This window comes from Elephas maximus, chromosome 8, assembly GCF_024166365.1.
Source record: "Elephas maximus indicus isolate mEleMax1 chromosome 8, mEleMax1 primary haplotype, whole genome shotgun sequence".
Lineage (NCBI taxonomy): Eukaryota > Metazoa > Chordata > Mammalia > Proboscidea > Elephantidae > Elephas > Elephas maximus.
This window is the reverse complement of record NC_064826.1, coordinates 98,428,918-99,582,350: the sequence shown is the minus strand read 5'-3', so window position 1 is coordinate 99,582,350 and position 1,153,433 is coordinate 98,428,918. Positions and strand designations below refer to the sequence as shown.

Below are 1,153,433 nucleotides of genomic sequence, written 5' to 3'. Positions count from 1 at the left end.
AGATGCTGATGTCCTTTTACACCAGCCATTCATTGATGACTGGATGAGAAAAGCAAAATTTGATTACAGAATCTGTATTTAGGTCATCTTAGCATCATTATAGCATCACAGACAAATTGCTCAGCTTACGGAACAAAAAAGAGGGTCCTGAATGTCTATGACATGTTGTTATATATTAAATCCCCAAGGTTCTGGCCAAGATGGAGTGACAGAGACCAGATTTACACTACTACCTAAAACTACAAAATACTGACAAGATATATGTATCAATGGCTTTTAAGGCACCAGGTAAAGAAGAATGTAATCAAAGAGAGATGGGAAACAAATAAGATGAGCCCTAGGATTGCCCCAGCTTTCTGCCTTGTGTAAGTTTTTTATGCTGTGTTATAGGGAAGGAGAACCTGGGCAGAACCAAGCAAAATTCCTGGTTTGAGGAGGCCAAGCTGAGAGAGCTTCCAGGAGATCAAGGCAGCTAGACTTTTCAGGGCAGGGTAAAATAAAGGTGAGATAGAGAGAACTGAGATAGAGAGAAATTCAGAGACTTATAGAGGGCTACCCTCTGGTATTCAGACGAGTACTGATCAGCCCATAAACGTGAGAAAACTACTTGAGGCTGGGGAAAGAACAATACGAGAGGGTTAGTGGGAACTGTGCTTGGTGCTCATACAATGTCATAAATGGCACATGCTCCCACCAGCCAGATTGGAGAATCTCATAATTTATGGGGCACTGGGTATAGTACAAGGAACCCTGGTGGTGCAGTGGTTAAATGCTCAGATGCTAACTGAAAGGTCGGTGGTTCAAGCCCACCAAGCACTCTGTGGAAGGAAGATGTGGCAATTTGCTTCCTTAAAGATTTACAGCTTGGAAACCCTTTGGGGCAGCTCTAGTCTGTCATATATGGCTGCTATCAGTCGAGATTGATTCGACGGAAACAGGTTTGATTTTGTGTATAATCTCAGGAAGGTCTTGCCTGAATAGTAGGAAATAAATAGCTTTAGACTGGGCACCGCTCTGGATCTGCCTAACAAGTCTTAAAGGCAACACCTGAAAGAATCAAACTGCATCCCCAAAGAAATGATTAATATCAAACGCAAGTAAAATTTTCCTGAAGATAATTCAAAAATGGTTTCAGTAGTACATCCACAGGGAACTGCCAAAAATTCAAGCTGGACTCAGAAGAGGATGTGGAATGAAGCATATCGTTGCTGATGTCAGATGGATCCTGGCTGAAGGTAGAGAATACCAGAAAGATGTTTACCTGTGTTTTACTGACTATGCAATGGCATTCGACTGTGTGCATCATAAAAGATGATGAACAACATTGTGAAGAATGGGAATTCCAGAACACTTAGTTGTGCTCGTGAGAAAGCTGTACACAGACCAAGAGGCAGTTGTTCAAACAGAATAAGGGGATACTGAGTGGTTTAAAATAAGGAAAGATGTGTATCAAGGTTGTAATCTCTCACCACACTTATTCAATCTGTATGCTGAGCAAATAATTTGAGAAGCTGGATTATATTAAGAAGAAGGCAGCATCAGGATTGGAGGAAGACTCATTAACAACCAGTGATATGCAAATGACACAATCTTGCTTGCTGAAAGTGAAGAGGACTTGAAGCACTTATCGATGAAGATCAAAGACCACAGCCTTCAGTAAGGATTACACCTCAACATAAAGAAAACAAAAATCCTCACAACTGGACCAATGAGCAACAGCATGATAAACGGAGAAAAGACTGAAGCTATCAATTATTTCATTTTACTTGAATCCACCATTAACACCCATGGAAGCAGCAATCGAGAAATCAAGACACATTGCATTGGGCAAATCTGCTGCAAAAGGCCTCTTTAAAGTGTTAAAAAGCAAAGATGTCACTTTGAGTACTAAGGTGCGCCAGACCCAAGCCATGGTATTTTCAATCACCTCATATGCATGTGAAAGCTAAACTATGAATAAGGAAGACCAAAGAAGAATTGATGGCTTCAAATTATGGTGTTGCCAGAAGAACAAATAAGTCTGTCTAGGAAAAGGTACAGAATGTTCCTTAGAAGTGAGGATGGCAAAACTTTGTTTCACATGCTTGTGACATGTTATCAGGAAGGACCAATCCCTGGAGAGGGGCACCATGCTTGGTAAAGTGGAGGCTTAGCAAAAAAGAGGAAAACTCTCAAGGAGATGAACTGCCATAGTGACTGCAAAGATGGGCTCAAGCACGGCAATGATTGTGAGGAAGGCATAGGACCAGCAATGTTTCATTCTTTTGTACATAGAGTCACTATGAGTCAGAATCAACACAACAACACGTAATAACAACATGAGTCAGAATCAACTTGAGGCGACAGGTTTGGTTTTGAGTATAGTACTCAGGAGTATAGCACTTGCCTGAATAGTAGGAAATAAATAGCTTTAGACTGAGCACTGCTCTGGATCTGCCTAACAAGTCTTAAAGCAACACCTGAAAGGATCAAACTGAACCCCATAAGAAAGCTCAAGAATATTACAGAAATACAAAAATATCCAGCTCTCAACCAGGCAAAATTTACAGTGAATAACATCTAATTAAACATTGCCAGGCATGCAAAGGAGCAGGAAAACATAATCCATAATGAGAAGAAAAACAATGAAAATTTATCTAGAACTGACACCAAACCAAAAAAAAAACCAGTGCCATCAAGCTGACTCCGACTCATAACAACCCTATAGGACAGAGTAGAACTGCCCCATAGAGTTTCCAAGGAGTGGCTGGCAGATTCAAACTGCCGACCCTTTGGTTAGCAGCAGTAGCACTTATCAACTACGCCACCAGGGTTTCCCAGAACTGACACAGATACTGGAATTAGAAGACGCCAACATGAAGACAGTAATTATAACTGTATCCTGTATGTTCGAAAAGTTGAGATATTGTATATATTATATATATTAAGGAAGCAAACACACACACACATATATGTATATATAAAACCAACCCCATTGCCATCGAACCAATTCTGACTCATGGTAACCCCATACATTATATAGTAGAACTGAGCTCCACAGAGTTTTCTTGGCTGTAATCTTTACAGAAGTAGATTGCCAGGCTTTTCGTTCCTGGAGCTGCTGGGTGGGTTTGAACTGTCAACCTTTCGGTTAGTAGCAAAGTACAAGTCATTTGTGCCACCTAAGAAGGCCCAAATCGAACTTTAGATATGAAGACTGGAGTGTCTTAAAGGAAAAATAGGTTAGGTGGGATAACAGCACATTAGACACTGCAGAAAAAAGATAAGTAAACTTGAAAACAGCAAATGAAACAGAAAAATAAAATTAAAAGTGTATCAGTGATCTCAGGAAAAACTAACAAGTATAAAAAAATTTATTATTTTTTTTCAAGTATAGTATATATGTATTTGGGATCCCTAAAGGAAGGGCGTCAGAAGTCTTTGAATAAATAATGGCCAAAATATTCCCAAATTTTATGAAAAATGTAAATCCATGGATTCAAGAAGCTAAATGAAAGCACAACAACATGACAAAACTATACCAAGGTATATCTAATCAAATTACTCAAAAAGTCAGGGATAAAGAAAATCTTAAAAGCAGCCAGAGAAAACAAGAAATGTTATGTACAGAGAAACAAAGATAAGGATGATGGAAATGCAAGTGAGAAGACAGTGGAGCAATATCTTTAAAGTATTGGAAGAAAAGAACTGTCAGCCTGGAATTCTATACCCAGCAAAAGTACCTTTCAAAGCATGAAGGTGAAATGAACACTACTTAGAGGATACTAATGTGCATGTTGAATCTCCTTTTTCTGTGTTCCACAATTATCTTTTTCTTGGTAAACTTTTTAACTTTTTTTTAAATTTCCATATAATTATTTTTTATTTCCTCAGTACTTACCTCCATGTCCTTTGCCATGTCTTCAACAATGTCTGTTCTTTCTTAAGTTTTCAATATGATCTTTATTTCTGAGGTTTTGTTTTTCCTTGCTGCTTCTTAAAGATTTGCCAGGTCATTTCATCATCTCCTGTTTTCTTACAGTATTTAACTGACAAGTTTTATCTCTACTTCTGGCTTTTGTTTAGAGGCAACTGCTTCACATGGAGGTTTGTTAACATTTTTCTCCGTACTTCTCTACTCTGCTCTCTGCCTAGAAATACTGATATGAGTCAAGTACATCAGGAAGCTCCCTTTTCTTATGGCTTCTGGTATATTCAGCCAACCGAGAACATTGCCAGAAGATTGGGGAGATGGAAAAGAGTGAAATTGTTGCATTTATTCCACTGGCTTGTTTTCTGCAGTGTTGACGATCACATTCCTCAAAGCAGCCCTTTCCATATTTCTTCCTCCTTCCAGGTTCTGGTAACCACATTCGCCTATTGCCAGTTCAGGCCTGGTGTACTGTTACTAGCCAGAGAATACAGCACTATTGTTTGTGGTTTCTCTACATGTGCCCACACCTTTGTAATTAGTCCCTTAATTAAATCTCCCTTGAATTATCCTGATTTGAATAGGACCATCTGTTTCCTGATGGGACCTTGAGTGGATATAAGCTAGGCCTGCTTTATCCAACTGACATTCCCTTTTCCAAACCTGAGCATTGAAGATTCTGGGTTCAGTATTAATAAAGTAGGTAAGTAGTTTATCTTCCTTGTGGTTCCAACAGATGGAGAATTTCATAGTGACCTTTTATGTATAACTTTATTATTAAAGACTTATTTGCCATCAAGTGATAAAATAACTGGTTGAGAGGAAAAGAAAATGATCAGGGATCAGTAAATCAAAAATAGATTTCTTTTTGATCTGGATAATGTCTGAGATCTACTCTCCAACTTAATAATGTTTACTCAGAAATGTCAGTGTTTAGCATTATCCAGATTGAGAAATACTGTGCACAAATCCTTACCTGTCCAGTTTTAGTAAGTCATTGGTTTGCTCTTCATTATGTAAGCAGTTTCCATCCTGGGTAGAATCCTCATGGACAAATAACTGCTACTTCAGGACAGAGTTCCAGATTTCACAATTTCAAGCCCCCAGTGTCTAGTTTCAACCTTGGTTAACTTTAAGAATGATTTGATTTGTGGCCATTTATTAAAAATATATAATCAAATAAGACCCATTCCTTACTTTCAAACATCTCGAGGCCTTGGGGGTGATATTTGTAAGGTAGGATTACATGTAGACAAATAGTTACAAGACAGCTTGACAAGGGCGATAATATAGGTATGTACACATATGTTTTTGATGGTTGTTTTTTCTATTATCATTTTGATGGTTGTTTTTATTTTAAATTTCATTGTTTGCTGAAGCTTTGGAGTAAAAAGAGTTCAAAAGAAATAGTGAAAATGTTCATCCAAAGATGAAGTAGAGCCACAGGTATAAGTGATCTGAGGCTACAGATAAAAAAAAAAAAAGAAGGAAAATGTTGCATGAGCTAACGAAGTCTCTGCATACATCCAAGACTACCAGTTAATAAAAATTCGGAGTCCTAAAATAATTTCTTTTTCAAACCGGTCTGAACTGTGCTGATGAGTTTTCACCAAATAGAGTGCCAGCGTATATCCTTGCCCTTGCCCGAGAATGTCCTTACAGCACGAAACCATTTAACCAGTTGCTGTTGAATTGACTGTGACTCATGGCAACCCCATGTGTGTCAGAGCAGAGCTGTGTTCCACAGGGTTTTCAATCGCTTCAATCCTTTGGAAGTAGGTCACCAGTCCTTTCTTCCGAGGCACCTCTGGATGGACTCAAACCACCAGCCTTTTGGTTAGCGTCTGAACACGCCAGCTGTTTCCACCACCCAGGGACATTCTTACAGTAGAAGTTGTCCTGAATTTCAGCTTTGAGAATAGCTGCTAATTATTTCATTAGCTGGAGCTTGAATGGGGAGAATAAGGGAAAGAAAAGGAGGAAAAGAAATTGGCAGTGAGAGAGCCTTTGAGACAAACAAGGAGTTAGTGATGGAAAATCCATAAGAAGGTTCGCTGGGTCTAGAAACAGGAGGCTGAATTCACATGATGTGTTTCAGCTCATATGAAAAAGAAAAACCATAGAATAAAATTTTCTAACAACCCAAGCCAGTATTTTTCCTTTTCAGATATTACCATCACTATTATTATCATCAGGAGCCCTGGTGGCAGAGTGGTTAAGGGCCAGCTTCTAATCAAAAGGTTAGCAGTTTGAATCCACCAGCTGCTTTTCAGAAACCGTATGGGTGCAGTTCTACTCTGTCCTATAGGGTCACTATGAGTCAGCATCAATTTGATGGCAATTTTTTGGGGGGGGCGGTTATTGTTATCATCATTGTTGTTATTATGTATTTAATGTGTAACCTAGTGATCTCCAAGTGCTCTGGCCTTCTGAGGTCCCACTTTTATTTCACAACCAAATAAAAGGACTCAAACCCCTTTTCCATATAAAAAAAATATATCCCATGATAATTCAGTGCCTTCTTACATATTTCCAAAGATTCTCCAAAATTGATACTTCTCTGGACACCTTTTGCTCTGAATTCTTGAGTCAGCGGAATTGTTTTGCATCCTGTGGTTGCTTTTCTCTCTCCATTCCACTTTGCCCAAACAATGCCATGTGCATCCATTTCCCCAAAGCACCAATAACCCAAGGCTGTTGTGTAAGATGCTTTCACAAAAGGTTTAATGTTAATATACAGGCAATTACAGCACAGCAAAGAAAACAACTTAACATGAAATATATGATCTCAAAAGAAATACTTGGCATCTCAAATGTCCTTGATCCCTCCTACCTCATAGTCACCGTTTCTCCTGTCGGTTGCTGTAGAGTCTATTCCCACTCATGGTAATCCCTGTGTTCCGTAGGGTTTTCAGTGGTTAATTTTTTGAAAGCAGATCCCGTGGCCTTTCTTGTGAGGTGGTTCTGGGTGGACTCAACCCTCCAAACTTTTGAACAGCTGCTGGGCATGTTAACAGTTTGCACCTCCCAGGGACTCCATCATTTCTCCTATGCCTAACTTAAAAAAATATTCCAAGCACCCACTCTTCCTACAAAGATACTTCTCCAGCTCTTCTGTTCTCTGAGTCCTGGGGTCACTTCTTACCCCACCAGGAGGCAATTCCTAAATTCCAGCTACCTGATCATGCAAAGCATTTCATCCTTCTCCTCCTTCTGGACTAGCTGGAGGAGGTCACCCAGTTTTCCCCATCACAGTGTTTGATCAAGATCTTTCCCTAAACAAAGAGCAGATTGATCCTTAAGATAAAGTCTTTTGAGAAAGAATACTGCCATTGCTTTAATGGTAAAAATGTTGTAAGTACAAGTATTAGTATATGCTCTCATCAAATATATATATATATTTATAGTTTATATCCATTTGCTATGGATTATTCATTTACTAAATGGCATGAAAATGTAATTATTTTTGTATAAAATAAATAAGAGTTCTTTTTATGCAACCCAGTAAACTATTCTGTACACACTCACTTTAAAGATGAGTGCTTTAGATAAAACGGATTCAAGTTGAATATAAAAGATTTTTTGCATACAGCAGGGGTATGATATTGAACTTATACTAGGTTGTACTTCAGACCTGGCATCATTTTTCCTTAAGCAGAAACAATTTTTTTCTCTTTATATAAGAGATAAAGCCTGATAAGCTTGATAAGCCCTGTGGAGAGTCAGGTGGAAATGGAAACTCAAAGCCAATTTCAAGACCCATGTATAACAATAATTACTGGTGGATTTTTTCAGTTCTCTCAAATTCCAGAATAAGTTTAGAGGATTATTGACAGGAGGGTAATTGAATGTGTTTTTATGTTAAAAAAAAAAAAAGTGTAGGAGAAAAAGATGCACCTTAATTATATAAACTAAACTATGTGGAAATCGTAAGATTCAAAACAGAGATTTTGGAGTTTGAGAAAAGAAGATTAAGTGGACCTCAGAATAACTGTCCTGTTTTTTCGGTGAAGTATTGGCAAAGAGAAACTAGCCACTGCATTCTTGATTGTTAAAAAGAAAGGAGCTGAGATGTGGATAGGGGGGTGATGGCACTAAGTCCAAACTTCCTGTTGGATTCTTCACAACTCTGGGAAAGTTGCCTTGGCCAAAACTAAAGTCTTATGGCCTTGTGCACTGGGGACCAGAGAAAAAGGCAGTGAGTCCTCTTTGTGGTACATATAAAAGACCAGGTTTACTTCTTGATCTAACACCCAGCTGATATGACAGGGACATCTCCAACTCCTCTTCCTACCCTACTTATTGAATATATGGAGATTCACCACTATCTTTTGTGGTGAGGGGAAGAGGAAGTTTGAGTTAGGGTAGCCCAGAAGATGAAGGGAATGGGACTTTTTCTCTTTCCCCAAGGAATGGGGTTGTGCTCTCACGGAATATCAGTCAGCTTCTTGGCAGGAAATAGGAAGAACTCAGATGGATAAACTGAAGAGACTTTGATGAAGGTACTCTTTCCAGAGAGGTGGGCAGTAAAGAAGAAGCCAACAAGGAATATTGATGGACCCAGAGACTCGCAACAGCCCACCTAGACCTGAAGGGACAAAGGGGAGAAACAGTGTTCATGGAACCCAATGAGAGCTGGGCCATCTGGCAGGTGCTATAGTCTGGATGGGCAAGCAATACTGCAACTGTAATGACAAAGCATAGAGGGAGCAGGGAAAAAACAACTCAATCTCTTTCCTCCTCCATCTGATCTCCTGCTGGTACCTCCCAATAGCCACATCCAGTGAGAAGCCACCTAACAAGGAATCCCATGTCAGTCCATAAGGGTTAGCTTCCTGGGGCTCAGAGCAAGCAGGGCAAAGAGCCAAGAATGGATTTGGAGGGAAAAATGGAGCAATACACATAACTAAAAAAAATATGATCAGATAATCAGAAACATACAGAAATGTATAACAAGAGGCTTGATGAGATTCTAGATGTGGAATGGAGGCCAAAAGAAAACAGGATTGTGAAAGAAAAAGTCTGAGACTGTGGACCCAAGCAGAATTGCCTTGGGGCCCAGCCAAGGAAGTATCACTTGAATTTGGAGAGACCATTCATTCTGTCTTTACTTGGAATCCAGAAAGGACTGCAAACTTGAAGAATCTAGGATATCTGTGGTCTTTGGAGATCTTGACAGTCTGTGGCCTTCAGTTCTGTGGGCTTGAAGCAATTATAAGTGGTTCATAAAAAACATATATGGCTTTCTTCTATAATCAAAAGTTAGTGATATCTGGGATATCTGTGTCAGGCAGGCAAACTGTTTTTTCTCAGTTTAAGTGAACAGAGTATGTTGATACCTGGAAAACAACTACACATGGAAGTGAGACAGAACACCTGGTGTGGAAATGACATAGATTTAGTCAAATGAGATAAAAGAGAAAATTCTTTAGGGAGATGCCATTGAGCACTTTCCCCAAGAAGGGATCACCATTTAGGTCAGATGCTTATTTTTAAGCCCAGAAGCCACTGATAGCTGAGATCAGAGATGGTAATGGGATGAAGACACAAGCAGGGTGGTGTCAGCAGGAGGGAAGAAAGGGACTCTGATGGGAATGTCCCATCTAAACCAAACCAGAAACATTGCAGGACCCCTGACTACACAGTGGCCTGTCTTTTGTCCTCCTCTTCCCAATATACACAACAATGACAGGAAAAATAATAACACTCCATTTATTGAGTCTTTGCTACAGGCTGGGTGCCATTATTTGCACCTTATATAATTCCATTAAATTTTTATATCAACTCTCTGAGGTAGAGTCTATTTTCCCTTTCTACGTAGGAGGAAACTGAATGTCAGAGAGACACAGGACCCCATTCCTACAAGGAAAAAGTTCTAAGGTACATCTCTAGATGACGCCTATATAATCTGGACCTGCACTGCCCAATGCAGTAACCATCAGCCACATGTGGCTATGGAAATGCGGCTACTCAGAAATAGGATGTGGGTCTCCATGAGTTGGAATCGGCTTGACAGCAATGGATTTAACAGTGTTAAATACATACTGGAATTTAAACAGCTTAGCATGAGTAAAAGAAGGTAAGATATCTCAAAAATTTTTATATTGATTGCATGTTTAAATGATAATATTTTGGATATAATGGGTTAAAGTTTATTATTATAATTAATTTCACCGCTTTCCTAACTTCTAAATATAACAGCTAGAAAACTGAGTATTACATATGTGGCTCACATTTGTGGCTTGGGTTATATTTCTATCGGATTGCATTAAACTATACTTTCATTTGTAGCCAGTCATCAACTGTTTGAATTATCTTTTGCCATTTCATTATATTTCACAATTGTATGCATCAGGAATCCAGGCAGGATGTGCGGGGCAATTTTTCTACCATACATGGTGTGGACTGTTCTCACTCAATAGTATTTACATGGCAGCTGGGCTGGTTTGAAGGGCCCGAGATGCTTCATTTGGACACCTGGTTCCTTGGCTGGAAGGTTGGGCTCATCTGGGCTCACCTGGGCTCATAGTCCACTTCTCTCCATGTTGTCTCAGGCATCTCCAGATGTTGTTTCTAGCAAGGTAGTCGAACTTCTTGTGTGGCAGTTCAGGACTTCAAGAGTGAGTGTTCCAAGAGACAGGAAATGGAAGTTGCCAGTCTTTAAGGTCTGTGTCTGGAACCTGGCACAGTGTCACTTCCCCTGTAGTTCTCTTGGCTGGAGAAGTCACAAGCTCTATCCAGATTGAGGGGTAGGGGATATAGGTTTTGCCTTTCAAAGAGCGCAACATCAAAGAATGTGTGCCCGTTTTCAATTTTTAAACTCAACCTAGAGCGGTGGTTTTCAGGCTTTAGCCTGCATCAGAATCGCTTGGAGGGCTTGTTAAAACACATATTGCTGGATTTCACACTCAGAATTTCTCAATCAGTAGGTCTCAGGTGGGACTTGAGAATTTGCATTTGTACCAAGATCCTAGGTGATGCTGATGCTGCTAGTCCTGGAACCACACTTTGAGAACCAAGGGTCTATAGGACATGACATACAAAGTAGAATTTCCACCCACCTCACTCCCCCAGGTCTCCCCTTTGCTATTTCTACCCTAATCCACCCCTAGTATGTCTCCATGTACTACCATATAGCCAAACCACTAATCTTCAAGAATAGGAGTAAAGCTTCTAATATAATTCTGGACAAAGTTCTTACTGGGTCAGAGAACAGACAAGTGTGTATTAGTTATTATCAGCAAGTTGAACAAGCAGGGACTGACAACCTTGCCAAAGTCAGACGTAAAAGGTGTGAGAAAAGAAATGCCAGGATAAAGGAGGAGTGGGATAGGATGATAAAGATGAATTGTTTTTTCCTTAGGGCCATCTTAGGCTCAGGGAGGGAAAATAAATGCCCTTTGTCTGATATGGTCCCCTGCTTTGAGGAGACAGAAAATCACAGGCTCACTTGCAACAGATATAGTCTAGAAAGTTTAATGCGGATTCTGTAGAGACACAATTGACAATTACAGCTATTGTCATTGAAGAAACCGTGTTCCAAGATCTAAATGAAAGCACCAGAGTAACATAGAGTTGTGTAATTTGTGCACCACTCAGAACAGTCCAGCAAAGGGGGTAAATGGGGGTAGAAACCCAACTGGCCCTCCACTCTGTGTTCCATGAAAAAGGGGCCTTTCTGTCATTTGTCTGCCCAATGGGGGTGACTTTCTGCATTTAGCACAAAAGTGCCTTATGTGGTAGCATTGTACAGGTATAAATAATTGACTTACTATATTAGTTATATATTGATGAATAAAAAAAATTCTCCCCAAACTTAGTGACTTAAAACAAGAAACATTTATTAGCTCACAGTTTCTGCGGGTCAGGAATCCAGGATTAGCTTAGCTGGATGGTTCTGGCACATGGTCTGCCTTGAGGCAGCACTCAATGCGCTGGCTAGGGCTGCAGTCATCACAAGACTCAATTGAGGGAGGATACGCTTCTGAGTTCATTCATATAGCTGTTGGCAAGTCTCAAAAGATCCACTTTAAAATTCACTCACGTGGCTATTGGTAGGTCTCAATCCTTTGCCACATGGGCTTCTTCACTGGGCTGCTTATGATATGGCATCTGGTTTCCTTCAGGGTAAAGCAATCCAAGAGGAGTGAACGAGAAATAGAGAGAGCCCAAGATGGCAGCCACAGTGTTTTTATAACCTAATATTGGACATGACACCCCATTGCTCTGCCATATTCTATTCATTAGATCAAGCCAATATAAGGTGAAATTACACAAGGGCAAGAATATTAGGAAGGGGGTTAATTAATGGCCTCCTTAGAGGCTTCCTAGCATATTAAAAACAAACCACAGAACCCTATGCATTAATCAGTTGCATATACTGAGCTATAACTAATCACAATCAATCTCGAAATGACTATTAAGACATTTCACGTGTCCTAACACATTGATTAGGCATAATTAAGTATACTGGTATTTGTCTTGTTCTGTGACAGCAGGATTACAAACTATTTTGAAATATGCTTAACGGTAATAGTACTGATAATAAAAATAATAATGGTAAGTTCTTAAAGGCAAAGAGAGGAATAAGCATCCATTTAGTTACTGATTTAATAATGACATAAAGCATTAGATCAATATTGACCAATAGCAATCCAGCCACTATGTTTTCTATATGGATACATATTTTATGGGGTTTTGGACCTGAGTAGCACAAATGGTTAAGCGCTTGACTACTAACCAAAAGGTTGGTGGTTCGAACCTACTCAGAGGTACCTTGGAAGAAAATCCTGAAGACCTGCTTCTGAAAGATTACAGCCTTGAAATCTCTATGGAGCACAGTTCTACTCTGAAACACACAGGGTTGCCATGTCTTGGAAACAACTCGGTGGCAACTAGTTTGGGTTTTTTGTTTGTTTTTTTCTTTTTGTTTGAACTCATATGGAAATTTTCTTGCAAAAAAAGGTATTAGTGAATTAGGAAAAAGGACTAAAATCATTCTTAGTATCACTTTCAATAGATACAGTCTAGAAAGTCATTTAGCACATGCCAGTCATTTAGCACATGTTTTCTTGTTTCAGCTGCATCAAAGCCCTACAACACAGGAAATTGGTTCAGAGATTGTAAATAACTCAACCAAGATTTTGAAGTTTTGAATTCAGAACTCTGAACAATTCCAAAGCTCTGTTACAGAAACTATGCCGTCTTCTTAACCATAAGGTCATTTTTTGGTTACTTGAGTCATTAAATATGAAGTTTCAAAGGTAGCATTATTATAAGTAAAGCTTAAGAGCAAGTCAAATTCTATATTAAGTAATTCAGATCTAAGTTCACTTTCTTGGTTGTTTTTATTTAGTTTAGTCCATTCAGTGTTGATTTTACTCACAGAACACTACTTGGTCATACAAAAACAAAACAAAACCATTGCCTTCAATTCCGACTCATAGGACAGAGTAGAACCAGATTATAATCTTTACAGAAGCCAATTGTTGCATCTTTCTCCCTTGGAGTGGCTGATGGGTTCTAGCTGCTGAACTTCCTTTCAGTTGGCAGGCAAGCACATACAGGATCCCTTAAAAAACCTAAGAATGATCCATTGTTTCAAAGTTTGGGCTCTAATACATTCTGCTGGCAATCTTAGCCTAAATTTAAGTCTAGCTGCTTTCTTCCTTCTTCAATATATATATATATTTTTTTCTCCTCCAGTTTAAAGGATTCGTGTTGAGAAGCTACATCTGGAAAGTAACCTCAGGTTCCTCAGTACCTACTGTGTCTCAATCGTAGCCAAATCACATCAATGCTTAATCACTCCTGAAAAGGTTTCCTACAACTCTCTTGACTACTGTATCTGAACCAATGCTTTCCTCCAAGTACCAAAGCCAGAAGCTACAGCTTACTGGCTCTCAGTTGTTTTCAAGAGGCAGCTATCTCAAGTTAAATGGAAGCTGAATAAGTTGAGGCCTCTCTAGAGTTTGGTTCATCTATAGAGTCCATACCTCTGGGTTCTCTGGACCTTGAAGAATGACTAAAGTTTAAAGAAGGAGAACAAGAACATTCTAGGATCAGAGCTCGGGTGAGAGCAAATGCATAGAGGAGAACAGTCTGTAGAGTACATAAGGAAAGCCAAGAGTTGTGTTTAGCTAAGGTAAATGCCGCATGAAAGAAAATGGTCAAGGTTGAATCTAGAACGGTTGGATGAGGCTAAATTGTGTATGGTTAAGGATATTGAATATATTCTATGGTTAATGGTGAGCTGATAATGGTTCTCCAAGGAGAGGGATATAATCCATTTTCATTAATTTTTAATAGAAAAATAATTTTGGTGATCATAAGGAGCAGAGAATTTGAAGATTTTTGAAATCACAGTGGCACCCAATGAATTGAAACTATTTTGTCACAGTAGTGGAGAAACTGGTTACAAAGCAAGTGAGGTAGATGCTCAATGAATAGCTCCACCTATGAAACACAGCATATCTAGGCAACAGACTGTAGTTAAAGCAACACAAATTTCATTATAAAGAACTAACTCAGAATCTTCTTTTTCTGAATAATTTTGAATAAAGTGTATCCGGAATGCATGGTGGGGTATAAAACACACAACTATTACCAGGAGGAAGAAGAGGCTCTTGATTTGAGCTCTGTACTCTTGATGGGCCCACATGTCAGGCCAAAGAGCTTTAATCATTTGAAAAATGACAGCCATCTTTATTAGGAAGAGGGCCACAACGGTGGTCATCATAATCACAATCATAGAATAGTTTATGACAATGAATTCCCTGTGGTTGAGATCTTTGTAGAACTCAAAGCATCGTTGCTGTTCTGAGTGTCTCGGATCTGTACCATATTTAAAAAAATATATTGGTAAAAAAACGAGGCTCCCCACGATCCAAATAACAATGCTTAAAACTACCACATGGTACTTCTGCAACCGTTGCATTTGGAGTTTTTTAAAATAGTTGAGTAGTCGGGATATGATAATGGCCACATAGAAAACAAAGGTAAAGTACATATGACCATATATTATGCTGCTGACCACTCGGCAGGCAAAGGATCCAAACACCCAGACAACGGACACATAATAGCTGAGGCGGAATGGAAGACTGACCAGAAGTATCGAGTGCAGCACTATGATATTGGGGATGATCATGGCGATCATTGATTGACTCTTCCTTTTGAACATCATCCGTAACATCATAATTGTTCCGGCAGTGCCTCCGAGCAAAACCACACTGTAGAGTGCTATCAGTATCATCCTACAACGCCAGTCACAGTGGTCCAGGTCTACAGCCGAGGCGTTTGAGAAGATGGTGGTATTCATCAGCTCCATGTTTCGCCGGGAAGAGCTTAGAAGAGCATAAATCTTAAATCAAACATTTTTACAAAATTAGGATGGATGTATTGAAAGTATATTGCAACTGTGCATTAGTCAATTTTGCAATTCCAGGCAATCATTTACAAACCTCAAACTGTGCACCAAATAAATGTTGTCAGAGACTGCATATAATATATAAACATATTGGAGAAACAGAGGTGAGTGATACAAAATCACAAAAATAACAAGTTTGTTAGAATATAAAATTCAGCACTGTCCACTCAGATAGGTTTAAGCACACATACCAGGGCCAGGACTAGTGTGAGACACCTTAGCCTCAGGCGTAAAATTTAAGGAAGAGACAAACTCTCGGTAATCAAAATAAATAAAATTTTAACACAATATTTTTTAAAAATTCAAAATTAGAATACTCCCAAAGTCTGAAAGGTTTGGGCTCTAATACATTCTGCTGGTCAGCTTAGACTAAATCTGAGTCTAGCAAAAAATTCCTGATGAATAAAATAATGAAAGTTTAACTACAGACAGGATCAGTCTCCAACCAGTCCACATTCATGGCAGATCTACAAAGATCACCCCTCCTGCTGTCAAGCAAACATATTGGGGATAAGGTAGAGAAAGCTATATAAAACATATGCAGTTACTGAAAGAAGATGTGTCAGGTAACACTTGAGAATCTTTTCTGTGAGCAGCTTTTGAGCAGGGAGCCATGTATAATATTTGTAATTTTTGCTAGTTGCCATCTAGTTGGCTTTGACTCATGAAGATCCTATGCACAACAGAATGAAACATTGCCAGGTGCTGGCTTATTTTCAGGATCAATGGCATGTTTGAGTCCAGTAGGACCATATTCTATGACATAGATATATATCACCTGTACCCTTTTCTCCTTCTTAACCTTCCGTCTTTTTCTGGACTGATGTGTTGCATTTAGAAGTCCGTGGGTGGTCCAAACGGTTAAGTGCTTGACTACTAACCAAAAGGCTGGTGTTTTGAACCCACCCAGAGGCATCTTGGGAGAAACAGAATCTGCTTGCCAAAGGTCACAGCCATGAAAACACTGTGGAGCAATTCTACTGGAAAACACATGGTGATGCCATGAGTTGGAATCAACTCAACGGCAACTAGTTTGGTTTGGGTTGATGTTGCATTCTGGGGAAAAATTTGGGCTGGAGGGTTGGGTTTATTTCTGTTTTCCAGGTGTGATAGGCTGAGGGGCAGTGATGCTGTAGCAGATAGACAGAGCACTTGCCATCTACTGACCTGCAAGTCAGGGCCAAGTCTGCCATTTAACCGCTGTGGGAGTACATATGAGTCATGGGGCTTCTCAGAGCCTTAGCTGTGAAAAGCAGAAAGGAGCCCAGCCTATATTAAAGGGTTAATTGAAAATTAAATGAGTTAGTATGCTTGAGACGCTTTAATTGAAGAGAAAAAAAAAAAAGCCATATAAATGTTCCGATTCTTAAGTAAAAGCAACAACAAAAAGGCGTTCTTTGTCTCGTTAATCTGGTGCAGATTCTTAGTTACGTCACATCAAATTATTGTTGCATCAATAAGTATTTAATAAATATCAGGGAACTACAAAATCAGGGGCCCAGGTGGCACAGTGGTTAAAGTGCTCGGCTGCTAACAGAAAGGCTGGTGGTTTGAACCCACCTGCTGCTTTGTGAGAGAAAGATATAGTGGTCTGCTTCTGCAAAGATTTGCAGCCTTGGAAACCCTATGGGACAGTTCTACTCTGTCCTTTGGGGCCACTATGAGTCAGAATCGACTCGAGAGCAGTGGGTTTGGCTTTTGGTTTGGTTACTACAAAATAAAACTATTCAGACTTTGTTCTGACAGTACGAGACCCAGCCAACAATAGCTCAGACTCCCCTCTCTGGAAGGTTCCGTGCCCATTTTCCTCTTGTGTCTCTTGCCCACCTGGCCAGGGGCAGATTTGATCATTAGTGTGTGAGCGAGAATTTATTCCACAGTGGAAATCTAAATATTTTGAAGATTTCTTTGCTGCTCTAGTATCTTCATAGACTAACAGAAATTTGGGTTTGTGAAAAATCATATTGGACCTAGTATATTTACTAAGTATATTTACTACCTTCAAAATAAGATGTTATTGTACCATTAAAACATAATTACTACTTGTGTAGCAATCTAAATTTGTGTATTTACATATGCATTTCAGTAAAGCACATACATATAAAATATATATTTAACAAGATTTTTGTGTGAAACAAGAGCTATATATGAATTTATGAACAACAAATATGATGCTGATTTAGTTTTAAAATGTTGGCAATCTTCAAGTCTAAGCTGACAAGATTTAAGGCTGTAATTATCTTAAAGCAATAAAGCAGTTTCATAATTTAAACAGAAAAATTTCATAAGATAAGGTGATATTTGGTAAACAGTGAACACAACCACTGGCTAATCATGGGACAGACAGTTAACCCTAAGGTTGTCCCTTCCTCTGTAAAACTGAGAATTAATAATACCTACTTTGCTATTTCACCACTTTGCAAGATGTTTGTAAGATTTAAATTGCATTGCATATGTAAAGAATTTAACCAAGTCCCTGATATACAATAGATCATCAAGGGGTTATCTCCTTCTGTAGTGTACCAGAGATACTTCCTAAACACAACACAAGTTCCCATTCTTTTTTAGTAGCCTCAAATATTTAAATTCTTAAGGTAAACTCAAAAGGAAAGAAGAGGTTAGATGATTGCTTTTCTTTTCTCTCAGGAGCTCACCCTTATGACAACAGCCCCATCCCCAGTCTTACCCCCAGAGCCTGTACTTTCTGGGTATTTCTCTTTTTGCTCATTAATGCCAAGTATTGAAATTTCTGTACCTGCACTCTTCCTGGAAACAAATGGCTACCCAAACTACTTACTTGATCTTTTCCTCTTATAATTTGTTTGTGGTAGAAGATGCAAGGTACTGTGGTCATTTGTTGATTGTCTATACCAGGTCAGGCAATATACACCATTTCTTTAAAACCAAGACTCAGCTATCACAACGGCCATGGGATTGAATGATGAACTGCACAAATAGTTCAAGCTTAAGACTGAAGGTTCACCAGGTTAAACAGTCTAGATGGAGGGCCAGATAAACCATCCAGAGAGGCCACAAACGGATGTTTATCTTGACAGCTTAAACAGTTTCAAAATTATTCCCATAGGTGAAGACTTTCATTTTCAATTATCAGTGGCTTTTTTGCAGGAATTTTTCTTATTAAAAAGAAAAGCTTGAAGTGTTATTTCCAAGGATATTTCTTATCACACTATTCTGTATTACTCCAAATTTTTCACACTCAGAATAAGAATGACCTAGTGGAATACTTTCTATGAGAGGGTCATATTCTCAGCAGTAAGCTCAAAATATTTGTATCTCTGGTTTTCAATTTCCAAATGTTCTCTTTCCACATTAACTTCCATTTGGAGATAGGATTCCTTTCTTAACCCACTGGCAATGTAAATTCAGTGGAGGCTAATTTTCCTCAAATGTCTTTCCCTTTCCTATAGCAACCATCTTTCTTCTTGGTCTAATGTCACAATTATCTTTAACTTTGACAAGGTGACCAGGCATAATTTTAAGGAAATATTCAGTTAAGTACATGTAAAAGTGTCCAAGACCAACACACCTTCAACAGTTGCAAGGAAACCCAACCCCAAATCGTATTACCATTCAGCTACGGGTATTTTTAAAGACCCACCTATATCACTTGTAATGTAAGCTCATTATGGCTTGCATTCAGGTAACAACTGATGAAGTTCTCATTTGGAATAGACTGCCACTCCCAACTATGCCATCTGCTCTACGATTACCCAACAGTGTTTGTGATCACAGATATAAAACAGCAAAATCTAAATGTAATGGAGCCATATGGTTAATTATCTCAAGAAAAACTCTCAATAAAAGATAAAACGTCGGCTCTAATTATCAAAAGCAAATTTGTACCAGCTCAACTCAGCTGGAAAACATGCTCTGGGAACCAATTTTTTTAACCCATTTAAAAAAACCTTTCCTTAAATCAAATAATAATAATAAAAAAAATCTGGGTTATAGGTCTGGATTTGGATGTATTATCTGACAGTTTTCATTTTTCAGATAAAATGTGTTCCTGAAATCTGCAGGATAAAGTATGTTCCCATAGAAACCATGCTATATTTAGGGGTTGCTTGTCTGATGAAGGACTAAGTGGTAAATAAATTAGATGTAACCAACAATGGATTTGTTTGGTTTTAACCAACAATGGAGCATAAAAATAAAACTCAACTATAATTTGGAACTATGGCCTGCACACAAATTAATTGTTCACACTGATAACAAACATTTCAAAGTATTAAAATGCACAGATATTGTATTTACAGCACAGCTAGAAGAATGCATGTGTTTCATATTTTTTCTCACTATACTCAGAAGGCAGATCTTTTTCCATGGGGAGTACCAAGAGTTGAAAGAAAAAAAAGAAAGAAAAACACCTTAATTTGAACTTTTAAAAGTCATCTAGTCTAGAATAGTTTAGTTCTCTTCTTTTTACAGATGAAGCCACCCTGACTCAGAGACTTTACAAAATCACCACCAGGCTACAGGGCAAGTTAGGGACAAGTATGTTTGAAAACCATGGTCATGTTCCAAGCCTTTGTTTTCATTGCACCATGATGCACCTATTGGAGCAATCTGAGGTTATCTGTGTTAGCATATGCATAGTATAAGGCTTAATTTTTCCACATTCTTCTCCATGATATTTAACATCTTATTTTTGGAATAGACCTTAATCTTCAAATAGAAGTATATTTTATAATCCTCAATAATTAAAATTCTTCTTTAAATATAATTCTCCCCCCCGCAAAAAAAAAAATCATTAAAGTAAGGCATTAACGTTGGTGATTAGACTAAATTACTTTTCAGAAGACACAGTTGATCTGTCTTCTGCAGGGCTTGTTAGGAGCAGATGTTGCTAAGGTGCCTCCATCTCCTTGTTTCTCCCTGAGCCATTTGAGATGGGTCAGCAGCTGGCCATCTCCATGCCGGAAGCAATGAGGTAGGCTCACTGGACTTTTTAAAAAGTTGTTAAATTATTATTAATAAATATCTTTAAGAAAGTGGTTTAAAAAAAAAAAAAGTCTGCAACTGTTAATGACCAAACCTGCTTAAACTCTGTTAAGGATTGAATTGTGTCTCCCAAAAGTATGTGTTGGAAGCCTAACCCGTATAATTGTGGATGTAATTCCATTTGGGACTAAGGTTTTCTTTGTTTATGTGAATGAGGCCATAGCAGCGAGGGGATGTGTCTTAAAACTGATCGCTCCTGAAATATAAAAAGAGCAGCAGAGACAGAAACAAGGAAGCACAGATGGGAGGAATGTGATGACACCAAGGAACCCAGGAAAGCCAGGGCTACCGAAGCTGAGACAAGGATCATCGCCTAGAGCTGATAGAGAGGCTTCCTCTAGAACTGGTGCCCTGAACTCAGGCTTCTAGCCTCCTAGACTGTGAGAAAATAAGTTTCTGTTTGTTAAAGCCATCTACTTGTGGTATTTCTGTTACTGCAGCATTAGGAAACTAAAACACACTCACAAGTCGTTAAGCAAGACCTTGAAATGCCAGGCATGGTGCCTGTCTTAGTCATCTAGTGCTGCCATACCATAAATACCACAAGTGGATGGCTTTAACAAAGAGAAGTCTATTTTCTCACAGTCTAGTAGGTTACAAGTCCAAATTCAGGGTATCGGCTCCAGGGAAAGGCTTTCTCTCTCTGTTGGCCTTCTCATCAATGTTCCCTTAGACAAGGAGCTTCTTCATGCAGGGACCCTGGGTCTAAAGGATGCATTCTGCTCGTGGTGCTTCTTTCTTGATGATATGAAGTCCCCAACTCCCTCCTTGCTTCTTTTTCCTTTTATCTCATGAGAGCTAAAAGGTGGTACAGGCCACACCCCAGGGAAACTCCCTTTACTTTGGATCAGGGAGGTGACCTGAGTGAGGGTGGTTTTACAATCCCACCCTAATCCTCTCAGCATAACATTACAATCACAAAATGGAGGACAACCATACAATACTGGGAATCATGCCCTAACCAAGTTGATACATACATTTTTGGGGGTACATAATTCAATCCATGACAGTGCCCTATTTGATCCAAATGCCCAGAGACTAAGCTAAACTCAATATTAGGGGCTTCATCTTCATTCAGATACATATGTTCTCAGTCCATGTCTTCATCTGGTAGTTCTGGTGGCACACTGGTTAAGTGCTCGACTGCTAACCAAAAGGTGGGTGGTTCAAATCCGCCAGCTACTCTGTGGAGAAAGATATGACAGTCTACTTTCATAAAGACTATACCTTTTGAAACCCTATGGAGCAGTTCTATTCTGTCCTATAGGGTCCCTATGAGTTGGAATAGACTTGATGGCAAGGCATTTTAATGGGTTTTCGTGTGTGTGTGTGTGTGTGTGTGTGTGTGTGTGTGGCCGGGGTGATGAAGGTCTCACTCTGCCTGTCTCACTCCCTCTAAGGCTCCACGAAACTTTCTTTCACAGTGACTTAAAATTTGAAACGAGAAGAGCCCATACAGACTATACCATCCCTTCCCTCCTGTTTACTCGTAAACAGTAACTTGCACGTACTGCATCTCTGGAGACTTCTCCTTGTGCATTGAGCCCACCGAGGCCTCTGTGCTTTAGGTCCTTTGCAGCTGTAGATCTGTCTGCTTGGGGTGCTTTACTCATTTCCACAGGTCAGACTGCCTCTTGTCAGTCAGTTCTTGGTATTGATATCACGTTCTCCTGGAAACCCTCTCTGACTATGCCGCACACCATCGCATTACTCAGTTTGAATTCTTTGCATGTGATTTCCCACCAGATGTTTTTATTGCCTAAATTATTGGTTACTGGTTTATTGCCTGCCTTCTTGTCTGCTGAAATATGCTGCCTCCAGTATGTCATGTAGCTTAGCCCCTGGAGTTTTTAGGTCAAACAGGACACAATGCTTGGCATTTCAGTCTGGGTCAATGACTCGTGAGTGGGAACCGATGTGAGAACTAACACTTTCTGAGGGTATTTCATAGGATCCTGGCTGTATTCTTCACTACTACTTCCTTTGCCCAGAATGGTGCCTCGCATATACTAGGTGCTCAATCAATATTTGTTAAATGAGTGTACAAATACACCTGATTTTTTTAAAAAATGGTTGTAGAATAAATCTTTCATTTGGAGATAATTATTTAATCATTTTTAATTTCATTCTCACAAATTTTCTGGGCCTAGGGTTGAATGTGAGAGCTGGAATTGACCTTGAGAAAGCTCTATCATATCCAAGTACATTATTTTACAGAGGAATAACCTTATGTCCAGAGAGGCAGCCTGAGTAGGGGCCACACAAAGGACCTGGTTCTGAGACACCTGGCCCACTGCTCTTTCTTGCCCTGCACTGCTACCAAAGGTGGCCTCTGAGGCCACTGCTGCTGGACACTTCCCTGTATCCCAAAGTGCTTATCCCTTTTTTAGAGAACTGTGTCTCTTTCTAATACCTTAGAAGGATCTAAGGACATGGGTATGTTCAATCAAGAATGAGAGGAAATATTTTGCTAAACGTAGACTTTTCCTATGATTGTCCTTTAGCCTAAGGTCTCTAAATGTTTTGTATGAATCATCCCTTGGGCCTGAGGGTGCCAGTCTGATTTCAGTACAGAACAAGAAGGAGACCTTTTTGGAGGTTATCATACAGTGTGGTTTAAACATGTTTTCCTGCTCTTTATTCTCCCCCTTTATGAAAGGAAGATAACATTTTTTCAGTGCACAGGAAAAGAACTTGTGGTTTTGCTAGTACATGATAAATGCTTAAATTCAACTGCTTTCCAAAATGTGAACTATTTTGACACTCAAAGGGACTTCAACCAAGATGTGGTTAACAATGCATCTGATGAAGGTGTCCAGGAGGACCTGTTAGCGATTCACAGGAAGACAGGCTTTTGCAGGTTATAATATCCAAAAGCTGTGCTAGGATACACATAGGTGTCTGCCACTGCAGTGTTTTAAAAATTAACCTTCTAGAGCAGTGCTTCTCAAGCATCATTGTGCTCATCAATCTCCTAGGATCTTAATAAAATGCAGATTCTGATTCAGCAAGTCTGGTGTAGGGCTTGAGATTCTGCGTTTCTAACAAACTCCCAAGTGATGCCCAACGTTGCTTCTTGGACTACCCAATATGGTAGCTTCTAGTCACATGTGGTCCCATAGAGTCACTATGAGTTAGAATCGACTCAAAGGCAGTGGGCTTGGTTTTTTGGTTTAGTGACAAGTGGGTATTTAGATTAAGTTAAATTTAACAATTTAGGTCCTCGGTTCACATCACCACATTTCAAGTGCTTAATCACAGAAAGCTCTATTGGGCAGCACTGCTCTTGAAGATTTTGCAAGAGAGTTTATAAAGAAGGAATCATGTATTACACATTTCTATTATCTATGATCTCGCTTCATCCATTTTCTAGCAATAGGCTGCAGACTTTCATTTGAACAATAACAATTATTGCCCAGATGAGCTGGTGTGTTTGAGACTGGGAATTAGGGTGGTCAAGAGAATCAGAGAGAAAAGTTGAGGAAGCCAAAGAATAAAGAAATTCCAAGAAAGGGGTGGTCTAAGGGTCAATATTGCTAAGAGAACAAATAAGCTAAGGTTTGAAGACCGTCCATTGGTGGTGAAGGGGTGGACAGAGTAAAAGGGCAGTAGTTAGAGTAATACAGGATCAAGTCAGGGTTTATATTTAAGAGAATCCCAGGTGGTGCAAACAGTTAAGTGCTGGGCTACTAACTGAAAGCTTGGAGGTTTAATTTCACCTAGAGGTGCCTTGGAAGAAAGGCCTATGAAAGGTCACAGCCTTGAAAACCCTATGGTACATAGTTCTACTCTGCAACACATTGCTTATTTAGATGATAAAGATTGAAAATGCATGTCTTGAGCCACAAAGGTGACTAGTCATATTGGTTTTGAATTCGCAAGTCAAAACAGACCCTGTGGTGACCTGGTTTGTGCTTTGATAGTTCAAAGACCTCAAATAAATACCGTTAACCATCAGAGATTTCATAGTCTCCAATTCTAAGGAGTGGATCTCAAACTTTTCAACGAAACCTCGCATTTCCTTCCAGCTAAGTAGAAAAATAATTACTTTGTCTTTATTACCAGTGACTACCAAGCTCTTCCCTCTCTTGTAAACTCTACTTAGGATGAAGAGCAATTTCGCTAATCACTCTTTTACTTCAAATCTCACCAGACCCGTACAAATAAACCCTCTTTTCAAGGAGAGGCCAAGTTCTATAGGATTTTTTTTTTAATTATTATTCTTTATTCTCTTTTTAAAAATTTTATTTCTTTTGTTGTTGTTGAGAATATACACAGCAAAAAAAATACCAATTGTATAGTTTCCACATGCTCAATTTAGTGTTAGTGACACTGATTACATTCTTAGAGTTGTGCAATCACTCTCATCCTCTGTTTCTGAGTTGTTCCTCACTCGTTAACATAAACTCACTGCCCTTAAGGTTCTTATCTAATCTTTCAAGTTGCTCCTGTCAATTTGACCCCACATAGATAGTCCTTAAAAGGACATAACGCTTAAGTAAACCCTATAAGATTTTGCCCATTGAAATCTGACATCTGGTTCAGAATGGAAAAAGCAGTTTTAATTAAATGCCCTGATCAGCCTCCTTTAAAATAAACTAAAGCTTCTTGAAATTACATGAATTGCCCTATTATAGGTAAATAGAAAGAAAAAAAAAAAGAACACAAAGACTTATAAAATTTGAGGATGGGCAAAGTTGATTCCATTTTCCTGCAGCTGTTTTGAAAAACCCATTCAAAGAGAATGGCATGCATCAAACCCCAGGGCAGACAAGGTTTAATTTCCCAGGGGCAGTATAGTGCCTCTGATACTCTCAGAATATTGCCTTCTCCATTGCCCCAAATTGCTAACAGACCATTGCATTCATTGCGTCATGTGGTGGCCAAGGAGAGCTGACATGTTCCTTGGATTGTTCTGTTGGGACAAGTGGATAACTGGAGTTTGGGCTCAGATTGCCCCTGTTTGACTTTGGGGAGGACACTGAATCTTTGAATCCATTTATTTTTAAAATACCAAAGAAACCCATTGCTGTCGAGTTGATTCCAACTCATAGCGACCATATAGAGCCGTAGAACTGCCCCATAGGGTTTTCAAGGCTCTAAGTCTTTACAGGAGCAGAATGCCACATCTTTCTACTGTGGAGTGTGGCAGGTGGGTTCCAACTGCCAACCTAGTTAGCAGCCAAGCACTTAACCACTGCACCACCAGGGCTCCTATTTTAAAAATAGGTGGCATATAATTTCTTTTTCCCTATCACAAGAGGTTTTGTAGAGGACCAAAATACAAAACTGACAGATACATCAAAAGTATTTTAATTTTGTAAGATGGTTGTGAAGTGCTGGCAGAGCTCATGCTCCAGGCATTCTCCAAGTTCATGGCTAGATTTTTCTGTTAAGGAATTTTAAAAATTTCTGAGTTTCTTATGATTAATGAATGGATTGCAGTTACATGGGCATTGGCTCAGTGAAGATTTTGAAATATCATAATTAAATTTGCCTCACTTATGGGAAGTAGGGAGAAAAACTGAGCCAGGAAAGATAGAACTGAGAAAATGACCTCAACTCAAGGGGCATGTTCCATGGGCCAGGTGGGCAGTTCAATGTCATGTCAGAGGAAGTGGCAGACTCAGGCAGGTTCTTCAACCTAAAGAGAAGGGCAAGGAGGCAGGAGGAAATGCAGGTGGTTAGGCAGTCAGAGGTGGTGAACCTGCTGTTGTGCTGAGGCTTGGAAGGGCCAAACAAGAGGGAAGACAGATGTTCAGGCAGAGCCTTTAGCTTCAGTCTGAAACAGAGTTACCACTTCCTGGTGGTGTATGGGTGGGGCTAGGCATTTCCACTTTTGAACAGCCACCAGGCTATCCTGATTTAATTGGCCAGAGGAATGTGTCTAAGCAGGGTAAGCTGCCCTATTCCTTCCAGGGTTCAGAGTAGCACACAAAAGGACTGGAGTTCCCTTCAGGGCCATATCCCTAGAAAGGAAGTTGACATTCTAGAGAAGAAGCTGAAGCAGAGTCATAGTCTTACAGACTAGTCAATAGGCTGGTAGGTAGACAATGTCTAACTCAGGGGCTAAGCAGGAGTATACACTCTGTACATACTGGCAAAACAAGTTCTGTCGTCCTAGCTGCTCTGATCTCAATCTGGCAGAGAGATCTCATCCCAGAGTAGTTCTCAAAGGCAGATCCATAGAGGAGTCTGGAATGTGGAAACATACCACATCTAGATTAGCCTTGTTAAGCATTTAAAAACCAAGTGATTTTGCCTTTAAGTAACAGAATGCCAGTACAAGTGCCTTGAGTAAAATGAGAAATGTCCTATCTCACACAAGAAACCCAGGGTGATGGTTCCAGGGTAGGTCATTCTTAAGCACGCAATGATGGCAGGACTCTGGGTGGCATACCTGCGATCTTCATGCCTTTGCTTTCATGGCTACAGGATGGCTGTTGTTGCTGCAATTTTCAGGTCATCACACAAACTCATAAAGAGGTGGTAAAAAAGGACTGTATCCCCTTAAAGTCTCTTTTTATCAGGAAAAAAACATTTCCTGAAACTCTACGACAGATCTGTCTCCATACCTCACTGGCCAGAATGGGTTAGATGTCTACATCTAAGACCATTAGCAAAGGGGAATAGAATGCCAGTGACTGGCTTGGAACAATCATGGTTCACATCCTATGGCTGGAGAACGGGTTCCCTTTCCTGAGCCTGCTCTCCTCAATACAGAAAAGTACTGCAGGACAGTTAGCGAGGGAGGAGCAGGGAGATCTCTTGGGTAGACATGCAACAGTGCCTCCACCTGTCCCCCCAGGAACATGCCTGAACACCTAGAACTGATTCTTGTAGTATTTACTGCATGGACTCTTTATGGTCTGTCCATTATCAAAAGTTGGAAGTAAACTTACAGTCAAGTAAATAATCCCTAAATACAAATCATAGAACTGCCCATCCTACCTCTATTCATCCTCTCCGAGACAGAGTGTATCCCCAGCATACATCACCCTGTTCTGGGCCCTGTGGGTCTTCTCTTGTGTTGAGAAATATATTTATCCTGATTTCTTAATTTGTGTGTTTTTTCACTTTTCATTTTTGAAAACAAAGATTCCTTCTTCTAATCACCTTTTCATTAACATCATTAATATCAATATCATTAATATCACACGCTAGCAAAATTTTGCTGAAGATCATGCAAAAACAGCTGCAGCAGTGTATCGACAGGGAACTGCCAGAAATTCAGGCCAGTTTCAGAAGAGGACCGTGGAACCAGGGATATCATTGCTGATGTCAGATGGATCCTGGCTGAAAGCAGAGAATACCAGAAGGATGTTTACCTGTGTTTTATTGACTATGCAAAGGCATTCGACTGTGTGGATCATAACAAACTATGGATAGCATTGCAAAGAATGGGAATTCCAGAAGACTTAATTGTGCTCATGAGGAACCTTTACATAGATCAAGAGGCAGTTGTTCAGATAGAACAAGGGGATACTGATTGGTTTAAAGTCAGGAAAGGTGTGCATCAGGGTTGTATTCTTTCACCATACCTATTCAATCTGTGTGCTGAGCAAATAACCCAAAAAGCTGGACTATATGAAGAAGGACGGGATATCAGGATTGGAGGATCATTCATTAACAACCTGCATTATGCAGATGACACAACTTTGCTTGCTGAAAGTGAAGAGGGCTTGAAGCACTTACTAATGAAGATCAAAGACCACAGCCTCCAGTATGGATTAAACCTCAACATAAAGAAAACAAAAATCCTCACAACTGGACCAATTAGCAACATTATGATAAATGGAGAAAAGACTGAAGTTGTCAAGGATTTCATTTTACTTGGATCCACAATCAACAGCCATGGGAGCAGCAGTCAAGAAATGAAAAGACGCATTGCATTGGGTAAATCTGCTGCAAAGGACCTCTTTAAAGTGTTGAAGAGCAAAGACGTCACCTTGAAGACTAAGGTGACCCTGACCCAAGCCATGGTATTTTCAATCGCATCATATACGTGTGAAAGCTGGACAATGAATAAGGAAGACTGAAGAAGAATTGACACCTTTGAATTGTGGTGTTGTTGAAGAATATTGAATACACCAAAAGAACAAACAAATCTGTCTTAGAAGAAGTACAACCAGAATGCTCCTTCGAAGCAAGGATGGTGAGACCGCGTCTTACATACTTTGGACATGTTGTCAGAAGGGATCAGTCCCTGGAGAAGGACATCATGCTTGGGAGAGTACAGCGTCAGCGGAAAAGAGGAAGACCCTCAACGAGCCACACAGTGGCTGCAACAATGAGCTCAGCCATAACAACGATTGTGAGGGTGGCTCAGGATCAGGCAGTGTTTCGTTCTGTTGTGCATAGGGTCGCTATGAGTCAGAACTGACTCGATGGCATCTATCAACAACAACAACAACAATCACCTTTTCATTTCATTTTAATCAAGACTTATCTCAGAAATTTCACCTCTTAATGTGTTTCCTTCTTCAAGGGCAAGGGTCTTGGAAGACACCATAGAAGAAAAATAGCCTGCACTCTGTGACATGACATGATATCTTGTTTTTCTATATGCCCATAAAAATATTTATGCCTCATGATTTTTGTGAATCATGTTATTTAGAAACACATAGACTCCCTGCTTGAATCCAGTAGTGTTTCACTTTCTTTATTGTTTGGGTTACATTTTTTAAAGTCATTTAAAAGAATAAACAAGTGCAATAAGAATATCTTAATTGACTTCTCTATTCCTTGTTTCCTTCTCCTTCAGAAGAGTTAAAATAAGGAGATTAAAACATGATGACTATAACAAACCAAACTTAAGCTTGAATATCCTAACATATTAAGGTTTTTTTTTTTTTTTTTAAGAATAAGAAAATGATACGGTACAACAACTAGCTATTATTTTTAGAAATTATGAGGAATAGAATTCCTGATGGCTGGAAAATAAAAAATTCAGAAACTGTTAAAGAAAAGGGAGCCCTGGTGGTAGAGTGGTTAAGAGTTTGGCTGCTAAACAAAAAAAATGTAGGCAGTTTGAATCCACCAGCTGCTCCTTGGAAACTCTATGGGGCAGTTCTACCCTGTCCTACAGGGTTGCTATGAGTGAGAATCGACTCGATGGCAACCGGTTTGGATTTTTGATTTCGTTAGAGAAAAACGTAGAATTACAAAACCATCATGTTCAAAAGAACCTTATCGATAATTTGGAAGGAATCAGATCCAGAAAGGCGAAGAGGCTTGCCCGAGTCTTACCTGAACTAGGAAACAGAAACCACTCTTGACCTCTCAGTCTTACATTATGGACCTGTGCTGCGCAGTATGGCAGCCGCGAGCCACATGTATCTACTGAGCACTTTAAAGTGGCCCATTCTAATTGAGATGTGCTGAAAGTGTAAAATAGACTGTGAATTTCAAAGACTTAGCATAAAGAAAAGAGTGTAAAATATATCATCAATATTTTTATATTGATTACAGTTTGAAATGATAACATTGTGGATGTATAAAATCCACAATTAAAGTGTTAAATAAAACAGTTTACATTCATTTTACCTATTTCTCCTTACTTCTTTAATGTGGCAAGTATTCAAATTTGTATGTGTGGCTCGAATTTTATATATATATATTATAGCTTAGACCCTCAGCTGTTTTGGTCCCTTAATACCAACCCTATTGGATGAAAAGGATAGAGTCAGTCCCAAATTGCTTTTATTCATGACTTAATCCTTTGGATCAATATGAAATGCTCTTAAGAATCAATCAAAAGCCAGGCAATTTAAGGCGTAACATCCCCCAACTTCTATGGTTTTAGGTATAAAACCCTGAACCCTACATGTAGGCATGGGGGACTAATTAACGTTATTGAAAGAGAGTTTTGGTTTTACCTGAATTCCTGACTGGGGAAAAAAAAAAAAAAAAGATTTAATCAGTTAGATGTCATCAATGTCAGTTTTCATCCTTACTTTGAGCCCAAAAGAGATTAATTGGCTCTCTCTGAGTTCAAAAGTGCCTTCAGAAGAAGTGCCTCAGGAAGAAGTGCTTTCCCTGGCATCTTGAGGCAAGCCAAGCAAGGAGAGAATGAACTCATAGCCAGCTGTTGCCAGGGAAGTGGAACAACCATAAGGCAAGCAGAGTGCTGTGCCTGTCCAGGGTCATTCCTTAAAGCAAGAGAAACCAGCCTTGGCAGACTTTAAACAGAAAAGGATATACTGAAAGGCTATTGGTTGGTTCACAGAATACCTGGGAAGGTTCAGAACTCACTTTTGAAAATAGCCATAAACCAAGGGCAGCCAGGACCACAGCCAAAATCAGGACACAGAACCTGATCTGGAACTTGCAGCTGCCACAACCTTAAACACCAAATGCTGCAATGTGCCCTCAAGTTGCTGCTGACCCTGGACTCTGGGGGCTGAAATTGCTACTTCTACACCCTAGAATCAGGTAACCAACCTGTACCCATGTGCCCAGGACTAAAAATTCTATATCTTGCTAATTCCCTCAGTCTTCAGCAAACCAGAATAGTGGTCACCCTACCCCAGAAAGAATTCACCGTCCCTGCTTTTTGGCGTCCCTTGCTCCTGTATCCAAGTGCCAGACACTTCTGTCTGATTAGACGGTTCTGGTCACCTCCATGTGGAAACACTGGTGGCATAGCAGTTAAGAGCTATGGCTGCTAACCAAAAGGTCAGCAGTTCAAACCCATCAGGCGCTCCTTGGAAACCCTGTCAGGCAGTTCTACCCTGTCCTATAGGGTCACTACGAGTTGGAATCGACTCTACGGCAATGAATTTTGTTTTGGTTTGGATCAACCCCATAGCCCTGGCTGCCAGGGGAGCTAGAAGAGGAGGGTGTGCCCATTGATCTTCCTTAATGGGGGCAGACCCAGTTTTCCATCAAAGGTCTGTTACCAGCACAGAAGTAGATTATTTCAAGAGTAATTTAAGTTAAATACAGCGTCTGGAACACCAAGATAAGAAGCCATGAAACCATAGAACACCAAGCTAAGAAGCCACCTAAAACCATAGAAGTTGGGGGATGTTACACCTTAAATTGCCTGGCTTCTGACTGACTCACAAGAGCATTTCATATTGATCCAAAGGATTAAGTCATGAATAAAAGCAATTTGGAACTGACTCTATCCTTTTCGTCCAATAGGGTTGGTATTAAGGGACCAAAACAGCTGAGGGTCTAAGTTGCTGGTTGCCCCTCCTTCAGAGGTGGCACAGTGCTGTGGAAGCAGCTGAGCTTCACTGTCAGACCCACTCCCTGTGCCACCTTGGGAAAGCCAGTTACTCCCTCAGGGGCTCATTATATCCATTTGTAAAGTAGAGACAAGAATACTTTCTTCATAGATTGAATGAGCTGATGTGGGGGGTGTGCCTTGCCCATAAAGCCAGTTACTCCCTCAGGGGCTCTTTTTATCCATTGGTAAAGTAGAGACAAGAATACTTTCTTCATAGATTGAATGAGCTGATGTGGGGGGTGTGCCTTGCCCATATTACATGCTTAAATAATATTTGCCTTTTTCCTTTCTTCTGCTTTCCACTCCCTTTTTTCACCCTTCCATTGGAATCTCATGTCACTGCTGTAAAAACCAAACTGATTTACATGCCCTGCCACCAGTCATTATTAAAATAAATTACAGAAATTTACAATTCAGTAAATTATATTAAAAACAAAAGTAATAAATACTTAAAACTCGTCACTCTTCTGTTTCACAATTATCAATATTTATGCTCTTGGAGTTATGTATGTCTATCGTGGCTGCATGGTGGATATTCTATTTGCTGCAATGTGTTACGACACATCTCTTCCCAACCTCGAATTCAGTGAAATCATGTTGATAACATACAATTGGCCTGGTGGAAGTATTTACATCATGGGAATAGGCGAATGGTACAAATCAGGACTTAATCCATTTTTTTTTCTTTTTTTCATTGTTGTGCTTTAAATGAAGGTTTACAGAGCAAACTAGCTTCTCTTTAAACAATTAGTACACATATTGTTTTGTGACAGTGGTTACCAACCCCACCACATGTCAACATTCTTCTCTTCTTGACCTTCGCTTTCCTATTACCAACTTTTCTCTTCCCTCCTGCCTTCTAGTCTTTGTGCCTGGGCTGGTGTGCCCCTTTAGCCTCATTTTTTTTATGGGCCTGTCTAATTTTTGACTGAAGGGTGAACCTCAGGAGTGACATCATTACTGAGCTAAAAGGGTGTCTGGGGGCCATACTTTTGGGGTTTCTCCAGTATCTGTCAGACCAGTTAAGTCTGGCCTTTTTTGTGAGTTAGAATTTTGTTCCACATTTTTCTCCAGCTCTGTCTGGGACCCTCTATTGTGATCTCTGTCAGAGCAGTCAGTGGTGGTAGCCAGGCACCATCTAGTTGTGCTGGACTCAGTCTGGTGGAGACTGTGATAATTGTGGTCCATTAGTCCTTTGGACTTATGTTTCCCTTATGTCTTTGGTTTCTTCATTCTCCCTTCCTCCAGATGGGGTGAGACCAGTGGAGTATCCTAGGTACCGCTCACAAGCTTTTAAGACCCCAGACGCTACTCACCAAAGTAGACTGTAGAACATTTTCTTCATAAACTATGTTATGCCCGTTGAGCTAGATGTTCCCCAACACAGGACTTAATTAATTGTTTTGGTAATTGTCTAGACTTGTGAAAGTGATAGAGAAAATGTTAATAAAGCAGATTAAACATAAAAGTGTGTCTGTAGCCTTCACTCTTTATGTTTCTGATTATGACTAGGACAAAAATCAAGAATATAGTTTTCTAGTATTCAACCCCTATTCTCCAATTCGGCAAAGAAGCTGCTCACATCATAGATAATTGAGTGAAGTTCTGATATAGTCTTCATTGTTTCACTTTTGTCTTGTTAACTTGTCTTAGTTATCTAGTGCTGCTACAACAGAAATACCACAAGTGGATGGCTTTTACAAAGTGAAATTTATTCTCTCACAGCCTAGGAAGGCTCGAAGTCCAAATTCAGGGCACTAGCTCCAGAGAAAGTCTTTGTCTCACTGTTAGCTCTGAGAAAGGTCCTTGTCATCAATCTTCCCCTGGTCTAGGATCTTCTCCATGCAGGGACCCTGGGTCCAAAGGACATGCTCTGCTCCTGGCACTACTTTCTTGGTGGTATGAGGTCCCCCAACTCTCTGCTTGCTTCTCTCTTTTATATCTCAAAAAAGATTGATTTAAAACATAACCTAATCTTATAGATTGAGTCCTACCTCATTAACACAACTGCCTCATTAACGTCATAGAAGTAGGATTTATTACAACGCATAGGAAAATCACATCAGATGACAAAATGGTGGGTAATCACACAATACTGAGAATCGTGGCCTAGCCAAGTTAGTATACATTTTTAGGGGACATAATTCCACCTATAACATAATTTAAACATATATGTATGCCAACGTGTTTTTTAGGGGGTGGAAAGAGGGAGCCAGTTGTTAAATATTTGCCACCATACCACTACTACCTGTTCTCCTCATACATCATCTACCTTTACAATGGCCTTATTTTCTGAATCAAAATGAAAACACATAGTTTGACAGATTTATTTTCTGAACTGTGGGATTTATTTATATAAGCATGCTTATATAGGTTTAGAATTAAATTGCCTTTTGTTTTATATTTACTAGGTTGCCTTCATTAAAGGAAATACCGATGTGAGATAATACACAATTTTATATGAATCATATCATTTCACACATTGCCTATTAGAATTAGGCATGCCTCAAGGCAACGTACTATAGTACAAAAGCACCAATCAGGAAGATAGACTCACATTGTGTTTCTTTTTTGCTGTGTTATCTTGGGCAAGTTAATGTGAGCATCAGTTACCTTATCTATGGATGGATAGATAGCTGCCATCAAGTTGGCTCCAACTTATGACGACCTTATGTACAAGAAAGAGAAAAAAAAAAAGTTGCAGCTACTCTGTTAATCTATCTTGCCAAGGGTCTCCCTCACCCTTGATGACCCTCTTCTTCACCAAATATGATGTCCTCCTCCAGCAAATGATCTTTCATCATGATGTGTCCAAAGCAAGTGAGTTAGACAATGTTCTTTTGTGATCCATAAGGTTTTCATTGGGTAATGTTCAGAAGTAGATCACCAGGCCTTTCTTCCTAGTCTGTCTTAGTTTGGAAGCTCCACACAAACTGTCCACCATGGGTGATCCTGCTGTTATCTGAAATACCAATGGCACAGCTGCCAGCATCACAGCAACATGCAAGCCACCATAGTATGACAACCTGACAGACAGGTGGTGATGCCTCATCTATAAGGTGTGATTCATAATATCTGTCTCTCAATGCTTATCCTTTTATTCAACAAATATTCATTGAGTATTTACCATTATCTGACACAGCACAGAATGCTATGAACAAGTCAAACGCAGTCACTTCCCTCAGGAAGAAGACAACAAGGTATTATGCAGATTAAAGAAAAATGACCTGTAAACTATCAAAAATGATAAGCTTTTGATAAAAGTTACTTTGCTACATTCTTCCCCCTTCCCAGGATATCTAGGTCATATGGTCTACCTTAGCTATTAAAGAACATAGAATTCCCCTTTTTCAATATTCTTAATATATAAGTAGATGCACACAGACGAAGTTGGGGAACAACAGTTTTTCTGCTGCCAGTAGTTCTCCTTGACCTAAGGTAACCACAGGGCCAGTTTGAGGCAGAGAAGAGCAATTCAAAACTCAATGTAAGCTCAAGATCTGAAATAAGACAGAAGTCACAGTGTTTCTCTAGAAGCTGAAAACAGTATTTTCCTTGTTTCTCTGCGAGTGAATTTAGCTGGCCCCTAAAATCTTTCCTGGCCAGAAAATAACTAGGCATGTAACTTCCCTTTTTGTCCTAATTTCTGACACAAACTAGAACTGTTCTGGAGCTCAGACGTTTTAGACGTGTATGATTTCAACACCAAATCAGGTTCTCTTGTGCCTCTGATTCCCATTTCTACCCACCCTAATTCCAGAACCAAACCAAACCCCAAACCTGTTGTCATCTAGTCATTTCCAACTCATAGGGACCCTATAGGACAGAGTAGAGCTGCCCCATAGGGCTTTCAAGGAGCTGCTGGTGGATTCGAACTGCTGACTTTTTGGTTAGTATTCTGAGCTCTTAATCACTGTGCCACCAGGATGTCTCAGCTCTTGTACTTATACCTGTGTGGTGACAGGCAAGTCTACCTGTGTTCTGCCCTCAATTTTCCCACATTTATGAAATAAAAAGTTTGTACTAAATCTATGTTTCCTAACCTAAAACCAAAAAAAAAAAAAACCCACTTCCATCGAGTTGGTTCCTATTCATAGCGACTCTATACCTTACTGCAAACCAGTAAGCTATCTAAATTCCCTGTAGCCTCTTATTGCACTTGCTGCATCAGAGAGATGGGATATGTTATGGATTGAATTGTGTCCTCCCAAAATATGTGTTGGAATTCTAACCCCTATACCTGTGGATGTAATCCAAATTGGGAATAGGGTTTTCTTTGTCATATCAGTGAGGCCATATCAGTGTAGGATTTGTCTTAAACCTAAGCTCTTGTGAGTTATAAGGAGTCTCACAGACACAGAGACAGGAAAACACAAATGGTATGGGATAGGGAGGAGAGGTCAATGCCAAGTAAAGATTGTCAAGGAACCAAGGAACGCCAGGTTACAGAAGCTGAGTTAAGGATCTTCCCCTTATGGAACCAGCAGAGATTTCCCCTAAAGCCCCAAACCAAACCAAACCCACTGCCATCGAGTGGATTTTGACACATAGCGAACCCTATAGGACAGAGTAGAACTGCCCCATAGGGTTTCCAAGGCTGCAAATCTTTACAGAAGCAGACTGCCACATCCCCATATCCTTCTCTGTGATGTGGCTGGGGAGTTCCAAAGGCCGACGTTTTGTTTAGCAACTGGGTGCTTTAACCACTATGTGACCAGGGCTCCTTCCCCTAAAGCTAGTGCCCTGAATTTGGACTTCTAGCCTCCTGAACTGTGAGAGAATAAATTTCTGTGCTTTAAAGCCATTCGTGGTGTTTCTGTTACAGCAGCACTTAGAAACTAAGACAGGATATTAACAATCTACATTGGGGGTTGGGGTAGGAGTCGTGGATCTTACTGCTAACTGATCAGAGACACGTAGCCTTTCCAGGAGAAGGCGTAAAACAAACCTCTGTTTCAGGTACAAGTGACTTATCTTAATCCATAGAAAGATTGAAGAGTGGCTGCTACTCCCTCTTTAATTCAAAATGGGCAAAGCACCTTGTTTTCAACACTTGGCATGCCCCTCTTCCCCCCCCCCACCCACCGTGGGCTTCTCACCACCACCTTGCGCATTTATCTGGGCTCCATCATCTGGAGCCATTCACCCCAGGAATCCTGCTTTTATTCCCTATGGTCATCAACCTCTGTAGTCGGATGTATGCATTTTGTCTGGTTTCTCCCTTGATGGAAAAGTGAAACTGTGCTGTTGGAGGAGGGACTGAAGGGAAGCAGCCCTTACTTCTTTCTTCATAGTCAAGCATCTTTAAGACAGGCCATTTTCACATCGAACAGTAACATCTCTTAGCTTACCTCTTATTCTTTGTTTCTATTGTTGTATATGCATATATATACATATATACATTTGCTAATTCAACAGTTTTCACATGTACAATTCAGTGACTTCTTGGTGTTATTCTCACAGCACATCTGCCTCTGTTCTGCACCAGGACTTGAATTACTAAAGCCTTTATGGAGCCCTGGTGCGCATCGGTTAAGTGATACAGTCACAAACCAAAAAGTCAGCAGTTCAAATCCACCAACTGCTTCTTGGAAACACTATGGGGCAGTTCTATCCCGTCCTCTAGGGTTGCTGTGAGTCAGAATTGACTTGATGGCAATGAGCTTGTTTGTTTTTTTTGGTTTTACTTCTACTATCCTGTCTGTTCTGCCAGATCTCTACTGTGCTCTCAAAGTGTGGGGAGAGAAAATCCTGGGAACACCCAAGCAGGAGGGAGTCAGGGAGGGAGTGAGTGCACAGCAATAAAAATATGCCCACCATGCACCCCAAACCAGAAACCAAACCCGTTGCCCTTGAGTGGATTCTGACCCATAGCAACACTATACGACAGCATAGAATTGCCCCATAAGGTTTCCAAGGAGCACGTGGTGGATTCGAACTGCCGACTTTAAACTAGCAAATGAGCTCTTATCCACTACACCACGCAAGCTGGCATCCATAGAGGAGCAAGTGTGCATTCCACTGGAGCTAAGGTGGGTTTTGAAGTGTAAAAAATAATACAATTACAAAGTACCAGAGTCTGCAATGATTTCCTTTTTTTCTGTAGCTGGCATGTCCCACTTCCTCACTTGGGATTAAAAGACGCAGTCATTTTACTTAACTGTTCAAACTATGATGACAGAACCTCAAACACTTACATCGTCAGAAAGCCCAGATTTTATCCTGGAGTCCCTCTCCAGGTAACTCTAAAAATCTCTAACCAAAAACTAGTCGCTAACGAGTCAGCTCTGAGTCAGGGTGACCCCACATGTGTCATAGTAGGACTATACTTCATACGGTTTTTTGTGGCTGATTTTTCAGAAGTAGATTGCTAGGCCTTTCTTCTAAGGTGACTCTGGGTGGACTCAAACAGCCAACCCTTTGGTTAGCAGCCAAGTACATTACAGTGGCTTATAGCCTTGTATTAACTAAGTTGTCTCTGGTGCTTGTGTGTGGCTGCCACCTGTCCAGTGAGCACAGAAACCAGCTGTCCCCACCACGGCTGATCTTTGTGACTGTTAATTTCTGGACACAGGGTGCAGGCTTTGCACTCTGTAGGGACTGCTGTGCAGGCTGAGACCACCGTGAAGAGAGCTGCCCTGATCCCACAGCCCCAGGGTAGGGCTCTGCTTGCCCAGCGAATCACCATGGTAACCAAGGCCCAGCCATTCTTGGAAACCAGGGCACGCCAGCGGTCATGTGCAAAATGCTGTCTATAGCTGCTGATCCTGCAATGTTTCTCCGTGAACAGATGAAGGTGTTCAATACGCTAACATCATGCTCAGCCTGGGATGTCCCACAGCAACAACAGTAAATCAAGCCCAACTGCGTTGGGCTCTTAAAGACCAGCTCTTTTAGTTTATAAAAAAAAAATTAGTTTATACATGTGCAAATATCTTCCCGTAAGAAGATAGGAGGAAAGATTAAAATAATAGGATCTGAATCAGGAGAGGTTCCAGGACCAGCCTCAAACTGTGTCTTCATCCAGCCCTCTTCCTCTGAGGATATCTAGATTCTAGTGTTAGATTTCATATCACCAATCTCCATACTCCTCCCCAATGATAGATGTCCTCTTAGGGGCCCCTGTTGGCCTTTCTTGGTTTTATTCTGACTACTCCAATCCATCAGATGTGTTTTATTTAATGACTTTAGATCTCAAAGAAATGATATTTATGTACAATTTTCCTTCCTCCCAGAAAGCTCTTTGACTCTTAAAAATTTCGCAGATTCAAATTGATATATGAGAATCATGCTTTGACCAACTGCACACGCCAAGATTTTTAAGTTCCAGGCCCTTGCTAAGCCAAAGAATTAGATACATTCTTCTTTAAGCACAGTGTGTGAAGGGGTGCTTGACCTACAGCATCATCTCTAAGAGAGGTCACTCAAAGGGCCTATAAGAGCAAAAAGGTCTATATCTGTAGGTGCAGTCCTACGTTATAGTCCTCCAGTACACAAAAAAAATACAAAATCTGATTCTCACAAGCCCTGGGGAGAAAACATCTTTGGAGATTTGAGGTTTTCAGTGTTTGTTTTGGTGATATCTATCATGACATCTTTTTTGTTCATTCTGACATGTTCTCTTGAGCAGGAGAGAAAGGAGTAGAATTACAGCAATACCACAGGAAATGTACCCCCACTGCTTCCAGCTTCTCTGTACTTTCCACGGCATATTGTCTATCAAGTGTGAGAATGTCATCCCTTTTTGTGGTCAACAATGGGAAGAATAGTTGAGAATGACCGTCCCAGAACTACAAACACCTTCTTGCTCTGACAGCCTACAGTTCTAATATATTTCCTTTGACTATATAGACAGATGGAGCCTTGGTGGCACAGTGGTTAAGAGCTCAGCTCCTAACCAAAAGGTCAGCAGTTCAAATCCACCAGTCACTCCTTGGAAGTCCTATGGGGCAGTCCTGTAGGATTGCTGTGAGTTGGAATTGACACAACGGCAACGGGTTTATATATAAAGACACCAACTATAATTCTAACAAATAGTTTTGTCAGATATTGTATTAGTCCCTAAATTTAGTCAAATTCAGGGGGCTTAAGTGGGTTCCTATCTGAGAGGACTGCCCAAATGATCTTGGACAGAGCTGGCCAGCAGTTGACTTTTGGAAGACTGCCCATTTCAACCTTTGCCCTTGGCCTCCCCTTCTTGCAGGCTGTTACCCAGAACAGTGCTCCATGTTTCTGCACTGATTCCCATCAAGGTTGTCCTCCAGACAGCACTAGCCTACTTCATACTGAGGCAGGAAATCACAAAGGTGGGGGTAGGGGTGTGGGGGTGCATAGTCAAGCTCAGAGCCCTTCTCCCCAGCAGTCTGTAGAATGCACAGTGGGAAGGATGAGACCCTGGAGGGCTCCCCATTCTCCTGGTGATACCTGCAAACCCACACTTAGAGACCTACTGCCTGGAGGAAAGACAAATCAATCAGTCTTTTTGAAAGTTAAGAAAATTATATGTCTTCCAAAACTGTGGGTTTAATTGAGGGAAGTTAACACTAGAAGATTCCTGATTTATGTCTCCATTAAATTAAATAATTTTAAATAATTAAACTAAATTAAATATTTAATCATTTCAACCATGCAGCAGGCCCTAAGTGCTCTTACAATAAGGATTGCTCAGAAATAGTCCCGGCCTTCAAGGAGCTCATGATCTAACAGGGTAAGGAGAAGGATATGCAAATACAGAACAGTAGAGAGTACGAAGTGCCTCCAAAGAGAGGCATAGAAGGGACAGTGACTAGAACCCTAGAAACCTAGGAAGGATGTGGCCACTCTGGTTCTCTGGTAACACTCTGTGGATAGCCTACAGTCATGACCAACTGTCATCTAGCTTTGACAAAGGTGATGCCATCCCTGGGATGAGAGCAAATCACCCACCTCTGGAAACTTTGATTGAATATCATAACAGATGCTTCCCTGGCTCATGACCAGAGAAGACAGGGCTCCCACTGTGGGGCTACTCCAGCAAGGACCCCCTCACATAGCAAACTTCCCCCGAGAACTCTCTTCTCACAAGGGGTCCATTTAAGATCCTCTTATCTTGCCTTTACCTGAATATCCTAGCTTAAGAATTTCAGTTACTTTTCCTTTTTCTGAGAATGCTTAGTTAAGCCCTTGAGAAATATTTTATTTAAGAAAGAAAAAACCAAAATGAAGAAACAGTCTTGAATCAAGTTACACTACCAAAGTCAAGCTTCTCTGTGAGGCTTGGTTTCCTCTCCTCAATCCAGCAAAGAGTGGTCTTGTGACTCCACCTCCTTCTAACCAAAAATCACCCCATTCTTTGTTTGCAGGGTAGGGCCTACTGTCATTACACCCCTAGTGCTCACAGCAAAAAAAAAAAAAAACTCCCTTTGCAAACGGAATGAGATTACCTCATGATCTATGTTATTTCAACTCTAAACTGTTGACCAAAGTTGAGCATTTTATCAGTAAATTCACCTTCTCCAAGATTAAACAGATTGCTTCCTTAAACCTTAAAATATCACCTAAGTAATAGAAACTTAGTATTTTATAGTTCGTAAGAAATAAAGATAAGAAGCCAAAAAAAAAAAAAAAAATGCAATCAGAGTTAACTATGGCTACGGCTAAAATCTCAATATATATTCTTCCAGAGAAGTTTAAATGCAAAGGAATATGTCCTCTGTATTCGTCACCTGCTTATATTCCTTGATAATACATCGTGAATGTTTTCCCATACAAATAAAAGTTTTACATCACCATTCTTAGGACTGTATAATAAAACAAAACACCTCTGTAAAATGTGTGAAGGTTGCCCAGAAAAGGGACTGATCAACTCTTCCTGTAGGAGTGAAATCATTCCTGGATTTTAAAGGACTACTAGCAATTTGGAGCCCTGGTGGCACAATGGTAAAGAGCTTGGCTGCTTAACAAAAGGTTCACAGTTTGAATCCACCAGCTGCTCCTTGGAAACCTTATGGGAAAGTTCTACTTCATCTTACAGGGTCTGTGTAAGTGGGAATCGACTTGATGGCAATGAATTTGGTTTATTAGCAATTTGTTGGGCAAGCAATGAACAGTATTACAGACGAGGACAGAATATGCAAAGCATGTGGTATGCTTGGGGGTTTAAGCAGTTTTATAGTGCTAAATAATATATAAGAAAGTTATAAGAGATGAGGCTCGGAAAGTAGATCAATAAGTTCTGTAGGCCATGGTAAGAAATGTGGAATGTATCTTATATGTCAGTGCTTTCTAAACTTCTTTTGAGACGTAGACAACTTGGAAAATCAAATGAGAACTATAGACTCCAGATCCCGAAAATACACGCACAAAAGATACACAGACACAGAAAAAAAATCAAAAACAATCTCAAAAGCACCACAGACCCCTGAAGTTGAAGCCAGTGAAGTATTTTAGACAGGGGAGTGACAAGGTCAGACCTGCCCTTATCTGACTTCTGGTAAGGATGCTTGGGGGGGTTACAGTCAGTCCCACAGACATCCTTTTTCCATTCAAATCATTTCATTTTCTAAAAAAGCAAGGTACTTATAAGATGCAACCTCCAGTGATTCTGTATACCAGCAATTTGTCATTTAGGATGTGATTTCACAAAATAGGAACTGACATATGCTATAAAATAACTTTCTATCAAACGCTTTACAGATACTGCTAAGTCTAACCATGTTTGGTTTTTTGGTTTTATGTGTATTCTGGAATTTTTTTCTTTAGTTGTCCTCGTCCTCTGTAAGTATTCATAGAGTGCCTAGCAGAGCCCTCTGCCTGGTGATGTAGATAAAAAGGGGAAAGGGCTTTGGTTCCTGCTTTTGGGGGAATTGAAACCTTTGGAAAGCACACGATGCTCTAGCTCTAAACACTTTATCCTGGCTGGTAGTGGTCTCAATTCCTTGGCAAATTTCAGCTCTCAATGGGAGAGAGGCTTCCTTTCTTTTCAGGTGGTTTCTGCTTCCCTGTGGCTTTGATGAGATGCTTTTTTCTTTAATAACAAAAGAGTTTTCCCCACCTGTCTGGCACAGGGGCAGAACACAAGTTTTCAGCCACAGATATCTGGATATAGACACATCTCTGTCACGTTCTAGTTGTGTGACAGGGCAGTCATTTAATTGCCCTGACTTTCACTCTCTTCATTTTCATTTGGAATAAGAGGGTAAAAGATCTACACTGTTTTAATGGTATTGTGCATGTGTGGAAGCAGTCCATAATTGTTCTCTAATAAAGGAAAACTCCTGATCCATCAACGAAACAAAGAAACTACAATAAAAACAACAAAAACAATCTATAAACCATGAAGCATGCAGAGAGTGCTGATGCTCACTAATTAACATATTCTTCTCTTCCTCCTAGGAAAATAAATGGACTATATTTGCCAGTTTCTTTTGCAATTAGGTATGGCCATGTGACTGAGTTATATGTGGCTGGAGTTAATAGGCACCAATTCTGAGCTTGGCTCATAAAATTTTGCATAAGAAGTTCATATCGTTTCTAAATCATTTGGCAGCTGAATAGCAAGGAAGATGGGCCTGAAGGAGAAACTAAGCTGACACATCATTTTTATGTTCTACAATTAAACTTCACCCCTTTAATGGGGAGATGGCTATTGTGGAAGTAATCATCAAAATACAAGATAGACAAACTATTACTTCGGGAGCTTTGCTAAAAAAAAAAAAAAAAATTTTTTTTTTGCTAAGAGTCTGAAAATTAAGACGGCCAATGCCCCTGGAACATGAAATAACTGATTTCATAAGAGAGCAAATAAAAATCAATAGACCTAAACATTCTCAAGCAAGCAAAAAGTCAGGAAATACTGCTTGGCAATGAAGTGTAAAAAAAAAAAAATGAAGTCTAGAAAGAAAAAAATCAAAATTAAGTTCAGCTTAGACCAACATTTTAAAGAAATGAATAGGTGGACCCATTCAAAGATAAACAACTGAGAAAGAAAAAAGAAAGCAGTACTAAGAATTAGCATAAGCACGAAGTGGGCAGGGAGAAAGAAAGTCATCTAAACAAAATAAAAATAAAGAACATAATTACGCAAATAAACAAGGGAAGATTTCAGATAAATAACTCTTCATGAGTCTCAGAGAAATTTTATATAGAATGAACTCTCTAAAAAAGAGTTCGAAAATTTCAAAGTTTAAGTAAAATACTTTTACAGTGTAGAAGGAGAAAGGGAACTTAAGAAGGAGTTAAGGAAATAAGTGAAAGATAAAAATTTTAAACACTATGGACATGAAAGCCACATTAGAATCGATTAAAAAAATCAATGAAAATACATGTAAGTACAGGATGGGCAAGCTTAAGGAAATCTCACAAAACGAATTGGAAAAGAATAAGGATAGAGTATTGATTAAGACTGTATAACAGTTATGGAAGGCAAAGAAGATGCAATATTCATATAACTGGTGTTCCTGATGTCAAGAATAAAATGAACAGAAAAAATATTAAAATATATAAAGAAAATTTTGAAGTAAGGCTTGACTATGCAAAGTGAAGCATGAATTAATTCCTCAAGGACAAAAAAAGTCCTGAGCAAAAACCATTAAGTTTTATCCTAGAAAATCTATTGACATAAACCTTTATAAAAATATATGGGTGGACAACATCTCCTGCCCCACTCATAAACACAAGCCACATAGAAGTTTCTGGAAAGTTTTTGACTGGTCTAACCCTTCTCCACATGAATTATGTCAATGAATACTTATTGAACACCTATTAAGCCCTGCCTCCCAGTAGTGAACAAAGCAAAAAAATTTTTTCTTCCTTAATAAAACTTGATTCTGGTTAAGGAGAAAGTGAGTCAAAAACCAAAGAATAAATAATATAATTTTTGGTGAAGATTTAATCCTGCAAAGAAAACAAAGTTGTATAAAAGGGAGCTAGGGGGTGCTATTTTAGATACAGAGATCAGAGTGGTCTTCTCCGAGGAGATGGCATTGAAGCAGATGTGAGAGATATGAAGGAATCAGCCATCTGGGGAAATGTTACCACCCAGAGCATATAGCAAATGCAAAAGTTCTGAGGCAAAAACAAAGGAACAGAAAGAAGAGGGAAGGTAGGGACTTGATAGTTCACATCATTTCAATCTGAATGTATGGGAAGCCACTGAGGAATTTTAATTGGAGACTTATTATTAGCTGCTATCAGGTAGGTCACGACTCATAGAGACCCCATGCACAATGCAACGAAATGCTGCCCAGTCCTGCACCATCCCATGATCAGTTGCAGATCGAATCATTGTGATTCATAGGGTTTTCACGGGCTGATTTTCAGAAGTAGATTGCAAGGCCTTTCTTTCTAGTCCACCTTAGTCTGAAAGCTCTGCTGAAACCTGTTCAGCATCACAGCAACACACAGGCATCCACTGACAGATGCGTGGTGACTATGCATGAAGTGCATCAGTCAGGAATAGAACCTGGGTCTCTTGCATGGAAGGTAAGCATTCAACCACTGAACCACCACTGCCCCATGCATGGAGACTAACATGATGTGATTTATGCTTTTAAATATAATGTAAATATGATAAAATGACTAAGGTGTGGAAAATTGACTGTGGCACAGCTAAAGCGGGAACAGGGAGGCCAGATAGGAAGCATTGCAGTGGCCCAGGCAAGAGGATAACAACAGTAGACGTGGTGAGAAGTGGTTGGATAAGGGACACATTTTGAAAGCAGAGTCATCAGTATTGAATGATAGAGTGGATATGGGTGTGGGAGAAAGAGAGGTTATCAGTGTGCTGCTTCTAAGCTCCAACCCACACTCTATTAACCTGCTTGTGAAAACGGAACATTTCCCTCTTTCCAGGAGGCATAATGCTAAGCTTTGACTGTACCAGGTGTTGCAGAGGCTGGGGGAAAAAAAAAATGAGGAACAGGCTATTTATTCTTCCTGGTTCTGATGTGTGAACTCTCTTAACAGGATCACGTAGTGGCCTGCACGCATGGCATAACACCATGGTCAGTTTCTCCAGGACTCCAGAGCACAACTTCCAAGCACCAACCCCTTGGGTATTTTTTCAGCATCTATCAAAGGGTAAGGAGCCCTGATGGTGCAGTGGTTAAAGCACTTGGCTGCTAACCAAATGGTTGGCGGTTGAAACCCACCAGCTGCTCCATGGGAAAAAGACGTGGCAGTCTGTTTCCGTAAAGAGTACAGGCTTGGAAACTCTATGGGGCAGTTCTACTCTGTCCTATCGGGTTGCTATGGGTCAGAATCTCCTTGACAGCAATGGGTTTGGTACCATAGGGTACCTTCTGAGATGCATGGTGAAGAGGTAATGGGGTAGGAGGGTTGTAGGAAAGGCATGTTGCATGGGGGGCACTCAGGCCCCCTGCCCTCTGCAAGTGTTACAGCTCTTCGGCAGCTGGCAAACCTCCTGCATGGAGGCACTCAGCTCTCTCTCCGTGGGCTAGAAAATCCGCTGCAGGTGTCTCTCTCTCTTTGGGCCAATCAGCCCACTGCCACTATCTCTCTCAGTGGCCTGACCAGGCCCACAGTCTCTCTGTCTTCAGTGTTAACAGCTCTCTCTTCTGGGTCTAGGAGGTTCTCAGAGTAGGCACCCTGGGTCCAAATGACACACTCTGCTCCAGGTTCTTATTGGTGGTAGTGAAGTTCCCCTGAACTTCTGTAGGATTGGTCTTTACTTGTCCAGTTGTGAGGATTTTTGTTTTCTTTATGTTGAGGTGCAATCCATACTGAAGGCTGTGATCTTTGATCTTCATCAGTAAGCGCTTCAAGTCCTCTTCACTTTCAGCAAGCAAGGTTGTGTCATCTGTATAATGCAGGTTGTTAATGAGTCTTCCACCAATCCTGATGCCCTGTTCTTCTTTTTATAGTCCAGCTTCTCAGATTATTTGCTCAGCATACAGATTGAATAGGTGTGGTGAAAGGCCACAATGCTGATGCACACCTTTCCTGACTTTAAACAATGCAGCATCCCCTTGTTCTGTTCAAACGACTGCCTCTTGATCCATGTACAGATTCCTCATGAACACAAGTAAGTGTTCTAGAATTCCCATTCTCTGCAATGTTATCCATATTTGTGATGATCCACACAGTTGAAAGCCTTAGCATAGTCAATAAAACGCAGGTAAACACCTTTCTGGTATTCTCTGCTTTCAGCCAGGATCCATCTGACATCAGCAGTAATATCCCTGGTGCCACGTCCTCTTCTAAATCCTGCTTGTCAAGAAATCAAAAGACACATTGCATTGGGCAACTCAGCTGCAAAAGACCTCTTTAAAGTGTTGAAAAGCAAAGATGTTACCTTGTGGACTAAGGTGCACCTGACCCAAACCATGGTGTTTTCAATTGCCTCATATGCATGCATAAGCTGGGCAATGAATATGGAAGACTGAAGAAGAAATGACACCTTTGAATTGTGGTGTTGGTGAAAAATATTGAATATACCATGGACTGCCACAAGAACCAAAAAATCTGTCTTAGAAAAAGTACAACCAGAATGCTTCTTAGAAGCAAGGATGGTGAGACTGTGTCTCATATACTTTGGGCAGGTTATCAGGAGGATCAGTCCCTGGAGAAGGCATCAAGCTTGGCAAAATAGAGGGTCAGTGAAAAAGAGGAAGACCTTCAATGGGATGGATTCACGCAGTGGCTGCAACGATGGACTCAAGTATAGCAACAATTGCAGGGGTGGTGCAGGATCAGGCAGTGTTTCCTTCTGTTGTGCATAGGGTCACTATGAGTCGGAACTGACTAGATGGCACTTAACAACAACAACAAATCCTTTGGTAGGAGCCCTAGTAGCGCGGTGGTTAAGTGGTCAGCTGCTAACCAAAAGATCAGCAGTTCAAATCCACCAGCTGCTCCACAGGAGGAAGATGTGGCAGTCTGCTTCCAGAAAGATTATAGCCTTGGAAACCCTATGGGGCAGTTCTACTCTGTTGTATAGGATTGCTATGAGTCAGAATCACCTCGGCAGCAATGAAATTTTTTTTTTAATTAGGTCCCTGGGTGGAGCAAATTGTTAAGTCCACAACTACTAGCTTAAAGGTCGGTGGATCAAACCCACCCAGCAGTGCCACAGAAGAAGGGCCTGGAAATCTGCTTCCATTAAGATTACAGCAAAAAAAAAAAAAACCCTATGGAGCAGTTCTACTCTGTAACACATAGGGTCATCACGAATCAGAACGGACTGGACCGAAACTGGTTTGGGTTTTTTTGGTTTATGGAGTATAGGCAGTGGTTTTGTGCTATTTTATGCTGATGTGGGTGGTTCAGTAGAAAGATATGAAATGGTTCTGCAGGAGGATGAGGACATAATTGCAAGCAAAGTCCTTGAGCAGACGAGACGAGATCCAGTGAACAAAGGGAAGGGTTGATATGATGGGCATTTATATACCAACATGCACAATGTTGTGGTTGCATAACTCTGGAGCATTTTTATTAAAAAATATGGGTATTAGTCTTCAGATTAGGGTCTTATATTTAAATGGCTTAAAAGGTTTTATGATTTCAAAGCATCACAATAGAGAAAATCCGCTTATATGATGCACTGTAGTTGCTCTGATCACTTTCATGTAGCTCAATAAACCTGAATGGAATAGGCGAACGCATATTTTCTAATAACTCTGGATGACTTTCCCTGGCAGGATGGACATTATCTCAGTCATGCCCTTCTGTAAATTTAACCACAATTCCCAGCATACACATTTTTTCTCTGTCCGGTATTTTTGAAAATATTCAAACAGACCATCTGGAACCAACTTTGCTTCGACATGTTTAACACAGTTATTCTTAATTTTTTGATATCCATAAAATGCTGAATTAGTTTTAAAAAATAAAATAAAATGTCCCAAGTTGGTACTTACAGAGAAATTCAATGTTTGTTGACTTCTTGAATGTTTAAACAAACTTCAATCTCAAAAATCTCTTTTTTTAAAACATTGGCAAGTGTTCAAGAAACAATGTGTTATCTGGGGTGACTTCACTGGTAGCAAGAACACATAAAGAGCTCTTTTTGCCTCCATCGTATACCAAGACCGACCAAAGGGGATCTAAGGCTAAGGACTGGATGCTGACCAATATTGTCAAGAAAATTGTTATCAGCATGTGATTCTTAGCACAACCACAACGCTGAAGATCCCTTAATGATATCTTAGTATTAGTTTTTGTTATATATCATGATATAACACAAATAAAATGATACATAAATATATATTTCAAGTATAACATTAAATATATTTTGCTTTATGAAAAACTCACTATATAGTTAGTGCTTTGTTCATTTCCCTGGATAAGTAAAGAATTACCAGCCAGCGCCTCTCATTGGCAGACCAGTAGATTACTCAAAGTTTCATCGGCATTGGGTTGGGGAGGTTTGTGCGCAAGGACAGGTAGTATATTTATCCCAAAGGCATTCTGGGTACACAGGGTTTATCTTTTTGCAGAATAACATTAATAACTATGGAGTTCCTGGATGGTGCAAACAGTAAATGCACTGGGTTGCTAACTGAAAGGTTGTAGGTTCAAGTCCACCCAGAGATGCCTCAGAAGAAAGGACTGGTAACCTATTCTTAATGGATCACCATCATGGGAAACTCTACTCTGACACACACGGTGACCCTTTTCTTTTTCTTTTGAATTAGTAGCCATACGGAAGAACCTGCAGCCGTGGCTGAAATTTTTATGATCCCTACTATAGGGTCGCTGTGAGTCGGAATCGACTCGATGGGAGTGGGTTTGGTTTTGGTTTGGTACATTCTCTCTACTGCCCTCAGGCTGCTGGACCTCGGAACTGCTCATCATGTTTCCTACACTGATCATTAAGTTGAAGCTTCTAACAGCATCTGTTTCTGAGAAGCCACGAACAGTTAATATGGAAAATGAAGACCTGGCTGAACTCTTATCATTAAGGAATGTGAGAACAGGAAAAAAAGACAACATGGAACCAAATATCCTAAAATACTCAAATCTCAAGTAATTCTTTGAATGAGACTGAAGGAAAATTTAAATGGTATTGGTTAACTTTGAACCATCTATAAAATTCAAAATACAAGTTTTGGATGGAACAAGAGGTTAAATGTGAAGTAATAAGCCGATAGATTACTATACAAATTGAAATGGTAGAGAGGGGAGCAGAAATTTGGTTTTAGAAAATTTTAGGAAGTAAACATACAATGAAGCCCTGGTGGCGCAATGGTTAAGAGCTTGGCTGCTAAGCAAGAGGTCAGTAGTTTGAATCCACCAGTTGCTTTTTGGAAACCCTGTGCGGCAGTGCTACTCTGTTCTACAGGGCTGCTATGAATGGGAATCAACTCAACTGGCAACGGGTTGTAAACATACAATAGCAAGATTTTAAATACAAAGCAGAATTTTGGAGGTGATGGTGGGAAGAGGGAGAAAGGTAATTCTTTCAGAATGGATATCTGGGTCTCTCCCAGTTCTAGCTGAAGTCCTCAAGGAAACATTAAAATATGAGGAGGGAGCATAGAGCATAAGGACAAGAAGCCAGGGAAGGCTGCCTTCCTATTGTAAGAATCACTGAAGAACTCTTTTGCCGGATTCAGTGTTTAAAGGCTCATATTCTAAAAAGAAACTCAGAATTTGCCAACAACTTCCTTCCTGAAAAGGTAACATGGTCTCTTTAAGCCTGAAACCAAAAATATCCCCTAAAGTATTCTTAAAACCAAACAATAGTTTAGCTTAAGTAGTTAAAAAAAAAAAAAAAAAAGTCTGCCTTGAGCTTTGTGCTGTTTTAAGATCTATCAGTATGGGATCAAAATGACCACAACAACTGGCAAGATTGGATATGAACCTTAGGGGGCAGTGAGTTTATATTAATGGAAGAAGAACAACTCTGAAAAGGAGAGTGAGAATGGTTGCACAACTTAAAAAATGTAATCAAAGTCACTGAATTGTACATGTGGGAACTGTTGAACTGGTGTATGTTCTGCTGTGTATATTCTCAACGACAACAGAAAGTAAAATATAACAACAACAAAAAAGGTAGCATTGTCTAAAGGGAAGTAAGCAGAGCTGCTCTCCTCCCTGGGAAGACCTTGGAGTTTGGAAGCAATGGCTCTGGGGTTGCAAACCCTGAGAGTGACAGGAGCTTCCACCTGACTCCTTTTGTCCCCCCAGAAACATGCACAATATTTTGCCTGCTCACAGAGTTCTTACAACTGTCAGTTGCTGATGCGTCAGCTTCAACTCATGGCAACCCCAGGTAAACAACAACCAGACAGTGCCCGACCTTGAGCCGTCTTCATGATTGTTGATACATTCAAGTCCGTTATTGCAATTACTGTGTATTTTGAGTGCCTTCCAACCTAGGGGGCTCATCTTCCAGCACTATATCAAACAACATTCTGTTGTGATACATAAGGTTTTCATTGGCTAATTTTCAGAAGTAGATCACCAGGCCTTTCTTCCTACTGTCTTAGCCTGGAAGACTCTGGCCACAGCCACCAAACGCCACTAGTACACTAGTATCTTCCTGTAATTGTGATATCCAAAATGGCCCTAGAGACCATGTCATTCCCACTCCCTCTTGAGATTCATTTACTCAGCAATTAGAGACAAAGAATAGGCAAACTGAATTTTTTTTCTCTCTTTATTCTGTAAATACTGATGAATAGGATATTTTATATTATGGAATATTGAACTTCTATATTTTGGGTAATATTTCTTATTGGCTCACAAGAAATATGCACTTTATTATGATATATAATAATACAGAGAAAAGCATAATTGCTTGACCAGACATATTTAAAATCTGGAAGAGATTATAATATAATCTACAAACTAAAGATATTATGATAGTAAAATACAGACATAAAAGAAGAAAACATTGACGAAATCCCCACAAATAATTTAAAATTTTTAGAAATATTTTACTATATTTATTTTTCTTACAAATTGTACGGGTCAAAGGGAAAAAACTAAGAAAATAAATGTGAAAAGATGACAAATGACAAATGAAAGAAGTATAACTTTAAAAAAAGAATAAAAGACCAAAAGGAGAAAATTTGAAGCAAGAAAAATTGTGAAATAAGTTATGTATGCAATATGTTGCTGCTTTTCTTCCTCACAATTAATTTCTATGACTTAATTACTTTAGTAATCATAGAAACTCACAGCATATTTCTTATTCATCTGATGAACTGGTGAACTCATCAAATGATAAATTAAGAAAAACCTTTAAATACTGAAGATTTGCCTAGCTGAAGAAAAAACAAAGTTTCCTTAACTCATTCGGTTCTTTAATTCACACCATTAACTGTTTCAGGTTTTCTGAAGCATTAAATATGAAATCAAATCAGCTCTTTGGAAAGTTTCAAGTATGTGAAACTTTAGGAGGGCAGGGGGGAGAAGAGCCTGTATATCAACGTAGTCATTACTAGAGGTTCTTGAAAAAAAAAAAAAAATCACCGTTTAACATGTAAAATGTGACAAGTTATGAAATAAACATTGGAAAAAGCTACTCAGAACCTGGTTTAAAAAAATCTGAATTATTTCATACTTTAAAGGATTATAATTTTATTACTTCAAGTACATTTCTTCATCCATTCTTCAAATATTCACAGAGGGTCTTTTTCATACAGCCTAATCTAATAGTCAAAATTAATGGGTTTTCTATATATTTTTCAAAAGTATTATTTAATGTTGTTTTTATTTATTTAAAGACACATCATTTTAAGGGTAGAATGTAATTCTCTATATCCAAGAAAAATCCAAATTAACTGTAACCTAGGACATCTAAAAAATTTTTCAGGCAACAGAAAAGGGACAAAAATTTAATCACTTCCCTTGGGAACTCATTTTAATGCCTAGCAGCATACTCATCAGGAATATTCTCTAAGTCATAGTTTTGCCATTATTCAAATAGGTTCATTAGGCTTTTACATGATTTTTTGGAGGAACAGTACAATTGGTGATATTGAGAGAATTGAGCCTCATGTCCATAAACTTGACCTTTCAAAGAACAAGCCTGGTAAAACTTGCTATGACAGAAGGCCATGAGTTCTGCTTCTCTTGATTTCTAGATAAGTAACTTCCCACTACATTTGTGATAATTGAGAACAGTTTCTTATTATTCTTCTCCCTTCTCTGTTTTATCAACAGGGGAATGAGCTGAGTGGGCTTTCTTATGCAGTTAGCCAAGTAGAGTTTGTGTCTTTGGGGATGGATCATGGCCAGAACCTATCTAAAGTGAAGTGGAGTGAACAGATGGATGAGTCAGTCCAAAACCCTAAGAAAGACCATGCTTCAAAGCTAGTAAACCAAAAAAAAAAGTGAGTTAATAAAACTCTAAAAAACCCCATTCCTAGATGGACCTAGTAGACATTTTGTACTGGAAAATAAAGCAGTATTGCAACTCTGAGTGCATTGAACATCACTGGTCTTTGTATGGACACCATTCAGAGATTCATAGGGATCAAATAATGACTGGAATGAGTGCTGTTGATATTTCCCATTTGTTTGGCTGCACAAAGGCATAGTTTTGATCAAGTGTTAGAACAATCATTCTTGCCTCCCCTGTGTCCATTTCCACATGAACACTGCAGTTTGTGGCTAACGGCACAAAAGGCAGTTCCATAGGTCAATTATCTTTTGCTTAAACCAGTGGCTTCCCCCCAAAACAAAGAGCAGTAAATCAAAGCAGCTAATCGCTGTTACACTCAAGAAGATTTCGTTATAAAATACACCATTAGTGTCACAGCTTTCTGAGCGCACCACAACTTGCAAGTAATAGATTCTAAAGAACTGATAGGGAAGGAAGCAAATAACGATGACCCCTATAAAAAAGAGGTTTTTCAATTGGGCCCAGAACTCCTGGTGGCATAGCAAGGAGTGGCGTATCTTCCGCACCATCGACATAATTATGAAGACCTGGAAGGCCAAGAGAATCACTGCAATGGCTATGACAATAATGATTATCATATAGTTGATAACTTGCACATGCTTTCTAGCAAGTTCTTTGTGGAAAGTAAAACAGTGTTCCTCATCATATTTCTCCTTAGTCCCGTACTGAGAAACAACCCACGGCACCACAATGACAATTACCAGCAGCCACATCCCAGTGCTGGCAGCCACAGCATGCAGTTTTCTGTAGAATTCTACTTTGTCCTTGCGCTTAAAGAAGATAAGGTACCTGATGACCAGGATCACCACATAGAACAGGAATGTGAGGTACATGTGGATATGCAGCATGGAACTCACAAATTTGCAGAAGGGCAATCCAAATATCCATGTCCGCTTGATGAGGTAGATCAAGCGAAAAGGCACCGTCAGGAGAAAAACACTGTGCACCACCACCAGGTTAACAACAGCAGTGGTGGTCACAGACCTGGTGTTCATTTTCACCAGCAGGAACAAGATGGAGATAACACCTACAAGTCCTCCAATGAACACTATGCAGTAAAGCCAGGTTAAATATGGTGTCAATATAGGATTGCATGAGCTGTTCCTGATATCATCGTGGTCCCTGGTAAGGTTGTGGTCAACCATGCTTCAGGAGTCACCTGGAAGAGACCATGCACCAGTGTCACCAACAAAATTCTACAGAACTTTGTTCACATCACCTTTATAGCATCGGCAATGTGGCTCTGTAATTTATCTGTTTACACAATGTACACTTTATGTGCCTTAAGAATAAAAACTATGTCATATGCCTGTTTGCATACCCTGGGACCAAAAACACAATAAGTCTGATTGTTAATCTTTAATGAGTTAAAGACTCTGAAGTATTCTCAGAGACATACATATATATACATAGACAAACCATGTTGCGTACAACTGGAGGAGGAGGGCAGGCTATACGAAGCTGAAGCACAGATACTACTAGTACTGCGCTAATCATGGCAGAAGTTTGTAGCATGGATGGAAAGATGAGTGGATGCATTAAGTACACAAAATACTTCTTTCTTTTAGGTATGACTATAAGTCTCTAATTCCAGCTCATCAGCAAATGACCCAAGAACACGTAAATCATTGGGGATGCTAATTAATTTGACAGAAAAGTCAGTTAAGGCAGTAGCAACCCATAGGAGAATATATCTGAACTTCTCAGTAGTGTGGCTTTAACTAAGTTCTTCTCATGGCCCTACTGAAAATACAGCGTATCTCCCAGTTCTCCCATCTTGCACCCTCAAATACTTTAAAAATTCGTGGAAGAACCATCAACCAAATCTAAAGTAATATCATTTCTCTTCTGGACTTCTGAAAGATCCTTTTCCCTAATAGTCTTGATGCCATCTAATTTATTCTCCATGTTGTAGCCTTACTAATCTATTAACCACACTAATCAGGTCATGTCACTTTCTAATTTAAGTCCTTTCAAAGGCTTCCTGGTTTTTGTTTGTATTTTTTTTTTTCCAAACAAAGATAAACATCCTTAATGTGCCTTCAGAGGCATAGCATGATCTGAGTTACAGTGGCAAAGCTGGATCCTTTGAGCCAGATTCAAGGAAGAATTATTGGCACTGACACTGACACTGGAATGGGAACGCAGGAAAGGGAAGTGTCTTGATCACTCCCGAATTTCTGACTTGCACAGTTGTGTAATTAAGGGCCTATTTACCGAAACTGGGGAGACTGAAGGATTAACTTTCATGAGGAAGAATGACTCAATTCCACAGTCAGTACTTACCGTCGTAACACCTTTGCGATTATTTTTATTCATTTCTTGAGCATCACTCTTTTCTATTAGACCTCAACACCATGACGGTAAAGGTTGGTTCTGCCATGTTAATCCTGTTTCTGCAGGCTGGCCAGAAGGCCTGATCAATAGTAAGTTCTCCGGTATCCACTTGGTGTGATTTCCAGCTCTCTTTCTAGGGGCTGGATCTTATTTACTTTTCCCCTTATAATTTGACCCTGGAAATGTTCCTATTAACAGATCTCACTCCTGGACTTAGAATTGCCCCCTGCCATGTCCTAGCTGCATATTTGAGCCTCGCAGTACAAGGATTACTTAAACCCCTGAACTTGCTCAGACATGCTCTGGCTACCCCCTCTATCCAGGTTATCACCATTCCGTCTGTGCTCTGTTGGACTGTACATACGCTCAGACTAAGCTTCTCTGTTTCCCAGGTACTTAGATGTTGTTGATCTGAATCTTCTTACCAACTAGAATTCAAGGGAAAGAGTGAATATCTTTGATGGCTCAATATTGTTAAAATGTCAGTTCTCTCCAAATTGAGCCATAGATTCAATGCAATCATAAAATCCTATCAGTCCTCTTTGTAGAAAATTACACACTTATTCTAAAATTTATATAAGAATACAAAGGGCTTTGAATAGCCAAAATACTTCTGAAAAAGCAAGAACGAAATTAAAGGATTTATACTGGATGATTTCAATACTTCTTATAAGTCCATAGTATTCAAGGTAGGGTGGCTTCAGCATAAGAAAAGACATAGAGAACAACAGGACAGAATTAAAGAGACTCCAAATGGACCCACACATCAACAGATTTTTCAATGAATAGACCAAAAGAATTCAATGAAAGGTTCTACAACAATTATACATTCGTGTGTAAAAAAAACCACCTTCAACTTTATATCACACATATACAAAAATTAACCAAAATGTTTCACAGACTTAATAGTAAGAATTAAAACAATAAATCCTCCAGATGAAACTAGGATAAAATCTTGGTGACTTTGGGTTAGGCCAAAATTTCCTGGATAAGACTCAACTGTAAAAGAAAAAAAAATACAAATAGGACTTTGTGAAAATTTAAAACTTCTACTCTCCAAAAAAAAGTTAAGAAATGAAAAAATAAATCCATACTGTAAGAAAAATACTATGAAGTATGTATATATATATATATATATATACACATATATATGTAGCAAAGGACATTTATCCAGAATATTAAAAGAACACTTACAAATCAATAATAGAAGAAAAAGAACTCAATTGTTTAAACTGGGCAAAATATTTGAATAGATACTTTATCAAAGATATATAAATGGCAACTATGTCCAAGAAAATGTGCCTGCTTCATTTGTTATTAAGAAAATACATATGAAAAAATGCGTAACTGTGTATTACTATTACACACCCACTACAATGCTGAACTTGAAAGAACTGACACCACCAAGTGTTGGAAATGACACGGGGCAACTGAAACTCTCATATATTTGGGATGTGGAATACTAGAGTCACTTTGGAAAACAATTAGGCAGTTTCTTAGAAAGTTAAATATACGTTTGTCATTTCACCTAGCAATCTCACTCTTAGATATTTATCCAAGAAGAATAAAAACATATCTCTGCACATTAACTTATATTAAATATGCAGAGCAGCTTTACTTATAATTGTCAAAATTATAAGTTGCCAAAAGTCCATCAGTTGTTAAATGGATAAGCAAATTGTGGACATTTGTACAATGGAATAATACTGTATTATCAAACAATAAAAAATAAATGAACTATTAATTAATACTATTAATACATACAGCTATTAATACATACAACTATTAATACGTACAACAATCCTGATGTGTCTTGAAAGCATTATTTACTAAGTCATGTATTCTCGATGGGACAATAGTACCCCAAAGGGGGTAAAATTTGTTTTTGAAGGGTAAAAATCCTTAATATTTTTATGTATAGAGTACAGATATACATACAATCCATAAATAGATATAGACTGTATCTGCAGTATTAAGGTTTCATAAGGAGGGGTGATGATTAGGAAAAAAAAGTCTAAAAAGATTCCTCATTTTTGGTCCCATTCATGGTGACCCCATGCACAATGGACTGAAACACTGCCAGGTCCTGTACCATCTCCTCAATCCACTGCACATCCAACTGGTTGGGATCCATAGGGTTTTCGTTGGCTGATTTTTAGAAGTAGATCACCAGGCATTTCTTCCTAGTCTGTCTTAGTTTGGAAGCATCGCTGAAACCTGTTCAGCATCATAACAACGTACAAGCCTCCACTGACAGACACTGACAGGGCACTCGTGGCTGCACGTGAGGTGTATTGACTGGATCGAACCCTGGGTCTCCTGCATGGAGGGTAAGAACTCTACCACTGAAACACCACTGCCCATTGATAAAAGATGCCAGGAAGAAAATACTACATATTGTATGATTCCTTTTTTTTTTTTTTAAGAAAAGGCAAAACTAGTGTGACAGAAAACAGATCATTGGTAGCCCAGGGCCCAGGGAAGGGAGGAAGGGACTGATTTTGAAGAGGCATATGGGAACTTATTTGTTGATGGAAATGTTTTATATCATCATGGTAACAATTATAGTTATTTGTCAAAGCTCGTTGACTTGCACACTTAGTGTTGGTGATTTTTCTTACATGTAAATTACACCTAATAAAGCTGATTTAAAGTAATTATAGCCTGATCCCAGAAAGCCTCTGCTTTTGTGGGCATGGAATAAAATTTCAAAGAACTTCTGAGGCACTTAACCGGGCAGCTTCTTTTGGCCTCCCCAGTAGGTTGCCTCGTTATCCTTATTCTATTTGATGTGTAACCTCTGTACTTACTTTTTATTTTTCCCTGTAGAAACGTAGTTCCATCAAGTAGACATGAAATTATATTGCGTTCGCATTCGAGTCAAGGATCAACGTGCCACCATAAATTCTGCTCTTCATTTCCTTTGGCTATTGACCTAGCAGAACTGACTTCTGAAAGAAGAAAGTAAAATCAATGGGCACATCATTTGCCTCGAATTCTTTGTTTCTTATAAACATCCATGATCTCTGTCTTTCAGGTACGAGAAACACATGTTAAACATAGTCTAAGTCCCAGCTACCATGCTTCCTGCTTGTGTTCATGTTGTCTCATTTAACACTCACAACAATCCCGAGAGTTGTGTATGTATTGCCATACTGACATTTAGATGCAGAGACCGAGCTCTAGACGGGAGAAGTCACTGGACCAAGGACTCCGAAGTCACACTCCAAAGAAACACACACACACACAAACACACACACACTCCTCAATGTACATCATGGAGAAGCAAGTTGTGAATCCTCCAAGCCCAAGCTTCCAAATCTTAAAATAAGAAGGAGGGAAGCCCATGAAGAAATTTGCTTCTACTCACATGGCTTATGCCAATATAGCCTGAAAGCTATTTTTCCTTCTTTTTGGATTTCTCACTTTCCTATTCCTTTTACTTGGTTTGGCAGGTCCTATAGGTGACTTCATTCAACATCCATTCTAACTCTTTCCGGCCTGCCTTTCTGTACAGATTTTTTGCAACTGGAGTGCTCATATGTGGCTTATTTTCTGCTAGCCTGTTGCACTGTTGCAAAACCTGGAGGTAAAAGTGAGCCAAATGCGAGATGTCAATGTGCAGGGAGATTGGATCACTTGGTAAGACAGTGATGGAAATGTGGACAGCTACGGCAGAATTCTGGCACCCAGCACCATACATCATGGGTTTCAGAAAGCAACAGTCAGGGTCAGTGAGGTTTCTGCTATCAGGCACATCTATTGTGTAGCAAACAAGCCTGGTTCTCAGACATTCCCAGATAGTCTGTAAGCTATTGCCTTCTAATATATACCTTCTGCTCAAACTAGCTAAAGTGGATTCTGTGGTCTGCAAGAGAAGGAGCCCCAGCGATGCAGTGTTTAGAGCACTTGGCTGCTAACCAAAAGGTTGGTGGTTAGAACCCACCAGCCACTCTGCGGGAGGAAGATGTGGCAGTCGGCTTTCATAAAGATTTGCAGTCTTAGAAACCCTGTGGGGCAGTTCTACTCTGTCCTGTAGGGTATCTATCAGTCGATATCGACTTGATGGCAATGGGTTTGGTTGGGTTTTGGTTATCTGCAACTAGAATCTTGATATATCTGGTTAATTCCTCCTTCTCATTTGAGAGTCCTGAGATATCACTTCCTCCAGAAAGCCTTCCTAATCTCCACTCTCAATTCAGGTTACACGCCATTCCTATTTTGCCCTACAGAACACACCGTGCTTAGCTATATTATGGCTCATAAAAAAAAAAAAAATTATGGCTCATAGCACAGAGAAATATAATTCTCAGTTGACACTCCTGGCTTCCAAAAGAAACTGTAATCATCTTGACCCAGGGTTTAATTTATCTTTGTATTCCCAGAACCTAATACAGTTTTTTAAATTAATGTAAGTATTTTTATTGAAAGATATCAAACATACAGTACAGGGCACATTGTAAATATAGAGCAGTGAATTTTAACAGAGTAAACAAACCCTTGGAACGAGCCCACAGATCAAGAAGCCAAATATTACTGCAATTCCAGAAGAACTTGTGTGGCCTCTTCGGGTCATTATTCTCCCCTTCAACGGTAATCGCTGTCCTGACAGCTACCACCTTAAAGCGCTGTCCTTAGGTGCGGTCCAGTTGGTTCGGACTCATAGCAACCCTGTATAGAACAGAAAGAAACACTGCCCGCCATAAAATAGGTTTGTCTATTCTGACTTTTATAAAAATTGAATCACATATTCTTGCACGTGTGTCTGGCTTCTTTTACTCAGTATTATACTTTGATATTCATTCCTTTGTACAGTTGTTGTTCATTCATTCTCATTGTGATATATTGTCCTATTGTATGAATATGACACTATCCATTCTGCTGCGGATGGACAGTTGTATTATTTCCAATTTTAGGCAATTACAAATAGTGATACTTTGAACATTATTATACATACCTTTTGTAAACATTTGTATACATTATTGTTGGGCATTTATGTAATAGGAAACCCTGGTGGCATAGTGGTTAAGAGCTACAGCTGCTAAACAAAAGGTCAGCAGTTCAAATCCACCAGGAGCTCCTTGGAAACCCTATGAGGCAGTTCTGCTCTATCCTAAAGGGTCGCTATGAGTCAGAATCGACTCAACGGCAATGACTTTGGTTTTGGTTTTTTATTTACTTAGTAGCGCAATTGATTAGTCACAGGGTATGTGTATGTTCGGTTTTGGTAAACACGGCAAATACTTCCCAATATGAATTCCCACTAACAGTCAGTGAGAGTTTCAGTTCCTCTGCAACTTCGAGGACATTTGGAAGTTTCTCATTTTCTCTTTTGCCGTTGTAGTACACGTAGGAGCTAAACACAACATATATTTAAGTCTTTTAAAATTTGTCTCAGTATGTTTTGTAGTTGTCTATACAGAAGTCTTGTACACGGTTTTCCTGCATTGATTGAGATAAAATCATATGATTTTTCTACCTTATTTCTACTAATGTAATGCATTAAAATGATTGATTTTTACATGATCTTTTTATATACATTGTTGTATTTTAGATACCAATATTGTGTACAGGATTTTTACCACTGGAAGGTTCTGGATCATCTGGATTATCTCTGGGAATGGGGATGACATTTCTAATCAGAAAATTAGTGCAAATTACCTGTATGGTCCTTTTCTTTTTTTCTTCATGTTTTTTTGCGATAACATCTCACTGTTTCCCGAATCTGCCTATCGACTTTAACAAAGCAATCAGTATATGGGTCCATGTTTCCTAGCAACTGCAGCCCCTGATTTAGTTCAGAAAAAAACCCAGCTAATCTTTTCACTGTAAAAATTTTTGACAACTTCCCTCCTCCCTCTCCCATCTTGTCCAGCTCATCCTTGAATTTTTCGGCAGCTTCAAAGTTGGTGCTTCCTGCTTTTCCAGTTAAATTACATAAATCAAATCTGCATTTGAAGTGATGAAACCAGTCTTTGCCGACATTAAAGTACTTACAGTAGTCTTCTTGCTGCTCCTCCAGGTTTTCAAAAAGGCTGTGTGCTTTCACTCGAATCATCGGTAAACTCACAGGAGTCCACTTCCTGGATTTGATCTTCTATTCAAATCATCAACAGCTTCTCTATCTCACAGATTGGCCCTTTTCTCTTATTTATTAAAACTGCCGATTTTATACCAATCGCTCCTTCAGCTGCCTCCAAAATCCTACTCTTATCCTTAATGATTACCAAAATGGTCTAATGAGACAGTCCTTTCTCACATGTTGTGTCACCAACTTTCTTTCCATTGTCATGGGCCTTAATGATCTTCATCTTTATATCAGTGTCTAGAGGCTTCCTCACCTTCTTTTTTGGATTAGAAAGTGGCATGACTTCTTTTGCTAGACATATTGTTGGGAGTATAAGCAGTTCAGGTGTTACAGTTAGGGAAACTATGAACAGCTTGGTTTTAAATTAACAACTGACATTTCCGATGGTACGAAACTGAGTAAGATCATGCTGTAGGCCTGGTCTACAATGAAGTCAGCGTCAGTGTCATAACAATGAAGTTGGAGTCATAACGGTTGTCAGGTGCAGGCACAGTTCAATTGCTGTACGTCATTGGAGTTGAGCATTGCCTGACTTCCTATTTGTTACACCTCTCAACACTGACACTGGCTTCATTGTCGACCGGACCATATACACAGCCTGCTATAGAGCAGTGTTTTGAACAGTAAATCATAAAACTGAACATCTGCGAGTGAACATCTAGAATGGTAACATTAGCAAATTACACATTGCAACATTTATGTAGTATATATTAAAAAAAAAACTAGTGTTTTTTCTTTTATATTAGTACTGATAAAATGTAAAAAAAATAGGACAGTTATGAGTGGTTTGTCATAACTCAAATATGTTATAAATCGGGGATTACCTGTACGTCGGTTCTGTAGTTCTTTTATTCCTTATATTGATCAGTTGTGTTTTCTCTCTTTTTATAAATTTTGCTGTGGTTTTATTCATTTTATTAATATTTTCAAGGAGACGACTTATGTCTTGGTTGATTTCCTACATTGTATATTTGATTTCTATTTCATTGACTTGTTCTTATCATTTTCCTTTCTTCTACTTTAGATTTATCTTACTGTTCTTCTAGCTTCTTGAGATGGAAGCTTAGATCACTGGTTGTCTGTTACATATATGTAGTATATATTTATATTTATAATTACATTATACTTTTTTGTTGTGTGCTGTTGAATCTATTCCAACTCATAGCAGCCCTATAGGACAGAGTAGAGCCTTCCCATAGGGTTTCCTAGGCTGTACTCTTTATGGGAGAAGCTAGCCAGGCCTTTTCTCCCACAGAGTGGCTGGTGGGTTCAAATCGCTGACTTTTTGTTTAGCTACTGAGTGCTTAATCATTGCGCCAGTAGGGCATGCTAAAATACATATATCCATATGTATTTTCCACTAAGCACTGTTATAGTCAAATTCCCCAAGTTTTGATGTGTCATATTTTCATCATCATTTAGTTCAAAATATTTTCTAATTTCCATTTTGATTTCCTCTTTGATCATGGGTTACTTAGAATTTCACAGAATGCAAGTTTTCTATTTTTTTTTTATTATTGCTTTCTAGCTTTATTCTCTTTTGACTAGAAAGCATACTGTAAATAATCTTAGTCCTTTGGAATTTACTGAGGCTTACTTCATGATCTAGCATATAGCCAAATTTGGTAAACATTTCACATGAGCTCAAAAAGAATGCATATATTGTTATTATTAGCTCCAGTGTTCCATATACAGGCATACTCTTGTTTTATTGCACTTCACTTTATTGCACTTCACAGATATTGCATGCTTTACAAATTGAAGTTTTGTGGCAACCCTGAATTGAGCAAGTCTATCGGCACCATTTTCCAACACCATGTGCTCACTTCATATCTCTGTGTTACACTTCAACAATTCTTGAAATCAAACTTTTTCATTATCATTATACCTGTTATGATGATCATCGATCTTTGATGTTACAATTGTAATTGGGGGGGATCTACGAACCACGTTCATATAAGATAGCAAACTTAATAGATAAGTGTTGTGTGCTCCACTGACCAGCCGTTCCCCCTTTTCTGTCCCTCTCCTCAGGTATCACTATTCCCTAAGACAGGACAATATTGAAGTTAGGCCAATTAATAACCCTACAATAACCTCTAAGTGTTCAAGTGAAAGGAAGTCTCATACATCTCTCACATTAAATCAAAAGCTAGAAATGATTAAATTCACTGAGGAAGGCATGCCAAAAGCTGAGACAGGCTGAAAGCTAGACCTCTTATGCCAAACAGTTGCAAAGTTGTGAATGCAAAGGAAAAGTTCTTGAAGGAAATTAAAAGTGCTAATCCAGTGAACACATGAATGATAAGAAAGCAAAACAGCCTTATTGCTGATATGGAGAAAGTGTTGGTGGTCTGAATAGAGCATCAAACCAGCCACATTTCCTTAAGTGAAAGCCTAATCCAGAGCAAGGCCTTAATTCTCCTCAATTCTTTGAAGGCTGAGAAGGGTGAGAAAGCTGCAGAAGAAAAGTTTGAAGTTAGCATAAGTTGGTTCCTGAGGTTTAAGGAAAGAAGCAATCTCTGTAACATAAAAGTGCAAGGTGATAGTCAGAGGCAAAAGGACAAATATTGTATAAGACCACTATTATAAGATCTTGAGAAATAGTATAAACTGAGAACAAGACATACTTTTGTGGTTATGAGGGGGGGAGGGAAGGAGGGTGGGAGAGGGTTATTTACTGATTAGTTAGTAGATAAGAACTACTTTAGGTGAAGGGAAGGACAATACTCAACACATGGAAGGTCAGCTCAACTGGACTGGACCAAAAGCAGAGAAGTTTCCAGGATAAACTGAATGCTTCGAAGGTCAGCGGAGCAAGGGCGGGGGTTTGGGGACCATGGTTTAAGGGGACTTTTAAGTCAATTGGCAAAATAATACTATTATGAAAACATTCTGCATCCCACTTTGAAATGTGGTGTCTGGGGTCTTAAATGCTAACAAGCGGCCATCTAAGATGCATCAATCAGTCTCAACCCACCTGAAGCAAAGCAGAATGAAGAACACCAAGGTCACACGATAACTAAGAGCCCAAGAGACAGAAAGGGCCACATGAACCAGAGACCTACATCATCCTGAGACCAGAAGAACTAGTTGGTGCCCAGCCACAACCGATGACTGCCCTGACAGGAAGCACAACGGAGAACCCCTGAGGGAACAGGAGATCAGTGGGATGCAGACCCCAAATTCTCATAAAAAGACCAGACTTAGTGGTCTGACTGAGACTAGAGGAATCCCAGTGGCCATGGTCCCCAAACCTTCTGTTGGCCCAGGACAGGAACCAGTCCCAAAGACAACTCATCAGACATGAAAGGGACTGCACAGTGAGTAGTAGAGAGGTGCTGATGAAGAGTGAGCTACTTGTATCAGGTGGACACTTGAGACTGTGTTGGCATCTCCTGTCTGGAGGGGGGATGGGAGGATAGAGAGACTTAGAAACTGGCAAAATTGTCATGAAAGGAGAGACTGGAAGGGCTGACTCATTAGGGGGAGAGTGAGTAGGAGTGTGGAGTAAGGTGTATATAAGCTTATGTATGACAGACTGACTTGCTTTGTAAACGTTCACTTAAAGCTCAATAAAAATTATTAAAAAAAAAAAAAAAGTGCCAGGTGAAGCAGCAAGTGCTAATGTAGAAGCTGCAACGAGTTACCCAGGAGATCTAGCTGAGATAACTGATGTGGGCGGCTCCACTGAACAGCAGATTTTCACTGTAGATGAAACAGCCTTAGACTGGAAGAAGATGCCATCTAGGACTTTCATAGCTAGAGAGGAGAAATCAATGCTTGGCTTTAACACTTCAAAGAACAGACTGACTCTCTTGTCAGGGGCTAATGCAGCTGGTGAATTTAAGTTGAAGGCAATGCTCATTTACCATTCTGAAAATCCTAGGGCCCTTAAGAATTATGCTAAATCTACTCTGCCTGTGCTCTGTAAATGGAACAACAAAGCCTGGATGACAGTACATCTGTTTATAACATGGCTTACTGAATATTTTAAGCCCATTGTTGAGACCTACTGCTCAGAGAAAAAAAGATTCCCTTAAACATATTATTGCTCATTGACAAAGCACCTCGTCACCCAAGAGTTGTGAGGGAGATGTACAAGGAAATTGATGTTGTTTTCATGCCTGCTAACACAACATCCATTCTGCAGCCCGTGGATCAAGGAGTAATTTTGACTTTCAATTCTTATTATTTAAGAAATACATTTTGTAAGGCTATAACTGCCATAGATAGTGATTCTTCTGATAGATCTAAGCAAAGTAAATTAAAAACTTGTGGAAAGGATTCACCATTCCAGATGCCATTAAGAACATTAATGATTCATGGGAGGAGGTCAAAATAACAACATTAACTGGAGTTTGAAAGAAAGTTGATTCCCACCCTCCTGGATGACTTTAAGGGATTCAAGATTTCAGTATAGGAAGTAACTGCAGGTGTGGTGGAAATAGCAAGAACCTGAAGATGTGACTGAATTGCTGCAATTGCATAAAACTTTAATGGATAAAGAGTTGTTTCTTATGGATGAGCCAAGAAAGTGGTTTCTTGAGATAGAATCTACTCCTGGTGAAGATACTGTGAACATTATTGGAAGGACAACAAAGGATTTAGAATATTAAATAAACTCAGTTGATAAAGCAGCAGCAAGGTTTGAGAGGATTGATTCCAATTTTGAAAGAAGTTCCACTGTGAGTAAAATGCTATCAAACATCATCACATGCTACAGAGAAATCTTTCTGAAAGGAAGAGTCAATGGATGCAGCAAACTTCATTGTTGTCTTATTTTAAGAAATTGCCACAGTCACCCCAACCTTCAGCAACCACCACTCTGATCAATCAGTAGACATCAACACTGAGGCCAGACCCTCCACCAGCAAAAAAATTACAACTTGCTGAAGGCTAGATGATGGTTAGCATTTTTTTTTAGCTACAAATCATTTTTAATTAAGGTATATACATTGTTGGTTTAGACATGATGCTATTGCACACTTAATGGACTATCAAAAAAACAACCAAACCCATTGCCGTTGAGTTGATTCTGACGCATAGAGACACTATAGGACAGTGTAGAACTGCCCCCATAGAGTTTCCAAGGAATGCCTGATGGATTTGAACTGCTGGCCCTTTGGTTAGCAGCCGTAGCATTTAACCACTACCCCAACAGAGTTTCCTAATAGACTATAACCAAAAAAAAAACATTGCCCTCGAGTTGATTCCGTCTCATAGCAACCCTATAGGACAGAGTAGAACTGCCCCATAGAGTTTCCAAGGAGTGCCCGGTGGATTAAAACTGCTGAACTTTTGGTTAGCAGACATAGCTCTTAACCACTACATCACCAGGGTTTCCTCTGATAGACTATGGTATAGTGTAAACACGTGTAAGTCATGTTTACAGTAGACTATAAAATAGCATAGTGTAAACATGACTTACATATGCACTGGGAAACCAAAAAATTCATGTGATGCACTTTACTGCAATATTCACTTTATTGTGGTGGTCTGGAACTAAACAGGCAATATATCCAAAGTATACCTGTAATCAACTGAAATTAAGTTAAATTTTATTATTCAATCTTTTATAATTCACCCTTTTTGTTTTTTGGGGTTTTGTTGCCTTATTTTAGCAGCTTTGGAGAGAACCAAAAAAACCCATTGCTGTCGATTCGATTCTGACTCGTAGCAACTCTACAGTACAGGATAGATCTGCCCTGTAGGGTTTCCCAGGAGTGCCTGGTGGATTTGAACTGCCGACCTTTTGATTAGCAGCTGTAGCTCTTAAACACCATGCGATGGAGAGAGTGGTATGTTAAAATTTACCACTACCATTGTAGACTTCTGAATTGTTTTTTTTTCATTCGGCCAACTTTCACTTTATATGTTTTGAAGCTATGCTATTGGTTCACAAATATTTGGAATTGGGAAATTTTCATTATGAAAGCTTCTTTTTTTATCTCTATTAATGTTTCTTACCTAAGGATCTACTTTTTCTTATATACCCCAGCTTTCTTTAGTGTTTGCACTTTATATTTTTCCAATATTTTACTTGCAATCTTTCTGATCCTTATATTTTAAGTGTGTCTTTTGTACACCACATATAGTTCACAGTACCCTATTCTCTGATCTGCAAGAAAAGATAGACACATGAGAACAATAGCATTATTTTATCAATATTACAATAGAAAACTGTATCCCCACATTGAAGTCAAAACATTGAAATTCTGCAGACAATTTCTCATTTGCATTTTGATTTTAGCAGTGTCACGTTTTTCTCGGGGGTCACATATATTTTTACAGCAGTTTACGTCAATTGCAGTTAGTAGGAATATGCCTTTAACCAAAGTGAACTTATTCGTTCAAACCTAAGCTATTAAATATTTCCTGATTTATTACTTTATGTGTGTATTAGAGTTGGAAGTCAACAAAGAATAGAGGAAATCTCAAGCTTTCAAACAGAATGGAAAATTTGAAGCTTAAAAAATTTGGGAGGATATGCCTTCATTGCAAAAGTTTGAGCATACACTAGAAAAAATAACATAAACCTTAAAATAGTATTCAGAAATGCTTTCATTGCCTCACTGCAGAATAATAACCTGCTATTTTTTTTTAATAAGAACAGACTCTGAGGCTGTGGGAAAGCTAGGACAATGTCTGAGACAGGCAGTGAAGCAATGAGCTGGCAGGGTACGTGACAGGCTGGTCTGAGAGACACACACCAATCGCCAAGGCTGAGAACCCAGGAAAATTGGGCCAGTATCCACACTCACAACACCCAAGGACAAGCAAAGCTGATGACCCTAAAAAGTCTCTGCTTCTTTCCCTGGATATCAAGTTTACATGACATAAGTTTGGAATTCTCAATCTTTTAGGCTCAAGTTTGAAATTTGCCCAAAGACCCCTAGATTTCTGTAGAATATTTGGGAGACACTAATATTATTATTTAAAGACTCTACATTACATTCAATTTTTACAGAAAAAAAATAATGTGAGCAGTAGCCGAGTATCAGTTATGATTGGATGAATTCATAAAAGAAAAAGAGAAATCCAGATGATAGGTGAGGAAAAGAGAGAAGAGAAAGAGGAAAGAAGGAGAAAGGAGAAAATGAGAAAGAAACAGAATAAGAAGAAGAAACAGGAAGAGACAGAAAAAGAGGACAGCAAGTCTCAAAGGGTCCCAGCCAGTGACGCTGTCATTTGTAGGCCTTTGAACTGACTCTATTATTTCCCTAGCTTCAAGGTCTTTACATTTGGAACTGATTTACCCAGTGGGTTGCCTAATATAATTTGGTTTGCCAAAGGGGATGCCTGGGTGATGCAAACAGTTATTGTGCTGAGCTGCTAACCAAAAGGTTGGAAGTTTGTGTCCACAAGAGGCACCTCAGAAGTAAGGCCTGGCAATCTACTTAAAAAAAAAAACAGCTTTTCAAAACCAAGAGTAGAATATAGTTCTACTCTGACACACAAGGTGTCGCCATGAGTCACAGCTGCTAGTTTTAACTGGGTTTCTGAAAGAGTGCTGTTTATCTCTGTAAGACCTGAAAGAAGGTAAGGGTTGTTGTTTCTGCTCCCATGGAAACAATCCATTACAAATACAAGGAGTCAGGGGCCTTTTTTAAAAACAACATCAACAACACTTATTTGTTGATGCTATTTAAATATCTCGCCTATATATCCTCATTGTGTTTCCTCTTCCCCAAATATTCTAACCTTCTTACACAACCTTGAGGACTAAACACAGATTCCACTGCCTTCAGGAGCCCTTCCAAATCCCTTTACACTCTTGACTGCTGTTTTAGGCTGGGTTTTCTAGAGAACCAAAACCTATATATACGTATGGAGGTCCTGAAAGTTTTACTCCATCACGCCATTAAGGTTGACTCTACTTTGAGGAAATAGCTCTTCCCCAGTCGTCTTTTGAGTGCCTTCCGTCCGAGCTTTCAGGACCTTCATCTGCTGACGTGGCACGACTCAAAATGAGAAGAAACAGCTGCAAACATCCATTAATAATCAGAACCTGGAACGTCCAAGTGTGAATCTAGGGAAATTGGAAATTGTCAAAAGTGAAATGGAATGCATAAACATCAATATCCTAGGCATTCGTGAGCTGAAATGGACTGATATTGGCCATTTTGAATCAGACAATCATATACTCTACTATATCGAGAATAACAGCTTAAAGAGTAATGGTGCTGCATCCATTGTCAAAAAGAACATTTCAAGATCTATCCTGAGGTACAACACTGGCAGTGATAGGAAAATATCCATACACCTACAAGGAAGACCAGTTAATACGACTATTATTCAAATTTACACACCAACCACTAAGGCCAAAGGTAACGAAATACAAGATTTTTATCAGCTTCTGCAGTATGGAATTGATCAAACATGAAATCAGGATGCATTGATAATTACTGGTAATTGGAATGTGAAAGTTGGAAACAAAGAAGAAGGATGGGTAGTTGGAAAAAACGGCCTTGGTGATAGAAACAATGCCAGAGATCAAATGATAGAATTTTGTAAGACCAACGACTTCTTCATTGCAAAAACCATTTTTCACCAACATAAACGGCGACTATACACATGAACCTCACCACATGGAACACACAGGAATCAAACTGACTACATCTGTGGAAAGAGACGATGGAAAAGCTCAATATCATCAGTCAGAACAAGGCCAGGGGCTGACTGTGGAATGGAACATCAATTGCTCCTATGCAAGTTCAATATGAAACTGAAGAAAATCATAGCAAGTCCATAAGAGCCAAAATATGACCTTTAGTATATCCCACCTGAATTTAGAAACTGTCTCAAGAATAGATTTAATGTGTTGAACACTAATGACCGAAGACCAGAGGAGTTGTGGATGACATCAAGGACATCAAACTTGAAGAAAGCAAGAGGTCTTTAAAAAGACAGGAGAGAAAGAAAAGACCAAGATGATTGTCAGAGGAGACTCTGAAACTTGCTCTTGAATGTTGAGCAGCTGAAGCAAAAGGAATAAATGATGAAGTAAAAGAACTGAACAGAAGATTTCAAAGTGTGGCTCAAGAAGACAAAATAAAGTATGATGATGACATGTGCAAAGAGCTGGAGATAGAAAACCAAAAAGGAAGAACGCACACGGTGTTTCTCAAGCTGAAAGAACTAAAGAAAAAATTCAAGCTTCGAGTTGCAATTATGGGGAAAATATTAAATGATGCAGGAAGCATCAAAGGAAGATGGAAGGAATACACAGAGTAATTATACCAAAAAGAATTGGTCGACCTTCAACCATTTTAAGAGGTAGCATATGATTAGGAACTGATGGTACCGAAGGAAGAAGTTCAAGCTGGACTGAAGGCATTGGTGAAAAACAAGGATCCTGGAACTGACAGAACATCAACTGAGATGTTTCAACAAACAGATGCAGCACTGGAAATGCTCATTTGTCTATGCCAGGAAATATGGAAGAGAGCTCCCTGGCCAACTGACTGGAAGAGATCCATATTTATGCCTATTCCCAAGAAAGGTGATCCAACCAATTGCATAAATTATAGAACAATATCATTAATATCACGCACAAGCAAAATTTTGCTGAAGATCATTCAAAAGTAGCCTACAGCAGTATATTGACAGGGAACTGCCAGAAATTCAGGCGGGATTCAGAAGAGGACGTGGAACCAGGGATATCATTGTTGATGTCAGATGGATCCTGGTTGAAAGCAGAGAATACCAGAAAAATATTCACCTGTTTTATTGGCTATGCAAAGGCATTTGACTCTGTGGATCATAACAAATTATGGATAACATTGGGAAGAATGGGAATTCTGGAACACTTAGTTGTGCTTATGAGGAACCTTTACATAGATCAAGAGGCGTTGTTTGGACAGAATAAGGGGATACTGAATGGTTTAAGTTCAGGAAAGGTGTGTGTCAGGGTTGTACCTTCCATCATACCTATTCAATCTGTATGCTAAGCAAATAATCTGAGAAGGTGGACTATATGAAGAAGAAAGGGGCATCAGGATAGGAGGAAGACTCATCAACAACCTGTGTTATGCAGATGACACAACCTTGTTTGCTGAAAGTGAAGAGGATTTGAAGCACTTACTAATGAAGATCAAAGACCACAGCCTTCGGTATGGATTACACCTCAACATAAAGAAAACAAAAATCCTCACAACTGGACCAATAAGCAACATCATAATAAATGGAGAAAAGATTGAAGTTGTCAAAGATTTCATTCTACTAGGATCCACAATCAACACCCATGGAAGCAGCAGTCAAGAAATCAAAAGACACATTGCATTGGGCAAATCTGCTGCAAAGGACCTCTTTAAAGTGTTGAAAATCAAAGATGTCACCTTGAAAACCAAGGTGTGCTTGACCCAAGCCATGGTACTTTCAATTGCATCATATGCATGTGAAAGCTGGACAATGAATAAGGAAGACTGAAGAAGAGTTTTTGCCTTTGAATTAAGTTGTTGGCGAAGAATATTGAATATACCACGGACTGCCAAAAGAACGGACAAATCTGTCTTGGGAGAAGTACAACCAGAATGGTCCTTAGAAGCAAGGGTGGCGAGACTGCATCTTACATACTCTGGACATGTTGTCAGGAGGGATCAGTCCCTGGAGAAGGACATGCTTGGTAAAGTACAGGGTCAGCAGAAAAGAGCAAGACACTCAATGAGGCGGATTGACACAGTGGCTGCAACAATGGGCTCAAGCATAACGATGATTGTAAGGATGGTGCAGGATCGGGCAGTGTTTCGTTCTGTTGTGCATAAAGTTGCTATGAGTCAGAACTGACTCAATGGTACCTAACAACAACATATGTATGTGTATATATACTTGTATACATATATATGTATATATAGAGAGAGAGAGATCAAAGAAATGGCTCATGTAGTTGTAGAAGCTGGAAAGTCCCAAATCCATGGGTCAGGCTGTAGGCTTCTCCCAACTTATGTAGCTGCAGGGGCTGGCAAGCCCAAGAACGATCGGCAGGTAAGCTGCTAGCTCAAGTCTCAAGAACTGGAGGTCAGGTGAACAGGAGCCAGCTGTAAGATCCAGAGCGAGTAAAAGCCAGTGAGCCTTGCGAGAAAGTCTTCCTATATTGGATGCAGGCCACAACCCCAAGAAAACTCCCTTCCAGTCAGTTGGTTACTCACAGCAGATTCCATTATGGAGGTGATCATGTTATATTAGATCTCATCATCGAGGTGATTACATCACTGTATGGCTGCCAAACTATATCCTAACTGTCAAACCACTGAGAATCATGCCCTGCCAAGTAGACACACAACCTTAACCATCAAAGTCCAACCTTTGTCATCTTGGCACCTGTACACATCTCCTTAAACCATACATAATTTCTGAATAAATAAAATTATAAAGTGATACTTGCACCTAACATGATACAACTAACACATGTACAACTGAAAATGCACTAGCTCTGTTTGCATCTAATATTTTACAGGTGAAGAAAACAAAAATATTTGATGCACACATACAAAGCAGAAATATTCATAACAATTACAGTCTTCATTTGTACAACTGATCACGTGGCTGTAACTGGTATTTAGCACTACCTTCATCCACCACCCATTCCATATTCCCTTTGCCGGCAAGAAGCACCTTAGCTGGTTGCGGTTCTTTGCCTGATGGTGTGACTCAAACCTTCATTCCCGAGGGTTTGGGCCATTAGTAGTCATGTCGGAACTGCATTGCTCTAGTTTTCCATTACCTTTATTCACAGGGCATGGTATTACTAACACATCCCTTCAGGGATCTACTGCATTACACACATACTGTTCTTTACAGTCATTATGTAATATCAGTCTGATTTCCTCTTGGTAATCAGGATGAATCACACCAGCCAATATGATAACCCCCTTCTTTGCTTGTTGATCCAGAGGCATAAGGAGCCCAAAGTGGCCAGGTGGCATTCTTAGCTTCCAGCTCAATGAAATCAGTGATGAGTCTCCAGATGGGAGCATCCCTCCCTTCGGAACTAAGACCCCTAGACCTGCAGAGCATAGGTTCACGGGGGAAGGAAGCAAAATTTTGTGAGTGGGTCACTAAGGGTAATACTTGGTGGTGCCACTTCCATTTCCACCCCTTGATTCATGGACCCATGAATCCTGGCTATGGGAGAAATAGCACCATATATTAGATGCTGGTACAGAGCATATACAACCTCCTGGAGGATATTGCCCTAACACTGTAAGGTATTGCCACCTAGCTGGTGCTGTAATTGTGCCTTTAGAAGGCCATTCTATCGTTCTATCAAAGTAGCTGCTTTAGGGTGATGGAGAACATAGTAAGATCAGTGAATTCCATGAGTAAGGGCCCATTGCCACATTTCATTTGCAGTGAAGTAAGTCCCTTGATCCAAAGGAGTGCTGTGTGGATTACCATGATGGTGGGTAAGACATTCTATAAATCCACAGATGGTAGTTTTGGCAGAAGCATTGCATTCAGGGAAGGCAAATCCATATCCAGAGTAAGAGTCTATTCCAGTCTGAACAGACCACTGCCCTTTCCATGACAGAAGTGGTCCAATTAATCAACCTGCCACCAGGTTGCTGGCTGATCGTCTCAAGGAATGGTGCCATACTGGGGACTTGGTGTTGGTCTCTAATGCTAGCAGCTTGGGCACTCTACTCAGGATGGCTGTAGACAAGTCAGCATTGGTGAGTGAAAGTCCATGTTGTTGAGCCCATGCGTAACCTCCATCCCTGCCACATGGCCATTTTGTTCGTGAGCCTATTGGGCAATGAAGGGAGTGGCTGGGAAAAGAGGATGACTGGTTTCCATAGAACACATCATCCTATCCACTTGATTGTTAAAATCCTCCTCTGCTGAGGTCACCCTTTGGTGAGCATTAACATGAGCCACATATATCTTCACTTCTTTGGCTGATTCAAAGAGGTCTATCCACACACTTCTTTTCCATACCTCCTTGTCTCCAACTATTTTTTCATCTTATATAACAGCATTTTTAATAGACTTAATTTTTTTATAACAGTTTTAGGTTTACAGAAAATTGAGCAGACAGTATACAGTTGCCATATATTCCCTCTCCCCTGCACAGTTTCCCCACCATTAACATTTTGCCTTAGTGTGATACATTTGTTACAACTGATGAAACAATACATTATTATTAACTAAAGTTCACAGTTTATGTTAGGGTTCATTCTTTGTGTTGTACAGTTCTATCAGTGTTGACAAATGTAAAATGTCATGTATTCACCAATACAGTATCACACAGTATAGTTTCACTGCCCTAAAAATCCTTTATGCTTTACCTATTCATTCCTCCCACCCTTCCCTGAGCCTCTGGTCACCACTGTTCTTTATACTGTTTCTATTGTTTTGCCTTTTCCAGGATGTCACATAGTTGGAAATCGTCAACAATTTTTCAATCATGTTCCTTCCAAGTCCCTGACTATCCAGCCAAACCACTGGGCACAGCCCATGAGTCAGTATACAGCTACACATTTGGCCATTTCTCCTTCCAAGAAAAGTGAACAACCAGGTGCACTGCTCGAAGTTCTGCCTATTGGAAGGATTTGCCTTCACCACTCTCCTTCAGGGAGGTCCCAGAAAGGGGCTGTAGCACTGCCACTGTTCACTTTCAAGTGGTGCCTGCATATCACGCACAACCGTCTGTAAACCAGGCATGAGATTTCTCTTCCACAGCCAACTGATCGTAATGAACTTCCCATGAGGCCATAGGTGCAGACTGGGAGATGGAAGGTAATGTAACAAGAGCGGAGACATGGGCATTTGGGCTACTTCCTCATGCAACTTGTGACTTCAGGCCCTGCTCAGGCCTGATCTTGGATATATCACTTCCATTTAATGATGGAGTGCTGCTGTGCATGTCCAACTTTACGGCTCTGTGGGTCATACAACACTCAGTTCACGATGGGCAGCTCAGGCCGCATGGTGGGTTGGTGGCCTGTGGTTAAGAGTTTAGTCTCTCCTAAGGCCCAGTAACAAGCCAAAAGCTGTTTCTCAAAAGAAGAGTAGCTAACTGCAGAGGATGGCAGGGCTTTGGTCTAAAATTATAAGGGTCTACATTGTGATTCACCAATAGGAGCCTGACAAAGACCCCATACAGCATCACTATCTGCCGCTGACACTTCAAGCACCTTTGGATCAGCTGCATCATATGGTTCAAGGGCAGAGCCACTTGCATGGAAGCCTGAACCTACTGCAGGGCCTTCTTTTGGTCTGGGCCTTACTCAAAACTAGCAGCTTTTCAAGTCGCTTGATAAATACACCAGAGTAGCACACTCAAATGAGGGATATGTCACCTCCAAAATACAAAGAAGACCACCAGGCATCGTGCCTCCTTTTTAGTTGTGGGATGGGCCAGATGCAATACTTTATCCTTCACTTTAGAAGGAATATCTCGACATGTCCCAAACCACTGAACCTCTAGAAGTTCACTGAGACGAAAGGCACCTAAATTTTTGTTGGATTAATTTCCCACCCTCTAGCACACAAATATTTTACCAACAAGTCCAGTCATTGATATTTCTTCCTCACTAGATCCAATCAGCATAATGTCATCAATGCAATGGACCAGTATGACATGTTGTGGAAGGGAAAGGCAATTAAGTTCCCCACGGACTAAATTATGACATAGGGCTGGAGAGTTGAGATAACTTTTAGGTAGGACACTGAAGGTGTATTGTTGGCCTTGCCAGCTGAAGGCAAAGTGCTTCTGGTGGTCCTTCGAAACAGGTATGGAGAAAAAGCCATTAGCCAGATCAACAGCTGCATACCACGTACCAGGAGATGAATTAATTTGCTTAAGCAATGAAACTACATCTGGAACAGCAGTTGCAATTGGAGTCACCAGCTGGTTAAGTTTTTGATAATTCACTGTCATTCTCCAAGATCTATCTATTTTTTTGCACAGGCTAAATAGGCAAGTTGAATTGAGATGTGGTGGGAATCGCCACCCCTGCATCCTTCAAGTCTTTGATGGTGGCACTAATCTCTGCAATCCCTCGAGGGATGTGGTATTGCTTTTGGTTTACTATATTTCTAGGTATAGAGAGAGAGAGAGAGAGAGAAAGCTGTATATCAAGGAAATCACTCATGCAGTTGTAGAGGCTAGGAAGTCCCAAATCCATGTGTCAGGCTAGAGGCTTCTCCTGACTCACATAGCTGCAGGAGCTGGTGAACCCAAGATCCTGGCCTCAGAGACTGATGTATCCCAAGACTGGCAGGTAAGCTGTTAGCTCAAGTTCCAAGAACCGGAGGTCAGATGAACAGGAGCCAGCTGCATAACTTTGAGCGAGTAAAAGCCAAGGGGCCTTACAGAAAGTCCACTATATTGGATGCAGGCCATACCTCCAAGAAAATGCCCTTTCAATTGACTGCCTACTCACAGCAGATCCCATCATGGAGGTGATCACATTATATCAGATCATTATATCATGGAGGTGACTATACCACTCTATGGCTGTCAAACTACATCATAGCTGCCAAACTATTGAGAATCATGGCCCAGTCAAGTTGACGCACAACCTTAACTATCACAGCTGCATTCTCAAAATACCCCACTGATGCCTGTCATCCCTTTTCTTCCTTCCTCCTTCTTTTCTTCCATTCTTCCTTCATTTCTTTTTTTATTCTCTATTTTAGTCACTCGTGTGCTTGTTTCTAACTGAATTTCCTCAGAGCTAGCACTTTTTTTTTTTTAATGTAGACATGAGTTGTTTACTGAAAGGATAAAATAATGGTGAAAGACCGTCTTGGCTTTACTAAACAATTCTCTTGGTTTTCTACTCAAAACTTTTCTTTGGTTTTCCTTTGTGAAAAGAAGGAAGTATCAACACCTATCATGTCATATGAGCCCTTTGCAATCTGGGAGAGAGAGAAGCTTATATTTCAAGGCTTACCTCCTAGCATGATGCCCCCTTTCTTCACTCTGTTCCTATGCTCCAGATTTATAGAACTTCTTGCCATTTCTGGAATGTTCTCCTTCAAACTTCCAAATTGTTTCTTCTCTCTGTTAGACACCTGATATACAGTTCAGGCACCACTACCAAAGTTCAAATTGTATAATACATGATTTTTCTTCTTAAAAGCTCCCCTGACCTCCCATTATCTACAGAAGTTGTATGAAATTCTTAGCACGGCATACTATACCTAGTCCCACAGGGCATTGTAGCTCTATATCCAGTTCTCCCACCCAGACTGGGCCACTAGGAATTACCTATCCTGCTTGCATAATTTTATCACTGTTCTTCTCTGACTTCCACCCCCACAACAAGAAAGCTCCTGAGTTTGCCTGATACTTGGCTGGTGACTATTTTCTCATGTCTCACCAGGTCCCTTTCCAATGCCTTGTCCAACCTAGCTCTGGCATTGTGGTCATTGCTCATAGCCTGGGACTACCCTGATGTTGTGAGTGAGATGTGGAAGTAGTCTCTGGCGGATGATAAGTAATCCATGACAGAGCCAGCATGAGAAACCAGCCCTTAAAGTCATATAAAATGGTGCTAAGCAGCCCACATCCTTATGAGGTATAGACCTCAGGGCCCAGGACACCCTCTTTCTAAACAGAAGAGCAGCAAAAATCTACTTTGGGAATTCTCACTTCATTTATCAAACAAATCACATCATTTTAAGAGTCTGGAAAACACCATCAGGAAAGGTGAATCACTAGAAAAGGACATCATGTTTGGTAAAGTAAAGCCTCAGCCAAAACAAGGGAAACCCTCAATGAGATGGATTGACCCAGTAGCCACAACGATGGACTCAAACACACCAATGATCATGAAGACGGTAGAGGATGGGGCAACGTTTTGTTCTGTAATACATAAGGCAGCTATGAGTTCTAGCTGATTCAATGGCAACTAACAACAACAATTGACCAAGTTTAGATATTATAAGGGTTGGTACAAGTTGATACCACCCAGGAGAACTTACCTCCAAATTAAACAAAGGATTGAAAATTCTGAAAGGTGCATGTTTCAGATATATCCATCAGCAAGTGATAATATTTTCATATCAAGTACAATGATAAAAAGACAAGGAATGATCACTGAACATTTCAGGAAAACAGAAGTCACTTAAGAGAGATACCAAATGTTTCAGGCAAAAGAACTAAAAAAGTAGTTAGTTTCCTAACAGGGAAAAGAGAAAAAAATAACTTTAAATGTAAGTGTTCCCCTCAGAGAGAACATATGATATGAAAGGGAATCAATTATAGTTCTTATTCAAATAACAGATAAACTTAACCACACATTTAGTGAGCTTAAAAGAATGTTCGGAAGGCTTCTCCCAGATGGAGCAAAAGAAAGCAAATGAATGGAATATTTGAAAAAAAAAAAAAAGGAATATCAGGGCAAATCCAGAAGTTCCAATATCATATGGTAAAAATTAGAGACATTAGCTAGAACACAATACTCGAATAAATAATTAAAGAATTTTTTCTACACATAAATAAGATATATCTTCATTAGAAAGGTCCCATCCAATGCTGAGTGGAATTAATAGAAAAGACCAGCATTTAGACACAAAGGATGGAATTTCAAATCACAAAGAACAAACACGTATGCCCACTGGATAACTAATAAACACTCAACACTTAGTAGATGCAAAGCTAATACCTTTTCTTCCTCCCCACCACCCCAGTCTTAAACCTATTCATCCCTCTTATTGATTAATATTCCTACCGAACATGTTGCCTCCTTGCTTGTCCTCAAATGTGCATGACGTGCACAGACCTCAGGACCTTTGCATGTAGAGTTCCTGCACCTGGAATAATGCTTTGCACATAGTAGCTTCTCAGTAAATAATATGTTGAATGGATGAAACCAAACAACCTAAAAGTTCCCATGAGGGAGGTAGAACAAAAACAGATAACCTATGCAATAATTAGAACAAATTGGCATCAAACTTCCTACATATTGGATGCTGGAAAAAACATCTTAATGGTTTTGAAAGATGATTTTAAATTTGGAATTGTTTCAACCAAACTAAAATTCAGGAGGTAGAGTAAAGACATTTTCTGACACATGAACATTCGGAAAGTTTATCTCTCTCAGACACTGCTGAAGTCCTAATGTATATTCCAGCAAAATGGAAAAGGGGCCTAAAAGGGGAATATATGGGATAACAAAAATATAGAAGTGAGCCAAAATGTAAGTGAAACATAAGTAAATCTAGAATGTTAATGACCACACGAAACTACAATATCCAGTGATTTGAAAATTCTGAAAGGTGCATGCTTCAGGTACATCCAAGAGCAAATGATAACATCTTCATATCAAATACAATAACAAAAAGAGAAAGAATGATCACTGGACATTTTAGGAAAACAAAAGTCATTTAAGAGAGAGTGATTCTTAAGTCATTGGGAATAGAGGAAAGAAAAAGCAAAGATTGTAGGCTTAGTTTATTGCCTTATAAAAAAAAAAACCATCGCTGTTGAGTTGATTCTGACTCATAGCAACCCTATAAGACAGAGTAGAACTGCCCCATAGGGTTTCCAAGGACCGCCTGGTGAATTCCAACTGCCGACCTTTTGGTTAGCAGCCATAGCTCTTAACCACTATGCCAGCAGGAATAGGGAGAGGATTAAAGGTACATTTTAACTGTAAACAAACAAAAATAGGAGTTTAAACTCTTGGTGGAAATTCAAGAATGATCAACTTAATAGAAATAGGATATATTGTTAATAATATATGAGAAGAAAATGGAACACAGTAAACCTAATCAACCCAAGCAAAGGCAGGAAAGAAAAAGAAAACAGAATACAATCAAGAAAAAAAAATAGTAAATAGAAAAATTTAAAAAGAAAACAAGAAAAAATGAAGACACCTCAGAAATCAAAATCAATATAAATGATTTATATTTTGTTCCTTCCTCCACATACAAAAAAGAGGAATTGCGTTTACAACTCTGTGGATATACTAAAAAGCAATGATTCGTAAACTTTAATAGGCAGAGTTTTATGGTGTGTGAGCTTAGCATTGTCGTTTCTTCTTTTCCTTGTCATTCTCGACACCTATCCCTGGCCCCAAGAATGAAAGATCCTTTAGAACTATGACTTCCCAGGTAAGGAGGAACACCTGTGCCAGAGATCAGAAAACAAATTCAGGATAACTAAGCATTAGAATGGAACCTAGGCAAATGTATAGAGACCAGCGTTTATTAGTGGTTGCCAGGGGCAGGAGTGAGGACATGGGATGTCGATGTTTAGAAAGCATTGGGGATCTGTGTAAGGGTGATGGAAAATTTGGCAATGGATAAGGGGGATGGTTGCAACACGATGAATGTCATCAATCTCACTGAATTGTACATGTAAAAATGTTGAACTGAAAAATGTTGTGGTATATATATTTTTACCACAATCAAAAAAAAAAAAAAAACCAGAATGAAACCTAGAGTTTATTGTATCTGATCCACCCATTTGACTGAGGAAGAAACTGCAGCCCCAACAGGGGACCATTCTAAGCCAGCACAGTAAGTCACTGACACAAACTGATAAAAAAAACAAGCCTGTTGCCATCGAGTCAATTCTAACACATAGTTGACCCTACAGGACAGAGTAGAACTGCTCCACAGGGTTTCCAACTGCTAACCTTTTGGCTAGTAGCTGAATGCTTAACCATTGTGCCACCAGTGCTCTGTCGCAGTCAAAACTAACTCTCAGTTTCTGTGTTCCAGTCCAGAACAATTCCAACAATACAACACTACTACAGGGGACTCTGGAGTCCCACAAAGCTTAAAGACAGCTTAGAAGTGGCATAGAAGGTCCCCAAGTAGCGCAAATGGTTTGTTATTGGCTGCTAGCCTAAAGGTTGGCAGTTTGAACCAACCCAGTAGTGCCATGGAAGAAAGGCCTGGAGATCCGCTTCCATAAAAGATTACAGCCAAGAGAACTCTATGGAGTAGTTCTACTCTGTAACACATGGGGTCGCCATGAGTCAGAATCAACTTGATGGCAATGTTTTGATTTGTTTTCAAGTGGCAGAGCCACTTTAAGCCTACCCCATGCACTCACTGTTCTTTGGGCACAGCAATTAGGAACCAAGACAGAGAGCCAACCCGTAACAGATTGGACTTTGTCTCCTCAAAAGAAATGCCGAAGTCCTAACCCCTCTACCTGTGAATGTGACCTTGTTTAGGGAAACAGGAGTTTTCTTTTCTTTTCAGCTGCGTCAAAGGAGGGTGAGTCCTAGTCCTAATTCCTTCTGAGGTGCCTTGTAAGGGAAGGGCACACAGGGCAAGAGAAGAACCATGTGACCAGGGAGGCAAGTTGCATCTGTAAGCAGCAAAGGAATGCAAGGCTTGCTGAGAACCACCGGAAGCAAGGAGAGAGGCCCACAGGAGGAATCGACACGGCCAAGACCCTGACTTGGACTTTTAGCCTCAGAACTGTGAGAAAGTATCTGTTCTTTAATCCCACCCGTTGTGTAATATTTTATTATAGCAGCTCTTTAGGAGACTAAGACAGGTAAACCCATTGCTGTCAAGTCAATTCAGACTCATAGTGACCCTATAGGACAGGGTAGAACTGCCCTTTAGGGTTTCCAAGGAACACCTGGTGGATTTGAAATGTCGACCCTTTGGTTAGCAGCCGTAGCTCTTAACCACTATGCCACAAAGAGGCTAAAAGAGGCAGACAGTGAGGACGTTTGTTGGCGGACCAACGGCTTCCCTGCCTTTGAGATATTCTTAGAACAAATTACATTCTGTTATGTTAGTTGAAAACAAATAGAAGCAGTCACTTTTAATCACTCTGGGAAAATTGAGACGCAGTTTATCCAAAATATATTGGGAAAAGATTCTGGAATGACAGCTCCCACATTAACGACCACCTCAGGGTGGCTTAAAAAATCTGTCTGAAGTTTTATCAGGAGCAGTACGGAAACAACAAAAAAGAAACATTACCAAGTTGTACATGCAGAAAAATGTTCAAGTGGCAAATGTTATGTTAGATGTATTTTTACCACAATAATAATAATAATAAAGAAACATCAACTTAAAGAATTCTATTTGGGAGAAATATATGCCTAAATAACATATAAAAGATTTTTTTTTTTTTTCATCTTTGCACTCTCTCACAGTCATCTTCTTTTGTACTCTTATTTCTGAAATTGGAAAAGAATCTCCTGGGTCTTCAAACTACAATTGTAAAAAATGCTTGCCTAGGTGGTTTCTCGACGGCACTGGACTGGGCTGGGACGTGGTTTCAAGTAAAATTAGATCTGTAGACTCACAAATTAAAAAAAAAAAAAAATCGACTTTAACCGGACAACAGCAATCTGGGTTTTAGCTCTGATTTCTCTAGTCACTTGAGGAGTTAAAAATTGTTCCTGACTTTATGATGTGGTGATGATACTGCTTCTGCTTACCCATGAGGGAAGTGAAAGCTGAGGTCTAGGCCCCATGAGGAAGAAACTCAGAAGCTTTGTGTTTTCACACGGTAAGCACCACGCTGCTCCATACGGCACCTTAGCACAATATTATACCACCTGTTTCTCCAAAATAAGGAGCTGCCTGGGAGTTCTTTTCATTCCCAAAGAGAACTTTGCACAGCTCTGTAGGTCTTCAGGTATTACGATCTGTTGTGAATTATGATCCTCAAATACGCCCCCCATCTCCTTACCGCAAATCTTCTGTTTGAGAAGTATCTCATTGCCCTGGGGCTGTGCTTCGTTCTCAAGGAACGTAAAATCTGTGGGATCATGCTCCTCAGTGCCCAGTGTCACAACAGCCTTTTTGCAACGCTTACTGCATGACCTGGTCTCTTTAATCCACCCAGCCCCAAAAGACAGAGCAACAATGTGTAAGATAATGGGTAAGGGAGGAGGGCTTCAAAGAGACAAAACTTGGTATTCAGCAAGTTGGTCACTCCCTCGAAGTCCCTGGGTCGTGCAAGGGATAAACACACTAACTAGAAGGTTAGAGGTTTGAGTCTACCCAGAGGTGCCTCGGGAGAAAGTTCTGATGATCTGCTTCCGAAAACTCAGCCATTGAAAACTCCGTGGAGCACAGCTCTCCTCTGACACACATGGTGTCACCACGAATCAGACTCGACTCAATGGCAACTGGTTGGTTTAGTAACTTCCTCACCTCCATATACCCCAGTGAAGCACAATAACATAATAAAGCAAGAATAGGGTATCATTTAAAAAAAGGCTATTTTTCACATTTTAATTTCACATGAGTGACTCTGAGTGTGTTTCATCAAGAGCATCACGAATGGCGTTGCCTCCATTCCTCACTACTATGATCATTTCTTAGACCAAACTATCCCTTTACTCATTCATTTTCTTCATTGCCATCTTCTCTTTATAGTACTTACTGGGGTTTTATTTCTTGTTCTTTTCTCAATTTTTCTTTTTTAAAAATTATTATTATTACAAAAAAGACAACTAAATTAAAGAAACTAAAAAAATTAGATGAAAAGAATTTTTTCTACTCTTTTAAATGTTTTAGTGTGTTTTCTACTAGTACCTTTTTATTCATCTACAGTATTGAGAGTTATAATCACATTGTACCTTAATTTTCAATCCACGTTTTTCACTAGTAATATATCAAAGTACTTTGTCTTGATGCATCTGTAATTTTAAATGACTGCACAATATCCATCAAGGGTATGTCTCCAAAGTTATTTAACCAAGTATCAGTAGTGGGATGTTTCTAACTTAGTGTTATAAATAACTATGGTTAAAAAAAAAAAATGTGAATTAAGCTTTTTCCATATTTGGATTTTTACCATAACATGGTATCCAAGGAAAGAGTGGATCCTATGACATGAAAGTATTTGTGGATGTAGATTAACAGTGCCAAATTGCTTTCTATTGACAGATACTAAATTTACTTAAAGTCAAAAGTCTATTCCTGCTTTCTAATTTAATCTATTGAATCAAGTAGTTTTTAAAAATATTTTATCCAGATGATTTCAATCAGCCAACAACCTTCACTCACTGTTCTGAAAAAGAGCAAAATTCTGAAATGAGCAAGACATGGGGGTGTGGGTAAAATACTGTCCTTACTTGACTCATTGCCCTTTGAAACATACACCATATGTTTCATAGTCCACAGTGCACTAAGCCAACAATGAATAAAAATTCCTCCAGAAATTCTATAAATATTCTCCTGTTCAAATCATGTCTACCCTTCACAACTGTCTTAGTTATCTAGTCCTGATATAACAGAAATCCCACAAGTTGATGGCTTTAACAGAGATTTATTCTCTCACAGTTTAGGAGGCTAGAAGTCCGAATTTGGGCACCATCTCCTTTAGAATGCTTTCTCTTTCTGTCCGCTCTGGGGTAAGGTCTTTGTCATCAGTCTTCCCCTGGTCTAGGATCTTGTCAGTGCAGGGACCCCGGGTCCAAAGGATGTGCTTGCTCCCGGCTCTTCTTTCTTGGTGATAGGAGGTCCCTCTCTGCATGAGTTTCTATTTTATATCTCAAAAGAGAATGACTCAAGATACAATCTAATCCTGTAGGTAGGTTTATGTTAATCCTCATTAACATAACTGCCTCTAATTCTGCCTCATTAACATCATGTTGTAAAGTTGTTAGGTACTGTTTAGTCAGTTCTGGCTCACAGCAACCGTATAGGACAGAGTAGAACTGCCCCATAGGGTTTCTAAGGAGTGGCTGATGGATTTGAACCACCAACATCTGGGTATCAGCTGAGCTCTTAACCACTATGCCACCAGGGTTCCGTGTCATTAACATCATAGAAGTTAGGATTTGCAACACATAGGATAATCACATCAGATCACAAAATGGCGGATAACCATACAATACTGGGAATCATGGCTTAGCTAAGTTGACACACATTTTTGGGGGTACACAATTCAATCTATAACAACATCCAAATAGAGCCCTACAGAAATCAGTGATCTCTGTCTTGGAGCCTAATATAACCTGTCAACAAGTCAAGATGCCACAACCAACAGAAATCTTGGGGAGGACCGGGAAAGGAAAATGATTTTAGAAAATGTTGAGCCTCTTTAAGGGCAAAATGGCATTTCATTTGGAGTATTAACCAACATCTTTGGTCGGAATGCCTCATGCCTCCAAAGTGAATGAGTAATATAAGCTCATCCAGGGCAGTAAGATCTTCTCCATTTCAAAGCTACTGAGAAATTAATCAGCATATCTGCGGAGGCTTACCTTCTTCTATCTTCAGAGGTTCCAGGTACCTCTGAGTCTGTACTCTGTCAGCAACAATGGATGTCTATTCCAGCACGATTTGATGATGACAATATCTACCAGGTTCTGAGTACTTCCTCTGTTCCTGGAACTATGGAGGAAATTTCATGTATATTATTCATAATCCTCCCAAGAATCTTATGATGTGGGTAGTCGTAACTCGAATATCAGATGGGGAGATTGAGCTCAGAAAGGTTAAGTAATTCTCAGTTAATAAGTAGAACACTAGAATATGAGTATGAGTCACGTGTCTGAGGCCAAAATGTTCTATTCCACACCCCAGGGCTGCAACCACAGAGTGCTCCCCCTATGAAAGAAATAAGCCTCCTTCCTGGCTCCAACCCTGCCCTCCTGAGGTGGGGATTCTCCTAGACTGTTCGTTGTTCCTTCTCTACTGCACTTGTTCATATCTCTATGACTAGTTATTAAGGAGGTCCCTGGGTGGCACAAACTGTTTGCACTCAACTACTAACCTAAAGGTTGGTGGCTCTAACCCACTCAACGGTGTTGCTTAACAAAGGCCTGGCGATCTGCTTCCCTGAAGATTACAGCCAGGAGATTATCCAATAGGCGTGGTAAGCACCGTGCTTACTTTTTTTACCAGATCACCTGTGGTGAACAATTTCACATTTTTTCACCACATCAAAGATTCTGCTTCTACATATGGCTGGCATCTGTCTCTCTCCCAACCCCAGAACACCTTCCTACAGAATCAAAGCCTCTTTCCAAATGTACAATCCCTGAGAGAGGCAGATGACCCAGGAAGCAAGGTAAGCATGCAATTACCTTGCTTACTTACTAACTGGTAGTAAACAATTTCACATGGGTTTCAGCAGATTAAACCCATGTGAAATTTTTTATTACAGATGATCCGATAAGCAAGATACACTCTGTGCTTACCTTGCCTATTGGATAATTTGCCCCTGATTACAACCAAGAAAACTCTATGGAGCATTTCTACTCTGTAAAACATGGGGTTACCACAGTCAGAATTGGCTTAATGGTAAAGAGTTTGTCGTTTTTTGTTGTTGTTGTTTAGTTATCAGGATATTTAAAAACAATTAATTGGAATAGCAGGAGAAATAAATAGCAGGAGGCTTGAAGAAGTAATTAAAATAGGCCCTTTCAGTATTCTCAAAAGCCAATAAAAATTTGAAAAGTAGTTCATCAGATTTCAGTGTATGAAAAAGCAAAACTGCATTAAAAATTTAAATCCCCAAATTTATTTTTACCTGAAGACAGAGTCCTGAGCTGTTTCCTTAATTCGTTTTCGCTTTGTGAACCACCATTCTTCACTTCCCCTTTGGAGACTAGGAACCCTACTGAGGAGATTGTTACGGGGCCCTGCCCAGCTGTTGATCCTAGGTAAGCCAGGCTAAGGAGGGCCATGTCTGGTGGTCAGTGGCGTAGACACCAGAGGGGCTGGTCTCTCTGAGCTTCTGCCCCCTGTGGCCAGGGAACCGCAGGTGAGTGACTGCTGGGCAGGCCTACTCCAGGTGTGCCAGGCTGAGTCACACCATGCATTTCTCCTGGCTCCTGATTTGCTTCCAGCCCCCTTTGGGTTTGAGTTTCCCTGATCTCCATCCATCTCACCACACTTCTGGCACTTCTTTCTTTTACTTCAGGGACCTGACATTAAATTAGATGTACCTCTCTGGTTGATGTCACTGGCTTCCTCAAGAAAAAAACTGCTACTTATTAGAAATGCCTGCTCCCAAGTCCCAACCACCCCTCAGATACTGGTTTTTGTCTGGCTGCCCCTTCCTCTGTTACTCTTGTTAGCTCCTATTTCCAAGAGCTGCTCCTTTTTCCCGTTATCCTTGCCTTATTTCCAGTGGAATCCCTGGAAGAACTGAAACTCTGCCTCATATTCTGATTCCCTCACTGCATCCCTTGGAAAGTATATCCCCTGTCCCATTCCATAGGAGGATGATGTAATAGTTTGTTGCAAACATTCCCAGGGAGGGAAGAGGGGGGTGCCGCTAATTTCCCCAGTTTTCCATCTAATTCTCAGCCTCCGTTTTTTCTTGGCTTGCTACACAGCTGCTGCTGAACTGTACATGCTAACCATGGGCAAGGTAAAGACCAGACATTTAGTCCCTCTTTCAAACAGTGACTCTCAGATATGAGTGGCGGAGGGTGAGTTTCAGTATCTTTGAGGAAAGAAGCTAAGTTGCTGAAAGTATTTTGGTCCTATATAAAAGAGAGTGAGGACCAGTTTGTCCATTATTAAATGGACGTGAGATCCATCACGTCCCCCTCCTTAGCAGAAGCTTCTAACCACTAATGCTGCCTGAAGGAAGAGGAGGGGCCAGATATCCAAACATGGATTGGAAAACTTCTTAGAGAAAACTCATCACTGATTCTTGTGGTCCCATAAAATGACCAATCCTGAGATACTATAATTTGTTAAAGACCTAATTTTTGCAGGCGTATGTTACTCCATTTCTGAGCTCACCCAGACTTCTACCTTAAGAGAACTACCTTGTAATTTTCTGGTTACCAGGCAACAACCAAAGGCATTTCTTTCTAGGCCTCAGATTTTTTTATTATTTTTTTTTTCTTAAAGCTACACAACACCTATACTAGTAGCTTCTTCGGATTCTGGCCACAGAATTTTTCTCTGCTCTGCTCTGCTGTTGAAGGGAACTTAAAATAGAATACTCAAAGGGAATTGAACTTTACAGTTCAAAGACTGGCTCATGGGGAAAAATCACTAGAGGTCTCAAACCCCTATCACTGATTTGGCCTGAATATTTTCCCCCTGGATAACGTCTTTTCATCTCAGATGGCATGCTAGTATTGCTGTTAACATTCTGCTTTATTTGTAAATTTATTTATAGCTGAAACATTGTATAAAATGAGCATAGATATTAATTTCCTTTCTCTTATTTTCTGGGTAGTTTAGCGAGTTGACCAGTAACCCCGAAAAAGATATTTTCACATCCTAACCCAGGAAGCCTGTGAATGTTACCTTATTTGGGAAAAGGGTTTTCATAGATGTAATTAAGTTAAGGATCTAAAGGTTGGCAGTTCAAACTCACCCAGTGGCTCCAAGGAAGAAAACGCCTGGTGATCTGCTTCCTTTAAGATTACAGCCAAGAAAACCCTATGGAGCAATTCTACTCTGTCACACGTGGTGTCACCATGAATCAGGGGTCAGCTCAAAGGCAGCTGACCACAACCACATGCTCCATACCAGAGCACTCCCAGGTTACAGGAGGAAATTAAGATCATCCAGTGAAATTCCCACACAGAAACAGAAAGCTGGCTCTTCCTGCCCCTACAATGCCCTGCCCACCACTCCAGGGCAGCCTAAAATAGAAGGGTATTATGAAGATGTTACAATCTGAGCAAAGGTTTGAACTTTTATAAATTTGGGGGAAAAACAAAATCTAAGTCCTGCCTGAAACACTGCAGCTTCAAATTCGATGTAGCTGGTGTGCATCATTGCTTAACAAAATCCCTTATGAACCAGGAAGGACTTCACCTGAGATCCTCTGATCTTAGAAGAGCTAAGACTTAGGTGGATGGGATCTTGTACAAGTCATCTCTCATTCTTGCTCAGGGCAAATATCATGGGGAGCTTGCTTTGCCTAGCAGTGGTTTTCCATGTGGTTCCATGATGAGTATCATGCCATGTGTCGTCAATCAAGCTCAACAACACAAATGACTTTTCAACCCGCATTTTCTCTGAAGCTTGTATTTTATCCTGAATCACTGTTCACTTTCTTCATAGCACTTGATACAATGTCTCACTGTAGATATATTTGTTCATTTATTGACCATCTTTCTTGCTAGACTAAAGTCATTATAAGGGCAGTGACCACAACTGTTTAATTTATCACTATTACTATCCTGGTACTACTAAACACTAAATGAATATTTTGTTGAATATTTGCTGAAGTTAAGGCTTCTAATCTCCCTTACTAGTTATAAACTCCTTAATGATGGAGACTTACAAGATAATTGACTTATTTCAGTCCAAAGGGAAGAAGGAAGACTTTGCAAGGCTTTAAGACCAGGAGACCCACTTCCTGATGTATTTATTAACTTTGAACCATTATATTCAACTTAACATGCACATGTTTTGCCTACCGATATGTAAAGATAGTAATATAGTAATGAGGGGGAGATGCAAAGATAAAGGAGACTTGGACCCTGCCCTCGAGTACCTTATAATCTAATGAAGGAGACTGATGGCTGTAGCGGAAATACATTGAAGTTGAGTAAGATAGCACCATGAGGGCATTCCAGTGGTGGGAAGACAAGCCAAACTAGGAGAATGAGGAATCCAGACAGGAGATCCAGGAGAGCAAGGACAGATTATCCAATAAGTAAGGTAAGTATGTGCTTAGGGCATCAACAAAGCAGGGAAATTGATTGTCTGAAGCAAAGACCCATAGATCCCAAGAAGACAGGACACAAGGAAAAGCAAGTGCCACAGTGGAAGGGAAGTAACCAAAAACCAAAACCAAACCCAGTGCCGTTGAGTCAATTCCAACTCATAGCAACCCTTCAGGCCAGAATAGAACTGCCCCATGGAGCACCTGGCGGATTCAAACTACGGACCCTTTGGTTAGCACTTAACCACTACGCCACCAGGGTTTCCGGAAGGGGAAGTAGCAGGGCATTGAATGAAATTGATAATAGTTCTAATGTGTGAGAATATGCAAACTGGAAATAAAGTTCAGGCAGGGTCACAAGGGTGCCCATGAACAAGGTTGTTTAAGGCCCCTGCCACTTCAACATTTTCGTTGACATCTGTCTCCTATGGTCCCCTCCCACGTAACTGAAAAGTCTTATGTCAGTGGGTCTCTTGGGAGTATACTATTTCTTTCTAATAAATAAGAAACAATGGTGGATTGTCAAGCCTAATTCTTGCTGCATTTACCCCGTATGCAAATGGATCCAACATGAACAGTTACTGGGTAAGGAGAGATAATAGGTAACAGGTCTCTGACCCATTTTGAGGATGTACTGTCATGTACATCCATATTTGCTGATGCAAAAACTCCAGCCAGTAAGGCCAGCAATGCTCTTTGCGATGATACAAATACAAGGGTATGCTCTTGCACACATCCTAGTGAACAACCAATGGGAGGGAATTCCAGTCTCAGATGATGTGCAAAACTGAGGCAAATAAGTTGACCATTGCAATGAATTCGATAGTTATTTTTTAACTGTACAGCATTTACGCACAGAGTTATGTCCTAAGTTTTGTAAACAATAACATTTATAACCTTAATTTTAAAATGTTTGGCATACACACAGGTGCCATCTAGCATACATTTGATATAATAGTTACATGGGTAATAAATATAATATTAACATAGTAAATGTCCAAAATATACTGGAAATATTGATATTTATCTAATGAGAAAAGTTTTAATTTCTGTATCCAGTGAATTTTGTTTTTTTATTGTCTGTTGTGCAGGACACAGTGCTTGATATTATTCTATACGCTCTAATAAAGGAGGTATTAGCCACATTAAAAGGGTACAAAATTCAATATTCGTTTATCGTGCAAAGTATGTTTCTGTTTTGCAACAATGAGTGTTTCTAAATTCGTCTTCCAAGAAAGCAACAAAGGGCATTTAACAGAACACTACATCTATATTCTACCAGAATATTTATGTCTCTCTGTGTAAGGAAACTGAACAATTTCTCGAGGAAATAAATTAAATGAATATTTAGATAATAAAAATTATATAAATGTATTTTATTTTCCATTTCCCTTTGGACAGACTTTCTTTTAAGAAATTGATTGATATTGTTATGTCTCGCAAGACAAACTTGCGCATCGAGAAGTGGTGTTACTGTTACATCAATTATGTGTATATCTCCAAATACGAGAGTTGAATAATTCCACAAAGAAATAAAATGTCCATTTCATAAATATTGTATTTGAAAACAATCATATTTCCCCTTTCATTTTGGACTGATCATGTGTAACCTCACATTCAGTTTTCTTTCTTTGACCACATAAGAACGCACCAGTGGCACTATAAACACATGACTCGTGACATAACTGATCCTGTCCTATGCAAAGTGAACCGAAATGCATCTTCGTATTGAGCATAAACTTATATTTGTATCACGGTCTTTGCGATCCCTCTCATCCCTGTTGGATATCAGCAGTAGCCCACTGAACTGTGAAGACACAGCATCAAAGGATGGAAACTAAGTGCGCAAGTTTTTAAGTATTCTTTCAAGGTTAAAAACCCTCGTGGATATTTGCAGAGGGCCTGCCAACAAACATTGGAGGCCAAACAAATGAAATTCTTCCCGAGTGCCTTGTACTATTTCTTTTGACTATATCAAATCTAAAGAACAAGATCACATGTTCTTCAGAAAATTACTATCTTTCAAGTATAAATTTTTGTGTTAATGTCCAAATTAAAACGTAAATTTTATTTTATAAATTTTACTTCCTTTATAAATTTTATTTATTTTTAATTATTCAAATTATTTGCTTTGGTAGAATCAAATTTAAAAAATGACATAATTTTAAATCCAGGTAAAATGAAATGGCAACAACTAAGTGGAGTGCAAAAACGAAAGCTCACAGAAGATCAGAAGAAATGGACTTGTGAGTTCCTAAAGGCAATTCCAAAATTAACTTCCTTTTAAAATGTAATGGATCGGAAGAGACTTCTTCCATTGAACATTTAAGTTTAATGGGTGCAAATACTTGTACTAGTGCTGCTAGTGCTAAAATTACTAATGTTGTTGTTGTTGTTAGGTGCCGTTGAGTCGATTCCAACTCATAGTGACCCTATGTACAACAGAACGAAACACTGCCCGGTCCTACGCCATCCTTACAATTGTTGTTATACTTGAGCTCATTGTTGCAGCCACTGTCAGTCCACCTCACTGAGGGTCTTCCTCTTTTCCGCTGACCCTGCATTTTGCAAGCATGATGTCCTTCTTCAGGTACTGATCCCTCCTGACCACATGTCCAAAGTATGTAAGGCGTAGTCTTGCCATCCTTGCTTCTAAGGACAATTCTGGTCATACTTCTTCCAAAACAGAATTGTTCATTGTTTTGGCAGTCCATGGTATATTCAATGTTCTTTCCCAACACCACAGTTCGAAGGAGTCAATTCTTCTTCCGTCTTCCTTACTCATTGTCCAGCTTTCACATGCATATGATGCAATTGAAAATAACGTGGCTTGGGTCAGGTGCACCTGTCTTCAAGGTAACACCTTCGCTTTTCAACACTTTAGAGAGGTCCTTTGCAGCAGACTTGCCCAATGCAATGTGTCCTTCGATTTCTTGACTGCCGCTTCTGTGGCTGTTGATTGTGATTCCAACTAAAATAAAATCCTTGACAACTTCAATCTTTTCTCCATTTATCAAGATTTTGCTCACTGGTCCAGTTGTGAGGATTTTTGTTTTCTTTATATTGAGGTGCAATCTATACTGAAGGCTGTGGTCTTTGATCTTCATTAGTAAGTGCTTCAAGTCCTCTTCACTTTCAGCAAGCAAGGTTGTGTCATCTGCATAATGCAGGTTGTTAATGAGTCTTCCTCCAATCCTGATGTCCCTGTTCTTCTTCATATAGTTCAGCTTTTAAGGTTATTTGCTCAGCATATAGATTGAATAGGTATGGTGAAAGAATACAACCCTGGCGCACAACTTTCCTGACTTTAAACCAATCAGTATCCCCTTATTCTGTCCAAACAATTGCCTCTTGATCTATGTAAAGGTTCCTCATGAGCACAGTTAAGTGTTCTGGGATTCCCGTTCTTTGCAATGTTATCCATAATTTGTTATGATCCACACCATTGAATGCCTTTGCAGAGTCAATAAAACACAGGTAAACATCCTTCTGGTATTCTCTGCTTTCAGCCAGGATCCATCTGACATCCACAATGATATCACTGGTTCCACGTCCTCTTCTGAATCCAGCCTGAATTTCTGGCAGTTCCCTGTCGATATACTGCTGCAGCCATCTTTTAATGATCTTCAGCAAAATTTTGCTTGTGTGTGATATTAATGATATTGTTCTATCATTTCCACATTCGGTTGGATCACCTTTCTTGGGAATAGGCATAAATATGGATCTCTTCCAGTCAGTTGGCCAGGAAGCTGGCTTCCGTATTTCTTGGCATAGACAAGTGAGCACATCCAGAGTTACATCCATTTGTTGAAACATCTCAACTGATACTCTGTCAATCCCTGGAGCCTTGTTTTTCACCCATGCCTTCAGAGCAGCTTGGACTTCTTCCTTCAGTACCATTGGTTCCTGACCATATGCTACCTCTTGAAATGGTTGAACATCGACTAATTCTTTTTGGTATAATGACACTGTGTATTCCCCCCCCATCTTCTTTTGATGCTTCCTGCATTGTTTAATATTTTCCCCATAGAATCCTTCACTATTGCAACTTGAGGCTTGAATTTTTCTTCAGTTCTTTCAGCTTGAGAAACGCCGAGCATGTTCTTCCCTTTTGGTTTTCTATCTCCAGTTCTTTGCACATGTCATTATAATACTTTACTTTGTCTTCTGGTGCCACCCTTTGAAATCTTCTGTTCAGTTCTTTTACTTCATCATTTCTTCCCTTTGCTTTAGGTTCTTGATGTTCGAGAGCAAGTTTCAGAGTCTCCTCTGTCATCTGTCTTGGTCTTTTCTTTCTTTCCTGTCTATTCAATGACCTCTTGCTTTCTTCATGTAGGATGTCCTTGATGTCATTCCACAACTCCTCTGGTCTTTGGTCACTAGTGTTCAAGGAGTCAAATCTGTTCTTGAGATGGTCTCTAAATTCAGGTGAGATATACTCAAGGTCATATTTTGGCTCTTGTGGACTTGCTCTGATTTTCTTCAGTTTCAGCTTGAAATTGCATATGAGCAATTGATGGTCTGTTCCACAGCCGGCCCCTGGCCTTGTTCTGACTGATGATTTTGAGCTTTTCCATCATCTCTTTCCACAGATGTAGTGAATTTGATTCCTGTGTGTTCCATCAGGTGAGTCGCATGTATATAGTTGCCGTTTATGTTGGTGAAAGAAGGTATTTGGAATGAAGAAGTCGTGTCTGTCAGTTTATCGTACTGTGAGGGCTTGCGTTTTGCTGTGATGCTGGAATCTATGCCATTGGTATTCAGATATCAGCAGGGTCATCCATGGAAGACAGGTTTCAGCTGAGCTTCCAGACTAAGATAGACTAGGAAGAAGGACCCAGCAGTCTGCTTCTGAAAAGTATTAGCCAGTGAAAACCTTATGAACAGCTGCAGAACATTGTCTGATACAGTGCTGGAAGATGAGCTCCCCAGGTTGGAAGGCACTCAAAAGACTGGAGAAGAGCTGCCTCCTCAAAGTAGAGTAGACCTTAATGATGTGGATGGAGTAAAGCTTTCGAGACCTTCATTTGCTGATGTGGCATGACTCAAAATGAGAAGAAACAGCTGCAAACATCCATTAATAGTCAGAACCTGGAATGTACGAAGTATGAATCTAGGAAAATGGGAAATCGTCAAAAATGAAATGGAACACATAAACATCGATATCCTTGGCATTAGTGAGCTGAAATGAACTGGAATTGGTCATTCTGAGTTGGGCAATCATATGGTCTACTATGCCAGGAATGATAGCTTGAAGAGGAATGGTGTTGCATTCATGGTCAAAAAGAACATTTCAAGATCTATCCTGAAGCAAAACGCTGTCAGTGATAGGATAATATCCATACACCTACAAAGAAGACCAGTTAATACGACTATTCAAATTTGTGAACCAACCACTAAGGCCAAAGATGAAGAAAAAGAAGATTTTTATCAGCTTCTGCAGTCTGAAATTGATCGAATATGCAATCAGGATGTATTGATAAGTACTGGTGAATGGACTGCAAAAGTTGGAAACAAAGAAGAAGGATTGATAGTTGGAAAATATGGCCTTGGTGATAGAAACAATGCTGGAGATTGAATGATAGAATTTCACAAGACCAATGACTTCTTCATTGCAAATAACTTATCTCACCAACGTGAAGGGTGACTATACACATGGATCTCGCCAGATGGAATACTCAGGAATCAAGTCCACTACATCTGTGGAAGGAGGCAATGGAAAAGTTCAATATCATCAGTCGGAAAAAGGCCAGGAGCCGACTGTGGAATAGACCATCAATTGCTCATATGCAAGTTCAGGGTGAAACTGAAAAAAATCAGAGCAAGTCCACAAGAGCCAAAATACAATCTTGAGTATATCTCACCTGAATTTAGAGACCATCTCAAGAATAGATTTGACACCTTGAACACTAATGACCGAACACCAAACAAATTATGTAATGACATCAAGGATATCATACCTGAAGAAAGCAAGTGGTCATTGAAAAGACTGGAAAGAAAGACAAGACAAAAATGGATGTCAAAAGAGACTCTGAAACTTGCTCTCGAATGTTGAACAGCCAAAGCAAAAGGAAGAAATGACTAAGTAAAAGAGTTGAAGAGAAGATTTAAAAGGGTGGCTCAATAAGACAAAGTAAAGTATTATAATGACATGTGCAAAGAGCTGGAGATAGAAAACCAAAAAGGAAGAACATGCTCGGTGTTTCTCAAGCTGAAAGAACTGAAGAAAAATTCAAGGCTTGAGTTGCAGTAGTGAAGGATTCTATGGGGAAAATATTAAATGAAGCAGGAAACATCAAAAGAAGGTGGAAAAATACACACAGTCATTACACCAGAAAGATTAATCAACCTTCAGCCATTTCAAGAGGTAGCATATGATCAGGAACCAATGGTACTGAAGGAAGAAGTCCAAGCTGCTCTGAAGGAATGGGCGAAAAACAAGGCTCCAGGAATTGACAAAATATCAATTGAGATGTTTCAACAAACAGGTGCAGCGCTGGAAGTGCTCACTTGTCTATGCCAAGAAATACGGAAGCCAGCTTCCTGGCCAACTGACTGGAAGAGATCCATATTTATGCCTATTCCCAAGAAAGGTGATCCAACTGAATGCAGAAATGATAGAACAATATCATTAATATCACAAACAAGCAAAATTTTGCTGAGGCTAATTCAAAAGCGGCTGCAGCAGTATATTGGCAGGGAACTGCCAGAAATTCAGGCCGGATTCAGAAGAGGGTGCAGAACCAGGGATATCATTGTTGATGTCAGATGGACCCTGGCTGAAAGCAGAGAATACCAGAAGGATGTTTACCTGTGTTTTATCGACTATGCAAAGGCATTCAACTGTGTGGATCATAACAAATTATGGACAAGACTGGAAAGAATGGGAATTCCAGAACACTTAACTGTGCTCACGAGGAACCTTTACATAGATCAAGAGGCAGTTGTTCGGACAGGACAAGGGGATACTGATTGGTTTACAGTCAGAAAAGGTGTGTGTCAGGGTTGTATCCTTTCACCATACCTATTCAATCTGTATGCTAAGCAAATAAGCCAAGAAGCTGGACTCTGTGAAGGAGAACAGGGCATCAGGATTGGAGGAAGACTCATTAACAACCTGCATTATGCAGATGATACAACCGTGCTTGCTGAAAGTGAAGAGGACTTGAAGCACTTATTAATGAAGATTAAAGACACGGCCTTCAGTATGGATTACACCTCAACATAAAGAAAACAAAAATCCTCACAACTGGACCAATAAGCAACATCATGATAAATGGAAAAAAGATTGAAATTGTTAAGGATTTCATTGTACTTGGATCCACAATCAACACCCACGGAAGCAGCAGTCAAGAAATCAAAGGACGCATTGCATTGGGCAAATCTGCTGCAAAGGACCTCTTTAAAGTGTTGAGGAGCAAAGATGTCACCTTGAAGACTAAGGTGCCCCTGACCCAAGGCATGTTATTTTCAATAGCATCGTATGCATGTGAAAGCTGGACAACAAATAAGGAAGAACGAAGAACTGACGCCTTTGAATTGGTGTGTTGGCGAAGTATATTGAGTATACCATGGAATGCCAAAAGAATGAAAAAATCTGTCTTGGAAGGAGCACAACCAGGATGGCGAGACTGTGTCTTACATATTTTGGACATGTTGTCAGGAGGGATCAGTCCCTGGACAAGGACATAATGCCTGGTAAAGTACAGGGTCGGTGGTAAAAAGGGAGACCCTCAATGAAGTGGACTGTAAGAATGGGCTCAAGCATAACAACCATTGTAAGGATGGCACAGGACTGGGCAGTGTTTCGTTCTGTTGTTCATAGGGTTGCTATGAGTCGGAACTGACTCGACGGCACCTAAGAAAACAACAAAGATAAATTATCTTTTCCCTCTATAGTTTTACCACTTTTGTGACACATTATTTCAAATTTTGATTATAGTTAATAATTTAGTTCTTTTCTCCCCTTAATAAAATAGACACACAGGGCAGGAACTATATCTAATACTTTCCAGCTTGCCCCACAGTTCTTAGCAAGGCCTAACTGTCATCTAGATGAAAGAATGAATGATGTTGTAGACAGTGGTGTTTGCTTCGTCAGACTTCATTTTTACCTTCCACAAAGACTCCGATTTCCTTTTCAGGATCCAGGTCATTCTGAAAAAGTGGACTTCATGTTTCAGTTCCAAGGATAGGCTTCTTAACTTGGACTAAACAGAATGGTATATTTCACCTCTCAAATCCCAGCTAACCCTAATTATTAGTTAAGAGTGAACCTGGGAGAACTTATGACTTACGATGGTCCAATCAGGATGAATTTCAGGACTCTTGCTCAGAAAGCTGGGCAAAGACAAATTCTCTTGTTTTGAATAGTGGTGTGTATATACTTGAAGTGCAGAAACACTGCTATCATTACACTACCATAAGAAAAGTCAATGTACTAAAATCGTACTCAGCTCATGATGCTAATGCCACTTGTCAATAAATGGTTAAAAAAATCAAACCCTTTGCCGTCCAGTCGATTCCAACTCATAGGGACCTATAGACATTTAGGTACCTGGAATAGGAACTGTGCTTTAATATGAATGAAAACAGGAGGCAAAATTCAATACCAAATTTTGAACCATCAAATTCTGATAAATGAAAAACAAAATTAAATTAGAAGTCTATCCAGTTTGCATTAATCAAAACACCATTGTTTCCTCATCTGTAATATGAGACTAACAGTGAGATAAATTATGGAAAATACTCAGCATGCAGCTGGTGGCAACTGTATAAATATCAATTTTTTCTTTTTCTTTTCTTCCCAGTCTAGAGGTCTTTTTCCTTAAAGAAAAAAAAAATAGAAGAAGAAAGAAAAATATATCAATAGCCAATAATTCCTGTAATAACCGTGTTTTGAAGAATTCAGGAGAAAGACACGTTATGCTCATGAAACTTCGCTTTCTAACTTTTATGAGGACAAAACCAAGCAAAATCAGGAATGCTTGGGGTTTCTGAAGCTTCCAGCGCTTGAGACACAGATTAACGGAAATTGGGAAACCTCTGCAAGTACACACAGCTCACACCCTATTTCTCCACATCATACCGACAAACTGTGGTATAATACCCCAAAAAGCAGCCCATTGTTGCTGAGCTGATTCTGACTCATAGCAATGCTATAGGACAGAGTAGAACTGACCCACAGGGTTTCCAGGGAGCAGCTGGTGGATTTGAACTGCTGACTTTTTAGTTAGCAGTCGAGCTCTAAACCACTGCACCATCAGGGATCAGTGCTTGCTAAACAAATGGTATATAAAAACACAAAGTAAAATAAACCCTTGGTTGCTTAGAACATCTCTTTACAGTAAAAAAGTATTCAATGAAAGTAAGGATACGATAATGTAAAAAATTCCAGTTGGCTTTATACAAAATTATTTGAATAAATTCAAATTAGCTTGACTTTTTTTTTTTTTAGATTTTTTTTAACTTGAGTTGCCTAAGAAGCAGAATAACCATTCTCTAGCAATTTATCATTTGTGTTGTTTACAAAGAGAGGAACGGCCATTCTATTACTACTCCCAAACTCTTCAAAACCTTATGGGAAAATACAGTCCTTTAGAGTCCAAGTTAACTGGCCAGTTCCATTAGCAAAACTGTAGACTATCAGTCATTCACGTACAATGTTGAAACGAAGTGATTTAAATCATATAGGAGAAAAAATTTCTGAGCATTAGATCCTAGCTCTGTGTAAATCTCTTCATTTCAAGGTTCTAGCCCCCTCAGCTTTTTAGAGAATGATAATAATACATGTCCTGTCAAACTCATAGGCTTTTTAGAGAGTAAAGAGGAATCCCACCAACACTTGCCACCAAAAACCTGGCATAAAACCTATCTGCTGTATCTCAGAGGAAAATTAAAAACCCAGGTACAGGAGGAAATATATGAAATAAAATACATGGAAAAAATCATAGAAAAAACATTGGCTTTGAAGCCAAACAAAACAATATTTGAATTCTGATGCTGTTACCTATCTGATCCTAAGCAATTTAATCTCTCTGAGTTTAATTTCCTCATTTATGTAACAGGGATTATATTGTCCATACTGTAGAATTGTCGTGAGGGTTAAATGAGACAGCAAAGAGATGTATAGGGCCCAGTACAAAGGCTGGCATTAGGAGGTTCCTAATAAACGGTAGCTGAAATTACACAGAATACTCAAATAGAAAATAAGGCTTCAGTCACATGAATATATAATTGATGAGTATTTTGCAGAGTGAATTGAAGGCTCTCTGAAACAACTTTGAAAAGACAGTGTATATTTAAAGTGATGGAGCAATTGCAGTTATCAAGCCTGAGAATTGTCATTGAATAATAAGGGTCAATGCAGACCAGTGTAGCACTGAAACCACTTGGAACACAGAAACAGAACTAGAAGAATTTAAGTAGTGCAACACTAAAGTGCTTGGCTACAACCAAAAGGTTGGAGGCTTGAATCCATTTCATGGGACAAAGACTTGGCTATCAGATTAACCAAAAACCAAACCCAGTGCAGTAGAGTTGATTCCGACTCATAGCTTCCCTATAGGGCACGGTAGAACTGCCCCATAGAGTTTCCGAGGAGCACCTGGCAGATTTGAACTGCTGACCCCTTGGTTAGCAGCCGTAGCACTTAACCAGTACGCCAGCCTAGAAAACCCTATGGGACAGTTCTACTCTTTTACATGGGTTGTTAAGTGTTGAAATCCACTCAGCACCAAACAACAACAACAACCAATAGCAGAAGAGAAAATAAATCTGAACAAGACCAAATATTCCTTAAGTACATTGGCTAAAGTTTTTAACAGTTTAACCATAAGAAAACATTATAAATTGGCATCAGAATCCCATGGTATTTTATCGGAATTTTCTATGTAGTATCATTTATCCTAATTGATAATACACTGTAATTTGTGGTAGAGGACATTCTTTGCCTCATTCTCCACCTCTCTCTGTGTTCACCTCCTCTGACATGTGACTGTGCAGTTCCTCCCACCACAGGAACAGAATATATTTCTGCGCTCCTTGATTTTGTGCTTGACCATGTGACTTTATGTGGCCAATAGAATAAAGTGTAAGGGACACTGCCAGTTTGAAGGTTAGGCCTGAAGAGGCGATATTTCTACACACTCTCAGTACCTCTGTCGTTACCGTGAGAAGAACGTGCTGGGCTAGTCTCAGGTCTTGGGGGGGATGAGAGACACGTGGAGTAAAGCTGAACCACCCAGCAGAGCCCAGTCTCAGCAGATACAGACATGGGAGCAAGCCCACTGAGTTCTGCCCAGCTGAGCCCAGACTCATTGGCTGACCCTCAATCAATAGATAGCTCTGTGAGGATAATGATTGCTTTTTTATGATATTGAGTCTTGGGACGATGTATTACACAGTTTTGCTGGCAGTAGCTATCTGAATGCAATATTTTTTAGAGGGGTCTTGTTTTTTAAATTACTGTCCCCATCTGCTCATGCACTGCCACCAGAAGGGCAACCACTCTTTGCCATTTTTCAGGTACCGGGCACAGTGGTTAAACACCCAGCTGCTAACCAAAAGGATGACAGTTCGTATCCGGCAGCCACTTCTTGGAAACCCTGTGGGGAAGTTCTACTCTGTCCTATAGGGTCATTATGAATTAGAGTCGACCGGATAGCAATGGGTTTGTTTTGTTTTGGTTTTTTGGTTTGGTTAGATTTGCTTTATAGATAATAATAAAAAAGGCCTTTGATTCATGACCTGGTTCATTATCTGGAGAGGAAAGAACAGGTGGTATGACAAATGAATGCACATCTAGCTCCTATGGATCGACCAAAAGCAAAATTGTTAAGAGGCAAAATTGGTCACCATATTACCCTTCTTTTCTTTGCTTCTTTCATACTCTAGTATGCCCTACTCCTCTCCCCACACAGACACGCCCTGAGGCTCTTAACTGCCAGTACTATCCCATGGGTCCTTCTCCCTACAGCAGCAGCATAGAGCACTATTAGGGCACATCCAGGGCATATAGTGGAGAATACATCACTGCTATCAAGGGGATCATAGGCAGGAACTCAATTGCTCCTCTCTATGCTGTCCCAAATTAGGAGCCCTGGTGGTGCAGTGGGTAAAGTGATCAGCTGCTAACTGAAAGGTTGGCAGTCGAAACTACCAGCGGCTCCTCAGGAGAAAGATGTGGCAGCCTGCTTCCTTTGAGATTTACGGCCTTGGAAACCCTAGGAGGTCGCTACGAGTCGGAATCTACTTGGTGGCAATGGGTTTTGGTTTGGCCCTGTCCCAAAGTGCAGCCAGTGTCACAATCCACAGTGATGTTCCCACCCACTTTTCTCGTTGGTCCTTCTCTCCAGGAAAGATTCAGTCCCCTTGGGACGTACCCTTCGGATTTTCAGATTTTACTGTTCATTGAGTAACAGACAGTAGATGTAGAACATGGATGTCAAGGGAGAGTTACAAAACCTCTAGAAACTTAAAGTCCTAAAGGTGGTTTTTAGACTGAAATTCATGAATCATTATGCCTTTTGGGGTCCCTGTCATTTATTTTTACCATACAGACAGGGCTGAGCTTTCTAAACCTCTGCCACTTCTGGCTTCATTTAATTAAGACTTGAGGCTGCTATTCAGTAAGACAGTCAGTATACTCTCTTGTCTGGAGTTGAAAATTTGCATCTCGGGGACACCTAGTTTGCTAGATCACTGCCCTTTTCAACAACACACAGTAGGGAGTACTCAGGGTCAGGAGAGACACAGGCAGAGACTATGGAATGTCAGAGAAAGATTGCCTCCTGTTACATAGTTTCCTCATGAAATTTGAAACAGCCTTAGATTTAACTCAATGGCTTAAATTTGCCAGGAGAAGCAAATTTTTGTTTTTAAAGGACCTGAATTTTAGAAGGAGGAGTTAACCCAAAAGAATGAAACTATGATGAAACATCGAAGACACCAGGTAGATTTGAGGAGGCAGCTGAGTCTTCTCCATAAATCACACCAGGCAAGTGACCACCTAGTCAGCTCACAATTTACCTGGTTCTGGCCTCATGACTTGATTTTTCTAGCATCTCTTCCCAAGTAATTTAAAGCGAGTTTTCTGTACTTCAACAGGATTGCAGCCAAGAACATGCTCATGCTGGTTGTTTATTAGAAAACATCTAGATTGGTGCTGGGGGATATTGGTGGTTCAGTAGTAGAATTCTCACCTTCTATGTTTGATTCTTGGCCAACACACTTCATGAGCAGCTACTACCCATCTGTCAGTGGAGGCTTCCCTGTTGCTATGATGCTGAACAGGTTTCAGCAGACCTTTCAGACTAAGATGAGCAAGGAATAAAGGCCTGGTGATCTACTTCTGAAAACCAGCCAATGCAAACCCTATGTACCACAACGATCTGATCTGCAACCATCTCGTGGTGATGGTGCAGGACTAGGCAGTGTGTTTTGTTCTGTTGTGCATGGGGTTGCCATAGAGTCAATGTTGCCATGAGTCTGTGCCACCCAAGGTTGGTCAGTGTGTCAGCAGTTTCAGCATCCCCAGAGCCTCACCAAGACCTCCTGAATCAGAATCTCAGCAGCCTGTGTTAGGGCACATTCTCCAGGTCATTCTTGGCCTTGTTAAAATGTGAGAACTGCTGATTTAGATCACCTCCAGTAAGTTACCTCTCTGGCTTTGGCATAAAAAAAAAAAGAGGGCAACTTGCATGATCTCAGTAGGACCTGGCAGCCCTGTCATTCTGTGATTTTATCTCAGGTGTTATCGGTCCCTTGCCAGCTTTGTTTTTTCTTTTTCGTTCAGGAGAGTGGCTGAATATAAAGGAAGATTATGAGAGCCAGATCGCATGGTGAAGCATCCATGTCCTCACCCTAAAAAACCTGTAAGACCGCTAGGTATAATGAACACACTGAGTATTTGATTAAGCAGGTATGGAGTTCTGATACTAAGGAGGAAAAAAAAAAAAAAAAAAGTCATCCTGCTATACACATAGGAAATAGCAAATAAAATTATATGAGCAAATCAAAAATGCCTACATATTGCTCATTTCTTTGTTCTGTCCAGAAATAATGACCATCATAGTAACAGTAAGCATCCCTGGCACCCAGATTGTGGACTTTAAATACCGTTTCCTACAAAAAAGGAAACACAGCTTCCGGCTGCATAATGGAGGGAGCGGCTATAGATTTAAAAATACGTAATAAACATTCAACAAATGCAATGTATGTACCTTGTTAGGATCCCATCCCAAAAAATCAACTAAAAAAAAAAGAGAGAGAGACAACTGGGAAAATTTGAACACTAATTGGCTATTCGATGATATAAAAGAACTATTTTAGGGAAAATAATAGTACTATACGTAGATATGTTCTTTAAAAGGGACCTTTTTTTTATCTTTATAGACAAATACCAAAATATTTATGGGTAAAATGATATTATGTCTGGAATTTTCTTCAAAATGATCCAATTACAGGGGTGGGGATGGAACAAATCAAATGGGAGCAGTTTTGAGTTGAGTTGATACAGCTGGATGATGTATAGTACACAGGGTTCATTGCTTAAAATGACATTGTTTAAAATTCTTCATAAGATCATTTTTAATTAGTAATCTAAAAACAAAAGAATAAGGGCAGAAAACATTTTTTTAAAAAATCAAATAATGACAAAAAAATAGGTATACTTCCTTTTTCTGTCATGAAGACTGATGTATGATTAAATTCATCACCTATATAGGAAAGTTGCCAGTGGGCTTCCTTCCAGGTCCACCCGTTGCTCTAGGTTTCTCTGCTTGGAACCCATCCTTGTTTTACCCTCTACAGAGATGGCTTAGTGAACAGAGTTCATGCTGAGAAACAAATGTTGAGAGAGTGCTTAGTGCAGGCATGCTGAGCACCCAGCAGGCATTCAGGACTGTTCAAGCAATAAAAAGTACTCGAAGTGGAAGAAAGAGAGGCAAGAGGACAACAAGCAGACATATCCTAGTCTCTGCTGCTGTGTTCCCTGCTCTTGTAGTCAATGCTCAAGGCTCCCTCTCCCTTAAGTACTTACCTTGACCCACTGGGAGTTAGTTACGATGGTCTGGTCTTTACTCGCAGAGGAGTACATTGAGTTCAAGACTGCTCTTCACAGATACTTCTTTTATTCCCGCCTTTGATGAGTTGTGTTGACAAGGTAAAACGGCCTTCCTATCAATAGATTTCAAACAAGTAAAAATTAAAACAACAATAATATTTTTCATCTTTAAAGTTACTAAATTAAAATATTGTGACAATCTTCAACCCTGGCAAAGAGGTGACACTGTTCATTAGAGTGGAAATTGGCACCACATTTCTAGAAATCAATTCGATATCTATGGCAAGGTAATTAGTAGCAATCATGCTTATCGAGGCAATACTCTCTCTTCTAATAATTACTAAGAGCAATATCAAGAAGATCTACAAAATGTATACACCACATGCAAAGAAGTTTGTTAACGATAGGTTGAGTAAATTATGTTACATCCATATGACATGCTATACTCTTAAAATGATTCTCATAAAGAAATATTAAATGAAATAGAAAATTCCCACAATAAAGAAGATAACAGTATATATATATATACTATGACTGCTACTACAAAATCTGAATATATGTATTTATTGCAAGTAATAATATTGAATATTTAAGAGTGTTTGCTTTGGATAGTTGGACCATGAATAAATTTTCATTCTTTCTTTATATTTTTTTCAAAGGTTTCCAAATCTTCTGCAATAGCAAGAATACCATAGGAGCCCTGTTGGCACAGTGGTTAAGCACTCGGCTGCCAACCAAAAGGTTGGTGCTGCAAACCTACTAGCTGTTTCGTGGAAGAAAGATGTGGCAGTCTGCTTCTGTAAAGATTACAGCCTTGGAAGCCCTATGGGGCAGTTCTACTTAGTCCTATAGAGTCACTGTGACTCAACAGCAGAGGGAAGAAAAATAATTTTCATAAACATAAAAATATTTTAAACTATCAGTTCTTTATTTCCAACCAAACACAATTGTCCTGTATTTCTTAATTGGCTAACGGTAATGCCTTTGATGACAGAACCAAAACAACAGTCACTCAGTACTCTCAGAGTAGGTGCTATGGCTTGTATTTTTCCAAGCAGTTTTCCATGGCTCGGTTACAATAGTCAAAAGTGAAAACAACCTAAATGTCCATCAACAGAAAAATGGATAAACAAAATGTGCTTTATATATACAATGGAATATTACTCAGCCTTAAAGAGAAATTAAGTCCTAATACATGCTACAACATGGATGAACCTTAAAACATTATGCTGAGTGAAATAAGTCAGACACAATATTCTATTACCCAACTTATATGAAATATCTAGAATAGGCAAATGTATAGAGACCAACGTACATTAGTAGTTACCAGGGGCAGGTAGAAACGGAGAGGGAAAGGGAGATTCATTGCTTAGGGGACACTGAGTTTCTGTTCAGGGCGATGAAAAAATTTGGTAACTGGGTAGTGGTGTTACTAGTACAACATAATGGATGTAATTAATGTCACTGAATTGTACATGTAAAAAGTGTGTGTGTATGTATATATATTTACCGCAATTTAAAAAAAAAGCTTAATAACACCTCTATCTCAAAGTCATTTGGAATGTGAGACACTATACATAGAAGAACCTTGTAAGTCTTTAAGTTCACCATTTCCTTTGTGTAGAAAATGCTTAGGAGGCCTAGGTGAGATACAATACATGAATATGCATTATAATCTATGAAATGTAAAAATGGTAGCCATTATTAGTACTTATTTGAATGGGTTTTTTAAGCAAATATTTTGGACTTTGACATCTTGATGCTGGTCTACCCTCTGGGTGGCTCTTGCATAACAAAGCCAGTGGTTGAGCAAGGAAAGGAAAGAACCCTGTCTTTATTTCCTCTCTGTTCCCCTCAGCAGTTTCCTGAGTAATCTGCCTCTTCCCAGGAGGGACACATTACTTTCCTGCCTTCACAACAGTCCTCCAAGACAGGACATTATTACTCATGTTCCCAGGTCTTAGGAGGCCAGCTTTAGCTTTCACTAAAAAATACTCCCTGAAAATGGCACCCCTCTTGGAATATCTCTTTGTTGCCACCTTGTTAGAACTTCTGTAATCACAGGGAGGAAGAAATGCATTGCCTTAGACTAAAAATAAACTCAAGAAAAACAACTCTCTCCTTAATTAGAACAAAGATTGCTTTTGGCTGGCTTTTTTTACCGAGCAATTTGTCAGGAGACAGTTTGGAAAAAAAATGCTGATAGAACCAGAGACTAGACTCTGCAGAGCTCTGTTCAAGGGCTAAATTAGTTCCTTACCTGGGTTCAACCATTTTTTCTCATCATACTTTGACATGTCCACCTATAAAATTATGTCGTTACATTTGCTGGACTGCTGTGACGGTTCCTAACTTCTAGATCTAAAGCATCTTAGAGGTCATATATGCCAGCATTCTTTTTAACTTAGAAATTTTCTTTAGTACCTGGACACTCCCAGAGCCAGAGAATTCACTCTGTGAGGCAGCCTGTAGTATTATTATACAAAAAAAATAATTGTTGGAAAGTTCTTTGTCATTTTGTATAGAAGTCTACTTCTCTATAACAGTCTGTTACAGTTCTGTTCTCCAGAGCTTCACCATGTAAATGTTGTGGGTTTTTTTTTCTTTCTAAATGATATTTTTCCATCAACTGAGTGTTCCTATTGGATCTCTTTTCTCTCTCCCTCCCTCTTCTGTGCATACTGCAGTACCTAAGGTTTCCAGCACAGTGAAAGATTATATGTTGGCTCTGGATTTTTGCCTCTATCACTTACTAACTGGGTAGTCTTGGGCAAGTTGCTTAATTTAGCCAGGCCTCATTTTTCTCACCTATAAATTAGGATGATTATAATTTATATCTTTCATAATGGTGTTTTACTAAGTGTTTTACTTCATGAAGATAATGCATATAAAAATACCATAGGACTTGGCATAGAGATAGCACTCAATATGTGTTTATTGTTTGTAAAGGTGATAAAGATGGTGTGGTTTTCAATACTCTCCTCATTATGGCCAGGCTATTTGTACTCTCTAGTTTTCCAATGTCCTTCTTAAATTGTAATATCTGAACAGGAGGTATAAAGATGTTGTAATCAGAAAAACTCAGAATACAGTGGGATGATTACGAGTTGATCTGGGTATTAGCTATTTGAAATTGAGTGAGTTATTTGACCTCTCTAAGACTTCCTCATCTAATATCTACTTTGTCAGGTTATTTGGGAAATTTAGTTATGGTACTAAAGTATGATAAAAAAAAAAAAGTGGGAAATCATGGTTCCACGTATTATTATTTCCAACACCCGTCTATCAGTTTGTTATACCATGGTGGCTTGCATGTTGCTATGATGCTGGAAGCTATGTCACCAGTATTTAAAGTACCAGCAGGGTCAACTGTGGTGGACAGGTGTCAGTGGAGCTTCCAGACTAACACAGAATAGAAAGAAAGGCTTGGCAATCTACTTTCAAATATTAGCCAATGAAAGCCCTATGGATCACAACTGAATATTGTCAGGTATAGTTCTGTAAGGTGAGCCCCCTAGGTTAAAAGGCTTTCAAAATACACAGTGGCCATAACGTTGATTTGAGCATACCAATGATTGTGAAGATGGCCCACAACTAGGCAACATTTCATTCTGTTGTATGTGTGGTTGTGATGAGTCAGAGCCGACTTGACAGCAACTAATAAGACGACAAAGCACTATATTTAAAAAGCACTTAGAATCTTCTTGGTAAGCAGTAAATGGTCAATATTGTCAAGAAAGGGGAAGGTCTGAGAGGTGTCTGGTGCAGCTGTCTGCCTCAGGGTTTTTTTTTTTTTTTTCTTCCTGTGTGCAGTGTCTGAGGTTACCCCATAACAGGAAGGCAGTAAAGGGAAGAAGAGAAGAGGATTTGAGAAGCATAAGAAAGAAAGAGAAAGAGGAAGAGACAGTGGGAGTGCAAGAAGGGTGGGGAACACCAGATGAGTAAGGGCTCTCAGAAGAGCAAAGCAGGGGAGAGCCACCAACATATGAAGGGTACTTAATTTCTCTTATTTTCCTTGGCCATGCCCATCCTCTTCACAAGGTCAATCATTATGATTTATATACAAATTTTAGAAACCCACAAAATTCATGCTGTTGTGAAGAACAAAGAATACGAGTTTGGGTATCAGGCATATGTTTCTCTTCTTTTGTGATCACTTTATCATGACATCCATCATTAAACCTCCTATTTGAATACCCGATGCAGCTGAGCTTTCTGCAAATTGTGGCCTTTAATTCTTTGGACTAAGAATCTGCTTATAAACCAAAACCTAGTGCCACCGAGTCAATTTCAACTCAAAGCGACCCTATAGGACAGAGTAGAACTACCCCATAGAGTTTCCATGGAGCACCTGGTGGATTTAAACCACCGACCCTTTGATTAGCATTTGTAGCACTTAACCACTACGGACACCGAGGGTTCCCAGAATCTGCTTATAGATTCTTTTATTCCATTTCTTTATGAATTCTTTAGCACTGCCAGAAAAGTTAAAGGAAACTTAGGGGGGAAAAAGATATTCCCGCCACCTCCTCGTAATTACAGGAATCTGGAGGATTGAGAAAAGTTCTTTCCACTGGGTGAATTTGACCTCAATTCTTCTTGAACCTGGACAGATACCTTTATAAGCATTTTGATGTTCAGAGTTCACTGAAAGACCAGAGCACCTCTGTGCTCTAAACTTGGAAGTTCACTGATCCCAAAGCAGTAGTTCTCAATCTGTTAACAGATTTGCACTATTTTTCTCTATGCTTCCCTTAAGAACAAACAAATTAGTTTTAGAAGAAATACGACCAGAATATTCCTTAGAAATGAGGGTGGTGAGACTTCATCTTGCTTGCTTACTTTGTTTTTTGTTGTTGTTATTTTGGCTTTAACAAACAGAAATTTATTTTCTTACAGTTTAAACTAAAATAAACCAAACCCATTGCCCTGAAGTTGGTTCTGACTCATAGTGACCCTATAGGACAGAGTAGAACTGCCCCATATGGTTTCCAAGGAGCGTCTGGTGGATTTGAACTGCCAACCTTTTGGTTAACAGCCACAGTTCTTAACCACTACACCACCAGGGTTTTAGGAGGCTAGAAATCCGAACTCAGAGCACTGGCTCTAGGGGGTTTTCCCTTTTCAGCTTCTGTTCCTGTCTTGGAGAAACCAAACCCATAAATATTTTATCTATAAATATCTGTAGACATTTCAGATTTTTATCAGCTATGCCAATACTGCCCAAGAGGAGGTTTAGGACATTTTCAGGGAACCGTTGGTGAAATTTAGTAATTATATTTTCTCACTGGGAGCTGGCCTCAAGTCACTCATGTCATATTGCCAACTAAAAATCTGACCCATTTTTACCATCCTTTTGAACACAGTGAGACAACCGAGGGGCAGAGGTGTGCTTGGAGAACACAGTGTTTGGTGTTATAGGCAGATTGTGCAATGGCATTGATGCATTTTACTGCACCCACAGTACTGCTTGTCGCAGTTTTACGCTATTTGTACGCATGTCCATATGCTTATCCTCCCGTCAACATCAGATTCAGTTAAAAAAAAAAATCACATTATCTAGTCGGAAGTTTCTTCATCAAGGAGAATGATAAGAACATCATTAAAGTGTTGAAAATCTATTCAAGACTTCTTCATTATGAATATACCCATTGCCATTGTTGAGTCAATTTCAACTCATAGCAGCCCTACAGGATAAAGTAGAACTGCCCTATAGAGTTTCCAAGGAGCAGCTGGTGGATTTGAACTACCGACCTTTTGGTTAGCAGCTGATCTCTTAACGACTGTGCCACAAAGGCCCTGCAGGACCTAGAGCTTTGGTATCATTAACTGGTCAGTGTTTACAGGATGCAGAAGACAAATCTCAAGTCCAATACGAAGTGCAAAATCAGATTGGACTCAACCACACAAAGTTAGGACCTAAGAAAAGAACAAATCCTAGAAAAAGCCCACCCTAGAGAAAGACACAATACTTGTTTGTTTCAGCTTCAGCTTTGGGTATGGGGGGTGGGGGCGGTGCTAGAAATTAATTCTCCCCAGACAATCCATAACTACAAGCCAGCTATTTCACCATTTGAGGTAGGAATCCACACTATTAGTAAAAAATTAGTAGGCCCCAAAAATCCCATGTGAAGAATTTAGTTTGAGATGACCCACTGTTGGTTTTGCCCCTTGTACCTGGAAGAAGTAAACGGAAATAAAAATACAAATGCGTAAAGAAATAGGAGTATGTTAAAAAGCAAATGACTGAAAAATTGACCAGACAGTTTGAAGAATAACCAAAATGATACTTTTGGAAATAAAAAATATACCAATTGAAATCAGAATCTCAAAGGACTTCTCAGGCAAAGAAAATAAAAATTGGTGAACTATATAATAGATATGAAAAAATTACTCAGAATGTAGCACAGAAAGAAAATAATAACAACCACACTGTACACTCTTCTTAGCACTTTATGCATATCTCTATTTTAATCTTCACAACAACCTTAGGAAGTAGATACTATAACCTCCCATTTTTAGATGAGAAAACTAAGGCACAGGGAGGTTAAATAGCTTGCTCAAACTCATACAAGTAATAAGAGATACAGACATAATTTCAACTCAGACAGTCTGGCTTTAGAGTTCTTAAGGACTATTCTATGTGGGCGGCACAAATGGTTAAGTGCTTGGCTACTAACTGAAAGGTTGAAGTTTTGAGTCCACCCCAAGACACCTCGGAAGAAAGGCCAGGTGATCTACTTCTGAAAAAGTCAGCCATTGAAAATTTACGGAACACAGTTCTACTCTGATGCACATGGGGTTGCCATAAGTTGGAATCCACTCAATGGCAACTGGTTTATGTTCATATCAAGGAAATGGAAATAACAAAAGGGGAGTTAAATGACATGGAGGTTAAATGAGATGCAAAAGAAAGAAAAAGAGTGGTGATTTTTAGAGAGATAATGGCTGAGAATTTTCTAGAAATGATGAAAAGGATCAATCATCAAATTTAGGAAACTCAAAAAATCTGAAGCAGGATAAATAAAAAGAAGTCCATACCTACACACAGACAGTGAAACTGTAGGATGCTAAGGAAAAAGAGACTCTGATATTAAAGGCAGCCCATTAGAGAAGATACATCACTTAACAACAAGAAAAAATTTATTACAACCCCTGAAGCCAGAATATAGGAGGATATTATCTTAAAAACTATGTGGGAAATAATCTTCAAACTACAATTGTATAACAGGCAAAATTATCTTTAAAGAATGAGGGCAAAATACAAAGATTAGAAGGTCCATAAAACAAAAGGAGGCTAAATGGGCACACCAGCCCAGGGGCAAGGACAAGAAGGCAAGAAGGGATAGGAAATCCGGTAGCTAGGAACACAAGGTTAAGAAGGGGAGAGTGTTGACAAGTTGTGGGGGTGGCAACCAATGTCACAAAACAATACGTGTATTAATTAATGAGAAACTAATTTGTTCTGTAAACCTTCATCTAAAATGAAAAAAAAAAAAAAATGAGGGCAAAATGAAGACGTTTCATACAAACAAAAATTGAGAGTAATGCCAATTCACCCTCGTTAAAGGAATGCATAGAGGATGCATTTCAGAAAGAAGGAAAGTTATACCAAAAGAAAGGTCTAAGTTGCAAAAGAAAAAATGTTAACCAAATAACCTGCAAATATATGGATAAATCTAAACAAATTTTGTATAAAGAAATAATAATAATTATACCTAATTTTGGGGTTAAAAAATACAACAGAATGCTAAAATACCGGACAATAATGTGATATGGCTTGGGAGGTGGTTTTCTGTGAATGTGCTCTAAGATCTTTGTATTGATTGGGAGGAAAGTGAGGCACGTTTTAACTTGAGGTTTTAAGTTAATATGAAAGTTTGTATTTCTTTGGTAGCACGAAAGGAATAAAGATAGAGTGACTTCCAAACTAGTAAAGTAAAAAAATAAACTGAATGAAAAACAAATTCAATAAATTCAAAAGAAAAGGAAGGCAAAGAAGAAAGGGAAAAAGGAAGAAAAAAGTAAAGCCTACAAAAAAATGATGCAAATAAAATTTAAGAAGTAGAAATTGATGCACACTTTATTAATAATGAATTTAAATAGATGAAACTCTACAGTTAAAAACAAAGGTTATAAGACTTTATGTCTAAAAATCCATTAGAATTCCATTATACAGATACATCTTAAACAAAAAGACTTAAAAAATTTGAAATTAAAAAAAATAATTAAAAGGCTATACTAGGCAAACACTAACAAAAACAAAAAGAAAGTGCCTTAGGCTGGGTTCTCTAGAGCAGCAAAACCAGTGCAGTGTATACATATAGATAGAGAGACATTTATATCAAGGAAATGGCTCATGCAGTTGTAGACGCTGTCAAGTCCCAAGTCCATGGGTCAGGCTGGAGGCATCTCCTCAATCACGTAGCTGTAGGGGCTCCAAGATTGAAATGTCAGACAGCAGCCAGTTTACAGACTGCAGAGGCCTACAAATCCCAAGATCGGCAAGGTAAGACTAGCTAGCATGTAAGCTCCGAGCTAGCTCAAGTCCCAAGAACTGGAGGTCAGATGAACAGAAGCCAGCTGCAGGATCCAGAGTGAGCCAAAGCCAATGAGCCTTGCCAGAAAATCCACCTATTTTGGATGCAGGCTAGACCCCAAGGAAAGTCCCTTTGAAATGATTGGCTGTTCACAACCGATCTCATCGTGGAGGGGATCACAGTATATCAGATCCCATCATGGAGGTGATTACATCATTACATAGCTGCGAAACTACATCATAACTGCCAAACCACTAAGAATCACAGCCCAGCCAAGTTAACACAGACCCTTAACCATCACAGAAAGAAACTGATACATCTACATGGACATCACTACAAAATGGGCCTTAAGCCATGTATAACAACTGCTGTAATAGGGCTAGGTACAGGCTGTTGTGGGGGAAAAGGGAGAGGAACCTAATTCTTCCCAGAAAAGTGAAAGGAACAATTGAAGGAAGAAAAGGAAATAAATATTTGACTAATATTTTTTGGGAAACCCTGGTGGCATAGTGGTTAAGTGCTACGGCTGCTAACCAAATCCACCAGGAGCACCTTGGAAACTCTATGGGGCAGTTGTACTCTGTCCTTTAAGGTCGCTACAAGTCGAAATCGACTCAACGGCAATGGGTTTTTTTAATATTTTTTGAGCAGTTGTTTATTTCTGGTCCTGACTTGGAGATTTATTTGCAGCCTCTCTTTTTAAATCCATATGATAACCTTCTAAAATGTGAATTATTACTCCCAGACTAAGTAAATTGCCTGAAGACACATAAGTGACTGAGCAGGAAACTGACTCAGATCTGTCAAACCAGAAAGCTCAATATGTGAAAACCTTGATTTGTAAGAGTTTCTGTGTAGGGATGACAGAAAATATACAGGAGACCCAGTTAAATTTCATTTTCAGATAAACAACAAATAATTATTTTTATATAAGTATTCCATGCAATATCTGAGATATACTAAAAAAATTACTCCTTATTTACCTGCAATTCAAATTTAACTCGCATCCTGTATTGTTTGCTAAATCCAACAACTTCATCCGGCAGAATTTACCAGGTGGGAGTGGCAGGCAGCAGATGCCCAAAACAGACGGAAAGGTTAGCCTTCCACAGAGTTAGTTCATGTACTTCTGAGCTAAGATTTTTTTTTTTTTTTCTTAAGGTAGAAACACTGTCCTGGGAAAATCAAAGTCATCTCTGCTAGGATAGATGGGCTGTAATAACAGAATTATGGACAAAACAGTGTAGAGGAGAAAAAAAAATTAAGAGTTCTCACAATCCAGTCTGCTCCTTTTGTGGTCAAGAAAACGAAGATCCTCAAAAGCGTGAGGGACTTTCCTATATTACTGAGTGCCAGGCACAGAACTGCATTGCAGTCCTCTCAACTCCTGTCCTGGGGTTTTTCCACAACACTGAGGAATCAATGCAATTAACACGATTCCAGTGAACTCACCCAACAAACAGGCCCAACAACGCCTACTAACACTGACGTGGTGATGGTAGACTATCTTTGTTTTTAGCTGGAGCATTGTGTTATGCCTTGCTGGTAGAGGAAGTTGGGGATGCTGAGGCTGGACATACAATGCCCACAGAAGGTTATGGTACTGAATTCCTGTTTCCACATTCACCCATGAGCCGGAGTCCACTCAATAGTAACTGATAAGGACAAATTCCTTAAGCCCCCTGAGCTTCAGTTTAACTGACAAGAGTTATTCTTCAAAGAATAATGAAGGGAAAGGGGCAATCAACTGTTAGCTAAACCCTCTGGCACTGAAGCTCCTGCTCTCCCTACGCAGCACTGGAGAAGCAAATGGTATAAGGCACCATCTTGATTCTCTGTTGTGCTCAGAGATTGGCAACTTCTTTAAAATAAGTAAATAATCTTATTAAAAAAATAAAACACCACAGAATCTTAAAGGGCGTATTTAACTATACAAAGCATATTTAATAGTGTAAAATACATTTTTTAAAAATCCATGTGGATTTGGGATTTCTGGCTGCTTAAATGCAAACCACAGTTCAAGGACCAAATGCCATCTTCCAGGTGTTTTTGTAAATAAAGTATTACTGGAAGGCAGTCATGCTCATTGTTTACATATAATCATGGTTACTTTCCTTCTATAACAACAGGTGAGTAGTCATTGAAGAGTCATTATGGATCATAAAATCCCAAAATAGTTACAATCTGACCCTTTACAGGAAAAGTTTGCCACCCCTAGTTTTAGATCAAAGGATTTTTTCCATCATACGTAAAAGTTGAAGGCTATCTATTTATGTGCTTCGATGGTGCTAACAGCATGCTCAACAAGGTGGCAGCACACCAGGCTGGAAGCTTGTGTAGTTTGAAGTCAGATCTGGCTTTATATTTCACCTTATGTAGAGAATCATACTCGTGAGATTCTGGGGGGATTAAATCAGCATTACTCGTCAGACACACAGTAAGTGTTCAATAAATGTTCAACTTTTCCCTCTTTCTCTACTTCTTCAAAATTTAAATGAATATCAGCTTTTTCCCTACACTCTGTCATTTCTGGTGTGAGAAAGAGAAAAGAAGAGTAGCTTACAAAATGTTATCCTGAGACCGTGTCTTAGTTATTATCTAGTGCTGCTCTAACAGAAATACCACAAGTGGATGGCTTTAACAAGCAGAAAGTTATTCTCTCTCAGTCCAGGAGGCTAGAAGTCCAAATTCAGCGTGCCAGCTCCCAGGGAGGGCTTTCTCTCTGTGTTTACTGTGGGCGAAGTGTGTCATCAATCTTCCTCTGGGTCTAGGTGTTTCTCAGTACAGGAACCAAAGGACAAGCTCCACTCCTGGCCCTCCTTTCATGGGGATAGGAGGTTTCCCTCTTCTCTACTGGCTTCACTCTTTTATAACTCAAAAGAGATGGGCTTAAGGTACAACCTAATACTGTAGATTGAATCCTGCCTCATTAACATCACTACCTCTAATCTTGCCTCATTAACATCATAGAGGTTAAGATTTACAACACATAACATAATCACATCAGATCACAAAATGGTGGACAATCTTACATCCTGGGAATCATGACTTGGCCAAGTTGACACATATTTTTGGGGAACACAATTCCATCCATAACAGACGATGATAAAATTTAGACAAAAAAAACCCACTGCTTAATTTTGTCTAAGCATGGACAAAAACAAGGTCACTATGACACCCATAAAATACTAAACACCACCTTTCTTGGATTAAATAAGCACATATTTTTTTACTCAATCACAAAATTGTCTCCACTTTCTGACAGCATCCAATATAGAGTGAATCTCCACTTATTTAGACTCTCTCCTAAACCACCCAACCAAGGCCAAACCCTATAATAGATTGTTTCTAACTCCCTCTTACTGAGATGCCCATGGTTCCCATGTGCCTTTTCTCCCTGCAATGAGTAAAAAAAGACAGCTTGTTCAACTACAGGTATCCCTATGGTCTTTGGTTGAATGTCATGGACCAATGCAGCAATGAGATGGGAGTAGTTTCAGTTTGGCTTTCTTTGTGGTTACTATAAAAACTATCAACTCTGGAATGGTGGTAAGAGGGAGGAGGGAAATAATTATTGAATAAATACTATATCCTAGGTATTTTTCATACATTATCTCTTTTGATTTTCACAATACTCATTTATGTTAGGTATCCTTATCTCTCTGTTGCATAGACAAGAAGTTAAGTTTTGATGGAGTTGAGCAAGGTCATGCATCTGGGACATGGCAAATGTGTTTGTTACTTTGAAGTACACAACTTAAGACAGATTATTGCCAGTCATTATAAAGAAAGCCTAGGCAATAAGGAGGTAAGTGATTGGCCAATGTCTCCCTGTGACATCTTCTTGTGTAAATATTGCGCATTGCTGAGTACTGGGGCCATGATGCACATGTTGTGTCTCTGAATGTTTCAGAAACATCTCCATTCCTCTTTGTCTGGCAATCACCAAGGTCTCTTGAACCTAAGCTCCTGGAGCAGCTGTTAGTTGTGTCCATGGTGGTAGGACTTATCGCACAAGGTTAGGAATATGAGATGAGAAAGAAGCAGCCACCTAACCACTAGCCTTCATCATCACCCGGGGAGACTGATGAAACTACTGGTGCCTAAAGTCCCATCTCAAACTACTGGATCCAAATCTGTGAGGGGACCATGGAGTTGATGTGGTTAACAAGTTGTTCGGGTAACTCTAATACAGACCCACCTTGAGAATCACTGCCTAAATGTAGATGAATGTCAGATTCCTTCCTGTTATTCCAAATTTCATCTACAAATCAAGACTCGGTTAAGAGTTTTACCTTCTGACCTCTCCAAGTTTGCTTATTGCCACCCTTCCTAAATTCCCACATCATTCAGGGTCCACATCATACAACTCATGCCTCAAGTATGGAGGCTACAGTGGGGGGACTTGAGGTCAACATTCATTCTCCTGATCTGCAAGACCTTGCACCTTGATTTCTACCTTTGCAATGTAAAGAAAAATGGCCTCAAATCTGGTCTGGAAAAAAGCTTTTTGTGTGTAATCTAATTCACCACTTTCTTCTGGGAAGCAATTAGCATTCTTGAAAAAATGCTTTACATTTTTTCTAATAAACTTTAATGGTACTAAGACCTGTTCTAGAAAACTAGCTACCCATCCAAGCATTTTACTAGTGATGTGTGCTCAAGATTCTTCTTCCTTTTAGGCAATATAACAAAGTCTACTGCATAATTTTGTGTAAGCATGGACAAAAATAGGGTCACTATGCTATCCATAAAATACTAAACACCCCTTTCTTGGTTAAAATGAGCAACTGCTACCACTCATTTTTTTTTTTTTTTTTTTGGTAAACGCCTCTGCCAAGAGCAAAGTTCATGGACTTTGAATTAATCTTTTCTCATGAAACCAACTTGACATTGAACTTTCAAGTCATCTTAAATTTTCTGGAAAAAAAAAGAGTAAAATAGAGATTATTACATGTAATTCCTCTTAATAAACCATAAAACATTTTATAAATACAGATTTTCATAATGACATGTTACTTTTGTTTAAATGGATCAATTTTGCCTTTTCCAACTAGAGTGCAGTCTCCTGGAATGCAAGGCCCATAAATATTTGCATATGTCTCTATGTCTATGGATCTCCTTATAATATTATAAAGAGTGAGGCAGGGATAATAATCCCTATTTTACTATTAAATTATTTCCAAATACTTAAGAGAACCTAAAGACGTTGATGTCAAATTTGCTTTATGGGAAGAGATCCCAAACAGCTCAACAAAATGATTTTGCTCTTGGTAGAGATATTTATAGACCAGATTATATATGTATATATATTAAAAAAATGTATATATATATATACATATATATATGAAGCATGGTGAGAAAGAAAGAGAATAAAATTAATGTGACTAATTTTTTTGGATTTTTTTTGTTGTTGTATCTCATGTCCAAATCTCAACTGAGAAGAATCTCTAAACTAGGCTGTTGCATAGAACAAAGACTGTGCCACGTGTGGTCACTGCTCTGGAAGGAGATTGCAACCCAGTAAGAAGATAAGACCCACACTAGAATTATCTTTAGTAAAAGACAGTGTATGATGTCTCATGTGACTGCCATTGCACTAGGTGGCACAGAGATGAAAATGATTCCACACTTCTGTTCAGCGAGATGTTATGATATGTTTGACATTCTCTCGCTGGAGCTTCACCACCCGTCTGTCAGTTTCTCATACTGTGCTGGTGTGCATGTTGCTATGACGCTGAATCTATGCCATCTGTATTTCAAATACTAGCAGGATCACCTGTGGTGGACATGTTTCAGTCTGGAGCTTCCAGACTAAGACAGAGTAGGAAGAAAGGCCTGGCAAACTACTTCTGCAAAGTAGCCAATAAAAAACCTTGTGAATCACAATAGAATACTGTTCAATATAGTACCGGAAAATGAGCACCCTAGGTTAGAAGACACTCAAAATACACAGTGGCCACAACAATGAACCTGAGCATACCAACAATCGTGAAGATGGTACAGGACTGGGAAATGTTTCATTCAGTTGTATTTAGGGTTGCCATGAGCCAGAGCCAACTCAACAACAAATAACAACAATGCTGGAGTTCAACACATGGTAGAGTGAACCTGAACTCTTAGAAGAAGGAAAATGAGAGGACTCCTTCCCAGGCAGGATGAGCAAGTCTCAGTAGCAGAGCCTCAGGCTAGGACTAAAATAAGAGATGAGTGTTGGGAATCTCTAGGAAGGGGAAGTACTGATGCTTCTAGGAAGTGATCTCTAACTCTGAATTTTACATTTCCCTCTACCACATTGTAATTATTTTAAGTGACCATCGAACCTTCGATATAGTTCAACATATAACTTCAATATAGTTATAGGCCCCCCAGGCTGGCCACATATTTTTGTAACTAAAGTTTTTATCAGAACACAGCCACACTTTTTCTTTTACGTAAAGCCTATAATTGCTCAGCTCTATAATTTTTTTTTTTTACAAGTATAGACCGGAGGGGTTACCACCAAGATCATGTGGCCCACAAAACCTAAAATATTTCTTGTGTTGTCCTTTAAGAAAAGTTTGCCAGCCAAGCACTGCATAATTAACTAAATGTCACAGATTTCAGTAAGTTATGTTGGAGGAGGGGAAAGGGGGGACTCCACCCACATTTTGGGGTAAAGCCAACCAGCAGGGTGTAGAGGAAATCTGTAGACAGAGCTCAGGGCAGCAGTCAGAATGGAGGGGAATCCCCTAACTACCGGACTTGGTGGCCCATGTCAACACTGTCAAAGGAAGATTCAAAAATCCCTAGGGAGGGGACTAAGCCTCTTGTCATCACCTTAGTGAGACATTGGATCATAGGATATATTTGGTTATATACTTGGGGTCCCTTTTATGAAGGTTTTGGTCTTCAGACTATAATTGGGACTAATCTCAAGGAGATTTTAAGGAAAATGGAGAACTTAAGGAGATCAAGGAATATATCCTCAGCATAGCTTCGAAACTGTTGAGTAATGGGTGTTATTTATCCCAGAGTGATCCTGCAGAGGTTCACTCTGTAATCACATACCAGAGTAAACAGTATGTTACTATTGGAACTTCTGAGATGGAGGAAGGGGTGGGCAGGTGGGATGCACTCTTTTGAGTAAGGTTTTTTCAGGCGTAACATCAGATGCATACACACAGAGTTGTGCAGTTTTCATTAAAATTTCTTAACATTTTAAAATCTTACAGTTAGAATTTCTCTTGAGAAGTGAATGAGGAAAAGCTCTGAAAGTCGTTAAGTGAAGTATTACAGACTGAATTGCCTTTCTTTTTCTTTTTTTGAATGAATCATTCCTAGAGAGAGAAGGGAAATATATTTACATTGATCACAAGTCACTGCTCTGCCCATGTGGCTTTGAAGAATCTCTGGCAAACAGTCCAGACTTGGCATCAACCACTGGTCAGCCAATGGAAATCAATCCTGAACTTCTTTATCAGGGATGGAAGTGGTGTCCTAAATTCTATTAGATCTGGCTTTTAGATTGCCCATGAAAATCTACTGTTTATGAGCAATGTCCCAGCTAGTACAACCTTCTACCTGTCTCAGGGTAGAAAGAGCTCAGATACTGAGAGTATTGCTTGCTATTCATTAACAAAACTTCACTCTCCAGTGACCCTATCCCGGAGAGTAGGTTACAGGCAAATTTTAAAGAAGTATTTCTCTCTCATATGAATTAAATTCAACACATTTTACCCATTTAAAAAGTGATTTAATCCCCAGGAACTGCAATCTTTAGTTGGCCAAGTATTTTGAAATCACAGTTGCATCCAAGTTGAAAACAGAAGCAATCACAGGGCTTAGCAACCACTGGCCTTAGAGCATTTGGGATTCAAAGCCTCCAGCATCTGTGATGCATAATCTCAATGACAGAGTCTTCATATTTTTATTCATTCACTCATTCATCCATGTATTCATTTCAGAGATGTGCCAAACATTATTCTAGATACACAGGTGAAAAGACATAGTTTCTGCTCTTAAGGGAATCATAGTTTTCTGAGAGAAACAAACCCATCTTAAATCCAGTTAGGTCATGGTTATCATGAATAATACCATTGTCACTTTAAAACAGGGTGGGCAATAAGAAAGTTTGAAAAATAATTTCACATAATTCATGAACAAGCACTGAAGATACATTACAAAAAAGCGCCTCAGGAACATTTGGTGACAATTATTCTCAAGGTTATTACTTTGAAGATCACTAAATTGTGCATATGAATTTTAAGTTTGTTTAAAATATTTTCAAATATCATTTTAGCCATGATGTGCTATGTCTTTTGTAATACTAGCCCAATGTTCTTGAGTCAATTTTGACTCATAGCAACTCTATAATAGGCACCCAATAAACATTTCATATATTCATTGGATATTGGGTTTGGAAACCACCTTAGAAATCAATTAGTCCAGTGGTTCTTAATCTTAATTGTGTTTTGGACCACTTTGAAAACGTGATGAAATCTAGAAACGTTTTCTCCCAGAAAAAAAGCCCATATTCACATACACTCAAAATTTTGTATGCCATTTCAGAGGCTTGGTGGATCACCCCAAGACCGTCCGTGGACTTTCTTAGTGTCCCAGGATTCACGTTAAGCACCTCTGACCCAGACTACCTCTTTAACGTTATAATAGTCAAAAATCATTGCCTAGAACACAGACTGGCACACTATGGCCTATAGGCCCAATCTGGTTCAACTTCTGTTTTCATACTTTCTGAGAGCTAAAAATGGTTTTTACATTTTTAAGTAGTTACATTATAAATGGCTATGTAAGTACCTACATATCATCCTTGATTTTGCCTCTTGGCCTGTAAAGCCTAAAGTATTTACTATCTGACATTTTATAGAAAAAGTTTACCAACTCCTAGCTTACAATAGTTAAATAATATTTCCCAAATCACTCAGCCAATTATTAGAAAACAGAGGATTAGAATTCACACCACCTGATTCCTAATCCTTTGGTCTTCCCATTACTCATATTGACTGATAAAAATATTGAATGATTGATTTACACACAATTTTTTTTAAAAAAGGAGTTATAGATCCGAAGTTGGAGGAGGTAAGTAGGGATTAGAGGAAGACTAATTAACAATCCGTAATATGCAACTTCACTTGCTGAAAGGGAAGAGAACTTGAAGCACTTACTGTTGAAGATCAAAGACCACAGCCTTCAGTACGGATTACACCTCAACATAAAGAAAACAAAAATCCTCACACCAGGACCAGTAATCAGCATCACGATAAGGAGAGAAAACATTGAAGTTGTCAAGGATTTCATTTTACCTGAATCCACCATCAACACCCATGAAAGCAGTAGTCAAATGAAACGATGTATTCGCATTGGGCAAGCCTGGTGCAAAAGACCGCCATCAAGTGTTAAAAAGTGAAGACGTCACTTTGAGGGCTAAGGTGCACCTGACCTAAGCCATAGTATTTTCAATTGCCTCATATGCATGGGAAAGTTGGACAATAAATAAGGAAGACTGAAGAATTGATGCCATCGAATTACAGTGCTGGCGAAGAATATTGAATATATCATGGACTCCCAGAAGAGTGAACAAATCTGTCTTGGAAGAAGTACGGCCAGAATGCTCCTTAGAAGCAAGGATGGCAAGACTTCATTTCATGTATTTTGGACATGTTATCAGGGGGAACAAGTCCCTGGAGAAGGACATCATGCTTGGTAAAGTAGAGGGTCAACAAAAGAGACGAAGATCCTCAATAAGAAGAATTGACACAGTGGCTGCAACAATGGGTTCCAGCCTGAGAAGGATTGTGAGGATGGCGCAGGAACGGGCAGAGCTTCATTCTGTTGTACACGGGGTCGCCATGAGTCTGAAGTGACTTGACGGCACCTAACAACAAATCTGGAGTACTTAATAAATAATTTCTCGGTTAAGTATGAAATTGCACAAGAAACTGAAGTCCAGAGAATCAAGTGACCCATGCAAGGCTATAAACTCTCAAACTGAGGTTGTGAATTACTTATTTTTTTTTTTAATTTTGCAATGTATTCCATTCCATTGATAGGAAATGCACTACTTCTCGAAAACAGGAAATAATGGTACTGAAAAAATTTCACTTAAAAGTTTTTATTTGAACAAGAGTTCTTAACTTTTTCTTAGGTGACTTTTAAAGTTATTTTTAGATTGCAGCTGCCCTATAATACTTTTAAATGGAAGGAAAAAATTTATTGGAACCATTATTTTACTTGTTATTTTAAATATATTTCTTTTAAAATTTTCAAAGTACCTGATTGCTATTGATTTTTTTCTCCCCCTTCTATTGATTAGGGCTGAAAGAATGGTTTCAAATTGTGTATGACAATATTACCAGTAAGAAATTCTAAAGATTTTCATAATGGAAACCATATTAAAGCATCACTTGAAAGATAAGCATTTGAGTAATATGCAAATGTAACAGCAGTTCATCTAGAGACCTTTACAATGTTTTTATCCAGAGTCACTTTTGTGAAAGATTCTGAAACCATTTTTTGTTTATACTTACAAAAACAAACAAACAAACCAAACCTATTGCCGTCGAGTCCATTCCAACCCATACTGACCCTGTACGACAGAGTAGAATTGCTCTATAGGGTTTCCAAGGAGATACTGGTGGATTTGAACTGCCAACCTTTTGGTTAGCACCTGAGCTCTTAAACACTGCATCACCAGGATGCCTGTCTATATTTAATCACTAATAAAAACCGGGTTTCACTTTCAGCGTATTGTGTCTACACAGGAAGAATACAATTCTTTACGTAAAAGGAGCAGCTGTGGCCAGACTGGATAAACCTGTTTTTTGTAGTAAGACTGTCTGAAGGTTCTGGATTAGAACTATAAAGTCATGTTTGGCCTGCTTTCTTTATGCAGAACTTTCATTCATGTGCACCAACCCCAAGCCTTTTGCACTTACCTTGAAATGCCAGATTTCCCAGCAAGGAGTTGGACAGATGGGCTACCTGCTGTCTGACTTCCAAAAAGGATCCACTTCTGAGCTCAGGACTGCTGTGGCACTTACATGGTCAGCTTGCATTCAAAAAGGCCACAGAGGGCTCGCCAAGCAAAAGGAAGATAAAATGTTTTAAGTTCCTCATAACATCAACAACAACCACAAAACCTCAAAACCATTTCAAACACAGTTGCATTGAAAAACCAATCACTCAAAGATGAACAGTCCAAGTTGCAAAATTACAGGAAGATCAACTGTCAAAAAGTATTTGTTAAAGTTATATGATCACTGTAAGAGTCTCTCCACATTTTTTTTTTCCTTCAAACTAAATTTTGTAGAGGAGGGGAAAAAGAGTGATATCAAAAACAAAAAGAGAAAGCTTCTGCTCTTATGCATTTTAGATTACATCCATTACTGAGATATAACATGGACTAAAATGTGAGCCTATGTGCAACTTTTTTAATTAAAATTAGAGAGAGGATATTTAGAGGCAGGGTTCTATTAAAGCAGCAGGGGAGGGGAATGGGTTTGTCATAGTCTCACTTTTCTAGACTCTTAACATTTATCTCCAAAAGAAATTATACACATAGAGACACATTGAGAGTAGTGAAAAAAAAAAATGCCTCAAATTGCTCTAACTGGCATACCATTTCAAGACAACACTATAAACTTACGTTCTGTAGTATAATGATTATCTTATAAATTATGCAATATTTTATAGAAATTTTGTGGGTTAAAATGCTAAATTTGTTAAATATCAACATATTAATATACCTGAATTTTTAACCTTTCTACATTTAAAAAAGCTAATGTATTAAAAAAAAAAAAAAAAAAAAAAGCACTTCTCACAATAGCTAAAATGTGGAAACAACCGAAATGTTCATCAACAGATGAATGGATAAACAAAATGCGGTATACCCGTACAATGGAATATTATGCAGTCATAAAGAAAAATGCAGTCCTGATGCATGCCACCAACATAGATGAACCTTGAAAGCACCATGCTGAGTCAGCTACAAATGGACAAAAGTTGTATGATCTCACGTACATGAAATAAGCAAATACATAGAAATTAAATTGGTTAGTGGTTACCAGGGGTGAGAGACATGGGGAAAGAGCAAGTTTTTGCTTAGAGGGCATTGAGTTATGTTAATGGTGGTAGAATAATTTGGTAAAGCATAAGGAGAATGATTGCAAAACTTGAGGAATGTAATCAAGGCCATTGAATTATACATGTAGAAATTGCGAATTGGCATATGTTTTGTTGTGCATATTTTTACTCCAATAATAAAAATAATAATAATGGGAACATCAAATTGGAATGGCCTAGATTTATTATACTTTTAAAAGCCCTAGTTAGGGCTTGTTCAACCTTATCAGTCATTTGGGAGATGCAAATGAAGACTGCAGTGGTATACCACTAAATACACACCCAGTAACCCAGTGCCGTTGAGTCAATTCCAACTCATAGCGACCCTGTACAAATTCACACCAGACAGCTAAAATTTAAAAGACTCACAATGCCAAATGTTGGAGAGGATACGGAGCAAATAGAATTTTCATACAATGCTAGAGACAGTGGAAAAGAGGTACAAGAAAGATTACCTCTAAAAGTGAACACACACGTCTCATGATCTAGCAATTCCGTTCCTTGATATCCACCCAACAGAAAATGCATTATCTATGTGTATCCAAAAACTCACCAGAATGTTTAAAACAGCAGTATGTATAATAGCTCCAAACTGGAAACATCCTAAATGTCCATCAACAGTAGACTGGATTACAAAAGAAAAAATGGGGGGATGCATACAATTGCTCTACCACAATGAAAATGGATGAAGTAATGCTACACGCAAAAACGTGGACGAATTTCACAAAAATAGTATTGAGCAAAAGAAGCTAGACACAAACAATTTGCTATGTTGTTACATTTATATAAAATTTAAGTACAGACAAAACTGATCTATGGCATTATAATGCAGACTTGTGGTTACCACTCAGGAGGAGTTGAAGGCAGTGACTTAAAGGAGGCACCAGGGGGACTTCTGTGCTATCTCTTGATCTGGGTGGTGGTTGCACAAATGTGTTCACTTTGTGATAGTTCATCCGGTTTGTACTCTTATACTTTGTACACTTTTCTGTATACACATTATACCTAAATGATAAAGGCTTATTTTTTAAAATGGCAATACTGGAAATTCAGTTCTATAATTATTTTCATAGTTCTATGATTTCCGAATAATGGTTCTGCCAACATATTCTTTTCTCCTTTAGGGCCTCTGATTGAACATCCCCCTTTTTCCAATTACTTGCATGCTACTACACATTTTCCTGAAAACAATGCTAAAATATTCTCTTCCTTGCTTTGAAATATGTTTGGCCAATGCTTCATCCCCACTGAAATAAGTGCCAGAACAATTAGCTCCAAATCCATATTTAGAGCCCATTTGGAGCAAATTTGTATATGGCATTTGTGAGCTTCCAGCTCTCACCTATTAAATCCAATACGCAATGTAAACTCTGGTTGAACCCTGCGCAGATGATAAAAACTATCTCAATCACAAAGAAGGAATGATTTCCAATATTGGGGCCCCATATAAGAGTGTGGGTGACAGTGATAAGATGCTGAATATTTGAAGAGCAGGGGAAAGAACTGTGATGCACGGGATCTCAACATTTGAAGATACTCATTGATACTAGAAAAACCTTTCCAAGTAGTCATCCGGTAATTCATCTGTCGACAGCTCTGACATTTTAAGTTACCCATTACTTACAAGCTGAAATGTCTCCCTATACCATGTACTCACGTCTTCAATTCCTCCGTTAGAGAGAAAAAGTTTAATTCTACAAATCCTGGGTGCCATTTGCCTTGTCTGATCTGAGTCTTCTCTTCGCCATGACTGGAGCATTAGTCTTTTAAAACAGTATACCCACACCATGTGGTTTTGAGTTTCTCCACCTTCCTGGTCACTGTGCTTTCAATATCCTTCAATTTATTTAAGTTCCTTCTTCTTAAAAGGTAACATCCAGAACCGTACCTAATGCCTTCCGTGTACTCCGAGTTGTGAAATGTCTCTCTCTAGTTATGTGGGCCCTGGGTAACACAACCAGCTTGTGCTTGAGTACTAACCTAAAAGGTTGGTGGATCAAACCCACCCAGAGGCATTGTGGAAGAAAGTGTTGGAGATCTGCTTCTGTAAGACATGGGGCCACCATGAGTCAAAATTGACTCAACAGCAAAGAGTGTGGGTTTGTATTTTTTTTTTTAAAGTTATGTGAAACTTTCTTGAAGCGCTGTCTAGAAGCCACAAGTTCTGCCATCTTGTGCTTTAATCTTCACTAAACTATATTTTGCTCCAGAATTTTTTTAGAGCTTTGAAACCTGAATCTGATCTCTACACCTTCATTGAAGATGAGAAAAATTACCCAAGAGAATAGTACTGAGATATGACTCCTTCATCAGCTACCCAGAAGTTTCCAGTTAGTCATCAGTCCGTTAGTGGATGTCCTTTGGCTAGAGCTGTTCTCCAAATGTCATATAGCATGTGTTTCCATAAGGTCAATGCAGCCAGCAGCAACCTTGCCAAATGCCAGTCTGAAAACCACATAACCAATGTCTAATGAATATCCTGGAAACCCTGGTGGCATAGTGGTTAAGTGCTACGGCTTCTAACCAAGAAATTGACAGTTCAAATCCACCAGGTGCTCCTTGGAAACTCTATGAGGAAGTTCTACTCCGTTCTGTAGGGTCGCTATGAGTCGGAATTGACTCAACAGCAGTGGGTTTGGTTTTGATTTTTTAATGAATATCCTTATAGCCACAACAATTGACTCAAACATGCCAACTATCATGAAGATGGCACAGGACCGAGGAATGATTTATGCTGTTATGCTTAAGGTCCCTATGAGTTGGAGCTGGCTCAAGGCAACTAACAACAAAAACAAATGAATATTCTTAAACTTTGTTTGGTAACCTGTCCAAATTATACCTGTCATGACTTAACTTACCAGCCATATTAATCAGGATATGGACTCCACACTCACAGTAGAACACAGAGACCTTGAGCTTCATCTGCATTCAAGTTTCAACCCTTCATCTAGTGGCTGGGTGACCTTAGAAAGGTCATATAGATCAATATAGAAAGGTCATAAAGTCACTAGATGCTCTGAGCCTTATTTTGCTAATTAAGACAATGGAGTAATTACCTACCCTTCTATTTTAGGAATTTTTTTGTCTTTGATTTGCTTTGTTAATTTGTCTGTTTGTTTTACCATTTGTGTGATCTATGTGTAAAGCGACACTTTAAGGTGTTCCATGAGGATAAAAATCCACATACAGAGCTAATTGGAATACAAAAAAAAAATGATACAGCCCATCAAACATCTTCACTAACGCACAAGGTTTTTACTGCTTAATGGATTTAAGATACTACATTTAATTATAAAAACCTTTGGTAACTGCAAAGAAATATTGTTACAAGGGACAGCGATGATGGTGGTGATACTGCTGATACCCAGATTGAGGCTTTGACCCTGAAGTCTACACCCAGCATGCTTCTATTGTTGGAATAACTGATGCCACTCACCTGACCATGGAATATAATCTCAGCGTGTGAGGAATACTATTTATATGCATATCAGAATATTATAAGGTATTTTAGGGAAGTTGCTAACCTGACAAATTAATTTTGTGGGGAAACATGAACGCATCTCAGATCCACACGTCCTCTCAGAATAGATGCAAGGCTTATTTAATTTCCAGAAAACATAGTTAGTTCCATGATGCCATTTTTAAAGCAGAATTTGTTTTTCTAGAAGCAGAGCAGCAGCTCCTGCTTGGTGGAAGACTATATGCTTATAAATAGAAGAGAAAACTAACTGTATTTTGACTTATGGAGGAAGTCTTACAACATGGGGGGCAAAATTCCAATTTTCAATTTGTTTACTTATCACTAAGTTTCAGACACACACACACACATTAAATAGGTCCAGTAACTATCTGAGTCACTGAACAACAACTTTTATTTGAGGATAAACCAGGTGAAACACTAGTTGCTGTCGAGTCAGCTCGGGTTCACGGCAAACTCATGAGTGTCAGAGTAGATCCTGTTCCATGGGGTTTTCAGTGGCTGATTTTTCAGAACTAGATCACCAGGCCTTCTTCTGAAGTCCCTTAGGTGGATTCAAACCTCCAACCTTTGGCTAAGCAGCCTAGCATGTTAACCATTTACACCACCCAGGAACTCCTAGCACCCAATTATATCAAGCTTCAAGCATCCTAATCCTGTTTACAGAAAGAGTCTTGGACCTTCTTTCTTGACCCTAACCTTAGCCTCTTTCCTCACCTCCATTTCTACATCCTCCCAGCTCTTGACCATTTTTGTCTTCCTTTAAAGGTCTTGTGCTCGCACCTTAGATCTGAGGGCAGATTTGGCTTCCTCAGTTCCAGGCAGCTTCCCCACCTGATTGGTCCCTAGCCTGGAAATCACTACCAGTAATAGTTTCCTTGGTTACCTAACATTCACTTCACAAGTGTAGGGTTTGGGAGTACCCCTAAGAATGGCCAGCTCTTGTCAGAGAAAAATAAGAGACAGTTACATCCTTTACTTTAGTAGCCCACCCAAAAGTTTCTTGTTTAAAAAAAAAAAAAAAGTTTCTTATAGAGATGGCACCAAAAGCTGAGAAGGAAGCACCAACCCTTCCCAAAACTGAAGCCATCTAAGGCGTTGAAGGCCAAGAAGACAGTGCTGAAAGGCACCCACAAACACACACAAAAAAGATCCTCATGTCACCCACCTTCTCAAGACACTGCAGCTTCGAAGACTGCCAAAGTATCCTGAGAAGAGGGCCCTCATGAGAAACAGGCTTGACCACTATGCCATCATCAAGTTCTCCCCTGACCATTGAGTCAGTGATGAAGAAGATCAAAGACAACAGCACCCTTGTGTTCATTGTGGATATCAAGGCCAACAAGCAGTACATCAAGCAGGCTATGAAGAAGTTCTTTAACATTGACATGGCCAAGGTCAACACCTTGATCAGGCCTGATAGAGAGAAGAAGGCATGTGTCAACTGGCTCCTGACTATGATGCTTTGGGTGTTGCCAACAAAATTGGGACTATCTAAACTGAATCCAGCTGGCTAATTCTAAATATAAATGTTTTCACCACCAAAAGACTAGAATAATATGACTTTCTGTTGACCTGACACTTTTGTCCTTTAGCCACTGCCTCTCCAGAATGCATTTCTTCACAGTGGATGAATTTATTAATTATTTCGGCAAATGTTTATTGCGCAAGGCATTGTACTTGACAGCATAGCTCCAGAAGCTTCCTGTTAGTTTGGTTCCGCCTTTGCCGGATACTTGTCATGCACTTGTGCAATGATAGACCTCATTGTATTGGCCAGCACTCTGCTAGAGTGTGTCTCTTTGTCTTTGAATACCTTCACCTTGTACACAAGTCTTCCCTTGCACACACCTCCTCTCAGTCATTATCAGTCCCAGTTTGTACACCAAAACCTTAATGTATCTACCATAATGAACTGTCTTAGTCATCTAGTGCTGCCATAACAAAAATACCACAAGTGGATGGCTTTAACAAAGAAAAATTTATTTCCTCACAGTAAAGTAGGCTAAAAGTCCAAATTCAAGGAGTCAGCTCCAGGGGAAAGCTTTCTCTCCTGTTGGCTCTAGAAGAAGGTCTTTGTCCTCAATTTTCCCATGGTCAAGGAGCTTCTCAGGCACAGGGACCCTGTGTCCAAAGGACACACTCTGCTCCTGGTGCTGCTTTCTTGGTGGTATGAGATCCCCAAATGTCTGCTTGCTTCCCTTTCCTTTTATATCTTGAGAAATAAAAGGTGGTACAGGTCACACCCCAGGGAAACTCCCTTTACCTTGGATCAGGGAGGTGACCTGAGTAAGAGTGGTATTACAATCCCACCCTAATCCTCTCAACATAAAATTACAATCACAAAATGGAGGACAACCACACAATATTGGGAATCATGGCCTAACCAAGTTGATACACACATTTTAGGGGGGACACAATTCAATCCATGACATAAACTTACTTGTTTAGTCCCAATATCCATGTTTTATGCACAGCTCAACAGAAAGTAAAGTCCATGAAATTAGGGACCGATTTATCTATGACTAAATCAGCAACTAAATCAGCAACAGAGTATCTCAGTGGTGCAAACAGTTAATACACTTGGCTGCTAACCAAAAGGTTGGTGGTTCAAGTCCACTCAGAGATACCTTAGAAGAAAGGTCTGGAGACGTACTTCCAAAAAAAAAATCAGCCATTGAAGGTCCTGTGGAGCACAGTTCTACTCTGACACAAGTGGGATTGCCACGAGTTAAATTTGACTCAATGGCAACTGGTTTTTACTGGTTAATTCAGTAAAATTCAGTTAGCACAAGAGCACAAAGCGCATCGTATAAGCTTAATGTTTGCTCAATGTGTGGATGGATGGATGCTTAGTATGTATTGGGCCGTTAGTTATCTAGTACCGTTGTAACAGAAATATCACAAGTGGGTAGCTTTAACAAATTAGGAAGTTAGAAGTCTGAATTCAGGATTCTGACTCTAGGGGAAGACTTCCTCTGTTAGTTCTGGGCGAAGGTCCTTGTTCCTTGATTCCTTGGTAATCTTCATGTGGTGTGGCTTCTATCTTCCACCATCTCTGTTTGTCTAATTTGCTCCTTTTATATCTTGTAAGAGATGGATTCAAAACACACTCGACACTAATCCTGCATCATTAACATAACAAAGACAACCCATTCCCAAATAGGATTATAACTACAGGCATAGAGGTCGGGGTTTACAACACACATTTCTGAGGCACACAATTCAATCCATGTCAGGCACATATTAAGAATTTTACAGATTTATTTTATATAAGCCTCACAACAATCCTAGGAGGTAGGAATTAGTCTTGTTTTACAGATGGACGATTAACATCTTCTACCTCAGAGAGCTGTTGAAAGATCTAGGGTTTATTGCTATATTTTCATATGCTTATTCTAGCAGTTACTGAGAGAGATGTGTTAAAATCTTTCACTATGATTGTGAGTGCGTCTGTTTCTTCTTTTAGCTTTGTTAATTTTTACTTTATGTATTTCGAGGCTCTGTTTAAACGGCGTATCCAAATTTGTTGTTGTATTCCACCGAGTCACAACTCTAGTTCGTAGTGACCCTGTATGACAGAGTAGAACTGCTGTAATCTCTACAGGAGCAGATCCCGGGTCTTCTCCCACAGAGCAGCTGATGGGTTCCAACTGCTGCAGCTCTTTCTTTAGCAGCCGAGTGCTTAACCATTTCACCACCAGCAATTCTTGCATCCAAATTTAGCATCGTTATATCTTCCTGAAGGACCGGCAGTTTTATCATTATAAAATGTCCCTTTTTGCAAAGCCTACTTTGTCTAATATTAGTACAGCTACAGTTACTTTCTTGTAGTTAATATTCGCGTGGTATTTTTTTTTTTAAATATTCTTTTACTTTGGACTTTTTGGTATTCTTATTTTTAAGGTGTATCTCCCTCTAGGACAAAGTTCATTCCTGTACATTAAAAATTATGCAGGTTCTCTAAACTTGGGTTTCCCTCAATGTGATATAAACCTTTTGTGTACAAGCATCTACCTAGGCCTCTTCATACCACCCCCATAGAACTTAGGGAGCAAGAGTAATTGATGTGAATATGAAGCTTATGTCACCTGTGGTACAGTGAGTAATAAAGTCCTTTGCTTCTGACCCAGGAGTTTTGTGTGTTTTCCCAGCATTCATAAAGCTTTGACAGGCTAACTAGATAGCTTGCAAATCTCAGACTCTTTGCCGTTTTTGACACTCATTTGAAGATGGTGGTCCCTAAGAACTCATATTTCAGAAGCATCAAGAGGATCTTCAGTTTAGGAGTTGAATGACTGATGTTTCCCAGGTGAAATTAATGTGGGAATGAAGAGGAAACCTTTCCTAGGAGGCAAGTTTCCTAGGAGGCAAACCTAAGCCATTCCATAACAGATGGTTAGCAATAGAACAGTTACTGTGGCATAGTATGAAAACGCCTGTTCACACTAGAGTGTGCAGCCCACCCATATCCAGCTCCAGATGTCAGAAGATTAGGGGCCAAAGGGGGAAATGGCACCTCCAAATAAGATCTGATAATTTCTAAACTCACAAGAAGACAGCAATAACTCAATGACTCACTCTTCAAGTCAGGAGACTGTATACATAAGTGGATTCACCCCTCTCCAGACATGTTAAATGCGTAATGCCAACGAGAACTGCTTGGTGGGGAGAATTCTCCATTATTGTGTTTATATTCACCAGTCTTAAGCTCCTGACTGCTAGTCTTAACTGACGGCCATCCTAGTGAGGCTAAAATCAAGAATGTTTTCTCCGTCTGCATCTTTCACTTGGGTAACATTGTGGTTTTTGGCAATAGTAAGTACTACTTTTTGGGGAACATACTTTGAGTGGAATAAATTTTAGGGGCCAGCAGTTGGCTATTTTCGTGAAAGTCCTATGTGGCAAGCTTTAAAAATACACAGCACTCAAAGACTTAGCATAGAACTAATAACTTTGGAAGAACTATATTCCAAGTGAAAGATTTCAGAAAAAAACATCAACTCCACCTGGTATCAAAAGCCCATCCAGCTAATATTGAGCTGAATGAGAAATTGGGTAAGACAAATTTGGAACTTCTGTTTCTTTAGACTTCAACTTTCAGAGCCAAGTGAATTTGATTTCAGACCTTAGTTCCTTTGGTCTTTGATGTGCTTAGATTTTAACTTGCAAGAGAATTTAATCTTCAAAGTAAATTTTCTCTCTTGGAATATCAAAATGGAAGAGATTTATATTCCAAATTGGGGCATCTCTATTAAATGAACATCTTAATATTATCATCTGATCTCACTGCAGAAGACTATATTGAGTAATGTGCCTGGATATAATATAGGATGGGAAATAATATACGGACTAAAAACCTTAACTTTGAGTACACAGTGGTTGTGGGGTTGAATTTATTTAAAATTTTGTTCTCTTTTTGGAGCTTTCTTTTTAGGGGCAAATGCAAAATGAAAGTCTTAGGAGGATCCTTAAAGAAACAGTGGTTGATGTTGCGGGAGGGAGAAACGGGGCTGTCTTAATAGTTTCCCCATCTCCCCTCCTGAAGAAGGTAACCGTATCCCTTGTTTTGTATGAAATTAAGAGTTAAAACTCATTGAGTTAAAGGAAGAATAAACTGAGAAATGGTGCTGTTAGTTTTCACTGAGTCACTTCAGACTCACGGCAATTTCATGTACAGCAGAACAAAATGTTGCCCAAGCCTGCACCATCTTCGTGATTATTGGTATGCTCAGTCCTTTGTTGCAGCTGTTGTTTCAGTCTCTCTCATTGAGGGTTTTCCTTGCCTTTTTCACTGGACCTTCACTTTACCAAACATGACATTCTTCTCCAGTGATTGGTCCCTCCTGATGACACAGCCAAAGTAAGCGAGTCAAATCTTAAACACTCTCCTGTGATCCATAGGGTTTTCATTGGCGTAGTGGCTAACTGCTACAGCTGCTAACCCAAGGGTCAGCAGTTCAAATCCGCCAAGTGCTCCTTGGAAGCTCTACGGGGCAATTCTACTCTGTCCTTTAGGGTCACTATGAGTCGGAATCGACTCGATGGCACTGGGTTAGCTTTCTGAAATAGATCACTAGATCTTTCTTCCTAGTCTGTCTAGTCTGGAAGCTCCACTGACACCTGTTCACCATGGATGACCATGCTGGTGTTTGAAATACCAGTGGCATAGCTTCCAGCATCATAGTAACACACAAGACGCCACAGTAGACAAACTGACAGATGGGTGGTTGTGCATGACAGATGAGTAGCGGATGTGAAGTGTTTGAGAGTTTATAACAGAACCCCTCTTTTCTCTTGCCCACCTCTTAATGCTCCCCACAAACATGATGCCAATTACCTGTTTGGTGAGGAATGATAGTTTGTCCACATTTTCATATTGTGTGGAACTAATCTGCCAAAAAAGGAGCCCCACTGGCACAAACAGTTAAGCATTCACCTGGTAACTGAAAGGTTGGCAGTTGAAACCCACTCACTGGCTCCATGGGAGAAAGACCTGGCAATCTGCTTCCATAAAGACCGTAGCCAAGAAAACCCTGTGGCGCAGTTCTACTCTGTCATATGCTTCACTATGATTCCAAAAAGTCTCCAAGACATAGAAACACCACAACAACAATCTATCAAAGTCCTAAGTATGAAAGATTTGCTTTCTTTCTTCTCAACCCTGGACCTGTGGGAACCACTGACTCAAAATTTCCTTCCTGTAGGCTTCTGCTGGTGGGCATAAAGTTAGCAAGCGTATGTGGCTCTCACTGTAACCACAGTGCTGAACAGTAACTTTATATCAATAATAATTTTTATTCCATCTGCTTTAATCCTTGATCTTATACCTAAGTGGTTCAGAACTTATACAGAGATGAGACATATTAGCCCCTCATCCAACCTCAATACAGTTAGCCAGTTTCTTCCTTCCCTGTATACCTCATACTCGTATCTTTCTTATGTCAGATTTAATTTCATTTCAGTGCCCATGCTTTCTTGTTTGCTTTTGAGAACATAAAGGAGGTGCTTCAAAATCCTTCACTTTTCAATTGTGAATCATTATCAACAGAATGCTATTTCTAGGATTCTGAAAGTTAGAAACTCTGGGTTTCTTTTCCATATGTTTTCAGAAGCCTCCTGCTGTGTTGTGTCATTGCTGCTTATTCCCAAGCAGGAGAGAGCTGGAGGGGAGAAGATGAGGAGGGAATCCTTGCTGGCTAAGAAAGGTGGTCCCCACTGAAACTTGGAGGTTTCCTGGTCTTTTTGTTGGAATCCCCTAAGGATAACTTTGTCCTGTCTGGCTCTGTAGTTCAATTTCAAGATTAGAGTATATGCTGGCCAACAATGGTGGCTGAAAATAATACCACTTACACATGAGTAATTCCTTGTAAAGTTGACAAATCATTGAACATTGTCTCAGATACCTCTTCATAAGCAGTTTTTTGTTGTTGTTTTTTAAAGGAGGACTTTGGGGGAAAAAGTCAGTGTAATAGGAATGACTCTCAGTTCACAGACTAGAGCACGAGAAATGTCACTGTCTATATTCTGTTCAGAGCCCCGATGGTCCAGTGGTTATGAGCTCAGCTGCTAACCAAAAGGTCAGCAGTTTGAATCCACCAACCACTCTTTGAAAACCCTACGGGGCAGTTCTACTCTGTCCTATTGGGTCGCTATGAGTTGGAATAGACTTTCCAGCAACGGGCTCGGCTTTTGTGTTATATTCTTTTCAAGTAAGTGTCTGATTTCAAGCTCCTGTTCAGTGTTCCAAACTTAGCGCAGTCCTTCCTGGAGTTTGCCTTCTCTACCCAAAGCAGTATCTGTGTTTTAGGTTCTTAAATAGTGCCCAGGCTCAGTAGGGCAAAAGGAACCAGGTATTGGGTCCTTAATTGCTTGTCTATTGGTGCCTTGTCCAAGTGGCTTTAACAGGAACTCAGTAACTTGTCCACATGGCTTTAATAGGAACTTCAGATCTCTGCCACTTCCAGGTTCATTTGAAAGACCAGGAATGTCTGCTAGTGGCGACATCCCCATCTGCCCACGAGCCCTGAGCAGCCTTATTTTTCATGTCTTCTGTCTCTATGGTGCTGCTAGAGTCCCTGGTGGTGCAAATGGCTAACACACGTGGCTGCTAATCAAAAGGCTGGAGATTTGAGTCCACTCAGAGATGCCTTAGAAGAAAGTCCTGGTGAACTACTTCTAGAAAATCAGCCATTGAAACCCCACAGAACACAGTTTAGCACTGAGATACGCAGGGTTGCCATGAAAACGCAGTTGCCCTCGAGCCAGCTGGGAACCCTGGTGGAGTAGTGGCTAAGAGCTATGGCTGCTAACCAAACGGTCAGCAATTCAAATCTACTAGGTGCCCCTTGGAAACTCTAGGGGGCAGTTCTACTCTCTCCTATGGGGTCATTGTGCATCAGAATTGACTCGACAACAATGGGTTTGGTTTTTTGGTTTTGACCAAGGCAGCATAGAGCTCCTCTTCTCTCACAATCTATGTACTCCTCTCTCTTCCCCGCACCTATAAAAAATTCTGAGTGTTGGGAATCCTTTCAAGTTTTCTTCAAGCTACTCCTTCTCTAAGCACAGGTAACCTCCCTGAGGGTATGTAAACAAAAACTAAGGCTTTTTTTTTTTTTTTTAACCCTGTCACAATCTTTTTCTATGCTCAGTTCAGCATAGGGAAAGAGAAGAGGAACACACTAGGAGGAAAAAAGTGGCATTACAAAATAGTGACGGGCCATCATTTCAACCATAAATACCTTCCTTTTTTCTCTTATCTTTGCTACCCATCTGTCTTCTACCTGTGTTGTTCTTAACTGTACAGAACATCGATTGATAGTTTCCAAAGTTGATAATTTGTCATAAACATACCCATTGCCGTTGAGTTGATTCTGACTCATAGCAACCCTGTAGGACAGAGTAGAACTGCCCCGTCAGGTTTCCAAGGAGCACCTGGTAGACTTGAACTGCCGACCTTTTGGTTTGCAGCCTTAGCTCTTAACCACTATTCCACCAGAGTTTCCTAATTTGTCCTAATGAGGGGTTAAAAGAAGTGTAGAATTTTTAAATGATAATCGTGGTTTTCTGAAAACAATACAGATTCGCTTTGGACTCTTTGGAAAACTCATAAGTTTATAGTGAAGAGAATAATCACTCACAATGCCACTACCTCTGGGTGTTGATGTGTTGGTATACATGCATCTGGGTTGTTGATGTTGTTAAGTGCCATCGAGTTGATATGAACTCATAGCAACCCTATGCACAACAGAATGAAACATTGCCCTGTTCTGTGCCATCTTCATAATTCTTGTTATGCTGGAGTCTGTTGTTGCAATCACTGTGTCAATCCATCTCATTGAGGGTCCTTCTCTTTTCGGTGACCCTCTACTTTAGTAAGTATGATGTCCTTCTCCAGGGACTGATCCCTCCTGATAACATGTCCAAAGTATGTGAGACATCTTGCCATCCTTGCTTCTAAGGAGCACTGTGGTTGTACCTGTTCCAAGACAGATTTGTTCATGCTTTTGGCAGTCCATGGTATAGTCAATATTCTTCACCAATGCCATGATTCAAAGACATCGATTCTTCTTTGGTCTTCCTTATTCATCATCCAGTTTTCACATGCATATGAGGTGACTGAAAACACTATGGGTAGTTTTCAATAATTTAATATGGTAGATTAGCTGAGTTGGAAATTAAAAGTTTTGCTTTTCTCAGCTATGGGAAATATTATAGCCAATGCTTAATAATTTGGAGTCTAATGTTTTAAGATGTTATCTTTAGTGTGCCATGGCCCTTTCATCAATACTAAAAAATATGAAATTGTCTTGTTTAATTTTTTTTGCACTAATTGCTTTTAATACTAGTACTACCTTCCTTGCTTCTTTTTATTTGTATTTTCCTGGTATCAAAGTTTTATTTTCAACTTTCCTGAGTTCCTTCGTTTTAGCATATCTCTTCGTTTGAGAGTCTTTGCTTTTAGTAGGTCAATTTATTCATGACGGATACTGTCACAATTTCTGTTTGGGCTTATTTCCTCTACCTAATTGACTGTTTCTTATCATGAGAAAGGAACATGATAACCAGTGTCAGACTTAATAGTGGAACACTATAGACAACCTCATTAAAATCAGAAAAATAGAAAGAAACTTGATATTTCCACTACTTATAAGTTCCAGCCAATGCCAGAAGTCAAAAGTGAAACTCATAACACACTGAGGAAAGTCTTTGATAATAAATGTCTTGATCATGTTTCATTAAAAGATAAATAGATTTGGTATAGGATGAGATCACACTGTAATACAACTTATTTCAAGCTCACCTGTCTTCACAGAATCAGGCTTAATCTTTTTACCCAAATGATAGTGGTCATCTTCTTTAGACACTGCAATCCAGATAAATTATATTCCCATTCCTACCGATTATCAATACCAATCATTGGTTTAACATGATTACTTTAAGATAGGTATATTTAAAATCTAGTGCTGCTATAACAGAAATACCATAAGTGGATGGCTTTAACAAGCAGAAGTTTATTCTCTCACAGTTTAGGAATAAGTCTGAATTCAGGGCGTCAGCTGCAGGGGAAGACTTTCTCTCTCTGGAGGAAGGTCCTTGTCATCAATCTTTCCCTGATCTAGGAGCTTCTCAGATCAGGGACCCTGGGTCTAAAGATATACTCAGCTTTTGGCACTGCTTTCTTGATGGTGTGAGGTTCCGATCTCTCTGCTCACTTCTCTCTTTTATATCTCAAAAGAGGTTGATTCAAGATACAACCTAATCCTGTAGATTGAGTACTGCCTCATTAACATAAGTGTCTCTAATCCTGTCTCATTAACATCATAGAGATAGGATTTATAACACATAGGAAAATCACCTCAGATGACAGAATGATGGACAATCACACAATACTGGGAATCGTGGCCTGGCCAAGTTGGCACACATTTTTGAGGTATACAATTCAATCCATAACATTCCACCCTTTGGTCCCCAAAAATTCATGTGCTTGTCACATGTAAAACACATTCACCCCATTGTGTCTTAGCAAAAGCCTTAAATCAACTCCAAGTTCAAAATCCAAAATTCCTCTTCATCTGTGAAATCTAGAATACAAGTTATCTACTTCCAAAGTACAAGGGTGGAACAGGCACAAGCTAGACTTTTCCACTACAAATGGGAGAAATTGGAGGAAAGAAGGGATAACAGGCACAAAGCAAGTCAGTGCAACACATTACATTACCCCTCAAGGCTTAGAAACAACCCTCTGTTCTCTGAGAAAATTTAGACAATGGCCCTGCCCTCCAGACTCTAGGTATTGGCCACACTCTTTGAATTCACTGTTATACATAATTTTGTATACTTTCCCTTACTCTTTTGTCTACAGAATAAAGTCCAATGTATTTCACTTGATATCTAAGACCTTGCTGACTCCGTACTTCCTAGATCTGTCTGCTTTGCCTCCAATTGCTCCCTAGTCCTGACCACAACTTTCCCACTAGCTGGACCTGGTTAGTTACTATTCTCCATATAAACTGTGAACTTTTATATCTTGATACTTTTATTCACACTTTCTAAAATTACACCCCACTTGAGTGTCCAAGTAGAAAACATTTACTCATTCAAGACTCAATTCAATTCCCTTGCTCTTTCTGACCTAAGACTTTACCTCTCTTTTGTGTAAAATTAATTGTTTCTTCAAGTTTATCCCTATATTAATTACTGCACTGTGTCATAACTCTATGTATTGCAGAGCTCCTTGATTGCAGGAACTGTATAGTATTTATATTTGAATCTCAGACCTAGCAATGAAAGGAATAAACATCCATTCCTTCACTCATTTACTCAAAAAATATTTATTGACTACTTACTGTTTTTACTGTATCCAAGGCTCTGTCCCAGGCTCTGACAATACAACAATGGAAAACAAAGTTTTTGCCCTCATGGAAGGTTTGCAATAAATAGTAGTTTGAATCATAAACCACCAATGTATAATATACATATATATGTGTGTATATATATATATCTTTTATATCTTTATAAAACTCTCATGACTGGCCTTAAAAATGTTTACAGGTTATCTGCAAAAAATTGAAACAAGACCCATACCTCACACCATGCACAAAAACTAACTCCAAATGGATCAAAGACCTAAATATAAATTTTAAATGATAAAGATCATGGAAGGAAAATAGGAACAACACTAGGAGCCTTAATACATGGCATAAACAGTATACAAAACATTACTAACAATGAGGAAGAGAAAGTAGATAACTGGGAGCCTCTAAAAATCAAACACCTATGTTTATCCAAAGATTTCACCAGAAGAGTAAAAAGATTACCTACAGACTGGGAAAAAGTTTTTAGCTATGACATTTCCAATCAGAGCCTGATCTCTAAAATCTACATGATACTGCAAATACTCAACTACAAAATGACAAATAACACAATTAAAAAATGGACAAAGGACGTGAAAAGGCACTTTACTAAAGAAGACATTCAGGCTGCTAACAGATAATTGAGGAAATGCTCATGATCATTAGCCATTAGAGAAATGCAAATCAAAACTGCAATGAGATTCCATCTCACTCCAACAAGGCTGGTATTAATCCAAAAAACATAAAATAATAAATACTGGAAAGGTTGTGGAGAGACTGGAACACTTATACACTGCTGGTGGGAATATAACATGTTACAACCACTTTGAAAATTGATTTGGTGCTTCCTTAAAAAGCTAAAAATAAAAGTACCATACAATCCAGCAATCCCACTCCTTGGAATATATCCTAGAGAAATAAGAACCATAGCACTATAAACACGAACAGATATATGCACACCCATGTTCATTGCAGCACTGTTTACAATAGCAAAAGGATAGAAGCAACCAAGGTGCCCATCAACGGATGAATGGATAAATTATGGTATATTCACACAATGGAATAATACACACCGATAAAGAACAATGATGAATCCATGAAACATTTCATAACATGGAGGAACCTGGAAGGCATTATGCTGAGTGAAATCAGTCAGTGGCAAAAGAACAAATATTGTATGAGACCACTATTATAAGAACTCAAAAAATAGTTTAAACAGAGAAGAAAATACACTTTAATGGTTATGAGAGTGGGGAAGGAGGGAGGGAGAGGGGTTTTTACTAATTTGGTAGTAGATAAGAACTATTTTAGGTGAAGGGAAAGACAACACATAGTACAGGAGAGGTCAGCCCAACTGGACTAAACCAAAAGCAATTTCCTGAATAAATTGAATGCTTCGAAGGCCAGTGTAGCAGGGGCAGGAGTTTGAGGACCATGGTTTCAAGGGACATCTAAGTCAATTGGCATAATAAAATCTATTAAGAAAACATTCTGCCTCCCACTTTGGAGAGTGGCGTCTGGGGTTTTAAATGCTAGCAAGCAGCCATCTAAGATGCATCAATTGGTCTCAACCCACCTGGAGCAAAGGAAGGTGAAGAACACCAAAGACACAAGGTAATTTTAAGCCCGAGAGAGAAAGGGCCACATAAACCAGAGACTACATCAGCCTGAGACCAGAAGAACTAGATGGTGCCTAGCTACAACAGATGACTGCCCTGACAAGGAACACAACAGAGAACCCCTGAGGAGAGCAGTGGGATGCAGACCTCAAAGTCTTATAAAAAGACCAGACTTAATAGTCTGACTGAGACTAGAAGGACCGCGGAGGTCATGGTCCCCAGACCTTCTGTTAGCCCAAGATAGGAACCATTCCCAAAGCCAACTCCTTAGACTGGGATTGGACTGGACTATTTTTTTATGGGATAGAAAATGACACTGGTGACAAGTGAGCTTCTTAGATCAAGTAGACACATGAGACTATGTTGGCAGCTCTTGTCTGGAGTGGAGATGAGAGGGCAGAGGGGGCCAGAAGCTGGCTGAATGGACACAAAAAGAGGTAGTGGAGGGAAGCAGTGTGCTGTCTTGTTAGAGGGAGAGCAACTAGGAGTATATAAAAACCAAAAACCAAACCCAGTGCTGTCGAGTCGACTCTGACTCATAGCGACCCTACAGGACAGAGTAGAACTGCCCCCATAGAGTTTCCAAGGAGGGCCTGGTGGATTCAAACTGCCAACCCTTTGGTTAGTAGCCATAGCACTTAGCCACTACACCACCAGGGTTTCCAGGAGTATATAGCAAGGTGTATATAAGTTTTTGTATGAGAGACTGACTTGGTTTGTAAACTTTCGCTTAAAGCACAAGAAAAATTAAAAAAAGAGGAAATACAAAAAAAAAAAAAAATTTACAGCCTAACTAATGTAATCCTTATTCAGCTTATGTGATAAGCCATTCTTTTGTGTTGCTATTCAACTGCTAAAATTTTTCTTCTGCTGAAGTAAAAGTACTTTTCCTTTATTAAACCATTCTTATTCTAGACAGATGATCTTCCAGAAAGTATAAATTATAATATGAATGTGTAAGGCAAATGTGGAGGTGTTACTGAAACCTGAAACTAATCTGAGTTCAGTAGGTGGTCTTAACACAAAATAAGGACTCAATAAGTATTCATAAAATGATTGATTGAATGAGTGAGTGAACGTATTCACAGAGCAATGCTTCCATTTTTAAACATCTACTGGGAAAGTTGAAATGATAAATATGTCAAGGTTGCTTGAAATGTGCCTGTGATTTCATAAATGTATATGGCTCCATATACATTTCATATAAAAACCTCGAATTCCACATTTATAACATGGTAGCTCAGATTCTATTTGACTTGGAAAATATTTTATTTCAAAGACTGAAATAAAGGAATGAGCCTTGCCCTTTGCTATATGTAATTAGAATATTAGTTCATACTGAAAGAGAGAGAAAACAGTGAATGCCTTTGAAATAGACTGTAAAAGATGGAAGAACATGGCAAGAAGCTGTAACAGCGAGGTCTCACAAGGGAAGCATGTCAAAAGAAGTCACTTAAAAGCACTGAGGTGATGTCCTTGGAAATGAAATAGACTGATATGCTAGGGTTGGCATAGTTGAGGGTTTGCTTTTTGATTCATTTTGCTGTGGAATTATAAGCCTGTCAAAGTGAAGTGATTCTCAAAAACTGCATGAAAATGCTGTCTTCGACAGAGTATTTTGTTTTGATTTTGCAGTGTTCTTGTATTTTTTACAGACCTAATGCTTTTCCTTTTTGCAGTATTAAAGAAGACATTTTAAAAGGTTAAAACATCAGATTATGACTTTATTTTAAGAGCCCTTGTATTTCTAAATTTTAAGTTGTTACTCTGTTAGCTGAGTAATTTGAGACAAAATTGTCTGTCTGTCTGTATATCTATCTACCCATTCATCCACCTATCTACACACACATACACAAACACATATATACACATGCATACACATGTCTATATACAAAAAAAAAACGAACCCAGTGCCATCGAGTCGATTCCAGCTAATAGCGACCCTACAGGACAGAGTAGAACTGCTCCATAGAGTTTCCAAGGAGTGCCTGGCGGATTCAAACTGCCAACCCTTTGGTTCGCAGCCATAGCACTTAATCACTACGCCACCAGGGTTTCCACGTGTCTGTATATAACATCATATGTCTGTAGTTTTAAAAGCTCTTTTAATAGGCAATGAAGTCACAGGATTCAAAATTTAAAGTATATAAAAGAGTGTAGAGTGACAATGTCCCTCCTACCCATCTCCCTTAACCTATTTCTTCTCCTCCGCAGAGGTCAACAATGTTTTTAGTTTCTTGTTTCTTGTTCAAGAAATATTCTCTCTCTCTCTCTCTCTTTGTGTGCATGTGTCTTTTTCTCTTTTCCTAATTTCCTTTCTTCATTTCTTTCCATACATGGGAACATGCAACATTACAATATTCTGTACCCTACCGCACCTTATTTCTTTTACTTAATGCTTCTTGGAAAGTATTCAGTATCAGAACATAAAAAGGTTTCATAATCTTTTCCTACATTTGCAGAGCTTTCCATTTTATAATATACCACAAATTATTTAAATACATAACTATTAATAGACTTTTGTATTTCCAACCTTATACTTTTACAAATAACATTAAAATTCTTCAACAGATAACCTTGTTCTTGATGTTTAACTTATGGGTGGGTTTATCTATGAGACGAATTCCTAGAGGTGGGAGAGTGTGTGCATTGGTTGTTTTGATAAATATTGCCGTAGTATACTCCTGAGAATTCATTCTTACTTTTAGGCCTTCAACCAGGTGCGAGAAAACTATTTTCCCACACTCTTGTCAACAACATGTGCTATAAAACTTTATCTTTGTCGATATGATAGGAGAACAAGAAGAATGAAGTGGTCATTTGTATTTCATTACTATGAATGATACTGAGAATCTTTAATGTGTTACAGACCAGTTTATATTCGTTTACATGTGAACAATCAGTTCATATCCTCTGCCCACTCTTCTATTAAAAATGTTTTTGATATTTAGTGTGATCTCATTAAATTCATAAATTAATTCAAGAAGAGTTGACATCCTTATGATACTAAATGTTCCTACCCAAGAACACAGTGTATCTTTCTCTCTCTTTGCATCTTCTTTTGTGTCACTATTTTATTGTTGTTGTTAGCTCCCATCGAGTCAATTGTAGCTCATGGTGACCCCAGGGGTGCAGAGTACAACTGCTCCATAGGGTTTTCCAGGCTCTTTGAAAGCAGATCTCCAGGTTTGACTTTCGAGGTGCCTCTGGGTGAGTTTGAACCATCAACCTTTTGGGTAGTTGTCAAGTGCCACCCATGGACTCCTGTGTCATTATACTGCGTTTAAAGTATTCTTCACATTAAAAAAAAAAAAAAAACTGTTGCTGTTGTGTAGATTCCGACTCATAGCAACTCTATAGGACAGAGTAGAACTGTCCTACAGGGTTTCCAAGGGCAGCTGGTGGATTCAAACTGCCGACCTTTTGGTTAGCAGCCAGAGCATTTAACCACTGTACCATCAGGGCTCTATTATTCTTAATAAATACACAAGTTTATTTCTTGGTCTACTGCCTACTCGTACCACTTCTAGCATGCCCTCATATATCATTCTTCTTCTGAAACTTCGATTATGTAAATATTAAATGTCCTTTGCCTGTCCTGTAAATGTATAGATATAGACAGATACATACACATGTATATAGCAAACTATGGCCCATTGGCCAAATCCAGCTGGCCATCTATCTTTGTAAATAAAGTTTTACTAGAACACAACGTATTATCTATTGTTGCTTTTATAGTACAATGGCAGAATTCAATAGTTGTGACAGAGATCGTATGTCCCACAAATACTAAATTATTTACTATCTGCCCCTTTATAGAAAGAGTTTGCTGACCTCTGGTCTATATCAATTATTTTCTCTCTAAGCCACTGTAACTCTTCTGTATTTCATTTCACTGGGTTTCTTATTGCTGTCCTCTATGTCTTATACTCTTTTATTCATTAGTGTATTTTCTCCCTAGAATTGCTTCCAATTTTATTGCCTTCATTTCTATGATATTTTTATTTTTATCTTCTCTCTTTTTTCTGAGTTCTGCCAGAAAATATTTTACCTCCTGTTGTCCCAGAGTCGCTGATCACTACCTTCAGTGTTTTGTTGTATAGAGCAATGTCTTCAAATATTTTTTAAATCCATGGCTATATCATAGTCATAATTTTAAATCTCCATGGCAAAATTTTCAGGTAACTGTTCTTTATTTGTCATTTTTTCTCTTATTTCTCAGTCATATTATTGCATAGATTCTATGCTGATTTCTTTTTTTCTACTTCTTTTTGAGTGTTCATGGTTGTACAAAGTAAGACTTCCCAGGATCTGCTATTTTTAGGAAATACAGTATGTAGGAGGGACCAGAACCTTGTTTTAGGAAATATTGCTCATGTCCCAAGGATTTTTGTGTTAAATTTTTAGCCTTTGTTTCTCCCCAGATCTTAGAGATAGGCAGCTGTGCAGTTAGTTGTCTTCAATGGAAGCTTTCTCCATATCTCTACCACATGGATGACTTTTTCTGGTAAAGATGGTTTCTCCATGTGGTAATAACTCCATCTCTGTCTCTGTGGCTTCTCAGACCCAAAACCCCGACCACCAACCTGAAAGCCCATTCCCACTTTGGCTTTCACCTCAGAATCTTCCTCTCCTGCTGTGGTTGCCGGAGGTGCTCTGCCTTCCCAACCCCGCAAGAGCTCCACTTTATTGAGCCCCTTTTCCAGTTATTGTGTGGTTTGGTATTTCACCTGTCTTCTGCTGGTTTTTTTAAAAGGGTTTACTTTTTTTTTTTTTATCTTGATCTTTGTTGGTTTTCTAGAAGAGATGGTTGAAATGCTGACTTCATACTGTTATCATCACACTGCATGTCTCTTAACAGTTTTAAACCTCATTTTCCTCATCTGTTAAATGAGACATCATGTGCCCGACAGGGTTGCTGGAAAATGTACTAAGCAATCACTATAGACATCCTAGTACAGCTTTCTTCTTTATCTTCAGTGCCTACTCAGGAAAAGATAAGGGGCTGATTCTATTTCTTCTCAGTCTTTTTGGGTAAGATTTAATTTCAAAAGTGTGGTAAAAATGTAAAGTGACACGCGTGTTTTCTGGTTATACAATGGACTTAATAGAAAGAGTTAAATTAGATATTTTGCATCTCAAAATATTTCTTTAAGATAGTATTAAATGATAACAGTAAAATATCTGGGCTAGAATTTGAAGGCAGAAGTTTGCCAGATTAAAAACGGGGTGGGGGAAAGGTAAGGCAATAGAATGTATATAGAGAGAAAGCACCCAAAACAGTGGTATGTTGGAGACCTTGAAGCATTCCAGCATTGTTGGAGAGTCCTGTCTAAAGGAGGCTGTGCAGGGACAGTTGGAAAGCATGAGATCACAAAAGCCTTCCAAGCCATCTAAGGAGTTAAGTTCACTGATCTCAAATTCCCATCAGTATGATTTCTTTGCAGATTTGGCCTTGCTGACATATTATAAAACCATAAATTCCTGATGCCATTGAGTTAGTTTTGACTTATAGTGACCCTATAGGACAGAGTAGAATTACCCCATAGGGTTTCCAAAGAGTGGCTGGTGAATTCAAACTGCCAACCTTTTGGTTAGCAGCCGAGCTCTTAACCAATGTACCACCAGGGCTTCTGACATACTATGGCTAACTGATTAAGCATATAAATTTGCAAAATGTTGGCAAACCCTTTAATAGACAAGCATATGCACTATAAATTATGCAACGCTTTGTTTCATCTAATAGTTTATTAATGTAAATGTCTTTATTTTTCTGAACAAACATATTATAAAAAAAGGTTGTATATTATTTATGTATATGTGCATGTATGTGTAATATTTGCACACACATAAATGATAAATGGAGGAGAGAGAATGGAACTGAAAAAATTAACAGATAAGATGTAGATTCCATTTAAGATATTTTATGTTTTATTAATTAATTAAAAAAAAACTTTTAATAATATGCTGTTGATTTTGTTGAGCAACAAGGTGTTAAGGTGGTCAATTAGGACACCGAGCCAAATTGAAAGTAACAAATGAGACTTTATTCACTTACTGAATAAGGGCAAGCAAGACCCAAAAAGGGGCTCTGGCTACCACTTGTTCCATATTTCCCCATGGAAATGAAGAATCCTGTGGAATACCACACAATAATAAAAACGAACAAACTATTGACACATACAACAAACTGGAGGAATCTCCAGAAAATCGTGCTCAATAAAAAAGCCAATCCCAAATGGTTACATATTATACGCTTTCATTTGTCTAATATTCTTGAAATGACAAAAGCATAGAAATGGAGAAGAGATTACTGGTGGTCAAGGGTTTAGGAAATAATGGCAGGGAGGAAGTGGATATGGCTATCAAGTACAACACAAGGGATCCTTGGGATGATGGAAGTGTTCTGTATCCTGACTGTATCAATGTCAGCACTCTATTAGTAATATTATACTGTAGCTTTCGAAAATGCTACCATTGGGGATATTGGGTAAAGGGTATATAGAATCTCAATACTATTTCTTACAACTGCTTATGAATCTAGAATTACCTCAAAATCAAAAATTAAATTTTTAAAAAGTTAGTTGTTGGGCATACTAACTAGAATCCATCTCATAAATAAAAGTAAACAAATCTTAGGTATCAAAATTCCCTATAATGAGGGCACTTTTAACATTCATCCTTATTGACTTGCTTAGAGTTGTTTTCAAGCAAAGTAGCTTTATGTTTCTTCTGATTATGTGCCCTTATGAGCAACTAAACTTAAGAAAACAAACCCCATAGTAAAGCCTTTCATTAAGGAAATTTCTCTCTAAGGCCCTATGAAAACCAAACCAAACGTATTGCCTTTGAATCAATTCCAACTCGTAGTGACCCTATAGGACAGAATAGAACCACCCACAGGGTTTCGAAGGAGCAGCTGGTGGATTCGAAATGCTGATCTTTTTTGGTTAGCAGCAGAGCTCTTAACCACTGTGCCACCAGGGCTCCAAGGCCCTACAGAATCACTTAAGTTTTCTTAAAATGTCAGTGCATTTAACACAGTTAAGCACACTTTTGCAATTAGATAATACATAGCTAATGGAATGAAAATTTTAGAAATGGCATAAAATTTTAAGGAGCAATTAAGATTATCGTTGCAGTCGTCACTGTTATGACATTGTAATTATTGAAGTAATGCTATAATTAACTATTATTCTTTCTCAAGATTTTTGAACAATCCAAGCTTTTACCACACAAAAATGCAAAACTATTCAAAAAATCGCATTTTCATGCTAATTGTTTTATTTTTATGATTAAATATTTTACTTTCAGTCATTATTTTGTGAGACAATAGTTGTTTTGAGAAAACCATAGGTCATATTATCTCCTTGAACCACAACCATTTTAGACTCTTTTTAATTAGAATAAATCTGTTTATTCATCAGACTGATAGAAGGAAAAAATACTTGGCAATATTTCTTTCTAGAACATTACTATTATGTGTTAAGAATAGTGATATAATGCCATCTACTTGTTACACTGGAAAATTACTTGATGAAAAAATTACTGGCTAAAAAATTGCAATCAACAAAATTATTCCAAATATATTTTCAAATATTAATTGTCCGAGATGAGTTAACAACAATCAGGTATCTTCTGCAATGTTTTCAGACATATGGTTTACAAGTCAATTTTCAAAAGTCATAATTGCATTGATTTTTCTATTACAATATTTGTTGTTATTTTCTCAGTTGAAATCTCATTATTACTGCCCCCACTTGCTCTAGCTGCTCCTACATTCTTGAAAAGTACACAGGTAAGATGCTTCTCCATGAATGTTTTTTCTTGACTAAAGTAATTCTTTTCAAGTGTAAAATTTTTAATGATATAATTATTTTATGATTTACTCAAGAGATATAAAAAAAAATTTTTTTTTTTTATAGTTAGGCTTAAACTCTAAAATTTTACAACAAACACAAAACTCTTTCTTTCCTCATCTTTTCTCTCAAAGATAAAAAGATTTTAAATAACCATAATATAAACTTTTCATTTATTCCTACATTAAGCTATATTACCTAAGAACAATTTACTTGGATTAGATACTGGGTTTACAAAGAAAAATAAGACATGACTTCTCCCTAATGAAGTTTTAAATTTAATGTTTATTCTGAATTTGAAGCATAATATGAATATACCATTTAAAGTGAATACAAGGTTTTTTTTCTATTTGCTTTACTTCAGTTAGTCAAATGTCATTTTCATAGTAATTGTAATAGTAGGCTAACATCTTGCAGTGAGTTCAAGGAATTTCGGGGCTGATCAAGGAAAAAGATATGACTCTGAGGTAGCAGTGTTGCGCAAGTTTTGATGGGTTTCCATGCAGGGGCAGTCCCTTGCAGCAGGGGAAAAAGACAAGAGAACTTCAAGGGGGTAGGGTAGGGTGAGGAATAGAGGGGAAGTTTATGTATCTAGGCAGTCATTCATAACGGATAAACTCAAGACCATACCAGTGGAGGTGGTAAGTGGTGATAGATTCAAGGTATATATTTGAAAATACATTTGAAAGTATTTGCTCTCAGATCAGATGTAGAGAGTGAGAGAACGAGGGGAGGTAAGGATAATGCCATCATTTTTGTCCTAAGCAGTTAGAAGGATGACATTGTCATTAGCTGAAATGAGAAAAACTACAGGAGAAAGACTGCTTAGTCTTGAGGAGAAATATCGAGAACTTCATTTTAAATGTGCTAAGTGTAAGATGTCAATTAGATACTCAGGTAGAGATATTGATTTGACAAATGGATATGTAAGTCTGGAGCTCAGAGGAGAATTACAGGCGAGAGATACAAATTTGGGAGCCAAGAACAGAGATAACTTAAAGCCATAACATTGAGTGAGATAAAGTTAATGAAAGAAGAAAATAGAAGAGATCCAAGATGATTCTAAAATTCATGTGTAAATGCCACGAACTTAGAATATAGAAAACAACTTGGAAAAAGAAGGACTAACCTTATCTGATTTCAACACTTATTATAAAGCACAGCTTGACACTGGCATAAAGATAGAAAAATAGACCAATGGAACAAAATAGAGTCCAAATATAGAGCCACAAATATATGGACAACTGGATTTCAACAAAGCTGCAAAAGTAATGCAGTGGAGAAAAGATAGTCTTTCAGCAAATGGTGATGGATCAATTGGATATCCATATACACGAAAACTTAACTTTGATTCATACCTCTCCCATACAAAAATACACATAAAATAGATCATAAACCTACAATGAAGACCTTAAAAGTATGAAACTTTTTAAAGAAAAGCATAGGAGAAAACCTTTGTAACCTTGGGTTAGGCAAAGATTTCATAGATAAATTCATGAATTGGACTTCATCAAATTAAAAACTTCTGATCTTTGAAAGTCACTTGGGAGAAAATACTTGTGAAGTTATATCTGATAAATGTTTTGTTTCCAGAATATATAAAGACCTCTTAAAACTCAAAACTAAGAAAACAATCTAATTTTAGACATAAGCCAAGAATTTGAACAGTTACCACAGCAAAGAAGAAACGCAGGTGATAAACTAGCACATGAAAAAGTACTATACAGCATTAGTCATTAAGGAAATACAAACTACAACCAAACTGAGATGCTACTCCATATTTATCAGAATGGCTAAAATTAAATACTTGACAATACCAAGTGTTGGCCAGAATGTGCAACAGTTGGAATTCTCACATACTGATGGTGGGAATATGAAATGCCCCAACTGCTTTGAAAAACAGTATGACGCTTTCTTAACAATTTCAGCACACACCTGCCATATGGTCCAGCCACCTTACCCACCAGAAGGGAAAGCATGTGTCCATACACAGACTTGAACTCGAATGTTCCTGACAGTATTATTTGTAATGGCCCCAAACTGGAAATCACCCAAATATCCATCAACAGGTGAATTGATAAAGAAATTGAAGTATATACACACAATAAAATACTACTCAGCTATAAAAATAATAAACCTTTGATACATACAACAACATCGATTAATCTCAAAAACATTATGCAGAGTGAAAGAAGCCAGACAATAAAAGAGTATGTACTATATGATTCAATTTATATAAAACTCTAGTCTGTAATAATAGAAAGCATATGAACAGGTGGGAGAAGGGATTACCAGGGAGCATGAGGAAACTTTGGAGGTAATGAATATGCTCATTATTTCAATTGTCATGATTGTTTCATGGATGTGTATATACATCAAATTGTATACTCTGAATATGTGCACTTTATTACATATCATTTATGCCTCCATAAAACTGTAAGAAAAAAAAACTGAAAGAAAGAAAGATAGCAAAAGGGAAATTAGGGACATCAATTACAGATAATTCTTTTAAGGAGCTTGGATATAAAAGGAAAACAAATTTCAGTAGCTGCAGATAAAAGTAGGATATGAGAGGATTTGAGAGTTTTGGTTTTCTTTAAGCTGGGTAAAATGACTTGTTTGTATGCTGATGGAAATGATTCTGTTGAAATAGGAAATTTAATTATCTGGAAGAGTAGAGGAAATACTGGAACAATACCATTAGTGGTCATAAGGGGTGAGATCTGGGCACAAGTGGAGGAACTAGTTTAAATGGGGACAAAGACAGTTTATCTACAATATTTTGTGCAAATAACGCATGCCTTCTACATTTCTTTGCCAACTGCCTCTCCCCGCATGAGGTATTTTCTAAACATGATAGGCTATTTTTTTTTACAGCAACATGTAAAAATAATTGACATAGCAGCACTTATGAAAATACCTCGTGGGGAAGGGCGTGCTTGGCAAACGTAAAAAAAAAAAAAAACGTAGAAGGTGCACGTTATTTGTGTAAAAATACAGTAATAGGAAAGATGGCGGAGTTCATGGGCTCAGATGCAAGCAGAGTGGGTCAGTGTCATGGTAGCAGCTTGTGAACAATTGTCTTACACCAACCCCTGCCCTAAAAGTTCCAAAGGAGCTCCGTTGAATTTAGAATTATAACAGACTACTCTGATTTACTCTGAAGCCCTGGGAGTTCCTGGGTGGTGCAAATGGTTAACACGCACAGCTGCTAACTGAGAGGTTAGAGGTTCAAGTCCAGTCAGAACCACCTTGTAAGAAAGCCTGGCAATCTGCTTCTGAGAAATCAACCATTGAAAATCCTATAGAGCACAGTTTTACTCTGACACATAAGGGGTCACCATGAGTCAGGGTCAACTAGACTGCAACTGCTAACACCCTACCTGACCTGGCTGTTGCATATTTATCTGAACCTACCTTCTGAAGCTCTGAACATCAGCCACTTTGACCTTCTAACTTCTGCATAACCTTGCCAAGTTCAGCCCTCCCTTTGGAAATTTGCACTTCCTGGGCCTTTTGTATGCAATACACTTTGCGCAGATCTTAACTTAGTGGCTCCTTCTTTTCCTTCATCTCTGCATCGACCTCCTCAGGGAGTCTTCCCTACCTACATCTAAGTTATTCCCTCCACCCAGGATTCCTGTATCACATTCTCTGTTTTATTTTTGTTACAGTACATTTTAGTATTTGGATTTTTTGTTTACTTGTCTGCTTGTTCATTTTCTTCCACCAGAAGAAAGCCTCATGAGAATGAAAGAAGGTGTGTCTTCCTTGCTCATCATTGCATGCCCAGCACCTAGAAACAGGGTCTGATATTTAGTAGGTTCTCAATACATATTTGTTGACTAGATGAATGAATTTATTTTGAATCAGTGGAGAAACGGTATTGAGAAAATCAGATCTCTGTAAGGAAAATAATATAGGTAGACTCCTGCTCACATCTCATTTGAAATAAGTTGCAGAAGAAATAATACATTAGAAGAAAATATAAGTGGATATTTTTATACTCTAGGAATGGTGAAAGCCTTTCTAAGGAAGATTCTGAGACAGAATTCATTTTAAAAAGACTGAGACAAACTTGACCTCAAATTTGTTTAAATTTGTCTGTGAAAGAACATAAAGGAAAATCATGGTTAAAGACAAATTAAAGACTGGGAGATTAAAGACTGTCAAATTTATAAATAACAAGTTAATAAAGATTCTAAAAATACACTTAAAATTATCAATCAGTAGTTAAAATGGCAAAGAACAACCACAGGCAATTAACCAAATAAATTGAAGTGACAAAAAATATGAAAATCTGTTCAACCTCATCATCAGTCAGGGAACTGCAAACTGAAGTTTCAAGGTTTGTTCCCCCCAATGGAAAAATATTGAAATGATTGCCAATATCCAGTACTAGGCTGTAGGTATATATGCCCTTTCATACCATGTCAGTGCACATAAAATTGGCACAGTTTTTGAGAAGAACAATTTGGCAATAGTCATCACAATTTAAAAATGCATACTGTTTGTAATAGTAATTCCAATTCTAGGAGTGAGTGACGGTTAAATGTATATGTCAGCATGGCTGGGCCATGATTCTCAGTGGCTTGGCAGTTATGTAATGATGTAGTTTGGCAGTTATGTAATGACCTAATTTGGTAGTTACATGATGATGTAATTATCCTCCATTTTATGATATAATGTAATCACTTCCATGATGAGATATGATGTGATCAGCCAATCAGCTGTAATGGGCATTTCCTCAGGGGTGTGGCCTGCATCCAATATGTATGGGTGTTCTGGCAAAGCTCCTTGGCTTTTGCTTACTCCGAATCCTGTGTTAGACTTGTCATCCTCTGACCTCGGTTTTTGGGACTTGAGCCAGCAGCCTACTGTATTGCCTGTTGATCCTGGTATTCATTGGCCTCCAAAGCCTGTGAGCCAGTAGCCTGCTGTCTTCCCTGCTGATCTTGGATCCAGCAGCTCCACAGCCTGTGAACCAGGAGCCCATATCATAATTTAGTCCACAGGAATATTGATCAACTTTCCCTTCCACAAGATGCCACATTGGTCCATGTCATTGATGATATTATGCTGATTGGACCTAGTAAGGAAGAAGCGTCAATGACACTTGATTTATTGGTAAAACATTTACTTGCTAACCAAACCCAAGCCCACTGCCATTCGAGTCAATTCCAGCTCATGGCAACCTTATAGGGTAGAGTAGAACTGCCCCAGAGGGTTTCCAAGGAGTGCCTAGTGGATTTGGCAAGCCGACATTTGGCTAGCAGCCGTAGCTCTTAACCACTATGCCACCAGGGTTTCCATTTGCTTGCTAGAGGGTGGGAAATTAATCCAACAAAAATGCAGGTGCTTTACACCTCAGCGAAATATCTAAGGGTCCAGTGGTGTGGGACATGTTGAGATAATTCCTTCTAAAGTGAAGGATAAGTTATTTCATCTGGCTCCTTCCACAACTAAAAAGGAGTCACAATGCCTGGTGGATTTCCTTGGATTTTGGAGTCAACATATTCCTCATTTGAGTGTGCTACTCAAGCCTATTTATGAAGTGACTTAAAAACCTGCTAGTTTTGAGTGAGACCCAGAAAAGAGAAGGGTCTGCAACAGGTTCTGGCGGCAGTGATAGCCTTTTGCCACTTGGCCATATGATACAGCTAATCCAATGGTGCTTGAGGTGTCAGTGGCAGATAGAGATGATGTTTGAAGTCTTTGGCAGGCCCTATTGTCAGACTCTTAAGATTTTGGAGCAAAGACCTGTCATTCTCAGCAGACAACTACTCTCCTTTTGAGAAACAGCTTTTGGCTTGTTACTAGGCCTTAGGAGAGACTGAACACTTAACCATGGGCCACCAAGTCACCATGCAACTTAAGTTACCCATCATGAGTTGGGTGTTGTCTGATTAACAAAGCCATTAAGTTGGATGTGCACAGCAGTACTCCATCATTAAGTGGATATAGTATATACCAGATTAGGCCCAAGCAGTACATGAAGGCAAAAGTAAGTTATATGAGGAAGTGGCCCAAATGCCCATGGTCTCCATTCCTGTCACATTATCTGCCCTCTTTCAGTCTGCACCTGTGGCCTCATGGGAAGGTCCTTATGATCCGCTGACTGAGGAAAAGAAAGCTTCTGCCTGGTTTACAGATGGTCCTGAGTGATATGCAGGCACCACTTAAAAGTGGACTGCAGCAGCACTATAGCCCCTTTCTGGGACCTCCCTGAAGGACAGTGGTGAAGGGAAATCCTTCCAATGGGCAGATTTTGAGCAGTGCACCTGGTAGTTCACTTTGCTTAGAAGGAGAAATGGCCAGATGTGTGACTGTACACTGATTCATGGGCTGTAGCCAATAGTTTGACTGGATGGTCAGAGACTTGGAAGGAACATAATTGGAAAATTGTAGACTAGGAGGTATGGGGAAAAGGTATGTGGACAGACCTTTCCAAATGGCCCAAAGAAGTGAAGATATCTGTTTCTTATGTGACTGTTCACCAAAGGCTGACTTCAGCAGAGAAGGATTTTAACAATCAAGTGGATAGGATGATGCGTTCTGTGGAAACTAGTCATCCTCTTTTCCCAGCTACTCCCATAATTGCCCAATGAGTTCATTAACAAAATGGCCATTGTGGCAGGGATGGAGGTTATACATGGGCTCAGCAACATGGACTTCCACTCACCAAGGCCCACTTAGCTACAGCCAATGCTGAGTGCCCAATCTACCAACATCAGAAACCAACACTGAGCCCCGATATGGCACCATTCCTCAAGGTGGTTAGCCAGCAACCTGGTGACAGGTTGATAACATTGAACCGTGTCCATTATGGAAAGGGCAGCTTTTTGCTCTTACTGGAATAGACACTTACTGTGGATACAGATTTGACTTCCCTGCACACAAAGCATTGGCTAAACTACCATCCATGGACTTACAGAATGCCTTATCCACCATCATGGTATCCCACACAGCATTGCCTTGGATCAAGGGACTCATTTCACAGCAAATGAAGTACAGCAATTGGCCCATGCTTATGGAATTCACTGGTCTTACCAGGTTTCCCATCATCATGAAGCAGCTGCGTTGAACAATGGAATGAACTTCTAAAGACACAATTATGGTGCCAGATAGGTGACCATACCTTGCAGGGTTGGGGCAATATTGTCCAGGCAGCTGTATATACTCTAAACTAGCATCCAATATATGGTGCTGTTCCTCCTGCAGCCAGGATTCAGGGATTCAGGAGTCAAGGGATGGAAATGGGAGTGGCACTACTCACTATTACCCCTAGTGAACCACTCCCAAAATTTTTGCTTTCTGTTCCTGTGATCCTATGCTCTGCAGGTCTAGGAGTTCCAAAGGGAGGAATACATCCACCTGGAGATACATCACTGATTCCACTGAACTGGAAGTTAAGAATGTTGCCTGGCCACTTTGAGCACCTCATGCCTCTGGATCAACAGGCAAAGAAAGGAGTTACTGTATTGGCTGGTGTGATTGATCCTGATTACCAACAGGAAATTGGATTGATATTACATGGTGGAGGTAAAAAAGAGTATGTCTGGAATACAGAAGATCCCTTAGGACATCTCTCAGTGCTACTATGCCCTATGATTAAAGTCAATGGAAAACTACAGCAACCCACATCCTCCATGATTACTAATGGTCCAGACCCTTAAGGAATGAAAGTTTGGGTCACCCCACCAGGTAAAGTACCACGACCAGCTGAGGTGCTTGCTGAGGGCAAAGGGAATACAGAATGGGTGGTGGAAGAAGTAATTCTAAATACCAGTTATGACGAAATGACCAGTTGCGAAAATGAGGACTGTAATTATTATGAATATTCCTTCTTTGTACGTGTGCATCAGATATTTTTGCTTTCTTATAAAATATAAGATGTAAGTGGGGCTAGTGTGTTTTCAATTGTACATATTAGTTGTATCATGTTAGACACAAGTATGACTTTGTAATTGTCTCTAGAGATTATACATGGTTTAAGAAGATGTGCGCAGGTGCCAAGTTGACAAGAGGTGTACTATGATGGTTAATGTTGTGCATCAACTTGGCTGGGCCATGATTCTCAGTGGTTTGGCAGTTATGTAATGATGTAGTTATTCTCCATTTTGTATAATATAATCACCTCCATAATGTGATCTGATGTGGTCAGCCAATCAGTTGTAAGGGGAGTTTCTAGGGATGTGTGCCCTGCATCCAGTACATATGGATATTCTAGCAAAGCTCACTGTCTTTTGCTCACTCTGGATCCTGCATCTGGCTCGTCATCATCTGTCCTCTGGTTCTTGGGACTTGAGTCAATGGCCTGCTGTATTGCCTGCCAATCTTGGGATCCATAGGCCTCTGCAGCGTGTAAGCCAGCAGCCTGCTGTCTGACCTGCCAAACTTGGGTTCATCAGTCCCTGCAGCTACATAAGGTAGGAGAAAGCCTTCAGCCTTCAGCCTGACCCACAGACTTGGAACTTGCCAGTTTGTACAATGATGTGAGCCATTTCCTTGAGGTAAACATCTCTCTCTGTGTTTTTTTCTCTCTCTAGTCTATTCTACAAATGTGCATGAAGAGATATATACAAAAAGATATTGTTGACACTGTCCAAGAAATTTTCTAAACTTTTTTTTTTTTAACTCATTGATTTAGGCACCTTTATTATTTCCATTTAACAGGTAAGGGTGTCATTGGTGGTTCAGTGGTAGAATTCTCACCCTCCATGCAGGAGACCTGAGTTTTATTCCTGGTCAATACACTTCATGGACAGTCACCACCTGTCTTCAGGTGAAGGCTTGTGGGTTGCTGTGATGCTGAACAGCATTCAGCAGAGCTTCCAGACTAAGCGGACTAGGAAGAAAGGTCTGGTTGTCTACTTCTGAAAATCATCCTATGGCTCCCAATGGTTCAATCCACAGCCAATCATGGGGCTGGGCCAGGACTGGACAGCCATTCAGGTCTGTTGTACATTGGGCCACCATGAGTCGGAGGCCAACAGCTAACGATAATTATAACAGGTGAGAAAACCGAAGCAGAGAGAGGCAAAGTCCTATGCCCAGGCTTACCTGTTTAAATCTGCAGCTTGGCGTCAAACTCATCCCAAGCAGATACAGAGTCTGGATTCTAAATAACTCTTTGAAACATCAGCTGGAGAATGACTAAATAAATTATAGAACCTCTAAATTATAGAACTCTATTTTTTTTTTAAGGATATGTTGATATACAAAAGTAACAAAGATATATGAGTAAAGGGGAAAATAGCAAATCACAGAACAATATAGTAGGATCCCATTTATATCTAATATTAAAACCCAAAAACGTGTTCATGTGTATATCTAGATTATCCGAAGTCATAACAATCATGATACTGAAAGCTGGAGCAGAAAGACTGGAGATTTGAGAGTTAAAAGGAGACTTTCCAGATTTTCTCCATGTATTTTTTGTCTAAATTTATAGTGTTTTATTGGCAAATATAAATCAAAATTATAATATATAAGTACAGTTCTTAAATATAAAATAAAATGATCTCCTTGTACCCACCCATCAGGCTCCTCTGAGGATCTTCTGTGCCTTCTCAGCACATCTGGGAAACAGTCCCAGAGGCATAGGATGTGTGCCCACTGCCACTGAAGTGTGACGGTTGTTTATAGTTATTTTATTTCATTTATTGTTACTTTCTTTTTCAAGGGTGGGTATGGACTATATGGAAAATGTGTGAGTTTTCTGGGATTCGGCGTACTGTCCAAAACACCAACAACTACATTGTTCCCTTACATTCACGCAGCCACATGGATAACATCATGGCCATCTGTTATGTGAAAAATTCAGTGGAAAGGAAGCACTAGAGCTGGCCACCACTCCAAGAAGGTAAAAAGAAAGTGCTAATGTAATGAATCTGTTTAGGTATCATTGGAGTTTATTTTAAATTTAATATCTAGATAGGAATATTTTATGTTGTAGTATTTTTTACCAATTGTCAAGGAGTCGATTCTGACTTGTGGCGACCCCATGTGTGCCAGAGTAGAGCTGTGCTCCATAGCTGATTTTTCAAAAGTAGATCACCAAGACTTTCTCCAAGGTGCCTCTGGGTGGACTCAAAGCTCCAACCTTTCACATGATGGGTATATACATGTGTGTGTTCGTGTGTGTGTGTGTGTGTAAGAAGGAGAAAGCCCTAGTGGTGCAGTGATTAAGAGCTCGGCTGCTAACCAAAAGGTCAGTAGTTCAAATCTACCAGCCACTCCTTGGAAACCCTGTGGGGCGGTTCTACTCTGTCCTATAGGGGTTAGTATGAGTCAGAATCAACTCAATGGCAATGGGTATGGTTTTTTTTAATTTTATAGAGAAAGAGAGAAAGATTTTGAAGGAATCTTTTAAGGAATTTTTGAGAGCTGGCAACTCTGAAATCTATGGCCAGGCTGGAAAGTCCTGTAATCTTGTGTCCAAAATCCTTAAATCAGGCAGCAGGCCAGAAACACTGGTCAGGTATCTATGTTACAGTCTTGAGGTAGAATTCCTTCTCTGGCAAGCCTCAATTTTTGCTTATAAGGCTTTCAACTGTTTAGATGAGTTTCGCCCACATTATCCAGGGTGATCTGCTTTACTTAAGACCAACTGATATAAATGTTAATTACATGTAAGTACTTTCATAACAACATGTAGACTACCGTTTAACCAAACAGCTGGGCATTACAGCCTAGCCAGGTTGATGCGTAAAATTAAGCATCATAGAGCCTAATTGATATAATGCAGAAAACCAGAAAAGAAAGCAGATGATGGCACTGTAGAATTGTCTAGGCTATAAAGAACATAATTACTGGCTTGCAGACACAGAACTGGAAGTCAGAAACGGATATCATTTGCAATATGATAGGCGATATTAAAGACAAGGTGTTGGCACAGATTTGGAGGAAGACATATGAAGACCCCAGGATGTGGTCAGCCTCCTGTACTATCTGATTTTTGTCAACCTTAGGGTCAGAAGAGTTTTGGCTGCCTTGTCACCACCTCCAACGCCTAAAGCCCCAGGACAAGGTTGGGACCGCCTCAAGTTCCAGGTAAGTTACAGAGCCGTGGTGCACCTAGGGCGTGCAGTTCGACTCTGCACACATGGTGTCTCCATGAGTCAGAGTCAACTTGATGGCTACTGGTTTTGTTTTTATTTATTTACGTATTATTTTGGTGAAGCTTGAACATGTCATCCTAAGAACCATACTCTACACTAACTTCCCAACAAAAAGTTCCTCTGGATCCTCAGAAAATAGAGAAGGGGGTTCTGAAGTCCTTAAGAGAAGGAAGGGGGAGATTAAAATGACAGTAGGGAAATGTGCCTTGAAAGAGTACCGAGCCATGCTAGACATTTCCGAACTTTTGAATACTATAATAAACACTAAATTTTGCTTTGTAAACTTAGCCAGAATGCAGTGATTTTTAGAAGCTGTGGAAGTGACTAATTAGAACTTGCAAAGATTTATTTATGTGTTTCATGGGGAAATAGATCTTAATGGCTTGGAGATAGCTAAGTCATTAAGAGAGGCCTGGTGGCTCAGTGGTTAAGAACTTATCTGCTAACCAAAAGGTCAACAGTTTGAATTCAACAGCCACTCCTTTGAAACCCCACGGGACAGCTGTACTCTGTCTTATAGGGTCACATTAAGAGGGTTTCCTGTTCTGTCCGTCAAGGGCTGGTGAGCAAAATGCTCTGGAATTTCTAGCTAATTTTGCTAAACTGATGCAGAGTAGCATGGCACGTATTTGTGCTGAGCTGTCAATGTTTACAGTGGCAGTGGTAAGAGCTTTGGGGACAGGGTGGGCAAAAAGTTTAAATCTGTTAACCTTACATCTGAACGATCTATACAACCAATACTATGTTGATGATTGGAATTATACCTGGAATTGAGTAGTTTCATGGAAGCCCTTTTGTCTTAGACAAGAGCAGAACCCAGTCAAAGCTGATGCCCCAAACAGAAATGCTTCATAAGGCCCTGAATTTTCCCATCCAGAAAATGGTCCGAGTGGTGGCTATGTTTAAGGGATACCTGGTCTTCATTATTGTCTTATTATATAACTTAGATGGTGAGAGTGATCATTTTAGTTCCGTGGGGTTACCAGCTTATAATGATGTAAATGCTTTGTGTTGTTGTACAGTGATGATGTGACATATATGTCTTCTGGGTGATGATTACAGCTGTAAATGGAGTCACATTGCTTGTGAATATGGCCACAAGTATTTTGCACAGCCAGTGCTGGGTGAGAAGGGTGCAAAACCACAACCAGCTATCCACAGTGTGTGGGGTCATCTGCTGTTCCAAACCTGCAATAAATAGCAAAAAAGGAAAAACTAATGAGGAAGGGATGAGACATAAAGAGGAGGGTGATTCCAGTATGTCTATCTCTAAAACAATGAAAGCAAAGGCTTTGATTATGAAGTCTCTAAAGAATCTGCTTTAAAATTTAATAAACACATGTTTTGGGGGCCTATCAGAAACCCAGGGAGCCCCAGAATGCTGCAAATGGTTAACCTGCTTGGCTGCTAGCAGAAACGTTGGCAGTTTGAGTCCACCCAGAGGTGCCTTGGGAGAAAGGCCTGGCAATCTACTTCAAAAAATCAGTCATTGTCACAACATAGCCCATAAAGTTTATGTTCTACATCCTAGTTTGATAAGTAGTGCCTGGGGTCTTAAAAGCTTGAAAGCAGCCATCTAAGATACTACTATTGGTCTCCACTCATCTGGAGATAAAGAGAAAGAAGGAAGCCAAAGACTAAAAGAAGAAACTAGCTTACAGGACTAAGAGCCTACACATCTATCCTGAGACCAGAAGAACTAGATGATGCCTGACTACCACTATCTACTGTTCTGACCAGTAACATAATACACTGTCCCAGATGGAATGGGAGAAAATTGTAGAACAAAACTCAAATTCTTAAAAAAAAAAAAGGCCAGACTTACTGGACTGGTAGAGACTAGATGAACCCCTGGACTATTTCTCTGAGATCCCAGTGCTATCGAGTTGATTCCAACTCATAGCGACCCTATAGGACAGAGTAGAGCTGCCCTATAGAGTTTCCAAGGAGTGCCTGGCGGATTCGAACTGCCGACCCTTTGGTTAGCAGCCATAGCACTTAACCACTAAGCCACCAGTGTTTGAACTGAAACAACCCCCAGAGATCACCTTTCAGCTAAATAACAGATTGGCTCATAAAATAAACAATATCATCTGTAAGTACTATGCTCCTTAAAAAAAAAAAAAAAAAATCACCTATAAGACCAAACGGTCAACATCTACCCTAAAACAAAGATGATGAGAGGGCGGGGGTGGGGGGAGGGAGGGGAGGGACAGGGAAGCTAGATTAATGAAAATGGAGCAACCAGAATGGAAATCATGAGAATGTTGACACAATGTGGGAAATGTAACCAACATCACTGAACAATATATATAGAAATTGTTAAATGGAAACCTAATTTACTCTGTAAACTTAATACCAAAAACACAATAAAATATATATATTTTTAAAAATTGGCCATTGAGGACCCTGTGGAGCACTGTTCTACTCTGACACACGTGGGGTCACATAAGTTGGGGCTGACTCAATGGCAACTGGAAATCAGAAACTCCATTCCCAAGAATTACGCAGTATATTATTCTAACTGTGTATGAGAAACTGGAATAAATAATCAAGCTATCTGTATACTGTACACCTGCTTAAGAGAAAGGGACAGTGGGTATTTTCTGCTATAGGCTATACTTGGCATTTATAGAGAAATATATGGCTGCTAATTTTCTGGAAAAGAGTCCTGGTAGTGCAATGGTTAAGTACTCAACTGCTAACCAGAAAGTCCGAGGTTTGAACCCACCAGCCACTCCACAGGAGAGAAGACCTGACAGTCTGCTCCCTTGAAAATTTTAGCCTAGGAAGCCCTATGAGGCAGTTGTACTCTGTCCTATAGGGTGACAATGAGTTGGGATCGGGATCAACGACAATTTTCTGGGCTATACATTTATCACCCATTGGGTAGTGAAGGCAGATGGATAATTTGACAACTGCTGTGTGGGAAAAATGCTCTCAAATCATATGACCCAGATGGGAAGTTCATGTCCATGGAGGTCAACATTTGAATATAACTCTGTATTTTCTCCCTCTGAAGCTGAGTAAGCTTTTCACAAGCCATGCAGTTTCTAGGGAGTAAGGACGCTTTTTCCATATTTTAAACATGGTTCAGAATCAAAATGATGTGATCTCTTACGTTGGTTCTAACATAATATGATTTGCAGCAGACGATACTATTCACAAGAGAAGAGAGCTTATGAAATGAAAAACATCAGTAACAGCACTTGATCTTCAAAAAGAGTTTTGATATTACTATAAACTGGATATTCAGATTGGGAAGAAGGCCTTAAAAAGACTATCCCAAGGACCCACACTCATGTTTCAAGTATACAAGTAATGATATTGCCGCCTGTCTTTGTTTCCTGGTGCTGCTATAGCAGAAATACCACAAGTGGGTGATTTTAGCAATAGAAATCTACTTTCTCACAGTTCTGGGGGCTCTAAGGGGAGGTCCTTCCTAGAGGTTCTTTCTGCTTCTAGTAGCCACCAATACCTGGAGCTCCTGGGCTTATTGATTCATCTGCCTCAGTCACAGTTTCTATCCACCCCCGTGTCTGTGCTCGAATGTCTCTGTGCCACTGCTATTCTTTTGTTTTTGTTTTTGTTTTGATATCTTATTGTGTTTTGATGAAAGCTTACACAGGAAATTAGGTTTTCATCTAACAATTTCTATACATACTGTTCAGTGACATTGGTTACATTCTTCACAATATATCGGCCTTCTCGTTATTTCCATTTTGGTTGTTCTGTTTCCATTAATCTAGCTTCCTTGTCCCCCCTTGCCTTCTCATCTTCGTTCTAGGGTAATGTTTACCATTTAGTTCCAGCTAGAGGGTTATTTTGAGGAGCATGGGACTCACAGATGATATTATTTATTTTATGGGCCAGTCTGTCATTTGGCTGAAAGGTGACCTCTGGGAGTTTCTTTATATAACTTGGAAGGGATTCGATTTAGGGCCCACCCTACAGTGGTATGACCTTAATCGATTGATTGCATTACATTAGATTACATCCACAGGGATAGGGGTTAGGATTACAATACATATCTGGGGGGGCATAGTTCATCCATATCACTGCATCCACCATAGCAAACACCTTTCAGTGTCTGAAGATGGCACCCATTCTACACAGCTATGTCCAGACCTACAACCAGACACCTTGGCTCTTTCACCTCCTGAAGGTTATCATCACCACCCAAAGTGACATTGGCCCATGGTAGATGTACTTGAAGCAATGGAATATCTACATGCCATGCTTGCCAGGGTGACATCTGTCCATCAGAGTGCGTTTTGAGAATGATTATGTTGATTTTCAGATTCAGTACATGTTATTTTTAAGGCTGTCTCATCTGCTCCAAAGAAGCCATTATCAGAGCTTCAGGTTTAAGGTTGGGTCTATCTAGAAGACTCAACCTTGCTTCTAGAGCTCATTTTCTTGGGCCCTTTTGGGATCCAACAAACAACATCAAAGTTTCAAAGTCTGGAGGGAAGGTATGCTATTATTTCTTCACAAGCAGGTATCTTTTTGTTAGTAAATTCAGGAAATACTTTGTAGGCACACACACAAAACAAAATCTGATAATTTTGAAGATCTTCAGAAATCCGATTTGGGGCTGTTGAAAGTAAATTTGTACCGAGGATATTATTTTTCCTGCCCTGTACAACAGGGTAGGTAGAAAGCTGTTTTCCGCTTTGCTGCACCTAAGTTGAATTCCCCAGCTGTTGTTAGGTGCCATGGAGGCAGCTCCAATTCACAGCAGCTTCTATATAACGGAACAAAACATGGCCTGGTCCTGTGCCATCTTCATGATTGTTGGTATGTTTGAGTCCATTGTTGCAGCATTGTGTCGATCCACCTCATCTCACTGACCCTTTTCTTTATCAAACATAATGTCCTCTTCTAACAATTGGTCTTTTCTGATGACATGTCCAAAGTAAGGGAGTCAAAGTCTATCCATCTTGCTTCTAAGGGATATTTGGGTTTTTTTTTTTTTTGGCAGTCTGTTAATTTGTGGGACTGTGGTGGCTTGTGTGCTGCCAGGATGCTGGAAGCTATGCTACTGGCCTTTCAAATACCAGCAGGATCACCCATGCTGAACAGGCTTCAACAGAACTTCCAGACTAAGACAGACTGGGAAGAAAGGTCTGGCAATCTACTTCCAAAAATTAGCCAATGAAAACCCTATGATCACAACAGATCCCTGGCAGACAAATACAACCACATGAGTGAGAAGTGTTGCTCAGCAGGAACCTGATGCAGAGAGGACCTGAGGTAGTGCTGGAAAGACCTAGAAGTGCTAAGATTTATGAAGTTTGCCATTTAAAAGAACTGTCCACAGAACTCTTGAGTGATCTTTGTGACTGCACCTATGCCATAAATAAGATGCTTCTGGCTTGTCCAGCTATATGAGAACCCAAGTCAGAAAGCACAAATGTCCTGTGGATTATCACCATAAAAGAGATCTGTTTTGAATCCCCAACAGATGCATAATAACCCCACCAGGAGGCAAATTTCCAAGCTATTTTTCAATGCACTGTGTTGTAAATCTGCCCAACAGATAAATCTTTCCAACACTTCTTTAGTGAAAGTATCTGCAGAGCTTGACCACTTCCTGTTTTCTTTCTTCTGCCCTGTCCTGGTGGCAATTCACGGATGATTATATTGCCATGATTTGTTAAAAGTGTGATTTAAAAAAAAAACAGTTACCCTACATAATACAGAAGAGAGATAAATGTGGGCATTGCCTGCTTTAACTAAGCATTTTCCCACAAGGAATTTTATAATCTGCTTAGTCACTTAAATTAATCTACTAATTAATCAGTTAATCAGTGGTAAAGAGTTCCATTGTTTTTTACAGCTAAGAAGGGGGACTGAGGGTCCTCCTTAGTTAACTACCTGGGTGAACTGACTAGTGTATTGCTACTTGGGGTAGATTGCAGAGGCTGATTTTGAGTGTCCTAATTAAAAAAAAAAAAAAAAAAATTTTTTTTTTTTTTAATCCATCAGGGTCCCTGAGTGGTCCAAATGGCTAATGCGCTCAGCTGCTAATTTGGAGGTTCAAGTCCACCCAGAAGTGCCTTGGAAGAAAGGTCTGACAATCTACTTGTGAAAAATCAGCCACTGAAAACCCAGTGGAGTGCAGTTCTGCTCTGACACACATGGGTCGCCATGAGTCCAGGACGACTTGACAGCAAAACACTGCCCCAGCTCAGAAGCCTTGCACTGAAGCCTGAGGACAGCCCAACATCGGTGCTGGCAGCTTAAAGAGCTCACGCTTGCTGCTCACTGCTCAGAAAGGGCAGGTCAACCTAAAAGCACCTTGAAGAAGAATAGGTGGCTGTTTCTGATTAAAGCTTTGACAATTTGAGACGAGCCATGTGAAACAAAATTAGAGAGTTGTCTACAGCAAACATGGCTTGAAGGCTTTAAAATCCTTTGTCTTACTACTAAGTGCTTTTGATGGTCCATGACAATAGCCCTTACATAAAACTGGTTGGGTCCTCTAATTCAGGAGACAAGGGAAGCTATTTTTCAAAAATCTATAAGAAATAGAAATAAGACCTTATTGGAGAAATATCTGGCAGTTTGTGGTACTGTGGTGGCTTGCTTGTTCCAGCTGTGATGCTGGAAGCTATGCCACCAGTATTTCAAATACCACCAGGAACACCCATGGTGAACAGGTTTCAGCAGAGCTTCCAGACTAAGACAGACTATGAAGAAAGGCCTGGTAATCTACTTCAAAAAATTAGCTAATGAAACCTTATAGATCACAACAGAATATTGATTGGTATAGGGATGGAAGATGAGCCCCCTAGATTGGGAGACATTACACAGTAGCTGCAAAATGGACTCAAACATGCCAAAGATCATGCAGGTGGAGCAGGACTGGGCAATGTTTCATTCAGTTATACATAAGGTTGCCATGAGTCAGAAACCTGGTCGACAACTAACAGCACCATACCTACTGTGATCATTAAGGTTGTGTGTCAACTTGGATGGGCCATGATTCTCAGTGGTTTGGCAGTTACGATGTAGTTTGGTAGTCATATGATAATGTGATCACTTCCGTGATGAGATTTGATATAACATGATCACCTTCATGGTAGGATCTGCTGTGAGTAGCCAACCAGTCGAAAGGAAATTTCTTTGGGAGAGGAGTGGCCTGCATCAAATATGAGTGGGCTTTCTAGCAAGGTTTGTGGGTTTCTGCTTGCTCTGGACCTTGCAGCTGGCTCCTGTTCACCTGGCCTCTGGTTCTTGGGACTTGAGCTAGCAGCTTACCTGCTGTCTTGCCTGCCATCTTGGGATTCTTCGGTCTTCGCAGCCTGTGAGCAGGAGCTCTGCTATCTGATCTGCTGATCTCGGGTTTGCCAGCCCCTGCAGCTACATGAATCAGAAGCCTCCAGCCTGACCCAAGCTCTAGCCTCTACAACCGTGTGAGCCATATCCTTGATATAAATCTTTATATATGGGTATTTACATGCTTTACTGGTTTCATTTCTCTAGAGAACCCAGCCTAAGACACCTACTGACAGTGAATTGCAATCGTGTTCCTGAATATACACTTTATGGAAAATCTTGCAGCACTTAAGAATAACTCTTGCCTCGTGCATATAAACATGATGATTGAAAATGATCAAATCAATGGAGCTCATGACAACAAAGCATTTTTTAAGATCTCACCAAGTATGTCATCACGTAACATTAATCTCTTGTATACTGTCAAAATGTCTTCTGCCAGGGCAAGGGAAACTGTACCATCAATGAGAAGAAAAAGTCATGGTTCTTTTTTACAACACTTGGGACTAATTACAGGTAACACTGCCCCATGGATGTCCACAAACCAAACACTTGTCTTTCGGAAAGCCACATGATGTCACCAACGCCTCTGTGGGCACCTGCTGGTAGACCTAAAAATAGCTCTGTGAACACAGGCTGTGATGCACACCAACTCAAATAGACTTCTTTGCACCTCACTGGTAGGTTGTGGATGTCTCTCTTTGAATAGGCATTAAAGAGTCCTGATACGTACTATAACATGGATGAACCTTGAAAACACCATGCTGACTAAAATATGTCAGTCGGAAAAAGACAAATATTGCATGATTCCACTTATATGAAATATCTAGAATAGACAAGCATATAGAGACTTAAGTTTATTAGGGGTGACCAGAGGTGGGTGGGAGAGGGGGGTGAAAGGGAGACTCATTGCTTAGGGAACGCTGAGCTTCTGTTAAGGGCAATGGAAAAATCAGGAAATGGAGGTTGGTAGTCAATCGTAGCATATGACACACACAGTTAATGTCACTGAATTGTCCATGGGGGAGGGGGGACATGTGACAGACTTAGCTAGACCTGGGGAGGGCTGTGAGGCTTAGTGAGCACGGGCCGTAGAGGAAGGCTGGTTTCATATCACACCTCCACCGTCTGCAACCTGTGCTATCTTAGGCACATCTCAATTTCCTCATTTGAAATAATGGTCTAAAAATAATAACCTTATACAACGATTGCTGGAGTTAAATGAAATAATACATGTAAAGTACTTGTTGTATCATCTTGTTCATAATAAGCACCCGATAAATGTTAATTTTTTTAAAATAGTGCATTCCCCAGAGAACTACCACCACCACCTCCCGAACCTATGTAGTAGAAGCCATGTCTTGCTATGTGATGAGAAGGCTGAACGTTTTGACATTACTTCTGCAAACATCCGCAAGATAGAGAAGAAGCATACCGGGGGTGTATCTGATGGTCTCGTTGCTGTAAACCCTGAGATTGCCCTCAACACTGAAGGAAAGCATTCATCAGTCATCACAGTGGATCCAGAGTTTGAAACAAAGGCAAGAAATGATCAGATATTTGGGTGATAATATCAGTTGCCATCAAGTTGACTCTGACTTATGGTGACCCCACGTGTGTCAGACTAGAATTGTGCTCCATAACGTTTTCAGTGGCTGATTTTTTTTAAGTAAGTCACCAGACCTTTCTTCCAAGGTACCTCTGGGCGGACTCAAACTTCCAATCTTCCAGTTAGCAAATGTTTGCACCACCCAGAGCCTTCTTAAAACCACAACGGGCCCTCTGGGTATGAGGAAGGTTTATCTGAACCCCAGTGAGTTTCACTTTAGCCCAGCTTTCAAGTCTTCTAGTCTCCTGACCAGAGTTCTTGGGTAGTGGAAATTGTTAATGCATTTGGCCACTAACTAAAAGATGGGAAATTCAAGTCCACACAGAAATGCCTCAGAAGAAAAGTCTGGCAATCTACTTCCAAAAAATCAGCCATTGAAAACTCAATGGAGCGCAGTTCTACCCTGACACACACAGGGTGAATGGCAACTTGTTGGTTGGTTAGTCTTCTGACCAGTCAGTGATGGAGCAAGCAGACAACCTGCACTTATGGGAAAACTGAAGACTGCATGTGCTAAGAAAATGTGACCACCACAACTATAGCTATCATGTGGATACAGGCATGAGAGAAAGATAAAGTCTTTGAGTTTTTTTTTTTTTAATATTTCGGAAAGATACAAGATTATGAGGCTGTACTTCGACAAAACCTCACATGTATTTACGAATGTAACTGAGAAAAAGAGACTTTTAGACTTCTTTTTACTGGGAAGTGCAGTGGGCATTTACCTAACCCATCAGGAATCGCCCATGTAAAAAATAAGAAGGAGGAAGTATAGAAGTAGTCCGTATATTGCCAGAAGAGGGACATTAGAGTATGGGGGCCACAAAGTCCCTAAGCCTAACAATGTGACTTGGTCTATATTTGCCAAGTACCTGGATACGGCAAAACAACAACCTAAAGGGGTTGTTACTTATGACAGTCTCATCAGAACTAAACATTTCATCCTATATAGTGAAAAAAACTATCAGAGAGATCAAATGGAGCAGATGAAATGTGAGTCATCAGGAAACATTCTTCTAACCAAGAAACAATACAATGGCTCTCAAGAAATGACAAATTATACTGACAGAAATATCAAGAATAAAAATTTTGAAGGAAAAACCCTGGACTGCTTTGTCACAAATAGAATATAGTTTTGTTTTTTAAATAGAGTTTTTCAAACACTGCCTGCCCTCCTTAAAGGGGAAAAATACACACACACACAGAGTGAGTACAAGCATGGGAATGGGTGGCAAAAGGGGAAGGGGATATTAGGGTGATGATGGCAAGTAGTGTGAGGTTGGATCATGGTGGCTATACAGCAGGGGTCAGTAAACATTCTCTTAAAGAGCCAGATAGTAAATATTTTAGGCTTCTCAGGCCAGACAGTATCTGTTGCAACTACTCAACTCTGTCATTGGAATGTGGAAGCAGCCAAAGGCAATATTTAAATGAAAGAGTGTGACTGTGTTTCAATAAAACTTTATTTACAAAGACAGCATATAGCTCCCTGGTCATAGTTTGCCAACCTCTGCTACAGAGTATTCAGGAGCGAAGATGACAAAAATCATTCATAGAGTGGAAAAAAAAGAAAAACATTCTACATGGCACAATTATAATGATTTTTTTAATGTGAATATTCATAGATGACCAAACACCTCCCAGGTCAAGCCTTCCTATGGTGAAGAGTTCCCAGGAAGTGTATGCATCTCCAGGGTAGAGGTTCTCTTGGTAGGCAGTGAGCATGAAAAATATTCAAGGTGTTGTCCATGTCTGGGTGCCTCGATTACGTGATCGTAAAATGTAATTGCTCATGTTCATATACAGTAAAATAACGTACTTCATCTCTGGTCAACATCTCTGACCATTTCCAAAACACTACAGACAAGCATCTTAAACACTATCAGCAAAAGCTCCGCCAGGCGGGGTCTCTTCCCTGGGGCTGCCCGTCTTCAGCAGAGAACAGAGTTCTGGTGGTGCCGCGGTTAAGAGTTCACCTGCTAACTAAAAAGATCAGTAGCTTGGATCCACCACTTGCCCCTTGGAAAATCCATGGCACAGTTCTACTCTGTCCTATAGACTTGCTATGAGACAGAATCGACTCAATGGCAATGAGTTTGGTTTTGTTTTGGCATTCTGGAGAAAGTATACAGAAGCTGTTCAGTTGACCGCCCAAAGGCAAAAAGACTGTAGCCCTGACTTTACTTCTCATGGTTTCCAGAGAGTGCCTCTTCCTTTTTGTGTTGTTTTGCAGCCTGCACAGGAGTCATTTCCTGATTGAGCTCCCAGGTTCCCCATCTACAGGCTGAGACCTGATGTTAACACCATAGTGTTTAAAGTTAAGAGGATTTTATAATAATCCCCACCAATGGCATCATTATCCACAGAACCCAGCACGAGTTCCGTTAGCGACTGCCTCTAGAACAGTTTTCTATTTACATACTCATCTGCCCTGCGGTGAGCAAACCATCCTCATACCTTCCCGGTCCACCAGGTACTTAGCACTGCCTGAGTACAAAACTCCAGCAAGTGTTCGTTGCACACGAAGCCCCTCAAGGAGGACGTCTTAAAAAAGCATAGACAAAAGATGTGCATTTTATAGAGTCGGCTGATGATATCCATAATATTTGGCATCATTAAAAAAAAAAAAAACAGGCAGTACAATCAAATGTAAATGTTTCTTAAAGTCCTCATTTTCTCCTTTTATGCTACTTATGTTTACTTGTGGTGTCCTTGTAAAATCCACTTCTTATGCATCAGTTGGAATTCCTGGGTAGTGCAAATCACTAAAGCAAGCACGTGGCTGCTAACCAAAAAGTTAAAGGCTTGAGTCCAGCCAGGGGTGCCTCAGAAGAAAGTCCTGCCAATCTACTTCTGAAAATTCAGGCGTTGAAAAATTTATGCAGTACAGTTCTACTCAGACACACATGGCATCATCATGAATCAGAATCATCACCTTAATGGCAATTGAGTTTTTTTTTTTTTTGGAATTATCAGTTAGCCATAGCTGCACAACAAACTTTCCCAAAAATCAGCAGCTTAAAACAACATTTATTATCTCTCGTGATTAGATGTGTCATTTCTGTGGTTCTTCTGGTGGGGGCAAGTTTGACTCATTTTTCCCGTTAGCCTGTGGTTTGGCTGGGACTGCATAGTCTTGAGTGGCCTCACTTACATGTCTAATGGTTGGCAACTACTTGGTCCAGGAGGCCTCATCTGGAATTACTGAGATGGCTGGGGCAATGGGACCCTTTCTCTGTGTAGTCTCTCATCCCCTAGGTGTCCAGGCTGAGCTTGTTCCCGTGGTGGGAGAAGAGTCCCCAGTATCAAGAAATGGCAAACCCTAATGTGCAAGCGTTTTTCAGGTCTCTACTTGATTTCCAATGCAAGTGTCCTATTGGCCAAAATAAGTCCCATGGCCAAGGTCAGAGTCAATGTATGCAAGAATACAGGGAGGCATTAATGAATTGGGAGCCATTACTGCTAATATTTACCTCTCGCTGTAAGCTGTGTGGTCAGTGTGTGCTCGCTGTAGTTAAGCCCAGACTCAGTGAAAGCCCTCACAGTTTGGCTGATCTAATTGATGGTGTGACATGAGTACAGACCAGGCCAACACGACCTCGCTGTCCACGTCTGCATCCTTGCTTCTCACAATTTTCCAAGAGTAGGTGAGCAGAATGTTGAAAGCACCATTTCATCTTCACCATTTTTGAAAACATAATGTCCAAGCTTTTTTTTTTTCCAGTCACAGTCATAGGAGTTGTATCTTTAGAAGATCCAAATCCAAATAGTTCTTTTGAAGTTTAAAGTACAAGTATCATTTCCATGGTGTTTTTCAATTTTTCTTTGGGAAAAAAAAAAAAAAAAACAGAACCTGTGAAGGAACAGTTTGTTCACCTTGGGGTCTTTCTTTCTCTTTTTATGTCTTTTATGAGGTCTGGAAATGCTGACATGTTCACTTTGAGATTTTCACTCTTCTAAGGAAGAAACACCCTGAGTTTCTCCAGAAACTGTGTCGTTGGAGAAGACCAGACCTTTGTCTTATATTTCTTTACTGAGTTCGGCTTTTAAAATATGCACCAACACATCTATCCGGGATTATTTTTTAAACTTTCTAGTGATCTCAAAGCCTTTCCTTAAAAGAAATATGGCCCTGGAATGACCAATTTGTCCAGTTTGACTAGGACTTTCCTGGTTTTAGTTTTTTCGAACTCCTGTGTTCCATAAAACCTTTCGGTTCCTGCCTAGTCACCCCACACTGCCCTTCAAAACAAGCCTCTAAAAGATTTGCTGCCAGCCCCACATAGATCTAGGGCTCCATGAAAATCTACTAATCCAAAACCCTATTTTTTCAGGAAATCACTTCTTTTCCTTATGCTGAATGTTTCTTCTCTTTAAGAGTACAAATCTAAATGATAAATTATGGTCCTGGCCAGACTTTATCATGATGGTGATAATGGTTGCTTTAGGTATGGTGAGACTTAAGAAAACTGAGGCATAGCATGTAATGGCTCCTATCACAGGTCAGAACATATATCAACAGTAGCACAAGGTGGTCTCCAGGTATCTGATGCCGCTTTGTATCCATGTATGGATACAGAGAATTAATCCCCGCCTCCCCTCATAGTGTCTGTGGAGACCTAGTTGCCCAGTGGTTAAGAGCTCAGGCTGCTAACCAAAATGTCTACAGTTCAAATCCACCAGCCTCTCCTCGGAAACCGTATGGGGCAGTTCTACTCTGTTCTATAGGGTTGTTATGAGTCAGAATCGACTAGACAGCAATGGGTTTTTTTTGTTTTTTACAACTATGGTGGAAACCCTGGTGGCGTAGTGGTGAAGTGCTGCAGCTGCTAACCAAGAAGTCAGCAGTTCAAATCCGCCAGGTGGTCCTTGGAAACTCTATGGGGCAGTTCTACTCTGTCCTCTAGTGTCGCTGTGAGTCGGAATTGACTCGAAGGCAGTGGGTTTGGTTTTTTGTTTTGGGGTATAACTATGGTGTCTATAGACTGATACATCTGTGTTTAAAACCCTGTAATTTGGCCAGAGTGTTCCTGGTGGTTACATGTTAGACCCACCACCGGATGTGAGGACAGTATAGTTTGAGTTTAGTTTCCTGTTCAGTTGCTGTTCAGTCGACTCTGACTCGTGGTGTCCCCACGCGTGTCCAGAGTAGAACTCTGCTCCATAGAGTTTTCCATGGCTGATTTTTCAGAAGTAGATCTTCCAAGTCACCTCTGGGTAGACTCAAACCTTCAACCTTTCAGTTACCTGTCAACCACATTAACTGTTTGCACCAGAGACACCTGAGTATAGTTTAGTTTAGCTTTATTAACATCAGTGCACACGTTTACATTTTCTATCCGGTTGTTATTTGAAATAGCATCTTTCAGGAGCTTATATCATGTTCTACGATGCTCTAGGACAAGGATTGGAAAACGTTTTCTGTAAATAGCGAGCTGCTAAGTATTTTAGGCTTTGTGGACCATGTGATCTCTGTTGCAACTACTCAACTCTGCCCTTGTAAAGTGAAAGCAGCCATAGACAAAACAATAAATAAGGTGTCTGTGTTCCAATAAGACCTTATTTACGCAAAAGTCAGCAGACCAGATTTGACCTGCAGGCTGTGTTTGTAGACTTCAGCTGTAGGGAAACGACAATAGTTAAACACAGAGTCCTAAAGCAAAGCAAGCGTTAAAGCATTTCTGGAGAGTGTTACATAAAATCTAGTTTCATCCATATTCATACTGCTAGTGGTTTCAAGTCATTGGAGTCTTCAGTTGTTAAACTTTTTAGGTCAACACTGTTATTCTTACTTCTGCCCAGGAGAATTGTGGAAGAGTAGGTGTTAATCTTTTGAAATTCATCTGGGTTAAAAAGAAAAAAACCCTCAGTACTCTGCACCTTCTATATCTTTGAGCACATAAACTGGGCAGAACCCCCATAGTTAAAATCTTCTGCCAGAATAAACATCTCATCTGAATGTTGCTCCTAACACTTCTCAAATTTCTCCTTCAATTTAAAGACTCTCATCTGTTCATCTGGTACATAGTGGGCTTCTGGAATAGTTCTCTTGGCAGCTGGAATGCATAAAATTTCCCAAGCCTCTCTGGAATGTACCTGAGTGACTGACCCCTAGGGTCCTTCTAAGGTATTGCCTGGGAGTATTAGTGGCTACTTTTTTTTTTTTTTATGGAGACTTGCTGGCACAGCCTCTCCTTAAGAAGCAGTACAGGCAGTTCTACTCTGTCCTGTAAGGTTGCTGTGAGTTGGAACCTATTGGAGAGCAATGGATTTGGCTTTTTTAATTAGTGGCTATAGCCAGTTATAAAATCTTAAAGGACAGTGTGTTCTGAAATGTGATTTAAGCTGTATGCGTTTGTCTTAGGGCTCTTAGAGAAAAAGAACCAGCAATCTAAATCTAGGCAAAGATATAGATATATAGAGAGGTATTGTTTCACACAACTTGAGGTCGGGGGGAGGAGGCTGACAAGTCCAAAATCCCTAGGTCATGTGATGGACTCAAGACTCCTGTGGGTTTGCATCCCAAAATCTATAGGTCAGGTGAAGGAATGAGGGAAGAGTGAGAATATCCTGGCAAAATGTCTATTTAAAGTCTGGAGGCAGAACACACCCCAGGGAAACTCCCTTTTTGCTTTTAAGGCCTTCAAGTGGTTGGTTGAGGCCCGCCCACATTATTGAGGATAATTTGCTTTCTTGGGCGGCCAACTGATGTAGTCACAAGTAACTATAACAGCAACTAGACTGGTGTTTTACCAAACAACTGACACCATGTTGTGAGGAACAAGCCCTTTGGACAAGCCAGGGGCTATGCTTTTCTCCGGTCCTCTCCCTGCTGGCACCTTTAGTCCTCGGAACAAACCACCACCCCAACTGAGGCCTGATGTTTTGTTAACAAGATTAAAAAGATACAATTCTGGGCTAACCACGCCCCCACCTCAGGAAGTCGGAGAGGAGGGGGGCATGATGCGGTAGGTTGATTGTTAGCAGGGTTGCAAAAGATACAATTAGACACTTAGGCTGGGAGTATGAAATAGCTCTGAGAGGAAGTTTTCTGAGTCTCCTCAGCTATGGTGCAGGTAGGACATACATAGCATAAGCTTATTGTCCACCTAAGTGGACCTATTTGGCCAGGTGGAGACTGGCAGTAGGTAGAGCAGTGGTGTCACTAAGGGTGCAGAAGGTGTAGACCTCACCCCCTGATGCTGTCAGATAGTGTGACACCAAAATGACCCCAGGGTCTGCGGTGCAACGGAAGCGGTGGCAGTGGCAGGCAGGCTGGTGTCATGAGAGGAGGGGCCACTAAGCAAATGGTGTCACTAGGGTTAGTGTCAACCTCTCATCAACCACCAGTCAGGTTGCAGATGGCTGGGCCATAGCACCCACCATTGGGCAGAAAGGAAGGTCTCCACCTTGGCCAGTGAGAGAGGGGAGGAACTGTGAGAAGTCATGGAGGGTGGGGCCGGAAAGAGTAGGGCCACCACCAGGAGGGTTCACTGACCTACCTCACCTACCCTCAGCCAGGGTGGCGGGTGACACCATGAGCTACCACACTGGATGACACCAACCCTAGTGATACCATTGAGGTAAGATCCCATTTAAGCCCCTCACCCATGGCGCACAGTGGAGTATACATGGAAGAGTTGTCATCTCTGCCTGGACAGCTTTTGAGCTGGGGGCACTGGTCATGATGAAATTATTTCTGTTAAATGCTGTCTGATTCTTGTAAAATTTACTTTCCAGGTGTTAATGTACATTCAGGCTCTGATCTGAAGGACGTCATGTTTATGGAGCAATCTGTATTAGTTATTGGTGCCCTTTATCTAATGGTCTCCCGGCTATCTAGAAATCAGTAAAACCTGTGAGCACCACACAGATTTGGAGTGTTGTCTTACAATTAGGGTGTGGTCAAGCAGGATGTGTTGTCCCACACATGCTTAGCCAAGTTGACACAGAAGATTAACCACCACCGTGTTTTAAGCTGTATGAGTTCAAATGAGTTTTTAATCTCAGCTAAACCAGGGAATTTAACAGTTTCTATCTTAAGTGAATAATGGGACAGGAAAAGTTCTGATTCTATACAGGCTTTAAAACCTGTCTCATACTTTTAAACATTTTGAAACCTACACCTGATTAGCTTCCCATATCATTTTTCCAAATGTCCCCCAAAAAAGTACCTCCATTTTGGCTGCTAATGCTCCCCCAGAATAGTAAATCTCATTTAACAGTGTCTGTGACACAGACATTTCAGAGGGCTTTATCAAAAGAAAAATCACATTTATTTACTTGAGAAAAATTTATGGGAAAAGCACTTATTTACCACATCAGAGAACATTCTGTCACAGAAGACCCAATTTGTGGGCACAGATTCTTGCAAATTTCCAACATGGCTGCTTTGGGCAGGTGGCTTATTGGAGACACACCCAAATCTAGCTCTACTCTCATGGTCTTGCAGAATGTTCCTTCAACATCCGCCAAGACATCAAACTGGGACATGAAAGTGTTGCAAACTCCTGTATGAATTTTTCGTCTTATAAACAGTCTGGGTTTGCTATCAGGAAATTAACAGTTTCCCTAATGAAATGCATCATCTGCATTTTATGTCCAAACTGGGTAATCATCTCCAGTCACACAGGCATTTTTATTTATTTATTTTCTTTTTTTGGCTATATATATATATATATATATATATATATAAAATTGTATTTTAAATGGAGGTTTACAGAACAAACTAGCTTCTCATTAGTTAGTACGCACATTGTTTTATGACGTTGGTTTACAACCCCACGACATGTCAACACTCTCCCTTCTTTATATTGGGTTCCCTATTACCTGCTTTCCAGTCCCCTCCTGCCTTCTAGTCCTTGCCCCTGGGCTGGCGTGCCCCTTCAGTATTGTTTTGTTTTATGGTCCTGTCTAATCTATGGCTGAAGGATGAACCTCAAGAGTGACTTCATTCCTAAACTAAAAGAGTGCCTAGGGGTCAGTTTCTGTCAGGCCAGCAAGACTGGTCATTTTGTAATTTAAATTATTTTTTATTGTACTTTCGATGAAGGTTTACAGAACAAACTCGTTTCTCATTAAACAGTTAGTACACATGTTGTTTTTTAACATTGGTTAACAACCCCACGGCATGTCAACGCTCTCCCTTCTGGACCTCGGGTTCCCTATTACCAGCTTTCATGTCCCCTCCCGCCTTCTAGTCCTTGTCCCTGGGCTGTTGCGCCACGTTAGTCTTGTTTTGTTTTATGTTGTTGTTAGGGTGCCATCAAGGCAGTTCCAACTCATAGTGACCCTATGTGCAACAGAACGAAACACTGTTCTCTCCTGTGCCATCCTCACAACTGTTGTTATGTGTAAGCCCGTTGTTGTAGCCACTGTGTCAATCCACCTCATCTTGTTTTGTAGGCCTGTCTAGTCTTTGACTGAAGGGTAAACCTTGGGAGTGGCTTCATTACTGAGCTAAGAGGGTGTCTGGGGCCCATACTCTCAGGGTTTTTCCAGTCTCCGTCAGACCAGTAAGTGTGGTCTTTTTGTGTGAGGTAGAATTTTCTTCTACAATTTTTCCAGCTCTGTCTGGGACCCTCTGTTGTGATTCCTATCAGAGCAGTCAGTGGTGGTGGCTGAGCACTATCTAGTTGTACTGAACTCAGACTGGTGGATGCCATATTAGTTGTTGTCCATTAGTCCTTTTGACTAATCTTTCCCTTGTGTCTTTAGTTTTCTTAATTCTCCCTTGCTCTTGAATGGATGAGACCAGTGGAGTGTCTGAGATGAGCAGGCATTTTTATTTTGCCTTCTTCTTCTCACTAGGTGCCAGGTACAAGTAGTAAAGTTATTCTGAATCCCAGATTATACACAGTATACAGCCATCACTGGAAGACATTTAGAAATAACCCACCCAGGCTTTTCACAAGCATTTCATAAATTGCCTGACTGATCTTGGAAATGAACTGAAAGGTAGGAAGTTCAAGTTCCCCCAGAGGCACTTCAAAAGAAAGGCCTGGTAATCTACTTCCAAAAAATCAGCTATCGAAAATCCTGTGGGGCCAAACACATCTATAAATGCATGAACAACAGAAGACAAATTAGACAGCTGGAACCTCCTAAAAATTAAAGACTTATTCTCAACAAAATATTTTACCAAAAGAGTAAAAAGACAACCTACAGACTGTGAAAAAAATCTCTCTGGCAGTGACATCTCTGATAAGCATCTAATCTCTAAAATATAGCAAAAACTTCAACAACTCAACAATATGAAGACAAAAAAATCCAATCAAAAAAATGGGCAAAGGACATGAACAGACATTTCACCAAAGAGGACATTCAGGCAGCTAACAAACACATGAAAAGATGCTTGCAATCATTAGCCATTAGAGAGATACAAATCAAAACCATAATGAGGAGAGTTCCAGTCAATATGGCATCTTAGATACACACCCATCGTAATGACCTCCTGATAATAGAGACTTGGAAAGCTAAGTAAAACAGACACACAAAAAATGACCTCAGATCCCAGAATGCCAAATGGAGAATTGAAGAAACAGACTGAACGCCAATGGGAAGGAGAGGCAGAATGAGATCAACAAGAAAACAGAGATTCATGGATCGACCACGACCTGCCTGCTAGCACTGAGCAGACTGGCCATTGTGAGACAGCATTGTACAACAACCCAGAGTGAAGAACCCAGGAAAGCAACTGCAGAGAGAACACAGCTGATGGTAGAGGTTCTGTGCAAAACAACGCCAGAAAGAAACAACAAGGTAGAGAGGATGTAGCCTGGGATGAGGCACCCCTGAGGGGTGGAAGTTCAGAAGTAGTATAGCTTCAACACCAGGGAGGCAAGGGGAAGTATCTCTGCATCAAAGCAAGGCAGACTGAGTCACCAGAGCCTTACAGAAGAAGAAAATGTATACAGGGAGTGCACATTTACAGGGGAGTAAAGGTGCGGAATAGAGGGATGGGTGAGAGTTCAAACCCTTCTGATGAATGCAAGAAGGGAGAGATCTAGGAATTAGCACAGGGACTATATTTCGGTGGAAGATCTGGACATTTATACGGGAGACACTCAGCAAAGAGTCAACCCACAGAGTGACAGCTGCAGTCCCCCACCCCAGAACCTGCCCTGTGTAGACATTCATCCCCTCCTGTCCCTGCAGACTCCCCTTCACTTCCCTCCTTTCTCTACCTTCTGCATTAGCATATGCAAGCCCAGGTACACCCACTTCCCCTCCCTGAGGCATAGGAGGCCCAAGCTGACTTGAGCAAGCTCAGTCACACTCAGAATCCCTCCCTGGGTTCAGGAGGCCCACACTGACACATGCAAGCCTGCCCAAAGCCACTACCCCATCCCTGAGGCACAAGAGGCCTATGCTGATGTGTGCAAGCCCAGCCAGGCCACCACCCCTCCCTGAGGAGCTGACTATCCTTGCAAATGTGGGCAAGCTTCACTTCACCCCAAATCAGATGTGCAGGCCTCTGCCACTTCCTCTTCCTACCCACAAACTCCTCCCAGCTGAGTTGGACTCCACACCCTGCTCAGTTAATAAAACTACCCCTACTGAATGGAACTCCGCACCCTGTCCTACAAACCTACGCTACTGGCTGAGTGGGACTCCATGCCCTGCTGTGCTTACCCCACACCCTGGCTGAGCAAGATCCCATTCCCTCCCAGCTGACCCCCCCAGCTGAATAGGACTCCATGCCCTCCCCTGATGAACACTCCCTGGCCAGGTGGACCTCCATACCCTATTTTGCCTTCCCTCTCTGCACTCCATCCTGTGCTTTGGGGTTGCACTAACTGCTCATGGCAACTCAGAGGGAACACATCAGGGCAAAGACTTGTTCACAACCAAGCAACTCTTTAACAGAAATCATATGCTCCTAATGACATAGCAGCACAGTGTGTGTGTGACCCACCATACCCACCAGTGCAAAGAAAGCACACTCAGCCAACCAAGAGCCCCAAACCCTTAGATAGATCAGATAACCAGCAGCTTCATAGTAATACATGGACTAATATTATAAAACAACATGAATTAAAATAATAGAAAGGTAAACAATATAAAAAGGGAATAAGCTAAGCTTCATATATATCAAAACAATACAAAAAGGCAAATAAACATAAAATTAATAAATATATAAATAAATATAACAGAACCTTAACACCTCAAAGGCGGTAGTCAATCACAAATCATATGAAGACACAAGATATGATGGCAGGCAAACGAGCAAAATAAACAGATGGAAACCTGTGCTGAGGAAGAACTGATAATAGATCTACTTGAAAAGGAATAGATCTACTTGAAAAGGAATAGATCTACTTGAAAAGGAATTCAAAACACTAATATCTAGGTTCCTCAGAGAGATCAAGGAAAACACAGGAAAAAAAAAAAACCTAGAAGAATTCAGGAAAATGATACAAGAACAAAATGACAAATTCAATAGGGAAATAGAGACCATATAAAAACAACAACTAGAAATTCAAAAGGTTAATAATAAAATATCATTTTATTATTTTGTAGCCTCAATGGAAGGTTACAAAAGTAGAGTCAAAGCAATGAAGGAAAGAATCAGCAAAATAAAGGACAAATCCCTCAATACCAACTTGTTTGAGGAACAACCAAAAAAAAAAAAAAGGTACAAGGAAAGTGAAGAAAGCCTGGGGGTTATGTGGCATACGGCCAAGAGGAATAATATACACATAACAGGAATTCCAGAAGGGGAAGAAAGGCAAAAAAGTACAGAGAGAATTTTGAAGACATGATGGCAGGAAACTTTGCAAATATCATGAAAGACTAGAAGATTTCCATCCAAGAAGCTCAGTGAACTCCATACAGGAAAGATCTCCAAAATAAATTCACTAATACACGTAATAATCAAATTTCCCAGAAACAAACACAAAGAAAAAAGTTTGAGAGAAGGACAAGAAAAGCAAAATATCACCTATAAATGGCTCCAACAAGACTAAGCACTGATTCCTTATCAAAAACCATGCAAGCAAGAAGACAATGGGATGATATATATAAAGCCCTGAAAGTAAAGAACTGCCAACCAAGAATCAGATATCCAGCAAAACTGTCTTTCAAAAATGATGGTAAAATTAAGACTTCCCAGGTGAGCAAAAATTAAAAGAATTTGTAACCACCAGACCAGCCCTACAAGAAATATTAAAACCATCAGACCACAACCTGAGATAAAGATATACAACAGCATCACCCAGATGCCAAACCAGGCAAAAACTTAAAAAAAAGTGAAAGAAAGCAACAAAATTGATCAAAAATTATATGGTGTATTTATAGAGCTTCCATATGGAGAGGAAGTCAAGGAGATCTTAAGATGTAACAGACTGTTTTAAATTTAGAATGATAAATATAAATTTCAGAGTAATCACAAAAAAAGCCATAAATCTGCATACCAAAACAAAGAAAAAGAAAAGAAAAAAAGACTCAGCAAACACAAAAGCAACAATAACAAATTAAACGGAAAAATCCATATAAAAATAACTTGCCACAGAAACTAAAGTAGAACAACAACAAAAAAAAATGAATATCGCAAAAAAAAGGATAGCAGTAAATCCATACCTATCGATAATCACACTGAATGTAAGTGGATTAAATGCATCAGTCAAGAGCTAAAAGTGGCAAAATGGATAAAAAAATGACCCCTTAATAAGTTGTCTACAAGACACAAATACATAAACAGGTTAAAAATCAAAGGATAGAAAAAATATACCAACCAAACAGCAACCAAAAGAGAGCACAAGATACAATATTAATCTGACAATACAGACTTTAAGTCAAAATTCATTATAAGAGACAAAAAAGGACACTAAATAATGAGTAAAGTGTCAACTCATCAAGAAAGTATAATGATTATAGTATTTATGCAGCCAATGCCAGAGCTCTAAAGTTTATAAAACAAACTCTAACAGAACTGAAGAGAGAAATTGATCTACAATCATAGCAGGAGATTTTAACACACCATTTTCAACAATGGACAGAACAACTAGAAAGAAAATTAACAAAGATACAGAAGACCTAAACAACACTATCAATGAACAGAACCTCACAGATATATATAGAACGCTCCACCTGGCAGCAGGAGAATATGCATTCTTCTCCAACGCACATGAAACATTCTCCAGAATAGATCATATTTTAGGCCATAAAGCAAGCCTCAATGAATTTAAAAAGATTGAAATTATACAAAGCATCTTCTCTGGCCATAATAGTATAAGGCCAGAAATCAGTAACATGAAGAAAAAGGAAAATAAACTAAATGCATGAAAGCTAAATAACACTTGACTGAAAACTATTGGGTAATAGAAGAAATCAAAATGAATTAAAAAAATAATTAAATGAGAATGAAAACACGGCATACCAAAACTTTTGGGATGCAATAAAAGCAGAGTTCAGAGGGAAATGTATAGCAATAAATACATACATTAAAAGAGAAAGGTCCAAAATAAAAAACCCAACAACTCAAACAGAAACAGAAGAAAAGAAGAACAAAGCTACAAGAAGAAACAAAATAATAAAGATTAGAGCAGAAACAAATGAAATAGAAAACAGGAAAACAACAGAAAGAATCAAGAAAATTTAGAAGTTGTCTTTGAAAGGATCAGTAAAATAGACCACAGTCTAAACTGACAAAGGAAAAAAAACAGAGAATGTAAATAACCAAAATAAGAAACGAGATGATTGACATTACAACAGAACCAACTGAGATAAAAGAATCATAACAGAATATTATGAAAAATTCTTGTCCAACAAATTTGAAAACCTAGAAGAAATGGACAAATTTCTAGAAACATGCTACCTAACTAAATGAACACAAATAGAGATAGAAAATTTGAACAGACCCATAACAAAAGAAGAAATTAAAAAGACATCATAAAAAAAAAAGCCCCAGCCCAGACAGCTTCACTGGAGATTTCTACCAAACATTCAGAGAAGAGTTGACACCAATCCTACTCAAACTATTCCAGAACATAGAAAAGGAAGGAATACTCCCTAACTCATTCTATGAAGCCAGCATAACCCTTATACCAAAGCCAGGCAAAGACAGCACACACACACACACACACAAATCCCTCATGAATACAGACACAAAAATTCTCAACAAAATTCTAGCCAACAGAATTCAACAGCATATCAAAAAAATAATGCATCATAACAAAGTGGGACTCATACCAAGGAGGCAAATATGGTTCAACATTAGAAAAATCAATGTAATTCTCCACATAAATAAAACAAAGGAAAAGAACGATATGATCATCTCAATGCAGAAAAGGCATTTGATAAAATCCAACATTATTTTCTGACAACAACTCTTACCAAAATAGGAATAGAAGGGAAATTCTTCAACATAGTTAAGGGCCTATATGCAAAACTAACAGCCAACATTATTCTCAATGGAGAAAGACTGAGAGCCTTCCCCTTGAGAGCAGGTACTAGACATGGATGTCCGCTATTACGACATTCATTCCTAGTTAAAGCAATAAGACAAGAAAGGGAAATAAATGGCATCCAAATTGAAAAAGAGGTAAAATTATTTCTATTCACAGATAACCTGATTCTTTACGTAGAAAATCCCAGAGATTCCACAAGAAACCTACTGGATCTAATAGAAGGGGTTCACAAAGTGGCAGGATATAAGGTCAGCACAGAAAAAAAAAAAAATACACAGTTGAGTTCCTTTACACAAACAAGGAGAACTCTGAAAAGGAAATCAAGAAAACAATACCATTTACAGTCAATGCCAAAAGGATAAAATACCTAGGAGTAAACCTAACCAGGGATATAAAAGACCTATACAATGAAAGCTATGAAACACTACTACAAAAAAATGAAAGTAACCTTCATAAATGGAAAAACATTTCATGCTCATGGATTCGAAGACGTAACATTGTGAAAATGCCAATATTACCCAAAACAATCTATAGATATAATGTGATCCCAATCCAAATTCCAATGAAATTCCTTACTAAAATGGAAAAATATATCACCAACATTATACGGAAAGGAAATAGACCCCAAATAGCAAAACAATATTGAAGAAGAACAAAACAGGAGGCCTTACACCCTCTGATCTCAAAGCATGCTATACAACCATATTAATCAAAACAGCCTGGTATTGGTTCAATGACAGATGCACAGGCCAATTGAATACACTTGAGAATCCAGAAATATTTATCCTATGAGCAGCTGATTTTTGACGAGAGGTCAAAATTCATTCAGGGGGGAAGAAGCAGTCTCTTTAACAAATGGTGCTGGCAAAATTGCATATTTATTTACAGAAAGATGAAACAGGATTCATACCTAACACCATACACAAAAACTAACCCAAAATAGATCAAATATCTAAATTTTAAAGCCAAAAGTATAAAGGTCCTGAAAGATAACAAATGGACAAAACTATGGGATCTAATTTTTTTTCAGTAATACATTACCAAGCACAGCTATGAATACACAAGCAACAGAAGACAAGTTAGATAACTGGGACCTCCTAAAATTTAAATACTCAAGCTCATCAAAATACTTAATCAATGGAGTAAAAACAGAACCTACAGACTGAGAAAAATATTTGGGAATTATATGTTTGATAAGGGTCTAACCTCCAAAATACATAGAAAACTTCATCAACTCAGCAACAAAAATAGAAACAACCCAATTAAGAAATGGGCAAGGGACATAAGCAAACACTTCACCAAACGGGACATTTAAGTGGCCAACAAAAACAGAAAAAGATGCTCTCAATCATTAGCCATCAGAGATGCAAATCAAAACTACAATGAGATACCATTTCACCCCTGCAGCAATGGCACTGATTAAAAAAAAAGAGAGAGAGAAAGAGAGAAACAAATGCTGGTGAGGTTGTAAATTGGTTCAACCATTATGAAATGGAACACTTCTCCACTGCTGGTAGGATTGTAAATTGGTTCAACCATTATGAAAAATGCTATGGCACTTCCTCAAAATGCTAGAAATATAAATACCCTATGGTCCACCAATCCCAGTCCTAGTTATATATCCTAGAGAATTAAAACTACTGACACAGATATATGCACACTTACATTCACTGCACCATCATTCACAATAGCAAAAAGATGGAAACAACCTAACTGCCCATCAAGAGATGAATGAATAAACAAACTGTGGTATATACACACAATGGAATTCTATGCAGCCATAAAGAATAATGATGGATTCTCAAAATATACTATAACATAAAAGGATGAATCTGGAAGACATTATGCTGAGTGAAGTAAGTCAATCACAAAAGGACAAACACTATATGAGCTCACTATTATAAAAAGACAAGAACAGGTATACGTACAAATAGCAACATTCTTTGGTGGTTACCAAGGATGGAAGAGAAAAGAGGGGGAATCACTTTCTAGAAAGTAGACACTTCTTAGTTTTGGTGGTGGTTAAGGGAATACCAAATAAGGGTGAAGTCAGCACAACTTGACCAAGGTAAAAGATGACACTAAGAAGTACACAAGAATAAGGGACAATTTTGGTAAAATCCACAACATATACAATTTTGCAACACAATAACAACTCACAGTGACCCTATAGGACAGAGTAGAAGTGCCCCCATAGAATTTCCAAGGCTGTAAATCTTTTTAAATCTTTACAGAAACAGACTGCCACATCTTTCTCCCAGGGAGCAGCTGGTGGGTTTCAACCACCTACCATTCAGTTAGCAGTGAGTGCTTAACCACTGAACCACCAGGACTCCTTTATATATGTATAGGTAAGTGTGTATGAATATATGGGTGTGCATATACAGGTTTACTATAGGCAAATGTATATATGTGTTTGTGTGTGCTGCATATACATATACATATAAGATAAAGCACATAGGGGACAGAGTTAAGGATACTTCCCTAAACATAGCCAAATACTTCGTGGGATTGGATTACTGGGTTTGAGGGCTTAGGACCATAGTCTTAGGGGACAGCTAGGTCAATTGGCATCACATAGCTCATAAAGATAATGTTCTACATCCTAGTGTGGTGAGTAGCATCTGGGGTCTTAAAAGGCTGTGAGAGGCCATCTAAGATACAACTATTGGTCTCTACACATCTGGAGCAAAAGAGAAAGAGGGAAACTAAAGACTCAAGGAAGAAACTAGTCTACAGGATTAATAGTCTACAGGAACTATGACACCTACCTTAAGACCAGAAGAACTAGATGGTGCCAGACTACCACCACTGACTATTCCAACCAGGGACACAATAGATACTCCTGGATAGAATGGGGAAAAAATGTAGAACAAAACTTAATTTTCTAAAAAAAAGTCCAGAATTACTCAACTAGTGGAGACTAGAGGAACCTCTGAGACTATCTCCCTAACATACCCTTTGAATTTGGAACTCAAACTACTACCAGAGGTCACTAATCAGCCAAAAAACAGAGTGCCTAATAAAATAAATAATATCACTAGTGAGTACTGTGTTTCTGTAAACAATCATCCAGATGAGACCTAACGGTCTCCATTCGCCCTAGACCAAAGATAAGAAGGTAAGTGGCTGGGGGGGAGGGGCAAGGGATCTATATTAATGGAAACAGAACAACTAAAATGAAAATAATGAGAATGCTGACACATTGTGAAAGTGTAACCAATGTCACTAAATAATGTGTACAGAAATTGTTGAATGAGAACCTAATTTGCTATGTACATTTTCTCGAAGATCACAATAAAACATTTTTTAAAAACATGGGGTTGTGGAGGGGATTCACAATGTATGTACAGCACCAGAGGTTAATAAACAATAGTTATCATTCTTTATAAAAAGAAAAAAAATTACATAGAAATTAAAATTACATTAATTTCACCCCTGCAAAAATGGCATTGATCTAAATAAATAAATACATAAAGCAACAAATGCCAGTGAGGTTTTAGGGAGATTGGAACTCTTCTACACTGCTGGTGGGATTATAAAATGGTACAACCACTATGGAAAACTGTATGGCACGTCCTCAACAAGCGAGAAATAGAAACACATTATGATCCAGCAATCCCACTACTGGGTGTATATACTAGAGATATAAGAGCAGTGACATGAATAAACACGTGCACTACGTCCACTGAAGCATTGTTTATGACAGCAAAAAGATGTAAACGACCTAAGTGCCCATCAACAGACGAATAGATAAACAATTTGAAGTGCACACATGCAATGGAATACTACATAAATATTAAGAATAATGAGTCCTTGAAACATCTTATAACATGGAGGAATCTGGAGACATTGTGCTGAGTCAATAAGTCAGTCACAAAAGGACAAATATTGTATGGTCTTACTTTTATAAAAAGTCAAGAATAAGTATACAAACAGAGAGCAACATTCTTTGGTAGTTACCAGGGATAGAAAAGCGAGGGAAGGGAAATCACTTTCTGCATAGTAGACGCTTGTTATTTTTGGTGATGGGAAAGGCAATACCCAATATGAGTGAAGTCTACACAGCTTGACCAAGGTAAATGAAGACACTAAGGAGAATGCAAGAATAAGGGACGATTTCAGTGAATGCTACAATATCTGCAATTTTGCAATAACAATAACAAAAAAAATGTGTGTGGTTACACAGGTAGACGTGTATGCATATATGTGTACAGGAGGCACATGCCAATCCATGGGTGTACACGTATAGGTAGGTGTATCTGTAGGCATATATGTACACATGTCCGTGTGTTGCATATATTGTTGTTAGATGCCATTGAGTCGGTTCTGACTCATAGGGACTTTATGTCCAAAGGAACAAAACACTGCCAGGTCCTTCGCCATCCTCACAATTGTTATGCTTGAGCCCATTGTTGCAGCCACTGTGTCAATTCATCTTGTTGAGGGTCTTCTTTTTTGCTGACCGTCTACTTTACCAAGCATGACATCCTTCTCCAGGGACTGGTGCCTCCTGATATTTTGTCTAAAGTACAGGAGATCAAGTTTTGCCATCCTAGCATCTAAAGAGCATTCTGGCTGCACTTCCTCCAAAACATTTGTTTGTTACTCTCAAAGTCTCTAGTACATTCAATATTCTTTGCCAGCACCATGATTCAAAGGCATCAATTCTTCTTCGGTCTTCCTTATTCATTGTCCAGCTTTCACCTGCATATGAGGTGACTGAAAACATCATGGCTTGGGTCAGGCACACCTTAGTCCTTAAAGTGACATCTTTGCTTTTCAACGTATCAAAGAGGTCCTTTGCAACAGATTTGCCCAGTGGAATGTGTCATTTGGTTTCTTGACTGCTGCTTCCATGGGTGTTGATTGTGGATCCAAGTAAAATGAAATCCTTGACAACTTCAGTCTTTTCTCCCTTTATTATGATGCTGCTTATTGATCTAGTTGTGAGGATTTTTTTTTTTAATGTTTAGGTGTAATCCATACTGAAGACTGCAGTCTTTGATCTTCATCAATAAGTGTTTCATGTCCTCTTCACTTTCAGAAAGTGGGATTGTGTCATCTGCATATCATAGGTTGTAATGAGGCTTCCTCCACTTTGTTGTTGTTGTTGTCAGGTGCTATCGAGTCGCTTCCGACTCATAGCAACCCTATGTACAACAGAGTGAAACACTGCCCGGTCCGGGGTTATCCTCATAATAATCATCGCTATGCTTGAGCACATTGTCGCAGCCACTGTGTCAATCCATCTCATTGAGGGTCTTCCTCTTTTACGCTAACCCTTCACTTTACCAAGCATGGTGTCCTTCTCCAGGGACTGGTCCCTCCTGATAAACTTATCCAAAATATGTGAGACGTAATCTTGCCAACCTTGTTTCTAAGGAGCATTCTGGCTGTACTTCTTCCAAGACAGATTTGTTTGTTCTTTTGGCAGTCTATGGTATTTTCAATATTCTTCATCGACACTGTAATTCAAAGGTGTCAATTCTTCGGTCCTCCTTATTCATTGTCCAGCTTTCACATGCATATGAGGCGATTGAAAACACCATGGCTTCGGTCAGGCACACCTTAGTCTTCAAGGTGACATCTTTGCTTTTCAACACTTTAAAGAAGTCATTTGCAGCAGATTTGCCCAATGCAACGTGTCTTTTGATTTCTTGACTGCCGCTTCCATGGGTGTTGATTGTGGATGCAAGTAAAATGAAATCCTTGACAACTTCAATCTTTTCTCTGTTTATCATGATGTTGCTTACTGAGCCAATTGTGAGGATTTTCGTTTTCTTTATGTTGAGGGGAATCTACATTGAAGGCTGTGGTCTTTGATCTTCATCAGTAAGTGCTTCAGCCCTCTATACTTTCAGCAAGTAAGGTTGTCTCATCTGCAAAACTCTAGGTATTGACCACACTCTCTGGATTCTGAGTGGAGGCCCCTCGGCCCCAGGCTTCAGCTCTTCCTTCCAGGCCCAGTGGAATGGCAACTCAGGTGGACTAGGAGAATGGTGCACTTGAAGCCTTGGGAGGAAAGTTGCCGTTCCAGTGGGCCTGGAAGGCAGAGCTGAAGCCTGTGGCCAAGGGGCCTCCACTCAGAATCTGGACAGTGTGGCCAAAACCTAGAGTCTAGAGGGCAAGGCCATTGTGTAAATGATCTCAGAGAATCGAGGATTGTTTTCAAGCCTTGAGGGCTAATGTAACTTGTTCTGCTGACTTGCTTGGTGCCTGTTATAACTTCTTTCCCTCCAATTTCTTCCATTTGTAATGGGAATGTCTAGCTTGTGCCTGTTCTGTCATGGTACTTTGGAAACAGATAACCTGGATTCTAGATTTCACAGATGAAGAGGAATTTTTGAATTTCAGACTTGGAGTTGAATTAAGACTTTTGCCATGATATGATGGGGTGAATATATTTGACATGTGGCAAGGATATGATTTGGGGGGGCAAAGTGTGGAATGTCACAGGTTGAATTGAGAACCCCCAAAAATGAGTGTATCAATTTAGCTAGGCCATGATTCCCAGTGTTGTGTGATAGTCCACCATCTTGTCATCTGATGTGCTTCTCCCATGTGTTGTAAATCCTATCTCTATGCTGTTGATGAGATGAGATTAGTGGCAGTTATGTCAATGAGGTAGAACTCAATCTACAAGATTAGATTGCATCTTGAGCCAACCTCTTTTGAGATACAAAACAGAGAAGCAAGCAGAGAGACATGGGGACATCATACCACCAAGGAAGCAGCACCAGGGGCAGAGCATTTCCTTTTGACCTGGGGTGCCTGTGGCTGAGGAGCTCCTAGACCAAGGGAAGAATGATGACAAGGAACTTCCTCCAGAATCAACAGATAGAGAGAGGTTTTCCTAGAGCTGGTGCTCTGGATTTGGACTTCTAGCCTTCTAGACTGTGAAAGAATACATTTCTCTTTGTTAAAGCCATGCACTTGTGGTATTTCTGTTAAAACAGCACTAGATGACTAAGACATCCATCCATGTCATTAAGGTCAACTGTACTTTGAGGAGACAGCTCTTCCCCATTCGTATTTTGAGTGCCTTCCAAACTGAAGGGCTCATCATCCCGTGCTATATCAGACAATGTTCTGCTGCTCTTCATAAGGTTTTCACTAGCCAATTTTTTCAAAAATAGGCTGCCAAGTCCTTCTTCCTAGTCTGTGTTAGTCTGGAAGCTCAGCTGATACCTGTCCACCATGGGTGACCCTGATGATATTTGAAATACCGCTGGCATAGCTTCCAAAATCACAGCAACATGCAAGCCACCACAGTACGAAAAACTGATAGATAGATGAGTGGTGGATACCTATATATAAAACACATAAAATTATTTTTTTTCCAAATCTCAAAATGATTTTTTAAAGTACTATGATCGTCATTTTACAGATAAAGAAATTCAAATGAGGCTTAATAAATAGCAATTAATTTGGCTGAATTTTTCCACAAGCCATGTAAGGAAACTGCGTTCTTATACAAGCCCCTTCCTCTGGCTCCAGGTATACTGCTAGTGACCATTCCCATAGTCAGTGATTGTTTTGGACAGGAGTCTCCAGCAGAAAGTTATTGATATTCAAACCCTAGAGATGATAAGCAAAATTTCTCAGTTTTGCTTTGTCTAATTGCTTCCCTCATGCTTCACAAACTTAAGGTAATGTATAACTTGAAAATAGAAACTAGATGTGAAAATATAATGCAATGTTAGGAACACCAACTTTGGAGACAAACCGGGGCTGCACACAATGCTGGAACTCAATAGTGCCTGGTCATGATTAGCAAAAAAAATGCCCAAAAGGTAACAGTTTGTATAGATCAATTTGTGCTAGGTCTTTTACTCTGGCTTAAGAGGCGAACAGTTGCATATGCAGGTTTATACCTATACATAAAAGTCAAAAATTGTTTGACGGAATATGGCTTGAAATATCTTTCCAAGACTGAGCCCATGATTGTTGTTGTTGTTAGCTTCTGTAAGTCTTCCCCTAACTCATGGTGACCCAAGTGTTACACAGTAGGACTGCTCTGTAAAATTTTCTTGGCTGTAATCTTTACATAAGTAAATCTCCAGCCCTTTCTTCCACAGAGCCTCTGGATGGTTTGAAACACCAACCTTTAGGTTAGCAGCCCATCTCAAATTGCTTGTGCCACCAAGCCCATTGACCCAGTCCTAAACCCTACAAAGAGGCAGGGAGCAGAGGTGAAAAGTCGCTTTTGCAAGGAACACTCTTTTTTTAGTTTTTTTTTTTTTACTCTTGGACTTGGGATGGGTAGTGCTGCTTAGCTTCTTGGGCTGTAAAGTGTAATGCAGAGTAAGTGTGATGAGCATGGTCCTCACTTCTGCTCAGAATGCACTAATCATCACAGATCTTGCTTGTGAATTAGTACATTGATGATAGGACCACAGAGTAGTGACAGGATGGTGATGCTCAGCAGGGAACCCAGGAAATACTTGTGCAGAAAAGCAGCAGTACCTAGTTCTCACTCGTAAATATTGCAAGCACATATGAGATACCTTGCGGGGATCCCTCAGAACTCTTGTGGAAGCTGCAAAAAGAGGGCTTTGCAAAGGACCGAGGTTATATTCAAAGAGGTGAGACAATGAGCCAAAATAATTTGAGAATTAATGTTAACATTGTCCTAGTGGAAACACTGGATCAACACTCCAATTGAAATAAAAACAAAAATTTTATTGAAGGAATGATTTCATTCCATAGGATGGAGGACATGTGGCATTCAAACAGGCTTGACTGCGCATTCTACTTTGCAGGCAGAATGGTGGGATATTTAACAGGCAGAGTAAAAAAATGCAAGTGAGTTCACATCAAAGCAATTTCAGGGGAAGGAAGGAAAATTTACAAGGGGTGGTTAAACTTTACACTTTCTTAACCTCAGTTTCCAGCTCAACACAAATCCCTTATTTTGATACACTTTGATTAAGGCAGTATTTCACGTATAAACATTCTTGGAATGGGGGGTTTATTGATGATTAGCAAGCTGAGTCAAGCTTAATTGGAGTCCTTGGATATAAAGAGTGGAGATTAAATCAGCTCTAAATCTAAAGTCTTTTGAAAAATAAGCAATGCCCACTCACCTAAGGGGGGAGTGAGATAGGGCCTGGAAATTCACAGTTAAGATAACAAGTTTATTTACATAAGTTAAAGTCCAAATCTCTGTACTCTTTGTGTTAACAATAGTCAAGACTTTTACAGCTGCAATCTGTCTCTTTATTTTAAAAACCTAATTTCTACCTAGTTACCAGTTTGCAAAGAACTAGCAGATTGCAGTGGAAAAATCCCAAAGAGTGAAAATTAATTTGGGACTCAGAACAGGGATAAGACTTGATATATACCTATCTTGGCTATGAAGTTATTTATAGGTTCTAATTTCATTTAACATTATCAGTAAGGTGCCTTCTCTGGGGTCAGCTGAATAAACATTCTTAACAGACTTTTGTTTTTCAAACAATAAAACTTCAACAAAAGGCTAAATAATGTTTTAGAAGAGTAGAAATGAAAATCATGGCTTAATTCAGAATGGAGCTTTTAACTTTGGGTCTACAGTCACCTAATTCAGATATACCAGCACCTCAGATTCTAAAACTCACATACATGGTACGATCTCATTTTTACCCAGAAGCTGTTGGAATCTATGAAGATTCTAGGTTGGTATCCTTTATTTTTAACCATTTAATTCACTTCTCACATCAAGTCTGTTTAGGCACAGTATCATGGCTTACCTAATAGAATAGACTCTGAAATTGAATTGCTTGGACTGGACACCTAGTTTTAACATTTGCTAGTTTTGTTACTGCTCTAGGTCTACTCCTGTCTAGTGCTGCTATAACAGAAATACCACAAGTGGATGGCTTTAACAAAGAGAAATTTATTTCCTCACAGTTAAGTAGGCTAAAAGTCCAAATTCAAGGTGTCAGCTCCAGGGAAAGGCTTTCTCTCTGTCAGCCTTCTCCTCAATCTTCCCCCAGACTAGGAGATTCTCTACACAGGAACCCCAGGTCCAAAGGGTGCACTCCGCTCCAGGCACTGCTTTCTTGGTCTCTCTGCTCGCTTCTTTCTTTTGTATCTCCAAAGATTGCCTCAAGCCACAATCCAATCTTGTAGATTGAGTCCTGCCTGACTAACACAACTGCCACCCATCCTCCCTTATTAACATCATAGAGGCAGGATTTACAACATATAGGAAAATCACACAATACCAGGAACTATGGACCAGCCAAATTGATATGCACATTTTGGGGGGGGGGGACATAATTCAATCCATGAGAACTCCCTTAACCTTTTTTGTGCTCACTATACCCATCCTCAAAAGAGTACCTACCTCAAAGCATCATAAAAAATAGTTAGTGTTAAATGAAACAATGAATCTCAGCACAGCCCAGGGCTTGTTTGGCACACTGTAAGCAGTAAATTAGTGTTAGTTATTATTGTTATTAGTATTAACATCATCATCATTTTATGGAATTCAACTTCATTTGGGACATCATATCTACTCATCCCACTCTATTTTTTATTTTTTCAACACCATTCCTTTCTCATAGACTTCATAGTTTTTTTTAATAGTCATCTCTATTCCCAGAATAACTTTTCACTGAATCATTCTTTTTCTTTTTGGGTGTGCTCATTCACTTATTAATTCTTTCACTCATCCATCAAACCATTTATTTGATAATTATTTATTGAGGGCACACTCTATGCTAAGCACTCTTCTAGGAACTGGATATACAGCATTAGACAAGCTGCCCTCAGGAAGCTTCATTCTAATGGTGGAGACAGACAATAAAGCAAACAAATATGGAATGGAATGTCAGATCAAGGTAAGTGTTATGAAGAAAAATAAAGCAGCAGAAAATTATAGAGAGGGATAGGGGATGTTAGTTTAAACAGAGCAATCAGGAAAGTCACCATGATTAAAAGGCCAAGTATAGGGAGGGACTAAGCTATGTACAAATCCGAAGGAAGAGAATACCAGGAAAGGGACCAATACATAAAAAGTTCCTAAGGCAGAGTGAGTGCCACATGTTTGAAGAGTGGCATTCATTCAATAAAGTTTTATTAAATACCTACTATTTTTTTTTTCAAGGTAGCCCTGGTGGTACAGTGGTTAAGAGTTATGGCTTCTAACCAAAAGGTCGGCAGTTCAAATCCACCAACTGGTTCTTGGAAACCCTATGGAGAAGTTCTACGCTGGACTATAGGATCACTGAATCTGGAACCGACTCAACGGCAACAGGTTTGGGTTTTTGGTTTTTATCTATCAAGGCTATCTAGACGGTGCATGTGGATAAATGCTCAACTACTAACTGAAGGGTTGGAGGTTCGAGTCCACCCACAGTAATCTTGGAAGAAAACACTGACAATCTGCTTCTGAAAGGGCACAGCCTTGAAAACCCTATGGAATAGTTCTATTCTACACACATAGGATTGCCAAGATTTGGAATCAACTTGACAGCAACAGGTTTGGTTTTTGGAGTTAGTTGTCTATCAAGCTTTGTATTACACACGGAAGATACAAAAAAAAAAAAAAAAAGCAAGTAAGGGGTAGAGGCACTAGAAGCATTTGGAAAGTATAGTCAGGGCGAGAAAATACGGACCTGAAAAAGGCATAGAAGAGTTTTGTCCTTTGTCCTAACAGTAATGGAAAACTATTGGAAGACTTTGATTTTTAAAATATCATGGGGGCGGGGCCAAGATGGCTGACTATGTAGAAGCTACCTCGGATCCCTCTTACAACAAAGACTTGGAAAAACAAGTCAATCAGTCACATACATGACAACCTACAAACCCTGGCCATCAAACACAGATCTAAAGAGTTGACCTGAGTGACAGAGACTGAGAACGAACAACCACGGGGAAGCAGTCACTGTTTTCAGAGCCTGGAGCCAGCATTCCAGTCAGGAAACCTTGGTACCGGGCTTTGGACTGGGCACAGGGGAGTTGAGCAAGGCATCCTGACATGGCGCAAACACGGGGCGCACCCCTAGCCCCCTGAACTGACCTCGGGGGAAGCCCAGCCAGTGCACGCAGGCAGCACAGCAATGCGGCTGACAGGAGGAGAAGTCACCAGGAGGCAGCAACGGGTTTTGGAGCCAGGAGTGCGGCGTCCCAGCGGGGGAACCTTGGCGCTGGGCTTTGGACTAGGAGCGGAGGAACTAACCATGGCTTCTGAGACAGCGCAAGCACGGGACGCAGGCCTGACCCTCGGGGGCAATCTCTACCCAGCCAGCGCACACAGTCGACACACCTCTCAGGAATCTCAGAAAAAATAGTCATCCCAAGTAGGATAAGTAACTTTGTCTATATTCTGGGGTGCTACTCTCTCCTATTTATCTGAACCCTCCCCTCCCCTTCCCAGGAGGCTTCATTAACATTGGAATTTCCTAAGCCAGAGAGTGAACTACGCTGCAGTTTTTCTTTCTTTCTTTCTTTTTTTTTTTTTTTTGGTCTTTTCCTAACCCATTCTCCTGGCCTGAGAGAAGCAGCTACAAAAAACCCATGGACCAAAAATCCTTCCCTAATTGGACTAAAAACACAGAACCAGCTCCAGCCAAGCATATGTGATCCACAGTCTTGGGCTTTCATCCCTACAGGGAACAAGGTGGCTATTATAATGCAAAGGAATTTCTGATATGGATCTGACTGTAATTGTTTTAGCGGATTACTGGAAAGACAAGTTTCCCAGGTCTGATATCTCTGCATATTCAACAGAGCCCTCACTGACCCACAACAGGGAACTGAGGGCTGAAGCTCCTCCCAGATCACCTAGCCTCCTGCCTTAGGGGTCTAAGGAGGGTGACACCTACCAATCTGTAGAGGTACTTGCATTGGGGGCCTAAGGTACAGCTGCAGAGCCCACCCACCAAGGTGCTTTAAGAATAGAGACACACCTACCTCACTGGCACTTCGGGGAAGCCTGTCAGCATCCTGCCCCCCCCCCGGAGGGTGAACCCCTGCTGCTACTAGAATCTGGTGCACACAACTATCACCACTACTTCTCTAGATGGATAGGTGACAGTCTGTACCACACACTTGATGACCCAAAATCAGATTCTACTCAAGAATAGTGAATGGACTCAGGCTTATATATCTGGTAACAGCCCAAACCAGCTGGTAATAGGACATAAGTGAGTCAAGGGCTACAACAATCAAGACAGCGCAATCTAGTAGCCCATCTACGTATATTGAAAGAAAACAAAACAAGATAAGACTCAGTAAGCAAATATAGAATAAATCACTACAGTATCTAAGTGATGGCTCGGAGACAGCAGTCAATATCAAACCACATAAAGAAGCAGACCATGATTGCTTCTACAACTCCCCAAACTAAAGAATCAATATCTTTCCCAAATGAAGATACAATCCTGGAATTGCCAGATGCACAATATAAAAAAACTAATTTACAGAATGCTTCAAGACATCAGGGATGACCTCAGAAATGAAACAAGGCAATCTACAGAAAAAGCCAAGGAACACATTGATAAAGCAGTTGAAGAACTCAAAAAGATTATTCAAGAACATAGTGGAAAAATTAATAAGCTGCAAGAATCCATAGAAAGACAGCATTCAGAAATCCTAAAGATTAAAAATAAAATTACAAAATTAGACAACACAATAGGAAGTCAGAGGAGCAGACTCGAGCAATTGGAATGCAGAGTGGGAGATCTGGAGGACAAGGGAACTGACACCCATACAGCTGGAAAAAAAATCACATAAAAGAATTAAAAAAAAAAATGAAGAAACCCTAAGAATCATGTGGGACTCTATCAAGAAGAATAACTTGTGTGTGATTGGAGTCCCAGAACAGGGAGGGACAACAGAAAACACAGAGAGACTAGTTGAAGATCTGTTGGCAGAAAACTTCCCTGACATCATGAAAGATGAAAGGATATCTATCCAAGATGCTCATCGAACCCCATTTAAGATTGATCCAAAAAGAAAAACACCAAGACATATTATCATCAAACTTGCCAAAACCAAAGATAAAGAGAAAATTTTAAAAGCAGCCAGGGATAAAAGAAAGGTCTCCTACAAAGGAGAATCAATAAGAATAAGTTCAGACTACTCAGCAGAAACCATGCGGTCAACAAGGCAATGGGATGACATATATAGAGCACTGAAGGAGAAAAACTGCCAGCCAAGGATCATATATCCAGCCAAACTCTCTCTAAAATATGAAGGTGAAATTAAGACATTTACAGATAAACACAAGCTTAGAGAATTTGCAAAAACCAAACCAAAGCTACAAAAAATACTAAAGGAAATTGTTTGGTCAGAAAACCAATAATATCAGATACCAGCACAACACAAGGTCACAGAACAGAGCATCCTGATATCAACTCAAATACGGAAATCACAAAAACAAATTAAGATTAATTTTGAAAAGAAAAAAGTGCTCAAAACAGGGAATCATTGAAGTCAATATGTAAAAGACCACAATAATCAAGAAGAGGGACTAAATACAGGTGGCATAGAACTGCCATATGGAGAGGGATACAAGGCGATATAGGACAGTACAAGTTAGGTTTTTACTTAGAAAAATAGGGGTAAATATTAAGATAACCACAAAGAGGTATAACAATGCCATAACTCAAAATAAAAAACAAGAAAAACATAACAACTCAGCAAACATAAAGTCAAATACTATGAAAATGAGGGACACACAATTTACAAAGAAAAAGTCTCAGCACAAAAAAGTAAGTGGAAAAATGAAATTGTCAACAACACACATAAAAAGGAATCAAAATGACAGCACTAAACATATACTTATCTATAATTACGCTGAATGTAAATGGACTAAACGCACCAATAAAGAGACAGAGAGTCTCAGACTGGATAAAGAAACACGATCCATCTATATGCTGCCTACAAGAGACACACCTTAGACTTAGAGACACAAATAAACTAAAACTCAAAGGATGGAAAAAAATATATCAAGCAATCAATAAGCAAAAAAGAAGAGGAGTAGCAATATTAATTTCTGACAAAATAGACTTTAAAGTTAAATCCACCACGAAGGATATAGAGGGACACTACATAATGATAAAAGGGACAATTGACCAGGAAGATATAACCATATTAAATATTTATGCACCCAATGACAGGGCTGCAAGATACATAAAACAAACTTTAACAGAACTGAAAAGTGAGACAGACACCTCCACAATTATAGTAGGAGACTTCAACACACCACTTTCGGAGAAGGACAGGACATCCAGTCAGAAGATCAATAGAGACACGGAAGACCTAACTGCTACAATCAACCAACTTGACCTCCTTGACTTATATAGAACACTCCACCCAATGCTGCAAAGTATATTTTTTTTTCTAGCGCACATGGAACATTCTCCAGAATAGACCACATATTAGGTCATAAAACAAACCTTCGCAGAATCCAAAACACTGAAATATTACAAAGCATCTTCTCAGACCACAAGGCCATAAAAGTGGAAATCAGTAAAAGAAAAATTAGGGAAAAGAAATCAAACACTTGGAAACTGAACAATACCCTGCTGAAAAAAGACTGGGTTATAGAAGACATCAAGGAGGGAATAAAGAAATTCATAGAATGCAAAGAGAATGAAAATACTTCCTATCAAAACCTCTGGGACACAGCAAAAGCAGTGCTCAGAGGTCAATAATGTATCGCTAAATGCACACATACATGAAGAAGAAAGAGCCAAAATCAGAGAACTGTCCCTACAACTTGAACAAATAGAAAGTGAGCAACAAAAGAATCCATCAGGCACCAGAAGAAAACAAATAATAAAAATTAGAGCTGAACTAAATGAATTAGAGAACAGAAAAACAATTGAAAGAATTAACAAAGCCAAAAGCTGGTTCTTTGAAAAAAATTAACCAAAATTGATAAACCATTGGCCAGACTGACTAAAGAAATACAGGAAAGGAAACAAATAACCCGAATAAGAAAAGAGATGGGCCACATCACAACAGACCCAACTGAAATTAAAAGAATCATATCAGATTATTATGAAAAATTGTACTGTAACAAATTTGCAAACCTAGTAGAAATGGATGAATTCCTAGAAAAACACTACCTACCTAAACTAACACAATCAGAAGTAGAACAACTAAATAGACCCATAACAAAAAAAGACATTGAAATGGTAATCAAAAAACTCCCAACAAAGAAAACCTCTGGCCCAGACGGCTTCACTGCAGAGTTCTACCAAACTTTCAGAGAAGAGTTAACACCACTACTACTAAAGGTATTTCAAAGCATAGAAAATGACGAAATACTGCCTAACTCATTCTATGAAGCCAACATATCCCTAATACCAAAACCAGGTAAAGACATCACAAAAAAAGAAAATTACAAACCTATATCCCTCATGAACATAGACGCAAAAATCCTCAACAAAATTCTAGCCAATGGAATTCAACAACATATCAAAAAAATAATCCACCACGAACAAGTGGGATTTATACCAGGTATGCAAGGCTGGTTTAATATTAGAAAAACCATTAATGTAATCCACCATATAAATAAAACCAAAGACAAAAACCACATGATCTTATCAATTGATGCAGAAAAGGCATTTGACAAAGTCCAACACCCATTCATGATAAAAACTCTCAGCAAAATAGGAATTGAAGGAAAATTCCTCAACATAATAAAGGGCATCTATACAAAGCCAACAGCCAACATCATTCTAAATGGAGAGAGCCTGAAAGCATTTCCCTTGAGAACGGGAACCAGACAAGGATGCCCTTTATCACCGCTCTTATTCAACATCGTGCTAGAGGTCCTAGCCAGAGCAATTAGGCTAGACAAAGAAATAAAGGGTATCCGGATTGGCAAGGAGGAAGTAAAATTATCTCTATTTGCAGATGACATGATCTTATACACAGAAAACCCTAAGGAATCCTCCAGAAAACTACTGAAACTAATAGAAGAGTTTGGCAGAGTCTCAGGTTATAAGATAAACATACAAAAATCACTTGGATTCCTCTACATCAACAAAAAGAACATCGAAGAGGAAATAACCAAATCAATACCATTCACAGTAGCCCCCAAGAAGATAAAATACTTAGGAATAAATCTTACCAAAGATGTAAAAGACCTAGATAAAGAAAACTACAAAGTACTACTACAAGAAACTAAAAAGGACCTACTTAAGTGGAAAAACATACCTTGCTCATGGATAGGAAGACTTAACATAGTAAAAATGTCTATTCTACCAAAAACCATCTATACATACAATGCACTTCCAATCCAAATTCCAATGACATTTTTTAATGTGATGGACAAACAAATCACCAACTTCATATGGAAGGGAAAGAAGCCTCGGATAAGTAAAGCATTACGGAAAAAGAAGAAGAAACTGGGAGGCCTCACTCTACCTGATTTCAGAACCTATTATACAGCTACAGTAGTCAAAACAGCCTGGTACTGGTACAACAATAGGCACATAGACCAGTGGGACAGAATTGAGAACCCAGATATAAATCCATCCACATATGAGCAGCTGATATTTGACAAAGGCCCAGTGTCAGTTAATTGGGGAAAAGATAGTCTTTTTAACAAATGGTGCTGGCATAACTGGATATCCATTTGCAAAAAAATGAAACAGGACCCATACCTCACACTATGCACAAAAACTAACTCCAAGTGGATCAAAGACCTAAACATAAAGACTAAAACGATAAAGATCATGGAAGAAAAAATAGGAACAACATTAGGAGCCCTAATACAAGGCATAAACAGAATACAAAACATTACCAAAAATGACAAAGAGAAACCAAATAACTGGGAGCTCCTAAAAATCAAACACCTATGCTCATCTAAAGACTTCACCAAAAGAGTAAAAAGACCACCTACAGATTGGGAAAGAATTTTCAGCTATGACATCTCCGACCAGCGCCTGATCTCTAAAATCTATATGATTCTGTCAAAACTCAACCACAAAAAGACAAACAACCCAATCAAGAAGTGGGCAAAGGATATGAACACGCACTTCACTAAAGAAGATATTCAGGCAGCTGACAGATACATGAAAAAATGCTCTCGATCATTAGCCATTAGAGAAATGCAAATTAAAACTACAATGAGATTCCATCTCACTCCAACAAGGCTGGCATTAATCCAAAAACACAAAATAATAAATGTTGGAGAGGCTGCGGAGAGATTGGAACTCTTATACACTGCTGGTGGGAATGTAAAATGGTACAACCACTTTGGAAATCTATCTGGCGTTTTCTTAAAATGTTAGAAATAGAACTACCATACAACCCAGAAATCCCACTCCTCGGAATATACCTTAGAGAAATAAGAGCCTTCACACGAACAGATATATAAAAAACCCATGTTTATTTCAGCTCTGTTTACAATAGCAAAAAGCTGGAAGCAACCAAGGTGTCCATCAACGGATGAATGGTTAAATAAATTGTGGTATATTCACACAATGGAATACTACGCATCAATAAAGAACAGTGACGAATCTGTGAAACATTTCATAACATGGAGGAACCTGGAAGGCATTATGCTGAGTGAAATTAGTCAGAGGCAAAAGGACAAATATTGTATAAAAGCACTATTATAAGATCTTGAGAAATAGTATAAACTGAGAAGAACACATACTTTTGTGGTTACGAGGGGGGGAGGGAAGGAGGGTGGGAGAGGGTTATTTACTGATTAGTTAGTAGATAAGAACTACTTTAGGTGAAGGGAAGGACAATACTCAATACATGGAAGGTCAGCTCAACTGGACTGGACCAAAAGCAAAGAAGTTTCTGGGATAAACTGAATGCTTCAAAGGTCAGCGGAGCAAGGGCGGGGGTTTGGGGACTATGGCTTAAGGGGACTTCTAAGTCAATTGGCAAAATAATACTATTATGAAAACATTCTGCATCCCACTTTGAAATGTGGCGTCTGGGGTCTTAAATGCTAACAAGCGGCCATCTAAGATGCATCAATTGGTCTCAACCCACCTGGATCAAAGGAGAACACCCAGGTCACACGATAACTATGAGCCCAAGAGACAGAAAGGACCATATGAACCAGAGACTTACATCATTCTGAGACCAGAAGAACTAGATGGTGCCCGGCCACAACCGATGACTGCCCTGACAGGGAGCACAACAGAGAACCCCTGAGGGAGCAGGAGAACAGTGGGATGCAGACCCCAAATTCTCATAAAAAGACCAGACTTAATGGTCTGACTGAGACTAGAGGAATCCTGGCGGTCATGGTCCCCAAATCTTCTGTTGGCCCAGGACAGGAACCATTCCCGAAGACAACTCATCAGACATGGAAGGGAATGGACAATGGGTGGGAGAGAGATGCTGATGAAGAGTGAGCTACTTGTATCAGGTAGACACTTGAGATTGTGTTGGCATCTCCTGTCTGGAGGGGAGATAGGAGGTTAGAGAGGGTTAGAAGCTGGCAAAATTGTCACGGAAGGAGAGACTGGAAGGGCTGACTCATTAGAGGGAGAGTAAGTGGGAGTATGGAGTAAGGTGTATATAAGCTTATATGTGACAGACTGACTTGGTTTATAAACGTTCATTTAAAGCTCAATAAAAATTATTTTAAAAAATAAATAAATAAAATAAAATACCATGGGGAGGAAACACTTCCAGATGACACTGTGAGGAGCTCTTCAGAGTCTTTCCCCAGTTAACAGGTATAGGGCTTCTTTTTGCAGTGATAGAAATGTTCCAGAATTAGGTAGCAATGATGGTTGTACCACATTGTGGATACACTAAAAGCGGCTGAATTGTACACTTCAAAATGGTTGAAATAGTGAATTTTGTCGTATTAACTCTATCTCAATAAAAAAGAAATTTGAAAACAATCTCCAAGACCTTGGGTTAGGCAAAGCCTTATTAGATATGACACCAAAAGTACAAGTGACAAAAGAAAAATAGATAATATTTTAAGTTCATCAAAAATTTCTTTTTTGGGGCAATTGAAATGTTCTAAAATTAGATTGTAGTGATGGCCGTATAACTCTGCAAATATTCTAAAAAGCATTGAGTTGTTCATTTTAAATGGGTCAATTGTATGGTATATGAATTCCATCTCAATAAATCTGTTTAAGAATAAAACACCATGAGGACTGCAGAGTAGAGAACACATGAAGGGGGCAAAAGAGGACCTGAAAAGCTCAGTTTAGGGCAATTCCAGTGGTCTAAGTGAAAGATGATGAGAGCTTGGACTAGGTTTGCAGTGTTGGAAATGGAAAGATGCAACTAGAATCAAGAGATATTTAGTGAGTAGAATCTGCAGAAATATGAAAATAAGCCTGGGGATAAATAACATGAGTCTGTAAGTGAATATGATATTGAAATAATTTACTCTAATGAGCTCTTCAGAGAATAACTGCCAGACAAATCTAGATAAATAATGAGGACCTGCTCCATTGACTAAGACGCAAGGCTATTCTTCAGTGAGTGTTCTGCATAAAAACATCTTTCTTGATTGCTTTTGGCAGCTTCTCAGAAATTCTCATTTAATTGTTTTATGGTGGGGCAGAAAGTCTTGCTATATCATCTAAAACCTTCTTCTCCAAAGTGAAGTCCTTGGCAAGGACAGAGGAAAAGTTTTAAAACAGCAGAGGTGCTCAGGATTTCTACTAAAAAATAGAAAACCATTTATTTCAGAACAGATATTTAGGGCTATTACATTATTAACTTAAAGAATTCAATAAATGGAAGTCTGGATTTTTTTTTTTTTTCCTCATCCTCAGGATACTACAACAAAAGATAGCAAGAAATAGACAAATAGGATAGGTCAGGGTTTTCTCGTAAATGTGAGTTTCCCCTTCCTTCTCAGGTTGCTACACTAAAGGGATTAAATTTGCTGATGACCATTTAATCATTTAACTGAGTAATGCTATATTTTCCTTTTAGCCTCACTTGCTATACTCAGGGGTCAGTTTTAGTAGCATCAGCAAGATTCATCCTATTAATTTATGGCTTTCCTCATAATTATTGATTTCTTTACAAAATGTGTTTAACCCCATTTCTGTCCCTGGAATTATCTAATTTGAAACTCATTTATCAAATGTCATTTTAGCGTTTGATTTTGTGAGTGTGTTTTTTAGAATTGCATAACTGAGAAGGAAAATGCTTTACTGAGCCAAACATAATAAATGCTATTAAAAAAAAAAAAATAGACCAACAGATGTAGTTGCAATAGATTATTAGAATTTTTAATTTATGGCATAGACGATTGTGGTTACCGTGGGGTTTTAAAATCTTTGAAGTTAAAATCCAAGTTTTAGTTATCTTGTTACTCATAGGCGGTGCTATGTTTTGTACCTAGGTCTACTAAATAGGTGCTGAATTTGATACCAATATCAAAAGTAATGCATTTATTATTTAACATTTATACTGATGCATATTAAAATGTAAGAGTGCTTAATGTGATAAGCTCTGCGAACAGTTTTATGGGAATTTCAGGAACTGAAAATCAGATATCTTTAGGACAAATAGATTTTTTTTTTTGTTCCAACAGGAATTTAATGTAGCTTACAAAAGAACAGCATGTTGTTGCTGGGTGCCGTCGAGTCTGTTCTGAGCCATAGTGTGACCTTGTACGTACCACAGAATGAAACACTGCCCCATCCTGCACCATCCTTATGATCATTGTTATGCCTGAGCTGATTGTTGCAACCACTGTGTTAATCCATCTCGTTGAGGGTCTTGCCCTTTTCCGATGACCCTGTACTTTGCCAAGCACGATGTCCTTCTCCAGGGACTGATCCCTCCTGACAACATGTCCAAAGTATGTAAGATGCAGTCTCGCCATCCTTGCTTCTAAGAAGCATTCTGGTTGTTTTTGTTCCAAGACACATTTGTTCTTTCTTTTGGCAGTCCGTGGTATATTCAATATTCATCGCCAACACCACAATTCAAAGGCATCAATTCTTCGGTCCTCCTCATTCATTGTCCAGCTTTCACATGCATATGATGCGATTGCAAACATCATGGCTTGGGTCAGGTGCACCTTAGTCTTCAAGGTGACATCTTTGCTCTTCAACACTTTAAAGAGGTCCTTTGCAGCAGATTTGCCCAGTGCAATGCGTCTTTTCATTTCTTGACTGCTGCTTCCATGGGTGTTGATTGCGGATCCAAGTAAAATGAAATCTTTGACAACTTCAATCTTTTCTCCGTTTATCATGATGTTGCTCATGGTTCAGTTGTGAGGATTTTTGTTTTCTTTATGTTGAGGTGTAATCCATACTGAAGGCTGTGGTCTTTGATCTTCATTAGTAAGAGCTTCAAGTCCTCTTCACTTTCAAAAAGCAAGGTTTTGTCATCTACATAATGCAGGGTGTTAATAAGTTTTCCATCAATCCTGATGCCCTGTTCTTCTTCATATAGTCCAGCTTCTCAGATTATTTGCTCTGCATACAGATTGAATAGGTATGGTGAAAGGATACAACCCTGACGTACACCTTTCCTGACTTTAAACCACTCAGTATCCCCTTGTTCTGTTCAAACATCTGCCTCTTGATCTATGTAAAGGCTCCTCATGAGCACAATTAAGTGTTCTGGAATTCCCATTCTTCTCAATGGTATCCATAATTTGTTATGATCCACAAAGTTGAATGCCTTTGCATAGTCAATAAAACACAGGTAAACATCCTTCTGGTATTCTCTGCTTTCAGCCAGGATTCATCTGATATCAGCATTGATATCCCTGGTTCCATGTCCTCTTCTGAAACCGGCCTGAATTTCTGGCAGTTCCCTGTCAATATACTTCTGCAGCCGCTTTTGAAAGATCTTCAGCAAAATTTTGCTTATGTGTGATATTAATGATATTGTTTTATAATTTCCACATTTGGTTGGATCACCTTTCTTGGGAATAGGCATAAATATGGTTCTCTTCCAGTTGGTTGGCCAGGTAGCTGTCTTCCAAATTTCTTGGCATAGATGAGTGAGCACTTACAGCGCTGCATCCGTTAGTTGAAACATCTCAATTGGTATTCCGTCATTTCCTGGAGCCTTGTTTTTTGCCAATGCCTTCAGTGCAGCTTGGACTTCTTCCTTCAGCACCATCGGTTCCTGATCATATGCCACTTCTCGAAATGGTTGAATGTTGACTAATTCATTCTGGTATAATGACCCTATGTATTTCTTCCACCTTCTTTTGATGCTTCCTCAGTCATTTAATATTTTCCCCATAGAATCCTTCACTATTACAACTTGAGGCTTGAATTTTTTCCTCAGTTCTTTCAACTTGAGAAATGCTGAGTGTGTTCTTCCCCTTTGGTTTTCTATCTCCAGCGCTTTGCATGTGTTATTATAATACTTTACTTTGCCTTCTCGAGCCACCCTTTGAAATCTTCAGTTCTTTTACTTCATCATTTCTTCCTTTTGCTTTAGCTGCTTGACTTTCAAGAGCAAGTTTCAGGGTTTCCTCCGACATCCTTCTGGGTCTTTTCTTTCTTTCCTGTCTTTTCAATGACCTGTTGCTTTCTTCATGTAGGATGTTCTTCCACAAATCATCTGGTGTTCAGTCATTAGTGTTCAATGCGTCAAATCTGCTCTTGAGATGGTCTCTAAATTCAGGTGGGATATACTCAAGATCATATTTTGACTCTCGTGGACTTGCTCTGATTTTCTTCAGTTTCAACTTGAACGTGCATGTGAGCAATTGATGGTCTGTTCCACAGTCAGCCCCTGGCCTTGTTCTGACTGATGATGTTCAGCTTTTCCATTGTATCTTTCCACAGATGTAGCCAATTTGATTCCTGTGTGTTCCATCTGGTGAAGTCCATGTATATAGTTGCCATTGGTGAAAAAAGATATTTGCAATGAAGAAGTCATTGGTCTTGCAAAATTCTATCATTCAGTCTCCAGCATTGTTTCTATCACCAAGGCCATATTTTCCAACTACCAATGCTTCTTTGTTCCCAACTTTCACATTCCAATCACCAGTAATTATCAATGCATCCCACATGTCTGTCAGTTTGTCGTACTGTGGGTTCTTGCGTGTTGCTGTGATGCTGGAAGCTATGCCACTGGTATTGAGATACCAGCAGGGCCACCCATGGAGGACAAGTTTCAGCTGGGCTTCCAGACTAAGACAGACTAGGAAGAAGGACCCAGCAGTCTACTTCCAAAAAGAATTAGCCGGCAAAAACCTCATGAATGGCAGCAGAATACTGTCTGATATAGTGCCAGAAGAAGAGCCTCCCAGGTTGGAAGGCACTTAAAAGACAACTGGGGAAGAGCTGCCTCCTCAAAGTGGGGTCAACCTTAATGACGTGAATGGAATAAAGCTTTTGGGACCTCCATTTGCTGCTGTGGCATGACTCAAAATGAGAAGAAACAGCTGCAAAAATCCATTAGTAATCAGAACCTGAAAGGTACAAAGTATCAACCTAAGAAAATTGGAAATTGTCAAAAATGAAATGGAACACATAAACATTGATATCCTAGGCATTAGTGAGCTGAAATGGACTGGTATTGGCCATTTTGAATCAGACAATCATATAGTTTACTATGCCGGGAATGACAACTTAAAGAGGAATAGTGTTGCATTCATCGTCAAACAGAACATTTAAGATCTTTCCTGAAGTGCAACGCTGTCAGTGATAGGATAATATCCACACACCTAATAGACCAGTTAATAGGACTATTATTCAAATTTACACACCAATCACGAAGTTCCAAAGATGAGGAAATGGAGGATTTTTAACAGCTTCTGCAGTCTGAGATTGATCGAACATGCAATCAGGATGCAATCAAGTATAGTACAGCAGGGTAAATTAAGAGGCAAGTAAAAATCAGAGAAAGAGTTCATTAAAAAAGTTAAGGGAAGACAAGAGTAGGTTCTTACAGGAAACCCTTTGTGGATTTTTTTTTAATCAAGTGCATTAAATGTTATGGCAATATATATCCATTTAAGCAGACTCCAAATATAATCAAGGAACTGTGACAACTGTTATACTGGCTGGCGTGAGTCTCCACCTATTTGGATAATAACCCTTTGACTTTAAATCATGCTACAATATCTTTCCTTGACAACACAAATTAAGTTAGAGGGAAAAGAGAACATTAACAGTTACTATGTGCTTATGACATGGCTTGGTCTCAGCTTTAAAAAATGATTTCAGACAGCTTTAAAAAATTATTTCAGACATTTAGGACACCAAAAACTCCAAAGTGTTTTTTTCTCGATGGTAGTTTCAATAATAGTAGTAGCAGCATGGTTAACTTCAAAACACCAGGCCAAATTATTGCCACAAATAATAGACAAACATGCAGATTTATACCAACAAGCTCAGCTGGTAGTGCAAAGCAGCAGAGATGATGTTAATTATTACCCCACAGATTTTACTAGATGTAAGCACTCTCTAGCAGCACAATGTATACACAGAGCCCTTAATTTTCCTGTCTGGTAGTGTTTCACAGTGGAAGGGGGTATTCTTGTTGCATGCTCTCATCTTTATATTCCTCTTTGGAAAAGGGTTAAACTTTGGCTGCAGTGCTATGAGCTTAGTGGGCCAATATTTCCAATGCAATTTGGTCTTAGAATAGCAGGTATTGCAGAACATGATACACTACATTGTAAGATATAGATACCTGAGGAATGGATGAGCAGGTGGGGGGACGGACGAGCAGACAGGCGGATGGGTATTTAGACAGATAGAAGGCACTATATTTTTAGTACTTCCTGGGCATCAGATATTGTACTGGTGCCTTGCACAATTTACTCCTTACAAAAGGACTATTGTCCTTATTTTAAAAACGTTCAGATAGAGAGGTTTATAACTGCACCAAGGTCCAATGGGGGCAGACTAGGCAACCAACCCAGGTTTGTCTGTCTCCAAGTCACATGCTTTTAAAAAGTCATGACATCATGCTCTGTCTCATAAAATTAACAATTATATAGGAAATGTTTACAGGGTGCCAGTATGTTTACTCTTTAATTACGTGTTATGTGTTTCAAATATATGATCTCATTTGAGCTAGGTATTATTTTACACATGTGACTCAGAAAGGCCAAATATTAAATATTTTTATGACTGCCTATCCTTGTGGCCCTTTATTGACTTTCCAAGTCCAATCATTTGGAAAATAATAATGCCTTTACTCTTAAGAACTCTAATAATCAGTGCATAGGAAGGAAGGAGCAGTATCTGTTAAAAAAAAAAAAAAAAGGCAACTGAATCACAAAGAATTCAGTGACTGGCAAGGTCTCCTTAGTGGTAAAGCCAAATTGTAGCTCCTGAATTTGAGTCATTCTGTTCCCTCTAGTATGCTCCTCACCTGAAGAGGCTATAATCAGCTTTTGTTATTCCACTGCCCAGAAATCAAGCTCCTGTGGCTTTAACCGTTCCTTTTCTCCTCCATGGTGGTCTCCAAGGAGACCAGGAGGATGCTGTTCTGTACTAATAGTTCTTGCCACCTAATATATTATAAGGTCTGATGTGGATGGATCGTGGCCAGTGTAGGGTTTTTTCCTTTGTTTGAATTTTTGTTTGTTTCTCTCTTTTTGATAGAAGACACTTTTTTTTTTTTGCATAACGTGTTGGCTTAACTTCAGTTTGAAAAGTGAATCAGTTTTTCAGCTTCTAATTCCAATGACTCTCCAAAGATGTGGGAACCTGATAAAAATCCATGATAAAGAACTCATGAGCAGAGTTTGTCCTTGCATCTGTCTGTGATGCCCCAAGGGTAAGACGGAAGCACTTTGCAAAACAGGACCTACAGAAAACATGCAGCCTTCTGGACACCTGTATGTGCTGTGAGAACACAAAAGCCTGCTTCCTGACGGCCTTGGTAGGGAACATAGATTCTTGTTACTGTGACACTGCATAATGTGGGTTTTTGGTTGACAAAGCAGGTGCCAACCCCTTGTACTGAGTCACCTGTCCAATATAGACAAGAAGCATAAATCAGCTGAAGAAATTTACATAATCCTTGTTCCTGTGTGGTTTAGTAAAATAACACATCTCTAACCAGGTAATCCTGAACTAGTTACCTAAACACTATATATGGCGTCAGCATGCATGTAACACCAAGGAAAACTCCCTTTGTATCAGATCAGGAGTATGACCTGAGTAAGGATGATGCATCCTACCCTAATCCTCTTTAACTTAACCTAATCTTGCTTCATTGAACACAGACAGAGATTAGAATTTACAACACATAGGAAAATTACATCACATCATAAAATGGGAGGACAACTACACAATACTGGGAATCATGGCCTAACCAAGTTGATACAAATTTGGGGGGGAACACAATTAAATCCATGACATTTCACCCTTTGGACCCCCCAAATTCATGTCCTTGCCATGTGTAAAACACATTTACCCCATCATGTCTTTCCAAAAGTCTTAAATCAAACCCAAGTTCAAAATCTCAACTTTTGCAAAATTCCTCTTCATCTGTGAAATCTACAATACAAATTATCTGCTTCCAAAGTGCAATGGTGAAACAGGCACAAGGTAGACATTTCAATTACAAATGGGAGAAATTAGAGGGAAAGGAGGGATAGCAGGCACCAAGTAAGTCAGCAGAACACATTACATTAGCTCTCAATGCTTGAAAATGATCTTCTGTTCTCTGAGACCATTTAGGCAATGGTTCTGACCTCCAGACTCTGGGTGTTGGCCACATTTTCTGGAGGCCTCTCAGCCCCGGGCTTCAGCTCCACCTTCCAGGCCCACTGAGACAGCAACTCTGTGCTCTCGGATTTAGGCAGTCCCATTCTCCTAATCCATCTGAGTGATGACTAGCCCCTCAGTCCCAGCAGGCTCTGTTCTTCTCGCCTTGGGCATGGCAGTCCCTCCCCCTCAGCTTTGGACAGTGAATCTGGTTCCATTCAGCTGGCACTCATGAAAGGCAGCTCCGCACTCCAGAACTGAGTTGATGAAGAACTGACTTTTTGAAAATTATGAGGCTGTGGCCCTACCCTTTGAAACCCCAGAGGCCATGGATCCTCCCTTTGAGGTCCCAGAGGTCATGGCCCTATCCTTGGAAATTGAGGCAGCCCTGCTTCCTGTGTACCTTGTCTCTTCATCTTCTGACCCCTGGTTCCTTGGTCTCTTAGCTCCCAGGTCAGTTGGGTCGGTCCAGCAACTGCTCTGCTTGGGCAAGTGTTCCAAAACTCCTTAGTTCTACCAATAAGTGCCTAGAGACACTCCACTCCACCCGTAAACCTCGGCCAGGAGGCACTCAGCTCTTTTGCTCTGTGGATCAGATCCTGCACTCCCTTGCACCAGTCTCCTGGTTCTGCTGCTACCATTTCTCTGTTCCTGCTTCTCGCTGCCTGCACCATCTCCACTGCTACAGCTCTCCTCACTTCCTTCTGAGCCCTCATCAGAATTCTCTTCGATGTCCGTAATTCCACCAGCATTCTCTTCAAGGCAATCTAGGCTTTTACTATTAAAAAAAAAAAATTTACTATTAGGCACTTTAAAATGCTTCCAGCCTCTTACCCATTCACAGTTTCAAAACCACTTCCACATTTTAGTCATCTGTCAGAGTAGCACCCCACTCTCCTGGCACCTAATTCTGTCTCAGTCATCTAGTGCTACTATAACAAAAATACAACAAGTGGATGACTTTAACAAACAGGAGTTTATTTATTTTTTTTTTTTTTAGGAGGCTATTTTATAAGTCAGAATTCAGGGATCCAGCTCCCAGGAAACTCTCTCTCTCTTTGTTGGTTCTGGGGGAAGGAACTTGCTATCAATCTTCTCCTGATCTAGGAGCTTCTTAGTACAGGACACTCTGTCCAAAGGATGTGCTCTGCTCCCTGTACTTTTTTCTTGGTGGTATGAGGCCCCTCTCTCTCTGCTCACTTCTTTCTCAATTTATCTCTTCTAAGACATAAGATGATGCAGGCTGCACCCCCGGGAAACTACCCTTTCATCAGAACAGGGGTGTGACCTGAGTAAGGGTATTGCATTTCACCCTAATTTTCTTTAACATAACCTAATCTTGCCTCATTAGCCACAGGCAGAGATTAGGATTTACAAGGCATAGGAAAATTACATCAAATCAAAAAGTGGAGGACAACCACATAGTACTGGGAATCATGGCCTAGCCAAGTTGGTACATATTTTGGGGGCAACACAATTCAATCCATGACAGCTACTAACCGTAAAGGTTGGCAGTTTGAATCCACCCATGGGCACCTTGGAAGAAAGACCTGGCAATCTGTTCCAAAAGAAAAATCCTATGGTACACAGTTCTGCTCTGAAACACATGGGGTCACCATGAGTCAGAATTGACTCGGTAGCAACTGATTTGGTTTTACATTTGTTTGTTTAAATCAAAATCCAATCAACGTCCACATCTTGCATTGGTTGATACATCTCCTACATCTTTTAATCTATAGCTTCCCCCTCCTTCACAATTTTATTTGCAATTTATCTATTGAAGAAAGTGAATCATTTGTTCTGTAGATTCTTCCACATACTGGTTTTGTTGATATACCACCAAGGTGTTGTTTAATATGCTCCTCCCTCTGTCCCGTGTATTTCCTGTATATTTGTAGTTTGAGCTAGAGACTAGATCGAGTTCACGTTCAATATTTGGCAAAAATACTTCATAACTGGTATTTTGTACTTTCTTTTGCATCTTTTCAGGAGGCACATAATATCTGATTGTCTGTCTTCTTGTTATGTTAAAATTGATCAGTAGAGTCAAGTGTCATCAACTTGAGCTATTAGAAAGTTTTTCATTTGCTTTGCATCAAATACTTTTAATAAACATTGGCGCTCATTGCCTAGATCCAGCTTTCATTAGGGGTTGTGAAACATTGATATTCTGAATCTAATATTCTACTGGAATTTATTACCTAGAATTCTTTTCTAAAGAATATTCTCTCATCAGCTGAATATAAATATATATCTTTGGGATAGATTTCTAAAAATGGAATGGCTGGGTTAAAGGGTAAATGCATATGCAATTTTGCTAGATATTGTCAAATTTTTCTCCGTTGGGTTTCTGCCAGTTTGCATTCTCACCAGGAGTGAATGAGTGTTATTGCTTTCTCACAGCCTTGCCAACAAGGTATGCTGTCAGACTTGGATTTTTGCCTATCTGATAGGTGGGAAATGGTCTCTCAGTGAAATTTAAATTTGCATATCTCTTTCTATGAGTGAGGTTGATTAGCTTTTCCCATGCTTAAGAGTCATTTGCTTTTGTTTTCCTTTTCTTTTTTCTTCTAAAATTTGATATATTTCTTCTCTACTTCTAGAAGCTCTTTATAAATAAGGGCTATAGGTTGCAGTATTTTTTCCCCAGTTGGTCTTTTAACTTTTCTTATGGTCTTTTTTGCCATGTGAAAATATATGTCAAAGTATATATATATATACACATACATACATATGTATATTCCCTTATCATTCTGGATTTTGAGTCATAATGTGAAAGCTATTCTCCACTATTAGTCTAAAGAGGGATTCTCCCATGTGTTCTTCCAGTATTTATATAATTTCATATTTCAAATTTAAATTTCTAATCCATTTGGAATTTATATAAAAAAAATTTTTTTACAGTAGAAGGATGGATCCAATTCTGTCTCTTTCCAAGTGACTATATTTTGTTATGCCAGCATCATTTATTTAAAAGTCCATCTTCCTCTTCCTCTTCTCTTTCTTTCCCATAACACTTCGGTATTAAAGCCATTTGGTGGTGTATCCACATGTGAGGGTGACCTGGCACAGAGCATTGGGGGCTGAGTAGGGTAAGAATATCAGGCTCACAGGGGAAAGGACCTGCACAGGATGTCAAAGTCTAAGCAGGGTCAGGAAGGCACACTGACAAAGGGAGGTAGACATCTACACACATGGGGCTCCCAGCATGAATTATCAGGGCCCACACAGAGTGAGAAGGGCATATATACTCAGACATTTGGCCTGGTACGGCATGTCAGGGCCCAAGCAGGGAGAAGATGCCCACACTGGGGAAGCCCAAGCCCAGAGTATCAGAGGCCAAGCAGGATGAAGAAGGGATTTACATTGAAGAGGAGATAGCATCCATGATGAGAGATTGGTTGTAGACATAGAAATTAATCGCATAAGTAAATATATGAAGGATTTAGAAAGCTGAGTTTCTCATTGTTGGAGAAAGGAGACATAGAAAGGGAGAAGACTAAAATGAACCTTCTAGTTTTGGATTGGAATTAGAAATATTGTGTAAACTCAAAAATTTTAATATACATATATAGATGTAAAATGTATGTGTGTATGCACACATTGGCTTGGATGTTGTGTGTATATGAAGATTAGTTGCCATGGAGTTGGCTCTGAGTCATAGTGACCTTGTGTGAAACAGAATGAAAAGTTGCCCGGTCCTGTGCCATCTTCATGATTCTTGCTATGTTTGAGTCCATTGTCTTGGTCACTGTGTCAGTCCGTCTAATCAAGAGCTACCCTTGCTTTTGCCTACCCTCTATTTCATCAACCATGATGTCCTTTTCTAGCAATTTGTCTTTCTGGATGGCATGTCCATAGTAAGCCATTCTCTCTTCTAAGAAATATTCTGGCTCATAAAATGCCTCAGTCCCGGAATCAGTTCTTTTCCAAGGAGTCCTGGGTCCTTTTGGTAAAGATGGTATTTAGGAGTCAAGATCTGGGCACTAGTTGCGTTCAGTATTACTGGGAATTTCTACTCCAAGGTTCTTTCAGTGGACTCAGCTAGGGATTATATGCATGCATGTATATTCAAGAATTGATGCATTTGGTAATTAATACCATGGAATTGTACATGTAGAAATTGTTTAGTTGATGTCTTAGTTATTTAGTGCTGCTATGTAAACACCACAAGTGGATGGCTTTAACAAAGGCGAATTTATTCCTTCACAGTCTGGAAGGTTAGAAGTATGAATTCAGGTGCCAGCTCCAGAGGAAGGCTTTCTCTCTCTGTTGGCTCTGGGGGAAGGTCCTTGTCATCAATCTTCCCCTGCTCTAGGAGTTTCTCAGCAAAGGACCCTGGGTCCAAAGGACATGCATTCCTGGCTATGCTTTCTTGGTGGTATGAGGTCCCCATGTCTCTCTGCTCACTTCTCTCTTTTATAACTCAAAAGAGATTCGTTTAAGTCACAATCTAATCTAGCAGACTGAATCCTGCCTCATTAATGTAACTGCCCCTAATCCTGCCTCTTTAACTTCATACAGGTGGGATTTACAACACAGAGGAAAATCACATCAGATCACAAAATGGTGGACAATCACACCATACTTGGAATCACGGCCTCGCCAAGTTGATAAACATTTTTGGGAGACACAATTCAATCCATAACAGTTGACATATATATGTTTTGTTAGTTGTATTTTCACCACAGGAAAAAAAAAAATGATAGCTGTATTACATGATTAAACCCTTTCAACAACCTTAAAAAAAGAAAAGAAAAAACGAGTTGATGCATTTGAATTGTGCATCAGGATATTGAATATACCATGGACTGCCAGAAGAATGAACAAACCAGTCTTAGAAGAAATACAGCCAGAACATTCCCTGGATGGAACCAAACCTCAGACTTCCCCAGGCTTCCAGCTACGTCATCTTTAGCAGATGGGTTTGCCTTTATGATGGAAAAATGTTTACCTCACCTGAGGGTTCCACCTTATGTTTCAGGAGAAGGAAGGCAAAAGGGGAAATGAGACTTAACAGTGGGTTCATACCACCTCAGAAAATATTACTGTCCCAGGAGCTATAGTGGTTCTGATTTCTGGGCCATGCAGCCAGCTACAAGGGAATATAGGTACATTACCCCCAACAATTGAGCTCTGTTAGAAAAGACAGAGAGAGAAGAAAACAGGGAAGGAGGAAGGGGAGGGAAGGAGAGACAGAGAGAGAGAAAGGGAGATGGATGTTGGTGGTAATTACAGTGTCGGCCATAAGTGGCACTCTTCAAATGAAGGAGCAAAAATTGGATTCTTCAGCACATAGGGTTAAGACATCTGGAGAATCATTTTGGGGGGGGGGGGACTAAATTAGAGCTCTACCTCACATATTACAAAAATATAAATTCCGTGGATAAAAACAGAAATGATAAATCACCAAATCACCTGTAATCATAAGGTAAGTGGTGCCTTTCTAAGCCTTGTTCCATGAGCAGAACCCATAAAGGAAGATTGATGGATTAAGTTTTTGAAATGCTGAAAACTTCTTTGAGATAGCATTTATGCAATAAAATACCATGAATGCATTAGGGCAAACTACTTATTAACAAAAATATTTTCTATATGTACTCTTAGTATAAGAGTTGATAAGAAAATAATTAGTGCAGTAAAGAGCAAAGGTCATCAACATGTAATTGGCAGGAGAAGAATAAAACTAAACAATTGATACATTAAACTATGTTTAACTTCATTATTAAGAAAAGGAATGCAAATCGACAGTGGTGAGTTATCCTGTTTTACCTGTAAAACTGTCAACTATTAAAATGTCAGATGGCTCTCATCCATATCTAGGAGGAGAAAAACCAAACCTGTCTTTCAGTGGGCAATATGACAATATACATCACAATCTTTAAATGCCTTAAATGCCACACCAGTGTTTTATTTGACAAACATTTTTAGAGATCTGTGGAATCATAATATTTTAATTTAGAGTAAAAATTTGGAGAAGCATAAATGTTCACAATGGGAGGCTGGTTAAATAAATTTTGGTATACAACGAAACTTTACTTTGTCATTATTGTTAGGCTACTTGTGAAAAAAGGCTATGAATGAAAAATGGTTACATGAATGGAAACATTCTCGTAATATACTAAATGGAACAGACAGGGTTAAAAAAAATTTCATTTTATGCAGTATCTTATTCCTGTAAGCCCTTGAATATATTCATATTAAAATTATAGAAATATATTATTCCTTTAGATACTACGGGGCAGTTCTACTCTGTCCTATAGGGTTGCTATGAGTCAGAATCCACTCGACCGCAGTGGGTTTGTGTGGGTTAGACAATAACATATTGGGAAAATACCTAAATAACATAAAAAAAAACATAGTGATAGAAAAATGAATATTAATTTATATTTCTGTTTGATAACTGTCATGGGTTGAATTGTGCCCCCCTAAAATATGTAATATGTGTCAACTTGGCTAGGCCATGATTCCCAGTATTGTGTGGTTGTCCTCCATTTTGTGATCTGATGTGATTGTCCTATGTGTTGTAAACCCTAATCTTTGCCTGTATTTAATGAGTCAAGATTAAGTTATGTTTAAGAGAATTAGGGTGGGATGCAATACCCTTACTCAGGTCACAGCCCCAATTCCTTATAACGGGAGTTTCCTGGGGTGTGTGGCCTGCATCACCTTTTATCTTGCAAGACGTAAAAGGAGAGAAAAGCTAGCAGAGAGATAGGGACCTCCTACCACTAAGAAAGAAGAGTGCATCTGTTGGACTTAGGGAAAAATTGATGACAAGGAGCCAACAGAGAGAGAAAGCCTTGGAGCTGGCATCCTGAATTTGCACTTGTAGCCTCCTAGACTGTGAGAGGATAAATTTCTCTTTGTTAAAGTCACCAACTTGTGGTATTTCTGTTATAGCAGCACTAGATGACTAAGACAAAAAACATAATGTAAATTGTCACGAAAGAGTTTAAAAGAATATTATTTTAAAAAATAAAAACTGAATATTTTTAATTAGAAAGTGATTGATAGTCTGAGAACAAGATAGAGACACGCAGAGAAGATTCAAGGAGAATCCGTTAAATGTAGCTATAGATGTGTGAAGGGATTTTTGGCATTTTTATTTTGTGTTTTTTTTATTTGTTTTTATTAATTTATTTTTATTGTACTTTAGGTGAAAAGTCGCAGCTCAAGTTAATTTCTCATTCAAAATTTATACACATATTGTTTTGTGACATTGGTTGCAATCCCCACAATATGACAGCACACTCCTTCTTTCCACCCTGGGTTCCCTGTGTCCATTTGTCCATTTCCTGTTCCTTCCTGCCTTCTCATCCTGCTTTTGGATAGGAGCTGCCCATTTGGTCTCGTATATTTGATTGAACTAAGAAGCACATTCCTCATGGGTATTATTTTTTGTTTTATAAACCTGTCTAATCTTTGTCTGAAAAGCAGGCTTCAGGAATGGTTTCAGTTCTGGGCTGGCAGAGCGATTCATGGGCCATGATTTCCAGGGTTCCTCTAGTCTCTGTCAGACCACTAAATCTATTATTTTTATGTGAGTTTGAATTCAGTTCTGTGTTTTTCTCCTGCTCTGTCCGGGAGTCTCTGTTGTGTTCCCTGTCAGGGGGCGTCACTGGGGGTAGCAGACAATACCTAGTTCTTTTGGTCTCAGGCTGGCGGAGTCTCTGGCTCATGTGGTCCTTCAGTCCTTCAGGCTAGTATTTGTCTTGTGTCTGGTTTTCTTCATTCTCCTTTGCTCCGGGTGGGACAGAACCAATAGATATATCTTAGATGACTGATCACAAGCTTTTAAGATCCCAGATGCTACTCACCAAAGTGGGAAGTAGAACATATTCTTTATAAACTATATATGTCAATTGACCTAGATGTCCCCTGAGACTAAAGTCTCCAGGACCCAGCTTCAGATACTTGGTCCCTCAAAGTCTTTGGATGTGCCTCGGAAACGTCTATGCATTTGTTTTGGTCCAGTTGTATTGACTTCCCTTGTATTGTGTGTTGTTCTTCCCCTCACCGAAGATGACACTTGTTTACCATCTAGTTAGTAATTTCCCTCCTCCTTCCCTCCCCACCTTCTAGTAACCATCAAGGAATGCTTTTTTCTGTGTGTAAACCTTTTCTTGAGCTCTTATAATAGAGGTCTCATACAATATTTGTCCTTTTGTGACTGATTTATTTCACTCAGCATAATGCCCTCCAGATTCACCCATGTTGAGAGATGGTTCGTGGATTCATCATTGTTCTTTATCACTCCATAGTATTCCGTTGTGTGTAGGTACCATCGTTTGTTTATCCATTCATCTGTTGATGGGCAATTAGGTTGTTTCCATCTTTTTGCTATTGTGAATAATGTTGCAATGAACACAAGTGTGCACATGCCTATTCCTATGATGGCTCTTATCTCTTCAGGATATATTCTTAGTAGTGGGATAGCTGAATTGTATGATATTTTTATTTCTAGCTTCTTAAGGAAGGGAAATATTGTTTCCAAAATGGTTGCATCATTTTACATTCCCACCAGCAGTGCATAACAATTCCAATCTCCTTGAAACCTCTCCAGCATTTGTTATTTTGTGTTTTTTGAGCAGTTCCAGGATTGTTTGGGTGAGGTGGTATCTCAATGTAGTCTTGATTTGCATTTCTCTAATGGCTGATGATCATAAGTATGTCCTCATGTGTCTGTTAGCCACCTGAATGTCTTCTTTGGTGAAGTTTCTGTTCATATCTTTTGCCCATTTTTTAGTTGGATTGTCTTTTTGTTGTTGAGGTATTGCAGTATCTTGTAGATTTTACAGATTATGCACTTATAGAATAGTTCATAGCCAAAATTTTTTTCCCAGTCCATAGGTTTTCTTTTAACTTTTTTCATGTAAGTGTTTGATTTTTAGGAGTTCCCAGTTATCTATTTTCTCTTTTGGTGTTTGTGCATCATTACTTATGGTTTCATTACTATTTATGCCATGTACTATGGACCCTAGCATTGTCTGTGTTTTTTCTTCCATGATCTTTATTATTTTAGATTTTATATTTAGGTCTTTGATCCATTTTGAGTTAGTTTTTGTGTATGGTGTGAGGTATGGATCCTGTTTCATTTTTTTTACAGACGGATATCCAGTCATGCCAGCACAATTTGTTAAAGAGACTGTCCCCATTTAACATTTAACTTTGTCAAATATCAACTGCTCATAGGTGGATGGATTTACATCTGGGCTCTCAATTCAGTTCCATTGGTCTATGTGTCTATTGTTGTACCAGTACCAGGCTGTTTTGACTACCATGGCAGTAGTATAGGTTCTAAAATCAGGTAGTGTGAGGCCTCCCACATTGTTCTTCTTCAATAATGTTTTATTTATCCAGTACCTCTTCCCTTTCCGTGTAAAATTGATGATTTGTTTCTCCATCTCATTAAAAAATGCTAATATTGTTGGAATCAGGATGTCCTTGGGTAAAATTGACATTTTCACAATGTTGAGTCTTCCTATCCATGAGCATGGTATGTTTTTCCATTTATGTAGGTCTCTTTTGTTTCTTGCTGTAGCGTTTTGTAGTTTTCTTTGTATAGGTTTTTTAATTCCCTGGTTAGATTTATTCCAAAGTACTTTATGTTATTGGGGGCTATTGTAAATGGTATTGATTTAGTGATTTCCTTTTTGGAGTTCCTTTTGTTTGTGTTTGAATCCTACTGATTTTTGTATGTCAATCTTGTATCTTGCTACTTTCCTGAAATCGTCTATTACTTCTAGTAGATTTCTTATGGATTCTTTGGGATTTTCTGTGTATAAGATCATATCTGCAGATAGGGGTATTTTTACTTCCTCCTCACCAGTTTGGATGCCTTTATTTCTTTTTCTTGCCTTATTGCTCTAGCTAGGACCTCCAGCACAATGGTGAATAAGAGTGATGATAAACGGCATCCTTGTCTGGTTTCCGTTCTCAAGGGGAGTGCTTTCGGCCTCCATTTAAAATGATGCTGGCTGTTGGCTTTGTATAAATACCCTTTATTATGTTGAGAAATTTTCCTCCTATTCCTATTTTGCTGAGAGTTTTTAATCAGAAATGGGTGTTGAACTTTGTCAAATGCCTTTTCTGTGTCTACTAATAAGATCATGTGGTTCTTTTGTTGTATTTATGTGATGGTTTACGTTGATTTTCTTTTTTTTTTTTAATTGTACTTTAGATGAAGGTTTACAGAATTAGTTTCTCATCAAACAGTATACACATTGTTCTATGACATTGGTTAACAACCCCACATGTTAACACTCTCCCTTCCCAACCCTGGGTTCCCTATTACCAGCTTTCCTGTTCCCTCCTGCCTTCCAGTCCCTGCCCCAGGGCTGGTGCACCCCTTTAGTCTTATTTTCTTCCATGGGTCTGTTCACTCTTTGGCTGAAGGGTGACCCTCAGGAGTCACCTTGTTACTGAGATGAAAGGGTGTCTGGGGGCTATACTCTTGGGCTTTCTCCAGTCCCTGTCAGGCCAGTAGGTCTGGTCTTTCTTTTCGAGTTAGAATTTTGGCTACATTTTTCTCCAGCTCTAGTACAGTACCCTCTATTGTGATCCCTGTCAGAGAAGTCAGTGGTGGTAGCTGGGCACCATCTCATTGTTCTGGACTCTGTCTGGTGGAGGCCGTGGTAAGTATGGTCCATTAGTCTTTTGGACTAATGTTTCCCTTGTACCTTTAGCTTTTTTCATTTTTCCTTGCTCCCAAAGGGGTGAGACCAATGGAATATCCAAGACGGTTGCTCACAGACTTTTAAAACCCCAGACACTACTCACCAAGGTAGAATGTAGAACATATTCTTTATAAACTATGTTATGCCAGTTGAACTAGATGTTCCCTGAGATCTGGTCCCCAGAGCCCTCAGCCCAGCAATTCGGTCCCTCAGGGAGTTTGAATGTGTCTATGGAGCTTCCATGACCTTGCATTGTACAGGTTGTGCTGGCTTCCCCGGTTGATTGATTTTCTAACGTTGAATCAACCGTACATACCTGGTATAAGTCCCCTTGGTCATAATGTACTATTTTTTTGATTTGCTGTTGAATTCTATCAGCTAGAATTTTGTTGAGGATTTTTGCGTCTGTGTTCATGATGGATATTGGTCTATAATTTTCTTTTTTTTATGGTGTCTTTGTCTGACTTTCATATCAGAGTTACGCTGGCTTCATAGGATGAGTTCAGGAATATTCTTTCCTTCTTTATACTCTCAAATAGCTTTAGTAGTACTGGTGTTAACTCTTCTCAACTAACATAAAGTCAAACACTATGAAAATGAGGATCTCACAATTTACTAAGAAAAACGTCTCAGCACAAAAAAAGTATGTGGAAAAATGAAATTGCCAACAACACACATGAAAAGGCATCAAAATGACAGCACTAAAAACTTATTTATCTATAATTACCCTGAATGTAAATGGACTAAATGCACCAATAAAGAGACAGAGAGTCACGGACTGGATAAAGAAACACGATCCATCTGTATGTTGCCTACAAGAGACACACCTTAGACTTAGAGACACGAACAAACTAAAACTCAAAGGATGGAAAAAATATATCAAGCAAACAATAAGCAAAAAAGAAGAGGAGTAGCAATATTAATTTCTGACAAAATAGACTTTAGACTTAAATCCACCACAAAGGATAAAGAAGGACACTATATAATGATAAAAGGGACAATTGATCAGGAAGACATAACCATATTAAATATTTATGCACCCAATGACATGGCTGCAAGATACATAAATCAAATTTTAACAGAATTGAAAAGTGAGATAGACACCTCCACAATTATAGTAGGAGACTTCAACACACCACTTTCGGAGAAGGACAGAACATCCAGTAAGAAGCTCAATAGAGACACGGAAGACCTACTTACAACAATCAACCAACTTGACCTCATTGACTTATACAGAACTCTCCACCCAACTGCTGCAAAGTATACTTTTTTTTCTAGCGCACATGGAACATTCTTTAGAATAGACCACATATTAGGTCATAAAACAAACCTTTGCAGAGTTCAAAACATCGAAATATTACAAAGCATCTTCTCAGACCACAAGGCCATAAAAGTGGAAATCAATAAAAGAAAAATTAGGGAAAAGAAATCAAACACTTGGAAAATGAACAATACCCTCCTGAAAAAAGACTGGGTTATAGAAGACATCAAGGAGGGAATAAGGAAATTCATAGAAAGCAACGAGAATGAAAATACTTCCTATCAAAAACTCTGGGACACAGCAAAAGCAGTGCTCAGAGGTCAATAATGTATCGCTAAATGCACACATACATGAAGAAGAAAGAGCCAAAATCAGAGAACTGTCCCTACAACTTGAACAAATAGAAAGTGAGCAACAAAAGAATCCATCAGGCACCAGAAGAAAACAAATAATAAAAATTAGAGCTGAACTAAATGAATTAGAGAGCAGAAAAACAATTGAAAGAATTAACAAAGCCAAAAGCTGGTTCTTTGAAAAAATTAACAAAATTGATAAACCATTGGCTAGACTGACTAAAGAAATACAGGAAAGGAAACAAATAACCCGAATAAGAAATGAGAAGGACCACATCACAACAGAACCAAATGAAATTAAAAGAATCATTTCAGATTACTATGAAAAATTGTACTCTAACAAATTTGAAAACCTAGAAGAAATGGATGAATTCTTGGAAAAACACTACCTACCTAAACTAACACATTCAGAAGTAGAACAACTAAATAGACCCATAACAAAAAAAGAGATTGAAATGGTAATCAAAAAACTTCCAACAAAAAAAAGCCCTGACCCAGACGGCTTCACTGCAGAGTTTTACCAAACTTTCAGAGAAGAGTTAACACCACTACTACTGAAGGTATTTCAAAGCATAGAAAATGACAGAATACTACCTAACTCATTCTATGAGGCCACCATCTCCCTGATACCAAAACCAGGTAAAGACATTACAAAAAAAGAAAATTATAGACCTATATCCCTCATGAACATAGATGCAAAAATCCTCAACAAAATTCCAGCCAATAGAATCCAACAACACATCAAAAAAATAATTCACCCTGATCAAGTGGGATTTATACCAGGTATGCAACGCTGGTTTAATATCAGAAAAACCATTAATGTAATCCATCACATAAATAAAACAAAAGATAAAAACCACATGATCTTATCAATTGATGCAGAAAAGGCATTTGACAAAGTCCAACATCCATTTATGATAAAAACTCTCACCAAAATAGGAACTGAAGGAAAATTCCTCAACATAATAAAGGGCATCTATGCAAAGCCAACAGCCAATATCACTCTAAATGGAGAGAACCTGAAAGCATTTCCCTTGAGAACGGGAACCAGACAAGGCTGCCCTTTATCACCGCTCTTATTCAACATCGTGTTGGAAGTCCTAGCCAGGGCAATTAGGCTAGACAAAGAAATAAAAGGTATCCGGATTGGCAAGGAGGAAGTAAAGTTATCACTATTTGCAGATGACATGATCTTATACACAGAAAACCCTAAGGAATCCTCCAGAAAACTACTGAAACTAATAGAAGAGTTTGGCAGAGTCTCAGGTTATAAAATAAACATACAAAAATCACTTGGATTCCTCTACATCAACAAAAAGAACACAGAAGAGGAAATAACCAAATCAATACCATTCACAGTAGCCCCCAAGAAGATAAAATACTTAGGAAAAAATCTTACGAAGGATGTAAAAGACCTACACAAAGAAAACTACAAAGCTCTACTACAAGAAATTCAAAAGGACATACTTAAGTGGAAAAACATACCTTGCTCATGGATAGGAAGACTTAACATAGTAAAAATGTCTATTCTACCAAAAGCTATCTATACATATAATGCACTTCCGATTCAAATTCCAATGTCATATTTTAAGGGGATAGAGAAACAAATCACCAATTTCATATGGAAGGGAAAGAACCCCCGGATAAGCAAAGCATTACTGAAAAAGAAGAAGAAAGTGGGAGGCCTCACTCTACCTGATTTCAGAACCTATTATATAGCTACAGTAGTCAAAACAGCCTGGTACTGGTACAACAACAGGCACATAGACCAATGGAACAGAATTGAGAACCCAGATATAAATCCATCCACGTATGAGCAGCTGATATTTGACAAAGGCCCAGTGTCAGTTAATTGGGGAAAAGATAGTCTTTTAACAAATGGTGCTGGCATAACTGGATATCCATTTGCAAAGGAATGAAACAGGACCCATACCTCACACCATGCACAAAAACTAACTCCAAGTGGATCAAAGACCTAAACATAAAGACTAAAACGATAAAGATCATGGAAGAAAAAATTGGGACAACTCTAGGAGCCCTAATACAAGGCATAAACAGAATACAAAACTTTACCAAAAATGATGAAGAGAAACCCGATAACTGGGAGCTCCTAAAAATCAAACACCTATGCTCATCTAAAGACTTCACCAAAAGAGTAAAAAGACCACCTACAGACTGGGAGAGAATTTTCAGCTATGACATCTCAGACCAGCGCCTGATCTCTAAAATCTACATGATTCTGTCAAAACTCAACCACAAAAAGACAAACAACTCAATCAAGAAGTGGGCAAAGGATATGAACACTCACTTCACTAAAGAAGATATTCAGGAAGCCGACAGATACATGAGAAAATGCTCTCGATCATTAGCCATTAGAGAAATGCAAATTAAAACTAGGATGAGATTCCATCTCACACCAACAAGGCTGGCATTAATCCAAAAAACACAAAATAATAAATGTTGGAGAGGCTGCGGAGAGATTGGAACTTTTATACACTGCTGGTGGGAATGTAAAATGATACAACCAGTTTGGAAATCTATCTGGCGTTATCTTAAACAGTTAGAAACAGAACTACCATACAACCCAGAAATCCCACTCCTCGGAATATACCCTAGGGATACAAGAGCCTTCACACAAACAGATATATGCACACCCATGTTTATTGCAGCTCTGTTTACAATAGCAAAAAGCTGGAAGGAACCAAGGTGTCCGTCAACGGATGAATGGGTAAATAAATTGTGGTATATTCACACAATGGAATACTACGCATCAATAAAGAACAGTGACGAATCTCTGAAACATTTCATAACATGGAGGAACCTGGAAGGCATTATGCTGAGCGAAATGAGTCAGAGGCAAAAGGACAAATATTGTATAAGACCACTATTATAAGATCTTGAGAAATAGTAAAAACTGAGAAGAACACATACTTTTGTGGTTACAAAGTGGGGAGGGAGGGAGGGAGGGAGAGGGTTTTTTATTGATTAATCAGTAGATAAGAACTGCTTTGGGTGAAGGGAAAGACAACACTCAATACATGGAAAGTCAGCTCAATAGGACTGGACCAAAAGCAAAGAAGTTTCCGGGATAAAATGAATGCTTGAAAGGTCAGCGGAGCAGGGGCGGGGGTCTGGGGAACATGGTTTGAGGGGACTTCTAAGTCAATTGGCAAAATAATTCTATTATGAAAACATTCTGCATCCCACTTTGAAATGTGGCGTCTGGGGTCTTAAAGGCTAACAAGCGGCCATCTAAGATGCATCAATTGGTCTCAACCCACCTGGAGCAAAGGAAAATGAAGAACACCAAGGTCACACAATAACTAAGAGCCCAAGAGACAGAAAGGGCCACATGAACCAGAGACCTACATCATCCTGAGACCAGAAGATCTAGTTGGTGCCTGGCCACAATCGATGACTGCCCTGACAGGGAGTACAACAGAGAACTCCTGAGGGAACAGGAGATCAGTGGGATGCAGACCCCAAATTCTCATAAAAAGACCATACTTAATGGTCTGACTGAGACTAGAGGAATCCCGGCGGCCATGCTCCCCAGACCTTCTGTTGGCACAGGACAGGAACCATCCCCGAAGACAACTCATCAAACATGAAAGGGACTGGTCAGCGGGTGGGAGAGAGACGCTGATGAAGAGTGAGCTAATTATATCAGGTGGACACTTGAGAATGTGTTGGCAACTCTTGTCTGGAGGGAGGATGGGAGGATAGAGAGAGAGGGAAGCTGGCAAAATTGTCACGAAAGGAGAGACTGAAAGGGCTGACTCAATAGGGGGAGAGCAAGTGGGAGTACGGAGTAAGATGGATGTAAACTTATATGTGACAGACTGATTGGATTTGTAAACGTTCACTTGAAGCTTAATAAAAGTTAATAAAAAAAAAAAGCCATCGCCATCAAGTCAATTCTCACTCATAGCGACCCTGTAGGACAGAGTAGAAATGCCCCATAGGGTTTCCAAGAAGCGCTTTGTAAATTCGAACTGCTGACCTCTTGGTTAGCAGCCATAGTTCTTAACCACTACATCACCAGGGTTTCTAGTACTCTGATCGCTAGTAGGTTTTTCCTCTTGATAGTATCCCACATAGTTCTTAGGTTTTCTTCATTTTTTTTTAATTAATTTTCTTATTTTTCCTCAATTTCACTAATTCTGACTTCCATTGTCTAAATTCTGCAGCTATAACCTTCTGTTGAGTTGTCTAATTCTGAAAATTTATTGTTAGTCTTTTGGATTTCTAGTTGCTATCTCTGTATGGTTTCTAGCAGCCTACTTATTCTGTCATTTTGTTCTTATACTATTTTCCTGAGTTGTTCTATTGCTTTGTCTGTGTGTTCCTTGGCTTGGTCTGAGTTTTGCCTGATCTCCTCCTGATCTCTTGGAGAACTCTGTATATTAGTCTTTGGAATTTTTTCTGAGGTGGTTCCATTGCCTTATCTTCCTCTGGAAGGTTTTCTGATTATTTATTTTGATTGCTTGCTGGAGCCATCTTGACCTGCTTCTTTATGTGATTTGTTATTGACTATTGTCTCCCCAAGGAATCAATAAGTTACTATATTTATTTATTGTACTTTTTTTATGGTTGTCCCAATTTTTTCTTTTGTTTTGTTTTGATATGACCAAGTAGGCTAGGCGTGTGAGCTACTTTGGTTGTTGGCATCTTTGAAGCACTCACATTCTGTCTCCAGGTGGTCAGAGTGGTTACTAGGTGTGTGAGCCTGTGTGTGTTCACTTTTCTTGCAGGGCTCTGGTTATTCAAGCTGCAGGTGTCCAGGTTTGTCGATCACCTAGTGTGTGGTTCAGACTCTCATCTACAATATTAGGCAGGCAGAGCTGTGTGGAGGTGTTCAGAGAAGGCACAGGTATCTGGCTGCAGTGGGGAGCTATGAGTGGGGCAAAATAGACGGCTGGCAGCTGCCCTGGGTGCCTGGATGGAGGACATGTTCCTGTTCCCTAGAGCATGTAGTTTACTGTAGCCAGTCCTTGGGTGCCCAGTGCTGTTGGCTGGAGGAACTAGGGGGCACCACTAATTCTCAGACGCCTGCTGTGGGTCGCTACATGGAGTGGGTGGTACCACCAGCCCTCAGGACCCTGGTGTGGGCATGTGAAGTCCCTGCTTCGGGGACAGTGAGGTGTCAAATGTCATGACCCTGCAACTCCTCCTTGGCTGCAGGTGAAAATGGGCTTCAAGTTTATGCCCTGCTGTTTTATGCTAATGAATGTGTACAGTGTTGAATCAGCCCACAGGGGTCTGGGGTGGGGGGAGGTGAAGGGTGTTACAAGTCCATGGATCTCTTATGCCAGTGGCAGCATGAAGGGCAGGGCCTCCCGACCAGCCCTGAGTTCCTTGCTTAGGGAACATGGTGCTGTTGAATGCCACAAGACTGGTATAGAAGTGAAAGGCCCTGAGTTCCTGACTTAGGGAGTGTGGTATTGTTGAATGCTATGGGACTAGTGTCAGAGCAAAGCAGGGTAGGGGTTGGTGAGGGTGAGGAAGCACTTCTCCACTGTAAAGCTCTGAAGGGGAAGGAATCTTTTTGCCTTCACATGCAGTAGGTTAGAAGTTGGCACTTAACTTTCCCAGATCCGGTGTCTCTCCTATCATGGTTCTGGAGGTATGTGAAGATTCACTGCTGCTTGGCTGTACCTGATGTGGTGGGCCTTGGCTTTGGATGTTGCTGTTTGCCTCAGACTGTGTGTGCTGCTCAGACTCAGCTAGCAGAGGGCTGGCAATCCCCTGATCTGTACTTGCCTGCTTCCACTGCTTTTGCACTGTCTCTCCTTCCACCTGCCACTCAGTCTGATTCTTCAGCTGTGCTGCTCAGACTCAGCTAGCAGAGGGCTGGCAATCCCCTGATCTGTACTTGCCTGCTTCCACTGCTTTTGCACTGTCTCTCCTTCCACCTGCCACTCAGTCTGATTCTTCAGCTTTGTCTTCGATGATTAGGGTTCCTAAATTGTCATATATATTTGATTCACTTGTTTTTTCGAGTCTTTGTTGTAAGAGGGACAACAGGAAGCATCTGACTATTCCACCATCTTGGCCCTACCTCTCATTTTGTGTTTTTTAATTATCTATAATTTCTTATTTTTATGCAATGAATATGCAATGCTTGTAATACAAAAATCAATAAAATGTATGATTCCAATCATGAATAAAATTATACCAAAATATTAACAGTGGTTATCTTTGGGTGAAAGAACTGTGGGGACTTTTCATTTACTTTTGCAGGTTTTTCTGTATTTCCCTTTAATAAGTAACTATAACTTTTGTAATCTGAAACAAAAAATGCTATTTTTTAAAAGCAACACTGGAATACTCTCTGTTGTGCTCATTATAGAGTCCAAAGTTTATTTGCCAGTTGCTGTCGAGTTGATTCCAACTTATAGCAACCCTCTGTATGTCAGAGTAGAACTGTGTTCCATAGGGTTTTTAATGGCTGATTTTTCATAAATAGATCTCTAGGTCTTTCTTCTGAGGTGCCTCTGCATGGATTCCTACCCTCATCCTTTTAGTTAGCAGCCAAGTACATTAACCTTTTGCATCCCCCAGGGTCTCCCCAAAGTTTTTTTAGAAAATATATAAGTTCCTTCATGATCTGGCCCTTGCTCACCTCAAGCCAGCTCTCTTTCCACTTCCTCATTTGCCATGAGAAATATCTACTCCATGAAGCCTTGGTTAGGATTCAATGAGACAAAGTAAATGGGGTGTCCAAGGCTTCATGAGGTAGGTATTATTATTCTTATTTTCCAGATGAGGAGACCAAAGCCCAGATAATTTAGGGATTTGGATTGCCCTCAGTAGTCCGCAACACACAGTTGTCGTTGTTACTTGCTGTGAGCTGATTATGACTCATGGTGACCCTGTGTCTGCAGAGTGGCACTGTGCACCATGAGGTTTTCAAGGCTGTAACCTTTCAGAAGCAGGTCACCAGGCCTGTCTTCCAAGGTGCCTCTGGGTGGGATCAAATCGCCAACCTTTCAGTGAATAATTGAGAGCATCACCCAGCAACTCCTCCAGTACAAAGTAAGTGCTAATAAAAATCATGGAATGAAGGAGGAAGCATAGTCTGTGGCCATTTCTCTAAAGGCAAAACTAAATGGAGAGCCAAGCCATCTGTGTGAGGAGGATGAGGTTGGGAGTAGGAATAGGGAAAGGTTGTTTATTTTACTTTTTCCTTTTTGTCCTGAATTATTTTAGGTAACTGCAGAGAGTAACTGAATTCATCTGCATTGAAACCTCTTGAGAATTTTGCGGGACTGAACCAAAAAAGAATAATGAAATGAATGCTCCTAGGCATGAAGGCAGAAGCAGAAGTAAAAGATAATTTCTCTGTGTTACTTGGCCTTTATAGAATGTGCCATGATGAGCTTCCAGAAAATACATTATTGATGGGATGTAATAAGGCAAGCTTTCTTTTTTCTTCTCAAATAATGACTTATGTTATATTAACCATGCTATGAAACATTGTCACTGAAGGGTGTTTTTTCAGCACTAGTGAATTGTATTTGATTTCATACCCTGACTTTTCCATCTACTCAAAAGCTCTCATGTTTTGTCAATGAGGCTTTATTCATGTTATTATTTGATTCCGAGTTCAGTGTGGATTTGATAGATTTTTCTTCCCCTAGTCACATCATTTATTCCCTACATGTATTTTTATTCTATTTCCAAATGATTCAGAGTTAATTCATACTTACTTCCATATTTCATCTCTTTTTACAAAAACAATACTCCTTAACTGTGCTACAGTTAATAAAATAAATGCATATTTGCAAATAATTAAATATTGTGTTTCTTAAAAGAGTAGTCTCTTACTTAATGTCTTGAAAAAGATTAAAAGCCATAGCCCAGTTCTGTTATTGCACATGCAAATCCCAATTGCATGCAAGGTTGTTATTGCAGTACCAGGGCAAACAAACTCAAAATCTAAGTAAAGGGATTTTATTTAGAATACCGGTTTGGAAAATAAAAGTTAGACTAGAATTTGATATAAAATTTATAAATCCAAATTACACAGATATTATTAATATTCTTTCCCGGGTACATTTGATAATGGTTTACTTTTTGTCTGTGTAGTATTCAGTTGGCACTAACTTACAAATATATGCTTAGCCAACTTGTTGTCGTTGTTGTTAGGTGCCATTGAGTTGGTTCCGATTCACAGTGACCCTATGCACAACAGAATGAAACACTGCCCGGTCCTGAGCCATCCTTACAATCGTCACACTTGAGCCCATTGTTGCACCCACTGTGTCAGTACACTTCATTGAGGGTCTTCCTCTTTTCCGCGGACCCTGCACTCTGCCAAGCATGACGTCCTTCTCCAGAGACTGATTCCTCCTGACAACATGTCCAAAGTATGTAAGACACAGTCTCGCCATCCTTGCTTCTAAGGAGCATTCTGGTTGCACTTCTTCCAAGACAGATTTATTCATTCTTTTGGCAGTCCATGGTATATTCAATATTCTTCACCAACACCACCATTCAAAGATACCAATTCTTTTTCGGTCTTCCTTATTCAGTGTCCAGCTTTTGCATGCATATGATGCAATTGAAAATACCAAGGCTTGGGTCAGGTGCACCTTAATCTTCAAGGTGACATCTTTGCTCTCAACACTTTAAAGAAGTCCCTTGCAGCAGATTTACCCAATGCAGTGGGTCTTTTGATTTCTTGACTGCTGCTTCCATGGCTGTTGATTGTGGATCCAAGGAAAATTAAATCCTTGACAACTTCAATCTTTTCTCCATTTATCATGATGTTGCTCATAGGTCTAGTTGTGAGGATTTTTGTTTTCTTTATGTTGAGGTGCAATCCATACTGAGGACTGTGGTCTTTGATCTTCATTAGTAAGTGCTTCAAGTCCTCTTCACTTTCAGCAAGCAAGGTTGTATCATTTGCATAACACGAGCTGTTAATGAGTCTTCCACCAATCCTGATGCCCCGTTCTTCTTCATATAGTCAGCTTCTTGGGTTATTCGCTCAGCATACAGACTGAATAGGTATGGTGAAAGAATACAACCCTAACGCATACCTTTCCTGACTTTAAACCAATCAGTATTCCCAGATTCTGTCTGAACAACTGCCTCTTAATCTACGTAAAGGCTCCTCATGAGCACAATTAAGTGTTCTGGAATTCCCATTCTTCACAATGTTATCCAAAATTTGTTATGATCCACAAAGTTGAATGCCTTTACATAGTCAATACAACACAGGTAAACATCCTTCTGGTGTTCTCTGCTTTCAACCAGGATCCATCTGACATCAGCAATGATATCCCTTGTTCCACATCCTCTTCTGAAACTGGCCTGAATTTCTGGCAGTTTCCTGTCAATATATTGCTGCAGTGGTTTTTAAATAATCTTCAGCAGAATTTTGCTTGCTTGTGATATTAATGATATTGTTCCATAATTTCCACATTCAGTTGGATCGCCTTTCTTGGAAATAGGCATAAATATGGATTTCTTTCAGTCAGTTGACCAGGAAGCTGTCTTCCATATTTAGTTGCTGTCGAGTCGATTCTGACGGATGGCAACTCCACGTGTGTGAGAGTAGAACTGTACTACATAGGGTTTTCAATGACTGATTTTTGGAAGTAGATTGCCAGGCCTTTCTTTCAACGTTCCTCTATCTAGGTGGAGTCAATTCACCAGCCTTTTGGTTAGCAGCCAAACACGTTAACATTTTGCACCACCCATGGACTACAGATACATACTTAGCAAATGTCAGTTTTCTTCCTTTATGTATGTGGCACTGTGCTACACACAGTCCCTATTGACATGGAGCTTGTGGTCTAGAATGAAGTCAAATGAAATCACACTAAGGAAGAATGTATCATTACAAACTGAGATGATACCTTGGAGAAAAGGATCATAGTTGCCTGATAGCACATGTCACAGGAGGGTGCTCTGCACCCTGGGATTAGGAAGGCCTCTCTGGGGTGGGACAGCCAAGCCGAAACCTCCAGGATGACACAGAGTTAACAGGCCCTGCCTTCCTGCACCTCCACCCCATGGTTCACTCCCTATAGTTAGGCACACTGTCCAGATGCTTAAACCAAGGTGTGATGGTTAAGGTTGTGTGTCAGCTTGGGTGGGCCATGATCCTCAGTGGTTTGGCAGTTATGAAGTAGTTACTAGCAGCTTTTTAATAATGTAATCACCTTCATAATGAGATCTCATGTAATGCGATCACCTCCATGATGAGATCTGTTGTGAGCTGCCAATCAGTTGAAAGGGGTTTCCTTGGGAGTATGGCCTGCATCCAATATAGGTGGACTTATCTGTCAAAGCTTGCTGGCTTTTGCTCACTCTAGATCCTGCAGCTGTCTCCTGTTCATCTGACCTCTGGTTCTTGGGACTTGAGCTAGCAGCTTACCTGCCATCTTACCTGCAGATCTTGGGATTCACTAGCCTCCATAGCCTATCTGAGCTTCCGATCCTGGATTTGTCAGCACCTATGGCTATGTGAGTTAGAAGAAGCCTCCGATCTGACCCACAGACTTGGGACTTTCTAGCCTCTACAACCACACAACCAAGTAAGCCATTTCCTTTATATAAATCTATATATAAATCTCTCTCTCTCTCTCTCTATATGCTGCCCTGATTTTGCTTCTCTAGAAAACCCAGCCTAAGACACATGGTATCCAGCAAGTCTGTGGTATTCTTCCCCTACCTATGATCTTAAAAAGACATTGTCCCTACTAACTACTTGCAGCTAAAAACTCGTTAGGCCTGATCAGGATTGAATTTTAAAGACTGTGCTGTGTTCAGTCAAAAAGTCTCCGGCTTCTTTCTACTGTTGACACTGCAGCACATCACATTTTCAGGTAAGTGGCTGCCCGCCTACTGAAGCTTCACTGAGTGTACCTGGGTCAGAGTGGTCTAGTATCATCAACCGCAAGCACCAAGGTCAAATCCTCAGACGTGTGGCAGTAACCTGATGATTTGCTAGCATCCAGGGGCTCCAGCAAAAATGCACTGGTGTTCCCAGGACAACTCTATCTGTGTTGCCATTGTTCACAGTGTTTCTCATGGTACCTCCCACAGACACACACACACACACACACACACACACACCCTTCACACAAAAAGGCATACACTTAATTGGAAACATTAGGAAAAGTGCTAAAGCAAGGTGTTTGAGTCCATCTATGGAAACTTAAAACCAGGGAAGAAATTGAATGAGTACAATGAAAAAATGGCATTTTGGCAATTAGATACAATGATTAGGTACACAAACCAGGGCTAGTTGCTGGGGCAAGGTTAAATCGTTCTGCCTAATAGAGGAGGAGGTGATTTTAAAGAGAAGGGCAGAAAAAGGAGGAGAAGGGAAGGTTACTGTGTAGAGGAAGGAGAAAGGGGCTGATGCCCTGGGGCCACACTGCCCCAAAGTGACTTTAAAGAACAGAAATGTCTAATGGGGGGGGGATTAAGTTATTTACTATGGAGTATCTGACATAAACCCCCTCCACTACTTCCAAAAGTTCACAGCCATTGAAAATTCCATGGAGCAAAGTTCTACTCTGAAACGTATGGGATCTCCATGAGTCAGAGTGGCTTCATGGCACCTGATTTTTTTTTTTTTTCCACGCCTTTAAAGACTGTTGAGTAAAGTCTACATTGTTCCTCAAAGATTTTCCATAAATACATTCTTAGCAGAGAATCAATGAAGTACTGAGCTCTACCTCTGCGTTGGTGCTGGACCAAGACAGATGCAGGAGCTTGGGGTGATGACACAGCTGACATACATATGACATTTGAATTGGATGCATCCTACATCACTCTCAGAGAGAAGATTCTCATGTCCTAGAAGAAGGAGGAGAAGGTAAAAGAGGAAGAGCAAAAGGAAGGAGGAAGAGGAAGAAGAAAGAGGAGGAAATGAAAAGAAAGAAGGTTGGAAAGGAGGAAAGGAGGAAGGAAGGAAGAGAGAGCTGGAAGGAGGGAGGGAGAGAGGAAGGAAGGAAGGGAAAAAAAGGAAAAAGGGAGAGAGGAAGGAGGGAAGGAAGGGAGAGAAAAGGAAGAAAGGAAAAAAGGGAGAGAAGGAGCGGGGGGAGGGAGAAAGAAGGAAGCAGCCCAATCCACAGGCTGTTCAATTTCTCTTTGGCTGTGCAGAGTGCTGGTTTGAACCTGGGTCCCTCTGACCTCAAAGTCCTGCATCTTCTACTAAAGTGCAAGCACACAGTGAAATACCCATTTCTGAAAGTCGTTCTGCCCCATAAACTCAGTCCATGCTGATTTCAGAAAGCAAAGGGAATTTCATGGGTCCCCATGACACACAGAAAATATTCAAACTCCCAGGAAGGCTCTCACGGTCCCCCGCTAACAGCTCCAGACCCTCTGTCTAACCGTCCTTTGCAGGACCAGCTCTAGTCAGCAGCATTCCACGGTGTAGTTTGGTTCCCTCTGGACTTCCCTTCTACCTCCCTTTATGTCCCCAAAGTCCTTTGTTCAAGTCCCTGCCCGCATTCTACCCTTCAGAAGGACTTCCAGTTCCCTGAGGCTGAGACTAATCGCTCCTGTCTCTCCTCACACTCTCTGTACCTCTGTCATCTGTCTCTGTGTCTGAAGTCATCTTTCTCCATCTGAGCATCACTCCCAGACCTAGCACAGTTCTGGGCACACTATTGATCCCCAAGATATACTGATTGCACTGAAATTAAAGATGATGGATCTGCAAAATAATTTGCAGCAAACCTAAATAAGTGTTCCCTCTAGAGGTTTCTCCTGGAGGAAAGGGAAAATCACGTTTAAACAGTCTAATATTGAATTCAAATGCAGAAATCCCAGCATGGCTGCCTCTAAGTGGCTCCTGTTACAGCTGCCACCTGATTAAGAAGTCACCTGCCCAACCAGACGCATGCGTATGAAATGATGCTGGACAGAAAATGTCCCGCTGATTTGTTCTTATCCACTCAGCCTGTCAGCTAGGCCTCTGCATCAGCTTTAGTGGAACAATGACCAGAGATCCGAGGCTTTGATGAGAGCTGTGAGCTTGGGGGCATATTACAGGGGGGCTAAAAAAAGAAAAAAAAATTTTTTTTTTTCAGTAGTTGCTCTGGGAGCTGAGCCTGCTGAGATGCCATCTGAATACCCAATTTCTGGCCAAAGGTCCTTGCACCACCCAGCCCCTCAGCTCCAGCAGACACTAGCGGGCTGTCTGCACTGCCCACAGGCTCACGGGAGCAGACCTGCTCAGCAGGACTCTGGAAATGCAGCACCTGTCTCCTCCTTGACATCTTAATTGGCACAGAGCAGATTCCAGTCTCCCAGGAAGGCAGTGTCGCACGAAAGAGAAAGCAGTGTGAATTGGAATTCGCTGGAATGGTGCCATTTATTCCATGAATACTCACACCCAAATGGAAACAAACTTAAAATTACGGAGCCGTTTATGTCCTTTCCCTCTTTGTTATTGCCAACATTACTCCTCAGAGCCATATCCTGCTTTCCTTGAGAAGCCCCCAAAGTACCTCTCAGATGCTGTCTGGATACAAACATGCCTAACAACAAGCAGGCACTGCTGAGTGGCATATCCTGTCCTTGCTTCAACAGGCCTCTCCGAGTTCAGGAAAATTTGTAAATGATGAAGGAATAATGGCTAAGAGAGGGGGTAGGTTGGAGAGAAAAAGGGACAGAGGAAGACAGAGAGAACCAGAAATAATGACTGGGAAAGACAGAGAGGCACAGAGGGAAAGAAATAGAGGCACAGGCATAAACACAGACAGACTGGTGTACAGATGGACAAACAGGGCCAGGCAGAACTGACCAACAGACAGGTGGACAGACAGAGACAGCAACCAAGTTGAATCCAAGCCAACCTCACCAGTTGCTCTGTGCTGAATGGCTTCCAAGCCCCCACAGTTTTTTCCTCAAGAGCCTACCTCTGCTCTTTTGTCCACTTCCTGCTCTCTTCCTTCCCCCAAACACATCAGTTCTTTAAAACTCTGGTGTATTCAAGTGAGACCCAGCCTGGGACAGTGGTAACACAGAGATGGTTCACGGAGTCCAGAGTGGGGTGGGACGGTTTTCTCCCCACATAACTTCACTTGCACCAGGGGCCAGACTCTCTGGAAGGTGGGGTGGGGCGTTTTCTTGCTCACCGTTGTAATTCAGAGGCCAGCTACCTAGTGATCTCCAAGTCCCCTAGCCTTTAGGGCAGACACTTCCTTTTAAAATTCTAATATTATTGGCTGAAAAAGGAAATCCTTATATTGAGGCGATACATGTTTAAGCCTGTCGTGTTCTAGTGTCATGTTGTTCTATAACTTACATTCACAAAAAATAATTAAAATTAAATATGTAATATATGTGTACATAGAGAGAAATAAAGCAAATATAGCAAACTGTTAACAATTCTTGACTTTATGTGGTGGGAATACGACATTTCAGTATGTTTAAATTTCTCATTTACAAAAAGTTGAAATTACAAAAATAATAATAAAAAACAAGAAAAAGCTCCCCTTTCCCATAATGGTGGGAATCAGTGCCCTTTCCCCCCATTCCTCCCCAACGATTCTTGCTGCTCTGCTTTCCTGAGTCCATTGAATTCTCCACACTACATTCATCTCTTGCTGCTGCTCCTTTCTTTCCAAACCCCATTGACCCAGACATGGTGGACACCCCTTCTTTTGCTATTTCCACAAAACCTCAAACACAAAGCAGTTGTGTAGAACCACTTTTACTAGAGATTCTGGGGTGGTGGGGTGGGGTTTACATTACAGAGCATCAAAGGACTTAAAGGAAAATTGAATATTTTGAAATCAAACTTAAAAAAACCTCAGTTTGTCATTATCATTCTAAAATGAGTAATATATACTTTAACATCTTATTCTTAAAGTAAATTGCGGTGTGATGGATCACTTTTGTGTGGCCTTCCTAGCCATGGTCTTATAACTCTCACCCATGTGATGGGGCAGGACTGTGCAGATATGGTAATCGTGGCCCACCAAGGGGATTACTTAGTTTTGCCATCACACTGGGCTTGAAATGAGCCACCCCAGAGGCAGGAAAGAGAAGAGCCCACCACCACTAAGGAAAGAGAGACTGGCAGGAGAGGCCTGCAGGAGGTGGCTCAGTTGGCTTCCCTGCTCACAGAGCCAGAAAGCTGAGTGCCTTTGGACAGAGACTGAGGGCCAGGGAGACGTGTGTCTGTAAGCACGACTGGGAAGAGGCTGTCCTAATGGAAGGACTGTATTTTGAGCATTCCTCATCTTCAACCTGGATTGTAACCTGTTACTTCCCTAATAAACCCCGTAATTGTGAGTACAGTCTATGAGTTCTGTGTGGCCACTGCAATGCATTTTCAAACCCAGCAGAGAAGCAGAGATTGCCAGGGGAGGGACGGTTGGTGTCAGAATTGGTAAAGTTAGTGGAGCGAGGAGGCATGTCTGACCTCTGCCTCTTGGGAATCAGCCTTGGGCTGTTGATCCTGATTCTCCTTCCCCCTTGTGAAGAGAAAGGAGGTTTGACTCTGCCCCCATGCCATTTTTATATAAGTCTTTTAATAAGGTGAAAAAATTGAGGGTGGCCACTGCTGTTCTGAGAAGTCCTCTGGCCCACCCTGCCACCTGGAGGACCAGCTTAATTTTTTTTCCCGGATCATCTTCTCTCTTCCAGTCCCAGCCTCCTGCCACACTGATCAGCAATTTTCTTCCTCTGTCCCCTCCTTCCCTCTGCACACAAACTCTGAATTCAACTCAATTTCTTATGCAGTGCCATTCGGTTCTCTCTATATTCTTTCTGCCCTCTGCTTCCAAATCATGTGTCTGTTTGTGTTAGGAGGGGGGAGCTGCACCCTATAGAGCCACCGGTCTATTAATTCATTTGGTTAAGCAAAAAATCACTTGCACCCTGAGAGCAAGTATGCTCCCAGAGGGTAGAATCATGGATGGAGTGTCTGTTTTAAATAGCAATTTTCAAAATTCTTGCTACCCTTAACTGCCATCTCACTGAGGAACCCTATTTAAAATATGACACTCAGTGGCAATTGGTATGGGAGCTTTGTCTGCGATGCCTGGTGCAGAAAAGCAGGCCTGTTTAAAATGATCTAAAAGAATGCTACTGTTTGCTGGATTTTCCTGGGTCATTAGCCTGAAAGAGAACAATTGAGAAAATGTGGAGAAGTATAGCCCAATCTCTTTTTCCCAACCCGCTGTCTGCCTGGCCATCATTTGTATTCTTGGCTTAGCCCTTGAGCTGACAGCTCCATTCAGTCTCTCTGGACCTGTGGATCTCGGCTTCCCTTCAGCACTCATTTTGTTCTATTCTGTGTCAGGATCCCACGCTCATTCTGGATCTACCTTCTTCCCAGAATCTCTGCTTTCTTTGCATTGTCTATGGTGTACACCCACACCATCTAATCTGTTTGGCCTCATACAAACAGGACTCAATAACCTCTATCCCTATTGTCATTTTTGCCCTCCCAATCTTGTGCAGCCAACATTGAAATCTTCCAGAACAAGATTCTTGCCCTGTCGTTCCTTCCACAACCACTCCCAACTCCCACAATATATTTCCTGCTAGAAAGGCTAACTCCAATTCTCCACTTTTGAGGGACCCAGTAGTGCTTTCTCTGCTTTCATTTCTGGAGCTCTACCCCATAAGGACCACTTAAACATAACTGGTCTAAGACCAGGCGAGGGCCTCCTCTCTGAGCAAGACTACACTTGGATTCTTTTGATTGCAATAAAATGGAAACTTTAGAACAACATTCTCTGTTAAATGGAGTGCCAGGTAATATTTAAACAGCACCTGTACACATAGACCTAGATAAAGGAAAGGTTCTTCTCAGAGCAATCCTGGCCCCAGAGGTACATGGAGCACTAAGCAATGGACAATGGCCCTCAATGCAGTCTGAACTCTATGAACCGTGTGGCTCTATCAGAATTAGAGGGCAGCTGTCTCTACTCTTATTACTCATTCAGGCCAAAAGTTATAAATCATTATCTTATTTGACCAGATTTGGGATGCTGTGGGGTAAGTGTCATCCTAATTTTGGCAGAAAAATGAAAACTAGTAAGCATAATTTCTAAACAAATGGAATTTTAGCAGAGTACTTGGAAAATTTATATGTTATTCTTCAGTGTTGTAATTTAGATTCTCTGCAAAGGGGCGTGTAGGCCTTATTGTACCTTTCCTTGAAACATTTCAAATAAGAGCTACAGGCTATTTATCAATAGGGAATATTAGTTTCCCAGGGCTAACATAATAAGATAGTATAAAGTGGGTGGTTTTAAAGAACAGAAATTTATTGTCACAGCTCTGGAGGCTAGAAGACCAAATCAGGGTATTGGCCATGTTGATTCCTTCTGAAGGGTCTGAGACAGAAACTTTTCTATGCTTCTCTCCAAGCTCCTGGTGACTCTCGGCAAACCTTAATGTTCCTTGGCTTACATCTGTCTTTGTGGTCATACGGCCGTCCTTCCTCCATCTAACACTCTGTGTCTGTTTTTCCCTTTTATAAGATACCACTGGGATGGGATGAGGACCTATCCTACTCTAGTATGACTTCATGTTAACTGATAATATCTTCAAAGACCCTATTTCCAAACAAAGTCACATTTATAGGTACCAGGGGTCAGGACTGCAACATATCTTTTGGGGGGGGGAGGCACTGTTCAATCCATAATATCTGATGAAGTCAGGGAGTCTCCTATAACAACTAATGTCCCCACAAATTGTACTGTTCTGAGAAGAGTATCTTCTTCTTTGAGGAACTCTTCCTCCCCACACCTCCTAAGGGTATGGACACCTGTGCTCTGCTCCCCAGCCTCAGTGACCAGTCTAGGGTTGACAACCTCTTCAGCCTGGGCCACTCCAAGTTTGTTGCTTGGAATTGTAGGACTTGAGCCAGGGAGGTAAGAATTGGGAAACGTGTGCCCCAGTGACCACTGCAAGTCCAAAGGCCACCTGCAGGAGGAGAGAGTAAACTCAACACAGGCAAGAGAGAAGCAGAGGTGAGCAACACCAAGTGTGTGTGGATGGTCTGCAAGGCCATGCCAGAAGAGGTCAAGTTCAGTGTCAGAAATCCTCAGAAGAGTCCTGGTACATACAGCCTTACCAAGGCTCACCTATCTAATTGTGTTTTTGCTTTCTGATGTTGGTTTTGATTTTCTGAGCTACCCTGACCCTTCCCATAAATCTTTTTTATGCTTAAATGAATTCAAGTTTGTTTTCTATTACCTAGAACTAAAAGTATCCTAACAAATGGTTCATAATTTATTTAACTTGATAATTGATATGATTACTATGTGCCAAGAAATATGCCAGGCCTTGAGAAAATGAGAAAAATGAAATGGTTCTGCCTTTAAGGTATTCATAATCCAGGGGGAAGACACAGTAGCTAGCTCTCCTTCCTGAGAGGATGCCCTTCCACACTGCACTCCTTGTCACAGGCAACGGTATTTCCTTCCCCCTCCCCTTATTTCCTATTATCCAGTACAACCACCATAAAGGCTCCATGAGTATTTGTTATGGGAATAAGTAAAGTGCAGTAATAACAGCAAAATTCTGCTTTATGGTTTTCAAAGCGTTTGCAGATAATTATCTCAAACATCAAGCAAATCCAGTCCAGGGGATCTTTATAGTAGAAAGCTGATGTTCACTAGGCATTACAGCCAAACAAAAACATCCTATAAAGACATTAACTTTCTTTTCTAAACTTTGCCTTTCCAAATAGGCTTCCTTACTGGGAAAAGAGGGAGCTAATGGTGGGAAGTGGGGAGGAGTGACAAACTGGTTAGCTTGGGTGCATTTTCTGAAAATAAAATATATTGGTTTCTGCTGAAAAGAAATTTCAGGGCCACAGATACCCAAGGGCCTGATTCTCCAATAGCGACTTCGCAACCAATCAGGGTTTGCATGGCTGAGGCTCGACACCTCACTCACTCATTCATTCGACGAGGTCTATGGTGCGCCTATTATGTCCAAGCATTACAGTAATTGTTAGGACTATCCCTAGGAAACCCTGGTGGTGTAGTAGTTAAGAGCTATAGCTATTAACCAAAAGGTTGGCAGTTCAAATCCACTAGGTACTCCCTGGAAGCCATAAGGGGCAGGTCTACTCTGTCCTATAGGGTCGATATGAGTCGGAATCAACTCGATGGCAATGGGTTTTTTAACCCTAGATGGCACAAATGTTATGTGATCAACTGCTAACCTAAAAGTTGGCAGTTTGAACCCACCTAGTGGCACTGCGGGAGGAAGGCCTGGCGATTTGCTTCTTTAAATATTACAGCCAAGGAAAACTTATAGAGAAGTTCTACCCTGTAACACATGGGGTTGCCATGAGTCAGAATCAACTCCATGGCAATGGGTTTGTTTTGTTTTGGGCTTGTTTGTTTGTTTTTGGTCCCTTCTCTCAGGAGTTTATAACCTGGCACAGTGGTTCACAAATTGGCTTGCACCCTTGAATCATCTGGAGAGCTTTAAAAAATACTGGAATTTGAATCCCAACCCCAGATGTTGTGATCTTATTAGCATGGGGTGTGATATAAACATCCGGAGTTTTCAATTTTCCCTGGGTGATTCTAATATGCACCAAGGTTAGGGACCATCAGTCTAGTGGGAGAGAGAGATTAATAAATGGGGAATTACCAGAAAAAGCTTAAGTCATAGTTCAGTGCGACTCAGGAGGTCCTCTCCATTCAAGTTTAGCAGACCAAGGGGAGTATGTCTTAGTTTGCTAGTGCTGCTATAATAGGAATACTACAAGTGAGCGGCTTCAAAGAACAGAAATTATTTTCTCACAGTTTAGGAGGCTGGAAATCCAGATTCAGGGTACCAGCTCTAGGGGAAGGTGCTTTCTGGTTACTCTGAGGGAAAATCCTGTTTTAGCTTCTTGGGCCCCTATCTTCTTCAATTCCTTGGAGATTTCCACATGGCATGTATCTTTCCCCCTTTTGTGCTTGCTTCTCTGTGTCTAATCTGCACTTCTTATATCTCAAAAGTCATTAGGTTTAAAACACACCCTAAACTGATACGGCCTCATTAACATAACAAAGAAAACCCTATCCCCAAATGGGATTAAATCCATAGGTATAGGGGTTAGGATTTCAACACATTTTGTGGGGAGGGAGGGGACACAATTCAGTCCATAACAAGGGGCTTCTCAGAGAAGACATACTTTAGCCAAGACCTGACAGATCATGAGGACTAGCCAGGTGACGATGTTAGGGAGATGGCAGGAAAAAAAAAGTGTTCTGGGCAAAAAAAAGCAGTAAGTAGTATGAGAAAATACCTGAAGGGAAAGAATGCCTGGAGTATTGGAGAACAGAAAATGGCTTGCAGCAAAAGAGAGGCTGGAAGTGTTAAAAAATGAGCTGGAAAAGTTAGCAAAGATCAAAACACAAAAATTGAGGTTTTGAGATGTAATTCTAGAGCCAATGGAGAGGCATTAAAAGGCCTGCAGTAGGAGAATGAAATGATCAGATGTGTTGTAAATAGAGTGCTCCCACCTTCAAGCTGTCAGTCATCAGAAAGACACCTATGGCCACACCTATAAGTAGAACCAGCATGGCTAACATGGACTGATGATTGAGTAGTGATTTATCATTTCACTTTTTAAAGTCTCGTCTATACCTCATCACTGTGTTTGACAGATTTGTGTGGTTTTCTTTTCTTCCCAGGAGATCAAAGCAGCTGCAACATCTCATTAACCTTCACTCAGTAACCTTGGGAGGAGACAGGAAGGTGAATTATATTAGGGAAAATTTTAAACACTTAAAGTTCGGAAGATCTGCCAAAAAACCAATGCTATAAGCTGAGAAAATGCCAAGTTCTGGGGCCACCTTTTTCCCTTGATTCTTAGTCTCTCATTTATCTACAAGATGACATTGTTGAGAGGTACAGGTCAGTGTAGAGCATCTCTACAGAACAGGGCAGCCCTGAGCTTCAAGCTAACATGCACTTAGAAAAAAAATCAGAGGAGAAAGAAATTGCTTTTTGTTCAGGGAAACTCTTCCAATTTCGGTTCCAGGGGAAATAGTTAATTCATGAACTGAGCTGTGAGAGAAATGATTACACTGGGTCCCAGAGGGAAAGGGCTCTGGCCGACTTTCCCACTGCTAATAAAAATTTTAGGCTATTTTCCATTTGCCCTCATGGCGTAGAAACCAGATACTACTTATCTAAAGAAAAACACTTTGAATATGATTTGACCTGTTTGATTTTTGCTAACTCAGCAACCACACTTTGAGGTTGGCCCATTTATTTGGTTTTGAATCAAGTCAACTTTGTTTCCGAACAAACTGCTGCCACTTGGATGCCTATGTCTTGGTTATCTAGTGTTGCTGTAACAGAAATACCCAAAATGGGTGGCTTTAAAGAACAGAAATTTATTTTCTCCAGTTCAGGAGGCTAGAAATCCAAATTAGGGAACCAGGTCTAGGGAAAGGCCCTCTCTCTCTCAGCTCTGGGGGAAGAGCCTTTTCTCAGCTTCCGTAGCCCTGGCTTTTCTGGGGTCCTTGGCAATCTTCACATGGCGTCTGGCTTCCCCCACTCTAGCTTGCTTGTCTCTATGTCCAAGCTGCTCCTTATAACTCAGAAGCAATTAGGTTTAGGACACACCCTACACTGATGTGGCCCATTAACGTAACAAAGAAAATCCTATTTCCAAATGGGGATTACATCCACAGGTATAGAGGTTAGCATTCCAGTACATATTTTGGGGGAACACAATTCAGCCCATAACAGCCTAGATCTGATTTTCTGCTGTTCTTGCCTTAGGTTCCTTCACACCTGTTTCCCGAAAAAGGAGGCTCACATTCACTTTTCAGTTCCAGCTCTGAAGACACCCAGCCCATTGCCTGAGTTTAAACAAAGAATTCAGAGTGTAGACCAGGGTTTTTCAAACTGTAATGAACCTCCAAATCACCTGGGGATCTTGTTAAATGCTGCTAACTGAAAGGTTGAAGGTTCTTGTCCACCCAGAGACACCTCAGAAGGCCTGGTGATCTACTCCCAAATATCAGCCATTGGCTGACACACATAACGTCACCATGAACTGAAGTTGACTCGAAGGCAACTGGTAACCGGTAAGGTCTCGGTAAGGGCCCAGGTTTGGCATCTCCAACATGCTCCCAGGTGATGCTGCTGGTCCCGGGACCACACTTTTTCTCTACCTGTCCCAAAGCTCAGGGAAGATCTCTCCTCTCAAAATCATTTTTCCATCAGTCTACTTAAATTTCCACTATTAAAAAAAAAAAAAAAAGAATTATCTGAGTCTTGAAGGCCTTTTGCCCTTTCAGAGTCTCCTTTAGAAAACACTTTCTCTGGAGGATTAATATTTGATGCCCTCTCTCAGCTAAGAGTATCAGGGATTAGGTTTCAACTGGTTGAAATCCAAACCAAAATGGAATGAGTCAGGCAGGACTCCTAGATGCCAAAGAGGCTAGACAGCAAGAAACAATGAAAGGGACCCACTAATCACCTAGTACTCTCCCAATGAAAGGGTTTGAGTTCACCCAGAGGTGCCTCTGAAGATAAGGCCTATTGATCTGCTTGTGAAAAAAATCATCCATTGAAAACTCTATGGTGCAGAGTTCTATTGTGACACACATGGGGTCACCAAGAGTCAGAATGGATTCAATGGCAACTGGAAACATTGCAGAAAGGAAGGGATGAAGCCTATCATTCAAGACTGAGGATGAGATAGAACAAAAGATAGAAAAGGACAAGTAACAGAGAGGTATTTGGGGAATTGCATGATAAACTGTCTTCTCCGCCCCTAAACTAACCCACCAAACCCAGTGCCTTAACTAGAGCCCATTGAATTCCTAAAGCTTGAGTTCTTCTGCTAGCCTAAATTTTCCAAACTTTGCAGGCATTTTTACAGTTTTGATTATATTTTGAGTACCAGTTAAAGCTACCGTAGTGCATACTTGGCAATACCAAGGCCATAAACCCATTGAAACCAAAGCCATTGCCGTTGAGTCGATTCCAACTCATACTGACCCTATGGGACAGAGTAGAACTGCCCCATACGGCTTCCAAGGAGCACCTGGTGGATTCAAACTGCTAATCTTTTGGTTGGCAGCTGAATTCTTAACCACTACGCCACCAGGGTTTCCATCTAAGGGCATACATTGTCTAATTTAATCCTCACAATAATGGGGAAGGACATTGTCTTTATCTGTAGCTTACAGATTAAGACGCAAAGAAAGTTAAATAACTTGCCCCAAATCCTGGAGCACAGTAGGATTTAGCTCTATGCCTGTGACTGTCCAGAGTGTATTCTTACCCACTAGGTAAAGTCTTCTGATTTGAAACTCCTCCCCGGCACAAAGAGTGGTTAGTTGACCTTGGGCAAATAACTTAAACTTTTCTTACCTTTGTTTTTCTGCTCTGGAAAGCGGGAGCAGCAACAGCTATCTCAAAGGGTTGTTTTGAGGTTTAAATGGAAATGTTGTATGTGGCACCTGGCACACATTGGCCACTGGATAACTGTAAATTGCAGCCCCCTTCTGCCTCAAACCTTCCATCAATGTCCCTTCACACTATTGCATCAAATGGCCATGCTCCTCAGGAGCAAATAGACCAAGCTAAAGATTGATTCTAGTTTTATTTCTTTATATTTTTTCCAAACTTGAAATTCTCACTCCTGTTCTTTTAACCCTTGACCCAGCTGGGACTGCCAATTTTTCCTCAAATTGGAGCAGCCCACAGAACTCTTATTGGAGAGGCTGAGTTGAATGTAATGTTTTGGAGCTGTTCTTTTCAAAGAATCGGTCTATACAGGACACATCCAAATTGTAGGGAGGTCAGCATTTCAGATACTCAGCTCCAGGATGGGAACTGCTCTTCAGAAATGAGGGTGTTAGGAAAACATTCTGGCAGGGGTACAATGAAGCCTGGAGTGAGAGCTACCCTTCACCCATCCACCCGCCCAACTCAAATGACTTTGAGCAAAGAATCAGAAGCAAAATTGCCAACATATGCTTTGTTTCCCAGAAAATGATGTTCAGTTTAGGCCATAATGATTTTTCTAAAATCCCATTTAATACAAATTCTGTTTTATATGGTCTAGCAGATGGGGCCTGAAAGCTGCAGAGTGGCTGTACGGTATGCGTAAGTCACTCTAGTAGAGTGACAGGCTCTGTGTGTGTGTGGAGGGAGATTTTACAAAGTAAAAAGAAAATCAGATTAACATCGAGGTGTTTTGAAGGTGAAATTTATTATTTGGAAATCTCAGGATTATTATTCTGATATTTTCTCTTTTTTTTTTTTTTTGAGATGGAAAGGACGTGTTGAGGCCAGTTGGATAGAGTACCAACACAGTAGTTTGAGTTTGGCCTTTATCAATCCTCTTCTGCTCTCTGGCCTTGATTTCCCCATCTGTAAAATGAAGATTTCTTTTGTACTGGAGTCTCTGGGTGGCACAAACAGTTAAGCACTCTGCTACTAACTAAAAGTTCGGCAGTTTGAATACACCCAGAGACAACTTGGAAGGAAGGCCTGGCAATATACTTCTGAAAGATCACAGCCATTGAATACCCTACTGAGCACAGTTCTGCTGTGAAACACATGGGGTCGCCATGAATTGTAATCAACTCAATGGCAAATGGCACCAGTCTTTTGGATCAGAGCTGACAAAGAGATTTCATTTCATATGCTAACTCTAATCCATGGCAGTGGTGCTATGAGCACTGTCCTGAGAAGTCTGAGGCCCTGTCTACGCTGGTGTCACATTACAGAATTAATATCTTTCAAAAATCTGGGGTAGACAGTCCTCTGAGTTGGGCCAAATACTTGCAAGTTCTATGAATTAGATGGTCTCTGAAGTCCCTTGCATACTTAATCATCACTGAGTCTAATGATGAAGTCTACAGGATGAAGGGTATGGGCAAAGGAGGAGCAGTAGAAGATGGAGCCACAGAGGGAGCCCATGAGTGTGGATTGGATTAGGAAGCTCAAGAAACGGAAGAGAGCCACCTGGAGTTTACTCAAGAGTGCTTGTAGCTTTGGGTAATAAACATCTTGAAAGTTGACTTACCCTGATACTAAATGCCACACACAAATTCAATCCTAGTCAGTTTGTTTCACACAGAGACCAAAGTGGGGGAGAGAAGCTTAAAAAGAAACAAAGATGTAGGTTTTCATAATTCACTGATTCTTTTGGCAACCTATAGAAGCAGTGGTGGCCATAAAGTGGCTCAGGCTGGCGCAGACAAGGAGCCAGTGGAGTGGCTTTGTGAAAAGGACATTGGCCCATACCCTACCATTCCATCTTGCCTCTTCTGCCCCTCTGACTTCCTCCTTTAAACAGAGTCACTTCCTCACCCCCCCTAGCAAAGAGCCCCTACCTGGATTCCTCTAGGCCTCACCACTCATCGGATCAAACTCTCTAGGCTAACTCAGTTACCAACCTCATCATTAACTACTATCTGGTGGAGTCTTATTGAAGAACATACTCTTAAGCTAGGCTCCCTCTGCTTTATTACCCAAATGACAACTTATAACCCCACACATAAATACTGCTGAAAAGCTGCCAATATTTGGTGGCTGAGGAATGGAGCAAAGGAGGAACACAAAACAGAGCTCACTCTCTAATAGCATCTGATATGGAACTTTTCCTCTTCGATTTGCAAAAGATAATGGGTCATGGGGTCATTTCTGCAATTTCATCTTTACGGTCTCGGAATTTCAACCTACAGAAGCAGGAATTCACAGTAAGAACAAGTGGTTAAAACCTTCAAGCTCTTTGGATGCTATTGCCCCCACCTTATCTTTTTCTAATGATGTGTATCACTTGCTCATACTGAAGAGATCTCAGTTTCCCATTGTAACAGCCCCCCTTCTCTATTGCAACTTGCAAACCTTACCTTCCACTTCTAATTTCACTCCAGTGACTTGTTTACACTGGGACCTCACTAGGAAAAATAGAGCGAGCTGCTTAGTGAACTCTGCCTCAACAGAGTTGTCCCATCCCCCACCGTCACAGACCGGGGCAAGGGACCCAGTCGTCATCTTGCTCAGACTCCTTTTTTTATGATGACAGTCATTGTGTTGTCGTAAAGAAAAACTTGAACACTGTTCCAAGGTAAAACAGAGAGGTTTATTAAGGGTTTAAAACAATTGCAGTTGGGAACTACATAGCCCACTGAAAATGGAACCAGGTAGTCTGGGGCAGTTTAATTATACAAGTACTCTTATAGGGTAAAAGGAGGAATTAAACTACAAGGAAGGCAATTACAGGAAAATCAATGAATAGTGTAATAATCACACTCTGATTGGCTACTGATTATTAAGAGTTAGAGTTGGTGAGTATAGGCAGGTTCACAGGATGCTGAGATCATGGACACAAGATGCTTACATGTATTTTCTTCGTCTATCTTGTAAAAATGTCTTGTTGGCAACAATACCCAGACAACACTCTTCGTGAGCATGTATATTTTGAGGGGTGCAGGTGTTCACTTGCTCAAGACCCCTGGGGGCATACAGTTTCATATCCTGGTTTTGACCTCAGAGGAAAAAAACATTTTTTTTTTTTTAAACATGGCTGTTAGTCTAGAAATCCAGATTAAAATTAGACATCATGGCCAACATATTATGCCTGTGTCTCACTGACTGTTGTCTTTTCCTGAGATAGTGTGGAAAAAACCATCCCATGGATTCAGAAGTTTCTATCCTAGGTCGACTATTTACCATCTGTGAAAAGTCAACAAGTTCCTTAAAGTCTAGGAGATGCAAGTTTCTCATCAATAAGAAAAGTACAATAATAGTTTATAATGAGAATCAGCTGGTCTGGGGCTTGGCACATGGAAAGTGCTCAGTAAATATTAGTTACTGTGATTCTCGTTGCTATCGTTGTGATTGTGGTTATCACCACCCTCCTCCAAGATACATAATAATTTGTTTCTCTTCATTCCCTACCTCCCCCTCTGCTTTTCTGTTTGCCTCCATGTTGCTCATGTAATTTCTGAGGAAGGGATGAAGATGGCAGATGTATAAGCAAAATTGTGATACCTGCTGGGTCAGAGGAAGGGCCTGAGCCAGTCATGAACTTAGAGGTGCATTGGTGTATCAACCACTTTGATTAACTGTGTTTCCTGTTCTGAACACAGAATCATCATCAGATACTTTTGCTTCAGAAATCACAGCAGCCTATTGGCATTTGGTTTTGTCTCCAAAATCACCAACCTGACTGTAAAACACACATCACCCCAAGAAACCATCTTGCTCTGTGCTACTGAATAGGCCACTCCAAAATTGCTCAGTGCAGACAGCTCATGTGGCCTTGACCCCTCCCTTGTAACTAGGATAGCCAAGTTATCTTTTGCCAAGCACAAAGGGAAAGATTTCTTTTTATCCTGACATCCTTGCTCTTTGTCCACTGACAGCCCAAGCCTTGTCCTCTCTGAGGTGCTGGATCTGTGCAGCACTTTAAGCCAGGGTACCTCTCACTTCACCTACTTCACCACCTTCGCCTCCTCAGCTCTGATCTTCTTATCTCGGCACCTGACTCCTCCCCTTAACCCCCCCACCTCTGCCCTCACCTCTCCATTTAGTGACAATGTTCTCTGTGCAGACCTGGCTCTCGACAAAAATACACGTTATTTATATTGTCTTGGCCTTCTTTGGCAAACTCTCAACCCTCCTGAGTGCCCCAACAAATTTACCCAGGGCATCGCTAGGGTTGGTGTCACCCAATACATTTACTCATGGTTTCACCCCCACCCACCATGCTAATTACCACAGTATTGTAGCTAAAACATGAGAAAATTTCACAAAATCAGTGACTATAAAAATACCAGCAGCAACAAAAACAACAGTGTGTGTTTATAGCACATGCAGAAGAAATCCCAAGATTTGAGGCATCATTATAATTGGGTAATAATGACAGCTCTGACCAGAACACATTAGAAGATTCAAAAGAAAATTAGCATAGAGTTTCAACATGTAAGCTGGGCTTACAAAATTTTTTGTTGTTGTTATAACTAACTACAAGGATATTTTTTATAAAAAATAATACATTTCTTCTGAATACACTGGCAAAAGTTTTATAGACAGTCATTGTGGTGTCATCTCTCTGACAGTGTCACCCAGTGTGGTTCATACCCCCGCACCACCTTACTAATGCTACTGAATTTACCCCAACTCTATTCACCCCAACTCTAAGTAGGAACCAGACTCTGGAAAGTATGCCTGGTCATCTGGACAGTGCTCTAAATTCTTATTCCTGCCATCTCATCACTCCAATCAAAAGTCCTCATTCTTACCCTAAATTCAACTACTCTCCTAGAAATGCCTCTGATGAGCTAATTCACACTGACATGTGAATGACAGATAACAGAGCAAAGGTTCCCCCTTGGGGACTGTTAACCTAAGGGGGGGGATGGCATTTCTCCCCTCTAAGAGACATTCCAAAGGGTCCTCTGTTAATTAAGTGATGCTAAACAAATTAAAACCATGCAGGCTTTGTACTCCCTTCAAAAGTGAGCTATTTCAACTCAAAGCAGTCACTTAAGGCATATTCTGATTTATGTCAAGGACTCATTCCTGAAGGCCTCATATGATTTGTGTTGTTGTTAGTTACCAGCCACTTGGCTCCAACTCATGGTGACCTCGTATATAACAGAATGAAACATTGCCTAGTCTTGCACCATCTTCATGATTGTTGGTATGCTTGAGTTCATTGTTGCAGCTATTGTGTGTTTTGAGTTCCTTGCAACCTAAGGGGCTCACCTTCTAGCAGTATACCCAGTACCCAACACCCAGTGCCATCGAGTCGATTCCGACTCATACTAGCACTATATTAGGTAATATTTGGTTGTGATCCATAGGGCTTTCATTAGCTAATTTTCAGAAGTAAATTGCCGGGCCTTTCTTCTTAGTGTATCTTAGTCTGTATGCGCTGCATAAACCTGTCCACCATGGGTGGCCCTGCTGGTATTTGAAAAAATGGTGGCATAGCTTCCAGAATCACAGCAACACAAAAGCCACCACAGTAAGACAAACTGACAGACAGGTGAGGGGGTCATACAATTTTAAACTGTCATAGCACAAAATTAATTTTTCCTAAAGGAAGACCAATAGTCAAGGTCAGGATGGAGTGACTATAATTTCAACGACTGTAAACATGTAGCATGTTTTCCCTCTAATGTTTCCTTTTTTCTTTTCTTAGTATTTTCTCTAATATTTTCCTTGGGGGGCCTAACTTAAATTTCCCACACAGCCTGTATCAGGGATTGTTTGGCTTGTGTGATGGCATTTTATGTAACTTCCACTGCAAAGTGACTGATTTTCAGACACGGTTTTCAGCACTAGCACAAGCAAGCAACTTAATGACATCTTAAATGATATCGTTATGTAATATAAAAAGTTTAAAAATTTTAAATAGCAATGAATATTAAAATAACAGCCCAACCATGACCAAAATCTCTTGCAGGAATTCCACGCACAGACAGATGACGGTGATCCACAAACCACTGACAACAGGAGAATTATTTCCGATAACCAGCTAAAGTGATGCTGTCATCTAGCAATAGTGTGAACATGGTACACGACTCATGGGCCCTTGCTTTTAACTTATGTAATTCTTGATTTTTTTTTTTTTTTAATTTGGAGGATTTATGGTTTTCCCCCACCACCTGTCTGTCAGTTTGTCCTACTGTGGTGGCTAGAGGTGGATTATTCATTAGGCAAGTCAGCCCATGCTTACCTTACTTACTGTGTCATCTGCCCTTGTCAGGGATTGTAAATTTGAAAAGTACCTTTGATTCTGTAGGAAGATGCTCTGGGGTTGGGATAGAGACAGGTGTCAGCCATACCTAGAAGTAGAGTCTTTCGATGTGATTAAAAAAAAAAAAATGTGAAATTGTTCACTATGGATGATCTGGTAAGCAAATAATCTCTGCCCCTGGTGGTGGCTTGCATGATACTGGAAGCTATGCCACCATTATTTTAAATGCCAGCAGGGTTACCCATGGTGGACAAGTTTTAGCAGATCTTCTAGACTAAGACAGACTAGGATGAAAGGCCTGGAAATCTACTTCTGAAAATTAGCCAGTGAAAACCTTATGGATCACAACAGAACATCATCAATTTGCTTGCTTTGGACATGTCATCAGGAGAGATCAATTGCTGGAGGAGGACATTATGTTTGGTGAAGGAGAGGACCAGGGACGTTGAGGGAGACCCTCTGTGAGATGGAATGGTATAATGGTAAAAGGCCCCAAGGACAGACTCAAACATGCCACCTATTATGAGGATGAAACAGAGGTGGGCAATATATTATCCCATTACACACAAAATCGCCATTAGTCAGAGCCATCTGGACGGCAGCTACTTATGGTTTTTCTCAAATTTGAGTAACCATTTGAGAGTTTTGTGTTAAATGCCACTGTACTCTGTAACAAGCAATTTTCCTTCAGCATAAGAAATTGGAGCGTGAAACTACCCAGTGGAAACAAGGCAGATTATAGCTATAATGTGAGTCCAATCATATAGATTAGGAGGTTTGTGGGTTTAGATTTTCTTTGCACTCAGTCTTTATATTTATTCCCACATCCTCTCCTCCTAGCTGTAAAGGCAGAAAAACAACCTTTGTTGTACGTTATATTTTGTTCTTTTGTTGTCCCCTGTGCTCAGCCACCCAAAGGGCTTGTCATCCTTTGGTGTAAATGCTAAACTCCCAAAGCACAATGATCTAAAGGCAACATGAGTCAGTAGATACTCTGTAGTGTGGTGCGGTTGGCAGACCATCTATTGGGAGTCCCGAGACTTGGCTGCTAATCTTGGCTCTGCCACCACCACGTTATCCTACATGGAACAATGTTTAACTTCCATGCACTTCCATTTCCCCCTAGTAAATGGTTTCGTATCTCTTTGTTAAATCGATGTAATACCCAAGACAATGGCGAGATGCATGACTGTTCTCTTACAGAGCAAAGCATGGGTCCTGTGAAGAGGAGCTCAAATCGCCAGTCTTCTCATCTCCTGTCTAAATTCAAGGTTGCCCTGATTCCCTGAGTTTAGTTAGATATCATGTGCAAAGCAGAGCTCCTTGGGCTGCTACTGGCCATTTTGCCTACTGTCTTATTAAGAGTGGCTACACACACAGACACACGCAGACACACACACACTAGCTTTAATCTGCACTGGCAACCTGACCCCAGTGGGGAAGAAAAGGCTGCATGGGCAGTGCTGTGCTCCTCATGACCTTGACTGCCCTGGGCCTTGGTTGAATTCCTGGATAGAATTGCCCTAAATAAATAGATACTTTCTGAATCAAAACGTGATTCGCAAGAGATTGGTGGATTTTGAAAGTAAAATAATCTTAAAATATCAAAATTAAATCTTATTTAGTTAAGCCTCTAATTAGTTGCCTTAATCAAAAAGGAACAACATATCATTAGATTCATCTGTCAAGAAAATCCGGGTTGGGACACGCGGTCACACATGCCCCTCACTTGTTAGTGAGGGAAAAGAATCCTCCCCTCCCTCTGCCCATTCTCTATGACTAATTCCACAGCCTAGCCCCTTTCCTCTTTCCAAAGTCCTTTCTTCCATACACAAAAGAAGAAATTAATTTTCAGCCCCATGGAAAAATAAACATAACTGAGAACGTACCTTTTCCCAGTCTCTGAGAATTTCAATAAATGCATGTTCCATTTGTACAGCAAAGGCTTGTTATTATTACCCTGTCTTCAGGGATGGCAGGAGTCCCTGGGTGGGAACTGATTAAGCACCCGAGTGCTAACTGTAAGTTTGGTGGTTCAAACCCACTCAGAGGCACCTCAGAAGAAAGACTTGGTGACCTGGTTCCAAAAGGTCATCGACTTGAAAACCCTATGGGGTGTAGTTCTACGCTGCAACACATGGGGTCGCCATGAGTTGGAACTGGCTCCACAGCAACTGGCCTGGTTTGATTTTTATTTTAATGGCAATTCCCAGAAAGGTGTTGAATTGTACCTTTTAGTTTTATACTCAGCATCTGGATGGGCTTGCTTATGTGTGATTGTTTCACTTCTTATGAGGGCGGGAGTAGAGAGAGAGGCATCACATACACAACTTTCGTCTGCCCTAACAGCACAGGCCACAACTGGTGTCAATAAAAGATAGTGGAGAACGAGCTGGGATTCCAACATCTGTGAGCCAGGTCTCCCTTAGATTTGGTTTGAAAGTTGAAGCGGAAATCAGAAGACAGGGTCTTGCTTTTGCAAGTTATCCCAAACCAAAGGCGAATAACTTCTTGAGGAATTAATACAACTCTCCAGAAGGGTGTCATTCTGCCCATTTTCTCATGGAAATACCACTCAGAACTTTGGTTGATGAAGAGGTCAGAATATACAGTTATTTTAGAGCCATTTGGCATTTTTTTCCCCTGTACTCAACCCAAAGGTCATTAGAATTGTAAACAGCTGATGCCACAAGCCAACTTGCTTGCAGGTGAAACCAATTATGGCAACTGAAACCCTCTCATCTCGGATCAGTTTACTCGTCTGCTTTCAGAGAAGAGAAGGAAACAGATGTTCCTCACGCTCTGGCGATCACGGGCCTCCAACTGCTCTCTCCGGCAACAGAGACCTTCTGATCCCAAGCCAGAGGGGCACCAATGAACGGAAGCGCTGCCACCGCGGGTGTCTGCCCACCCGCTCCCCACCCCCACCCTGCTGCCCCACCTCTAGGACCGAATCACTGGTTAAGGGGAACCAGGTCTCCTCTAGGTTGTTTTCTTTTTTCTTTAAAATAAAAGCGAAATTATGTTTTCTGGCTTTAAAAATACCTGGAGCTACAACGCTGGATCTCAAGGTGCACTTGCCAGACTGAAGGGTGACTGTAGGCTCTGTGACCTGTGGGCTTGAGTGACGGTCTGTTTACAGTCATTCTGAGATGGAGGAGAATTGAAAACCGTTCTATGAATTTCTTGATTTTATTTTTCTTAATACTTAAAAATATAGTATTTTGTTAAAGAGCATGATATAGGAATCAATTAACTAACTTGTGCTTTCTAATTTGTTTAAACATCTGTGTCATTTATGGATCCAGTAGAATGTGATTAATAATGAGGAACCATAAGGGTTCTTGGAAGAAGTCCAAGCTACTCTGAAGGCATTGGCGAAAAACAATGCTCCAGGAATTGATGGAATATCAATTGAGATGTTTCAACAAACACATGCAGCACTGGAGGTGTTCACTCATCTATGCCAAGAAATATGAAAGACAGCTTCCTGGCCAACTGACTGGAGGAGATCCACATTTATGCCTATTCCCAAGAAAGGTGATCCAACCGAATGTGGAAATTATAGAAGAATATCATTAATACCACATCCAAGCAAAATTTTGCTGAAGATCATTCAAAAATGGCTGTAGCAGTATATCGACAGGGAACTGCCAGAAATTCAGGCCAGTTTCAGAAGAGGACAGAGAACCAGGGATATCATTGCTGATGTCACATGGATCCTGGCTGAAAGCAGAGAATACCAGAAGGATGTTTACCTGTGTTGTATTGACTATGCAAAGGCATTCGACTGTGTGGATCATAACAAACTATGGATAACATTGCGAAGAATGGGAACTCCAGAACACTTAATTGTGCTCATGAGGAAGTTTTACATAGATCAAGAGGCAATTGTTGGGACAGAACAAGGGGATACTGATTGGTTTAAAGTCAGGAATGGTGTGCATCAGGGTTGTATTCTTTCACCATACCTATTCAATCTGTATGCTGAGCAAATAATCTGAGAAGATGGGCTATATGAAGAAGAACGGGGCATCAGGATTGGAGGAAGCCTCATTAACAACCTGCTTTATGCAGATGACACAACCTTGCTTGCTGAAAGTAAAGAGGACTTGAAGCACTTACTAATGAAAATCAAAGACCACAGCCTTCAGTATGGATTGCACCTCAACATAAAGAAAACAAAAATCCTCACAACTGGACCAATGAGCAACATCATGATAAACAGAGAAAAGACTGAAGTTGTCAAAGATTTCGTTTTAAATCTGCTGCAAAGGGCCTCTTTAAATTGTTGAAGAGCAACGATGTCACCTTGAAGACTAAGGTGTGCCTGACCCAAGCCATGGTATTTTCAATTACATCATGTGCTTGTGAAAGCTGGACAATGAATGAGGAAGACCGAAGAAGAATTGACATCTATGAACTGTGATGTTGGCGAAGAATATTGAATATACCATGGACTGCCAAAAGAACAAACAAATCTGTCTTAGAAGTACTTAGAAGCAAGGATGGGGAGACTGCATCTTACATATTTTGGAAATGTTGTCAGAAGGGATCAATCCCTGGAGAAGGACATCATGCTTGGCAGAGTACAGGGTTAGCAGAAAAGAGGAAGACCCTCAATGAGGTGGATTGACACAGTGGCTGCAACAATGGGCTCAAGCATCACAATGATTGTAAAGATGGCTCAGGACTGGACAGTGTTTCATTCTGTTGTGCATAGGGTCGCCATGAGTCGGAACTGACTCGACAGCACCTAACAACAACAATTTTGCTTGTTAGACCCTTATCTGATATATGGTTACCAAAAATGTTCCCCCAGTCCGTAGGTTGTCTTTTCACTTTTTCGATAAATTTTTCTGATGAACAGAAGTACAGGTAGTCCCTGACTTACAATGATGTTTCGTTTTAAAATTCTGTTGTGAGTCTGTTCTGACATAAGTCAAATACCTCAATTTTTTTTTTTAGTTTTCGTTATTATTGCCTTTTATTATCAGTATCTTTAGAGAGTATAACATTAAATATCTGCGAGTGAACATCTGAGAATGATAACATCAGCAAATTATGTGCTGCAACGTTGTATGTGGAAGATATTACTAGGGATAAAACGTACAACACACACACACAAAGACAGTCTTAAGGGGATTATTGGAGACTTCTTAAGTCAGGAGGTTCTATGTATGAGGTCCTATGTGACTATTTTGTATTTTGCTGTTGGTGCTCTTGTCATTATATCAGATAATTCATTGTTAAAAGCTATGCCTGACATCCACTCACCTATACTTTCTTTTAAGAATTTTATAGTTTAAGTTTTCACATTTAGGTTCTTAAACTATTTTGAATTGTTTTTTTGTATGGTGTGAGGCATGGATCCTGCTTCATTCTTCTGTATGTGTAAATCCAATTTTCCCAGCACCATTTATTGAAAAGACCCTTTCTTGCCCTTTGAATGGTCTTAGCAAACTTTTCAAAAATCATTTGGCCATAGCTGCATAGGTTTATTTCTAGACTCTCAATTATTTTTCATTGGTCTCTGTGTTTATTACTATTACCAGTACCAGGCTGTTTTAATTACTATAGCTGTGTAGTATGTTTGAAATCAGGAAGTGTGAGTCCTCCTACTTTGTTCTTCTTCAGAATTGCTTTAGCTATTTGGGACCTCTTACCTTTCCATATAGGTAAACAGAAGTTCTTAATTTTAATGTAGTTAAATTTATAAATAGCTTTTTTCTTTATAGTTTGGCCTATTTGTATCTTTTGAAAGAAATTCTTTTCTAACCTGGGGTCATGATGATATTCTCTTTTTTTCCCCTAAAATGTTTAAAGTTTTTATCCTTTAATATTTAAGTCCTTAATTGATTTCTGTTTATGTCTTAAGGAAGGGATCTATTTTCACTTTTTTTCTTTATAGGGATAACTAACTGGTCCAACAAAGAGTTCCAACCACCCATTTATTCATTCGTTCATCCTTCCCTCCCTGATCTGCAGCAGCCAGACTCTCAAGCCAGATGACAGGCTATTCATGCCAGCCTTATACACATGTATTCAAAATTGTGCCTCAGAAAAATTATAAATACTATTAGCTATCATCTATATGCTATTATTCTAATCCTCACAACAATCACGTTAAGAAGTACTTTTCTCATGTCCATTTTACAGATGGGGAAGCTGAGGTTAAGTCAGTTGTCCCAGGTCTCACAGCCAGGGATTAAATCTAGACTGGCTCCCAAGTCTGTACCTGTGCTGTGTGGCCTCCCTAAATGCCTACAACTCCCTGCACCCTTACGTTGTTGTTAGGTGCCGTCGAGTTGGTTCCAACTCATAGCGACCCTATGCACAGTAGGACGAAACACTGTCCAGTCCTACGCCATCCTTACAATATTTGTTATGCTTGAGCCCATTGTTGCAGCCATTCTGTCAATCCACCTCGTTGAAGGTCTTCCTTTTTTCTGCTAACCCTGTACTTTGCCAAGCATAATGTCCTTCTCCAGGGACTGATCCCTCCTGACAATATGTCCAAGGCATGTAAGACGCAGTCTCACCATCCTTGCTTCTAAGGAGCATTCTGGTTGTACTTCTCCTAAGACAGATTTGTTTGTTCTTTTGGCAGTCCATGGTATATTCAATATTCTTCGCCGATATCACAATTCAAAGGCGTCAACTCTTCTTCAGTCTTCCTTATTCATTGTCCAGCTTTCACATGCATATGACATGATTGAAAATACCATGGCTTGGGTCAGGCACACCTTAGTCTTCAAGGTGACATCTTTGCTCTTCAACACTTTAAAGAGGTCCTTTGCAACAGATATACCCAATGCAATGCATCTTTTCATTTCTTGACTGCTGCTTCCATGGCTATTGATTGTGGATCTAAGTAAAATGAAATCCTTGTCAACTTCAGTCTTTTTCTCTGTTTATCATGATGTCGCTCATTGGTCCAGTTGTGAGGATTTTTGTTTTCTTTATGTTGAGGTGCAATCCATACTGAAGGCTGTGGTCTTTGATTTTCATTAGTAAGTGCTTCAAGTCCTCTTTACTTTCAGCAAGCAAGGTTGTGTCATCTGCATAAAGCAGGTTGTTAATGAGGCTTCCTCCAATCCTGATGCCCCGTTCTTCTTCATATAGCCCATCTTCTCAGATTATTTGCTCAGCATACAGATTGAATAGGTATGGTGAAGGAATACAACCTTGATGCACACCATTCCTGACTTTAAACCAATCAGTATCCCCTTGTTCTGTCCAAACAATTGCCTCTTGATCTATATAAAGGCTCCTCATGAACACAATTAAGTGTTCTGGAATCCCCATTCTTCACAATGTTATCCGTAAACTGTTAAGATCCACACAGTCGAGTGCCTTTGCATAGTCAATACAACACAGGTAAACATCCTTCTGGTATTCTCTGCTTTCAGCCAGGATCCATGTGACATCAGCAATGATATCCCTGGTTCTGTGTCCTCTTCTGAAACTGGCCTGAACTTCTGGCAGTTCCCTGTCGATATACTGCTGCAGCTGTTTTTGAATGATCTTCAGCTCTGAAGGCCCTGGGGAAAAACAAGGCTCCAGGAATTGATGGAATATCAATTGAGATGTTTGAACAAACAGATGCAGCAGTGGAGGTGCTCGCTCGTCTATGCCAAGAAATATGGAAGACATCCTCCTGGCCAACTGACTGGAAGAGATCCATATTTATGCCTATTCCCAAGAAAGGTGATCCAACCAAATGTGGAAATTACAGAACAATATCCTCAATATCACACCCAAGCAAAATTTTGCTGAAGATCAATATCCTATATATATATAAAACTTCTACTACTTAACAACCAAAAGACAATTCAACTGAAAAAATGAGCAAAGAACTTGGGTAGACATTTCACCAAGGAGGATATCCCAGTGGCCAATAAACACATGAAAAGACGCTCAATGTCTTTAACAATCAGGGAGATGCAAATCAAAAGCACAATGAGATACCACACCTTACCCACCTTAGAATGGCTAAGATTAAATGTTGGTGAGGATAAAAGGAAATTGGAACACTCAGCCATTGCTGGTGAGAATGCAAAATGGCACAGCTGTTGTGGAAAAACCTACAGGGATTCCTCAAAAAATTAAAAATAGAACTACCCTGCAATTCCACTCCTAAGTGTATACTCTGAGGATTTCAGGTTAGTGACATAGACATATGTAAACATTGCAACACTGTCTGCAATAGCCAAAAGGTGGAAACAAGACAAACCAGGACAAAAGGCCTGGTGATCTATTTACGAAAATCAGTGAGTGAAAACCCTATGGATCACAACCTTTTATTGTGCCTGGGGTCCCCACGTGCCAAGGCTGACTTCACAGGTAACAACAACAACATCAATCCAGGGATTCCACTCCTAAAACTGAGTTTCAAATTTTGCTGCATGTTAGTATCATGTAGAATGCGTTTAAAAATCTCAATGCCTGGCCTGCACCCCAGACTAATTAAATAAGAATCCCTGGGTGTAAGACCCAGGCATTCGTATTTTTAAGAGCATACAGGTGATACCAATGGGCAGCCAAGCTTCTAGCTAGTGGTGCCCGCTGGTGGTGGCCTCCAGCCGCTCCTCAGAGAATGCTGATGAAGAGGAAGCATGGAGTTGACAGCACACCCAGAAGATGAGCAACGTCCCTTCACAACTTGTTGCGGGCAAGAGAGAAGTCCTCCCTGCCCTGGACATCTACCTCTTGTGCCTAACGGAAAAGGAAGTCCTCCAGGAACCCCTTGGCCCACACCAATTGGGCTGTTGTTAGTCTCCCTCAAGTCGGCTCCTTACAGTGCTAAACATTGTCCAATCTAGTATCATCTTCATGATCATTCGTACGTTTGAGTCCATTAATGTGGCTACTGTGTCAATCCGTTTCATTGAGGGTTTCCCTCATTTTTGCTGTTCGTCTACCCAACATGATGTCCTTTTCTGGTGATTGGTCTTTCTGAATGAAATGTCCAAAGTACGCAAGCCAAAGTCTTGCCATCCTTGCCTCTAAGGGGTATTCTGGTTATATTTCTTCTTAGACTGATTCATTTATTCTTCTGACAATCCATGGTATATTCAATATTCTTTGGGTAGCTCTGCTCAAAGAGTACAAACTGAGGAGTGGCATTTCTGGCTGTAGGAGGGCTGGGGAGGGCAGGCAGTCTTCCAGCCAGAGTAGCTTCAATCAGAGGTCTAAACTGGATGCTTTCAGCAGTCTGTAGTTGATGTTTGTTCCCTTTTATGGCATCCATGACAGCTGTGGGTGACACCTCTAACCATTCATGCCTACTCAGCAAATGAGAGTTTCCTTATTATTTTGTAATGTTGTTTTTAGGCACCATTGACCAACTCATAGCGACCCTGTGTACAGCAGAACAAAACTCTGCTCTATCCTGCGCCATCCTCACAATCCTTCTTATGCTTGAGCCCATTGTTGCAGCCACTGTGTCAATTCATCTCATCGAGGGTCTTCCTCTCTTTTACTGACCCTCTACTTTACCAAGCGTGATGTCCTTTTCCAGGGACTAGTTCCTCCTGATAACATGTCCAAAGTATGTGAGACAAAGTCTCACCATCCTCGCTTCTAAGGAGCATTCTGGAGGTACTTCTTCCAAGACAGATTTTTTCGTTCTTCTGGCAGTCCATGGTATATTCAATATTCTTTGCCAACACCATAATTCAGTGGCAGCAATTCTTCTTTGGTCCTCCTTATTGATTGTCCAGCTTTCACATGCATATGAGGTGACTGAAAATACCATGGCTCAGGTCAGGCACACCTTAGTCCTCAAGGTAACACCTTTGCTTTTTAACACTTTAAAGAGGTCTTTTGCAGCATATTTGCCCAATGCAATATGTCGCTATTTTGTAATAGCTATTTTGTAATAGTTGATATAACATCTTTTTATTGAATTTGAAATCCACTTGTATCATTGAAGGTAATTTCAAACTAACATTTGCCAATGAGAGAAAAGGAAGAGCCATTTGATTCTTTTTAAAGATCATTTTTGAATTGTTATTGAATGGTTTTAAATTTTTTATTACCTACTTGTGAGAACCATGTTTGTTGTAAATGGTGAGTATCAAGAATTTAAAGAGATCATCATTTAAAATCTTGACCAGAAATCGTATGAAGCCATTTCGTACATAAACCCTGATGATTTTTAAGTATGTTCCGGAACAAAAGCTCAAGTTTCTCTCTTTTAAAAATGTGAAAAGATTTTATGTGGTAGATTTATACAAATTCAATATTAAAAAAAGCTTCCCTGATACTTTGTATTTCCCTTTTCTTAACAAATTTATGTAACATTTTTAAGAAATCATTCTCTTTTCACCAAGGTCAACTGGATGCCTCCAAACTACCTCTGACCCCAACATGCAGAACAAATAGCATCATTTTCTATGTGTTCTGTGATAGAAGAAAGATCAGGAAGCATGGCCTTAAAGAGAAACTTTCACAAGAAACATGTGCAAGAATGTTCAAGAAGTATTGTCCATAACAGACAAAAATAAATAAATAAGTAAACTAGAAACCACCCGAATGTCCATGGACAAGAGAATGGATCAATGGCGGGCATTCATTCAGTGGAATAAGAGGCAGCGGTGAAAATCAATAAAGCACGGCTACTCCCTCGACACAAACAAACATCAAAAGCTTCATATTATTAAGCAGGGAGAAAAAGCAAGTCACAGAAGAAAATACACACAGTTCACAAATAGGCAAAACCAAACAATAAGTTTGGGAGGAAAATTAATGATATCTTACAAGAAAAAACAGAACCATTCAATTCATTCAAGCACACTCAGGCCTCAGGGATTTTGCACGTGCTGATTTTCTACCTGGAATACCTTTCCCTGGCAAGTTACTTGGCTTCTTCTTTACTGCAGTTAGGTCTCTGTTCAAACACTAGCTTATCAGAAAGGCCTTCCCAGACCAGCTGATGCAAAACAGAGCAAGAGAATACACAGCATACACACACACACTTCACACATATGCCACATGCAAACACACAGGCAGACATGCAAAGACACACACGTGCATACACACAGACACAGCACATGGGTCACTTTCTATCTTACCCTTCTTATTTGAGTTTTCTTCACGGAATTTGATACCTGCATACATATTTTTTTTTTTATACATATTTATTTGTTTTCATGTGTCTCTCCCACCAGAATACAAGCTCGATGGGGCAGGAATTTTGTTTTGTTCGTTGCTGTGTCTCCAGCAACTAGAACAGTGGCTAGCACACACTTGTTATTTTTGTGGGTTGCCATCGAGTCAGTCCATTCTGATTCATAGCAACTTCACGTGTGCAGAGTAGAACTGCTCCATAGGGTACTCAAGGCTGTGACCTTTTGGAAGATCACCAGGCCTGTCTTCCAAGTTGTCTCTGGGTGGGTTCAAACCACCAACCTTTCAATTACTAGCCAAGTGCTTAACCATTTGTACCACCCATGAAAGCCCAATTCTAGTGCAGCAGTTACAAAATTTAGAGTCACCAACTAGGTTACGTAAAAACTGTATTTTGCTATAACCGCATTTTGTTTTGTTCTCAAACCCCAGTTTTCACTGATTGAGAAAAATTAAAACTTTCCACTTCAAGGTGAATCTTTCCCTTCTGGATTTTTCCTCAGACTCTCCTTGGCGTAAATAGTCAATATGTCAAGTTTCACACTTGTGTCAAATGGTCCCTTTTTCTTCCCCTCACCTTGGAGGTGAGCTATGTCCTAGGGGAGGAGAGGCTTAGCAGCATGAGGTATGAGGGACCCTCATCTTCTCCATTATATCCTGACGTCTTTGACAATGTGACTTGGCCTGTCAGATTCTTGTTCTCCAGCATCTGTTCCCACAGCAGGCACTGTTGAAATAATCAAACTCTCTCTCTGCTCACTGGAACCACCTCATCACTGACTATGTTTGTTCTTACTACAAGGCCTCTGCAGGTCCACTATGACCCTCGGGAGCTGTGAACTCCTCTTGGAGGCTTTCAACCAGCTGCAGTTGCACTGACTCTGATTCATGGCAACTCCGTGGGTGTCACAGTAGCACTGTGCTCCATAGGGTTTGCAAGGAATGATTTTCCAGAAGTAGATCACCAGGCCTTTCTTCTGAAGCACCTCTTTACAAGAGACCCAGGAGAGGGGATGTACAGGTTTTCTCTCTACACGACGTACCTCACATCATTTCATCTCTACTGCATCTTCTCCATGTTGCCTATGGATCTGCTTCCTCCTCAGGCTTCATCTAGAAAGTAGACACTCTGGGGTGCCCCCAAACTCACTGGAGTTTCTCTATGCCCCACTCAAAGCTCATCCTAGGGCTAAAGGGTGCCATTCCCCCTCAAGTATCCACCAGTGTCTATGCTTCTCCATGTTCTCTTGGAGCACCCTCCTTTTACCTTCTAATCAGAGTTTAGGTATACATAAGAATTATCTGGGGATCTTGTTAAACTGTAGATTCTGATTCAGTATATCTGGAATGGGAATGCAAATTCTAGCAGGGTGTCAAACCAGAATGAACCCTTTCGAAGCCCTGCTTCTAATCAACTTGATCTTGTATTCCATTAGGAGGAAAAAGAGCTCTTCCATCATCCTGAATTTTTCCCTGTTCTCTAAAAGCTCAAAAAAAATTTTTCTCTCTCAAATCTGGGACTCTTGCTGTATTATCAGACATTTTTAAAGCCATCGACTCAGAAACTCACTTGATTGAATTCACCATCTCCCAGAACAACGGAAGACTCAGTGGGTGGAGGGCTGGGGGCAACGAAGAAATTGGAGAAAAGAGAAACATCTGTTGTTTTCTTGGAATTTTATCTCACCACAGTGAAACTCATGGCACCACAAGAACTTAGAAAACAGCTTTGCAAGTTTAGATCAGGGTTTATTTACCGAGCCCTTTGGGTAATCTGCATATGTAGTTTTTTTCCCTATAGCAGGTGTTCACTACCTGCAACTCCCACTTTTTGTTTTAATTTAGCAATTCTTTGTGGAAATATTTTTACCACGTATTACACACCTTCCCATCTTATTAAACGCACCAGCCAGAAAGCTAATGACCCTATTTTCTCAGGAAAGTCACCTTGTCAAGAATATCAATATTACCTCATGCCATTCAATGACTCTGGGAGCTAGCATGGGTTAGGGAAGTGGACAGGACTATTTGGCTTTCTCTATACCTTGCTCGACCTGCTTTCCTTCCTTCCAACTCCTTCCATACAGCAGCTTGCTAGAGGCTGTTAGTCTGTCCGTCAGTAGTCCTGCCCAGCAGGTGCCCTTTCTGCTTATAATGTGTTGTTCTTACTCCTCCAAGTGTAGTCCTTGGGCCACAGCATCAGCATTGCCTAGGAGCTTTTAGACATACAGAATCTTGGACCTCTTTCCAAACCAGTAGAATCAGAGTATGCTTTTGTGAAGATCCCAAGGTGACTGGTGTGCACATTCAAGCACTGATCTGGATTCAATGTTCCTCAAACCAGACTCACCCCTGCCCCACTGTCAAGGAATTTTGATTCAGCCCAGAAGGAAACGTGAGTACTGCCCATCCCAGGTGATTCTGATCTAGCTCATCTGTGGGCCAGCATTTGGGTCTACAGTCCTAAGTGCAGAACAAAAAACAGCCTGAGATACTTTTATGTAAATAGTCCCATCAGCCCCACTGCTATGACAAAATCATTGCTATCACAGCTACAAAAACCCTCACAATTTTTGTCTGGCACATTCCCCCAGATTACACTTTTGTGACTTATTTTTATTTTCAAAACACTCATTGGGGTCTGTTATGAGTTGATTTCACCTGAATGATAATTTTCCCCGGTTTAGTAAGATGAACATGGAAGTAGGTGGGTAAGGGGAGATTAGTTTGGATTCTGCTGACCCTTGTCAGGATCATATCAATATAGGTCAGGAGCATGAGTTCTAAAGCCAGGATGTCTGGGTTCAAATCCTGGCTCTACCTATATAGCTAAATGACACCTATGAGTTCTTTAATCTTCTGTGCCTCGATGTCCTCATTTGTAATATGTGGATGCTATTATACCTACCTTTTAGGGTGAATGTAAGAATCTTATGAGTTAATACAAATAAAATGCTTAGAACTACGGCTAATACATAGTAAAAAAAAAAAAAGTAAGTGCTCAATATATTACTATTATCATCTCTAACCCCAGATAGAAGAACTTAAACCACAATTTTCCCTCCTAAAGCTATTTTTTAGCTGTGAGACCTTGAATAAATTTACTTACCATCTCTGAGCCTCAGTATCCTCATTGGTAAAAGGAAGATAACAATAGTACCTACCTCACAGAGGACTGACAGTTAAACGAGATTTCTATAAAAGCACCTAGCACAGTATCTGGCACACATTAGCTCTTCCCTCTTCTTTGTCATTAAAACAAATAGTACAATTAAATAAGAAGCATTATGATACATGCAATTCATATTTAAGATGCCATTCCCTTGAAACTTCTACTTATCCTTCAGGACCCAGATCAAATGATAAGATAATGGCAATAAACAATTTGGCTTTTGGTCTTGATTCCTGACAGCTGGAACACACCTGAGGCTAATGAGTGGGGGCTGACCAAACCAAGAGGGATCATTTGGGGGCCTGATGTTGACTAGCCTTAACGAGACATGATATAATATGTCATGACTACATGATGAGACCAATAAGAATCCTGGACCCTAAGGCTCAGGTGAGCTTCCTGCTTAGTGACCATACATGGGAAAGGGAAATGTATCTATCTTTGGGATATATTAGGATCCCTCTCAATTCTCTTAGTTTGTATATTTTTTATCTGTAATCAATCTGTAGCCATTAATATGGTATAAAACCAAAAATGAAACCCATTGTCATTGAGTAGATTCTGACTCATAGCAACCCTATAGGACAGAGTAAAACTTCCTCATAGGATTTTCAAGGAACAGTTGGTGGATTTAAACTGCCAACCTTTTGGTTAGCAGTCAAACAAACTCTTAACCAAGTGTGATGTACTGTCCATGAATTCTGTAAGTAATTCCAGTGACTTAAAAAAAAACCGCAAGGGCTAGAGTCTCCCTACTTGTTAGTCCAAAGGACAGTTTTTGTCTAACCTGTAAGCTCTGAACCCCTGCTGGGATCAGAGAAAGAGTATGCCACTTGGGTGGCTGGCAACGAGGATGGAGAAGTAGAAAGATGAGGATCAGATCCATCTCCATACTTTGGGGATTGGATTCATGCTGATTCTTACCACACAGCTGGAAACGAAAGTAGGATTTACCCATTTTGCCCCTTGCTCAATGCAGCCCCTTCAGTGAAGCCTCCCCATACTGCCTCATGGGCCTCATAGCTTTCTATTCTGCCTTCTCCTAAAGCACTTAGCCCATTGGTCCATAGTACATCTGCTTATATATACATCTCTCCGGTACCTCAGGAAGGACTGTATACAGAACATACAGTAAGTATTTGTTGCATGGGTAAGTAGATGAATTGATGGGTGGATGGGAGGATTGATGGATGCAAGGATGGATGGATGGATGAAAACTTACAGTAGTTACACAGCCCTCTTTCCAAGGAAAAATGTAGAGACCTGAGCACAGCTACTTCCTTTTAACTCCTGTTGTTTCCCAGTTGTGCTGGATGACTTGAGCTGCACCTTACTAGGTACGTGATGCATTACGCTATTACATTGTGAATAATGAATCCTTTCTTCATAAGTGCATATGCAGACCAAAACCAAAAACTAAACCCGTTGCCATCAAGTGGGTTCTGACACCTAGCGGCCCTATAGAACGGAGCAGAACTGCCCCACAGAGTTTCCAAGGAGTGCCTGGTGGATTCGAACTGCTGACCTTTTGGTTAGCAGCCATAGCATTTAACCACTACCCCACTAGGGTTTCCATATGCAGACAGAAAATAGAAAAATATTCTTAGAGTTTAGGTAATGTCAACTCCATCTCTGAAGAGTATACATAAATTAGGGTTTTTCAAAGTTTATGCAAACCCCTTAGGCTGGCATCCTAAGTCCTCTATGATCTGGCCCCATCTTCCCTTCCCAGTCTCACTTTTTCCTCATCCTCCTTAGGATGAGAACTGATCAGTCCAAGAAGACTGTCCAGATGACCATCATAGCCAACTGCTTCTTCTCTGTACACCCTCAGAATACTGCTGTATTTTTCTTCTCACATTAGTATTCATCCATGTTCTAGATAATGACACTGACAATCACAGAGATTAACTAACTTGCCCATCTTCAAACATCTAAGTAGAAGAGCCAGGAGTTTTAGCTCAGGCTATCTTACTCCAGAGAAAATGTTCTTTAACACTATGCAAATAGTGAAGATGTTAACTTATTTTAATAGATTTTTTAATAATACTCTAAATAAGGGTGCTGATATGCTGAGCTGGCACAAACCATTGTAAAAAAAAAAAAATGAGTAACTGCTACAATTCGTAATTCTTGGTTACTTCAGTGACCAGTCTGTATTCAGGTATAATGGTATATTCCATATATAAGTACCAATCTAGTGTCAGTTTCAAATTTATGGCCAGAGTAAAGGTTGGAGTTCAAAGCGGGTCAAATTAACAGCAATGATTATTCTTTCATTAGATCTTTTTTTCCCACTTGTTATTATAAGATTGACAACCCCCTACCAAATTTCCCCTGAATACATTTATCCCAGGAAATCCCTTGGGATGACATAGATATTAAGGTGTGTTAGAACTTCACACATAGTGTTGAGTCTTCTCTTCACTTCTGTTCTGGATGCCTTCCGTGAGGCTTGCTGAGGCCACATCTGCCATCACTAGCAAGACTGTACTGTATTTTTCCCCAATTTGCCAAAGCCACATTATAGTTCAAGTATAAAACAAGAGGATGCCTGTCTCCTCTTTTTATATCTCTCTTAGTTTTAGGCCCTTAAATGCCAAGGTAGTTTTATATTGCCCCGATGTCCTCAAGGTTTTAGCAAAACCAGCTTCCTTAGTTTTTGCATAGAGACCCAACAGCTGGGTTGGGCCTGTCTCAACAGTCCCAACCAATTGATCCAGTTTCAATCAGCCCCAAGCATTTGGTCCAGTTCCAATGACCAGTTGGTCTAGTCCCAACCAGTCCCAACTAGTTGGTCCAGTCACAACCAGTTAGTCTAGTCCCAGCCAGTCCCAATCAGCTGGCCAGTTCCCGGTGTTGATGTTCCACCTTCATCTTCCAGAGCCAACCTTCTGCAGCACTTTCTGTCCTCCCTCTGCTTCTGGAACCAGATTCAAGGTTTCTGTTTTACTTTGAAGTCCCTTTGGACTTCTTTGTTCCTGGTAAAATTCTTAAGGTAATAATACCACCTTGTACTTTCATAGCTTTTTTCCAAGTAAACAATCCCTCCTTATACTTTATCTTATTAATCTTTGTCACCAACCTTGGACATAGGCAAGGCTGGTATTACCAACTACACAATTTGTAGATGAGGAAGCGTAAATGGGGCTAGGGAAACACATAAAAAATATGATTCCTGAAGAAAGGCCAGAATCTGGCCTTGCTAAGCATAGGTAGAGAAAACTGAGTAGCCACTTAATCATGGTTTTTGATCTCGAATACACAAAAGTGTCTTACCCAGTAGCTTGATGGAAACCAGATATTCCATTTCTAAGTGTAGGACAGAATGAAAAGAAATGCTTTCAAACATTCCTATGGACTTAGAGCCAATGTGTGGAAAAAAGTTAGGTTGAAACGATGGAATAGTGTGACTAAGAGAAGTTTAGAACTAATATTAAAATGAGGGTAGATTTCATCTCTTTGGGATTGCTTAGGGACTCGCCTAGAGGGAAACAAATTATATGACCACAGGGCTTTCCACAGAATCTTGTGATTTGGGTTTCTTTATGTCATTCATAATTTCCAATATGACCAGAGGGAACCTGGGGCATCATTTTTCAACATATGTTCTGGTCTTTAAAAAAGGAGTGGATTACTCGGTCACATAAATTTAGTTAAGTTCTGAATTATGCTAATGTAAACAAGTTTTTCTTTTTCTTTTTTTTTGACAATATTTCTCAAGCTTCTGCACTTGGGCAATATCAAGTCTATGAAAAGAAAACAGTATTTTTCTTCTTTCTTTTTTTTTTATTGAACTTTAAATGAAGGTTTACAGAACAAACTAGTTTCTCATCGAACAGTATACACATTGTTGTATGACATTGGTTAACAACCCCACAACATGTCAACACTCTCCCTTCTCGATCCTGGGTTCCCTATTTCTAGCTTTCCTGTTCCCTCCTGCCTTCCAGTCCTTGCCCCAGGGCCAGTGTATCCCTTCAGTCTTGTTTTGTCCCATGGGCTTCTTCAATCTTTAGCTGAAGGGTAAACCTCAGGAGTGGCCTTATTACTGAGCTGACAGGGTGTCTGGGGGCCATACTCTCAGGATTTCTCCAGTCTCTGGCAGGCCAGTAAGCCTGGCCTTTCTTTTTGAGTTAGAATTTTGTTCTACATTTTTCTCCAGCTCTGTCCAGGACCCTCTATTGTGATTCCTGGAAATAGTATTCTTTATCCCTTCAATTTTTTGTCCACAAAAATTCCTTTTCCCACTTAAAAGCAGTGACAAAAACAGACATATGAATACCAACGTTCATTGCAGTATTATTCACAATAGCCGAAAGGTGAAAACAACCTAAATGCCCATCAATGGATGGATGGATAAACAAAATGTGGTACATGAGTACAGTGGAATACTACTCAGCCAGAAAGACAAATGAAGTCCTAATATATGCTACAACATAGATGGAACTTGAAGACATTATGATGAGTGAAATAAGTCAACCATAAAAGGACATGTATTGCATTTCCTCACTAATATAAAAAGACAAGAGCAGTCAAAGGTATTGAGAACAAAGTTGATGAAAGGTTACCAGGGTGGGAGGAAGGAGAAAAGGAAGGTTATTGATTAAGAAGCCCTGAGTTTCAGTTTACTATGTTGGAAAATTAGCATTGATTAAGGGTAAGAGTTGCCCAGTTTATTGATGCAATTGATGTCAATAATATGTACATCTGTTAAATTTGAATTAGTAAATATTGTGTGATAAATATATTTACCAAAAAAAGCAGCTGCTGAGGCTGCTTATGTACAAACACCTCATGGGATCTGATTTCTTGATTTGGAGGTTTAGGGTCATGGTTCTTGGATCATCCCAGTTAATTGGCCTAATGTCATATTTAGTGCTTCTGTTCTAACTCCAGTTTGTTGTGTAGTGCCTGGGATCTTAAAAGCTCACAAGCAGCCATCCAAGGTACAAGAAGAAGTTTCTATCCACCTGGGATAATGGAGGAAAAAGAAGAGTTAGGAATAAGAGGAGGAAAAGGAATAATTGCCTCTATGAACAACTGTTTCCTCTGCCATGAAACCAGAAGAATTAGATGGTACCCAGCTGCTGTTACTGAACATTTTGATCATAGATTCTATAGAAGAATCCTGATTGAAGAGGGTAAAAGGCAGAAGAGAATTTCAAATTCTCACAGAATCCAGACATTCTGAAAACACTGAAGCTAGATGAACCCCAGAAACTGTTGTTCTGAGATAAAATTTAAACCTTAAACAAAAAGATTCCTTGAAGTCTTCTTAAAACAAACAGTATGTTAGATTAATTAGTAAAAAATGTCTGCCTTGAGCATTGTGCTCTTTTAAAGAACTATCTATATGGGATCAAATTGACAATGACAGTCTCGAAAAAGCAGATAGGAAACTTAGGGGGTAGTGAGTTTACGTTAATGGGGGAGGAACAATTTAGGAAAAGGAGAATGAGAATGGTTGCACAACTTAAAGAATGTAATCAATGTCACTGAACTGTACATGTAGAAATTGTTGAATTGGTGTATATTCTATATATAGTCTCAACAACAAATAAAATATTATTTTAAAAAATTCCTTTTTCCCAGGGCATTTTGTAGAACCCAATATCACAAAATGAGAAACATTGCCCTAGAGCCAGTGTGTAGGATTTCTGTAGAAACATGTTTGCTTTCCAAAAAAGCAGAACAGACCCTTTAAATTAGGGATGAGAATGATCGTATCAGGTGTTTGGGATATTCGACATTTTCCTTGGAGAGTCTATTCGGCAGCAAACAGCCCTGTTGGCACAGTGGTTAAAAGCATTCACCTGCTAACTGAAAGGCCAGTACTGCGAACCCATCAGCTGCTCCTTGGGAGAAAGATGGGGCAGTCTGCTTCCATAAAGACTGCAGCATTGGAATCCCTGTGGGCAGTTCTACTCTGTCCTATAGGGACACTATAAGTTGGAATCTACTTGACAGGAATGAGTTTGGTTTGGTTTTTTGGAATGACATGTAAAGTCCCTCCACCCTATAGGCAAGGGAAGATGGAGACAAGATTCAGTGAGCAGTGAGGTGCCTCTGGGGCTACTGATAGTTTATTGAGACTGTTAGATACCCGTGAAAAGAAAGGGATGTGAAAAAAGGAGTCCCTTAAGCTGTCAGAGTGATGTATTATATCCAGGGTGACCTCCGTTTTCAAAAGTCTTAATTCTCTAATCAGGTCTTTTTACCCAGGGTGTTCCAAGACACACTTTTATCCTAAGTAGCCCTTCTTTTCCTTCTTATCTAAGTAAGCCCTGCCCAGGACCAACAGAGCACCCTCTTCTAGCCAGAACCATTGGGAGATGTGAGAGAGATTCTGCCCTTGGGTTTGCAGCAGCAGAATTTTCAGGGATCCAGTTAATCTGAAGTCCAAACTCACATTCCAAGCCTTCATGGCCTCCAGGCTCTGTGTTCATTTTCCTAATCAGGTCATAAAGATCCAAATAGGCCCACTCAACAATTTAAAGAAATCCTAATGCCATAAATTCCCCAGACTTCTTCAGAGAAATACGTTTCTGGGACACCTTTTGCCTTACTGGCTATTCCTCACCCATTGGCTTCTACATTTCAAAGAGAAGCTTTCCTTGCTGCTGCCTTGGAGCATCCTTTAGAATAAGGGTCAACAGAAGAGGCACTGCTACATCAACCGCAGAAAGACACCCTGAGGGGCCAAGGAACACAGGCCAAGCAGTATCATTCCCTTGGCGTTTCTGCTCCTTTCCAAAGAGAGGTCGCTGGAGAAAGGGTTTACCCTACCTAACAAAACTGCCATACATAATTGTTAGTGACTTTCCAATGGATGCTGCTCAACTCAGACCACCTAGAGCAACATTTCACCACACAAACCCTAACATTTTCAAAGCACTGGTTTGTCTTTTACAAATCACCTTGTTTTCAAAGGCAACTGGAGCTGCCAAACCCCTACCCCCGCCTCCGTGAACAAACACAGCCTGGCAGATGCCAGGGATGGGACTGAGAACACCGGCCCTGGAAAGGAGACTGGCTTACAGCTCTCTGAGTCCCAAGAGGCACAGAGAAAGCAACAGACACAAACTGGGCTGCATGCTAATGTCTCTGAAGTATAAAAATAGAGGACAGGAAATGGGAGATGCAGGAGGAGACGCTGAAGCAAAAACGCTTCAACCTCTGAGTAGATCTTCAGATCATTTAGAGGTAAAGGCAGCCCTTCTTAAATGTGTTATAAACAAGGTACTAGCATATAAAATGTCTCCTTAACTGGAAAGAACAATGCAGGGATATTTTTAACGTGTTACATAATGAAAAGGGGGTACATTGGTGGTTCAGTAGCAGAATTGTCACCTTCCATGTGAAAAACCCAGGTTCGATTCCCAGCCAATGCACTCATGCACAGCCACCACCTGTCTGTGTTGCTATGATGTGGGACATGTTTCAGCAGACCTTCCAGATTAAAACGGATTAGGAAGAAGGCCTGGTAATCTACTTCCGAAAATCAGCCAGTGAATACTCTATGGATCTCAATGGTCCAGCCTGCAACCAATCATAGGGATGGTGCCGGCCCAGCAGCATTTTCTTCCATTGTGCATGAGGTTACTATGAGTTGGGGGCCAACTCAGTGGGAACTAACAACAAAGTTATAATGCAAATCCTCTACTGGTCTGTCAGTTTGTCATACTCGATTGCCTTACATGTTGCTATGACACTAGAAGCTACACCATAGGTATTTCAAATACCAGGAGAGTTATCCAGGGTGGATAGGTTTCAGTGGAGCTTCCAGACTAAAGGCAGACTAGGAAGAAAGGCCTGGAGATCTACTTTTGAAAAATCAGCCAATGAAAACCCTATGGATCACAACAGTCTAGCACTTGATATAGTACTAGAAGTGAATCCCCTAAGTTGGAAGGTACTCAAAATACCTAGCGGCCATAACAATGAACTTGAGCATACCACCAATTATAAAGATAGCACAGAATATTTCATTCTGTTGTACATGGGGTCGCCGTGATTTGGAGCCCACTGGGTAGCAACCAACAACAATAACTTACAATGGAAATACTTATTTTTAAATAGAAAAAAAAAAAGAGAGAGAGAAATGATGAGTTGGATTCTTTTGAATGATATTCTATTAAAGAGTATTTTCACAATAATTGTTAGCATCTTGCCCCATGGACACACGAGTCTTCAAAAATCATCCAAGGACTGACTGTGTGAAACGGCCCATTCTCCAGCCCCAGCCTCTTCCATATGCCCTCCCCACTGCTGCCACTGGGGGCTTTTCAAAATGCAGAATTCTTCACATCTCCCTCTCTTATCCCTCTCCCCTTACTTGAAGCACATCCATTGGAAAGCCCCTTAACAGTGGCTCCTTTTTTACACTCAAAGTCCCACCTAAAACCATTTGCATGGTCTACAAGTCCCTTCACAATTGCTTTCTGCCTACTCCTCTGTCTTGGACAATCACCCTACACTCTCACTGTTTGAAACAACTCACTCTCAGGCTTTCTCCATGTCCACAACTTTGCACTATTTCCTTCTCTACTCTACTGACAGAAGTATAACCCATTCTTCAAGTGCTCTGTCAGATTCACCCTTTTTTTCAAGGTTTCCCTTATACTTCTAGGCAATGTTACTTGCTCCCTCCTCTACACCCCAGAATATTCTGTATGCCCCTCTGTTATGAAGTTAGTATTCAATATTGTGATTAGACTGTCTTGATGAATGTTGAGATGGTGGGCTCAGAAGGTAGCTACCTTTCTTTCCCCTCACCCTGGAATTTTTTTATTGCCTGCAAAAAAAAAAAAAATTTACAATCTTAACATTTTTCACATGCACAATTCAGTGACATTAACTACATTAATTGTATTCTGCAACCATCACCACCATTCAACTCCAAACTTTTCTGTTACCCTTAACAGAAAGTCAATGCCCCTAAGCAATGACTCCCTCTTTGCCTAGTGCCTTTCTTATTTCTCTTTGAATCCCTTTGATATTCTCTAGGCCAAGACTATCATCTGTTGGCCTAGAAAGACTTTTTTCTATTCAAATATGGGGAACCAAAAAACAAACTAAAAATATGAGATTGTTAAAAAAATATTCTCCAGAATATAGAAAAAGTAATGTTTTCTGAAAATTCAGGAAAGCATATATCTAAAATTGGCTTTCCATAACAAGAAAGAGAGAAGGAAGGGAGGAAGGGAGGGAGGGAGGGATGGAGGGAGGGAGGGAGGGAGGGGGACAGAGAAAGAAAGAAAAAAGGGAGGAAGGAAAATTTTAAAGGATATTAACTTGCTGTCTCCAAAGAGACATTGAGGGCATGACCACTAGGAAACAGGATGAGGGTGCTACAGGGCTGAAGACATTGAGATGAAGGAAGAGGTGTGATAGTATCGTGTGGAACTGGGCGGGGGGGGAATGATTTACCAGATGTAAGTGCAGAATCAACACTGAAGTAGGGTCATAAAAGCTATTTCTCATAGATGAGCTACTTTCTCCAATGTGCACATTGGATCCTGGCTTCCCCTCCTGCTCAGTCGATGCTGCAGGAGTCCCAACAGCTCTTCTAATTTAGTCCACCCTTGTTATGTCACCAACAGTCTCCAACCCCTAGTGTCTGGAAGAATCTAAGCTGAGGTAGTCGTTGATAACAAGGGTATGCGATTTAGTCTTCTTGGGTAGGGAATCTTCTGGATCTTGGTGACTGGATGCCAAAGTGTTGAATAAAATAAGTCATCAAATGGGGAGAAAACAGTAAAAAGAGTGTTAAAAGTAAGAATAGAGGCGAGAATTCATTTCTTTTACTAAATATGTATTTTGCTTTTTTAAAGATGACAGTTATATTTTTATGACAAACATTAGAAAATTTGGAAAATATCCCAAAACAAGCATTAAAAAAGAAATAAAAAAACTATCCCCAAATTATCATCACTAACATTGTCATCTATATTTTTTCAAAACATTCCATGATAATATATAAATATTACAGAGTTGTTATACACACATAGACCCAATCTATATCCTTCTTCAAAGTCTCTGTTGAAGACATTCTGGTAGAGTAAATAAATCAAGCTGCTATTGAAGATAAACCCAGAAATCTGCATCTTGAAATGATAAAAGTTTATTGCTTTCTCAGGTCACAGATCATTGCTGTCAACAGAGAGTTTCTATTTGCCACTCCAAGGCTCCTTCCAGCTATGTGATGCTTCAATATATTGTCTCCAAGGTCACCACAGAAAATGAAGCAAGAACGGAGGGCAACACGAGCTTTTGTGCGCTCAGCAAAGCTCTTTGTGGAAGAGGTGTGCCTCACTTCTGCCCATATTCCATTGATTCAATCTCAGTCACAGAGTCCCACCTACTATAACTTAGTGGGAAATATAAGTTAGTTCTGTGTCCAAAATAACAGAAGACACACAGATATTGGTGAGCATTAACAGTCTTTGAAAAGTGTAGTGGTTTTCAAATATGTCCAAAAGTTTTTTGACATTCCTTTCTTCAGAGTTGGAGCCCAATTTCCTTCCCCTTGAGAGGGTTGACTGGACATAGCGACTCACTTCTAATGAAGAAAATATGATGGGAATGATGACGTGTTACTTCCAAGCTTAGGTCATTAAAAACATTGCAGCTTCTAGCTTCCATTTCTCTTTCTCTCTCTCGTCACTGGCTTGGGGGAAAGCCAGCTGCCACGCCATGAAGACATTCAGACAGCCCTATGGAGAGGTCCATGTGATGAGGAACTGAAAACTCCTGCTAACATCCAGCATGATGCTGAGGACTCTTGCTAACAGCCATGTGAGGGAGCCATCTTGAAAGCATATCTTTTACCCCTGTGAAGTCTTCCAATGACTGCAGCCCCAGCCAACGTCATGGCTACGATCTCATGAGAGACCCTGAGCCAGAACCACCCAGCTCAGTTGCTCTTGAATTTTGACCCACAAAAATGGTGTTAGATGATAAATATTTATTGTTTTGAGCCATTAAATTTTGGGGAAATTTGTTATGTAGCAATAGAGAACTAATACAGCACAGATCAACACACCCAGCATAAGACTCAGCAAACTATCACCTTTTTGGTAGCTGGAGCTTGAGCCTAGATCCCAATAAGGAGGCCTTAGTGACAACTCGGAGCCCTGGTGGCACAGTGGTTAAAAGCTGGACTGCTAACCAAAAGGTTGGCAGTTCAAATCCACCAGCTACTCCTTGTAAACCCTATGGGGTAGTTCTGCTCGGGTTGCTATGAGTCGGAGCTAACTCAACAGCATGTAACAACAACAACAGTGATGACTCGATGGCTCTCTTGTTGAAATTCAGCAGCTCAAGACTTAGATAAAGTCAGCATTTTCTTTAGGCCCAGTCTCATATCCCAGGCCTCTAATTATTGCTACTCAAATGCCCAAGTAAGGCCAGTGTCTTAGTCATCTAGTGCTGCTATAATAGAAATACCACACGTGGATGGCTTTAACAAAGAGAGGTTTATTATCTCATAGTTCAGTAGGCTAGAAGTCCGATTTCAGGGCACCAGCTCCAGGGGAACATTTTCTCTCTCTGCTCTAGGGGAAGGTCCTTGTCATCAGTCTTCCCTCAGTCTGGGAGTATCTCTGTGCAGGACCCTCAGGTCCAAAGGATGCGCTCTGCTCCCAGCACTGCTTTCTTGGTGGTATGAGGTCCCCATGTCTTTCTGCTCTCTTCTCTCTTTTATACCTCAAAATAGATTGACTTAAGACACTGCCTAATCTTGCAGGCCTCATCAATATAACTGCCGCTAATCTATCTTATTACATTATAGTGATAAAATTTATAACACACAGGGAAATCACATCAGAGGATAAAATGGTAGATAATCACACAACGGAATCATGACCTTGCCAAATTAACAGATATTTTGGGGGGACAAAATTCAATCCATGACAGCCTGTCTGAAGAAAAACGTGCCAAGGAAAAGTATGGAAGAGAGGAAGGCATGCATTGCCTCACATGAGTGTGAGAAGCAAGTCCTTCAGACGAGCCAGCCCATGGTTTTCTCCCTTCCTCTCTCTACTGGCATCTTTAGGCCTCAGAAGACAACACCACCCTCACTGAGGTCTGATGTTCATTAGCAAGATTAAAAGGATACAGCTCTGGGGTAACCACCCCACCCCCCCCCCCCCAGGAAGTCAGAGGGAGATGATGCAGTGGGTTGGTTGCTAGCAGGGTTAAAACAGGTACAGTTAGTCACTTAGGCTGGGAGTATAAAACAGCTGGGAGAGGAAGTTTTCAGAGTCTGCTCAGCGATGGTGCAGGTGGGGCACACATAGCATACACTTACAGTCCACCTAAGGAGACCTATCTGGCCAGGGGGAGACCCGCAGTAGGGAAGGTCCCAATTAAGCCCCTCATCCACAGCACAAAGCGGGGTGTGCAAGAGTGAATTGTTATCTCTGCCCAGACAGTTTTGAGGGGAAACTGATCGTGAGGGAACTTTTCCTCTTGTGTGCTGTCTGATTCTTGTAAGTAGTAAAAGCTGCTTTCCATGTGCTAACATGTGTTCTGGCTCTGATGGGAAGGACCTGATGTCTTTGGAGCAATCCATATTAGTTATTGGTGCCCTTTTTGTAATGGCCTCCTGGCTATCTAGAAATCAGGTGCAACCTGTGAGCACCACGCAGATTTGCGGTGTTGTCCTACAGTTATGGCGTGGTTCAGCTGGGCACGTTGTCCTGGAGGCGGGGGAGGGGGAAGAAAAGGTAGCTTGTGCATGGAAGCAGCCCCTCACTCTTTATGGAAGCGGTCCTTCAGAGAGAGGAGAGCGAATCCGCAGAAAGGGAAAACCTTCCATTCTGACCTGGGATCAAAACCTCTTTCCTTGTTTCTCCAAAGTCTCTACAACTGAGTCATCAGACTATTTAAATGTCCTTCCTCGTACTCATGGTGGAATTCCTCTGACCTGGGATGGAGTGGGTTAATGCAGAGATGCCTTCTGTCTCCGTGAAGCCCCAGTGGTGTTATTTCCTGGGCTCTAGGACTATCGTTCCCTGCTTTCTGTTAATAAAGGCTCTAGTCTGATTTAATTCTCATTTCTAACAATAGCCTATCTTCCCAAGTTCATTTTAACTTAATAACATTGTACTCTACTCAAGTACATAGAATTACTCAAATGAATAATCAACAAAGTGTTTCCAAATTGAGACCCTGTTAAGCTGGCTTTAATGGACAGAGTATTAATGCGTTAATTGTTTGTATATAGCAACAAACATTAATTGCATGAGTACATCAATGTCTACAGTTCTTATACTATTTGATTCTTTAATACATTAAAACTGTCAGCTATTATTGAAATCTCACTAATGATTTTCAGCTTGACAGGTAGCTCATATTCTGCTCTGTGTGAATTATCAACAAATCCTGAATTTATATGGTTCAAATTAAACAAATGTTTCTCCAACAGTAAAAGCTATTTGGCTATTGTCCAGTCAAATTTTTCCTTGTTTAAAAGACTAATTTTCATGGTGGGTCATTTCATAGATAAAATGATAGCTAGATGGCTGGATAGATGGGTGGGTAGGTGGGTGGCTGGATGGGTGGCTGGCTGGCTGAATGGGTGGGTGGATGAGTGGGTGGGTGCATGTGGGTCGATGGAAAGAAGGAAGGGTGGGTGGGTGGATGAATGGAGAGGTGGTAGGTAGACGATAGGTAGGTAAGTAGTAGGTAGCTAGGTAAGTAATAGGTAGGCATTAGGTAGGTAGGTAGATAGATCTGGGTGTGCAGGAAAGGAAGGTAGGGCTAAAATAGGCAAGAGATAAAAAGTCATTGTCACTTTGCAGAAAGCACTACACACTGGGGTCTGAGACCTGAGCTATCATTTTATCTATGAAATGACCCACCATGAAAATTAGTCTTTTAAACAAGGAAAAATTTGACTGGACAATAGCCAAATAGCTTTTACTGTTGGAGAAACATTTGTTTAATTTGAACCATATAAATTCAGGATTTGTTGATAATTCATACAGAGCAGAATATGAGCTACCTGTCAAGCTGAAAATCATTAGTGAGATTTCAATAATAGAGGACAGTTTTAATGTATTAAAGAATCAAATAGTATAAGAACTGTAGACATTGATGTACTCATGCTGTGGCACTTAAAACTGTTTTACCCAGAACAAGTCACTTGAACCCTTCCTTCTGCCTGTACAGTTCTGTCTGTGGTGGGGACACCAGCACCCCCTACTAGTGGTGTTGGCATAATTATATGTAGGTGACTGAAAGAACAAAGAGTAAGAGGTCATCAGTATGGAGAGCACTTAGCTAATATGGAAAAAAAAAAAAAAAAATGTGGATGCCACCTCCAATTCCTATCCCTCCGCTTCCAAAAGTACTTAAGCTTCTCTGATGGGAGTAGAGGAGGTGTCTCACAAGGATTCTAGTTTGTTGAATTACCCCGAAGCCTCTGTCTCAGGAACAAAGGGGCAAGCACCTAGAGGGTGAGCCAGGCAATATTTGCATCAATACGCTTTTAAATCATATTCCAAACAATTTGTCCTTGCTGACCGCAAATGTACTTTTCCAGAATGGACCCAAGCTCCTGATACAATAAAAATAAACTGCAAAAGTGGCTTTAATATCTCTGAGCATATGGTATTCAAAACCCAAACTGATTAAATCGCCTACTATGTTTGGCCGTGAACTTAAATCGCCAATAGAACATTATTCACTCTCTCTCCCACCTCCTCACTTCTTAGCTGTCAGAATGACGTTTGCTTTCCCTCTAGGACTGAGAATATTAATCATGCTAGCTCCAGGCTATACGCAAAGCTACCAAATTCTCATCATTGTACAAAGCCTGTGCTGAATCCCTGAAACAAGCACACAGTTACACCCCCCACTGACTTACACCCACGTGCACCTCCTCAAACACATGATTGTTAAGAACACCCTCTCCCTTGCCCATCTTTTCCCACCATATCCTCCCCTAACCTATGACACGGCATTTTGGTTACAAGCATCATTGGATGAATCACAAACTGTGAGAGAGAGTTTCCACCTCACAGAGGGTTTTCAGCGTGGGTGGTACCTTACCCTAGTGGATTTGTCAATTGCTTTTTCCAGCTCGGGAATCATGGCAATCTTTGCAGCATGGCGCACACAAAAAATTAGCCATGGAACTCAGTGATGGGATGTAAAGCTGCAAATGTGCCCTGGGCAGACCGAAGAGAAGGCAAGTGTGTAATGCTAACAATTCATAGGTACCTGTGCGTCCTCAGAGGCTGGAGACCCAGAAATACTGTCATCATCATTGCAACTGTTGTATAGACAAAGTAAGTTTTTCATTGGCCAAAAGAAAAATGCTCAAAAATGATCTTCAACTTCTATTAATCTGGTCTTGATTTTGAGGGTGACGAGGAAGAATTTACAGGAAACGTGGATTTTTAATCACCTCTAAGTAATGGAATAGGTCCCTGGGTGGGACATATGGCTTATGCTCCACCTCTGACCAAAAGGTTGAGGGTTCAAACACACCCAGCAGCGCCTTGGGAGAAAAGCCTGAAAATCTCTTTCTGTATAGATTACAGCCAGAAAAATCCTATGGAGCTCAGTTCTACTCTGACACACATGGGGTTGCCGTGAGTCGGAACTGATAAGACAGCAACTGTTTTAAGTCACTGAATGAACACTGGTCACTTGAAGATACTTGATCCTTTTCCACAAGCCCGTGAAGAAAGTGCCACCCTCTCTGACTTGGTATCTTGGGTCCCCAGGGAAACCTACCAAATACTCCATGTCCACTAGCCCACTCTGAATCTTCACCTCAGTGCCTCTCCCAATGACCACCAAAAAATATATTTATTGGAAGCCACCACAAGACTAGGCAGCTTGTAACAGACTTGGGGAGCCTAGTTTTAGCCCATTGATCCCGTCACTTTAGTGACTTTTATTGCCGTTGCCACTACTGCCACCACAGACAATAAGTTAGGAAAAACAACCTGTTATAAACACACCAAACAATTGACCCAAATAACTTTGAGAGTTCTGGACAGGTGAGTATGTCATATTTTAGAGTTGGGTTCGAGAAGGCCTTTGGTCATTTTCTCACAAGGAAAAGCAACCTCTCCACTGCTGGGCTCCAGCCCAGAATTAATGGTCAAAGCCCTGGGCTTTGTGGCCTAACAGTTTTCACCACCTCCACTCCTCTCTTCCAAACTGTGAGGCAGATGCTGTTGATGTCTGTAGTAGATGCTGTGATGTGCTGCCCAGGTCTCCCTTCAGGAACGCAGCTCTAGTTCGCCCAATTTCTGAGAGGGCTATTGACCAACAGCCCTCAGTACTCACTCCTCTTGGGGAACTGTCTTGGCTGAAGGGAGTCACCTCACCTAGGACAGCTCATGTCCAATGACTGATCCCTTCCCAGCTCAGGACAGCTCCAAACAGCCATCCCTGTTCAAAGCTCCTTGAGACTGCTGAGGACTGCCTTGAGACTGTATCACAGTCCTACTCTCCCTCCACCCATTTCTGCTTCCTTCCGGCCCCTACAGGTGTTGACCCCAAGAGCGCTTGCTAAAAAACAATTCTTGTGCGCTTATCTCCATTTCAGAGCCAACTTCCCTGGAACCCAATCTGTGACAATGGCCCATCCCATGTCCCCTTGGCTGCCTCTGAGCTCACTTACAGCTGCGGTAGACCATTTGTGGAGCACTGACAACTCAAGCACCTGCTTCTAGGACTTCCTCAGCAATGCAGAAGCTTGCTCCTACACACAGGCACAGTGTGAATATGCAGGAAGTTAACGGTCGGCACAGGTTGGGAGTCTGGATAAATGCCCCAGTCTTCACATCCTTGAGTGGGACAATTCTGGGGCACATTCCACACAGTTGTTCAGAAAGTCTCTAGGTGCCTGGGCCTCAGTTATGCACAGATACCCATTGTTGATGGACCCTTTGTTGGCTTTTCTTCTTCTCCAGCCCATTTCTCTTCTCTCCTTTGTGTTTCCTGGGGTCACCTCCCCATAAACCACCTGCTCAAGTTCTTGACTCAAGGTCGGCTTTTGGATGATTTGAAACTAAAACATTCTCATTTCTCTTCCTCCTTCTAAACTGAGCTCAGAACACACTGTCTTGGTCATCTAGTGCTGCTGTAACAGAAATACCACAAGTGGATGGCTTTAACGAATAGAAATTTATTCTCTCACAAAACAGAAGGTTAGACATCTGAATTCAGGGCATCAGCTCCAGGGGAAGGCTTTCTCTGTCAGCTCTGGGGGGAAGGTCCTTGCCATCAATCTTCCCCTGGACTAGGAGGTTCTCAGTGCAGGGTCCCCAGGTTCAAAGGACGCAGTCTTCTCCTGGCTCTTGTTTCTTGGTGGTATGAGCTCCCGAAGTCTCTCAGCTCGCTTCTTTCTTTTCTGTCTCAAAAGAGACTGGCTTAAGACAAAACCGAGGCTTGCAGATTGAGTCCTGCCTCATTAACATATTTGCCTCTAATTCTGCCTCATTAACAACACAGAGGTAAGATTTATAACACAGGGGAAAATCATGCCAGGTCACAAAACGGTGGGCAATCACACAATACTAGGAATCATGGCCTAGACAAGTTGGCAGATATTTGGGGGGGAAACAATTCAATCCACGACACACACCTTCGTGGGGGGCAGAGCCAAGAGTGCAGTTGTAGGAAGGTGAATCACGACAAGTGGAGTATCAGAGAGGACAACAGTATTAGAGTGCCAAGAAGACAAACAAGTCACCCCAGGGGTGTCTGGCATGTGTCACAGTGTTTTGTGGTGAAACTTCTTTGTTTCAACATCACACTTGCTTCCATTTTCCTGTACTGGAACTCTCTCTCCAGGCACCATGTTGGGGTCAGGCAGGCGGTACTCCAGGGGCTGAAAGACAACAATGGCTGTCGCTTACTCAGCAGCAACCCTGTGCACATGCAAGGACGACCACTGGGAAGGATATCGCTCATCCTTCGTGGTCAGTAAAATCATGTCCATTTTCACAGATTTGGAGATTGAGGCTCAGAATGGTAAGTAACTTTCCAAAGTCTCACAGGTAGTCAGTTAAGAGCCAGAATTCAAACACAGACCAGGAAAAGGAAGGACAGGAACAAAGGCTCAGTGCAATGCTCCATGATGCCTCGGGAGCAAAACTTGATGATGATACTCAGGGAGGCCACATGGGAATGCACAGTAAGGGAGGGAGAAAGGGGTTGGAAGTGAGCGCCATTCCTATGCCTTAATGAACACATTTTCTTGAACCCAGTAACATCGGAACCTGGGAAAGTTTAAAGCCCTCCTCCAAATTTTGCAAATTTCTGTGGACCCAAAACTCTCAAAATCCTGCCACTTCCAGACCTTTTGTCCACCTTTGCTCTCCTGGTTTCACCTTGGTGTCACCTTGGTGGCAACCAAGAATTAACCTATCAAAGTTTTCTACAAGACTGTAAACACAACAAGCAGTTTATTGTTATTCTATGCACTAAAAACCGAAGATGCAGAAGGGACAGACCACATTACCAGGCTCAGAGTTCTCCTCTCTCCCTGCCCACTTTCCCACTCTTTTCTTCATCTTCTCCCTTAAAGCCAGTCCTTTGCCCTCCATTACACACTTGCATGGCCCTCCTGTCTCCAACCCTTAAAACTATTTCTACCCCAAGTGGAGGTCTTAAAAGCATTTGCTCAACAAAGATAAAGCTTCCTCAGAGGAATTCTACAGCAACTGTTAAAGAGAATAAAACATCTTCCATCTGGTTACAGCTGCCCAGGCAGGAATGTTGGTAACTGGCACTGGAGCCTGGTTTGCTTGGCCACGGGTCGCGTGGGATGAACACCAGCTTCCGGCTGTCAGGGATCAGCGTGTGCACAGATTCCCGTGGCTGTGTGTGCCTTTCTCCTAAAGATAAAATTAGGTCAGCTATATATTTTTTTTTTTATAAATGAAGAGGGGGTGAGCAGTGCGAGCCCACAGGTTTCTGCTGGGTTTCCTAGGGAATGATGTACGTTACTGAGTTGTGGAGGTGTCCTTGGAACACAAGGCTCAAGACGGGAGTTTAACAGAGTGGGTTCAGCTGCTTTACCAATAAACACACTCATGGCTTTAATGCTGGGCCTGGGGAAGATGTGTGTTCAGTAGGGTGTATTATTCTTGTTTTTGTTTTATTTTTCCTTTTTGGCCTAGATTTAGGTTATAAGATAAGAAGATGGTTTTCAGAGAATAGATGGTTTTCAGAGACTTGATTCCAACTCACAGCAACCCTATGGGACAGAATAGAACTGCCCCATAGGGATTCCTAAGCTGTAGATCTTTAAGGAAGCGGACTGCTAATCTTTTTCCTGTGGAATGGCTGGTGGGTTCGAACCACCAACCATTGGTTAGCAGCTGAGTGCTTAACCACTGTGACACCAGGGCTCCTCCCAGATAGGCCCTAAATAAATGTAAATATTCTCCAGCCTATGACATTGGTAAAGTAGAGGGTCAGCGAAAAAGAGGAAGACCTTAATAAGATGCATTGACACAGTGGCTGCAACAATGGGCTTAAGAATAACAAGAATTGTGAGGATGGCGCAGGACCAGGCAGTTTTTCGTTCTGTTGTGCATAGGGTCGCTATGAGTCGGAACTGACTCAATGGCACCTACCAACAACAACAAAACGATATTTTTACAACAAAATGCATTTCTCTTCTTCTCCATCTCTCTAACCCCCCTTGGGAGCGCAGTTGAAATATAATAGTTGCCATTTATTGAACCCCTAATACATGCCAAGACAGCCTCTACATTTTATAAGAACATGATAAGCAATACTATTTGCATTTTACAGCTGAGGAAACCAAGGCTCAGGGAGGCTACTCAAGGCCGTAGCACGAAACCAGGAATCTTCTGAATTGATTTTTCACTGCCTCCGAACGAGAAAGTCTTTGGTCTTTCTTGATTGCCAGAGAGGAAAAAATCCCTCTATGGTTTAAAAGTAGCTTTGGAAAGAACAATTCTGGGACAGCCCCTTGTTTGAGCCTGTTCCTTGGCAAAGCCAGGGTAGCAAAGTTCAGGCCCCCAACATGTGTTGAGCATCTGCCAAGTGAAGCTCAGTATCTGTGGCGAGCATGGGGTACAGGGCAAATGGAAGGGTGGGGCATCCAAAGTGCAAGAGGTTCAGGCCCACCCTCCCAAAGCTTAGATTCTAATGAGTTTTGAAACATGACTACCTGGTGACGTTATTAAGCTGTCAGAAGAACCCAGGGGCAGTGAAGACACAATTCTCACCCTCTATCCCTCCTTACAGCCTTCCTACCCCAACCTGCTGTATGACTCACTTGGAGGGCTGGTTGAATATTGTTCCATCACATATCTTCCTCATTTTACTGCTATGAGGCCCCAAAAAGATACTGTATGTGAAAATACTTTGTAAACTTTAAATCACTAGAAAAGCACCATCAGCTAGTATTGTATTAAGCTCAAGTTGAAGCCATCCCTAGGGGACATTGGTGGTTCAGGGGTAGAATTCTTGCCTCGCATGCGGGAGACCTGTGTTCGATTCCCAGCCAATGCACCGCACGCACAGTCACCACCTATCTGTCAGTGGAGGCTTGCACATTGCTATGATACTGAACAGGTTTCAGGGGAGCGTCCAGGTTAATGTGGAGTAGGAAGAAAGGCCTGGTGATCTGCAATGAAAACCCTGTGGATCACACTGCCTGACTCCCAGTTGATCGCAGGGATGGCACAGGAGTGAGGAGTGTTTCATTTTTGTGTGGGAGGCCCTCATGAGTCGGGGGTGACTCAACAGCCACTAACAACAACAATGAGGTCATTTAAATGCTGACGTTAGGGTCCTTATTGGGTGTGAACCTGAGTTACAACCATCATCACCAACAACAGCAACAGCATCAAATATTTCCTGAATTCTTAAGTTGTGCCAATCTCTGTGCTTAGTACTTTCAAATCTTTTTTTTTTTAAATAGACTATTTTTAGTGCAGTTGTAGGTTTACAGAGAAATTGTACAGCTCCTCTATCCTGTACACTGTTTCTCCTGTTACTAACAGCTTGCATTCCTGTGGTACATGTATTACAATTATTGAGCCAATACTGATACATTATTAAGGCAAGCCCATAGCTCACCTTAGGGTTCACTCTTGCTGTTGTACAGTCCTGTGGGTTTTGACAAACACATAACGCCATGTATCCACCATCACAGTTTCAGGCAGAATAGTTTCACCGTCCTAAAGTGTCCTGTGCTCCACCTTTAATCCTCCCCTCTTCCCCTGGACTCCTGGCAACTACTATCTTTTTACTGTCTCTATATTTTTTTCCTTTTCCGCAATAAGGGATAAGGGGAACTACCTAACAGAGGGCCTGGCAGATAGTGAGTTCTAAGAAATGATAGGTTTTCCTTTTCCTTCTCAGCATCTGCTTCATCACTCAGTGGGAACAGACGTGAGACGCAAGGAGAGCCACAGAGTCCGGAGGGTGAAGCATAACACCAGGATTTGCTAAACAACTTTCCTCTCTATTGTGCTGCTTTATGTTAACACCTTTTCTCCTCCTTCACACTCTAGTCCAAAAATACTGGCATACTCTTCAAGTTTCATCTCTCCTCATTGTCACTTATACACCGCAACCTGTGACAGCCAGAACTCGATGGGACTGCCTGATTTTTCTGGGTCTCAAAAGTTTTCTGCCTTTGACAGGATGCAGTCTTAACCACTTTCCTATCACTTGTTTTAGTGGAAAATATTTGAGTTTTCTTTCTCTGACAGATTTCTCACCTTATATGGGTTCTGGTTTTCGCAGGTTTTACTGTATATTCTTTCAATATTTCATTATGAGTTTTAAAAATAAGGAGGGGATTGACTGTCACCATATTTATCTACAAATGTCACCAGAGGAGATTTGTCACATCCAGACCAACTTAAACACTGTTCTTTAGGAAGAATGAAAACCAATTGCTGTTGAGTTGATCCTGGCTACTGGTGGTGACCCCATATGTGTCGTAGAACCGTGCTCCACAGGGTTTTCAATGACTGATTTTTCAGAAGTAGGTCACCAGGTCACCAGGCCTTTCTTTCAAGGCTCCTCTGGGTGAACTCCAACTTCCAACCTTTCTGTTAGCAGCCAGACACGTTAACTGTTTGGACCACCTAGGGATGAGGTAAGGGAAAGACACTTTTTTATTTTTTGTTACAAAACCCAAAAAACTCATTACCGTCTAGTCGATTCCAACTCATAGTGACCCTATAGAACAGAGTTAGCTTCCAAGGAGCACCTGGTGGATTGAACTGCTGACCTTACGGTTAGCAGACATAGCTCTTAACCACTATGCCACCAGGGTTTCCTTTGGTACAAAGAGGATATCTATACAATGCCCAGCAGAGGGCAGAAGAGAGCTAAGGTGGTGTTATAATTCCAAATTTTTGTTTTATGATCATTTTCCCCTTTTCTCTAATTTGCTGTCTTAATTAAATGTTGTTGTCCTTAAAAATGAAAGTCTTAACAGCATGGTGCTTCCTCAAGAAACTAGAAACAGAAACACTTCATGATCCAGCAACCCCACTCCTGGGTATATATGTCCTAGAGATATGAGCAGTGACGTGAATAGACATATGCACACCTATGTTCATTGTTACATTATTAACAATAGCAAAAAGATGGAACAACCTCAGTGCTCATCAATGGATGACTGAATAAACAAACTGTGGTACATACATACGATGGAAACTATGTAACCATAAAGAATAATGAGGAGTCTGTGAAACATCTTTTAACATGAACGAGTCTGGAGGACATTATGCTGAGTGAAATAAGTCATATATCATATGGTCCCACTCCTATAAAAAATCAAGAATAGATATACACACAGAAAGCAAAGTTCTTTGATGGTAACAAGGGATGGAAGGGAGAGGGAGGAGGATCACTTTTTCAAGATAGTAGACACTTGTAACTTTTGGAGATGGGAAAGACAAGACCAAATATCCGCAAAGTTAGCACAACTTGACCAAGGTAAATAAAGACGCTAAGGAGTACACAAGAAAAAGGAACAATGTAAATAAATGCGATAAGATATACAATTTTGCAACAATGGTAAAAAAAAACAAAAAAATATGTGCACTGTTACATGGGTAGATATGGATGCATACATGTGTGTAGAATGACATTTCGAGTAAATGCACATGCATGTATAGGTGTACCTGTAGGCATATGCGTATACACATTTGTGTGTGCTACATATATATCCACATATATAACAAACCACATAGAGAGTACAGCTATGGAGACTTCCCAGACATATGCAGACAACTCGCAGAATTGGTTTACTGGGTTAGAAGGCTTGGGACAATAGTCTCGGGGACAACTTAGTCATTTGGCATAACATAGTTCATGAAGATAATGTTCTACATTCTAAAGTGGAGGGTAGTGTCTGAGGTCTTAAAAGCTTTTGGGTGGACATCTAAAATACAGCTATTGTTCTGTACTCCTGTGGAGCCAAAGAGAATGAGGGAAATCAATGGCTCAAAGAAGAATCTAGTCCATGGGACTAGTAGCCCACACAAACCACAGCCTTCTCTAACCTGAGACCAGAAGAACTAGATGGTGCCCAGCTACCACTACTGACTCTTCTGACCAGGGACACAAAAGAAGGTTCCCGATAGAATGGGAGAAAAATGTAGAACAAAACTCAAATATCTAGAAAAGGCCAGACCTCCTGGACCAATAGTGACTAGAGAAGCTCCTAAGACTATTGCCCTAAAATAACCTTTGAGCTTGGATTTGAAGCTATTTCTGCAAGCCACCTTTCAGTCAAACAATAGATCGGTGTGTAATACAAATGATATCATCCATCAGTAACGTGCTCTCTAAAACAATGAACTCTACGAGACCAAATGGTCAACATTTACCCAAAAGCAAAGGTGAGAAGGCAAGGCAGGAAAGGGAAGCTAGATCAAAGGAAACAGAATAAACAGAACATAAATAATGAGAATGCTGAGACATTGTCAAAATTGTAACCACTGGCACAGAACAATTTGTATAAAAATTGTTAAAGGGGAATCTAATTTGCTATGCAAACTTTCACCTAAAACACAGTAAAATATTTTTTAAAAAAGTGAAAGTCTTTCCAAAGCATCTACATTAGAGGAGAAAGAATATATAACTCTCCCGTTGAGTATGTTGATTAAACTATCACATAATTTAAATTATTGCATGAAAATAATTGCTCGGTAGACCTGGGTTTTCTGGTGGTAACAGAGTTCCGACTCAACTCATTTTTTGTTTTATTTGGGTTTTATATAATTTACCCATATCATTTTTTCAAAGTGCTCCATGAATTATTTTATTGAAGTTTCCACAAAAGGACACTAAAAACGCACCAGATCTCGATGGAAGCCCTACTTGAATACTACTGCAAAATAAACGGGATTCCAGCATTTAGGAGCTCGCCTTCCTCCCAGCTGAGCAGCGTCGCCATAACAAAATGCCATAAAAGTACTGCCATTCACACCCACCTTAACTAATGAATGCTACCTTGATTTGCTCCTTCCCGTGATTTGCCGGAACATCTTCTCAAGTTATCCTGGATGCAGTATAATTACTTGAAGAGATTGCTTTTTGGTTTTAAAGGATAAAAAAAAAAAAGGATAGTCCTGTTTTATTATTTTAAAAACACCAAGGGAATCATGTCCAAGGAAGATAGCAGCGTTTTAATGACAGGGTTTTTTGTTGTTGTTGTTTCTCTCTCTTCTCTCTTGAAGGAAACCAAGCCCTTCTCTCTGCCTCATTTGAGTTTGTGATTGTTTCTGACTCCTAGTCTCAAACAGCCTGGGAGCTGTGTTGATGGCACAGGGATTCGGTGGGAGGTTTTGTTTAGTGGCAGTGGGAATTAGCTCTTTGCCTTCTCTTGAGGCTGTCGTTCAACCTCAAGTTAAAATGGCAGCAGCAGCAGTATCTGCCCAGGCAATTCTCCTTCTGCCATTTATTCCGATAATTTGGATGCAGATAGCCTTTTCTCTTTCATGCATCAAATATGATTCAAGTCCCAAATATCCATTATTATTTCACCTGCCTCGAAATTGGAATTGTAAGCACCCCGATAAATGATTTTGAAAGGCTGTCTAATTTCCGTAAATACCTCTGTATGCTGTTAAATTGCAATTTTATAACATCTAAAACATTCTGAAACTCCTCTGTGTATATCCCTACGTGAATTGGTAGCCACGTGCCCACTGCATCAATTCTGGGCCAAAGAAAAAAAAAAGAGCTATTTTTCCCTTTCTCTGGCAGTAGAAGAATGCTGCTCTGACAAAGGTCAGCATGTGTGAACAATGAGACTTTTTCTATAGAAATAACAGTGCACACCAAGATAGGCTTCATTTCCTTAATTTCTATGTCCAAAACGCTCCCTTTTCTTTCTTCAGAGTCACGGTGAGGGGGAAGAAGAAGGGAACAGATATGGGAAAAAAGGAAATCAAATCAGAACCACCACACAGCTGAACAACAGGCTGCAAACCCTCTGTTTGCTTCGACTGTTCTGTGTTATGTGAATATTTGTTGAAACATAAACCTATGTTGATGTCGTTCTAAGCTCAGTACCCCTTCTGTGCATGGTGTTCCATTTAAAATAAGCTTTCATGTGGAATACATCACATTTAGGAGCACTGTAAGAATTACTTTCATAACCCTACATCCAGCATTTCCATGAGGAGAATCTAAACAAACTGTATAGACTAAATGAACACCATCGTGGGCAAGGGAGGGCTCCAATATGGAAATCACGGTGACACATACCTTGGCAGGAGTTGCAGGCTACAGTCATTAAAATGTAAACAATCGTACAGGGGAGAAAAGCCTGTGCAGAAAACGGAACCACGCTGTAGATACAGATCTCAAAGAAACAACTCTTTCTGGACTCTCTCAAAGCATTCAAGGTAAAGGTGGCAGTGCAGAAAGTCACGTGTTTATTCAGTCCACATGGGGAGAACTTGTCAGTGCTGAACCCAAAGGCACGTTCCGCTCCCTCAGGCTTCCCGTAGGGATTTGTTTCCTTGGGTCCAACCTCAATTCATCACAATAGAGAGGAAGTCCTTCAGATTCTAAGGAGGGATTTGGAAAAGGATCTCAATCTGCGTTGAGTGTTCCCTATGTTTCAGGCACTATTTCTTTTTTAACGCCCTTTTTTTTTTTTTAATTGTGACACACAGTTTATATTAGGACCCAGTATACACACAACCAACCAACCAAACCCATTGCCATGGAGTCGATTCCAACTCGTAGCAACCCTATAGGACAGAGGAGAACTGCCCCATAGGATTTCTAAGGAGCAGCTAGTGGATTCGAACTGCTGACCTGTGTTTAGCAACAAGCAGCCCTCCCAGATTAACAAATGTCAACATGTTCTTATGCCTGCTTCAGAATTTTTTGATTTTGTATAAAAGATGTAAAATCCTTTCCCATTAAAGTTGAAGCTCCCTTTCACACCCCCCTCTGTCCCAATCTCCTCCCCCCTCCCACAGAGAAGCCACCACCCTGAATTTGGTGAGTGTCCTCCTAATATGGATGCTGGACCACATTATCTCATTTTATCCTTCCGCCAGCTCTTTAACATGTTCCCAAAACCCGAAACCCATTGCTGTTGAGTTGATTCCAACTCATAGCAACCCTTTAGGACAGAGTAGGCAGCTGTCCATTAGGCAGCTGTCTCTGGGCAGTGCTGCTTTAAACCTCCGCAAGGATACTTACAGTTTGTTTTATAGCCACAACACTCAAAAAAGGCTTTAGGAGAAAGGTGGGACATAAGCAAAGCATAACATGGATTCAACAGTGGCTGCAGCACAAATTGAAAAAACATTTTTGCAAAGCAATTTGGTAATGTGTATCACGAACCATAAAACTATCCTTAATGTTAGGCTTTAAGGACCACATTCTGAGAATCTATCTTAGGGAAGTAATCCAAATAATGGAAAAAGCTATATTCGAAATCATTTCCAGGTTCTGTTATTTATAATAGAGTGAAAGCTGTGAGAGCTGGACTGCTCATTTTTTCAGGTCTTGCAAGTTTTCCACCTTTGACAGGGTGCAGTCTAACCACTTTTCTATCACTCGTTTTAATGGAAAATATTTGTGTTTTCCTTCCCCGACAGGTTTCTGCCTTACACACGTTCCGGCTTTCACAGGTTTTACTGTAGTAAAGGCCTGGAAGCAAGCTAATGGTCCAGCAAAGATACCAGGTACACTACAGAAGGACCGCTGGACTGAATCATACATTGTTACTAAACTGGTAATTTTAAAGAAAGGTCAGGCTCCCTTCCTCACTTTGCTATTTAGCTATGTTAAACTTGTCAGGTCATTCAACCATTCTAAATTTCAAGGTTTTAATTTGCAAAATACTGACACCTGCCTTAAAGAGTTGGTAAAACTGAATGGGATATGGATGGGATATGAAATATGAAACAACTGGTCACGATTACTGGTATCAGGATATTGTTGTTCATTGCTATCAGGTCAATTCCTACTCACGTGTGCAAAATAGAAAAGCCTGCTCCACAGGGTTTTCAAGGCTGTAAACTTTCGGAAGTGGATTATCAGGCCTGTCTTCCAAGCCATCTCTGTGTGAGTAGTGGGTTTATTAGGTTGTTAGGTGCTGTCGAGTCCATTCCGACTCATAGCAACCCCGTGCAAACAGAACGAAACACTGCTGGGTCCTGCACCATCCTCACAATCCTTGTTAGGCTTGAGCCCATTGCTACAGCCACTGTGTCAGTTCATCTCGTTGAGGTTCTTCCTCTTTTTTGCTGACCATCTACTTTACCCAGCACGATGTCCTTCTTCAGGGACTGATCCCACCTGATAACGTGTCCAAAGTAGATGAGATGTAGTCTCGCCATTCTTGCTTCTAAGGAACATTCTGGTTGTACTTCTTCCAAGACAGATTTGTTCATTCTTTTGGTAGTCCATGGCATATTCAATATTCTTTTCTAACATAGCAATTCACAGGCATCAATTCTTCTGTCTTCCTTATTCATTGTCCAGCTTTCACATGCATATGATGCGATTGAAAATACCATGGCTTGGGTCAGGCACACCTTAGTTTTCAGGGTGACATCTTTGCTCTTCAACACTTTGAAGAGGTCCTTTGCAGCAGATTTGCCCAATGCAATGTGTCTTTTGATTTCTTGACTGCTGTTTCCATGGCTGTTGATTGTGGATCCAAGTAAAATGAAATCCTTGACAGCTTCAATCTTTTCTCCGTTTATCATGATGTTGCTCATTGGTCCAGTTGTGAGGATTTTTGTTTTATGTTGAGGTGTAATCCATACTGAAGGCTGTGGTCTTTGATCTTCATCAGTAAGTGCTTCAATTCCTCTTCACTCTCAGCAAGCAAGGTTGTATCATCTCTATAACACAGGTTGCTAATTAGCCTTCTTCCAATCCTGATGCCCCATTCTTCTTCATATAATCCAGCTTCTCAGATTATTTGCTCAGGATACAGATTGAATAAGTATGGTGAAAAGATACAACCTTGACTCACATCTTTCTTGACATTAAAGCACGCAGTAGCTCCTTGCTCCGTTAGAACTGCCTCTTGATCTACGTAAAGGTTTCCCATGAGCACAATTAAGTGTTCTGGAATTCCCATTCTTCACAATGTTATCCTTAATTTGTTATGATCCACGCAGTCGAATGTCTTTGCATAGTCAATAAAACACAGGTAAACATCTTTCTGGTATTCTCTGCTTTTAGCCAAGATCCATCTGACATCAGCAATGATATCCCTGGTTCCACATCCTCTTCTGAATCTGGCTTGAATTTCTGGCAGTTTCCTGTCGATATGCTCCTGCAGCCATTTTTGAACGACCTTCAGCAAAATTTTCCTTGTGTGTGGTATTAACGATACCAGGTAAGGCTCAACCTAAATGTCTATCAACAGATGAATGGATAAACAAAGTGAAATGCAGCCTTGATACATGCTACAACATGGATGAACCTGAAAAACATTATGCTGAGTGAAATAAGTCAGTTATAAAAGAACAAATATTGTATCATGCCATTTATATGAAATAGGCATACATATAGACAAAAAATTTCTTAGTGGTTACCAGGGATAGGAGGGAGGAAGGAAGGGGGAGTCTTTGCCTGGGGGGGCACTGAGTTTCCGTTAATGGTGGAAGAATAATTGGGAAACAGATATAGGTGATAGGTGCATAATATGATGAATGTAATCAATGAATTGTGCATGTTAGAAAAAGTTTGAATTTTTTTTACGTATACAATTTTGTATAAATTACATGTATAATTTTTTAAGTGAAGTTTTGTTGTATGTATTTTCCCCATAATAAAATAAAATTTTAAAGTATATACTTATAAAAAAAAAAAGACTAGTTGCCTCTATTAACAACAATCAGTAAAATATGTCAGTGAAAAAGCTAGATTTAAGTAGGTAAAAGTTTTGAGAATCTAATTTGGGTGAGCCCATTAAGACGCTATTCCCCCATACATATTAAACAACTTTCTGTAATATTGCTGGGTAAATTTTATACAGTTTTTTTTTTTTAATGATATAAACTAAGAGAAAGAAAGTTTTCAACTCAGAAGGAAAGTCCTAGACCAATGGAATAGTGCAAAGAGCTAGTAGCCCCAAGGCCTCTGGTGACATGACAGAAACGTTATTTACCTGCTGCGCTCCACCACCCAAGGGACTGGAATATCCTGGTCCTCAGTTTCATTACCTGTAAAATAAAGGTGATAAGGATAATGTCTAATTTACAGGTTTCTTAAAAAGAATTAGATCAGATCTAGGTAGGTTGAAAAATCATTTAGTTCATAAGGCTCATTTGTGTTAGATTAAATTGTTTTAAAGTGGTATGGTCTTATTAATAAGGTGACATTTTGCTCATTTAAGTAGAGAGAAAGGGGTGATGATTGAACTTGAAAACTTAAAAAATGTGTACGTATTCACCTCCAGGGAATGCCAAGCTGACCTTGACCATTGGGCACCCTAGTAGCCACAACTTAATACTACAGTTTTGGAGACAAAGCTGTTATAACCTGGAGTCAAGTTAAGAGCCAGAGGCCTTACTGAAATAAAACAAAGCTACTTAAGGGTGTCCTTGAGCATGGTGCTCTTGCATAATGCAAATGTTTGTCATTAGAGTCCGTAGCATGCTCATGACGTTTGGCCCTGTTATTTTCATTGCTCACACCAGAAATGCCAACTCCTCCGCCTATCCTGCATTCTCTGGCATCTTTATGGCCAGAAACTGGCTGACAATTGGTTGTTAAATATGCTCACTTTGGGGCAGGTAATCTTTAGTTGAACATGACGTTTATATGCTAATTTAACCAAGATCCCATAAAAGAGACACTAAAAAAAAAAAATTTTTTTTTTTTTTATCATCCCCGGGGAGAGGAAAAAAAAAAAAAACTCCTACCTTTTATAAAGAGGCTACCCTAACCTTAGAGTCCTGCCTGAAACAAAGTTAAGCAATCCATCAACTTATCTATCCATACTAAATTCAAAATTATGCGACAAGGTCCAAGTGTCTGAATAAAGTATTCTATGCACAGTGATTCTTTTATAACATGCTTCTAAAAATTAAGCTTTTCATGTGGAAATTGTCAAGTAACTAACTGTGTTCGTTTTCAGGGAGATAAATAGCACCAGGATTTCATTATGCGTTTCAAGTGTTCAAAAGAATCAGTTAAAAATCTCATCTGGCTAGCAGCCCTTGACACAGCCTCTCCTATTTCCTACTAAAATACTTATAAAGGTTTTTTGTTTGTTTGTTTTTAAGACAGTCACAATACAATTAAAAAAAAAAAAAATAGGACTACTGCCAGAATTTGGGAGGAATTTCCTCTAACTCCAAAGCCAATCAACTGGAAAAAAAAAAAAAAAAAAAATCAGGTGGGTAATTTGAGCTTTGCCTCTGAAAATAATAAAGACTTCCATTCTAAAATACAGACAGCTGTCCTTCATTTTTCCCCAATTCCAACCTCCTGATTCAGACTCTTTTCCATTCAACCATTTTTCTAATGCTCAAATAGTATTGCTGGCTTTCTGTTTTGTTTTGTTTTTTAGATAACCAAAATAGAATTGGCCACTTTGAAGGTCACCTTTCCTTTCTCCATCTAGCCAGAAACTGTGACGTCCAGAACAACTTTGGTGCACTGCATTCTGGGAGGTATCATTCACTGAGATGCAAAAGGCTAGGGCAGAGAACCAGTGTTGGTAATGGGACATCCTAGAGATTATAGGTTTCAATTTTCTCCGTTTGCTCAGAGTATCAGGGAGTCTCAAGTCAGCAGAAATGCCCTAAATGAAAGCCCTCTATGCCTAGGAATTCTGCCATAAAACTGTGGTATGTGATGAAGAACCAAATGAATAAATAATAGGGCCATGGGCATTGTACACACTGTGTTATCGAATGCCAGGCTACTTTTAATATGACACAAATGAATAGAAAAAGGGTGAATAAACAGCTTAAGTGAAAAAAAAAATAGTGTAGTCAGAGAAAAGAAATATTTGAAAATTCAAAGAAATCACAGATTTCTGGAAATGGTTTTCTGCAGGAACCAATAAAAATTATTTTGAAAATTCATCTTCATTAGGATGCAAGAAGGCTTTGGTTCAAATCTGCTAGCAGTATTATCTTGGGCAAATTACTTAATCACTCTGATCTTCATTTTTCTGCAAGTGAAATATGGAGATTAAAAAAAACTTCTCTCCCTTGGTTGTATTACAAATTAAGTAGTGTCATGTAAATAAAATGCATAGTGTGATGCTTAGAAAGTGGATGAGGGTAGCAGTGGTGGCAACGGGAGTGGTGGTGATGGCAATGGTGACAAAGTTTTAAATGGAACCGATAATCAAATGCACAATTTTTGAAAGTTTCCTGTGCTAAAAAAATATACAAAGTAAGCAGATTATGAAATCCCTGGGTGGCACTGTTTGCACTTGACTACTAACCTAAAGGTTAGTGGTTCAAACCTACCCAGTGGCCATGGAAGAAATGCCTGGCGATCTGCTTCTGTAAAGATTACAGCCAAGAAAACCCTATGGAGCAGATCTACTCTGTAAGATATGGAGTTACTATGAGTCAGAATCTACTTGAAGGCAATAAGATTTATGTATACTACATGAAATATTGTCTAGGTCAAACAATTAAGGTCATCTCTGGGGAGCGGATTTGAGGGGTAAATGATAGGGTCATATCTTCTTATTTTGTTTGCTTATTTTCTCTCTGGGTGGTACAAACAGTTAAGCACTCAACTACTAGCTAAAAGGTTGGCGACTCAAACTCATCCAGGGGTGCCTTGGAAGACAGGTCTGCCAACCTGCTTCCAAAATATCACAGCCCTGAAAATCCTATGGAGCGGTTCTACTCGGCACACATGGAGTCGCCATGAGTCAGAATTGACTCCATGACAACTAACAATAACACAATGAGCAATGACAATATTTTTAAACTAATGAAGTTTTCTATTTAAGATGCAATACAACCCCATTACTCATTCAAAACCCTTCAATACTAATAGAAATGGGGCATAATTCCTTCACGCTGAGTTGTTGTTGTTGTTAGGTGCCGTCCAGTCAGTTCCGACTCATAGTGACCCTATGCACAACAGAACAAAACGCTGCCCAGTCCTGCACCATCCTTACAATCATTGTTATGCTTGAGCCCATTGTTGCAGCCACTGTGTCAATCCACCTCGTTGAGGGTCTTCCTCTTTTCCACTGACCCTGTACTTTGCCAAGCATGATGTCCTTCTCTAGGGACTGATCCCTCCTGACGACATGTCCAAAGTACGTAAGACGCAGTCTCTCCATCCTTGCTTCTAAGGAGCACTCTGGTTGTACTTGCTCCAAGACAGATTTGTTTGTTCTTTTGGCAGTCCAAGGTATATTCAATATTCTTCGCCAATACCACAATTCAAAGGCGTCAACTCTTCCTTGGTCTTCCTTATTCATTGCCCAGCTTTCACATGCACATGATGCAATTGAAAATACCATGGCTTGGGTCAGGTGCACCTTAGTCTTCAAGGTGACATCGTTGCTCTTCAACACTTTAAAGAGGTCCTCTGCAACAGATTTGCTCAATGCAATGCGTCTTTTGATTTGTTGACTGCTGCTTCCATGGCTGTTGATTGTAGATCCAAGTAAAATTAAATCCTTAACAACAAGATTGAAGCTGTCATGCTGAGGAACCCATGTAATCACCTGAAGAGCTTATCAGAAACACAGGCTCCCCTGGCCCAACCCAGCCCTACAGAATCAAAAGTTCTAGTTGATTCCAATGTGCCACAATATTTGAAAACCATTCTCTCCAAACTCCTCCTATGACCTGGCCCCTGTCTACCTTGCCAACTTCATCTTTCCTCTTCTCTTTCCTAATAAAACAAAACTTCCCACCTACTACATTACATGCTCTTCTATGCCTTATGCTATCCTTTTGCCTAAAGCACGTGCCCTGCTTAACTCAGTTCTCTGTATTACTAACCCCTTTTTATTCTTCAATATTCAGCTCAAGCATTATCTCCTCCAAGATCCACTGTCCACTCCCACAAATGAATTAAATGTCTAGTCTCCCAGATCATTCACAGTATTAGCTCAAAAACTTCTTCTCCACATTAAGTTAAAACCCTCCTTCACATGTCTGTTTTCACTCCCACCCAACTGAGGACTTGAGGACAGAGACCACATGCTGCATAGTATATCCCTTAAGCAAGCACAGCTAATTCATGTGGGGTAAGATGCTAGTAAGACAGAACCAGAATGATGGAAGAAGATGGTCTGGCAATTCTTATCTAAAGATTTCATCATGAAATGATTATTTCCTTTTATAAATGAAAATTAAAAATAGAAAAGATATTCTTAAATTAACAGTAAGTTACATATTAAATTACAGAAATTGAGAATACTTGTTCAATTTTTCCAAATTCATGTTCAATATATGCACGCACATCACATGTGTGCATGTGTCTAAAATCCTTCTGAGTTAAAAGAATCCAAGAAGCCAACATTTCCTAAGCAAGTTCTTAGAAGCACTGGTCTCATGAACTGGTCAAGACTAAAAAGAAGGCTCCACAGTGTTTTAGTCATCTACTGCTGCTATAACAGAAATAACCAAAATTGGATGGCTTCAACAAACAGAAGTTTATTCTCTCACAGTCTAGTAGGCTAGAAGTCCAAATTCAGGACATCAGCTTGGGGGAAATGCTTTCTCTCTCTGTTGGTTCTGGAGGAAGGTCCTTGTCATCAATGTTTCCCAGGATTAGGACCTTCTCAGTGCTGGGACCTCAGGTCCAACGGACATGCTCTGCTCCTGGAGCTGCTTTCTTGGTAGTATGCGATCCCCAACTTTCTGCTCACTTCTCCTTCCTTTTATCTCTTACAAGAGAAAAGGTGGTGCAAGCCACACCCCAGGGAAACTCCCTTTACATCGGACCAGGGATGTGACATTCGTAAGGGTGTTACATCCCACCCTAATCCACTTTAATATAACCCAACCTTACCTCATTAACCACAGGCAGAGATTGGGGTTTACAACACGTTGGAAAATTACATCAATCACGAAATGGAGGACAACCACACAATACTGGGAATCACGGCGTAACCAAGTTGACTCATACTTTTGGGGGACACAATTTCAATCCATAAATGAAATTAAATGCTTTGAGATATCCTACACGATGAAAGCTGCTGACATTGTTGAACACGGTGGTTCCAAGAGTTATCTGACCATGAAACTATACTTTCAAGTACATCTATGAATATCTAGGGTAAATAGAGCTCTGTGGGCACACATTTTGAGAAATGTTGCATGAAGTATACTAACCAGGGCTAGGAAACCACCTACCAGATGGGATTCCACCATAAGATGGCACACTGATTACATTTAGATGGCATTCAGTGGTGAGCGGAAATTCCTGTTGGAATGGGCCATTCTCTTACTATATCACCACCAGAAGCAATAAGCATATTCCCAGTGGTGCTCTTCTGCGGGGGCGGGGGGGAGTCTATCCATCTTATCTTTCCACTGCAAAGACTATCCCTCTGCTTTCTTTGGCAGTTCCTTTAGTTGAATGAATAATGTTTCATCCTTTTTGTGCACGTGTAAACGAATTGCTAACTGTTTTGAGTAGCACCCATCTGTGAAAAGAGCCATGCTCATGGGCAGCTGTTAGTTACAACTTAGGATGAGGTGGTGATGATGCCTCAGGAGCAGGAGGGAGGAGAGGGGGAGGACTACATTGATGCATTTCATGGAGTTTATTTATATGATCGTATTTATCATACATAGTCTATTTAATTTTTTAAATTATGGCATAGTTTAGGGAATGTATACCAAAATGTACTCCTAATTTACATTTTGGGGTAAAACAAGGGTAGAACTTGGCTTGTCCTATTTTATTCGTGAAATCTTAGCACAGGAAATACAACACTATCCATTTATGTTGGTGGCTTCATATTCAGCATAAAATTACGTTTTCTGCCTGGTGTCACTTGTCAAGAGAGCCTTTAAAGCAGTAATTTCTCTGACTTCCTCATAAAGGCAGCCCTGTTTTTAAAACCACAGTGTGTCATATCACCAAACAAGTGATCACTAAGGAAAAGGAGCCATGGGAGTGTTGGGAGTTTTAATGCTGACCACGCACAGAACGAATCATCTGTCTGACCAACATCTTATCCCAAATGCAAAGATTCCACTCTAAACTTTGGTCATAATTCAGATGATTAACATTCTGCCCAAAGTCCCACAAAATAGGCATAACTATAATATGCAAAAAATAGATGTGCTGAACATGCTGACTATACAAGTGTGCCCAATGTATTATAAAATACTCGTGTATCGTGTATCATATAAAAAAAGACTGAATGCCAATCTAATTATTTAAGAAATTTTAAGAATAAAGTAAAATATTTATTCCAGCAATAACAAATAATTCTAAGTAGCTGATTAAATATATTTTTGCTAAATGCTTAGGATTTAAATGGGCCCTAAGTAAATTATAAATAGCCCATATCTCTTGAAAATATTGGACAAAAAAAATCTGGTTGACAAATTTCTCTACCATTGCAAAAGCATTCAAAATCATTTTGCATTTTCAAAAAAACCTACAATTACCTTGCTTCACGCTAAATGGTGTACTCAAGACCAAAAATCTATCAAGTGTCAATACATTGGCATTCCAAAAACCTAACCAATCCCATTGCCATAGAGTCAATTCCAATTCATAGCAACCACTTATATCAAGGTCAAAAGAAGACAATTTTGAACTTGAAAAAAAGGTAATTATCTTATATGTCAGAATTCCAATGTGTTTGATTAAAAAACAAACAAAAACAAACTGAGAAACAGCAAGAGAGAAAAGGAAAGCCTGTTCAAAGAGCATGGCTCCAAGAGTGAGTTACGTACAACCAGGAGGGCCTGTTAAAATGCAGGGATTCCCTTGCTGCTTCTCAACAGGGATAGATTGGGGGCCCCAGATCTGTTTTCCTAATACATACACCACATGATAATTATACGAAACTTTGAAAACTAGATTTAGATTGTTCTAAATCTTTCTGACAAGAAACCTTACTCAACTGACAACTTCTTGATGTTTAGAAGTTTTCTGTTTTTTCCCCAAGCTTTTATCTTGAAGGTCAGGGGCTATGGGATTCACTGTAAGACCATCTGATGAATTTTTGCTAAGTAACTATCACTCCAAGGAAAAGCAGAGTGACAGATTCAACTCTATAAGTAATAGGATATTAAGAAAGTAGTTTGAGCTCAACAGCATGAGAAAACTGTATTTTATAGACTGTAAGTGAGTCTCTTCTGGGAGGGATGACTGGTATTTATACTTAGGATTCAAAAGTTGAACCACATTGATCTGTCTTTTGAAGTAATTACAATGATCTCTGGAGTTTAAAGAAACGTATTGCTTATTCCCTGTGGATACTTTCAAAAAGCTTTTATGTTCTTATCCAAAGGATTTAAGTATTTTTTCCCAGTTTGAGTCACAGAGGACACCATCTTCCTGAAGCTCAGATAATTATTGTATAGAAATTTGTGTATATGTGTCCGTGTGTGTGCGTGCGTGCACCTGCTAGAGTTCCCTGGAATGAGTTTTTCAGTTTGGGTTTTTTGTTGTTGCTTTTTGGGGGGGGTTATTTATTTATTTATTATTTATTCTGCTTTAAGTGAAAATTTACAAATCGTCAGTCTTTCATACAAAAACTTATATACACCTTGCTATATACTCCTGGTAGCTCTCCCTCTAATAAGGCAGCACAGACCTTCCCCCCATTATCTACTTTCATGTCCATTCAGCCAGCTTCTGACCCCCTCTGCCCTCTCATCTCCCCTCCAGACAGGAGCTGCGCACATAGGCTCATGTGTCTACTTGATCCAAGAAGCTCACTCTTCACCGGTATCATTTTCTATCCCATAGACCAGTCCCATGCCTGTCTGAAGAGTTGGCTTTGGGAACGGTTCCTGTCTTGGGCTAACAGAAGAAGGTCTTGGGACCATGATCTCTGGGGTCCTTCTAGTCTCAGTCAGACCATTAAGTCTGGTCTTTTTATGAGAATTTGAGGACTGCATCCCACTGCTCTCCTGCTCCCTCAGGGGTTCTCTGTTGTGGTCCCTGTCAGGGCAGTCATCAGTTGTAGCCCAGCACCATCTCGTTCTTCTGGTCTCAAGATGATGGAGTTTCTGGTTTATATGGCCCTTTTTGTCTCTTGGGCTCATAATTACCTTGTGTTATTGGTGTTCTTCATCCTGCTTTGCTCCAGGTGGGTTGAGACCAATTGATGCATCTTAGATGGCTGCTTCCTAGCATTTAAGATGCCAGCTGCCACTCTCCAAAGTGCAATGCAGAATGTTTTCTTTCTTTTTTTTTTTTTTTTATAATAACTTTTATTAAGCTTCAAGTGAACGTTTACAAATCCAATCAGTCTGTCACATATAAGTTTACATACATCTCACTCCCTACTCCCACTTACTCTCCCCGTCTTGAGTCAGCCCTTTCAGTCTCTCCTTTCTTGACAATTTTGCCGGCTTCCCTCTCTCTCTATCCTCCCATCCCCCCTCCAGACAAGAGTTGCCAACACAATCTCAAGTGTACACCTGATATAATTAGCTCACTCTTCATCAGCGTCTCTCTCCCACCCGCTGACCTGTCCCTTTCATGTCTGATGAGTTGTCTTCAGGGATGGTTCCTGTCCTGTGTCAACAGAAGGTCTGGAGAGCATGGCCGCCGGGATTCCTCCAGTCTCAGTCAGACCATTAAGTTTGGTCTTCTTATGAGAATTTGGGGTCTGCATCCCACTGCTCTCCTGCTCCCTCAGGGGTCCTCTGCTGAGCTCCCTGTCAGGGCAGTCATCGATTGTGGCCGGGCACCAACTAGTTCTTCTGGTCTCAGGATGATGTAGGTCTCTTGTTCATGTGGCCCTTTCTGTCTCTTGGGCTCTTAGTTGTCATGTGGGCTTGGTGTTCTTCATTTTCCTTTGCTCCAGGTGGGTTGAGACCAATTGCTGCATCTTAGATGGCTGCTTGTTAGCATTTAAGACCCCAGACGCCACATTTCAAAGTGGGATGCAGAATGATTTCATAATAGAATTATTTTGCCAATTGACTTAGAAGTCCCCGCAAACCATGTTCCCCAGACCCCCGCGCTTGCTCCGCTGAGCTTTGAAGCATTCATTTTATCCCGGAAACTTCTTTGCTTTTGGTCCAGTCCAATTGAGCTGACCTTCCATGTATTGAGTGTTGTCTTTCCCTTCACCTAAAGCAGTTCTTATCTACTGATTAATCAATAGAAAAACCCTCTCCCACCCTCCCTCCCTCCCCCCCTCGTAACCACAAAAGTATGTGTTCTTCTCAGGTTTACTATTTCTCAAGATCTTATAATAGTGGTCTTATACAATATTTGTCCTTTTGCCTCTGACTCATTTCGCTCAGCATAATGCCTTCCAGGTTCCTCCATGTTATGAAATGTTTCAGAGATTCGTCACTGTTCTTTATCGATGCGTAGTATTCCATTGTGTGAATATACCACAATTTATTTACCCATTCATCCGTTGATGGACACCTTGGTTGCTTCCAACTTTTTGCTATTGTAAACAGAGCTGCAATAAACATGGGTGTGCATATATCTGTTTGTATGAAGGCTCTTGTATCTCTAGGGTATATTCCGAGGAGTGGGATTTCTGGGTTGTATGGTAGTTCTATTTCTAACTGTTTAAGATAACGCCAGATAGATTTCCAAAGTGGTTGTACCATTTGACATTCCCACCAGCAGTGTATGAGAGTTCCAATCTCTCCGCAGCCTCTCCAACATTTATTATTTTGTGTTTTTTGGATTAATGCCAGCCTTGCTGGTGTGAGATGGAATCTCATCGTAGTTTTAATTTGCATTTCTCTAATGGCTAATGATCGAGAGCATTTTCTCATGTATCTGTTGGCTGCCTGAATATCTTCTTTAGAGAAATGTGTGTTCATATCCTTTGCCCACTTCTTGATTGGGTTGTTTGTCTTTTTGTGGTTGAGTTTTGACAGAATCATGTAGATTTTAGAGATCAGGCGCTGGTCGGAGATGTCATAGCTGAAAATTCTTTCCCAATCTGTAGGTGGTCTTTTTACTCTTTTGGTGAAGTCTTTAGATGAGCATAGGTGTTTGATTTTTAGGAGCTCCCAGTTATCGGGTTTCTCTTCATCATTTTTGGTAATGTTTTGTATTCTGTTTATACCTTGTATTAGGGCTCCTAGGGTTGTCCCAATTTTTTCTTCCATGATCTTTATCGTTTTAGTCTTTATGTTTAGGTCTTTGATCCACTTGGAGTTAGTTTTTGTGCATGGTGTGAGGTATGGGTCCTGTTTCATTTTTTTGCAAATGGATATCCAGTTATGCCAGCACCATTTGTTAAAAAGGCTGTCTTTTCCCCAGTTAATTGACACTGGTCCTTTGTCAAATATCAGCTGCTCATACGTGGATGGATCTATGTCTGGGTTCTCAATTCTGTTCCATTGGTCTATGTGTCTGTTGTTGTACCAATACCAGGCTGTTTTGACTACTGTGGCTGTATAATAGGTTCTGAAGTCAGGTAAGGTGAGGCCTCCCACTTTCTTCTTCTTTTTCAGTAGTGCTTTGCTTATCCGGGGCTTCTTTCCCTTCCATATGAAATTGGTGATTTGTTTCTCTATCCCCTTAAAATATGACATTGGAATTTGGATCGGAAGTGCGTTAAATGTATAGATGGCTTTTGGTAGAATAGACATTTTTACTATGTTAAGTCTTCCTATCCATGAGCAAGGTATGTTTTTCCACTTAAGTATGTCCTTTTGAATTTCTTGTAGTAGAGCTTTGTAGTTTTCTTTGTATAGGTCTTTTACATCCTTGGTAAGATTTATTCCTAAGTATCTTATCTTCTTGGGGGCTACCGTGAATGGTATTGATTTGGTTATTTCCTCTTCGGTGTTCTTTTTGTTGATGTAGAGGAATCCAAGTGATTTTTGTATGTTTATTTTATAACCTGAGACTCTGCCAAACTCTTCGATTAGTTTCAGTAGTTTTCTGGAGGATTCCTTAGGGTTTTCTGTGTATATAATCATGTCATCTGCAAATAGTGATAACTTTACTTCTTCCTTGCCAATCCGGATACCTTTTATTTCTTTGTCTAGCCTGATTGCCCTGGCTAAGACTTCCAACACGATGTTGAATAAGAGCGGTGATAAAGGGCATCCTTGTCTGGTTCCCGTTCTCAAGGGAAATGCTTTCAGGTTCTCTCCATTTAGAGTGATATTGGCTGTTGGCTTTGCATAGATGCCCTTTATTATGTTGAGGAATTTTCCTTCAATTCCTATTTTGGTAAGAGTTTTTATCATAAATGGGTGTTGGACTTTGTCAAATGCCTTTTCTGCATCAATTGATAAGATCATGTGGTTTTTGTCTTTTGTTTTATTTATGTGATGGATTACATTAATGGTTTTTCTGATATTAAACCAGCCTTGCATACCTGGTATAAATCCCACTTGATCAGGGTGAATTATTTTTTTGATGTGTTGTTGGATTCTATTGGCTAGAATTTTGTTGAGGATTTTTGCATCAATGTTCATGAGGGATATAGGTCTATAATTTTCTTTTTTTGTAATGTCTTTACCTGGTTTTGGTATCAGGGAGATGGTGGCTTCATAGAATGAGTTGGGTAGTATTCCGTCATTTTCTATGCTTTGGAATACCTTTAGTAGTAGTGGTGTTAACTCTTCTCTGAAAATTTGGTAGAACTCTGCAGTGAAGCCGTCCGGGCCAGGACTTTTTTTTGTTGGGAGTTTTTTGATTACCGTTTCAATCTCTTTTTTTGTTATGGGTCTATTTAGTTGTTCTGCTTCTGAATGTGTTAGTTTAGGTAGGTAGTGTTTTTCAAGGAATTCATCCATTTCTTCTAGGTTTTCAAATTTGTTAGAGTACAATTTTTCATAATAATCTGAAATGATTCTTTTAATTTCATTTGGTTCTGTTGTGATGTGGTCCTTCTCATTTCTTATTCGGGTTATTTGTTTCCTTTCCTGTATTTCTTTAGTCAGTCTAGCCAATGGTTTATCAATTTTGTTAATTTTTTCAAAGAACCAGCTTTTGGCTTTGTTAATTCTTTCAATTGTTTTTCTGTTCTCTAATTCATTTAGTTCAGCTCTAATTTTTATTATTTGTTTTCTTCTGGTGCCTGATGGATTCTTTTGTTGCTCACTTTCTATTTGTTCAAGTTGTAGGGACAGTTCTCTGATTTTGGCTCTTTCTTCTTTTTGTATGTGTGCATTTATTGATATAAATTGACCTCTGAGCACTGCTTTTGCTGTGTCCCAGAGGTTTTGATAGGAAGTATTTTCATTCTCGTTGCTTTCTATGAATTTCCTTATTCCCTCCTTGATGTCTTCTATAACCCAGTCTTTTTTCAGGAGGGTATTGTTCATTTTCCAAGTATTTGATTTCTTTTCCCTCGTTCTTCTGTTATTGATCTCTAGTTTTATTGCCTTGTGGTCTGAGAAGATGCTTTGTAATATTTCGATGTTTTGGACTCTGCAAAGGTTTGTTTTATGACCTAATATGTGGTCTATTCTAGAGAATGTTCCATGTGCGCTAGAAAAAAAAGTATATTTTGCAGCAGTTGGGTGGAGAGTTCTGTATAAGTCAATGAGGTCAAGTTGGTTGATTGTTGTAATTAGATCTTCCGTGTCTCTGTTGAGCTTCTTACTGGATGTCCTGTCCTTCTCCGAAAGGGGTGTGTTGAAGTCTCCTACTATAATTGTGGAGGTATCTATCTCGCTTTTCAGTTCTGTTAAAATTTGATTTATATATCTTGCAGCCCTGTCATTGGGTGCGTAAATATTTAATATGGTTATGTCTTCCTGATCAATTGTCCCTTTTATCATTATATAGTGTCCTTCTTTATCCTTTGTGGTGGATTTAAGTCTAAAGTCTATTTTGTCAGAAATTAATATTGCTACTCCTCTTCTTTTTTGCTTATTGTTTGCTTGATATACTTTTTTCCATCCTTTGAGTTTTAGTTTGTTTGTGTCTCTAAGTCTAAGGTGTGTCTCTTGTAGGCAGCATATAGATGGATCGTGTTTCTTTATCCAGTCTGTGACTCTCTGTCTCTTTATTGGTGCATTTAGTCCATTTACATTCAGGGTAATTATAGATAAATAAGTTTTTAGTGCTGTCATTTTGATGCCTTTTTATGTGTGTTGTTGACAATTTCATTTTTCCACATACTTTTTTGTGCTGAGGCGTTTTTCTTAGTAAATTGTGAGATCCTCACTTTCATAGTGTTTGACTTTATGTTAGTTGAGTCGTTACGTTTTTCTTGGTTTTTGTCTTGAGTTATAGAGTTGTTATACCTTTTTGAGGTTACCTCATTATATACCCCTATTTTTCTAAGTAAAAACCTAACTTGTATTGTTCTATATCGCCTTGTATCACTCTCCATATGGCAGTTCAATGCCTCCTGTATTTAGTCCCTCTTTTTGATTATTGTGATCTTTTACCTATTGACTTCCATGATTCCCTGTTATGTGTATTTTTTTTTTAATTAATCTTAATTTGTTTGTTTTTGTGATTTCCCTATTTGAGTTGATATCAGGACGTTCTGTTTTGTGACCTTGTGTTGTGCTGATATCTGATATTATTGGTTCTCTGACCAAACAATATCCTTTAGTATTTCTTGTAGCTTTGGTTTGGTTTTTGCAAATTCTCTAAACTTGTGTTTGTCTGTAAATATCTTAATTTCGCCTTCATATTTCAGAGAGAGTTTTGCTGGATATATGATCCTTGGTTGGCAGTTTTTCTCCTTCAGTGTTCTGTATATGTCGTCCCATTCCCTTCTTGCCTGCATGGTTTCTGCTGAGTAGTCAGAACATATTCTTATTGATTCTCCCTTGAAGGAAACCTTTCTTTTCTCCCTGGCTGCTTTTAAAATTTTCTGTTTATCTTTGGTTTTGGTGAGTTTGATGATAATATGTCTTGGTGTTTTTCTTTTTGGATCAATCTTAAATGGGGTTCGATGAGCATCTTGGATAGATATCCTTTCGTCTTTCATGATGTCAGGGAAGTTTTCTGTCAGAAGTTCTTCAACTATTTTCTCTGTGTTTTCTGTCCCCCCTCCCTGTTCTGGGACTCCAATCACCCGCAGGTTATCCTTCTTGATAGAGTCCCACATAATTCTTAGGGTTTCTTCATTTTTTTTAATTCTTTTATCTGATTTTTTTTCAGCTATGTTGGTGTTGATTCCCTGGTCCTCCAGATGTCCCAGTCTGCATTCTAATTGCTCGAGTCTGCTCCTCTGACTTCCTAGTGTGTTGTCTAATTCTGTGATTTTATTGTTAATCTTTTGGATTTCTACATGTTGTCTCTCTATGGATTCTTGCAACTTATTAATTTTTCCAGTATGTTCTTGAATAATCTTTTTGAGTTCTTCAACAGTTTTATCAGTGTGTTCCTTGGCTTTTTCTGCAGATATCCTAATTTCATTTGTGATATCATTAAGCATTCTGTAAATTAGTTTTTTATATTCTGTATCTGATAATTCCAAAATTGTATCTTCATTTGGGAAAGATTTTGATTCTTTTGTTTGGGGAGTTGGAGAAGCTGTCACGGTCTGCTTCTTTAAGTGGTTTGATATGGATTGTTGTCTCCGAGCCATCACTGGGAAACTAGTTTTTCCAGAAAATCCGCTAAAAAAAAACTGCAGTCAGATCCCTATCAGAGTTCTCCCTCTGGCTCAGGCTATTCAGATGTTAATGAAGCCGCCTGGGGAGGGTGGGGGAGGGAACAGAGAGATAGGAGAGTAGCACCTCAGAATATAGCCAGAGTTGCTTGTCTTGCTTGGAATGACTCTTATATCTGAGATTCCCGCGGGCGCGTCGCCTATGTGTGCTGTCTGTGTGGAGATTGCCCCCGGGGGGTCTGGCCCGCTGGAGTCACGGTCAGATCCTCCGCTTCCAGCCCCACGCCCAGCGTCAAGGCTCCCCTACTGGGACGGTGCACTCTCGACTCCAAAATCAGTCGCTGCCTCCCGGGGACTTCCCGTCCCTCCAGCCGCGTGGCCGTGCCGCCCCCGTGAACCAGGTGGGCCCCCTCCCGGGGTTAGTTCAGATGGGTGGAGTAGCTCCCCGTGCTTGTGCCGCGACCGAGTGTCCCGGCTGGAACGCTGTTCTCCCCGCTCCAATACCAGTCGCTGCCTCCCGGGGACTTCTCCTACCGGCTGCGTCCCACGCCGCCCGCGCGACCCGGATGGTCACCTTCCCGGGGTTAGTTCAGGGGGTGGAGCAACTCTCCGTGTTTATGGCGTACCTGCGTGCAGTCCAAATCCCTGTGGGACGGTTCCCCGGCTCGGATGCTACTCTTTCTGCTCCAAGATCAGTCACTGCCTCCCGGGGACTTCTCCTAACGGCTGCGTCCCACGCCGCCCGTGGAACCGGCTAGTCCCCCTCCCGGGGTTAGTTCAGGGGGGTGGAGCAGGTCTCTGTGCTTGTGCCGTACCTGACTGGTATGCTGGCTCCAGGCTCTGGAAACAATCGCTGCTTCCCCGTATTAGTTCGTTCTCCGTCTCTAAATCTGTGTTTGTTGTTCAGGGTTCGTAGATTGTTATGTATGTGATCGATTCACTTGTTTTTCCGTGTCTTTGTTGTAAGAGGGATCCGAGGTAGCGTCTGCCTAGTCCGCCATCTTGGCTCCGCCATCAGAATGTTTTCTTAATAGATTTTATTATGCCAATTGATTTAGATGTCCCCTGAGACCATGGTCCCCAAGCCCCCACCCCTGCTACACTGGCCTTCAAAACGTTCAGTTTATCCAGGAAACTTCTTTGCTTTTGGGTTAGTCCAGTTGTGCTGACCTCTCCTGTATTGTGTGTTTTCTTTTCCTTCAACTAAATAGTTCTTATCTGCTATCTAATTAGTGAAAACCCCTCTCCCTCCGTCCCTCCGCACTCTTATAACCATCAAAGAATATTTTCTTCTCTGTTTAAACTATTTCTCAAGTTCTTATAATAGTGGTCTCATACAATATTTGTCCTTTTGCAACTAACTAATTTAACTCAGCATAATGCCTTCCACATTGTTCCTTGTTATAAAATGTTTCATGGATTCATCATTGTTTATCGATGTGCAGTATTTCATTGTATGAATATACCATAATTTATTTATCCATTCATCCATTGATGGGCACCTTGGTTGCTTCCATCTTTTTGCTATTGTAAACAGTGCAGCAATGAACATGGGTGTGCGTATATCTATTCATGTAGAGGCTCTTATTTATCTAGGATACATTTCAAGGAGTGCGATTGCTGCATCATATGGTAGTTCTATTTCTAACTTTTTAAGGAAGTGCCAAATCAATTTCCAAGGTGGTTGTACCATTTTACATTCCCACCAGCAGTGTATAAGTGTTCTAGCCTCTCCACAACCTGTCCAACATTTATTATTTTGTGTTTTTTGGAATAATGCCAGCCTTGTTGTAGTGAGACGGAATCTCATTGTAGTTTTGATTTGCATTTCTGTAATGGCTAATGATCGTGACCATTTCTCATGTATCTGTTAGCTACCTGAATGTCTTCTTTAGACTGAATATTGCAAAAATGTCTATTTTACCAAATGCGACCTATAGATACAATGCAATTCCAATCCGAATTCCAATGACATTTTTTAATGAGGTGGAGAAACAAATCACCAACTTCATATGGAAGGGAAAGAGGCCCCAGATAAGTAAAGCATTACTGAAAAAGAAGAATAAAGTGGGAGGCCTCACTCTACCTGATTTTAGAACCTCTTATATATGCAGTTCTATAGGGTCGCTAAGAGTCAGAATTGACTCGATGGCAGTGGGTTTGGTTTTTTTTTTGTTATACTGCCACAGTAGTCAAAACAGCCTAGTACTGGTACAACAACAGATACATAGACCAATGGAACAGAATTGGGGATCCAGACATAAATCCATCCACATATGAACAGCTGGTATTTGACAAAGGCCCAGAGTCCTTTAAATGGCGAAAAAATCTGTTCAACAAATGGTGCTGGCATAGCTAGATATCCATCTGCAAAAAAAATGAAACAAGATGCATACTTCTTTAGCGAAGTGTCTGTTCCCAGGCTGAAAGGCAAAGGACCATAGATATCTATGTCTATTGGCACAACATAGTTGTTAAAGAAAATGTTCTGCACCCTACTTTGGTGAGTAGCATCTGGGGTCTTAAAAGCTTGTGAGCGGCCATCTAAGATACAACTATTGGCCACTTCTAGTCCAAGCAGAGGACAGTGAAAAAACTAAAGACCCAAGGGAGCAATTAGTCCAAAGGGCTAATGGATCACATGAACCACAGCCTACATGACCCCAAGATCAGAAGGACTAGATGGTGCCTGGCTACCAGTGCCAACTTCTCTGACTGGGATTACAACAGAGGGTCTCAGACACAGTGGGAGAAAAATGTAGAAGAAATAATCAAATTCACAAAAACGACCAGACTTCCTGGTCTGACGGAGACCAAAGGAACCCCCGAGACTATGGGCCCCGGACACCCTTCTAAGTGAGCCTTGAAGCCACTCCCGAAGTTCACCTTTCAGCCAAAGATTAGGCAAGCTAAGACAAACGAGGTCCTGGTGGCACAGTGGTTAAGAGCTTGGCTGCTAACCAGAAGTTCGGCAGTTCAAATTCACCAGCTGCTCCTTTGAAATGCTATGGGGCAATTCTACTCTATCCTATGGGGTCTCCATGAGTCAGAATCAACGCAACGGCAACAGGTTTGTTTATGTTTTGTTAATAAGGCAAACAATAACACGCGTGTGGAATGTGCTTCTTAGTTCAATCAGGTGTATCAGAGATTGAGTGGTTAACACCTGCGCAGGAACAAAGACAAGAAGGCGGGAGGGGACAGGAAAACTGGATGAATGGACACGGTGAACCCAGGGTAGAAAGGGAAAGGGGAGAGTGCTCACACATTGTGGGGATTGCAGCCAATGCCACGGAACAATTTTTGAATGAGAAACTAATTTGCTCTGTAAACTTTCACCTAAATCGCAATTAAAAAAAAAAAAAAGATAATACATGTAAATAAAAATGTGCATAGGGTAAGAAGAAGGAGATTAGGGACCAGTGGAACAAGGGGCTACTGCAGCAGTAAAGTGACAGGGACATTGTGATGCTGATCCTGGCTATGGAGGCTCTGGGTGGTGCAAACAGTTAAGTGCTTGTCCAGTAACCAAAAGGTTGGCAGTTTGAATCTACCCAGAGATGCCTCAGAAGAAAGCCCAGACAATCTGCTTTCAAAATATCACAGCCATTGAAAACCCTATAAAGTGCAGCTCTACTCTGAAACACATGGGGTCGCCATGAGTCAGGATTGACTCTGTGTCAACTAATTTAACTGGTTTATCCTGGCTATATTTTTAATTATTTTCTTGCTCTTGATGGTTTTCCCAAAAGGTAGGACTCCAGGTGGTTGAATCGTTAATAGTGGAACTGTTGTTTCAAACAAGTCTTTCTAATCTATTTATACTTATAATCATAACATTTACAGTAAAGTTTTGTGAGCCCCTCAAGTTATATAAATCTTGATTATTTTCTGTTTCATGTAAAAATAATGTGGTGCCTCTATTTTCCCTCTTAACAAAAATAACCTAAATGTGCTTCCGAGTGTTCACTTATCAGAAAGCATATCTGTATTATTATGTATGCAAATATATATACACATATAAATGCATGTCTGCAAGTGTGTATTTAATGTGGGGCACAGTCAGAAAGGGGCTCGTTCTCCCATTTTGGGAAAAGCCTTCATTTGTATCTGTTTTCTTTAAGTTATTTTCACTGCTTAATTATCTTTATCAAGGCCATTAAATGTTAGAAATGCTAGCAAAAGAAGGAATAATGGTACTTTACAAAGGAACAGTACAGCAGGACTGTAACTGTTTGTCTGTTCTGTCTCAGGCAGGGTGGGGGAGTTGGTGAACAAAAGCAACAGTTTCTAAGAACAAACAATGGCATTCTGTGTGACCTGGAGCACAGCTGGCAACACTGGGGTTCTCGAACATCAACGCCCTCGCTAAGACCCAAGCGAAATATTTCCTCCAGCCACGTCTACGATGCCAGCATCTGAGACACTTTGGAAAGTCTTGCTTTTTCTTTTTGGTTTTAAAAGATATTCCTACTTAATGGATAATCTTTTTTAAATAGAATTTTATTTATTTTTTTAATTGAAAAACAACTCCAGTAAAAATTTCAAGTTTCTGAATACATAAGGGCCTGAGTTCATTTGTTGAGACTTTTGTCTTGAATTGCTAAATACTCATTGAACTCCATGAGATTCAAGATGGAGCTTGCTTTGCTCAACAAAGTATTCTCCGCATGGCCCAGTGCCAGGCACGTAATAGGTTCACAATGAACACTGTTGATTGACTGACTGACCTGGCCTGAGTTACCATCAGAAACTTACTTATGGGTAGAAATTAAGTTATCATGTATCAGGATAACCAAAACCAAACCAGTTGCTGTCCAGTCAATTCTGATCCATGGCACCCCCATGTGTTTCAGAGTAGAACTGCTCCATAGGGTTTTCAAGGTGTGGGACCTTTGGAAGTAGATCACTATGCCTTTCTTTTGATGGATTCCAACCACCAGCCTTTTGGTTAGTAGCTGGGCGCATAAGCATTCCCACCACCCAGGTACTCCTTTGTGTTAGGATAAGTGAGATAAAAATATAAATGTGGTTATGCTTGTGTCTCTTACCCACAGATTTCTTTGCTCTTATTTCCTCTCACACGTCTTTGAAGACATTTTAATTTTTATGAGGAACGAGTTACATGTTCTACTATGCTCTGTCCCAAATCATCTTTTCTGAATTTGGGTTTCATCTTAATTGTAGAAAAAGTAGTACAGATTCACTGTAGAAAACATAACCACAGAAAAGTGTATTTTAAAAAATACCCATGCTCTTACTGCCCAGGAATAACAGCTATGAAAACGTTTGTGTTTCCTTGATGGTTTTCTGTACTTATGTTTTTACATAATTGAGATATTCTACATATAGTTTTATATTACACTTTTTAAATTTAATGTTATTTCTTGAGCATATACCATGTCATTAAAACTTCTTTAAAAAACATAATCTTAATAGCCATGTCGTGGTCTACCATAGAGTTGTCTCATAATAAATTTAAATTAACTTCTCTGTTTTTGAACATTTTGGTCATTTGGAATATTTTATCATTATGACCGTCTTTATACATGTCTGCGCACATATCAGATTACTTTCTTGGAATAGTTTTCCTAAAAATAGAGTCCATTTTTAAGGCTTTTGATTAAGTATTGCCATATTGCTGTTTAATTTGACTATAGTTTATAGAATATTAAGCTTCTACCAGTACTGTATGAGACTATAATAGTAGCCAGTAGCAGCAGCTATTTTTTTAGGTCTTATTACATGCCAGACACCAGGCTAAATGCTTTATTTGTTTTATCTCATTTAACACTACCCATAACAATATGAAATAGGTATTATTTTATACCTACTTTACAACAGAGAAACTGAGGCACCAAGAAAGTTCTGTAACTTTCCCAAGGTTAGGCAAGCAGGTTTTGGCCCCAGCACTCCAAAGCTGCACTGTGTGAATTTTTGCCAGCATTGAAAAAAGTATACTGTATATACAGTGTTTTAATTTTTTGCTAATTTGATAGGAGAAAAGGGTATCTCTTTCTTGTTTATAAATTTCATCATTTTAATACGAGCAACTTTGTATGCTTTGCTGATATAGTTATTAGTCAGTTATAGTTCTTCCTATGTTAATTTTTTCATATAAACTCATTAGATATTAAAACTATTCATCCTTTGTGCTAACTATTGGTGGCTAACTATTGTTTCTGTCTGGCACTTAATTGTATTTATGTGATATTTTGGACATAAGAAATTTCTTCAATTTTAAGCAGTCAAATATATCGACAATTTTTTCTTTGTGATTCCTCCCATCGCCTTTATACTTAGAAAGTAGTTCCGTACCCAGAGATCAGATCAATATTAGCTGAAAATTTCTCCTGTATTGTATCTCTAGAAATTACTCCCTTCACCTGTTGATCAGCCAATCTACTTTACCCAGGAGAAAGCCAGCCATGGATTTCTTCTATTTGTCTGAGAATGTGTTTTCGTAAACAAAATGGAAACAAATATGTTCTACGGTTACTGGTACTCTGAAAACACAACTCATAGAAATGTCAAGGCAGAAACTTTATCCTCTGTCCAAAAAAAGGAGAGGAGGACAAAGAAAGCACAGATACACACGGCTCATGAAAATTTGGTACTAAGAATTGGGTTTTGTCTGGGGTCTTCTGCTTTGGTTTCACCAACTCGAGTCCCCTATTTTTGTACTAGAATTCACTTGGGTTGGTTCTCAGTATCAGAAGCCAAAAGGCAGAGTTACCCTTGAGGTGTTACCTTTGAAATTTAAAGCCTAACAGGAAGCATTTCCAATCAGAGCCATCTGCCTTCTGTGCTCGATCACTCAGAGCAATCTTTGTTTACGAAGCTTCACATTATCTGGCAACAAAACCCCCCAAATGCCACAATTAGGATTCCTTTCATTTCCCCGATGCCACTTACTGATAATTCTTCACAAAAAAGCTTGAGATAAATCACTTGTTTTTAATCCTACTAATTTGAGCCAGCGTAATTGGGAATGAAATATTCTGTTGAAAAAGAAGTGTAAACATGTTTTAGGGAGACAATGCAAAGCTTCTTATCTACTCTAAAATTATTTACCTGGAATTTTCAGTGATTAATGAATTATTAACTAATGTACGGCCAACGTTGAAAAGGGCTGATTTTCTATTGGTTATTAAACTAGTCTTTAACTGACAAGAAGAGAATACTTACAGTTATAAACAAGACACAGGGAACCATGGTAACAGATACATCCAGTTTTTACAACCAATAAAAACAAGCAATTAATGTTTCTTTACATGTCTCTATTGGACAAATTGTTACAAGCAATTCCAATGGCCTCTTACCTTTTTGAAGAAATTAATGTCCAAGTAACTATAAGTCTAAATACTTGAACTTTACACTAGTTATATGGGCCTAGTTTTTTTTTTAAGTTATATTAATTTTAGACTTTAAAATCTTGCAGCTGCTCTCTGATTCAATTTTATACAATTTTACGATGCAAATAACTTACCAACAATCATCACAGTCAATAAACTGGCAGTTACATAGTGATTTATAATTTATTATGGGATGTTAAGCTATTACTACTTAAAACTAATAACTGCAATGGATAATAAAATGGTTTTCCAGCTATAATGAATGGTCATTCTCTGCCAGCTACTTTTCCTACCACAAAGCTAGAAGATATTTCAAAAATTACCTGGACCAACATTGCAAAGAAGTCCAAGAAACTGAATAGAATAAAATTATTTTCCAGATACACTGCAAAGAGGTAATTATTAACAAAAGCAGCTAAAATTTATTAAACACCTACTATGTGCCTGAGAGTTTCTAATCAATTGACATTTACTCCTCAGGTGCTGTTATTGTCCCTATTTTATGGATAAGAAAACTGAGGCTTAGAGCAGTCAAGTAACTTCTTCATAGTCAACGAGCTGGTAAGGAGCAGAGCTGGGAATTAAATCCTGGTCTGTCTGAGCTCTTAACTCCTTATGTGACAAACACATGTCAGCCAAATTTTGCTAATCTATCCTGGGTAAAACCAAAAGCCAAACCAATTGCCATCAAGTCCATTCAGACTCATGGTGACCCCATGTGTTTCAGAGTAGAACTGCCCTCTGTATGGTTTTCAATGGCTGTGATCTTTTGGGAGTACATTGCCAGGTCTTTCTTCTGAGGCAACTTCTACGTACATTGTTATTGTTAAGTCTGTCTCTTCCATTCTTCCCGTGTTTCATTAAGCCAACATAGTGTTCAAAATATCTGGGGAATTGTATCCAACAAAAAGATGCCAGAAGCAACCCAATTAGCCAAGAACATCCCTCCCCTCCCCCAGAATTATTTTTCTTATTCTTGTAAAAATATATATAATACAACATTTGCCTATTTAACATTCAAGAACACGTATTACAGGTAACTAAGATTGTTTGCCATTTCCTTTATTTTTGATAGCCCCTTTTCCTGAGTGACTCACCAGCTTTTGCACACATGCTGTATGAGAATAGAGCTCAGAGTGGCCTGGAATGGTTTTTACTGGGAGCCTTCTTTTCCAGGATACACTGAGGGTCAGTGTCAAACCACATGTGGCTAATTTATAATGACTCATTAAGCAAAGGGTGGACCATGACTCCAAATACTAAGTATATATCTGAGGGATTTTGATGTTTCCATTGGGGGAGACAGGGTGATGGGAACATGGGACCTCTCCCTGAGCATTTCTGCAACTTCTTGTGAGTCTATAATTACCTCAAAATAAAAAGTTGTAACACAATGCCAAGTTTTCGTCTTGCCAGGGAAATGAACTTGCGATTTTTTGCAGTTGGTGATGTACATCCAATCAAGGTTCCTCTTAGAGAATTCAGCATCAATTTGAGGAAGCACTGAGGTGAGGCAGGCACCATTTGTTAGCATAGAAGGCATGGAACATGTTCTTGGACCCTTTTTGCAGGGTCAGACTCCTCCTGCCTTTTCCCAAGATCTACCTGAGAGCCAGGCTGTCCCTGTGAGAAGCCTCATCAGAAGAAAAACCATCCTGTTGAAGAAGAAACCACACCACCTCCAGGGGGCGCTAATCTTCCCGAACAAGACCAACTCACCAGGAGACAGGATGGTACAGTCACAGTCCTTCAGCAGCAGGAAGGAACTAGCTCTGCTCCCCATCAGGCTGCTGCCTCTCGATATCAACCGATAATATCAGTGCCAAATCCCAGCAGAGAGACAGCACAATAGAGAAAAGTTGGACAATATAGAACAAGGAAAGCAACCTTGTACCGACAAGCAAGGCCTCCTCAGAGCAGAGCCTCAAGAGGGTGCACGTGGCTTGTCGTCAGACAGGATAGTCGCACCGCCATCTTGAAAATTGACTCACTTTGGGTATGCCATCAAGAAACCCCAATCGCTAGAAAAGGACAATGTTTGGTAAACTAGAGGGCCAATAAGGAAGGGAACATTCCATGAGATGGGTTGACACAATAGCCTCAACAATATAACAATCATGAAAAGGGCACCAGACCAAGTAATATTTCCTTCTGTTATACATAAGGTCAGCGTGAATTGGAAGGAACTCAACGGCAGTTAACAATTTGCTTTGTAAACCACCTTGAGCAACTAGGAGCAGTTCTGGAAAAAAGACACTGATTCGAAGGACAGGTGGAGGTGAAAAGAAAATTTTTTAAGATTTGTTCTGAAGGCACCTGCCTAAAATGCAATCTTTGTTTTTTCTTTTCCTTTTTTTAGGTGGAGGGGAGCCTAGTTAATGAGCCTAATCCTGGATGTTTTTGGAACTCACATTGGACCGTTCTGACCAGAAAGGCTGTACCAAATAAAGGCCATTTGTCCCAGGCATTGTTCAGAAAAACCTGTTAAAAGTGGGATGAGGCGCTGTTGTCAGAAAATGCCAGGGACCCAGCTCTGGCCCCTCCCAGGTCATGAAGGACAGTCTCTCATCTCCTTATCCTCTTGACTTAGAACCACTTGTCCCTTCATTTTTGTGGTACTTGGTAGAAGACACTGGGGCAGGAAGGCAGAAAACCACTTGCAGTGTGATTTTGGGAACAACGTGTCCCTCATTGGACCTCAGTGTTTCCATCAGCAAATTGGTGGTGTGGAAAGGTGTTTACACTAGATTAGCAAATCAAGCTTTGAGTCACTGTCCCTTCACTGGATTGTGAAATCAGTTTAGCGGGTGGCAACCAGTATTTTAAAAAAGAAATAGAAGGGAATAGGATTAAAAAAAAAAAAAAAAGCGGTGTTAGGAGAGAGGCTGGAATTTTGAAAAGAGAGAGCCATACATACAGCAGGAATTTGGAGGTGGAAGAAAATATACTAACAGAATTTGTGAGGAATACAAGGAACTCTCATAGGAGCCATTTCATAGACAGCCCCCAAACTGCCCATCTGTCTTCTGCTGTCAGCCTACCAAAAGCCACGTTGGTGTCTCTGAGAACAGATTGCTAAATAAGTCTGGCTGTTTCTGGTTTCTAGAATTGGTGAATCAAAGGGGCAGAAGATTTATCTCCTGCCTCTAAAGACCATTTATTACATGGCTAAGTGGCTCAGGACAAAAATCACCAAAAAGGTGATTCATGCAGGAAACCTATCCTGTTGAGGCAGAAATGAAAATCCACATTAAATCATGGTCTATTCTATGTACAGGAGATTTGGAGTGAGCCAAGCTCTGCAGATTCCCAGCACACTGAAGGCTGAATGAGATCGTTTTTATAAAATGGGGAAATGAGACTCCTTTACTGTGAGAGTGCAGAGTCAAATTCTGGGGCAGGGAGGCTCTCCTTCCCTGGTGTGCAGCTCCAGCGGCCCTGCCAAGCCGGCGTCTGGGGCTATAACTCCCGATGGCAGCCAGCCTGGGGATCTATTCAATTACTGCACGTTTCTTGCCAGGAGGTTTTCATCAGCTCCACTATTTATCACGACAATTGGCCCTAGTACAAAAGCCACCTTTGCAAATCGCCGTAAAGGGTGTGGGGGTGTTCTCCGTCTGTCTGTGCGACTACCTTGGGGAGGTCTATTGCCTCTTGGCATCTGAACTCAAGTGAAAAGTTACTGTATTTTCTCCTGGCTGGGCTCCCCTGAAAAACTTGTTGTCCTCACTCCTCACCTTCCCTTCTTTCCCCAAAGGTTTAATGCATTAGGGAATGACGTCAGTGCAGGAGCAGGCTCATTGAGCAATCACTCCTGTGCCCATTATATTACATGTGACATGTTTTTTTGTGAATTAAAGTCCTCTCAACTTCTCTCCCTTCTTTCAGTTGGTACCACACGTCTTCACTTCTTTCTTCTAATATCTACCAGTCTCTACCCTATAAAACAAAGGTTGGGCCTGGGCTTTGGTAATGACCAAGTGAAATGCTTTTTAAGCCCAAACCCTCATATCTTAGTGCTTTTCATTGAGAAATTGATTAACCAAAAATGTAAAGCCTGTTGAATACACCTAACTTGAGTTTCTCCTTTCTCCACTGGCTCTTTCTTTTGCATAAGCCTTCATACGTACGGTAACATTGCTCCTTAAAGTGCGATTATTCAGACATAGAGAACAATCTCTAATGCCACACAAAGCAAACTGGTTGTTAACCAGGAAGTCTGAACTGGAGACACCCCATTAACTACAGATCAGTGTGGCGCTCACCGTAAATCATTGGTGTTCATCTGTTGTCTTTACTGAAAGCTGACAGGTCATTGTGAGACATCCCAAAGGGTGGTCAAAGCAACATGTTTAAAAGCTCTGAGAAAGGTAGGAATTCCACCCACTGGATTTAGCAAGGAAAGACTTCATCAGAGTAAAGCCTCTTCTATAAAAATAAGCAAAATCTGTTACAATTGTTTCAGAAGTGTTGATGCCGGTGGAAGCAATGGTAAGCTATCTTGCTTATGGACAAAAATCTTGAACACTGAATTCTCTTCAGAATCATCGGCTTCCTTAAAAAGTAATTCATACCTATTCTTGTGCATAGTGCTGCAAACATCAGCAAGAAAAAGGGCTCATTTTATGGTAAAAGCAATCTGATAGATGGTAGGAGGAACATTTATTTATCGGATCATACATGTCTTTTGTAAGCATGAACTGCATATACCAAATATATCAATTAGCCAGTTCTCCTATTATTTTTTTCTTCAAAAGCTGGTTCTCATCCCAGGAACGTCAGTATTTTCATGGATTCCCCTTTTAAAGACTAAGGAAGAGGACATGCTCCTGATGACTGGCTGCTGCCCATCACAGTATGTGAAGAAAAAAAAAAGGATTAGTTTAATGAAGAGTTCTATTTAGGAAGGAGCCGTAGGGGTAGAGGGTAACAATTGGGGCTTCCACCAGATCAGCTGGTGTTTTACATGCTAGGGAAGCAGCTGGAAATTTCGATGACAGATTTGAAAGATGGATGATAAGGAAAAGGTCATTGAAATTGAAATGGTGGGTGGGAAAGTGGAGAGGACCAAGATAATGTGGCAAAACTGAACCATCTCATGTGTGTCAAAGCTTCTAAAAAACTTTTTTCTTTTGCTTCAAGCTGTTGGCTCTTCTCTCTGATGACTAACTGTCCCATGAACGACATAGTTTGTTTTTTTTGTTTTGTTTTTTTATTTGCCTTTTTTCTTCCACCCAAATCAATGCTAACACCAATTTTTAAAGTTCGGTTTATATGAAGAGGAGTGTTCCCATCAGAGTTGAGTCCAACTGTGAGTGTGTATCTTTTGCACGAGTATGTTTTCCTTTGTTTTGTTTTTTTTAAGGGAATGTTTGTTCTCAAGCTACCTTAAAAATAGGGTGGGTATTTATGAAACTCACAAACACTGTAGCTTGGAAAATTCCTTTGGCTCAGACTGGCATGTTCAGCCACAAATGATCCTGACTTAAAAGCTGAACCAAATAAAATTTGACAGCAAGGCAAAATATTTTATAGGCAAAGTGACATTTTGTAATAATGAATAATAAATGCAGAAGGGAAAGTGAACCAAGGCTGAAATATCATCTCAAATCCCTTGGATACTACAAGGAGGTGAATCTCAACTAGATTTTCCTGGTTTTATTACACTAATAATTATGTCTATGACTGAAGCACTCTTAAACTTGGAGAATACAGGCATTTCTAATCACGTTGTCACATATCTCTAATCACTTGTCCATATAAGATCAGGATAAGACAGTGTAGAAGCCTTGGTAGAATGTTGAAGTGGATGGATACAGAAAGAAAATGATAGAAAAATCTCAGGACCACTTTATCAAGCACTTTAATTTGGAACCAAATAAAAAAAAAAAAGCCATATTTAAATCATTCTGATGAACACAATCCAACCAAAAACACACATACAAGCTAACATTAAATCAAATGCAAATGGAATTAATAAAAACCAAGTGATTTTCTTTGCCTACCCCATTTCAAAACTCAACAACCAAAGTTGATTTGGACCAATTTAGGAAAGTCAGCAAGGGTCTATCAATCACCCTTCTATTCAATAGGAAAACAATTAAAAGGAGGGTAAAAAAGCAAACAAGAAAGAAAACACTGATTTTTAACCCTGGAGAAAAAAAATGAAAGAAAGAAACCGTAAAGGCTGGTTTTAACACAGTGGTTTAGATTAGGATGAGAAGAGAGCCAGAAATGCAAGTAAAGTTGGTGTATGCACCCTCCCCAGTGCCAAAAGGCAATTGTTTGTCTTTCTGTAAAAACCAGTTGCCGTGAAATTGATTCCAACTCATGGCAACCCCAAGTGGGTCAGAGTAGAACTGTGCTTCATAGGGTTTTCAGTGGGTGATTTTTCAGAAGTAGATCACCAGGCCTCTCTTCTGAGGTACCTCTGGATGGAATCGACCCTCTAACCTTTTAGTTAGCAGCCAAGGGCATTAATTGTTTGAACCACCCAGGGACCTTGTCTTTCTAAAGTCCTGGTCAAATGCTCTTTGGGTTCATGATGAATTCCCTGGTAGGAAAAGTCCATTGACCCTCATTTTGATCATTCATAAAAAGACATTACCACATGAGAATGGCCATGGTAAAACATACACACATAAACAAATCAAGGAAACCAGGAATTCACAATCTTCAAATCAGTAAGTGCTAAAACTATTAGGTAATTTAGTAATTATTCATCTGACGGATATTTATTACCGCCTACTATTTTTTTACTATTTTACTGTATTTGAGGTACTGTAGGACAGTTGGAAATGGCCTAAGCATCTCATTTCTAGACATTCAGTATAATTCGGTCTGGAGTGGGATCTAAAAACATGAGATGATTCTAAAGATCAGCAAGTTTGGAAGCCACTTATCTGAAGCACTAATTCTCAATCTGTATGTTGCCTGGTAGGTCACAAAGTGTGGAATTAGAGTTGATGAATATTGCTGTCATTAGTCATTGTCAAGCCAGCGCTGACTTGTGGCAATCTTTTGTATAACAGAACAAAACGTTGCCCAGTCTTGTACCATCTTCACGATCTTTAATACCTTTGAGTCCATTGTTCATGCTATTGTGTCAATTCATTTCATTAAGGGTTTCCCTCATTTTCACTGACCTTCTACTTTAACAAACATGATCTCCCTCTTTGTGATTGTTCTTTCCTAATGGCATCCAATATAAGCAAGACAAAGTCTCTCCATCCTCACTTCTAAGGAGCATTTTGGTTGTATTTCCTCTAAAAGCTGATACACAGAGAATTGATAGTAATTCCAGACTCTGTGGCTGTAGAATAGCAACCACAGGGCATGTTGCTGGGAAAAGGCTCAGAACATCAGCTCCAAACAGTATGCTACTGCTTAGAAGCTGTGTGACCATGAGCAACTCACTAATGTCTTCAATGGGTGATTCCACCCACTTCTCAGAATTGCTAAACACTTTAAATAAGATCATAACAAGGTCCCTGCCCAGTGCCTGGTCCATAGTAACTGCTCTGGAAAGTTTAGATTCTGTCTTTCCTTCTTCTCATGTGGCATGCTCTCCCTTTTTTTTTTCCTTTTGCTTTATAAAGTCTCTCTCATTCTTCACAATACAGCCCCAACCCAGTGGTGTCAGTAGGATTGGTGTCACCCAGTGCGGTAACTCATGGTGTCACCCTCCTGCATGGACTTCTTTCCCATGCCAGACCATACAGAATCCTTAGTAATGTTTTTTTGTGCTAATGTTACTTATAAATTGTAATTCCCATATATCATTTCTTCTTTTCCTTTAATTACTACTTAATTCTCAAAAAAGTTATTGGTTTAGGTTCACAAATACTAATTACCACAATATTGTAGCTAAAACACCAGAAAATTTGACAAAATCAGCAACCATAAAAATACCAGCAGCAAGGAAAACAACAGCGTGTGCCTGTAGTGCGTGCAGACGAAACCACGTGATTCGAAGCTCACTGTAATTGGTAATAAAGACAGCTCTGACCAGAGCACATTAGAAGGTTCAGAAAGTAAATTAGCATAGAGTTTTAGCCTTGCAGGCATATTGATACATGTAAGCTGGGCTTACAAAAAATGTTTTTGTTGTTATAATTAACTACAGGGGTATTTTTAAAGACAGTCATTCTGATGTCACCCGGTATGGTCCACACCCCCTGCACCCACTCTAGTGACACCACTGCCCCAACCCACAGTCTTCACCCCCCAAGCCTGACTGACCTCCCTCCTCTGTACTCCTTCTGCCCTTATCTTCAGGATCACACCACCTGGTACTTAATCTTCCTTCAGTTGCTTCATGAGTGTGTCTTTGGTTTGGACTTGCACAACATTTTCTTCATAGAGGGGCAAGAGAATCACTTATTGGCAAATCAAGAGCACCTGTTGGAGAATACAAAACATTACTAAAAATGACGAAGAGAAACCAGATAACTGGGAGCTCCTAAAAATCAAACACCTATGCTCACCTAAAGACTTCACCAAAAGAGTAAAAAGACCACCTACAGATTGGGAAAGAATTTCCAGCTATGACATCTCCGACCAGCACCTGATCTCTAAAATCTATATGATTCTGTTAAAACTCAACCACAAAAAGACAAACAACCCAATCAAGAAGTGGGCAAAGGATATGAACACACACTTCACTAAAGAAGATATTCAGGCAGCTGACAGATACATGAGAAAATGCTCTCGATCATTAGCCATTAGAGAAATGCAAATTAAAACTACGATGAGATTCCATCTCACTCCAACAAGGCTGGCATTAATCCAAAAACACAAAATAATAAATGTTGGAGAGGCTGCGGAGAGATTGGAACTCTTATACACTGCTGGTGGGAATGTAAAATGGTACAACCACTTTGGAAATCTATCTGGTGTTTTCTTAAAATGTTAGAAATAGAACTACCATACAACCCAGAAATCCCACTCCTCGGAATATACCCTAGAGAAATAAGAGCCTTCACACGAACAGATGTATGCACACCCAAGTTTATTGCAGCACTGCTTACAATAGCAAAAAGCTGGAAGCAACCAAGGTGTCCATCAATGGATGAATGGTTAAATAAATTACGGTATAGTCACACAATGGAATACTACGCATCGATAAAGAACAGTGACGAATCTGTGAAACGTTTCATAACATGGAGGAACCTGGAAGGCATTATGCTGAGTGAAATTAGTCAGAGGCAAAAGGGCAAATATTGTATAAGACCACTATTATAAGATCTTGAGAAATAGTATAAACTGAGAAGAACACATTCTTTTGTGGTTACGGGAGGGGGGAGGGAGGGGCGGTGGGAGAGGGTTTTTTACTCATTAGTTAGTAGATAAGAACTACTTTAGGTGAAAAAAAAAGGGAAGGACAATACTCAATACAGGGAAGGTCAGCTCAACTGGACTGGACCGAAAGCAAAGAAGTTTCCGGGATAAACTGAATGCTTCGAAGGTCAGAGGAGCAAGGGCGGGGGTTTAGGGACTATGGCTTAAGGGGACTTGTAAGTCAATTGGCAAAATAAATTCTATTATGAAAACATTTTGCATCCCACTTTGAAGTGTGGTGTCTGGGGCCTTAAATGCTAACAAGCGGCCATCTAAGATGCATCAATTGCTCTCAACCCACCTGAATCAAAGGAGAATGAAGAACACCAAGGTCACACGATAACTATGAGCCCAAGAGACAGAAAGGGCCACATGAACCAGAGACTACATCATCCTGAGACCAGAAGAACTAGATGGTGTCTGGCCACAACCGATGACTGCCCTGACAGGGAGCACAACAGAGAACCCCTGAGGGAGCAGGAGAACAGTGGGATGCAGACCCCAAATTCTCATAAAAAGACCAGACTTAATGGTCTGACTGAGACTAGAGGAATCCCGGCAGTCATGGTCCCCAAACCTTCTGTTGGCCCAGGACAGGAACCATTCCCGAAGACAACTCATCAGACATGGAAGGGACTGGACAATGGGTTGGAGAGAGGTGCTGATGAAGAGTGAGCTACTTGTATCAGGTGGACACTTGAGACTGTGCTGGCATCTCCTGTCTGGAGGGGAGATGGGAGGGTAGAGAGGGTTAGAAACTGGCAAAACGGTCACGAAAGGAGAGACTGGAAGGAGGGAGCTGGCTGACTCATTGCGGGGAGAGTAGATGGGGGTGTGTAGTAAGGTGTATATAAGCTTATATGTGACAGACTGACTTGATTTGTAAACTTTCACTTAAAGCACAATAAAAATTATTAAAAAAAAAAAGAGTACCTGTTGGGCTGCTGCCACAAAAGACATCAGAAGATGGAGGGGAAAGACTAACTTGGCTGTAGGCATGATGCGACTGGGAGCAGCTCCCACATCCCCTGCCATTGTAGGCATTAGTATTCTGAAATAATCATCAGAATGCCAGTCTCCTTCCACCCCCACTCACTTATTTTGTTAGAAAAATGCAAAACCTGCATTTTTCCATGAACCAGATCTCACTCTATGCACAGAGTGAAAGCAGTGTCTGTGTTTAGCATCCCAATGAGATAATTATGCATTATGCTTACTCCGTGGCTAAATCTTACATGTTTTATACTAAAACACAAAGGCATGACTAAATACTCCAGTGTGTTATCTTGCCCTTCCCTTCCATCTTGATTTTTTTCTTATCATCCAGATTGCCCCCATGCTGAAATGTGCCTGTAAAAATCACAGAAAAGCCTTGGGCATGAGGAGAAAGGTAAACAAGGAAAAGCAGTGAATTGCCAGGACATTTGTGCCAGCAAACACACCAGCATATTGGACAGTGGTGGCACCATGTGTGCATATGTATGTGTGACTCTGTGCCTGGAGAAAGCAGATTTTTTTTTTTTTAATAGGAAACAAAAGCTGGGTTATATAAGCAGCACTGTTGAAATGGCTTGTATAGCAAGTAAGGAGACAAGGTATGAATATTCATAAGTAAAACTGAAGACATGTTCATTTACAAGAAGGAAGGAGAAATTAAATTCTTGATATTCCTTGACCACAATTTTATCCAGGAGGCTTTAAATGTGTAGACCATGTAATTTACAAACAAAAAAAATCAACTGTACCCATTGTCTAAATTTTCCTCTTGTCGGCATTGTAATAGCCAGTTTCTTAAAATTCTCATGTTGTTTAGCCAATTTGTCTTAAACAAATCTGATTCTTGCATTTCTCAAGACCTAAAAGTGAAAAGATGTCTGTCATTATCATTGGAGAAATGCAAATCAAAACCACAAGGAGATACCATTTCACACCCGCAAGGAAGGCTATAATCATAAAGTCAAATAAAAAGTGTTTGCCAGGATGGTGGCATAGTGGTTAAGAGCTATGGCTGCTAACAAATAGGTCAGCAGTTAGAATCCACCAGGTGCTCCTTGGAAACCCTACGGGTAGTTCTGCTCTGTCTTATAGGATCTCAGTGAGTCTGAATCAACTCAATGGCAATGGGTTTGGTTTGGTTTTGGTTTTGCCAGCATGAGGGGAAAGTGGAACCCTCATACACTGCTGATGGGAATGTAAAATGGTGCAGTCACTTTGGGAAACAATCTGGCAGTTCCTCAAAAAGTTAAACACAGAGATAGCATATGACATAGCAATTCCACTCCTAAAGATATCCAAGAGATATGAAAACATACGTCCACACAAAATCTTGAACACAAATGTTCATAGCATTATCCATAATAGCCAAAAGGCTGAAATAATCCAAATGTCCATCAATAGACAAATGGATAAACAAATGTAGTGTATCTATAAAATGGAATATTATTTAGCCATAAAGAGGAAGAAAATACTGACACATGTTAAAACTTGAATAAAACTTGAAAGCATTATGCCAAGAGAAAGTAGCCGGTCACACAGACCACGTGTTGTATGATTCTATTTATATGAAATGTTCAAAATAAGCATATCTATAAAGAATGAAAATAAATCAGTGGTTTCTTAGGATTAGGGAGATGGGGATTAGGGATGGATAGCTAAAAGGTAAAAGGTTTGTTTTTGAGGTGATTAAAATGTTCTAAAATTGATCACGGTGACAGTTGAATATACTAATGCCATTCAATTGTATACTTTAAATGGAAGAATTATATGGTAAGGGAGTTATATCTCAATGAAGCTGTTGCAAAAAAAAAAAAAAAAAGGAGAAAATAGAAAAGAATAAAGAAAGGATGGAAGAGAAGGAGAGAAGAAGGAAAGAAGGAAAAGAGGGAAGGAGACGAGTGGGAGAGAGAGAGAGGAAGAGAAAGAAAGAAGAAAAAAGAAATAGCCCCCAGGATCTGGGGCTCTGTGAGGAAGCCCAAAGTAATTATCAAATGAAACTACCGATGAAACTATCAATGAAATAAATGAAAATTATCAAACGAAACCCCCACCTGAACTTCTAACCCATTCCCAAGTCTCATGCCCCATGGTATGACATTCTAATGATAGGGTCTGTCATGGTTTGAGTTTTGTCCCCAAAAAATATGTGTATCAATTTGGCTAGGTCATGATTCTTAGTATTGTGTGATTGTCCACAATTTTGTCATCTGATGTGATTTCCCTATGTGTTGTAAATCCTATCTCTATGATGTGGATGAGATGGGATTAGCAGCAGTCAAGTTAATGAGGCAGGACTCAATCTACAAGATTGGATTGTGTCTTGAGACAATCTCTTTTGAGATACAAAAGAGAGACCTGAGCAGAAAGACATGGGGACCTCCTACTACCAAGATAGTGCTAGGAGTGGAGCATATCCTTTGGACCCAGGGTCCCTGCACTGAGAAGCTACTAGTCCAGGGGAGGATTGATGGCAAGGACCTTCCTCCAGAGCTGACAGAGAGAGAAAGCCTTCCCCTAGGGCTGACGCCCTGAATTTGGACTTTTAGCCTACTAGACTGTGAGAGAATAAACTTCTGTTTGTTGAAGACGTCCATTTGTGGTATTTCTGTTATAGCAGCATTAGATGACTAAGACAGGGTCTCATGTGAGTTTTTTTTTTTTTTTCCCCTCAATTAGAATTTTTTTATACCTTTGCCCTCAAAACTGGATGCCCCAAAATGAAGTTGGTGGCCAATGACGGACTATAAGGTAGCAGTTGTCACAGTGTTCAGTCTCTTCAAGGCATAAATTTGATTATATTTACCAACAAGACAAATTAAGAGCAATCTTCCAGAATTTGAGTAGGAGATAGTGGATCTTGAATCATTCTAGAGAGAATGAGATTGAAAGACCAAGTTTTAACTTAGGGATCAGGCAAAGGCTGAACATATTTCACCGTTTTCACAGTACGTGCATAATTAGCTCAGAAAGGATCTCTAGACCAGTGGTTTTAAATTGTACCCTGCAGAGGCCCCTGTGGGGAGAAGGAGCCCCATAAGAAGTACTCAGGGTCCCTATCTTTGCTTGTCCACAGAAGCCCACTTCTACCTGTTTTAAATATTGGGTTTCTTCCCAAAGAAGGGTTTCTGTGGGTAAAACAAATGCTGAAACTTGTGGATCTAGACCATTTTAATTCACAGAAGTATCCTGAGTTTCCCAGGCTCATGAGATTTGGGGCAAAAAAATAGCTTGCATTAAGAGCCAAATTTCAGTCACGAGGAAACTTCACCAGCTCATAGAAGAGTTGTCACCTATAATATTTCTGGGAGTCTCCTGGCAGCATTTGCATGCATAAGCTCAAGAACAAGTCACCATTTATTTATTCACCAAGCAGGGACACCACATGTAGTAGGATGCACATATCCACCATGATCCTGCCCCAGCCCTCCGCCTTGACCTTGACTATTTTGGTCAGGCAAAATCACCACCTCCAGCTATGAGGGAGACGGCATCTTTCTGGTCGCTTTCAACCAGCTGCTGATAAAGAAAATATGCCTTAACACCTTGCTGGAGGAAACATGATTCTCCCTAATCCTGCCAAAAACACATAACAACAAGACTGTCTGGCTGTTAAAAAAAAATACTGCCTGAGGTCAGAGATAAAGATTTTTTATCATGTAGCATTAGATTATGGGGCTTCAAAGATTAATGGAATTTCATCTGCTTGTAGAAGAAACAGGCTTTTGAAAATCTAACTCTTGAAATCAGCCATTGCTGGTTTCCTATGGCACCTAACTAGCAGTCCCTGATTTGGCCTCATCCAGTTTACCACTGAAATACCTATGGGGTCTTGAAAAATAGTGAACACCCAGACAGACAATCTATTAACAGAGTATTTATGGCCGCTGCACTAGCTCATTAGTGGAGTTCGGTATTTGTAAAGCTGAACAGGATTTGGTGGAGCCAACCTGACATTTTGTGACTGAAAAAACCGCATCCCTTTCCACCCTGGCTCCAGAACCAGAGTCTCGCACAGCCATAAGTTGCACAGGTGTTCCTCTGTCTCGCCCCACCCAGGTGGCTAAAACACTAGAATAAACTAACCCCTTCAGATCAGAAGTAGACAGAAAAGAATGAAAGTTTAGATTCTTACGTTTATTTATATATTTCTGGTAATATTGCTTCTACCAGCTTTTGATTCAATGGCCCATTGCTGTCGAGTCAACTCTGACTCATAGCCACCCTTTAGGAGAGGGTAGAACAGGGGCAGATCATCTAATAGGCAAGGTAAGCACGGTGCTTACCGTGCTATCTGGATCATATGTAGTGAATAATTTCACATTTTTTCACCACATCGAAGATTCTGCTTCTACGTATGGCTGGCATCTGTCTCTCTCCCAAACCCACAGCACCTTCCTACAGAAATAAAAGCGTCTTTTCAAATTTACAATCCCTGACAGGGGTGAATGACCCTGTAAGCAAGGTAAGCATGGGCTTACTTGTGCTTACTTACTAATCTGTAGTGACTATGAAACCCATGTGAAATTGTTTACTACAGATTAGTAAGTAAGCACAAGTAAGCTGGTGCTTACCTTGCTTACTGGGTCATTGGACACTGGGGTACAACTGCCCTAGGGTTTCCAAGGATGAAATCTTCAAAAAAAAAAAAAAAATCAATAGGACAACTATTGGCTACCAGTCACACATGCACTTTAATTTTTAAAGGGAATTTAGATACGAATTCCTTAATAATTGCTAAAGAATTTAATAAAGCATTTTATAATGAATTTCACCAAGAACCTAGAGGAATAAAAGCAGGAGCTTCTTGAGAGAAGGAATAGTCCATTTAATAGCAAAGAAACTACAGTAGCCTGTGTTTTTCCGTGACCTTCAAAGAACCATCGCATGTCTTCTCGCTGCCTAAGTGGAACAAGTGCTAACAAGCCCAGCTAGTTTGCCAGAGCAGAGAGTGGGGCTGCTGTCAGTGTGGCTGACACCGCAAGCAAGAAGAAATAATTACTTTTTAAAACCATACATTAATGTAAGCACTCGGGAAAATTCAATTTGTAAAACAAAGAGTAAAAGGGGGACAAAAGAAATTCTGTGTTTGATGTCAACATGCAAGGGGTAGAGAATAAAAACTGGCGAACAGGGTGAAGTATGGGGAAACCTGGGGAACTGGAACCTGCAGGGAGGGCAAGTTCGTGCTGACATGTTGTTAGTACACATGCTTTGCCCCTGTGAATGGCGATATGTGGCTTAGACCACTGAAAAAACAAAGCGAAACCAAACCTGCTGCCGTTGAGTCGATTCGGACCCATAGCGACCCTATAGGACAGAGTAGAACTGCCCTGTAGGGTTTCCAAGGAACACCTGGTGGATTCGAACTGCCAACCTTTTGGTTAGCAGCCTAGCTCTTAACCACTGCACCACCACTTACCTATTCCCCTCTACCCAGACAAGGTTGAGAATATTCACTAAACTCCTGGGGCTGCTTCTAGAGGTGGTAAGGACTTGTTTTAGATAGCGGATTTTAATCATCAGTGCGGACTGGAGGTTTGAACACACATGGTGTTAAAGGTAGCTCTGGGGCCTTCTTTATCTTTCTCTTTTCTGCTTGTACCCTCCCAGACCATGATCCCTTCATTTAAATAGCTTTCTTCTTTCACCTCCTTAGTTCTGAAAGATCAACAAAAAGTGGTAGACTAATATTGTTTAACTCTTCCATTTAAAGACACTTGCAGAGATTTAATTTCCAGATTAGTAAACCCAGTATTTCACTTGGTGACTTCCATCACAGCATGGTACTCCAGTTGGAAGATTAGGCTACACATAACTTCAAAATCATGAAAAAGAGTCTCAAACTATATGTAAATAAACTGCTTCTGCTACCTGGGAGCTATCGCCATCCTTGCCTTGGAGGTTTGCTCTGAGTTCTGTCTTGTCACACTACCCTCCATCTGTCAGTTTGTCTTACTGTGGTGGTTGGTGTGTTGCTATGATGCTGGAAGCTACGCCCCTAGTATTTCAAATACCAGCAGTGTGGTTGACAGGAATAGGGTTCAGTGGTGCTTTCAGACTAAGACAGACTAGGAGGAAAGCCCTGGGAATCTATTTCCAAAAATTAGCCAATGAAGACCCTGTGGACCACAACAGAATATTATCTGTTGTAATGCTGGAAGATGAGCCTCCTCGGTTGGAAGGTACTACAGGATAGCCTCAACAACGAACTCAAACATATCAATGATCATGAAGATGGCACAGGACCTGGCAACATTTCATTCTGTTGTACCTAAGGTTGACATGCAAACAACAAACATTTGTCAAAACATAATGGAAAAGGATAGCTTAGGAGAGCTGATGAAAACAGGGAGGTTTTCTGTTACCTGGTAGACGTCCAACTTACTGTGTCAATAGTAGAAGCTCCTATCATTCAGCAACAGTTCAAAGCCTAGGAGAAATAGTTCTGCAGGACTTTATCTTCATAGAGGAAACAAAATAATGGCATCTGGCTATTGGCCCCAAAGTGGCTCTTCCCAACGTCCAGAAATAAAACCTAGATGAAGATAAAAGGAGGGGAGGACATTTAACCACTTCAAAAACTAAGATTTCTAGCAACCTATTACCGGAGTCTAGAAAGAATGTTCTCTAACTCTAAAGCTGATGAAATTGGATTAAAAAATACAATCAGTGACCCATGCTACTGAGGGCAGCGTGCCATAAGGTGAGAAGAGCTTTTCTTCACCTTGCATTGTTTATCCCCTGGTTGCTGAAACTCAAGATCTGGGGACTCTATAGATCTCTCCTCTCCTAGGGTGGCTAGGCAAGCAAAGCAAAATATGCTCATGGAAGAAGCAATGAACAAGGGGTAAAGAATGACAAACATGATCTTGAAAATGCCAGAGGAAAAACAAGCCTCCGAGACAGATTTATTTCAGAAACCAAAGAAAACTGTTAAAAACTGTCAATTTCAACAAAATGGAAGAAGATATATCCTTCGTGAAAAACAAGCAGGAAAAAAAGAAAGAAAGAAAGAAATGGAAGAGTCTGAGATGTAAAGGGAAATGGGTTGGCTGACAAAGGCATTGAAGAAAACTAAAAACGTCATTGCCGGAAAAAAAAATCACAGCAATTGTGGAAAAAAAAAAATCAATTCAGACAGTTCAGAAAGCCAAATCAGTGAACGGAAGAGAAAGATCAAGACTTCAGGGACACAGAGAAAAAGAGTAAAGAAATGAAAAGATAATAATTATTTGGTTGTCTGAAGAAGAGAACAGAACAACCAAATAGAGGCAAGGATCAGACATAAATGGACTAAAAAATACGGGGAATTAAACTCAGTAAAGTTTACCACACTCTTAAAAAAATTAGATACATCCTAAAAAAAGACTTGATTGCCAAGAATTAAAAGGAAAGGAAGAAAACGTTCCTACAATCATCCAAGTATAAAAAAAAAAAAATTTTTTTTTTTTTAGAAGTGAGTTATGTGCAAGGATAAAAATCAGGCAGACCTGCATCTTTTCCTCTGTGACACTAAATGCAGAAGACAAAATATCAGCAGAGTTTTGAGAAAGAGAATTCTAAGAATTTTATCCCAGACAAGATTGACTTCTTGTAGTGTGAAATCAACTTAAAAATATTCCCAGATTTGCAAGGATTCAAAAAATATTACGAGCCCTTTGCTGTTGGTTGTTAACTGCCCCAGAGTGGAGTCAGCCCCTGACTCATGAGGTCTCCAGTCACAATATGCTGCCTGCTTCTGCACCATTCCCATGATCGCTGGCAGATCAAACCATTGTGATCCAGAGGTGTTTCACTGGCTAATTTTAGGAAGTAAATCACCAAGCCTTTCTTCCTAGTCCATCATAGTCTGGAAGCTCCATTGAAAACTGTTCAGCATCATAGCCACACACAAGCCTCCACCAACAGACTGGTGGTGGCTGTGAATGAAGTGGATTGGCTGGGAATTGAACCCAGGTCTCCCACATGGAAGCCGAGAATTCTACCACTGAACCATCACTGTCCCCGTATGAGCTCTTTATCCTTCCTTTAAAAGATACATGCCATCTGAATGAGAAAGGCACTGAAAGAACTCCAGTGTAAATTTTATGGTCAGAAGGTAACCACAGACACCAATTAGTTCAAATAATTGCTGAAAATTTAGCTACAACACCAAAAACAATTATCAAAAGCTTTTTGAAAAAGAAGATATGTATGACAAAAGAAAAATTTAATTTTCACATCAGTCAAATTGTTATTACGTTAGCATGCTCCTTCCCATTCTTGGTCAAAAGACATCAATCTCACAGCCTCCAGTTTCTTTAATTGCATCTTTGAGCCCTTTCAAACTTCCTCCGTAGATGTATTTCTTAAGTTTATTCACGCCTTCAAAACCCAGGTGCTGTTTGTTACTATATATGCTTTTAATTACCAGCTTAATGAGCCCCAGTTGTGAAATCGCATTTTCTGTTTCAATTTAAAACTCTTTCTCCATAACCTGATTTGACTCAGGTTCTGACTTCTCAAGTTCCATGGATCTGCGTTAATTTGTACTTTCTTTTGAAACTGTATTCAAGCTAACCATTTAAACATAACATGTTTTCTCACACCTCCAGGCCTTTGTTCACGCTGTTCATTTGGCGCACTCATCCTTTCCCCACCTATCATCTTAGCATATTCATACTCGTGTGAATCCAAAGGTCACCTCCTCAATGAAGCTTCTTCCTCTATATGTTTCCGTAGCACATTGTAGTCATTTTGACAATACGGCAATGATTATCAGGTAGGGAAGGGCCTGTGTCTCCACACCTAATCCCAGGGCTTGGAACACTACCTGATACTCATGCTTCATTAAACCAGCATTTCCTGAGAGCCTACTGTGTGGGAGACATTCTGTCAGACTCCCAGGATACAGCACCGAACAGGTCAACACGGCAGTGTCCTCATGGAGCTTCCAAGACTATTTAATAAATGAGATAACAATTAGTTTTGATAGCGCTGTGACAAAGATGAACTGAATGATGTACATGGCATATGGGAGGGTCTGCTGTATGTAGGTGGTCAAGGAGGGCCTACCTGAGGTGCAATTCAGGCAGAAGGACCAGGAAGAGGCCACGCAGAGAGCCAGGTAAGTGAACTCTAGGCAGAGAAAAGAAGACGTGCCAAGTCCCCGAGGAAGGAACAAGCTTGCTTTGTTCCAGGAAAATAAAAAGGCCAGTGTGACCAGAGCTGAAGGTGAAGCTCACCTACAAGGGGTGAGAGTAAAATGAGCTGAAGTCAGTTAGGCAGAGAGGAGTTAGGTATAGCTGGGTCCTACAGTTGGTGAGGAGTCCCTGGGTGGTACAAACGATTAAGCACCTGGCTATTAGCTGAAAGGTTGGCAGTTTGAACCCATCCAATGGCACCTCAGAAAAAATGCCTGGAAATCTGCTTTTGAAGGGTCACAGCCATGGAAACCCTCTAGAGTACAGTTCTATTCTGACACACATAGGGTCACCATAAGTTGGAATAAGCTCAGTGACAACTGGTTTGGTTTTTGGCTTTGCGGTTGATGAGGAACTTTTGTTTAATTCCATTAGCAATGGGTTCCCATTCAAAGCATTTAACTAGGGAAAGAACATAATCTCATTTCACTGTTTAGGAGGTCACCCTGGAAATAGACTGGTGTGAGATATTTTAGGGAGATAGTAGTGCCATTTACTGAGATGAGGAGGGTGGGGTTTTAGACATGCCTTGTTTGAGAGTAGAAGAATTAAGTAGGCAGTTAGATACATAAATTTGTAGCTCATGGGAAATGTCTAGCTCAGGGATTTAATTTGGGAGCTATCAGTATATATAGAGCCCTGGTGGCACAGTGGTTAAGATCTTGCCTGCTAACCAAAAGGTCAGAAGTTCGACCTTTCTACCAGCTGCTCCTTGGAAACCCTGTGGAGCAGTTCTACTCTGTCCCATAAGGTCGCTATGGGTCAGAATTGACATGATGGCAATGTTGTTGCTTTTTTTTTTTTTTTTAAATCAGCATATACACTGTAATTACTGCTATGGAATGGGAAGAGATCACTTTGGAAGGAGCAGAAAAGGGCTCAGGCCAAGTTCTGAGGCACCCCAGTTTGGAAATGAGGTGTTGTTAGCTGCTCTCAGTTGGCCCCTGACTCATGGTGATCCCACACACAATAGAATCCAATCATGTGATGCATAGGGTCTCACTGGCTGATTTTTGGAAGTAGATCACCATGCCTTTCTTGGAATCTGTATTAGCCTGGAAGCTCTGTTGAAACCTATTCAGCATCATGTTGTTGTTATTGTTGTTAGGTGCCATGGAGTCAGTTCTGACTCATAGCGACCCTATGTATAACAGAACAAAAGGTTGCTGGGCCCTGCACCATACTCACAATTGTCATTACATTTGAGCCCATTGTTGCAGCCACTGTGTCAATCCATGTCATTGAGGGTCTGTCTTTTTTTTTTCCATGGCCCTCTACTTTACCAAGCATGATGTCCTTTTCCAGAAATTGGTCCCTCTTAACAACATGTTCAAAGGAAGTGAGAAGTCTCGCCTTCCTTGCTTCTAAGGAGGATTCTGGCTGTGCTTCCTCCAAGACAGATTTGTTTGCTCTTCTAGCAGTCCATGACATATTCAATATTCTTCACCAACACCATAATTCAAGTGCATAGAAGAATAATTCAGCATCATAACCAACAAACCAACCCATAGCCATCGAGTCAATTCCGACTCATAGCAACCGAATAGGACAGAGTAGAACTTCCCCACAGGGTTTCCAAGGAGTGTCTGGTGAATTTGAACTGCTGACCTTTTGGTTAGCAGCTGTAGCTTTTAACCATTTCAACATTAGCATCATAGCTACATGAAAACCTTCTTTGGTAGGTGAGTGGTGGCTGTGCTTGAGGTACATTGGCCAGGAATCAAACCTGGGTCTCCCTCGTGGAAAGCAAGAATTCTACCATTTAACCACTGTTGCCCCCTTGGAGGCAAGATGGAGGAGGGAAAACCAGCAAAAGAGCCTGAGAAGGGGTGGCCATTAAGGTGGGAAAATGTGATGTGAAGGAAAACAAAAGGAGAGTATTTCAGAAGGAGGAGCAAACTGTCCACAATGGGTAATGCTGCTGGAAGAGCGAGTGAGGAAGGACGGAAAAGTGTCCATCAAGTAAAAGGCTGTTGGTGACCTTGTTAAAAGCAGCCTCAGTGGTGTAGTGGAACCAGAAGCCAGACTGGAATGAATAATGGAAGGGGATGGAGGTGAGCAAGAAGAGATGATTGGCGTTGGCCTGTAAGAGAAATTTCATTGTGAAGGGAAGCAGAGAAACCACTTTCTTCCCATCTCTGCAAAGCATAGAAGACATAATTTTTTTTTTTTAACAAACTGTAATATTTCTTTCTCAAGCCCACTCAAAACATAGGAAGAACTGACTGACCAAATAGCAATATTTATGTAAATGCTGTCAGTGTGGGAGAAACATTCTATTTATTACACTACTTCTGGGGTTATTTCTGTACTAAAAACACAGCTAGATTAATAATTGCTGATGTTTGTGAGCAATTAAAATATATTATTATATTCAAGATTCATAGCAACCCTATGAGGCAGGTACTCTGACTAGCCCTTTTTAAAGGCAAGGGGTCCAAGTCTTAGAGAATTAAGAGACTGTCCCAGGCTACAGAGCTAGTGAGCAGTGGAAGCAGGCTCGGAATCCCAAAGTTTAAGCTCAGAATCTGTCTTCCTAGTCTTTGCAACACAAGAGTTGGAGATAAGAAAGAAAATAATAATGGCATAGAATATAAACTAGACTCAATCACCTCCATGTGAAGAAAAATAGTCTTTCTCCATTCTCCAATAATTTTGGTAACAAGATGAATGTTTTTGTTGAATAACCTTAGGCAGTAATTTAAATAATTCTTCTGGTAGCTGAAAAAAAATTAATGGAGGCCTTAGGTATGTTTTTTTTTTTTAGATGGAAGTGGGAAAGGGACTTAGGAAATGCCGTAAATCTCTCACTAAATCAGAAATATTTAAGACTTAATGTTCTAAATAAGGTCTTTGACAATATGCCCAAGACATTCATAAAAGAAGTGTCTCCGTAAAAGTAGTCTATTCTGGGTTAGGGAATCATAGTACATCATTTATTTACTGGATTTATGAAAATATGCTCATAGTAACAGCAACTAAAACAATCAAACCAGACTCTTTGCCATCGAGCCGATTCTGGTTCATAGCAACCCTGTAGGACAGAGTAAAACTGCCTCATGGGGTTTCCAAGGAGCGGCTGGTGGCTTTGAACTGCCAACCTTTTGGTTAGTAGCTGAGCTCTTAACCATTGCACCACTAGGGTTCCTAGGAATATATATATATTCCCCAAACATTTGACAAACCAGAGCTTGTATCTCATCAGTGCTTAAGGCTAGGTACCGCTGGAAAAGTTGAGTCTCATCCTTTGCACAAAGGTCACCAAAAGTGTCCACATCAAGAGAAGTCTAAGGAATGTGGTCTGTGATCCCTGCATGGCATGGATGCCCTTCAAGGCAAAATCCACTTGGCTCTCTTTCCAAGAGCTGCTCCTACCCATTCAGAAAGCAAAGTGATGTGACTCAGCTTTCTGAAATGTGTCAGGCAGAGAGCCTCACAGTCATCTACACATTCAGTCATTTGCAAATAACTGAATTTTTGCAAAGCACACAGAATTGCAAAAGAAACAGTTCAAGCTCTTTGAAGACTTTCATAATACAAAATGAAATTTATTTGCCAAGCGTCATCGAAGCATTAGCCACCAAAACATGTGGTTGGGGTAGAACAGAGACGTGACATAAGCAAGAAAGACTTCAGGGCAAACTTGTGACATAAATAGCCATCTTTATTTTTGCAATTTTTAAGAGAACTATGTGCTCATTCTTCAAACCGCAAAGAAAAAAAACGTAAAAGAAGCATACGTGATTCACTCCCAGAGAGCATTGCTAGTACTGAGTATACATTTATACAGTTGAGATGACAATATACATACAAATTTTTCTCTTTTTTTTATTCAATGATATGTTGTGTTTCATACCATGTTATGTAATTTCCAAAACCCTTAAAAATTCTTCATATATACACATCATCTTAATGACTGTTTAATATTCCATTGCATGGATCAACTGTAACTTACTTAAGCATTCTCCTCTTGTTTACTATTTGGGTTACACGCAACCTTTGATGGTTGTAGTTAATAAGATGTGAAAAAAAATGTATATATATATTTTTTTTTTCCACAGTGGTAATTCAATGGTAGAACTCTGACATTCAATGAGGCAGACCCGGGTCCAGCTCTCCAACAAGCCAATCCCCAATTAATCATGGGGATGACACAGGACCTGGCAGCCAGTTGGGGACTGACTCGACATTAGCTAACAAGACAATAACAACAAGGTAATAAGATTAAAAAAAAAAAAAAATTTTTTTTTTTTTTTCAATAAGATAAGCTGAGGTAAGCACTTTTGTGCAAATGATCTTTGCCATCATGTCCTATTACTTCCTAAGTTTACATTTCCAGGAGTAAGTGAAACTGCCGGTTAAAGGGCATGAACAATTTTAGAGCTCTTGCCAAATCAGAAAGATTGAACCAATTTCTCCTTCTTCAAGGAATATATATATATATGTCTGCCTCAATGAACTTTTACTCAAGCAGCAGTCATGATTTTACAAATACCTATTTATTAATTTGATGGGTCAAATGGTATCTCCTTGTTATTTGAATTCTCTGAGTTCTTTATTTGAGCCCTGTTAGGGTTTTTTTTGGTTTTTTAATGTTCATAAGCCACATGTATCTCCCTTTTATGAATTACCTGTTAATATCCCTTGCTCGTGTGCATTTTGGAGTTTTAGGGTTGTTAATGATGGGTTTGAGTTCATTGTATATCAAGGATATTAGCCCATTATCTTATATGTAGCGAACATTTCCAACTACCTCACTCACTAGGGGTTTGCCTTTCGATTGTGCCTCCGCTTTTGGTCAGAAGGATGGACAGAAGCAAAGGCATAATAGATGCATCAACCTGTCTGGTGCCTTTGGGGAGGAGAAGTGGTACAGATAGGTCACCATAGTTGGAGATGAGGCTGAAAGTGGGTTGTTAATGTCTGTGTATATAGTTTGGGTTTCTGTTAGTATTCAGTGATGAACTATTGAAGGCTTACAGAATTAAAAAAAAAAAAAAGGTAGTGACATTATCAAATCCATATCTTAGAGGTCTAGCGGTAGGAAGGAGAATGGACTAGAGGTGGGAAGATACCCCAAATCTACTCCTAGACTGTTGAAAGAGCCTCCTCACTGGTCTCCTGGGTGTCAATTTACATGACTTTATTTCTAGTTAACTTTGAAGTTTTAAATTCAAACTAAGATATGTAATGGAGTAGAGTAGACATTTCTTCCCCAGAGACAGAAATAGAATAGGTAAAGATGAGTGAAGATATCAATAAATCAGAAGTGTTTGTGGGGCTGAAGTTAAAAGAGTACATCCCCTTCTTTTCAAATAGATGTGTGTTTGGTAAGTCTATTTGGCCCAAGCCTGGAAAACATAGAAAAATAGTAAGAGATAAAACCATAAAAGAGAGGTGGGCCTGAGAGTGGCAGGCACTGAATGTTAGACAGAGCTTGGAATTATTTGTAGACTTTGGGTAATCTGTACAGCTTTAGACATGAATAAATAGCTTATTGGTTACATTATCCTTGGAACATGCCCTATCAATAAAAATGAGAGCAAATAGAAGCAGAGAGACCAATTATTTTTGGTACAATATTTCTGTAGGGCAATTTGGTGATATGCAGGAACATATATAACTGTCTTTTGATCCAGTGATTTCACTCCTAGGAATTTATTAAAGAAATATGAAGAAAAGTGCTAAAAGATGGGTGTGCAAAAATGTTCATTAGATTATTATTTGTAATAGATGGAAAAAAATTAAACTAAATATCTAAAATTTTATAAAATGGAATCCTATGAAGTCATTAAGTGTCCTGATATAGATTTGTATTTACTAACCTTAAAATGGTTTCATAACGTATTTAAATAAAAGCAGAAGGTCTCAAAGCAATATATATAGTGTTCCTCCACCTTCACTTCTATACATATATATCATCTCACCCCTGTAGCACTTGTAGAACTGTCATCACAGGGGTAGTTTCTAAAACAACACCGTATTTAAAGATAGTTTCACCATAATGTTGTTGTTGGGTACCATCAGGTCAATTTCGAATCATAGCAGCCCCATGTGACAGAGTAGACCGGACCCGTAGGGTTTTCTAGGCTGTAATCTCAGGCGGAGCCCTGGTGGCGAAGTGGTTAAGCCCTTAGCTGCAAATTTGTGGCAGTCTGCTTCCATAAAGATTTATAGCCTTGGAAGGCCTAAGGGGTAGTTCTACTCTGTCCTATAGGGTCCCTATGAGTTGGAATGAACTTGACAGCAATGGGTGATCTTTATGGGAGCAGACCTACAAGCCTTTCTCTCTGGCAAGAGAGAAAAGCTTGTAGATCTGCTCCCATAAAGATCTTTCGGTTAGCAGCAGAGCCCTTAACCAAATGATCCGATTTCTCTCTTCTTCCCATAAGGAAGAACAGGGAAGGGGCCAGGGCTTGACGATGCACAGTGTGGTGCAAAGTGGCACTCAGTGTGTATATGCTTGATGTTAACTTAGTGCAGGTCCCACCTTCTATGACTGGACTCCCTGCTTCTATTCTTGCTAGTTTCTATCCACAGAATACGGTAACCTACTTAATTCTGTTGTACTTCTATGACAAAGGTACTTTTCTACAAATCCAATTAATTATCTGAGAGTCCTCAAGCTTAAGTCTTCAACAGAGCCTGTAAGACTGGCTTTAGAGGTATGCCACGGATTTATGTTGCAAGAGAAGGATCTCTGGATTGAGAAATCTGTTTTTCAATCCTAATCTGTCTCTTCATAGCTGTGTGAACTTGTCCAAATCACTTAATCTCTTTGACTCGCTGTTTTGTGTTTAAAATAGAGGTAATAAAATATCTTTCTTTTGGTTGCTATGTAATTGAACCCAATAAAGATTCTTTCTTTACCTAATTTCTTGCCTGTCCAGATTAGGAAATTCAGAAAGGAATATCTGTATCTAGAGTAGATTCTTTTTTTTACCTAGGTTAAAAAGAAACAAACCCACAATTCACTGCCTAAAATGCTACATTTTTTCCCCATTGTAATTAGTCTCTTTGGGATAAACCTACAGAACCTTTTTTCCCAAGTATTACAAAGATTTTCTATTCTCATAAATGCATATGAAAATTAAAGAGGCTCTCACCTCAATTATGAGTATCTAAGATAACATAATTATTTTATTCATGTAAACTACCTCTATTTTATATTCAAATCCGAAGTGTATTCTACAGAAAAGAAGGTGAACTTCCTCTATGTTCATCTAAAATGTTGCTCATTGAAACAAAAATTCTATTTAAGATATTTGCTTTCAGGCAAATAAGCAGGGAATACTACTTGCCTTTTACCCTAAATGCTAGGCTCATTAGGGGAACAAATTCACACTCTTGAAACTGAGTAGTTACTGTATTTGCTCATAAATGTTATTTTGTTAGGATGAATTTTAACATTGTTTCTCCAAATTTCATCCAACTATATGGCAAAACTTTTTTTTTTCTTTTTCTACAAAATTTAAGGGCCATTTCAAGTCCAACGCCTTAAAATTGGCAATTCATTGTAAAATTGCTACAGTGCCTTTAACTTTTTTTTTTTTTTTTTTTACATTTAATATTCTCTTTCTTTCCTTTGGAAGGTAGAATTTGGATGCAAACAATACAGGGTACTGACAAAGAGTTGTAAAAATTGAGACATTGGTTTTAAAAGAAAATTTATATCGTGGTGGATCATTGAAAGTACAAAGTAACTTTTCATCAGCTTTAGACCTAAATCCAAACACAGATCAATGTGTGTAGAGTTAAAATGAGCTAACTTCTCCAGGTGCAGACATCTGCGAAGAAACCAAGCCAGAAGGTGAGCTCTGGTGTGCTGACCCCTAAGGGGAGTTTAACCTTTCACTCTGTGAAGGACAAAATGTATTCATTTTAACTGTATATTTCTATGAGTTTCAACAAATGGATACACTCATGGAATCATCATCACAATCAAGAAACGGGCCGTTTACCCAAGAGAAATGAAAACCTAAGTTCACACACAAACTACATGAGTGTTTGTAGCAGTTTTATTTGTAATAGCCCAGTGCTGCAAACAGCCCAAATGTCCAACCACAGTTGAATACATAAATGAATAAATTATGATATATCCATACAGTGCAATACATTTTTGCAATGATTTTATTCGTGTTTTTCCCCTCCTTGGAGTTTTAAATCGCCAGACATATTAAAGTCTTCCGTGCACGTTCCTAAAAATGGAATCACTTTACTCCTGAGGATACCCTCTATGGAGCCCTAGGGTTTTCTGTACCAATTCGGCCTGCTTCCTTCTGTCATTGTTCAATTGCTTTTCACTGCCTTCTGCTTGCAGTAAAAAGGAATGAGCTACTGATATATACAACACGAATGAATCTAAAAAATATCACAATAAATGAAAAAAAGGCAATATGTAACAGAATATATACCCTATGATTTTGTTTATTGACTAGGGCTGGTTTAGTTAGGAGTGGGTTGGACTGGCTGCAAACAGGCACAAGAGGACTTTTTACAGTGAAGCGAAACATTTTTAACCCCAAACCTATGGAGAATCTGGTGCTTAGAATAGAAGCAACTTACTTTCACAGAGAACAAGGAGCTGATAACAGATGGTTATGGAGGATAGAAAACAGAGTAAAGTAGAAAAATAGTGGCCCAAGCAACCAAAGTATGGAAGCCCAATTAATCCCAAGGGTGGCAACAGAGGAAATTTTGAAGAAACTGAGCAAAGCTTCAAGCCTCGGAAAGCTGATTGGAGGGACGTGAGCCCAGGGACCTGTGCCTGACCTATTTGATATCAAGTTTGTAATATGCAAATTCCTCCCACTTGGCATATGATCTTTAAACAGCTGTGTGTGCTGGCCTTCTTTGGGTCCTGCAGGAGAACATATTGCAGTGAACACGGAAGGGAAAGAGCTTCTTTGAGTGGTCTTTGACAGGAAAATTCTCCAAGTCTCTGATTCCAATAATTGGTAAGACATCAAGTTTTTTCTCAGAGCAGAAAACAAGCAGGGCACATTTTCCTTATTTTTCTTGGGACTTTTCATGACAAAATACAGTGTAACATTTTTCACTTCTGCCCTGCTGGGAGCCCTCTCTACAACTCTAGAGAGTATGTAGTGCTGGTGTCGTAAACAGCATGCCTAAATGGAAATAAGACCTTTTGGCAGAATATTGCATGTCCACCCTTGAGAGGACAGTTCTAACCTGGGTTGTAGGGAGAGAAACTGGAGCAAAGACAATGAAAAACAATAGGCCTGGTGACACGAGCTGAGTATGAAAGAAAACAAGAGTAAAAGTTCAAAGCCAGATGACAGTAGGGATAAACACCAAATTCAGGGGACCTAGAGATGAAAGCGAAACCCTGGTGGCATAGTGGTTAACAGCTACGATTGCTAACCAAAAAAGTCAGCAGTTCAAATCCACCAGGCGCTACTTGGAAACTACAGTGCAGTTCTACTCTGTCCTATAGGGTTGTTATAAGTCGGAATTGACTCAATGGCAGTGGGTTTGGTTTTTTGGTTAGAGATGAGAGTGAAATGAGATATGGTTACTAGAATTCAGAAATGGGCAAGTAAACTAAAAAAAAAAAACATGAAGCAAAGCCAGAATATAATTGCAATCGAGGAGAATTATCAATAGATGCTAAAGCCACTGGGTAGATTGTTCTGGAATAAGATATGTGCACAATCTAAAATATCCATAGATTTCTTACTAATTATAAAGGAAAATGTACCTTGCAATGGTGGTTACAGCCTTACCAAGCTAAGCAACACCAATAGCGGGATACACTGTGAGAGTGTGATGCAGTATGAAAGATCCCGTATCATCCTGAGGTGTTCTGGACAAAAACGCTTAACATGAAGCTCATCAAGACTCTAGATACAACTCCCAGATTACAGGAAATACAAAGAACAGAGGAACAAGTAAAATGACCATGAGGAAAGAATCAGACAAATCCAGAATATGAGACATTCTATAAGAGCACTTGCCTGGTCCCCTCAAGTGATTAATAAGAGTAATTAGTAATACACATCTAGATAGAAGCAAAGGGACATTTCACCTCTTAGTAGTGTAGACCATAGATAAAGTCAATGAACACTTTAAAACCTGGATGAATTTCATAATGGCTGAAAGCACCCACACATATACCATCTGTGGTCACAGGTATAAATACTAGGGGATATAAACTGATTATCTAGGATCACTAGACTATTGAAGAAGACCTTCAGTACCAGAAATAAGAACCAAGGCTGAAAAAGAGAAAAAATGGACACCAAATGTAGGAAGATTCTGGGAATAGAAAATAATAATAAGAAGAAAAGAAAACCTTTAATTTAAACACTCGGAATAAATTTAAGAAGATGTTATATCCTTAAAGTAGGAATGGGTTTCTTGAAAAAAGGAATAAAAAATACTGAAGACATGATTATTGATATTAAAAGAGTTCAATTAAATTGCCAGAAGACAAAATCAAGAACATCTTGTAGAAGAGTACACAGCATAAAAGAAAGGAAATAAATATAAAAGGGAAGGTAGGATATTTGGAAACTTGATACAGAAAGTCCAATATAAATTTAAATAGAACTTCTAGAAAGAGAGAATTAAAAAATGGAATAAAAATAAAGAAAATACAGAAAACCATTTCCCCAAGCTGAAGAGAGACAAGTCTCTAGATTGAAAGGACCTATGTAGCACCAAACGGGAACCATGCCCATTTCTATCCTTATAACAGCTCAGAATGCCAGGGATAAAGAGACGATTCTAAATGTTTCTAGAAATAAACACACACACACACACACACAAAGGCACATACACAAAAAACAAACCACACACACACAGAGAAGATTACTTTAGCCTTAGACTCCTTTTCAGCTTGAGGATAGAAGCAATGTTTTCATAGTTCCCCGGGAAAACTTTTTGAAATTTAAAATTCCATAAATAGATCAGCTATCAATCAAATATTGCTACAAAACAAAGATATTTTCCTACAGGCAGTGCCTCAGACATGTTTACTTCCCAATCATACTTTCTGGAAAAAAAAAAGAAAAGAACTACTTAAGTACTTCAGGGAGAAAAAAGTATTAGAAAGTAGAAGACATGGTATCCAAGAAACAGTGGAAGTAAGCAGAGGGCAGTGAAAAGCGATCTACAATGACAGTGGGAAGCAGGCCAAATTGGTACAGAAAATTCTAGGGCTCCGTAGAAGGGGTCCTCAGGAGTAAAGTGGCTCCATTTTTAAGAACGTACATGCAAGCCTTCAATATGTTTGGCAATTCAAAACTCCAAGAAGGGGGAAAAACACACAAAAAAATCATGGTCCCTCTATGAAGTAAATTGAAATATACCAAAATTTGTGACAACTGAAAGAATGTCAGAAAGAGAATCTGTCTGATCTTGGATCTGATGAATTCTTCTTCAAGGCTGACAGGCTTAGTAACAGAATTATATTCTTTCTCTTCAGGTCCAATAATACTATTTGGCTCTGCTGTAAATAGTATTACTTAAGTAAATTCTGATTGTTTCTTAATTTTTTAAATCAAATTGTACATAAAATATAAAAACTACTAGTTGTTATTGAATCAGCTCTGACTTATAGTGACTCCATGTGTGTCAGAGTAGAACTGTGCTCCACAGGGTTTTCAATGGCTAATTTTTTGAAAAGTAGATTGCCAAACCTTTCTTCCAAGGTGCTTCTGGGTAGACATGAACCTCCAACCTTTCAGTTAGCAGCTAAGCATATTAACTGCACCACCTAGTGACTCTGATAAAATATAAATGCACTTTAATAATAATGTTAGGACAGAAGGTAGCAGAGTATAAATGTAATAAACATTTAAAATATAAAAATAATATTAAGTTGGGACTATATAGTGTCTTAATCACACAAGTCTACCCTTCCCTTAACCCCAAATCTCGTAAAATGATAGAAAAGATATAACCACATTAGAAAAAACAAGTAAGTGTCATTAGTGGATCAGTAGTTTTGAGAATGGAAAGAGAACAGATTGGATCAAATGTACAGAAAATTAAAACAGAAGGGCACCACAGCTCCAAACACAAGCAGGAAATCACTATGACTGAGGTAGGAGTGATTTGGCTCAAGGGAGCTCCGAATTCAGTGTAAACACACGTAAAGGCAGGATGGTGTCCAAGGGAACTCATCAGTGATCAATAGCAGAATTACTCTCACCTCTTGTGAGTGTGCCACCACCTTGCGCACCATCACTCTGTGCTCACCAGCTCACAGCCCTCAGGTTGGATCCAGATAGAGCAGCGTATGTGGGCAATAGGGTTCAAGAGGAAGGGCTCCAGGTATCTGCTAATCTCTTGGAGGGAGGGGAGATAAACTACCAGCATCTCCACCTGGCAGCTCATCTCCCTCTTCCCCAGGCTCATCAGTTGCAACCTACAGAAAATGGAAAGAACATTGAAAGTCAGGTGAAGAGAGGATCACATATGCACAGTTAAACACACAACCAAGGTGACACGGGACTTCAATCAAGTAACTGTCATCTAAGGAAATAAAGTTAATAGGACAAACAAAAGAAGAATTTGAAAGAATCATTATTAACATCCTCATAAGGATAAGAGAGGATATCATATCCATAACACAACAGGTGAAGTCTAAGGCCAAGCTCCCCAGGAAACAGACGGAGACTGAGGTTTGCAGATAGAAGGTTTTCTGTGGAGTGCCCTGGAGATCCACACCTGAGAAGGAGGGAAGGAGGCAGAACTGGGCGGAGGAAAAAATTGAGCTTCAGTGCAATCACAGCAAAGGTCTCAGCTGACCGCGTGCGGTGTTCTATAGCTGAGATAGCCCTTCAGAGTTGTCCTGAATTGGGCAAGAGGGGCAGTTTCAGGAAAGGTACCCAGGCATGAGCCATCAACAGGCAATATTGCCAGCAGTCTGGGGGGAAGGAGGGGTAGTCAGGCAATTGATCTCCTGAGTCATAAAGGGGGATCTGGATGTTGCATACAACACTTACTACTGGTGATTATGTAAAGTGCCAATTAGAAAATACAGCAATTTAAATTACGATAATTTTTTTTTTCAAGCTAAATAAATGGGAACAATGGACAAGGCTGAAGACTGAGTTAGTGAGCTGAAATACAGAGCCTGGGGACCGATTCTCCCAAAAAAGACTCAAAGAGACAGGAAAAAAAAAAAAAAAAACAAGAAAAATGTTCAGCGACATGAACAATAATATCAGAAGGTAACAGAAGTCCATAAATAAATAAAATCTGATTACATAATCAATGAAATAAAAGAAGAATTAGGAAAAGGGGTGAAGTAAGCAAAAGGTCTTAAAATCCTTCGCAGAAGTGAGTTTGAAAGTGCTAAATCAAGAAATAACGGTAAAAACCATTAGAATCATGGTATTAATCACCGAAAGGGTTAAAAACAGAAATGATTATGTGTGTCGGCCTCTAAGGAATAGAACTGTTTTTTTTTTCTTTCAACCTGCAGAATGGGCATGAAAGAACATGATACTTTTCTCACAGTGCTTAACACATAGTAAATGCCCAATAAACAAAACCATTATTAAGAGTAATCACACTTGTAATGGTTATAAATCTGATCTATGACAGTTAAGGTAGAAGTGTCAATATTCTTTACTTTGTTTTTAAAAATAAAAAAGAAATATGTTTCTAATTTAAAAAGAGATAAGATAATATGAAATGATTCAATGTTGATATTCTCATACTTCAGCCAACCTGACTTTTAAAAGGTTCCTCCAATAGTATGATTTCTACAGACCTTCCTTCAAGCTGTTCTCTTCTGTCTGGGGCCCAACTTTGCCCCAGCCTACTCCTTTTTCCCCCTCTTTGTCCTGGTTAGCATCACCTCTCTCACCTTTCAGGTCAGTCTCAACTCAAGCAGAACTTCCCCAAGAGACTCTTCCTACCTTATAGGTGATGTTAGCATTCCCTGCCTCCACATGGTTCTGCACACTTCTGTCTGTGTATATAACACTCCTCAGGTGTTACTGTATTTATTTAAAATTTGCCTTCCTAACTTGAATGTAAGTGCCAGGAGGGGGTGCCCTGTTTCCCTTGCTCATCATTGTGACACCTTTCCTTTTGTAATAAGTCACATACAGGGTAGTTGGTGCACACCGAATTAATGAATGGTTGAGTGAATGAATGCCCCTGTGAAGCAGACCTCCTTGTCATTCTGCCTGTCCCAGGGCTGACCTTGGTGCCTCTGGATTGCAGGTGTCTCTGCCTGTTTCCCAAACCTCGTTCTCTCTGGTGTAGTGGTTTCGTAGAGCTGACTGAGGCCACTCTTTGCCCCTAGGACTGTTTGAAGACTGGAGGCAAGCCAACATGGTCCTGATTCAAAGAGAAGGGAAGATAATAGATTTTTCAAGCTAGACATCAAGGAACTTGATGCTGATTTTGCACAGAATTCTGAAACAAATCACTAAATGCATTATTAAACGCACAGGGCCCATTTGGAGTCCAATAAGTGTTGTTTTTTTTTTTTTTTAATGAATTAGAAATGAACATTTGTGAGCACTTAGAACGGAAAGAGTTGATCAGCAGAAGTCATCATTGATTGTAAATATACCTGACCATTTTTGCAGTTTGGGGATTCTTGGTGACATTTTGACAACATACCACTCCTTCCTCCAGCCTTATACACACAAGGAAGGATAAAGCTATGGCAATCACAGTCATTGTCGTTAGGAAGCTATCAAGTTGCCTCTGACTCATAGCAACCTTATGTACAGTATAACAAACAGAACAAGATGCTGCCTGGTCGTCTGCCATCACAGAATCAAGGTATGAAAAATTGGGAAACTCCCTCGAACACCCCTCCATCTACCAATAACACATAGCTCTTTTATAAAAGCGCAGTTGGGGAATGCGGTTGAGACTTGAGGCTTAAGTGAATTTTATTCTCCAGCCAACCATCCCTATCCTACTCTTTTTCTCCTACTTAGTCTGAATCTCAGCTGGGTGGGACTTCAGAGGAGATTCTGAGCTGACTTCCCTAACCACTAGAGACAAACGACGCTGGCTGGCCCGGCTACACTGAGCGTCCAGGTCCTGCCCATGTGGGCGTACTGGAAGCACACTTGGATTCTTATCTTTACCATAAAATGCTCTTCCTCTCTATTGAAACTTGACCTAATGATTGAGTTTGCCAGGCTCCAATCAGGAGCTGAAAAGGGACAGTAGTACTAGCTTTTTCTCTCTCCTATGGATGGAAACTCATATGTGGAAAGAAGGAGTAACTGTTTCCTCTTTTTTGGAATCTGCTAAAGTAATTTGTTGATTAGAAGACTGTTGTAGAAAATCACAACAGCTAATATTTATTGAGTGCTTCTATGTGCCAGGCCCTGTTCTAAGGACTTCACAGGTATTAACTCATTTAATCCTCACTCAGACCTACCAGGATGATGTAGTGTTTATAAACACCTTGCATAGGGTAATCCAGGGAGTAAATGGTAATGCTGGGATTTATGCCAACAACCAAATTCAGACATAGAGCCCTTGTACATGGCAACACCACACTGCCCACTCTACTCTGCCCACTGCAGACTACCAGATGAGCCCAGGGTGAAGGTGGATTTCTCTGAAGTAGCTGACAACACCTCTGAGATGCCTTTATGAATACAATGGAAAAATGAGCTTGGTCAATAGTGCACTAAAGAAAGTCATTAATAACTGAATGAAGCAGTGTACTGCAAGAATGCTGATCCCACTATGGTGAAGGGAGATCTCAAGTGGGTGTCCTCAGAGACCCCAGTGTTTTTACATAATCTGAGAGAGATACTGGACATCTGAATCCAATCCAAAGAGACTTGGAGAAGCTGGACTAGAGGCTTTGGTCTCAAAGACTAACTCCATAAGCATGGGTTTGGCCTCGCAGTAATGAATAAGAAAGAATTTCCAGTCTTCCCCTTATACTTGGATCAACACTAAGATGTATTTGGGGGAAAAAATTTGACAAGACCTCGGGCTGAATTGTGTTTGTTAGTGGTTAATTGGCTAATTAATCTATATGACAGCTAATTTTATTTTGTTTTTTTTTTTTTATGAAAAAGGCAGAGACAGGCATTCCTCAGGATAGCTAAGATGAGGGAGATTTGGTACTATCTTTAAGGAGGAGGAGGTGGAGTAACTGCGGATGTGTAACTCTTAGAAGAGAATGTTTAGGTAGAATGTGAGGGCTATCTTCAAGGATCTCAAAGGTCATCACATGGAGGAAGGATGTGACTTACTCCATGTGGACTTCAGAGGGTAGAGCTCGGTCGAAGGTTACAGGGAGGTGATTGCACTTTAATTGCAGTGCAAAGATAGGACATAGAGTTGCGTATCTCTTCGGGACAGATATGACAGGTATCATTGCTGAGTGCTCGCCATGTCTCACTAAGACCTTTTCTGCCTTAGCTGGAAAGTCGTGGATCAAATTCACACTTATAACTAACTACAACTGTCTCACAGTTTTATTACCGGACCTCCGGGTCTCGATGGCCCTGACACTTAGGCAGGAGTCAGGCGAAAGTGAAAGAAGAAAAACTTTTTTTGGTTGGCCAAGCAAAGGAGCTCCCTGGGACCTGCGTCGCCAAGATGGCCCTTTGATTGGCAGGCACAAGGGTTTACATACTGGGAGGAAACAGACTAGGAGCGGGCTCTTCTTCAGGGCGTCATAGGGTTGGCGCAATCACACTGGGAGGAGAAATGGTGGGTTAGCTCCGCCCAGCCGCCATCCGGTGGTTTCCCACCTCTGCTTCATTAGTCAAGGCTATATTTACCGACTGCTTATTAAAAATCATCTCATTTAACAGTTGTCTTGTTGGCTGTTGTTATTACATCACTGACATTTTACAGATGAGGAAAAAGAGAAGTTACTTTCCAAGAGTCACCATGCTTTAAATCACTGACTTGTAACCATCTAGACCCAGGTTTTCTTGCTATTAATACTGCCTCCCAGGGTTTGTGCATTTAATAAGGGGTTCATCACTACCTGGAGACTATATACGTATATATAGGAGACAGGGTTGGTGATTTGCTTCCAAAAGGACACAGCCTTGAAACCCTGTGAAGCAATTCTAGCCTGCACACATAGGGTCATCATGAATCAGAATCAACAGGAACTATCAAAAACATATAAGATATTAACTCAATACATCTAAAAAATTATTTCAACATGCAATCAATATAAAAATTATTGGCCAGCTGTTTTACACTTGATTTTTTCACACTAAGTCCTGTGTGCGGTTTACCCTTAAAGAGCATCTCAGAACTAGCCATGTTTCAAGTGCCCCACAGTCACATGTAGTTCCTGGCTTCTAGTAGACAGCCAGCACAGGGTTAACTATTAAATTTCTTGGGGGACAGAGGCTGATTCTTAAAGGGGAGCGCTCTCCATCTTAGATTCTGGAACCTTCCTAGGGGCAACTTGTTCCCTTGTCAGTCAGAAAGGAGAGCAAAGCAACTGCCTTCGCCTTTTCTGGGAAAGCCAATGTAGGTATTTCTGAATTCTGTGAGGACAGGTGTTTCTTTCAGTCTTCCAACAACTGTCATTTCCCTCCTGCCAGCTATGCTGGGAGTTAAGGTCCTTGATTTTGCTTTGAACATGACTGAAGTAGGTTGCATGAATTAAATAATGTGTCTTAAATACCACATTGGGGTAGAAAGCCTGGATTTTATGCAGTTATGCAAAACTAGGGAGCCCCTGGCTTAATTGATTAGAACTAAATCTTTAGTTTCAAGTACAGAGTCGGTATGGATGGGTGACCGGGGAGAGGGAGGAAGGAAATGTTCTGTTTGTTCTGTTGTTTTTTGCCACGCTCTCCAAGGGTAGAGACATGGCGTGCAATAAGACACAGCAGTCCCTTTTAAAGTAGCTTTGAAACGGCCCAGCGAAGTTCCCCCTTAAATCCCCAAAACCAGTTGCCAAAAATGAAAACAGATTAAAAGATGCCGCGCGTACTGGGCCTCCCGGAGGTGGCGCTTTGAAGGTGACGGAGTTAATTAGTGCCTGCAAAAGTCGGTGTGTGAGCTCATCTGAGAATCATGCTCTGCACACGTATTATTTATAGCAGATCTGAGCCACGCACGGTGTTTGACATTTTCCTCTTTTTAAGTAAGGGGACTTCTAAAAGTCGTGGGCACCACCCCAGGAAAAGTGCAGAGGGCAAGCACCAGAGCGCGGGCAGGTGCCAGTGCCGGCGGCGGTGGCGGCGGCAACTCCGCAGCGTCCGCTCGGGAAGAGAGTTCGTAGCTGATGTCCGGATGCCTTGCAGATGCAAAATGTGTCTCTGGCCACCAGGAGGAAGGAAGAGGAAGTGAGAGCAGCGGCAGCCGGCGGCACAGCAGCCGGCCGACCCGGAGTGTAAGTGCGTGTGCTCGAGCGAGCGAGAGCGGGCGAGAATGGGCACGGGATAGAGACAGAGCCACCCACACACCGCGGCCCCGAGCTGGGCGTCAGAGTCTCCGGCCCCCCTTCGCGGGTCGCCAGGGCTCTCGTCGTTGGAAGCCCTCGCCGCCGCCACAGCTGTCCTGAGACCCCGGGCAGGTTCGTAAAGTTTCCTGGGCTGGCGCCGAGCACCGACTCGTTGACCTCAGAGCAGCCGGGGAGGGGGCAGGGGCTAGGGCAGGGAGGAGGCGTCCTACTCCGGGGACTCTGGGCGCCGCCGAGACACTTTTGTTTCCTCTCTAGGGGCGCCGCGGCTCGGGCGGGGGTGGCCGCCACGCACCGCGGGGTGAGGGCTGCGGGAGAGCCGGATCGCTCCGCAATTGGGGAAGTCTGGGCAGCTGAGGGCGGCTGGTGTGGGAGTGGGCACGGAGGGAGAGGGCTCCGGAGGTGGAGCGCCCGGGATGGAGCGCAGGGCCCGGGGCCCAAGAATCCGCGGAGACGTTTCGAGCAGGGCAGGCTAGAGGGGGGCGCCGGCGGGTTGCGCTACTGGCGCAGGGGTGTCGGGGCCAGGGGGCTTGGAGTAAAGATTCCTGGGACTGGAGACCCGGGAGACTGCTGGAGGTGGGGCTGGAGGCTCGGACTCCTGGTTTTTCTCCGGCGCTCGCAGATGGGAGGGAATCCCCCGGCGAGCGCGCCCCTGGGAGGGGGCGGTGTTGGGATAGAGGGAATGGAGGGGCGGAGGGGGCTGTTAAGGCAGTTGCGAGCCCTAGGGCGATTGCTAGTAAATACTTGCCCCGGGGACACTCTGAGGTCTCCACGGGGACCAGAGAAGGCGATGTGGGGGCCTTCGATGAGAAATCCTGGCTTTGGAGAGGGGTCGCACCGGGCGCGCCTTGGGAGACAGGGGGCGGCGGAGCGCTGGGAGCCCTGGAATAGGAGTGGAGAGGGGCGGCCGCGACTGCCTGAGTAGGTTTGAGGAAGAGGAAGAGGAAATACAGAACTCAGTTGGCCTGGGGGTGCGCGCGTGTGTTCGTGGTTGGGAAGTCTGTGTTGTGCTGCGGGCGCGCGCGAGGGCGGCGAGCGTGTGTGTGTGTGTGTGTGTGTGTGTGTGTGTGTCTGTGCCTGTACGTGTGTGACCCCGCCGAATGACCATCTCCCGCTTGTGGACGCTTTGAAGTTGGCAGCTCTGGGCAGCGGTTGTTGGTGGCTTGAGCTGCAGTGGCCTGAAGCAGCAGGATTTGGCCCCCTGTGGTGACCCAGCTCTGGGGGGCCTCTGGACAGCTCCTGAGACACAGGAAGCATATGTTGTGATGCCCTGTGTACTGGACCACCGACCTTATCATACTTCTGGTCATGAATTATGTGCTAAGATTTCAGGGAGCTTCAGACAGGGGTTTGTGCCTCTGGAGGCAAAGGCTGTCTGCCCCCAATTTGGAGTGAGATGAGGCAGTGGAAGAATTTTTGAGATTTTGTTTTGTTTTACCTTATTCTGTAAAATATAAGTAATGGCATGCATTTATATACCAGATCTTTGAGTGCAACTTTGGGAGTCCCTGTCACAGTAATTTTTAAATTGCAAAGGCAGGCTGGCAGCATCTATGAAGGGCCTTCTCTGGCCAGGGCTTTTCTTAATATCTCACCTCCATACCTACTTCTCAAGGTTGTTTCATGGATTGTAGTCTCCCAATTTACAGATGAGGGGCTGAGGTCCAAAGAAGTAGGAGGCAAGATACCCAGCTGGCAAATAGACATTTTTTGATAGCCGACCTTTTGACTCTCTGCTCTTCATGATGTCTTTCCTATCTCTTGATGGCTCTGGTTAAATGTGCATGTTGCCTTCTTTCCTACTACAATTATTGCTCAATTTCTTTGTTAATCAGATGAACTGGTTGTCCCTTTGGGAGATTGGGAGGGAATGACCTGGAGTGCTGGAACACCCCAGCGGGGGAACTGGGGAACAAGATGCTTGATAGTTCTACAGAGAGGGGCAGGCTGGGAGGCAAGTCCAGGCTGAGTCTAGGTAAACCCAGGACCTGGAACAGTCAGTCACTGGGGTAATGGATGAGTGATACTAATGATGACCATACCCTCCCCACCCCACTGTCATTCCCAGGTCATCTCTCTGCCCTTGTTAATTGCAGACACTCTGACCTTATTTTTTTTTTGCTGAGTTCTGTCCCCAGGGCCTTTGCACATGCTGTTGCTTCTGTATGAGGAAATCCCCCCTCCTCCTTTGCTTCCTCCAGGTCTTTGCTTAGTCAACTTATCAGGAGGCCTTTCCTGGCTATCTTATATAGAATGGCAACCAGGCAATTAATTCCTCATCCCCTTACTTTATTTTCCATCTTAGCACTTATTTTCCCCTGACTTACATTTGTTTGTTCATTTGATTGTTTTCTGTTTCCTCCACTAGAATGTAAGCACCATGAGGATAGGGACCTTGTCTTGTTTGCAGCTCCAGAACCTAGAGTGACCCCCAGCATGTGGTAGGCACTCAGTAAGTATTTATTGATTGACCGAATGAGAGATATCTATATTAGGAAATAACCATCAGCACCATCAGTGGCAAGTAGATGCCCAGGCACTAGGCTTTGGCTTTTCTCCCTGTCCTCTCCCCCAGGCCCAGCCATGTTTGTTTCTGATCTCTTTCTGCCTGAGTAGATTTCTTCAGAATTTCAGACTGAGGACGGAGAGGTGATTCCTCAGGAGAGTCGAACTCAAGTCTCCTTTATAAATAACGTGTGACCACTCCAGATCTGGCATTTTATCACACTCCTTGGAGAAAGACTTTTCAAAGCGTGGGCTGTTTTAGCCAATGAAATAATTGCCTAGGAAGAATTCCTGCTCTATGAACAGAGTGGAGTCAGATCCACCCGCGGTATCACATGCCACAAGCCCAGAAGATGAACAGGAAAGTAGAGATGAGGAGGTGGTGAGGAAGGCAAGGAGAGAAGCTGGGTGGCAGATGCAGGGGAGAAGAGAGGTGAAAAATGCCAAGGAGAAGACCATAAGGAGAAAACAATTGGGGTCTTTTACAAGTGCCCCTAAGTCATAAACATTTGTCAAATTACAGTATTGAAGATAAGACAGTATCTGAGTGTTCTAAAATTATTTACTCCCTTGGGGTGTTTGATGTGAGTAGGTGGGGTGGGGTGGAGGAGGCAGGGCTTTGAATGTGGAAAGGATGTGGCTGGGGGTGTGGCATGAGCTCTACTGAGCACACACTTTGCTTACTCCATCATCTTGCCTAACGCTGAAGCTTTAGAGGTGATCCTTCATATGGAGGGAACATTTCCTGTCTAGGTTTAAGACAAAGGAGACCATTAAGGTTTGGAACTGAAGCCTGCAACCACTCCTGAATGCCTGAAGCCCTTAAAGTGGGTAGTTGGGTTTGTAAGACATCTCGTTGAATTTGGAAAAGGTAAATTTTTTTTTTAAGGAATTACTAAACCCTCCCCTCTCTGCATCACCAGGCCTGAAGTGTCTGTTGCTAATTACACAACTTTGGTTCTGCTTCCTTCTAGTCAAGTAAAAAAAAAAAAAAAAAACACAACACCTGTTGCTTTTGAGTTGCTTCTGACTCATGGTGACCCCATTATTACAGAGTAGAACTGCTTTGGTTTCTGCTTCATAGGGTTTTCTTGGTTGTAATCTTTAAGGAGGCAGATTGCCAGGCCTTTCTTCTGTGGAGCCACTGAGGGAGTTCAAATCACACAAATTGTATGCGCCACTCGGGGTCTTTTCTGGTCACCTGGGTTAGTGTTTTTCAAACTTAGGGTTGCAACCCATGAGTGGCTCGTGATATCATTTTTGAAGGCCCAGACCAGCAGTTTAAAAATGACACAGAACAGAATAGAACGGAAAATAGAGAGTTTCACAAAACATACGCTGAATCTTAATGTCAAACGTACTGCTTAATGTGGGTTGTGATTAAAAAAAAAAAGTCTATTTTAATAGCTCTGGGGGCCCCAGGAATCTACATTTTTAACCAACTTGCCAGGAATTCTGATGAAAATGGTACATAGGGCCATACTTTAAAAAATACTTAGCTATTTTTCCCTTTACAAAATGCCATTGGCTTAATCCCCTGAAGAGATTCTATTTCCAAATGTTGAATCAGATGCAGTGCAAGTGTCAGCCATTGACTTAACTTTTAAAAATGCTACTGTTTATAGAACCTGACGGTGTGCTGGGCCCTGAGCCTGCCATCTGGGAGGAGCTGGCAACCCAAGTGGTGTGTTTTTCACTGTAGTGATGCGGAGAGGCTATAGGTTCAGCTCTAACAACTCTTTAACCTTGCTTAGAATCACGTTGACCGCATGTACACTTTCCTACCCAAGCTCCAATTTAGAGCCCCTGAGAGTTTTGGAAATTTATCCTGCTCAAATTTCCCTTCTGAATTTTATGCCTAGTGTTCCCAGTAAGCGGAATCCCAGTGGCACAAAAGGTAAAAGAGCTCGGCTGCTAACCAAAAGATTGGAGGTTCTAGTCTACCCAGAGACACCTTGGAAGTAAGACCTGGCATCTACTTCTGAAAAATCAGCCATTGAAAGCCCTATGCAGCACAGTTGTACTCTGACACACGTGGGGTTGCTATGAGTCAGAATCAACTCAGTGGCAATTGGTTTGGTTCCCCGTATGCATGATTTTAATTACTTTCAGAGGTTTGCAGTGACAGTAACCATCCTTTCCGGTGGCAGCAACAGTGCTGTAATGTGCAGTTAGATTAGCATTTTAGCTGACCTGGGCTTGAGCCTGGCTAGCCAAAGAGACAAAGGCAGAACTTCAGCACTATCCAAAACACAGGGATTTCAAAGGCCAACCAGCCATCTGATAGAGAGTGCTCTCATGAAATGCTTGTGGCTAGTGAAAGCCTTCAAATGTGCCTGTTGTTGTGTGTTGTCTACTACCTGTGTCTTTGTTGTTGTTAGTTGCCATTGAGTTGATTTGGAGTAACGGGGACCCCACGAGTTACAGAGCAGAACTGCTCCATAAGGCTTTCTTGGCTGTAATCTTAACAGAAGCAGATCACCAGGACTTTTCTTCTGCAGTACCACTGGGTGGGCTCAAATCACCAACCTTTAGATTAGCAGTCGAGCACAAACCATTTGGCAAGATGTTTTCTAACCTTTCACCAGATAAGAACAGGTACAGTTTGAGCAGAGTTTTGTCTTTGGCCTAAGGTGAGGTGAACAGCTAAGTATCGGATAGGAGTACATGTGGGAGAGGCAATGCTAGCTCATCAAACAGAATTAACTGCAGCGACAAGTTGGCCTAGTGCTGAGTAGAGAAATTCGTCACATGTATAAATAGAAGGAGATGATGATCCTCAGTCAGTGTTCTAGGCCCCCACAAACACTGATTTCCAGAATCCGAGCAAGATTATTATTGGAACTGCAATTTTAGGAATTGAGGCTACAGTCTTGACTATTTTAGTTCTAACAATTAATGTAGGGAACAAAGCTTTCCTCAGTAGAAAACACTGGAAAACATGCTACTTGCTCAACTGGTACAGGGCTGCTGTGTGTTTGGTGGGTTGTAGTTGCTGGATAAGAAGTGGTTAAGTGCTCAGCTGATAACCGGAAGGTCAGTGGTTCGGACCCACCAGCTGCTCCAAGGCAGAAAGATGTGTCAGTCTGCTTCTGTAAAGATTCCAAAACCAAAAAACCCATTGCTGTTGAGTCGATTCCAACTCATAGCTACTCTATAAGACAGAGTGGAACTGCCCCATAGGATTTCCAAGGAGTGGCTGATGGATTTGAATGGCCAATCTTTTGCCTTGGAAACTGTACGGGGCAGTTTTGCTCTGTCCTACAGTGTCACTATGAGTTGGCATTCACTCAATGACAGTGGGTTAGGTTTTTTTTTTTTTTCAATGTTAACTTGGGAGTCCCTTGGTAGTGTAAATGGTTACGGTGCTCAGCTGCTAACTGAAAGGTTGAAAATTTGAATCCACCCAGAGGCACCTTGGAAGAAAGGCCTGGCAGTCTACATACAAAAAACCAGCCATTAAAAACCCTATGGGGGCACAGCTCTGTTCTGACACTCATAGGGTCTCCATGAGTAGGAATGGACTGGACCAGCAACTGGTTTTATGATCACTTAACCAAACGGTCAGCAGTGGGAATCCACCAACCACTCCTTGGAAACCCTATGGGGGAGTTCTACTCCATTCTATAGGGTTGAATTGGCAGCAGCATTTTACAGGGCTTGGTTTTGATTTCAAGCCCATATTAAGCATTGCCTAAGGACAGTTGGAGCCATAGGCCCAATTCGGAGTTTCTTCCATTTGCCAACATAACTTCCTTCCTGAATGCTGTTTAGAAATGATGGGACATGTCTGAGTTTTCTACAGCTTCCATAACAAAATACCACAAGGCGAGTGGCTGATAAGAATGTTGTTATTGTTAGGTGCCATTGAGTCGGTTCCGACTCACAATGGCCCTGTGTACAACAGAATGAAACACTGCCCGGTCCTGCGCCATCCTCACAATTGTTGTTATGCTTAAGCCCGTTGTTGCAGCCACTGTGTCAGCCCATCTCATTGAGGGTCTTCCTCTTTTTCATTGACTCTCTACCAAGCATGATGCCCTTCTCTACTAACTGATCCCTCCTGCTAACATGTCCAAAGTGTGTGAGAAGTAGTTTCACCAACCTTGCTTCTAAGCAGCATTCTGGTTGTACTTCTTCCAAGACAGATTTGTTTGTTCTTTTGGCAGTCCAGTATTCTTTGCCAACACCACAATTTCAAGGTGTCAGTTCTTCTTTGGTCTTCCATATTCATCGTCCAGCTTTCACTTGCATAGGAGGCAATTGAAAACACTATGGCTTGGGTCAGGTGCACATTAGTCCTAAAGGTGACATCTTTGCTTTTTAACACTTTAAAGAGGTCTTTTGCGGCAGATCTGCCCAATGCAATGCTTCTTTTGATTTTTTGACTGCTGCTTCCATGGGTGTTGATTGTGGATCCAAGTAAAATGAAATCCTTGACAACTTTAATCTTTTCTCCATTTGTCATGATGTGGCTTATTGGTCCAGTGGTAAGGATTTTTATTTTCTTTATGTTGAGGTGTAATCTGTACTGAAGGCTGTGGTCTTTGATCTTCACCAGTAAGTACTTCAAGTCCTCTTCACTTTCAGCAAGCAAAGTTGTGTCATCTGCATAACGCAGGTTGTTAATTAGTTTTCCTCCAGTCCTGGTGCCCTGTTCTTCTTCATATAGGCCAGCTTCTCAGATTATTTGCTCACCATACAGATCAAATAGGTATGGTGAAAAGATACAACCCTGATGCACACCTTTCCTGACTTGAAACCATGCAGTATCTTCTTGTTCTGTTTGGTTGCCTCTTGGTCTAAGTACAGGTTTCTTGTGAGCACAATTAAGTGTTATGGATTTCCCTTTCCTAGCAATGTTATCCGTAATTTGTTATGATCCACACAGCCGAATGCCTTTGCATAGGTAAACATCTTTCTTGTATTCTCTGCTTTCAGCCAGGATCCATCTGACATCAGCAATGATATCCCTGGCTCTGCAACCTCTTCTGAATCCGGCTTGAATTTCTGGCAATTCCTTGTTGATATACTCCTACAGCAGCTTTTGAATGATCTTCAGCAGAATTTTACTTGTGTGTGATATTAATGATATTGTTCAATAGTTTCTGCACTTGGTGGGATTGCCTTTCATGGAAATAGGCATAAATATAGACCTCTTCCAGTGGGTTGGCCAGGTAGCTGTCTTCCATATTTCTTGGCATAGACGAGTGAGTACTTCCAGCGCTGCATCCGTTTGTTGAAACATCTCATTTGGCATTCTGTCAACTCCTGGAGCCTTGTTTTTTGCCAGTGCCTTCAGTGCAGCTTGGACTTCTTCCTTCGGTACCATTGGTCCCTGCTCATATGGTCACTGCTTAAATGGTTGAATGTCGACCAATTCCTTTTGGTATAGTGACTCTGTGTATTCCTTCCATCTTCTTTTGATGCTTCCTGAGTCATTTAATATTTTCCCCATAGAATTCTTCAGTATGGCAACTCGAGGTTTGAATTTTTTCTTCAGTTCTTCAGTTTTCTTTCAGCTTGAGAAATGCAGAGCATATTCTTCCCGTTTGGTTTTCCATCTCCGGATCTTTGCACATGTCATTATAATACTTTACTTTGTCTTTTCGAGCTGTCCTTTGAAATCTTCTGTTCGACTCTTTTACTTCATCATTTCTTCCTTTCGCTTTAGCTACTTGACATTCAAGAACAAGTTTCAGAGTCTCTTCTGACATCCATTTTGGGAGCTGACAAGAATAGAAATTTATTTTCTCACAGTTCTGGAGGCTAGAAGTCCAAATTCCGGCCTTGGCAGGGCTGTGCTCTCTCTCTGTCAGTTCTAGGGGAAGACCCCTCCTTGCCAGTAGCCCCAGGCATTTCTTGGTGTTCATTGGCTTGTAGATGGATTGGAGTAGGGCATCTCCCTCCTGTGCGTGACCCCACGTCTGCTTTTCTCTTTTATAAAACACCAGTCATAATAGCATTAGGATACTCTATACTCTAGAAATAATCTCATTAACATAATTGTTAAGATCTTCAAAGAAAGACTCTATTTCTCCAAAACAAGGTCACATTCGCATATACAGGGGTTAGGATTTCAATATATCTTGCAGGAATATAATTTAGTCCATAACAGGTAATAGTCAGGATAGTATCGTTATTCTATTTTACAGATGTGGCTTCAGAGTGTGAAATGTCACAAGGGTATTTGGAAGGTAGATCTGTTCCTGAAACTCAGGTGCTCTATTTGTCCACTGCTGTTTCTTTCACCTGCACCATGATGCCAGTGTTGGGTAATTTCTTTCTCTTGCCAGTTCTCGGGGACTTGCCAGCCTCTGAGATCCAGGATCCCCCATGTAGAGCCATGCAGCGGCATATCCTTGGAGGCTCTCTGCTCCTGTACATTGTTAGAAAGAAATGCCCTTGTTTCAGATAGATGTGCCCTGGGTTACACCTCGGGGTTGCACTCAGGCGTGTGTTCGTTACCGCTGAGGCTGGTTTTTCAGAGTTGGTGCCTCCCTTTGAATATCTCATTCCGAGGTTAACCTTCGTAGCCTTGAGAGTCAATGGACCCTCCTTTCATGGACAGTATGCCCATCAACCAAGCTCATGTTATTGAAGCATATTACTGAGAGTGCAATTTATTAATCCAAAATGAGGATAGTATTTGCCAAAGAGAGTGGACACATTCTTTAACCAACATGTTGTTGCCTATGGATGAACCATGGTGAAAGCAAAAGCTTGGAACCAAAAGGAGAAAATGTGTTTAAAAGAGTATTTTTCATCAGTGATAACTTTTGGTACTTTTCATGCCCCATAGGTTAATAAATACCAACTAAAAAAGTGCATTTTTTTTTTTTTTTTTTAAAGGAGACAGAAATGGGAGTCTTCTACCTAGGGTGGTTTCTCCCTTGGGTGATGCTGAGGCTACTAATGCTATTCTCTTTCTACTTGCAGGCTGTTGACTATGTTATGTTGACTGTTTATTTCAGGCAATCTCAACCTTAGTGCTATTGACATTTGGGGCTGGATAATTCTTTGTTGTAGGGGGTGTGTCCTGTGCACTATAGGATGTTTAGCATCATCTCTGGTTTCTACCCACTAGAAACCAGTAGCACCACCCACTTTCGATAACCAAACAAGTCTCTAGACATTGGTAATTGTCCCTTCAGAGACAAAATGCCACCTTCCAATTGAGAAACATTGCTTTATTTTCTCGGATAAAATAGACAATTGTGAGTTGTCAGACAGGCTAGACTTTTGACAGCAGTTTAAGGGCTCTGGAAATGCCCTAATCTACTTACTGGTTGTTCCTTAGACTCTAAGGTGGTCCATTCACAGATGGTTGGTGTCACCCTTTCTGTTCGTTTATTTCCTTTAGCTTTCCAAATTTCCCCTCTAGCTTCTTTCAGTCCTATGTTGAAGTTGTCTTCCTAACCCAAATTGGTTTCAAGTTTGAATTTCATGTGTGTTTTATTCTTGGTACCCTCTGACTGAAGACATCTAGTGAGTTTATGTCTCAGTTTCTTGAGAGGGTTCTTGACTTCTGACCACCGGTTACTCCATCGGTTGTAACTTCTACGTAATGAGAATAAAAAACCCAAACCAAACACGTTGCCATCAAGTCAATTCCGACTCATGGCAGCCACACATGCTTCAGAGTAGAACTGTGCTCCATAGGGTTTTGAATGGCTGTAACCTCGCACAAAGGAGCCCTGGTGGTGCAATAATGAAGCGCTCAGTCGCTACAAAGAGGTTAATTAATGGTTGGTGGTTCAAACCTACCAGCTAGCTGCTCTGTGGGAGAAAAATGTGGCAATGTGCTTCCGTAAAGATTACAGCCTAGGAAACCCTATAGGACAGCTCCACGCAGTCCTATAAGATCACTATGAGTCGGAATTGACTCTGTGGCAATAGGTTAATCTTACATAAATAGATCAGTAGGCCTTTTTTCCACTTACCACTGTTTTGAACTGCCAACCTTTTCAGTTAGTAGCTGAGTGCAAACTACGCCACCCAGGGACCACATAATGGAAATAAGATAAATGAAATGAGCAAGGTGGATTCTGAAACTCAGCTTAGTTCATTCAGCTGCTGCTGTCACAAGATTAAGGAAATGTCTGCGTGAGAATGAGTTAACTGGGCAAAATGCCTTCTCCTTTGCTTTTACCATTTCCCTCACTAGTTGGGTAGTAATGGACACTGATATTCCATTAGTGTGACCAAGACAGGTCAGGGGAGAAGCCTAGAGGTACTGCTATATATAAAGTCCTTTCACACTTGGTCTATTCAGTTTCAGTCCTAATCTGGCCACATTTATTTTCTTATGTAATATCTGTCAACCTTTTATTTACCTTCTCTGTTTTGCTTCTGTAGCAGTTCAGAGCAGCATCTAGTGGCTTAAGTGATATAGAAATATTGCTGGATTGTATACTAGCTACGTCTCCCCAAGGCAGCAGCCTTCTTGTAAGTCACCAGCCCTCCACCCTTCCTTCCGCCCTTTGTGCTTTCTATTTATTTCTTTTTAAGTTTTAAATTGCGTTTCTAGCACTAGTGTTGTGTGCTGTGGGGTTCGGCAGCTGAGCAGCACTTAGATGAACTATATTTTCCAGGCTGCTACACACAATTACCCTTAATTTTGAAGCATAATGCATTTCAAAATTTTTTTTTTTTCTTTTCTGTTTTTGGGCTCTTTAGCCCAAATGCATAGCTACAGCTGCCTTTGCCCTTGGCCTTCAGAAGCCTTTTGGCTTTACAGGTAGAGCTAGTAGATGGGCTTTGAGCAGATTGTGCATTTTGGCTGAGTCAAGAGAAGATTCCAGTAACATTCAATAAGGCTGGTTTAAACTTGATTCCTGCCCACCTACCTCCCATTTTCATAGCATTTTGTGATGAACTCAGTGCCCTTGTATTCCAGCTGTGGGCTACTCTGTGGAAAGTGACCGAGTACCGAAAAGTTTTGGTTTAGGGGAATGCAACTGACTGATAGATTCTTTCACATACTAAATAATAAGTGTGTGTGTGTGTGTATGTGAGAGAGAGAGAGAGACAGAGAAAGAGAACCCATGAGACATACACACTCACACACCCTTCTAAATAACTATAGGTCTTTAGGAGCAAAGAGGGGCCCTTGTGGCACAATGGTTAAAGAGTTTACCCGCTAACTGAAAGGTTGGTGGTTCAAACCCACCAGCCACCCTGCAGGAGAAAGATGTAGCAGTCTGCTTCCTTAATAAACATTATAGCCTTGAAAACCCTATGGGACAGTTCTACTCTGACCTACAGGGTCACTATGAGTCAGAAACTACTCGACAGCAACAGGTTTTGGTTTTAGGAGCGAAGAAACTATTATATCAGCTGCTAAATCCTATTTTCTCCAGAGCTTGTCACTTTCATAGCAAGTCAGGGCAAATCACATTAAATCAAACCTTTAATCAAGGAGAGAATGTTTCCATCATCTCTAGCCTTACTCCACTGCCAGGAAGTGACTTTGACCGTTAGAACTATTTTCTCAATTACTATCCATTCTTCATTTGATTGTCTTTCAGAAACATTTGCCTGGATTTATATGAGAGAAGCACAATAAATCTTTATTTTTAATTATAGTGTGTTTTAAAAAGAAATGTGGGGCTTACACTTAAAATGCAATAAATATTTTCAAATGGAAATATTGCAGGGCTTCCAGCACCCTGCATAAACCTTCATTCATTCAGTCAGGCAGTCAGCAGCCATTTTGGTTGCATTTTATGTCCCTTAGTCAAGGCACATGCTAGACATAGTAAGACCTATCCCATATGAGCCTGGGGGTGGGGCTGTCAGAGACAGACCGTGTAAGAGATAGTCATAACTTAGAGTGGTAAAGGTAGGTTTAGAGTATTTGCAGATCACAGAGAAAGGAGTGCACAAATGAGCTTATTTCTGAAAAAGATCTGGAAGCTGCGTTTAAAAGGAAGAACAGGGCAGTCAGAGTGTTGGGAGGAAAGTCTGGAAGGGACCTGTGTCAGCTTTGCTGGGAGCTAGGCATTTGGACAGTACTGGAGGGGAAAGGCCTAGTGGCACAATGGTTAAGAGCTCTGCAGCGAACCAAAAGTTTTGAATCTACCAGCCGCTCTTTGGAAACCTTATTGGGCAATTCTACTCTGTCCTATAGGGCCGCTATGAGTTGGAATTCACTCGACAGCAATGGGGGAAGGGAAAGCCAAAGAAGAATTTTAGGCAAGGAAAAGACTCGGTTGGATTTCTTGAGAAACCTAACTCCCACAGCAACATGGATGGGGGTGCAGGTGGGAGGTGCCAAGGAAAAGTGGGAGCTATAAGCTGTAAGCATCTCCCTCTGGGCCTGCCCAGACAAATACACAGTCTTGGTAAAATGAATGAATACCTAGCAGCGTTCTTACTATGTCAGTGCAACTTGAAGACAGGTTGCCCAGGCTACTGTCCAACCTGAGTAATGGCCCAATCCCTTTCTTTCATGAAAGGACTTCCAGGGCCAGAGACAAATTCCAGAGACAGGACAGTGAGAAAGGAGGGGTGGGGTGGGTGTGGACTAGAGAGATGTTTATATATCAACATTGATTGATGGCAAAAATAAAAGATCTTGGTGACTGGATTTGGGAAATGGAAGAAAAAGGAGTCTGAGGTTTTATAGCTAAATGAATACATGTTGTTTGAGGGTTGAGGTCTTTTTTAACTACACCAGCTGAATGACTTGAGGTTAAGTTATTTATATCTTTTTCAGCCTCGGTTTTCACATCTTTCAAATGGAGATACTGTAAGTACCTACCTCTTGGAGTTGCTGAGAGGACTAAATGTAATAATTGTAAAGTATGGTGCCCTGTCACCATTGGGTTGGATTTTCTGTTATTATTGATGCTATTATTAATAACTCAATAGTTTCAGTCCAAGTTTTATATTCAGATATCCTCCTGAGATCATTTAAAGACATGCATTAATTATTTCTTATGCTTTTAAGGAGCCTAGGTAATTTCTCTTAAAATCTTGACTAGACTGCTAGTTTAGTTTATACATCTTTTCTTTAAGAATACTGGAGAAGTAAACTGCTGAAGTACAGGTCAGGGTGAAATATGATGGCTTATGAATTCAATGAACTGACATAATGACGTTTATGCAGTATCATGCTAGGAAACCAGGGTCCTCAGACGCCCTTGCCAACAGGTATCTATCCTCTGTTCAAGAGTACCTGGGTGGTGCAAGTGGTTAACGCACTGTGCTGCTAACCAAAAGGTTGGGGGCTCCAATTCACTCAGAGATGCTTCAGAAGAAAGGCCTGGTGATCTGCTTCTAAAAAATCAGCTATCGAAGACCCTACGGAGCACAGTTCTACTCTAACACACATGAGGTCTCCATGAGTCAGGGTTGACTTGATGGCAGCTGGTAGCCCCTGTCCAATCTGAAGTAACCTGGGATTGTACTATTTTAGTTTACTATTATTTTACTTTGGGGAGAGAAAATGGAGGTGGATAATTGGGACTGTTTCTCTTTCCTTGACTGCAATTTCCTGGGATGGTTTGCACTTGTCCAGTGTGGAGAGGAACCCAGTGAGAAAATCCTCAGTTAGTAGAGGGACACTTTGCAGTTTAATTCTGCTGAATTGGGCTTCATAGCCTGATATATAGCATGTTCAGGAAGCTCAGTTGTTCCAGTGACACCTTGTGAACATCTGTTTTCGAATCCTTTGGAACCTTCCATTAAGTAGGGTTCTTTCAAGATGTTCATTGGCAGGTGAGTGGTAGTAAGATGTTAATTTTTCCTCCTTAAACTGAGGTAGTACTTCAGACTATCAACCAGATTAGAAATTACCCTGGGTATAAAAATAGAAAAGTAACAGTCAGATGACTGTACACCCCAAGTTCACAGATGTCGTATAGATCATTGTCCGAACATAATTAATCGTGCCAGCTTTCGCTTTCAAAAGTGTCCGGGTTAGACTATTCATTTTATGGCCACCTAAGTAGAAGCCACCTGTTTCCATTTCTGCTTATCCTTTCTGGCTAGTGTCAGTTTGTTTGGGTGCCATTTCTACTTTATGTTCCTTCAGGAAGGAAACAACTAGCTTATGGGCTTACCAGCTCATTAAGCAGTAGCTCAGGTACCCATTAAACAGCCTTCTTGGTAATGGCTTTTATGGTGTGGGTCAAAAAAAAAATAAACCTCAATTTCGACACTTAACTGCCGTAGAATCAAGTATAGATGTTGGAGAGAAATGTGCCAAATAGAAACTGCTTCTCCAAACTTGTGCTTTGGAAGTGATATGGGATTGCCCGCCCCCACCCCCCCGCCATTAGTACAGTTATGAAAGGTCACTTTAATTACTATGTACAAATCTTGATTGGTACCTGACAAGTTGCACATTTTTAAAGTAAATATAATTTCAGTCACTCTCTTTTTCTGCCAAGTAGGGTGATAGGTATGGATGGTTCAGCTGCTGGCGGGTCAGTTGTATAGCAATGCCTGTCTTCTATATGTCGGGGTTTGTGTGTGTAACTTTACATAGGATTCAGATATACCAAAACAAAACCAAACCCATTGCCATCGACTCGATTCCAACTCACAGCAGCCTTATAGGACAGAGTAGACCTGCCTCATAGGGATTTCAAGGAGCAGCTGGTGGATTCGAACTGCCAACCTTTTGATTAGCAGCTGAGCTCTTAACCACTGTACCACCAGGACCTGGGATCGAAATATAAGTTTAAAGACCATACAAAAATTTATAGTGTGAAATGCAGGTTAGAAGTAAATGACTGGAGAAGTATATTGATACCAAGATATGTAGGAGCTTAAAAAAAGTATTTCAAAATATATGAATTCACCAGATATCCATTTTACAGGTGAGGAAGTTGAGGTGTCAGAGGGGTTGGCTGCCCAATGTCATGTAGATTCAAAACCTAATGGTCGTCTCTGTAGCATGCTATTATGTAATACTCTGCTGCTGCCAGATTTCCATCAATTCATCAAGTTCATTTTTCCTCAGTCAAGACTTACATTGAAATATTGTGTTGAGTGGGTCACGCTATTTGTTGAAAGACAGGGAACAAATTAGGAGTCCCTAGGTGGTACAAATAGTTAAGACGCTTGACTGCTAACCGAAAGGTTGGAGGTTTGAGCCTACCCTGAGATGCCTCAGAAGAAAGGCCTGGCAATCTACTTCCAAAATATCAGCCACTGAAAACCCTATGGAGCATGGTACTACTCTGACACATATGGGATTGCCGTGAGTCTGAATTGACTAGATGGCAACTGGTTTGGTTTCTGGCTTGGGGGAAGAATTTGTGATAGAGCTTTGCCTCAGGGGCATGTGAGAGAGCACAGTCAGGGCAGCCTGGACTTCCCAGGAGCCAAGAGTGCAGTAATGATGGATTCTTGTGTGTATCCCGTGAGACATTGCTCCACTGTAGTAGACATCGTGTTGTAATTATTTCCGACTTGTTCAGGGCCATTTTATATCTTTTCAGATATGCTGCTAACAACTCTAGCCTATGAAAGTGCAATGAAAACAGTCTGGACCTAAGCATGATGAGACTTATGAGGATGCACGTAAATATGAGAAGTCATCATGAAAATCTCCATGTCTGTTTTTAATTCAAAATACATTTTTTAGACAATGAACAGGATTTAGGGTAATTTTCCCCCAGCCAGGTCAGTGCCAGGCCCAGGGGAATGGCATAATCTCAGTTTTAATGTTGAATTCCGGTCTGCTTTCAAGATCCAGAAATCGTATGATGAAAAGTTGAGCTCATCCGTTTGAAGAGAGAAGTGCAAATGAGGGTGTCTTGTATTTTATGCCGGGGAGAAGGAACCAGTGCAGGACTGTGGTCCTTGTGGTGCCAGACAACATTGGAGCCTTTACTTTAGGAGAGGATCAGAGCCTATTTCAGATTTTTTATTGCTGTTGGGAATTTGCCTCCCAGATTTGATTTTAAAATTCTCTTTAATTCATTTGTTCATTCAACCAATATTTATTGAGCATCTGGTATATACCATGTGGTGTGCTAGGTGATACATAAACAACGGTGATCCCCCTTCTTATAAAAAAAATAGAAAACTATAAAACAGACCTGTTGCTGATTTCATGGGGCTGCTTATACCCTAACCAAAAAAAAAAAGAACCCCTTGCCATCCAGTTGATTCCGACTCACAGAGACCCAGCAACCCTATAGGACAGAGTAGAACTGCCCTATAGGGTTTCCAAGGAGTAGCTGGTGGATTTGAACTGCCAGCTTTTTTGGTTAGCAGATGAGCTCTTAACCACTGTGCCACCAAGGCTCTGCCTTGTGGAGGAGTGGTTAAGAGCTATACTAGGAGAGGAAATATGCATTAGTTAAAGAATCACACAAATAAGTGTAACATTTCAGCTGTTCCAAGGGCTGTCCGAGAAAGGTATCAATGTCAGGAGGACCTACAGCAGAGGGATTGATGTAGTAGGGAGATCTGGGCGGAAAGCAAATGAGATTTTACGGGGAAAAGAGAGGAGTCCGGGCAGGAGACCAGCATATGGGAAGGCCACATGAAGGGCAGAAGGTGTATCTCTAACGAGCTAAGGCCCAGAGTGCCTGGGCAGGGAGCACTGCAGCCCCGGATTAGACTGGGAGGGAAGAAGGAGCTGGACCAGGGATCTAGGCCTTTATCCAAAGAGCAAATGGGCAGTCAGTAAAATGTTTTACCCAAGAGAGTGACATGATCAGATTTATGCTTTGAAAAGATCCTTCTGGCTTCAATGTGTAAATTTTACATCATTTAAAATTGGCCACAATGTGACTGCACTATTACTATTTTTAGAATCTAACAATTTCTAAAAGAATCAATTTAGCCACTAGCGTCTCCTTCAAATTTTAAACCACAGTTTAAGTGAATGATTTAGCATGGCTATTGCAACCACTTAAGAATGATAGAGTACCTCGTTCTGTGATTCTCGGACTCCAAAATGCAGAAGATCCTAGGGACCCAGAATATTGTACTTTAACATGCCTCTCAGGTGATTCTGATGTAAGGAGCCCTGGATCCACTTTGAGAAGCATCGTCCTAGAAAGGGGTAAGGAGGGCAAAGAGAATTATAAATGTCAAGGTGAAGCCATATCAGGTGATGAGAAGAAGATGGCACCTCTTTATTGCCGGGGTTTTAACCTGGACCCCTTCTCCTGTTACTGGGGGACTCTAAATCGTTTGAGTTTCTTATAATTTGTTTTCCAGTCCTTTCACATGCAGCTGTTTTCTCAAATCTATGGCTCGCTCTCTCTTTGTCACTGATATTTTACTTTCCATTTTGTCATCGTTTAATAAGGATCTTTTTTATATAAATCCTGAATGAGGTCATGAGGCAGGAAGGTGGTGGGTATAATCTACTTGATGAAAGGCCCCTCCCAGGACTTGGCTTATTTTGCCTTCAGAGAAGGAGCCCATTGTACAGGGGAGATGGTCCTTAATTACCACAATGGGAAATTGTTTTCAGAGGCATAAAGGGCCAGGCATACCAGGAGAATTAGTTTTGGGGGCATCTCCTTTAGCTTCCCCCTTCCCTGGCACCCCTCTTAAACTTCTCCTCAGAAGCTGACTGTGAGAGAGAAGATAGGCACATGGCTGTTCCTTGCAGGTGTAAGAGCCCGGAATTCCTACTCAGGTGAAGTCAGGATGAAATAAATAAGGAAAAACAAAGCAGAAAGGAAGTCCCAGAACAGTCAGCAGGCAGTTTGTGGGCTACAAGACGGAGGGGCCCTGCTTTCTTTGTAAGTGAGATGCTCTGAGCCTATATATCCCCCTGGTTAACATGATACACCTCAGGTGTCACCTCCTTTGGTGACCATCCTTGATTTCCTCACATCCCCTCCCTGGACACATTCAGTGCTTTTGTGTGCTGGCATCTGTCACACTGTTTCATAGCTTTCTTCCCCGACCAGAGGAAGGAGCCCTGGTGGCATAAGGGTTAGAGTAAAGCACTTGGCTGCTAACCAAGTTGGTTGGTGGTTAGAAGCCACCTGCCACTCTGTGGGAGAAAATTCTGATGATCTGCTCCAGAAAGATTAAAGCTTAGGAAAGCCTGTCGGGCAGTTCTGCCCTGTGCTGTAGGGTCGCTATGAGTCAGATTCGACCCAATGACATGCATCAGCAGCATCAGACTGGAGGATCTGAAGGCAGGCGTTCCCGGTGCCGAGCCCATGTTGTAATTGTTAGCTGCTGTCCAGTTGGCCCCACGGATCACGGTGACCCCAGGTACTACAGAATGAAGCACTGCCTGATCCTATGCCATCCGCATGATCAGCTGGGGCTGGGACCGTTATGATTCGTAGGCGTTTCATTGGCTGAATTTCGAAAGTAGATCGCCAGGCCTTTTTTCCTAGTCCATCTTAGAAAGCTCTGCTGAAACCTGTTCAGCATCGTAGCAACATGAAAGCCACCATTGACAGATGGGTGGTGGCTGCGAATGAGGTGCATTGGCCAGGAGTCGAACCCGAGTCTCCTGGATGGAAGGTGAGAATTCTACTGCAGAAAGACCAGTGCCTCACCGAGCCCATAACAGGCACTTAATCAATGGAGAAAGAAGCACGATTTTGCAGGCATACGAGCACCCAGTCCTTTTGCAGCCCACTGGATGAGCCTTTCAGGTGGCTTTTTCCTCCTTGAGTAGGGGGGCCTCAGGGACACTCTGTTCAGGGTGCCTGGCACGTAGCTTTCACTGTACCCAATTTCCTGAAGACTGGCCCTGCCTGAGGTCACTGCAGTTGGAGAAGCTTCTGGGCTCTGGCCAGACCAGATGTCAGATGTGGGAAGGCAAAAGACTATTTGCTTTGCAATGTCCTAATTCCCTGGCAGCATCGATTACTGCTTCACTGTCATTCCACTGTGCCCAGATCTACCCTACGTGGAATGAAGTTTCCAGAGGAGGAAACCAGCATTTTGTCATTATCATCACTATCTGCAGAAGTATTTATTACTCTTTGTCTACCTAGTATTCTTTCCTTGTAGCTAAAGATCCTGTGGTACAAAGACATTAGAACATATTCGGAAGAACGTAGAAAATGTTTCTTGGGTTAAACCTTGAGACTTGCCTCCCTTTGTCCCTTCAGGCACAGTTCAGCCACGTGTCAAATCTGGAGTCTGTTCTTCTCTTCCTTCTTCCCCGCCCCACCCGCCAGCTCCTGTGGGTGACCAGGCATCTGTGACACACACACTGGGGGTGGGGATCTTTACCACGACTGTGGTTACCCACATTTCATTTATTACATTCTGAGAGCATCACAACCTTGATAATTTATGTTTCTAGGCTATAATTGCACATTATTTTTTTCTATCAGCTATCAGGGGTTTCAGCTAGCAATGGAAACTTGATAGGTGTCTTGGCTCTTCACCGCTAGAACAATTTGTCTTGATGATCAAGTGCTGAGCTGAGCTTATTTCTTTTAAGTCAAGCAGCACATACACAGTAAACCCCAAACTTAAGTGTTTGGAGTGCACTCTGGAGGTAGAGAATATTCTGGCCTTTGAAACCACATTTCCAGACCTTCCACAGACCCGTTCTCCCTCAATAAAATAACTGAATGACTCTTTGCTTCATAGTCACTAGTAAGTGGCTGACTCCTGGTCCTTGCCTGGTGGTAAGCCTGACCCAGTTCCTCCCTTAGATGCTTCTCTGAGCTGCCTCGGTGGAGCCACGGAGGCAGGGTCTCCAGAGCTGCGCAGACCCAAGTGGAAATTACTCATCACCTACTTGCTGCATAACTTGGGGGCAAATTTATTAAGGTCTCATAACTTCTGCTTCCTCTTCGGTGAATGGAAATAATACCCATATGCTGTTGTCAGAGGTTTGTGTGGTTTGTGCTCAAGTACTGACTGAAAGGTTGGCAGTTTGAACCCTCCCAGAGGCACCTCAGAAGAAAGACTGGTACTCTGCTTTCTTAAAGATTACAGCCAAGAAAACCATGTGAAGCTCAGCTCTCTGTGACACATGGGGTTGTCATGAGTCGAAATTGACTCAACTACACCAGGTTTTTTTTTTCTTTTTTTTTTGTCAAGATAAAATGAAAAACACCAGTGGCAAGGAACAGCAGAGTTCTTTGGCTTTGGCGGGTGGGCAACAGATGTTAAAGGATGTATATGTTTTTTGAACCTCTCCTTCAAAATTTTGTGGCCAAAGCCATCGGTTGGTTGGAAGGGATAGAATGAGGATGTACTGTTCCCCTTGGGTTTGTGCACAGCTCTGAAACACATGCCTGATTTTATCCTTTGTAGGGAAGAATGCCGTTTGAATGTCTACAAGACATTTTCGCAACATTTTCTCTTCCCATTGTGTCTTAGATTTCAAGTTCACTGTGTATTCAGAGTTTGATCCCTGGATTTGCTTTTTCTCTATTTAAAGAAAACAAGGTCTGCCTGGGACAGGTGAACTTTTTAGTATCCCCCTGATGTTGTGGAGCGTGCTCTTTGTGGCTCACTCATTAACTCATTCTTCAAACACTCAGTGCCAGGGAAACAATGACACTTAAGGATGATTTTGCTTTCTCGTAGAATTCTCACCTTCTATGCCAGAGACACAGGTTTGATTCCTGGCCAAGGCGCCTCATGCACAGCCACCACCTGTCTGTCAGTAGAGGCTTGCATGGCCCTATGATGCCGAACAGGTTATAGCAGGCTTTCAGACTAAGGCAGACTAAGAAGAAAGGCCTGGAGATCTACTTCCAAAAATCAAAAAGTGAAAACCATGTGATTCACAAAGGTCTAATCCACAACTGATCATGGAGACGGCTCAGGACTAGGCAGTGTTTTGTTCCATTGTGGTTGGGGTTGTCATGATTTGGGAGCCAGCTTGATGGCAACTAACAACAAGGTGGGGGACAGCCAGGTGCACACCTCTAAGACGGTGTATAAATTCCCTGATAGAGGCACAAATAGGTAATGGCAGACGAGGCTTGTATACCGTGAAACAAAGGTGTGCTTCATGAAAGATGGTGTACCTGGTGGGGCTCTGTGAGGTCCGGTGGGCCAAGCACAGACTTTGGGATCAAGAGGTCAGGTTCCCAGTCCCAGGGCTGACACTGACTGCAGTCTGCACTCCCTTGGTAGCCTCAGTTTTCTTACATGTGTTGTGTTGAGGGAGAGGGCTAGATATGATTATGGCTTCCAAGCAAAACTCCATGGATCAGTCAGCTGCTTCAGAATCATCCCAGCAGCTTTAAAAAAAAAAAGAATTTTTTCTAATTCTGAGTCTAATTCACCAGAAATTCTGAATCTGGGGCAGGTTTCTAGAATCTGTATTTATACAAGGACTCCCAGGTAATTGTGATAGACAGCCTCTTTTGAGAATTCCTGGGTGACTTTTCAGTCTCTTTTTCTCCCTATAGCTCCATCCCTCATCCTTCACAACCTAATGTCATCTTAAACCAGATGCCATGGTGTTGTCTCTGATTCATGGTGACCGCATGTGTCTCAGAGTAGGGCTATCTTTCATAGGATTTTCAGTGGATGATTTTTTGGGAAGTAGATTGCTAGGCTTTTTTTTCAGAGGTGCCTCTAGATGGACTCAAATCTTCAACCTTTCTGTTAACAGCCGAGCGCTCTAACTGTTTGCACTACCTAGGGACTCTATCTCCTTCAGGAAGCCTTCTTGACTTCTGAGATCCTTTAGCCCTCCATAGAAAATTAGTTCATGTCTCTGTGCCTGCCCCCCCGCCAATAAACACACATACACACACACGTATACACACACAGTAATAAGCCCCAACCTCATAGGTTTGTTCTTGTTTACTCTTCCACCCCTCTGCTGGTCTGCGAAGCACCTGAAGGTACTGTTGGTACTGTGTTCATCTTTATGTCCCCTGTGCTCTGCCCAGCACCCGGCACATGGACTATGTCAACGAGACGGGAGAAGATCAGCCAATTGCCCTGCCTGGTAGCACTTCTAACAAAAATTTAAAGGAGACATTTCGGATGAATTGCTCCAAGGTATTTGAAATTGCTTATTGAATTATTGTGCTGACCGACCCATTTTCCCCCTAATTTTATGGCAACTATATTCCATGCTTTAGTCCCCAGGTGGTGGAAATGGTTAACATGCTCGGCTGCTAACCAAAAGGTCAAAGGTTCTATTCCACCCAGAAGCACCTAGGAAGAAAGGCCTGGAGAGCTGCTTCCGAAAAATCAGCCATTGAAAACCCTATGTGTACAGTTCTACTCTGATGCGCGTGAGGTAGCTATGAGTCGGTATCAACTGGACAGCGACTGGTTAACGGGTCATATTCTGTCCTTTAGCCTGGAGACCCCCAAGTGGACATGGCATCACTGACAGAAGTGAGTGGAGACGAAGGCAAGTTAGATGCTGACAGTTTAAACTCAGGCGTTTTGCAAATACAAGTCCTTCCAAAATATTATTTTGTATTCCCCTCTCTCTACCTCCTCCCTTTCTCAGTTGAAAAAGACAACCAACAGTGTGTGTGCCCAAATCCTTCTTTGGATGGAACAGAGTCGCACAGAGAAAAGGAAAGTTGATTTCCTGGCGTCCTCCCACTCACAGTTAAGAGTTCTGGGTGGCACCCTCCCACACTATTTGCATCACTGAGCTACACACACTGCCAAGACTGCATCTTAAATTTAAACACATGCTGATGAGGAAAGAGAATGCCTGAGGAAGAAAGGTAACACTTCCCGATAAGAGTGCGTAAGCATGTACATCTTCTGTCTTACTTCTGCTTTTGGATTAAGAACAGAATGTTAATTAAAAAGTAAACATCTCATCTTCAGAGCAGCAATTAATCTGCGTATTGCTCGTCTTTCATCTGTTGAATCTGTGAGTTTTAGAAAATATAAAGGGTGAGAAATATTTCCTAGGAGTCTTTCCAAAGTGGCTTTGCATTTGATGATTTTGATCTTTAAGCTACATGTTGACTTGAAAAAGAACCCCTTGTTGTAAAAATAAAAACGTTATTGCAAGGTTCTGGTTCCTGATTGTCATAGGTGACACAAATGTGGCAGAGCTTAAAGCATACCCACCGTTGTGAACTCGTTCTGCCCAATCCCCGTCTGGACTCGAACGTTCCATTTAGTTAAGACTGCTAAGAAACAACATAACCGGATTCATTAGCCTGGATTCTGAAAGTGCCCCTTAGGAGTTATTTTCGTATTCATACAATTTTAATATTTGGGGACAAGCTGCACCACTTCCCAGGTGCCAAAAGTGATCACTCATTTTTTTTATTAGGGCCTATTTTAGCTTCAAAAATATTTTATTTTTTATGGGCTGCTTTGACCCAGTTCTCTTTTCCCGGGGTTGTGTGTTGTAAGAGGATGAGGTTTATGATAATATTAATAATACCTAGAATGTTAATTCCTTTCTAATGGAATGTCCTGTCCTTTCTCAACACACACACACACACACACACACACCCCTGCACCTTCCTGAAACACATACCCTTCACGTTGATGAAATGCCTGTGGAGTGCATACGTATGGGAAACTTATTTTTCTCCCTTTTTTATCAGCAGAGAGAATTCAAGGAGGTCTTGGGGACGCTGCTGAGTACCCAAGGCCTTTGACTGCCAGACGCCTGCACTGTCGTCTTCATTGCCCCTGTTGGCAGGACTTCCATGCTTATGGTGTACGTGCCATAAAAGAGAGACCACAGGCCTTGCAGAAATGGGAGCGCTTGCCATTCCCAGAAAAAATTTGCTGTCAGCTCTCATCTCCTCTGCCTATAATTTGCCTGGAAATGAATACGTGACAGCTATTAAAAAGGGCTTTAGAATAATTGCAGTTAAAAGGAAAAATAACTATATTATACATTACCACTTATTCCTGCTCATGAAAGGGTTGGATGTTTGGGGTCCATAAAATGTTTGCAAAATAGACTCCTCAGTTATTTATTTTATGACTAGTCTAAAATATTCTTCATGCTTTTGCCATCTCACAGTAGTTTTGGTTTTGCTGACGTAAGAGGGAAGGTGACAGTATCTGAGGGAAGGTGACAGTATCTTGGAGTGAGCATTTCAGCCTTCTGCCACTGCAGACCCTGGGTGAGGTGACTGAGGGGGTTACTTTCTTGAGAGGTGTCAGAGCTCTACAACATGTGCTTTTCCCGGAGGGGGAGTGGGTGCTCTTGCTCTTGGCTGGGTTCCATCATTCCTATTATATGCTTTGTGTGAGTTTTAGTTTTAGAATGTGAAAAAATCTTAGGCCCAAATATATCTTTTTTTATTGTACTTTAGATGAAGGTTTATAGAACAAATTAACTTCTTGTTAAACACCTAGTGTACATATTGTTTTATGACATTGATTACCAACACCACGACATGTCAACACTCTACCTTCTCAAACTTGGGTTGCCTATTACCAGCTTTTCTGTCCCCTCCTGCCTTCTAGTCCTTGCCCCTGGGCTGGTGCGCCCCTTTAGTCTCGTTGTGTTTTATAGGCCTGTCTAATCTTCGGCTGAAAGGTGAATCTAGAGAGTGACTTCATTACTGAGCTAAAAGGGTGTCCGGAGGCCATACTCTCTTGGTTTCTGCAGTCCCTGTTAGGCCAGCAAGTCTGGTCTTTTTTTGTGAGTTAAAATTTTGTTCTACATTTTTCTCCATCTCTGCCTGGAACCTTCTGTTGTGATCCCTGTCAGAGAAGTCAGCAGTGGTAGCCAGGCACCATCTAGTTGTACTGGACTCAGTCTGGTGGAGACTGTGGTAGTTGTGGTCCATTAGTCCTTTGGACTAATCTTTAGTTTTCTTCATCCTTGCTCCTGAAGGAGTGAGACCAGTGGAGTATCTTAGATGGCCACTCACAGGCTTTTAAGACCCCAGACACTACTGACCAAAGTAGAATGTAGAACGTTTTCTTTATAAAGTATGTTATGCCAGTTCAGTTAGATGCTCCCTGAGACAATGGTCCCCACAGCCCTTAGCCCAACAATTTGGTCCCTCAGGGAGTGTGGATGTGTCTATGGAGCTTCCATGACCTTGCCTTGGACAAGTTGTGCTGGCTTCCCCAGGATTGTGTACTGTCTTGCCATTCACCAAAGTTACCACTTATCTGTTGTCTATTTAGTGCCCAAACATATCTTAAAACATGCCTACCCATCTTTCGAAGGCAGTGGTGGTTCAGTGGTAGGATTTTCACCTTCCCTACAGGAGACCCAGGTTTTATGAATATTAGTTATTAGTAATATTATTAATATTATCCTAAATGCACTCCATCTGCCAGTGGAGGCTTGTGTGTTGCTATGATGCTGAACACGTTTCAGAGGAACTTCTGGACTAAGGACTGAAGAAAGGTGCAGCGATCTACTTCTGAAAATCAGCCAGTGAAAACTCTATGGATCGTAATGGTCCAATCCCGTTGTGCATGGGGTCACCATGAGTCGGGGCCAACTCTATGGCAGCTAACGACAACAGCCCACCTGTCAGTTACTCTAGCACATGATAGAGATATCACTTTATTCTATAAACGGAGCTGCAGAGAAGTTTTTCATGGCGATCAATCCATTTGGGCAAACCACTTTGTTCCAAATAAATATGTGCCTTTCTTTTCTTTTCTTTTTCTTTTTTATATTTTCTTGATGGAATAAAACCATCGAAATAGTTGAACTTAAGAGAATTCTTAATGCATTCTTCCTTTGGAAAGTTGCGGTGTCAACTCCACGTCCTTTTTCTCTGTATTTGATGTCTAGATGTTAAATAATTTGAATCTGTTTTTCTAAAAAGGACCTCTTGATAGCCTGAATCACTATACTATCACTATAGAGGGGTCAGTTTAGTATTTGCAAAGGTTTGTTTGTCATTTTTCAGTAGAGAAGATATAGAATCTTCCTAAGAGAATTGTAGAGATCAAGAGTTAATGTTTCTCAGAGTATGGCACTGAAGGTCAATCCGGTATTAATGCTGGCTTAAAAAAAAATTAAATACGTATTTGTTCACTTTGGAAACCCTGGTGGTGTAGTGGTTAAGAGCTACAGCTGCTAACCAAAAGGTCGGCAGTTCAAATCCAGCAGGCCCACCTCGGAAACCCTATGGAGCAGTTCTACACTGTCCCATAGTGTTACTATGAGTCGAGATTGACACGACAGCAATAGGTTTTTGGTTCGGTTTGTTCACTTTAATGTGTATTAGAAAAAGTATAACAGCACATCAAACCTGTGACTCTACAGATTTTCTTGCTTAAGATGAGACTAACTTAAAATGATTTTAAGAGAAATATTAAGTAAACACAAGGGCTAGGAGATGGTCTTTGAAGAACTGGAGTTTGGGACTCACTGATGTAACTAACCCACTGCCTGTATTTTGTGTAGGCTGGTACTGAGGTCTAGATAAGGACAGACTTGCCAGGGTCTACTTAGGTGACACTGAGGCTGGAATTCAAACAAATTGTGTCACTATTATGAATTATAGCAAGGATAGTTAACCTTTATTGAGTGTTTTCTGTGTATGATGCTAAGTAACTTATGTGTGTTATTTCATTTAGTTCTCTCTTTATTCCCTTGAATTAACTACTGTTATCAGTCTTTATAGATAATAAAATTAAAAGTTTAGAGGTTGAATAACTTGCCCAGGTCACACGGCCGGAAAGAGGCAAAGATAAATGAAAAGATGGACCACACATCTGTAGATCTTAGTTCAACGTGAATAGTTAACATCAAAGAAGACCTTGAAGAATGGATCCTTTTGATAGGAGATTAGAAGGGCCTTAGAAAGAAATACTTATTGAGAGCTTAAAAAGTGTCCTAAACTGCTAGACACCGGGGACTCAGAGACTTGTTCCGGAGAATGTTGTGACTAAGGTTTTGTAGTCTTGTGGGAGTGGTGCACCCTGTATACCAGATCCCAGGGGAGAGTCTTTGCATTAATATGTTACACACTGAGACGCCTGCAAGCAAGAAATCTGTTTTCCTCTGCAAAACTCATGTCTCTCAAACTTATTTAACCGCGGGCTCTCTTTTCCCTTCAGTAACACGTAGTACATTTTGCAGAACCATGGAGCACCCACTGAGACCTCACATAATTCTTCCAGCTCATTTTACATGAGAGAAATCTGAGGTTCATGATGACTTGGCCAAAGTCATAACTAGTTGTTGGCAGAATTTGTTTCATTCACTAATTCATTGAACATGTAGATATTGAGTACCTCCCATGTGCCAGGTGTTCTAGGAACTGAGAGTAGAGCAGTGAACAAGTGAAAGAGACAAAGGTAGAAGCAGATGAGTAAATCATGTTCGTAAATGCCAAATCTATGAAGATTAGAAGTCCTCACTTTTGCTGTATCTTCTCAGGACAGAGGGCATGCCTTTTTCATCTTTGTTTACCCAGTTTCTAGCATGAGCCAGGAATGCACCCTTAATAAATGTTGAATAAATAACAAGCTATTGATGATTTGTAATCTTTCCCATTCCATCATCATTATTATTATCATTTAATAATAATATTATATAAAATATTGTTATTGTATTGGCCTTTACAAAATATTTGAATAATCATCTATTCATGATGATGTATATTAGAGAAGAATAATACATCAAACCTATAATTTCTTTCTTAGGACAAGACTGAGGTGAAATAATTTTAAGAGCAATAGTAAATAAGTAATAAGGCTGGAAGATGGGTTTTGGAGAAGTGAAGTTATAATAACCGTTATTGGTTTTGGTGCGTATTACTCTTTTGAAGCTACCGTTCCTGTGTTAGTGGAGACTGGGCATGTTGCTATAATGTTGAACAGGTTTCAGCGGAGCTTCCAGACTAATATGGATTAGGAAGAAAGGTCTGTGATCTACTTCTAAAAAGCTCCCAGTGAAAACCCAATGGGTCACAACGGTCCAATCCTGTTGTATGTGGGGTCGCCAGGCGTCAGAGGCCGACCCCATGGCAGCTAATACTGGCAACAACAACTCTTGGAGAACTCGAAGATGAAATGTTCCAGAAGACCCCCAGTTCTGCATAGCACTGACCTTAGACACATTCCTCAGAGCACAGATGCTTTATGCAATAAGTAACGTGTGAAAATCATCTCTATAACGTGTGAAAATCATCTCTATAGGCTTCTCTGCTAAGTTGTCTCATTGGCTAGAATTTTCAGATCACATCTGTTTTGACTCCTAGGCTTTTGGCCATGTATTTGAAGTGCCAGAATCTCTGAGGTCCTGCCCAAGTGGCTAATATAGATAGATTCTTGAGGGAGTATATAGTGTGTTCAGATACAACAAGAGCAGAACACAGAATCTTATTAGATAGTCCTTTATGGCTTGAGCTAGGTGAAATGGCCTATAGGTCTCTCTGACAGTTTTCTAAATTAAAGCACACTGCGATATTCTAAATCTCCACCTACGAGCCCTGAAAAAAAACTGATGGAATGATACACAGCTACCTTTGCATCCTATGATTCAAACATAAGGAAAACGGCTGATGTCTGTAGAGTATGAGGGGTTGATGTGTCCACTGGCCTGGGCATTTTGAGCTGCCCGGGTGGTTAACACTCTTAGGAAAGGTAAAGAAAGTCAACAAAGCATTGGCATCCCACTTGAGTACCTCCTTCTCAGGGATTTGTGACTGAGGAAGAAGACCATTCTTTTAGGTAGGAAATGCCGATCTGATGCCTGCATGCTCTGTCTGACACCTGCACGCTCTCAGCTCTTTGCAGGTTGCTTTGTTGTGCTGGCAACGGGGAAATGCCACTCTGGGGGCTTGCTCTGGCATTCCACAGGGTATCTCTGCTTTCAGGAGCCCCCTCGCACATGGATTTCACAGATTCCCAACCAGCATAGCCCTCAGGAAGTACTCACTGACGCAGCTACAATGCGGATCATTTTGTTTGGGGAAACGTATCATCAATTCATGTTAGCGATGAAGAATGCAGCGTCTTTGGTAATCACCAACAACAGTTGCTGTCAAGTTGATTCACACTAATGGTGACCCTGTGTGTGTCAGAGCAGAGCTGTGGTCCATAGGGTTTTCAATTGCTGATTTTTTGGAAGTAGATCGCTAGGCCTTCCTTTAAAGTTACCTCTTGTGTGGATCAGAACCTCCGGCCTTTCTGTTAACAGTTGAGTTTATTAACTGTTTGTGCCACTCAGGACTGCAGCATCTTTGGCCATCAAACTTTTGGCTGTCAAGTAGATTCTGACTCATAGCGACCCTGTAGGACAGAGTAGGTCTGCCCCATAGGGTTTCCAAGGCTGTAAATCTTTATAGGATCAGTCTACCACATCTTTCTCCTGCAGAGCAGCTGATGGGTTCGAACTGCTGACCTTTCACTTAGCAGCTGAGCACTTAACCACTTTGCCACTAGAGCTCCTATATTTGGTAGAAGGCACTTATAATTTAAAGGAAAAGAGAAAGGGAAATGGGTCTGACACCATCTGCCAAATATATTTCTAGACTTCCCAAGAGGGTCTTTCTCTGAGAAAGAATTGTTTATTTTATCATAGATGGCTTTATGGAACATAGCAAAATAGAACACTTATATTTTTGGGTTAAGAGGCAAAAAACACTTTTTTTTTTAAAAAAAGACTAGGAATTAAAAAAGATAAGGAATAGATACAGATTTTGAGAAATAAATAAAATGGAAAGGTGCTAGCTTAGCATCAGAAGTAAAAACAGGTTTCTTTTGGAGGTTAGATAAGGAGACATGGGCTTAATCGTATCTGGAAGAGTTCACTGTAGGTTACAGGAGGAATGTATGACTACAGATGGTGGTGAAAGGGTGGCATATATTACTGAAGATAGTGGACCTTTTTTCCTTACGTAGTTTTAGGAAATAACCAGTCATGTGGGAGACGCTGTGGTGCAGGGGAAAGAGCATGCCACCTGGAGGCTGAAAAAGCTGGGCCTGAATCCGCCTTCTCATTTCTTAGCTATGAGAAGTTAAGCAAGTTACCTGATGTTTTTGGATCTCAGTTTTCTCATCTGTAAAATGGAGACAATATTACAGACGTCTATGTGATGTTGTGCACTGCTTAACAGGCCTGGCACATGGGGAGTACCCAATGATGGAAGCTATTATTTTCAACTGTAAATAGAAAATTATCTAAATGGTTTCCATCGAGTTCAGAGAGGAGATCAGAAATGCCTTCCTGCAGTGCCGTCAGATTCTTTTCTTTCTGATGGAGTCTTGCCATGCTTCTTTACTAGAACGCATCAGTTAACAAATTTGAAAACCTTCTCCTAAATGGAAAAATGGGTGCTGCCTGCATCATCTGGCTCCCTGTACACCTATTTTAAAATCCACCAAAACATTTGAAATCCTGAACGCCAATTGCCTCATAATTGAATGCAATTCCCTAAAAGTGTTGTATGTTCCTGCCAACAGCTGAATCTTCTGAAAGAAGCAGGAAAATCTCATGAGCTTCTGTATTAATGCTGTTGATGTGTTGAGACTTGTACCAGCTCCCTCAGGTGAAAGCAAAGCACAGATTTGGCAGGAAAGAAGTCTGATGAATTCAGCTAGTAACATCCAACCTCTTGGCCAGAGAGATGTTAAGTCTTTGAATTCACAGAAATAGATTCTTTCGGGGCTGGAAAAGACTTTCATAAAGATGCAGACTCATTTCTTTGTTGCATTTATTTCTCTGTATGATGTGCAGTAAAGATTGTTTGCTCGATTTGTGGAATAGTTTTAAGCTGGAATAAGGGTGTCTGTGGTGCTGAAATGGAGAAAAGCTGCTTTTCTTATGTTGGGATTGGCTTTAATCTTATTAGCCAGATGTTCTAACCATTACAGCTGACCAGTCAGCCTGGGCCACAAACATCTCAGTTGCACAATGCAATTGGATCATGAACTGCATTCTTTAAAGGTCACCATTTGTATAGGCACAGAGGCATCCCTTGTCTGCTTTTGGGGAGGATAGGTTGGCTCTCAGGTTCCACTCAGGTCAGAAACATCACTGTCCGTCACGTCTAGTTCCAGCTCCTAGTGGCTAAGTCATACCGCATTCGTAAACCCCAGCAAGGGACCAGTTTTGGCCAGGGAAAGTGGTTAACTGTTCTGACCAGTCCTCTTGCTGTTTATGACACATGGCTATTTTCATCCCTGACTATTTAAAGAGTATTTCGAGAAATCTATTGCAGTTCTCGGTTTTGATAAAGCCTTTAATTTTCTACCCTTTCCTTTTACAGCTTCATCCATTTGCTACATACGCGAAAGCAGCAGCCTGAAGAAGCCAGGGTTGAGTTGAGGTGATATCCTCAAAATAGCCTGCAGTTTAGAAGTTTTGATTATATTTGAGAATTTCAAGCCTTCCGTTTGCTTAGCTTTGAATCTCGGAGGACCATCCTCACAGGCAAAGATTTATGGCACCTGGGGTGAGAACATTAATTGTGCTCCAAATCAACCATGATATATATATCTATATATATAATATTTTATTAGGTTTTCAGTAAGGGTTTACACAACAGTTTAGGCTCAGTGACATTGGATACATATTTCATAATGTCTAAACAATCTCATTATTTCCATCCTGGCTTTTCTGTTTCCATTAATCTAGTTTCCCTGCCCCCATACATTCTCATTTTTGGTTTAAAGTAGTTGTTGACCGTTTGGTCTATATAGGTTTTTTTTTTTTTTAAAGGAACACGGTACTTAACGGGTGATATTCATTATTTTTGAAGGCCGTTTATTATTTAGCTACAAGGTGACCTCAGGGGTAAGTTTTAGTTCCAGGTTTAAAGAGTATCTCAGGGCAATAGCCTCGGGAGTCCACTAGTCTCTACCAGTCCAGAAGGTCTTGTTTGTTTCTTTTTTTTTTTTAGGAATTTGAGCTGACCGTGATATTTTGATAAGATGCTTGAGATTGTGGAGCAGGTTAGATATCTGAAGGGTGCAAGGACTTTCGAGCTCGCAGGCTGACAATTGCAAAATATATGTGTACTAGGAGATCGGAAAATATGTGGTGAGCAAGGTAGAAAGGGATTCAGTTTTGGATGAAATAAGAAAGCAGGGGGAAAATGCTGCTGGAGAGAGAACTTGGCATATATTTGGTATTTATGTCTGTTTTTCTTTTAAAATGGGCTGATGTGTTGGCAAGAAGCTTCTGGCTGTTGTCAGAGATATGAACATCTGTGCTCCTTTGCAGAAAACTCAGGAATCTAAAGTGTTGGGTGGAAATTGTGTAACTCTGCCACTCACTCAGCTCCTCATTAAGGAACTACTTCTATTTTTTTTTTCCTATTGCTCAGAGTAGGCTCTTAAAAGGAAGGCATAGTTTATGGTTCTGGGCTTAACACCACGTGGCAGAATTGAGTTTCCAGCAACGAAATCTAAGGCAATCAGATAAAAGTGTACATACTTGGTGCCAATCAGCTTTCCTTGCTTCGTTGGAAATAAGAATCGTAGATGGCAAGTAAGCATGGTAAACGTGACACAGGCATCCAAAGAAAGCCATCAATATGAGCAAGACACCTGTGGTAAATGCCCTGAAGCTTTGCCTTAGTCATCATCCCGTTGCTGTCGAGCCGATTCTGACTCACAGCAAGTAGAACTGCCCCATAGGGTGTCCAAGGAGCGGCTGCTGGATTCAAACTGGTGACCGTTTGGTTAGCAGCCAAGCTCTTAACCACTGTGCCACCAGGGCTCCTTAGTCATCCTAGTGCTAAATGCTGTTACAAATGACCCCAAGATATGGGTGACTTAAAACAGACAATAAGCCACTACTTGTCTGTCATATTGTGGTGGCTTGTGCGTTGCTATGATGCGGTATTACCAGTATTTGAAATACCACCAGGGTCATCCATGGTAGACAGGTTCCAGTGGAGCGTCCAGACTAAGACAGAGGAGGAAGAAAAGCGTGAAGATCTGCTTCTTAAATTAGACAATGCAAACCCTATGGATCACAGCAGAATGTTGTCTGACTCACTTGCTTTGGATACCTCATCAGGAAGGATCAGTTCCTGGAAAAGGACATGTTTGGTAAAGAAGAGGGCCAGTGAGGGCAAGGGAGACCCTCGGTGAGATGAATTGGCACCATAGCTGCAACGATGGACTTAGATACGCCAGTGACCGTGAACATGACACAGGACTGGGCAACATTTCTGTTCTGTTGCACATAATAAGGTTTCCATGAGTCAGAGTTGACTTGAAGACAGTTACCTATTTCTGTCTATCTAAGTCAGCTTAGTTTTTGATCACTTCAAAGTCCAGTGCTGGTCAGTTGGTTGCTCTGGACATCAGCGAGCAGACTCCCTGTATCTGACCTGGGTTCCCTTGGGCAAAGCTCGGTCATAGGTGTGGCCAAATGCCGAGGGGACTGAGAAATGTAGTTTAGTGGTGTAAGCAGAGAAAATGCAGTTGGTTTCTAAAACACAGAGCATCTTCTCTGTTATAGCCCTGAATGTTCCCTTAGACAAGGATGGACCCAGATTTTGTGAGGCCTGAAGCTCATATAAGTTTGCGGGCCGCTTAAAGAAAAGAACACCAAAAGAACTCAATTTAAGTAAGAGATCATGAAGCTTAAGGCTTCTTAGCTTCATGGCAAAAGCATCTCTGTTTCTAGATGTCTGAATACAAAATGTGTTTTTCCCCTACTTGCAGCCTAGTAGAATGCCCTTGCTCTGTGCCACTTAGTGCTGGTGCGGTTGTGCCAGGACAGCTCCTCTCACACTGCTCTTCAGAGTCAGAACTGCTCCAGGCTTTCTGGGAAGCCATTTGGCGCTCTGGCTCTTGGTGTGCATTAACTCTCTGGCTTTACATCTGAGTGTGAAGAGGGCAAGTACCTGGTTGAGGAGGCTGACCTTGGGGGTTTGGAACCAAGCCATGGTTTACTCCACAGTCCTTACCCGCTCTGAACCTCGGTTTTCCCCCATTTACAAAATAGGCATAAATACAGCTCTTAACTCATAGTTGGTATCAAGATTATTTGGGATAGTGCATAGAATGTGCTCAGCACAATGCCTAGAACCTTGTAAACCAGTCAACTCTGGCTCATGGCGACCCCTTGTGTGCCAGAGTAGAACTGTGCTTCATAGGGTTTGCAAAGGCTGATTTTTTCAGAAGCAGATCTCCAGGCCTTTCTTCTGAGGCATCTCTGGGTGAACTTGAATCACCCACCTTTTGGTTAGACCCCAGGAGTGTTAACCATTTGCACCACCCAGGGGCTCTAGAGCTTAGTAAATGCTGGTTATTTTCTTTTTTTATTATCATTCACTGCAGACAAAGATTTATGCTTGAAAGATATCTGCATTAGTCATCTGTAAAAATAAAAAGATTCCAATGGCCCAATAACAGACAAATGCTTGAATTGTATCTCCGTACAATCGGAATCGACTCGATGGCACTGGGACGATGGAATATTACAACAATTACAAATGAGGATAAAATGTTTTATGCAAAGGAAATGCATGTTATATAATACGTGAAAATAGCACCATGTGAAGCAATATGTTACATAGCAATATGTTTTCATATATATTTTTAGTGTGTTTAATTTACTGTTATTATTTGCTAAATGCAGAAAACTATAAAGGTGAGAATAAAGGTTGGTCATCTCTGGTGATAGATGCATGACCAGTCTTTAGTCTACCTTAATAGCTTTCTGCATTTCACTAGCTCTATACCAGTAATGCCATTATTTAAAGAGTGATATTAGCGATCCTCCCATATAAATAGCAATACCGTAGCCTTAAATTGACCTATTATAACACCATTTCCAAAATGCTATCACATAAATTATCATATTTAATCTTCGTAAGAATGTTGAGAGGATAACAGAGGGAAAAAAACCTAATTTTTAATGGAAAACAGATGAAACAAACCCATTCAACCACTAAAAGCCTTGAACTCACTGAAATTTCCATGCAGAATAGTCACAGAAATCTTCATCTCTTCCTCACGGTCCTCTAATTAATTCGCTTTGCTCAAAGCACTAGACCAAAGGCAAAAACCCTGCTCCATTCTTAATTATATGGTTTTCTACTTAGATTTAAATTGCACAGATCTCAACAGTATTGGCTTGGATTAATTTTTTCATGGAAGTGCTAGAGTAGAGCTTGGGACCCTAGATTGTTCTAGCAGAAAACACTTTCTGCATTTCAGCTAAGGAGTTTAGAAATCAACTTTGGGACAAACCCTACCCTAGCTCTTGAACCACTGTGTCCGTTCTCCCTGCCCACTCTCCTGTATGCACAGTCCTGGGCGGGGGCGGGCGTCTCTAGGACCATGAGCAGTAAGGCCAGCAAGATCCTGGTCACCTTGGATGCCCTCTCGCCTGTTTGACCAGTGTTCTATACCTGGATTTGTGTCTTGTTCCGAGTGCCAGAACAATACACCAAAAGCTGGGCTGTCTGCTCTTACCATTCCCCTCTCTGCCTTCTTGTTGGTAGATGCCATCAGGGCATTTTTGACTCACAGCAAATCCATGTGACAGAATAGAACTGCTCCGTGGAGTTTTCTTGGCTGTAATCTTTACACCTACAGATTGTCAGGTCTTTTCTCCCTCAGAGTGGGTGGGTGGGCTTGAACTGCTGACCTTTCTGTTAGCAGCAGAGTGCTTAGCCATTGCACCACCAGGGCTCCTTACTAGGCCTTTATTGCAGAGGCTCAAGTGATACCTGGTAACCAACATTTCCTTATAATATCTGCCTGAAGTCTTCCCTGACTCTGACTACCTACCTGTACCTGGGATATTTTGTGCTCTGGATTCCCCATCTCCATGCTTGGCCCCACCTGATCCTTCTTATTCCATGTGAGACCTGTAGCTGTGGACCAGGCTATCTGAGGTGACCCAGACTCATTGGTGGGGTTGATGGTATTGATATTCACCAGGTTCTAAATTCCACCTTGTGCAGCACGCTCTCAGCTGCTGAAGCTGACTTTCTCACTGCCTGAGGCTCTGCTCCCCCGAGCTGCCCAGGCAGATGCAATTCCAGGTCCTGGAATCTCCCAGTGGGCCTTACCTCATTGCAAGTAACTGGGCCAGGTCACTAGACACTGTGCTTTGAAAAGGCGATCTGTTTTTAAGTGGTTAACTGCTACAGGCTACTGTAGGGCTGTGGAAGAGCTGACCTGGGAAATACTTAGAATATTCTTTTTTCAACTTGAATAAAAAGTACTGTTAGAGACAGTTCAAAATGTGCTGTACTTATCTATTTGTAACAGTCACAAGTCCTATAAAGGAATGTGGAATGGGAAGTCTTAGTTTGTCCCACTAAACAGATCAGGCAAGTGAAAAATGTAGGCAGGGACGAGAGTGACAGATGAAAGCCTGGGCTGCTTGTGGTCAGATCCCTGCTGTACCCTCTTCCATGGAATGGCCATGAGCAAGACACTGAGTGGCTTTGTACCTCAGTTTCCTTGGCTGTCAGTTTGTTCTACTGTGCTTGCTTGTGTGGTGCTATGATGCTGGAAGGTATTCCACTTGATATTTCAAATACCAACAGGGTCACTCATGGTGGACATGTTTTGGCAGAGCTTCCAGACTAAGACTGACTAGGAAGACAGGCTAATGAAAACCCTATAGGTCACAGAATATTGCTAGAGTCTACTACTCACTTACTTTGTACATGTTATCAGGAGGGACCAATTGCTGGAGAAGGTCATAGTGTTTGGTAAACAGAAAACCAAATCAAACCAAACCTGTTGCTGTCCCTTTAATTCTGACTCATAGCAGCCCTATAGGTCAGAGTAGAGCTGCCCCATAGGGTTTCCAAGGAGTGGCTGGTGGATTAGGAGCCAAGCATCTAACCATTGTGCCACCAGAGCTCCTGGTAAAGTGAAGGGCCAACGAAAACGAGGGAAACCCTCATTGAGATGGATTGACACAATGGCTACAACAATGAATTCAAACATACCAGTTGTTTTGGATTGAATTGTGTCGCCCCAAAAAGTGTATCAACTTGGTAAGGCCACGATTCCCAGTATGGTGTGGTTGTCCTCCACTTTCCTACCTGTTGCTGTTGAGTCAATTCTGACTCATAGCGACCCTATGAGTAGAACAGAGTAGAACTGCCCCATAGGGTTTCCAAGGAGCTGCAGGTGGATTTGAACTGCCAGCCTTTTGGTCAGTAGCCGAGCTCTTAACCACTGCACCATCAGGGCTCCGAAGATGGCATATGACTGGGCAATATTTCATTCTGTTGTACATGGGGTCGTTATGAATCAGAGCTGACTTGACAGCGACTAACAACAACAAAGTGGAGATAATAGTAGCATCTATCTTCTAGGATTTTTGTGAGAACGAAATGAAATAATGCACAGGCTAGTTAGTATCTGACTCAGGGAAAGTGCTCAGTCAAGGTTAGCTTTTATAGCCAGTCCCTTCTAATCCTTTGATTTCACAAGCTAATTCACATAGAAATTGAGGAAGAGAATGAGAAAGTGAGTTATTCTGTGCAGCCACTCACAGGTAACACTGGGGTAGAGCTGAAGGTTAACTCTTTCGCTCCTGTGACCCGTGGGACTCATCTGCAGGTAAATTATGTTTACAAGGTTGTTGTCAGCACTGACTTTGCTCGAGTATCTGCTTGATTGAAATCTCTGCTGCTCTTTAAAGTGAAGGCAAAGTAACTCCCCTCATGGGGGTATTTCAGAGAAGACAGGCTTAGTGCTGGATTGAGCAAACGTGCCTGTCGTTTCAGGTCTTCCAGTACGACACACAGATTGCACAGCTCAAGTCTAGGGGCACAATTCATACTGTGGTCTGAGCGCACGGAGCTGCAGCCAGGACTCCACGGGCTGAGCCTGTCCTACTGTGTGTGGGGCCATGGGTCCTTCTGAGTTCACTGACCTTGGGGAGCAGTATAGTCACAGTGTGAAACTGAACCATGCTATGCTGGCTTAATCGTTCATGGAAATGGGATTCCCCAGATTTTAAAACATATGGCTTTGGAGGATCTATCTGTATAATATCCATCATTGTGAAAACTAAGAGTTGGCTGTAAGTCAAACTTTTGCTTTCTTTCTGGTTTCATCTTTGTGAGGTTTGTATCATCAGTTTTACAGCTGGAATCGTCTCTGACTTTGGAAGAAGGCACTAGAAGTTGAAGGCCTGAGACTGAAGTCCCATGAAGAAATTATCTGTAGTTTAACGTTCAGTTGCTTCTGTTACAAGTTAGTGGCAAATCTGAAAATACAGTCTTGGATTTGCATGCTCATTTAGGGTGCTGATCATTTGAAATGCTGATAATTCAAAGGGTTATAGAGTTCGTTATGGACTATGTTTTTAACTTAACTTGTATGTGGGTCTATTGATGTTCTAGGAAATGCTGAAGATGTGCTGGACCGATTTGGTTTACGAGTTGTGGAGGTGCTGTTTATTTTTAATATACCCCTCTCTTGCCTGTTCCCTAAGCAAATAAACAAGAATTAATGTGTAATTTTAAATCGGATCCATTATTTTATATTGTGAGTTATTATTACTTTAATTCATGTTTCTTTTTTCCTTGAAATGCTGGTGTATCTTTTAGAAGAAGAATTCCTTTTTAGTATTAATTATTATAACCTCAGAAATGGACATTTATGAAGCACATATTATGTGCTAGGCACTGTGCTAAGTCCTTTACGTGGATAATGATGCTTATTATTTAATCTTCATCTTATTTGTTGTTAGTTGCAGGTGAGTTATCCCCAGACTTGTGATAATCCTATGCATAATTGCTTGTGATCCATAGGGTTTTCACTGGGTGATTTTCAGAATTCAATTGCCAGGCCTTTCTTCCTAGTCTGTCTTAGCCTGGAATTCCACTGAAACATGTTTGGCATTATAGTAGCATGCAAGCCTCCACTTGCCAGGTGGTGGCTGCACTTTAGGTGCATTGGCTGGGAATCAAGCCTGGGTCTCCTTTATGGAAGGTGAAAATTCTACCACTGAACAGCCACTGCGCTCCTTCATATGAATATTGCTGTTGTTAGGTGCTGTTAGGTCGATTTCGACTTGTTGCGACCCCTTCTAACAGAGCAAAACTGCCCCATAGGGTTTTCTTGGCTGTAATCTTTACAGAAGGAGATCGCCAGGCCTTTCTCTTGTAGAGCTGCTAGGTGGGTAGAGCTGCAAACTTTGTGGTTAGCTGCGGAGTGCTTAACTATTGTGCCACCAGGGCTCCTCCCTTGTATCAATACTAGGAGTTAAATACTGTCATTAAGTTTTTACTGTCACATTTATGATGAGGAATCTGAGCCTGGGGAGATGAACTTGCCAGGTTACACATTTATAAGTGGTAGAGCCAGGGTTTGAACCCAGATCGCCTGACTCTGGAACCTATGCTCCTAAACCCTGTGCTATTGATACTGCAGACACAGGCAAATCTTTGCATTTGAGGAGAGGAATGTAGATGTAATCCAGAACTTTTAAGTGATCCAAGGTTTCTGCATTGTTAGGTAACATGAATTTTGGGGCAGTAAATTGATTTGCTTAATCTGTTTGGTTCAGGTTGACAGCCATGCTAATCTGCACAAGCAGTAGGTGGGAATAGTGGGAGATATCCCAAAGGGACTCTAGGTTGCAAGAGAAATTAGTGTGCAATTAAAAAATTCAGAGTTGACACAGATAGCTAAGAATTGACTCCCTTGTTACGCAAATGAAACTGTGGCCCAAAATATGTTTCAGAACGCATGATGTTACTTGAATTTTTGTAATAAACAGTACCAAACCCAAACCAAACCCATTGCTGTCAAGTTGATATCAACTGACAGCAATCCTATAGGACAGAGTAGAACTGCTCCATAGGGTTTCCAAGGCTATAAATCTTTACTGAAGCAGACTGCCACATCTTTCTCCTAAGGAGTGGCTGGTGGGTTTGAACCACCTACCTTTCGGAAATCACATAATAGAATTTTTGCAAGACCGATGATTTATGCAATGCAAATACCTTTTTTGAACAACGTAAACAGTGACTATATACACATGGTCCTGGCCAGATGGAATACACAGGAATCAAATCGACTACCTCTCTGGAAAAAGACGATGGAAAAACTCAATATCAGTCAGAGCAAGGCCAGGGGCCAACTGTGGAACAGACCATCAACTGCTCATATGCAAGTTCAAGTTGAAGTTGAAGAAAATTAGAGCAAATCCAGGAGAGCCAAGGTACGCACTTGAGTATATCCCACCAGAATTTAGAGACCATTTCAAGAATAGATTTGATGCGTTGAACACTTATGACTGAAGACCAGATGAGGTGTGCAAGGACATCAAGGACATCATATCTGAAGAAAGCAAGAGGTTATTAAACAGACATGAAAGAAAGAAAAGAACAAAATGGATATCAGAAGAGACTCTGAAACTTGCTCTTGACATAGAGTAGCTAAAGCAAATCGAAGAAATGATGAAGTAAAAAAGCTGAACGAAAGATTTTAAAGGGCAGCTCTAGAAGACAAAGAAAACAGTTAGAAAGCCAAAAGGAAAGAATGTACTCGGCACTTCTCAAGCTGAAAGCACTGAAGAAAAAGTCAAGCCTCAAGTGGCAATATTGAAGGATTCTACAGGAAAATGAGAAAATATTAAACGACATAGGAAGTATCAAAAGAAGATGGAAGGAATATACAGAGTCACTGTACCAAATAGAATTGGTCGAGTCTCAACCATTTCAGGAAGTAGCATATGATCAAGTACCAATGGTATTGAAGGAACAAGCCTAAGCATCACTGAAGACATTGTTGAAAAAGAAGGCTCCAGGAATTGACAGAATACCAATTGACATGTTTCAACAAAGAGATACAGCCCTAGAGGTGCTTATTCATCTATGCCAAGAAATTTGGAACACAGCTATCTGGCCAACCAACTGGAAGAGATCTATATTTGTACCCATTTCAAAGAAAGGTGATCCAAAAGAATGTGGAAATTATCAAACAATATCATTAATATCACACACAAATAAAAAAATTTTGCTAAAGATCATTCAAAAGCAGTTTAAGCAGTACATCCACAGGAAACTGCCAGAAATTCAAGCTGGATTCAGAAGATGATGTGGAACCAGAGATATCATTGCTGATGTCAGATGGATCTTGGCTGAAAGCAGACAATACCGGAAAGATGTTTACATGTGTTTTATTGACCATGCAAGGGTATTCGGCTGTGTGGATCGTAACAAATTATGGATAACGTTGTGAAGAACGGGAATTCCAGAACACTTAACTGTGACCTTGAGGAATCTCTACGTAGACCAAGAGGCAGTTCTAACAGAACTAGGGGATACTGCATGATTTAAAGTCAAGAAAGGTGTGCATCAGGGTTGTATCTTTTCACCATACTTATTCAGTCTGTTTTGTTTTTTGTTATTCAATCTGTATGCTGAGCAATTAATTCAAGAAGCTGTACTATATGAAGAAAAATGGGGCATCAGGATTGGAGGAAGACTTACTAACAACCTGTGATATGCAGATGACACAGCCTTGCTTACTGAGAGTGAAGAGAACTTGAAGCACTTACTGACAAAAGTCAAAGACTACAACCTCCAGTATGGATTATATCTCAACATGAAGAAAACAAAAATCCTCATAATTGGGCCATTAAGCAACATCATGATAAGGGGAGAAAAGATTGACATAATCAAGGATTTAATTTACTTGGACCCACAGCCAACACCCATGGTAGCAGCAGTCAAGAAATCAAAAGACTCATTGCTGCAAAAGACCTCTTTAAAGTGTTGAAAAGCAAATACGTCACTTGAAGGACTAAGGTATGCCTGACCCAAGCCATGGTGTTTTCAACTGCCTCCTATGCGTGTGAAAGCTGGTACAATGAATAAAAAATACTGAAGAAGAATTGATGCCTTTGAATTATGGTGTTGGCAAAGAATGTTGAATATGCCATGGACTGCCAGAAGAAGGAACAAACCTGTCTTGGAAAAAGTACAGCCAGAGTGCTCCTTAGAAGCAAGAATGGCAACACTTTATTTCACGTACTTTGAACACGTTATCAGGAGAGACCAGTCCCTGGAGAAAGACATCATGCTTGATAAAACAGAGGGTCAACAAAAAGGGAGGAAGACTGTCAAAGACATAGATTGCCATAGTGGCTGCAACAGTGGGCTCATGCATAACAAAGATTGTGAGGATGGCGCAGGACCAGGCAGTGTTTCATTCTATTGTACATAGGATCTATTGTACCACTTGGTAGCATCTAACAGCAATAACAACCTTTCCGTTAGTAGTGAGTACCTAACCACTGTGCCACCAGGGCTCCTATGATAAATAAGATCAAGGTCAAATCAACTTCAATAACTGGCTTACAAGGTTATATAGGTTTACGTACTTCAGGAATTTTTGAAGGTTTTTAATATATCGTAAGGAGCCCTAATGGCATAGTGGTTAAACCCTTGGCTGCTAACTGATGCAGTTGACTAGCTGGCATCATAATTACTTGAAGACATTTAGTTAAACATTTATCAGTTTAGATTTTGCAGTTTTTTTCATGGACATGAGGTAGATTTCCCAGTACATGAGCAGGGTGGTGATTAGAGAATGCGGGAAAGAAAATACGATGATTTTCAGGAAGAGTGAATGGACAGTGAGTGGACAGCCAACAGATGTCCACTGTAGCTGTGACCTGGATATGTCTAATTTAGATTAGTGAAGATGCTAGTCCTGTCTCTCCTCCACCTTGTATCCTTTAGCTTTCTACAGGTAGTTTATTAACCAGTAATCAGTTACCGTTGAGTCAACTCCGACTCACAGTGACGCCCTGTGTATCAGAGTAGAAATGTGCTCTGTAGGATTTTCAAGGTGGTGATCTTTCAGAGATAGATCACCAGGCCTTTCTTCCAATGTTCCTGTGGGTGAATTTGAACCTTTCAGTTAGTAGCCAAGTGCTTAGCTTTTTGTGCCACTCAGGAACTCCTATGTAGTGTATAGGTTTTTACTCTTATTTTTTTTCTCAGATATATTTGGTGAATATTTCTGTACTTACCTCTAAACAAAGAGAAATTTTTTAGCAAGATCCTAAGAGATACCATCTTGCCTATTTCAGAATTTCCCATATAGCAATAGATCAGATGTTAGTATTGGCTGCTTACATTGAAGTTTTCTCATTTTCTTGGAAAAATGAATGTTGTGTTGGTATTATACCTACTCATTGCTGTATGAATCACACTGACTCTTATTATTATTATAACATTAAAGAATCTCATTCTTTGTAAATTGACTTTTCTTAACTTATCCTTGCACATTACTACTTGCAAATGTTCCCTCATTTCTCGGAAAAATAATGAAACGTTTTTACTGAGTGATAGGCTGAGGCCTTAGCAAGAAAAAGAGAAGTAAGAGCTTTAGTTTGCATGCCACATGTACACACCAAATTTTGGCAGGTACTTTTAAGAAGTGAGAAATGTCTTCAGATAACTTGGTTCCTTTGGTGGTTGCTCTAGGTGCCATGCTGTAGCCACTGGTGTTACCTTCTGTGTTCAGCACATCGACTGAAGGCCTGCTGTGTGCAGGGTGTTTTGTGTGGATCCAAAGTTGAACAAGATTTCCTTTAGAAGTACAGCCTTCCTGGAGCTTTCAACCTGGTTAGGGAGGTGAGACAGGAGCAGAAATAACTGGAAGGCAGACATCTGATGCAAATGATTCTCAGATGAGGGCTCCATGGCCTTGGAGGAGGGAGAGCCTGAACTTTGTGAAGCAGTTAAAAAAAAGCAGTCAAGTTTCTTCTTGTGTTAATGATTTATTTTTGTTGAACAAATCACCGCAGAACTTTGGGCTTTAAATAACTATAAAGCAAAAACCCCCAACCCCTTGCCTTCAAGTCGATTCCAACTCATAGTGACCCTATAGTACAGAGTAGAACTACCCCATAGGGTTTCCAAGGAGTGGCTGGTGGAGTTGAACTGCCAACTTTTGGTTGGCAGCTATAGCTCTTAACCACTGCTCTACTAAATTGCAATATGCATTTATTATGTCTCATAGTTTCCTTGAGTCAGGAATTCAAGAATGGCTTAGCTGGTGGGTCTGCCTCTGGGTTTCTTGTGAAGTTAGAGTCAGGGTATCAGCTTGGGGCTGCAGTTATCCAAAGGCTTGACTGGAGCAGGAGAACCTGTTTCCAAGGCGGCTCCCACACATGTCTACTGAGTTGGTGCTGGCTGTTGGTGGACTTCTGCCAGCCTGCTTGAGTGCCCTGGCAGCTGGCTTCCCCCAGAGCAAAAGATTCAAGATAGAGACAGTCAAGCAGAAGCTGTATCCTTATTATGACCTAACCTCAGAAATCACATAGCATCACTTCTCACACATTGTATGTGTTAGAAAAGAGTCACTAAGGCCAGCCTAAGAGGAGGGGAACGAAGATTGACCTTTTCAATTGAGGAGTTTCAAACGATGTAGGCACACATCTTAAAACCACACTCTTCTTGGGGGGAAAAAAAAGACAGAAGCATAAACAATAGGTGGATTGCATTGGCTTTTGTTTGTTTGTTTGTTTCTAAGCAGTATTTGGAAACCCTTGTAGTGGGGCTGCTAACCAAAGGGTCAGCAGTTCGAATACGCCAGGAACTTAAGCAGTATTTACTCATATTAGTTGGCATCCTAGACTATTTTGATGGGTAAACTATGGAATAAAGAATGTCTTAGGTGTATCTTCATTTACTAACTTGGTTGTTTAAAGTAAAAATTGGCAATTTATTCAAAAGATATCTTATTGCAGAAGCCTATGACAGAAAATAGAGAAAGAAGGAACTGCATAGGCTGAGATGGGGGTGCAGGGGCAGCTTCCTCTCAAAGCCTAGGAGGCACACAAACACCTTGAACAGAGTTCTGATGGAAAGCCACTCCATGGAGCCCCTCAATTCCTTTTTGATTTTTCTTTTGGAATTCAGTTTTTTCTTTTGAAGAGCTCCAACATATTCAAGGATTTCAAAGTTCATTGCAAAACGTATTCTAATCGTAAGAATTATTTTTCTGTATTTTTCATGCTGCAATATGGATGAACCTTGAAAACATTACACTGAGTGAAATAAGTCAGCTACAACAGGACAAATATTGTATGGTCCTACTTTCATGAGATATCTAGAACAGGTAAATGTGTAGACACAGAAGTAATCAGTGGTTAGCAGTGGCGGAGGGAGGGGAAAGAGGGAGTCCTTTCTAGGGAATACTGAGTTTCTGTTAATGGTGGTGGAATAATTTGGAAAGAAGAGCAGTGGTTGCACAACACGTTGGACGTATTCAATGTCACCGAATTGTACACAGAAAAATTGTTGAATTGGCAGATACTCTGTTATATATATTTTACCACAATTTAAAAAAATGACTTATTTTCTCTATTTTAAATAAACAGTTAAGCTATAGCACTGAATGCTGGTTAGTATTGTTTCTTTCAGAAAGTCCGTTGTGGGGGTGTGGGCGGGAGGTGGTCGAGAGTGAGGGGAAGGGCACTTTCATCTGGATAGGATTTCCCCATCTCCACTCATTCATTCACTTAGCACATATTAATACACACGTAAGACTGAAGCATAAAATCGGTAGTTACAGGAATGAGAGAAATGAGGCCCCATTCTCAGTGATGTCAAAACTAAAGGCCTCCGATGACCACGGAACCTCCAGTCGTCATGCTGATATTACCGCTGAAGTGGGGGGCAAGGTTCTGAGAAGGGGAGAACATGTGAGCTTTTGCTAAGTGTCTTTGATAATTACCAGAAGTGATGGTGGAAATTTCAATGAACCAGATAAGGAAAAAGAAGCTCATTAGTCATATGAATATTAGTTCTCTCAACATGACAGTATGCTTCTAAAATTTTTTTTTTTTTTTCTGAAAAAGAAGCCATTTCTGTAGAAAGTATGCATGAAAAGAGACCCTTGGATACAAGAGAGAAAATATACTGAAAAAGCAGAGTACATTACCTCTCTCTAATGGAACACCCTTAAAGGGCAGTAGCCAACAAAATTAAATCTAAAGAATTTGGAAGATGAAAAGAACGAACATATTAATTTTCCTCTGGTATCACTTGTCACTTTCATTGTCACCTGGACCCCACTGTACCTGTTTGTTCCTGGAAAGGAAAGAACATGTAGCTTGCTGCAGTGATTTCTGTTTAAAATAAAGAAGTCTTGCAGAGACGTAGAAAGCTTAGAAAGAATCATGGGGCTGGTGGTAAAGGCAAGAAAGGGGACTGGATTTATTTACAAAGGTGTGTGTGTGGAAGTAGAATATTGCTCTTTGAATTCCTCCATTAACGCTCCAGTATGAATACCTATGAGATTTCCCATTTAGAATACCAGTGAGGCAGAATTGGTTGCTGCTTCTCCGTAATTATTTCTTCAAATGGTTTTCTAACAGCCGGTGAAATGCTGGGCTACTTCCTGTTCCAGCTGTTCCTGGTTTTATTATGAAAATGTGTAAGTGGGAGTAAAAACCCAGGCTCTTACTTAGCAGAGTGCCTGACACAGCAAAGGCCTCCAGATAGCATTAATTCCCTCCTCCTCTTGTTCTTAGCCATTCTGCGCTGACCCCAAGGTCCAAGTAGGGAGGGTGACAAAAAGTGTTAGAGCAGATGGCTTATAAATGACATCCTTTCTTTCACAACTGAAAACTCTTTTCACTCTTGTCTTCTTCCCCTTGAGCTTTATCTGTTCCTCTTCCGACGTGTAACCCACTCTTATTTCTTCACCAAGATATAAGCAGTGTTTCCTTCCTTTAGGGCTGACCAGTAGGCCCTCTGATAGGATCTTGTGCCTCTCTTTGTATTAGTTTTCTTTTGTTTGAATGAAGGAAGTGATTGGTGATGGTAAACCTGGCTTAACATTTATTCCATATTCATCTATATATTTGTTCATTTATTCAATATAGTGTTGATTGGGAACCCACTGTGTAGGGTTGTGTGTGTGCTGGGAGGGGGTGGTGGCGGGGTGGGGCAGGAAAGTTTACTTTCCCCACTTCTCTCCCACCTCTCCATCCAGGCTTTGGGAGGGGCCTCCCTGCAGCTTTACCTCCCAGTCTTCAGGCGCCCCCAAATCAAGCAGTCAGTTTGTGCAAGAAGGTTGGGTGGGGGCTGTCTAAGGAGACAGAGCTACCTGTGGTTGTATCCTCTTCCCTTTATTACAGGCAGGAACAATAAAATAGTAACATTTGTGTGGGGGAAAGAAAAAAAGAGCTCAAGGTCTGTTGGAGGGTTGGAGAGATAGACCTGTAAACAAACAGGCTCATTTCAAATGAGCATTTATTGAACCCCTGCTGTGTGTGAAGAACTGAATAAAGTCTCATGTCGACACCAGTGTTTACTTGATCCATTCTTTCAAGGAGCTCATAGTTTAGTAGGGAACAAGGACGTATACCTATTTTAGCAAAAATTTAGAGAGCTTTCCAAGCTCCAGTCACTAAACAACAATAGTGCAGGAAAGTTTGTATTTATTTTCGTGTCCCTTATATGAAATAAGTCCTTCATATGCAAAAAAAGGCAGCCACTCCTTGGAGCTGGAGTAATTACAAAAAGACTTGTAGAGGAAGGGAAGTGGAATAGTTATAAATGTTAAGGCTCCTACTCTGGGAGTCACATACGTGGGCTTGGATCCTGGCTCTGTGACATAATAGTTGTTTGCCTTTGAGGATGTTAATTGCCTTTCTAAGACTCAGTTTCCCCATCTGCAAAATGGGACGATACTAATAATACTTCCTCTGGCAGATTGCATTTTCCAAAGATCGCCACACTGAATTTCTCATTGCACATGTTCTTCTTCCAATGTCCCCTTGACACTACACCCATCTAGTGATAGTCTGTGTTCCTTCTCCTTGATCGGAGTGGCATGTTGTGACTGCTCCAGCCAATAGAGAATAGCAGAAGTACTGTTACATGACTTGCAAGGCTAAATCATAAAAATGATATGCACCTCATTTCTGCTCTGGAGTGCTCATTCCTGGAACCCAGCCACCATGATGTGAGGAAGCTCAAGCAGCAAATGGCGAGGCTCAAGTGGGAAGAATCAAGACCCCTGGTCCATGGGCCCTGCTGAGCTTCCAGCTGATAGCTGTCACCAACTTGCCAGCTGTATGAATGAGCATCTTGAAAGTGGATCCTCTCCAGCAAACCCCAGTCAGGCGGCCCTGGCTGACTGTGTGGAGCATAGACAAGCCATGAATGCCAAACTTTGCTCCAATTTTCCTTTCATCAACAAAATAAATGTTATATGAAGCCGCTAAGTTTTGGGATGTTTGGTTGCACAGCAGAAGATAACTAGGGCACTTGCCATATAAGGTTGTTAAAAAGGATTAAATGAAATGATGCATATAAAATAACACAAAATTAGCGCTTCATTAATCATGGCTGTCTTCTTGATTGTTACTAGTTAAGAGAAGATATGAATTGGAATCAACTCGATAGTGGGTTTGATTTTTGGTTTTCAACTGAAGATAGTCAACAGAAGCCAACTTTAGTTCAAAGTGAGGTCACAACGTAAAGTGCTTCCCATGAGCTCCTGGTATCCAGTAGGTTTTAGGGAAATCATGTTGTTCACTTTTTTAATTTGCAAAACTCGTGTTGTGTGCAGGGCTTTGAACAGGTTCCTCTGGTTCGAACCACTGCTGAGAATTTGCATTTTCACCCCACCCACTGCCATGGAGTCCATTCTGACTCATAGAGATCCCATAGAGTTTCCAAGGCTGTAAATCTCTACTATGGAAGCAGACTGCCGTATGTTTTTGCCGCAGAGCTGGTGGTGGTTTTGAACAGCCTACCTTTTGGTTAGCAGTCAATTGCTTTAACCACTGTGCCACCAGGGCTCCTTATTTCCACCCCAATATACTGAATCAGAATGTACATTTTAACAAGATCCCCAGGTGATTCTTATGTATGATAAACTTTGAGAACCACTGCTCTACTAGTGGTTCTCAGAATTGGTCCATGACCAGCAGCTTTAGCATCTCCTGGGAACTTGTTAGAAATGCATGTTCTCAGCAGGGGTTCAAACAGGAATGAACCGGTTCAAAGCCCTGTTCTGTCAGCTGTCCAGGTTCCTTCCCTCCTCTGCTTATTGTGCTAAACTGTTTGTTCTTTGTTGTGTCAGAGTTTCCTTGAGGTGTTTGTTCAGCGTTTAAACTTCCAGATAATTATGTGAAAGCCATGCTCTCTGTTATTTTCCCCTCTTCACCCAATAGCAGAATCTTACTGAAAGTCCTCGGAGAGAGGCAGGGGCTTATTTGTGTTCGTTGCCATCTTTTCCCCCACATACTTATCTTAGAGTTATACAAAACGGGTTAGCTAGGCTGCCAGATTCTTCCTGGGGGTTTCAATTTCAGTATACATGTCTGTTGTGTACCCTGAAGAGTATTATTAGTTAAACCTAGGCTTATAGGGCTATCTTTTGCTTTCAAAGCAGTTTCATAAGCATTATTTTATTTAACCCTTGCTACATTTTTTTTTTTTTTTTACATGATGACTGTTTCTCTAATATGAGCAACATGAGGCTATAGATATCACAGCCTTGACATAAACTCCAGTGTAGCTCTCAGTATGTAATGGTCATATTCGTTATTCTTCACCATGTAAAAGAATAGTAGACTTCATGTAAGAATAAATTTGACATTAAAAAAGATTAACTTTTTATTTTGAGCTAGTTATAGACTCACAAAAAGTTGTGAAGAAAAATATAGAGAAGTCCCTTTAATTCAGCTTCCCTTAATGGTGACATCTTGTACAACTCACACATTTTCAAAATCAGGACATTGACATTGTCACAACACCATGAACTAGACTATAGGCTTTACTCAGATCTCACCAGTTTTTACCTGCTGTCAGTCTTCGCGTGTGTGTGCATAGTACTTTGAAATTTGATGGCATGTATAGATCCATGTAGCTACAACCAAAATAAGATACAGAACTGCCCATCGCCATAAAGGAACACTCTCTTGATCTTTATAATTTCACACTCCCCCTCCCAGAAGTCCTTGCCTTTGGTCGTAATCCCTTGCAACCACTGTTCTGACATATATATATACATATTTAATATCTCCAGGTTTATTGATCTAGTTTTGTCTCTGAATCAGCACAGTTTGAAGATTATTGATTGATTGTTCTTCCTTTGACTTTTGACATGCATAGATCTAGTCTCAGGTCAATCAGAGCCTGTATGTACATTGGCTAGAACAGGAACCCTTTTCTTAGAAGTTGGTCATAGAGAAATGTTGTAGAATGTAATTCCAAGGTTTTGAAGAGATTTTACCAAAAGGTGCAGTTAAGAATAAAGTGAGACCATTTCAGGAGCTTGGGGCCAACTTCAGTATGTGTGTGTGGCTTGCTACAGATTCTGATGTATAGTCATCCTGTAGATAAATTAGGCTGGGATTATAATATGATTTAAAAAAAAAAAAACTTCATAGAAGTTTCATTAGTTCCTTTAAGTAATGAGCTACTTTAGTGCATTTAAAGCTTGATTCTGTTTAATAAAACATAACTTACAAATGTTTTTTCAGAAGAAAACCAGTTTGTAGTCACGAACCAGCAAACGAAACTGCAAGAATGGTGAGAGATAGACACAATGAGGTGATTATAGGGAAGAAAAACCCAAAACGAAACCCAAACCTATTGCCATCGAGTCGATTCTGACTCATAGCGACCCTATAGGACAGAGTAGAACTGCTGCATAGAGTTTCCAAGGAGCACCTGATGGATTTGAACTGCCAGCCTTTTGGTCAGCAGCCATACCTCTTAACCACTATGCCACCAGGGTTTCCATAGGGAAGGAGCCCTTGCGAATACGAGACTTAGAGTATCAGTTCTTGTGGAGACAGCTCCTTCACGGTGTTTAGTTAGGACGTTGTTGTTGTTGGTAGGTGCCATCGAGGTAGTATTAACTTATAGCGACCCTACGTACAACAGAACGAAACACTGCCCGGTCCTACACCGTTCTCATGATTGTTGTACTTGAGCCTATTGTTGCAGCCACTGTGTCAGTCCATCTTATTGAAGGTCTTCCTCTTTTTCGCTGACCCTCTACCAAGCATGATGTCCTTCTTCAGGAATCAGGTCATTGGGAACCTTTTACTCTTTTAGATTTCAAAGGGGAAAAAAGTGTAAGTCAGAAGCCTCCTGTGACTTTATTTTTAAATTTAATTTTAAGAAAAGGATGCATGGCATGTTGTTTCTTTAGCATCCAGACTCTAGCCAGAGGTTGCTTAATTCCAGGAAAGATTGTGCCAGGAGAATTGGTTAAATAATTAAAGTGTAAACGTTTTAATTTTTAATGTTTAAATAATATAAAACGTAAAGTATGACATCTGTCTGTCATAGCTCTAAAGCAGGATTTCTCATTCTCAGCACTATTGACATTTTGGGCCAGATCATTCTTTGTTTGTTTTTTTTTTTTGGGGGGGGGTTGTTGTTGTTGTTAGGTGCTGTCGAGTTGGCTCTGACTCATAGAGACCCTATGCACAACAGAACAAAACACTGCCCAGTCCTGCGCCATCCTCACAATTGTTATGCTTGAGCCCATTGTTGCAGCCACTGTGTCAGTCCACCTTGTTGAGGGTCTTCCTCTTTTCCACTGACCCTGCACTTTGCCAAGCATGACGTCCTTCTCCAGAGACTGATCCCTCCAGACAACATGTCCAAAGTATGTAAGGCGCAGTCTCGCCACCCTTGCTTCTAAGGAGCATTCGGGGTGTACTTCTTCCAAGACAGATTTATTTGTTCTTCTGGCAGTCCGTGGTATATTCAATATTCTTCGCGAACACCACAATTCAAAGGCATCAGTTCTTCCTTAGTCATTGTCCAGCTTTCACACGCATATGATGCAATTGAAAATACCATGGCTTGGGTCAGGTGCACCTTAGTCTTCAAGGTGACGTCTTTGCTCTTCAACACTTTAAGATACATCGTATGATATTGGGCAGCATCCCTAGTCTCTGCCTATTAGGTGCCAGTAACATCCATTCCCCAAGTTGTGACAACCAAAAAAATGTCTCCAGACATTGCTTAAGGTCACCTGGTAGTGGGCAAAATAGCCCCAGTTGAGAGTCACTGACAAACTGAATTACGTATAGATAGATATTATATGTATTTAATATCGATCTATCCTTCTGTCTATCTACCTGTATTTACTTCCTGGGTGATAACAAATGGTTAAGCACTCAGTTACTAACAGAAAGTTTGGCAATTCAAATCTACCCCGAGGCTCCTTGAAAGAAGAGTTTAGCAATCTACTTTTTTAAGGTCACAACCATTGAAAACTGTGGAGCACAGCTCTACTCTGACAGAATCGACTCTGCAGTAACTGGTTTTACACACACACACACACACACACATACACATATATCCATAAACAATATATATTGCACTCATCTCTCATTTATATAAATGATATGATATTTAGATATTGTTCTGTTCAATATTATTCAATATTTAGATACCGTTCTTGGTTTGTCCATTATTATGTTTGCAAGATTCAACCATGTTTATAAATTTAGTTTATCCTTTTCACTGCTAAATAATGGGTCACCTTAAGACTGCATCACATTTGATGTATCTATTGATGTAAGTTGTTTCCAGTTTTGTCATAAAAAATAATTCTTCAAAGAATATTTTTGTCCACATCACTCTGAGCATATGTGTGATTATCCTAGACATTGAATAAAAGTGTCATAGAATTTATTCAACTATAAATTACCAAATTGTCCTCCACACCGGCTGTATTTGCACTCCCATCAACAGTATATGAGGAGCCTGTTGACTCTATATTCTCACTGACACTAGTGACAGAGTCTTAAATTTTTGCCCAGCTGAAGGGTGAAAAGGGTATCTTTTGTTGTTTTAATTTATGTTTTCCTGACTGTTTATGAACCATCAAGTTTTAAACCTGGAAGGGCCTTTGGGATTTTCTAGTCCAACATTTTCATTTTAAAGATGAAAAAAATCATATGAAGAAAAATGAGCCAGTTCATCCAAATATTGCCCTCATTGTTTCATTGTGTTGAATTCAGGATGAAATCAGATGGAAACCTTTCAGATCTGCACGGTGGGTGGGAAATGCAGAACAATAACAATGAAAGGTTTTGATAGTACAAATTTCCCCCTTTCATCATTTTTTTGCCAGCTACCCCAAGAGGATGGCTATTTACCAAAGATTATATTTGACACAGGGCCTAAGACCAGGGTGGGCATGAATGAAGTGTTTGCATGAACGAAGGAGTGAACCCTAAGACATGATGCAAAAGACAAACTCCTCCAAGCAGCTTGAAAACACCCCCAAAGCCGGTTTTATCTCATCTCAGCAGCTTGAGCTTGGTTTCCTGATTCTGCCTGCTGCCAGCAGTGGACCTGGGGATTACTGATAAGGGGAGGAAGTGTTGACATTGTCCTTATTAGGACTGGTTCCCCAGTGAGTTTGGACCAGTGCTCCTGAGGTCAGCCCTCTGGAGGCCAGCTTGCCGGAGGCCAGCTGTTGGGACCAGCAGAGCTGATCCCTCGGGTGGGGTAGAGCAGCATGTGCACTGCCGTAAGTTCAGGACACACGGTGTCCTCTGCAAAGCGCTCTGGAGTATTTCTCACAGGATTCTCTGGGCTGTGATTCAGCCAGGCTGCCTTTTAGCTGCTGGGACGACTAATAAAGCTAATCTTCCTGACTCCCATATTCCTATTCACGATCCTGGCACCCTGACTCCTCATATGCACTCCAGACGTGATTTCGGTGCCCAGTACACACTGCAAGTTTAACTTGGGGTTACCTAAGGTTTGAAATGTAGAAACATTTGGGATCTTTGTAATTCATTTCACAGCAGGAGCCTGTGTCAAAACATCATGGCAATGTATTTGTTTTACTTAAAAGACCTAAAATAATATTTCTTTTGTGTTTCATTGTGCTTTGGAAGAATCACTCCAGATAAGCAGATTTTCCCCAGGGTGATATTTTATGAGCTTATTTTCATGCTAAACGGTGCACGTAATGTATGTTAATATTTTGTCAAGCTGAAAAATATTTCTTGCAGAAAGGAACTTAGAGGCTTTTTAAAGCTACCCCACGCTGGAGGACTGTAAAGTTCATTTGCCTGTTCGTTTCTTCTGTGATTCATGTATTTGGTAGACATCTGTTGGTGACCTACTGTGTGCACAGCATGCTGTTGAAGTTGCTGGAGAAATAAAGGGGAATAAGAGAGAGGTGTTATTCCTGGAGAGAGGGGCGTGGGAACGGAGCTCGCTGTCTAGTGGAGACGTGGAAGTGCAAAGAGATAGTCACTATGAAAGGAGGTAGGTACAAGGCCATATGTGGAGAAAAGAGGAATTGAACTCTGGGGACTCTGGAAACCCTGGCTGCCTAGTGGTTAAGTGCTATGGCTACTAATCAAACAGTCAGCAGTTCAGATCTACCAGGTGCTCCTTGGAAACTATGGGGCAGTTCTACTCTGTGCTATAGATAGGGTCACTATGAGTTGGAATCAACTCGATGGCAATGGGTTTGGTTTTTTCCAGAGCAGGAACATTCCTGCTGTGTTCTGAATAATGCATGTGAGCATGACAGACAGAGATGGGGTTGGGGTAGACTGAGGGTGGGAACTGCAGGGGGCAAGGGGGGCAGATTCAGGCAGAAGGAACAGTATGTGCAAAGGCTGGTGGTTCTGAGAAAACCTGACCTTTTTGGAAGAATTGTTAGTTATCATTCATTCTCATTGTTGTTTGGTCTGGAAGTAAAAAAACACCCAAACCCATTGGTGGGAATGATTCATTCAAATAAAATCTTATTATCGCCAAAAATTATGCTATTTAACACAACCATTCAGTGCCCCAGCTGGTGGCCCACATTACGGACGCTTCACTGATCTGACCACAGTGACTTCTCTCTAGGGAATGTTTGCTCAGCAAATGCCTTCTTCTGGTGAATTTCATAGAGATCACACTTTCAATGAGGACGGCTGGTCATGTGCCATTTACATTTTATCCAGAAAAAATAAAAAAGGAAAAAAGAAAGGAAGAGATTTGAGTCAAGCAGTAGCTGAGTGTTTCTTTTTGAACTGTGTATTGTTTTTTTCATCCAGCCTCTGTCTACTTAGAACTAAGTTTTTAAGGCGGTTCTTCAACCTCCCCAAAAAATTATGGAAAGAAAAAACCCAGGAAACGTTTGAAACGGGTGCATAGGTACCCCCTTCTTTTTACTACTGACTCCACTAGGTTTGCGATTCACTCACCTTGCTAAGTTTTTACTGAGAAGGGAGATGTCAACACTGGTTTACATCTGGGCCCTGCAGACAGGGAGTGGTTTAACTATGACTTTGTTAGAGGAGAACCCAACAGACGCAACTGGAAGGGCCAGCGGAATTTATTATTTATTAGGTCGTTACTTCCAATAATGTAGAGGAGCAACTGAAGATCATTGTCAGTGGTAAGAATAACACCGGAACTGGGGGAATGCACTCGAAATCTGAGGTTGGGGGAGGGCAAGGTTGGAAAAAGAAGGAGAACTACTAGTGGGAACACTGGTGCAACCTGTTAGAACGCATGCAGCGTCCTGGGACAAATGAACTGAAGAGAAGGTGAGAGGGAGGAGCTGTCAGGTGAAGTTGAGATAGGTCTCCGTGGTGGTGGTGGTGGTGGGGGAGGGCTGCTGGGAGAGGTGCCGTGGGGAAGGATGAGGATGGAAGGTGCTGACCCATACCTTCCCATGCACACGTTAAATTGGGTTAGTTTCTGGACCGATTTGAGAAGAAAATTATAATTTTGGGGATTCTTCCCCCTCACTCCTCTTGCTTTTTTTCTGGATTAATATACTGTTTTTTAGAGTAGATTTAAATTTACACAAAAATCGAGCAGATAGTAAAGAGTTTGCATATACGCTTTTTCCTTGCACATTTGCCCCTATTGTTAACATCTTGCATTAGTGCGGTACGTTTGTTATAATCGATGGTACATTATTGTTAACTCAAGTCCGTAGTTTGCATTAAGATTCATTCTTATACAGTCCAGTGGGCTTTGACAAATGCTTAGTATCAAGTGTCTACCATTTTCACTGCCATAAAAATGCCCTGTGCTCCACCCGAATCCCTGGCAAGCACTGATCTCTTTACTGTCTTTATAATTTTGCTTTTCTAGAGTGTCATATAGTTAGAGTCATACAGGATGTAGCCTTTTCAGACTGGCTTCTTTCACTTTGTTGTTGTTGTTAGTTGTGGTTGAGTATATTCTTACTCATGGTAATCCCATGCGTGCAGAGTAGAACTGCTTCATAGGGTTTTCGAGGCTGTGAGCTTTCAGAAGCAGATTGCCAGGCCTGTCTTCGGAGGCACCTCTGGGTGGGTTCAAACGGTCAACCTTTCAGCTAGTAGTCCAGAGCTTAACCATTTGAGTAAGGTTCCTCTGTGTATTTTCATGGCTTGGTGGCTCATTTCTTTTTTACTGATGAATGAATTCTGATGTTTAGATGTACCATGTTTGCTTATCCATTTGCCTATTGAAGGACATCTTTGTTGCTTCCATTTTTTGGCAATTATGAATAAGGCTGCTATAAACATTCATGTGCAGATTTTTGTGTGGACATAGCTTTCAACTCATTTTGGTAAAGACCAAGGAACATGACTGCTGGGTTGTATGGTAAGCCTATGTTTAACTTTGGAAGAAACTGCCAGTCTTCTGAACGGGCTGTGCCATTCCTTCTTGCATTTTAATTCTGCATGTGGCTTTAGTTTTCTACACTAAGAGATAATTCATGGAAAAATTCAGGTGCTACCTAAGGTGTAGCACACTAATTATGAAGTATCTAGGGAAGTGGTAACAGAAAACCTGACTAACAGTGTCTTTTATTGTAAGGACATTTATTGTTCACTTAACCAGAAGTTGACATACAGGTGGTTTTGTGTTCATTAAGTAGCTCAAGGATGTCATCAAGGACCCATACTCTTTCTCTCATTCTGTTTCCCTGTCCTAAATACGTTTGCTTTTTTTTGTCTTTTGCTACGTATTTCATAGTCTCAAGATGGCTGCTGTAGAGCCAGGCATCACATCCTCACACACTCAATAGGAAGAAAAAGGAAGGGACAATAGTCCCCTGTCACATTCCTTATCAGAATAATGAAAGCCCTTCCAGAAGCCTCCAGCAGGTTCCCTCTGGTGTCTCACTGACCTCAAATGGGTTGCTTAACTACTCAAGCTGCTTAGAGGCCACAGAATGACTTTTATGAGCCTCTCTACCCATGGCTGCTTCTTGTGTAGGGTATTCTCATCCACAACCAGCACTCTCTCATTTATCCAGTGGAATATTGCACAAGCTACTGGTAACTTCTTTGGCCCCAGTGTCCTTATTTCAACTCTGATATGAGGATTGGGCTCTTCCAGTTACTTTAAACCTGGATTTTATGGAGCTTTGAGTTGGAATCCACTTGATGCCAACGGGTTTGGTTTTGGATGGCATAGTGGTTAAGAGCTACAGGTGCTAACCAAAAGATCGGAAGTTTGAATCTACCAGCCGCTCCTTGGAAACCCTATGGGGCAGTTCTACTGTGTCCTATAGGGTCACTATGAGTCAGAATTGACTTGAAGGCAATGTTTTTGTTTTTGTTTTTTTTTTTAGGGTTCTAAAGATGAGCTTAAGGGTCCCTACAGCAAGAGTGAATGGGGATAGAATGTCCTACTTCTTTGACAAGCACACCTTCACTTCCACTTGAAACAATGGCTCACCTTGTTAGAACGCATATGGGGAAGTCCTGGCACAGAGGGAGTAAAGTGAAGGCAGAGAAGGGAGGAGGCTTTTTAAAGATTAGTGGTTGTCTTGGTCATCTAGTGCTGCTATAACAGAAATACCACAAGTGGATGCCTTTAACAAAGAGACATTTATATCTTCACAGTAAAGCAGGCTAAAAGTCCAAATTCAGGGTGTTAGCTCCAGGGGAAGGCTTTTTCTCTCTGTCAGCCTTCTGGTCAGTCTTCCCCGCACTAGGAGCTTCTCCACGCAGGGACCCCGGGTCCGGAGAACGGGCTCTGCTAACAGTGCTTCTTTCTTGGTGGCATGAGGTCCCCCACTCTCTGCTTGCTTCCCTTTCTTTTTTATCTTTTGAGAGATAAGATAGTGTAGGCCACACCCCAGGAAAACTCCGTTTACATTGAATCAGGAATGTGAACTGGTAAGGGTGTTACAATCCCACCCTAATTCTCTTTAACATAAAATTACAATCACAAAGTGGAGGACAACCACACAATACTGGGAATCATGGCCTAACCAAGTTGATACGCACACTTTTAAAAAAAAAAATTGGGGATACATAATTTAATCCCTGACAGTGCTCCTGCAGGGTTTCCTTTGAATAAGGCTTCTGTAGCTAAAATTACGTGTGAAAGTACCCTAGATTCGATGATTGCGAAGGTCTTTTTTAATTCTAAGAGTCAGACTTTTGGAAAAGGGTGAGAAAAAATTATTAGTCCCCACTAAGTCCTGCTCAGAATCCCTAGGTTTTCTGTCCTGAAAACCGCCAAATGCTCAAGTTATACACCATTTGGAAGAAAACTGGTTTTGTCCCCGGTGTTAAAGAAGGAGAACCTTGCCATTTTTAAAGTGGTTTAAATCTTAGTTCTTCCTTGACAAGGAAATGGGCTGGAGGTGGGAGATACGAAGGTGGTCAGCAGCCTGGGTGTTTTACTCTTTAAAAGTGAAGGGCTGGATCTTTCCTGGTCTTTTCAGACATAATTTATCAAATGTTCGTGTGTAACTGAAAAGGATCATTTGTTTCCTTTTCTGACCACCTTCCATGTTTGCATGAAATTTGTGAATATTCCAAAAGGCATTTTATATTGGATGTAGTATTTTGTCTATGCCAGAAAATGTGGACTTTTCAGATGTATTTTATTTAGAATGCTTTGTAATTGGCGTTTATGCCCTGAAATTTCAACAATAGAAAAATACATTAAAAAAAATAATAATAATAAAGCAACAACAACAAATAAACCAGACCTGTTTTGTACTCCCTAAGGGTGGATCTGCTGCTGGGTCAAGCTGATGTGTTCTTTGGAAATTAATTACTCCAGTGGCGTCATAGTTCACTCAGCATGTTGTGATCTGCGGTGGATGTTTACTGACACTGACTTCTGCCACTCTTGATCCTTGGAGTCTTACTGGTACAGTATTTAAATAAACAAACTCCGCTATGTGTCCGACAAAGGACCTGGGTACTGAGTGAGCACATGCTGTCAGATGTTCTGTATTTATTTGTGTAATGTCATTTACAATACATACTACCACCAGTTGTGATCAAATTGATTCTGACCTATGTGTTTCAGAGTAGAACTGCCCTCTAGGGTTTTCAATGGCTGTCATTTTTTGGGAAGTAGATTGCCAGGCCTTTCTTCTGAGGCGCCTCTGGGTGGATTAGAACTGACAACCTTTTGGTTAGTAAGTAGGTCGAGCACTTAACCATTTGTGCCACTCAGGGACTCCTTTACAATGCATAACTCCCTCCAAAGTAAGGGTCATCCCCATTTTGTAGGGGAAGACAGGGGAATACAGAACTAGTGCCATATTAAGTAGCTAGGAGCTAGCTAAGCTGGAACTAAAGTCTCCCCTGAAGCCTGTACATTTGCCACCAAATTGCTCTTGCCCCTCTAAAATTAATTGGTGTTCCTCACACAAATGCAGGGGGAACAGAATGACCAATTATCTATTTTTGGAACCCGTTTGTTGTGCTGAATAATTTGTGTATTTTAAATTGTTTACTGCTCCTAGGTCCCTGGGTGGCACAAATGGTTTGCATTTGACGACTAACCTAAAAGTTGGCTGAACTGCCAACTGCAAAGTTGGTAGAACTGAACCATTCTACCCAGCAGTGCTGTGGAGGAAAGGCCTGGCAATCTGCTTCCCTAAGGATTAGAGTCAAGAAAACCCTGTGAAGCTCAGTTATGCTCTCTAACACTCGGAATTAACTGGATGGCAATGTATTTGGGTCTGAGTTCTTTTTTTTTTTTTGGTTATTGCTTCTAACAGTTCTTTCAGGGGAGGATTCATGCTGTGCATGGTATGGGGATTACAGTATTATCCCCATTTCATGTCAGAGCACACTGAGAATTGCAGAAGGGAAATGGGTTCTTTTAAAGGACATGTGAAAATCTGTAGATGTTGGAGGTATGGTGCTATAAATAATTTCAGATAAATAGAGCTTCTGGTTTCTTTGTGGATTTGTAAAATTCCCCCAAAACAAAGTAACTCCCCTTATTCCTGTTATAGAATGGCACAATGTCAGGCCTTATCCAAATGTGTCATGGATATTTGTCGACCTGGAGAAAAAGAGAAGATGTTCAAATTCCCTTTCTTTCCTACGCATGTTCACAGTGGCTACCAGTCGAATGGAGTCCTTGGGTGGTGCAGACATTTAACGCACTTGACTGCTAACTGAAAGGTTGGAGGTTTGACTTCACATAGAGGTACCTCGGAAAAAAGGCCTGGCAATCTACTTTTGAAAAATCAACCACTAAAAACACTATGGAACACAGTTCTACAATGACACGCATGTGGTCGCCACGAGTCAGAGGCAGGTCCACAACAACTTTTTTTTTTTAAGCAATCAAAGGCAGGTCCACAACAACTTTTTTTTTTTTTAAGCAATCAAATATATGGGTTCCCTCTCTTTGCCTACATTGGGATAGCTTTGGGGCTGAAAAGGGGGAATATTACGGTGCCTGGCACAGGGTAGCTGCTCACAGGGTTTCCTGAGAGTTGTTCAGGACCTGGTGAAATAAAAAATTGGTGGTTCCTTCAGCAAGAACTCACTGACTGAAAATCTTTACATGGACTTTAGGTTGCTATGCAACGTAGTTGCACGACTCTCCGAGCCCTCCAGCCAAGTCCTAGGAGAGGTTTGCTCCCCTCCCCTCTAACTCTTCCTGGCAAGAATTTGCTGAGTGAGTTGAATACAAGACATGGCCCCAGCTGTCTGCCGTTTCCTGGAAGAGCATGCGTAGGCTCGTGACATCGAGGCAGGGCAGATCAAGGAGGGGTCAGAATCTACAATATATGTGCCTGTTGAATTGAAATGGGTCCTGGGTAGGAGGGCATAAGCCCAGCTGCAGACTGAGGCTCTTTAACCAGCCAAGGTAAGAATATGGTATCCTGACTGGAGGGTCTCAGGGACAGGTTGTCGGGCTAGCAGTGGCTTGTGGGGTTGGTGAGGATACATGTGGGGGTGTTGCTCCTTGTTCTACCAAGCTTTAGTGTTCATGAAGCTGGGTTGGAACTGGCCTCTAATAATTCAGCACACCTACCATGGGAAGTTGGTTCTGGGTTGGAGGATGCTAGGAAGGTGGGAGTGAACCCCTTAGGAGGTCAGGCCTTGAGCAGGGGGTGGTGTGTCCCAGGGAGGTGCCAGGAATAAGGACCCTTGAAGGAAGCCTTACTGTGCATCTCCGAGGTCAGGATGGGACTCACACACAGGGTGCTTCTTGGGAGTGAGGGAGGGTCTCACAGGCACAGACTTGTTTATCAGGCCTGTTGGGGGAGCAAGCTCAGGAATCGGAGTGACCCACTTAAGGCCATCCTTCTTCCATTTTCTCCAAGAGGGATTTATGATTGAAAGTGAGACTGAAAAACTGTGATGTGACAACAGCAGCAGGTCACGGAGCACGGGATGTCTTCTGATACCTAGCCCTTTGGCATTTCCCTAGGGGAGGACGCTTTAGCTCTTTGATGTCCTTACATAGAAGCTTTTCTTTTGTTTCAAGTGACCAGGATTCATATGTCAGGAGGTAAATAAAATAATGGAAACCATCCAAGCAGAAAGATAAACAAGATTGGGGAAGTCAGTTCCTTTGTGGTTCCTGAACCTGTTTCTTGAATTAGGCAGTGACAGGTGCTTCAGAAGAAAGAAGATGTAATAATTGTTGAATGTTTACATCTAAGTAAATAGACAGGTTGAGTTTTCATTGAAAGAAACATTCGAGTCCTGGAGAATATGAAGGAAAATAAAAACAACAAATATTAACCTCTTTACTTTCTAGGTGACTGAGAGTAGAGTTCAAAAGCCCTTTATTGCTCTCTCATGTCTTTACACATTTAAAAGAAATAACCCTGTGGACAGAAAAGATAATACGTATTTGCTTAGTGTCTGTTATGTGTCAGGGGCTGTCCTAGAGATTCTACAAATGTGAACGCCTATAATTCTAACAGCAGACCTAATGAAATGTGTTATTGGCCTTGCTGATGAGAAAATTGAGGTTTAGAGAGATTATATGGTAAATGTAACTGAGATGCAAATGCAGGTTGACCTGATTCGAGTCCAGCTCTGTCTTTAAAAACATGTCCATATCACTATTAGTGTGCATATGCAATGGAATGGGTCGGTCTTAGGATACCTTTCATAGCCATTGTATTGACCCTACATGTACGTTTGGGAGTTCCTAATATAGTTGGCTCAAAGATGAGCCTGAACATTTTTTCACTTTTCTGTCAAATCTTTAAATCTTCCTCTTCTGCACACTGGGCTCAGTATTGGCGTTCAAAGTGATAGACAAAGGCCAAATGAAATTAAGAGAGTTTATAATGTGAGAGACAGTAAAAAACAATATTTTGAGTTCTCTTGTATCTTAAGTTGTTTCTTGTCTTAATATGTATGTAAGTTATTTTTTAAATGTTCAGTTGACTGTGTATGTATTTTGCAGACATTCTACCCTGTTAGAGTTTAAGGCTATGGCTAATTGTGTATTTTTGAGTCAGTTTCTTTCTGAGGAAAATTTCTACCTTCTCTCTATACTGATTCTTTCTCCTTGTTCAGTTATCAATTTAGATTAATAGTCCTGCGGTCATTTTCATTTCTCCTTTTTTCTCTCAATCTTGAAAGAATCGGAAGCTATGAATTTGCCTTTTATTATTTCTTTGCCTGAGACCTATAAGATTTCATATGTATCATTCACAAAATCATTATTTTATGACTCACATTCATTGAATACCTGTGATCTGCTAGTGTAAAGGAAAAAATACATACACCTAAAACCTGGAAATGGGCCAAAAAGTGACTGCATGCCGTTCAGTGTTCCTGGATCATTGTCTAACAGCCCCAACTAAGGATTATCTCATTCTCTAGTGATATGTGCTATTCTTTGATTTACTATTTACTATTTTTTTTTAATTAGGGTATTTTTCAATTCTATGATGGTAGATGAAAACCTTTAGAAACCAGATAGTGATGTAAATGATTCTTGCATAATAGTGGTGCAAATAAATCTCCTGCCTTAGAGAGATCTTTACAAAGGTCTAGCTTTAATGCCTTGTAGTTTTTTTTTTAGGGCATTAAGCATTTTTATATGTATTTTAGTAATGCTATGTCTGCATTTTTTTTTCCTGTCAGTGACTAAATTTGCTCTCCTGTAATAGTTTGAAATAATTTTACCATCCCACTGGTTCCTTCATTGAATTAAGTTAATCTTTACTGTATCATGTAAACCTAAAATGAACATTTTGGGTGCATGTTCATTTTAGGTTTGCATGAAAGTTATATTTTTAATTTTTTGAAAATGACTTCAGGCACAGTGTTAGAGGCTTTCACACACACTATTCAATTTAAGCTTCATATACATTCTCTTAGGTGAGCTTACCATTATCTCCATTGTACTTATGAAGACACTGGGGCTTAAAGGTGTTTAAGTGACTTAATGAAGGATCGACAGCTAGTAATGCGGAAAGAACAATGGTCCTAGGTGTATCTGAATCAAGGCTCAATAGTGACTACACTTTACCACATTACCGTGAAAACTCTCTTGATTCCCACCAAGAAGAGCTGTGATGAAGTGTGCTGTGGGAGACTCAGTATTTTCATAACTAGTAATGTAAATTATTAGTAAAAGAAGACATAGGTGAAGGAAAAAAAAAAATACTGAGATTACCTACAAATGAACTATGATATCACCACATTTTCTTCTCCACATTTTTTTTAAGGGTACAAAATGGCTATGCAGTTGTTTTTGGGTGAATTGTAGTTAGAAAGTCCCAGTTCTGAATCTGAGGCCTGAATATTTGCTTATTTGTATATGTAGAGAAGTGGTTTAAAACAAATAAGAAGTAGCAGAGGCCCTTGCTTTACATTAGCAAAACCAAACAAAAAGTTGGGGGAGGAGGAGAGGAACCAGTTGCTTCTAGATCTTGGCCAAAAATAGGGTTTTCATCTTTCAGTATATAAATGTATAGGTCCTAAGCTTAGCTTTTTAATACCCTAGGATGTTTTTCAGGTTTTCTCAAGGAATTCATAAACCTCCCAAAATAAAGTTGGTTATAATTCAGCTCACTTAAAAATAAGTATATGAGCACTGTGCTGTGAAATCAAGTCAACAATTGGCTGCCCCACTCAAAAAATACTGAAAATGATTAGGGAAACATAAGTGATAAAGAGAGAGAGACAAGGAGCAAGCCTTAATATTGCTTCCTTCTCCCCCTCTACGGACCCCCTAATGCTCTAAAACTACTCTCAGCTATGCCCACGATAATCACTGCAGCAGGTAACACTAGGAAATCAAATGTAATTAAAATACCAAGGCTGAAACACAGCATCCCATGGCGTCCACAACGGCACGCTCTGTCCCCGAAACACTCCAGTAGCCTGGATGAGTGTAAATACACTGGGGTTCCAGGTTTAAGAGGGTGGGAAATTGTTTCTGTCTCTGGAAGTACTCAGTTACCGACAACAGCTCTTCTCGTATTCTGCATCCTGATTACCCACCTAAACCAGAAGCCCTCTGGGCCCTCTTGATACTTTCCTCTCCTTTTCTTAGGTACCTGCAAAATCCTGTGGATACTGCATCCTGTGTTTCTGTGAAATCTGCTCTTTGTTTCCTCCATACTGCTCCAGCCTTCGGTTAGTTCTCCTCAGCGTCTGGTCTGGAGGATGACGGCAGTTGTCTCTTCACGTATCTCTTTGTGGACATCGCTTGACTTCCATTTTCTCCCTTTGTAGGATGCTCCCTCAGATTGTTGTAAAAATAACTGCTGGATCTTGTTACTTATCTTAAAATCCTTCAGTGGTTCCCCATGACTTAAGGGACAAGGTGCAGACTCTTGCTGAGCATCTAAAGCTTTTCTGATCTAGCCCTTGCCTACCTCTTTCTCCTGTCTCCCCTCGCCTGTAGCTCATCTATGCTCACAGTCTGATTTAGAGCCCTATTTATATCTACTTCCTGGCTCCTGAATATGCCAGGCTGTGTTGAGCTATTCCCTCTACTGGACTGCTTCCCTCTTAGCCTAGATCAGGTCAAGCATCTCCTTCTCAGTACTGTACTGTAGCTGTTTGCTTCTAACATTTCTGTAAGAGACCACGTTCTCCTTTGGGGCAAGGCAAGGCACTATATAAGTTGGTGTCCCCATGCTTAACAGGGAGAGGCTCCCCATAAATGCTTGTGGCATGAATGAATGAGTTAAATAGCACACTTCCAGCATGAAAAAGTTAATGTATCTTACCTTTATTTAGCTGTGGAAAAATTGTGTAATGACATGTGGTATTTTTCTGCTTGCCCACAAAAGCACCATTATCTCTCTTCTTTCCTTTCTTACGCCTATCCTATCCCTATCAATGTATTTCTAAATTAACTGCCATTGCCATCCCACAATTTCCTCCAGTAGGGGACCATGGCACAGGATAGAAGGAAGAGAAGGTACAGACCCAGATGTGTGCCCAAGGCTCTCCCTAGCACAGCCTGTCCTGGGGAGGAAGGCCAGTCTTTGTGGACTTGTGGGAATCTGTGCATATAAAAACAAACTGGGGGAAAAAATCCAAACAGTATCAGCAATGGGACAAATCAAAATCATGCGGCACTTGATGGGACGTGAGGAGAGGGATGCAGAATCACTTGTCTGTGATATTCCTGCCAAAGATGCGTAGCCTGAATCTAATCAGAGGAAGCACCAGGCAAATCCAAATTGAGGACCGTCATACAAAATAACTAGTCTGTTATCTTTAAAAGTGTCCAGGTCAGACAAATCAAGGAAAAACTGAGGAAGTATTTTAGAATGAAGGAGACTAAAGTGACAACTAAAAGCACTGTGTGAACTGAATCCTTTTGCTATAAAGTACATTTTTGGGGGTATTTAATGGAATTTGAATGGCCTCTAAGGAGTAAATATAACACATATCCTGATTTTGACGGTTGTACTGTGATGGAGTCCGAATGATTGGTGGTTCAAGCCTACCCAGGGACTCTGTGGGAGAAAGATCTGCCAGTCTGTTTCTTTCTGTAAAGATTACAGCCAAGAAAGCCTTATGGGACAGTTCTACTTTGCCACATGGGGTTGCTATGAATTGGAATCAACTTGACGGCACCCAACAATAACTACGTTGTTGTTACGTAGGAGAATCTCATTTTTGTAGGAAATACACACTAAAGTATTGTACTATACTTTATAATACTTGTTAATACTTTTTTTGCAACTTATACTAAAAAACTGAAACCCATTGCTGTCAAGTCAATTCTAAGTCGTAGTGACCTCAAAGGACAGAGGAGAACTCTTGTACTAGAGTTGCAGATTTTTTTGTAAGTTGAAGATTGCTTTGAAATAAGAGTCAAGAAGAAAAAAAAAATCAGTCAGCAAGCTGGCACTCTGTGCCATGGACAGATTTCCTGGGTAAGATGCGACTTTTGTTCTGTATGACAGGCTGATGGAATACACAGAGTAGTAGCCTTTGCAGACCTTGGATAATGGGGGGAAGACGGGTGGTGGAGCTGAGGGACCTGGCCAAGAGAAAACGTGCATCCTGTCTCAATAATCCTTACCTGACAGCTTTATCTCTGAATTAACATAGCCTGGGCTCTGCAAACAAGCTCAGGAAACAGAACTGCCAGCTCCAGAGGACCAGAGCTGCCTTCTAGGGGGGGAAAAAAAAAAAAAAAGAGGCAGATGCAATTAGCTCAGCTTTTTTTTTCTAGGGTCTTAGACACCTAACTGATAAGTTACTGTGAGAAAGGTAATCAAGGCCACTGGCGTTCTTTGACAAGCAGATTTTCTCCCTATAGGCAAACTTCAAGGGAAACCGAGTGGAATCAGGAGAGCGCTTGGTAAACACAGAATCCCAGAGAAGTGTGATCTGACCAAAGGGGCTTCAGGGTAGGCCAACCTGGTTTCCCCACACAAAGTCCTTGCATGTGACAAGGGGATATGGAGGAGCGAGTGCTTGGGCAGCTCTTGCCCTCCCTAGGAGAGAGCGTGGGTGGGCTCCCAGGCCACAATTTGTGTCTGCTTTCACGGTTGGCTACCTCCTGCTCTGACTGATGTGTTCTTCCTTTGGATATGATAATAGCCCCAGTCAGGCTGTTATCAAGGTCTGCAGACTTTGCAGCACTGTGGCCTCTTTAAATTCTTGGCACATCTTTGATTTGGTGTTGACTCTTTTGGGGTCGATTTTATACATTAACTCTCGGAGTCATGGGCCACTTTGTTCAGGTTACTCAGTGATCCTCATTGCTACCCTGTGAACCACTGTGGAGACCACAGGACATGTGGGAACTTGGGCTAGAAAAAAAATTATATCTACAGTAGCAACTTTCTTCTGTTTATTTTTTTAAATAAATAGTTTGGATCCATATAAAAGGAAGGAAAGATTTTATTTTTTTAAAGGGTTACCATCTTAGAGGAGGAATATTTCATTATTCCTGGCATTCTTTAGGAAACCCTGGTGGCATAGTGGTTAAGAGCTACGGCTGCTAACCAAAAGGTCGGCAGTTCGAAATCACCAGGTGCTCCTTGGGAACTCTATGGAGCAGTTCTACTCTGTCCTACAGGGTTGCTATGAGTCAGAATTGACTCGACGGCAACGGGTTTGGTTTTTTCTCGGTTTTAGTGTTCTTTAAGGAGCCCTGGTTGCACAGTGGTTAAGCACTGCGCTGCTAAGTTTGGCAATTTGAACCCACCCAAATAGAAGATGTGACGATCTACTCCCATGAAGATTACAGCCAAGAAAACCCTATGAGGCAGTTCTGCTCTGTCACGTGGGGTCACTATGAGTCAGAATCAACTCGATGGTGCATAACAACAATGTTCTTTAACTTCCCTGGCTTGCAGACTTTTAGAGATTTAGTCAAAAATAGATATTTTTCCACCTTTGGAAAACAGCTTGCCTCCCTGCTGTGAACCAAAGGTGTTCAGTTCCTTGTTGCAGACAAAGGCCACACAAGGTTGTTGTGTGTACCTGGAGATGACAGTTCCCTTTCCACATCTGGAGTGCTCTCCCTGGACGAAGCCCCTCCCCATCCCTGGAGAGTTTGCTGCTTTTTTGCATGGGTGGCCAGGTCTCCTCCAGGGTCCTTAGTCCCAAATGGTGGGTGTTACATGAGAACCTGTTCAAACCTTTGAAGAGATGCCTGAACCTGACACCTGTGCCTCCAAACTGACCTGCAGCTGAGAAGCAACCCTTCTGTGCGTAATGAAGAGTTGTGGATCCTGTTTGGCATCAACTCTCTCTTCTTCAAAGGAGGGTTAGGATGTTGTTTTGATTTTTAGAAAGGAAGTGCATAAATACAGACTGGCCCACATTGGTCCACCTTAACTACTTAACCAGTTACTACTGAGTCCTCTGACTCGCAGCCACCCTCCGTGTGCAGGGTAGAACTGCGTTCCATAGAGCTTTCAAGGCTGTGACATGTCAGAGGCAGGCCACCAGGGCTTTCTTCCAAGGTCCCTCTGATGAAGCCCTCAGCTTAATATAATCTTATATTTACTTTTATCCTTTCTCAAACCATATGTGATAACACTCCTTTTCCAGAATGTGCCCAGTTTTAGGGTTTCTGCACTGCGGACTTTGAACCAAAGGGGAGGTCCACCTTCTTCTGGCACATGTTCAGTCTGGGGATGGAAAGTAACATCTACACAGTCACCAGCTGAGCTACTGAGTCCTGGCCTGGCCATCTGTGCTGAGCAGCAGATGTTGGCTACCAGATTGTTCTCCCATCTCAAATTGCTACCTCTTGAAGAGCTGTGTTCCTTAGCGTTTGATAGATGGCAATAATCACTTAGAGAGTGGGGTGGTGAGTGCCACAAGGCTCAGAGAACAGAGATGTGGTTTTCATTTATAAACAAAACAAAACCAAAAATCCAATTTGAGCCCCCAGCTGTAGAGTCCTTGCTGTCTATTTGTTGTCGTACTGGGTCAGGAGCTGTAATGAGTGCCAGACTCACTGTGGACAAGTGAAAGAGATGGAGATAGAATCACCTGAAACATGCACACATGCACGCACACCTGTGCAAAACCAAACCCGTTGCCATCAAGGTGATTCTGACCCATAGCAGCCCCATATGTTACCAAGTAGAACTGTTCCATAGGGTTCTCTTAGCTGTAATCTTTACAGAAGCAGATTGCCACGGCATCACTGAGTGGGTTCAAACCACTGACCTTTTGGTTCGTAGCCAAGAACAAACCTTTTGGCTCACCCAGGGACCCAGGTAAAACACAGTGCTGTTCGAAGCAGGTAGGACCTGCCATCTGTTTAGGGACTTGTATCTTTCACTTTCATTCTGTCTCAGAACCTCCATGCATCTAGATGTCAGAAAAATAAAAGTGGGGCTGTCATAAGAAATGTGCTCCTTGGGGTATGCTATTAAGCTGTGCCTTTGTCTGACAGTTTTCTTCTTTGATGGAAAGAGCTCTGCTGCCATGAACTCTGTCAGGCTTGCTGAGGGGGCATGAGCTTTATGTGAAACCCATCACTCTCCATGCGAGTGACAAAGGGCTGACAGCTGTGTAAGGAAATGCTCCCTGTACTGGGCTGTGGGTCCCTGCTCCCTCACAAGGCAGACTTTTTGCTTCCAGTGACAGCTGCAAAGGGCAGATTTATGGTGGAGCTCTAGCTCTGAATTCTAATTACCATTTGAGTTTTAAAGCAGCCTGTATTTCCATGTCTATGGTTCGTTTTACAACTTGCCACTGGGCTAGCCTATGAACACTATCCCCCCGTTACTAACATTTCTAACCAAATGATTTGCCAAACGAGAGCACAGGTGTTGTATACTTAAGGCTTTGCTCCCTGGGGGATGAAAGTGCTGGGGAATCTGCTTGCAATTTCCAGAGGAGAGAAAGGCAGAAGGATAGGGAAGTCTATGAGATTTTGGAAGCCGGGTGGCACCCCTGGGACTGTGGGAAAGAGGTCTTTCTGTTTACCATTATTAATTTTTATTTCAGAGAGCAGCTCTCACTTGTAAAGGCTCTTGGGATGCTGTGCTTCATATGCACGTCGATAGGTGGACGTTCGGAAGCATTTGGTTCTAGTACACTCTTGACCGTCTGTTGCCTGGGGTTGAAGTATGACTGGATTCGCCGTTATAACGGCAGAATATGGAATCCGGACACTAGCACGTCCCTCTACTGACCGGAGCCCATGCTATCATTCTTACTTTTAATACTCCACAGGGTGGCAGGATGGAAGATGTACCTTCCAACTTGACAATTCATGAAGTTTAGAGGCTCTTGCATGCCTGCAATGTTTTAGCAATGGATTAGAGGAGTTTTTGGGTGGTGCGAACTATTATTGCACTCACTGCTCACCAAAAGGCTGGAGGGTCAAGTCTACTCAAAGGCACCTCGGAAGAAAGGCCCGGTGATCTACTTCAGAAACGTCAGCCATTGAAAACCCTATGGGACACAGTTCTACTCCGACACACAGGAAGTCACCCTGAGTTGGAATCAACTTGACCACACCTGGTTTGGTGTCCTTGGTTAAAGCATACAGATCTCAAGTGACAATGTCACTGTGTCTCTTAGAGGAGATAAACCTGTCCATCTCCATGCGTGCCGACACAATGGAGGAAAATCCCAGGGTTTTAAAAACACTGCCAAGACTGTTTAGTGCTTTTTTTTTAAACCTCCTTCTGAACTTTGGAAGTTTTTCCCCACACATAAAGGAAAGGTCTTATGTGGCTATTTTGCTTAATGCGGGCAGGTTTTATTTTGGACTCTTTGAAACCCAGTGTGAAGGCTAAAATTCTGCTATGAAGAGAAGTAAAATCGAAAGGAATTGTGGGGTTTTGGTTGTGCTAAATTAAAGTGACAAAGTACTGATGACAGGGCATGGTTGTGCCCACAAATTAGCCCTCTCTAATTTGCTGCAGTGGAAAGCAGTGCTTTGGTGTTGCATTGTAATTTCTTCCCTTGAATTAAAGTTTAAAAACGTCTATTTGCTCAAAAGAGAAAACCTGAAAGACTTCAGAAGACTTCGGATATTGAAATGGCCCACGAGATAGTGCTTGTGTTTAGGAAACTGTTTGAGGAAGTCCTGCTTCAAAAAAATGTAAACTCCGTGATTTTGTTTTTAGAAGCCACGTTTGCGTGCGTTGGATTATTTTGTGTGCTACTTAAAGGGATCCTTTCCCAAAGCTTTTGTTGAAATTCAGAATTTATTTCGTGCTTGATAGGTGGCAGCTGTTATTTCGTGTGGTCTTTTTTGTACAGTGGACCACGTATTCCACCACATGGATTTCTATGGGCGAGGAGGTAAAGAAGGCCAAGATAACTTTCTCCAACTTCTGTTTTGTTCTAGGCAGTTGTTGATATTGGTGCGCTGCCAGGATGACATTTGGCTTCTCCAGCCACAACATGCTCTGTCCCAAACGATCTTATTCCTTTCCCCCAATCTCAACTTCCCAGAGGGCTGAAATGTCATTCTTTGAAATGTGGTGGCATATGAATTATAATATTATCAAAAATCATCTACATCGATTGTAGAACAAAATCAGGATTCTTTATTACAACAATGTAGAAAATGGCTTTTTTTGGGGGTCGTAATAATTTATCTTTTGCTTTAGTTTCATTGGGCTTAAGGAGAGACCCGCTGCCATCAGCTCAGAGTGCTCATTGCCCCTGTGGTGCTTCCACCCTTGTTTTAGGCTTGAATTAATCTGGCCACACGATCATGGGTCCTTTCACACTTAGACTTTAAGGCAGTTTTCCCAAAGTGTGTTTCACAGATCCTCCACGGCCAACAAGTTTGAGAAACACTGGGATGAACAAAACCAAACAGATCGCTTGACTGAAGGACTTTTCTGAGCCTTTAATGTACAAACGTGCGTTGTGGATTTCCAGTTCCAGGATGGTGAGTGACCAGGCGCCTTGCCTCCCACAGGAGTCCATTACTAAGTACACCCCTTGGGGAACGCTACCTCAGAGTCTGACCTTGCCTACCATTCAAGGCTTGAGCTCAGTACCCCAGAATTCTTTCCAGAATGAGTCAGAACCACACCCTCAGTTCCAGAGGCTTCTTAGCCAATTCTTCTGTATAGTGGATTCTTTCTGTATTGTGGGTTCTTTCGTCATATATGCTATCTGTGATGCTTCTACTAGGGCCTGGAGCAGTGGTTTCTAACTCTAGCTGCACACTGGAATCTCTAAGGAGCTAAAAAAACAAAGAACAATGCCCAGGCCTCACGCCGGGCCAATTCATTTAGAATCTTGATTTTGACTTATAACGACACCTATAGGACAGAGTAGAACTGCCCCCATGTGGTTTCCAAGGAGCACCTGGTGGATTCCAACTGTCGACCTTTTGGTTAGCAGCTGAGCTCTTAACCCCTGCACCACCAGGCCCCTTCTGGGAGTGTAGTGTAGTTCAAGTAGTTGTTCAAAGGTCACAAGTGATTCATATGTGCGTCAAGGGTTGAGGACCTCTGAAGGATGCAGGGGATAAATCCATGTGTGTGGGGTGGTGGGTACATTGTTGAAGGTAAAGACATTCAGCCTGGGAGACTCACAGACCTAGGCTTCATCAGCCTGCATTTTCCACCTCCCTGCTGTGACCGTGAACAAGTAATTTATCTGCTCTGTGCTATGGCTTTTTCATTTACACGTAGGGGTAATAATGGCTAACCTATAAGGCTGTTGTGAGGGTTTGACGAAATGCTCCATATGAAGGGATTGAGCCTGGGCCTAGTGATGCCCAGTGAATACTCAGAATGATGAGCCATTGAGGACTATCAGAAGAGCCTGTGGTTCCATCTTGGCCCTGTGATCCACTGCTTCAGCCTTTTCCTCCTCCTCGCAATGAGTCTCCACAGACAGGAACAATCAGCCTCTGCAAACCTATAAAAAAACCCATTTCCAAATCTGTTTCCTGATTCCTCTTTGCTTATTCCTCCCTCCCTCTCCTCCCACCTGGTGATAACAACTGCAGCATTCAATAGGATGGCCAGGCAAAGGAAGCCTGCATTCTTGGTCTGCACACCCTTTCTTCATAAGTAAGATACACTGGTTAAGAAAGTGTGCTTATTCCTTAAGGAAGTGGGCTCTCAAGACCAGGAATGAGGTCACCCCAGCTCACACAAGTGTGGACTGCAGGCACTTCCTTGATATAGGAAGTCATTCTGAGCTAAGAGCAGGCAGTTTAAACACAGCGCCTGAAATATTTCCCACCACCACGAGTTAGTTGCGTCTAGTTGATTCCAACTTATGCCACATTGTGTGTGGCAGAGTAGAACTGTGTGCCATAGGGTTTTCAAGGCTGATATTTCAGAAGTAGATCACCAGGCCTTTCTTCCAAGGCATCTCTGAGTGGAGTCATACCTCCAACTTTTCAGTTAGCAGCCGAGCATTTAACTGTTTGCTTCAGGAGGGGCATAGATCCTCAGTTAATAGGTGGTTCAGCCTCTTGCCCTGGGTTTTGGGTTTCTGGCTTCTGGCTCTGAATTAGAATCAGTTGTGGAGCGTGCATCCCCTTCCAGACCTACTCAATTGGGATCTCCAGGCTTGGCCTAGCTTTTGTCATTTTAAAGCTCTACAAAGGAATCTAATGCAAGGACTCAGATGCTATCCCTTTAGAGCCTGTGTGTATTTATGTGTGAGTGTGCGTGTGAGTACATATGTGTGAGTGCATAAATGAATGTGTGCAACTGAGAGTGTGTGTGAGTGAGTGTGTGCGTGTATGTGTACTCTCACATACATGTTTTGCCATGGGAAAAGTTCATTTATTCTGTTATTCATCCAACAAATGTTTATTATGTTTAAATATATGTCCAGTCCACTTCTAGACACTGGCGATGTGGTGATGAACTCAGTAGTCATACTCTCCTGAAGCTTCTTCTCTGGTGGGGGATCCAGAAAATAGACAGTAACCAAATGCCTGAGATATTTCAGACTTTGAGAAGAACCATCAGGAAAAGAAAGCAGAGTAGTGGAGTGGGAAGGAATAGGAGTGCAACCTTAGATAGGGTGTTACAGCAGGCTTCCTGGAGGAGGTGACATTTGAACAAAAACCAGAGTGAATAGCTGCAGTGAACCACAGGGGAGTTTGGGGAAGGAATGTTCCAGGCAGAAGACCAGCCCTGTGCTTGGCGTGCTGGGGGAAGAGCAAGGCCAGTGTGGCTGGAGTAGAGGGAGAGACGGGCCAGAGGCCATAGATACCTGTTAAAAACCTGTTGCCATTGAGTCGATTCCAACTCACAGCTACCCTATAGGACAGAGTAGAACTGCCCCTTAGGGTTTCCAAGGAGCAGCGGGTGGATTAGAACTGCCAACCTTTTGGTTAGCAGCCGAGCTTGTAACCACTGCACCACCAGGGCCCCAGGCCATAGACAGGAGGTCGGATTTTTCCTAAGTGTGATGGGATGCCTCTGAAGGTTTTGGGAAGAGGAGTAACATGATCTGATTTATGTTTTTCATGGGTGACCTTGGAGAATCGACTATTTTGGGCAAGAGTAGAGGCAGGCGGCCTAGCTAAGATGTAGACTTTAGCCATTGTTCAAGGAGCAGCTACGAAAGGTGTGCGCATATGCTGCAGAGAAAATATCACATCAAACCTTTAAAATCATTTCTAGGCAGTGTTTCCTGTGCTTAGAACTTAAAAACACAGTATGGAATGTATGCTTTTTGCACTTGGTCAAGTCATCCTATATATTTTTCAGATAATGATATTTGCAGTATTATCTGAACACGGGCACAAGTTCAAACACATTCCTGTGTGTTTTTATTTTTATTCACATCCTTTTTTTGTGTGCCATCCATGCTAGTTTTATTACAGATGAGAGCGAAAGAAGTAATTTGCTGGGGTCAACTTTCTGAAGCAGCCTTTCAGTTAGATCCAGAACTCAATGTTTTCCTGACAAATAACCAAATAGAAAATATCCAATTTTTCTACAGTGTCATTATTTTGCTTACTCTTGTTTAGAAATGTAGTGTCCTTTCTAATGACTTGTACTTTTTATTCGCATTAGGAGCACTTCATTAATCTTGTTGGAGTCTAAGTAATTAAGTGCACATATTAGCATTTTAATTATGAGCATTGGTTTCCAGCCTGTGCTACCAAAATAGGCATTAGTATTCAATAGACTGTCTATGCAACCTGTTCAATACCACAGTATAGAAGCTATCAAAACCTGTGTATTTCAAAATTTACCTAAAATTTATAACAGTTTAAACATTGCCTAGTCTAAGATTGAGACACTTTTCCTGTAACACATATTATAGAATAAAAAGGAAAATACTCAAAACAGCATCCCCAGTAATAAAAGGATGAATTAAACAGGCAAAAACAAAAAACAAAAAAAAGATGAACTCCCAAATAAAATGTCAAAAATGTAACAAAAAGCACGTCTAGGACTATATTGCTGTGGTTGGGTGCTGTCGAGTCAATTCCAGTTGATAGTGACCCCATGTGACAGAGTAGAACTGCCCCATAAGGGTTTTTAGACTGTAATCTTGCTGGAAGCAGATCACCAGGTCTTTCTCCCCCAGAGCCACTGGGTGGATTCAAACTACCAACATTTGGGTTAGCAGCTGGGCACTTAACTGCTCCACCACCAGGCTCCTTAGGAACTACATAAGTGGGCTAAATGGACTCATTTATGAAGTGTTTTAAAATTTTTGTGTCAAATACCCTGTAACTGAAATGAGTTATGACAAGTAAAAATTCGTGAACTCACCAGGGAGACACAGCCTTAACCAAGAGCTCAAGTTAACATCCCTGTTAACAGGACAGACAAACCAACTCCATGTGCTTCCTGATATGAGGTACAGATAGCATCACTTCTGTGATATTTCTGCCAAAAATAACCTGAATCTTCTTGTGAGGAGACCCATTTAGAAAAATCCAAATGGAAGGTCATTCTACAAAATATCTTTCCTGCACTCTTCAAAATGTCAAGGTCATGAAACAAAAAGAAAGGGTGAGGAACGAACCCTGATGAAAGGAGACTGAAGAGATTTGACAGTGAAATGCCACCCGTAATCCTGGACAATTAGAGGCATTTCCTGTTTTTGATCATTGTACTGTAGTTATGGAAGAGAATGGAATGTCCTTGTTCTGGAGAAATACACGTTGAAGGGTACAGGTATAAAAGGGCCATTATTTCTGCAAGCTACTCACATGCAGTTCAGAAAACAAATAATAATACAAGAAAGAGAAATAAAGCAAATGGCGGTAAAATGTTCCTATTTGTGAAATCTGGATGAAGTGTACACTATGTATGAATCTTGGAATTGTTCAAAGCTGAAACTATTTCAAATTATGAACTCCAATTTCAGATTATGAACTCTAAATTGAGGTTTGTTATTATCGTTAGTTGCTATTGAGTCAGCTCCGACTCATGGCTACTGTACGTAGCAGAACAAGCCTTGCTCGGTCCTGTGCCAACTTCATGATCGTTGGTATAATTTGAGATTAGGGGAGAACATTTTGTTGTGTCCAAAATTTCAGAACCCCCTCTGCCTAGTGGTTTCTAAATAGCAGGGAGGAAACTTGTGTTGTTATTGTTGAATATAAGGCAAGTGTTTCTGAGAGCACCTTAAATTCACATCAACTTGTTAAAAATATTGCAAACATTGAATCTTGACATGACAAAAGAATCAGAATAAAATGCATTGGTAGGATGTATTTTTTTAGTGCATAGATCACTGAATCTTTAAACAGAGAAAGCAAATGTGTAATTTAACATATTTTTACTCATACTGTTCACAAACTTGCAGAGGGATCCCAGCCCTTATTATTGAATATGTTTTATAAGGGGAAATAAAAATTTACCAAAAAGTGAGAACTATACACTAGTGGGGGTTTCCTGAATGGTGAAAGTGATCAAATACTGGAACCTCCTGGAAGATTCCATTCCTGTGGAGTAGGAAGAGGTACAAATATTTAATCCCTTATGTGTTAGATGTAAATTTACCTGAACATTGGTTTGTGGAGGGTTCAAGGATTGACATCTTAAAAAAACTTATGGTCCTATACATTTATATTTTTGTTCATCTTAATCTCTACATACCTTTGTGAAATTGCCTATTGTTGATATTTTAAAAGTTGACTATAGCTGCAATATAGTGTACGGGATTGGGAGAGGGAAGAGGGGCAAGAGAAAGCGGGGGCCTGACCTGAACTGGATCCCTGCCCCAGTACTCACTGGCCAAGGTTGCAGCTCTTTAGCGTACACTCCTTAGCTCAATCACTGCTCCCAGTGGAGACGCCCAAACCAGCATGGCTGGGATTGCAGAAGATTTCAGCAGCAGTCATACCTTGGGCCATACAGCAAGTGTGACCAATCCATGCTGATGAACCTCCAGATCCTGTTTTTGAACTTGGGTTATACTTCTAACTTCTCCTTCAGTTATGATGAATTACTCTTAGGGACCTTTGTTTTCTTCTTCTCTCAGGACAATTCTAGTCCGTCAGAGTTTTATTAAACTGACAGTCAAGAGGAAGGGACTCTTGATCCTCCTTCTTCCTGGAAGTTCCTTCTACCTTTTTGCACATTTACTCACCGTGTTCCCCGTGACCTGCTTAGCCTACCAAGGAATACTAAGAGGGTAGCCATTCTCTAGTCACCAAAGCTGTTATACCCCTTCCCCCACCTCTGTAGTGGTATTTCTTCAACCTTATTTGCATAACGAAGTGAGGCCACTCTGTTGGTAGACTCATCCCTGAACCAAGAAATCTACTTCAGGTGACTTTGTCCACCTCAAGACTGAAACATCACCTGGCAGCTTCCCATTCTTAGAAGTTTGTAAGGCCTGCCTATGAATACAGAGACTTTTACCTAATGGATAATTAAGGGATGCTTTTTTTTTTTTATATATGCATTTCAGGTTCACAGATTTTGTGTAACTTTTTGATCTTGGCTAAATGAAAACAGTTAAAAAAAATAAAACAATAGGCACTAGCTCAGGCCTATGATCAAAGATATAATCCTAAATCTTGCTGAATTGAGTTCGCTTATTCCTTCCTTCTCTGGGGTCCATGAATTGGTTCTTTTTTGTTAGGAAAAAATCGATAATTGTTTACTGGGTCATAAAAGGAAGGTCCCCCTCACCCTTTTTTTTTTTTTACAATTACCAAAATTTTTAGCTGGGAACAAAAATCTGTTAAAATGTGACTATGCCTGCTTTTGAGCAACTGCCATGTTTCCAAGGAGTGGAAATTTTAGAGGAATCAAGGAGATGGGAACAAAAACCAAAGAATTATTATGTAAAAGTTATACATAATTTTTACAATTAACTAATAATGTTCTTTTATTTGGCAGGTGGTTTTTTTTTTAGTAATGCTTTGGATACAGTATTCCAAGTTTTTAGCAAGAGTTCTAAGAAGTATTAATACATTTTTGGGTACCAAGGAGAAATGGGAGCTGGATGCTGATATCATCAGGTTCAAATGGCTACAAAACAACAGTAAACCTTCCAAAGCTTCAGAAGCTTCTGCCTCCTCCTCTTTCCTTCCCTGGGGCTCCTTGGGCATCCAAGAAATTGGTGTTCAGCTAGGACTCACTGGCATACTGGTCCATTCTGATTGGTTGTTGCACACCCTGTACTGATGTTAAATATTTAAAATATGATCTCAGGGTGTAATAAACTGGAGCCCTTTGGACAAGTAGTTGGCCAGTGCCAGATAGCTCTTTGGAGATTCCCTACATGGTGCCCACACTAAATTCAGTGTCAGGAAGTTGAGCACAGTGCACATTACCCCGTGATGATGACTTCAGTATGTTTTTAGAAATATTAAATACCAAATTATATTTTATTTCTCATTGATTGGGTGCTCCTGCTTTGAAGGTGCCTTAACCATGGGTCTGTTGTACTGAGAGTGGGCCCCCTAAGCAGCAGAGAAAGTAGAGAATTGGGAATTATGGATTAATCCCATTTATATTTTGAGCTTCTATCCATAGTTATGTTGGCATAAAGTGTGTAGAAATTGTTTGCATACACATTAAATGTTTGTGATAACATGTTGAGTCATTTAATAGAAAAGCACTGCTTAAATTAAAATGAGACGATGAACAAATAAGCCCTAGGCTTCTTTTGATGGAAAAAATTAAGCAAAATACTCAACAGAAGCATTTATCACCAAAGTCTAAATTTAATAAACAACCACATTTACATATTGCATTAGTTAAATTATTTGCTTTTGGCTTTAGGGTAAATAAATATGCCTTTCCTAGAATGGGCCTCCTCTGGTACCATCTTCAGTTTTATACCTGATTCCATCTCTGTAGTACCTTGGAATGCTCACTCACAAAGCAGGTAGTATGGCGGGCTTTCAGGTCGAAAAATTTACCTGCCCTAAGTCATCTTTCTGGAGCCCTGGTGGCACAGTGGTTAAGAGCTCAGCTGCTAATCTAAAGGTCTGCAGTTCCAATCCACCAACCACTCCTTAGAAATCGTACGGGGTAGTTCTACTTTGTCCCATAGGGTTGCTATGAGTTAGAATCAACACAACGGCAAAGACATTCTACTGTGTGGATCATAACAAATTATAGATAACATTTTGAAGGATGGGAATTCCAGAACACTCTATTGTGCTTATGCTGAACCAGGACATAGACCAAATGGCAGTCGTTCAAACAGAACAAGGGGATATTGCCTGGTTTAAAATCAGGAAAGGCGTGCGTCAGAGTTGTATCCTTTCACCATACTTACTCAATCTGTATGCTGAGCAAATAATCTGAGAAGCTAGACTGTATGAAGAAGGCAGTATAACAATTGGAGAAGACTCATTAACAACCTGCCATATGCAGATGATACAACCTTACTTGCTGAAAGTAAAGAGGACTTGAAGCACTTACTGATGAAGATCAAAAATCACAGCCTTCAGTATGGATTATACCTCGACAAAAAGAAAACAAAAATTCTTGGGGTCTTAAATGCCAGCAAGCGGCCATTTAAGATGCATCAGTTGGTCTCAACCCACTTGGAGCAAGGAAGAATGAAGAATACCAAAGACATAAGGTAATTATGAGCCTAAGAGACAGTAAGGACCACATAAACCAGAGACTACATCAGCCTGAGACCAGAAGAACTAGATGGTGCCTGGCCACAACCCATGACTGCCCTGACAGGGAACACAACAGAGAACCCCTGAGGGAGCAGGAAAGCAGTGGGATGCAGACCCCAAATTCTCCTAAAAAGACTAGACTTAAGGGTCAGACTGGGAGTAGAAGGACCCTGGAGATCATGGTCCCCAGACCTTCTGTTAGCCCAAGACAGGAACCATTCCTAAAGCCAACTCTTCAGACAGGGATTGGACTGGAATATGGGATGGAAAATGATATTGATGAAGAACGAGCTTCTTGGATTAAGTGGACACATGAGACTATGTTGGCATCTTCTGTCTGGAGGGGAGATGAGAGGGCAGAGGAGGCCAGAAGCTGCCCGAATGGACACGAGGAGAGAGAGTAGAGGGAAGGACAGTGCTATCTTATTAGCGGGAGAGCAATTAGGAGCATATAGCAAGGTGTATGTAAATTTTTGTATGAGAGACTGACCTGAGTTGTAAACTTTCACTTAAAACACAATAAAAATTAATTAAAAAAAAAATTCTTACAACTGAAGCACTAAGCAACATAACGATAACTGGAGAAAAGACTAAAGTTATCAAAGGTTTAATTTTACTTGGATCCAAAACCAGTGCCCATGGAAGCAGCAGTTAAAAAAATCAAAGAATGTATTGCATTGGGCAAATCTGCTGCAAAAGACCTCTTTAAAGTGTTAAAAAGCAAAGGTGTTATTTTGAGAACTAAGGTGCAACTGACCCAAGCCATGGAATTTTCAGTCACCTCATATGCATGTGAAAGCTGGGTGATGAATAAGAAGACTGAAGAAGAATTGATGTCTTTGAATGATGGTGTTGGTGAAGGATATTGAATATACCATGAACTGCTAGAAGGATGAACAAATCTGTCCTGGAGGAAGTACAGCCAGAATGTTCCTTAGAAGCAATGATGGCAAGACTCCATCTCATGTACTTTGGACATGTTGTCAGGGGAGACCAGTCCCTGGAGAAGGGTATCATACTTGGTAAAATTGTGGGTCAGTGAGAAAGAGGAATATCCTCGACAGGATGGATTGACACAGCGGCTGCATCAATGGGCTCAAACATAGCAACGATTGTGAGGAAGGCTTAGGACCTGGCAATGTTTCATTCTATTGTATATAGGGTTGCCATGAGTTGGGGTTGACTCAATGGTGCATAACAACAGTAACAGGTGATCTTTCCCTTTCTGCATCACAGCACAAGTGTGACTGTTTCTCTAGCATTGGGGGTTTGGTTGGAAGAGCAGGATCTTCTTTCTTTTAGAAGGCTCAGGACCCAAGGCTAGTTCTAGCTTATTTTACCATCATTAAGAGCCTGTGTGACTGGAAGAGGTATTTTCTCCAGATAATTTTCCCCTGCTTCTGCATGCCAGGTTGAAAGAAAAGATAATTATGAAAGAGAGTGCTCTCCAATGCATAGGGATCATTATCCAGGATAGACCACGTTTTAGGTCACAGAGCGAGTCTTGATGAAATTAAAAAGTTTGAAGTCATACAAAGTATTTTCTCCGACCACAATAGAGTGAAGCTAGAAATCACTAACGAAAAAAAAAAAAGCCTGGACAATACAAAAACATGTGGAAATTAAACAGCATACTATTAAACTACCAGTGGATCAAGGAAGAAATCCAAAGAGAAATTACAGATTTCTTAGAATCAAATAAAAATGAAAGCACAACATACCAAAACTTATGGGATTCAGCGAAGGCAGTACTCAGAGGGAAACTCATAGGAATATATGCCTATATGAAAAAAGAAGAAAGATCTCAAATTAATAGCCTAATTGAAAACTCTACAAAATAGAGAACAAACTAAGGCTACACATACTAGATGAAAGGAAAGAAGGAAGATCAGAGCAGAAATTAATAAAATTGAAAACAGAAAAACAATAGAATCAATAAAATTGACAAATGTTTAACTAGACTGACAAAGAAAAAAGAAAAGATGCAAGTAATCAAAATAAGAAATGAAAGAAGGGACATTACAACTGATCTGACAGCAATAAAGAGAATTATGACAGAATACTATGAACAACTGTATGGCAACAAACTAGAAAACCTAGACGAAACAAACAAATTCTTAGAGGTACAAAATCTATCAAAATTGACTCAAGAGGAAATAGAAAGTCTTAAGAGATCCATAACAAGTGAAGAGATCAAATCAGTTATTAAAAACTTCCCAACAATAAAAAGTCCTGGACCAAATGGCTTCACCAAGGAACTCTATCAAACATTTAGAGAAGAATTGAAACCAAATACTGTTTAAACTCTTCCAAAAGATAGGGGAAGGAAGGCGTATTCCCTAATTCATTCTGTGAAGCAGACATAACCCTGACGCCAAAACTAGACACCACCACAGCAAGAAAAGAAAACCACAGGCCAATATCTCTTATTAATATAGATAAAAAAATCCTCAGCAAAGTACTAGCGAACAGATTCCAACAACATATTGAAAGAGTCATACACCATAACCAAGTGGGATTTATTCCAGGAATGCAGGGGTGGTTCAACATTAGAAAATCAATCAACATAATACACCACCTCAATAGAACAAAAGAAAAGAACCATCATCTCTATGGATGCAGAAATAGCATTTGGTAAAACCCAACATCATTTCTTGGTGAAAACCTTAAAACGATTGGAATAGAAGGAAAATTCCTCAATATGATTCAGGGCATGTATGAAAAGCCAACAGCCAACATTATACTTACTGGAGAAAGACAGAGAGCTTTCCCCTTGAAACCAGGAACAAGACAATGGTGCCTGCTCTCACCACTTCTGTTCAATACTGTATTAGTCGTCCTTGCCAGAGCAATAAGACAAAGAAAAAGAAATAAAAGGTATTCAGATTGGAAAAGAAGAAGTAAAATTATCTCTATTCGTGGATGATATGATCCTGTATATAGAAAATCTCAAAGAGTCCGCAAGAAAACTTCTAGAGCTAATAATTAGGAAAGTTTCAGAGTATGCAGTCAACAAACAATCACTTGGTTTCCTACACACCAAACCTATTGCCATCGAGTCAATTCTGACTCATAGCGACCCTATAGGGCCAAGTAGAACTGCCCTATAGGATCTCCAAGGAGCGGCTGGTGGATTAGAACTGCCAACCTTTTGGTTAGCAGCTGAAGTCTTATCCACTGTGCCACCAGGGCTCCTTCTACACACCTGCAGTGAGAAATCTGAAAGGGAAACTAGGGAAAAAATTCCATTTACATTTGCATGTAAAGCACTTAACCACTGTGCCACCAGAACTCCTTAGGGAATAAAATACCTAGGAGTAAATCTAACCAGGGACCTGAAGGACTTATACAATGAAAATTATAAAACACTGCTGAAAGAGATTAAAGGAGAGTTAAATAAATGGAAAAATGTTCCATGTTCATGGATTGGAAGACTTAATATTGCTAAGATGTCAATACTACCAAAAATGATCTGTAGAGTCAATGAATCACAACCGAAATTCCAACAGCCATCTTTACAGAAATAGAAAAAACCAACCTTCAACTTTATATCGAGTGGCAAGAGGCCCCAAATAGCTAAAGCAATGTTGAAAGAGAAGAACAAAGTAGGAGGGCTCCCACTTCTGATTTTAAAACATTTGGAAACTCTGGTGGCTCAGTGGTTAAAAGCTATGGCTACTAACCAAAATGTCAGCAGTTCAAATCCACCAGGCACCCCTTGAAAACCCTATGGGGCAGTTCTGCTCTGTCCTATAAGGTATCTGTGGGTTGGAATTGACTTGATAGCAACAGGTGTGTGTGTGTGTGTGTGTGTTTGGTTTAAATTATGGATAACATTGTGAAGAATGAGAATTCCAGAACACTAAATTGTGCTCATGAGGAAACTTTACGCAGATCAAGAGGCAGTTGTTTGGACAGAACAAGGGGATACTGATTGGTTTAAAGTCAGGAAAGGTGTATGTCAGGGTTGTATCCTTTCACCATACCTATTCAACCTGTATGCTGAGCAAATAATCCGAGAAACTGGATTATATGAAGAAGAATGGGGCATCAGGATTGGAGGAAGACTCATTAACAACCTGCGTTATGCAGATGACATAACCTTACTTGCTGAAAGTGAAAAGGACTTGAAGCACTTACTAAAGAAGATCAAAGACCGCAGCCTTCAGTATGGATTACACACCTCAACATAAAGAAAACAAAAATCCTCACAACTGGATCAATGAGCAACATCATGATAAACAGAGAAAAGATTGAAGTTGTTAAGGATTTCATTTTACTTGGATCCACAATCAACAGCCAAGGAAGCAGCAGTCAAGAAATCAAGAGATGCATTGCATTGGGTAAATCTGCTGCAAAAAAAGGACCTCTTTAAAGTGTTGAAGAGCAAAGATGTCACCTTGAAGACTAAGGTGCGCCTGACCCCAGCCATGTTATATTCAGTCACATCATATGCATGTGAAAGCTGGACAATGAGTACCGAAGACCAAGACCGAAGAAGAACTGACGCCTTTGAATTGTGGTGTTGGCAAAGAATATTGAATATACCATGGACTGCCAAAAGAGCGAACAGGTCTGTCTTAGAAGAAGTACAACCAGACTGCTCCTTAGAAGGAAGGATGGCGAGACTGCGTCTTACGTACTTTGGACATTGTCAGGAGGGATCAGTCCCTGGAGAAGAACATCATGGTTAGCAAAGTACAGGGTCAGCAGAAAAGAGGAAGACCCTCAGTGAGGTGGATTGACACAGTGGCTGCAACAACGAGCTCAAGCATAACAACGATTGTAAGGATGGCGCAGGACTGGGCAGTGTTTCATTCTGTTGTGCATAGGGTCACTATGAGTCGGAATTGATTGGACGGCACCTAACAACAACAGCATACAGCTAGAGTAATCAACAGCTGGAAACTGGCAAAACAATGGACACATAATCAAAAAATGAAACCCATTGCCTTTGAGTTGATTCTGACTCATAGTGACCCTGTAGACATATAGACCAACCAAAAAAACCAAACCCACTGCCGTCAACTCGATTTCCACTCATAGTGACCCTATAGGACAGAGTAGAACTGCTGCATGCTGTTTCTAAGGCCATAAATCTTTATGAAAGCTGACTGCCACATCTTTCTCCCATGGAGTAGTTAGTGGGTTCAAACTTCCGACCTCTTGGTTAGCAGCTGAGTGCTTTAACCACTGTTCTACCAGTGCTTCTTACACGTAGACCAATGGAATAGAACTGAGAGTTCACAAATAAACCCACCCATCTGTGGTCAACTGATTTTTGACAAGGGTGCTAAGCCCATTCAATGAGGAAAGAAGAAGGTCTTGAATAAACAGTGCTGGGAAAATTGGATTTCCACACGCAGAAAAATAAAACAGGATCTGTGATTCACACCATGCCCCAAAACAAATTCAAAATGGATTAAGGATCTAAATGTACAAACTAAAACCATAAAACTCTTAGAAGAAAAAGCAGGGGCAACACTGTCAGGCCTAGCTTTCAACAACGGGTTATCTAATATATCTAATATAACAAAAGCACGAACAGTAAAAGGCAAAAATAAATAAATTAAAAACTTTTGTTTATCTAAATACTTTACCAAAGAAATGAGAAGACAAGCTGGGAGAGACTGGGAGAATATTTTCAGAAACCATACATCCGAAACAAAAATCTAATAAAACCTCAACAACTTAACAAAGACAAAAAACCCAATCATAAAATAGGCAAAGGACTTGAATGGACATTTTATCAAAAAGGACATTTAAATAGCCATTAAACACATGAATAGATGCTCAACATCATTAGGCATCAGAGATGTAAATCAAAACCTCGATGAGATACCATTTCATTCCCACTAGGACGGCTAAGATTAAAAAAAAAAAAAAGAAAGAAAATAATAAATGTTGGCGAGGATGTAGGAAAATTGGAACCCTTATGCATCGCTGGTGGAGATGCAAAATGGTACAGTCGTTGTGGAAAACAGACTGGTGATTCCTCAAAACACTAAAAATAGAACTGTCACATGTGCATAAGCTGTTCTGCTCCTAGGTGCGTATCCAAAACTCAAAAGCAAAGACTCAGAGACTTGTACACCAGTGATCGTTGCAGCAAAGACAAAGAGACGTGTACACCAGTGTTCATTGCAGCACTATTCACAGTAGCCAAAAGGTGGAAACAACGTAAATGCCCCTCAGCTGATGAATGAATGAACAAAATGTGGTACATACATACAATGGAATACTACTCAGCCAATAGGAGAAATGAAATCTTGATATGTTACAGTATGAATGGAGATTGAGACATTATGCTGAGCGAAATAAACCAATGACAAAAAGACAAATACTGTATGACCTCACTTACTTAAAATACAAGAAAAGGCAAATGTATAGAGAACACAGTTTATTAGTGGTTAACCAGGTGTGGGATGAAGAGAAAAGTGGGGGAGGGGTTAATGGTGATGGAAAAATCACATTGATTCAGGGTAGAGTCGCACAGCCAATTATCGTAATGGCAGTCAATAAGGTGTACACCTGTAAAAAGTTGAACTGGCAACAGTTGTTTGATTGACATATTTACAACAACAACAGCAGCAACAAAGAGTTGCTGTTGAGGCTGCTTATCTACAATCAAAACGTCGTGGGATTTGGTTTCTTGGTTTGGATGTTTAGGGTCATGATTTCATGGGACATTCCAGTTAATTGGCCTAGTAATATGTTTAGTGCCTCCGTCCCACCTCCTAGTTCGATGTGGGCTAAGATTAAAAAAAAAAAACCCACCTGGGTTCTTAAAATCTTGCAAAGAGCCATACTAGGCACAACAGTTAGTCCTTATTTGCCTGGAACAACAGAGGAAAAAGGAGGGTCAGAAATAGGAAGAGGGTGTGGAATATGTGTGGCTAATTGCCTCCATGAACAACCATCTTCCTTTGCCACGAGACCAGAAGAACTGTACAGTGCCCAGCTACCATTACTGAACATTTTGATCAAAGATTTCATAGAAGAATCCTGTGGATTCAGAATGGGGGAAATGCAGAACAGAATTTCAAATTCTCATGGTCTTCAGATTTCCTGGAGCCATGAAAGTTGGATGAACCCCTGAAACTATTGCCCTGAGATAATCTTTAAAACTTAAATGAAAAATATCCCCTGAAGTCTTATTAAAAAATAGTTTAGCTTAACTAGTAAAAAAAAAAAAAGGTCTGCTTTGAGCATTATGCTCTTTTAAGAACTATCGATATGGGATCAAATTGACGACAACAACTGGAAAGAATAGATAGGAACCTTAGGGGGTAATGAATTTATGTTAATGGAGAAGGAACAACTCAGAAAAAGAGAGTGAGAATGGTTACCCACCTTGAAGAATACAATCAGTGTCCCTAACTGGTACACGTAGAAAGTGTTGAATTGGGCTATGTTTTGCTATGTATGTTCTCAACAACAACAAAATAAATAAAATTATATTAATATAAAAGACATAAAAAAAAAAAAAGAGCACTGAAGAGGAGCCCAAATTGCCAAATCCCTTAACGAGCAAAAGGATTTCTCTCTAAACACAGCTAAAAATATACATTAAATGTGTAAATTAGACTGAAGGGACTGGCAGAATGTAGATTGACAGTATTTTATTGAATTATTGCATTTTTATTAGGTTGAAATACACTTGCATATGTTTCAGTTAGCCCTGGGGAAGAGAGAAAAATTTATTAGTATGAGTGCAAGTTATAAAAAGTGTTAATTCAATTGCTGTAACTTAAAAAATGAAACGTTAGGGATGGATAAAAAAGAAATATATGGAAAATTATGTTTTGGACTTGCTTGACTTTGTGAAGCCAAACCTGTTGCTATCGAGCCGATTCTGACTCATGATGACCCCCTGTGTTACAGATTAGAACTGCTCCATTGGGGTTTTCTTGGCTGTAATCTTAACGGAAGCAGATCACCAGGCCTTTCTTTCGAGGTACCACTGGGTGGGTGGAACTGACAACCTTCAGGTTAGTAGTTGAGTGCAAACTCCTAGTGCCACCTTATCTAAGCACTTAACATCCTTTAATCGACACAGCAACCCTATGAAGTAGCCAGTGTCGTTCCAATTTAAAGGTGGGGAAATTGAGGACTAGGAAGATTAAGGGATTTGCCTACTGTCACCCAGCATTTTAGTGATGGAGCCCGAATTCCATCCCAGTGCTCTGATCTCTCGGAAGCCTCAATCATTTCTCCCCTCTTATTCATTTTTAAAATGCAGGGACAGGACTAGATTGTTGATAATAAATCAGAGAATTTGGAAACGAGAAGCTCATTGCTTTTATTTTTTTAAACTAAAACTGAGCAGAGCCAATTTCATCATATACTCACTGCAAAAGGTCAAGAGAATGACTGCTAATTAGCTTATTTGTAGCAATTTAAGTCATTTCAAGATCTTAAACTTTGACATTTATTTTTATTAGTTTTAGTAACAGGGACATGGAAAGAAGGTATTTCTGAATTTATATCTCAGTTGCTTATTCATTTCCCTGTATGAAAAACAACCCTTCCCCTGTCCTCCCTGAAGCTGCTAAATAACCACATAACGAGCCAACAAAGTTGCTATTCTAGGTAACTCATCAAGAGAGTGAAGACTAAATTCAGTGTGCTGGAGGGGAGGGATTTTCAGCCAAAGAATAGAAACATGCCAGTGGTTTGGAGAGACTGCGGTTATTCTGTTCTGGTCAGATCTGGAGGTTGTTAAAATCGACATAAATACAAAATGCACGCGTTTTAGGAAAAAAAAGGTTCACTCGTTAACAGATCATAGATTCCTCTGGACTGCAGGGAGTTTCCTAAGACATAGCTAATTTAAATATACACAAGAAGGTTTAAAGGTACTTAAGTTACTGATAAATATAGGAACACTTCATCCTTCTGTTACGCTAGAGTTTGGTGTTTCACATCAGTGAATTTTCCAGGTAAGTAAGCGCCAAAACCTAAAAAATTTATTTCAATAATTTTTGATGGACTTTTAAAATTTTTGTTAAGAAGTATACCATGTAGGCACATGAGGATATATAACATCTATATATTGTTTGGACTCCTTGGTGGAAAGTTAATGTGCTTGGCTGCTAATGGAAAGGTTGGTGGTTTTATTCCATGCAGAGGTGCCTTGGAAGAAAGGCCTATGGTCTACTTCTGAAAAATCAGCCACTGAAAATCCTAGGTAGCGTCTCTCCATGAGTCTGATTGACTTCAGGGCAAGTACTTTTTTTTTTTTTTTTTTAATGTGTTGTATGGAGTCCTGGTGGTGCAATGATTAAGCCCTTGGCTGCTAACCAAAAGCTTGATAGTTGGAATCTACCCAGCAGCTCTATGGGGTAATGTTCCAGAAATCTGCTACTATAAAGATTAAAAACAGCCTAGCAAATCCTATGGTGCAGTTCTACTCTGTCACATGGGGTCATGGGGCGACTATGAGATGGCACCTAACAAAAACAACATTGTTTAATGAAGAATAATAAAATGAATACTTATGTACCCACCACCCAGTTTAAGAAATAGAATACCACCGGTACCTTTGAAGCACTGATCCCATTCTCCTCCGTAGCCTCAGTTACCATTATCCTGATAATTATTTCTTTGTTTTTCTTCGGGGTTATATGTTGTTGTTAGGTGCTGTCCAGTTGGTTCCAACTCATAGAGACCCTCTGTACTACAGAATGAAACGCTGCTGGGTCCTGTGCCATCCTCACAATGGTTGTTGGTATGCTTGAGCCCATTATTGTAGCCACTGTGTCACATCTGTCTTATTGAGGGTCTTCCCTCAGCTGACCCTGTACTTTACCACGCATGATTTCCTTCTCCAGAGACTGGTGTCTGCTGATAACACGTCCAAAATATGTGAGAAAAAGTCTCACCATCCTTGCTTCTAAGGAGCATTCTGGCTGTACTTCATCCAAGACAGATTTGTTCATTCTTCTGGCAGTTCACGGTATACTCAAAATTCTTGAACAAAACCATGATTCAAAGGCATCAACTCTTCTGTCTCCCTTATTCATTGTCCAGTTTTCACATGCATGTGAGGCGATTAAAAACACCATAGCTTGGGTTAGGCACACCTTTAGTCTTAAAAGTGACACCTTAACTTTTTAACACTTTAAAAGTTCTTTTGCAGCAGACTTGCCCAATGCAAGGTGTTGTTTGATTTTTTGACTGCTGGTCCTATGGTCGTTGATTGTGGATCCAAGTAAAATGAAATCCTTGACAACTTCAATCTTTTCTCCCTTTATCATGACGTTGGTTATTGGTCCACTTGTGAGGATTTTTGTTTTCTTCATGTTGAGGTATAAGCCATCCTGAAGGCTGTAGACTTTGATCTTCATCAGTAAGTGCTTCAAGTCCTCTTGGCTTTCATCAAGCAAGGTTGTGTCTTCAGCATATAGAAGGTCGTTAATAAGTTTCCTCCATTCCTGATGCTGCATTCTTCTTATAGTCCAGGTTCTTGGATTATTTGCCCACCATACGGTTTGAATAGGTATGGCGAAGAGATACAACCCTGAAGCACATGTTCCCTGACTTTAAACCACATGGTATTCCCTTGTTCTATTTGAAAGACTGCCTCTTGGTCTATGTATAGATTCCTCATGAGCGCAATTAGGTATTCCGGAATTCCTATTCTTTGCAATGTTATCCATAATTTGTTATGATCCACACAGTTGAATGCCTTTGCAGTTCAATAAAACACAGGTAAACATCTTTCTGGTATTCTCTACTTTCGGCCATCATCCATCTAACATCAGCAATGATATCCCTTATTTCATGTCCTCTTCTGAATCCATCTTGAATTTCTGGCAGGTCCTTGTGGATACACTGCTAAAACCACCTCTGAATGATCTTTAGCAAAATTTTACTTGTTTGTAATATTAATGATATTGTTCAATAATTTCCATATTCTGTTGGATCACCTTTCTTTGGAATGGGAACAAATATGGATCTCTTCCAGTTGATTGGGCAGGTAGCTCTCTTCCAGATTTTTTGGCATAGATGAGTTATCATTTCCAGCGCTACATCCATTTGTTGAAACATCTCAATTAGTATTCTGTCAATTACTGGAGGCTAGTTTTTTTGCCGTTGCCTTCAGTGCAGCTTGGATGTCTTCCTTCAGGACCATCAGTTTTTGATCATATGCTACCTCTTGAAATCATTGAACTTCAACCAGTTCTTTTTGGTACAGTGACTCTGTTAGGGTTATACACATATGAACAATATATTTTGGAATTTTATAAAAATGGAATTATTCTCTATGAATTCTTCTGTTACATGCTCAGCATTAACATGATCCTGAGATTTTGAACTCATTCTCATTCTTTATAGTATATTCCGCTGTGTGACTATACCACAATGTGCTTTTCCTGGAATAGACGTTTATTTGAGTCATTTCTGGTTTCTTTCTGTTAGGGCAATGTTATGAGTATTTCTGTACATCTCTCAGTGCAAATGAGGGAGAGTTTTCTCCAGGATATATACCCAAGAGAAAGGGATGCTTTGCTTCATTGTATGCTATGCACATTAACAGCTTTACTAGGCAATGCTAACTTGTTTCCAAAGTGGTTGTGCCAATTTAAATTCTCACCAGGAGTATGTGAAAATTTCTGTTGCTCCACATACTTGTCAACACTTAGAGTTGTCGATTTTATAAGGTTTCTGGTTTTTTTTTGGGGGGGGGTGTGATATGGTATGTCATTGGGGTTTCTTTGCATTTGATTATTGTTGTTGATCATCTTTTTATAGATTTATTGACCTTCGCGTTTCTTCTTTCATGAAATACCTAGGCAAGCCTTTCGTGTTGTTTATCCTTTTCATATTGAGCCATTGGAATTCTTCATATATTCTGTGTAGTAGACCTTTGTTGATTATATATGTTATAAATGTCTTCTCCCAATACGTGGCTTATATTGTCTCTCATATTTTCTTTTATTTTTCTTATGGTACCTTTGGTGAACAGAAGTTCTTAATTATATCCTAGGTTAGTCTGTTTATGTTTTGGGCTGTTTATATCTTGCTTAAGAAATCCCTACTACCCGATAGTAATAAAGATATTTTCTTTTCTAAGATTTGCCTTTATTTCATTTGAATACTTCATCTCTGGAATTATTTCTTTTAATATAGATTATGAAGTAGGAGTCAATTTTCATTTTCCCCTCCATTGTCCCAATGCGCTTTATTAAAGGATTCATTTCCAGCCCCTTCCCACTGGTCTGCAAGGTCAGCTCTAGCGTGTATCAAGCTTTCATGTGTGTGGGGGTCACTTCCAACTTTTTTATTTTCTATACAGCTTTGTTGACATCTTTAAGATATTGGGTCCTTCCATCCATAAACTCTCCCTGTCTCTCCATTTATTTAGGTATTTTTAAATATTTTTCAATAAAGTCTTTTTTTTTATGGAGCCCTCTCATCCATAAACTCTCCATGTCTCTCCATTTATTTAGGTGTTTTTAAATACTTTTCAATAAAGTTTTTTTTTTTTTTTGTAATATATGAACGTTCTTGTAAAATTTTGCTGGATATATTTCTGAGTAACTTATTTATTATTATTATTGTGAATTTTGTATACTAATAAGATTTCTAGTAAAGAAACATATTATATGAATAATGACAAATTTGCTTTTATTTCCCCAATCCTCATAAAGTCTATTTTTTGTCTTATTGTGTAGGTTGGGACTGTCAGTACAATAGTCAATATAGGTGGTGATATATGATATCCTTGCTTTATTTCTTATTTTAAAGGGAAAGCTTGATGACTTACAACTGAGCATGATGATTGCTGGAGGCTTTTTGTAGACACCCTTTATCAAGTTAAAGAAGTTCCATTCTAGTCCTAATTTGCCTAGTTTGCTAAGAGGCTTTAAGAAAAAAAAACTGAATTTTGCGTGGATGATTCTGAGGTCCTATTTGGCCATAGCAGAGAGGAACTTAATTTTTTAGCAATAATTGATTATAATATCTGTCGTGGATGTTAGTGGAGAGAGGCAACTGGGGGACGCAGTATGTGCTTGTTATACCCTTAAATCGGATTCCTTTGTATGTTGTAAAATAAATTCATGTAAAGTAGCTCATTTTGGTATTATTTTCATTTTTTTTTTTTTGTAGGAAATTAGAGCATTCTGATTCCACGACTGTGACTGGAACTCAGGTCTTATGGCCATCAGGTTTTATTACTATACTACAGGCTTAGTTATCTAGTGCTGCTGTAACAGAAATACCACAAGTGGATGGCTTAGCAAAGAGAAATTTATTCTCTCACAGTCTAGAAGGCTAGAAATTTGAACTCAGGATGCCAGTTCCAGGGGAAGTCATTCTCTCTCTGTCAGCCCTGGGGGAAGGTCCTTGTCATCAATCTTTTCCTGGTCTAGGAGCTTCTCAGTGCAGGAAACTTGGGTCCGAAGGACGCCTACTGCTGGCTATACTTTCTTGGTGGTATGAGCTCCCCATGTCTCTCTGCTGGCTTGTCTTTTCTATGTTAAAAGAGATTGGCTTAAGACACAATCCAGTCTTGTAGATTGAGTCCTGCCTCATTAACATAACTGCCACTAACCTCATCTCATTAGCATCGTAGAGATAGGATTTACAACACATAGGAAAATTACATTGAATAACAAAATGGTGGATAATTACACAGTACCGGGAATCATGGCCTAGCCAGATTGATATTCATATTTTTGGGGGACACAATTCAGTCCATAACAACTATCTATGATGATACTTAATTTGCACCATGCTTAAATTTTTTTTTTTTTTTTTTTAAGTTTTAACCAGTTCTGCCTTTTAAAGTCTTTCCCCAGATCCTCCGGTTTCACACTTACTGGTTTGGACCTATAGCCTTATTTTCTTTTTTTGTAACTTTTTTTTGGTGTTTTTTTGATGAAAGTTTACACAGCAAATTATGTTCCCGTTTAACAATTTCTATACATATTGTTTAGTGACAATGGTTACTTTTTTGACAATGCATCACCATTCTCGTTATTTCCATTCTTGTTGTCCTGTTTTCATTAATCTAGCTTCTCTGCACCCACGCCTTACCATCTCATCTTCGTTTTAGGGTAAATGTTGACCACTTGGTCTCATATAGATGATAATTTAAAGGAGCATGGTACTCATCGCTGATACTATTTATTTTATAAACCAGTATGTTATTTAGCTAAAAAGTGACCTCTGAAGGTGGCTTCAGTTCCAAGTTTAAAGGGTATCTCAGGGAATAATCTTGTTTCTACCAGTCCAGTAAGTGTGGCTTTTTTAAGGAATTTTAGTTTTGTTCCACATTTTTCTCCCAGCCTATCTAGTTAGAACCGTCAGTAGTAGTAGCTGGGACCATCTAGTTCTTCTGGTCTCAGGATCTATGAGGCTGTGGTTTGTGTGAGCTATTAGTTCTGTAGACTAGTTTTTTTTTTTTTTAGTCTTTGGTTTACTTCTTTCTCTTTTGCTCCAGATGAGTACAGATCAATAGTTGTACCTTAGATGGCTGCTCACAAGCTTTTAAAACCCCAGATGCTACTCACCAAACCAGGATGCAGAACATTATCTTTATGAACTTTGTCATGCTAATTGACTGAGTTGTCCCATAACACTGTGGTCCTAAGACTTCAAACCCAGTAAACCAATCCTGCAAGGTATTTGATTATGTTTAGGAGGTATCTGTAATTGTCCCCTGTGTGCTTTATTATATATGTGAACATATATGCAGCACATACAAACATCTATATACGTATGCCTACATATACGCCTATGCACGCACACCCATATACTCACATGCTTTCCTATGCACATATATGTTTACTCTGCCTATGTAACCACACACATGCATGCCTTTGGTTGTTATTACTATTGTTGCAAAATTACATATGTTTTAACGTTTACCAGAATTGTCTCTTATTCTTGTGTACTTCTTAGTGTTATCATTTACCTTGGTCAAGTTGTGCAGACTTAACCCACATTTGGTATGGCCATTTCAATCACCAAAAATAACAGGTGTCTACTATTTAGAAAGTGACTCGCCCTACCTGACCTCCCATTTCTAGTAATCACCAAAGAACGTTGCTTTCTGTATTTATACTGTTTTACACTGGGTTCTCTAGAGAAGAAAAACCAGTGAAGTGTATATAGAGAGAGAGAGTAAGAGAGGGAGAGAGAGAGATTCATCTCAAGGAAATGGGTCACACAGTTGTGGAGGCTAGCAAGTCTCCTGACTCATATGGTTCAGGTGCTGATGAATCCACAATCAGCATGTCAGATGGTAGGCTGTTGGCTCACAGGGCTGCGGAAGCTGATGAATTCCAAAATCAGCAGGTCAGGTGACAGGCTGAAGTTCCAAGAACCAGAGGTGACTAGCGGATGTAGGATCCAGAGCAAGAGCGAGCTGTGCCAGAGCATCCATATACACCCTCAAGGAAACTCCTCTTACAGTAATCAGATACTCCAGTAAGGTGGTGACTTTGAGTAAGGATGTGATTTGAGTAAGGCTGTGACTTGAGTCATGCCCTTTAATAAGGATGTGAATCAAGATATATATCCCACACTAATCCTGCCTTAATAACATATAGAGGTTAAGGATTTACAATGTATAAAATAGAGGATAATTATACAATGTTACAAAATGGAGGATAATTACATCAGATCACAATTGGAGGACAATTACACAATACTTGGAATCATGCCCTAGCCAAGTTGAAACATAACATTAACCATCACATATACCTATTTTTGTCTTTTTGTAAAAGTGAAACCATACAATATTTGTCCTTTTGTGATTAATTTATTTCATTTAGCATAATGTCCACCACATTCATGCATGTTATGCTTTAAGAACTCATCATTATTCTTTATAGCTGGGTAGTATTCCATTAGTATGTATTACCACAATTTGTTAATCCTTTCAGCCGTTGATGGGGACGTAGGTTGTCATTTTTTTGCTATTGTGAATAATGCTGCAGTGAACATGGGTGTGCTTATATCTGTTCATGTCACTACTGTTAGATCTCTAGGGTATATAACTAGTAGTGGGATTGCTGGATCATAAGGTATTTCTATTTCTAGCTTTTTGAGGAAGCACCATACCATTTTCCATAGTAGTTGTACCATTTTAGAATCCCACTAGCAGTGTATAAGAGTTCCGGTCTCCCCACAACCTTGCCAGCATTTGTTGTTTTCTGTTTTTTTTTTTTTTTTGATCAGCACCTTTTTTGCAGGGGTGAGAAGATATCTCATTATAGTTTTGTTTTGCATCTCTCTAATGGCTAATGATCGTGAGCATTGAATGTCTGAATGTCCTCTTTGGTGAAGTATATGTTCACGTCCTTTGCCCATTTTTGAATGGATTATTTATTTGTCTTCTTGCTGTTGAGCTGTGGCCTCTTTTTTTCTTAAAGTGTCTGAGAAATAAGTGACTTCTCCAGAATCTGATCAATTTATTCATTTATTCACTTACTCACCAAATATTTATTGAGAACATACTATGTGACTGGAAACCCTGGTGGCTTAGTGGTTAAGTGCTACGGCTGCTAACCAAGAGGTTGGCAGTTTGAATCCGCCAGGTGCTCTTTGGAAACTCTATGGGGCAGTTCTACTCTGTCCTATAGGGTTGCTATGAGTTGGAATCGACTCAACGGCAGTGGGTTTGGTTTTTTTTTTTGTTGCTGTGTGACTGGAAGAAGGCAACAGCTGTCTTCACAGAGTTTACATTCTATAGTGGACTCACAGACAATAAACAAATAGGCGCGTGTGTTATATAGTGCACTATACTGATAAGTGATAGCAAAAGAGGATGAGTGAGAGAGGGCGAGGATGACGAGGAATAGGTGCTTGTTGGGGTGTGTGAGCCTGTTTGATTAACACTAGCATTGGAAGAAAAGGCTTCTCTGAAGAGTAGATATTTTGGCTGAGACCTGAATATGGTGAGCAGGTCAACCATGGGAAGTTGTGGGAACAGCAAATGGAAAGCGTGGTGTGTCTGAAGAACTTCAGACAGTCTGTATTGGCCAAAAGAGAGTGAACAAAGTGGAGAGTAGTAGGAAAGGGGGCCAGAGAGACAGGCAGAGGCCAGAAAACATTCGCATTGTAAAAGCTCCTCATCAGATAGATTTTACTTTCATATTCTTATTGATATAATAAAACTGTGTAAATTTAAAGTATTGTAGTAGCATCTGGTATGCTTTTGTGTTTCTTTTATCTCTTGATGGAATTATTTGGTTCATTGTCAGATTTCCGAAAATAAGAATGTAAACTACTTGAGCGCAGCAACGCACGGTTATCGTCTCAGAATCTCCAAGCCCAGTGACTAACTGGAAGAAGGGTCTTGTTAATACGAGTTAATGAATGAAGAGTCTCTTGTCTCTGAATTTGGCTGGTTCTTTTTGCTGAGTTGGGAGATGTGAAATGAATTCTTTTATGTGGCCTTTTGCCTTGGTTCTTTTGAAAAACAGCTTGAGAGGCTTTCACCCTAAGCCTTGAGGAGTTATTTTTGCCCTGGTTTTCAATCCCAGAAGGTGTGTTACATTTCCTACATAAGCTGTAAACAACCTGGTTTGATATTTTTGTCTGGTCCTGGGCTGCAGTCTGCCCTGTGATTGGTATGCACCTTGCATGGATTGGCCAATACATTATGCAAATAAAGTGACTATAGCCCATTATGCAACTAAAGTGTCTGTGGCCTAGCCAGAGGGGATTGGTCAGTTCATGGCCCTGGTGGGTGGGCCGTGCCTTGAAATTGATGAGAAGTTTGTGTATGTATGCAAAAAACCCCACAGAGGTTTTTCTGACAGAAGCAGAAGGAAGAAAGAAGAAGCAGAGAAAGAGGAGGCAAGCAATTTCCTAAAAGAGCTATAACGTGGGTCAAGGGCTATATCAGTGTAATAGTGACAAGCCCAAAAGAGGCCCTGTGGTAGAGTTGGTGGTGACAGACAGCAGAGCCAAGAAGATCCTGTCCTGAGGGGGCCTAGAGGAGCTTGTCCTGTGGGGGCCTAAAGGAGGGGTGTCTTCTGGGGACCTAGAAAAGGCCTGTCCTGAGGGGGCTGAGAGGAGTGCTGCATGCAGGAGAGGGGGCATGCACAGCAGAGAGAAGTGCCTGCTTGCTTACATGGTTGAGAGGAGATGAGGGAGCTGCCCTACACTGAAGAAGGGAGACTTTGCCTACATGCGTACTGACCCTGGTCCCGAGTTGTACCCTGTTACTTCCTTAGTAAATCACTTAACTCTAAGTACAGTTTCTGAGTTCTGTGAGACATTGCAGCTAATTGCTGAACCCAAACGGGGGAGGGATGAATGCTGAGGGAAAGGAGAGTAGCCAGTGTCAGAGATGGAATGGTACAGCAGCTTGGAGAATGTGGAAATCTGGGATGTATTCAAGCTCCACCTCATGGGAATTGGCTTTGTGCTGTTTCTTATATTTGAAGTTGTTTGAACAGGAGATGGTGCTGCTAGGTGAAGACAAGGGACTAGTAAACTTGGGAAAGGGGAGGTGTGATCTAGATGTCTTCCCAGCCTTGAGTTGTTTCCATTGCAGAGCCTCATTGGTGTGAGGGTTGGAAACTCTCAAAGTCTTAGTTCTCTTCAAATAGAAATTCTTATCCAAGTGTAAAGATTCATACATGATTCCATAACTTTGTCTTGTATACTACTGCTCTGAACCCTAGGTGTTAGGAGATTGGAATGAATCTGATTTTGAACTCAGCTTTAGTTTCTGTGCCTCAGTCCCCTATTCGTAAAATAAGATTATCCGAAGTGTTTGCCGACCTACCTCACAGAAGCTCCATGTGTGATGAGATGACGTGGATGTTGGATGGCAGGATTTGTTTGTTTCATTAATATATGAAAAATAGTTAATGCTAAAACCTGATAAAATGCTTATTGTGAATAATGTTTATTTTTATAGTAAGCAACGTACTTTAACTTTGAAGAAAATCTATACTGGGTGCACCACTGAAACCGTCTAAAGGATATAGCTATAGAAGAACGGCATAGTTATAAAAATTGAGTGGTAAAAGTAAGGGTACTCTTTCACAAATTTTCTTTCATCCTTTAACCCCTTTGAGTAAGATGTTGTTTTCTGCTTAGAATTTGAAAATAAATTCTAAATTCTTATTTTAATGACTTTGGGAGCCTCGTTGGTGGAGAAGGTCCCTGTAAGCAGTGGACTGAAGTGAAATCTTAGCTTGGTGATTTATCTACCAGACTTTTTCTTCTCTGTAATTGGTTCTATAGTGAATATTAACAGTTTTACATTTTTATACTTGTGAGGCTTAAAATGATGGCACATATTCGATATTATGACAACACAAGAAGGAAAATGGTGCTTATGGTAGCACTTTATTATATCTGTATCTGCCTAGGAAAAGATGAGCGGTTAATTAAAATAGTTAAGACATAGAGAGAAGAGTTTACTATTGAGGACAAAGAAGACTTTTCAGATTGTCTACCCTGATTAATTCAATGGTTAGCTCTTCAGCTCCCCACTTTACCTCAGAAGCCACATTTTTTCCTGTGTTTTCACACTGGGTTTGAACTTCTACAATGGCTGAGATCTAAGTTTTTGTCATAAGAAATAGTGACTGAGACGAGTGGTTTGTAATTGAGAAACGTTGCTTTGGCGGTACTGTAGCAGAAGAAGGCCTTTCTGCTGCTTTTTCTAATGAGGAGAGCTTCTCCAGGATCAGTATGGAGTGGCTCTTCTGTTGTCCTTTCTACCCTGTGGCTGCTTTGGGGTTAGCACTCTGCTAAACCAGAGAGGGATCTGGGGCCAATCTCTCCCTGGTGGAGCCCTGAAGCTCCTGGTCTCGCTCATGTCTCACTGTGCTTAAGCACCACCCCTGCAGCAAGCTTGGGAATGGATCCGTGTTCACCAAAACAACTTTCATTTTCAGGTACCATTTTGAAAGACTGTCCACTCTGTGAGGTTTCATAGCCTTTTATTACTGTAGGAATTTAGGACCATATCAGAGAATTTAAAAGGCAGAAACTCAAGGTGGAAAGGTGGACCCATATTAGAAGTTATTTCAGTAAAAGTAGATGTATTTTCCAATTGATGGAAACAGCCAAGAGCACTACTATTGCTTTCTTATTTGATTCAGGCTCAGGTGTAAACCTGTAGGAACTAATAGTTTTTTATTTGATAAAAGAAAAACAAAAAACAAAAAAAAAATCCCACTTGCATTTCTCACCTTTCAAGTTATGACAGTCATTCACAACTTTCAAACATAAAGACATTTTTGAACACCACCCAGAGGTAATCTTTAAGAAGTTTCAAGTGTTAGACATATAAGGGTTTTGGAAAACATCCTGAGCTTTTTAAGATCATGCTTTTGGCCTATCTTCCATAAGATTCGCTTTTTTGAGTTCTTTTTCCATCAGTGGTGATAGAAAAGAAAATAGCCTGAGATACGCCTGCACCTGAAAAACAGGGTGTCTATAAAGGTGCTCTGCTTTGCTTCCTTTCTCAAGAAAAACTTGCCAAATTTAAGACAGTGAAATGAGAAGAAGAAATTTGGTTTGACTTGAGTCTTTTTCTTATCAGACCAGACTTAACGAAATGAAATGCCTGATAGAACCCATGAGGTATTTTTCCTATACACTAAAGGTTTTTAAAACAAACAAACATGAAAAGAAGTATTTTTCTCCCACTGGGTTAACATTTTATCAAAACAAAAATGGCCAAGCGTGAATCAAACTCTTCAGGTGACGCCTAATTTAAGAATAAGTCTGAAACTTGGAACACATTTGGCAGTAGATTAAATGCTGTATTGGCAGAAGAGATCTTAGAACTTAGTGTTTCCTGAGTATTTCTAAAGTCTCAATTTGAATTAATAAAAGCACAGATAAAAACTGCTTGGAGAATTTGGGTCTACAGGAAAAATGTATTGAGGGGTTCGATTTGGCCTGCTGGAAGGATATTGGCCCTCACCACTATAGTGACCCAGAGGTGGAATGTGTGTGGGGGATATTCTCTAGCCTTATGTGGGCAGAAAACCCTTTTATATCAGAGACCTATGGCCTAGGACAGAGTCTTGGAATTGAATTGAGTGGCGGATTCTTGAGGGGTAGGTGTACTGGGACAATAACGGCCATGGATGTAGAAACCTCCCAGGTATAATTTTTTAGGAAACCCTTCCTAGTTACTCCATTTCATTTCTTTCCCTGATTCCCAGACACCAGAGATATTTTCCTTCTCTTTCAACTTCTACGGGTGGTTGGATCCTATGGTATCATGAATTCTGAGAATTTCTTCTCATGATTTAGCTTCTTGTCTTCTGATCCAAAAAAAAGCAGGTAACTTCCTGGAAGTAGCCAGACTGCAAAGATTAGAGGGCACAGTCTCTACACAAGACTGTCCTCACTTCTGATGCCAATTGCAAGTTTGGTTCAATAATTTGCTAGAACGACTCACAGAACTCACTGAAAGCTATTATATTCATTTTACGGCTTATTAGAGGGGAAGAATACAGATTAAAATCAGCCAAAGGAAAAGACACGTATAGCAGAGCTGGGAGGGGTCCAAACGCAGAACTTTTGTTGTCCTCTTCCTGCACAGCCAGGACATATTACTCTCCCAGTATCACTGTGTGTAATATGCACAAAGTATTTTTTTTTTTTTTTATTGCCACCCAGGCTGCTCATCTGAACCTCAGTGTTCAGAGTTTTTATTGGGACTGCATTAAATAGGCATGATTGATTGCCCCCATAGTTGATTTCAGTCTCCAGATCAACTGATACTGTGTGACCTTAAGCCCCAACTCTAAACAACATTATTAGTTTTACTGTCATAGTAACTTTGTATGTTTGAGCCACTGAAAGATGGCCAGTGTGACTAACCCAGGAGGCGTAGGAGAGAGAGAGAGAGATATGCAGGAGATGAATCTGGACAGATGGGCATGGATTGGATTTTGTAGGCCCTTGTTTTTTTGTAGGCCTTGTTGAAGATTCTGGATTTAAGCTTGAGTGTGGAGGGAAGCCATTGAAGGGACTGAAGCAGAGGAACTACTTGAAAATCTTTGTGGCTTCCACTCTGGTGGCTGTGCGGAAAATAGAGTGGTGGGACCAGAGTTTGCAACGAGGAGACTGTTATAAGAGTCCAAATGAAAGATGGTGATTTGGCCCAGGGAAAGTCTGTCATTAGAGTTTTGCTTTTTTCTAGAAGTTTATATAAATGGAATCATGCAATATATGGTCTTTTGTTTCTGGCTTCTTTTGTTTATCACAGGGATTGGCAGACTTTTCTGTAAAGGTTCCGATAGTAAATATTTTAGACTCGTGGGTTATCAGTCTTTGTCAAAACTGTTCAACTCTGCTGTTTGTGGAGTAAAAGCAGTAGTAGGCAGTATATAACTGAATGGGTATATTATGTCCAATAAAACTTTATTTACAAAAACAGGCAAAAAGGCTGGGTTTGACTCACAGGCTGAAATTTGCTGACCCCTGATTTAGCATAATGCACTTCAGATTCTTCTTTGTTGTTGTGTGTATCGGTAGTTTATTCTTTTTTTATTGCTGAATAGCCGTCCATTGTATGGATACAACAAAAAAACCTGTTGCCGTGGAGTCAGTTCTAACTCACAGAGATGTTACAGGACAGAATAGAGCTGCCCCTTAGGGTTTCCAAGGAGCAACTGGTGGATTTGAAATGCCGACCTTTTGGTTAGCAGGCGAGCCTTTAACCACTGTGCCACTAGGGCTCCACTGTGTGAAGGATATGTTGAAATCTGGTTATCCATTCATCAATTGATGGGCATTTGAGTTGTTTCTAGTTTTGGGCTTTTATAAATCAAGCTGCTATGAACATTTACATACAAGTCTTTGGCTAGAGATATGCTTTTGTCACAGATAAATACATAGTACTGGAATTGCTGGGTCATATGGAGCCCTGGTGGCACAATGGTAAAGAACTCGGCTGCTAAGCAAAAGCTTGGCAGTTTGAATCCACCAGCCACTCCTTGGAAACCCTGTGGGGCAGTTCTGCTCTGTCCTATAGGGTCGTGATGAGTCGGAATTGACTTGATGGCCAGAGGTTTGGTTTTTGGTTTTACGGTAACTGCATTTTTTTTTTTTTTTTTAGCATAGTTAAGAAACTGCTAAAATTCTTCTTTAAAATGGTCCTCCTGTTTACCAGCAATGCATGAGAGTTCTAACTGCTCTTAGTCCTTGCCACTGGAGTGAGGGTGATAAATATTAATATTTAAATGTTAATGGATATAAATGAAAATATGTTCTGAATATTTTCTAGTGCCATTAATTTTTTTAATATGATTTTTAAAATAAAGGCTACTTTATGGCTTTATCCTAAATTACTAAACCAGCTTCCTCTTAAAATTGTTTATAAAATTTTCTTTGTAAAAACAATGCAATCACCATCTTCGCAGATGACAGTGAATTCAATATTATGTTTAGTGTTAAGGCTGCAGAGTGCAGTTACTCTTCACTCTTTGCAATTAGTGCAGCCACATATGCCTTACCAGCAGGTTAGCTGAGTTTTGGATTGAAACCCTTTTGAAGTGTGACCTCTCTTTTGAATAGGCAGCCACCTTACCTCCTCATGGGAATACTCCAAGGAGTACCCACAGGCAGATGCTGGCTTTTTTGGTAAAGAGTAATTTGTGCCTGTTGTCCCCGAGAGCTTCGTTGTAGTGCATGGCTGAATTAATTTTAGCCAGGAAAAAGTTTTTAAGTAGATGTTTGAAATGTCTTCCTTGGTTTTAGAAAAATTGCAGGTGTCATAAACTTGGAGCCCTGGTGACACAGTGGTTAAAAGCTCGGCTGCTAACCAAAAGCTGGGCAGTTTGAGCCCACCAGACGCTTGGAAACCCTATGGACCAGTTCTGTTGTGCCCTGTAAGGTTGCTACTGAGGGCAGTGTTGTTTTTTTTTTTTTTTTGGTGTTGTCACAAACTTTCACTTTCCATTGTGTGACTTCCCAGTGAACACTCTTGTGTATAAGTGGATTTATTTGCTTTTTAGGTTCTTAGTCATAATAAGCTCATTGAATGCTAGGGACCAGCTACCAAAAAGTGATTATTTCTGCTTTTGGGTGCTTGTTCTTGTTCTGTACTCTAACAGAGAAGTCAATTAAGATTATTCCTTCTTAGTGGACATAGAATTGCATTATCTGCTTATAAAAGAATCTCTCTGTTCTTTTTCTGGGGGTGTGGTGTGGGGAGGGTATATATTCACCTTTCACAAAAGTTTATCCATTTATTACGTGCAAAAGTAAAAATATAAAGGTTGTGAAGAAATCTCTGTGTTTGTGCACCAAAAATTATGATCCAGGTCGTGGGTATTTTTCCTGCAGACTGAATCTCAGAGGTAGTAGCAAGTCACAGATTCTACCCTACCATCCAGAAGTAAGTCTGTGTTGATCCTGAAAGTCTCGGGTCATATCCTGTCCACAGAGTCAAAGTCGGAAGCAAGTTCACCAAGTCACAATCAATATTATGTAACTGCAAGGTGGGAAGGTGTAACAGTGATGGAATGTTGGAAAGTGCTTAAAAAAGCCTTCCTCTGCCTTGCAAACTGTATTGGTCTCCACAGTCAGGACATGCCTTTAATCATCAGGGCTGATGTTACAGCCTCTTACTCCGTGCCAGTCTCTGCTCTAAGCACTTTGCATATATGAAGTTCAGAGAAAGTTTGCTGTTCATGGTTTAGAACACAGACTTTGGACTGGCTAGACTGCTAGCTAGCCAAATTAGTGGCTGGCTTTCTCTCAGTGTCTCTGTTTCCTCATTTTTAGAATGAGGATTGTGATACCAAAAACAAACCAAACCCATTGCTGTCAAGTCAGTTCCAGAGTAGAACTGCCCCATAAGACTTCCAAGGCTGTAAATCTTTACAGAAGTAGACTGCCACATCTTTCTCCTGCAGAGTGGGCTGGTGTATTTGAACCACTGACCTTTGGTTAACAGCTGAATACTTTAATCACTGTGCCACCATAATAGGGATGTTAAAAAAAAAAAAAAACCTAAACCTGTTGCTGTCAAGTCAATTCCAACCCATAGCGACCATATAGGATCTAATAGAACTGTCCCGTAGAGTTTGCAAGGCGTGGCTGATGGATTCAAACTGCTGACCTTTTGGTTAGCAGACTGGGCTCCTAACCACTGCACCACCATGGCTCCTATTGGGCTGTAGTGCAGCTTAAATGAATTAATACATGTGAATTGTTTAATAGGGTGCCTGGCACATAGTGTGATATAAGTGTTAGCTGTTATCCTAATCATCTTAGTACTTATCTTATGAAACCTATGAGATAGGTACTATTGTTTTCCCCATTTTACTGTTGAGTAAATTGAGGCACAGAAAGCAATTTACCCCAGGCCTCAAGACTAGGAGGTAGTGACAATAGTATTAGAATACACGCAGCGTGAGTCCAATCTGTGGCTATAGCTGTTATACTCTGCCGCCTCCCAACCTTTCAGGAAAAAAATAGCCATGCATTTTAGGTGGAAGCTGCAGTAAAACAACTATATCTACAAGGTAGAGGTGAGAAAGAGGGGAGTCTCTTGTGCTAATGGCTTAGGCTTTATCACGGAACCTTCTAGATGAGTCCACACACCCATTAACTAGATAGCGGTCAGCCAGTTGGCTGGGAGCTCAGTCTTCTATTTGGAGTAGTCCTATTTCAGTAAAAGATACCCCATCCATTCTATTATGTGAGTCAGAAATCTGGATCACCTTCATTCCTGCTTCTCCCTTTGCCCCTATGTCCAGTCCGTCATCAATTCCTGTTGATTTTCATTTTTTAAGTAGTTTTTAAACCCATCACTTTCCCCCTCTCCAGTGCCACCACCCCAGCCCAAGCTTTTTTACCAAGCTGTACAATGCCCATCCTTGACCCACTCCAGTCTATTTTCCCTGTAGTCAGAAGCAAAATGGAAACCTGGCAATTGTGTGCCCTGGCTTAAAACATCACCCATTTTCGCACTCAAATCCAGGTCTGTCTGTCTCCAAAACTTGTTCTTTTCCTTATACCGTCTTGCTTGTATAAAGTTTGGAGTAGTGGATCTTGATTTGAAAAGCTAAAAGTAAGATTCTTAGGTGTCAAGTGGAATGTGGTTACCTTTGACCTCACTCATCAAACTCATGCCTCTGATAATTAGGTCCCAGAGTCTGTCTGCCTTCATTACCAGACGTGTCAGCAGATCGCAAGTGTTCCACAAGGATGTATAATTCCTGACCTTTTTCCTAAGCAATGTGAAGGTAGAGTAATTGTTACATGAGAAGATGCTTGGTGGCCTTTTCTAATTTTTTTTCAGTTTTCATCTTTACTTTTTTTTAATGTTTGCTTTTTTTTTATTTTTACTAGTTTTGGTTTTTGGAAACCCTGGTGGTGTAGTGGTTAAGTACTATGGCTGTTAACCAAAAGGTTGGCAGTTCAAATCCACTTGGCGGTCCTTGGAAACCCTATGGGGCAGTTCTACTCTGTCCTATAGAGTTGCTATGAATCGGAATCTACTTGACGGCAACAGGTTTACGGAGTTTGTTTTTTGTTTTTGCACTACTGAGTCCTTATCAAAGCCGATATTAGCAGATTGAGTCTTCTATTTGCTAGAACTGAGTGCAGAAAAAATGAATTTTACATTGTCAGGGTCCTGTTAATTGAGGAAGAGGAGAAACCAAAGGCACTCAATTAGCAAAATGCCAACACTGAGTTAGGAGTCCCTCTATCAGTTTTCCTTTTATCAGTCTCTTAATTCACCAGCTCCCAGTGAGTGCAGACAGGGAAGCCCTGCTTGAGCTAAAGAGAGGAGAAAATGAGCATTTAAGAAAATCCATTTGGAATGTCATCTGGGGATTGCATTAAGCAGATAGGCAACCCGAGGATGCAAGCTGTAATACTGGCTTTCAGAATAGAGCTGCAGGTCACCTTTCCCCCAAATTTATGCCACGGGCTGTCATTTAGCATTTCTGGTTTTATTTTTAAATCAATCTGGCAAGGAATTCCTGGATTCATCTATGTATACGGTGGCATTGCTAGCATTGGTGTCACCCATTGCAGTAACTCATGGCGTTACCTCCCCACCCCCCCCAATGGACCTGCTCCTGTACCAAACCATACAAAATCCTTTGTAGTGTTTTTTGTACTAATGTTTCTCATAAATTTTAATTCCTGTGTATCACTCCTTCTTTTCCTTTAGTTACTACTTCATTCTCAAGAAAGTTATTGATATAGGTCCACAAATACCAATTACCACGATAACCAGTTGCTGTCGAGAGTTGATTCCCACTCGTAGCGGCCCTATAAAACAGAGTAGAACTGCTCCATAGGATTTCCAAGGAGCAGCTGGTGGATTCGAACTACTGACCTTTTGGTTAGTAGCCAAACTCTCAACCACTGTGCCACCAGGGCTCCTTTACCACAACATTCTAGCTAAAACACCAGCAGCAATGACAACAACAGCGTGCGTGTGCTTACAGCATGTGCAGATGAAACCACGTGATTTGAAGCATTATTATAATTCGGTAATAATGACAGCTCTGACCAGAGTGCTTTAGAAGATTCAAAAAGTAAATTAGCAGGGTTTTAGCCTTGTGGGTATACGGATATATGTAAGCTGGGCTTGTGAAAAATGTTTTTGTTGTTATAACTAACTACAGGGTTATTTTTATTTAAAAAAGAATAAATTTCTGCTGAAACACTGCACAAAAATTTTGTAGTCATTTTGATGTCACCCCCTCTGACAGTGTCACCTGTGTCGTCCACACCTCCAGCACCCCCTCTAGTGACCCCACTGTGTGTCTGTAAAGGAGTGGTTCCGAAGGCAGCCATCCTTCTGCTCATCACCAACTCCTGCATGGTGGCCACTGGGTCATCTTGGTGTTTCTGAAAAACTCTTCAAAGTTTGGCCATATGTCCATGCTGATAGTATGGGTCTTGATGGTGCTTTGTCTTAAGATAAATTACAGTAAACTCGTGGGGGAACTCAGATAAAAACCAGAGGGAAGAGATTTCTATCATAAAATCTAGGGAGCTTCTGACAGGGCCTCCTAGCCTGAAAGAGAGAAGAGGGGAAAATCCACAGGTTTTTTATTGTTTGGCTGGTGGGTGTGGGATGGTGCCTAATAACCAGAGGGATGAAATAGCTCAAGACCTGAAAATGGAGAAATTCGTGTTTTCTGGAATTCGTGTTAGCTGGATTTTTTGCTGAGAAACAGTTCTAAACATAAGAACCCTGATAAGACACAGTCATGAGTGCAGTTGAGCAATCACTGGCCACACTGTGTCTTAAAAAACCCTTTGCTGTTGAGTTGATTCTGACTCATAGCAACCCTATAAGACAGACTAGAACTGCCCCATAGGGTTTCCAAGGAGCGGCTGGTGGATATGAACTGCTGACCTTTTGGTTAGCAGCCATAGCTCTTAACCACTGTGCCACTAGGGCTCCACACTGTCTTAATACCTACGAAAACCTGGGCTTCTGGGGAGCGGCTGAGACAAGGACTTACCGGGCCCTGTGTGAAATGTCTCTACCCTCTCTCAGCTTGCTGGGTGCAACTTCAGCACTTTTGGGCCACTCACTGGCTAATTGGAAAAAGAAGTCAGTGAGTGAGGTGGCTTGATGGATCTTTCCCTCACATGGAAGAGGATGGGGGTGGGTGAGGTCACTGCAGTTGGGGGAGCTGTGCAGCAATAGCAGGGCAGGACCTCTTCTGTGTGGAGGACAGAGGACTCCTTTGGTATTTCTTTAAGGACTCTTAACTGCCTCCTAACCAAGGTGACAGCTACTTCTCTTTGAGGAGAAAGGACCTAGAAGAGTCAAATCCCAGCCACCTCTCTGTTCTCAGGGAACTAGGCCTGTTGTCAGGAGAGACGGTCTTTCCTGTTCCATCCAAGTATCTGCTCTGGCAATTCTCTGTGACCTTCTCCTTTTGTAGTGCAGGTCCATCCTCTAAGGCTCTTACCCTTAACCCTCCTCCCCAAGCCAGTTGTTTACCTAGAAACTTCTGCTCATCCTTTAAAACTCTGAAAAATAAAAAACTCTAAGTGTCAACTCTCTAAAACCTCCTGGACTTAAAATTGTTCTTTCTTCTTGTCTCTCAGAATGGTTTGTCCCATTCTATTAAGATAAACAAAAAAGCCCTATTAAGATACTTTGGGTAAAAAAGGATTACTGTGCTGTGGGACCTGTGTGTTTTATTAGATGAGACTGGTTCCCCCGGTTCTTCTCATCCAGATTCTCCACACCTGTTACTACTACATCATCATCCCAGAGCAAGCATTATTCTCATTGCTTTATTACTATTGCTTCACTTTTGCAAACGAGGACAGTGAGAACAGAAAGGTTATGCAGTCATTTGTCCAAAGTCACAGAGATTTGGAAGTGGCAGAGCCTGGATTAACACCTAGGCCCACATCTGACCCCAGAGCTCTCACACTTACTTACAGGCTGCCCTCACCTGAGGAATAAAATGTAAAGGACCCAAAGGAGAGAGAGAGAGAGTAGGAGGCGAGTGCCATCCTGTGTGAGTGTGGCTGGGGCCTGTGTTGCATTATGCACGCACTGCCGTTCTGAATGACTAATTCTGCACGTGCAAGCTGTCAGGTGGAAGCCGGTGGAGGCTTAGCACAGGACTCTGCCTTCTGCCTGCCGAAGGCCCCAACCGGTAATCTGATGCAATCGAATTTCCTAGGGTGGCCTTTAGAGCTCTGCCATTGCTGGAGAGAGGTGGAGAAAAAAAGTTATGCGTATTGTTTTTGGATCAGCAGGTTTGGAAACTCTGAGTGCTTGGCTCGCCAGGATGGTGGAAAAGTGCCGGCATTTCCTGTGGCCAGGAGCCTGGGTGCTGAGATAGGGAGCTGGGCCTGAGCTTTGCCCCCTCTGTAGGGGAGTGTCAGCACAGGTCAGCTAGTGACAGAGCTTGCAGGGAGGAGGGGGCGCAGTCATGGGCATTATAACAGCTGAAAAGGAATCTGAAAAGCAAATATCCAAAAACCAGCACAAGAAAGGAAGTGTGTGCCTTAGTGTTTGCAAGATAATGTACTTTTCAGTTGAAATGCTGATTCCCAAGGTGCCGGCTCTCTGAGTGAAGGAGAGACAGCAACACGGATCTCATCCTGTTTTCCACAGGATTTGAAAAGGAGGAGAAGGAATCTGGAATAGCTGTCTCTCACCTCTGAGAGGCTCGCTTTCTTTGTCCTAAGGGACCCTGAATAGCTGCTGCTTGAAGAAGTGCCTGAGGCTTTCTGTGCAAGAATTCTTGACTTTAAAAATGCCTCAGTGCCTGGAGTAATCCTTCACTTTTTTTTTTTTTTTTACCTCAGAATTTGCTTCTAAGGAAAAAGTGATTCATTCATTCATTCCCTTGTCTGAAAAATATTTATTGAGCTGCTGCTCTTTGTCCTGCTGTCTGGTCTGGATTGGAGGTACAAAGATGAAAAAGATACAATCCCTACCCTTTGGGAACTGATATAAAATCATATGATAAGCTGCCCCAAGGTGCTGTAATAGGTGGTTATAAGCACCGTGGAAGACAGGTGTTGGGGCAATTACTTCTAACTCGGAGGCTCTGGGGTCAGGGAAATCGCTCAGAGGAGCTAGCACAGGAGATGAATTTGAAGTGCAGGTAGGAGTTTTTGAAGCAGACCCACCAGTACCACTTGCCATTGAGTCTCAACTCTGACTTCTGGTGACTCCATGTCTGTCAGAGTAGAACTGTGCTCCGTAGGATTTGCAATGGCTGATTTTTTGGAAGTAGATCACCAGGCCTTTCTTCTGAGGCATCTCCGGGTGGACTTGAACCTCCACCCTTTTGGTTAGCAGCTGAGCATTTTAATCATTCATACCACCCATGGGGAGAGGGAAGGGCGTTCAAGGTAGAGGGAACAGTGTGAACAAAGGCAGGAGGCACAAGAATGTGGCATGCTTAGGTAAACAGGCAACTTGCTTGGTGTGCCTAGGAAAAAGATAGTGAGGTTTTGTCCCAAGTAATCTTACCCTACACTCAGTAGCCTGTGACATACGTGAATAATTGATGCTGAACTGCTGAGCCTGGGTGGTTGCTCTATTCAAGCAGTGCCAACCAGTAGCCATTGCAAATAAGCTATTGATGGTCTTAAGGGAAAACCTATTTGCATGTCTGACTTAAGAGTCACTGTGTGTGTACGTGGGAGAGGGGAACAGAGAACAGTTGGTGGAGAAGGGAGACACTGGGGATTCTTGGAGGTAGGCTGCAGCTAGTCTGTGTAGGGTTTATGTGTTATAGGTCCTGAGTCACCATCCGCAGTTTTAAAGTGAGGAGTGAGAAGTTCAAATTCAAATGAACACAACTGAAAGTATTGAGTTTCTTTTACCATTCGCCTTCTGGTAGTTTGCACCGTAGAAGCTGCAGTTAACTGAAATTTTACTGTCCTATATGTGAACTGGAAAGTATATGTGAACTGGAAAGTATTACTCAAAAGAATTTATCATTGGGCTGCTTTTCTGGAGACAATCCCAAAGATGCAGGTGATGATAATTCAACATGGGACTAAAAGAAAGAGTTTTCTCTACTTTCCACTTCATTTCTGGCCAAGACTGTTCAGAAGTTTTTTTTTTACTGAGAAACAGAGGAGGCGAATGGTGTCAAATCATCATTTCCCAAAGTGTACCTCATAAGAAACCATTGCCACAAGTTGCTTCTTGGGGGAAAAATCACCTTCTGGGTACATACGTTTGGGAAATATTGGGGATGACATAATAGAGATACACATACACATTTAATAAACCAAGAAAAAGAAAAAAAATCCAAACTCGTTGCTGTGGAGTCCATTCCGAGTCATGGTGACCCCATGTGTTCCAGAGCAGAACTGCTCCGTAGGGTTTTCTTGGCTGTAATCTTCATGGAAGTGGATTGCCAGACATTTCTTCCATGGCACCATAGAGTGGGTTCGAACTGCCAACGTTTTGGTTAGTAGTTGCTCAAAAACCATTTGTGCCACTCAGGGACCTTATAGTACACTAAAGGCCCTGAGAAGTCTTGCAGTAGAGAAAACTTTTAAAAGTATAGTATTGTGATTAAAATCATGGGCTTTCCTGTCAGACAGATGTGGATTGAGTTCTGGCTGGGCTCCTTCTGTGGATGTGAGACTTTGGGCAAGACTGAGTCTCAGTTTCCTTGTCAGTAAACTGAGCTAGTAATGGTACCTGCCTTGTAAGGTTATGAAAAGTATGTAGCACATGAACTGAAACACATAATGTTAGTCATTATTAGCTATTATTCCATCCTTAGCATTTACTAACATCTCAAAGAAATAATAAAAGAGATTGGGAAATGATGGGCTAAAACAAATTCCTGAAATCCTTGCATGACTTCTTTTAGAGGCTGGGAGAAGAAAGGCAGCCACTTTGCACTGAGGTGTGTATCAGAAATGTGGACTGGGGGGTGTATGAGCTCTAGAATTTGGGAGCCAAAAATCATTCCAGTTTGGCTACAGGGCTAGGCTGTGTAACCTCAATTTGTGTTTTGTGGGGTTGTCATCTCTTAAGGGAATGGCAAAATAATAACTCTGAGTAATAAACAGGTATGGTAGGGTTGATGTGTTAGTTAGTAGGAGTTTTTCAGTTACACATGATAGAAACCTAACTCAAACTCACTTAGCATAAAGGGTAATTAATTGGTTCATATATCTAGGAAGGAAATCCTGATGGTGTAGTGGTTAAGAGCTATGGCTGCTTACCAGAAGGTTGGCAGTTCAAATCCAACAGGCACTCCTTGGGAGCTCTATGGGGCAGTTCCACTCTGTCCTATAGGGTCTCTATGAGTCAGAATTGACTTGTCAGCAATGGTTTTTTCTTTTTTTTTGTATCGAGGAAGAGTTTTCTCTACTTATTGGGGAAGCTCAGAAAACTAAAAAAAAGTGATGGGAACTGGAAATCCAATATTCTTATGATTCCTACTCTCTTTTTCCTATATTTCTTCTGTTTGTCTTTGCTTCTCATTGAGTGTTTGCCTCATTCCTTCTTATTGAACGGAGTGAACATTGCTGCCGAAAGTTCAGCTCACAACTTCTGGCAGAGAGAGATACCTCTTTCCTCCTTGCCCTCATAGGTCAGTCCCCAGAACTGATTCGTTTGGATAACACATGTGTCCCTTGGACCAATCACTGTTACCATGGAAATGGACACTGGCATTGGCCAGCCTGGCCACATGTCCAGCATTGGCAGTAACCAGTGGGGTAAGTCACGAATGAGAGATAGAAAAGCTTGCTGTGGACAGACAAAAACCAAAAGCTAGTAGAGTTCGCTGTAGTTCTGTGTGAGGGAAAAGGTGCTAGAGTAAAACACTAACAAATTTTTCCTGAAGTGTTATTAGGATAGGAAACCCTGGTGATGTAGTGGTTAAGAGCTATGGCTGCTAACCAAAAGGTCGGCAGTTTGAATCCACCAGGGGCTCCTTGGAAACTCTGTGGGGCAGTTCTACTCTGTCTTTTAGGTTGCTATGAGTTGGAATCGACTCAGCAGCAACAGGTTACAGGTTATTAGGATATTCATGTTTTTACATTGAATTTCCATGCCTACTGTTTTTTAGTGTCTTAAATTTTTTTTTTTTTTTCTTCAGCTGAGCCTTTCTGTCCATCTCATCCTCCTTTATTGCAATTAAAGCGTTATACTTACGGCTGTTAATCCCACTTAGCAAAACGGGTCTACATATGGGCTTTTTTTTTTCAAAGCAAGATTCTCATCAGTCATCTTTAGTTCAGCGGTTCTCACCAGGGGTGATTTTGCTCCACAGGGGACATTTGGCAATGTCTGGGAATGTCATTTTCATTGTCATACCTGGGGAGGTGCTCCTGGCATCTACTGGGTAGATATCCTACAATGCACAGGATGGCCCCTCACAGCGAAGAATTACCTGGTCCAAAATGTCATCACTGTTGAGAAACCCTGCCTTGGCCGTTTTGTGAGACTAGAAGTCTTAATGACTAAATTCATCACCCTTGACTTTGTGAATTAAAAATAAATATATTTCATATATTGTTGTCAGGTAAAGGACTTTTGCTTTTTATCTTTATTTTTTTTTAATTTTCCCTTCATAGTAACAGTGCCTGAGAGTATTTTTGCTCCATCCTCACCAATCAGCAAGCATTTTTTTCCTTTCCAATGTGATAGGCAGAAATGGCATGCTTTTGTTGTCTCGCTTTGCATTTCTCTCATTACTGTTAAAGTTCACCTTTTTTGGTATGAATTAATCATGCATTTCTTCCTCTGTGGCTTGCCTGTGTATATCTTTGCCCTTTTTCTTTTTTTTGGCTTATCCATTTTTTCTTATCAATTTATAAGGGATCGTCATTAAGAATATTTATGCCAGGTTGGGTCATGTTTGTTGCAAATATTTTCTCAGATTGCTTTTTGGAATACAGAAGTTTTTAGCCTGCTTTATATCAAATCATTAGTCTCTTATGTTTTCTGTCTTTGGTATCATGCTAGAGAGGCCTTGAAAAAAATTTTTTTTTTTTTTACTCTGAGAGGATGTAAATATTTGGGGGAAGTTATTTAAACTTGCTAAGATTTAGTAGCTTCGTTCAGTTACTGCAAATAGTAACCCCCTATGATTTTTTTTTTATGAGTCAGGGCTGGGTGCAGCTCACGTGAGGAAGGATGTCTCCAGTGCCCAGCTCAGTGCCTACTCTAAGCTCCTGCCTCTCAGGTCCTTTCTTGCAGCTGTCCCATAGCCTTCATGATGACAATTCAAGACGCTGTAAAATCAGGGACTTTTCTCTGCAAGTTTCCATCAAATTGCAAGCCAACAGTATCTAGTAGCACATTTTCCACCTGAGAAATAAGTGGGCCGAATTATTGCTAAGATTGTCATATGTGGGTTTGGTCAGCAGCATGCGCGGAAAATGGTGCACTGGGCTTCCATGTGTAATTCAGCTCTCGCCTTTCCTTGCTGTCTTCTGCTTTTGTTTTGCAAAGTGATCCCCATTTATGAAGCCTTAAAGCTGCCCCCCTGACCCTTTGCTGTCCTCAGAATGGCCATCAGGTCCCTGATGGAGACAGAGAGACTAAAATGGCACCCCCACTGGGTATTGTTCCATCTGGACCGTCCAGTGCAGGGGGACACATGCGCATAAGTCCTGCTCCCATAATCTTCTTTGACAGCCATTGCTCATCCATGTGACTCAGAAAGAAGAATATCTGTCCCCCTAAAACATGTTTGGGGAGGGTAGCAAGGACAGGGTTCGGCAAACCTAGATCATCACAACAACCTGGATAATGTTGAGCTGACATTATTTGTTCTTTAACCATATTTTGGGATCTAGATAGTAAGGATGTTGAGATATTACCAGTCTGTTTGGAATAAGAATGTATATAGCACAAAGAAGAGACAAAACTTTTATCCAAGTCTGTTTCCAAAGGGCCTTACTGAGGAGCAGTGTACCATGCAAGGCCAACAGTTGTCATTGAGTTGGCTCTTACTCATGGTTACACCATGTATGTAAGAGTAGAACCGTGCTCCATAGAGTTTTCAATGGCTGATTTTTCAGAAATAGATTGCCAGCCTTTCTTTTGAGGTACCTCTGGGTGAACTCAAACCCCCAGCCTTTCAGTTAGCAGCCAAGTGTGTTAACTATACCACCCAGAGACTCCACCATGCAAGGCATTGTTCCCCCAAAGGAAAACTATAAAGCCCAAAGAAGACGATCATTACAGAGAGAGGGAGTAGACGGTGTGTGCTTTCAGTGGGGGCACCCTTTCCAGGGTGTCCTTTCCCTCTCCACCTTGAAACAAACAGAAAACATTATCTATTTCTTTTTTCTATCAGAGCCCACTTAAGATTTGCAAAAGGGGGAATAGCAGCTCCTTCTCTACTACCCCACAGTCATTATAAAATCATAATTCGTCACCAGTGGATAATGATGCCAGTTGGCAGGGAACAGCTTTCCTGGGGAGGAAGGACGGAAGGGCAAAGGGGTTGAAGCCAATCATTTCTCATTGATCTGCCTTTCAGCTTCCAGTGGCCCATCTGTCCGGCTCTCTCCACGCAGTTGAGGAGGCACGCAGTTCACCAGGGGAAAGAACGTTAGCTTTCCAATCACACGGCTCCTTACAGGGGCAGCCACACAGGCTTGATGATTTGCTGTTTTTCCTCAGCAGGGTTTGCTGGTGCAACAGAACGACTAAAAATAGGACAAAAAGGTTTAAGCAATTACAAGACCCAAAAGAAAAAACTCGATGGGAAATTCAGAGGGAAAAAAATGCATCAGGTATTTGGGAACTTTCTGAAATTCAAGGCCTAATCAAGCAGCCTGAAAAAACACATAGAAATGTCAGAGATCAGTAAGAGGCCATAGTGAAGTGATTTGTAATAATTCAAACAGAAACGGAGGCATGAGGACTTCTGTCTCTACGCATAAGAACAATGCACAGAGATAGACAGACTTCTAGATGAGAATCAAGAGCAAGTTCTCTCCGTTGCCTTGGAAACGTGACCCAAAGCTAATCAGGAGACATTCAGTAGAAGAATGATAAAGAAAATCTTACCTTGCTCAGGGGTTATGGAGTCAAATGTAATTTAAATGCAAACATTAGAAACTAACTCCCAGCTGAGAAATGACTCTTGTATGTCATTTTATTTTTCCAGTTATAAACAAACCATTAACATGTATATAAGGTTTTAGAATCTTAATATTAAAATGGAAGAAAGTACATCAAGCAAACAGGCAGGAACATTTTAGAATTCTCTCCCAATTCTTATTCTTACTCCCAATTCCTCAGTCTCCTCCAGGGATTTGGTAGTTACCTTAAAAGGCATCATGGTTGGAATGTCCAGCCGTCTGGAGACCAAAACCAGTCCTGTTGCCATCAAATCTATTCTGACTGCTGGCAACTGCATATGTTACAGAGTAGAGCAGAGCTCCATATGATTTTCTTGACTGTAATCTTTACAGAAGCAGATTACCAGGACTTTTTTCTGTGGTGCCACGGGGTTGTTCAAACTGCTAACCTTTCAGTTAGTAGTTGAGGGCAAACCCTTTGTGCCTCTGAGGGACCTGCCATCAGCATAGACTTCGCTTTTGTTTCTTCACTTAGTGGTTCTTAAACTTTAATTTACTCAAGAATTATTACACCAGGCTGTCTAAACAAATCCATGTAGCCTATACTTACTGGGCAATTTAAAGTATTTTCTTGGGTAATTTTGACAACTCCAGAGACAGGTTTTGTGGCTTGTAGGTTTTGGGCTGGGTAGACCTAATTGAGATGTTATTCTGGGAGGGGATGCATTCATTCAACAACCAGGTGTTAAATGCCTACCACAGCCTTGGGGATAGGACTGTGGCTGTGATATGGGTCTGGTGTGCTCCAAGTGTAATGGGGAGATGTCCACAAGAAGAGTCTAGTGCATAGAGATAGTTTTTAAACGAGCGTAATGCCAACGACTCTGACCAGAATCACAACAGAGGGTCCCAGGCAGAGCAGGAGAAAAATGTAGAACAACAACCAAATCCATGAAAAGACCAGATTTACCGGTCTGATGGAGCCATGGTGGCGATGGGTTCAGCTACGGCTGCTAACCAAAAGGTCAGCAGTATGAACCCACTAAAAACCCACTGCCGTCGAGTCGATTTCGACTCATAGTGACCCCTATAAGCTCGTTGGAAATTCTATGAGGCAGTTCTGCTCTGTCCTGTGGGGTAGCTATGAGTTGGAACAGACTTACCAGCAATGAGTTTGGGTTTTTTTTTTTTTTTTTTCTGGTTTAATAGAGACTGGAGGAACCACAGAGGCTATAACCGTAAGACACCACCTCCCCTCCCTCGCCAAAAGAGAACCTAGATCGTAATGTTCAAGGCAGACTTTTTCACTAGTTAAGCTAAACTATTGTTCAGTTTTAAGATGACTCGGGATATTTTTTGTTTAAGGTTTACAGATTATTTCAGGGCAGTAATTTCAGGGTTTCATCCACCCTGATGTCTCCAGAGTCTGGAGTCCATGAGAATTTGAAATTCTATTATGCATTTTTCCCCTTCTGATCGGAATTCTTCTATGGAATCTTTGATCAAAATGTTTAGCAATGGGATCCGGGCATCATCCATTTCTTCTGATCTCATGACGAAGGAGGTAGCTGTTCATGGAGGCAATTAGCCACACATTCCATATTCTTCTCCTATTCCTGACTCTTCTTCTTCCTCTGTTGCTCCAAGTGAATAGAGACCAATTCTTCTTCCTTGGACAGCTGCTTGTAAGCTTTTAAGACCCCAGGCACCACACAACGAACTAGGAGGTAGAACAGAAACACTGAACACGTTATTAGGCCAATTAACTGGGATGTCTCATGAAACCATGACCCTAAACCTCAAAACCAAGGAACCAGATCCCATGAGATATTCGGTTGTACATAAGCAGCCTCAGTAGCTACTCTTTCTTTCTTTTTTTGTTGTTGTTGTAAATATATCTGTTATGAATTACATTGTGTCCCCCCCAAACTGTGCATTAACTTGGCTAGGCCATGATTCCCAGTAATGTGTGGTTGTCCATCAATTTGTAGTCTGGTGTAATTATCTTATGTGTTGTAAATCCTCAACTCTATGACGTTAATGAGGCAGGATTAGAGCAGTTATGTTAATGAAGCGGGACTCAATCTACAGGGTTAGGTTGTATTTTGAGTCAATCTCTTTTGAGATATAAAAGAGAGAAGTAAACAAAGAGGAGAGAGACCTCATACCACCAAGAAACAAGTGCTAGGAGCAGAGTGTGTCCTTTGGACCCAGGGTCCCTGTGTGGAGAAGCTCCTAGACCAAGGGAAGGTTGTTGACAAGGACCTTCCCACAGAACCAATAGGGAGAGAAAGCCTTCCCCGGGAGCTGGCACCCTGAATTCAGACTTCTAGCCACCTAGACTGTGAGAGAATAAATTTCTGTTTGTTACAGCCATCCACTTGTGGCATTACTGTTATAGCAGCAGTAGATAATTAAGACAATATCTAACACACAGCTTATGCCAGTTCAACTTTTTTATTAACAGCAATTAAAATAATTAAAATAATCATCTGTGCAACTCTACCCTTAATCAATGCAATTTTTCCATCACTGTTAACCCCTTTTCACCATCTCCCTCCTACCCCCGGTAAACACTAATAAACTTTGGTCTCTATACATTTGCTTTTTCTTATGTTTTTATATAACTTAGGTCATACAATATTTGTTCTTTCATAATTGACTTATGTCACTCATCATAATCTCTTTAAGCTGCATCCATACCGTATCAAGTATCAAGACTTCATTTCTCCTACTGGCTGAGCAGTATTCCATTGTATGTATGTACAATTTTGTTTATCCATTCATCAGTTGATGGACATTGGGATTGTTTCCACCTTGTGGCTATTGTGAATAGTGCTGCAGTGAACACTGGTGTACAAGTCTCTTTTTGAGTCTCTGGTTTCATGTCTTTTGGGTGTGTACCTAGGAGTGAAATGGCTGAGTCATATGGTAGCTCTATTTTTAGGTTTTTGAGGAACCACCACACTGTTTTCCATAACAGCTGTACCATTTTGCATTCCTACCAGCAGTGGATAAGGGTTCCAATTTTCCCACATCCTTGCCAACATTTACTGTTTTCTGTTTTTTTTTTTTTTTAGCCATCCTAGTGGGAGTGAAGTGGTATCTCATTGTGGTTTTGATTTGCATCTCTCTGGTGGTTAATGATGCTGAGCATATTTTCATGTGTTTGGTGGCCGTTTGAAAGTCCTCTTCTTGAAATGTCTATTTAAGTCCTTTGCCCATTTTATGATTGGGTTGTCTTTTTATTAAGTTGTTGAAGTTTTATATATGTTTTGATTATTAAATTCTTGTCAGTTGTATGCTTTCTGAAGATATTTTCCCAGTTTCCTAGCTTGTCTTTTCACTTTTTTGGTAAAATCTTTTAATGGACAAAAGTTTTTAATTTTTATGAGGTCTCATTTATTTTGTCTTTTGCTGTTTGTGCTTTTGTTGAAAACTAGGCCTGACAGCATCGTTGCCCCTGCTTTTACTTCTAAGGATTTTATGGTTTTAGTTGGCACATTTAAGTCCTTAATCCATTTTGAATTTGTTTTTGTGCATGGTATGAGGCATGGATCCTGTTTCATTTTTTTGCATGTGGAAATCCAATTTTCCCCATACCATTTATTGAAGAGACTCTTCTTTCCCCGTTGAATGGACTTAGTACCCTTGTCAAAAATCAGTTGACCATAGATGTTTGAGTTTCTGTACACTCAATTCCATCCCGTTGATCTGTGTGTCTATCGTTATACCAGTATGAGGCGTTTTTCATTACTGCAGCTGTATGTTTTAAAATCAGGAAGTGTGAATCCTCCTACTTTGTTCGGAGCCTCTTGCCATTCCATATAAAGTTGAGTATTGGATTTCAACTTATGTAAAGATGACTGTTGGAAGTTCGATTGGAATTGCATAGAATCTAGAGATCACTTTGGGTTGGATTGACATCTTACCAATATTAAGTCTTCCAGTCTATGAACATGGAATAGCCTTCCATTTATTTAAGTCTTATTTAATCTCTTTGAGCAGTGTTTTATAGTTTTTATTGTATAAGTTCTTCATGTTCCTGGTTAGATTTATTCCTAGGTATTATATCATCTTAGATGCTGTTGTAAATGGAATCGTTTCCCTAATTTTCCTTTCAGATTTCTCATTGCTGGTGTATAGAAACTCAACTGATTTTTGTTTGTTAACTGTGTACCCTGCAACTTTGCTAAGTTCTTCTGTTAGCTCTAGAAGCTTTTTTTGTGTACTCTTTGAGATTTTTTATATATAGGATCATATCATCCACAAATAGAGGTAATTTTACTTCTTCTTTTTCAATCTGGACACGTTTCATTTCTTTTATTTGTCTTATTGCCCTGGCTAGGACTTCTGATACAATATTGAGAGCGGACACCTTGTGTCGTTTCTGATTTCAAGGGAAAAGCTCTCAGTCTTTCTACATTAAGTATAATGTTGGCTGTTGGCTTTCACACATGCCTTGCATCTTATTGAGGAATTTCTCTTCTATCCCAATCTTCTTAGGATTTTCATCAAGAAAGGGTGTTGGGTTTTATCGGATGCTTTTTTTTGCATCCATAGAGGATCATGTGGTTCTTTTCCTTTGTTCTGTAGGGGTGGTACATTACATTGATTGATTTTCTTATGTTGAACTATCCCTGCAATAAATCCCCCTTGGTCATGGTGTATGATTCTTTTAATATGCTGTTGGATTTTGTTCACTAGTATTTTGTTGAGGATTTTTGCATCTATATTCATAAGAGATATTAGCCTGTAGTTTTCTTTTCATGTGGCGTCTTTGTCTGGTTTTGCTATCAGGATTGTTTCCTTCATAGAATTGAGTAGGGAGTATTCCTTCTTTATCTTTTGAAAGAGTTTAAACAGTATTAGTGTCAATTTTTCTCTAAATATTTGGTAGAATTCTGCAGTAAGCCATCTGGTCCAGGCTTTTTTTGTTGTCGGGAGGTTGATCACTGATTCAATCTCTTCACTTGTTACCGGTCTGTTGAGATTTTCTATTTCCTTTTGAGTCAATTGGGTAGGTTGTGTCCTTCTAAGAATTTGTCCATTTCATCTTGGTTTTCCTGTTTGTTGCCCTACAGTTGTTCATAATATTCTCTCCTAATTCTTTTTATTTCTGTTGGGTCAGTTGTAATGTCTCTGTTTTCATTTTTTATTTTGGTTATTTGCATCCTTTCTCCTCTTTGTAGTCTAGCTAAAGGTTCATCAATTTTATCTATCTTTTCAAAGAACCAACTTCTGGTTTTATTAATTCTCTCTATTGTTTTTCTGTTTTCAATTTTATTTATTTCTGCTCAGATCTTTGTTATATCCCTTCTTCTGGTAGATATAGGCTTAGTTTGCTCTTCTCTTCCTGGAGTTGTCCAATTAGCCTGTTAATTTGAGGTCTTCTTTTTGTATGTAAGCGCTTATTACTATAGCTTTCTGTTTGAATACTGCCTTCTTTGCATCTTGTAACTTTTAGTATTTTGTGCTTTCATTCTTATTTGATTTTAAGAAATTTATGGTTTTTCTTTTGATTTCTTCTTTGACCCATTGGTACTATAAAATTGCTTAATTTCCATATGTTTTTTTTTTTTTTTTTTTTTTCTGTTATTGATTTCTAGCTTACTCCATTGTGGTCAGAGAAAATATATGATTTCAATCTTTTAAAATTTACCAGGACTTGCTTTGTGACCTAAAATTGGTACATCCTGGAGAACGATACATGTACACTGGAGTAGAATGTGTATTGTACTGTTTTTGGGTGGTTGTTGCAGTTGTTAGGTGCTGTTGAGTCGGTCCTGACTCACAGCGACCCTGTGCACAACAGAACGAAACACTGCCCGGTCCTGTGCCATCCTTAAAATCGTTGTTACGCTTGAGCTCATTGTTGCAGCCACTGTGTCAATCCACCTTGTTGAGGGTCTTCCTCTTTTCTGCTGACCCTGTACTCTGCCAAGCATTATGTCCTTCTCCAGGGACTGATCCCTCCTGATAACATATCCAAAGTATGTAAGACGCAGTCTTGCCATCCTTGCCTTTAAGGAGCATTCTGGCCGCACTCCTTCCAAGACAGATTTGTTCGTTCTTTCGGCAGTACATGGTATATTCGATATTCTTCGCCAACACCACAGTTCAAAGGTGTCAACTCTTCTTCGGTCTTCCTTGTTCATTGTCCAGCTTTCACATGCATGTGATGTGATTGAAAATACCATGGCTTGGGTCAGGCGCACCTTAGTCTTCAGGGTGACATCTTTGCTGTTCAACACTTTGAAGAGGTCCTTTGCAGCAGATTTGCCCAGTGCAATGTGTCGTTTGATTTCTTGACTGCTGCTTCCATGGCTGTTGATTGTGGATCCAAGTAAAATAAAATCCTTGACAATTTCAGTCTTTTCTCTGTTTATGATGATGTTGCTCATTGGTCCAGTTGTGAAGTTTTTTTTTTTTTTTTATGTTGAGGTGTAATCCATACTGAAGGCTGTGGTCTTTGATCTTCATTAGTAAGTGCTTCAAGTCCTCTTCACTTTCAGCAAGCAAGGTTGTGTCATCTGCATAACGCAGGTTGTTAATGAGCCTTCCTCCAATCTGGATGCCCCGTTGTTCTTCATATAGTCCAGCTTCTCGGATTATTTGTTCAGCGTACAGATTGAATAGGTATGGTGAAAGAATACAACCCTGACACACACCTTTCCTGACTTTAAACCAATCAGTATCCCCTTATTCTGTCCGAACAACTGCCTCTTGATCTATGTAAAGGTTCCTCATGAGCACAATTAAGTGTTCTGGAATTCCCATTCTTCGCACTGTTATCCATAGTTTGTTATGATCCATACAGTCAGATGCCTTTGCATAATCAATACAACACAGGTAAACATCCTTCTGGTATTCTCTGCTTTCAGCCAGGATCCATCTGACATCAGCAATGATATCCCTGGTTCCACGTCCTCTTCTGAAACTGGCCTGAATTTCTGGCAGTTCCCTGTCGATGTACTGCTGCAGCCATTTTTGAATGATCTTCAGCAGAATTTTGCTTGTATGTGATATTAATGATATTGTTCTATAATTTCAACATTTGGTTGGATCACCTGTCTTGGGAATAGGCATCAATATGGATCTCCTCCAATCAGTTGGCCAAGAAGCTGTCTTCCATATTTCTTGGCATAGACAAGTGAGCAACTCCAGCACTGCATCTGGTTGTTGAAACATCTCAGTTGATATTCCATCAATTCCTGGAGCCTTGTTTTTCACCAACGCCTTCAGAGCAGCTTGGACTTCTTCCTTTAGTACCATCAGTTCCTGATCATATGCCACCTCTTGAAATGGTTAAATATCGACTAATTCTTTTCGGTATAATGACTCTGTGTATTCCTTCAATCTTCTTTTGATGCTTCCTGCATCATTTAATATTTTCCCCAAGGAATCCTTCACTATTGCAACTCGAGGCTTGAATTTTTTCTTCGGCTCTTTCAGTTTGAGAAACGCCGAGCATGTTCATTTTCCCTTTTGGTTTTCTATCTCCAGCTCTTTGCACATGTCATTATGATGCTTTATTTTGTCTTCTCGAGAGGCCCTTTGAAATCTTCTGTCCAGTACTTTTTTGGGGGGTAAAAGGTCCTATATATGTCTGTTAAGTCTAGTTGGTTTATAGTGCCATTCAGTTCCTCTGTTTCCTTGTTGATCTTCTTTCTAAATGTTCCATCTAGTATTGAAAGCGGTGTAATAAAGTCTCCAACTATGACTATAGTATTATCTATTTCTCCCTTCAACCCTAACAGTGTTTATATATTTATGTGCCCTGATATTTAGTGCATATGTATTTATGACTGTTAAATCTTCTTGATTAGTTGACCCTTTCATCCCTGTATAATGTCTGTCTTTGTCTCTTCTGACAGATTTTGTCTTAAGTCTACTTTGTCTGGTATTAAGATTACCACCCAGCTCTCTTTTGAGTATTATTAGCATGAAATATTTTTTCCATCCTTTCACTGTCAACCTATTTGTGTCCTTGCGTTTAAGGTGTGTCTCATGTAAACGGCATATAGTTGGGTCATAATTTTTATCCATTCTGTCAGTCATTGCCTTTTGATTGGCAGTTTTAGTCCAGTTACATTCACTTTAATTACAGATAAGAAGTGACTTATTTTGTTTTTTGTGTGTGTGTCTTAACCCTTCTTTGTCTTTGTCATTGAGTACTGTTTTCTGTTTTTGTTGGTTTATGGTAGTGAGCATTTTTGGTTCCCTTCTCTTCTCCTTTTGCTGTTTCTTATATAATTCCTTAGTGATTACCATGAATATTACATTTAACAGAGATTGTATTTATAACATTCTCAGGTAAATTGGTACTATCTTAACTTCAGTAATATTCAAGAAATTCTATATTTATACCATTCCTTCCACCCTTTTGTTGTTGTTATCACAAATTTAATTATGTCTTTATATTTCATGTGCCCTGTAACATAATTTTATCTTTGCCTTTTATATATTTGTTATTAAAAAACACTAAGGATCAAACATTTAGAATTATCAAGCATGAATACCTTATTCCTGGTCCTTATACTTGCTCATGCATTTCCCTTTACTAGGCATCTTTTGTTTTATGTATAGCTTTGAATTACCTTCTAATGTCTTTTCCCTTCCATCTACGGAACTCCCATTCGTGTTTTTTGTAGGCCCGATCTGGTGGATATGAATTCTCTCAGCTTCTGTTTGTTGGGACTATTTTAATTTCACCCTCATTCTTGAAGGATAGTTTTGCTGAGTATAGTATCCTTGGTTCAATAGGTTTTTTTATTGACATTCTTTGAGAAATAAATACTAGTTAAGGAAAGGAAAAAAACAATCTTAGAGTTTGATTCTAGGAAGGTTGAACACCACTTTCTGTTTAATTTTGGACTATTTGATGTAAGGTATGAGAATTTTTTTTTTTTTATGAGAATGTTGCTCAGAATACATTTTTATTATCTATTCTCTTGGCCCCCCAAATTGTGTGGTTTTTGCTTTGAATAGTTAATTCAACTTTTGGCCCTCAAACATCAAAGGGAAAAGTAATTTTCAAGAAATTGAAGAGAGTTAAGAATAGTTTGTTTATTGAATAGCTACTGTTGTACATATTTAGCTTATTTTAAGATTAAAAGAAAACTGATTACTTGGAGACAATGCCTGTGGTTTCTGTGCACCTAAGGTTAGAGAATAAGTCCCTTGGAGCCATGCTCAGGAATAGGTACCTTGGTATCTGTCTTAGTTATCTAGTGCTGCTATAACAAAAATACCACAAGTGGATGGCTTTAGCAAACAGAAGTTTACTATCTCACAGTCTAGCAGGCTAGAAGTCTGAATTCAGGATGCCAGCTCCAGGGGAAGGCTTTCTGTCTCTGTTGGCTGTGGAAGAAGGTCCTTGTCATCAGTCTTCTCCAGGAGCTTCTCCACACAGGAACCATGGGTTCAAAGGACACACTCTGCTCCTGGTGCTGTTTTCTGGGCAGTATGAGGTCCTCCACTCTGTGCTCACTTCTCTTTCTTTTTATCTCTTGTAAGATAAAAAGTGGTGGAGACTACACCCCAGGGAAACTCCTTTTACATTGGATCAGGGATGTGACCTGAATAAGAGTGTTACATCCCACCCTAATCCTCTTTAACATAACTCAATCTTGCCTTATTAACCACAGGTAGAGATTAGGGTTTACAACACATAGGAAAATTACATCAATCATGAAATGGAGGACAACCACACAATACTGGGAATCATGGCCTAACCAAATTGACATTTATATTTTGGGGACACAATTCAATCCATAATGGTATCAACGTGTTATCTCAACAGGTGAAAAAGAAAGATCTGTGTGGTTTAAAGTTTGGACCTTTAAACATCTGTTAATGCATATCTGGTTCATTTAAAGGAACTGCCCTTCTACTTTATGCACACTTTAGACTGTAATTGTAGGGCATTAGGTTGTGGTATGATGACAGTCCCTTGTAACTTAAAGTCTTATCCCCTTGTCTTTATAGCTTTTATTCCTTTTTTTCTTCCTTTGCTCTTTCTCCTTTATGTAGTATATTTCTTATGTGAAGATCAGGACATTAGTGTATACAATGTGTTCTTTCAGGTGCCTCAGAAATGAAGAAAAAACTCCTATGAAAAAATAAGTGATTCTTCTGTATCTGTCTTAAGATTCCACCTTCTCTGTGAAGCCTGTCTTGACTACTCCACTTGAAAAATTTCAGAATTATTTTTGCTGAATTCTTCAATCACTTTATGTGCAATCGTAGATTAACATATTTGCTGTTTGGGAGATAATAAAGTTGTTTTTCATGCTATATGTATATATTTATATATATATAATTTACCTTTGTTTTCAAAATGTATGTTAATTTTAAGGGTGGGTTATTGGGTCTTGTGGAGTCTCTGGATGGTGCAAATGGTTAATGTTCTCAGTTGCTAACCAAAAAGTTGGAGGTTTGAGTCTACCCAGTGGCACCTTGGAAAAAAGGCCTGTGATCTGCTTCCAGAAAATCAATCAGTGAAAACCCTGTGGCTCACAGTTGTACCCTGACACAAATGGGGTCACCATGAGTTGGAATCAACTCAATGGCAAATAGTTTTATTGGGTCTTGTACTTGCATGTATTAGTAGATAAAATTGCCACAGAATCGAGAAGATATTTGGTACAGTTACGCTGATTATAATATTGCTGTGGGTTCCATGGCTGGATTTATGGAAGTCCCCTGGGTGGTATAAAAGATTAAGCGTTTCATTTTTAGCTAAAAGGTTGGTGATTTGAAACCGCCCAGAGGCATCTTGGAAGACAGGCCTGGCGATCTGCTTCTGAAAAGCCAGAGCCATGAAAACCCTGCAGAGCAGTTCTGCTCAGCACACAAAGGGGTCTCCATGAGTTGGAATGGACTGCATGACAACTAATAACAACAACAAAGGGAACAAATGAGTTTGATGTGCTAGAATATCTAGTGTGAAGTTGTATACCTACTTGTATACGTTTCGCTTTACGTTAGTTCCAATTCCAACCTTCTAGGATTAATCGGTTCAGTTTGCACACATTTCGAAAGAGGGTAAATTACTCCCAAGGGTTCGAATGTTGGCAAGTGCTGTGTGGGTATGATGATTCTCTTCATCAAGGGAAATATGTTGAATTCATTTTAACAGTTTTAAAATACTTTTTTTCTTTCCTTAAAAGAGTCACTTTCCACCACTTGAAAGATAAAGTGTTTTGAAGTTTTACTGTTAATTCACATATCATTATTAATTCTCATAATAAGAATATTGGGAAGGAGAACCTTCCTGTTCAATCAATAGGAAAATTATCAATAAGGAAGGCAAGTGCTCCCTGATATTCACACAGAGTCTGTTTTACATTACAATGAGTTTTCTTGACACTTATTCTAGCGCATATAATTGAATTTGGATCCTGATTGAAGTGATGTGGTCCCCATGTAATATATTGGTCTTAGAACCCTCAAGTGAATGAAAAGAGTATACAGATCATCCAAAAAAAAAGGGTCTGCAGTAAAGACTGTTTGCTTGTATTTACACACCATAATTATTTAGCAACTCATTCTTCTTAAATATTTAATTGTTTCATGTTTTAGAAAGTATAAACAAAAGAGCAATTGGCATCATTATTGTTAATAATTATTTCTTAAAGATAGCATCCATTACCTATTGCCGTTGAGATAATTCCCATTCAAATTACTCAAGAGAATATAAAATTTTAAGCTTTTTGGTATAGCTTGCTAAAATGCCTTGTGTAGAGTTGTACCAATTTATCAGATCAGTACTCTGACAAGTTGTACATAGACATGAACTTCCTTCTTTAGAAGTCACAAACCAAGAGGTGTGATAGGACTGTCTAGTGGCTTGAGAGTAGGGTTGGTAAACCTACTCTACCAAGTGGTGACTCAACTACTTGGGACTCATTCCATATCACTCTTTCCCTTATTCTCTTCAGCCACTTGCCTATTCCAGGAACATAGCAGACAGACTCCTGCCTTAGCACCTTTGTACTTGCCATTCCCTTGGCCTGGGTGGCCAGATATCCATATGAGTCACATTTTAAACTCACATAGGTCTTCAGTCAAATGCCACCTTCTTGGTGCAGCTTTCTCTGGTCTCCCTATTTTAAATTGCAGCCCTGCCCCTACTATACACGTAGATTCACATGCTTCAGACCCTCCTTCCTTGCTTTCTTTTTCTCCGTGGCCCATGTTGCTGTCTAACATCTAGATTTGCTTCTGTATCCCCAAGAGTGAGACAGGGCCTGGCACAGAGGAGGGATGTACTGTTTGTTCAATGAGTGACTATACTGTTGCTTTGTAGATTTGCTCTTACTGGTTAGCACTGATTAGCTTCACAACAGGCTTCCCTAACCATCCTTGGCCAAAGAAGCAGCAGTTTTGTTTTGGTTCATTTTCTTTACTTGTCAGGAAGTAAAGTTAGTTATTTATATATGTGTTTCTACTGCTGGTATTGTTGAGGCTTCTTTCATTTTTAAATCTATTACCTCTACCATTTCAGTAATACTGAGATCGGGGATAGTAACTGACAAGGCCTATACTGATCTGATAAAGAACCAGCCATATGTTTGATTCAGATCTTCCTATAGTGATCCACTAAAAGAAAAAAAAAAAAAAAGAGAGAAAGAAAGAATGACCAAGAACCCAGTTGAAAAGGAGTAAGGATTTGAACAGCCTATAGAAAAGTGAACATAAGCCTTTTCCTCTTTATGTTCAATCCCATTCAATGTAAGAGAAATACAATTAAAAGTACAATCAGATATATTTTTTCAACCCATCAGGTTTGTAAAAATCCAGTCCATTCGTGAGGCTGTGTGTAAATAAGCAACCTGCTTTATTGCTAAGGGAGTGTAAATTGGTACAACCTATGGGGGGATATTTGGAAATACCTGTCAAAATTTAAAAATGCATACACTCTTTCATCTGGCAATTTCGCTTCTGTGACTCTCCCATAAGAATATACTTAAATAGTCCAAAATTACGGAGGTATGAGATTATTCCCCTCAGCCTTTTTTATAATAGCCAAAGATAAGAAATCACCCACATGGCCAACAGGAGAGAATTGACTCATCAAACAGGATACCTTCATGCAATGAGATACTATGCAGCTCTAAAAAGAATGAGGAAGCTCTGTTCATACCAATATAGAAAGATCTAGAAGACACACTAGCAACAACAAAATGTAACAAATGCTACCTTTTCTATAAAGAAAAGGGAAAATGTAATAATGTATTTTTGTATATGGATTATGTACATGAGTCGGAACCGACTCGACGGCACTGGGTTTGGTTTTTTTTTGGTTTATGTACGTGAAGAACTTCTGGAAGGATAGGTAAGAACCCAATAACAGTGGAAACTTGGAGGGATAGGGGTGAAAGTGGATATTGGATGTGTGTGACTTTAGGAGGAGAGAGATGTTACACTCTATAGCTTCATGTACATAGTAGAAACAGTTAAGTTTTAGACTATGTGAATCAACTTAAAAAAATTCATCCTAAAAGAAATAGGCTAGTTAGGGGGGAGGAAAGCCCCCTGGGTTACGATATCAGATTAATGTTATGTAAATTTGTGCTCACTTTGAAATGATTGAACCAACCCCTACTCACAACAAATTCTTTATCACAATCAACCTCACTTGCTGAATGTGCTGCTTTTAAATCATTGAAAAGGCTTAGAGGCTTTTCTTGCACTACACCAAACCAAAAATCAAACCTGTTGCCTTTGAGTTGATTCCGACTCATTGCGACCCTGTAGGACAGGGTAGAACTGCCCCATAGAGTTTCCAAGGAGAGCCTGGTTAGCAGCCGTAGCACTTAAACACTACACCACCAGGGTTTCGTTCTTGCACTAAAACCCAAACCCACTGCTTTTGAGTCGATTCCGACTCATAGCTAAAGTAAGGCTAGATAAGAACAATATGCATCTGTTCGACTTACCTACAAATTCAACTGAAAGGCACACTTAGGAACAGATCCCGTTTGTAGCCCGGGGACTGCCTGTAGAGCATACATAATCTTATTTCTTTTGCGTGAGTAACATTGTTCATGCAGAGGAGAATTCAAGGTCTGTTTTGAATGCCTTTCTCTCCACACCTGTTAGTTTTCTTTCCCCATTGGAAGGCACATTGTGTGAACTGGCCTTGAGGAGGGAGCGTGTGTGTGTATATGTGTGAACTCTTGGGGGCATTTCTCCTTCCTCAAGATATCCTGGTTGCTATAGTGCAGAGATCTGTTTGTGATACAGAACACACTTTAAAGAAACACTGCTTCCTGATCATGACTTCCTGGGCAATCTGTCCTTCCGGAGACTGTTGAACGTGAGGGGTTTACATGCTTTCTTACATGGAGAATAAGCACAGCTCTTTCAGAGGCTGGGGACCATTCAGAACAGAGCCCAGTGGTAAGAGATCGCTTCCTCCTCATGGAAGAGTCACACAAGCTGTACTTAGCCAGGGCAGCGTATCCTCGTGGCTTTAACTCAAGGGCATTGGCACCTTACCCTGTCTGTCTTCTTTCCTCGGGAACATGCCTGCTAGATGTGCAGTTGGCGCCCTGGCGTCTTCGGCACCAATGCGAGGACTAGGAGCTGTTTCTCATACCTAAACCACCAGTGAAAACAGGAAATGATGAAGCAAAACTTGTCCTGCATCTGCATTGAACGCCTTTTCTTTCTTTTTGTCATTCCTCATTAGGTATAAACACGTGTGGTTGTCTACACCCTAAGATACCCAGTTCTTCTGGTTTTGGACATATTCGGGGTTTACAATGCCGCCCCCGGTGGACATCGTCAAGGTGGCCATAGAATGTCCGGATGCCTACCCCAAACTGATGGAAATCGATCAGGTTAGTAATGCAGAAAAAAAATTTTTTAGTTATTTTCAGTTTCCTTTCCCTACTGGAATTTTCATAGACTTCTTCTCTATCTGGCTATGTTGAATAATCTGTGAAATAATAGTTGCAGTGTAGTTTGATTTCTGTAGCACATGCAGTAGTGATGGATGGGTTTTTTGGTTATTTAGCATCTGCTTGGACTGTTTTTTTTTTTTGGCCTGTGTCAGTACAGGGCTCGTGTCTGAAGCTGTGATGGAGGCAGGAGGGACAAATGGATTCGGCTTTGGGCCGTCAACGCAGAGGAGGCCGTCCAGGCCCTGCCTTTGTGCTCATGACTAGGTGCCAATTGCCTTGACATCGGCAGCACAAAACTTAATTTCAATCATTTTTCTCTTCTCTTTTTGCAAAAGGAGCCAACAAGTACTTTGGTACTTTGTTAACAGTATTAACAGCTATTTTAATGCTGTTAGTATGGAGTGACTCAGTCTTGAATCTCAGCCGATTATAATTTTATTAGTGTAAAATTCATAATGTGTCTAGCATATTTTCTGGCGGGTGATAAATACTCAGTAAATATTTATTTATTTACAAGCAATCAAATAAATGTATTTATTTTGCCCCGGGTGGTACAAACAGTCCATACGCTTGGCTGCTAACAAAAAGGTTGGAGGTTTGAGTTTACTTAGTGGCACCTTGGAAGAAAGCCCTGGTGACCTATTTCTGAAAAACGAGCCATTTAAAAGCCTTGGAGCACAGTTCTGCTGTGACAAACATAGGGTTGCCATGAGTTGGCATCAACTCAATGACAACTGGTATAAATATTTATTGAATGAAAAAAAAAATTATCAAAAGGATTTTTAAAAAACATGGTTTTTACCTGTAAAGGCATCCTTTAGCTTGAATCCTAAGAGTCTCTCTGTGTGGCTCTCATTTACTATTTGAATGACACGCTATTGCAAGGTGATTATTTTTGTCCTTCTTTGACTGTAGTCATTCTAGAGCAAATGATTTAAGGAGAAAAGGGTTGAGACCTAATGTGCACTTACGGGTTTCACAAAGCATATAATATAGGAGTTTAAATAACCAACTGCATTTTCAAAATTAGGATATCATGGTAACTCTATTTTTCATCTCTAATTTCTTTTGTTCTAGATACTGTTTTGTGATCATGACTTATATTCCCTCCATGAGATTTTATTATTTGGTTGAAAACTTTTGCAAGAGTTCTGTGGCATTGTATGAATCCAAAGGAATTATTAAGATAAATTATAAGAGTGAAATCAGAATTAGTTGAGCTTGAATGTAAGAAAGGGAACATTTTTAGGGTTGTTATCACAAAAGGTGTCAGCATTCACTGTCATTTTAATTGGGCTGTCTGAGGTAATTTTGGGTGAGTCTAGAAGCAATGCCTACAGATAGAGATGTCCGTTTGTGCCAGAAGCAAATGCTTATCCTTTCCCATGTGGTGTTTTGTTGTTTGGAGGAAGATGCTAGTTGAATTTATCTCAAAAAAAAAAAGGTCTAGGAATACTTGGTGCAGATGAAATGTAGGTAGGACTTTGGGGCAGACGAAATGTAGGTAGGACTAGGTTTGGCTTCAACCTAAGAGAATAATGGTTTCTACAAGGTAGAAGTTGGTCCTCACATGCCCATGGTGGGCCCGGGCTGGGGTGATGCTCCACAGTGTCATGGACACTGGTTGCTTTTCCATTCTCAATATGTGGGGCCGAGGATTAGATGTGTGGACATCACCTGGGGGCTGGTTAGAAATGCCCCATCCCCAGACCTCCTGAACTAAAGTCTGCCTTTGAATGAGACCATCAGTGATTCCTGTGAATACTAAAGTCTGAAAAGTGTTGAACTGGATACCTCTTTCCATACGTGTATGTTTTCATATATATATATATTTTTTTAATACACTTTTTATTTTGGAATAATTTTAGATTTACAGAAATACTGCAAAGATTGTATAGAAAGTTCCGGTATACCTTTCACCCAATTTTCTCTAATGTTAATAGCTTAAGTAATCATATCATATATGTCAAAATTAAAAAAAAAATAATATAGATACAATACTATTAACTAAACTACAAATGTTATTTGGATTTCACCAATTTTTCCACTAATGACCTTTTTCTGTGTCAGGATCTGATCCAGGACTCCACATTGTATACAGTCATCATTTTTCTTTAGTCTCCTCCAATCTTTGACAGTGTCTCAATATTTCCTTGTTTTTTCATGACCTTGATAGTTTTGAAGAATAACTTTTTATTTTGATACAATTTCAAACACAGAGAAATTGTGAGAATAGTACAAAGAATTCCTGTATACTTTTAGAAAAAGTTGGAGCCCTGGTGGCATAGGGGTTGAGAGCTCAGCTGCTAACCAAAAGGTTGGCAGTTCGAATCTACCAGCTGCTCCGTGGAAACCCTACGGAGCAGTTCTACTCTGTCCTGTGGGGTTGCTATGTGTTGGAATCAACTCAATAGCACCAGGCTTTTTTATATATTTTTTAATCAGATTCACTAATTATTTATATTTTGCTTCACTTGCCTTATTGTTTGCTTTCTGGAGCTCTGGTGGTGCAGTGGCTAAGTGTTCATCTACTACCCAAAAGGTCATTGGTTCGAACCCACCAGCTACTCCGTGGGAGAAAGATGTGGGAGGCTGTTTCCATAAAGATTATAGCCTTGGAAGCCCTATGGGGCAATTTTGCTCTGCCCTACAGGGTCGCTATGAGTCGGAATCAATCCAGTGGCAATCGGTTTTGGTTATTTGCTCTCTCTCTAATATATATAATTTTCTTGAACCATTTGGGGGTGACTTGGAGACATCACCCCTCTTTACTCCTAAATACTCTGGATATATTTCCTAAGAATAAAATAATTCTCTTACATAACCACAGTACAATTATATAAAAAACCAGAAAATTTAACATAGATTCAACTCTGTATTCTAATTCAAAGCCCATAGTCCACCTTCAAATTTCATCAGAATTCTCGGTAAGGTTCCTTATAGCTGTTTCCCCACAGTCCCATGCAGAGTCATGCATTACATTTATTGCCATGTCTCTTTAGCCTCCTTTAATCTGGAACATTTTCAGTCTTTCATAACCTTGACATTTTTGAAGAGTATGGGGCAGCTCATTTGTGGAATGTCGTTCAGTTTGGGTTTGTTTGATGTGTCCTTGTGATTGGATTCAGGCTTTGCAGTTTTGGCAGAAATGCCAGAGAGGTGATGTTGTGTCCTTCTTGGGGGATCATATCAGGAGGCACATGATGTTGCTTTGTCCCATTATTGGTGATTATTCTGGTTTCATAGATGAGAAAATTCAGGTTCAGAGTACTTAGGTGATTTTCTGGTGAGTGACAGAACCAGGATACAAACCCAGGCCATTCTTACTCCAAAGACTGAACTTTTAAACACTTGGCTAAACTGTAGGCCTCCTGATAATCCCAAACCTACACAAAGATTTAGAAACCTGTGTGCTTGCTCTGAAGCTGCTGGGGTAGGAATGAGACTCATGGCAGCATTGGTGACCTCGTGAGAGGTTGGCACGAGAATTGGAAATATATTTGTGCTAAGCTATAAAGAGTTGAACAATTATTTGGGTTTTCTCCTAATCTTTACTTTGTTCAACATGTAACACATAGCCCACCTCTCTCCTATTGCACATGCTGTTACCTTTGTTTAGAAAGCTTCTTGCTTGTTTTTAACCTAGAGAGCTCCTATTTCACTTAAGAGGTATTTCTGGAAGTTGGGTTAAGCATCGTTGCTCAGTGTTCTACTGGGAACCTTGGTTATCTCTTCACTTATCACATTGTGTTACCATTGTCTATAGCCTTAGACTGTGGTCCTCAACCTGGACTATGCACCAGAATCACCCAGTGACTTTATGAAAAGCTCATATTGATTCCCAGCCCCATGTGCAGAGATTTTGAATCTGTTGCCCACAAGTGGGACCCTTAGCCTATAGTGGTGATAAGCACCAGAGGATTCCACCAACCATCATTAGACTATGAGATCCTTTGTCTTGTAGTGCCGTTTCTCCAGTATCTGGTGAACAGCACTTCTTTAATTAATGAATATTTAATTGAGGAAGAACTGGGAGGGGAGCCCCATGTATGAGACTTCCTGGGTGGTGGTTATTGTACCCTCTGTTCTCTTCGCCATCCTTTAACAGTGCCTGTTGTGTTCAAGAGGCTGCCTGCTAAGGTGGACTTGTTTATCTTCCTCTCTAAATTTTGAGGAGACAGTTCTCTGTTTCCACTCAGCAGGAAAAGCCCCTTCGGAGCTCTTTAGAAATGGGATTTGCTGTATCATATGAAGCTCTCAAGAGAGTTATCAGCTAGCTAGTTTTGGCTCCTGCTCTGGCCTTCCCTTGTCTATTACTGAGTTTCAACCTCCGGGAGCCACTTGAGGCTGAGAGTGGTGGTCGTCTGGATACGGCGAAGCTAAAAGTCTCCCACATCCACTGTTCTTGTTAACTTACTATACACTGAACAGCATATTTTTCAGTTAAGAGTATAGAAATCTGGACCCTTTGACAAGAGGCATCTGCTAAGAGGCAATGTATAATAGACGTAATACTGGCTCCAGGGACGTTGAGAACGGGGTGTGAATCCTGGAGTCTTTGCTTTCTATGAGAGGCTCATTTAGCCTCTTTGAGCCTCGGTATCTTCCTCTTGCAAAGTTGGGTGATAATTTGCTCCTTGCATGGTGGTGACGAAGACCAAAGAAAATGTGTGAAAAGAACTCAGCATATTGCGTGGCTCAGAGTAATTACTCAATGAACCAAAACAAACTAATGAAAAACAAAAATACCAAGCCCAAAACCGAACCCACTGCTGTCAAGTGGATTCCTAGTCATAGCGACCCTATATGACAGAGCAGAACTGCCTTATAGGGCTTTCAGGGTTGTAAATCTTTACCGAAGCAGACTGCCATGTCTTCCTCCTGTTGAGCAGCTGGTGGGTTCGAACCACCAACCTTTCAGTTTGCAACTGAACGCTTTCACCATTGTGCCACCAGGGCTGCTGTTTACTCAATAAAGGAAGCCATTATTGCTGTTAGTTTGAGCAAGGTTCTTATAGATTAGAAAATCAGACACTCTGGTTTTTCTTTTTACCTGCCTTCCATCTTGCAGTTTATTCCCCTTCGCCTTTTCTCTATGCCTAACTTTTGAAATGTGAAGAAAGGAGAGAAAATTAGAGGCCAAGTGGAGGCATCACCTAGTAACAAAGCAATATGCTAACTGGACATGGAGCAAACGCTTACTACGTAATTGTCACTGGCTCTTTGGTACTCCTCCGTAATGTTTCCTTCCATCTCTTGGTATCTCACCAACATTTCTGGGTGGAAGCTCTTCTTTACCCTGCAGACACTCTTCAAGCTGTCATTATCTCCTGCCCCTGCTCCTCCCACTCCCAGTCCTTGCTTCCCACAGAGTACACTGTGGCCAGCAACATGACACTCCTGCCTGCACCTCAGAACTCCTCTGCTTTTACATTTGAACGCCTCCACAGACCTACCCATGCCTTTTTCTGCTGCCCTCTTGTCTTCCTTTTCTACTGTCTAGCAGAAGAGGGAAGAAGTGGTCCCACTTTCTTTCCAAGGCTTCCAGCCTGTCCTATCCTTTGTCTCATGGCGTCGCCAGGAGTCAGAATTGACTTGACAACAACTAACAATAGGTTTTAACCCATCCTTTCCATCTCATTTGAGACTTTGCCCCAACAGTATCTTCTTCACTTGTTCCTTTCTACTTCTCTGCTTTCAAATGTAAGCTCTTCTATTCCTGTCTCAGAAAATCCTGCCCTTGACCTAGTAACTTTCTGTTGCTAGTGTGTAATTTACTCTGCCTTTCCTTTCCAAGCTTATTTAAATATTATCAGTATATTCCACTTAGGTTTATTCAATGTCCACTAAATCTTTTTTTTTTTCCCTTTGCAACCATTACCACTATTTATTTCTAAAACTTCTTTCATTACCCCAAACAGAAACTCTGTACCCATTAAGCACTTTAAAATTTTGTTGTGGTAATATATGTATAACAGAAATTTGCTATTTTAGCCATTTTTAAGTGTACAATTCAGTGACTTTCATTATATTCACTGTATTGTATAGTCATCACCACTATTTCCATAACTTAACTTTTTCATCACCCCAAACAGAAACTCAGTACCCCTTAAGCAATAACTCTCCATTTCTACCTCCCCCAGTCCCAGTTCCTTATAACTACTAATAAACTTTTGTCTCTATGCATTAGCCTATTCTAGATATTTTATCTAAGTGGGATATTTGTCCCTTTTTATCTCATTCAGTATATTTTCAAGGTTCATCCATGTTGTAGTATGAATAGGACTTCACGTCTCTTTATGGATGGATAATATTCCATTGTGTTTATATGCTGTATTTTGTTTATCTTTTCATCTGTCGATGGACACGGATTGTTTCCACCTTATGGCTATTGTGAATAGCGCTGCAGGGGACATTAGTGTCGAGTGTTGTATCTGTTTGTGTCCTTGCTTTCAAGTGTTTTGGGTATGTTCCTAGGAGTGGAATTGCCGAGTCATATGGTGATTCTATGTTCAGTGTTTTCAGGAATTGCCATATTATTTTCCACAGTAACTCCACTTAATCTTTGAATAACAATTTTCCTATCTCTAGGGCTTTTAGGGCTGAGCTCTTTGATGGCCCCTGTGTCTTCCTGTTTGCTAAACCAAGTGGTCTTTACTCTGCTTTAATTTTCCCTGCCTTCTCCATTATACCTGGTGAAGCTGCTCATTTCGATCGTCTTGAAATTTCTTCTTCCATTCATTGCGCTTCAGTAAGAAAACCTTCATGGACTCAACAAAGGATTCCTCCTCTTTGTTGAGTCTTTAAAAGTTTTCTCAGTGGTTCCAGGTTTTTTTTCTTCTTTCTAAATCTGTCACACCCTCAATGCTTAGCTCTTTGGTCTGTGTGTTCATTATCGTCAACACTCTTTCTCTCAGATTTTATGTCTTTTCATGACTTTAAGTATGTATCATCTCTATCTAAACATCACCAGCTCCTGTCACCAGCCTGGCCCACTTACTAATGGCCAGTTTCGTCTCTTTCTTTGATGGATATATTATTCCCCTGTATAAACCTTCAGTTTTCTAAGGAATATAGACAAACAGTTGATGAAACTGCCCGTATGTGAACTTTAAGAAAAGGTGTCTGGTAGGTGTTAACAACTTTTTGAGGTTATTTCATGCAGAGGAGAGATCATTAGATGATTTTTATGGCCTCAAGTATAAGAGTTATATCTCACTAGTATAAGGACCTGGATCTCACCTCGACTCAAGAAAAGCTAGCATGCCCTGCCTTGGCAGAAGGGAAGCTCTGATCATCTCCACTAAGTGTACATCAGACAAAAACTTGAAGAAGTATTTTAGAGCAGATTCAGGCCAAAAAGGGGTGATGGGAGAGATACGTGGCTTTCAAACTTAGTTCTACAGATCACTCTCAAATGGTTTAAGGGAGATAGGTCTACGCAGTGGGCCTCCAGGCTCCTACCCAACAGCTTTATATTGATCTGGTTTCATTTTTTGATGATTTGGGGAAAGATTCTGTTTTAAGAATAAGTTCTAAGTTATAACACCAATGCGTGGTTCTTGGGCTTTTAAGTGACCTTAAGACCCAAGAGTTGGATTCCTTCTCTTGGCTTCACATCTTTCCATGAATCCTCTGCCTGCTGCCGAAGTGGTGCTGCAGACAATTCTCAGCTACCCTCCTCCTTTGTAGAAGCTGCTCTTTTAGAAGCTCCTTTAGATGTTCATGCACATCGCAGACCTTTTTTATCTCCTACAGTTTCTTTCTAACAGGAAGCCAGCTTGAATTCCTCCTGCCTTCTCTCCAGCTCTCCACTCCCCTCACTTGAGGCCTTTGCTAAGCTGCTGAGAGCGTCCTTTGTACTCAAACCTTTTATTAAAATGCAGTCCTTTCCCCAGCCTTCTAATTTCTTATACCATTTTCCTTGCCTGTAACTTTTATTTTGCAGTTAATATACTCTGCATGAAATGACATTTATGTTTTTCTTTATATGTCCTCATCTCTTGAAGTAGATTATAAGCGCCTGGTGGTCAGCCTGTGTTTTACATACTTCCGTATCCCGTGGTCCATCACATTGTGCGTTATTTCTGAGTATATGTTGTAAGTTTGAATTCTGAACAATGAAGGTTAGAATAAAACATCAGCATTCTCTGTACTCCAAACAGAAAAATTGTAATAGTGCCTCTCCCCCATGTATTGTTGGGGATTTCCTGTCCCTAAGAGAATGACAGGTAAGTGTGTTTTTGGTGCATGTAGAGAATGATTCCCTGGAGTTTTTCTTCAACTATCAGATTTCTATAATATATTTAAGTTATAATTCTATATGCATAAATTTGGTATATACAAAACTTTTTAAAGCACATTAATTACATAAAACCCGTTCATGGTTTTTGTGTTTGGCATGAATTGTTGCTCATTCTTCATATAATAATAGTAGGAGTAGGAGTAGTAAGGAGCCCTGGTGGCCCGATGGGTAAGTGCTTGGCTGCTAACCCAAAGGTCAGTGGTTCAAGCCCACCAGGAGAAACGACTGGTGGTGATCTGTTCCTGTAAAGATTACAGCCTAGAAGACCCCATTAGGACAGTTCTACTCTGTCCTGTAGGGCTGCTATGAGTCCGAATTGCTCACTAGTAGTAGCAGTAATAATGATAGCAACTGCCGCGCCTAATCAGCACATACTATGTGCCAGGCACTATGCTAAGTGCCCTACAAGAAGTATCTCATTACCTTACTACAGTCTTGCTTGCAAGGTAGGCTTTAGAATCCCTTTTTCATAACTGATCGCAGAGTCACTAATCTGCCCATGGTTATGTTTTTTTTTTTTTTTTAATGCAGCTAGGAAGGTACTGATTTGAATCCAGCCTGTTTGGCACTAAAATGCAAGGTGTTTCTACTATGTTGTGTAGCCTTTGGGTTTGGTGGTTCGGTTTTACTTTCTTTATCCTTTACACACCTACTTTAATGGTCCCCACCATGACAGGGAGCTGGTTTGAGCAGATGCGTACACCATTGCTGGCTTGCCTGCTTTCTCTGCTAACGGTGTGACTTCCAGGGACACTGTGTTACAAAAGCAAAGACTGTCTGCGTTTCCTTAAAAATTAGGAAAAATATGGTGAGTGGCCTGAATTATTACAGAAAGAGCCCGTCTGAATTGAGACAGAGCCTTGAGGTGAGTTTGGGGCTGGGCCCTTGGAGAGGCAGGTTAAAAAAAAAAAAAAAAAAATGGCCATCGAGTCGATTTCAACTCACAGTGACCCTGTGGGACAGAGTAGAACTGCCCCATAGGGTTTCCAAGGAACGGCTGGTGGTTTGAACTGCTAACCTTTTGGTTAGCAGCCAAACTCTTAAGCAAGGGCTTTGGGGTTAAGCTGATGTGGATTCAATCTTTGGCTCAGCCACTTAGCACCTGTGTGACCTAGGGTGAGTTTACTGCTTTGTAAAGAACAGTTGACAATAGTCATACCTCCCTCATAGAGTGGTGTGGACTCAGTGAGATGATCACTCATCACTGGGCCCAGTAATGGTAACCATTAGGAATTAATTATGATTTTTCAGGCTGGTTCATATGAAAGAACAGGCTTCTTGTGTTTCAGGCAAGACTGGAAACAATAATACACAATTTCCCTTAAATGTATTAAAGCCAACTCTTTGGTCTGAAAAACCATAATTCCCAAGACATTTAAATATTGGCGGCCTGGTGAACTTAGAAAGACAGTTGAGCTCTAAGTAAAGAGCCTTGATTTCAGATTAGCCATTACAATCACATAGAATAAAGTAAATGGGACTTGGTTTCAGAAAACTGGGTTCTAACTTTGCACTGCAGAAATTAAAAGTCATGTAATTTTCCTGGACTATTCTTTCCTGAGGCGCTGGATTAGATCAGAATTTCTCAGCCTCGGCACTACTGGTGTTTTGGACTCGATGATTCTTGGTTGGGTGTATATGTGGGGCTGTCCTGGGCATTGGAGAATGTTTAACAGCATCCCTTTATTCAGAAGAAGCCTGTAGCTCCTCCTCCCCCAGGTGTGACAACCAAAATTATCTCCAGATATTGCCAAATGTCCCCTTGGAACTGGGGGTGGGGTGGGTAGGGAAGCTAAATCTCCCTAGCAGGAACCATTGGATTAGATCAATGGCTCCCAAACTTGGCTCTGCATCAGACTCACACAACTTACTGAAAATATGGAGGGTTATTTTGTAGACATGGTTCAAGGTTCAGAGATTTCTGTTTTTATCAAGCTCCCTGGTGATGCTGATGCTCTTGCATCTACATTTGGATGAAGACTGTTGTGAGACCCTCTAAGATCCTCACTCCATCTAGGAGAATATTCGGGCCTCTTCTGATTTTTGCAACCGTTGGATTTGGTGTTATAATAGCTGTTTCTTTCTTTCTTTGTTGTTCTTTAGATGATGGTTTACAGAACAAAGTAGTTTCTCATTAAACATGCAGTACACATATCGATTTTCTGACATTGGCTAACAGCCCCGTGACATGTCAACGCTCTCCCTTTTCGACGTTGGCTTCCCTATTACCAGCTTTCCTCTCCCCTCCTGCCTTCTAGTCTTTGCCCCTGGGCTGGTGTGCCCCTTCAGTCTCGTTTTGTTTTATGGGCCTGTGTAATCTTTGGCTGAAGGGTGAACCTTGGGAGTGACTTCATTACTGAGCTAAAAGGGTGTCTGGAGGCCATACTCTCCAAGTTTCTCCAGTCTCTGCCAGGCCAGTGAGTCTGGTCTTGTTTTGTGAGTTAGAATTTTATTCTACATTTTTCTCCAGCTCTGCTCGAGACTCTCTATTGTGATCCCTGTCAGACCAGTCAGTGGTGGTAACTGGGCACCATCTAGCTGTACTGAACTCAATCTAGTGGAGGCCGTAGTAGATGTGGTCCATTAGTCCTTTGGACTTATCTTTCCCTAGTATGTTTAGTCTTCTTCATTTTTCCTTGCTCTTGAAGGGGGGAGACCAGTGGAGTATCTTGGATAGCTGCTCACAGGCCAGACACTACTTAGCAAAGTAGAATGTCGAACATTTTCTTTATAAACTGTGTTATGCCAAGTGAGCTAGATGTTCCCCGAGACCGTGGTCCCCACAGCCCTCAGCCCAGTAATTCCATTCCTCAGGGAGTTTGGATGTTTCTGTTGAGCTTCCATGACCTTACCTTGTACAAGTTGTACCGGCTTCCCCAGTATTGTGTACTGTCTTACCCTTCACCAAAGTTACCACTTATCTATTGTCTGTTTAGTGTTTTTCCATCCGCACCTCTCCCCTCCCTCCTAACCATCAAAGGTTGTTTCTTTTTGTGTGTAAACCTTTTCATGAGTTTTTATAGTAGCGGTCTCATACAATATTTGCCCCTTTGTGACTGACTTATTTTACTCAGCATAATGCCCTCCAGATTCATCCATGTTATGAGAAGCTTCGCAGATTCATCATTGTTCTTTATTGTTGAGTAATACTCCATTGTGTGTATGTATCATAGCTTGTTTATCCAGTTCATCTGTTGATGGGCATCTAGGTTGTTTCCATCTTTTTGCTGTTGTGAAGAATGCTGCAGTGAACATGAGTTTGCATATGTCTGTTCATGTGATGATTCTTATTTCTCTAGGATATACTCCTAGGAGTGGAATTGCTGGATCATATGGTATTTCTATTTCTAGGTAGCAGCTATTTCTTAAACTTCCTTTAAAATAAAGTGACCAAGAGACTTCCTCTTCTGGTTTTTGTTCTCTCTCTTTGTGAGATAGTGTCTACATCACCTCATAAAATCTTAAGAGTCTGCCATACTTTGGAAGAGAAAGACAGCAAACGTATTTCTCCCCTCAGCTGAGATCTCAGTTTTCCTGAGTAAGAACAAACTCTAATATTCTGTTTTTCCTTCTGAAAATGAACTGCACTTTTTCTGGGTGGGGGTGGTGTTCTCTTTCAGTCTACTTCCCCTCCCCAGCACTGTCGCTGAGGGTAGGTTGGGCAACTCAGGGCAAAATCTTCATCAACTCCGTTTTCTGGAGATTTGGTGACTAAGACATCTCTCTGTCCCAGAACATGTTGTGCATGTCACGCTTTGTGCTTCATTTTCCTGTTAGGTCAAGGGGTGATTGTGGTGGAAATTATAAATACATACATTTCAATATGAAGAGGAACTCTGGGTTTCTGGAACAAGGTGGCTTGTTCTAGATAAAGGCAACTTGTACCTTATCTCTAGGAGTATGTAGACCTGTGCAGTGTGCTCAGAATTCGAAGGCAATGAGAGCAAGCTCAGTGAAATAAAATGTGCGCATTTCTAGTAGCCTTATTCTAAATTTCCATAAAGTGTATTAGCGTGTCCTCCAGTGCAATCTAGCGCAGTCAATGGCATCACCATCATGGTTGACAAACCCATAATCTCGCGCACCCCCTCATATTTTATCTCAGCCAATATCATCACCATCATGGCTGATCACCCCCTGCCCCCACAAACGGTCCTGTAGAATCTGCCTGCTAAGTGGTTCTTGATTCTGTCCACGTTTTTTTCCTCCTCATTGCCTTCTGTCCACCTTTCTCCATCTCCACTGCCACGGCTCTAGCATGTCTCCACTAGTTGACTTCAGTAGCATCATGGCTGCCTCTAGGCCTCCACTCTTACTTCCTCCCCAATCCATTCTTCCAAACCTGACATTCTTCAGTGACCCACTCTCCCACCCCACTGCATTTAGAATAAACTCCAGACTTTCTTGTTGTGGTTTCCAGGGTCCTGCTGTCCCCAGCTCTTGTCAACTCACCGGTTTTGCGTAGAGGCAGTGTGGTCTCCTACCAATGCCACCATGCCAACCTGCTCTATGGGTTCTCATAATATGAGACTTTTTTTCCCCCCTTTTTCATGATTGAAAACTCCTTGCCACCTCAAAGCCTTTACCAATGAGATTTTTCTCTTGACTGGAACCCCTTTCCACTTCTTTGCTGTCTGGCTTCTGTTCGTTCTTCCCTCTCACATGAAATGCAAGTTCATTAGGAGGGCCTTTTCTGACTTCTCAGACTAGATGAAGGACCTTGTTATACGTACTTGTAACATCCTGTACATCTTCACTTACCTGCACTGTAAGTAATTGCAGGATGTTCTGCGTGGGCCAAGGCTGCGTGGTTCACCGCTGTGTTCCCAATGCCTAGCACAGTGCCTGGCACATCAGAAATGCACATGAATGTTTGTTGCCCAAAGAAGGAAGTAAACGATGTTTATGTTTTTTCTGTCTAATGACACAATTAAATATAGTTTGACAAAGCTCTGAGAGCTAGGGGGTGGCCCTGCTGAGAAGAACACCCCTTCCTTATTCCCACCATGTATTCTTAGTATATTATTACTTTCTATAAACTGACTTTAGGAAGACCTATTTGTGACCTTATATCAAAGCCATCCATAGTCAAAAGATAACCAAATGGCTTTGTGACAAGCAATGTTATTTTTTTTAAAAAATGGTCATACGAGAACCATTACTCTGGGATGAGTTTGTGGTAACCTGTTTGGATTTATCAGCCTCATCACCATAAGATACTCATAATTTCCTGCTGCCACTTCACTCTTGAACTCCTGACCCAAATAAATAGCTATCCATCTGCTTATTTACCTTGCCCAGATAGACGTCCTCTGTACCTCAAACTCGGCATATTCAAAACAGTGCTCATTTTTCCTCCCACTCCTAAACCACTGTAATTTTTCTCCTCTTCATATTTTCCTTTTCTTTGTAAAAGATGTGAACATATATGTGCCTGTGTCTTCCGAGGCTCTTCTCTCTCCTTCAGCTTTTCTACCCAATCAGTTACCTCAAAAAAATTGCCCACATCTGATCTTTCTTTGTTCCTGTTCTAGCTAACCTTCAGGAGCCCTTGGGAGGTACGAATGATTACTGGGCTACTAACTAAATTGTTGGTGGTTCAGATTCACCCAGAGGCACCTTGGAAGAAAGGCCTGGTGATCTGCTTCCAAAAGGTCATAGCCATGAAAACCCTGTGGAGGGCAGTTCTACTTTGACATACATGGAGTTGCCATGCATCAGAACAGACTCTATGGCAACTGTTTTTTTTGTTGGTTTGTTGGTTTTGTTTTAGCTGGTCTTTAGCTGCTCAGTGTGGAGGGATATAAAGAGCAAGGGAGAGCTTAAAAATAAATGTGTCTGTATCCTTAAAGAGAATATGACAAGAAAGAGAATACTGTCTGCACAAAAAGGAAACTATGAGCACAAAATCAATGGATATAAATTGAGAACAGGTGGGACATGAGAGAAATCAATTGAAAAATCTTAGAAGTGAAAAATAGACATGTAGTAAATAAAATGTTAAAAAATACTACAACAACAGAAAAATAAAAACAACAAAACACAGTAGTTAGGGTAAATCTAGAGTGGATCTGGCTAAAGAGAAGATTAGTAAATTGAAGGATAAAAATGAGGGATTCACCAGTGGTTAAAGTGCTTGGCTGTTAACCAAAAAGCTGGCAGTTCAAACCCACGAGCTGCTCTGGAGGAGAAAGGTATGGCAATCTGCTTCAGTAAAGATTACAGCCTCGTTAACCCTATGGGGCAGTTCTACTCTATCCTACAGGACCTGTAAGAGTCAGAAGCCACTCCATGGCAACAGATTGGGTTTGGGTTTTTCTTTACGGAAGCAGATTGCCACATCTTTCTCCCACCAAGAGGCTGGTGGGTTCGAACTGCCAACCTTTTGATTAGCAGCTGAGCATTTAACCATTGTACCACCAGGGCTCCCTAGACACAACATGAACATCTGTTAACCATGCCTTTGCATTTTTTGCACCTTCACAACTAGAATTTCCCCAAGCGATCCAAATATCATTTGCTTTTAATTGCATCTCTGTATCCACAGGCAGAATAAAGAGGAAGGTTTAGAGAGTCATTTCTAAGATTAAATTGTCAGGACTGAGGAACAGGCTACAATGTGAATGACAGGGCAGATTTAATGTTGATTGCATATGACCCAGGAATAAAAAACAACATAATCTTGGAAAAGACAGTTTGGGGGGTGCTAAGATTTGAGTTTGAGATTATGGAAGGATGCCCACTCAAGTTAAAATGGCCTGAGACAGAAGGGGACTATAGAGAATTCAGGGCTAGAGGTGTTGATTTAGGTATGAGAAGTGAGAAGGGAGCTAGAAGACAGGGTTCTTTATTGGGAGAGTTGTTGTTAGCTGCATGGTGACCCCGTGTACAATGGAACAAAACTCTGCCTGGTCCTGCACCAACCCAGTGATTAGTTGCACATTGGATCGTTGTAATCTGTAGAGTTTTCATTGGCTGATTTTCAGAAGTAGATCACCAGGCCCTTTTCCCCAGTCCGTCTTAGTCTGGAAGCTCCGGTGAAACCTGTTCAGTGTCACAGCAACATGCAAGCCTCCACTGACAGACGTATGGTGACTGCGTAGGAGGCGTATTGGCTGGGAGTTGAACCCAGATCTCCTGCATGGAAGGCAAGAATTCTACCACTGAACCAAATTGACTTATTGGGAAAGTAAACCAAAAAACCAAACCCGTTGCCATCGAGTCGATTCCGACTCACAGTGACCCTATAGGACAGAGTAGAACTTCCCCATAGAGTTTCCAAGGAGCGCCTGGTGGATTTGAACTGCCGACCTTTAGGTTAGCAGCCGTAGCACTTAACCACTCTGCCACCAGGGTTTCCCACTGGGAGAGGAGATGGTGTCAAAAGCATTTAAGTATTAACTTAAGGTTTCATCATAATTTGTGTAGATAATGTATGAGGAAGGATTATCTACTATTCTCTTGGTGTTAGTAACACATTGTGCTTTCAACAACATTTATCAAGAATTTACCATGTGGTAGGAACCAGGGTACCCATATTTCCAGGCCTTTCCCCTCAGGTGTTAGCTTTGGGCACTCAGGATTGTTGTTGATGGTTGCCAGGGCACTGTTAATTTAGGGCAGGGTTAAAGAGCAAGGATTCTGGCATCATACAGGCCTGGGTTCGAATTCTGGCTCCCTCACATGTACTATGAGGCTTTGAGAAGTTACTTCACACCTCAAAATCCTCCTACAGCTTTCTCATTTGTAAAACAGACCTAGATATATGTACTCACTCAGTAAATAGTAGCCAGTACTATTATCATTATTGTCAGAAGCACTGGCCAACGGATTACAGGTAATAAAAATCCGGGCTTATAATGTGTCAGGGGAATCTGGAGAAAGTACGTGAGGTTGTGGCCGTTGTTGGCATATTTCAGACCCTTCTACAAGATCCTGCTTTGTTATTCTTGAGGGCTGTGGTTCTGTCTCTGGTGGCCACCATTACCAGGTCATTAATGGGACTTGAGTCTGAGGCTTGCAAGCCCAGGTCCCTCCACTACCCACCCGCAGATGTCTCAGCACATCTCTTACCACTCAGGGAAGAAGGATGAACTGGCAGGAGTGCAGCCACTCCCAGATGTAAACCAGCTATGCAGGGAGGAGAGGCAAGAAGTAGAAGGAAAACAAAAACTAAATTAAAAAAGTGAACTCACTTCTTAATACTCCCTGTGCCACAGGTTCCTTTTGGGATTTTTCTACCACTGGTTTACATCCAATCACAGTTCCTTCGCAGCTGTAAACCTTCATAATCCTATGTTTAAATGGAACCTGAATCCTACTTTGCGTTCAAAGCTCACCTGGCTTTCTCATATATACTCACCTGATCTGATAATTTGTTTTTAAATTTTTTTATTTTACTTTAGATGAAGGTTTACAGAACAAACCCTCTCATTAAACAGTTTGTACACATATTGTTTTATGACGTTGATTAACAGCTAGGACATGTCAGTACCCTCCCTTCTCAAACTTGGGTTCCCTATAACCAGCTTTCCTGTTCCCTCCTGCTTTCTAGTCCTTGCCCCTGGGTTCGTGTGTCCCTTTAGTCTCATCTTGTTTCATGGGCCTGTCCAATCTGTGGCTGAAGGGTGAACCTCAGAAGTGACTTCGTTACTGAGCTGAAAGCGTGTCTGGGGACCATACTCTCAGAGTTTCTGCAGTCTCTGTCAGGCCAGTAAGCCTGGTCTTTCTTTTTTTCTTTTTTGATTTTTATCTTTTTAAATTGTACTTTAGGTAAAGGTTTACAGAACTAGTTTCTCATTAAAGAGTTAGTACACATATTGTTTTATGACAGTTAAAAACCCCTCAACATGTCAACAGTCTCCCTTCTCAACCTTGAATTCCCTATTACCAGCTTTTCTGTTCCCTCCTGCCTTCTAATCCTTGCCCCAGGGCTTCTGTGCCCCTTTAGTCTCATTTTGTTTTATGGGTGGTCTAATAATTTCTTGTCTATTAGCGTCAATAATCATTTCTATGTATCCTACCAGGCAGGCCTGACATTCATTCAATCATTTATCATAGACTTTTAGAAGTACAGCATTTTCATGTACTCCCTCCCCTTGCATACTCTTTCACCGTAGTTTACATAAGTGTTCACACTTTGTGTTGTACAACCCTATGGGTTTTGACAAGTAGATGACGTCATCTGTCTACCACTACAGTATCACACAGAATAGTTTCACTACCCTAAAAATGCCCTGTGCTCCATCTGTTCATCCGGCCTTACTCCTGAGCTGCTGGCAACCACTGATGTTTATAGCTCTGCAGACATTTTATTTTTAAATCATGCATAAACAAGGTTAACTTTTTATGTACAAACTTAACACAAATAAGTAGATTCTTTCACTGGGTGAAGGTAGGCAGACCATAACACCTGAATTAATTCAGTGTATGAATCCTCATTTCCACATAAAAGAGCACACTGGATTGCCAAGGGTGTGGTGAAGCAGAATGGCATGTCAGAGTCATCTGGGAATACTTCTCAGAAAGTATGGATATTGAGGAAGACTGAGAGGAATGTAGGAATTAAGAACTTGGTTGTTGCTACCGTCTGAGATAATGGAATTTGGGGAAAAGGTTGTTTCTTATTATCCATCGCAGCACTTGATATTGGAGCAATATAAAAGAGTCAAGGACTAGAAAGATCATAACTGATATGTTGTTGTTAGGTGCCATCAAGTTGGTTCTGACTCATAGCGACCCTATAGAACAGAGTAGAACTGCCCCATAGGGTTTCCAAGGAATGGCTAGTAGATTCGAACTGCCGACCTTTTGGTTAGCCCTTGTAGCTCTTAACCACTGTGCCACCAGGGCTCCATAACTGATACAAGTAATGATTTATTTTTGCACAGGGAGCCTGCGTGGCACAAGCGGGTCGCAACTGGCTGCTAACCTAAAGGTTGGTGGTTCAAACCCATTCATGAAGAAAGGCCTAGCGAACTGTGTCTGTTAAAGACTACAGCCAAGAAAACCCCATGGAACAATTCTGCTCACTCTGTAACACAGGAGGTTGCCATGAATCAGAATCGACTTAATGGCAACAGCTTTTTTTTTTTTTTCGCATTGTTCATCTTTATGTTTTTTGTAATTTTCTAAAGTTGTAGTTTCCTTTCCGTTTAAAGGAAATGCAGTTTCTACTGAATAGAAAAATGTTAGAATATTTAAAAGAGAAAAGTATCTGTGCTTCCATTTAACCCACTAATATAGTAGAGTGCTGATTAATTATGCCTGCTCATCTACATAGTCCAGTGATTCTTATGACAAAAACATTGTACTCTATTTTGGTCAAATCTAATATTTAATTAGTTTCCTGAAGCTTGAAACAAGACATTTACAGTCAACCATTTTTGAAACAAATCATCAGTTGTTGAGAAAAAGGTGGCAGAGCCTGTCATCTTTCAACTTTTTAAATTAATGGGATGCGTGGTTTTACTATGTTGGAAATGTTGTTGTGAGCCCCTTGTCACTTCTGGCAATTACAGGAATTTTGTGGCAGTGATTCACATTGGAACTGTTGTCAAAATACTTGACTTCCAAGAATGAGATAAATTTGCCTCCTCAACGCTCTGGAAAGAGTGGTTTTGTCATTAGATTATTTATGCTGTTATTAGGATGTGCACACACCTCTTGGAACACATCAAATTCCTCCATACTAAAAATATATGGCTGGAAAGTAGGGAGAGAAATAATAGGGATCATTGAAGGAAGAATAAAGCTGTTATAAAATGACAGGTGTCATTGACACAGTGTCACCAGGTACCTCCGGGTACTAGATGGGTGATTGTACATTAAAGTTGCTCCAAGTCATATTGTACAAGTCAGAGTCAACACACCTCTTCCTTCTCAGCAGTGTCCTGACATTTGAAAACTGGGTTGCTTTTCTCTTTGGGCCAACGTAACTCATAACTCCTGTGCTGGATAAGTTCAATGAGTTTCCATCTAGAAAAGCAAAGTAAAATCCCAAGGGCTGTGCCGCACTGCCTCAAAGCGTCGGAATAAAGCATCTGTCAAATTCTTTCTAAGCACTGGAGAAAATGAAAGACTTTTTTAGTAGGATAGGACCAAACGCTTTACGACTTGGCAGAAAATAGTTTTGTAGTTACAAGGGTGCAAGATCATGGATGGCTGTGGGGAAGAGAAGACAGAAGGTACTGACCGGGGGTTGCTTCTCTCTGGCCTCGTCTTGCTGTTTTCCATCTTTATCTGCTCTCCTGAGCTTCCCTGGCAGACAGGAAGAGAGCAAAAGGAAACAAAAGCCGAAAGTTGAAAAGACATGTGTTAATGATGTTCATTAATGGCACCCCTTTTGAGGGCCTAAGCAGCCAGGCTCCAGAGATGTCTCAGAGGCAGTCTCTTCCTCCAAAGGAAGTACCGTCTAGTTGACAAAACAAATGAAAATGAGTTGAAGGATAAAGAATGGAATGAGACAAGTGCCAAATAGAGCTATGAGTGCCAGTGTCCCTTTAAGGAAGGAGGAAGACCTGATATCCGTTCACTTATTTACTTAATTTCTTTAACCAAGATAAATTTTTTAAAGTGTCTGTGAAATTTTCAAACAGGGGATATAAGAAATGAACCAAAAATAAAAAGAACAACCAGTTGCCTTTAAGCTGATTCTTACTCTTGGCAACCCCATGTGTGTCAGAGTAGAACTGTGCTCCTTTGGGTTTTTTATTATTTTAATTTTTGGTGAAAATATACACAACAAAACATACTCGCAGTTTTTCTTCGTGCAATTCCACGACAAAGGTTACTTACTTCACATTGTGTTACCATTCTCAGCATCACTACCCATGTCGTTTCATCACCATTAACTTAGAATCTTTGCCCCTTAAAATTCTCATCTTGCCTTAGGGTTACTATTGTCAGTTTGATCTCATGTAGGTAATTCTTTGGAAACCCTGGTGCCGTAGTGGTAAAGTGCTACGGCTGCTAACCAAAGGGCCGGCAGTTCGAATCTGCCAGGCGCTCCTTGGAAACTCTGTGGGGCAGTTCTACTCTGTCCTATAGTGTCACTATGAGTCGGACTTGACGGCACTGGGTTTGGTTTTTGGTTTGAGGTAATTTTTTAAAACAGCACAATACTTGTAGGATTTTCACTGGTGATGTTTCAGAAGTAGATCACCAGGCCCTTCTCTCAAGGCACCTCTGGGTGAACTCAAACCACTAGTCTTTCACTTAGCAGCCAAGTGCTTAACTGTTTGCACCACCCAGGGACACCACAGGAAGTGAAAGAGCCCTATTAATAGGTAATATCTATAAAATGCTTTAGCATGTACCAGGGGCTATTTCAAGGGTCTTACATACATGACCTCAGTTAATCCTCACCATAGCCCTGGTGGCACAGTGGTTAAGAGCTCAGGCTGCCAACCAAAAGGTCTGCAGTTCAAATCCACAAGCTGCTCCTTAGAAACCCTATAGGTCAGTTCTCCTCTGTCCTATAGAGTTGCTATGAGTCAGAATTGACGGCAATGGTTTTTTTTGGTTTATAATACTATGTGCTAGGTTCTGTTTTTATTCTCATTTACAGAAGAGAAGATGGAAACGTTGAGAGGATAAGTAATAAGCCTAAGGTTACAAAGCCAGGGGCTGCAGAAGTCAGAATTTGATCCCAAGAGGTCTTTCTCTAAAGTCCTTCAAGAGCTCATAGTTGAGGGAAGATATAGAAAAGCAAGTGGTTGATAAAAATCTAGCATGTCAAGTGCCTTACTGGCATCTGTTCACTTCATATTCTCTCATGCGCATTTTCCCCCATGTCATTAAAAACACTTTAAATAAACTTTTGGTAAAGCTGCGCTCTTTTCTGGGTGATGCGCATGTGAAGGGCAGGTATAGGTCTGAGAAGGGGGTGTCAAAAGCAGAGACCTGCCGCCCAGTATGCATAGTTGCTAACAGGTGCGTGGCCACCCTGGCTGCGGGTGCTGTCAGTGTCAGAGGCTGGTCTCAAGGCAGAAGTGGGGGCAGCCGTAGACATAGGAGCTTTGAGGCTGAGAAACATCTCAAAGCTAGGTGTCTTAGCCAACAGACAGGAACAGGTGGCTAGCAGAGCTTGTCACAGGTGTGGCAGAGGGCCGCGCTGAGGAGGGATGACAGCTGGGCTTTCTCCTGGGAAGGAGCTGCAAGGCAGGCTGCATGTACTCAAAAACAAAAAACAAAAAACTACTCAACCACCTCTTAAATAAACAACCAAAGACTCCCTGGGATGTTTTCACTGGGGGGTTCTCTCAGTTCTTAAAGGACCATGTGCACTGAGTGGGTCAGTGGTGGGTTTTTTAGGAGATAAAAGAGACACAAGAGGAAGATCCGGTTTAGTAAGGAAGAAAATAGAGTGTGAAGTTTGACAACTATGTGAACTCATACAACCGGTTATTGGAAATGCAAGACCAAACACTAGAAGATGGTTGGATTCAGGTATTTTTAATACAGACAATTTTTAAAGGCACGGGAGAGGGAGCACAGAAAGAAAAGCAAAGGACCAACACCCACGTTAAGGAATATATAGGAAGAAAGTATTGCCAGAGAAGTAGATTCAAAATGAATCGCTAGAGAATTTGGCCATTTTACAGAAACTTGCTTATTTTTATGAAAAGTAAGTAAAAATCATTTTGTATATGAAATTAGTATTCTGTACTCACTGTCTTTGGAAGTTAGTTAGTTAAATAAAGGAACTCTTTTAGAGAATAGAAGTTGAGATAAGGAGAGGAATAAATCCTAAAAAAACCCCACCCTTTGGGTATAATTGTTGGCACGTGGTACTTTGTCAGTCAGATTCATAGAGCAATGCATACTTCATTTGACAAATAAGTATTTTTGCAAAAATAGAAATTTCCTCAAAATAATATGAAGTAAAGAAATACTTCCATATGTTGCAAGATGATCTCACTGTAGCTAAAGGAAAGGGGAAAAGGAGTGGTTTGGGGGCCACCATGTGCATGGTCCCTGATCTCCATCAAGGAGAATTGGGTAACTGGCTAAACTCCGAAGTTCACCTTAAAGATCCTTCCTCTTCGGCGACTGGGATCTTAAATGCTGGCAAGAGACAGAAAAGGCCACATAAACCGAGTCTACATCAGCCTGAGACCAGAAGAACTAGATGGTTCCTGGCTATAATCAATGGCTGTCCTGACTGGGAACACAACAGAGAACCCCTGAGGGAGCAGGAGAGCAGTGGGATGCAGACCTCAAATTCTCCTAAAAAGACCAGACTTGATGGTCTGACTGAGACTAGAAGGACCCTGGTGGTCATGGCCCCCAGACCTTCTATTAGCCCAAAACAGAAACCATTCCCAAAGCCAACCCTTCAGGGAGGGCTTGGACTGGGCAATGGGATAGAAAAAGATGCTGGTGAAGAAAGAATGAGCTTCCTCGATCAAGTAGACACTTGAGACTATGTTGGCATCTCCTATCTGGAGGGGAGATGAGAGGGTAGAGGGGGTTAGAAGCTGGCAAAATGGACACAAAAAGAGAGAGTGGAGGGAAGGAGCGGGCTGACTCATTAGGGGGAGATCAGTTAGGAGTATATAGCAAGGTGTATATAAGTTTTTGTATGAGAGACTGACTTGATTTGTAAACTTTCACTTAAAGCACAGTTAAAAAAAAAAAAAAAACAAAAACCCATTCTTCAGCTCTCAGTCCACCACTAAGTCTGAGAAGGTAGTTTTGACCTTCAAGGAATTTACTAATGATTTTGGTAAGTTTTGAAAATATACCCAGGTGGTTAAAATAACCTTGGCTCAATATTCCAAGTCCAGGTATATTCATACTCAATACAGAAGTTGACTTTTAGTTCCTTTAAGGTTTATGGAGAGGACAGTGGCTTTTCAGTGGTTGTGCTCTTGCTTTCCATGCGGGAGACCTGGGTTCAATTCCTGGCCAGTGCAGCTCATGCACAGCCGCCACCCATCTGCCCGTGGAGACTCATGTGTTCCTGTGATGCTGAACAGGTTTCATTGGAGCTTCCAGACTAAGATGGACTAGGAAGAAAGGCCTGGTGATCTGCTCCTGAAAATCAGCCAGGGAAAACAGTATGGATCACAATGATCCAATCCACAACTGATCACGGGGATGGTGCAGGACCAGACAATGTTCACTTCCATTGTGCAGGGGGTCGCCATGAGTTGGGGGCCACTTGGATGGCAGCTAACAGCAATAACAACACAAAGCTGTAGATGCTATTGCCCATGTCCACCCTAACCCCGAGGCCTTGGAGAACTGGACAGATAGAAACACACGTTGTAACCCCCAGGGCAAACATTAACTAAAAGATCCATAGGCTGAGCTGGCATATGGCTTCGAATTTTCTGGGCAGGCAGTGAGTTCGTGTCAAACTGACAAGGCTTTATACAGGAGGTGAGAAAAGCAGTGATACCAGACTAGTGTTTTCTTTTGGAGCCCCTTGGTCAGTCTGGTCTGTTTATGAAAGTAGACTCCTCACCTGTGCAGTCCTGCATACTGGTGGTGACAGTCCCTTGATTAATATCTGTTGTATCATCTGTTGAAGCGTTTTCTCCATCAGCTGGCTCGCTCCGTGCTCTTCCAAGCTGTGAATTGTGTTAACTCCTTTGGGGATGATTCTGTGTAGGGGATGGCGACAGCCTTCACCTGTCTTGACAGCTTAGAGCCAGCAGCTGCTTGGAGCCACCCAGCAGTGGCTTACATTGTGGGAAGTGGAAAATGTGCTGATTAAGCCAGGCTATCCTTCAAAATAGTTTGCTTTATATTTATGCCTTTTTTGTTGTTTCTGTTTTTTTTTTTTTTTTTTTTTTAAGGAAAATTAGTGGATATGTGGATTTTCCATTCAACAGAAACGTACCGAGTTCCCTACTAGACTGTGGGAGCAGAGGTGGTTCTGTGGTAGAATTCCCACCTTCCATGCAGGAGACACGGGTTAGATTCCTGCCCGATGCACCTCATGTGCAGCCACCGCCCGGAGGCTCGTGTGTTGCTATGATGCCGAACAGGTGTCAGTGAACTTCCAGACTAAGACAGGCTAGGAAGAAAAGCCTGGTGATCTATTTACAACAATAAGTCAGTGAAGTGCTGTGGATCCCAAGGGTCTGATCCTGTTGTACATGATATTGCCATGAATGAGGGCTGACCCTATGACAGTTAACAACAACACTAGAACCTAATAGCATCTATATACTGTCGGGAAGGTTACAAAGATGAATTATGATGTCCTTGTTCTTAAGGGGCAAGAAGATAAGATGGTACACGGAGGCCTTCAGAGTGATTGATTTAATGTGCTAAGTACAGATTGGGGATGATTATTCTTAGTTGAGGACATCAGGGATGTCTGCTTGGAGGAGGTGGCTTTGATCTGTGTATTAAACCATAAGTAAGAGTTCAGTGTTAGGATTGGAGAGGAACATTGCAACAGGGCAAATGGCATAAGTGAAGGTATGGATATGAGTTGTTTTTTTTTTTTTTTTGGTGAATCACCAACTAATGCAGAGGCATAGGGGAACATGTATAGAATTGGTAGAAAGTTTGGACAAAATTAGTGTGGAAAGTTTTTGTCTAATTCTAGTTAACGTGTGGGTTAGGGATAAAAAGACTTATTTGCAGGGATTTGGAGACAGGATCCTGAGAACTCTAACAAGGATGATGGTAAGGAACTGGAAAGCGTAGCTGGGAGAGAGATTGCGGATCAAACAGTGACAACACTTAGCATCCTGTAAATGTGTGTTTCACCGAACGGGGTAAAGGAGAAGCAAAAGGCAAGGACAAATTTTCTAACGACATGCCTGGAAAAACTGCCAGAAGTAGGCAAGGCGAGTGTAGGAACTAATGAAAGATAAGAGGTTGAGTTTGATATGCCCGTGGAGCATTTGATTGGAAATTTATATCAGGCAGTTACTAATGATGGACTGTCATTCTGGAAATGGCTGAGATTGGGGAAGCAAATTTGAGGGTGGGTGTGATTTGGAAGATTAATCTGACAGTGGGAGTTGGGATGAGGAGAGTCGTGAGTTCAGAAAAGTGGTTAAGAGATGACAAGTAATGATGTTGACATCATAGGGAGAATGTCTACATCACTTGGTAACAAATTGGATCTGGGGAGTGAAGAAATAAAGTTTAATGATGACCCTTAGGCAATAGCGGTGCCATACGAAAGCAGAGAAGTCGGGGACGGGGGCATTGGAGGCCGTGCAGCTGTTGGGGTAGATTGAGGGGTAGGGGATGGTGAGGGTGATGACTCTTGTTTGGACACATTTAACAAAGGACTTGAAAAACAAGAATTAGAATGCTGTAGCTAATAAACCGTCAGAGAGTATTTAGGACCAGAACTATAGACTCATGACAGCTGAAGCCAACGAGATCCACAGGGAATTGACCAATTAAGTAAAAGCAGAAGAGACAAGAACAGAAACTTGTAGCTAGGAAGATAGAAGTAAAAGAGGAACTATGAAGGATTTCTTGGTTTGTATTAAGAGTTGGTTATAAATGTAGGAAAAGAAAGGAAATACTGTGGTATATCACGGAAGCTCAAGAAAGAAAGGATCTCAAAAAGAAGGGAGTTGTCAACAGTGTCAAATAAGGCAGGACAGGTTATGTCAGGATGAGAACTGTGAAAAGGTCCATGGGATTAGGGTTTGGTGGTGGAGGCTAACGTTTGTGGAGCAGATAGAAGAATGGAGAACACAAGTGTAGGAAGTAGGCCAAAGAGCCATCCACATCCTTACCTAACATTCATTTTGATTGGTCAGGTTGCATTGTGGCTGTTCAGTTAACCGTGATTCCTTTTCCTCTGTGGCTTTTATCTTTCTCCATTAAGTCTCTACCTCCAACTTTGTAGTGTGCTAGATATAATAGTACCCCATAAACCTCTGTCCTTTTAGGCTTTATTCCACATCTATGGATTAGACCTGAATTAAAATCCAAATAATTGCTCTAAATGATCTCAGTTAAGAAGTCTAATGCTGGGAGCAATTCCTTTAAATGCCTTTTCCTACCTCCACGGCAGTACCTTCTTGTCCTGGTCTCTTGTTTCAAGATCTAGTGTTTCTCATTCATCCCTCTTCCTTAATCATTTCTCATCAATAATTTAAGGCCTATTGTTTATATTTCAGTTTTGAGGGTTCAATAAGTAGAATTAGGGAACTGCCTGGTATGTGTTCATAATATGCTGATTGTCTGAAGGGGGTCTCTGGCAGTTGGAAGTGCAAAACATCACCTAATGGGAAAGTTTCGTTCCTAAAGTTCCTTTGTCATTTGGTTATAAGAAGACATTTGCATCTCAGCTCACAGCTAGAGCCATCAACAGTGGACAGGTCCTTGCCAAAGGCCTAGAATCTGTATGGTGTATAACAGCGCTGTATAAACCAATCACCATTTCTAATCATATTCGAAAAGAGACCAACTCAGGATGTCAGAAAATACCAGTGTATTTCCACTTCTTGGTGATTCTAGCTCCCTGTCCCCCCTGCTTGTGACTGCATTGACAGTGGTAGGCAGATGTTCTTTTAAACACGTGGCAATGGACTTAGCCATAGGGGCTAGAGCTCCAATGGGAGGGAGTCCTTCGGAGGAGCACTGTGGACTGAGTTGGAGCTTCTAGCAAGGACGTAGGGAGAGCGACTTGTACAGTGTTTAAAATTCACCAACAGGACACACTCGCAAGGATGCAAGAGGGAAATAGAGCTCTTTTAGTGACACGAGAGGGCAAGGCGGGCAGCATCCTAATGCTGTTAGAGTGTTTTTCCCGTTGTATTAGTTCTCATTTTATTTTATCCTCCTAACAGCCCTGTGGAGGTAATATTCCCATTTTACAGATAGTTGGGGCTCCAATTAAGGAAATCGCAGGTCACATTTTAGAGACGTTGACAGAGCTAGGATTTGAACCGGGCCAGCCTGATTCAGAATCTCTCTCCCCCACCACACTGCCCTTCAGAACAACAGGAATAGTGCATTTATATGGAAATAGCTTCTTTTTTTATGGTTGTATCTGAAAATCCAGGCCCATGTATTATACTTCTTTGATTTTTCTTCCTCTCTCCCTCCTTTATTTTTTATCTGTGACTTGTTCTTTTGTGGGTACATTACCCCCCATCCCGGGAAACAGACAGGATCTGTTTGCCTCTACAGCAACAAGAGTTTTGACATCTCTGGGCAAGCTTGTTTGCCTCTCAGCTGCATTCCTTCCAACTGTGGCAGTTAGGCGCGAGGGCACAGCTGTAGTCAGCTCACCAGTTGACACCACGGCACATGGTGTTATGGTCGCATTAGTCAAGGGTGTCCAGCTCAAGCTGCTTTGTGATTAGCATTTATCAGGGCCATGCTGGGGTGAAGAATTCTATGCACTTTGTAGGAACAATTTCACAATGGCTTCTAGTACATTTGCCACACATTCTCTTAAAAACATCACGCATCCACATTTGTTTGTATGAAACTAAACTGCTGTTTACGTGATTCAAGGGCTACTGCTAAAGAATTCTGGTTATGATCTAACCTTTCTGGCTTTCGTCACCCTTGAGATCTTTGTCCAAAGTTATATTTTCATCCTGATTTTAATGGAGCTAAGTTAAATATGATGCACATTTTGCTCAGCTAATGATGCTAACCATAGAGAATGAGACCACAAGGGTAATAAATCATTAATAAATTTGGTGGTGATGGTTGGTAGATTATTATCTTGTGGAAAAAAAAAGACACATTGACAGCAAATAATAATAGCAAATGTAAATTCTTCTTGTGTAGATGTCTTTTTATTAGGCTCCTCTTTCTTCCCTTTTTTTTTTTTAATTTAAAATGATGAAATGAAACTAACAGAAAGTATTTCCTTTTTTGTTATTTTTACAGAAAAAACCACTGTCTGCAATAATAAAGGAAGTCTGTGACGGGTAAGTGTTGCTCAGGATTCGTCTAAGACACTTTTGTCCACAAATAGACAGACAAATAAAATAATAGTAAATATTATTAGTAAGTCACTGCTTGACCTGCCCAAGGTTACCAAGAACTACTTCGTAAGACTGACACATCGCTTTCCACCAAAAAAAGTGCAGCTGTGCCTCAAAGAGCAGAAAGTGTGATATGGCCTGTGTGTGCATATTGGGGCTTGGTTCTATTTATTTTGAAAAATTGTGGTCCATTCATCCTGCCCAGCAGGGAGTAGCCTAAAGCTTCCTGAGGTTAAATCCACATTTCGTCTCCTATAAACCGGAGGACCTCGCAGGTCCTAACAGAAGATGGAGGAGTTAAAGACAAGGCAGTGAGTACACATGGTGCCATATGGACCGTCACGCTGATGTGACTTCCCTGCTTCTCTTGGTTGCTTTAACATCCAAAGGAGGCCCACATATGCAAGTTGTGTAAACTTATTTGACTTTTAAAGCAGAGCTGTGAAAAGAGTATCACCTCGAATGCTTAATTGGAGTGTTCCAGTTTGGGGCAAGTATGCTGGTTGGGGGTTGTAGAGTATGGAGACAATTGAAATTTACCAATTATCAAAAATTTCAATTTTACTGATTTCTCCTCTGCTCCACTCCTTCAAAATAGGGAGGAATGTAACAATTTATATTTTGATTTCTCCTACCCCTTGCCTTGAAGATGACAATGCTTAAAGGTGAGCAGTAGGCTTGAAATAATTTTAGTAAGTCCATATGTGAAACGATGAGTCCCAGGGTAATCGAAGATGGGCATTGTCAATTTGTTTTAGGGAAGGCATTGCACCATATATTGGAACTGGCCCAATCCCATTCACAGAGGGTTCAGTTCATCTAACCCTATAAAGTTATGAAAATGAAAATGACCAAGCGATTGCTTCCCTGATGAGTTATGTGTATATTTTTTAGGTGGTCTCTTGCGAACCATGAATATTTTGCACTGCAGTATGCTGAAGGTTCAAACTTTTATATCACGGAAAAGGTAAGTCAACATTATTTAACCTGGGACACTTGTATGTAAGGACTGTAGAATGTGGCTGATGTTCAGGACTCTGTTCAGGACTAGACATGCTGGTCTAAATTTTACATCTCTAACAGCTTAACAGCTATGCACAGGAGCCCTGGAGGTGCAGTGCTTAAGTACTAGGCCGCTCACCAAAAAGTTGATGGTTCGAGCCCACTAGCTACTCCATGGGAGAAAGATGTGTCTGCTTCTGTAAAGATTGCAGCCTTGGAAACCCTACGGGGCAGTTCTACTCTGTTGTGTAGGGTCGCTATAAGCAGAATCAACTCAACAGTTAAGGATTTTGTTTGTTTGTTTACCATCCATGCAAGTAGGGTCTACAAAGCAAAAAAGTGCTGTTTTAGTATTAACAAGGCAACATTTAGCCCATTCAAGAGTGAAGACCAAATATGTTTTCAAGTCCTGTTTTAGCAGCAGTATTTGCCTTCTGGCAGGGAATATACTAATTACCTCTCTTCATTATTGCTTGGTTAAGGCATTTATTTCATACTTAAGGACTTATTCCAGCTCTCCTTTCTCAGATTTTCTTTGTCAGAGTAACCTCTAACCCCTGCTTAAAGTACTTGAAATGATAATAAGAAAACTTTTCAAAGGTGGCATTGTAGGCGCTGAAAAGGTTCTCTGGTCCTCGAGACACTGCTTTCTTCTTGGATGATTTTTATTCTCTTTAGTAGCCTTGGAGGAGAAGGAGGGAGCTGTGAAGACTACGGTGGCCCTGGCAACAAGTAAAAGTAGTCTTAAGTGATCCCGGATTATTGTTGTTATTATTGGCTACTGTCAAGTTGGCCCTGTGCTGTCAAGGTGTCTCCTGGCAACCCGGTGCACAACCAAATGAAATGCTGCCCCATCCTGTTCCGTCCCCATGATCGTTTGGGAATTGGAGCACTGTGATCCATAGGGTTTTCCTTGGCTGATTTCAAAAGTAGATTACCAGGCCTTTCTTGCTAGTCCATCTTAGTATGGAAGCTTCACCGAAACCTGTTCAGCATCATAGCAACACACAAGCCCCCACTGATGACGGGTGGTGACTACAAAGGGGATGCATTGGGCAGAAACCTAACCCGTGTCTCCCACATGGAAGGAGAGAGTTCTACCACCGAACCACCACTGCCCTCGATCCATAGATGGCTACCATTTATTCAATACTTACTGTGTGCCTAGGACTGGGCCAAGTACATTACATCTGTTTGTTGATTTCTTCTTCATGACAAACCTGTGACATAAACAGTATCAGCTTTGGTTAACAGATAAGAAGCTGAACCCATGGAGATCGAATGGCCTGACCAGTATCTCATGGCTGGTAAATGATGGAATCAAGAAGCAAGTCCAGATCTTTGTACTCTTATCACTTAGCCTTTTGGAAATATCTAGAATAGTTTAGCATTCAGCTCAATTTTATGGAGCACTTACTGAAACGCATAGGAGTCAGAATTGTCCTTAGGGGACTCATAACCTCTGGGGCTGGGGGAAGGGAAGGAACAGCCTTGTGAACAGTCGTCATCATGAGAGGGTGTTCCCTGCCATCACAGAAGTGAGCAAAAAGTGCTCGGGGAGGAAGGAGAAGCAGGTGACCTGGGGCTTCAGTGTCTAGCAGATCTTGTTTGTCCCAGTCAATAGCCCATAGAGTGACCATAAGTTTATCCATAAATCAAGTGATGGTGGTGGAGCATGGAGGCAGAAACAGGGGCCCTATTTCTACTTGGGAAGTCCCTGGGTGGTGTAAATGATTAAGCATTGAGCTGCTAACCCAAAAGTTGAAGGTTTGAATCCACCCAGAGGTGCCTTGGAGGAAAGGCCTGGTGATCTACTTCCAAGAAATCAGCCATGAAAACCCTGTGGAGCACAGTTCTACACCAGGAGTAGGAACCGACTGTATGGCAACTGGTTTACATTTGGTTTATCCCTATCTGTGACTCATTTGCTCTACTCTGAGAAGTATGTGAGCATGTTTAGTCCACCCTGGAGCGAAGCTATCCAGAGGCCTGGAAATGGTTCTTAGAAATTGTTTTGTTCTTTCCCAGGTAGACACTGGGAATTTTCTACCTGGTCATGTTTCCCTCTTCACATTGATTGCCAGAAAGTTTAGAGTTAAACAGTGGACTAGATTTTCTGGCCTGCATTGGGTTTATTAATTTCACGTGCTCCACTGAGTCATTCCACAGTTACCTAACTTTATTTTCCCTTTGCTTCATTTTCTTAATAAAACAAACAAACAAAAAACCTACCCATTGCTACTGAGTCAATTCTGACTCATAGCGACCCTATAGGACAGAGTAGAGCTGCCCCATAGGGTTTCCAGGAAGCAGCTGGTAGATTCAAACTGCCGACCTTTTGGTTAGCACCCGAGCTCTTAACCACTGTGCCACCAGGGCTCCGTTTTCGTAATAGTTCTCACTTACTTTATATTGCATTTATGTAATTTGCATTTTATTCTTTGTGAGATAAAGAAGATAGAAGTAAATACAAACAAAAGGTTAGCAGGTAAAATGTATCACTGTTGATATCCTTAAGCACGAGACTGTCTCATTTCAACCTGGTTCACCTTTTAAAGGTAACTAAACATTGTGACTTTTGGAGTATTATTGGAAATGATTGGACAGTCTTTTACTATTTGGAGTTCAAATGATTAATGTGCTTAGTTGGTGGTTTGAGTCCACCAGAGGTGCCTTGAAAGAAAATCCTGGTGATTTACTTCTGAAAAATCAGCCATTTAAAACCCTATGGAGTATGGTTCTACTCTGACACACATGAGGTCACCATGAGTTATAATCAGCTCAATGGCAAGCAGTATGAGAAGTGTAAATATTTTATTTTTAAATGATAAAATTATAGGGCAATAGATGTTATAGCAGGGCTTCTCAAACTGTAGGTTATCACCAGTTAGTGGGTAGTGAAATCAATTGAGTTGCTTGCAAGAGTATTAAAACATGGACTGTTATAGAGAATATGTCAGTGTATCAGCTGTGTTCATGAAATATTTGTTTCACATACACAAATATATAATATATGTATATTATACTGGGTTTTTATCCTGGATTGAAAGCCACCGTGTTATAAATGGGGCCCTGGTGGTGTTATTGGAATAAGGGTCTTGCCTCTCACTGGTCAAGAATGAGCAGGTAAGGCACGTAGTTTTCCACAGGAACAAAGCTTTATTGCAGAGGCTTGCAAGCAGAGACGAGGAGGGCCTAGATCAACACTTACCCTCATCTCACAGAACAAAAGACAGGCCTGAGTTTTTAAAAGTTCTTGGGTGGGAAAAGATTCATGTTTATTAATAGACACAGGCGGGGATATGTTAACTAAAGCGCATGCACAGCAGCTTTCCAAGATGGCTCCTGTCCTGGAGGCCTCTGGGATTCGTAGCAGGACTTATTATGGGATGTCACGCCTGCCCAGTCTCTCCCTTCCCAGGTTCCATTCCCCGTCTGGGGCTGTAGTCCCTCACTGCCCCTGGTGGAAGGTCACACAGCGGACACAAGTGGATGTTCTGCACGTGTCCCTGGGCCTGGTTTTCTCTAGCTGCTTCTGAAAGGCAACTTTAAAGAAGTTTGCGGGCTATTTTTAGATACCTTGTCCCATTGTTCTGGGGAATGGCTTTGTTTGTGTGCCCTGGCCTATTTCTGTTACTTTGTTTGCAGATTTGGGGGCCCCTCTCTTCTCTGTCACATTACAGGGATTGCAACTAGGGTCACTTAACAATATGTGTATAAATTTTTGTATGAGAAATTACCTTGAGCTGTAAACTTTCACCTAAAACACAATAAAAAAAAAAAAGAAAGAACCTTCCAGGGAATTCTGATATGGCACACCCAGAGACCACCTGGAGAAACCCTGCCTTGGGCCTCCTTTCTAATGAGGTGGGACCAGTGTGTACAGGGCATACTGCACCATAAGCAGCTGTATACTGAGCCTAACCCAGGAGTGAGTGCATAGTTGTTTTGTGTGTGTGGAGAGTGGGTAATTTAAATATTTTTAAATGTTTATGTTTATGCTTTTTATTGTTAAAATTAATATATACTCAGAAAACTCAAACTACTCAAAACAATGGGATAAGTATTGGGCATTTTAGGAGTCATTTTATGGGAAATTTTTAATGTCGAGTTTAAAAGGGACTGGCCGTAGAAGTCTGCAGTTGGGTTTCTCCATCCTCAGTGGGTAGTAGTAGCCTGGCTGATGCTTTCATTAAGAGTTTAGGGAATGAGAAGACTAAGCTTCCCAGCCATAGCCCTTTGTTTGTAAAGAAAATGTGCTGCTGTTTTTCCAGCAGCTGTTGCTGGGCGCAGCTGCATGTGGTACTCACGGAGCAGGATAAAGATCTTGAAGCTGGGCTTGGAGCCTAGCTCTGCAGGATTCAAACCCAGGGCTGCTTCAGTCTGCTGCTTATGCCCATCTAGTTCCTTGCAGATATTCCTAAAAATAGAGACCCACGTCTCCAATACTTTTCTGGTTTTAAAATAACTTCTTTGCTCTCATCTTGGTTACTTAGAACCCAGTAAGTTGTTTGGTAATATTTGCATTACCATGGTAACCAGTGACTAATTTCTGAAACCTGTGCATGGTCTTAGTTACTTGTGTTCAGTTGTATGTGAGGTGGGATCCCTTCCTCTGCCCTAGATCAAAATCACCTGTTATTTCAAAGAAGAAAGACCTGTCACGGGCCTAACAAGCTAACTGATCCCACAACGGTGGATGTTTGTGATTCTCTTCTAAGATCCACAGGAAGGCACCTCCCTTACTTTCTAGTATTATTCACGCCCATGACCGAAATTGTCTTCATGTGTTTGTGGACGCTTAAAATGTAAGTTTTCAGTGCAATGGAAAAAAAGAAAAACAACAAAAAAACTCTGTTAAGCGGAGTTCAGCAGTATAGCTTACAAATGCTTTACAGAAGGTTTAGATTCAGCTTCTTCTTAAGTTCAAAGTCTGCCCCAGAAACTTTTATGTTTCAGGGTGATGGAGAGAGAGAGAAGTAAATTGTGTTTTTAAATATTCCAGTGGAATTTGTCGTTTGAAAAAGAATTATGTATATTTTGAGTGCTAAGCATTTTAGCTCATGACCCTCATCACAGCCTAATGATGCAGGTATTATTATTATCTCCATTTTACAGATGAGTAAAGACTGAGAGAGGTTAAACAACTCCTTTGGGTTATGCAGATGGCAAGTGGCCAAGCCAAGCATGGACCCAGGTGGGTCTGATTCCAAAGCTTTGCTCTACCACCTTGGAGAAATCTTCTCTTCCTATTGTCTTGGCCCCAATTAGTTTATGCTGCCCTTTCTTTACTGACATCAGGTCAGTGATCTTGATGTTAATTGCTTCAAGAAAAAAATACAGGAAGTTACAGCATGTGAGCGTTGGTTAACAGTTTCAGTCTGTGGCTTCCCTATTCCTTAAGAGGGTAATGTGGGGAAAGCTGTAGATAATCTTCCACTTACTAGAGATTAACAAAAGACATTTTTATTTGCTTCTGGTGTGGACTGTACGATTGTTTTTCGTGTTTTTGCTCTAACAATTGTTCATACCAATCTTTTTAGGCAAACGGGGGAAGTGCCTTGTCACCCTTAACTCTAAAAAAAAAACATGCAGAAAAGTAGGAGACTTGAAAGCATGGGGCATGGCAGAGGAAGCCATTTTGAGGCTGTGTAGTTTGGAATAATCCAGGTTTTATCTTGATTGCATAGCCCTGGTGGCACAGTAGTTAAGAGCTATGGCTGCTAACCAAAAGCCCGGCGGCTTGAATCCACCATCCGTTCTTTGGTAATCCTATGGGGCAGTTCTACTGTGTCCTGTAGTGTTGCTATGAGTCCGAATCGACTTGACTGCAGTGTGTTTTTGGTTTATCGTGGCTGCAGATGTCACTTAGTTCCTCTCCGCTAAGGCCTACTCCAGAGTGTGTGAAGTAGAGGACATATCGACAGTATCTAATTTTGATACATATTTATTTTGTCATAGAAGAGTTGAGTTATGCTTCATCCAGGCCCTTTCTACAGAGTTGCCCCCAGGGACATTTGGGAAAGAGGTGGGGTTGTTTGAGAGGCACTTTTTTTTTTTGTCAATTAAAATAATTTGCATGCCTTACGTGGGCCAAGGCATTCTGGCTTAGGTGGCAACCTCTTCGGCCATCGTTCTTTCTTGTTAGCATGGTAAAATATATATAACAAAACATTTTCCAATTCAAAAATTTTTACATGTACAATCCAGTGACATTGATTACATCCATCATGTTGCGTAGCCATCACCACTATTCTTTTCCAAATTATTCCTCCACCATTAACAGAAACTCAGAGGGGTATCCCTTTTCATGCCACCCCTACTTCCTAGGTGCCCTGGGCTCTCAGAAAGCCCCTGAACTTACCAGAACCCCAGAGCAGACAGCACCTTTCTTAGGCTTATGTGTTGACACCTATGTCAGGGGGTTGCTTAATTGTTGTACAGAGTTCAGTTAAGCTGTCATACTTTGAGCACTGAGCTCCGCCAAGAGTTTAATGAAATGACTGCCTTCCATTCTCTACATTCGTGGAAGCTAGATCTAGTGGGGGGAGAAAGCCTTGAAGAGGTCATTGGTTCTGAGAAAGCAGAAGAAGGAACCAAGAAATTCTAGAAGAAAGGGATCAAAAGCGTTCTGGAGCAAGGTGTGCCTGAATTGAATTTTGGGAGAATGATGGGAAATGGGAGCCCTGGTGGCACAGTGGTTAAGAGTTTGGCTGCTAGCCAAAAGGTCGGCAGTTTGAATCCACCGGCTGCTCCTTGGAAATGTGGAGTGCCTGGGTGATGCAAACCACTAACACAGGTTAACTAAAACATTGGAGGTTTTAGTCTACCCAGAGGCACCACAGTAAAAAGGCCTGGCAGTCCATTGAAAAAGTCATCCGTTGAAAACCTGTGGCCCACAGTTCTACTTTAGTACATATGAGGTTGCGGTGAGTCAGAATCCCCTTGACAGCAACTGTTCCCCCCCCCCCCCCGCAATGGGAAATGGATTCTTCCAAAGATGGAGCTCTTCTTGGGAGTTTTAGGCACACTGGACAGCCAGTTGACAAGTTATTGGAGGGTGGTAACACTTGTTCCGAACATGAGTTCGGTGCTTGCTGCAAAGCACTTCATATGAGTTATTTTATTCTTCACAGTAACCTCATGAACCAGGTCTTATGAAGATAGATCCTGTTTTACAGAGGGCACAACTGAGGCTTGCGGATGTAAGAAACAGAACTGGGATTGGACCCCGGAACTCTGACTCTAGAGCCTTTGCCCTGTGCCCTGGGGCTGTGCTGTGCCACAGGTGGGAATTTCAGCAATTCTTATCCCACCATCGCACAAATGAGGAGGTATACGAGTTCTTGATACTGGGGAGGGAAAGTGAGATTTCCATCCTATCCTTTTAGCTCCCTAGTTTCCTCTGCTGACAGTCACCATTCTACTACATGTCCATCCTCAGAAAAGCATCCACTTCATCTACACCCTCAACCCAATACCCCAGCTTGATCAGCATTGCTGAACCAAGTAATCAGTCTTTGACATTGACCAGTAAAGCTGTTTTTCCCTTTGGAACAAGGCAGGTAGGCCCAAGGGAGCTGGTTCCATCTCAGTATGTGAAGGTCAGCTTTACACAGTGACTGTTCTGGATTTGTCTAAGCTGCGTTGGCAGACACCAGCAAGCATGTCCCTGCTGGTCCCTAAACAGAATGGGGACAGGCCGTCATGTGGCTGGTTCAAGAAAATTAATGACACCAGTTCAGATTTATACATATAGCATGGGTATTTTTCATTTCAAATATGCTTTTTTAATGCGACAGACATAGGCTGGCTAACAAAAGAGATCAGAAGCGCTTATACTGGCTACACCAACTACTGTCTTAGGATGATATTCTTAAAAACAAGACTGACTCAGGTCAACTGGATTCACCCTTTAAATACAGTTAAAATGTTATTTATTCATTTTTTGTGGTATTATTGGAAAAGATTGGGGGTTTTCTATTTTAAGTATAATGTGAAAAAGTATGAAATTATTATTAAGTGAGAAAATTAGAGGATGATAGAGGTAATAGTTTTTCAAATTGTAGGTCATCAGCAATTAGTAGGTGGTAAATCAACTTAGTAAATCAACTTAGTAGGTTAAAAGGGCATTAAAAAATGGACTATAATAGAATAAAAAAATCAGAATATGTCCCATGTGTTGTTTTGTGGAATCTTTGTTTCATATACCCACCTGTATATACATCTGTAGTCTGTGCTTTTATCATGGGCCGTGGTCAAAATGTTTGAAGGTCACTAAAAATCATTGCGAGAGGTATTAACTAGGGAGAATGAATACAAGTACAGTATGGTAAATAGTTTAAGTTAGCCTCAAATTTGGAGTGTGCCCAACCCTGAAACACACACACCCATAATCCATCAAACAAAATACAAAGCGTGTCTCATCCTGGGGAGTTGCTCTGCTCCTGACTGATGGAAGGGGCATCTGTATGGCCTGAGTCTGTGTGTTCCTTCTCTGTTACTGTCAAAGCTAGTGGGACGAAAAGCTGACCTAGTTGGGCCCCTCACATGTTCTTTCCTGGGAACCTGAATTTGGGAGATGAGCTGGGTGTGGTGTATGCTTGAACCAGAAGGTCATATAGACTCAAAGCTTATAGGGCTGTCATTGCAGATAAGTTACTGTGCAAGCTGAATAACTGGGCTAGGTAGTCTGCAGAAGGGATTGGGGCTCAGAGATAAGCAGGGGTGAAGGCCCGTGAGGGTACAGAAGAGGTGGAGAGAGAGAAACTCCTGACTTCTCACCTCTGGTTTCTGTGTTTCCTGTCTTGGCACACCTGTGAGACAGCTGCTAGCTGTTTTATTCCAGTCCTTTAACTTAAACCAGCTTATGCTGATTTTAGTTGCTCTCTATCAAAGAGCCTTCACAAGGAGAGGCATTTGACCTTGAGCAAACCTGAATCCAGAATGTTGAAATTTTTTAACCCAGTCAAATACCCTATAAAATATTCGCTTTTCTGTTGCCTGTGGTAAAAGATTTCTGGATTTGTTCAACAGAAGTCACTGTTGCTGCTTCAGTAGGCTATACCTCAGTCAGGTGTGACAGTACCTGTCCCCACCTGTAGACCTGGACAGCAACTCCAGGATTGGCTCACAACAGGCAGGAATGGAATAATGTCCCTGCTTTTTGCCTTTCCGTTAGCTCTCCTGGGCTTCCTGGCTTCTAGCCTGTCCTGTAGCCCCTTTGCCTGCTCTGTTCCCATTTTGACACCCAGCTGCCTGCCCATCTCATCGATGGAAGACTCCAGAGTTCATGTGTGTCTTGCTGCTGTTTTTTTTTTTTTCTGACTGTGACCGAAATCTGACTTTTGTTACCAATAGCCCTTGACTTACTGGCTGTTTGTATATCTGTCACCAGCGCTTGGCAGGCATTGGACTCTCCTAGACTGGCTGCTTGTCCCCAAATCTACCAGCTCATAACTCAGGGCTGTCAAAAGGAAACAGTCATGCTAGGAGGAAAGAGGACACTCATTTATTCATGCATGCATTCAGTTAAAGAAACTTCTATTACTTCCCAGTATGTGCCAGGTCCTGTGCTAAGCTCTGGGGATAGTTCCAACTTCATGATGCTCAAAGTCCAGAAGGGAAGAAAGACATTAAATATTTACTCCAAATTAACCAGTTACGATTATAACAAGTGCCAGAAAAGGCAAATGTGAGTGTCCCAACCTAATTAACCTGGAAGCAGGTGACATTTAGGCAGAGACCTAAGGAAAAAAAAAGGGGTGGGGGGAATGGGAGTTCTTTAAAATGGGTCATATTGGCCGATGAGAGGGAGTTTAGGGGTAAGAGGTAGTAGAGGTAAAATGGACCAGATGTGGTGGGAGAGTTTTGCTAACTCTTAAAGCCTTGCTAGGCCGTGTTAAGGATTTTGAACTTTATCCTTAGAGCATTGGGAAGCATGAGATGGTTTTAAACTGGAACTGAGCACAAATTGTTAGACTATAGATTCCCAGGTGATTAGTTTGAATACACCATCTCAGGAAAATAGGTGATTTGTGGTAGAGTCCATGTGAACAATTAACTGTGGAGAGGAAATAAGTGTTGTGAAGTACACACGGATGGACAGCAAATGCTGGGAAGCACTTTTGATTCCAAGGAGCAAATGTGACCAGGTAATAGACTTCTTTAAATGTCTGCCTTCAAAAACTTACCTCCTATTAGCCTCCTTGACAACTTGACTGAGGATAGTGATCATACATTGCAGTTGAATAAAATGGCTCATTTCATTTATTTCCAAGGTGAAGCCTTCTTGATAAATTTGTCATTTTGTACAGCCTGGTAAAATGTTAATATTTTATTACCTGGCTAATTTATATTCAATTTTAACTTACTCTTTGGACACACCTAATTTAGATTCCAACCAACAAAACCAAACCCATTGCTGTCAAGTTAATTCCGATTTGTAGCAACCCTATAGGGCAGAGTAGAACTGCCCCATAGAGTTTCCAAGGAGCGCCCGGTGGATTCCAACTGCCACCCTTTTGGTTAGCAGCTGTAGCACTTAACCACTATGGCACTAGGGTTTCTGTTTAGCTTCCAGATACCCCTAATTTAGAATTTAAAAAAGTTATAACTTTTATTTATGGAAAATGAGTAGAAAAGTATATCCTATAGAATGGGGCATAGGAGCGCAAAGAGAAGAACTTGATTTTCCTAGAGTCAGCAGTTCAAAACATGTGCCAGAGTTAGAAAGATAATTAAGACACAGTCCCTGTTCCCGTGGAATTTTGAGTCTAGTGATAGACTAGATTAATACAGACTGATAGGGGTCCTGTTTGAAAAGACTATCTGAAATATGATTTTTTAGTTGCTTAGGTTTATAGTTTGACCATGTATCTTTGGACCCATGACTAGTTGATTCTGTGCACCTTAAAAAAAAAAAAATTAAGCAGGGTATGTACTGTTTTGCTTCATTAAAAAAATGAAGATATAATTCACATACCATAAAATTTACCCATTTAAAGTGTGCAATTGAAGGTTCTTAGTTATTCAGTGCTTTATTTTTTAGACAGTAAAGCTGTGTCATTTTTTTCCCCTAGGGTATGTTTGTTTTCTAAAGCAACAATTCTAAGATTTCTGCCTCAGGTCTAGCTAGAAATTCTGATTCAGTAGGTCAAGGCTGGGGGTCCAGACATCTTTAACAAGTACAGGACTATGGAGACCCTGGGTGGTACAAATGGTCAAGCACTTGGCTGCTAATTGAAAGGTTGGTGGTTTGAACCCACTGTTAAAAATAATCAAAACCCACTGAAATTTGAAAGTTTATTCTGAGCAGTAGTGATATAGGGAGACCATTTTGATTCCAGAAAAAGCAAATGGCTCTAAGAAGGTAAGTACAATGGTGCTTATAAAGAGCAGAAAAAAAAAAAAAAATCCCAAACCCACTGCCATCGAGTTGATTCTGACTCATAGTGACCTTATAGGATAGAGTAGAACCGCCCCATAGGGTTTCCAGGGAGCAGCTGGTGGATTCGAACTGCCAACCTTTTGGTTAGCAAAACCAAAAAAGCCAAACCCATTGCCGTCAAGTTGATTCTGACTCATAGTGACCCTATAGGACAGAGTAGAACTGCCCCATAGAGTTTCCAAGGAGCGCCGGTGGATTCAAGCTGCTGACCTTTTGGTTAGCAGTCGTAGCACTTAACCGCTACGCCACTAGGGTTTCCTTGGTTAGCAAAAAAAAACTAAAAAAAAGTTTTTTAGGGTTTCCTTGGTTAGCAAAGGAGGCAGAAATACAGAAGATCAACTATTGGCTAATCTTAATGTGATTGAATGAACCCTGCTACCCTGCTTCCCCCCTTCCACCTGCAGCCATGAGACTTTTTGAGATTTAAATTAGGAGATAATGGTTTTGGTGATTATTCTTTTCTAGCAGGATAAGACAAATTTATATTGCTATAGAGCAGTTTCTGGCAAGCATTTACAGTTTTGTTGCTGGATGGAAACCCCAGATTCTGCTCGGTGTGACTTGTTACAGCCAATAAACAAGAGGCTGAGATGGGAGAAGAAAGAGGCCTTTATTTTGTTGTGCAAGGAAAGGAGCAATTGGAGCTGCTGCCTCCAAGGCTGCTCATAGGCAGCTTGGGGAGGTGGGTTTTTACAGAGAGCAGACGAGGAAATGCAAATTCATCATGAATATTTAGAATTGTCCTTCACACAGGAGCTCAGGGCTTGGGGGATGAATATGCGTTTAGACAAGAGTTCAATTCTCCAGATGGAGAAAGAGGTCTATTTTCCTTCATCAGCATGTTAAGTCTGTACTAAAGGTGGGTTGAGGCCATCTATGGCCCACTCTGTGGTTATCTTGTCAAGGACAATTGCTGAAGAATGTGCAGCCTGTTCTGCTCAGTGTAGGAGGATAAGCCAGAGCAGGCGTCTCTTAGAAGGGCTGGGCTCTGAGGCTGTCTGCCTCAGTTTGAGTCAGGCTTTTTATTGTTAATATTTGGTTTCATGGATAAGAAAAACTTTAAAATCAAAGTAGGATGTCTGTTATTAATTTTTCTCTTCAATACCACCCAGAGGTGCCTTGGAAGAAAGGCCTGGTGATCTACTTCAGAAAGAGCTTAGCCATGGGAAACCCTATGGAGCATAGTTCTACTCTGAAATACAGAGTGTTGCCATGAGTCTGAATCAACTGGACAGCAACTGGTACTGGTACCATACCTTGGAACATCACCCAGTGTAGCTGTCAGCTACCTCTGCTTCTTTCCCATTATTCCTGCATATGCTGAAAAACCATATTGTGGATTCTTATTGGCTGGTAGGCAGACTCCTTGTGAGCTCCCTGAAGAGGGAAGGGGGCGCCATTTTGACTGGTTTCTCCTGTAGCCCAGAGAGAATGAGGTCCAACTCCCGTACTTAACATGGTAGTCAAAGTGTGTCACGGTTTAGCTCCATCAACATTTTCAGTTTTATTCTTATGCTCTTGTTCTTCAACTTTTACCCAACTGCCTTATATAATGTTCTTCAAATACACCATGCGCTTTCTCCCTCCTTATAGCTTTACTAAGCTGGAATTCTGTCCTGCTTCCCCGCTTCCTCTCCCTCCTATTATGTTTCAGGTACTAGATTAGGTCCTGGGATAAAGAGATGAAATGACATACTCTTTGCTTCCCAAGAGCTGAATCTTAGAGACAAAAATAAACCTGGATACAAGGCCATTAAAATAACTGCCATTTAACACTGGCACTTTCCCTCCTTTTTCTACCAATCCTACATTGGTTGAGCTGGGAGAAACCTTGGCTATGTGCCTAAAATAATCTTAACCCCAATTTTGGAGATTAGTTTTTTTAATTTAGCCCTCTTCTAAATCTCTTGTCCTCTCTGCAACTAGAGGAGCTGTTATCTCTTTAGCTTATTATCTCTTGGGTTCATTTGTTAGCTCACGGGGACTTGCATCTCTTCATTGTTGCCCTGAACTGTTGTTTAACTATTTGTGTGCTAATTTGTTCCATCAGCAAGGTTCTAAGTGCCTTACGATATCCAAGACTATGGACACAGTACAGTGTCTCACATGGTTCGTTGAACGTAATTTGTAGGTATCCCAGTACTGTTTGTTGATTTTATGGGATGCATTTTTTTTGTAAGGTAAAATGTGCAATTGATTGCTTAATAAATGATGTTGGGTTAATTCAGTTACCAGAATACACACATACACTTTCAGATTATTCATGGTGGAAGGATTGTAGAATGAATAAGTGAATTTTAATGCTCCTCTTAGAGTCTAAATGTTAAATTTTCCATTGGCTTGCAGTCTTCCACCACTCCTTAATTGTCTTTTCCAAAATAAATACACACATATAGTATCTATACTGTGCTATATGTCTACCAAACATTTTTAAATATTCATGAGATTTTGTAAAATTATTTTTTTATTGTACTTTAGATACAGGTTTACAGAGCAAATTAGTTTCTCATTAAATAATACACATATTGTTTTGTGAAATTGGTTGCCAACCCCGTGACACGTTAACACTCTCTCCTCGACCTTGGCTTCCCTGTTACCAGCTTTCCTGTCCCCTCCTGCCTTTTTGTCCTTGCCCCTGGGCTGGTGTGCCCATTTAGTCTTGTTTTGTTTCATGGGCCCCTTTAATCTTTGGCTGAAGGGTGAACATTAGGAGTGGCTTCAGTATAGAGTTGAAAGGATGTCCGGGGGCCATACTTCTGGATTTCTCCAGTCTCTGTCAGACCAGTAAGTCTGGTCTTTTTTTGTGTGTGTGTGTGAGTTAGCTTTTTGTTCTAAATTTTTCTCCAGCTCCAACCGGGACCCTCTGTTGTGATTCTCTCAGAGCAGTTGGTGGTGGTAGGTGGGCACCACCTATTGTGCTGGACTCAGTCTGGTAGAGGCTGTGGTAGTTGTGGTTCATTAGTTCTTTGGCCTAATCTTTCTCTTCTGTCCTTGGTTTTCTTTATTGTCCCTTGCTCCAGAGAGGGTGGGGCCAGTGGAGTATCTTAGATGGCTGCTCACAAGCTTTTAAGACCACAGATGCTACTTACCAAAGTAGGATGTAGAACATTTTCTTTATGAACTGTGCCATGCCAATTGAGCTAGATGTCCCCTGAGACCATGGTCCCCAGCCCTCAGCCCAGTAATTTGGTCCCTCAGGGAGTTTGGATGTATGTATGAAGCTTCCATGACCCTTACCTTGGTCAAGTTGTGCTCACTTCCCCAGTACTGTGTTCTGTCTTACCCTTCATCAAAGTTACCACTTATCTGTTGTCTAGTTAGTGTTTTTCCTTCCCCATCCCTCCCCTCCCTGGTAACCATCAAAGATGTTTCTTTCTGTGTGTAAGTTTTTTCATGAGTTTTTATAATAGTGGGCTTATACAGCATTTGTTCTTTTGTGATTGACTTATTTCACTCAGCATAATGCCCTCCAGTTTCATCCATGTTGTCAGATGTTTCACAGTTGTAAAATTATTTTTAAGCCCAGTCCCATGAATTTAATTAAGTACTCCCTGTCAACTCAACGACAGTGGGTTTGATTTTGGTTATTTGGAATAAACGACATATTTCAGAGAACTTGATCTGCTGAGGAATTTATTTTCAGTTCACAGCAATAGTGATGGGGAGGGAAATACTCGGGACCCTCTGGCACCTTATAGTGTATAAATAAATCATCGTTATGTAGATGATCAAACAGTAATACAATTATTTCAAAGTCAAATATTGTCATTTTTCTTCTCATCATAGCAAATAACAACTTCCAAGAACCGAACTGTGGTAGTGAGAAAATTTGCCCAAAATTATGTGATCATTCAATTCTGAGAAAGTGACTTTTACATTATTTCACCCATTAGTGGGTTGGGATCCATTAATATTCATGGGACTCAGCCATTTTTGGTTGTTTAATTCAGTCAGCTCGGTGGGAACATTGGTGACAGAGGAGTAGAGAGAATTCTTGCCTTAAATACCTATTTTAGGGTTTCCACTAAGGAAACCCTGCGGGCAGTGATTTAGAATGTTTTTTTTTTTTTTAACATCATACCCAACTTGTGAAAACGGAACACATACACACACACACCTCTCAGATTGTCCCAACTTTCAAAAAAAGCCATCCAACCCTGACAGTGAGTTTCAGCCAACTATTTCCATCTCTGTCAAGGTCACCCCATTGCCATCCCAGTACCTTTGTTTTTAGTGACTCAACTTAGATTAGCTGTCGACTTTCTGCAGTCGTCTCTAAAAACATATTTGAGTGTTTTTAGAATTATCTAATTAGAGTTTGGGGATTGAATGGGAGCTATCATTTTAAATCATTTGGTGCTTTTCCTCCAGAGAGGACTTGGAAGAGTATGTATTTATTTCAGGATGAAAAAAAAAAAGACTGAGTTTGAGTCATATAAATGAGAGGGCGTGCCAGAGAGTAGGGCAGTGGCGGCCACCAGTATTACTCAGATGCCGGTGGGTTTTATGACATGCTATTTAACGTTTACCACTGACTGTTGTATAGAGGCTGTAACAAGATGTTTACATAGGCAGCAAACTTTTTTACTTGGGCTCCCTAGCTTGTGTTTGGTAAAATCTGACTGCTTCTAGAATGGCAGGCAAAGACAAATGCCAGAGGTCATGTTAATTCCATGTTCTCCAGTCAGCTATTAAACCAGTAAATAGATTGACTCAAGTACTGAAACATTTAACTGTGTAATGCTCAGATACAGAATGAGGCACACATCGGTTTCCTCTGAAGCCAGGCACTTGATTACCAAAAAATAACTCTAGAAACACCAGAATACCCCTTCCAAACAACACTAACAACAGTTAAACAAAAACCTATTATCTTGGGAGATAGTTAGCTCCAGGAATGGCTCTGTGACCCTTAGAATGTGTTCCCAAACTAGAAACTTGATTGCAAATCTTCTAAGCACAATCCGCCCCGTTTATGTTCTTTATCCTTCAGGAATGAGATTTATTTTGAAAAGCCCTTAGATTATGTTTCTCAAAGTTTTAAGGAGGGGACACAACATATACATAATATATGTGTGTTTGTGTATAAGAAATGTAGTAAGTTTCATGAAACAATAGTCACGCTTACTATTTGCTGTGCTTTATTTTTGTTGTTACTCTTTTTAGTCCATTTTTTAACATTTTATTTTATATTTGAAAAATGCTTGCTGGGGCCCATCAGATTGCTTTCAGGACCACTTTTTTTTTTTTTTTTTTTTGTGATTCCCTGTTTGAAAAACATTTGATTACACTTTTTGCTCTTTGAGGTCAAAGACCAAGTCAGATGTCTTTGCCTTTGTTATCCCGAGTCTAGCACCAGTGATCAATAAATATTTGTTTCGTGAAAGAATGCATACCCATTACAGCAATAAACCAGTGACCTTGGGGCAAGCTTAAAGGGTAGGTGGGAAAATAGGCCAAAAGGAAAAATAAAATAAAGGTAGAAATTTAGGTGGAAAGATTGGGGAGGGAGCAGAGGAAGGAGCACTTTCCTCCAGCCTGAAAAGGTAGTGTCCCGGCAACCATTCTTTGGATGTGACACTCAGTGACATTGGGTTCTAAGTGGCCAGTTGTTTGTACTATGATCCGAGTTAAGTTACAGTAATTATTATTGTCTGATCGTTTCTTTCAGATGCCCATTTCTAGTTTTCTATGGCTGCATAACAAACCACCCCAAATGTAGTAGCACTGTGTTATACTCACTGATTTCATGGGTCAGGAGTTTGTACATGGCAAAGCAAGGATGGTTTGTCGCTGCATGGTGCTGGCAGGTGCCTCAGTTGGGAAGGCTCGCATAACTGGGGCTGGAATTGTTTGGAAATTTCTTCACTCATATGTTGACTCCTGAGCTGAGATGACTCAAGAGCTGGGCCCAGCTGGGCGGGTAGCCTGGAGTGCCTGCATGTGGCCTTTCCACGTGGCTTGGATGTCTCACTGCATGGTAGCAAAGCTCTGAGGGGGAGCGTCTTGAGAAGACACTTCCAGAGAGTGAGGGTTCCAAGAAAAAACTATGCAGAAGTTGTGTGGCTGTTTGTGTCCTAGCCTTAGAGGTCATGTGGAGTTCCTGTGTAGTGCAAACGCTTAATGCACTTGGCTGCTATTGGAGAGTTTGGAAGTTCAAGTTCACTTACAGGTGCCTTAGAAGAAAGGCCTGGGGTTCTACTTCTGAAAGATCAGCCACTGAACACCCTATGGACCACAGTTCTACTGTGACACACATGGGGTCACTATGAGTCTGAATCAAGCCAACAGCAATTGGTCATATAGGATCACTTGTGCTGTACTCTACTGTTCAAAGCTGTCATAAGCCTTCCCGGATTCATGGGGAGGGGACGTAGACAGCTCTTCTCAATGGAAGAAGGGGCAAAGAACTTTGGAGATTTTTTGTAAAACCACCCGCCCATCATCTCTTCAGCTTTCTCTTTCAGAAAAAAATTGTTTGACAGGTATACATTTTTCTGGAAACGATCCAAAGATTAAGCTGTGTCTTTTACATTTGCTAGATTTCAACTTTTTCTGCTACAAGGAAGAAAAAAGATAGATAGTGTAAGAAAAATAGAAGAAAGTATGCGTCTTTGAAGCCAAGAACAGCACTCTGGCGATTTCCCACGTCGGTGGTCTGCTGCTTCTCGGAGGGGTGAAGAAACCGGTTGCTGTCGAGTCATTTTTTTCTCACGGTGACCTCCTCTGTCCGGTAGAATTGTGCTCCATGTAGTTTTCTGTGGATGTTTTTTTGGAAGTAGATCGTCAGGTGCCTCTGGGTTAAACTCGAACCTTCAACTTTTGGATTAGAGATGGAGCACGTTAATTGTTCGTACCACCCCTGGACTCATAAGGGTGAGGAGAGGGGCAATAGTAGTGCAAACCGAGGAAGTAGTCACAGGAATTTATTGTTGTTGTTGTTAGGTGCTGTTGAGTTGGTTCCGACTCATAGCAACCCTATGTACAACAGAACAAAACACTGCCCGGTCCTGCATCATCCTCACAATCGTTGTTATGCTTGAGCCTATTGGTGTAGCCACTGTGTCAACCCATCTCTTTCCTCTTTTTTGATGGTCGCCTACTTTACCAAGCATGATACCCTTCTCCTGGGACTGGTCTCTCCTGATAACATGTCCAAAGTACCTGAGACAAAGTCTCACCATCCTTGCTTCTAAGGAGCATTCTGGCTGTACTTCTTCCAAGATAGATTTGTTCATGGTATATTCAGTGTTCTTCGCCAGCACCATAATTCAAACGCACCAGTTCTTCTTTGGTCTTCCTTAGCCATTGTCTAGCTTTCACAGTTATATGAGGCCGTTGAAAGCACCATGGCTTGGGTCAGGCATACCTAGTCTTTAAAGTGACGTCTTTGCTTTTTAAAACTTTAAAGAGCCCTTTTGCAGCAGATTTTCCCAGTGCAATGTGTCATTTGATTTCTTGACTGCAGCTTGCGTGGGCATTGATTGTGAATCCAAGTAAAATTAAATCCTTGACAACTTCAATATTTTCTCATTTATCACAGGAATTTAGATGGAATTTATTAGGCACTTTTTTTTTTTTTTGATATCCGTATCTTTTGAGTAAGTTTTTTGGGGGGAACTTGGTTCATCTCCTTTACAGTGTCTGAAAATTAAAGTTAAAAAATAAAACTTAATGCTTTGTTGCCTTTAACTGTGCCTGTAAACTGGTAGCTGCTCCTCATTTTTTAAAGTTAGTCTTGTACTTACTGCTAAGACTGAAGAGAAAGCGCGGCAGAAAACCTGGTGGGTTAATTGCAGTCTTTTTAAGTCTCTGAGACTGAGGTAGGTCAAGTTAACCTCTGTTAGCAGCATGCCCATCATTTGCTTCTCATGCTTACAGTTAAAAAAACATAAAACAAAAATTTTGAAAGAGATTCATTATCATCTTATTTCAAGATTCTCCATTTCACTAAGGTTAATACAATCGGATAGCTTCCTCCTTCGTTATTACTATTTTTTTCTCTCCTGATTTTATTATTATTTTTAAAGTCCCGCCCCCCCCAAGTTTTTGTTTCTTTGCTTCCTAATGTTTCTTTCTCTTTGGGCACTTTTTCCTCCTGCTTGCTTTTCTCTCCTTTGCTTTTCTCTGTGACTTTGTTTTTCTTTCATGCTATGTGTTCGTCACTATCATCTCCTTTACTGGGTTACAACCATCTTTTAAAAATTTCTCTTCATTATTTCTGTCCTTCTATATTTCTTTCTCTTCCTCTGTATTCAGATGCCCTCTCATAACCTTAGACTTGCAGGCAGTGTAGCTAGGTTAAGGTTTTTAGTTATAAACCAAATAATGAAGTGGCATTTACTAATTTGATGCAATTTATATAAACAATCCCTTTTTCATTAGGTACTGCTCCAAAGTAAACAGATATAAAACCCAGAATAACTTTTTAAAAAGTTACGCGAACAGATTAGGCACATTGGAGCAATATTGGAAGAAAAGAAGCATAAAAAATTAAAATTGCACAAACCCCTACTCCTCAGAGAACGCCACTGCCATTTTAGTATATATACTTCAAACACTTTTGAGTCTGGGTATGTATTTGTTTTTGTAAAATGGATTGTAGTATGCACATTGTTTCATAACTTACACTTTAGCTTAGTATGTAGGGGGCATCTTAGTATCTTAATTAATATACTTGGCATCTTAATACCCTCAGCCTACTTCATTGTGTGATGAAGGTTAAATGCGACAATGCAGGCAAAATCCTATGTAAAGGGCTTAATCCATAGCCATCCCTCGGTGAGTCATATTTCTTACATATTTGCCCATCTTTCTTATGGCTGTAAAGTATTCCATTAATTTTTTTTTTAATCAGTTCCTCTTATTGAACTTTTAGACTGTTTTCCTTTCTCTTCTGACTTTCAAAGCAGTGTCTCTGGTTTTTCAAATAATGTTAAGATGTCCATTCTTTAAACCGTCTTTATGTAATTTCTTAACTATTTCCTTACAGATAATCTATAGCAGTTGAACTATTAGTCAAAGAAACTGTGTCATCCAGGCCAATGTAGCCAGCACCATCAAGGACTCCCTAGGTGTCAGGCACTTTCACGGGTCATCTCATTTAAACATTTAAGGCTCAGAGGAGCATCGGGTTTAGGGATTTTTCATCACATAGCTTCTGCGTGTCAGAATTGGAACTAGTACCAAGATTTTCTATATTGTGAAGCAAGTTCCACTTCAGTGGCTTTCAGAGGTGGTTCAGGAGTTACTGAAGTTGTTAATTTAGACTGTATTTAAAAAATATTAGTTTGAACTATTTAAGCGTGGATAAAACAATTAACATAAACTCAAATAATAGTAACACAATGAAGGCAAACAACATATGAACTGAAGCTGCCAGGTTAATCTAATTTTTGAGCAGGCCTCAATATGAAGCATTTCATATCCCCCTCTCCCTGTGCATGTATTTACACTCCTTATAAATGTGCTCTTGACCAGGAAGTTTGTACTGTTTGTGCTTTAAATGAAGCATGAATCCGGCAAGTCAAGAAAAGTCATCCAAGCAAGTTTATCCCTGCTGTACCTGTGTGCTGGGCACAGGTAAAGATCAGGGCTAGCTGAGGTGTGTTGGCTTCGGAGCATGTTTTAATCATAAGAGTCAGGTGTCCCATAACAGATGGAAACCTAATTCTGCTTCTTTCTGTAAGTTTTGGGTGCTTTGTGTCTGACTTCCAATATTTATTGTAAGTCATGGGGTTTGGGATTAGATGTTAGTTATATGGCCTTGATAGAAAAAAAAATCCTGTTACCCTTTTCCAAGGATCTGGAGAGACTCCTGAGATTTCAAGGCAAGCTTTTAGAAACTGTTACCTGTGTGTGGTAGACAAAGGTCTAAATGGCCCCCAAGATTCCCTCCCCTTGGTGTCCATGCTCTGTAATGTACTCTTTCCTTGAGTATGGTCTAGACCTGTGAATACGATGGGCCACCATTCCTGTGATCACGGTACCTTATGTGGCAAAAGGGATTTTGCAGATGTAATTAAGCTCCCTAGCCAATTGACTTTGGGTTAATCAAATGGGAGATTATCGTGGATGGGCCCATCCTAATCAGACAAGCCCTTTAAAAAAGGTGGAGCATCAAAGAGATGTTCTGTTGGCCTTGAGGAAAGAGCAGCCTGCCATAGTATGGAGAAGACCACATGGTAAGGACCTGAGAGTGACCTCTAGTGGCTCAGAGCAGTCCCTGGTCAACAATTAACAAGAAAACCAGGGGAAGGGGAAACTCAATCACACCAACCATTAAAGAAATGAATTCTGCAACAGCCTAAATAAACTTTGGAAGAGAACTGAGTTCCAAGCGAGGATGCAGCAGGCCAACACTTTGATTTTAGCACTGTGAGACTCTGAGCATCTGACCCACCTAAAACATGCTAGACTCCTGACCCATGGAAGCTGCTGAATTTGTGGTAATTTGTTATGCAGCAATGGAAAATTAACGCACTGTGTGAATGAATCTGGATTTTCTCTACACTGAGTAAGACAAAAACAACATAATGCAAATTGAATGTCGGAGCTTGTAATTATTGTAATGATCATCCATAATACTAGATATGGAATTTTTATGTTAATGAAAAAGCTAATTGTTCCTGCTGATTACCTCAATAAAATATGTATTTTATAAACCTATAAAGCTTATAAGCTTTGTCTCTTTTGGAACCCTAGTGACACCGTGGTTAAGAGCTCGGCTGCTAACGGAGAAATCAGCAGTTCGGATACGCCAGCCACTCGTTGGGAACCCTATAGGGCAGCCTTGCTGTGTCCTATAGAGTTGCTATGAGTGGGAATTGATTTGGTGGCTACAGGTTTTGGGTTTGTCTACATTAGGTTCTAAGGCATTATGTGAGGACTTTTTTTTTTCTTTCTAGAACAAAAGGGTTCCATTATTTGAAAACCGCTGCCTTGACTAATAAGCACTTTTATAAGTGCTTTTTAAAAAAGATTTTGGTTGTTTTAAGAATGTAACTTTTGGCAGGGATAAGAAGAGCAGGATTGTGAAAGGCTAATTCATAGGCAGCATGTTGTTTTTAAATATATGTTTATCTTTAATTGTTCTCTCATTACAAAGTAATGCATAGATGTAAGAATTTCACCCACTACTTTGGATTCAGAAAGATGAATTTTACACTAGTAATATTAAAAAAAAAAAAGTTTTTATTTTTTTAATATTTTTAAAGGAGAAATAAATATTAATTATTTTAAAAATCAAACAGTATTTCAAAAGTATAAAAAATAATATAACTGACACCCATATACCCAATCATTGAGATGCTAATAGATGGTAGTATTTTGTCTTTATTGCTTCATATCACCTAGAAACAAACAAAAAATCTTTTAACCAGTTGCTGTTGAATCCGACTCATAGCAACCCTATAGGACAGAGCAGAACTGCCCCTTAGGGTTTCCAAGGAGCACCTGGTGGATTTGAACTGCCGACCTTTGGTTAGCAGCCGTAGCTCTTAACTACTACGCCACCCGAGTTTCCCAAAAAACCTGTAAATGTATCTAAAGCCTTACTCTGTCATTTTCCTCCACCTCTCTCTCTATCCCTCCTTCCTCAGAGGTAAATGCCAGCCTGAAATTGATGTATATCATTCCCATGAATGTTTGTATTCATGTTTGTGTTCATGAATAATATATAAAATTGTTTTGTGTTTTAAAATTTAAATCATTGAATGCATCCTTTTGTCATTTAATTTTTCACTCAAAGTTGTATTTTTGAGATAAATTATGTATCATATTCTATGACATGAATAAAACACAGTTGATTTATCCATTTCCCTGCTGATAATAAGCCGCTGTTTACCCAACTTTGGTATCACATTAGTAACGTAATGAACTTCCTTCCTGTGAACCTGCTTGAAAGTTTCTCTAGCATAGAATGTAGAAGGCTGCTGGGTTATCTTAAACTTTACTAGTACCAGTAGTACCAGTTGCCATTGGGTCAGTTCCAACTCATGGTGACCCTGCGTGGATCAGAGTAGAATTGTGCTCCGTAGGGTTTTCAATGGATGATCTTTCGGAAGTAGGAAGTTGATTGCTAGGCTTTTCTTCTAAGGCCTCTCTGGGTGGACTCAAACAGCCAACCTTCTGGTTAGTAGCAGAGTGCATTAACTATCTGTACTGCCCAGGGATTCCTTAGTTTTACTAGGCATTGCCAACTTGCTTTCCAAAGTGGTTCTGTCAACTTCTATTCCACTTCAACAAATAAGATGTCAGAGTTCCTACTCCCCACTTCCTAACCAGTGTTTGTTGTCATAGTTCTCTTAATTTCAGCCAGTTGGATGGGGATATAATGGGATTTCTTGTAACTTTAATTTGCATGTTTCTAATTACTGAGGCTGTGCATATTTCTCTGTGTTTATTATCTCTTCAGGTTTCCCTTCTGTAAACTGCCAGTGTAGTCTTTGTCCAATACAGGAAGAGTGATGGGGCATTTATTTCCAGTGATTTACAGTAGTTTTTTAGAGGATGCAGACAAAAATTCCTTTTTCTATATCTACCCCTAGTACATCACCATCTTTTTAACTTTTTTGTGATGTCTGTTATCAAAGGGAAGTTTATAAAATGATTTTAATATGATCAGCTTTATCATTTTTTGCCTTTATCATTTGGGTTTTTGGTGTCTTGTTTAAAAGCCCTTTATTTATCTATATGTTATAAAGATATTCTCTTTTGTTTCCTTTAAAAAGTTAGAGAGTTTTGATTTTCATCAAAACCAAGCAAACAAACAAAACTAAACCCATTGTTGTTGAGCCGATTCTGACTCCTAGGGTCCGTACAGGACAGAGTAGAACTGCCCTATAGGGTTTCCATGGAGTGGCTGGTGGATTTAAACTGCTGACCGCTTGGTTAGCAGCCGATCTCTTAACCACTGTGCCACCAGATCATTAATGCATTTTGAAGGGGGCTGTGTGTGTGTGTGTGTGTGTGTGTGTGTGTGTGTGTGTGTGAGTGTGTGTGTGAGTGATCTTAGGTAGAAAAACAAGCCCATTGTCTTGGAGTCCATTTCTACTCATAGCAAACCCTATGGCGACCTTATAGAACAGAGCAGAACTTCCCTATAGGATTTTCAAGGAGTGGCTGGTTAATTTGAACTGCTGACTTTTGAGTTAGCAGCCATAGCTCTTAACCACTGTGCCATCTTAGGTAGGGATCTAAGTTTGTCTTTTTGATGCATACAGCCAATTGTCCTAGCACCATTTATTGAATATTCCATTGCCTGTCCCCACCCCCCATGATTTGCACTGTCTGTCACCTCTTTCATTTGTCAAGCCTTGTGAATATAGGGGTTTCTGTGGCTATTTTGTTCCATTGCCATATAGTTTTGATCACTACAATTTAGTGACTTAGTAAATAGACTTGATATCAAGTAGAATGAATCTTCATCAAAATTGCCCTGCCTAGCTAGGTCTTTTTCTTTGCCATATACATTTTAGCATCAGCTTGTCAAATCCCATTAGGATTTTGATTAAAATTAAATTAAATTTATGGATTAATTGTTGGGGAAAATTGCTTTCTTTAAGATATTAGCCATCTATGAAAACTGTATATTTTTCCACTTGTTGGAATGTCCCTTAATGTAAAACTTTATAAATTTTCCTATAAAGTTCTTATTGAGCAAGATGTATATCTAAGGTACCTCATAATTTTGTATCCATCATAAATGGATTCTATTTTTAATTACTTCTATTGTTATAGCCATTATGTACCATTTTTTGTTTGTTGTGTATAAGGTGCTGTATGTTGAGTTTAGTAAATTTCTGCAAATACACTGGGAAGTATTTCTCAGGGTGTTTCCTTCCTTTTAAAAATTAAACAAAAAAATTGCTAGTGGTTATGTAACGAGTAAATACTATGGTCTGAATTTGCCCTGAGTTTTGTCTCTTCACCTTTAGCTAAATGCCTTTACTTTTTAGTTGTTTCTCTGATGTATGCCATCTTGCTTAGCAAGATCTTTTTACAGTAAAAAACAAACTCTCATTATAGGGGCTTTATGTGGAAAAAAGCATTTAATTCACCAAGTAGATGATCCTTAGTATCAATTAGTTAATTCATCTGGATAGACACATTAGTGGCAAAGGTTAAGTCTATATAAAAGAAATGCTTTCTCTGGTCGTTATCTTGGATCTACTTTTAAGGAAAAGACCTGTCCTGATTGAAATAGCATGATTTTTTTCTGTTTTGCCCCCTACGTCACCAGTGGAGTCCCTGGGTGTTGCAGTTAACTAACTGAAAAGTTGGTGGTTTGAATTTGCGCAGAGGTGCCTCGGAAGAAAGACCTGGTGATTGACTTCTGAAAAATCAGTCATTGAAAACCTGATGGAGCACAATTCCACCTTGAAACCCATGGGGTTACAGTGAGTCAATGCTGACTCCATGGCAACCTTCCTAACGCTTAGATCTGAGTAGGGTTAGTCTCCCCGACCAGAGAGAGAGCTTCTGGAGACAAAGCCTCTTATGTCCTATTTTAGTGAAACAGCAGGAAAAAAAGCTCAGATGCAGATGAGCTTTTAAGACTTTTTAGAGATTGACTGGTTAATTGCCTCCTCTTACATCTGTCCCTACTAACTCCTTGAGGACAGTCTGTGTAACTCTAACTTTGCTCCTGGTGCAAGGAGGGGAAACAGAGAACAATGAAGGAAGGAACCTCAGCTGGAATTCAAGCTAAAGCCAGCTCTTTCTCCAGTCATACTGTTGGGCTCTTTCATTTCTGGCCCTCCGTCTAGGTTCCACTTTTCCAGGGTCTCTATCTGGCCTTCTCTCATACCAGGGCCCTTCCTCTCAGGGCGTCGGGACAGGCGAATTTCTGGGAATGTTTCTAGATGCTTGTGTTAGCCTAAGAGCACAGTGGTTGTAGGTGTCTGTGGCTGTTTGTAACTTCTCTTGGGTGTCAGGGATGCCTGATGCTGTGGCTTTAGGTGAGCAGTAGTGGTAGACTGCAGCTCATTTCCGTTTGGGACTCATTGGGAATACATGGCTTGATAGTGAAATGAGAAAATATATCTCGGTTCTCTCTTTAAAAAAAAAAAAAATGCTTGATGATACATATGCCTCATAGTAAGCATGAAATAAATACCCATTGGTTGGCCAAAGATAGTAACATAGGGAAGAAAAAGAAGACAAGGTAGGGATTATTTGCAATATGGGAGGAGGAAGTAAGGGACTGTGCTTCTGTCTTTGAAGGCATTTAACTTTAGATTACAGATATATTCTGACTCTTGTTCTGGTCTCTATTATGAATAGAATACCCATTCCATTCATTCAAAAAAGCATTTATTGAGCACATTTTCCATGGCAGGTACTGTTCTAGGCACTGGTGGCACAATGATGAGCAAAATGTGAAGATTCCCATTTTTCTGAGAAATATATTCCCACAAGTAGAGAGACAGACAGGAAATTAAAAACAAACAAACAAAAAAAGAGCTAGGTATTTATTTTCAGATTGTAATGAGTACTATGAAGGAACTAAATGGGATAATGTGACAAAGATATGGGGGCAGAGTGTGGTGGGTCTTGGTATTTTGGTTTAGTCTGCTAGACCAGCTGTAGCATCTCCTGGGTTCAAGGATGGACCAGAAATGAGTTGGCTTGGTTCCAGTTTGCAAATAACCAGATATAAATGAAATAAGAGTACAGGTAGGTAGAGGTGGTTTCCAGAATTGGGGCATTAAGGCCTTTATTCCTCCAAGCATGAGTCTCCAGAAACAAATTTATACCTCCTTCAAGGCAGTAATTCTGTGGGCAGGATTTCTGTCACCCAAGTGTCATGTCTGGGTCCATGTGGTGCCAGCTTTGGGGCCATATGCATCTGCTCTGCAGGGGCCTGTATGTCTACCTGTGGGCCTTGGCCAAGATGACAGTGAGGCATTAGGGAATGTCTCTCTAAAAAGGTGATAGTTGAGCCAAGACTGGAGGATTAGAAGGAGCCAAATCAGAGCACTGCAGGAGGGGAACAGCTAATACAAAAGCCATGAAGCATGGAAGAGCTTGGTCTGTTTAGGGAGCTAAAGAACTGAGCATAGTGAGCTGGCAGGTGGCAGAAGGTACCAGGTGGGATTGTAGGCATTGACTGAGGCCTTATCAGGCTGAGTCTTCTAAAATATATATGGTAGGTGTCTTAGTCATCTAGTGCTGCCATAACAGAAATACCACAAGTAGATGGCTTCAACAAAGAGAAGTTTATTTTCTCACAGTAAAGTAGGCTAAAAGTCCAAATTCAGGGCATCAGCTCCAGGGGAAGGCTTTCTCCCTTTGTCAGCTCTGGAGGAAGGTCCTTGTCCTCAATCTTCCCATGGTGGAGGAGCTTCTCAGGTACAGGGACCCCAGGTCCAAAGGACGCACTCTGCTCCTGGTGGGTGCTGCATTCTCGGTGGTATGAGGTCCCCAACTCTCTGCTTACTTCTCTTTCCTTTCATCTCTGAAGAGATAAAAGGTGGTACAGGCCACATCCCAGGGAAATTCCCTTTACCTTAGATTGGGGAGGTGACCTGAGTAAGGGTGGTATTACAATCCCACCCTAATCGTCGCAACATAAAATTACAGTCACAAAATGGAGTTCAACCATACAATACTGGGAATCATGGCCTAACCAAGTTAATGCACATATTTTTTAGGGGGGACATATTTCAATCCATGACAGTAGGAATTTGAATTTTCTTCTAAGTACAACAGAAAGCTGCTGCAGCAGCAATTGTAACCTGGGGGTTCATGAATTTGTATAGGAAGAAAATTGTAGCTTTATGAAAATGGAAATTGTGAATTATTTCAATCATGAATGTAGGCAGCAAGCCACAGTAGTATAAACAGTATCTGAGCCTCTGTTACCAGTAGAAATCATAGATATCTCCATTTATTACTGTTACTATGGCTATCTCATGTCATCTGTGATCATTACACCTAAGTAGAAATTGTGGGCATTATTAGACTTTATATCTCATTATTTAATGCATCGATAAAGTAGTTAATAAACTATACCTTGTGGGCCAAATACAGGCCTCTACCTGTTTTTGTAAATAAAGTTTTACTGGAACACAGCCATGTTCATTCATGTATCAGTTTATGTATTATATACAATTTATGTATTATAGTTGCAATAGAGACTTTTCTGGCCATGATGCCTAAAATAGTTACTCTCTGGCCCTTTGTGGAAAAAGGTTGACTGACAATTGCATTAATAAAGCAGTGTTTACAACACAATTAAAAAATATTTTGGTAAATGGTGTGTTTGCACACTTGTGTATTTTATTCCATGCATTTACAAACATTGAGAGAAGTGATTCATAGGCTTTGTGAGGCTGCCAAATTACCCGTAAACCAAAAAAAAAAAAAAACTCATTGCTGTCAAGTTGATTCCGACTCATAAGTGATCCCATAGAACAGAGTAGAACTTCCCCATGGAGTTTCCAAGGAGTGGCTGGTGGATCTAAACTGCCGACCTTTTAGTTAGCAGCTGACCTTTTAATCACTGTGCCACCAGGGCTCCATATCATCCAGGGCCAGGGGAAAAAAACACAGATCCCTGTACTGCAGAGGCTGAGGCAGGGGAACAAAGTGAGCTGACCGCTGTTTCTTCCACCTGACATTCTTTCTGCCCCTTCTTTATCTGGCAGATTTTTATATATCTTTCGGCGTCCAGTACAGAAGCTGCCTCTTCTTTAAGAATAATTTGTTGCTTCCGACCAGGTGCCCAGCAGAGGCTTTATTAATGCTCTCTAATTAATCCCTGAGGCAGTGGTAATTCAGTGGTAGAATTCTCACCTTCCATCCAGGGGAACAGGGTTTTGATTTCTAGCCAGTGCACCCCATGTGCAGACAACATCCATTTGTCATTTGTGGTTTGTCTGTTGCTGTGATGCTGAACAGGTTTCAGTAGAGCTTCCAGACTAAGATGGACTAGGAAGAAAGGCCTGGTCATCTACCTCTGAAAATCAGCCAATGAAAACCCTAGGGATCACAATGGTCCAATCCGCAGCTGATCATGGGGATGGCACAGGACTGGGTAGCATTTTTTGCTGTGCATGGGGTTGGCATGAGTTGGGGACCAACTGGATGGCAGCTAACAACAATGATAATCAATCCCCGTAACAACACTCTGCAGTGTAGTTATGACTATCTTCATGCAGCTGCGAGGGAAGAGAGGCCCAGCGATGTTGTCATGTTCAGGATTTCATTTACCATACATTTATTGAGCACCTGCTGTGTGCCAGGCACTGTGCCAAGTGCTCAGGTCACAAAGCTGTCACGTGGTAAACCCAGAGTTTGAATCTGATGCATCCGACCCATCCCTCAGCTTGGTCAACCCTCCCTTCCATGGTGCTCCCGCCCCATTTCCTTCCATATCTCCTAGTGCTATAAAGGTTTACATGTCTTTCTCTCTTCATAGACCATTGTATGTATTGATTTTGGCATAGAATCAGTCTTTTCTCTGCTGTAGTAGCATCCTCAGTGATCATTACCAGTGCCACTGCAATGGCCCTTTAAATATGTTTTTTGCAAGCACAAACTTCTTTCCTATAAGTGCAGTTCTTGTCTCCAGCAGTTGTGGCTTTCCGAGACCACAGGCTTTGACTTGCCTATTGCATCCCAGGTTTAAACATTTGCACATGTTGTTTAATTGGGGGGTAAGTTAAAATTGGTGGCTGCAGGAGGGGCTGACATCAGGTCCCTATCTCGGATGGAAAAATGAGGGTGCTGGGGAAGGCCGGCTACACGTGGTTCACCTCTGATTGTGCACCTCCATTCTGTTCAAAACTGGGGAGGTCACTTTCTCCCTGAGAAATAGAGACGATATTCCTTAGCTGGGTTCGGCACATGCCCACAATATCAGGCATTTTTCCTGTATTTTTTCTTGCTCCTGCATCTTACAGGTAAAGAGTATTCTTTACGTGATTACCAATGGGGCACCAGTATTTTTCAGTGCATACACACTCATTATATTGTATAAATTTGAATTCGTACTGCAATACTATTTTGCAACTTACTTTTTTCGTTGCATAATACAATGTGTCATGTTTTTATATTAAGCATTCTTTCATAGTGATGCTTTAGTGGCTATATTATGTCTCATTGGTCTATTTTACTGCAATTTATCTAAATTTCCTTCATATCAGGGAATATTTGGGAGGTACAAACAGTTAACGTGCTTGGCTCCACAACAACTGGTATAAAGGGGATATTTGCAACACTTGGTATATCACTCAGGGCCCAGTCAGGACACAGAAACCATACTTGTTATTTGGACAGGAAAAATTTAATGCAAAGACTTGGTAACTAGTAGAAGCTGGTTAACTACAAGTAAAGGGGTAAAAGAGGACTTGGTTGGGTTCAGAAGAAGCAATTGCAGAAAGTAGCTATGACCTCAAGTCTAAGGAAAAGTTGACAGATTATGAACTAAAGGCCAGGAGAGGGTAACCCCTACCCAGCAAGGCTCTTCAAAGAGGTCATAACTAACACAGGGACATGGAAGCTGCAGGGGGAAGGGAGTCAAAACCCTTGTCAGAAGACACAGTCTGCCCTGGACTGAGAAGCGCCCTGCCCTGTAGTCAGAGGGTTGGGCAGACAGAACTGCTTGGAAGAGACTACTGGTAGGAGAGATTGACCTGAGGATGCAGCACAGCCCCAGGGCTTCCCTACTGAATAGTAACAATGGCAGATCTCTAGGGGAAGTGCCTTTCTGCCACCCTGTGGGTTTATGCCAGTGCCCTCTATTGGTGAAGCTTCACATTTCCCCCACTGGGAAAGGCAAAGTGCCTTCAGGATCCAGCTCCAGTATCCCAAAACAGGGCAAAAAATGGTGGCTTTACAGTTGAGAGGCCATAAATGATAACTAGAAGACTTGGGTTTGTTTTCAGTTTCTTTTTTTTTTCTCTGTTATAATGCTGCAGTGGACATGTTTTGTAAAAACAACCAACATCCCTGGTGTTCCTGTAGCATTAATTCATAGAATTTGATTTGGAACATTTTTAAAGCTTTTATTATACATTGCAAATCATCTGAAAGTTTTTGTTTACACTCTCTCCAGCTACATATGAAAGAAAAGGCAGATATTTTTGTCGGAGAACCTGTTATTAGTTTTTCTGACCTTAGCTCCATCTATCCAGTTGTTGACTTGGAGGCAAGGATATGCTAAGAGCCGCAGTTCCATGGTTGTAACTTGGACTGTCACTTAGTAAGTGCCAACGCTGAAATGATGGGAACATTCCTGTGTTCCCGAAGTCCTCTGTCACCCTGCCCACTCTCTCTGACTCCACTGCCTTTCCACTCTGATTCACTGCTGCTGACAGGTTAATTTCCCTAAAATATCCCCTTTGTCATATTAGTAATCTTGTTCAAAAGCCTTAAATGTTTCCCCATTGTTTATGTATTGTATTAGGGAATAGAGTAGGCAGGAGAATTGACCTTTAGAGATGGGCCTTTTTCCTCCATTCTGTTGATGAGGATACTGAAGTGAACTGACTTGCCCAAGGTTACCTGGGAAGTTAGTTGGCCAAGGCCCAACCTGTGGCTTCCCTCCTTCCAGTTAGCTGTACTTTGCAGACTACTTGACCACTCTTGGTCCATCAGCCTCTCCCCCTAACTAGTTCTCCCAGCACAGCTCCCACAGTTTGAGGTTTTACTAATGTACAACCTCATCCCCATAATGCTTATACTGTGCCTTTGCTGATGTTGGTTCTATAATCCAAGATGCTAAAATTGGCTTCTTTAGCCTCTGTGCTCAAGGGGACCATCTTGAGTTGCAAGGCTGAGCCTAAGACTCACATCTGAATAATTACCTTGCATTACTTTTGAAAACTCTTAACACATTGAAGTCAGTAAATTCTCATCCATGGATATGGCTTGGGTTTGACCCTGAGCATTTAGTCCTGAGGACTGGATACTGGCTGAAGGTAGGTGCATGTATGCCCAATCCTGCCAAGGGAATGTGGCTAAGGAAGCAGCAACTGCCCTGTCTTGTTGAAAGAGTGCCCCATGCAACAAGACATCTAATAGTACATATTCCTTTGAGGTAACCTTGTTCTTATCCAGAAAAACATGTTGTTATTTATCACTGTCTTCTATAAGTGGTTGATTAGAACACTGAGAAGGACCAGCAGTCTCCTTATATTCTTACCCTTGGGCTCACTATAGCTCTGGAGACTCCTGGGGCTCTCTGGAGCTGTCAAACTTCCTTTTCTTTGCTTCTTTTTATGCAGCTCTTATAACAGATAGAAAGAGAAACTGTTCATTGTGGAACAGGTCCTCTACTTTTGAGATCTGCATTTGCAGGCCACAAATAGGTAGCTACCAGATATCTCTTAGTACCTGTCTTGTTTTTTGTTCTTTTGGTTTTGAGAATTGGGTAAAAGATAACTGGGTGCTGGGAAAAATCAAATAACTGAAGAAAAAACAACAAATGAAAATAGAATCCAGTTAAAACCAATAAAACCTAAACCAGTTGCCACTGAGTCAACTCCAACTCATGGTGACCCCGTGTGTGTCAGAGTAGAACTGTGCTCCATAAGGCTTTCAGTGGGTGACTTTTCAGAAGTGGATCTCCAGGCCTTTCTTCAGAGGCCCTCTGGGTGAACGTGAACATCCAGTGTTTTGGTTAGCAGCCAACCGCATTAACCTTTTACACCACCCAGGAATTCCTAGAATCAAGTTAAGGGCATGAAAAAGAGAATGGACAAGAAGTCAGATTACCAACCCTTCAATTAATGGGCAGAGAAAAAATGCTAAAGCTATAAAGGAGAGTGGTAAGGATACTGGGCCTGGTGGAAGGCTAAAACCTCTGTTCTGGGAAATATACATTTAAAACAGTTTACCACCTTTCCTTCCTTACCCTTCTTCCTCATTCTAGGGCTTAGCCTTTTGTTTCGGGCTTTGAGGAGGGGAGGGGATTTTAGGGTATTTTTTTTTTTTTATAATAACAACAACAAAAAATGCCTCCTCAAATGTCAGACCTGCAGTCTCCTGTCTAGAGGCATTGCCTTGTAACCGAGCAACCCGTGTATCCTATACTGTCCCCCACTCATTTCATTCAGCCTGAAGATGTGAAGATCAAGCAGATGGACACATAAAGGACAAAAGGGATCAGGTCTACATGCAGAATCAGCCTTTGTGATGGTTAAGTAATGGGTCTGAACAGCAGCATTGTTTGGTAGTATTACATCCAGAGTAGGACCTCCTCCCATCTGGATAGAGACAAAGAAGAAGAGAAGAGGAGAGACCAGACAGGGAGACAGACTGTGGAGCTGCCTGCCCTCTAGAGGCCTGGATGCTGGGGGCTGTCCACTCCCGTTGGACTTTCTGTTGTCCTTGCTAAATAATGGGAAGAGGGTGGATGGAATTGGAAATTTTGACCAGGGAATAATTTTCCTGTCTAGATAAGAAGTTGGCAAACTGAGAAAAACAAATTTCAGGGGGAAAACTGACAACAGTGACATTTTTCTGCAGGATCTTATTATCCAGTCAGCACAGAGGCTACATCGATGAACTAGCTCTGTAAAGAAACACAAAGACATCCTTTTGAGACGCCTGTGAATGTCAGGGGCTAGTACTGTCTGGAACTGCTGGGTATGAGTAAATACGACAGCGGGGCTTTCACTGGGCCATTTGTCATTCTTCTTGTACGTTGTGTGCAATTGGGACATTTCCCTGTAGAAATGTTCTTTCAGCTTCTTTTCTCCTCTTCATTTTTGAGGAGCTACCATGAGCCTTTTTTTTTTTTTTTTTTTTTACCATGAGCCTTGTTAGCCTCTGACTCAGAATATGTTAGTGTTCTTACCTTGAAATTTGGAATACTGGCTCCAAATGTGCTGGGTAGTCTGAAGAATTAGACTACAGTGATTGTCAGACTCTGTTGTGTATCAATTACTTGAACTCATAGTGAAAATGCAATGGCCCAGATCTTGGTTTCAATGGATGTGGGGTGGAGCCTGAGGAATCTGCATTTTAATACACACCCATGCTGATCATGAAGCAGGTGGTCTGAAGATCTCAAAAGAAATGGAGAATTAAAGACTGAGTTCCCAGAAAGGAGCACGTGGCAATTTCTTGGTGCAGTGAGTTGGTAGATACAGTCTCCATTTTGCAGACCCCTCCACCCCTTACAGAGGGATTGGGGCTTTCATTCATTTTTTTCATTTTCACATTTATCTGTCGTTCAGTGATGTTCTTTGTCCAGCCTGGGAAAGAGAGCCCTGCCTCAGGTGAATGCTGCTTGGATTGGCCCTGCTGAAAGCTGGCTTCCCAAGAATTGACAATACACTGTTTACAGACAAAGCTGGGTAGCTTACTGCTCTCTGTGGCAAGATGAGTTCAATTAGAGAAGCAAAACTAGTTGTTTGTTTTTAATTGCTGTCTAGTCAGCTCCAACTCATAGGACCAAACGTTTCCTGGTTCTCTGCCATCTTCATGATCATTGGTATGTTTGAGTCCATTGTTGGGGCTGTTATGTCAATCCAGTTCATTGAGGGTTTCCTGTGTTTTCCTTGACCCTCTACTTTACCAACCAGGTGACTTTTTCTAGTGATCTTGGCAAAATTTTCTAGTGATCTTGGCAAAATTAAAAACAAAACAAACAAAACCATTGTGGTGAGTCGATTCTGACTCACAGTGAGACAGAGTAGAACTGCCCCAAAATGTTTCCAAGGAGCAGCTGGTAGATTTGAACTGCTGACCTTTTGGTTAGCAGCCATAGCTCTTAACCACTTGTAGGAGATATGTACAGGTAGTCCCTGACTTGTAACGGGATTCTGTTCTGATGACTCCATAAGTCAGTTCTGACTTAAATCAAATACCTTTTTTTGTTTGTTTGTTTTCAGTATTATTGCCTTTCATTATCAGTAGCCCTGGTGGTACAGAGGTTAAGCACATGGCTGATAACCAAAAGATCGGTGGTTTGAACCCACCAGCCACTTCATGGGAGAATGATGTGGCAGTCTGCTTCCATAAAGATTTATGGCCTTGGAAACCCTGTGGGGCAGTTCTGCTCTCTCCTACAGGGTGGCTACGAGTTGAAATCAACTCAACGGCAGTTGGTTTGGTTTTTGGTTTTCTATCTTTATAAATCTGATCTTTATTTGTCTTTGGGGTTGGAAACATTATATATAAACTTACAGATATATTTTAATACATACATTCATGAAAAAAGTATGCAAATCATAAAAATGTACTCCAACAATGAAAAATAATTGGACAACATTGGCATTTTGTCAATTGCAGTAATAACTCCACTTATGGAATGTCCTGGATCATCTGGATTATCCCTGGGCGGGTCTGCCTATTCCAGGAGCTCAGTTACCATGTCCACTGCCTCTTACACTGAGCCTTGTTCTCCACAATCACTAATAAAGGGGATATTTGATTCTCTATCTTCTGCTTCTTTTATTTCTCAATTTGCATAGAACTTGAGCAGGGAAGAGGTGTGCTATATATTAAACTTCCTCAAGACTCAATAATTTTTCCTTGCTGTCTTCCTTGTCATTCCTCATAGAGGCCTCGAATTTTAGAGTTGAAAAGAGATTATTTTTGATTGATGTAAATTCATTTCACCATCTCACATCTGAGCCTGCCTGTCGAGTGGCCACTGAGGACTTGCTTGCATGCTTGTGGTGATGAGGACCTCGCTCTCTCAAGAGGCGACTGGCCTAGTGCGTCTGGGGACGCTTAGTTGGGCTGGAATTGCTCCAGTGTCCCCAAGCTCCTGAGGAGGGTTTGGATGAGGCCATGTTAGGTTCTCAGGCCCTCCAGCCCTCAGTGTGAAATGTCCAGATGTGGTTTTCTGTGGGAGGGAGTGTTGGCCTGAGGTCTGCCTCTGACTGGTGGCTCCTTCTAGGTTAGTTCTTTTAGACAATTCATTTCTAATAAGTGGTTGAAATTGGTTCAGGGAGCAAGTGTTCCTGTGTCTTTGGCATCCCGTCCTGAGAAATTCTTTGATCACTTCATTGTGCCTGTTGCATCCGAAGACAGCATGTGGTTTGTCTTAGATGAGGCAGGGGAGAGATCTTCAAGGCATGTTTGGTAACCTCCTGGCATTAGTGCTCCAGGAGGGGGCTGGGGCCACAGTGACCCCTAAAGGCTGCCTCCCAGAAGCTGAGCATGGTGCATACTCGGATGGCAGAAAAGAAAACTGCTAGCAAATTCTACCTTCACTGCCAGAGATGCTGAGCAATGGCTTCAAACACTCACCTCAGATTTCAGAATACATGCCAAGTGGAGCAGGCTGATTTGGGGTCAGCTTAGTTATGTGGTTTGTTCTTAACTTCAAACAACATGTAAAAGGAGCCAGAAAATGTTAAGACCCAAGCCTCTTAGTAACCTTTATTAAAAAAAATAACAGTTTTACTGAAATATAACAAACCAAAAGCCAAACCTGTTGCCATCGAGTCCGTTCTGACTCATGGTACCCCTGTGTGTTACGGAGTAGAACAGCTCCATGGGTTTTCTTGCCTGTGATCTTAACAGAAACAGATCGCCAGGCCTTTCCTCTTTGGAACCGCTGGGTGGGTTTGAACCGCCAACCTGTCAGTTAGTAGCTGAAAGCGAACTGTTTACTAAAATGTGATTTCCGTAATTTACATAAAATTTACCCTTAAAGTTTTCAACTCAGAGTTGTGCCACCATCACCACAATCAATTTTAGAACATTTTCTTCACCCCCAAAAGAAACCTCTTTGCATTAGCAGTCACTGCCTCCCCTACCCCCCCAAACTCCTGGAAACTGCTTGTCTCCTTCCTATCTCTGTGGATTTGCCTGTTCCAAGCATTTCATACAAATAGAATCATACTCTCTTCCTGTCTGCAGCAAAAGAGAGTGAAGAAACCCAAAGACTCAAGGGAGCAATTAGTCCAAAGGCCTAATGGACCACATGATCCACAGCCTACGCAACCCTAAGACCAGAGAACTAGATGGTGACAGGCTATCACTACGGACAGTTCTGATTGTGATCACAGCAAAGTGTCTGGGACAGAATAGGAGAAAAATGTAGAACAAAAAATCTAATGCACAAAAAAGACCAGACTTACTGGTCTGACAGAGACTGGAGGAACCCCTGAGACTATGGCCTTAAGACACTCTTCTGACCTGGAACTGAAGCCATCCCTGGAGACCACCCTTCAGCCAAACAGTAGACAAGCCCAGAAAATAAACAAGAACACCCAAGAGGAATGTCTTCCTTCGAGCAATCGATTATATGAGATTAAAAGGACAACATTTGCCCAAAAGCAAAGATGAGAAGGCAGAAAGGGGTAGAAAATCCAGGTGAAAGAAAACAGGGAACACAGGGTAGAAATGGGGAGAGTGCTGGCACATTGTGGGCAGTGCAACAAATGTCATGGAACACTTCATGTATAAATTATCGAATGGGAAACTAATTTGCTCGATAAACCTTGATCTAAAGCACAATAAAAAATAATAAATAAACAGAATCATGTAATAAGTGGCCTTTGTGTCTGGCTTCTTTCACTTAACATAATATTTTCAAGGTTCATCCATGTTGTAACGTGTATTAGTTTTCTGTTCTGATACATAGAATAGTATAGACATACATGGTATTCTATTGTATGAGTATACAACGTTGTATCTATTCATTCATCAGTTGATGCACATTTGGGGCTGTTCCCACTTTTTAGCAATTGTGAATTATACTGCTATGAATATGCTGTGCAAGTTTTTTATTTGTGAACAAGTGGTTTTCATTCTCTTGGGTATATATCTAGGAGTGGAATTTCAAGGTCGTGTGTCCTTAATCACCTTTTAAATTACGTTTTTGTTTGCTATTCTTGGCCACGTATTTCTCTTCTTTGGGGTTATACTTCCTTCTTCCGTGCTGAATGTTACCTGGGACTTGATACAAAGTCAACACATCTGGGACCCAGTTGAAAATTCTTTATAGAAATAATTGAAAATTACTCAAGTGAGGATAAATGGAATCATAAGAACATTTATCATATAAAGTCTCTACAAGATTATATCCGCCTTTGTTCTTTTCTTTACCAAGTATCTACTTGAAGATTTACAAAGGTTTTTTTTTTCTTTTCCAGAATCGCAATGAGATAAAAAATGGCGCTATCCTTCGACTAACCACATCTCCAGTAAGTTGACATTAGTTTATAGCCCTCTAACAGGGTCTCTATGAGTCAGAATTGACTCAACAGCAAGGCAGTGGCTTTGGTTTTGGTTAACGAACTCTTTGCCCAATTGCCCTGTATTTAATTATGGGATATTAACTTTTGAGATTGACTTTAGTGCAAAACAAAAGGTCTCCGGACTGTCTTCACGTGCAGATTCTTGATTCGCACGAGTGTCTCTTCTTACACCTTCCATTACAGAAGGGGAAGACTTTGCTCCATGAGAAGAGCAGGTTAAAGGATTGTGAAATCTGTAAGGTTAAGGTTTGGTGGTCATCTCAACAATTCTTACATTTTAGATGAGATAGCTCAGCTATACTGATTGATTTTACCCGTCTGCTCATACATCCACTGGAGCTAATTCAGACAACAAAGAAAGCAAACAAACTCAGACAGATTATCATTTCTTTCCAAAGTAAGAGAGAGAAAGTATGAGAGTGTGTATATGAGAGAGTGTGTAAGAGAGAGAGAGAGAGACAAGGAGATAGGTAGACGGAGAAAGGAGAGAGAGAGAGAGTTTAAGCATTTTTTATAGCTTTGGTCAGTTATAATGCCCATTCATAAAAATACAGTTTAAGAAACACTTGCCACTTAAGCTCTTTCACTGACAGTAGATTTTACATAAAACACTATAAAGTCTTAAAATAAAAGCTGCTAAACAAGATGTTACTATATATTTAGACTGCTATGGCTGACTGTGTCATTTACCTCCATTCTTTTTAACTTGCTTATAGATAATTTGGGTAGTAACATTAGCATATTTAAACTATGTTTTTTTCACAGTGCATTTTATTGCTTTCCTAAAAAAAAGTCTACATAAAACACACCAAGTGTTACTATTTTTACTCTGCGTATGTGATGAAAACTGTTTCTGTCATTTTCATTTTCCACTGAAGCCATATGGTAGGCTAAAAATAAATTAAAAATTGGAAAAAGCATCTGGCTACAATTAAATTGCAGGTACTGTAACTACTATAAATTCTTCTTATTGAAAATTGCATTAGGGAGGCTTAAAAACTCTTAAAACATTTTACCCAATAACATATTGAGCCTAAACACAGTGATGAGCACAATAGAATACATTCTTGGAGTTGGCTAGACTGTCATGTGATGTCATGTGATTTCTACTTAATTGAAATTATAATTGATACACATTTTTCAGTGACTGTGATGAGCTGAGATGTTTTTGTCTGACTTAGCATTGATTTACTGTTGTCAGCATGAATTTATGTTAATTTGACCTTTTAGTGACTCTTGCTTCATTTAGTCCTTGTAGTTTGTGTTTATCCCACTAAATTTATTCATCTGCTTGCTGCGCAAAAAAAAACATACCTTGACTTTAATTTCATTTTAGAATTAGACATGCTCAGCTTTTTTATCTAGGCCTTCTCTAGGCCAAAGAAGGGGTCAGTTCTCTTTTTGTTGCTGTGTGTTCATGGTACAAAATTTTCCAGTGGAAGTCACTCCCTGAAGGAAGGTTAAGTGTTTGGCAGGATACAATTCTTCAACGTCCTGAAAGTGAGTATACTAATACCATGGGGTGACTTGGCATCAGGGACAGTGGAATTTGTGTTCTTCAGGTAATTACCCCACATTCTCAGCCTGGGTCAATGGAAAGATGCCAAGCCAGTGTAGAAGGCAATAATACAGGGTAGGGAGTCTGCCTATAAGATAGTAGTTTGCATTTTCTACAGAGCTGTGGTCCCCAAACCCAAATAGTTGTGGAGCTTTAAAAATGCTGGTATCTGGGCCTTTACAATTTCTGGTAATGGGGTTCCAGGAATCTGTATTTTGAGTGAGCTCTGGTAGTTTGACTGTAGCCATAGCATCTAGAATTGGAAATTACTCTAAAAGCAAGGTATCTTGGATGCGTAAACTTTATTTGTTGTCCAGTGGATTGCTTTTTATTTTTGTGTGTGTTTAACTGAAAAATGTGGGTCAGCTCATGCTAATAACTCTTTGACTTTTTATGCAAGTGATAAATACATGTTTTAAAAAATCATTGTCTTCATCAAATTTGCCAGGAAATGTTAAGAGTACTACTATAACCCAGCAAATGGTGTTACACTAGTTTTCACAGTCCCTTTCTCTACCCCCAGTGAACTGTTTCTACAGCCACATAAGAGCACCACATGCATACATACATGTGCACACACCTACATACATGCTTTTTAAGATACATGTGTAGCTATGCTGAGCTTCATCTTCACCCTATCAAAGGTGATATTTTTGTTGATCGATGCATTTGTTTTCTGTCTTCCTTTATTACAGACAGTTTTTGGGGTTATTCCCAGTGAAGTAGGGCATTAGTAAGAAAGAACTCAAAAGCAACCTGCATTGCTGTTCTTACGAAAAGCCCTGGCCCTCGGTGGATGGCCCACAGCAGTATCTCCTCAGACAATCTCTTCCGTGGCCTTTTTAAACATGGTGCCTGGAGGGAGCCACACTGCAATGGTTGGAGGGCATAGACTCCACACAAGACTGCCCTCATTCTGATACCAGATACAAGTGTACCCATTGCCACTGAGTTCATTCCTTTTGGTTAGCAGCCGTAGTTCTTACCACTACGCCACCAGGGCTCCCATACAAGTGTAGAAACCCATCACCGTTGAGTTGATTCCTACTCATAGCGACCCTATAGGATAGAGTAGAACTGTTCCACAGGGTTTCCAAAGAATGGCTGGCAGATTCGAACTGCTGACCTTTTGGCTATCATCCAAGCTCTTTAACTACTGCACCACCAGGGACCTCTACAAGCGTAGAAGTCCCCCAAACCATCCTTAGTTTCACTAATTTGCTGGAAAGACTCACAGAACTTACTGAGAGCTGTTTTACTCACTGTTATGGTTTACAATAGGGAAAGGATACAGATTAAGAGCAGCCAAAGTAAAAGCCACACAAGGCATAGTCCAGGACAGCTTCTGATGTTCTCTCCCGGTGAAGTCAGAAAATGCTAACCTCATAGTATTGATGTGTGACAGTACACACACAGTACTGCCAACAAGAGAAATTCACCTGAGCTTTGCTGCCCTTTTTCTTTTTTTTTTTTTTTTATTAGGGCTCTAGCATCTTACATACTTTGGACATGTTGTCAGGAGGGATCAGTCCCTGGAGAAGGACATCATACTTGGCAGAGTACAGGGTCAGTGGAAAAGTGGAAGACCCTCAACAAGGTGTATTGACACAGTGGCTGCAACAATGAGCCCAAGCATAGCAACAATTGTAAGGATGGCTCAGGACCGGGCAGTATTTCGTTCTGTTGTGCATAGGGTCACTATGAGTCAGAACCGACTCGATGACACCTAACAACAACAACAACAACAATTACATAGAGGTGATTGATTGGCCGATTTCAGCCTGCAGGTCTACTGAAAGCACGTGACCCAAACCCCCAACTCTAAATCACATGGTTGATCTTTATGGCATGGCCAGCTACCACCCTACCACTGTTGAATATGGCTAGCTCCATCCTAAGATCCAGTGTGGCTGACTTCCATGCTAAACAAAGACATTCCTATCAGGTATGACACAGAATGTTTCCCATAAACCCAGGGCAAAGACTGGACCTCTTTTTGGTCAAAGCCAGATTCTTTACTACACATATGTGTCATTCACATGTTGTGTCTTTACCGCCTCATCAGTATTGTAAGAACATGGCTAGGACATGCCAGGAGAATGTGAGCAAGTATGTGTGAGCTTCAGAGCAATTCAGGGTTTGAATAGCTTCAGACTGTGTAGCTGAGTAATGTTTCCTCTGCCTGCCATGGCCATAATAGCTGTGGAAATGGAATCTGAGGTCACGCATTGCATGAGGCTGATTTTAAAATGTTTTTTGGCTGCTGTTCCTATCAGAAGAAGGTTGGGTTGACACACCATTATTTTTGTGTTCCTGACATTTTTGTTTAAAGATCCTCACAATGCATATGTTTATAGTCTTGATTTGAAGTGGGGAGAGCCTTTCTAGGTAGACACAAAACCCAGAAGCTGTATAAAAGGTTGATAAATTTGACTACCAGAAAATAAAAACTGCACAAACTTTTCTTTGGAAAGAATGCCATAAACAAAGTCAAAAACAGTAAACTGGAAGAAACAGTTGGCAACATGTATGGTAAATAAAAAAAAACAAACCTATTGCCATAGAATTGATTCCAACTCATAGTTACCCTATAGAAAAGAGTAGAACTGCCCCATAGGGTTTCCAAGGCTGTAATCTTTAAGGAAGCAGACTGCCACAGCTTTCATATTTGAGAGACTGGTGGGTTTGAACTGATGACCTTTCGGTTAGCAGCTGAGTGCTTAACCACTGCACCGCCAGGGCTCCTTGTGTAATAGAGAGGACTAGATTTTTTCATTTGCAGAATTTCCTATGACTAGACAAACATCCTCCCCTAAAAGAGGTACCAAAACATATAAACAAGGAATTCAAAGGGGTGGGGGGATTCACAAGTGGCTAATATACATATAAAAAGGATCATAACCTTTCCCTTAAAGAGATGCAAACCTACATTTCTAGGTAATCAGAGTTTGAGGGAAACCCTGGTGGCTTAGTGATTAAGAGCTATGGCTGCTAACCAAAAAGTCAGCAGTTTGAATCCACCAGGTACTCTTTGGAAATCCAGTGGGGCAGTTCTACTCTGTCCTATGCGGTCACCATGAGTTGGAATCGACTCCATGGCAACAGATTTTGTTTTTTTTTTTTTTTTAGGTGGTACAAATGGTTTGTGCTGGACTACTAAACTAAAAGTTGGTGGCCTGAACCCATCCTAGTGGCACTGCAGAAGAAAGACCTGGCCATCTGCTTCAGTAAAGATGATAGCTTAGAAAACCCTATAGGGCAATTCTACTCTGTTACATTGGGTTCTTTGAGTTGAAAATCAATTCAGCGGCATCTAACAACAACAACAAATAAATATACAAATAAGTAATATCATAAAGTCAATACAGTATACAAAAGGTGAACCATAATGTTCCATGCAAAAAACATTTCAGTGGTCCAAACATTAGATTTTTAAGAGCTGTTTTGTATACAGCCGGATTTCCCCTTGCCCCCTTACTCTTCATCTTGACCCTTGTGGACAGAGTAACTAAAATTGCTCATCAACAGCCTCTACTGTTGCTTTGTCAGCTGTGAGCATGATCCTCCCTTTCTGCACTTTCTTGTTTAGAGAGCCAGTATTAGAAGCCTCTTTAGGTCAGAAGGCCCGGTCATACTGATTTTTGCTACTACGTAGTTACACTGGCAGTAAGAAAAATGATATTATTTCAGTCGCTCTGTAGGCTCAAGTTAGCAGAGCTTCTTAGCAATAAGATTTACCAATACATAACAATGTTTAGGATCAGGTTTTCTCTACTGACCTGAGAAACTAAAAACAGGATTGTAAAATGGCTTAAATTCCATTTCTCACCATTGCTCCATGAGGCCTAACTCTAGGGAGAAGAGGCCAGTGAAGAATTTTTGGTAGCAGTGCGATGCCATCAAAGGGACTGGGGAGGAGAGTTCATTACAATAGCCCAAGCAGGAGGGTCCCTGAGTGGCACAGACGGTTAAGCGCTTGCCCGGGCAATCTACTTCTGAAAGTTCACAGCTACTGAAAACCCTGTGGAGCCCAGTTCTACCCTGACACGCATGAGGTTGCCATGAGTTGGAACCTACTCACTGCAACTGGTAGTCCAGGCAGAAGGTGAAAACAGTTTGGGCTGCCTGTGTAGTGGAGATGTGTAGGTTTGCAGGCATGTTTTGGAGGCTGTGTCCCCCAGATTTCCTGAGGGATTTGGTGTGGTGTGCCTTGAAGGAGCCTACTACGATCACCCTAATTTTTTGGCAAGATAAACAGGGATGCTATTTACTGGAATAGAAGGCGTGGGGAGGGGAAACAGAAGAGTTGAAGATACCTACTAGATATCTGGAAAACTTGGTGATGTAGTGGTTAAGAGCTTCCAACCAAAGGTTGGCAGTTTGGATCCACCAGCCGCTCCTTGGAGACTTTATGAGGCAGTTCTGCTCTGCCCTATAGGGTCATTAGAGTCAGAATCGACTGGATGGCAATGCTTTTCTACTAGATATCCATGTGGACATGTCAACTAGGCAGTTAGTTAGTTATCTAGGAGAGATAGAGTTTTGTCAATTACCACTCTATAAATGGTATTTAAAGTCTTGAGTGGTGCAAGCTGTTAACATACTTGACTGCTAAATCGAAGGTTGGAGGTTCGAGTCTACACAGAGGCACCTCAGAAGAAAGGCCTGATGATCTATTTCTGCAGCCATGAAAACTCTATGCGCAGTTCTACTCTGATATACACGATGTCATCATGAGTTGGAGTCCACTCTGGCAACTGGAAAGTCTTGAGGCTGGATGAGATCACCACAGGGAAGGTAGAGAAGAAGGTTCAACTCATATTTAGAAGAGGAGCCTTCCAGGTAGCCACAAGAAGAAAGTGTTTCAAGGAGGAGGGAGTACTTAGGTGTGTTGAAGACTCTGCTGAGAAGATGAGTGTCATGGATTGAATTATGTCCCCCAAAAATGTGTGTTTCAGTTTGGCTGGGCCATGATTCCTGGTATTGTGTGATTTTCCTGTATGTTGTAAATCCTGCCTTTATGATGTTAATGAGGGAGGATGGGCAGCAGTTGGGTTAGTGAGGCAGGACTCAAAGTACAAGATTGGATTGTGTCTTGAGGCAAACTCTTGAGATATAAAAGAAAGAAGCAAGCAGAGAGACAGGGGGACATCATACCACCAAGAAAGCAGTGCCAGAAGCAGAGTGTGTCCTTTGGACCCGGGGTCCCTGTGCAGAGAAGCTCCTAGTCTGGGGGAAGATTGAGAAGGCCGACAGAGAGAGAAAGCCTTCCCCTGGAGCTGACACCCTGAATTTGGACTTTTAGCCTACTTTACTGTGAGAAAATAAACTTTTCTTTGTTAAAGCCATCTACTTGCGGTGTTTCTATTATAGTAGCGCTAGGTAACTAAGACAATGAGGGAAGACCTGATGCGGGAAGTGACCCCAGGGTCTGCCACACAGAAGTTATTGATAGCATCATGGAGACACTTTCAGTGTAGGGAGGGAATGGAAACAGAGTGGAGTGGGAGGAAGAGAGAATACGAGGTGAAGTGGAGGTGGTGACTTTAGACCACTCTTCATTACAGAACTTTTGCAGAGTGGAAACAGTGAAATGAGGCCGTAGCTGGAGAGGAGTTGGGTCAGTGGATATTCATACATTTTTGTTTGGTGGTTTAAGAGGAGCTACTGGAAACTGTGTGCTACTGGAAATGATCCAGTGCAGAGACAACCCAATGATACTGAAGAAAACGGGGTACTTTTGAAGTAGAGTATTCGAGAAGGCAAGGCGAGAATCTAAGGCGAGGTGTTGGCGCTGACAGGAAAAAGGACACTTGATCCATAGTATCTGGAGGTAGGCAGAGCATGTGGGTAAAGATGCTGGTGGACTGGTGCTCTTAGAATTAAGAAGACGAAGGAACTCTTGGCTGATTTCTTTGATTTCCTTAGTAAAATATGAGACAAGGTTATCAGTGAAGGGGAGGCGGGGAAGGGACAGAGGAGAGAAGAAAAGGTGCGAAGGAGTAATTTTGGAAGAGCGTGGCGAACATACTAGGAAAGTGTAGGTGGATTGCCAAGCAATGTTGAGTGCCCATTTGAAAATATCTGTGAAACTTTTGTACCTAAGGACTTTTTACATTACTTCTTAATTGGCATCATGGACCTAGAATCATGCTGCAAGTTTCTTGGGGATAATTTTAATTTTTTTTATTTATTGTGCTTTAAGTGAAAGTTTACATATCAAGTCAGTTTCTCATACAAAAACTTATACACACCTAGCTTTGTACTCCTAGCTGCTCTCCACCTAATGAGATAGCACACTCCTCCTCTCCACCCCATATTTCCCATGTCCGTTCAGCCAGCTCCTGTCTCCCTCTGCCTTCTCATCTTACCTGCGGACAGGAATTGCCCACATAGTCTCATGTGTCTACTTGAGTCAAGAAGCTCACTCCTCACCAGTATCATTTTCTTTCTTATAGTCCAGTCCAATCCCTGTCTGAAGAGTTGGCTTTGGGAATGGTTCCAGGTCTGGGCTAACAAAGGGTCCAGGGACCATGACCTCCAGGGTCCCTCTAGCCTCAATCAGACCATTAAGTCTGTTTTTTTTTTACGATAATTTGAGGTTTGCATCCCAATGCTCTCCTGCTCCTTCAGGGGTTCTCTGTTGTGTTCCCAGTCAGGGCGGTCATCAGTTGTAGCGGGGCACCATCTAGGTCTTCTGTTTCTCAGACTTACGTAGTTTCTGGTTTATGTGGCCCCCTTGGGCTCACCTTTACCTTATATCTTTGATGTTCTTCATTCTCCTTTGCATCTTGGGGATAATTTTAACTAGTACCCTCCAGAACAGAGATGGGAAATACTTGACACCTATACTTCCAGTACAGTCCCTGGCTGGTACAAACACTTTGCACTTGACTACTAACCTAAAGGTTGGCAGTTTGAACCCACCCAGTAACACTGCGGAGGAAAGACCTGGCAGTCTGCTTCCATAAAGATTACAGCCATGATAACCCTGAGGAACAGTTCTACTCTGTAACAGATGGGGTCTCCATAAGTTGTAATCTACTGGATGGCAATAGGTTTTTATACTCCTAGTAGCCTTTCCTGTGCCTCCTGCTGCCCCTCATGAGGCTGTTTCCCTCTGGCCAAAGGCTTGGGCCCCAGAACTTTTCTCAATCCAGGGTGTTAGACAGACATATTGAACTATTTGAGCTGACTCAAGGTGAATTTTTTTATTCTTATAACAATACTAGAAAATATAACTTACTGTCTGATACTGTTGCCCCCACATCTACTAGACTATTTTCATCTGTGCTAACTGCTTGAAAAAGCAGAACTAAGGCTATTTTATTTGTTAATAATGTTGATTTTTCCTCCTGAATATAAAAATATGCAGAATCATTATGGAAAATTTGAGAAATGCAGCTTGCTACAAAGAAAAGCATGCCAAATATTACAATTCATAAATAACCACAGATCTTATTTTGACTTGTTTCCTTTGCTAATATTTATGTAAATATCTATGAATACATGTATATATGCATGTACATATGAATGTATATTCTTATATATATATTCATTTAGTGAAATTTTATTTAACTCCAGGTACTGTTGTTCTAGGTGATGGGGACACAGTGGTGACAAAGACTGACAAGTTTCCTCTCGTCCTGGAGTTTACATTCAAGTGAATACACACACACATCGGTCGGTCGGTCCCGTCGGTCGGTCCCGTCGGTCCCCTCACTCCTACAAACAATAATATATGTTTATATCCTGGCTGACCCTGGTGGCCTAGTGGTTGCTAACGAAAGGGTCGGCAGTTCAAATCCACCAGGTGCTCCTTGGAAACTCTGTGGGGCAGTTCTGCTCTGTCCTATAGGGCCCCTATGAGTCGGAATCGGCTCGATGGCACTGGGTTTGGTTTTTGGTTTCTTTTAATGTTCCATCACGAGGATGTGCCACACTATCTTACATTCTCTAAAAGCTTTATTTTTAATTTCATATAATATTTTCTCTTAAGACTGTACCATGATTTATTTAACCACTGTATTGTTTAAAAAATTCAATATTTTTATAATAAAAGTATTCTCACATTAATCTTTCTAATAAAAATTTTACATCCACATTATTTAGAAACTAGAGAAGGTTAAAAAAAAATCCCCACCTGTTTTGCTTCCAACTGGAAAAATATTGCATTAAAAATGCCCCACCTGTTAGACATATTTGGACATCAGGGGCTCACATCTATGGAGCACTTGTTGGTGGCCAAGCCCTATGCTGTGTGGGTTCCAGCTTCCAGAGAATCAACCATGATGCATCACAGTGCCTCAGTTTTCCAGTGAGGAAAAGCAGGCCAAGGGAGGTTATGTGAAGTTTGTGAAGGCCCCAGAGCTGACATGTGAAAGAGCAGAAAGCGGCCCCATGGTGTCACTTCCAGCTCTGTGAGCTTTTCCCACCCACTGCCCACAGTACTCACTTCGTCATTAATGAGGCGTTCTCTCAGAGGTGCACTTAGGTCTTGAAAAGAATGGTAAAACTCTAAAGCAAAACTGTGGGAATTCTACATTTTTATGAAGAGTTGGGTCTTTAGATGAACAAGCTCCATGAACAGAGGACACAGCATTTTAAGGCAGTGGGTTGAATGCCGGAGAAGGATGCGTGTTTCCATAGGAACTTTTTATCCTGTTGCATCTGTGGGACGCCTTCGTTACATTTATTGGGGGTGATTCCTTGGCTGGGACTTCAAGTCAGGGTATTGGTTTCCTGTGCTGATTTGTGACTGTTTTGGTAAAATCTGTTCAATTTCTACAGCACCAACCCATTAGCAGACCTAGGATTTAGTTTCCTGGTGCTGCTGTAACAGAAATACCACAAATGGGTGGCTTTAAAGAGCAGAAACTTATTTTCTCACAGCTCTGGAGGCTAAAAGTCCAAATCAAGGTCTTGTGGATATGGATTCTTTCTTTGTTGGTCATCCCTGGTGTTCCTTGGCGTTTCTTGGCTTGTAGACAATCTTCGCATGGCGTCTCTCCTGTGTGTGGTTATGTGTACCTGTGTCTACTCTGGGCTTTTTTATAACTCTGAAGTGGTTAGGTTTAAGACACATCCTACACAGGCGTGACCTTATTAACCTAACAAAAGAAAAACCCTATTTCCAAGCAGGATTACGTCCACATATTTTGGGGAAACACAATTCAGTCCATAACAGGAACTATTTAGTCTCCTTCCTTTTCTGGGGACACTTGTCCTTGTCGAGTTTCTGTTGTTGTCTCTCTTCTCTGCATTTTAAATTTTATTTGGTGTTTTATTTTCAATTAGGTACAACTTCGAACACATGCAGAAGTAGAAAAAAGTGTAACGAATCCCATTTATCTACCTTCTCTAAGTATTATTCTTTTTTTTTTTCCCTTAATTTTCTTAGCAAAGTTTCCTCCTGGAAAGTGCACACGTTTAAAGGGCAAGCAGGTTTGTTTTTTGTCACAGTAAACAGGGGAGAGGCTTATTATGTCCCTGCTGGGGAAGACAAGGCGGTAATCGGAAGGCAGAGAGCTGAGCCAGCTGTGCCCAGTTGAGCAGGGCTGTACCTTCCATCATCTCTCCAAGATTCAGGCTCCTTAGTGCTTTAGAGCAGTGGTTCTTCCTGGGTGATTCAGGGCCCAGCAGCTTCAGCAGAACCTGGGAGCTGATTAAACATATAATTGCAGGGGTCACACCCCAGGCCTACAAGTACTAGTACGAGTCGCTGCTGAGTCACCCCAGATTCATACAACTACATGTGTGTCAGAGTAGAACTGTATTCCGTAGGGTTTTCAATGGCTGATTTTTCAGAATCGGATTGCCAGGACTTTCTTTCATGCACCTGTGTGTGGACTCAAGCCACCAGGCTTTGGGTTAGGAATTGCACATTAACCATCCCAAGCCTATGGACTTGGGACTCTAACGAATGCAAAAATTTTGAGATTCATTGCTGTAGAACGTGTTCTCCAGAGTCTGACAGCCCTGGTTTGATCTCAGCTCCAGCACTGAGAAGCTATGTGACCTTGGGCAGGTTACTTAAGTTCTCTGTGCTTGATTGTTAGCTTTGTAAAATGAAGACAAAAGTAGATGAAGTGGATTATTACTTCATGAAGATATTTAGAATAGGATCTGGCTCATAAAAAGTGCTAGGTAACCAGGAGCTGATGTTATTATGAGTATTAACATCAAAATCAGTTAATTAACAATGATAGTGACAATGAAAGGGTAAGACAGTATACAATACTGGGGAAGCCAGCACAGCTTGTACAAGGTAAGGTCATGGAAACTCCATAGATAACATCCAAACTCCCTGAAGGACTGAATTGTTGGGCTGAGGGCTAAGGAGACCATGGCCTCAGGGAACATCTAGCTCAATTGGCATAACATAGTTTATAAAGAAAATGTTCTACATTCTACTTTGGTGAGTAGCGTCTGGGGTCCTAAAAGCCTGTGAGCAGCCATCTAGGATACTCCACTGGTCTCACCTCTTTGGGAGCAAGGTAGAATGCAGAAAACAAAGATACAAGGAAAGATTAGTCCACGGTCTCCTCCAGACTGAGTCCAGTACAACGAGATGGTGCCTGGCTACCACCACTGACTGCTCTGACAGGAATCACAATACAGGGTCCCAGACAGAGCTGGAGAAAAATGTAGAACAAAATTCCAACTCAAAAAGAAAGTCCAGACTTGGTGGTCTGACAGAGACTGGAGAAACCCTGAGAGTATGGCCCCCCAGACACCCTTTCAACTCAGTAATGAAGTCACTTCTGAGGTTCACCCCTCAGCCAAAGATTAGACAGGCCCATAAAACAAAATGAGGCTAAAGGGGTGTACCAGCCCAGGGGCAAGGACTAGAAAGCAGGAGGGAACAGGAAAGTTGGTGATAGGGAACCCAAGGTTGAGAAGGAAGGGTGTTGATGTGTTGTGGGATTGTTAATGAGTGTCATAAAACAACATGTGTACTTACTGTGTGCATCCATTTGAAAATTTTGGAGCATAGTATATCTTTGAAAATTTTTAAAAAATAACAAGATTGTTATTCAGCTCTCCACCCTCCTTCCCGTTTTCAAAAGATTGGAAGTTTAGCTTTGGAGTGACTTGTCAGACATCTGGAAATCAGTGGACAAGTTGAGGGGGTGTCCAGCTCTCCTACTGTTTCCTTCTTCTCTCCGTCTTTCAAATTTTGGATACAAAGTATCTGTTTTTGGTTTTATTTAAATGGTAACCAGTTGCCTTCCAGCCTCCTCTGATTCATGGTGACCCCATATGTGTCAAAGTAGGACTGTGCTTCATAGGATTTTCAGTGGCTGTTTTTTCAGAAGTAGATGGCCAGGCACACCTCAGAGGCAGCTGTGGGTGAACTTGAACTTGCAACCTTTCAGTTATCAGCCAGTCATGTTAACAATTTGCACTTCTCAGGGACTCCAATTAAATGGTAGACCTCTGACCAAGTGATGGGGGCATGAATATTATCTCTGTCATGGTCCCTGAATAGTTGATCATTTTCCCAGTTAAAGGACCCTCCCCCTCCCTCCCCCCACCCCGGGACTGCTTCTTGGTGACAGTAAAGCTTGGAAGGGAGAAGGGAGAAAAGAAGGAAGAAGGGAAGTTACTGTGGCCTGGCCACGATGCCATCGAGGGGGAGTCCTTTTGTTGTCTATGCCCAGTGGACTCTCTGCCTCCATTCTATAACCTTAACCCCATTAGGGTTCAGATGCAGCTCCTCAGATATTTTTAACCGTGCTACAGTTCCCCACTTTTTGTTCAGGAGAGATACCTAAATGCTGGGGTCAAAATGTCCCATCTTTGTGTTTGTCTGAAATATCACAGTGTCAAAGGTGAAAGCAAGTGCCCAAGAAGGAAAATATGAGCATGGCAGAGTGCTTCAGCCATTGTGGTTTTGAGTTAAATAATAACTACAGCAGATGTTGAGATAGTAAATTTCCATTAAGCAAAAACAGAAGCAGAAAATATTAACATTTTCCTCACTGTCTGCTCCATCTGAAAAGTGGATATGAAAACCTTTAGTGGGTGAATGGATCGTATAGACGATGTGTTATCATCCAGAAGTTCAGCTCCTTCGATAAAACTTCCATTCCTCTGTCCTCAGTGTAGGCGCCGAGTCCAAATGCCTTAGAAAAGGAGGAGTCTAATTTTAGGCATTGCTGTTAATTTGGCACCCAAATTATTTTGCTTCAAATTTATGCACTAACCAAAGCATGTGGAGAGCATGTTGTAGAAAATTGACTTTTACAAGCCCTCTGATGTAGTGTTGGAAGAATTTCAGTAACACAGAAAGATTATTTGGGTGCCTAATGATGTTTTTGAGGGTTGCGTGTAGGCAGTTATTACTCAGAGTACTGACTAAGTGGGTGAGCATGCTGTATAAATGTGTGTAATCGCTTAACTAAGCAAATAGCTTTTTGTCACTTCTAGACCAATTTTACTAAAAATAGTAACCATCCATTCTATTTTCCCCTCCTCTCTGCCACACCCAGCAGACCCTGGTGGTGCAAATGGTTAAGCGTTTGACTACTAACCAAAAGGTTGGCAGTTCGAACCTACCCAGAGGTACCTTGAAAGAAAGCCTGGCGATCTGCTTCTGAAAGGTCATGGTCGTGAAATCCCTATGGAGCACAGTTTTATTCTGATGCACATGGGGTCACCATGGAGTTGGAATCAACTTGATGGCAACTGGCTTATTATTATTTTTGCCACACTGTGTTCAGTTTTTGGGGCTTGACTGTTTATTTGCTCTCACTTTTCTTTGAAACAGTAATATGGGCCCTGTTGACAGAATATGACTGATTTTCACCATGCAGTTAATGGACCGTGCACTACAGGTGAAGTCAGAGTGGTTGGAAAATCTGCTTCTGACGTGCCCAGTCTGCTGTATTTCTGTAGTCTGTGCACCTTGGGCCTTTGTATCTTTGTTTTTCAATGAAACATCCATTATGCTGTTGGTTGTGGTTTCCACTGTGAACACGCTTCCCTTTGTCTTTGCTCCTGGTGAGGCTCAAAATGCCCAGCAGCTCCACGAACGGATCCAGTCATCGAGTATGGATGCCAAGCTGGAAGCCCTGAAAGACTTGGCCAGCCTTTCCCGGGACGTCACGTTCGCCCAGGAGTTTATCAATCTAGACGGCATCTCTCTCCTCACCCAGATGGTTGAAAGTGGCACCGAGTAAGTAGCTTTTGTCTAGTCTTCTCAATCTGTCCTACTCTGACTAGCATTTTTGATACTGGTTACATTCCTTATACTTACAGTTCCTAGTTTAAAAGATCAGAAACCTGGTTAGGCCCAGGAAAAATTGGCCTTTAAGAAAATACCTGGATAGTGAGTTTGTAATTTAAGTAGCTCTACATCCTCCACCCACCAGCCTGCCAGTATCTGTGGCAAAATAGAAATGCACCAAATAACTAAAATTTCAGATTTCTAAGGAAACAAAATTAGGTCATTATCTATAAGGGCCTTTCCAACACTAAAATTATAATTCGATAACACATAAATCCCTCATTTTCCTTGCCTATTCCCAAGAAAACTTTTCCTTCCCTGACTTAATTTAAAAAAAAAAAAAAGGAGCACCTAACTTAGTAAAGTACTAAGCCAAGTCAAAATGTTTTCCCTGAAGTAAATTTTAATTAACATTTTAATGATTAAATACATACCCTTAATTGTTTTTAATTAAAAACAATAAATATTTATTGTACCTATTATTGTGTGCAAAAGTATAGGAGGTAGGAAAATGAAAACAGATGTGAGATGTGTCTTCCAGAAATTTTGGAGACTATTATGCAGTGTAATCTTTTTCTGTGAAAGCTTTTTGAAAATCAGATTTCGTAACTGACAAGATTGGTGAAAGCATAGATGGGCTGGAACAGGGGCGGATTTGGGGACAGTTTAGAGGAGAGACCTATGTGTGTGTTGGAAGCAGCCACCACCTGTTGGTCAGTTTGTCATACTGCGGTGGCTTGTATATTGCTATGATGCTGGAAGCTATGCCACTGATATTTCAAACATCAGCAGAGTCACCCTTTGTTGACAGGTTTCAGCAGAGCTTCCAGACTAAGACAGATTAGGAAGAAAAATCTGGCAATCTACTTCTGGAAATGAACCAATGAAAACCTTATAGATCACAGCAGAATATTGTCAATATAGTGCTGGAAAATGAGCTCCCTAGGTTGGAAGGCATTCAAAATAAACAGTGGCTGCAGTAAAGGACTTGAGCATGCCAGCAATTGTGAAGACGGTGCAAAACTGGGTAACATTTTGTTATCTTGTTCACAGCGTCACCCTGAGTTGGAGCTCACTCAGTAGTAAAAATTATACAGTTAGAATTAAATTGGGGTATAATTTCTCCTGAGGTCTAGGAATCTAGAGGATGGGCCTGTTAAATCTCACAGAGTTTCACAGAGGAGATGACATGTGAATAAGGCCTTGAAGGAGGAGCTTGAGTTCTATCATGATCAAGGAAGGGATAGATATTTCTGATTGAGGAGCTCACCTACTTAGGGCTTTGATACTCTTGGTGTGATTGGGGAATGTAAGGAACTAGGTGTGTCTAGCTCTTAAGTGTGTGGAGAAAGAGCTCCCCTGACTGCTGAATGCCAGGGCAGCATTAACAGGAAACTGTCCCTTCCTGTATAGCCAGTGCTATTGGCACAGACTAGTAGAATGTGTATGTTGTTGTTGTTACAGCTGCCTTCAAATTGGCACCTGACTCATGGTGACTCCGTGCATAATGGGATCAGGCCATTATGATCCATAGGGTTTTCAGTGGCTGATTTCTCAGAAGTGGATCACCAGGCCTTTCTTCCTGGTCAGTCTTAGGCTAGAAGATCCACTGAAACCTGTTCAGCATCATAGCAACACGTAAGAGTCCACTGAGAGATGGGTGGTGGCTGTGCTTAAGTGGCCTTGGCCAGGAATCGAACCCAGGTCTCCCACGTGGAAGGTGAACATGCTACAACTGAACCACCACAGCCACAGAGTGTGTACATTAGTGGTGTTCAATTGCTGGTATTAAATCATTAAATCTGTTAGGTATGAATATGCTAAATTAATAATCTTCAAAATTAGAATATTTATTAGAAAGGAGTAAATTTCATTGAGATTTGGGGTTTAAATCTGGGTCATTTAAATCTCTCCTCAGTACCTAGTGATACAAAGAATGAACTGATGACTGTACATGTTGGAGACCTGTCTCAGCCCACTCCCTTCCTTCCTTCCTTCCTACCTCCTCCTACACTTGGCATCATTTAGCCTCTGCAATTGGCACTCGTTAAAGATTCTTGTTTTCTCATTCAAAGAGAGAATGTTTTACAACCGCAGGGATGTTTACCATACAGGGAATGTTCTGTACATGATGGGGTCTGGGTCTCTAGTACCGATTAAGAAAAAAACAAGTGAAACCCAAGAGGACTGGCATGCAGGCTTGGGTGATCTGGAAAGGGTCCATTGTCGATAGGTATCATTTATTTCTTTTTAATGATGACTAAAACTCTGCTCATGAAATTTTTGGAGTATATCAACTTGGAATAGGACTAGGGAACTCAAACCCTGGGGCCGATCAGAATCCAAAGGGATTACTATAAATAGGTTAGAGAGATTCTGAATGAAAATAAGTTTAGGGATGTAAGGGGCTCAACATAGGAGAAAGGTTAGGGAAGGTTCTATCTGTGACAGAAGGTCTAGGCTGAAATTTAGTATGGAATGCCCAAGGTCCCTCCTTTCTTGTTTCTAGTCAGCAGTGGAGGAGTATGTGTTTTGTGAATATAAATGCCTTAGTTGTTACCTGTGGATTACTTCATGTAGTTGTCAGACGTGGTTGTTGTTGTTAGCTGCTGTGGAACATGGCGGCCACATGCCCAGTGGAGCAAAATGGTGCCCAGTCCTGCATCATCCCCATGATGGGCTGTGTGTTGGATTGTTGTGATCCATGGGGCTTTCAGTGGCTGCTTCTCGGAAGTAGATCGCTAGGCCTTTCTTCTTAGTCTGTTTTAGCCTGGAAGCTCCACTGAAACCTGTTCAGCATCACAGCAACACACCCCCATTGCCAGGTGGGAGGTGACCGAACATGAGGTGCGTTGGCTGGGGGTCCAACCTTGGTCTTCCATACGGAAGGCAAGAATTCTACCACCGAACCACAATTCCCGGTGCCAAACATTGGCCCTGCTATAAGCAACCCCCTCTTCTGCTGGGACAGTAAATGCTGCCCAAAAGGAGCACCTTCCCCCAGAATAGGATTAGGGATGGCGAGTCTGAATTCTGTCTCCATGTGGCAGATGTACAAACGTGAGAAAATTTCAGTACCGAATGTGTTTATGTGAACCAAAGCAACTGATTTCCCTTTATTGTTTTTTATTAACAGCATCATGCTTATTAATATTTTCACTGTTTATAATCAGTAAGCCATCCCAATTTCTGTTCGTACAGTCAGGTTTCAGGTAGATAAACCACTCAGGACCAGGATTCGGGTGAGTTCTGCTTTGTGCTTGTCTCTTAGGCTTTCTGTCACACTGTTACCGGAGGGAATGATGTCTCTCTGCATCACCTTGGGTGTCTCCCTCACCGTTTTACACAAATTCAAAGTCATGCTATTTTTGGAGATGGAGGCAGGAGGGTCAGGCCAGCCCAACCTCCTGCCTTCCTTCTGCTGGGTCCTGCAACTTACCCCCAAGATGTTACCCAGATCCACGGTGACTTTCAGATCTTTTGCTGAGATAAAATAGAAAACAGGAAGGCATTTTTCTTATAAGAAAACCTGACTTCTCCATTAAACTTACAGCAAGACTTTAATTAATTAGCAGGAAACCTTTGGAATGGAAACCATACAAATTAAATAGAGCCTGCAATTTGGAAGGCATTTAGTTATGACTCTCCTGGGCTGCCTTCCAGCTAGGGTAGGCAAAGGCTGTCTGTCCTAAAGCAGGACCTGTGGAAATTTTTAGGAAACACTGAAGAAACGTAGCTGGAATTTTTCTCTTTCCATTGAGTTGTAATGAGATTCAAAGAGGACTCACCTGCTTGTCATTACCCAAGGCTGAACTTGTCAGGGCTCTTTCAGCTGGTACCAGGAGGGACTGTGGGCAGAATCAGTGACAAAGGAGCTGTGAGGACCATCATTTTGGCAGAGGGCAAAGTTTAAAGCTTGAATTTAATTTTCTATCCTTGTGGAAATTGAAATGTTATTACAATTTCTGCTTGAAGTATAGATGTGAAAGCAAATTAAGTCATGGGGAAACATGCTCCCCAATTTATGGAGGACATGGTGTCCAATAAGGCATATTAAGGAATGTACATTGTTTTTTTTAAAAAAAAGGCTATTGAAAGATTTCTCAGAAATGAGATATTTTATTTGAAAGAAAACAAAAAATGGTACTTGCAACCCTAAACCAAACGTGGTGAATAATACAGCTCTTCTTTGGGTCTTGAATAAAACACCTTGTTCGTTGCCTGTGTTTCTAAGCACGCAGACTGTTGGGCAATTTGTCTTGTATCCTACCATTGTTAAACGATCAGCCATTACTGGGGGCAAAAGAACAGGGGGAGCTTTTCCAAGAATGAAAGGGCAGGATCGTTATAATTTCCTTCCCGCTTGGCAATGAGATAGGAAAATGAGGCTGTTGGAATATGAGTAAGCTGTAGCACCACCCTGGGCAGAAAAGTCACAAGTGAAAAAAGTGAAGTTCATGTATTTACAAAAAAAACTCAGACAGCTTTTTTAAATTAAATTTCTTTCCTTAATAATTAAAAAAAGCATACTTAGTGTTTATAAAAGAATATGTAAATGAGCAGGAACAAGAAAAGAAAAATTATTTTAATCCCACATTCTAAGTAGAATCATAATATTTATGCTGTTTATAACCTGCTTTTTATACCCTGGTGGTATAGTGGTTAAGTGTTAAGGCTGCTAACCAAAAGGTTGGCAGTTTGAATCCACCAGGCGCTTCTTGGAAACTCTATGGGGCAGTTCTACTCTGTTCTGTAGGGCCACTATGAGTTTGGAATCAACTTTGACGGCAGTGGGTTTGGTTTGGGTTTATAACCTGCTTTTTATACCTAACAATATTTCCACGTCATTAAATATTATTCCCCCAGTTATTTTTGTCACCTACATATTATTTTAATTTTAGAGTTCTGTGTTAGTTCAATCGATATAGTAATTTGAAGGTGCGTGACAGTATAGTTAACTCATCCTTTGTTGGACATTTTTGTTCTTGTCAGTTTTTTTCACCATTGGGAACATTCTCTAATCTGCTTTTCTTTTAGCAAAATCTTTGAGGCCATTTTAAATCATGTTGTTGGAATAAGATTCCCGATTCACAGTACATACACATCTGAAAGGTGTTTTAAAATATGAACAGTCTAACAGCCTGCTCAAGTGTCCCGGTTTATAGTCTACCATTTGTCTAGGAGTGTTTCCATTTCCCAACACCTTGGTTCATATTGGACTTGTGTTCCCTTAGGTTTTCTAGTTTTCTTAGGAAAGATAAAAAATCAAACTTGTTGCAGTCAAGTCGATACTGACTCATAGTGACCCTATAGGACAGAGTAGAACTGCCCGATAGGGTCTCCAAGGAGCAGCTGGTGGATTGGAACTGCTGACCTTTTGGTTAGCAGCCAAACTCTTAACTACTGTGCCACCAGCGCTCCTCAGAAAAATAGCAGTGAGGTATTTGAGGAGTTCTAACTAATCTGGGAACTTAAAAGTGCTGTTTTACTTGCTTAGTTGAGGTTATTTTTCCAAACTTGGATTGTATTAGGAGCAGTGGACCAAGTCCAAAAGTTATTTTCAAGATACATAAAGTGCTTAAAAGGAAACAATATTAGCTGTATAAATTACTACCCTCTTCCCCCCCACCCCAGGAGTCACATACGTGATGCGGATGAGGAAGTTTGACTGATGCTGTGTGTAGGTATATAGTTATATGTGTATAAAAATTATTGTTGCATTAACAGAAGGACAGCTTCATATTAAAATATCATTATTCAAACAATTTTCTCCTGGTATGATCAGAGCTGTGGCTGTTTAGTAGTTGTGAAAATTGAGGTATGACTTGAATTAAGCACCCCAAATGTCTTGGCTTTAATGTTGCTTAGCACCCACACTTGAGAATGGATTCTTAAGGTTTATTCATTTAAAAAAAAAAAATTCATTTGGCAGAGTGTATATTATTTGAGCAATGAGCAATATTCCTGACAATGGGTTAGGCACATGGAGGAACTTGAAGAGAATATAAAGAAGTGTCTGGCCGTTCTCAACCGTGTGTGGCCTTTTCTGGAATTTTTCTACTCACATAAAAATTTTTTTTGAAAGTAACAATGTTAGCCTCCATGGACACTGATTAGCATATAGAAAATAAAGTTTTGATCAGCTCTAACTCTGACAACTTGGTTTGCCTTATAAGCAGGGCTTCGAATGGGTTCAGTCTGGTTTGAACCCCTGCTGAGAATTTGAATTTCTAACAAGTTCCCATTGCTATCAAGTCCATTCCAACTTATATTGACCTATAGGACAGAGTAGAATTGCCTTATAGGGTTTTCAAGGAGTGGCTGGTGGATTCAAACTCCCAACCTTTTTGTTAGCAGTCAAACGCTTAACCACCACTGCGTCACCAGGGCCCCCAACAAGTTCCCAGGTGGTGCTAATGCTGCTGTTAGAGACCAGTTCTGAGAGTCAGTAGTAGAACAGTGGTTCTCAAAATTTATTATACGTAAGAATCACCTGGGGGTCTTGCTAAACTATAGATTCCGCTGCACTATATCTGTGGTGGAAATGAAAATTCTCAGCAGGGGTCCGACGCAGAACAAACAGTTTTGAAGCCCTGCTTATAAGCCTGTTCTGAAAGGTGTTGGCCAAGCAGCTGAGCCCAGACCAGGCCACACTGATCAGCCTACTTACTCCCTGGCAGCCAGGCTCATGCCCTGTGTCCTGCACATGACCTCCTCTAGTGCTATTGGGAGGTGCAAGCAATTCTCCCACAGAGCCAGAAGGAAGCTGCTCCACATGGTTTTTGCAGAGACAGCCTCAGCTGCGAAAGCTGCCTGGCCTTCCCGCATGCACCATTTTAGCGAGCTTTCCTGAGGCATGCCCTCTGCATAGTCTGGAGGGGGAGTCCAACTGGAACCAAACTGGAACAGCCCTTCTGGGGCCCTGCCATAAATTTGCATCACAAAGGTCAAAGAGGCCAACCTTCTGGGGCTTTCTAAGGGGTTTTGTGGCAGAAAGTTCCTCAAATAGGATCTGCCTCCTCCCCAGCCCCTTCTGCTTTGTCTCTGCATCATTGTGAGACACAGGGTGACGGTCACACAGCCTGTTTAGAGAAAAGATTCTCTTCTACTGTAGACAAGAATGCCATTCCTTGGGTGGAGGCAAGAGGCATCTGGCCACTCTGAAACGTAAGCCTTTCCAGAGTGATTTCCTCCTCTGGTCATGCTTCTTTAAAAAAAAAAAAAAAAAGATGAGTATATTGAGAAAGAGATTATTCAAGTTAGGAAAACAGCAAATCATGGCAACAAAAGTTTTCTTTCTGCCTAGACTTAATCAGAAGCGGAAGCAAGGATACAAAAGTTGAGAAGTAAGAAACACCGTGACTCAGCAATGAATTTGTTCAAAGCTAGGGTCTGCTAGAAGGCGTGGGTCACAAATAGAAACCTAAGGGTGCTCAGGCCTCAGGCTGGAAAGTTATTTTGAAACCTTGCATTGACTGCTTTATATACACACACACTTAGGAATTTTATTTTGAAGCAGTTTCAAACTTACAGAAAAGTTTCAAAAGTAGAACAGAGAAGTCCTGTTACCCTTCATCTGGAGACCCCATTCAAGCTTCCCAAAACCCAAAATCAAACCTACTGCTGTCAAGTCGATTCCGACTCATAGCGTAGTAGTTAAGTGCTATGGCTGCTAACCAAGAGGTTGGCCGTTCAAATCCCCCAGGCGCTCCTTGGAAACTCTATGGGGCAGTTCTACGCTGTCCTATAGGGTTGCTGTGAGTCAAGCTTCCCCAGTAGGCCTAGTTTAGTCCTTTAATGCAAAGATTGTAACTCGAGACTGTACCAGGAACCCAGTTGCCATGTTTCTTGTCTCCCTCAGTCTGGAACAGTTCCTCAGTGGTTCCATGTCGTTCATGCCTTGGGCATTTTTGAAGATTATAGGTCAACCATTATGTACAATATCTTCCCGTTTGGGGTTTCATTTTCAGGAAAAGGTAAAATAATGATGCTTATGCAGATATAAAATGAACCCACGTTAAAAATAATTTTATCTTACTCACGATGTGAGGGAACCAGGTAGATGTCACAGTGGGTTCAAAGGAAGAGTCAAAAGCATGTATTTATATAAAGGACTGTTGAGATGAATTGTAAGCAAGCAAGCTAGCTAATAAATATTTTTAAAAGAAGGGCAGATAAAGGAGGGGGAGGGAAAGAGGAAGAAGCAGCAGTTCTTTATACACATTTTTAACCTCACGGTTTTAGCAGAGACTATATGTATCAGGTCTTCTCGGGATCAGTTAGGTTTCTCAAGTGGTTGCATTTCATGTGTTTGAGAATGTAGAACTTCTTCTAAAGAACCAAACCTTCTATCATCCATTCATTGAGTACCTACTGTCTATATGCTTGACATTGCACTCCTAGTGGCTCACAGCCCAGGTCTTCAAGGAGCTGGAAGTCCTAAATCCTGGAGTGATGTTTCCTTAGGACCTGCAGTGTGCAAACATGGGTGCCACCCTGTCTGGCAGAAGAAAGGAAGACAGAGATCAGGGAAGCTTCCCAGAAGACCCTAGGATGAGTTCAGGTTTATGTAGGACTTAGCCAGTTGGAGAAAGAGGGGAAGAGTATTCAATTCAGAGGGAAAAACATGCCTTAAGCCAGAGAGATTTGGCACATTTGAGGGATGGGAAGTAGTCTGACCAGAAACACTGGTTTCTTTAACATCCTGAAGCCAGCTTTTTAAGAAGGTTAATTGTTACTTCTTGCCAATAGATGTCTACTGCACATTTTTCTTGCAGGCTACCACCCTGCAGTTCCAACCTTTTGCCCAATACTATTGCAATGTGCCATGTAGAGGAAACTCTCTTTTCTCTTAAGAAAAGAGAAAGTAGAATTAGTGGGCATTTTACCGAAGAAATATAATCAGATATTTCTTCATACTTAAGAACAATTGGTCTAGTACTTTTTGGCTTAGTATTGTAAATTGAAAATATACTCATTTTTATCTCTAGGGATTTATTTCCCCCATTGAACATACAACAACTCTGATCCAAAGGAGTTTTCTTTGTTGCCTTAAAAAACAAACAAAACCCCAAACCCGTTGCTGTCAAGTTGATTCCTGCTTATAGCAACCCTGTAGGACAGGGTAGAACTGCCCCTTAGGGTTTCCAAGAAGTGGCTGGTGGATTTGAACTACCAATCTTTTGGTTAGCCGCCGAGCTCTTGACCACTGTGCTGGCTTCTACTCATAAGTAAATGCAGTAGGTTGGTGACCGTGGCTTAATTTGTTTAATGATTGTTTCTTATCATTAAAGAATACTGAATTATTACGGTGAATCATTTTCGAAATGGATAAATTTTCCTTACTTCATGGCAGTTAAATATTTTTAAACACAGCAATGATCATGAAGGTGGTATAGGATCGGACAACATTTAGTTCTGTTATACCTAAGGTCGCCATGAGCCAGAGCTGATTCAACAGCAAGTAACAACAACAACATGTTTAATACTGAGTTTGTTTCCAAGATGTGTTCTTTGTGTAAAAATCATTGCTTTTAAACATAGTCCTCACGTGACTGTTTTTACTTTTTGCAGACGATACCAAAAATTGCAGAAGATCATGAAGCCTTGGTAAGAATATATGATCAATTGATATTGACAACTTAACACTTCCATTTTCTCTGCATAATTAAATCCTATCCTCTGACCGATTGTATATTTAGATGTAACTGTTCATCTAGATATTTTGAGTGACTGAATTTTTTTTTCTGCTGTTGAATGTTCTTATAAACAGGTTCTTTAAAAAATCTATTTCCCTTTTCCTTTTGCTTTACAGTGGAAAGGGTATTTATGTTTGTAACCACTAAAGTGATCACATCAGGCTTGCTACCCTTCTCTTGGAGCAAGGCTAGGCATAATTTTATATATTACTTTAAACAAAAACTTTCTTTTTTGTGGCATATGTGATGTTCAAAGTCAGAGTCTTTGATTTTCTTCAATGGCTCAGTGAGAAAAAGATCCACATTTAAAAACAAAAACTCACGATCGAAGTATTGAATGAAAATGATTTACCTTGAGTCTGAAAAAGTACCCAGTCACCTACTTATTAAGTGAATTGCATGATAATTGTATCTGGAGGTTTAGAAAATGTTGTTTTTCAAACCCTCAGTGAAAATCCTGGTCACCTTCAAGTGTGCTGTGGTATGATACTAGACTCAAATCACTCATCGTCCCCTATGCCCATCACCAAGAAAAAGTGTTAGCTGCAGGAGCACTTCTTTTTATAAAATTCTAACAAAGTAGAAAACAAGAATGACTTTTTAGTAAAGCTTCTATATATATAAATATATTTATTTAATATTTTAGAAACAGCTCAAGGTATTGGAAGTTGAAGCCATCTTTTATGAGAATTGACTCTGTCCTGGGCACTGTCTCAAGGTTTATAGTCATTACCTCTATCCCACATTCATATTCACCCTACAACATCATGGCCTTGATGCTGGAATTCAAACCTTTCTTTCTGTCAACCTCACACAGCTTGCTAATGTAGAGGACTTCGGGGTTTTGAATCCAAAATGGTTTCTTAAGAATTATTGATTTACTGTTTCTGCCAATAGTTTTTGTGTTTTGGTATCTAGGGATGCTGGTTTGTTTGACTGCTGACCATGGTTTCCATTTTTAAATCACAGACCAAAGTCAGTGGTCGGGGCCCTGGTTCTGGAAATATCAGAGTAGCTTTATCAGACTAACTCTTGCACAGATAGCAATTATAAAATCTGTACAAAGTATTAAAAAAAAAATCTGAAAACCACCATTTTAGGGCATTGGATCGCAACCTAAAGTAGGCAGAAATTAGAGGGTAGTCTATCTTTGAGAGAACAGGTGGGCATCAGATGAGATATATTACAGGTTTTTGCCTGAAGTCAGTCCCTCATTCAGGTAGCAACAGGGGTGGGAGGTGTAGGGGGTGCGGAGTGGGCAAAAAGCCTGTCTTTGTAACTTACTATTTCAAAGATAGAATTTGGGACAGGCTAAAAAGGCCTGGTGATCTGCTTCCATGAAGATTACAGCCTAGGAAACCCTGTGGGACAGTTCTGCTCTGTCACATGGGGTCACTACGCTTTGGAATCGACTAAATGGCACCTAAAAATAACAACAACAAGCAGCTAGATATTTAGGCAGGAATCTATAAAAAAAGGGAGACTTAGAGGGCATGAGCCCCCACTTCCGTGTATAAACTCTGCCCAGATCTATGGCTAACCAGTGAACTATGAATGCATATTGCTGTTGGTTGCCATGAAGTTGATTCTGACTCATGGCAACCCATCTGTGTAGAGTAGAACTGTGCTCTATAGGGTTTTCAAGGTTGTGACCTTTCAGAAGCAATCACCTGGCCTTACTCCCAAGGCACCTCTGAGTGAGTTTGAACCACCAACCTTCAGGTTAGTAGTTCAGCACTTAACCATTTGCACTACCCAGGAACCTTTATAAATGCGCAGGTGTGTTTTTACTAGGAGCCCTAGTGAAAGCAGCAACTGAAAACTGAAAGAATTGAGCAGATTTCTGTTACCACTCACTGCAGCGTTTGGAGTTTGATTCAAACCAAGTTAACTTCCTGCTAAAAAAAAATCAACACTCTTCAGAGGGCAAAACTGAATCCAAAGTCTTAACAATGTATCATTACAATATCCAGAGTACAATAAAAATTAGTAGGTACATGAAGAAACAGGAAAGCATGACTCATTGTTGAGAAAAAAAAGCAGGCAGCAGAAATCGACTGTAATGTGACCCAGATATTGGAATTAGAAGATGAAGACTTTACAGTGGCTTTTATAAATATGTTAAAATACTAAAGAAAAATAACAGCATAATGAATGTACAGATGAGGAAATCTCAGCAGAGAAATGGAAACTACAAAAAAGAACCAATGAAAATGAGAAATCTGAAATGTTCAATATTTAAAATGAAAAATTTATTGTATGGGGTTGAAGATGGCAGATGAAGAGACAGTAAACTTGAAGATATATCCGTAAAGATTACTTAATCTGAAGAATAGATAAAAGACCAAAGAAAAAACAAATGGTGAGAAATTGACCTATAAGATATAAACAGTGACCTAAAATATATTTAATTGGGGTCCCAGGAGGAAAGGAAAGAGAGAATGAGGCAGAAAAATATTTGAGAAAATAAAATGGCAGAAAATTTCCCAAATTTGGGGAAAACCATAAACTTACAGATCCAAGAAGCTCAGTGAGCCCCAAGCAGGGTAAATACAAAGAAAACCATACTTAGTACATCAGAGTCATGCTTCTGAAATCCATAGATAAAAAAGATACTTTGAAGACGGCCAGAGAAAATAACTTATTACATTCAGGGGAACGACAAGAATGAGAGCTGACTTCTCATTAGAAACAGTGGTGGCCAGTAGGCAACATACTAAAGATATGAAAGAAAGAAAAAAAACAAAATAAATCAAACCTGTCAACCCAAAATTCTGTCTAGTAAAGCTATTATTTGAAAATTAAGGTGAGATAAAAACAATTTTATATAAAGGGAACATAATACAGGTCATTGTCAATAGACATACACTACAAGCAATAGAAAGGATGTTTTTCAGACTGAAGGGGCATGACACTAGGTGGAAATTAAGATCTATAGGAAGGAATGAAATTGTAAATACGTGGGTAAGCATGAAAGACAAAATATAGTTTTTCTTTTTTTTTAAATTCTTTAAAAGACATATAACTAAAGCTAAAATGATCACACTGTATTGTGGGGTTTATAAAATATATAAATTATGTTCTTTGACTACAAAGAAATTAGATTAGAAATTAATAATAATAAAATATACAAAAAGCTCCATACGTTTGGAAATTAAAAATCACACTTCTAAATTACCCAGGAGTCAAGAAATAAACACCAATTAAAATGATAAAATATTTAAAGTGAATGATGAAAATACAGCCTACCAAAATTTATAGATGCAGCTAAAACAGTGTTTAGGAGGATATTTAATAGCTTTAAATGCTTATATTGGAAGGGAAGAAGAGCTAAAAACAAAAACAAAATAAAACAACAACAAAAAACCCCAATGATCTAAGTTTTTACCTTAAAAAAACTAGAAAAAGAAGAGATTAATAAAGAAAGCAATCGATGAAATATAAAAGAGATAAACAACAAAGAAAATTAAAGCCAAAAGTTGATATGTGAAAAGATTTAGTAAGAAAAAAAGAGAAAGAAAAATATCAGTACCATGAATAAAAGATAAGCTATCACTACAGACCCTATGACATTAAAAAAAAAAAAAAAAGGAACATTGTGAACAGTTTTATGCCAATAAATTTTAAACTTTGGATGAAAGAGAAAATTCATTGAATGTTCTGCCGTTACCAGTTGCCTCTGAGTTGATTCCACCTCCTGTCCACCCCATGGGGTCAGAGCAAACTTGTGCTCCGTAGAGTTTCTAATTGCTGATTTTTAGAAATAGATCACCAAGTCTTTCTTCTGATGCACGTCTGAGTGGACTGGAACCACCTACCTTTTGGTTAACAGCTGAGTGTGCTAACCGTTTATACCACCCAGGAATTCCTACCAAATATTACAGCTTTGGAAATGGCCCACTTTGGCCTCCAAGAGAGAGCTTGCTCTTCTGTCATGAGGAATTCAGTTAGTTGACAGCTTTCAGCTCTGGTGCCTTCAGGATCCATGGTAGATTTCAAGCCAAGGGTATACCCAGTGACTGGGCATGATGGGGGTATTAGGGTCTGGCCATTTCTATCCGCTGAGGGGCTCTAATGGGCAGTGTTTGTGCTGGGCCTTCCTGTTGGTTTGGCTGAGACGTTGTCAGATCTGCACCTTCTCCCTCTCCCCTTTGCTTTTCACAAGCATCAGATCTGCCTCACAGTCTGAAGGCTTTCCATACCTAATCCTGCTTTCTGCCACTTTATCTGCCCCATTCCCTAATAAATCTTTTATATTCCTAACTCCATTTTAGCATTTTCTTTTCAGAGCACTAAAAGTGACATGTCAAAATTAACTCATAATGAAATAGACAATCTGAATAGCCCATACCTATTACGAATTCATTATCAAATAGTTCCCAGCTCATTTTATGATGCCATTATCCTTCTGATACCAAAACCTGACAAAGATAATAGAGAAAATACACATTATAAACCATTGTCCCTAATGAACAGCGACCCAGAATCCTCAATAGAATCCAGCCATGTAGAAAACAGGATGATACATTGTAACCAATAAAGGTTTAGCCCAGAAATGGTTTAATGTTTGAAAATCAATGTGATTCAGCATTTAACAAAATGAAGGGGAAAATCATCTTAATATGCAGAGAAAGCATTTTATAAAATCCAGCATCATTCGTAATAAAAATTCTCAGTAAGGAAGAAATAGAAGGAAACTTCTTCAACCCGATAAAGGCCAGCTCTAAAACACCCATCATACCTAATAACGAATGAATGACTGAATTCTTTCTCCCTAACATTGGGAAAAAAGCAGCAGATATGTTTGCTCGCACCACTTCTGTCCAACACTGTACTGGCTTCTTAGCCGTTTCGGTAAGTCAGGAGAGAAAGAAAAGGCTGATAATCAGGAAGGAAATCATCAGACTTTCCTGATTTATCAAAGACATGATTGTCTATATAGAAAATTGGAATCTACAGAAAAAAACTGCTAGATTTAATAATTAAATTTAGCAAGGTCTCAGGGTGCAGTGTCAATATACAAAAACCTATGAATTTTTGTGCATTAACAGTAAACAACTGGAAAATGAAATTTAAAAATTTCCATGTACAATCTATCAAAAATCATAAAAATCTTAAGAATATATTTTGTTTGTACAATACCTGTTCATGTAGAACTACATTATGACTGAGAGAAATTAAAGAAGACCTTAATAAGTCGAGAGATATACCATTTCATGGAATGAAAGACTCAATATTGTTAAGATATCAATTCTTGCCAAATTAACTTATATATTTGATGCAATACAAATGAATTTTCTGTTTTTTACAAATTACCAGCAGATCATAAAATTTAAATGGAAAAACCTGGGACCTAGAATAACCAAAACAGTCTTGAAAAAGTAAAACATAGGTGGAAGATTTCACCAACTGACGTCAAGACTTATTTCAAAGTTAGTAAACAAGACAGAATGATGTTGATCTAAAGGGATAAACAGATCAGTGGAACTGAATAAAGAGTCCAGATATTGACCCCTACTTAAATCTTCAACAAAGGAGCCAAAGGAATGTGTGCTGACCAGGAGTCATGCTATGATTCTGAAGGCTAAGGGGTGTCTAATGGGTGATTTAGACATCTGAACATTTCAATATGCAGTAAAACCTGCAAAAGCTGGAACCTGTGTAAGGCAGAAACCTGTCCGAAAAGGAAAACTCAAGTATTTTCCACTAAGAGAGCGCAATAGAGAAGTGGCAACACTGCACCCTGTCAAAGGCGGAAAACTTGCGAGACCTGGAAAAGCAAGGCAGTCCAGGCGGGTTCCAGCTCTCATAGGTTTCACTGTGTATTAAGTTTTACCTCCAGAAAGAAAAATAAAATAAAATATAAAGCATGGAAGAACTCAAAGGGTAGGGCAGAAATATATCCATTAACTTTAGCAATTAAGGATGTATTCAGTATGACTTTAAAAGTGGCCTTTATTGAAATCTTTTTCCAGTTCTGTATTGGGCATTCCGCCCCAAGGAAACATTCGGAAGCATTCATCTTTTATAAAATCATCGGCATAAATTTAAATGCTTGTGTTGAGACGGGCTGGGTTTTGTTGGAATGAAGATGGTCTCCACCGAGTTGATGAGAAACATTTATTTGCATTGCTTCAGCACACATGGTGTGTCGGCTGTGACAGTGGCCTGCCACCAGCGTGGAAATTTGTAGGCTGCTTAGTTTGTGGCAGTCAGTACTGAAAACTCTTCAGCTTAGCACTGTATAAAAAACAAATAAACCCAACAAATAAAAATGCTCCTGGATGTGCCATGTGGTTGCTTTATGCTTGGGATTCTTTTAGCCTCAATCCTCTGCACCCAGCATTGATTTCAGAGATAGAACCTTGCCTTTTTCCTTTAAAAAAAAAAAAAAATTTTTTTTTTTTTTTTAATTGCAGCCTGAATCACTCCTCTAGGAGTGGAAATAAACACCTATGTCAGTAACAGCTTTTATGGCCCCTCAAGATGATTGGGTTTCTTGATTTGGAACGTGGTAACGTTTTAGCATGGTCTTGCTTTCCCTGCAACTGAAGGGTTGAGGTTGAATTTTGAAAAAAGTTCTCTCTCATGAAAATTTGCCTGGCACCCAGCAGCCAGTCATCAGGAATTATATCTATATTATGTATGTGTACGTGTGTATGGAGTCTGTGTGGGTGGTCCAAATGGTTAACACGTTTGGCTGCTAAGTGAAACGGTGACATTCAAGTCCACGCAGAGGCACCTTGGAAGAAAAGCCTGGCAATCTACTTCTGAAAAATGAGCCATTGAAAACCCTATGGAGCACAGTTCTACTCTGACACACATGAGGTTGCCATGAGTTCTGACTCAACAACAACTGGTATTATGTATATATACGTATGTGTGTGTGTGTGTGTGTGTGTGTGTATATATATATATATATACTTACGCACACGTTGTACAAAAACACACACACACGTAATATATAATGTCATTAGATGAACCAGGAGAGTAATCCTTCCTCTGAAGAAGCTTTTCTCACACTTATTGATCATTTGTGCTAATGGATTATTGAAAAGCACAGAAAGCCCTATCTGCAGTCTCAGAAATGGTGTTCCACCTCCTTAGCAACCGTGGAGATTGAAATCCTGGCTCCAGCCCAGCTTGGAGCTTTGGAAACCAAATGATACTCTCTCTCCTTCTCCCCATCTTTCCTCTATGGTCCTTACGGCCTGTCTGAGGAGTCCCTGTGGAGAATTCTGGAGCATTTTAGGGAAGATTGACATCCCCAGGTGTTATACTAAACCCATTTGGGTTGTGGTTCCATTGAATGGGTAGCTAGGGGGCAGAGTCATTTTGTTTTCAGATTATTAGAGAGCATAAATATAATTTATTTTTTTGCTTCAAAATCAGCTAGTGAAGACTATGTCACCTGTATTCTCAGTCTCAGACAGCTAAGAGGGAATGTACAGAAGAGTTCGAGTCCAATGGCGTGTGTATTCCTTTGCCACTGCCTGTTCAGTGCTTATTGTTATTGATGTTATTGAGATGGTTATTTACACATATGGAAACCATGGATATTGTCCTCCAGTGTCGTGTATGTGTGGATCTTTGAGGTCCTAGCATGCTAAGTATAATCAAAGGGCAACTATTAGTTATTGTACAGTTGTTGTTTTTCCTTTTTTTAGCAAAAAAAAAAAAAATAGCTAATATAGTTTACTACTAACAGTATTACACATTATTATGTAATAATGATTTCACAATAATACTAATCGCCAACCAGACTATTAATAAATCTGACTAATTGCTTTTATTACCTGGCTGTCTTATTTTCTTGAGGTGATTTCCTTTTGTTGTGATTTGATGTTTAGATTTCCTTGTGACTCATTATCTGGAGAAAGACTTATTCTGGAATTTTTACTTAACCTTTCTGGCTATTCTTTTCAACCCATTTTTCACCTTTTTACTTTTGATTTGTTTTGTCTTCTTCAAATCGGAGTGAGTTTTCTGGTTTGGCATTTCTTTCTGAGGCGCAAGTCTCTGATGCCACCTAGGGGCACCTGTAAGATAGGGGCTGGTGGTGCCTTTCTGATGGTCACAGGGATTCCATGCTTTTCTATCTGGTGCTGAAGGGTTTGGCTGCTCTTGCTTTTTTTCCCCTGACTCCAAGGACAGAGAATCCTTGATACAGTGAAGGCAAAAGCATTTGAAAATCCCAGGCCCCGTTTGCCTTTTAAAAATATCATTTTTGCTTGAAATAAGTCAGACACAAAAGGGCAAGTATTATATGATCCCACTTATATGAAATATTTGGAGTAGACAGATCCATAGAGACCAAAGTTTCTTTGTGGGGGAGGGGAGAGTGGGGAGTTGTTTACGGGTACTGCGTTTCTGATTGGGGTGATGAAAAACTTTTGGAAATGGTTAGTGATAATAGATGCACAACATGGTGAATGTAATTAACGTCCCTGAATTGTACACTTAAAATGGTTAAATGGCAAAATTCTTGTATGTATTTTACCACAATAAAATTAATATGAAAAAATCACTTTCACGTAGCGATACCAGCGAACACTCACATGGTGTTGACTCTGCACCACACACTGTTCTAAGGGCTGTAGGTAGGTTAGTGTCTTAGTCATCTAGTGCTGCTATGACAGAAATACCACAAATGAATGGCTTTAACAAAGAGAAATTTATTTTCTCACAGCCTAGTAGGCTAGAAGTCCAAATTCAGGGTGTCAGCTCCAAGGGAAGTCTTTCTCTCTCTGTGGGCTCTGGAGGAAGGTCGTTCTCATCAATATGTCCCCAGACTGGGAGCTTTTCTGCACAGGGACCCCACGGCCAAAGGACATGCTCTGCTCCTAGCACTGCTTTCTTGGTAGTATGAGGTCCCCAACCTTCTGCTCACTTCCCTTTCCTTTTATCTCTTGAAAGATAAAAGGTGGTGTAGGCCATACCTCAGGGAAACTCCCTTTACACTGCATCAGGGATGTGACTGGGTAAGGGTGTTACAATCCCACCCGAATTCTCTTTAACATAAAATTATAATCACAAAATGAAGGAAAACCACAGAATACTGGGAATCATGGCCTAACCAAGTTGATACACACATTTTTGGGGGGACATAATTCAATCCATGATAGCTTTTTTCATTCCTCAATAATCCTCTGAGTTAGGTACCACCACCAGGGCCATCGTCATTGCCATCCTGTTTTTAATAAATGAGGAAACTGACTGTCTTAGTTATGTGGTGCTGCTGTAACACAAATGCCACAAATGGGTGGCTTTGAAGAACAGAAATTTACTTTGTTACAGTTCGGGAGGCTAGAAGTCCAAATTCAGGACACTGGCTCTAGGGTAACGGCTCTCTCACTATTGGCTCTGGGACCTTGTCTTAGCTTCTGTAGGCCTGACTTTCCTTGGCTTCTTGGCGATCTCCATGTGGCATCTGTCTTCTCCCCATTTATGCTTGGTTTTCTCTGTGTCTCTGCTGTTCCTTATAACTCAGAAGTGATTAGGTTTAGGACACACCCTACTGGGATATGGCCTCATTAACATAACAAAAATCCTATTCCTAAATGGAATCATATCCACAGATATAGGGGTTAGGATTCCAACACATTTTTGTGGGGCACAATACAATCCATAACAATGAGGCATAGGTCTTAAGTAAGCTTCTCAGTTAGAGCTGGAGTAAGAACCTGGGCTGCCTGACTCCAAAAACTTCCTGCTTAACCATGTCCCCTGTATTGCACCCAGGGGCAGATAACCCAATAAGCAAGGTAAGCATGGGCTTACTTGTGCTTACTTACTAATCTGTAGTGCACAATTTCACAGGTTTTTTTTTTTACCACATAATGTGAAATTGTGCACTATAGATCAGTAAGTAAGCTTAAGTGAGCCCATGCTTACCTTACTGACTGCGTAATCCATCCCTGTCAGGGACTGTAAGTTTGAAAAGAGTTTTGATTCTGTAGGAAGGTGTTGTGGGGTTGGGATAGAGACAGATGCCAGCCATAGCTAGAAGCACAATCTTTGATGTGGTGAAACACATGAAACTGTTCTCTACAGATGATCTGGTAAGCAAGGTAAGCACCGTGTTTACCTTGCCTATTGGATAATCCACCCCGATTATAGTGATAATGTATGATACAGATGACAGAAGGACAGTCCTTTGACCTGAACTCCTGATCTGTATGGATTTCTAAATTATACGTTATAGCCCCTGCAGCCTTTAGTGGTTGGAGCCCTGGTGGCACAGTGCTTAAGAGCTCAGCTAACCAAAAGGTCAATAGTTCAAATTCACCAGCTACTCCTTGGAAACCCTATGGGGCAGTTCTACTCTATCCTATAGGGTTGCTGAGTTGGAATTGACTCGACGGCAAGGGATTTATTTTTGGTCCAGCCTTCAGAATCACAGCCAGACATATGGTCAGCAAACAGACATTACCTCCGTAAATATTTCATGAAGTCTAATAGCCAAAGATAAAATGCTGACCAATGATATGGAAACAAATATGTTTACCTACATAGATCTGTGTTTGTGTGTGTGTGTATGTGTGCACATGCATACACAAAGGTATACGTAGAACACCTGAATCCTTTCCAAAGGGCTAATATTCTCAATCGAGTTATTTTCAGTCTTTCCTCTTGGATGTCTGTGGATAGTAAACGAAGCACATTGCCTTCTCTTAGTTGCCGTGACAGCCATTTGCTGAAAAGCTTTTGTTTAAGCCATCAATTATTAAGAGCTTATATGATATATACTTCATTAAGTGCTATACCAGCAACCTTGTGGTTAGACAGGGATTAATATTCCCTTTTTCAGCTGAGAAAACAGAGGCTCAGAGAGATGAAGTGAATTGCCCAATACGACCCAGCTTCCAGAGTAAGAGTCAATTTGAACCCTGAGCTGTCCAACCTGAAGCCCTGGCTCAGCTCAGTGGTGCCATCCTGCCTCCTTCCCACTGACTGATGGATCTTGTCTGTCGCCCAGTTGCTGACTCCCAGTGATCTTTTCAAAGTCTGCTGATACTCATTTTTCTAGAGCTTTCTCACTGCTGTGTCTTTCTTTGTTCTCCTCGGTTGGGCCCATAACTATTGTATGTCCTTATTTCTTCCAGCTTTGGAGACATGCTGTCCTTCACGCTGACTGCATTTGTGGAACTGATGGATCATGGCATAGTGTCCTGGGATACATTTTCAGTGGCATTCATTAAGAAGGTAATCCAGAATATTCTTCCCTTCTTTCAGAGATACTTTTCTCTGCTTTGAGGAGATTTTGTAACTGTTTCCTATAATTCTTTATGTTAAAAGGTAGACGTGTTTTTTATAGTATTATGTTCATGGGGGTCAGGGCACCCAAATTCTATGTGAAAATGACATTTTTTCCCTGCAGCATTTCTAATGGACTTGTACATGAGAACCCATAGTCAAGGGGGAATCAAGGTGCCATGCTGTTAATCACAGAATAAGCTTCTGCTGATTCCCTGTGCAGGAGTCTGTTGGTCTCAAGACTTAAGCAGAGTTTCTGCTGTCCTTCCTGAACCTTGTACCTCCAACCTGTGTTCAGGGAAAGGGAAAGAGGCAAAGGATATTGAATTTCTGTATGACTAGGTTTGAAGCAGGATTATATGAGAAGGAAGGGTACCTGGGCCCATGACTCTAAGGCAGAACAAGCTTGCTTACTTGTAATCCTGGCACAATAAATGTCTTGGACATAACCAGTGAGGTTTCTTCCTCTTTCTTTGTAAGGAAGTTAACAAAAGGATGAGAAAAGGCGAGCCTGGCTCAAGGAGAGAGGGCGGAAGGGCACCATCCACATCCCCTACAATTGAGTCATAATTAAGACATGTCTGCAAATTTATAATTCTGTTTTCATTTTTCTGACAAAAAATAAATAGCTGTATATTAAATTTAGTACTGAAATCATAGGTTAATATTATTTATTAGTTTATTAACTTATTTTTCCTCTCCCTATATTTATGAAAGGAGCCCTGGTGGCTCAGTGGTTAAACACTCAGCTGCTAACTGACACGTTGGCAGTTTGAACCTACCACGTGCTCTGCGAGAGAAAGATGTGGCAGTCTGCTGTCGTAAGGATTACAGCCTTGGAAACCCTATGGGGGCAGTTTTGCCCTGTCCTACAGGATCGTTAGGAGTCTAAATTGGCTTGATGGCAATGGTTTTGGGTTTGGGGTTGTATTTATGAAGCCATTTATAAATGTAACAGCCTTTTTCACCCTATCATTTTGTTAGGAATGAAGAAATGTTTGGAATTCATAAAGTTATTTTGTAAGTATAGATTCCTCGGTACAGCTATCAAAAGTATAGAATTTTAATAATTCTGGGCAAAAGCTGGAAAATCAAAGCAAAATCCAGTAAAAGCCACCTGGCTTTTTAAACTTTTTATTTTGGAATACTGGTAGACATAAAAGAAAAGATGCAAAAAAATAATAGAGCGTTTCTCTATACAGGCAGTCCTGGGTTATGAATAAGATCTGTTCCTTAACTGTGTCTTTAAGTCTTTAAGTTGAATTTGTAGGTAAGTCAGAAGGTGTGTACAGGTCATGTCTAGCCTTACTTTAGTGCAAGAAAAGGCTCGAAGCCTTTCTGATTTAAAAGCTGCATGTGCAGCAAGGGAAGGTGATGATGATGAAGAATTTGTTGTGGGTAGGGGTTGGTTTCAAAGGGAGGGCAAATTTATACAACACTAAAAGGCAAGTACAAGTTGCCTGAGCTATCCCTACATCAGACGTCCATAACCCGGGGACTGGCTGTAGTCTTCATCGGCTTCCCCTAATGTTGACATTTTTCATAACCATAGTACAACGATCAAAACTAAAAAACTGACATTGGCACAACACTGTGACCTTTATTAGATTTGCAGGTTTTTCTACTAATGTCCTTTCTCTGGCTAAGGAGCCTGTATAGGATCCCACATTGCATTTAGTTGTCAAGCCTCCTCCAATCTATGACGTTTCCTCAGCCTTTCCTTGTCTTTCGTGATCTTGACACATTTGAGGACTGCTGGGCAGTTATTTTATAGAATGCCCCTCAATTTGCTTTGCCTGATGTTTTCCCATGGTTAGACTGAGGTCATGCATTTTGGGCAAGAATAGCATAGAAGTGATGTTGCCTCCTTTCAGTGCACCGTATCGGCCGCGTGATGCTGGGATATCTTATGAAAGGTGGTGTTAACCTTGATCACTTGGTTGAGGTGGTGTCTTCTGAGTATCCATTGTGAAGTTACTCCATTTCTCTTTGTGGTTAATCAGTATCTTGGGGGATATATCACATTGAATTGAATGGCATTGAAGAGCCCCTTATCTCTGAATGAGGGCATTGGGGACGGAAGCCCCATAGATTAAATGGCCTGCTGGACGTGGCATATTTAGTTAAGGTTGGAGCCAAACAGGAACATCTTTGAACCCTCTTTCCTTATGTGAGTCCACAAAGCCAAAGGAGAAGAGTAAAGTGAACCACCAAGAAAGCACACAAATAGGGAAGAGGCCTCTTTTTGCCTATATTTTTGTCAGTGGTATGACTTGTTAAGAAACAAAATGATTACAGCTGAGAAGTGGGGGATATTAAGGTGCTGTGCGGTACTTTCCTTTGGTGGTGGCAGAGAATGTAAGCAATAGTTTAAGAGAGCAGAAAATGAATGCTGTATTGTCTATCTAAGGCAAGTTCTGAAGAGGCAAGTCCAAATCTGAAGGTACTGGGCTTTTAAGGATTGTCCTTATACTTACAGTAATGTTAACTCTTTCTGAATTTATGGCAGGCCTTTCCCACATTCAAACTGCCTTGCTTGTCTGTTATCAGAACCTTTTTATCTGTAAAAAAAACAACAATATGGTTGTAGTTGTTGTGTGCCGTTGAGTCGATTCCAACTCATAACGACCCTAAATGACAGAGTAGAACTGCCCCATGTGGGTTTCTAGATTGAAATATTTGCAGGTCTTTTCTTCCCGAGAAGGGCTTCTGGGCTTGAACCACTCACCTTTTGGTTAGCAGCCAAGTATTTTAACCATTACACCACCAAGACTCCACAACAATATCGTACCTTACTATCAATTCCTTGAAATTATGTTGTGTCTTCACCCACATTATCTCTCTTGATCCCCACAGCAATCCTGTCTCGAACAGAGCAGATAGCCTTGTTATTCCTATCCTGGAGGCGAGGATGCAGTGGCTTGCAGAGGTTACATTGGGGAAACCCTGGTGGCGTAGTGGTTAAGTGCTACAGCTGCTAACCAAAGGGTCGACAGTTTGAATCCGCCAGGCGCTCCTTGGAAACTCTAGGGGGCAGTTCTACTCTGTCCTATAGGGTCGCTATGAGTCGGAATCTACTCAATGGCACTGGGGTTCTGGGTAGCAAGTTGGGGGTGGGTGGTGATAATCGGTCACTTGCTTAGGGCGTTTTCCCCTCATCACCATGCACCTGTGCTCTGGAGTAGTGGGAAGAATGTTCACAGGAGCCTTGTTTCACCAGCACTTTATTTTGTGCAGGCCGCCCTGACCTCACTAGCAGAGCTGAGTGACCTCTTCTGTGTCTCCCTGGGGTCATGTACATGTCCCTGTTGCACGCTTGCCACATTCCCATGATGTTTTTTTCTCATTCGTTAGCCTCTCCCACTAGATCATGACCCCTAGGCAGGCAGAAACACAGCTTTCTTCATGAGTTTATCCTCAGGGCCTGGCATAGAAACCCACTGCCGGCAAGTCAATTCCGACTCATAGTGACCCTACAGGACAGAGTAGAACTGCCCCACAGAGTTTCCAAGGAACACCTCGTGGATTCGAAATGCCGACCTTTTGGTTAGCAGCCACGGCTTTTAACCAGGGTTTCCGCCTGGCATAGAGTAAGGCCTGACTTAATCTATTTCTGCAAAATGAATGAAAAAAGTTTGCTTGAGAAGCATTTTTTACAAACCATAGAAGCTGAAGCAGAGAAGAAATAAATGGTACTGTATTTAAAAATATTTCAAGTCAAATATCAGTGATGAGCTAGACACAGAAAGACAAATGTTGTAGATCCCACTTACACAAAATATCCAGAATAGGCGAATATGTAGAGACAAAGAGTGGATTAGAGGTTTCTGGGCTAAGGGGAGGGAAGAAGGAGAGTTATTACTTAATGGGTACAGAGTTTCTGTCTGGGTGATGAAAAAGTTTTGGAAATCGATGGTGGTGATGGTCATAAAATACAACAGTGAATATAATTAATGCCACTGAGGAGTCCATTGAACAGTGGTTAAAATGGCAAATTTTATGTTATATGTATTTTAATACAATGAAAAAAAAAAGATTACCAAGAATTTCAGTTCCAGATGGAAAGGAATTACAAAGATGTCTTTCTTTAAATGATGTGAGCAGCAGAGAGAATGACTAGCTTAGTTTTCTAAATATTTAAGAAAATGATTTTCATTCACTGAAGTTAAAATTGTTGTAAATCTAAGGGAGCAAAGACTAACCAGTCTTGGCAGTTTAAATTAAAAAAAAAAAAAACTTTTTTTTTTTTTGAGAAAGGCAATACGTTTAATATATCCCATTTCCTCATTCTCAGTCACTGTATTTGCTTTGCATTGGTACTAAGAGATCCCATATATGACTTAATTTAAAAAAAAATGACATCAGAAAATTACTTTATAGTTGATATTTTTTTTCTGAGGTTAACTTTTGTTATTCGTTAGCTGGACCAAATTCAGCGCTTTGACAACCCAGGAATTGTATGCAGGCAACTGTCTTTAAATGGTGCTTTATCTTGACAAAAATCAGCTAGGAAATGCTCTGACAAAAGATGCCTATCTCTGTGGTCTGGACTTGGCTCCCTATTAATGCCAAATTCATGCCACTTTGGAGAAATATTTTTTTCCCTGCCAGCCCCTGTCTCCTTCTCTACCACTTCATCTGTTTTGTTATGTGAGAACCTAGATTCTGTTTACAAATTTTGGATGCAATAAATAATAACATTATTCCATAAATACTCCAGAACATGGAATACTTTGCTGCCAACATATAAAGTTGTGTTTTAAAAGACTTGGCTACTTAGGGAGAGGGTAGGAAGGCATGGAGAAGAAGGAAAGGGGGGGAAAAAGTACTTTTTGTGTTAAAAGTTGGCTTTCCCTTAGCCAAGTATAACATCAGTGCCTTGTCTTGGAAGAAAAGTTACATACAAACGCTCTTGAAACGTTAGCTCTGCAGGAGAACCTGGCTCACTCTGCAAATGCTTTCAGTGCCTAGACAAACATTCAGCCGTTTTGGTTTAGAGACGCGGTGATTTTGCCTCTTGAAATCTGGAGAGATTTATGAGCCTCTACTTTGAGTCGGAATCAACCCGACAGCACACAACAACATCCCAGATCATTTAAAATATGGGACTGGAGCGACATGCTTTCTCCAGGGTTCTTTTCAGTTTTGATAACATAGGAGAATTTGAAGGTCTCATTCTAAGTGGTTTTAAGAAAAAATTATATGATTTTAATAGCTTGTGTCATTGATTCCTGAACTGTGATGCACCTTAGTGTCTTAAAAGTCACCCAAATACTTCTCTTTTATTTTGGTAACATTTTTAAATGAATGAACAGCATGTGGAAGTAGTACCCATAATGTTTGCCAGCTCTTCTCTGCCCTTTTTCCTTATGATACAGGCCTACATTCAAGAGCTCTACTGTGGCTGGCTTAGACTGTATCAAGTGTGTCAGCCGAAAGTATAATCAGGGAGCTGGGGTAAATTTAAAGGCAAAGGAAATTATTATTAATTTTCGAGGGACAATTAAAATTTGACCAGATAGCCTGGTACACTAAGATCTGTAGTCCTCAAACCATACATAAAGAATAACGGTGTGTATGTTCAACAGTGGGACTCTCTCTGGTTCTTTTGAGAAAGACAGTAAGTTAGCTTGAATCAGCCCTGATGCTTTGATTACTAATTAAGTAAAACTATTGGGTCATTTAAATGTCCAGTTAAAACCACTGACAAATAAAAGTAAAGAAAGAAATTAGTTTCAAAAAGTGATTCAAGATCTACTCCAGAAGTGTACTTGGGACCCTAATGAGGTGAGTGCCAGGCAGGTACTTGGCTAGGTGCATTACACACTTTAGAATTGCTGAAATGATTGGTTTTCTATGTCAAGGAAGAGGTGAGTTAATAGGAAAGATAAGTTTTAAAGAATACTTTGCTGAAAGTAAGGGATTAGTTTCATGGGAGAAAAAACCATTTCATAAATAGCATATGGAAATGGCAAATGGAAGTAGAATACATATGTGGGATATAATTATGTATGAGTTAAAAAAAGACCACAAACTACCATTTATGACCATTGAGCAGGCCCATTGGGGAAAGGTGATAGGTAATAGTTTGAAAAGAACTTTAAAACCGATTTTAAGAAGGTGTACTTCCTGTCAGAAAGCTCTGGGAGCTGTGATTGAATTTTTTTGCCAAAAGAAATATTGTTAAAGGGATGTCGATGGAAGTAGAGGGTAAATTTCCATTTGGGGAAAACTTGAACATAGAGGATGCTGAGGAAGATGCTGTTTTTGTTAGCCAAGAATGAGTTGGACTAGTGTGCCAGAGTTGTCTATATTCACACCCCGTTGGGGATGTGCCAAGGGGAGTTACCCTCAATGTGCCCATTGAGATAGAAACTAGGGAACCAGGGATATTAATGCTTCATGATTATGGCAAACTTGGAAAAGGGTGCCAATCGGGAAGAGGAGAGTAAGGAGGCAACGAGTTTAATTTTTCACCGTTTAATTTTAGGGTTTGTTGGAATATCAATATGGAAGTATCCTTTTGGATGCCAAGAATAAACACTTAATACACTTCATAGTAATTCTCTTTTTGCCCCAATGTCTCTGCAAAAGTATAAGCTTCTTGGAGTTAAAAATTGTGAGGACCTTTCTCAATTTTGTATTTGCAGATCTTAGTATAAGCCTGTTGTGTGACACACAATCAATGCTTATTACTAGAATGAATCAATTAATGGGTGAGTGAATGTTGAGTGAATGAAGAGGAAGGATGAAGGCTGGTAGGAAATGAGGTGGATAGGCTTCCAGATGGGAGACTCATGGAGTTTTCATCCAAATCTAATCAATGGAGACAAGAAGGGAACCTAGAAAGAGGAGAAAATTGTTGTTGTTAGTTGCCGTCTAGTTGATTCTGACTCATGGCGACTCCATGTGTACAAAGTAGAACTCCCCTCCATAGGGATTTCAGTGGCTCTGATCTTTTGGAAATAGATTTCCAGGTCTTTCTTCTGAGGTGCTTTTGAGTGGTTTTGAACAGCCAAACTTTTACTTAGTTGCTGAGTGCTTAACCCTTTGTGCCACCCAGGGACTCCAAATCTTAAGGAACATCCAAATCTAATAAATGGAAACAAGAAGGGGACCCTGGACAGAGGAGAAAATTAGTGGAGAAAAAATCAGAAGTATTGTCAGTCAGTGACTTTCTTTATAAGCTCTTGAATTTTCTGATATGAGCAAAAAATTGTACTGGGACAACGAGAAATAATTGGGATGGCAGTGATGGGGAAGTCAAGGAATTTTTATTCTCTTTAGAAGAGGCCTAAGTTAAGTATTAAACAAGTGTAAGGATAATTGTCCAAGAAAGATCACTGGTGGCCTTAGCGTGGTCAGCTTGGCGGGGTGTAGTAGACTGCGGTGATTAAGGTAGGAGCTTGGCAGGGAGAGTGAACACGTTTTTTAGCCATGAAAGGAGCTATTGTAGTCTTTTGAGAACCTTTAAATTATTATAATCTTCCTGTAGGTTTGTATTATAAAACACTAGCATTTTAGACTATAAAGTCATAATGTGACTATACTTTTTAATGTATTTATTTTCCACTTCTTGTTAGCAAGGAGGAGCCACAGTGGTTAAGCACTTGGCTGCTAAACAAAAGGTCAGCAGTTTGAATCCACCAGCAGCTCCTTGGAGATCCTATAGGGCAGTTTTATTCTGTCCTATAGGGTCAAGGAGAGCCCTGGTGGCACAGTGGTTAAGAGCTTGCTGCTAACAAAAAGGTCGGCAGTTTGAATCCACCAGCTGCTCCTTGGAAACCCTAGAGGGCAGTTTTACTCTGTCCTATAGGATGGCTATGAGTCGGAATCGACTCGAAGGCAATGGGTTTGGCTTGGCTAGCAAAAGTGTGTGTTGGTATCTCCACTCCCTTCCCTACTTTCACTAGGGAGTCATTGGGCCAGACACAATTGGGATGGTAACTGGAAGTTGCCCTGAGTCCCTTTGGCATTTTGTCATGCCCAAGGATAGAGTGGGAATGAGGAGAAGGGGCAGATGAGACAGCAGAAAGGGAGAAATTGGTGTCGACAGAGGGAAGCAGCAAGTGTCTACTTGTGATAGAACCAAACTATTTAGCTTTTTAAGAATGTAGTCATTATGTTGATGTAATAACAGCGTTTTAGTGTGAGTTGTCAACAGACAGTAATAACTTTTAATGATGCCTCTAAAATAAAACCTTTATGGTACCCATGTGTTTGGATTACTGTGATCCATTATTCTAACCTTTATTTTACTTTCTTTTACGTTGTGATTTATGATGTTTGAGACCTTAGTGATTAATTCCTTGGGGAATATGTTTTAGAGCTTAAGCTATTATTTTAACTTCTAGCACTGCTAATTTAAAATGTTTTCCTGTTTGTAAATTTGAGAGAGATGAGAAAAATTTATTTTAACCATAAGAAATTGGAAGAATGGAGGAAAGAGTTTTTGGTTAAAGAAAGCAAGGAGAGTAGCCAGCGACTGAAAAGTTGCCAGATGAACCATGTTGACAAGTGTGACTTGTGCAAGCCCGTTAAGATCATAACAACATAAAAGTCATTGACTGTGTGGATGAAAGAGTTGTTTGGGAGTGGAAGAGGAATGGCTATTAGTATATGCCCAAATTACTGCCTCAAAGAAACACAAGAACCCTTACACTGTATGTGTTGAAATTATCTGTCCCTGAAAGCTGAAACTCAGAAGAAGAATCTGGAAAAGCTACACAGTCCCTTTTTAAAAATTACCTGTCATTGAATTATAGAAATAGGGTCTAAATAGTGTTTTGTGATGATGTCATGAGCAGTCTTCATTGACTTGATTATTTCTTGCCATTTTACTGTAATTCCTGGTGGTTTACATCCTCGATGTCTGGTATTTCTCAAGTGCTTTTCCTGTTTACTTTTTGTTCTTTCTCTATGCCTCTGCTCTGTTTACCACAAGCAGTCAATTGTGTCTCCCTTGGATTTTCAGATAGCAAGTTTTGTGAACAAGTCAGCCATAGACATCTCCATCCTGCAGCGGTCCTTGGCCATTTTGGAGTCGATGGTGCTCAATAGCCATGACCTCTATCAGAAGGTGGCACAAGAGATCACTATTGGCCAACTGATTCCGCATCTTCAAGGGTAAGCTTGCCAACACTTCTGAGGGGCGGGGAGACGCTTCAGGAAGAGGGTCCTAGACAATGTTTCCTGTTGGTTTTATTCAACACATGGGGAAAAAACCTTGATGTGGAATATAACTAAACCGTGTACCACGTGGCATGGTTGCTTCCACTTGTCCCCACCACTGGGTGAGTTTCATGTCTGTTTTTGGCACTGCTCTGTCCCCACTGCCTGGTACTTAATCAGCTCTTAGCATTGATGAATATTGATAGACATCAGTAGTGTCTAACATTTTTTTTGTTTGTATTTTATTTTCATTATTGTAAAAATGCATATAACACAGCATTTGTCAGTTCAGCGATTTTCACGTGTACAATTCGGCAACACCAACTGGATTACTCACGTTGTGCAACCACCGCCAATGTCTGCTGCTAGATTTTCCATCACTGTAAACAGAGAGTCATTGCTTCCTAAATGGTGACTTCCCTCTTCTCCTCCCTCCCACCTGTGGTAACCACTGATACACTGTGGTCAATAAGGTCTTACTTTTAATAACACATAATAGGACAGTTTGTTCTCTTAAGTTCTCAACAGAGTCTTAATTGCATTAGGATAGTGTTTTCTCTGTCATAACGAGTATTTTCATAGTCAATTAGGAATTTTAAAGACAGGCTTCTTTCTCCCTTAGCTAGGCTCAAGGTGATATGTATTTTTTTCTAGAAACTTGGGCTATCAGGTGGAAGACAGCTTCCCCACCGGCCCGTAGTCTTGGGGGCTTTTTCCTTTCTCTCCACCATTAGGTAACTAGTGAGGTTGCCTCAGAGGATACTGAACTGAGAAGGGCCCAGTTGTACAATGCTACTTTATAAATTATTTTGGGGTTATAGCTGGGAAAAAACATCATGAGCTAGCTGACACAGGAAAGGGAGTTTATTGGAAGGATAATGGGATACAGAATCCAGGAGTGACTTAAGTAGCTAAGCTTTGGGAAGGACAGAAACTGTGCCCTCCTGGGGGTTCTCATAACAGGCCTTTCCTCTAGTGTACTGGCTCTAATATGACTCCTCTCCCAATGGCTTCCCTCCTCTCTCAGTTCACATTTGCAGATTCTCAGCAGGAAACTGATTGGCCCATTTGGGTGGTTGTTGGTAGTTGGGCGTGAGGGAATACTCAGCAGTTCTTAATATACTGAATATGTTAACTGTAGTACGTATAATATAAACTACCAAAAGGGGCATTAGATATTTTCTTCTGTTGGGGAGGGGGGTGACCAGAATTTAAATTTAAGTCATAGAAGCTGTGTCTTGTGACCTCAGTGAAAATTAGCACACACTTTAAAATAATTTTGTGTGAAACCTCTCTAGAAGCAAGATCAGTTTCACATTTGCCTGCACTGAGGATTTTATATGCATTTACCTCATTTTATCCTCATCAAAACCCAAAAACCTAACAAGATTACAACTCATGATAACCCCATGTGTGTCAGAGTAGAACTACACTCCATAGAGTTTTCATGGCTGTGACCTTTCTGAAGTAAATCTCCAGGCCTTTCTTCCGAGGTGTCTCTTGATGGGTTCAAAACGCCAACCTTTCAGTTAGTAGCTGAGTGCTTAAATGTTTGTATCACCCAGGGACTCCTTTAGTCTCACAGTGACGCCTTGAGATAGATGCTGTTCTTACCCTGTGTTACAGATGAGGAAACTGTGTCTTAGGGTGACCACATGGACTTATCCACAGCCACACCAACAGCCTATGGTGAACTGGGCTTTGAATTCTGTCCTGCCTTCTGCTCGTTTTCTGGAGCTGCTAGTTTCCTGTGGCTGTGTAACCACAAACTTAAAACAACAGAAATTTATTCTTTCCCTGTTCTGGAGGACAGAACTTGGAAATCAAGGTGTTGGCAGGGCCACAGAACAGAGGCTGTAGGGAAGAATCTGATCCATGCCTCTTCTAGCTTCTGGTGCACTGGCATTCCTTGGTGTTCCTTGGCTTGTGGCCACATCACTCCAGTCTCTGCCTCTGTCTTCACCTCACCTTCTCTGTGTGTCTGTCTTGAGACTTCCTCAGCCTTTTTCTTAAAGGGCTACATGTGATCGCATTTAGAACCCACCTGGATAATGCAGGATAAGCCCATCCTCTCAAGATCCTTAACTTAATCACCTGTTTTGCCAAGTAAGGTAACATCGGCAGGCTCCAGAGATGATGATGTGGGTATATGTTTTCTGGGGCCACCGTTCAGTCCACTAGAGCCTTCTAAAGGTAGCTCACAGGCTTCTTTTTGTTTATTCCGTGGGTCCTTCTTATTTACTATTTACCATGTGCACTGGGTCTACAGGGAAAAGGTACAGCTGATATGGGCTTCATTTAGAATTTTTCATTTCTTTTCAGTGAAAAGCAAGTTTATAAATATGTTTCTCTTGTTATTAAACATTTTATATTTTGAAATAGATTTAAAAAATATGTAGTATCATTGCCATGGAGACAAAGCAGTTACCTTTATAAGCCCAGGAATGTGGGGACACCTAAGACTGCTCCGCAGTATACTTCACGCATCAGACAGAAAGTGACACGCACACACACAAGTACCCGTGCACACACACACAAGAAATACTGCATCCTCTGAGTTTATGCTTCTAATCCTAATAGAGGACAAGCCGGAGAGAGCCAACAGGCTGCCTCTACTTTCTGGGAGATCTCCAAGGAGCTGTCTGTGGCCCAGCTAGTGATAGTAACTGTAGACCCACTGTGTTTACAGCCTTGTGATTGTTGAAATATATTCTCAGTGCCGTCTGTGTTTTCTTTGGTCTTGCAGATCTCTGTCACCTTTTTTGGGGGGTGGGGGGGTTCGGATTGTGAGCCTTATCGTGGCTTGACTCACCTGACTTTCTGGATTGTTCTTTGTCTTTATAGGACAGATCAAGAAATCCAAACGTATACCATCGCAGTGATAAATGCACTTTTTCTGAAGGCCCCTGATGAGAGGAGGCAGGTAAGTTGCGTTTCCTTTGTCTTAAGAGTCTGTCAAGGGCTGGGCACCTTTTGGTGCAGATAAAGCCCTCTCTTCCTCGTCCTGGGGACTCCTTGGGCTTCTCTGCTGCCTGTAGGTGAGTGCTCCAGGACAGCCATGCTCTCCAGTTGGCTGGCCAGCCTGGAATTGCTAACAGATGCAGTGGGAACTAGGTAGAGACGGGCAAGTGCTTGTCTGCTGTTCCAGACGTAGACCCCTTCCATCCAATGAAATCAAACCTAGAAATACAGACTATTCAAAGAAGATGAATATGTGGTTGCTATGGTGGAAGTCCCCATAATCTTCCATCATTTTATTGGATGCTCACTGGGGGGAGGGCAGCACTGTACCCATTTTCCTGATGAGGAAATTGAGACCTAAGAGGTATAATGCTTTGCCCAGGAAAGTGTGAGGTGAAAATGTGAGCGGGGCAGAGGGAAAATATGCAGATGGCTGCCCGTGATTAAGGTAATTGTTCATAATGTCAGAGGTGTTCTTTGCTTGGTGATATTTCTGCTGTCCGGGTGTGGATTGTGGCCCTGAAGGACAGAGCCTTATTTCGCTTCCTCTGTATCAACAGGAGGAAGGAGCCCCCTCAGTGCATAAATATTAATCCTAACCTTTGCTACTTGCTTTTATCTTTTTATCTGTAGACCCTTCAGTTCTTCTTCAACTAGGGAAAGGACCATTGTTGAGGGGGGTGTGGAGGAAGTGGAATTTTGCAGTGTCTTGAAATTTAACTCCTGCCTCAAAGTCCACTCATGTTTTTTCCATCAACATAACATATGTTCTGTCACTCTGCTCACAGTCCACTTCATTTAGAAACGGTAGAAAAATGAGATCTTTCAACCATCAGAAAGTGTACTGGGGAGCTTGATGATGACCCATAATTGTTTTAGGCAGATTTAGAAGGCTAGCATGCTACTGAATGCTGTGTCAAGAATTCTATTTTTTTTTTTTTTTAATTTTACTTTTTAGTTGTTAGGGACTTTAAACCTCAGTGACTAAAAGTGAAGGGTTCCGACTTGTTTTCCATTTAGAATTGTTGGTTATCCCTGGGGGTTGGAGCTATGTTTGCACAAAGACTAGAGTCACCTTAGGGCCTCCTATGCATTTGGTTGGGGTCAGCTGGACCCAAGAGATGCCTGCCCTCCCTGAGCCTGTGCTGGGGGCTCTGTTACCCAGGTGGGTTTTTGAAGGGTGGCTTTGCAGATTTTTGGTGGGATCATGGGTGGGGCTGCTCCTTTGATATTTAATCTAAGTCCTGAGTTTATGATAATTCCTAAGCAGCCCAGTGAACTGCCTGGCAACTCTCACTGTGCATGCACCATCTGGCCTGGGCACTGGAGGAGCTTGATCCTTCTCCTGGCCAGTCCAGGGACCTCCAACCAAATCACATGGTAGCCGAGTATAGAGTGGGGGACAGACAGGAGACCTGAGTTCTGGTTCTGACCTCTCGGGAATCTCCTTTCCCCATCTGTGGAAGAGGAGGTTGAATTAGAGAAAATGAAAGTTCATTACTATCCCAAGTGTTGTGATTTCAGTAGGATCCCTCGATCTAGAAACGAATGAATAAGATACATACACTTTGTTCTCAGGCACTACTGTTAATCTGTTGAATTGGAATTGAATGACTGTGGAGCAATAAGGAATCAGATGCTAATCTGTGCTAACTCCAGGACATTGACAACAGTGAAAATATAATGGAATACTGATATAACATCAGGTTTGGATTCTGTGAATCAAATCTTTAAAAAAAAAAAAATTATGCAACGTGAGGCTAACATGGTGCAGTTTGGCCATATATTACTATAATAATAAGCCCCTGCAGAGTAGCCTAATAGCATTAAATCATTGAAGAGAAGAAGCCTATAAAGAAAGGTAGCGTGCATATAATCCAGCAGGAAATCTACAAAGTATTATATGATTAATTCAGTCTTTGAAATAAAAATAGCTACACGGTACTTACTGCCCCATGGAAAATTAACTTGGACCTTATAAACTGCGTTGAATTTAAGATGAACCCAAGAATGTTGTTTGTCAAGACAAAAGGAGTGTTTTTAAATTTTTTTTAAGTTTTATTTTCAGCAAGGTAAGAAAGAGCACTCCAAGTACATGAAAAGATGCTCAGCATCTTTAGCCGTCAGAGAGATGCAAATCAAAACCACAATGAGATGCCATTTCACTCCCACTGGGATGGCTAGGAGCCCTGTGGCATAGTGGTTAAAAGCTACTGCGAGCTACTGTTGCTAACCAAAAGATCAGCAGTCAAATCCACCAGCTGCTCCTTAGAAACCCTATGGGGGCAGTTCTGCTGTGTCCTATAGGGTCATTATAAGTCAGAATCAACTCAAAGGCAATGGGCTTGGTTTAGTTTAAGATGGCCAAGATAAAAGAACCAGAGAATAACAAATGTTGGTGAGGATGTGGGGAAATCAGGAACCGTTGTCCATTGCTGGTAGAAATACCAAATAGTACAGCCGTTGTGGAAAACAGTGTGGCAGTTCCTCAAAAAACTGAAAATAGAACCACCATATGACCCAGCAATTCCACTCCTAGGCATATACCCAAAAGACTTGAAAGCAGAGATTCAGAATGAGACGTATACAGTAGTGTTCATTGCACATTACTCACCATAGCCAAAATGTGGAAACAACCTAAATGCCCATTGTCTTAGCCATCTAGTGCTGCTATAACAGAAATACCACACGTGGATGGCTTTAACAAAGAGAAATTTATTTTCTCACAGTCTAGTAGGTTACATGTCCAAATTCAGGGTATAAGCTCCAGGGGAAGGCTTTCTCTGTTGGCTCTGGAGGAAGGTCCTTGTCCTCAGTCAGTCTAGGAGCTTTGCTGTGCAGGAACCCCAGGTCCAAAGAACACGCTCTGCTCCCAGTGCTGTTTTCTTGGTGGTATGAGGACCTCCCCCCCGCCCTTTCCTTTCCTTTTTATCTCCTGAGACATAAAAGGTGGTGAAGGCCACACCCCAGGGAAACTCCCTTTATGTTGAATCAGGAATGTGACCTAGGTAAGGGTGTTACAATCCCACCCTAATCCTATTTAACATAAAATTACAGTCACAAAATGGAAGGCAACCACACAATACTGGAAATCATGGCCTAACCAAGTTGACATGTACTTTGGAGGGACACAGTTCAATCCATGACACTCATCAACAGATGAATGGATAAGTAAAATGTAGTACATACACAGAATGGAATACTACTCAACCAACAGGAGAAATAAAGTCTCAATACATGGCTACAGCTGGAAGAGATTATGCCCAGAGAAATAAGCCAGTCACAAAAGGACAAATATTTTATGACCTCACTTGTATAAAAAGACAAGAAAAGGCAATGTATAGAGACCAAAGTTTACTAGTGGTTACCAAAGGCAGGAAGTCAGAGGAGAAGGGGGATTAGCAGTGATGGAAAAAATCTCATTGAATAACGGTATTGTTGCATAGCTGGTTATTGTAATTGTTGTCAGTAAGTTGTACACAGGTAAGAAGTTGAATTGGCAAAAGTTGTGTGATAGATATATTTACAACAATGACCAAAAAAAAAAAAAAGGAAATGCTGAAGTTGGTTATGTATAACCAAACACCTCATGGGGATTTGGTTCTTGTCTGGAGGTTTAGGGTCATGGTTTTATGGCATATTTCAGTTAATTGGCCTAGTAACATGTTTAGTGCCTCTCTTTCATCTGCTAATTCATTGTGTAGTATCTGGGGTCTTAAAAGCTTGCAAGCCACCATCCAAGGCACAATTAGTATCTGTTTACCTGGAGTGACAGAGGAAGGAGAGTCAGGCATAGAAGGATATGGAATGTGTGGCTAGTTGCCTCCATGAACAACTCTGAGGCCAGAATAACTGGATGTTGCCTGCTACCATTGCTGAACATTTTGACCAAAGATTCCACAGAAGAATCCTGATCAAAAGGTGGAAAACGCAGAACAGAATTTCAAGCTTTCATGGACTCTAGACTTTCTGGAGCCACGGAGGGTAGATGGACCCCCAAAACTTTTGCCCTGAGATAGTCTTTAAAATCTTCAACCAAAAATATCCCCTGAAGTCATCTTAAAACTGAGCAGCAGTTTAGCATAACTAGTAAAAAAAGATCTGCCTTGACCATTATGGTCTTTTAAGATCTATGTATATGGGATCAAATTGACAACAGCAACTCAAAAGATTAGAGAACTGCTCCATAGGGCCTTTAGTGATTGTGATCTTTCCATGGCAGATTTTGAGGCCTTTCTTCCAAGGCACCTCTGAATGGATTCAAATCACCAACCTTTCGTTCAGTAGTTGAGCGCTTAACCATTTCTGCCAGCCACAAGTTAGTTTGTGATGCCACCTGAATTGTAGATTCCATTAACAACTGAGAGCACACTTTAATCTGGACTTGATGTTATAAGAAAAATAAAGTGTTAGCTGGCCCAAGTTTGACCTTGACATTGTTATTAGCATACGTTTTGAAAAATTTAAAATTCTGATTTTTTTTTTTTTGACAAATAAGAAAATTTACCAATATTATTGAGATCAGCGATGTGCCAGGCGCTGTGTTCAATGTGTTATATTTTGTAATTTTATTTAATTCTCATATTTCACAAAATGAGGAAATTGAGACTCAAAGGGAGTGAAGAACTTGACTAGAGTCAGAGGTAGAATGCTCTTACCTTCAAAGGGTCCCACGGGACACCACTAACAGAACAGTTTTGTATTTGCCAAGTGAAGGGCTCCCTGAAGTCTGAGTGACACCCAGCCTCTTCATTGTCTCACCCCGGTTAGGTAAAATATAATCTAGAAGTTTATTTTATTGTATTTACAGGAAACTTTTTTCTTTTTCTTTCTTTTTAAACCTTGGGACATTGAATAAATTCCATTTCAATCAGAAAATATTATTTATTTCAGCTTCTCTTTCTGATTGGAGGCCAAACCCGTTTGTAGGATTCCATTATCTGGGTTTTCTTTATTTTTCAGTTTGTAAAATACGTGTGGAATTATTTTAAACACCTATGCTTTATGTCTGCTTTTACTGACAAAAACGCCTTCTTAGGCAGCTCTTTTTAGTTGGCAGACATCGTCCAGTTTTTTCTCTCACATTTATTTATTTAGTAAGCCTCACTGAGAGCAGCTACCATCTGCCTGACAGTTCACTGTAGTGTGGTAGCTTATGTGTTACTATGGTGGTAGAAACTATGCCACTGATATTTCAAATACCAGCAGGGCCACCTGTGGTGGACAGGTTTCAGTGGCTCTTCCAGATTAAGACTAGGAAGAAAGGCCTGGTGATCTAATTCTGAAAATTGAGCAATGAAAACCTTATGGATCATAACAGAATATTATCTGATGTAGTGCTGAATGATGAGTCTGCTAGGCTGGAAGACCCTCAAAATGCATAGTGGGCACAACAATGAATTTGAGCATACCAACAATTATAAAGGTGGTGCAGGGCCGGGTGACGTTTCATTCTGTTGTACGTGGGTTCTTCATGAATTGGAAACAACTCAAAGGCAGCTAACAACAACACCGAGAACAGACTGGACCAGGCATATGCTAGGGCCTGGGATCTAACTTCCTCCTCTGCAGAGGTCCACCATGGGCTTCCCCAGGCTTTCCTACTTCTACAGGGTATAGGAGAGCCTCCATTTCCTGGCTCTGGCTCTCAACCCACAAATGAAGAAGGGAAGGTGTGCATGTGTGTGTGTGGGTGGGTGGCTGGGTGGGTGGCTGGGTCGGGGGAGAGTTGCTGTTAGGTAGACAAATGAATCCTTTCCTTTACAACTGCTTTCCATTACTCAGTTCACCATTTTAATGGCATATGTTTTGGTGAGATCCCTTCCAAATTTCTCTACAAATATTTATGGTTTTGATAAGCATTATTAAAAAAAAAAAAAAACAGTAATTGAAAGATTTGGTAGAAAAATCAGAAAATACAGGTTGAAAAGGAAGATGCTTTAAAAACTTCCGTTATTGCCTTCCCAGAGAGAAAGGCTGAGCTCACTCACTACTTCGTGACTTCATGGCGCCACTTCCTGCTTTGCTCTATGCATATGCTCTGCTACCTGTATCACTGTTTCATCAAATGGCAGCATACCATATGTGCTGTTTTAAAACTGCTTTTTAAACTGAGTATTTTGTGGACCTCTTTCCATGTCAATATGTCTCTATCTATATAGACTTTTGTGTCATTTTAAAGCTCTAAAACGTTCCCCATAGATTCTGAAGTTTGCTGAAACAATTTCTTGATACTAGACCAAAAAAAAAAATCCATGGACTTCTATTTTTTTTTCTCTGATTGAACTCCTGTTCTTTAGGAGGGTAGTATAAAATATTTATTCATTTCTTTATCAGACATTTATTTTCTGCTCTGTGCCAGACATTGTGCCCTGAGCTTGGAATACAAAGATGATGTCCTTGAGGTGCCCACATTCTTAAGCAGAAGATGAATATTATAAATCGGTAATTACAGTTGCTGTAGTAGCTATTGGAAATATATTCTCCCTTCTCACTTACTTGAAAATCTCATAAATTGATAGGCTGTAATAGGCACAGAGAGGGATAAATTTTTTCCTTTTTTTAATGGAAACTTATTTGTGTCGATTGGGTAGTAATTTTAGTTTATAAAATAACAGAAATTTAAAGAACTACAGTGTCCTGTGGGCCTTTTGTTTGCCATCTGCTCAATGAAAAAAATGGACTTCTCTAGATCTGGAAGAAAGCAGGCTTTCTAAGCCCTGTAGAAGAGCAGGTTCCTGCTGGATAACCACTTAATTTGCGTCTGACTGTACCATTACCCTTGTTTTCTTGTTTTCAAGAGTTTAGAAGAGGACTTAGTATTGGGTTTTGACTTTAATGCCATGTAGCCATTTTGAGGAGCCCTGGTGGCATAGTGGTTAAGACCTACGGCTGCTAACCAAAAGGTTGGCAGTTCGAATCCACCAGTTGCTCCTTGGAAACCCTGTGGGGGCAGTTCTACTCTGTCCTATAGGGTTGCTTTCGGTATGAACACACTCTACTCTTCAATGGAGTGGGTCAGCAGGGAAAGAGAAATAAAGTTGTCAACCTCTAACAGAGTCCTCTCGATTTCCACCTCTCTTCTCTCCTGCTTGCCTTTCCTTTCTGTGGTGGCGGTGACGCCGTTAGGTTGATGTAGAGAGCAATGTTGACATCCTTGATTGTCCTCTGACTGTAAGTCAACCATGTTTCCTCTGTCGGCAGAAAGTTGGCCTGCCCCTAGCTGCCTCCCCACCATCTGCCCCCGTCCACCCTGCTTGTGTCCCTCCCGTAGCTCCTCCTCCCTCTGTTCTTGGTTCTCCTTGCTTTCTGCAAGTTTATTTTAACCTTGATAGAGCTCATAGTTGTGTTTTTTTTTTTTTGATTATAGCTTAGTTTCTTCTCCACTCAGTAAAAGTAGCAAAACCAACCCCCCCAAAAAACAATATTCAAACACTTTCCTGCATATGAGCAGTATTTTTAGTTTTGAATATTTGCACCCAAACTGTGCCCAACTATTTTATTTTCCCTTACTGTCTGTTTGTCAAGACTTAGGATGAGAGTCTGTGAATAATTTCATTTATTAAAAACACCCCTGGTCCCATGCCGGACAGGCCAAAGCAACAAAGCCCAAATTGCAGAAAGGGAGCCTCGTGATGCTTGCCTGTAGCTTAGCACCTGCCCAGAGAGTTGTGCTTTTCTGAAACTCCGCTCCCTTCACGAGCATAGTCTAGTTTCAAGTCCTGGGGTGTGCACTACTCTCTCTTTGGCTTTGTACTGATCGGAATGGAATGGTTTTTTCAAAGATTTACGTCTTTAAAATGATGGTTCTCTAATGTTGGCATAACCTTGGTGCAGGCACCTGTTGCTTGATGAAATCCTCCTGTGCCTAGTCTAATAAAAGCAGATATGTTTTTCTAATGGAGAACCATTGCTTTCCTTTGGAGTGTTTGATCTTTATGCAGCACTCACCTTTTTTTCTGGAAAGAGGAGATTCCAAAACATGGACAGGTGCCACATTTCCTTCCTTTGCTTTTGGGTGTGGCTTTGTGATATAAATGGAACTCTCAAAACCAATTTGAATACAACGGCCTGTTTGAATTCATTATTTGCTAAGAAATACTGCTGATATACAGTTGTGAAGCACACCCCAGGATAGAGTCACTTTTGGCCACGCTGAAATGTATTTTTCTAACCTAAGCCTTTGTGTGGGTGTTTTTCTTCAACAGGAGATGGCGAATATTTTGGCTCAGAAACAACTGCGTTCCATCATTTTAACAGTGAGTACCTTTGTGCTGTGACTGCTTTGTTGGGAAGGAAGGATTTTTCATTTTCATATATTTTTCTCCTCTTTTGGCTGTAGTTTATGGTTTGTTGTGTGGCAAGCAGTAGGAGCTATAAAAGAGGAAAAAGTGTGCTTTTGGAATTGTAATAAATAAGGCTTTCCCATAAGGAATCGCCTCATAGGATGAGTGGGAGAAGTCTTTGGAACTGCTCTAGAAGAAAAGAAAAACAAAACACATTCTGGCAGGTTGAGTTGGAAATCTCCCTCAGTGGGACAGGCTTTTTACACTAGCCATAGCTTTAGCTTTGCATTTAAGTCTGATCTAAGTGCAGATGGTTAAGCACTTGAGTACCTGCCGAAAGGTTGGTGGTTCGAACCCATTCAGAGGTGCCTTGGCAGACAGGCCTGGCGATCTGCTTCTGAAAGGTCATAACCTTGAAAACCCTGTGGAACACAGTTCTACTCTGCACAAATGCGGTTGCCATGAGTTGGAATCGACTCGACAGCAACTGACAACAACCACAACAACAAAGAAATCAGGGTTCCATGACTTAAAACTATCCACCAGTATGCTAGGTGGAAACATATCAGGTCCTGAGAGAAGTCTTGAAATTTTGATCATCATTTTCCTGGGCCCCTTTGCAAGAGAAAGGCAGGAGAGACATACATGAAACCCAGTCATTAACTACAATGCAAAAATGACCTTAAACCTAGGTGAAAAAGAAGCTTTAAAGGTTTCACTGTGAATGTTTAAAAACGTTTAAAAATAAATCAAATAGCAAGATTTCCCAAGGCCTCATCTGCGACTTGACTTTTAACCAGGGGATGAAAGAAGCTGGTATGATTGATTTCCCTTTTTTTTTTCAAAATGACTTCTGCTTGTGTCATTTCAAAGGGGGGCTTATAATCAAACATACACATACATACACGCATTCCAATGTAATGAGGCCATTAAAAGTTAAATGCTTATGAGGACAAAGGAAATGAATATTCTGGAACCCGAGGCCAATAGTAATGACAGTTTGTCATCTAGTTTGATTTTTAAGCTCCTTGATTGTCAAAGATAAACATACGAGTGCAGTTTTCATTGTTTGGTGAAAAGAGATGCCCCAGTTCTTAAAGGACAGCAAACTTTTTTCTCTTGGAACTGAATCTGAAATGGGTGTTGGAAGAACAACATAACAGATTCTAGGTTCAATGATGGTTTTGTAGGAAAGGCAGAAGGATTTATCCTCTGGTTATTTTTATATTGGCTCTCAGTAAAAGCGGAAGCTGCAATATAATGAGCGTAGTTCAGTGAAGGTGTTTGTGCGGGGAGGGGAGTGGGGAGGTGAGGGGTTGGAAATGTTGAGCTAAGAAGGTCTTACCCTTCTCTTGGTATTAACATGGTATGGCAGTCGAGGTTAGAATGCCCAGAGAAATGAATGGGTGTAATGACTGTAGCTGCCTTGTCTCAAAGATCACTGGGACATTTTTAAGAGAACTTGATGGCTGGCAGTTCAAGGTTGGTACTGGGGTAAGAACTTGGAGTGCAGGTACTTTAGGGTTGCTAAGTAGACACCCATGCACTTTCTGCATCAAATTGTACTCCAGTGAGCATTCCGAAGATCAAAGGGTATGACTTCCTAGTTTGATTTTCCTACTGATTCCATTGCTTAGCTTTCTGCCTTCACCCTTTACCCCCGCGCCCCATCATTTTGCTTCAGCAACTTTGTATTATGCTGTCCCTTCATCTCTCCTACTTCTAGCTCTCATTCTCCCCCACCCCTTTCTTTTATTAGCTATTGGCACATGGTGCTCAGAGCAAGGGCATGGAGTCCCGGTATGTGGTAGATTAGGGGCACCCAGGCAGCACCCTGAGGGCCTAGACTTCCTCCAACCCTGACCATAAGGTCATTTTTTCTTAAAGACTGCATAGTCTTTCATACTGGGAAGCTCTGGCTGACACTGAGTTGTCATTTAGAATCAGTTAACAACTGTCTACAGAATAGTAACAGCAGAGTACAGAGGGAAAAGATCTTTCAGACTGAAAGACGTCGTTGGATCTTGCACGTTCAGAATCATTGGTTTAAATGGTTGTTTCGCCACGGTGACTGGCTGTTTGGCATCATTTAGGAACACTGATGGTCACTGCCAAGGAGGATGTCTGTTAGGTCCAAGTGTTGAGTTAGTTGAATTTGACAGTTAATTTTTTTGCAGTTAACTGGACAGCACTGGGCACTGGGTTAGTGGCAATTAATTAATAACGGCAATTGAATTAATTCAGTTACTTGGATTTGTGGCAACTCTCTGTTCAAGACCCAGATCTCGTGGGAGCAAAGGCTCATGAATCCAGTCTTGCTGCCATTCCTTTTATTTGTTCCATCTTCAGTCCTGTTTCCATGGGGAAGGGTCATTTTATGTTCCATTGAGTTGTTCACAGGCGAGTAAAGTAACGCACGTGAATTTGCTCACCGCGTGGTAACAGCAGTGGCCCCTGTGTAGTTTCCACAGGCAATTAACTGCAAACCTGATACATACATTGCTTTTGTGCGTTGTCTTTAAAATGTTTCCCCATTTAGAAGTGGGACCAGGCTTTGAACTGGTTCACTCTTGCCCTAACCCCTGCTGAGAATTTGCATTTCTGACAAGTTCCCAGGTGATGCTAATACTGCTGGTTAGGGACCAGTTCTGAGAACCACTAGTGGAGCGGTGGTTCTCACAATTTATTGCACATAAGAATCACCTGAGGATTTTGTTAAACTGTAGATTCTGATTCAGTATATCTGTGATGGAAAGGCAAAGTCTCAGCAGGGGCTTGAACCAGACTGAACGGTTGGAAGCCCTGAAGTGGGATCATCTGCCAGAGACAGTCCTAGAGTAAGATGATGGCAAAATTTGCTAAGGATACTTAAGCAGCACCTTTATTCTATTACTGCATGTAAGGAATGCTTCTGTTCTAGAAACCCACAGCTCTCTTCACAAGATAATCCCATTTCAGGCACACCTTTTTCTTGATTTATATGGCCAAAATCACCAGTGTATTTCCAATGCCTTCCCCTTGTCCACTCCCTTCTGCACACAGTAGGTCTTCTCCTAGAATCTGCCTTAAAAACCCGAAACCTTACTGGGCCCTGAAGTGGGAAAGAAAGCCCCCAAATCTTCTGTACCCCTACATGTCTTCTGAAGGTAGTTCTGCCAGTCCACATCCTCTGTGCCCCAGATGAAAACTTCTGAGGTTCTACTTGGCATCATGATGGAGGTTAGCTTTTGTTGTATGCTTTCTCTCTCTCTTTCTCTCGTTAATCTTGTCTGTGAACCATCTCCCCAGCATGTCATCCGAGCCCAGCGGGCCATCAACAATGAAATGGCACACCAGCTGTATGTGCTGCAGGTGCTTACTTTCAACCTCCTGGAAGACAGGATGATGACCAAGATGGACCCCCAGGATCAGGTGAGTGCTGGTAGGCAGCAAGGCAAGCACACGAGGGGGAGAAAGTGTCACTAAAAGTTTTTTTCTTGGGCTACCATGAAACCATGGAGCCTTGGTGGCATAGCGGTTAAAGCGCTCGGCTGGTAACTGAAAAGTTGGAGGTTCAAACCCGTTTGCAGGAGAAAGATGTGGCAGTCTGCATCCGTAAAGATTACACCCTCGGAAGTCCTACGGAGCAATTCTACTCTGTCCTATAAGATTGCTAGGAGTCAGAACTGACTTGACGGCAGTGGGTTTTTTGTTTATTTACCATGGAACCAGGAGTTATTAGATGATAATAACTTGGAGACATAGATTTAAAATTTAGGTGAATCTAGGATCAGATTAGAAAGGGGGCAGTGGTGGTTCAGCGGTAGGATTCTCACCTTCCGTGTGGGAGACCAGCCAATACACCTCACGTATACCTACCACCCTCGTGTCACTGGAGGTCTGTGTGTTGCTCTGATATTGAACTGGTTGCAGTAGAGTTTCCAGACTAAGACAGACTAGGAAGAAAGACCTGGCCATCTACTTCTGAAAATCGGGCAATGAAAACCATATAGATCACAATGGTCTGATCTGTAACCGATTATGGGAACGGCACAGGACCTGGTAGCATTTTGTTTTGTTGTGCATGGGATTGCAGTGAGTCCTTGGCCTGCTCAGTGGCAATTAACAGCAATAGGATAAAAGGATAAAATAAAATGAGTCTTTGATTTGGCCCCAGACACGTGCATTTTGTCCTTTTTTTTGCAAGAAATTTTGATGTCACATGGCCATAGGCCTTGGCCCTTGGCCCAATACCTTGGATGGTAATGGCTTTAGAGTCCAGTTCGCGGACAACTAGGGCTGCTTGGTAGCTTGGTGTGGTATTGATTCTGCAGGCTGCAGAAGTAATTTCCATTCTCCAGTGATGGTGGCAAGGATAGGGTCCCAGGTTAAACCTGGTTTCAGGGCTTGCGTTTTTGTTGGCTGACTATCTGTTGTAATTCTCTGCTAGGACTCCGGAGTGTCTATTCTACACCAAGGGTTATCCTCCTCTCACGAGACTTTCTGGGAACTTTACTGTGTGAGGGTAGACTGAAAGAAAACAGCTGGGAGCCCCGCTGTAGCACATTTTCAACTTAAATAGCGCTGCAGCTTTGGAAAGGAAAACACTCATTATTGGCATGTGGGGGCCTGATCTTTTGCAGATGTGAATTGCACATGCGAAATGTGCAACTACCGCAGCACTTCATTCATGGCAGGAGGCCAGATGATTAAGAACGATGGGGAGGCTTTGAGAGGCCATCTAACGTGCCCCCACATTTTTGGCAAGGCCACGTGTAGACAGCCCAGAGAGCAGAGACTGCGGTTGTCTTACTACTTCCAGTGATGGAGAGCAATGCATCTTAATGCCGAACAGCCTCCCTGTTTGGAGCCCCTTCCTCTTATTTTTGTATTGGATTTGTTTCTCTGAAATTACTTCTAGTGGAGATAGGGTCCCTTTGTAACTTGAATACTATTCATAAACTTTGTGGGTCTGTCACTTTGTTTCTTCCAGTTTCTGTAACTTGGCCTTCTACAACGCCAGTGCTTCCATTGTATGTGTGGTTCTCATTTAGAAGAGCACTGGGTAGTCCATATTAGCGCTCCAAATGACTCCTCTGTGAGGTTCATTGTGGAATAAAGTCAGGGCTGGCCAGCCGGGATTGTGGCAGGAGGAAGAACAAAGGTGCAAAGCCCTAACTTAGAATATCGGTTGCCTTTTATCTGCTTTTCTTGTTCCTGGATGCAGTGATTCATCTAGACCTGGGGAAAGAGGGAGTACGTGTAGTGTCCAGCAATGATAGCAGATCTCCTTTTATTTTTTCCTCCTAACTGCTTCAGGCTCAGAGGGACATCATATTTGAACTTCGAAGAATTGCCTTTGATGCCGAATCTGAACCCAATAACAACAGCGGCAGCATGGAGAAACGCAAGTCCATGTACACCCGGGATTATAAAAAACTTGGCTTCATTGTAAGTAGCCCTCTCCATACGCTCGCTCCTTCCAACATCCCCGGGCCTGACCTCAGTCTCATAGCTGATGTCTCCTCTGAGCGTGTGGTCCTCTTGCGCCTTACGGAATAGTTTCCACATTGTCCAGATGTTTAGCTGGTTTAAACAGGATTGCATGAAAATCTCTTCTGGACTCAGTGAAATGGAAGAACTTGCACAAGCGTGACTAATACTGAGTTTGTTGATTCAGTTCTGATTAAGTGTAACCAAGAGTAGTTAGCCTGGAATGTATCTAGACTTCATTAAATCCGCTGAGTCCACTGCACAAGATGTTGAAGGTTCTGTTTGTGTTGAATGTATGATGGGGACAGTAGGGACGGATTCTGTCGGGTTCCTGATTGGATTAAGCCCATCCATTGATTTTATATCAGAATTTAACTGCGAAGTACCTGGCATTTCAATTAGAGATTTATATAATTTATATTTTCCTAAAAGCCTTGTCTTGCTACCAGTATCACATTTTTTGTTGTTGTTTTCAGTTTGTAATTCAGGACACAGCCTGCCCTTAAAATAGTCTGCTGTTTTTGTTTCTACTTGTAGTCTCTTCTGGCCTTAATCACCATCATGTTTCCGAGTGACCTTGATCTCATCTCACATTCTGCAGGTGTAAAGTTGGATCTCCATTTAAACCTGCATCATAATTGGCATAAATAAGATTTCTGCTTCAGTGATTAGGAATCACCAGGCATTCATTATTTTATAACTTGAAATACCCTTTCCTTGAACATATATATATAGATGTATTATGCATTAAAAAAAATTTAGTATGCTTTAGATGAAGGTTTATAGAGCAAACTAGCTTCTCATCAAAGTTAGTACGTACCTCGTTCTGTGACACTGGTTAACAACCCCCCAACATGTCAATACTCTCCCTTCTCAATGCTGGGTTCCCTATTACCAACTTTCCTGTTCCCTCCTGCCTTCCATTCCCTGCCCCAGGACTGGTGCTCCGCTTTGGTGTTGTTTTGTTCCATGGGTCTGTTCAATCTTTGGCTGAAGGACGAACCTTGGAAGTAGCCTCATTACTGAGCTGAAAGGTGTCCAGGGGATTTATGCATCTTTTTACAAAAATGATATCGTGCTTTATGTGTTATTTGGGAATCTTGTCCTTCATTTTGAATTTTCTTTGAAGGAGTTTTCATATCAGTAGACATGTATTGTTTTTCATTGCTGAAGAGTTTTTTTTTTTTTTGTAATGTAGTTTGGCTTATTTAACCAAGCCCTTTTGCTGAATGTTTCAATGTTATGAAATTACCAGTAACTCTAAAATTGACATCTTTGCAGCCCAGTATTTACACACAGCCATAACCGTGTTCTTGGGATAAATTTGTGGAACTGTAATTTCTATGGTATGTGTTTTTAAGGGTTTCAATATTGCTAAATGGCGTTCCATAAACATTGAGTAATATCCACTTCAACTGCGGTGAATCAGAGTGACTTTTTTTCCCCTTACTTTCTTCAATAGTATTTCTTAAACTTAAAAACAAAAACACTAACAATCTGGTAAGTTACTGTTTTTACTGTTAATCTCAACATGTCTTTTCTAATAAGATTGTTGAACACTGAATTCTGTTTTGTAACTTATTTTACAGAAATAGAACATCAGGTTTATAAAATCACATTCTGTAGTGTGACTTTGACATTCTACTTGATCTCTTAGTTGAATTGATTTTTAAATATTTTGGCAAAAGTTTCCTGACTGATGGACCAGGCGAGGCTTCCCTGTACATGGTGTGTGTCAATAACCAAGGCTTATGGATGGCTCCGGCTTGTGGACAGCTCTGGCCCTGCTCTCACGCACACCCTTTAACAGAAATGGTAAATGTAAAAGGCAGCATCCTTCTTACAGAAGTGTAGCTGGTGGGAAGAAGGATGGAATCCACTTTGTACTTTACCCGCAGTTCCTTCCTGATTTTACTTTTGTGTGGTGAGCCAGCATATCCAAATCGCCCATCTCTCTTACCCTCAAGTCACAGCACCACTGCCAAGGGGAGATTTCAGGGCGTGTGCTTTTCAAAGCTTCCAGGTGATTCTGTTACCCCGTCCTGGTTGAGAACCTGGTTCTAGCCTACCCCTGTGCTATTGCAGTATTATCTTCCTCTTTCTGCCTGTATTCCTGGCACTTTTGGACTATGGAGAAAGCGCTAAGCTGGAGTTCTTGACATGTTCTGCTACCAGGATTCATCATGTCTGTCCAGGTGGCTGTGGTTTTCCCTGCGGGCGGTTGAATCACAGACACGGTGTCATTCTTTCTTCCTGCCGTGTTGTGTGAGGGACTGAGGAGAGAAGAAATGAGCACTTGACAGGACTCACTGAGTCACATTCTGATTATTACAGGTTCTGGGTCTCTGAACCAGGTAAACCAATTGCTATCAAGTCACCCCCAAATCATGGTTACCCCATATGTGCCCTTCTGAGGTGCATCTGGGTGGACTGCAACCTCCGACCTTCCAGTTAGCAGCCATACGTGTTAAACATTTGCACCACTGGGAACTCCAAGTCTCTATGAAAGGCACGTATAATGAGAGTGGGATGCTTACGAAGTATTTCTCTTTTGATTCTTATGCTCTGTTCTTGTGGGAAATCGCCAGAGTATTCCATGAGCCAAAGCCTGAGTAATTTTTCTCGATCTAGTTCCATCTGTCTTAACGTTATTGTTATTTCCTTCCACAATTTAGTATTACAGTATATCTTACCCCTAATTTTCAGGGTCTGGCGAGTGTTCTGCTTCGTGAGTATTTTATAAAGGAGGATGTGTTTTTGTTTTTGTTTTTTTTTAACTGAAAGTTAATTTTATATGTTCGTAAGACCTGTAGCACTTATGTGGCCCCATCTCCAAGCACTTGAAAAGTCATTTGAAAGAGCAAAGTCTGCAGAGTAACCAAAAAAAAAAAGTGTTGGTGTCCTTTATTTGTCTGTGGCTCTTTATTAGTTTTAAATTTTAGTGTTTTCCCTGCAACTTCTCCCGGGTCACGTTCTTGCATCAGAGACTTGAAAGATTAGAAAGACTATTTAGTAATAACTTCTAATGCTGGAAATGATACAGCAACTTTGACAAGCTGATACTTTCGCTTTTAAGTACCCACCCAACCAGCCAGAAATCCGGGATTGTCAGTCAGCTGACTCACAAGCTCCTTGCGCCACCTAGAGACCAACTTGCAGAAACGCTGGAAGCTTGCAGACTAGATGAATAGTCGGCTGTAGAAGCTCTCCATAATGTAAGCAGTCTTGATGCCCCATTTTCTCTGTGCTTCGAAAAGAGGAATAACCTTGCCTGTTAACTGCTTACTGAACTTAAGGAGTAATTTGATATATGGACCGTCTCTTGAATCTCTTTGAAGAAAAGCTGGGTTCACAAGATGAAGATTGTTTTTTCCGTTTCACCTCTTACCAGGTAGATAATGCACAGATTTACAGTTGCCGGTGAGTTGATCCCAACTCATGGTGACCCCATGTGTGTCAGAGTAGAACTGTCCTCCGTTGGGTTTCAATGGCTGATTTTTTTTGGAAGATTGCCAGGCCTTTCCCCTGAGGCCTTTCAGTTAGCAGGCGACATGTTAACTCTTTGTACCACCCAGGCAATCCCCAAACCAAAAACTCAAACTCACTGCCATGGATTCGACTGTGACTCCTAGCAATCTTCTAGGACAGAGTAGCACTCCCCGATAGGGTTTCCAAGGCTGTAAGTCTTTACGAAAGCAGACTGCCACACCTTTCTCCCACAGAGCAGCTGGTGGGTTCAAACTGCTGACCTTTTTGGTTAGCAGCTGAACACTTTCACCACTGTGCCACTAGGGCCCCTGGGCAATGTCCAGGCGATGTTAAATGCCTAGTTTTTAGAGGAGAGTGGGCCTAGATTTCAATCCCAGCTTTCCTACTGACAAGCTGTGGGCCAGTGAGCCAGTTATTTAACCTGCCTGGGCGACAGTTTCCTCACCTGTGAAACTGGGCAGCTCTTCTTCTGTTTGAAGGTTGATTTGAGGGCCCTGGGAGACCATCTCTCAGTGACTAGCATGGTGCCTGCAGTGGAAGATGCGCTCAGCAAATGTTACTTCCCTCCTTTCCTTTCTGGAGTGCAGAAATCATAGGCAGCTTTTTACATGAAAGGGTAGTTGCTCCAACAAGGCAAGTGGAACAGTTTGTCAGGATAATGAGCCACAACACCTTGGAGAAAGCAGAGAGACCCTGCACTCCTTCTTTGCCCCACATCCCAATGGAACAGATGTTTCTGATGAAATAATTCTAAAATTGCCATCTGAAATGGCTAAATAGCTTGTCTGGTGAATCATAACACAGAAAACCAAAACCAAACCAGTTGCCATCAAGTCGACTGACTCATGGCGACCTCATGTGCGTTAGACTATAACTATGCGCCACCGGGTTTTCTGGGGCTGATTTTTTGGAAGCAGATCACCAGGCCTTTCTTCCTAGGTACGACTGGGTGGAGTTGAACCTCCGACCTTTCAGTTAGCAGCCAAGTGCCCTATCTGCAACACCCAGGGACTCTACCACAGAGAAAAGCACCTGCTTTTAAAACAAAATTCCTTAATCGTATAAAATCTCTTCGTTAATGATTATCTAGTTCCAAAATGGACATGCGCTTGTAGGTCCACTGCCGGGGTCAGGGGAGTCTGGAGTAGTGATATTCTTATTGAAACTTCTGAGGAAGGGCAGATGTATCTGTCAATACGATAGAAACACAGATTCTTATTTTTAGAAGGACTTTCTTTTGAAACCAGGGGAGATGCCTGTGTATGAAGTACCCTGTAGGTTGTCATAACCCAGGACTGCAAACTTGTTTCCACACTTTGTGAGGAGGCGCACTGAGTCCCCTCAGAGTGTGTCTGTGTCCTGATTTCAAATTTCAAACTTCTCTGTTTGCAAATTATGCCTTTGTCCAGTCTGTTGGATGAGGATTAAAAAAGAGATGTTTGTAGTTCATTCTCCTGATCCCCTCCTGAATCAAGGCAAATGTTAAAACTGGACAAGGTAGCTTTATTTATTTTTAATTTTTCTCGTTGCCTCCTCTCCCCACTCCTTTAGCTTGGCTTGGCGTGGAATGAGTCAGAATCGACTGGATGGCAGTGGGTTGGTTGGTTTGCTTGTTTTTTTGGTACAGCCAAAACAAGCTCATTTTTTTAGAAACTGTTTCTGAACAATATAATGTGCTTTAATATGAAAGGAAAAGTTTTGATAAACATTTTCCTTAGTATTTTCAGACTGTCCTAAAGGAAAATAATAAGATTTGAGGGATGAAGAAGGGCAAAGGGTAATGGGAAAAATATTATTTTAGAATTAAGATTCAGGTTTACATTTTAGGAGAATGTTCTGCCTTTTTGGGGAATAACCAGTACCGGTGGCCGTCAAGTCATCTTTGACACATGGTGACCCTGTGTGTGTCAGAGTAGAACTGGGCACCATAACGTTTTCAATGACTGGTTTTCTGCCAGTAGGTAGCCAGGCCTTTGTTTGGAGGCACCTTTGGGTGGACCTGAATCTCCTACCTTTCAATTCGCAGCATTTGCACCACCCAGCAACTCCTTTTGGGTGATAGAAGGTCACTTATGAATTGTTACACAAGTATAGTTACACATAATAACATATGCTGTGTTTGCTGCCATTTTTATATAGTTTTCCAAATACATCTGGCAGGGCATGAAGTCAGCTCCCTGTTTATATGTCCCTTTCTCTGTGCCCATCCCCATATCACAGATGGGAGCACCTTCATCCAAATGCATTGGGATTCAACAATGAGAGTGTAACACAGCGATTAGGCTTGGACTCTGAATCCCAGTTGCCCAGGGTTGATTCCTGGCTCTCTCACTCACAGACTGAGTAACTTGGGTGAGCTACTTGACATTTCATGTCTCAGTTTTCTTATCTTTAAAGTGGGTATAATAATTATCACTATCAGCAGGTTTGTCATGTGGATTAAATTAGTAAAAAAAAAAAATTAGTAGATACTTATAAATCATTCAGAACCATTGCCTGGCACATAATAAGCAGTATATGAACTTAGATGCTATTATCACGATGTTATGGTTATTATGTATTAGTATTATTTGTCATTGGCACAGTGCCGAGTGCTTGACGACACCGTGACAGACTGTGATAAGGAAATGTGAGAGTTGGAGGTTGTCCCAGCAGGATACGGAGAAAGTGCATAGATCAAAGTCACGGTTAAAGACCGAAGATCAATGTGCGCTTGAGAAACTGCAAAGAATTTATAGTGACCAACGTTGCGGGGGAAGAGAGTAGTTGGGTTTGCCAATGCAGGACAAGTTATAAAGAATTTTAAATTCAAAGAGATTGGAAGTATTCTTTGAAGTCACTGCAGAGGTTTTGGGCAGGGATAAGCTATGGAGAGGAGAGTCCGAGACTTGGTCCCCTCCTCACCACGAGTCCTTCATGTGATAAAGTGGTCTTAACCACTCTTAACCAGCTCACACACATCTTAGAAGGAGAAGTTAACAGATACCTGCAAATCATTTAGCGCTGCTCAGGACAGGTAGGAATTCATGGGGAGAATAGTATAACTTACTGTGATCGGATTCACTTTTTTTTTTTTTAATTACTGTTGAGAATATACACAGCAGGACATACAGCAATTCAGCAGGTTCTACATGTACAACTCAGTGACATTGATGACATTCTTGGAGTTGTACAATTATTCCCACCCTCCCTTTTTGAGTTGTTCCTCCCCCATTAACATAAACTCACTCACTGCCCCCTAAGTTTCCTATCTAACCTTTCAAGTTGCTGTTGTCAGCTTGATCCCATGTAGATAGATCTTAAAAGAGCAAAATGCTCAAGGCATTACTAGTTAAGCTAAATTATTGTTTGGTTTTCAGAAGACTGGAGAGGATAGTTGTGGTTTAGGGTTTAAAGATTACCTCAGGGCAGTAATGTCAAGGGTTCATCCACCCTCCATGAAGTCACTTATTTTGAAAACCAGAAACTGCCTTGAAACTGCAACTGATATCCAAATGTGATGCCCCTAAATCCAAGGAATTTTTACTGAAATCATTCTATGTCAAGTCAGTCTGTAGGAGACCTGTCTTAAACATGAGCACTGTACTCAACAGAAACCTTTAATGGAAGGTGGTGTCGCTGCGAATGTCATTTGGTCACCTGGAGTACAAGAGCAGCCTTTGTAAGAATCTAGAATACATTTGTGGGAATTGAAGAAATTAAAAAGTGATGTTTTCCTAATTTTTGTGGTCCACATCCCACTTGTTTTGTAACAAGGCATGTCTGGAAACCACAGGATAAAGCAGAGGCTTGTGAAGTGAAGCTCGTTTCCCACATGATTTCATAACTGGGATCATATTCCTAACCAAGTACTTTGCTTCCAAATAAGTTACAGATATGACGCATAAACAATAGGTCATAAAAGCAAAAAAGATAATAAGTATTTTGTTTTAATCCCCATTTGCTGAAATTCTGTGTTTGCCACTTAGAACTCAGAAGAAACCTTAAGCCTAGTGTGGGCTGGGAGCTCTACCTGGAAGCTCTGGCCAATCCCAACAAGTCCTCCTAGCCCCAGCCTATCTGTTGCCCTGAAGGATCCTTGGTGACACTGGGGGGATTACCAGTGCCTGAGACCTGTGTACAGCCCCATTCAGGCTGGGGGAACTTGTAAGCAGAGAGTGTGTGTGCTAGAGCCTCAAGGGAACCAGATCTCACTCTTGCAGCATCCTTCGTGCTGTGCTGTGATCCAGTATGATCAGACCTTTCCTCCTTCGTCTGGGATGCTGCAGGGCCCCCATCCTAATAATTCCTAGATCCGGCTTTGAGCCAGCAGGGAGTGAGACACAAGCCTGAGCTGGCTAAAAAAAGGAAAGTCTAATCATTAGTGAAGCCGGAGCAGAAACAGCCACCAGGTGGCGCAAAACCACAGCCGTAGTCCTGAGTGAGACTGGAGCTCTGCTTTCCAGGTCTGAAGGATCTGAAGATGCAGGACTAAGACTGGGGTCCAACATCTCCTCAGAGCAGTCTAAAGCCTCCTTTTGTGACCCTCCTGGGTCCAGGAGCCCAACTGCCCTCTCTATTAAAAAAACAAACAAACAAACCCACTGCCATCTAGTCAATTTCAGCTCGTCCATCTGTAGAAAGTGAAATTTGCCTGCTGTCTGTGGCAATGAGCTTTCGTGTCGTACTCACATCTCCTGACGTTCATTCTCAGTTATTTTTTTCTTATTCTATCATGAAAGTCTTCTCTGTGAGTTATAGAAATTTTTATGTCTAGCGTTATCTTTCTGCCTTAACATGGAAATGCAGGCAAGGATCTACTGGAAAAGGTCAACCTAGGGTAACTCTACATGAATATTGACTGTAAAAACAATAGTAATGATGTATTTTTGTGTTTAAAAATATATGTAATTAAATGCATGACTAGGGCATTGGTGGTTCAGTGGTAGAGTTCTTGCCTTCTATGCAGGAGACCCGGGTTTGATTCCCGGTCAATGCACCTCACGTGCTGCCAACACCCATCTGTCAGAGGTGGGTTGCATGTTGCTGTGATGCTGAGCAGGTTTCAGTGGAGCTTCCAGACGAAGTCAAACTAGGAAGAAAGGCCTGGTGACCTACTTCAAAAAATCAGCCAGTGAAAACCTTATGAATCACAACGGTCTGACCCACAGCGGATCATGGGAATGGCACAGTACCGGACAGCATTTTGTTCCACCGTGCATGGGGTCACCATGGGTCTGGGGCTGACTTGCTCACAAGGAGCAACAGCAAGTGTGTGGCAGTGGTAACATGGGGTGGGCAGCCGAAAGAGTCAGAGTGAACCAGCATTGTTGGGAAGTGACACAAAACAGTCAGGGGAAGCTTGAACTCTCTGAGACTTGATGTGTGTTTCTCAGGTAAGTAGAATCTTTTAGAATCACATTTCAACTTCTTCTAAAATCCTTTCACGGTCTTTGGGGTATATATATGTGTGTGTGTGTATATATATCCCAGCTACATTTTCCGCCCCTGGAGGTTTATTGGCAGGCATTTGAGCCACTTTAGTACATTCTGGCATCATGGCAGATACTGCCACAACGGCCTAAAAAACAAGGAAGTTGGTCTGAACCACATTTGAGTGTTTAGAGCTGTTCGTATGAGGGGATGCTTCCCTGATGCTTCCCAGAGGAGTGAATGTGTGAAACTTTTTGTGTCTTTTGGCTTCTGTACACCGAGACAAGGTTTGCAGGGATGTTTACTGTTTCCTTTGTGTTATTGGGAAGGTACAGTTACTGGCATTTGGAAATATTCGAGAAAATGAGCTATTTTTTGGGTGAAAACAGTTTGAAATACACTTCCTGGGCCATGGGACCGATATGTCCCATGAGTGTGATATGCTTCATGGAACATGGTATCAACATGGCCCACTCTAAATCAAACTGATAATTATGTGCAGCAAGTACAATGTTTATTTAGTATTTTGTATGTATTTTTGGAAAGTTGAGTAAGATATTTTATGGCTCAAGCGTAACCAGGGAGTGTGATGCACTTCCTGGGCCGTGGGACCAATACGTCCTGTGTGTGTGATGTGCTTTGTGGAACATGGGACTCATATGTCCTGCTTGCAATTGGCATGTCATTTTTTTCCAAATTAAAAGAAAACCTCCAACGAACAACGATTCAGCATCCTTTCCATTCGTGAAAGACCACGGCATCACCAAAAAAATTCCAAACAGATAATTGGCCCGTGAAGGGGTTAAGTAGCCATTTCTAGAGCTAGATATTCAGAGGTACCTTTGAGGCTTCTGTTTTAATGGTAGGGAACATTTGAGCCTCTTGGACGTTCTCTTTCCTTTTATTTCTACCTTTCCTTACCCCACTCCAACAAATATAAAGAGGGACTTTGAAGGGGAAAGAAGCTGAAGGTGTGCACTCTATGAGGCTATTGGTAGCCTTAGCACACATTTTCAGGCAGTTGTCTTGCTCACATTATTGATTGGCAGGTGAGAATCACGCCTGTGAAGTGACTCGTTCATTACAGGTAAAGAGAAGGCCACCATGCCCAGACCTTACATGCTCAAGGGTGGCTCTCCAGGCTCTTTCTTGGATGCTTTTTGGGCTAAATGATACAGAACATGGCATTCACTGTCTTCCCATTTTTACACACGTGACTTTAAAAGCAGAAACCATCCCGATTTTAAAGTTGTAACTGCACAGTTGGAAAAGTTAGCTTTGGAAAGACCTGGCACAGAATGGCAGAAGATCAGATGTTGGTCTTGGTTTCCCCTCATTGACCCGAGCAGAGTAAATCCCTGATACGGCTTTCCAGCATAGGGCGCTGTTCACGGTAGCTCCCTCGGCCTTGAGCGGTGGCCTCCACCTCAGCTTAGCCTCGTCATGCTCCCTAGTGGGTGCAGAGAGGGATCAAGAGTTCCACTTAGGATATTTGAACATCTTGTCTACCCTGATCCTGTGCACCCGGATTGGGGAAGGACATCAGATCTGGTGGATTTGTGGCTTCCAGGGGTAACGGAGAAGAAGGGCGTTGTCACTGTCAGAGGTCATGATGTCAGCCCCATTTTCCATTGCCTGCCTCTTTCTTCAGGGCCTGTGTTGTTGCTGCCATTTCCATCTGTTTGATGATTTTACAAATATGCCATGTTATATATTGCCCTACTTTCTACCGTAGCTGAGGAAGAGGCAGGGAGGGGGTGTGAGGGGTGGGAGCGATCTCGTTTCAGAATCAGCCTGCAAAGATCCAAGACTACTACTGTGGATGCCGTCTGAGATGGTGCAGAGTACACCGTCAGGCCTTATTCCCTGATAAGCGAACATGTGAAAAGTGTACTTTAAAGGAAACTTTTAAAAACAAATTAACTGGGATTCACCACCATAAAAATGCTTGAGTTTTGTTCTCCTTTTTTTCATAAATGTAATTTTTTTTTTTTTACCACCATAAAAATGCTTGAGTTTTGTTCTCCTTTTTTTCATAAATGTAATCAGTTTTAACTCTAGATAAAATATCTCAGGAATGATTACTGAAAACTGACTGAGGAAATAGGTTTCTTCCTCTCCCTGTTTTCCCAACCCCTTTCCGATTTAGCACTATAGCTGCACTTGAGGAGGGACAGTCACGAGTGTCACCGTTAGAGTAGACTCTCTTTTCTGGACACTAGAGGGCGTGCCTAACAAAGGTATGGGCATTAGGAAGGCTGCAGGTTCGCAGTGTTTTTTTATAAGCAGCTCTGATATGCTTCAGTAGATGGAGTATTTAGCCTTCTGTGTGAAGTAATTTGAAAAGACCCAGCAGCACTCTGCCCTGGTTAAGACCTTCCTCCTTCCCTTTTAGCTTAAAGTCCCATAAGAATTTTAGCCACTTTCAAGCCTGGCTGTGGTGGTAGAAAGAGGCAACATGTTAAAGAGTCTGTCATCGATCTCCTTGGCTTCCTTGCCTCGCACAGTGGAACCCTGCAGCAGAAGGGCACCTCTAGCAGGTGCAAGGGTGACATACAGGGGACAAGGGCAAGAAGCCATGGGGGCATCTCCCATTGTGTGTCCTTGGGTGGACGCTGCCCACATGTGAGGTGTGTGATAGTAAGCCAGTCCTTTTATTTGCAAAGGCAGGCTGCTGTTGTTGGCTGCAGTCACGTTGGCCCCTGACTCATGAGGACCCCATGCACGATGGAACAAAACGCTTCCCGGTCCTGTGCCATCCCCATGATCCATTGCAGATCAGACCTTTGTGATCCATAGAGTTTTCACTGGCTGATTTTCAAAGTTGATCTCTGGGCCTTTCTTCCTAGCCTGTCTTAGTCTGGAAGCTCTGCTGAAGCCCGTTCAGCATCATAGCAACATGGAAGCCTCTACTGACAGACAGGTAGTAGCTGCACATGAGGCACATTAGCCGGGAATTGAACCCCAGTCCCCTGCATGGAAGGCGAGAATGTTACCACGGAACCACCACCACCACTGCCTCGTGGAGAGGGCAGAGCACAGCTTTTATGAGCCCAGCCTCCGGAGCCAGGCAGCCTGGTTTTTGCATCCTGGCTTCAGTGTTCGTTAGCTGTATGACCTTGTACAAGCTATCTAACCTTTCTATGCCTCAGTATCTTCGTTTGTAAAATGGGTATTGTAATAGTTCCTACCTCTTAGGCTTGTAATAGAGACCAGTGCGTCGATAGATGTGAAGTTCGTAGAGCAGTGCCTGGAAACATCAAACTTTAATAAACTCTGACTATTGTGTGTATTGTCATTTGGATTCTGATGGCCAAAATGAGCCCAGTGACTGTGATGGCCTTCTTAGATGGCTGGGACAATTCTCCCTGAATTCAAGCCCATAAATCCCAGAGTGCCTCTGTGAGTTCTCCCAGGATAGTACTTTTATACCTTTACAGAGCCTTTCCAAAAATGAAGTGATTTTTCTTTTCCCCTGAATTTTTGCTACTCAGGGGCTGGCGTGTAGGCACATTGCTAATTATGTCCTTAAAGACCTAGTCCATCATAGGCGTCTCTTCTTTTGAGAATTTTCGAATAGGAAGAGGGCTGTAAGCCTCAACTTAAGCCACAGGAATTTTGTTGTCCACAAAGGCAGCACTCTTTAGCTGGGTGACTCCATCAGTGAAAGTCCTACGGACAGAGGCTGGGCGGCGCTGGGACCAGGGTGCAGGATCAGAGTGTGTACAGGTTGGCCAGTTGTGGGCTCTAATGACTACTATGGATTGTTGTAAACACCCAGCACCTCTTCTTCTGTGCTTTGTTGTGGTTGCCTGGGCTCTAGTGGTTTTGCCCCTGAGCCCTGGTGGTGCAGTGGTTAAGTGTGTGGCTGCTAACTGAAAGGCCGGCAGTTCGAACCACCAGCCACTCTGCAGGATGAAGATGTGGCAGCCTGCTTCTGTAAAGACCATCACCTTGCAACCCTACAGGGTAGTTCTACTCTGTCCTATAGGGTCTCTATGAGTCAGAATCGACTCAATGGCAATGGGTAATGGGTAGGAGGATATCAAAGCCCCTTCTGAAAACAGTGCTGGCTTTCTGGGGTGCAGGCAAGGGGTGAAGCAGTGGCTGGTTCAGAGACCTGTGTACCATCACCCTGCTTCCTGCTCTCTGCTTCGAAGTCGGTAAACAGCACCACATGAAGTTAGACTGCCCTTCATTTTTATCCTTTTTATTGAGACATTGTGTGATTGAAATTCTTTCTTTCCTTTTCATTTCTTCCAAGAGTTCACACTGGTCCCTGTGCCCTGCGCTTCATAGCTCTAAATTCTGTATGGAGGGACCTCAGGAGAGGAGGTGTGGCAAGGACCTCCAGGCCTGGCCTGTCTGCCTCATGTCTGGGAAGACGTAATTTACATCTCAGAGATGGCTCGGTGGCGTGGGATTCTAATTCTGGGGCTGGCATTTTGGATGTGTAGGAAGACTGTCAAACCTTTCCAATGGGAAGGGCCAAGAACAAATTGAGAATAACTTGGTTATATAACCACTGTCCCAGTGCAGGCATCTCGGCACACTTCCTGAACCCATTCATCCTGAGCAGAAGAGCAGAGGGAGCAGGAGGTGTTCTCTGTGACCCCTGCAGACACTGTAAACTTTCCAATGAGAAGTGACACACACCCCAGGGTAGGCACTCAGAACAACTTAGTTAAAAACGTTGTTGTTGTTGTTGTTGTTAGGTGCCATCGAGTCTGCTCTGACTCATAGTGACCCTATGTACAACAGAATGAAACACTGCCTGGCCCCGCGCCATCCTCATGATCATTGTTATGCTTGAGCCCATTGTTGCAGCCACCATCTCAATCCATCTCCTTGAGCGTCTCCCTCTTTTTTGCTGACCCTCTCCTTTACCAAGCATGAGGTCCATCTCCAGCGATTGGCCCCTCCTGATGACTTGTCCAAAGTAAGGAGACGAAGTCTTGCCATCCTTGCTTCAAAGGAGCACTCTGGCTGTACTTCTTCCAAGATTAATTTGTTCATTCTTCTGGCAGTCCATGGTACTTTCAATATTCTCGCAAATATCACAATTCACGTGCATCAATTCTCCATTAATCTTCCTTTATCGTTGTCCAGCTTTCACATGCATAAAAGGCGATTGAAAACACCATGGCTTGGATCACGTGCACCCTTAAAAGGGTAACAGGTGTTTTTTAACTCTGTGTTTTCTTATTATTCTTGCGTCTCTTCTTTACATATTGGTTTACCAAACTGATTAGACTGGTTAGAATGTATAAGTGTTAAGTAACCATTAGGGTTTCCATTTAAAAACATTTTTTTTTATTGTGCTCAAATATGTATAACAAGATTTGCCATTTTAACCATTTTTAAGTGTATAATTTAGTGACATGAATTATTTCCACTGTGTTCCATCTAGTTCTAAAACTTTTCCATCACCCCAGAGAAAAAAATCTGTACCCATTAAGCAATAATTCCGCACCCTTCCTCCCCCCAGCTCCTGGTAACCTCTAATTTATTTTCTGTCTCTTTGTTGCCTACTTTAGGCATTCCGTATAAGTGGGATCATATAATATTTGTCCTTTTGTGTCTGGCGTTTAATTTCGAATAATGTTTTCAAGGTTCATCCATGTTGTAGCATGTGCCAGAGCGTCGTTTCTCTTTATGGCTGAGTAATACTCCGTTGTATGAATATACCACATTTTGTTTATCCACTTGTTTGTTGATAAACAGTGGGCTTATTTGTACTTTAAGTACTTTTTGGCTAATGTGAAGAATACTGCAATGAAACTTGGCATACGCATATCTGTTTTAGCCCCTGTTTTTAAGCCTTCTTGAGTATATACCTACGAGTGGAATTGCTGAGTCATATGATAATTCTGTGTTCTACATTTTGAGGAACTGAGGCAGCAGCATTTTGAACACTTTCCTGGACCTGTACCAGGTGGTTCCCATGTAGTATCTCACTTCATCTCCAGCTGAACCAAGGAACAGAGATGAAGAAAATAAAACTTTTCATCTTCAAGCAGTTAAAAACTTGCCCGATGGGGATGCTGTGTTTTGGCAGGACAAAGATACTCATACAGACTTACTATCAGTTCTCAACTTATTATCCAAAAAGACAGAAAGGAATGGAAGCAGAGTAGTGAAATAAAATGAACATTGCATATCGTGGGATGGCTCTTTTCCTAGCCTCTGACAACGTTTAAGGAAGTACACAACTTGGGAGATCTCTCCACTCACATAGAGCCCTGCCAGGGTTGACACCATCAAACCGTGGTCACACTGTTGCCTTTTCGTAGCAGGCTGATATGGTCCTTAATGCAGACCACATACCAACCACGTACTTGATTCTCTTTAAGGGGGTCTGCACAGACCTTTGACTTTCCAGGTTCTCAAGCTAAACCTGAGTTTAGCTTGAGCAAGGCCACATCCTTCTCAGGGCATGCTGTGCTGTTGTTGTTAGCTTTCATGGAGCTGGTCCTTGACTCATGGAGACCCCATGCACAACAGAGCAAAATGCTGCCCAGGCCTGTGCCAGCCCCACAATTACTAGTAGATTGGGGGATTGTGATCCATAGGGTTTTGATTGGTTGATTTTTGGAAGTAGATCTCCAGGTCTTTCTTCCTTGTTTGTCTTAGTCTGGAAGTTCTGTTGAAACCTGCTCAGCATCACAGCAACACATAAGCCTCCACCGACAGGTGGGCTTAGCCTGAGGTGCACTGAGTGGGACTCAGACCCAGTCCCTACCGCTGAACCACCATTGCCCCTGCTGCACCAGTGTACCACAGTGCTTGCTCGTCCCTGAAAACAGTGTGGTTTCCAGTTCTCCAGGGTCCCAGAAAACCTTCCCAAATGATTAGAGAAAGCGAATGGCAGCGTGAGGTGTGGTGCCATTTCTGTTTGACTCCAGCCTCTAACTCAGCCTGTTGGCTGTGCTGTCTCGCTATGTCAGGAAAAGTGAAAATGCTGGATGAAAGGTCCCACTCTGTCTACAGATTCTGCTTGCTTAGCTTCTGCCTGATCTCTTAATGTTTTCCATTTCTTTGAATTTCATTGATTTTGTTTCTGACTTTTCTTTGTCCCCCACTCCTAATTGGGAGCCTTTTCTCCCTAGAGATTCTTTCTGTTTACCTCATTGTTTGCAGCTTGCTCCACTACCTAAAGCAGAGCAGTGAAGCAAGCGTTTTCGTGATTGAGTCCTGAATGCCCATTCTTCTTACTGCATGGGGTTCTGAAAATTTGCTTTGTCTGCCTCCCCTTGATAATAGCATTCTGATTTTGCTTTTCTGAGCTGCCATGTCCTAGAACCTTTCCTTCTTAGATCCCTGCAGGGACTCTCCCCACACTGCACTGTGGCCGTTCCATTGGGGGAAGGAGAAGGCTGGAGAACAGGGAGCAGGAAGAGGGAGGCCCTGGCAGTTTGGCTGCTAGACTGGTGGGGTCTACCACAGAGAGTACGCTGGGGCCAAGTCTCTTGGGAGAAGAGCCTCAGGATCCCTTAAAGATAAGAAGGCTGGAGGGGAGGTACATTTGTGTCTCCCTCCTTTGGGGAGAACACTGCCACGTTGAACAGCTGCTGCCTGTGGAAAGGATCCCTGCCCCAGCTTGCTAGGCATGACAGAGCTGCCAAAACAGGTGTCCCAGGAGTGGAGGTGGGTGTGGCTATGTATTTCAGCTGTCTGAAAGATGACATCCCCATGTGTCAACTGTGGAGTCCTTGATGATAAGGGATCATATAGTAGAATAGGGGCAGGTTGGACTTTAATCTGACAGAAGGGAAATGACATTTTGTTCCTAATTTCTGTAGTTAAATCAAGAAACTAGTGAATTGATTTACTTTTTCATCCAGGTGATATTTATGAGCATTTACCTGGGTGGTGGAGTTAATGCACTTGGCTGCTAATCAAAAGATTGGAGGTTTGAGTCCACCCAGCAGCTCCTGGGAAGAAAGCCTGGATATTTACTCCTGAAAAATCAGCCAGCGAAAAGCCTATAGAGCACAGCTCTGCTTGGAACTGGCTTGACGGCAATTAAAAAAAAAAAAAGAATTTGTATGAAGAAGCCTCTAGTCACAAAGATTAATCAGGCAGAAGCCAAGGGCTTTATGGGGCTTACAGTTTAGTGACATCCTCTACCTGGCTCTTCAGGCATGCTGCCTCCTCGGCCTGAACTCTCTTCCCCTGCTCTCCTCAACAGGTCTCAGGTCAGTTGGTACTTCCTGTGGGATGTGTTGCTTGTAGAAGGCGAGCCTACTGGGAGCTCCCATAGCTTCAGGTCCTCCCCCTGTCTCAGCACGTATGACTCTGCATTGTTACTAAAAAAAAAAAAAAAAAAATTTTTTTTTTTTTTTTTAATACTTGCTCATTAATCTGATGTCCCCTCCAGAGGGATGGGACCTTGTCGTTTTTGCACACCATTGCATTCCTCCACCCAGAACAATTCTTAGCATTTGGTAGCAGACATACGGTAAGTGCTTATCAAATGTGTGTGAATGAGTGGAGAAATTAATGATTCTGTCATTCAGGAAGGGAGATACAGTAAAACCTACTGAACCCAGAACCTGTGTAAGGCGGAAACCTATCATAGAAGGAAAACTCAAATGTTTTCCACCAACAGAAAGTGATAGAAAAGAGTTAAGCCTGCACCCTGTCAACTGCAGAAAACTTGCGAAACCTGGAAAAACAAGGCAGTCCAATCGAATTCCAGCTCTCACAGGTTTTACTGTGCTGTATTTATATACATATATATGGTATCTCCATTCAAGAAGTACCTTCTTCTTGAATGGAGATACCATATATATACATAAAAATATATAGTATCTCCTTCCTTGAATGATAGAATTACATTACGTATATAAATTGTAATGCTAGGTAGTGTTTGGTAAATACTATTGTTGTTGCTAGATGCCCTCAAATGGGTTCCAACTCATAGCAACCCCACGTACAACAGAATGAAACGCTGCCCTGTCTTGTGCCAGCCACACAATCATTGTTATGTTTGAGCCCATTGTTGTAGCCACTGTGTCAACCCATCTTATTTAGAGACTTCCTTTTTTCTGCTGACCCTATTGTACCAAACATGATGTCCTTCTCCAGGGACTGGTCCTTCCTGATAACATGTCCAGAGTAAGTGAGATGAAGTCTCACCATCGTCACTTCTAAGGAGCATTCTGGCTGTACTTCTTCCAAGACGTATTTGTTCATTCTTCTGGAAGACCATGGTATATTCAGTATTCTTTGCTAGCTATTTGGTCTTCCTTATTCATTGTCCAGCTTTTGCATGCTATTAGCAAAGTACAGAGTATAGTCATTGGAATTCTAAAAAGAAAAAAAAAAAAGATTTCAACTTGAGGAATCCATGAAATTTTATGGTGGAGGGGACATTGGAAATGGGCATTTAAGAGATGGTGGCAGGTAAACATGGCAGGAATTTGAGGAGAAACAAAGGGACCGTCATAAATAAGCTGGGGAGGGGGAGCGTCATGATTCCAAGCAGGGTGCTGAAAGCTGGAGAATATGAAACAAATGGTCTTGAGGCCAGGTCATAGAAGAGTGCATGCTGAGGTTTTGCATAATATTTCATAATTTTTAAATTGGGAAGTAATACAGTTAAATCTGAGCATTTCACTTAGGTGGTAGTATAAAGAAGCTGGCCAGAAGTAGGAAGAATCTGGAAGCGATATTGGCCAAATCTTCAGATAGTGAGTATGGGAATAGAAAGGAGAAGACAAATGTGGAAGAGAAGGTGTGGAACATTGAGGTGTAGTAACTGATTGGGTATATGGGGAATGATGGAGAATTTGTATGACCAACGTGAATGAACAAAACCTCTTGGACACTTCTCTGAAAGTAGATTTAAGAGATTTATTAAGGCTCAAGATGATTGCAGTTGGGGAGCTTTGTGATCCACCGAAATGAAACCGAGCAGACTGGGGTGGTACAGTCACAGAATTATTCTTATGGAGTTAAAGAGGAACTAAACCATATGTTAAGCATTTACAGGAAAATCAGTGACTATTGTAATAATCATATTCTGATTGGATATATGTTAAACAGTTACAGTAAAAGCCATGCATATTAATAGGAGTTACAGGAAAGACTGTGAATATACTAAAACATGTTAGGTAGCTTTCATGATAAAACTGCAATAATTTTGCTCCTTACTTTGGAACCCTGGTGGTGCAGTGGGTAAGAGATATGGCTGCTAATCAAAAGGTTAACAGTTCGAATCTACCAATCCCTCCCTGGAAACCCTATAGGGCAGCTCTGCTTGGTTCTTTAGGGCCTTTATGAGTCAGAATTGACTGGATGGCAATGGGTTTGGTTTGGTTTTTTTGATTGGTTGATATTTTATGAGACCACGAGCTTTAGTAAGAGTTTCCTTGGAACAAGCTGTAGAACATGTTTTCCAAGAACAGTAAAACGGAACTAAGTTCTAGACAATGATCAAGGGACCAAGATGGAGTGCTTTAGGCAGAAGCCTCTGTCATGTTCGCAAGCACTAGAGATATAACTTAACAAGTAGTAAAATGGATTCTGGATTTTATATCAAAATTCAAGATGGAGTCAGGTCTCTGGCTGTAAGCTGCAGCTTTCTACAAACTAAATTCCTCAGATTTTAATCTTTTACATTCCCTCCTTTTGGCCATGGATTTTATTATTTAAAGTCCTTTGATCATTCTTACATTGGTATGCTTTTTTTTTGTACAGACTCTAGTTTCCTTAAATGGCTGCTTCTGTTATGATAACCCTTTAAGACCCCAGACGCTATTCTTTTGAGAGCTGGGTACCCTCTAATTTTTTCACTGTATTTTGCTTTAGCACCCAGTCTTTAGCGATTGTTTCATGAGGGTTAAGTATAGAGCTGGACCACATTAGAGGAACTGCTTAGTTTGTGGTTAGTCTACAAACGTTAAAGTGGGAGCTCAAGTTCATCCATAGAATATATCTTGCATATATATAAAAAAAATACGTATATATCTTTATATATATAATTTCATTTATTGTCAGCATATTAATTTTTGATAAATCCATTTAAAAGTAATCTTAATATAATACTTGATAGTTCTGATAAGAATAATAATTATAGTATCATTAGTCCAATTAATCATAGACCTATTTCTTGGGGTAACTAGTTAAAGGGATCAAGAAAGGAATAAAATATTAATGCAGGGAACTACACTATAAGTTTGCAGTAAGATAACTATGATTACAATATCAATTAGCAACAGGAAGAAAGCTTTTAAAAAATCTATAAAATGTAGCAGGTTGCATAAAATCTTGTTTTGATGATTTTGGGATTATCTGTTTACTCCTGAGTTCATTTGCTTCCAGCCATTGGAGAGTAAAATTTAAATATTTAGAAGGTTAACATACCTAGAATTGATGGACTTTTTAATATATATTTCACACAAAATTGGTAATTTCAGTTTTTGGTTAGTAAAGGTTTCTTTAATCTGTGACAATATTCTTTAAAAATAGTCAAGGTGTTAAGGGCTATTAGATGATGACCTATGTCTCTCATTTTATCTTTCGTCAAATCTATTCTGCAAAAAAATTATCTAAAGTATTCTCTCTTTTAATTGAAATAGTCAACCTATCTCATTTCACTACATTTGAGATCTTGTACCTTAGAACAATACAGTTTACTCATGCTGTTCATTATTTTTAACTTTTACAATATCTTTTGAGTAATGACCAATATATTAAAAAACAAAAACAAAAACGAAACCCACCGCCGTCGAGTTGATTCTGACTTATAACAACCCCATAGTGTTTCCAAGGCTGTAAATCTTTACGGAAGCATACTGCCACTTCTTTCTCTGCAGAGCTGCTGGTGGTTTTGAACCACTGACCTTTGGGTTAGCAGTTGATTGCTTTACTCATTGTGCTACCACAGCTCTAATGACCAATATAGTATTATCTGTATTAAACAAAGTTACTGAATACAGTATGCTGGAAGCATAATATGTTGTTAGGACAGTGGTGTGAGTTGGGTGGTTTTATTTCATCAATTTTATAAAATTTGTAAGAATGAAAAAAAAATTCTTTAATTTTTTGACAACTTTATTGAGATATAATTCACTTACCATACAATCCACCCATGTAAAATGTACAATTCAGTGACTTTTAGTATACTTAACAGTTGTGTAACTATATCGTCATAATCGATTTTAGAACATTTTCATTCATTATCCCTTAGCCATCAACCCCCTTCCCTCCATCCTCTCACCCATAAGCAACCATTAATCTACTTTCTGTCTCTGTAGATTTGTCTGTTCTGAACATTTCATATAAATGGAATGTTAGGGAATCAGATGATCTCTAAACATAAAAGCAAACGTACAATACATTTCCCCTTCTGATTGGCTTCTTTCATTCTGTGTAATATTTTCAAGATTCATTCATGTTGTATCATGTGCCCAGAAACTCCCTTAAGCTAGTAAGCAATAAAGGGATGATATTGAGGGAATGTGGGAGAAGCTCATGAAGGGCAAGGGCAGAAGAAGAGCTGGGCCTCATGAGGGTTAAAACAAGAAACCATCCAGTCAGGCCCCGGGGCACCATCTCTCTCCATCTTCCTCCTGCTACACAGTTTACAGTTTCATCTGCTTCACTTGTCTCAGCTGCAGACCATTCTTACTTTCTTTCAGCATGAACAAGGCAGAAAATGGCTGCACCAGCTCTGGCTTTATGTAACTTACCTAATTCCATGCCCAGTGATGACTGATGGTCTTTGTGAAGTATACTTCAAATTCTCTGGATAAGGGTGATGTGGTCCTTCCAGATTGTGTGCAGTGCTGTTTCCTCATCAAGAGGATATACACAGGGAGCAAATGCTGAGGATACCTGCCACAGCTCCCTGCTCAACAAACCCACCTTTATTTGGAACTTGGATATCACAGAAGTACTTATTTGTTCAGGAGTATCCATTTACTTTGTGATCATTGAAGCACAGTGCCATTTTCACAAGTAGTAAATGGAAAGAATAAGTAGTATGAAAGCCTTCATCTGTATGCATACTAGTTAAAACAAAACAAAACCAATTGCCACTGAGTCAGTTTTGACTCATGTTGACCCCACATGCTGAATAGAACTATGCTCCATAGGGTTATCAAGGCTGTGACCTTTTGGGAGCAGATTGCCAAGCCTTTCTTCCAAGGTACCTCTAGATATGTTCAAACTGCCAAACTTTTGGTTAGTAGTCAAAGGCTTAACTGTTTGTTCCATCCAGGGACGCCTGTACTAGTTAGACCTCCCTATAAATATACTTGGCTCAGTATCAGATTCCACTATAATCTCTATAAAAAGTATAGAAATAGTACTTTCTGTTTTAAAACTCTAGTTGGCTGCCTGATGTGATAGAAGAAAAAAAAATTGACAAAAAATTTAACAGAAGGTGCAGTTTATCAGATTTGGTCCAGAATAACTCCATTCCTTAGAAAGTTTTTAAGGGCATGACTGGAGAGGAAATAGGAAATGCCTTACTGTAGCCCTTACTCTGTCTGTCCACCAACTTATAATGAAGAAATGACCCTCACATTCATATATTGTGATTTCTAAAGGTGAGAGGATTTTGTTATAATAGATAAAAAGATTGGCCAGATACGCAGAAGAGAGGAAAAAAAGATTAGAGATCTAGTGATTCGTGATGGACTTCTTAAACACATTTAGTGGTTCCAAAAAGATCAGGTTGATTTGGGTAAACATTTTAGTGTTAACTTGCTATATCTTTACCCTGTATGTTGTTGTGTGCCATCAAGTTGATTCTGACTTATAGAGACCCTATAGGACAGAGTAGAACTGTCCCAGAGGGTTTCCAAGGAGCGGCTAGTGGTTAGCAGCTGAAGGCTTAACCTCTGTGCCACCAGGGTTCGAGGACTGTTGCCATCCATTTCCCAGGTTATGTTTTAGTTTTTTTCCTTGACTGTGTAGAGCAATTCATAGCAACCCATGTTGACAGGCGTCTGTACTCTCCCACAGATCCTTACAGCTAGCGAGACACTCCAATAGCCAGAGAGTAATCCCCAAACTCTGTCTACCACACCTTTCACCTGTGAACCATGCTTGCCTGGGATAGATTCAGCCCAACTATGGAAGATCTGAACTGAGACCAGAGCTACAGCCCAAAAATCAGTTTGTAGTACAGGCACAGCCAGGAAAGCTATCTGTTAAAGCAAAGATAACAACACCCATTAGGGAGATGGAATGGAATGAAGAATCTCCACACTTCACATTCGTCATGTGTGGGACATAATTCAGAATTCTCTGGTATATGAAGAACCAAATCAAAAGAAAATCAATCAAATCCAGCTCTAAGATGAGCCAGACAAAGAGTTTAAAACAACTAGAATAACTGTCTCCAGTGAGGGAAACAAAAAAAGTTTTCAATGAATGAAAATCTTAGCAGAAAAATTGAAAGTTTCAGTAAAGAAATGTTGTGGAAAATAAGGAGTGAAGTGAGATGACTCCTCTCTCTTCTGTTCTCCTTCTATACTTTGTACACGTCTGTATTGTTGCTCTTACTAGAGCAAATTCCAGTTCATCTCTGTATTTGGCTCTGTCATCTGCTGAGCTCTGAATAACAGGAGGTCAGTTTCTAGGTCTGTCTTACCTCTTTCCCTAATAGTTCGATGAGTGTATACAGAGTGAATGACAAACTTTTGTGTCCACCGATCCCTACTGTTACTCTGCCTTTTTCCCCCCTAATTGCCATGTCTTTACTGCAGTGCTTCAGGGTTGATTTACGAGAAGTTACTTTAGTTACTGAAAAAGTGTTATTTACTGAGTTTTTTATACTGGCAGAATGCTTAGCATTTTTAAAAAATAATCAGCTTTCATTTTTTGTATAAAAAAAGTGTTTTATAAAAATGAGAGTGTTGATCACTATAAATGGATCTGTCTCTCCTTGTCCCAACTTCCCCCTCCCCCACCCATGTTATATCTCCTTTCTCCTTAATGACTTTAATTCCTTAATTAGTCCTTCTGGACGGTTTTTATGATGCCCAATCCTAAAATATTTCCCTTTAAAATTTCCATAATAGTCTGCCTACACACTGATCGGTTTTACCATATGCATCGCGGTCCTTGCATTTAAACCTTGCTTCCATGTTTTTTTTTTTTTTCTTCCATGTTAGGAGCCCTGGTGGTACAGTGGTTAAGCCTGGTGCTGATAACCTAAAAGTTGGCAGTTCAAACCCACCAGCTGCTCCGCAGAAGAAAGATACAGTGGTCTGCTTCCGTAAGGATTACACCCTTGGAAATCTTATGGGGCAGTTCTACTCTGTCCTCCAGGGTCTCTGTGACCACAAATTGACTAGACAGCCATGGGTTTGGATTTGGTTTTCCATGTGTTTGCCCCCTTTTGACTTTTTTAAAAATAGGGTTTAGTTGGAAAAAAAAAAAAAAAAAGTGAGAGTAGCAGAGAAATAAGTCCGTTTATGGATCACCAGCCTTAGAGGGAAAGAGAAACTAAATTTTGTTGGTACGCTTATCATCTGCCAGGTCCTGTGCTGGGTGTTAGGCTTGCTTCAGTTAATCTTCACAAGTAGCACGTGAAATAGATGTTTTGCCCCATATGTTATGTCTGAAAATACTGAGGTTAAGTAACCTGTTGGTGGTAGTAGTTGGTTGTTTTTCACTAAACCACACTGCATCTCTCTGAAATTAAAAGGTTACAAGAACTCACAAATACGAACGAAAACGTGTCTGTAGAGCGAGAGTGACCCCTATGCAGTTGTTAACCTTTCCCCACTAGGAAGGCACAAGATGGCTGCTATGTATATGTGCTCCCTCCTGGCTGCATCGCTGTGATGCTGCCTCTTTCTCTCAAGAGCACAGTGAAATACAAGTGAACAGATATGCGACTGTTCTGACGATCGCTCTGAATCTGCTCCACCACGTTTGCCAGTGTATAAAGCACACCTGTGTTTAAGATGCATTACCAGTTGTATACAACTTCTGAGGGTATGAATGCCATTCTTTACTGTGCTGATCTGATCATCTCACATGGCCAGCAGGTGGCAGCATCGTCCCATAGTTCTGTACTTAGTGGCAGTGGGGTGAATGGGTAATGCTGTCCTTGAAGTCCGTCCGCCTCCAGCCCTTAGCTCTTCAAGCTTGACCATCCAGCCTTAATTGGGGCAAAGTGAGTGCAAGGAGGTTTTTAGTGGGTTTTTGTCTGGGGCGGGGGGGAGCGGCAGTGAGAGGGAGGAAATACATTTTATATGTTGATTTACACAGTACTTAATTAGAAAGTAAGCCTTTAAAATACTTGGTACTTTATATTAACAGGTTTCGTGTGGACTTAGAGTTTCCTGTGGAGTCCTGATGGCTCAGTGGTTGAGAGCTTGGCTGCTAACCAAAAAGTCAGCAGTTTGAATGTACCAGCCACTCCTTGGAAACCCTGTGGGGCAGTTCTACTCTGCACTTGTTGAGTAGGGTCACTGTGAGTTGGAATCGACTCGATGGCAATGAGTTTGGTTTTTTTTGGTTTGGTCAGAGTTTCCTGTACTAAGCGAGTACCCATTCCTCCTCTCTGCCATGCTCCATGTCTGTCTCGACCAGAAGTTAATCCTTATTGTCCCAATGAAACCCTGCGGTCGTTGGAGGCTATGGTCTGTAGTAGAGCACTTTTTATGTAAAAACCCATTCCAGACCCATCCGTTAAGTCGACTCTGACTCATAGCGACCCTACAGGACAGAGTAGAACTGCCCCATCCGGTTTCCAAGGAGTGGCTGGTAGATTTGAAGGCAGTCGTAGCTCTTAACCACTTTGCCACCAGGGCCCCTGTTTTATGAAAGGCCCACTGTTAAAAGTCCTGGCTTAGAGTAAGCAAGACTTGCATTCAGACTCCAGTGTAGGCCTTTACTAGCTGTGTGACCCTGGGCAAATTATTTTACTTCTCTGAGCATTGCTTCCTCATTTATAACATGAGAATTATATTCCTGCTTTCTTTCATTCAATAAATATTTAGTATTTCTTACATATGGAACATAGTATTATGCCCTAGTATAATGGTCTTTATATATACCTCCCAGTCAATTTCGTGCAAATTAGCCTCTTGTTTCTATAACTAGGTTTGTATTTCTCTCCAAAGCCCAGGCTGATGCAGGAAGATTAAAATCTGTTATAATCTGGGAGTACAGGATAGAGCTGCCTCAGGCAGGGCCAGATTAAGTGGCTAAAAGTTAATCAGGAGAAGTCCACGAGGCAGCAATCCAAAAATCAGGAATTGCATGTAGGTGGCATTGTTTCACTCTACATTGCCAAGGTGCCCTGACTCTGTGTGGTATAGTGATACTAGGTTTCATTTCCCTGGCACCACAGAAGATCGGCAATTATTACGTTCGATACAGGAATCATTTCATTCAATCATGGCTTGTTGGCAGTGACGGAGAATCAGGTGCAGCTCTCTGTTCACATCGTTGCCCTTTGATACTGTGGAGCCAAATGGAATTCACTATGTGGTCACCCTCTTGTCAGATGTCGAATGAGAAAACGACAGTTGGTGATGTAAACTGTTAAGGTAATAAGCCAGTTTTCTGTGGCACGGCGAGAAGCCCCCAAGACCCCTGTCTGTGCTTCCGTACCCCTTCCCAAGGAGGGTGGACCCAGTGGTTTCCTCTGCGGTATAATTTCCCCTTCTGTTGAGCAAAAGCATGCTTCTACCCTAAGAATAAAAAGCAAATTGACGATGTCAGTTGGGATATATGGCTAATGTCTTCTGACGATTTTGTTATTATTATACAGCTAATATTAGAAGCAGACTCCAGGAAGCGACTTTGCCTTTCCAGTCCCTTTATCCAAACAGCAACAACCACTCGCCATCAAGTCAGTTCTGACTCATGGCAACGTCATGTGTGTCAGAACAGAACTGTGCCCCACAGGGTTTTCAGTGACTGATTCTCTGGAAGTAGGTCACCAGGCCTTTCTTCTGAGGTTCCTCTGGGTGGACTCAAGCCTCCAACCTTTCAGGTGGCGGATGAGCTCATTAACTGTTGGCACCATCCAGGACTCCATGAACTTCCTGTTGTTAGCTGCTGTAAAGTCGGCTCCAACTCATGGTGACCCTTTGTTTAACAGAATGAAACATTGCCCTGTCCTGCATCATCTTTACAATCCTTGGCATATTCTGTTCTGATTCATAGGGTCTCTGTTGACTAACTTTTGGAGGTAGATCACCATCCTTTCTTTCCAGTCTGTGGTAGTCTGGAAGCTCCACTGAAGCCTGTCCGCCATGGGTAACCCTGCTGGTATTTTAAATACTGGTGGTATAGCTTCCAGCATCACAGAAACATGCAAGCCACCACAGTACAGTGCACTGAAAAGGACTCTCTAGGTCCTAGTATATAGTGAACATCATATGGTAAGTCAAAAGCTGGAAGGGGCCTGAGTAATCCACAAACCCTAATCAATCCATGGCCACTCAATAACTGAAACTATCACTCAAACCAAAAAAAAAAAAAAAAAAACCCATTGCTGTCAAGTAGATTCTAACTCATAGCGACCCCATAGGGCAGAGTAGAACTGTCCCAAATAGGGTTACCAAGAAGCGGCTAGTGGATTCGAATTGCTGACCTTTTGGCTGCCAGCCAAATGCTTAACCACTGCGCCACCAGTAGTACACCTTAGAAAATTTGTAGTAATCTTGTCCTCTTGAATATAAAGGGACAGAAATGAAAAAAAAAAAAAAAGAAACAAAGGAAAATGAGTACATAATTTTTTCAATAAAATTAATTTTTAGAAGGAAGGCCACCTTTGTTTCTCCAGATTTAATTCTAATTATAATTCCCAGAACACATTTTAAATTATAGTGTTATAACTTGAATATCACTAATTACCTATGCTCCCAATTGGCGGGGGGGGAATGAAATTTAATTAGCTCTGAAGTTTGAGAATTATCGAAACAAGTATTATTCCCATGCCATTTCTCTGTACTTTCTTGCACATATGATGTTTTTAATCGCCGATGGTATCTCACTTGATGTGTGAATGTGCTTGGCAACCATTGTCACAGAGTTGAATGTCATGAGCTTGCTCATGAGCCATGTAGGTTCAGGTGTCCAACATGGCAGAGAAAGGAGAATCTCAAATTTGCTTCATCCCATAATCTAGAACATGCTATATTTGGAGTACTGGTTATTGGAATTTCTAATTGGAAAAGTGATCACTTGCAGTTCCTTGAAGCTCTCAATTTCAATTCCACTGAAAACTTTTCTCTCACATTTTGCCTAAATTTTTAATATGCAACATCTGTTTTGGGTGAGTCTCTTTCCCCTACTGGAATATACATCTACGTCCTTCCTTAGCATTTTACTTTTATTGTGTAAAGATATATGTGACAAAACATTTGTCAATTCCACAGTTTTTACATGTATAATTCAGTGACATTGATTACGTTCACCACATTGTCTAACCATCACACTATCCATTAATTGCTGTACTATATCAGTACTTTCTTACTGAGTGTATCTGCCATATTGGTTTATGTCAGTATCGTCTGACATAGATTGTATACCCTCCTAAGAGCTGTTCACTGTTTTTTCCTTTTCCCTTCTTTAATTTTTATTCCAATTTTGTTTTCTGTATAAACATTGGCAATAAGGAAATAAAAGAAAGTTCAGCTCTAAGTTCCCATTTCAACGGTTCAGTTATTTTTGTTCTTCTCTATGTGTAATTTTTGACCATACATGTAAATTTTTACATAATTGTGATACTAGAGAAGACATTATCCTATATTTTACTTGAAGCATTATTATCACAAGCACTTTGTTATATTATTACATCATGATCGTCTTAACCAAAAAACCAAACCCTTTGCTGTCAAGTCAATTCCTATTTATAGTGACCCTATAGAGTAGAACTGCCTCATAGGGTTTCCAAGGCTGTAAATATTTATGGAAGCAGACCACCACATCTTTCTCCCACAGAGCAACCTTTGAGTTAGTAGCTGAGTACTTTAACTACTGTGCCACTAAGGCTCCTATCATGATCATCTCACTGGCTGTTTATTTCATTGAGTTGATGCATTGTTAGATATTTTTAATTGTTGAACATTTAAAGCCCCAGTGTTTTGCTATTTATAAACAAATATCCTATTACACTGCTTCATTCTTACAGCTTTCACTTTCCTTTGGGATTATTTCTTTGGGATAGATGACTAATTTTTTTTTTTTTTTTGTGCTGTATGTTGCTTTTGGTTTGGCTTTACTGGTGTTTGTTTCTAACCACAGTGCCATTTGTAAGAAGGTGTTTTGTCAATGCCTGGGGATGAGTTGATGATAAGGAAGCCTGTTTTGTAAACGAACCTCTTGTGTGAAATTGTTGTAGGGATTCTGAGGAAGTTCTTTTTAGAAAACAACAGTGAAAGTATATTAGTTATTGAGTCTTTGGTGAGTTTGTCAGGTTGTTGGGTTTTAAGAGGCCATTTTGCAAATCATTTGTCTAGCCCACTGTAATCTATACCGACATTATTTCTAGTGAATAACAATATATACTCAACAAGATCCAAAGACTGTTTTAAAACATGCCTTGATCTGTATATCACTTGAAAGTTTGATATCTAACCCAAATCTCATGATGCTGTGGAAACCATTTTCTTGAATCACTGTCTAACATTCTTCTGCACAGAGGATAGAGACACTGTCCATTCTAATATGGTCATGAGCCATTCGTGGGCTTTTGATTTGGGCATGGAAAAGAGTGAAAGAAACGTTGCCCTCCAGGTTGGGGTCCCTCTATTTGTCTGCTGTTTGAGTTCAGTTGTGCAAAGGGAAGGACCTACTCTATAGCCCAGCCATGCCCTCTGTGATGGGTTACAAGGTTAGCCCATTCCAATTAGACACTTTGAAAATTTGCTGTTCACATTTAAAGAGCTGTGGGTAGTGACTAATGTGTATTATGTGAGGTGATGCTGTGAAGCCCATAGTCACCATTTGGAAGTGAGAAACACTTCATTAAAATACTCACCTTAAAAACTACCTCACCTTTCTTCCTCTCTCAGCTGCCTCTTCCTCTGTCCTTTTCTCATTTTTAGCCCTCTACCTTTGTCTTTTTTGTGATGTTTCAAATGCAATTTTTTTCTTTCTCTTCCTCCCCCCCCCCGCCCGCCGCCACTCCTTTTTTTATATGTAATTTTTCTCTCTTTTCCTCCTACTTTATCTTTAGACTCCCCCCTCCCCCCTGGGTTTCTGCCATTCCTAATGCCTTTCCTTTTCCATTGGGAAAATATGTTCTAAATTTGGAGTGTGCTAGGGAGGCTGTCGTTTCATAGTGAAAGACTGCAGGATTCAGGGACTGCATTTGGGGCTCATTGACGTAAGAGAGGCTGCAGGAGCTGGTGCTTACGGAAGTGATTTAGGGGCGAACGCTCAATGTCTCAGGTGGACTTGATTATTTCACAGGCCAGCTGGATTCCATTTGAGCTTGATTTTGACCTCTTCTTGCCATGTAATTAACAGCATGCCAGCCACAGATCATAAAGGGAAGGCAGCTGAATGACTAATATCGCGGACTAGTGTCTGGAGTTTGTCTTGCCCAAGGGACCTGGTGGGCATGGGTATGCCGTCTGTCTAGCCAGGAGTGACATCCAAACTCACTTGCCTGATGCTGGATTCAGAAAGCTCTGACATGCATCCCCCAGACAGCTGCTGAATACAGATGGCTGATGAGTTTTGAAGCTTCAGACTGATGCGTCCAGGAGCCCAGGGGCAAACTGACCCTTTGCTCTTTAGAACCAGCGTCTGTGTTGGCTGTTTAGAAGCAATCATAAAACATTTCCATTTATTTTCCAGCTGAAGTTTGGCCCGGGGAGGTGGTGGTGGCTGTTATTGGTGATTAAACTCGGTTTCTAAACAGATTTTCCTGACCCCCAGACACCTTGAATAAAAGTATACACAGACAAGTAGGTTTGCCTCCCTGGATGATTGATGCAGTGAATTCAGTTCTTTTCATGACTTCTGTGTCGTATATTTTCGTTAACAGAAACATGAGTCAGCTGCCCAGGACATTCATAGGAAAAAAAAAAAAACACACATAGAATATGTAACTCTGTTGCTGGAGGTGCATAAAATAAGTTGCCGTAGAATGAAGAGGGGCACAAGGCAGAGATTTGAACCCTCAGTCATGGTTCCCATTATTACATTAGGGCGTTCAGTAAGGTGCTTCAGACAGATTACGGGCAGCAAGGCTGAGTAGAAACAATTGTTCCGTGATCACTAATGTATAATTCAGAATTAAATCTACAGTGCAAGCCAGGATCATGTTCGTTTAACTGGAAGACAGGCAGATACAATCTTGTAGGCGATTTTAACTACTGGAATTGCTGGGGGTTGGGTGAGCTACTACTATTGTGATTTATCTTTGCCAACCTCCACGAAAGCCGACAGAACAGGCACTGTCTGTGGTGTGCTTTTGGGTTTGGGGGGATTGTTGTAAGAGGAACCCAAGGGAGCAAGAGGCCTTTGAAAAGCAAAACATTCTCTTTTTTCTTCTCTAAGTAAGTTTAGAGCTTAGCAAGCTGAGATCAAAGAAGGATTTCACCTTTGGATTATGCTTTGAGCCCATCTGTGGAAAGACGCTGCCCTGAGGATGGAAGAGAAGGTCAGAGATGTTAGATGGGAAACCTGTGCTGTCTGAACCCCCTTCTGATTCATTTATTTAACTATTCACTCAAGTATCAGCATGAACTATAAGCAGTTCAGCTTCTGTAATTTAGCTTGCCTATTTGAAATGAATTCCTTGATAATTAGCTCCTTCTGTAATCAACAGCTCTCAGCTGCTAACCAAGAGGTTGGTGGTTTAAGTCCACCCAGAGGCACCTCAGAAAAAAAGCCCCGATAATCTACTTCCAAAAAGCCAGCCATTGAAAACCCCATGAAACATAGTTCTAACCTGACCCACATGGGGTCGCCGTGACTTGGAGTCAACTTGACAGCAGTTGGTTCTGGTAATCAACAGCAGATTTGAAATAACACGTTCAAAGGCAAAACAAAATGATTTTTGTGTCATCCATCCTATTGCTTCCTTCCATTAAAAGGGGCCATAGTGAGTTGGCCTGTACTCCCCCAGTGGTCCTTTGCCTTGAAGCTTCCGATGGTGGTGTGGGGCCAACAGATGGTATACTACATACAAGAAGATGGATGCAGTGCCCTGTGCCCGGATTGGCCAGGTCTGAGAAGACGATATATATCGTTAATCACTAAATTTCATTCCAAAGAGTGTATCTGTGGAGTTAAATGAGTTTGTCTTAAATCCTGTAAAGTTACAAATGATGTAATACTTTGAGACATTTTATTAGGCAGATTAAATTAAGATGCAGGAAATGCAATTTCACATTTCATTCGAGAGGAAAGTCAAGTCTTGTAAAAATTGTTTACTGTAACAGAAGGTCGTTGCTCTTTGTTTCGACTCAATTTCCTCATTGAATCAGGATCTCAGTTCCCTGCTGCCCTCCTTTCCATGCACAGTATAAAGTCCAGTCTACTAGGAGCTTGCTAAGATGAGTAAGAACCCTCTGCCAGGGTGAGGAATTTGGACTCAATGAAAACTGTAAATGGAAACCCTTGTTCGCTGTGTCAAGCATGTGGTACTTACGGGCATACATGGGACTTGTTTATTTAGCTCTAGAGTTGTAACTAAGATGGCAGTTTTCCTTCTCAGCATGGCATGTAAACACACTAATGGATGGCAATTGAGTAGTTTAGAAGGCAGTTGGCCTGAGCTCTATATCTGGTATTTTCGGTGATATGCACACCTAAGACAAGTTGTTTGACCACTGGCTGTAGCCTCTAATATTCTAATCAAGGCTATTAGTTAGTGCCATGTGCTGGAGGGATTAGCTTCACCATCCACAAAAATATCACCTGGGCTTACCCTTACCTTTTCTGCATTTAGCTGATGGAGTCTATAAAAGGATAGAGAGAATACTATTACAGACTAGTTTTGGTGTTACGTGTTTGGGTTAGGGCTACAGGGAGCAACTGAAATGAACGAAACATTGGGATGTCTCACTTAGCCTTCCTTACGTTAAGAGAAAATTTCCTAGATACGAGAGTACATTTCTTTGCCGAAAATAGCCTGTGTGACTCAGAAGAAGACTTCAGTATTAGATAACATTTTTTTTTTTTTTAAATGAAAGCACAGACACTTCTCTCTCCATCCCCAACACTTCACAGAATTTCTGGGGACAGTGAATTTGAAAGGAGAGGAGAAATAGACATGAAATTGACAAGAGAAGCCATATAAAGCCAAAACTCTTCAGCTGGGATTGCTTTTTCTTCGCCTCTAGATATCGTACTTACGCTAAGTCCTTGCAACTCAGCTCCATCTTTGAGAATTTTCTTCCAAAATGGTTATTTGGAGGCTCCGTTAATCCCCGACTTCTATCATTTTCTGAAGTTTTGTGTCACATAGTGACAGTATGTTCTTCTTCCAAGTGATGTTTTTATTTTAAGAAATATGTTTATTAACTTCTATACCGAAAAGAAAATAGTTCAAAATCCAGAAGGTACAAAAGGTAGACAGTGAAGTGTTTTTCCCACACCTTTTAAATTTTTGTTGGAATCTAATTGTGCTTAGGAGCTGATGGGGATATAAGTAGTTTTTTGTGGTTAGATATGCTTTATTGGTTCCCATAAGTCTAAAATGTACTGGAAGAGAAAGAAAGTTCAGATTATAATAATAAACCAGTGCATTTTATGTAGCTGATTGCATAAGATTGCCAAGAAAGTGCCTATGCTTCCTTAGTGCTGTGTCTGTATTCACATGCCCTTATTTTATTGACTCTAAGGTGCCTCTGGTTGGTAGATACAGATATTATATACTACTAAGAAAGGGTGATAGGGTCTCTATGAGTTGGAATCGACTTGACGGCAATGGGTATAAGAAAAAAACCTTGCCAATTAAACTATTCCTCAGTACTTCCCTTTACTTATATATGTTTTCATTTTTATATATTTTGAATAATTTTTTTGTTGTAAAAATATATATAACACAAAATTTGCCAATTCCATGTTTTTCACATGTACAGTGTAGTGACAGCAATTATATTAATCATATTAAAATTATATATAATTATATAAATTTTTTATGTTTATTGAAAGAGCTCTGTTAGACTTAATGATACATTAATATGTTCATCATTTAATACTTTTTTACACACATGTAAAGAAAATGGAGCCCAAACCCACTGCCGTCAAGTCGATTCTGACTCATAGCGACCCTATAGGACAGAGTAGAACTGCCCCATAGGGTTTCCAAGGAGCACCTGGCAGATTCGAACTGTCAACCCTTTGGTTAACAGCCATAGCACTTAACCACTATGCCAATAGGGTTTCCTTGATTGTGAAAAGCTACCCAAATTCAGGTCTGTTAAAATATAAAAAAATAAAAAGTGTCTTAGAACCAATGAAATATGGTAATATTAATTCCAGGAGTCTTGTTAATTAAAAACAGAATTTCTAGAATACTTAGAGTTTCAGATAGAATATCTAAATTGTGGACTTTTGCAGTGTTCGTTAAACAAAAGCAATAAACTTTGAGATTTTGAAATGCCTTGGGTTAAATGTAAACCCCTCCTTCCTTAGCATGCTCACAAATATTGAGGACAAATTGCTTTTCAGTGGCAGGTTAAAAAACTTTTTTTTTTTTTAATGAGTCAGCTGTTTGTTCTAAGAAATCCAGAAATTGATGACATAGGGGTGATATTCTAATTGAAAAAGGGAAAAACAACACAAAAATATCTACATTTGCAGCTTAACTTGACTCAAATCATTATTTTTTCCTTCCTTTGGAAAGAATAGTATTACAGCCAGTAAAAAAAAGCAAAACAAACCTGTTGCTGTCAGGTCAATTCCGACTCACAGTGACCCTATAGAACAGAGTTGAACTGCCCCATAGCGTTTCCAAGGAGTGGCTGGTGGATTCGAACTGCCCACCTTTGGTTAGCAGCCCTTGCTCTTAACCATAGCACCACCATTACAGCCAAGAGAGGGTGTTAGGAAATATTCAAAACTTGGAAATAAATATCATATTGGAGCATTTTAAGAATAAGCCTGACCAAGGATTATTTAATTCGCCAGGAAAACACACCTGTGTTTGACTTTGCTGTTTATTATTAATTGGAGCCCAGACACTGAGAAGTCGTATGTTAACATGAAGATTTTTGACTGGTAGAACTGCCCACTAGAAAGCTAACACCTGATGTTGTAATGCACCATAGTACATTAGCCAGCTTTGTCTCTAACCTAGCAATCTTACCCTGACATTCTGTTTCCACGTATCATCATACTTCCTCCCTCAAATGCCCTTCGAAACAGCTTTATCCTCCTGCTGGTGTTTTCGTTGTTAAGTTGCGTAAATCTCTGACCAGTAAATCTTTATAAATCTATTTTTATAAAATTCACGTTTTTAACTTCTTGAACATTTTACTTTGTGAAGTTTTAAACATCTCAAGTAAAACAATTATTACCAATAAAAATGATGAGTATCTGTAGATTAAGTGACCAGTGTGTTTGTTCATAGCCTCATAATCGAAAACATGATAATGTGTGTTTACCAAGTTCAAAAGCAGACTGGTGGCATTGTGTATAAGTTCTGCTTCATCTTGTGATTGCAGTGTGATTAATGAATGATTCCCCTTATGTGGAAGAAAGAGCTTCCAGAGCCCGAGCTAGGCTGTGAATGGAATTCCAGCCAGCACTGGAATGGTACAGAGTTGTGAAACTTATTCTGGAGAGCAGCCTGGGGGTACAGGGGTGCCCCATGTAGATAGGTGTTTGGGCCTGTTTCTTTAGCACCTGGAGTGGGGTCCCTAAACTCCCAACTGCGTATATAGTATATAAATACATGTATATGTATATACATGTACCTTACCTATACATTTATAAAGAGAAAGAGATTTTAAGAAATTGGCCTACATGATTGTGGGGGCTGCCAAGTCCAAAATCCATAGGTCGGTCTACAGGCTGGAAACTCTACCAGTCTTGTGTCCAGATTTTGTAGTCCAGGTAGTGGGCTAGAAATTTTCATAGGATATCATTTACAATCTTGAGGCACTCTTGGGAAACCACTTTTTTGCTCTTAAGGCCTTCAGCTGGTTGGATGCGGCCCACTCACATCATGGAGGATAATCTGCTTTACTTAAAGTAAACAATTGCACCCTCCCACTCCTCTTATTCTTTCTCTGTCTCCCTCCCTTTCTGCCCACCTATCCATTCACCAATGCTTCCCCACTTGAGGTGGTGTGGAAGGTGACATCATGTTTAACTAATACATATTTATTTGGTTACTTCAAGGCAATATTGCACCTTAGCAGAAGGCATAATAGTAAACGCCCATCAATGAAACACACACAAATCAGTGAAGAGAAGTTTCAAATATGTTGGAACCTTGCAATGACCACCTTATCTGGTGTACCTAGCCATGATCCAAAGATAGTAATTAAAGTGTTTCATATCTGAAGGGATCTATAAGGTCGCTGTGAGTCAGAATCAACTCGACAGCAATGGGGTTTTAGGGTCACTAATTTTGAATTAACAGAATAGTCAAAGTACACCGTTACATTATCTTATGTAACCTGGCACCTGGAAGTCAGGTATAATGAAGAATGAGAAATGCTATTCAATGTTCTTTTCCAGAAGTTTTTATAAATAGAACAAGTTACCATCCTGGTGGAGGAGTGAAAATTTCCATGCTTGAATTCAGGGAGATGGAGAAGTTAGAAGTTAGACTATTCCCCAGGATATTTAATGGCTTTTGCTTCTTTAGTTAGTTGTCTGATTCTATTGACAGAACACTGGGGAGGGGTCAAGGTTTGATGTCAGAAAGGAGGCTTCTCTGTACAATTTTTATGAGACCCAAGGTAAGTGTGATTTGAGGATGGTATAGGGAATCAACCATGGGGCCAGTGAGAAAGCCAAACTCCAAATTAATGATATCTGATGTCTAAGAATTCAAGGTCAGTTGTAGGGACCAGAATATTTGGACCAGGGAGCTTTGGCAGAACATGGTGGAAGAACATTGACCCAAATATAGGTTGAAAGTTGATAAACGATTTCCATGTATCCAGGGCCTACAGGCTCTGTTCAAAATATTTTTCACACCAGTGAAAGAGGTACTATCTATACGGTGTTACAGATGAAGAAGTGGTCTTAGAGAAGCACAATTACTTTTTTAAGAGCTTCAACTAATATTTGTAGATTGCATTGGAACCCAGATTGTTCTCCAAAAATCCATGTGGCTAACCACTAGGCCAGGCTGTCTCCTGAGAGCGTTTCTCAACTTTTGAGATTACCAGGCTCTTTCCCAAAGAAGACCATCAGGCTTCAAGGACCAGGGTCTTTCCTGAGTGTGAAGCCCATGTAGTTAGAGTCTCTGGAGGTGCACAGGCCATGTGAAGGTGGTGGGCACTAGACCGAGGTCAGGCATTCTCTCTGCACTTCTGCTTCTTGGGGTGGGCTCTTCTGAGAGCCAGCTGTACTTCCTCAGAGGTGTTCCTTGATTGGTCCCTTCCCACCTTTGGCCACTGAGAGAGGTACTACCTATATGAGCTCTACAGAGGGAGAGGAGCCCCTAGGTGGTACAAATGGTTAATACACTCAGCTGCTGACCAGAAGTCCTAGTGACGTACTTCTGAAAACTCAGCCAATGAAAACTCCATGAAGCAGAGTTCCACTCTGGCACACATGGGGTTGCCATGAGTCGAAGTTGGGTCAACAACAACTGGTTCCAGAGAAAGAACAAACACTTTGTGAAGGAGCAAACCATCCTACCTCCTCTGGTGTTCCATCTGACAGTATGAGAAGCCAGCACCAGCTCCTCTAACCTCAGGGCGTCAAAGAAAAAAAAGATCCTTTACGAGAATGGGGACTAGGAGAGGAAAGAACGTTTTTTTGTAGATGAAGGAGGATTTTATATAAATATGCTCAGAATGGTTTTACAAAGACTACCCATATATGCACAGAGTCTGTTTCAGAGAGATTCATCTGTGGAGAATCGAAATGTTCCTATTAGTATTCCCCATCACGAAAAACATTTCAATAAATATAATTTTAAAAAACTGATCTCTAAGGGTCTTTAATATTTTGCTTCCTTCTTTGTTGCTGAAAATGTAGTTCAGTTCTGCTTTACAGACCACCACAGAGCAGAGGAAAAAGATAGCATAATCAGTAGGAAGGTATTATCAACTGTAAGCACCCGTTTGCATTTTTTTGGCAACAATTACCTTTGATCTTACACTGTCTTATTCCATAATATGTTAGGTACAAAGTCCTGAGATTATTAAATCTACTTGAGTTTACTATGGTTAGAGACTAGTTTAATTGCGCTTTAAATTAATAAAACGGAGCTTTCTAAATTGCAATTGTAATCATGTAAGATTTCAAACATAGAAAAAATATAGACTATAAAAGATACTCACCCCTCAGAATTAACAGATATCAACATTTTGCTGTATTTTCTCCAAACATCTTCATTTCGGGAGGGTGTATTATGAAGGATATAGGACATTACAGACCCAGTTAAGGTCCTTCCCCCCCCGCCCCCTCTTCTTTTCTCATGGCACTGACATCTGTCATTCCCCTGCATGTTTTTACACCCTTAAACTATTATGGAGCTTTTAAGTGAAATATTCTTCACAAATATATTTTGTAGTAACAGTATCTGTTTTAAGCCATAAGTGTATTTTATAATTCCCACTTTTTGTTGTTGTTGTTGTGGTAAAAATACATACAACACTAAACTTGCCAATTCAGTGTTTTTTTACATGTACAATTTAGTGACATGGATGACATTTGTCATGCTGTGCGGCCATCACCAGTATTCATTGCCAGATTTCCCATCACCATTGACAGAAATTCAGTGCTTCCTAAAGAATGACTGCCCCACCCTCCCCCATCCCTGGTAACCACAGATAAACTTTTGTCTTTATGCATTTGTCTATTTTAGCTATTTCATGTCAGAGAGATCGTACGTTATTTGTCCTTTTGTGTCTGGCTTATTTCGTTCAACATGATGTTTCCAAGGTTCATCCAAGTTGTAGCATGTGTCAAGACTTCGTTTCTCTTTATGACTGAGCATACATTATTTATTAAGTAATATTTTATTGTGTTTTTGGTGAAAGTTTACGCAGAGAATTAGGTTCCCAATTAACAATTTCTATGCATATTGTTCAATGACATTAGTCACATTTTTCACAATGTGTTAACGTTCTCATTATTTCCATTCTAGTTGTCCCATTTCTGTTAATCTAGCTTCCATATCCCTCCCCACACCGTCTTATCTTTACTTTAGGGTAAATGTTGACCATTTGATCTTACATACTTGATTTTTGTTTTTTAAAAACCACAATACTCCAGGGTGATATTGTTTATTTTGTGAGCTAATTTATTATTTAACTGAAAGGTAATCTCTTGGAGTAGTTTCAGTTCCAAGTCTAAAAGATGTCTCAGGATCACAGTCTTGAGGGTTCCTCTGGTCTCCGCAGGGCCAGTAAGTCTGGCCTTTTTTTAGAATTTGAGTTTCATTCTACGTTTCTCTCTCACTCTATCCAGGACCATCTATTATGTCCCTGCTCAAAACGGTCAGTAGTGACAAGTGGGCACCATCTAGTTCTTCTGGTCTCAGGATAGATGAGGCCATGGTTCATGTGGGCTATTTGTTCTATAGAGTAATTTCTTCTTTGAGTCTTTGGTTTTATTCTTTCTCTATTGCTTCAGACGAGTATAGACCAATAGGTGTATCTTAGATGGTTACTCGCAAGCTTTTAAGACCCCCGATGCCACTCACCAGACTAGGATGTAAAGCATAAACTTTATGAACTATGTTATGCTGGTTGACTGAGTTGTCCCATAAGACTATGGTCCTGAGCCTTCAGACTCAGTAAACCAACCCCATGAGATGTTTGGCTATGTCTAGGAAGTATCTGTAACTGTGCCCCCTTTGTGCTTATACATATGAATGTGTATGCAGCACAAACATGTATATAGCTATGCCTACAGATACACTTATATGTGCACACATATGTGCACACATACCTTCCTATACACATATATGCATACTTATCTACCTATGTAACCACACATATATTTTTTGGTTGATACTCCTGTTGTTGCAAAATTGTATACATTATAGCATTTACCAGAAAGTCTCTTATTCTTGTGTACTTCATAGTATCATCATTTAGCTTGGTCAAGTTATGCCAACTTGACCTGCATTTGGTATTGCCTTTCCTATCACCAAAAATAACAAGTGTCTACTGCCTAGAGAGTGATTTCGCCTCCCTCCCATCCCTGGTTACTCACCAAAGAACATTATGGAATCTATACAGTTATAGGGAAACCCTGGTGGCGTAGTGGTTAAGTGCTACAGCTGCTAACCAAAGGGTCGGCAGTTCGAATCTGCCAGGCGCTCCTCGGAAACTCTATGGGGCAGTTCTACTCTGTTCTATAAAGTCGCTATGAGTCGGAATCGACTTGACGGTACTGGGTTTGGTTTGGTTTTATACTGTTATAGAAATTCTATACAAAATGCAATGTACATTTAATATTCTTATCCTTTTCACTTATAATTATGAACATAATTTTAAAAGGCAGTGTAATATTCCATCACTTAAATTTCCCACCACACAGGTAACCAGTTTTCCTTTTAGTATAATGGTTAAGAACATTGTCTTGTAAAGATGGGCAAGATACTTAAACTCTCTTATGTCTTAGTTTATGTCTTAGTTTCTTCATCTTTAAAATTGGGATAAGAATTGTACTTATTGTGTTGTGGAAAATGGACCACAGACTCCAAATGTAAAAGCCGGACTTTGCCATTTATAAGAGCTACATTGAAGGGAGGAAGGAAGAGAATGTTTACCAGCCACAGTCCAGGTCTCCAACACATAAAATTATGGGCAGACTTTTTATCTAAATTAATCAAAGGCCCCCTCCAAGGTTTACTTTTGGTCAGCAGAGGAGAAATGGTCCAAGAACAACAAGGTAGGGAATTAAGTCACTGTGACCCTCAGCTGAGCAGGGGAAGGTAGTCACAAGCTAAGACTACCTATAACATACCTCCAGTTTAGCATTTGCAGGACACAGAATTTATCAAGTTAACTATTTGTTGTTGTTGTTAGCTGCTGTTGAGTTGGTCCCTGAGTTGTGGTGACCCCATGCACAGCGAAACGAAACTTTGTCCTGTCCTGTGCCATCCCCATGATCAGTTGCAGATCAGACCCTTGTGATGTATATGGTTTTTAGTCACTAATTTTTGGAAGGAGATCACCCGGCCTTTCTTCCTTGTGTTTTTAATCTGGAAGCTCCACAGAAACCTGTTGAGCACGTCATAGCAACCAGGGGCAGATTAACCAGAAAGCAAGGTATGCACACACTTAATTGTGTTTACTTACTAATCTGTAGTACACAATTTCACATGGGTTTGATGTGGTGAAAAACAGGTGAAATTGTGCACTACAGATTAGTAAATAAACAAAAATAATCCTATGAGTACCTTGCTTATTGGGTAGTAATCTGGCCCTAATAGCAGCACAGGAGCCACTACTGGCAGATGGGTGGTGGTGAGCATGAGGTACATTGGCTGGGAATTGAACCAGGCCTCCTGCTTGGAAAGCAAGAATTCTACCACTGAACCACCAAAGCTCTAGTTAAACATTTAAGATCCATAAAATTATTACAGTATTTATCCAAAGAAGTAAAATGTTGGGCATCTATGAAGGAGTCATGGTGTCGTCTAGGGAGAAAAACGTAAAGCATTTCCATGTTAGTTGGAATTTTTAACTTGTGGTTAAATGGGCTGATTTTCCTATTAACTCAAAGGGTTGCTGAGGACTATGTATGTTACTATATGGAAAACGCTTAGAATAGGGGACAGCAAACTTTCCCTGTATAGGTTCAGGTAGTAAATATCTTAGGCTCTGCAGGCCATACAGTCTCTGTGGCAACTTCTCAACTCCGTGTTGTAGTGTGAAAGTAGCCATGGACAATATGTAAATAAATGAGTGTGGCTGTGTTCCAAAAAAACTTTATTTATCGAAACTAAAATTTGAATTTCATATAATTTTCACATGGCACAAACTTCTTTTGATTTTTAAATAAATTATTTAAAAAATATAGAAGAACAGATTGTATGAGAATAGGCAGTGGGCTCTAGTCTGCCAGTCTTTGGCTTAGACGCTTATTGAGTGCTATATGTAAGTATCAGCTACTACCACCACAATTAGAGTAGTTCTCAACATTGCTACCATCTAAGCTTTTCTGCTATTACGAATAAAGCCCTGAAAAAATCTTCATATAGAAAGCTTTCCCCTCCCCTCCCCTCCCTTATTTTTAGAATTACTAACTGTATCACATGGGGCAGCGGTAGTTTAGTCATAGAATTCTCACCTTTCATGTGGGAGAGGGAGCTCTGGTGGTACAGGGGTTAAGTGCTGGACTGCTAACCGAGAAGTTGGTGCTTCCAACATATCAGCTGCTCCACAGGAGAAAGATGTGGCAGTCTGCTTATGTGAAGGTTTACAGCTTTGAAAACCCTATGGGACTTTGGAAATCCTGTAGGGTTGCTATGAATTGGAATTGAGTCAACGGCAATGGATTTAGACCCGGGTTCGATTCCCAGCCAGTACACCTCAAAGTACAGCTACCACCTATCAGTTGAGGCTTGCATGTTGCTGTGATGCTGAACGGGATTTGGTGGAGCTTCCAAACTAAGACAGACTAGGATGAAAGACCTGATGATCTACTTCCAGAAATCAGCAGATGAAAACCCTGTGGGTCACACTGGTTCGTTTCACCCTCGATCGTGGAGATGGCAAAGGACCGGGCCACGTTACTTCCCATCGTACATGAAATTGCCATGAGTTGAGGGCCGTTTGGTGGCTGCTAAAAACAAAACTAATAACTGACTCACAGCCTCTGCTAGAGCTGTACAGAGGGAGGTTCTGGGGACTCTGGGTATACAGCACACCAGCCTTTATACCCCATTGTTCTTCTAGGAGTTTGTCAATAGGAACTCAGCACAGTCAGCTCCTAGCTCTACCTTGACAAAGTGTGGAGCTGGTCCCTTACCTGAAGCTGCCAGGAGCTTGGTGCTGGGCTCAGGGGGAAGTGATTTGGTGATTGATGAGCAGGCCTGCCTTGAGTGATAGGAGCAACTGGCCCTTTAGCCTGTGCACTCTTGGGGGCTAGGTATATAAAAGGGGAGACTCCATGTACTGCAGTAGATGACTGATCCTAGTTCAAATCCTGTTTTAAAGGTGACAGCGGTGGGAGAAATGGAGTTTTTGAAAGGAGTGGTACAGAAAGTTGCTGCGAGTTAAGGGAACAAAGAGTAGGATGTTATTGCTAGAGCGAGGCACGATACTTGTATTGTTCAGAGCCCTGCACATGCTCAGCTTAGCAGAAAAACTGCAGATATCTTTATAAGCCTTGACAGCCCTATTTCATTATTCATAAAGATTTTTTTAACCATAACCAGCTTTGTTTTTAAAGAAACTTTTATTCCCAAGGCATTTTTTTAATTGAGTTTTTATGGTAATTCATTGTCTTAACTATAGAATCAACATACCAAATAAACCATGTTCAAGTTTGTCCTTTTTTCATTAAGGCTCAACCCTGTTTCTTCAAGATAATGACACGGGAGAGTCAACCTAGATTTTCACAGATTGTATACAGAGCAGTGGGAAGCCTTTTCTGACCTTTTAAGAGTAGTTTTAAAAAGCACATTTTTAAACTAGGGATGTTTGTTTTAAATCCAGAATTTTTAAATATGGTGTCTTCCATTTTGTGCATATGTAATGTTACTTAGGACTGTGTGTGTGTCTCTGTGTGCACCCGTGTGCCTCAAAGAGCATTAAGACTTCTAATAACTCATTTCTGAAATAGAAGCTTCTCAAAGGCAGGTACTATTTTTGTTTTAAATTTATCATTGAATGAAATTTATCATTCATGCCTCCCATAGTGGTTTTCGCGGTAGCCAAAACCAAACCTGTTGCCGTTGAGTCAATTCCGATTCATTGCAACCCTAGGACAGAGTAGAACTGCCCCACAGGGTTTTCAAGGAGCAGCTGGTGGATTTGAACTGTCGACCTTCTAGTTAGGAGCCAAGCTCTTAACCGCTGTACCACTAGTGCTCCTTTCATAGTAGTGGATACCCAAAAATATTTGTTGAAGGAGTGAACCAGGGGTTAAAAGGCATCTACAGGCTATTTGTTCCAATTTTCTTCCCTTTACTCCCCTACAATGTTGTCGAAGGATGTACATCCAGCCTTTGCCTCCATGTTTCTAAGGACATAAACTTCTCTGCTACTCTTGATTTCTGAAGCTGCGCAGAATAATATTAATACCCCTTGAAGACAGTAGTCCCTGGGTGGTGCAACTGTTAATGCGCTTAGCTGCCAACTGAAAGGTTGAAGGTTAAAGTCCACCCAGAGGCTCCTTGGAGGAAAGACCTGTGCTCTACTTCTGAAAAATCAGCCACTGAAGGCCCTATGGAGCACAGTTCCACTCAGACACACATGAGGTTGCCATGAGTCAAAATCTACTGAGGGGCAATTGGTGATGGTGGTGGTAGAAGACAGTAGTAGGCAGACCCACATCCCCCTCTCACCTTCAGCACCCCACACTGTTTCTTTTTTCCCCTGGACTAAAGCTCTAAATTTGTTTCCCAATTTTTCTGGCATGGGTTTCTGTTCGTACACTTCCCCTTCCTGAGTACCCCTTTCTGCAGGACTTCTTGTTTGTTGCATCTAGATGTGAACTGACCAGAGTCCAGTCCAGTGGAACCTCCTCTATTCTGTTTGTTGTTCTCCTGTTAATGGAACCCAGGAGGCTTCTCGCTGCCACATGAAGTTAGCTCATATTGGATATAATGCCAACTCAAACTCTTAGTTCTTAATAATTTGAACACTCATGGACTCTCCTGGTTTCGAAAACATTCCCAGGGAGAAGGCTGCCTCTAGTGACAGTGGGTGGTTGGAAATGTTTCCAGAACTGAATTGAACCAGAGGTATTGTCCAAAAGACTAGCTGTAGAATTGCCAAGCCAAGAAAAACAGCTGACATCTAAGGCAGGAGGTAGCAGGTGGGTGAATGGAATTAGGGAGACTCGCAGAGAAGTTAGGGAGGCCAGGCAAAGAGAAGAGGATATGCAGCCAAGAGTGAAGTGTGTGGGGGAGGGAGCTGGTTTAGAATCTATTGGCCTGAACCGTGAGCATCTTCCTGGATGTTTCTTTCATGCAGATCCTTTGTGCTTTACCTAAAAGGATCAAATTTTAATGATGAGGAGCTGGGCTCTCATGAATTATTCGTAAGCCGCATTTCCCTTATTCTGTGCATGTGTGCTTGATTTTTTAAAAAATCTTTTTACAGGACTTTACATTTCTCTGGTTAAATTCCTTCTTGCTAATGGGGCCCGGATTCTTATTCTCCAAAGACCTTTCAAACATAAATAGGAAAAAGCTACAGAATTAAAGTGGTGACTCTGCCACTTTCTAGTTGTGATCTTGCGTAAGTCACAGATTCTCTGACCGTACCTGTAAGATGAGAAACACAGCATTTACCTCATTAATCCTAGTCATCTGTTTGGGTAGTTGGGAGGACTAAATGAATTGATGCATTTGGGGTGCCCGGCAGGATGCCCACCTGTACTTGTCCGAATACCTGTTCATGGTTATTTTTCTGATCCTTGGTGTACTCACCCTCTGTCCCGGGCTTAGGTCAGATTTGATAGAATGTCTTCTCTGTTTTCATCCAAACTATTGATTTTTATTGTTGTTAATGAAGAAGGATCAAGGCCATAGAGGACTTCAAAGAATCCCCTCCAGAGCCATCGATCTGTGTCAGGGTCCCAAAGGCAGGTGCCCGCAGGGGCACATTATATAAATGTGTGAAGCAGCCAGGGGTGAGACAATAGAGGGGAGGCCTGTGTAAACTCAGAGAGTGCAGATCCTGTCAAAGTCGATCATATTCAATTGATATAAAAATTGCTGCCTGGGTGGTGCAAATGTTTAATGCGCTCAGCTGCTGATGAGAAGTCTCGGGTTCAGCTCCACCCAGAGGTACCTCATAAGAAAGGCTTGGTAATTTGCTTCTGAAAAATTAGGCATTGAAAATCCTATGGTGCACAGTTCTACTCTACATACATGGGGTCACCATGAGTTGGTGTTGAGTCAATGGCAACTGGTTAATTAAACACCTGGTACATGGAATCAAGGTTCCAAATTCATCAGCTGATGGGATAAGTCCCTAATACACTCTTGCATTTGATTCCTGTGACTTTAGAGCATTATTTCTCAAAGTTATGATCCAGTGACCATCAGCATCACCTGGGAACTGGTCTGAAGGCAGATTCTCGGGCTCCACCCTAGACTTTGTGAACCAAAAACTCTGGGAGGGGTGTCGGGCAGTAATCTGGGTTTTAACAGCCCCCCCCACCATGGGATTCTGATGCACACTCACATTTGAGAACCACTGATTTAGAAAAGTGGTTCTCAATCTTGGCTGCACACTGGAATCACCTGGGGGGCTTTAGCAAACCTGATGCTTGGCTTCTAACCACAGAGTTTCTTGTTTAATTGATTTGGGGTACAGTTTGGCCATTGGGATTTTTGTTCTCCTCCCCAGGGAATTCCAAGGCTCACCCAAGATTGAGAACTGCTCTAGGGAACATGTTGAAATTCCCATACACTCATTCCTCCTAGGAGGGGAGGGGAGGAGTGGTGGTGTTGTGTGCCCTTGAGTTAATTATGACTCATAGCAACTCCACAGGACAGAGTAGAAATGCCTCATAGGGTTTTCTGACTTGATGGCAACAGGTTTTAACCTTTTTGGGAAGAACCCTGATGATGCAGTGGTCAAGTGGTTGGCTGCTAACTGAATGATCTATGGTTCGAGCCCACCAGCCACTCCATGGGAGAAAGATGTGGTAGTCTGCTTCTGTAAAGATTACAGCCTTGGAAACCATATGTGGCAGTTCTACTCTGTCCTGTGGGGTCACAGTAGTTGGACTTGACTGGACGGCAATGGGTTCGTTTTTTTGTTTGTTTTGGTTTAATCTTTATGAGAGCAGTTCACCAGGAATGTTCTCCTGAGGAACCACTGGTGGGCTCAAACCGCCCACCTTTCAATTAGCAGTTGAGCACTTAACCGTTGCACTACTGAGGCTCCTTAGAGTTTCCCAGGTGATCTGCTACAACCATTATAGCCCTCCTCCTCTTTGAGAGCAGGACCTTAAATTATCAGCCATAGGAAATATCCTGGAAGAGGGCTTTGTAGACTAAATGAATATTCACTCAATGTCATCCGTTTTAAAGGTTGCTTTTAATGCTGTATTTGTTCAGCTAATGTAGACATTCATATAGCACAAATATTAACTCCTAAATCCTCAAAGACTTTCCCTACACTATGCCATCTGGCAGGCATTACTGTAATCATCTCTTTATTATCCATGCTAATGAAGGACTAGCATGGCATTGGTAATTGAAAAACACAGATCATTTAAAAATCATTCAGGCTAGTGCTGACAACTGCCTCCCCAACCCACAAAGCATTCAAGAGTAGAAAATATTGACTGATTAAAGTTTCTTACTTTCCCTGCAGAGGTGCTAATAAGTATTAGTCAGAAATTTGAACAATAGGAGAAGTGAGAGGCTTTAAATTATAATTCTGTTTTCTGAATAAAGGAGTCTGTTGTATCGATGGGAGGCCTAAACACAAAGCAGATGAACAGCAAGTAATATTTCAAATGCATTTGGATCTTGGAGCCAGAGGGTTTGAATCTTGGTGTAGTAGATGCTGCATGGGATTCGAGGAATGGGTGGATTCAGATTCTAGATCTGATATTAACCGTGTTATTTGAGATGAATTATTCCATTTTGGGTCCCTGGGTGGCACAAACAATTTACTCTCAACTACTAACCTAAAAGTTGGTGGTTCAAACTCATCCAGTGTCAGTCTGCTTCTGTAAAGATTACAGCCAGGAATACCCTATGGAACATTTCAACTCTATGATACACGGGGTGGCTACGAGCTGGAATCAACTCGACAGCAGTGAGCATCCATTTTGAGAACCAGAGTAGTTCTCAAAGCGTGATCCCCAACCAGCAGCATCTGCATCCCCCGGGAGCTTGTTGATGTTGTTAACTGCGGTGGAGTCTGTCCTGACTCATGGCGACCCCTGCACAACAGGGTTGGAGCTTTGTGATCCATAGAGTTTTGTTAAATCAAAAATCATATTAGGTCAGTAATAGAAATTGATTGAAATTTATTTAATACGATTTGCAAATTTGGGTAACATTTCAACTAAACAAAAACAAAACACTAGAGAGTTAAAAATATTCTGAAGACACGAGAACCTCGAAACCCCTTTATACCAAATCTTACCAGTATTGCCCTGGAAAAAAAGGCTCAGAACAGAACTGATAAATTTGTGGTCAGGGAGGATTTTCATATAGCATCGTCTTAAAGAACAATTAAAATAATTACTAATTTACCCTAACAGAGCACCTGGTCTGACTCTTGGAGTCTGTTTCCCGAAACTGACTGAATTCTTCAAAAGAGCACAATGCTCGAGGCAAAATGGTCTTACTAGTTTATCTAGACCATCATCTGACTCAAAGGTGACCCTGAGGAACCAGTTTCACTCAAGGTTCAAAAGAACACCCAAGGGCAAATGGCCTGGGTGGGTCACCCCAACTCGATGGGCCCAGGAATCTGGATTCCATTATTAAAATGATTTCTCAGTTTTTATTGGCTGATTTTGAAGTACACTCATGTGCCACAAAACATGTGTTTTGGCAATGTCCAGTCACATATATTTCTGCGGTCACATAAGTTCAGAAATCCTAATCAGAGAATAGGACGTAGTGGATGTAACCAGACATAGCCAGGAGGGAGCTACCACCTTTGCGTCTTGTACCAACTCGTGCTTGGGGAATCTTCCCTGGGCTTTCCCCTCACGTAGACCTCATCCTCAGCGAACTGGGCCTGTGGAGCTGCCTGGACTTCCATAGGGCCTCATATCTTCCTGAGTGCCCCGGGGCCTCGCCTAAAGACCCAGTCCCAGGACTCCGCCAGTTCAGTGTGTGCCCTCCTCATGTCCATGCTCCCCCAGGACACAGCCACCGACCTGGGCTCGGATAAGAGCGAGCAGAATGCTTCAGCTATCTCAGTTGCCATAAGAAAATAATATGGTGTTCTTACAACGTCCAAATCACATAACATCCCATTTCACAGAATTTATCATGGACGTTAAACAACATATGACTGTAGATTACTAGGTCTTTCTTCCTAGTCTTAGTCTTACGCTGGAGGCTCCACTGAAACCTGTTTAGCGTCATAGCAACATGCAAGCCTCTGCTGACAGATGAGTGTGTCTGCATGTGAGGTGCGTTGGCTGGGAACTGAACCAGGGCATCCCACACGGAAAGTGAGAGTCCTTCCACTAACCACCAGTGCCCTCTCGGAAACTTGTTAAAAAAAAAAAACTCGTTAGAGGTATAAATTCTTAGGTCCCACCCATGACCTACCGAATCCAGCTTTGGGAGTGGGTATTTCAATAACCCATGTTGTTCTACATTGTTTAGAAGCAATGGTGTTTCAGTCACTGGCCAACCTGGGGCTCAGTTTTCCTGTCTACAAAGAAAGAGACCAGCCTAGATCACATTTGAGGACCTCTCTGCTTCTCCAGTGGCCTAGGCATATGGGTCTGGAACAGGTTTAAAGATGTTTGGTCTTAGAGACTATGAGCTTCCCGTGGGTGTGCAATTGAAATAATTCAATTGAAAATATGGTAGGTGGGTGACAGAAGAGAAACTGATGTCCCCAGGAATGAGATACCCAGACTAGAGTTGAGCCGCATCAGTGATGACTGTGAAATAACTCATGGTATCTTCAGCTGGCTGGTACCACTTTCCCAAGGTGAAAAATGTTCATGCCTTGGAAAGGGAAGCAGCCACTCTCCCTTTCCCTCAGGGCTGAGAGCTGTCCAGTGTGATTCACGGAACAGCACTTCCACAGGAACTAACATGCCATTTCAGAAGGATCTACAGAGGTACACAGGCTTTGCAGTAAAAAAGGCAACATTTCAAGCCATTTATCAAAGCTCTTGCTGCTTCCATTTCAAGACAGGTGGAAAAAAATAATGTGGAACAAGGAAAGAAAATAAATCTGTGTCCAGAGCATCTCATAAATAAGAAACGAGACAGGGGAGCTGTTGGCCTTGCTGGGTTCTCCAGAGTGTTTTTGTCGCAGTACAGAAAGCTTTAAAATGTTTGAGTATGTAATTCTTACACTTTTCCATTATCAAACTCTGTGGCTGTAAAATTATTTCACTGGCTATTGAAACCAGGAGAGAAAAAGAAAACAGTGACTTCGAGGAGAGAGACACTGGGAAAATGATCCTTGGACTTAGAGAAAGGAAGAATATTAAGAGTACAGTTCACCCACAACTACACAATATTTTTTTTTCCATCTAAAATGCAGTGATGCTTCAAAATTTAGGGCAAGTTGTTGAAAACCATAGGCAGTTTTCTAATTGGCTTTTGTTTAGTAAGAGCCTATTTGTCGGAGACTATTAGGATATGGCTTATTGAACGTGAGAGAGACTTTGGTCTATTATAATGTCTGGGGCAGGGTGGAGAACTGACAGCTTTTATTAAAAAGGATGGATCGCAGACCAACTCTGCTTGAAGGAGTGGTATTGATTGAAGACCTCAAAAATTCGAGGGCCTGCATTGGACATCTTTGTGAAATTCCCAGCAATGTCAGGTTGATCAACAACCTGGGAATGCAAGAATACAACTAGTCCCCCAACTTATGACAAACAACAGTTATGACCGTCTCTTTCTTTTTATACATCTTATTGTTAGTAAGATGTATGTATGTATTAAAATATATCTGTAAGTTTTTTGTTACGTTTCCAACCCCCAAAGACAAATAAACATTGCATTTATAATGATACTGGTAATAAAAAGCAATCATAATGAAAATTAAAAAAAAAAAGAGGTATTCGACTAATGTCAGTACAGGTTTATGACGGAGTCATTGAAACAGAACCCCATGGTTAATTGGGGTCTACCTGTATACACCCACCAGCCACTGCCATCGAGTCGATTCCAACTCATAGCGACCCTACAGGACAGAGTAGAACTGCCCCATAGAGTTTCCAAGGAGCACCTGGTGGATTTGAACTGCTGACCTCTTAGTTAGCAGCCATAGCACTTAACCACTATACCACCAAGGTTTCCACCCTGTATAATTCTGGTTAAAAAAACACATGCTCAGGGTTCAAATCCTGGCTTTGCCACATACTGTCTGGGAAATTTTGGGGAAGTGACCCAGACTCTCAGTGCTTCAGTTTCCTTCTCTGTTAAAGGAGGGCAATAGTAGTGTCTAATTCATGAGGTTGTTATGGAGGTTAAGAGTTTGCATGCGTATTGTGCTTTGCACAATGCCTGCCACGTCGTATGTGTTATTTTATTGTTAAGTAAAAGCTCAAGAACTATTTGCTAGTTAGCTATTTTGGTCCTTTAAAAGAACCCTAAAAATAAATTACGTTGTTTCTTAGCTGTAAGGACTTTCTAAAGACAGCAGTGCCCTGTTTGCTATGCCCAGCTTGTGCCTGAGGAGGGATGTGATTGGTAGAAGGGAAAAATCCAGGAGCGCAGTTCAAACAAGTCTGATGACGTTTGAGCCATGGGGACCATCTCCCTGATCAACTGCAACAACAGATAGCTTTAGGGGATTGTTGGAGCTAGATTCAGAGAAACTGACTTTTTCACTTGATTTCCTTTTTGTGTGTTTATTTTTGGAATAGACTCATAGACCAACCCCAGAAATAGGTCTGAAATAAATGCCATGTTTTTCTCTCTCACCCTCCTTTGCCTCCTGGACCATGCTGCAAAGCTGCTAATATTGTTGAGTCCATATTTTACTGGAATAAACATTTTTCAGGCTGTGCAAACTGAAAATGCTAATACTACTGAAAGTAATATATCCAATTTATAAACTGGTGATAAGAGAAAAAGTAGGAATAAAATCATGTTCTGGCTTCAGAAGCTGGAGACATATTGTCCAAGCACGATATACCCTTTTTTCCCCTTCAAGTTGCAAGTCACTGGGCAAGCTTCTTAACATGTCTGAGACACAGTTTCCTCATCAGCAAAATGGGGGTGATAATAATATGTACCTTGAGACTTAGGTAATACATGTTGTATGAGTTTTCTAAGGCTGCTGTAACCAAGTACCACAAACTGGGTGACTCAAAACAACAGAAATTTATTGTTTCAAAGTTCAGGGAGCCAGAAGTCTCAAATCAAGAACTCAGCAGGGCCATGCTCTCTCTGAAGGCTCTGGGGAAGATCTTTCCTGGTTTCTGGGGGCTCCTGGCAATCCTTGGCATCCCTTGGCTTATAGATGCATCAACCGAATCTCTGCCTGCTTCTTCACATGGATGTCTTCCCTCTGTATCTCTCTGTGTCTCTTCTCATATTGGATTAGGATGCAACCTATTCTATTATGACCTTATGTCAACTAATAACATCCTCAAAGATACTATTTCCAAGCAAGATCATGCTCACAAGTACCAGAGGTTAGGATTTCAACACCTTTTTTTTTTTTTGACAGGGGGCATAATTAGACCCATAACCCATGTGAAGCATAAAACAGTGCTAGCACCCAGACCCATGAAAAACAAACAAAAAAAACCCACGGCTGTCTAGTCGATTCTGACTGATAGTGACCCCACAGGGCTTCCAAGGCTGTGGATATTTACAGAAGCAGACTGCCACATCTTTCTCCCAGGGAGCCACTGGTGGTTTCAAACCACCAACCTTCCAGTTACAAGTTGATCACTTTACCCACTGCACCACCAGGGCTCCTTAGGACCCAAACTGTGTTTAGTAAATATAACTTTTTAAAAAATATTACTTCTGTTCGTGAAAATACAATGTGTCAAGGTCAAAAAATAAATTTATATGTAATGGGAAAGTTCCATTGTCCATTTATAAAGAATATAACATATAAATGAATAGGTATATAATATATGAAATATTATAAAATCTTTAATTACAAATTACTTTTTAGATAATTTGATAAATTATCTATATCTCTGATAATTTATTTCCAGCATTTTTATTTATTCCCCCCACTTATTGAATATATGTCTGACTTGCTTACCCCAATGAACATCAAATTAAGTTTGAAGCTCACTACCTTTGACATGCGACATGATTTTCATTTTTGTTTTTTTAATGATTATATTTATTTTGTAAGATCTATGTTTCTTATCATTGTTGTTGATGTTAGGTGCCATCAAGTCGGTTCCAACTCATGGCGACCCTATGTACAAACAGAATGAAACACTGTCCTCTCCTGCTCTATTTTCACAATCGTTATAATTGAGCCCATTGTTGCTGCCACTGTGTCAATCCATCTCAATGAGGGTCTTCCTCTTGCTCACCCTCTGCTTTACCAAGCATGATGTCCTTCTCCAGGGACAGGTCCCCCCGATAACATGTCCAAAATATATGAGATGTAGTCCCCCATTTTTGGTTCTAAGGGGCATTCTGGCTGTACTTCTTCCAAGACAGATTTGTTCATTCTTCTGGAAGTCCATGGTACACTCAGTATTCTTCACCAACACCATAATTCAAAGGCATCAATTCTTCTTCAGTCTTACTTATTCATTGTCCAGCTTTTCACATGCATATGAGGCAATTGATAATACCATGGCTTGGGTCAAGTGCACCTTAGTCCTTAAGGTGGCATCTTTTTTTTTTTTAGCACTTTAAGGAGGTCTTTTGTAGCACTTTTGGCCAATGCAATATGTCTTTTGATTTCTTGACCACTGCTTCCATGGATGTTGATTGTAGATCTGAGTAAAATGAAATCCTTGATAACTTCAGTCTTTTCTCCATTTATCATGTTGTTGCTCATTGAACAAGAAGGACTTCCTGATGATTTTTGTTTTCTTTATCTTGAGGTGTAATCCATAGTGAAAGCTGTAGTCTTTGATCTTCAGCAGTTAGTGCTTCAAGTCCTTTTATCACTAGTGGTAGTTTTTTGGTATTAAAAAAAAATAACTTTGTACAATTTTAATAAATGCATCAGGATAAAATGCTAAAATAAAATTCAAATCACGACATCAACACAACTTGTTATATTGATGTAGGCGGGGATGCTCTTGATACAGAACTTGGCCAGCAGGCAGCACCACGCTCCCGTAATTTTAGATGTTGTTTATTAGCTGGTATAAGAAATATCAGATCAGCCTGGGAAAGACAGCTTAGATGTGTTCTTGAATAATGGAGAAAGCTGTGGGCTGTTTGACCTTTGAACACAAGAAAAAGAAGGACTTCCTGTACTTCAATTAGAAAGAATTTCACTTAAGCAAGATTTCCCTGGGAAAACAGAGATTCCAGATGTTTATTAAAAAGTATTCAGGAACAGAAAAATATTTGGTTTCATACAAATTACCTGGATCATGACGTTTAAAAAAAAAAAAAAACACCTTTTTTTAACATCTGTTTAACATTTCTTTTTCATCTTTTTAACATGGAATTGAACATGCTTTCACTTACATCATAAATAGTTTAGATCTGAGTATTCCAGACGATCCTTGGTGCTTTTCTTAATGATTGGTAAGGGAGAGCTGCTTGTTGCAGTGCAACAAGAGTCACGTGGTATTTACTGAGTGGCCTTGGTCAGCCAGGCATATGCCCCTGCTGGGTATACAGTCACTCCTCGTTATTCACAGAGTCTGTATTTGTAACCCCAACATCAATATTCACGGCACTTGCACAATCATTCAGGCACATGCACAGAGCAGTGAAAAATTTGGGTTGCCTAATGTCCACGTTCCCAGCTGAGGCTGAGCAGTGCAACACTCTGCCTGCCTTCTTGTTTCGGCTCTCATACAGTAAACAAGCACCCTTTTTGTAGTCTATACCATGTTTTCTGCATTGTGTACTTTTTGTTGGTGGTTTTGCTGTTTAAATGCCCTCCAAGTACAAAGGTTATGATGTGCTTTATAGAGGAAATGTGTGTGTTAGATAAGCTTCATTCAGGCATGAATTATAGAGCTGTTGGCCGTGAGGTCCATGTTAATGAATGATAAGGTATCTTTAAACAGAAACACATGTAAGACAAGTTTATGTATCAATTGGCTGACGAAAGTGTTGTGACCAGAGGCTCACAGGAACCTAACCCTGTACTTGCACTAATTCAGAGTTGCAGCAACTTTATATAACACAACTACTGAGAATAATGAGAATCTACTTCCCTTGTAACTATTGCTATGTCTTCATGGTTCTCGGCACTCTGTGCGGTGACTGTAAGACCAAAACACACTCCTTGAGAGGAGACAGTTGTCAGGACCCTCTGGGCATCTGAATTTTATCAAGTATCTGTGCTTATAAGGCTCTCATCTGTGCATCCCTTCGTGGTTCACCAAGCCCATCAACAGGTGTGGCCTTAGTTAACCCTCACAAATGAGGATGAGAAGGTTAAGGTGCAGAGAGGTAAATGGCTTCCTCGGAGTCATCCTCTACCTTAAATGGCAGAGGTGAGCTTTATGCCAGGTCTTTCTCCCCAAAAGCTGCTGGTTCCACCGCAGCACAACCACCAGAAATACAATGCTTCAACCACCAGAAATACAATGCTTGTGATGTTTTCTTTTTCCCACAGTGTTACATGATTAAGACAGATCTCATTTCTTCCATCTTCAGCTGACTTTCTCACCAAGGTGAGAAAGCTTTTGCTGAACCTATAGAGCTGTAGAAAGAAGTTCTCCCCTTCTCTACCCCATAGATTTACACAGAGATACAAAATGTCATCCTTATTTGATTGTTTGGAGCTCACCTCGTGGTACTTTAGTCTTAAGGAAGAAAACCAGACCAGTTGTGATTGGTGAAATCTGCTGAAGAATTAACGTTATTGAACATTTTGTTTCAATCACAGAATCACGTCAACCCTGCGATGGACTTTACCCAGACTCCTCCTGGAATGTTAGCCCTGGACAATATGCTCTACTTTGCGAAGCACCATCAGGATGCTTACATCCGGGTAAGCACCCAGGCCCCTGGCAGATAGTATAACTTTTCTACTGTAATTTATTCTCAGACATCTAAATTTGGGGGGACTACCATGTGAGTAAACATAAATATAAGAAAAATATATTTAAAGAAAAAGCGGCCTCAGATTTTTGGCTTTTATCATTTAGTAAAATAAAAACAAAAAATAAAAGGAAATAGATCAAGAGGACTGCAATAAGGATTTTAACTTTAAATTTTTTTTTCTATGTGAATGACATTTAAAAAAATGTGATAGATACTAGACAAACTTTTATGTAGTTCAATATTGAATTATAATAAAAATTCTTTAACTTGAAAGACGAAGAATACAAATGAACGTCTACCCACCAAACACCTGTTTGCCCTCAACCTTAGTGGAGACTCTTTAGACTTATTCTCAATTTTAGAAAGAGGGTTAGGATGCTTCCGGCACTGTTTCTGTTTCACCTGGTGCTGGAATTCAATAAGATAGATAGAAGTGTAGAGATCGGAAGAAAAGAGGAAATACCATTTCTCGTTTCATAGCTGTTGTAAGCTCCCGCTGAGTCAATTTTGACTCATAGTGAGCCCATGTGACAGAGTAGAAGTGTCCCATAGTGTTTTCTAGGCTGTCATCTTTATAGATCACCAAGTCTTTTCTCCCACAGAGCTGCTGGGTGGGGGGTTTGAATTACCAACATTTGGGTTAACATTTGAGCACTTAGCCATTTTGCCACCAGGGCAGCTGAGTGAAAACTTGGACTAAGTTAGCTTAATTTGGGGTGGAGCAGGGTGCCATCTGCTGATTGGGCTGTACAGGTGTGAGAAAGCCGGTGTATGAGGTAGATCCAAGATTGGGATGGGGAAGGGCATGAATAAATGGGGCAAGGGAATGTAAGAGGAATGGATAGGCGAGTGGTTAAAATGGTGACTAGATTTAAGCTTAGAAAATGCTTGATGAGTGAATTACCTAAAGCAGGAAGAATGAGGAGGAAATTAAGATAAGAGCATTGTCTGCTATTCTAATATTTTCTCCCGGATCCCACTTGGTGGCCCTGGCTTCCAGGAGACCTGTGTTTGAACCCTGCTGCTTCCATTATTTAGTGTTATAAATGCATGTGGGCAGTGGCAATTCCTTTTGTCTGGGCTAGTTTTTTTTTTTTTTTCCTTTTTCATCTGCAAAACAAAGGAGGCTTGATGGTTCTCAGCTGGGCAGTATCTCCCTGGGAAAGGGTGGGGAAGGCATTTTGAAATGTGTGGGTGCTTTTTTTGGCTGCCACCATGCCTAGTGAGGTGCTACTGGTCAAACCTATAATACACGGGACCAGTTGTTCTCAGTGAAGAATTGCCCCACTCTGGAGTGGCCCCCTTGAAAAATGTGCCAGGTCTCTCTGAGTCCTCCGTAGGCACTACATTTTAAATTTATGTGTTTTTCTTTGTATGCGATTTAGGAAGCTTCAGCTTATTCTGAAATATTATTTGTAATTTGGTTATATAAAGAATTATTTGGTCATTTCTGTGAAAAATTTGGGATCAGGTCCTTGGTCAGAAATGCAGTCTTCTATAAGAAACTTATTTCTCCGTAAAAGCTTGATTTGCTTACACGTGCATACTTTTCTTACACAGCGCTTTTTCTAGGAATGTAATCAGCTTTCATAATAAGTAAATTAGTAGTTTTGAGGTACAGGTACGTTGTAGTATAGCTTTAGAGAGTTGAGCGTGAAAAGTAGAAAAAAAAAAAAAAAGCCAAGTAGAAATTGAATTTAGCACTAACTGATTAATGTTTGTGGATGAATGTTTTTAAAATTAGAGCTTATTGATGCTGAATTTATTGTTAATTGCATAAGAAGCATATGTCTCATGAAAAGTAATTTAATGTTTTAAGCTCATTTTCCTCAACGTGTTCTCTAAACCGTTATAAGTGAAATTAATGCCATGGCAACTGACAGAACTTTATATCTGATGAGGACTTAAAAGGAAAACCTATTTGTAAGAAAAGAGCGGCCTTTACTGTCCGTATGCGCTTTCTTTTGTTGCTTAAACATTCCTGTTGTTCAGATATCTTTATTAGTTCCTCAAATGTGTTTCTTCCTGTTTTCTGCGTCGCATCTGGTTTGGGGGCATTAATGGATGGATAGCTAAAGCGATTTTCATGAATGGATGGGGTTAGTGGATCACACGTGAAGTCTGAGGCTTTCTGCAAGGAAGTTTTGAGGTAACTATGAAAATACCTGCCTACCAAAGGCGGGGTGAAGTCTTCCCAGATAGCTAATGAACCTCTGATCTGAGCTGAATGGTCTCTTCTGAAACATAGAGCTGGGTCCATTTTTTAAAAATTCATATTTTGACAAAATTAGCTTTTTTTGACTAGGTAAATCTCCTCACTGTTTATATCTTTCATTTGATAAATGCTTCTTCTATTTCTGAATATAGCCTCACCATTCACTTAATTTGTTAGATTTATGGTTGAGATTTTTAAAAGGTATTGCAACACACATACAAAATATTGCCTCTTCGCCCCCGAAACCCTTTGCCCCTTACTTTAAGCTATCATGTTCCCTCAGTTACTTTGTAACCGTATTCTACCAGGTTGTCTCCTTGCCCTGTGTTCTAACCTACTTGCCACTCATATTTCAACTCCCTGTACCAACTTCTATCCCATCACTTCCCAGAAGCTGATCCCTTGCCAATTATAGCAGTAATCCACAAGGGAAATGATGGTACCTTGAACTAGGGTAGTGTGGCTGTAGTTTGAATCGAGAGTTGTTTTGGAGCTAAAATAAACTGGACTCTGTCTAAGGAAGAGGGAGATTTCTGACTTGAGCAACTGGGTGGATGGTGGCATTATTGATGAAACAGGTTAATCAGGTCTTTGAGGGGGTAGTCATTTAGACACATCCAGAACCTTACATGCCTGTGGGCCATCTGCCCAGGTTGAGATATCTAGTAGGCCAAGAGTTATGGACAGCAGAGTTCAAACCCATATTCTACCTCTATGTTCAAACTCTATGTTCCACCTCCTTAAAATTTCCCATATGTGTTCTTCCAGCCTGTTCATCTGGATTGTTGCAATTATGTTAATGGACTTCCTGCTAAACTCTGGCACCTTTGAACCCACCCTCTATACCAACTGTGAGGGTAATCTTTCTAAAACAGACTTCAGCACCTTTCAGGGACCATTCCTGGCCCGCAAGTGTCTACTTCTTTGACTTTATCCCTTGCTCTCATGCTCCTGTCTCCCTTCTCCATCCTCCCTCTGCCACTGTGTCTTTCATCCATACCTAACTATGTCAGGCCACAAGCTAGCCAGGCAGATGCCCACAACTGGACCTTTGGTTACACTATTCCCTTTGCTTGAATGTTCTTCCCACACCCTCAGCCTACTGAATAGCATTCATGGCAAAGATCATCTTCTCTCCGAAGACGGTTTCCTGATTCCTTATCTGCACCATTCCCTCAGCCCCTTTTGTACCCTGTGTTGTTATTGTTAGTTGTTGGTTCCGACTCATGGTGACCTTATCTGTAGTAGAATAAAAGATTGCTTGGTCCTGTACCATCTTCATGGTCATGGGTATGTTTGAATCCATTGATGTGGCCATTGTGTTAGTCCATCTTATTAAGGATTATCCTCATTTTTCTTGACCCTCTATTTAACCAAACACAGTGTCTTTTTCTACCAATTGGTCTTTCCTGGCAATGTGTCTATATTGAACAAGTTTATGTTGTGATACATAGAGTTTTCATTGACTAATTTTCGGAGATAGATCACCAGGCCTTTCTTCCTAGTCTGCCTTTGTGTGGAAGCTTTGCTGAAACCTGTCCACCATGGGTGACTGTGCTGGTATTTGAAATACTGATGGCATAGTTTCCAACATCACAGCAACATGCAAGCAACCACAGTATAACAATCTACCCACTTAAAACTTAATTCCATAGCTTAACTTTATTTACCTTCTGTCTCCCCTAATTGATTGCAAACTCCTTAAAAGCAGACACCATGATTCATTTATATTCCTAGTCCCTGGCACATAGTAGATTTTAATAATTTCTTGTTAATTGAGTAAATAGTTCCTTTTGCTTTTTTCAGGTGGCCTTTTGCCAATGATTGATTCTTTTTTTAATCATCAGTGAATCATGGTTTTCATTCCTTTGAACAATTATGTTGTTATTAAAAGTTGTTATTAGTTGCTATCAATTCCAACTCATGGTAATCCCATATATGCAGAGTAGAACTGTTCCATAGGGTTTTCAAGGATATGACCTTTCCGAAGCAGATTGCCAAGGCCTTACCTCCTGGGCACCTCTGGGTAGGTTTGAACCACCAACCTCTTGATTAGTAGTCCAGTGCTTAACCATCAGTGCCACCAGGCACTCCTAAACAGTTATATTTTTACAGCATGGATTTATTGACAGGTGGCCTGGTTTCTCATGTAATAGTTCAATAAACTATTGTAGTGTATTAATGAAAGCAGTGGATGTAATTGAATTACCCAACACTTGGATGGGCCCAGAACACGAGGAGTAATTACAAAGCTGAGCATCCCGCTGTGTGTGTAGTAAAATCTAGAGGCATAGCATGATTTCAGACTTCTGAGTTTATTTACTCTGGGCATAATTGCTTTGACTTTTTCCAGAGCTGCTGTGCTCTCCAGCTTTCTCCACCAAGGGAGCTACACTAGGTTCTCACTCTGAGGAGACAGGTGGAGGGCGGGCACTGGGCTCACTGCCAGGGTCCTGCTGCCATTATTTCAGAGGCAGTATAATAGCACAGAGCTGAGTGTGTTGTGGGTTTTTGTTTTGCCTTCCCTCTCCCCAGCCCCAGAATGGCACCTCTCAATGCCTTGGAAGAAAGAGGCTTAAGGATACCATTGGAAATAAAACCTTTGGACATGGAACATAAACTCTTGGTGTGTTTAATTATTCGCTAGAAACTACTGAAATACCCAAATGACTTGGTTTTCATTTTAGCTCAAGACGTGTTCTGGCCATTGTGAGTACCAAGATTTGGCCACAAAGCAGAAAGTAAGTGCCATTGAAACTTAAGGCTCCAATGATACATGATAGCAAAGCCTGAGTTGGAAGTGGGTTATTTAAAAACTTAAGATAAATGCTAAAACTAAAAAGAAGGGTGGTTTCAGGATAAAGTAATTATTCATGGTAATATTCCATTTCTTCTGTTCGATGAGAGAAAATGAATACCTAGTGTGGCTTAGGCAACGTGCTGATTAGTCTTCAACCCTATGAGATAGGCATTATTACCACCATTTTCTAAGGAGCCCTGGTGGCACAAGGGCAAAAGCACTTGGCCGCTAACCAAAAGGCTGGCAATTTGAACACAACCCACCGCTCCATGGGAGAAAGACCTGATGATCCGCTTTCATAAAAATTACAGCCTAGGAAACCCTATGGGGCAGTTTTGCTCAATTGTACTGGGTCACTATCAATCAGAAATTGACTCGAAGGCACCCAAGAACAACAACAACCACTATTTTCTAGATTCAAGAACTGGGACTGAGAGAGGATCATAAAGTTCCACCAGGTCAATGGCCAGTAGTGAGACAATGGAATTTGTGCTTAGGTCATTGGGCCCCAAATCTCAGACTCTTTCCAGTTCTCCAGCCTCTTGTCTCTGGGCTTAGAGTTGGTTGGCACAACAGTGCTGCTGTCTTTCTTGACATGGAGGGAAAGGAGATAGAATGGAAAGGAGACTGATTACAGAAACTGGGAAGTCCAAGGATATCAGACAAGTGGTTATATTCAGTTATGATCTTCCTAAATCTAGTCTGGTCAGGAAGCCTTTCCTAAAAATAAGAGTGGCCACACCTTGCTCTCATTTTATTACCTAACTTTATGTACAATTCACATTGTCTTTATTAGATTGTAAATTCTCTGAAGACCAAGGCTGACTCTCTATATAATCACAGTATTATGAAATATTTGATACTCAAACTATGTTACTTAAAAGAATATATGAGCCTGATGAGCCTGGTGGTACAGTGGTTAAGAGTTCAGTTGCTAACCAAAAGGTCAGCAGTTTGAATCCACCAGCTGCTCCTTAGAAACCTTATGGCGAAGTTCTACTCTGTCCTATAGGGTCTCTATGAGTTGGAATTGACTCAGTGGCAACAGGTTTGGTTTTTTTGGTTTATGAGCCCAATGAAGGTATCACAGCAAGGCTTTCCAGATTTCAGATGTGGTCCTTAGTTTCAGAGCTGGTGACATGAGAAGTGTCACGCAGACAGAAGTTTCAGAAGTCCAGGGGAGGCTCGGAACCTACCTGTCAGGCCTCCAGTCCCCTCTTATTATTACAACCACAGAAGCATACTGTGCATTAACCCTAGACTCTTACAAAGTCATGTAAACTATTTAACGTGCAGCAGTATAAGACAAAACAAAAAAACCCGTTGTCGTTCTGACTCAGCGACCCTATAAGACAGAATAGAAGTGCCCCATAGAGTTTTCAAGGAGAACCTGGTGGATTTGAACTGCCGACATTTTGGTTGGCAGGTGTACCAGTTAACCGCTACGCTACCAGGGTTTCCAGTATAAGACAAGTGCGTGCAACTAAGATGTTTCTTCTATTTCTTGCATCTTTTTCAGAGGAAAAAAAAATTGTTGATTAAACATATACCAAGAAAACAAAAGCAGTTCATCCTCTTAGATGCTAGGAAGTATCTAACTCAAGGGAGAAAATGCCTTTTAACATTCACACTGATTGATTCATTCATTCATTCAGGAAATATTACCAAACATTTACGTGCCAAGCCAGTGCCAGGCACAGTGGAAGTGGTGACAAATAAGATGGACAGGGTCTAGTTCTTAGGTAAAACAGAAAAACAAGCAAGTAAAGAGAATAGACGTTTTTGGTTGGGGAGAGAGAGGGCTCCTTATTTCCTTCTACATTTTTTAGACTTGCCGTATACTGGGTGGAAACCCTGGTGGCATAGTGGTTAAGTGCTATGGCTCCTAACCAAAGGGTCAGCAGTTCGAATCTGCCAGGCACTCCTTGGAAACTCTATGGGGCAGTTCTTCTCTGTCCTATAGGGTCGCTATGAGTCGGAATTGACTTGAGAGCACTGGGTTTGGTTTTTGGATATACTGGGTACATCTGTCAAGTCAGTAAAACCTTTGGTTGATGCTTCTATGCAGTTTTTCACATCATAGTGAGCAGGTAAATATTCCATTTTATTAATTAGTATATTGTATAACTATATCAGAACCATGTAGGGCTTGCTTCATATCCCAGTGACCTAATTTTAAACAATTATACTACTTCTTTAAAAAAAATCCTTAATTTTGTTGTTGGGAAAATATACATAACAAAACATAAGCCACCTCAGTAGTTTCTACATGTACAATTGAGTAACATTGAACATGTTCTTCAAGTTATGCAATCATTCTTGCTATCGTTTTCCAAATCATTTGTTCTACTTGGAGAAATCTTCTGGTTCTTGATCAATATGGAATAGAGCAAACCTCATCCTTTTGGATGCTTTATTTGGTATGGTGCTAGACCATAAATAAAACATTTTTTAATGAGATTGTTACCCAAGTATAAGTACAGAATTTATAAAACCTTAAGGCTTCCAGGAATGAAATGAAAAGTCAATCCTGGAGACTTCTTTCTTTACACACCCGCCAGTTCCTGCCCTGACATCCCTCATAATTTATGATAAACATTTCACCCAGTTGAGGTATCTTTATATTCTGGGTGGCTGTGATAGAGGTAATGAATTTCCAGAGAAGGAGAAAAACAGAAACACCTTTATAAATAAGATTAATTACAATATGAGCCAGGGCATGTATGTGTTTCTATTATTACACCAAATCAAAACAGAAATATTTATAGTATGTCAAGTAAATGAGACTGTGAAAAAGATGGATATTTCTACATAAGAATTGTTTTCTCATGATTCTTTCAGTATAACCATTTTTTAAAAGATGAAAATTTAAAAGCATCTTTACGGTGTTTCCAAACCTTTAAGTGGGTTCTTCCTCCTCATGGTGCATTCACACCAGTAGCCATGGAGTTGACTTCAACTCATGATGACTCCATGTACATCAGAGTAGAACTGTGCTCCATAAGATTTTCAATGACTGAGTTTTCGGAAGTAGATGGCTAGCACTTTGTTTTCAGGCACCTTTTTTTTTTTTTATGGGTGAACTCGGACCTCCAACCTTTCAATTAGCAACTGAGCGTGTTAACAGGTTGCACCAGCCAGGGGCTCCTGATGCATACATAGTAGCATTCATAATACTTCTTAAAAACTAGTTTGGAAAATATTGGTTAGAACATAACTCACTGCAGAGATTGGGAAACCTGTTACTTGAGAAAGTACTGAAAAGAAATGCTACAAGATGAGCCTAGTATGAGCGAAGCTACCATTTTTTAAGCCCTTATTATATTTTGAGTATGTAACACACATAATTCCTAATCTTTCCTTCAGTGCTTCAAAGATGGAAAGATAATGTAACCTTTATACCTTCTTCTAGTCTGTAGATTGTGTCTCTCCTTTGAAAGCCCAGCTCAAGTTCCAAAGCCGTTTTGAGGAAACACTTTTCAACTTGCATCTCTTGCATCCGGGAGCATAAAGCGTAATTATAATAGCAAACACTTCTATTCGGAACTCGCGGTGATATAAGAGCTATGGTAAATAAACACTTTCATTAAATTCTCACAACACTCATATGAAGTAGGCATTGTTCTTATCCCCATTTACAGATGAGAAAACTGGCACACAGAGAGGTTAGATGACTTGCCTGAGGTCATACAGCTAAGTCAGTGCCAGAGCTGAATTTAAGTCCAGGTCGCCTGCTTCCAGTGTCCATACCCTGTGTCTTTTAGGGGCTTGTAGATTCATATAGGGGGTACAGCAACAGTTTAAATGAGTCCTGTAGATTTTTTTTTTTTTTGCTCAATAGACAAAATAGACAAACTTTTCAAAGGAAAGAGAATCTGAATTGTGTCTAGACAAGGCATGCACTGCTTCTTCAATTAGTTGCAAGCCCCACCAACCTTAGAACATTGCATGTGGCTGCTTCACACATTCTAGTTATCTGCCTGGTCACTGAAGGTATTTGAGTCAGTGACCACTGATAGTGTTGTTTCATTTGTGAAATTCTGAACCCATTGGCAGCACATGGTAGGTGCTCACACAATTTTAATTGCTTACCCCTTTCCCAGTCCATAAAATAGTCACTGGTTAAAGTACTGTCTTCTGGGAGTTTCATATATATTGGCTCAGTGTCTGTTATCTTACTGCTCAGATTGTAAACTCTCGGAGGCTGGTGCTTCATCTTGTATTGAGTGTTGATTCCCTTTGCTGAGAGCGAAGGACCTCAATTTCAGCTTCTGAAGACTGAGGAAGAAGGATAGATAAGTTTCTGAAATTCTTTTGCTGGGAATTTGGAAAAAAAAAAAAAAAGGACAAGCCATCAGACTTTATTACAAGTAAGCTGGAGTCCTGTGTATCCTGGGGGCTTTAAACACAGTGAGCCTGTGCTTGATGGGCTGGACCACAGGATCCACCCTTGCTGTTCACCTAGCCCGCATTACTGGTGCCAGCACCAGAGATCCCATATGCACTAAGGCAGGATGCTGAGAGAGGCGATGCTGAGGCTTTAAGATAAATTAAGGAACTTTTAACATTTCAAGGGGGAAATTGGCAGTTTCCCAAGCAACATAATTACAGGACAGTGTGTAATGTATAATTAAACTTAACTATGAAGCAAATGATTGGAATAAATCTTGGTGGCACATCATTTTTTTTTTTTCCTGTTCCTCTAGTGCTGACAGATCCTCCCCTCCCCTTGCCCCTGAAACTGTTTCAACAGCGATTGCACCTAATTTTTTAAATGAAATTATAGGTTGCCAGTTAAACACACAGTTTTGTGTAAAGGAGAATTTTTATTTGAGTGACATTTTCCTTCTAGGTGATCCGAAGAACGGGTTCAATTTAAAATAACAAAGACCCCAAGGCACAGCCTTTTGGGGACTTTTAAAATGATTCTTTGTCCAATAATTCATTTAAATACTTTATTCTTTTGCTCTTATTTTCATTCTTTTTTTAACCAAGGTCCACAGCTTGGCCCTTGTTTTTATGTACAGTTTTTCATGTTTTAAAAATAGTGGCATCAATTTTGTCGATTGTGAATAACCAAGCTGTTACTGGCAAACAATTGGGACTACTTGAGAGTATGAATAGATGTGATTAGATTTACTAATTGAGCTGGACAGCAGGATTTCTGACTTCCAAAGCCAAAAATTTGAATGGAATGCATCCTGCCTCAGGATGAGATCACTGCTGAACTTGGGCTTGGTTTCATCTCAGAAGAACCATGATGTGAGAGATAGTAGGATAGTTCAAGATGAATTAATGTTGTACTGCAGTAATAGGTACTGTCCAAGTTCAAGCCACTTGGGGTCACCACCTGAGTTCTTTTGGTACTGGGTTTGGTATCTGAAATCTGAAGCAGGTCAAAACCTTCATTCTACCTTGGTATCAGTTTAAGAGGCCCTGGGTGATGCAAACAATGAACGTGTTCAGCTGCTAACTGAAAGGTTGGAGGGTCAGATCAGCCCAGAGGGACCTCAGAAGAAAGGTCTGGCGATCTACTTCCAAAAAATCAGCCATTGAAAACCCTTTGGATCACAACAGAATGTTGTCCAATATAGTGCTGGAAGATGCGCCCACTAGGTGGGAAGGCACTCAAAATCCACAGTGACCACAACAGTGGCCTGGAGCCTACCAGCGATGGATGGGGCAGGACCTGGCGACACTGTGTGCTATTGTACATGAGATCACCATGGTCAGAGCGGACTCAACGGCAACTAATAACAACACCAGCGTTGTACTTAGTACTTGCTTCCCTGCACTAGAGTGTGAGCTGCAGGAGGGCAGGGGATCCTGCTGTGTCACTGCCCAGAGCAGAGGCAGCGCACCAGAGACATGTTATACATGTTTGTTAATGAGTGTGTGAGTGAGTGAGTTTGAAGGACCCTATCGGGAAGCTGCGGTTTTCTGCCTTCTGAGTGGAGCCCTGGTCGTGCAGCAGTTAAGAGCTTGGCTGCTAACCAAAAGGTCAGCAGTTTGAATCCACCAGCTGCTCCTTGGAAATCCGGTGGGTCAGTTCTACTCTGTTCTATAGGATCACTATGAGTTGGAATTGACTTGACGACAATAGATTTTTGGCTGGATTTCCAGTCACCTTGAAGGAGGAAGCTGGGGAAATAGGCGTCCATCTGGAGCATGCTCTGACTTCTCTGGCTGCATCCATATCTGGCCTGTCTCCATCCTGGAATGGAAACCACAGTAGCAGCTATACTGGTTGGCACACCAAAACGGCCTTGCCTTAGATATGCCAATACTTCAGTGAATCACTGCCGACTTTTTTTTTGTTAATTGTAGTAATGCGACCAGAGCCCAGCCAGTTAGAAACCTGCCTACCAAATCAGAGGCATTTTGTATTGGTATAATAAGATTTAGGTGGTAATGTTCCCAAATGTCCCATTGTACTCTGTAAAAATAGCTTCTACGTAGGAACTGCAGTACACCTGGGAGTGCAGGAGAGTTTGACATTGTCAGGTGTTTTATTTTTACATTGACCTTAGCTTTATCAACTTTTCCCCTGCAGTGATAAAACCCAAGATTCCAAGATTTAGTATAAATCATAACTAACAGATAATAAGTTTCCTGGTATTTTTACAAAGCAATTGAAATAATTTTAGTCACAGATATAACAGCCCTAACAACTTCTCTCTGGTTTGTTTATGAAATGCTGTTCTGTAGCAAGGGTCCTGTTACCTGGAGGCTTTTAGCATCTGAGACCCTGGTGTATTTCATTCATACCTGTCTACAGATTTGCAGTTACCAAGATTGGGAAAGTCGAGCTGGCTGCCTTCCAGTTCTTGGATGTCCATTCCCCTGTGTTCCAGGACCTTTGCATGTGCTGCTCCCTCTGACTCAGCTCTTCTTCCCCCCTTTGCCACTTGATTCCCATTCATCCTTCAGGACTTTAGACTGTGTCAGGCTCCTCTTTCATTGGCTTTGTTTCCATGTTACTTCCTTCATAACACTTACACAGTTGGGAATTACACAATCATATGTTTGATTATTCGATTATCTCTCTCAAACATGAAATTGTGAAGGTTCGTGTCCATTTTGGCCCTGTGTTCTCACTGTCTAGCAGCAGACCATTTAAATTATTCATTAAATGAATGATGAAAGAATTGATGTGTTCAAACCTTGACCAATGTAGCTTCTCTCCTTTTCCCCTCTGTTGCCCTTTATGGCTACTAAGTGATATACCTCAGATGATCAAAGCAGAAGCCATACTTGAAATGAACGACTCTTCCTTTCAGTGAACTGGCAGAGCCAACAAAATGGCCACAGTGCGTTAAAACCGATGAGCCTCGTGATATTAAGCCTGCTGTAAACCCTCAGTCATAAAGCCATGAGATATCTGTGTGCTACATAGACAGACGTGGGTTCTATATGAGCAAGTGACTAAGAAGACCGATGATTAGTTAATTATTTGAGCCAAGGGGTCAGTCAGTACTACTAACAGCCTGACAGCTTGAGGTTTTACTCTGTGTATGATGGTGGGGGAGGGAGGGGGATTGAAAATATACTGAGAAATTAAAGTGCACCAGATACCATTCTGAGCATTATATGTATATTATTGAATTCTCACAATAACTCTGTTAGACAGTATTATTATACATTTTCCAGATGAGGACCCTGAAGCTCAGAGAGATTAAGTAACTTGTTCTTTTTAAAAATTTTTATTGTGGTAAAATATATGTAACAAAAAATTATCATTTGAACCCTTTTGAAGTGTACAATTCGGTGGCAGTAATTACATTCAGCATGTTGTACAACCGTCACCGTTATTTCCAAAAGTCTTTCATCACCCCAGCAGTAACCCCATATGCCTTAATAACCCCCTACTCCCGTCTTCCCTCGGCCCCTGGTAACCTCTGATAAACTTATGTCTCTAGGCATTTACCTATTTTAGATATTTCATATAAGTGGGATCATACAGTATTTGTCCTTTTGTGACTGACTTATTTGGCGTGTGATTTCAAGGTTCATCCACATGGCGTGTGTCAGAACCTCATTTTTCTTTGTGGCTGGATGACATTTCATTGTATATACACCCCATTTTGTTTATCCATTCATCTGTTGAGGGACACTCAGGCTGTTTCCTCCTTTTGACTGTAGCGAATAATGGACATTGGTATATAAGTCTTTGTTTGAGTCCCTGCTTTCAAGTCTTTTGAGTATGTACCTAGGAGTGGGATTGCTGAATCCTATGATAATTCAGTGTGTAATGGTTTAAGGAACCGCTGAACTATTTTCCACAGTGCCAGCACCATTTTACCTTCCCACTCTTAATAGACAAGGGCTCCAGTTTCTCCATATTCTTGCCAACATTTATTATTTTCCATTTTTCTGATAATAGCCATCCTAGTGAACTTGCCTTTTCTTACAATAGATAGTAAATGGCAAAGCTGGAATTTGGACCTAGGCAGTCCTGGGTGGTGACGTTTTAGTATTTTACATTTAATTCAGTGATATGCTAGTAAATAAGTTAGGAAAAAAAAAAAAAAAAAAAGGCCCTGATTTGCAGTATATAGCGTCTGCGAAGTCTGTGGTATAAATACTCCCGCCATGGCTGATTTCAAGCTACCAATGGTTATGGCTTGCAGAATTTGGAAGTTAGACAAGTGGCTGGTCAGAGAGCTCTAGCACGCCACTTAGCTGATCCCTCCAGTGGTTTTGCTTTCACATGTATCATCTCATTTGCTTTTCCCAGCAATATGATGAAATACGTACAATAAGGCGGGTTAACCTCAGTGTCATGATCTTTTAAATGGGTGAGTGGTCCACTCATGAGTAATGTGCTCCCTTAAACAATTAACTATATGAGACCAAACAGTCAAGAGTTACCCAAAAGAAAAGATGAGATGGCAAGGAGGGAAAGGGAAGCTAGATCAGTGGAAAGAGAAAAACAGAATGGAAATAATAGAATGTTGACACATTGCTAAAATTGGAACCAATGGCGTGGAAAAATTTGTTTAAAAATTGTTAAGCCAAAGCCGTTGCCGTTGAGTCAATTCCATCTCGTAACAACCCTGTATAGGGCAGAGTAGGGCTGCCCCATAGGGATTCTAAGGAACAACTGGTGGATTCAAACTGCTGACCTTTTGGTTAGCAGCCAAGCTCTTAACTACTACACCAGCAGGGCTCCAAAATGTTTAAAATTTTTAAAAGGGAATCTAATTTGCTGTGCAAACTTTCATATAAAACATAATGAAATATTAAGAAATAAAAAATAAATGAGTGAATGGCCTGTCTAGTTTGTAGTGCTGGTAAGTGGTGAAGTTGGAGGCAGTGCTCTTTCAACTCTTACCAATTCACTCGGGGTAGGAGCTGGAGGAGGACACAGAGATTGACCAAGAGTTCAAGGAACCCACTATGGGAGGACCAAAGAACTAACACAAGGTGATTCTGGGCAGGAGGAGAGTGACCCCATGTGGTTCAAGGTCATTTGATTCAGTGCATGTGGTGACAGTAGGTGAGAGGGAATAGGAAGTGAGCGGCAAGCCTCTCTGACACCATCAGTGTTGAATTTGACTTAGGGATTCTTCCCCAGGGAGCCTAGTTCAACCCCCATCCTCAGTATCTCCTAGTCATGGAAGGGTGCAGCTGCCTCTGCGTGAGGGAATCCTGGGCTGCAGCCAGTTCATGGCTGGGGGTGGGGCTGGAGCAGCGGGGCTTATTGGGTGAGGTGGGAAAATTTTGTGCCCCCATCTGAGGGCCATTTGCTGCCCCCATCAGAGGAGAAAGCGCAAGGCATGTAGGTTTTCTTTTTGCCTCCTGAGTCCAGGTAGACCAGTGAAATGATTTTAAAGGGAACACTTTCATATTGCTTTGGGGAGTATGACTTGATACAAGCTTCTTGGATGATGGGTTATCAGAATATGTCAAATGACAAAAATGCTGAGATATCTGACCTAACATTTCCATTTCTAAAAATGTACTTTAGGGAATTCATTTTGTAAAGAAACATGAAAATTTCTGTGTAAGGATATTTATTATGAGCCTTGGGTGAAGTGCAGACTTGAGGACCAGTGGATGGTGGGAGGGGTCCTGGAGACAAGTATGTAAGTGAAAAGGCAGAGCTCGGCCCCTGTCACCGACAGCCAGGCAGCTCTGTGTCTTCACCTTGGCAGCCCTATGCAAATTAGGATTTTAGGACTTGTGTCTTTTTTTTTTAAAGATAGGATTCTGAAATGAAGGAAAAATTTAAGTCTTTAGGTATATAATGTCTATAAGATAATTCATCTGCCTAATATTTAAAAAAAAAGCACTCGTGCTATTTAATATGTAGGCTGATTGAGGGCTGAGAGGAACCATCCTCTCCATGGTACCAATTTGCACCTCGTGTGGCATAAGAGGGACTTGGTTTATTCCAGAAGGCAATTTCTAACTGGCCGAGGTTGCTTCCTGGGATACCAGTACCATTCAGTGTTGTGCCCTGGAACACACTCTTCCTCTTTCCATCCATATCTACGAGATCTTTATCAAGTTAGAGAGTAAGGAAGTGAAATGCCCTTGTTAACCTTGCTCTAAGGTGGGGCTCATAGCTAAAAGAATATTTTCGAGTCTCTTGTTTTTCACTTCTCACCTGAGAGAGCATCAGAGTTAACTGAGAAGCTAGCTTATGATGAGGCAAGAAAAGCAGGGTGCGTGTTAATGGCATTTTTCCAGCCAGACGGGGGGACTTGGAATCAGACTGTCAACAGATATGTGTAAGGGGGAGGGAATTTTATTAGGGAAGTTATCACTTGGGAAACACAACTAGGTCTCTGTCAGTACTCCAACATGGGATGACAAGCAGTGAGGGCCCCTTTCAGATTGTCCCCCCACCCCATGCAAACCCTGATTACTAGAGCTGAATCTGTGGTGACAGGAGGCTAAGGGGTGGAGCCAGCCTGTGGGGTTATGTGGAAGGGGACGTTCCTTTCCTTGGAAGTTGGCTCCCTGTCATCTCAGACATTTTCCTGCTAGTTCTCAGTCCTGGCATTTACAGGAAGCATTTATAGCAAATACTTGCCAAGTGTTTTCCATAAACATACAACTTAGGACTTTTTCACACATTCCAACGCTTTGTAAATGTTTATTTCAAAATGCACAAAGAAGGTAAGTGTGCAGTTTCCCCAAACAAGCCTCTGAAACGTGGGCCTTTGCTCAGTGAGAATTTGCTTCTGAATTTGTCCTTCAATCTGGCTGCATCTTCTCGGGAGATGCGGGTAATAGGGGCAGATAGTTTCTAGGTGAGTTTCCTCCACGGCTTGGATTTTGTGTGTGGATACACACCCAAACAGCTGAGTAACCTCTGGGCTCTGACTTCCCCCTTCATGGGAAAGGGTGAGATGAGAGGTTTCTGGAAACATCTCAGAAGCAATTGCTTCTGATAAAAGCTTCAGGTGAAATAGAATGGGAAATGTGGATGACTGTGGATTAGAAGGTGATCGTAACTCCAGATACATCGGAATTTATAGAAAGAATCAATTTTGGAAGTTAACCTGTTAAAACAGGGCAAGCTGGTATTCATGCTAAGTTAAGCCCTCCATGGGGACTACTGGCCCAGCCAGAGATCACGGCTATTTTCTGTTCTGTCCCTTTACTTACTCATAAATATTTAATTAATAAGCACCTACTGTGTGCACAACTCTGCTGCATGTGAGAGATTCATAGCCAGTGAGACATGTTCCTGAGCTCAAGGACTTTTCCCACCAGAAGACTTAAAATGTCACTACAACTGGGACAGAAAGGGAGAATCACTGTACGAAATATAAAGGGCTGTGGGGTTTGAGAGAAAGGAATCATTAAGGTTTTATGGAAAAAGTGACATTTGAGTTGGGTCTGAAGGAGAAGGAATGTTTGAGCAGGTGGGGGAAGGTTGAGGGGCGGAACAGGTATCAGGAGAGGCAGTTTCCAAGGGAGGAAAGAATGTCTCCAGATGGGCACTCTCCCAAGGGAGCAATCTCTTCTTTAACAGAAGCAGCCGGGATTTAGCATTTCTGAATGGAATGAGATGAGTTTGATTTAAAACCTAGACTTAGCAGACGAAAAATTTCACTTTCACATGTGTTTAAGTAAAACAACTGATGGCCTAATTTTCTAATCGTTGTTGTTGTTAGTTGCCATCGAGTCAGTCCCTGACTCATGGTGACCCAGGCACAAAGGAGTGAAAAGCTGCCTGGTCCTGCACCATCGATGACTCGTGTATTTCACCATTGTGATCCCCATAGGGTTTTTATTAACCGAATTTTGGAAGTAGATCACCAGGCCTTTCTTCCTAGTCTGTTTTAATCTGGAAACTCCACCAAAAACCCGTTCAGCAGCATAGCAACACACAAGCCTCCCTTCATTGATAGATAGTGCCTGTGCTTAGGGTGCATTCGGCCAAGATTCAAACCTGGGTCTTCCACATGGAATGGAAAAATCCTACCATTGTACTCTCACTGCCACCACAGTTTTTAAATTAGATTTCAATGAATAATTTTCCCAGGTATGTGTATAATTGGAAAATTAACATTTCCCCTTCGAAAGTAGACTTCTGAAATGGCCGATTTATTATTCGTTCAGATGAGAAAGATAGAACATAGTTCTCCTCCCTCATCTTCCCATCCCCTCAAGTCCAAGCCAGAATGAATTTATAAATCTATGAGCTAAGTGAGAAAATGAGGTGTGATCAGACTTGCAGGAATTCATTTACCACGAGCTCTCCTGCAATGTGTTTGTTTAGGAAAGTGAGTTATATCCAAATATATTTCAGACAATATACGTGGAGAGTAACTTTGCTTTAAGACTGCAATAACTGTTAAGACAGTGGTGACAATTTCTCAGGAAGAAATTAGGCACGAGAAATGTCGAGCTCAATTTTTCATCCAACAGTGACTGTCAGACAAAGCCAAACATCTTGCTGTCTTTGCATTCCCGTGAAGGAGACAGGAGCCATTTGTATTCAGCAATGTGATGTTGAGAGAGTCAAAATTTTGCCCTGTGATCTGGTGATTTATTGCTAATATTGCCGGAGATGCAGAGGGGCTTCTCTGCCTTCATTTCCCAGTTGTAATTAATCTATATTATATTCGATAGCTCACCTCTGGTTTGGAATGTTAAAAAGATGCCTCAGCAGAGAGTCTGGAACTAGCTCTTCTTCAAGACGGAGCTTACAGCCATCCCTCTCCATGAAGCTTTCCTGCCTGCCCATTGCATCTCACGCAGATCTTCATTGCAACATTTACGGTGGCGGGCCTTCTTTCCAAAAGCTTTTTTTTTTTTTTTTTTTGTACTTAAAAGTAGTGCGTTTTTTGTAAAAAATGCAAATGATAAAGTAGTACATAAAAGAGATACATGTCAAGTAAAAGTCTCTACACCCTACAGATCTCATTTTCTTGTGTCTTCCAAATAGATTGCAAGTCCTGAAGATGACATTTTGTTTATTCATTTATTCCTAGCATCTAGCAAATTGCTTGGAGCCCTGGTGGCACATTGGTTAAGAGCTGGGCTGCTAATCAAAAGGTCTGCAGTTCAAATCCACCAGTTCCTCGGAAACCTTATAGGGCAGTTCTACTCTCTGCTGTAGGGTCGCTATGAGTCAGAATCGACTCAATGGTACATAAAAACAACAGCAAATTACTTAAAAAAAAAAAAATCATTAATTAATGTTTTAGAAATACTTACTGAATGAATGAGTTAACCAAAGGGTGATATATTGTAGAGATTTAGGGTGGGTTAGAATTCAGATGGTAGATTTAGGGAAGGATAGTATTTTGCTATTTGAAGTATGGAGTCCCTGGGTGGTACAAACAGTTAACATGCTTGGCTGGAAGAGCGAAGATTCAAGCCCACCTAGAGGCACCTCAGAAGAAAGGCCTGTTGGCTACTTCCAAAAAAATCAACCATTGAAAACTCTGCTGTGGAGCAGTTTTACTCTAATACACATAGGGCCACCATGAGTTGGAGGTGACTCGAGAGCAACTAGTTTTTGAAGTGTGATCCTCCGACTTACAAGGTCATCATCACCTGGGAGCTTCGTAGAAATGCAAGACCTCAGGTTCCACCCAGACCTACTGAGTCAGAATCTTCGTTTTAGCAGGATTCTCCCAGTGAGCTGTGAGCACTTTAAAGTTTGAAAGGACTGGGATAGTCCATACCTGCTAAATGGTTAAAAATGGCAGCTTTCAAAACAACTGTAAGGAAATGTATGGGACTTGTATTTAAGTATACATATGCATCCAAAAGCTGGACAATGAATAAAGAAGACTGAAGAATTGACACATTTGTATTATGGTGCTGGTGAAGAATATTGAGTATACTCTGGACTGTAGAAGAACGAACAAATCCATCTTGGAGGAAGTACAACCAGAATGCTCCTTAGAAAAGAGGATGGTGAGACTTCGTCTCATGTACTTTGGACATTTGATCAGGAGGGACCAATCCCTAGAGAAGGACATCATGCTTGGTAAAGTACAGGGTCAGCAAAAAAGAGGAAGACCCTCAATGAGATGAATTGACTCAGCAGCTGCAACAATGGATTCAAACATACCTGCTGTTGTGGGGATGGCGCAGGACTGGGGAGGGTTTCATTCTGTTGTACGTAGGGTTACTATGAGTCAGAAGGAACTGACTAGATGGCACCCTACAAAAATATATGCAGTGGAGAAGCCAGAGCTTTTACATCTGTGTATACAGCAGGGCTTCGTAAGATCTTTACCTTTCACTCTCATCACAGACCCAGTACCGCTGTCCTTAGATGTGGGACTGTAATCCTGGGCCATTTCTGACCTGTCACCCATAATGTCCATATCTGGTCAGTCCTAAGCCCAAATCGGTAAATAGAGACTTTCTATATCCGTCAAGAAAAGACCAGACCACAGTGTAGTGGTTAGAAGCCTTGCCTTTGGATTCAGGATGCCCGGGCTCATCACATCCTGATTACGATGTAGTAGACAAGTTATTTAAGTTATCCAAGATGCAGTTCCCTCATCTATGAAATGGATTCCTACTTGATGGCTTGTGAGGACTAAATGAGATAAGCACTTGAGAGTTTGCACATGGAAATCAGTCAATATTAAATCAGTTGCAGTCAGGTTGATTCCAACTCATGGTGACCCGATGTATGTCAGAGCAGAACCGTGGTCCATAGGTTTTTTTTTTTTTTTAATAGTTATGGGAAATTTCAAACATTCACAAAAACAGGATTAGGGTACAAAACTGTTATCTGCCCATCATCCAGCAACAGCAACTCATGACAACTTTTATTTCATTAATATGCCCACCTACTCCTCTACCTGCAGTTATTTTGAAAATCTGACATACCATATTTTCCGTGGGTAAATTTTTCAGTGTGAATCTCTAAAAGATAAAGATATTTAAAAAAACAAAACTACAATATGACCATTTGCCACCCTCACCAATTAACAGTAATTCTCCAGTATTATCAAATAACCCGTCAGTATTCACATTTCCCACATCTCCCTCCCCTTTTCTTACTGTTGGTTTCTTTCAGTCAGACTCCAAGTAAGGTCCACATGTCACAGACATTGCAGCACTATTTATGATAGCCAAAAGGTGGAAACAACCTAAATTCTCCAAAGGGTTTTCAGTGGCTAATTTTTCAGAAGTGGATGGGCAGGCAGACCTTCCTTCTAAGGCACCTCTGGGTGGATTCAAACCTTCAGCCTTTCGGTTAGCAGCTCTGCATTAACTGTTTGCACCACCCGATGTTTGCATCATTACTTAGTCATGGGTAAAACAAACCACAATTACCCATTTCTTTCTTCTTCCGTCTACTTACTTTGCACATCTTTTTTTTTTTTTTAGATTTTAAATAGATACTGTGCTTTATTATTTATTTCTGACATGACTAATTCGGTGAGGTACTGAGGAGATTTAGATGACGTAAAATTTTAGAACCCTTAGTTTGGTCAAAAGGGACACTGGATGCCATATGAAAACTGGATACATGAAGCCATGTAAAAGTGACACTCTAACACCTGCCCTAAAGAACCAGGTGTGAGAACTTTCTTTTTGGGTTTATTGTGGGAAATCTAATGGAAAAGGTACTTTTGAAGGAAGGATGGTGGGCTCTGAGTCCTGTGTCCACCCCATGAACTACCCCAAAGCAGTTGCCATTCAGTCGATTCTGACTCATGGAGACCCAACCTGTGTCAAAGCAGAATTGTGCTCTAGAGTTTTGTTTTTTTTTTTCCTGACCGCTTTTTAAAAAATTTTTTATTGTGCTTTAAGGGAAAGTTTACAAATCAAGTCAGTCTCTCATACAAAATTTATATACACCTTGCTATGTACTCCTAGTTATTCTCCCTCTAACGAGACAGCACACTCCTTCCCTCCATTCTCTATTTTCGTGTCCTTTTGGCCAGGTTCTGACTCCCTTTACCCCCTTATCTCCTCTCCAGACAGGAGCTGACCACATAGTCTCATGTGTCTGCTTGATCCAAGAAGCTCACTCTTTACCAGTATCATTTTCTATCCCATAGTCCAGTCCAATCCCTGTCTGAAGAGATGGCTTTGGGAATGGTTCCTGTCTTGGACTAACAGAACGTCTGGGGACCATGACCTCCAAGGTCCATCTAGTCTCAGTCAGACCATTCAGTCTAGTCTTTTTACCAGAATTTGAGGTCTGTATTATCCCACTGCTCTCCTGCTCCCTCAGGGGTTCTCTGTTGTGTTCCCTGTCAGGGTAGTCATCGGTTGTAGCTGGGTACCATCTAGTTCTTCTAGTTTCAGGCTGATGTAGTCTCTGGTTTATGTGGCCCTTTCTGTCTCTTGGGCTCATAATTACCTTGTATCTCTGGTGTTCTTCATTCCCCTTTGCTCCAGGTGGATTGAGACCAATCGATGCATCTTAGATGGCTGCTTGTTAGCATTTAAGACCCCAGACACCACTCTCCGAGGTGGGGTGCAGAATGTTTTCTTAATAGATTTTATTATGCCAGTTGACTTAGATGTCCCCTGAAACCATGGTCCCCAAATTCCTGCCTCTGCTATGCTGGCCTTTGAAACATTCAGTGTATTCAGGAAACTACTTTGCTTTTGGTTTAGTCCAGTTGTGCTGACTTCTCCTGTATTGTGTGTTGTCTTTCCCTTCACCTACAATAGTTCTTATCTTCTATCTAACTAGTGAAAAACCCTCTCCCTCTCTCACTCCCCACTCTCGAAAACCATCAAAGAATATTTTCTTTTCTGTTTCAGCTATTTTTCGAGTTCTTATAATAATGGTCTCATATAATATTTGTCATTTTGCAACTAACTAAATTCACTCAGCATAATGCCTTCCAGATTCGTCCACGTTATTAAATGTTTCACAGATTCATCACTGTTCTTTATCGATGCGTAGTATTCCATTGTGTGAACATACCGTAATTTATTTATCCATTCATCCGTTGTTGGGCACGTTGGTTGCTTCCATCCTTTTGCTATTGTAAACAGTGCTGCAATGAGCATGGGTGTGCATGTATCTGTTCATGTAAAGGCTCTTATTTCTCTAGGATATATTCCAAGGAGTGGGGTTGCTGGATCGTATGGTAGATCTACTTCTAGTTTTTTAAGGAAGTGCCAAATCGATTCCAAAGTGGTTCTACCATTTGACATTCCCACCAGCAGTGTAGAAGTGTTCCAGCCTTGTTGGAGCGAGATGGAATCTCACTGTAGTTTTGATTTGTGTTTCTCTAATGGCTAATGATTGTGAGCATTTCCTGAAGTATCTGTTAGCTACCTGAGTGTCTTCTTTAGTGAAACATCAGTTCATCTCCTTTGCCCATTTTTTAATTGGGTTATTTGTCTTTTTGTAGTTGAGTTTTCGCAGTATCATGTTGATTTTAGAGATCAGATGCTGATCAGAGATGTCACAGCTAAAAACTTTTTCCTAGTCTGTAGGTAATCTTTTTACTCTTTTGATGAAGTCTTTGGATGAGCGTAGGTGTTTGATTTTTAGAAGCTCCAGTTATCTAGTTTTTCTTCTGCATTGTTAGTAATGTGTTCTGTATACTGTTTATGCCATGTATTAGGGCTCCTAGCGTTATCTCTGTTTTTTCTTCCATCATCTTTATCATTTTCGATTTTATGTTTAGACCTTTGATCCATTTTGAGTTTCTTTTTGTGAGTAGTGTGAGGTATGGGTCTTGTTTCATTGTTTTGTAGATGGATATCCATTTATGCTAGCACCATTTGTTAAAGAGACTGTCTTTTCCTCATTTAACTGACTGTGGGCGTTTGTCAAATATCAGCTGCTCATATGTGGGTGGATTTATGTCTGGATTCTCAATTCTGTTCCATTGGTCCATGTATCTGTTATTGTACCAGTACCAGGCTGTTTTGATATCTGTGGTGTATAATAGGTTCTAAAATCAGGTGGAGTGAGGTCTCCCACTTTGTTCTTCTTTTTCAGTAATGCTTTACTTATCCAGGGCCTCTTTCCCTTCCATATGAAGTTTATGATTTGTTTCTCCAACTCATTAAAAATGCCTTTGGAATTTGAATCAGAAATGCATTGTATCTATAGATAGCTTTTGATAGAACAGACATTTTAACAATGTTAAGTCTTCCTATCCATAAGCAAGGTATTTTTTTCCACTTACGTAGGTCTCTTGTGGTTTCTTGCAGTAGTGTCTTGTAGTTTTCTTTGTATAGGCCTTGTACATCTGTGGGTAAGATTTATTCCTAAGTATTTTATCTTCTTGGGGGCTACTGTAAATGGTATTGATTTGTTGATAGCCTCTTCAATGTTCTTTTTCTTGGTGTAGAGGAATCCAGCTGATTTTTGTATGTTTATGTTGTATCCCAATACTCTGCTGAACTCTTCTATTAGTTTCAGTAGTTTTCTTGAGGATTCCTTAGGGTTTTCTGTGTATAAGATCATGTCATCTTCAAATAGAGATACTTTTACTTCTTCTTTACCAATCTAGATGCCCTTTATTTCTTCATCTAGTCTAATAGCTCTGGCTAGGACCTCCAGCACAGTGTTGAATGAGTGGTGGTAAAGGGCATCCTTGTCTGGTTCCCAGTCTCAAGAGGAATGCTTTGAGTCCCTCCATTTAGGATGATGTTGGCTCTTGGCTTTGTATAAATGCCCTTTATTATGTTGAGGAATTTTCCTTCTATTCCTATTTTGCTGAGAGTTTTTATCATGAATGGGTATTGAACTTTGTCAGATGTGTTTTCTGCCTCAGTTGATAAGATCTTGTGGTTCTTGTCTTTTGTTTTATTTATATGATATATTACATTGGTTGTTTTTCTAATGTTGAACCATCCCAGCATAGCTGGTATGAATCCCACTTGGTCATGGTGAATTATTTTTTTGATATGTTGTTGAATTCTTTTGGCTAGAATTTTTTGAGGATTTTTGCGTCTAAGTTCATGAGGGATATAGGCCTATAATGTTCTTTTTTTGTGGTGTCTTTACTTGGTTTTGGTATCAGGGATATGCTGGCTTCGTAGAATGAGTTTAGGAGTATTCCATCCTTTTCTATGCTCTGAAATACCTTTAGTAGTGGTGTTACCTCTTCTCTGAAAGTTCAGTAGAACTCTGCAGTGAAGCCATCTGGGCCAGGGCTTTTTTTTGTTGTTGTTGGGAGTTTTTTGATTACCTTTTCAATCTCTTCTTTTGTTATGGGTCTATTTAGTTGTTCTACCTCTGTTTCTGTTAGTTTAGGTAGATAGTGTGTTTCTAGTAATTCATCCATTTCTTCTAGGTTTTCCAATTTGATAGAGTACAATTTTTCATAGTAATCTGATATGATTCTTTTAATTTCAGTTGGGTATTTTTTTTTTTTATATATATATTTTGATACCACCTATTTCATTTCTTATTCGCCTGTTGTTTATCATTTTGGCCAATGGTTTATCAATTTGTTGATTTTTTTTCAAAGAGCCAGCTTTTGGTCTTGTTAGCTCTTTCAGTTGTTTTTCTGTTCTCTATTTCATTTAATTCTCCTCTAATTTTTATTATTTGTTTTCTTCTGGTACCTGAGAGTTTCTTTTGTTGCTGTCTTTCTATTTGTTAAAGTTGTAAGGATAATTCTTTGATTTTGGCCCTTTTTTCTTTTTGTATATGTACATTTATTGATATAAATTGACCCCTGAGCACTGCTTTAGCTGTGTCCCAAAGGTTTTAATGGGAAGTGTTTTCATTCTCATTGAATTCTATGAATTTCTTTATTCCAATCTTCATGTCTTCTATAACCCAGTTGTTTTTGAGCAGGGCATTGTTCAGTTTCCAAGTGTTTGATTTCTTTTCCCTGCTTTTTCTGTTATTGATTTCTACTTTTATGCCCTTATGGTCAGAGAAGATGCTTTGTAATATTTTGATGTTTTGGATTCTGCTAAGGCTTGCTTTATGACCTAATATGTGGTCTATTCTAGAGAATGTTCCATGCGCGTTGGAAAAGAAAGTATACTTGGCTGCTGTTGGCTGGAGTCTTCTGTATATGTCTATGAGGTCAAGTTGGTTGATTATGGCATTTAGATCTTCCATGTCTTTATTGAGTTTCTTTCTGGATATTCTGTCCTTCACTGAAAGTGGTGTGTTGAAATCTCCTGCTACAATTCTGGTGCTATCTCTCTTTTGAATGCTGTTAGAGTTTGTTTTATGTATCTTGCAGCTCTGTCATTGGGTACATAAATATTTAATATGGTTATATCCTCCTGGTATATTGTCCCTTTAATCATTATATAGTGTCCTTCCTTATCCTTTGTGGTGGATTTAACTTTAAAGTCTATTTTGTCCGAAATTAATATTGCCGGTCCTGCTCTTTTTTGATTGTTGTTTGCTTGATATATGTATATTTTTTCCATCCTTTGAGTTTTAGTCTATTTGTTTCTCTAATCTAAGATGTGTCTCTTGTAGGCAGCATATAGGCGGATTGTGTTTTTTTATGCATTCTGCCACTCTCTGTCTCTTTATTGCTGCGTTTAGTCCATTTACATTCAGTGTAATTATGAATAGGTATGAGTTTAGTGCTGTCATTTTGTTGTCTTTTTTGTGTTTTGTTGACAGTTTCTTTTTCCCACTTAATTTTTTGTGCTAAGTAGTTTATATGTTTTTTCCTCTTATTCGTTGTAGTTGGTTTTGTTTCTGCTGAGTCTCTGTCTTTTTCTTGTATTTTATTTTGATGAGTAGGATTGTTAGTGTCCTTTGTAGCTACTTTAATATTTTCCCAAGTTTAAACCTATTATTTCTTTATGTTGTCTTCCTCTCCGTATGAAAGATCTGTGACTACATTTCTTAGTCCCGCTCTATTGTTTTAATGTTGTCTTCTTTTACATAATGACATCACTGTTTCCCTGTTTTGATTTATTTTTGTGATTTCCCTATCTGGGTTGACATCTGATTGCCCTGTCCAGTGTCCTAGTTTCACTTTCATATTTGAGATACAGTTTTGCTGTATATATGATTTTTGGCTGGCATTTTTTTTCCTTCATTGCTTTACATGTGTCATCCCATTGCCTTCTTGCCTGCATGGTTCCTGCTGAGTAGCCTGAGGTTATTCTTATTGACTCTCCTTTGTAAGTGACTTTTCATTTATCCCTAGCTGCTCTTAAAAATCTCTCTTTATCTTTGGTTTTGGCAAGTTTGATTATAATATATCTTGGTGACTTTCTTTTAAGATATACCTTATGTGGAGTTCTATGAGCATCTTGGATAGATATCTTCTCATCTTTCACGATATCGGGGAAGTTTTCTGCCAACAAATCTTCAACAATTCTCTCTGTATTTTCTGTTATCCCTCCCTGTTCTGGTACTCCAGTCACTCGTAGGTTATTTCTCTTGATAGAGTTCTTCATGATTCTTAGCGTTTCTTCATTTTTTTAAGTTCTTTTATCTGATTTTTCTTCAAATATATTGGTGCCAAGTGCTTTATCTTCACGTTCAGAAATTCTGCATTCCCCTTGCTCAATTCTGCTCCTCTGACTTTTATTGAATTGTCTAATTCTGTAACTTTATTGTTAATCTTCTGAATATTGGGTTGCTGTCTCTCCATGGATTCTTGCAGCTTATAGAATTTTTCATCATGTTCTTGAATAACCTTTTTAATTTCTTCAACTGTTTTATCTGTGTGTTCTTTGGCTTGTTCTGTGTATTGCCTGATCTCCTTCCTTATCTTGTTCCTGATGTTTTGAAGAGTTCTATGTATTAATCTTTTATATTCTGTATCTGATAATTCCAGGAAGGCATCTTAATCCAGAAGATCCCTTAATTCTTTGTTTTGAGAGCTTGTTGACGTGATCATCGTTTGCTTCTTTATTGATTTGGTATTGACTGTTGTCTCCGAGCCATCCATAAGTTATTGTATTAGTTTATTTTATGTTTACTTACTGTATCCTAGCTTCTTGCTTTGTTTTGTTTTGATATGCCCAAATAGGTTGCTTGAGTGAGCTAGCTTGATTATTTTCACCTTTGAAACTCGTAAGGTCCTGCCACCAGATAGCTAGAGGTGTTATCAGGTATATGAGCCTAGGAGTCCATTCACTTTTCTTATATGGATTCAGCTCATATGTCTAGGTAGTTTGTCATCATGTGTGTGGTACAGGCTCTGCCCTACAGTCTTAGAGGGGCAGGGGTGATCAGTGTAGTACCAGTATGTGGTTGCAGCAGAGGGTCACACTCTGAACAAGGCAAGGGGCTGACGACTGTCTCCCGAGTGTCTGTGAGGAAAGTGCATCCCTGTTCCCTAGAGCGTACAGGTGGGTGGATTGTGCAGACAGACCATGGGCACTCAATGGTTTTGGTTGTAAGAACTTGGAGGTACCAGTTATCCTTGGACCCCTGTCACGTGTGGCTGGGTGACCTGAGTGGAGCCAGTAGTCCTTAGGCCCCTGATGTGGATAGGTGAGGACCCTGTTGAATAGGCAAAGCGATGTCAAACATCAAACATCCACCTCTGCACCACACAGTTGAAACAGTTGCAGTCTGCCAACAAGGGTGTATTCTCCTGAAATAGGCCCTCACAGGTCCATGCAAGGGGGAAAGGTATTCAAAGTCCATGGACCATTTATGCCTGGACAGGAGCCGCTTCTGTCCTGAGCTCTCCTGGTTAGTGGAGCTGGCAGATTATCTTTTCCCCCAACTGTGAATTTATTCCTTCTCCAAGGCCGGGAGTATGGCTCAGGGTGCCTAGCAGGACCTATCTCAGGCCCAGGGAAATCAACAGCCACTGAAGCCAACTTGGGGGCTGGGGGTGTGGTAAAATATACACGAGTACTTAGCTTTTTCCGAAAGCGCCATTCTTCTCTGGTTCTAGAGGTGTGAGTAGGCTGTGTGGCTTTCTGTTTCTCCCTGAGAAACTGTGGTCGAACACTACCACTAGCCCACCGCAGTTGCTCCTGGGAATGGTGTCCAAGAGTTCACGGCGATTCAGGTCCAGCAACTCCTCTCCGCTTCTGAACCATCTCTTCCTCCACCTGTCGCTCAGTCCATTTTCTGACTTTTCCTTTCATGTTCAGGCTCATAGCTTTCATAAATGTAATCGTCTCACTTGTCTTTTTGGGTCTTTGTTGTAAGAGGATTCACCGGAAGCGTCTGACTACTCTGCCATCTTGGCCCCGCCTCTCCCTGCACATCTTTAAAAACAGATGGTTTGCTAATGATGAAAACTGGGAGCATAGAAGTTACATAACTCTAAATCTGTGGTTCTCAAAGTGTCATCCCCAAATGTCAAGCATCCTCATTACCTAAGGATTTGTTAGAAATGCAGATTTTTGGGCTGACCCTAGAACTATAGAACCAAAACTCTGGGAGTGGGGTCCAGCAATCTGTTTTAATTAGCCCTCTTGGTGAGTACAATGCTAGTTCCAGTTTGGGATCCCCTGTGTTAAATAAACAAGACATTACCTTCCCAAGCCTGTGGTGATATCCAGGAGCACAAGTGCTGACAGAAGAGGGGAAGTTTGGAGCCCAGTTTCTTTGATGAGGCATCAGCTGGGGAATCACTCCTGCTTCCTCTGGCTTTTGGAATCTACAACAGAGCTGATTCCTTCGTTTCCCTCATTGATATCAGGGTCATTGCACAGGCGTGAACACAAGTCCTCCCTGCTCTTATTGATTTCTTCCCCCATCTTTGTGCTTCCCCAAAAGCCACCTGACACACAAAGGGAAGGGCTTTCAAGCAGAGTGCGGGTGAGGCTTCTCTGTGTGGCACACATCCTGCCTTTGTTAAACACTGTGCCAAAGTGCAGGGAGTGTTTCTTTTTGGTTGATTAATGTTCAATTTGAGGTCTATTATGAACCTCCAGGCTTTAATTACTACACCATTACCCAGTCAATTCCTTGCCATTTTATATTTATGGCCTTGATTGTGCCTCTGTATGTGCAATTGCCTTATTTTATTCTGGAAGGATTTCACCTCATTAGCTGAGTTTCATACCATTCCTTTCATTTGTCCAGATTGTGATTTATCTTGGTTCCCTGTGTGCATTTTTGGCTTTGTGCATTCACCAAATCTGACCCCTTATACACTCTTTTTCCTGGGATGCATTGTTCTTTTGCCCTTGGAAGCAGCTCTTTAAGTGTTTGCTAATTCTCCTCATGGTGTTCTTTTACCTGGTAACCTGCTGTGCTCACACCTTTTCCCTGGAAGCTGCCAGCTTGCCCAGAGCCCCTCTCAGGGCTTGGTGTCCTTGGCCTTGTCCAAAGGCCTTGAGGGCTGGCTCACTCAGCCTGGAGGTTAATTACAGGTCAGGGAAGATGAGAGTGAGAAGCTTTTCTCTCTCTTTTTTTTTTAAGAATATATTTCTTAAAATAATTTGTGAATATTCTGTTGCTTCCCTAGCACTCCCTCCCTCAACCCCCCGGTGCCACAGAAAAGTTTAGGGTCTGGTTCACTTCCTTATTTTCATGGGTTCTACCCCCAATCTACCAAATCAAACTCTGGGGGGTAACCCAGCAGTCTGTTTAATAAGCCCTCCCCATGATTCTGAGGCATACTAAAAGTTTGAGGATCACTGTTCTAAAAAGATGTTAAAAGCACCTCTGGAAACCCACCTAAGTCAGGGATAATAATTATTCCACCTGCATGATTACTTTACCAAAGAGCAGAATTAATAATCTCTACAACAATTGTGTTTTTTTCTGTTGTGTCATTTTTTTCCCCAGCAGCTTTGCCCTAGAGCTATAAGAGTATTTCAGAGAAGCAAATGGCAACACCACAGGGCAAGAGCTTCATGTAATTATTATCACAATAGCCAGTGGTCCATCAGTCTCTTCTCTCCATCATTGAGTGTTCACAGTGTTTCAGGCAGGTTTGTTTTTTTTTTTTTCCTATTTGATCTTTACATCCCTGTGCAGGTAGGGGTTTCTGTTCCCATATTTACAGGAGAAAACTGAGGTTAAGGAGTGGGTCCAAGGTCATTAAGCATTTTAGAAGATTCAGAGAGAGCATTCCTGTCCAGAACCACAACACTTTCTGCTCATAGCACCATGTTATAAACTTCCTGATTAAAACTTTGTCATTATTTATACCAAAAAAAACAATTGCTGTTGAGTCATTCCAATTCATGACAACCTCATGTGTTAATTGTAGAAATACTCCATAGGGTTTTTATGGCTGCAACCTTTTGGAAACATATCACCAGGCCTTTCTTCTGAGGCACCTCTCAGTGAGTTTGAACTGCCAACCTTTCAGTTAGTGGCCAAACGCTTAACCATTTGTCCCACCTGGGGACACCTATCACTATGTTGCCTTTTTCTCAGTAGGATTCAGTATAATTGGTTGCTAAGAGTATGTGCTCTGTGGTGAAGCCACCCAAAGTCTACTCCTGGGTTTATGTATTTCTGTGCTTTGTGGCCGTGGGAAAATTACACATTTCTGGTCATCAGTTTCTCTGTCTGTAAAGTGGGGTTATGGTAGTACAAGGGTGTTGCATGAGACCATCGGTGCTAGGCACTCAGACAGGTCTTAGTAGGTTAACACACTCAGTGGATGTGAGCTGCTACTCTTCTTTTTCTGTCCTCTCGCCTGCTTCTTTAAAGCTATTCTCCTTTATGGTTATTTACTTTGGGGCCTCTCTTCCCTTCCTGTAAAATGGGGATTTGGAGCAGGTGGACTGGCAGCCCTTGGCTTTAAACTTCCTGTGATTCTGACTTGTTCTGCTTTGTTTTCCTGTTTGGCATACTTTCTACAATTTTAATGTTCCTCTTTCTCTGCCCGTTTAAAATTATCACATTAGGGCTTTAACATGTTTGTTAATTTTATTATGGACTTGCTCAAAATTTATGGTCACAATTACCCTCTTGTGTGGCCCCCTCAAGGCAGCTCAGTGTTCTTTCCAAGGTTTTGCTCTGGCTTTCTAGGGACCAATCATCATTATCATTGGTACCCAGGGAAAGCATAAGAGAAGTGACCTCTTAATGGTTCCCTAGTCTCTGTAAAAGGAAGTAAAATTGGGCTCAGTTTTCGACGTTGGAAGAGGCCTGAGTCATGGTGATGGAATCCAAGGAGAGATGCTTCATTCTGGGATGTTCCGTGATCTGTTGCTAAGGTGGAACTACTCCTGTATTGGGGTGAGAGTGGGGGTCTCTTGTTTGTTGTCTTAACATGGGAAGAGGTTGGCATTCCCCTTTAGTGGACCAGGAGATGGGTTTTACAGGTTTGTTAACGCTTTGGCTGCTAACCAAAAGATTGGCAATTGGAGTCCACCCAGAGGCAGCTTGGAAGAAAGCCCTGGCAATCTTCTTCCAAAAAAAAATCAGCCACTGAAAAACTCTATGGAGCAGAGTTCTACTCTGACACATATGGGGCCACCATGAGTTGGATCGCCTTGATGGCAGCTGATTGGTGAGGGCCACAAGGGCTTCTTGGACTGTTGTTCTATAGTAGCCAGAACTGCTTAGTGTTGGGACTTCCTTTAATGCCAGAAACATTGTGCCATGAAGTGACTTGTTCTTTAGGGTTCTTGCTCATTCCTTAGGCTCGTACAGCCTGGCACTCCTGTGAAAAAGTCCTGCTTGAATATGCGCACATGTGACTTCCTCTCTTGCAATGTTGGTGGAACTCAGTGCTGACAGCACTACTTCATCTATATGCCTCTCATGCTATAATATCTAGAGGGTCCTCTGATTCCTTTCATAGGCTCTCAGAGGCCCATCGTTAGAGCTAGGCTCACTGCTGTCATGATTTTGGGTTAGCTGCTAGTAAAAGTGTTGTGTGCAGTGTTGGCCAAGGGCCGTACAGGAATAGGAAGAGGGAGGGAAATAAATAATGAGCACTAACTCTGTGAAATTTCTTTTATGCACTTTGCCTTAGTTACGTGATTTAATAGGCACAACAGTCCTGTGAAGTGGGTTTTAAAACCTTCTCTACATCCCATGAAGTGAAGAAATGCCATGGGCAAGCTTATACTAGTTAGGGGCAGCTTCGCCCAGGGTCTCTACATTATGCCTGCTTCCTATAGCAGCTTTGTGTCAGATTGTTGTTAGGTGCCATCAAGGCATAACAGAACAAAACACTGCCCGATCATGAGCCATCTTCACAATTGTTGCTATTTTGAGCCCATTATTGCAGCCACTGTGTCAATCCATCTCACTGAGGTCTCCCTCTTTTTTGCTGACCCTCTACTTTACCAAGCATGATGCTCTTCTCTGGGGATTGGCCCCTTCTGATGATGTGCCCAGGTAAGCAAAGATGAAGTCTTGTGTCTCTCACCTTTGGAGAGAACCCAGTAGGTATTCATACATTTTCCTCAGTTGCCTGTGAGGAGACTAATATGAAAAAATGTCAGATTAGAAAAAATGGCCCTGTAGCTGAGAGATAATGAGAGAAGCCCTTAAGGCTGACTCCAGGGCTGGGCTACAGGATGGGATGACTAGAAATGCACCGATGGGAAGAGCTTCAATAGAAAGTGGAGGGAAGTCTGTCATGGACAACCAGAAAACTATAACTAAGTCAACAGCAGGGTACTGAGGCTAAGAGGGCAAGGGTGGTCCTAAAGTCAGAGAAGGGATGGGTGTTTGAATGAGTCTGGTGTTGTGCTCAGCACTTAATGATCGTGCCCAAGCCAAATGGTTCCTGATCTGCACGGCTTGAGAAAAACAAGAAGAAACACAGAACATTCAGAGGGGAGCCTGAAAAATTATAGAAATAAAAGTCTGTGGGGACACTCGACAGCAGCTTTAGTCTCCCACCCTGAGGAATTAGTATTAATCTTCAAGGGTAAATGAGAGGAAAGAGAATCTTATACCTTTGTCTTAGAGGAGGAAGGTTTTAGAAACCCACTTCAGTGAGGTGGAGGAAATTGATAAAAGTTCCTTTTGCCTCATTAGACATGAAATCTCTTAGCTTTCATAATACGTATGTGGAGGCAGTTTGTAAACTGTGAAGGGGGCAAAAGAGATTTGGAAAGTAAACACCTTGCACATTGAATCCCAGCACTAACAGGCTAGCTCTGACTTCAGCAAGTCACTCTTCCTCGGGTTTCAACATTCTTAAAATATTTATAGTAATACCTCCCTTATAAACCTTATGGACTTGTTGTTGGGGCACATTCAGCATACTTTGTAAACTGTATTTTATACTTAATAACACACGAATATAGAGTGTTTTTATTTTATACAACATGCAGACAGTTACAACTCCTTTTGGCATATGACCTATTCTAAGATAAATGATAATGGCAGGTTTTAGTAGTCTATCCATTTTGGTGTTTATTCCAGTCTGTTTGCTCTTAAAACTGAGGGTAAGGTGAAAAAAGAAAGAAAAATATGCCTTGATATTTCCAAGTGGAACTTTTTAATACGTCTCGGGTGGATATGGTTAATGCCAGTAAGTCGAAAGTGAATATAGAGATATCGGTGTATTAATTAAAAAAAAAAAAAATCTATTGTCCAGTTTAAGAATTATCTCTTACTGTAGTAATATCTAGGAGCCCTGGTGGCACAGTGGTTAAGCATTTGGCTGCTAACCAAAAGGTTGGCAGTTTGAATCTACCAGCTGCTCCTTGGAAACCCTATGGGGCAGTTCTATAATATCTAATTATTAACAATCATAGTCTTTTCTAAAATACACCTGTAGGAATGTTGACCTTAAAACTTACACAGGTAACTTTAAGGATTTGTGTCTTGCTTTGTCTAAAGAAGTCTATTAAGAGAAGGATTTATTTTTTTTTAGGTAGGTAAATATGACAAGATGGATGGTGCATTAGAGAAGAAAAAGGAGGGCTTCTCCAAGCTGATTTACATATTGATTACTTAAATTACTACTTAATTTAGTGCCTTCTAATAAACTGTGCCTTGGAAATGTTTCCCAAACATTTATTGGCTGCAGTAATTCTGCCTACAGTGTGTGCAGATCACATCGTCATTAAATATTGATGCGCTCATGAAATGTTAATAGTATGTTAATGTGAAATGCACTGAAATGTGCTCTCTGGGAGCTGGCTGAAAACTACCTAGCTCCTGTCTTGTCTTTATGTTCTGCCTTCTTCTTGCTTGGATTTTTCCATTCATTTTCTCATCATCAGGAAATTCAGATTTGCCCCCTGTTGTGGCTGTCTCAGACGCAATTTTTTTTAAAGAAAAGTAAAGATGCACTGACTAATGGTAATTTAGTTGCCCTCCCCTCCTGGTTTCCTGAACTGAAATTCCCTGTTAGAGCCAGAAAACCAAAGAAACGAACAAACAAAAAAAATTGAAACCAACTGCCATCAAGTCGATTCCAACTCATGGCAACCTTGTGTGTTTCAGTCGAACTGTGCTTTGTAGGGTTTTCAGAGTTGTGACCTTTCAGAAGTAGATCACCAGGCTTTTCTTCTGAGGCATCTTTGGGTGGATTTAAACCAGATTCCAGCTGCCAACCTTTAGGTTAGTAGCCAAGTGTTTAACTGTTTGCACCACCCGGGAAGGCTTCCCTTTAAAGGAAGGGAGTGATTTAAGTTACATCTAATAAGACTTCATGTTCAGGCAGATTGGTAAAAAAAAAAAAAAAAAAAAACACTCAGCACTCAGCTCTAGTTCTGTGGGTCAGCAAACCTGGCTCCACCAAGTGTCCTGAGGCACCTATTCTACCAGCAAGCCTCCCTCCCAAAGGCACACAGCTGCTTCTCATTCAGTCGGCCGGGAAGCCTACCACCTAGTCTCTTGCCAGTCTCCTTCCAGCTTCCTGGTTCTGCTGCCTCTGCTGCTGTGGTTTCGCTGCCGCTGCTTCTTGCCATCTTCAGTGTCACAGATCTCTCTGTCTCCTGTGTCTAGACGGCTCTCAGCGCAGGGATTCTTTCTTGGTGGTGGTGAGATCCTCTCTTTCTCACCTCTGGGATGGCTCATTTCAAGCCCAGCAAGATGGCAAAACTGACCATTCCCTTTGGTGAGCCACGATTATCCTGTTTGCACAGGTCCACCCAATTACTTGGCGAGAAAGGCCACACAAAAGTGATCCATTGCACCCCATCCTTTAATCCTCAGCTAAGAACTTTCTTGATTACCAGATTATCTAAACTGTCCTTTCTCAGCCGTTCCCTGTTACTCTCTGTCACTTTAACAAGTTTTTTTTTTTTTTTTTTCATAGCACGTCTTATAAACTGTAACTATCTCTTTTGTTTCTATGTCTTCCTCAGTTAGAATGACCACTCTCTGAGGTCAAGGTTCTTGTCTACCCTGTCCTCATTTTATCATCCGGGCCTAACCATCTCCCTAGCATATAATAGGTCCTCAGTTCAGAGTCTCAGGGAAAACAAAACAGCAAGTCACTACACAGCATTGTTGTTTATGCTACTGGGAGATATTCAACCAAAAAAAAAAACCCTCAAACCCGTTGATGTTGTTGAGTCAATTTTGACTCATAGGGACCCTATAGGACATAGTAGAACTGCCCCACAGGGTTGCCAAGGAGCAGCCGGTGGATTCAAACTGCTGACATTTTGTTTGGCAGCCAAAAGCTTAACCACTGTGCCACCAGGGCTCCAAAGTGCTGGGCTATTGAGGAGGTATCATAGCTCCTAGAAAAATCAGATGCAGCTTCAGAGATGGATAAGCTGATTCTCGTGGTAAGACAAGCGGCCTCCTCAAGTATCTTTCCTTTGTGCAGAGCTTCCCTTTGTTGGCATATGACTTTGAAATTGAATAACTTTAAAATGGGTTTTTGTTGTTGTTTTGCTTTTGCTTATAATTTATATGTAGAATGGCTCCCTTAGTTGTAGGTGATAGGAGCATCTTAAGGAAAGAGGGGAATATCACAAGGACAAAAGGACTTTCAGAGAAAGGGTTGAGCAACCCAACTACCAGGACAGGGAAGAAGCTGTGCTTCAGGAGTACGTGGCAACAGCGACTCAAGTGCTCCCAGAGCTTTCACCGTCTCTCTTTTCTGCTTTTCTTTACATGTGGGCCTCGTGGTCTTTTTTTTTTTTTTTGCAAGCCAATGTCCTGGTAGCGCCTGTGCCCACACCCACAGGCACAGTCAACATGGTTGGGCCAATTTCGCCCTTGGTATGATAAGCCTCAGGGTGGTATGGCTGTGTCACATGCTCCCCTGGTGTGGGTCAGGCAACTAACACCAAGGAGTGAAATCTTATGAGAACATGGAAACTTCTGTTGGAAGTGTGGGAGAAGAAGTCCCAGAAGAGAGGTGCTGCCCTACAGAGGGGAAGATGTGGCTGGGTAGACAAGGCAGTAGTTTTGTTATTTAAGTGAAAAGTCTTTATTGGGCTATTTTGAAAAGCTCTCCGTACATAATTCTGTGAAAATGGATACAAACAAGCAAAATATCCTCTTCCACAGTCACAGAGAGTTGTCGGAGATTGGGAAAACATGAAGATTTTAGAGTCCAAAACACTTGGAGTAAAATTTTGTTCCAACCCCAAGAACCTTAGTTTGGGGCTCTGGAGCAGATTTCTGTATTATAGTAGAGCTGATATTCTTGGTGCTTTCCATAAACTGAATTTCCTCTCTGACCTGTTCCCTCTCACATTGCAGATTGTGCTGGAGAACAGCAGCCGAGAAGACAAGCATGAATGTCCCTTTGGCCGCAGCAGTATAGAGCTGACCAAGATGCTGTGTGAGATATTGAAAGTGGGCGAGCTGCGTAAGTACACTTGTTTCCCACGCAGGCGTGAAGGTTGGCGGAGACCCAGCTTCCAAGGTTGTGTCCTGACCAACACAAAGATTTCCCAGAGTGCTGGCAGCTTCGAACAGTCTTCGAAGTGCAGCCAACACCCTTTGGCTCAGGCTCCCAGTGTATGTATTTCTTCATGTCAGCTCTGGGAATAAGCATTATTAAAATCTGCAGGAATAGAGAAATTTGCAGGTACTACAGCTGCATTTTAAATATTTATAAAGACGAGCATATATTAAAGCTGGCTTGGATTTACTGCTCTGTTTAGGAAAGAGAGCTATGAATTATTTTTAAATTCTGGTTTATAACCTACCAGTAGATCATTTTCTTCTCTTTATTTCAAAACAGTTTTTCTCTATAAAGACAAATTGAATACCTTAATGAAATCCTCTTGCTCGCAGTGTTTTCCTTTGTGTGGAATGCTTTCTCTAAGAAAGAAGGAATTACTGAAGAAAATGGGTACCTGATCATGAAAAATGTGGTCAGCAATATGCTTTTTGTGCTTTTTGTTACTTATATTACAAAATTTAGGAGAGGACACCCAGAAAAAAAAGGACATGATATTCTTTTTGCTTTTCACTCATTGGCATAATATAGCTTTAACCTGTTAAGGTTAATCAGTCCCAACATCATGGCAATGTTGAGTCTGCTTAAAGTAGCTAACATTCATTACCTCCTATAAATCTTTCCTCGTTGACTTAATAATGTGAACACCAGAGAAGATTGCTTATGCTGGAAAAACGTTAAGAGTGTTTGGTATTATTGTGACAGCCAGGGCCAGATTAAGGCATGTGAGGGCCCTAAACACTGATGATCTGTGGCGCCCCCACCTCTGTTTTCTTATGCATTCGAATGGGATATGTGAGTTATATATATACATGTACGTGTGTGTGTGTCTTAGCTATCCAGGATGTATTAGTGATTGAATGCAAAAGTGGTGTATGCCATTAAAGCGGAATGAGATGAACAGGGTTATAAAGTTTTTAGTAGATGTGGGGTACTAAGATTTTTACTATATACCACATTTTCTACAAAAAGAATATTCCACATATTCTACAACAAAGAAAATGAGCCAGTGAACTTAGTTGTTTCAACAATCAATGTAAAATTCCGTTGATCTTCCACAACGAAAAATTGACTTTCACCGGTTTTGCTTTAAATGGCTCATACTTCAATTGTGAGCCTTGCTTTGTAATAAATGCTATAATTAAAGATGAACAAATGAAAAGATATCATAAAATTTAATGATCCAAAAACAATATTACAACAAATTACTACATTTTATTTTAGATAGATCTTTCATCTCTAACATGTTATAATTAAAAACATTCCTTTCTGTTCTTTGCTTTTACAAATTCTTCAATGATTTCATCACAGTTAAGCTGCCAGATAACATCTACTTCCATTCATAATAAGGATAATGAATTGAGTCTTTCTTGAATCGTTGTTGTACACTGAGGGTTTTTGAGTATCTTTAGGGATGAAAATGAGTGTTCAGTTGTACAGTCTGTGATCATTAAAGTTAGGAATATGTGTAAAGTAATTTCAACATTGGGAAATACCCATTGTAGTTTTTCTTTTATTATGGAATTATACGTGCCTAAAAAAAAAACATGAGTGAAATTTGTCTTTCCTGAATCTGTAAATTTAGTTCTCATGTAAGAATGAAATTGTCACACTTCGTAAAGATTCGTATTTAAGTCATCGGGATAAACCAAACCAAACTCATTGCCGTTGAGTCGATTCCAACTCATATCAACCCTATACGACAGAGTAGAACTGCCCCATGGGGTTTCCAAGTAGCAGATGGTGGATTCAAACTGCCGACTTTTTGGTTAGCAGCCAAGCTCATTGCCACTGTGCTACCAGGGCTTTGTCCTCTGGATAAGCCTGCAATAATTTCTTGGATGCCTTCATGCATCCACATTGTTTAAGAAGGAAAATCTATCTGAAAGAATTTTCTACACTTTTGCCCTTTTTTTCATGCAAGATTCATGTGTGTCAGTGATGGTGTAGTATGTAGTTAAAAGAAATTGATCTCTGGCACGCAATACTTCTGGAGCATTTCATTTCTTTCTAATGCTTCTTTGATGGTGAACTGCATGATAATCAGTACTTGACAGTATTTGTTTTGTTGTGTTTTCAAAATCTTCCAAATCTTCTTTTAAAGTATGAATATACTCTGTTAATGACTGGTAGAGATCTGTGCATGCTTTTAAATTTACTTCTGGATCTTGGAGAGCTTGACTCGTCTGATGAAAATGCTGCAATATATTATTTCACATAATCAGTATAAATACATACGCTAGTGTTTGCATTCTGTTGGAAATGTTTTTAGCTTCTCTTTTGGTATCTCCTTTTCTATCTGATCTTCAGTAATATTTTCTAAGGCATCTAGAATCTAAGTGTACAATTCCAGGATTGCAGTCATTGCTACAGCTTGCACTTCCCAACATGTATTAAAGAAACATTTTAATACTTAATTATGGCCTAAATATGTTTTAAGAACTGCCGATTGGTAAGTAGGGATGGCAAAAAAAAAACGTAGAGTAACTGAACAGTAGAAAAAAATCAACTGCTTCCAGACAACAATCTACTGCAGCATTGTGAGAGAATTGGCCTCTGTACTTAGAAAAACTAATTTTGCAAACTTCACGTAAATAGTGAAGTACTTGATTTGCAAATTCTCCACTGTTATAACTTTTAAAGCTACTAAATGTGATGATAGCTCAACAGGTTTTCCATCTGTTGGAGATGTGTATCTTAAAACATTACTTACCTGATCTTTATGCAAAAGATCAAGAGTAGAATCTACAAACTGAAATATCAAGCTATACTTATTTCACTAAAAATAGCTGATTGGACTTTATCACTTATTAAGTTTGTTCTTCACACAGTGTTTTAGTCATATATGATGAGTTGCTCTTTGCTGTGTTACCGTATTTTGAGATGTAACCTGCTAAAAATGGATCAAACAAGTTCAACCAAACCCACACAGTTTCCATTTGGTAGAGACTCAAATACTTCATTTCTTCCTTGATAGGATAGTCCACATTCAGTGATTGTTACAAGGACAGCAACAACATGTTGCAAAATGGCTTTCCAGCACTGATGTTCTTCATTAATTTGTGTTTCCAATTCATGAGTTAAGCCAAAATCGTATCTTCATTTTGAATATGACAACATACAGTCTCTGTGACTTGAACTGTTTTCATGTTTATCAACCATATTGGAGTTGTGCAAATTGCTAAATCCATAGCTTAAAGAACCTTGCACATGGGCACCCTGGTGACCCTGTATGAACTTTATTTCTGGCTGGCACATTCTCATGCACTGAAGCTGGTATTAACTTCATTTAATGCCCTGCCAGTTCCCTTCCCTGCAGTGCTCACTTTTTCTTGTGTCCTGACTGCTTGCCATCTATGGATCTTTGCTTTGGACAACTGGTGCCTCTGTTTTGTTGATGCTCTAAGCATGTGCTTACCTTGCTTATTGGGTAATCTCTCCCTGGTGAAAGTGTAAATATTCAGTCACCTGCTTGAGAGCTTAAAATAATGGTCTGAAATGATTAATGGAAAGAAATCCAATGATTTAATTAGAAAGGGGGTTCAGCTTTATTTACAGAGTAGAACTAACTATAGGTGCTGTTTGGGTAAACTAGAACATTTGAGCTTAGTAAGGAAAAAACTTAAGACTTTCAGTTGGTTTGACCAAGCATAGCAGCTCATACAATCCTCCAGTGGGGTAAAGGGGTGCCCATCTGAACAGGTAAGGCGTCATTACTTACAAGCTCAGAGTAAAGCATCTTTGAATTAGAACAATAGTGATCTAACCTTTGGTATTTCTGTGTCAATCTGGTTTTTACCAGTTGCCATCAAGTCAATTCTGACTCATGGCAACCCCGTGCATATCAGAGTAGAACTGTACTTCATAGGGTTTTCAAGCTCTGATTTTTTGGAAGTAGATTGCCAGGCCTTTCTTCTGAGGTGCCTCTGGGTGCATTCTAACCTCCAGACTTTTCATTAGTAGTCCAGTGCATTAACAATTTGCACCACCCAGGAACTCCTCTGGTTTAAGGATCACCAAATGTTAAGATATCCACTTACCTGGATCCTCTCTGTGAGTTATTCTTCCTACTCCCTCCTTAGACTAACTTGTTAAGAGTTCTCTCTGCAGTATTGCCTACTGTTTACTCAGCTTAAGGAAGTAATTTCTGAATGAAACAAACCCTTCCAAATTTCTCAGCCTGGTAACTGTAGCCATTTCTTATTTATCACAATTGTGTAGGGGAAATTGCAAGGGCCACTTGTTAAAAAACACTGTAATATCATCTAAGATTTTTAGGAACTGGGGAATAGTTGTACTCTATTTAGCTAGCAAAAGGAGCCCTGGTGGCACAACAGTTGGCAGTTCAAATCCAGTCAGTGGTTCTGTGGGAGAAATACCTGGCGATCTGCTACTATAGATTAAAAAGATTACAGCCTGGAAAACTGCATGAGGCAGTTCTGCTCTGTCACATGGGATCACTATGAGTCAAAAATCAACTCAGTGGCACTCAACAACAGCAACACTTGTCTGGCATTCCTTGTTTCCATGTTACTGTCCTGCATTGCCTTTTCCTTGCCACCTCCACATTCATCTCTCTCATGGTATATTTTGGGGATTAGCACTCCTCAGTGTGACAGCAGAAGGTACCCTCTTCTGTGCTATGCCATGCTGTACCCAGCTTGCTGTTCTCCTCCTTCGCCCAGTGGGCAAATATCTGCCCTGCATTAGGTGCAGCAGATGGTTAAGTGCTTGACTACTAACTGAAAGGCTGAAGGTTCAAGCCTACCCAGAGATGCCTTGGAAAAAAGCCCTGGAGATCAGTCTGCTTCTGAAAGGTCACAGCTATTGAAAACCCTGTGGAACAGTTCTGCTCTGAAACACATGGGGTCATCATGGGTCAGAATTGACTTGACAGCAACTGGTTTGGTTTTTTTGGTTTGGATGTCAGTGGGGCCCCTGTCTGGTGGGTGGAGGGGGACCATGGTGCAGGAACCTAAGCAGCCCACCCTCATCAGGTGAGTGTAAGCACTGTGCTTGGAGTAGGTGGGTATAGAGTAGGGTGCTGTCTCTGGGAAGTACAGAGCAGCCCTTCCAGCCTTTTGAAGAACTAGAACCAGAAACCAGGATAGCACCCGATTCTTCTATGCTGAGATTATGGAGTAGGGATCAGGGTAAATGACTCAGGGCTCCCTGGGGGTACCCTTGCTGCTGCCCTTGGGCTGTGGATGATTTCAGAGCCCACTTGATAGTAGAAGGAAGCTCCCAACATTCTACCACAACTGGCTCCATGTCTGGTCAAGCCTGGTATCCTGCAGCAGAGCTGGACTTGGACAGCTGGGTCCAACATGCTCAGTGCAGCTTCCTCCATCTAAGACAATAATACGTTCATTTATTTGCTCAATAAAAATTTGTTGAGCACTTACTTTGTGCCAGGAACTGTGCAGGGAGGATCATAAACCAGATGTGGCCCCGCACACCAAGAACTTCTGCTTCGGTAGATGCAAGAACAATCTGCAACTGATCGCAATACCTTCTTTTTCTTAGTAATTGTAAGTCACTATATTTTTCAAAAATATGCCTGTTATCTATTCTAAAGCATAACTTTTCCAATGTCTTGATAGCTCTAAGTTTCAAACTTTGACCTCTTTGGAAGGCCATCATCTATCTGCAAAGACCTTTCTGGACATTTTGTAAGCCCATAAAAGAGTTTCATGTTTCTGAAGTCTACATGTTCAAATGAGTTGTTTTCTGCTTATAAAATATTAAAGGGTTGCTACATTCTGATTGAGTGCTAGACATCAAATGATAAAACACCCGTGGTCAAAGGGAAATTGCTTTTTAATGGATTGCCTATTGCCCATTGCCATAATAAATAAGTTACTAATATGAAAAACAAATCTGAATGTACCCTTATGTTGAAGGGGATATCTGTTTTTCTTCTGAAGAAAATTAGTTTCACACACAAATCTGTCTTCTTTTGGTCTGCATGTTCCTGCTTTTACCGATTTCCTAGGTTCATGATTCTGAGCCCTTCTCAAAGAGATTTGTGTTAATAATTGACCCCCAACCATGGTCACTTTTAGCTCTATAGGCTAGTCCTGACACCAAAGAAGTATCCAATAAAAAATCTAATTGTTTGAAAAAATATATATATATAAGAAGAAAGATCCAATTTTCCAGAAATTATTCGTCTCTTGATTTTAACTTCAGATCTCTTGAGGACACCACTTCTGAAATACCAATTACATTTTGGTGTCTAGAACAAACATATTAATGTTCAATTAAATTACTGTTACCAAATATTTATGTACAGCTCTTTTAAGTTGCTTTTTTTCTTTAAAAAATTATTATTTTTCTGCTTCTCAATTATTGATGTTGCAAGTGGCCAACATTCCAATAGTGTGGTCTAAAATAATGTCTATTCATGTTTTCAGAGCTCATTTAATTAAATAAACATGTATTAACATTATCGATCCCTGTAACACCCCCAGGAATTAATCAAGATCAGTACCATCTTTGTTTATTAATGAAGGAAAGAATTGCACTTACTTATATTGTCCGGGGTCACTGAGCTCAAAATGGTGTTCAAAAGCCCAAGAAAGATCAGTGTAGGAAGAGGCAGGAAAGTAGAATGGTTGGCCCAGCTGTGAATTACAGCTCAGCTTGAGCATGTTTCATCCTTGTTCTGAGCTTCTGGTGTCTTATCTATAAAACAGAGATAACAACTATGCACAGTTTGGACTTTCCCTTAATGGGATAATAATGTTGCCTCAGTCGAGGCTCTCTTTTTTTTTTTTTTTTTTTGCAAGTCATGGACTCTCACCTTCTATAAGCAAACTGCAGGTAGATAAGGATGAGGGAGACAGAGCTTAAGTGACAGCTGGAACCATGGCCCGGAACAATGTCGCTTGTCTCCTACTCTCTACATATTGACTAAAATTATTCTTTTAAACCTGTTTTTTCTCCACAAGTCTCTCTTGAGAGCAAGGTACTTGTTTTCCCTTAGTGTCAATTTGTAAAATCCCAAGGAAGAATGCTTATGGACCTGGCTTTGGTCCCATATCCCCATAACCTGGGTTGTATGATTGGCAGCTCCAGCTAGAAGAAAAGATTGACGTAGAGAGAGGATCGAGTCTTTAAAAGAAGTATATTTGCGTGTGGTAGGTGGGGAGGGGGAAGAGAGGTGGGCGCACCCTTACAGAAAGGAGGCATAGCACAGACAAATCCATTGATACTACAGATGTGAAGTCCTTAAGAAGACACCCAGCTCCTAATTGGGAGTAAAAAATGGTAGCTGTTATTTTTGTTATTATACTTCTGGTCCCAAAAGCAAATGATAAATTGTTAGGGAATGGAAGGAAAACTGGATTCCCAACCTAAATAGGTTAGTTACTTATCTTTTGGCTATATAGCAACAGACACAGCTATAGTCCAACGTCAGGTATAGCTAGAATATTTTTTTCTTATCGCTCTCTCGTTTATTCATTCATTCAATAACTACAGGGTTCCTTCTCTGTGTATCAGGATCTGTACTAATCACTGAGGACACGGGGTTAAAACACCTCCTGCTTTCTTAAGCAGCTCATGTTTTAATTGGAGAGGCCTTCGCATAAACACATGATTATAAAGCATTGTGCTGTTTGTATCATCACATTCAAAACATATTAACAGCACCAGGAGGCAATGGCTGGTTCTTTCCGTATGTGGGGCAGGGCTGAAGAAGGAGGAGTCTTGGAAGTAATGACAGAGAAGAAGAAATACGTGTGTGCGTGTGCAGAATTACAAAGATGAAGAATGACCAGGCAGGTATGGAAGGGGAAGGATGGGAAAAACTCTTGCTAGGTCCAGGCAGTGGGAGCCATGGGTGAAAAGGCATGGAGACTCAGGGAATTCTAGTTCCATGTGACTAAAAGCATAGGGTTTTGAAGATGTAAGCAAATGGGGGAGATGCTGGCAGAGGAAGCAAGGGTCAGATCATATTTGTCATGTAGAGGAGTTTGGACTTTACGTTTTAAGGAGTGGAAACCAACAGGACAATTTTAATAATAATAAGGATTGTCCAGTCAAGTAGGTCCTAGGGTTGGTTAACTCAACCAATCAGGATGTCATCAGAAACGAGCTTTAAGGTTCTTTCCATCTCTCTGTCCTGGCATCCTTGGCAAGTCAAATTTGTCCTCAGGCAGGTACCAAAATGGCTAATATCATTATGTGATCCAGAAGAATGAAGAGGCCTTTCTTCCAGTGAATCTCTTATAAAAAGCCAGAAACCAAACCCTTTGCCATCGAGTTGATTCTGACTCATAGTGACCCTAAAGGACAGAGTAGAACTGCCCCATAGGGTTTCCAGGGAGTGCCTGGTAGATTTGAACTGCTCATCTTTTCGTTAGCAGCCATAACTCTTAACCACTCTACCACCAGGGTTTCCAGATCTCTTATAGGATAGTTGTGTGGAAATATTTCCAAAAGCCTTTCAGCAAACTTTCTCTCATGTCTCATTGTGATGGATACTTGTGCTTAAACCAGACATTGATACAGGAAATGGGACGTCCTAAGGGCAGACCAGTCATCCCTGTTCCCTGGGCTGAAGGTGGAACCATGCTCCTCTAAAGGATATGATCACAGACAGGATGGTAGACAGCTGAACAAAATTGAGGTTCTGTTAAGTTACGACAAATAACTGCCTGAAGCCCTTCATTCTGTTTCCTTTAAAAAATCTTTTTCTGCATTTTCCTGACTGAAAACTATAACAAATTGAAGCCAGATAACAACACTCAGTCATTCCATCTTTATTGGAAATTGGGGGAATGCACTGATTTGTTTTTTTTTATCGTGGCAATATCAAAACCCATTGCTGTCGAATCAATTCCGACTCATTCTGACCCTATAGGACAGAGTAGGGTTTTCTCCTGGAGCAGTTGCTGAGTTTGAACTGCTGACCTTTCAGTTACCAGCTGGCGCTTAATCACTGCACCCCCAGGACACCTTAGCAATATCAAAGTTTGCGTAAAAATGGAAATTGAGCTTTGATGGTAATTTTTTTTTTTTTTAAATCACTGAGATGCCAGGGCTTTTCTGCCATACTTTTAGCAAAATGGTTATTTCCACTTCCTCAATTATATTTTCTTATGTGGGCTGTTCTCAGGTGTATACTGAAGGGCAGAATGAATATATATTTGTGATTGAAACCTTCGTATTTTCCTGAAACACTTTTGCCGTCTTCATCTATTTGATCATGTATAATTAAATTAAAATGTAACAACTATTTCACTGTTAAAAAAAAAGTAGAAAAGAAGCCTGCATCACACACTACGGAAATGTTCGCCATTTCCTTACTCTGTCTTGCAGTGGCAATATTTATTATAACACACCGGTGGTGCCTGAGTGGAGTGCCTTGTATAATTCATCACCCAGACACCTCTGCTTTAGCAAGTAAAAATAACACAGACGAGCAATCTGAAGGACTCTTTGGTGTGCAGCAGCAATTAGAATAGACACTTAACTCTGGGACATTGGTGTTTTTGTACATTGAGAAGTACCATCCATCACTTTCATCATTAGTCAGGAAGTTCTGGCTGAAGAAAGCTCAAGAAAATTAGCTTTTGACAATTAAACTTCTTAAAGACCTTTTTCTCCGTAATACAAGCAGTCGCCATATTCCATGTAAAGTGAAGACTCACAGATCTCAACTGCGCCTTGGATTTTCATGTTCTGCTTTCATATTCTACTTCAATGTTAAGTGTAAACAAACAAACAAACAAACAAAAAATAATGAATGATCAAACTGCAATCCTGGCTTTAGAAAGCTAGTCTACTTTTGACCGAGATTAAAATTGTCGTAGAAGGAATATAAAAGTCATTTGGTAGTGATTGTTTAGAATAATTATAAAACTGGTATCAGGATTTTTAATAGTATTATCACAAGACAGCAGGACATAATGTAAGATATCATAGCGACCCTATGTGCAGTAGAACAAAACACTTCCCAGTCCTGCACCTTCCTTACATTTGTTGCTGTTTGAGCCCATTGTTGCTGCCACTGTGTCAGTCCATCTCGTTGATGGTCTTCCTCCCTTTTGCTGAATCTCTGCTTTACCAAGCACGATGTCCCTCTCCAGGGACTGGTCCCTCCTGATAAAAAAAAAAATGTCCAAAGTACAAAGATGAAGTCTTATCATTCTCACTTCTAAAGAGCATTCTGTCTGTACTTCTTCCAAGACATATTTGATCATTCTTCTGGCAGTCTGTGGTATATGCAGTATTCTTTGCCAACACCAATATTCAAAGACATCAGTTCTTCTTTGGTCTTACTTATTCATTGTCCAGCTTTCACATATGATGCTTGGGTCAGGTGCTCAAAGTGACATCTTAGTCCTCAAAGTGACAGCTTTGCTTTTTAACACTTTAAAGAGGTCTTTTGGAGCTGGTTTGCCCAATGCATTACGTCTTTTGATTTCTTGACTGCTTTTTCCATGGGCATTGGTTGTGGATCCAAGTAAAATGAAATCCTTGACAATTTCAATGTTTTCTCCATTTAGCATGATGTTACTTATTGTTCCAGTTGTGAAGATTTTTGTTTTCTTTATGTTGAGATGTAATCCATACTGAAGACTGAAGACTATAGTCTTTGATCTTCATCAGTAAGTGCTTCAAGTCCTCTTCACTTTCAGCAAGCAAGGTTGTGTCATCTGAATATCAAAGGTTGTTAATGAGTCTTCCTCCAATACTGATGCCACGTTCTTCTTCATATATTCCACCTTCTGGGATTATTTGCTCAGCATACAGATTGAATAAGTACGGTAAAAGGATACAACCCTGACACACACATTTCCTGATTTTAAACCACACAGTAGCCCCTTATTCTGTTCAAATGACTGTCTCTAGGTCTATGTGCAGATTCCTCATGCGCACAGTTAAGTGTTCTGGATTTCCCATTCTTTGCAATGTTATCCATAGTTTGTTATGATCCACACAACCAGATGCCTTTGCATAGTCAATAAAACACAGGTAAACATCCTTCTGGTATTCTCTGCTTTCAGCCAAGATCCATCACATACCAGCAGTGATATCCCTCTTTCCACGTCCTCTTCTGAATCCAGCTTGAATTTTTGGCAGTTCCCTTTTGATGTACTGCTGAAACCATTTTTTAATTATCTTCAGCAACATTTTACTTGCGTGTGATATTAATGATACTGTTCTATAATTTCCACTTTGGTTGGATCACCTTTCTTTGGAATGGGCACATACATGGATCTCTTCCAGTTGGTTGGCCAGGTGTCTGTCTTCCAAATATGTTGGCATAGAAGAGTGAGTACTTCCAGTGTTGCATCCGTTTGTTGAAGCATCTTAGTGATATTCCGTCAATTCCTGGAGCCTTGGCTTTTTTCACCAATGCCTTCAGTGCAGCTTGGTCATCTTCCTTCAGTTCTGTCAGTTCTTGATCACATTCTGCCTCCTGAAATGGCTGAATGTCAACCAATTCTTTTTGGTACAGTGACTGTGTGTATTCCTTTCATCTTCTTTTGAAAGAAGAGTCAGAAGCCCTGTGTAATAGGTCTTTTGTCAAGACAGTTAGCCATGTTGCTCCTTAGTCTTTGCATCTATAAAATGGGGAAATCATTATTATACCTGAGATTCAGATTAATTTTTAAGAAGTTAAAGTGCTTTGTTAACTGTGAAATGCTCTACCGGTAGAAGAAAACATGATTATGAAGATGCACACCTGCATATTGCAGGTTGTAAATGAGTCTTCCTCCAATCCTGATGCCATGTTCTTCTTCATATAGTCCAGCTTCTCAGATGGGAGAAACCAAGATGCATCCATAGCAAAGCCAAATCTTTTTCTGTGTATTTAGTGGCTCTTGCAAGAACCTGAAGTTCTGTGGTGTTCTATTTGTGTTTCAGAAGGTAATGCTTGTAGATAACTCTTCCAATCACAATGACATTTTTATCTTAATAAGTGATTATTGAAAGAGATTACATTTGGCAGTTTAAAAGGAGACTATGCATCTCAAATGCATCTCAGCTATAATGAAAATCATTTATGTTTATCATAATTTTTTTTTTTTGGACTTACTCCTTTTACATTATTTTTGAAAAGATGCATAACTGGGAAAAATCCATTCCTGTTGCCTCTTAGCCAGAGTGGATTATAGATTGAGAAAAACACATGGTGCAGTCGCCCCACCTCATAATGAAGGGACATATGGATATGTTTTAAAATGCAGATTCCCGTTGTCTTCTCCTTCTGCCTGGTGGAAAGATTTGCCTTTAGGTTCATGTCAAATGTCAGCTCTGGGGTGACTATTCTCCTGACCCCCCACTCTTCCCCTGCTGGTGGGGGATATCACATCCTCCTCAGAACTCTTGTAGCACTTTACCCCTACTTTGTTTTGCTTTCTATTTAGTAATAATTATTCTTAATTCCTGGCCTTACTTATCCCAAAATTAAAGTGGTTTTTGAAATTGTAAAAAAACAATTTAAAAATAAATAAAAGGTGAAAACAAAGGAAAGTAAGAACTAAATGAATTAAGAGTGTTTGCAAAGTGTACATTGTGAACGCCTTTGTATTTTCTAGTGGTAGACCCTGAATTTGGCTCAGTGACTTGTGTGTCCCAGGGAAGTAAGAGCAGTTCAATAATAGAAAATAGTGTACCATCTCAGATGAATAAGGTCACTGTGAAAACCTCCATGCTAATTTCAATTGATGCTTATGTTGTATTTAATCACACTTAATGCCATTTGTGAAAAATTATGGAGTAGGGCACTTTCCTGTTATGAAATAGGGCACAATATCATAATATAGCTACTGTAAAGCAACAAGCCAGCATCATATTTAAAATGGTAACACCAAAACCGCTTTCCCAATAAAAACTGTAATTCAGACAGGATGCTAATGTTCCCCATTATTATCTCTCCTTGATATGGAAGTCATAAAGAAATAGAGGTGGAGTTCATGGAAAAAAACAAAGTGTTTTAAATTGTAAACAATAAGACCATATATCTAGAAATCCCTGAAAAAGCAACTAAAAAGCTGATAGAATTAATGTAATTTAGAAAAGCAGTTAGATACCAGATAAATAAAACTTAATAGCCTTTCTGTATGCCTGTAGTAATTAGTTATAAAATGGGGGGGGGGGGGAGTTATCTCATTAGCAGTAGCAACAAAAATGTAAACTGCCTTAGAATACTCCTAACAGGAGACATCTTAGACTTTTAAACTGAAGAAAACTAAGATTTTACTGAAATATACAACAGAAATGTCAAGTAAATAAAATAGTTTATTCCTGGTGGGAAAACATTAATATTGTAAAAAAAGATGTTCGTTCCTCCAAATTAGCATACAGGCTCATATCTCATTCAAAAGTACCAGTGAAATTTGGAGTGAAAACTTCATCATGACTCTAGAGTTTATTTGAAAGAGTAAGAAAGGTGAGAATTGGTCAAAGGGACTGATTAAAAAAAAATAAAAAGAACAATGAAAAAAGAAAGGAAATTACAGTATTTCTCTTTTTTAGAACTTTTTTTTAAATTTTGCAAGAAAGTCCAAAGAACTCATGTGTACATTTCCCTAGGTTTACCTATTGTGTTAAATTTTGCAATACTTGTAAAAATAAAAATTGAAGAAATATTAAAAATAAAACTATTTGAAATCTGATCTGACTTTGGCCTGCTGTCTCAGAGAGCAAAGGTGTTAGAGGCCTTTTAATCTTAAAACAACAGAAATCAGGATACCAAACTGCACTGAAATAGTGATGAAATGCTAACCTCTAAAGTTTTTTTAAACCAAATAAACGTGAGTAAAATAACCAAATGGGAAAAAAAAAAAAGTCATACCTAGAGAGAAAGTCTTAAGCACACTTCCAGGAGATGCCATGGCTTCCTAAAGTGTCATTTCCCCCGGAAGTCCCCAGTGGGTGGGGGAGAAGCGGGAGGACAGAAAGCACTAAGGCACCTTTTACTTCTCACCCTTAACCTGGAGCCTTTGGATGTAAAGATTAACCTGAATGTTGAAGTCCCTGTATTAGGATGTAAATGCCAGTCAGGTCTGCCAGCCCTGGCTCTTGAACTCTCATCAGGAACCACTTGCTGACTCGAAGATTGCTAGAAAGGAATTTTTAAAAAGGTAATAACAGTAATAATAATAATATGACCGCTGCTATTACATGCTTTCTATATCACAGACAATACATTGAGGTCAACACTTTGCACACATTACTTGTTAACAAGTAATCTGACAACATCTCCATTTACAAATGAGGAATCTGAGCCTCTGGGCGAGGTTAAGTAACCCTAGGGCACACAGGCATTCCAAAAAACCGAGCAAACCCGTTGCCCTTGAGTCGATTCCGACTCATAGCAGCCCTATAGGACAGAGTAAAACTCCCCACCTAGGGTTTCTAAGGAGTGCCTGGTGGATTTGAACTCCCGAATTTTTGGTTAGCAGCTGAACTCTTAACCACTACACCACCAGGGTTTCCAAATGCTTTTAATTATTTTAACTACAGGTAGTCCCTGACTTAGACTTATTCAAGAGTTACAAGGAACTGCACTTAGAACCTTCTTTTTTTTTTATGATTTGTGTAATTTTTATGTATGTATTAAAATTTAAAATACATCTGGAAGTTTATATAGTGTTTCCAACCCCCCAAAACAAATAAATATCAAATAGAAGGCAATAATAATAAAAACAAAAAAATGTGAGGTGTTTGACTTAGGTTAGAACCAGTGTGCCCCGCGGTTAAGTCTGGGACTACCTGTGTTATGGGAAACTGTTGTGCTGTTTGCTCTGAATCGTTATCCCCTATCAACTCACTGCTTTCATTTTTTTTTTTTTTTTAGTGAAAGTCTTCCTTACAGATGATAAGCTTTCTGAGGACTAGACTCATAGTGAATTCATCTTCTATGCTCTGCGTATAGTCAGCATTTAATAAATACTTGTTGCATGAATATAGTAGCTTTCTATTTGCTTCAGGGTCAGTTCCAAAAATATTCTTCAGACATCCTTAAATTTTTGATGAACTTTGTGTTTTACCCTCAAGCCTGCCAGACAGCATCCATTTTTTTCCCTGAAGTTAGTGAGAATGATTTCTACGGAAGGGACCCTCCTCATCCCTTCCTTCCCCTTCCCTTCCTCCTCTGGGTAGCTTGGTGGAGAAGACCCACTGTGATCCAGATTTGCATTAGGAAATATCAATACTGCAGTATGTTCCCCAAAGAGGGAAAGAGGATCTATTTTCAATCCTGTGTTTCAGAATCCACAGATGTGTGACTTCCTAATTTACTATACCTCAACTGCCTCCGGAGAGCTCTTGGCTTGGTCTGTGTTTCCCTTACCACAGGGGAAATGAGCTTGGTCTCTGGTTGGCCAGGACTCCAGTGCGGATTCAGAAAGGTCAGTCAATGGTGCTTCTCCAAAGATACCTCTTTTACCAAAGGCGCCCCCGGCCACCAGGATTTGCGGGGAGTCTGGTGCCCTGAGATGGCTGCTGCAGGCTGGGAACCAACCTCCTTCCAAGAGCAGGGCAGCTGGCTGTGCATCTCACTGCAGTGTGCTCTCCCTGCCTTTCACTCCTTTCCGGCTACCTGCAGAGAGCAGGACCCAGCTTTGGATCCAGGCAAACAATCACACCCAACGTGGCTTTTCTTATATAATTTGGCTTTCCACGGGTTTTGGCCATAAAGGCAGATTGCAGCTGTGGCCTGAGCATCTTTAGAAGTGTGAATCATTTCTTTTTTTTTTTTTCCCCAAAGAAGCTATTTAGAGAATTATGATCACATATTTCCATGTTATTTTTTTATAGAGTGAGTAAGGAGAATGACTTGCATTTTTTTTTTCCCCTTTAAATAGAAAAATCTGCCTGTTTCTATGCTCTTTTATCTTGTGTAACCTGGGCGGGTGGTTCCTGAACTCGGCTGTGCATCAGAGTTACTTGGGGGAGTTTTTTGAGATACAAAGTTCTGAAATCAAATCCAGAAATCAGTTTTTTTTTTTTTTTTTTCTTAATAAACTCTCCAATTGACTTGTAGGCAGCAAAACTGGTCCCTTCCAAGTTTGGGACTCTCTTGTTGGATCTTCCCCCACCCCCACCCACTGTGGTAATTTGGATCATGGTTAAAAGGTTATCTTTAGGAGGTCCCTTGGTGGTACAGGTGGTTTGCATTGGGCTACTAACTGAAAGGTTGTTGGTTGGGATTTACCCAGCAATCTACTTTTGTAAAGATGGTTTTTTTATAGCCACGAAAACCCTACAAAGCAGTTCTACTCTGAAACACGTGGGTTGCCATGAGTTGGAGTTGACTTGATGGCATCTAGTTTGTATGGGGTAGTAAGAGCTCTGGAGCGGGTATTGGAAGACCTAGATTCGAGTCCTGGCTCCAGTGCTATTATTTTTTTCTTTTAATTTTCTGTTGATACTATGTGCGTTTTCAGTAATGGAAGACATGCTGAATCATTGAGTATGTCTGAATTTTTGGTGTAATATGGTTTTTGGTTTATGCCTCATTCCACAAATCATACCCTCAGAGTCCAGAGGTACATAGGCATACCAAATAAAAATTTTTTTAATTTATGTTTTTCATATGAAAAATTTAGTGATTCAGTGTCATCTCGTACAATACCCTGTAATAACAGGAATTTAGACCACATGCCAATTTTTTTTTTTCCCCCATTTTGAACTGTTATATAGGGCCCTGCCTGCCAGCAGCACATACTGTCAGTGGGACAGCAGCTTCCCACTGAACCCCAGAGGTACAAAAAAACTTAAGTGGCAGCTATATATACCACCGTTCCTGAAAAGGGGTTAGTAAATGTGTTTTCCCACCCTGAATTTTTTCCTCCTTTGAAATATCAACTTTATTGCCAGCAAAGAGTCCTTTGAAAGGAATTAAAGCTTAATTTTGCCAGAACAGAGAAAGGAAGTGACAAATACATGTGTGTGTGTGTATTCCTCTGACTTCTCTATTCCCTGCTTAGCTGATTGACTGTCTTTCCCACCTTGACATTCTCTAGGCTGTTGCCTCTCCATGATGACAGCAATGCTGTCAGGGGCTGAAGCAGTTGCCTGGCCCATCCCTAACTGGGAATAAGAGTGTTTAAATTGATCTAAGTTTGGAGGAAGAAATAAGCCTAAATCCAAATGCTACTTTAAAATTTTTGCAAGTCATAGCCATTTTCAGCTGGAGAAACACAGCTTTACTGTGTCTTTGGTTTTCATAAGCTGTTTAATAGTTTGAGGGATTGCTTTTTACTGTAGTCACGCCATTTTATGAAAGTTTGGGACTTCTCTAGAGATTTACAAATTGTCTACAAAGTTTTGTTTTTGGAAAGGGCACCAGGGTGAGTAGTCAGTCAGTAAATACGGTTAACATTTTAGGCACCCAGGATATAGCAGTCAAATAAAAAGGCTACCATCCATGCCTTTAAGGAATTTCCTTTTTAGTTGGAGAAAAACAGACCATAAACAAATAAGGAAGGCTGTCAGATGGTAAGCAATGCAGTGGAGAAAACCAAACTGGGAAGAGAGATGGAGCACTCAAGAATTCATCACTGAGAAGGTGATGTTGCCCAAAACTGGGTGAATTGAGGGAGTGAGCCGAGAAAATATCTGGCTGAGGCTTTTCCAGAAAGAGGAAACAGCAGGGTAAAGGCCCTGAGGCAGGAGCACCCAGTGTGGGAAAGAAAGAGCAAGGAGGTCAAGGTGGTTGGAGGGAGTGAACAAGGGAGAGAAGCCGGATATGAGGTCCTGGATATAAGAGGGTCCGATTCTTTTGCAGGATCTTGCAGACCCTGACAACCACTTTAGCTTTTACTCTGTGTGAGACTTGAGCAGACATGTGACATTATGTGACTTACAATTTAAAGAATTATTTGACTGCCTTGGTGGTGTAATAGTTAAGCACAAGGCTGCTAACCGAAAAGTTGGCGGTTCAAACCCATCAATGTTTCCGTGACAGAAAAGACCTGGCAATCTGCTTTTGTAAAGATTACAGCCTGGGAAACCCTGTGGGACAATTCTACTCTCACATAGGATCACTGTGAGTCAGAATAGACTCAATGGCACCCAACAACTATTGAGATTAGATTGTAGGAGGGACAAGGATAGAAGTAGGGAGACCAATTACACAGCTACTACAGTAAGTTGAAGGATAGTGGAGATACTGAAAAGTGGTTGGATTCTGGATATATTTTAGAGGTAGAGCCAACAGGATTTTCCTGACAGACTGGATGTGAGATGTGAAATAAAAAGAGTCAATGAACAATCAGAAGCGTGGAGTTGTTATCAAGGCTGATAGAAGGACATAGAAGATCAACAGTTCTGTTGTGGTATGTTAATTTTGAGATGCCTTTTGGACATCCAAATGGAAATTATGATTTCAGTAGATATACCATCTTATTACCAGTCTAGACTAGAGATCGGGGAATAGTTTTGAGCTAGTGATTTAACCTTGGGCATCATCAGTATATACTATTTGCCATTGGGTCAAACCTGACTCATGCCGACTACACGTGTGTCATACTAGAATTGTGCTCCATAGGGCTTTCAATGGCTGATTTTTCAGAAGTATATCACCAGGCCTTTCTTTTGAGGCACCTCCAGGAGAACTCAGAACTTCAACCATTCAGTTAGCAGCTGAACACCTTAATCATTTGCACGAGCCAGGATCTCCCAGCAGCATGCAGATGACATTTAAAGCTATTAAGACTGGATGAGATCACCAGAAAGGCCCCAGGATTGATCCCTGAAGCACCCAAAAATTTGGAAGTTGGGAGAAGAGGAAGAACTGGGAAAGAGAGTGAGTGGGGCATGAAGGAGGTAGGAAGAGAACCAAAAGAAGCCAAGTGAAGAAAACCTTCACTGAACAGTTCAGGGTGATGGAGAGATCACCTGTGTCAAATGCTACTAGTAAAGTTAAATGAGAATTGAAAATTGAACATAGATTTTAGCAACGTAGAGATCAGGAGCGACCTGAACAAGAGTAGTTTCATCGGGGTGATGAGGGGAGGAAGCCTGGTTGGATGGGTTAAGAGAGCAGAAGCAGAGGGACTGGGACAGTGAGTACACATGAGTCTGCTCAGTGTGGTCTGTACCTTGCTGTGAGCATTTAGAAACTTCTGTAGCAATTTGACTTTGCTACTGCATCCAAGCACGACCGCTTTTCTAGCGATGAACTTTTATTATATTTCACAAGAGTGTCTCTTTGTAATCAAAGACTAGAAATTAAAAACTAACAAACTGGTCCTTCACCGCAGATAGTTTGAGAGGTACTGGTGTAGATGACTCTTTAAAGGGGTTTTGCTTTACAGTGAAGCAGAAAAATAACGTAGAAGCTGGAGACGAACTTAAAATCAAGGTTTTTTTGTTTGTTTGTTTTAATAGTGAGAGGAAATTTTATGTGCTGATAGTAATGATTCAAGAGAGGGGAAAAATTGATGATTAAGAAAAAAGACCTGTATCTCTGTGGCTATGTCTTTGCACACATTTTTAATTGTTTCATTTGCTATATGTCTACCAGTGGATATGGAATCAAGCAGTGCTTGCTTTTATTTATATCCTCATTGTAGAAAAATTTAAAAGTGCAGAAAAACAAAACTAATAATCTTCCATTATTCTACCACCAAGAGAGATTGTTACAAATATACTATTCCACAGTTTTTTTGTTATTAAAATGAGATTAAATGATACTATTTTTTTATATGTTATTCTTTGACATTTAGTATAATGTGGCTTTCTTTTTACAATTCTAAATATCTAAATGCATCATTATTTAATGGCTGCTTAGCATTTCATTGTGTGGGTCTACTATAATTAATTTGACCAGACTCCTATTGTTGGACCATTTCTAGTGAGAAATAGCACTGGGATAAACATCCTTGTAATTCCATCTGATTATTTCCTGAGAATTAATTCTTAGAAGTCCTATGTCAAATGGTCTGAAATTTTAAAGCTTTTTATTCTTTTGCAAAATTTGCCCCTAGATAGACCAAGGCACTTGCACTCCACTAAGTAGTCCACGTATATTTAGATACAAGGATACATGGTTCGACACAGTTTTTTAAACTACTGAAAAAAACGAGGGTGGGGGGAGAAATTTTATTGAGATTGTGGGGTAACGGGTAATTATATAGAGAGAGATATTAAGATAGATGGATACCTAATAGATGTAGATAGGTGGGCACCTAATAGATAGAAATATAATAGAGATTTATAGATAGAGAGGTCGTCGATATTTATATACACCAGGGCCACGTTGTGATTTTTGTAGGCCCTAGGCACGTTTACCTTTGCGGGCCTCTTCCTCTGTAAATGATATTAAAATTTGTATTTTTCGATTGCCTTGACATAAAGATGAAAATAATCCAGAATGGATTCCTTACTCTGTTCCTTGTTAATACATATTTTTTTCCTCTGATTTTAAAAGAAAATACTTTCATGGCCCATTAAAGTATTGGGGTTCCTACACATGGTGCCATAAGGATAAGGTGACCCTGATTATGCTTATCTCTACTTTTAATATTTTCTATAATGATTAGGTATTATTATAACATAAAAAATAAAAGAAAAATGTCAAAGTAAATTTATAAATATCCATGTCCCTCAAAGGTTTCTCTTCCTTTCTCTGCAAGAAAAGAGATACATTCGTCTTTTCTCATAAGTCCCACCTCATTTCCCTCCCTGACAGTGGGCTATCCAGAAGACCTGGCTTTTGCTTTGTAGAAAAAGTAAAAGAAACCAGAGGAGGGCAAGGAAAGCCTCTAGCTTTGCACGCACCCCTGCTGCTACTCCCTCCTGGATCATCCCTAGCCTCACCATTCACCTAGTTCTGTGCCCCTGATAGGTGATACCATGTTCAGTCACAGCCTTACTTTCACAACCAGTCACTAACCAAGTCCCACCATTCTAGCACTTAAATATTTATGTCTCCTGAATTTTCCACATTTCCACTGGCATTCCCTGAATTCAGACTCCCATCTCACTGCCTCCATACTTGACCCCTCTAATCCATTCCTGCTCCTTTCTGCAGCCTTAGCATAAATCAGATCTGTTTAAAATCCCTCTTGGAATAAAGCGCAAACTTCTCACTATTACCACACTACAGCAAGCCCAATATAATATGCTTTCTCTCCATATTGGACCTTTGCACACACTGGCTTCCTTCTTCTGTTCATTGCCTGACCAATGCCTACAACCTTCTTCAGTCCTCAATCCCTGGTAGCACCCCTCCCCCCGTCACCCCAAATCTGAGCTATTTCCTGTACTATTGAGGCACATCTTACACTATATTAAAATTACATGTTTACTGGTCTGTCTTTGCAGGTTTTCTCTGTCCAGTTAGTGTCAGGTCCATCCAGATTCCATTATAAGGCTGTCTCATCAATCCAAAACATGTGTACAATTTCAGAGAGGCTATGTTGGGGGCAGCTAGCGGGTGCCATATTGGATTGGATAAAGGATAGTTTTGTTAGTAAGTTGGGCCACTTGGCTCCGGGGCCATTAGGTGACCAGTTAAATGGCCAATAAAGCCTCCCAGTCAGAACAAGTAATGTCACATGGAATGATAGAAGGCGGAGTGATAGCCATGGTGCCAGACACAGAGTGAGTGCTCAGCAGATATTGCTTATTACCAGCATCACAATGAAGCTAGCACTGGGAATCCAGCTGGCCAGAGGCTGCCCTCTGTCCTGCTATGGGCTGTCTGTGGGGTGGCCCCAGGCTCACAGGTGTCACTGACAGTGAGGTGGAGGTCAGACACCAGCAGATGAGCTCTGCTCTTGCCAGATTCTCACCAACTGGACTAAAGATCTTTGTTCTCTTTATGTGCAAGTAGATCTCACGTTTCTTTGCTGCCTCCAACCTTGAGGAAAAGTCAGAATCGTAAGCAATGACACTTACTGACCTATTTTGGCTGGCTAGGGATTGGTCTTTCAGATGATGAGAAATGAGTAAAAACAAACAACAAATCCTCTGGCTGTTGACTCATTGTTCTTCCCTCTTAGAACGTTGGTCATCGTGGATGGTGAGATGGTAACGCGGGACCCTTGGGCTCATTTTCTTATTTCGTCTTCTGCAGTGGGGTTGTCATTTTTATGCTTAAGATAATACCTTAGTTTCTTTTTTTTTTTTTTTAATATTCCTCTTGAGTTAAGACCTTGATTCATTTGATTTCTACCTTTGAATAGTTCATGAGATGTGGTTGTAGGCATTTCATCTCAAGAAATAGGAAAAAAAATATGTGGAAACGAGGCAGTCAAATGGATTACTCTCTTGAAGTAATTGCCAATAGTGACTCATCAGAGGGTAAGAAAATCACTCTAGTGAATTTTGAATAGCGCTTTTAAAAGTGGAATAAAATAAATGTTAGAGCGTCTAATGAGTAGCAAAGGCAAATTCTTCACTAAATCTAATGTATTACATTCATCTGGGTGTGTATATGGTGTTGCAGTACAAAATGTGTTTATTTTATTGTGGGTCACAGTTCAAAAAGTACAAAAGTCTCCATTGTTAAGACAATTCACCTTGAAATTACTTAATAGAGCTTGGCCTGTGTTCGTGTTAGTGCATGCACGACACGTTCTATGACTCTGTCAGGGTTTATCTTAAGGAATGAGTTGCCCATCATGCACTGGTACCGATGGGGCTGATCCTGTCCACAGAGAGCTTCTGCAAGACTTATGTTCTCATCTCCTTCGTGGGTACCACTTCTGGCTCTTCATTATGTTCCCTGGGTGGTGCAAAATGTTTGTGCTAGACTACTAACCTGAAGGAGCCCTGGTAACACAGTGGTTAAGAGCTGAGCTGCTAACCAAAAGGTTGGCAGTTCAAATCCACCTGCAGCTCCTTGGAAACCCTATGGGACAGTTCTACTCTGTCTTGTAGGGTCACTATGAGTCAGAATCGACTTGACCAAAAAAGCCTAGTTTGCTTGGTTTTACTAATCTAAAGGTTGGCAGTTCCAACACACCGAGTGGCACCATGGAGGGAAGGCCTGATGATCCGCTTCCATGAAGATTATAGCCAAGAAAACCTCATGGAGCAGTTCTACTGTGTAACACATGGGCTTGCCATAGGTCGAATCAACTCAACAGCAGTGGGTTTGGTTTTTGGTTTTAGCTTCTCTTAGAAGGGTTTCTTTATAGAGTAGAAAAATGAGAATTATGTATGTGATGTTTCTTATGTGTACATAAGAGGGAACCGCTGAACATGTCCTAAAATAAGAGGACAGTGTCAGCCCTTTGTTAGCTGCCAAATGTGACTTCAGACTCACTTTCTTGAAGCTTTAATCTGAAAACTAGTTTCTGATTTATTTCAATGTTTTATCAGTTTTTAAAATATTTCCAAATGAAAAGCTATCACCCACTGTTTACGTAAAATCCTTGCATCTACAACCCAAGCAGAAATGGCTGGTTAGATGATAAACGCCCTTCATTCCTCTTGAGCTGACTCCATGCACAGTCGAGGGAATGCAGATGGGAGTAAGCGGGACATGAGAAAGCAATTCCGAGGTCCCAACTAATAAAAAAATCTTTGAATAGTCATTCACTCCCACTCAGACAGAGGTCTGTGGGAAATTTCCTATTGCTTCAGGGCTTTAAAGGCTCCATAATCTAGCTTCCATCTGCTTTTCTGACCTTACTTTTTAATACATCTCAAGAGAAACTAAAGACCAAAACCAACTTGCATTTTGTGTTGATATAGTCCATTTGCAGCTCCCTAAACAAGTCAGACTGCCTCATTTGTGCCTTTGCTCCTTGGCATTTTCTCTCTCCAGCTGCTTTTGGTCTAATATCAACCCCGTTTGCAAGGCCCAGGTTATTGCTCAGCCCCACCACAAAACCTGTGGGGACCCCTCCAAACTTGAACTCAATGCACTTGAGCTGAGCACCTACCATGCTCCAAGCACATATGATCAAAAAGAAGACCTGATTCTTGTCTTCATCATCTCCCTCCTGAGAACCCAACTTGCAGAATTTTAGGCAAATGGTTACTGAGCATCTACTATGTCCCAGACCTTGTACTAGGCACTGGGACTTTACTGATTTGTCGAAGATAATCTAAAAGTGAATTGTGGAATTCTGTTTATGCTTCTTGTTAACATAGATTCTAACATTTGTGTCTTTATGCTTCCTGTTGTTAACCAACAACCATGTGAATAAAGACTATTTATGGGTACATAACAGCAAAGAGGAATTCTATAAAAGAAATAAAGAGTAATAAAGCTATTTTCCCACAGTAACCCTTTGATTTATACTACTGTTTAGACAAGTGATCTATTATAACACATATTTTATTCCAGAATTTCCTTTATTATAAGTTTTGGAGAGGATCAATATTTTTATTTTTTTTAATTAAATAATCATATGATAATTGCCGTTTATTTTTCTCTACCATACTCTACCATAAAGAAAAAAGAAAAAAAAAATCACATGAAACCAGTACCAACATATATATTAAATTATATTTTATTTGCATCTGTTTACATATTTTTCTGAGTATAAAATTGATATATTAAAAAATAAAATAAAAAAACCAAGCGCATGTTCATTGTTTAAAGAACAAAATTAAAGCCACTTATTCCACCAGGCATCACTAGCTGGTACAAACAGTTAAGCAGTTGTCTACTAACCGAAAGTTTGGTGGTTTGGACCCACCCAGAGGCACCTCAGAAGACAGGCCTGGCACTCTGCTTTCGAAAGGTCATAACCTTGAAAACCCTATGGAACACTTCTACTCTGCACACCTGGGGTTGCCACGAGTCTGAATTGATTGGATGGCAATTAACAACATTATTCCATGACCTTGAGATAACAGCTCTAGGCGTAAGGATGTGTTTCCTTCTAGCTGGTGGTATATTTTGTTTCCTCACGTTATCTGTATATATACATATGTTTGCATTTATATGCGTATTTTTAAAAAATGTGGACTCATACTGCCTTGAAGTTCAGAATCCCATGTTTCTGGGGTTGAGGAAAGGGAAGGAGTATATACGTGAGGGTGGGGATGAACGGTTCATTCTCTTCCATCTACAGTCCATGTAAATGGAATCATACGGTATGTAGTCATTGTGTCTGACTTTTTTCACTCAATATTTCAGATCCGTTGAGGAATAATTTAATACAGTAAAATTTACCCCTTTAAAGTATACAGTTCTTCCATTTTGTGTACAGTTGTGTAACCACCATCCCAATCAAGATATAAACTCTTTTCATCTCCTCAAAAGTTTCCTTTTGATATTTGTTTGCCCCTCTTGACCAGCAGTTCTCCACCAAAGGAGGATCATAGGGGAAAAGTGGTAACTTTAAATCAAAGCTGGTATCCGTAAACCTGTGGTAATCTTATCTATTCAGCTTGTAGGATCACACAGCTCTTCCTTTGTGAGAGTTTGTCCACCTTCTGAATCATGTATTATAAAAGAATGCTACAGTAGAGAAAATAGATAATAAATGTTCCCTGCAGCTGGATTACCACACTTTGCTAATCCAGGTATGGTAGCTCCACAGGGGAGACCATAACCCCTTCTCTGCAACAGAGCAAAGGTGGTGCCTGTCCTTCCGAAATTCATGACATCATCTTTAACTAGAAGTCGTTAATGCCTGGAACCAAATAAAAGAGCCTCAAGGAAATAAATAAGTGGTTGTAGATAACAGCATGAGAGTAAGCCAGCTGATTTACTAACTATGTTTCTAATTTAGAAGTCCCTGAGTGGCACAGACAGTTAAGCACTTCTGAAAGGTCAAAAAACTAAAACCAAATCCATTGCCATCAAGTTGGTTCCAACTGGCTAACTGAGCTTCTCCTATCATATTCTTGCCAAAATAAGTTGTTTTTGTTGTTAGCTGACATTGAGTTAGCCCACAACTCATGGCAGCCGTGTGTGTTACAGAGTAGAACTTCTCCATAGTGTTTGTTTTCTCGGCTGTAATCTTTACAGAAAGAGATCGCAAGGCGTTTCTTCCATGGCACCACTTGGTGGGTTCGAACTGCTTTTGCCGCGCAGGGACCTTCCAGAAGGTCACAGACGTGAAAACCCTATGGGGCATAATTATACACTGCAGCACATGGTCACCACAAGTTGGAATTGACTCAACAGCAGCTGGTGTTTTTTTTTTTTCTGTTGTTCCTAATTTGTAGCTATGATCCCAAGTTTGATACTTAAGCTCTTAATATAATACACACACACACACAGAGTCCATAGATTTCAGCAGAAGTCAGAAAGAGGTGGTTTTTTTAGTGAATTGACCGAGTTGATACATAAGTGCCCATGTAGGCCTCGGCCCACTACTACAGTTGAAAAAGAAATAAAGAATAAAAAAAGATTGCATCTTCGTATTAGTTTTTCTCAGCCTACCACATCCTCTTTGTCTGTTGATCACACTCCCACAAGAAGTCTGAAGGCTTTTGAAGCACTGCAGAGCAAAGTGACTTGAGCGCCATGCCCTCTTCTGCTCCAAGTGGTGCCATGGAGGCTCTGTAATGAGTATTTAAAATGATGCATTTGCAGTTGCCTCTTTTTTAACCTCCCTCGATTGCTATCTCCTCACCCCCTAGAGAAATATCTCCCGTGTCTAACCGGATGAGGTGAAGAAAAGGAAATTGCATTTATTTTAATCTTAAGGTTTAGCCAGATGGGAACCAGCTTAAGTTTCATCTGAATATGATTTGATTTTTTTCCCATCTCACTATCCCATGTTGAGTTGCCTCTGACAACTGATAAAATTTACATTTTCAAGCCAATCTAGGAGTTAGGTATAAATATGCAGAGTGAGCACTCAAATTAACTCAATGTTCTCAAAGTTAAAAAGGGTGAGATCAGAGTAACTTCACATAAGAAAATTTCCAATTTATGCTGGTGAAGTGGAACAAAATAGAGTAGAATATAGATTTCAAAATTCTTCCAATTCCTAATTTTTTAATAGAGTAGGAACATTCTAACAAAGTTGTTTAATAAGTCTGAGACCCATTGTCTCATTAACTTTTAGGATAAAATTGAAGATGAGTCTTATTTGAAAAGATGGTAGCAAAGATTGAGCTGAAAATACTTGTTATGAGATAAATTAAAATTTGGGGAAATGTTATGAGTTATGAGGCATTTGAAATTTGAACACCTGTTAGCAGTTCACTTTTCTTTGCCACACTTAGGTACAATTTATGAATGTCTATTCTAAGGGAGCCATGGTGGCGCAGTGGTTAAGAGCTATGGCAAGCTACAGCTGCTAAACAAAAGATCAGCAGTTTGAAGCCACCAGCCGTTCCTTGGAAACCCTATGGGGACAGTTCAACTCTGTCCTGTGGAGTCACAATGAGTCAGAATCAACTCGACAGCAACAGGTTTAGTTTGGTTTCTTCCAAGGGATTTCTTCATTTCATGCTGCAGCTACTAGAACTTTTTTGCTTTTAGTTGCTATTGTTCTGAGTTTTCATCGTATCTCATAGATGAAGGGGCTAGAAAGTAATGGGGTAGTATTTGGTTTTATACCAGTTTGATTGAGGATTAGCTTTCTAATTCCAGTGGTCTTGGTCTAGAAACAGGGTTTTCTTTCTTTCTTTTTTTTTCCTCTTAACAGGCTGGTCTTTCCACAACAAACAGACTTGCAAGGTATTGGTAAAGTAGGTTTTATATGATTTCCTGCCCTACCTAGTTAGACCCAGTGGTAAAGAAAGGGAGAAAATCTCTGCCCAAGGTAGATAGATACGTAGCTGCCTTTGACTCAATTCCTGATTCATGGCAACCTTACGTACAACACAGAGAAGCGTTGCCTGGTCCTGCATCATCCCCAGGATCAACGGCATGTTGGAGTCTATCATTGCAGCAATTGTGCCAATCAATCTCTCTGAAGGTCTCTCTCACCCTCGCTGGTCTTCTGCTTCACCAGACGTTATGTCTTCCTCCAGTGATTGATCCCTCCTGATGATGTGTTTCCAAAGAAAGTGAGTCAGAGAGTGTTCCATTGTGATCCATAAGGCTCGCATTGTCTAATTTTTCAAAGGGATCACCAGGCCTTTTATCCTAGTCTGTACACTCTGGAATCTTTACTGAAACCTTTCCACCATGGGTGACCCTGCTGGTGCTTGGAATACTAGTGGCATAGCTTCCAGGATCAGAGCAACATGCAAGCCACCACAGACAAAAAGGGAATGATATGTAACAGATTCTCACTGTTCGATGCAGTACAGAATGGGAGTGGAGTTGTTCCTACAATGTGGAGGCTCCCAAAGAGCTTCAGCTGTGGTCTTGGGCTGCCTGGCAGAGGACTGTCAGGGCATGGTTCTGACTCTTGTCTGGAGAGCACAAGCATTGGGGACAAGTGAGCAGTCTTTTAAAATGAGGTCATTAATAACACTATCATATTGCAAATGCAAGGTGGTTACTTAATTTCAAACCGCTATTTTATAATTAATTTTCATCAGCCACATATTTACATTTAAAGTCTACAGGCTTCAAGTAATTTGGGGATCATCTGATGACCTAAGGGGTAGTCTCATTACTATGTAATATTTGCTTAAGGGGTCCAGACATCCTAAAGGAAATTTCTCTAGGGACTCCTCAAGATATCCGTTCTTTAATAAGCACCACCACCTACCCTTTTGTAAACCAGCCAGAACATTCCTTAGATTCATCACATCAGATAATGTACCAAAAATACTGTCCTACTCCATCAGTCCTGTAAGTTTGAAGTATTGTGTATTGAGCTGATTTCTGAGTTACCTGTATTTTAACTATTTTATTATTTCATAAGGTTGATTTTCTTGTTTATGTTTTACTCAAACAAATGTTGAATTTCATTTGTCTTAATGAACTGGGGCACATAGGCATTCTCAACTACAATGTGAAGGGGTGGAAATGTTCAGGGATTAATGTTGATAACAAGTGGCATCTATGCTGGCACTCAGCTGTGGCATTATCACACCTTAGTGGATTACACATTATGTAGTACTAATAATAGGGAAAGTACCAAGGCCTGCTAGTGATTTCCTAGAGCAAGTTCAAGAATGCCTGTTTTACAACGTCACTCTTACTTGCTAACATACATTCCAGAGAGGGAGAAAGTGGGATAGACAGCTGGTAAGTGCACTACTCCACAGCCCATCTCATGTCAGTCACAGCCTCAGTTTAGGGCAGGCCTGGGAATGGGAGGAAGCATGTAAGCTTTCACATGTGCCAAGGTGAAGTAGAAAACTCCCATTCATTTCCTCTCCAGTGCAGTGGGCATAGGCCAAGGGAAACCGTGGCCTGTATTACCTGTTGGCCTTCTCTGTTCTCTTAGCTCAGGATCTTGTTTCTAATGTTCTAATGCAAATGTTCTGGCTACCTCCAGAATACTGAATTTGGGGCTCTCTCAGCATCAGGCAGAGGTTAGAACTGTTTTATTTATGGGTAAGAATAACCTGCCTAGAGTCCATATTTCAGACCTATCCTTTTGAGATTTGTGAGTGAATTCAGTCCAGGGACAGCCTACAAGAACACATTCATCACCCACAGAGCCAGCATTTCCAGACAACTTTTTAACCTTCACAAGGTTAATAACAAAGGAAAATAATTCTGCCTTTTTTTTTTTTTTAAGTTTTATGAGAATTTTCAAGCTGTTCCAGGCTAACAGCTTCAATTTCTGGTTTGTTAATTTTGTGATTCCAAAGTTAATAGAGATAGCTGAGAGAAAAAGGAGTTCGTGCAAGAATGTCGTCATGTTTTAATAGTTTGAAGCCATTTCTGACATTATCTCCCTTTTTGATTTTTTGTCTTAAGACTCTGCTTTTTCTTTTCTTTTTTTTTTTTAATTTTCTTGTAAAATATGTAACAAAAAGTGTGCCATTTTAACTATTTTTAAGTGTATGGTTCAGTGGCATTCATTAATTACATTCACCATATTCTTCTACTATCACCATGACCCATTTCCAGAAGTTTTTCATCTCCTTAAAATGAAAAGACTCTTGACTTAATTTTTTTCTGATGGTGAAACAGATAATCTATTCATTATAGAAAAACCTGAAAATATAAAAAAGATAAATATCACCCCAATAGCCATTGTTGATACACTTTGTATTTTTGTACAGTTTTTTTGATGAATATATGTCTAGACATCTTCATCACTGTACCCCAGCATACAGTAGAATGTCTGAAAAGCAGTAGATGCTCAACACATATGTGTGCCATTTTAATCATCTCATATTCATCCCATGGAAACCCTGGTGCTGTAGTGGTTAAGAGCTATGGCTGCTAACCAAAAGGTGTACAGTTCAAATCCACCAGGCGCTCCTTAGAAGCTCTGTAGGGCAGTTCTACTCTGTTCTACAGGGTAGCTATGAGTTGGAATTGACTGGACAGCAGTGGGTTTGCCTCTTTTGGATTCATCCCATTGGTGAAGGAGAGATTTCCTCTCTAGGGTTTGGCAGTTGAGCATAGCACCCAACACTGGACAGATGAGATGGACAGCAGTTTATTAGTAACATACATCACAGCCTGAAGGAGGAGGATACTACATGCCACACAAGACCGTATGGGAATTGTGGTCAAGAACAAAGTGAACAACTTGGTGATGTGGGAGGCAGGCTTTGTAGTAACAAGAGGGTAGTGTGTCCTCCAGTTCCCATGGGAGAACATGATTGGCTTGTTTAAGTACTTCCACAGGCTGGCAAGGAACTGAAACTCACTACTCAGGGATAGGCAGGAACTGAACTGGGTCGCCTTGATAAGGAGGGCTGTTTGGTTAGGGTACCTTATCTGTGGGAGCAGAGTAGGGAGGAGAGCTTGCAGCCAGGTCATTCAGGGCCCTCCTGATTTCACAAGATGTTAAGGTAGCACAGAATACTGGGCCTTAAATTTAGGCCTTACACCACATGTAGAATGAACTGGATGATTATTTCATGTTGTTTTTTCATGTTCCGCTTTCTTTTCAATCAGTGGGGCATCTTAGCACCCTTTGATCATAATGTTTACTTCTAGAACATCGTATCTGCAGATAAATGTTTGGGCTGACTGCTGCCCCTCAGTAATCAGGAATTTAAGAGATTTGCCTAAATATAAATGGCTGCATTTCCATAGAATACATGGTTCCTGATTTTTATGGGGTCTTCTTTAAGTCCTGACAAAGTTTGTCTCACATATGCAGCTTGTACGAACTTGTTTCTGCCCCTAAAATTGGCCAGAGAATTTATGCCCAATTCCTTTTTGTTGGCATCTCTGTGCTGCAATCAGTCAAAAATCTTCTTGCAGTTTATTGTAACCTACTTATTTTTCTTAATGGAATAATGCAAGTGAATTTCCAAGTAACAGCAAATTATAAACATATTACCCTCTGGTTTCTGTATTTTTAAAAATAATTTTTTTTCTATCCTATATTTTTTTTTTATAATTGATGTGAACTGTTGGACCCAATTTTCTCAGTGTCAGTGTCTCTGTGAGGCACTAAGGCCCACTGAAGCGAAGCCACGATAGCCTCTTCAGGGAACAACCCCAGAAGGCCTGGGTGCTGGGTGCTGAGGGACAGCCACCAACTGCAGCCAGTGGCCACACATACAGAAGGCCTTGCATTTGAACCTGGAGAGTCACTCCCTGTCGAGCGAGATTCCGTTTTGCCTCATTTTTGACATTGCTCTCAAAGTGCTAAATAATAGATTCAGAGGAGTTGGGCCATATACCCGTGCATGTATGCTTGCATTAAGGGCACAGACCTCCCAGACCCCATGGTAACTGCAGGTTTCTGTGCTTCGCTCTTTCTTCCATGGTTGAATAATGGTTGAAGTCTCATCTTCCCAGATAGCTTGGAAGTTGTTCAAGGAAGGCAACTTTCTTATACTTGTTTTTGTCCTCCAATCTCCTGGGATAGGAGCATTTTCACTTCCAAAGTAAATATATATATACTGAAATCTGAGAATACAGAAGAAAAGTCTATGCTAGAGAAAAGAAGTTGGGAGTCATTGCCACATGAGTTGTTAAAATCATTGGGTGGGTTAAGGTGGTCTCAAGAGAAGTCGGAGCAAGAAGAGTGGGATGCAGACCCATGGAACTCCTTCATTAAGGGTTTTGTAGAGGAGGAAGAGGAGAAGGAACATGCAACGGAGTGGCCAGGACTAAAGGGAGTGAAGGGTAGAACCAGAAGATGGTGGAGGCATTGGAAAATGCCACAAAGAGTCAGGTTAGAGGAGAACTGAAGTGTGTCCTGGAAGACATTGGAGACTTTAAGCAAGAGCAGTTTCCATAGAGGGATGGAGATGGAAGGTAGAGTGGCATGTGTGAAGGGTAAATGAGAGATTGGGAAGTAGATACCGCTGATGGAGAAAGCTCCTTCCAGGAGCCTATCTGTGAGGGAGTGTGAAGACATAGGGCCATATTTGGTGTGTATATGTGTAGGGTAGGGAGTTGGAATCCTGGAAGGTTTTTTGTTTTGTTTTTGTTGGTGTTGGTGTGTGTGTTTTGTTTATTTCTTTAAAGGCAGGAAAAAGTAAAGCATCTATCAATGATGTGCTAGAGCCAATTGTTAACTTTTTAGTGAGTTTGGAAGCAGATTGAACAGTTGGCAGCTTAAAATTGGCCATACTGGGGGTATTTACACCACGGAAACTGGCAAGCACAAAAAAATCTCCTACTACCGCCATCAAGACCTGGTTGTTAAAGTTTAGCAGCACACAACTGAGCATATTTGAATCCCGGTAGGCAGGATCCAGTAGGGACAGGAAAGATGCCTGATGCAAGGGAGATGCTGACGGTGCCTGGTCCCAGAGGATAGGGAAAGAGATGGAATCCGAGTACTTGTGGGGAGACTGGCTTTTAAAAACAGGAAAGATACAGCCTCCATTTTAATAGAATGTAAAGGAAAGAGGATGGGAGAAGACAGAGCCATGACTCATAATAACAATGGTAATTATCAAAGCTAACATTGTTGTATGCCTTTGAGCCAATTCTGACTCATAGCAACCCTATTTGACAGAGTGGAACTACCCCATAGGGTTTCTTAGGCTGTAGTCTTTATGGAGTGGATTGCCAGGTCTTTCTCCCACAGAGCTACTGGTGGGTTTGAACCGCTGACCTTTCCATTAGCCAAAGACTTAACCATTGTGATACCAGGGCTCCTTAAAGCTAACATTACTGAGTACCTATTATGTTCCAGGCACATGTGCTTCACCTGGATTATCTCCTATAACACTCACTACTCTGAAGCAGGTACTGTCATTATCTCTTCATAGGTGAGGAACCCTAGGCACAGAGAGGTGAAATAGTTTGCCAACAGCTATTTGAACTCAATGATCTGATGCTCCAGCTCTCAATACAAGGACCCTACACTGCGTCTTGCATCTCAGAGAAGGTGTGGATTCTATGACAGGGAATTGATGCAGTTCCCTAGCGATAGGCTCTGTTCTCCCTGTGAAGAATGCAACAACATCACCTTAGAGTGAGGAAGTTAAAGGATGCATTTAAAGAAAGTAAAAAATGTAAAACATAATTGTTGTGGAGTGGGGCGAGAATGTTGTCTAGAGAAACATGAGAAAATGCCCAACAGTGCTGAGGGCTTAGTTGATGGTTTTGATCATAAATGTGCAGTGAGATCACTTTCCTTCAGTCACCTCTGCTGCTTCTATTTAATCACAGTGGAAGTGGCCTGTGGGCTCCCTCATGGGTAGGATATTGATAGGTCAGTGGAACAGATCAGAAGGACAAAAGGATTTAGGGAATTTGGAGGGAAAAACATGATTCTGCTTATGGACCGTGGTATCTGAACAAGAGAAAGAAGCATGTGGAGGCAGGAGGAGGCTTTGATGAGGTTGAAGAACTATAACAATTAGAACATTTGAACTAGTTAGGAAGATAGGACAGGGGCTGTCTTTGGAAGCTTGAGCTTTGGAATTATTGATTCTGGTGATACTTCAGTTTCTGGATACTCTAAGTTCACGGTATGAGTATTGAAAGGGGTAGCTGAGGCGGAATGGGAGCGAGGGTCTCCGGAGATGAGGTCAAAGCTTATACATGCGAACCTGAAAGTAGTCCAGAATGATGGCAGAAGTTATGGTGAAGAGGAAGACTCTGTCACTGGTTCTAGTTGCTGTCTAGTTGATTCCTACTCATGGTGACCCAACGTGTGCCAGAGTAGAACTGTGCTCCGTAGGATTTTCAGTGGCTGACTTTTTGGAACAAGATGTCTAGCGCTTTCTTTTGAGGTGCCTCTGGGTGGATTCGAATCTCCAACCTTTTGGTTAGTGGCCAAGCACTTCACCATTTGCACAGCCCAGGGACTCCAACAGTAAGTTACATTGTGTGTATTGTGGCTCCTATTGTTATTGGGTGAACATGTTAAAATTATATATTATGCCTTGGAGTGAAGGGAGACTGTTTATTTTCTCTTTGATCCCTCTGGAATTCCTGGGCTCTCTCTCACTGGAAAGGTCACCTGGTCAGGTGGTGCCAGTGAAAGGGAATATTTCTCTTTCTGAAAAATAGCCTGTAGTGAGTTGCTAATGCAAGTGTTGTTTCAGCTGGACCTCATCTTGAAGACAGTTTGGAACTATAAAAGAAAAACTCACACTGGACAATGTTAAAACATGCCAAAGATAACTTATTCAAGAGGAAATTTTAAGGGAGAAGAACGGAGTAAGGGAAGTGAAGGTGGTTGTTGTTGTTAGCTGCCATCAAGTCAGTTCCAACTCATGGGGACCCCATGTACAGCAGGTTTAGACCATTGTGATTCATAGGGTTTCCATTGGTTGATTTTTGAAACTAGATCACCAGACCTTTCTTTCTAGTCCGTCTTGATCTGGAAACTTTGCTGAAAACTGTTCAGCATCATAGCAACACACAAGCCTCTGCTGATACATAGGTGGTGACTGTACATGAGGTACATTGGCTGGGAATTGAACCCAGGTCTCCTGCATGAAAGAGAATTCCACCACCGAACCACCATTGCCTTGAAGGGAAGGTAGGAGGGAGGGAGGACACTACAGTGAGGAGAGAGATACCAAACACAGGTCTGTACTCCGATTCCACCGAGATGCAGGAGTCAGGACACAGGACTGCCAGCTTTTTTATTTTTTTTTTTATTAACTTTTATTGAGCTTCAAGTGAACGTTTACAAATCAAGTCAGATTGTCACATATAAGTTTATATACATTTACTCCGTACTCCCACTTGCTCTCCCCCTAATGAGTCAGCCCTTCCAGTCTCTCCTTTTGTGACAATTTTGCCAGCTTCCAACTCTCTCTACCCTCCCATCCCCCCTCCTGACAGGAGATGCCAACACAGTCTCAAGTGTCCACCTGATATAATTAGCTCACTCTTCATCAGCATCTCTCTCCTACCCACTATCCAGTCCCTTTCATGTCTGATGAGTTGTCTTCGGGGATGGTTCCTGTCCTGTGCCAACAGAAGGTTTGGGGACCATGACCACCAGGATTCCTCTAGTCTCAGTCAGACCATTAAGTATGGTCTTTTTATGAGAATTTGGGGTCTGCATCCCACTGATCTCCTCCTCCCTCAGGGGTCCTCTGCTGTGCTCCCTGTCAGGGCAGTCATTGGTTGTGGCCGGGCACCAACTAGTTCTTCTGGTCTCAGGATGAGGTAGGTCTCTGGTTCATGTGGCCCTTTCTGTCTCTTGGGCTCTTAGTTGTCGTGTGACCTTGGTGTTCTTCATTCTCCTTTGCTCCAGGTGGGGGACTGCCAGCTTTTTAAAGAACATTAAGTGTTAGGGAGCGGGTGAGTGAAATACTGAGATTGCAGTTAGGGCCAGTTTGCTAAGAATGTTTCCTTTTTTTTATAAGGCCACCTAGATCCTAGGAGACGAGGGGAAGATAAGGAAAGGGAAACTAGTTATTCTAAAAGAGTAAATCATTAAGTCTTAGTTTCTTCCACTAAGCCCTACTGTTTGTCAGAACAGAAAAGTTTGGGGGGATTTCTTTAACAAAGGGCTCAGGTAAAATTCAACATATTCACTACTCAGTGAATGCAAAGCTCGACCTAACTATGGATTCCCTTGCTCAGGGGCAGTGTTTCCTTATACTCTAAGTGGGAATTATTTTCATAACTTAATTCATCAGGCCCGGGAGGCAAGCTGCAGTTGCTATGGGAACAGTATCTGAATTTCCTGGCTTTTGTACATTTAACACATAAACAATGATGCTATAGTGACATAGGTATTTCTTCCTTTTCTCACTTTCATTTCCTTTTTAGCAGGATTACTGTTAGGGGAAGGAGAAGGAGAATTTAATTTCACAGGCTGGTTTATCTGATTAAGGCGTCAGAATATTCAGCTGTTGAGTAATTTTCATGGTAATTACATGCCCCAAGAGTGCATGTGTCTAAACTTTACTTCCTACCTTCAGTACTAGTTTGGACCAGGCTTTCTAACATCATGGAGGTCCTCGCCGAAAGTTCCAGAGAGAAATGTTGTTCACCTTCATACAATAGGTGCCCAGCCTAGTGCCTCAAACTGAAAGGTGTTTATTGAACTTGTCATGGCTTTGTGTGCTATGATAAGTGAACTGCAAATTTAGAATTTTGCACTCATTCACGTTGCGTCTTGATCACCACGAGTCATTTCTTCACTAACATTGAAAGGCCTTTTGGGTTAAGTATCTATACGCACCAAGTTTATGGCTGTCAGAGAAGCACTTGCATTGCATTTCAGGGCCACATAATCTTTAGCCTAACATTTGCATATTAATGGATAATTGCAAAACATTATGTAAATTGTACATGGTGGTGAATATATTATCAAATCAAATGGTCTTTAGGGGTAATTACAGGATGCTGCTATGTCAACCAGGAAGCTGCAGGTTGAATGTTAACACTTCTCACGGAATGAAATGGAAACCCAACAGAGTTTATTTCTGTCCAGAGTCACAAGGTGCCTTACAGTGTGACTCTTCGTTTTTGTCGATGAAGCACACTGGGATGATATCAGCTGCAGATTATTACGGATTAAAAAAATAAAATCCTGATTGAAACCTATTGAAATGTGGAACCTTTCAGATTGCCAATCCAAATGTTTGGGTCACAGAGATTTGTCCCATGTCTTTCAAAAAGTAGACTTGTTCTGATGTATTTTCATATATACATATGTATGTGGAAATACATTAGAATATTAAAATAATGTATGATCCTAGTAAAATATAACAGATCTCAGCCTCCTCAAGGTACCCTTCTCCTACCATAATGCTTGAGAGTTAACCAGTATATTGCGGGCTTATTCTGTGTCACTACCTGGAAATTGAGGGCATCATTCTTTGTAATGGCTTCATGATACAAAACCATTTTGAACTCTTTCATTGGTTGAACTATTTTGCCTTGGTGCGTATTCCTTAACTCCAGTGAATGAATGACTTCATCCATTGCTAGCTATTTACATGTGCCCTCTTTGAAGACCAGCATCTGACTTATGGTCTATTCTAACTACATAGTCTGACTCGGTGTCTGTTCTGTATATGGTGGCCAAGGAAGCATTGTGGTTGGGAAGAAGGATGGAAGGAAGCGTGTATGTTGCTTTTCTGTTAGACTGATAAGTGCTACCACCATGGAATGGAACTTTGGGCAGCCCCAGTCACTGTCTCCAACCATTCGTTAGGATTGCTGTATTGGGAAAGAAATAAGGCTTCTCTTTAGAACATGTCCTTTTCCATAAAGGAGATCTGTAAATTTGGACTATATTCAGTGCTTTGAAGGGAGGCAAAAAAACTGTTGCCATTGAGCCTACACTGACTCATGGTGACCCCATATGTGTCCGAGAAGAGCTGTGCTCCATTGAGCTTTCAGTGGCTGATTTTTCAGAAGTACGTTGCTAGGTCTTTCTTCCGGATGAGAGGCTACCTCCCTTGAAATATGTCCTGGTATTAGGCAGTAGATGACAGACCAGCTGGTCTTTACCACCATTTAAGTCTGCTCACTTTCTTTCTTAGTCTGTTCCTTTCTAATCCCAGTTTCTTAAAAAGTAAAATAAATTCTCTTTTTCATCTTATTTGATTTCCCATTAATCTATTTCTGGTTCTCCAGTCAGAGAAAACTGAAGTCGAACAAGTTTATGGTAAAGCAAACCTAATGCTGTGGTAGGTGTCGACTTTCTGAACACAAAGTATAAACAATGACCAACTTTGGAAACTCAGTCACCAACAAAAAGAGTCATTGAGATGCGAATCTGGAAATCTGAATCTTAGCCCCAGCAGCTTCTGTGATCAGTACTTGTTCTGTCTGAGTCATGCCCTCCTCCTGCCCCGCTCCTCACCAAACCAGGCTGCAAGCAGGTGACTGGTGCGTTAGCCCAGACTTTTCACAACTTACTTAGGTTTAGTTATTCTGTTAATGAAATAAAACAAAACTAATGATCTAATATATGGGGACTGAAACTCAAAAGCATTGTTTCGGTCAGTTGTAGAATTTTGTAGGCCTGTTTCTAACCAGACAGAGGGAAAGGAGCTATGGTTCATTAAAAGACAATTCTGCGGCTTTCTTAGCACGAGGACTTATAGTCAGGTGGCTAAATCCCTGCTTGTCTTTCTGGCTTTGTGACCTCAAAGAAGTTACTTAACTAAAGCTTTTGGATACCAGCCTTTAAAGGTGGAGTAATGATTCTTATCTCACAGGACTATGGAGAAGGTTAAAAGATCACCAATATGATCGAACCTAGGCTCTAATCCATAGTAAGTGCTCAAGTACATGTGTGTTTCCTCCTGTATCTTTGTTTCCATCCTCTTCCTGTGATTGTATCACAGAAACACCTTAAAAGTAATTATTGTTAAAAGTAAAATGCCAGCAGGCGGCTGGCTGGATGGACGTGTAGGTAGGTACCTGCCCTCAGGCAAGTCATTTATTTATCTTTCAGATGCCTTTTCTCCATTTCCAGCTCAGATTGGTAATTTGGAGCCATTGGGAACTGATGAGAAAATGAAAGGCATTGTTATCATTATTGCTCTGGTGCCAGGAGGTGTCATGTGGGAAAATTTGAAAAAGGAAAATGATAATAAAGAACAAAGATACCTGCCTAGAATTAAGCTCCGGTGTCCAAAGCCTCCTTCATATGATTCCAAAGCCACATTTCCTTAAGTGGGAGTTGAGGTTTAATCTCCTTGCCAGTTGGAAATAATTCCTAATGATTAACATAACAGTGAATCATTTTTGGGCTAGTGAAATACTATTGATGGCAGTTAGGAGTGAAAAGTTGTGAAATACACAGAAGCGGGTTTTGCCGTACAATGAAAGAGGAAAATAAAACAGCCGATGAATAGACCATAAAATATTTTCTATTAAAATATACTGAAAGTTTGATACACATAATAGTAGTTTTTAACAAGGACGTGTTATCAGATTTTTATGGTATTCCGTGTAGAAAGAGCTGATAAATTGGTCCTAAGTGTGCTTATCTGCCTTGAGATAATTAATTGTAACCTTTTCCTCATGGCAACCACTGCAAAGGCTTGAGACCTGTTTGGTTCCCCGTTTCACAGAGATCCAGCATTGTCTGCAAAAGCAGATAGAGTAGCTTCCCTGGGTGGATGAGAATCACCCCCTTGGGTTCATTAAGAGAAGCCATCAGTATGGTAAATGAAGAGGAGAGAAGGTAAAGAACTGTCTCAGGGTGGTTCACTGGACATTAAGTTGTTGGAAAAGGGCCCAACATCAGCCTCTCATCTGAGACTCTAAAATGGGGAGATTTTTCAAGGCCTCCGGTGGCTTTGGCAGGAAATCATGAGCCAGTGGAAGGCCTCATGGATAGCAGTACTGAGTCTGATGGGCATAGACCCTACCCATCAGTCACCTTAGGCCCTTTCTTCAAGTCTCCTATGAAGGGAAGGAGCCCACTATGGGTTCCAGAAATCTCTGAGAAATCCTTTTTGTATATGGATGAAATCGAAGCCACAACTCTAAACTTCCTAAATAGTTAATAACCACTGAGGAATCCTTCAACCAAGTATCTTCAGGTGGGGACATGGCCCCATGTGGAAGCAGGGCCTCCTGGTGGGTTTCTAGATGTGATTTCAGTCTGTTTTCAATACCCAGAGACCACGTTGGTTCTTTGGGGGACTACCCCAGAGGCTCCTGTACTGAGATTCTCCGGGGGAGGAGAGGGCATATCATCTTGACAGAGGGAGTCTAGTCCTGGCTGAATGTTCAGAAGTTGTTTATCTGCCCTCGTGGCACATGTAAACTCATTTCTCATCAGTTCCTCTAGTCATTCTGGTGAAAGCTTGTGTCGGGGGAGGAATCCTTTTCCTCACTTTATCCCTGTCCCCCTCTGATTGTTATGCCGCCACCACAGCAGAGCAGTGAAGGGGTAGCTGAGAGTGCCCTCAAGGGCGGAGGGAAAGAGAGCAGCAGGCACATGACTCTTCACCTCTCAGGTATTTAAAGTGAGTTTATTACTTTTTATTCCCATACAAGCATACTTTTTTTTTTTTTAACTATTCAAGTTTTATTAAACATTAAGATCTTAAAATATAAATTTATTCTTTTTTATTGTTGTAAAAATATAGATAACACATTTGCCAAGTCAGCATCTTTCGTGTGTATGATTCAGTGGCACCAATTAATATCAGTCATCTCTTGCAATGATCACCAGTATCCATAACCAAATTTTCTGTCGCCATAAATAGAAACTCAACGCTTCCTAAACAATTATCCGCCCAATTCCTCCCCCTCTCCTGCCCTGGTAACCACTATTAAACTTTGATCTCCATGCATTTGCCTACTGTAGGTATTTTATGTAAGTAAGATCATACACTATTTGTCCTATTGTGGTTGACTTACTTCACTCAGCCTAACGCTTTCAAGGTTCATCCACGCTGTAGCATGTATCAGGACTTAACTTTATGGCTGAGTAATATTCCATTGTATGTATATACCACATTTTGTTCATCTGTTCTTCTGTTGCTGGATATTTGGATTGTTTCCACCTTCTGACTTGGGAATAGTGTTGTGGTAAACACCGATGTACATGCGTCTACTTGCATTGTTGTCTTCAAGTTTCTTCGGTGTATACCTAAGAGCGGAACTGCTGGGTCATATGGTAGCTCTATGTTTAACTTTTTAAGGCACACAAACATACTTTATTTTGATTGCATAAAATTTAGAAACATTTGGAAAACAAGGAACACTGTGAACAACATAACAAACATTAAAAAGAAGAACAATAAAAGAAACAAATGCTCCGGTATTTCTGTTTGATTCCTTTTTCATAATTTCTGTTTAATTGGTTTTCTTATTTTGTTCATGCATTATTTTTCTGATTTCCTTTAGTTCTTTTTTCGTGTTTTTCTTTAGCTCTTTGAACATATTTAATCTTTTTTTTTTTTTTTAAGTGTTTGTCTGTTAAGTCTGTTTTGGAGATTCCTTCAGGATGTTTTCTTTCGCTTTGCTTTGTCCTTTTGAATGGATCGCCGTTTTCTATTTTTATGACTTATAGTTTTTTGTTGAAAATTGGACATTTGAATATTATAATGTGGTAACTCTGGAAATTAGATTCTCTTCTAGGGTTTGCTTTTAGTTTTGTTTTAAGACTGTATGGTCTGTTTAATACTTCTGCAATTTTTACAATGACTGACTGCCTTCTTGGTCACAGTTGGTCACTGAAGTCTGTTTCTTAACTTGTGCTAATGTAGTGTTTTGACAGAGAGTTTCTTGAATTCCAGGGGAAAACAAAATAAAGCAAAATTCTCTCCTGGTCTCCAGGGCACTCCTTCAACACTTAACCAGGCTTGCACTGAGCCTATGGATAAACCCTAGGTAAAAGCATAGGGTCTTTTCGGATATTTTCTGTGCATGCATCCTGCCCTTGGCATGTATGTGACTTTCTAAATTCCCTTGTATGTACAGATACTTTTGAATGCCCTAATTTCTCAAGGATTTTATGCCTCAGTTTCACTTTTTTATCCCCAGATGGCTACAAGTAGTTACAGTGTTTGGACAATACCTGCTTTTCCACCTGGTGTCAGTTGAGATAGGCCAAACAGAGATGAGTGCCTTGTTTCAGTCCTTCAGTTATCCCCAGGCAGGTTAGAACAGACCACATAATAATTTGTGAATAATCCAGTTCTTTGTTTCCTCCAGAGCCGGGAAATAAGAATCCCTCTCTGGGACTGCAGGCAGCTACGGCTTTAAGACTTCACTGAGCTGGGGAGGGGGTAGAACATGAATCCCTGGAAAACCAAAACCTTCTTACGATTTTGAAGTTGCCTTTTTTAATGATTCAGTATTTTCTTAGTTTCTGTAATCTCTGACTAATTTCCAGAGTTATAACAAAGTTCTCCAGTTTCTGCTTTTTTTTTTTGGTGTTTCTGTGGGCAGATAGGAATGGTGAGCTGCTTCTAGAGCCACCTTGCTGATATCACTGTCCCTGAAGTGCATTTTAAATCTACAATGGAAATGTGATAAGCCAGTTTATAATTCTTTTATAAGAGTGGTGCACACGCACACACACAGACTTATTTTTAATTTAGCACCTGCGTTGCTTTGACTTCAGAGAAAAATCCCGGAAAAAGCACCTTAGCATTCATACGCTAAGCCCCGCAGAATCAAAAAAAGTGAGAATGGGAAGGAATCGGGGAACTAAGGGAGTCTATGGGACTCTGCACTTGAGGCCTCTGCTGATCTGTGACAGTTTTCGTTGTTTGGCAGCCAGTGACATATATGTAAGCTATCATGGTGTGTGTGTGTGTATGTATGCATGTGTGTGTGTGTGCCAAGTTGTCACCTGTCTTTTTTTTGTAGTACTGCAGGACTAACCTTCTACTGTAACTGTGTCCTGCCAACCTCCTTAGCGTTAGAAATGCCTAGCCTTTTATAAATGTGGGTGATGATGTTAGAGGATTTTAAAAAATTGTTTTCCTTGCCACAATATGAAGCTGGTAACATTATATAAATTCCCAAACTTAAAAAAAAATGCTTTCCAGTCTGAAAAGGTCCAAAATAGAGATCACTAAGCTAGCTCAACTGCCGGCACCACTCCCTACTAAACTGAACTTCGTAGATAAAGTTCAGGATGGCGAAGAGACTTGTTCTCCCTAATAGACACAGAGGTGAGATCATTCTGTGTGTGTGTGTGTGTGTGTGTGTGCGCGCGTGCGCGCATGCATCAAAAGCTTAGACTAGCCTCTCCTCCTCTGATGATGTTCTGAATTTGCTGGGCCGAGGTGGTGTTATTGAGCTGGGTAAAGATTCTGTATGTTGGAGATATCTGGAAGGAGAAATGATGAAGGCGCTGTAAAGAACAAGGCTCATGAAAGAATCTCTTTTGTAGTGTATTTCATGAGAACACCTTGGCTTTGGAACTTGTCTTCTGCTTCCAAATGGTTTTAACATCTCCTACCTGGAGTGACAGTTGGCAGGACTTCTGTCCTATAGAGAGCAAGCTGTGGAGATCACTAAGAGAGTCAGCCTTCCAGCACTTCATTCTCTTTAATCTTCTAAACTAGACATGTGCATGAATAGTCATTAAAATTTAATGTTTTTCAATAGCATGACAAGTCTGAACCATGATATCCTTGATTCTAACCTCTTATACTAGGCTAGGATGCAAGGCCAACCAAAGGATAATGTATAAGAGGGAAAAAAAAGTAAAAATATGCCACTGATTGTGTAATTCCCCTCAAAATGATCATAATTTATGTCTTGTTAGGTTTGTATCAGTCCATTTAACAATCATTTATTAAGTACCTTCCTCCACCATATTGTCATTTAAAAATATAATACATTTTTAGTACTTAGCATGTGCTAGATATTTGGCTAATAATTTTTACAGTTGTTATTTCATTTAATACTTAAGCCATTCTATGGAACAGGTACTATCTTAATCTTCATTTTACAGTTGAGATAACTTGGTCAGGGATCCAGAAGAGTTCACAGCTTAAAGGTGACCAAATAACAACTGGTACTCTGTACTCTAACTCCCAAAGCCCCACTCTGCCCACTGGGCTCATCTGTCTTAAAGAACTCAGTTCTTGCCCTAAGTGTATCACTGTATTTCTCTTCTTCCTTCTCTACTACCACATATTCACACTCACAAAGAGAAAAGCAGCTGTTTTGGTGGTCTACTAGTGCCAGAACCCCTTTCCTCTAAATGTCCAACGGGATCCCATCCTTGGTGTCATACAACCCTGACAGACTGGACAAGTCAAATGTACCTGCTTAGAAAGAAAATTTTTTTTTTTTTTTAGAAAGAAAGTGAGGCAAGGCAAGTTTCCTTCATTTTCCATATTGTCCTTTTCCTAAAAATTCAAATTAAATGGACCCAGTTTGTAGTAGGCATTTCCTGGTTTTGTTTTCTAACAGAAACCGCCACTTCTTGTCATGGACCAGGGTTCTGTTTAAGCTTATCCATCAGAGCTGTGCTTGATCTGAGCAAGGTGGTTGCTGTAGGGATTCTGAAGGAAGGAGCTCCCAGAAATATTTATCTTATTGTCAAGTGATGCATGAAAAGCTAACCCTGCCTGGTGCCCCTGTCAAAAAAGTCATTTAGAAGAAACAGCAACTGGTGTGGCTTTTTAATCACTGCATTTCTTCCCTCTTGGGTGCACTGACCTTGCAAAGAACTGGCTAGGGATCCATAGTCCATAAAAGTAGCGGTGTTTATAAACCACCTTTCCTCCAATGTGGAAGAACTACACCACAAATTTTACTAAAAATAAAATATTCCTGAAATAGCATTGAGGGAGGTAAGACTGTTTAAGTTGTAAATTATTTCCGGGTAGGACTATATATTTATTTTTTTCTCCTCAAATCAGCAATGCTTACTAAATATTTTCTGATTAATGGATTACTGGTTAAGGTTAAGATCAGTGCTAAATCATGTTGTCACAGGATGGGTTACATAGAAATTTGTAGCCGCCCTTTCAGTGGAAGCTATGAGCAGGGCTGATAGTGGCAACTCACTGTATATGGCTGGGCATTGCCCAACTCTAAGATGTGCCATTCACATAGATAATGATGATAATGGTGTCCCCTAGAGTTAGAAACTGCCCAATCGTGTAGCAGCTCATTTGGGATCACAGCAGGATCCATGACTAACCAGACTTAATGAGCATTTGGTAAACAGGCACATTCCCTGGACAGCTTCTCACTCTCAGAGTCATAGGAGACAGAACCAATGAGAGACTCCACCTACTGGAGGACTGGAGCTAATGACATCATATACAGTGTTGAATATCAACTCATAAGCTGTTTGGGGGCAGATCCTACAAATGAATGGTTAGTGACCACGTCTTGTTGATTCTTGGTAGACTATCTGGGCAGTGATTCTGCAGGGCTTTGGGGGTTAGGTGTCTTGACTAGATTTACTCTCATACCTGAACTTCTTAAATCCGTGTCATTATGGACCCAGGAGTCTTTGTTCAGCTCCTTCTATGGTATCAAGTATCAAAAGATGAAGAAACTGAAGCTCAGGGAGGGAACTCAGCTTGTCCAAATTCACATAGCTAGTAAGCAGTAGAGATGGAGTTTACCCACATCTTGAAAGCCTGTGTTCTTTGTATTTCACTCTGCTGCTTCTAGTTTGGGCAGGGTTTTCTGTAGACATTCCAGTTCTTTGTTTCTTGTTATTTTCTCTGTATATCCATCTACCAGTCACTGGAGGCACTTTTTCATATTCATTTTAATGTTCAGTGTTTATGTTGTAGGATCAGTTGCACCTGCTTTTTGACTTGGCTGACAGGGAGACATGAGTATCGTGGGGAAGCTAAATGATAAACTCCTTGGAAATCTGTTCCCTGGGTGATGGAATATGCTCAGCCCTATTGTTTGTAAGCAAAAGCATTACTACTGGGACAAGAAATGCAATGCATATGCTAATATGTGCATGAATAGTTGGAAGGATGTCTGAATCAAAGAAGCTTGTCTGTTTCACATTTATAGCCAATGGATGTTGAATTTTTTTCAGCAGGCTTTCAATGAAATGGGAGAGGTGCCAGAAGCTGGATATGACTATGTAATAATGCCTTCCTCTGAATTGCTATAGGGTGGCATGTTATTTGCAAGGGGTTGGATAAAATGGTTATGAACCCTAAAATCCTATGATTTTCTAAATAGTAGATAATTATATAGTATACAAATCCCTTAGCTGTACTTAAGATGATTTGAATAAGCCCAAATTCTTAAATTTAACTTAAATTAAAAAAAAAAGAAAAAATCTTTTTTTTAATTTCAATTAGGATTATACAAAATATTTAAATTTTATTTATTTTCAGATTATCTGTAAATTTTCATAGCATATTTTACCTGTTATTACTAACCCCTATGTGAAAATGGCCCCTTGTAACTTTCTGGATAACTAACTTTTAGCATGTATCACTGTCCTCCTTACAGTTCAGTTCTTATGCCCATAACCAAAAAAAGGTTTTTTTAAATAGGGACCCTGTCTTATGCATCTCTGTGGTAGGCACTTAGTCAGTGTATGCTAAGGGCCTGAAAAATCAATGTTATAATTTTCACAAATCTTTAAAGGTAAATTTTGAAAACTATATTATATTTTTTTTTTTTTTAGTGGGTTATTGATAAATACAAGTTTGTTTGGTATTTGCAAGAGCAGGTAACAAACTCTGAGAGACATTTTGGATTCACTAAACTTGATTTCTACCAAAACATCACTTCCTTTTCTGTCACAGGTATTAGCACGATAAACTAGACAGGTGTTCTAAAGAGAGTGCATCTAAGTTCTTGAGAATTTCTCAAGATCATTTCCTTGGATGGAGAATGAACCTGACCTTACCTATATCCTTTTAAAGATTGGAGTCCATGATCAGAACAAAGGCATGCAGATTTTTCAGAATATGCCAAACCAAAAGGGATCTTTCATAATTAAAGATTTTCACATGTCCCAATAGGCTGAATCCATGGGACAGAAATCAAGATTAAACTTAACTTTGATAAAATGTTGCACTTAGATTAAAAAAAAAAATCAATTGCACAAATTTATAACCGAGGAGATCCTCAGTCAATAACTCTGGTAAAGGACCTGAGCATTTTAGTAGATGACACCATCAGTTTGCACCCCTGGTAAGTGGCTGATAAGTAAAACCAGTGCCATTGTAGGTGCACTCACAGAGATATAGTTTCCAGATTCAAGGAAGGAGTTCATAGTCATGCCTGAAATTTTATGAATCATTCTGGGACACATATTCTAAGAAGGTCTTTGGCAAACAGGAGCACACACAGAAGGTAAAGATGCCTTTATGCAACAGTTAAAGAAAATGAGGTGTGATTGGCCTTGAGAAGAGAAGGCTAAGAGGAAACACATTAACTTTTTCAAGTATTTTGTGGATTTTCAAGGAAAAGGTGTTTGACTTATTGCATGTAACTCTAGAGGATAAACTAGGACCATTGTGTGTGGAAATTTTAGGAAATCATATCACCAGTCATTTTTGCTTTTGGTTTTCTTAACAAAGAAAAGAAAGTGTCTTGCAAAGTTGTGAGACATTACTCCTGTTCTAACCAAAACTATATGACAGTCTTTCATGGATGTTGCCAAGACCCGGGCTAGAGTTCCCTTATCATCTTTTGATTTTCCATCATGTGCCTGTAATACTTTTTCAATAAATAACTAATCAACATAAGGGATAAGTAAAAACAAGTTCTCTCCTGTGTCTGAAAGTGCAGATTACTAAAGGAATATTTTGATAATAGTATCTCCAAGAACCCAACAATAGAAAAACAGCTGGATTCTCTTTGTCTGATATGCTCCTCTCCACCCCCACCCCTGCATATCTGTGGAACATTTCACAAGTCACAGACACTACCGTCCGGCATTCTTTATGAGGGAGACTAAATTGCCATCTTTAGGGAACCTAGGGCAAACAGGACCTGTGGTGGATGCTCTCCATGGTGCTGAATTGAGCAGGGAATTTTTTTTTTTTTTTTTTTTTTGGCACAGTGGTTAAGAGCTGGGCTGCTAACCAAAATGTCAGCAGTTCAAATCCACCAGCCGCTCTTTAGAACCCTTTGGGGCAGTTCTACTCTGTCCTACAGGGTCGCCATGAGTTGGAATTCGACTTGACAGCCATGAGTTCTGTTTCGGGTTTTCCGAGACTGAGATTTGCCTTCTCCTTATGCCTGTCCTGAAATGATTCACAGTGCACCTCTTGCTTATATGTCTGCCTTTTTATTATGGCCCCAACCCATACAGATCATATCCTTACATAAAGCCTTCTGATATTTCTGCCTGCCTTTGCTTAAATCCATCTGGATACCCAGTCTGCCTTGACCTCAGTCTACTAACCTGTCTCTTAAGAAAAATGAGTTATGAAAGAGATTTACAGATTTGGGTAATCATAGTAGGTGAGACACCACATTCTTAAATCTATTTTGACCTATTAAACAATTACGTTTCTTATCACTTCCAAAGTCTCTCCTGGTATATATTTATCTATTCTCAGTAAGCTTACACATGGAAGTAAATAATGGATGAGATGGATATCTGGCTGAGGAGGAGGATTTTAGGGATTTGATGATGCCACTGATTGACTAATTTAAAAAAAACTAATTTTCTTCTCTTTTGATTTCTCTCATACATACAAAGCACAGTTCTCAATGGCTGGAAATACTGATATATTTAAGCTAACCTGGCTTTTCATGAAATGAAAAATTGTGAGTAAAGGGCACCCCATGCCAGCTAGAAGAAACACATTGACAGAATGTCTTGACAATAGAAGCAGAGATCTGATAAACTTGGGTGGAGCATGGTGGACAGTCATGGTGTGCAGATAGGAAAAGGATACTGCTGGACTAGCAGAGAAGGATTCTTCTGTCCTACCATTGGCCTCAACAGACATAAAGAAATTGACTGGTGATGGGATAATTATTCTCCGTGGACCCAAGCAACTGAGCTTGAGCTCAAATGAGAAGATCTTGGAAACCTTAGAATTAAAAGGAGGAGAGGGAGCTACTAAAAGGGAAGAAGAACATGAAGCATAATAGAAGGGAAGATCTGAGAGTCTCTGCTATTTAATGATAATCAACTTATATAAAAACTTAAACAGGAGACAAAGTATTTAAGGTTCATAAATTATATAACCAAATTTTCATGGTAAAATTCCCTGAAGAAAGAATTCATTCAGACTGGTTCACTAGTTATATAGAACAGCGCTACACCCAATCATTCAGTTGGTAAATACTTTCGGTGATACATATGAGTTTGGTAGAAAGAGGAAAACAATCCCTTTGAAAATATGGAAAAAATAGAAGGATTCATGAAATATAACAAGCGAGGCATTTAATGTTTGGGATTCATCCAACCGTATTTTCTGACTGAATAGTATTTTATGTAAAGAACCTTGAGCAGTGAAGAATTTGTACTTTTTCATGATTTAGACCAACCTTATTAGCTTCTGGTCAAACTCAAGGTCGGATTTATTAGTCTTAGACAAATTATCCAAATTAGGAAGATTCACTAAAAAAGTAACCCATTTATTGAAAAATTCTCATTGAAAGCTTTTTATTTTTATTTTTTTCTAAGTAGAATATTCCCCAGAGTTAAGGTATTCTCATGTCCATTTGAAAAGCTCTTATTATTATATCTCAACCCAGTGTGCCCAAGAGGCCAAGGCCCATGTCTCATTATCTCCCCTTTCTTTTAGCACTGCAGTTCTTTCAAAAGTTTTGGTGCTAATTATACTCACTCTGAAAGAAAACAATATCCAAATGCTTCCTTTCACAGAAGGCCTCAGATCAATCACATAGCCAGAAGAGCAAGGAAGCTGAATGCGTCAAAGGAAGAATTCCCCTGTAAATTCCACACTTTAGGCAGGGCATCCTCCCTAAAGCCCTCAGAGTAGACTAGTCCCTCCAGCTGTTCTGTCTTCTGTGGTCCAATTGTTTCTCTGGATGGTAATTAACCTCAGTTGGAGGAGGCTAAATATCAGCAACAAATATTTGACTTTCTTCCATGGAAGCACAAATGAGGCTATGATAAAAACACTTCCTGTTCATTACCACCTGAACTAGACTCAGACTTCTTCATCTCTCAAGTAGAATCGTATGAACTACCTCTTAGAGTTGCTGTTGGGCATTTAGGACATAGTAGGGGTACAGTAATTGTTCTCTCTCTACTTTCTCTTCAAGGCTGTGTTAAAAACACACAAGTAAACAAACCCATTGCTGTTGAGTCGGTTTGACTCATGGCAACCCCATGCATTACAGAGTAGAATTGCTTCATAGGGTTTTCTTGGCTGTAATGTTTATGGAAGATTTCTTCCGTGGAACTACTAGGTAGGTTCAGACTGCCAACCTTTAGGTCAGCAGCCCATTACAAACCACTTGTGCCACCCAGGCTCCTTTTCAAGATTATGCTAAGCACTACTAAAAGAGAGAACTAGAAGTAAGTTTTTGTTTCTTCTAGTTACTGTCACCATGCTTAAACACCTAGATATCATTTTCCCCTGAAGGCCTTACAACTTCTTACTAAATCAAGTCTGTGGTGGATCTATCTCCTCCTGAGGGGAGCCTCCAGAGGGTAGCTTTCATTGAATCCAATGATCGAATGTGATAAATAGGGCTGCTGCCCTAAGCTCTTGGTTTATGCAGCGCTCCTAGAGAAAAGGATAAGGCATACCCCCAAGGGAAAGCCAGATTTGGAGAGGCAAGTGTGAACTGATTGATATGATCATAAATTTAAAATTTATTAAGGAAAACAAAATCTTTTTCAATGGCTACAACGATAAAAAAAAATAGAAGGTGGGAAAATAAGATTTAAAAGTGAAAGGTGTGTGGGGAATGACTGCTAAAGGGTACAAGGTTTCTTTTTGTGGTGATGAAAATGTTCCAAAATTATATTATGGTGATGGTTGCACAACTCTTGAAATATACTAAAAACCATTAAATTATACACGTAAATGGGTGGATTTTATGGTTTGTAAATTATGTCTCAATAGAGCTGTTAATTTTTTTTAAAAGTGGGAGGAGAGGTGATATTCTCCAATAGCATAGGCAGTGAAGACAAGAAGACTTAGTTGAAATCCCTATAGCTTTGGGTGGCCTTGGGCAAGCAGTACTTCAGTGTCTCTCCTCTAAAATGGAAATAGGAAGACCTCATCATAGGCTCGTTGAGGTGAGGGTGATTGGGATAACATATGTAAAACATCTACCAGATACTTATCTTAGACAACCAGCTGCTGTATAGTGGTCCGTAGGGTTTTCACTCCATAGGGTTTTCACTGACTGATTTGTCAGAAGCAGATCACCAGGCCTTTCTTCTGAGGCACCTGTGGGTGGATTCAAACCATCAACATTTTGGTTACCAGCCGAGTGCCTTAACTGTTTGTACCACCCATGGACTCCAACTTAGAAAGCCCATGGTAATGCCAGTTATTAGGAGTGAGGGAAAATGTTGTGGTACGGAGGTGGTAGTAGAAGTAAGTCTTTAGTATAAAAAGTTCTAAGCCTGTGAAAAGCATTTCTGAACAAATATTAGACCATCCTATTTCAGGATGTATTTCTTCCCTCAAAACTGTATTAAAGGGTGTGGTTGGTTTTATTGTGTTCCCTCAGTGAGCTCTCTTGCCTCACCATTTCCCTGGCTGACCTGGAGACTAAATCAGCACATCCAGTTATACAAGGATATGGTTGAAAATCAGACACAATCCAGAAACCCTTCAAGGAAAATAGGGCAGTTCTGATCTTTAAAAAATCTTCCCCCCTGCATTCCTTTGGAAAGGGAAAACTCATACAAATGAGAAGGTACTGAAATCTAGCCATATCTCAATTGGCTTACAAGGGCTACCAGCAGAATCCATGGCTTTGCATAAAATGAAAAAGCTGTGCCATCAGAGGAGAGTCCTTGGTGGAGAGCTAGACCAGGGACCTGGGTGGGGAGAGTGCTCTGGGAGTCCCAGAACCAGACAGGTGGTGCTTGGGCTATAGGAAGCCCCCTCCCCTGACCTCAGATTCTGTGCTTATTTATCCAGTTCATTGTAAGGTAGCATTTATCCATTATAAAGACAAATGACGTGGTCTCTATCATAAAAGCTGGAATTCCTATGGAAAGACAGAGAAAAGTTCAGAAAGAAGTTAAATAATTACAGGTTATACCAAATGATGAATAAATAAAAGGGCTGAAAAAGAGGATCTTTTTCCCGTGGGTCTGTCGGACCACATTATATCTATTAGGCTCATCGAGAAGAGCCAGTTTCATCTCATTTCCACATCTACAAAGGAGATAAAAAGCAGCTCACATTGTGAAATGCAGTCCAAGCCCTTCCTAGGAACACAGGATATTCTGGGTCAACTGAACTTTAATTATCCAAATAGGTTACTGCTTAGGCTCTGTTTTGAAAACTCTTACAGAAGACCCTGGCTGTGTGATTCCAAAGGAAGTTAATGCATGGGAAATCACTATGAAAATATTGTGTGCTTATGTAGGAATCAATCTGATGATCATCTCATGAAATGTTTTCTAAACATGTGTTCAGGCTCTTTCCATGACAACTTTCAAATAGGCATAGTATGTATGCACGTGTGCATGTGTGTACCCATCTGTCCATCCGTCCAATCCGTCCAGTCCATCCAATCCGTCCAATCCATCCATCCGTTTGTGAAGTGTAAATTAAATGATGACTATCTCACACAGGCTCCAGCTTTAAAATTGCCATGTTGGGTAGATAGGGGCAACTCCTGAGACTAAGGCGTCCATCGTATAACTTCAAAGAGCAATTATAATATTGGTCCAATGCACAGAATGTTTTTTTTTTTTTGCTCTTTAATAAAAATATGTAGAAAATAAGTTACTACAATGCAAACATGATTATTTAGTTTTTATAATTTAAGGAAATTTACTTTGAAAATATATAGCATATATAATAATAATAATATGCTACATATAAAAATACATAGCACATAATATAATGGTGGCCCAGTGGTTAAGAGCTATGGCCGCTAAGCAGAAGGTCTGCAGTTGGAATCCAGCAGCCCCTTCTTGGAAACCCTGTGGGGCAGTTCTGCTCTGTCCTACAGGGTCGCTATGAGTTAGAATCGACTCCACGGCAATGGGCTTGGTTTGGATAATAATATAGTTTTTTGCCAGATTGTAATGTCTAAATCAGTAGTTCCCAACCAAGGGTGATTTTGTGCCCAAGGGATGTTTTTCAATGTCGGGAGACCTTTTTGGTTATCATAGCTGGGTGGTGAGGAATACAGCCGGCATCAGTGGGTAGAGGTCGGGATGCCACTAAATGTCTTGCCATGCACAGGACAGCCCCCAACAGCAAAGAACTATCAAAGAATTATTGTCCCTAAATATCAGTAGTACCACGGTTGGGAAGTCTGTCCTAAACCAATAAAAATTTTTGTCATAATTTTCAAGATTTGAAGATTTAGTTTTACATGGCAAAACCTATAATTTATTGTTAAGTGCAATGAGTTTTCAGAGAAATAAACTACTGGTAAATATTTCTTATATGTAGTGCTTTATATTCTGATCAGAGAAAGAAGGTTTCTCTTTATTTTAACATACCTTTAAGAATTTTTTTTTTTTTTTTTTCACTAGGAGGGTAGGGAAACGGAAAACTGTAATATGAATTCCCTGCCTGGGGTGCTTCTCTGAGAGCCTTCACTGAATGCAGAAGGATCTCTTATTGACAAATAGGTAACTTCAAGTTCATGCCTTCAAGTTCACATACTTCGTTTAGAAAAGCCTCTCAAACTCTCCTGCAGAATATGTTCACTTTTAGTTTAGGCATAATGCAGATGTGTTTCGGGGGTCAGGCCATGGTTAGACTTATGACGCTGGAACTAGAAGAGGTTCGATGACCCAGTTGGGAAAAGAGTTTGTAGCTGTGGTACAGCCAGAATTTCCGTATGGGGGAAGAACCTTGAATGTTGATGTATTGGTCCCATAAGGAACAAGTGGGTTGGGTAACTGTCCACTCAGCTGGATGTTTGCCCTCCTCTTTTCTCCCTTATATACCTCGATTGCTCATAAACCAATCTGGGCCCAACCTTACCTGGAGCCATTTTTAGCTTGTTCATTTTTTAACCTGAACCTACTTTTGTTGGCAGCTCAGCTCTCTTGGTTGTGTGTTTTAAAGCTTGTACATAATAGAATAAATCAGATGTATAGAGAAAAGCAAAGTCTGTGATGGGGAACTCCTGATTTATGTGTTATTTCAGTATTTAATAAGCTATTTTGTTCAATTGGCCTATAAAATTAAAAGCCAAGTCATTTGTATTCAACAAACACGTATCGCAGACAAAGGGCTAGAGTCTGAACACAAAGGCTGACCAAGATGTAGCCCTGTCCTTCAAGCATTCATTTATATGGCTCCTGTAAATGAGCCTCAGCAGCTAAACAGTAACAACAGCAACCACCTAAGACAAATGGTGCAGGCATTTTATAAACTATGTTTGATTGATCCTAAGTCATAATTTCTTGTACGGGAATCTATGGCTCAGAAACACAGAGGGAGGATTTCTGTATCATTACCAAATAGTTCCCAGCATCTCTAAGCCTCTTCTACAAGCCGATAGGGTCTCGAAAAATCCCTTTGTATTTTGCACAGAAATCTCTTAGTTCCCACCAGTCATCAGCTGCTGCGGAGTCAGCTCCGACCCATGGCAGCCCGATGTGTGTCAGAGCAGAACTGTGCCTCCTAGGATTTTCAATGGCTGATTTTTCTTCTGAGGCACCTCTGCATGGACTCGAACCTCCAAGCTTTCAGTTAGCAACTGAATGTAACCATTTGCACCACCCAGGGACTCTAGTTGCCAGCTTCCCTTTAAAAAATCAGAACATGAATTTATGTCAACTCATATTTTGCCCCAGAAATGTACTTGATCTGTCAAAGCACTTAGTTATTGATCTGTCAGAATCTGATGTGAGGTCCTCATTGTTTCCTTCCCCTTGATCCCTCCATGAGCTTCAGTGTTAGAATTAACTGTAGACATTTGCCTCGGACTTTGATTTGTCTCATACTTTGATTTTTTGTTATGTGTTCAGCGTTCTCTTCCTCCATTTGATTCACCAATGATTATAAAATATTAAAGCATGAAACCTCAATCCCTGCTCTAATGAGAGTAAGCGCATGAGTCTTCCTTTCTTCATCCTACCTGAAACCCAGAGGGCAGTGCCCACACTCTGTTAAGTAAGTACTAATACCTTGGGATTCCTTGTGGGGAAAATATTTACAAAGGATGCTTGGTGCGTTTGGCATTCATCTGAGATGGTCTGATTTCTAACAAATGTTACTTTGTATGTGTAAAAACAGTTTCTCTCTTCCAAAGGCTGACCCTGAATTAATCTGTTGAAATTGCATATAATGGTTGAGCAGCTATACGCCATCTGTAAAATATTAAAAGGAGACAAGTAAAATGTATGCTGTAGGCAACAGTGAAAGATCAACTGGCTTATTTGCATTCAGAAAGCAGGGAAGTTGCTCTGGTGTAAAGACCACCTGTCTGTCAGCCACCGCCTGTCTGTCAGTTTGTTGTACTGTGGTGGCTTGTATGTTGCTATGATGCTGGGAGTGATGCCACCAGTATTTCAAATACCAGCAGGCACATTCATGGTGGACGGGTTTTGGCAAAGCTTCCAGACTAAGAGACTAGGAAGAAAAGCCGGGGGATCTACTTCTGAAAATTAGCCAATGAAAATCCTATGAATCACAACAAAACATTGTCTGATATAGTGCTGGAAGATGAGTACCCAGTGTTGGAAGGCACTACACAATGGCTGCTACAATGACTCAGACATGCCAACCATCATGAAGAAGGCTCAGGACCAGGCAGTGTTTTGTTACATTATACGTGGGGTCATCATGAGTTGGTGCTGACTCGATGACAACTAACAACAACAAAGGTGAAATGATTATAAACATAGGATATTGTTGTGTGCTGTCAAGTCGATTCTGACTTATAACCACCCTATAGGTCAGAGTAGAACTGCCCCATAGGGTTTCCTAAGCTATAATCTGTATGGAAGCAGACTGCCACATCTTTCTCCTGCGGAGCAGCTGGTGGATTCAAACCATTGACCTTTTGGTTAGCAGCCAAGCACTTAACTACTGCACCACCAGGGATCCTTATTGTGCCACCAGGACTCCTTAAACTTAGGATAGATTTAGGATTTGACAAAATTCTTCCATGGGCTTAGTCAACTCAATTCTGTGCGATGGTGGTAGGCTTAAGGGCCAGCATGGTGGTGGAGAGGTCCTGGGATTTGCAGGCAACAGACTACCCTGTGTCATTTGGAGAGTTTTACATATACATATATATGTAGGTATGCATGTATACCCGGTCACTAGGTATGTTCTTTACTACTGGAGTGTCATTGCTTCTAGGCCCTCTTAGCTGACAAAGCAAGAAAATATATATGCATATACCAAGACTTGTATATATACACATATCTATAAATCTTCCTGTATGTAACCATCTGTATTTATATTAAGCTAAGGAAGAGTTCATACTAATGTCTCCAATTCTAATCCATTACCACATGGATCATTCTAAGCCTCCTTCCTTTCATTATCTGTAAACTTCCACCCCTCTACCACTGAATTTCAATACCTTCATCTTCCTAAAATCTATGAAGAATCAATTCAGACTCATAGCAACCCTATAGGACAAGGTAGAACTGCCCCATAGGGTTTCCAAGGAGCACCTGATGGATTTGAACTACTGACCTTTTGGTTAGCAGCTGCAGCTCTTAACCACTATGCCACCAGGGTTTCCATATGAAGAATTTAGTGGTACTTAATCATACTCTGTGTTGATTTATACTCCAGGGGGTTCAGAGTTCAGTCCTAGGTTATGGTTTGTATATCTATATGTATGTCTCTGTGTTAAATTTGTTACTCTTTCTAAGAATCTTCATTGCTAATGCTAATCAAGTATTCATAGCCTCATCCTGGGATAGTAATATTGCCTCCAATCCAGTGCTCAGGTGTATGGCAACTTTATTGAAGCAGAACCTAGTATGGAAATTTGAAAATTAGCCTGGAGCAGCCACCTTATGACACAGGTAACTGTGGTCATGTGTATCACTTTTCTAATTCATATTTACTTGTTTTTATTTTACACACATTTCTAACCATTTGGTAACATAGGATATTTTGAAGACTCAGCTTTCCAGATTGAGTCCATACCCAGAGATTATAAACAGCCTAGATTTACTTAATATTCTAGAATAAATCTCAGAGTTGGAGGACCCAGAAGATAGTGTGCATAAAAGTATTATTCTTTTACTGATTTGGTGGCTTTTGAATTCAGCATGAGAGTAAAGGCGAGCATGACAATGATAACAATGTTTAAGGCTCAAGGATGTAGATAGTGAAGTTCCATGTCCAAATCTAGGCTCTGCTTATCTCACAGGAAAGTTTAGAACTCAAAAGGGGGTATGCAGATAACTATGAAATCATTTTTGGTTTTTTATAGACGAGTGTTCAGACAACTTAATAATGTTGGCTTACGATAGCGTCTGAGTGGCAGTAGAGCTTAGGGAGCCAGACCACAGGCATTGTAGCTGGGAAGACCCTGGCACCAGACTTTGGCTGTGCCACTTACTGGTAGCGTGGGATTTATAACCACCTGATGGCTCAGGATATGTTTGTACCATGAGCTTCATCCATTCACTCAACAAATGTTCACTAAGCATCTAAGTGTTAGACACTAGAGTTACATACTAGACATGGCTGGTATTAGACACTAGAGTTACAGAATCAATAGCTGAGACCAAGGCCCAGTCTCCTGGAGCTTACATACTTTTCTCTGGCATATTCTATATTTCTGTAAATGTGTAATAGAAAGCGACAATACAAGCTAAGGATAAACAAAGAAAGGCAGGACCATATTTGGCTGCAGGGATGGTAAGAGAAGCCCTTTGTGATATGATGACATTTGAGGTGAGGACTGAAGAGACTAGGAGAGGGAGCAGGACAGGTCTCTGGGAATCTATAGATTCCGAGACCCTGCTCCAGGAGTTGGCTTATTAGCATGTTGGAGGAAGAGACAGGGGGCTGAAATGGCTGGTGGGCAGGGCAAGGAGGAAAGGTAGCTGATGGAGTCAGAAATTTAGGCAGAAGCCAAGATAAAAACTTTATATTTTACCCAGAGGAAGATTGAGGTGGAGCCCTGGTGACACAGTGGTTAAGAGCTCGGCTGCTAACCAAAAGGTCAGCAGTTCAAATCCATCAGCTGCTTCTTGGAAACCCTGTGGGGAAGTTCTACTCTGCTACAGGGTCACTATGAGTTGAAATCGACTCGAAAGTGGCAGGTTTAAAATTGGGGTGAGGGCATTGGTAGTTCAGTGGGGGATATTTCACCTTCCATGCAGGAGCCCTGGGTTTGATTCCTGGCCAGTGCAGCTCTTGCACAGCCATCACCCAGCTATCTGTGAAGCTATGTGTTGCTGTGATGCTGAATAGGTTTCAACAGAGCTTCCAGACTAGGATGGACTAGGGAGACAGACCTGGTGATCTACTTCTGAAAATCAGCCAGGGAAACTGCTACAGGTCACAATGGCCTGATCCACACCAATCATGGGGATGGCACAGGACCAGACGCTTTTCTATCAGTTGGTTCTGGAGTCACCATGGCAGGTAACAATAACAAGAAGATTGGACATTTGTGGAGAGAAATGACATAATCTTATAAAAGGATCACTCTGGAATATTTGTGGAGAAGAGACTATAGGGGCAGGCATGGTGGAATCAGGGAGGCCAATTAGGAGCTACTGCACTGCTGCAGATAGGAGGTGATGTGCTTGGACCAGGTGATAGCAGTGGAGGTGGTGATGAGTGATCAGACTCTAAATCACACTTCAAGGTAAAGAAGGCAGCATTTATTGGTGGATTGGGTATGGGATTTGGAGAAAAAGGAGTAAAATATACTTCAAGGTCCTTGGCCATTTATTAGATGGAAAGACTAGGGAAGGGGAAGGTTTGAAGATGGAAATCATGAATTTAGGTCTGGATGTTAAGTTTGAGATGTCTGTTGAGACATCTGATTGTAGTTGCCGGGTAGGCAGTTGAAAGTAGACATCTGGCTGCAGGGAAAGCACTGGGCTGTGAGACGGGTGGACATAGCGTAACCTAGGGAGCAAGTACAGGCCTGGAGTCCCCAGGTGGTGCAGACGGTTAACATTCTGATCTGCTAACCAAAAGTTTCGAGGTTCAAGTCCACCCAGAGGTGCCTGAGAAGAAAGGCCTGGTGATCTACTTCTGAAATACCAGCCGTTGAGAACCCTATGGAGCACAGTTCTACCTGACACACGTGGGGTCACCCTGAGTTGAAGTTGACTTGGTGACAACTAGAGAAGTGAAAATCTGCAAAGACTGAGCTCTGGAGCGCTCCAGGTTAAAGGTTATGAATATGGGGAGGAACCGGTGAAGCAGGAAAGTGGTGGAGTGAGTAGAGAACCTAAAGGGAGCGCGGTCCCACTTGCCAGGTGAGAAGAGTTATCCCAGCGTCATACACGATGGATGTGTTGAGTAAAGTGCGGACTGAGCACATACCATTGGGTTTAGTAAGCTGGAGATGATGGGAAAGCCACCGTTTTATTTTGAACTAAAGATAATAATAGCACATACCTCATAGTGTTGTGAGGATTAAATAAATATGTAATGCATGTGAAGCCCTTAGCACAGTAAATGTGTAATTCACGTTTGCTATTAAAATGGGAGGCAATTTACAGGTCACTTCTGTGAGGGTTGGTTGTTTTTGAGCCTCCCAGGTGATCTGAGAGAGGAAAAGCAGTTACTGTTCTTGTCCTTGTTTATTAGTAAAGACACTCTCCTCAGAGAGTAATAAGGTTGCTGGGACCACAGTTCTTCCCAACCTACGCCTCACTGAGTATTTTCACATCTAGCCCAAGCATGACTTATTTGTGCTATTAGGGGGAAAAAGATCTGTTTATTGTATTTCTTTGTTTAAAAAAAAAATGAGTGGGTTTTGGAGCTTTTTCCTAATGAATCTTTATAAATTTCCTTATAAATCCTATGCTTCACCTGTCCCCCACCCCCGCCATCTGTATAATGCATGTAAAAAGGATTACTCATTGCATTATCACCAGCCACTTTTTGGGTAATTGAGATGACACCATCATAAGAAAGAAACAGAGAAGCGTGGCTTACAACTTGGAAAATGAGGCCCCTGAGTTGTTTACCTGGAGCTGGCAGCAAGCCCCTGGCTTCCTATATGGTTGCCTCCCCTTCTTTTGTGAGATTGTCCTATTGTGCCAAGTTCAAGAGTCACACTCCATCTCAACCCTGGTTGTTTATTAGGGGGATGGGAATGAGAAGCTTTTAAATATTACCCATTACCTGTGTTCTGGCCCACCATCTGATTTATTTCATCTGGGATAGACCCAGACATAACTTTTTTTTTTTAAGTCAGGTTTATTGAGATCTAATTTACATACAGTAGAAGTCACCCTTTCTGAGTTTTGACACACACACATATAGCTATGCAACCACCATTCCAATCAAGATATAGACCACTTCCATCACCCCCAAAACTCCGTTGTGTCATTTAGCACTTACCTCCCTGCCTCTGACGCCCTGGCAATCACTGCTCTGTTTTCTGTAGCATCAGTATTTTTTTTAAAAGTTAGGTGATTCTAATATGCAGCCAGGGGTAAGGACTGTGGTAAGTACTGCCACCTAGGCAGCATTTAACAAAATGCTGGACACAAGGGGAAGAAAGCTGCCCTGTGCTGTTCATACATTGCAGGCAGTTCATCAGTTAATCTCATGCCCGTGCTTCCTTTCTGTTAGGTGAGAGAAGACAGGGGTTTTGGTTGTTTATGCTTGCTGTGCTGCCTCTCTGTTATAGAAGTGGTTTGTAGGGAGAAGGGCAGTGGAGCGCGTGGAGGGATCTGAGCATTGGTTAGGGAGGGTGTTCCTCCTGGTACCTGCCTGGCTGGGGCAGCATAAGGCCGCCACCAGGTATCTCCTCAGCCCTCTTTAGGTGCCTAGCACTGTTCAATGGTGAACTCAATATACAGTGTCCCTGCTCACATGGGGCGTACCTTCTAGTGGGTGGAGATAGACACTGAACGAATGAAAACATATATGAAGAGGAAGATACCATGTAGTGGAAAATGCTATGCAGAGAACTGAATCAGGGCAATATGTCAGAGAGGGTGTGGGGTCCAGGAAGGCCTCTGAAGAGGTCACACTTTTGCTGAGCCCTCAGAAGCACAGGAAAGCAGCCACGCAGAGCTAAGGAGTATCCAGGCCAAGGGAATGGCCAGCACAAAGGCTTGAAAAAGAGATTCATGTGTGTAGGCAGAAAGGCCAGTGTGCCTGGGAGTAGTTGGCCAGAAGGGAGTGGTAGACCTAAAGCGGGAGAGGCAGGCAGGGTCAGATCTTCTGGGGCTTTGTAGAACAAAACCTAAGTGGATTTCATTCTAAGCATGATAGGCGTGTAGTTTGAAGCAGGAAAGTAACATGTTCTGATACATATTTAATTTTACTTTGCCTGCTCTGGGAGAGTGGGTTGCAGGGGGTGGTATTTGTATTAGTTTCCAAGGGCTGCTGTAACAAAATACCACAAACTGGGTGACTTTAAACAACAGAAATCTATTGTTTCATCGTTTTGAAAGCTAGTAGTAGTCTGAATTCAGGATCTTGGCAGGGCTACGTTTTCTTCAAAGGCTCTGTCTCTTTATTCTTGGTAGTAGGAAGTCCCTCTGCCTCTCTGCACACTTCTCTCTTGTATGTCTCAAAATAGATTAACTAAAGATACAACCTAATCCTGTAGATTTTGTCCTGCCTCATCAACGCCTCTAATTCTGCTTCATCAGTATCATTAAAAAAAAAAGGAGGAAAATCACATCAGATGACAAAATGGTGGACAGACACCCAATACCAGGAATCATGGCCTAACCTAGTTGGCACACGTTTGGGGGGGACGCAATTCAATCCATAACAGGTTCCAAAGACCAGGTTGTTACGTGAAAATTGGCGTTATATGAAAATGAGGATGACCACGTTAGATTACTACATCATTACATAACTGCCACATTGCACCATTACATTAATGCCAAGATACATCATTATTAACTGCCAAACCACTGAGAATCACGGCCCAGGCAAGTTGACATATAGCCTTAACCATCACAGCAAGCGTTCCTCTCACTTCGTACCCCGGCGTTGATTACTGCCAGACTTATGTCCTTAACGCACAACATAGTCAGATAGTAGATTTTTTTACTGTTGTCATAAATGTGAAATATCAGATAGAGAGAGTCGATAAACGAAGAGTAGGCGTATTACAAAACTGAGCCGTCGAGAATACATGAAAACAATTACACGTGCTGTGAAATATAAATCATGCCTCTTTTATTTTCGACAGTATAATTAACTACAAATGCCTCACTAGGATAGAAAACAAAAGCAGGAAAACTTCTGGCCACGTTGGTGTAACTCAGCAGATGAGAGTTCTGTTGTTGGATCTGTACCTGATATCGCCGCTCAGCCACGTTAGCTTGTCTGTTCTCATAGCAAGGTGCCCACTGTACATAACTTGATACACATACATTTACTCTCCTTTCTTTGGTCGGTATTTCAAGGGATATGACTTTTTGTTAGCTCTATTTTTAACTTATGTGAACAACTCATCATTTTTGTCTGTTTTGTTTCACTTTTCAAGTAATGCCTCCGCCCCATTCCCCGCTTCCTCAATGACTGTTTGTTTTTTGTTTGTTTTTCCCTTCCGCTCTGGCTGAAACTGTTGGGGAGAGGCTATTCAAAAAAAATTGCCAAAAATCTCAAACCTTATAAATGTGTTGTATCTTCCCCAGGCCTGAAATAACACAATAACACTCCTCTTTCAGCCCCCTCTGCTCTTTATTTACCCTTTTTTTTTTTTAGGGAGGGAAGATATCACAGGTTATATTGGAAGAGTCCTCTACAGGAACACCCCAAACATTGTCCCTGAACCCAAATGATGTATCCTCCCCCTTGAGATTCTCAGCAGATAATTCACACAGCATATGCTGCAGATATTCATCCAGAAACTCCTGGAATGTCAGGCTGTTTCCAAAGTTCTGTTACTCTGAAGGAACCCTGGTGGTGGAGTGGTTAAGAGCTCGGCTGCTAACCAAAAGGTCAGTAGTTCAAATCCACCAGCCACTCTTTGGAAACCCTGTGGGGCAGTTCTACCCTGTCCTATAGGGTCACTATGAGTTGGAATCAACTCAGTGGCAACGGGTTTGGTTTTGGTATTACTGTGAATGATGCATTGGTTCTCTTTTGTGTTTGCCTCCTGGCTTTATTTTAGGGCTTTGACTCTTTGGTGATTGATATAGCAACACACTGAGGATCACCAGGCTTAAGCCAGCCATTCCCGTCCAAATGAGATTCTCCACTGTGTAACCTTGAGAGTTTGAAGCTAGGAATTGTGAACAAAGAGGTCACAGAGGGTAGAGTAAGCCAAATTATCCTGAGGGATCTATGTGTCTGTTCAGGATACCTACCCACTTTTCTTGAAAGGTCATATATCTGTGTCTACCTGCCCCATAACTGAGAATGTCCCCTTACTCACCACTTGTGGAGTCTGGCTTGTCTTTTTTTGTTTGTTTTTTTTTTTAATATTTTATTGTGTTTTCAGTGAACGTTTACACAGGAAATTAGATTCTCATTTAACAATTTCTGTACTTATTGTTCAGTGACTTTAGCTACTTTGCAATATATCAGCATTCTCATTATTTTTGTTTTGGTCGTTCTGTTTCCATTTATCTAGCTTCCCTGTTCCCTTTTGCCTTCTCATCTTTGGTCTAGGGTAAATATTAACCATTTGGTTTCATTTAGATGATGTTTTCAGAAGCACAGTACTCACGAGTGATATTTATTTTATGGGCCAGTCTATCATTTGGCTGAAAGGTGACCTCTGGGAGTGGTTTGAGTTCTAAGTTTAAGGGGTAGCTCAGGGTGATAGTCTCGAGGATTCATCTAGTCTCTACTAGTCCAGCAAGTCTGGCCTTTTTAAAGGAATTCGAGTTTTGTTCTACATTTTTTCTCCCATTTTATCTGGGACCATCTATTTTGTCCCTGGTCAGAACAGTCAGTAGTGGTAGCTGGGTACCGTGTAGTTCTTCTGGTCTCAAGGTAGGTGATGTCCTCGTTCATTGTTCATCTAGACTGTTGATTCTGTAGACTAATTTCTTCTTTGAGTCTTTGATTTCCTTCTTTCTCTTTAGCTTCAGACAAATAGAGACCAATAATTCTATCTCACATGGCCACTCACAAGTTTTTAAGACCCCAGACGCTACTCACCATACTAGGATGTAGGACATTGTTTTTATGGTCTATATTATGCCAGTTGACTCAGTTGCCCCATGAGACTATGGTCCTAAGCCCTCAAGCCCAGTAAACCAATCCTGTGAGGTATTTGGTTGTATCTAGGAAGTATCCATAATTGTGCTCCCTTTGTGCTTTATTTTATACTTGAAAATATATGCAGCACACATGTATATACATATGCCTACAGTCTGTCTTATATGCCTTCCTGTACATATTTATGCATACTTATATATCTATGTAACCAAACACATATTCTTTAGTTGTTATTACTGTTGTAAAATGTATATCACCAACAATTTTTTTTTTTACAAATTTCCATGTACGTTGTTCATTGACATTAGTTACATTTATCACAATTTGTCAGCATTCTCATTAATTATGTCTTTACCCTTCTATTTGTGCTCAAACACTTGTCTTTACTATGGTTGTGCTATGCTCACTACTCCCACATTCAGAGTCACGTTTCCCATCACCAAAAATAACAAGTCTCTAAGTTCTAATGCATACTTACCTCTCCCCGCCTTCTTCCTGGTAACCACAAATATTGGCCTCTCTATACCTGTTCTTTTCTTCTTATAAAAGAGGGATCATACAATATTCATCCTTATATGCTTGACTGATTCATTTAACATTATGCCCTCCAGGTCCATCCATTGTTATGTTTTGTGAACTTGTCATTGTTCTTTATGATTGCAAACAATTCCATTTTCTATGTGTACTACACTTAGGTTGATTCCATTGTTTGGTATAGTGAATAAAGCTGCAGTGAACGTAAGAGTGCATATATCTGGTCATGTCAGTTTTAAGGCTTTAGCATATATTCCTAGGATCGTATTCCTAGGGTATATCCCTGGGATTGCTGAATTGTAAAGTAGCTTTATTTCAAGTTTTTTTAGGAAATGCCAAACCATTTTCCATAGCGATTGTAGTATTTTACAGTTGTATCAGCAATGAATGAAGGTCCCAGTCTCCCCACATCCTTGCTAACATTTGTTGTTTTTTTAATCAGTTCCATTTTGGTAGGAGTGAGATGGTATCTCATTATAGTTTTGATTTCCATCTCTCTATTTCTTCAATGGCTAATGATCATGACCATCTTGTCATGTGTTTGTTGGCTGCTTGTATATCTTCTTTGGTGAAGGTTCTGTTCCTGTTCATTGCCATTTTATAATCAAGTTTTTGTTGTTGTTGTTGTTGAGTTGTTGAAGTTTTCTATAGATTTTGTTGTTGTTGTTGTTACCACACACAGACTACTGTTCCAACCATAACTCAGGAGCCCACAGTAGATGAACAAGGTAGGCAAAGACCTTCCTGTTAGAAGTATACCTTGTACATTTCAGGGTCCTATGGTCTGTCCATGATGAATAAGGCCTACAGGTCATTCAGGCTTATGGTTATAAAATGACATATGGCAGCATTGCTCTTTGTACTCTTTTCCCTTAGGGACATTATACGGACAGCCAAGGTCAGTGCAAATGTGATCTGAGTGTTGTTTTTCCTTATTTCCCTTCTTATACAGAATTTTGACATCACCTGTTATATATTCTACTCTTTTCTCTGAGCTCCAACTTTCTATTTCCAAATAGCTTTTATATTTACATAATCTAAATGACACAGGAATGAGAGAGCCGCAGTATCTATTTCTCATACCCACCAGCTATCTTGGCTGATGTGGCAGGCTGCACCATGTCCTATTCCTCCTTTACTGATAAAGAATACTAACAGGTAATAAGTACCATGGTGTAACAAAAATACACTACTTCAGCTTGGTGAGTGGCTTTTCTTGTTCCAGAGCCCACTATAAACAAAGTCAATCTTGGGGAAGAGTAGAGATTTTCAACTCTTAGAGTTTTGTTGTTGTTGTTAGTTGTCATGAGTCAGCTCTAACTCTGGTGACCTTTTGTATAACAGAACAAGACTTTGCTGGTCCTGTGCCATCTTCATGATCATTGGTATGGTTGAGTCTATTGTTTTGACTGTTGTATGAGTCCATCTCATTGAGGGTTCCCCTCATTTTTGCTGACCTTCTACTTTACAAAGCATGATATCCTTTTCTAGGAATTGATCTTTCCTGATGACATGGCTAAATTAAGTGAGCCGATCATCATTCTCACTTCTAAGGCGCTTCCTGGTTGTATTTCTTTTAAAACTGATTTGTTCAATCTTCTGGAAGTCCACAACATATTCAGTATTCTTCACCAATACCACAATCTGAATGCATTCTTTTTCTGTCTTCCTTTTTCATTTTCCAGCTTTTGTGTGCATATGAGGCAATTGAAAAGACCATGGCTTGGGTCAGGTACACTTTAGTCATTATTTTTGTTTGCCACCGAGTCAATTCCAGCTCATAGGGACCCTATAGTCATTAGAGTACTGTGTATCATATCATTTACATAGTAATAGGACCCAAGTACTATACTGTTTATATTTTTTGTGTTTCTGAGTCAGTTAACAGTTTCATTATAATGATGCTAAATCTTTTGTGTGTGGATTCACTGGCCCATCCCTCTGTTCTCAGCTGAATTAATGGAGAACTGAGTTACTCTTCTCTGACACCAGGTCCATAGCCAGGAGTAGCAAGACTGTGTCCAGTTGCTCTGGCTTCTGATGGCCTGATTCCTGGCACTGCTTGCTGGCAAGGAAATGGTTCTGTCTTCCCAGGTAGTAGCTCAGTTATTTTCCAGTTTCCTCAGCCATAAGGGTTAGTGGAGAGAATTGGCTGGAACATAATGAAAGAACAGCTGGTCAGTTTCTTGGCTGCATTGGAGAAGGAAATGCAAATATCAGTGTCAACTGGAGTAAACAAAAACTTTTAAAGTTATTGAAAATAACAGAAAAACATGTCACTTTCTGCATATGCATAGGAATTGCTGGCATCAGCCATATTCCCTTGAGAAAGTTTCAAACCTCTTCATCGCAGATATTTTTGTTATTGTTGTTGTTGTTACCTTTGAGTTGGTTCCAACTCATAGAGACCCTATGTACAACGAAATGAAATACTGCCCAGACCTGTGCCATCATCACAATCTTTGCTATGCTTGAGCCCATCTTTGCAGCTACTATATCAGTCCGTCTCATTAAGGGTCTTCTTCTCTTTTGTTGACCCTTTACTTAACCAAGCATGATGTTCTTCTCCAGGGACTGGTCCCTTCGATAATATGTCCAAAGTACTTGAGACAAAGTCTCGTCATCCTCACTTCTAAGGAGCATTCTGGCTTTACTTCTTCCAAGACAGATTTGTTTGTTCTTCTGGCAGTCCATGGTATATTCAATATTCTTTGCCAACACCATAATTCAAAGGCATCAGTTCTTCTTCAGTCTTTCTTATTCATTGTCCAGCTTTCACATGCATATGAGGCATTTGAAAATACCATGGCTTAGGTCAGGTGCGTCTTAGTCCTCAAAGTGACACCTTTCCTTTTTAACGCTCTAAAGAGGTCTTTTGCAGCAGATTTGGCCGTTGGAATACATTGTCTGATTTCTTGACTGCTGCTTCCATGGACATGGATTGTGGATGCAAGTAAAATGAAATCCTTGACAACTTCAATATTTTCTGTATTTATCAAGATGTTGCTTACTGGTCCAGTTGTGAAGATTTTTATTTTCTTTTGTTGAGGTGTAATCTATACTGAAGGCTGTAGTCTTTGATCTTCATCAGTAAGTGCTTCAAATCTTCTTCACTTCCACAAGCAAGGTTCTGTCATCTGCATAATGCAGATTGTTAATGAGTCTTCCTCCAATCCTGATGCCCCATTCTTCTTCATATAGTCCAGTTTCTTGGATTATATGCTCAGCATACAGATTGAATAAGTATGGTGAAAGGATACAACCCTGACAAACACCTTCCCTAATTATAAACCACGCAGTATTCCCTTGTTCTGTTCGAACAATTGCCTTTTGACCTGTGTACAGGTTTCTCATGAGCCCAGTTAAGTGCTCTGGAATTCCCATTTTTCAAAATGATATCCATAATTTATTATGATCCACACAGTTCAATGCCATTGCATAGTCAATAAAACAAAGGTAAACATTCTTCTGGTATTCTCTGCTTTCAGCCAGGATCCATCTGACGTCAGCAATGATCTCCCTCATTCCATAAAAAAAATATCCTCTTCTAAATCTGGCTTGAATTTCTGGAATTTCCCTGTCAATGTACTGCGATAACCACTTTTGAATTATCTTCAGCAAAATTTTACTTGCCTTTGATATTAATGATATTGTTTGATAATTGCCACATTCTATTAGATCTCCTTTCTTTGGAATAGTCGCAAATATGGATCTTTTCCAGTTGGTTGGCCAGGTAGCTGTCAAGGACATGTTCTGCTCTATTACATAGGGAAGTTTCCATTTTATTTGCTGTGAATTTCACTAGTAAATGGGAAAAATGCCACAGATTAACTTTGAGGCCCTCATTTTTCATGAAGAAGCATACCTTTTATTCCATCATGACCCCATTGGTATTTCTCATCAGTACCTTCAACCTTTACTTGGCAAAGTCCTTCCTCACCATTTTACCAGCTTCTTCTGTTCAACTTTCCATTTTCATTGGCCACTTCATTCTCTGCAAACCCAGTCTTTTACAGTGATCTTCATTTTTTTTATGTTCTTTTCCATGTTCAGTTTATTAAAATTTGTTTCGCGATATTTCCCAAACATGGGAGTCCAAACCTTGGTTATATCACTTCTCGGTTAGTGTCTTAGCTCCTTAGTGCTGCTATAACAGAAATACCGCAGAAATTTGTTTTCTCAGAGTTTAGGAGGCTACCCACCTAGTGCCGTTGAGTCGATTCCAACTCACAGCGACCCTATAGGACAGAGTAGAACTGCCCCATAGAGTTCCCAAGGAGCACCTGATGGATTTGAACCGCCAACCCTTTGGTTAGCAGTTGTAGCACTCAACCACTATGCCACCAGGGTTTTCTTAGGAGGCTAGAAGTGCAAATTCAGGACACCAGATCTAAGGGAAGGCTCTCTCTGTCATCTCTTCGAGACAATGTCTCAGTTTTGTAGACCCGGCATCCCTAGATTGCTTGCTGATCTCCATGTGGCATCTAATCCTCCCCTCCATTTGTGCTTGCTTCTCTGTGCCTCATCTGCTCTTTTTACATTAGGTTTAAGACACACCCTACACTGATATGGACTCACCAATGTAATAAACAAAACCCCATTCCCAAATGAGATTACATCCAAAGGTATAGGGTTAGGATTACACCACGTATTTTGGAGGGACACAATTCAGTCCATAACAGTTTCTAGGTCTCTTCCACAAGTTTTCCTCCAACACCAGTGTTTTCCATCTACTTTAAGAAGAGAAAATTCCATAACCAAAATGCCTCTTTCCCTTTGTGGACATTCTACTTTCTACGGATTTTCTGTCTTTCCCTTGGAACTAAGCTCAACTACAACAGTTCCCAATATTTGCGTGACACCAGACATCTTTCAAAGTTCTTTTTATGCATTTTCCCCTTTGATTGTCTCAACAGTGTGAGCTTGTGAGAAATTAAGTAATTTACCCCCCAAAAATACACTGTTGTATACCAGAAAGGAGACTATAACTTAAGATCTCTAAATCTCAGTCTAATTTCCTTCTTCTACCCGGTGCAGCCTCTCTTATTCCATGTGGTATTCAGAGTTATTAACTGTTCACACCTTTTCTTGATATATTGTCTTTATTCTGGACCATAGAATATTCTAGACTACCCACCCCTTTCTGCCTTGGACATTTAATAACCTTTCTTTGACTCTCCACCACGTCTATACCGTTCTGACTCATGGCAACCCCATGTGTGTCAGACTGAAACTGTGCCATAGGTTTTCAATGGCTGATTTTTGGAAGTAGATCTTCAGGGCTTTCTTCTAAGGCATATCTGGTGGACTCGAACCTCCAACCTGTTACTTAGCTGCCAAGTGCATTAGCTGCTTATACTACCCAATGACTCCTCTTTTCAGCTGTTTAAGAATCAATTCTGATTATCTTGGCCTCCAATATTTATGCCCCAATACCACATCATGGGATAGAGTGCCTTGCAAATCCTTTCCCACATTCTGCATTCTTGTCAGAAACCCCTGTCCTCAGAGACACTATATTTGCCTCATTTCTTCATAGACTCACAATACCCTGGGCCATTGTATCTCCCTGCCTCTGGAGAAGGGGCATTCATGGACTTGCCTATGGAATGCCTGCTCACTGAAAAGTTATATTTCGGTGTCTGTTTGGTGTTTTTTTTTTTTTTTCCCCACCTAAACAAATGTTCTAGACGTTGTTTTTGCTTCATTTTCCCCCAACATTCGTGCTAACAAAGCTTTGTTTTCATAGAGCACTTTTCTCCTAAAATATTCAAAGTGCTTTGAACGTTATCCATCCTTGCAATGTGCCTCTGAGGTAAGTGGGTGGCAAGTATTTTTATCCGTCTTTTATTAAAACAGAGGCAGAATTCACTGTGCAAGGATCCCCTGGAAAGCAGAATGATCTGGACTTTGTGAATTTAGGCTCTGCCTTATTACTGGCCACCATAAACCCACTCCTGGTACAGCCATGCACAGAAGTGTCTCCTTTGCAGGTAGACTCACATGCATGCATTAACATGGTTTCTCAGGGGACCTTGACTTGTGGAATGTAGAATCTGAGTATAAATGGAATGAGCCCAACTTGGAAATTGTTCTGAAAGAGAAACACATTCAGAACTATGAATTAGATCCTACCCATTCTTTTGAGCCCAATTCAAATGCCAGTTCCTCTAAAAAACAATAAATCTACCCTTTCCCTGGACTCTCGTGCCCTTTATCTACTCTTCATTTGAAGTATACAACTCACAGTACTTTATCCTGTTACTCTTCTGTATAGAGCCCTGCCTAATTCACCTCTGTGGTAGTAGTTCACATAGTGCTATGTACATAGTACGTGCTCACCAAAGGTGTTTTAGAACAGAATGGAAGGAGTCAACCTTTATTGTTTATAACTGTCATGGAGCCAAACTATTTCTCCTATTGGGAGGTCATAACTGACTTGGATGACGTATACAAGATTGACATAGTTTGTCCTCTAACTTTGCTTCGTGTTTACCACTTGAGGCATCAGTCCCCACGGGTGGTGCTGGGGAATCTCTCTCTCTTAGCCCAAACCTTTACGTATGATAATTGAGAAAGTATCATCAAACCAGCCATTTGATCAACAACAGCTCTGAGAAACCACCTTTGAGCACCAACCCTGCAGGAGACGCTAAGCAATATCTTCACTGTCTTCAGCTCATGCTATCTGCCATCCATTGGCAGGACAGAAGAGCCCCTGCTGGCTACTGACCTCCCAGGAATAATCTGGGCATTGGATGCATCAGGCTCCAAATTATCTGTGCTGCACTGATGAAAGGACCTTTAAGTAAAGAGTTGCTTGTTAAAAATAAGTAATGCCAATTCTCCAGCCACCCCCTGCGTTTTCCTTTCCCTTGCTCCCTTAGATGTCTCTAAAACGCACCAACAAAGCCTACAAAACACTGGTAATGAAAAGGAAGGGAGAGCAAGTTCTTTTTGTCATAAAAGTGAACTGTGAGTCATAGCTCCTGACTCATAATATACATACAAAGGAAGCCAACCAGTGGGGGTGCACTCTAATGGGGTGTTTCTGTGGTGACTCATGCAGGCCTGGGAGGAAGAGCAGCCTGAATCCAAACAAGTATATTTTTAAATATGGGAGGGCGTGTTTCCTGGTACAGTACACACTGCATGCTTATTTTAGCCCAGGCACTAAAATGTGTGGGCATGGTCTCCACGGAGCTTTCTCTTATGGTCGTGTTTTGTTCTGTCGGTGGAGAGGGGGGTTTAATGATTGACTGACACTCACATGGATGTAATAGTTCAGTGCCATATTTAATGTAATGAGGGGAAGAAATTTAGAGTGCTATAACTTCAGTAATTTTGCCCCATTGGACAGAACCACTTCACATCTCACCATGCAGTACACCAAAATTTATTGAGCCCCTACTGTTTATAAGAAACCCTGGATGGTGCAGATGGTTAACGTGTTCTGTTGCAAACCAAAAGGTTGGAGGTTCAAGCCCACCCACAGGTACCTCAGAAGAAAGACCTGGCAATCTACCTCGGACAAATCAGCCACTGAAAACCCTGTGGAGTGCAGTTCTAGTCTGACACACATGGGTTCGCCATGAATTGGAATTGACTTGATGGCAATTGGTTTATTGTTTATTAGGAATAGTGGTAAGTGCTGAGTATACCAGGACAGAGAAGGCATTGTTCTGGGCCTCAAAGGTCTAAGAGTTATTCTGAGTAGACAAAAAAGCAGGCAGGTAATTGGAAAATTGGCAGAGGGTGAGATGAGGACTCTTAGAAGGGGCAGCCTGCAGGTAATGGAAGTAAAAAGACTCCTTAGAGGTGTTAGCAACTACCCTGTATCTTAAAGGAAGTGTAGGAGTCATCCCTGAGAGGGAGAACGGACAAAGACAGAAGAAACAGTGTTTGTAAAGTCTAGAAGTCTTGCATACAGCTCATATTATTTTTAGCTATTCAGTTTTGTTTTTAATATTTTGAAATGGGTTTTTTCCTCTCCCCTGACCCGTGCATTCTGGAATTTTCATTTTCAAAACTAGGGTTCTGAATCTGACTCATTCTGGGCCAGGCAGAGTCCACGTTGTGATGAGATTTTGTGGAGTTTGGACTTTATCTTAAGGTGATGTGAAGCCACTGTAGACATTTTAGCAGAGGAGGCATACGGTTATGCCGGTTGGTATTGAGTCAGTTGTGACTCACGGCGACCCCATGTGTGTCAAAGTAGAGCTGTGCTCCGTAGGGTTTTCAATGGCTGTTTTTTCAGAAGTAGATTACCAGGCCTTTCTTCCAAGAGGCCTCTGTGTGGACTCAAACCCCCAACCTTTCTCTTAGTAACCAAGCATGTTAACCATTTGCACTGCCTAGAATTGGATTTTAACAAGCTCCCTTTGAGGGGCAGTGAGGAAAATGGATCAGTTTTGAGCCTGAGACCATTTTGAAGCCTTTTGTCATAGCCTGGGAAAACAATGATGAGAACCCAAACCAAGGGCCACCCCGTAAAAAAACCCAGTGCCATCGGCAGTGATAGTGAAAAAGGAAAGGAGCAGATATATATTGAACATATTAAGGTGACTGAGAGAGGAGTCAGGGCTAACCAGGGAAACTGAAGGTATAGGGTGGGGAACCAGTAAGTTTTAATAGGCCACAAAGATGATAATGAGTCCAGTTTGAGACATTTTGAGTTTGAGGTGACTATGGGACATCCAGGTGCACAAGTACAGGAAACAGTTGTCTGTCTGAAACTCAGAGGACAGATCTGGGCTCTATGTAGACATTTGGCAGCTATGAGCATGGAAGCCACAGGACCATTCAGCTTCTCTGGGACAAGAGTTAAGACTAAGGAGAAAACGAAGATGAGAATAAAACCTTGGTCGGAGAAAAAAAAAGAAAAAACAACTCTATGAGGGAGGCTAAGGAAGAGTTTGTTATGAAAGGACATAATGGTTGGTAAAGCAGAGGGTCAGTGAAAACAAGGAAAACCCTCCCTGAAATAGATTGACACAATAGACAAAAAAAACGGACCCAAACATTCCAACGGTCATAAATATGATGGGGGACCGGGAACATTTCGTTCTGTCATATGTAAGCTCACCATGAGTTGGAGCCAACTCAGCAGCACCGCACAGCAAGGAAGAGTGGCAAGATCAGGAAGAAGAAAAATTATCTATGTGTCTCTTCTCCAGCGTTAGTGGGCCGTTGTCATTAGTTCATTCCCCTCTGAGGTCTTGATGGCCAGCGAATAAATTTGAAGCCATTCCTGAGGAACTGTATGATTATAAAAAAAAAATGATTATAGACACACTAAATATTACGTTTTTTCTTACTAAATAAACATGGTATTATATTGGGTATCTTACTATAGTACATTTCAATGACCATCTGAGATGACCTAGGCCACTTATATATATATATAAAAAAATAGCAAAAATGCTGTTTTGAGAGAATTGAGTAATTTTTAAAAATGAAAGCTCTAGAATGCATTTGTCAAGGGAGAGAAAGAAATCAGTTTCAAAATACTGAGAACAAAATTGAATGAGCAAACAATAAAACAAACTCTCAGCAAGGAATAGGAATGTGTCTGAGAGAATTAACTCTACATAGAAGGAAGACCTGAGAATTTACGTGAGAATCTTCCTCCTGAGGTTAAAAGCATTTCATTTTTAGCCATACCCTTAGTTAGGTTTTTCATTTGAGATGGGTGTTGAAATAGATGGATTCTTATCTAAAATGATTTCTTCTTGGTGAGAGTTTAAAAAGAGAGAGAGAGAGGGCGTCAGTTAGCCAGCAGCCAAAGTAGCCCTTGTTGAATCTGGTCGAGGGCAAATCCAACTGGAGGCAAAGTCTGAGACTGACTAACAAACCACCTGAAAATACTTACAGGGATTTTATAGAGACTTAAAGGGTTAATTGGCATTATAAATCAGCATGACCAGGAACAAAAAAAAAAAAAAAAATTGCAAGCATTCAGTATAAGAAGAACTAGGAGATAATTAAAAAAAAAACTTTACCCATCATTTAAGACTGAATTCTTCAGAAATCCACATTTCTAAGGCAAAATCTATACACACATCAATCCCAGAGGCCCAGGAAAAAGAAACCAATGTTTCATTCATTGGAACACCAATTAGCCTATAATGCTGTGTGTTGTTGTTGTTTAGTACTTGCGAGTTGGTTCTGACTCATAGTGATCGTATGTACAATAGAAACAAAACTGCCCTGTCCTGTGCTATCCTCACAATTGTTGTTTGGGCTAGGTTTAAGTGCGTCCTTGCAGCCACTGTGTCAATCTATCTCATTGAACATTCCTCTTTCTGTTTACTCTCTACCTTTCCAAGTATGATGTCCTTCTCCAGAGACCAGTCCCTCCAGATACCATATGCAAAGTATGTCAGACATAGCCTCTCCATCCTCGCTTCTGAGGAGCATTCTGGCTGTACTTTTTCCAAGACAGGTTTGTTCTTCTAGCAGTCCATGGTATATTCAGAATTCTTCACCAGCACCATAACTCAAAGGCATCAATTCTTCTTCGGTGCTCCTTATCCATCGTACAGCTTTCTCATGCATATGAGGCAATTGAAAGTACCACGGTTTGGGTCAGGCCCACCTTAGTCCTCAAAGTGACATCTTTGTTTTTTTTAACACTTTCAAGAGGTCTTTTGCAGCAGATTTTCCCAATGCAATAAGTAATTTGATTTCTGAGCTGCTGCTTCCATGGACGTTGATTTTGAATCCACGTAAAATGAAATCTTTGACAACCTCAACATTTTCTCCATTTATCATGCTGTTTAGTTGTCCAGTTATGAGGATTTTTGTTTTGTGTTGAGGTATAATCAATACTGAAGGCTGTAGTCTTTGATCTTCATCAGTAAGTGCTTCAAGTCTTCTTCGCTTTCTACAACGAGGTTGTGTCACTGCATATGGTAAGTCTTTAATGAGTCTTCCACCAATCCTGATGCCATATTCTTCTTCATTTGGTCTAGCTTCTTCGATTATTTGCTCGTAAGTATGGTGGAAGGATACAACCCTGGCACACTGTTTCCTGATTTTAAACCATGCAGTATCCCCTTGTTCTGTTTGATCAGCTGCCTCTTGGTCTAAGTACAGGTTCCTCATGAGCACAATTAAGTGTTTTGGAATTCCCATTCTTCACAAGGTTATCCGTAATTTGCTATTACCCACACAGTCAAATGCCTTTGCATAGTCAGTAAAACACAGGTAGACATCTTTTTGTTTAAGATGTTTTCAGCCAAGATCTGCTTTCAGCCAAGATCCATCTGAAATCACCAATGATATCCCTCTTTCCACATCCTCTTCTGAATCTGGCTTGAATTTCTGTCAGTTCCCTGTCTAGGCATTGCTGAACGTGTTTGTGAATTATCTTCAGTGAAATTTTACTTGTATGTGATATTAATTGTTCAATAATTTCTGCATTTTGTTGGATCACCTTTGTTTAAAATGGTCACAAATACGGATCGCTTCCATATTTCTGTAGGATGAAAAATAGTCTCATTTAAGCATTAACAAGAGTTTAAACCTAATTTTTACTAGTGCTTCTTTATAGTAAAAATAATTTTTATTGACTGCAAAACAAGATTATAGGATGGCTGTATGCTCATTACGGTGTGATAGATGCTTTGAGCAAACTGTAGCGAATATGCCATCTTCTACTCAAATGTATTTCCCAAAAGTCTACCAAAAAACTAAAGTCTTTTTTTTTCTTTTTTGAGCCTGTTTATGTGAAATAAAGAGATACAACCCCTTACACAATATTTTAAAAAGAAATTGAAGTGCACAGAATTGTTTTTAATAAATGGGAGTGAAAAAATTGTCTATTTGTTGGCGGAGATTCTAAAATCTGAGACACTGGGGTAGACATGAATGTATGCCTAATCAGTCAGGATCGAAGTTGCCTGGCAGCTTTGATATGTGAACTCTGGACGAGCTCTCACCACCTACTGCATAATGGTTATGACAGGAAACGGATATTAAAAAGCTTCTGGGGCAAAGAAACCTCTGATACAGGTCTTGTTGTTGTTAGTTGCTGTCAAGCCGGCTCTGACTCATGGTAACCATAAGGAAATGGAATGAACAGTTGCCTGGTCCTGCACCATCTTCATGATCGTTACTATGTTTGAGTCCATTGTTTTGGCCACTGTCTCAATCCATCTCACTGAAGGTTTCCCTCACCGTTACTGGCCCTCCACTTTACCAAACATGATGTCCTTCTCCAGCCATCAGCCCTTCCTAATGATGCAGCCAAAGTAATTGAGTCGAAGTCACAGATGATATTCTGTGATTTATAGAGTTTCCATTGGCCAATTTTCTGAAGTAGATTGCCAGGCCTTTCTTCCTAGTCTAAGTCTGGAAGCTCCGCTGAAACCTGCCCATAATGGGTGACCCTGCTGACATTTGAAATACTGGTGGCATAGCTTCTAGTATCTTAGCATCATGCTAATCACCACAGAACATCAAACTGACAGACAAATGATTGCTGAGTATCCTACTTAAACACATATTTTCTTGAGAGCACAGACCCTGCAGGTCAGTTGCCTCTTGTACTTCCATTCTGGCTCTGTCACTTTCTGGCTGTGTGACCTCAGGCAAGTTACTTAGCCTCTCTGTGCCTCAGTTTTCTCACCTATAAAATGAAGATAAGAATTGAACCCGTATCACAGAGTTTGTATGGGAATTACATAATTTGATCTCATTTTAAAGTGTTGAGAACAGTGAATGACATATTTTAAGCACCATGTAAATGTTTGACAAAAAATAAACTTACCTGCAGGTAACTTTATTTTCTTAATCTTTCAGAGTATTACCCTTGCAATAAAGGAGACACATTTTATATCTTCTTTATTAAGATAAGGATCTACTAAGCCAATGAAAAAATAGAAATTCCCTGGAATTAAGAGTCTATGAATTGTTGCCTTTTTTCCCAGAAATTAAAGAAGTAACATTTCTATGATAATAATGTTTGCCACAGATATATGGGAAAAGCAGTGCTATCATACCAACTCTAAGGATTGCATATCCAAAACTTACCTTAGTTGGCAAGCTCAAGTCTTCATTAAAATACTGAGTCATAGAATAAAGAAGTAAAATTAAATGTATTTTTAAATCACAGCAAATAAGACTTCTAGGGAGTATTAATTTTCTGCTTTAAAAATCTCCCATAGAAGGAAACCCTTCTTTGCTGAGTGGCAGATTAACGGGCTAGTTGAGAGCAAGGACTCCGGACCCTTGGGCCAGCTACTTCACTCCTCTGTGCCTCAGTTTTCTCATCTGTAAAATGGGGATGATAATAGCTGTCCCTACCTCATGGGATTTTTGTGAAGTTTAAATGAGATAATGTTTGTAAGAGTTTAGAGCCATTCTGGGTACCAGGTCATTACAGTATTCTAAAATAAATAAGTCACTTCCCTAGGCTGCTCAGGAAAGAGCTGCTGCTGTTGTTGTTAGGTGCCTTCCAGATGATTTTTGACTCATAGCAACCCCTGTGACAGAGTGGAACTGCCCCACAGGGTTTTCTAGGCCGCAGTCTTTACGGGAGCAAACCGCCAGGTCTTTCTCCCACAGAGTCGTTTGTGGTTTGAACCACTAGCCTTTCAGTTAGCAGCAGAGCGCTTAGCTGTTGCTCCACCAAGAGTACCAGCCTGGAATTTGCAGATTCCTCAAGCATCATGTTATTCAGAGTATTGTTTAAGATTTCTCCAGCCAGCTGTTACTGGTTTGATATTTAATGTCTTACCTTTTCATTCTCTCTTTTTTTTGGTGAGTTCAGTCAAGCGCCTGTGTGCAGCTTAACCTGTTCCTAAATTATTATCACAATGCTTAAAGACATGCTTTTTGAGGCCTGAGGTTCTGTTCACACACTGTGAGTCCCCCCGCACTCCTGCCTCTCATAAATGTAGTGTTGGGTGGCAGAGAGCTGCAATCCTTATGTCCATTCGTTTAGCCAAGGCGACTGAACTTGACTGTACACAGGTATAAATATTAGGAATTTAACTTTTTTTTTTTCCTTACTGATATAAATCTCCATCCTCTCAAATCCACAGTTGGCAAAAGCATGATTGCCAGGGGATTATTCTCTTAATACCCCTGTATCTCCCTCCCTTCATCCCACCTCCCAGGGTTAATAAACTCTTAACACTGTTACTCAATCCTTGAGGCCACATGTTCACTGCGACAGAGGTTGAGAAGGGCTCAAGATGAGGTTGGAGAGATAGACAAGGCCCAGGTCACGCATGGCCTTGATACACTGATTGGATGATTGGAATGTATTTTAAGGACTTGGGAAAGCCAGTGAAAATTATTGAGCAGAAAAGTAATATCATTTGGTTTATGTTTTAGCGAAGAATTGCTCTGAGTTCTCTACAGGGGCTGCCTTAGAGTGTGGAGAAGCGATAGTGGAAGACCAGGTAAAAGGCAATTCGTTGCAAGGTCAAAGGAGATGGTGTTCTAGGCCAGAGTAGGAACAGTAGAGTTGGAGATATAGTTTAGTGATAGAATCCCAATCTGGAAACTTCTGACTTTTCCCACTGTATGTTTTCACCATTCTGGCTTCTTCCTTATTTCTCTCCTTCATTTTCCATCCAGTAAATTGTCAAGACCTGTCACTTTCACCTCCCCTGTGCCCCTGGAATCCATATCCTCCTTTCCAATCTCACTCTCACTGTCTTAGTTCAGGATACTGTCCTCTTCTGCTCGAGTATCCAGAACAGCCTCCAATAAGGGAGGCTCTGTCAGCTCCAGGCTCACTCCACTTTTTCTGGTCCGCTCTCCTTATTACACCCAGAATCTTTTCCTAGAAATGCTGAGTCGATGATGTCATCACCTTGCTGGGTCTTCAGTGAGGCCAGTCCCTGCTGATCATTAATCTGCCTCTATCCCAACATAACCCTCCAGTGCCCATCTCACATGGCTGGACAGGGAATTATTTATAGCCATACTAAATTTGGTTTTGCGGTGTGATAGCCTTTTAATGTACCACTTCTCAGAATAATTTTCCCCATAAAGACGGTTTTAACAAGGGCATGCAGACACCATTTCTTGAATATGCTCTCATGTACCCTGCCTCCGACTATTTACCATGGGATTAGTCTCCTAGGACTGTGGTAATGAAGTATCACGAACCAGGTGGCTTAAAACAAAACAATAGTTTCTTTCATTTCATTCTAAGTGTGATAGGTGTGTGCTTTGAAGTAGTGAAGCAACTTGTTCTGATATGTTTTAAAATATCACTTCACCTGCTGTGGGGAAATGGATTGTGGGGGATAGAGTGGAGCAGGGATGGGATCAGGACAGCTAGTTACGAGGCTGGTAAAGTTAGTAATCTAGGCCTGCACCAGCCATGGGGTACACTGGGGATGAAGGATGGGGACCCATTCAGGTTGACCTTTAGAGACAGGTGTTTTAGAGGAAGCTTCTCGGGATTTGCTCATGGATTGGGTAGGGGTGTGAGGGAAAGTGTAGAATCAAAGACTTCTCAGGTTTTAGAATTGATAACTTTTATTTGTTTCCTAGGGCTATCGTAACAAGTTACCATAAACTTGAACGGCTTAAAACAGCAGAAATATATTATCTCAGTTCTGGAGGCTAGAAGTCTGAAAACAAAGGGTTGGCTGGGCCCTGTTCTGTTTGAAGGCTCTAGGGGAGGATCCTTTCTTGCCTCTTTCTGCGTCTGGTAGCCCCAGGCATTCCTTGGCTTATGGCAGCGTCACTTCAGTCTCTGCCTCCAACTCCCCATAGCAATCTTCCCTCTCTGTCTTCACGTAGTGCCCTACTCTCTATGTATCTCCTCTCCTCCTCTTTTTATAAAGACACTGGTCATATTGGATCAGGGTTCTCTGTGCTCTAGTATAACCTTGTCATGGATTGAATCATGTCCCCCAAAACTATGTGTATCAATTTGGCTAGGCCATGATTCCTGGTATTGTGTGATTGTTCACTATTTTGTCATCTGATGTGATTTTCCTATGTGTTGTAAATCCTGCCTCTATGAGGTTAACGAGTGGGGGCATAGGCAGCAGTTATGTTAATGAGGCAGGACTCAGTCTACAGGATTAGATTGTGTCTTGAGCCAGTTTCTTTTGGGATATAAAAAAGAGAGGCTAGTAGAGAGACGGGAGAGACCTCATACCACCAAGAAAGTACGGCCAGGAACAGAGCGCGCCCTTTGAACCCAGGGTTTCTGTATGGAAAAGCTCCTAGTCCAGGGAAAGATTGATGAGAAGGACCTTCCTCCAAAGCCAAGAGAGCAAAAAAGCCTTCCCCTAGGAGCTGATCATATCATGATCTGATCGAGGGCACTGGGTCTAGGTTTGAGGAGCTGATGCCTTGAATTTGGATTTCCAGCCTACTTTACTGTGAGGAAATAAATTTCTCTTTGTTAAAGCCATCCACTTGTGTTTCTGTTATAGCAGCACTAGGTAACTAAGACAAACCTTTTGTTAACGAAATACATCTGCAGACAACTTATTTCCAAGTGAGGTCACATTCACAGTTAACAGGGGTAAGGACTTCAACATATCTTTTTGGGGAACACAATTCATCCCTAACGACCACATAGCTAGAATTCTCCTCTTTCCCAGTCATCCACTGTACCCTCCCTATGTTCCTGCAACACCAGCCCCAAAAGGTGGGTACAGTGTGTTCACATCCAGTTTTGTGTTGCCAGCTCATAACTCAGACTTGATATCCCATCCCAAAGAATTCATTTTTCCCCTGTTCTTTTTCTCTTTGGGCCAAGAAAGGGCCATTGCTTAGACCCTTAAGAGGCTCCAGAAATTATTATTTTGCCAACAGATGAGGTGTCAGGGACCCAGGTCCCGTATTCTTGCACATCTTTTTTGTTTCAAACAGAGAACAAAGGGAAAAAAACAGATCAGGTTAGATCAGTACAACCATTTTTCCATTGCAACCACACTCCCGGGGTCACTTAGCTCTTACCAGAAATGCTAATTCACTGGAATTTCTGCCTGTTTTCCATTTTGGTTAAACACCTCACAAAATGAGCTTGGGCATGCTGGTCTATAACTTTCAAGGGAAACCTGAGTACATTCCTGAAGGGAAATTTAAAGCAAACATGTTAGATTTTGCCACAAGGTAAACCTCCTATCAAATTGAAACTTTTTTTTTTTTTCAGGGAAAAAAAAAAGATATACCATGTTTGTATTACGGACAACATTTTATGACTAACATTTATTGAAGACTTACTATATGCCAGGCACAGTGCTGTGTTTTATGACAATTCTCATTATATCTTCACTCAAGCCTGTGGCATATGAGTACTGTTGTTAACTGCCGCTAAGTCGACCCCTGACACACGATGACCCATGTGCAATGAAGCTAAATGCTGCATGGTCCTGCGCCAACCCCATGATCGGTCAAATACTGTTAGTCTCATCATAACTAGAAAGGCTACGAGACATTAAGGGATCTGGTTGGATTCACACAGCTAATAAAGTACAGAATAAATTCTCACCCCAGTCTCACCTCCAGAACTGACACTCCTAACCACTTTGCATACCGTTTTAACTTGGCTCACCACTCATCCTTAACATAGTAAAATATCCATTAATTGTATTCCAAAATAACAAGAATATTTAGATTACCTGAATTCTAATTTTATTAAGAAAAAAACCCATTGCCATCCAGTCGATTCCGACTTATAGAGACCCTGTAGGACAGAGTAGAACTGCCCTATAGGGTTTCCAAGGCTGTAAATACTTACAGAAGCAGACTGCCACATCTTTCTCCTGTTGAGCAGATATATATTATAAATATTAAATATATATTTTATATATGTGTAAAATGTATGACAAATACCCAGCATCTTAATAAATGCCACCATTCATTGACTGTCTGCAGCATAAGTATTTATATGCAATATATTTAGTTCTTACAAACATTTTAGCTAAGTACAATAATAATCATTTTGCTCTTAAAATTGATAACGACTGACATTTCCGGAGTGCTTATTGTATCCCAGTTAATATACTAATTGCTTTAAATTTAATCCTAACAGAAACCTGATGATGTAGGTGGTAATTGTCTTTTTTTTTTTTTTTCTTTCTTTCTTTAATGAGGAAATTGAGGTCTAGAGGAATTGTGAGTTAGGCAGGGTGGTGTTGCTATTAAGTAGCGATGCCGAGATTTATACCCAGGCCAGCCTGACTTCAGAACCTCTGCTCTTTCGTTAATACACACCGCTTGCCTGGGATGTGGCCTTAGATCAGTCTTGCTGAATTGGCTGTCTTTCAGTGCAATGGGTCTGATTTTCAGCCCTAACACTAGTCAGAATTTTTCTTTCTCTCCATGTCCTTAAATAAAAGGCCCATAGAGAAGGTGAACAATGAAACATTGCATTAGCTCCTGCATGTCTCTTCGGTGTAGATTTCATACTATTTTTAGGCATCATAGCAGATAGAAAAGAATATCCAGAGTTGTATTAAAGCTGACTTCAGGAGCTGGGAAGAGCTGAGAAGTTTTCAAGCCTCCCATCTCTGTCCTGAAATAGCAGGGGTGGTAGCTTCTAGATTGGCTGAACTCGTTGGAAGTGGGGGAGCTTCATGTTCTTTGCCCTCCCTCTCTCCTCCTTTCACCTATCCCACCTACAATATAGGTTCTGAACTTTTAGCATCTTCCCACACAGTACCACCTTCCAAAAGCAGACTGCTAAAGAATACGAGGTCTACAAATGGAAAACTCAAAGGCCACGAGGGTGAGGTGATTTTCTACAAAGGTATAAGTATACCTTTGCATCGGAGAGCTCATAAATATATTATTATTACTGGCTATTTTTTATGACAAATAGTGCTGCTATGAACATTTTTGACCTTACATTTCTGTTGGGTTTGTATCTTTGGGTGGAAGTCCTGGAGCATAGGGTATGAATATATATTATCCAAACTGACCATAGGACCATAACTAATTCTAATTTGAGTTTTCATGCTGTGGGTAACTAGTGAGATTTTACAACTACTCTAGCTAAATGTTCATGTACTAAATGCTTTTGTGTCTGCGATTGATCCCCTGTAAAAATGGCATGGCGGTGGCGTCATTAGGCTTCCCCTAACTTCCCAAGGCAGAGGAGAGAGAATCAAGATCAGCATCAGCCCAAAGCCGATCCCCACCAGGTGGAGGTCAGACATACCTCCTCTCTCCAAACTTTTTACCTACCAATTCTGACACCAGCTGTCCTCCTATACACTCTGTACTTCTCTGCTGGGATTGATAATGGATTGCAGAACTCACGGACTGTATTCACAATTACAGGGTTTATTAGGGAAGTGTTACAATTCAGGATCAGGAACAACTCAGGATACAGTTCTTCTATGGGGACAACTTCTCAGCTATGCCTGCAGGCAGGCCCTTTTCTGACCTTCATTCCCTCAGCCTCTCGGCTGGCCTCTGCCCTCATTGGGCAAGTGTTAAAAAGCTCATTTGTGCTGCCAATAAGTGCCTGGAGGTACCTCACTCTACCAGTAAGTCTTGGCCTAAAGGCACTCAGCTCTCTCTCTCCGTGAGTCAGCCCACTCACTATAGCTGCCTCGCTCTGTGGGCTGGGAAGTCTGTTGTGACATCTTGCGACCTTCTTCAAGGTCTGCTGCTGCAGTTTCTCTGCTGCTGGGTTCTGTTGTGCTTGCCATCTCTGATATTACAGCTCTCTGTGTCCCCAGGGTCTAGGAGTTTCTCAGCACAGGGACCCTTTGTTCAAAGGACACACTCAGCTCCTGGCTCTCTTGGTAGTAGCAAGCCCATATTCCCACCTCTGAGATGGCTAGTGGGATGGCAAAACTGACCAATCCCCTCGTTAGGGTTCCATACACCTTATTTGCATGTTCCCACCCCCACAAGAGTTCCATGCACCTTATTTACATTGTTAACAAGCTGTCCAACCCCTGTGGTGAGCCACAAGCACCTTATTTGCATAGTGCTACCCAGTCATTTTATGGAAGTCAGAAGACCGTGAATGACTAGAAGGGCCATATTAAGTAATTCACTGCACCGCATCTACTTTTTCCGGTAATTCATAGTTTTAAGACAGAATGTTCTTTGTTTTAGGCCAGTGCTTATATTTCTCTTGAAGCACACCATTTCCAAAAACTGTTGCTGGTAAAATAGCTCATGTTTTCATGGTAAAAAATATTCAGAACTTTTCCAGCACCTCACAAATCTGTGTTCACTTAGTCATTTGCAAATGGGTTCAAAGTCTCTCAGCATAATTAGAGCCAGAGAAAGCATGGAACAGAGCTTGTCTGCATCTCAAAAATTATATTTGCCCTAGAAAATTCCTGTGAAAGAGCAGAAATTATGTACATTTGCCTGTGTCATCTTGTTACGCTCTCTTTAGTCAAGTAATTTTCTTATGTAATGGCCTGCATTAGGTGGCATTCATTGGTAATAAGGTTGTAAAAACAACTAGCAATTTTCATATGGAAGAAGAGAGTAAATACTACCTCCTTGAAAATTTGTCTAAGCGTATCAAATGTCATTTTGATGCTTTAGTGCCCTAAATGAAATGTATCACCATCCTGTCAATAAAGGAAGTAGTAGTTTAGGAACTGAGGTTCCATGCAAGTGTGGTCTCCAAATTCTGGAATCACTGATGGACATCAGGGGGTTGAAAATACATTATATGGTATGCGTATGTGTGTGTCCACAGTCTTGGAATTTTAGACTTGGTAGGAACTTTAGAAATCAATTAACCTGTCACATGTACAGGTCAATGTACAGCACCGAGAGGGTGGAGACAGCCTTCTCAAGTCATGGAGCCAGACTTGAGCTCTGTTCTCCGGAGTCTTCTTCCATTGTGCACTCACTACGCTCCAGCAGCCCTTGCTCTCTGAGACTTGGATGCTGATACCTGCCTCACCTCACATTATCAAAAAAAAACAAAACCGGTTGCCATCAAGTCAGTTCCAAATCATGGCGACTCATGTATCAGCATAGAACTGTGCTCCACAGAGTTCCCAATGGCTGATTTTTTTGGAAGTCAATTACCAGACCTTTCTTCCGAGGTGTCTCTGGGTGGATTTAAACCACCAGACTTTCAGTTAGTAGCCAAGCACTTAAATATTTATACTACCCAGGGACTCCTCTCCTCACATTAAAAAAAATCAAACCAAACCCATTGCCATTAAGTCAATTCCGACTCATGGCCAGCCCATGTGTTGCAGAGTAGTACTGCTCCATAGGATTTTCTTGATTTTTTATAGTCTTTATGAAGGCAGATCACTAGGCCTTTCTTCCACAACACTGCTGGGTGGGTTTGAACCACCAACCTTTAGGTTAGCAGTTGAGTGTAAACCATTTGTGCTACCTAGGGACCTTAGGAAATAAATACATAACTACTCTGAAAAACAAAGTGCTACATAAACAAAGTGCTACATATTTTTATTTTTAACACGCGTATAGATTATAGCTACTTTCAAAGCTGGCCTACTTACAAATGAATTAGATGTCAGCAAATTAATAGAATTGGTTGTACCCTAGCTCTGAAAATATCTAAATATTCCAGACTTAAAAGACAATTAAGTTGATTCTTTTTTTATAAAGCAGAATCTCATTGTGTTAAAAATAGTGTGCTTAAAGGCAACTTGGTTTCAAAAAAAGTCTCACTATTTTTGTCTCATTGAAAGCCTTTCTCCAAATTTCATTTATGAAATTATTGCCTGCTATTTTTTTTTTAACTGAATACTTTTTTTCTCAGTAAGTATTTTTGTTTTTCTTAAAAACCAATAATAAACCTTACCCTCCCTGTTTTTGTTTGTCTGTTAAAACTTCTATTTTGGGGACCGGCCCACCCCTGTAAGCTGATGTAAGCTGACTTTTATAAATGGGCTTGTCTGGGTCCGTTTCATACATGATGAACAAGGTCCATTTCATCCACGATGAATGTCGAATGTTGGTTCACAATGGCTACGTGCTTATTCTGTTCTAGTCACTCTTCCTGTGTAATCCTCATGGCAACCCAATGCAGTTTGTGTTGCTGTTGTCCCCAGTTTACAGATGAGAAAACTGAGTTATGGACAGGTGAAATGGCCTGCCGAGGCCATGCAGCCAGTAATGGCAGAGTCAGGATTTGAACCCTGGCAGTCTGGTGCCAGAGTCCGTGCTCCTGCTTTGCCATCTAGACCTCTTGGAAAGACATTTTGCCTTTCTCACCACTCTTAACCTACAAAAATGAAAGTGAAAAAGAGGTCAAATAACCTGAACAGTCCCTTCCAGTCTGATAATCCTGGAAAAACATATTAATACTTTACCCTTGATTCTAACACAGACCATCCTTAAAACAACAAGCCATGAATGCCAAATACATAAAAGCGTTTTCGTTATTTGTTGTTGAAGACCAAGTTGTTCTTGATTTGTTGTTTGCCTGCTCCTCACTGCAAAGAGATGAGTCTTTTAAGGAAGTTTAGGAAGATGAGAAGCCAATCTGATCATATAGTGATTGAATACATTGGCTCTGGTGAGAGAATGCTGGGTTTGATTCCTGGCCATGCCGCTGCAAGTTACTTTGCTGTTTCTCAATTTCCTCATCTGTAAAATGGGGATGATAATAATAGTACCGTCGTTGTCATTGAGGGTTAAGAGAGTTAATGCAGGTAACTTAGAAGAGTGTCCAGCACGTACTATTCAGTAAGTGCTGGCTTTTACAAATTTCATATTATAATGTGCATACATAATCTCCTGTATTCACCACAGTATCTCCACTGAAATTTTGTTTTCCAGTGCTGGCCACTCACAGCTCCAGAACATGAACTTGACTCCTAGCTAGTCTTGGGAATCACTCCTGCAGTGAATGTGTTAGATGCTAAATGTTCATATAAGTAGACAATGACAATCGTGTCTTAGTTCTTTTATCTAGGCTTGTAGTTTCTAAACACAAAATATAAGGAAATATAGAGCACTTTCTCCAGTATCCTTACTTTAGTGATCCACTTTCTTCTAGCCTTCACTGCTTCCCCTTTCTTTCATTCCTCCCTCCTTGGAACGTAACGTAACACACTTACTCCAGGGGTCAGGTATCAATCTAGTTGCTTATCTCATTACTTCTTATATATATATATATTTTTTTAAATGTACTATTAGCAAGATTTCTTTCATTACCAGCTGAAAAGCACCTGTAAGACTCAGATACTGTTTGAGGGACTGAAGGAGAGGATGAGAATTTAAACAGATTTACTCTGGCAGATCTGTTTCTCAGGTACTCGAGAGCTGAGTCAAGAGTGCAGCTTGGCCTGGACCCAGGAAGAGGAGGGACACAGGCCAAAAGAGGAGTGAAGTCCTTGTGACTTAAGTATTAATATTTATAAACTCCACTTGAACCACGAGTAGTAGGGAGAAATCAGAGGAACCTCAAACTCCAAATATACTTAAGCCTGTCAGTTTGTTGAACTGTGGCTGCTTGAGTGTTGCTATGATGCTGGAAGCTATACCACTGGCATTTCAAACACCAGCAGAGCCCGCCATGGTGCACAGGTTTCGGTGGAGCTTCCAGACTAAGACAGACCAAGAAGAAAGGCCTGGCAATCTACTTCCAAAAATTAATCAGTGAAAATCCTATGGGTCCCAACAGAATATTGCTCAGTATTCTGGAAGCTGGAAGATGAGCCCCCTAGGTTGAAAGACACTACCCAATAGCCATAACAATGAATTCAAACATACCAATAATCATGAAGATGGCTCAGGACTGGGCAATGTTTCATTCTTTTGTACTGGTGGTCACCATGAGTTGAAGCTGGCTGAACAGCAACTAACAACATCAACAACGTTAATAATTAAAGTTGTGCCATTTATAAGATTTTACTTCATAAAGACCTTCTATGGGTGGAGAATGAGCCCTGGTGGCACAGTGGTTAAGAGCTCAGCTGCTAACCAAAAGGTCAGCTGTTCGAATCCATCAGCTGCTCCTTGGAAACCCTATGGGGCAGTTTTTACTCTGTCCTATAGGGTTTTTTTTTTTTTTTTTTTATAGGGTAGCTATGAATCGGAAATGACTCAATAGCAATGGGTCTTTGTTTTGGTATGGGTGGAGAAACAATTAATTTGGGTTTGGGCAGGACAGTAAAGGCAGAGATGATTGGAAAATGGAATGAGGAAATCGAATGTAATAGAAAATGGTCTTTGGAGTCAAGTCAACCTGAGTTTGAATCCCAGCTTTTCCACTTACAAGCCATGTGACCTTGGACAAGTCACCCAGCCTTTCTAAATCTGCTGTTACTTATCCAAAAAAAATAATGAAATAAAATCTCCCCCCATGCTTGTTGTAATAAGTTGCAGTAATGTAGGTGACGGCCACCATCCAGTGGCTGGCCCATTGCTGCTGGCAGTGGGAGTGCCGGCCTTGGTGCCGCTGCCTTGTGGTCAGGTGTCGTCAGTCAGCGAGTGCTGGCCCTACACTGCTGTGGATCCCATCGGACTGTGGGGTTCCCCATCGCAGTTTCTGTTGAAGGAGTTGAGCAGGAGCTCCAGGAGGGTGGGTGAAGGAATTATTTTTTTCAAAGCAGCAGCCACAATGAATACTCTAAGCACTTGATGTCAACTGAGGAAGTTGGCTGTGGGTATCAAATGGTCATTTGGGGTGACCAAAAAAACTCATAATGGAAAGTTTAATTCCTCCAAATTTTGCCTTCCTCATGTATAAAATGAGAATGACCATAATCCCTACCTCCAAAAACTAGTTGCCGTTGGGGGGATTCCAACTCACAGTCATCTCGTGTGTCAGACTAGAACTGTACACCATAGAGTTTTCAATGACTAAATTTTTGGTAGTAGATTGCCAGGCCTTTTTTTCCGAGGTGCCTCTGGGTAGACTCTAACCTACAACCTTTCAGTTAGCAGCCGAGCACATCAACTATTTATACCACCCAGGGACTCCCTCATGTGAAGATAATACCTGTAGTATACTTGATACATGATAACAACAACAAAAAAAACCATTGCTGTTGAGTAGATACCAATTTTTAGCGACCCTAAAGGACAGAGCAGAATTACTCCATAGGGTTTCCAAGATGCGGCTGGTGGATTTGAACTGCTGACCTTTTGGTTAGCAGCTGTAGCTCACCATAACTCAACCACTGCACCACCAGGGCACCTGGTACATGATATGCACCCAGTAAATACTCCCTGTTGTCAGTGCTGTTCCTTCCCTCCCTCTTCATCCGAGCAACAGTGGGGCTTGCGGCCTTCAGTGTCATCTGGCTGTCTCAGCCCTAGGATTTCCATAAAGACTTTAACAAGGATGTAAGGTACACGTGTAATCATGCTAGACCAGAAAAAGATACTGTGATAATGTGATTAATAATGAGTCTTGGATGGTAGTAATGTTTTAAGGTGCTTCTGTAGACTTGTAAATTTCATCGGTTTCAGTGCTTATAAAGTGAGACTGACAGCTCCTTGCCCAGGGCAGCAAACAGCACAATCCACCTGTGTTGATGTTCCAAGTGCCTGAAATAGCTTCAAGACTCAGGTCAGAACTTCGCATTTACCATCTCTCTGCCAATAACACAGACTGGGAGGTGAGGTGGCTTATATGTTGTCACCTCTAATTCGTGTGATGTGAATGGGCTTGGCTAGGGATTGGGGGAAAATCGAAGTACAACCCATGTTCCTGGAAATAATAAGCTGGTACAACACTTGTTATCATCACCACTACCTCTCTGTTTGCGCTTTTATCCATTCCAAAGCACTTTGCCATGAATCATGTTATTTGATCATCTCTGAAACCTATGGAGAAGGCAGAGGAGATATCTTTTCTGTTTTTTAGTTAAGAAAGTCAAGGCTGAGGAAGGTGAAATGACTTGCGTACAATTGGCATGGGCTGAACTTGAGCCTGACGCTTCTGCCCCTGCCCTGCATCCTTTTCATGTGACTAACCCAGGCCCTTACATTGTCTGGAAGAAACCAGCATTCACGGATCTTGAGGTCATGTTGTACCATTCACAGGGGTGAGCTATGTAAGCATATACCACTTTGATGTTTTAAATTCCCCAGGAGTCTGAAATTAACTATATTCGTCAAGGTTGGAGATAAAAAAAGTTTGGTGCAGATTTGCTTGTGGCCTACCCTAGCAGAGCCTGTCTCCTTTAAGTATCATCTGGGTTCTCCTTGCTAAACTGCATCAGAGGATTTTGTCTAAATGGAGTAGATGCCCAACCATGTGGCGAGCACCAAGACTCTCCCCAAGTATCGGAGGATTCTCTGCTGTGAACCCCATTCTCACCCCTCACCCTTCTCCTCTCTCAGTTTGCTGAGGCCTGAAATTCCACCTTGGAGACTAATTGGTTTTTAAAGAGTTCACAATTAAAATAGAAATACTTTCTTTGTATGTAACAGCTTATATGTTTGTTTAAAAATTGTTTCACAAAGAACTTAGAGCACTAGTTTTGGAGGGTCACAAAGCCTGGTTCTTTGGGCTGTACCATATCCTCACCCATAAATAATAACAGCTCTGGGTATTGTCTAGAGGCATTGTAAATAGCAAATGCCACGTACTGTGTGTGAACAGGCTATACAAATATAAGCTTGATAGACAGCTGCGATGAAGGAAGGGGCTGGGCACTGGTCAGGGAAGGAGGATAGAGGTGACCACACCCAGAGCTCAGCACTGGATCTGACCTGAGGAGGCTCTGCAGTGGGAGGTCTCAAAGGAGATTTCATAGTCTTGCCAGGACCGGACCAATTGCAGCCTTCAAAACCATTTGGGTTGTTTTGACCTCTATCCCTCCTTACCTACAAGTGGAGAACAAATGGCTAATGGTAGGAGATGGTTAATGATCTTACATGTCCCCAACTCATGCCATAAGAAAGCAAGAGCCCCCTGGGGAAATGATCAAGGATGCTGTTTTCAAAGTTACAGTTAACTGTATGTTTGGGAAAGCCTGTCTTCTGCCAGTTATTCTGTTGAGAAAAGGGGAAGTTAAGGGGATGCAGGAGCTGCACTTGAGAGGGCTGTTTGAAGAGTCTTTACAATGCCATGAAGGCAGATCCAGGACTTATCTTCTTGGGGTGGGTACGAGCTGACTTTCTTTAATCAAAATGTGTGTCTAAGGGTTAGGTTTGACCATTTGTCCCTAAACTTCTAATTTGTGTGGGGGCAATTTTCTTGGCTGCTTTTTCAAAATGTCTTTTCTCCAATCTCACTTGAACCAAGATGACTCCCATCATCTCTCTTTGGTGAACCTCCGTTTGGCTGTCCACTCACTCCATTGCTTTAAAACTTTCTTCTTTGCTGCCCTTTTCTTCCCTCCAGCTAGTGAGACCTGCAACGACTTCCACCCGATGTTCTTCACCCATGACAGATCCTTTGAGGAGTTTTTCTGCATCTGCATCCAGCTCCTGAACAAGACTTGGAAGGAAATGAGGGCCACTTCTGAAGACTTCAACAAGGTAAGGTGGACCCGAAGTAGTGACAAGGACTTCCCCACATCATCAAAGGCAGGTCATCCTCGGGGCCATTGAAGGATCCCAAAACTGTGTGTAGAAGACTGGGATCTTTTAGTGTGTTTTGAGAATGGAGAAAGAAAGACATATTTATATAGAGCTGAAGCTATGTGTTGATGATACTCTCGTCTCTCTGGGGATAAGCTAGGAGCAGCTTTGCTCCTTTTGGTTTACCAAGCTGGGGCCACCATCAGAGAGAAACATTGTCTACCCTTTCCAGAGAAACGTTGTCTGGCTGAAAGTTTTTTTTTTTTTAAATGGCATTAGTTTAAGGTGCCTTGTTCTTGCAAGTTAAATTGGGGAAAGTCCCTTGCCTCCACGTGTCCAAATGTCTTGTGAAAGGAGAGTGAGGTGAGGAAGACTGCTATGTCTAGGTTGTTGGGTTTTGGGGAATTATGGATGTGTTGAGATAATCTGCTCTTTGCTGTGGCAAAAGGAATTTTTATTAAACTGAAAGATCACTTTCAGGGAATTGAATAGTTAAGTTTATAAATAGCATACCTTGGTTCACAGTAATTATTTGGTTCTATGAACTGAAGTGTATTTTGGTTTTCTATATTGTAATTTCTTGCAAGAGTGTAAATTATATATTTCTACTTGTGTGCGAGTATTGAATGGAGAGAATAATATTGACCAACTGAAAGCAAGCAAAGGTATCATACACACTTGGAGATACAGAAAGTCTTTATCATTATAGCAAAGATGTCTCTATATAGAAATGAAGCTGTGCGTTGATAGTATTTGTTACCAGACATGGCTGATAATAATTGTTGATTGTTTTTCTTAGCTGCTGTTGAGTCAGCCCCAATTCACAGGAATCCTATGCAGAATTGAACAAAATGCCACCCAGTCCTGTATCATCCCCCAAATCAGCTGTGGTTGGGACCATTTGTAATCTACAGGCTTTTCACTAGGACAGATATGTTTCAGGCTTTAATAACTAATTTTCTACTACATTATGGCTCTCGGCATCATATTCAGGCCCACTCATCTGGTACTAAGGAATGTAAGCATGCCTAAACTCTACCCCCAGCAGATGACAGTGTAAGGTCTAAGAGACTGTTCTCATAGTCATCCCATGAGACCATCATGAGCTTATGCCTAGTATATCACATAATAACTGAATTCTATCCATGTCTGAGATTCTTGTTGTTCTTTGCCTCCCTGCTGCCCTTTTTCCGAATTTATATCTCATCCTTCATTCCCACTCTATTCTGGTTTGTGGCATCTTGAACTGAAATTGGTTGAAAAGAAAGAAAACCAGGAGAAGGGAATTTGACTCTTCCTCAAGCCTCAGTCGGGTCTAACCTGAGTGTCTCCATCAGCGTAATGAGCTACCTGCAGTGACAGCAGACAGACACCACTCTCTCTCACATATCATGGTCTTTTCTTTGCGTTTTGAGCCACCTATGGCACAAAATGGTTATGGCACAAACGGTTAAGCCCTTGACTACTAGCTGAAAGGTAGGCAGTACGAACCCACCCAGAGGCGCCTCAGAAGACAGGCCTGGCAGACTGCTTCTGAAAGGTCAAAGCCTTGAAACCCTATGAAGCAGTTCTACTCTATTCCATGAGTTGGAATTGACTTGGCAGCAACTAACAACAACAACAACATTAAATGCTGTAGAGCAGGCCCCAGTGACCCTCCTCTCTGGAGAGCCCTGACCTGGAAGCTGCAATCTAGACTGCCAGTGTCTGAGCAGCTCTGCCCCAGGAGAGGCATGATTCAAGAATTGGAGGGAAGAAGCCCATCAATTCCCTTGTGATTATAACTGCAGCCTGCTCTTATAGTGTACTTCAGTTGATTAGGAGAAACTTGGCAATTCAGGTACAAATCATCCCTGGGAGAGAAGAAAGAAGGAGCAGGGAGGCCTTTGTTTCCATCAACCGAAGAAAAAAAATAGAGTGGGTTAAATCAGTTGTTTCTGAAATGGCTGTGGCCGCTTTGCCCCTGGATCAATTCAGTTCTTCATGTCCTGTGGTGGAAAATCCAATGGATTCTCAGCTTTTGTGTGCCAGGGGACACCTGTGCTTCCAGGAGAAGGTGACCTCACTGGCTGTCCCGTGTTCTGGCATCAGGTGTCTGCCTGTTTCCTGAGCAGATTTCATTCATCCTGCTTCTCCTGAATTAGGGAAATCTGAACTTTTGTAAATGGTAACAATGCAAATATTATTATTGTTGATATAGGCACAGGTAAGTTGTATGGAAGAATATTATCAAAGCCCTTCAGGCAACTGTATTAAGGGGATGAATACTCAGACGCTTATATCCTCTAGAAGTTGTAATTCGCTACATTAAACCCCAAGAGTACTTTGTTAGCAAAGGAAACCAGAGGCAAAGGCAGGCAGAGGTGAGCGTGGCAATCGCGTTTGTGTGATTCATCATGGCAACGTGCTCTGATAGGTGGTGATGACATTCTGCCTTCCCAGGGTGTGATCCTGTCAGGTGACAGCAAGTTCCCCAAACTGTCACTCAGAAATTTTCATCATGATTAAATTATATTCCTGCCAAAACTGTCTTTAGCAATATCTAAGAGCCAGTTTTTTGGTAAAATTTCTTACAGTGTCACTAGTGCTATCTTTTTGCATTGTCTACAGACTATAGTCTAATGCCTGGACCTAATGTGTGCTGCCAAGATGGCACAGATGGCAATCTATGGCTGTGGCAGACCAAGAGGCAGAGGATCCCACCCCAAATACAGATACGTATTAGTTAAGAGTTGATATCAGAGGAGGATAGAGGATGGGAATGGCAAGAGACCTTAAGCTATCTACATTAAATATTTTTTCATTATTTTTATTAGTAATATGCATACCTTTTGTAACCAGAATGGTCTATCAGTTATATATATTTTTATCATGTGTGTATTAGTTTTCCATTGCTGCCATAACAAATTACCACAAACTCAGTGGCTTAAGCAATACAAACGTATTATCTTACAGTTGAGTAGTTCAGAAGTCCAAAGGTGTCAGCCGGGCTACGCTCGTTTTTGGAGGCTCCAAGGGAGAATCCATTTCATTGCTTTTTCTAGCTTCTGGAGGCCACTCACATCCCTTGGCCCCTGAACTTCTTTCTCTATCTGCAAAGCCAGCAACGGTACATCCAGTCCCTCTCACATCACATCCTGTCCCTCTGACCTTCTCTTCCACCTCCATCTTCCACATTTAAAGACTCTTGTGATTCCATTGGGCCCACTTGTATGATCCAGGATAATCTCCCTATCTTAAGGTCATCTGATTAGCAACCTTAATTCCATCTGCCAAATAAGGTAACATATTCACAGGTTCCCGAGATTCCAGACGTCAACATATTTTGGGTGGTGGGGGAGTAGAAAGTCTTAATCTGGCTCCTACAATGTGGAGTCGAGATCACTATGAGTTGGAGTCAGCTCCACTGCAGTGGATATATATACCAATTTAATAAATGAAGGATGGATAGGTGAGCTTTTGTTTTTGCTTTTTCTGGTGGACATGACACCGGTCAAAAAGTACTGCTAGTGGTTGTTCAAATACAAATAATTATCTCTCTTTTCTTCTATGTCCCTATTCTGTCCCCACCAGTCTTTAAAAATGAAGGGCTCTGTGAGAAGGCCTCTAGTTCAGTTTGAAGACTTTCTTTTTTAAAAAAGTATTTTTTTCCCTGCTGCCTGGCTTTCAACCACGGCTCTACTTTATCTGATAATAAACTGGAGGGGAGAGAAACAATGAAGTTTAAATCAGTCTGCTTTTCTTCTTGTTATTAGCTTGGTAGCTCAGGAGATTGAATTTAGGAATAAATGAGGGTTGGGAGTTATTGGTAGATGGAATGTTTTTCTTGTTCCCTAAGATGGTCCAAATTTAAATTCAGAAATGTCTTCAAAAAGGAGACATACTTTCTTCTGAGCAACTGCCTGAACTTTCCTGGACTCCATCTCAGGCTCTTGCTTCTTTGAGTCGAAGCACAGAAGGCGGATTGAATCATCAACCCTGTGATGTGAGGTTCTGTAAGAAGGGCTCAGCTGTCTGCCTTCTTTATGAAATCATTGGAAGAAGCAGTGTCCCTCAATTTGAAATTTTGATTTGTCTAACAAACTAAACTGGATTCTAATAGTGGCAGGAAAAGCTTCTACAGCCTGTCTTGCTTAGGACACCAGTTTATAGATTTCTAGTGCTCCACCAACCATCTGTCAGTGTGTCTGTGGTGGCTTGCATGTTACTGTAATGATAGAAGCTGTGCCACTGGTATTTTAGATACCAACAGGGTCACACATGGTGGGCAGGTTTCAACAGAGCTTCCAAACTAAGACAGACTAGGAAGAAAGGCTTGATAATCTACTTCTGGAAATTGTGGTTGTGTTGTTACGTACTGTTGAGTTGATTTTGACTCATAGGCATGCCATGTTACAGAGTAGAATGGCTCCATAGAGTTCTCTAGACTGTAATCTTTACAGGAACAGATCATCATGTCTTTCTCTTGCAGAGCGGCTGGGTAGTTTTGAACCACTAACCTTTCAGTTAGCAGCCAAGTGCTTAAGTGTTAGCTAATGAAAACCCTATGGATCACAACAGAATATGGCCTGATTGGGTCACTATAGGGTTGCTATGAGGCGGAATCAACTCAATGGCAAGGAGTTATAGTGCTGGAAGGTGAGCTCTGCAGACCGGAAGGCACTACAATAGCCCCAATAATGGGCTCAAACATACCAATGATCATGAAGATGGCACAGGACCGGGCAGTGTTTCCATCTGCTATACAAAAGGTTGATGCAAGTCCGAGCTGACTCGATGACAGCAACTAACAACAACATAGGTAATGCCACTGCTGTAAATAAGTGTTTGGAAAAGCAGCTGTCTTCCTGCTCCTCCAGACTTGGGAAGCAGCAGATGAGATTTTTTTTTATTTATATAAGAGAAATAGAATTAGAGAGCAATTAAAATATTTAATTTTAATTGAAAAGGACTTTCTTTCGGTTCCTCAGTATAACTCTCTCTGCAGAATAATTCATTGATTCAGGCCATTGAGCTTGTATTCTATCTTTTTGCCCTTTATTACCAATATTTTATAGTATGCATTATTCATTTTTACGAGCACTACAGAAGAGCTAAACTACAGCTGGATACCTCAACATGCAAGTGGTCCCATAATCATTTCATCGAAGCCCTCATTTTCGAACAGGGTAGGAAAGAGGACACAAGTGATTTGGATATTTCAGGTGTGGGAATCTCATTAGAGCTCGTGTGCCTGACTGTAGTACTTTAAAAAATTCTAACAAGAGTATAAACATCAAAATATCTAATTTGTGTGTAGCAGTATTTCTCAACCTTGACTACACATTAGTCACCTGGGGAGCTTTTGAGGTCCTCTATCCCAGTGTCCAGTTATACCCCAGACCAATTAAATCAGATACTTATGGGGTGGGGCCCACGATTGAGTATTTTATAAAGCTCCCCAGGTAATCCCAGTATACTCCCACAGCTGAAAATCACAGGTATTTAGCTGTTGATGAATATTTTTATTAGATATTTTTATTAATCACTAAAGGTGATTGTGTCAATAGAATAAGCATTCGTTGACATACGTAACACATCACCAACTAGTACAAACCACATGAATTGATGGAATAGTATTTTCCATTGGTCTATAATATAATCAGGAGGTCCAGGTTCTAATACTGGTTCTGCTACTCAGAAGCTCCATGCCTAAAAATTAGAAAAAATACCAGAATCCCGATCACCCTTCATTATGCTGGTGGGATAGTATGTTGAAGTAATTAATGCAAAAATGCTTTGCAGAAGTAAAATGGGATATACAGTTGTAAAACATTTCTTTTTGTATTTAACAAGATAAATCCTGTCTATGAAAGATGAATAAATTGTTCTTTTCAACAGAAGAAATTTTTTGGCTATTATGTTTAAAAAAGAAAAGTCAAGCTGCCTATAAACCCCAGATTCTGTTCTGAACTGAGTTAATAACCCATTTGACTATGGCAGAAATAAGCTTTAACCTGAAAATGTCATGGATTTCGCCAGAGTCTCTCTCTAAACGTTAATCGGTACCTTAGTTTTCTGTATGACTTGCCGTGGATAAATCAAAAAAAAAAACAAAACCGTTGCCGTCGAGTTGATTCCAACTTATAACAACCCAATAGAGCAGAGTAGAACTGCCCCATAGAGTTTCCAAGGAGCACCTGGTGGATTCGAACTACCGACCTTTTGGTTAGCAGCTGAGCTCTTAACCACTGCTCCACCAAGGCCCTTGCCATGGATAGCAGCTTAGAAATCCAAAGGAGACTCACAGTTCTCATGTACTTAACGGCTGGAGAAGTAAGGTCTCTCCAACAAGTGAGCAGTTACCTTGCCCTTACCACTCCAGTGGTTGCTGAGCCTTCTGATACCATAAAAATATTTATTCGTAGCATTTATGTTACTTTAGATGTTATCAAAACCATCGTTAAAAACCAGGATCAAATTGACTTTGCCCTGCTTCTGAGTTACTGAAATGGAAGAAACTAATAATTTGAAAACTATAGTCACTCTAGAGTAAACGTACTGTTTTAAAATTCTACCTAGCAGCATCGTAAGCAAAGTCTACACAACAGAGGCTGGACTCTCAGGATATCACACCTGGAAACATCTCTTAAAATAGTAGAGACTTTGCACTGGGAAGATTCCTGGGTGGTGTAAAGGGTTGGTACTCGACTGCTAACCTAAAGGTTGGTGGTTTGAACCCACCCAGTGGCACCACAGAAGAAAGACCTGGCAATCTGCTTCTATAAAGATTACAGCCAAGAAAACCCTGTGGAGCTCAGTTCTGCTCGGTAACACATGGGGTTGCCGTGAGTCGGAATTGACTTGACAGCAATGAGCGTTTTCTTTTCTTTTCTTTTCTTTTTTTTTTGGTGCACAGGGAACATCCAGGCCCATTGAACAAAGCTGCAGCTGCCCCTGGCTAGGCTGCGAGCCTCCTCCAAGTCAGTGGGAGAAAATCTCAATTAGGAAGAACTGGAGAGCAGGGCAGACAGAAAGCAGCTTGGAGGATTATCCACAGAAAGTAACCACTAACAAGTCACATCCAGTGAATTACATTGGGGTATTGAAAAGGAATTGTTTGAACCCTTAAAGGCAGCAAACACAGGAAATAAAATAGCGAACTAAGTTTGCCCCTCTAACTGCTTGCAGCTTGCTGGCTTTCTGTGCGTGCTTTCCAGGGGACAATTATATATTCAGAAGTCCCCTTCCTGGACCAGCTCAACTTCACAGTGGTGCACACGGCGTTCTCTTGGTGAGCTGAGCTGGCCTAGGGAATGAAAGGTGGTCTGTGACTCTCGCCATGAATAAACATGAGCCTCCTCATCTGCATGAGGCAGGTGACTGTAAAATATCTTGGAGCAAGTTGTGAATGGAAGCTTTGTGCGGCAGGGCCCAGGGGAAGCTGGAGAGGACTCAGCGTTGTTTATCTTCATTAGAATTCCATCTCGTGCTGCTGGTATTGATCTGAACTGGGTCTGGTGTGGCTAATAATGTAGGTGTACATTTTAATTGAAATATGAATATTCAAGTAGAGGAGAAGTCTTTTAAGGCCCTAATGTCATACAGTCAGGTTATCCATTTTTCTGCTGTCTGTGCCATTGACAAATATTTATTGAAAAGGTGTCTCATGTTTCACAAAGGTCTTTGGGTTTGGCACACAGGAAATTGAATATCCTCTAGAAACATGCATTACATGAGTCCATTTTTTTTTTTCCATTGATGTTTCCCATTGGGTAGGTAGCAAATGGTTTTGTGTGTGTGTGTTTGTATGGGGGTATATTTATTTTTACTTTTAAGCTATCCATTTTCCTTTTTCATGGAATTTGCCACTTTCTGTTGGATGGTAATCAGAGTATTGAGTCCAGTAGTCGTCATCAGTATCAATGATGCTGTCTAGAAATAGCAGAAAGACCAAGAAACAGTGACTTAGTTCTTTTTTTAAAAGTTAATTGTTTAAATAGACACCGGTGTGTGTACTTTCTGAAAAGAAATATGTTAATTACAAAAAACACATGCCTGGCCAAGGCAGGGAGACCACTGTAGTAGAACAGTGTTTCTCAACCTCCTTTTCATTACTGCCTGCCTGAGCGGCCTTGTAGACGTGTTCTTCCCTACTTGTCCCTCCCTCTGAAATTTTTATACCACAGACATACTGTAATAAAAGTAATATTTTTAACCCCCTCAAGAATCAGTTTCCACCCCGCAGGGAGCAATACCCTACTTCCCATTGAGAATCCATGGTGTGAAGGAGAGAACCAAGGCTGAGTGCCAGCAGTCAAGGCTGGTGGCAGGCCCGGCTTGGCCATTCACCATTAGCGTGACCTTGAGCATGTCCTTCAGAGCCCCAAGCCCTTTTTCATCTATAAATCGGCAGTGCCAATAATAATAATAATAGTAATTCTCAGAGTCACTGTGAGGATTAAGTCCTCAAAAATTTGCCCTGTAAATTGTCCTATGCAAATGGAAGGTGCTAATCTCAAAAGACAAAACCTAAATTTACAGTAATTTACACTTGATTGTACAGTATAATTGAATGGCTTTCATTTCCCAAGGTAGTTTGTTCAAATATCTATAAATACGGGTTTTCTTGTACCTTCTTACGAGGATCCACGGAACTTTGGTTTGGCCACAGAAGGGGATTTTTGACCATGGTGAGGACAAAACCCTAAGTGAAGAGGAAGCCTTCTGGTATGGATTCCAAAAGATGAGTGGTGTTGCTCCCCAGCCCATCCACAAACATACTGCAGGTGATGCAGGGATCTGGCCTGAACCTTTAGAGGCAGGACAGAGTGGTGATTAAAGAGTCACCCCCACCCCCCCAACTCTAGCTGGGTGACCTGGCCACACATCAGATTCCTTATGTATAAAATGATGTTATGGATTGAATTATGTCACCTAAAATGTGTGTTGAAATCTTCACCCCTGTAGCAGTGGATGTAACCTCATTTCGGAATAGTATTTTCTTTGTTATGTTAATGAGGTCACATCAGTATAGGCTGTGTCCTACACCTAATCACTTCTGAGTTAGGAAAAGGGCAGATTAGATACAGGAGCAAGCACACAACTAGGGAGGCAGGGGGAGATAGGGGTCACGTGAAGATTGCCAAAGAATGCCAGGGCTGCAGAAGCTGAGGCAAAGGTCTTTCCCCAGAGCCAAGGGAGAAAGAACACTCCTCTGTATCTGGTACCTTGAATTCGGGTTTCTAGTGTCCTAAACTGTGAAAAAATAAATTTCAGTTCTTTGAAGCCACCCCCTTGACGTATTTCTGTTACAGCAGCAGTAGAAAACTAAGACAGAATTCATGGGGATAGGAAAAGCACCCACTGCTGGGTGGTTCTGCACCCTGTGTGGTGACCAGAACATAAACAGCTTGGCTCGGTACAGCCTGGAACAAGCACCCAACCCTCAGTCATGTGGAGTTGTGAGAAGGCTGGGGACACAAGAGAGCAGCTCAGATCCTGAATGCCTCAGAAAGGGAAAGGACACTCAGGGCAACGCTCATGGCCAATTTGTTCTGGAAAGCGGGACAAGCTTCTCCCTTTGACTTAGAGATTAGCTTTATGGAACCCGATGTCTGTGTGCTGCCTTTGCAGGCTCAATATGCACGGGGTCCGTTCTACTTTTCTGAGCAACACAGGCGTGACTAGTGCCTTAGATTCCTAGGCCTGCCGTAGCAAAATACCTCAAAGTGTGTGGCTCTGAGGAACAGCAATTTATTTTCTCATAGTTCTGCAGGCTATGAGTCTGAATTTAGGTCATTGACAGGTCTATGCTCTCTCTGCCAATCTCTTTCCACTTTTGGTAGCCCCGGGTATTTTTTGTTATTCCTTAACTTTTAGATGAATCATCATTTTCCCCTGTGTGTGACTCTATTTCCAAGTCTGTCCTTCTATTTTATAAAATGCCACTCAAAAGAAATTAGGATTAGGACCCAGCCTACTTCAGTAAAAAAAAGAAAAGGACTTCCTTAATTGACACCATCTGCAAAGAAAGCTCCTATTTCCCCAGACAAGGTCACGTTCACAGGTACAGGGGTTAGGACTTCAGCATATCTTTTTGGGGGACACAATTCAATCCATAACAACCAGAAAGTATTCTGGGGCAGGGATGGGGGGCTTTCCTTACAAAAGGATTCCTGGTGGCACAGAGGTTAAGAACCTGGATGCTAACCAAAAGGTCAGCAGTCTGAATCCACCACCCGCTCCTTGGAAACCCTATAGGGCAGTTCTACTCTGTCCTGTAGGGTCGCTGTGAGTCAGAACCAACTTGACGGCAGTGGATTTTCCTTACAAAACCTGGGGCCCTGCCAGTGCACCCTTAACTTCCCACAGCACCCTCTGCATTCATAGCCCTGGCTGTGTCTCCACATAAAGGGTGAGCATGTGAGGGACCCAAGTAGTCCAGAGAGAATCGCATTTTGTTGACCCGCTTTATGAAATTTCCATGAGAAATGGTTAAACAGTTTAAAGTTTATTTAAAGGTTACTGTTCAGTTGCCTGTAAACACTGCTAACATGTTTTTCTTTCTGAGCATACTCTATAACTGGAGCATTTATAAAAAATTATATTTATCACAAAGGATTCTCATGGATGATTTTGGATAAACCTGACAACAGTACATATATGTCTGGGGTATTAATGTTCATATAAAGTTGTGACCTAGAGCTCTCATTCCTGAAGTCTTTCTAGAGTCAGTATATCTTTGCATGTGTAACATTTGCTAAATTGAGACTTGACAATTAGGAGAAGGAAAGAATTAATATGTTCTTCTGCTGGACAGCGGTGACATTCATCAGTCCCTCAGTTCAATTTCCAAACCAACCCTGAGCATGAGAATATTGGCGACTCTTTACCTTAACTGCTCTGCATAACTCTGCTCAGTGTCTTCCGAAAGTTCTTTCCCTTTTTTAACTACACTTTGGGGCCCTGTATGAATTGTTAGCTGGTTCCTATGACCTGAATTCCGTACTCCATTGTGGATTATGTGAGGGATTTGATAATGGCACCAAAGCCATTTTAATAGTGTATGCCCAATTAAAAGGAAATTACCTACGTTTTGAGTAAGGCTTAATGAGATTTAGGCATTTTAAATTAAAGGGCAGATAGAAATATGAGTTGGACAACTAAGAAGGGTACCGCTCCGTAGAAATCCCTCATGAACTACAAGTCCTCATTGATTTAAAAGAAAATATTTATGCTCTAATTGGAAAGTAAATTATGTCAAATGGGAGGTCGAGAACATACTTCTGAAAGGGTTTGTCTTCTAAGATAGAGCGGAGAGCATATAGAGCCTGCCTTTAGGTTCTCCCTATGGTTGGAGGTTCGAGCCCACCTGGGAGCACTGTGGAAAAAAAAGGCCTGGTGATCTACTTCTGAAAAATCAATCAGTGAAAACTCTGGAGCACAACCGTGACACACATGGGGTCGCCATGAGTTGGAATCTACTTGTCAGTGACTGCTTCTTGCCACCTGGTAACCGGTTATTGTAAGGTATTGGGGTACAGAAGGGGATAGAGGCAAAGAGGGACCCTAAATAAGGTATGTTAGGGATTTAGGATGAGAGACTAAGGTCAGGAGCCATTTGCTAAGACTCTGAAACAAGTTAGAAGATTCCACATGAGATTTCCAAATACCCTCTGCAAAAATACCAGATCTAGGGGATCAGAGGTTAAAACAGATATTTAATTATTTAAATGTGCACATTTCAACTGCTAACTTACACTTCTTGTATGCCTGTACAAGTTTTTAAATCTGAACAACAGTGCATTATATGAATTGGAGTTATCTACCTTCATCATACCAAATAGAAGACTAAACCACTGCACTGTCTGGTTCAGCACCAGACACAGGCCTGCCTGCTTGAAGACCAGGGATTAGAGCCAAGCCTCTAGGTAGAACAGGTCAGAAGCCTGGGTGCAGGTTGAGAGGCAGGAAGCAGTGGCAAAGTAAGGCTAAATTTGACAGCAGTTTCTCCCACCCCTTTGTGGCAGTTGTTATGGGGTGAAAAAATGAACATTAAAACTTGAATTCAATGATGATGGTTGAACAACACGGGGAGCATAATTGATGTCACCGACGTGTACACCTGAAAATGGTTGAAATGGCAAAAGTATTGTTATATATATTTCACCACAATGAAAAAGGTAATAATATTAGGAATTATTAAAAACAATAACAACTTGATTTTAAGAAATGAGAATGCCAAACTACTAGTTTCTTCTTCTCCCCCCCGCCCCGCCACCTTTGTTGTATCTATGTATTTTTCATGCAGTTGGGATAAAATTAAAAACAATAGCCAAAGGTCTCTGCATCCAATCATTACACAGTCCTTTGCTTTGTAATCATAGCTTTGGTCAGAACTTCCTTTTCTTTTCCTCCAAGTGTGGTAGAGTGAATGACCAGTTGCAATTCTTTACTACCCTGTGTAGTAGTATACGTCCAAGTGCTTACCATGACCTCATGGTGGTTGAATATATTCCTTCCACCCTTTGACTGTTTGCTTGGCCAAGGGACTTGCTTGGCCAGTGAGATGCTCACGAATGAGACGTGAGCAGAGGCTTGATTATTGCTTGTGTGGTTGGGTTGGGGTCTTGTACTTCTGCCATCATCAGGAGAAGTGCATTCCTCAGGGAGAGCTTCCCCTGTCACCCACAGAATGGTAGCTTAAAACAGAACCACTCAGCTAACCTATAGACCTGTGAATAGGAGAACAAATTCTTAGCTATCCAGTTGGTTTGTTATACAGCATTACCATGCCAATAGCTGACCAATACACCAGCTGTTGCAGTAACTTCTCTCCCAGCTTTGAAACATTCCCTTTTTTCCAAATCTCCTCCAACACAGATCTGACATACCATTCTTGCTTGTAATCCTCCTGTGCCTGCCCATTGCCTGCCTATTAAAGTTTCATCACCTTAACAAGTTATTCAGATTCTCCATTATTATAAAGTGCTTGTCTGAGGCTGGGTTCTCTAGAGAAGCAAAAACAGTGAAATGTATACATATGTGTGTGTGTGTGTGTGTGTATATATATAAAGTATATTTAATTCAAGGAAATGATTGACGCAGTTGTGGAGGCTAACAGGTTCCAGATCCATGGGTCAGGTGTCAAACTGGAGGCTTCTTCTGACTCTCATGGTTGTAGGGGCTGACAAGGCCAAAATTGGCAGATCAGACTGCAGGCACCTGGGCCATGTCCCAAGAACTGTAGGTCAGATGATGAAGAGTCAGATGTAGGATCCAGAGCAAGAGTGAGCCTTACTGGAACATCCATTTATATACTGGAGGCAGGCCACTCTCTCCAAAGGAAACTTCACTTTTAAATGATGGGCTGCTCATAGCAGATCTCATCAAGGAGGTGATTACATTTTATCAGATCTCATCTTGGAGTTGATTATATTATATTATGAAAGAGCAATCAGTCCAATGTCTGCCAAGCCACTGAGAATCATAGCCTAGCCAAGGTGACACAAAACATTAACCATCACAGTACTTTTCCTGCGTCATCCCCATGTCTTCACCTTGCACCTGCCCTAGGCTCTGGGCATCCTAAACTACCCAACACTCCTTGTGCCATAATACTTTCATATCTCGGGCTTTTGTTCATGCCCTTTCTCTCTATCAGTAAGGCCTTCCTCCTTCTGCCTATTGAAATGGCACAAGGACTTTGCACAAGTGCACCTCAGTGAAATGGTTATCATCTCCCTTTCAGTCGGAATGAATTAATCCTGTACCTCTGTCCCCAGAGCATGGAATCCACAACTTATTTTGAAACATATCTTCTACTTACATAGTAGTTGCTCATTTACAAATCTGTCTTTATAAATTGAGTCAGTATATCATTGGAAACTAGAGCTATAGCTTTTTAATCTTAATATTCTCCAGATGTATTTTAGGTAGTATCTGCTCAGTTACTTTTGGTCGAATAGTTGAATGAATGAATGGCCAGGAATTTTTTTTAGTCATCAATGAACTTGTTTATTTATTTGTTTTTCTTCTCATACAAAAGTTTATACACATATTGTTGTATGACCCTAGTTGCAATCCCTGTAATGTAACAGCACACTCCCCATTCCACCCTGCCTTTCCCTTGTCCGTTCAACCAGCTCTTGTCCCTTTCTGCTTCTCATCCCGCCTCTGGACAGGAGCAGTCCATTTAGTCTCATCTATCTACTTGAACTAAGAAGCACAGTCTTTACAAGTATTATTTTATGTTTTGTAGTTCAGTCTAACCTTTGTCTGAAAAGTGGACCTCAGGAATGGTTTTATGGCCAGGAATTTTTAATTCATTCTTCATTTAAAATGATCTCCTAAGCCAATAAGCCTAATCAATTTTACCATTTTGATATGGGATTGTCACTGTTCTTCAATTCCTGGTGACCATAGATACTAAGTGTTCTGGAATGTATGGTACAGAATAAAAAGTTATCTTACCCAAAATGTCAAGAGGCCTTACTGAGAAACACAGACCCTTCACTCAAAATCTCTCCAGATATACTTTGAGGAAGTTATAAAATGATTTTGCCAATAGTTTCTTAATAAAAATGGCAGCAGTGACTATTTTCCCACATATATAGGGTTCTATAATGTGAATAGAAAGACTCAAAGATATTGAAAAAATGCCAAATGAACTGAATATATCTTTTCCAGGGAACTTGGAGTCCCTAGTTTAAAAAATATTCATCAGCTTCATTTTTTCACTTTAACTCATTTCTTAAATCACTCTTAGGTTTACTTAATCCACTTACCCTGGCCATTTGGGGGGCACTGTATTTCCCTATTAGTCTTATTTCCAGGCTATTGGGGAAAATAACATCAATAATGACACCTATCCATTTCACAAGATGGCTGCCAAGAGACCTTCTCATGTAGAGGATAAACATGGTCTCCACCGTCTACCACTGGAGGTGACTGGTACTTACCCAAGCACACCCAAGAAACGTTTATGCACGTAGCAGGCGTGGTAAATGGCAAATGTGAGCACATTGGGCAGTTCACAACAATTATCTTTTGCATTGTACCTTTAGCTTCCCAAGTTCTCTTAAATTAGGAAAAAAAAAAAAATGCATTCCCAAGAGTGTGATATGAGTAGGAAGACTTGGTTCTTGCTGCAGTAATTGCTTGTTTTAAGTGCTAGAAGCAATCAACTCCACAGAAGTCTTCTGGTTCCCGTTTTCTTATTTCTTTTTCACATACCCATGTGCGTGGCTTGGCAGGATTTCAGGTGTATGGCATATGGCTTTTTGCCGCTTGAGCTGCCTCAGAAGTAAATGTCACTGGCATATAATGGCAGATTTCCATTCTGTGAATCACAAGAGCATGGGATTCTGTCCGACAGCTCTCTGGCCACTGTGAGCACTTAGAGCAAAAGAAGAAAAGAGATGCTATTCCTATTAAAATGAGTTTATTGTGATAAAGAGTATATATAAAATGGAGATGCTGTTGCCCTAAAGTGTGTTAGAAGAAGCTGCTTGGCTGGTTTGTATCGTGGTCAGGCCACTGGGCAGCCCTGGATACTCGCTCCTAAGCCTCATCCTTAAGGCTGTCCTAAGCTGACACTGGTAAGTACGAGATGTACAGCTTCTTTTGAATTTTTTTAGATAGAGCTGAATTACCTTGTGCATGTACCAGAAAAACAAGGCTGTGAATAGACAATATCAACGATTTTTGGACACAAGGTACCAGAATTTTGTATTTATTAAATTTTCAAGTTATAAGATGCTTTGGAGCCCTAGTGGCGTAGTGGTTAAGAGCTGAGGCTGCTAACCAAAAAGCCTGCCCTTTGAACCCACCAGCTGCTCTTTGAAAATCCTGTGGGGCAGGTCTACTCTGTCCTTTAAGGCCACTGTGAGTCGAAATCAACTTAGTGGCAACAGATTTGGTGTGCTTGTTTGTTTGTTTAAGATGCTTTAGGACAGAGTTGGCAAACAGTGGAGAGCGAGGCTGTCACAAACAGAGCTTCGGCCTTCGCTTCCCTCCCCATGGCTGAGCAACCACAGGGTGAGTTTGAGGTTCACAGAGAAACTTTTAGATGAGACCATATGAAATTGCCGGTATTTGACTGTTTTTGACTGACAAAAACAGCAACTTCAAATGGTTCAAACTAATAATTATTGAGCATTGTATGGAATCTGACGTAGTTTCCTATAAAACATTTACTGTTGATTTGATTTGTGATGTCATCTTTTGGCATTTTATTCTATTTCTCTTTCATGTGCCTTTATTCTGTGATCATTTAACTCACCACAAGTTGCAATAACTTGACCTTGGACCTGAGAAGCGGGGTTCAAGCCCTGGCTCCATCATTTCCTTGCTGGGTGATCTTGGACAGATTACTTACTCTGCCCCAGGCCTCTATTTTTTCATCTGTAAAATTTGAATCTTAATGTAGTTGTTGTGAGGGTTAAAAGGGCTAATATTAGGCTGATCCATATGAAATGGCCAATATTTGACAATTTTTTTTTAATTACAAAATTAGAAAGTCTATATAGTTCAACCTAACATATGTAAAGCACTTAGGCCGTGCCTGGCACAGCATAAGCACATTATAAACCAAAAGACCTAACCCATTGCCCTCAATTCAATTTCAACTCATCACAACCTTATAGGACAGGGTAGAACAACCCCAAAGGGCTTCCAAGGCTGTAATCTTTACAGAAGCAGATTGCCACATCTTTCTCCTGAGGAGTGTCTGGTGGGTTCAAACTGCCAACCTTTTGATTAACCGCTGCATCACCATGGTTCCTTAAGCACAGTATAAATGTTGCTAATTACTAGTGAGGGAAATGCCAAGAAAGACTGGACAGTGCTCCAGACTGGGCATTAGAAGACGTGGATGCTAGTCCAGCTCTGCCCTTGCCTTACTTATATCTCTAGATGCTTCTCCTACAACTGCCCTTACTTACCATCTCTCATTCCTCGACGAAGTATGTGTCCCTCGTGGCATCGAAGGCGTATGCCTTGTTCTGTGCTTTGGGTCCTAACCCTTCTTGCCTGATCTGAGACTCTATCAGTTATCCTTTCTGTCTTTATATCATCAATCTGTTCCTCTCTGATAGTATCTTCTCACCAGTATGTAAACATACTCAAATTTCTCACACTGTATAGAACAAATAAATAGAACCCTCATGTATTGCTGGTGGGGATGTAACATGGTGCAGTCACTGTGGAAAACTTTGGGGGTTCCCCAAAAAGTTAAACATGGAATTGTCATATGACCCAGCAATTCTACTGCTAGGTATATAGTCAAAAGTAGTGACAGCAGGAGCACAAACATATACTTGTACGCCAGTATTTATAGCAGCATTATTCACAATAGCCAAAAGGTGGAAACAACCTAAATGTTCATCAGCAGATAAATGGATAAACAAAAGGTAGTAAATACAGTATGTACATACAAGGAATACTGTTCAGCTAGAAATAGAAATCAAGTTCTGATAGACTCTGCAACATAGATGAACCTCGAAAACATTATACTAAGTGAAATAAGCTAGATGCAAAAGGAAAAACATTGTAAGATCTCACTTATACGAAATATCTAAAATAGGCAAATGCATAGAGACAAAAAAAATTAGTTACCAGGGACAGGAGGTAGGGGGAAAAGGAGAGTTATTGCTTACGGAGCACTGAGTTTCTGTTTGCAGCCATGAAAAGCTTTTAGAAATGGATAGTGGGGATGGTTACACAACATGGTGGATGACATTAATGTCACTGAATTGTACACTTAAAAATGGTTGAAATGGAAAAGTTTTCTGTTACATATGTTTTACTACAGTAAAATTACAAAAAAAAAAAAAAGCACACATAAATAACCCTTTTTCAAACCCATATCCACCCCCAGGCCAGGTTTCCTCAAATAGCTGCCCATATTTTACCACCTCTTCTATTCACTCCCCATTCACTCATGAATCCACTGCAACCTGTCTTCTGCCTTCACTAAAAATACAAGTAAGCAGAAGAGAAATATGACTCTGAAAAGCACGGGTATGTATTATCAATACTTGAAAATCTCTTTAGGCACAAGATCCACTCATTTTTGACAAAGTCAAAGAGCCTCCAATGGACATTTTCAAATCTCTGTCTTATTTGCCTTCTCTGCAGCACTTGTCCCTGTTGACTACTCTTTCCGTAAAAGACTGTCCTACTGTAGTTTTGGAAACACACACACACACAAGCATGTGAGGTATATGCATGATGTACCATGTATCTCTATAGCTATATCTATATACATTAAAGAAAGAAGTAAAATAATTATTGTTGGCAAAGTTTCAGTTACTAGCAACATTTTTAGTGAAAAAATTTTGAAAAAAATAAAAATATAACTAAGTTGAAGAAGAAAAATATAACTCTAAAATGCACTTCTATCCATTTTAAATACTGGAAAACCTCTTTAGCCACAAAAGACGTGATTTCCAAGAGGCAAGTGGAGTTTGAGAGGAGTTGTTGAGATGTTCTAATTTAAGACTGGAAAGAAGTCACATTGTTATGAATCTCTGCTCTGATGAAGAAGATAGACTTTAAAAAAACGCATAAAAATAGATCTTTTATCCCTTGCACCTTCATGCTTATTCGTAGCCTCCCTCCTTCCCCCATCTCTTCAACTAAAAATACACTAAAATCACTCTTATCCTTAAAAAGTGTTTGTTTTTTTTTTTTTTCTCTTTTTCCCCCAGCCCTGTTCCTCTTTCAAGTTCTTGCCTACTCTCTTTCCTTCCCTGCACTGCCAAATTTTCCAAGAGAGAATGCTATCCCCTCTTCCCTGCCTCCTCCACTCCCTGTGGTCTGATGTTCACCCACGTCCACCTCCTGGAATAGCTTTATTTAGGTCAGCAGTCACCTCCTGATTGTCATGTCTAAAGGCTTCTCTACCATGCTCATCCTATTCCACTGCCCTGAAGCATAATGGCCTCATGTCCCTGTATGAGCTTCTTAGGCTTCTCTCCATTCCTGACCCTGTAGCACTTCCATCACCTCTTACCCTGTAGGGAATAGGCAGTTCTAAAGACCCTCTTTTTTCCTCTTCCACCATCTCTCCCTCTGGCCTGTAGCCTCACATCATTGACTTTCTGCTGATGCAGACAGATGGCAGCCCTCACTGTCTGTCTCCTGAACTTCATCCCATGGATGGTTGACAGACACCTCAAACTCAGAATGTCCAAAACCGAACTCCTTATTCACATTGCTGTGTCCCTCGGTGCTGGTCTTTGCTTGCTAACTCTAGGAGTGGTGTCACAACTGCCCATCTCCCAGATCTGAAATCTTGGAGTGAACCCTGAGCCCTCACCTCTCCTTCCTAATAGGTCCCCAAATCCTACAGATGCAGCCTCTGAGGAAGATTATCTGCTGTTCCCTGCTGTGACCTTCCTTCCTGCCACCATCTTCTCTTGTGTAGATTCTGCATTTGTCCTTTAACTGATCTCCCTGAATCTGGATTTAGCCCTCCCACAATTCCTCTTTATCCTGGATGCCAGAAGCACCTTCCCAGAACACAAATCTTCTTAGAACGCATCCATACTCAAAAACCTTTGGCTTCTTCTTCTTACAGCATGACAACACAGCTCCACACTCTGTCCCAAACACTTTTCTAAAAAGACACCTATTACATCCTGCATCACACCCCCGGCCACTCCCCAAGCATGCCTTGTACCTCCTAGTGTCTGTTCTCGCCCGTGTTTCCTCAGCAAGGTGAACCCTTCACCCTTTCTGTTGAAATGCTGCGCCTCCTACAAGGCCTAGCTCACAAGCCCCGCAAAGCCCTTCTTTGGAGGCAGAATGAATTGCTCCCTCTTAAGTGTAGTTTCTTTGTCCCTCCCTTATAGTACTTAACATAACTCAGCCATATATTGAGTTTGAAAACTTTTAGCCAATTAGCTTTGTTTCAGACAGGTTCCTGGCCATGCTTTGCCCCTCCACTTGCCCTTTAGCAATTCTGCAGAATCCTGGAAATACCTATGGAAAATGATGATGATAGATCATAAATAGTTATCTACTCTCTCTTTCCAGACTTTATACCCCCTGAGAACTGGGACTAATTCTAGTCACCTTTCTACTCCAGGGTGCCTGTCAAGAAAATTTCACAGGAATTCAACGAACATTACCTGAATTGAATTTTTTTCTAGCCGTTAATGGGGGGAAAAAAAATAAAAAGGGAGGGGATGGTAATGTCTTTTGGTGTTTATTTTATTAATATGCTGATAATATTTTAAAAGAACAATGCCCATTCTGGAACCAACTTTGCCCCCCAGAGAACTAATTAAGACCATAAGTGAAGGGCATTGTGTGATGAATATTTACAGGAGGAGTGGTTCTTCGAAGTGGCTATTTCTTTTAAGACCAGAAAAAGAATTAAGGCATTTCTAGGAGAAAAAGAAAAGGAATTTTTTTTTTTCTTCTGTTGTACAAAAAGCCTTCAATTTTGTTTTGATGATATTTACTGGCTGATGAATGCCAGTTGATTTTCATTCTGGTATGAGCTCCTGCACACAGACCTAGGGCTGAGATGCTTACAAACATATTCACATCCCAAATCCCAAACCCAGGCTGTGGCCAAGCTGGGGTGGGGCTGGGGGGAGGCCTAGCTTCTAGCTGTTCCTAAAGTTGATTACCATCCCCTCACCCTGCTTCCTGTATTCATAAGGGGCGGAAAGCATTTAACTCCTGCAAAAACGACAGGAAGATTCAACGTTATCTACAAGGACACCTAAGGGCCACTGGCTGGCAGAAACCTTGACATTTCAGTAGAATTTTAAGAAATACGTTAGGGCTAAGCTCCTGTCGAGAAATTCAGCAACAGCCAACTGGCTCATTATAAAGTCTTGCAATAGAATGCAACTGTTTAGGATCATAGACATGCAAACCTCTGCTTTCTGGGCAGAAAGAAACATATGCATATAGATGTTCATTTCATTATTATTTATAACAGCAAAAAAATTGAAAATAACTGTTCAGCAATAGGAACGTGATCATTTATGGGTACATTTAGATGCTGGAGTGTTTTCCAGTCACTCCAAATGGTATTTGTCGATAGTATCTAAATACATGTAAACACTTTCTATTTTATGTTAAGTGTGGGGGCAGCAGGTTGCAAAATTATCTCAACTAAGTAAAAAATACAGCTAAGAAAATAATTTTAACAACGCTTTTATGTAATATGATTAATTATATATTTTTTCTTTTTTGTTACGTTTTTAATGTTCCACAATGTCTATATCAAGCATGTATGCTTACAGTTATATTAAAAAAAAAAAAATAGAATATGTGTGTTACAGAACTGTTACCAAGCTCCAGGTGTGGTCTGATCAGTAGACCTGGTCTAGGGGGAATTCTTTGATCTCGACACCCCACATTATAAATTCAGGCTAAGTTTGTTTTATTCTTCCTTGAAATAAACCATAGATTAGGGCTAACTGTGCTAGCTCAGCCAGTGCCTCAGCATCTTCAACTTAGGGATGCTTGGTACTAAGATGAAAAGCCCTCTGAGGTTCGATTGAAGAAAGACTCATTAACTGGAAGGAAGTTCTGAGCAGATGTGACATCCTTGAAAATATGAGCCAGATCACAGACAGCTGGGCCCTGCGCCTGGGCTGCTTGTAGAAAAATGGGTTTCCAAAGGAGAGGGTTTCGGGAGTGCTTTCCAACATACCATCCTCCCACGGGCTGGGGAGTGCAGGAGTGGGAGGAGGAAGGGATGGGATGAGTCATTGGAGATGTTTTCAAAGATATCCTCATCTTATAACTTCATCCATGATGTTGGGTAGAATGACAGAGAAGAACTCAGAAGGCTTTCATAAAAAAATAACTTCCCTTAAATGTAAAGGTTTTCAATAAGATTTTGGATTCTTGGCTAAGGTCAGAGACATTTGGGATGGTATTCCTGGTGTTGTGTTTATAAATCTTGCCCTAACGACTTCACAGTATTGGTGATAGCTCTTGAAAGGTATAATTATGAAATCATGTGACATGAGCAAAAGCAAAAGCATGTACACTGTCTGGAATTAATTCAAATGAGCAATTACACAGAGGAAGGGCTCTACTTAGGAGGCCCTTAATGTATGAATAGAAGCTCATCAGATGATCCGAACAGAGTCTGCTCGGAAAAGCCTTAGAATACAGTAAAATACATGAAAAGCTTATAATTGGAGCTTTATATTTCTTTCAAGATCCTAAACCTATATTCTTTTGGTTTCATGAAGATGGCACAGGACCTGGCAATGTTTTGCTCTGTTATACATAAGGTCACATGAATCGGAGCCAAGTCAACGGTGACTAACAACAACAATAATAATTTGGGTTCTCAAGACTTGAAAGAAAAATGAGGTAATATGTGAAAGTACATTATAGGCACTTCCTAAGTATTAGTTTAATTAATGAAGACCAATCCCTTACTTCTGGACTGGACTTTAGCTGATGAAATACATTTTTTCACTGTATTTGCAGAACCGCTGAGATGTCTAACACATAACAGATTCCAAAAATATATATAAGCAAGAGCACTTACTTCATGGCTGAATGTATATGATTATTTGAGATATTTCCTTCACAATTCTCATGCTTGTCACTGTGTTGAGAGAACTGTAGGCAATGGACTTTTGGAAACCACATTTCATATTTGCCTTGGGATGATGGGGGGGGTGGATTTTGCATGTATATGGATTGGTTATTACCCTTTGGGACCACTTTTTATTCATATTGTCAGATTAACTCCTTCTTGGAATTAGTGGCTTAAAGATGCAGGCTAGCACTGAACAATAAAATAAAATTATATCTTTGCCTAAATTTAATTTCTGCACAAATTAGATTGCTGAGCTCTTTGTGTGAAGTGGGAGTAACTTGTCAATATCATTTGCCTAGGTTTGTGGTTTAGGTTTCAAAGCTACCTTAGATTGTAAGTAGAATACAGTTTGAAATGATCAGGCTCTTGCAAGCTGTTAACATTGAAGTATTATATTTAAGAACAACACTCCTATCCTTGTGATGGCAGTGCCGCTTTGCCGTGAGTAGGCATACTCTGAATTGGTTTTCCTAAAGAGGTGATGGGTTGTTGCTGATCTTCATTGAAACTCTGAGCACATAGTTGTGATGTAACTGGATTCTGAAAAAGCTGACTTCTTTACCCAAGGGATGAAGTAAAAATAACTTGATTTAAACAGGACTAGCCCTAGGATTCCATAAGGTGATCCTTTTGGCCCCATGACTGCCTTTATCATGTGATTGCATACCTGGACCCATGCAAACCTCTCAGACCTCCTTCATAGCCTCTCAAAGTCCTGCTTTGCCTCTCCCTTCCACATTTCAGAACATAACCTCCCTGGGATTGACTGTACCTTCCTTTTCCTTCCTGCTTGCCTGGGTAAATTGAGCCCACTTGGCTTTGTTGATCTTCTTGGTTTCTTCTTGCTCAGCAAATCCTCCATTCTTCCCCCTATCCCTGTTGCAGTGCAATTGCTGTTCTAACAGGAGACCACGATGCATAGGTTACCTGTGGTCTTTGATCTGCCAAAGTGTGAATTGGTGACCATAAACAGTAAGAGCATCCAGCATTGTCGTTAATTGCTGTGGAGCTGGCTCCAACTCGTGGTGGCCTTGTGTGTAACAGAACGAAACTTAGCCCAGTCTTATGCCATCTTTGTGATCATTAGTATGTTTGAGTCCATTGTTGTAGTTTTTGTGTCAAGCCATCTCATTGAGGGTTTGCCTCATTTACACTGACCCTCTACTTTACCAAACATGATGTCCTTTTCTAGTGATTGGTCTTCCCTGATGATATGTCTGAAGCAAGCAAGCCAGAGTCTCACCATCCTCACTTCCATAGAGCATTCTGGTTGTATTTCTTCTAAGACTGATTTGTTTGTTCTTCTGGAAGTCCACAGTATATATCAATATTCTCTGCCAACACCATGGTTCAAATCCATCAATTATTCTTCTGTCCTCCTTTTTCATCGTCCAGCTTTTGTGCAGCGTCAGGGTGAGCCACTGATTTAATCTCTACAACTGCTATGAAATTACTCCTCTGATTGAGAATATCAGAAACTTTTTTTTTTTCTCAAAACATGGAATTATTTGCATGTGCAATTGATTCATGTTTCAGAATTAGGAGAAGTTTATTCATTAGATCTGAAAATCAAGAAGGTTGTGATGATGGCCAAGAAACTTTCTTTTTCCTAACGGTGAAGAAGCTGTTTCCCATTTTGTACCATCTAAAGAATATTCTATTGTTGGCCCGGTAGCTTTTTGCCACCATATTGCCAGTGGACATGCTTGGCAAGGCTGAACTGAGAATTGGCATTTTAATTTTCCTTTTGGCATGGTTTTTCCATCAGCCTGCAAGTCTGGAACATGTTTCCTGGAAAATTCAAGCCAGCAAGATGTTAAGTTTTCAGAATTCCACCAACTATCCCTTCAAAGGGACTCAAAATTAGGAGAGCTACATCATATCAGGTCCTGCTCTTCCAGCCCCTGTCTCATGACAACTAGTTCCACTTGGTCAAGTCCATAATTCCCAAGGACTTCCAGATTTTGACCTTCCAAAGCGATGATTGCAAATCATGGTCACGAGCTAGCAGTTGGTGATCTGGAAGAGAGAGGAAGAAATGCATGGTTTGGAGGTTTGTTTATAGGCAGGTTTGCCTTCTGTTGATCTGCTTTTATTTCACAGTGTTTGTAGGTATTTCTTATATTTTAGGCATTCTTGCATGAAATACAAAAATAGCAAAGTCCAGGGAAGTAAACGTCCTCATATTAATGCTTCATATTCCATAACTCAGACGTAGGATGCAACTGGAGCTATTCCCATCTGCCCCGACAGCTTTCTTAATGAAGTTCTAAGGAGGTGAGATAGTATACTGCTTACCGTGCCCCACAATTAGAACCTGAGTGTGAATCCTGAGTCTACAACTTATTCAGTGGGGACCATATGCAAATTACGTAAATGTCTTGAGCCTTAGTTTCTCCATTTGGAGACTCTTATGGTCTCTATATCATAGGGTTGTCCATCTAACAATGCGTTTGCTATTCTTACTGCTCTTTCCTCCCATAGACATCAAGGCCATGTCATGTAGAGCTTAGCAACCTGGGACCTAACCATAAAGTGACAGTATAGCTGATACTGTAAGTTCTGCTTATGATCATCTTGACCTAAAGGTGAGGGAAGGAGGAGCAACTATGTGTGGGGATTTTTATATGGAATATTATTATGATCATCCCTCCTTGGGGAAAAGAAGAGATGTAAAAGTTATTCTGACCATGCTGAGTGAAGGTTTTGAGTATGTTTTGGTGGTAAAATACACCATGTTAAAAAAATCAGAGATAGCTATATCCTGGCCAGCCCAACTAATTAGAGAAATACCTCTTCAAGAGAAGTAAGTTCTATCTTTTGAATGAAATACAGCAGTTGAGCTGAGCCAATAGTAATTATCCCTTTGGCCAATTTGAGGGGAACCTCTTAGGAGATTCGGTCTGGTCTGGTTTACCCTGGGCCTGTTTGTTTTAGATGACAGGAGTGGGAGCAAAGTCACTATGTATGCATGTGTGTGTGTGTGTGTGTGTGTGTGTGTGTGTAGGGGATGCCTTAGGATAGTTAAAGATATAGTTGAAGGTGAGCCTGCTGCAAATCACACCTTACTTGTTCAGAATTTCTTTGAGGCTCAACTTGAGCCCAGTGATCTCCCTGATAAGAACAAACTAAACAAAAATAGCGTTCGGCATAGCCATGTCATGAACTGAGGGAGTCATTACCGTCATTTTCAGTACTAGCGATGCACATATGTCCTGATGAAATGGATGCCCAGATTGTGGAAGGACTGGCTATTAGTGCCACATCTTTATGGTTCACTAACTGGAATTCTCCACTATTCTTTTAAATAATTAAGTTAATGATGCTCATCTCAGTTAAGACCTATAGGTAGACAAAGGAAAATTTGGATAGCTAGTTCAGAAATCATTCCACAATAGTCATTATATTTTTGGATCCAAAAATACATGAGATGTCATTTAACAGAATTCATTTTTGATTTGTGAATTCATTTAAAAAGCATTACAAACATATCTGATAAATTACATCAGAAGTAGCAATAATACATTTAATAAATAATGTTTATGGGCAGTAATAAAATTTTATCATATTGAATCTGCCCCAAGAAAATCCAGGAAAGATGGTGCCAACCATGTATACCCAGAGCAGAGCAGAGAGAGTACAGGTTTTAATCTGGGGGTAAATGGCAAGAGACGTTTCTTTTGAATTTTATTCAGACACAGGGGTGATGTTTCCCTCTGAATTTTCCAGATACTTGGTGCTCTGATTCCCTTCTCCTCTCTGCAGATGGCACATAACATATCTGAATGTGCCCAGAAGTGGGATGATGTGCTACAGTTAAGACATTTTCATCCTCTGGAGTACGAGTCCGTTAGAGGTACGCAAAGTAGCTTTATACTAGTTCTTGGGAGCTTGACACGCAGAGGTTCAAATACAAGCTGCTCAAAGCTAGATTTCCCTTTTATTGAAGTTCATCAGTAGCTCCATAAACTTTTTTCTTTTCATCACATAGTCTAGAAAGGGCAAAACAACCAATAATGGCCAAGTTAACAGCTGGTCTGTGATCTCAGAAGCAAAACTAGTAGATGAGATTCGATGGAAAAATTCCTTGAATGTTCCTTCAAAGACTGTAACTATTTTGTATGAATTGGCCCCTCTGGAAATGTAGGTGGAGCTGCTTCTTTTTCAGAACTAAACCCATGACCAGCTAGGTGAACCCAAGAGCTTGCTTGTAGCTTTTGGATAGATGAGGGAGGTGGATCAGACTGAAGGCTAAAAAAAAACCCTTTCTACTGTGTAATTTTATCTTAAATATGAGTTAAGGGAAAAAATAACCTGAAGAAAATGTGTGACATTTCACATAGTGCTCATGATAATATGTGATCTACATACTTTATTGTTGGTAGCTGATAGCATCTCTAACTACGTAATGAACCTGGTCTTTAGGAACCTGCATGTTCTTTCTTTACCTGCTCACTAGCGTAGCTACTGAGTCCCAAACTGAACTACATACCTACCATTCACTTCAACTTTGAGCCATATCATTTGGTGGGAGATTGTAGCCATTCAAAAGAAGGTGCTTGTTCGGCTATAGATGGGTACCTTATATCCATGCCTGGAGTAGTGATGACCTCTGTTCTCAAAAATATGCCCTTTTCCATTTTATACACTAAATATTAATTTAAGCCTTCTTCTTCACCTCCCTTAAGCAAGCAATTCTGAGCAGTGATTCTAAAATTGTAGTGTGTATAAGAATCCCCTAGAATGCTTAGGAAAATGGTTCCAGACCCCACCGCCCTGCGATCCAGGCTGAGGAGAGATGTGGTTGGGCCCCAGGGTTTGCATTTTATAAGAACTCCAAATGATTCTGATAAAGGTGTTCCCCATGGATCTTATGTAGAGAAACTGGAACTAGAATGTCTTGGTTCAAATCCAGGTTCTGCCATTTATTATATGTGTATCCTTGGTCAAGTTACTTAACCTCCTTATTGCCTGTTTTCTCATATGTAAGGTAATAAGGATAATAATAATACCTCACAAGATTGTTGTGATGATTAAAGTGGCTAATCCAGATGAATCCTTAGAAAGCTACCTTGACCATATTACGTGTTCAATAAATGTTAGCTAGATCAGCTCAACAAGTATGAATGTCTTGATATAGATTGTTTTAATGAGATTGTTATCTTGCTAACAGACTGTGAGATCAACTATACTGTTTATGTTGGTTTGGTGGGGGGATGAGTTATTTAATGGAGTACATCAATGGAATGCCATTACTTATAGGATAAAAACAAAAATCCTTAAGATGGTCTCTAAGATCCTACTGGTCTGCCTTCTTCTCACCACACCCCCAATTGCACTCACTATGATCCTGCCACACTTGACTTCTTTCAAATCTTCAAAGATACCATGTTCCCTCTAGCACAAGCCCTTTGCATGTGCTGTTCCTGAATCACTCTTTCCCTCTGAGAAGCTTTCCCTGACCTCATTGACTAAGTCAAGTCTCTATTTTTTGTGCTCATAGCACCACATGCTGCTACTTCATAACCCTTATTATGGGTATACTTTTACTTTTTGCCTCCTTTACTGGGGCCTATGCATTTACAGGAAACCCTGGTGGCATAGTGGTTAAGTGATACAGCTGTTAACCAAAAAGGTCGGCAGTTTGAATCTGTCAGGCACTCCTTGGAAACTCTATGGAGCAGTTCTACTCTGTCCTATAAGGTCGCTATGGGTCGGAATTGACTCGACGGCAGTGGTTTTTGGTTTGGTTTTTTGGATGCATTTACATGGCATAAACCATGTCAATTTGTTTTATCACCATCACAGTGCCTGTCATATAGACAGAAGTGGAGACATGTAAATACAAACCAAACCTGTTGCCATCAGTTCAGTTTCGACTCATGGTGATCCTACAGGACAGAAGAGAACTGCCCCATAGAGTTCCCAAGGGGCAGCTGGTGAATTCGAACTGCTAAGCTTTTGGTTAGCAGCCAAGCTCTTAACCATATAGAATATTTGTTGAATAAATCATTAAATTTTGGTTGAAGGAAAGTCTGGTGGGAAATGACATATTTCTGCATTCATACAATGGGGAGATTTGGACGGTCAATCTGTAGAGGGTGAGAAGGCCAGGGGGTGGATGTCCTCATTGTAGAGGTTAAAGGAGTTGCTCCATAAAGTGGTAGAGAAAATCTGTGCTGTTCATAACCCTGGATATAGTCATAACAGAGCTGAGAAAAATTGTCATTGTTGCGGCTGGGTGCCTGGGAGGCAGGATTTGGGTGACAGTTTCTTTCCAAGGTCACAGTGTCACCCAGAGTCAAAATGGGAAGCCAGTATTCAAATTTTCAAAAAGTAAATCCAGTATCAAGATCAAAAGGCGAGAGCTGAGCATTTGGGAATAGATGGCGATGGGGCTTGAGCTGAGAGTTATTCAGGAATAAGGTAAGCTACTGTTGCTTACTGGATGGTGGTGTGTGATAAGAGGAAGTTCCCCTTGGCTTCAAGAGCCAGAGACATGCAAACAGCAGGTCTCAGACCCCTTCAAAGACTGGTCTGTGTCGTTACTGGCCTGAGGCTGCCAAACCCCAAACATACTTAAGAAAGGGAAGGTTCTCCTTGATGTGGTGGTGATGATGCTGAAGCTGATGATAATGGTACAGAGAATACTTCCTTTCTAACTGAAGCTAAAACCAGACTCATTTGACATTTAACATTTTCAGTTGATTATTATAGAATTGGGGGCTTCCCTCAGATCTATGGGTGAGATTACCACCATCTGATCCCCTTCCGGGGTCTGAGGAGCTTACGCAACTATTCTTTGCTCAGTGGAAGCCCTCGCTGCTAAAGAGAAAAATGGCTTACAGAAGTCTGTGGCATTAACTCTTTGGTCTTAGAACCAGGAGAATTTGGAGCAAGAAAGAGAGAAGTCAGAGTGCATAAAAATAGGCCGGAGAAATCTAGGGAAATCTCCAGTGTTTGCAGAGCCCTATTGAGGTGCTAATACAGGGAAGAAAAGAAAGAACAAAAATCAGTTCCTGCCAAGTGGATTCTGGCTCATGAGGACCTCCTGTGTGTCAGAGTAGAACTGTGTTCCCTAGGATTTTCAACGGTGGATTTTTTGAAAGTAGATCTCCAGGTACCTCTGGATAGACTCAAACCACTAACATTTTGGTTAGCAGCCAAGCCTTAATCATTTGCACCACCCAGGGACTCCAGTGCAGGGGAGAAGCTGGACCTAAAGACTTTGTACTACCGTCCATAAGTGTCCGGTTTTGGGACCACCTCAGTGCCCTCTGAAAATGTCATTGCAAACTTTCATTTGGGAGCCTGATGGGATGGGCTGTAGATGACAAATATTCTAAAAGGTACCCCAGTAATGCTCCCCTAATTCTATAGGTTAAAAGTCACAGTAAACTTAATTAGGGGTGAAGGCAGAAGAGGGGCTGTTTATGTTTGTTGACATCCCGAGTAGGAATCAGAATATCGATCCTGCCAGCGCCAGCCCACCTGGGATTCACTGTTGTGAACATGTGAACAGCCCTGGCTTGCATGTACCACTTGTGGCAAGTGAGGCGCTTAGATGACATTTCTGGACAAAAACTGCATGTGAAGAGAAGGAGGGAGAAAACAAACTCACAATCAAATAAAAGTAAGGAGGGGGGAACAAGATGAGATTGCAGTTGATTATGGGTCTGGCAGCAGATGTTCTACACGAATCCAACTCACTGCAGCCAGTCTGTTTCCATGGCAACAGAATCAGTAATTATTGAGCCCTGCGCTCTCCCCGCCTTTCTCCCAACAAGGTGGAGGCTGATGAATATGAACTATCTCCAGCCCATCACCAGCGCTTTCTTTTTCTTCTTTCTTATTAGTTCTTTGCTGGGGCGGCGGGGTGTGGGGAGTGGGAATTTTGAGGAGCACCAAGGAGGATAGCTGTTCATTGATTGACAGAAGAGCATACGGCACTAAAATAGAAATGAAGTTATTATTTTTCTCTTGTGAGCCTATCAGAGCAAAACTCTTCCTAGAAAAGCCGGTGATCTCTGAAGATGCTAAATAAATGAGCAGGAGTTTCCCTGAAATGGAGGCTCCCTGGGATTGGCTGATCTTCCCTCGACGCCTGCCAATCGGAGCATCCCTGGGCTCCAGCTCCATAAACATAAGCAAAGCTACATGCTTATTCTACCGGACTTGAAGTGTAGACCATTCAAAGGTGTGCGGTGGGTCTCTGTTCACATGGCTCAACTGGAAACCTATTTCATGAACAAGCTGACTCGGGAACCATCTGGTGTTCCAGCACATTGTTCTTCTGGGGGACGGCTCTAAGTTGTGTTGTGGCGGTAGCAGCTTAGAAGCAGTATTTGTAGTTTGGAAAGATGGACTTACGGGAGCTTGGTGAGTAAACCTGTCTTACACATCTGTCTGCTGGTGTGAGCAGCCTGAGCTAAAACATAGCTTTGTCCTATTGTCTGCTGAGAAAACTATGAATTGGAACAGACACACAGAAGAGCAGGCATTCTGGGTTTCCCATGATGTGAAAGACTGTATTCAAAAGGCTGTGTGCATCGCTCCGGCATGATCGGATTTGTATTTGATTGTTTTATACCAGGATACTGGTTTTTCTAATTAGGATTAGTGTGAGGAGTGTTCTGCTTTCTCTCTCTAGGTACTGATCCATTTCAAAAGAAGAAGCTTCTAAAGCTAAATTAATAAGTGTCAACCCTGTGCATTGCTGGGAAGAGAGAGAGGTACAGACGCAGAGCTGAGGGCTGCTTGATTGTGTTTGCATTGTGAAAAGAGATGATATTTCAATGGTCTTTGAGACACTTCTTCAGATCTCAGCCGAGCAACGAAGCATCTTTTCACCGTGCGCTGCTCTTCTCTGCTCGGGAAATGTGCAGCCGAGCTAGGTCGTGTTCCTTCCTGCTTTTATGAAACCATTCTCCAGATTGAATTTTTTTTTTTACATCAATTGCACGTATGAGTTGAATTTCAGTCAGAAAGATTTTAAGAGTCAAAACCATACCTCTGTTTTGCATCCTTTCAAGCTTCTGAAAACCAGAGAGGGTTTGCAAAGTTATATTCAAGGATTGGCTCTTTGCCAAGGAAGGGATGCTCTGAGCTATTGCTCTGCTCCCTGGGGTTTAATTTTCTGACACTGGTGATGAAATTTTCAATTTTGTTGGGTGGAAACAGGAAGAATAAGAAAGCAGTGCTGTAAACAGGCAGTGGAGCGGCAGCGTGAGCAAGGAGAAACTCTTTTCCTTTGAGGACTCTTGTAGCTGCAAACTTAAAAATATATGCAGCAAGACAGAACCCAAGGCAGTGTAGGATTCCAGAGGAACTATAATCCTTGCTAACGTGGAGGGGAGAGGTGTTGCCTTCCACTTGGGTCGGAGAGTGGGAACTGAACTTGTAGCTTCCATCTCGCCCTAGAAGCCTCTTCCCAGCATCTTTGCTGATTTTGAGGCTTTATCACTGTTGATTTCTTTTTATGAGATTTCTTTTCCTGTGTGCCAAGAATAGTGATAAGCAGACTCTGTCTTCTATTCACAGTTCACTTGGGTTCAAATAACTGGGAGAGAGAAAAAGAAAAAAGCATTATCATTTGATTCCTAAAGAAATGCACATGAAATAGTGTTAAACAGGAAACTACTGGCTGGTCCTTTTAAAAAATATTCTTTTGACAGAAGGCAGTGTTGCAGATCTTCATGTGCTCTGTAATGGAATTTGTTGGATCTTAAACGGAATCTGTGATAAATGATTAAACGAAAGAGCTAGGAAGGTTTTGCCTATGGAAGACTCTAGAGCAGAGTGAGACTTAGTGGGTGTCTGGGAGAGACCATCTACTGTGTGTTACTGAAGAAGTAGAACTGAAGCTGTGGAAGGAGGTAGAGAGTTTCCTAACTGTGGGGTTACAGTGCATCGAGAAATCCTGGCTGCTAGACCGGGTCAGTGACCTGTCCATTAGCTGAACGCCTTTCTAGAGATGCGAGGTGGCCTCTGATCACGGGGGTCCAGGATAGTCTGATAAATGGAGCAGCCCACCTAACTGGCGGCGGCGTGTGCATGGTAGGTCTTCCCGATGCATCTCACTCCTTGATGCACGCACAGTTTTGAGGATATGGTTTCTAGTAGACCTACATTCAGTGACAGTCATCTCACTAGGACTCTCCAACGTCTTTTGGCCCTTTCTCTCCCGCAGTAGTGTCGCTTTAAATGAGTGAGTTGCTGGCACCTGTTGGCAAGAATGAGAGAAGAAACCAGCCCTTTTATGGAAGCAGTAAAAGTGCTTTCAAAAAAAAATCTATAATAGTCATCCTTAACCTGTTTTTTGGATCATGGAGCTCTTTAACATTTGAAAGCTATGGATTCTCCCTTCCTCCCAAGAAAATACGTTTATCCACAATCACGTAACCTTTTGATGACAAACCATTTCAGGGCAAAGGAAGGTCCCTGTCCTAGGGAATAGCCAAGAATGTGTTATCTCCTGAAGTTCACCTCCTGGGTTCACGTGGCTGCGCTGAGTACTGCTGCAGACCATCCCTCTCAGCTCCTGGTCTAGCAGTGACACTGACGGCTAGATAACGTCCTTCTGGGCATCCTCACTTAGGCTCAAATTTGAACGCCTTGGGAATGATTCCAGAACATGATGGTTTTCTCACTTCTGGGCTCACAGAGTTGAGAAACTGGAGTTGTAGGACTTGAAATAAAAGTGACTTTTCAGGTACCATAGTTAACTGAGCCCTTGTGAATGTTCTCCTCATTCCTAAAAGAGAATTCCCCTGCTGCCTCCTCCTGGAATTTGTAGGATGTGGAACATATTTGAAAGATAAATGTAAACATCAAGTAAAATGAATTCTCTTAGATTTTCAAGTGCACATCAGAGTTGCAGGGATATAAATTGCAAAGAATGTAAATACATTTAACTCAGTTACAGAAATTAAGCCTTGAGAACTTGAATGATAGAATTTCTCAATCATCCCCGAAGTTGGAATAAAATCAATCACAATAATAGCTAATATTTATTGAGCATTTACTATGTGCCTGTCACTGTTTAATACCCTTTATATGTATGCATGATAACTTATTGAATCCTCACAACAGCCCTGACAGGGCTATGTTTACTATATTAGAGTATAATATATAATATATAGATATAATATATATACACAGATACAGTGTATATACAGACAACAGTATGGATAGTATATATACAAACATAGTATATAATTTAGTGTATATACAGATGTTAAATATATATTAAATATAGTATATATAGAATATATACTGTATTTTATAAATGAGGAAATTGAGTTGCCAGAATAATTAAGGGACTTGCCCATGTTTATGCAGCTCGGAAATGGCACATACTTGGTGTTTTCACACACACTGATTTACTTGTTTGCTGCATTTGTGGATGAAGCGAGTGGGAGTAGATGGGAGAAGGTCTCATCTGTATATTGCTCAGCATACCAATCTGTCTAGTAGAGTCAGGCTGCAGTTGAATGAGACAATCATCACAATAATTAAAGTCAAATCAGAAAGGCGTTCTGGGGTGGTGGAGGGTGAATTATTAATAATGCCCTTTAGGAAAAGAAGTTTGAACTTAGTAAATCTTGTCTCCAAAATTCCCCGTTGGTTTGCAATTCTTACATTACTGTGTGCTGTGCCACTTTGTTCTTCAGAGGATTTACTGGACTGGTATGAGTCAGATCATTTTATGTATGATACCAGCTCCTCCTGGGCCATTTGCAAAAGGTGGCAGGTCACCAGTATCCTGTGGCTGCCCTTGGCTTGCATTTGTCAAGGATAACATGAGTTGCCAGAGCAATGGTGAGGGACATGAAAGACCAGGAACAACAGGACCATCTTGGGGGTGTGTATGACCTGCAGTGACTACAGGAATCACCAGAGCTACCGTGTTTTCTGAAGACTGAGCAGGCATGATGGTGATTCCAGGTAGTGATGGTGGGCACCATCTCACTGAAGGAGCGACTATAGAATCACAGAAGATCAGGCCTGGAAATAATTGAATGAAATGGTTTTCAAACTGTGTTCCTCAAAGTTTTAGGAGAATGTGCAGCCAGGCCAAGTCCTTGGGTGGTGCGAACAGTTTACATGCTCAGCTGCCAACTGAAAAGTTGGCAGTTCTAGTCCACACAGAGGCATCTCAGAAGAAAGGCCTGGTGATCTACTTCTGAAGAATAAGCCAGTGAAGACCCTGTACACGTGAGGTTGCCATGGGTTGGAGTCGACTTGGTGGCACCTGGTTTTTTTAACTGGTGGAGCCGGGTGGGTGAATGAATCCTCTACTCCCACTGCTACCAGAGCATCTCCACTTCTGTTTTATGTAATAGCACTTCCACTGAAGACTTATTAATAGAAAATAAAGAGGAGAGGATTAGGCTGCTAGAAGGAAAAAGAGCAGCCATTAATCTTGTCAAAATTTCCTATTTGACACATAAGCAAATGGAAGACCACAACATATAAGCAAGTCCACATCGTAGACAGAAAAGGAATCTGTAGGGGTTTTAGTGATGGTATTAAAAACATACGTTACTTGCTATGTATGTCTAATAATTAGGTACTTTCTATTATCATTTAGGTAGCAATTTTAGTAATGACACACACACACGCACACACACGCACACAACATCATGAAGGGGCTATACAGCAGGACTCATTGTAGACCAGCACTGTTCAGTGGAAACAAAATGCAAACTACCTATGTTGTTTTAGTTTTTTAGTAATCACATTAAAAAAAGGAAGAAACAGGTCAGTAAATTTTAATAACGTATATTGTTTAACCCAGTATATCAAACTATTATCATTTCAACCTGTAATTATAAAATTATTGTGATATTTTGTATTATGTTTTCATGCTGGAGCCCTGGTGGTACAGCGGTTAAGAGCTCGGATGCTAACGAAAAGGTTGGCAGTTCGAATCCACCAGCCACTCCTTGGAAACCTTATGGGGGAGTTCTACTCTGTTCTATAGGGTTGCTATGAGTCGACAGTGGGTTTAAGGGGTATTTTCATGCTAAGGTTTTGAAGTCAGACATGTATTTTTACACTTACAGCATATCTCAATTGGACACTAAATTTTTACAGGAAATCTGTATTTAGATTTCATACTGTTTACAGTTAAAATACATTCATGTGCCTAAGGTGTTCCACATACTGGAAAGTTTTCCAGTAACCCAATTGAGTATCAATTTTTAAATTCAAGTTAAGTAAAATTTAAAATTCAGTTGCACATTTCACTAGCCACACGTTTCAGGAGCTTAATAGCCACATGGGGTTAGTGGCTACTCTACTGGACAGTGCGGTGCTAGACTCTCAAAGAACTCCCCTCACGTACTTGGTCAGTTATTTCTCTCCGCACAGTGATCATTCTAGCTTCATCTCTTTTACCTCCGTAAGGTACCTGGGCGACTTGCCTTGGTCACAGAGAGAGAAACAGAACGTTCGTTTTCACAGATGCATTTACGTCTGCCTTTACCCATTGCTCAAAGCAAACTCAACTTGTAGATGAATCTCAGCTTCTTCGTTGCTCTGTTTTTCATGAGGGAATTAAAATGCGTGCCATTTTTTATTGCAGAAAATCAACACTCATCCATATGTGGCATTTTTCAGTCCCCGAATATCTTGGCCCTGCCACTCAGTGTGCCTTGGAGCATCTCCCTCAACTCTAGTATATTCAGGGAACGTGAGTTTAATTTTAATACTAAGGCTAAGCAAACCGTGCCTGAGAAGGTCACACTGCACACAAAAAGATCATTTTTATGAACACAAGCATAAATTAAGGCTAAGGAGATTTAATTGCTGTTATTTTACTTAATTCTGTGAATTTTGTTTAGCTAGAAAATATTGACTAAGTAGTTCTTTGAGATTATCCTTATGTATCCATTCCCCAGAAGATTTCTTTGTGATGTAAAACCAACCATGAAAATGTCATCAGACTTTTTAATAACTAGCCCAAAATCATGGTGCAAAGTCATTTTAGAGCATCTGGCCCCAGCTTCCACATGATGTCCTGACATCAAAGATCTCAACCAAATCTGGCAAATGGAAGAATAAAACTCATTCTAAGGTTGGTCCCTTTAAGCCTTCCTTTACTGAAAAGCATCTTTGGAAATTCCACAAAACATTGAGAAAGAAAAAAAAAAAAATCCATACACAAGCATTAATAGTGGAATAAAAAAAACCAGTGCCTTCGAGTCGATTCCGACTCATAGCGACCCTATAAGACAGTAGAACTGCCCTATAGAGCTTCCAAGGAGTGCCTGGTGGATTTGAACTGCTGACCTTTTGGTTAGCTACCATCTGTAATATCAGGGATGCCTTCTAGTCCAACCTTCCCCATTTCTTGTGTGTTGAACAGAATTCCCAAGGAGAATGTGTTAAGCCGTTAAGCACTCAACACGTTTGTTAGATTGAATTGTGTGGGCCCTTTGCAGCCTCTTTTCATAGCATGGCTTACCCTTCTTTACTGAGATAGCATTGACAGACCAACAGATTAAGCTATATGCAGGTGTTGAATCTAAGAGCAACATGACTTGCTTTGTGTATCTGCTGCTGTCTGGCCAAGCCAAGGACAATACTCTTAATCATGAATAAAAAGAAGTAGTTTGGGATTTCAGTGAGTGCAGAGATGCCAGGAAATAACTGTGCATTACATAAACAAAATATCATTAAAATAAATATCTTTGAATTACTATAGGATTTTGAAGTCCACTAATGTGCTGGTTTATTTTAAGCAATCTGTGATATTACACAAGTCCAGAACACTTAAAGTGTTTGTATGGATGACAGATCAGTAATGTAGAACCTAAGGCCTTGGGTTGTTATCTCTAGTTTAGCAACTAAACTTAGAAGGTTCCTTAACTTCTGTGCTCCTTAGCATCTTCACATAGATGAAGAAAAGTTTGGACTTGGTGACTTCCTACGTCACTGTGTGTGTCAAACTTTCTAACAATCTATTTTCCAGGCCCATGTTCCATTGATCATAACAATCTTGCCTACCATACCTTATACAGCCTCAGAATCCTTCTTAACACAGCACTAAGTCAATCATTACCAAGCCATCAGAATTGGCTTACAAGTGAAAATGATTTATCACCCCATCCTGTGTCCTTTCCTCAGGTCTGTAGTATGTGCAAAACTTTGAAAAGGAACAGTTAGGGAATTACCAGTCAGTATGCAGGCTCTGGCGATAAGGGAATGCCAGTTCTTTGCTCATCCTCTTGCTCAACTGTTCCATGGAGGTGTTGCCATCCGACAAGAAAGGGCTGCAGCCTGGCACTTTGGGAGCTCACTTTTATTTTCCTTTGAGCCATAAGTGATGAGAGACCTGTCAAGGAGAGCAGTTCCCTGGCATCCTTCCCAGGCCTGGAGGCATAATGAAATAAAGTTTCAGTCTAACTCTGTTGGAATTCTTACAGCTGAACATTTAAGATAGCATGTAGGGCTGTTCTGACTTCTATTTGCCTGGTTGGAAAGATGTACCCATCAGCTAATGGAACTAGGCCTGTCTGTACTGACAGCCCAAGTCAGGGCCCCTTGGGATAAACCATATCAGAGCCAGCTAGGCCATGGGTCCCAGAAGCCAAGATGGGACTTGCTCCTTATCTAATGGGCACAGCCATGTGAAATCTGCATTTCAGAAGCTTTATCATAAAGGGCCATATCAAAGCAGGAACGGATTTGAGAGCCACCAACATTGGTACTCCTTCCTAGGACTCAGCTACTTAATGCCAAGGGTTCAATCCCAAGGCTTGAGTTCTAGGGATGTAATAGTGGTACATATTGGTACAATAAGGCATTGGTGGTTCAGTGGCAGAATCTCACCTACTACTAGAGAGAGGAGCCCTGGTGGCACAATGGTTAGGAGCTCAGCTGCTAACCAAAAAGTCAGCAGTTCGAATCTACCAGCCACTCCTTGAAAACCCAGTGGGGCAGTTCTACTCTGTCCTGTAGGGTCGCTATGAGTTGAAATTGACTCAGCGGCAATGGGTTTGGTTTTAATTTGGTTTATTCGAGAGACCTGGGTTTGAGTCACCGTGCATCGGGGCCAACTCAATGGCAGCTAACAACAACAACATCAGTACAATTCACTGACGTTCTTTCTAGTATCCACAATAGTGGTAGCAGGGCCATACCCTTCCAGCTTCAGAGAGTAGTGGAGTTCAAGGGGAAAAAGCCCCCATTCTAGGTTCCATAAACCAGGCTCAAACATCTCCACAAAGTAGGTAAAAGAAGCTTTGCCAAGATTACCTTATAGGCAATCGTTCCATCTACTCAAAATTTTTTAAGTAACAGGGTAGGTGAACTCTGTGAACCCTACTTTCCTCATCTCTAAAAATGGAAATGAAGGTACATTCCTTACAGGGCTGTTGAGAAATGAACGTTAAATGAGAGTGTTGTCTGTGTGCATGTTTAGTAAATTGCAATGTGCTATGCAAGGGGAAAATGATCTTATTACATTCCTCTGCTAGCAGCCATTTATTCTTCATATCTCACAGAATGTCTAGCTCAGCTCTTGCTGTGTAAACTTCTGTAATTGGACCACCAATCAATGTGCTGGGAGAATGTATGTTATGTCTCTCTCAGAGCACTCTCCTAAGTCCCCAAGAGCTACATGGGCCCTGCTGGCACTGGAGCCACTCTGAGAGAAAGGAGCACTGCTCTGAGAACCAACAGCTGGAGTTAAGCCCCGGCTCATTCGCCAAAGGGGATTTAGGCCTTGCCATGTTACCTCTCCAATCCTTAGTATATTTTTTTCTTCACATGGATGAAATATAGATAACACCTACTCTGCCTGGCACATAGAAATGTTTAGAGAGCAAATGAACTAATATATCCCAACGTGTTTTGTAGATTGTCACATAAGACATTTACACTTATTATTTCAAACATAATGTCTCCTAACAACTCGGCCTTGTTTATTGAGGAGGAATAATTGGAAACATGTTTCTGGAGCCAGAGTCCTAGAAGCTCCAGGCTGGTGATGTACTCTTCCTGATTTTGGAAGCCAGACAAGATCATACAATCTTGTGCTTCTAGGCAGATGTCTTTTGGCATCTAGGGAGGCTGTGACCTGCCATAAATAAAATTAGTCAGTGGTTTTTACATTTGTAAGTCAGGATGTTCATGGTCTCTGCAGATGGCCCATAAATCTTTCTGGATAGCCAAGCCTTAACCACCCTGCCCCAGCTCTGTCTGGAAGGCATAATAAATGCTTTGAAAAGCACATCAGTCTATGGTTCTTCTGTATGCAAATCCCCAACCACGTCTTGCTAGCTGTCTTCCGTACCATCTACTTCACACCCCTGAATCACGTATTCGGTCAAAGCAGAAGAAGGGGTGATTTATTCTTTTGTTACATCTGGCCATCCATTTACTATAAACCCACAGCATCTTATGTCTTGAAGAAACCCAAGTTTCTGGCATGGCAAACAGATTCCACCTCGTAGTGACTCGGATCAGTTGGTGTGGCTGCTTAGGGGTTCACATCTGTGCTCAGTGGGCCGTTGCACAGGGAGGGTAGAATGATAGCACGCTCATACATTTTCCATCTCTGAGCTATCACAGTTACCTTATCTCAGGTGAAAAAAGTGAAGCTCAGAGAAATTGACTTGTTAATATGCCAGGTTAGCAAGGGACAGAGTTTGCATTCCTTTGCTCTTCTGTTTTATTCAATAACCAATATTTACTGAATGCCTACTCAGCTACTGTTTTAGGCCTTAGGGTTACAGGTTGTGAACACCTCCAGATTAACCTGTATGACAGTTTCTTTTCCAGGCAATCATTAGACTCAAAGTTGGAATTGCCCAGAATATGGAGGCTGTAATAAGAAAAATGTCCAACAAGCTTCACTTATTTATGTATTCACCAAGTCATTCATGCAGTCACTTATGGACACATGCCCGTGCCCCTTTATACAGAGAAGAAATACCCACTTTTAAAAAGCAAGCTCTCGTAAGAATTATTTTCAAGTAATTAATGAGAACGAATTGGCCAATAACTGCCCTTGCCATCTGTCTTCCTTCCCTTCTGCCTGCTTCTTTATATGGCATTGCTGGCCCTGAGCTGAAAATAGGCACCTAAGAAAAACTGAACTGTAAAAGCAAACTGAAGAGCTGTGTACTAACCTAGTTCTGCAAAGTAACCTGCAAGATAATACCTTCATAAACCCAAATGTTTCCACTTTGTCACAGGTTTCTGAACTGTTAGAACTGTCAATGAAGAAAGAATTTGCAAATATGGTCACCTAGAACTGTTGCAGTTCCATATGACCTGATAGAGGTATTCCTAATGGGATAAATGGCAGTTGATATAAAAATTGAGGCTCAGCCCCAAATTTGAGCTCCGTAGATAGCTATAGAAGAATTACACCAACTGTGTGTGGCAATCTGTCACTCTCACATTCCTGGTATAATTTTCCTCCAGAAGCTCACTCCCAGTCACTTGCTTTGTCCAGAAGTCCAGAAACGGTGTTAGTTTCTGAAACACTTGCCTAGTGGTTATAAGAATTGTGCCCTCTATGTACCAGGTACTTTATTTATTGATAGGTCCTTTTAGCGGAATTTCTCAAACCATTTTTTTTTTAATTCTTAGCGTAGCTATTATTTTAAAATTACCACATAGCATGGTCCACCAGGCCACAAACTTTATCAAAGAGTTTGTCTGACTATACTCAAAGGATAGAGAGCTAGAATCAGAAAGATTTTAGCCTGATTCTCAGTCTTCATCCTTGTCGTAAGACAGGTTCAGTAGAGTGGTTAAGAGTAAAATTAAAAAGGATTACAGGTAGTCCCCAACTTACAGCCTATTCAAGTTACAATGAACTGCACGTATGACCATCCATTTTTTTGTACATCTTATCGTTAATAATATGTACTACATACAGTGTGGTACCACGTAATTTGCTGATGTCATCATATCTGTAAGTTTATATGTAATGTTTCCAATCCCCAGAGACAAATGGACATTGGATTTATAAAGATACCAATACTAAAATGCAATAATATTGAAACCAAAAAAAAAAAAAAAGATATTTGGCTTACATCAGAGCCAATTTAAGATGGAGTCATCAGAACGAAACCCTGTCATAAGTCAGGGACTACCTGTATATCCCATTTTACAGAACAGGAAGCAAAGACATAGAAAGTTAGCTTTTTATCTATATAGTAAGTGGCAGAATTGTAGTTCAAATCCAGGTCTGTCTGGTTCTAAGTCTATGTTCTTTTTTTCACTCAAGCCTAGTGTCTACCTTTTAGCCTTGCTGCCTGTATGTTGATTTATAGCTCACACACTAGAAAAGGGTGTTCATTCCCCTGATGGGTGTGAAGATTTTTCAGGAAGAAGGCAGCATGGATAGTTAGTTTTAACATAATCCATTTCCAGGTGCTTGGATTCCACATGTCCACTAAGATCAAGCATCTTGAGATGACACCCATGGCTTTCCCACCTCCCTTTTCCCAACCTCCCTTTTTCCTCTTGACAAAAAAAAAGACATTCTCTTACCTCATCCATCTCCTTATCTGTTGCCCCAAAGTATAAAAACCTTCTCTGAGAGTCAAAAGGACATGTGACAGATTCTTTCATCAAGGATCCATAAACAGATCCCCATCGCATTAAAAGATGCATTCCCAGTGAAATTTTTCTCTTGTGTTTAATGATCACTTATCAAAATTTGTAATATATGTTTTAATCAGTTTATACTAGTGGTAATTGTGATGTTAAACTCACTCAATCCCAAAGAAATTTTTTAATACTTCTGCTAACAGTAAGTGTTTTTGTAATTAGATTTTATTATGCATATGTTTTTTGTTTCAGAGAATTAGGATGGTTAATAGTTGAGGTTAAAGCTTAAAATTTTATTACAATAGAATTCTGTATGAGTAGAATGGAAGAAGAATGGGAAAAAGGGGAAGTAGACTGGAAGTTTGAGTTTTAGAATAGTGGTTGGCAAACACCAGCCCACAGGCCAAATCTGGCCCATTGCCTATTCTTGTAAATAAAGTTTTATTGGAACACAGCCATGTCCATTCATTTACTTATTGTCTAAGGCTGCTTTCATGCTACAATGGCAGAGCTGAGTAGCTGTGATAAAGACTGCATGGCCTACAAAGCCTGAAATGCTTACTATTTGATATCTTATAGAAATAGTTTGCCAACTGTTGTTCAAAGAGGAAAAAAATGATAATGTAAAATTTCTAACTTTTTAACAAGAGCTTATTTTTAAATGTATAATTAGGGATATCAAATCACTATTTTATGTATATCCAAGGGTACATTTAAGAGAATGATACAACAGTTTTTTTATGTCAATATTGTAATATACTAGATATTATATCATCTTTTAGATATATACTCAAGTTTGATGAGAAATTTCAACTGTCAACTTAAAAATGTGTGACGGGATACATAAAAACCAAAATAAATAAATAAAACAACCCACTGCCGTCAAGTTGATTCCAACTCACACTGACCGTATAGGACAAAGTGCTCCATGGGGTCAGGGCTGTAACCTTCATGGAAGTAGACTGACACATCTTTCTTCCATGGATAGGCTGGTGGGTTCAGACACAAATCTTTCAGTAAGCAGCAGAGCGCTTTAACCACTGTGCCACCAGGGCTCCCTTTACACAGATTTCTTAAAAAAGAACAACAAAAAAAAGAAGGATTTGGAAGACGACTGCCCTAGAAAGCAAGATCACAGATGTGGCTTTACATAGTTCAAGACCATCCTAATGATGACCAAACCAAACCCATTGCCGTCAAGTCAATTCTGACCCGTAGCGACCCTATAGGACAGAGTAGAACTGCCCCATAGAGTTTCCAAGGAACGCCCAGTGGATTCAAACTGCTGACCTCTTAGTTAGCAGCCATAGCACTTAACCATTGTGCCACCGGGGTTTCCCTAATGATGACAGGGAGCTGGTTTCTTTCTTTCTCATGGGGGAAGTCGAACCCCACTTGAGCTCCTCAGCACTCACTCAAGCTGTTCTCCTGATACGTGGAGGGGTGGCTGATGGAAAAGCAGGACTCTAATCTGACATTGTCAGTGAGTGATCTTTAAATGTCTGAGCTCAGTCATACGGATCAGAAAAATTCTTCATGAGTCCATATTTTGGATCTCTGTTACCCAGCTAGGGGAAAGAAAGGAATAGCAATGCTGGCCTTTGTTAGGATTAGGATGTACCAAGGGAACTGATAGGAGCCTGGGCTGGGCTCCAGCTGCACTGACTGGGTTGCAGGTTTAAACGTTGAGGAGTAGACATTTAAACCTATCTACTCAAAACCACATGTCCTTTTAGTGAGCTTTACTGCAGTTATCTCTTTAAAATTACGGCATGGCATAGGCCACTTGTACCATCTGACCACAAATAATTATTCAAGTGTATCCCCCTGTACTCAAAAAGAGTGGAGGACTAGGATTGGGGGACCTTGGTCCTGATTCTCAGTCTCCTTTCTTAGCTCCTAAGAGCATTTACTAGAGCAGTTAAGAGTAAAGACTCAGGATCCAGAACCCTTTGTTTTAAGGGCCTCATTTGTAAAATAGAAAAATAGTAGTACCTGCCTTGTTACATTATTGTGAAGACTGAGTGAATTAAAAACATGCAAAATGCTTAGTATTTGGCACATAGTAAGTGGGTTCCACTACGGACTTTTCGGTTAGCAGCCAAGCACTTAACCACTGCGCCACCGCACCACCAGTGCTCCGAAGTGTCTAACAATTAAATGTTCATTGTTATTATTGGAGGACCAAAAAATAGCACCCTCTGCTTAAGACCACCCCAGACCCATGAATCACCCAGCAAGCATGTCCCTCATGCTCCCCTGGAGTTGCAGAAGTTTTATGTATATGTATATATGTATGTATATAAAATCTCACGTTGTCTTTTCTCTTGTTTTACCCTGTCTTATTCTGAGGATAAACTCTGGTGGCACAGTGGTTAGAACTCAGCTGCTAACCAAAAGGTGAGCGGTTTGAATTCACTAGCTGCTCTGCAGGAAAAAGATGTGATGGTTTGCTTTCATAAAGATTACAGCCTTGGAAAGGTTATGAGCAGTTCTACTGACCCCTATAGGGTCACTATGAGTCGGAACCGACTCAACAGCAGTGGGTTTGATTTGGTTTATTCTTAGAAAGACTAATATTTGAGAACAGCCAGCATGCCTTATTAATTCTTAAAAAAAAAAAAAAAGGATCTGTTCTGGCACCAGTTGGCAGTTAGATTTCATCAGTCAGTTGAGATTATGGATTAAATCACTGATCTTTTTACCTTTGGAGCTAATTAGCCTTTGGACAAATACAGCTAGTCACAGAGGCCAAGCACAGCTGACCAAACACATTTCAAAGAGTAAGTTTGGTGGGTAAATAACATTGGGCTTAGATCTCTTGGTAATATTGCTTTTTCTGAATCACTGGAATCTCAGTGATCTTTCTTCCCAGTGAGATATGGAAATGTGATGTTTACAACCCTTAGAAGAATAGGAAAAAAAAAAAAAAAAAAGTGACTAATTAAACCAGCTCTCTCTCCCCCATTTAAAATCATTTCTTCTCTTATGTCCATAAATAACCGGCCCAGTTTGACTTTAAATGACTTAAGTGTATCCCTAGGGACTCTTATGGCTTGTTTAATAGACCTCTCTCAAAATGAGGTTTCCCTAGATCCCCAGCTGAAATGTAATTTTTCTCGATTTAATTACCACTACCTGCCAAGACTTTCTCACACCTCCATAAAGCACCTTAAATAGTTCATGCCTCACCTTGTTGCTAAGGCCTGCTAAGTACTTGTACAGGTAGTCCCCAGCTTAAGAGGTATTCAAGTTAGGACAAACCACACTTAAGACGGTCTTTTTTTTTTTTTTTTTTTTGGTACGTCTTATCACTAGTAATGAGTACTACATACAATGTTAAAATATATCTGTAAGTTTATATGTGATGTTTCCAATCTCTCAAAACAAGTAAAATCAGATTTATAAAGATACTGATGATAAAAGGTAATAATAATGAAAACTAAAAAAAAAAAAAAAATGAGGTATTCGACTTACATCAGAACAGACTTAAAACTGAGTTGTCAGAACAGGAACTCTAACATAAGTCAGGGACTACCTGTATGTAATTATCCCCTTAGACTATGTTTGGTGAAACCCAATATTTTTAGGCCTTTCATTCTTTGCTATAGAAGACATCTTTTCAAGCTCCTTCCAAGTGAGAATCTGTTGAAATGATCCTCACACTCTGATATCATAGACAGAACCTCATCAGTGAACCCTAGGTAGTGGGTTCTCACAGTAGTTGCAGGCATTTGTGCAAAACATATCAAGGCTGAGGATGCAGTGAACGTTGGTATACAAGTATCTGTTTGTCTTGCTGATTTTAATTATTTCGGGTATATACCTAGGAGTAGACTTGCTAGATTCTATGGTAATTCTATGTTTAACTAGTAAGGTGGAAACAGCCTAAATTTCCATCAACAGATGAATGGATGAAAAAAATATGGTATATACATACAATGAAATATTACTCAGTCGTGAAGGGAAATGAAGTCCTGAGACATGCTACAGCATGAATGAACCTTGAAAGCATTATGCTGAGTGACAAAAGTCAGCCACAAAGGGACAAATATTGTATGATTTCACTTATATGAAAGTGGAAGGCAAGTGTATGCAGACCCAAGTTTATTAGTGGTTACCAAGGGTAGACAGGAGGGAGGGGAAACGGGGGACTCACTGCTTAGGGCACACTGAGGATAATGGGAAAATTGGAAATGTTAATGATTGAACAACATGATAAACAACCAATGTCACTGAACTGTACATGTGAAGAATGTTGGAAAGGCAAACAATTTGTTACGTATGTATTAACTCTAATAAATTAAAAAAAGACTGAGGACACCACAAAATCCCAGCGTTCACTGGCTAGTTTGTATAATCTCCATTTCCTTGAAAAGGGGTATGGGTGATAGGTAGAACGAACGGACATTAAGCTAGGGGACATTCTCTTTCTAAAACCTGAGGCCTTTGGTGTTCCTTTCTGCTTCCATCATGTGCCTTTTATCATTAATCCCCGAGAAGTCAGCTGTTCATTGCCAGATACCTGACACCCCATCAGTAACATCTCTTGGTATTACTCACCCAGGGATGCCGACTTTTTTTTCTTCTTTTGTCTCTCCTCTCTTTTTATGAACCTGATCTTCTAGAAGCCATCAGCACCCTCTCTTTACCAGAAGCACAAATTTGGCCAACACTCCCCCTAGTGGCAGTTTAACATATCTTCAAAAATGGCCTACCCAAAAGCCACAGCTGTATTTGTTCATACACATGTGCTGGACTGTTTCTTCTTTTTTAGCAAGCAGCCCAAGTGATTAAAACATGCAAGCCTGCGGTCTGTTGACCTAGGTTATATATCCTTGTATGTTCCAGAAAGAAGAGACAATGTGATAGGACAGAAACCCTTGTAAACAGTGTTAATTCACAAAAATAATTAAGGCCGGAGATGTTTGTGTTAATTTCTTACAAAGAACACCTGTGACAACTCTAACTGGTACTTTAATTTCATTTCCTAATGTTACCTGCAAATATATGGGTGTGTAAATTATAAACAAGTGAGTTATATCTGGATGGTTTTATTATTTGCCATTCATATTTTTAAATATCCTTCATAACTTAGATTTTTCTCTCTACAGTTTGCAGCCAGCCAGTCCGTTTGGAACAGCTTTCTGATTTAATCAACGTGCAGTTTATCATGTTTTCCAGATGGCTAATGGGTCTGTTAAATACAACTGGCCCTAATTCTATCTGGTGCTTCTATTTTGGTCCCATTTGTAGAAGGATTTGTTTTATGGTCAGGGTTTCTAGTTATTATTTCTCAGCAGTCTTTGATGATCCCTCTCACCACTTCTTTGTTCAAGACTGTCAAATGGCACATTAATTTAGTTCATTGATGTTAATCATATATGCAGGGAAGAGGAGACTATTCTTATTAATATCAACACATTACCCAAGTCATTTATCAATTACACGCAGAGTTGGAGGGAACAGGTTTGTCCGCATCATTGATTGAGAGAAGAAGGACCTTTCTTGTTGTGGAGCCATAGACGACTGGTTTCCATGGCGGCTCCTGCCTTGGGAAAGAGTGTCCTTGTCACATGAAACAGCATTATTTGGGAAACAGTATACGGGAACTGTAATTTTAGGGATCTCCCTTGAGAACCTATGCTCCTAATATTCAGTGCTACACAAAAGGATTTCGAATATAAATAACCTTCAAGCTGACCCAGAGATTCAGGTCTGATTTGCATTTCACAACGGTTTCAAGGTATACAGTTAGGTCAGATAAAAGTGACATTAAAACTCGTGTTGGCAGGATGCCATATGGCATGACTTCTGCAGTAATGAATGGCTGAAAGTCAGCAAGATATTGTAAGATTTGAATGGGGCTGCATTCTGAAAGGAAGCCAGCCAGAGGTCCTGAGAATTAATGGAGGAGCTGCGGAAAAATATGGCTCTATTACGCCAAGCATTTTCCTCTTTTCCTTTCTATTACCTGGCTGAGATGATTTGGCAGAGCTTAAAAATAAATGAAGTGTATTCATTTTTCCTTCAGAGTTGGCCTTTGAAGGCATTCTGTAAAGAAAAAATGAAATAGTAACATAGGCAGTGGGAGGGATCAAGACATCAAAATATGAGTATTATATCCAGCACTAGGTATTTAATAACCCAGTGCTGCTTATGTGGGGAGATATGCCTGGTTCCAATTAAGGTCAGATCATACAGGCAAATGTAATGCTTCAAAGAAATGCTGATGATCTGCTAGGGTGTGCAGAGGAAATGATGTTTTGAATGAGGTTCTGATGCATTTGAACCTTTCCACTGTCATTTTTGCATTACAACTTACAGTGATTGAGATTACGGTTTTTTTTTTTTTTAATAGAAACCCGATTCCAATTTTTAATGCTAACTAAATAGAGGGTTATTTTGCGGGCATTTCATTTGTGTTGGTCATTGCTTTTCACATTTTATTTTCTGGGTAGGCTTGAACGGCCAACTTTTTGGTTAGCAGCCAAAACCATTTGCAATACTCAGGGACTTAAGGCAACAAACAAGTGATGAAGGAGATGGTTTCAGGCAGTGGATAGTGCTATGAAGAAGGAAGGGTGGGGCATGGAAAGGGATGCCAGAGAGAATGGTCAGCTCAGGCATCTCTAAGAAAACTGAATGCTCAGAAAGAGTAGCCACATTAGAGCTTGGGGAACAGTGTTTCAGACAAAGAAAGCTCCTGCAAGACCTGAGGCAGAGCTATTCAAGGAACGCCAGATGGGCAGGCAGCTGGAGCACAGCAAAGATGTGGGTGTACTGAGGGTTGTGCAGGCAAAGAAGTCACAGGTAAGCAAGCCTGTTTATGGAGCATTTAGTAGGCCGTGACGGAAATTCCGTATGTCTCTTTACAGAATTACATTTTATTTTAAGTTAGTTTTTAATTTACCATACTACTTATCAACAGAGCCCCAGTGGCACAACGGTTAAGTGCTTGGCTGCTAGCCAGAAGGTTGGTGGTTCAAACCCACTCAGTGGCTCTGCAAGAGAAAGACCTGGCAATCTGCTTCCGTAAAGATTACACCTTAGAAAACCCTACGAGGCATTTCTGTCCTATCATGTGAAATTGCTATGAGTGAAAATTGACTTGATGGCACCTAACAACAACAACAACACTATAATCAAGCTCTTTATGTTTTTATCCCATTTACTTCCAAAATGGCTTTATGATGCTCATTTATATGATGCTTATACGTATTATTGTTGTTAGACCCATGGAGACCAAAAAATGAGATGTTACCCAGTCCTGTGCCATCTTCACGATTGTTGGTATGCTCAAGTCCATTGTCGCAGCTACTGTGTATTTTGAGTGTCTTCCAACTTACGGGGCTCGACTTCTAGCATTATATTGGACAGTGTTCTATTGTGATCCATAGGGTTTTCATTGCCTAATTTTCAAAAGTAGATCACCAGGCTGTTCTTCCTAATCTGTCTTACTCTGGAAGCTTCAGTGAAACCTTTCCACCGTGGGTGACCCTGCTGATATTTGAAATATCAGTGGCATTGTTTCCAGCATGCAAGCCACCACAGTATGACAAACTGACAGATGGGTGGTGGTGCCTGCACATAGGTCCATTCAAATAAAAGTAGTGAGAATGAAGTAAATATATTTTAAAAGGGTGGGATACTATGGATAGTGCGGTTGAGAATTAAAAACGTAGTTCTGTTTGCTGAGCCAGCATGAAAAAAAGAAAAATGATGGATTATGTAATTCTTATTAGTTACCAGGAAGGATATCACTTTTTAAGGGAAGAGACTTCTAGTACTAAATTCTAAGTGGGATATGTTCCATTGGGTCTTATACCAGAAATATCAGTAATTATCTTTATGAATGTTGAATGTCTAATGTATAGAAACTGTTGCCACTCTAGGGAATATAAACCTTAATCAGACATAAATTCTGCCTTCTAGGAGCTTGTAGTTTAATAGAGTAGATAACCAACATACAAAAATAACTATAACACCAGACAGGAGACTATGTAAGATTAGTGTTCAAAGTATCTAGAGATGATCTTCATGTAACTTTCTTGGGTCAATCACAGACGTAGCATGAGTAAGGGGAAAGAGTTAAAGTATCCAATCAGGTTATAGCTTTCACATAATCTAGCGTCATCAAGGACTTAACACGTGACACCCAGGGGAAGTGCAGATGGGTGGGTTCTTTAGGCTGTCTTCCTGATATCACTTTTCTCGGAAACAGGAACTGGTCCTTATTCAGTTCCAAGTGGACCCTTTGGCAGGGATGCAGATATTCCACACTGCTAATTGAAGAGATGTATACATGCTTTGAATATTAGCTGTGTACATGACAAATTGACATTCAGTCATGAACACTGAGACAGTAGTTATTTTTTTATCCAATTAAATATGTATGTTTTATATAGACATAATTCAAGTTGATGAGGGAAATTTAGAAAATGTAGACATCACAAAAGGGAAAAAAAAAAAAAGCTTATAATCCATCCATCCAAAGAAAAACATTGTTGATATTTTGGTCTCTGAGCTCTCAGACATTTTTCTGTGTGTGTGTGTGTGGGTGGGTGGGTGGGTGGTGTGTGTTGCGGCATCACTCCATCTAAATTGTTTTGTGGTCTCCTTTTCTCACCTCTTTTCCTATCAAAACATGTAATTCACTGATTTCATTATTGATTGCTGCATGGCCCTCCAGTGTATGAACATATTAATGTATTAACCAGTCTTCTAGAGTTGATGCATAGGTTGTTCCCAACTCTTCACTATTATAAATAATCCTGGGATGATTAGCCTTTAAAATACATCTTTTCTCACTCTTCCAATTTTCTGAAAATATGTTTCCAGAAGTGAGAGATCAGTGATTTTTGGTAACAAACTATCCTATTTCTTAATAAGGCAGATACATACCCAAATCTTTTATTGAAGACTTTGCTCATTGACTCTAACTGCAGACAGTGCTCCAGTTGCTGGTGAGTCAATTCCAACTCAAGGGACCCTCACGTAGAACTGTGCTCCATAGGGTTTCCAATGGTGAATTTTTCAGGAGTAGATAGCCCAGTCTTTCTTCCAAGGCACCTCCGGGCAGATTCTGAACTCCAACCTTTCAGTTGGCAGCCGAGAGCATTAACGATTTGCACCACTCAGGGATTCCTAAGCTATCCTTTTTATGGGGGGGGGGACTACTAAGCACCTAATACCAAAACCAAACCCACTGCCGTCAAGTCAATTCCGACTCATGGCGACCCTAGAGAACAGAGTAGAACTGCCCCATAGAGCTTCCAAGGAGCGCCTGGTGGATTCGAACTGCCGACCCTTTGGTTAGCAGCCGTAGCACTTAACCAGTATGCCACCAGGGTTTCCCCCATATATTCTCTTAAATTTAATAACCCAAGCCAGAGCATGGAAGGCGTTTTCAGCCCCTCTGTTCATTCAATCAGTTAGTCATCACATTCTTTAAGCTCTGCCTCCTAAAAGTATCCTGAATCTGTATGCTTCCCTCTTCCTCACTTGGTTTATCAGGCCCTTATCACTTTTTTTTTTTTTTTTTTAATCACTTAAATCTCTGGATCACTACAGAATTTCCTAAATGCTTTTCTTATCTTAGGCTTGACTCTCCTTCTAATCAATCTTCTTTGTTTTATTTTAATGTTGCTGTAAAAGACACCTTTAAAGTGTTAAAAAGCAAAGATGTCACTTCAAGGACTAAGGTACGCCTCACCAAGCCATGGTGTTTTCAGTCACCCCATACCCATGCGAAAGCTGGACAATGAATAAGGAAGACTGAAGAAGAATTGACACCTTTGAATAATGGTGTTGGCAAAGAATATTAAGTATACGCACAGACTGCCAAAAAAATGGACAAATCTGTCTTGGAAGAAGTACAACCAGAATGCTCCTTAAAAGCAAGAATGATGAGACTTCTCACATGCTTTGGACATGTTATCAGGAGGGATCAGTCCCTGGAAAAGGACATCATACTTGGTAAAGTAGAGGGTCAGTGAAAGAGAGGAGGACCCTCAATGAGATGGATTGACACAGTGGCTGCAGTGATGGGCCAAGCATAACAACAATTGTGAGGATGACACAGGACCAGGCAGTGTTTCATTCTGTTATACAAAGGATGGCTGTGAGTTAGAATCAAGTCCACGGCACTTGACAATGACAACAAATATGATGATACAGTACTTCTGCTTCAGTGTTTTCCATGGATCCCCACGGCTTTTTAGATAAAATTCAAACTTCTCGGTTTGGGACACAGACCTCCATTTCTGAATCAGGTCACTAGGGTCGAGGCCTGAGAATCTGTATTTTTTAAAAAGCCGGTGAGGAATTCTAGAGCAAGCAGCCAGGCCTTGTCTGTTCCCAAGATGGGCACTTAGGAAACTGGTTTGCCCGGAACCTGCTCTTCAAAGGAGACCAGCTCCAGCTGGAAACTCCCCTCAGCCACGGCTTAATGTTACCCAGTACGTTGTGGTTATCTTAGGAAAAATTTCAAAGAATTCCGCCAAAGAGCAGCATGTTTGCAAGTCTGGATTAGAAGATCATTTCCATTTAGGATGCCTAATTTAATTAAGTGACACAATTTTTGAGGTATGAAAGCAGTTCCTTCCGCGTCAGGATTTTTTCTTTTCGGCTAAGGCCAAGCAGGTAGATGAAGTTAGAGACTGGCCGTGGGAGAGTTCTACCTGCCTGTGTCAAAGGTCAGAGTAGCAAGTATTGTTCTGTGGGTTAGAGGGGTGAGGGGAAGTGTCCTTAAATCTTATGAAAGAGCTCTCAAACTTTTTCAATTCAGACATCTAAATTTTAGCTTCTTTAGAAAAATACTTGAAAACCATTCAATTCTTTGTCTTATAGAAGAAGGTATTTCTAAATATTAGCAAACTGTTAAAGAAATAAAAGAAAAAGATTTTTGAACAGTTGTATGTTTCCTTAGGATTAATGGTATATTTGTTTTTAAAAAAAAAAAAAATTTTTTTTTTTTGTTTTTAGAAAAAGTACACTTGTGATTCTGAAGAGGATATTGCAATAATAGCATTTTGTTTTATCGCATCTCTCACTAATCCTGAAGTAGTTTGATAAGACTAAACCCACCCATGGCCGTCAAGTTGATTCCGACTCATAGCAACCCTATAGGATAGAGTATTGGTAAGACTAAAACTAAACCCCCCTAATTTTCATGCTATTTGATGTGAACACCCAGTATGGTCACTGAAAGCATAAATATCACTCCTGAAAGATACATAATTGAGATTTTAAAACAATTTTGGCTGCTTGTTTTTTTGTCTCCCCTACCAGAATGTACTTTCCAGGAAGGCAGAACCTTTGTCTTGTTCACACTGGACCCTCGGTGCCTAGCCTCAGCTGGGCACAGGGTAAATACTTCCTCAGTGAATGCATGCATGACAAAGAATTAATATTTTGTCTAGCTGTTGTTGTTAGATGCCATTGAATTGGTTCTGACTCATAGTGACCCTGCGTACAACAGAATGAAACACTGCCCAGTCCTGTGCCATCCTCACAATCATTGTTACACATGAGCCCATTTTTGCAGCCACTGTGTCAGCCCATCTCATTGAGGGTTTTCCTCTTTTTTGCTGACCTTCACTTTATCAAGCGTGATGCTCTTCTCCAGGGACTGGTCCCCCTGATAACATGTCCAAAGTATGTGAGACAAAGTCTCACCATCATCATTTCTAAGAAGCATTCTGGCTGTACTTCTTCCAAGACAGATTTGTTTATTCTTCTGGCAGTCCGTGGTATATTTGATATTCTTTGCCAACGCTATAATTCAAAGGTGTCAATTCTTCTTCAGTCTTCCTTATTCATTGTCCAGCTTTCACATGCATATGAGGGGATTGAAAATACCATGGCTTGGGTGAGGTGTATCTTAGTGCTTAAAGTGACATCTTAGCTTTTTAAAACTTTGAAGAGGCCTTTTGCAGCAGATTTGCCCAGTGCAATGCATGGGTCTGATTTTTTCACCACTGCTCCCATGGGCGTTCATTGTGGATCCAAGTAAAATGAAATTCTTGACAACTTTAATCTAGCATATAGGAGAAATTTGATCTTTGACCTGAAGGAGGTATATTACCTTTTTTTCCCTAATCTACCTGATTTATCAAATTATTACCATGCTATGTACATTACAGCATGATTTGTAACAGAAAATCCATCTTGTTTTTTTCACTTCTCTCTCATCACCCTTAATGTACAACATCAACACATACATTCCAAAGTTTTCAATAATGTGCATGTCATATGTGTATGCATGTGGTAGTGACAGGAAAGCACAACTTCCTCACAGTACATTTAATTGTCTCTAGTCATGTTGAGAGATTAGGAATTGTAAGAAACACAGGACTAAGTGATCGACATTAATGTTACTCAGAATGCTGGAGAGTGGACCTTTGTAACTGGTCTGCAAGAAGATAAGGAGCTTGCACCAGAATGTAAATCAACTGTGCCTTTAAACACACTCTTTAGTTCACGTGTTTTTCATGGTAAGACATTCTCAATGAAGGAAGCAGTGTGTTGATTTGCATCCTGATACAAGCTTTTTGCCATGCTGGGGACTGCTCTCAAACAGTTCATGAACCAGCACTAATCTATAACCATACTTTAAGTAGCACTGATCTTCATCAAAACCTTATACAGTTCAAGGAATCTCCAAACTACCTTTTTAAGATACCATTTTTGGTTTGTTGAATGCTCATTTCTTAAAATTTATATAATTAATTCTGTATACAGATAAATGGATAGATAATATTGTGTCAGGTAGTAACAATGTCATGCCAAAAAAATTAAAGTTTAGGGGCTAAAAAGGACAGGGTTGCTTTTTTAGTTAGAGTGTTCATGAACATTCTCACTGAGGAGGCGACATTCGGCTGTTCAGGTGCAGTCTCAGTGAAGATAGGGAATAGGATTTAACCAAAGTTGGTGTTTTGCAAATATGATCAGAAGGAAGAGGTGCTGGGGACTTGAGAGTGAATGTGAGGGAGTCATTATGACAAAATCTTAGATTAGATTAAGAGGAAAGCGAAGACATGAAGGGGTGATGGACAAGGAAACAGCAGCATTGCCAAAGGTCATGGTAGGATCAAAGAATTACTGAAATAAGTATACTAAAAAAAAAAAAAGTTGGAAAGACACAAGATGGTTACAAACTTGAGGTTGTAGAGCTGGTTCTAGATGGGCAATGACTAGGGTTAGGATACGATCACAGCAATGGATGATTTAAGGATGTGCAAAGGTCAACATCATTGTATTGAGGTCGCAGAACTGAGAAGCTAAACATTGGGTGAATTACCTGGGATTATATTGAAATTATTAACAACTATGATAGAATGGCGGTGAAGAGAAATAAGGGTATGAAAATCTTTAATGAAGACTTGGCATAACCAGGAAGAGAGTAATTCACATAAGGAGTAGTGGGTAGTATTGTCTCATGGCAGATGCCTCAAAGGAACCAGGCAGGGGGATTAAGGAGTAGGGAAGACAGTGGTTTGAAAACAGCAAAGAGGATCAGTAAGAACACTGATCTGAGCTCTTAAGATCAGTAGTATCAAGAGTATAGGAGGAAAAACTTCAGACAGTAGCAAGAGAAGCACTATCCTAGAGAATCAGTCAGGTTTCAGTGAAGGCAAGAAAGAGAAGTGAATACTTGGAGAAGATACAGGGAATTTACTGATGACAAACTGAGTGCCAGAGGACACCGGGAGGGTTTGGAATGGGGAGGAACAAGAGCTTAAATCAGATTACAGAATATGTGGAGGCTTGTGGGATGCTGATCTATGAGAATCTAGGTGACGTGGGATGAGCTGGAGTCTTGGGGTTCTGCTCCTGACAGAGATCACAAGAATGAGACATATCAGGGGGTTGATTCTGGTGTAATCTAAGGGAGAGTGGGGTACTCCATAGTAAATGTAACTGCCTGTTGGGGCTGATCTCTTTGGTGGTTCTCATGATGAGGTGGAAAGATTGGAGGAAGGAGAGGAGAAATTGCACCAGGAGCCTGTGGCACCCTGAGGACACCATGGAGGCCTGAGAGAGGAGACCTGGCAGGGCGACAACACTCTGTGGGTGTTGCTTCAGTCCTGTCAAGGGCATTCTCAAGGTTTCCAGGGACCAGACTCCTTCAATTGTCCTTTACCTTCTCTAGATTTGAAAAGCACCATCCAGTGATTGGGGTCTTTGCCCAAATGTATTTCAGAATTACTAGGTTGGTTGAATGCTTCCACAAATACTGTTTTCACGGAGAGTACTTCAAATTTACATTGGAAAAGAGCTGGTGCCATCCTTCCCACAGAAACAAGGCTGACAGCACTTAAATAGCTTTGGCTATCTCTTGGGGAGATCACAGTTGGTGGGAAATCAACAACATTACCACGGAACATAACTTGGAAATGATATTTTTCTTTCTTGCCACAAAACATTTTGGACTTTGGAAACTCAGACTACCAGAGAAGTAGTTAACGGGTGAGGGCAACAGGTACTTTCTTTAGCTAATGATTTCTTGCCATTCTTTCCTACATTATAATCAAACCTATAGACTGCTCATTATTTACCTATTATACATTCCAGTTTCATGCTTTTCCCGTTTCAAAGTAGTCATTGAAAAATTGCCCAACTGCTCATTTTTATGTAGGAAAAACATGTTTTTGATGATAGTCTTTCCAACAACTGCTAAAAGGATTTGTCACTATAGCCCATTGCAAGATGGCCTCACTCAACAGTCTTAAAGTCTAATTAGTTTTCTTGAATGCCTGGGTGCATTTTTTAGCTTAAAATGAAACTTGTTGAATAAACTGACCTTTCTCCAATGTGCAATCTAGCTGGTTTCAGAGTTGTCCTTTACAAATGTGTAACCCATTGATTGATCTGATGGCATTTGGGTGTAAAATTGCTTCTTAGATAGCAAAGAGAACAAGGCCTTGTTTTGAAAGTTTCAGACTTATTTTCTTTTAAAAAAGAGAAGAAGGCAAATTTAGAAGTTTTAAAGGAATTATAGATTTTTGTCCAGACCTGTCCCTAAAGAGAAATGTTTATGGCCTTAAGAACACCCTAGACAATAAAAGGTTTTTAGAAAGTGAACAGATACTGAGCTAAATAAATTTGAATTTGGCACCTATTATGCATCAGGCACTGTGTTAAGAGATAGAGATATAAAAATGAAAAAGAGGACCTTGTCTCAAGCACTGAAAAGTATGGCAGGGGAGATAAATGTGTAAACCAACAGCCCCACTGAGTTGATGTTAGAGGTTTAATAGAAGGATGTTGGAACAGTATGTCCTTTTAGGGAGGAAATGGGGGAGGCTGGGATGGAGGGGAACTTGGAAACTATGAAGAGCAGGAGATATCTGAACTGGACCTTGAAAGAAGATTAAGAATTAATTATGTATTTTGGATAGGAATGGGTTGGGTTCCATCAAAGGGAATTCAAAGAGAAAGCAACAGCCTGAGTCAAGGAGTGGAGGAGTGAATAGTGTAGCCTTTGGGACCCTGGAGAGGCAGCAAGGGGCAGAAAGAAGTCCCCTTGGCGAGTTGGGCCCTTACATGTATAAAAAACCCATTGTCTTCAAGTGGATTCTGATTCTTGGCAACTCATGTGTGTCAGAGTAGAACTGTGCTCTATAGAGTTTTCAATGGCTGATCTTTCTGAATTAAATCTCCAGGCTTTTCTTCCCAGGCACTTCTGGGTAGACTTCAACCTCCAACCTTTTGGTCAGCAGCCAAGCACATTAACTATTTGTACCATCCAGGGAACATCGAGGCCCTACTTCAAAAGCAGTATAATTAGTGGTTAGAATCCTGGCCCTCTACCTTTGGCAGATTTAGGGAAAATAAAAAAAATGTAGACATTATAGAGAACACATAGTTTTTCTTTGTTTCTTATATACTCAGAGACATTCAGAAATCAGATTATTGTACTGAAAAAATACAGAATTGGTCTGTTTTTCTGTGATGAATCTAAATAATTCATCTAGAGAATGTTTTCACAAAGAAAGTCCTTACACCCACTCAGTGTGTTGTGTTCCAAGTGCATTAAGTTTTGAAATTATTCTTGAGAATGGATTATCTGTCTTTCTGGTGAATGAGATCGGGGATGTGATGGTGAGAATTAAGAGGAAGAACGTAGTGGAGAAGAAGAAGGAGAGGGTTTGAGTTAAGAGAGGACAGTTTATTTCCTAGTGTGACCAGTTAAAAGCTGTATGATCTTAGACTAAAGTCACTTGAAATCTTGGAGCCTAATTTTTCCTCTAAGTTAGTGGGGGCAGAGAGGGTGGTAATGAGTTCCCTCATCTTTTATCCCTAATCTCAGACTGACAAGATATCACGTGTGATGGACTCAGATCCCCTTTGTGTGCCATAAAACACTATAGAAATGAGAAGTGATGTTCATACTAATCTGTGAACTTTGCTTTGTTATACCTCAGGGTCATAGGTTATGGGAGGAACTTGTTAACATCTCACATCTTGAGAACCACCTCCCAAATATCTGATTCAGTGGGACCGATAGAATTTAGGAATCAGCATTTTTAACAAACACCACTTGTGACTCTGAAGAGAATGGTCCAAGGAGACCATTTTTAGAGAAACCACCTGTAATGGGTTGAGTTGTGTCTCCCAAAAAGATATGTTCAGGTTCTCACCCCTAAGGCCTATGAATATGAACTTATTTGCAAATAGGATCATTGGAGATGTAATCAAGTTAAAATGAAGTCATACAGGATTAGGGTGGGCACTAAATCCAGTGACTGATGTCTTTATAAGGGAAGGCAGAGGACATCCTTTTGATGACAGAGGCAGAGATTGGAGTGGTGCAGCTACAAGCCGAGGAATGCTAAGTAACCCCAAAAACTAGGAGAGAGGCATGGAATAGATTCTTCTTCAGAGCCTCCAAAAGGAACCAACTCTGCTGACACCTTGATATCACACTTCTAGCCTCCTGAATGAGAGAATCAATTTCTGTTAAGTCACCCAGTTTGTGGTATTTTTTTATTGAAGCCCTAGGAAATTAATACATCATCTCAAAAGATCTTCAAAGACATACGCATCTGGTAAAATAAGGCCAGACAGAACCTAGCTTATTAATAAAACCTTGGGTTCTTACCTTCTGAGAAAAACCTCAGCTACCCCTTGTTTGCTTATGAGGGATTCTCTTTAGTAGCCTGCAGGCACCACAGCTGAGGCTTGCCGCCTTACCTTGCAACAAATAAAGAGAGCACTTGCCTTTTTGAAGTCCTGTGATTATATTAGGGGCAGAGGATTAAAGACTCAATTACCCTGCTCACAGCATTCAAAGTGTATACTTCTTAAGCACCTACGAGATGCCAGACTTTCAATGGGTTCATTTTATAAAGGGTAAAATTGTGCTCATGTGGAACCTGTACATAGACCAAGAGGCAGCTGTTCCAGCAGAACAGGGGGACACTGTGTGGTTTAAAATAAGGGAAGGTGTGCATCAGGATTGCATCCTTTCACCATACCTGTTCAATTTGTATGCTGGGCAAATAATCTGAGAAGCTGGAACTATAAGGCGGCATCAGGGTTAGTGGAAGACTTATTAACCAGAGATACGCAGATGACACAACCTTGCTTGCTGAAAACCAAGAGGACTTGAAGCATTTGCTGCTAAGATCAAAGACTGTAGCATTCAGTATGGATTACACCTCAACATAAGAAAACAAAAATCCTCACAACTAGACCGATAAGCAGCATGATGATAAATGGAGAAAATAATGAAGTCAAGAATTTCATTTTACTTGGATCCACAATCAACACCCATGGATACAGCAGTCAGTAAATCAAAGGACGTATTGTATTGGGCAAATCTGCTGCAGAAGACCTCTGTCAAGTGTTAAAAAGCAAAGATGTCACTTTAAGGACTAAGGTACACCTGACCCAAGCCATGGTGTTTTTCATCACTTTATACGAACGTGAAAGCTGGACAATGAATAAGGAAGACCGAAGAAGAAGTGATGCCTTTGAATTATGATGTTGGCAAAGAATGTTGACTATCCCATGGACTGCCAGAAGAACAAACAAATCTGTCTTGGAAGAAGTACAGCCAGAATGCTCCCTAGAAATGAGGATAGTGAGACTTCATTTCCTGTACTTTGGGTGTGTTATCAGGAGGGACAAGTCCCTGGAGAAGGGCATCATTCTCAGTAAAGCAGAGGATGAGGGAAAAAGAGGAAGACCCTCAATGAGATGGATTGACACAGTGTCTACAAGAATGGCCTCGAACATAGCAACAATTGTGAGGATGGTGCAGGATCGGGCATAGTGTCACTACAAGTTGGAACCAACTCCATGGCACCTATCAACAACAAAATTGGAAATAACCTATGTAATCAACAATAGAGGAATACATAGTTAAATAAATAGAACACTATTTTGTCCTGAAAGATGATGAAGTATAAGCACAGTTACTGATACAGAAATAAAAGTGTTTATGCTGTTACCAAAAAAAAAAAAAAAGGTTTAAAAACAATATGTACAACATTATACTGAAACCATGCTTAAGAAACTTCTGGAAAAACATCCAGCAAATTTTTAACAGTGGTTTCCTGTAGATAGTAGGATTATAGATCATTTTTAAAACACATGCAGTTCCCAGGTTATGAATGTCCAACTTAAGAACAACTGGTACTTAAGAGACTGCCATAAAGCCTATTACATTAAAAATTTGAGTTAAATACAATGGGTCATAATAACAAAAGCATATACTGCTTTGTGATGCTCGTGAAAACGTGTGGTTTGGAAGTGTTTCTTATGTGTTTTATATGTATAAAAAAGTAAGATATATAATATATACTAAGACAAACATTTGACTAACCAACACTAAATAAGAACCATATGTACCTATTCCAACTTAACTACAAATTTGACCTAAGGATAGACTTACGAATGCATCTTTGTAATCCAGGCACTGCCTGTATTGCTTATCTGTTCTTTCTCATTTAATTACATTGAACTTAACATACATCTGTAATAAACAAGTATGTCTAACAGACCGTAATAGCAGGAGCTTTTAGATATTGGCTGCAGACCTAAAGATAGTTGCATAGCTCATTTGAGGCTTTTGTGTGATGTCCATCTTTATGGCAAGAGAGGCGTATCTTCCACCATTTGGCACACTGACCTCTTTATACTGGAATGTCATTGGAGGTCTTCTACTTTTCTGTAGGTGCCCTAGGAAATGCTTTGGGGGTAACAAAGAGATCTATCTGCTCTTAAGAGCAGAAACTGCTCCAATTCTATGCTCTGCATGCTTTTTTTTTTTTTTTTTTCCTCCCCACCTATTCACACACCAGTAGAATTTCTCTTATGTAAGTGGACCTCTCCTGAGACTCTCTGTGATGGAAAATAATGTGTTGAATTATTTCTTCTTCAAAAAGCACCATTACAGTTCCCACTTCCCCTTCATTCATTTTCATAACAGTTGAGAGTAGTTTCTTTTTCTTTGAACATTGCCAGAAAGGTTCCCTGTCCCTTTACAAGAGCCCCTTTTACCTGGGCACCTCAAAAGGTTGGAGTGATGCTGTCTGATTAATCAAACGCCTGTTCTGCACTGGGTATTAATCACATAAATCTGCACAGCTGGATGAGATTCATTAGTGTCATCCTTCACAGCACTCACCTCCCCACCCTTCTCGCTCTCTACAGTATTCATTAAAATGCCACCATGGCTTAGTCGCTGGCTCCATCTATCTCTTTCATACCTCCCGTGGCCAGGTGCTGTGTCTAGCCCCCTGGGTACAAGGAAAGATCACTAAGAGGTTACCAAGCAGAACATTTAATTAAAGAGCCTCTGATGGCCCCTTTGACTGATGTCTTTACGTACCTGCCTGTATCCTCTGGGAGCTTCTTCTCGGGATCTGTGTTTTATGCTGGGCCAAATGGCTAACCCCAGGAACGGAGATGGGGTTAACAGAGATTAAGGTCGAGTTTCTATGACGTGGGTTTAGGCCTACCGTCTTTAAGCTGGTATGACAAACTGTTCACCAGTCACTGCCTCCTACCCCACGGCTCGGGACATCCTCGTGGTGCCCAGGCTGTCCTCCCTAGGTTCCAGCCAGCCCCTTCTCTATCCAGTGATGATTGACTCCCTGATTTCTGGCCTGAGTAGCTAGCTAGGTGGATGGGAACAACAACAACAACAACAAAAAATGCGGTTGCCGTGGAGTCGATTCCAATTCATGGCAGCCCTGTGTGTTTCAGAGTAGAACTGCATTCCATAGGGTTTTCAATGGCTATGCTTTTTCAGAAGTAGATCACCAGGCCTTTCTTCTGAGACACCCCGGGTGAGTAGGAAACACCAGCCTTTCAACTAGTAGCTGAGCCCTTAACTGTTTGCACCACCCAGGAACTCCATGTGAACAGAGGTATCATTTAATGCTCTGGAGAGAGGATGGGGTGGGTAAGCCCTCTTGAGCTTCATCTGTTGTCTCTCTAACTTGTTTGGGCAGGAGTTCCACAGTAAACAGCTTCATGCAGCCCATCTGAACTTTGATTCATGAGCTGCATCCTCAGTCCAACCCAGTATGCTGAGATAGGAGCCACTGGACCAAGCCCCACAAGGGCTCTGTGCCTGGAACACAGTGTCTCCTGTGCAGTAGGTTTGAGGAATACCTAAATGGCTCTATATTTGTATGTAGAGCAGAGCCGTGTTCTTGTCGGAAAAGGATTGTTAGTTCCCAGCCTTACTTAGAGGTCTATACTTGTTAGGATGTAGAAAAGAAGTAGAGAAGGGAGATAAATTGCCAGGAGCCATGCAGCACAGACAGCCCTAGAATCCAGAGAGGGTTGAGCAAGACAGAAGCAGAAGAGAAGAGTGGCCAGGAGCAAAGAAGGAAATTGGAGAACTCTGGGCTCAGTGGTGAGCGACCCTTTGCCAGTCACCCTACTGTGAAAAGTGAACCACAGGAAGGACTAGGAAGGAAAACAGATTTTTAAACTCTTTGCATCTCCTGCAGAGAAGGTGGGCTGGTTACATAAAAAGATGCTTGTGGGCTGCTCAATGCCTGAGTCTTGCTCACAAGGCTGAAGGATATGTCACCTCCATCCCTCACACTCGTGAATAATGAACAAGTCAGTCAGTCCAGGCAGCCGAGAGTCAATCATCTCATTGTCCATGGCACCTTATTGATTGTGTGACCTGCATAGTACTCGGTCCCTCATTTACCATGTCCATTTGGCATCTACAAGTGGCTGAAACTTCTATATTTAAACCCTGAAAAACAGATGGGAAGGAGTATGGGGAGAACAGAGGGATTGGGAACTCTGACCCAAAAAGCCACGACCTACGTCTGAGAGGTGGTTGGAGCAGAACCAGCTTAGCCATGGGGCTTTGAGATTTGCTTTGGAAAGATGTTTATGTTATCTCTGTGATTGGCATGAAGCTATATCAGTGATGCTTAAATTGAGTGGGGGAAGGGGAGTGGACTTGCCCCCAGGGGGGAAATTTGGCAATGTCTGGAAACTTTTTGGTTGCCACAAGCTGGGTTTGAGTCCCAGCCCTTACGCCATCTCGGTGATATTGGGAAAGTCATTCTGATTCTCAATTTCCTCATTTATAGGAAGGCAGTAACCATAGGATTATATTGAGAAATGAGATAAGGTATGTAAAATGATTCAAAAGGCACGTGGTACATAGTCAGCGCTCAATACATGGTAGGGATTGTTGTGGTATAAAGGAAGTTATTGGTATTAGGAGGGATGTGAATTTATACAGTTTAATTTTTCTGAGCCTTGTTTTCCTAACCTGTGAAAGGGAGATAAAATTATTTACTTCGCAAAACCTTTGTAAGGATAAAATAATAGTAATGTATGCAGAGTACCTGGTACATGGCTAACGTACTAACCAAATGCTTCGTCCTCTCTTTCTCCAGAGTTTAGCTGAAGGATTGACTGAGTTCTAGGCAAGCTGTTTCTGTGCACAATTATGTGAATGTGGATCCTGCATGTTGCTTTAGTATCCCTCACCTACCCTACCACGGGCAGATTCTTCCGTGGCTTTCTCATCAAATGATCAAAGGGTGATTGTTTTCTACAGGGCTTATAAACTGCTATAAGAAAAGTATTTCATGTACAAGCAAGATCTTACTGATACTAGTTATGCTTTTCACTTATCTAGTCACACAGCGTTTATTGAGCAACTCCTGCATGCTAGGAACTGTCATAGAAGTTGGGGATAATAAACCCAAGAGTGCATGGCACCCCACTTGACTGTGTTTACTACAGGTACATGTTTGCTTATCTTCTGTCATCTGAGCATTACCTTGGTGAATTGTTTCTTATTTTTTAATTAATAGACTGGAGCTACATCCTGAAGGATAACAGGGAGTTGCCCAGAAGAGGCAGAGTGGGGTGGGTTGTAGCCTTGTGGGACATTTCAAGCAAAGGAAATGTGTGGAGGCCAGAGTAGAGGAGGAAGCTGCCAAGTCACCGGCCAGACTGTGAGTAGATGAGGGGTAAGAAACGCAATGCACATGTGAGCCAGGTCAGCTGGGGAGGGCCTTGTGAGAACCGCGATGGAGTCAGGCTTTGTCCTGAGGTTACTGAAAGTGATAGAAACATTTTAAGCTGAGATTTGTGATATTTAGAAAAAGGACTCTTTGGCCTGGGAAGTCCAAGGTTACTGGAGAAGAAACGAGTTTAGGAGGCTGTTGCCTATTCCAAGCAGGTGATGAAAAGGGTCTGAGTCAAAATCAACATAAAAAATGGAAAATGTGTCCCTTAAAAATGTGTGTCAATTTGGCTAGGCCATGATTTCCAGTATTGTGTGATTGTCCACGATTTTGTCATCTGATGTGATTTTTCTATGTGTTGTAAATCCTAACTTTATGATGTTAATGAGGTGGGATTAGCAGCATTTCTCTTAATGAAGCAGGATTCAATCTACAAGATTAGGTTGTGTTTTAAGTCAATCTCTTTTGAGACATAAAAGAGAGAAGCAAGCAGAGAGACTTGGTAACGTCATACCACCAAGAAACAAGAGCCAGGAGAATAGTACCTCCTTTGGACCCAGGGTGCCTGCACTGAGAAGCTTCTGGATCCAGGAAGATTGATGACAGGGACCTTCCCCCAGAACTGACAGGGAGAGAAACCCTTCCCCTGGCACCCTGAATTTGGGCTTCTAGCTTCTCAGACAATGAGAGAATACATTTCTCTTTGTTAAAGCCATCGACTTGTGGTATTTCTGTTATAGCAGCACTAGATAACTAAGACAGGAGTCAATAGCTATTTCAGATGTGAGATCAACAAATGTGGGTGATCGAGTGTAATCGAGAGTGAGTTGGAGAACAAAAAATAATTGAGTTTCTTGGTGAATATTGATACCTCCAACTGAGATAAAAAAAAAAAAAATAGGAGTAAGAGTAGACCAGGACTGGGAGGAGAGAGGATGAGTTCAGTTTGTGAACTGGTTGTGAAATGACTTGAGTACATCCAGATGGAGATAATGTCTCATGCAAAGCTAGAGAGTCTAGAGAGGAAAGGTGAGTGAGATGGGCTGGAGATACGAAATTGGAGTCAGAAGCATAGAGATACAATTGTAAACCATTTGATGAGATCACCCAAGGAGAAGGTGTAGACTGAGAAGGTAAAGAGAGCCCAGGGCTTGGCACCTGCATTTAAGAAGCATGCAGAAGATGAACCCTCAAAAGGCACTGAAGAAGGTAATCAGAGAGGTAGAAGATATGGTAAAAAATGGATGGCTTCAGAAGGTTCGTGTATTTTTACAGAGAGCCACGCAACGCCCATCCTCACTGTGAATGCCAGTCTTCCTTTGGAAGGCATGGAGCAAAACACACACACAGGTTGTTGCAGAAAATGCTATTCCTATTTTAGCCAGGGATGGCTTTGGAGCTACAACAAGGAAGCAACTGGGAGAATTCTACTTTCCCTGCCTGACAACGCTTTATCTTCACAGCATTGCAGGAGGGTCCAGTGGCCACTTGGATGACAGATGCACTTTCCCCATAACCATTAATACCACTCATTCTCCATCTACTGGGAGGGAAGTGTAGTCCTCACGGCTACCTCTGCCCTCCCTTCCTAGTGATGGAAATTTCCATTATCGACGGGGAAGCAGCAGGCTAATGGCACAGATGAATTGTAAATTTTGACAGCCCTGACAGGTAAATATTGGCTTTGCACAAACAAGTTTCTATAAATAACCTGTCTGCTGTAGAAACTCCACAGATGGCAGCAGGACTGCCCAAGTGTTGCTTTTCCCAGGGCGCTTGGTGCAGAAAAGCACAGCTGTCGGCTTGGCTGTTCCCGCGCCCAGCTCAGTCCACCTCTGCTGTGCCTGCAGACTATGTCTGTCCCCTCCTCCTTTGGCAGGCAGTGGCGGGGCGGGACAGGTGGAGATCATCCATTTCAATAACATACCTCCAATGCCTTTCCTTCCAGGATCCCAAAGGGCTTTCTTAGAAATATCTCTTCTTGAGATTTTACAGGCAAAGTGGAAATTTGTCTGATTTGAGGATTTGATGACCCCTTTAAAGTTTGTCCGAGTGAAAGGAAAATCAGGTGACGTGGATATAGTCACTCTGCTCTATGTACCACGAGGCCACATTGCTAAAAATAGTTCTTTCCAAGACCCTGGACCAGAACACGGGGCTGTTGTGTATGGACACACCACGGATGCTGACCTGAAGAGGCATGAGCGTGGTGTGGAGCCATTCAGATCTGCAGAGTCGTCTCACCGGGGACTTTTACCCAGCGGCCATATCACCCCATCCAGGGAACCAAAGGAAATGTAGTGAGCGACCGTTGGAAAAATACAGAAGCATTCTTGTTTTTCAAATATTAGGCAAAGAGCCCATAACTGGGCTAAAGTTGACTGAAGTGACGGCATTATAAATGATCATTCTAGGGATGTGCAGAAAGCTTAGTGCTAAATGAAATGCTCCATTATTGTGGCGGGGCTGGCTCTGGTTTGAGGTATTACTACACCTCCTCCCCTCCCTCATGTTTATTTTCTGCTTCTGTTTATTCCTGCAGGTTCACTGATTCAGGGTAATTAAATATAAGCCCCTTTAAGCCTTTTTGAAGTATATAAGGTATAAAGCAGGTAAGGTGAGTCTGGTGATTCTAGAAGATGCCTAAGATAGCAATACTAATCAAGAAACTTATTATTTATTCCTCAACTCCCACAAAGGCTTTGAGAAAACATACAATTATAATAGACATTGTGCAATTAGACAATTCATAATAGGAAATTAGGAGGGGAAATGTTGTGGAGAACTGGTGTAGGAAATAACACATGATAATGAAGTGAGGATGATGTCACACTGGAAGCAGGATGGTCTGTGCTTTCTTCTTTAGCCTTCTTCCAAGAGTGGAGCAAAGCTGATGGGAGGCAGCGATCATTGCAAAGGATAGCATGTACATATTTCCTAGTGCCCTTGTCAGAGTGAACTCAGGACCCTTCATTCATCCTTCTGGGCAGCTAGGCACCATTAGCACAGTCCCCTCTGCTTTTCTTGTGGGGTCCGGGGCACGGATGGTTCATTGATAGAACCTCGAACCTTGCCTTCCATGTGGGAGACCTGAGTTCGATTCCCAGCCAGTGCATGTCATGCATAGCCACCACTTATCCCGCAGTGGAGGCTTGCTCGTTGCTATGATGCTGCACAGGTCTCAGTAGAGCTTCCAGACTAAGACAGACTAGGAAGAAAGGCCTGGCGATCTACTTCTAAAAATTACCCAGTGAAAACCTATGAGCCACAACTGTCCTATCTGCAACCGATCATGCAGATAGAGCAGGACCAGACAGCATTTTGTTTCATTGTGCATGGTGTCACCATAAATCAGGAGCTGATTCCATGGTAGGTAACAACAACAACCCTCTAGTTATAACTCCACATGTAGAAGAAATACTTCTGCATTAAGGTTCTGGCTTTTTCTCCCAACTCTTATCTCCATGTATGAGAACGTGTGTTTTTTTTTTTTCCTGGAGAACTGTGAACACACCTCACGGGCAGGGCTACGTCCAGTGCATTGTGCTTCCTGAGCACTTTATACAGTGCTTGGCACACAGCAGGCAATGGAGCCCTGTTTGTGGAGCTGACTCAGTGAGCATTGGTTATCAGGAAATCTAGTTTCCGTAATGGGAGAAGGATCAGCAAAATTCTTCATAGGTAAAATTAAAGGTTGATATCGATGGCACTAGTTTTTGTTTTTGTTTTTTTTTTTTTATTGAATAGGGCAGCCAAGCAAGACGTTCAGCATTAAAAATAGTGACTCGTCTCCCATTAGACTTATAGGAAGGATAGAAAATATAGAGGGAGGCCTCAGGAAAAGAGTGAAAAGAGCACGGGCTTGGAAATCAGATTACATGTGGAATTGGGAGCTCCTTTTTTCATGGGAGCTTCTGGACCTTGGTCCAGTGATTGAGTATCTTTGAATCTCAGCTTCTTCATTTTTAAAAATATAGATGATAATAACCGAACTCTCAGGATGGCAGAGCAGGAGTTACAGATTTTTTCTTTTTTTAGTAAGAACACATGTTGTTTAATTGAAAAAAACACATACGCAAAGAGTTCTGAAAACTAAAGCAATGCACAGGTTTATTGAGTAAAAATGTCACTGTGAAAAGCCTGCACTCTGAGCCACGTTGCCTGGGTTCAAATCCATTTACTAGCTGAGTGACCTTTAGCAAATTGCTTAACCTTTCTGGGCCTAAGTTTCCCTTATGTTTAAAATGTAGACAAGAAGGGTATCTCTGCATAGAGTTGCTGTGAGGAACAAACAGTTAATATATGTAAAGTGCTCTGAACAGTGTAACATATAAGTGCTCAGTCAGTGTTTTGAACAATGTTAGGTGACACTAAAGAGAGATGTCCCTAGTGTGGTTGGCTCTTCCTCCCTTTCTCTCTCACATTCTCCCATGCTTTCCTGAATAGTTTCTTGATCACTTCCTTAATCGTGAAGCTGGCCATATTGTTGTCATTGTGAAGGCTGATTTTCATAAAGAATTGCACAGCTTTTGTCTAATACACCTCATCTCCCTTAGTGGACCTCAGGCTGGCTTCACCAAACCCAGAAGGAAGCCTTTGAAGCCCCAGGAGAGATGAGGGCAGTGTCCTTGTGCAGAGCTGGACTTAAGATTTTGTTTCTTTTTGTTATTGTGTAAACATATTCTTTAATTGAAAAAAAAAAACAAGTGCCAAGTGTTCTGAAAATTAAGGTTATACCACATGTTTACTGAGTAAGAGGTGACTGAACTATTAGAAGGCACATGATAATCCATCGAGTTGATTCTGACTCATACTGACCCTGTAGGACAGAATAGAAGGAACTGCCCCATAGGGTTTCCAAAGCCATAAATCATTACTGAAGCAGATCACCACATCTTCCTCCCCTAGAGCAGCTGGTGAATTCAAACTGCCAACCTTTCAGTTAGCAGCTGAGCACTTAATCCTGTGCTACCAGGGCTCCTGCAGGCATATGATACACTTCAGTTAATCAAGACTTTAAATACTCCATTCATTTATTCATTCGTTCATACTTTCTTATGGAGCTAATGTACACTGGGTCCTAAGTCAAATGCTGGGTATAGAAATAGGAGCAGGATTGTCCTTGCCCCCCAAAACTCCAATCAAATTGGCAATTTCAATGAATAAAACTTGATGACACAATCAACTGAACAAAAATCTGTTTATGAATAAGAATCCAGAATATCAACAAGGAGAGCATCGTCAAAGAGAAGACAATTAGCCTTGTTGTTAGGACCAGTGTAGTACTCCAGCTAGGACTCTGTAGTTCAGCTAGGGCAGAGCTGAATAGAGGGTGTAAAAGGGAAAGACTGACTTTTTACAAATACCAACGTTACTTTGAAATGCCCCTCTCCTCCAAAAAAGAACAGAGCAGAAAATACTGTTGACATTTCCAAAACTATATAACCAAAGTAATAAGTGATAATAAATGTGTACAATGTAAGGGCGTTATTGAATTTGTGTCCTCATTTGTGTTTTAATTACCCTCTAATTACTCCAGGTGGTCAGTAGTATAGATGAAGAAACTACAGTACAAAGAGCATAAGGGGCTGTCATTCATACGTAGCACCTCTGAGATTGGAATCCAGGTCACAGGAGCCTGCAGTCTGTGGCACAGTGCACTGTCCTACCCACACCACCCTACCGTAACCTAAAGGTGGTCGGTTATGACAGTTTGTCCCTGGAAGGGAACTTTAGATGCTCTCAGTGGCATGCTGTAATGATCACCTTTTTTCTTGTAGTTGTTCTGGCATCTTCTCGCCTCTGCCCCAGGAGCATGTCATTAATTCCTATGATGACTCTTGGCCTTCCTCTCCTATGTGTTCCTTTTCTTATCATATGTGTAGATTTTTTCACAGCACCAAAAAAATTTCTTGACTGGGTTGAAAATTACTTTATTATCATGTAATGCCATCCATGTATGATCTCATGTTATAACTCCTTCAAGCTAAAACACAGTGAACCCACCATCAGAGTATGCATTTCCTTTAGGAAGAAATACATTATGCTGCAGAGGGTCTCTTCCATTTATCCAGAATGACTCTCTCAATGGTGTAGATTTATTGTTTTCATGTTGTCTACACAAAAGAAAACGTCCTCTCCATTTCTCTCCTGAAATCCTGATCCTGTGTCAGAAGCTTCCTTACAGGGTGGCAGTACCAACCTGTCTCCTGAGACAAAGAAAACGCTGCTTTTGAGCCTCAGCACAATTCGAGGGTTGTCACTTGTAATTACTTCATGTTTCTATTTCAAGGGCTGTTGACTGATGCTCTAGTAAAATCGCTTTGTTTCCTCCAGATATAGCTGAGGGGGCTTAGAAGTAATGGGCAACTGCAGTTCCTTCTAGAACAGGGAAGATTTTCTGGATGTGGCAGAGAGGAGGGGTCTAGTTGGTGAGTCAGTCTCAGGGTTGGGTGCGGCTCAGTGCCCTCTATTCTTCGTTGGTCAGTGATCACTGGGTTGTGAACCAGTGTGTGGAGAACTAGCCCAACAGGGGAGCATTTCGGAATGCCACACTGTAAAAATATCTCTACGTGTCTACTACTGATGGAATGATGACTCTAAACCCCATCAGTCTTTATGTAAATTACAGATTAGTATTTCCTTCTACACCCAAAACTTTTGGTCCCTGGAATCACCCAGCACTAAATAAAGGTGATGCTAGGTTCCTAGAACCATTGTGAATCCAAGGCAACTGAGGTGCAGTGACTAGGAAGGCTTAGGAGACAGAATTCAAGTCCTGCCATTTGAATTCTAGCTTCAGTTTTCTTGTATGTTAAAAGGGGAGGAGTAAAGCCCACCAGGATTGTTTTGATAGGAGATGGAAAAGTATTTTGTGGTGTGTATACAGCAAAAAAAAAAAAATTTTTTTTTTTTTATACAGCATCTTCCAAATGGAGAAGAATAGTAAATCCTTTGGAAGTATGTGCTTGATCATCTACTCAGGAGTGATCACAAAGCCTAAAGCCGTAGACCTTTTCGAAACTCTTAGGTTTCGAGATTGCCTGAATGGGTGTAGGTTTGGGTATGTATTTAAATCACAATTTGGCAATGCCATTCCAATCTCTCAAAGCAAAATCTTCCAAGAACAGGAAAATTAATAGGTATTATTCTTGGGAATTAAAGATCTTCAATCATTAAATATGTTTGGAATGTCTTAGGTTTAATAAACTGAATGAGTTTAACTTGGGTATGTTCATATGGAGAATGAACCTCCAGGAGGGAGGTATAATGTATGGAGTTTCTCAACAATTCCCATCGTGGAATTCTTCCCTTTTTGTCCTGCTACCCCTCCTCCCCTGATCCCACCCAGCATATCATAGAACTAGTGTAACCCAGTGCATACTATGAGAAATCTTATCTAAGGACTTCTAAAGTGACAACCCTTAGCTCCTCACCACCTAGTAGAAAGGCATCATGTCGTAGGTAATGCCAAATACTAACTATATCAAGCATGAATGCAGGACTTCTGACTATACTATGTGGTAAGTGAAGGTGATTGGAATAGTAAGTTGTTTTCCTACATGTTCATGTTTAGCTGATATTTAAGAAATCTGTTTTTTCTACATCCAATATGGAGCCCTGGTTGTGCAGTGGTTGGCTGCTAAACAAAAGTTTGGCAGTTCAAATTCACCAGCCACTCCTTGGAAACCCTATGGGACAGTTCTACTCTGTCTTATAGGGTTGTTATGAGTCAGTATTAACTCAACAGCAACAAGTTTGGTTTTTTTGGCTTTTAGATCCAATATGGATAAGAAGGAAGGGAAGGAATGAAATAATGTGCTATATAACGAACTTAGAATTTAGATGTTAGGTTAGGGATATTTCATAAAACACATAGCTGAGGGCCAGTGCCACCTCTTTCATGAGGCTGCTCCAGATTTCCCAGCTAGAAGTTGTCTTTTTTTCCTCCCAATTCCTTATCACACTTTATTTGTGCTTCTCTTGTGCATTTCTAATTTTCCACCTCACATAAGAGCTAATTGTGTTTGTGGTTATCTCCTCAGTTAGTGAAGGAATTCCTCTTGCAGAGTGCTTCTTAGAGGCTTATGATGCCTAACAGACAGCTTGCACATACTAGACACTCAAGTTGTTAGTGAGACAGTTTCTCATGTTTCCCTAAGATTATTTATTATTATCATTATAATTAGCTAATATTTACTGAGCATCTACTATGTATTAGACACTTTGCGTTGAATATATAGTTAATAATCACAGCAAAACTATGAGGTAGATACTGGTTTTCCCCTCAGTTACAAATAAATAAACTGAAGCTTTCAGAAACTAAAAGTAACTTACCCAGTGTCAGAATCAGGATTCCAAAATATGACTGTCTCTCACCCAAACCTGGGCTCTATAATCACTAAACATTACGCCCCTAGGAGCTGAAGAAAATACAACCCAGAAGAATAACCTCACAAGTGCCTTTATGGGTTCTGTGTTCTCCTCTAAGTTCCACTGAAGAGATCGTCACTCCTAGAAAAGAAAGATTTATAAGCGACTACCAGTTGCTGTCCAGTCAATTCTTGACTCATGACAACCCCGTGTCTGTCAAAGTAAAACTGCGCTCCACAGGGTTTTCAATGACTGTGATCTTTCAAAAGTAGATTGCCAGGCCTTTCTTTCCAGGTGCCTCCGAGTGGATTCAAACCACCAACTTTTCAGTTAGTAGTCAAAGCTCCACCGTTTTCGAGACCAGGAACTCCTGTAGGCAAATAGCCGATTGCTTCTTCTCATACAGTTTGAGAATGGAGGACTCTTATTGGCCTATTCTGTCTGAGGCAGGACTTTGAACCAGTTCATTCTAGTTCAAACCCTTGCTGAGAATTTGCATTTCTAACAAGTTTGTGTGTGATGCTAATGCTGCTGGTTAGGGACCAGTTCTGAGAGCCACTAGCAGAGCAGTGGTTCTCAAAATTTATTACACATAAGGATAATCTGGGAATTTTGTTAAAACGTAGATTCTGATTCAGTATATCTGGGGGTGGAAATGAAAATTCTCAGCAGGGGCTTGAACAGGAACGAATCAGTTCAAAGCCCTGGTCTGAGGTTGCTTTCACCAGATTCACAGCCCCCCGCCCCCACCCGTGACTGTGAGCCCTTGTTAGGCTTAGGTTAATTGCCAATTTAGGCAGTGTTCTTGTTTAGAAGTCCCCAGGGGAGAGCAGCCTCAGAACTGGGAGATGGTAGTGTGTTTGCTCTACACTTGCCCAGCTGCTAATGGGGTTAGGAGGATGCCAACAACATATGCCATTACCGTTTCTTCTCATTTAGAAAGCCTTGATGATTTCTACACAGGAAATTCAGCACGTTGCCCTCTACGGAGTCAGGAAGTCAAACCAACCGAGATTTATTGGGCATACGCCATGTGTAAAGATGGGACGGGCATTGTGAACTCATTCACATTCGTTGAATTCTTATTTCTGGTTTGCGTTTGCTAGAGGCATACGGCAGGGTGGAAAAGAATAAAACCAGGGATCCAAATTCTCATTTTAGGTCAAATTCCTACATGAGATGTGGTCAGGCCGATGTATCCATCCCTGAGAAACTCGGTAAAATACTCCTTCCCCTGGATTTAAGGTATCAGTAAGGTCCTTTCTGAAATGTCTCCAAATGCATAATTATATATACAAAAGGTGATTTATGTGTCATTTTCTATTTTTTAATAGCTTTAAGAAACTATACAAGTAGACACATGTTAATTTATTTAACGAGCAATGACTGTGATACTTTGGGGAGCCCTGGTGGCACAGTGGTTAAGAGCTTGGCTGCTAACCAAAAGGTCAGCAGTTTGAAGCCACCAGGCGCTCCTTGGAAACCCTATGGGGCGGTTCTACTCTGTCCTATAGGGTCGCTGTGAGTCGGAATCAACTCGATGACAACAGGCTTCAGGTTTTATGATGCTTTGACCATCACCCATCTGTCGGTTTGCAATACTGGGATGGCTTGCGGGTTGCTGTGATTATGGAAGCTCTGCCACTAGTATTTCAAATACCAACAGGGTCACCCATGGTGGATAGGTTTCAGTGGAGCTTCCAGGCTAAGACAGGCTAGGAAGAAAAGACTGGTGATATAATTCTGAAAATTCACTAATGAAAACTCTTTGGATCACAACAGAATGTTGTCTGATATAGTGCTGGAAGATGAGCCCCTTAGGGTGGAAGGCTCTCAAAACACACAGTGGCCACAACAATTGACTTGAACATACTGAGGATCCTGGGGATGGTGCAGGAATGGGCAATGTTTTGTTCTGTTGTACACGGGGTCAGGTCACCACGAGTTGGAACCGACTCAACAGCAACTAATAACAATATGATATTTTGAATCAATAGTATTTTTTAAAAGGAGCATCAAGGAACAAAATAGACAAATATCCCCTCCATTGTGGAGCTTGCATTCTGATGGCCACTGATGACAACTGAGGTAGAAAAACAGCAGTTGCTCATAAGAACACAGCATCCAAAAAGAAGCAACTGCAATAAAAACCCCCCAGCCCATGCAACTGGAGCTGCAGCTTATTAGTTAATAAAAAAGTGTATGAAAACAGTTGTGATCAGTCATAACATGATGTATGCACACCTTAAATATTTTCACTTAAAATATGTAAATGCATATTCATTTCCTTTTTATTTTTCTTTACGTAGGAACAAAGCATTTTCTTAAGTTTGCTTTTTGAAGTTTCTGATTACCGTTCTTAGATAAATCATTCCTAAAAGGCATCTGCAATTTTCAGTTTCCTTAAAGCGGAACAAATTTTTTTTTTTAAAGTGGAACAAAATCTTAAAGACACTTAGGAAGTAATCTAAGCGCAGAATCTTCCAGTCTGTTATGACTGACCCACCCATACCTGGTGGACAACAGGTTTGGTTTGGTTTTAGCAAGTTGCTTTTATCCAGTCTTTCAAAGCATGCAACTTAAAGCTCTTTCTTTGCACACTCGTATTTCATCAGTTGATATAACATGCAATCAAATTACATATTTACAATAACAAGTATAACTGGCCTAAGCAGGTTTGGAAACAAAAATTCCTAAATCTCACACCTCAACTGGTGGAAGCAGAAACTCAGGGGCATACCAGGGACTAGATTGTTAGCTTGGAGTGTTAGCCTGGGCGTCCAGTCAGAATAATTTATAGAAGGAATAGAGAATGTTTCTTAATCTGACATGTTAGGAGGCACTCGGTGAAGAAAACTCCTACCATACTCCAGAATGTGGCCTCAAGCGCTGTTATTTGCATCCCTTAGGGCAGTGTTTCTCAGTCTGAGTGCTGTGGAACCCTGGGGTTCTGAGCTCCAGGGGTCAGTGGAGGGAGTTGGCCGTAGGTCTGAATTTCCCCAGCCCTCACCTATAGAAGCTCCACCTTTACCTATTTTATACATTTGACTTCTGCGTGTAATTTCATTTTGCAAAAAAAGACTTAAACAGAAGGATCTTATCTTTAAACAAGGGATGTTCGGATGCTTTTAGAGAGGAAATTTTAGACTTTTAATAGTTTGGTGTATACCACACCGCTGTAGATATACTTAATAACAATTCTGAACCTTTTCGAGAAACAGGTGATGTGAAATGCCTGGCTTTCCATCTGATTCTTTCCATTACGTATTCCTGAAAAGGTGCTGGGAATTTTTGAATCTTATGTGTCTCACTGCCACCAGTACCCTTAATTCCCAGAAACTACCAATGGATAAATAAAGCCTCTCAACATTTATAATGCCAGGGATGTCCCTGTGCTAAAATAAAACTGAACTTGATCCCCTGGGAGAACCCCCTCATTGAGGCGAGGCAGCGTGACCCAGAAAAGAAAGTAGAGTGAAAGGAATTATCATATTTTGAGTGCTTAGCCTATACCTAGTCCTCTATTAAGCACAGCACATTTTCTTATTTTTTTAAATTTATTCTCCCAGCACCCTAATAGATAGCTCTATCATTTCATTTGCAGAAAACCCAACTTTAATTGTTGTTGACGAGAAGATTGTGTATTTGCTTATGTACCTAGAAGCCAGAAATAATGTAGGCGTCAGGGCTGGGTTTATCCACGGGCTCCAACTCCATTTCTCTCCTACTCCCTGGGCTCTCTCCTCCTCCGTGTGACAGCTGTCTTGTCCAGTTGCTAGTAAGGCAGCTGCAGCAGGGCTGGACCCAACATTTGAAAACAACATCACCCCATGGAACAGGGAGGGGTCTCTTTATGACATGATCTCAGAAAAAACAGGAACATTCATAGAAGCACTCAGTCAACCCTCCTCTTGTCTCCTTGACTTGAATTTATGCACACACATTTTCTGAATCAAATACCATCAAAGAAAAATGGTTATGCCCAGACCAATCAGGTCTGTGTCTAGAGGTAAGGTGAGGGGGTCAGCATCCGCTCTAGCTCAAGGACTGCCTGGAAGATAGATGAATACCTGAAGAAAATAGGGGTTCTCTTAAAACGGAGAAGGGAGAAATCATAAGTTGGGCAAAGACAGACCTTTGTACAGATGAAACCACTAAGATTTAGTGAGGTTATTCACTTCCTCAAATCACACGGCTAGAAGTGTTAGACTAACATTCAGGACCAAATGTCTGACTTTTTCTTATATAGCGTGCTTTCACCGGTTCTCTTACTGGAGTGACTGTCTTCTAGGCTTTACAGAGTACTTATGTAGTCTCAGTTTGTTGGAAAACTGGTCTTCAAACCCTTGACTGTGTACCTTCTAATAAGAGCGTCAAGATCCTCCTAATGTGATGTGCCTCTTTGATGGAGAAATGCTATTGAGGTTTCATTGAGTGTTGAGAGAGAATTCAGGGAGCCCTTGGGCTGGGAGGGTGTCCCTCCGGAATACACACCCTCAATAGAACCACTCAATTGTTAGCTGCCTTTTTGTGCTTTAGTGCACTTTGACCAAGACATCAGGTAGGCTTGGTCACAGAGTGAGAATATCTGCAAACAAAAGAGTCCCAACTTTGTGATTAGGCCAGTTACTCTTTTAGAAGAGTCATATACATAAATAACCTTTTTGGAAAAAGTTGTGGAGGTGGAGATGGCAGTGGTGCTTACTGTTGTTGAGCCGTGACAGGAAATCTCTGGGATAGAAGAACTTGAACATGGATGCTTGCCTGGTATCTCACTCAAATGATGAGAAAAAAAGAAACGAGTTTCCTCACGTTCCGACCGTGGGGACAGCCTGGGTCTTCCGCTCTAAGCCCTGCTTGAAGTACTTCCACTCTTTTCCTTTATAATTTCTCTGGCCCTTGGCTATGTGAATCCTTTTCTAGCGTCACCAGAGGGGGATTGCAAAATCCAAAAGTTTCTCAAGGACGCTTCTCTTTGGCAGCATCTGATGTTTTGTCAAGGAGAAAAACGCTTTTGCCCATTATTAACCTTCATGCTAATTGTTTCTTTTTTCATCTTCTAATCATCAAAAGCACATGTTTTCATTTCCATTTCAATTACTTGCATCCAAAGCAGAAGCAGTCCCAGTGTTATTAACTTTTATAATTCGCCAACGTAAACAGCTCTGAGCCTACCTATCCAGGCCTGAAGGTCCCCTTTCCCTTGGCAGGGGCTCCCAATGGGTTCAGTTGCAGAGTGGTTGGGTGTACAGGGAGAGTGAAATAGTGTGTGGATGCTATTAAGCCCCTGCCCTTTTTTTTCCTTCCCGACCTGAAGCGGTGTCTAAAGCAAATACAGAGACTGTCCTCCCTAGCCTCACCTTCCCACACAGACTCCCAGACACTTCTTCTGAGCTAATATGGAAAGTATTTCAGTAGCTTCAGCCCCACCATCTTGGTTGGAGGAAGGGCTGACTTAAATTTACAGTCAATAAGCCTGGCGTTCAGGATGCCAGGACTGTGGCTTGTCATCTGTATTGTCCCCCATTCTGTACATTCCTGCCCCTTGTCATGTTGGCCCAATCTTTATAAGACCTTCAACCTGTCCCTGTCCAGGGCTCCGAATTCTTTCTATAATTGAGACCCTAACCTCAACGCAAGCTACTTGGCTTCAACTCCCAGAGGGCCTTATCAAACCCCGAACCTCAAACCCTTCCACAGCCAAACTCTTCCAAAAAAGCTTTAAGGGAAACTCCGTAAGTAAAATAGATCAAAGCAGATTCATTCTCCTTCAAGTCGGAGTGGGAGACTTGAAGTATTGCCCCTTTGTCTTCTCTTTAAAATCTATGCATTTCTTTTGAAGACACTATAAAAACACCACAAACCTGAAGCCACCAGTCCATCTGGCTGAGACCCTCGCCTGGGCCTTGCATTCTGCTCTCTAGCTCCCTGTCTGCTTTGCCCAGCAGGAGAAGACCCCAAACCTCCTGAGTGTGTCATGTGTCTGGAATGGTTCCATTGGGTCACATTTCTTCCCTCAGCAATGGGGTAATGAAGCCCTGCAAGCAGAATAGCATTGCTCTCGTTCCATTGCCCTAGTCCTGGATTTCTCTCCTCTTGAGGAGGTCCTAGCAGGCCTCTCACTCTACCCCAAGCTAAGAGACTATTTCACACTGACCTGTTAACGTGTGTGGATAGGCAAGCCTGGGTCAGTGCTTTTCCTACAATTGTGATCTCACAGCTAGTTTCTCACCTTGGTTTAGTGGGAGCTACGGTCCATCTTTCCATACCCAAGTTCCAAAAGAAGAGCATAGACTTAGAACCCTCCCGTATCTTTGACCAGGCAGTGACTTGGTCTTCCTAGAATAAAGTGGCCAGTCATTCCTATTTGGGCTACCTTGGACCAAGTAGGTAAGTGTCCTTGGAAATGACACAGTTGTGTACTGTTTCTGTAAACTTTTTTTGCTGTAGGAAGTTTATGGCATTGTCAATAGTCATATCTAAGCATATTTCCTGGATGGTGCAAATGGTTAACATCCTCAGCTGCTAACCGCAAGGTTGGAGGTTCTAGGCCACCCAGACCTCATAAGAAAGGCCTGGTGATCTACTTTAAAAAAAAAAAAAAAAAATCAGCTGTTGGAAACTCTGCAGAGTACAGCTCTACTCGGACACACAAAGGGTTGCCATGTTGGAATTGACTTGATGGCAACTGGTTTTAAGCAAGCTTGGAATAAAATCATTCCAAGCCTTGGTCTAGAGTTCTAAGAAGTTTTGAGAAGCCCATTCTCAAAATGGGGGTAAGTGGCATAAAATATATTTCCAAACCTCAAATGCACTGACGTTCTTTGAAAAAGGGATTCGCTAAGCTATTAACTGAGGGATACACTTCAATATCCCTCTATCATTGTAACAACCTCTCTGGGTTGCTGTGGAGATCAAGGAAAAGCTTCTGTTCATCTTTTCAGGGCTAATCCATACCAAGCACCTGAGCCCTGGCTGGAGCCTCAGCCCTAGGCAGACTTTTCTCCACCAACTGTCTCTGCATCATCCAGGGAGGATTCCAGAGACAGAGAGCAGACATTTCCCATTATCACAGCAGCAAAACTTTACTGAACCTTTTCTGTGCCAGGCACTGATCTTGGGGCTGGGCACTCAGGGGTGAGCGGAGCACATGGGCATGTGTGGCCAGGCTGATGTGGCAGGCTGAAGAGACAGGGGACCCTCATCTTAGAAACGTCTGAGAGGCTATGGGATGTTAGAGGCAAAGAAGGAAGAATGAAATCAGCTCTTGGCTTCTCTGTATCTCGCCCTTCTAGATCTTTTCAGCCTCTTCTTTCTTCAGTCAGTAGAAACATATATGCCTTAGAACCTTCCAGCTTTGTTCCACTTAATATCTCCTTAGCATACACTGTCTCTTTCTCTCTTTCTCTGTCTTTCCTATTCTTTCTGTGAGGGTAAACTAGTCAACCCTTTCTAAATTGCAAAGACTTTCAATTAGCAGGGTCTGATTTAATGAAATTTGTTATCCATGTATTTCAAGATTCCCAACTGAAAGTAGATAAACCCTTCAATCCTAACACTTTTTTTCCTCCACCCATGAAACTGGAAGTGACAGAAGAATACTTAGCACATTGCTCTCTTTTAGCACTTGTCATCCAGTCCTTGAATTGATCTCCATTTCTGTCTCCCAGTTAATAAGACTTCCTTGAGGAAGAGAAAAAAAAAAAAAAACTAATACTTATCGTGGCAGTTCAATGAGTCAAGTACTGTGTGAGAACCTTCTCTGGTGTGTGGACAGGAGCAATGTCTCGTTAAACTGTGTTTAACAGTGCCTCGTCTGCCGCATACACATTGCTGTCAAGTCGATTCTGACTCATAGTAACTCTATAGGACAGACTAGAACTGCCCTGTAGGGTTTCTAAGGAGCAGCTGGTAGATTCAAGCTGCCGACCTTTTGGTTAGCAGCCAAACTCTTAACCACTGTGCCACCAGGGTGCCTGCCTGCCCAAAATAATGTTTTATTGACCAGTAAATGAGGTTTACCATGTAAAGCTCAGGTCATCTTAAATCTCAGCACACGTTTACCACCTGGGTCTGTGTAAATTCTTACATAGACTGGTTCCTGAAACAATACCTACTTTATGCAGAGCTTTCTGCTTCACGTGCACACTCTTACAGAGAGACCATATACGCCTAAGTCTCTAAAAAAAAAAAAAAAAGTCCCTAGCACGTAATATTTGTTCAATTAATGGTTGATACGTACAGGTGGTCATTAAGAGAACTCTGTGAGATAGGTAATACCAGCCTCCATTTCATGAATGTAACTAACTCCATGTGTGCCCGAGGTCACACAGCCCACATTTTGGATTTGTTTTTAGTTTCTATGTATTGAGGACCTACTATGTGTTCAGTGTGCCACTGGCTACCTTCCAGGGGTGTAATTTAATTTTACAACTCTGCAGAGCCTATACTAATGTGTTGAGAGATTATAAAACTGAGGCCTTGAGAAGATAAATGAGTTCTATTTAAGCCTCAATTCATCCATGGCAGAGCCCTCTCCTCTTAGCATCCACTCATTACAGCTCAAGCAGCTGGTAATTGTCCTAGGAGACTGACCCCCATGGATGAATCCCCAAAAGATGCCTTAAATGTTCTAAAGGGAACGCTTTTTTTCCAAGTTTACATCCACCTTTTTCACAATGAGGTGCTCGGTAGTGTGATAGTGGGCAAAACTTCCATCTTATTCAAATTCTGAATTATTTAAGACTGAATGCCTCAACTACCAAATTGATGCTATGGCTCAAGTACAATAGGAAATCCAGGAACTCATTTCCATTGGGACCCCTCTCAATTACCAGTGATATGATGGATGTGGGGAGAGAGAGAAAGAAATGAAGGTGTTCATATTCTCATCTCACAGGTGAGTCTGTTTGAAAAGGTCCACTGATGTTTTCAACAAGCCCTCATTGTGCAGAAGGGGAGGAACATGCCTTTCCCACCCTAAAAGACATGCTTGGACCTTTTTTTTTTTTAAAATAATTTACAGTAAAGTCCCTGAGTTACCAATGTCTGACTTATGTACAACTCATACTTGCCCCTTAATGTTACTAAATTTGCCCTCACTTTGAAATGATGGAACCAACCCATACTCACAACAAATTCTTCGTCACAATCACCTTCGCTTGCTGCCCATGCAGCTTTTAAATCATTGAAAAGTCTTCAAGCCTTTTCAGTGTCTTACTAAAGTTAGATTAAATAAGAACCATATGCACCTGTTCCAACTTACCTACGAATTCAACTTAAACACACACATAGACAAGGATCTCTTTTGTTACCCAGGGACTGCCTGTACTTTGTTTTTGTGGTTGTTGAGAATATACACAGCAAAAACAGACACCAATTTAAGTTTCTACACGTACACTTCGCTGACACTGATTACGTTCTTCTGGTTGTGCTACCATTCTCACCGTCCTTTTCTGAGTTGTTCCTCCCTCATTAACATGAATTCTCTCCCCCCTAAGGATTCTATCTGATCTTTCTAGTTGCTGTTGTCAATTTGACCCCATATAGTTGGGCCTTTTATTTTTATTTTTGCACTGTACTGATTGGGAAGCAGCTGAAACTGCAAATGTGATATGGGGAATGATAGACATTCACCTTGAAGGAGGAAAAATCAAGTTCATGAAAACAATCAGTGAGGTTAAACATGAAGACACTAAAAAATGAGATACCTAAGCATGCTCAGTAGAAGATGGTCTTGTATCTTAGGGAGCATTTCAATTACGGCAACTCTTGTGGGGAGCAATGCCCCAGAGCACAGGAGTGAGGAAAGAAGTGGGCTTGAGAGACTTCTCACTGGATGCAACTCAGCTAATTGAAGGCATATGTAATTTTAATAACAGCATAAGAGAAATGAACCTTCAAAGTTTAGGAAATTTTAGCTTTAGCTTGGGGGAATGCACGAAGGTAGGCTTTCAGCTCTTTTCATCTTAAAAAGACACGTCCTGAAATATTACCATGTATGCATGTGGAAAAAAAACCACTGAATCTGTAATTTGGAAGCAAAATAAAGTTTTCTTTCTTTTTTTTTTTTTTCACTTCCTACCTTTGGCCTGCTATTGATATTATTAGCCTAACTGCCTTGGGCCCCAAATAGCCACCTTAGAATTTCTAGGCACACACAGAAGGTACAGCTACTCCCTGGCCAGTTGGCAGCTGCCCCATTGGGCTGGGGAGTTCTGCACACTAGAGTAGTCGGTTCATTTGCATTATATCTAAAGAACTCATGGTTGCTCAGTGACCAGATGTGTTTCCCCCCTTTCTTTCTTTGTGTAGACCAGTTCTCCTCACAGCAGGGGAGCTACCTAATGGGTAACATAATCCCTCAATATAATTTAGGCCCCTTGTGGAGATGCATTATTTCATTAGGCCACTTGTATCTCATGGAGCAGAACACTATTCATTTTCTCAATTGCTCCCAAAAGGGTGTGCAATGCTGATGAACCTCCTTACTTACACTTTGGGAGTAACTCATTGACCAGACAAGCTCTGGGCTGTATCCAGGGCACTCATTTGAGAGTGACATTTTTCAAGTGCATTTGAAGGCCAATACAATGGATTTGGCCATCACAAAATTTAATATTTAATATTGCTGTACATCTTGCCAGCTACTTTCCTATTATTCCATTACAGTGACTCTAAGACATACCCTTTTTTAAATTCATTGGTTGATTGAGCCATTCAGTGTTCATTCATTCAGCAATCATTTACTAAGTTCAGCCATTCGAGGCTGGACATATTGAATACGGGGCTGGAGAACCGTTAAGCATGCTTAATAAAGGTTTAGGGGAGTCCCTGGGTGGTTCAAACAGTTAACCCACTTGGCTGCTAACCAAAATGTTGACAGTTTAAGCCCCCCAAGAGACACCTCTGAAGAGAGGCCTGATGATCTATTTCCGAAAAATCAGCCATTGAAAACCCTGTGGAGTACAGTTCTACCCTAACACATGTGGGGTCACCATGAGTCGGAATTGACTCAACAGCAACTGGAAATAAAGGTTTGGAAGGTGATAGTGATGGTCATGGTATACTCGCCCACTAAAAGATGGTTATATTACAGTTTTTACTATGACCTAGAGTGAGAAATTATCTAGTGCCTTCATATGTATTCACCTGCCATCTATCAGAAAGATTGGAGAGGTGAGAGGCTCAATGGGAGAGTGAACCTAGGGAATTAAGGGAAGATGGCAGCACCTACACTTTCATCCACACAGGAGTGTGTGGGTGGGGGCACCTCAGCACCACTCCTGAGTGGATGGAAGAGTTGGTGTAGTACACTGGCAGTGTGGCTTGCTTTTGGACATCAGAAAGTGAGATGGCAGGGCTCCAAACCCCCACACCTGAGCCTTCAGCTCTTGAGTCTGGAGGTAGCACCTTGGAATAAGTAGTAGTGAATGTGGACTTCCAAGTTTCATGCATCTTGTGTTTGGACTCCCAGTCTGCTGCTTAGAAGCCATATGATCTTGAGTAAAGCTCTTAACCTCTCAACATCCCTTCCTTCATAATGTGGCGATAACAGCATCTCCATTCTTGGGGCAGATCCTACACTTAGCTCAGTGGCTGATGAGAGAGTACATTCTATTAATTATAGTTGTCAATAGCCAGTGTGGTGACAGTACCACTGCATTCTGTCCCTTCTGTATTTCTCGTTAGTTGTCCGCGCCACGCACGTGCACAAGCACGTGTACACACTGCCTAGCTCTGAACATATCATGCGTCACACTTTGGTGCATTCTTGCCATTCAAAAAGCTGTTTATCACACTAAATCTGCTAGAGAACAGCCCCTACTTCCTCCACATGAGTCTCCTGATTCCTAGGGCCTCTCCAAATAGACCCAGTGAGTGGGATAACTGCATTTTGTTGTTTTTGTTAATTGACATCAAGTCAACTCTGACTCATGTATAACAGAATGAAACATTGCCCAGTCCTGTGCCATCTTTGTGATCATTGACATGTTTGTGTCCACTGGCTGTTGCACAGTGCTTTCCAACCTAGGGGGCTCATCTTCTAGCACTGTATTGGACAGCATTCTGTTGTGATCCATAAGGTTTTCATTGGTTAATTTTAGGGAGCCGATCTACAGGCCCTTCTTCCTAGTGAGTTTTAGTCTGGAAGCTCCACTGAAATCTGTCCACCATGGGTGACCCTGCTGGTATTTGAAATACCAAAGGCATAGCTCCCAGCATCACAGCAACACACAAACCACCACAGTACAACAGGCTGACAGAAGGGTAGTGGGTCTACTTTGTAGACTATAGTTAATATTTACAGTCTGGATTGAGAATGGGACTGGGTATTGTTAACTAGGCAACTAAAGTGATGTCAACATTATCTCTTTGTTGCAGGGTATCACTACCCCTGCTACTTTTCTTGTCAATGCTTCCTGGGTGGGGTAAAAAGAAAAAAAAAAAAAAAAGATGGGATACCATTCTTGTCAAAGACTCTCTTTTCATGTAAATAATGCAGTCTGTATGTCACTGAGGCTGTCATAATTGCCTCTGCACACCTCGTGTACAGATGGTTGTTTTTAACTGGTTACACTAAATGATTTGCTTAAAGCCCTGTTGATTGGATGTGGAAGGGTAAGAATTGCTGTTCAAGCCCTGTTGAATCTGCAAGAAAAGAGGTAGAAGCTGCTGTAGAATGTCTGAAAATAATCCTATTCTCAGATAGAAGTGCAGGTGGGAAGAGACAGCCCAGCTTTCCATTTTCTGGGGCAGAGGGAAGATATATTTATGAATCCTGGAGTTTATCCTGAAGCCTCACTTGAATCAGAGGAGCTTGTCTTGGCTAACAAGCAGCAAAATATGAAACTTTTGAACCTTCTCTTCCCTCATTTGCCTTTTGAGATTTTCAGAGATTTATCAACACCCAAGCACAAAGAGATGCAGTTTGGGTTTCTGAATAATCAAAGATGGGCATGAGTTACTAAGGTTGAATCCAAGTCTGGCTTCCCAGAAGGATTAATATAAGAGTCACCTATTTTCTGCTATTTGAACCCCCCAAGATCTCTCCTTATTGAACTGATTACAGTAGTTGAAGTGACCGTTCTTAGAAGTAACCAACTTAAAAATATATATTTATATTTATATACACATATATATGTGTGTATATGTGTATATAAATGGGATATATGTATATATATATACACTAAATATATAGCCCTTGGACCACTATGAATCACTCATATTCTAATGTAAACTAGTCCCTTCAAGTTTGATTCTTAGAGTTATGCTTGATGTCTGCAGGGAAAGGTACATGTGTTTTGCAACAACGCCTCTACTACTGTCTCCTGAAAGTAGGACTGGATTCATCCCACAGTGGGCAGTTCCCAGTTCTGAGCTCCCTTGTATACTATAAGCTTTCAACTCTGTGACTTCAGACTCAGGCTTTGTGTGATTCTGGCCAGCATTAAGGTGTAGCAGACTGTGGATAAAGCAAAGTAGCTAATCACCAGGATACACTTGGGAACGACTGGATGCTCATAAACATAGACTTCATTCATTGAGTAATATTTACTGCTCTAGGTCTGGTAGTATGTTTGGGGTTTTGACCCTGGGAGAAAAAAAAAATAAGATGTGTGACCTATTCTTTACTCAAACCACACACTATTTCTTCACTGTAGAAGCATCTCTTAAGAAAATGATTTTTTTTTTTTTTTTGTAATTTAACAAGAAGAGAAAAAAAATTGTATCTTGACGATACAGATGAGAATATTTGGCCTCAGGTCACCTGAAGTTGCACAACTAAAAAGTGGTCAGTTTAGTTCTGTCTGACACCAGTATTCATGATCTTTCCCTTATGCTACACTGCCGCCCTCTTGGAGTTCGGAAACCACCTTGAAATTCCAGATGACAATTCTCTGTCAGGTGTTATAACTGTTGATTTTGAAATGCTTCAGCAAATCTTGCCACCCATGGACCCCTCCCACTAACAGATGGAAAATGAAAGTAGATTTGAAGAAGAGTGAAGAGGTTGCTGCCTCCCTGGGCCTGGCGTGAGACTTGGAGCCCCATTCCAAGAAGTCCACCTCCACCAGCATTGCTCATAGTCCTGCCGCACTCCTATAGGTTGGGATGTGAGTTTTTGTTACCAAAGTTTCCAAGGTCTGGACATCCTATTCGGCGGCCTTATCTGGCAGATGTTGTTCAGCTTCCTTAAATTGGAGACAAAAATTCACTCAAAGTGAAATGAGAACAGCAGCCTTATAGTGTTAGGGATAGTGCAGAGGAGAATGGAGAAACCTAGAGGCATGACATGTCTCAGCCACTCAGTTGTCATTGGTGGGCTGAGTATAGGCAGATCCTGTCATTGACTTTTCTCAGGTTTTCCAAGGATTGGTCCTAATGTTGGTTTGATAGAAAATGTAGTGTACCTTTACACTTTTCTAGATGCTACAAAAAAAAAAAAAAAAAGAACAAGTTGAACGGGAAGAACCAGTAGACTAAGATATCTGCATGGTCCTTTAGTAAAAGAGACTTAGTAAACCCATACTGTGAACAGTTAAGAGTGACTTTTCTCTTTTCTCAAGGGGAAGTTCATTATAGCTTACTACTTGGTGAATGAGGAACACTCTAGAAAGACTTTAGAACTTTATTGGGACTAATTTAAACTAGGATTCTTGAATGTAGGATTGTTGCTGAGCACCAAATTCCATATTCTATTCCGTGGAATACATGTCTGAGGGACTGTTAAGAGATACAATAGGTAAAAGTGTTGTGTGATCCGACAAGATTAGGAAACATGGGTTAAGCGAAGAAATCTTGAATTTGCTAATTGTTTATAAATCTCTAGGATATCTTTTGCAGACTTGCTTAACCATTAAACATTTTGACAAGAAGCATGTCTTGGGGCAATAAAGTATAGCGATCAAGGAATCTGGAGCCAAACAGCCTGAGTTCAGTTCCCTACTTTTCCATTCACTAGTTGTGTGACACTAAGCAAGTTGCCTCAGTTTCCGCACCTGTAAAATGGGTATACCTAGGAGGTGGGGTGGTTAAAAGAATTAAATGACTTAAAACTTTAAAACTGTGCCTGGCACATGGTAAACATTCTATATATATTAATATTATTGTTTTGTTATAGTTTTTTAAACAAAAGAATTGGGTACATTTTAGGATGGCGCGAAGCACCTACAGACAGCTGTCATGGACATCCTTCTCTTAAGGGTTAATTGTTGTTTGTTTTAAAATAAATTTTTTTTCTGTAGCATGAATGGAATTAGGACACAATTAATTCAAAAAGCAAGAAACCCACTAAATTCTAGGATTCCATTGTGTTAGAAATGTGGGAAATGTACAGTGTAGATCTAAGAGAAAAAAAAGCAAGTTACCGTTGAGTTGACTCCAGTTCATGGTGACCTCATATATGTCGGAGGAGATTGTGCTACATAGGGTTTTCAGTGGCTAATTTTTCACCAGGCCTTTCTTTCAAGGTGCCTTTGGGTGGATTCAAACTTCCAACTTTTGTGGTTAGCAGCCAAACACATAACCATTTGCACCACCCAAGGACTTAGGTCCAAGAGAGGAAAGAAGAAATCACGAGAGTCAGATTTGAACGTAACAGTCTGGGAGCACTGAAGGACAGGCCTCTGAGCTCCAGAAATTAGTGTGTGGGAGGAAAGCACCACTATCAGATCATACCATTCCTATTTGCACGTCCTTCTATTGAGGGCATACATGAGTGCACCCTCCATTACAGCAAGAGTAAAGCACTGAGAAACTGGGTTTCCTTTCCATACTCTTCCTCCTCCTGCTAAGGGGTGGAAGAGGGGGAAGGTATAATTCTGAGTGAATACCAAAGATGAAAAAAATGCAAAGACACTTAATTCCAACCTGAGTTTAGGTGGGTAATTCCCCCTTCCACCCCTCTACCTCCAGGGCTCATGCAAAGGGCTATTGTTGTCAGTTACCATTGAGTTGCCTTCAACTCATGGCGACCCCATGTACAACACAACAAAACATTGCCCAGCCCTGCACCATCTTCACAATTGCTGGCATGTTCCAGTCTATTGTTGTGGGCACTGTGTACTTTGAGCACCTTCCAACCTAGGGGGCTCGTCTTCTAGTGCTATATAGGATAATATTCTGTTGTGATCCATAAGGTTTTATTGGCTAATTTTTATAAGTATATTGCCAGACCTTTCTTCCTATTCTGAAAGCTTCCTGAAACCTGTCCACCATGGGTGACCCTGCTGGTATTTGAAATACTGGTGGCATAGCCTCCAGCATCATAACAACACGCAAGCCATCATAGTAGGACAAACTGACAGAAGAGTAGTGGATACAAAGGTCTAATTCTGCTACCCATAAGGATAAAGGAAAAATTGCCTGTTTAGGTCTAAAAATTTACAGCCATACTCTTCAGAGAAATAAAAGTCCTGTGAGACCTGGGTCCTGGACCTCACTCAGCCACTAACTGAATCTGTGACCTTGAGAGAGGTACCACAGGCCCCAAGCCTGTTTCCTCATCTGCAAAACCAGGGGCAGGATGGGGTCATTGCCCAGCTCTCCCCGCCCCAAGGCCCACAGGTCTAGGATGATCCTGACCACAGAGAACTGTGCTGAGACACTTAAAGCAGAGTAGAAATGAGGGAGGGACTCTGTAGGGAGCTGGGTATTCTTTCTGCCTCCAACTCCCTTGCCTTGGAAAGCTGGGATCCTCCTTAGGTAACAGGGGTAAAAAAAAAAAATACATGGGTAGGAAGATAAATATATGATCCTACAGCTGTAGCCAAGCCTGTGCCGTGCTGGCTTCTGGGGATAGAAGAATGAAGACCAAGGGGACACGGAGGGAAATGGGAAGGAACAGAGCACACGTAAACTCAGGATTGATTTTTCTGGCCCTGGGCATTCATCTGTATTCTGTCCTTTGTGGCCCTGCTGGGCCTGCGGTTGGAAAAGAGGCCTCTGGGGTGGGGCTGGAGGGAGGTGCATCCATCACCATTGCTTAGAGTGCTTAATTTTCCAGAGACTGTCATTAAACAAATTTCTGCTGCAGCGTGGCAGTGCTCACAGACATTTGTTGGAAGAAAATTACGAGTAGGTGATTTGTCTGTGGTAATAGCCAGGCAGGGCTCTGGATTCTTCTTGGCACTTGTGCCTTTTTGTAAATTGCTTGTTAGAAAATTCATTTTCCAGTCTATCTTTGCAGTCAGCGTTGGAGGGGTCGGGGCAAAGTGAAAAGCAAAGGAGCAAATGCTGGTGGGCTCTGAGGCTCCAATTTGGGGTCCAGGAAAATTGAGCAGGCAGTTCTGGGTCGGCGGCAACATAAGGGCCACACAGTAGGGATTGAATGGTGGGGCAGGAGGATTCTGGTCATAAGTAAGGAAGCCTTTACTGAATGCTTCTGGCCCCTACCTGTCAGGAATAGCATCCTTTCATAAATAAAGACCTTATCTTTGGCTGCTGCTGCAGCCCAGAAAGTCCCAGGCACCGGGAGGATCTGAAGCTGAGAGCTATGTATAGATGTGAGCCACTCTTCCAGGCTTTGGAGATGTTCTGGCCCTCAGGGAGTCATGAAAAAATGATCGCTCTGTTTGTTCCTTGAAGTATAAAAATGGCTTTATTTTTAGACATTACGGTGTTGTTTTTTTAAATCTACTGGCAGTTATCTTCAGACTGAGCCTTGGAAAGTGGAATAATGCAGCTGAGGCTGGGCACAGGCAAAAACTTTGTAAGGTGTCCCAGCGGCTCCTCAGCCTCAGCGCCGTTGATAGCTGGAGGGCTGTCCTATGCATCCTAGGATGTTTAGCAGCATCCCTGGCCTCCACCCACCAGTGCCTGTAGCACCCCCACCTTCAACTGGGACTACCCAAACTGTCTGCAGATATTGTCAAATGTCCCCCAGGGGACAATTCACCCGGAATTGAGAATCACTGATCCAGTCCTCAAGCCGTGGACTTTCCTTCCTCAACAGAACAAAAAGTGAAGGCAGAAAACACAGCCTTTCCTAGGGCCCTGCATTCAGATCTTCTTCAGTTATCAGCTCTTCCCTCAGACAACTGGCCTTCCTTGTGACCTCTTCCCTTCCAGTTACCCAGTGCCTTCTTCATGGGGGCACTGTTCTCACTCAGCTCTCTGATCACCTCCAACAGATGAAACACATTCCATGTTTCTTACCTCTCACCCAGCAGCTAGTAGGTTTAGTGCCCACTGTTCTCATCATGAAATGTTTGCATTCTGTTTACCAAACGTATTTTCTTTAAGTAAGTTTGCCAAATGTGCTGTTTCAGCAGGAGAAAACACGTTTTCACTCAGTGTTTCTGTTTGGCTTTGCTAACGTATGCTTTTTTTCATGAAGCTCCAAGAGGACACATCGTCCTGGGTTCTCCGTGATTTCATTTTTTGCAGTGTTAGTTTTCTTTTACATGTTACTTTTCTCTTCCACATCTCCCAATATTTGGGACCATATAATGAGACCAGACAGACATGCTTTGCTGGGGGAGGACCCTGGTTGCAAAGCACCTACGTATCATTTATGGTGGTAGGTACAACCTCCAACCAGTGGAGATATAAGTCCCTTGAACCCAGGACCCACCAGACCCCTAAAGAAAGCAAAGAGGCATTTTTCTAAGGAATGGCAAGCTAAACCATGAATTTAAAGCCAGGGCTATTGGGCAGTCATCTAAAATCTAAATGTTTAAGATCTAATTTTAGAATTTGTAAGTGGAATCTGCTTGAGATAAATAGTATATAGAAGAGGGATTGCTCCCAAACAGAACTCTGATGATCAGACCACTCTTTATTTTGAGCCCTTTAGTGGTTCCTGCAGGATTAGCCCAGGATCCTTGTCTGGCTTGTAAGGCTCCTATGACCACCCATACATCCCTCATCTTTCCACTGGCCAGCCCTCCAAAGCGTCTATGTCTTAGTTACCAAAACGTGCCAGGCTATTTCATGTGTTTGCCTAGAATGTTCTCCCCTTATTTCTGCCTGGAAAATTCCTGCTTATTGCTTTTTATCTAACTCAGACATGTCTTTGGTACTGCCTCTCTGCTTTGTCCCTATGGTATGTTATGGTTCTCCTCATGATATATTGAAATTCTTCATTTATGTTTCTTTCTGCATTTTCAATACTTGGTACAAAGTAGTCTCTAAATTTGGTGAAATGAATTAAGGCATAATCCAAATCTCATAGAATTCAGATTTTGCCATTCTTGAGAAGAGTTTAAAAAGCTGAATTCACTGAAGCTCTAATTCCAGAAGCTACCCTGATAATTCCAAAGTCCCCACCAATCTCTTCCTCTGGGGAAGGCCTACCCAATTCGAAGCCCCAGTACCAGGTCCTCTGTGCCATGTATTCAACCAAGAGAAGAGCTTTTGTCCTGCTTTTCTCCTTGTGTGGTTTTCAGTTGTCATTGGTATCCTTGGGACCATTTTCCCTAAGCTGAAATTGAGTTTTCTATTTACCTTTACTCTGCTACCCGAAGACATGATATTGACATACAGGGTTTTCCTGCAAGGTGTGAATCCAATATCAGAAGAAATTTCATTCATTGTTAAGTAATGAACCCATCAGTTCTGTAAGTTGTGTTCTTCTCTCTGAATTTGACTAGTTTCTCTTTATTTTCATTAATTACTTAACTAATTGGTATCTAGGAGCTGTAGAAAAGAATAAGATATAGTTCCACCACCAAGGACCTCACAGTCTGGGGAGATAAACTCACTAACTCATCTAATGTTTGCACTGCCGGCAGTATGAACTCTTATCAGATCATGTGCTGGGAATTGAGAAGGCCCACTGGAGGAGGCAGCAGTTTCCAGGAAAGTCAAGGCAGACCTCACAGAGGAGGGACTGGGCTGTGAAAGTAAAGTCGTTGTAGGCCTGGCATACCAGTTGCCCTTGAGTTGATTCTGAGTCGTGTGCTGCAGAGAAGAACTGCCCGTGGGGTTTTCATGTCTGTTACCATTTGGAAGCAGATCGTCTGGACTTTCTTTCAAGGTACCTCTGGGTAGGTTTGAACCATTAATCTTTTGGTTAGTAGCTGAGCGCTTAGCCATTTACTCCATCCAGGGACTCCATACCTGGTTTGGCCGTCTTGATTTCTGTCCCATTATTTATCCTCCCTGACCTCTGTTACAGTGGTTTTTCCTACTCAGTATCACCTTTAAGAGAAACAAGAGTATACAGAGAGGATCCATATCATTAGAGTGGAGTTTTAGGCAAATGCTTAACAATATTTTCAAAGCTATCACGGAGGACAAACATGAAATGGAGGTTTTAAGACTTTGATTCATGCTGGCAGCTGAGTGCAGCATCCCCAACAGAAGCACTTGCTATTGCCTGGAACTCAGCCACTGTTTCCCCTGATACCCTCCCAGCTGCAGCAAGTTAATTGTTAAGGCATATTCATTTATAAGATGGAGGGTTTCATTTTTTTTTTTTTTTTTCTTCTATCTTACTTGTTTTCCTTCTCTTTCCCTTCTTCATTAAGTCATGTTTGGGAAGGTTTCTTAATTTTCAGAGGGAAAAGATCCCAGAATCCAAGAATAAAACTAATTATAATGACAAATTAACCGAAAGGAGAAAAATGACAAATAATCTGTGGGCTGAAATTTTCCCAAAAGCCAGGAATAAATAAAATGTCTCTTAAAGTGCCTGGTGGAGGAGGATGATAAAAGAAACCCAATTATCTGTATATTTTTTTTTTTAAGACTGTGATATCTGACTTTAAAAGGGAAAAAATGGTAAAAAAAAAAAAAAAAATTTTAAGGGTAAGTAAAATAATAAATAGTTCATGAGCTTTTGTGAATTTGGAAGTCGAGAGAAAGTATATTCATACTAAAATAGCTAATGAATCTGTAGTTTTGCTTTCAAGAATAGCATCACAAAATTGTTTATGTTAAATTGTTCAGTTGGACAGCTGGACACCTGACCACCTTTTTAGTGTTTTTGGAACTTTTAACTGGTTTACTATAGGTAGATTAATAAATACCATAATTTGTTTCCCTGAAATTTGCCCCATTCCCATAAGGGAACTGAAAAACAAAATTGGAAAGGAACAAATACATAGAATTCCAAGGGTTGATGGCATCAAAAGGGACTGAGAGCAGACAGGGAATGAGGAAAGCATCAATGAGAATGGGAAGGAGATCTGGATAATGCCAACTGGGCATATGCAGAGGGTCCTACCATTCGCTGTGATGTAGTGCCTTTCTCTGGGCCACCATCTGTGTCTAAAACCTAGCAAATGTCCCAACTACACCTTTAATGGATAAATGACTGTCATAGTTATGGGGGTTATTGCAATGAATCCCCTTCAAACCCTTTCTTCATTGAAAAGCATTTAGAGAACTTTTCTGCATGGAAAATAAGAGCTTCTGGAGGATTTATTTAACAGTCATCAAATGCCTGCAGTATACCAACAATTATACTTGACACTGAGTCGCATGCATCAAAGAGACCCTCTCCCAGCTTTCAAGGTTACAGACTAGGTGGAAGGGAAGTAATTTAAAATATTAATTATTATTATTATACTTACTGCTGTGTTTCTAGTACCTGGAAATAAATATGTATATGTGTGTGCCATATAATTTTCACAACCCTATGAGGTGGTATATTGTTATTATACCCGTTTTACAGTTGAAGCAACTAAGACCAAGAGAGATTAAATAATTTGTCATGGCCACATGGCTAATAAGTGCAGAGCCAAGTTTTGAAGGCAGAAGTATGGTCTGGAAGCCTTGCTCTTGACAACAAGGCCACATTGCTTCTCAAGGACATAGACTTTGAAGTTGATGATCTAAATGTGCTCTTGGGGAAGGGGCCAAAGGGGCTCGTCAAATGAGGTGACATTTCAGATAGATAGTGAATTTCACAGCAGAAAATTAAATTGGCTGTAGAAAGCAACATGGAAAATTCTATTCTTAAATTCCGATTTTGGAGAGTGATTTAACATGGATATGCTTTATGCCAGATTTTTTTTTAAAAAAAGGCTTTTGTGCATAAAACCATAGTGATTTATTGATATTCATTAAAATATGTGCACATATATGCATGGATTTTATTACGTAGGTATGTAAATGAATGTATTGGGTGAGAGATTACATTTTAGAATGTAAACTGAAATCTGTATTATGATTAAATTTTAAAGAAGCACGTAGTTTTGGACGTTGCAACGGTTGTTTTTAATATCCACAAATCAGCTAAATGAGGAAACATAAACCCCCCGGTGCTGTACTGGGTCAGCAGCTCTCTCCAGAGACAGTGTCAGGTGATGGTTGTTTACACTGGGCAACAGTCCAACCATCCAATCAATCCAAATCGCTTTCAGAAATGAAGAGCAACTCATTTCATTCATGCAGTCATTCATTTTCACGGACTCATTGACTATTTTATTCAACAAATATTTTTTTGAGTAGGTTCAGAGTCTTATGTGTTGGCTCTTGGGTGGCTTGGGCAAGGGATATATTATTCAGGTGGAAGACAGGGGAGCTGGGACTGGCAGACCAGGTGAGAGGGGTGAAGCCTGACTGGAATGGCCAAAGAGGAGAACCAGAGCATCCCTGACTTAGTCTGCTGTTGATGTCGAAAAGCAGTGGGGCTTTTGGCACCCACAGAGAATTCCCAGTAGTGACACATTATAGTTCTGGATGGTCTATAGAATTTAAGATAGGACTTCAGACATTGTCAGAGATTTGGTAATGACAGGGGCTAGGATGCCAGGAAGGGGTATTAGAAATGATGCCTAGGTAGTCTCAGTTGCAGCCAAATTGGCAGTGGGGTTCAGGGAGGGCTCCCAGTCTGATGAAGGCTTTAGATGGCAGAAAGTCTTCCACATGAGCTGAGCCTTCATCACAGAGCATGGGGGTATGAACTAGAGCTCCGTACACACCGAGGAAGCAGAGTCCCTCATAGAAGGACTACATGCTGGGTTTGCAGCAACACACTAGGATCAGCAGCACCATCATCTCCCTATTTTCTGTGCCTACTTTATAGGCATACTAGATGTACTAGAATGGTATGTTATTCACTTGTCACAGCAGCCCAGCAAGGTTGAGGTCATTATCCCATTTTACAGGTGAAAAGACTGAGCCTCAACCAGTAAGTGGCAGTGCTAGGTTTCAAACCCAGGCTCTCTGACTCTAAAGCCTTTTTTTTTTTTTTTTTCTATTTTATTATGCTGCTTTTCTTGAGCAAGTCCAGGCCTCGCCACTAGCAAAAGAGATTGGGTCAGGCATTTGTTGGGGAAGGCTCAAGGGTCTTCAGCCTGCTGAGCAGTGCTGACAAGGCAGAGACGAACAAGTGCAAAATGCTATGGAAAATATAATGAAAATGAGTGATTGTCAGTATTAACCAAATACTGGACTCCATGGAGCACATGGTGACATCCAGTGGCTCTGCCTTCTAGGATCTTCCAACCCAAGGTGCACATTTATTTTCTTGAATATTGACTGAGCCATGAAAAGGAAAGTCACTAAGTTTGTGCCAGTTATTTTTGTCACAGACACTAAATTACTATAAATTAGCCGAACCATCCTTAGAATGAAGCACTTTATTTTAGTTCACGGTTGGGCTGAATGAATGAATGCATGCATGCTTGCTTGCTTTCTCTTATATGTTAGCTCTCACGCTAAGGGGAAACCAAAGGGAAAAATATTTTTCCTTACCCTCTAAAGTGAATCTACTTTGTTTTGTGGGAGGCAGCAATTTATAGACCTATCTACACATTATTTTCTAAAACTCAAGTATTTTGGAAGAGCAGATGGAGCACCATACTGTATACACTCATCATATATTTTGAAATATATTTCTTTTTGAGCAATTCAGTGTTGCTTTATTTAGCAAAAGCCGTTGAAGGTTTTATAAGCAGTGATCCACAGAATCTGAGGGCTGAGATCGTGATGGATACACCCTCAGTCATGATGGCGGTGCTTCAGAAATTCTACTCTGCAGACCCTGATGCAGCTCCCATTTGCCTCTTGCCCCTAAACTCAAAATGTACTCATGCTGATGAAGAGCCACTTGTTGTCCGAACAGAATCTGTTTATCTGTATTTTTTGTAAATCCTCTAGACAGTTCTGCGTGCCCCAGGCTTAACCACCACTCCTCTATACCCATATCTGAGTACTATGTCAGTGTCATGAGACCCGTATTTATTTTCATCTATAAAATTGTGGAGTCCCTAGGCAAGGCAAACACTTAACATGCTCAGGTACTAACCAAAAGTATGGAAGTTCAAGCCTCCCCAGAAGCTCCTCGGAAGGCCTGGTGATCTACTTCCCAAAAATTCGCCACTGAAAACCCTACGGAGCATAGTTCTACCCTGACACACTCAGGATCACCCTGAGTCAGAATCGACTCAGTGGCAACTGGTATAAAATTACTGGAGAAAGAAAGGAAAGCAAACAGCATGCCTTTTACATTTATTGAGCAGCAGGGGGGAAATGAATAGGCGTTCAGCGCCTCCTATATTATCAGGAAATTTGACTTAGAAACCTCATTTAATCTTCACAAGGACTTGACAATGTTGTAAGAATTAATTGTCCTCGGATAGAGAGTTCAGTTATGCATACCTTTCGTGTCATAGCTTATTATCTTGATAAGTCCATGCAAGACCTTCCTCTGAATTTGTTATTGTTCCTCTTTACTCCTGGTCCCTGTGCCCATTTCCCTCCCTCTGTAGAGAGCTACTTAATATGTTGTTGTCCTTAGTTGTTAGTTGCCTTCAAGTTGATTTCGACTCATGATGACCCCATGTGTGCGGAGTAGAACTCATTCTACATGAGGTTTTCAAGGCTGCGCTCTTTTGGAAGCAGATCGCCAGGCCTCTCTTTCGAGGAGCCGCTGAGTGGGTTCTAAACTCTCGGCTGGTAGTAAAGTGCTTAACTGTTTGTGCCACCCAAGGACTCCCTACTTTATATGCTTGAACTAAAACACATATATGTCTTTATGAAATACATGTTATTGTTGTGTATATATGTTTTAATTTACATAAATAATAAATCTCCATGGCATAAATATACTCTAAAGAGTAAGAACATTTCTTATTTATTTACTCACCATTACGTTTTCAGATATATTCATGTTGCTGTGTGTACTTCCTGCCTTTGTGTTGCATTTCATTGTCCGCCTTCACTGTGTTTTATTTGTATCTTCCCTGGTCCCTGATAGACGCCGACGTTCCCTCCGGCTCCCACTGCCACAAACCATCCTGCCGCTAATATCCTTACTTGTGCCCCTGGGGGACCTGTGTGAGAATTATTTCTGGGACGTGTGCCCAGGAGTTGAGTTCTGGGGTCCTATGACAGATGCATCTTTTAGTTCTGTTTCCTGAATGGGAACAGTGGCTGAGCATTCTCCTCTCCCAGCATCTCCACCAACATGTGATATGATCCACCTTTTAAATGTTGGTCATCCTGATGACTGAGCGTGACCGTTCATTGTTGTTTGAATTTCCAAATGTTGGATTGCTAGGGAGTTTGAGCCTCTTTTCCCATGCTTTTTACCTACTTGGACTTTCCCTTCTGCAAATTGCCTTTATATGGCTTTTGTCCATTCTTCTATTTCTTTTTATACTCTTGGTATGGATTTCTTGTCAGTTTTAGATGCTGCAGTAATCAACTCCAAGTTGTAATTTGTCTGATAACTTATCAATGAATGCTATTTTTGAACCCCAAATCCTTACTATTTAACATAGCTAAATGCAACAGTTTTTTGTCTTGTGGTTAGTGATTTTAGGGTCTTTTTTATGAAGTGATTTCCCACCCAAAATAAGGACTGTGATTCCCATTTTTGTGGATGAGGAAATGGTACCCCAATATTGTTGCCCAGGGTCACACAATCACTTAGGAGCAGGATTTGAAACTGCTAATCGTTAGCTGTTAATAACTTAATTCATGGTATTCACATTTCTTAAAGCAATCGAGCATTATTTTCGCTAAAAACGTCCTCTGAGATTCACTCAGACATCTCTCTACCAGAGGGCGGCTGAGCTCGTGCCCTTCCTCCAACTTAAACTAGACCAACTTTGCCTTTATTTGTTTTGTGTATTGGCTAACATGTCAGATCTATTTGAAAAAGGATTCCGCTGCTAAATGCAAATTTTAAAAAGCCTGGGAAGCACTGTTGTAGAGAACTGGACTAAAAAAACAAACCAAATCCATTGCCATTGAGTCTGCCCTGTAGGGTTTCCAAGGAGCGGCTGGTGGATTCAAACTACCAGACTTCTGGTTAGCAGCCAAGCTCTTAACCACTGTGCCATCAGGGCTTCTGAGAACTAGACTACTTAATATAAACTGATGTATTTTAATCTTTCTGCTTAGGTTACATTTATAGAGTGCTTTATATTTTGAAAAAAGGCTTGTACATGAATTTATAAAACCTTGTAAGGTAGGCACATTTTAACAGCAGCAGTAAAATGTTCTCACAATTAAAGCTGCATGTCACAGGACCTGTTCTAGCAGGCAGGCAGAGCAACCATCATCAGCAGTGTGGCGGAGATCATCACTGGCTTGGCTAGAAGGCTGAACTAGCTGATCTCTAATCTCCCCACTCCTGCAATAATGTTATGATTTGAAATGATTAGAGAACAAAGCAACATCAAAAACTAAGCTTCTTGTCTACTGGGCTTAGGGAGGAGGGAATTCATACATTTATTGAACACCTGTTTCCGTGTAGCCACTGTGCTTGGTGTATCTTCTTTAATCCTTACAGCTGCATTTGGAAGGAGGGATTATTGTATCCACTTTAAAGGTGAGAAAACTGAACCCCAGAAAGGTTATGTGGAAAAGCTCGTGTTCGGTCCCAGAGCTCTCCAGCTCCAAAGATGGCTCTTCTTACTACGTAGTGATGCCTCTATGTAAGCACTACATCTATTAAAAATTATTCTCCCAAAACGTCATTTAAGCACTTGCTATCTTGGGAAGGAATTTCACTGAAAGTAGTTCTGTCTTGTGCTGGACATCATGTTGATACCTCTGTCCTTTTCCTTCCCTCTCGTCCTTCCCTCCTACTTTTGAGTCGTTGCGACATCATCTGTCATTGAGAGCTGAATTCAACCAGCTCATTGATGAGGTCATTTGCCTGACTCATCAGCTGTTGGCATCTTCCTTGCTTTGATTTCCTGTGTTGCCAACACAAACCCATACTATTTTTGGTTTTGCCTCAGATAGAAGAATTGGAAGACAGCAGTCTGGCTTCCTGGCTCCCCAAGTTGTTGATTCTACTTGGCTTCCCATCTTCATTCATGAATTCTTTCCATGCTTCAAGCTGAAGAGGTTTGCACGCATGAAAGGGTCTTTTCTGCTCATGGAATGTGCATCTCGGGGACACAAACAGGGGCTGAAAGTGATGTCAGTTCTGGTTATCCTTCTGTTTTCACTCTTCCAGGTATAATCCCTGAAAGGATTAAATCAGTTTCCCCATCCTATTTCTTAATAAAAGAACAAACGTATTGAATAATGTTGTTGAACAGTTTAATTTCAGATTTGAGTATATTATGACTGGTATCCCAAACAAGATAGAGCAACTATCACAAATAGGTGTATTTAGGTTTACTTTCTTATTACTGGGGCCAATCGTTTAACAGTCTGTGTTTTGTTAAACGAAAGCTGTCAGGATTTCACAACTTGGGCTCTAGAATCTTGAGGAGGCAATTTACTGAAATGCTTCTGATCCTCTAAAACAACAAAGACTAGGAATGTACATTTGTATAGTGCTTTACAGTATATGAAGTACTTTCATATGTACAGTAACTGATTTTATTATGCTGTGGGATCAGTATTACCATCCCTGTTTTACATAAGCAAACTCAGATATTAATATCCTTAAACTTCATGTTAAGACATTCATTTTGAAAAACAAATGTACGCATAAGGAGATTTAGCAGAGTTACCTAGACATAGCACATGTAAGTAATTAGCTTCTTTTGCCACAAATAATGTTCTTGATGAAGAGATAATGTTATGCTTTGGGAGAGCTGATCCAGTGAAAGATGGATTGTCATCCAGCCAGCTGACACTCCCATATTACAGGGGCAAGAGTCATAGAATTAAGCATGACTTCATTTTTTCTGGAGGAACCCCTCGGTGGTGCAAATGGTTAACGTACTCGCCTGCTAACTGAAAAGTTGGAGGTTCAAGTCCATTCAGAGGCATCTCAGAAGAAAGACATTAAGATCTCCTTCAGAAAAATTAGCTATTGAAAACCCTATAGAGCACAGTTCTGCTCTGACACACGTGGAGTTGCCATGAGTTAGAATTGACTCAATGGCAACTGGGCTTTTTTTTTTTTTTTGTCTTTGTTGTTGTTCGTATTCTTCACGTGAAAAGTCAGAACTTTTACTGGTGAACTGTTTTTCTCTTTACCCTTTCGTTTCCGGATAGCGTCCTACAGCCAGCTACTATTGACCAGCTTCAGTCATCCTTTAGTCCAAGTCTCCAGAGAACCCATTACTTTTAATCCATGTACTGCAACAGCTAAATATCTACTCCATGATGCTTTCAGAATCTCCCAACCAGAAAAAAATGAGTACTCTACCAATCTCCAGTAGGCTAGGCAATATCAGGTACTAGGGATACTGTGATGGATGGAAAATATCCTTACCCAGAGAATCAAATAATAGGGTGGGGGGAGACGTTCGCTTAAACTAAAACTTTTGATACAGTGAGATCAGGGTTTTGAGGAGTGACAAGCCTGCCTGAGTAAAGGACAGGCAGCAGTTACTCTGGTAAAGAGGGGGTATTTTCCAGAAGAGGCATCAGCATCAAAGAAGAAGGAGTGTACAGGAAATGGCTGATAGCTTGGTTTTTCCAGAAGGCAGCATCTGAAATAGGAGATGGCAGGTGATAAAAATGAAAGATACAGGCAGAGGCCAGAGATGGAGGACATCTTTTGTGAAATTAAGGAGTTTGCCCTTCATTTTGTTGAGAATTTGGAGCGTTTTAAAACAAAGGACCTGGTCAGATTTGTGCTGAGCTGGTCACACTGATCACTCTGTGGAGAAGGGATGGAAGGGTTGAGCCTGAGGCATAAGATAGGAGGCTGCTGATATAACCCAGGTAAGGGATGTTCAACCTCAACTTAAGGCTGAGGAAGTAGGAGTGGAAATCAAAAGGCGAAGCAGGAGAATAATGAGGAGGTGGAACGCTCACAACTTGATTGGACATGGAGGGTGAGGAAGAGAAAGGTGTTCAGATGACTTTAAGATTTCTGGCCCAAATAAGGATGCTATTTATAAAAAATAGTAAAGCCCTTCCCAGTTAGAGGTATTGGCGGTTCAGTGGTAGAATTCTCACCTTCCATGTAGGAAACCAGGATAGATTCCCAGCCAATGCGCCTCATGACCAGCCACCACCCATCTGTCAGCGAAGGCTTGCGTGTTGCTATGACGCTCAGCAGGCTTCAGCAGGGCTTCCAGACTAAGGTGGACTAGGCAGAAAGAAAGGCCTGTTAACCTACTCTGAAAATCTACCAGTGGAAACCTATGGATCACAACGGTCTGGTCTGACCAGGCAGTATTTTTTCCAGTTGTGTATGGAGTCACTATGATTTGGGAGCCGATTTGACGGCAGCTAACAACAGTTGCAACCACATGATTTATTATCAACACAAGTCAGTAGGAAATGAGCGAACACTTGCAATACCCAGAAATTGTAGCGTACAGGCTCATTTTATGTCTTCTGTACATTACTCAGGAGCCCTGGTGGTACACAGGTTAACAGGTTGGCTGCTTACCAAAAGGTCAGCTGTTCAGTTCCACCAGCCACTCCTTGGAAACCCTATGGGGCAGTCTACTCTGTCCTATAGGGTCGCTATGAGTTGAATCGACTCGACAGCAGTGGGTTTGGTTCTTATGCATTGCTCCAAACCTTTTCCTCATGACCTCATTCTTTACGTCACAAACTCCTACCCAGACTTCCTTCTGAGATAGGGCTGATAGAAAACATGTTGTTTTGGCTCTGTTACAGTTTCTTGACTTGTATGTGTTATTTCTTGTCTAAATTCATTATCGTCATTAGACAGGGTCCATGGAATACATTAGGTAAGGACAGTCACGGGGATGTGCACAGACTTCATTCTCCACTACACCCTCTGCTCACCTTGGTCAAGCTCTTTCTGTGTGCACAACTCAACTCAAGACATTTATTATCATAAGAAAATAAACATTCTGCAGGGTTCACCTCCTTATTTTGATTCCTTTTGCACAAGCTCTGTACAAGTTCCCCTGAAGTCAACTTTCTCACACATTTTGTTCTCCCACTTAATCCTGTTGTTGACACTCCTCTATTCTAATGCTGTAAGTTGTCCTTCAGATCAGCAGAGTCCCCCAGATACAAAGGTTTCTTAAAGCATTCCTTTATTCATTTAATATTTATTGAGTACTTGCTGTGCACTGAGTATCCCTTGAGGAAGCCAGTCGAATGAATAAGACAAATGTGAATTTATAAATTATACACATTATTAGGGAAATACAAATCAAAACCACAATGAGAAACAACTTCACCACCACTAGGATGGCTATGAGATTGGATCCCTCACCCACCACTGGTGGAAATATAAAATGATGCAGTTACTATGGAAAACAGTTTGGTAGACTCTCAAAAAGTTAAACATAGACTTAACATCCCAGAAAAACCCAGTGCCATCGAGTCGATCCGACTCATCGCGACCCTATAGGACAGAGTAGAACTGCCCCGTAGAGTTTCCAAGGAGCGCCTGGCAGATTTGAACTGCCAACCCTTTGTTTAGCAGCCGTAGCACTTAACCACTACACCACCATATATGACCCAGCAATTCCACTCATAAATATATACCTAAAAGAGTTAAAAGCAGGAACACAGATACCTGTACACCAGTGATCATCGCAGGACTATTCATCAGCAGATGAGTGAATAAACAAAATGTGGTGCATACATTCAATGGAATATTAGTCATAAAGAGAAGTGAAGTCTTGATACATGCCATAGCATGGATGAACCTGGAAAACAGGTCCAGTCGAGCCACGAAAAGACATGAAGGAAATTTAAATACTGCTAAGTGAAAGAAGCTAGTCTGAAAAAGCTACAGATTGTATGATTCCAACTATATGACATTTTGGAAAATGAAACAACTGTAGAGACAGTGAAAAGATCAGTAGTTGTCAGAGGTTTGGGGGAAGAGGAAAAGGATGATTGGAAGAACACAGGACATTTTTAGGACAGCGAAACTATTCTGTAGGATACGCTAATGGTGGATACATGACATTATGCATTTGTCAAAACCCATAGGACTGTACAACCAAAACTGTGAAACCTAATATACTCTGTGGTCCTTAGTTAATAATAATGTCTCACTACTGGTCCATCAATTGCAACAAATGTACCACAGGAATGCAAGATGTTACTAACGGGAGAAATAGTGTGCAGGAGGAAGGAAATATATGGAAACTGTATATCTGCACAATTTTTCTGTAAAGCTAAAACTGCTCCAGAAAGCAAAGTCTATTAAAAAAGGGGAAGGCTAATATTTACTGAGCACCTGCTATGTATCAGCAATTATTTTAGGTGTTTTCATTTGCATCTCATTTAATACTGCCAATTGTCCCATTTTACAGAGGAGGAAACTGAGGCTCAGAGGTGATAAGCAACTCACCTGTATAGATCTGTTCTATAGCACATGCTGTTTTCATTGTATATCATTAAAGTACCTTAGGAAATATATCAAAATAACAAAGCAAGAAAAAATACGACCCATTTAGCTACTTCCCAGTGATCTAGTTTCTTGCAACTCCATTTATCGCTTTTCCCCTACCCACTATAAATCTGTTGCCATCTAGTTGATTCCAACTCCTAGTGACCCTACAGGGTAGAGTAGAACTGCCCCATAGCATTTCTAAGGAGTGGCTGGTGGATTCAATCTGCCAACCTTTTCGGTTAGCAGCTGAGCTCTTAACCACTGTGCTGCTAGGGCCACCCACTGTAGGTAAGTATATACCCTGGAATACCCTTAGGGTTTGTCTCTTAGCAGCTCTAACTATTATGATTAGTCTGGGTATTCAAAAATAAATCCCTTTCAAAAGATCTCAGGAAGTCTCCCCTCCCTTTCTCCTATGATTTACCTAATCCCTGGTAGCATTTAGGATTAAAAAAAAACCCAAAAAACCAAACTTATTGCCATCAAGTTGATTTCCAACTTATAGTGACCCTATTGACAGAGTAGAACTACCCCCAGAGAGTTTACAAGAAGCGCCTGGTGGATTTGAACTGCCAGCCTTTTGGTTAGCAGCTGTAGCTCTTAACCACTACGCCACCCGGGTTTCCCATTTAGGATTGTTGTTGTTGTTGTTAGGTGCCGTCAAGTTGGTTCTGACTCATAGGGACCCTGTGTACCACAGAATGAAACACTGCAGCATCCTGCACCATCCTTACAATTGTTGTTATGCTTGAGCTCATTGTTGCAGCCACTGTGTCAATCCATCTTGTTGAGGGTCTTCCTCTTTTCCGCTGACCTTGTACTTTACCAAGCATGATGTCCTTCTCCAGAGACTGATCCCTCCTGACAATATGTCCAAAGTACGTGAGACACAGTCTCACCATCCTTGCTTTTAAGGAGCATTCTGGCTGTACCTCTTCCAAGAGAGATTTGTTTGTTCTTTTGGCAGTCCATGGTATATTCAATATTCTTTGCCAACACCACAATTCAAAGGCGTCAACTCTTCTTCGGTCTTCCTTATTCATTGTCCAGCTTTCAGATGCATATGATGTGATTGAAAATACCATGGCTTGGGTCAGGCACAGCTTAGTCTTCAAAGTGACATCTTTGCTTTTCAGCAGTTTAAAGAGGTCCCTTGCAGCAGATTTGCCCAGTGGAATGCGTCTTTTGATTCCTTGACTGCTGCTTCCATGGGTGTTGATTGTGGATCCAAGTAAAATGAAATCCTTGACAACTTCATTCTTTTCACCATTTATCATGATGTGGCTATTCATAAGGTTTTCACTGGCTAATTCTTTTCAAAAGTAGACTTCCAGGTCTATCCTAGTCTGTCTTAGTCTGGAAGCTCAGCTGAAACCTGTCCTCCATGGGTGACCCTGCTGGTATCTGAATACTGGTGGCATAGCTTCCAGCATCACAGCAACACGCAACACCCCACAGTACAACAAACTGACAGACATGCGGGGGCATTTAGGATTTAAAAAAAAAAAAAAAACCAAACCTGTTGCCATCAAGTTGATTCGGACTCATAGCAACCCTATACGACAGAGTAGAACTGCCCCATAGAGTTTCCAAGGAGCACCTGGTGGATTTGAACTGCCAACCTTTTAGTAAGCAGCTGTAGCACTTAACCACTATGCAACTAGGGTTTCACGTTTAGAGATCGTTAAATGTGCTTCCGTCACAGAATGATTTTCTGTGGGCACACCATTTTTTTTTCTAAAGCAGGGATTTTCCTAATGAGATGTAGACATGGCAGGCACCTTTTTTGTTGTCATGAGGAGCCTCTCATGTCCTTTTTAACAAAATTACCAACAAGCCCACACCCTTATGGTTTCCTTTGCTAAGAGAAGATTATTATAGCTCAAGTACATCTAGTCAGTATCAGAGAAGTTGCTGAGTAGACTCCCTAAATGACCCAAACTTTATCCACCTCGAAATGTAACACTTTAAATAAATGCCCCCAAGCTTTGCTGCTTTGGAAAATGACTATATATGTGAAACAATTTGGATGTCAATATTTGTCACACAACCTTCCAGGGGGTAACATCTGAAGAAATACTCGTTTAGCCGACTCGCATTCTCGCATCGTGTATTTGCCCAACAGTCATCACTCACGTTTGTTCGTTAGCTGTTGGGGTGGTGAGCCAAGCCGCTGTATTCTCAGCTGGGCCCAGGGCCTGTTTAGTTTGGTACTGATTAATGATGTGTGGGGACTGAGCAGTTTGCAGAGCCACCTTAGAAACCCAGTTAGCCAAAGACAAATAGCTGAAAGTTAGCTGATGAGAGTGCAAGGAGAGTCCTTGAGAAACACCAGTATGACTTGGGGTTATCCTAACAGAGGAGGATTCTGCAGGAGAGGACGCTTTGGCTTCTGGTTCCTTGGAAGGCACCTTGGGATTATGCCTAAGGCATGTGACCAGTGTATTTATACAACTGCATCGTTTCTCTGCACTTTGGTTCTTACCATTTATACACTGGCGTATGGAGCCTAACTGCTTCCTACTCATGCCTTGAGCCAAAATGCACTTGTATCAGTAAAGTATTTTGAGATGTTCCTTCAGAAGCTATTATGCCAAAAGAGCAACTGTTTACGATCTTGCTTTTTCTTTACTAAATGAGTTTTAAACTGAAGAAAGGTCTTAATATAGTTCCATGCAATATTTATATTACCTTTATTTATTGTTTTCCCTTTCATTTCATTCACCTGTTGCACCATGTTGGTTTGGCATACAAATTTTCTCCTTTATTCCTTTTTCTATTTGTTAGATGGGGCAGTAAGGAAGGGACACATTGACATTGAAGTTGTAGAGAAAAGGTCTCAGCTCTACTTAGTGAGGTGCTGTTCTTTTAGTAGGTCCCTGAGTGACACAAACCATTTGCTCTCATCCAAAAGGTTGGCAGTTTGAACCTACCCAGTGGCACCACAGAAGAAAGACCTGGCAATTTGCTTCTGTAAGATCACAGCTAAGAAAACCTTGTGGAGCACAATTCTACTGTGAAGCATATGCGGCTCTATGAGTCAGAATTGACTCAGTAGCACCGGGTATTGGTCCTTTTAGTGCGATGTCACAGCTGAGCACAACCATTCTTTATTGTTCTCTTTGAAATATACTCCTTCTGCCTAACACCATGTGGACAGTTGATACTGGCAGACAACACCTTTCTCTCTCTTACTAGAAGTTCCATTGACAGCTCCTGGCCAGAGACTCTAGGAGCAGCTGCTTCGTAAAAATACAAAACCCATTGCTGTAGAGGACGTATTCTCACTTGCCCATCCAAAATACTCTAGTCAGAAGTTACAGGGCGGTGCTTAAATCCATTTTGGAAAGAAAATACAGAGGTAAGAGGAAGTACTCAAGGTCACGCAGGTGGCAGTATGAGAAGGAAGACAGGAAGCCAGGTAGACACCAGGTGTCCTGGTTTAGTTACTAGTCTCTGACTTTATCACATCGTTCCTTCACTCAAAGATCTCAAGTTTTCACAACTTCTTGAAAGATACAGTTTGACCTTTTGTACTTGGTAGTTAAGTGCACCCAGTTTGACCTCTACCTGCATTGCCGCCACCTCTACCTAAGTGAGTGGTGATAAACACTAGCCATCATTTATGCCTGGCCCCATAAAAGCTGCTTTACAAACATTCTCTCTTTTAATGCTGACAGCACACTGCAAGCTGTGAACTGTAATCTCCGGTTTATAGATGGGGAATCTGAGGCTTAGACAGGTTCAGAAATTTGCTCAAGGACACACAGATGGTAAGTGAGGGAGCCAAGAGTCAAACTCAGCTCCGCCCAATTCCAATGTTCCCTTTTTTCCTTCTACCTTTTACTAAAGCCAGGCTGATCTTGAAAAATTGTCTATTGACCTGGAAAGCCCTAACCCACTCAGGCCTCTTTTTAGATCTAAATCATACCTATCGTGCAAGTCCCCACCCAGAACCTGCTTTTTTCATGCGTTTATACCCCTCCTTTTTTTGAACTGCAGTGCTTAAGAGTGATCATTTGGCATCTCTGCCTTATGCTACTAAAAGTGCCAGGAAGACAGCATCGAGCAGGTAGTAGTCGGGAGCTGTGGGTTCAAATCCATGCTCTGCCACTAGCTAGTGTGTCTGATTCTGAGCAAGTCACTAAATTTTGCCTTGGGATCAGCTGCAACCTGACCTCTAACGTCCTACCCAGTCAAAAATTCTAGGATTTTGAGTTCGAGTTGAGTCCTATACTTCTTTGTACCCACCTCACCCCCACTTTCCCATTGTCTAGTACAATGCCTTATACAGAAGATGGGGTACACCCAGTGTTCATTGAGCAAAGCCTTCTTCAGTTCTAGCTCACTCCTGTTTATTCATTGACTTAATTGGTTTTTATTCATTCATTCAATTCTAGCCTTGATTTTTTCCTATTACTTCCCTTCACTTGTAGCTCACTCCCATTTATTTATTGATTGATTTGTTTGTTCATTCATTCATCCAGTACTAGCATTCATTTTTCCCATTACTTCCCAAGACTCTTCCTGAGATCTTTTGGAGATCTCACTTGCTCTTTTGGGTAATACAATTATTGGTCTGGAATTGTGATAAGTCCTTGAGGGCAAGGACTTCTCCTATTTTTACATTCAAAGGCAAGGAAAACACTTTTACAATGTGAGAGCTCAGAAAAAAGAAATTTAGACAATGCCAGTAGATACATTGTAACATTTTCAGCCTTCCATCAATCCTTGTGCACCTGTACATAGAAGCCCATAGTTACCAACCTGCACACAAAAATTGATGGTTACCAATTAATTGAAGTCAGCAGGCTTCACTTTGGGGGTGTCATCTTCTGTACCATCTTCAGTGACACTTGTCCCCTTTTGCTCCTAAAATCTTTGATCACTTTTGGCTCCTGTAGGTCTTCAGGCATTTGTTTTGGGGGATGGCAGTTCTGGTTATCCCAGCAGCAGACACCATTTTGCAGAGCAGACATCATCTTTGGTCCACCCCAGAACATACCTGATTTTCACTTCTCAGGTGCTCATGCTAATTCCCAGGTTCCATTGTAAAAATAATAATCATAAAATTCTCGTGTTGGCTGGATTTTATTTATGTTTACTTACTGTTTGAGTACTTACAACTCATTAGAAGCTATGCATTGCTCACTAATCTTTTCACCAACTTAGTGCAGTAGCATTCATTAACTGTAAGTTGAAGTTGTAAACCTTTTTTACTCAAGTCTTATGTTCTGCAATCAACTGTAGCATAATATTTTAATTGTAAGTTTTAAATGGTTAAAGCACATGGAACCTGGGTTCAGTTTTCCCCCTATCATTTACCAGTGTAAAATCCCTAAACCTTGGTTTCTGGAACCCCCCTCAGAAAATGAATAGACCCTATTAGGTTGGATTGTTATGAAGATTTAATGAGTTTTAAAGCAACTGATCTTAGAGCACTGCACCTCCACTTAGTAATCGCCCAGTAAATGCTAGAAGTCATTATTCTGTCACCTTTGACAGATAAAGGTGCTTTCTAAGCATCATGTCACTTGATACTTAAGGCTGTGCCTGATGGGGTGGAAGAGAAGATGGGTGTTAAATTTGTTCTCAGTTTTAAAAAAAATATGTTATAATTTGAGAATGGAATATACAGTAGGGTCTCGTATGACGTGTATCAAAACCAAAAAGCCAAACTCATTGCCTTCAAGCCAATTCCAACTCATAGCTACCCTATAGGACAGAGCCAAACTGCCCCCATAGGGTTTCCAAGGGTGAGTCAAACTGCCCCCATAGGGTTTCCAAGGGTGAGTCAAACTGCCCCCATAGGGTTTCCAAGGCTGTAATCTTTATGGAGGAGCCCTGGTGGCCTTTAAATGGGTTTTTTTTTTTTTTTAATCTTTATGGAGGAGCCCTCGTGGCATAGTGGTTAAGAGCTCAGCTGCTAACCAAAAGGTCAGCAGTTTGAATCCATTAGTCGCTTTTTGGAAGCTCTATGGGACAGTTCTACTCTGCCCTATAGGGTGCTGTGAGTCGGCATTGACTCGACAGCAATGGATTTGGTGTTTTTGGTTTAATCTTTGCAAAAGCAGACTGCCACATCTTTCTCCCTCGGAGTGGCTAGTAGGTTCAAACTGCCGACCTTTCAGTTAACAGCTGAGCACTTAACCACTGAGCCACCAGTGCTCCCTATACAGTATATACTTTTCTTAAATAAGAAATTCAAGCTTCTGTAGTATAGTGTAGCATTTATTTACTTCTGAAGCTTCTTTTGGTTGCAGCACTTTAAATGATGCATGCCTTATCTTTTTTCCCATCTTTCTCACTTTATCTTAAGAAAAATAACAACACTTAACATTGAATCTCCAATATAACTCAACTTTAAAGCAAATTATATCATTTTGAAAAACATTTCATTTGTTTTTAATGAAGAGTTAACACTAGCATTTAGTTATAAACATTACTTCTAAAAAAATTAATTCCACCCAAATTGTATTTTAAGAAAGTTCCTAAAATATTGGTTATAGTCAATTTTTTTCCAGTGTTACAAAATCATTGAAATTTAAAAAAAAGGAAAAAGGTGATCATGTTTGACATCAAAGGTTTATAATTTGACCTAAGAAGACAATGTCTGCCCAGTATTTTGCTCTTTTAGCAAACATGTGTCAAGGTCCTTCCGAGTCTTGGCACTGTTGTAGAGCCAATGGCTAGGTCCTTATCATGAATGGTGCACTTTTCCCAGAGGTACCGGTACTGGCCTCAATAGCCAAGATGGTGAGTGATGTAGAAATACTGTTTAACTATTGGATAGAACAGTGTTCACAAAGACATAAAATTGAACACAGGTTAAGGCCCCAAAGGGGCTGAGGCTACTCCTCAAAGAAATTTGGTTGATGGGTATTGGTGACTTTTAAGAAAATCTGATGCAAAAGTTATTAAACCCGTCTTATGAATTAGGTAAGGTTAACTAGTGCTCACCAACATCAGCTCCTTTAGAGAGGGAGAATGGGTGCTATTGTGAATACATTCAATTGATTGGTAATATCTGCCTACAGGCAGAGTCCTGGTTCAGCAGAAAAAAGTTCTGTAATAGATTAATGATGTCTGCCACTGGCATGGAGAAGGGAATGATGGTACATATGCCACATAACTGCCATCCAGCTTCTTCCAAAGGACACATCTGTAAATACAGGGACCACAGTCAAGTGAAAGTATGACAGATCTGATGAATTTCTGCAAACTGTTGGAACAGCTGGCTTCATCAGCTGTGAAAGGTATAGCAAATGAGCAGAAAGGGAGAGATATCGAGTTGAACCGAGTCTCTGGGTAGTCCAAATGGTTAACATACTCAGCTACTAACCAAAAGGTTGGAGGTTTCAGTCCACCCAGAGGCAGTTCAGGAGAAAAGCCTGGTGATCTATTTCCAAAAAATCAGCGACTGAAAACCCTATGGAACACAGTTCTACTCTGACACACATGGCGCTGCCATGAGCCTAAATGAACTCAATGGCAACTAGTTTTTGTTTTTTGGTTTGTTTTTTTCATTGAGTGAAGAAACACATGATCCATTTCAGATCTTCCTTGGGCCGATAGGCTCCAAACCACCAGATCACTGTCAGAATTTTGCAGAATTAGAGCACTCTGAGCTGTTTGAATTGTCTCAGCTTTGTAGCTGTGGTGGTTGACAGGTTCCCCTTTAAGGATAATAAATGGCTCACAATTACTTTAGTTTGGAAAGTGCTCTTCTGCCCTGGGACACTATAATAAGTGGCCACAGGAAAGAAAAAGCTTGGGGATTTATGAGGTGTCCCAATTTACAATCATCTGGGAGAAATACAGCGGGACGGTGGTACAGCAATGTGTTAACCAGAGTTAATCTATCATTGCTGTTGTTATGAACCCTCTTTCCCTCTGCTTAAAACCATCACAAAGATTCGTCCTCAGCCTTCACAAAGACTCACTCACCAGAAATCATTTTTTTAAACATGTAACTCTAGACATACAATCTAGTTGACCTTCAGTTTATGGGGAAATTTTCCAGGTATGAGGAATTTTGAAATTCACTAGTGATAAAAAGACAAATTATAATCTCTTCCTTCTAGGGATCAAGGACCTGCTGGGTAGATGAGTAGAGAATAAATAATTTCGGTATACTCTGAGAAGTGCAGTTGTTAAAGCAATGGGGTAAGAAATCTGTTTGTATGCGCGCCCACACACACACACACAAAGTGGTGTGCTTAGTAATCCCTTTGTTTTCCCTGCCCCCAAAGTATATGGATAGCCCATACCCATGATAGAACTTGTTGAGTTCCATGTTAATGTTTGCACATCTCCCTCCCACTATATACCTTTGAGTTTGGCAAGATCTGGGGCTGGGGCTGGGGCTGGTTCTTTGTGTTGTTAGCACCACACCCAGTGACTAGCTCCTATCGTTATAGTTGTTAGCTGCTTGCAAGTTGATTCTGAGTCAGTGGCAACCCAATGTGTGCCAAGTAGAGCTGCTCCATAGCGCTTTCGATGCTGTGTGACCTTTGGGAAGCACATTTCAGGCCTATCTTCAGAGGTGCCTCTGAATAGGTTCGAACCGCCAAACTTTCAGCTACTAGTGAAGTGCTTGACCATATGTGCCACCCAGGGACTCCTCAGCACACATTAGATACTCGATAAATGTTAGCTAAGCAAGTACAAGAACGAATATACCATTAAAGCTTCTAATGCAGTATCAGGAATCAATAACTTATTACATAAAATGTAGAAAATAAAAACGTATTTACTGTTAAGATATTCTGATAATGATTCAGCTCAATTTATTGGGAAATTAAAATGCACACCATGTGTTTTAAATTTTTCAACAAAGAATGGCTCACTTAAAATATCAGACTGTTGGTCTGATGAATACTAAAAAGATAAAAGTATTTGGAGAAAGGTGGCAAGAACAGTTCTTCCCTGTACCTATCACAGGGTTTAGACTAGTGAGCTTGTTTAATTTTAATTCCAACTGCTGTGACCATCTTTCTGCCCAGCCTGTCTGCTGAAGAGCTTCCATCCATGGTTTCATTTCGGTTGCACTGTCTTTCCAGAGTGATTTGCTGAAGCAGTAATTGAGATTTACGCTCAGTTCAGTGGCCTTCTCTGATGGCAGAGCTGGTTTATGGGACTTGGACCTTGCTTTTCCCTCTCCACTTTTCTTATGTTCTTACCTGAACAGTTTGCATAAGAAAAAGTGTATTAAATCTCCTACCAGAGGGGCAGAATGTCCCATTTCAGTTGTCACTATTCAGCAGTCCATGCAAAACCTGCTGTGAGTTCTAAACGAGCGAGGCTTCAGATTTTGCTCTTGACATGAGATCAATGGACCCCTGGTTGTGCAGTGGTTAAGAGCTTGGCTGCTAACCAAGAGGACAGCAGTTCAAATCTACCAGGCGCTCCTTGGAAACCCAATGGGGCAGTTCTACTGTGTCCTACAGGGTCACTATGAGTCGGAATTGACTCAATGACAGTGGGTTTGGTTTATGAGACCAATAGGCATTTCATTTATTTCTTGGGAGTAACTAATTTTAGGGAAGTTTGAGGCTGACTTATCTGAGTTCGCTGGTATTCCTCTTGTCTATCTTCCTTTGAGCTTATTCATTCATTCCACAAATATTTATGAAATTGATATTAAATGCTGGAAGCAGAGAGCTGAATTAGGAAAAATCTCACCATTCATAGAGGTCTGAGACGTGCAGTGGGGAGATCAACACGTGAGCAGATTGTTGTCATTCACACCTTTATTCCCACCTTACCAATGAATGAGTGAAGAAGGGACAGTGACTCCATCTCAGGTTGGTTGGTCAAAACCCATCATGTTTAACGGGATGTCTGTAGATGCCATTTATCCATTAACAAAGACAATAAAAGAAGTTGCTGTCAAGTTGATTCCAACTCATGGTGACCCTATGTGTGTCGGAGTAGAAGTGTGCTCCTTAGGGTTCTCAATAGCTGATTTTTTGGAAGTAGATCTCCAGGGCTTCCTTCCAGGGTACCTCTGAATGGATTCAAACTTCCCACCTTTTGGTTAGCAGCTGAGCATGTTAACTGTTTGCATCATCCAGGGACTCTGACAAAGATAATAGGCAGTTGTTTATCATCCTTAACCCAAAACCCACTGCCCTCAAGAAAATTCCAACTCATAGTGACCCTATAGAACAGAATAGAACTTCCCCCATAGGCTTTCCAAGGCTGTAAATCTTTAGAGAAGCAGACTGTCATACCTTTATCCCTCAAAGCTGCTGGTGGGTTCAAACCGCCAGCCTTTTGGTTAGCAGTGGAGAGCTTTGACCACTGTGGCATCAGGGCTCCTTTATCCTTCTTAGCACCTTGCATTTTGACATTATAATTGTGTATCTTAGAAAACTCCTTTCAGACACAATTAACTTCCTCAGTGGAATTTCTTCTCTGCCTTGCGGAGCTCCCGGAAAAGTCTTGTCCCCTCATCAGTAGCCATGGCTGCAAGAGAACAGCACCACAGAAGTGACCCCAGTTTGGGAGATCGCTGAGACCCAACTTCAGAACTTTGGGCCATTTTCCTTTGTCACTTCAAGAAGGTCTGCAAAAGACTATGCTTTCTCCCCCTGCTTGGCAAAGTGTGGGGTAAGTTTGATGAACGAACATTAGAGAACCAACAGTAGCATAATTACTAAAAACATGCAGCCATTTCTCCATTTTCCCCAACGGTGTTGGAGAAAGAGTTTTTCGACCTTCTTTGCAAGGGAACCAGACCCCTTTGTTTTGGCCTCTCCCTCCACTCCTTGCGGTCACGTGTTTAGACTAACTCTTTTGATGTGTTGTTTAATATTTAAAGCTGTGGATTAAATGCCACCCATTAATGTGATTTGTGCAAACTTTGCTTTGCTTGAGGCAGGTTCTGTCAGACACCAGTGAAGAGAGCTTCCTGTTGTCTGACCAGAGCCTTCAATTAGCTAACTAGCAAATCTAGCCTGATTGCTGTTTTAATTTGGCTCCCTATTTTAACGGGGAGAGGATGCTTTGTCACACAGCTGTTTGCCTCTTGATCTCTCTCCTCTCAAGGGCAGGCTGCAGAGAGAGGCCAGGGACCCCGAGCCTTACATTTTTGGCTCCTCTTTTGGACTGGCTTCCTGCAGATGCTAGAGAAAGTGAGAAAGATGTTTCTTCCATGGCCATTGTTCTTCAGCGAACCCAACACTAATTGATTTTAAGATGAATTGCTGCTTGGAAGGTCTATTTATTTATTTACTGGCTATAAAGATGCCTTAGACCCTAAATTAAAATGCCTTCTCGTGAGGAGCAAGGCAGCAGTTAGTGCTGTGTGTCTTGGTCTTTAGAACATGAAATCACCCAGTTAGCACCTGCGCTGAACTGCCACGTCAGAGGTTGTGTAACGAGCTATCTTGGGGCCTAACACTGAGGGCCTCAAGGCTCTCAATTCGGACTCTGATTGGATTCTTGGGCTGTTTGAAGGTCCCTGAGCTTTGCTTCCCTCTGCCATTTGATTTCTATTTTAATAACAGCAAAAGCTAGGGGAGATTCTAGAACAAGAGAATGGCAGGGCTGAGCCACCAGCTCCCTTTTCAACTGCCTCAGTGCCATCTGTTTCCCTCTAAGGGTAAGTTTGAAAGGTCACTTTTCATACTTTGTCTCATAATATCCTTCCTTCAGGTTTCCGGCCCCTGCCTGGACACTGCCAGCTGCCCCCTTTCCCACTCACGGTTGGCACTCAGGCTGCTGCCCTGCTCTACCCAAGCATCTGGGATCACTGACCTTGACTGCTGCCCAAGGAGTTGTGGGCTAATATGGAAGATGTTGGAAACCCTGGTGGCGTAGTGGTTAAGTGCTACGGCTGCTAACCAAGAGGTCGGGAGTTCAAATCCACCAGGCGCTCCTTGGAAACTCTATGGGGCAGTTCTACTTTGTCCTATAGGGTCACTATAAGTCAGAATCGACTCGACGGCAGTGGGTTGGGTTTATGGAAGATGTTGGCTGCCCCTGCTAATGCCAGGTCCCTAAGCAGATTAGGCAGCTGTCCACAGTGGCTGTGTCTGTCTCAGTGAGATGCAACCCAGGGAGAGTTCTGGCTCTAAGTGGGAGGTGTTACTGTGGGACCTACTAAGCATGCTCAGAGCATCACAGGCCGTCTCTGACTGTCCCAGGTGAGAACACTCATCCTGACCATGCTCTAGCTAATACCTGAAGATCAAGCCTTGGGGAATTGCAGGCAGTAACAAGTTAAGGATTCAAGCTCAGGTGCCATCTATATATTGAACTGGGAAGTTTGAGGGAAAGTGCATGTCCCTTCTTTCTTTGGCCTAGAATTGCAGTCATCTATCCTTATGACAGAGCCCTGGAGGTGCAGTGGTTAAGAGCTCGGCTGCTAACCAAAATGTCAGCAGTTCGGATCCACTGCTTGCTCCTTGGAAACCCTGTGGGGCAATTCTACTCTGTCCTATAGAATTACCGTGAGTTGAAATTGACTCGATGGCCAGAGGTTTGGTATCCTTATGACCTTTACTATGTTTCATCATTTAGAACAGCTGTCCTCAACGCCAGCGGCACATCAGGGAAGCTTGGTAAAACATGACCACTCCCCAGAACCTGTTCCAGACCAAATGAATTAGAATCTCAAGGGGGGAGGCCCAGGCAAAGATACATTTTAAATGTTGTACAGACTGAGGGTTGAGGGCTACTGATTTTAGAAGGAATTCCTTTCTTTTAGTCTTTTGGTGAGCCTGTCAGCCATAAATTAAACAAATGTTCCCTCAGTAACTACTGCACGATTGCGCTGTGCAGGCTCTGGAGATAAAATAGGAAATAGGAAGGACTGGGTTTATTACATTATGTGTGACCAGCGGGATGATGGGAGAATAGGACCTCTGAGTTTGCTACGGCTGCTGGAAGAAAATACCACAAGCTGGGTGGCTTTAAGGAACATAAATGTATTGCCTCACAGTTCTAGAGGCTAGGAGCCTGAATTCATGGTGTCGGCAGAGCCATGCTGTCTCGAGGACTCTAGAGGAAGAGTTTTCCTGTTCTCTTCTAGCTTCCGGTAGCCCCAGGTGCTTCTTGGTGTTCTTTGTCATATAGATGCATTTTCTTCCACCTATGTGTTACTCTATCTTTGTGTCCCTTCTCCCCTTTTATAAGATACCACTCAGAAGGGATTAGTACCCACCTTACTTTGATATGGAAACCCTGGTGGTATAGTGGTTAAGAGCTACCACTGCTAACCAAAAGGTTGGCAGTTTGAATCTACCAGGCCCTCCTTGGAAACTCTATGGGGCAGTTCTACTCTGTCCTATAGGGTTGCTATGAGTTGGAAATGACTCGACAGCAGTGGGTTTGGTTTTTTGGTTTTTACTTTGACATGACCTCCTTAACTTAACATCTTCGAAGGAAGGATCTATTTCCAAACAAGGTCACTTGTTACAGGGGTTACCTTCAACATATCTTTTTGAGGACACAATTCAATCCATAACAGGGACACTTGCCCAAACTTTGGAGGAAGGACAACAGGTCAAGGAAGGTTATCACAGGCATCTAGGTCTATACTTGAAGAATGAGCAGGTATTAGTTACAGGAGGACAATGTTAGTTCAGTAGTAGAATTATTACCTTTCATGTGGAGACCCAGGTTCTATTCCCAGCCGGTGCACCTCATGTGTGGTCACTCATCTGTCATTGGAGGCTTGCATGTTGTTAGGATGCTGAACAGGTTTCAGTGGAGCGTCCATGCTAAGATAGACTAGGAAAAAAGGCCCGGTGATCTACTTTGAAAAATCAGCCAATGAAAACCCTATGGTTCACAATGGGCTGATTCCAGTGTACATGGGGTCACCAAGAATCAGGGCCTAACTCAACAACAGTTAATAACATTAGGTATAAAGAAAATTAGGTATAGGTGGAGAAAAAAAGCATAGATGAAGGCACAGGAGTGAAGGTCAAGGCACTGAAAGAGCCTCACTGTCTAGATCATGGGTGTGAGGAGTAGGGTCAATTAAGGAGGTGTCTGCAAGACAGGGAGGTGGAAGCTAACAGTGAGGGCCCGTGTATGTCACGTTTGAAAGGCTAGTCTTCACCCCAAAGACAGTGCTGAGCCACCGTAGGTTTTAAGCAGGTAAATGATATGATCAGATTTGCATTTTAGAAATAAGCTGGCTGCAGTGAGGTGGGATTGAAGGAGGCAGAGTTGAAGTCAGAAGGTGGCTGGGTGAGCCTGCGAAGGCAGTGGGGCAGGGGTCCAGTGAGGTGCAGTGGCAGTGACATGAAGCAGGTAAAAGGAACAGATAACAAGAGATAGACTCAGCGTCATCCTGTTGCTTCTCATAGCTGTGATCCTTAGAGCAAAATTCCTGACAATGGTGAGTACAGTTTCTCAAGCCCAAGTGGTCCCATTATGTCCATTACCATTACAAAGTGTTTGCCAACACTCACAAAAGACTCCCTCAGAGTTGCATTCCGTCAAGAGTACAGGTATACAGCTCCTAGAGAACAGACCTTGGGTTGTCAGCAGTCTGCATTTCAGAAAATCTAACTTGGGGGGAGTTAAACAGTCTGCAGCAAACTGTTCTTTTTCCAAGCTCCTGGGTATGTATCTTAGCTTTTGATGTGATGGACAGCAAGCCTAGCATTTGTTTAGTTCTGAAACACCATCCTACCAAGAAATACCAAGTACAGCACTGGCTTTGGTGCTGAATGAGGTCATCATCACCCCTTCAGACAGAGGCACGTAGGAGCTCAGAGAGGAGAGAGCCATTAGAGACAAACAACAGTGTCTCTGGAAGGGAGTCCTGATTACTGGATGCCAAGATTAGACCACGTCCTGTGTGAAATGCAGAAGAACTGTTTTGCATTTATTAATGAACAGAATGTTTCAAATGCATCTTGTATAATTTAGGACAATGATGAAATCACGAGGTGCCAGAGGTTACATACCAGCTGAGCGGGCCCCTGTGATTTGAGAATGGTGTCTCTTCATTTACTTGAAGCCTGACCCCGCAGGCCCAGGAGAGCCGGTCACTTCACCAGGAGATTGTCCTAGAGAAAGGACAGCAGGTAGTGTGGCAGAAGGAAGCAAGGACAGGCCAAAGGATCTCCCAAGGCCCCTGAAACCATTCAGGGCTAGAGTTTAGAATACCGTCGAAAAGAAAAGAAAAAAAAAAAAAGTTCCCTTTAATCAAAATCACTTGTGTTCAATATGACCAAAATATAATAATCTTGAATTGCCCTTTACCCGTTGTAAACACCTGAAGTCACATGAGGCCTGTGCAAGTTGTTTGCATGCTGCAAGGAAGAACTTTTCTTTGGATAAGATGTCTTTATTGCTGTGATCCAGAGGAAACATCATGACAGTGGGTATCAGGTATTGGGCCCAACACTCTGCATCTTCTAGTCCTCACTAAAGATTATCACCTCCGCTTTACAGATAAGGAAACCAAGGTTCAGAGAAGCTAAGCGATTTGCTCAGGGTCTCCCAGCTAGTGAGTGATGGAGTCTGACTCTGAGACGAACACTGCTTTACTTCTAAAGCCAGGCATTTTTCCTCTGTACTAAACCGAAACCAAACCAGTTGCTGTCAGGTCTATTCCAACTCATGGTGATCCCACGTGTTGCGTAGTAGAACTGCTCCATAGGGTTTTCTTGGCTGTGATCTTTATGGAAGCAGATAACCATAGCGCCACTGGGTGGGTTTGAACCACCAACTTTTCAGTTAGTACCAAGTGCAAATCATTTGTGCCACTCAGGGACCTCTTCCTCTATACCAGAAAAAAAAAACCTTCGTGCCATCAAATTGATTCGGACTCACAACAACCTTATAGGACAGAGTAGAACTGTCCCCTAGTGTTTCCAAGGAGCACCTGATGTTTCCTCTGGGTCAGCAAACTACTGCCCTGAAGGCCAAATTCAGGTCCCCACCTGTTTTTTTATAAATAGAGTTTTATTGGAACAGTCACGTCCATTTCTTTACATATTATCTGTGGCTGCATTGGTGCTACCATCACAGAGCTGAGTAGTTGCAACAGAGACCATACAGTCCACACAGAAAATATTCTCTATGTACCCTTCACAGAAGAAGTCTGCAACTGCTGCCCTGCCACGCTGCCCCAGGATAAATACAGAAAACTCAAATGCTTCTCTTTGGGCCCAGGCAGCACCTTTACTTTCTCTCTCCTTCATTTAATGTGTAAAAAAGTAGTAAATGTTAAATGAGAACGTAATTTTCTTTGTAAACTTTCGCAGAAAACACAATAAAATATTATTGGAAAAAAAGATTATAGCCATGAGAACCCCATGGAGCAGTTCTACTCTGTAGCACATGGGTTTGCCATGAGTCTGAATCCACTCAACAGCAATGGGTTTGGGTTTTGTTTGTTTAGGGAGAAAAATTTCTCCAGCCTGCCCCTGTGTCCATAATTGTCTTTGTCAAGTAAGTCACTGGTATTTACCCTATGTTCTTGTACTTTTTCTGGGCAAGTCCATTTCTCCACATTCTAACCTTGGGGTGTACCCCCGCAAAGTGACACCAGCCTCTGGGACCTTATTCTACCTACACATGACTTTTTGGGTTTCCCTGCCCCCATCCCCCTCTCTGGGCAGAATCCCTCCAATGTTCTGGCTGTTACGAGCCTTCAGTCATTTTGTCTTGTGTAAGGAATATTTCTGGGAAGAAAAATGGTCCCATCCTGAGGCCCGGCAATGAAAACTCTCCCATATGAGTCATTTTTAAGCTAGACTGTGTGAGCGTCTGTCTTCTTAGAGACAGTCCTTTCTCTTCATTATGAAGATAAATCCATTGGATGGGCCATCACTGATTGGGGGTCAATTATACTGTTTTCTGAGTACTGACCACCCTTTAGTGGCAATGCCTGGTAGTGTACACTGTTGTGGCTTCTCCTGAAACCCTCTGCTCAGCTATAGCCTTGGAAGATAGCCAAAAGAGGCCTCTGGAACCCTAAGACACCACCTCAAAACCACAGACGTGCTTTAGCCTTGTAACCATAAAACCGTATCAGCGGTCCTATAATCCTGTTAAGGATTCAGCAGTCCTGTGATTTGGTTAAGGTTTTATTTGTTGGTGGTTAATTCTATGGTTGAATGGGGGAGCCTTAGACTCTTTGGCACGGAACATGTCAATCATTATCACAGTATGGAAGATACTGTGTTAAGTACCATGAGCTATAATACAAATAAGAAACAGTTCTACCCTCCAGGGACTTCCAATCTAGTTGGTTTGAAAGACACATAAATAACTAACTTAACTGCCTCATAGTGATATGACATGAGGGCTGTAGGTAGTAGATGCAATACTAAAGGCTCAGAAGTGGTGCTGGATGTTTGCTAAGATCAGTGACTCATCACAAACCTGGTAGGTGGGGGGCTGTTAAAGCACTGAGTACAGTCGCCACCCCCAGGGCCTCTGATTCAGCCCCTCTGGGGTGGGGCCTGAAAAGCTCCATTTTGGAGATAAAGATGTGGTCTGGGAGTAGCCTGTTACGGATATTTTTATAAGCAAAACCTCTGATAAGAGTAATTTCATTCTGGGCATTCTGGGAAGGAAAGGGCATTCCCACTTGCTAAGTGTCTACTGTGTTCCATTCAGTGTACCAGGTACCTTGCATGTAATATATTGTTTAGAGGAATTCCTGATGGCATAGTGGTTAAGAGCTAGGGCTGCTAACCAAAAGGTCAGCAGTTCTAATACACCAGATGCACCTTGGAAACCCTATGGGGTAGTTCTAGAATTCACAACAAGCCTGTGAATTGGGTGTTATTACAATGAAAAAACAGAGAAAGGGGAACTCATGTTTGTTGAATACCCACCATGTACCATAAGGAGCCCTGGTGGCACAGCAGTTAAGCGCTTGGCTGCTAACCGAAAGGTTGGCAGTTCAAATCCACCAGCTGCTCCTTGGAAACCCTGTAGAGCAGTTCTACTCTGTCCTGTAGGGTTGCTATGAGTTGGAATTGACTTAACTATAATGGATTTTTGGTTTATGTACCATAAAAGGTGTTACCTAATTTACAATCACATGATGCATCCTAAATTATTAATTCTCTTATTGGCAAGTGATAAAAATCTGTCTCAGAGAGTTTGGGTATCTTGAGGAAGGTCAGAGATCCAGGAGATGTACAACCTGGGTTCAAAACCAGGATGTGTTGGACTCTTACGGCTGAGAAGCCACACAGCAACCAGTACCCATCCATTCTCTGACAGGAAGTTACTCGTGTAGACTTTAAAGCATAATTTCTTTAATGCTCCGGGTATTCACTACCTCTTCTGCCCTTGCTCTTGCTGGTCTCTCTGCCTGGAATTTCTTTCACCCCTTCTTTGCCTGAGTAACTCCCATTCACCCTTCAAGGCCCAGCACAAATGTAGTTTCAATGGGAACGTTTCTCTGATGTCCCCTACTAACCCCAACCTTCGTATGTGTCCCCATGTACTTCACATTATTGGATTCTATCAACAACAACCACCACCACCAAACCCGCTGCTGCTGAATCAGTTCTGACTCATAACGACCCTATAGGACAGGGTAGAACTGCCCCATGGGTTTCCGAGGTTGTGAATCTCTACAGAAGCAGACTGCCACAGCTTTTTACACAGAGCAGCTGGTGGATATAAAGCCAGTATCGGAAAAGTGATTAGAGTAGGAGCCCACAGAGGCTCAGTAGATCTTGGAATAAAATATGGAGGCACATTTAAATTTAGCAACACTGAAACCAGGAGTACAGTGAACTGCTTTCCCAGTATGCTTGATCCCTTCCAGGGATCACGAGCACTTACAACCTTAACCCAGTCTTCCAAAGAACCAAAAGCGTTATCTCCAGTTGATGTACAAGTATCTTACAGGGCAAGGACTACAGCTTCCACTGTTTTTGTGAAGTGTTACAGCAACACAGAAAATGTTGTGCTGGGATGACTCCAGGAACACATCAGAAGGCACGTTTCAGACAGCGCTTGAATAATCTGTCAATGGAAACAGCGAATGCAGATCCTGAGAGCTTGTTTTCTTTGATGTCTGTGGCAGAGTACATGCTGTAACTAAGAAGTTTTAACTCCATTGATTCACTGTTGTCTCTAACACTGTGGATTTTTTTCAAACAAATAAGAAAAGGTCTGATATTTTCCAAAGAGAACAGAGTTAAGGATGGTGGTTATGGTTGTCTTGATTTAGATTGCGCACATGAAGTATTAACAGAGGCTTAAAGCCATTAGATGAGCTACTTTGCAAAGGCACAGAGGAATATTTGGTTTATATAACTGGTTTGTCTTCTTAAAAAAAAAAAAAACTCCATGTGTCTTTCACTGGGGTTATTATCCTTGGCACACAGATAAGAAAAAGTAACCATAGAATTCTTAGGGCCAGTGCCAAACAAAGCCATGAAGTAGGTGAGGCCAGCCTTGGACTCCACCAGCCTCTAGTCTATGCTTTATGCCCACTGCTCCCATCCTACCCCTGGCTTCAGGAGCCCTCGTGGTCTCTGCTGCCTTCTCCTTATCAACCTACTCTTAGGAAAGCTTCTATACTTTCTTCAAACTGAAATATAAGTGACTGTCGGAAGTTTAAAGGATTGTTCCACTTACAGATTCTTGCATCCAGCAGGGATAAATCTTAAGCTACAGGAATGAGACTGTAGCAATGAATTTTAAGCGTAAGATACAAGTAGGAGTTCAAGAGCTTCCCACGCTACGTAAGGGATTATGGCTGTTTCCTTGCGTAGGTACAACCATGAGCATACAAATAAAGGTGATTTTAAAAAGTCATTTCTTACCGAAGCAGCTTTGGTTTTTCTATCTAGCTTCCTTTTCCTGCTTCTCCCACTGCCCTGGCAACCTCAACCTCACAAACTGGCACCTCCTTTTGGACTTAACTGTGTGCATTTTTGGGGATGCTTTGGTGGCAAGTGACAAGAATCCCGTATTGCTTTAGTTAAAAAAAAAAAAAAAAAGGTTCATGGCTGTATAGCTGATTATTGTAATTGCCGTCAATAAGTTGTACACCTGTACAAAATTGATCTGGCAGAAGTTGTGTGATAGATGTATTTACAACAACAACAGCAAAAAGAGTAGCTGCTGAGGCTGCTACTGTGCAACCAAAAACCTCATGGAATTTAGCTCCTTAGTTTGGAGGTTTAAGGTCATGCTTTCATGGGACATCCCAGTTAGCTGGCCTAATAACATGTTAAGTGCTTCTGCTCTACCTCCTAGTTCATTGCACAGTGCCTGGGGTATTAAAACGTTGCAAGTGGTCATCCACGGTACCAAAATTGGTCTCTACTCACCTGGAGCAACAGAGGAAGGAGTGTCAGGGACAGGAGGAGGATATGGAATGTGTGGCTAATGCCTCCATGAAAAACTGCTTCCTTTGTCATGAGACCAGAAGAACTGGATGGTGCCCAGCTGCCACTACATTTTGATCAAAAATTCTGTAGAAGAATCCTCATCAAAAGGGGGAAGAAGCAGAAGAGAACTTCAAATTCTCATGAAATCCAGACCTCCTGGAGCCATGAGGACTAGAAGAACTCCTGAAACTATTGCACTGAGATAATCTTTAAAACGTAAACCAAAAATATCACCTGAAGTTTTCTTAAAACCAAACAGTAGTTTAGCTTAACTAGTAAAAAAAAATGTCTGCCTTGAGCATTATGCTCTTTTAAGAACTATCTATAAGGGATCAAAGTGACAACAGCAACTCAAAGGATTAGATAGGAACCTGAAGGGTCAGTGAGTCTATTAATGAGGGAGGAACAACTCAGAAAAGGAGGAGAGAATGGTTGCACAACTTGAACAATGTAATCAGTGTCGTTGAATTGTACACGTAGACAGGTGTATGTTTTGCTGTTTATATTCCCAACAACAACAACAACAAAGTTTCATGGACCCAAACCACCAGATATAAGAGTTGAACTGACTATATGGGTGAAGTGGCTTAACCATTATCAACACTCTCTTGTACACATTTCTCTTTCTTCTATCTGATTCTGTCAGCATTGGTCTCATCTTGGCTCTCTACTTATTAAAGGACACAGCCTTACAGTTCTCAATTTGAGGCCAAAAGAGCATGCTTCAGCTTTACCTCCAAGTCAGAAAAGTCTGGGGAAGGATGTTCACTGGTCAATTTAGGTCACACACTCACTTCTTAGGCCCATCACTGTGTCTAAGCAGATGTGGTGTGATGACAGTCAACTCTTCGACAGCCTCGTAAGAATCACATGAAGTGGGGAAATCACTGGGCCCCCTGAGCTTCTATTTCTTCGTCTATAAAATTAAGCAAATGGATACATCTCTAAAGCTCTCCCAGCTTTAATCTGATTCTGTTTAAAATTGCTTCTTCCAACATTATGCTGAGTAAGTTAAGTCCGTCACAGAGAGACAAATATTGTATAATTCCACTTATATGAAATAGCTAGAATAGGTAAATGCATAGACACCAAAGTTTATTAGTGGTTACCAAGGGTGGGAGGGGAGGGAAAAGAGGGAGTCATTGCTTAGGGGACACTGAGCTTCTGTTAAAGATGATGGAAAATTTTTGGAAAAAGGTAGTGGTGATGGTTGCGCAACAGGAGAAACATAATCAATGTCGCTGAATTGTACATGTAAAAAATGCTGAGATGGCAAATATTTTGTTATATGTATACTTATCACAATTAAAAAAAATTGCTTCTTTTGTTTATGTTATTCTGATAGCTGTGTAAGGAGGCCTGGCGGTACAATGGTTAAAGTGCCCAGCTGCTAACTGAAAGTTCAGTGGTTCGAACCTACCAGCTGCTCTGAGGGAGAAAAGACTTGGCGATCTGCTCCCATAAAGATTTCAAACTAGGAAACCCTATGTGACAGTTCTCCTCTGTCCTAGCGGGTCACTATGAGTTGGAAACAGCTCAAGGGCACACAACAACAAACAACAATCACTGTGTCTTTGTCTCTTTTACATGTTCTACCTCCCACCAGAAGTCAGATAACATTGGGAGACAATAATTATTCCCTTGTCTCAACTCCAAGTCCCTCTAAATGGGAAATGGGGCAGCCCCTGCAGTGCCCCTCACATTAGACTGCAAAACATTATAATTCAGCCTTCACTAAATCCAACCGCAATTTATACCACATGATATAAGATGGTCACAGTTTCAGAATTTGTCAGGCATCCCAAATTTAGCATTTTGCCTGAGTTAAAAAAGAAGCAGATCAGGTAGCAGGTCAACTGGAAATTTTCCTTTATGTCGTTATGCTGGGAGCACGTAAAGATGCAGCCCAGGCTCAACATAGCTAATAGCGGTGCTGTCCGTGTTATTCATCTATTTCTACACCATTGAACACCCACACTTCCTTCAAAGCCCACATGAAATATCTTCTCTGAAATGTCACCCCACCTGCCAACAAAGTCCGTGAGTCTGTCTTCTCCATGACTTCTACCCTTCTATTGTAATGATCTTTGGCCACATCTCTCTCCTATTAGACCATTAGTTCAAAGAAGGCAAAAATTATGTCTTATTCTTCTTTGAATTCCTAGTGCCTAGCACAGTGCAGACACTTGGTAGGTGTGCAGTAATATTTGTTGTATTGACTTCACAAGTAAGATTTCCAAGCAAATATGTGTTAATAACTTCTATCAGTCAATCCTGACTGAAGGTAAGCTAATAATGAGTTAGACTCCAGGGAGCATCCCAGTCATGGCCCTAGAAACTCCCATGAATCAGAGGTCCAGAGGTCATTTGCCTTTATGCTTTTATACAGTTGCTGTTCCAGCAACCACCCCCTCACAGGGCAAGTGGGGTGGGCAGGTCCTCTGAGAACAGCAGTGCCTAATGGATAAGGCAGATCCATGTATGACTGGAGTAGGGTCTGTCTGCCTCTCATTTGTTTCTGAGGTTTCCTAAGACTCCCAACATTAGCCTCTGTTAGTGTGTGTGTAGAAACCCTGGTGGCATAATGGTTAAGTGCTATGGCTGCTAACCAAAAGGTCGGCAGTTCGAATCCGCCAGGCGCCCCTTGGAAACTCTATGGGGCAATTCTACTCTGTCCTGTAGGGTCACTATGAGTCGGAATGGACTCGACGGCAGTGGGTTTGGTTTTTTGGGTTAGTGTGTGTGTGTACGTGTGTGTGTGAGAGAGAGAGAGATAAGGTATCCCCTCCCAGAAAACCCCTATGAAGATGCAAATATGTGTTACCTAACTATGAGTCGAAATCAACTTGGTGGCAACAGAGGTTTGGGTTTGGTAATAGTGGATATTCTCATGGACTTGGATTCCTAAAACTCAGAAGCACGTAAGAAAAATAGGGTTGATACCAGTTGAAAGTAGATGGATTTGTTTTCCTGCCAGCCACCTATTGCTCATCTTACCCTCTGGTCAGCCATTTTCATTTGGTAAAGGGAAATGTGGTCAATGGGGGACCCCTGGGCACACGGTTGGTGCAGAGTATGGTATACTGCAAGGGATGGGTGTGCTGATAGCTAAAGAGCAAGGACACCTGCACCCTCAAATTGGACGGTCAGGGCCTATGAGTTCCCCTGAGGCCTGATGGGCACTGCTCAGCTTTCCCTAAAAGCCAGCTTGGTTTGGCTGCCTAGAAGGATTCGCTTTCTTCTCCAGCCTCCCCCTCTCCTTCCTCCTCTGAAGATCCTGGCCAGGACCTGATGCAGATAGGGCAGCTGCCAGAAAGACACCTGAGTGAGTTTCTTAGCAGTCTGCACCCCAGAGAGGGGCAGTGCAATTGAACAGAGCTCAGCAAGTGCAAGGAGATGTCAAGTGTTTAGAGGACATTTCAGGTCGCTGATGTTTACTAAGGCTGTGAGATGTTTCCCACTGCCTAGTAGTCAGGCAGATTCCAAAGTTTTGGTTTGCTAGTCTTTTCCATGATGTAAAATTGTTACCTCTATTACAATAACATTTCATAAAAAAGGCATCTTAGTGTGACTAGTCAGTGACAATTATTGAGTACCTAGTAAGTGGGAATTATTGAATGAACAACTCAAAAGAAACCATAAAGAGTATATTGGGATTGTAGTCACAGTAATAAAGAATCAACGGTGTCCCGGAGCTGCGCAACATTAAGTCTACGCTGTATCCACCTTACTTAGGGTTCTCCAGAGAAACAGAACCAGTGAAATAGAAATATAGAGAGAGATTTTTACTTCAAGGAATTGGCTCATGGCGATTGAGAACACTGGCTAGAGACTCCTGTTGGCTCATATAATTGGAGGGGAAGCGCAGAGCTGGAGTCTTCTGCAGGTTTACATCCCAAGATCCATAGGTCAGATGACAAAAAGCGTGCCGAGTAAAGAATGAAGAAAGAGTTCTGCCAAAATGTCTCTTTAGTGTCTATAGGCAGAACATCCCACAGAGAGGTGATACCTACTCTTACGCACACACACACACACACACACTAACAGAGGCTAATGGTAGAAACCTTAGGAAACCTTTTCAACTGATCAATTGATTACATTTCATCAGATTACGTTATGGAAGGCGATTATGTTACATTACGTTGGATTATATCACGGAAGGTAGCCTGCTCTACCCAAAGCCAGCTGATTTAATCACATGTTATCTACTCTATGACAGCAACTAGTGTTTGGCAAGCACCTGGGAACCATAGCCTAGCCAAGTGGACACCTAAAACTAACCATCACAACCAGTATCTTAGAATTCAACTCAGTATGCACGACTTCGGACGAGTCATCAGTCCTTTCTCTGTCTCAGTTTTCTTAGCTTTAAAATAGTAGCAATAACACTCTGTTCTGTTGGAAGTAGGATTAAATGAGATGATGAATAGCAAAGTGGAAGCCAAGATATAGTAGAGGTGCATGTGTGATTTTGTCTTGTTCTTAAGTTAACCAAATGATGCCAAGAATGGTGGCATGAGAGGTAGTGTAGTAGATTGTTTAAAATTCTGGGTTCAAATTGCAGCTTTGCCATGTACCAACCACAGGTATGATTTTCAATGTGTTACTTAATGTCTCAAAGCCTCAGTTTCCTCGTATGTAAAGTGGAGATGATGATAATATCTATTTCATAGATTTGAATGGATAGAGAGAACATGTATAAAGCATCTATATATAAAAAATCTAGTTCATAGTTAAAAAAAACCAAACCTGTTGTTATTGAGTTGATTTCAACTCATAGTGACCCTATAAGACAGAGTAGAACTGCCCCACGTGGTTTGTAACACTATAATCTTTACAGAAGCAGACAGCCACATCTTTCTCCCGCAGAGCCGTTTGTAGGTTCAAACCACTGACCTTTTGGTTAGCAGCCGAGCACTTTGACCACTGTGCCACCAGGGCTCCTTTTGGTGCATAGTAGGTAGCTTAAAAACTAAAATAATTGTTGTTTCCATCTATAATGAAGGGTGAAAACAGAAGCAGCAAAATTACAGCAAGTCCCTTGGATGCCTCTGTGTGTTCTCGGGTCTTTTCCTGCTCTGTACATTCTGATGAAGCTGAATCTATATTAATAGAGGCAATGGTTAATTGTCTCCTTCTGGGCTAGACCTGTCCTGTGGTGGTAAATGACCATATTCTTCTTTTTTCTTGAGGCAGCCAATGGAATATACCAGTTATAATTTAATAAACCTCTTTTTTCTTTTAACGCCTTATTCAAAGAGGCAATGCTACATAAACATTTCCAAATTCATAATTTGTATGTACACCCAGGACCTAACTCTATGGGGAAGGTGGTCTGGAGAGGCCTGTGTGGGTGTCTGTTCACATTCATTTGAACTGGTGCCAAGCCAGCTTCCACAGTTAATTGTGTTTCAGTGATTTTTTTTCGTGGTAAAAATAATTAATATGCAGGCTTCTAGCTATCGCTTGGCCTTCTTTTGTTCCTGACTCTTGAGCTTGCATTGTTCACAGTTTTGTTTCCGCAGCAGCCACAGAATAAATCCAGGAATGGAGCACGCCTCCAACCCTCCCCATTTCCACCTTGGTCAATCCATTTCCTTCCTTGTGGTTCCAATGGCACAAGAGAAGCATGAAAGTTTACTCTATGGAAAAGTGTGCTCAAGGTTTGGGCTGAGAGTGCAGGGGGATTAGTGAGGTAGGGAGCCATTCACTCTGAAAGTCTCTTCTGAATGGCCAGGGTCAGCCCCTGCCCCAAAATGATGGTCTTCCTTTCATCCACAGGTAATGCAGGTGGTGAAGGAGCAGGTTATGAGAGCTCTCACAACCAAGCCTAGCTCCTTGGACCAGTTCAAGAGCAAACTGCAGAACCTGAGCTATACTGAGATCCTGAAGATCCGCCAGTCTGAGAGGATGAACCAGGAAGACTTCCAGTCTCGCCCAATTTTGTAAGTTACCCTGGCCCTGCATCTCCCCAAAGGCTCTAACCCTCCTTTCTAGAGTGGAAACCGACCATACAGCTGGACTGTGTGGTGAGCGCTTTAGGGGAGGCCAACAAGGATATTACAAAAGTTCTGAATTCACTTAAGGAAGCCTCAGCAGCTTCTTGGGGAAGGGCTGGGCAGAGGTGAGTTGACACATTCTGGGCTGAAGACCAGGGTGTTGATGGGAGGTGGGGGCAGGTGCTAACAGAATGGATCTAAACCAGAAGATGGCCCAGTTGATGCCATTCCTCATAGGGTGTATAGCTAAAAAGTATTGGACTTTCTCCACAATGTGGGACAACTTTTTTTGCCTGTAAAACTATATTCTATGTGAGTGCCCTTTGAGTGCCAAGATGCTGTAAGCCAGCTGGAGTGAGGCCCACCAATAATTAAAGCAAAATAAACATTTGCTCTAGTAAGGAGCAGGAGTGCTAGTGAGTGGGAGGGAGGAGAGCTTGAGAGCAAGAGGGAGATCCACCTTCTCCCCCCACCTCCCCAGTTGGCTCTCCTTGGCATTGGAGGATCTTGTATCACCCCTTGACTATAAACCTCCAGGCCTATAGTAGGGTGCTAGCAGTCTCCTTTTTGCAGGACTTTGCATCAAATACCACTTGTAACACTTCGCCTAGTTTCATGTTTCTCCATCGTTAAAATGTTGCGAACCTCAATCATAAGGACTGTTTTGTCTGCTTCATCTTCTCTTAGAACTGGCCTATTTATCTTCCCAGGCCCTTTTCCTAAAAGCGAGGTCAGCTTTGTTACCCTGACATTTTTTAGGGAAGGAGATAGGAACACATAGAGGTCAGAAAGGTGTTTGACATCTCTTCTTTTTCTGCTCTCAGAAGATAGGACACAGCCTCATCTGAACTTTTGTGTGAAGCACGCTTGGAATATAGGTGCGATTCGGAAGCCCATCTTAAACCTCCTCCTCAGAATCTTTCTCCTTCTGCCCCTCTCTGATTCTTGCTCTCATCTGCTTGACACTTTTTAATGCTTAGAAGCTCGCAAAGCTCCACCTCATGCTATCTCATGTCCTCATATCCCTGTAGAGTAGGCAGGCCTCATTCCCTGGGTGCAGTGGTTAAGATCTTGGCTGCTTAACCAAGAGGCTGGGAGTTCAGATCCACCAGCTGCCCCTTGAAAATTCTATGGGACAGTTTTACTCTGTCCTATAAGGTAGCTATGAGTTGGAATCAACTAGCTGGCATTGGAATTTCGGTTTTTTTATTCTCATTAAAGAGTGAAGGGACTTGCTAGCAAGTGGAGGAGCTGAGACTTGAACTCAGCTCTGCTGGTCCCTCAGCTGATGCTTTGTCCACCCCACCAGAGCTCCTTTGCAGTGCTCAGGACTAAGATGAGATTAAAAATGCCAAGTCTGAAAAGACAATAGCCAAGACACAGCATTTGTGCATTTGTGTTTAAATCTTAAGAAGCACCATTGGAGATGGGGAGCAGAACTGCAGACTTTAGTTGGGATGAAGTTAGTCAGGAGGGGAGGGACAATGCTCCCTAAGCACCTCGGCTTACATCATTGTAAGACCTCAGTCAGAACTGCACTGATCACCAGCTAGCTCTTACCAAAGGCACCACTGGGGCTTTGCATTGGTCCTCAGCCAGAGGAAGCAACAGCTAGAAATCAGAACAGAATGCACCTTGGATAAGTTACCTGGCTCCTTGCAGATGCAGTTTCTCACCTGCAGGAAACGTCAGCAGTGCGTCACCCCACCCCATGACCTACACTACTAAAACATTGGACTTCATGACATCTGTCTCGGCAGATACGTCAACACAAGGATACCTTATTATGCTTTTGACAGTAATTCTTAAAACCTAAAGGGAGATGTGAGAAACCATTTCAGTGGAGGCCAGCTAAACCCATTGCTGTTGAGTCGATTCCAAGTCGTAGCGACCGTATAGAACAGAGTAGAACTCCCCACAGGGTTTCCAAAGAGCAACTGGCAGATTCAAACTGCCCACCTTTTGGTTAGCAGCTGAGCGCGTAACCACTGTACCACAAGGGATTACAAATTAATGTTTTCTGTATAACTCCCCATTCCCTTCTCCTCCCAGCCCCTGGTAAGCACTAATCTTTTTTCTCAATAGACTTACCTATTCTAGATATCTCATATAAATGAGATCACACAATATTTGTCTTTTTGTGTCTGACTTATTTCACTCAGCATAATGTTTTCAAGGTTCGCCCATGTTGCATCATGTATCAGAGCTTCATTTCTCTTAATAGCTGAGTAATATTCCATTATGTGGTATACTGTTTATCTGTTGAGGGACACTTGGGTTGTTTCCACCCTAGGTTAATGTTTGACTGTGACTTTGTTCCAAGCAAGAATGCTAACTATACGTCAAGTGTAAAGATTTTGCTCCTGCTTTGGCTTTATAACTTTACTTCCCAAGGTGCTGCCTGTGATGTTCTAAAATTCCTTTTCCTTTTATTACAAGAAGCTCTAACCTTACATTTATTATGTGAGGAGAAGCAATGCAAATATAAAGAAAATCTCCTACATGACAGTTTTTGCATCGTCACTCAGCCATGGCACTGAAAAGCGTGGGAGTTCCTGGTATGGTGGCGGTGAAATCACAAAGAGTTGTCAGAAGCTGCAGCATCGAAAGGGGAAGGCCCTGGGCCGCCTGGTCATTGGCCCAGCTTGTGAAGTGGGCAGTCAGGAGCTGGCCCAAAGCTTCTCCAATGGATGTTTCGTCCCTCTTTTTTTATTCGAAACACCTATTAGGAAATCATTGTGGGGTTGGGCAGGAGTCTAAACACTGCCCAAAGGGCTCCTGAGATAAACCCAAGTCACCAGAGAGAAAGGGACTGACCATGTGTATTTGTTATCTATTCATTCATTTAACAAGCAGGCATTGAGCAGTTCCTACCTGCCAGCCCTGCCCAAGGTGCTGGGCATACACAATGAACCAGAGACACTGGTCCCCACCGCCCCAGGTTTTAAGGCTGATGGTGGCTCTTAGCCATTACCACAGACTCTGCTCAGGACTTGGTTGAGGAAGTATGAGATGTCCCAAGAGCACACAGGAGACTAACCCAAGCTTGGGGGTTAGTATGTTAGAATTTCAGAGCTGAAAGAACCTTTAAGATCATCCCGCCCAAGTTTTTCATTTTGCACACAAGGACAAGCAACTTGTCTGGGGCCTGACCACTAGTGTGGAAGCCAGCTGGCCGTTGGGCCATTGGGCCAGCAGTGCTCCCTGCTTCTTCCAGCTCCTCTGCATACAGCATAGTGGGAAACCAGCGCCTCGCAGACCCCTGAGGCACACACTGCATTCTTTTAAAGCATTATATAATCTTAGGAAGAAAATGCCAACTCAAAGTGAACAATTATTTGGGGGGACTGCATATGCAGTTGGAGTCCCTGCGTGGAGCAAACTGTTAAGCACTTAACTACTAACCAAAAGGTTGGCAGTTCAAGCCCACCCAGACGCACCTCGGAAGATGGCCTGGCAATCTGCTTCCTAAATGTCACAGCCTTGAAAACCTTCTGGAGTAGCTCTACTCTGCACACATGGGGTCACCATGAGTTGGAATCAATTTGATGGCCACTAGCAACAACAACAACATATATGCAGCAGGTTGAATAAACTCTATTTTATTTCTAAAACTGTTTGCTGTCCAGTCAATTCCAACTCATAGTGACCCTATAGGACAGAGTAGAACTGTCTCACAGGGTTTCCAAGGAACGGCTGGTGGATTCAAACTGCAGACCTTCTGGTTAGTAGCCAGGGTCTTTAACCACTGTGCCCAAAGAGGAGGTGTTTGTTATTTTCTCCTTTGTGTGACTTAAGTCCATTCACGCAATTATCCAAATGAATAGATATAAAAAAGCTTGAATAGTCTAAAAATAGGTCATTTAACACTATCTTGGGAAGAAAAGGGGACTGCAAGGACAAATTCTAGTGAAGCAGAATAGTAAAATGTGTAAAACCTAAACTCCTAGACCTGGTTCAGAGTCCAACTCCATCACTTATAAGTAGATCTTTAGGCAATTTACTTAACCCATGCTAAGCCTTGTTTTTTTCTCATCACTAAAAATGAAGATGTTAAAAGGGTCTACCTCACTGGGTTGTTATGAGGATTCAATGAAGTAGTGTTTGAAAAACAATTAATACATCCCTGGCCCATAATATCAAGGAAATAGTCTCTCTTATTTTTAGCTGAAGGAGCCCTGGTGGCGCTATGGTTAAGTGCTCAGCTGCTAACCGAAAGGTCAGTGGTTCAAACCCACCAGCCACTCCGCAGGAGAAAGATGGGGCAGTCTGCTTCCATATAAATTTATAACCTTGGAAACCCTTTGGGGCAGTTCTGTTCCGTCCTATAGGGCTGCTATGAGTCGGAATTGACTCGACGGCAATGGGTTTATTATTAAGGGATAATCATAATTTAATAAGTTATGATACTATTAAATATGTAAATGGTAAAATTGACACTGCAAATGTATTTGTATGTGCTTCACCTTGTGTTAAAAGTACAGTAAAAGTGGGCGAGAAAGAAAAAGCAAAAACAGAGCCAGAAGTAAGGCTAATGCCTACACCTACTAAAGACTGCCCACAAGCTGCACTCGAAGCTTCTTTGTAACCAAAGCCAGTAAGACAGGCTTGCCAGTTACACGACATTCAGTGCTCAGAGCATTTGACAATTTTCAAGTGCCTGCCATGTTTCATGTGTTGGCAGTTCAGCAGTGATGAGAACAGACACAGTCCTTACCTTCACGGTGGTTATATTCTATTGGGGAGAAACAGACAATTGACATGGTAAACAAGTTAATTATATAGCAAGTTAAAAGAGGATATATGTAATGAAAAAATAAATCAGGGTATGGGAAATGGAAGGTTTTCAGTTTTAAATGGAGTGGTCAGACTAGATCCCTCTAATTAGGGCGGTGACATTTGAGCAAAGATGTGTGAGAGATTAAGGGAGCAGGGTATGTGGGTCTTCGGGTGAAAAACATTCCAGGCAGAGAGAATCAAAGGTCCTGAGGTAGAAATGGGTACAGGTTCGTAGTGACTACTAAAGAGGCCAGTGTGGGGGCTGGAGCAGAATAAGGGTGGGATAGAGCAGTAGGTAGCGAGGCTAGAATGGTAGACCAGAAACCTGATTACATAGGGTTTCGTTGCCAATTGTAAGCATTTTAGTCAAAGGGAACTACTGGAGGGTTTGAGCAGAGGAGTGACATTATCTGACTTAGGTTCGTAAATGATCATTCTGGCTAGGATACTGGGACTACTAAAGGTCACATTTGGAAGCAGAGAGATCAGTTAGGAGACTATTTTAATAATCCAGGCAAGAGGTAAAGAGAAGTGATTAGATTCTCTAATACACATTAGCTTTATTTTGAAGAGACAACGGTTTTTTCTCATTGATTAGATGTGGTGTGTAAGAGAAAGATGTCAAGGATGAGCTCAAGGATTTTGGCCTGAACAACTAAAGAATGGAGTTGAGATGGGGAAGACTGTGAGTGGAGCAGATTCGGACAAGGAAATTAGGAGTTTAGCTTCAGCTATATCAAGTTGGAGATCTCTAAGAGGCATCCAAGTGTAGAGGCCTAACAGTCAGTTAGGCAAATGAGTCTGAATTCAGCAGAGAAGTCTAGGTTGGCAATATAAATCTGGGCATTGTTAGCATATAGTTATTTAAAGCCATGGGTCTGTATTATACAGAACTAAAGAGGATCAAGGACTGAGCCCTGAGACCCTCCTCCAGTGTTGAGACAGAAACATCAATTTCCATGAACTAACTCTGTCACTCAGCGTGAGTTTCCACTAACTACTTCTAGATTAGGGGTTGGCAGACTATGGCCTGTGAGCCAAACATGGCCCACCACCTATTTTTGTAAATAAAGTTTTATTGGAATACAGCCATGCTCATTTGTTTATGTAGTGTGTATGGCTTCTTCCACACTACAATGACCAAGTTGAGTAGATGTAGCAGACACTCTATGACCCACAAAGCCTGAAATATTTACTACCTGGCCTTTTACAGAAAAAGTTTGCCACCCCTGTAGTCAACGAATACCGAGTAGTAACTCAGGAGAGCAGATCCCAGGTTGAGGAAGGAATCCCATCAGCCTAGTGGTACTGTCTCTCTTCTGTGTATGGGAGTGGCCTCATTGGGCCTACACTTGGAATTGCTTTCCAGAAACAGTGTTACCCTTATGAATGGTTCTTCACATGATTTTCGACCCTCCTCCTTTTGTTTTCTTTTTATTTTTTATTTACAAGACTTCTGGAGACAATCTGAGGAATATTTATCAAAGCAAGGCCAGTGAACCCATGACATTGGCCTCCTTGACCCCAGGCTGAGCATTTCAGCACCCAATTCCAGCCCCTGATGCTGTTACCTGAATTACTCTAGGGTTCACATCTCATCCACAGAAACGCAATGTTCAGATTAATCATGTTTCCATAATATGAGTGAATTTTAGAGCTCCTGAGTTCATTCACAGGGAAAGAAGAAGAAATTGTTTAGAAAAAAAGATAAGTATCCCATTTCCCTCATTTCCTAATCATGTTTTGGAGTCCTTTGAGGTTTATAACCAAAAAAGGGTAACTTTTTTTTTTTCAGTGAATGCAATAAATTTGTTCAAAAAAAGTAACAGAAAAATATTGACCACTATTACCACCAGACATAGTCACATTTACACCAAATACATGAGGAAGATATTGCCCAGATATAATTCTGATTAAAAAAAAAAAAAAAAAACTGTTGGAAAAACCCAGGTACAAAGGGCCACATAAACCAGAGACTACATCAGCCTGAGACCAGAAGAACTAAATGGTACCCGGCTACAACCAATGACTGCCCTGACAGGGATCACAACAGAGAACCCCTGAGAGAACAGGAGAGCAGTGGGATACAGACCTCAAGTTCTTGTAAAAAGGCCACACTTAATGGTCTGGCTGAGACTAGAAGAACCCCAGAGGTCATGGTCCCCAGACCTTCTATTAGCCCAAGATAGGAACCATTCTAAAGCCAACTCTTTAGATGGTGATTGGACTGGACTATAGGATAGAAAATCATACTGGTGAGGAGTGAGCTTCTTGGCTCAAGTAGACACATGAGACTATGTGGGCAGCTCCTGTCTGGAGGGGAGATGAGAAGGCAGAGGGGGTCAGAAGCTGGCTGAATGGACACAAAAATAGAGGGTAGAGAGAAGGAGTGTGTTCTCTCATTAGGGGGAGAGCAACTAGGAATATATAGCAAGGCGTATATAAATTTTTGTATGAGAGACTGACTTGATTTGTAAACTTTCACTTAAAAGTACAAAAAAAAAAACTAAAAAAAAAAAAAAGACCAGACTTACTAGTCTGACAGAGACTGGAGGAACCCCATGACTATGGCCCTGAATATTCTGCTAACTCAGAAATGAAACCACTCCTGAAGTCAACCTTTTGGCCAAAGATTAGACAGGCCTACAAAATAAACAATAACACATATGAGGAACGTGCATCTTAGTTCATTCAAGTACACAAGGCCAAATGGGCAACACCTGCTTAAAAGCAAAGCTGAGAAGGCAGGAAGGGACAGGAAAACTGGATAAATGAACTGGGGAACGCAGGGTGGAAACGGGGAGAGTGCTGGCACATTGCAGGGATTGCAAAAGAATGTCACAAAATAATTTGTGTATAAATTTTTGAATGAGAAACTAATTTGCACTGTAACCCTTCACCTAAAGCACACCAACAGCAACAAAACCTAGGTACAGAGAGAGGAAAACTAGCCCAGAATTTACAGCTAGTAAGCAGCAAGACTTGGAATTGAGCCCTCTCTTTCTCTTTTTTTTCTTTATTATCCCATCTTTCATGTGTATGTGTGTGCTTTAGATGAAGGTTTACAGAGCAAATTAGTTTCTCATTAAACAATACACATATTGTTTTGAGACATTGGCTGCCAACCCCACAACATGTCAACAGTCTCCCTTTCTCAACCTTTAGTTCCCCATTTCCATTCGTCCAACTTTCCTGTGCCCTCCTGCCTTCTTCTCCTTGCCCGTGAGCCAGTGTGTCCATTTAGTCTTGTCTACATGGTTGAGCTACCTGTGTTATTGTTTGTTTTATGGGCCTGTCTAATCTTTGCTGAAGGGGGAACCTTAGGAGTGACTTTAGTACTGAGTTAAAAGGGTATCTTGGGGTTTCTCCAGTTTCTGTCAGACCAGTAAGTCTGGTCTTTGAAAAAAAGGTAACTCATGCAGTCACAGAGTCACTTATTCTGATAGTCCATCCCAGAAGTCAGTTCCACAATACAGACTGCTGTGACTGAGCCTTTCGGAGCCTCACCAAGATTTACACTGAAAAGTCATAATGCATCAATTCAAATTACTCAGAAGTACTTTCAGGTATTTGCTCGTATATGGTCTTTATCTCTGCATTTTCCTCTGTATTCTAATAGCTAACCCCTAGCCAAGCAAAGCTATTCTTTAAAGATACATCTATAATCAAAGAATTGATGAAATTCCCAAACTCTTTCCTCTGAGGTTTCTCTGTCTGTCCTCTGGTGCCTTCCCTTCCTCCCCTCCCTGCCACCCTGTCTTGGAAGTCAGGAGCCCTAATTTATTGCCTGTGTGACTACACCAGTGATTTCCTACTTTCTTTTCCATTCAGAGCAGGGTTCATCAAAGCTGCAGTTTACTGGGTCCATTTTACAAAAGCTGAATGCTGATAATAAATAGTTTTAGTGATCTGAAAGCCTGTGATGAAACCCTAAGAGACCTGCCCAGAAAAGGTTTGACAAATGTACCAAGCTCTATTATTACAGCCGGATTTCCATATTATGCTTTATAAATGTTCAGTTGGAACAGTATCAAATGACAGAAGGTTTGAGACCATTTAAGTCCAAGAATTGTATTAATGGAGTACTAGAACACACTGTCAGATGGCCAGATCCCTTTGTGTAAGCTTCTCATCCTTTGTTCTCATGTGCAAATGGAAGCAGCTTACATGAGGGAGACCTGAGTCTCCCACCTTTGTTCTATGCTTAACCCCTGTGAGTTGTTTTGCTGCCTGTAAGATGGGGATGATGATATTACCATCTACCCACAAAAGTTGATTTTTTTGCAGGGGGAGGGGGTGTTAAGTGAGCTAAAAAGTGCATAGCACAGTACCTGGCTCATAGCAGATGCTTACCAGGTGTTAGTTCTTTCCCAACCTGAGAATGGAACCCCATATGACAGCAGGTATCTGCAGTCTGGTGTCAGAGCAGGCCCAGAGGTTAGGCTGAAGCTGGTGAATATATGAGCCTTGACTGCAGTATAATATGGGCATATAGAGCGTTCAGCTTGAAGAAATGAACCCAAATTCGGTAATACCTCATATTCCTGTCCAATGCTTCTAGAGCCTCTACACTCACACTGTCCCCTTTGGGAGTCACAGCAGCTGCCCAGGAAAGATTCTTATCCCCATTTTACAGACGATGGAACTGAGACTTAAATGAACTACATGACATGTTAGTCATTGGCAGAGTCTAGAGTAAAACTCTAGCCTTCTGACTTGTAGATCTGTGTTCTGGCCAACACTTCCTTCGCTGCTCTGAGGGCTGGGTGCTGCGTCTCCCTGCCCTGCTTCTAGGAAAGCAACTCTTGCGTCACTAGATTTCAGTGCTAGGGTACTATGTAAAATGTCATATGGTAAAAATGTTTGCTTTTAAAAAAAAAAAAGGATTTGAAAATCATCACGTTATATGTTACCTTTACAGCATAGTACATCTAAACTAAATTACGTTATATTAGCCGGAGACAAGATGCAGATAATCGTTAATTTATCCCATCATTATCGCAGTCCCTATGGGCTAGAATCTGGGACAGTGTGGCCGTTCTCATTTGTGAGTAATGGAATTAAAAGCAAATGTGGTCCTGGGGTTTGCCCAAGCTAGTGTTTGCTATGGACTAGGAATTGCCCAGTATTCCTGTTTGGTCAGATCACACGTATTGTCCAGGAGTCCACCTGATACAGGAAAACAACATTCTGGGTGGAGGGAGGGGAGTGTGACCAGGGATTTATTGTCTCGGCCAAGCCGAGTGAATACCCACGTAAATTTGCATCTGTGGCTTTGTAAAACAGGAGAAGTTGTTCAGGATGCCTTGGTCTGGAAAAACATCACTGAAGTGGCTGGTGCTTTTGTGAATGTTCTGTAAATGTCAGAGAAGCAATCATGTTATTATAACATTTATTAACCCATTAGGCTTGTTGAAGGTACTGGGATGTTCATGAAAAGATGCAGCTCCTACTTCCCGGCCCCACCTGCCCATGATCCCCATCCAGCCAAGCACTGTTTCTCAGGGATGCTGTGGACTATGTGCTTATTCCTTTAACAGGGAACTAAAGGAGAAGATTCAGCCGGAGATCTTAGAGCTGATCAAACAGCAACGCCTGAACCGACTTGTGGAAGGGACCTGCTTCAGGAAACTCAATAGCCGGCGGAGGCAAGGTATATTTTGGGGACATTTCAACCTCAGGATGGGTGAACATGAACCTGTTCCATGGGGAACCACAGAGCTTGGGTGTTGATCTATGGGTGGACCACGCAGCACTGGACGTGGGCCAGGACTAGGAGTCCACAAAAGTTCTGGACTCCTCATTCATACTCAGGGAGAGTCCAAGTCCAGAATTACCAAAAGATCCACAGAACTGAAGAGTCATCCTTTGCCATTCAGTGCTGTGAGATGCTAATGGTGGTGTCAACAACAGTAACGTGTCCTGTGGGTTTCCCATATGCCAGGCTCATCTCTAAACAGTTTACTCATAGTAGTGCATTTCATCCTCACGATAACCCTATAATGTAGGTTTCGTAATTATCCTCAGGTTAAGGGTGAGGAAACTGAGGCACTGAGAGGTTAAGTGACTTGCCCAAGGTCACAGAAGAGCAAGGATGCACACTCAAGCAGTTCTATGACCCTTGGTTTTTAATGGCTCACTTACTTTTGGATTTGATCTTGGAGCATTCAGCAAGGACGATCCTTATTCTCAGCTCCCACATACTGATTCTTTCCCAGGTCAGAATTATTTTTCTTGGGCATATAAGTTATCATGACCCAGCATAGAGTAGATTTACTTTCCATAATCTTTCAAGACAAATTTCTAAATAGTCTCTATAAACTGTAATCCCAAAATGTCAAGTTAAAATGAATACCATTAAACCAGTTTCAGCTCGTGGAAAGAATTTCCAGCGGTTTCTTGGCTGGGAAAGTAGAGCTTCTTGATTGTTTTCTTGGTCTCTTGACGTGCTGCTGATTGCAAAGTCAAAGTATGCTTATCACACTGCCCTAGAACCAAACAGCCAAAAAATACAACTGAAAAATAGAAGTTGGAAGAGATAAGAGATGGAAGAAGGGCCAGGAATGGATAACAAAAGGAGTAATAAGCATAAACATTAGCAACCATACAAAAATAAACATTAGCTGTGGTCCAAGGTAAACATGCACAGATATTTCTGAAACATGACAGATGTCCTGTCCAGGCATAGAGCTCATTCACTAATGGTATGTATTTCATGCTTGAATCAAGGCCAGTCCACGGTCATTTATTTTAACCATACTGAATATTCAGTAAATTCAAAGTTTTTCAAATATTACCATTAAAAAATCATCTCGAGGAGCTCCCGACGGCAGAACTTCCTCAGGGAATGAAAACTCAGGTTATTCACAGAGGCTGGGTAACCATGACTGTGAGCTTCAAACTGGACCTGAGGAAAGAACAATGGTAGAATAATAAAGTTGCAGCTGGGACTGAGAAAGGCTCACCTTGGAAAGAACAGTGGAGGAAGTAACTCTTCGCTCCCACTCACAATTGAAGAACGCATTAACTGCCTCCTTTGTCATTACATTCACTGAATTTGGCCTCTTTGTCAGACTAAATAGTATTCTAAGAAGACAGTGTTGCACGGTGGTGAGGACAAGACCCAGGAGCGAGATGGTGTGGGCAGAACCCTTGCTCTACCCCTCTCTAGCCATGTGGCCTTGGGAAGTTTCCTCATCTGAAATGAGGATAATAATGTCAAGCTCTGAAGATTTTTGCAAGGAAAAAAGATGACAAAGAATGGGGCTCTTAGAAAGCAACAATAAAACGTAGCTGATAGTATTCCAGAAGCGTGCGTGGGGGGAAAGCCGGGAGCTAGAAGTTAGTAGATTTGACTCCAGGCTTCTCAACTCTGTGATTGACCAGCTGGGCATTTTTAGGTAGGATATATGGCCTCTCTAGGCCACAAGTTTCCAGCTATAAAATGTGAGAATAGGATTAGATGATATATAAGATTTCTGCTTAGTTAGCCAGAGAGTCAGTTTTATGCTCTGATCTCTTCATTACTTTTGGAAAAAATTAGTACTCAGAATATATTGCCCCAAAAAGGTGATTTTAAAAGTTTTTTATTTACGTGACATTGGACCAAGAGCCCAAAAGTGCTGGGAGTGGTGCTGGCAAAAAGACACCTACTCTCAACCGTGCTCTCTGTACCAAACTGTCGAGCCAAGGTTCAAAGTCACCAAGAGAGACACAACTCACACAGGCACTGGTTGGAACAATATATTACTCACATAGAGAAGAGACAGAGCAAGGTCAGCTTCAGAAGTGGGTTGGTCCCCCAAAGCCAGCGGGTCCCACTGCATAACTGACACAAGGCCGATGGTCTGCAAGCACCCCTGTTCCCTCCCAGCTGGGAACAGATACAGGAGCGAGGTTGACCACGTGCCATAGGATGCTCATGCTTAAGCAGATAAACGAAATTGTACCCAGAACAGACAGGACATTTCTCCAATAAGAAAGAAAACGAAAGTGGGACAGAGGGACGCTCAATTCCCAGCCTACATTATCAGGGAATATTCCAGGTCCAAGGCTTCTGATTAGGTGATCCAAGTTGGGGTCAGAAGCAGTCAATGAACTGTGTTCCCACTTTCCTAGCACCTACCAACCAAAAGCCTACACTGATGCCCAGCTAGAGTCCTTCAGAAGCGAATTCAGAACTATTTTTGACCTCTCGGTGTTCCTATTTCCTGTTTCTAGATATAATCATTTCAGTTGTTAAAGAAATGTTTGTCCCCTATCTGTAAATCCTTCCAATTTTCTAAAAATGAATTACCTAATGAACAAAAAATATTACCATCTAGATTATAAATGTATTAGTTCAGCTCCCTTGGGAGCATGACCATCTGTGTTTAATATAAGTTTATTCTCTGAGTGCAGAAAGGAAGGGTTTTTGGTGTTTGGTAAATGGATTTTAAATCTGGTGACTGGTTCTGCATGCTTAAAAATAGGGATTCAAAGCAGGCTGTGCTGAAATTAGTTTCCTATCACCCCATCAAAAACATTTCTTTTAGATTCACACAGATTAATGAGAACATGCTGTAAAGTCATTTTTAATCTCTTTGGGAAAGATACAGTTCCACGTGAGATCTTAGCCTGAAACATATGACTGCCAGCAATATGCCACCAACAAGTTAAAGAACAGGTATTCCCTATGCAGGATCCCTTTCAACTTGTCTGACAGTGAGCTGGCACAGAGGAGTGGATTTAAGTAATTAACATTATGGGGGAATGTGAAAGAGCTTCCAGTCCCAGAGAACTGGAACGTGGAGGGACAAATATAGAGTCCTTTCCTGTGTCACCTTTGGTTAGAAGGCTCCCAAATTGATAGTTGGTCAGCATTCTACCTTTCTCATTTGCAACTCTGCTACTTAGATCATCTGATGCAGAATTTGCAAACCTGGGTTTCTGGGAATTCTGACCATATTAGACCTGTGAGGCAGTAAATCATGTAAGACCCATTGAGTTGGGGTGAAGTCCCTATCTCTTCACACACTAACTGGGTAGCCTTGGGCAACCTACTCAGTCTCTTGGTGTTCCTGTTTCCTCAGCTGAAAAATGGGGACAGGAGCAGTGGTAGGTCAGTGGTAGAGTCCTTGCCTTCCATGCAGGAGACCAAGTTCAACTCAGGCCAACGCACCTCATGCATGGCCACCAGATGTCCATCGGTGGAGGATTTCATGTTGCTGTGATGCTGAGCAGGTTTCAGTGGAGTTTCTGGACTGAGATGGACTAAGAAGAAAGACCTGGTGATCTACTTCCGAAAATTAGCCAGTGAAAACCCTATGGATCACAACCGCATGATCCCCAGCTGATCACGGGGATGGTGCATTTCATTCCATTATGCCTAGGGTCGCCATAGTCAAGGGCTGATTTCACAGCGCTGACCAGTAACCACCACCAAATGGGGATAATGTTAGTTTCCACATCAAATAGTTATGAGTTAAAAAAAAATGTACAGGTATAGCACTTAGTACAGTGCATAGCATATTATCAAACATTCACTAATAGTAGTATTAATTTTAGTTGGTAGTTCCTCAGAATATCTATTTTTAGACACAGGAGCTAGAGTGTAGCATCGGGTGTTAACATACCTTCTTCTTTCCATCCTACCCCCACCGCAGAGTACAAGGTGCTCATTGTAGAATCCCTCACGATGGAAATTGTCTTGCTTCTGCATTCCTTGAGCTTCTGCAGGAGAGATTTCACAGCTTTTTGTTGTTAGGTCCACTATTTGCTTAATGAGAACCTGCGCACTCAGGGATCCCCCTCCCCTAGTTTTCTTATATTTTGGAACTTAAGATTGCTCTGAGTCACATGCATTGATGGTCTTGATAAAAGCCCAGGGATAAACATGGGAGAGTCATTTCAAAAATGCTAACATGAAACTTGCTCCTTGTTGAGGACATTGCCCATTTGGTTGACGAGCATCCCTTCTCTGAGCACTAATATGGCAAATTTATTTTGGAGTTCAATGCTTGGAGAACCTTATCTCCCCTGAGGAACTAAATCAGCATGCTTCCACCTTTTTGCCAGCAAAGACTATATACCTTACATTTCTCTTTGGCTCAGTCTGAAAACCCAGAGCCAAAAAGGTGATTCAGGCACAGTAACTATAAAAACCCTTTTATGGAGCTGATTCTTTCTCCCCTTGCCCTTGATTGAGATTTTGTTTTAATATTTCATTAAACCTAATCATAACTAAATTTTAGAAACAGGTGAGTGTAAATAAATAGACATTTCCAATAAAGAAATCCAGGTACGTTCCAAATGATACAAATAACAGATGATCGTTGTTCCCAAAAGGTGGAGGGACCGGTAGTGTGGACAAGAAGGGCTACCATTGGCTGGAAGATTGGAAAGACATTAATATTTATTGAAAGCTAGCTCTGTGAAAGCTGCTTGAGGGATATTTTATACCTGTTTTACTCATGTAATTATCATTACTTAACAGATGAAGACCCCCATGTGTCTGTCAGTTTGTCGTACTGTAGGGGCTCGTGTATTGCTGTGATGCTAGAATTTATACCTCGGGTTTTCGAATACCAGCAGGATCACCATGGCGGACAGGTTTCAGCTGAGCTTCCAGACTAAGACAGACTAGGAAGAACCCAGCGGTCTACTTCTGAAAATAATTAGCCAGTGAAAACCTTATGAATAGCAGCAGAACACTGTCTGATATAATGCCGGAAGATGAACCCCTCAGATGGGGAGGCACTCAAAATATGACGGGGAAAGAGCTGCCTCCTCAAAATAGAGTTGCCCGTAATGACATGGATGGAGTCACGTGCACAACTCAAAATGAGAAGAAACAGCACAGACATCCATTAATAATCAGGACATGGAATGTAAGAAGTATGAGTCTAGGAAAATTGGAAATCGTCAAAAATGAAATGGAATGCATAAACTTCGATATCCTAGGCATTAGTGAGCTAAAATGGACTAGTATTGGCCATTTTGAATTGGACAGTCACATGGTCTACTATGCCAGGAATAACACCTTGAAGAGGAATGGTGTTGCATTCATTGTCAAAAAGAACATTTCAAGATCCATCCTGAAGTACAGTGTTGTCAGTCATAGGATAATATCCATACGCCTACAAGAAAGACCAGTTAATACAACTATTATTCAAGTTTGCGTGCCAACCATTAAAGCCAAAGATGAAGAAATTGAAGATTTTTACTAACTACTGCAATCTGAAATTGATTGAACATGCAATTAGGATGCATTGATAATTACTGGTGATTGGAATGCAAAGGTTGAAAACAAAGGAGAAGGATTGGTATTTGGGAAATATGGCCTTGGTGATAGAAATGAAGCCAGAAATTACATGATAGAATCAAGGACATTATACATGAAGAAAGCAAGAGGTCATTAAAAAGACAGGAAAGAAAGAAGAGACCAAAGTGGATGTCAGAAGAGACTGTGAAACTTGCTTTTGAAGGTAGAGTAGCTAAAGTAAAAGGAAGAAATGATGAAGTAAAAGAGCTGAACAGAAGATTTCAAAGGGCAGCTTGAGAAGACAAAGTATTACAACGACATGTACAAAGAGCTGGAGATAGAAAGCCAAAAGGGAAGAACATGCTCTGCATTTCTCAAGCTGAAAGAACTGAAGAAAAAATTCAAGCCTCAAGTTGCAATAGTGAAGGATTCTACAGGGAAAATAGTAAACAACACAGGAAGCATCAAAAGAAGATGGAATTAATACACAGAGTCACTACACCAAAAAGAATTGGTCGACAATCGACCATTTCAGGAGGGAGCATATGATCAAGAACCAATGGTACTGAAGGAAGAAGTCCAAGGTACTCTGAAGGCACTGACGAAAAACAAGTCTCCAGGAATTGAAGGAATACCAGTTGAGATGTTTCAACAAACAAATGCAGCTCTGAAAGTGCTCACTCACCTATGGCAAGAAATTTGGAAGACAGCTGCCTTGTCAACCAACTGGAGAAGATCCATATTTATGACTATTCCCAAGAAAGGTGATCCAACTGAATGCAGAAGTTATCAAACAATAGCATTAATATCACACACAAGTAAAATTTTACTGAAGGTCATTCAAAAGTGACCACAGCAGTATATCGACAGGGAACTGGCAGAAATTGAAGCCAGATTCAGAAGAGGATGTGGAACCAGAGGTGTCATTGTGGATGTCAGATGGATCCTGGTGGAAATACCAGAGATGTTTACCTCTGTTTTATTGACTATGCAAAGGCATTTGACTGTATGAATCGTAACAAGTTATGGATATCATTGCAAAGAATGGGAATTTCAGAACTCCTAATTTTTCTCTTGAGGAACCTGTACATAGATCAAGAGCCAGTCATTGGAACAGAACAAGGGGATATGGTGTGTTTTAAAGTCAGAAAAGGCGTGCGTCAGGGTTGTACTCTTTCACCATACTTATTCAATCTATATGCTGATCAAATAATCCGAGAAGCTGGATTATATGAAGAAGAACAAGGCATCAGGATTGGAGGAAGACTCATTAACAACCTGTGTTATGCAGATGACACAACCTTGCTGAAAATGAAGAGAACTTGAAGCACTTACTGATGAACATCAAGGACCTCAGCCTTCAGCATGGATTACATCTCAACATAAAGAAAACAAAAATCCTCACAACTGGACCAATAAGCAACATCATGATAAACAGAGAAAAGACTGAAGTTATCAAGGATTTCATTTTACTTAGATCCACAATCAACACCCATGGAAGCAGCAAGTCAAAAAATCAAAAGACACATTGCCTTGCTCAAATCAGCTGCAAAAGACCTCTTGAAAGTGTTAAAAAGCAAAGATGTTACCTTGAAGACTAAGGTGTGCTTGACCCAAGCCATGGTATTTTCAGTCACCTCATATGCATGCCAAAGCAGGATGATAAATAAAGAAGACCAAAGAATTGACAACTTTGAATTGCAGTGCTGACAAAGAATATTGAATATACCGTGGACTGCCAAAGAAGTGAACAAATCTGTCTCAGAGGAAGTACAAGCAGAATGCTCCTTAGAAGCACGGATGACAAGACCATGTCTTACATACTTTGGACATGTTGTCAGGAGGGATCAGTCCCTGGAGAAGGCCATCATGCTTGGTAAAGTAGAGGGTCATTGAAAAAGAGGATGACCCTCAGTGAGATAGATTGACACCGTGGCTGTGACAATGAGCTCAAGTATAGCAACGACTGTGAGGATGGCACAGGACCAGGCAGTGTTCCGTTCTGCTGTACATAGCATTGCTGTAAGCTGGAACCAACTTAACAGCGCCTACCAACAACAACAGATGAAGAGCAAGAGCCTAAGGTTTTTATAATTTTACCAAGGACCCTCAGCTAGTACATGGCAGGGCAAGGACTATATCCCACTGTATGTCTGACTCTAAAGCCTTTGGTTACACCGTTATCATATTTAAAAGTATTTGGGGGCTCTGGAGTCATCTTTAGCTATTATAAGAGACAGCAGTCTCCATGGAAGCAGAATTCTGAGATGAAACGTGACTCTGTCATTTTGAAGAACATCCAGTGAGGTGAGGTATATTTGAAAGGCAGAATAACCTTTGCCTCTGTAGTTGCTGTTTCCCTTTACTGGAACAATAGAAAAATCTTGAATCTCAACACCTGGAAGAAGGCCTTTTAAAAAACATTTCTGGGGTCCCGTATATCTTAAGGCTTTCCCTGGGAAAAACTCAGCCTTAAGCAAGAAGCAGACCTTTTCCTCACACTGAATACTTTGCACACTTTAACCTCGGAAAGATATAAAATCCTAATGGAGGTGCCGTAAAGAAGTGTATTAGAAAATGCCTCTGTGCTCTCAAACAGCCAACTGCTGTCCGGGGACCTCGCATCTAAGACAAAGGTGGCCCTCTGCTGCCACTACAGAGCCACTCAGGACTTGGTTCTTGCTGTGCCCATGCCTCACTGACTGGGCAGCATTTCCCACTCACCAGTGATAGCTGTTCTTCAGCTCATCCATCTCCGCTAAAGACCTGCGGCCAGCTCCAAACCTCGGTTCAGCCTTGATGGAGACAGAATACAGGCTGCTGTGTACCATGAAGTTGCCACTAGCCACCTGTGACTATATAGATCAACTAAAATTAAGTAAAAGTAGAAATTTGTTTTCTGGATATTGGAAAACACAGATACAGAATATGCCCATCATTGCAGAAGGTTCTGTTGTTACACAGCACAGCAAGAATTAGAGTCGTCAGTAGTCGTTAGCTCCAGGATAATCTATGTGACGTTAGGAATGGAGCCCTGGTGGTATAGTGGTTAAGAGCTAAGGCTGCTATGTGACATTAGGGAGAGCTTTAATCAGCCCTGGAGAGCTTTCTGCCAGGCCCATGAGCTTTGAAGCCAGCTTTTCCCTCTGATCCTTTGCACACATACATGAAAAGAAAGAAGAAATGAAGCACAAAATAGTCTCTGTATTTTGAGCCTCTGTGTTTGGGGGGAGGGGGTGAAAAGATGGCTATTAACATGCTCTTCTCCTTTTTTTTTTTTTTCCTCCATAATCGACTAGAAGACCTCCATGTTAACTCTTATTTTGCTTTAAATGCTAGGAAACAATCTGTGATAATGTTCTCACTGCTTTCTGCTAATTGCTTTTAGTGACGGAATTCACTTACTCATTGCCCAGAGGGTTTGAGGAACTAGTAACATCATGCTGGGTTTTGAAAGGAAAGTACACATTTTTCTTGCCATTACATAAACTGCAAATCAAGCTGCTGGTGGTACCTGACATGGGACTGTCTCACCCAGCATGCTGGTGTGGGCTGGCTGAAACCAGCAGTTCTGCTCTCCTTTATAACAGCTGGAAGCAACGATGGTGAAGTGGTAGAATTCCCACCTTCCATGCGGAAGACCCAGGTTCAATTCCCAGCCAATGGATCTCATGTGCAGCCACCACCTGTCAGTGGAGGCTTGTGTGTCGCTATGATGCTGAACAGGTTTCAGTGGGGCTTCCAGACCAAGTCAGACTAGGAAAAAAGGCCTGGCAATCTACTTCTGAAAATCAGTGTCTCACAATGGTTTGATTTGCAAGTGATCACAGGGTTGGTGCACAACTGGGCAGCATTTTATACCATGGGGTTGCCATGAGCTGAGGGCCAACCCAAGAGCAACTAACAGCAACAACAACTTTTCAAACAGAACTAAGCAAGTTATCACATCTCTAAAAAAAAAAAACCTTCCCAAAATTAAGGGCTAGCTTCTATCCTGAGGGAGATAACAGCTGAGTATCCACCCGTTTGATTACGGGTCAGGACAACCCTGTTCAAGTTTTTTCAGCCCCTTTTTACAATTTTTTGCCATCCATTCAAGACTTCCTATTTGATGAGGTGGAGTTGACCGTGTCACTTACAGCAATGTGCACCTATCTTTTTTTTCTCTCTTCCTTTCAATAATGGACAGAGAAAGAGGAACTTATATAGTGTCTTGCTTATCTAGAGCTGCTACAACAGAAATACCACAAGTGGGTGGCTTTAACAAACAGAAATTTATTTTTCTCAGTTTAGGAGGCTAGAAGTCCCAGTTTAAGGTACTGGGTCTAGGGTAAGTCTTTCTGTCCTGTCAACTCTGGGGGAAGGTCCTTGTCTCTTTTCAGCTTCTGTTCCTTGGTTCCTTGGCCATCTTCATGTGGTGTGACATGTGTCTTCCCCCATTTGTGCTTGCTTTCTTCTATGCCTGATCTGCTCTTTTATATCTTAAAAAGTGAATGACTTAAAACACACTCTACACTGACATGGCCCCATTAACATAACAAAGAACCCTATGGGATTACATCCACAGGTATAAGGATGAGGGTTTACAACACAGAATTTTGAGGGGACACAATTCAATCCATAACATATAGGATAAGAGAAGAATTAGCCAGAAGAAGGAGGAAAACCAGGGACAAGTGGTGCGATAAAAATCAAGAAAATCTTAAATTCTGGAAAGAGGCAATTCTGTCAGCTATGCACCAGATATTTTTATGACACGTTTCTGGGCAGCCTTCCATGTTTCTTTTAAACAAACATTGACTGCAGCCTTGCAAGGAAAGTGGTTGTTTTGCCTCCTGGAACTCTGATAAATAGCCACTGTCCTCTAGTAGTTTTTGAATGTGAGGCTATATCACACAAGAGACCTTCCAGGTTCATATTTTCCCCTCTCACTCAGAGTTCCTGATTTGTTCCTGCCCCCTCCTTCCCAGACCTACTGGTCTGCAAACACCTGTTTCTACGATCTTTCTCTTAGCTGCTGTTAAGAGCTTCTTGGCTTCGTCTTTCATGTCTACCTTTCATTTCAATGATGTTTTTGCTACACCCAGTTGAGTGCTATGAGCATAGTAGGCACTCTGTGAATATTCACTGAAAATTTAGGGGGAAAAAAAGTTGCCATCCAGTCAGTTCTGACTCGTGGCAACCTCACGTGTGTCAGAGTAGAACTGTGCTCCATAGGATTTTCAATGGCTGATCCTTTCAGAAGTTGATCACCAGGCCCTTCTTCCAAGGCACCTCTGGGTGGACTGAAACAGCCAACCTTTCAGTTAGCAACCGAACACCGTAATCATTTTCACCACCCAGGGACTTCTTGAATAAACTGACCCTAAAAGAATATAAGCAGCAAAATTTCTTTGAACTTTGATATTTTATCTTACAAATAAATATAAATTGTATGTTTTACTCTATAATATATCTGTGTACCAATTAAATTTTTTAATTTCTCCTTACCCCAACTAATTGATCTTTGATTGTGCCTTATTGATCCTTTGGCTTCAAGTCCCACTACTAACCTCAAGAGTTTACCCCAGCTTGAGAAGCAAGGGATTCCTATAAAGAACATGCTAAGACCTTACTCAGAACAAGACCAGCATGTCCAAGCAGCATATCTCTGCTGACCTTCTTCTTGGCTTTCTATCACCCTTTAGTCACTCACGTAGCCAAAAATCCCACTTTGGAGATAACAGCTGCTCCAACTGGCTTTGTGGTCATCACAAGCTATTTAGAGGAGGCAAAAGATCCTTTAGGGGAAAAGGAATCACTGCAGCCTGTCATGCCAGACCCACAAGAGGCTCCATCACAAGCACTGTTGGTACTCAGGGTCAAAGCATGGCCAACTCCTTTGGAACTAGTTATTGTGAATTGCAAGTCAAATCCACAAATGCGGCCTCCTCATGGAAAAATGATAATGACACATTATCCCAGTTAAAATGGGTGTGAATTATTCAGGGAATAGCTGTGTTCCCTCACTTTGAAATGCTCTCCCAGTAAAATGATCCGTGTTTGGTATATATAAAGCATAATTTTGAAGATTTATCAAGTCCAGATGTTTTCCTAACCATAAAATAACTTTATCCTCTCAAATCATTCCAGCAGAGTTCAGATTCTTTTAGATACATTTATTGCCATATTCTGGCTACATGTCAGGAATTCCAAAGCCCCATTTGTAGATGAAGAAGATAGAAGTCACAGAAGCACTTTCCTTCTGGGAATGACGTATGGACAGTTTTGTGTGGCTTTTATTTTCATTTTCAAAATTTGTTTTTTTCCTTTTAAAAGAATCATAGTTAAAACTGGTTCTGCAGAGAAAGCAATTTCAGATGGGAAAAAACAGTGCTTTTCTTAAAGTGTTATGGAGAGCTTTATAGTCAGAGTACTTGCAAAACTGTTTGTGACTGAGACCACAGAGTTGGCCAACTGCTCATGACAATACAGAAGGGCTTACAGGTAGTAGATGCTTTGTACCTTGAGCATTTTTAGCCTTAATTTATCAATTTTGCCAGCACCAACTGTGCAACTTCTATATGCCAGGCACCATGCCAAGGGATTGGGACAGTGTGATTAGGAAGACAGTGACTGTCTTCTCTGTACTGCCAGAGCTGATGTTATCCTGGAGTCCTCTTCCCCGACCAGTGATTGTTCCTAGTACACCCACTAGGACAGGTTGCTTAGCTAGGGTCTGTGGCACATAATGCGGAATACTAGGGTGGTTGACATGTGGAACCCAGTAATCCCAGTCCAAGCCAAAGCAGATGCCGTAGCAGCTCGGGGGATGGGGAAAGTCCTTCTAGCTGCAGTGACTGAAGAGGGCTTCCTGGAGGAAGCAGAGTCTAAACTGAGCCTTGAAAACAGCCAAAGATTGCTGTTACCATTCAGGTTCCACATCTATAAAAAGTGGTCTTTGCCTCCCTCTCCCTACCTCATGGGTGTGTTCATAATTTTTTGTTACGTCTGGGGGCAGAAGAAATAAAGTTGAGGGAGTTATTCACAAGAATGATCGTAAGTTCCTGGTCATATCTATTCTGAGGACTAAACTCTAGGAATTAGTGAGAAAAATGATTGTGAATGTCCTCATTCTTTGGGTAAATTCCTGAATTACTTAGATAATTTCCTCATGAATTCCAACCCCTGTATGTTCCATTAGCATCCTTAACCTGCACTGACTGTGTGTGAGTGTTAGTTTCAGGGGTAGAAGCTCCATGTTTCGAGGTGACTAATATAATCACAGCCATCTCAACAATCTTAAAATTTCAGAGGAGAAAGTAGAAGGAAAAAGTTCCAAAAAAGCTGTTTTTCCTATATGTCTCCCTTTTGGTCAGACCTAAGTGGGTAAGGAATAGCTCCCTTAGTGATTGTAGGTAATGATAAAAGACTTTCTGGCAACTGCCACCTCAGAAAACCTATTGCCATTGAACTTGAAGAATTTAATAATTTTCCCAATGGTTACCAAATTTATATTAAGCGGGACAGGCACTAATTAAATGTCAAAATCGAAAGGGGACTTTCTTCCCTGAGCCCTAGAATTAATTCTTTTTAAAAATTTATTGTGCTAAATATATATGTAACAAATAGTTTGCCATTTCAACATTTTTCATGTGCACAATTCAGTGGCATTAGTTATGTTTGTTGCATTGTTCAACCATTACAATTATCCGTTTTCCAATTTTCACATCACCCTTGACAGAAGCACACTGTGCCCTAATCAGGGATATCCGCGTTTTCCCTCCCTCCTGCCCACTCTTGGTAACCACAAATAAACAAATTTTCGTCTCTGTACACTTCGCTATCCTAGGTATTTCCTGTAAGTGGAATCACACAATATTTGTCCTTTTGTGACTGACTTATTTCACTCAGCATAATGTTTTCAAGGTTTATCCATGTTGTAGCATGTATCAGGATTCTATTTCTCTTTATGGCCAAGTAATATTCTGGCAGACCCCAAATCAAATGAATTGTTTTTCCCTCCAGGCAAGGGTATTAAGAAATAAGGATGTTATTTTTGGAAACCAGAATCACTCACCTTGTAATCTTGTGTGTGTGTGTTTTTTTTCCTCAGACAAGTTTTGGTATTGTCGGCTTTCCCCAAATCACAAGGTCCTGCATTATGGAGACTTGGAAGAAAGCCCTCAGGGAGAAGTGCCCCATGACTCATTGCAGGACAAATGTAAGTGGCTCTCCTGTGTAGGAGGCCTGATTTTTGGTCGTTTGTTTGTTTTCTGGTCAGAAAATATGCAGAAGAACTGTCTACCTGAGTAAGCCCCGTGGGCATGTCTCGTCTAGTTATGTTAAATCTCGGCCTGTGTGTTGTCATCAAGTGTGAGACCTGGTGGATGTGGGGCTTGGGCTGAGCTGAGGGGAACGTGCTAGAAGTGCTCTCAGTATCTTCCCTGAAAGATGTAAACCTAGGGTTCAAATGGCCACTTTGGCGTTACTTATCCAGGTACTTTCAACAAGCAGAAGCAATACCAACTTAATCCTATAGATAGTCTTTCTATGGTGATTCCAAATAATTTCCCGTGAATTGCATGCTTGATTTCTGCCTCATTTACTCATTATAGTTTAATGTATCACATAGTTAAGATGCAGAGCTAATGGCAGATCCAAATATGGCTAACTTACTGTAAAGAAGCAGCTCAGACACTTTGAAGATTTATGATCAATTACATTTTATTTGTGAAACATTACCTGAATTACATATTACTGCTATTTATTTGCTATTGCCATACATTGTCTGTTTTAACATGTATGCTTTTGAAGAACTGGTAACATGCTAGATTTTTTAATCCAACAGCAAGCCAGGTGCCAGCTTTTTGGTTTTGTTTTGTTTTGTTTTCTGACCGTGTAAGGATACAGAGTATTATACCAAAATACCAAACCAGTTGTCGCCGAGTTTGCTTCACCTCATGGCGACCCCATGTGTGTCAGAGTATATCTGTTCTTTATAGGGTTTTCAATGACTGATTTTTCAGATGTAGGTTGCCAGGCATTTCTTCTCAGGTGCCTCTGGGTGGACTCGAACTTCCAACCTTTCAGTAAGCAGCCAAGCACATTAACCATTTGTACCACCCAGGGACTCCTACAAAGTATTATACCAAACCCACTGCCATTGAGTTGATGTCAACTCATAGCAACCCTATAGACAGAATAGAACTTCCCCATAGGGTTTCCAAGGCTGTAAATCTTTATGGAAGGAGACTGCCACATCTTTCTCCTGGGGACAAAGATTAAAATATACAAAGTCGATAAATTGATTTGGAAGAGAAATAATATAAACATAACCTCAGGGAATATCCCAGGTAGAAAAATCAAAGAGTGAGAAAACTTTTAAATAACCTTTGAAAGTCACATTGAGGTTGTAGTGAGTCAGATAAGCATGTCCCAGACAGAATCCTTACCCTCGAGTCCTAGCACCTCCCCTCCTGTCACCCCAGGGCCCATCGAAATCAAATCTGGACTGCCTTTCTTACAGCTCACAGATATTGAAGGCGAAAATAAATCATGAGTGGGAAATTTCCTGACACAGCCAGACTCCATGCTGACATTATCAGGCAGAGAGCCTGGAACATACTCTCTTCCCCCAGCTTAAAAATGGGGCAGTCTGTTCTTTGTAGTATCATTTCGTTCAGCAAATGTCCTTGTTTCCTTCCATAGAACTGTCTCCAGCCTACTTTGTTGGCACTATAGCAAGGGAGAAAGAAATCTGAAATTCACCACTGCAGAGAGCCTGGGACTGAGTCCACACAGCTCTGCCTATAGGCAAGGACTCCTCCCATAGCTCTCAGAAGGCCCTCCACATCCCAGCATGGACAGGCTAGACCAGTGGATCTCACACTGTGGTCCTGGCCAGTAGCACCAGCATCACCTGGGAACATGTTTTTTAAAAAAAAAAAATTGCCATGGAGCTTATTCCAACTCATGGCACCCCATGTGTGTCAGAGTAGAACTGTACTTCAAAGGGTTTTCAGTGGTAGGTTTTTCAGAAGTAGCTTGTCAGGCCTTTCTTCTAAGGGTCTGCTAGGTGGACTTGAACCTCTAACCTTTTGGTTAGCAGCTGAGCATATCAACTTTTTGTACCACTCAGGCCCCCAAAAAACTAAACCCATTGCCGTCGAGTCAATTGCGACTCATAGTGACTCAGGGATTCCAAAAACTTGATAGAAATGCAAAATCTCAGGCCCCACTCCCAGATCTACTGAATCAGAACCTCTGGGTCTGGGGCCCTGTGATCTCTGAGCTAGATATTGCCCTATACTCTACATGGCGATCCTCTAACTTTGCCTTTCATCAGTAAGTAAAAAGTTAAAAAAAAAAAAAAGAAAGAAAGAAAGAAAATCAAATTGATAGAGGGTTGCCAACTTTCAATTTTGGCAAATAAGGATATTAAAAAAAAAATCTAACTAAAATTTAATACCACAATCCTTTCATAAAAGAAAGGATGCTTGATCATCAAAAGAGTAAGAAGGACCTAATCTTGGAATGAAGTCCAGTCCCTTCTACTGCATTCAATTAGCTTTATGAAAAATTCACACCAGTGTCCTCATTTTCCTCTACTTGCTATTATGAAATCGTGAAAAGTGTCTCGTGAATTAGGGCCAATTCACAGGCCAGCGGTTTGGAATCACTGTTCTGCGGGGTAAAATGAAAAGAGAGCTTAGCGATGGTCACAGCAGCTACCAGCAGCTCTATAGAAATTCTCCACAGCCTCTTCACTTGATCAGCGGCTGGGGAAAGGGCTCTGGGCAGAAAGAGTGCAGCTTGATTCATTACTTCCCCATGAGACCCAGAGGATCTGCTCCCCCATTCACTGGGGATATTCTTTATCCCTATATTTATAGGAATAGAATCCATTTCTCTACCCAAAGATAGGCCCTTGATTTAAAAAAAAATTGTTATATTTTATATGGTGCCCTCCCATCCTAACTGGTCTTGTTGCTTAGAAAATCAGTCACCCTGGTCTTAGAAAAAGTTCAAGGGGTGGACAGGACCTGAGCCTTATATAGGGATGGTGCCTAGGCCTTCCGTCAAACCAATGCCCCCCAGCCCTACTAAGGCCCTCACTCCAAGACTCCAAGGATAAAACTAACTGGCAGGAACCAGGAATCTTGATGCCAGGGAACCTAGGAGGGGAGGCCAACTTGCCAGGGTGGCTTTAAGAGAAGAGCAAGGTCAAAGCTGCATGAAGCCAAAACGACTTTCCATGATGGCCCCCAGTGATGCTGGCTCCTGCCAAGAGTACCTCCCGAGAGTGCCCTCAGAACTCCTCTCCACCCCCCTCCTCTACAACCTCTGAAGTGTTGCAGAGTTCCAGAGGGCTGCTCCGTTAACAGTGTATTCATGGCAAGATACAGCAAGAATGCACACTTGTGTGGCTGAGAGTGTAGGCGTGTACATGTGAATGGGTAGGTACATGAATATGTGGGTAAAATTACATAAGTATAAGTGTGTTCATGTAATGAAGTAAAATAGAGCTATAATGTGCCTGAGATGAGAGGGTCCCTGGCCTGGAAACAAAGGTTTGCTGCTTCATGCTGGCCACTTGGTTTGCATTTAATTCCAATTCTTCATTCTGCCTGGAGCAAAATAGCCACTCTCTTGGAGCCCTTAAAAGTCAGAAACTCCATTCCACTAGAAAAAGGAGACATTCCTTTAATTAATTGTAAGTGCCATTGCTCTAGCCTTGTACACTGCCCACTCTTGAGACCACAGGGAAGATTGTCATCTACCCCCTTGAGTTAATCAGTGAAGGATATTGAGCTATTGATGAATCAAATAGGGTAGTTGAATTCTCTTAATGTGGCTAGTGCCGGTAAGATCGAGGGCCTCTCCTTGGCTATCTTCTTCCCTGAAGGTTTAGGAAATCTCTCTTTTCATATTCCTTTTGTTAGGAAATACGGCCCTTGCAAATCCATGTCTGCTTCCATCCCCCATTGGACCCAGACCGCCCCCCACCATGTGGGCTTACAGGCAGTCCTCACCCCCACTAAACATTCCCTGCTTTCCAATGTGCTCCAGGCCCTTCATTGCCTCCCTCTGAAAGAATCTAGGCCAGTGTTTCTCACTCCCACATCAAAGGAGCTGAGGAGGAGAACAGCCTTGCCCGCGAGCATGTAAGGAGATTAATCCTGTTACACTCACACAGAGAGGCAAAGTGGGCGATTTGGACCGTTGAAGCACACCGAATAATTAAACCCTTCATTCTGCAGAGAGAATTAACTTTGATTATTGGTAATGATAATAATTACCAATAACATTTATTGAGCTCTTACTACATGCCAGAGAGTCCCTGGGTGGTACAAACAGTTCAGTGCTCAACTACTAACCTAGAGATTGACAGAACACCCAGCAGCACCACAGAAGAAAGGCCTGGCAATCTGCTGCCATAAAGATTACAGCCAAGAGAATCCTATGGAGCAGTTCTACTTTATAACATGTGAGGTCGCCATGAGACATAATCAACTCGACAGCAATGGGCTTGGTTTTGGTTTGGTTTACTATATGCCAGGCACTGTGCTAAGAGCTTTACATCAACTGTTCTCTCAACAGCCTGAAGCGGTGGATATCATTGTCCCTATTTTTCAGATACGAAAACAGATTTTCCTTAAGTAACTTGTTTAAGGTCACAGACTTAGTAACCACCTGAGTTAGTGTCCCAGATTTATACGCACTCCTCTGTCCTGCCTAGATTAAAAGCCAACAGTGAGCTTGACACCAACATAAGGAGTTAATTCTCAGAACAATCCAATCAGATAAGAGTGTATTATGGCCCCATATTGCAAAGGAGGCTTGGAGGCTCAGAGAAGTCAAACCCCAAGTAGTACAGCCAGTAGATGGATCTAGAATTCAAACGCAGGCTCCCCAATCCCAATGCACAGCGCTTGCCCCCACTCTGTGCTGCCCTGCTAGGTTAGAGGCCAGATTCTTCACTGAACCAGACTGCTGAGATCAGCCTGTCTCTCCTCATCTCCACACACAAGAACTTTTCTAGTACAGGCTTGCACGCTGCAAGTGCTCACGGCTTAGCAGCTGCTTTCTGCAGATGATTTCTGCCTCAGCTTGGCTCCCAGTAGTCAAAGCTGAAACTGTATGTATTGTGGTAGCCACATTTACTTTTTCAACGGCATTTTTATTTTAAATTACAGTTAAAGCCCTTTCCTCAAGTATTAGCAACCCAAGAGTTTCCTGAGCATATATTAAGTAATAACCACATTTGGGGCTGTGTTCAGCATAATTTGGGGTACTGACACCTTCTAAACATAGGGAGAAATCATGACTCAGCATGGGAGCATGGAGTAGAAGGAAGAGCACCAGCCCCTGCTCCCTCTCCCACTAGCTGTGTGACATTGCATAATTTATTTCCTCTCTTCAGGCCTCAGTCTTCCCATCTGTAAAATGAGAGTGGTGAATTAGATAGTCTTAATCCAGCTCAAACCGAAAAAAGCATGGTAAGGAATGAGGCCATGCCTGGGAGATGGCGGCGGGGGGGGGGGGGGGTGCTTCCTTCACCGGTGACCTCCTATTCCCATCTCACTGGACCCTGGGTCTTTATTTGCTCCCACACGGAAAGGCCTGAACTATACACCAGCCTGGCTTCGAAGTCATGGAGAGACCCCACTCCTCCTTAGAGTGTAGGATTGAGAGTGGTGATTCGGGCTCCTCTGATTCTGCTCTTCAACTCTCCCATGACTAATCCTCTAGTGCATCTTGAGAGAAACCATGCAAAGAGCAACCTTTAAAAGCCATACCGTATTTTTAGTATTCTGTATTTTCTTTTCAGCTAGCATCCTATGAGCGATATCGCAGCTTGTTTCCTTGACAGGGGACAATGAATATAAAAAACATAAAACATGTACTGCCACAAAGCCGAACGGAAAAGGGCCTTTTTGCCTCCAAAAACCTTCCATTAGAGATTCTGATGACTGCCCCATGACAAACATGTGAATTACTCTTGTCCCATTCTATGTGAAGCATTTTCAAAGCCAGTGGGTGACTTCCTATTTATAGATGGTAAACACTCTCTCTAGTTCACTGACCATGTCATATATTATACTACAAAAGACTCGTACAAAGCAATTGTGATTCAAGCTCCAATTGAAACTTGAGAATGTTTTTATAAATTGATATGCTAATGATATCACAAAGTCACTTTGATGGTGGATTTTCTATTGAAAAGTAAACCAACTTCCCCAAGCGTCCAAATGTCCCCTCCCAGGTTAGTGAGTAGGCAGCCAGACTGGCCTTTGAAGGGGAACAGGGCTGATACTTGGTTATGAAAATTGATTTAAGGAGAACTTAAGTCAGTGTTCAGGGTCAAAGAGAGGTTCAGGAATCATGGGGACTACGTATAAGAAGATGCCAGTCCAAAGGGGCCAGGCAGAAAGGTGGGAGAGGGTCTGAAGTAAAGAGGTGAACCAGTCAGGATAGGCTACATTACTGCATTTTGCTACAACACAGTTTAGCACAACAAAGTGTATTTCTTACTCTCATTACATAACTTACATGGGTTGACAAAGGACCCCTCCACACAGTTGCTTAGGGACACAGACCGATAGCTACTTTGCCATCCCGTAGCTCCAGCATCTGAAACATGTTGCTTCTTCATTTCTGCAGCAGGGGAAGAGAGAGGCTAGAGGACACGTGCTTTTCACTGCTTCAGCCTAGAAAAGAGACATGGCACTTCCTCTCACATTTCATTGGCCAGAACTAATCACATGACCCCACCTAACTGCAAAGGTGGCTGGGAAGTAGAGTCTTTCGTGTTCCCAGAAGAAAAGGAAAGCCAGATATTAGTGAGCAACCATAATGTCTAATAAAAAAAAAAAAAATTTTTTTTTTTTTTAATGTCTAATAAAGTGGTCTAAAATCAGGGGCTGCAAGCTAGAGGAGTAAACATGGTGGAGAAGATAGCAGGGGAGCCTGCAGAGGTTTTCTGAAGGGTTCGTCACAGCATCCCCATTCTTCTACAGGGTGAGAGAGGACTCTAGAACTCTAGCAGTGTCAACACATTTGGACAAAGTTCTTAGTAATTTTAGGCTCCCTGGAAAGTGTTAACTTTTAAGGGGCCTTTCTTCCTGTTGTATTAGGCTCAAGCGTAACAATGATTATGATGATAGCACAGGACCAGGCAGTGTTTCATTCTGTTGTACATAGGGTCACTATAAGTCAGAATTGACTTGATGGCACCTAACAACAACAATAATCTACATATTCTATAATTTTATCTTCATCTAAATATCAACCTCACAAACCAATTCCCCAATAAAGTATGTAAACTTACACTTTTGAAATCTTCATTATCTTTCTCATTCAGGGAGAGTATGGAATTGATTGCTCAAAACTCCCATAGATCCTAACTTTGGAAAAGCCAAGCCAGTTCACTTGGGCCCCTGGATTCATAATCCTTGTTGGAATGAAGGATTAAAGATCGGAGTGGGACAAGGATGACTTTACATTTTTTTAATCAAGGTTCCAAACCATCCTACTACCTTCTCTTCGGGTGATCTTAACAAGGTTTAAATGCACAATCATTTCCACATCTTTTCTTATCATCTTCCATGTCCTGAGTAAGACATGAGATAACATCATTTTATCCAACTGCATTATTCCCAGAATTTCCAAGATGGACACCAGCTGCCATTTCCCTGTCAGAAAAGAATGTTCAAGCTATTTAATTGAGTTTAGTTTCTTGTCTGTGAAGTAGAGGTAGTAAAACCTGCCTCACAGAATTGTAAGAATTAAGTGAGATGGTGGAGAGCAAGATCTTGGAGAATGAGATTTCAGATCTGTTTAGATTCGGACAAATATTTCTAGATAGAGCTGCTTTCTCTTATTATCAAAATCTCAGAAACCAAATAGATTTAGATACTATAGAAAGAGATGATAATAAATGTAAATCAGTTGGCATTGTTCCTGGCACATAGAGGCCATGATACTGGTACTGCTATAACTTAACTGTTACTATTGATACTACCGCTGCTTCTGTTGCTATCACTTTTAACAATACTATATTGGTTTTTTTTTTTTAAGGTATTTGTGAACCAAACTCTTTTTATGGATATAGCCTCTTTCCACCTCCAGCAATGCTTTTTGCTACAATATATTTTAATTTCCAGTCCTCTTTTTGAGCACTTTTCTCTGTTTGCAGTAATTTCTGGGAATGGCAACTCTGGTAGTAGATTCAATGCTTAGTCCTGCTTCTTTATTGGCATTGACGCTTTCATATGGTTTAGTTACTTTCATTTTCTTTTGTGAATTACAGTGCCGGTGGCAGATATCAAAGCTGTAGTGACGGGAAAGGACTGCCCTCATATGAAAGAGAAAGGTGCCCTTAAACAAAACAAGGTATGATTTTCGTATTATTTCAAATAGCTCCGCCTGTACAGTGCAGAGACTTTAATAGCAATGAATGTATGCATGCGTGTGTGTGTGTGTATGTGTGTGTGTGCGCCCAGTCACAGGTATCTCACTTAACTCTCCTTTTTCCTCTTTCCTGATGCCTTTTAAATCTTGGACCTTTATTCCCTCCCTCGCTGATCACTTTTCTAATCCCCATGTCTCTTCCCTTTTTTCACTTCCTATCTCCTTCCAAACCTGAGATTGCCCTCTCACTAATGTCATCCAGATCCCTCTCAAGCCTTCTCTGCTCATCTCCATCCATTCTCTGTGCTTCTTTTAACCTCCCATTTATATGCATATTCTCCTTTCCCACACCTCCACCCCAATCTCCTTCATTTTCTCCTGCTGTGATCACCCCTGTAGTATCCTTCCCAGGGTATCAGTGAAGCCTGGGAAAGGCAGAGACCAGATGACTCAAAAAAATCTTAGAAAACTTTAAGAGCCCGATATCCTTCAGCATTGTAGAAAGCAGGCTGTGAAATATATGAAACCCAACTTAAAGGAAAAATTTCCCTCGAAGGTGTATATTGCTTATGCTTACTCAACATTGCAACATCTTTCCCCGTCCTGTTCGAGTTTACCAACCATCACCATGACAGCCCATGTTCCATTACAGAGGGTGTGGGGGTGGGGGGGGGCATTTTCTGAAGAGATGGAAGAATTAGCTTTGCTCACAGTTTTCAGGTATTTTTTCCTTTCAGAGGAGTGGGAGGCTCTCAGAGAGCCAATCCCTTGCTTATACCTCTTGCCATCTTGGAACACATAGTGTCCATCCTTGAGCAGAAGTGTTCAGATGCATCTGGGTGTTCCAGAGATCTTGGTACCAAAAATATCCCATAGATAAATAAAGCATCTTTACTGTCCAGTATAAGCATCTAAGAGAAATGCCAAAATTATGCATGTCCCACTTATCATTCAGGGTTAAAGTCAATAGTCCCTGCTGTACAATTTCAAACATTCTGAAGAAAGACAAATGGGAATCAGGTCTTCACAGGATAGCCCTATCTGTGGCTAAAGAAAAACAGGTACTATGAAAGTACTATTCAGGGAGACAGAGTGAAGAAGATATGGCCAAGGAGGCTTATGGCACATCTTTGCTTCTTAAGTTACACAAGTCCATGTGAATTCCTACTTTTTAAGCCTGTCACACCATCTATCATTAAAGCCCTTAACATACAAGCATAATGTTGTAAGGCTAGGTGTCTGGAGCCTATGAGTCAACTGTTTCACTGCACCTGTGGGAGTGTCCACTGCTCTCTTCTCCATGATGTGGGGAGACCGAATTCTACAGCTTAGCAGATTCCAAAGGAGCATCCTTAACTGTAGCAGCAAGCCCCACAGCTTGCATGACTTACCTCCTATAGGGCTGACTTCCTTCAACATCAGCAGGGATTACCATATGCTCTGCATATGAGGTGTTCCCTGCATAATCTTGAGGAGTGCTGGCTGTGCTCATTTCCAGCTTAGGTCTCCATGGTTATACCAACACTTGGAGTTGAGCCTGAGACAATGTGAGGAAATTTGTAGCAACAGGAGTCCGTAAGTCAGAGAAAGCTGGGAAGAGTATGTTTGGCAGTGAAGCAGCCTTCCAAGTCTCAAGTGCTCTGAGTAAAGACCCAGAGAATTATGTAAAGCAGGTATGGAGGGACTTCTGGTTTCAGGTCCAATATGTAAAGAGCTTGGGAGTCATCAGTTCTGTTTTTCCAACCAGAAAAGCCTAGAAAAACTAAAATTCAATTACTTTTTTTGGACCTATCAGAGAACTGAGGTGGTAGGGCAGATCACATCCCAAAATAACAGAGAGTCAGGTGCATAAAGAGAATTACAGCTGAGATTTGCTTACCTGGAGCAGAAACCACTGGAGTTATAAGTTGGTAGAAGTATTTAAATGGCAATTTTGACAAATTGCTAGAGGCTGAGTGTGAGAGGGAGAAAGTCCTGGAGGCTGTAGTCTTAGAAGTACCCATAATTTCATGGGCTTTACCTGGAGAAACCCCACCAGCTTCTCATGGTGAAGATATGAGAAAGATTCCCTTGTGGTTTTGGCAGAAGGAGGAGAAGAGTAATTGTTAAATACTCCAAAGGCTTCTCGATAACAAAGTCCTGTTCTTCCGAGTTTTAGCTCAGCTTGGAGAAGGGAAATGCACATACTGAAGCCCCCTCTAGCCTTCCTGTCCCACCTGAGTGGTGGGCATAGTCAACAGGGATCAGGACTTCAAGGAAATATATTGGAAACACTGCAGTCAGGAAAGGATGAGGGAGTGAGTACAGAGGTATACTACTGGAGAAACACTTGTGAAGGTCAGAGCCCTGAGATGCAAGCCCTCTAAAAGATTGAGATTTAATCAGAAGATTATAGAATGTTGCTCCTCTCTCATACCTTACCACCACACCAGTAAGACTCTAGTATAATAGTGGATTATAACTGAAAGATCTGCAAGACACAGGCTCTCTCTGAGTAGGAGTACTTAGGGAACCACAAAGTCAAGAAAGGAAACAAAAGCAAAGACATTAGATGAATTTGAAGCCTCATGCACCTATAGGTATAGCAAACATTAAACAGAGCCCAGCACCCAACCAGATTAACATAAATCCTTACAGAAAAGGCCTATTTACCTCGGTTCCTATTTATCCAGTACAACATATCTGGCTTTCAAAAAAAATTACAAAACATGCCAAAACTCAGATATCATACATATGTTGGAATTATCAGACAGGGAATTTAAAATAACTGTGATTAAGATACTGGAGCCCTGGTGGCCCAATGGTTAAGATCTAGGCTGTTAACCGAAAGGCTGGCAGTTCAAATCCACCAGCTGCTCCTTGGAAATCCTATGGGGTAGTTCTACTTTGTCCCATACGGTTGCTATGAGTTGGAATCAACTCCATAGCAACAGGTTTGGGCTTTTTTGTTGTTGTTTGATGATTAATATGTTAAAGACTCTAACAGAAAAACAGACAACATGCAAGGACAGACAGGTAATGTAAGCAGATGAAAACTCTTTAAAAAAAAAAAAAGGAAATGCTAGAAATCAAAAACACTTTAACAGAAATGAAGAATACCTTCAATGGGTTCATCAGTAGACTTGACATGGCCAAGGAAAGGATCAGTGAACTTGAAGATAGGTCAATAGAAACTTCCCAAACTAAAATTCAAAGAGAGAGAAAAAAAAAAAAAAAACAGAACACTAAGAACAAAAACTATGGGACAGTTGCAAAGGGTAGAATACATGCATAAATAGAATACCAGAAGGAAAAGAAAGAGAACAAAGAAGAATAAATATTGAAGTAATGATGGACAAGAACTTTGGAAAATTAGTTACAGATATCAAACCACAAATCAAGGAAGTTCAGAGAACACAAAAAATGACAAATAACAAAAAATTACACCTAGGCATATCGTATTCCAGTTGCAAAAAAACAAAGACAAAGAAGAAATCTTAAGGAGCTAAAGGCGGGGGTGGATGTCTTACCTATAGAAGAAGAAAGCTAAGAATGACAGCAGACTTATTATCAGAAACTATGCAAGCAAGAAGAGAGTGGAGTGAAATTTTTAAAGTGTTGAAAGAAAAAAAACCCTACAATTCTACTAAAAAAAAAAAAAAGAATTCTATATGCAGTGAAATTATCTTTCAGTAGTGGAGGAGAAATAAAGACTTGGTCATACTAACAACACCTGAGAGAATTCATTGTCGGTATACCTGCTCCATAAAAAAAAAAAAAAAATGTTAAATAAGTTTAAAAAAAAAAAAAAGTTTTTAAGCAGAAGAAAAATCATATGGGTTAGAAATTTGGAACTGTGTAAAGAAAGGAAAAGTTTCAGAGAAGGAATAAATTAAAGTAAAATAAAAATATTGTTTTTTTTTCTTATTTCCAGTTGCTATAAAAGATAACTGTTTCAAGTAATAATATTAACAGTGTACTGGAAAATTATAGCATAAGGATAAGTGAGCAAATGAATGACTGCAAAGTCACAGTGACAGGAGGGTGTGATTAGGATACTCTGGGATAAGATTCCTGCTCTACACGTGGTGCTGTATAGTGTTAATCGAAGGTAGACTTATATTTATTTTTTCTGGTTTATATATTTTTTTTTTTGAACTTTAGATGAAGGTTGACAGAACAAAATAGTTTCTCATCAAACATTTAGAAGTCATGTTGTTATATGACATTGGTTAACAACCCCATGACATGTCAACACTCTCCCTTCTCAACCCTGTGTTCCCTATTACCAGCTTTTCTGTTCCCTCCTGCCTTCCAGTCCCTTCCCCAGGGCTGGTGCACCCGTTTAGTCTTAATTTTTTCCATGGGTCTGTTCAATCCTTGGCTGAAGGATGAACCTCAGGAGTGGCCTTATTACTGAGCTGAAGGGGTGTCTGGGGGCCATACTCTCAGGGTTTCTGTCAGGCCACCAAGTCTGGTCTTTCTTTGTGAGTTAGAATTTTGTTCTACATTTTTCTCCAGCTCTGTCCAGGACCTTCTGCTGTGATCCCTGTCAAAGCAGTCAGTGGTGGTAGCTGGGCACCATCTAGTTGTACTGGACTCAGTCTGGCGGAGGCTTTGGTAGATGTGGTCCATTTTTTTTTTTTTTTCCCCTTATGTCTTTAGTTTTCTTCATTCTTCCTTGCTCCTGAAGGAATGAGACCAGTGGAGTATCCTAGATGGCTGCTCACAGGCTTTTAAGACCCCAGATTCTACTCAGCAAAGTAGAATGTAGAACATTTTCTTTTTAAACGATGTTATGCCAGTTGAGCTAGATGTTCCCTGAGACCATGGTCCCCATAGTCCTCAGCCTAGCCTTTCAGTCCTTCAGGGAGTTTGGATGTTTCTATGGAGCTACCGTGGCCTTGCCTTGTACAGGTTGTGCTGGCTTCCCCAGAATTGTGTACTGTCTTACCCTTCATCGAAGTTACCACTTATCTATTGTCTGTCAAGTGTTTTTTCCATCTCCACCCCTCCCCTCCCTTGTAACCATCAAAGATTGTTTATTTTTGTATGTAAACCTTTTCATGAGTTTTTACGGTAGTGGTCTCATACAGTATTTGTCCTTTTGCGATTGACTTATTTCACTCAGCATAATGTCCTTCAGATGCATCCATGTTATGAGATACTTCACAGATTCATCATCTTTAGCGTTGCATCCTTTGATTTTTAATAAATTTACGTCTTTGTTTCTAAGGTATGTCTCTTATAGACAGCATATTGATGGATCCTGTTTTTTTTAATCCATTCTGTCACTCTGTCTCTTTATGGGTGCATTGAGGCCATTTGCATTCAGTGTAATTATTGATAGAAAAATAGGTGTGAGTTTATTGCTGTCATTTTGTGTGCTTTTTTTGTGGTGCTGTAGTGGTTAAGTGCTACGGCTGCTAACCAAAGGGTCGGCAGTTCAAATCCGCCAGGCACTCCTTGGAAACTCTATGGGGCAGTTCTACTCTGTCCTATAGGGTCACTATGAGTTGGAATCGACTCGATGGCACTGGGTTGGGTTTTAACATTTTCTTTGTTCCTCTTACTCTTCTGTGCTGAGTTGCTTTTGTTTGTGGATTTCTTTTTCATTTCTTTTGTTTTTGTAGATTTTGTTTTTATTGAGACTTTATGTTTTCTTTATTTTGATGAGTAGGTTTGTTAACTTTCTTTGTGTTACCTTGAAATTTACCCTTATCTTCCTAGGTTTGAACCAGTCTATTATTACTTGGTATTGCCTTGCCTTCTTCTCCATTAGAAAATTCTATACCTATACTATTTATTCCTTTTCATTGTTCTGACATTGTTGTCATTTACAGATTAACCTCTCTGGTTCCCTGTTGCAGTTGTTTTGGTTTTGGATAGTCCTTGAGAGTTCATTTCCTAGGTTAGTATCTGGCTGGTACAATCTTGTGTCCTAGATTCAGGCTGTGGTCTGTTGTTGTTTGTTCTCAGACCAAAGGACTCCCTTTAATAATTCTTTTAAGTTTGGTTTGGTTTTTACATATTCCCTTAATTTCTGTTTATCTGGAAATGTCCTAATTTCACCATCATATTTGAACAAAAGTTTTGCAGGATGTATTATTCTTGGTTGGCAATTTTTTTCTTTCCGGGTTTTATATATGTCATCCCATTGCCTTCTTGACTGTATGGTTTCTGCTGAATAATCAGAGCTTAGTCTGATTATTTCTCCTCTGTATGTGACTTTTTGTTTTTCTTGAGCTGCTCACAGGATTTTTCTTTGTCCTTGGCTTTAGCGAGTATGATTATGATATGCCTTGGTGTTTTTCTTTTGGGGTCTATCCTATATAGTGTTTGTGGAGCTTCTTGGATGGTCAGCTTTTCATCATTCATGATATTAGGGAAGTTTTCTGTCAGCAATTCTTCAATGACCCTGTCTACGTTTTCCATTTTCTCTCCCTGTTCTGAAACACCAATTACTGACAAATTTTCACTTTTGATTGTATTCCACGTAATTCTAAGGGTTTCTTCGTTTTTTGTTTTTTTTTATTCTTTTCTCTGATTTTTCCTCAAACAGAGTTGTATCCAAGTGTTTGTCTTCAGTTTCTCTGATTCTCTTTTCCATTGTTTCGAACCTTTTCCTTAGCCCTTCTATGACACTCCATTTCTGAAACCTTGTTGTTTATCTTTTGGATTTCTAATTGTTGTTTTTGTATGATTTCTAGTTGTGAATTTATTTTGGCATTTTGTTCCTGTATTACTTTCCCGAATTGTTCCATTTTTTTGGTCTGTATTTTCCATGAGTTTTTGTGCCTTTTCCATAAGTTTGTCTTTTTTCCTCATTTTTGTCTGCTTTTTGCTCCAGCTCTAGGATTGCTCTGAATATTAGAGATTTGAATTCCTTGTCAGGTAGTTCTAATGTCTTTTCTTCTACTGGAAAGTCATCTGGTGTTTTATTTTGGATGCCTGCTGGAACCATCCTGTCCTGTTTTTTTTTACGTTTTGATATTGTCTGCTGTCTTTGGGACATTCAGTAGTTATTTTCTTTGTTTCTTGACTGTAGATTTGTTTGTTTCATCCTGCTTTTTTGTTTTATTTGTTTATGTCTGAGCAGGCAAGCTGCACGTTCTTTGTTGTTTGTTCATCTGTAGTCACAGTGCCTTTCAACTCCTTCTCCAATGGCAGGGTCAGTCATTCAGCTATCGTACAGCAGGGCAGGTCCAGCTGGAGGAGAGGCACTGGGATGGGTTGTTTGTGGCATGTACCAGGGCCGACAGGTTAGGCCAGGAATCAGTGCTGGGCAGATTCCAGTAGACTGTACCTATGCTGCTCGGGGGTGTTATATTCAGTGCACAGTGGAGGTAAGCAGGAAAGAGGGGGGAGGTTGTAATGTGTGGAGCTAATAGGAGTATGGGAAAGAGGAGAGAGAAACAGGAGCCAAAAACAAACAAGCAAAGAAAGAAAAAAAAAAGAAGAATGCTAAGGGAGCTTGCAGTTGCAGGGAGAGATGAGAAACTGAGAAATGAAGAAAAGGAAAAAGAAAGAAGAAAAATAACTAGATAGATATTTGGAAAATAAAAGCCCCCAGGAGTCTCAAAGTCCCACCGGTAGGGCTGCCAAGATCGGGGATGTGGCTCCCAGGCTGCATAGTATAGCCTGGCTAGAGCGGGTATAGATGTCACTAGGCAGCTGCACAGATTGGGAGAGTGGTTCCTAAGCCGTGCAATGCAGCCCAGCTAGAAGGGTCTCCCAAGCTGCAAAAAGAAAAACAAACGAAACAAAACAAAGCAAAACAAGGGGGAAAAAAAAATCCCCAGGGATCCCACCAGATCCCTGCATGCAGTTGTGTGCCAGGGGAGTGGTTCCCCAGTCAAGCATGGCTCCACAGCCTTTCAAGAAGAAGCAAAGATGGCACATGGAGCCAGGCATTCCGGAGAAAGGAGGGGGAGGTGGTAGGAGGCGTAGAAGAAACCAAAAGAGTCAGAAAGAACCAGCACCAGCTCAGGGGCCTGGCCAGTGTGGGCAGGGTGAATCCAAGCATTCTGAAGCCAAAGCAGTTGCCTCCTGGCCAAGAGACTGAGGCTGGTGGGAAGCAGAGGTGGCTACAGAGGGAGGGAGAAGGGGAGGGTTAGGAAAGTGTATATTGCTCATTACCGGGTGCTCTGTCTCCTGCTGGGAACTTCGTGAAGCTGCTGTCCCATACTCCCTGTCTGCCAATCTCTGACGTGGGTGGGTCAAATCCAAGTGGCACAGACACTGCACTTCCTGGGCAGCTAAGCAACTGCAGCCAGCCAGGAAGCTGGGAGGCAGAGCAGCGGGGAGAGAATAGGGGGTAGGAAAGTGTGTATCGCTCATTACCGGGTGCTCTGTCTCCTGCTGGGAGCTCCCTGACGCTGCTTTCCCGTGCTCCCTGTCTGCCAATCCCCAACAGGAGTCCAAGATGGTGGATCCAGGCTGCATTAGCTGATGGGGCCCTCTGCATGTATCTCTCCTCACCCTCTGTCCTCCCTCAGTTTCTTAGTCCAGTCAGTGCTTGGCTGAGTTCCTCATCTCTTTACTTGACACTTCAGGTTCCAGGAATGATGTTTGTCTCTGTTTTACTTAGTTTTTCAGGTCTTTGCTGTGGAGGGATGGCATGGTGCTTCTGTCTATGGCACCGTATTGGCCGGAAGTAGACTTAGATTAATTTTAAATGTATATTGTAAACTCTAAGGCAACCACTAAAAAATTTTTTCAAGAGGTATAATTGATATGCTAAGAGAGGAAATAAAATGGAATCGTGTAAAATGCTCAAAAGAGGAGGAGGCAGAAAGGGGGGGCGGGAAACAAAGAACAAATGCAGCACATAGAAAAGAGTTACAAACATGGTAGAGATTAACACAGCTATATAAATAATTACTTTGAATGTGAATGCTCTAAATACACCATTTAAAGGCCAGAGATTGTCAGAGTGGATAAGTAAATTTCAAACCAAACCAAATCCATTGTCATCAAATTGATTCCAACTCATGGTGATCCTATGTGTGTAGGGTAGAACTGCACTCCATAAGGCTTTCAATGACTGACTTTTCGAAAGAAGAACACCAGGCGTTTCTTCTGAGATACCTCTGGGTAGGTTCAAACTACCAGCCTCTCAGTTAGTAGTTGAGTGTTAACCGTTTGCACCACTCAGGGACTCTTTGGAAAAGTAAATAACAGCCAACTATACATTGTCTATAGGAAACCCACATTAAATACAAAGACTCAGATAGGTTAAAAATAAAGGGATGGGGAAAGATATACCATAATAACAGTAATCGAAAGAAAGCTGGAGTAGCTGTATTAACTGCAGAGAAAGCAGAAAATTCAGAACAAAGGAAATATTTAGGAATATTTAGGGGTAAATTCTCTAGAAAGACATAATAATCCTAAACAAGCATGTACCTAACAAGAGATCAAAATACATGAAGCAAAAACTGATAGAACTGAAAAGAGAAACAGACAAATCCATTATTATGTTGGAGAATTCAGCACCCCTCTGCCAGTAATCAACAGATCAAGCAAGCAGAAAATCAGTAAGGACTTTGATGACCTGAACAGTACCATCAATCAATTTGAACTAATTGACACCTATAGAATAATCCATCCAATAACAGTAGAATGTGCATTTTTCTCAAGCTGATGTGGAACATTAACCAAGATAGGCCACACTGTGGGCCATTAAATTCTCCTTTATAAATGCAAAAGAATAGCAATTATACAAAGTATATTGTTAGACCACATTGGAATTAAACTAGAAATCAATAACAGAAAAGTTCCACAATATTTAGAAATTAAACAGCACACTTCTAAATAAACCGTGGTTCAAAGAAGTCTCAGAGAAATTGGAAAATATTTTGAACCAAACCAAAATGGAAACACGATTTATCAAAATGTGTAAGATGCAATGAAAGCAGTGCTTAGAGGGAAATTTATAGCATTGAATGTATAAGAAAACAAAAAAAGATCTAAAATCAGTAAGTCAAGTTTCCACTATAGGAAACTAGAGAAAGCAGAGTAGTTTCAGCCTACAGACAGCAAAGGAAAAAAAAAAATAATTAAAAATAGAGTAGAATCAACAAAATTGAAAACAACAAAAAAAAGAAAAATTAATGAAATCAACAGGTGGTTCTTTGAAAAGGTCAATAAAATCAATAAACTTCTAGCCAGGCTAACCAAGAAAAAGAAGACACAAATTACCAGTGTCAAAACAGGTGTGGAGATCATGACCTCATTGAAACGTGTGTGATATGTGTGGGTGAATTTGACCTTTCTGTATGAGAGGCCTCTTCCCTTCCTGTAAAGGAGACCAACAAACTGAGAAAATGAGTAGATTAATGTTTCACAACTTTTTGTTGTTGTTGTTGTCATGGCATTCATAGAAAATTGGATGGATGGATGGACGGACGGACGGACGGACGGATGGATGATGAATTTCTGAGACTTAAAAAGCATTGTCAAGGGTAGATGGAAATTCAATGGGAAGAATTTTTTTTTTAATGATTAAGGATTCTAAATTCAAGCTCTGTAATTTATAAAATAAATTTGATTTGTGGCTGTGTTTTATAAAGTGGGCGTTCATGGTGCTTGTCTCATGTACTCACCAAAGGAAAGATCTGCCCGGATCCTACTGACTGAGTTAGGAGGATATTTGGTATTAAGAGAAGCTTCCATCTTACTGTGTGCCAGAATCCAACTGACATTTTTCCAGTGTGACTTTTAAGGCCAAAATAAGAAGCAGACTATACTAGAAGCTGGTGTCCTAATATCAGCTTGAAAAACTTGGTCTTAGTCCAAAAGCCCTTTTTTCAGATTCACTGCATTCATCATTCATTCATTCAGTAAATGCACTGAGCAGTCTCCTTGTACCAGGCCTGTGCCAAGTGCTTAGGAATCTGAAGATAAGTACAACCTGGCCCCTGGCCCTGGGGTGTCCGGTAAGGAAGACTTATGCATAAACAGATAACTAACATTCGGTGTTGTCTATGTCCCAGTAAGTTTGAACATGGAGGAGGAGAGTCTGGGAGAGTTGAAAAAGAGTTGACCTGGGCTTCGAAAAAGAGTAGACCAGGCAGAAGCAGGGGGAAGACATTCCAGGAGGAGAGAGGGATAGCATGTGAAAAGGCACCAGGGACTTCGACATATGAAGGAGCCTGCTCTGATTGGGAAACGCTGAATGCAAAGTATAGCATTGTTGGGGACAGAGAAAAGAAAATGGGGTGGAAAATTATAGGCCAATAATGCCGTTAAAATAGATTGGGGCCAGAAAGTTATGGCCGACTGAAGAAGGCAAAACCAAACAAAACCTGTTGCTGCCGTGTCAATTCTGACTTATAGTGACCCTGTAGGACAGACTAGAAGTGCTGTATAGGGTTTCCAAGGCTGTAAACTTTATGGAAGCAGCCTGCCACATCTTTCTCCGGCAGAGCAGCTGGTGGGTTAGAAGCACCATCCTTCCAGCTAGCAGCTGAGCACTTAACCGCTGTGCCACCAGGGCTCCTCTTAGCACACACACATGCCAAATTATGTTCTGTTGCCTTTAGTCAAAATGTTTTGCCCACCAGATAACCTGGATAGATTGCGGAGCCAGAGAGAGGAACCCCATGAGAGTGAGAAATAGCTTGATGGTTGACAATGTCAGGTGAGAAATTCTAGGCAAAATGGCCAAATGAGGCAGGTTATATCAAAACAATATAAGGAATGGCAGTCAATACTGTATACCGAAAGTATGTTGTATCAAACTTGACTCTTGTGTTCAGTTAATTCATCAGTAGGCTCACAGAAGATGGCAGTCCCCAAATGAAGGCGACATTCACATCCAGAATTTCTCTGAGCACCCCCTGACCCAGCCTGTCTGCTCACTGGTCCCAGATCCAAAGAGTTGAGTATGAAGGCCAGAGGCCAGAGGGCAGTCTACCCCTGCCTTCCTCCACACAGTGAGGTGGCAGGTGTGAGTCAATGGAACAGAGCATGAGGCAAGCTGCTTCTGGATATGATTTTTCACTGAATTAAATCCAGAGGGAACAAAAGGCCATCAGTAGTAATTAGCAAAGCTCTGGAGCCTTGGGAGTCTGAGTGACTGTTTTGTGTGACAAGAAGCCCCTGCAGAGGACACTGCCCCAGATCCATGAAGCTTACTCTGCCATCACCTGGCACCTCTCTTCCTCACGGACAGTGTGGACAGGTGGCAGCTTCTGGAGTGTTAGCCTGAGTGGTGCCATAACCCCTGGCTCCACAGCCTCCCTGCCCGAAGTGCTGAAGAGCTGACCTTCACACAGGACTCAACGACAGCAAGGCAGAGACATCCGTAAATCTCATTATAAGTGCTAGCGCCTTTTAACGCAGGCGTACGGTGCAGAGAACTAATTCCTCCCACCCCCTCCCACCCAGTCTTGTTGAAATTAAAGTGTGGATCGACATTCTCACGAATTTCCCATTTCCTGCCTGTGTTTATCAGAAATCTAGGTCGTGACAATTCCGACCACTCAAGTCGTGAGTGGTGTATGCCATAGAAGGGCAAAGCCAAGTTTCACGCCCCGCACTTCACCTTCCTCCCTTCTCCCGCTGCCCTGCAGGAGAGAAAATGTTACCATGATAACCACGTTGATGCTCTGGTCTCAAGTGACATCACCACCTAGTCAAGAGGATGCGCCTGGGCTCTGGTGGTGTTCATACCGGCTCTCATTAGGAAGAGGATAATTAGCCATGTGATTTTCCTAAACAAAGCAGCAATTGTAGTCAGCTCGGGAAGTCCTTCATGAATTTCACCTTTTCCTTTTTGGTATTTCCATGTGTGGCCAAGTAGAACTGTACATAGGCTTTTCAATAGCTGATTTTTCAGAAGCAGATCGCCAAGCCTTTCTTTATTGGCACCTCTGGGTAAACTCAAAACTCCAAGCTTTCAGTCAGTAGCCGAGCTCGTTATCCATTTGCTGTAATATACTGACTGGTTATTGAAAAGACAAGCCAGTCCTCTCCTTTTTCTCCTTGCCTCCTAAAACAGTCTTCCCAAGCCTAAAGACAATTTTCCTAAGGAGAGATACTGAAATTAGTAAAGAAATCATTATGTATATCAACCTTGCTAATCTAAGAGCAAGTTTTATGAATTTATATCATTAGAGCATAACTTTTTATTGAAAAAAATGTTTACAGTTTTTGGAAAGAAGAAAATAGTCATTTATTATCCTAGCACCATAACATAATGAATTCCATTTCCCATATTCGCCTCCATTATTCATCATTGTGGTTAGTAGGTATATAGTGGTTTTACACACAGCTTTTTTTCACTGAAGATCATATCTTCGTAATTATCATACTGAATGGCTGGCTGAATGTGATTCTCTGGGTTGCTAATTTGTGATTTCTTTAATGCTTTACCCAAAGGAAGGAGGACATTTAGCTAGTTTCTTATAAATTGTGTTCTTATGGATAATAACATATAGCTTTAGCATTCTTTGAAATAGTTTTTTAGCAGTAATGTCCAGGAATGGGATCCCTGGTTCTTGATATGTATTGCCTTACTAATTTTTCAAAGGGGTGATACCAGTTTATGGTGCCACTGGCAGGCCCATGATGATCCCTAGGTAGTGCAAATGGTTTGTGCTTGGCTACTAACTGGAAGCTTGGTGGTTCAAATCCACCCAGTGGTACTGCAGAAGAAAGGCCTAGCAATCTATAAGATTACAACCACAGAAAACCCTATGGAGTACAGTTCTGCTCTGAAATACATGGGGTCACCCTGAGCCAGGATCAACTCTACAGCAATGGATTTTAGCAGGGCCATGACTATTTCGATTATAAATTAGAAGACTCAAGATAGATGACTATAGACACAGATGCCAAACTTAATGGAAAAGTCGTGGGTGGGTGTGTGTGTGTGTGTGTGTGTGTGGGGGTGGGTGGGTGTGTGTGTGTGTGTGTGTTGTTGGTGTGCTCCCTGTTTTTACATTAGCCATCTTCACTGGGCAAGGCCTGAATGAAGGCTCGAGGAAGAAAAAGAATGGAAAACGATGAGGGGTATTTTTGCAGCAGAACTCCGGCTCCATGACTCAGCATTCTTGCCTGCCTTGTTTCTACTTCTGGCAGGGCAGGGAGACCAGGAGTGTGAGATGGTGGTAGATGGAGCCTCAGAACAAGAGCTGCTCCCTCTTAATGAGAGGACAGCTGGAGGCGAGCCAGAGAGAGGAACCCCATGAGAGCCAGAAATAGCTTGATGGTTGACAATGTCGGGTGAGACATCCAGCTAACGCTGGGCCTCCCGAGTTCACTTTGGAAGAATTCTTTAACCTATCTGAAATTCTGAAATCTGGCAGCATTGACATCGTCTTTTTGCCTCCTGTCCTCTTTCTGGGGCATTCTTGCTGTGAATCACTGGCCAAAGCCAATACCTCTGACAGATACTAAGGAAGAGAATGTTGTGGGGAGATCTGCCTCCCTGACAGAATGCTTCGTGGGCGGTTACTGAGCACTCCTCCCCTGATCACAGCAGGAGGAGAGGACTGGACATCAGTGGTACCTAATTAAGGCATAGAGAAGGAAGATAGGCTAGAATATGTATGTTACAATGATGTAGCACACTGAGGCAAATACACTTGGACCTTCTCTTCCAAATTTTGGAACCAAATGGGTGATGAGAGGAGTCCCTGGGTGGCACAAACTGTTAAGTACTCAGCTACTAACCCAAAGATTGGTGGTTCAGACTCACCCAGAGGTGCCTCAGAACAAAAGCCTGGCAATTTGCTTCCAAAAGGCCATAGCCTTAAAAACCCTATGGAGCATAGTTCTACTGTGTAACACATGGCGTCACCATGAATCAGAATCAACTGGATTGGCCTTTTTTTTAAGGGTGTTGAGCTGTACCAATGGCTCTCATTGTCCGAAGGTTGTTCTCTGCTGACTGCTCAGATGAGTAGAATGATCATTGTACCCAGTAGTGACACAGCACATACAGAAGGAGAGGTGTATTTTAATGTACAGATTAGAGATGATGCTGAGTGTCTTGGCTAAGGTCACCCTGCTACAATGAACTAGAAATGTCACTTAGTCCTTTGGGCCTGGTACATAGTCTGCTGTCAGTGAATGAATCCAGGAATTCGGAGGTCAAGTCTATGCTTCTTTATTGTACCCTGCGGCTTCTATAGGATAAAATCTAGGTTTTGTGCAGCCTTTGCTCTATAGCTGGTCAAAGACCCAAGACAAACGAACCTCATGCACAGCTACTACCTGTCTATAACGGAGGCTTGCGTGTTGCTATGATGCTGAACAGGATGCAGTGGAGCGTCTGGACTAAGTGGGACTAGGAAGAAGGACCTGGCAATCTACCTAAAGATAATGGGTTCACCCAGAAGCCTCATTACCGTCCATGTAGCTTCTATGTTTTAGAAAGTTTACATCCCTGGGGTTATCTGTTTTATCTGTCTGTTTTGCTGTTGAGTCAGCCCCCAACTCCAACTCAGGGCAACCTCATTTACAGTGGAACAGAATGCTGGATCGGGTCATTTTGATCCATGGAATTTCAGCTGGCTGATTTTCAGAAGTAGATCACCAGGCCTCTCTCCTTAGTCCATCTTAGATTCTCCACTGAATCCTGTTCAGCATCATAGCAACAGGCAAGCCTCCACTGACATAGGCCTCCCACATGGAAGGTGAGAATTCTACCACTAAGCCACCTACAACCTCTGACTGGGAAGGGCTTTACTGTTTTTTCATGGTCTCCCTGGAAGGCAGATGCTGAAGAGAGGAGAGTGGCACAGCTTTGGAGCTATGAGGCCTTGGAGAGCTCATGCAACCTTGCTCACCCTTTTTCCATAAAAGGGGAATGATAATACGTGCTACACAGGCTGTCATGAGAATTAAAAGAGATGGTTCATGCAGAGTACTTCCCTTGAATGGAGAGAAGCAATCGTGTTGTAACCCTTAAAAGGCATGGCCCTCCCTCCATTCAGCCTCATTGCTGCTCCTCTTCTCTGTACATAGAGTGGTCCTGCTCCATGTTCAGTCTCCAGCCATTTGTACCTGCAAAACAAATGTGCTGATTTTCCCTAAATGTGCTATTTTCCCTAATCTCTTGTAGGAGGTGCTTGAACTTGCTTTCTCCATCTTGTATGACTCAAACTGCCAGCTGAACTTCATCGCTCCTGACAAGCATGAGGTAAGGGTCTCAGTGGGGTTAATTGATGAAAGAAAGTTACATTTTCTCTAGAAAAATAAGCAGAAAGAAAAAAATTTTCATTTAAAAAAAAGACTGCCAAGAACACAAAAGACATAAGGTAATTATGAGTCCAAGAGACAGAAAGAGCCACATAAACCAGAGACTACATCAGCCTGAGACAGGAAGAACTAGATGGTACCCTGCTACAACCGATAACTGCCCTGACAGGGAACACAGCAGAGAACCCCTGAGGACGCAGGAGAGCAGTGGGATGCAGACCTCAAATTCTCATAAAAAGACAAGACTTAATAGTCTGACTGAGACTAGAAGGACCCTGGAGGTCATGGCCCTCAGACCTTCTGTTAGCCCAAGACAGGAACCATTCCCAAAGCCAACTCTTCAGACAGGGATTAGACTGGACAATGGGTTGGAGACTGGACTATTTTATGGGATAGAAAATGGGACTGGCGAAGAGTGAGCTTCCTTGGATCAAGTAGACACATGAGACTGTGGGCAGCTCCTGTCTGGAGGGGAGATAAAAAGGCAGAGGGGGTCAGAAACTGGCTGAACGGACACAAAAATAGAGGGTGGAGGGAAGGAGTGTGCTGTCTCATTGGGGAGAGAGGAACTGGGAGTATATAGCAAGGTGTATATACATTTTTGTATGAGAGACTGACTTGATTTGTAAACTTTCATGTAAAGCACAATAAAAATTAAAAAAAAAAAAAAAGGCTGCCTGAGAAAATCGTGAACAAAGAAAGGTACATCTTGTTGATTTGAAATAGCATAGAAACTTCTTGGCAAACTGCCAATTGTAAGAGGTTCAAGGTCCAACTAGCTTGGCTGATAGTTCATGGGGAAGAAAAAGGGTGAGTTGGGGAGACAACAAATGCCTCAAACTCAACAAGGGCATAAATGCTAACCCTGAAGAAGCAATACCCGTTACAGCTTTGGTTTTCATTGAATATTAAACTATTCTTTATTCTTTAAAACATCTGATGATGTAGGTTTGCTACCAAGTTTCTTTAAGCTGTTTTGAGAGGTTCAGGGCTGCCTGTTGGAATTTTATTTTTGAGATGCTTTTATTCATTTTTGACATCTTGTTATATGTATAATTTGTTTCTGCTTCTTGAGGCACACTGTCAGCTATATTTAAAATATTTAGCATAAAATCTAGGAAAATACATTTGTAAGATAAAGTAGCAGTTACGGTTGATTGAACTTTTTTTCTTGTAAACGAGAACCCAATATCGTGCTTGCAAGTTTTATTTTTAGATGATGCCGTTCAGATTTTTGTCTTGTATGTGGTTGCATAAACAGGTTTTAGAAAGGAAGGGGGCATTTTAATAGAATCTAACTTCTGTTCACCATTTCCCCCTAGGAGACTTAGCTCATTTAGAAGTTATTCAGTATCTGGTTTTCACTGGTTTGAAGCTTTTGAATAAAATTGTACTTCCCAAAGAGAGAAGAAAGATAAAACACAAATCCTGCATTTAGAATGGTGCTTAAGAATAATTCTGTCTTAACTTGACATTTAGTTTGCAGAAGGGATAAGACTTTGTCTTCATCTTTCTGAAAATAGATACAGTGACCTACTGTTTCTGTTTCTAAATAAAATTGTGGTTGTACACAGGTCACCATGTTGAAGATGTATAGAGCTGTATGGAAAACTATTTAAAACAGTAGAGCCGTGCATGCTATTTTAGTCTATGCGAGGCTGCTTTCCCCTGGCGTACATTAATTCCAGATAAGGAGAAATGCTTTGAGATTGCCAAGTTTTTATTCATATCTGCTACTTCCAGTAGATATAGTGAGGAGAAAAATGCCTTACAATTATAAACACATTTAATTTCTTCATACCACTTTCATATCTAAACCAAAAAAACCAAACCCAGTGCCATTGAGTCAATTCCGACTCATAGCGAGCCTATAGGACAAAGCAGAACTGCCCCATAGAGTTTCCAAGGAGCTGTATTGCCATTTTATTGTCAAAATTACTCCATAAAAGAGAAAGTTTTATTACAGATATCCTCATTTATAAATGAGGAGAGAGAAGCCTCCCAAAATTGAATACCTCAACAATCCAAACCAAACCCATTGCCGTCAAGTCGATTCTGACTCCTAGCGCACTATAGGACTGAGTAGAGCTGCCCCATAGGGTTTCCAAGAAGCAGATGGTGGCTTCAAACTGCTGATCTTTTGGTTAACAAGGGCAGCTTGCCATTGCTCTTAACCACTTCACCACCAGGGCTCCGATTCTGTGCCAAGCACCATTAAATGCTTTATATATATGATCCCCACTTATATATAACCCTAAAAGAAACAAACTCACATTAAACTCATTTATAAAAGAGGGAAATGAGGCACAGAGAGGTTAAGGAACTTGCCCAGGGTCACACAGTGATTAAGTAATGAGCTGGGGTTTAAACACATAACTACAATGTCATTACCACACCTAAGATCTTAATGTCTTAATATTACTGTATACAGTTCATTTTCAGATTTCTTACATTGTCTCATTTGTGTGTTGTGCCTGTTTATTTTTTATTTTACAGTTTGTTCAAATCAAAATACAAGTAAGGTCAATACATTGCAATTGATTGGCAGGTTTCTTAAGGTTTTTTTTTTTTTTTAATCTACATGTTCCTCTTTTCTCTTTCTCTTGTGTATTTTCTCTCTTGGCAATTTATTTACCAAAGAAACCAGGTCATTTGTTCTGTAACATTGCCCATAGTCTATATTTTGTGATTATAACTCTATGTATTAGTTTGTCATTGTTGCTATAAGGAATTACCCCAGATTAAGCAGTTTAAAATAACAGTATTATCTTACAGTTCAAGAGGTGAGAAGTCTGAAGCGGGTCTCACTGAGCTAAAATCGGGGTATTGGCAGTTCTGCGTTCCTTTTTGGAGGCTCTAGGAAAGAATCAATTTCTTTGCCTTTTCCAACTTCTAAAGGCCCGCCACATTCCTTGGCTCATGGCCTCCTTCCATCTCCAAGGCCAGCAATGTTAGCCAGGGACGGGTTATCCAATAAGCAAGGTATGCACAGGCTTACTTGTGTTTACTTACTCATCTGTGGTGCACATCAATTGGTGAAAACCAGGTGAAATTGTACAGTACAGATTAGTAAGTAAACACATGTAAACCCATACATTCCTTGCTTACTTGTTAATCCGCTCCTGTGTTAGGCTAAGTCCTCCCACACCATATCACTCTGCCCTCCTCCTCTGTAGTCAGGTTTCTTTCTGCCTCTCAGTTCTCTAACTCTGACTCCTCTTCTTCCACTTTTAAGGACCCTGTGATTACACTGGGCCCACCTGGACAATCCAGGCTAATCTCTCTAGTTTAAGGTCAGCTGATAAACAACCTTCCTTCCACCTGCAGCCTTAATTCCCCTTAGCCATGTAACCTGGCCTATTCACAGGTTCCAGGGATTAGGACATGGACATCTTTTGGTGGGGCGGGGGAGGGGGGTCATTATCCTGCCTCCACACCCTGTAATATCATGTTCCCTGGCCCCCTGTATTTCCTATAATTTGGTAGTGAGAAGCTTGATCAGATTCAGGATCAAATTTTTTTTTTTTTTTTTTTTAGCGATATTTGCATCTTTTTAGCAAGTATTTAGTACTTCCATGGTGTCTGCTTGTCTCTCTTTTTAGAATGTCAGCAGCCATAGATGATTATTACCTAGGTCCTTTGGCTCCTTTGGTACATTAAACCAAAAAAAATAAAAAGCCGTTGCAGTCAAGTCGATTCTGACTCATAGCACCCTATAGGACAGAATAGAACTCCCCATAGGGTTTCCAAGGAGGGGCTGTTAGAGGATGCTAAATGATGATACCCTAATGCTATCATTCCTTCTCCATTTATTAGCAGGATACTTACATAAAGACAAACTTGCCTCATCAACTATTTGATTACCTTAAAGTTAAGCAGTTTATGTAGGATTAAAAAAAAAGCCCAAACCCATTGTTGTCAAGTCATAGCAACCCTATAAGACAGAGTAGAACTGTGCTGAGGAGGGGCTGGTGAATTTGAACTGCTGACCTTTCAGTTAGCAGCTGAGCTCTTCACCACTGTGCCACCAGCACAGTTTTTAAAATAATGATCATCTTCCAAAGGAAACCAATAAGGCTTTTTTGGTGTGTGAGTCACATTATAAAGTCATGGATTTAAACATATCTGTGTTTCAATCAGAAACCCCGGTGGCATAGTGGTTAAGTGCTATGGCTGCTAACCAAGAGGTCAGCAGTTCAAATCCACCAGGCGCTCCTTGGAAACTCTATCAGGCGGTTCTACTCTGTCCTATAGGGTCGCTATGAGTTGGAATCCACTCAACGGCAGTGGGTTTGTTTTTTGTTTGTTTGTTTTTTTGGCGTTTCGGTCTGTTGCTGTTATCGTTGTTATTGTCTCAGTTATCCTATCTGGCACAAGTGGGAACAGGTTGGCTTCTGAGTCCTATTGCCATGATCTCAGTGTCTTTAGTAGCTTTTCTGGCCTTCTGCTATGACAAGATGTTCCAAGCTCATCATACGCATTTGCTGCCTTTGATCTGTGGAGGCTTGGTTACTTTAGTTTTTGTTAGCTGAGGTTGAGTCAGCCCCCTACTCATGGTGACCCCATGCATAGCGGATGAAATGCTACCAGTCGGGCACCAGCCTCAGGATCAGTTGCCGATCGTACAGTGTTTTCTTGTGAACCGTAGGGTTTTCATTGGCTGATTTTAGTAGGAAATGGTATTTAGTGGCCACATCTGGGCACTAAATATGCTTATTACTACTTGGTTGGTCATTGTTTTTAGGTCTTTTGGTGGATAAAAGTAGAAGTTACGATTTTTTTAAAGCTAAAATACATCATGAATTTATACTAGTACTTTCAATTCTGATTCAGCACTACAGGGTTTTTATTTACTGGTCAATGTACTTTTTAACAGTTTCCTGTGCCTGCTGCTTCTTAAAAGAAAAGCACCATAGAAATGTTTCTGTGGGTTAGTCTGTCCTGGAAGCTCGCCAAGGCTAGAAGGGCCGCGTGCAAAGAGCAGTAATCGCTAATACTGAGGGATTTACGATGAAACAATGTCAGAGCTGGAAGGGGCCTTAAATGGCAGAGTTCATGGCTCCCATACCTGGATGTGCATCAGAATTAGATGAGGAACTTTCTAAATAAATTTCCTCACCCACAGCCTTCAACATCAGAATCTCTAGGGTAGGACTTAGGGTAGGAGATGGATGTTTAGATGTCTTCAGAAGCTGGCTAAGGTATTTATAATAACACTAATCTTCCCTTAACACTACTTTGGTGTTTAGATGGTTTAAAACATTTGGCTGAAACCACATAGCCAAGGTAGATCCTAAGCCTTACAGTTCAATGCCGCACTACCAAGGCATCCCCCTCCCCTCAAAAAAACCATTGCCATCAAGTCAACTGTGACTCACAGCAACCCTATACGACAGAGTAGAACAGTCCCATAGGGTGCCCAAGGCTGTAAATTTTACAGAAGAAGACCGCCACATCTTTCTCTTGCAGAGGAGCTGGTGGGTTCAAACTGCTGAACTTTTTGGTTAGCAGCCAAGGACTTAACCACTGCACTACCAGGGCTCCTACTACCCAGGCAGGGGTCTCCTAATATCACCCATTTTTCACGCTGTCAGCTTAAAAAGTAGTGTTTCTAATGTGCATCATGGAAGAGTTCCATCACATTGCTATGACTTAAGGTTTATATAGTGCTTGCAACTTTTTCGTTCCTTTTTATTGAGACCTGCTATTGTGTTCTGGAACATGGCCCAGGTAATCACGGTGCAAAGGACAGGCTAAGCAGGGTCTGGAATTGCATCTTGACCTGCTGAGGATAGGAGAGGGGGGCAATCTAGAGAGCATGCTAGAAGGAAGACCACTCCAAAAATTCAGTTGCCATTGAGTCAATTCCAGCTCCTGGCAACCCCATGTATTTCAGAGTAGAACTGTGTTCCATAGGATTTTCAATGGCTGATTTTTCAGAAGTAGATCACCAGGCCTTTCTTCTGAGGTGCCTCTGAGTAGACTCAAACCTCCAACATTTCTGTTATCAGCCACCACAATAACCATTTGTACAACCCAGGAACTCCTAAAAGGAAGACCATCCTGACAGAAAGAACAGAGTTGCTATCATAAAGGTCCTCTATAGGGTTAGGGGCATCCCAACAAGTGAGCAGAGCACAGCATCCAGAAAGCATGCAGTTTTCTGAGATGCTGCCAGCAGAGGGTAGCTCTTTTACCAGGTATCATGGCTCTGTTACCAGATCAAGGCAGGACTCCAGCTTCTGAAGGGAAGCTGACAAGAGCAAGGACGATCCTCAGAAAAAAAGGCACAGTTCCTCCCTCAAGGAATTCATAATCTCCTGGAGAGACAAACTCTGAGTTGGGTACTCAGGGCCTTCCAAAACAGGTGATATCGCTGGGGTCCAGGCCCCAGAGACCTTGTAGAGAGAAACCCTGGGAGCAGGAAACCCAAGAGGAAGAGGTCCCAAGAAAAGCAACCAACCCACCTCCTAATAGCTTCGTCCAATAAGTGTAGCCATCTTGACTGCCAGATATTGGACATCAAAAGGCTATTTCTCAGCCCTTTTTGCTGAGAATTTCAATGGTGGAGCTACAAGGATGGGGCTGTCATCATGCATGCTGAGAATCAGATAGGAGAGCAGAGATTAACTCCCTACCTGGAGCCATGACTGAAATCAGAAAAGAGGAAGCTTAACTTGATGTTGAGTACAGGAACGTTGGGATGCATTCCACCAGTACCTTAAAGTCGTAGACTCGCTGGTGGGATGTTAGAAACATCTGAAGGGTGAGAGCCCAGAAGAACTTGATGGATGACATTGCACAGTCATGGAGAACTCAGGTCCTCCTGCTGGCACTTAGGGAGGCATTCCCTGCAGAGAGGAGCACAGACAATGGAGTCAGATCACCTGGGTTTAAATCCCACCCACTCCATATACTACCAAGCTATTTAGCTTCTCTATGCCTCAGTTTCCCTATCTGTGAAACAGATGTGTCAAAACTGTCAACTTTATAGAATTATTGTGAAGACTAAATGATGATGTACACAAAGCACATCACACAAAGGCTAGCCCATGCTGCATATTCAATTAGTGTTAGCTGTGTTCGCTACTTTTACCACTGCTGTCAGTAATTGTCATTGCTATCTCCTCTCCCACCAGTACTGTATCTGGACAGATGGGCTAAATGCACTGCTGGGGAAAGACATGATGAGCGACCTGACCCGGAATGACTTGGACACCCTGCTCAGCATGGAAATCAAGCTCCGCCTCCTGGACCTTGAAAACATTCAGATCCCCGACGCCCCACCCCCAATCCCCAAGGAGCCCAGCAACTATGACTTCGTCTATGACTGTAACTGAAGTGGCCGGGCCAGAAGTGCCCCCTCCAAAACTGGAAAATCTAGCTAGCTAACGGGAGAGAGGAATGAAAACACGCCCACGCCTTGGGATTCTCTTTGGGGAGAGGGAAGCTGTGGGTCAACACTTTCTTTGGCCTCACCTCTAACCCCAGCAATTTTTTCCCCTACCTGGAGCGTCGCTCCCTTTGCTGATTCTGTTTCTAGACTCCATTGCTTTAGGTCACTTCCCATGGCTGCGGTCCACGGGTGGGAAAAGAGCAAAACCCACCACCAATAAGAGAGCCAAAGGGCCCTTCCATCCTCATCCCCCGAAAGCAGTTGTGTTCTCCCTCCCTGGAATAGGAAAGCCAGCAGCAACAGACTGCCTGAGGCTTGACCACCAGACCTAGAGAGTGCTTCCAGGCCTGTCCCAAAGAAGACGGCCTGGCTACTTGAGAAGACCAGACACCACCTCCTCCTTCCCCTTCTCTCTCCAGTCAGTTCACACAGCCAGTTTCATCTGAACTGAGATCTGCTTTCAAATCGCCCACTGCCACCCTCCCCACCTTTGCCTCGTCCTGTTCCTCTTTGGTCTCATCATAGTCTTCATCATAGTCCTCTCCAGCATTCGGTCCTCAAACATACAGTCCACAGATTCCATACCCACTCGAGACTGTACTGTGACCACACCCAACCTTCCCTCCTTGCTACCTAGTCTTGGGTCTCCTCTCCCTGCCCCAGCCCAGACTTGCCTTCTTCATTTCTGCGCCTCCTCACAGTCCCTTAGCTGAAAGCACAAATGATGAAATCAGTAATCATGTTCCATCTCTAATATACTAAACCTAAATGCCTCTGTGATGGGCTGTTGCTATCAAGGGGTTGGTGTGACCTTCTCCTGGGGGGTCCTGCCGCAACACAGGTCCACAGGATGGGCAAGCTGTCAAACATCCACGTTTACATCATTGTAATTATTACAGGTATTTACAATCTGCAATGGTTTGGGGTTGTATTTTTTTTTTTTTTTGCTTTGTTTTTGTACAAAAGAGTCTAACATTTTTTGCCAAACAGATATATATTTAATGAAAAGAAGAGATACATAAATGTGCATACTTTCCAGTTTTTTTTTAATTATTTTAATCCCAAGCATCTTCCCTAGAATAACATTCCCTTAAACATGCTGTGGAATAAAATTAATTGTGATGAGTTCGGAGCTGGTGTTTTGGTTGGATAACATGCTGTCGTTATTAGTTGCCGTCAAGTCACCTCTGACTCGTACTGAGCTTACGTATAGGAGCCCGAAACATTGCCTGGTCCTGCTCCATCCTCACAATCATTCATATGTTTGAGCCCATTGTTACACCCACCATGTCAATCCATCTCCTGGAGGGTTTCCCTCTATTTTGCTGACCTTCCACATTACCAAACCTGATGACCTTTTCTAGCAATTGCTCTTTCCTGATGACATGTTCAGAGTAAGCAAGACGAAGTCTCTCCATCCTCACTTCTAAGGGGCATTCTGGCTGTACTTTCTCCAAGACTGATTTGTTCATTCTTCTGCCAGCCCATGATATATTCAATATTCTTTGCCAGTACCACAACTGAAGTGTGTCAACTCTCCTTTGATCTTCCTTTTTTTGCTGTCCAGCTTTCCCATGCACATGAGGCAGCCGAAAAGACCATGGCTTGGGTCAGGCACACCTTAATCATCAAAGCGACAGCTTTGCATTTTTCTTGCTATTCACTCATCAGCATGACGTGGGAGCCTGTTATAAATGCAGAATCTTAAGTCACCTGAGACTGAATCACATGACTCGTGTGCATATTAAAAGTCTGAAAAGCCCCGAACTAGGATGCTCTTGACCATTGCTAGGTCACTGTAGGCTTAGAGCATAACTAAAAAATGTTAGTTCTAAGAAGACCATCTCTCTCATCAAGAAAATCATTATGTGAAAATATGATGTATTCATGTTACTCTGTTGTCTCCTGACCATGACTTTCTCTCTTATTTTGTTCCTCCTTATCGTTATGTAATTAATAGAACTGGTCAAATTATAAATATTTCACTACTTTAGGGAGTGCACTTAGCAATGAAAAAGAATGCAAACCCACAGGCCTGAAATAAATGAAGCCAGAGTGAAATAAATCTAATTATGGGTTAATAAAATGTGGGTCAGAGCCCAGCAATGGGTTCTTTTTTAGGTCATTTTCAATGGAGGCATCATCTGGGTCATAAACTCCAGGGGCTGGAAGGGATGTCAGAAAGGTCCAGGCGCGCAGAATCAGGCATGGGCAGCACAAACCACTCTATGCATGCAGCATAAGTTTTAGATGCATTCAGGTCACTGATCTTTACTGTCATCAAGATGTGCAATTATAGATTTACCCAGGTTCAGATGACATGGTCCAGAGCTCTCATATAAATGGCAGGAAAAAATGAATCCTTTATAATCCATAGTAACTCACGAGTTGTTATTCTTGCCATCAGAGCATTCACACCTAGGTGTCAAGTTGACGATTCCTTTTCATTAAGCCTCGATGATATTAACACCTTTGTCCTTAGTGTGCGGAGCGTTTATTGATCTAGCCATCAACATGATGAAATGATACGTGTTGGGTAAAAGAAAGCAAACAGAGTCATACTACCTTACTTAGGAGTTACAGAACCCATCCATGAAAAGGGGAATTTTTTTGAACAAAGATATATGAGGTCCCAGGACTCTGGATTTAAAGTGACTGATCTGTCCTTGACATTTTCACTTTTTCAAAATGACACCTTTGCTTTTTCTTTGCTAGTCACTCATCAGCATCACCTGGGAGCGTGTTAGAAATGCAGAATCTTAAATCACCTGAGACAGATGGTTCATGTGCACGTTAAAGTCTGAGGAGCACCAAACTAGGACACTCGTGACCATTGCTAGGTCACTGTAGGCTCAGAGCATCATTAAGGGATGTTCGTTCTAAGAAGACCATCTCGACTCATCAAGAAAATCATTCTGTAATAATATGATGTGTTCGTTTTACATTGTTGCCTCCTGACCAAGGCTATTTCTTTTATTTTTATGCTGGCAAGCACCATCCTCTCTCCCATGATCCATTAAATAGGAACTTTAACCCTTTCAGTACTGTTAAAGAGAGCACTTTACTACCACTAACTAGCCCCTCTGACTGGTGAGATGTTATTAGTTGCCGCCAAGTCGGTTCTGACTTATGGCAACCGTACATGTTACAAAGAACAGTGCTCTATTTTTCTTGGTTGTAATATTAACGGAAGCAGATTGCCAGAAAAAGTGAGCTTTTTCTTCCATGGCAGCACTAGGTGGATTTGAACTGCCAACCTTTAGGTTAGCCGTCTAATGCAAACTATTTGCACCACCTACAGACGTCAATGTTCTATATCCCTCCAGTTTGTGGCAATACTGTTTGCTTTTCCATGCAGAAATCCTACCAGCTCAAGCTCAGTTCATGTTGCCCAAAACTTGCCAAGGCTGGGCAGATCAGCTAGATCCAAGGGAGAAGTTAGGTAGGAAGCCTGAGTTGGCAATTAATTCTCAGCTGCATTCTCCAGTCCAGGTTTACCTGGGATAAAGCTGATCTTTTGTGTCTGCTGATATTATGATTCCTATCATATTCCTGTCAGAACTCATAGAGGGAAGGGCAGTCAGCCCTCTCAAACCCCAGTGACTACTTTTAAGAGTAGAGAAAGTTCATGGTAGTTGCAAAAGAAAAAGTGCAAGACTGTTTCTTGAATCTACTTGCAAGTCCATTCTAAACCATCTTCCTGTTAACAACTAAAGCATTTCCTGCCTACCTGCTCTAATAATGAACCAAGCAAGTTCAGTTGGTATCCCCAATGACATACATTTCTTTCATCCATTTTGTATTAGTTATGAAAATATTTTATAATTAATAGAGAACCTTGAGCAAATAAAAAAATCCATTCAGTAAGTGCTTAGAACTAGACACTATGAATGCAAAAAGAGCAAGATAAAATCTTTGTAAAATCAAAGAAATTACAGTCAAGTAATTTAGTCAAATATAAAACCAAATAATTGCAACATGGTGAGGTAAATGTTATATGTCTAAGGTGGAAAAGTAGAAAAGAGGTTGTGATGTGATCAACACTTTCAAAAGTGGGTAAGGGAAGACCAGAGAGGAGCAGAAACTTGAGTTAGGTCTTGAAAGAGAGAAAGGGTTCAGCTTGTAAGAGATAAACATTCCAGGTAGAAAAAAGAATAACTAACAGAAGCATTAAAAAAATAATAATAACAACAGTTGTCATCAATTCCAATTCATGGTGACCCCGTGTGTGTCAGGACAGAACTGTGCTCCATAGGGTTTTCAGTGGTTGATTTTTTGAAGTAGATCACCAGGCTCTTCTTCCAAGGCACCTCTGTGTGGACTCAAACTGCCAGTCTTTCACTTAGCAGCCTAGCAGTTACACCATTTGCACCACCCAGGGACTCTTAATAGAGGCATGGAGGCATGAAAACCCATGAGTATTCAAGAATCTGTAAGTAATTCAGTATGGCTGGTATGTAGGATGCTTATGACAGAACAAAGGGAGTTAATACGGCAGATGAAGTGAGGCATAAATCATGGAAATTCTGATACAGCTGGCAAGGGACTTTTACTTGAGGGCAGAAGAGTGCATTAAAAGGGAGTGATGCAGTCAGATTTGCTATTCAGAAATATCACAAAGACAAAACAACCTTGTAGGGGCGAGATCGAAGTGGGAGAAATTGGAAGCACAGATATTAGCAAGGAGACTATTGAAATTGTCCAAGCAAAGAGCATTTGAGCCTAGACTTTGCTATCAGCAATGAGAACGGGAGGAGCGTAAAGCTACTCAAGAGAATTAGCTGTAATCAGTGACCTAATTAAGTATGAGGGTAAGAGAGAGGGAACAATACAATATGACTCCTGAGCTTCTGGAATGGGTAAGCAGATAATAGCTCTATTACCTAAAATCAGGAATAAAGGAGAAACAGGAGATTTTAGGAAACAATGAGATGAGAAGTTGAGACAGTGTAAATTTGTTGGACTTCTCCAAATTGAGAAATAAGATCTGGGGCAAGAATTTACCTACTCTGAGCCTCTTACCCCATTTGTAATATGGAAATCCCATTATTTGAGAGGACTATATAGTGTCTTCATAAGTAAGTCCTCTCTTCCCCTCTCTTCCCTTCTCTTCCCTTCCAGTTCCTCCTTTCCTTTGTGATCCATTGAGGACTGAATGAAGGCTCTTTAGCATAGTTTAGCTAAAAAAAAGGAGGTATTTAAACCAGTTCTACGTGTTTTGGAAAAAGAAAAAGAAGAAAGGGAGAAGAAAAAAATAAGAATTTTAACATTTTGAAATAAGAATCTGAGGTAACTTGTAATAAAATTCAGGAAGTATGTATTGTGTAACCTGATATGAAAATATAGTTATACTCTAAATTTTTATTTTAATGTAATTACATTTTTTGACAGTGATTGTATATGTAAATTAAATTTCTTAAAATTTACTCAGAAAATTAATCAGAACATACCCAGATGAAAGAAGGAAATAATTCTACCAGAAACGTGATATACATAGTTGCTAAACTTGAACATTAAATCTAAATCTGGGCTTCCTGGCAGCCAATGTAAAAAAGGAAGCAAATTAGAATACATGGCTCTCATTTTTGATAAGTTTTACTTTTTCATAAGAAAACATCCTTTCTTAGGCACCAAATGATGGAGATGCCATGGTATCAAAAGTACATATCTCCTTCAATAGATGATTCTGTTTTTACCTGCTTTCAAGTCTCTCCTGGATTCATGGAGACTTCACGCACAGCAGGATCAGACTATTTTGATCCACAGGGTTTTCAATGGCTGATTTTTCAGAGGCAGATCACCAGGCCTTTCTTTCTAGTCCAGCTTAGTCCGGACGCTCCCCCATAATCTGTTCAGCATAATAGCAACATTCAAGCTTCCAGTGACAGATGGGTGTGGCTATGCGTGAGGTACGTTTGACCAGGAATAGAACTTGGGTCTCCCACATGGAAGATAAGAATTCTACCACTGAACCATCAATGCCTCCAGATTCCTCTTAGCAGGTGCTATTTGTCTGGTGTTGACCCTGTTGCCCCTTGAGGGATGAAAACAAATTAGGAACTAAAGAAAGGGTCATTTGAATCTAGGAGTGAGTATAGGGAGAGAGCAATAAAAGAACCAGAAAAGGAGTCCTAAGTAAAGCCATGAAGGAAGGCTTGATCAGAAAAGAAAAGTAGGAACTGCAGGGGTGTTTTCAGGACTAGAGGAGGTGCTGGGCAAAGGGAATAGAACAAGGGCCAGGAGACCTATGGAATGGAATTCAGGTAAACTTTTATTCAGCAATCACTAGGTACCATGCACAAGGATATAAAAATAAATAAGAAGTAGACCCTGCCTTCAAGGAGCTTACAGTCTAGAACAAGAAACAAAGACAAATAAATGCAATGCATGGCTAAAAGGACCATAATGTACAAAATACTGAGGTAGGGCATGGAAAAGAGGTGACCTGCGCTGCCTGGAGAAGTGATGGAGAGAGTTGGAAGAATGAGCAGGCATTCTTCAAGTGACAAGAGAAAGAAGGCCTCTGATGCATTTTTGCCAAAGTCATTCCCCATCCATCCTTTGGGTCACACTTCAGTGACTACTTCCTCTGAAAAACTTTTCCTGGACATTTAAGTTTTTTGTGCTCCCATAGCCACCTCTAGTTGCCCTGTATTATAATTTGAATGTTTCACTGTCTTCTTACAAGCTGTGACCTCCATGCAAGGAGGAACCAGGCCAATTGTTTTCACCACTATAGTACCATTCCTCTAGCACAGTACCAGGTACTTAGGTGTACTCTGTAAATAATTTCTAAATGGATTGATAAAGGGCATTTCAGGAAGAGGTAACAGCATGAAGAATTGTTGTTGTTGTTAGGTGCCCTTGAGGTGGTTCCAACTCATAGTGACCCTATGTACAACAGAACAAAACACTGCCCAGTCCTGCGCCATCCTCACAATCATTGCTATGTTGGAACCCATTGTTGCAGCCATTGTATCCATCCATTTCATTGAGGGTCTTCCTGTTTTTCAATCACCCTCTACCAAGCATGATGTTTTTCTCCAGGGACTGCTTCCTTCTAATCACATGTCCAAGGTACAGAAGACAAAGTCGTGCCACCCTCGCTTCTAAGGAGCATTCTGGCCGTGCTGCTTCCAAGACAGATTTGTTCACTTTTCTGGCAGTCCATGGAGAAGGAATGCTTATTATTCTTCGCTACACCATAATTCAAAGACATCACTTCTTTTTCGGTCTTCCTTATTCATTGTCCAGCTTTTTCATGCATATGAGGCAATTGAAAATACCATGACTTGGATCAGGTGCACCCTAATCCTCAAGGTGACATCTTTGCTTTTCAACACAAGAGGTCTTTTGCAGTAGATTTGCTCAGTGCAATATGTCATTTGATTTCTCGACTGCTGCTTCCATGGGTGATGATTGTGGATCCTAGTAAAATGAAATTCTTAACAACTTCAATCTTTTCTCTGTTTATCATGATGCTGCTTATTGGTCCAGTTGTGAGGATTTTTGTTTTCTGTTGATGTGTAATCTCTACTGAAGGCTATGGTCTTTGATCTTCATCAGTAAGTGCTTCAAGCCTTTGCTTTCAGCAAGCAAGGTTGTGTCAACTGTATAATGCAGGTTGTTAATGATACTTCCTCCAATCCTGATGCTGCATTCTTCTTCATATAGCCTGGCTTCTCAGATAATTTGCTCATCCTACAAACGGAATAAGTATGATGAAATGATAACCCTGATGCACACCTTTTCTGGTTTTAAACCATTCAGTATCCACTCGTTCTGTTCCTATGACTGAAAAGTATAGTTATTAAAATTAAAAATGCAGTGACAGATTAAATGCAGATTACACACAACTAAAGAGAGATTTAATGAGCTGAAAGATAGATCTGAGAAAATTTCCCAGAAGACAGCACAGAAAAATAAGAGATGAAAAACCTGAAGGTTAAAAAGCCTGGAGGAAAGGACCTCAATAGAAGCTGCTATGAAAGAGAAAATATTGAATGGTGAAAATGCAGTATTTTAAGAAACAAAGGCTGATGATGAGTTTCCAGAAACACATGAATCCTACACTTAGGAAATATAAAAAGTCCCAAGCAGGATAAATAAATCTACATTGATAAATATCATAGTGTAACTGCAAAAAACCAAAGACAAAAATAATATATTAAACATCTAGAGAGACAGGAAAGACTACCTTCAAAGAAACAATTAGACTAACAGCTGTTATCTCGGCAGCAACAGTAGAGAAGTGTTTCTGAACATTTGCATGTCACAGCATACATTGAAAATTATAATACCTATACAACACAATGGGGTAAACAGGTGAGGCCTCATCAACAGGAGGTCAGAGCCTGAGCCCTGCCCTAACACTCAGATGGCAAAGGGATTGATACGTCTGCGTGCCAGTGACCCATCCTTAGCACACCGGTACGATATGCTGCAGTATCAGTTGAGAAGCTCCAAAACAGAAGCCTGGAGATAATAGGATGACATTTTCATAGCACTGAGACAAAATAATTATAAACTAGAATGCCATTCCCAATTAAACTATCACTTACAGGCCATGTTTAAAGAACTACTAAACAATACGTACTTCAGGAAGAAGGAAAAGAAACCTGAATGGACAAAATGATATGCAAAATTCTTAAAAAGTGAGAAAAAAAATGAATATTTTTGTAGGCAAATTTAAACAAGAAGTGGCTGTAAAAAAACAACAATAAAACTAATTTAAGATGTATAAAAGCAGTGTGGAACTAAAATACAGAACAAGAATGTAGTGTAAAATGGAACAGCTTAATGTAAGTTAAAGCTCTGTCAAAATATCTGTCAAATTGGCTAGGTCATGATTCCCAGTATTCTTTAGAAGTTTATACATATTGATAATCTTTAGACTTTATACTAAATATATGTTAAAAATTTGGCACTAAAATAGATATGAAATGTGTGACTTTCCTACCAATAAAAGGAAAAAGTATAATAAATCATATTAATTTGCTAATAAATAAAAGGAGCAAAAAAAAAGTATACTCAAATTGAAAAGGTGAAAAGGAAACAAATAGGCAATTAACAAAATGTAAATATAAATGGCAAAGTAATGATAAAATATTCAGTCACAAAAACTTAAAGAAATACACACTAAAATGAGATACTTTTTTTGTCTATCAAATTGGCAAATGGTTAGATGATAAAGAATTATTTCCCTTAATATAAAAAGTGTTCTTACAAATCAATAAGAAAAATATCAATTCTTTCAAAGAATTTGGGTAGGAGCAAGTAAATCCTCAAAGAACTATAAATATTCAATAAATGAAGATAAATGTTTAAGTTCACAATTTTAAAAGGTAGAATTTCTAAAAATTCTATTTCAAGGTAGAATTTTGTCTAGAAAATTAAAAACCAAAAGCAAAAACAAATTCAACGATCATAAGAGGGTAAATAAATGGGATCTTATGGTTTCTCTGGGGAATATTTTGGTAATTTAGACCCAAAGTTTTAAAACTGTCATTGACTATTGACCTTGAAATTCTACTCATAAAACAGAGCTGCTCTGTTTTACCTGTTTTACATGCTAAGCTTTTGTGTGTGACTTTGTTTAAGAAAGGATTCCAGGGTTTAAAAATAATTTTTTTAAATCTCAGAGTTAAATAAATTATAGGACATCCATTTATACCATGGCATAAAAAAAAAAAAACCAAACCCATAGCTGTCAAGTCAATTCTGACTCATAGCGACCATGGCATACATTGGGCAAACCTGATACAAAAGACCTTTTAAAGTGTTAGAAAGCAAAGATGTCACCTTGAGGACTAAGGTGCGCCTAACACAAGCCATGGTATTTTCAATCACCTTATATGCATGCACAAGCTGGGTGATGAATAAGGAAAACCAAAGATGAATTGACGCCTTTGAGTTATGGTGTAGTTGAAATATATGGAATATTCTCCATAGACTGCCGGAAGAAGGATAAGTCTGTCTTGGAAAAAGTATAGCCAGAATGCTCCCTAGAAGCAAGGATAGCAAGACTTTATCTCACACTTTGGACATGTGATCAGAAGGGACCAGTCCCTAGAGAAGGACATAATGCTTGGTAAAGTAGAAGATCAATGAAAAACAGGAAGAATCTCAAAAAGATGGATTGACATAGAGGCTGCAACAGTGGGGTCAAACACAGCAGCGATTGTGAGGATGGCGCAGGACTGGTTTTGTTCTGTTGTAAATAGGGTCACTATGAGACAGAGCTGACTTGATGGTGCTTGTCATGGATTGAATTGTGTCCCCCAAAATATCCATCGAATTGACTAGGACATGATTCCCAGTATTGTATGATTATCTACCATTTTGTCATCTGATGTGATTTCCCTATGTGTTATAAATCCTATCACTATGATGTAATGACCTGGATTAGTGGCAGTTATATTGATGAGATCTGCAAGATTAGATAGTGTCTTAAACTAATCTCTTTTGAGATATAAAAGAAAGAAGCAAGCAGAGAGATGTGGGGACCTCATACCACCAAGAAAGCAGCACAAGGAGCAGAGAGCATCCTTTGGACCTGAGGTTCCTGCGCTGAGATGCTCCCAGACCAAGGGAAGACTGATGACAAGGACCTTCCTCCAGAGCAAAGAAAGAAATAAAGCCTTCCCTTGGAGCTGGCACCCTGAATCCGTACTTCTAGCCTACCAGACTGTGAGAGAATAAACTTATCTTTGTTAAAGCCATCCATTTGTGGTATTTCTATTATAGATGACCAAGACAGCACCTAACAACAACCGTATATTACATGAAGTGTTTCATTAAACCAAACATGATTTAAAAACTTAACGGCACAAAATAGCACCAAAATCTAATAATGCAAAATGTTTTTCTAGCTAATGGTGGTTGTGTAAGTATAAGAAAGAGAATGTATGTGCGTAATAATTGCTGAATGTTGAGGGGAAAAAACTAACTTTGGGGTAATGCCATGTTTGCACAATTGTTAAAAAAATATGGGCTTTGAAGTCTTGTGTCAAATTCCAGCTCCAATCCTTGCTGACTGTGTGACTTCAGGTAAGTTACTTAAGCTCTCTGAGCCTCCATTTCATAGTTTTTTTTTTTAATGTTATATGTAAAGTCCTTTCAAACAGCTGTTGAAGGGATTATAGTAGATCATGTTTATACATTTCATAGTGCCAAAACAAAAAAACAAAACCCGTTGCTGTCCAGTTGATTCCGACTCATAGCAAACCTATAGGACAGAGTAGAACTGCCCCATAGGGTTTCCACGGAGTGCCTGGTGAATTCAAACAGCCAACCTTTTGGTTAGCAGCCGTAGCACTTAACCACTACACCACCAGGGTTTCCAGTGCAATGCCATGTGTTACAGAACAGAATGATTTCATAGGATTTTCTTGGTTATAATCTACCACTAAGGCCAAAGATAAAGAAATTGAAGATTTTCACCAACTTCTGCCGTCTAAAATTAACTCAACATGCAGTCAGGATGCATTGATAATTACTGGTGATTGGAATGCAAAAGCTGAAAACAAAGAAGGATCAGTAGTTGGAAAATACTGCCTCGGTGTTAGAAATGGTGCTGAGATCACATGATAGAATTTTGCAAGACCAATGACTTCTTCGTTGCAAATACCTTTTTTCAACAACATAAACAGCAACTACACACATAGGTCTCAAGAGATGGAATACACAGGAATCAAATAGACTAGATCTGTGGGAAAAGATGATGGAAAAGCTCAATATCATCAGTCAGAATAAGGCTAGGGGACTACTCTGGAACAGACCATCAATTGCTTATATGCAAGTTCAAGCTGAAGCTGAAGAAAATTAGAACAAGGCCATGAGAGCCAAAGTATGACCTTGAGTATGTTCCATCTGAAATTAGAAACCATCTCAAGAATAGATTTGACGCATGGAACACTAATGATCAAAGACCTGACAAATTGTGGAATGATGACAAGGACATTATACATGAAGAAAGCAAGAGGTTATTAAAAAGACAGGAAAGAAAGAAAAGAACAAAATGAATGTCAGAAGAGATTCTGAAACTTAATCTTGAACATCAAGTAGCTAAAGCAAGCTGAAGAAATGATGAAGTAAAAGAGCTGAACGGAAGATTTCAAAAGTGAGTCAAGAAAACAAAGTAAAGCGTTATAATGACATTTGGAAAGATATGGAGTTAGAAAATCAAAAAGGGAAAACATGCTCCGCATTTCTCAAGCTGAAAAAAACTGAAGAAAAAATTCAAGCCTCAAGTTGCAATATTGAAGGATTTTACAGAGAAAATATTAAAGGACATAGGAAGCATCAAAAGAAGATAGAAGGAATACACGGAGTTACTATACCAAAAAGAATTGGTCGACATTCAACCATTTCAGGATGTAGTATATGATCAAGAACTGATGGTATAGAAGGAAGAAGTCCAAGCTGCACTGAAGACATTGGCGAAAAACAAGGTTCCAGGAATTGATGGAGTACCAATCAAGATGTTTCAACAAACAGATGAAGCGCTGGAAGTGCTCACTTGTGTATGCCAAGAAATTTGGAAAACAGCTACCTGGCCAACCAACTGGAAGAGATCCGTATTTATGCCTGTTCCAAAGAAAGGTGATCCAACAGAATGTGCAAATTATCAAACAATATCATTAATGTCACACGCAAGCAAAATTTTGCTGAAAATCATTCAAAAGCAACTGCATCAGTACATCACAGGGAACTGCCAAAAATTCAAGCAGGATGCAGAAGAGACCATGGAACCAGGGATATCATTTCTGATGTCAGATGGATCCTGGCTGAAAGCAGAGAAAGATGTTTATCCATATTTTATTGACTATGCAAAGACATTCGACTGTGTGGATCGTAAAGAATTATGGGTAACATTGCAAAGAACACTTGCTTGTGCTCATGAGGAACCTATACATAATCAAGAGGCAGTTGTTTGAGCAGAACAAGGGGATACTGCGTGATTTAAAGTCAGGAAAGGTGTGTGTCAGGGTTGTATCATTTCACCATACTCATTCAATCTGTATGTTGAGCAAATAATTCTAGAAGCTGGACTACATGAAGAAGAATGGGGCATCAGGATTGGAGGAAGACTCATTAACAACCTGCATTATGCAGATGACACAACCTTGCTTGCTCAAAGTGAAGAGGACTAAAAGCACTTACTAATGAAGATCAAAGACCACAGCCTTCAGTATGGATTGCACCTCAACATAAAGAAAACAAAAATCCTCACAACTGGACCGATGAGCAACATCATGACAAATGGAGAAAAGATTGAAGTTGTCAAGGATTTCATTGTACTTGGATCCACAATCAACAGCCATGGAAGCACCGGTCAAGAAATCAAAGGATGCATTGCGTTGGGTAAATCTGCTGCAAAGGACCTCTTTAAAGTGTTGAAGAGCAAAGATGTCACCTTGAAGACTAAGGTGCGCCTGACCCAAGCCATGGTATTTTCGATCACATCATATGCATGTGAAAGCTGGACAATGAATAAGGAAGACCAAAGAAGTACTAACAATTTTGAATCATGGTGTTGGAGAAGAATATTGTATACACCATGGACTGCCAAAGAATGAACAAATCTGCCTTAGAAGAAGTTACAACCGGAATGTTCCTTAGAAGCATGAATGGCAAGACCACATCTCACATACTTTGGACATGTTATCAGGAGGGATCAGTCCCTGGAGAAGGACATCATGCTTGGTAAAGTGGAGGGTCAGAGAAAAAGAGGAAGACCCTCAACAAAATGGATTGTCACAGTGGCTGCAACAATAGGCTCAAGCATAACAATGATTGTGAGGACAGTGCAGGACCTGGCATTGTTTCGTTCTGCTGAACATAGGGTCACTATGAGTTGGAACTGACTCAATGGCACCTAACAATAACAACAATCTTTATGGAAGCAGATCACCAGAACTTTCTTTTGCAATGAGGCTCAGTGGGTTCAAACTGCCAAACTTTAGGTAAGGCTTTTCAAAATCTGTGGGGTATGCAGTATCCCACCCACTTTTTATGGCTCTGAAGTTCTTTAGAAAGGAGGTAAGCTGATTTCAATGTGTTTAGCCTCAAGGTGGGAGCCTTTTCTTTTTTCTTTTTCTTTTTATTGTACTTTAGATGAAGGTTTACAGAACAAACTAGTTTCTCATTAAACAGTTAGTTCACACATTGTTTTATGACATTGGTTAACCACCCCACAGCATGCCAACATTCTCCCTTCTCAACCTTAGGTTCCCTGTTACCAGCTTTTCTGTCCCTCCTGCCTTCTAGTCCTTACCTCAGGGCTGGTGTGCCCCTTTAGTCTCGTTTTGTTTTATGCGCCTATCCAACCTTTGGCTGAACCTCAGGAGTGACTTCATTGCTGAGCTGATAAGGTGTCTGGGAGCCATACTCTCAGGGTTTCTCCAGTCTCTGTCAGGCCAGCAAGTCTGGTCTTTATTTTTGAGTTATAATTTTGTTCTACATTTTTCTCCAGCTCTGGCCAGGACCTTCTATTGTGATCCTTGTCAAAGCAGTCAGTGATGGTAGCTGGGCACCATCTAGTTGTATTAGATTCAGTCTGGTGGAGGCCGTAGTAGATGCGGTCCATTATTAGTCCTTTGGACTAATCTTTCCCTCATATGTTTAGTTTTCCTCATTCTTGCTTGCTCCCAAAGGGGTGAGACCAGTGGAGTATCTTAGATGGCCACTCACAGGCCTTTTAAGATCCCAGAAGCTACTCACCAAAGTAGGATGTAGAACATTTTCTTTATAAACTGTATTATGCCAAATGAGCTAGATGTTCCCCGAGACCATGGTTCCCACAGCCCTCAGCTCAGAAATTCTGTCTCTCAGGGAGTTTGGATGGAGAGAACCACTTTTTATCAGCTTTTGTCTGTGTGTCTTGCCAGAGAGATTCTATAAGTATGCAAACACAGGCGTATTTATATTCTTTTGTTTATGCAAAAATATTCCATGCATATTGTTTGTTGTAAGTTAAAACATTTTAAAAAGTATCCATCCATCGATTCCATCACAATATATACAGTGTATAGACTAATCTTTCAAGGTGGGAGCCTTTTGAAGTGTGTGAATCTTAGGTGATGCTTCTTAGATATGTGAATTTTCTGAACTTTTGACAGGTTTGTCTTATTTCTGTGGGATGAGCCTCCTCACTGTGTTTCCCATTTACTGTGTTCGTGAGATTGTGCTTATCATGAGAATAAGCTAGTGCCAGGCTTCATAGTGGCCATTTCCTCCTTGATACCATTCATTGTTTCCAGATATTATTGACTCCCTGCTTTTCTACATTCTGAACAGTAAAAAATGCCTTTAAAATAAGAAATAATGCATTACAGTGATACTTTCAAGAGATTGGAACTCCTATAAGTTAACCTTACCCTACCTTCGATCTTAGGGCTCAACCATTGCTTCTACATGTAGCAGGTGGAATACACAACTGTGAGCAGTTCTGCAGTATTCCAGGGCAGCTATTTCTGCTTCTTAGCTGCTAGTACTGCTTTTATTATAAGGAAGGATACATAATAGTGGCAATTTTCCTGAAATTCAAATTCCTTTAGTTTTATTTATTTGGCTTGTCAATACCAATTTTGCAGAAATGAAGAATGCATTTTAGTGGTAATTTTCCTGAGATAAAAAATTCCTTGACTTTATTTATTTGGGCTGTAAGTACTGCTTTTGCAGCAAGGAAGAATGCATTGTACCATGTTTTGAAAATTTTCACAAAAAATAATAAAAAGGCTAAGAAGGACACTAGAATAAAATGTGCAGTCATTGACATGCGTCTGCATGTTTTACCTAATGTTTTGCAAATTTTCAAGAAATAAAATTAAAAAACTATTTTGTTATTGACGCATATAAGTAGGATTTACTATGTCCAGGGTCCACTGGGACATATGGGATCCCAGGAAATGGGTATCAAAATCCATAACTCATAACAAAAATTCTGAAATGGTCCTTTAATCGTCATGTCTTCATTAGTGAAAACACATAGTATCAACAAAAAATTCAAAGGAAAATATAACTGGATCTTGAAAGGCTTAGTAGTTGAGTGCAAATTGTTTACACCACTCAGGACCTAGCATGCTCCGTGGGAGAAAAGGCTTGGCAATTTGTTCCCATAAAGATTACAGCCTAGGAAACCCTTTGAGAAAGTCCTACTTTGTCATATAGGGTTGCTATGGTGCAGTGAATTACTTAATATGCCCCTTCTAGCTATTGTTTTTGTGGTTTACACACAATGAGTGAGTGAGACTATGCATATAAGGTATGTGGAAACTATGATGGTTGGGGTTATATGTCAGCTTGACTTTGGCCATGATTCCCAGTATTGTGTGTGGTTGTCCTCGGTTACATGTGTTTTAGATCCTGATCTCTGCATGTTGATGAGGCAGGATTGCTGTAAGGTGTGTCTTGAGTTGCAGCCTGGCAGGAGGGTGTGACTCAAGCCCCACCCTTACTAAAGTTATGCCTTTTCCTGCCATGTGGCCTGCATCTAAGCATATATGTGTGTCCTGGCGAGACTCTCTCTCTTTGCATCTGGATTCCGCATCCGGTTCATGATCAGTTGACCTCCACAGAAGCCTGCTGTCTGACCTGCTGATTCTGGGATTCGCTGGCCTCCAAAGCCCCTTGGGCCTATCATGTGACCTGAATCTCCAGCTTCTGCAACCTTGTGAGCCAGCAGCCTATGGTCTGAACTGCTGGTTTGGGTTCGTCAGCTTCTGCAGCCACGTGGGTCAGGAGAAGCCTACACCTGACTCAAGAATTTGGGACTTGGCAGCCTCCACAACCACATAAGCAATTTCCTTTTCCAGTTCATGAGTTCTGTGAGACATTGCAGAAAATTAGGGAGCCCAAAGACAGGAAAAGAGCACTGAGGTGAGAGGGAGTAGTTGATGTTAGAGATGATGGAGTGGCACAGCAGCTTGGAAAAGCTGGATATTTGGAACATCTTTAAATAACCTTCATCTCATAGGAACCAGCTTGGTGCTGATCTTTATAAAAGAAATTATTTGTTTGGTCACTTTGAATTGAAATTGACTCAGTGGCACACAATAACAACATAGCAAGCATGTCTAGATGTTTCTGATGACAAATATTAAACACCTCTAGTTTGAGGTCACAAAGATCTTGAGAATCATGTCATTCTTGGCACCTCCTCCCAAATTTTCTGCTGACCACATGGATCTTATGGTTAACTGAAACCTTCACACCACACCTTTTCCTCATGAATTGTTATTCAACAGTGTTTTCTTGTCCAAACCTTCTCCCTACCTCCCTGTGTGGGTAGTTTTGGATGTTGAAAAAGTCATCCCTACTCCTCCTTGAGGCCAACAGCCAGACAGAACAGGTGCGGGGTGTGCAGACAGGAGAAGCAGGAGCCAGACCCTGATAGAAACTACTGGTTAGTCAATATAATTGGGGTATCACAATTCCAGAATAAATATTTGATTAAAGATCTAAGGGACTCAGTTAATACTGTATTTAAAAGAGAATTGGTAACTTAAATGTGTGTAATTTTTTTGAAACCTATCTAAAAACCAAATACCCCTGCAAACAGTTACAGCCCACCTTAGTCTATTTAAATATTTTGCTGTTTTATTTTAGAGAGATTATTTTGCTGAATTCACAAATAGAATTTGTAGTGATCAAGCCCAACCAACAAGAATGGAGCTGAGAGAGGAAACAGAGTCACCACCCAGGAGCCAGGCAGAACCAGCAACGGATGGGTGCAATATCAGAAGATAAGTAGACTAGGCATGTGGTTCTGGCTGTTACTGATAATAATATCTGCCATTTACTGACCTCTTCATGCCAGGCATTGTGCTAAATGCTTTCCTTATAGTATATCATTTAAGTCTCAGAAAACTCCCAGAAGTTTCTTATTGCTACCCATTTCACAGATGAGATGTCAAAAGTTCAGAGAATTTCAGTCACTCCCCAAGGTCACACAGTGAGGAAGTGGTTGAATCAGGAGTTGAGTCAGGCTTTCTCTGACTCCATGGGCTATGCTAACTCAAAAGGACATTTTGTGGTGGACTTTCTTCTCATACTTATCTAATTTTTCGATCTTCAGCTAGGGCTTTACATTTCTCTCTTGTGTTGTGGGGGGAAGCAGACCACTCCATTTTACTATGGAAATCTCTCCTCTCCTCTATAAGCTCAATGAGTGTGCCCAGTACCCAGTCTACTGAGAGTCCTGCAATCCCTGCCCAACTTCACTTCTGAGCAGGTCCCTACAGCTGGGCCAACCCAACAGATTTTTCACTAGGGGTCTGTGATGTCTTAGCCTAATCAGAAATTGTAAGAGAACTTCCTCATTCTTCTCAATATACCCTACAAGCCTTGACTCATCCTGGAATCCTTTCTTTAAAAAAGATCATTAAGTTTCTCTTCCTGGTCTATGTTTCCATTTTATATTAGCTCTTATTAAATGTCTTTGGAGCTCTGGTGATGCAGTGGTTAAGAGCTCAGCTGCTAACCAAAAGATCAGCAGTTCAAATCCACCAGCCACATCTTGGAAGCCATATGGGGCAATTCTATTCTGCCCTATAGGGTCGCTGTGAGTTAGAATCAACTTGATGGCAATGGGTTTGTTTTGTTTGCTTTTTTTCTTATTAAACTTCTTTAGGTAACCACTACTGTCGTCAAGTTGATTCCAACTCATAGTGACCCTATAGGACAGAGTAGAACTGCCTCATGGGGTTTCCAAGGCTGTAAATCTTTATGGAAGCAGACTGCCACATCTTTCTCCTGTGGAAAACTGGTGGGTTTGAACCACTGATCTTTTTTTTTTTTTGGTTAGTTGTTGAGCACTTTAACCACTGTGCCATCTGGGCTCCTCCTTCTTTAGGTACATTCCCATTATTTTGGGGGTCATTTGGGTCCAGATAAATGTAGTCTTTAAAAGTTGCCAGGGTAACTCTTTGTGAAGGTTAGATTTACCCAGAATTTGTGAAGAGGTACTCTAAAACAAGTTACCGTGGAGTCAGTTTCAACTCATGGCGACCCCATGTGTGTCAGAACTGTGCTTCATAGAGTTTTCACTGGATGATTTTTCAGAAGTAAATTGTCAGGCCTTTCTTCCAAGGTGCCTATGGGTGGACTCAAACCTCTAACCTTTCAGTAAGCAGCTGAATGCATTGGCCATTTGCATCATCCAGGGACTCCAGAGCTACTCTAGACCAGGGCAAATACAAAAGGAGTCATTCATTCTCCCTTTCAGCAAGTACCATCAGTTCAATTCCTTGTAACAAGGCACATCCATGATCCTTCATGTGAACAGCTTTCCAGCACTTCCCCTGTTACAGACTCAAGAATCTTTGAGAAGTGAGACCATTCCTTCTCAAGCCTGGATTTTGCATTTTTCTATTCACATTTGGAAAAGATTGCTATGCTGTCACCACAAAATGCAAAGCAGAAGAGGGAACAGGAGCCAAGGTGGGAGCACACTTCGAGCCTCAGTTGAGCATACTGTGTGGCAGGACTGCTGTGTGGGATATTTTCCAGCTACACTGCAGCTCTCCAAGAGCAAGTGTCCAAGGTGGACTTGGTCTCTCTGAGGAGGGAGATGTCACCTTAATCTTTCTGCCTCATCTTGGGACCATCTATTTCCCATACCTGCTATGAGTGGAGCAAGGAGAAATGAACAGACATACATGCAATTTAGTTTGGCCTAAATCATTTCAGCATCTGTAAAGCAAAGAAGAATTCATCCATCATCAAATAGAGTCATTATCGAAGCAGCTGTTATCCAGACATGGCTCTCAGCTGGGGAGGTGGGAGAGCCATTTATTTCTTAGCAGCTGCTTGACAAGCTCTAACACAATTTACAGTGGAGGAGAAGCCCTCAGAATATAAGGTTCAGCAGACATGTTGAAAATGTCTCTTTAATTCTTTTCAAAATGTCTATTGTTTTTCAATTTATAGAACACTCACAGAAAATTTGGAAAATTCAAAAGCGGTGCACAAGAAAAAAATTATCTCTAATCAAGAAGATAACCATGATCAATATTTTAATGTATTTCTCTTCCATTTTTACACATATATGTGTGTGTGTACATGTGTATCTACGGAGACCCTAGAAAGCACAGTTAAGTGCTTGACTTGACTACTAAACAAACGATTGGTGGTTAAGACTCTCCCAGACAATTAGAAATCAGACAGAAACAGCAGCTAGAAATCCAAAAGATAAACAACAACATTTCAGAAATGGACAACTTAACAGAAAGTTTTGGGACCAAATTTGAAACAATGGAAGACAGAATCAGTGAGATTGAAGACAAATCCATGAACACCACTTTGTTTGAGGAAACATCAGAGAAAAGAATAAGAAAAATGAAGAAAACTTTAGAATTATGTAGAAAAAATCAACAGCAAAAATTTGCACATGATCAGAGTTATAGAATGGGGGAAAAATGGAAAACACAGAGAAGCTTATTGATGATTTGCTGGCAGAAAACTTCCCAAATACCATAAAAGAAGAAAAGTTGACCATCCTAGAAGCTTAACAAACCCCATATAGGATAGACCCCCAAAAGAAAGTCATCAGACATATTATAACCACATTCACCAAAACCCAAGACAAAGAATCTTGAGAATGGCTTGAGAAAACCAAAAAGTCACATACAAAGGGGAAACAATAAGAGTAAGCTCTGATCCCTGGGCAGAAACCATACAGGCAAGAAGGCAATGGGGTGACATATATAAAGACTGGGGGGAAAACTGCCAACCAAGAATAATATATCCTACAAAACTCTCAAATCTGATGGCAAAATTAGGACATTTTGAAACAAACAGAAATTAAGGGAATTTGTAAAAACCAAACCAAACTTACAAGAAATATTAAAGGGAGTCCTTTGGTTAGAGAACCAACAACATCAGACAACAACCTGATTCTAGGACATGGACAGGATAAGTCAGATACCAACCTAGGAAAAGAACTCTCAATAATAAAACAAAGCCAAAAATGTAAAATGGGAAAAAAGAGGACAATCTGTAAATGATGACAATGTCAAAACAGTAAAAGGGGCAATAAACAGTGTAGATATAGAACTCTTAAATGGAAAGGGAGTCAAGGCGATGTCAAGTAATAAAAGACTGGTTCACACTTAGGAAGACAAGGGTAAATTTTCAAGGTAACTTCAAGGAAAGTTAACAAACCTACTCATCAAAATAAATAAATACTTAGTAAACACGAAATCTGTAAAAACAAAAGAAAAGAAAACCCACAAACAAAAGGAACTCAGCCCAGGAAAGTAAGAGGAACAAAGAACACATCAGCACCACTAAAAAAAAGCACGACAATATAACAGAAATAAACATACCTATCAATAATCACACTGAATGTAAATGGCTTCAATGCACCCTTAAAGAGACAGAAAGCAGAAAGGATTAAAAAAAATGTATGACCCATCAATATTCTGTTTACAAGAGATGCACCTTAGACACAAAGACATAAACATATTAAAAATCAAAGCTTTTAAAAATATATCAAGCAAACAGTAATCAAAAAAGAGCAGAAGTGGCAATACTAGTATCAGATAAAATAGGCTTTAAGGCAAAATCAACCATAGAAGACAAGGAAGGACATTATATAATGATTAAAGGAACAATCTACCAAGAAGATATAACCTTAATAAATATCTACGCACCCAACAGCAAGGCTCCAAAATACATAATACAAACTTTAACAGCACTGAAAAGATAAATTGACAGTTCCCTAATAATAGTAGGAGATGTCAACACACCACTCTCAGTAAAGGATGGGATATCTAGAAAGAAACTCAGCAAAGATAGAGGAGATCTAAAGGCCACAATCAAGCAACTTGACCTCACAGAACACTCCACCCAATAGCAGCAAAGTATACATTCTTTTCCAATGCGCATAGAACATTCTCCAGAATAGATCACATTTTAGGCCACAAAGCAACCCTCAACAAAATCCAAAACATCAAAATAATGCAAAGCATTATCTCTGATCTCCATGGATCTGTTACTTTGTCCCACTGTGGTGGCTTGCATGTTGCTGTGATGCTGGAAGCTAAGCCACTGGTATTCAAATACCAGCAGGGTCCCATAGTGAACAGGTTGCAGCTGAGCTTCCAGACTAATTGACACCTTTGAATCATAGTGTCGGCAAAGAATATTTAATACACCATGGACTGCCGGAAGAATGAACAAATCTGTCTTGGAAAAAGTACAGCCAGAATGCTCCTTAGAAGCAAGAATGGTAAGACTTTGTCTCACATATTTAGATATATTATCAGGAGGGACCAGTCCCTGGAGAAGGACACTATGCTTGGTAAAGTAGAAGGTCAACAAAAAAGAGAAAGACCCTCGACGAGATGGATTGACACAGTGGCTGCAACGATGGGCTCAAGCATAACAACGATTATGAGAACGGTATAGGGATGGGCAGTGCTCATTCTGTTGCACACAGGGTCTGTATGAGTTGGAACCAACTTGATGGCACCTAACAATAACAAAGTTCTCTCTGATCACCATGCCGTAAAAGTAGAAATCAATAACAGGAAAAGCAAAGAAAAAAAATCAAATACATGGAAACTGAATAACACTTTACTTAAAAACAACTGCATAATAGAAGAAATCGAAGAGGGAATCAAAAAATTCCTAGAATCAAACGAGAAAGAAAACACAACGTACCAAAACCTTTTGGACACAGCAAAGGCAGTGCTCACAGGTCAATTTATAGCAATAGATGCACACATCAAAAAAGAATAATTGGCCAAAATCAAAACCTTAACTCTACAACTCAAACAAGTAGAAAGAGAACAGCAAAAGAAGGCAACAGGCACAAAAAGAAAGGAAATTAATAAAAATTAAAGCAGAAATCAATGAAATAGAGAACAGCAAAACAATAGAAAGAATTGGGACCAAAAGTTGGTTCTTGGAAAAGACCAGCAAAATTGACAAACCATTGGCCAAACTGACAAAAGAAAAATAGGAGAGGAAGCGAACAAACAAAGAAATGAGATGGGGGACATTACAACAAACCCAACTGAAATAAAAAGAATCGTAAAGGAATACTATGAAAAATTGTACTCCAAAAAATTTGAGAACCTAGAGGAAATGGACTATACTATCCAGCAATCCCGCTCCTAGAAATATATCCTGGGGAAATAACAGTTGTCGCGCAAGTACACATATGCACAGTCATGTTCACTGCAGAGTTATTCACAATAGCAAAAAAGATGAAAACAACCTAAGTGCCCATCCACAGATGAATGGATAAACAAATTACGATACATACACACAATAGAATACTATGCAACGATAAAGCACAATGATGAATCCATGAAATGTCTCACGACATGAATGAATCTGGAGAGCATTATGCTGAGTGAAATAACTCAATCACAAAAGGATAAATATTATATGAGACCACTACTATGAAAACACAAGAAAAAGTTTACATACAGGAAAACAACAACAACAATCTTTGATGGTTACAAGGGATAGGAGGGCTAGAGAGGGGAAATCACTAACTAGATGTTGGATAAGTAGTACCTTGGTAAAGGGAAAAACAATACACAATATAGGGAAAATCAGCATAACTTGACCAAGGCAAAGTCATAGAAGCTTCCTAGACACAGCCGAACGCCATGAGGAGCCAAGTTACTGGGGCTGAGGGATGGGGACCATGATCTTGGGGACAGTTAGGTAAATTGGCATAACATAAATCATAAAGAAAATGTTCTACATTCTACTTTGGTGAGTAGCATCTGGGGTCTTAAAAGCTTCTGAGTGGCCATCTAAAATACATCTTCTGGTCCCATTACATTCGAAGCAAAGGAAAGTAAAGAAAACCAAAGACACAAGGAAAATACCAGTCCAAAGGACTAATGGACCATGTGGACCACAGCCTCCACCAGCTTAAGCTCAGAAGAGCTGGAAGGTGCTTGGCTACCACACGGACCTCTTTGTCAAGGATCACAAAAGAGGGTTCTAGACAGAGCAGGAGAAAAATTCAAATTCACAAAAAAAGACCAGATTTACTGGTCAGACAGAGATTGGAGGAAGTCCTGAGACTATGGCCCCCAGACACCCAGACACTCAGAACTGAAGCCACTCTGGAAGTCCATCTCTCAGCCAAAGATTGTTGTTGTTAAGTGCCATCGAGTTGCTTTTGACTCATATCAACCCTATGCACAACAGAACGAAACACTGCCCAGTCCTGCGCCATCCTCATGTTTGTTGTTATGATTGAGCACATTGTTGCAGCCACTGTATTAATCCATCTCGTTGAGGGGCTTCTTTTTTTTTACTGATCCTCTACTTTACCAAGCATGATGTCCTTCTCCAGGGACTGATCCCTCCTGATAACATGTCAAAAGTACCAGAAACAAACTCTTGCCATCCTTGCTGCTAAGGAACATCCTGGCTGTACTTCTTCCAGGAAGGATTTTTTCATTCTTTTGGCAGTCCATCATATATTCTTCACTAACACCACTATTTAAAGGCACTTAATTCTTCTGTAGTTTTACTTATTTATTGTTCAGCTTTCACATGCATATGAGGCAATTGAAACACCATGGCTTGGGTCAGGCACACCTTAGTCCTTAAAGTGACATCTTTGCTTTTCAGCACTTTAAACAAGTTTTTTTGCAGCAGATTTGCCCAGTGCAATGCATCGTTTGATTTCTTGACTGCTATTTCCATGGGTGTTGACTAGGGATCCAAGTAAAATGAAAACCTTGACAACTTTATCCTTTTCTCTGTTTATCATGATGTTGCTCATTGGTCCAGTTGTGAAGATTTTTGTTTTCTACTTTTGTGCCAATGTCTTCAGTGCACTTGGACTTCTTCATTCAATACCATCAGTTCTTGATCACATGCTACCTCCTGAAATGGTTGAATATGGACCAATTTTTTTGGTACAGCAACTTTGTGTATTCCTTCCATCTTCTTTTGGTGCTTCTTGCATTGTTCAGCGTTTTGTCCATGGAATCTGTCACTATTGCAACTCAGAGCTTGAATTTTTTCCTCAACTCTTTCAACTTGGGAAATGCCAAGCGTGTTCTTCCCTTTTGGTTTTCTAAGTCCAGATCTTTGCATATTTCATTATAATACTTTACTTTGTCTTCTCAAGCTACACTTTGAAATCTTCTGTTCAGCTCTTCATTTCATCATTTGTACTATTGGCTTTAGTTGGCTTTAAAAAAAAAAAGCTACTCTATATTCAAGAGCAAGTTTTAGAGTCTCTTCTGACATTCATTTTGGCCTTTTCTTTCCTGTCTTTTTAATGGCCTTTTGCTTTCTTCATGTGTGATGTCATTCCACAACTCATCTGGTCTCCAGTAATTGGTGTTCAATGCATCAAATTTATTCTTGAGATGGTCTCTAAATTCAGATGGGATATACTCAAGGTCATACTTTGGCTCTTATGGACTTGTTCTAATTTTCTTCAGTTTCAACTTGAACTTGCATGTAATTGATGGTCTGATTTGCAGTCAGCCTCTGGCCTTGTTCTGACTGATGACATTGAGCTTTTCCGTCATTTCTTTTCACAATTGTAGTGGATTTGATTCCTGTGTGTTCCATCTGGGGAGGTCCATGTGTATAGTCGCCATTTATGTTGTTGAAAAAAGATATTTGCAATGAAGTAGTCATTGGCCTTGCAAAATTCTGTCATGTAATCTCTAGCAACATTTCTTTCACCAAGGCCATATTTTCCAGCTATGAATCCTTCACCTTTGTTTCCTGCTTTCGTATTGCAACCACCAGTAATTATCAATGTACTCTAACTGCATATTCAATCAATTTCAGATTGCAGAAGTTGATAAAAATCTTCAATTTCTTCGTCTTTGGCCTTAGTGGTTGATAAGCAAATTTGAACAATAGTCGTGTTAACTGGTCTTCCTTGTAGGCATATGGATATTATCCTATCACTGACAGTGTTGTACTTCAGGATAGGTCTTGAAATGTTAATTTTGACAATGAATGCCATACCATTCCTCTTCAATTTGTCATTCCTGGCATAGTAGACCATGTGATTATCCTATTCAAAAAGGCAAATACCAATCTGTTACAGCTCACTAACACCTAGGATATTGATATTTATGCATTCCATTTCATTTTTGATGATTCCCAACTTCTCCTAGATTCATACTTCATACATTCTATGTTCCTATTATTAATGGATGTTTGCAACTGTTTCTTCTCATTTTGAGTAGTTCCACATCAGCAAAGTAAGATCCCAAAAGCTTGACTCCATCCACGTCATTAAGGTCAACTCTACTTTGAGGAAGCCGCTGTTTCCCAGTTGTCTTTTGAGTGCCTTATAACCTGAGGGCTCATCTTCTAGCACTATATCAGACTATGTTGTGCTGCTATTCATAAGGTTTTCACTGGCTGATTTTTTTTCAGAAGTAGACTGCCAGATCCTTCTTCCTAGTCTGTCTTTGCCTGGAAGCTCAGCCAAAACCTGTCCACCATGGGTGACCCTGCTGGTATTTGAATACCGGTGGCATAGCTTCCAGCATCACAGCAACACCCAAGCCCCGAGAGTATGACAAACTGACAGGCCTATAAAACAACAATAACACACATGAGAAACTTGCTTCTTAGTTCAATCAAGTATTTGAGACCAAATAGGCAACACCTGTCCAAAAGCAAAGAGAAGAAGGTGGGAAGGGACAGGTAACCTGAAGAAGTGGACATGGGGAACAACCCAGGACATAGAGGGAAATGGGAAGAGTACTGACACTTTGCAGGGATTTCAGTCAATGTCACAAAACAATTTCCGTGTATATGTTTGAATGAGAAACTAATTTCCACTGTAAACTTTCACTGAAAGCACAATTAAAAAAAAAAAAAAAAAAACACCCAGATATGCCTCAGAAAGAAGAAAGGCATGGCAATCTGTTTCTTGACCCTTTTGAGTGCAGTTCTGCTCTGCAACACATTTGGGTTGCCGTGAGTAGGAATCGGCTCAAAGACAACTGGTTTGTTTTTTTAATATATAAATTCCTCTCCTCCACTCTATATTTGTATATATCTAAATATGTAAATCCATCCATATAAATATACACATTGTTGTTAGTTGCTGTCAAATCAGCTCCAACTCATGGTGGCCTTATTTATAACAGAATGATGCAGTGCCTGGTTCCGTGCAGTTTTTATGATTGTTGGAATGTTTGGGTCCATATAAATATATATATAAATACATGTAAATAAAATATGCATTTTGTATAATTGAGACTATATTGTGTTTATATGTATTTGTATGACCAACTTATCCCAATAATGATTCCAAGTTGGGAGAATGAATCTATTCGTGCAACTCTGCCCTCTGTTTAGCCAAGTTTCCTGGGCAAGAAGGGTCTCATCCAGTGATTCTATTTATCTTCTTCTAGTACTTGGCATCTTGTTCCATGTGGCCACTCCACATGACCTCTGGAAATGTCCACTGGGCACTCTTGGCTTCACACAACAAGATATCTTTTAGCTTTGTGAGTATCTTTTTCAATGTCCAGTATTAATAGATGAGAACCAAAAAACCAAACCTGGTGCCGTTGAGTTGATTCTGACTCACAGTGACCTTACAGGAGAGTAAAACTGCTCCACTGGGTTTCCCAGGAGTGGCTAGTGGATTCGAACTGCCAACCTTTTGGTTAGCAGCCAAGCTCTAAACCCCTACAATTTTGGAGATGCCAAATTAAGTAAAGCCCAGTGGGGGAAAAGTTGAAGGAAATATTTCCAAAGAAAAGGAAATGAGATGTGCAGTATGTTATACAACTGTTAACAAAGCGCAACTTGAATTAACAGAGGGAAGAAATATTGATCAGGTCAGGCAGATCTTTCCTCATACGCTCAGTAATTAGAGCTTACTACATTCTCATTTGGGTATTTCCCCCCAACCAAAAAACAACCAAACCCACTGCCATCAAGCCAATTCCATTCATAGCAACCCTATAGGACAAATAGAACTGTCCCATAGGGTTTCCAAGGCTGTAGATCTTTACAGAAGCAGACTGCCATATCCTCCTCCCATAGAGTGGCTGGTGGGTTATGTTTTCCCCTACCCTGTTTAAACCTTCCTTAAGAGAAAGGAAGGTGCATAAGGCACACTCTTTACCTTCAAGGAACTCACGGACAATAATACGGTGAAACCTGTGAGAGCCGTAACTCGATGGGACTGCCTCGTTTTTCCAGGTCTCACAAGTTTTCTGCCTTTGACAGGGTGCAGTCTTACCACTTTTCTATCACTAGTTTTAATGGAAAATATTTGAGTTTTCCTTCTCTGACAGGTTATCTCCTTATACGGGTTCCAGCTTTCGCAGGTGTCATGGTATATATCATACTCTGCCCGTGGCCATCTCATGGTGACCCCATGTGTGCAGAGTAGAACTACACTGCAAAGAGTTTTCAAGGCTGACCTTTTGGAAGCAGATCACCAGGCCTTTCTTCCAAGATGTCTCTGAGTGGGTTCAAACCACAAACCTTTTGGTTAGTAGTCAAGTGCTTAAATGATTGAGCCACCCAGGGACTCATACTCTAGGGGCAGGTTTCTCAACTTTCAGCCCATATGGACATGGGGATAGAAGGCTGGATATTTCTTCATTTGGGGGGCTGTCCTGCGCACTGTAGGGTGTGTAGTAGCATCCCTGACCTCTACCCACTAGATGCCAGTAGAAACTCTTCCCCCAGTTATGACAACCAAAACTGCCTCCAAACATTTTGCTAAATGTCCCCTGGGGGTGCGGGGATGAAATTGCCACTGGTTGGGAACACTGAACTAGACATAGGGAGCAGAAGATGGAGATGGGCAGCTGTACTTCTGTCTGCGGACATCAAGCAAAATTATCCGATTTGGAAATCACAACAAATTTTGTTTTAGCACTGTTCCTGGAACATTAGGGCCTGGAAGCACCCTTAGCCATCTGGGTTTGAGATCAAACCAAAAACCCACAGCCATTGAGTTGATTCTGACTCATAGAGACCCTATAGGACAGAATAGAACTTTCCCTTGGGGTTTCCAAGGCTGTAATCTTTACGGAAGCCAACTGCTGCATCTTTTTCCCTCAGAGCAGTGGTGGATTTGAATCGCCAGCCTTTCAGTTAGCAACCGAGTGCTTAACCACTTCACCACCAGGGCTCCTTTGGGTTTGAGAAGGGAAAGGAAAAAGGGAATGACAACAGAACTCACAGATCTTATTTATTTTAATCCTCTCAACAACCTTCCCAGGTGGGTCCTATTTCCCCCAATAGACTGGTGAGAAAACTGAGACTCAGGATAATGAACTTGCGCAATTAAACACTAGAGCTCCTTCCCCCACCGTGATGTATCCAGTCAGAAAAATAATAGTCTCTGGAGTTTTGGAGGAAGGAAATCTGATAAATTCTACATCTACAAATTCTGAATCAGGAAACTGGAGTGTGAGAAGATGAGCTTGCGTAGGGGCAGGCTTTTGTGACACCAAACTTGGGTGACTCCGGAGAAGATTTTTCCCACTTCGAAATCTTTCGGGTTGTTTAGAATTACTTTGTCAGCAAAATTGTCATTGGGGTAATTTGTATACTGATTGGGCCCTGGAATTAAGCCTCCCTTGATGAAGGCATGTTAAGGTTAATTTTAAATCTTATTACCGTTACCACGACAGCCACTTGAAACTGTTTTTCAAACAAGCAGCAGTAATTTTCCCAGGGATGTCATGTCAGAGCAGTTTGCTGCCAAAAGTCTCTGCAGCCACATCTTTCCCTCGCACCCCTGGAGTCCCCTCAAAACACTGATCACAGCATATTAAGCTCAAAGTGCCTTTATGCAAGGAAAAGTCTCAGTGCTTCTCTCTGGAGTCCAGAAATAGCCTGGTGTTTAAAGAGTTGGTCTGAATCAAAAAGCAACACAAGATTGAGCATCTAATCAGGTTAGTGAGAGAAAAGGCTCTTGGGCCATGTCCTGCCAGTCTCTTGACTTGAATCCTCCTGTATCAGTGGTAGTAAGGTATGACCTGTGCAGTCTCTGCTCTACTGAGGAGGGATAGAGGAAGAGAAGGACAGACAGAGATTATTAAAAAGCATCTTGGCCCCAAAGATTTCTACTGTCTTTCAGATCTTCTGGTCTTCTTCTGAATAAAACACGTTAACAGCACAGGAACCGTGAAGAGAGTCTCTCCAGGCCCTCTTCAAGTGCGAAGCGGACCAGTCTACTTCTGGTGCTTAACACAACACTGTGTCCAGACAACTGTGCCAAGTCATGCCAAGTGGGGCAGCACAGGGCATGCCTAGTGCTATGGGATTAATTCTGGAATCTGTAAGTCTACTTAGGTCCAACGCTAACCATCTTTTTTCTGACTTTCAACTTTTCCAGCTCCCCTCCATACTCTGCCCGACGGATATTTCATATTTCTATAATAACTATTGTCTTTGGTACAAAAACCTAATGCCATAACAAGGAACCTAAATGTTCGGGCCCTTATTTATCTCTTCTGACACATGTCATTTACAGCCAGGGCTTGAAAAAGTGCATGGGTGACAAGGATAGAAGAGATATTTGGTAGGCAGAAGGGACAGCACCTGGTAACTGATGGAGTGTGGGACTGAATCTGACAGAGCAGTCTGGGATGACTCTCCAGTTGCTTGATTGATTAGGTAGACGGTGGAGACATTATGAGAGTCTCTGGGTGACCCAAATGGTTAAGTGCTCAGCTGCTAACCAAAAGGTTGGGAGTTCGAACCCACCCAGAAGCACTTTAGAAGACAGACCTGGTGATCTGCTTCCGAAAGGTCGCAACCATGAAAACCCAAAGGAGCACAGTTCTACTCTGCACACGTGGGGCCACCATAAGTCAGAATTGACTCAATGGCAATTGGTTTGGTTTTTGATTTGGAGGCACTAAACAGCAGAATGAACATAAGGTGGGCAGAGGTATTGGGAAAACAGACATGGAGGAAGATGATTGGTTCAACTTAGGTCCTGGGGAATTTGAATACCTGTGGGACATGCCGGGAAATAAGCAATGAGAGATGAGTTCTCCCTGCCATGCCCCTCTGTCCTCTCATACTGTAGTCACTTTTGAACATACACCTTATCCCACTCCAGTGTCTACTCAGATTTCTCTTAAAAAGAAGGTGAGCAAAAAATAGCAAGCCTGGGTCTTCAAATATTTTTGGTGGTGGGGAAAATGGAGGAAGAAGAAGGAAGGTACTGTTACTTTTTCTTTGCATTTTGTTGACAGTGCATCCAACAACCAATGTTGACTAAGTGAGTCAGCCTTCACTTTCTGAAGCAGGGTTGGGTTGCAGCCTTGATCTCCAGGCTCAGCTAAGAGGACCTCAGTTCCCTCGCCTGGAGGACATCCTCCCCAGGCCTGAAAGAGTGCACAGCCTCCACAAAGGGAAATTTACTTGTTTGCTAGTGCTTTTCAATATTGATATTATTATTATCTCAGCTTTCAAATACCTTTTTGTTATGTTATTTTAGTATGTTTTATCCTTCTGATTTTTATTTCTTGCAATAATTTTTTTTCTTCTAAAATGTCTAGTCATTTAACTGCATTCATATTCAACCTTTAACTTGTGGGTCTTAGACCCCAAGCTTTCTTTTTTATTATTTTTTCATTTAACATTCCACTATTTAATTGGTTACATTTTATAATTTTGAATGTTTTTTATTTTTGTGATTCACTTTTGAGTTTCAGGTTTCATTTTTAATTACCATTTTATTTTAAAGCTTCATTTTTATGTTTGAATTTTTACTTTTGTTATTTTTTACTTTAATTTTTTACTGGTTCATTTAAAAAATCTTTTGTTTTTCAAAATTTGTGCTTTTACAATTTTAGCCTGTCTCTCCCAATCATTTCCTTACTAATTATTTTTCTTTTAATTAATTTCTTAAAATTTATGTCTAACTTCAAATTATTTATTCTTCACACTGTTTTGTCGTTGTTCATGCTATATAATAAGCTAGGCTTTGGAATGGAGGTTCTGAAAATAATTTCCCCCTCCTTTCCTAAACAGAGATTAGATGTCTTTTCCCTTCTAGCTGTACACCCCCTTCCCCTCTGGCTGGCCCCGATAGATTTTTTCAATATAAATTTTTAGAAATTAATTCTAAAACAAACATACATGCTCACACCTCTCACCTTAGGAAACTTGAAAGATTCACAGACTAAAATTCTTTCCTAAACCCGTTGCTGTCGGGTCAATTCTGACTCATAGCTACCCTATGGGATAGAGTAGAACTTCCCTATTGGGTTTCCAAAAACGACTGGTAGATTCAAGCCAAGCTCTTAACTGTTGTGCCACCAGGGCTCCAGAAAATTCCATCCTAGTTGGTAACAATCCTTTTGCAGAAGGTGCATCTGAAGGGCTAGAATGATGATGTATCATCTCATTACACTATTAAGGAGCTGTGAGTTCTATGATCTCTGAAATCAAAGGACAATGGAAGAACTGCAATAGATACTAAATGATGGAGCCAGGAAATAAAGTCTGTACTCTAAATACCACCCCCCATCTCTCCCTGAAGGAGCCCTGGCCGTGCCGTAGTTAAGCGCTCAGCTGCTAACCAAAAGATCAATGGTTCAAACCCACCAGCCACTCTGTAGGAGAAAGATGTAGTAGTCTGCTTCCCTAAAGATTTATAGCCTTGGAAGTCCTATGGGGCAGTTCTATTCTGTCCTACAGGGCCGATATGAGTCAGAATCAATTCAACAGCAATAGGTTTTTTTTCCTTTTGGTAATGGGATCAATAATATTACTTTATAGCAGTGTTTCTCATTTGTCGTCTGTTGCTGCATAACAAGTTTCCACAGAGCTTAACAGCTTAAAAAATCAACGTTATTTTACACAGTTTCTGTGGTTTAGGAATCTGGGAGCAGATTAGATGGGTGGTTATGGCTCAGGGTCTCTTATGAGGTTGTTTCAAGATGTTGACTGAGGCTGCAGTCATCTGAAGGCCTGACTGGGGCTGGAGGACCTGCTTCCAAGGTGGCAGCCTCACCTGCCTGTCAAGTTGATATTGAATGTTGGTGGGGAAACCTCAGTTCCTTGTCACGAGAACCTCTTCATAAGACTGAATGTCCTCCCAACACAGCATCTAGCTTCCCCCCCCAGAGTGATCCAAGAGCACATGGGCAAAAGCTACAATAAATTTTCTGATATAGAAATCACACTCCATCAAGTTTGCAATATTCTGTTGGTTACAAGTGCCAGCCCTATAACATATGGGAGAGGAATACACAAGGACGTGTATACCAGGAGACAGGGGTTTTTGGAGGCCATTTTGAAGACTGGTGTGCAGAGCAACTGCATTGAAATCTTCCATATAGTCCAGCTTCTCGAATTATTTGCTTGGCATACAGATTGAATAATTATGGTGACATATATACCATATATACATATAGTGGTTAAGAGCTATGGCTGCTAACCAAAAGGTCAGCAGTTCAAATCTACCAGCCACTCCTTGGAAACCCTATGGGGCAGTTCTACTCTGGCCTATAGGGTCACGATGAGTCAGAATCGACTCAATGGCAATGGGTTTTATATATATACACATATATGTGTGTATACATGTATATATATATATACACATATACATACATATATACTTTCATCAAGCACACATATACTTTCATACATATATGTATAAAAGCATTGCAGTTATTTCTAATAATTGTTACTGCTGGGGAGTGAAATAAATGTGACAGATATCAACTTTTTAATAAAAAATAGGTATTACTTTTGTAACAATAATTTTAACTAAATTATTTTTTAAATGATATGATACAATCCTTCTGGATGTTTTCCTCCGCTGTCTGAATCTCTTTTGACTCTAACAAAAAAGCTGAACAAGTTACGAGAACATAGCCTCTAAGTACGGATACTGCCTCCTGCTGCATTAAGGCAGAAGTTAGAATTCCATGGAGTGCCGCTAAAGGAAATTCACCCGCTTTGGCCCTGACGTGTTCCTCTCCAAAGAACTGGAAGGTAATCAAGGAGGAACAAGGTGATCCAGTTTATCTTCCTCTCCACTCCTCTCACTTGGTTCTATATGTGTCTATAGGATAGAGATCAAACATTTTAGCAGAGAATTCATTTGGTGCCAGTGAATGAGAATGCCCTTGTTTTAACACCCCAACTACTTTCATTGTCGTATTTCCAAACATTTATTTACACAGCCCCATGCTACTTTCAGGGATGTTTTTCACATCAAAGCCTCCCAGCTGATTTTAATTGGTCAAGGCCTAAAGCTGAGCAGTGTTCTGTCCAGGGATTTTAGCCAGGGTCAGGCCTTGGGGAGTTGAAAGAAGGGAGGGGAGACAGGGAAAAAGGGTAGAGAGAGTGGAAGCAGCAATCAGTTGGGGGACCACCTGGAATAGAATGTTGAGCATATCTGGCTTGGTATTATAATAGCCCATTATCAACACTTGTAGTTCTCCAGCAATTTTGGAGGGGAGGGAAACAAGATGGGGATGGGATGGGCAGGTTGACTCCCTCAAGGCCATAAGCCAGAATCCTTCTTTCTTCTTCCCTTATTATTTGGGCACTTTTGTTTCAATGGAGTCCCTGGGTGGTACAAATGGTTAGCATACTCAACTGCTAACAGAAAGGTTAGGGGTTCAAGTTCATCTAGAGGCACCTCAAAATAAAGGCCTGGCAATCTACTTTTGAAAAACCAGCCATTGAAAACCCTATGGAACACAGATTTACTCTGACACACATGGGTTCACCATGAGTCAGACTTAACTTGATGGCAACTGTTTTTTTGTTTCACTCTGACAGCACTGTGGTGATCACCTTTATAAATTAATCTGGATACACTCAAACCAAACCCACTCCCATCCAGTCAGTTCTGACTCATAGCAACACCATAGGGTTTCCAAGGCTGTAAATCTCTACGGAAGCTGATTGCCACGTCTTTCTCCCATGGAGCCACTGGTAGTTTCGAACCACCGACCTTTTTGTTTAGCAGTCAGTTGCTTTAAGCACTGTACCACCAGAGCTCCTGAATCTGGATAAGCATCTCCAATGATTTCTTTAGGGTAAATTCCTAGAAGTAGAATTACTAGGCCAAAGAGTTTGAACAAAATAAGAACCTTGATTTATGTCCAGTCATTAGGTAAGCATTAGCTTTTTCTCACTGAACAGCTTCCAATAGACAAACGGTCTGTGACAGACATGGGTTGATGGTATATTAGGGAGAAGGGGGCTTTCATGCTCCTCAGTGTGTATAAAACTTTACTCCTCCAATGTATGGGTTTGGTTTGAAATATTTAGAACACTTTGCTCCCTGGTAGTCTACAAAGCTTTCAACGACAATGCCATGTGTTACATAAAAGCTGAGAATTCCTGACCGAGGGCAGTGAAACCAATGTGAAATCTAATAGTTCAGATGACCTAGGTAGGCTGGGTCAGCTGATCAGTAAAGAATTCATATATCCTGATGGTTGTATAAATGCAGGCTCATGCTTCAGATATACTAAGACTGCGGAGGGTGTTTTTTTTCTTTTTTTAAATTGAGATATAATCTACATTCCATAAAGTTCATACTTTTAAAGTATACAGTTCTGTGGTTTTTAGTATACTTACAGGGTTGTACAGCCATCACCACTATCTATTTAGAACATTACCCTCCCCAGTAGCAGTTACTTCCCCTTCTAGAACTAACCATACCCATTCGCAGTCACTTCCTTTTCCCCCTCTACCTCCGCCCCCTCCCAGCCCAGCCCCTGGCAACCACTAATCTACTTTCAATGAATTTGCCTATTCTGGATATTTCATATAATAGAATCACGTAATACATGGCCTTTTGTGTCCGACTTCCTTTACTTAGCATAATATTTTCAAAGTTCATCCATGTTGTAGCATGTATCAGTACTTCACTTCTTTTTTATGTGTGAGTATGCTAAATTTTGCTATCCATTCATCGGTGGATGGGTTTCAATGTAAGATTTTTCTTAAAATATGGAATGCATCTAAAAATGTATGCAAATCATAATTGTATGCCTTGATGAATTCTCACCCAGTAAGAAACCAGCACCAGATCAAGAACCAGAACATTACCAGAACCCAGAAGACCCTGTGCCCGCCACCAATCATGATCCACCCTCCGAGTATAACCCCTATCCTCACCTCTAACTCTATAGATTACTTTTACCTGTTTTTGAAATGAAATCATTCAGTGTTCATCTTCTGTGTCTGGCTTCTTTTACACAACTTCGTATTTGTGAAATTGAACCTTATTTCTGCATATTGTTGTTGTGTGCTGTTGAGTCGATTCTAATAGCAACCCTACAGGACAGAGTAGAACTATCCTATACAGTTTCCTAGGCTGTAATCTTTACAGGAGCAGATCATCAGGTCTTTTCTCCCATTGAGCTGCTTCCCATGGTTTTGCAACTGCCCCCATGGGTTTGAACTGCTAATGTTTTGGTTGGTTAGCAGCCGAGCCCTTAACCATTGCACCACCACCAGGGCTCCCGTTTGTACATATAGTTGTAGTCTATTCTTTCTCAGTGGTATATGGTTTTCCATTGCTGTGAATATCTATCACAATTTATTTATCTATCACAATTTATTTATCCACTCTATTGTTGATGGATATTTGGGATGTTTCCAATTTTTGGTATTGCTAACAGTGCGGCTCTGAATTCTTTTCACATATCTCGGGGTGAATATATACACGCATTTCTATTGACTATATACCCAGGAGTGGAATTTCTGGCTTGTGGTGTGCCTATGTTCAGTTTCAGTAGATACTATAGCCAAATAGTTTTCCAAAATGATTGCACCAAGTTACCCTCTCACCAGTAATGTTTGAGCATTATGGTTGCTTTGCGTCCTTGCCAACACAGGGTATTATTTGTCTTTTTTCACTTTAGCCATTGTGGTGGTTATAATCCAGTATCATATTGTAATTTCAAATTATTTTCCTAATGACCAATAGGACCAGGCAGTGTTTTGTTGTATTGCACATAGGATTGCTATGAGTCAGAATTGTCTCGACACCTAACAACAACTAACAATGGCTTTTACAGTTCAGCACCTTTTCATGTTTATTAGCCATTTGAAAGCCCTCTTTATATATATATATATATAATTTTTATTGTGCTTTAAGTGAAAGTTTACAAATTGAGTCAGTCTCTCACATAAAAACTTATATACACCTTGCTACATACTCCCAATTACTCTCACCCCAGTGAGACAGCCCACTCCCTCCTTCCACTCTCTCTTTTAGTATCCATTTTTTCAGCTTCTAAGCCTCTCTACCCTCCCATGTCCCCTCCAGGCAGGAGGTGCCAACATAGTCTCAAGTGTCTGCCTGATCCAAGTAGCTCACTCCTCACCAGCATCCCTCTCCTACCCATTGTCCAGTCCATTCCATGTCCAACTAGCTGGCTTTGGGAATGGCCCCTGTCCTGGTCCAACAGAAGGTCTGGGGGCCATGACCACTGGGGTCCGTCTAGTCTCAGTCAGACCGTTAAGTCTGGTCTTTTTTGAGAATTTGGGGTCCACATCCCACTGCTCTGCCGCTCCCTCAGGGGATCTCTGTTGTGTTCCCTGTCAGGGCAGTCATCGGTTGTGGCTGGGCACCATCTAGTTCTTCTGGTCTCAGGATAATGCAGTCTGTGGTTCATGTAGCCCTTTCTGCCTCTTGGGCTCTTTATTACCTTGTGTCCTTAGTGTTCTTCATTCTCCTTTGATCCAGGTTGGTTGAGACTCATTGATGCATCTTAGATGGCCGCTTGCTAGCATTTAAGACCCCAGACGCCACTCTTCAAAGTGGGATGCAGAATGTTTCCTTAAAAGATTTTATTATGCCAATTGACTTAGATGTCCCCCGAAACCATGTTCCCCAAACCCCTGCCCCTGCTTCGCTAACCTTCGAAACATTCAGTTTATTCAGGAAACTTCTTTGCTTTTGGTTTAGTCCAGTCGTGCTGACCTCCCCTGTATTGAGTATTGTCCTTCCCTTCACCTAAAGAGTAGTTCTTATCTACTATCTAATTAGTAAATATCCCTCTCCCACCCTCCCTTCCTCCCCGCTCTCATAACCACAAAAGACTGTGTTCTTCTCACTTTAAACTATTTCTCAAGATCTTATAATAGTGGTCTTATACAGCATTCATCCTTTTGCAACTGACTATTTTCACTCAGCATAATGCCTTCCAGGTTCCTCCACATTATGAAATGTTTCACAGATTCATCACTGTTCTTTATTGATGCGTAGTATTCCGTTGTGTGAAGATACCATAATTTATTTATCCATTCATCCTTTGATGGGCACCTTAGTTGCTTCCAGCTTTTTGCTATTGTAGACAGTGCTGCAATAAACATGGTTGTGCAAATATTTGTTCGTGTAAAGGCTCTTATTTCTCTAGGATATATTCTAAGGAGTGGGGTTGCTGGATCATATGATAGTTCTATTTCTAGCTTTTTAAGGAAGCACCAAATCAATTTCCAAAGTGGTCGTACCATTTTACATTCCCACCAGCAGTGTAAAAGTGTTCCAATCTCTCCACAGCCTCTCCAACATTTATTATTTTGTGTTTTTTGGATTAATGCCAGCCTTGTTGGAGTGAGATGGAATCTTATTGTAGTTTTGATTTGCATTTCTCTAATGGCTAATGATCGAGAACATTTCCTCATGTATCTATTAGCTGCCTGAATGTCTTCTTTAGTGAAGTGTCTCTTCATATCCTTTGCCCATTTTTTAATTGGGTTGTTTGTCTTTTCGTGGTTGAGTTTTAGCAGAATTATGTAGATTTTAGAGATCAGGCACTGGTTGGAGATGTCATAGCTGAAAATTTTTTCCCAGTCTGTAGGTGGTCTTTTTACTCTGTTGGTGAAGTCTTTAGATGAGCATAGATGTTTGATTTTTAATAGCTCCCAGTTATGTAGTTTCTCTTCAGCATTGTTACTAATGTTTTATATTCTGTTTATGCCATGTATTAGGGCTCCTAACGTTGCCCCTATTTTTTCTTCCATGGTCTTTATCGTTTTAGACTTTATGTTTAGGTCTTTGATCCATTTGGAATTAGTTTTTGTGCATGGCGTGAGGTATGGGTCCTCTTTCAATTTTTTGCAGATGGATATCCAGTTATGCCAGCACCATTTGTTAAAAAGGCTATCTTTTCCCCAATTAACTGACACTAGGACTTTGTCAAATATCAGCTGCTCATATGTGGATGGATTTGTATCTGGATTCTCAGTTCTGTTCCATTGCTCTATGTGTCTGTTGTCGTACAAGTACCAGGCTGTTTTAACTACTGTGGCGATATAATAAAATTTTTTTTTTTTTTTTATATAGGTTCTAAAATCAGGAAGAGTGAGGCCTCCCACTTTGTTCTTCTTTTTCAGTAATGCTTTACTTCTCCGGGGCTTCTTTCCCTTCCATATGAAGTTGGTGATTTGTTTCTCCATCTCATTAAAAAATGTCATTGGAATTTGGACCTGAATTGCATTGTATATATAGATGGCTTTTGGTAGGATAGACATTTTTACAATGTTAATTCTTCCTATCCATGAGCAAGGTATGTTTTTCCACTTATGTAGGTCCCTTTTAGTTTCTTGCAGCAGTACCTTGTAGTTTCTTTGTGTAGGTCTTTTACATCTCTGGTTAGCTTATTCCTAGGTATTTTATCTTCTTGGGTGCTACCGTAAATGGTGTTGATTTGGTGATTTCCTCTTCAATGTTCTTTTTTTGGTGTAGAGGAATCCAACTGATTTTTGTGTGTTTATCTTGTATCCTGATATGCTGCTGAACTCTTCTATTAGTTTCAGTAGTTTTCTTGAGGATTCTTTAGGGTTTTCTTGTATAAGATCATGTCATCTGCAAACAGAGATACTTTTATTTCTTCCTTACCAATCTGGATACCCTTTATTTCTTTATCTAGCCTAATTGCTCTGGCTAGGACTTCCAACACAATGTTGAATAAGAGCGGTGATAAAGGGCATCCTTGTCTGGTTCCCGATCTCAACGGGAATGCTTTCAGGCTCTCTCCATTTAGGGTGATGTTGGCTGTTGGCTTTGTAAAAATGCCCTTTATTATGTTGAGGAATTTTCCTTCAATTCCTATTTTGCTGAGAGTTTTTATCACGAACCCGTGTTGGACTTCATCAAATGCCTTTTCTGCATCAGTTGATAAAATCATGTGGTTCTTGTCTTTTGTTTTATTTATATGGTGGATTACATTAATTGTTTTTCTAATATTGAACCATCCTCACATACCTGGTATAAATCCCACTTGGTCGTGTTGGATTATTTTTTTGATATGTTGTTGAATTCTATTGGCTAGAATTTTGTTGAGGATTTTTGCATCTGTGTTCATGAGAGATATAGGTCTGTAATTTTCTTTTTTGTGGTGTCTTTTCCTGGTTTTGGTATCAGGGATATGGTCGCTTCATAGAATTAGTTAGGGAGTATTCCTTCCTTTTCTATGCTTTGAAATACCTTTAGTAGTGGTGGTGTTAAATCTTCTCTGAAAGTTTGTTAGAGCTCTGAAGTGAAGCCATCAGGGCCAGGGCTTTTTTTTTTGTTGGGAGTTTTTTTGATTACCTTTTCAATCTCTTTTTTTGTCATGGGTCTATTTAGTTGTTCTATTTCTGTTTGTGTTAGTTTAGGTAGGTAATGTGTTTCTAGGGATTCATCCATTTCTTCTAGGTTTTCAAATTTGTTAGAGTACAATTTTTCATAGTAATCTGATATGATTCTTTTAATTTCAGTCTGGTCTGTTGTGATATGGCCCATCTCATTTCTTATTCAGGTTGTTTCCTGTATTTCTTTAGTCAGTCTGGCCAATGGTTTATCAATTTTGTTGATTTTTTCAAAGAACCAGCTTTTGGCCTTGTTAACTCTTTCGATTGTTTTTCTGTTCTCTAGTTCACTTAATTCAGCTCTGATCTTTATTATTTGTTTTCTTCTGGTGCCTGACGATTTCTTTTGTTGCTCTCTTTCTATTTGTTCAAGTTGTAGGGACAGTTCTTTGATTTTGGCTCTTTCTTCTTTTTGTATGTGTGCATTTATTGATATAAATTGACCTCTGAGCACTGCTTTAGCTGTGTCCCAAAAGTTCTGATAGGAAGTGTTTTCAGTCTCATTGCATTCTATGAATTTCTTTATTCCCTCCTTAATGTCTTCTATGACCCAGTGTTTTTGAGTAGGATAAAGTTCAGTTTCCAAGTATTTGATTTCTTTTCCCTGGTTTTTCTGTTATTGATTTCTACTTTTATGGCCTTGTGGTCTGAGAAGATGCTTTGTAATATTTCGATGTTTTGGATTCTGCTAAGGCTTGCTCTATGACCTAATATGTGGTCTATTCCAGAGAATATTCCATGTGCACTGGAAAAGAAAGTATAATTTGCAGCTGTTGAATGGAATGTTCTGTATAAGTATATGAGATCAAGTTGGTTGATTTTGGCAATTAGATCTTCTGTGTCTTTTTGAGCTTCTTACTGGATGTCCTGTCCTTCGCCAAAAGTGGTGTGTAGAAGTCTTCTACTATAATTGTGGAGGTGTCTATCGCACTTTTCAATTCTGTTAGACTTTGTTTTATGTATCTTGGAGCCCTGTCATTGGATGAATAAATATTTAATATGGTTATATCTTCCTGGTAAATTGTCCTTTAATCATTATGTAGTGTCCTTCTTTACCCTTTTTGGTGGATTTAAGTCTAAAGTCTACTTTGTCAGAAATTAATATTGCCACTCCTGCTCTTTTTTGATTGTTGTTTGCTTGATATATTTTTTTCCATCCTTTGAGTTTTAGTTTGTTTGTGTCTCTAAGTCGAAGGCGTGTCTCTTGTAGGCAGCATATAGACGGGTCATTTTTTTTTATCCAGTCTGCAACTCTCTGTCTCTTTATTGGTGCATTTAGACCATTTACATTCAGCATAATTATAGATAAGTGTGAGTTTAGTGCTGTTATTTTGATGCCTTTTTTTGTGTGTTGTTGACAATTTCATTTTTCCACTTACTTTTTTGTGCTGAGTTTTTCTTTGTAAATTGTGTGTTCCTCATTTTCATAGTTGAATTTATTTTTGCTGAATTGTTTTGTTTATTTTGGTTTTTATTTTGAAGTATGGAATTGTTAGACCTCTTTGTGGTTACCTTAATATTTACCCCTATTTTTCTAAGTAAAAACCTAAGTTGTGTCATCCCATATCGCCTGGGTTTCCTCTCCGTGTGGGTGATCTATGCCTCCTGTATTTAGACCCTCTTTCTTGATAATTGTAATCTTTTACATAATGACATCAGTGATTCCCTGTTTGGAGCATTTTTTTTTTTAATTAATCTTATTTTAATTTTGTGATTTCCCTATCTGAGTTGATATCAGGATGTTCTGTTTTGTGATCTTGTGTTGCGTTGGTATCTGATATTATTGATTTTCTGACTGAAGAATTTCCTTTAGTAATTCTTGTAGCTTTAGTTTGGTTTTTGCAAATTCTCTAAGCTTTTTTTTGTGTGTGTTTGTCTGTAAATGTCTTAATTTCACCTTCATATTTGAGAGAGAGTTTTGCTGGATATTTGATTCTTGGCTGGAAGTTTTTCTCCTTCAGAGCTCTATAAATGTCATCCTATTGCCTTCTTGCCTGCATGGTTTCTGCCGAGTAGTCTGAACTTATTCTTATTGATTCTCCTTTGTAGGTGACTTTTCTTTTATCCCTGGCTGCTTTTAAAATTTTCTCTTTATGTTTGGTTTTCGCAAGTTTGATGATAATATGTCTTGGTGATTTTCTATTGGGATCTATCTTGTATGGGGTTCGATGAGCATCTTGGATAGGTATTCTTTCATCTTTCATGATCCCAGGGAAGTTTTCTAACAACAGATCTTCAACTATTCTCTCTGTATTTTCTGTTATCCCTCCCTGTTCTGGAACTCCAATCACATGCAATTTACTCTTCTTGATAGAGCCCCACATGATTCTTAGGGTTTCTTCAGTTTTTTTAACTTTTTAATCTGATTTTTCTTCAACTATATTGGTGTCAATTGCCTTATCCTCCGGCTCCCCCACTCTGCATTCCAATTCCTTGATTCTGCTCCTCTGACTTCCTACTGAGTTGTCTAATTCTGTAATTTTACTGTTAATCTTTTGGATTTCTGAATGCTGTCTCTCTATGGATTCTTGCAGCTTATTAATTTTTCCACTATGTTCTTGAATAATCTTTTTGATTTATTCAACTGCTTTATTGGTGTGTTCCTGGGCTTTTTCTGTAGATTGCCTTATTTCATTTCTGAGGTCACCCCTGATGTCTTGAAGCATTCCGTATATTAGTTTTTTTATATTCTACATCTGGAAATTCCAGGAATGTATCTTCATTTCAGAAAGATTTTGATTCTTTGATTTGGGGGTTTGTAGGAGCAATCACGGTCTGCTTCTTTATGTGATTTGATATCGACTGCTGTCTCCGAGCCATCTCTAAGTTATTGTAATGATTTATTTTATATTTGCTTACTGAGTCTTATCTTCTTGTTTTGTTTCAATACACCCAGACGGGCTTAGAGTGTGCTAACTTAATTGTTGGAGCCTTTGAATCCCTTATGTCCTGTTACCAGCTTGTTTGAGCTGTTACCCAGTATATGAGCCTATGAGTCCATTCACTATTCTTGAGTAGAATCAGCACAGGTGTCCTGAGAGTGGGTCACCTAGTGTGTGGTATAGGCTCTCCCCTACTATCTTAGAGGAGTAGTGGTGATGGTTGTTGTATGCACCGGTTTCTAGTAGCGGCAGGGGGTCAAACTCCAAGGAGGGCAGGGTACTGACAGCCTTCCCCCAAGTGCCATGAAGAAGGAGCATCTATGTTCTCTAGAGTGCCCTGGTGGGCGGGCTCTGCAGCTGTACCTTAGGCACCCAATGCTTGTACCTCTAAAAATTGGTAGGTGTCGCTTTCCTCAGACCCCTTTAGCAGGTGGTTAGGTGGTGTGGATGGAGCCTCAGCCCTCAGTTCCCTGCTGCGGATCTGTGATGTCTCTGTTTAATAGGTAGAGCGGTATCAGACCTCCAAAACTTGCCTTTCCACTGCTCAGCTACAACAATTACAGTCAGATCCCTAAAAGAATTGCCTTTGCATTAAAAGAGCCACCCGGTTCCAGGTAGGGGTGAAAGCCAAAGACTGTGGATCTCTTATGCCTGGATGGTGCTGGTTCTGTACTGCTATTCCAGTTTAGAGAAATCAGGAAAGGATTTTTCACCTGATTGTTAATTGCTGCTTTTCCAGGCCAGGAGAATGGGTTAGGAAAAAAAAAAAAAAAAAAACCCGCAAAGCACTTCATTCTCTGGCCCAGGGAATTCCAATGTGAATGAAGCTGTGAAAGCCTTCTTTTTGAGGAGTCTGTTCAAATGCTTTTCCTCATATTTCTACCAGATGGCTTTCCCTTTTTAAATTAATTTTTAGGATTCCTTTATATTCTGGATTTGAATCTTAAATATAAATACTGCAAATATCTTCTTCCCCTCTGAGGTTTGCCTGTTCACTGTCTTAATAGTTTTTTGATGAAAAGACCTTAAGTTTAATGTAGTCTAGTTTTTCAGTGTTTTCCTTTATGATTAGTGTTTGTTTATTTGTTTGTTTTTAATTTTATTTGAGAAACTTCTTACTAACCCAAGGTCATGAGATTGTGTTTTGGTATTGAAATGTCTATCACCCAATTTCACCTCTGCCATGCTTCCATCAGGTACATGATGTATGATAGATGTTTTGAATGGAAATAAGAACAAAGGAACAAATCATAGCATGTAGTTTCCCAGCACCGAGCAAAAATCTGCATGCCTCTCTCTGCTAGCCTTTAATGGCTCCTAATTCAGGGTTGCTTTTCAACTATGGCTCCTGGTTGTACTTTTAATTCCTTTTCCAAGGATACATCCTCATTTGTGGTAATAGTTAGTTCTGACTCATTAATCTCTGTCCCTTCATCTAAATATAAACCACACTTCATGACTCTATCGAGACAGTTGTAACCTGTCCAGGCAGAAGGAAGGGATTTTCTGGGAAGAGCAGCTCTACAATATTCTGATAGAATTATCTCCTCAGCTGAACCCTTCTTAAGATGCCAAATGTTCTTTCAATTACCAATCTGATGACACTTTGAGCATCATTATAATTTACGTTGCAGGGGGTCTAGGGTGTAAGAAAGAGACATTAGCCAGATTTTCAATGGCACTGCAACTGTCATATGAAATAGAAGGATAATACGCAGGCCGGCTTCTCTCCAGGGGTCCCAATGCCTTCCCCAGTTCACCCAGTATTTGCATCAAATGAACAGTGATGTTTGGTTCTGATGCTGCATCACACTGCAGAATGCAAAACATACCCTTCCTCCAAATTAGTTGCTGCTAAACATAATGATCAAGTGGAGTTGCACGACCAGATTGTCAAAGAATGAAAGATTCATTGGTGCTCAGAACAGATAGCAAGGGCTCCAGAGGGTCTCCGCCCTCCCAGAGCACAGCAGCTGTGTCTCCTGTGATAGGCAGCTCTGTTAGAGCTTCAGAACACACTTCATTAAGAAGCATGGCAGGACTCACAAAATGGGGTGACCAGAGGAATTAGCAGCAGAAAGCGGATTGGAGGCATAATCAAAAAGACATGGATCCATGCCAGATTGATGGCCATGGGATCAGATCACTTCCACAGAGGCTGGACAAGGGACTGGCTAGAGAATATGTGATGAAATATACTTGAACTGGGCTCAAAAACACATGATTCTCTTAAAATTTGGGAGGTAGGTAAGAAGCTAAGAATGTATATGTATGTGTGGGTGTATATATATATACACACACATGTGATTTGTACATACAAGTTTTGAGGTGATTTGATACAAAGCAATGGATAACTAATCACAGCACACCAGCTCCACAGTGAGAAAGTCTACACGTTTATGACTAGAAATTCTTTTTTTCTTTAGAACTTGGAATATATTCATGCTTTAGCCAACTTAAAGTCCTGTGTGTCATTTTTATTCCAGAATGATACTGGTCAGTAATTCTAAGCTAATCTCTTTGTCTTATTCATGTAAAAACATCTATATATATATTAGAAAAAAAACCTGCTGCTGTCAAATCAATTCCAAATTCATAGTGACCTTATAGGACAGAGTAGAACTGCCTCATAGGGTTTCCAAGAAGTGGCTGGTGGATTCAAACTGGTGACCTTTTTTTTTGGCAGCCAAATGCTTAACCACTGCACCACCAGGGCTCATACACACACGTGTGTGTGTGTGTATATATATAGCCATCCAGTAAATTCTGACTGCACCACACATCCGTCAGTTTGTCATACTGTGGCAGCTTGCATGTTGCTGTGATGCCAGAAGATATGCCACTGCTATTTCAAATATCAGGAGGATCACCCATGGTGGACAGGTTCCAGCGGAGCTTCCAGACTAAGGAAGATACTTCTGAGAAAACTGGCTAGTGAAAACCTTGTGGATCACTGTGGAACATTGTCTGATATAGTGCCAGAAGATGAGACCCTTGGGTTGGACGATGCTCAAAATATGACTAAGAGATCAAAATACAGTTGACCTTAAGAAGTAAAGCTTTTGGAACCTTTATTTGTATATGTGGCATTACTCAAAATGAGAAGAAACAGCTGCAAACACCCATTAATAATCGGAACAAGGAATGTACAAAGTATGCATCTAGGAAAATTAGAAGTCATCAAAAATGAAATGGAATACATAAAGATGGAGGGCCTAGGCATTAGTGAGCCATTTCGAATGGCCCACTAATGCCTAGGGCATTTTGAATCAGACAAACATACGGTCTACTATGCTGGAAATTACAAATTGAATAGGAATGGCATTGCATTCATCTTCAAAAAGAACATTTCATGATCTATCCTGAAGTACAACACTGTCAGAGGTAGGATAATATTCAAACGCCTACAAGGAAGACCAGTTAGTGTGACCATTATTTGAATTTACGTATCAACCACTAAGGCCAAAGATGAAGAAACTGAAGATTTTTACCAACTTCTCCATTCTGAAATTGATCAAACATGCAATCAACATGCATTAATAATTACTGGTGATTGGAATCTGAAAGTTGGAAACAAAGAAGAAGGATCTGCAGTTGGAAAATATGGCCTTGGTGATAAAAATGCCGTCAGAGATCGCATAGTAGAATTTTGCAAGACCAATGACTTATTCACTGCAAATACTGTTTTTCAACAATTTAAATGCTGCTATGCTCACCAGATGGGAAACACAGGAATCAAATCAATCACATCTGTGGAAAGAAACGATGGAAAGTTCATTATCAGTCAGAACAAGGCCAGTAACCAACTGCGAAACAGACCATCAGTTGCTTATATGCAAGTTCAAGTTGAAGCTGAAGAAAATTAATACAAGTCTGAGAGAGCCAAAATATGACCTCGAGTATAGATCACCTGAATTTGGAAACCTTCTCGAGAATAGATTTGACACATTGAACACTAATGACCAAAGGAGTTGTGGGATGACATCAAGGATATCATACACAAAGAAAGCAAAAGGTCATTAAAAAGAGGAAAGAAAAGAACAAAATGGATGTCAGAAGAGACTCTAAAACTTGTTCTTGAATGTCAAGTAGATAAAGCGAATGGAAGAAATTATAATGTAAAAGAGCTGAACAGAAGGTCTCAAAGGGTGGCTCAAGAAGACAAAGTAAAGTACTATAATGAAAAGTACAAAGACCTGGAGTTAAACCAAAAGGGAAGAACATGCTTGCCATTTCTCAAGCTGAAAAAACTGAAAAAAGAATTCAAGTCTCGAGTTGCAACATTGAAGGATTCTATGGCAAAATACTGAATGATGCAGGAAGTATCAAAAGAAGATGGAAGGAATACAGAGTCACTATATCAAAAAGAGAATTGGTCAATGCTCAGTGATCTCAGGAGGTAGCATATGATCAAGAACCGATGGTACTGTCAGAAGTTGCACTGAAGGCATTGGTGAAAAACAAGGTTCCAGGAATTGATGGAATACCAAGTGAGATGTTTCAACAAACAGATGCAGTGCTGGAAGGCTCACTTGTGTATGCCAAGAAATTTGGAAGGTAGCTGCTTGGCCAACTGACTGGAAGAGATTCATATTTGTGCCTATTCTAACAGAATGTGGAAATGATCAAACAATATCATTAATATCACACACCAGTAAAATTTTGCTGAAGATCACTCAAAAGCGCTGCAGCAGTACACAGACAGGGAACTGCCAGAAATTCAAGTTGGATTCAAAAGAGGGCTTGGAACCAGGGATATCATTGCTGAAGTCAAATGGGTCTTTGGAGAATACCAGAAATATATTTACCTGTGTTTTGTTGACTGTGTAGATTATAACAAATTATGGATAACATTTCGAAGAATGGGAATTCCAGAACACTTAATTGTGCTCGTGCAGAACCTGAATATAGACAAAGAGGTAATCATTCAAACAGAACAAGGGATACTGTGTGGTTTAAAGTCAGGAAGTTTGTGTGTCAGGGTTGTATCCTTTCACCAAACTTATCCAATCTCTATTCTGGCCATGTAATCCAAGAAACTGGACTGTATGAAGAACAATGCTGCATCAGGATTGGAAGAAGGCTCATTAACACCCTGTGATATGCAGGTGGTGCAACTTTGCTTGTGGAAAGTGAAGAGGACTTGAAGCACTTACTGATAAAGATAAAAGACTACAGCCCTTCAGTATGGACTACACCTCATCATAAAGAAAACAAAAATGCTTACAACTGGACCAATAAGCCACTTCATGATAAACAAAGAAAAGATTGACATTGTCAAGGGTTTCATTTTTCTTGGATCCACAATCAACACCCATGAAAGCAACAGTCAAGATATCAAAGGACATATTGCATTGGGCAAATCTGCTGCAAAAGATGTCTTTCAAGTGTTGAAAAGCAAAGATGTCACTGTGAGGACTAAGGTGCCGCTGACCCAAACCATATTTTCAATCACCCCATATGCATGCAAAACCTGGACAATGAATAAAGAAGATGGAAAAAGAATTGAATTATGGTGTTGGCAAAGAATGTTGAATATACCATGGATTACCAGAAGAATGAACAAGTCTGTCTGAAGTCAGAGTCCTTCTTGGAAGCTAGGATGGAGAGACTTTGTCTCAGATACTTTGAACATGTTATCAGGGTGCACAAGTGCCTGGAGAAGGACATCATGCTTGGTAAAGTAGAGGTGTCATGAAAAAAGGAAGACCCTCAATGAGATGGATTGACAGAGTGCCTGCAACATGGGGTCAAACATAGCAATACTTGTGAGGATGGCACAGGACTGGGCAGTGTTTCCTTCTGTTGTATATAGGGTTGCTGTGAGTCAGAACCGATGCAATGGCACCTAACAACAACAAAAAATAAGTAGAACTTTCTGATCATAAATGTATAGACTTTCTCACTGTGGCGCAGGTGTGCTGTATTAGTTATCTATTGCTTTGTATTCCCCCCCCGCCCCCCCAAAAAAACATTGCTTCAAGTTGATTCTGACTTATAGTGAATCTATAGAACAGAGTAGAACTGCCCCATAGGGTTTCCAAGGAGCAGCTAGTGGATTCGAACTTTCAACCTTTTGGTTAGCAGCCTGAGCTCTCCAAAAACAGGAAGCATTTATTATCTCTGAGGGTTTCAGAAGGTCAGAATCTAGGAGTAAAAAAAGCCTAGATGAATTCTTCATGTTCAAGGTCTCACCCGGGGTTACAGATAAGCCCTCGGTCTGGGCTGTAGCCTCTGACAAATTGAAGTTGAAGGATCACTTCCAGACTCACTAATGTGGCTCTTGTCAGGAAGCTTCAGTACCTCATCGGGTGACTCTCACCAAAGGACTGCTCAGAAAATGGCTTCCTCTTGAGTAAGCGATCCAAGAGAGAGGACACTGGCAAATGAGAGTGCCACGACAGAAGCTGCAGTCTTTTATAACTTCATCCTGGAAGTGACACGGCATCACTTATGCCATATGCTACTGGTAACACAGACAACCCTGATATGATGTGGGAGGAAACTACACCAGTGTGTTAATACCAGGAGGAAGGGATCATTGGGAGCCATCTTGGAGGCTGGTTATCCCACGTGGCAAAGAAAGTTTTCTCCATTCTGATCTGGTCTGGTTTCCTCTTCTTTCTGGATAGTGTAAGATCTGCTGATCCTTTTTGGTGTATGGTAGGTTCTGTTTATTCTTACTCCAGGCCCATCTACCTTGAGATGACTCTGTTTAGAGATAGGGCCCCTCATCCTCAGTTCATGAACTAGTTCACCATTAACTTTAATTACGTTGTTGTTGTGTTGTTACGTGCCATGGAGTTGGTTCCCACTCATAGTGACCCCATGTGTAACAAAACAAAACACTGCCCAGTCCTGAGCCATCCTCATAATCTTTGTTATGCATAATTCCATTGTTGCAGCCACTGTGTCATCCCATCTCATTAAGGATCTTCGTCTTTTTCGCTGACCTACTTTATCAAGCATGATGTCCTTCTTCAGGGACTGATCTCCTTGATAACATGTCCAAAGTACCTGAGACAAAGTCTTACCATCTCTGCTTCTAACAAGCATTCTGGTTGTACTTCTTCCAAGACAGATTTGTTCATTCTTTTGGCAGTTTGTGGTATATTCAATATTCTTCACACACACTATAATTCAGAGGCACTAATTCTTCTTCAGTTTTCCTTATTCATTGTCCATCTTTTGCATGCATATGAGGTGATTGAAAATATCATGGCTTGGGTCAGGCTCACCTTAGTATTCAAGGTAACATCTTTGCTTTTTAATGCTCTAAAGAGGTCTTTTGCAGCAGATTTGCCCAGTGAAATATGTCCTTTGATTTCTTGACTGCTGCTTTCATGGGTGTTCATTGTGGATCCAAGAAAAATGAAATCCTTGACAACTTCAATCTTTTCTCCATTTATCATGATGTTGCTCATTGATCCAGTTGTTAGCATTTTTGTTTATGTTGAGATGTAATCCATACTGAAGGCTGTAGTCTTTGATCTTCCTTACTAAGTGCTTCAAGTCCTCTTCACTTACAGCAAGCAAGGTTGTGTCATCTGCATATTGCATGTTATTAATGAGTCTTCCTCCAATCCTAATGCCCCATTTTTCTTTATGTAGTCCAGCTTCTTGGCTTACTTGCTCAGTAGACAGATCGAATAAATATGGTGAAAGGATACAGCCCTCACGCACACCTTTCCTGACTTTAAACCACACAGTATTCCCTTGGTCTGTTTGAACGACTGCCTCTTGGTCTATCTACAGGTTCCTTATGAGCCCAATTAAGTGTTCGGGGATTCCCATTCTTCACAGTATTATCCATAATTTGTTATGATCCACACAGTCGAATGCCTTTGTATAGTCAATAAAACACAGGTAAACATATTTCTGATATTCTCTGCTTTCAGTCAAGATCCACCTGCAATCAGCAATGATATCCCTGGTTCCACATCCTTTTCTGAATCCAGCTTGAATTTCTGGCAGTTCCCTGTCGATGTACTGCTACGACCATTTTTGAGATATCTTGAGCAAAATTTTACTTGTGTGTGATATTAATGATATTGTTTAGTAATTTCCACTTTCTGTTGGATCACCTTTCTTGGAAATGGGCATAAATATGGATCTCTTCCAGTCTGTTGGCCAGGTAGCTGTCTTCCAAATTTCTTCCTGTAGACGAGTAAGCACTTCCAGCTCTGCATCTGTTTGTTGAAACATCTCAATCAATATTCTATAAGTTCCTGGAGTCTTGTTTTTTGCCTATGCCTTCAGTGCAGCTTGGACCTCTTCCTTCAGTACCATTGGTTCTTGATTATATGCTACCTCCCGAGATGGGTGAATACCAACCAATTCTTCTTGGAACAGTGACTCTGTGTTTCCTTCCATCTTCTTTTGATGCTTCCTGCATCATTCAATATTTTGCTCATAGAATCCTTCAATATTGCAACTTGGGCTTGCATATTTTTCTTCAGTTCTTTCAGCTTGAGATATGCCAAGTGCATTCCTCCCTTTTGGTTTTCTAACTCAAGGTCTTTGCACATTTTATTATAATACTTTACTTTGGCTACCCTTTGAAATTTTCTGTTCAACTTTTTTGTTGTTGTTGTTATATCTTCCTTTTATTTAGCTATTCTATATTCAAGAGCAAGTTTCAGAGTTTCTTCTGACGTCATTTTGGTCTTTTCTTACTTATCTCTTTAATGACCTCTTGTTTTCTTCATGTATGTTACCCATGATGTCATTCCAGAACTCATCTGGTCTTCAGTCATTCGTGTTCACTTCAATTACGCACATTATCAATGATGAAGAGATTTTACTTCGCTCCAGTGCAGTCTGAAAAACACTGGCCATTTATACCTGTGTCCGAAGGCAGGTTCTTTTGTATGGATGTGGCCTCTCTTCTCTCCAGGCAAAGCACTCTCTATTCAGTAATATCAGTGTTTGTCCTGGATTTAGCCTGCTCTGTAGGGTGGGATCAGTTGCTGTGGCGTTGACTCCGACTCAGGGTGACCCTGCGTGTGTCAGAGGAGAACTGTGCTCCAAACTGTTTTTAATGACTGATTATTCACAAGTAGGTCATCAGAGCTTTCTTCTGAGAGGCCTCCGAGTAGATTCGAATCCCCAACCCTTCCGCTAGCTGTCGAGTGCCTCAACTGTTGGTACCGCCCAGGGACAGCATAGGGGAGGGAAGGGGCATTTATTCTGCGGCCTTTTGCCCTAACTGATAGCAGGCCCTTCAGCAGGCAAACAGGTGGATGCTGTGAAACCACCAGTGACCTTGTCAGAAGTCTGCTTTTCTGCAGCAATCAGAGATTTAACTGTTTAACTACTAGACACCTTTTTTTTTTTTTTTTTAATTTTATGCAGGCCAGTGAATTCCAAACTTGGCTCATCCTAAGAACCACTTGGGTAGTTTCTTAAAAATACTCATTTCCTAAGATTCTGTTCCAGAATATTTGGATTCATTTTGTCAATCTTCTTCACCGTTAAGCTCCTCAGGTGAGATTTATGATCACACAAATTTGATAACACCTAGGGCAGCCTAAACTACACAAGAAATCATAAAGAGGCATTAAAACAAAGTCACCTCAGGCTGAAAAAGACAGCCGTGATTTATAACATACAAGCTTTGTTTGGAGTGAAAGATATCCTGAAGCAAAATCCAACTGAAATACTTACTCATATCAAGTGGGAAGTTAGTATGACTGCTAAGGTTATCTGCCTGGCATACCTGTTACTGAATGAGGCAATGAATTTGAAAGCATTTTGAAAACACAGGAGTTCTATATAAAAGAATCAAGGGCCTTTCTAATGCCAAAGTTCTACTACCGATCATAAAGCTATTGTCAATTTATCCTAGCACAGTCATCCAGCACTATTCTATGCACTTTCATACACAATATCTCTGAACTTAATCTTCTTAACAACTCTATGGGATAAATACTAGCACGATCTAAATTTTTTAAATGAGGAAATTGAAATTTAGAGAGGTTGAGGTTGTATAACTTTTTCAAGGTCACACAACTACTTTAGGAAATAAGACTTCAAGAGAAAGACTCAGGAAACAAAAACTGAAAGCTTAATTTTGGTCTTCACACATGAAGAGCTATCATTCAGATGAAGAAGAATGTGTCTGTTTCCATTTTTTCTTAAAATGAAAACAAGAGAAAATAGATCGAGATGTGTATGTTTGACATAAAGAGCTTCCTAGCGTTAATCATCTAAACATATAACCAAGGTAGATTACAGAATTTCCTTGTTTGCTGCATTTCAAAATAGAGAGCTTCTTAACTCATTAGAATGGAGAAAGTGATCAATACTATAAGGAGAATGACAGATGAAATGATCTTTCAACATCTCTTCTCGTCCTTCGAATGGGAGTTTCCTCAAATTATATAGGCTGGACAACCAAACTCTACATTTAGTTACTACTCTATCCCATATCTTCCAGATTACAGATTAATTCTTAAAACAAAAACAAAGTCACATCAGAATTTCAGATGTGCTATGGCCAAGGTACTAGAGGCAAATGAGAGGCTATTTCTTTAACTCCTTACTTGGGTAAAGTCCTAAGAATGGTAACCTCTACCACACTGACTTTTGTCCTCTTCCTAGTACCTAAATGCCAAATGGGCATGTTTTCTCTTTTTATTTTTATTGTGCACTAAGTGAAAGTTTACAAATCAAGTCAATCTGTCATATGAAAATTTACATACACCTTGCTATATACTCCTAGTTGCTCTCCCCCTGAAAGCACACTCCTTCCCTGCACTCTATTTTCTTGTCCATTCCACCAGCTTCTGACCCCCTCTGCCCTCTCATCTCCCCTCCAGATAGGAGATACCAACATAGTCTCATGTGTCTACTTGATCCAAGAAGCTCATTCTTCACCAGTATCATTTTCTATCCCATTGTCCAGTCCAATCCCTGTCTGAGGAGTTGGCTTTGGGAATGGTTCCTGCCCTGGGCAAATGGAAGGTCTAGGGACTATGACCACAGCGGTCCTTCCAGTCTCAGCCGACAATTAAGTGTGGTCTTTTTATGAGAATTTGAGGTCTGCATTCCACTGCTCTCCTGCTCCCTCAGGGCTTCTCTGTTGTGTTCCCTGTCAGGCCAGTCACTGATTGTAGCTAGGCACCATCTAGTTCTTCTGGTCTCAGGCTGATGTAGTCTCTGGTTTATGTGGCCCTTTCCATCTCTTGGGCTCATAATTACCTTGTGTCTTTGGTGTTTTTCATTCTCCTTTGCTCCAGGTGGGTTGAGGCCTATTTTCTCCTTCTTAATGAGAGTAGGGAGAAGGGGGAATCAGACCCTCCCAAATTTCATAGAATAGGTTCTTCAACTGTAAAAGGGGCTTGTCACCAAAAGGCAGGGAGAGAACAGGATAAACAAATGCTGATGCATGCCTGAGCATGGAGAAGTTGCCAGCTGCTGGCATTAGACATTCACCTGTTAAGTGCATACCTTTTATTAGTGTATTATGGACTGGATAGAGGAACATAGGACAGGGCAAACTACCCCTTCAAGCTGCCTCAACAAGTTGGATGAAACCAAGTTTCAAATGATTGACAGTGTCACCCCACATCTTTGCTCTTACAGTGCTTGCTGTTTAATGGTGCTGCATGGCTACTATCTTGGTGCGTGTGTTTCTGTAAAACCCGTTGCCATTGAATTGATTCCGACTCACAGTGACCGTATAGGACAGGGTAGAACTGCCCCAAAGGGTTTCCAAGGAGTAGCTGGTAGATTCAAACTGCTGACCTTTTGGTTGGCAGCTGAGCTCTTAATCACTGAGCCATCAGGTCTCCCTGTAAAACAAGGTATATTTCAGCTCCAGCTTCAAGCAAGGCATGATTTTTTCCTCCAAAAGGGATTTAAACAACCTTCAACTTGCTGTAGTATGCTCAGCACACAGACATCAGTTTGGAGGGCACTAGCTGGAACAGCCACAGCAGAAAATCACAGACTTATACCTTCAGCCAACACTGGTCAAGAGCATTGGAGGCAAGCAATGACCATCCTAGAAATCAGTAATAAAGACTCAGAATGTAAAAACAGTATTTGTAGGAAACACAACCAAATACTAAAACTCCTTAATAAGGTTTTAAGACAGGGGAGCACAACTGGCTATCTCCTTTCTGGGTCAGGAGCAATCAGAAGATGACCAGGCCTAGAGAGAAGGACACACAGGTTCCCATCAGAGTTCATTACATCCTTGTAGTTTGTGGTATAGAGGTGTGTCAGCCATATGAGGTTTTCACTAATGCGTGGGTTCAGATTGTCTCAACTGGTCCTTTGGTCATCGCTATCCATCTCAGCTCAAGCACACCTCTGGGATTGATAGGAAGACTTGGGGCTGGGTCTTTCCTAGAAGACAGTGAGAATAAAGATTCCAGGGCTCAAACCAGATACCCACTTTCCGTTCCAGAATTCCATCTTGACAAAGCTTGTTTTTATTCCTGCCCCCTGGGAGTCTGTGCAACAGTCTCCAACGCTATGCTACCACACAAACCTTTATAAAATAACTGTTAAATTTTAATCGGCTGAATTTATATATTTTGAATACAAATCTTCTTTTTAAAAATATCAGATGGCATTTAAATATTTATTTCCTTCAGCACTTCTTTCATTGATTTGTTTCAGAAATTGTCAAGAACTCGTTAATTGTGTATAGGTCTCCTGGTGAATAACAGATTCTTTTTAACAGTGGTAATTATCAGATTTCTCTATTTATAGACAATGAATGAATGCAAAGCAAAAAAGAGACATTTCCATATTGTCAATTATTTCATCTAGGCAGTGAGCATACGTCCTAAAGAACTGTTTAGTTAGATTTTTTTAAGCCAATTTTTGTTTATGGTTTTTTTAAATTAATTTCATTATTTTTGGATGTCTCTTACATTCCCTTATAAACAATACATTATTTATTCTCTTGCTGCTTACAAGCCTGACTACATTAATGTATATGAACATGTGTCCCTTCATTTCAGCACACTGTAAGTGAACAAGCACATCTTAGCATGTCTGTGAACACACACATGCACGCATGTACACAAACACATTCATACTTACATAATCACATGCAGAAAAAAATGTTTTCTTTGATCAATCATGGAGTTCATACAGAACAATAAACTACCAGGAAAAACCAGGATATTGTCATTGATCTTCTCCAGGTCCAAATATCACAATTTTTATTATTTAGCTTTTTATTTTTATTAAAAGAATATATGCATATTTTTTATAGAGTCATATCGTTTTTACCAAGATTATTCAAAACAAAACCATCCACTGTTTCTCCTGCAAAACATCAAGTTTCTATTTCTAAGAGGCCATTATCAAGCACCCGCCTTAGGAGCAGAGATCCGGGGTAACACTGTTTAAGCATTTCAAACTTGGCTTCATGCAACTTGAAAGAGGCTTGTAGCAACCATTATTTATTTATTTTCTACCTGTATATCATTGAATAGCATACTTCTGGAGCTATTTCTCAGTTTCTCAGTATTGTGTATTATGGAGTTGATTCCAACCCATAGCAACCCTACAGGACAGAGCAGAACTGCCCTATAGGGTTACCTAGCCTGTAATCTTTAAGGGAAAACTTTACCAGGTCTTTTCTCCCACGGAGTAGCTAGTGGGTTCGAGCCACTTACCTTTTGGTTAGCAGCTGAGAGCTTGACCATTGCTCCACCAGGTCTTTTTTATTCAGCATTAAAAAAAAAAAACCCATTGCTGTCAATTCCTACTCATAGCGACCCTATATGACAGAGTAGAACTGCCCCACAGGGTTTCCAAGGAGCAGCTGGTAGATTCAAACTGCCCACCTTTTGCTTAGCAGCCTGAGCTCTTAACCACTCTGTCACCAGGGCTTCTTATTCAGTATTAGATGTCATAAAATAACTTCCTAATATGAAAGACAAGGATTTTGCTCTTTTTAATTGTTCCTTCCACGTCATCACCTCACATACACACACACTTACCACATTTCTCTATTTCTCTTCACCTCCAACTCCAGTTACGCCAAAATCAAAAATTTGGTTAATTCAATATTTAATGTTGACATTATAACTATATAAACACTATTCTCAGTTGAGCCACCTAGAAGAGGCACAACTATTTGTTTTTCATGGAATTAATTGCTGTCCTGTTTTTTCATTTATTTAGTTTTGTTTGTATTTGCTTTGCCTCTCTTCCAATTCTCTAAGTGTCCTTTCAGTATTTTCAAATATGTCAGGAATACTATGAATGTCACGGCTCACAGGCACATTCCTAGAGCCCTCTGAGCTGACTGCTGTACCTCCCACATATGTGGTCATCTGAGATCTCCCCCCACTCCCATCCTGGAGATTCTTCGGTCAAGGTCACTGCAGGTGTATCTCCTGATTCTGGGATTTCTTGTCTTCAGCTGTCATGGTTCTCACCATTTTGGAATTTATAAAAATTGAGATAAAGTTCACATAACATAAAATTCACCTTTTTAAACATTTTAAAGTGTACAATTCAGTAGATTTTAGTACATTTACAGTGTAGTGCAGTCATCACCATGATCTAATACCAGGATGCTTTCATCACCCTAGAAAGGAACCTCCAATCAATTAAGTGCTCACTGTGCATTCCCCCTGCTACCTTTCCCCTCAGCCTGTGGCAACCTCTACTTTACTTGCTGTCTCTAGAATTTTCCTGGTCTGGACATTTCATATAAATGGAATCATACAATCGGTGCCCTTTTGTGCCTGGATTCTTTCACTTAGCACAATGTTCGCAAGGGTCATCCACTTCTTCTTGCATTGTTTTTGGTAGTTTGTGTGTTTCTAGGAATTCATTATTTTCATCTATATTATATAATCCATTGGTGTGTAATTCCTCATAGTATTCTCTTATCATCCTTTCTATTTCTTTGAGGTAGTAATGTCCTTGCTTTCCCTTCTGATTTTAGTAGTTTGTCTTCTCTCTCTCTCTCACTTTTTTTTTTTCGTCAGTTTATATAATTGTCTTTTTTTTTTTTTTTTTAATCTTTTCAAAGAACCAACTTTTGGTTTCACTGATTTTTCTCTGTTGCTTTTCTATTCTCTATTTCATTAATTTCTGCTCTAATATATCCTATTTTCTTCTTTCTGCTTGCTTTTCTTTTTCTCTTCTTTTTTCTTCAGGTAGAAGGTTAGGTTCTTGGTTGACATCTTCCCAGTTTTTGATTCCCCCCAATGACTTATAAATGAAAGGAACATGACTTTTAGATTTAAACTGTAACACCAAAACCTAATTGATTCAGGCAAGATATTAAGTTACTTTAAAGTTATAAAGAAAAAGATGGTGCCCTGGTCATCAAGGCTTGAAAATAGTTTGGTAGAATGTATTCATAAGTTAACGGGAAGACTAAGTCCATTAGAATGAGAATGAATTGGCACAAAGGTATAGAAGGGGCAGTTCCAGTAAACATTGATTCTACCCAGGGGACAGAAAGCCTTAGTCAGTGAAGCATCAAGTATTCCTGTACCTGTGAGTTCTCATTTAATTCAATAAATTGACATCTTTGGATCAATACTTTAGCCTCATGAGTATAGTTAACGTGACTCAGCTTCTGAGAAGTGAAGCCATGCTCACTGTGTGTGTTGACTGAGCCAGATTTCTGAGCCTACTGAGCCTAAATCCCTCAGCCTGCTATATGCCCCTTGTGAGCTCTCTTGGAGACAGCCTACTGCCTTGCTCCAGCTGTGCCCCTCCTCTGCATCACCATCTGAATTTCCGTACCAAGAACTTTTTATGTGCCAGACATTTTTGCCATGTATGTAGGGGTCACAAAGAAGTAAAAGAAAACATTCCTGGGTGCAAGAGCTCACAGGCTCAACAGGACAATGACATGTGAAAAGCTAACAGCAAGAGACGGTGACAAAGCAGAAATGGCACAAGGTAGTGAAATTTTTTTTTTTTTTTTTAGTGTAACTAAAGGCTAAATGAGAACTTCTAGACAAGAGATTTCTTATGGAGCCCCTTTCCCCTGCCAGCCCTACTCGTCATGATATGAAGCTGCTTTAGCCAGGAGTTCAAACTTTGAAAAATGTTTTCAAAGGACATTCTTTGGCTTTGAGCAGAAAGTATTGCTTCCAGACTTTCTGATTTCACTGATATACTTAAAAGGAGTAGTTACTTTGGAAGCAAACCGACCTGGCTTCCTGAGTTGTCCCTCCCATTTAATTGTTGTGTGATACTTGGAAAGTCAATTATTCTCTCTTGGCTGCAGTGATTGCCCCTATAAAGCAGGGTTAAAGCCATCGTTCTTGTAGGGTTTTTTCTTTACTGTTCTCGTAGGCTGCTTCCCCATGACAGATTGGAGAAAAGATACAGAAGGGCCCAGGATCACAGAAGACTTTTAAAAAGTTGCTCTTATCTTTCTGATGCTGGGGCAGGTCCCTCTCAGTCAGTGTGTCATAGCAGGAAGCACATGGACTTGAAGAATTAGTTGTGTATTCAGGTTGAAACTTATCAGCTGCATAGCCTTGGGCAAGTCACTCACCTCTACAAACCCCAGTTTTCTCGTCTGTAACATGCAAGATTTAAACCCTTAGGTTGTGGCATCAAGTGTTAACACATTGTTCAGTGTCAGGCACATAAGTAAGGCAAAAACTCACTTGATGTCAGCTCATCTTACCTGCCTCCCTTCCCCAACCACATCTAGCTTGTCTAGGTTATTTATAGGGATACTAAGGTGTGGTGGAAAGAAGTTGAGCATTAAAAGACCTGGGTTAGAGAGCTTAGATCTCCTTTTCTATAAAATCTTATGGTCTTTTGGCATTAAATCTGGCTGGCTAAACCTATGCCTCTGGTTGTGGTCTAAAAGCCAGTGCCCTCGAGTCTATACTGGTGAATTACTATTGTGGAATCTACTTATTATTTGGTAAGATGATTGTTGGAAAAATAGCATGTCGTTCATCATGGGTTGAATTATGTCCCCCCAAAATATGTGCTGAAATCTTTACCCCTATACCTGAGGATGTAATCTCACTTGGAAATAAGGTTTTCCCTGTGCTAATGAGGCCATATCAGTGTAGGGTGTGTCTTAAACCTACTTACTTTTGAGATATAAAAAGAGCAGATTAGGCACAGAGACAAGCAAGCATGAATGGAGGAAAGATAGAGTCCACCTGGAAATCTCCAAAAAATGTCAAAAACAAAGCCATAGTAGAAACTGAGGCAAGGGTTTTTCTCCAGAGCAGACAGAGAGAGCCTTCTCCTACAGCCGGTGCCCTGAATTTGGGCATCTAAACTCCCAAACTTGGAAAAAATTAATTTCTGTTCGTTAAAGCTACCCACTTGTGGTATTTCTACTACAGTAGCACTAAGAAGCTAAAACAGCGTTCTTGAGGCAGGTGGAGTTTATCAAGGCACTTCATACCTTTTATTCTATGTAAACTTCATAGCAACCCTGGAAGGTAGATGCTGTTCTTTATGAGGAAACAGAAACTCTAAGGTTGTGACCCACTCAAGGGTTACACAGTGAGTGTATGCAGAGCCAGAAGTAGGTCTCTGCTGGAAATAACTCACTAGGTCTCAGCCAACCTTTATCCCCCTATGCTGTCTGTCCCAATAAGCTCAGTGCTAGTTCCTTGGGAATATCAAGCTAACCTGCCCTTCAACTCTCTGGCTCACCAGTGCTTCTAGGAAGTTTGGTTGAGGCATTCATTCCCTAAAGAAGCTCAGAGAGCATCTCCAGGAACCAGGAATGTGGTCAAGCAAAGATATTGGTTTCTGCTTGGATCTAAAATAAGCCCACCGTGAAGGCCAAATTCTCTAATCTGGGGGACGTGGGCTGGTTGTTGAGAGGATGAAAGAGATTCTCGCTGTTGTGTTTGGGGAGCAAAGGGAAGTGAGTGCATCCCACTATGGCAATTTCTAATTAATCAGACCTGTACATAATCTGTGGATTTGGCTCTGTAAATAGAAAACAGATGGGGGCTTCCAGAGTAAGGAAAAGAGCAGAAATGGCTTCAAGCTGTGACAATTTCAATGAAAAGGATTTGAAGAAATGATGGGTAAGTTTTTTAGACATTGTGTTAAAACTAGTAGGGGCATGTATAGCCACAACACCTTATTCTTTCAATTTCAATTTCAAATAAACTTCCCCAGTCTCCTTGTCAAAAACAAACACACTACACACAAAAGATTTGGGAATGTAAATAATTCTTGATACGATTTGAAAAACCAATCTGTATTTACAAATTGCATCTTGTTTTCTCAAAAGTAAGGTCACATATTCAGAGCATCTATTATGTGCTAGGTACTTTACCATTGTTATTGAATTCTCATGAAAACCCTGTCAGGGGTTAACTTTTTTTTTTTTTTACTTATTAGCTCACGGGGCCCTGGTGCCACAGTAGTTAAGCGTTTGGCTGCTAACCAAAAGGTTGGCCATTTGAATCCACCAGCCCCTCCTTGGAAACCCTATGGAACAGTTCTACCCTGCCCTGTAGGGTTGCTATGAATTGGAATCGACTTGATGGCAATGGGTTTGGGTTTTTTTTGGAATTAGCTCATAGATGAGAAAAGTGAGGTACCTCTAGGCCACACATTGGCAAAGGGGGGAGGGGGTGCTTCCTGGAATGTAGACCAGGCCTAACCACCCAAAACTTGGAGCCTGGTGATTGGGACTACTGGCTTGCCTGGGTCAAAATCCCAACTCTGCCCTTACTGGCTGCAATGCTTTGGGCAAGTCAGGTAATCTCTCTGTGCCTCAGTTGCCTCTGCTGTGAAATATGGATATGAGGTTTGATATACAGACAATGGCCAGCCTATGTATGACAATAAACTCTGACCCACAACCTCTGTAGCAATCAGCCAGGGGCAGGTTATCCAATAGGCAAGGTAAGCACCATGCTTACCTTGCTTACCAGATTGTCTGTAGTGAACAAGTTCATATTTTTCACCATATCAAAGATTATGCTTCTAGGTATGGCCAGCATCTGTCTCTTTCCCAACCCCACAGTACCTTCCTACAGCCTCTTTTCAAATTTACAATCCCTGACAGGGGCAGATGACCCAGTAAGCAAGGTAAGTACGAGGGAACCCATGCGAAATTGTTCACTACAGATTGTAAGTAAGTACAAGTAAGCCCATGCTTACCTTGCTTACTGGGTTATCCTTCCATGCAAACAGCCTAGGAAGCCAAACCACAACCTCTGCAGCCATCAGCCTAGAATGCTTAGGACTTGGTCAATCACTGTCGGCTTCCCTATTTTTTTGTCCTTTCTTCCAACTCAGGACTAACCAGAGAAAACCAAATATGGTCCCCAAATAAATCATGTAGGATGCCTTGCTTCTACAACCCCCCATGCCAACAACCTCCATTCAGAGCATACCTGAAGCCTTCCCTTTGTAAAAATTTCCCACTCCCCTGCCTGCCTTTGAGCCTCTGCCAAGTGCAGGAGATGGTAGCTGACTTCCTCGTTATAGCAAGTTTGGAATAAACAGCCTCTGATTCTTCTCATTTGTGTGGTCTTCATTTATTTCCACAGGAATAATACTAGTATCAACCTCATAGGATTGCCATGAAGATACTTGTATTCCAAAAAACAAAACAAACCCATTGCCAATGAGTCAATTCCATCTCAGTGACCTTATAGGATAGAGTAGAACTGCCCTATAGGATTTTCAAGGAGCAGCTGGTAGATTCGAACTGCCAACCTTTTGGTTAGCAGCCTGAGCTCTTAACCATTGCACTACCAATGGAGGTAAAATGCTTAAAGTAGACATTAACAAAAAGTGCCCAGAAAGATACTTATTATCTTATATTTCTTATTGATTTTGCAGTGAAAAGTAGAAAGTCCGGTTCCAATAACTTATTTGCAGGTAAAGATTTGGGTGACTATTTAGTTGAGGCTCTTCTCTGACCTAACCTTGGTGATACAATTATCCCACTGCGTAGATGAGAACTCTGAGACTCAGCAAGGCTAGGACATCTGAGGAAAACGGGTGACTCCAAGTCCACGTTATTTCCACTTCTCGCACTCACTTTCCATCACATTTGTAAAAAGGTTTCCCCTGGAGATGTCATCTTCTTCTGGGTTTTGCGATCCTGGCCTTCGTATGGGACAAGTTAGTAGGTCACTCAATTCTCTGATTTGTGCAGCCACCAATAATATTTGCATCACGCAGTAATATAAGGCAGGACTCTCTGAAGAGGCAGTTGAGGTTGTCACTGGGTTGAAATTAAACGGGCACAGGGTTAATTCCTCGGAGAGCAAGACCCAGATTGAATTATTCCCAGCCCTGGGCACGGTGATGGATGATTATGATTACAAAACCAATTGAACTTGGTGAAACTGGTGTTTTATTTTCATGAATGGTTTCAAAATACAGTAAAACCTTCAAAAGCCGGGACCCATGTAAGACAGAAACCTGTCAGAAAAGAAAATCTCAAGTATTTTCTACTAACATAAGCGAGAGAAAAGTTGTAAGACTGTACCCTGTCAAAGGCGGAAAACTGGCGAGACCCAAAAAGCCAGGCAGCCCCGTCGAGCTCCAGCTCTCACAGGTTTCACTGTATAAAAAAGCAATATAGATTTGGTCTTTTTATTGACAGGTTCTATCACTTAGCTAGACGAAGTGAGAATCCAAATTAGGGACAGTTGGAGGTAGGAAACAGGCTGTTAGAAGGCTTTTTGGAGGGCAAGGCTGGGAAGACTTAGCAGACAGAGGTGAGGCTGTTAGCTTCAGGTGATGCTCCTCTCGGAAAGAAAGAACGAACGAGTGAATCATTTGAGGATTTTGGAGCCCAGTGGGGAGTGCACATGTGTAAAGGAGATAATGAACACCTCTATTCGGCAGAGCAAATTCATATTGTTACACACGAGGCAAAAGCTATGGTGATGGCTCAGGAAGCCCATAAATGAAAGAAAGGTGAATATCCCAATATTTTTAAAAAAGTTTAAACAGCGAAGTTACTAATAAGCAACTTAGTGTACACAGCTTTCTTGTTTTTATTCTTTTGGCACATATTCTAACTAGAGCATTGCATGGCCGATCAGCAAAGTTTGCAGCTCACGAATCCACTTGTGTCTGTGTGACCTGTGTAAATGACTAATGTTTTCCTGTTTAAAATGTTAGACTTGATGACAACTATGGGAGACCACATGCTTAATTTCCTTCCTAGTGTCCATGACAAAGAAATATAAAAATAGGAAACAGTATGGCAGGCAGGTAGACAGGACAGCCCCAGAGCCCCCCTGCACCCACAGCCTTAGGAGAGAGGAGCCAGAAGCAGGGCAGTAGGTCACCAGGGCACACAGGAAGAGGCAGATCTATGTGACAAACAACATTTGAACCGTAGCTCTTATTCCCAGCCACCTTTGGAATGCCTGTCCCTTTTGTCTGGCGAAATCACCACAACTGCCCATACTTAAAAAAGAGAGACTTCTCTTGTTACAGATAAGCAAGTGTAGACATATCACCAGATATCTGACAAGTTTCAGTGGTACAAAAGAAAGTAATTTTATATAAAGGATCAAAGAAAAGATCTCCCTACACAATAGACTAACAACCAAGAACACCAAACCCATTGCCATGAGTCCATTTTGATTCATAGTGACTATGAGACAGGATAGAACTGCCCCCATAGGGTTTCCAAGGCTGTAAATGTTTGAGGAAGCAGACTGTCACACTTTTCCGTCACGGAGCCACTGGTGGGTTTGAACCACCCACCTTTTGGTTAGCAGCTGAGCACTTAACCACTGTGCTACCAGGGCTCCTTAGACTAACAACCAAAAACCAAACCCATTGTCATGGAGTCAATTCCAACTCAAACAACCTTGTAGGACAGAGTAGAACTGCCCCGTAGAGTGGAGTGGCTGGTAGATTCAAGCTGCCAACCTTTTCGTTAGCAGCCAAGCTCTAACCACTGTGCCACCAGGGTTCCAGGCTAACAATAGTCAAATACAAATAATAGTTTTGAAAAACCGTATTTTCAGCTTCTTAACAGGATTCCAGGGGATCAAGATGATGAGAGAAAAGACGGTTTGCATATGAAAAGCATGGCTGGTGGAGTTTGTAAAATGTGTGGGCTGACTGAGTGAATGATGGTCAACGGATGAGACCACTGGGAAAGGCTGGCTGATGAGGGGCTTGACAAGTGAGAGATCAGGCTGGAGCTGAACTCGCTGATCCTATGTGATCACTAAAGGCACTTTATCCACACACCCCCTGCCTCCTGAAGTATGCAGTGGGAAGCACACAGCCTGCCTCTGAAGGATTCTTTTTCTTTTCTCTTTGCATCAATATGAAGCTTTTAATTAATTTTACTGTGATAAAGCATATATAACAAAAATGCTATTTTAACCGTATGTGAATGTACAGCTCAAAGACACAAATTACATTTACCATGTTGTACAACCATCACTGCTATGTATTTCCAAAAGTTTTTCATCATGCCAGACATAAACTCAGTACCTTAATCCATAATTACCCCCAGCCTCTGGTAAACATTAATAAACATTTGCCTCTATGTATTTGCCTATTCTAGATATTTCATGTAAATGGGATCATACAATATTTGTCCTTTTATTTCTGACTTAATGCACTAAGCTTTCCAGGCTTCAATGTTTTCAAGCCCATAGTATGTATCAGAGCGTCATTTCTCTTTTTGACTGAATATTGTTACATTATACGTATATATATACCACATTTTGTTTATCCATTCATCCGTGGATGGACACTTGGGCTGTTTTCACCTTTTGACTATTATAAATAATGCTGCCATGAACACTAGTGTACAAATAGTCTGGTGGATTCTTGCCTAAAAGGATAAAGGGGAGTCTAATCAAACCTTTAAAGCTTATCCTTTATAGAAGTTATAGGTGGGTGGGGGCAGGAAGAAAGACAAGTTAACTGACACCACAAAGAAATATTTACTGACAAATTCTGAGTGAAAGACATTTTGTAAAACAACTGATTGGCATAAAACAAAAACCAAGTAGGGAAGGGGGCTGCCCTAGATTAATGAGAAGGAATCTGGCGACAGACGACCAAATGGGATGTGGACACCTCGTTTGCATTCTGATTCAAACAATCCAACAACAAAAAGAGATTTTTGAAAAAATCAGAGAAATTTGATTACAAAATTGGATCTTAGGAATTTTTGTTTATTTTGTTGGGTATAAAGTGGTATGGTGGTTATGTAAGAAAACATCCATCCTATTTTAGACATGTATACTCAAGTGTTGGGGGTAAAATGACATGCTGTCTGAAGTTATTTTAAAATACTTCAGCTCAAAAGGAAAAAGAAGGACTAGGTCAAGGAAATGTTGCAAAATCTTGATAAATGTTGAATATGTACGCTAGCAATATGGGGATTTACTATACTATTCTCTCTACCTTTTATGTGTTTGAAAATATTCCCGTTAAATATTTATTATGCCATCAACACCTCAAAGGGACACCCCGTTCATCATCTGATCCACTAATGAAAGCTGGCAGCCTCTGTATCAGAGTATTTATTTTTTGAATGATCTACTCATTCTAAAAGTTATTACACATGATTTTGTAGTATTAGATGTATAAGTAGTGGTGTGTGTCTTGGGTGCTATGGTGTGCTGCTGTCTAGATCCTCCTTCGGTACTGTTTCCTCAGCTGCCCAGAAGACTGCCTGCTGACACCTTAAAGCTGAATTTCTTCCCAGAAATTGCCCTTGGCCAAGGGGAGCTGCTTTGCTCAAGGTCACGCGGCCTCTCTCCGGGGACAGTGCACATTATATTTCTAGCCCATGTGGGGATAAAGGCCCCCTGGCCTTAATTTGGGATAAGTCTGAAGGGCTCCGGAGCCCCCATAAGATGGCTGAGGCCTTTGCTGTAGCTGCATTGCAGTTAAACTTCTGCTGAATCCTGCACCTTTCATTCCTCCACAGGTGTTATTCTTCAGAGCAGTAGCCAATAAGCCACCCACACACGTCTCCATCTCAACTTCTGTTTCTCAGGAAACCTGACCTTAGCTAGCGTGGAAAGACCTCCACTATCTATTACTGAATGAAAAAGCAAATTGAAAACTGTATGAACAGAACGTTTCCATGTAAACAACAGAAAAAACAAGAGCATACACATCTATATGTACATGCATATGGGTAGAAACAGAAAACAGGTTGGAAAGATACACATAACTTCTTACTTGGGGCCAGGGGAATGAGTTAGGAAGATGTTAAGGCTAGTCTTCACCTGATTTGAATAGTTTCAACTTTTATCCATTAGATGGATTAATCTGTTATTTGTATTATTAAAAATATGTCAATAGTGTGTTCTTTTCAAACAAGTAATGGAAGCAGTATTCAACAAACCGAGTAATAAAGATATGTAGGAGATAATAGGAAGATGAGATTAAGAAATTCCCCCCAGGGAAAAGGTTAAAGAAAGGAATACAATGTGCTGAAACACGAAAGATAAAAAACAGACCCAGAGGAGTATGTGTGTGTGTGTGTGCATGTGTTTCATATGAAAACAAATTTCAGAAATAGGGCAGAGCTTGGTTTGGGGAGTGGGGGAGGAAAGTCTGAAATTTGCAGAGCTAAAGGGTTTCCAAGCACCAAGCAAAATATTCAAAAAGAAGTTAATGCTTATGTGGAAGAGTTTTTAAACTCAAAAGACAAGAAGAAAAATCTTACAGGTATTCAGGGATTAAAAACAGGTTGTCCTTCAAATATTAGAAAAAAAAAAAATCAATTGGTACCAGACTTCTTAAAAAATACCAAATGCCATAAGTCAACAGAGAATCGTATCCTATAGGTTTCATATCCAATAAAGTGATATTTGGCATGGGCAAGAGCATCAAAAGTGAGTCTCAAACATGCAATGACTAAAAAGCATAGCATCCACATACTCTTCCTTAATAAAAAATTATTTGATGTGTTGAGGAACAGATGATCCAAACCAAGAACTTGAGTCTGCCTGTTTGAAAGAAAATTAATGGTGATGAACAATAAAATCAGTAAAATTTTTAATTTGTCTGAATAATCTGTATTAGCATGAATTCCTGGGTGATGCAAACAGTTAAGTGCTCAACTATTAGCCAGAAGGTTGGTGATTTGAACCCACCCAGAGGTGTCTCAGAAGACAGGCCTGGCGATCTTCTTCCAAAAGGTCACAGTCTTGAAAACCCTATAGAGTTGTTCTACTCTGTACACATAGGGTTACCATGAGTTGGAACTAACAAGGAGATAATAAAGATTAGAACAAACAAGTGAAATAGAGAATAGAAAAACAATAGAATAAATGAAACCAAAAGTTGTTTCTTGGAAAAGATCAATAAAATTGGCAAGGCTTTGTTAAACAGACAAAGAAAGAAGAAATGAATGTGGGATATTACTACTGATAATTCAGAAATTAAAAAAAAATTATTAGAGAGTAATATGAATAATTATTCTCCAACAAATTAGATAATGCAGATGAAATAGACAAATTTTGAGAAACACCAAATTACCTAAATTACTCAAGAAGAAATAGAGAACAAATGGAAATATAACAAGTGAAGAGATTGAATCAGTAATCAAAAACCTCCCAACAAAGAAAAGCCCAGAACTAAATAACATCCCTGATGAATTCTACCAAACATTTAAAGAATTAACACCAGTCCTTTTAAATTCTTCCAAGAAATGAAAGAGGAAGGAACACTTCCTAACTCATTCTATAAGGCCAGCATTACTCTGATATCAAAGCCAGATAAAGATACCACAAGGAAAAAAAAAAAAAGCTACAGACCAATAGCCTTTATAAATATAAATGTAAAAACATAATACCAGCAGGCCAAATCCAGCAGTACATTAAAAGGATCATACAGCATGACCCAGTGGGATTTATCCCAGGAATGCAAGGGTAGATCAGCATGAGAAAATCACATGAATAGAACGGGGCGGCGGGGGGGGGGGGGGGGGAATGATATCTCAATTGATACAGAAAACCATCTGACAAAATTCAATATCGTTTCATGATACAAACGATCAGCAAACTAGGAATAGAAGGGAAATCCTCAATATGCTAAAGAGCATTTACAAAAAAACAACAGCTAGCAATGATGAAAGACTGAAAGTTTTCCCCCTAAGATTAGGAACAAGATGAGGACACTCACTTAAACAACTGCTATTCATTATTGTACTGGAAGTCCTAGCCTGAGCAATTAAGCAAGAAAAAGAAATAAAAGGCATACAAATTGGAAGGAAAGAAATAAAACCATCCATATTCACAGATGACATTCTATATGTAGACAATCCTAAATATTACTTAAGAAATTTACCAGATCTAATAAACAAATTCAAGAAGGTTTCAGAATACAAGATCGACACACAAAAATTAGTTGTGTTTCTATACAACAGCAATGAAAAATCTGAAACAGAATTAAGAGAAAAAATCCATTAACAATAACATTTAAAAGAATAAAACACCTAGGAATATATTTAACCAGAGAACTGAAAGACTTGTACACTGAAAACTATAAAATATTGCTGAAGGAAATTAAAGGAGATCAAAATAAATGGAAAGACACCTTGTGTTCATGGATCGGAAGACTTAATTTTGTTGCAAAGTCAAAACTACCCAAAGAAATCTACAGATTCCACACAGTCCACATCAAAATTCCAACAGCCTTCTTCTGTAGGAATGGAAAAACCAATTAGCAAATTCATACGGGACTGCAAGGGCCCAAATAACCAAAACAATCTTGGAAAAGAAGAACAAAGGAGGAGGACTCATAATTTCTGATTTCAAACATACTGCAAAGTTACGGTCATCAAAACAGTGTGGTATTGGCCTAAGGATAGGCATTTAGACCAATAGAATAGAATTAAGAATCCAGAAATAAAATCATACATCATGAATAATTGATTTTCCACAAGGTTGTCAAGTCCATCCAATGGGGAAAGAATAGTCTTTTCAACAAATTACTCTGGGACAACTGGATTTCCACATGCAAAGGAATAAATTTGGACACCTGCCTCACACCATATATGAAAAGCTCAAAAGGGATAAAAAACTTAAATATGAGAGCTAAGACTATAAAACGCTTCAAAGAAAACATAGAGGTAAATCTTCAGGACCTTGTTTTTGGCGATGGATTCTTAGCAACATCCTCAAAAGCACAAATAACAAAAGAAAAAAACAGACTGGGCTTCATCAAATCAAAAACTTTTTTTGCATCAAAGGGCATTATCAAGAATGTGAAAAGGCAGCCAACAGAATGGGAGAAAATAACTGGAAATCATATATCTGATAAGGGTTTAATATTAAGAATATATAAAGAACTCCTACAATTTAACAACAAAAAGACAAACAACTCAATTTAAAAATGGGCAAAGGATTTGAATAGACATTTCTCTAAAGAAGATAGCATTCAAATGACCAGTAAACACATGAAAAAATGCTCAACATTATTTTTCATTAGGGAAATGCAAAACAAAACCACGAGATAACCACTTTACCTCCACTAGAATGGCTATTATTAAAAAACAAAAAAAACCTGAAAAATAGTATTGATAAGAATGTGGAGAAATTGGAACTCTTTTCCATTTCCGTGGAAAAAAAATTGTGATTCCCCAAAACAGTTAAACACTGAGTTAACATATGACACAGGTATTCCACTTCTGTCTTTACACCCAAAAGAATTAAAAGCAGGGACTCAAACAGATACGTGTATACCAATGTTTATTGCAGCATTATTCAGAATATCCAAAAGGTGGTAACGGCCCAAATGTCTAACCACAGATGAATGGATAAACAAAATGTGGCATATACCTACAATGGAATATCACTCAACCGTTAAGAGAAAGGAAGTTCTTGAAAACATCATGCTAAGTGAAAGGAGCCAGACACAAAAGGACAAATATTGGATGATGCCACTTATCTGAAATATCTAGAATAAGCAAATGCATAGAGACGAAATACAGATTAGTGGTTACCAGGGGTGGAGTCAAGGGAGAATAGGGTGTTATTGATAACGGGCACAGACTTTCTTTTTGGGTTGATGAAAAAGTTTTGAAAATAAATAGTAGCGATGGTTGCACAACATTGTGACTATAATGAATGCCACTGAATTGTACACTTAAAATTGGCTAAAATGGCAAATTTTGTGCTATAAGTATTTGACCACAATTTAAAAATCTGAATATATTAAATAGAAGTATTAAAAAAACAGAAAATCCTTCAGATTTGGTCAAATAAAAAAGTCAATTATATGTGGATTATCCAAAACTGAATTAAAATTAAGTGAGAAAGTTTAAAAGTGATAAGGTAGATAAAAACCTACTGGGCAGAGAAAAACAAAAGAAGGCAGGGAGGGCAGTAATAATATCATATAAAGTTGAAATAAAGAGAAACAATCATTAAATGGAACAAAGATGGGTGTTTTACATTTTTTTTTAGCAATATCTACAATAAAGATAGACACAAATGATCAACATCTATCCACTGAGTCACATAGTATCAAACCATTTTTTTAAATTATTAAATATAGGAGGAGAAATTGACAAAAACAGTGCACAATAGGAAGTTTTAGTACATCTGTCCTAGAATATGGAAGAGTAATAGAGAAAATTTTTAAGGGTATTAAAAAAATAATAGAATTAATAAGCTTTGATATCTATCTACCATCAATCTATTTATAATCTATCATGAACTCACATTTATCACAACCATCCACAGTATATATACAGAATATATACAGAAATATATATGTTAGGCCACAAAGCAAGTCTCAATAAATTCCAAAAGAGCTATGAGATAAGTTAGATTTTTCACCAAAACGCAATTAATCACAAATCATTTTTAAAAATTCTACTGGGAAACTAAAACAACAAAATTACTATATACCACTGGAGCCAAAGAAGAAATTAAGACTGCAATTAAGGATGATTTAGAAAGTGATTATAATGACTAGAATAAATCTCAGATTTTAATAAGGGATGGTCAAGGTTATACCAAAGATGTTTCAAAAGAAAAAAAAAAAAAAAACCTGAGTAAAAATATACCAATATTGACCCAAGAAAAGAAATAAGGAGAAAAGCTGAAATTTATAAATTAGAAACAGAACAAATGATAAAGAAAAGAAAGCAATTTAATTCTGACAGGCTAATTGAGAAAACAGAGAACTCAAACACACGACATTAAGAGTGAAAAGAGCATGTCTTACCACAGGAACAGAAAAAAAATTATTAGAGGTGCAGGAACGAGATCAAACAATAGCTATAAATAGGTTAAATTCCCCTATTATAAGACAAAGAACTTCAGATTATATAAAAAGATGATTTTTAATCAAGAGATACATCTAAAAGCAAATAACCAGAAAGTTTTAAATAAAAGCGGGGGGAAGAGATCTGCCGAGTGAACACTAACACACCAAAAGGTAGGGGTGGCAATACCATCTGACGACATGCAATCCATGGCAAAAGCATCAGAGAAAATAAAGATGTTATTTGTAACAGATAAATGTACAATTCACAGTGGAGATATAGCGGGCATGCACCTTTACATGTCAAAAAACACAGCAAAAAAAGCCACAATTTTGATCTGCTATATTAAAACCCTTAGAAAATCTCTTTTTATGGGCTAGGGGCTCTTTTGGACCGCCATGTGAAAATTAGCCTTCTCTTTGGAGACAAATGGAATTAATAAACTGTAGCAGTTTTTCCAAGCTCAGTACTCCTTCCCAGAGAGACCGCGTAATGTTTTCACAATTCCTTCAAGCACTTTATCTCTGTCTAAAAATGATGCTTGCTTGCTGTTTAATGTTTCCGTTAGAGAAAAAGAAAAACAAACAAAGATGGTCCCTTAACATTTCAAATCTAATAGCGTTGTGATTTAATGCCATCCTTAGGCACTCTAATTCCACCTCAGGAGAAATAATGGAAGAAGACCTGACAACACCTCCTGTGGGCCAGCCACCTGGCAGAGCCCATCGACCTTGACCTCCTGTGTCAAGGCACATTCCCTGTGTCCATCCTTCTTTCAGGAAACTAGTTGCACATGAGAAGATGGGGCTGCAAGAAGTAGGAAAAAACAATTATAGAGCCATTTTTGTTGCTTAGCCTTGTCTTGCTTTGCTTGGATTCTGTCTTTTGGTATCATCTAACCTCTATCTCATTGCTTTTAAAAGGTTCAAAGTAAAGTCTGACCCAGGGAAAGGCACTATCTCTACTATTGGCAAGGATCAAAACATGGTGAAAGAATTTCAGCAGGTTTCTTATAAACTGAGAGATCAAATAGACAAAATACATAAAGATTTAGAAGTCTGAAACATATTTAAATCATTTTAATAACTAAACAGTTGTTTATCCTACTGAAAATGCATTTTTTAAAATCCTTGACATTTTTATAAAAATTCATAAAAATTGGCTAAAAATACATCAATAAATTTAAAAGTAGAAACTCTACAGTCCACATTTTCTGATTCATTCATTCATTCAGTATTTAAACAGCACCTACCATTTGCCATTGGCTGGTGACAGAATGAGAAATTTTTAGCAAAACAATAAGCAGAAAATACAAAGCCCACGTTTTTGAGTTTGGGAAACTCAAAAATATTTCTCCTAAATAACTCTGTGATCAAAGAATAAATCAAAAGCACAATTACAAACTACTTAGAAAATATTAACGTAATTATACCATATCGTAGTGAAAACTGCATTCAGGGGAATTTTATTGCAATTAATGTTTTTATTATTAAAGAAGAAAAATTCAAAATAAAAGTGTTTCTCTTAGGTTTCTTTCACTGCAAAAAACTAAAAAGCTGATCCTGGAATTTATTCAAAGACTCCTCCAGTTTCCCGTAAGTTGTCCATTGGGAGACTCCAGTTTGCCCACTCGAACAGGTCGTAGAATCAAAGGGGAAAAGGGAAGTCAGAACTTGGCATGGAGCATTCATTGACTTTTTTGTCAAGATGCTGAAATTAGAGTGAACCCATTACAACTGTTGTCCATCCCAGATGTATTCAACTTCCCAGGAGAGAATGTCTGACTGGGCTGCTTACTCGCCCTTTTTCAAGGAGGGCCAGGATTCCATTATTGCAGGCCCACTAGAATCATAGGTGGTGGGGGAAAGAATAGTGTCTTAAAGAGACATTCATCAGAAGAAAAACTAGAGATGGGCACTACACTAAGCATTCAATTCTAAGCTAGAAAAATGCAACGAAACAAACCATAAAAAATCCCGTTGCCATCAAGTCGATTACAGACTCATAGCGACCCTATAGGACAGAGTAGAAATGCCCCATAGAGTCTCCAAGGAGCGCCTGGCGGATTCGAACTGCCGACCCTTTGGGTAGCAGCCCTAGCACTTAACCACTACTGCCACCAGGGTCTCCAAACAAACCATTGAAAGGAAAAAGAAATAACTAAAACGAGGGAAGCAGTTAATGAGCAATAGAAACTCTCTCTCCTGACACATTCAGGACCAGTTAATTGGAAAATTCAAAGAAAACCAAGAATGGTATTTGAACCTAAAATGTAAATATACAGTTATTCTCTAATCCTTTTTTTTCTTTTTTTTTCCATTGAGGGTCTACTGATGGGAGGGCTGCCTCATCTTTCTTGCATAAACCACTTCTGAAATGCATTCTCTAATTGTTTGCTTCAATTTCTTTAAAGCGGTAGCAGAGTTTAAATGCCCCTTGAGAAGTAATATGAAAGCAAAATCCTAGTGTTTTGCAGTTCTTTTCCAGATTTGAACAATTGTCCCTCCCACATTTAACTCAACAGCAATATTTAAGGCATCATTTAATATGGAGACTTTCCAAAACATTCAACCTACTTTTCATAGAAACAACTAGTTTCCATATAAACAATTTAAATAGATGATATAGTTGCAATAACATTCACAACTGGCATGAACAGGTTTCAGTGAAGCCCCCCACCCAGCTGGGGAGAGAAGATCAAGAGCCTATTATAGTGAAGTCCTGGTTGTGAACATTCTAGATACAGCGAGCCAGGCAGTACATTTGACAGAGGGGGTGAGGAGCTTTGGCCAATATGCTGACTCAGTTGGGATTGATTAAGAAAGCATCTATTGTCATTGTTATTTTTTGCCATTGAGCCGGCTTAGACGCATGGCCACCTTTTGTATAACAGAATGAAATGTTGCCCAGTCCTGCACCATCTTCATGATTTTTGGTATGTTTGGGCTCATATTCCAGAACTTTATTAGACAATATTTTGTAACGATCCATAGAGTTTTCATTGGCTAATTAGAAATCAAAACTAGATTGCCAGGCCTTTCTTCCTCATCTATCATAGTTTGAAAGCATTGCTGAAACTTATCTACCATGGGTGACCCTGCTGGTATTTGAAATACGGGTAGCATAGCTTCCAGCATCATAGCAACATGGAAGCCACCACAGTATGACAAACTGACAGACAGGTGGTGGAAGAGAGCTTCTACCATGCCAAAAAAATTACAACTCTTATTTCTCTTCACGCCTCTCTTCCCTACACCCCAGTTCTAAAACGGGCAAATCTGGAAACCCAACATCCTGTCTCCCTCCCCTCAAAAAGTACAGAATAAAAGAAAAAGAAATACAACATTAAAAATAAGAAACAAATATTTAACCACAAATATGGGAGGTGATTAGAAACACTGTAAAAGGATTTAGATAAAATGATTTGCCAATGAATTTGAGAATACGAATTAAACGGATTTTCTAGCAAAATATAAATTCCAATAAAAAGGTAGAAAACCTGCATGGAACAGAAACCATTAAAGAAATTGGGAGAAAAGAAAAAAGTCATTGAATTACACTCATCCCGTAGGCCAGATAACTTTCTATCAAAAAAAATTTTTATCAGATCTTCAAGATAGATATAAATCCCATTTTATTTGAATCATTTTAGAAAAAAGAACCAAACCTTCCCAACTCATTTTACAAAGAAAATATAATCTTTATACCCAAACCTGACAACAATAATATCAAAAATAAAAACTTAAGATCAATCTCGTGATTATAGAGGCAAACATTGTTAATAAGATATTAGCAAGCTGAATCCTGCAGGGTTTTAATAGAATAATACACCATCAACTAGTAGAATTTATTTCTGGAATTCAGTGATGGTCCAGCATTAGAAAATCTATTTGTAACGCATATATCAGTAAGGACCTTTCTGCTCCTCAGAAACCTGGGCTCCGTGGCCTGGTTATGAGGCATCATGAAAGAGTTCTCCTGATTTCCAGGCCTGATTTCTTTGTGTCTCTGTTTCCTACTGCCTTACAAATGCCTCGGCCCAACCATCCAGATTCAGCCACATGGCAAACCCAGATGTGAAACTTCTTCATCCTCTTTTCCATTTTCTACAAGAAACTCAATTTCACTACTCATTTTGTCAGTTATCTGAAATTTTACTTTTCTTAATGACTTTACTGAAAATTTAAAGGTGTCACCAATGAGGGATCCTGCCTCTAAGGCAAGGTTCTGAAACATCTTCGTGACACTACCTCTCAAACTCCACTACCTTCTAAAGCCAACAATCCCAAGAGATGACTCTCTCTCCATCTGGGAAATGTAGTCCTGATTCCAGCTCCCACTACTCCCCTTATTCCTCTCCCCCCACCACACACACACCACCAGACTCATGGCAACCCCATGTGTGTCAGAGTAGAACTGTGTTCCAAAAAGTTTTCAATGGCTGGTTTTTTGGAAGTAGATTGCCAGGCCTTTCTTCTGAGGCACCTCTGGGTGTACTCTAACTGAACCTTTCACTTAGCGTCTGAGTGCACTAACCATTTGCACCACCAGGAACTGTGCCCAACACTCATTCTCCTGGAATTCAGGTGAAAAATATATTATTTTCTTCAGAAAATATTAATGTAGCTATCATATTAATAGCCTAAAGGAGAAAAAAATAATGATCCCAATAGATGCCAAAAAGGCATTAATAAAATTCAACCTTCATTCTTGACTGAAAAAAGTCTTGACAAATAAGAATCATAAATAAGAATTCTTTCTTAATATCACTACAAAAAAAAAAAAAAAAACACCTAGGACCAAACCCACTGCCACCGAGTCGATTCCGACTCATAGTGACCACATAGGGTTTCTAAGGCTGTAAATCTTTACAAAGGCAGACTGTCACATCTTTCTCCCACAGAGCTGCTGGTGGTTTTGAACAGCTCATCTTTCGGTTAGCGGTCAAGTGCTTTAACCACTGTGCCACCAGAGCTCCTTACACCTAGGATAAATAGCCCTGGTGGCATAGTGGTCAAGAACTTGGCTGCTAACCAATAGGTTGGCAGTTCAAATCCACCTTGGAAACCCTATGAGGCAGTTCTACTCTCTCCTGTAGGGTCGCTAGGAGTCGGACCAAACTCAAGGACACATAACAACAACAACAATACCTAACACTGAAACAATAGGGTAAGCTCATCAAAGTTTGGCATAAAACATGTATGCCCACTACCACCTCTGTCTGTCACTTAATATTGTTCCGAGGGTGCTAAATAATGCAATTTAATAGAAAATTAAATGAGAACCATGACTATTGAGGTCAAATTTACTATTATTTTCAGATAATATAATTGCCTTTCTGGAAAATAAAAGAAAATCAACTGAAAAACTATTAGAACTAATAGGACAGTTCAGTCATAACAAAATAATAATAATAAAAAAAATTAATTGCCTTCCTATAAATCAGCAGTACCACCATTAACCTGTTAGAAAATACGATGGAAAAGTGATCCCTTTCACAATGGTAACACAAACATAAAATTCCAAAGATTAAATTTAATCAGAAGTGTATTAGACCTATCTCAAGAAATGAATTCTTTTCCAAGGGGCATGAAAGAAGAAAAACTGATGGCAAGGCTGCCCAGGTCATATTCCCAAAGAGGAATACTTGTAATGACTGCATTCTCCACCACAGCACTCCTTAAATTACAAACATTAGATGCTATATCTGCGGAAGTAGATACACACACACAACCTGAAATCGCGTTCCTCCAAATCTGAACTGTGATTACCTCTAGGTGATAGCATTGTGGGTGATAAAAGATGCGTATATTTTGGGGTACAAAGCAGAATTATTAAGTTATTCCAGGTTTTCCTCTCTTCACTGAAAAAAGGACACAGTGAGGCCTAATACTCCAGATAAAGAACCAGTACTGACTTACTTTCCTATCGTTCTAAGCCTTCTCAAGTCACTTAATCAAGACTTGTTGATTTGTTCACGATGTCTGAATTTGATTGCATTTCCTAATTTCTCCTCAATGTGCAAACACACAGAGACTCTCTCATACAGTGTGAGTAGATGTTGGGGCTGGAAAGGAGCACCTCAGGATGTAACTCCCTGCACTGCCAGATAGGTGTCCATGACTCCTCTGGGTAAAGCCTTGGCTGGTAAACATGGGTGTCCAGTTCACAGTCATCGTGGGCTGATGTCCAAAGCACTTAGAGCACCAGACAGGCCTGAGTTCAAAGCTTAGCTCCATCACTAGTGATATGGTTCTTGGCAAACCATTTGTTTTAATTACCTAGTGCTGCTGTAACATAAATGCCACAAGTGGGTGACTTCAAAGAACAGAAATTTATTTTCTCACAGTTCTGGAGATTAAAAGTCTAAATCAGGGTCTTCGCCTGCCAATTCCTTCCTTGCCGGTAGCCCCCAAGCATTCCTTATTTCCTTGGCATTCATTCCTTGGCTTAACGTGATCCTCACGCAACATCTGTCTTCCCCTGTGTGCGTCTCTTCTGCTTTTTCTGTAACTAGGAAGTGACTAGGTTTAGGACCCACCCTACACCAGCATGGCCTCATTAACGTAACAGAAGAAAACCCCTTTTTCCAAACAGGATCACACTTGAAGGTATTAAAAAAACAAACCCATTACCATCAAGTCGATTCCGATTCATAGAGACACTATAGGACAGAGTAGAACTGCCCCAGGGAGTGCCTGGTGGATCTGAACTGCCGACCATTTGGTTAGCAGCCGTAGCTCTTAACGACTATGCCACCAGGGTTTCCTTTGAAGGTGTAGGGGCCAGAAATTCATCCCATAATCTGGGGGGACACAATTCAATCCATAACACCATTCAACTCCCCCCTGAGGGGCACTGATGCATTCAATAGACATTTATTAAGTGGGTTTGGTTTTTTTTTTTGGTTTACCATGTGCCAATCACTGAAGATACAATGAGAAGCAAAAACAGATTTGTTTGCTGCCCCACTGCTTCATGGAGCTGACAGTTGAGCAAGATCCTGTATATGACAATGGGGCCACTTGCAGGGTCATTAGGAGATTCCAGTGGGTTTAACATCTGCAAAGTATAGAGATGTGCCTGATGGTGCTCAGCAATTGTCCCTTTCCTCTCCTCACTTTCCCTCAGTCCCTCATTTGTTTGCTTCCTTTGAACATTCTTTTGCTCAACATCTCTTCCAAATGAGAATGGGGCAGAAGAAGGGAAAAGTCCAAATTAACAAAGCTTTCTATGGTGAAGGAGGCTAATAAAGTAGTGGTGAGGGTAGGAGCTGAACGATGTTGTTGTTAGCTGCCATTGAGTCTGCCACCAACTCTTGGTAACCCTATACACAATGGAACAAAATGACTATGGATTAAATGGATAATTTTACAAGAAAATCCATAGGGTTTTCATTGGCCGATTTTTGGAAGTACATTGCCAGGCCTTCCTTCCTAGTTTGTCTTAGTCTGGAAACTCTGCTGAAACCTGTTCAGCATCATAGACCAGAGAGTCAGCATCACAGTAGCATGCAAGACTCCACTGACAGACAGTGTGCTTGAGGGGCATTGGCCAGGAATCGAACCCAGGTCTCCCACATGGAAGACAAGAATTTTACTACTTCGCTACCACTGCCTCCAAATCAGTTGCCTTAAGTCAATGCTGACTCATCGAGGCTGCTAACCGAAAGGTGGGCAGCTCAAATCTACCAGCCACTCCTTGGAAACCCAATGGGGCAGTTCTACTCTGTCCTGTAGTGTTGCCGTGAGTTGGAATCGACTTGACAGCAATGGTGATGTGTCACAGTAGAACTGCTCCATTGGGTTTTCAATGGCTTATTTTTCAGAAGCAGATAGCCAGGGCTTTCTTCCGAGGCTCCTGTGGGGGGACTCAAACTGCCAACCTTTCAGTTAGCGGATGAGTGCATGAACTGTTTACACCGCCCAGGGACTCCAGGAGCTTAATAGGTTGCTTAAAACTCAGCCAACGGTGATCTGGAGATTTTATCTGAGTATAAACATCTCTGCCTATCAGTAAAAAAGTACCAGAGCGTTGCCATCATGCATTTGTCTGATAACGAGTTAGGATATCTGCAGAACCAGGAGTTAAAAACACATGCCACCTAAGCACACGTGCAAGCCGTAATGAGAATAGATTCTTAAGAGAGCTGTGTGTTTAGTCTTTGTTTGCTCCTGCTGTTGACTTTGACACAGATCTCTAATCTTAGAAGTTGCATTAAAAATAATGCACACACACTTTATTTCAAATACATGATGAGTAAACTGGCTAATGTAATTTGCCTATTTCCCTATGCAGACTTTTTTCCCCCTGCTGAGCAATAATAATAAATGTAGTTCATTGTTATTCAACTTACACAGTATCTCCCACTTGGCTGAAGGCAGCTTCAAGCTCCACATCTTTATGACGGCCCTGAAACATACTGCATGTAAGATCCTGAGCTTTCCCAGAAGACGGAGGTGAGCAATATCTCTGGTAAAATGACCATGAGAGAAAATCACTGAGAAATGAAGAGTGACTTTCTGCCTGATAAACAGCAGGCAATGAGAGGAGCTGTGTGGCTGATGCCACCCTACAAAGGCACAGCCATAATCATCCTAGAAAAGAGTGGGGGTGGTGGTGGTAGCATGTTCCATTGGTCGCCATTCCAGAGAGCGGCTGGGTGATCTCCAGGGCAGCAGACTTGGCCTCTCAGGAAATTTGCTGGGTAAGCCCACCCTCACGTAGCAGAGCAGTGTATCTCAAGGAACTATCCAAGAGGTGTCACCTGCAGAGATTCCGATCTAATATCCGAAATGCAGCCTGAGTGTCAGGACATTGAAAAACCCTGCAGGTGATTCTAACGTGTATTGAGGACTGAGAAGCAGGGTGTCTTAGCTTCCTAGGGCTGCCATAACAAAATTCCACAAACTGAGTTGCTTTAAAGAACAGAAATTTATTGTCTCACAGTTCTGGAGGCTAGAAGTCTGAATTCAGGGCATTGGTAGGGGGCAGGGCCATGCTATCTCTGTCCACTGGAGGGGAAGATCCAACCTTGTCTCTTCCAGCTTCTGGTAGACCAGGCATCTCTTATATGTTCCTCGATTTGTAGATGCATTTTCACATGGGTGTCTTCCCCTGTGTGTGTGTCTCTGGATGTCTGTTCTGCCATTTTATAAGACACAACTCAGATGAGATTAGGACCCACCCTACAATGGTATGACCTCCTTAATTGGACTGATAACATCTTCAAAGAAAGAACCTATTTTCAAACTAGGTCTCACATTTACCAGTGCAGGGGTTAGGACTTCGACATATCTTGTTGGGGAACACAATTCAATCCAGAATACAGGACTTCAGGTCTCACTTTCCAAATGGGGAATGTACCAGGCAGGAGCCAGGTCTGGAAGCTGTCAGGATGTGGGAAGCCAGACACCAGTGACCTGATGACTCCCCGGCACGGTGTGCAAGTGGTATTTGGCCTTGACTGCCTTTGCTCCCACAGAAAGCAAAGCCCACATTCTAAGGGAGGATTCTCCACCAGACAGCAGGACCTCCAGCAGAAACCACTAGAGAAGAAAACCCATTTTTTTCAGACCAAAGACCTTTGGCTCTATCAGACACGAGAGAGTGTTAATCAGCCCCTCTGTAGTGCCAGCCTGATTACAAAATGTGTTTGAGCTAAAGATTCTTGAACGATCATCTTTTCTGTTGGTTTTCAAATGTCTTTTTAGCAGCAACCCCTCAGCCACCAAACAAAGCCTACATGAAGTTCTAATCTATACAAAAGGCAAAAGCAGGGCTGCTGAGGATGAAATCAGGGAGTAGAAGCCAGAGAACTCTAGTTAGGCTGCCTACCTCCACTGCTACCCTCACCCACCAATGTATCACCAAAGGCAGTTCTCAAAGTGCCTCATAAGGAACAGAGATTGAAAACCATTCATCTAGTCCCATCTCTTCTTTGACCAGGAAACCAAAGCTCAGAGAAGTGGATTTGTTCACAGGCACTCAGCTAGTGAAGAGCCCAGCCTGACCTGAAACCTGGGTTTCCAACTTCAACATTAGTGCCAGTTCTGTCTTAGCCAAGGATCTGAGCTGTGCCAATAAAGAGAGAATTCTCCATGTGACTCCAGGATTTCTTAGGAAATATCCAGAACAGAAGGAAAGGACCAAGAGATATTATTAGGATCCTCGGAAAGCTGACCTGTACCACACTATCCCTGGCCATTTCACAGGCCGACATCAAGAAACAGCACAGGACTGGCAGAGAATTTTAAATGGGATAGCAGGAATGGACCACCCTTCCTCCACCCCCATTAGCCTTTGCAACTTCTCTGAGCGGAAGTGGAAGTCTTCATTGATGGAGGCCCACCTTCTCTTTCTGAATTTCCCATCTCAGTATCTTCACCATTTATGCTGCCCCTGGTACCCATTGCCTTCCTATGAAGGACTCAATCAGATTACTTCTCCTTGGGAATCCCTTTGAAGTCCCAACTTACCACTTCTGCCTGTCTTAAATGGTAACAAGATCTATTATTACTGCTATGACTACTACTACGGTTATTGCCTTGACCACTGTCCCATTCAGTACCCACTCTGTGCAAATAAATGTTTCTGAGCATTACATTCATTAGCTTACTTGGTTCTGACCACTACCTTGGGTGGCTGGGAATGCTATTGTCTTCATTTTCCAGAGAGGAAGTAGGTTCAGAGATGGTATTTGTTTCCTATTGGCTTAATAACAAATTACTTCAGCCTTAGAGGCTTAAAACAAGACAAATTTACTGTCTTACATTTAAGGTCAGAAGTAAAAAATGTGTCTCATTGGAACAAAAATTAAGGTGTTGGGAGGACTACATTCTCTTCTGGAGGCTCCAGGGAGAATCTATTTCCTTACTTTTTTTAGCTTCTAGAGGCCACCTGCATTCCTTGGCTTATAGCCACCTTCCTCCATTTTCAAAGCCAGCAATGGCAGGTTGAGTCCTTCTCACATCACATCACCCTGACCTCCTGTTCTGCCTCCCTCTCCCGCCTCCCTCTCCCATTGTGAGGAACCTTGTGATTAAATTCAGCCTACTCGGATAATCCAGAATAATCTCCCTGTTTTAAGACCTGCTGATTAGCCCCCTTTATTCCATCTGCCACTTTAAATTCCCTTTGCCATACAACATAACGTATTCACAGATTCTGAGGATTAGGATGTGGAAATCTTTGGTGGATGGGTGGGAGCCGTAATTCTGCCTAACACAGAGATATTACATACTTGCCACAGGTCGTGGAGCTAATAAATGGAATTTTCTGCATTTGAATCTCATCTCTTTGACTCTAAAGCCTCTGCTATTAACCCCAATGCACACTGCTACCCCATAAAATTCTACCAACAAGCATCATTTTCAAAGAACCTCTTCTGTGGCAAGCATTTATCCTAGACACTGATGGTTCATATATGAATAAGAGTTAACCCCTGCCCTGGAAGGGCTCACAAGCTTGTGGGGGAAAGAGACTTATAAATGTAATAAATAACCATAAGGGGAAATGAGAAAGAAGTACGTGCAAAATGCTGTGGGAGCAGAGAGAAGGGAGTGATTAATTCTATAGGAGTGGAAGGCAGTGTAGGATGGAGCTGGAGAGGATATTTGAAGTAGATCTGAAGGATAATTAATTCACTAGGCAGGCAAGGAGGTGAAAGATGCTTCATGCATAGGAATGAAGCAAGAAAAGTGAGGATATAGAAGTGATTAGGTGATTGTGGGAAAAATGAGTCCTTTTAGCAGAGCCAGACAGAATGTTTAAGGTGAAAAGGTGGAAACTGAGGTTATAATGAGTTCTGATAGTGAAGGGTCTTGGGGGCTATGCTAAGATGTTTGGGTTTTGTTTTGGAGAAAATGGAGCTCTATCGAAGGGAAGAACCAAACAATAGTTTAGCTTAACTAGTAAAGAATGTCTGCCTTGAGCGTTATGTTCTTTTAAAAACTATATGAGATCAAATTGACAACTGCAGCTCAAAAAATTAGACAGGAAACTTAGGGAGCAGTGAGTTTATGTTAATGGGGGAGGAACAACTCGGAAAAGGAGGATGAGAATGGTTGCGCAACTCAAAGAATGTAATCAATGCCACTGAATTGTACATGTAGAAATTGTTGAATTGGTGTGTGTTCTGCTGTGTATAATCTTAACAACAACAACAAATAAAATGAATTATAAAACACACACACGCACAAAATGAGATACCATTTCACCCCACCAGCATGGCTGTTATCAGATAAACGGAAAATAACAAGTGTTGGTGAGGATGTGGAGAAATTGGAACCCCCTCATCCATTGCTGGTGGGATTGTAAAATGGTGTAGCCACTATAGAAAACACTTTGGTTCCTCAAAAAGTTAAACATAAAATTGCCACATAACTGAAAAATTCCACTTGAAAGCTGAGACTCAGATACTATACACCAATGTTCACTGCAGCATTTTTCACAAAAGCTAAAAGGTGGAAACAACCATTTCAACAGATAAATGGATAAAGTAGGGCATATCCACAGAACGGAATAGTATTCAGCCATACAGAGAAATGAAGTTCTGATACATCCTATGATATGGATGACTCTTGAAAACGATATGCTAAGTGAAATAAGGACAAATATTGTCTCATCCCACTTGTATGAAATATCTAGAGTAGGTAAATACAAAGAGACAACAGTTTATTAGTGGCTGGGGAAGGAAGGATGCAGAGTTAATCTTTAGGGGTACTGAGTTTCTGTTTGCAGTGATGAGAATAGTCGGAAATAGTAGTGATGGATGCGTAACACAGTGAATGTAATTAATGTCACTGAATTGTACGCTTACGAATGATTAAAATGGTGATTTTTTTGTTGTATATATTTTAACACAATAAAACTAAAAGTCATTTAAAAAAAAAGGAAAGGGAGGGCTACAACAAAACTCTCACATTTGATGCTTCACTCTGGTAACATCTCAGAAGATTAACTAGTTGGCAGGGTAGGGGTGAGGCAATAGAGGCTGAAGTCAGTTCTAGGTGAGAGATGGCAAGGGGCTGAGGATGGCTAGTGGCCATTGGATGGATAACAAAGGTACACCCAAGACATCTCTGCGGTGAATTTAATAGACATTGGTGGGCATGTAATGAGGAAGGGTATATTGAGTGTCTCTTTGTGTGTATTTTCTCTGACACACATTAACTAACCCTAACTCTAAATCTAAATACCCTCCCTGATGTCAACTGCAAATGCAGTACAGTACTTCTTCCTCTGACCCTAACCACTGGAGTTAGGTCACAACTCACAAGTTAAAGGGCATAGTCCTCTAGAATGCCAAGTCTGCCCAAGACTTCAGACACCATTTTCATCAGCTTGTGGGTCCCAGTGACCCTCTCATTTCTGACCCAAGCCAAAAAAAAAAAAAAAAAAAAAAACCCTTTGCCATTGAATCAATTCTGACTCATAGAGACCCTATAGGACAGAGTAGAACTGCCCTAGGGTTTCCAAGGAGCACCTGGTGGATTCAAACTGCCAACATTTTGGTTAGCAGCTGTACTTCTTAACCTCTGGCTACACATTCAGGCTTCCCCCTCTCAGGTGTGGAGATTTACTAGGATGACTTACAGAACTCAGGAAAGCACTATACTTAAAATTACAGTTTTATTATAGGAAAAAGGATACAAATCAGGACTGGCATAAAGACGAGACACATAGGGTAAAGTCTTGGAGGGTTTCCAATGTGGAGCTTCCATATCTCAAAGTCTGTGCTACCCTCAACCATGCATTGATGTTTACCACCAACCAGGAAGCTCACTAAGCTTCCATGCCCAGAGTTTTTATATTGGCGTCTCCTTATGTAAACATGAGTGATTGAATCATTGCCCACATTGTTGAACTCAACTTCCAGCCCTTCTCCCCTGTGGCCAGGCTGACATCACATGGTGAGTCTTTCTGGCCTGGCCAGTCCCCACCCAGCAGTCACATTACTAATATAAACCCTCGGGTGTGATCTGGAGCCCTCATGCACAACAAAGGCTCCAATCACTGGAGAAGTTGCAATGTTTTAGAGGTTATCACTCAGGAACCAAGAAAAAAGACCAAATTCTTTGGGTGAAGTTTATTGTAGGTTAACACAAAGAGTTATGGGGAGGAGAGAGCCAGGAATTACTCATAAAATTCTCTAAGTTAGGGGTCCATGGTGGCACCCTAAACAGAAGTAGAATTTCACGCAAACCAACACTGTCATTCATCCCAAGGATATTTGTAAATTTAGCATCATAGATTTCCAGGGAGCAAAGCCAGTCTCCTCTCTGGAGCTTGAATCTTTTTACAAAACCATGTAGAAGGAATTGCTAATTGGAGACAGCTATGAATGCAGATGCTGAGGTAATTTGGTGAGGGTGTGAATCTTTAGCAGAAAGTGTGCCCTTTCTAAAGCAGCTGCTCATATTCTTGCCTGACAGGACTCCCATTCCCTCCTCTGCACTGGACCACTATGAACAGAAGCTCAGTTTTCTGCTTCTTTCCCAGCCATACTATGGCCTTCACCCTACCCCAGCTTGACATCTCCTCCACTCTACATTAGAAATGATATTCTAGTGGCCAGTTTAGATGGGTGAGGTGTTTCAGGAAGAACTAAACCTTTGGTGTGCATGTGTTGTGTGTGTGTATTTGGGTGTGTATGCTTATGTGTTTACGTATGTGTATCTATGTGTGTGTTTGAGTGAGGGATGCCAGGTTTCGGAAGTAAAAATATAGGACACCCAGTTAAATTTACATTTCGGGTAAACAACAAATAATTTCTTTAGTAGCAGTATGCCCTGTGTGTATTTGTATCTGCAATATTTGGGACTTACTCATACCAAAAAAATAACTGTTTACCTGAAATTAAAGTTTAACTTAGTTCCTTGTTTATCTGGCAACCATAGTTTACGTGTGTATTTGTGTGAGAGACAGATTTTTTTTTCTGTTATTAATTAATCAATTTTGATTTTGAACAAGTCACTGAAAAGTGAAGGGGTTGAACTAGACTCATTCATTTAAATATTTATCGATCATTGTAGGAGCAGAATTATCATGCAAAGACAAATAACTCATAGAGGGCTCCCAGTCTAGTGAAAGGACAGCTAAACAACCGATGAGATTACAACGCAGTAAATGCCACTATAAACGTGCAAGCAGAGATCCCAGTGGCTGAGGTAATACCTTCTCGTTTTTTGTGTCTGTGAAGCCAATCCTGCAGTATAGGCAGCAGATATTTCAGTGTGATGCTTTTATTACTTGGAATCTTTAAATTATGATTATTGGTAGAAGCATGCATGCTGCTTTGCTAAACACAGCCGATGACACAGGCATCCACTGAGGGAAGCATTGCTCTATCCAACAAGTTTGTGTTTAATACTGGCAGTATTCAAGAAAGCCAAGAAATGTCACCGACTTCTGCATTTAAAGCACTTCTTCCACCCTCCTATCATCTTGGGCAACGTGCCTTGCTGCTTACAAAGGGCTGCCTGGTTGCATACCTGGTATCTAAGCTTCCTTTTGTTGGTGCCGGATGCCTGTGTCTCTCCCTATTTTTACTCTTCGTTTGCTCACCCACCATTTTCAGGCTCTGCTTTGAAAAATAAAATTAGCTCCTTAAATGAAATATTGGCTGTTCTGGCTTGAAATCTGTCTCAAGTGGACTTCGACGCCCCTACAGAAAGCTGCCTTAATATCACAATTGAGGAATCAGGTAGGTGTTTCTGAATCCAATCGTGTATAGTTAGAATATAGGCCAGGCTGCTGCAGCAAAGAGAACACAATGGCTGCAATGAGACAGAAGTTTTTTTTTTTTTTAACTTACTGTTATGGATTGAATTGTGTCCCTCCAAAATATGTGCTGATGTCCTAACCCTTGTACCAGTAAATATGACCCTGTTTGGAAACAGGAGGTTTCTTTACGTTAATGAGGTCATACCAGAGTAGGGTAGGTCCTAACCTAATCACTTCTAAGTGGTGTCTTATAAAAAGAACAGAATAGACAAAGAGACATACACACAGAGGGGCAGACAGATGCCATGTGAGGATTATCTACAAGCAAAGAAATTCCAAGAATTGCCAGTAAATACAAGAAACTAGGAGAGAGGCCTACAGAAGGAATTGACATGGCTAAGAATCTGGTTTGAACTTTTAGCCTCCAGAATTGTGAAAAAGATTTGTCTAAAATTTTTTGGTTTAGATTTCTATAGTCCTTTTTAGGGGCCACAAATCTCTGGGACAATCTGGTAAATGCCACCGATCAGCTACTCACAAGCGGGCACATGAACACATAGACACACACAGACACAATTGTCTATACAATTTCATGCAATGCATGACTTCCCAAAGCCCTGGTAAGACCCCTTTTCTAGCTGACCCTCACCTACTGCCCGCCTTTCACAGATGAGGAAATTAAAACCTTGAGAAATTAAGTGACTCGTCCAAATTTTAAGCAGTGGCAGAACCTGGATCAGAAGGCAGATCTCCTTCCAAGTCTTATAAATTCACTTAAAAATATCAATTCATATAACATAATAAAGGAACTAATCTACTGTGTGAGACAGGATACACCTGTAGTATTCTAGATTCTTCTGCTTCACTCCTATGCAGTGAAGTTACAGGGACAGCACTTAAAAAGCAACAGAATGGTCCCCAAAGTTGCCAGAACGTGGACTAGAGAAATATAAGCTCATTCAGTGCTCCACAGGCTGGATTATGTAGCTTTGATTTAAGAAGCATGTTATGTAATATCTGATCTAGAATTTTTATTAGAATAATGCTTCTTCTTTGATAACCCATTGCCTTTCTCCATGCGACATTTTCTGGCTAATAATATGAACTCCCCACCCAACTGCCTTCACCTTTTTTCATTAGGGCTCCAGGAAGCACAGCTGGTGAATTTCCCTTTGAATAGCTCATTAAATTATTTGCTTTTGTTCCTGCCTCCTGTCTCCTGTGTTCAGTGTCCTTATTTGCGCTTTTCCTTTAAGCTAACAAAGAGCCTAGAAAACTCCCTTATGTAAAGTTCCAAAATTCAACTGTGTTTTTTTACCTTTGGGCTTAATTATAAGAAGCCGTGCCTGTTCTATACTTAACGGCTTTTCAAAGTGTGCCATTATGTGGAACAGCAAGAAGAAGCAAAAGGTAGTAAACCTCATTGGAAGTTTAATCCACACAGAGGTATGCCTTTTGAAATGCTGTAAATAGAATTAAAACACAGGTAAACATCTTTCTGATATTCTCTGCTTTCATCCAGGATCCATCTAACATCAGCATTGACATCCGTCATTCCATGTCCTCTCCTGAATCAGGCTTGAATTTCTGGCAGTTCCTTGTTGATATATTGCTGCAACACTTTTGAATGATCTTCAACAAAATTTTACTCGTGTGATATCAATGATATTGTTCAATACTTTCTGCATTCTCTTGGATCAACTTTCTTTGGAATGGGCACAAATATGGATCTCTTCCAGTCAGTTGGCCAGGTAGCTGTCTTCCAAATTTCTTGTCATAGATGAGTGAGCACTTCCAGCACTGCATCTATGTGTTTAAACACCTCAACTAGCATTCCATCAACTCGTGGAGGCTTGTTTTTCACCAATGCCTTCAGTGCAACTTGGACATCTTCCTTCAGTACCATCGGTTCTTAATCACATGCTGCCTCCTGAAATGGTTGATGTCAACCAATTCTTTTTGGTACACTGACTCTGTGTATTCCTTCCATCTTCTTTTGGTGTTTCCAGCATCATTTAATATTTTCCCCTGAAAAGCTGTGAAGCCATGCTAGACTGGGGAACCACTCCCCCGGCCTGCAACACCACGCTAGTGGGATCCCAGGGGCTTTTTTTTTTTTCCTTGTTTTGCCTTGTTCTGTTTTGTTTGTTTGTTTCCTTTTTCTTTTGACAGCTTGGGAGCCCCTTCTAGCCAGGCTGCACTGCACGGCTTAGGAGCCACTCCCCCAGTCTGCGCAGCCACGTTGGTGGGATCCCTGGGGGGCATTTCTTTCTTTCTTTTTTTTTTAAGTTTTTTATTGTGCTTTAAGTGAAAGTTTACAAATCATGTCAGTCTCTCATACAAAACCTTATATATGCCTTGCAATATACTCCTAGTTGCTCTCCCCCTAATGAGACAGTACATTCCTTCTCTCCACCCTGTGTTTCCGTGTCCATTCAGCCAGTTTCTGTCCCCCTTAGCCTTCACATCTCCCCTCCAGACAGGAGCTGCCCAGATAATCTCATGTGTTGACTTGATCCAAGAAGCCCACTCCTCACCAGTATCATTTTCTGTCTTGTAGTCCAGTACAATCCCTGTCTAAACAGTTTGCTTCGAGAATGGGTCCTGTCTTGGGCTAACAGAAGGTCTGGGGACCATGACCTCCGGGATCCCTCTGGTCTCAGTCAGATCATTAAGTCTGGTCTTTTTAATAGAATTTGGGTTCTGCATCCCACTGCTCTCTAGCTCCTTCAGGGATTCTCTGTTTTGCTCCCTGTCGTGGCAGTCATTGGTCATAGCTGGCCCCTGGGGGCATTTCTTTTTTTCTTCTTTTTTTTCTCTCTCTCTTTTTCTCTTTTCTGTCTGTCTTCATTTCTCAGTTCTCATCTTTCTACACTTATCTTCTTTTCCTGTCTTCCGAATACCTGGTGCTGTCCAACATCTATACCCCCTCTAGCCAGGCTATACTGTGCAGCCTGGGAGCCACTTCCCCGGTATTAGCAGCCTCGGTGGGACTACAGGACTCCTGGGAATTTTTCTTTTCCAAATTTTTACCTAGTTTTTTTTTGTTTCTTTCTTTTTCCCTTTTTCTTTTTGCTTTTTTCCATTTCTCAGTTTCTCATCTCTCCACTCCAATGGTAAGCTCCCATAGCACTCTTTTCTTTCTTTCTCTCTCTTTGTTTGCTTTTTTTGTTTTTGGCTCCTGTTTTTCTCTCCTCTCTCTCCTCTTTCACACACCCCTATTAGCTCCACACATCACAACCTTCCTCCTCTTTCCTGCCTACCTGCACCATGCACTGAACATCACACCCCCAAGCAGCATAGGCACAGCCTACTGGAACCAGCCCAGCACTGATTCCTGGCCCACCCTGTCAGCCCTAGTATATGCCACAAACAACCCATCCCAGCCCCTCCCCTTCAGCTGGACCTGCCCTGCTGCACCATAGCTGAATGACTGGCCCTGCCCATCGGACAAGGAGATGAAAAGTATCTAGACTACAGACAAGCAAACAACAAAGAACACATAGCCCGCCTGCTCAGACATAACCAAATAAAACAAAAAAGCAGGACAAAGCAAACAAATTTATAATCAAGAAATGAAGAAAATAACTACAGAATGTCCCAAAGACAGCAGACAATGTCAAAACATATTAAAAAAAGACAAGACAGGATGGGCCCAGTAGGCATCCTAAATAAAACACCAGATGACTTTCCAGTAGAAGAAAAGGCACTAGAACTACATGACAGGGAATTCAAATCTCTAATATTCAGATCAATCCAAGAGATGAAGCAAAAAGCAGACAAAAATGAGGGAAAAAATAGACACATTTTTGGAAAAGGTAGAAAAATCCACGGAAAATACAGACAAAAAAATGGAACAATTCAGGAAAGTAATACAGAAACAAAATGCCAAAATAAATTCACCACTAGAAATCATACAAAAACAACAATTAGAAATCCAAAAGATTTCAGAAATGGACAGTGTCATAGAAGGGCTGATGAGCAGGTTTGAAATGATGGAAGACAGAATCAGTGAGATTGAAGACAGACACTTGGATACAACTTTGTTTGAGGAAAAATCAGGTTGAAAATGGAGAAACACTGAGAATTACGTAGGATACAATCAAAAGCAAAAATTTGCAAGTGATTGGAGTTCCAAAACAGGGAGAGAAAACTGAAAACACAGAGAGGATCATTGACGAACTGCTGACATAAAACTTACCTAATATCATGAATGATGAAAAGCTGACCATCCAAGAAGCTCAACGAACACCATATAGAATAGGCTGCCATAAAAAACACCAAGGCATATCATAATCACACTCGCTAAAACCAAAGACCAAGAAAAAATCCTGAGAACAGTTACAGAAAAACAAAAAGTCACATACAGAGGAGAAACAATAAGACTAAACTCTGATTACTCAGCAGAAACCATTCAGGCAGGAAGAACAATGGAATGACATATATAAAACCTTGAAAGAAAAAAAATAGCCAACCAAGAATAATATATCCTGCAAAACTTTCATTTAAATATGATGGAGAAATTAGGACATTTCCAGATCAACAGAAATTAAGGGAATATGTAAAAACCAAACCAAACTTACAAGAATTATTAAAGGAGTCCTTTGGTCTGGGAACAAACAACATCAGTCCACAGCCTGAATCTGGGATGCAAGATTGTACCAGCCAAATACCAACCTAGGAAATGAACTCTCAAGGACTATTCAAAACCAAAACAATTGTGAGAGGGAACCAGAGAGGTTAATCTGTAAATGACAACAATGTCAGAACAATAAAAGAGGTAATAAACAGTGTAGGTATAGAACTTTCTAATGGAGAGGAATGCAAGGTGATACCAAGTAATAATACCCTGGTTCAAACCTAGAAAGATAAGGGTAAATTTCAAGGTAACCGCAAAGAAAGTTAACAAACCTACTCATCAAAATAAAGAAGGAAAACAAAGTCTCAATAAAAACAAAAGAAATGAAAAAGAAATCCACAAACAAAAGGAACTCAGCACAGGACATTAAGCTGAGTGAAATAAGTCAATCACAAAAGAACAAATATTGTGTGAGACCACAATTGTAAAAACTCATAAAAAGGTTTACATACAAAAAGAAACAATATTTGATGGTTATGAGAGGGGAGCGGTGGGGATGGAAAAACACTTAATGGACAAAAGTTAAGCAGTGATTTCGTGAAGGGTAAGACAGTACACAATACTGGGGAAGCCAGCACAACCTGTACAAGGCAAGACCATGGTAGCTCATAGACACATCCAAACTCCCTAAGGGACGAAATTGCTGGGCTGAGGGCTGTAGGGACCATAGTCTCAGGGAACATCTAGCTCAATTGGCATAGCAGAGTTTATAAAGAAAATGTTCTACATTCTACTTTGGGGAGTAGCGTCTGTGGTCTTAAAAGCCTGTGAGCAGCTATCTAGGATACTCCACTGTTCTCACCCCTTCAGAGCAAGGAAGGATGAAGACAGCTAAAGACACAAGGGAAAGATTAGTACAAAGGACTAAGGACCACATCTACCACGGCCTCCACCAGACTGAGTCCAGTACAATGAGATGGTGCCCAACTACCACCACTGACTGCTCTGACAGGGATCATGATAGAGGGTACAGGAGAGAGCTGGAGAAAAAAAATGTAGAACAAAATTCTAACTCACAAAGAAAGAAATACCCTGAGAGTATGGCCTCTAGATACCCTTTCAGCTCAGTAAGGAGGCCACTCCTGAGGTTCACCCTTTAGCCAAAGATTGAACAGGCCCATAAAACAAAACAAGACTAAAGGGGCGCACCAGTCCTGGGCCAGGGACTGGAATGCAGGAGGGAAGAGGAAAGCTGGTATTAGGGAATCCAGGGTTGAGAAGGGAGAGTGTTGACATGTCGTGGGGTTGTTAACCAATGTCATACAACAATGTGTGTACTAATTGTTTAATGAGAAACTAGTTTATTCTGTAAACCTTCATCTAAAGTTCAATAAAAAAAAAATATGTGTCATCTACCACCTGCCTATCAGTTTGTTGTACTGTGGTGGCTTGTGTGTATTTATAAGGCTGGAGGCTATGCCACCAATATTTCAAATACCAGCAGGGTTGCCCATGGTGGGCAAGTTTTAATGGAGCTTCCAGACTAAGAGAGACTAGAAAGAAAGGTCCAGCAATCTACTTCTGAAAATTAGCCAGTGAAAACCCTATGGATCACAACAGAATGTTGTCTTATAAAATACTGGAAGATGAACCCCTTACATTGGAAGACATTCAAAATACACAGTGGCTGCAAAAATGGACTTGAGCATACCACAGTGGCTGCAAAAATGGACTTGAGCATACGGTCGTGAAGATAGTACAGGACCTGGCAAAGTTTCACTCTGTTGTGCATCGAGTTGCCATGAGCAAGGGCAACTAACAACTAACCAGAGCATGTTCCCCAAATGCTGCCAAGGAGTTTGTCCCAAGGAATATTGGGGGATGAAATCCAGAGGATATTTGGCAGAATGAATTTTGCTCGCTACTGTGAAATTTGTCAACCTAGATCCTTCTTTGGTGATCTCTCAAAGAAAGCTGTTTACCAAAATTTAATTGCAATTTTTAATAAGATCCTGGAGAGCATTACAGCGTGGACTTGTGTCTGCTCATCCTTCCTTGTGTTCGAAATACTTTTTCATGCCTCTGTTCCTTCACCTATGGACTTCCATGTCATTAGCATCCACTTCCCTTTTCTAATAAATCTTTGATTATGCCATCTCCCTCACTTGAACCCACTGAGGGAGTGTGAGAAGAAAACCAGCATTCTAGTACCTATGATGAACCAAGTCTTATGCTAGCTAATTCACATACGTCTCATTTGGGTGTGCAGAATCAAGTCTAATTCATCTTTATAGACTTGCTCAGTACACTGCATGGTCCTGCAGCCACTAGCCAAACACAAATTGTTCTTTGTTCTTTCAACTTGGATACACTTTGTTACATGTATACATATGTACATCTTAAAAATTATATATTAATCGATTTGGCACCATAGGCAAAGTCTGAAACTAACAGACTATTGATATAATGCAAAAGACACAGTGAAGGTACTAAATGGAAATTAGGATGCAGATGCCTGAAAGCTCCCTAGGGAAATGCTGTAAACAACGTTGAGAAACTCAGAAGTTAGGGAGGTAGATAAGGATGCCACAGGCAGAGGAACAAACCCGAGTGGGCGAGGGCACTTCTTTAGGATAATTTAGCTCAGAATCTACTTCAGGAGGAAATACTTGGGGAAAAAAGCAGAAACAGAAGAAAGCAAATCAACTCAATCCAATGCATCTGTGGTGGTGCAGTGGTTAAGAGCTTGGCTGATAACCAAAAAGGTCAGCAGTTGGAATACACCAGCCACTCTTTGGAAACTTAATGGGGCAGTTCTACTTTGTCCTATAGGGTTGCTAGGAGTCGGAATCGACCTGTCAGCAACTTTTTTTTTTTTTTTTTTAAGATCATTCTGGTTGTAACTATAGGGAATTAGTTACATCTCACCATAAAACTTAGACTCAACTCATATTGTAATCGTTCCTTCTGGTTAAATTCACTAACCCCAGAAGACTACCTAATTATTTAGGTTTTGATTTATGCATTTAGTCTTGACTTTCCAAGCCCTTAGACCACTGATGGGCATTTCTGCCCTTGGTTTATTGTCTTCCACCTTTAGGCTCACTTTTGACTCCCTTTCTGGCATTTTCACTCTCTCCATTGATGGGCGAAACACTTTGCGTTGTGGCTCTGGGTCTGTCTTCTGTCACTGAATTGATTTCCTCCCTTGGACTCTCCATCTCTCCCTCTTCTAACCACTTTTCTTCATTAATTACTCTCTTGTTCCCATTAATCTTTATCCCTTTCCTCTCCAGGCTTTCCATATTACAACAAAAATAAACAAAAAAAATGGCTACCACCCCTATGTCTTCTTATGTTCATAGACAACCATCTTGCAGAATGGTCTATATTCCCTACCTCCAATTCCACACCTCTGTCTGGGTGGGTCTTATCCTCAGCCTTCTTGCAGCCTGGCTTCTTCCCTAATGCTCCAATGAAATTCCTCTCCCCATGCTCACCAATTACCTAATTGCCAAACCAAATGCATGAGTTTTCAATCCTTATATTGCTTCACATCTTCACAGCATTTGACAAGCTAGTACCTTCTCATTTTTTAAATTCACTCCTATATTTTTTTCCATGTACTGCTGTCCCTTGATTTTCCTCATATTATTCTTGATCCACCTTCCTGGTTTTCGCTATGGAGTGCTTTACCTATATGTTGCCTTCTTAAACATTTCTGTTCCACAAAGTTCCATCTCTGGGATCTCTTCATTTGATCCTCTCTCCTTGAGAAACCCCATTTGCTCTCGTGGTTTCAATTACCACTCACACACTGACCAGTCACATCTGTTCCTTCAGGGCAGACTGTTTTCTTGAGGTCCAGAGAGTACTATGAATTGCTTTGTCATGTTCTTCCTCTGTTCAAACTTATTTCTCCACTTATATATCAGATATCTTTGTTAATTACACCTCTATTCACTCTTTTGCTCAAGACAGAAATTTTAGAAAGATTCTTAACTTTTCCTTCTACCCCAATCCCCACAGTAAGGCTATCACCAAGCCCTGCCATTTCCCTAAAAAGCTCTCAATTCCATCTACTCTTTTCCATTCTTATCATTTCTCTCCTGGATTACTGCAGAATGATTCTTAACAGGGTTTCCTACTTCTTAGTCTTGCTTTCTTCTTGTCATTTGTCCTTGCTTGTGCCCAAATTTCCACTTTAGAAATTAAATCTGAAACCCCTTAATGACATCCTATTGCTCCCAGGATAAAGTTTAAATACTGTCACGTGGCCTTCAATGCCCTTCTAATCTATCCCTGCCTTCCTTTCATGCTGTGGTGGCTGTTTATTGCCACCACATATCTTGGTTCCTCAGCAGCTGTCTGGCTAACAACCACATTTGCCATGACGGTAGGCATGACCGTGTGATGAGTTTGTGCCATACTTGCTTAAAAGGAAATGTTTTCCCCAGACTTCTTCACTTTCTTATTCCCTGAAGCTGGAATGTAAACATGGCAGTGGCCCATCCTCAAACATGCAGAGGCAGAGGAACAAGATGGCTCCCAAATGGCCTCATGGAGCAAAACTACCTGCCAACCTAGCTCAGCCAGTTGTGTGAGAGAAAAATAAAAACAAATCTATCTTATTTCAGCTGTTGTATTTTGGAGTTTCTTTATAACTGTACCATAGCCTTTAAAAAAAAAGTTGCCATTGAATAGGCTCCGACTCATGGCAATCCCATGCATGTTAGAGTAAAACTGTGCTCCATAGGGTTTTCATTGGCTGATTTTTCAGAAGTAGTTTGCCATGCCTTTTTTCCAAGGTACCTCTGTGTGGACTCAAACCTCCAATCTTTTGGTTAGCAGTCAAGCATATTAACCATTTGCACTATCCAGGGACTCCACTCTAGCCTTTATCTAACTTGTAAACCTGGCTGTCCCTCATGCCATTGTTGCCCTCTTTTCCAAGTGGGTCCTATATTCTATCTATCAGGGAAGCTGCATTCTTCAAATGCTCCACACTGTTTCACCCTTTCACATTTGCACACATGTTGTTCCCTCTGTCTAGAGTCCCTCGCATTTTTCTCTGCATGAACAACCCCTATTCGCTCCTTAGGGCTCTAGTCACACATTGGCTCCTATTTGAATCCTTCCCTAACATGCTCCTCTCTGTACACTTTATTACAAGGTTCTGTAATCACTGATTTACCTGTGTGTCTTCCCTCTGACTATGAGCATCTTCATGGTAGGGCTAACTTTCATCTATGGCATATTGTTGGGTCTCAACAAATGTGTGTTCAACAAAAGCAATGAGTCATTAAGTCGGAATCGACTCAATGGCAGTGGGTTTTGGTTTTCATAGAAGCTTGTGATAGTCCAAGTTTCCCTAGAGGAAGTTTGTGTGTATCTATGAATATACGTACATATGTCTAGGATTCAGCCATCTTAACAAAAATATAAGAAGCCAAAATAGCCAGAGGCTGGGAATATAGGCAATGTCTTTAGAATGTGCTGAGGAACCATGCTAGGGCTAGAGGTTCAAGTGCCAAGTCTAAGATTCAGATGAAAGGGAGAAACTAGAAGGGGCAGGGATGGGGGTAACCAAGACATTATTGTGGTAAACAGACTAATAGCCTCCTAAAGATGGCTATGTCCTAATCACCAGAATCTATGGATGTGTAAGGTTACCTGGCAAAGGAGAATTAAGGTTGCAGATAGAATTAAAGTCACTAATCAGTTGAATCAGTTGACCTTAAAATAAGTTATCCTGGTGTCTTAGTTGTCTAGTGCTGCTATAACAGAAATACTCCAGTGGATAGCTTTAACAAACAGAAATTTATTCTCTCACAGGCTATAAGGCTAGGAGTCCGAATTCAGGGTGCCAGCTCCAGAGGAAGGCTTTCTCTCTCTGTTGGCTCTGGGAGAAAGTCCTTGTCATCAGTCTACCTCTGGGTCTAGGAGTTTCTCAGTGCAGGTACCCCAGGTCCAGAGGACACACTCCACTCCTGGCACTGTCTTCTTGGTGGTAGGAGGTCCCTCATCTCTCTGCTCCATTCCCTGTTTTATATCTCAAAAGAGATTGACTCAGGATACAACCTAGTTTTGTAGATTGAGACCTGCCACATTAACATAACTGCCTTTAATCCTGCCTCATTAACACCATAGTGGTTAGGATTTGCAACACAGGTAATTACATCAGATCACAAAATGGAGGACAACCACACAATACTGGGAATCATGGCCTAGCCAAGTTGACACACATTTTTGGGGGACACAATTCAATTCATAACACCTGGATTGTCCAGGTGGGCTCAATGTAATTACAAACGTTCTTACAAGTGGAAGAGGAAGTCTAAAGAGGGAGAAGAAGAAACAGCAGTGTGACAGCCTTTTGTTGCTGGCTTTGAAAATGGATGGGGGCCTCCAGAAGGGAACATGGCCCTGTTGACAGCTTGATTTTAGCCCAGTGAGATCCATTTCAGACTTCTGACTTCCAGAACTGTAAGCTGACAAAGTTGTGGTATTCTAAGCCAGTAAATTTTTGATAATTTGTTACAGCAGTACAATATCAATACATTCACAAGTTCTTAGTGAAAGATCATTTGGGGCAGAGCACAGACCAGACATTTCTAATGGTGTGATCAACAAGCATTTATTACTCACAGGATAAACAGGACAGGGACAGTTAGGGATGGATACCCAATAAACAAGATAAGTATGTGCTTAGGGCATCAACAAAACAGGAACACCTGTCGTACAAATCAAAGACCTATAGATACCAAGTGGACAGGACACAAGGAAAAGCGAACACCCCAGTGGAATGGAATTAGCAGGGCGCTAAATAAAACTGATACCAGCTCAAATGTGTGAGAGTGTGTCGCCAGAAAATAAAGTTCACACAGGGTCACAAGGGCACCCACAAGCAAGGTTTTTTTAAGCTATGAGGCCCTTTATGGAGTGAATTGTGTCCCTGGAATAAACGTGTGTCAACTTGGCTAGTCCATGACTTCAAGTACTATGTGATTGTCCACCATTTTGTCATCTGATGTGATTTTCCTCTCTTTTGTAAATTCTGCCTCTGTGATGTTAATGAGGTGATTTAGCAGCAGTAATGTTAATGAGGCAGGGCTCAATCTACATAATTAGGTTGTGTTTTAAGCCAATCTCTTTTGAGACATGAAAGAGAGAAGCGAGCAGAGAGACATGAGGAACTCCTACCACTGAGAAAGCAGCACCGGGAGCAGAGTGAGTCATTTGGACCCAGAGTTCCTGTGCTGAGAAACTCCTAGACCCACGGGAAGATTGACGACAAGGACCTTCTCCCAGAACCAACAGAGAGAGAAAGCCTTGCCCTGGAGCTGGTGCTCTGAATTCAGACTTCTAGCCTCCTAGATTGTGAGCAAATAAATTTCTGTTTGTTGAGGCCATCCACTTGTGGTATTTCTGTTACAGTAGCACTAGATAATTAAGACAAGGCCCCTACAGCGTCAATATCTTTATTGACATCTGTCTTCTACGGTTCCCTCCCACGTAATTGAAACTCCTTATCTCAACGTGTCTCTTGGGAGTATACCATTTCTTTCTAATAAACAAGAGGTAAGGGTGGGCTATCGAGTTTACTTCTTGCCGTATTCACTCAATATGCAGTTCAATCCAGCATAAGTAGTTACTGGGCAAGGACAGATTATACTAATAGATAACAGGTCTCTGATCTGTTTTGGGAGAACTGCTTTGTACGTCCACCTCTGTTGATACAGCACCTCCAGCCAAGAGAGCCAGCAATGCTCTTTGCCACGATACAAACACAAGGGTATGCTCTTGCCAATGTCCTGATAAACAATCAGTGGGAACTCCAGTCCCAGATGACACGCAAAAGTGAGGGAACTCGAATAAGTCAACTATTGCAATGAATCCAATCAAGTTACTTTTTAACTGTACAGCATTTACATAAAGGTTATGTCCTAAGTTTTGTAAATAATAATATTTATAACTTTAACTTTAAAAATATGTTTGGCATACATAAGAGTGAAATCTAGCATATGTTTAATATAATACTAACATGGGTAATAATTTAATATAATACTAACATAGGTCCAAAAAATACTGGAAATGTTAGTATTTAACACAAAACATTTTAACTTATGTATCAAGTGAGTTTCATTTTTTATCATCTGTTGCACATGACACAGTACTTGATATTACTCTATATATGCTAGTAAATGAACTATTAGGCACATTAAGAGGAAGCAAAATTCAGTAATTATTTTATAGGGCAAAATATGTTTCCATTTTGCAATAATGAGTGTGTACACAGGGTGTTTATCAGTTTATATTTTATAAGAATATTTACGTATCTCCATGTAAGAAAATTGAACAATTCCTCAAGGAAATAAATGAATATTTAGATAATAGAAATTATATAAATGTATTTTATTTTCCATTTCCCTTCACACCGACTTTCTTTTAAGAAATTGGTTGATACTGTTATGACTCAAAAAACAAATTTGCTCACTGAGAAGAGGTGCTAATGTTACATCAATTATGTATGTATCTCTGGACATGGGAGTTGAACAATTTCACAAAGAAATAACATGTCCATTTTATAAATTTTGTATATGGTAACAATTATATTTTCCTTTTCATTTCAGACCTATCAGTATAGCCTCATATTCAATTTTCATCAACCACATAAGAATGCTCCAGGGGCACTATAATAACAGGACTCGTGACATATTTGGTCCTGTCCTGCGCAAAACCAACCAAAACGCATCTTGACATTGAGCTTGTATTTGCACCATGCTCTTTCTTATTGCTCTTGCCCTTGTTGGGTATCAGCAGCAGTCCAATGAACTATGAAGACACAGCATCAAAGGATGGAAAGTGAGCATGCAAGTTTTTAAGTATTATTTCAAGACAAATAACACTGGTGAAGATCTACAAAGGACCTGCCAACAAACATTGTACAACAAACAAATGAAATTCTTTCCGACTGCCTTGTAAGTACTATTTCTTTAGACTGTCTCGGACCTGCAGAACAAAGTTACATGTTCCAAGCCAAATTTTTTTACTTACTAACTTTCAAATATAAATTTTTGTGTTAATGTCCAAGTTCAAATGTAAATTTTATTTTACAAATTTTACTTGTTTTATAAAGTCTTTTTTATCCATGATTCAAATTTATTTGCTACAGGAGAACCAAAAAAAGTGACATAATTTTATACCCAGGTAGAATGAAACAGCAACAACTAAGGGGAGTGCAAAACCAAAACCTATCAGAAGATAAAAAGAAAAGGAGTTGTGAATCCCTAAAGTCAATTCAAAATTAATTTCCTTTTTAAAACGTATATGAATCAGAAGAGACTTCTTCCGTTCAACCCTGGAGTTTAATGGGTGCAAATCATTTCACTAGTACAGCTGGTGCTGAAATTAGTAATAGCAATACCAATATAACAAAATTTGTTCCAAATTCTGAATCCATTACTTGCTGTAGTTAAAAAATTAATAATGGTGTAGAAAGTGAAATATTTTAGAACCTGAAATTGTCACATCTGCAGACCCCATAAATGAAAGAAATACAGATCTGCTTTGTGGAATAATTTTCTTCTAATGATGTATTGGATTGAAAGAGGGCCAAGTGATTGTCAGCATCACATTGGACCACTTGAAACTTTGTGTCAAAAATTTCAGGGTGGTAAACAAGTTTCTGTAGACAGAATATATTTCTAGGGTGCAAAGCTAATGGTGAAAATTATAAGAGTGAGTGACTACTGTTTTCTCCACCAGTCAGCTCTGTATATTGTTTTGTTTGCAAACTATTCAGTCCTAAATCATTTAATTCTCTATTTGCTATGGGTGAATTTAGCAATTGGCACAACTTCAATGTGACTGATAAAAGTGAAAACAGTTCAATTCACAGAGATTGTATGTTGCCATATTTTAAATTGAAGATATGTTTTTGGCTTAACTCATGAACTGAAAACACAAATTAATGAAGAACATCAGTATTGCAAAGCCATTTTACAATCTGTTGCTGCTGTCATTATAACAACCGCTGAATGTACACTATCTTTTGGGGGAAGAAATGAAGTGTTTGGGTCCCCACAAAATGAAAATTTGGGGGGTTTACTTGAACTCATTGCTCAGTTTGATCCATTTTTAGCAGGTCATGTCTCAAAATATAACACAGGAAAGGGCAACCTATCATATATTTTCAAAATAATGTGAAGAATTAATAACCTTAATAAGTGATAAAGTTTGATCAACTATTTTCAGTAAAATAAGTTTACCTCAATATTTCAGTTTGTCTATAGGTTCCACTTCTGATCTTTCTCATACAGACCAAGTAAGTATTGTTTTATGATACGTATCTCCAACAGATGGAAAAACTGTGGAGTGATTTTTCACATCTACTAGATTAAAAAGTCATACCACTGAAGAAATTGCAGATCAAGCATTTCACTATTTATGTGAAGTTTATAGAGTGATTTTTCTAAGTGCAGAGGCCAGTCCTATGACAACATTGCCAATATGTCAAATACTTGGAACAGAAAATTTTAGAATGGAATGAATATGCCATTTTCATACCATGTGCTGGGTATTCACTTAACTTGTAGGATGTAGTACAGTAGTTTGTTATCCGGAAGCAGTTGATGTTTTTCTACTGTTCAGTCACTCTACACATTTTTTGCTGCCTTTACTTACCAATGAGCAGTTCTTAAAATGTATTTAGGTAGTGTCTGAGCATTAATATGTCTTTCTAATACATGTTGGGAAGCACATGCTGTAGCAACGAATGCAATCCTGGAATCGTGCACTCAGATTCTAGATGCCTTAGAAAACATTGCTGAGGATGAGACACAAAAAAAGAAATACCAAAAAAGAAGCTGAAAATATCACCAACAAAATGCAAATGCTTGAGTATGTATTTATGTTGGTTATATGGTTAAGAGCTCAGCTGCTAACCAAAAGGTTGGCAGTTCAAATCCACCAGCAACTTCTTGGAAATCCTATAGGGCAGTTCTACTCTGTCCTATAGGGTTGCTATGAGTCAGAATCGACTTGACGGCAATGAGTTTTTTGTTGTTGTTATACGGAATAATATATTGTAGCACTTTCATCAGATGAGTCAAGCTCTCCAAAATTCAGAAGAAAATTTAAAGACATGCACAGATCTCTACCAATCATTAACAAGGTATTTACATAATTTAAGAGAAAATTTTGAAAACACAACAAAACAAATACCGCCAAATACTGATTACCAAGCAGCTCACTATCACAGAAGCATTAGAAAGAAACAAGTAAATGACAAAAGTGCTCCAGAAGTACTGAGAGCCAGAAAACAATTTTGCATAACCACGTACTACAGCATCATTGGCACACTTGAATCTTGGATAAAAAGAAGGGCGGAAGTGTATGAAGTTCTTTCAAAAAGCTTTTCCTTCTAAAACAATGTGGTTACACCTGATGAAGAATGCATGAAGGCATCCAAGAAATTTGTGCAGGCTTATTCTGATGACTTAAATGCAAACCTTTACAGAGAGGTGTGACAATTTAATTCTTACATGACAACTAAGTTTACAGATTCAGAAAAGACAAATTTACTCGCATGGGCATGTATGATTCCATAATAGAAGATAAAAAAAATTCGTATTTCCCAATGTTGAAATTGCTTTATGAATATTCTGCTAAAATGGCATACTCCACTTTTCCTTCAGTCACCAATATTACACTCAAAGTTAAAAAGAAGTTACAGGGGCCAAGATGGCGGACTAGGTGGACGCTACCGTGGATCCCTCTTGCAACAAAGACTCAGAAAAACAAGTGAATCGATCACATACATAACAATCTACGAACTCTGAACAACAAGCACAGACTTAGAGACGGAAAATGAACAAATACAGGCAGACAGCGACCGTTTTCAGAAGTAGGAGCCAGCGTACCAGGCAGGTGATCTTCGGAGCCCGATCTGGGGCAGAGCCTGGGGGGCAGATGGCACAGACAAGGGGCCCAGACCTACCCCCCTGAACCCATCCTGGGAGAGAGTCTAGCTGGTTGGCGCGGGCGGCGTATTGGCGCGGGCGGCATAGCGGCACAGCCAGAGGGAGAAGCACCCGGGAGGCAGTGACTGATCTTGGAGCAGGGAGAGCAGCGTCCCAGGCGGGGAGCCGTCCCGCCGGGAGTTTGGCGAGAAGCAGGCGGGGCGCGAGCGGGGTGGGGGTCAGCTATATTTCACTAAAGCGACCCCGGGGCGGGGCCCACACGTCCGTGCGGGGGGACGCCCACCCAGTTCGCGCGTATGGCGCGGAGCACCGGAGGGAGAAGTCCCCAGGAGGAAGTGACTGGTCTTGGAGTGGGGAGAGCAGCGTCCCAGCCGGGGAGCCGTCCTGCTGGGATTTTGGCAAAAGCGGGTGGGGCATGAGCGTGGGGTCCAATTATATTCCCCTGAATTGACCCAGGGGGCTGGCCCACCTGGTCGTGCGGGTGACGCCCACCCAGTTCCCGCGAGTGGTGCGGCGCACCGGAGGGAGGAGTCCCTGGGAGGAAGTGACTGGTCTCGGAGTGGGGAAAGCAGCCTCCCAGCCGGGGAGCCGTCCCGCTGGGATTTTGGCGAAAGCGGGCGGGGCGTGAGCGCGGGGTCTAATTATATTCTCCTGAATAGACCCTGGGGGCGGGCCCACCCGTTTGTGCGGGAGACGCACACCCAGTTCGCGCGAGCGGTGCCGCGCACCGGAGGGAGAAGTCCCCGGGAGGAAGTGACTGGTCTCAGAGTGGGGAGAGTAGCGTCCCAAACAGGGAGCCGTCCCGCCCGGATTTTGGCGGATGGGGGCGGAGCGTGAACGCGGTGATCAGCTCTATATTCTGTGGTGCTACACTCCTAGCTCTCTGATCCCTCCCCCACCCTCCCCAGGCGGCTCCATTAACATCCGAATACCTGGAGCCAGAGGGAGCATTCAGATAGGGATCTGACTGCATTTTTTTTTAGCTGATTACCTGGAAAATCTAGTTTCCCAGTGATGGCTCGGAGACAGCAGTCCATATCAAACCACATAAAGAAACAGACCATGACAGCTTCTCCAACCCCCCGAACAAAAGAATCAAAATCTTTCCCAAATGAAGATACAATCCTGGAATTATCAGATACAGAATATAAAAAACTAATTTACAGAATGCTTAAAGATATCACAAATGAAATTAGGATAACTGCAGAAAAAGCTAAGGAACACACTGATAAAACTGTTGAAGAACTCAAAAAGATTATTCAAGAACATAGTGGAAAAATTAATAAGTTGCAAGAATCCATAGAGAGACAGCATGTAGAAATCCAAAAGATTAACAATAAAATTACAGAATTAGACAACGCAATAGAAAGTCAGAGGAGCAGACTCGAGCAATTAGAATGTAGACTGGGACTTCTGGAGGACCAGGGAATCAACACCAACATAGCTGAAAAAAAATCAGATAAAAGAATTAAAAAAAATGAAGAAACCCTAAGAATCATGTGGGACTCTATCAAGAAGGATAACTTGTGAGTGATTGGAGTCCCAGAACAGGGAGGGGGGACAGAAAACACAGAGAAAATAGTTGAAGAACTCCTGACACAAAACATCCCTGACATCATGAAAGATGAAAGGATATCTATCCAAGATGCTCATCGAACCCCATTTAAGATTGATACAAAAAGAAAAACACCAAGACATATTATCATCAAACTTGCCAAAACCAAAGACAAACAGAAAATTTTAAAAGCAGCCAGGGAAAAAAGAAAGGTTTCCTTCAAGGGAGAATCAATAAGAATAAGTTCAGACTACTCAGCAGAAACCATGCAGGCAAGAAGGGAATGGGACGACGTATACAGAGCACTGAAGGAGAAAAACTGCCAACCAAGGATCATATATCCAGCAAAACTCTCTCTGAAATATGAAGGAGAAATTAAGATATTTACAGATAAACACAAGTTTAGAGAATTTGCAAAAACTGAAACAAGACTGCAAGAAATGCTAAAGGAGATTGTTTGGCCTGATGACCAATAATATCAGGTACCAGCACAATACAAGGTCACAAAACAGAATGCCCTGATATCAACGCAACTCAAATAGGGAAAGCACAAAAACAAACAAATTAAGATTAATTCTAAAAAATAAATAAATAAACAAAATAATACACATAACAGGAAATCATGGAAATCAATAGATAAAAGATCACAATAATCAAAAAGAGGGACTAAATATAGGAGGCATTGAACTGCCAGATGGAGACTGATACAAGGCGATATAGAAGCATACAAGTTAGGTTTTTACTTAGAAAAATAGGGGTAAATAATAAGGTCACCACAAAAAGGAATATAAATTCCATAACTCAAGAAAAAAGCCAAGAAAAACGTAACGACTCAACAAACACAAAGTTAAACATTATGAAAATGAGGATCTCACAACCTACTAAGAAAAACGTCTCAGCACAAAAAAGCATGTGGAAAAATGAAATGGCCCACAACACACATGAAAAGGCATCAAAATGACAGCACTAAAAACTTATTTATCTATAATTACACTGAATGTAAATGGACTAAATGCACCAATAAAGAGACAGAGAGTCATGGACTGGATAAAGAAACACGATCCATCTATATGCTGCCTACAAGAGACACACCTTAGACTTAGAGACACAAACAAACTAAAACTCAAAGGATGGAAAAAAATATATCAAGCAAACAATAAGCAAAAAAGATGAGGAGTAGCAATATTAATTTCTGACAAAATAGACTTTAGACTTAAAACCGCCACAAAGGACAAAGAAGGACACTGTATAATGATAAAAGGGACAATTGATCAGGAAGACATAACCATATTAAATATTTGTGCACCCAATGACAGGGCTGCAAGATACATAAATCAAATTTTCAGAGAATTGAAAAGTGAGATAGACACCTCCACATTTATAGTAGGAGACTTCAACACACCACTTTCGGAGAAGGACAGGACATCCAGTAAGAAGCTCAATAGAGACACGGAAGACCTACTTACAACAATCAACCAACTTGACCTCATTGACTTATACAGAACTCTCCACCCAACTGCTGCAAAATATACTTTTTTTTCTAGTGCACATGGAACATTCTCTAGAATAGACCACATACTAGGTCATAAAACAAATCTTTGCAGAATCCAAAACATCAAAATATTACAAAGCATCTTCTCAGACCACAAGGCAATGAAGCTAGAAATCAACAACAGAAAAACTAGGGAAAAGAAATCAAATACTTGGAAAATGAACAATACCCTCCTGAAAAAAGACTGGGTTATAGAAGACATCAAGGAGGGAATAAGGAAATTCTTAGAAAGCAACGAGAATGAAAATACTTCCTATCAAAACCTCTGGGACACAGCAAAAGCAGTGCTCAGAGGCCAATTTATATCGATAAATGCACACATACAAAAAGAAGAAAGAGCCAAAATCAGAGAACTGTCCCTACAACTTGAACAAATAGAAAGTGACCAACAAAAGAACCCATCAGGCACCAGAAGAAAACAAATAATAAAAATTAGAGCTGAACTAAATGAATTAGAGAACAGAAAAACAATTGAAAGAATTAACAAAGCCAAAAGCTGGTTCTTCGAAAAAATTAACAAAATTGATAAACCGTTGGCTAGACTGACTAAAGAAAAACAGGAAAGGAAACAAATAACCTGAATAAGAAACGAGAAGGACCACATCACAACAGAGCCAAATGAAATTAAAAGAATCATTTCAGATTACTACGTAAAATTGTACTCTAACAAATTTGAAAACCTAGAAGAAATGGATAAATTCTTGGAAAAATACTACCTACCTAAACTAACACATTCAGAAGTAGAACAACTAAATAGACCCATAACAAAAAAAGAGATTGAAACGGTAATCAAAAAACTTCCAACAAAAAAAAGTCCTGGACCAGACGGCTTCACTGCAGAGTTCTACCAAACCTTCAGAGAAGACTTAACACCATTACTATTGAAGGTATTTCAAAGCATAGAAAAAGACGGAATACTACCCAACTCATTCTATGAAGCTACCATCTCCCTGATACCAAAACCAGGTAAAGACATTACAAAAAAAGAAAATTTTAGACCTATATCCCTCATGAACATAGATGCAAAAATCCTCAACAAAATTCTAGCCAATAGAATCCAACAACACATCAAAAAAATAATTCACCCTGATCAAGTGGGATTTATACCAGGTATGCAAGGCTGGTTTAATATCAGAAAAACCATTAATGTAATCCATCACATAAATAAAACAAAAGATAAAAACCACATGATCTTATCAATAGATGCAGAAAAGGCATTTGACAAAGTTCAACACCCATCTATGATAAAAACTCTTACCAAAATAGGAATTGAAGGAAAATTCCTCAACATAATAAAGGGCATCTATGCAAAGCCAACAGCCAATATCACTCTAAATGGAGAGAACCTGAAAGTATTTGCCTTGAGAACGGGAACCAGACAAGGATGCCCTTTATCACCGCTCTTATTCAACATCGTACTTGAAGTCCTAGCCAGGGCAATTAGGCTAGACAAAGAAATAAAGGGTATCCAGATTGGTAAGGAGGAAGTAAAGCTATCACTATTTGCAGATGACATGATCGTATACATGGAAAACCCTAAGGAATCCTCCAGAAAACTACTGAAACTAATAGAAGAGTTTGGCAGAGTCTCAGGTTATAAAATAAACATACAAAAATCACTTGGATTCCTCTACATCAACAAAAAGAACACCGAAGAGGAAATAACCAAATCAATACCATTCACAGTAACCCCCAAGAAGATAAAATACTTAGGAATAAATCTTACCAAGGATGTAAAAGACCTATACAAAGAAAACTATAAAACTCTGCTACAAGAAATTCAAAAGGACATACTTAAGTGGAAAAACATACCCTGCTCATGGATAGGAAGACTTAACATAGTAAAAATGTCTATTCTACCAAAAGCCATCTATACATATAACACACTTCCAATCCAAATACCAATGTCATATTTTAAGGGGATAGAGAAACAAATCACTAATTTCATATGGAAGGGAAAGAATCCCCGGATAAGCAAAGCATTACTGAAAAAGAAGAAAGTGGGAGGCCTCACTCTACCTGATTTCAGAACCTATTATACAGCTACAGTAGTCAAAACAGCCTGGTACTGGTACAACAACAGGCACATAGACCAATGGAACAGAATTGAGAACCCAGATATAAATCCATCCACGTATGAGCAGCTGATATTTGACAAAGGACCAGTGTCAGTCAATTGGGGAAATGATAGTCTTTTTAACAAATGGTGCTGGCATAACTGGATATCCATTTGCAAAAGAATGAAACAGGACCCATACCTCACACCATGCACAAAAACTAACTCCAAGTGGATCAAAGACCTAAACATAAAGACTAAAACAATAAAGATCATGGAAGAAAAAATAGGATCAACCCTAGGAGCCCTAATACAGGGCATAAGCAGAATACAAAACATTACCAAAAATGATGAAGAGAAATCCGATAACTGGGAGCTCCTAAAAATCAAACACCTATGCTCATCTAAAGACTTCACCAAAAGAGTAAAAAGACCACCTACAGACTGGGAAAGAATATTCAGCTATGACATCTCAGACCAGCGCCTGATCTCTAAAATCTACATGATTCTGTCAAAACTCAACCACAAAAAGACAAACAACCCAATCAAGAAGTGGGCAAAGGATATGAACACACATTTCACTAAAGAAGATATTCAGGCAGCCAACAGATACATGAGAAAATGCTCCCGATCATTAGCCATTAGAGAAATGCAAATTAAAACTACGATGAGATTCCATCTCACACCAACTAGACTGGCATTAATCCAAAAAACACAAAATAATAAATGTTGGAGAGGCTGCGGAGAGATTGGAACTCTCATACACTGCTGGTGGGATTGTAAAATGGTACAACCACTTTGGAAATCCATCTGGCGTTATCTTAAACAGTTAGAAATAGAACTACCATACAACCCAGAAATCCCACTCCTCGGAATATACCCTAGAGATACAAGAGCCTTCACACAAGCAGATATATGCACACCCATGTTTATTGCAGCTCTGTTTACAATAGCAAAAAGCTGGAAGCAACCAAGATGTCTGTCAACGGATGAATGGGTAAATAAATTGTGGTATATTCACACAATGGAATACTACGCATCGATAAAGAACAGTGACGAATCTCTGAAACATTTCATAACATGGAGGAATCTGGAAGGCATTATGCTGAGCAAAATGAGTCAGTTGCAAAAGGACAAATATTGTATAAGACCACTATTATAAGATCTTGAGAAATAGAAAAAACGGAGAAGAACACATACTTTTGTGGTTACAAAGGGGGGAGGGAGGGAGGGAGGGAGAGGGCTTTTTATTGATCAATCTGTAGATAAGAACTGCTTTGGGTGAAGGGAAAGACAACACTCAATACAAGGAAGGTCAGCCTAATTGGACTGGACTAAAAGCAAAGAGGTTTCCGGGATAAAATGAAAGCTTCAAAGGTCAGCGGAGCAGGGGCTGGGGTCTGGGGAACTTGGTTTGAGGGGACTTCTAAGTCAACGGGCAAAATAATTCTATTATGAAGACATTCTGCATCCCACTTTGAATTGTGGCGCCTGGGTTCTTAAATCCCAACAAGCGGCCATCTAAGATACATCAATTGGTCTCAACCCACCTGGAGCAAAGGCAAAGGAAGAACACCAAGGTCACACGACAACTAAGAACCCAAGAGACAGAAAGGGCCACATGAACCAGAGACCTACATTATCCTGAGACCAGAAGAACTAGTTGGTGCCCGGCCACAGTCGATGTCTGCCCTGACAGGGAGCACAACAGACAACTCCTGAGGGAGCAGGAGACCAGTGGGATACAGTCCCCAAATTCTCATGAAAAGACCATACCTAATGGTATGACTGGGACTAGAGGAATCCCAGAGACAATGCTCCCCAGAACTTCTGATGGCACAGGACAGGAACCATCCCCGAAGACAAATCATCAGGCATGAAAAGGACTGGCCAGTGGGAGGGAGAGAGATGCTGATGAAGAGTGAGCTAATTAAATCAGGTGGACACTGGAAAAAAAAAAAAAAAAGAAGTTACATCATGGATATCTAAGACAAACATACACATACATATATATATATACACGTGTATATATAATTTGAATGCATGAGTAAACAGAGGAGGGGGCACCACAGATTATCAGTGTCTAGGACCCTCGAATGCTCTAATCTGGCCCTGGGGATGAGTAGAACAGGTTACATAATCATCAACCTAGGATGCCTGAAGTTATACTACCGACTAAAGGGTAGATCACATCCAAGCACTCCCCAGTACTAACTGGACAGCCATGTCTACGTGTCAAGTAGTATGTACAGAGAGCAGATAGGGGAAGGGGCGATAAAAGGGGGATAATAAAAGTGGAAGGCTTCCTGAAGTCAAAGGACATCGTTTGTTACCCCTGTTCAGAGTGGGTTAGATTTACTGACTCCAGAGAACAACCCTTTCTCCTTCACCCTGCTAAGAAAACAAAGTTCGGAGTTTCTTCAGAGGGCAACATCTCCCCCTAAGGCACACACTTTTACTTTATGACAGTTGTTGTTGTTGTTAGGTGGCATCGAGTCACTTCCGAATCATAGCAACCCTATATACAATACAATGAAACACTGCCTGGTCCTGCGCCATCCTCACAATTCTTGCTATGTTTGAGCCCATTGTTGCAGCCACTGTTTATCAATCCATCTCATTGAGGGTCTTCCTATTTTTGCTGACCCTCTATTTTACCAAGCATGATGTCCTTCTCCAGGGACTGGTTCCTCCTGATCACATGTCCAAAGTACATGAGACAAAGGTCTCATTATCCTTGCTTCTAAGGAGGATTCTAGCTATACTTTTTCTAAGATAGATTTGTTCATTCTTCTGGCAGTCCATGGTATATTCAATATTCTTCACCCACACCATAATTCAAATGTATCAATCCTTCTTCGGGCTTTCTTATTCACTGTCCAGCTTTCACATGCTTATGGTGCAATTGAAGATATCATGGCTTGGGTAAAGCACAAACTTAATCCTCAAAGTGACATCTTTGCTTTTTAACACTTTAAAGAGATCTTTTGCTGCAGATTTGCTCAATGCAATACATCATTTGTTTTCTTGACTTCTGCTGTGAATCCAAGTAAAATGAAATCCTTGACAACTTCAGTATTTTCTCCATTTATCACGACATTGCTTATTGGTCCAGTTGTGAGGATTTTTGTTTTCCTTTTCTTGAGGCGCGATCCATACTGAAGGTAATCTTTGATCTTCGTCAGTGCTTCAAGTCCTCTTTGCTTTCGGCAAGCATATTGAAGGATGTTAATGAGTCTTCCTCCAATCCTGATGCTGTGTTCTTCTTCATATAATCCAGTTTCTCAAATTATTTGCTGAGCATACAGATTGAATAAGTACGGTGAAAGGATACAACCTTGACACACACTTTCCTGATTTTAAACCACACAGTATCCCCTTGTTCTGTTTGAACAATCGCCTCTTGGTCTATGTATAGGTTCCATATGAGCACAATTAAGTGCTCTGAAATTCCCATTTTTCAGAATGTTATCCATAATTTGTTATGATCCACACAGTCAAATGCCTTTGCATAGTCAATAAAACACAGGTAAACATCTTTCTGGTATTCTCTGCTTTCAGTCAAAACCCATCTGACATCAGCAATGATATTCCTCATTCCAAGTTCTCTTCTGAATCTGGCTTGAATTTCTGGCAGTTCCCTGTTGATGCAATGCTGCAACCGTTTTTGAATTATCTTCAGCAAAATTTTACTTGCCTGATACTGTTTGATAATTTTTGCATTCTGTTGGATCACCTTTTTTTTGGAATGGGCACAAATGTGGACCTCTTCCAGTCAGTTGGCCAAGTAGCTGGCTTCCAAATTTCTCGGCATAGAGGAGTACGCACTTCCAGCACTGCACCCATTTGTTGAAACATCTCAGTTGGTATTCCAATCCTCGAGCCGTGTTTCTCGCCAATGCCTTTAGCTTAGCTCGGACTTCTTCCTTCAGTACTTTTGGTTCTTGATCATATTTCACCTCCTGGAATGATTGAACATTAACCAATTATTTTTGGTACAGTGACTCTGTGTGTTCTTTCCATCTTCTGTTGATGCTTCCTGAGTCATTTGATATTTTTCCCTTAGATCCTTCACTATTGCAACTCGAGGCTTGAATTTTTTCTTCAGTTCTTTCGGCTTGAGAAATGTTAAGTGTGTTCTTCCCTTTTGGTTTTTTAACCCCAGGTCTTTGCACATGTCATTATAATAGTTTGTCTCCTTGAGCCACCCTTTGAAATCTTCTGTTCAGCTCTTTTACCTCATTATTTCTTCCATCCACTTTAGCTACTCTACATTCAAGAGCATGTTTCAGAGTTTCTTCTAACATCCATTTGGGTCTTTTCTTTCTTTCCTGTCTTTTTAATGAGCTTTTGCTTTCTTCATATATCTTGATATCATTCCACAACTCATCTGGTCTTCAGCTATTAGTGTTCAACGCATCAAATCTATTCTTGAGATGGTCTCTAAATTCGGGTGGGATATATTGAAGGTCATATTTTGGCTCTCATGGACTTGTTCTAATTTTCTTTAGCTTCAACTTGAACTTGGACATGAGCAGTTGATGGTCTGTTCCACAGTCAGCCTCTTGCCTTGTTCTGACTGATGATACTGAGTTTCTCCATCGTCTGTTTCCACAGATGTAACCAGTTTGATTCCTGAGTATCCAATCTGGCAAGGTTCATTTGTATAGTCACCGTACATGTTGTTGAAAAAGGTATTTGCAGTGAATAAGTCACTAGTCTTGTAAAATTCTACCAGGTAGTCTCAGCTGTTATTTCTATTATCAAGGCTATATTTTCTAACTAACAATTCTTCTTCTTTGTTTCCACCTTTTGCATTCCAATCACCAGTAATTATTAATGTATCCTGACTGAATGTTCTATCAAGTTCAGACAACAGATTTAGTAAAAATCTTCAATTTCTTCATCTTTGGCCTCAGTGGTTGGTGCGTAAATTTAAATAATAGTTGTATCAACTGGTCTTCCTCGTAGGTGTATGGATATTATCCTATCACTGACAGCATTGTACTTCAGGATAGATCTTGATTATTAACGTATATTTGCAGCTGTTTCTTCTGATTATGAGTCATGCTGCATTAGGAAATGAAGGTCTCGAAAACTGTATTTCATCCACATCACTAAGGTCAACTCTACTTTGAGGATGCAGCTCCTCCCCAGTCGTGTTTTGAGTGCCTTCCAACTTAAGGGTCTCATCTTCTGGCATTATACCAGACAATGTTCTGCTGCTATTCATAAAGTTTTTACTGGTCAACATTTTTTAGAAGTAGATCGCCAGGTCCTTCTTCCTAGTCTTAGTCTGGAAGCTCTGCTGGAAGCTCTACACCATGGGTGACCCTGGTGGTATTTGAAATACTGGTGGAATAACTTCCCACCACAGTACAGCAAACTGACAGACAAGTGGTGATTATGACCATTATTATCTACTGTACCCATTATCAGCTAGGGAGATGGTGAGGGGGTGATTATAGTCCAGTGCACCTGTGTACCCAACAAGCAGCAACAGAAAACTAATACAAGTATTACCATCTGAATGAACTTGGGCAAGATATTGAACCTCCCTAAACTTCAGTCTTTTCCTATGAATTAGGGATAATACTCATTCTGCGCATGTGAGGATTAAATGAGATATTATATCTAAAGAGCTTGCCAAAGCATTTGGCACATAGTAAGAGCTCTATAAACAATAGTTATTATTATGATTAATAGTATCATCATTGTTATTATTTTTCGCCAACCTGCCTCTTCTGTGTAGGGTGGAAAGAAAGGAAGATACAGTGAAAAAAGGATAGAAAGTAAAACAATAAATATCTACTTTGGTTTTAAGCTCTTTTGTAATTTTTTTTTAACTTACAGAATGTATTTCTTTTCCTTCTGCTTTCTGTCTCTTGCTCTAGGTATTAACATCTATTTTAAATTTAGTCATTTCAAAGTCTCCTTGGCATCACATAAATGTCACACCATTAAATATACACTCAATGAGTGTTCAGCCAGGCTGGCTGCCCAGCCAACAAATGGGAGTGGGCAGGTGGGGGGATGACAGACAGCCACCTGTCCTAGTTTCTGTTCTCCTCGCTCACTGTGACCACGCTTTCTGAGCTCCAAATCAAGATGTGTGGTCTAGCAAACACCTTCTCTCCTGAGTTTTCATTTATATTGATGAAAAGTCTTGCACAGGTTAAATCACATGAAATTTAGGGAATAATCTTTACTGCAAAGAATAAAATCTCATGTAAAACTTCAAGGAAAATACCTATCAGTTTTAAATAATATTTGTCATTTGAATTACCTATGACAATCCGGAATGCAAGATTTGTTGACATCTCCGGGTTTTTTTTTTTTTTTAATTATATTACAACTTTATTTATACCTTAATTTAACCACTCTACAGGAATGTTTTAATGATAAATAAGAGGAAGGGGCTTGTGATTCTATCTGTTCTTTTGCCTTCATACCCAACTACAACTCAGCCTTTTATTTTTTGGCAGTATATGATTTTTTTTTTTTTACACCATTTCAACATTTTGTGTGTGTGTACAATTCAGTGGCATTAATTACATTCATCATGTTGTGCAACCATCACGACTGTCTGGCTCCTAATTTTTCAGTTACTATCAATAGAAGCTCAGTGCCCCCTTAGCAATGACTCCCTCTATCACCTTATCATCTGTGAGTTTTATTGTTGTTGTTTTAGCTGTTGGACACCCCCTTTATCCACTCTTTTCCTCTAAGGTATGCTTCCCCATTCTAATGACAGGACCCAAATGAGCTTCTAGATGCAGAACCCACCTTCTGGCTAAAGGACTAGATTTGTTTGTTGATCTACCAGTAACAACACTCCATCACCCTGACCACAGTGGCTCATCCTAAGAAGGAGTACATGATTCAAACAAAGTTAATTTCCTACAGGCAGTCAAAGAACATGGCTTTCCCTCTTTGAGTTGCAAGCTATAGTACTATACGTGGGAACTGTTGCCTGCCCTACCAGCTAAAAAAAAGGAAGTGAATGAGGCAAAAAATGCCAAGAGTAGCAGGGCTGAGAAATAGAAGGAAAAGTCCTAATGACATCTCTGAGCCCTCAGACCCAGCCAAGCCCTATACTACTTTCCCCCTCACACTTCTCTGTACATGAACCAGTAAATCTGACTGGGGTTTCTGTCACTTGAAATTGAAAGAGTCCTGGCTAATACACAGGGTCATTGCAAAAATACTGTCAGAAAAAAGACCTTGGCAAAAAGAGCCCAGAGGTGAGGGAAAAACAGGGACAGCAAGAAAGAAGAGTGGGTATAGTACGCAGTAGGGTAAAGCAGGAAGAAAATGAGATTCAGAGTCAGAACATAGGAGTTTATGTTCTGGCTCTGCTGTTTACCAGCTGCATGACCTTGGGCGATACCCTTAACATTTCAGTTTAATGGTCCGCAAAGTGGAGGACTGTGATATCGCCTGTCATACATAACGCAAGGCGTGTGGTGGGGAGGCTCCCCCGAGATAAAAAATGTGGGCACTCTTTGTCAAATGTTAAGTACGTGCAAATGGCACTTACTATTACACAGAAGGCAGCACATTTCAAAAGACTACAGCTTGAAGCACAGACAAGAAAGGAAAAGACAGGACTTGAGTGGCTGAACTCTTGAGAGAGGAATATGGAAATATGTTAGTGATTGGATCTTCTTTTAAGTACCTAAAGGGCAGACTTTCTACTGAATGTCACTGGTTTGAGTAAAAGCATGCAAAACATGAGAAAACAATTCTAAGGCTGTGTATAAGGTAGGAATGGGGAGAGGAAGAAGAAAGAGAGAGAACCAATATTTGTGAAGTGTCTGCTTTATTTCAGATCCTGGGTATTACAGAGGGAGTCCCTAGGTGGTGTAAACAGTTAACATACTTGGCTGATGACCAAAAGGTTAGAGGTTCGAGCCCACTCAGATTTGCCTTGGAAGAAAAGTCTGGTGATCTACTTCCAAAAAATCAGTCATTGAAAATCCTGTGGAGCGCGCATATGGGGTCACCGTGAGTCGGAGTCAACTTGACAAGATCTAGTACTGGTACCACATGCATTATCTCACTTAATCTGCAAAGCAAAACTACAAGAGTCGGGTATTACTGTCTCCATTTTATATTTGAGGAAACTAAGGCTCAGAACTCACATTCAAGCCCAGATTTTATGATTCTAGAACCAGGTCTCCACTGCCCAAATAAAACTTTTAAAACTATAGTTTGGGAGTTAGATGAGGATATGCTTAGTTTACATTTCAGATGGTAAGAACCAATCAATCATTTTTTTAATGAATGCTGTGTTAGAGTTTAAGGACCCCTAGTGGCTCAGTGGTTAAGTGCTCGGCTGCTAACAGCAGCTGGGCAGTTGGTACCCACCAGCCACTCTGGGAGAAAGAGGTCACCGCCAATCTGCTTGCATAAAGGTTGCAACCTTGGAAAGCCTATGGGGCAGTTCTACTCTGTCCTATAGGGTCACTATGAGTCAGAATCGACTAGACAGGAACAGTTTTTTGTTTTTGTTTTTTTAATCTGAGAGTTTATTTAAATTAAAAAAATTTTAATTGTGAGTTTTCTGCTAGATTTAAAGTCTAGTGCTTTCAGTCAAAAACTCAACTCATTGCCATCGAGTGCTTTCAGTAGTTACTAGAAATTTATTTCTCCTCACCTGTCAAGAATTGTGAACAGTCTAGGATTTCACCCTACTTACAAGGTACTAAACCAGCCTGTTGTTATTTCATGGATGTTGGCAGAAGGAATGAGACTCCTGGGACAGAGACAAAGGACTTTATTACTGACGACAAAAGTAGTAACCAGAGCTTCATGCTGGTTCCTGTCAGTTCCCCATGCCCCCAAGTCCCATGGGATGACACAGGGAACCTAAGATGGGCACCTGCACATGCAGTGGGGTGCATTACAGGAGAGGAACACTGAGCTTGGAGGGCTTGCCATTTACATGGCAAATGGAGGCAAGCCTATTGTCTGGAGAGAGATGTTACCTCATTCCTCAACATTGCCCACTGCAAACACAACTCTGAGAAATGGCTCAGGTCTCCATAGTGATCAGTGCCTTGCATTTTTGGTGTGCCCAGCAAGAATGTGTAGGGAGGCTCAGGGCCGGTGGTAGATTGCTTCTCTCAGCACCAAACCCTTCTCTTGGCAACGCTGAGGTTCTGTTGCCCACTTATCTTCTCCTCTTACAATTTCATGATTTTGCTTTCAATTGGAATCATCCCTTGCACGTATTTCTTCTAGCTGTTTCTCTTTCTAGCTGCAGACACATCTTACTTTACTCCTAAAGTTCTTATAAGCACTGTCTCTATGTCCCCACTATTAAGGCCCTATGTTATGGCTTCATGATATGTCAACTTGTCTAGGCTGAGCTACAGTCCCCAGAATTACTTTTAGGTACGTTTCCAGTTGGGCTAGACTATAAGGGATGGTCTCTCATGATACTCAGGTGACAGAAGAGTAAAAGCAGGCATTTCCCCACCTTCTCCCAGGTACTCAAACACTAATCTAGATGCTGCCAGAAAGGAATTTTGCAGATGTAAAGTATACAATCAGTTGGCTTTAAGTTAATCATAGGGAGATTGTCCTGGATGGGACTGACGTAATCACTCAGAAGCCCTTTAAAAGAGGTCTTAGGCCTTTCCTGAGCTACAGACTCCAGACAGCAACTGCGTCTGCAGTTGTTCTCTGTTCTCTTTGGATCTTCCTTTGAGACTGCCCCCTGTGGACAACAAGCTTCAGCTCATGATCTTTTCTTGCTAACTGCCTGCCTTATGGACTTTGAGCTGGCTAAGCCAGTCCCAACAATTGTATAAGGCAGTTTCTTATAATAAATTTCCTAATATATATTGATAAAAATTAGTATATTAGTGTTATAATTAATATGTATAATTAACATATACATCCCACTAGCTTTCCTCCTCTGTTTGAATCCTGACTGATAAACCCTGCAACTTCATGGAAATTTCTCATTTGCTGGGACTAAGATCTCCTTCCTGCCAAATCCAGTGACTTTTTCAGTCCTCATTTTGCATGACCCCTCTACTAACTGTCTAACGATCCCCTCTTTAAATCACTTCTCCCTTGGCTTTGGAATTATCTCTCAGGCTCTCTTTCTAGTTTCTCTCTCTCTCTCCCTCTCCTTTTTTCTGGTTCCTTTTTGTTCTAGACCTCTAACTTTGCTCATTTTTTTCAGAGTACTCTGGGCATCTGTTACATCCCTTCCTCCTTTCATATGGGTGCGCTTCAGTCCTCATGGTCTCGACTACACTCAACGCTAATGACTCAAATACTTACCTTTCATTTTGACCAACTTAGAGTTTCATCTGGTATAGCTCTTGCCCAGCCCAGTTGATGAAATATAAACCAAAAATTCCCAAGTCTGTTTGAATCTTCTTTCCCCTGGGACCATAGGGTGACCATGATCATCATGACCAACACGATCAACTTCATCATCACCACCAACACATATTGGGCCTTGCTATACCCTAGACACTATTTAAGGTACTTCACAAACAAGATCTAATTTAATGCTTACAACATCTTAAGGAAGTAGATACTACGTTTCCCATTTTTCTTATGAGAAGACTGAGAATTTGAGAAAGGTTATATAACGGGCTTTGGGTCACACAACTAGTAGACGTCAGAGTTAGGGTTCATACTCAACCTCAATCAACTGGCAATATTGCCTTTGTCAAAAGATATGGGCAGTGAAGGCATAATCAATGAGGACCATTTAAATTCATAGGATCTGGCCAACATCGCACAACTAAGCAGGTTGACAGTAGCTCTCAAGCAATTATTGAAACCGCTATTGCTATAGGCCTATTCTAGCTGTTATAATCACAGATTTTCTTTATCCTTGGTTCCTAATGTGGCTTTGCAGATGTCCTCGAGGGTACTCTTTACCCTCAGACAAAGAACAGCCAGATCTTTTCCCTTCCAGGCTGTCTGCCTCCAGAGATGGAAAACAACCCAGCTACCAGACATACTGATAGTGCTTCACCACTCCTGACCCAGTGACCTTGATACTATTGAACTTTAACCAGTAACATGTCTGGGGATTTGGTGATCATTTCCAATGATGTCAAGTTAGTGCAGTGTTATTCCAGAATCATGGTGCTTAAAACATCCTGCAGTAGAGCAGCAGAAAATTATTCCCAATGAGAAAAGGAAAAAAAAAAAAAAAAAAAAAATTGCCTTCTTCCTCAAACAAGAACTGTTGGCAATTGTTTTAGTCTTGGCTAAAGCCTGTATGTTTTTGGCATGATGTTTACTATATAGGCCCAGCATCAAATCTTGATATGACTATGAATAAAGATTATGTAGAATATGAAGAGAAAATTACAGAAGTGGCCTTGGAAACTTTGCAGCTTCCAAAGGAACACGTGCCAGAACGGGAGAGCATCTTGGCAGACACTTCCCTTGGAACAGAGGGAATAGGGTAATTACCTACTAACTCTTGGGACTTGTTCTCTGCTTCTCCAAAGAAGGAAAAGAAGTTCTTAAAGATATATCTTACCATAAACTACCTCCTTTTGTGGTGCATTGATAAATCCAGTTTGTGTGAACTTATTCTATTATTTTCAGAAGTTGGTGTGACAAGTTCACCGTATCAATTACCCCAGCCATTAAAGTGATATCCCTATTCCTTCTTGTTAGTTCTGTGGCACAAGGAGCCAAAAAATAGCCTGGGAGTGACCTTAGCTCCCAATTTAATTAAATTATGTGTCTGTTTTGTGGAAGAACATTCTAGGGGACAGATCTCACAATCATTGAGATAACATCAAACATTACCCCAGCCACTCCCATTTCCCTTGACTTCTAGACACATGCATTCTGGATACAGAGAAGATAGCACCAGATATTGGCTGCTGGCATAAGTCACATTCTTGTAATGGATCGTCTCCATCAAACCATTCCAATTACCTATCAAGTCATCTGCTTCTGGGGGATGGAAGAGAGTAGGGAATGTCAAAGTCAAGAGCCCATTGCCACACCTCCTCACCACCAAATAAGTGCCTTAGATGGCTGTGACATTTTGTTAGATACTATGTCAATGGATAATACATCTCTAAGTCTAAAAATGGTAATGCCAGTAGAAGAATTCTGAGAAAGAAAGGCAAATAAGTATCCGGGATATGTCTCTATTCCGGTAAGGATGAATCATTGCGGACTCCACAGAATTTGGTGTTTTATTAGGGACTCAGAATTGCCCTCAGCTGTTGGAAGGTTGGAAAGTCAATAGTGGCTCTAGCCAAATCAGCCTTGGCAATGAGAAGTCCACGTACATGGGCTCATTGAACATGAGGCCAAAGAAAGATGCTGACTGACAGCCACTTTTCCCACCTGTTTATTGAGAGTTTGTGCAAGTCAATAGCTGAAAACCAGATGCCAGAAGTGGTTATTGATTTGCTCCAGTAATGATACAACATCTAAAACCTCAGCTGTGATTGCCATAACCACCTGATTAAGTCTGGAACAATCACAGTCATTTCTAAGACTCATCTGGCTTTTGTGTCTGCCAAAGAGGCTAGTTAAATAGAAATGTGGTAGGCGTAATCAGCCCTGCATCTCGCAAGTCTCTGATGGGGGCATTAATCTTCACAGTTTCTGCAGGGATGCCATGTTACTTTGAGTTTATTATTTTGGGGCTCCTACTTGGCTCCTTCTATCAATACAATCCTCATTCCACAGGGCAGGGAACTAATGTAAGTCTTCCGCCAGTTAATGAGTGTATCAGTTCTCACTATACTTTTTAGGAGTGGGAGAATAATGAGAGGATGAGAACTGGGTAAGATCAGACACTTGTGCATGCCATGGATTCCCTGTGTCTCTTATCCCTTCCCTTCTCCCACAGCAAGGTTACCCACGCACTCAAATATAAACAACCCAATCACAGAATCTCACTTTGAGCACTGTTTCCTGGGGCCTCACTTGCCAGGACTGCTTACTGTTTAAGTCAAGGTTCAGGCAGGAAGTAGACAGTACATTCAAATGGAGTATTTGCAAAGTGTAATGAAGAAACATTTTACAAACGTGTGAGTCGCTTTAAGGGAAAATAATAAAGGGTGGAGAAGCACCATAGGCTTAGCAACAATGGGGAGCATTTATTAGCACCCAAGAGAAGGAACAGTTTTTGGAGCCCAGAAATAGCTGTGGCCATAGCCGTAGCTGTACTGTTAGCTGCAGGGAAAAGCCACACAACAGGAGTTGTAACCTTCAGTAAGGACTGCACCCCCTGCCAACCTGTGGCCTGTCAAGGAGGGAGCCAGAGGAGTTAATACCCTGACCTCACTGTGCTACTGCCTCCCAATGTCTTGCCAGTATCAGACAAGGGCCCAACCCACCTGAAAGCTAGAGAGCCCATTGGTAAACCCCATAACGGTCATCCTCCCAGGGCATGGAGCATGGTGCAGAGGGCAGAGAGCAAACCTAGAGGGACTAACGGAGACTACTCAGACACCCATCTTTACCAAGAGACCCCTCTGGGAAGTCCAATATGCCAGCAGGCCCACAGCTCCTCCCCCATCCTCCTTAAAAAAAAAAAAATTTTTTTTTTTTTTTTTACCCTGCTCTAATTTTCTTTTGTCTGTGGTACTCATCATTACCTACCATATTCAACTTACCTATTTATTATATCTATAGTGTATTCTCTCTCTGCTAGAAAGTAAACTCCTAGGACAGGTATCTTTGTCTGTTTTGTTCCTTGATGTCTCCAAATTACCTGAAACAGTGCCTGGTACATAGGAGGTGTTCAAAACATAATTGTTGATGAATGAAAATAAGAATTGTGGAAAATGGAAAAGAGATGGATGGAGAACAACATAAACTAAAGCCTGATATACTAGGAATGGGTCTCTAATCCTCAAGGTGCCTTAAAGAGAAGAGTTGGAAAAAGCAGAGGCACAGAAAAAGCGAGAGGGAGGCACCAAGACAGATTTAATTTATGTCAGAATTAAAGGGAGCCAGTGAAAACCTTGTTTTATTCTTGTTTCTAGTTTAATTTCATAGGAGTGTCAATGTGATATTTAACCTGTGTGAATAACTGAGGATTTTCTGAGAAAAACTGATAAAACCCTTGAAATAAGCCCAGGATTTTCTATAGAGAAGTACTGAATAAAAACAGCAACTGCTTGAAATCTCTGTGATCAATAGTAGCATAAATGCTGTAAATAACTAGACAGTTTTCCCCACTTGACTTACGTAGTGTGGAACTGTTCAGATTTTTATTGTTGTTGTTAGGTGCTGTTATGCACAACAGAATGAAACACTGTCCAGTCCTGTGCCATCCTCACAATCATTGTTATATTTGAGCCCATTGTTGCAGTCACTATGTCAGTCCATCTTATTGAGGGTCTTCCTCTTTTTCAGTCACCCTCTACCAAGCATGATGTCCTTCTCCAGGGACTGATCGCTCCTGATAACACACCCAAGTTACATGAGAAGAAGTCTCGCCATCCTTGCTTTCAAAGAGCATTCTGTCTGTACTTCTTCCAAGACAGATTTGCTCGTTCTTCTGGAAGACCATGGTATATTCAATATTCTTCACAAACACGGTGAGTCAAAAGCATCAATTCTTCAGTCTTCCTTATACATTGTTCAGCTTTCATATGCATATGAGACAACTGAAAATACCATGGCTTGGGTCAGGGGCATTTTAGTCCTCAAGGTGACATCCTTGCTTTTCAATACTTTAAAGAAGTATTTTGCAGCAGATTTGCCCAATGCAATATGTCATCTGATTTCTTGACTGCTGCTTCCATGGGTGTTGATTATGAATCCAAGTAAAATAAAATCATTGAAAACTTCAATCTTTTCTCTGTTTATCATGATTTTGATTATTGGTCCAGTTGTGAGGATTTTTGTTTTCTTTATGTTAGTTGTAATCCATAGTGAAGGCTGGAGTCTTTGATCTTCATCAGTAAGTGCTTCAAGTCCTCTTCCCTTTCCACATGCAAGGTTGTGTCACCTGCATATCGCAAGTTGTTATTGAGTCTTCCTTCAATTCTGATGCCACATTCTTCTTCATATAGTCCGGCTTCTCAGATTCTTTGCTCAGCATACAGATTGAATAGGTACGATGAAAGGACACAACCCTGGCACACACTTCTCCTGATTTTAAACTACGCAGTATCCCCCTGGTCTGTTCAAATGACCACCTCTTAGTCTATGTATAGACACATGAACACAATGAAGTGCTCTGGAATTCCCATTCTTCACAATGTTATCCATAATTTGTTATGATCCACACAGTTGAATGCCTTTGCATAGTCAATAGAACACAGGTAAACGTCTTTCTAGCATTCTCTGCTTTCAGCCAAGACCCATCTGATATCAGCAATGATAACGCTCGTTCCATGTTCTCTTCTGAATTCAGCTTGAATTAATACCTATCATTACTGGATAAATAAACGATATTATAATCATGCATTAGAGTGCTGTGCATTAATAGGGAGAGTGATAGATCCATGAGAAAATAGCTACAATACAGAATTGAAAAAAAGAAGCTGCTAATAGTACGTAAAAAATGCTACCATTTTGCAAAAGCTTGCGTGTGTGTGTGTGTGTGTGTGTTCCAAACACACAGAGGTGCATATGTGTGTGAATAGAAAAAAGTTGGTAAGGATCTTCACAAAGATTTTTGCAGAGTTTACCTGTTATGGATTAAATTATGTTTCCCCCAAAATGTGTATCAACTTGAATAGGCCATGATTCCCAGTATTGTGTGGTTGTCTACCATTATGTGATCTGATGTTTTTACCCTCTGTGTTGTAAATCCTAACCTCTATGATGTTAATGAGACAGGATTAGAAGCACTCATATTAATGAGGTAGGACTTGATCTACAGAAGTAAGTTGTATCTTGATTCAATCTCTTTTGAGATATAAAAGAGAGAAGCCAGCAGAGATGGAGGGTGGAATCTCTTACCACCAAGTAAAAAGAGCCAGGATCAGAGGGTGTCCTTTGGACCCACTGTCCGGGTGCTGAGAAACTCCTGGACCTGGAGAAGACTGATGGCAAGGACCTTCCCCCAGAGCTGACAGAGAGAAAAAGCATTCCCCTGAAACTGACACCCAGAATTCAGATTTTTAGCCTCCTAAACTGTGAGAGAATTAATTTCTGTTTATTAAAGCCATCCATTCAGGTATTTCTGTTATAGCATCACTTGATAACTAAGATATCACCCGGGGGAATTACTAGAAAGGAGATTTCTAACTTCTCCTCCATGGCCTTTCTGTATCACTTTAAATTTTAACCACAAACACGTTTCATTTTTAGAACTGAAAAAAAGCAGAAGAGATATTTTTACTCTGGTGTAACAAGACAACTTAAACAAGGACATCACGAAAGTTTATAAGCAGTAGCTGAGGATACAGCCCCCTGTGGGCATTACAGGTGTGATTGCTGTGGCACAGTGACAGTGTGGGGACTTAGAGATACACGTACTGTCTGTGCATTCCCTGTCTTAGTCACCTAGTGCTGTTATAACAGAAATGCCACAAGTGGGAGGCTTTAAGGAACAGAAATGTATTTTCTCACAATTCAGGTAGCTAGAAGTCCAAATTCAGTATGAAAACCCCAATCAACACCCCTCCCCCCCATCTTTGTCTTGCTAACCATGAACTTGTTTTGAGCAAAATTTTTCAGGAAGTCGCAGCGCGTAGTGGCTCCATCCACTGATCTGGCCCAAGCTCCTTGAACAATGCACAGATTGGAGAGATCACGCCCTTCAACCGACCCCAAACCTGACTTGTCACCAAAAAGAACGATATTTCCCAGCCCATGATTTTACCTGATTCCATTTTAGAAGCGAGGGGTCCCAACACAAGGAGGTCGGACAGCCGATGATTTAACATCCGGACCTCCAAATATGGGCATGGGAGGGCTAAGGGCGGGGAGTTCCGGGTGCCAAACCCAACCCCGGACGCCACTGGAAACACAAAGCTCCCCAGCCCCCACCGACGGGCAGCACGTGGCCTTATGGTTGCTAGACCCTGTGTTGCTCCTTGTATGTGCAGATAATAAACTTGCCAATTTCTGTTTCCCTTGCAATTAGTGTCCATCTTATTTCAGTTGGCTAAGAGGACAGGACAAGAACCCGAGTGGCATTTGGTTACAACTATTATGTGGCTCTAGGGGAAATTCCTTTCTTTGTCTATTTCAGCTTCTGGTAGCCTCCTTGGAGTTCCTGGGCTTGTGGATGCATCTGTCTCTCTTGCCGTCAGGTAAAGTCTATCTTCCTCCCTGTGTGCTTACTTCTGTGTCTAACTCTGTATAACTCAGAAGTGATTCGGTTTAGGACACACCCTGTACTGATATGCCTCATTAACAGAACAAAACCCTATTCCTGAATGGGATTACACCCACAGGTATAGGGGTTAGGATTCCAACACATATCGGGGGGGAAGGAGAGGGAACAACATAATTCTATCCATAACAGACCTTTAACAGTTTCCTTGGTGAAATTAATACCAGAAACCCATGGATAGTCCAGGGGGAAAAAAAAAAAAAAAAAATTTTCCCCTGGGGGTTGTACATAATACATTTAAGTTAGCAGTATAATAACCATTTATGATTTCCATCCCTCCTATTTTATTATCTCTGCAAGTTCCCTGCATTAAAAAATCCAACCAGATAATGTAATATGTAGATATCTGTGCCCTACCTGACTAAAAACTGATACCAAAATTTGGGTGGATAAAATCAGGCAGGATGTGCTCTTTTCTGTCTGGCTGTGAGCCACGATCAGTGCAGCTTGATGGGTGAGCCTTCTGTGCAGCCACACAAAGCCAAGCTCAAAAGGGCCCGTGCCACCAAATATAATGTCCTCTGTCAGCGATTGCTCCCCCCTGGTGATATGACCAAAGCAGGCAAGTTGGACAATCTTTTGTTGTAACCCATAAGGTTTTCATAGGCTAAAGTCCTTTCTTCCATAGAGCCGATGGGTGGGTTTCAATCACCAATCTTGATCTTATTTTTTTGTAAACCTGAGGTTTTTGTTTTTTTATAATTGTATTTTTATTTTTTTAATTGTACTTTAGATGAAGGTTTACAGAGCGAATTAGTTTCTCGTTAAATAATTAATACACATATTGTTTTATGACATTGGTTGCCAACCCCATGAGATGTTAACACACTCCACTTCTTGACCTTGGGTTCCCTGTTAACAGCTTTCCTGTCCCCTCCTGCCTTCTCATCCTTGCCCCTGGGCTGGTGTATCCAAAAGAACGTTGAACCGCCAATCTTTAGCAGCTGAGCACAAACCATTTGCACCACACAGCCACTTATGTTGAAAATGATGACACTGAAGGAAAAAGAATAATAGAGCAACCCATAGTTACTTTTCCTTTCAGTTCTTCCCCATTAGCAGTAACCAAAGGCAGAGCATGGGGCGCATATGACAAAGTGAAAGAAAACTGTGTGTTTTTTTCTTTCTTTTTTATTATTGCAATGTTCTCACTGTTCTGGTAAGAATTAAATATACATGCATACATGAGCTATGAAATATGAATTATGCAATTTAGGTGATTCCACATGAGAGCTAAATGCTATTATATTTGCATTTAAACCTACCAGTACACAATATAAATATAAACAGTAAAATTCATGCTAATATTCAAAAATTTTAGTTTCTTTTTTCTTAGGACACCATTAAATAGCAAGCAAACAACAATAACAACAACAAAAAAATTCCATGACAAGGTGAGAGACAAAGCATGGAGAAAAGAAAAAAGCTTTATATTTCAGTACATTTAACAGTTACTTTTTTTTTTTTTTTTTCTGCTTTTTGAGCAAGGAGTCCCAGGTTTTCAATTTTCACTCGGCCCTACAAATTTTGTAGCTGGCCCTGCCCACAATAGCGTGGGCAGTCAATTCACATGGTTTTGGGAAGTTTTGGTTGTGACTTGAAAAGGGCAGAGGTGGAGGTGGAGAAGAATTTGTACAAACATCCTTGAGAATAACACAGGTATAGAGGAAGGAGGTCTGGAAGGGAGGTTGGCGGTGTTACCTAGTGCCTTTTAGAAACCAGTTGCTGTCCAGCGGATACAGACGTCATGGCAACCCCATCTGTGTCAGAGTAGAACTGTGCTCCATAGGGTTTTCATAGGAGTTTATAATCATTGACTGATTTTTCGGAAGTAGATTGCCAGGACTTTCTTCCCAGGGGCCTCTGGGTGAACTTGAACTGCCAGCCTTTCAGTTAGCAGCTGAGTGCATTAACCATTTGTACCACCCCAGGACCCCTGGTGCACTTTAGTGGTACACTTTGTGTAGCCTGTGAGGACTGGCAGGGACAGCCTCACTAAAGAAGGGATGCTTAATGCAAAGAGGCAGGTTCCTCCCTTTAAACTTCATGGCTAAGAGCAATTTAATGCTGAGCAGTGGTATTAGAGAAAGGCTCTTTTCTCATATGATAGCTGATAAACTTATCTGTATGATTTGAGCTGAATACTGGGATATATGTGGGCAGAGAAGCTGAGAACTTATTCTCAGAAAACCCAGGGAACAGCATAATAGATCAATTGATTTGTCAAGCCTGGTCAGACGAAACAATTTCCTTGGCTAGACTTAGTTAATACTGATGGCTGTTTCCTTTACCCTTTAATACACCTCACACTGGCCATGGATCACATTCCTAAGAGGCTGTCACCATCTCCCTGGGAGACTCTGGGCTCTTAGGCATTTTTAAAGGAGAGGTAAAACAGCATAAGTCTGAGAAAGCTATTAGCACAAGGTGGGCATGCGTGGGAGAAGAGTGAGGATAGTATCTACTAGTAAAAAAAAAAAAATTGTCATTGAGTCGATTCTGACTGATAGCCACCCTGTAGGACAGTGTAGAACTGCCCCATAGGGCTTCCAAAGAGCGACTGGTGGATTCAAACTGAGGACCTTTTGATTAGTAGCCGAGCTCTTAACCACTCTTAACCACTGCGCCATCAGGGCTCCAGTACCTGCTGGTAGTCATGTTAAAGTCAGGAGTCTGCCTGCCTTTTCTGTATCCGGTCACCTGCCAGCGCACGTGAAGCTCTTGAGGGAAATGAACACAAAGAACACACCAAGCAAATGCCCTACTTCATACCTGGAATATCAGCTCCGAGTCTCTGTCAGATTGACTGTGACGGTGAGCTATCAGGAAGTTCATGACCACCCAGAGCCCTGAAGCTTAAGAACCAAACCAGACTTGCGCCTGATCACATTGCTCGTGTCTCTTTTTCACTGTGCCCACTCTGATATTGAAGAGAGAGAGTTAATATTCTTTTCACTTGTCACATAAAATGTGCCAACCATGTCTAATCTTATACAAGGGGCGGGGGGGGGGGTTGGGCTAAGCATTAAATTTACAGGCCTTCCATCTGTAAACTCTTCTTTCCTCAAACACTTCTGACAACCCACACAGCTTGTAGTACCCTCCGTGCCTTTATTTAGGCTGTCCCCTCTGCTGGAATACTTTCCCTACCTCTTCGCTACCTGAGGTTCATCAAGTCCATTTCCTCTTCTTCCTGGGCACAAAGATAAGACTACAATTCCCAGCCTCCCTTGCTGTTGGTTATGGCCATATGACTGAGTTCTAGCCAATAGCAATGTGAGCAGAAGTGATGTGTGCCACTTCTGGGTCTGACCCATGAGAACTCCATGAGAGATCTTCCAAGCTCTTCCCCTTCTGCAGACTAAGGAAGGGAACCACAGCCACCATAAGAGCCATGTGATGAAAGGTGGTGGGGCCATAAAAGGAAGCAATCTAGGTCCTTTATTCACCACTTGGTGGAGAGTTATCTGCTGATGGTCAGGAACACCCATTTTGGCCTCTACCCAAGGGAGAAGTAAGCTTTTATTTTGCTCAGGTGTATTTGTTTCAGCAGTCCGTGTTACCATTACTGATACCACTGACCGCTAATACCTTTCTCCCTACTTCTGAAGATTGAGACACAGTTGCGACTAGTTGTTCACTTCTCACTTTCCTCCAGCCAGTTGGAGGCCTGGTGGTGTAGTGGTTAAGAGCTATACCTGTTAGCCAAAAGGTCAACAGTTCAAATCCACCAGGTGCTCCTTGGAAACTCTGTGGGACATTTCTACTCTGTCCTGTAGGGGCGCTGTGAGTCAGAATCGACTTGAAGGCAATGGGTTTGGTTTTTTAGTTTTGTTCTTTGATACTTAATTCTCCCCATCCCGTTTCTAGGGGAAAAGTCAAAGCTCTCTTCCTCCCATCTCCGCCCCTACAGACATCTCCTGGGTTTTCTGAAAGACTTAATATTTCTTGTAACCACAACTTGCTCTGATTTCACACCAGTCAGAAAGGATGTGGCAGGGTCCCTTGGTCATTCTCAGAATGCCGTAGCCTGTTTTCTGAGTTGGAAGCGAGTTCTGGTTCGAACGAAGAGTACGGCCTCTTGGTGCTGTCAGTGCCCTGCTAATGCGACCACAGACAGACATGCTCTCCTTGTGCTCACTCGGAGTCTTGCTCAACACCTATGTGTCGTGTGCCCCCGGAATTCCGAGCTGACGGGGCTTGCTGATGCTCTATGTGAACAGGCGGTAAGGGAGAGTGGACTTATGTATTACACACATTTCCTCTGCTCATGGCCATGCCCATCGTCCCATCAGACTTCACTTACAAGCCAGAAGCTCAAAGACAAAATTATTAAGAATTTTAAAAGGGCACAAGCAGAGCATTAAACCTCATGGGGTGCTCTTTTGAGCTTGACCCTATATGACTGCACAAGACACATGCCCATCAAGCTGACCCTAGAGAAAGGTTTTCAAGGCTGTGACCTTTTAGAAGCAGATTGCCAGGCCTGTCTTCTTAGGCACCTCTGGGTGGGTTCTAACTGCCAACTTTCCAGCTAGTCCAAAAACCAAACCCATTGCCCTTGAGTGGATTTCGACTCATAGTGACCCTATGGGACAGAGTAGAACTACCCCATAGAGTTTCCAAGGAGCTCCTGGTGGATATGAACTGCCAACATTTTGGTTAGCAGCTGTAGCTCTTAACCACTATGCCACGAGACTAGATCTTGTTGGAGTTCCTGGATGGAGCAAATGGGTTAACACATTTGACTGCTAACTGAAAGGTTGGAGGTTTCAGTCCACTAAGAGACCCCAGCTAGTAATGGGAGGTAAATACCCAAAACCAAACCTTTTGCTGTTGAGTCGATTCCAACTCATAGAGACAGAGGAGAACTGCCCCCATAGAGTTTCCAAGGAGCAGCTGGTGGATTTGAACTGCTAACCCTTTGGTTAACAGCCAAAGTCTTAACCGTATATATATGTATACCTAATGAAATTCCCAGGACCCTCATACCAGACAGCTGCTCTCACAGGCAGCTCTGTCTAGAGGACACCACGACCTCAAGAGTTAGGGATTGCGGGCAAAAATGTTAGAATCTGTTGCCACAGGAGGTTATAATACAAAGATTTAAATCATGGTTTCTGACCTGAAGGAAGTTGCAATTGAGCAAACAAGATGTTTAAACACATAAAAATACATACCTGGAAAGATCATGATCCATAGGCATCAGTGGCCACACACCACTTAAGGTTCAAGAAAACTTTCCGGAGGGTGCCATCTAGGTAGGTAACTGAAGGCAGGAGGAAATTCAAGAGATGAAAGTCTAGGAAGATAGGCTAGGACTAGACTTCGTTGGAGTCTCTGGTGTAAACAGGTTAACACACTTGACTGCTAACTGAAAGGCTGGAGGTTTGAATCCACCCAGAGCACCTTGGAGAAAGACCTGGGTGATTTTCTGAAAAATCATCCATTGAAAACCCTGTGGAGCACAGTTGTCGTCTGACACTCATGAGGTTGCCATGAGTCAGAATCCAAGTGTTTAGATCTTGTTGGGAGTTAATTGATAGGATTTTGAAATGTGTCACAGAGGCCTGTCTTCCGTAAACAGGGTAAATGGCACTGTCCCAAAGGTTCATATTCAAAAGCATGTAAGCATGGCCCTTCATTGGTCATTGATTTTACTAGTTTTCTAAGGGAAAAACACATTATTTTTTTATATTAGAGTAAGCAGATACCATAGAGTAGAATGCAAACTTAAAATTCACTTTTCTTAAGATAAAATTTGAAACTCCAAATAATTTTCACTCTGGCCCTGGTAGAGATTTTTGAGAAGGTACAGCCCTTGGAGAGACTGCTGGTCAGAGCAAACTGTCAGTCATAAAGTTGCAGAACAAGAGAGACTCTTGACCATGGGGTCAAGGAAGGCAACCAAAGGCTAGGGCAAGCAGTCTCCTACCAGTATGAGAAGGAGAAAAGAAGTTTAAAACTGATAGCAGAAATCCTTAGGGCAAGAACCGGTTAGGCATGTGAGGGATTCTATCCCTGAGGATGAGGGTTATTTCAGCAGGGCTTTGCAGCTGGGGAGAGAAAGGGAACATCCTACCTACCTTGTGTTCTTCCTTGAGATCCAGAAGGTAAGCACCTAAGGATTTAGACCAGGAGTTGGCAAACTATGGCCCACAGAACAAATCTAGTCTATGCCCGTTTTTTATACAGACATGAGCTAAGAATGGGTTTTACATTTTTAAGTAGAAAAAAATCAAAAGAAGATCAGTATTTCTTGACTCAGGAGTACCATATGAAATTCAGATTTCAGTGTCTGTATTCATTCCCTAAGGCTGTCATAACAAAATACCACTAAGTAGGTGGCTCAAAACAGCAGAAACGTATTCTCTCACAGTTCTAGAGCGGGAAGCCTGAATCAAGATGTCAGTGGGGCCATGTTTCCTCTGAAGGCTCTATGGAAGAATCCTTGTTGCCTCTTCTAGCTTCTGGTGGTTGCTGGCATTCCTTGGCTTGTAGTAGCATCGCTCCAGTCTCTACCTCTGTCATCACAAGATTGTTTCTTCCTGTGTGTCTGTGTCCAAATTTCCCTCTTATAAGAATGCCAGTCACTGGATTGGGGCCCGCCCTGATCCATTATGACTTCATCTTACCTTGATTACATCTGCAAAGACCCTATTTCCAAATCAGGTCACGTTCACAGACTCCTGGTGGACATGAATTTTGGGGAGACACTATTCAACCCTTTCCACCAAACTACCTCTAATGGCCATCAAGTCGATTCTGACTCAGGGTGACCCCCTGTGTGTCAGAGTAGAACTGTGTTCTGTAGGGTTTTCAATGACTGATTTTTTGGAAGTAGATCACCAGGGCTTTCTTCCAAGGCACCTCTAGGTGGACTCAAACCTCCAACCTTATGTTAGCAGCCAAGCATATTAACCATTTGCACCATCCAGAGATTCCAACTGTGCTCTGCAAGATGTTAAAAGATATTCCACAGAATTTATGAAGTCCTGAAACCCTGGTAAGCGTAGTGCTTCAGAGCTACGGCTGCTAACCAAAATGTCAGCAGTTCAAACCCTCCAGGTGCTCCCTGGAAACCCTATGTGGCAGCTCTACTCTGTCCTGTAGGGTCACTATGAGTCGGAATCAACTCCACAGCAACAGGTTTGTTTTGTTTTGTTTGTTTGTTTTATAGTCAAATAAGTGAAATCTTGGTTTACAAAAAAGGAGAGAGCATGGTTTCTTTACTGCAAATGTTTTCAATTCTATAAGCATCCATTCTGACGATCCAATTTGGGGATATAAATTTTAGCATTTCCCAAACTCACCACTGAGTCTTTTTGTATAAAGGGACATCTATTAATATCTCATAGGGTGGAATATTCCACCCAGCAGTTTTGTTGACACTATACTTTCTCCAGATACCAGAAAATGCTCTTCTAATGTGGAACAACTAAATCCAGCTTTTTAGTGAAGGCATTTACTCCCCTCTTTGGGCACAGGAACTCACTGTGGCCACTGCTCACGCCGCCCCGTTCTTCCCTACAGACACACTCACTCTTCCACTTCTACATCTCCCATCTCATTTTCCCCCAGCAAATATCTCCCCCTCAAAGACATGGGAGGGCAGGAATTTTCAAGCTGTGAGTTATAACCCAGCCATGGGTCATGAAATCAATTTAGAGGGTCAGTGACCAGCATTTAAAAAAGAAATTAAAATTAAATAGGATACAAAATATCAGAGTTCATCTCAACAGTGGGACTTCTGTGTGGGTTCTGGGTCACAGCATGAAATGTATTTCTTACTTTGGGTCATGGTCCAAAATGTCTGAAAACCACTGTGAGAAGGTGCAAATAAAATAAAAGAACATAGCAAAGCCTTCTGGATAACTTGATTAGCAAAAGTGTCATGTCTGATGCACTATTAATTCTTCTCATATGTTTCCCCTGTAGTTTGACCTTTTTTAATGGCAAACATAGGGACCCAAGGACTGTGTCATTTGGTTAACTTCTGTATCTTCTACCCCTCATTGACTGTGGGACTACAATATAGAGGCTGCTTAGATATTTGATGTTGATAATGAAATGGAATTAAAAGTTCATGGGAGTCCCTGGGTAGGACAAATGGCTACAAGCTTGACTACTAGCTGTAAGGTTGGAGGTTCAAACCCATTCAGCAACTCCTCAGAAGACAGGCCTGGCAATCTGCTCCCAAAAGGTCACGGCCTTAAAAACCTTATGAAGCACAATTGTACTCTGCACACCTGGGGTTGCCATGAGTCGGAATTCGACTGGACGGCAACTAACATCAAGAACAAGGGAAGCTATCCAGTTGCTACTGCCACTGTCTGTCAAGGGATCACCAAACCAAAAAATCAAATGTCTTGCCATTGAGTCGATTCCAACTCATAGTGATCATATAGGACAGAGTAGAACTGCCCCAATAGGAGTTCCAGGGAACGGCAGGTGAATTCGAACTGCTGACCTTTTGATTAGCAGCTGCGGCTCTTAATCACTGCACAACCAGGGCTCCAAAGGATCACCAGTGGCCCTCTATTGCAGGTCCCACAGGTGACTCAGAGCCCTCTGCTTCTCCATCCTTCAGGAAAACACACACACACATACACACGGCACCAACTTCATCCCAAGCTATAGCCTTCCTACATTCCAGCCTCAGCTCTGTCTTTGTCCTGCCAGCACCCCCTGCTCCAGCCACTGTCTTCACAAAGCCTCCATCCTTCCACAGACACTATTGCTCCCTCTGTTTCACAAGCTACTCATTCCACAATTTTCTCTTGTGTAAATCCTTCTTATCTATTAAAGTCTGTACTGCATGGACCTTCTCTCTGTTAAGCCTTTCCTGCTGCCCAAATATATGGAGTTACTTGCATCGTTTTTCATGGCCCTACAGCACATTGTACAAGCGTCTGTATAGTAGCCTTGATGGCACTGAATTGTAAATTTTTGGTGTATCTATTTGTCACCTCCCATTGGCTTCTCTGGAAACCCTGGTGGTGTAGTGGTTAAGTATTTTGGCTGATAAAAAAAGGTTGGCAGTTCAAATCCACCAGGTGCTCTTTGGAAACTCTATGGGGCAATAATAATGTTTTGCGTGTGAATGAAAAAGAGGAGATACTGTGAAATATCAGAGGGATGTGAAGGTACCAGAAAACAAACAAACAAACCCGTGGCCTTCAAGTCGGTTTCGACTCATAGCAACCCTATAGGAGAGAGTAGAACTGCCCCATGTGGTTTCCAAGGAGCGGTTTGGTGGATTCAAACTGCTGACCTTTTGGTTAGCAGCCATAGCTCTTAACCGTTGTGCCACCAGAGCTCCAAAGGTACAAGGGTAGACCATATCACTCCCTCACCCTTTCCCCAACCCCCTATCTGGCACCCAGGATAAAGTTGGTTAGTTCATTACAGATACTTTAGACCTGCTTGTGCAATGGATGCATGGCGCTCAAAAGCACACATGGGTCCCTGGGATCTCAGATGGAGAAATTGCAGCAGCTTCCTCCCCTCAAGTCTGGCCCTCCTGAGATTTGTAAAATCAGGCCATTCTACACGCAAGGGGGAATTTTTAATTGCTCATGGAGCTCTAATGTGATCACAACTCCAATATAGCAAGCAGTGGATGATTAATGACTTGTGGAATCACCAATCTAAATGAGAGTTTTATAATAGCTGTGAGGGTTGGGAACTACAGGAATGAGAGGTAATTTGTGTTCTGAACTTCCTGCAAGGTTTTCTCTTTAGGTCCTGCCCTGTTATGAACCCCTCAAGGGCCATACTCCCCCTACCTGCCAACCCCTTGCCTTTGCTTTCCTCCAGAGTGAATACTGCTTCTCTCCCTTACCCATGCCCAGGAGGAGAGCCTGCAGGTCCCCAAACCTGCCTTTGGGCAGCGGCACTGCATTCCATTGTCTATCTGGAGTGGTCCCTTCCCTAGAGACTGTCATAGTCACCTGAGACTGAGAAAGAAGCCACAGTGAGCTGCTTCACCTGAGCCACCAAGAAGCTGGTAAAGATTGAAAAGGGATAAAAACAACTTGTTGGATTCTACCTGAAAGCCTGTGCAGAACTGTAGAAACACTTACCTGGTCACAAACGAGACACCTATTCCCCGGTACACAAGCAGAGTAGAGAAGAGATAGAAACTGAGGACTCTAGGGAAGTCCTGACTCTCAGCCAGGTAAAAAGGGAATGTCATTTGTGACCTTTATTCTCTTGGTGGTCTGTGGGTTCCTAAGAAGCAGAGATTATTCCAATTGGTTGTGAGGCTGTTGGTGCCAGGCCACAGAAGTCAAAAGACCTAAAGAGGAGAACAACATACTTCACTGAGGCTGACGATGAACCCACTTCAGTTAAACTAGACTCAGTACGCAGTTCGCTATGTGCTCAGCTGTGCGGCTCTGAAGGCACGTTATACCCGGGTATTTTGCTGGTACTGCGAACACAATCCACCACGTGTCTGTCACTTCATCGTACTGCGGTAGCTTCGTGTTACTGTGATGCTGGGAGCTGTGCCACTGAGATTTCGAATATCACAGAGTCACCCGTGGTCGTCAGATTTCAGCAGAGCTTCCAGACTAAGACAGACTAGGAAGAAAAGCCTGGTGATCTACTTCTGAAAATTAGTCGATGAAAACCTACAGATCAGAACAAAACATTCTCCAACTGGACTCAAACTTGCCACAAATTGTGAAGATGGCACAAGACCACGCAACATTTTATTCTGTTATACCTAGAGTCACCAGGAGTTGGAGTTGACTTGACAGCAGCTGACAACAGTGAAGAGCCTGTGTGGCACAAGCAGTTTGCGGTCAGCTGTTAACCAAAAGGTTGGTGGTTCAAATCTACCCAGCAGCTCTGTGGAAGAAAAGGCCTGGCAATCTGCTTCTGTAAAAATTGAAGGAAGGCAACCCTATGAAGCAGTTCTATTCTGCCACATATGGGGTTGCCATGAGTTGGGGGCTGACTCTATGGCAGCTAAGAACAAAAAAATGTATTTGGGCAAGAATATGATGGTAGAAGCTCAGTTAGCCAGTTCAAAGTACAAAAGCCATTTTGTTCCAGAATAGAGACCTTGGGGGTAGAAAAGTAATAAGCCCTTGCATGTGTACCTGCATTTAGCCGAATCTGGATTAATACTCATAGTTTGTCTCATCTTTTTTTACTTTTTTCTTGCCTCTTCCTGTTTCCAAGAAGGCCACTTTCGATAATGCAGACCGGCTCAGGCGCTGGAGAAAGATATCTAATCATGATATTCAGCTGGCTCCGGGGCCCACTAACGACAACAAGAGCAAACACAGAGCTCATCGTTTTCCTTCCGCAGCAGGCTTCTTCCTGGAGTCCCTTGCTCAGTTCAAGGCACCACTATTCCCCTCATTGTCTAGACCAGAAATCTGGGTGTTGCCCTTGCCACCTCCTTCTTGTCCATCTAGTCTCTTCCAGTCACCAAAACCTGAAGACTTCACCTCCCAGGTATTTTAAAGTCCATCCTTCTCGTTTATGACTCCTTTCCTCCTTCAGGTTCCATCACTCCTCTTTCTCTCACCTGGTTTCCTATCTCAGCTGGAGGCCAGGCTGATGTGGCTCCGTCCTCTCCCCATCACATTTATCTTCCCATGATGCAACCCTTCTGAAACACAAATCTGACCCAGTTGCTCCCCTATTTAAATCTCTTCCATACTTTCCAAGTTTAATATAACATCCTAAGTCTTTATTTTTTTAATATTTTCTTGTGCTTTAGGTGAAAATTTACACAGGAAATTAGGATCCCATTTAACAATTTTTATACAAATTGTCCCTTCTTCTTGCTTACTTCTTAGTGTCTTCATACCTTGGTCAAGTTGTGCAGACTTCACCTATATTGGGTATTGCCTTTCCCATTACCAAAAATAACAAGTGTCTACTATCTAGAAAATGATTTCCCCTTCTTCTCCCTCCCATCCCTGCTAACCATCAAAGAATGTTGTTTTCTGTGCACATGTCCTTGACTTTTTATAATAGTGGGACCATACAATATTTGTCCTTTCATGATTGACTTATTCCATTCAGCATAATGTCCTCTAGATTCATCCATGTTATGTTTTGTGAACTCTTCATTATTCTTTATAGTTGTGTAGTATTCCATTGTGTGTATGCCACAATTTGTTTTACATTCCTCCATTGCTGGGCACTTAGGTTGCTTCCATCTTTTTGCTATCGTGAATAATGCTGCAATGAACATAAGTGTGCGTATGTCTATTCGTGTCACTGTTCTTGTAGCTCTTGGATGTACACCTAGGAGTGGGATTGCTGCATCATAAGGTATTTCTATCTCTAGCTTTTTGAGGAAGCACCATACCATTTCCCATAATAGTTGTACCATTTTACAATCCCGCCAGCAGTGTATAAGAGTTCCAATCTCCCCACAACCTGGCCAGCATTTGTTGTTTTCTTTCTTAATCAGTGCCATTTTTACAGGAGTGAGATGGTATCTCACTTTAGTTTTGATTTGCATTTCTCCAAAAACTAATGATCGTGAGCATCTTTTCATGTATTTGACTGTCTGAATGTCCTCTTTGGTGAAGTATCTGTTTATGTCCTTTGCCCATTTTTTGATTGAATTGTTTGTCTTTTTGTTGTTGAGCTGTTGAAGTTTTCTATATATTTTAGAGATTAGACCATTGTCAGATACCTCGTTGCCAAAGATTTTTTCCCAGTCTGTAGGTTCTGTTTTTGCTCTCTAGGTAGTCTTCTGATGAGCATAGGTATTTAATTTTTAGAAGATCTCAGTTATCTAATATATCTTCTGTTGTTTGTGCATTTTTCGTTGCGTTTGAAAAACTATTTATGCCAAAAATTAGGTCCCCTAGTTTGACCCTATATTATCTTCCAGGAACTTTATAGTTTTAGCTTTAACATTTAAGTCTGTGATTCATTTTGAGTTAGTTTTTCTGCATAGTGTGAGGTAGGGATCCTGTTTCATTTTTCTGTGAATGGATAACCAGTTTTATAAGCACAATTTGTTAAAGAGACTGTTTGTTCTCCATTGCATGAACTTCAACCTTTGTTAAATATCAGCTGCCCATAAATGGATGGGTTTACTTCTGGTTTCTCAATTCTATTCCACTGGTCTTTGTATCTGTCATTGAACCAGTACCAGGCCATTTAGATTTCTGTGGCTGTATAGTAAGTTTTTTTTTTTTTTTAATAGTAAGTTTGGAGATCCGAAAGTGTGAGCCCACTCTGTTCTTCTTCAATATTGCTTTAGCTATTCGGGGAAAGTTGGGGATTAGTTTTTCCATTTTATTAAAGAATGTTGTTGGGATTCGGATAGGGATTGCATTATATGTATAGATTGCTTTGGGTAGTATTGACATTTTCACAATGTTAAGTCTTCCAAACATGAGCATGAAATGGTTTTCCATTTATGTAGGTCTCTTTTGGTTTCTTGCAATAGTGTTTTGTAGTTTTCCTTGCATAAGTCTTTTCATATCTCTGGTTAGGTTTATTACTAGGTATTTTATCCTTTTGACGGCTATTGTAATTCTTGATTTCTTTTTCGGAGTCATTCTTTTTAGTGTAGAGGAACCCAGCTGATTTTTGTATGTTGATCTTGTACCCTGCCACTTTGTTGAATCCTTCTATTAGTTCCAACAACTTTCTTGTGGAATCTCTGGGATTTTTCTATGTCTAGGATCATGTCATCAGTGAATAATGATAGTTTTACCTCTTCCTTACCAATTTGGATATGCTTTATTTCTCTTCCTTGTCTTATTGCTCTAGTTAGGACTCAGTACAATATTGAATAAGAGTGTTGATAAATGACATCCCTGTCTCATTCCTGTTCTCAAGGGGGATGTTCTCAATCTTTCTTTGTTGAGAATGTTGGCTGTTGATTTGCCCTTAATTATGTTGAGGAATTTCCCTTCTGTTCCTATTTTGCTGAGAGTTTTTATCAGAAAAAGTGTTGGATTTCATCAAATGTCTTTCCTGCTTGGATTGACATGATCATGCGGTTCTTTTCCTTTGTTTTATTTATGTGGTGAATTCGTCATCCTAGGTATTTTGTATGACCAACCAGCCTTTGGTGACCCGGCCTCTGCCTAACTCTCTAGGCTCAGCTCTTACCAGAGCCTCTTTCTTGGTATTTCACACTTGGGATTCCAAACATGCTATTCTATAATGCTTCACCAGAAATTTAGCAGCAAACATAAATAGAAGGCAAATGACAAATGGGACAATATTTGCAATCTATACAAAAGCCCCTATGCAGGATACCTGGGTTTAATTCCCAGCCAATACACCTCAGGCACAGCCACCATCCATCTGCCTGTGGCGAATTGTGTGCTGCTATGTTGCTAAACAAGTTTCAGTGCAGCTTCAAGACAAAGACAGACTAGGAAAAAAGGCCTGGCAATCTACTTCCAAACATCAGCCAGTGAAAACCCTATGGATCACAATGGTCTGATCCTGTTGTGCATAAGGTCACAATGAGTTAGGGTCTGACCTGACAGCAACTAATAACAACCGTATTAAAGCCCAGTGGTTAATATATAAATAGCTGTTACAGATCAATAAAAAAAACATGAGCAGTCCAAAAAGAATAAAAAATATAAGCAGACATTTCAAAAAAGAAAAAAATAACATATATGAGCAATAAGCATAAGAAGGAACGCCCAACATCACTAGTATCAAAAGAAATACAAATTACCTAGGCATATAACCAAAAGAAAGCAGAGACTCAAACAGATACTTGTACACCAATGTTTATTGCAGCACTATTCACAACAAACAAGAGTGAAAACAACCTAAATGACCATCAACTGATGATGAATGGGTAAACAAAATGTGGTACATAAACCCGGCCAAAATGTGGTACATACATACATGTAATGGAATACTACTCAGCCAGTAAGACAAATTAACTCGATACATGTTACAATACGGACGGAGCTTGAATAATTATGTTGAGTGAAATAAGTCAATCACAAAAGGACAAATATTATGTGACATCACTTACATGAAAAGACAAGAACAGGCAAATATATAGAGATCAAAATTTATTACTAGTTATCAGGAGTGGGAGGGTGGGGGAAAGGGAGGGTTATTTGCTTATGGAGCTCTGAAATTCAGTTTACAGTAAAGGAAAATCTCATTGATTAAGGATAAGGTTGTACAACCAATTAATGTAATTACTGTCAATAAGTTGTACACCTGTTAAGAGTTGAATTACCAAAAGTTGTGTGATATATTTACAACAACAACGACAAAGAGCAGCTTCCAATACTACTATACAACCAAAGATATCATTGGATTTGATTCCTTGATTTGGAGGTTTAGGGTCATGGTTTCATAGGACATCTCAGTTAACTGGCCTAAAATCATGTTCAGTGTTTCTGTTCCCCCTCCTAGGTCATTGTGTAGTGCATGGGGTCTTAAAAGTTTGCAAGGAGCCATCCAAAGTCAATAACTGGTCTCTATTTTTTTTTTTATTTGCTTGCAGCAACAAAGGAAGAAGGAGAGTCAGAAATAGAAGGAGGAAAGGAAATGTGTAGCTAATTGCCTCCATAAACAACTGCCCCCTTTGCCATGAGACCAGAAGAACTGGATAGTACCTGGCTACCATTACTGAACACTTTGATCCAGTGGTGTCACTAGGGTTGGTATCACCCAGTGCAGTAACTCATGTTGTCACCGCCACCCCACCCTGCCATGGACCCTCTCCCTTACCAGACCGTACAGAATCCTTTCAGCAGCAACAAATAAAACAGCATGTGCTTGTAGCTGGGGCAGATGAAACCACGTGACTTGCAGCAGCATTATAATTGGGTAATAACAATAGCTGCAACCGAAGTGCATTAGAAGGTTCAAAAAGTAAATTACCATAGAGTTTTACCCTTATAGGTACATTGACATACGTAAGCTGGGCTTACGAAAAATGTTTTTGTTGTTGTAACTAACCACAGGGATATTTTTATAAAAAATAATAAATTTCTGCTGAAACATTGCACAAAAATTTTATAGACAGTCATTTTGGTGTCACCCCCTCTGACAATGTCACCCAGTGCAGTCTGTACCCCCTATACCTCTCTACCAACACCACTGTTTCAATCAAAGATTCTATAGAAAAGTCCTGATCAAAAGGGGGGAAATGCAGAACAGAATTTGAATTCTCATGGAATTTGGACTTTCTAGAGCTATGGAGGCTGGATGAACCCCTGAAACCATTGCACTGTGATAATCTTTAAACCTTAAGCCAAACATATCCCCTAAATTTTTAATCAAGCAATAATTCAGCTTAACTAGTAAAGTATGTCTGCCTTGAGCACTGTGCTCCTATAAAATCTATCTATATGGGGTCAATTGACAACACCAACTCAAAAGGTCAGATAGGAAATTTAGCGGTCAGTGAGTTTATGTCAATGGGTGAGGAACAACTTGGAAAAGGAGGGTAAGGATGGTTGCACAACTCAAAGAACGTAATCAACGTCACTGAAATATACATGTAGGAGTTGTTGAATTGATGTATGTTATAAATTTTTTTTTATGCTGTGTATATTCTCATCAACAAGAAAAATAAAATAAATTATAAATACATATATACGTATATATATTAATCAAATGATTCACACACACACACAAAGAAATACAAATTACAACATCAATAACATAACCTTACTGTGCCTGTGTTGGTGAAACAAAGGAGGTGGATTAAATTTTTTAAGCAGCTGATAACGTACAAATTGGCAAAGAATTTCTCCTGGGAAACCTTGCTATATGAATTAAAAATCTTTTAAAAAATGTACGTAACATTGACTCAGCAATTCCATCCTAAAGAGATGATCAGTGGATTGAGAATTTTTTCCCTTTTAGGGATGTGTAATAAAATGTGATTTCTAATGGCAAATAAATGGAAATAATCCAAAGTTCCAACAACTGAACAATTTTAAATTAAGATCCATACAATAGAATCCTATGCAACTATTGACAAGGGAAGTGTGGAAGTATAATTGTTGACATGAGAAGAATGTTTATCTATAAATTTTAAGAAAAAACAGTTTATAAAAATTTATTAAAACCATAAAAATATATAGCATCTTTTTATTAAAATTTATATGCATAAAATGTCAGGAAGATTACGTACCAAACTATAAATATTTATGAGCTGTATCTAGAATAGACTTACTGGTGAAGGTATCGTGGAGGGACCTTTCTACATTTCTCAAACTTTCAACCATAAAAAGGATTTATCTTTAAAGTAAAAGGTAATTTAAAAAATAACTCAAATAAAATTGCCAAGCTTAGAGTTATTTGTTATTGAAAGCAAAGGCTTGAGCAACTTAATTTTAAAAATAAAATCAACAGTTTACTTCAACCCAGAAGACGTTTATTCACAGTAGATCCAGGCATTGTTATGTGCTTGCTCTAAGGAGAACTGTATTAACATGGTAATTCACACAGCTGCTTAAATACACCTTGTGAAATTCCATTTTATGAAAATTTGTCTTGATTTATGAATTTTGACTGTCATGCCAAAGCTATTTCATTGTTGACTGGGTTACGAAATATAAAGAAAATGACACAGTTACACAAGTATTTGCATTTGTCAGAAGTCATCAAACTGCACATTTATGATCTGTGCACTTTACTGCATGTAATTATACCTCAAAAATGTGAAGGCACACCAACAAAAACATACACAAAATGCCACGGAATAGTTTATTTTTTTGTCTGGAATTTTTAATGGTTCTCTAAGAAATCAATTAAAAACCGGATGCGGGAAAACTTCCACTTCTGACGATGATGGAGTAGTTGGTAGTAGACAAATCCTCCACTGAAAACAACTACAAAAGCTGGATAAAAGAAAATAACTATTTGGAGGCATCAGAGCGAGACCTAGGAAGCCTGGCTCTGAGAGCTGGAAAGCCTGTAGACTAGGAAATGCATTGAGGTGAGCTGAATATTCTGTGCACACACACCCCTGGAGGCATTTTCTGTCTCCTAAGCTGCTAAATAACAAAACACAAAGAAGACAGCAGCTTCTGAGATGCCAAAAAGCTAAGTAGAAATTTTGATTTCTTGATTTTAGAAAAACAAAGAACACCTTGATTCCAAGGACTCTTTTCAGAAACCAGAGATAAAAGGTCAAACCACGTTCTTTGTTCCACAGTTGGTCCCCTCGGCCTTTGGCTTTTTTTTTTTTTTAATATATACATGTCTAGCATTTAGAAAAATACTCCTTTTTTCCCTTTAATAAATTTTTTTTTTTTTTTTTATCAGGGGGAGGAATGGAGAAGACATGTTGCCTGTCCTGTTCAGTCTGAAGGACTGCATCTTCACAGTAATGCTTGTCATACATGCCTGGTATGGGAATGGGAATGAATTTTAAAAATTTTTTCTATTAGGAATAGCAGTGTACATTATTTTTACCTAGGTTTATGCTTTGGAGCATGTACACATGTATATGCATGATCACATGTATACACACTCACTGGTTGAATTATGTCCCCCCAAAAATATGTGTATCAACTTGGTTAGGCCATGATTCCCAGTATTGTGTGGTTGTCCTCTATTTTGTGATTGTAATTTTATGTTGAGAGGGTTAGGGTGGGATTGTAACACCACCCTTACTCAGGTTCACCTTCCTGATCCAAGGTAAAAGGAGTTTCCTTGAGGTGTGACCTGCACCACCTTTTATCTCTCAAGAGATAAAAGGAAAGGAAAGCAAGCAGAGAGTTGGGGACCTCACACCACCAAGAAAGCAGCACCAGGAGCAGAGCTCATCCTTTGGACCTGAGGTTCCTGTGCCTGAGGAGCTCCTCGACCATGGGAAGATTGATGACAAGGACCTTCCTCCAGAGCTGACAAAGAGAGAAGGCCTTCCCCTGGAGCTGACGCCCTAAATTTGGACTTGTAACCTACTAGACAGTGAGAGAATAAATTTCTCTTTGTTAAAGCCATCCATTTGTGATAGTTGTGTTATAGCAGTGCTAGATAACTAAGACACACACATACAAATTTACAGTATTAGGAAGCAGAACTTTCTGGAGATGCAGAATCTAGATATTTTTGATCCTTAAAAAAAAAAAACCAGTTGCAGTGGTCATCTAAGATACAATTATTGGTCTCTTCCTCTCTGGAGCAAAGGAGAGTGAAGGAAACCAAAGACTCAAGGAAGAATTAGTCCATGGTACTTACGGCACACATACACCATAGCTTCTTCTAGCCCGAGACCAGAAGAACTAGATGGTGCCCGGCTGCCACCACCTACTGTTCTGACCAGGGACACAGGAAACAGTTCCAGTTAGAATGGGAGAAAAATTTAGAACAAAACTCAAATTCATAAAAAAAGGCCAAACTCACTGGACAGGTAGAGACTAGAGGAACCCCACGAGACTGTTGATGTTAGGTGCCATTGAGTCAGTTTCAAGTCATAAGAACCCTATGTATAACAGAATGAAATACTATCTGGTCCAGTGCCATCCTCACAATCGTTGTTACGCTTGAGCCCACTGTTGCAGCCACTTGTGTCAATTTATCTCGCTGAGGATCTTCCTCTTTTTTGCTATGCTTCAGGATAGATCCTGAAATGTTCTTTTTGGTAATGAATGCAACACCATTCCTCTTCAAGTTGTCATTCCCAGGATAGTAGACCACATGACTGTGAGATTCAACATGGCCAATACCAGTCCATTTCAGCTTACTAATACCCAGAATATCTATGTTTATGCATTCCATTTCATTTTTGATGATTTCCAATTTTCCTAGATTCATACTTCATATATTTCCATGTTCCAATTATTAATGTATGTTTGCAGCTATTTCTTCTCATTTTGAGTCATGCCATATCAGCAAAAGAAGCTCCCGAAAGGTTGGTTCTATCCACATGGTTAAGTTTGACTCTACTTTGAGGAGCCAGCTCTTCCCCAGTTGTCTTTTGAGTGCCTTCCAACCTGAGGGGCTTATCTTCCAGCACTATATCAGATAATGTTCCACTGCTATTCGTAAGGTTTTCACTGACTGATTCTTTTCAGAAGTACACTCCAGGTCCTTCTTCCTAGTCTGTCTTAGTCTGGAAGCTCAGCTGAAACCTGTCCACCACAGTTGACCCTGATGGTATTTGAATACCAGTGGCATAGTTTCCAGCATCACAGCAACATGCAAGCCCCCACAGTATGACAATCAGACAGACACATGGGTACCCCTGAGACTAATGCCCTTTTAACATGGAAGTGGAGTCACTCCTGGACGTCATCTTTCAGTCAAATAATAGATTGGCTTATAAAATAAACAATATCACCCGTGAGGAATGTACTCCCTTAAGTAATCAACTATATGAGCCGAAATTGTCAATATTTACCCCAAAGCAAAGATGAGAAGTCAAGGAGAAGCAGGGAAACTGGATAGATGAAAATAGGGCAGGTGGGGTGGAAATGGTGAGAGTGCTGACCAATTTCACAGATCAATTTGTATGAGTTGTTGAGTGGGAATATAATTTGCTATGTAAACTTTCACCTAAAATATAATAAAATATTTTTTTAAAAAATAAAGCAGAGTTTTGGAAGTAGATCACTGGACATTTCTTCCAAGGTGCCTCTGGGTGGACTCAAACCTCTAACCTTTCAGTTAGCAGCAATGCACATTAACTGTTTATACCACCCAAAGACTTGATCCTTAGCAAATAATAAATGTATCTCAACAGGACACACATTTACTAGCCATGGAGACAATATGAAGTTAATCAAAAAATATGCGTTCAACTTATTCATATTTGGGCAGTAAAGTACTGGCATTTCATTTTTCTTAATTAAAAAAAAAGTTTTTAAATAAGAAATAAATGCACTTGTTCAGATATTAGTTGCTGATATGAGTAGAATTGTGTCCTCCAAAAGATATGTTGAAGTCCTAACCGCAGTATCTGTCCATGTGACCTTGTTTCGAAATAGTCTGAAGATATTATCACTTAAGTTAAAATGCCCCCGCGTGTCTGTCAGTTTGTCGTACTGTGGGGCCTTGCAAGTTGCTGTGATGCTGGAAGCTATGCCACCGGTATTCATGTACCAGCAGGGTCATCCATGGAGGACAGGTTTCAGCTAAGCTTCTAGACTCAGACAGATTAGGAAAAAGGACCCCTCAGTCTACTTCTGAAAAGAATTAGCCAGTGAAAACCTTATGAGTAGCAGTGGAACATTGTCTGATATAGTGCTGGAAGAGCTGCCTCCTCAAAGTAGAGCCGACCTTCATGATGTGGATGGAGTAAAGCTTTCGGGACCTTCATTTGATGATGTGGCATGACTCAAAATGAGAAGAAACATCTGCAAACATCCATTAATAATTGGAACCTGGAATGTACGAAGTATGAATCTAGGAAAAGACTAAGGTGCGCCTGTTCCAAGCCATGGTATTTTCAAGTGCCTCATATGCATGTTAAAGCTGGACAATGAATAAGGAAGACCAAAGAAGAATTGACTCCTTTGAATTGTGGTGTTGGCGAAGAATATTGAATATACCATGGACTGTCAAAAGAACGAACAAATCTGTCTTGGAAGAAGCACAACCAGAATGCTCCTTAGAAGCAGGGATGGTGATACTGTGTCTTACACACTTCGGACATGGAGGGATCAGTCCCTGGAGAAGGACATCATGCTTGGCAAAGTACAGGGTCAGCAGAAAAGAGGAAGACCCTCAAAGAGGTGGATTGACACCGTGGCTGTCGTGGGCTGTGGATGCTCATGGTCAGAAACCATTTTGTGTGATAATTCTGAACAGCTTTGCAGGAATTTCTATGTAAGTAGTAGGAAATAACATAATAGTCTGTCTTTTCATTTTCATTTAAAAATAGCAAAATGTGAATGATTATTTCAAAAAATCAGGGAACATGGCAAAAAAAATTAAATCCTGAGGAAATTCTTTCTCCCTCCCTTCCTGCCTTCCTCTGGAGCCTAACACAAACCAATGCAAAATTCACTGGCTCTGACCTGAAAAGCAACTCCATGAAGCCCTGCGGTCATCCTAGAAGACAGGACTTTTCTAAACGACAATCAAGCGGCCTCCAGATGTACAATTGAGGAACAGTTCTCACAGGATTAGGTTCACCAGGTGACAATAAGGAAGTAGGCCAGAGTGGGATTGCTTGGGCAACCACAAGAGGCTGCATACTTTCATTTCTTGGTTTTATAAAAATTAACTCTTTGCCAACCTGGAGACAACTTGAGTATTTGTTGAATATTTACTATGTGCCACTTATTGTGCTAAGGCTTTTTTTTTTTTAAATTGCTGTTTTACTTTCACAAAACCCTGTAAAGTAAGCTGTAATATCGCTCCCATTCTATAGATAAGAAAATTGAGGAGTAGAGAGGTTGTCATTGATCTCAGGTTATAGAACAAGCAAGTGGCACACCCAAGATTTGAACCCAAGTCATTGCCTATGTCCTCAACTAGTAAAAAGAGAACAAAGCATCCAGCCAGCTTGGCCTATTGATGAGCCTACAGCATGGGGTTTCCTCTTTAGAGCTGTCTCCAACTTAGGCCTCCATAGACTTAGGTGTGAGTCCTCGGTAGAGGTTGTTGTTGTTATTGTTAGTTGCTGTTCAGTTGGCTGCAACTCATGGTGACCTTATGTATAAAAGAACTAAGTATTATCCAGTCCAATGTCATCCTTGTGATCATTGGTATGTTTGAGCTGATATTTGCAGCTATTGGGTTAATCCATCTCATTGAGGGTTCCTCTCATTTTTGCTGGTTATCATTTCTCACCAGAGTTGTAATTAAAGAACCCTACCTCCAGATACCCACACCTCTGGTCTCCCACTTCCAGCTTCTAAAAAGTCACCAGAAAAATATAGCAAAAACATAACCTTTACCATTTGCATCCCTGCCAACTCAATCACTTAGCTTAGTCACATGACTTACCACATGCTCCTCTATGTCTTTCTTCCATAGCCTCCTCCCCCTCCTGCCCTGTATTTTACCCATCCACAGCCCTGGTCTTCCCTTCCCTTCCTGTAACATACTGTTTCAATCTCAGTGACTTTGCTCATGCTGATCCTCCTATCCAGAACACTCATCTCCTGCAGCCAATGCTTTGATGACTCAACACAGCTATCACTTGCCCCAGGAAGCCATGCCTGGGTTCCCTGAGCTGGGGCTATGTTCCTTCTCTGGTACTCTCAGAGAACCCTGTCCATAACCTTCAGAAAATGTCTCATATTGTTTAAAAGTTAGCTATGCATGCATGTGTCTTCACTCTCATGTATGTAAGCTGAAGTAAATGAAACTGAACGCTTTCTTCTGAACCATAGAATGTTATGAAAGATACCAGTTATCATTTCATCCAATGATTCCCAAACTCCCCTGAATTGGTTAAAAACACCAGTTCCTGGAACCTGGAATTGAATAAGGGGAAAAGCCTTGAACACTGTATATTGAACAAGAGTTGCCAAGTGATATTTATCTTCATGTAAGTTTGGGGCACAGTGATCTACTGCAATGATTCCCAAAGAACTGGTGCTTGAGTAGCAACATGAATATAATCTGAGGATCTTGGTGAAAATAGAGATTCTTGGCTTCGTTCTGTAAAGTCTTGTTGGTAAATCACCTCAGGTCAATAGCCATGTGCAGGTAGGTTTTTCTTTTTTATTGTGCTTTAAGTGAAAGTTTACAAATCAAGTCGGTCTCTCATACAAAAACTTATACACACCTTGCTGTGTACTCCTACCTGCTCTTCCCCTAAAGAGATAGGACGCTCCTTCTCTCTACCCTGTATTCCTGTGACCGTTCAACCAGCTCCTGCCCTCCTCTCCCTTCTCATCTCGCCTCCAGACAGGGGCTGCCCACATAGTCTCATGTGTCTACTTGAGCCAAGAAGCTCACTCCTCACCAGTATCATTTTCTGTCTTAGAGTCCAGTCCAATCCCTGTTTGAAGAGTTGGCTTCAGGAACGGTTCCAGTCTTGGGCTAACAGAGGGTCTGGGCACCATGACTTCCAGGGTACCTCTAGTCTCAGACCCTTAAGTCTGGTCTTTTTATGGGAATTTGAAGTCTGCTTCCCACTGTTCTCCTGCTCCATCAGGTATTCTACTGTTGTGTTCCCTGTCAGAGCAGTCAATGGTGGTAGCCAGACATCATCTAGTTCTTCCGGTCTCAGGCTAATGGAGTCTCTGGTTTATGTGGCCCTTTCTGTCTCTTGGGCTCACATTTACTTTGTGTCTTTGGTGTTCTTCATTCTCCTTTGCTCCAGGTGGGTTGAGACCAATTGAAGCATCTTAGATGGCCACTTGCTAGCATTTAAGACCTCAGGTGCCACTCACCAAAGTGAGATGTAGAATGTTTTCTTAATACATTTTGTTATGCCAATTGACCTAGCTGTCCCCTGAAACTATGGTTCCCAGATTCTGCAGATAGGTTTTTAGCTATGAGTCTAGCTCACCTCTCCCAACCTCCCAAACCTCCATCCAGTGCCTATCCAGCTGCCCTTCACCATTTCTAGGGGCTGAGGTGGAACAATGAGCTCCTAAAGCCTTTTCTCTGCCTAGGATCACTGCTGCCTGAATATTATTCTAAACCTTTTGTCCCACATTTTTTCAACAAAGAAAGCCATGAGTGCTAAAAATTTATACATCTCACACCCAGAATTAAGATGCAAGAGTAAGATTTTTAAACTTTTTATGGTGCCACTCTAACAAAAGATCATGTTTTCCCAGCTACTTTATAAGAAAATGGACTTTCCACCACTCTCATGTGTCCGCTATGCTTCCAGGTCATTTTAGAGATGGATGGCATCTCGAGGAGCCATTCGAAGATCACCAATTTGCTTCTCAAAACCCCCAAGTGATCCCTGGTTGGGCACAATATTTTCCACAGACAGAATTAAAATTGGTCCCTTAGCTAACTTGGCGGTACAGATCATGGCATAAATAACTCATAAACACCTCTGCAATCTCATGGAGAAGACAGGTAAAAGGAAACTATAAATAGGAACACTGACAGATTCATTTGACTTTTTATGTACACGTGCAATATAGGACTTCAACTTTTCCCATGGATAATTGATGTTGTTGGAGATGAGGCCACAAAGAACCAAGATGAGGTACAAGGGAAAAAAGACACAGAGCACAGACAGAAACACAGACATCTGTAAAACACTAACCCCCCTTAACCCTCCTTGAACCCATCACGTCCTCCCTGCTATAGATCTGATCACTCTTCTGGGAACCTCCCTGAGTCTTGACATCCTGCATGAATTTATAACTCTCACCTGTGGTTGGTGGCACAGTGATTAAGCACTTGGCTGCTAACCAAAAAGCTCGGCAGTTTGAATCCAGCAGCCAGTCCTTGAAAACCATATGGGGCAGTTCTACTGTGTCCTATGAGGTTGCTATGAGTCAGAATCGAAGGCACTGGGTTTGGTTTCAATGAGTTTGCCTGCTATTGGGGAGCCCTGCCCAGCCCCCACCTTCTCTGATGTCTAGAAACCACAGGTGGTCCGTCCAGCTACTTACAAAGCCCCAGTGATGACTATGAATGAGGTATACTTTGAAAGCTCCCAGCATGTGCATCGCAGAACCAAAGATACTCTGGTTTTGTCATATCTCATAAGAGATTGTTATAGGCTGTAACATACAGCCATGCCAATAGATTCTCATGACATGTCTGCTCACTTTCACCTGGCTTTGCTCATGATGGAGAAGAGTTCAGTAGACTTAGAAAGCAGTCTACAACCCTGGAGAGTTACATGCTCTCTAAAACTTCACTGAATATCCTGGAGGGACACAGAGAGAAGAGAAATGAGAACTTTATCTGCACTGACCCTGCATCCTTGAGTGCGATCCACCCTGCACTAAACCAGGGCTAGTCAACAAAGAAAAGCCTTTGAAGCATCCTTCGAATCATCTTGTTCTAACAACACCTAGCTCCTGCTCTCAGCTGCAGCCCCACTGTCTGCCACGTGACCTGGCATGTGAATGTGGCTTCCTCAGTCCCATGTTCGGCACCCTCCAAGAACTGGAGTTTGTGCTGCCTTGTTGGCCCTTCCTCTGCTGGACTTCTTGACCAGCTCACCCACCACAGTTCCCAGCCTCAGGAAGCAGCCCGACATGCAGGGGTCCTGGCCAGGTCCTCCTGGCTCCTGAGGAAGAGTCTGAATAGAAAGGGAGAGAGGATCGTTCTTAGAACTCATACTAAACCAAAAAAAAAAAAAAAAACCAAACCCAGTGCTGTCGAGTCAATTCCGACTCATAGCAACCCTATAGGACAGAGTAGAACTGCCCCATAGAGTTTCCAAGGAGTGCCTGGCGGATTCGAACTGCCGACCCTTTGGTTAGCAGCCATAACACCTAACCACTGCACCACCAGGGTTTCCAGAACTCATACTAGGTTCCTGATAAAGTCATTTGGTGAGCTGATTTGTCAAAGCCAAGACATACAACACCCCCTTTACATACCCCTTTACTCTCTTTACATAGTGAAGATGTAGACCTATGAGGAGGGAGGGATCAAGCAAGATGGTTTTCTGAGTGTTACATCTCGGTGAGCAAGCACCATTTCAAACACTCCACTGCAAGCTAAAGAAGTCATCTCTCAGGAGGTTATTCCGCTTAGAGCGCTATATGTTACGCATATAGCGTGGCAGTAGAATAACCTCAAGTAAGGCCAAAGATGAAGAAATTGAAGATTTTTACCAAATTCTGCAGTCTGAAATTGATCTAACATGCAATCAGGATGCATTGATAATTACTAGTGATTGGAATGTGAAAGTTGGAAACAAAGAAGATGGATTGGTAGTTGGAAAATATGGCCTTGATGACAGAAACAATGCCAGAGATAGCATAATAGAATTTTGCAAGACCAACAGCTTCTTCATTACAAATATCTTTCTTCAACAACATAAATGGTGATTATACACGTGGACCTCGCCAGATGGAATACACAGGAATCAAATCAACTACATCTGGGGAAAGACACAATGAAAAAGCTCAATATCATCAGTCAGAACCACGCCGGGGGCGACTGCAGAACAGACCATCAATTGCTCATACGCAAGTTCAAATTGAAACTGAAGAAAATTAGAATAAGTTGACGAGAGCCAAAGTACAACCTTGAGTACATGCCACCTGAATTTAGAGACCATCTCAAGAATAGATTTGACACATTGAACACTAGTGACCAAAGACCAGAGGAATTGTGGAATGACATCAAGGACACCATACATGAAGAAAGCAAGAGGTCATTAAAAAGACAAGAAAGAAAGAAAGAACAGACCAAAATGGATGTCTGAAACTTACTTTTGAAGGTGGAGTAGCTAAAGCAAAAAGAAGAAATGGTGAAGTAAAACAGCTGAACAGAAGACTTCTAAGGGTGGCTTGAGAAGACAAAGTATTATAATGCCATGTGCAAAGACCTGGAGATAGAAAGCCAAAAAGGAAGAACATACTTGGCATTTCTCAAGCTGAAAGAACTGAAGAAAAAATTCAAACCTTGAATTGCAGTAGTGAAGGATTCTATGGGAAAGATAGTAAATGATGCAGGAAGCATCAAAAGAAGATGGAAGGAATACACAGAGTCACTATACCAAAAAGAATTAGTCAACGTTCAACTATTTCAGGAGGTAGCATATGATCAGGAAGGAAGGAAGTCCAAGCTACACTGAAGGCATTGGTGAAAAACAAGGGTCCAGGAATTGACAGAATATCAATTGAGATGTTTCAACAAATGGATGCAGAGCTGGAAGTGCTCATTCAGCTATATCAAGAAATTTGGAGGACAGCTACCTGGTGAATGCACTAGAAGAGATCCATATTTACATCTTTTCCCAAGAAAGGTGACCCAACCAAATGGGGAAATTATAGAACAATATCATTAATATCACACGCAAGCAAAATTTTGCTGAAAATCATTCAAAAGCGACTGCAGCAGTATATCAACAGGGAACTGCCAGAAATTCAGGCTGGATTCAGAAGAGGATGCAGAACCAGGGATATCATTGCTGGTGTCAGATGGATTCTGGCTGAAAGCAGAGAATACCAGAAAGATGTTTACCTGTGTTTTATTGATTATGCAAAGGCATTCGACTGTGTGGATCATAACAAGTTATAGATAACATTTCAAAGAATGGGAATTCCAGAACACTTAATTGTGTTCATGAGGAACCTGTACATAGATCAAGAGGCAGTTTTTCGAACAGAACAAGGGGATGCTGGATGGTTTAAAGTCAGAAAAGGTGCACATCAGGTTTGTACCCTTTCACCATACCTATTCAATCTGTATGCTGAGCAAATAATCCAAGAAGCTGGACTATATGAAGAAGAACGGAGCATCAGGATTGGAAGAAGACTGATTAACAACCTGGGTTATGCAGATGACACAACCTTGCTTGCTGAAAGGGAAGAGGACTCGAATCACTTACTAATGAAGAACAAAGACTACAGCCTTCAGCATGGATTACACCTCAACATAAAAAAAATAAAAATTCTCACAACTGGACCAATAAGCAACATCATGATAAACAGAGAAAAGATTGAAGTTGTCAAGGATTTCATTTTACTTGGACCCACATGGAAGCAGCAATCAAGAAATCAAAAGATGTATTGCATTGGGCAAATCTGCTACAAAAGACCTCTTTAAAGTGTTAAAAAGCAAAGACATAACCTTGAAGGCTAATGTGAGCCTGACCCAAGCCACTGTGTTTTCAATCACCTCATATGCATGCAAAAGCTAGACGATAAATAACGAAGACCGAAGAAGAATTGACACCTTTGAATTGTGGTGGTCTTGGCAAAGAATACTGAATATACCACGGACTGCCAAAAGAACAAACAAATCTGTCCCTGAAGAAGTACAACCAGAATGTTCCTTAGAAGCAAGGAAGGTGAAATTATGTCTCACATACTTTGCACATGTTATTAGGAGGGATCAGTCCCTGGAGAATGACATCCTGCTTGGTAAAGTAGAGGATCAGCAAAAAAGAGGAAGACCCTCATGGAGGTGGATCGACTCAACAATGAGCTCAAGCATAACAATGATGGCGCAGGATAAGCCTGTGTTCTGTTCTGTTGTACGTGGGGTCACTATGAGTTGGAAGCCACTCAACGGCACCTAACAAAAAAATGATGAAAAAGTCATTGTTTAGGAAGTATTGAGTTCTGTTTATGGTGATAGAAAATTCAGCAGCAGATATTGGTGATGGTTGCTCATGATTAATGTAATTGATGTCACTAAATTGTACACGTGAAACATGTTAAATTGGCAACCGCTGTTTATATACATTTTTACAACAACAAAAAGAACAAATGAAAAAGGACCCCACTGACAGCTAGACTGGAGTGGGGTGGGGGCAAGGACAGAGAATTAAAACAGAAAGCACAACCTGCAAAACACAAGCCTCACTGCAAAACAGATAAATTGTGCCAGACCATGGTTTACATCTTAGACTATCTAAGCTCAAACTCTTGAAACACCAGTTCTTTTAGACCTGTGTGTTCTGAGATAAGACCACAGAAAAACTGATCTAACAGTAATTCCATACAGGCTTGTGTGTTCCAAAAACAAGATCACGCACTCTTCCTGGAACCCTTTAGTTTGTAAAATCTGATCAAATCCTGCCAGACCATCTTATGACTAACTCCAGCCCCCAAATCCTTAAGTTGTTGTCGTTAGCTGCTGTCAGGCTGGCTCTGACTAATGATGACTTCATGCACAACAGTACAAAACACCACCCAGTCCTACTCTCCATCCCCATGATCAGTTGTAAATAGAATTGTTGTGATCCATAGGGTTTTCATCGAGTGGATTTTGGAAGAAGATTGCCAAACCTTTCTTCCTAGTCCATCTCAGTCTGGAAGCTCCTCTGAAACCTGTTCAGCATCATACCAAAAACATCAAGCACCCTTCCCTAATTCTCCCTTTAGAGATGCCCCTAAGCTCCCCATGGTAGGTGGCCTCCCTTGCAGCACCAATTAACAAGCCTAACTTTGTTGACTACAGGTGTGTTCCGGGTGGTCTGAGGCTGCAGGGCATAGATGAACATCAAATTGTATATAATGCCCAAAGCCAGCTCTCTGTATCTCTATGATTCTGGAAAGGAGACCCACTCTTTCTGGCTCCCTCTCACTTTCCCCACTCTCACCTTCTCTATCCCTTTCCTCCAAGTTGCTAAAAGGCCACACTGGGAACCCCAGTACTCACACTTTTATTTATGTCAGCTTCTTTGAAAAATGACAAATTGAGCATCATGAGAAACTTCTCAGGCTGACCTGAGAATAAAGCAATCAAAATCACATTAAAATTGTATCAGTTTTTTCCCTAACACTCATTAAGGAGCTGTGAGAAAATTAGTACACCAACCTGTTGTGAAATCCCAGTGTAATGTTTAAATGTGTAATTTTCTGTCTTTGGATAATATCCCCACCATTAATTTTCTGTTTCCTTACGGACAGTTCAACTTAATTTCTTTAAGATGACATAATGAGAGAATGAAATAAAATGTGCTAGGTGGTCCTGTAGCTGCCCCTTTTTGACTTATGACCAGAAGAGTGCTGAAGGTGCTCCTACAAGTCCAACAGGAGGGGCTACCCAGACTTGCCTCCACTCACTCCTACTCCCCATGCCCAAATCAGTCTCCTTTTTCTCTACCAGTACCAGTTGCGTTGAGCCAATTCTGACTCACGGTGACCCCATGTGGGTCAGGGTAGAACTGTGCTCCACAGGATTTTCAAGGCTGATTTTTCAGTAGATCACCAAGACTCTTTTGAGGCATGTCTGGGTAGACTCCAACCTCCAACCTTTTGGTTAGCACCTGAGCATGATAAATATTTGCACCACCCAGGGACTCTCCCTTGACTCTAGAATTTGCTTAATTCAGTGGAGTTCCAGGCCCTTCCTTGCACCCAGAGACAGGAGCTCAAAAAACTTATTCATACCTTGTCCCTTCTCTTGCATCCACACCATTGTTCAGGGGTCTACAGAAAGCAGATGAGTCTCTCATGAGGAATTTCAACTGAGACTAAGAGAAACTTGGCCTCCAACAACTCAGGTGGAGTTGGACTGAACTGGAGACAGGAGAAAATAGTACAAATAAAGAGAAGGAATGAAGCAGAGCTCAGAGAGAAACAGAGGGTACCCATTCTGACTACTTATTGTCTCTGGGTCCTGTCCCTTCTGCAGGCCTTGTGGTTTCTCTGCTCTTGGAATCCATGAGCTCTCACAGTGTTTTTCTATTGAGATTTATGATTTTCCTTGAACTAGCTTCCACGGGTGTCTGTAATTTACAACCAGAAGAGCCCTGACTGTGGTGCTAGGCTTAAGTAGCGCACCTTTTGTGGCCCGGGAGAGCCTCCAAGCCAAAATCAGTTGCCATCTAGTTGACTCTGACTAGTGGCAACCTATGGATCCCTGGGTGGCACAAGCTCAGATGCTAACCAAAACGTTGGTGGCTCAAGTTCCCCCAGAGACATTTGGCAGAAAGGCCTGAAGATCTACTTCTGGTAAATCACCCACTGAAAATGTGGGAGAGCCTTCATCCCTGTAAAAGGTGGGCATACTTCCCTGCCTCCTCAAAGAAGCAGGGAGGGCTTCCCTGAGCAGACTTAGCCACTGTGATAGTCAGGTTTCTGTACCAACTTGGCTAGGCTATTGCTGTTAGGTGCCGTGGAGTAGATTCCAACTCATAGCAACTCTATAGGACAGAGTACTGCCGCCCCATAGGGTTTCCTGGACTATAATCTTTACGGGAGCAGATCTCAGGTCTTTCTACTGAGGAGTTGCTGGGTGAGTTTGAACTGCTGACCTTTCAGCTAGCAGCCAAGTGTTTAACCATGGCACCACCTAGGGTCACTAGGCTACAGTGCCAAGTTATCCAGTCGAACACCAGTCTAGGTGTGGCTTGTCGTTAACATCTACAATCAGTTGATTCTAAGTAAAGGAGGTTATCCTTGTAATCTTCTTGGGCTTCATCTAGTCAGCTGAAAGGTTGTAAGATTAAAGCTGAGGTTTCCCTGAGGAAGAAGAAATTCTCCCTGAGGACTGCAGTATCACCTCCTCCTGAGAGTTTCCAGTCTGCCCTTCCTGATGGCTAGCCCTGTGGATTCTGACTTTTCAAACTTGCCTAGCCAGACCCTATATCACATGAGCCAAATCCTTGCAATAACTCTTTTTATCTATATATACATATATGTATATATCCACCACTCGTCTGTCAGTTTGTCTTACTGTGGTGGCTTCTGTATTGCTGTAATGCTGTACATCAACAGGGAACTGCCAGAAATTCAAGCTGGATTCAGAAGAGGATGTGGAACAAGGAACATCATTGCTGATGTCAGATGGACCTTAGCTGAAACAGGAATACCAGAAAGATGTTTACCTGTGTTTTACTGACTATACAAAGGCTTTCAAATATGTGAATCATAACGAATTATGGATAATATTGCAAAGAATGGGAATTCCAGAACAATTCCTTGTGCTCATGGGGAACTTATGCATAGACCAAGAGGCAGTTGATCGAACAGAACGAGGGGATAATGCATGGTTTAAAATCAGGAGTATCCTTTCGTCATATTTATTAGGTCTGTATGCTGAGCAAATAATCCAAGAAGCTGAACTATGTGAAAAAGAATGCATCAGAATTGGAGGAAGACTCATTAACAACCTGAGATATGCAGATGATACAACCTTGCTTGCTGAAAGTGAAAAGGACTTGATGCACTTACTGACGAAGATCAAAGAACACAGCCTTCAGTATGGATCACACCTTGACATAAAGAAGGAAACACCCTCACAACTGGATCAGTAACACCATTATGATAAAGGGAGAAAAGATTGAAGTTGTCAAGGATTTCATTTTACTTGGATCCCCACCCATCAATGTCCATGGAAGCAGCAGTCAAGAAATCAAATCATATACTACATTGGGCAAATCTGCTGTAAAAGACCTCTTTAAAGTGATGAAAAGCAAAAACAACACTTTGAGGATTAAGGTGCACCTGACTCAAGCCATGGTATTTTCAATCACCTTATATGTGAGGAAAAGGTAGACAATCAATAAGGAAGACCAAAGAAGAATTGATGCCTTTTAATTATGGTGTTGGTAAAGAATATTGAATATACCAGGGACTGCCAGAAGAATGAAAAATCTGTCTTGGAAGAAGTATAGCAAGAACGCTTCTTAGAAGTGAGGATGGCGAGGCTTTGTCTCATGTACTTTGGACGTGTGATCAGAGTGACCAATCCCTGGAGAAGGACATCATG

The 1,153,433-nt window shown here is 40.7% G+C and overlaps 2 protein-coding genes, 1 long non-coding RNA gene, 1 other non-coding gene and 1 pseudogene across 23 annotated transcripts; 3 read left to right on the top strand and 2 right to left on the bottom strand.

The window, feature by feature from the left end:
- Positions 1-13,275: 13,275 nt before the first annotated feature.
- Positions 13,276-124,616, bottom strand: GPR141 (G protein-coupled receptor 141). 13 transcript variants are annotated; one of them, XM_049894519.1, is made up of 6 exons: positions 124,446-124,612; positions 104,948-105,084; positions 85,523-85,652; positions 59,781-59,975; positions 58,093-58,233; positions 52,427-54,104 (listed from the first exon to the last, which is right to left on the bottom strand). In XM_049894519.1, the coding sequence occupies exon 6, from the start codon at positions 54,088-54,090 to the stop codon at positions 53,155-53,157; it is 936 nt and encodes a 311-aa protein (XP_049750476.1). In that variant the 5' UTR covers positions 54,091-54,104; positions 58,093-58,233; positions 59,781-59,975; positions 85,523-85,652; positions 104,948-105,084; positions 124,446-124,612; the 3' UTR covers positions 52,427-53,154. The 13 variants fall into 13 exon arrangements, 12 of the variants coding, with proteins under 12 accessions (XP_049750471.1, XP_049750472.1, XP_049750482.1 ...); XM_049894518.1 differs by having other exon boundaries at positions 59,781-59,953; XM_049894520.1 differs by having other exon boundaries at positions 59,820-59,953.
- A 5,530-nt stretch (positions 124,617-130,146) lies between these two features.
- LOC126082075 (60S ribosomal protein L23a-like) lies at positions 130,147-130,607 on the top strand (annotated as a pseudogene).
- Positions 130,608-358,751: 228,144 nt separating this feature from the next.
- ELMO1 (engulfment and cell motility 1) lies at positions 358,752-993,958 on the top strand. 8 transcript variants are annotated; one of them, XM_049894503.1, is made up of 23 exons: positions 358,752-359,316; positions 418,445-418,589; positions 490,843-490,993; positions 519,201-519,241; positions 520,193-520,265; positions 558,815-558,865; positions 573,488-573,657; positions 583,282-583,317; positions 594,512-594,611; positions 603,637-603,788; positions 606,678-606,756; positions 615,002-615,052; positions 618,368-618,490; positions 620,378-620,509; positions 676,402-676,506; positions 713,490-713,598; positions 805,673-805,809; positions 936,613-936,776; positions 947,150-947,262; positions 960,947-961,054; positions 969,146-969,228; positions 985,301-985,378; positions 992,577-993,958. In XM_049894503.1, the coding sequence occupies exons 3-23, from the start codon at positions 490,916-490,918 to the stop codon at positions 992,775-992,777; spliced, it is 2,184 nt and encodes a 727-aa protein (XP_049750460.1). In that variant the 5' UTR covers positions 358,752-359,316; positions 418,445-418,589; positions 490,843-490,915; the 3' UTR covers positions 992,778-993,958. The 8 variants fall into 8 exon arrangements, with proteins under 8 accessions (XP_049750460.1, XP_049750463.1, XP_049750459.1 ...); XM_049894506.1 differs by lacking the exon at positions 418,445-418,589 and having other exon boundaries at positions 358,752-359,133; XM_049894502.1 differs by lacking the exon at positions 418,445-418,589.
- Positions 628,948-629,018, top strand: TRNAR-UCU (transfer RNA arginine (anticodon UCU)). The gene has a single exon. It is a non-coding gene; the product is annotated as a tRNA-Arg (tRNA).
- A 123,154-nt stretch (positions 993,959-1,117,112) lies between the features above and the next one.
- Positions 1,117,113-1,119,769, bottom strand: LOC126081790 (uncharacterized). Its single transcript, XR_007518442.1, has 2 exons — positions 1,119,702-1,119,769; positions 1,117,113-1,118,307 (listed from the first exon to the last, which is right to left on the bottom strand). It is a non-coding gene; the product is annotated as an uncharacterized LOC126081790 (long non-coding RNA).
- Positions 1,119,770-1,153,433: the final 33,664 nt, after the last annotated feature.

Excerpts from the sequence above, each read along its gene's own strand:
- GPR141 (XM_049894514.1), bottom strand. The coding sequence starts at position 105,004 with ATGTACTCCTCTGCGAGTAAAGACCAGACCATCGTAACTAACTCCCAG. Across the intron at positions 15,270-104,947 it reads CTAACTCCCAGTGGGTCAAG|ATTTATGCTCTTCTAAGCTC; the intron begins GTAAGTACTTAA and ends GTTTGATTTAAG.
- ELMO1 (XM_049894506.1), top strand. The coding sequence starts at position 490,916 with ATGCCGCCCCCGGTGGACATCGTCAAGGTGGCCATAGAATGTCCGGAT. Across the intron at positions 490,994-519,200 it reads AACTGATGGAAATCGATCAG|AAAAAACCACTGTCTGCAAT; the intron begins GTTAGTAATGCA and ends TTATTTTTACAG. Across the intron at positions 985,379-992,576 it reads TCGCTCCTGACAAGCATGAG|TACTGTATCTGGACAGATGG; the intron begins GTAAGGGTCTCA and ends CTCTCCCACCAG.